Source organism: Meriones unguiculatus, chromosome 10 (genome assembly GCF_030254825.1).
Source record: "Meriones unguiculatus strain TT.TT164.6M chromosome 10, Bangor_MerUng_6.1, whole genome shotgun sequence".
Classification (NCBI taxonomy): Eukaryota; Metazoa; Chordata; class Mammalia; order Rodentia; family Muridae; genus Meriones; species Meriones unguiculatus.
In genome coordinates, this window is record NC_083358.1 from 78,095,143 (window position 1) to 79,101,933 (window position 1,006,791).

A 1,006,791-nucleotide genomic window follows, 5' to 3' on the forward strand; every position below is an offset into this window, starting at 1 on the left:
AAATGGCTCTAATTCAAACCAAAGCAGCACGCAAACTGTCTCTCAAACAGGTGAAGCGAGATCCTGTCCAATCAGGGGCAAAACTCGGAGGCCATCTAGGAGCTAGGACCTGAAAACTGAAAACTAGCTGGGAACAGGAAAGCCAGAAGGCGGTTTCTTCAAAACCACCTACACAGGGGCTGTGTTCCTGCTTCAGGATGGCCTGTGGAAACCGGCTTTCTGCCCAAGCCGGAAGCACGTGATGTCCATGGAAAACTATGACACCAGCCAAATTCCCTCCCACAGCAGCAGCTGTCCTCAGAGCCCTAACAATCCACAGAAATCAACAGACTCCACGTGATGGCAGAACCCCCTGACCCTCCCTCTTGCAAGGAGAAACCTTGAGCTACTTTGCAGAGAGGCAACCAGGCAGGCTAAAGGAATCCTTAGTATCAAGCGGCCAGAGCTGAAAAAAGGCATTTCATCTGAAAACGAGGCTTGAGGTAGAAAAAATGAGAGTCCTTTAAGTATAAATGGGAAACTGAGCATAAGGACCTGGAGGTGACAGGAGCGCCTCAAGAAGAACAACTGAGCCAACAAACCAGAGCTCAGAAGAGCTAGCAGAGACTGAAGCATCAACCAAGAGTCTCTGATATGGACTCTGTTTGCCTGCTCTGTTGCCTCCCCTATTCCTCAGAATAGGGGAGGGGAGAGAGGAGGGCCAGGGCTACAGTCGGGATGTAAAGTAAATTAATCATTTAATTAAAATAAAAAAGCTGTTAAGAAACAGTAGCAAAGAAAAATTAATGGACAAATGAAACCTATTTCAGAGAAAGTAGAAAAATAAACAATAATTAAGCAGCATGAAGTTAAATCTTATCTGCCCATAATCATTAATGAATGTTATTATAACGTACTATTTTCTAGAGAGGGTTTATCCTTTAATACACATTTAGACAAATTTAACCATCTTGAATGCAAATCTTTCTGAAGTCTTTTGCACATTGCTTTAGCATCTTCAACATGATTCTTATAAGCATGTAAAAGAAAACACTAGACAGGCAATGGTGACACATACCTTTAATCCCAGGACTGGGGAGACAGAGGCAGATACATCTCTGAGTTCAAGGCCAACCTGATCTACATAGTGAGTTCCAGGTCAGCCAGACCTACACAGAGAAACCCTGTTTTGAAAAACAAGCAAATACAATAATAATAACAACAATGAAAGAGAGAGAGAGGAAAGGAGGGAGGGAGGGAGAGAGAAAGGAAGAAAGAAAGACACTGGACACTGATTTACAAATGCCAAAGTGCGAACACATGTTCAGTTCACTCATAAAAATCAAGTGGGAAACGGGGTGGGGTGCACACATGAACACTGAGTCTGAAGTAAGCATGTCGTACATGCTCTACAAACAAAGATGAGGAGAACATAGTTATCAAAGAATTGCCATTCAATAAGAGGGGGGTGGTGTAAATACATAACTAGAGTATGATGAGGTCACCCTAACAGGAGCAACAGGGAAAGAGCTTCTTACTTAGCCTGGGCATCTTGACAGGATGACATCCTGGGGCACTCCAAAATGCTGAGGTGTTGGTCAGGTGAAGTTGGAGAGGGAGTGATGGGCAGGGAATTAGGAGCTGATGGTGAAAAAGTGAGGAAAAGATAGCCATACTTCAAGGTTTATCCTACAGCCAGTGAAAAATGGTGCACACATGTGGTTATCACTGTTCAGTTTGAAAGACAGCTATCTGGCAAGTAGAATGTGGTTTGGTGGTGATGGTGATGGCATTGGTGTTGGTGGTTTGGTTTTGTTTTTGTTTGTTGTGTTATCAGAGACAGGGTTTTTCTGTGTAGCCTTGGCTGTCCCGGGAGACCAGGCTCGCCTCAGACTCACGGGGATCCGCCTGCCTCTGCCTCCCAAGTGCTGGGATTAAGGGCATGTGCCATGATCACCCGGCTTGTTGGTTTGTTTTTTAAGACAAGATCATACCATGGATTCAAGCTTGCCTGAATTTGAAACCCATGCCATGCTCTCCCAAGTGCTAGGATCACAGTCGAGTGAGACCACACTCATCCTGGAACAGAGATTTGAGAAACAGAAGGAAAAGTGTGAGTTTGGACTTCACGGAAGGACGTTAGGTAAGTAGATCTCATATAAAAGCAGGGCAGGGTGAGTAGCCAACAATGAAAGGCAGGAAGGGAAAGGTAAGGGGGAATAAAGGCGTGTTAGGGAAAGCACTCTCCCCCTCATCGAAAGAAAGCCACTTGTCTTTTCTACGTGTTCTTCATGCAATTTGGAACCCAGATGTGCCTCCAAGGGAACTTCCAATTACAAAAGCTATACAGCATTAGAGTACTGGTTATTTACTGTAGTACTCATTGATGGCCTGAAAGTCTTTCAGCGTTTGTCCTTATGGTAAGTGGCTCCTGGACTCCAGTTCAGGGACTATCCTAAGGTACCTTTAAATTTCCACTTTGTGTTGACTTGAGAAATGCAGCTGCAGCTGCTGACAAGACAATATCCTGCCTAAAGCCATTGCCCCTCTTCTAGCTTTGCCATTTCAGCAGTGAGCCATAGGTGTGAGTAATTGCCCTGCTTTTGAACTGCAGAGCAGTCTATTTGCAAGTCCCAAATGAGACTCACATGTTGGGCTTTACCCTTCATTGCCCAACTGTTTTATAAGCTCCATCAGAGCTTGAGAAATGAGGACAAGAAAGGGTCCCTAATAGTCTTTGTGCAGCTTCACATAAATCGCCCCTATGTTGCCTTGCATATACGGTCCAAATATTGCCTGGTACCTTTGTGCGTCCTGAGTCACTGCGGTTGCATTTTATGAATAAGCCAACTCCCTCCGAGGACCTAAGAGGCGCTCATTTCCAAGTGGTTGAACTAATTAATACTCAGGAGGCTCCTGAGTAATTTAGAAGGCCTTAGTGGACTTCCTTGTTTTAACTGTGGAGATATGGAAGAGCAAGGCAAGAAGGAAAAACAAGATACTCTCAAGCATAATTTGATAAAAGAGGCAGCTATATACGAAAATATATGTAAGCTGCCACCTCTGCTTTCTTTCATGTATTTGCATAGTTTTATTTATGTATCAGTCAAATGTACCTCTCCTGAGGGGACTAAAAACCTGTAAAACTGTGGATAATTCTATAGGAATAATGTTTCTTTTTTATTGTTTTTTAGATTTATTTTTTGTTTTACTTTATGCATATGAGTGTTTTGCCTACATGTATGTATATGCACCATATGTGTGCTGTGCTTGGTGCCCTTGGAGGTCAGGTCCTCTGGAACTGGAGTTACACATGTTTGGAAACCACCTTGTAGGTGCTGGCATCTTAATCCGGGTCCTCTGCAAGAGCAGCAAGAGCTCTTAGTCATGGAGCCATCTCCCTGGGCCCTTATAGGAATAATGGCGAGGTTTATGTCTACTTTTCAATTATATTGTCTTCCCTGATAATCAAATCACACAAAGAAGCAAGTTAAAGCTAAATAGTATATTGTGGATGACAAATTGTGCCATCTGGGACATCCTGAATGATTAAGACCATGCTTAGCTGTAAATTTTGGAGGGCTCTATCTCTCCACACATGTCAATCCCATCCGAGAGGGCTCTGCTCTTCTACCTTATAGGCCTCCTCTTGAGAGAGTGTTGCAGTGTCCATCAAGTTTCAACGTGTCAGCTGTAGGGAACACGTGAACCCATAACAACAGTGGACCACCACTCCTATTTCTCATGCCCTCCAGTCTTTCTTTCCCAGTAAGTTCTCACAGCCTTCTTGTGCAGTATGTCAGGCAGTCACTACCCATAATCAGTACAGGAGATGAAACCCATCTGCCTCCCTGGATCTAGGCTTACATTCACTGGTCCCGCATCAGCACATGCTATCCACAGTCTCCTTTCTCACCCAGTTAGAATACAAGTTCCATCACTCTCTTTTCAGTGTTTCAAGTTCCTTTATAAACCAACCACAAGTGTATTACCTCTGTGAGAAGACTCAAGTACAGCCCCATTTGAAGAGCAGATATAATTTAAGGCTTCCCTTTTCCAATAAAATAAAAAAAAAAGCAAGCCCTGCCTCACATTATTGGTTCCACTGTTGTAATATTAATGCCAACTGATATGGTTTGAATATATATTTAGATGTCAATAATGGTCTATGCTTTGTAAATAAGAAAATAGGAGCCTAGCAAGCCAGAAATTCAGACACAGCCAAGACTTAAAATTTCTAACTTCTTATACTATCCCACTTCCACTCTTCTAGGTCCTTCTAGAATGCTCCCGGAAAAGGTAGCACTCTTTTTAGAAGTCTATGGTTGTTTTCATGTGTACACGTAGAGCAACGGACTTGCTCAGGAAACTCATACCCAGGACAGCAAACACAGAAAAACATTATCTGGACCATGCGATTCAGCTCTATGGCTGTTCATTGTGGTATCGCTGCAACTTTCCTGGAAGCATAATGTGTTTTGCTTTGTTTTAAATACAGGGGTAAAAGAGCATGAGACCTGCTATTGACTGAATAAAAATTACAGTCTTAAAATTATAAGTGTCTTATAATTACAACATGACAAATTATATATACAGCAAGTTATTTTAAAAGCTATTTTCTTTTCTTTTGCAGGATGGAGAAAGCAACTTTATGTGATTTAATTACTAGTAACAAAGGAAGACTGGGGAAATTGCTTCTATTCTCTGACTTCTTAAGAATTAAACTCTCCAATGAAAACAATTTAATGCTAATTACAATAAATGTGGTGAACAGTAGCCAAGACACTTGGCATAGATCTAGAAGCAAAGCCATTCAGAAGTCAGGGAAGGATGAAAGCAAGAAGATGCTTTCTGAGATATCTACTTTGACCTGCTTATTTTTTTTTTTTATGGTGATGAAAGCCAGAAGCACACATTCTAAATGAACTGCCTGAACTTCTGCAGGCTAATCACTAAAGAACTATTCTTTCTCCTGTATTACAGAGTTTGTCATTCTGAGTCTTTTAGTACTTGAGAAAAAGCCAGCCCAACATGCCTTATGAGAGAAACTGGGAAGAGGTGACAGTGTGCTGATAGGCTTGCTGGCTAACATAACTGGGAAAAAAGCATGCTGGGGTGGCTGTAGCTTTCAGAACAGTTGACTCACAGCGTTTACTAGTCAGCTCTAAGTTCTGTTGGGTTGACTCCAGTCTAGGAGCCCATGGATGGTTTTCCTGTCATTGCACATCAGTCATCTGAACAAGATGTTGTTCTGTTATACAAAACCAAAGTCCCAGAGTTGAATTTCACTGGTCCTGACTGGCCTGAGTTGGTTTATGTGCCAACCTTCAAACCAGTCACAGTGGGGAACGGTGAAATACATTTGAATTTTAGGCAATATCATATTCTCCCATGCTGTGCCCAGGAGTAGGCTCACAGACACTGAAATCACAGACTGAGCATTGGCAAAAGATAGAGTAATTTTTTTAAAGGTAGGATCATTCTTAATAAAAGTGGGTGCATCCTGCTTCCCGGTAGTGATAATAAATCTTGCCATAAAAGAAAAAAAAAAGGAGGTGCAAATTGCAATGGCAAAAGTCAGTATCTACCTATGAATAACAACAGAAAGAATAAAGAATAAGGGAAGATAAAAACTATTTTACTAAAAAAAAATCCAAAAAGGGGCAGCAAGATGGCTCAGCAAGCCTTATAACCCGAGTCCAGTCCTTAGAATCTATACTAAAAACCTACTCCACAATTTTCCTTAGACCTCCACATACATGCTGTGGAATGCATGTTGACACACACAGACACACACACACACACACACTTTAGGGGAGAAGAGATTTATTTGTTCTCTTGTACTTCAGGAGTTAACCTGGATGGATAGGCAGAAAACACACAGATACAAATTAAAGATAGTAAATGGGTGAAGCTGGCAGGATGTCTCAGCATTTAGTAGAGGAACTTCTCAAGCCTGAAGACCTGAGTTTAATCCCAAGGACCCAAACAGTGGAAGGAGAGAGGCAACCCCGGCAAGTTGTCATCTGGCCTCTGTGACTGCATTGAAGAACCACCCTCCCCCCATAAACAAGCAAATAAGTAAATGTAAATTAAAAATGCGTAAGTCAATAGATGGAAACAACTTGCTAGCAGAGTTATCCAGTAATTAAGCAGATAGTATGAGGAAGTAGTGAGTTTCCCATAGCTGGCAGCTATCCTACTTTGCTTTCTGTTGAGATAATAAAACACTGACCAAATCCACCATAGGGAAAGAAAAAAATTATTTCATCTTGTGTGGCAAGCCATGGCTATTAGGCTATTAAGTTGCCGAGCCTAAAAGATGGCGCCTGCCTGATGTACTGACTGCTGATAAACAAGTCCATATTTGGTCAAGGCGAGCGTGGCACTGGCCCATTGGCTGCCTGCTGCAGGTCTGATGAGTGAGCGTGGTTGGCTGTGATTGGCTGATGTGGTTGCCTATATAAATGGGAAGGGCCCAGGGTAGGCCGAGGGGGGGGGGGGGAAGAAGCTTACAAAGGCCTGAATAAACTGCTTGAGGAAGAGCTGGTGGTTGTGTCTTCCTTGCTGTTCGAGGCAGTCACGACAAATCTTGCAGTTCCTAGGTTGCAGTCCATCACTGAGGGAATGCAGGGCAGGAGTTTAGGGCAGGAACCTTTAATGGCAGGAACTGAAGCAGAAGTCAATGGGGGAACACTGCTTCCTGGCTTGCTCTCTATGGCTTGCTCAGCCTGCTTTCTTATACCAGCCAGATCTACCTGTTCAGTGGTGGCACTGCCCACAGTGGGCGTGGCCTGCCCACATCAATCACTAAGTTAAAAAAAAAATGTCCTTACAAATATGCCTGCCAGCCAATCTGATAGTGGCAGTTTCTCAAATGAGCCTCCCTCTTTCCAGGTGATTCTAACCATCCCAGAAGCCACCTGTCCGGAGTGTTACAGAAGGACTTCAACATTGGGTGGAGATGTGCTCAGAGCTGGCTCTTAAATTCTTTTCCAGCTCTGATTCTAAATTATTGAGACTAGCATGAATAAAAGATCCAAGCCCATTCATGAACTAAATTATTCAAGAAATGGTAATAGAACTTTCGGCTATGAAGCTGAGTCAACTAGACTTTGGGTGATAGCAATCCTATTTTACAAGAAAAATAGATATAGATCTTTGACAATAATGTCTTTTAAAATTAGAACATTAAAATTAATTTTCAAAGAAAGCATCACCCATCGTCACATTCTCTGAAAGGGGGGAAAAAGCAACACATTTTAAAATTCTATTTAAAACTTGATTTATTTGTCCTCAGAATTTCATATCTGAGAATTTTTAATACTTCACCTGTTTGTGAAGAAGTCTTTTACTGCTGTTTCCTGCCTTTTTTCTGAGATGCAAGATAACAGAGTCTCAGTTTGAAGTCACTTTTTGTCGTTGTTGTTAATTTGTTTTGGTTTCTCTCTGTTGTTTTTGAAAACATTGTCCATATGTATAGCAACCAAGGCTGGCCTCAGACTCGCTGTGTAGCCCCAGCTGGCCCTGAACCCTCAATCTTCCTGCCTCTATATAGCCTAAGTGCTAGGATCACAAGGCTTATGTCCCCAAACCCAACAGTCTGCAGTCTTCCACTTAGAGTTCAAGATGTTCACCATAAAACTTCATCTTAGACTATAGTTCTGCTTGAACATTATACAAACAACCTTGAAGTATTTAAATTTTTTTATTTTTGACAAATAATACTTATGTGCATTTATGAGACAATGTGACATTTTGGGTTGGTTTTGTTTGTTTTTGTTTGATGAGCGGAGTTCAAGACAGGGCCTCTCTGCGTAGCCTTGGCTATCCTGGAACTCTCTCTGTAGACTAGGCTGTCCTAGAACCCATACAATGTGACATTTTGACAGATAGTATCATAAAATTGTTATGGCAAGATAATCAACATATCCGGAGGAGCCTCAGTTGCTTACAACTTTTTTAGCTAGCACATTTTAAATGTCTGCGTTCAGCAACTTTGAAGTACGTAACCGAGTGTTATTAACTAAGGTCACCACACTGTATTCGTAGAAAGTTTATTCCTCCTATCTGAAGACAACTTTGTTCCCTTGGAATAACCTCCTTTTGGCCAGGACACACCCTTTTTTAGTAGTTCATATCTGGGCTTATCGAGCAAAGGGGTACAGATATCTTTATAGTTGTATGTTTACTGTCCTAAGAATGCTATTGGTTAGCAGAACTATTTCCTTAAAGCATTATCTGAATTTTAAAGACAGCGGATAGATGGTGGGTGGTAGTTTGTAAATGGTTCCTTTCCCTTATTCTTTTTCTCTTCTCTCTCCCCTTCTCTGTCTCTCTTTAGTAGTGAATTGGATAGCTTTCTCATGCTTGCTGTCTCCCTCCACCTCATCCCCACCCCCACCCCCAATGACAGCATGCCTACTGCATGGAAAGAAATCAACAGAGTGCAGAGCAAAGGAAACACACCAGGGAGAAAGAGGACGGAGGGTGTAAATTAATTCCGACAGGTAGGGCAAATTTTCTTCCCAAACAACTGTCTGGATAGCTAATCTGCACCTCTGGCCCACTGTTCTATTTTGCTTTCTGTTGCTATGATAAACAGTAGGACAAAGAGCAGTCTGGAAGTGGAAGAGAGGGTCTATTTGACCTTACAGGTCGTAGTCCACCATTGAGGGAAATTAGGGCAGGAATTCAAGGCAGGAACTAAAGCAGAGACCTGAGGATTGCTGTCCTCTGGCTTTCTGACCCTTGCTTGCAGCTGCCTTTCTTACATAGCCCAGGCCCACCTGTCCAGGCATGGCACCACACCCAGTGGGCCGGATCTCCTTCATCAATTAGAAACTAGGAGAATGCCATATAAATTTGTCATGCCCACAGGTCAATCTGACGCAAGCAATTCAATTGCAATTCTCTCTTCTCGGGAATGTATAGGTTGTGTTGAAAGTGCAGCCAGCCTTGATGAGACTGGATAAGCTAGGGTCAGGGGATTAGGGAAGGGCATAGGGGGAAAAGAGGGAGGGTGGGTGGGACTGGGAGGAGACGAGGGAGAGGGCTGCAGCGGGGATACAAAGTGAGTAAGTTGTAATAAATAAATATATAAATCAAATTTAAAAATAAAGAAAACTGATTACTCAGACATTCACTCACCTTGATCTGCAGGAACTCAAAACAATGTGAGAACTTAGCAATATAAACCTTTTCCTTTAAATTCACAAATATCAGGTCAAAACCATACGGGTTCTTGAACTTTTAGTTATAATTTCAAACATTTCAAAAACGATTCCTCATTCTGAAGGTTCTGACAAAAAAGAAAGAAAAGAAAAGAAAAGAAAAGAAAAGAAAGAAAGAAAGAAAGAAAGAAAGAAAGAAAGAAAGAAGATATGCAGATTATATGAGGCGCAAAGAGAAAATATCGGAAACTTGTAAGAAAGTACCACCACAGTGAGCCAACACTCAAAGAGAAGAAGGAAGTCTGGGGTAACTGCATTTCTTCCCAAGGACGGGTCATGACCACTTGTTCACTCCTCCCTCTGGAAAGATGGGCAAATGAAATGAGTAAAGGAGTATTAAAAATAAGGGATAAAGAGGGTGACAGTGGGATATTAAAAAGCGTTCTTGGAGCAACTGCATAGGCCATGACAGCGTTACTTAATTCCTGGGGGAACGTAAACACACTAAAGAAAACTGCAATTTGACATGCTGTAGTCGCCTAGGTAATAACAGCCTTCTATTTCCCATGGCCAAGTGGCTGATAGCTTTCTTTAGACGTTACTCATATGGCTCAGAGTAAAAATAGCCCACTCTTCCCATAAAATGCACTTGAAAGTGTATGATCTAGGATGTAATCTGAATAATGTCTTGTGTAGATTCTATTATTAGATTAGTAGAAAAATGTAATGCTCTCTGTCCCTAGGGAAAAAAATTCATGGGAACAAAAGCATACCATTTCCAAAAAAACCCAAATATATATATATATATATATATATATATATACTATAGAAAAAGGACATAGGACTCTACCCATACCTTGGTAAAAGTTTTTATTTTATTTTATTTTATTTTATTTTATTTTATTTTACCTTATTTTACTTTGGCCAAGAGACACACACTAGAATGAGGTTATTAAAATGGAAGTTTCCTGACTGCACGGCTATATGTCTGAGCTCAGTGCCTCCTAGCCTTCAGTAACAACTTGCAGAAACACGAAGTGACAACAGTTATCAGAGAATTAGGGAGCCTGAGTCAGGCATGGTCGCGTATACCTGCCGTCTCCACTCTGCCAGGAGAGGCTTGAATTCAAGGCCAGCTTGTGATTTATAAGCAAGACCCGGTCTTGAAAAATCAGGAGAGAAAGGAGGAATCAACGTTAGTAGAAAAACACAATATATTCTAAAGGACTCAGACAGTAAGCAAACCAAGCTCTGTGTGTTCTCACTAACCCATTGCATGCTTTTTGCGCTGTTTGGGGTCTCACATATACAAGCAGTGTCTGTTCTCTCCACATAATTGACCAGTGCAGTGCTGTTGGGCTCACTGCATTAACAAGCACGCAAAGGAGAAACACAAATGTCCTAATTTCGTGGGGTTGGCAGTAAAGGCTGGCGTTCTCTATGCCACTCCATATAATCCTAGAGTCATTTATTAGAAACAATAGCCAAAACAAAGTTTCAAAAATGCAAAAAGAATGACACTCATCATGAACACTTCTGAGTTCTTAAGGCAAAATGCTTTTCTCCATTTTTCATTCATGTATGTTAGTTGTACAAGATGGTGGAATTCATCATGACATTTTCATACATGCATATAATGTACTTGATCATATTCACACACACATATTATTCTCTTGTCGCTCCAACCTTTCCCACTAGACACTTTTCTTTTTCCAAACAGGGTGACATTGGCTTCTGATTATGTACATACAACATTAATTACTGTCATCTAAGATTTTAAATTCCTTTAAGACAGACATTAAGCCAGATTCTTTTTTTTTTTCTTTTCTAATTTGTGATGTCCAAAAGCATATTTTCTAGTCCCAGGGAGAATGTATGTTTGGCAGAAACTATTAAAGAGGATTTGTGAGAGACTGCAAGAGAGAAACTGGGTTACTTTACAAACTGTGACCCTCAGTTTACCCTTATAGGGACAGGCTAGCCAGAACAAGAAAAATGAACTGGATTGCTCCCCCCCCCCCTTTTCAGTCACTGAGAGTTTAAAAAAAAATCATTTCTAGAAATAAACACAATGTTAGAGAGACCACTAAGTGATCCCGGGCCTCCAACAAGGAACACACACTAAAAAGCAAAGAGAAATAGGCACAGCCTCTCCAGGAGGTACTTAGGGAGAGATGGAAGTGGCAGAGATCCCGCATTCCCTTCAAAGGACAAGTAGCTGTCAATACACCCAGACAACACCCCAGTGTCTGTGGAGGAGCGGATCTAGGTGTGTGTGCGTGTTTCCTGTTCTGTTTTTCACGCTCACAAAACCTCTTTCATGTGCTGAAGTCCTCTCACCTGTAGCTTCTCCTGTCCAACAGATGAGAGTCTCTCCCCGACACACAATGAGACACAGGCTGTGGGAATACTCTGTCAGACACACAATCTCATGCCTGATGGCCTCTTTCAGAGCCTCCCTCGCGGGATCTGTGACAGTCTGTTAAAATGTTTTCTACGCACGCTTCCTCACATCACACACTCCCTCTTTTCTGACTTTTACACAGACACACGCTAAACACATCTCAGTGTTTTGTGATGCACAACCTCCCTCGTGCACCTATAGCCTCTTTCATATATGATCTCCCTCTTGCATTCTGTTAAATGTTTCTCACAGGCAACTTCCTTTCTCTCTCTCTCTCTCTCTCTCTCTCACACACACACACACACACACACACACACCACATCACACAGAATGTCTGTGGTGTACAGAGAGCTACAGACACACAATTACACAGAAGCTCTCATATACATTAATAGCGAGTCATACACACACTATCTCCCTCAGGCACCTATGGCCTCATTCATAGACTCTCATGCAGTTACTTACCCCAACAAAGCTACACCACCGCTCGGGTCCGCCCCTCCCTGGCCCCGCCCCTCCCAGAGGCCCGCCCACCGCACCAGATCCCGCCTCCATTGGGCCGCGGCCCGCCCTGACCCCGCCCCCCGCCCCTCGGTCCCGCCCCTGGGGCTCGGCCGGCGAGCCGGGGGCGGGGCGAGTGGCTGACAGGAGGGGCCGGCAGCTCCGGCACTCCTGGCGCCCAGGCCGGCGGGCGCGCTTGCGGGGATTCCGTTCCGCGCCGAGCTCTCGAGCGGAGTCCCGGTGTGGCCGGAGGCGGCGGCGGCGCGATGTGCTCGGCCGGGGAGCTGCTGCGGGGCGGCGCCGGCGGCGGGGAGCTCGACGAGGACGGGGCGGCGCCGGCGGAGCGGGCGGAGGAGCGGGAGCAGCGGGCGAGCCCGCGGCGCGGGCGGCCGCAGGACGGGAGCGAGCAGGTGAGCGCGGGCCGCGGGGCGGCGGCTAGCCACGCGGGGAGCGGTTGACGGGCGGGGCCGGGCTCCGTGGGAAAGCTCCCCGGCCCCCGGCGCCCCGGCTCAGCATACCCGGCCGCTTGCGCCCCGTGGGGCCTCGGCTCGGGTTCGCAGCCCCGTGCGCGCCCGGGACGGTGGGGGCGGCCGGCCCGCACGGCGGGGTCGGGAAGCCCGTGCCGGCGCCCAGGTGACACGGGGACTCTCCCAGAGCGACTTTCGCAGCACCGTCGCGCAGGGCTGAACTTCATTTCAGAAGTGAAAAAAGAAAATCGCTCTCTGTGCGAGGGACACCAAAGCGAAGGAAGCTTTGCGAAGGGGCCAGACAGACTAGACAGAGACACTGGATACTTTCTTAAGTTCTCTGAATTTGGCGTCATTGTGCTATCAGTTACCCGCGAGATTAGACGAGCTGTTGAATGTAAAAATTGCATTCTACGTGGGACGATATATATATTTTTTCTTTCTTTCTTTTTTTTTTTTTTTTACTGGCAGTTACAGCTATTAGCTACTCAAAAATCCCCCCTATAAGCAGACCTTTAGAAATCACGTGAGTAAGCCGAAATCAATGGGAGTAATCAGTTCATACCTGTTTCTTGTCATCGCTCTCCACATGTCCTCCAGTATCACTAAGTGTAGGATACTAACAACATACATTAATAAAAATAAAACATTTCAACATGTGACTTAAGAAGCAACAATAGTTCTCTGAGCTTTGGGCTTGATCACGTGGACAGTAATTGTTCATCTGTGTGACCCTATAGGAACTAGTGTCCGAAGCTATTAATTGGTAGCTAGGAGATCTTGATAGTTCCCTTCCTGGTGGTGTTTTCATTTTACGCACCACGCATGACTCAATAGATAAAGGTCTTGATTTCCTCTTACCTTAGTTGCTCAACTGGAAAAAAAAAAACAAACGACTGACACTCCCTTTCCAAAAGTAAATGTGCTTTTGTAATGGCACATGTGAAATACTTTCCTTAATGACTCCAGACTTCACCAATGCAGTGACACACACAGCATCAGGAATTGTAATCTTACTGAAATTGTTAACAGAACTAAGAAAAAGAATGAAACAGGAATTAAATATACATTCCAGAAAATAGATACCCTATCACTACCTGCTTCCTACATGGTGTCGTGAAATTTCATTTTCCCGTACTCCTGAGACGTACTACTTGTGTCATTTTATATTTGCTACATAATTTACCTGTATGCCCTAAACTCTTGAAATATGAAGGAAAAAAACACACCCAAGATGTTACCATATTAGTACCTGGAGACTTCTTATTAGGAAGTCAGAACTGGTACAGCCCGACCCACTGATGCAGAAAGCGAACTTTTATGATCCATTATATTTTGGCAACAGTATCACAAAGCCTGTTTACTAGTTTGTTTGTTTTTTTAACCAGCTACAAATGAAATTTAAAAATCAATGCAATGACTCACAGAGCTGTTTTTACACAATATCTGAAGGAGAATTAACAGTTAACAACTATAAAAACATTCCAAGGAGTAGAATTAATTTTTCATTATGGAGGTATATTCTCTTGGTCATTTTTTCGGTTGGTTTTAAGGGTACCAGGACTCCAAATTATAAATGAAATAATTCCGGAAAATTGCTTCCTAAGCTATTTAAAATTTACGCAGAATTTTTCCATAGAATCGATGATAGAAACCAAACAGAAGCACAACTGATTAGCTTGAGGTGAGGCAGAGGCCGTTCTCCTGCGTTGAGCTGGTGCTCCAGAGCCTCCGCCTCCTAGACCGTGACAGGAAACTGAAGACCACAGCCCTCCAAATTTTATGAAATGCCTTCTTCTCTTGGGCAGGGCCAATTTGGAGTGTTCCAGAATCAGCTTTTTTTTTTTTTTTTTCTAGTTCCTAATCCTATGTATTGTATCTTCTGTTTCTGTTTCCTTTTCTAATAAGAAGCGGGTATCTCCCCTGGGTTAGTTCCCAGCCTAAAGTACGCACTAGGTCTCTCCAATCCCTGAGGTCTTCTATCTGAAAGGCCCGTTCCCCCAACCTGAAAGACCTGTCTACACATCTGCACAAAACTTCTCTTTGCCTTGTTGTTCCTAAAACACCTGATGAAATGCACCTGATTTTACGTGCTCCTGTAATACTCAAATACTGCTGTGCATACAGGCGGTTTGTTAATAACTAAGTCATAGTTGGCATTGTGCTTCACAGTGTGTCCTTAGCTGGTTCTCCATCTGAGGAAAAGCTAAGTCACAGGCTGGCCTGAGTCTTTCCAGGCAGGATGATTGACAAAAGAGGTCTGGTTAAAATCAGGTTGCTTCAAAAGGGAAGCCTATTGAAAAGGAAACTGTGTCTAACTAGAAGTGTGTGTTAAGCCTCTAAGGATAAGCAAGGGAAGGAGCAAAGCCTGCTGCTATCCAGGCTGAAGAGACTGGGTATAGATAACTATGCCAGGTATTTTGATAACTGTGTTCACGAGCAATGATCTACCTATATTGTTATGCAGTGGCCGCCTCGTGGTTTTATGGAAGATAAGTGCTCCCCTGGGCAGCTGGAAGACTAAATCTCTCTGTGTTTTCTTCCATGTCAGTGCCGTTTGCTTATACACAGCCTAGATCAAAATTGACAATAACCTGAGATGGCTATGTTTACCGAAAGCCTGGGGCAATCCCACAGTCCCTAAACTGACTTTAGAAATATTAACTTTAAGGTGTGTATGGTAGTATAAGTAATGTGTACTTCAAAAATTTAAAAATGCCCATGAAGAAATTAATTACTTGTAAGGAATTACTCCAAGCAATACCCTGAAATCCAGCACTTGAGGTTACTGTGTCACCGTGTTTTGGCTTAAGTACCCATGCAAGCACCGTGTGCTTCAGCAAAGTTCTCTGTCCAGTCTATCCCTGGGAGGCCTGCCCTTTTCTGAAGGGAAAGAGGAGTGGATCTGGGTGGGTAGGGTAGAGGGAAACTGCGAAGAGAGGAGGGAAGGGAAACTATGGGATGTAATATATGAAAGGAGAATAAAGAAAAAAGAAAAAGAAAAAGAAAGTTACCCCATCTCAGGAAAGTCCCATGAAAGAATGACTTTTCGAGCTCCCTAATAGTCTATTCTCCTAAAAGTGCGCACTTACGTGGCTTCAAACTTTCTTTCATAAATAATACTGTGTAAAAAAAAAAAATCTTCTAGTAACCATCACACTTCTGTGTTGAAATGGATTCCTGGAAATGGAAAAAGTGGGTCAGAGAATCAAATTCCTGGAAGTGGCTTGGAACACCCCAAAGAAAGCACCAACAAGTGTCCCACTTTTTTATTGTCGTTTTGTTTTGTTTGCTTTTTGTTTTTGAGACAGAGTCTCACTGCGCAGCTCTGGCTGTCATAGAACTCATGTAAAACCAGCTACCCCTGAACTCACAGAGATCCCTCTGCTTCCTTTAAAATAATGATGCTTCATTTCTGGTTTTTTGCCTTTTGTAATGCCTAGAATTTTACAAAGGATGATACTAAAATTTAAGTAAATAAGAACTTCCATGACAGTGTTTCTCAGATTTTTCACTAGAAAAATAATAGGGTAGACTATATGTCCTATTTTGATATATCATTAGAGATAGGATTTGCTATATGGATTCTGGATCCAGAGTACATAAGTTTGAACTTATAACTGAAGCTTTAGGTGAGTTAATTAACCCTCCTCTGTAGGTGTTAGCTACTTTATTTGTATAATGAGAATGATAATTATGTCATCCTCGTAAGAAGGTGGGAGGAGCACACAAATTAATAGTATATGAAAAATACTCTTAAAGAGGTCCCTAGTACATCCGCTAGCATGCAGGTGTTAGCTGTTAGACCTCATTGTCAAATAAGCCAGAACTGGAAAAAGAATATGACAGAAGTCGTTTTTAAGATTTTTGACTCCCACGGATAACAGGGAGCCCAGGCGGAAGGTGGTCTGCAGCAGCACTCTGAACATGAGAGCATTACGTGTCATTTTTTGCTAATAAAGATTTGCATGCCGCTAATTTGAAGTACAGTCTGACACTTGGCGTCTCTTGACATATTCTCAGGTGGTGAGGTGCCATGACCACAGACCACATTTTTGGCAAGGACATAGAGGAAATATAAGCACACCAACCCACAGTATTCTCTGCAGTTGCCCTTTGGCATGGTGTCCGTAATAGATGTACGTAAGGAAGTTACTTAACAGTTTTTCCTTAAAGTGTGTGCTTGAACTCTTGGTAAGGCAAGCATTCAAAGGCATGATAAGCCACCAAGGTAAGGAACCTGCTTTTGAAGTTATTTTGGTATTAGTTTGTACCAGAGCAGAAGAGAACCCAGGTCTGTACTCCAAAGCCAGTTCTCTTGTCTTACATACAGAGTCACCATCATGGTGAACAGTGTCCGATAGCGCTTTTGCTTTCCCTTAGATTATGTCGTCTCTACAAATGTGGTTTCACATCTCTTAAAAGCAGCTTGCAAACAATTCTGCTCACATACTAAGATTAGATGATGATTAGGTCTCAGCTAAACATGGTTTTATGTTAGGAACCATGTGACAACACGTTGACACTTTTGGTTGCTGATATGTGTAGTAGGTGCTAACAGGTATCCAATGGAAGTGGCCAAGAATACTGCTAACCAGCCTATACTTTAGAAAACAGCCCCCTTGAATGGTTAGTTATGATTGGCGACATAACCGGACTAAGAAAGAAAATAAACTAGGTGTTGTAATGCACACTTGTAACCCTAGCCTGGGCTACACAGTGAGTTCAAGTTCAGCTTAGACTGGGTAGTGACTGAGACTCTGTCTAGAGAAGAATGCCTAGAAGGTTAGCAAAACACATTTTTGGGTAGTGTGCAAGTCACAAAAGGTTATAGATACATTGTAAAGCTCTGGTGAATGGATAGTTATACTGTGAAAACACTGGGAGGTGAGGAAAAACCCTTTGGATGCCTCTTCTGCTTCTGGCTGCCTGATGCAAACTGTCCTTTCCCAAATCCTCTGCACCCTAGGTCTAAAACCATGAGCCAAAATGAATCCTTACTCTATTATAAGGTGTCTGCATCAGGGACTTTGGTCAAGTTGATGGAAAGGAACCAGTACCTCAGCAAAATATTACCTGGCTTAAGATGTCAGCCATGCCAAACTCTACCCAAAAAATTCTCCGAAGGATTTAGTGCCCTGAGTTGTTGAAAGTAATTACCCTGCTAGTCTGTGTCCCAAAAAAGAGGGGTAAAAATAGTTCATTTCTTGTCTATACTTCCAACAGATAATCCCATTGAACCTTTATCTCTGTGTCTCTTCCAGTACATCTACCTAACTTGCTTTTTCTCTTCTCCACATTCTTTCCTGCATTTCTTTCCATTCACCACTACCACACCCTCCTTTTTCCATGTCTTCTTCCCCTTTTTACTGACATTATTATGAAGGATTTATAGTGTGGTCATCTAAGTTTGAACCCTGGCTTTGCTGCTTCATTAACCTGGACCTGATCACCAGCTGCCTCATTTGTAATAGGGTAGTGCTATCCGTCTTTACAGGGACATATACTTTACACGAAATGTTCAGCACACAGTAGGCCTTCAGTAAGTGTTAACTCCCTACTTCTGCTTTTTGATCCCTATTTTTCTACCTTCTCCTCTGGTTCTATTTTATTCACCACAACTAATTACATCATAGAACTGCATTTTGATAAATATTATTCTCTACTTCATGGAATTAATGTTATCTATTGAATAACTGTTCCAAATTTCTAAGCTAAAAAACTAGATAAGTGTTTTATAATTCTCTAAGAAAAAAAGCACTCACCAACTTAAATTTGTTTTTTTTTTTTTTGTTTTGCTTTGTTTTTTTTTTTTTTTTTTTATGAAGATCCTAAGTTGATCTTCCCCCCTTGTATGTCACTAATCTTTGACAGGAGAAAGAATAACCCCATATGACAGTTCTCAGTTTCCTACTTGAGAAATAATAAAGCAAGATTAAAGGGACAACTGAAAACAGGCTGCCTCAGGGAGCATAACTGGAAACCTTTCCTTACACCTTAGTCTACTCTCCTTAGTTTTTGTCCTCTGAGCTCATGGTCTTATCTTCAATAGCAGCCATTTATCTGCAGAAACCTATTGGTTATGGGTGTGTTTGTGTGCCTGCTCCTGTGTAAAGGAATTGGAAAGACATTTGAAAATTTGCTTAATCTGAGCAGATAAACTGGATTTTCAATGAACTTGATATAAAATATATTTTCTACTCTGTGATCTAATTTTCTCTAGTATCTAGAGGACTTTTTATTTTTCATTTAACATCATTGGCATCTGTGCTTAATATTGGCACAGGAAGAAGAAATGACCTGCCCTGTTTGTGCCTGTTTTCCTGCAGCAACAACTGCAGCTTATCAGCATTCTGATCAAAGGAACATAGCACAAGTGTTTTGAACTTTGGAAAATGAAGAACAAAATCATTCATATCTACTATTGAATTATAATCTTAAAAGAATTAAACTTTTGTTATATTTCCTTTGATATATTTCTCTGTAATACCAGTTTTTTATTCTTCCAATTAGTTAAAAATATTTTTATTCATATTTTTACCTATATATGTGCAAATTGTCTACAGGGATAGAAATTTAAATCTGAGGTCTTGTGTATTACCAGTTCCCTCAATCTGATTCAGAATTTCTCATTCCATAGTTCCAAGGTAATTTTTCATATACGAGAAAGTAACCTTACAGTGCTACAAACTGAGAATTGAAAAGACAAGTTCCCTTGTAGGAAAACTGTTTGACTTGAGCTGATTTCTTTGTGACTTACAGTGTACATACTGTATAGACTAGTCTATCACTAGTTCATACAAAGCCTTTTGGTAGGAAATCCGGTCTCACTCCCACGGGTAGATGCTGTTATTCTCCAGACTGTAAGATGCACTGGTACATCACAGGACAGTTACAGAAAATCATGGCATGCATAACAGACTGAAGGTCTCTCGGCTGAAAACCTAAAGTCCTCCAAAATTCAAGTATGATGAGATGCCACAGTGGTAAATTCCACACCTGAACTGAAGGAACAGATCACAGTCTCAATAACTCAAGTACACAGGGGAAAAAAAAATTAGGCCTGGCACCGTGGCATATGCCTGTTATCGCAGCACTTGGGGAGGCAAAGGCAGGAGGATCTCTGTGAGTTCGAGGCCAGCCTAATCTACAAAGGGAGTCCTGGACAGCCAAGGCTACAGAGAGAAACACTGTCTTGAAAGAAAACAAAAGCAAACAAGCAAACAAAAAAAACCATTTATTTACTCTTAGGCAGAGTTTATAAGTTTTATTTTAAAACAAGTAAAATTTATATTTAGAGGTGTGTCCTGTCCCATTATTTATTGTATTGATTAGTTATGTTACAGTTACAATGTAATGATATGTCACAATGTAATGATATGGTACAATTGTGACATTTCTGGATGTTTCTGGTTTTATAGAGGCAAAGTCTTTAGGCACTCTCCATTTGATTACTGTTTTAAAAATTTTGGTTGCTCTAACAACCGGGCCATATACATATCCTTACATCATAGTGAACATTTATTGCCTTAGAAAATTATTATAATAATTGTATTATAGGAAGTTTTCTGCATTGTTTGTTGCTTGTTTTTGGTTTTGTTTGCGTATGTTTCCTTGATAGCTTTTCATCTAGTCAATCAAAAAATTGGGGTGGTCACCTACTATTTTCCAGGCCCTGGTCTAAGCTGAAGTACAAATAAATGAAAATATGTTCAAATTTCTCCTCTAATGATTCTGATACTATGCAGAAAGGAACTGGTCAGTCAGTGGAGTAGTGTAGGTGCCGTGAGAAATTCAAGTCAGGGAAGGTGCCTAGTGGTGATGGCGTGGGTGGGATTACTGTTTAGAATGGGGTGACCACAGAAGGGTCCACTGAGGTGATGGGTGGTGAGCAAGAGACCTCTCAGATTTGCTTTCATTCTCTTGGAGGGTAGAGCCAAATCTGAGGTTCCCTCTTAGTAATTGTGCTGACACAGTTTCTTAATTTTTTTTCTCACCCATCCTTTTGCTTCTCTGTGTTTTGTTAGTATTTTACTCACTTGCTTCTACCGTAGCAGGTTCGAATCCTTCTAGAAAGGATTTGAAAGATAAGTCAATCGTGGACATGTTTTAATTATTATTATGATCATCAATATATATGTGTGCAGGGCACACATATAGCACAGTGGAGGTCAATCAACACTTTGTGGAATCACTTCTTCCTTCCAGCTTTGTGTGGGTTCTGAGATTGAACTCAGACTGTCTGGTTTGTGTGGCAAGCACCTTTATTACCTTTTGAGTCATCTCCCTGGCCCCTGGACTTGTTTTAGTCACTTTTGGTTTTTTCTCTCTCTCCCCCCTCTCTCCCTCCTTCTCTCTCCCTCCCTCTCCTTTTCTACCTTTTTTTTTTCTCTTTCTTTCTTAGTGTATTTCTTGAGAAGCGGGGAGATTGCTTAGTGGTTCAGAGAGTTTGCTGCTGAATCTGGTTTGTTTCAGTCATACCACCACCTCAGTGGCTCACAATTACCTGTAACTTTAGTTCATAGGATCTAATGCCCTTTTCTGGCTTCAGTGGGCACCTGCGCACATGTGGTACACACCCATATAAGTGTAAATAAATACACATGAAATAATAAATCTATTTTAAGTGCATTTCTTGAGAATTATAATCATACCTCATGATGCATTTGTTAAAACTTTTGTTTTGTTTTTAATGCCTAGTTATAAGTTTGGTAGGAAGGGATTTAGAGGTTTGATTCCTCATTGAGAAGGGACGAGGATGTGAAAGAAGATATGCTATTTTGAGTAGAGCACATTAAATACACACACACTCATTTTTAAAAACACTGTGGCAGTGTTTGTTGGAATGAGTTCAGAATTTGTTGTCAGAATGTTCCTGCCTTCAGGCCTGGCTGACTGATTCTTGGGAAGTCCTGCAGTGTGTGTCAGATTTCAAGAGCCTAACAGCACATATTGTGATGAGGAAGTATCTGAGATATAAGTACTAAATAACGTTATTGAACAAATAGCTAAAAAAAAAAAAAAAAAAGGCAGTGAAAATTAAATGATACTGATTAAACTTAAATTACAGGAACTTTTTTTTCTGAATAGATGAAAATTGTTCTCTTGGCCATGATATGATTTAAAAGCATTTTAACTGAGTGTGGTGTTGCATACCTATAATCTCAGTACGTGAGATGTAGGCAGAAGGATTAGGAGGAGTTCAAGGTCATGCTCCACCACACAGCAAATTTGACACCACCCTGGGCTAAATAAGACCCCGTCTCCAAAAACAAAACAAAACAAAAACCCATCTTCATCTTTACAAACTATATAAGCATTAAGAGTATCATTATAAGCAGATGAAATTTCTACCCGCAGAAAGAGTAAAGTGAGTAAGATCACATTCTAGTAAATGGCATGAGTTCTAACGTATATCTCAGAAGGAAATGACTTGGCAGATGTGAGTGAAGGATTAAAGAGGAAGATGACTAGAGGAAGATGACTAGAAAGACCAACAGACTTTTTAGTTACACTTCAGACAGCGTTGGTCACGAAGGCTGGGTATCCTGGAAAAAAACAAACTGAGAGCAAGTGATCACTGAGCTCAGCACTGAACATGCAGATTTGGGGTTTCTGGCTCTCTGCAAGGAAATGTTGGACAGCACTTGAACAGAGCAGAACAGGGCAGCACGAGCTCAGAAACAGTGCTCAGAACTGTGACTCTTGTGATCACAGAGGGGAGGGAGCAGTGTTTAAACGTGAGGGTCTGTTCCTACCTTTCTTCATACCCTAGCAGCTTGGTGGCAGGGCGCTACTCGCCTTGCTTGTGATATGCAGCCAACCATTTGTCAAACTGGACCAGACTGACTAAAGGGCCTGTTTGTTTTGCAAACTTACATGTTACATGAATCAAGGATTGTGAATCATCAGACTTAGAGTTTAGCAATCAAAGTTAGGTGATACTCTGGTACACCATGAGCCAGAGTGTGGTTTCTTGAAAGAAAGCAGTCATCAGTTGTTCTAGCAAATTGTCAAGTCTATGAAGGCTTGTTTGCCACAAATGGGGCATAACACATCCTGCATAAAATGCAGGTGCAAAAACTTGTCACGAGGAAATGTTTTTAGGTTTAGAATGTAACTATAGACTGTGGTTCTAAGAAGAAAACGTCTTTTTCACATCATCATCATTCTCCTAAAACAACTATAGACTCTAATAAGCCAGTTGATTTTATTTATATGTGCTATTTTTCAAATTTTTCCATAAGGAATGTGGTAAACCCATCTTTTTAAATCATTCTATTAACTATTAAGGTTAACATACAAAGTAAAGAGTTTCACCATGCCACTCATTTGTTCCTCCCTCCCACTGACTCCCACTGTCCTCTACCCCTGCTTCGAGTTCCTTCCCTCCTCCCAGCAAGTCTCCACTTCTGCTCTTTTCACGGGTATTCCGTTGCCCTCTTTCCCACCTTCCTTAAGATGTCTTCCTCCGCCCTCATGATCTGTCTTCTTTGTTTGAGACCCACACATGCATACACACACATGAACAAACACAGTTTTAAATCTAGGCTCCACATATAAAAGAAAACTACTACTCTTTCTGAATCTGACTTATTTCCCTTAACATAATGGTTTACAATTCTAGCTATTTCCTGTAAATGTCAGTTTTAATTTGCATTTTCCCAATGGCTAAGGATGTTAAACACTTTTTCAAGTATTTTTTTGGTCACATGCATTTTTTAAAAGAACTGTCCAGTTCTTTTGCAGTTCTTTCTATGCCCTTGTTGTTAATCCCATCTAATGTGTAATCAGCAAAGATTTTTCTCCCTTATCACATTTTATTTAGAGTCGTTGTAGCAGAAACAGCCTAGTACGGACTATAAACTTACCTCTTAGAATTTTCTTTACTTCATTCTAAATGTACTGGTAAGCTGTGCTTGTATGGTCAATGATTCTATGAAACTTTAAATTGCCTCCCTTATTTCCTTAATGACCCATTGGTCATTCAAAAGTGTTTTGTTCATGTCTGATGATTTGTGCAGTTTCTGTGGGCCCTCTTTGTGTGTGTCTGTGTTTACGTGTATGTGCGTATGTATGTCTTTGTCTGTACGTGTATGGGGTATGCATTCACATGTGTGGATCCACTTTGGGTGTTACTCCTCAAGACAGTGAGCCACTTGAACCTGGAATTTGACACTCAGGCTAGGCTGGCTGGCCAGAAAGTCCCCAGGGAACCACTTATCTCTGCTTCTCCAATGTTACAGTTACAAGTATGCCAACCACACCTGGCTGCTAATGTACATGCAGGAGGCCAAACTTAGGTCCTCATGTTTGCACAGCAAGCACTTTGCCAAATGGTCCAGCTTCCCAGCCTGTCTGTGTTCTCTCGGTTTTTACTTTTGTTCCATTGTGATCTGATAAGATAAAAGAAATTATTTTAATTATATTAATATTTTTAAAGCTTGCTTTTTGATCTAGACTTTGTTTTAAGGAGGGATCAGTTTGTGGGTACTGAGAAAAATGTATACTTGGGCGAAATATTCTGAAAATATCTATTAATTTCATTTGATTTGTTGTAATACAACTGATATTTTCTTGGTTTTTGTTTTGTTTTGTTGTCAGTTTTAGTGACCTCACTAGAGGTGAGGGTGGCATTTTGGAGTTACCCGCTGCTTTCTTGTCCAGGGCCATTTGACCTTTATGTCCATTTTGTCCCTTAGTTGTTTGTTTTATGATATTGGAACCCCAACATTAGGTGTGTATGTGTACCTACAACTATTATATATTCTCCAAGAATTGTTCCCTTACTAGTATGTAGTAGCCTGCTTCAGCTTTTCTCAAGAACTTTGGGTTTATATTTCCTTTACCAGGTATCAAAATAGTTATGCCAACATGTTTGGGGTTTCCATTCACTTTACAGCTTGTTTTTCATTCTTTAACTCTCAGTCTGTGGGTGTTTCTTGGAGACAACAGATAGCTGAATCTTTTTTTTTTTTAAGGTTCAGTCAGCTCGCCTGCATCTGTTGATGAGTTGAGGCATACTATTTACATTTAATTTTTTTTTCCTGAGATAATTACTAATTCCTGTAATTTTCTGGGTTTTTTTTCTTGTTAGATAGATTGTTGTTTGTTTGTTTGTTTGTTTTTCTTTTTTCTCCTCTTAGCACCAGGAGTGAGCTGCTGGACATGAAGGATTCCTTCCCAGCTCTCATTAATTCATCTGCTCCTCTTATGAAACATGTTCATATGAGAGAGTCTTTCTTTCTTCTTTCTGTGTGCTACTCCTCTTAAGTATCTTCTGCAGTGCTGGCTTGTAGTCAAGAATTGTATTCCCTGTGCTTGTCTTGCTAGGTTCTTTTTTTAATTAAATTTTTATTTTTATATTAATTACAGTTTATTCACTTTGTATCCCAGCTGTAGACCCCTCCCTCCTGCCCTCCCAAAGTTACTTTTCCTCCCTCATCTCTTCCTATGCCCCTCTCCAAGTCCACGAATAGGGAAGGTCCTTGTCTGTCCATTTTAAGGGATAACCTTTTTGGAAATAGCAATCTTGGTTGGCAGGTATTTACTTTCTGCCTTTTAGAATTGCTGATAAGACATCTGATATTGATGTTTCTGCCTCTGTGTGTGACTTATTTTTACCTTACAGTTTTTAAAATATCTTGAATTTTTTCTTAGATTCATTATGTGTATGTGTGTACTTGTGAATGTATGCCTTCGGGGTGAGGGGAGGGGGTGTCCTTTGGAGGCCATAGAAGGACATCAGATACCCTGGAGCTGGGAATCACCTTGATGTGGGCACTGGGAACTGAACTGGAGTCCCCTGGAGAAACAGCAAGTACTTTGAACCACTAAGCCATCTGTCCAGCCCTAGATTTTTATTTTTGATATCTTGGCTGTAACATGGTATGGAGAAATTTTAACTTTGTCATATCTCTTTGGGTTTCTGCGTATTTCTTGTATTTGAATGTTGTGTGTTTCTCTAAATTTGGGAGGTTTTCTGCTATAATTTAACTGAATTGTATCTTTAGTGTTTATCTTCCTTTTCTTCCTACTTTCCTTCCTATGTGTGCTTAGGTTTGATCATGTCCCAGAATTTTTTTCTGATTTTATTTTTTAATTAATTAATTAATTCACTTTACATCTTGATTGCAGTCTCCCTCCTTTCCCCCCAATCCCTCACCTTGTACACCCCTCCTTGCCCCATTCTTGCTTCTCCTCGTCAGAGAAGGGGGAGGTCCCCCATGGGTTCCAACTGCTCTGGGACATTAGGTTGCTGCAGAACAAGTCTCATCCTCCCCCACTGAGGCCAGATAAGACAGTCCAGTTAGGGGAATGGGATCCGAAGGAAGGCATCAAAGTCAGAGAGGGCCCCACTGTAGTTGGGGGAATCCACATGAAGACCAAGGTAAGCATCTGCTAAATATGTGCAGGGCACTTAGGACCAGTCAGCGAATGCTCTTTGGTTGGTGGTTCTGTCTCTGTGAGCCCCCATGAGCCTAGGTTAGTTGTCTCTGTAGGTCTTTGTGGAGTTCTTGACCCCTTGGCTCCCTCATTTCCCAAACTCTTCTATGTGACTCCCCAAGCTCTGTCTAAAAAGTTTGGTTATGTGTCTCTGCATCTGTTTCCATTGGCTGCTCTGGGAAGCCTCTCAGAGGAGTTATGGTCGGCTCCTGTCTATAAGCACAGCAGAGTAACAATATTGTCAGGGGTTGGTGCTCTCCCATGGGTTGGGTCTCGAGTAGGGCCAGTTGTTGGTTGGCTGTTTCCTCAATCATTGCTCCATCTTTGTCCCTGCACTTCTTGCTGGCAGGACAAATTTTGGTCAAATTTTGTGAGTGGGATATCCCAGAATTTTTAATTACTTCAGTCAGGCTTATTTTCTTTCTCTGTTGATGTTTGAATGTACTCTTCATTCAGCCTTGTCCTCCATCCCTGATTCTTTCCTCCATCTGTTCTTTCCTTTGCTTGGCTTAGTGTATTGGTAATGCCATTCAGTGTGTTTTTGATTCATTTGTTCCTTTTCCAACATTTCTATTTGGTGGTTTTTGGTTTGCTTAGTGTCTGGGGGAATAGGTTTATTATTTTCTTTTAAAAAAAATCTCAATTTTCTTGCTGAATTTTTTTTTTGTTGGTAACTTTTTCATCCATTTTGCTGTTTTTTTTCCTTTATTTTCCTGACTTTTCCTCTTGAGCATTGCTGGCTTTCCCTCCCAGGTGTTAAGTTAAATATCTTTGCTTCTTTGTATTCCCCTTCATATCACTGATCATTTTTACCAGAAAATTATTGAAATTTTCACCAAGCACTTTGCTTATTTCAGTATCTTTGAATTCAGTAGTTATGATCTTCTAGAAAAGCTGTTTTCATATTATTTTTAATTCCTGTGTTTCAATTTTAACATTTCCTTGTTTGAATATCCCTTCTGTTGTTTTGGCATGGGATCTTAATGAGCAGATTAACAGTCTCAGTCCTCAGTACTGCCCACAAGGACATAATAAACTTCCATATCAGCAACATCTGCTCATGCAAGAAGTAGAAATACACTTAAAGCCATCATAGCCACTAATGCATCACCAGTGAGTATACGACATTTGGAAGTCAATGACTGAGAAAAAGGAAGATGACCTGGAAAAGGAAGAGGCAGAGAAGCAAGGTTAAAGAATTGAAAGGAGGAAGAGTAGAATGTTATAGCTGAGAAGGGAAAAAAAGCAAGAGATTAGGGGAGAAACGGGGAAAAGCAAAGCCAAGACATCTCAATAATGAAAGTGTCCAGAAACAAAACTAGATAAATGTAAAAGCGAGCAAAAATTAAAGCATTAGTATTTTCTTTTTAAAAATTTTTTTTTTTATTTTAAAAGGTGGGGCTAGAGAGATAGCTCAGAGGTTAATAGCATTGGCTGCTCTTCCAGAGGTCATGATTTCTTTTTTTTATTATTTTAATTTTTATTAATTACACTTTATTCACTTTGTATCCCCCTGTGGCTCCCTTCCTCTTCCCCTCCCAATCCCACCCTCCCTCCCCCTTCTCCACACATGTCCCTCCCCAAGTCCACTGATCTAGTCTACCAGGTTTCATCAGGAATAGCTGCATTGTCTTCCTTTGTGGCGTGGTAAGGCTGCTTCCCCTTTCTCAGAGGTCATGGTTTCAATTTGCAGCAACCACATGGTGGCTCACAACCATCTATAATGCTGCTGGTGTGCAGGCATACATGAAGACAGAACATTGTATACATAATAAGTAAATAAATATTTTTTAAAAATAAAAAAAGGTAAAGTCAAAACACTACTACTTATTGAGGAAGATAAAGGGGGAATCATGGGGTACAAAGGTTAAAAAAAAAGACATTGCCCCATAAAATGTGTAAGTGATGTTAGATGAATGCATAAAGGGAAATAACAAAAAAACAAAATCAATGTAATACACAACGTTAAAATCCTGTTAAACATTGAGTAAAAATAGGGGACAGCGATTAGAAGATATTGGGGAAGTCAGTTTAAAGCACGGAGGGGGGGAGGGCGGTTAAACTTGTGGATTCTTCTTTCCGTGATCATGTCTGTGCTGGACAAGTGTTGGATGTCCACCACAGCTGTCTTCCAATAGCCGCTTGCTTGCTTTGTATACCAAGGACCTGTGGCTGATGTTTTAGCTGGAGAGTGTCTTCAGTGTGCATGAAGAGTATAGGAGCAATCACAGCAGTGAGGCTGGCACAGGCACAGGTCCTGTCTTCATACTTTGAAGTACTGAGCGCTCCACTGGAGTGATGCAGCCTTTGTATCAAGTATACTCCAGGAACTTCTGGTCTGAGGCCTGTGGGAGTCACTTCTTAGCAGTACTTCCTCTCTCAAGATGGCTCCAGGCCCAATGAGTCATAAAACATGACATGGGATTTCTCTCCACTACTGACCCATCTGCCAGAGGAATTACTGTCTCAACAAAACCCACAAGTGGTTTGAGGATCCTCATGGACTTGTACTGAGGGTAGGGCTGCCCAGATGTTACCTGGTTTACCTTTTGGAGGTTTTGTTTTCCCCTCCCACAGCCAAGGAACACCAAGGAAAAAGCTGGATTCAACCTTACTGCATTGCCCATCCTGTTTTTCTGGTCTTTCCTGATACCTTTTCATTCCCCTTGTGGGCTTCCCAAGCTCTTCCTTTTTTTCTCTCCTTGGAAATAGTCTGTTTTTCACACTCTGATTCTGCTTCCTTGGCTCACACAGAGGCAACTCTAACCTGCCATCTCATACACAAGCCCTTCATTCATTCCTCAGACACTTTTCTTTATCTGCAGGGGTAGATCCCTGCAGATTCTTTAGTGCTGTAAATAATGAAAAGCTACTAAAACCGCCCCCTCTTAGACCAATGATTGATAACTTAGACATTTCACTTAATAAGAGTTACATGGTGCTTATTTCAGAATAGCAAAGAAAAGAATCAACGAAGTCACTAGACTTGACAGACAGATCAGTTCTCAAAGCAAGAAGCTTTTCTTGTACAGGATGTAACGAGCAACTCCAAACATCGCTGTATCAATAGTATTTCTGGACACTTTTGAAAATTATCAGACTCATTAAATATTACTGCCTTTGATGAAATGAACCCTACTAAAGGCCTTAGAAATTAATGAGAAATGGGGTTTAAAGAAACTTAATTCTAGCAATGAGCTTCATATTTCAGTATTTTTTTATAAATGTCCCAGCATATTCTAAACCATGAGGAACAGAGCTTATAAATGTCTGTAAACTCTACTTCCTTGACCTCAGAACAAACTGGAAAACTATTCTAAATTTATTTAACAGAAGAGTATTTACAAATCATAAATTTTTTAAAAATATTTTTATTTTTTAAATTTATTTATTTTTTAATTATTTAAATATTTTTAATTACAGTTTATTCACTTTGTATCCCCCCTGTACCTCCCTCCCTCCTCCCCTCCCACCCTCCCTCTTCCCAAGCCATGTCCCTCTCCCAGTCCACTGATAAGGGAGGTCCTCCTCCCTGTAATTTATTCACTTTATATCCTGACTGTAGCCCCCTCCCTCATCTTCTCCCAGTCCCACCCTTCCCTTCTTCTTTCCCCTCTCCCCCTCCCCTAGTCCACAGAAAGAGGGAGCCCTCCTCTGTTATCATCTGACCCTAGTCTATCAAGTCTCATCAGGACTGCCTAGATCCTCTTCCGCTGTAGCCTGGCAAGGTTGCCCCGCCAAAGGGGAAAATCTTTTTTTAATTTATTACATTGAAACAGCCTAAACAGCAGCATCAGGGCTTTCAGGAGCTAGCCCTCATCTAGGTAAAATGCTGTCGTAGCTTCTGAATTCACAGTATGCTTACCTGGTTTTTCTCTGGAGGGAGGTATAACGACTAATATTCATCTATTTTAGTTCAAATTTAGATCTTTTCTTTTTCTTCTTCACTATAGGAATAAAAGGTATGTGTTATAGTACAAAACCCACAAGTGGGCAACACAGGTGGCCAGTGGGCAAAGCACTTGATGAGCAAGTCTGATAGCTTGCTCTGGATCCCCAGAGCCCACATTCTAAAGAGCTGACACAGTAGCATGCACTCCTGTTATCCTAGCATGGGCCTACTGGGAGGTGGGGAGCTGAGACAGGAGAATTGCCAGAAGACTGTGAGCCAGTTAGCCTGGTGTGTGCAGCAGTGAATAGCAAGAGAAACCTGTCTCAGACAAGGCAGAGGAGGGAGTCGACGTTATCCTCTGACCCACCGTACCCTGGAGTAATGTACGCTTACGCATATAAACACAGACATGCAACAAAACATGAGTATATAAATAGGAAGCCAGGATTTTAAATGTAATCTTAAACTGAAATAGTATATTTAGAAAAGAGAATATAAGAGTGAAAAAGATTTGGGTCAATTCACATGAGAAATTGGATGGACGGTTATTATGAGGTAACTGAAGGGATTTGGGAATGTGAGGCAGGTACTAGGAGCCATGAGACATGGTCTTACAACAAGGCATGTGAACACAATGCTTACCAACAACACATGGCAGCCTAGCAAAAATGTGGAGACTGGAAGGCTTTTTGAGAGGAGTGTGGAAGAACAATTCTCTTTAAACTCATAATTGTGATGATAGACCAAGGTCCTAAGTTGCAAGGAGAAAAATACAAGCTGAAAGAGCCAAATATATAAGTAATTCAGAGGCTTTCAAAATTCCCAACTCCTTAGTAACAACACTCATGTGGTCATCTTCCCCTTATGTGTAGTGCTATGTCCTATTGTTGCTTTGCATGTGTGTCTCCTTCCAAGAAGGTAACAAGGCATTTTTCAAAGCAGCCTTTCTTTGGAGAGCTTGAGTGGAATAATGGAATGGATTAAGTGGAAAAAAAGATAAGTCTCAAGCATACAAGGCCTTAGCAAGTGATTTCTTTGCTCCCAATTTCTTTTTCTCAGTTTTTTCTTGCTCTTTTTATCTCTGTAAGTATAATGGATTAAAAAAAAAATTATGATGTCTGTAGGCAGCCTTGCCATAATCATCGGAGCTCACTCTACAGAAGTTGTTTGCTCTGAGCTATTAAGTATATTACTACAAAGTTTGGTGGTGGTGGTGGGGTGACCATTATTTCTGTTTGGCTGAAATACATTTCTGTCTCTACTGTATAATGTTGGAAAGCTGGAAAAATTACCGGCCTCTGATGTTTCTTACGTTCCTGTCTTTCCTGTTGATTTTTATTCTCCTGTACTCAGGATTGAACTTAGGGTACTTTGGGAAACCCTACCACTGCTTCTTGTTTTATTACTTTGAGACAGGGTCTCCTAAGTTGTGGAAAAAGACCTTAGAACTAGAGACCCTCCTGCCTCATCCTCCTGAGTAGCTGGGATCTCAGACCCAGCTGTTGATACACAGGTAAATCCCCCTGTTTACATGCTTGGCCTTCTTGCCAACTTCTCTTGCTTTTGTTTCATCTGGCAGTCCAGAATAGGACTAAGGGTGGAGAATGGTTTGAATTTTGGCTTTTGGGTTGTTTTGTTCTGTTTTTAAGAAAAATTTAAATCCTGACCAAATCATAAGTATCACAATTGAACAATATGATAGCCAGCCTCATATAAGGCCATTTTACTAAATAAAATGGAAAAAGATGTCTGTAACTATTTAAACTGCTGTAAAAGCTTATCTATTAAGACAATAGGATATGAACAATCACACAATTGGCTTTATAGTGCTAAGGCAGATGCCAGCTAGCACAGGGCTTTAGGAACATGGTTGTTAGTGCAAATTGCATCTTCCTTTCAGCAGCTATAAGGTGACTGTGACTGAGTTACATGGTCCGTTCAGTTTCTTTATACTTTGAATATCAATATAGTTAAAACTTTGACTCATGAACTATTCAGGTTTTACTTTTCTTAATGACTGAGTTATGAAATCAGTTTAAAACTTTACTTCATCATTATCTATTTGTTGGTTTTCAAGGTTAGCACCATATTTAAGTTTTGAGATAAAGAGAAATAAAATGGAAAAGTTAATCCTTGGAAGTAATTAAATACTATAGTAAAGGAGTTTTGTTTGCTTGCTTGTTTTTCGTTTTATTTTCTTCGCCAAAATAAAAATGTGTTCTCAAACTAAATAAAGGAGTGAGGCCATAGAGAATTTGATTTGTTGTAAACAAATTACACGGTGGGGATGATCAAGTTGTTTTTTATTCAACAAATATGTTGATCAGCCCTGCAGAAGGGACAGGACAACATAGGTTTTCCAAAGAAGCCTGTGGTGTGCAATTCCACACCTTCTGGCAAATTAAAATTCCAACTTCTTCTGAAGTCCTTTCAGTTAGGGTTTGTTTGCATTTTTATTTTTGGTTTTGGTTTTTTCTCTTTTTAAAACCACAGAATAGGTTGTACTATAATACAAAGTCAGTTAAACACTTAATTTTTAAATATATAATGCTAAATATCTGAATATTAAAATTTTGTCAGCTCACTTCTAAATTATTTTTTATTCAAGTTAAGCCAAAATACAAAAGCATTTTATAACTTTTAAAATAGCATATTTCCACCAAAAATATGCTTACTTAATACTGGATTGCTAACCTTTTGAAATTAAAGGTATAGTCATTTATTTAATCCATAATTGACACCAGGAAAGAGTTTGTTGAATTAATTTTTTTGAATAAACATTTGAAAGCCATAAAATGACAAATGCTATGCAGAATATCAGTGGTAGCTTAAGATAGCATTGTTTTTATTTGCCTTAATATATTTATTTCTGTCCTATAGCAGTGGGAAAAAAAGATCACTTTGACATAGAGAACATTCTTTGCTTAATTCTGACACCTCTGAATTTCTGAGAGCTTTTTCTGTGTGTGTTTATGTGTGTGTTTTGATAGAAGATATTTTAGTCATACTAAAATGTTTTAAAAAGCAAATCTTGTATCAAGTTTAATTTATTAAACACAGCTAAGGGGAAAATAGGACTGTTTGGAGATTTGATTCCCACTAATTTTCCTTGAGCGTAATGAAAACTGAATTAATAACTGGCTAAAGAACTTGGTAAAATCTGCAGAGACAAAAAAAAAATTGCCCACTTAATAGTGAGAAATAAAAGAAAGAAAAAAAGAGGAGAAAAAGAGAAAAGAAGAGCCTTGAAAACCATTTTTAAAGTGCTAAAAGAAGAACTAAGAACTGTCTGATTAAATGGATTCTCAAAAGTCAAATCTTTATCCCCAAAATTTGATCATCATATGATATTAAAAATAGCAAACACTCAGATTGATTAAAACTCCAGACTAATTTCAGAACACTTAATTTTTTAGCCATCTAAAATTCTCTGATTCAACCTTAGATAAAATGCCATCAATTTGCCATCAAAAGTAACTAATACCCACAAATAATGAGTATCAGACTTCTGAACAATAAGGGACTCAGCAGACTCTCCCTAGTGGGCAATAGCTGACTGGTGAACCACTAAATACAACAATAGTTTAAAGTGTCCACAGTCATTTTGAAGGGAGATAGCAAATGAGAAAACATTTACTCAGGAAAATCTACTATATTGAGAACATTGTTTGTGGCATTTGAGTGACAATGCAATCTGTCGTCATTCCCCCTCATGGGGCTGCATTAGACTCTCCATACCAATCTCTGATGTAGAGTTAGAATCTCACCTGAAAGGTGGCCGCCAATGTCTCTCACCTCTTCCCCTTCACTCCCAGCTCCCTTACAGAGCTCTTTTCTGTTTAAGCTTGGCCAATGGGACCAGGCCTGTATCTTTTCAGCCAGCCTTCACTGACAAAACATAATTCATAAAAGGGGCAGACAAAAGAAACAAACCAGTTATAATATATTTTTTTTAAACTACACCAAGCTGGACATGTTGGCACACACCTTTAACTCCAGAACTCAGGAGGCAAAGGCAGGCAAATCTCTTACTGGTTGGATGCAAGCCCGGTCTACATAGTAAGACCCTGTCTCTAAAAAGAAAAAAATCTTTAAAGGAAACCATGCTTAAAGATGTAGAAGCAAGGGGCTGGAGAGATGGCTCAGTGGCTAAGAGCACTGTCTGCTCTTCCAGAGGTCCTGAGTTCAATTCCCAGCAAACACATGGTGGCTCACAACCATCTATACTGGGATCAGATGCCCTCTTCTGGTGTGCAGGTGTACATTCAGATAGAACATTCATGTACATAAAATAAGTAAATAAATAAATCTTAAAAAAAAGTTAAAAAAAAAAGATGTAGAAGCAACAATCGGAGAGCCTGTGTGAGTCTGAGCTAGGTCTTCTACGTATATGTTATGGATGTTTAGTTTGGTCTTGTGAGACTCCTAACAGAGGGAGTGGGCCCTGTCTCTGACTCTTTTGCCTGCTTTTCAGACCCTTTTCCTCCTGCTGGGTTGCCTCATCTAGCCTTGATATGAGGGTATGTACCTAGGTCTTATTGTAACTTGTTATGCTATGTTTGGCCTATATCCCTGGGAGGTCTGCCCTTTCCTGAAGGGAAACCTAGGGGGAGCAGATGGGGGGAAGAAGGTTGGGAGGACGACTAGAAGGAGCGGAGGGAAGGGAAACTGAGGTTAGAATGTAATATATGAGAGAAGAATAAAAGAACTTAATAGCTATTTCTTAAGAAAAATCTTGGCTGCTTGAGGTGGGGCACGCCTGTAATCCTAGCACTTGGGGAGGTAGAAGCAGGTGGATCTCTGATTTTGAGGCCAACCTTGTCTATAAAGTGAGTCCATGACAGCTAAGGCTACACATAGAAACCCTGTCTCAGAAAAAAAAAAAATCTGGAGTTAAAAATGTAGGTAAATAAAGTTATACAATCTCAAAATCACTGGGTCAACTTCAGTCACATCAGCAAACAAGTGATGGGGATGTTGAGGAGAAAGAGAAGATATAATATTTGAAATAAAACTTCTCAAACTTGATGAAAAATTTTAAGCTATACATAGAATTCAGGCAAATCCAAGTAGTATAAACATTAGGAGATACAAATAGACATGAGTTGGTTAAATGTTGAAAGTTAGAAAACCCTAAAAGCAACAGGAGAAAAACAACTCACCACTACAAGGGAGCTTCGTGAAACTAACAACTGACTGATCAGAAATTATCACTGAGGTAAGTGAAGAAAAGAGACAGGCTGAGAGAGATCAGAGGCCAGTAGACTAGGATGCCAGTGAAGCTGAAAAACAGGTGACTGGAAGAGTTGAGTAAACAAGTTGAGGAAATGCAGCAAGGTTTGAGCTGCTGCTTATTTATTCCTCTGTTAGTAAAGCTCAGTTCATAATCTCTTACGCTGTCAAAAGATAATTTCTTTTATATGTTATACATCCTGCCATGTGTACTGCAGTAAACTCATGTTCCTCATTATGACTTCCAGTCTCAGTGGATTTGGTTGTATTCATTTGTATCCTCTGTCTACAGCAGTGGTTCATCTGTATATCCGTATGCAGCTTAAAGTCTTATTTAAGAAGGGTTTTGAGGGCCAGCAAGATGGCTCAGCTGGTAAAGCAGCCTGCTGCACAAGCCTGGTAACCTGAGTTCAGGCCCCAGATCCCATGTAAAGCAAAGGACCAACTACACAAAATCGTTCTCTGACCAGCATGTGTGTGCCATGTATACCCCTACAAACATCCCTCACATAAATGTGTGTGCATGCACATACTTGCACACACACAATAATAATAGAAAAATTTAAAGGATTTTGAATCAGTTGTGTCACTCTTGTATTTTTGTGTGTCTTCAATCATGGACAAACAAGGGCTGTCAGTGCCTCGCTGAGAACTCTCTCCAGTAGTCCTGTGTAGCCCTAAAAGGAGCTGTCCACTTGACAAATGGTCTCCATTGGAGCCTCACACACAAAGAAGAAAGTCTGGCAGAAACACAGATGATTAATGTCAGAGCAGGGAACGCTCCATCTGCATCTGCATTTCTGCTTCAGTTTGCTGCTCGTGTGTGAGGCAGATTTTCTTAGCGTAGCCCTGCCAGGTATATTTCTTCATGCACGATGGGAAGCTTGTAGTCCTTATTGTCCTTTTCTTTTCTTTCTTGATTTTTTTTTTTTACATTTTAATGTGAGTTCAGTGACTACTTTAAAAATGACAAAATGTACAAGTCTACAAATAGCTTTACCTCATTTTAATTTTTGCACAAGATGAAAATAAAAGTTTGAGCAATTTTCCTGTTTGATAAACTTACATTAACACCTTGAGAAAAGATGTAAAGCAAGAATCATTCTGATGTTCAACTTGCTCTGCTAATGAGTTAAATATTCTATTGTAAAACAAAATATTACCATAGCCTTTCTTTTCCAGAGATGAACTGTATAAAATGTATCTGAAAACTGAGGTGTTTGCCACTTAGTAGATACTAGCAGTGTATGGGGATAAGGGTGTTGGCCTCACAGACCTGACAGGTCTGTATAAGACCTGAGTATAAGTCATGCTGGCAGCTTCCTTCCCTGGGAACAGAGATTTCTCGGTAATGCTGTGACTGTTACACAGTGGGTGCTTAGTGTCGGCACTTCCGCTCTTCATCATTAATAGTGCTACTGACATCACCTTTACCCTGGAAATAACAAGCCTCAGAAACAGAACAAGGACCTCAAAGCTTCTCTGTAGATACAGAAAACACCACAATGAGGCCCACTAAAACGTCCTAATTTAGCAACACTGCCCATTTCTTCCCCGTTTTTGCAGGTGTCATCTTTGGGTTGTTTAAGCACCTATTCAGTTCATTGTAGGAATGTGATGTTTTCAGAGATTTGCATTTGTGAAGACATTTTGGGGGGCCATTTTTCTAGTAACCTTTTCTTACTTAGATGGCCACACTGAGCAGTATCATAGGGAGGTTTCAAAATTTAGTAATCATTAAGTTTAGATTAATATATATATTAATCTAATATATACACACACATATACGTGTGTATATATATGTGTGTGTGTATATACATATATACACACATATATATATAAACATATACATGTATATGTTAATAGAAGCATGCTGCAATTTCTATACCTTACCAAAATTTACTCTTACTACCTTGCCATCTCAGTCTAACCAACTCCTACAGGAACTTTGCGGTCATCAGGATTCAGGGTTAACTATCTCCCTGCTGGAGTTGTGTTACAATGCCTACCTTTTCCTTTGATAATCCCAGGCACATTCATAGACTTAATTCATTTTACTTTATTTACATTAAAGTAAGTACCTATTACTTTGGTACTGGGTACTTTGTTCATACTGAAACCACAAAAATGCTGGGGGTAGGAGGAAACTTTGAAACTTCAAGAACTACCAAAAACACCAAAGTATAATGAGCACTTAGATAACAATTGATTATAAAAATTTTTTTAAGAAGCAGAAAGACAAACATGGTATATACTCTCTTTTAAGTAGATATTAGACATATAATATAGGATAAAAATACTAAAACTTGTACAACTAAAGAAGCTAAGCAAGAAGGAGGACCCTGGGTAAGATGATCGATCCTCAATCAGAAGGGCAAATGGGACAGACATCGGGAGAGGGAGAAAACTGGGAACAGGACAGGAACCTACCACCGAGGGCCTCTGAAAGATTCTACCCTGCAGGGTATCAAAGCAGATGCTGAGACTTATGGCCAACCTTTGGGCAGAGTGTAGGGAATCTTAACAAAGAAGGGAGATATAGAAAGACCTGGAGGGGACAGGAGCTCCACAAAGAGAGCAACAAAATAAGAAATTTGGGCCCAGGGGTCTTTTCTGAGACTGATACTCCAATCAAGGACCATGCATGGAGAGGACCTAGAACCCCTGCACAGATGTAGCCCATGGCAGCTCAGTGTCCAAGTGGGTGTCCTAGTAAGGGGAACAGGGACTGTCTCTGACATGAACTCAGTGGCTGGCTCTTTGATTACCTGCCCCTGAGGGGGGGGAGCAGCTTTATTAGGCCACAGAGGAAGACAATGCAGTTAGTCCTGATGAGACCTGATAGGCTAGGATCAGAGGGAAGGGAAGGAGGACCTCCCCTATCAGTGGACTTGGGGAGGGGCATAGGAGGAGGAGAGGGAGGGAGGGTAGCATGGGGGTGGGGCTAAGGGAGGGGACTACAGCTGGGATACAAACTGTAATTAATAAAAGAATAATTTTTTAAAAGAACTTTAAAAAGAAACCAGAAACACTATCAATGTTACTAAACGCTGGAGAAATCAAGATGTGGACCCAGAATAATTGCAAACTTAATCAACGATTCTTCATAGACTGCTGTGGAGGGAAACAGCTTAATATCAGACAAGGGACAAATTTTCAGGTTTAATGTAGTATAGTATCATGTAATACATAAAAGCATTAAAAGCTAATAAACATAATATTAATCCAAGCAAATTACTTTCTCTTTTCACCTGTGTGTATCTCTCTGTTCCTTCTATTGGCAGAATATAACAGGAGCCAGAAATGTTTGCAGAATTCCAAAGGATTGTTGTCACTTTTTTCCTACTGTCATGAAATACCAGAGACAGGTTAATTTTTAAAGAAAACATGTTTTATTCAGCTAATGATTTTAGATTCTAAAAATTCAAATGAAGAGATAGAAGGAAATGGGTGTTCTGCCTTGGCTGCCTCACCTCAGAGTAGACTGCAGCCCCAGGTACAATGACTACATTGTGGAACAGGAAACTAGACAAAGCTTGGTTGACTCAAGGCCCAAGCCTTTCCTGATAATCTTATTGGAAGAATTAATAATCTTTTTTCAGAACCCCTACTGAGTGAGATAACCTCCCACTAAGCCTCACAGATTGATGCTTTCACCTCCTGACATCATGCTAAAGACCACGCCCGCAACATGTAAACGTCTGAAGAAACAAATATCAAAGCCACAGAAGTGGGTTGGAAACATTAAGAACTAGCATGATGTCCTGAGTTGTAGTAAGATTGGGCAGTAACAAAAACAAATGCTGTAGGCATATACAGTTGGGGATACATGGAGATTTTCTGGGGCATGGACTTCATCCTTATGTGACATCAATCCTCTTTCAAACTTTGTTTCCCGTGATGAGATTAACAGGAAGCATTTACAGTCTTAGTAGTGTTTTGACAGGAAGCTATGCAAGGGCCTCCACATAAGCCTGTAGAGATACCTGAGGCTTAGAGAGATCACAACAGCAATGGCTGAGGGCTAGCCTATAGTAACTAGTCATCCTCCAGCTAGCTGAGCCTAAACTGTTAAAACTCTCAGTGTGTTCACCAAGCTAAAGCAGCCAGAAGGCCTTCTTCATGAAACAGGAGATCAGGAGACAGGTGGCTCTGCAACCAGGCCCTCAGAGAAATGAGAACATCATTCTTCACCTATGTAGACACCTTGGTACAATGCCAAGCATCTGGAAAATGAATGAGTGAGTGAGTGAGTGAGTGAGTGAGTGAGTGAGTGAGTAGAGGAGAATGATCCGTATATCTTACAAATCAATGGTCTAGTTGGGGGTCTTAGTCAATGCTAAGTCTACAAAAACCAGTAGTGCTTTCTCTGTTCTTGAAAGGTAGGATAAACAATGTCAATCCAAAGAAACATTCCCAATGTCTGAACAGTGTTTTTCATTCTACACCACAAATTTCTTATATTCTTGGAGATCAGGAGTCTAGATCAGCAAGGATGTGCTCCTTTCAGAGGCACTCAAAGATCTGTCCAATTTCTCCTCCAGTGTCACATACTACTCACAGCTCCTCCCTCCATCTTGCAGTCAGGAGCACAGCATCTTATTAATGCATCTTACCAACTCCATACTATAAAGGTTCTTGTGTCGCATCAGTCCAGTTCACCATGGCCTCTTCTCAGAATCAGGGCCTTGCTTGAATCTGCAGACTACCTCTGCCATGTGAAGTTATATACTCATAAGTTGTGAACATCTCCATAAGTGATAACTAAATGATTACAAGAAGTGTGTGCTCAGCTATTTGGAGAAGATATAGTGAGATCATTGTTGTTAAAGGTATACATATTTCTTATGTCCATGTCTTGGTTTGTATTTTTTTTTTAAGGATGTTGAAGAATCACAAAATCACATTGGCGAGCCCGTTGGAGATGACTACAAAAAGATGGGAACACTTTTTGGTGAACTCAACAAAAACCTCCGCAACATGGGATTCACAAGGATGTATTTTGGAGAACGAATTGTGGAACCGGTAGTGGTCATTTTCTTTTGGCTTATGCTATGGTTCCTTGGCCTACAAGCCCTTGGACTAGTTGCTGTTCTTTGCCTTGTCATCATTTATGTACAGCAGTAAAACATTGGACATTTAGTAGCATATATGTAACTGATTGAGCTATATACTTGGGCTTTTTGAAAGCCCAAAGAGTGTGACATATTTCATACTGTGTACTGGCTGTTTTGTAATTAAAATTATAAATGAATGTTCTTTAAAATTCAACTTTGTTATAACAAGGATGAATATATATATATATATATATATATATATTAGCTTATTAAAATTCTTTTTCACTCCTGTGATCTATACCTACCTTTAGACACCTGCTTCCCCATGCCCAATCTGAACATAACCAGACAGTGAGAGGGGAATAGCATGGCATGGAGTCTCAGAGAAGCAGTGTAATTCTTGTTAAGTTCCAATAAAAACACTTTGAAAGAAAATGGGAAAAGTAGCTAAGAATAAGGTTTAATTGGAAAACTGTTCCAGCCATACCTCCACTGAAAAATGCCATTTTGGGGAGATATTTGTCTCTCTGTCAGCTCTCAGTAGTCCAAAACAAAGTAAATGATAACTGCCACATACCGCCATAGTGCTGTGGAAATTAAAACCTAGCTGTTTCCTGAAACTGAAAATAATATATTTATTATTATTGGTAAAGTTTTGGGGCTAAGTGTAAGTTTTTATATTGTTATACTTGGACTTCATCACATTGTTTGTAAACTTAGAGATGACACTGGTGCTAATTTCTTTTTGTGGGTTTTTATGGCTGAGTGCCTGTAATCTTGTATCTAGTTTGTTGCATGTTTTCCTACAGACATTTTCAGTGCATTTTTCCCCAAAAGTTTATAATTTTATAGTTCTTTTCTAACAATTATTCTAAGATTTAAGACAATGCATTTCCTGTTGTGGCATGGAGTTTTTTTTTTTTTCCAAGAGTGATTTCTATCTTACTTAAGAAAAAAGAAAGTCAGATCATTTTTCTTTGATATCTGTATTTAAGAGTACAAAACTACAGAATAACATCACATGTTTAAATTTAGAACTTGATAGCCACTTGTAATATTCTAGGATTAAAGCCAACTGCCTAGCCATGTTTTTAATGTATACTATGGCTTTTTATTATATTGAAACAAGAAATTCTTTAAATACACTTTGAAAATGAAAAATGACTTTGGTATTTTTGGTTTTGTTTAAGAACATAAAATCTTGACACTTTTGTCTAACAGTCATCTGAACAAAGAAATTTAAACACAAAAATGCGGCGTGAGGCATTTTTGTTTGACAGGCTGTGCTCAGTCAACTTAGGTAAAGTGTGTTTATTAGGCCACTTTGTAAAGTTCTTCCTCATGTAGTTTTAAACTATGGGGGGATACAAAGTGAATAAAGTGTAAAAAAAAAAAAGAGAGAGAACAGGGAGGAGGGTGCGATTAGGAGGGCATGAGGGAGGGGACTACAGCTGGGATACAAAGTGAATTCATTGTAGTTAATAAGAAAATATAATTTAATTAAAAAAAAACATTCTGTAAAAAATTCTAAAGCAGAAAATTATGAGAACATTTAACTTGGCTTTCTGAAATCAGTTATTCCTACACAAAAGGATAAGAAGTCAGGAGCACTAAAATATCTGTGTATTGTGCATAAACATAGACCTTTAAAATCTGGCTTTTGAAGAAACAGAAGCTTGTACTATATTGTTGTGTTTTTATTGTGTCCATGATATTTTTGTGTTCACCCTTCTGAGTTGAGAATCATGCTGGGCGTTTGGGAAAAGGTCCCCTTCTATACAGTAGGATTGCAAGGTTCAGAAGCCATGAGATTTTGCATATGTGCACAAAATGCTAATGAGTACATTCTTCCCTAGTGCTGCCAGGCTGGCTAATTTCCTTGTAGAATGCAAAATAATCAGCACACATAATAGCAGCCCTGGTTCTACCAGCGCCCCTTGTCATAAATGCTTTGAAGAATCCTAGTCTTTATTAGATAATACCCTGTCAACACTATACATGTGCACAATGGTGTTAATTGGTATATATTTTAGGAAGAAACAGGGTGTATTGATGCTTTTACCTCTGAATACATTACAGATTAATGTAGCCTGCCATTAAAGTTTTTACTTACTGTGGAAAAAAAACCTTGATATAAAATATTTTCTCTTATCCAACATGTTAGGATGCAGATTGTACTGTTACCTTGAAGTACAACAAGATTTCTTTGGTTCATGGTGTAAAAATTAGATTAAAAAATGGTTCTCAATTATTTCAGTTTTAAATGATAATTATGAAAAGATTCCTTATAAGCCAAAAAAAAAAAAAAAGCAGTTCTAGTGCTTAAGGTTATCAAACTGTGCACAGTGCCCATGCTGTCAGCATGGCGCTCAAAGAAGTCAGGAACTAAAGCCAAACTGACCACACATAAGTAGATCCATTCTCTTCAAACTGAACGGTACTTTGTGCAACTCATTTTCTTGTGTTAAGCTGCCATTCTAGTGAGAACAGAGTGCATTTGTACACAGGAACCACTTGCACTGGCTCACAAGAGCCTATACTGTATGTACGTTTTTCAGCCTTCAGTGGCATCAAGTTGGTAGATTAAATTGGCTGTGGTGAGAATATTTACATCATAAAAATTGGCAAGTACTACAAAGAAGAACTTTTTCTTTCTAGAAAGCCAGTTGTAAAAAACAAAACAAACAAACAAAAACAAAAACCTCGGCATATTCCCAATCAGCCACCCTTGAGGCCACATTTCCCTGGCTACCAGTCTTCAAAGGAAAGAAGACAACACATGTTATGAAACAAAAGATACACATGCAGTGTGTCCTCACATACCCACCCAGAACCACCTCTACATCTTCTTCCTGTGGAGACTGGACCACCGTTGTCTTTGAAGTATGTGTCTGATTCAATGTTTTGATGAGAAAAAATTTCCCGAGGCTGTCAGTGACCTGCAGACTCACAAAGGACAAACCAGGGGATCAAGGAGAGAAACAACTTTTGACTTACGTTGTAACTTAAAAACTTAAAAATACTCAAACCTAGGCATTGAGAAATGTAGAATTCTTTGTACAGCTTCTGTTTAAGTTGTTTCAAAATGTTTGTTGATTGCAGATTATTGAAACTGCTTTTATTATCATTTTTTTAAGTAAACAAAAAAAAATCAAGTTGTACTTTCAGACCTGTAAAAATTCTAGTAAATACTTGGCCAGGAAAAACACACAAATTAAAGAATACATAGGTCAAGGCTTTGGCATTATTGGTGGATTTAGTCTTGTATCTAAAGTTGTAACTAAAGTTTTGGTGTTTCTTGAGGGTCAGATCAGCAGCCTGGCACCACCCCACACATCTCTGTTTGTTGCTATTAGCAAACTAACAGCTCCCCCCCACACCCCCACATTTCATTTTAGAGCACCGGGCAGACTAGAGATTCCTCCGTTTAACTGCTTGCTTGCTTACAAAATTTCTCCAATTCAGCACATTCAAAAAGATCCCAGGTTCCTCCAAAGTCTTCTCTTTGCATTCCCCTTACCTTCAGCATGAGCACAGCCCTATCCCCAACTACTGAGTCGGAATCTACACAATCTACAGCTCCTGTCTCTCCCTCACTTCCCACATGTAACCACATATTTGTTTTGTTTCTAATAATGCCTTTAATCTCTCTCTTCTCTCATTCCCAGAATCACTCACAGTCTATGCAGCCATCTTCTCTTCTTACCTCTGAGAATACTAACTGGTCCCCCTACCTTTATTGCCCACTCTGCAGTTAAGCAGTGTTTCTAAAACATGACTTTGAGCTCCTTGACTTCAGTCTTTTGGATGGCTTCTTGTTGCTATTCTGGTAAAGCCTATACTCCATAAGAGTCATGTCGCCTCTCATGAACCATTCTACATCTTTCTGTGCCACTACCTTTCCCAAGACTCAACCACACCGAATGCTTTTATTCCTTAAAAGAGACACATTTTCTTCTAGCACATCATATGTGCTTTACCCTCTTTAGCCGCAAGCCCTGTCCCAAGCAGACTGACCAACAACTTAAACATCATTAAACTTGCCCTTTAAGTTTAGTTTGTGCACTTCCTATACTGGTTCCCTTTTTGTGCAGCAATCTGTCAACAGCGCTCCTGCTGTACACCGTATTTGTCCATTTCTTCCCATGGACAGGGAACATGTCTATTGGGTCTATTGTTACTTTGCCAGTGCCTACCAGGACAGCTGGCATATAATAGGTTCTCAAAGCAATTGTTAAATGAGTAAATCACCTTCATTTATTCACATTTTCCCCACCCTCCAGTAAAAAAAATGGCACAGGAATGGCAGTTTGTGGCTCAGTGGTGGTGTGCTTTCCTTGCGTGCTTACAGCCCTGCGTTTTTCCCTGGCACTGAGAACGGAAAGAAACAGAAGGATGAAAACCTAGAGTTGTTTGCTCATCAGAATTCTTAGGCTCCAAAAATAGTAATTGTGCATAGAATGGTTGGTTGGCTGTACATATTATAATAATACTTATTCATTTAATTACTCTTGCTGTTTGTGTACCTATACAGCATTGGTACTATACATTCACATGTTTAGGGAAGATATATTATTGATGCTATGTTTGGTTAAGTAGCATTTCTCCAGAAAGAATAGTTTATAATAGATATATTTACTGATGGTGCTAAAATTTCATTCTACCAATATTTTTCAATTGGGTTTTATCTGTTAAATTTAATTTAAAACAACAACTTTAAAACAAGAGTTTTCAGATATCTGATCTTAATATTTTAGACTCAAGAACAAGTTCACCATTCCACTTAGCACAGTAGCCCAAAAGTCCTATGTTAAATAACAAGCATGTGAAGAATTTTTCAAATCTTCCTAATAAACAGTGTTCTTTTATAACTCTGCATCCCCAGCATCTCCTCTGCCTCCCTGCTCCATGTGCTTCTCCTTAGGTAATTGGTACCACTTCGAGGTTAAGGAGTGCCACAGCAGCAGCACAACTGACACAGAGTATAATTTGTCTACTCATCCCCATAGCTGGAACAGAAAGCCAGAGCCTGCCGTCTATGTGTTTGGCCTCGAAGACAGCAGGAAAACCAAGGTCAAAACCACCCTTTACCTCCACGCTTTGTGAATTCTTTCTTTCTTCTTGTTTTTTAAGGTTCATTTATTTACTACTTAGCATTCTGTTTCATTTACTACTTAGCATTGTTGTTGTGCCCAGTTCGTGAGACCCCAAAAGACCAGGAATAGACTCCGCTATAAATACATGAGGTTTTTTTATTATTATTTATTGCATACGTGCTCAAACATGGGTCGCAAGGAATACGGCCCGGCACAGTCTAGGGGAACAAGGTTTTTAAAAGGGCAAAACCGCAAGCAGGGACTTACATGCTTTGGTGTTACATGATTGGATAAGAGAAATTGACTTTTGAAATGATTGGTTTACTTTAGGTGCCAAGGCCAAACATGGTTCTGGCATGGCCATCTGGGCCGGTTTCCTAACAACTGCATCTCTAGTGGGTGGGGAAAGAATGCATTAAAACTAGTTTCTTTTCCCAGGTGACTGGAGCTTTAAACTTTAAAACAATACCCCCTGATTTTTAATTCTTTGGTCTCAGCATGTGTGCCTGCACACCAGAGGAGGGCACCAGATCTCACTATAGATGGTTATGAGCCACCGTGTGGTTGCTGGGAATTGAACTTAGGACCTTTGGATGAACAGCCAGTGTTGTTAACTTCTGAGCCATCTCTCTAGCCCCATGTGTGTATTCTTTCTGTTGTTTTGGCTGTTGTGTAAATTAGGATTCTGGCATGATCTCAGAAGAAGCCTGGTAAGGTCAAAAGCAGGCATTCATATGCTTAGCAAATCTGAGCTTTCTTTGCACAATTAACATCGTAATTTAACCTTTATTGTAATTGTTCTTTCAAATTTCCCAAAACAGTAGAGAGTAGAGTAACTTATCATGAGTGTGAGTCTTTTCTCCCTATACATTTTAACATGACATTTTGATGAAGAAATGAAAATTCTATATATACAAATTTACTAATACCATAATTTGACTTAAGAAAAATTGAATTCTTCTACAAAGTAATATGTAAAAACACTACCCTTGCTTGAGAATATATATCATGTACTGAAAGCCCATCTCTGGTTTGTTACAGTCACTCTTGTTAATAGCTTTTTTGGTTTTAGCTATGTAACATTAAAAATAGTCATGATATTCCATTAGCTAATATATATATTAGCTAATATATTTTTCTGTTCTAAGCCATAAGAGTATGTGTATAAATGCAACATAAAAACAAAGGCTAAGGAGGATACAATACTCCCTTATTGTAATGGAACAATACCCCCTTGATGTTAGTTTGAAAGATGGACAATAGATTAGTCTTGCTTATAAAACCAGAATGATGATTTACTAGGTAAAGCATTTAAGTGGAAAACCAGTTTGATTTGCTTTCAATAAAATCCTTCGTGAGTCTTCTGTACATAGAGGCTTCTAAACTGTGATTATGTTTTGGTAATTCCAATATGCATTGAAAGTATCTTTCACAGGACAGAAATACATTTATACCCTTAACCTGCAGGAATATCACAGTTTAGCAAATTGGCTCAGGATGGTGTTAATTATTTACACTTACGATCCTCTGAGTGATTTGAGATCTCATTGCCACATCTCACAAGACTGCCTTCCTGCATGCCACTAAACTGGGAACTATTCAAAACCAAAATTTGAAGTACTAAAAATGTGTTGCTTTCCCACCACTATAAAGTTAAAAAACATGTTCATCGGGGATAATCTGTGCAAATAATAAGAGTAAGGCTGCTGTGGTATTTACTCTAGGTCAGGTTCCCTGGGAAGTTGGCTTAGAACAAATCAGCATGAGAGAAAATCAGTGAGGCCCCTGGGGTCAGCAGCACCTGAGAGCTGTCCAAGAAGCAAGCTCTGGCAGAGTCAGGCACACAGTCACAACAAGCCTAGGTGTGTGGTGGATTGCTCCCAAACTCAGGCACTTCAGCGCTGTCACACCCTGGCAGAAGGCAGTGCTCTGGCCAAAGACATGTCTGAGGGCAGGAGGTAGTCAGCCAGCAGATACGGATGCAAAGTGTTCTGTCTCAAGGGGAAGATCAGAGCCGCTCCATATAGCGTCTCCTCTAGACTCCATTCTTTCCTTACTTCCCCTCCACAGTATCGAGGTCCCTCCACAGGCTCTGTCTTAGCTGTGTGGAGCAGGGCGCCTCTTTAAGCCCTGCACTCGGGAGGCAAAGGTATGCAGAGCTGTGTTTGAGGCCACCTGTTCTTAGGGGTGCTATGTAAATCACCACAAGGTAAATTCATTCATCAAGGTAGCTGGAGGGGGATTTAGTTGTGTTGCCTAGCTTCTCTGTTAAGTCAGATATTGAATTGCAATAAAGCTTTCAGGGACTGTAAAAGTATGTCCAACAAAGACCTCCTGATGGTATTAAGAATGGTGAAAATTACATAAAATGTCATTTTTTAAGATAATGGTAGATCCATTTGTGCACATAAACTGTTTAGATCAGTATCTCAGTTACACAATCCCTTGGGTGGGGCAAATCAGCTTCAAAGTTTGTCTTCAAGCTGGAGGGTTCAAAAGTAGTTATAGGTGTTTCCAACATTCTGGTTTGAGCTTTCTGGCTCTGTTCCAATTCTCAAAGTAGTTTGAATTTAAAAAAAAAAAATTGAGAGCATGTTTGAAATAAGATGTTCAATGGCAGAGAAAAAAAAAAACCTGTCCTGTGCCCTACCATCACCCAAGCATGCAGTCACAACTGATTTGTGACTTGGCTTTAATCATGATTTTCCTACTTATTTTTAGCACAAAGCATCTTTGCATCCAGATTTGGTAGTTGAGCAAGCACACACAAAAACTCCTTCTCCAGTCTTAGTCCAGAATATTACAGGGCCCTTACAAGCGCTTTTAGCTTCTATTTTTATTCCTGGAATCTTAGTCATATACCAAGATCAAGTAAGACAATGATCCAAAGTCAGTTATATACCAAAACTATAACAATGGTTAGCCATAATTTTCCCCTTTGCTTGAAGGAAAATATTAGAACTATGTTCAAACAAACTTTTAGATCAAAAGATTTCTTAATGTCAGATTTGACTTTAAGACTTGGCTCTGCTATTTACAACTGCGGGATTTGTAAAAATCTCATCTACATCTCTTTAGACTTCAAATTCCTACCTGTGAAATGGAAAAATTAATAAAACTTTCAGCATTACTATCATTAAATATAAATGTTGATGTCAAAGAGATGACATTTATTTTAAAGCTTGCTCTGTTGTTACTGGAAGAAAAGGAAATATAAATTCTACAAAAGAAAATGTTTTCAGATCTTTATAATTTAAGCTCTTTTGAACTGTTACTGCTTCATGAAGTAAAATGTGAGGACCCCACAGAGTTGATGAGCAGTAGGCAGAGCTCTGTGTGACCACATCTTCTTTAGCTTTTGTTTGCTTGAAACACTTAACCACAGTCCCACACAGTTTCTGTTGCCCCCTTTTCTTAAGAGGCAAATGGAAAACCACACTCAGCAGGGTACCCACAATTCTGCTGTGAATTTGAACATTTACAAAATAAAAGCAATCCTGAAAACACTTCTAACTTCTACTGCGTGACATATGCCAAGAGTATTATGGTTTGTTTACAGAATCAGAGAAAAGAACCTGTAACTCTGTATCATCAAAATAAAAGTTAAAAACCGAATCCATTAGCATATATATATATATATTTTTTTTTTTGAGACAGGGTTTCTCTGTGTAGCCTTGGCTCTCCTGGAATCAATTTGTAGACCAGGTGGGCCTCAAACTCACAGTGATCAGCCTGCCTCACCTCCCTGAGTGTTGGGATTAAAGCCATGCGCCACCATGCCTAGCTGCATATATTATATTTTTAATGCACCCACTGAGATACTTTAGTCCCCACTCAAAATGGCATTCTCACATTCAAAAAAATATATATATCCAATCCATACCAAGTCCATGGATGTAGTCTGTATACAAGTAGATAGAAGCCAAGCAATGTGATAAATGGGTAGTATTATTTTCATAAGTCTCATCTTTTTTAGTCTATGGAAGCATGTTGCTTTTGAAGCATGTTGTTTTTGACTTGTCTGTGTGATCAGGCCTACTCTGCCATTAAAACTGGTCTATCTTGGGGGCTAGAGAAATGGCTCAGAGGTTAAGAGTACTGCCTGCTCTTCCAGAGGTCCTGAGTTCAATTCCCAGCAACCACATGGTGGCTCACAACCATCTATAATAAGATCTAGTGTCTTCTTCTGGCATGCAAGTATATATGCAGATAGAACATTGTATACATAATAAATAAATTATATAATGTGATCTATCTTGACCCACCCATTAATATTTTCAATCTGGCCTACCTTCCTACTTTCTTTCTGTACATACAATTCTCAGTTCCTAACCAAATAGTTTCTTGCCTTAGTTGCTCATGTGTATGAACTTTTAAGAACAGCTGTGGCCAGTCCTTATTCCATCTCACTGCATTTCAAAACTGGTTCTCCCACATTTTCTTTGCTGTCAGGTTATGCTTACAGAGACATTTATGAGATGTTCAGATAGAGCTGGGCTTGGCCAAGAAGAGTGCTCCTCAGGCATTTAATTTTCAAGCTGTAAGAGAAATTTCTTGGGAGCTCTGTGCCTGGCCATCTGATCATAATTGCTCTGCAATGGAAACACGGCATTTTTCCTCCCATACCATATTGCTTACACCCAAGTCTGTGACATAGGCTTTCTCCCAACCTGTCTTGCAAAGGCCTTAGGGTAACAGAAGACATTTTTTAAATGATAGAAATACCTAGAGAGAAACAAAACAAAACAAAACAAAACTTGACTTTAAGTCTTGTTTACAATTTCAGGAGCTTTCCTAGCACCATTTCCTAATGCTGCCAGTGCCCTATGATCTCTGCGAATGGAATAAGACAAAGAACTCCTGAAACTACTGTCCTTCACCAAATGAGTCATCTCTCTGTGACTGTCAGAATACTCATTCCAAAAACATAGGACTGCTGAATCCTCAGAGTATAACCACACTTCATATTGCCTGTCACCTTTGCTAGTCACGACAGCAGCATGAATGTACCTCATGACCAGTTTGTCTTGTCCTGTAACATCTCTGCAGGGCCCTGTTCCCAGAACTATGATTTTGCTACAGTCTAATTTTCAGAGGTGGCCTAGAGAAAAGATTTAAGAAGTTGATTTTTTTTTTCAAGTTGAGTAAGATCAGTAGCATCTTCTCCTGTTGAGGTTAGAAAAGGTAGCCCTGTTAGGGAAAAGGTATCCAAAGGCAGGCAATGTTGTCGGAGACAGCCCCTGCTCCTGCTTTAGGAGTCCCACATGAGGATCAAGCTGCACAACTTTTATATATGTTCAGAGGGCATGGGTCTGTCCCATACATGCTCTCTGGTTGGCAGGTCAGTCTCTCTGATTCTCTATGGGCCTGGTGAGTTGACTCTGTAGGTTTTGGTGTCCTTGACCTCTCTGACTCCTTCAATCCTTCCTCTCCCTCTTCCACAGGATTTGCCAAGCTCTGCTTAATGTTTGACTGTAGGTCTTTGCATCAGTTTCTATCAGTTGCTGAGTGAAGCCTCTGAAGTTGACTTTTGAATAATCTGAACATACAGTCATAGCAAAATTGAAATAGAATTTACTGTGAGACACCATCTTCTGCCATTTTTGCCTTTAAATACATAGCAAGGGACATCAATACGAACTGATCTATAGTTTAATATAGATGAAGATAAATGAATATAGAAATAAGCTCAGAAATGAGGGCATATTCTAAAGCTATTGTGGTTTAAATGTGAAATACCACCTGTATAAGGCAGAGTTCTCATATACATAGGATTTATTAGACTGGCCTACAGGCTGTGGTTCAGCCAGTCCAACAGTGGTTATCTAACAGAGAGTCCAAGAATCTAACAGTTGTTCAGTCCATGAAGCTGGATGTCTCAGATAGTCCAATATTCGATGGAATACTCAAGAAGTAGGCTCTAGTGCCAATAAAGGATTAAACTTACTAGTGAGACTGAGGGCAGGCAGGCAAAGAGCAAAACTTCCTCCTTCCATGACCTTTATATAAGGCTGTCACGAAAAGACATGACCCAGATTTAAGGTGGAGCTAACCACCTCAAAAGATGTGGATTAAAGATGGGTCTTCCTACTTCAAATGATTTAACTAAGAAAAATCCCTCACAGGTGTGCCCAAGTGCTTGGGCTTTAGTTAATTCCATGTGTAGTCAAGTTGACAACCAAAAATATCTATCACAAGTCCATCCCTTGTCAACTTGACACACAATCATCTCTCCTTAAGCCATGCTTAGTTTCCAAATGAAAACAACTACAATTACTAAGTCATAATTATGCCTAACTTGCTATAAGTATCCCATGTACTATAGGAAACACATATATTATTTTAGAATACATGGCACTGTCCTTTAAGGAAAATTCTTTCAGAAGCTCAAACTTAAATATAACAACTGGTCATAAGGTACATTCATGCTGCTGTCTTGACTAGCAAAGGTGACAGGCCATATGAAGTATGGTTATACTCCGAGAATTCATCAGTCTTGTGTTTTTGGTATGAATATTCTGACAGTCACAGACAGAGAGGTGACTCATTTGGTGAAGGACAGTAGTTTCAGGAGTTCCCAATTGATGTTATATTACGTGATAAATCAAGAAAATAAAACAGAAATATCTACACAAACATTCTTAACAAAATATAACAGACTCATGTCAATTATAATTCTTGTTTCTTTTCTTTTTTTCTTTTTTCTTTCTTTTTTTTTTTTTGCAACTGGTTAGATGACAAGCTGGTATTTATAATTCCCTTCCTCTACTACTCATTCTGTATTCCCTCTCACCTCAGCAAGCACTTTGTGCCCTTTGTCATCCTGCCTGGATTAGGCTGTTGTAGTTTCCCATTGACTTTAAATGTCTCTCTTAGTTATTGTTCTGTTGCTGTGAAGAGACACCATGACCAAGACAATTTTTCTTGAAGGAAGCATTTAATTGGGGCTTGCTTACAGTTTTAGAAGGTGAGTCCATGATTATCATGGTGGGAAGCAGACAGGCATAGTTCTGGAGCAGTAGTTGAGAGCTTTACATCCTGATCTAGGGCTACAGACAGAAAAGAGACTGGGCCTGGTATGGGATTTTGAAACTTAAAAGCTTACCTCTTGACACAAGGCCATACTTCCTCCAACAAGGGCAAACCAACCAATCCTTCCCAAACAGTTCCACTAAGTGGCAACTAAGCACTCAAATATACGAGCCTATAGGAGCCATTCTCATTTAAACTACCTCCTCCCCAGAGGTTTAGATGTTAAACATTTGGTCTTCTTCTGGTGATACTTTGAGGGAGGGTTGTGAAGCCCTTTGGGGGTTCACAGGCCATGAGGTTTTATAGCTTGGCCCATTTCTGTTCACTCTTTGCTTCCTGAGTAATAAGTACAGCCAGCATTCTGCTCCTATCAAGCATGCTTCCTTGCCTTGTTGCCATGTCCTCACCACTATGGTGGACTGCATCCTTCTGAATACTAAGCCAAAATATACCCTTTTTCCCCTAAGTTGCTTTTGTCTGGGTATTTTATTACAGCAAGGGTAAAGAAGCTAAGACAAGAAGTTAGCATGTACTCTTTTCCAAGTGCCTGGAAGCAGCATCATCACAAAAGCAATCAACATACCAGAAGCAAGTGCTTGTTTTGCAAGACCCAGTCTCCAATAAAAGGAGCCCAAAGTCCCTAGAGAAATGGCTGATTTTGGTACTAGGCAGGGAACATTCAACATGAACCTGAAATGTCTTCCAGTGCCCAAGTAAAAAACTTCCAGAACCGCACGAAACTCTCCTTTGTCTCTTTCATCTCCATCCCTCCCCCACCTCTCTCTCTTTCTCTCTCTCTTATACACACACACACACACACACACACACACACAGTGAGGAGTAGACTGAAGAGATGATTGAAAGGGCTCTCATCTCAATATCCAACTAGCTGGTATAGTCTGAACTGCAAAGCCTTAAAGGACCCTAGAAAGGGAGCCTGGAAGGATGGCAGCCTGGCAATCTCCCTTTCATTCCTGCCAGCCATGGAGCCTCTTCAGTACATCAGCATATCACTGGACGTCCCTCCTTGGGGGAAAATAGCAGGTGCTGGGTTCACCCTGGAGTATAAGGTTTTCCAAGGTCTGAGAAGTGCTTCTGACAGCAGCACCTGTTTTCCTCTCATTAGAAGATTCTCCAGCCCTTGGGAACTTAAAAGCATTTCTACCCGAGGATCTGCACTCTCTTTGCTGTTGGTCAGCTGCCTGGGTGATGACTGTGAAGACATGATCATGATGAGCACTTGAAGTAACAAAGCAAGAGGAGGACACACTCAGGCTGCTCTAGAAATTGCCTTATGTCTTGGTTTCCCTACTTGTAAATACCAACAGCTAGCTCTCCAAGAGGCAAAACATTGCTGGATAATGTTTTCATGTATGATAATTTATCCATGTAGTGCATAACATTCTTCACCTCCTGTCTGTTACTTTTCTGCCACAAACAAGTGGCTTTCTTTATTTATTTCTTTTAAAGAATGGTTTATATGATTTTTTTCATGTTTTTTTATTTTTTATTTTATTTTTAATTACACTTTATTTACTTTGTATCCCCCCTCCAGTTCCCTCCCTCTTCCCATCCAAATCCCTCCCTTCTCCCCCTTCTCCACACATGCCTCTCCCCAAGTCCACTGGTAGGGGAGGGTTTCTTTTTCTTTCTTCTAATTCTAGTCTGTTAGGTCTCATCAGGAGTGGTTGCATTGTCTTCCTCTGTGGCCTGGTAAGGCTGCTCCCCCCTCAGGGGGAGGTGATCAAAGAGCAGGCTAATCAGGTTTATATGATTTTTAAGTGCCACAAAAGAATACATTAACTGTATTTCTTTTAGTAAAATAAAATTCTTCTCAAAGTTTTCCACAAGTGGCTGGCCTTCTAGATGGAAATTTCCAAAGTATTTTCATTTTCCACAATAACAACTGCATGAGTGGTCAGGCCCCATGAGAGTGTGGAAGCTGGTGATGCCTGGATGATGATGGGGTGACGAGGCCCAGGTGTGGAGCTGTTTTCTGCACCATGCAGTTGGTCTGTTGGGGTTCAAAAACTGTGTTGTCACTGACTGTTGGGAAGGCAAGTTTAGTGCCATAGAAATGTCAGGCATGACGCTGAAGATCTTGAGAACGGAAACTCATCACTTATCCATCCCTCTAAGTAATTTTTAATCAGTTACTTACATAACTGTTTGCAACCAGGATGTCAGTGAGGAAAGCTTAAATTCTGGAATCCCTGAACATCTTTTTGTTGTTGTTTGTTTTTGTTTGTTTGTTTGTTTGTAAAGTTCCCTGCCTCTGCTTCTCTTCCATCACCAAAGCAGAATACCAAGAAACAGGGAATAGATCCAAGTGGGAGGCAAGAGGAGCTTCTCAAGAACCCTTCGGGATGTCTGCTCAGCATTCCTGTGTTCTTCTCAAGTTCTTTACAATGCCTGTCTTAATTTGACTAAATAAACATCTGGCCAAAACCCATTTCTTGCATTTAATACCTCTTTCTATAATATTTCAAAATGCTTTGCTGTCCTGCTCAGATGGTTCTTGCTGCATCCTAGGTAGTTTGGGAGTTTAATGTAATAGCTTAAAATAAAAGAAACATGGTAAAAAAGTTCACTGACATTAGGAAGTGGTGGCACATGCCTTTAATTCCAGCATTTGGGAGGCAAAGACGGGTGGGTCTCCGAGATTGAGGCCAGCCTGGTCTAGAATGAGTTTCAAGACAGCCAGTGCTACACAGAGAAACCATGTCTCAACAAAACAAAAAGCAAACAAAAAGAAGTTTAGTGGAAGCCATTCAGATCATATCCACCCTGTCACTTGCACAGTCATCTCTACAGCCCCCACTCCCTGTGGCAATGGGCCATTGAAAAGGTGATTGGCCTGTTCTTTGATCACCTCCCCCTGAGCGGGGAGCAGCCTTACCAGGCCACAGAACATGACAATGCAACCACTCCTGATGTGATCTGATAGACTAAGATCAGAAGGAAGGAGAGGAAGACCTCCCTTATCAGTGGACTTGGGGAGGGGCATTCATGAAGAAGGGGGTGGGAGGGTGAGTACAGGAGGGGAGAAGGGAAGGGCTTATGGGGGATACAAAGTGAATAAAGTGTAATTAATGAAATTAAATTAAATTTAAAAAAAAAGAAAGAAAAGGTGATTCCCTCCCAGGGTTCAAGAAGGGAAGGAAAGTACCAGAAATGATGGGTTTCCACATCCATTTGAAGGAAATAATGACCGAGGTCTTGTAGGAGAGAACCAAAGAAGAGTTTAGCCACAGATGATTGCCTCAGGTAGATTGGAGCTTCCCACAAAAACACCTCATGCCTAAGTGCTTCCATGTTTGATCTTAAAGAGACAAGCAAATTTCTGTCAGGAGCCTACTGTTCCCATAGCAACACCAGCAGCACAGCACAGAGCCATCCATGGTCCCTGGGCTGCCCAAAGGCAGAGACTTTGAAAAGTGGAGGAAATTGAAAAGGGCTCTCACTAGGAATTGCCCCCCTTAAGAATTTACATATGTATGTAACATACATACAAAAGTACATACTACATGATACTTTCATTGAAATGGGATTGTGAACCTGGTTATTTAAGCATTTTTATCACTGAACTTGAATTACCACAGAGTGAAAACTGACAATATGGTCCAAATATCAAATTGGAATCCTTATAGCAGCATATTTCCTGTTTTGCATACAGACTGTACATTCTATATTTTAATTACTACTAAGCAAGCACTATTATGACTGAGACAAGGTTTCACTATGTGGTCCAAGCTAGTAGCTAGTCCTCACTCAGATGCTCAGATAACAGGAAGGGCTACCCACCTATTCCATATATAGCAGTTTGCCAGCTATTATGACTGAATATAAACAAAGATCCCTTCTGAATTGTGAGCTATCACAGCAACTTGATAATTTTTAAGTCTACTGTTGATATAGTCCAGTGAAAATGGCTACTTAGTCTAGGTTTTTCTTGAATTCTTTGCTTATTTGTTAATACATGGTAAAAGATAAGAAAAAGCCATTAACAACTTCGAGCTGCTAGAACAGGGAGAAACAGTTTTCTCTAAGTGTGGCCCCCGGCAAGTCAACCGTGGGGGAGTAGAAGACCACACATCCAATAGACAGGTCATCCAGACAAAAGCTAAACAGAAAAATGCTGCAGCTAAATGATGTCATAAATCAAATGGACCCAGCCAATGTTTACAGACCATTTCACTCAAATAAGAAAGAATATAACTTCTCAGTACTTCATGGAAACTTCTTCAAAGTGACAATATACTTGGACAAAAAACACATCTCAACAGACAAGAAAACTGAAACAGCATCCCACCCAACCACTGTGAATTAAAGCTGGATATCAACAACAACAGAAACAAAAGAAAGCTTACTCATGAAACTCATGACAACTGAACCGCTCACTGCTGAGTGAAAAATGAGCCAGGAAATTAAAGAAATTTTAAACTTTTTAGAATTGAATGAAAATGAAAATGCAGCATACCCAAACCCCACAGAACACAATGAAGACAGTTCTAGTTCGTAGCACTAAATGCTTATATAAAAATATTGGAGAGATCTCATACTAGTAACTTAACAACATGCCTGAAAGTTCTAGAACACACACACACACAAAAGAAAAAGAAATCACACCCAAAAGGAGTAGACAGCAAGAAATAATCAATAAAACTAAGGTTGATTCTCTGAGAAAAATCAGTAAAATTGATAAACTCTTAGGAGGAGGAGAAGGAGAAAGGAGGAGGAAGAGATGACTGCCTTCAGGACTCCAGGCACAGACTCACCAGAGAGAGTCTCTGTGCAGGGGGCTTCTGTCTCTAGCAAGGGAAGGGATCTTACTAAACTACTGCAGGCAAGGGAAGGGATCTTACTAAACTACTGCAGGCAGAGGGAACTCAACCCTGTCTCGGCCTCCAAGACCACGCTGCAGTCAGCAATTGCTGTGGCAGTTTCCAGCCTGCAGACAGTCGGTAATCGAGACCACTTCAGAGACTGGATGCTCCGGAAGTCATCGAATGGTAAAGCTTCTCCGACCCGCAGACTCACTCTGCTGGGAACAGCTCTAGGTTGGCATTCTGAGGACTTCTAGAGCTTAGAATAGGTAACACTTCTCAGAGCGGTGGCTAGCCTCCTGTCTTTGTTCAGAGGTCAAACATATTTCGTTCAAATCACAAAAGCGCCTTGGTGAGGGGTGGGACAGAACCCCGCTGGGATAGCAGAAGGTGTCCACCAGCTGCCTCTGTAGCCTCACAGTAGCTTGGACAGAGGTGTCAAAAGCACGCATGAGAAAAAAAAAGACAGTATCCTCTCCAAGCGGTTCTGGTGACACTGGGTGAAGTTCTAGGGCTTTTAACAGAACAAAGCACCATCCTCTCTTGTCCTGCACAAAAGTAATAAAAATAAAATCACAACGTATCGAAGACCTTAAGGCAAACCTGCAACTCTGAAGTGTCCGGGGGTAACAGGCAAGATTTTGAACCCAGGTCCCCCTGTGCAGCTAGAGCAAGCACTCTGCTCCTCGGAGCTTCTCTAGCCCAAGGCTTTCCTAGCTTAAGGACCGCAGCCCACAGTACTGCTGTTCTTCGCTTTGCAATATTGCAATACACCAGGACGACTTTTCTTGTTGGGGAGAATTGTGACCAAAAGCCACATCTGGGTAACTACAAACAAAACTGAACTCCGGTTCTCTGAGGCGACATGGCTCCCCCTTTTGGCTGAACAGAAAGCAGCAGCTAGCCTGTCTACCGCATCTCACCACTAGCCTCTGTGTAAAGCTTTACTTGTTAACGACCTAATGATGCACTCTAGTTTTTAACATAGGCCTAGAGTTTTAGCCTTCATTTAAAAGGCAAGTGATTTGGTTTTGCCTGAAGTACTTGGATGGTTTTTACCATAACATTAAAAATTGTATGTATTATTATAAAATTATTATCATCATTATCATGTCTGGGGTGGAAAGTGTGTGCTATGGTGTGTTGGGGAGCTCATGTCATTGTGTGGGGGCTGGGGCTCTCGTAGTGTTATAAATGTGATGTCATTTTTCTCTTTTCACTTTTCTGGGTGTTCGGGGGATTAAACTGGGGTCAGTAGGCTTATGCAACAAACAGTTTACCAGCTGAGCCATCTCACTGCTCCATTTTTTAAATAAAATGTAAATTTTTGTATACAAATTTTAAGACAACTTGATTGATATCTTATCAAAAAACTTGAAAGGGTTTGTATAAGGAGGGGAAAACAGCTGCTGATTGTTTTATGTAACTGCTGCCATTTACTGTCTTCCGTTCTGGTGAGGATGCCTTAGAAAGAGTAGCAGACCTTGCTAAATCAGCAGTGTATACGTGAGAGTGAGGTGTATCTGCTTAGGGATAAACAGTAAACAATGCGAGCTTCACAGACCACGTGACTTCTGATGCAGCTTTTGAAATGTTTGGATAAAGTATGAAATCAACCCAGTATGGGGAAAACAACCATTCTTCCAGCAAGGCTGTTTCTGAACATTGGAATTTAAGTCCATTACATTTCACTGGATTTTAATAGATATTTGTATACTGATTTTTTTGGCAAAAAAAAAAAAAAAAAAGTGCCTTAGTTTTTGAGCTATGCAAAGTGGGTAGAGAGCAAGACGGCCAGGACCAGCCGGCTTGAGTCTGTGTCTCCCACTTGGCCATACATCCTGAGCTCCAGCCTGGTTTTCAGTAGTTTCCAGTTCATCCCACGGTGAATATCCTGGAGTGCCTCAAACCAAAGCCACTTAAAACTAACTCACAACATGTGTCTCATCCAGTCCATCTGACTGCCTGTCAAAAGCCACTGTTTGTGTTCACTGCACATCATCTCCAGTCATCCAGGCTTGACAAGCCAGAACTCAGGGAACTTTAAGTCAGGACCCTCGTCGAGTTCTGTCTTGTTTTGAGAATGTCATTGCTTTCGGTTCTCATCTCCAGCATCTGAGTTGAGGCCTGTACTGTCTCTGTGGCCCTGACACTGGCTTCCTTCTCCCAATGTGTCCAGCATGGCTGTTGTTGGCTAATAGCACAAGTCCTAAAGTGCTCCTGCAATTGTGTCACTGTAGAATTGTAACACTTTCTCTTCCTCTATCAGTTACCAAATTGGATATAACCCTTTTCAACTGGTAGTGAAGGCCATCCAGACATTATCTCAAATATGTTTCTAGTCTTGTCTCATTCTAAATGAATCTGCTTTAATAAGCAAGTGGTGGGCACTCCACTGGACACACTGTTACAATAATAAGCAAAAAAAACAAAAACAAAACAAAAAAAAAACGGCACAATTCTGCCTTGTCTGCAGTCTAGCTATAGGAAAACAATATTAGTCAAGGTGTCCTGTAAAGACAGAAGATAAAACTGGTGGCAAAGCATTATGAAGTGATCCTCTCAAAGAACAGATGGAACCTTCCTTGTAAAGTTTCCCACAACGTGAAACTATCACCTGAGGCATGTCTTCACTACAGAAAAAGATGTCACTAAAACGCAGGTGCTTGGGTGGCAACAGTGGAACCTACCAGCTCATCCTTCCACACTAGTTCCAGCAATATGAATCGTTTCCATGGAATGAGGAGACTCTGCTTTGTAGCTATGCATTCCCTATTGCTGGTTACATTTCTCTATGCAGGATGTGACAAAAATAAAGATACTTCCCAGTGTGTCCAGGACATCACAACACCCACCACATTTACACCCTCTTGAAAGCATGCCTGGGAGAAATACTCCAACAAGAGGGGAAAAATACCCCTACAGACTCTGAGATCTGTAGAAAATAAGATTCTAGAAAGCTTTACGTTATTGCAGTGATGTTTCTGCACGTCTCCCTCTGTATGTCAATGCCTGTAGAATTGTGTGCTCTAAACACGAGTGGCCACACAGGGAGTAGGGCTGGTCTCAGCCTTGGGCCGAGAAGCTTTTTACAATATGCGCAGCAGAGATTCCTGGCTGGTCACAGTGCAGAGAATACGGTTCTGGTGAACGGATGCTCAGCTTTAAATAGAACATCTATACCACCCCCTCCAGGACCCAGGTAGCATTGCAGAATAGGGAGAAAAAAAATGAAAGCGTTAAGGCTGGGCTGCAGTGAAGTGCTGTCTTCTGAGTACGACATGATCATAGCAATCAGGAACACAGGGGAGCTGTGTCCCACTCACGATTGGGCCCTTCAGCATTTCGTCGCTGATAAGGGGTGGGCTCATGAGGCCCCACCCCTCCCTAAGAAGCTTAATGGTTGCCAGGGGAGAGGCTATTATTTTCTTCAGCGATATAGCCTCTAGTAAGCTGTCCATGCTCCCGTAAATAACCGTTCACCCATGTGCGTGGAAGCGACCCTAATTAAAACTCAGTGGGTCAAACAGAAAATGACACAAAAGTAGGAGGGAGGTTAGTGAGGAAGAAAAGAAGGGTCAACAGGAGTAGGAAATGAAAAAGAGAAGGTAATGGAGAGTGAATGTGATACATCTTATACATAGAACATAGTGATTATAATGCACTGTGTTTTTGTATGAAATTGCTAAACAGTTAAAGAAACATGAATATCTTATTTTATGTCAGTTATACCTCAGTAAAGTCTTAATGCTTAGCCATTCCTTTTTGTAAAATTAGTTTTTGGTGAGGATGCACGCACACTCACACACACACACACACACACACCAGCATTCCACAGAAGTCAGAGAAGAGCTTGTAGGAAGCAGCTCTCCTTCCACCATATGGGGTCTGGGGTCAAATTCAGGTCACCAGGCTAGGTAGCAAGCACAGTGCCCTCTGAACCATCATCTTGCCAGCCCTGTTTGGTTGGTTTGTTTGTTGACTGTTTCTTTTATTTTGATGTTGGCTGTGGTTAGTGTTTGTGTGCTTGTCTACTTTTGGTTTTGCTGTGGTGAAGTTATTTATATCCTGTGGTTTATTTTTTTTTGGGGGGTGTGTAGTTAACCTCTTTGGGTAGGAGTTTCCCCTCTGCTATCTTTTGTAGGGGTGGGTTTGTGCACAGATATTGCTTCGATTTGATTCTGTCTTGGTCTTGTTTTCTTTATCTATGGTGATTGAATGTTTTGCTTGGTATAGTAGACTGGATTGGCATCTGTGGGCATCTGCCCAGGCCCTTCTGGTCTCTGATGAGAAGTCAGGTATGATTCTGATAGGTTTACCATCATACATTACTTGACCTTTTTCCCTTGCAGCTTTTAATACTTTTTCTTTGTTCTGCACATTTAGGTGTTTTGATTACATGTTGAGAGGATTTTCTTTTCGGGTCTAATCTATTTGGTGTTCTGTAGGCCTCTTGTATGCTTATAAACATCTCTTTCTTTAGATTGGAGAAATGTTATTCTATTATTTTGTTTAAAATATTTTCTGGTCCTTGGAGCCAGGATCCTTCTCTTTATTCTATTCCTATTATTCTTAAGTTTCATCTTTTCATGGTGTCCTTGATTTCTTGGATGTCTTATGTAAGAATTTTTTAGATTTAACATTTTCTTTGATACCTGAGATTCTTTCCTCCATCTCTTATATTCTGTTAGCAATGCTTACCTTTGTAGTTCTTGTTTTCTTTCCTAAATTTTCCCTCTCCAGGATTTCCTCACTGTATGCTTTCTTTATTGTTTCTAGTTCTATCTTCAGATCTTGAACCATTTTATTTTCTTCACCTGTTTGCATTTTCCTGCATTTATTTAAATGATTTGTTCATTTCCTTCACCTCTTTGTTTGTATTTTCCTGTATTTCTTTGAGTGATTTATTATTTCCCTCTCTAAAGCCATGTCTAAAGGCTTCAATCTGTTTAACTGTATCTTCCTGTATTTCTTTATGGATTATATTCGTTTCCTCTGTTATCATTTTCATAAGCATTAGATTTAAAGACATTTTCTTGTGTTTCACTTGTGCTAGGGTATCCGGGCTGCTTGCTGTGGGATAGCTGGGTTCTGGAGATGCCATATTGCTCAGCCTTTCATTGTGTTTTTACCCTGGCCTTTATCCATTTGGTTGTCTTCGGCACTGTCTGATAGTTCCTGGTGCCCGCTGAAGTTCTGGGGAGGTTGGTGGGTGAGAGCCCTGAGCAGGAAGCTGGATATTCCCGAAGGAGCCCTCCTAGGATTGGTGGGTATAGGAGGGTGGTTCTCAGGGAACTGCCTGTGGCTCTCCTCAGATGTATGATCCTGAGGAATAACTGGACTCCTTGGGAGCTTGGAGGCTCTCCTTTCTCCAGGGCAAGTCAGCTGCTCTGCCACCAGAGTTCTAGATGCCCAGACACTGTGCTCAGATACTGTGCTTGCTGGGCACAGCAATCTGGGAGAACCTGTGAGCCCAGAGGTCTGGCTAGTTTCCCTAGGGAGGCAGGTTGAGCTCTGAAGAGGTGGCTGAGGCTATTTCCATGGATCCCTGGCATCAGGAAGCTGGAGTTGGAGCCATGTACCCCCCGCCCCCGGTACCCAGAAGATATCTACAGGATGGTGAGTGTAGGCAGATGGCCAGAGGCAGAGACCAAATGCTGGAAGGAACTTGGGAGCTTTTCCCAGGATTGGCTTGGTGACCTAAGGTTGGACCTGCTCATTTCCCTCACAGTGGGCCCTCCTCTCACCTGGAAAGACAGACAATGGTATTTTGGGGTCCATAGCCCAGACTGTTGATCTCTCTGCAATCACTGATGACTTGCTGTTCAGACACCGTACATAATTGGTGCCACCATCTTAGATCCTCTCCCTAAGTTTCTCTCTTAGCCCGACTATCACACAATTGAGACTTTTACATTTGTTTAATAATAAATTCCACAACACAATAACTAAGCAATTATTACTCTATTCTTAACCCTCGAAGCTAATTTGGCTTCTTCCGAATATACATCCCAGAGATATTTGCACTTTGTAGTTTTTTTTTTTTTTTCTTTCTTTCTGAGCTCTCTCCTGGTCCTTCCCAGACCACTGCCTGTGGCTCAATCCCCTACTTCTTTCTCTAACTCCTCCTCCCCAGGCTGGCAGGAAGTCCAGCCCTATTCTCTGCCCTGCTCAGCTAATGCCTATAAGCTGCTTTATTGGCATACCAGGGGACAATTGGGGAGTAATTTATACAACATTGAGACAAGAGAGTCTCAGAACAAGGAGCACAGCCAGATATGGGGACAGGATACAGAAATCAACATTTGAATTACACAATAACCTGATGCCTACCCCTTTCCACTGTCCTGTCCATATGGCATTAGGTGGATGAACAGGAAGGAGTCACACCACTTTCCCACAGTGCTGAGCATCCCCTGTCCAGGGAATCAGTTCAAAGAAGGCACCTTCAATTGTTGTTTTTCTCTGTTATGGAAGATAGCATGTGTCCACAGCATGAAGAAACCATCTCAGAAATTGGTGTCTACCTTCAAGAGATTTCTAAATCTTCAAATTTCCTACTTGTTCAGTGTTCAGGGGTTTTCTGGTGTGGTAGCTGTTTCCTGTAATAGCTAAGTCTATGTGACCTTAGAATTTCCTTCTAGCTTTAAGCACCACTAACTGACAGTGATTCTCTGTGCTAAGTTCTCTCTGTTCTAATTAGTAATGTGGTTTCTGGCTTGCCATGAGGAGATCTGAGACAAACTCTACCCAATAAATGCAATACTTGTATAATCATTTGTGTGAATGCCACTTTTGTGAAATGAAAATGTTTGGCAAGCAAAGAGGGAAGCAAATGACCTAGTGTCTTGTACTGAACAATGTTGAGCAATTAAGCTATTTTACCACATGCCCATAAAGGCAGACAACAAGCTGCTACTATTCAGTTGAGTAATTACCTTTTGTGTCTTTAAACATACTTCCGCGTGCTTATTTTCTTTGAAGAGCATGCATATAGTTCATTTCTCTATTTAACTATACAAATGTAAAGACTATCATGAAGAGGAAGAAATTCATCCCACTCTGTTTTGCAGGTCTTTCTGTGTGCTTGCTCTGTGCTTGTGTTTCTTTACCCCTATTAAAACCCTGTCTTCATCTCTAGAGAATTTATAAGTAGCTGAAGTACTTCATGTATTGGTATAAGAGGGAGTTAGGCAGTGTTGGTCAACTTAAACATGAACGGAATAATTGGTCTTTCACACGTTATTTTTTAAAGCCAACTAAACAAGATGTTCAGAATCATGATGGCAGATTCTTGCATTAAGATTGTTCTGCTTGGGTTTTCAAGATAAGATACTGCTACTTATAGAAGTAGCTTTTATTCACCTGATTCAGTCGTTTTCTCGGAGGCTTATTGTCTCCTGCCTGCTAATCTAGGAAATTCATCTACAGCTGGTAGTTCACAAGCAGTGTTTCCTCTTATCTCATTGGATACTTTAATTTTTAGTCACCCCGAAAGAGGCAGATTATGAGGCAGACAAAGGCTGAAAATTGAATAATTTTTCCTTTTATTCAGGACATATCCTCCACCACCTGCACCCCTACCCAGAAACAGGATCTTACCATGTAATTCTAGCTGTCCTAGACCTCACTAAGTAGACTAGGCTGGCCTAGAATTCACAAACATCCATCTGCCTCTGCCTCATGAATTCTGGGATTAAGGGTCTGCACCACTATGTCTGGCTAAGAAGCATGTTTTCTTAAAGCCCGATGTCAAGCTTTGAGGGCAAGTCTAAAAGGTTGAATTCTGGAAGAGGAAGCATTTCTCTTTCATCCTGGTAGAGGACGTTTCTACAGAAACTACAAGGTCCACTTAGTAATCAAAAACATTCCCAACTGGGGTATGAAATGTCCATATAGTACAGTGTAGGGATGAATATACTAAACAGTTAATAGACATTTAATCCTCACAAGGCAAATTTTTAAATATTTTTATTTTGTTGATAAGGTTTGTTGTAATTTCAGTTCTCTGCCTGTGTTTGGTAATCTAAACCATGAAGTGAATTAAAATAACTGTGTCCCTGTTTGGTAATGAAGAACACAGAATTTCTCCTCAGAACTGGTATTCTGAACAACTAGCCTGAACAACTAGCCTGAACAACTAGCATTATCACACACTATTCAAAAAGTATTTTCCTCTATTATTAGTTTACCAAAATATTTCTGATGATACATAATATAAATATACCAACAAACAAACTTACCATCCTTCACATATTACTCATTTAGTGATTATTGATAAATATTTCCCATTGATTTTCCATAATGACTTTCACTGTCTGAAGCTCAAAAGAGTGCTAATTCACTGCACCTTTGCAAAGAATGGTTATTTCATTTGCAAACCTTTTTTTTTTTAACTTGACAGGTAAATGACTTATTATTTTAAGTTGCTTAGATTTGCTTAGTGAAGTTTGTTTTTATTCATTTGGCAATTGATTATGAAGACAATGCACATCCTCAACTAAGACCTGATTTAACCAATGTTAGCATTTACTTTTCATGGAGGTTTCTAAGAGCACCTATCAGAAGTGCACCTATCTGAAGCTGTAATTCCTTAAGTTTTGTTGCTGTTTTTGAGAAAGGGTCTCACCATGTTACTGTATATGAACTTCAGTATGTATATCTCAGTTTGAAGCTGGCCTCAAACTCACAGAAATCTACCTGGTTCTGCCTCCTCACTGCTGGAGATAAAGGTATGCACCACCATGTCCAGACCATTTCTTAAGCTTCTTAAACTAGCAATTATCATGGTGTCACACAGAGTTTCAGGAAGTAATAAAGAGGGGATGGAGATACGGGTTAGAGGACCTGAGTTGGGTTCCCATCACCTACCTATGGTCACTTATAACCACCTGTAACTCCAGCTTGTGGCGATCCAATGCCTTTTTCTGGCCTCCCTGGGCATCTGCAAGCATATGGTACACACCTACACACATACATACACACACACACACACACACACACACACACATTTTAAAAGAAGTAATACAGAGTACCTTAAACTACTTTCCCACAATAGCAGTATCTGACAAAACCACAGTGCAGTATCACTAGTGAGGGTACAGTGGTATCCACAGAGCCAAAATTCAGACTTCCTATCATAGACTCACTTCTCATTACCTGCCCCATGAACCCTTTACTGTTTGTCATTTGCACAACTCTCTCTTTTTAATTTTTTTCTGTAAGCATAATTGTGTAATATGTAAGCTTTACAATCTGTTTTTTAATTTAGCATAATTTTCTGCAGACTCATTCACTCAAGGCATGTTCATCAACAATATGGGTAAATTCCATAGGATGCATGTATCAGCTTCCTTAAACATTTATAGTTCCATTTCTAAGACTACTTTATTACTATTGATTGCAGGTACTGAAAAAGAGAAGGAAAGCACAGTGGCAATTTAGGAAACCAGTAAGTCATTTCACTGGCATCCAATGAGCTGTAAGTTTGTGTGCTTTGATACCAAAGAGCCATGTACAGTAGTTAAGTTCTAAACTGAAATCCTGGTTGGCCTTAATAATAGTAAGAACCAACAAAATGAGTAGTTCAAATAATGTTTTATCATTAGTACTATTTTTTCAATGTAATTAGTTCACTTGCAGTAAAGAAGGTGAAAATAGTAGGATCTGGTTGTCAATGAAGCATGTTATCCACAGAACTAGTCAATTATGAAACTATGCCTTATATCCAATTGGGGTGGGGGCAGAGTTTCATTACATACTCATGGCTGGCCAGAAACTGGCTCTATAGACCAGGCTGTTTTCCAACTCAGAGGCACTCCTGCCTTCTGCTTTTAAAGTTACCTGGTGTCTGAGAGTGGGTTTTAAAGTAGCATTTGAGGACATGGATCTTTCCCCCAACTTGCTCTCATCTTGGGACAGTATATTTGAATTGGAAACGGCTAAGTGCGCCTGAAAACCACAAGACCTTTTGCTGATTTCCGCTGGATCTCAACTTCTACACCTGAAATTACACGAGAGGGAGGGAGGGAGGGAGGAAGGAAGGAAGGAAGGAAGGAAGGAAGGAAGGAAGGAAGGAAGGGAGGGAGGGAGGAGAAAAACAAGTCTCACACAGCCCAAGCTGACCTCCAACTTTTGATGTGTATTTGAGGGTGACCCTGAACTATGTACGATTCTGCTTCCATCTCTCAAGTACTGGGCTTGCAGATTTTCCACACCTCTACCAACTAAGTAAGCTACATTCCCAATCTGGGAAATTTTCGTTTTTGATAAAAAGAAAACCTAGCTAGTGGTACACCATTAACATCTCTCCAATACGCTGGCAGTGTAAAGAACAGTGGCAACGCAAACGGGAGTATCTGAAGACTAAAATAACCTCCTGGTGCATTCTAAGCAATGGCAACGAGTCCTTAGCCTCTACCTCCAGCTGCGGTGCAGTGCTGGAACCCACTTGCTGGGTGACTTCCGACTTACTCCCGCAGGCGGGAGGCTCGCATGCTTTAGGGACAAAGCTCGAAGGCTGAGCTTGCGCTCGAGGCTCCCTGCTCGACCGCTACGAAGACAGCAAAAACGACGCAGAGAGAAGGCAACGGACTATCCGGGATCAGGATTCAACCTACCACACCAGCGGCAGAGCACAGCGTCTCCTACCACACTGAGACAGCCAAACCGGAGGCCAGCGGAAATGACGCACGCGCCGGCCGCCGGAAGCGGGGCCGCCGGAAGCGTGTCCAATGGCAGCGCTGAAGCGGTAGGGGGCGTGGCGGCACGGGCCTCCCGCGGCTGCCGGGGCGGAGACGGGCGCGGGCTGGTGCCGAGCAGGCCATGCGGACAGCTGGCGACCTGGGACCCCACGGCCCTGCGCTGGTCCCTCGAGCCGCGGTAGCCCGGAGCCCGCGGGCCTAGCGGCGGCCTTTGTTCCCTCCGTCGCCGTCTGCCGCGCTCCGGTCGGCGCGGATGCAGCTGCTCCGCCTGGGCTCGCGCTCGGGGCTGCAGGAGGAGCGGCGGCGCCGGGCGGGATGCGATGGGGAACTGCTGTTGGACGCAATGCTTCGGGCTGCTCCGCCGGGAAGCCGGTCGGCTGCAGCGAGCGGGCGGAGGGTAAGCGGCAGCGGAGGCCCGGGATGCCCGGCCGGGGTTCGGCGGTGGTGGTGCTCGCCGCCCCCGTCCAAGCTACCTGTCCCCAAGGACTCGCCTCGGGACGCACCCGGCACTGCCGCCTGGACACACCCTGCTTTGAGTTTATTTAATGCCAAAGCTTCTGTCTGTGTATTTGATCTTCATTTTGGGCCTTGACTGAGCAAGTGAAAATCTGGTTCCAATGTTGATGCCTCAGGTGCATTTTAAGAAGTCACTTGTGCTCCAGGCTCTGCTAGGTAAAGAGCTGTCAGATCACAGTGCATACTGGGCATTTAAGTACTTGGTGCTGCTGAATACGAGTCTGTTCATAGTAATACTTAGAAATTTGGAAAGGAATTTGTGATTGCTGCTACTCCCATGCTTGGCAAGCTAGGCAAAGTATCGCCGAACATCAACATCACTTCTCTTGTGTGAAGGTGTGATATGCTTAAGATTTTTTTCCATCTACGCTAGCCAATAGAAAATGAAATTTGATGGTATTTCATTGTTGTACCTGAAAAGGGGGTGAGGGTCGCGTAGGTGACGTTGATTTTTATTGTTACCGAGTATTTCCGAGAAATTTCAACCTAGAACCGGAAATCTAGGACAGGCACTTTAAGTAAAGAACGTGTCTACTGTGTACTTTCTTAAGCGTCGTGCTAAATTTTCAGCCAGTAGCATTGTATCGCAAAGTCTTCAGCAAACACAACCTGCATGCAACGAAGCGAGTTGTAATTCAAATCTTTGGGTCATGGAGACATAAAATATGATTTAGCAATCAGTCAGTGTGTCACTTACGATACAAAGTAGCTAAGGCTTTACATTATGCATTCCTGGAATGGGAGTGGATGAACTAAAAAGATTTGTGCTTAGTTTGGTATTTTCATTTTCCTCATTTCCATACTGTTACTTTCACAGGAGTGTGACAACTGCTTTGTGATCCAAAATCATATTATCCTAAGTGTTGTATGGATAAACCCGTTCATTAAGCTGTGCAAAAAGGCTCATGGGAAAACTGGTCAGAACACCATCTTTAGCTTTATTATCATGGGTTATTTGGATGCTGTAACGTTTGAACTCTGGGAAGGAGTGTTTTGAATTCTGTGGTAGACAAAATGTGCTTAAGATTTATTTATTATTTATACAGCATTCTGCCTGCATGTATGCCTCTACACCAGATCTCACTGTAGATGGTTATGAGCCACCATGTGGTTGCTGGGAATTGAACTCAGGACCTTTGAAAGAACAGCCAGTGCCCTTAACCTCTGAGCCATCTCTCCAGCCTCCAGACAAAATGTTCTTATATTTGACTTTGGAGTACTTTGGGTTCTGTAAGAATCTTTTTATAAGCAGTGATGTTGCAAACTATATTTTAGTTATACCCCAATCATTAAAATTGTTGAGCACAGGCTTGGCAGCATGGGGTGGGGATAGCCGTGGAGTTGTGCGAGTCATGTGAACATTTCTGTAGCTGTGTCACAATACTTGATGGTGAATCTGTACCTTGGCTTTGGTCGACACCTTGAGTAAGTCCTGTGGGATGTGGATGCTGTCATCTAAGACCATATAATCAGTGTCAATCCTTTTGCATCTGTGAGCATAGGTTTCAACACTTCCCTTACTTAAATCTTCCCGTAAACTTGCCGTTTAATATTAGTCATACAGGTGCTCGCTTCGGCAGCACATATACTAAAATATTAGTCATACAGTTCTTAGCAGCCTCCTGGAAGCGTGTAGATACTTGCACAGTGATATTAAATTGCCTTTCCGTTCACTTGCTGTTAGTCTTTCTCTTTTAGGCACACATCTGTACAGTTAATGGGTACTTCTAATGGTGAAAAAAATGGGTAATCACAAAAGCTTGCTTTGATTTTGTGTTACTGTACTTATCATGGCTAGAAAGAAATAGGACATCCAGGGCTTTGTTAGGCTCACTTAGGCTGAACTCCACAGGGGTGCTTTGTGATTTGAGGCCTGGTTTCATAGCCTTGCAGATTTCCCAGGAGTCTCTCAGAATGAGATCATTTACTTCTACACTATATAACCTCAACACTATAATTACCAAATATACTAGAGTGTGCTCTAGTACTTTGTATGCTAGGATAACTTGACTAGTCAGAGTATCAATATTTTGTTGGCACGTTGGATACCTCACCACCAAGAAACAAAATACTGATATCCTGATGGTTAGCCTTCTTTATTTTGAAGATTAGCCTACCATCATATTCTGGAGAATTCCATCTGATGGCCAGTTCTGTTTCTCTGGACAGTACTAGAACTCTGCTTCTGATCAGTCTGCCTCCTGTTCCCAAGTTCTGAGATGAGAGGTTTGTGCTACCTTGCCAAGTTTATGCAGTGGTGGGGCTCAAATCCAGGGTGTCATACATTTTAAGGAAGCACTCTCCAGCTGAGCGATACCCTCAGCCCTATGTGTTACTTTTTTTAAGATAGTTTCTTTGGAACCTAGTTGTGTTTTGATGTGTTGTATTTTAGTTCCCATCTTTAGATTGCTGTAAAATTTCCCACCCTTGCTCCAGGTAAGCTGTAGTATGACTTATGCAAAGTTGTGATCATGTCTGAGATGCTCTGTTTTTAGCAGGTGTCAGCCCCTTGTGTTCTGTCAGCAGACTTGCTTCTAGGTGATAGTTTACAGTAACTTGCTTTTCCTAGTGAAAATTACTTTAGTGCCTATAAGTTATTACTTATATGCTGGGCAGTATTCTAAATGCAACATGTTAACCCTTTTATTTTTTTTCCACTCTCCTGTCAAGTAATAGGTGCTATTGAAAATTGAGTATGCTATTCAAAATGCATGAGACCAATTTATTATTTTTTAATAAGATTTTGGAATATTTCTATACACAACACTCTTAGACATGGACACAAGTTAAACCACAAAACTGATTTGTATTTCATCACACATTGTACACTGAGAGTGGTTTTATAGAGTATTTTTTAGTTTGCCCGTGGTTTTGCTTTAAGTGGCACAGCATCTTACTGTTACCCAGGCTGGCCTCAAACTTTCCTGCAATTTGACTATCTTCCTGTCATGTGAAGTCAGGTGTGGAATTTCCATGTTGTGGCCTCATGTTGACTCACAAAAGGCTTCAGAACTTGGAGCATTTTGGATTTTGAACTTGTAGATTAATGTTGTTCAACTTGTACGTGAGTTATAGACTGAAAACCAAAGCTTAGAAGTTTAACTTGCCTGAGATAACAGAGCTGAAATTGCAGTCAAAGTCCCTCTGAAACCAGAGCCCTTATCTTTAACTGGTAATAGCTTGTAGCTGTTTATCTAGTAGGTAGACATTTGGTTACCCTCTGTATCTGAACTATCCTGGAGCCATTTGGTGGACGTCTTATGAAGCCCTCAACAACTTGACCCTGTCTCATGTGACAAGCTTCTTGAAGCTTCTTGCACTTGATCCCTGCAGTGTAACTGTCTTCTCCCTTTTGTTTCTTCCTGCCTACTTTCATTCTTTCTAGCAATCAGATAAGCAGGTTTTCTGGTGTCGTTTTAATTTCCTTTACATGTGTACTGCTTATCCCAAGGAAATTTCAGCCATTCCTGTCACTTCGGCCACTACCCAATTTTGTACCTTTTTAGCCTACTAAAGAGATGCTTTTGCCTAGATTCTTTTAGCCTCCCTTTATACACGTGACCTCTGTTGTGTGTTTCTGTCTTAACTGTTGCCTTTCTTGTCACCCAATTAGTGGCTTGCAAATTGCTCTCCTTGTACTATCTGCATGTCATAGGAGTTGAGCTTTCTAAAACTACACCGTATCATGCCATTTCCTTGTTTAATGACTTCTGCTGCTTTCTGTTTCCCATAGCCACATTTTTAGGTCTTGTTTTTCTCTGATGGCAGCCTGATGAGTTGTGTGGAATTCATGTTCAACGTATGTCCATTTGTATTAATGTGCATTTCTGTATTTGAGTATCTATAATTTCACTTTTTGTTCTCAGCAAAAAATACATTAGTACAAGTAGATCAGAAAAAGTTTTTAAATTAAAGGGAACATTGAAGATACTCTAGTTTCAGTACAACACATTCACAAGTCTTCATATTTTAACTTTTTTATAAAATATTATCCTTCATTTGAAAATAGTATTGTCCCTGTCTTGCCAGCATTGCTCCCTTCAGTTCTCCAATTTGCCATTCTTTCAGCATCCTGTACACTAGTTGAACTATGTTATCTTTATTAAGGATCAGTAGTCTTTCATTGTTTGCTGTATGTGTGATATTTTGCCATTGTATGTGTTGCTAAGATACGGGAAGATAGGGTGTCTGTGGTAAGGATTTGTTTTACTGTGTGCATGTTTATGGGGTTTCAAAACATACAGATGCTTGGCTCCTGCCCTCTGAGTTGCTCCACTCAGCATCTGATGGAAACAGATGCAGAGACCCACAACCAAACATTGGGTGGAGCACTGGGAGCCTTGTGGAAGAGTTGGGGGAAGGATAGAAGGACCCAGAGGGGATAGGAGCTCCACAAGAAAACCAACAGAGCCAGCTAGCCCGGGCCCAGAGGGAGCCCTATGGAGACTGAAGCCACCAGCCAAGGACCATGTATGGACTGGTCATAGGGCCCCTACACATATGTAGCCATTAGGCAGCTCGGTTCTTATATGGGTTCCCTAGTAAGGGGAATAGGATGACTCTGACTTGGACTTTATTGCCTCTTTTCAATCACTTTCCCCTGGCAAGGCCACCTCACCAGGACACAGGAGAAGACACAACTTATCAAGTTGACACAACTTGATAAGCTGAGGTGGGTGGGAAGAGGGGGGTCCCTTTCTCTGAGGAGTAGGAAATGAGGATAGGGGAAACAGGGAGGGAGGGTCAGACCAGGAGAAGAGAAAGGGCACTACAACAGGAATGTGAAATGAATAATTAAAATTAAAATTAAAGAAAAACATGCAGATGGAAGCTGCTTCTGTAATTTCACAAGTCACTTTTCACAGTAGTGGATTTAAGTGGATATAAAAATCCTGCTTGTTTTGTGGTTTTGTATTACAACTTAGAGATTCCCAGGGCTTTGTTCTGACCTTTAGTCTTCCTTAATATGTACATATTTTTCCCATTGTACTTTTGGGTAATACTGTGAAGTACACAGCTTTATCTCCTCCATTTGTCTTGTTGCATTCAGTGCTCTTCCGCTGAGTTCTGAAATAATCTAATTGCTTACCGTTTCCAGTTGATATCAGCTGTAACTCTAAGCCCATCTTGCAGTGCTGCTGTTACCTCTTCTCATAGCCCTTTCTTTTCTTTATTTTCAGAGGAAATGGTGATTTCCTAATCATTCTTAATTTTTGCTTCCTCCCTTCTGCATAGAAAAGTAACCTGTAGTCCCCTCAGTTGTGAGCACTCCTTCCTTCCCTCTTCCTCCAAATATAAGTTCTCGGATCCTATAGAGGAGACCGCCTCAGTGTTAACGTGTGTCCTTAAAACCTCTATGTCTGTGCTGGCTAGGATTGTGTTTTTGTTGTTTGTTTTTGTCAACATGACACAAACAGACATATCTGAGAAGAGGGCATCTCAATTGAGGAATTTACTACATCAAATTGGCTTGTAGATACTTACCATAATTCTAGGATAAAGGCTAAAATTTATAAAACTGTTACTGTATCTTTCCAGATTCTGCATTATGTATTCCTTGTCTAGTTTTTTTTTCCTTGTCTTGTCTCTGCATTCCATTCTTCCCTGAATCTATTTCTTCCCTTCTTACTTGAATAACACCTACTCATCTTTTCCCTGGCAACTTAAGAATTATTCTCCAAGCTTTTCCCTAAGCGTCACCAATCCTCCGGAAATAAGAGCTCACAGCACTGCAGAACAGTCATGCTTCTGAGCTTCACCTTCCTAACTTCCGAGTGCACGCATCTGTCCGTGTCCATGCTGATTTTGCCTTCCTGTTGAGGACCTGGCTCATAGTTAAGTTCCTAGTACATAGTAGATACATGTATGTTTTGACTCCATGAATACAGTTTAAGTACGTCACAGTTTCACATCCCTGGATTTTGATCTCTTAACACTTCTGAACCACCCTTCCCCATATTTGGGGATGGGCTGATTCCTCCTCTTCAGGGTGGTTAAAAAAACCATGCCTATAATCTAACTGTGTCTGCCCCATTTGACTGTAGGGTTAATTTCTATCTTTAGATATTTAGAACATGACATTTCTAGATGTTAATATGTTGCTTTACCTGTCGTTCAGTAACTAGGGAAGGAAGCAAACGAGAAGACTCAGGGTCACACATGAAGAGAAATCACACGTATCACTCTCCAAAAGGAGATGATGGGTGGTTTCAGGTGCTGCACAAAGCATGGAAGATGAGCTGGAAGTTCAGTCTTGAGCTCCCTTTTTGTTACTGATTTCTTCTCAGAAGGCACTGGCTGTGTGTATGAGTTTGTTTGGCCTTGTCTTCTGTCTTTACTATGCACTGAGGGAAGGTCTGTCTCTCTACTGCTCTTGCAAAGCATAAAATTAATTTTCTGAATATCCATTCAAAAATTCCTCCTTCAGAAGGCACTACTAATACTATTTTTACTTTATGATTACCAGTTCTATAGGGGCTTCCATAGATAATAGAACCAGTAGAACAACACCATATGTCATCCAGTAGCTACAACTGTAGATACAACATCACATTTGTGATGAGGGATTGGCTGTGTGCAAGCTAGTGACCCAGGAAAACCAATGCTTTGACTCCCAGGACCTGGGCATAAGATAGCCAGAGTGGAAGCACAGGCAGTGTGGCAGAGAACTAGACCTGTTCCCATAGGCATGCATACTGCTGTTGACATCATCCCGCCCCAAGGCATCCGCCAACCCTTACTCCTTCAGATTCCAGTGCTTAAACCTCTGCTGAGATATTTGATAGCAGCCGGAAAACAGTGTCCATCATCATCTTTGTAATAGCTTTTGCCAGGCATATGATTTATAGCCTGCCCTGTCTTTTGTTTGGGAGTGGAAGGCTGTCTTAGAAGGCTTTTAATTTTTAGTAGACTTTGGAACAATTTACCTTGGCTACACATCATTTATTTATAATGTTCAACAAAAAAAGGATTGTCTTACTGTATTTCACTAGGTATGATATAAAGTATGTTGGGAACAGTATCAATGTATAATTTTGAGTTTTTGTAGCTTTTTTTAAGGCACTATGCAATATAACAGAAAAACATTAAAAACAACATTTTCAGTGTGTTTTCAATAAAATTTAAGTATTTAGTATCTATCTTGATAACAAGGTAGTAGGTTCGTAGGAATCTCCATTTCTTACTTTGAAGCTGTTGTAAATTCTTTTGTTACTGTTCTGTGTACCAACCACAGCCTTTTTTCCCCCCTTCCCTGTTCCTCTTTATATGTGAACCCATGTTCACATTTTTCATGGTAGAATGAGTATGCAAGGAATCTGTCTGGTGTTGAGACAAGTTTCAGGGACATAAGGATTATCTCTGACTCATCAGTGGATGACGTTGAACTTTGGAGAGCTCCTCCAAAGAAGGAAAATACATTTCTGTTTTCTTTAATCACTGTTTGGAGCACCTTTTGCCAGGCATGCAGTGGTCAGGTTTTGCCCGTTATTTTTCACTACCCTCTTTTGAGCATTTGCCCGAGTTGGTGAAAGTTAAATGTACATACAATGTGACCCTAATTTTCTTCACAGCTCAGCTTTGAGTGACCCTGCAATGTTTCCTGAGGACTCTTCTAGCTTCTTGCATCAGTTTTTTATCCTTTCACTGCTGGAAGTTTTGCATCTTTGACTTATCGTGTTTGTTTTTGTGCTCTACGCACTTGGATCCCTGCACACTGTAACACCATTAGGACTCTGACACTACTTACCATCATCTCTTGTCTTCCCCTAGATCAGGTTTTTTTTATCTGCTAAGTATTTGTTTATCTGCTTCCCTCACTGACACCACCCTAATCCAAGCTATCATTGCTTTTTCTGTAGCCTCGAGTTGATTACATGTATTATTCATGCATTCACTTTGCCCCATCCTCTCTCAGCTCCCTAAGGCTCTTATGGTTCCTGGCACTTGCGCTGGCTTACCCAGCTAGATTTAAGGGGGAAAAAATGTCTTCTTGCTCCCCTGTAATTATTTTAAACACAGTAAATATTAGTTGCTTAGGTCTGTCTTTGCTCTCAGTGATTTTGAATGGTGTTTGTCCAAAACTCTCATTTTCATACCTGATCATCCACTCCTCTTTCTATGTAGCATTATTAATATATCACAATTTAGCCAGTCCTTTATTGATGGACATTTTTGTTGTTTCAAAGGTAGTTATAGTTTTTTTTTCTTTATCTTATGTTGTTACCATCAATTAGCATTAAAGTTTTTCAAGTTTTTCACCTGTTTATACTTTTGCCAGTAAGGGAGTTCCATGGCTCCCTTTTTTTCTGAGTACTGGCAAGATGCTCTTTTCCAGCCTGTTAGTGTGAAATGTCAGGTATTTGTACAAGAACTTCACAGTAGCCCTATTTGCCTGGAGCAAACAGAACATGTATATATATATTTTAATTCCCCTAGTGATAGCAGTGGAAATATAAGAAACTAGGAATAAGTAAAAGGAGGTGTTTAAAAATGCAGTGGCTCTTTTCATACCTGCCAAATGAATGGAGAACACTGCTGTGTTCACTGGTGAAGACTCTGTGCCTCGGTGTTCACCTGATGTCCACAAGTTAGGCGCCATTCAAAATGAGATCGGTAGCAGGCTTCCTCTGGTTGTTGACGGGGTGATTCCATGCATTGTGAAGAAGGTGGTGGGTTTGTCTTAGGACACAGCAAATGCTAACAGATGTTGCCACAAAGATGGGCAGTAGGGAGCAGCACCTGGAGAAGCAGTGACCTTCATTTTACCAAGCTGGAGGAGTGACTGCTCCACTGAAATAGTGGGATAAAAAAAAAATTTGTTATTGTATGTATTTTGTCCAGTTCAGAGACTCGTCCTTACTCCTGCCCCTTTCCCCTCTTTTTTGTCTCCCTAGTTCAATTATCTAAAGTGGGTAGCAGTGTCCTGTCAGGAATAAGAATTCATTGTTTTATTGATTTTTGCTTCAGATGGGACCTGTGTGCCTCCTTATACTTACTGTTCCCATCTTTTCTTGTTATTGGCTAAAAAGTCATACCTCTAAGAATCTCTGAACTTGGGAGGTGTCTAATGGCAGTGTTGTATTATCATCATAAATAAAATTAATTTGAAGTTGAGTACCTTGGCCCTTACCTGCTTTTTTTTTTGATTCCTTTTTTTTTTCTTTATTGATTACACTTTACTCACTTTGTATCCTCCCCCCCCCCCCCGTGGTTCCCTCCTTCCTCCTGTCCCAATCCCTCCCTTCCTCCACCCTCTACATGCATGCCCCTCCCCAAGTCCACTGATAGGGGAGGACTTCTTTTCCTTCCTTCTGATTCTAGTCAATTAGGTCTCATCAGGAGTGGCTACCTTGTCCTCTTCTGTAGCCTGGTAATGCGGCTTCCCCCTCTGGGGGAGGTAATTAAAGAGCAGGCCAATCAGATCATGTCAGAGACAGTCCCTGTTCCTATCACAATGGAACCCACTTGGATACTGAACTGCTATGGGCTACATCTGTGCAGGGGTCTTAGGTTATCTCCATGCATAGTCCTTGGTTGGAATAGCAGTCTCAGAAGAGACCTCTGTGCTCAGATTTTTTGGTTCTGTTGCTCTCCTTATGGAGTTCTGTCATCTCCAGATCTTACTGTTTCCCACTTTTTTCCTAAGATTCCCTGCACTCTGCCCAAAGGTTGCCCATGAGTCTCAGTATCTACATTGATAGTCTGCAGGGCAAAGCTTTTCAGAGGTCCTCTGTGTCAGGCTCCTGACTTGTGCCCTCTTTTCTCCTTCTTCTGATGTCCAGCCTCTTTGCCTTTCTGGATAGGAATTGAGCATTTTAGCAAGAGTCCTCCCTCTTGATTAGTTTCTTTAGGTGTATAGATTTTAGTAGGTTTATCCTATATTATATGTCTATATGAGTGAGTATATACCGTGTACATCCCTCTGCTTCTAGAATTGCTCACTCAGGATGATCTTTTCCAGATCCCACCATTTACCTGCAAATTTCATGATTTCCTTAAAAAATGGGGTACAAAGCTAAACAGAATTCTCTGCAGAGGAATATCGAATGGCAGAGAAACACTTAAAGAAATGTTCAACCTCATTAGCCATCAGGGAAATGCAAATCAAAACAACCCTAAGATTTCACCTTACACCCATCAGAATGGCTAAGATCAAAAAACTCAAGAGACAACACATGCTGGAGAGGTTGTGGAGAAAGGGGAACCCTCCTCTACTGCTGGTGGGAATGTAAACTTGTACAACCACTCTGGAAAGCAATCTGGCGCTTTCTCAGACAACTAGGAATAGCGCTTCCTCAAGACTAGCTATACCACTCCTAGGCATATATCCAAAAGATTCTCAAGTACACATTAAGGACATTTGCTCAACCGTGTTTGTAGCAGCCTTATTTGTAATAGCCAGAAGCTTGAAACAGTCCAGATGCCCCTCAGTAGAGGAATGGATGCACAAATTGTGGTATATCTACACAATGGAATATTACTCAGCAATAAAAAACAAGGAAATCATGAAACTTTACCTGCTTTCTTAAGTATGTCTTTTTTTTTCTCTAAATCCTTAATCTTTGAAATCTATAGAAAAAAAAATGGCATCTCTTCTGAAAGAATTCAGTATCTGTAGTTACATTTTACAAATACAAAGGCAAAGAACAAGGTTTGTTTTCACTGATAAACATAATAGAAAAAAAATCAGATTTTCCATTGCTTATGGTTTTTTTCTTAAGTAAATTCAGGGACTTTTGTACAACATGACCCACTTACATGCTAACAATAGTAGTTCTAAAAAGTAGGATGGTTGTTTTTCTTTATAGAGAGTATGGTTAAAATCATGAGAGCAGACTTTCTTTGAATGTTGTCAGCTATTTACTACTAATTTTTGGTGAAAATCTTTTTTTTATAAAAAATGCAGTCATGCCTTATACACAGAAGCCCTCGTGTGGATGGCATTTCACCAAAGTGAGCACAGTTAGACTCAGAGCTGCACACGGGGCACTGAGCATGTGTGGTAAGCCCTGGATGTGTTTTCATGTCTCGCCATGCACGTACTGAACAGCTCAGTTACTGGAGGAGGTATTCCAGGCACTTTTGTACTGGCTTTAAGATCCAGTTCAATTTGATATTCCACAGCCCTCCGCATTCAGACTGGGTGGCAGTTCAAGTGCTTGGTAGCTAGTGGCTACCACTCATCGCTAGTGGCTGCCGTACTAAACAGCGCCATCTCTCTAAAGCAACAGATACCATAGGAGTACTGAGGAAAGGACGTTTCTCTGAGACACTTGTGAGACTTAGCTCAGTTCTGGGTCCGTTCTGCGTACTTGGTAAATGTGAGTCTGTTCTTTACTGTGTTGGCACCTTGTTCTCTCTTGTATTTGCTTATGTCACACACAGCTGGAAATAAAGTCAGTGAGATACTGAGTTTTTTTTTCTTTAAATTTAAGAAAACAATTCTTGGACAGTTGTGAAACACAGGACTTGGGAGACCTGAGTAAAGCAAGTCTTATTAGCTTTCGTCTGTGGTTAGTTTAGTGTTAGTTAGTTTAGTTTAGTTTAAATGTAAACATGATAATTTGTTTTAGGCAACTACATAGATGGTTTCTCCATGTCCCAGTCTTTCACCTTTAGCTGTATTTGTTCAGATGTAGAACATTAAGTTGTAAATCTATAATTTAGGATGAGAAGTCAGCAGCCTGCAAAGTGTGTAGCAATTGTCTTTCAGTAAGGACGTCCTTTTGCTTCGAAATGGCCAATACAGCAGGAGGTATTTGGTGTAGTTTGGAACAAAGGGACAGCGTGCCAACGTAACTGATCTTCTAGGGATGGTTTAGTTTTAGTCTGTTTCTAACTTAACAAAATTGGGAGTAAGTTCCTTTAAAACTCATAAGATATATATCATTTGCATTCAGTTTGTTTGAGAGTGAGGTCTGAGGCTTTTGTTAGTCACCGAAGCTCCATATTAGCACACACATACACATGTTCATTCAAGTCATGACATGAGGTATCAGTATGAAAGGAGAAAATGCTGATCTTACCGTCTTTGTCTATAACCAGCCTTCCTTGGGATAGAAAATAAATGATTTGTTGAGTTGGAAGCAAGAAAGAAAAGAAAAATGCTTCTAGTGGTCTGGAACTGAGACGTAAGCCCCAGGGTTGTTTATAAGAAGCGCTGAGACAAAGCCTGGATGGTTGTCCTTTCAGGCTGGCCTTCAGCTCTTCTCATCTTGCCTCTTCATCCCCAGTGCTAGGGCCTGATAGCACTACTGACTGCATAGCTAGTGACTAGCTACCTGGTGGCTAGACAGCACTCTAAGGGGTTTGCGACTGATGTTTGTGTTAGTGTTGTTCATTTAGCGTTAAATAGAGGATTCTCACCCAGGCTCTTGGCTTTGTACTCACATTGATCTCCTAGCTGCACACGGTTCCACTTCTAACCTTCCTCATCTCTTGACGTCTCCATCCTTGATTTCTGACCTCTTAAGTACTTCTCCCTCTGTTAGCACATTCTGGGAGCCTTGTCTTCAAAGGACTGTCAGTACTGCCTGTTGCCACTATGATCCTCTCCACTGCCATTCTGCTCTGTGCCACTACAGAGGGTTGCTGGTTGGTCTCTTAAAGCAGCACATCATCTCTAAGATCCCCTAAGGAAGTTCTTAATAGAGCAGATGGCTTCTAAAAAATCTGTAATGAATCTGAAAAGTTATGAACCTGAATACTCTAGTCAAACAGTGAAGCTGAGCACTTAATGCATATTAATAACTATGGTAAAAGGTTAATATGCTACTTTAATGATGGATGGGTTAGGAGCCTAAGTGGTTGACAAAAGCCTCACCCCTTACTCTGGAACAGAACTGTGAGGTAGAAAATAAAAAGTCAGGACCGCTCTCCCGAGTGCTGTAGCTAGAAGGGTAGGCCTAGCTTAGACCCAGGGCTTTGAGCTGATCCACCCCAACATCTATGAACTGCTGGACTGTGTGAAGGGGTTGCTTCTGAGGATTCAAAGCTGCAGGATCTCCATGACACAGGGCAACAACAGGATATTCCAGGGGAGTCCAGTATTGATGGTTAGCAGAAGCCAGGGCCCCCAAAACAGACCAACAACTCCTTTTAGTGGACATTTGCATGTGAAGATGTGGGGACAAAATGGTGGCACACTGCGACACACTACAGCTTCCATGACGAGATGGTTTTTTTTGTTTGTTTTGCTTTGCTCTTATATTTTATTTTCTTTTGTGAGTGAGGTCACAAGGGAGGGGGTCAGATATGAAGGGATGGAGAGATGGGTAGGACTGAGGTACATGATGTGAAATTCACAAAGAACAATAAAGGTTTTTAGAAAGCCAGGAAGCGTTTTGTAGGAAATACTAAAAAGCATATATTCCACATTTGTTAGACTTTTAGCAGTCATTAGTATGGAAGGCTTGGGTCTTGGTGTCCTCCATTTGCTTGAGGGATAGAGTATTTACTGAAGGGCACTTCTGTGAACTGATACACTGCCTATGTGTTAAGGAGGCATCCTTGAAATAGAACTTAAAAACATTTGCCTTCTAATCATGTTCAAAGTATCTGCCGTGGAAAAATTTGAGGACAGCTGTAGTTTTGTGTTTTATAGTTTTTTATGGCTTAAAGTCATCCAAATATCACTGATCAAATTTAATACTGCGCATGTCTGTGGAGGGTCTGTGCAAGTGCCAGCAGTGTTTAAAGAAATAAAGACATCCATAATTCATTTAATATATGTGTGTGTATGTGTGTGTTCCAATATCCAATTTTTTTTTAGAAAAGCCCCACAGTAAAGTTTCTCTTAAAAAAAAAAAAGTGCCTGACTTTGCCAAATTGCTAATTTACTTTAACCAATCAATATGGTCTCATCACTGTAGGAGTCAATATATGTCCTTTGTGACTAAGGTTTCAGAAGGTTTCAGTCTATGTGTTTAAAGTGAAGCCCTGCAAATCTCAGGAAGATATTACCTATGTTTGGTTTCCCGACAACTCAGATGGAGTGTAGTGGTGTGTAGCTTGACCACTCTGAGTCAGGCAAGAGTAAGAATCTTCTCCTTGTAACCAGTTGTGGGTAGAGAAACCAGAGACACCTTGGCTTCCACAAAACTCAGGTTGTGATAGTCACAAACCTATAGGGGTAGTGCAGCAGTGACCTCCCTTGTCTTGACTGTTCTGTGCAGTGTTGGGATGTCCTAGGCTGTGTTACTGTTGCTGAACTTTTCAGTATTCACTTAGACCATTCAGCAGGCCTAAACAAGAATAGTTTAAGGAGAGACAGATTGTTCAAGCAAGCGGGTCACAGTGATATGTAGAGAGACAAATCTGATACGCGAAGCAGGAATCCCACCATCAGAGCACAGTGCTTCTGGAATATTCCGCTTGTTTTTTGGTTTTGCTTGAAAAACTGAAGCATGGAGACCCTGGGTGGCTAGAGAATAAAAGATACTGTGTTTATGCTAGAATATTCCATGCGCTTTTTAAAAGAGTACAGAATCCTTTACTTTCTACCTATAACCTGGGGGAAAGGAAAACATAAAACAACTCTGTTATGATTGTGTGGTTGTTTGACCAAAATACCCAACATATATAGATTAAAGCAGGAGAAAGGGTTGAGCTCTGCTCACACTGTCAGAGGGTCTAATTCCTTGTGGCCTGGGAGGCATATGCCGCTCATATCATGGCAGCCAGGTTCTCTGCTGCTCTTCTCATTTATTCTGTCCAGGACACTGGCCCGTGGAATGGTGCCTGTGATGGCTCCTGTGTCAGCTTCACACAATTTAGAACCACCTGGGGAGTCCCGAGGAGTCGCCCAGATTAGGTTGGTCTGTGGACGTGCTTGTGAGTGGTATTCTTAATTGTGTTGATTGAGATAGAAAGACCCACCCTGACTGTGGGTGGCAGCATTTCCTGGCGGTGCCCTGGGCAGAAAGAAGAGGAGGAAACACTGACATGCCCGCATGCATCCTTGCTCTCTGCCTTGACTGGGTGTGACCAGCTGTTTCACATTCCCGCCACCTTCCATTCTCCACAGTGGTGGACTGTGACCTGGAACTGTGAGCCAGGTAAACCCATTCTCCTTTATGTTATCACAGCAACAGGACATGACACTGAACAGTGTTTCCCTTCAGTGAATTCTTCAGGGAATGCTCTTACAGATCCCACATGCTGCTAAGCCCAGTCAGCTGACAATGAAGATGAGCTATCACATCTCTCAGCTTAAAAAAAAAATGTCTCAGGAAAAAACAGCAGCTATAACCTTTTGCTCTCTTATTCATTGTTTGCAATAATATGTCATTTTCCCCAACTCTGTGAGCCATCTCCATGCATATGTACATGTACAAAGCGTCAGATCTGACCTCACCCAAAACTCAATGTTTAAAAAGGTCCCTCTCCAAGAAACCTGACAATTAGGAACCGTAAGAGCAAATATGGTTCCGATGCAGGGCATCCCTTACTCATTTTGACAACTCTTATGGGAGCTGCACATCAGTGAAAGTCTTAAAGATGCCTGCTACTTTTAGTAGCAAAGGAACTTGAATTGACTTTGTCTGAGATGGACTTGGTGTTACAGTAGAGCATAGATTTATTGTTGGGGCAGACATGGTAATGAAGGTGCTTATTTAATGGCATCTAAGTGTCAGAGAGGCACAGAAATGAATTATCAAAGTGAGGGAAGATTTGCTCCACCCCATAGAAAAACTAATCTAGTGGACATTTCCGACTTGTTTTCCATCATTCATTTGTGAAGGCCTAAGAAAAGAACAAAAGGGCTTCTATAAGTATATGGCCCATTATTTGTCTTGTTTTGTTCTGATACCAAGGCCTTGGCTATGTAGCCTCAGCTGGATTCAAACTCTCAGCAACCCTCCTGTCTCAGCCTTTAAAGCAATGGGATTATAGGATCTTCCTCCCACAGCTCAGTATAACTGTTCTTCTTCCTACATTGGCCTACATTATCCTTTCAGAATTGTGGTGTTTTGCATATATGTAAAATGTAAGGGACATCCTAATTGTATATATTATTTAGTTTCACATTGTTTGTGTGTGTGTGTGTGTGTATGTGTGTGTGTGTGTGTGTGTGTGTGTGTGTGTGTTAAGGGCATTTTTGGTTTTCTTTGTTTTTTGACGTGGTATACATAATGATGGATTTCATTGACATTTTCATACAATGCATGTGATTTCATTATATTTCCCTTTTTGTGGGGTGGAAGTTGGCTTCAAGACAGGGTTTCTCTGTGTAGCCTTGGCTGTCCAGGACTCGCTTTGTGGACCAGTCTGGCCTCCAACTCACAGAGGTCCGCCTGTCTCTGCTCCCTGAGTGCTGAGATTAAAGGCAGGTTCCACACTCCTGGATGATTTACCTCCATTTTTAAAAAGACATTTTATTTGATATAGCAAAAAGATAAAATTTAAAATGTTGCTGCATTCTGTTCTATGTAATATTTGCTTAAATTAACTTATTATTACAGACTTAGTAAACATTAGTGCCAATAAAAAGATTAGTTAGTTAGCTAGCAATGAAGTTTAAAAATCTAAACTAGTTATATATATATAACTAGTAACAAAATGTACGTAAGACTATATATATATAGTCTTACATACATTTTGTTTGTTTTTAGAAATACTGTTAGAGAATTTAAGGTTGTTTTTTTTTTGTTGTTTGTTTTTCTGCCATATTAATTCAGTTTTAGACTTAGTTGTGATTTTTTTTAACATTGTTTTTATGTTTTTCTTCCTAGATCAAAATATTTCAGAACATGCCCAAGAGGAGAGCACCTGACCATAGAGGTAAGTCGTGAGCCCTGGGTAGGATCTACAGTACCCAGAGATCTTCTTTCTCTTTTGAGGTTTCTGTGTGTGGAGTTTGCCTGCACTGTGCACCGTGTGTATGCAGTGCTCACAGAGGCCAGAAGAGGGCGGCATATTCCTAGCAAGTAACAGACTTTTGAGCCACCGTATAGGTGCTTAAAACCAAACCTGGGTCCTCTACAAGAGCAGTGAGTGTCCTGAGCTGCAGGCTTCTCCCCAGCTTTTCACTTTCTTTATTTAGATAATAAAGATTTAGGCCCACAGTTAGTGTGGATTATCATGTGAAAGAGTAACTACTTCAAAATTGTTAATTATTTTTGGAGGCAGGGCTCATGAATACTAGGTTATCACTCTGACCCACATCCTCGTCCCTTGTACTTCACTTTTTATTTTGAGACAGGGTCTCACTGAATCATACAGACTGGCCTTGAACTCACACTGTCACCAAGACTGGCCTTAAGCACTGCATCTTCCTACCTTCACCTTCAGATTAGCTGAGAGTATAGGTCTGTACCCTGGGCCTGGCTCAGTACTGTGGATTCTGATAGACAAAAAAAAATTATATGCGTGTGTGGGTTGACCATTTTGTTGACTGAAATATCCCAAATGTGCTAATCACTAAAGGCACTCAACTTCTTAGGTACTTTATAAAGTTGCATTCTTTTCTTTAAGGTTAAAAAAGTGGTAGTTTCTTGTGAGATGTGTATACTCGACAAATATCCCTCCTAATGGTTACCTTTTTGTCCTTTCAGTTTGAGAATCTAGTAGAGAGTGATGAAGTAAGTATTTGACTCACAGTTTTTGTTCTTATTAATTATTGTATTAATTGTACCACTTTCTGTCTTGCTTTTTATTTCTCATCCATTCTGTATCTTTTCCTTCTTTGATTAATTTATGTTAGTAAGAATTCACAAATTTCTACTGTATCTTGAATATAATGCTAGACACAGATTTTTTTTTTTTTTGCCTTTTATACAATTCAAGAAACTACAAAAAGAAGATATTTCTAATGTCTTTTCCCATACATAAAGTCAAATACTTCAATCTAGAAACCTTTCTGTGGATTTTTGAAGGTAGAATGAATGTATGACTATAAAATTCCCACTTAAGCCATTACCTTCATCAATTGTTCTTAATATTGATTTCTTTTTTCTTGTTTTTTTGACACAGAGTTTCTCTGTGTAGCCTTGGCTGTCCTAGAACTAGCTCTGTAGGCCATGTTGGCCTTGAACTTAGGGAGATCACCTGCCTTTACCTTCCAAGTGCTGGAATTAAAAGCATGTGCTATCACTGTCCAGCTATTACTGATTTTGTATATCTCATTTTACTGAAAGTTCAGTCAAGTTTAAGAAAAACCCAAGAACAGAAATACTCAAATATGAAAAAAGAAATGCACTTTCAAACCAATGAAATGTGCTGTGTACTTAATATGCAGACATATAATTAGGAGATCTTGAGTTTGTATGCTCATGTCCAACTTTAATTGTCCAAATTTTGTGCAGATTACTCACCCTCCCAGGGCCTTTAAGAGGAAAATGTATCCAACTTTTCTTTTGAGCATATAAATCATGGGGCAAATAAGATGGCTCAGCATATAAAGGCAATTACCACCAAACCTGAGTTGAGCCCTCAGGATCCATATGGTGGAAGAGGAAAATGGACTCTCACAGGTTGTCCCCTGACCTCTACATGGCTGCCATGACACACCTGTGTGCATGAGAGAGAGAGAGAGAGAGAGCACACACACACAGACAAACAAATAAAATGTGATTTTAAATTATTAAAGTAATTTAAACGTATCCAGTTCAGCATTTCTCAAAATAATTTGATGGAAAGACCTTCCTAGCCAGGTGGTGGTGGTACAGCTCTTGGGAGGGAGAAGCAGGTGGATCTATAGAGCAAGTTCCTGGTCAGCCAGGGCTACACAGAGAAACCCTGTCTCAAAAAGCAAGCAAACAAAACAAAACACAAAAGACCTTTCGAAAGCAAGATACATATAACATCTGGGAGGACAGTTGAGGGAACTGTCCAGCCTTTGTTCTTTAGTGAAGGAACATCTGCCTTCCATGCAACCTTCCTCCCCAACGCCCAGCCCCATCTCCTCCTCCTTCAGAGGGAAGGCTCCTTTCAGCTTCCTAGTTCACCTCAGCAGCATTCTGCTTCTCAGAAGAGCCTGCACCTTCATGCTTCCCTAAGGTGCTTTCAGTTGTTGGCTCAGCGCTTTTTGCTAGTTCTCACTATGCTGACCAGCCTCTCCTGTAGTCCACCTGTGGTGGGTATGTAGCATCCTGTTTTGTGGTGCTGCTTCGGACATGAGTGTGGACCACTTATTGTCTGATTCCCACTGCCAACTTAACAATGTATGTCAGCTGAACTGTTTAGATGTGTAAGAAATACTCATAAGCCCAAATTAGTCTTAAAAGAATTATGGTTTGCTTTGAAGAGAAAAAGGGCAATAAAACTTTATTTTGTAAAATAAAGAGTCGGTTTAATTCCTTTTACTTTTTTGATTTACTTCTTACTCTTGTTCACTGTGTATGGATACCTGTTGCACTTATGCCATGTGTGTGGTGCTGTCACAGAGCAGGGGAAGCAACAGATCATATCTCTGCAGCTGGACTCACAGGCAGCTGAGCCACATGACGCAGGTGCGGGAACTAAGCTCAGAACAATGCAAGAGCAATGCTGCTCAGAACCACTCAGCTGTTCGCCAGCCGCAATTCACGTTGTAATTCAAATGTTTCAGAGTCCTCACGAATGCTGTTACCAAGTCCTTCCTCCTAGGGGGACTAAGAGGTGGATTCCTGAAACCTCCCATCACAGCATGTGCATCATAAACTTACAGGCTTTTTTTGTGTGTTGGAAACACTTTCCTGAGCATGAACTACTGACCTGCTAACTTTGAGCCCACAGTGAACACACTTTATTGAAACTTACCCACATACTCTCTATACAAGACACATCATACCTTCTTGTGCTTAGGAGCACCAGACAGCAGTTAGACACCATATTTGGGGAGTTTTGTTTTCTTTTAAGCCAGGATCTCCCTGTGTCAGGAGTAACTTTAGGCAGTAAAGCCACAAAGCACAAAATGCAAGCAACGATGGCAAAGGCTGCTCCTTTAGTGTGAGAGATGTAGCAAGAGGCCAGGGTGGAACTGTGCACTGTAGCTAGGAACCTAGGTCCCTGGCCAACTCTTCAGTTATTTGCTATTCTGTGCACTTCCAAGTGGCCAGAAAGTCCAAAGAGTGTTTATTTCCAGGGAAGGGTTATAAAAACCTCTTCACAGGTATATAAATTCCAAGACACTGAAATCTGAATAACGGAGATCAGCCACAAATGCTGAAGACTTAGTAAGTGTGCTGTCTGGCGTGTCCCAACAGTGAGAGCTCATTTGCTACATAACAAATGTTCAAAAATGAAGAAATGTCCAGCAAATGGTTTTTCTATAATTAGTTTTGCCTTGAAAAATAGTTCAGGTTTGTTTTTGTTTGTTTCAAATCCTTTTAACAATGAAATTTGCTTTCTGTGACAGAAATAGGTAAGTAAAAAAGTATTTTTGATTAAATGAAAATTTATTTGACTCGCCTTAAATAGTGAGTTCAACTAGTAAAAATTCTTTTACCTGTTTAATTTTTGTGCAGGGGGAGAGCCCTGGAAGCAGCCATAGGTAAGGTTTTTCAAAACAACAAAATATGTAAGTGTTGTGTAACTAAACTTTCTCTGGGGAGCTGCAGCACACACATCTACCCACCACAGATAGGGAGCCCATGACAGACCAAAATACAAATACCACCAAAGTCCAACTTGGTGAACCAAGGTTATGGGTGAGGGGTTACTTACAGGAACAGAAAGGACTCAGAGACAGCTACATCACCAAGTCCACCCTAGCGTAGGTGATAGCTCACAAAACTAGGAATCATGAACTCACTGCAAGCAGTTCAAAAGGTTGGAGAATATCCTTTTCAGGTGCCTCAGTTGGTCTAACTCTCAAAAGCAGCTGGTTTGGTCTCATAATCGTCTTTGCAGCTTGGCTTGCACATGGCTTATCTGAGAAGGACTCTCGGTTTTTCTTACTGTGACAGGGAGGGCCCTCGTGAATCTGGTCAGTTTCAGGGATTTCCTGAAGCCTTTTGAGTTGTTTACTTCTTGCTTAAGGAGCTTCCCTGCAGAATGGAATGGAACTTTTAAACAGCGGAATGTAAGCTCTTGAAGTCTGAATTCCCAAAAGATTAAAAGATTCTGATCATAGTCTTTGAGACACTGAATACTTTGTTTCACAAACAAAATTTTCTCTGTACATAAAATTAAGACATATTTCCCAAAACAGTATTTTGAATAGCAGAAAAATGATGTATATTGATTTTTCAGGTTTTTTTTTTTAATTGGGCCTAGGTTATAAATCATTTAGTTTTCTTAAAGCCAGTTAGGATTGATAATTCAATTTTTTTTATACAGCTTCTCTGTAGCCTTTGATGCCCTGAGTCTCCCTTCGTAGACCTTGAATTCACAGAAATCCACCTTTCTCTGCCTCTGCCTCTGGAGTGCTAGGATTAAAGGCTTGCGCCACCATAACCTGCTGATAACTCCATTTCTTTTTATGTTTCATCCCCCTTTTTTTCTTGACATTCTAAAACATTCTACACATAAGAGCACTAACTGTTGTTCCAGAGGACCCAGATTTGATTTGGCTCACAATCATCTGTCACTCCAGTTCCAGGAGATTTGATACCTTCCTGTGCTTTCCCAGGCACCTGGCATGCAAGTAGTATACAGACATACAAGCAGACAGAACAGACACACACATATACACACATATATGAAATAAAATTTTAAAAGAAAGTTTCTCATGTCAAGGAAGTTGTTTCTTATTTTAAGTATGTTTTTTTCTTGAATTTTTTAGTTTAACAAACCTTTATTGGCAGTTGACCATATGCCAGGCACTGTGTTAGATATTGGGATTGAAAATCAAGTGTGAACTTGGTGCAGTCTTGCAGATGTGTAATAATAATAGCACTGGACACACATGAAGTAGGCTTCTGATAGACACTCAGGAGAATTGCCTGGGCTGTATGAGACCCTTTAAAAGAAGACAAAGGTCAAGAATATGGCTCACTACCTAGGATATGCAAAGCCCTGATTTGGTCTAGTCTCAAGCTCTCTCTCTGTCTCTCTTTCCCTCTTCCTCTCCCTTCCCCCCAACCCGTGTGTGTATGTGTGTGTGTGTGTGTGTGTGTGTGTGTGTGTATGAATGTTGGTCTCTAAGGAGAAGGTGTGTGTGTGTGTGTGTGTGAATGTTGGTCTCTAGAAGAAAGTGTATCCTGGAAGAAAGATCCTAGAGATAACATTTTAGTATGAAGTAGCAGTTATAGAACATACTAGTAAATCTAGAGAATCTTTGTGACCAAAAATGTGCATCATTAGATCATCAGCATACTTCATCATGCCCAGATATAACTAGCTCAGTGGTAGAGCACTTATCTATCATGTACCAAGTCCCATGGTCAATCTGCACCACCTCAGAAGGTGGTGGGGTCACATCCATGGGTTGGGGGATGATGGAGGAGGGTTCTTAGAGCATGGGGAAGAGTGCTGTGAACTAAGCAGAAACACAGTGAGAGAAGAGTGTGGACATGACTGAGAAGTGAGAGAAACAAAGGGCCAGGAGAGGGTAAAAGAGAGGCAAAAGAGAAATGAGAAGGTCCAGACACAGGCCAGACTAGCGAGCAGGCTCATGCTGATCGTGAAAGTGAGGTGAGAAGGACGTGAAGCTGTTTGCTGTGGTTATTTAACACCATTGAGACAGTTGATTACCAGAGATACTGAGTGATGGGAGTTGATGACTGCAGGGAACTGAGCGAGCTGAGGCAAGGACATGGAGACAGGAAACATACTAGTTAGGAGCAAGGTGCTAGACTGCCTGCATTTAAATTCCAGCTCTACCACATGCTTGTCCTTAATCTGCGGCCGTCTCATTTCCCTCACATGTAATCTCTGCCTCTACTCTCTATGGGTGTTGGAATGAGCCCGACATTGTAAGTACTGGAGGAGCGAGCCCTGGACTTGAGTGACTCATACTATGACCTCGGGGAAGGGAAGGAAGAATAAGATAAAATTAAGCATAGAAGTGGAAGTGAAATGTAGTTGCTTTAAAAAAAAAAAAAAAAAGCTTAAATAAGAAACTTTATGGAGTAGTTAATGTAGGCGGTCACCTTGTGTAAGTTGAAAGACTGTTGCTAGAGACGTAGGGCCAAATTGTTGCTGTATTTTTTTTTTTTTCTAGCGGCCCACAGCAGTAGGGAATAAAAGCAGGAAAGACTCAGGGCCCAGAGTGAGTAAGTGATTGGAATAATGGCAGGAACATAGCAAGGTGTGCGGTGAGAAAGGAAATGAGATCTTCATTGTCCTGAGTAGAGACTAGATTACTGGTGCGGCAGAAAGAAGGGCCTGGGGAGCCCAGGGTGACTGGACGGAAGGTTAGGCTCTGCCTGTGAGCATGGAGAAGAAAGTACAGTACAGTAAAAATAGGCTCTGTGGTGGTGTTTGGGGTGTAGTCAAGGATAGCCATGAAGTAGAGCCTGTGTAGAGTAGCAAAGTCTGTATTTCCCTACAGGAAACTGGCAAGAAAAGGAAGCATGGCGTCTTGAGCTGACGGAAGGACTGTTACTGTATTTCAGCCTTTAGTTTCACAGGACAATTGAAGCTGTGTTCAGTTGCATTAATTCATCTTTTGGCAGTAGAAGTTCAGCATTCCCCTGGCTTTGGGAATGTTTTATTTGGACTAAGGTTCATCAGAAGGGTTTTTGTTTTGTTTTTTCCTTTTCCCTCCCTCCTGTTTTCTCTAGGCCACTTACTGAGGAAGAAATTGTTGACTTACAAGAGAGGCACTATGATTCTATTGCTGAGAAACAGAAAGCTGTGGATAGGAAAATCCAGAGGGAGGTAAGTGGTGTGTGCTGCTGTGAATACATGTGAAGCCTGTGGGTGGGTGCTCACGGATGTGTTGCCAACAATCACTGACCTCTGCTTACGTAAATACAGAGAAAGGTGATTCAAAAGCCAACTACTGTATGGAATTAGTTTGATTTCATGTTAAGAGGTCATGTAATGTCACATGGTAGCTATAGAGCACTCTTTAAAGATGGTTCTCCGTTCACTAGTAGAAGTGCCAAGCAAAAAACAAGTACCTTGGCCTCTGTCAGCCTAAATCAACTGCTCTGTTCTTGTGGGTCTTGGATTTATTTGTTCTTAGTGAACCAAGGACCTCTACCAGTCCAGTCATAATGAACTGTTACATATATTTATAGAAGTGGCCTGTAATCATGGCTTCATTATCACTGAACTAAAGAGAATTAGTTATATTTTAATCTACATTTAAAAAGGAGTCTTTTGTGCTGGGCAAGAAAGTATTTGCCCAGCACTTGGGAGGTACAGGCAGAAGAATGAGTTTGAGGCTAGCCTTGGGATCATAGCAAGCTTAAAGACAGACCAAACTATATATAGTGAGATTCTATATCAAAATAAAGTAACCTTCTGATCTTCTAGGGAAGCTGTTGAGTACAAGGTGCTGGGTTCAGTCTGCAGTACCAAAAAGAATTTTTTTAAGTAAAAATAAAAGTCAGTATGTTTAGTACCATAAGTGATTTATGAGTGTATTAATTTAATCTACTAGTAATCTACAAATCAAAGAGTTATTCTTGGCTTGTTAAATTAGATTTGATCTGCAGCACTTATGACCAAGGTTCTGTGTATGCTATTATGAATGGTAATAATTTAAATTTGAAAGTAGTTTCTGGATAATAAGTACTAGTAAAATTGAGAAATATGTATGCGGTCAATTAAGTGGAAAGATGGGAATTTGGGAAAAGAAGAGATATGATTGGCCTTGGATTTAGGTTTCTTTGATTTGTCAGGGCCAAAACCATTGTTGTCAGGGTGACAAGTATTAAGATGATTACTGAAAATGAAGATCATTGCATTTTCTAGAGATGCCTTACATACCATGTGGGGTATTTTATGAAATTTGAAATGAGCAGCCACAAACATCTCTGTTCTGATAAGCTTCATAGATATCAGTTATTTTCAATGATTTATGTTTTGTTTTATAATCGGAATAGCTGATTTTTAGAGCAGCTAGACAGGTTCTGGTTTCCGTTAATCCTTATCGTTTTGTTCATGTACAGTTAGCCTTACAAGAGGAGAAGTTAAGACTAGAAGAAGAAGCTTTATACGCTGCCCAGCGTGAAGCAGCCAGGGCAGCAAGGCAGCGAGCGCTCCTGGAGGTGAGGGGGAGAGGCCCCAGCGCACACCAGGCTTACTTCTCTCCTTGTTCTCTCTGACAGTTTCAAGTTGGGGCTTTTCTCCTACAGTCACCAGCTCCTTGTTTAGCTGAGGATGTCCTTATGCATATATTCTTAAGAATGTCAAAGGCAAATTTATCAAGCTTTATCCTGTAGAGGTAATAGAAACAGGTGCTTAACACTGCCTAAGTGTAGGTCAGCAGGAGCTAAGTCTTGGTTAGCCAGAAGATAAATTTAGTGCTTTGAATTCAGATTCTTTTGGGAGAAATACTGTGTTTAGGAGGTAGATATTTCAAAACTAACCGTATAATTTGTCAAGTATTTTAGTGTATTTTCATGAAGATTTTTAGAAACAGTTTCTGAAATTGTAAGACTCTCATTTTTATATTAGACAAGCTATATGCTTTATGGCTCACTAGGGGTGTTGTTTAATTCTCAATTTCTTAAGTTTTTGAGACATTAAGAGTCTTGAGAAATCTTTGGCTTATTATCAGGGAAGACAGATTTACTATCTTACCATGACATGGGAATATGACATTATCACACAATGCTTGACAGCTGTCAGTCACAGATTTTTCTAGAACTAAGCATGGGGACCAGTACAGGGAAGATTCTTAGTTTAAAACTCACAGCCGTCCTAGGAGGAGGGGCATTTGAACCCCCGTACCGGCGAGGCAAGGAAGCTGAAGGACTAACCTCCCAGCCGACACCCCGGAGGGCAGAGCCGAAGCATGGGTTGGCGGGTACACTGCTCACTGTCCTCCCAGAACTGCCCATGTGGAGTTTTTCCACCTCAGCGTTAAGCGGTACAGGCTCCAGTACAGAACTCGGATCACATGTGGAAATTCAGACAACCTGAAAAATCCCATCTTTGTGATTTTTAGAAGAACTCTGTCTTTCTCTCTTTTTGAGGGGGTGTGTCTCAGCGGATTGTTTATGGGGAAGTACCTTTTTGGAGTACATCTTAAGTGATGGAAAACTTTAAAGTAACTTTCACTATCTATGAAATTAATAGTTGCTCTTAATATAGGCATTCTTTTTTACAATAATAAATGCTCTACCATGACTTTGGTTAAAGCAGTGGGTCTCAGCCTGTGGGTCAAGACCCTTTTGGTGTCCAAACAACCCTTTCACGGGGGTTGTATATCATACTTCCTACATGTCAGATGTATACATTACAATTCATAACAGTAGCAAAATTATAGTTATGAAGTAGCGATGAGATAATTTTATGGTTGGGGCCGTCATCACAGCATGAGGGATTGCATTCAAGGGCCGCAGCATTAGGAAGGCTGAGAGCCGCCAGCTTACCACGCCCTACTTGAGGTGTCAGTTTGGGAAATCTAGGTTCTCTGTGTTCCTGCTCTGGGGATCCATCATCTGCATATTGTACACGGACCCAGCTGTACAGACATGTGCTGCTTCGTTGCTTTATTAGCAGCTGGCTCTGCTAAGGCAGGACATTAGCCATCTGTACTCAACCGGTGGAGACGCAGACGCTAACCCTCATAGCAGGAATGCACAGCCACCAACAGAGCACTCTGGCGGCTCCATAGGATCCTGCACTGAGTCCCTAGTGATCCATTGCATTAGAGTGCCTGGGTCAGCTCAGCCTTCAGATCCTTAGATTACCGCATATTCCAGCCAGAGAGAGCTGCAGCATGACTTAGCAGTTGACTTTCCTGCTGACCCTTAATCTACTAGTAATCTACAAATCAAAGAGTTAGTCTAGTCACGGAAATTCCCAGGAGGATTGAGAATGTTAGGGGCACCATTACTCACCTGTTTACATCTGCTTCACAGCACTGATTAACATCACACACTGATGAGCTGAGAAAATTCCTGTCCTTAAATAAGAGGATGCAGTGTAATGATGAGGGAAAGGATTTCAGTAGATTAACACTAACTTTTGGTTCTTAGAACCTAGGCAAGAGGATGTTGGCATTGCATGGGTGTTTTTTTAAGAATGTGACTTGACATCAAAATGATTTGTATTACATTGTGTTTCCAAAGCAAGAAAAACAGAGAGTTGCACAGCACTATCATCCTAGCAGTGGAGACTATCAAAGGTAAAGAGCAACGTGTGTTTCCTCCTCCATTTGTGGCAGAAAGTGCTATTTCTGAACAGATATCTGTAAATATATTCTTTATACGCTCAAGGCCGATGATTCAATCCTAGTGTACCCCCCGTGTGTGTTACACCTCCAAAATTATATGTACATATATTCTGTGTGTGTTCATCTGTACTTTCTTCTAAGACACTGTCTTGAAGAATACTGAGAGCATTGTGTTTGTTAAGCTGTACATGATCGCTCAGACAGATTTTGATGCATTTGTATGAGTACTAATGTCTTCCTGTAGAAAGGGATGTGGCAGCTGGTTTCCTGCAGGCCGGTGGTAATAACCTTAGTTATTCTCCATAAGAGAGAGCATGTGTGTGCTTGTCAGAACAGGGCTACTGTACAGACCAGCTCTGAGGGTCGGCCTCCACAGTCAGTGTGTTTTGAGTTTCACGGTAGCACTAGAACATTACCACCTCCTCACCAGAATATTCTGATTGTGCAGTGGCTACAACTCTGGGGAGTGGGCTGCAAACAGAAACGCCATCACTGACATAGGTAGTCATTCTGTTGAATTTGTTTACAAATGCGTTTTAAATTCACTTCTGTTACAGTGCAGGACCAGAAGATGACTTTGAATATTGTTTGAGAAATACAAAGTCACAGTACGAAGTTTTTCGAAGTAGTAGTAAGTCTTTAAAATATTCTCTGAACATTTTCAATTTACTTTCCACCACATTAAGAACTGTATTTGTAGAAATTTGTGGGAGAGAAAATGACTGCTGTGGTAGAGCACAGGTAGCATGTCAGTTTGTCTGGTGTGTGTTCCAGGACTCTCATCTGATGCCACAGTACTGACACCAAATACCGAAAGCAGCTGTGACCTAATGACCAAAACCAAATCAACGAGTGGAAACGACGACAGCACCTCCTTGGACCTGGAGTGGGAAGATGAAGAAGGTATGCTGCCTCAGTTTCCCTGAGAGTCACATTAACCTGTATTAGTCCAAATGTAAATGTTTTCTGCCTTGTGTTTCATGGTGTTTAAGTTGAACATATACAAGGTTAAGTTCGTGAAAAATCGTGATCAGACCCTTTTTAAATTTTTTTTTAAAGGAATCTCACTAGTTCCAGAGTCTTGGAACTCACTCTGTAGACCAGACTGGCTTCAAACTCATAGAGATCCACCTGCCTCTGCCTCGTGGGTACTGAGGTTAAAGGTGTGAGCTAAAACACATGACTGACAATTATTATTGTTTGGTTTTTATATTTTGTGTGTGTGTGTGTGTGCTCATGATGTGTGTACACCACAGTGTGTGGAGGTCAGAGGACAACTCTGGGAGCACTGGTTCTCTCCTTTCACCACGTGAGGCCTGCGGTTCAAATTCAGGCCTTAAGCACCTTGGCCAGCTCAGCCATCTTGCAAACCATGACTATTATTTATTAATAATTATAATCCCAGAATGAATTCTTTAGAAAATTATGTAAGTTTTTATGTTTCTTGAGAGTTAGAAAGCAAATGTTAAGTTTTAAAAAGTGTTTTTAACCTATCTCAGTTTTCCATTTGAGGGATTACTATACCTCCTTCTAAGCAAGTTAAGGTCAAGTCAGATAATGTCTGGTTAACTACAAATAAACAATTTAATTCTTCAGGGTTTTTTGTAAAACAGAAGCCATTGTTCAGATCTAAGTTTAAATTTTATCTCATTGGTCTTGTAAGCTATAGAACTTACATAGATTCTTAATCTCTCTAAGCCATAATTGTTCATCCTCATGAGGGAAGAATAAAAGGTAATTTTCACGTTTTATGTAAATGCTAATGTAGTAATAAACAATAAAGTATTTGGCTAGGGAAGGTAATGTAGCTCAAAGGTAGAGTGTTTGCCTGTGCAAGGACCTGGGTTGATCCTCAGCATATAAAGAGAAACAATAAAAATAAATAAATCTTTGGGAAAAATTAGCATAGTAGTCATTAAATATATAAAACACCTAGTATAGAGAATGGCACATACAAGTGGCCAGGATTGTAGCTAAAATATTTACTTATTTTCAACGCAACTTCATGTTTAAAAAAAAAATAGGCAATGCAAGAAAGAATTACAGAGTATAGAACTTAAAAAAGTAAGCTTTAAGCAATTCATAGAATGTGATGACATGGATCTTAGATATCCTTTAATCATGCTATTTTGTTTTGTCAATTAAAGACGGATAGGCAGAGAACTCTAGCTTTATGACAGGCTACATTAGCTTGTTAAATCTTCCCAGGCACGGCATTCACCGTAGTGTAGGTTTGCATCCCAGTCACCAGTTCATTCGTACTTACTCTGTCAGCTGCGTGTGTGCTAATCAAATAAATAACCTGTCCTGCTCATTCCCCAGCTTATTAGCAAAATTGTTCAGCTAGAGCAGGCGGAGAAAAGAATCCACTGAAAACCTTTTCGGTTGATATACAATTGCGGCTTCCTTTAGAGAAATTTCAGTCCAAGGAAGCAGGTTCACTGTATATATTCATATGACTTCTCAGCCCACATTCCTGTCTGTGTGTGTGTGTGTGTGTGTGTGTGTGTGTGTGTGTGTGTGTATAGACGGGTCAGCCTCAATGTTCTAGGGCTGTCTATCTTGTCTCTGGGACTTGGGCTCACTGACTATGCTAGGCTGGCCATCAGAGACTCTGCCTCTCCAGCTCTCAGATTATAGTTGGGACCACACGAGGCCATCTGCATGGGTGCTGAGGTTCTCTTATTTGTATGACAAGCAGTTTACCACTGAGCTTACATTTTATAGTGTTCTCATTTACTATAACAACTTACTTGTCTTTGTAATTTTTTATGAGTGACACACAACAGTGTCTTTCCTTTTCCTTCCATTACTGTGAGTTCTGATTCTTTAAGTTCAGAAAATAAAGTTGGTTGTGTCTCCTACTTCCTAAACCTCTTTGCCCATCCTAGATTTTAGTTCTTTTACCAATGTTGATTTATTTAGAAATTTCTGTCCTTTCTCCCCTCCATCTGCTTCAGGATTTTTGAGACTCAAGTTACTAACAATTTATACTCAGAATTAAATCTAGAACTATGTAATATCTACACTCTATTATAGTAGAGGATCAAGATACCATGAGAACAGAGACTTTGGAGCCAGGCTGAGTAAATTAAAATTCAGCCTTGGCTAGGACGTAGCTCAGCAGTGAGACTGGCCCAGCATGCAGGAGCCCTGGGTTTCACTCTCTGCCTCATAGCTGTGTGACCTGGCGACCGTCCACCTCTCTGCTGCAGTTTCTTGTACTCTAAGTGGAGTTGACTTCACAGGGCTGCTTACTGGAAGTGAGTGCAGTGTTAGCAGGGGCAGTCTGTGTTGTCATTGCGGTGCCATTTTTGCCCTTCTCCAGGAAATGCAACCATCATCTGGTGGGAAAGGACCCTGGCAAAGATACCAAATGATCTTACGAGACTCAGAGCAATGAGCTTTAGGTCTCAGTATATTTGATTTGGGGCCCTTCAGAAATTTTCTTATCAGACGATCAGTGTTGCAGTTTTTTATTTGCTTGTTTTTGTTTTTTATCAAAGATGTGTGTCTTGTGACCATGACAGCCTAGATTTTTCCCTTAAGAAATCTCCAACAGGTTAACCCACACACACATCAAACCTTAGAGGCAATCAAAAACAATCATATTATTAAGGTGGCAAGACTTATCTGTTTCTCTGTTTTTCAGACAGGGTTTCTCTGTGTAGCCCTGGTTGTCCTGGAACTCTCTTTGTAGACCAGGCTGGCCTCTAACTCAGAGATCCACCTTTCTTTGCCCCCAAGTGCTGGGATCAAAGGTGTGCACCTGTACGTTTGGCTTAGCTGGCAAGTGTTTTAGCACAGCTTTCGATTCTTACTGAGATTCTTTCAATGTTCTTTAAATGCTAGGAATGACCAGGACGTTGCCAATGAGAGAGCGCTCCAAGACAGAAGAAGACATTCTGCGGGCTGCACTGAAGTACAGCAGCAAGAAGGGTAGCAACCCCACGTCGGCCTCTGATGACTCCAATGGACTGGAGTGGGAGAACGACTTTGTCAGTGCCGAGATGGACGATAATGGCAATTCTGAGTATTCCGGGTTTGTGAATCCTGTGTTAGAACTGTCAGATTCTGCCACCAAGCAGTCTGATATGGATCAGCAGATCAGATAGGATGAATCATGTGACCTTACTTACCAAATGTAAAAATCAACCAGAATGTACAGTTGGCATGCCAAGCCTTTTTGTAAGGCGGCAAAAACAACCATGTGACAAATGTTTGTTCTCCTAGAAGCAGCAGCAATAGAGGACAGAGCTGAATGCTTCAGTCAAGTGCGATTTCAACATCTGCCTCTGCGCCCCAGGACTGCCTCGCTGACTCTGACATATCAAACATTCTTGGCATTCTCTTCACCCAGGTCAAGCTCTGCATCTTAAATCTGTATTAGTTTTACTTTGATTGCTCTACAAAGCCTATCTTACTATGGAAATAAACCTAAAAGTATTTTTTTGTTGTTAATTCTCAGCATAGGTGGTAAAGGCAGCATGAGGAGGGATGGTTAGATTCATGTGGAAGGCTCGTTTTTCCTTTTTCAGCACTGTTTACTTTGGTTCCTTGTTTTAATTTGTTGTCTGGCAGCCAGTAGATAGTTGGAGATGCCCCAAGGCATGCTGGTGTCCAGCCTTTCCACACCTGTCACATACACATACCCGGCTTGTTGCTCACCCCTCTGAATGAACGACAGTAAGACTAGAGAAGCTTCCAGAGCTTGGGCACTTCAAGTTGGTGACAATTAAAACTAATCCTTAAAAATATCTATTTAAAAGTTGTACTTCCTTTTACATACCACTATATCGGCTTTAAATTGAGATCTTGAGTTTCATTTTTTTTTCAGTTCTGTATTTCCAGTGAATGATCTTCGAAAGATTTTACACAGAACATATTCTGTGAATGACTTAAGAAAACACTAAAATACGGGTATTTGAAAGTAAATAAAATCCTTTCTGCTATGAAAGGTCCCAGTGATTGTATTGCCCTTTACTCTGCCTTGTGGTACAAGGTGCTTTGTGGGGTAGAGCTAATTCATGGGTGTATGGAAGCCGCTAAAAGGCCAGGGCTGTGAAACGTGCCCTGACTGCATTGCTTGGTTTGGCCGAGGACTGGGTGTCCCCTGGGCAAGCACACTATAGTCTGTCTACCTTGCTGTTTTCTCTCTTCAGCAGTGATGGTGCATGCTCTCAACAGTACAAACAGGTCCAGGTAGGAATAGTCAAGTTCTTGCTGTATGTGAAAACTTACGTGGCCCTTTCGATATTTGAACTGCTGTACAATGACATCTGTAGTCTTGCCATTTTTTAATCTCCTACAAATAAATACACTTTGATATGTAAATATACATTAGGTTATGCCATTATTTATATCTGTCTTAAAATTTAAACTGTAGGCGTGTCATGGAAATAATTTAAAGGTACTCTATTCACATTGCCTGCGTTAATGCTTTTTAAGGTTTATATCATATCAGATGTATATTTTTGGTTTGGCATAAGCTACTGTTGTAATTTTCTTGGCTTTTTGTTCATAAAGAATTTTCTGAAGGAATGGTAACCTCTCAAGGATTGTGAATAAACATTTTTACATTTAATGGTATTTGCATATTGCTAGTATTGCTTCATAATGGTACATATAATTTTCTTAAATCAGCTATGAAAATAAGGCTGGAACTACATGTAAAAATACCCTTTAATTACCAAGAAAAAGGGGCTGGACAGATGGCTCAGAGGTTAAGAGCACTGACTGCTCTTCCAATGGGCCTGAGTTCAACTCCCAGCAACCACTGGGGTGGTTATAGATGGTTGGGTGGCTCCCAACCATCTATAGTGAGGCCTGGTGCCCTCTTCTGGTGTGCAGGTGTACATGCAGACAGACCACTGCATACATAATAAATACATACATACATACATACATACATACATACATACATCTTAAAAAAATTACCAAGCAAAAGAATCCTAGATCTTTTTTTCCTTTATAAAATTCTGGGGATGGCATTTGTTCAGCAAACCTTGGCGAATTGTTGGGTATGGTGGAGTATGGGGGCCCCTGCTCTCGCTTACTGTGCTGATAAGAGAGATCAATGAACACCGTCTTAGTCACTTTCCTTCTGCAAAAACAAAACACCATAACAAGACACTTTTGTTAAGACTCTGTTGGGAGCTTATGGTTCCAGAGACTTAGAGTCTATGGCAGTAGGCATATAGGCATGGTCCTGGAGCAGTAGCTGAGTGCTTACATCTGATCCACAAGCACAAGGCAAAGATAGACAGACAGAGCTGACTGAGAATTATCATGGGCATTTGAAACCTCAAAGCCCACTCCCAGTGACACCAGCTGAGGAACAAACATTCCGATATGAGTTTGGGGGCCATTCTCATTCACACAACCAAATTCTACTCCCTGGCCCCCATAGTTTCATGGACATATATATCATAATGTAAAATACATGTAGTCCAACCTCAGAAGTCAGTGGAAAGCTACTCAACTATTAAAAACAAAGACATCATGAAATTTTCAGGCAAATGGACAGAACTAGAAAAGATTATCCTGAGTGAGGTAACGAAGACCCAGAAAGACATATATGGTATAGACTCACTTATAAGTGGGTTTTAGCCATGTAGCATAAGATAACCCATACTACAATTCACAGACCCAAAGAAGATAAGTAACGAGGATCCAAGGGAGAACACTTAAGTCTCACTCAGAAGGGGAGACAGACTAGATAGACAGTGGAAGTGGCTGAAGAGGGAACAGGCTAAGAGAGGAAGTGTAGAGAGATGTGGGTGGAGAGCAGACCTGGGGAAAGCAGGGCAAGAGGACAGAAGGCCTGCAGAGAGGAGAGAGACCATGGCTGGGGCTGTCTCTGACAAACTGGAGACCTATGACAGGGCGGGCTCCTGGGGGAATATGGGGGTGATCCTAGCTGAGACTCCTAGTAGCAGGGGTCGTAGAGACTAAAGAGGCCTCCCTCTAACTAGTGGATGGAGGGGAACACTAATCCACCCACAAAAACTTCGACCCAGTGTTCACCCTGCCTACAAGATGTGCAGCAGAGATTGAGGGAATGGCCAACCAGTGCCTGGCCAACCTGAAATGCATCCCAAGACAGTCAGCCCCTGACAGTATACACTGCTGTGCTTGCAGACAGGAGCCTAGTACAGCTATCCTCTGAGAGGCTCCACCCAGCAGCAGAAGGAAACAGATGCTGAGACTCAGAGCAAAATAGGAGCTCCACAAGAAGATCAACAGAACCAGCTAACCAGGGCCGGGGGGTGGGGGAGGGTTAGAGTGTGGAGATTGAAGCACCAAGCAAGAACCATGCATGGTCTGGACCTAGGGCCCCTACACAGATGTAGCCGGTCTTTATGTGGATTCCTTAGTAAGAAAACGGGCTGACCCTGACATGGGCTCTCTTGCTTCTTTTTGATCACTTTCCCCTGTCAGGGCTGGCTAGCCAGACCACAGTGGAAGAGGATACACTCAGTCCTGATACAACTTGATATGCTGGGGAAGGTTGGAGGGGAGATTCCCCTATTCTGAGTACAGGAAGGGGGTTGGGGGAAGAGGGAGAAAGGGTAGGACCGGGAAGAGATGAGGGAGGGGACTACGATTGGTAGGTAAAGTGAATAAATAAAAATTAAAAGTTAAAAAAAGAAAAAAAAAGTCCCTGTGGTCTTTCACAGTCTCAACATAGTTTCCAAGTCCAGAATCTCTTCTGGGGCTCAAGGCAGTCAACTGAGGAATGGATACAGAAACTGTGGTACATTTACACAGTGGAATACTACTCAGCAATCTTTAAAAAAGGAAATTTGCAGGCAAATGGTGGGAACTAGAAAAGATCATCCTGAAAGAGGTAGCCTAGAAACAGAAAGAAACACATGATATATACTCACTTATAAGTGGATATTAGACATGTAACATAGGATAAGTATACCAAAATCTGTACATCTAAAGAAGCTAAGCAAGAAGGAGGACCCTGGGTAAGATGTTCAATCCTCATTCATAAAGGCAAACAGGATAGACATCAAAAGAGGGAGAAAATGGAACAGGACAGAAGCCTACCACAGAGGGCCTCTGATACCCAGCAGGGTATCAAAGTAGATGCTGAGATACATAGCCAAACTTTGGGCAGAGTGCAGGGAATCTTATGAAAGAAGGGGGAGACAGAAAGACCTGGAGGGGACAGGAGCTCCACAAGTTGAGCAACAGAACCAAAAAATCTGGGCCCAGTGGTCTTTTGCTGAGACTGATACTCCAACCAAGTTCCAAGCATGGAGATAACCTAGAACCCCTGCACAGGTGTAGCCCATGGCAGCTCAGTGTCCAAGTGAGTGTACTAGTAAAGAACAGGGACTGTCTTTGACATGAACTCAGTGGCTGGTGATCACCTTCCCCTGAAGGGATGGCAGCCTTACCAGGCCCTTCCTTCCTTACCAGAGGAAGACAATGCAGCCAGTCCTGATGAGATCTGATAGGCTAGGGTCAGAGGGAAGGAGAGGAGGACCTCCCTTATCAGTGGACTTGGGGAGGGGCATGGGAGGAGAAGGAGGGATGTTAGGATTGGGAGGCTATGAGGGTGGGGGCTACAGCTGGGACACAATGTGAATAAATTAAAAGATTTATTTATTATTTATTTTCTATACATTATTCTGCCTGCATGCATGCCTGCAGGCCAGAAGAGGGCACTGGAGCAGTGGCTTAGAGCTTACATCTGATTCACACATGAGGCAGAGAGACTGCTGAGACATGGTATGGGCTCATGAAACTTCAAAGCCACCCCTAGAGACACACCTCCCACAAGGCCACACCTCCCAATCCTTCCCAAACAGTTCCACCAACTGGAGACTGAGTATTCAAGTCTGTGAGTCTATGGTGGTCATCCTCATTCAAACCACCACAATATATATATATATATATATATATATATATATATATATTTATAAATATAATAATATATAACATATTTATATGTATTTATATTTTTTTAACCACAGACTAGCTAGGAAATACACAGATTGAAAGGGCAAGGTAGCAAAGCCAGGAGAGAGCTTTGCACAGGTCAGAAGGAACAAATTATCTAAGGAGACATTCGTTCTGGGTCTTAACTGAGCGGGTGGGAGAGCCTGTTAGAGCATGCTGTAGGCAAGGACAAGAGTATGTACAAAGTACCTGAGGCAGAAGCAGAAAGACTCGGGGACTGAAGCGTCATGAGTAGAGGAAGCATTGTAGGAGATGGTGGGTGTTGGGGTAATTAGTGGAAGCTCTACAGACTGTGGTTAAGAGCAAAGAAAAAAAAATTTTGATGTTTCATAGAATGCTCCTGACTTTTGTTGGAAGCTTAGGATGTATAGTGATCAGAGATTTGTGTTTCTTAAAAAAATTGCTCTAGCTGTTAAATAGGGACCAGGTCATAAAAGGGCATGCATGGGTGCAGAGTGGGGTGGGGTGGGGCTTAAGTTTACAGTAGCCATAGAGAGTCAGCCAGTTTAGAGGCAGAATCACAAGGATTTCCCACTGAGTTGACTATGGGGATGAAAGCAAGGGCTGAATCCGCTAATCCACATCGTGTGTACATTCCGCAAGGTGGGACTGGATGCTGAAGCAGATCTTTGCGAAAGCCTCAGGATCTCTCCTGGGATGTGGGAAAGTAGGCTGGCCTTAGCAGAACTATCAAGCCATTTGTCATCTGTCTATCTGCCAGAAGGCTGTCCACATCCAACTCCATAGAACAGATGTCACCCCATTTGGGTTCAGAGACACTCTGTAGATCTTCACGACTACAGTTCACAGCTGGCTCCTCAACACAGACACAGACGACTCCGATTCTGCTTATGTCACCAGCCATTTGGCCTCCTTGGTTAGTGACATCTTAGGAGCATCCCTGAGAATGACTCCATGCTTCTTTTGCTTTGCTCTATGCAAATGATAAATATCTGGGTTCACTGTTTCCCTTCTGGGTAAATCTGTGGATAATTGACAGTCAACCTAGCAGCCACGCCTCTACCTGACAAAAACTTCCTGCTTCTGACTTGACTTAATCAGAACAATGGGAAGAACAACTTTGGTAAAGTGGAAGAAATGAAAATTTTTGTTGGGAAGCCTAAATATTTCTATGAGTATCAAAAGGTGTTTGTGTATATGTCTGCCGTCAAGGAAGAGGTGTCACTGTTAAATTTGAGGATTCTTGGTAGATATGTTACCTGTCTCATTGCTGCCATTAAATACCCTAGCAAAAGCAACTGTAGATGCTATTTTTTGAACTCTACTTTATTTGGGGTTCTTTAGGCCTCTACCTCCCTTCCAACCTCCTAACTCTAGGTCAGAGAGAAAGGTTAGAAGGGATAGGAGACATAGACCTCCTTAGACTTCCTTGTGATTAGGGTTGTTGGGCTCCTTGGGACAAGGCCAATCTTACCAGGATATCTCCAACTTTTTCTCCTCATCCAACTGCAACCACAGCAACCAGGAGAAGCATGGGGAGCAGCCTTCTTCCTCAGACGCCTCTCTCAGAACATCTTCTTGGAGCGTTCTCCTCGGAGCCGCTCTTCCTCAGAGCAGAGTCCTCTCCTCAAGCTGGACTCCGATCGTTACACCCTTTCAGTCCTTAGAATTAAATTATCTCCAGCTGGCAAAGACCTTGCCCTTTTCTGAGTCAAATGAGGCTCCTATCAGCTGGCAAAGACCAGGCCTCTCACGAGACAGTTATCGGCTGTGGATAAACTAGAAGCAGGCCCATAGCCCACACTTGGGATTAAAACAAAACAAAACAAAAACCCTGTTTACATAACATAACTGGGTTTCTAAAGAAAATAAAACTTCCATCACAAGCAACTTAAGGGCAAAAGGGTTTATTCTGGCTCATCGTCAAGTATGCAGTCCATAGCAAGGGTGTGTTGGCCTGGGAAGTTTGAAGCAGAGGCAGATAACACATTGTGTCCACATCCAGGAAGCAGAAAATGATGATGGCTGGTCCTCGGCTAGCTTTCTCCTTTCTCTGTAGTCTAAGACCCTTGAAAGGTACCATCCACAGTTGAGGTGCCTCTTCCTTCTACTTAGACGATGCCTCTGAAGCCTCTTGCCCACCCTTTGGTCTCATGTAACATTCTTAGGACCATCCAAACCTTCTACATGTATTCTTAGCAGAGTAGCTTCACCAATCCAGAAGATAAGAATTCAGCCTACCTACCTTCTAGTCCCACCAGCGTATTCATTTCTTGACTAAAACAAACAAACAAACAAAAAACACCTCACATAACCACAACAATGAAACACCCTGTGGGGCAGTCCTGGAATATGGTTACTCAAATTTGACTCAGGAATAAACTATCTCCTATCCCATTTTCAGTTCTGTGGTGAGCTGTGGTAGCCCAGAGAACATGAGACGCACGGACCAATGACTCCACGCTACTCCTAATGCGGAGCGCTGTGATAACTCCACGCCTCACCTCAGCTGAGCCTCACAGAGGCCCTGTGTGGGAAGCACTGCCTTAATTCTTAGTTTCAAAAGAGGAAAAAAACATCAGGATACATCAGAAATAAAGACAAACCCTGGCAGTCTGATTCATAGCCCACATTTAATAACATCATGCTTCCTTCTCTAGAGACTGGGTCAACATCGTTTGTGAGGGTTTGGGAATTTCCGGGTTTATTTTGTTTCATTTACTTAGCCGAGGATTTGAAACTCGTTTTAAAATAGCCCAGTGATGTTTTCCTTCATGCCTGTCTCCACCTGGACAGAAGCCAAACCCTTCCGTGACTGTGGAGTTTAGAATGTTGCAGGTCCAGAGACAACTGCAATTTATCCCGAGCTATTTTTAGACCACTGAATAGCCACCATTGCTGCCCTCTATGTAAGAATCTAACGTCCTGACTACAGATAAAACCTTGTGGAGTCTATTAATAAACACCCTAATTTCCCACCAACTGAAAGGTTATAAGAGTCATCAACCCACATCTGAGACTTCCAGCAGGTTTTTCCACTGTGCTGCAACCACCCAGTAATGTTTATAGCAGTGCATTTGAAAAGCACCTTGACTGATAACTTTCCTTATTCTGTTACTATACAAACTTCATGAAACTGCTTCCAAGCTGATGCATGGGATTGGGGATAACCTAAATCTGTATTCCCAGGCCACAGTCACTCATCTTTGGCTCCAGAATAAAACAATTTCTCATCGCCTTTGAGTTGAGATTTGTGGGTTTTGTGTCAATACCTCTGAACTAAACTGCTCTCGTCATCAAATCATCTGTGGCCTGCCATGAAAGAACATCAGAGCTGACCTTGTTGACTGCTGACTTCCTTCACTGGAGGGGGGGGTTGGGGAGGGCCTCAGGACCTTCACCCACATATCTATCCCTTCCTTCTAACCAGTTGTATGCAATTCTACCTTCAGTGCAGTTGGCTTCAGGGAGAGTGAGAGTACAAAAGTGAGGAAAGACTGGGAGTCCGGGGTAGGGGTTAGGGAGAACCGGTTCCATCTACATGACCGAAGAGGAGTCATTATCCATCCGAGATGGAACACACCTTCCTTGTAGTCTGGGCCCTAAGGCCACCCCTGCTCCTGCGGGGTACCTCTTACCCACTGCCCTGTCTGGAAGGCTAATAAGCTCACAGGCCTCCCAGAATGAACTCGGTTGGAATCACACCTTGCTTTGTGGTTGGGGCTTTGGGAAGAGTGCTATGTGTTATTTGTCTTCCTCAGGGAAGGAATTTGAGCAGCATAATGTCCTAAGGAGGCCTAAGATGTGTGCACTATCATAATTTACAATCCGTCTAACCTCAGGAGTTTTCTGTTTTACCATGATTTGGGCTTTGGCGCAGTGGTAACCACACCTCCTTCTTTCCCAACTAACAATTCAAGGAAGTAGATGAACACTAACTAGAAAAAAAAAAAAAAAAAAAAAAGAACCATTAGGTAACATAGAGGCAGCTGCTACTCAGACTACCAGCAGTATCTCCTGACAGTAAGGTTATGGCTAGTTTTCTATAACACGAAGATATTATCTGCATATATCAGTTTTTTTTTTAAAGTACATGTTGGATGAACACCCCCCCATCCTATGCCCACTGAAACAAATAACCTTTATTCATGTTAGAGCTTCTGCCTGTCAGTCAAGGCGTTTCATATAGAAATAGAATTTTCTAGAGAGTGATTGTAAAATGCCTATATGGAAGAAGATAACTGACTCTCCAAAGTTGACCTCTGACCTCTACCAATTCTCGTGTGTGATTCTTCACACACAGAAATCTATTTAAAAAAAAAAAAATCAACCCTATGCCAGAGCCTGGAAAGATGACTCAGCAGTTAAGAGGGACTTACTTGACCACTGTTTTTGCCGAGGACCCAAGCTTGGTCCTAAGCACACAAACAACTGCCTGTAACTCTAGCACTTACCCCAACACAGGCATACATATACACATTTTTTTTAAATAAAAAACTAAAAGTCACATGCCACGTGAGTTCACTTTTGCCAGCGTGTTGGGTGTGATACTGTCACAAGCTGACATGCCCCTTTAAAAGCCACGTGCTGACTCCTAGAGGCGGAGTCCTTAAGACCCGTGCTGAAAATTTCACTTAGCTACACATATGTTGCACCAGACACCACTTTCCCTTTGTCCTCATTTCCACTCTATGGCGATTTTGTTGTAGCTGTTGTTGTCAGAAAACGCTTTTTAATCCCTACACAGTCACCCACAGGCTGCTGTTTTAGAGTGTGATTGTGTTACCTTCAGAGGGTTGGTTGGTGGAGGCTTGGGCACCTCAGTCCAGCTTACCCTGTGAGGCCTGAAAAAGAAACTCTGCCTTAAGGGTAAATGACCTGGACATGAACTCCAGTTTCAAAAAGAAGGAAAAAACCAATAAAAGATGCTTCGACCACTCACGTCTGGTAATATTTAACCATCACCCCTAGCAACGGCTTAATCAGTGAAGACCTAGAGTTTGCTGGGGGTTCTTTACAATGGGTAAAACAATTACGGTTTGACCCTCTTGACAGCGATATTTGCTAAATGTCAATCAATCCTAGAACTGCCAAGCTGGAATTCCCCGGATCTTGCTGTAACTCCGATAAAAACCCCCTCTCCCTGAGCCCGGGGCTCTACACTGGAGAACCAGTGTGTCAGCGACTGTGTCAGTGACTGTGACGGTGTGGACCCCCAGCTCAAGCTTGAAATAAAGACCTTACTGCATTTGCATCAGAATCAGCTCCTGGGTGGTCTCTGGGGTCTGTGAGACTTGGGCATAACAACCTTTTCAAGAACTGAGCCAGGGAAGTCTGGCTCTCTGAGCCATAAATGTATGCAAATCTTGCGAGTTCCTGGTGGCCATGTGTAAGTCGCGTGTGTGAAGAATGGAGTCACTACACGCCAAGGAATGAGGCTGGGTGGTGTGCTCTCACTGCAAGCCTGCAACATTCCTTCCTTCCTTTTTTTTTTTTTTTCTGTGAGGGACTTTGGTTTCCCTTTAAGAATCCCCTCTGTGCTTGAATAGCCCAGGAGAGGTTTTATTTTTTGTAACCAAACACTATTACACTCACTGCAAGCACTTCTAACAGGCTAGGTGATCTAGTTTGCAAATTTGCATCAGAAAAGAAGGTAAAGTCTGAAAACAAAGTGGTGTAATGGAGGCCATTGATTGACAGTGGCAAGAAATGACAGTGTACACCTGTGGTGGGTTCAATGAGAATGTCCCCAGCTTGTGGACTGCTGAGGAAGGATTAGGAGGTGTCGCTTTGTTGAAGGAGATACATCACTGTGGGAGGGCTTTGAGATTTCAAAAGCCCAAGCAAGTCAGGCCCAGTCTCCCTCTCTTTACCTTCGACCTTTGGATCAAGATGTGAACTCTCAGCTGCTGCTCCAGAGCCGCACCTACTTGCTTGCCGCCCCATTCCCCACTATGATGACCATAGACTCATCTTCTAAAACTGTAAGCCGGCTAATTAAATACTTCTTTTTTTATTTACTTTTCTCCCCCTGGAACAGGGTTTCTCTGTATAGCCTTGGCTATCCTGAACTCACTTTGTAGACCAGGCTGGCCTTGAACTCACAAAGATCCACTTGCCTCTGCCTCCCTGAGTGCTGGGATCACAGGTGCGTGCTGCTGAACGTGGCTAATGCTTCCTTTTATAAGTAGTCTTGATCATTGTGTCTCTTCACAGCGATAGAAAAACTAAGACCCTTATATAACACTTATATAACAGGGAGTATTTTTGTTTTCTCTTTGCTGCTGTAATAGATTGCTGTAATTTGCAGCACAGATATAAAATCTTAACTTTCTATGGGTCAGAAGTCAAAGGCAGCTGTCATTGGACTAAAGAGTCCTCAGGATTAAATTCTTACTGAGGTTTCTCTGTCCTCTCCAGCATGTAGATGCTTATGCATATTTTCTGGCTTCAAGGTGTTGCAGCTTTCCTTGGTTCATGGTCTCCTTCCTCCAAATGCAAAACCCTTACCAGCTGGCCAAGTCCAGTCCCTCTCATGCTTCATCAATCTGGTATCATTTGTTTTACCCCTCCTGCCTTTAAGGACCCTGTTATTAACTGAGTCTGGGATAATCCAAGATGATCTCTTTAATTTAAGGTCATCTAATGAGCAACTTCAAGTCATTCTGCTGCATGCATTTGTCTTTGCTGTGTCATGACATATTCACAAGTTCTGGCAGTTAGCACACAAACACCTGGACACCTGTGGGCCATTCTTCGCTTACCACAGGAGCCAGCCGGAAAACTAGATGAGAAGTGAAACAGGCATCTGGGCACCTAGCACTGAGAGAAAATGGTGCCCATAGCAACAATCCAAGGGCTGGAGCAGGTCATCTTTTGCAGGCTAGGAGTGACTGGTGAGCCACACCAGGAGGCATAGTGCAGACATCACTCACATGGACCCGGGCTTAAATGTTCATTAGAAACAGTTTCAAAGCGTTGTTGCAGAAATAAAGTACATTACGCTAGGCACGGCGTGCACGCCCGTTATCACAGCAATCAGGGACTGATTCTCGAGGGTCACAAGTTCAAGGCCAGCCTGATCTTCAACTCAAGATGTAGTCACAAAAACAAAAATAAGATATGTCTATGGTTAGCTAGCCCCACTTTACCTCTCCCCGCTGCAAAAGAAAAAATCTGTACATGTTACAGGATGAAATTTCATTCACCAAGGAAATTATACAGAAAGCCTTACTTCCTGGTAATGCCAGAATTTACCTTAGCTGTGATGGTTATGGTCCTCTAAACATAACATTCACTAAAACTCATCTTAATCTAGCTAAATGGAATTAAATAATCTTTTAAATAAATACAACTTCTTGTGAAACTGGAAGTTTAGAAATACTTAAGCATTTATTATAAATATTCACATATATGCACTTCTATGCAGCAGCCCAAGAACAAAAGTTTTCCTTCTTTGAGAAGTTTCAAAGAAGCAGCTCTAGGGCCCTGAGCTCTGACAGTATCAGATGCAAAGAAGCTGTTGAAAGTTTTGATTTCTGCATTTAAATGTGTAATATACATAAAATTCATTTTCAGTTTTGTAAGAGACTAATTTTAATTTCAATGTTTTTAAGTGTTAATTGTAGGACCTACATATGGAAAAGCGAAACTGCTACGGCTGGAATGACCATTATAATTCCACAAAAGAAAATCAAGGTGCTGTTTCTCAAGTCTTTCCGTAATGAAACCACAGTGACTCAAATAGTAGTCTGGAACTCATCCCAGGACTCTGGTTCTACAAGTACTAGCGTGCCACAGACACCAGCGAGCAACCCGCCCGAGCTCTGAACTTGAAAAACGATGGCTGCTGGGAAATGATCCGACCAAGCCAAGAGACGGCTGCTACCAAAACTTAAGTACAGGAGTGACATCAAGCAGAAAAAAGGGAACCCCGTTACACAGAAGATGGGCTTCCTACACCGACCCTCACAGGTGTGCACTTAATTCTTTGTAGGTCCAGAATGAACTCAGCTGACTAAGCTGATGACTAACGCAGTCTACAGATGCTATTACCAAACCCAAAGTCAGCACGCTACACTCCCAAACTCCAAAGAAGCAGAACGGCTCCCAAGTGCCTACCCAGGTGTCCTCATCCTTCGTGTTCCTCTCCTTGCACACTGTTCACGATTCGTTTTCATCCATTTCTGTAGGCGACGTTCGATGGGTGAAGTAGGAGGAATACCCCCCATCCTCGAGGACGGGACTCTGCGCTGGCCAGCTGTTTTCTTGCAGGAGCGGTCTCGGGGACAAGATGAATTGAGTCTCAAAGGATTCCACTGACTCTCCATCCTCCTTCTCCAGCAGGAACTGATACTCGCCGAACCTGAGCATGCACCTGTAAGGCAGGTCCACCTTATTGAGGTAGCCGAGCTCCTGGTTGTCCACCATCAAGCTGGTCTTCTTACTCATGTTTTTAATTTCAAACGAGAGGACTGAGCTGTTGAACTGCTTAAACGGCTGCAAAACAAACTGAACCCGGGAAACCTGCTTGTCCTGAAAAGTGTACCGACAGATGTTGGAATTCCGTCCAAATCTCACCACCTCGATGGAAGGAAATTTCTCTTTGTTGCAAAACCTGATTGACTTAAATATTCCACTTTGCAGCTGGCCCGGATGATAAACCGTCATCTGGAGACACGTGACGGTCTCTTCCGTATCGGCGTCTTCAAAGGTGGACATGATGCTCTTACCTGCAACGGTCAAACCTCGGGTTAGTTCCCACATGTGGTGAGGGGACTGAGAACAACCTACACGGACCGATATCCCTCTTCCCCTCGCTTTGTCTCGTTTCTCCTTTGACCGTCCTCCTCATGTGGACGGCTGTTAACAAGACACTGATTTAGGGGAAGCAGAGGATCCGTGTGTCTGTTCCTCATTGAAATAGTGATGCAAACCGAGAGCCGTGCCGTGGCGGCAAACCCTTTTGAGAAGTCAAGGCAAAAACATGATGAGTTCAAGCCCAGCGTGGGCCACTTAGTGAGACTGTCAAAAAGAAAACTGGTTTGGGGCTTAATTGGAGCCATACACGAAAAAAAAAAACAAAAAACAACAAACCATATAGATTATTAATTCCATTGTAATATGAAGATAAATTGTGAGGCCTTCTTCAAATAAGAAACTTAAAGGTTCTACACAGGGGCCTGGAGAGATGGGGCCGCTGCTTGCGGCTCTCCTTGCACAGGGGCCTTGTCAGATTCCCAGCTCCCACAGGGTGGCTTGCAACCTTCTGTAACTGCAGAGGATGTGTGCCCTCTTCTGGCACCCTCGAGTACTACATACACCTGGTACACAGACATACGTCCAATGCGGTCTGGTGCCCTCTTCTGGCCTGCAGCCACACCTGCAGGGAGCGGAACACTACATAATAAAGAAATCTTTAAAAAGAAAACGACATCACTTCTTTGCTTTACAAGGCCATGCTGCTAAAATCAAGCTTCGTCTGTTTATTTCATAAAGGACAGCCAAGCAAAATGTCTTTTGTTGACTTAGAAACTCATCTTTCATTTTAATTTTGCATTCCTATCTCTTGGACATTGTTGCAGCGTACTGAACTGCCTAACAAGGGAAGAGACCCTCAAATGTAAGGTAAAGAACAAAAGCAGCGAGAGGAATCCTCAATGTCTTGGGCCAATCCTGGAAAAAGGAACTGAAACGAAAGCCGCCAAGAATAAACTCTCATGCAGTGGGCGGAACTGCCGAAACCACCCCACGCTGTCCTTTCAATGCACTTTTATTACTATGATAAAGTCTCATTGATTCAAGAAGCAGACATGTGAATGAGAATAATTACACTAAGTTATGCAATGAGGCAATTAGCAATTGATAAACAGAATTCATTGGTATGACTCTTGGGTAACCTCCACTGTCCACCTACATTCCTTGTTTATTTAAAACAATTTTTTCTACAATAAAACTGCATTAGACTTGCAAGTTAAAGCACCAGAATAAAATGGTGAACTTGGAAGATGGCTCACTGGCATTTGCCTTGCCAGTGTGAGGACTGTGTCTAGGTCCCCAGGACTCACACAAAAAAACTGAGGAGCCTGTCAGCCCTGTAATCTCGGTGCTGGTAAGAGAGGAGGCAGTGGCACGCAAGTCCCTGCGGGCGTATGAGCCAGCTAGCCTAGCCTACTTTGCAAAGTGTAGGTCAATGAGAGGCCTTTACCAAAGAGGGTAGTAAATGCACACAACACACACACACACACACACACACACACACGATTTTTTAAGCAAAGAGTTTAAAAACAAAGAGTGGGAACCATCTCCATTTCTGTCTAGGAAATGCTTCATTTGCAACTCATCCTTGGGCTTTGCCAGTTCTGCAAGAACTACATTAAAAGAGTATTTTTTCCAAATACAGTGTTTTTGGTGACAGCTCAATGTTGTTTTGTATGCTTTATATAACCTGTGAGTTTGCAGTTCTGTCTTTCAAGCAGATACATTTGGCGAAAGTATCCACTGCAAGTAGGCTCTCACACCTGGGACCCATGGCATCATCATGGGAAAGCTGGCCTCTTAAAGAAAGTCAGGGACCCACGGTAGTCTTGGTGTGAATTCTTAGGGCTTGGTGAACCTCTGAGTCCACAATTATGATCCCTTCCAGCAAACACCAAGGTAGGGTGTTTGCTGCCTCTGCTCCTCGCTCCCTGCCATTCCCCAGCTGGCCCCTTTGAAAAGGCTCCCCTGCTTTGGACTGCTGGCCACTTCCATGACTAACCATGTCAACACAACCAGAGTCAGGAGTGGAAGCTGTGCAGAAGCTTACTACCAAGCTGACATTTTAAAAATGCAGCCTCACCTTCATTCATAACATCGCATCTCTCGCCATACCATCAGCAGCCCCCTAAAGAACTGCTACCCAGGGGGAAAAGCCAAAGACAAACGCATAAGACATACAGCATATGAGCAAGAAACCCATTCTTCCCTGAGATTCTTGAGGCTGTTTGTTACCTCACCCTAAGATGACAGATGCATTCCCCTGTCTTAAGATGAGATGATGGCAAACTCTGGCAGTCAGAAGGGCTTCTGCTTACGATATGCCTTTCATGGGCCAGGTTCTGTGCTAAGCTCTTGTAACTTCACAACAGCCCTGTGAATCACCCCTTTCCAGGCGAGGGAGATGGAGTCATGTAAAACACAGAGGATGGGTGCAGGTCTAAAACAAGGTGTCAAAGCCAGGACCCAAACTCCCTGCTCTGTGTCTTAGCACCACACAAACTGCCACCCTTCCAGGGTTTAACGATATACTTTGCAAGCTATAGAAGCTGAGAGAAGAGGGGCTCAGAAGTATGTGTGCTGCAGCCAGCAGGACCTGAACCTAGCACCGTTGTCAAGGAGGGAAGCGCTGCCTCACAGGGGGATGTGAACCAAAACATGGCTTACCGCAAATGCCAAACATCCTTACGCCTGCATGTGAGAATATGAGCAGAGGCCTACCATTCGCTGGCCACTGTGCAGGTTGTTTGAGGGGTCGTGAAGGTCAAGAAACAAACCCATCTATGTGTCAAACTCCAGAGGCAGGAGGACCTTCTACAAAGTAGCTTGGATCCTTGTCACCTCAGTATTCAGCAGCAAGACAGAGAGGAACAACTGAAATAATGAATTGAAGAGCGATACTTTTTTGTTTGTTTGGCTGCTTGTTGTTATCATTGTTTTTAAGTCACTGGTGTATAGAGGCCCCCAAAAAAGTTCTTGAACTCTGCTGGTTTTCAGTTACAAAATACACAGAAGGCCAATGGGCTGAGCAGTAGTAACAGTGATTTTCTCAGGAAGGGGAAACCAAGGACCAGGGGCAGGAGAGGAGCTCCTCACTGTATCCCACAGGCCTTTCGAACTCGAGACCACATCCACTAAGACCCATTCAAATATTTAACGATTTTTTTTTTTAATCTACACAAACCACAAACCATCAGATTTTTGTGGAATGAGATAGAATTGGAGATCGTAAAGTAGCACTGGCCATGTGTGCTGTATTTTAATTACTCTGCTATCTGACATCACAAGGTTGTAAAACACTAACAGTTCCAAAGGCAGGAACTGTTAACAAAGAAACTATTCTACAGCAAGGAAAGGAATGAAATGAAAAAACAAGTGCTGCTAAGAGGCCTGAGCCAAAGGCCCGGGTCCTGCACTCCAGACTCAAGACTGTTAACCTTTTGCATGCTGTATACCAACAGGCACACACCCACCTGAGAACCTTCCAGTGGCCACAGCTAGATCAGGGCAGCGGAGCCTTGTCTCTTCTCCTGAGAACAAAAGAGGGGTATGTGTGGGTGTGTTAGGTACACAAGCGTCATTGATACCCCAACTACACACACAGGGCAAGCTGCTCCTGACTCCTGTGTCCCGTGAAACCAGTGAAGGGCCACACAGCTCTGCTTTTGCACAAAGCTGATTGGTATCAAATGTCACAGACGAGAAGATGCGCGGGGATGTTTTTACTAAAAAGAGCCAGGTGTCCAAACGGTTTAAAAAAGAAGTTTGCACGGCTCCCCGGTGGCGGTCACGCATGACATTAAGGTTTCTCGACTTTTGAGATTGTTTTGTTTTGTTTAAGACAATGCTGGCTGTAAATGGAGGTTCCTCTGAATCGATGAGGTAAGGAAGGTTGCCCTCTAAAATCCTGAATCCCCCCCACTCCCAACGCCTGCTCCAGCTCTTCCTCTCTAAGTTCTCTAAGAGTGAATCTGAAAGAAAGAAGTTTCTATTTTTGCGAAAGAGCCTTTCTCCCTGACAAACACCCTATGCTAAGCTAGTACAAGGGGAAGAGAAACTTGGAAGAAACAAAGACAAAATTATCCTTTTGCCCAACTCCCTCAGTTGCCATGGTCCGGTGGGGCATGGAAGACCTCTTCCCGTGAATGTTACGCTAAAGCCTAACTGCAGAGTCTTTCAGAAGGAGCGAAGAGGAGAGCATCAGGCTAGCTCAGCGCTTTTCAGCAACCTCTACCCACCCGCCCGTTCCAACCCCCGCCCCATCCCCACCTTTCTCCGTGGCTGCGGGACCCCGGGACCCCTCGAGGAGCCTTCCCCCCTTCCTCCCCTTCCCCCCTCTCCCCCCCCCCGCACTCGGAAGCTCCACCCGATCTCAAAGCCCGGGGAAATCCCGGACCGCGAGGATGACGGGCTTTCCCAGTATCCAGGCTGCAGCCGGGAGGTGGGTCTGGAAGAGCCTTGTGCACCGGGATCCGGCTCTCCCCGCAGCCGGAAAGAGGGAAAGTCCCCCTAGCTGAATAACAGCGCCTGGCGGCGGGGACCAGCACGTCCGCTCATGAGGCAGGATGCACAAGTGGCATTCATTCCCCACCCCCCTGTTTTCCCATTAGATGAAAAGTTTGCAAAGAATTGGAGAGAAAAGACACACACTCCGCATCCCCCCTCCCTTATTTTTATAAAGATCACATATATTATGGATCTGGGATGGTGCTGTCTGTAACTTTTTTTTCCCCCAAAATTCCCTTCGCCTATAGTGCCCGCCCGCCCGTAAACCGAGCTACTGGAGCGGAGGCAGAGGATGACAGAGCTGCCTGCCCTCTCGGAGGGGATGAAATGAGAAAGCCAGTCCCCACTCTCACCGCAGACCGCTGGCCAGCAGGTACCCGGGGGGCCTGGAGGCGCGCGAGTTCTGGCTGGACCTCCCGGAGGAAGCGGCGGGGCGCCGAGCCGGTGGGGGGCCGTCCCTGCCAGCGCCCCGCGGGACTCGCCGATCCTCCCCCCGAGTCGCCGAGCCTCCCACGGGCGCGCCAGGAGCGGCCGTGACCTTGGCAAAGCCCTCGCCGAGAGGCCGCCGCCGCGCTCCCCCAGCAGGCCCTGCCCCGTGCCGCCGCTCCGAGGTCCTCCCGAGCCGGTTTGACCACACCTCCTCCAGACGACTACCCGTGACCCGGGACGTAGGCTCTGTCTAGAAGGGAACCGGGTCAGTCCCGGGTTAAGGGGCGGTCGTGAACCGCGTGTGTGGATGGGGAGGGAGTTGGAGGAGTCGTTGGGCGCTGTAAAGATGAGTGCCCCGGGAGACCGTGGTCAGTTACTGTCTGCAGATGCTCACCCCGAGGCCCCCGGGGAGCGGGTAAGAGTCCAGCCACGCAGACACGGGATCGGATCCTGCCTCCGGATGTTGCCTCCCTGCGCGCACGAGGTGAGAAGCTTACTCACCTCTCACTTCCAGCCTTCGCCCAACACCTAGCGCCGGGTGGTGGGAGGGGCAGCAGTCCCGTGGGGGTCTTTCACAGCCACAGAGTGGATGGTGAAAGCTGAAAGCTAATTTCCTAAGTTCAAGGAGGTTGGGATGGAGAAGCAGAAGGCAGGTGTGGAGGGAGATCGGAGCGGGGTTCTGTGTAGGGAGAAAGAGGATGGAGAACAGAGGGGAGGAGAATGAGTGACTGAAGATGTAGCCGGGATGTTCTGGCGGTCCTTCCTGCCCGGGAAACCGCCCACCCGTTCTCACAGTCATCCCACAAAACCATTTATTTGTCTGGACTCTGTTTGAAGGGCATTTTTTTTTTTCTTTCTTTCTTTCAAATTCAGCTGGGAACCTGAGGGCAGACAAGGAAGTCTGCATTTAAGTGAGGCATTAAGTGAGATTCCTGTAAGGGATGTAACTTCTTCGGTTAATGATCAACATTTATTATTTCTTCTTGGAAGAGGAGACAGCCGTGGTGTCTTCTTTCAATTGAGCGGTATCAACGCAGGTGGAAGATACAACATTGCCAATTTGATTGTGGCAAACAAACTCATGCAATAAAATAATGTTTAAAAAAAAGTGGAGTTTCTGTTCTCTAATCTTTTTGTCGTTGCTGCCTTTATTTTTAGACAAGGTTTTGTCATGTAGCTCAGGTTAACTTCCAACTCAAGATCCTTCTGCCTTAGCCTCATAAGTGCTGGCATCATGAGCCTGCACTGAACTCTTTAATATCTTTAAAGTTAAGTCAAAGAAAATGTGAAAACAACAATAACAACGAAGAATGAGGAGTAATAACGCATTGGATATGATCAAAGAGCACTATTCACAAGTACAGAAATGTCATAGAAACCTTTACTTTATGCCAATAAAATATAAGCAGGGCTATTATTAACACTGTTAGGGAAAATACAGATTAAAATTCAGGATCTAGGGAGCATTTCCTTCGTTTCCTTCAACTGTCTGACTTGAGTGGTCAGGGATGTGACTGTGAATAAGCATATAGACTGAATCTAAATAGAATCCAATCTCACTCAGGATTGTTTAACTGACAACTAGTTACAAATAATCGATCTTAAAACTGAAAATGAGCTTGTGGGCAACAAGAATCAGGTAAGAGTTTGTATGTGGAAGTTTCTGTTGCCTCAGGGCCTGAGGAACACCTGGGTGTCACCTCAGTTAAGGGCCTTTGCTTATCTCCTTTCAGATAGTTATAATACCATTGCAGTAACTCTGACTAGCCAGACTTCTGGAAGGCCCAGGAGAGTCTAAAACCTTGACTCTCCACAAGCCCAAAAGAAATATGTCCACTTGTTTCTATAGTTTTAGTTTGTTGAGTCTTCTGAAGATCCCCAGAGTACATGCCCAAAAAAAAGTGATCTTAAATCACTCACTTCTCTATTAGACAGTCTGTTCTAATTGTGCCTTATTGCTGTGCATTCCTACAAGACCAAGAAAAGCAGTCTTTAAATGAGGTCGTTTCACAGTTACTTCAGATTTGGCTTCATCTTTGTTCAAAGCCAAATCTTCAGCAGAGTCACATGCTTAGTTCTGAGAGATTCACAGCTCAGCAAGGGCTGCCCTTACAGATCACTAAGAAAGCAGAAAGAATATCATCAAACAACAAGTTTCGTGCAAACTCTTTGCATGAAAGTCTCAAAAATATGTTTTAATCTGCTAAAATCATGGCTGTTGGAATTCATGTTTGATTTCCTCTTTCTCCTCCTTCCCCTTTTTCTTACTCCCCACCACTTCTTCTACAGTTTCCTTAAAGGAAAAGCAAAACCAAAAACAACATCAGTAAAACCAAAAAAACTGAGCCATCTCTCTAGCCCACAATTTCATTTTTCTATTAAGATGCCCTGAAGGAGTGAGGGCTTTTGCACTCAGAGCTGTTCATGGAGGTCAGCATCCTTCATATCAGAGGCTGAACTCCCTTTTCTGAAGATCTCCTCTGGCTTTTACACTTACTTAGCCTCCCTTGAAGGAACCAAATGTGCTGAGTGATGAGGGTTGGGTTTGTAGGAAGTCCACTGAGTCTGAGCTGAGCTGAGCTGAGCTGAGCTGAGCTCTTTAGGGAAGTGGTTACTCTAAGAACTAGGCCCGAATGGTTTACTAAGCCAAAACGAAAGTGGTCAGTATCATATATGTTCTTGACACAAAAAGGAGAGCATTACCATGGTAATGCTGAGTGACTGAGTATTTAATTTGAATAATATTAGATGCTCACAACCCAGCACATGACTATCAATCCTTCAACAATCTGAAAGACACAGATTCTATTTCTGTTTAAAGATTAGGTAACATTTGGTCAAAGCCCTCCTATTCAGTTGATATTATCTCGCCGTATCTGTCCTCCCACCATCTGGACCAATCCCCTCACTATAGGTTCCACATGATTTCTAATTATCATACTTAGTTATGCGGTAGCTTCAGCCAGGTGGTTCTAGCCTTAGAGCCAAGAATACAAGGAGGGGGTTGTGAGCTCTCCCTCTGTGGCTAAGGAAAGCTGCTGAGGCGAGGAGTGCGTCAGGCTGTCCTGACACACTCGTAAGCCCAGAGAGGCCATTGTGTGAAGGTGTGAAGGCGAATTGTGCTCAATTGTGATTGTGTTGGGAACCCTAGGATGTTGGAGATGCCAGAATTGTGAGATATCTACCAAAGAGCTGCGTACCTGGTGTGGAACCAGCCCGAAAGAGAGAGAGAGAGAGAGAGAGAGAGAGAGAGACGCAGTCAACAGAGATTAAAGAAGTTGAAGTTGGAGATCTGACGTCAGACATGGAGATGCACTTTGGAGTTTGCCTTGCCGGATTTTGGTTTTGCTCTGGTTCAATATTTCCTCACCATGCTCCCCCCCTCCTGCATGCTTTTGGAATGGTGACATATATCGTGTGCCAAGCGTGTGTTAGAAGTATGTGGTCTGCTTTTTAATAGTTTGATTCACAGGATGTTACATTTTTTTTTCCTTTGTGTCTCAGAAGAGACTTTGAACTTTGAAATACTGTTAAGACTCTTGTTACAGAAGTTGGTCTGAATGCATTTTTGCATTATGATATTGGTACAAGACTATGGGGGCCAAGGAGTGGAATGTGGTGGTTTGACTAAGAATGACACCTGCAGACTCCTGGATTTGAGGGTTTGGTCATAAAGGAGTGGCACTACTTGAGAGGGATTAGATGGCATGGCCTTGTTGGAGTAGGTGTGGCCTTGCTGGAGGAAGCATGTGATTAGGGTTGTGCTTTGGGGTTTCCGAAGCCCAGCCAGTCTCTCTCTTCCTGCTGCCTTCGGATCTGGACGTAGACCTCTCAACTATGTTGCCAGGAGCATGTCTGTCTGCATGCTGCTATGCTCCCGACCATGGACTAAACCCTGAAACCATAAGCCAGCCCCAATTAAATGCTTACGTTTATAAGAATTGCTGTGGTCGTGGTGTCTCTTTCTTGCACTAGAACACTGGCTAAGACAGCTACTTGAAGCTCAAGTAACATTTTCATGAAAACATGGGTTTCTTTGATACCGGTCTGTATACTTTCTACATAGCGCTGGCTTTTCTAGCATTTACTATGTAGACCAGGCTGGCCTCAGACTCACAGAGATCTGCCTGCCTCTGTTCCCCAAGTGCTGGGATTAAAGGCATGCACCACCATGCTCAGCTATGAAAAGACTCTTAAATATCTTTTAGGTACTTAATCCATTCCACAATTTTTTTTCCTATTTATTTCACTTAAATAATAGAAAAAGCTTAGTTTTAGTGATACCATATAGAAAAAAAAGAAAAAGTTGTTTGTCCCTTGCTGGTCTTGAGTTATCTGACACCTGCTTTCTGTTCAAAGAAGCAGCACTCACAGCCATCTGACTTCTTTGTCCACCCCAGTCCTTCAGATTCTACGGTTCAGGAGTGCCCTTCCTTCTAGCTGGAGATTTCTGCCTTCTGATAGTGTGTAGCGTACACGGCAGCTCATCTAGCTCTTTATTATTATTATTATTATTATTAATTTTGTCTCTTTTTTCCACAAGGAGGGAAAAAACCTGTAACCAGAATAAGACACCACCACTTTAAATGGGCTCCTAATCGTTTGTCTTTTATTCACCTCAAAGGAAGTAGACCTGCTGGGCTAGACCCAACCAGGTTGATTATTCTTTTTTTTTTCTCACATCCACTTATTAATGCTACACTGTAAATGGTACTCAGACAAGTATAGAGTGATGTTCCATGTTCCCCATCTAACACAGCTTAACGCACAGTTTAGTGGACACATTCATCCTGGGTGGGCTCAGGGAGTGGTCAGCGCTGGCCATGGGCAGGTGCAGGGCTGGAGCCTTTCAAAGCTTTACTTCTTTTATCAGCACACTTCTGCTTTTGTAAAGAGTGAGGACTTCATTCCTACCCAAACTTCCTGATAGCCCTGAGTACAGCAGGGTTTCATGGGGACCCAGGCATCAGGCATTCTTACTAAGGCTTTGAAGTATCCCAGCAGCACCAAGCTTACAGGCTACCCCAGATTCCACAACAGACTGGGAAACAGGTGAATTCTTAAAAGGTGTCGGAGACACATGCTTCAGCTAGCCAGGATGCTCTCCTGTCCTTACCTATTTCCTCTCTCCATCATCCTCTACTGCTTCATTGCAGGTGTGGCCCAGACTATCACCTCTCCTACCTGCCTGGCATTCAGACAGATCTAATATTAAGGGCATGACCCTGATTCAATCTGTTGACATCTTGTTGAAATCCTCAGCCAGAACATGTTTCAAGTTCAAACCAGAATACGTTTCAACGTATAATGTTGCTGGTTTTGTTTTATTTGAGGTACGTAATTTTGTGGGTTTTTTTTTCTACTGTCATTCTGGGCATTCTTTCCCCAAATCCTTTGTAGATCAAATCCCTCTTTTTCCTCATAAGCCCTGGTTTAGGTCTAGTTCAGTGGTAGTGGCTTGTTAGACATGGGCCGAGCACTGGGTTTGATCCCCAGCACAGAGAGGTGAAGGAGAAGAAGAAGGGAAGGAGACAAGGAGAAAGAAAAAGAACAAAGTGATCTAAGCCCTAGTATTATATTTATATTACAGAGTGTCCTTCTGTTCTCCTGTCCAACCTCCACCTTGCTCATCTCATCTGTACCTACAAATTTTTTTCCTTTCAATCACCTCTAAATAATATACTCCTATTTTGCATATCTCTCACCCAGGCCTGTTTATTTCCACCGTTATCAAGTTAAATGGGGTCCAGCCAATTAATATCACAATATCTTTGGAAGTCACTTTCTTGATGCCTATCGTATTCAATAATCCAGTCTTCTTACTGTAAGTCTTCTTTCTCAAATTTATGTCCTTATTATCATATACCAAGATTTATTTCCAAGATCCCGTCAGTGTTTTCAAGGCAGAAGTGCTTACTAATTATGATGAAGCACAAACTGCTCATCATATATGCTAACGCCTGCCCTATCCTCCTCCACCCACCTTTCACTATGGGGCCTTGAGGGCAGTGCTGGCATGCACTGTCAGCACCCAGAGCACCAAGGCAGCACCTGGCACAAGCCAGACACCTCCTCAGACATTTACAGTAAGTGAAGCTCTCTCTGATTAATTTCTACAATAGTGAACTGTTACTAGAAATAAGAACTGTTATCTTGGGAAACTTTCTGGAACTGAACGCTGTGATTAATGCGGAAACATTCCATCTCTTGTTTTGATGGCTTTGGGAATTTTGCCAGGAATCCTTATCACAGACAGATGTGGCTGTTGCCCAGACTCTATGAAGATAAACGACTCACCCATTGGTATCTTTTCTTCGGTCAGTGTCTTTTCCTATTTCCATGTGTCCTTGCCTTCTTTTAGGCATTAAAATATCACTCCTTCTCCCCAAATAATTTCTAACACATTTTTTAACTCACTTGCCCCCAAACAGGGTTGTTTAAAAAGTCACATAGGTTGAAGTTGACGTTCATTTTTTATTATAACTTTAAATAATTATAAAAGATCTCTGTGTGGTTTTCCTAAACAAAACTCTACATTTCTTTCTTTCTTTCTTTCTTTCTTTCTTTCTTTCTTTCTTTCTTTCTTTCTTTCTTTCTCTTCTTGGAACCAGGCCTCACTATTAAAATTATTTCTCTTCTTTGTTATAGACACTGTTGAACAAACATTCTAAAGACTGATATATACCGTGCTTACGATACATGCATCTTAAATTTATAATTGATTTAAAAGGCAAATATGAAGTTACATATTTGATGAATAGTAAATATTACAGTGCTATTTAAAAGTGCATTTCTCAATGAGATTTATGATATTTAAAAATTAGTTAACATATACCCATTATATACAGCTACAATAAAGCAACATTCCAAGAAAGTATATTTGTTTTTAAAAAAGAAACTATGTTTACGTAAGTGGAAGGTTGTGTCACAGCAATTCTATGTCCTTACTTGAACAACGTTTTTTATTTTTATTTTCTTTTCTTGTTTGCTTTTTGAGACATAATTCTCTGTGATTTCCTGGCTGTTCTGGAACTCACTATGTAGAGCAGACTGGCCTTGAACTCACAGAGATCTACCTGCCTCTGCCTCCTAAGTGCTGGAATTAAAAGCCTGCGCCATCACTCTGGCTGCTTGAACAACTTCTAAAGTCACATAAAAAGAATTATTATCTATCATAAATTAGTTTTTAGGCAACCTATCCTTTTGACTGTTTGATTCTTTCCTTCTTCTTTGTTGAGAAGCCGAGTTGGAATCTATTCCAACTTGTTCAGGCATGAAGCCATTCACATTGTCATTTTCTTTCTTTTTTTTTTAAATGATTTATTTATTTATTATTTATACAGCATTCTGCCTGCATGTGTGCCTACACACAGAAGAGGGCATCAGGTCTCATTATAGATGGTTATGAGCCACTACGTGGTTGACCGGGAATTGAACTCAGGAGTTTTGGAAGAACAGCCAGTGCTCTCAACCGCTGAGCCATCTCTCCAGCCTCACAGTCTCATTTTCTGGGTGTATATACCAAAGGCTTTACCCAAACCCATCCCATTGCTGTTAATAAAAACCCATTCTTATTAGTTCTAATTTATTTATTTTTTTAATGTACATTTGGTGTTTGGAATACATATATATTTGTTTGAGGGTGTTGGATCCACTGGAATTTGAGTTATAGAACAGACAGTTATGAGCTGCCATGTGGCTCCTCAGGAAGAGCAGCCAATACTCTTAACCACTGAGCTTTTTCTCCAGCCCTCCTATTCGTTCTAAACTTCCTCGGCATAGCAGGCCCAGAAAGGCTTGAGTAAGTTGAAACATTGTTTACCTCTTAAATTTTTCAATAAAACATATTTTCGTAAACACCATCTCGTGTGTTTTTGAGATGCTTTTGTCAAAACTTGAGTCACAAACCTTCACCTGCTTTATTGAAAGGCAAAGCAGTCAGGAAACTGGTTCCCTCTCTTGAGAAACTGCGGGAAAACCTTCTTATTTGGACGAGGCGCAGAATAGACTCATCCAGGAGCGAAAGAAGAGACCACCGCCAACGAGAAATCGAGGAACACGGTGACACCGTTTTTGATGCCATCAAAAGACTCTCTTTCTGTGGTCTATCTCTGAACTAGAGCGCAGAGAAGAACTAGGTGTCACAGAGGAACGTGCACGGAGATGTTTATTTGCACTGGAAAAGGAAACTGGGGTTTCCCTCTTCGGCTCCGCCAGCCGCCAGCCGGGGTTAACACAACTCCCAGAAGACCTTTCCCGCAGCAGTCACGAACGGGGCGTGTCCTGTGCCGAAGTTGCCCAAGCGCTTTTCTTTTCAGATTCCCATTTCCTGAAACCGAAGCTGCCGGGGAGAAACGCTGCGTTTCCAGGAAGGCTGTGCCGGAATCACGGACCGTCGGGGTCCGATTGCGCGTCCTGAGTGCTTGTCGCCTTCTCTGGGATGAAAGTGAGTACCGGCCTCCACGTGAGAACCGGCAGGGGTTGCGGCGCCGAGGCTCGCAGGACGGGGGCGGCAGAGCTTCCTCGAGGGTGATGGACGTAGACCCAGCCGGCTCCGCCTCCCAGACTCGACCGCGTTCAAATGACTGAAGCTTCTAGAAGGTCCCCAGAAGGGACAGGACGAGGAGAGCAGAGGAAAGGCCACCAACCGTGTGAAGAGGGGGGAAAGCATAAACCCTTTCTAAGAATGTAAGGATTAATAGCAGTGTACGCTGTCACAGCACTTGTCAGACCTGCTGGTCAACAGCTGGCCTCTTCCTCACCAGATCAGTGTTCTGTGAGGGCATTAAAGGATTGCCGGGATTTCTTAGTTGAAACTGGGTTTGGAGCACGTAGGAAGCCATCCTAGCAGCTACCACCTGCAGGATGGAGTCAGTCATTTTGCCAGGACACAGCTGGGTTTGAAAGTGTGAGGAGCGCACACTGGGGAAGAGGTGACAGGAATTCTGGGTATGGACAAGATTTCTGTTGAGAAGAAAACACTCATAAAAATTAAACTCCACTGTGTGACTGGGTGGAATAGTCCTTTCATTAAGAATTTTCAACATTTGAAAGTAGAACTCTGGTCTGGAAAGTCACAAATGAAAACCTCTGAGGTTGTTAGAATTCACAGTGGGGGGCCAGCCCAAAGGTGGGAGCAGAGGAGAAACTTTCATGTCACAACAAAATAGCATCTCCATGCTAATACTCCCTACTTGGCATTTGAGAAAACTCTGTGCAGCTGATACTCCTTAAAAAAAAAAAAAAATAAAAAATAAATATATATATATTGGCTTTTGCCTGGCTGAGACGTCATAGCTAAAACTATTTTAAAATTTCCCATGTGGATTTGTTGTTGCGACCCCAGTCTGCCCGTGTCTGCATGCCCCTTTCTTTCTCCTCAGTGTCACTGAACACTCGAGGGCGTAATGACTGTACCATAGAGCCTGCAGTCGACTGTACTTTTAATTTAACATGCATTAGAGAAGTGATCGGTTCTGGAGAGATGGCTCCGTGGGAACGGACACTCGTTGCCAACCTGCTAGGTTCAGTCCCTGGGACCTGCATTGTGGACAGAGAGATGCGATTCTCACACATTGTCCTGACCCTCGCGTGCGCTGTGAGGGGGAGAGGCAGCTGCAGCTCAGCCGCACAATCCACTGTCCCTGATTGAAGTACTCGCACTTGAAGTATTTTAGAGTTTGGATTTTTTTTTTTTAAGTTGCATAGACAGAATGAGACACTGTGGCAAAGATGGCCAAGCAACAAAATTCACTTCTCTTTCTTCCGTGCATACACATATCATGAAGGTGATGTTATATACCTTTATATGCCATGAGGTCGTGTATGGAGTTTTGCATATCAGGGCTCAAAAAAGAGTTCTGGATCCTTTTGGGTTTCAGATTCTCAAGACAGAAATCTTCAACCTGTAGTCAATTTTTCTTGTGGCTTGCTGTTTCCATAGCTTTTGCTTTGTAGTTTTTACTGAAGTCTACGTAGCACTAGTTTGTAGACAAGAAAAAAGGAGGGAATATAAACTTTACCTGGTACGTCTATCAATAGCATCTTAGTCCGATTCTTTTCCCTCACATGCCGCCATAACCTGTATGCATTAATTCATGAGTGTTGATATTATATCTATATTTAATCACCACATCTTGCATTCCAGAGTGTGCATTTGGCTCACCCAGGAAGCCTTGCTTGCCATCATCCTTAACCCCAGTTCATCTGTTAACTATAGTGCTGCCCGTTGGTATATAATAGTACAACATCTGTCAAAAAAAAAAAAAAATCCTGCAAGAAAATCCTGTCTGTTCATCATTGTCTTCCTTATATGTAAAAAACATTTTAGAACTTTAGCACGGTTTCTTTTTCTTCTCCGTGTTGTTCTGTTAACATAGCCTATGTTTAAAGTTCAGACGCTGCAGGTTGTCATTTTCTCAGATAACCGTATGACTAGCCAGAAGCTTCTTCCCTTGGCTCACATCCTCCAGTGATTATCAAGGAAGGAAACACAGTGAGTGAGTACTGGTGAGTCAGGTTTGATGGCTGTTTCTATGAGTTGGTGGTGGCTTTAATAATTCCTCTGTGCCCACGTTTTCTGTCCCCTGTCCTTCCCGGATGGGCAAGAGAGCCAGGCAGGAGGATGTTATGCTATGGGGCTGGGGGCACAGTTTGCCAGAGCCTCTCAGAAAAACCCTCGGACACTCACTCTGTGCTATGTAGGGGAAGCCTCTGCCTGGTGAGAGCAGGTGCTTCAGGCTTCTAGCTTTCTGAGAGCACCTCTCTCAATATATTTCACCCCTCCCCCACACTTACTTCCAGATTCAGGTTCTGGAGTTGGCAATCACTAAGATACACCACAGCTCTCAGCTTTACTCTTTCATACCCGCTCCCTAAGTACAAAACCCTCCTGTTCTTTGTTCATCTATTACTCATTTGTTATTGTCTATTGTATAAACCTCTACATTCCAGTCAACTTTACAGAAGGGTTTAATAAAATAAATGTTAATATTACAACAATTGTAATCAATACTATCACCCCACTACTATCATTCAACTAACACTTAGTGTGTTGGGAATGGGGACATGACAGGACACACACCCATTCATGAACCTGTGGAGGACAGAGGTACAGTTGAGGATTCTTACGCTGTCATTCTGCATGGCCAATGGAATGACTCACCGTCTCCAAGAAGGACAAAGTGGCATAGGTTTCATTGCATTACTCATAGCAACAGGTCATTTAAAACTGTGTGCCGCCTCTTTCTGAATCACAGTTGACTGTTTAGATAGGGAAAAAAATCAAACTGTGAATGCTGTGACCATTGGAAGTAGATTGAGACATTCACTGAGAAATATTTGTTGACTGTGTCCCATGGGTCATAGTCAAATTGTACACACTTTATCTTGTTTGATACTTTTTTTTTAAAAAAATCATTTATTCACATTACATCCCCATTGCAGCCGGCTCCCTCCTCTCTTCCTGGTCCCATCCTCCCACCCTCTTCCCCTTTTACCCTTCCCTTTCTTCTCAGAAAATGGGAGGCCCCCCTCCCCTCTCACTGACTAACCCATTCCAGCACATCAAGTTGCATTGGGTCTAAGTGCATCCTCTTCCACTGAGACCAGATAAGGCAGTCCAGCTAGGGGAAAGTGATCCAAAAGCAGGCAAAGGAGACCATGTCAGAGACAGACCCATTCCATTTGCTAGGGGATCCACATGAAGGCCAGGCTGCCAGTCAGCTGCATATGTGTAAAAGACCTACGTCCATTCCCTACATGCTCTTTGTTTGGTGCTTCAGTCTCTGTGAGCCCCCATGAGCCTAATTTAGTTTACTCTGCTGGTCTTCCTGTGCAGTTCTTTTCCCCTCCGGGTCCTTCTATCCTTGACCCTACAAACAGACTCTCTAAGCTCTGCCGAATATTTGGCTGTGGGTCTCAGCATCTGTTTTGATCCTTTGCTGGGTGGAGACTGACGGAAGACAGTTATGCTAGGCTTCTGTCTGCAAGCATAACAGAGTATCATTAATAGTGATAGGGGTTGGCCCTCTCCCATGGAGTGGGTCTCAAGTTGGGCTAATCATTGGATTGGCCATTTCCTCAATCTCTGCTGCATCTTTATTTCTGAACATCTTGTAGGCAAAGTAGATTTTGGGTGGACGGTTTTATGGGTGGGTTGGTGTTCCCTCCCTCCACTGGAAGTCCAGCCTGGCTATAGGAGGTGGCCAGTTCATTCTCCATACCCCCCCCCCCCCCGCTGCTAGGAGTCTCCCCTAGAGTTGCCCCCATATCCTCCCAGGAGCCTACCCTGTCACAGGTTTCCAGCTTCTTGTTCGATACTTACTTGGGTTTTATGAGTCAGACACTCTTATTAGTAGTGATTGCAATAAGAAAGAAAGAAAGAAAGAAAGAAAGAAAGAAAGAAAGAAAGAAAGAAAGGAAGGAAGGAAGGAAGGAAGGAATGGTTGCTATGCCTTTCTCCTTCCTGGCTGTTAGCAGCACTCCATCCCTCTTCCTCATATTGTAGTCTCCATCTATATGCCCAGCCATTTGGTACAACTTAGTCAATTGTCTGCATCTGCATTAACAGAGCCGGCATTCTCTCAGGACCAGACATTTCCCAGGATCCTTGGCTTCTTTCCCCTTCTAACATTGGCCTTATGCACTCACTTCCATGCCAGCACTGGCCTCTCACCACCGTGGGACTCTGTCTTAGGAAACAAAGGATCTGTTCTGGGGAAAGGTTCTGATGAAGGTTGACTAGAGCCTGGTTGTGTTTAGAGATGAGGGCCAGGCAGAGTGTGGGGTGGTGGTGGTGGGAGGAGAAGGACAAGTTTTAAAGAAAATCTGAAAGGCTGATAGAAGTTGGTCCATGCCAAAGTCGTCCCCGCAAGGACACACTCAGAAGCTCCAACCAAAAGCAAAGCATCATTTCTAAATACACCTGAGCATTTAAAATCAGACTGCCTGGTTACCCTCAGTCAGGAAGTATTACACCGAATGTATACTTAGTGAAAACTCGCTATGATTATTATAGGTATAGAGAGAGATAAGGACATAAAGGATTTGTGATGCTTATTTCTTAGTGGAACCAAACTTTCAGTGATAATACCTTTTTGCTCTTTTTATATCTATTGTTATGTGTATGAGTGTTTGCCCAACATATAGGCGCATGCACCCCATGCATGCCTGAACTGGAGGATGTCAGAAGAAGACATTGGATCGCCTGCAGCTGGAGTTACAGATGGTTGCAAGCTGCTGTGTGGGTGTTGGGAACTGAACACGAATCCTCTGCAAGTGTAGTAAGTGGCCCTAACCACTGAGACATCTCTCCAGCCCAAGATTACAATGTTTTAAAAGTCTATAGTCTTAAACAAATAGAAAGATAATTATGGTTCTTCAAGACTGACTCAGCCCCTCTTAGAAATCTGGGGGTATTCAGTGAGCTGCTCTTGCCAGCCTGTTCCAGTACATGAAAATGGAAGTCAGTAAAAGACAAGGGGGAAAAGTATAACTATTACACAAAACATGGCGAAGTTCCAGTGTCTTAACACGATTACCCAATAACAGTAGATAAGAAAGAGCCTCTCTGTGTGGAAACTGCACATTCATGAAGTAAAAGCTGCATGAGCCACAGACCATTCAGAAGCCCCAACCGAGTTCTTTGCATAGGGTGTGTCCCTTTAGGTACTTGTATCTATGCCTCAGAGCAGGAGCAGCCACTGCCACAACCAGGAAACATGGGGTCATTGACGGAGGCCTCCACCAGGAGTCCAGTGTGAACATGGTGAGAATGTTGTGTTTGGGGCTGGAGGGATGGCTCTGTGGTGAAGCTGCTCTTCTAGAGGACTTGAGTTCAGTTCTCAGTACTTACATGCTGGCTTATGACCATTCATCCATTCCAGTGGATCTTGCCCCTTCTGATACGCATACAAACACAAGGACAAAATACTCACATGTCGATGAAATAAATACCAAAGAAAATGTACCTATGAAGTTCAAGACAGAGGTTTGGTCTTGACATAGGTCAGAAGTTGCCAGCAAACTTAAAATGTGCAGTTATAGGGTAGGTTCAGTGGCAGAGGCCTCTAATCCTAGTACTTGTGAGGCAGAGGCAGAGGCAGGAGGATCTCTGTGACTTCCAAGCCAGCCTGATCTACATAGAAAGTTCCAGGCCAGCCAAAGCTACATAGTGAGACCTTACTAAAACAAAAAGTAGCTATTATAGAATAAATAAAAAGAAGAGGGTTATCATTTAATACTGCTTAGGCTGAAACGCTGTAAACATTGTCGTGTTTCCTCTTGTTACTGAGTGATTAAAAACAGTAAGAGCCACAGAGCACACAATGTGTCATCTTAAGCACTTTACGTGCTCGGGCTGATGTTATTCAACAGTTCATCATCTCATAGAACCCACTATATCTGCAAGTTTAAGAAGTATCATGCTGAAGTCTGTGCTACGACTAGAAAACAGGCATCAAGGACACATTTCCGGGGCACTAAGGCCAAGTTCAACAGCGGAAGCAACACAAATGGCAGGTCATGCTAAACCCAGCAGACTGGAGTTGAGGGGTTTGGAATTTATTCTCTAGGCAACACAAGCTTCTTTTAAGTTACAAGGTAATCATTTTGTTTCTGTTTTCTTTTCTATTCTTTTTCTTTTTCAAGAAGCTACCTGACAGTTTGTGGCAGAGATGGGTAGGAAGGCCAGTCTGGAAGTTAATGGTCCAAACTGGGTTTGGACAGAGCCTGGCACAGGAGGCATGAAGAGGGCTTGAAAAGCAAAACCACATTTAGGAGGTACAGCTCCATCAGCTGTCAGGAGAGGGGGAAGAAAACAGGAACAAAGACGTTGGAGCAGGTGTGTGCTCAGGAGCACCGCAGGGTCTTAGCGTGTGGGAGATCCCTGCGGCATTTGATAAATACGTATGTCTCTTTGCCTTATTGATGTTCTCTTTACACACTTAGCCATTCTAAATTACTTCTTAAATGGATCCCCCCCCCATCCCCAATAAGCATGCCTTTTTTTAAGCATGCCTTTGCAATGTTCTCCACAGATTTGGTAGCAAACTCTGTCTCCATAGATAGCATAGATATGGCTTTTGTCATCACCTCACTGACTCTATAGATTTTTGAGACAATTGACCAGTAAGTTGTTTTCCAAGATGATTCTTGGACAGATTAATGCATTGTTACAAAAATGAAGCTCCCAAAAGATTACTGATCAGGTTAACAATATACATGGGCATTTCAATGCCTCACAAAAATTTTTCTCTGGGTCTTCACCTGTCTTGTAGATCACATAAACCATATTTGCTCTTTAGCCCCATTTGCTTTCATTAATAAATAAACAGGAACTTCAAGCGTATCGCTGCTGCTAGGTTCCACCAGAAGAGGGCAGCAGTGATACTCCAGGAAGAAGAATGGATTTAACCGGCTTTGAAATTGGCCTTAAAACATGAACACCCAGGGTAAAGGGGAGGGCACGAGTAGCGGGTGCCAACATCCTAGTTAGCATTCAAAATGCACTCGTGTTCAGTTCCAGAAACACATTTCCTAAAATTTCAGAAAAAGAAAAAATCTGATGAAATACCGTGGCGTGACGAAGCACCATTTGTGGAGATTTCTGTTAATACTGGTGAGGATTGATGCTTAGAGATATTCTGAAAAACTTGCAATTTTTTTAATTTTTATTTTTTGTAGAAATTAAGTCTTTTGTGTCTTGTTGGGAGTATAGAGAAAGATTATATTAGTTGGAAAATAAAATGTGTCTTATTTTCTTGGAACATTGCAGATGTTCTTGAAACAAAAGGGAATGTTTCCATGTTATCAGCAGTTAGTTAGGGGTGTGTAGGAGCAGGCGCCTAACAGTGATTTTTCATTGGAGCCCACACAACTTTTTAAAACACGGAACAACAATGGCTGGGTTTGCTCAGATGACTGGAAACTAAAACTAATAGTAAGAAATGCTAGTATTAGCTCCACAGAAGGAAACAGGACAAATTGTTCTTATCTGTCTTAGAGTATAGTTGTGAGGAAGAAAAATACTTACTCGAACTGAATAATATGGTAGCTACAATTGAGAGAAAGTTTTTAAAAGAAAAATTAAAAAAAAAAAAAGAAAAAAGGAACCAGTCTCCAGGAAGCTCCAGATGAGAGTTGATGTGGGAAGTGAAGTGAAATTGAAACTAGGACTCAAGGAGAACCTTTTTAAAGCTAGTTTTGTGGGGGGAGAGGTTGAGGGGACTGGGTTGGACTACCAATCCTCCTTTTTATAACTCTCAGGTGCTAAGATTCCAGTCAGTGCAGTGCAATTCCCAGCTGCTGATTTTTAGGCCCACTTATGTTTTTATTTTCTTTTAACTATAAAGGAAATGGATAATGCGAAAGTTACAAATTCCGGAAAACTGGGAAGCAGTAATTGTTGCAACAACTTTGCTAGCTTATAGAGCTGTGAAACACCCCACTATCCTCTCTCCCCCCCCCATAACTGCCTCCATGACCTAGCAAAACCATAGCTGGAAAACCTTTTCTCAGGCCACTCATCTCAAAGCCCTATCCTAAACACCCCCTAAGACCTCCCATGTCTGTGCAGGCACTGCCACCTTCCCCAGTTCTCAGTCAGCTGAGTCTGGCTACATTTTCTTGGCCACATAGGTTGCTTGTGTTTCTACAAGCTCCTTAGACTTTTGTTTTGTCTCTTTGCTTTCTATCACATCACTTCCTGGACTTGGGTTGACTGAGCAATTGAGGTAATATCTGAGATAGTCCCCAGTTGGCTCTGACTGGTTACAGACGAGCCTCGGTTGGTTTCTCAGTCAGACAACTTTGGCTCCCTTCTCCGGCTGTGTCCAGAGCATCTGTTTCAACCCCACTCCCTCTATTCCAAGCCTTACTCACTCCTGCTACCTAATGCCCTGATGCCCCCCTCCCAGGTTCTCTAGTAAGAACTCTTGGGTTGCCTGTAAATCATTAGTCATTATTGTATCCTGCTCCCTACCGTGGGGAAACAAGTGTTCTGCTTTATATCCAAGCCTACTCCTGTTTTCTTAGGCCAAAACCTCTTCTACCTCTTTTATGATTCTTCTCATTGTTCAAAATCCCTTTTCTATTTTCATTTTACTTTTTTGCTTTTAAAATCCATTTCTTCTTAGCTATTGGCCAGATACTGGCCCACAGGATAATTCTTATGAAAGATTCATTTCTCTTCAGACTGTTAACTCCCATCTTTCTCTTAACAAAAGTGCTTCTAAAAATAATGTGTGTGTGTGTATACTTATTCCCTTTACGTCTTTGACATTCACCCATCAGCCGCTTCCAGTCGGTCCTTTCAGGGAAATGGCTGCTCGTTAGGTTGACAAGAGCTTCAGGTGCCTGAGCTGCTTGCCTCTCCCTGGATTTTTAAAGAGCTTGTTGCTACGCACAGCATCCCCTGTCTCCTGCAATTTGAGGGTTCTAGTATTTCCAGTTTCTAGATCTTGGTTCTTGGTTGTATGTTTGTTTTGTTGTTTTGTTTTGTTTTGGTCTGCTTTCCTATGCTCTGGTCTCTTGAGTCCAACAATCCTCTCAAAATCTGGCTCTCCTTCGTAGTTTATCTCCCCCAGCCCCAGATCAGAGACTGGTACTAGGACCTTAGGCATGCTCTTCAAGAGCTCAGCATCTGGGCTACATGCCCAGCAGTGTTTCTCTTCGCCTGCACTGAAGACTGGGGTGTCCTCCTCATGTGGACGATTCCCAAATATCTCTAGTCCTCATGAGTTTACCTCATATTTCCCACCTTCTATGGAATGCTTCACCAATCTTCAAGCTGCCGTGGGAGCTTCCAACAGCCCAAGCCTGAACGCACGACAGACAACATGGTGTGTAGAATCCTGCACCTCTTCCCTTTCTGTGGCATCATCCCAATTCCCTCAGCCTCGTGTGCACCTCTCCATGCCGCCACCCTGTCCTCAGGTCCAGCTAGCCACCCGTCACTCACTGGCATCTTCCTGCCCTCTGTGTATAGCCGCCACTGGTGTTCTGAACAAAGCCTCGCATAATGAAACCTCTCCTTCTTCAAACAGACATCCAACCACTTGTTATTACAGATGACTTGATACACGTCTCTGAACCCGAAGCCTGGAAGGTTCTGATGTCCTTTTCATCCTTATAGCCACTCCAGATCCTGCTGCATAGCAAGTGCCCAGACGATTTTTATTAATTTACATTGGTGGAAGAAAGTTGCCGCAGACTTTCATTTTTTTAAGAATTGCTGTTTGTGCTGGGCAGTGGTGGCACATGCTTTTAATCCCAGCACTCAGGAGGTAGGGGCAGAAGCAGGCAGATCTCTGTGAGTTCAAGGCTGCTCTAATTTACAGAGCTACAAGACATCCAGGGCTACACAGAGAAACCCCATCTTGAATATATATATATATATATATATATATATATATATATATATTCAAAGATGTAGAAAGTTTTAAAAATCTACCTTATGTTGGTAAAATTGCCACTTCTGTTTTTTTCTGTCCTAGTTTGGTTTCTACTGCTGTGACAACACAAGCATCAAAAGCAACATGGGAAGAGATGGGTTTATTTGGCTTACACATCAGTGTCACAGTCCATCATAAAGGGAAGTCAGGGCAGGAACTCAAAGTAGAACCTGGAAGCCAGAACAGAGACCATGGAGGAGCACTGATTGTTGGCTAGTTCCCCATGGCTTACTCTGTTTATTTTCTTACAGTACCCAGGACCACCTACCCAGGGGCGACCCTACCCACAGTGAGCTCAGCCCTCCCACATCAAGAAATAATCACGCCATCCCTCCTTACAGCATCCCATTTTCATGTCTGCTGTGCTCTTCCCTGCTGCTGAGCTTGCTCCATGCCCTCTGGTTACTATCTCTGGCTGAATAGGGTGGACGCCTAACTCTAGAAGTTGTTGCATCCATGAATCTTCTAAGACTTTGTGTCTGAGATAGAGATGCTGTGACTGAGTCGCTGTTTGTTGGGGGCCGGAGTCAGGGAGGGGGTCATGCAGGCAGCTGTGATCGGAAGCGTGGCTAGAGAGGGGACCCCAGAAACTGCCTGCTGGTCTCACCTACTAACTGCCATGGTGCCTGACATACAGTAGGCATTGTGAAGCCGGGAGATACAGACCCAGACAGGTTCTCCAACAGCTCCCAATTCCTGGCTTAATACCCCACAAAGATGGGTTCCTGTCCTTATTTCTAAGAGCCTTGCTTGTGCCTGTCCAGTAAACCCTGCCCGTGCCAAAGCTAGTCAGGCACGTTGAGTTCTCGCAACCAAATTAAACCCGAGGCTTTGTCTTAACTTGGGAGCGCCGTCTATCGCCCTCCTTCACATCTCCTAGTTTGCAGGTGCACTCTTGGAAACCGGAAATCCTAGTGAGCTATCTAGGAATCACTGAGTTACAGAAATGGGCATGCCTCTGATTTTACCTTTGTGAGTCTTACCCTTTTTAGACAGAATATAACTCAAAACACAATATATATGTATATATACATACTGTGTATATGTGTGTGTGTGCGTAATAAAGGGATTATGGTCCAAAGTAAAATCTAATGGTCATCTTTAAGGTTTAAGGAGGGTTCTTTTGCAGACAGGGTCTCCGTGCACTGCTGATTGAACTTCGCTTCATTCAGTGCCTACAGGAAGGATCAGCCCTGGTCAGGAGGCATTTGCCAACCTGAGCTCCAGACGGAGGAGCTGGGCAGGCTTACAGCAGGCTTCTGGAACACCGGCGGCGAGCAGTGTTTGTGGGAGCACAGGGAACTTCTTTGGAGGTTCGGCCTCTATGCTCAGTACTTGTGCGGCAGATGGGGGAGAAAACTCATTCTTTCCTGCTCGCCAAGCAGCAGAGCAGCACCGCAGCCCAAGGGGAGGTATGCAGGCTTGAAAAAGAGGGGGTCTTTGCAGTTTAAAGAGCAGTGGACAGTCACCACTGGAAAACAAAGCAAAAACTTGGCAGTCATGAGAAGGTGTCTCACCTGTAGGTCTGAACACCAACTGTGCAGCCTTGAACTAGCTCTGTGTCCTTAGTCAAGCCACCGAACCTCTAGTAATGGAGAATAACAATACTGCGTGGGTTTACCTTAAAAGTGGCAAATCAGATAATGCCTGTCACTGCTCAGTTCACCGCTGAGAGCCGAGTTGTCAGGACGGGGGGCATGGGTGTGAGGGCCTGGGGGTGGGTATTATGAAAGCTGTTGGCGCTTCTGTAGTGCAAACGTTAGTGAAAAGAGGGTTTTTTTCTGTTAGTTAAAAGAGAAGACAAGTTGCTTCGGGCTGAGAAATGTAGCACCGAAGCTTATGTTTAAGGTTTCCTCGCTGTTGCGTTCTCACGTGACTCCCTCAATGGTAAGGAACTAAAGGGGCACAGAAAATGTCTAGCAAGACAGTAACTACAAGACAAACACTCGTCAGCTGTGGGTATCACGATGAATGGATGGATGAATGAATGAATGAATGAATGAATGAATGAATGAGAAAGAACAAACTTTCCAGATAAGAAGCCATGTGTGAACTCAGACCTTAAAAGGGATTTGTAGAGCGCATGACCTGTAGATGGCGAACTTGGATAATGGAAGCAGCCGGCAGCGCCTAGCGGAGAAAGCTGGGGTTTGTGTTTTGCAAAAGAAGAAAAAGAAGAGAAAAAAGAAGAAGAAAAGAAAAAGACAAAAGTGGTCCATTAATAAAGGTTGTTTGCGGCTCTACGACGAAAGGATGCCTTAGGGTGTGAGGGAAGCTTCTCGGAAGGGGACTGTTCATCTGTCTGGGGAAGGGATTTTACTTCGTGGCACACGCTTCTGAGCGGCTGGTAGGAAGGTGTGGGCCGAGCCCACGCTGTCGCTAGTGCCTGAGACTACAGAACATTATGTCAAGCAGAGAGCATGCACAGTTTTGCCAGCAACCCCCTGAGTGGTACAAAAGTGTTGCCTCTCCTGTATATGGATGCACCCGTGCTCAATAACCCGCACCCAGGCTGTGTCCAGAGTGTCTTTACCTTTTTATCTAGATAAATAATCATGCATGGCAGTGCGTGCTTGTGGCCACTGCTGAGTGTTTGTTCTACCTCCTCCCCAAGGTAACCCTTTAGAGACCAATTATCATCCCTTCATCCTTTATTAGCATCGTTTTGCTGGCTGACAGAGATTTCCCGAGTGACGCACTGGGCATTCAGGTCTCTCGAGGGATTTCTTTAATACTCTCATATAATCTGTTTGTTCTACGTGGGAAACGTTATTCCATTTTGAAATTCTACCATGGAGTAGAATTTTTACCATCCCAGGCCACACAAAGACAATGTTTGTGTGTTGGGGGGGGCGGGTGTGGCTTTCCAAACCCTGCATGTTCGTGCACTGGCCCCAGATGTTTTGTTGGTCTTTTCAGTTGTGAAAGCCCGGCAGCTCCCCCCCAACATGATAGATGGGTGACCTTTTACTGCATTACGAATCAGGGTCACTGTTTCCAAAGAGCCTCCTGGCTTGTGGGTCAGGTGAAGGGACGTCTCCAGGCTCCCATGGATCTTCTGCCCTGCCATTTATCACGCAGGGCTGTAACGATCACCCCCACACCCCCCACACCCTGGGCTCCCCACCCGTGTGTGATCCTGGAGTCCACAAAACAGTGCCTTAGCCATTTGCTCACTCCTTGCTCGCTCGTGTCTGGCATGTGCACTAGAAAGCGCTGTGTGCACCGAAGACTAAATCCTTGTGCTTGGATGTGATGAGAGAGTGAGCAAAGTGAAGGTTGATTAAGAAGAGGAAATACAAGCCAGCTGCTTATAGAGCAATGTGCCCGTTATTAGACAATATTATTCCTAAGAAATGGGAAGAGAAATAAGACAAGAGAGGGCGCATTTAACCTAATTCATTACTTTTTACACATCAGACTCTCGAGAAGCTGAGGTAGAACTGAGTGCTTGACTACTGTCTCAGGGCAAATGTATGTCTCCAAGGACCTCTGTGTCTGCTTTCTTGTAGCATTCTTTCTCTCTCTCTCTCTTAAATCCACGAGTCTCACGCTTTTGGAGCAGAATCCATAGCTTTCAGCAGGAGGCAATGTTTGGTTTGCAGACAGCCTTTAAATCACGAGGTTGCCATTCGCCTACAATACGGTAAACCTAGGAAATGGCAGAACACTTGGAAGTGATGTTATATCAGAATAGATTTGGGGGACTGGAGAGATGGCTCAGCAGTTAAAAGCATGTACTGACCTTACAAATGAACCAACGCCAGGCACAGTGGGACAGAGGCAGGCAGATCTCTGTGAGTTCAAGGCCAAACTGGTCTATAAAGTCCAGGACAGTCAGGGCTACACAAAGAAACCCAGTCTTGGAAAACAACAACAACAAACTAACCAACATTTGTTCTCGGTACCCACTTCAGGTCCAGGAGACCTCACGCCTTTGGCTTCCACGGGCACCTACACACCTGCCACACACACAAGTGAAAATGAGCAGACATTTTAAAAATTAGTTTTAAAAGGTCATATTTGAATCTTAAAACGCCACCAGTGAAAGGCTGACCAGGGAGGAGGGTGGCTGAGAGGCATTTTAAGAATCAGACTCTGATCGATAGTCCAAATGCAAGCAACGCCCATGTCGCTCCCGAGTGGTAGTGCTCCCAGCGGTAGTGGACAGTCGGGCATCTGGCATGAAGGTAACGGCAACGTTCAAGGACACAGGGACGCATGCACTGGCGCAGGGCTGCTGCGTCTGCCCATGGCGAGCAGTCAATAAGGACTAATTAAACAAACAAGCTATTGTGTGGCGGAGCTGAGGGGAGCGATGGGCTGCCTTTCTAAAGGCAAGGCTTGTTTATTTTCTTACGCAGTTGCTTAGGAACTGATATGGAGGAATCGGAGCGGCGTGCGTTATGTAAAATGTACAGAGAGAAGTGGAGGAGGAACTAATGTGAAAATTTGCAGGGTGGGTGGGGGCTGGGGAAAAGGCTCCGTGTTTAAAGTGTTTGCTGCACCGTGCGAGGAGCCGAGATCAGATCCTCATACATAAACTTCACATAAACAGCACGTGGGCACAGCTGCCCGCCCGTGGATCCAGCTCTCCAATGATAGAGACAAGGAACGGCAAGCTGACCAGCTGGACTAGCTGGAAGGGCGAGCTCCGGGTTCAACAGGGAGCCCCTGCCCTGATGAATAAGGTGGATGGCAACCGGCGGTCTGGCGTCTGCACGCCCACACACGTGCATCCACGTGAGAGGAAAAGAAGCGTGTGCAGGAAGCCGTTTAGGAGGAAAGCAATACCCAGGGAGGGGCGCTGAACACATCCACACGACGGGAATGACTGGAAATGCTGAGCTGTCTGACAACCGCCCGGGCACGCAGCTCTGGCCAGCCTGCCAAGAAAGTGTGCCCGTTTGTCTGCGGTGCACACGCACTCTTTAAATCATCTCTAGCAAGACCTTTGGCAACAGCTGTGTGCACACTCTACCTGTACTTCTGTGGACTGAACGATGGCGTTGCTGAGCACCGCCGAAGCCCACGGAAAGCAGCAGTCGTCAGGGAGAGGGGAAGCAGAACTTGTGTGTGAAACTACAGAACCGTCCTGGAGCCGTCGCAGGAATTCTGTCAGCCACTAAATAGGCCACCTGTAACGCCACGTCTGGATCTAGAGAATGAACACAGCCTGGAGCCGGGATGACTGTTCTGAGGTGGACTCGACCCCACCTCCATCTACTGACCAACTGCCCTAAAATAAGAAAGCATTTGCTGGTTTGTTTCCTGTGGTTCTGGGCTTGTCCATACTAACCAAGTACCTCTTGGAGCATCTCTCCCCTAGATCCCTAGTCTGGCTGGGCTGCGTAGACATGATTCCAATAATAGCTAACAGAGCTCAGTGTTTTGGTTTCTCCCACTTATATCCACCCCAGAAAAATCACTGCTCTCCAAGCTCCTTCCTCAGGGCTGTTCAGGGTCTGTCAGCCGCAAGAAAGTAAGAGGTTCTGAATTTTCACCGTGGTCACCCCGTGACACTTGTGTCTGCCAGGTGGGGACTTTTAGTTCAAGTAAGACCTTAGTGGCCTTAGTGGCCATTTAACATGAAGCGCAGGGTCCCTGCAGGTCAAGCCGTCCTGATTACTGACCTGGCTCTGCCGCTGCACAGCCCTGTCTGTGTTGCCTCTGGCAACCTCCCAGCTTCTGCCTCTTTGACAGACTCTTAATTCCAGAGAAAGTCTATCCTGCAGCCTATTACAGTAGCAGCGCCGTTCTCGTCCATTCAGCCGCCATCTTGCTTTATGCCGACGGTGGGATATGAGGAATGATGGTGGGCTGGATTAGGGAAGGACTGAGTGGACCGTTTCCGGGAAAACATCCTTGCTCGTTCATGCCCCTGGCTGTGGTTGTTTGTTGTTTGTTGTTCCTTGATCTCTTTCTACTGCTTTACAGTGAAAGCTGATTTTTAACTTCTCCACTTTCTCTATTAGAAACTATAAAGCTATGACTTTTCGTCTGCATGTTGTTTGGTTGCATTGCTTGGCTCAGAAATGTGTTGGGGAATGACAGGATGGTATTTAGGGGGCACTGAAATCTCCAACCAACTTGATTATAAAACTTTGCTTTCCCGTTAATATAATGCTTTTTCACATCTGCCCAGATTTCTTTTCCTTTTGTGGACTCGTGAGATTTCCTTTGAGCCTACTGTAGTATTAATTTTAATACAGTTCACTAGTTGCATATTTTAAACACATACACATATTCAGATAACATTGTATGCATGCACTTTAAAAATAATTTTGATTGGTGAACTATTTTATGTCTCATTTATTCTTAAATATAACTATCCTCAGTGTTTTGTTCCCATGAAGGCTATTTTTTTTGAGTAAATTTTCTTGAATAGATGCTCAGCTCAAGTTCATTTTTTATGCTGCGTATGAGAGGAAATTGACATAAACACATCATCAGGCCAAAGCCTGAGAGAGTGGGACATACCTTGGAAATGTTGGCTGATGGCATTCTAAGCAGCTCAGACTCAAGAGAAGAGTTTAACATGTGTGTGTGTTTGTGACTTACTGTCTGGATCCTCTCAGCTCTGGTGTGGGTTCACAGCAGGGGATGAATTACACCTACTAGAAAGCTAGAGGCTTCTGTCTCATCGTGGGAGGCAGCTCCCATGCTTGTAAGGCCAAGTTTCTGGTACATTTCTCAAGGCACAAAGTGCACTCAAAGGCCGGTGATACAGTGATCCCAGTGGTCACCTGCTTCGGGGTCACGTCAGCATGGGTGACAAGTGCCTGCCTGACAGTTCTCCGGTGCTCCGTGGCACACGCTTATAAAACACATGGCCACATTTAACAGATAATGTGCTTTAAGCTGCATACGCTTTAGAGAATGTTTGAAATTCCCCTCACTGAACGACTGTGTTTAGAACTACTGAACCAAGGGGAAGAATCAAGGGTCAGAGTAAAATGTCTTAGTTAAGACTACCCAAGTCAGATATGCTTGGAACCGAACACAAAATTTAGTTCTGAGTTTCTGGGGCCTAGAGCCAAACATGATGGAGAGGGTTGGGGGTTTATAATCAAATAAAAAGAAACACATCAACTGGTATGGAAATCGAAGGGTTACGTTCTTTGCAGTCATAGAATTTACTGGGTGGGCTTTAAGCAAAATCACATGATCAGTAGAACAAACCTTCAGTATCAGTTTTTACACAGCAATTTTCAAAATTGCAAACCAATAATTTCATCACCAGTTACATATTTGTAAGTTAGTTATCAAAAAGGAAGAAAAGCACAGCCAGCCTTGTTGTGATATAGAAGTGTCTTGTTTCTATACAGTCTAAATATCAGGGAACACCTTTAGTATGTGTGCGTGTGTATGTGAGGTGTCTGTGTATGTGAAGTGTGTCTGTGTATGTGAGGTATGTGTGTATGTGAGGTTTCTGTGTGTGTGTGTGTGTGTGTGTGTGTGTGTGTGTGTATGCCTTTGTGGAGGTCAGAGAACATCTGAGAGGCCATTTTCCCCTTCCACTCTGGTCCTCAGGCTTGCCAGCAAACACCTTATCCATCTCACCGGCCTTCTTTCTCTGCTTTCAACTCAAACGAACAAAGGAAAAGCCCCCATGCATTTCCTGCAGCGTTGTACAGCTTCTCACGTGTTCCATTTGTTCACTTTCGATCCCTGCATTATTTATCTACCGCTTAGCTGGATGTTGTCAGCTCAGCTGTCTTTGTGGGAAAGTGAGCTACCTACAAACTGCATGAAAGTTTAATGCTGTCCAATAAAGACCAGCGCTCAGGGAGAGAGGCCAGTGACATCACTGAGCCTGGCTCCCCGGCTTATTCAGCAACAGATTCCCTACTTAGAAGATGTGGTTGGCACTTGATCCTAATCAAAGGACCCCAAACACTTGGATCCAGTTCATTTTAATCTTGGCTGAAAAGATGGACACTTAGGGAAGAGGGGAGGCAGCATAATATCTCGCCTTCAAGTGCTGCGCAGCCTTCAGAAGGCGGCGTGGGTTTCGGCCTCGTAATTCTCCTTGAGGCAAACAGAAGGCTCTCACAGCACAGAGAGCAGCGGTTTATGAGGCTGGTACAGACAGCCGCACAAGAGCACTCTGTTCATGGTCTTCAAAGTGAGGCAGCGATGGCATGGCTGCTGCTGTGGCCACATGTAATGTCGCCTGTAGCTCTTTAAAGAGGATTAGCCCAGCGTGCTGAGAGCATTCAAAGCTGGATTTCGTGTAGAGCTGAGTATGCTAATGAGATGGTAATGTGTACAGCAAACATTTCGTAATAGCAAATCCCCTCCAAACTCAGCTTTGTCCCTCCCACAGTGGGAAACCAAACTATCATATCAGAAGGACTGGTTTTCCTGCCTTAGATATCTGCTTGGGTAAAAGATGAAGTTAAATAGATGTACACTCGTCGTATTTGAGCTAAATTCAATGCTAATGTAAGCTGAAAATCAAAGCCTGTTTAAAGGCAGTCATTCAAAAGTATGTTTACTGGGTCTGTCTGCCCCCAGGGGTGAATGTGAAATAATTTATTTTTGTAGAAAGCAACCTATATAATGGGGGAATTTTTTAAAAGGCTAATGGAGGCCACATTCTCCTCCAGCTTCACTTTAAAATTTCTTTTTGTGATTCCCCTGTTTGCTTGTATGGGTGCCCTTCTGCTCAGTGTTGGAAAATGCTATATCATAACTTCCCAGATCACGTCTCTACTCTTCCAGACTCGAGATTTGCAGTTTTTTAAAACTTGCTGTGTGCTTGGCTGGTGATGCATGAAGTCACTTTCAACCTAGCATTTCAGTTTCAGAACCTGTTTGGCATGGCCAAGGTGAGCTCATTGTTAGACGGTGGTTGCAACCCGCTTAGACACGTCTTGCATCCTTGCATCCGTGCACATGGATCCTGAGATTGAACCTCCCCCCTGCCCCCACCGAAAGACTTCATCTTTACGGCTGGGAAATGCAGACCCAGCGAACACATGGACCCGCTGCCCCTGGCTCAGTGTTTAAGGCGTGAGCTTCCATTAGTTATTATTATCTCACTGCACTTGACTGAGGGGCTTTTGCTCCCTTGGATATTCGTTGGTTAGAAATGGTGTGTGTGTGTGTGTGTGTGTGTGTGTGTGTGTGTGTTTGTCGAAGTTTTGAAGGGTTTGTCTGTGGACACAGAGGGACCGTGATACATATTCATGAAAGAATGCACTCTCCACTCTCCGTTAGCCCTGACAAAGCCTTAGCTGTTTCACACAGCAAGCTGACTGGGATTGGGGGGTGGGAGGGGGGTGCTGCATGGCCAGATTAGTGCAAACAGGGAGCCCACTCCTCTGCTTGTTAGGCCTTCCCTTCCCGACAATTTCCCCAATTGTCGCTTGTGACAAGGCTGTCACTAGGTGATGGCTTCTTTTGGCCATTTTCAGATAAAGATAATTTCCTTAACTTCCATTTTATTTGCCGACAAGCACTGTGGGTGATAGAGGGAGTGCTTCCCGGAGGATCGGGGCTCTGTCACTTCAAAGGCACCTTTGATCTAAAAATATGTGCTGTACCAAATTCATTATGTCTTTCCTTAAAGAGCTTTTAAATTTATTGATCTTCTTCTCAATTATTCCCCTTTTTACATCCAGTGAGGATGTGTGAGCTGCAGTGTTGGGAAGAGCCTAAGGAGGAGTGGGGGGGGGGGGGCGGTGCAGCCAACTGGCCATTTCTAAGGTCATTACAAGAACCAAACAACAGGTGCTTTTGTTTCCACTCGATTCTCAATCCCTGAGCCACAGAGCCCGGCTGCTGCTTGCCAATGCAAGTAGCGATATCAGCACCAACAGAACAAGACAAAACAATCTTTGATTTTGTGACTCAATAAAGGAAAAAATTCTATACGAAAATTGTGCCAACAGTGGTCTCACACCAACCCCCTGTTGGGTCCCTGATTTGGAAAGCCAGTTCACAGGGACTATGCAAGGATAGTGCAGCCTCTTTGTTGATGGACAATTTGGCTTCCACCAGGAGCCTCTTCCCCTGGGCTGAGGGTTAGCTTGCTTAAGTTCACGTAATTGGATTGATGAAAGATTATATGAAGCAGAAAACAAGAGGATAACAAGTTCTATGGACATAGATGAAAATTTACTTCAAAATAACAGCACAGGGTTGACCTGAGCGGAGCGAGGGGAGGAGTGACATTCTCAAAGAAGTAATAAAAATACTTCTTGACGCAAAAGTTGCCATTACTCATAGGAGGAGTATTTGCGATTGTTTAAGAAGCATGTTTCGTGGTATCTTTAATTTACTTTCAGTAGTTCAGGTCCACACACATGCATGCAAACACATGTAAGCAAGTGCATGTGGCAAATGTTATGCACAGAGTAATTAGCCCTCACTATTCTTTGAACGTCACTGTATATTTAAATTTGTCATAATGTAAAAAAGTTTAAAATGAAATAATAGAGGGAAGAAGCAAAAAGCTTCCTCGGGGAGCGGAAGAGGGGACATGTTCTTTCTGGAGGCTTTGGCTCTCCACGTTTCCTTTCTCTCTCTCCCTGCTCTGCATATGAAGCTGCACGAAATCACTGTTTTAAACAACACCTAGAATGAAGCGGAACATAGACTCCATGAAAAGTATTCTGATCAGCCATTCACGTCTAAAACCTCACATATAATAATCCATTTTTGACCGAGCACACTACCAGTGTTCATTCCTGCCATTAAGAAAAGTTCAAACAGCGTAACCCCCGTTTTCTTGTCCCAAGGGCACTATCCCTCTCAGTTTCAGAATGCATTGGTAGTTTTGATGGTGTGGTAATTTTGGAGAGTCATCATTTCAGAGTCTTATACATGTGCAATTTCTTCTACCAATGCTGGAGATCAAACCTAGGGTCTCCTATCTGCTAACATGTTATGCCCCCCCCCGTATGAAAACGTGTTAAAACACGTTTAAGATGTGTTGTTAAAACGTGTCGTTAGGCTCCTCAAAGTAATGGAGATTGCTTCTCTTGGAAATTCAGTCCTCAGAATTTCCAAAATTGTATGTAGTGAAATGGTACCATGGTTTTGAAGAGCTAGCTTGACACTAGGGCACCCATGAGCCTTCAGTGCTGCCTACGTACCAGGATTCCCACAACTTTCTCAGCAGTTCCAGGTACCACTTCCCTGCCTTATGTCAACTCATCCAGACTGAAAGGGAGACACAGTGGTCAGCTCAGGTTTACCCGTAAGGAAACTGAGGTTCAAAGAGCCCACGTCGCATGCCCAGTTCTCACAGCCAGTCAATGGTACAACCAGAATTAAGACTTGGGGACCTGGAATCTGGAGCTGTGTTAATGCAGGGCCAGAAGGCACGGGACCCATGCTACATGAACTTGTCATTTCCATGGGGCAAGTGAATGTGCGTCCTGTCTTCAGCCCCAATTCTTTTAGTGCCTCCACTCTAGTCTCCTTCCCAGCATGCTCTGGACAACTGGACTGGGATGTAAAGACAAGGAGAAGGGCTGACGAGGAGCCATAGCTTCTCTCTGAGTTTCCCCAGTGTTCTTTCTCCCTCACGCAGAAACTGACCTCTGAGGTCTGCTCAGTGAGACAACAGGATTCAGGATTCACAGCTCTGTGTCATAAGCAACCACTCACCCATCCCTTCCTTTAAAGAACTCTGATGTAGCTTCTCTTGATGTCGTTTAAACATGAACACTTTTATTTTTGCTTTCCTTGTGAAATCGGTAAAGGAGGAGGAATGTAGTCTGGTTTAAGGAGGCACAGTTTTTTGGTTTTTTTTTTTTCTTTCTTTCTTTCTTTCTTTTTTTTTTTTAGGGATGATCTCTGCATTGCCTCAGAGTTCACCTGCTTTGTGACATGTAAATGAGCCACAAGCTGGCAGACAGCAACACCATCAGCTTGCCTCGGAGGAGACAAAAGTAAACACTCTCAAAGAGATTGCTCTGAAATATGATATCAGCTGCAAGAGAGGGCCATCTCCTCCGGTCAAATGAGAAAAATCATATTATCCTCACTGTGGTATACAAATAGCTTGTAAGCCACATTCCCCATTTTGAATGGTGACAATGAAGTGCTAACCTCAAGGCCTCAGGCCAGCCTGATCCCATCTCCAAACACAAACACTTCTGCCTCGGTTTTGGCTGGGGGCTGTGCGGTGGCCTCCCAACCCCCACCTCTCCCCACCCCCTGTTAATTGGCTGAGACCACCAGAATTCGGAGGACACAGATGTCACTGATAGCTTTCCTAGGGAACACATTCATGCCCATCTGTTGCAGCCTAGAAGGCTGTTCATATATCCACAAGGCCTTCATTTAATTCTTGTCAGAAAGTAATGTAAATCCAGTTTACCTCAGAGGTCGCAGCCGAGATTTATGCCAATGAGCCCCCTGCAATTTACACACACTGTAGTTGGATAGGATGAAAAGAAAGCCTTTCAAGTTGGTGAATATTAACAAGAACGGCTGCCTTCCGAAAGGCTTTCTGACGGAGCTTTCTCCTGATTTTAATACAGACCGTGCCAGTTGGTGTACCCAGCTTTAGAAGGGAAAGAAGAAGAAGAAGGGGGGAAAAACCCTAATCTTTAAAGTTTCTTCTTTTATAAGAGGTGAAAGCGAAGGAGAGAAATCCTAGCAAGAGGCAGTAACTCATCTGTAATTATCTGTTAGGAGACAGGATACCCCTACCCTTTGATAGAATCTGACAGGAGAGCTGTTCTGGCTTGAATTATTGGAGTTGAGGTCTAGAGAGAATTCAGTTGTGAGCAATTATCTTTCAGTGTGAAAACGGTAGGACTGTCCCGCTGAATTAGTCTCCTGACTTTTCAGCAGTCTCTCTTTAGCATTGACGGAAGGGATGATGGGATTTGATTAATTTTATTAAGACCAAGGTAGGTTAGAACGGATTCATCAGTAAAGTGGAAGAGGGCATACAGAGAATGATTTTAGTGGAAGACTAGAGCATTTCAAAGGACATCAACGGTACTGGTATATTTTGAAATGTTCAGGTTTGTGGCCCTAGGCTGGTAGGCAAAGGTTTTGAAAATACCCTTGGGATCAAACTGTTTTTGAGATTCTGAATACAACCCCTTTGGAGTGTGTGACCTTGGCAAGTTACTTAACCTTCATGACCCTCAACTTTCTCATCTCTAAAGTGGGGATAAAGCCCACATCTTACAGTTTCCTATCTGAAGAGGGCAGCACAGTGTTTAACCCACAGAAAGGATAGGCACCGGCATTTGTCCCTTCTCACCTTTGCCCAGGATGGCAAATTGTGTATTGAAAATGTTAAGATGGCTCAAAATCCCTCATCGCTTTTCCGTATTAAAACAAACAAACAAACAAAAAACATGTTAAGGGAAGATAAAACGAGGGATTTTCTTCTCCATAGTCCATAATTTTTATTTGTAGTTGTTCGTGTTTTTTTTTTTTTTTTTTTTTTTCTGTAGAAATATGCACGTTTGTGTCAGAGAAAGCCTGGCTACCCTCCTCACTCGGTTACAGTCTCTGATTTCCCAGGACAGTGTCTCTAGGCAATGTGCTTTTGGGGAGACCACGATCATTTGCTTGTGCTGATGGCTTTGAAGTATATGCTGTGGTTATTTTGCACATCTAACCTTTTGCTTGTGTTTTGCTTGTGATAATATTAAATCCCATTGTGATTTCCAAGCTCACGCTAACAGGAACTTGCCAACAGAGGAATCAAAGAGTGTTCTAGGGCAGGGCTGGAGGCAGTCGGGCCCTGACTGAAAGTGCAATGTGTTGTTAGTCACACACAGTAGATACTCCAAGTGTGCACAGTGTGGGCTTAACTGCAGAACTGGACGGAGCAGGAACTGTGTTTTGTAGGCTAATGGTCACACTATAGATGCTGATGTCAATGGTTGTTTACAACCAAAACCAGAGACCAGAAAAACACAATATAATGGAGGGTAGAGGGATGGCTTAGTGAGGAAGACTGCTCACTGCACAACCATGAGGGTCTGAGTTCGAATCCCCTGTACCCACATAAGAAACCAGGTGTGTTGCACTAAAAACTATTATAATATATTGTGTATATTATTTACTATTAGAAAGTGTATTGTTTTCTAAAAATGTATTATTTTCTATTAGTGTCAAATGAAATTTGATGTGGGAGGCCACCATGGAAAGCAGTGAGAAATGAGCCAGGTTTCATTTTATTTACAGTTGTTCAGGTTTGCTTTTCTGCAGAAATATGCAAGTTGGGGTCAGAGAAAGCCTGGCTACTCTCCTCATTCAGTTACAGCCTCTGATTTCAGCTACAGCATCTGATCTGTCTTCCCACCCGTGGAACATTCAGGTTTTAGTGTTTCAAAATGCTTTTTATAGATGTGCACTGTTTTCCCATTCTGATTACACAAAAAGATACATTTCATGGGAAGCAAAGTTTAAAAAAAATAAAGTGTGTTGTCCACATAGCAGCGTGGATGAAATTATTTTCAGGCAAGTTCAGATTCCTGTTAAGCAAAATGTTTCACTTAAAGTTGTGAATGGATTTACTGCAATGGGAAAAACCCAATGTGCTCATAAAAAAAAAAAAATAAAATAAAAAATAAAAAAAGACCTCACTTCTCAGCTGACTCTATCGAAGCCTCCTGGGAGGAGATGTATTGACTCCTGTCAGGGTTAATCTATAAACACTATCAGTTCTTAGGCCCCATTAGTCTTTGCTCCCCTTCATTGGTCCCTCTGGAGTCATATTGTCACTTGTATCAGGTGAAAATTAGGATCCTTTCTTCCCAGGAAAAATGCAGCAGTTAGTATGCCAGTGCCTTCAGATTTGAGGAGGAGTGTACACGCCTCTGCTTCAAATAGTCCAGAATGTGAGTGTGTATCATAAAATCACTAATCAATTTTTCTGTTTTAGGGTGGGATTGTTAGTTTCTTCCCTCACCCCCCAGAATAGACACAGAGTGATCTTATGTTAAGCCATGGATTAAATGTTTAAAGGCATATATGTAGCTCCAGCCAAGTAATTCTGAGAAATTGTTGTTTAAACTTAAACAACTATTGAAATGTTGAATGGATTTGTTTTCTTTTTTAAGGATTTGTTTAAGGTGTTTGCATGTGTGCCTGTGTGAGTGTATGCACATGTGTGTGGAGGGGCTCTAGGATGTCAGAAGAGGGCGCCACTTGGAGCTGAGGTTATGGGCAGTTCTGAATGCTGGGCTCTGCTCTCCAGTCCTCATGAGTGAGCATCAGGTGTTCTTGACTTCTGAGCTCTATCTCCAGTCTCCAAACTTTTGACTTTTCTAATTTTAAACAAAGGCCATTATTTCTTTTTTTGGTTATGTTTTTTTGTTTGTTTTTTTAAATTAATTACAGTTTATTCACTTTGTATCCCACTGTAGTCCCTTCCCTTATTCCCTCCCAATCCTACCCTCCCTCCCTCTTCTCCTTCCATGCTCCTCCCCCACTCCACTGATAAGGGAGGACCTCTTCCCCTTTCCTCTGACCCTATTCTATCATGTCTCATTAGGACTGGCTGCATTGTCTTCCTCTGTGGCCTGGTAAGGCTGCTCCCCCTCAGGGGGAGGTGATCAAAGAGCCAGCCCCTGAGTTCATGTCAGAGACAGCCTCTCTTCCCCTTACTAGGGAACCCTCTTGGACACTGAGCTGCCATGGGCTACATCTGGGCAGGGGTTCTAGGTCCTCTCCCTTCATGGTCCTTGGTTGGAGTATCAATCTCAGAAAAGACCCCTGAAGGCCATATTTCTTGCTGCCAAAATTTATAATGAATTCTAACGAATGCTGTCATCACAATTTTGTAACAGTTGGGTTATAAACCCAGTTTTTCTATTTTATTTATCAAGATCTAAGTGTGTCTACACCTTCTCTTCTAACAGCAAGAAGGATGCCATGAGCCGTAAAGCTTCTCTCAGTTTATACAAACCGACACTGTGAATCAGATGTTGTTGAGGAAAACTTATTTGGAAGTTGAATCATATATGTGTCTACTTCCAAGATATCTGTCACTGAGGTTGAAAATGTTTGTTTTGATTCTCTGGTAGGCTTCAAAAGCACCATACTAGTACACATATGTTACTGTATACAAGTCAGTAAATGCTAAATGTCATTGAGGAATTTACAGATGGTCTGTCTGAAACATCTAAATTATCTTCAAAGCCAAGCAATAAGACAAATCTAGGAGCTGATGCATGCTTTTAGTCTCAGCACTCAGGAGGCAGAGGCAGGCAGATCTCTGAGTTCAAGGCCAGCCTGGTCTACAGAGTGAGTTCCAGGACACAGAGAAACTCTGTCTCAAAAATAAAAAAGTCTAGGAAATGAGTATTTTCATCAAATTGTATAAAAGTTAATGTGTTTCATTGTTTATTTGTTCATTTTAACATTTTTTTCTTGTATCTCAGTTAGTTTAATCTGGCAAGTATTTCTTCATTGATTAAAAACAAATCATTGGATTAATGCTAAATCTAAGATCAGCATCTACTTTATTAGGGAAAGGAGAAAAGTGAAAGTGTGTCATGTGTTCCCCCCCCCCCGCTGCAAAGCTACCAAGAAAAAAAAATTACAGCGCTTCAAACTAAGGTTCCCCCAAAATGAGATGTTTGATGGCTTGTAGCACGTTTGTTGTGATCTGAGAAGCATTTCTGCAGGAACAGAAATCTCACAGGACACAGAGAAGCCAACAGCTGGGGAGCTGGGGAGCAACAGTGCTTATTGCCCAAGTAAAAGGACTGGATCCGACACACACACACACACACACACACACACACACACACACACCAGAATTCTATCATTCTATACTCATTTTTCAGATGAGTCTGATGAATTAAGGGCCCAGAGCTACAGGCTGTGGGGTGAGCTATGGTTTCTTAAGCTATGGCTTAAGAATGTACCATATTAAGGACCATGACTTTGATTCTACTATATAGGATGCTTGGAAAAAAATAACAATTAAATGTGCTGTCATTTCTCTATAGACCTTTTTAGGGTTTCTTCCTTTGAGTTGCTCAAGAGTTGTAAAATTCTATTCAGTTCCTTGTCCTGAAGGGTCCTATTGTGTATTTTTCCTCCCAGCCCTAAACTCCTGGAATGATGCCTCATGAGACTCAAAATATAATTACAAATACTGAGGCCATATAGCTAGGCTTGTTCCCTGACTACCTCATCACTTAAAATAACCCATTTATTCTAATCTACATTCTGACACATGGCTGGTTACCCCTGCTCAGGCACCATGTCTCTTTCCTCCTCACATCTTGCTGGACAAACCTTCTGTGCCTGGCTCTAACCAGAATCCTTTCTGCCTGCTGAATGTCCCACCTTCTATTTCCTGCCTCATCTCTAGGCCAACAGCATTTTATTGACAGGTGATGTGCTTCTATACACTGCACAAGGGATTCCTTCTACAGGGTCCGTAAGAGCTAGGCCGGCTAAGCTGCCACCTGGCTGAAGGGATGTGGTGGATGGAAGGTAACACCTCAACACCTACTTCTACCTATGTGGTCAGTGGTACAGGTAGCTCTTGGTGGTAGCGGTGGTAGCAGTAGACAGTTGCCTGCCCAGATCCATCTTTAGCTGTACACGCTCTATGAATTACATAGCCACACAGTAGGGTTCTGTCAGCTCAGGACCATGGTCCAGTCCCTTGTCAGTCCAGGGACCCATGCCTGGTGCCTTTAACATTTTAAGTGTAAAATAAATAGAATTGTATGTGTGTTGTGTATGTGTTAGAGAGAAAGACACAGTAAGGGAGTGGTTGCTGCTGTATGAGCTGTGATCCTTGGACACTCTTCTTCCCTGTAAGCCATCTCAGCCCCTACTTTCTGACACCCTGACAGAGAGGCAGGTGCCTGAAGGCAAACAGGTGATTACACCAAGTTAGCTGGGTTTGGCTGTTTTTTTTTTTTTTCTTTTTTTAGTAAATAAAACACATCTTTCTCTTCAAAAATTGTCTAGCTGTTCATTCTTCTCCAATTTGTTAACAGGATTTCTATTTGTTAAATCAAATGTGGTCCTGAGGAATTGTTTAAAGGATAATTTCATCATCGTGTAGCTTAATATTGTTTTAAAAAACGGAGAACTTAAACTTTGAATGGCTAAGCAATTTTCTTTCTCAAAAACATAGATAGTAATGCAGCCACCCGGAATCAATGCCCTGCTGTGGTAAATGAGGAGAAATTGTATGGCTCTTTGGAAGAGTAATGTGGAATTGAAGGGGTTTGGTGAGTAGGCGGTACCCCAACAATATCCTGATGGGATAAATGTGGAAAATTTATAATTACAGACTTGGAAGCATTTTTATTGCATACTGAACTGTAATTCCCACATTGACTGTTCTCATTGAAAGTGTGCATTGCTGGGCTGGAGAGATGGTGCAGTGATGAAGAGCACTTGTTGCTCTCCCGCGGGACCCAGCATCTAGTATTGGGTGGCCAACAGCTACCTAGGAGTTCCAGGAGACCCAATGCCCTCTTCTGGCCTCTGCAGGCACTGCATACACATGGTACACATGCATTCATCACACACACATACATACATACACATAGAATAAAAGTAAATCATTTAACGGTGTTCATTATTACACACATGGCAACTTCATACCAAAGTACCCTGTGCGCCATTTCTCTATATGCATGATACTGTCACTTGGCTCTCTTCCTCCAACCCCCCCCCCACACACACAACATTTTCGCCATCCAACTGTTAATATAAGCTGGCCATGGCCACACCTCACCTGCTGCAGCACACAGCACAAAATCAGGCTGCTTCATTTCTGCTCCCGAAAATTAACTGTCTTCCATGAAGTTGTTCCTGCTGGGTTTCTCTCCCTTCTCTGGTACTATTTAATGGGAAGTGAAGTAGCCACACGTTTTGAGGTCAGAGTCCTACACTTTATTATTTTGACCTTCTCAGCTTTCTCTACTCAGCCTTCTCTTATCTTCCAGTGTTTTACCTAGAGCTTGGATAGATGCTGTCTGTCCCTCAGGGAATGCACCTCAAATGAAAGCCCTTCGAGGTTTGTGAAATATTTTCCTGCTTCATGAGTGTTCTTTGCCTCATGGGGGCTCTGGATTAGGAGACATATGGGGTACATTGACGTGAGTGCTCTCCTGTCACTTACGGTGCAAATGTGCAGAGGAAGAGCTACTGGGAAGACCATTTCAAAGCCATCAGCACAGAGCCTGGAGCCAGGGCCAGATGGCAGGCTTGACTCACCTTGACCTGAGATGAGGCTCTTCAGCCACGGGGCCAGGCTAGTCGTTCTTCAGATGTCACCATGGCTGATGGAGCAGGTAACTGTAGCTGGGAGCAGCCACAGCAGTCCCTGCCGTGTGGCCTTTTCTGTTTCCTCTTCTCTCTTCCTGGGACCACCACCTAACCCATTTGTGACCCAGAACACTCTTACTGCACTTTCTTGCACAGTCAAGTTTGGTAAACATACTCAGTGGTGGGGAATTGGAGAGGGTGGGCACAGGACCAGAGAGACAGAGGCAGGAGGCAGCTTTGCCAGCCAGTCTCCTGTCTCAGTAAGGTGTGGCCCATAGGCTGGAATTGGATAAGAGATGTAAAAACAGACTATTTTCATTTACAGAATTTCACAAAACCCACTTGTCTTTTTAGGAAAATCAAAACACACTTTTGGTTTTGGTTTTGTTTCTACCCAAAGAAACAAAATGAATGAAGCGTCCTGGCACTCTAGTTTGTTTACCTACTGGGTCAAACTGCCCGTCAAGGCTTCCTGGAGCTTACTCATCATCAGCCACACGAGAGTCTCCGCCTCACAGTCTGTTCACGTCGTTACCCAAATCCCACTTCCACCCCAGTTCCCTGCCCAAGAGCCATCTCTGCCCTGAAAGGCTGTATCTCTAACCATGTCTGCCTGGAGTCATGGGCTCCAACCCTCTGGGCAATAACTGATATCTATTAGCTGTTCAGTACACCTGGACTTCAGTACAACTTTATGCTTTTGGATTTTCAGTTATCAGATAGTAGACTTTAAGACTGGCACCATATGTGTGGACTACAGTGAACACAGACACAATCCCATTTAAGAGCGCACTGCCTATATGTTTATGTGTGAGTCTGCACTGCTCAGCTCCACCCCATCTTCCTTTCCCCCGAAAAACCCTTGATTCTAAATTTCTACTTTAGCGTTTGTATACATTCCTTCTTTTAAAAATCTTTAAATTACTTTAATTAGACACATTTGCATTAGAGAGTGATAATTTCATAGATGTGGACGATTCCTTGGTTTTCTTTGTGACTTCGCCATATGTATTTGTACCCCACAATATATTACTTAGTGTTTATTAGATTTATGTCCAAACAGACATGTGACTGACTTGCTGTTTGTATCTCTGAGCGGTGTTTCCCAGAACTGCTAGGCATCCTTTGCTATCACAGTGACAGGATGTACAGATTGCATCACCGAGGACATTGTTGTATGTTTCAGCAAGGCTCAGACTGGAGAGTTTCTCTAAGTTGGAGTTTATACCTAAGTGTGGGCTGTGGGGATAATGTCTATTTATGGTTTGGCTGTGGAGCCTGGGATAAGCAACACTGCTCTCCTCAACAATTCTTATTATAGCTTTTAAAAAGTGTTTTCTAGTCAGGGAGTAAATAGTTCTCATGGGTCAGAAACTCATCGTTCCTGATGGATAACGAAGCTGAACACTTCTCACGTTTATTAGCTGTGTGTGAGATGCCCGACTCTTTTGTGTATTCTTTCCTCCCTGCACTGATAGTTCTTTTCCTAGTGGATAATGGGAAAATTTTATAAATTCTGGGCAGAAAATTTTTGTCGGTTACCAAACTTAACAAGTACTTCCTTTGCCAGGTACAATGATGAAAGCCCTTAACCCAGACTCAGCAGGCAGAGGCAGGTCAATCTCTCTGAGTTCAAGGCCAGCCTGGTCTATGTAGACAGTTTCAGGCTAGCTAGGGATACAAAGTGGAACCCTGTATCACAAAGAAACACGTTTTTCTCCCTTACGACTTCTCATTTTATTTGCTTTATGTTGTGGTTTTGTAAATCCAAAGTTTGTCTTTTTAATTCAATATATCTTTTCCCTTATAATTTCCTTCTCTCTCTCTCTATTTTTTTGCAAGTGTCCAAAAATTCTTCCTTAACCAAAGGTGATTAAAAAAAAAAAAACTCTTTTAAGATCTTGACATCTTACCCACAGTGTCTTTATGCTAGTATGAACACAACTACATTCACAATAATAGAAGCATGAGGGCGGTGGAAATGTGCTCAATGTGTGAACAAAGGTGGTTATTTGAAAAGATTAACTAACCACATATATGCTTCCTTTTTGAGGCTATAGAGTTGGGTGGTAGGGATGGCTGTACTATAAACCACTGAATCGTAAACATCAAATTGACAGTGTTTGATATGTGAATTTTATCTCAAAATTTATCTTCACTTCTGGAACTAAATGAAAAATTTGAAACACAGCTCAGTCCTCCTTTAGTGAGATCCCTTAGATGCACAATTTTATTTTTCACATTGAAGCCTTTAGTACTGATTTTTAGAAAGTGACACGACAACCCAGTGTCACCCACTGCTCTGTGATGCCAGGTCTCCATACAGATGTGGTTTTCTGTTGGGACCTTGAGTTTCTGTTGGGACCCAGGTTGATTTCTCCCAGTGCCAATAATCTATATAACCTAACATCACTTAATATTAACTGTTGGCATTTCAGTTTTCTATTTTCCCTGTTGTTTTTCTAACCCGATATGCCTAGATTCTGTTGTATTTTGTTTTAACTCAGCACACCCCACCACTGAACCTCATGTCTAGCCCTTCATTACTCTTTATTCTTCCATATAAATTTTACAGTGACCTTTGAGGTCACACATGAATACTTTTACAGAGATGTTGAGGTTTTTATTGGTTTATTAAAGTTATAGATTAATTTGATGTCTTTAGAAGAATTTGATGTCTTAACATTGAGTTTTTTAGGACACAAATATGGACTACCGTCCCATGAATCTGGGATACCTTTCAGTTAAGTTTTATAACTTCTCTTCTATAAGCCCTCACATTTGTTACTTAGATTTTTCCTAGCCACTGTCTGTCTGTCTATCTATCCATCTGTCCATCTGTCTGTCTATCTATCTATCTATCTATCTATCTATCTATCTATCTATCTGTCCTTTTTATGATACTACATTGTGCATTTTATGCCATGGCAACTGTTTACTTTTATTAAATTTTATTTCTAATAATTCACTGCTTTTAGGATTGGATTTTTGATTTGTTCACAGTTGCTAACACTGTATGGTGTTCCTATTGTTCTCTTTATGGGGAAAATTTAAAATTACTCACTACATTTCTGTAAGATTATAGAATCATATACATTTTTATTTCTTGATTTTTTGAGTTATATTTTATAAAAAAAAGGTTGCCTTATTGATTTTTTTCAAGCTCATTGACATACAGCATTTCTAATATTTTAAAATTTATTTATTTAATTTCACATGCATTGATGAGAATGTCAGATCCACTAGAACTGGAGTTACAGACAACTGTGAGCTGCCCGTGTGGGTGCTGGGAATTGAACTGGGGTCCTCTGGAAGAGCAGCCAGTGTTTCCAACCACGGAACTGTCTCTCCAGCTCCATTTCTCACATTTTATTAGCTTTATAAAAGACTCTATAATGTATTTTCTCTAGATTTTTTATTCCTACTTTAGTTTTTCGCCTCTGCTCTCTCAATTAAGTTTGCCCGCAGTTTGTCCAAGTTGTTCTTCTTTTGAAAGAGTCGGCGATTTATTTTTTTGATCCTCCTGTTTAGTTTTTTAATCTGCATCTCTGTATGTATATGTGTGTGTATGTGTGTGTGCACATGTGTTCGTGTGTGTGTGTGTGTGTGTGTGTGTGCGCGTGTTTATACGTGTGAGAGCTAGCACATGCCTGTTAGGCACACTCCTGGAGGTCAGAGGACAACCCCAGGTATCTGTCCTCACCTGATGCTTTGTTTGAGGTTAGGCTTCCTCATCATTGTGTGCTGGGCTAGGGGCCCCCCCAGCTCCCTGCAAGAGCATTGGGTTCCAGCTTCTGTGGGTTCTGGGATGGGACCTCAAGCATCCCATGCTCGTGAAGCAAGCGCTTTGTCCTCTCAGCAATCTCTAGCCTCAAAGTGAGTATTTTTATGTAAATTACTGGTGTGTTTTGTTCTTACTTTCAGCCTTTTTCTGTTTCCCACAATGCCCAGTTTATGCAGTGCAGGGGATTGGACCTAGGGACTCCTTCATGCTAAGGAAGCACTTTACTAACTGGATGACGTCCCCAGCCTTCTCTTTGAAGCTCTCTCTTTCTCTTTCTCGTTCTCTCTCTCTCTCTCTCTCTCTCTCTCTCTCTCTCTCTCTGTGCGTGATGCTGGGGATAAAAATCAACTAATGTATACAAAGTTAGAAGTGCTGGGACTTCTTGGTCGCCTGACTATGAATCTAATAAAGAGATTTTTTCTTTTCTTTTCTTTTTTCTTTATTAATTACACTTTATTCACTTTGTATCCCCCCCATGGTTCCCTCCTTCCTCCCGTCCCAATCCCTCCCTTCCTCTCCCCTCTGCACGCATGCCCCTCCCCAAGTCCACTGATAGGGGAGGTCTTCTTTTCCTTCCTTCTGATCCTAGTCAATTAGGTCTCATCAAGAGTGGCTGCATTGTCTTCTTCTGTGGCCTGGTAAGGCTGCTCTCCCCCCCACCCCCCAGGGGGAGGTGATCAAAGAACAGACCAATCAGTTCATGTCAGAAGAAGTCCCTGTTCCTATTACTATAGAACCCACTTGGACCCTGAACTGCCATGGGCTACATCTGTGCAGGGGTTCTAGGTTATTTCCATGCATGGTCCTTGGTTGGAGTATCAGTCTCAAGAAAGACCCCTGTGCTCAGATTTTTGGTTCTGTTGCTCTCCTGGTGGAGCTCCTGTCCCCTTCAGGTCTTTCTATCTCCCCCTTCTTTCATAAGATTTCCTGCACTCTGCCCAAAGTTTGGTTATGAGCTAATTTCTAAATGAAGATAATTTCAGTGTGGATACATCCTTTACAGAAACTTCATTTTACTGAGCTTGTTTCCTGTTTTCTTCTTCTTCTGATGTCCGAGATTTAAAAAAAAAAAAAAATCTGTAGTAACAGTTTCTGCCTATCAGTGTATTTTATCTGACATTTTTTAGAGCTGCATTAGCTTTCTTTTTGTTATTTTTCTAATGGATCTCTCCCCACCTTTCTGTGTTCTTTCTGTATTTTCTGCACTCTTAGGCTCTAGAAAATGCATATCACTACTTTAGAAAAATTTTAAATTAGTATTTATTTCGCATGTATGGGTGTTTTGCCTGGAGGTATGTATGCATATCACTTGCTTGCATAATGCCTCTGGAGGCCAGAAAAGGGAATCTGAGATCCACGGAGGTCAGAAGAGGGTGCTAGATCCTCTAGAACTGGAGTTACAGACTGTTGTGAGCTACCATGTGGGTGCTAAGAATCGAACCTGTATTCTCTGAAAGACCAAGCTAGTGCTCTTCACTGCTGAGTCATCTCTCCAACCTCCATATAACTACTTTTAATGCAATCTATCTTTATCTTTTAACTGAAGCATTTTTTAGAAAAACCAATAGAGTTGAAAGTTATTTCAACCATCATAGTTTGTCCTTTGTGTTTATTCATACTCATCCTTCCTTATTTCACTTTCTTTTGTAATATTTCATTGTTTTAATTCTATTAGTTTCAAAGTGTTATGCTCTATTTCAAATTTTAAGGAAATGTCTTAGACATTTTATTACAGTCTAAATTAAAATCTCCCTTTTACCTGGCCAAATTACAGATCTAAGAACTTACTAATGTCAATTAATCTTAGGACTTATATAATGTTTGTATCTTCACTTGTGTATTTTCTTAGCATGTTTTGCCTTCATGTATGTGTGTGCACCATGTGAATCCCTGATGCCCAGGGAGGTCAGAAGAGGGCGTCAGACCCTCTGGAACCGCTGTACTGAGCTGATGGGAATGAGCTGCCGCATGGGTGCTGGAAACTGAACCCAGAATCTCTGCAAGAGAAGCCAGTGCTCTTAGCCACTGTCTGTCCAGCCCCTAAGATATTCTTTTTCAATTGATAAAACACACAGCATGATGTTTTCAAATATGTCTACATTGTGGCATGACTAAGGAAAGTTAAGTGATATGTATTAACTTATATATTCATTTTTGTGGTGAGGTCATTGAAAATTTACTCAGCAGTTTTCAAGCATTTAACATGTCATTGGTTATAATCACCGTGCTGCACGCTAAATCTCTTGGACTCTTGTCTAACTGAAAATTTACATTCTTTGACCAACATCCTTTTCTACTCTCTCCCCAATGGCACCCACTGACAATCGCCATCCTTTCCTCTGCCTCAACAGACCTGACACACACAAGGGGGTGATGTGGTACTTGCCCTTCTATATCTGGCTTATTTCGTTTAAATCCACGCCCTCTGGGTTCAGCTTTGTTGTCATAAATAAATAAATTATGATTAATTGAACGATGCAGTGAAGAACACTCTGAGGTTGCTCTGGCAACTTAATACAGCCAGTGTTGTTCAGATTAGCTAAGAATCTACTATTTATACTTTCGGAGGTTTTTTGTGATGATCTCTAGATTTTTGTTTTAAAAGTTTTTTGCATTGCAAGGCATCCATGTACCAACATACACAAGGTTTTCATTCTCTATCATATTGATTCCATTGTTGTTTTTAGTCAGATGCCTACAAATCCATGTATTTATACTTTATAGTTTGTTCTTTTTTACTCTTGATAGTAGCCATTCTACTTAGGATGAAATGGAATATTAAAGTTTTAATTTGCATTTCCCTGATGGCTAATGATGTTGAACAGTTTTTTAAATATTTGTTGATCATTTGTTCCCCTTCTTTTGAGAACTACCTATCCAGCTCATTCATTGATTGGATGGCTGGGTTGTCAGTGTTTAAATTTTGAATTGTGTATTCTAGATAAAAATCTCCCATCCAAGGAATATTTCGGCAAAGATGTATGTAGCCAGTATGTAGGTTATCTTTTCACTCTGGTAATTGTTTCCTTTACTGTTCAGAAGCTTTTTAATTTCAGACACTGTGATCTGTCAGGTATCTAAGTTATCTCTTGTGCTATTGGAGTAGTTTTCAGGAAGTGCTTGTTGATGACTTTATCTTGACTGGTTTGCTTGAGCTGTTTTCTAGTGGTTTCAAATTTTCAGGTCTGACGTTAAAGTTTTAGTCCATTTTGAATTGATTTTTCCTAAAAGTGAGAGAGAAGGATCTGGCTTCATTTTTCTGTATGTGGCTTTATCAGCTGGTTGGAGAAGCTGTCTTTTTCCAATGTAAGAGTTTTTCAAATTACATTTTTAATTATGGTGTGCGTGTGTGTGAAGCCAGAGGAAAACTTGCAGGAGTCAATTCTCTCCTTCCACCATGTTGGTACCAAAGAACAAACTCAGATTGCCAGGCTTGATGGCAGGGGCCTTCCCCACTGAGCCATCTTGCCATCCTCATTGTAAGTGACAGCTTGGTTGTAAATATGTGGCTGTCACTGTTTGTCCTTATATTTGATCTCCTAGTCTATTGCGTTGTTTAACAGGCCTGCTTTGCGCAGGTACCATGCAGTTCTTGTTACTCTGGCTCATAGTATATTTAAGATCAAGTTTCTCCATGCCTCCAGCATACTTTCTATTTAGGATTTCTGTGGCTATATTTAGGGGTTTCCGTGCTTCTGTATGAATTTTAGAACTCTTTTTCCTAGTTCTTTGAAGAATGTGATCAGAATTTGGTGGGGATTTCATTGACTCTATTGAGGTTTCAATGACACTTTAATTTTTTACAGTGTTGATTCTGCTAACTCTATGAGCATAGGAGGTTTTTCCATCTTCCAGTACCATCTTGAATTTCTGTCTTCGGTGATTTGAAGTTTCTGTGACTCTTTCATCTCCTCCATTAAGATTATTCCTAGGCATTTCAATTTTTTGTTTGGGCTATTACGAATGGAATACCCCTCCCTCAATTTCTATCTTGAAAAATTCATTTTTAGTATATAAAAAAGTTTCTGAGTTCTGCATGTCTATTTTGCATCCTGCTACTTTCCTGAAGATGTTTACCAGATCTAAGAGTTTTGGATTGAGCCATTCGGGTCTTTTAAGTATAGGATCCTATCATCTACAAATAGGATGTGTTGACTTCAGTTCTTATTTGTATACTTTTTATATCTCTGTCTTGTCTTACTGATCTATCTAAAGCCTTGAACATTATCTTCAATAAAAGCAGTGAGTGTGGACACTCTTCTTCTTGATCCTGATTTTAGAGGAAATGTTTTGAAGATTTTCTCCATTTAAGATGATGACTATGGGATAGTCATTCACAGTCTTCAGTTTGTTGAGATGGGAGGCTTATTTTTTTTTAAGGTTCATCGGGACTGCTATCAGAAAGAAATATTGAACTTTGTCAAAGGTCTTTCCAGGATCTATTGAGATGACCACGTGAGTTTTCCTTAAGTTTGTTTATGTGTTGTTACATTTATTGATTTACAGATATTTAACCACTCCTGCATCCCTGGAGATACAACAAACTAAGACAAGCTATATGAATACTATTTACAAAAAAAAATACATTTATCTTAAAACAAGACCTGACCAGATGGCTCAGAAGGTAAAGAAGTTTTATGTGCAAACCTGGTGACTCAAGCTTCATCCCTGGCACCCACATAAAGGTGGGAAGGAAAGAACGGCTCCACAAAGTTGTGTGCACACACTAATAAAATCGGTATTTTTAAAAGAAGTTTTACATCTGCATACCTTCTTGCCTTAAAAATATCATTCAATTTCTAAAAGAAATTTTACATCTCCGTACTTTCTTGGCTTAAAAAATATCATTCCATTCCTTCCTGGCTTTGGGGTTGATGATGAGAGCTCTGAGCTTACTCACATGTGTTCCCCTTTGTAGATAAGTTGCCATTTTCTCTCATAGATTTTAATATTGTTTCTTAGCTCTGTTTCTGACATCTTGGCTGAACAGTGGGAGAAGTTCTACTCTGATCATGTCTATTGGATTTTTGCAGGTTGATAAATTTTTCTGCTATAATTTCATGGAATGGATTTTCTACATCTTCCATGTTTATCTTAACTTTTTTTTTATTCCATGGATTCTTTGGTTTGACTTTTTTTTTTTTTTTTTGATAGAGCTCCAAATGTGGACATTGTGGTCATTCTCACTTACTTATTTATCTTTGTTGTTGTTCAAGCATGATATTTTCTCAATATTGTATAAGATCCCTTACATTTTCTCTTTTGCTTGGTCAAATCTATTAGTGATGTTTTCCACTGTGTTTTTAATTTGGCTCTTTTTTTTCCCAACATTTTTATTTTACTTGCTTCAAAAACCTCAACTTCCTTGATGATGTTTCTTCCATGTTGGTAACTTTCTCAGCCATGATGATGATGCCTCACCCACTTTGCTAACATTTGCTTTTATATTGCTCACATTCCTCTCTTAAGTCCTGAACTGAGTCTGTCTGCTTATATGTATCCCCTGTGAGGTTGCTGGTCATTTGTAGGAAACCTCTTAAAGTTTAATTTATCTATTTTATGTCTATGGGTGTTTTGTTTGCATGTATGTCTGTGTACCACATGTGTGCCTGGCGCCTTCAGAGACGAGAAGAAGGCATCAGATCCCCTGAGACTAAAGTTACAAAAGGCTGTGAGACAACAGGTGGGTCCTGGGGATCCAATCTGGGTCCTCTGGAAGAGCAGTCAGTGTTCTTAACTGCTTAGGCATCATTCTGGTTCTCACTGGTCACTTTTAGTAATAAACTTTTGCAACATGAACCTAGCATTTTGCTTACCTCAGTGTCTTCAGCTTAGTAGTTAAAGGAGTTACGATCTTCTGGAGGAATCATGTTGCCTTATGAACGTGTGTGTATGAGTGTGTGTGTTTGTATGTGTGTGTGTGTGTGTGCTAGTTGCTCAGGGAAGGTAAAATGTTGGAAGCTAGATTGTCACTGTCATTGCCTTTAACATCCAATATTCCCAGCAGTCTCCCATCTGACTTCAAACCAGGCCTGACCCTGCTTCCCTTCCACTTTCAGGGTGGGACAGCTATAGATCGGAATTCTGTCCCGGCTGTTTAGACCCTGGGAATCTCCTTTCTGCTCTCTCTTTCTATGAGCTCTACAAGACGATGGTCTCCCCTTTATGATAAAGGATGCTAAGCCTCTAGGATCATATTGTAATACAATTTTCTTTCTTTGTGCACAGACTAGTGCTTGATGCTCCATTGTTATGCAGCCTTTTTCATCCCACCCCTCCACAAAAGGTTCTAGGAAAGACAGTCTGCTTCTTGCTTTAATGTGGGACTTAAACAAAAGTGACTGCCTGACTCACCTGCAGGTCATGACCAGCAGTTTTCTCTTCCCTTTTTGAACTGCCTGATGTCTGTCCCAGTCTCTAAACTTAAGCCCCCACTGTAGCTAATACCTTCCTCATTAGTGAAATGGTGAGAATGTGATGTAACTGTTTACAAGGTCTCTTGTCCACTCTAGTCCACTAATTATCTCTTGTTTGCTCATTGTAGTACCCAGAAAGGATGAGCAGGTCCTCGTTTGTTTGTTTGTTTGTTTGTTTGCTGTTTTAAACCATTACATGCATAATTAAAAAAATACTGTTGCTGTGATGGGCAGAAGATGGCTGGAGATGAAGGAATGATGGAGAATTATCATTCATGGGGCTGTAAAGAAGTTCTCAGAAGAGAGGATTCCTGCTTTCTGTGTTTTCTTTCTATTTCTAAATTAATTAATTAATTTATTCTCATAGCTGGACACACTAATGGCTAGTTTATTGCACAAAGCATCATGACTTATAGACACTTGAGTTCAAAGGGGCTTCAGACACAGTTTAGTGCAACCTAATTTGTGCAGGAATCCTCTCTGAAACACTCTCAGTGAAAGAGAGGGTACATTTATACTCCGCCTTAGATAATTCCAGTGACGGATTTCTCACTTTTGCGAATGTTCTTGGAATGTGATGAAATTTTTTAACTTGAAAACTCTGCTCATGTTCACTACTGAACACATGATTATTCTGAACGAAATAAGCCTACGACACTCTGAAGGTTCCCTCTTGTGCACTTTAAAACAAAAGGCCCACGAGACAGTAGGGCACGTTTAATATCCATGCAACAACTCTCTGCCTCAACACTCTTGGAGATCTCCTCATTGTGTGAACGACCTCCGAGTAGCGCCATCCTCATAACTGCTACCATCTCCCCTTTCAGACTCTTGCTTTGTAAGTGCACGCCTACATGCCTCCCCCCAAAGTGTCTAAACAAGAGAGTTGCCACTCCTTATTCTGGGCAAAGGGGATAATAACTTCAACAAAAGGAAGACAGACCAAAATATTTGTTAACCAACAATTGCTCCTGTTCATTGGCTAGGCATTTCCTCGGTGCTAGGAGATCACTTTGTTCTCAAAATTACCTTGACTGCAATAGCTCCTTCCATCTCCTTCATATTTTCATAAGAAATCTACTGCCCACATGCCTGGGTCCATCTGCATCACAGCTCTAAGAAACTGGGTTTTCTAGAATACCATTTCTCTGTTTTACTTGGCAATGTGCCTGGCAGTGAAGAGCTTTAAATTCGGCATCTGTCATTGCACCTCTCGGTCCAAATTATATCGTGCTAAATGCCGTGAAGAATGCCGCACAGGGGAAATCAACAGTGGATCGTGAGAGTGGTCAGCTTCACGTTACCATGTGCTTGCGTGTGGCTGTTTAGAACTCCTTAGCCAGATGCTTCCGGTAGTCTTCCAGAAAGGGGAGAGCTCAGTGTTACTGGGATCCAAAGGCGCTGAGGAAAGTGTGCAGAAAAGTACATAAATCACCAGGCGCATTCATTTTATTTGTGTGAGTTCACCAACCTCACTGTGGGTGACCGGGCTCTGTGGCTAGCCTCTCTCATTTCTGCTCTCTACGCCTTCGAGGTACCGTCCATCTAGATCAGACCCTGTAATCATTTCACACACTCCCCTAACAGCATCCTCAGGACCTGTCATGTATTTTCATGCGTTTGCTCTATTATCCCTCCCTGCTTGATGCTCACGGATAATTGATGATGCTTTAGTTAATCATCCTTCTCCCTCTTTTGTTCACCAGGTACCTCAGCCTTCAAGGGCCTTCTTTATGGAGAATCAATGCCTCTCGTAGGTAATTGATCACCGTAGACCCAGGGACACTTAATTCATCCTGGAGGGTGGGTAATCATCATGAATAATCACGATGCTGTGGCTTCCATACTGCATGAGTGCAAGCAAGTGCTGGATCGTCTCTTGTTGGAAACGCCAGATGTGTCTACAGAGGACAAGAGTGAGGACCAGCGGTGCAGAGGTGAGGTTCTGATGGGAGACACCAGGGGCTGAGGCAGCAGGTTCAATGCCTGCACCCTGGCTGGAGTGACACATTCTCCTCTCTGCCCTATTTTTCTTCTCCTGGCAGATGACTACCGAGAGATGAGTGGATTTCCAGGACATGAATGGGAAGGGCTGCAGGCTGATGGGCAGGGAAGAAGCCCACTTTGTTGCAGAGAATTGCTGTCAGTTCTAATTTTAGGCTTCAGTAAACATGAGGCTACAAGAAACAGTTTAGTTCAGGAAAGAACAAAGGGTCCAAGTTGGCTGGTGCACACAATTTCAATTATTAAAAAAATTGAAGCAACTTCTGAATGGTGGCACATACTTTTTTTCAAACAAGAATTTTGTGCTTCATCAGTTTCCATAGGCTTCTGTGGCTTCCATAAATATGTCATCTCACCAGCATGGACAGTCTCTGTTTTCTTGGTCACCAACAAACTCCTCATGCCATTTGTAAAATATATTCACCGATCTAAAGAAAGACTCTTTACATCATAAAATCATGATCTGGATTTTTGCCTGCTTCTCGGTTTTATGCTGTTTGTAGTTGCAGATATTGCTTGAGCAATGTCAATCACAAAATCTAGAAAGCTACAAAAGAATCATTTCTTCTTTAGCCAGATTTAGAGGGGTCACCCTTTTTGTTTAGGTGCTTTTTAATTGATCGAATAATTGTCCTTCCAATTGTTTAAGTTATGTTCTTCATATGAGCTTTTAATATTTTTTTCCTGTGTACTTTTGGTCTTTTGGTGTTTCATTTAAGAAAAAGATACCTGAGTAAAAGACACTCTAACAAGAAGGTCCCAGGAAGGGCTTTCCCTCAGTTATGGTATACGGGCACATACATAACTCCATCTCTTTCCTCCTTGTTCCTGCAAGCCTGGGAAATGGAAAAAGAGCTGAGATGCAAACTGAAATATAGTACAGATTTAAAACCTGTGTTTTAGGAGTGTCTTGTATTTCAGTGTGCTCCACTGGCCTGTTTACAGTTTGGCATGGAGATAGGGTGTGAAGGAGAAAAAAAAATGATTAGTAAAGAATAAGCTCTCTCTCTCTCTCTCTCTCTCTCTCGGTTCTTTGAGACAGGGTTTCTCTATGTAGCCTTTGCTGTCCTGGACTTGCTTTGTAGACCAGGCTGGCCTCGAACTCACAGTAATATGCCTGATTTTGCCTCCCTGAGTGCTGGGATTGCAGACATGCGTGCCACCATGCCCAGCTAAGAGTAAGCTTTCACTAGGCTGGGCTGTCATCCTTGCATGGGAGGAGCAAGAGTTTGAGACCACTGGCCTGCCTTGTCCTACTAACAGCAATAGATGAAGGCAGAAACAGCATTCTCCAATACTGTGAAGAAATTACTCAGTCCACAGCACAGTGAACCCAGAGATGGGATTTCCATTGTCAAGTAGCTGTTCTTCACTCCTTGTGTCTAGATGATTTACAGTCAAACTGAGACACTGAGGAAGGAAAGGGACATTATCTATAAGTCCACTTGGACCACACAGGACCATTCCTGCCGGCAGCCATCTTACTAACTCATTGAAGAAATTTGTTCTGCACATAGGTTGCATTTCCAGAAACTGGAAACTGTTCACTAGCAGTTTCTCGGACAGATTTTGTAGTCAAGTGTGAGCACATTGGTCCTTACTTCTAGGGCTCTGCATCCATGAGGATGCTACTGCAGAGTAAGGGCCCAAGAGGTGCTGAGCAGAGAGCCACAATTTCGATGGGATGCCAGAGACAGAACCATCTTTAGTCATCAACACTGCTTACTCATTGTGTGGTGCTCTGAATGCCAAGCTGTCCTTTCCCGTCTAGAAACGTCCTTACCTTTGCCCATCTGGTAGCAAGTTCACATAGCTATCCAGGACCAAGACAGGCTTCAGGCTTTCTTCCTTCTCTTCCTTCTTATTCTGCTCTTCTTTCATGTCCCATTTTCTCTGTTTAGTACGTCTCATGTATACATAATGCTACCTCCATCTTTTAACCATTACAGTGTGCTCCGATTGTGATGGGATTTTAAAAAGGGATGAGACCAGGAAACCTGATAGCTGTGTTGAGGATGCTTCTAGCCTAGGAAGAAGGGGAGATATGATTTCAGAACAGTAGGATGCAGCCTGAAGGAAATAAGCATGTGTGGGTTTGGAAGTGCATGGAAGAGGCATTTCAATTGCACTGGAAGGTCATGATGAGTTAAGAGGAAGAGGCAGTGTTTGTTTTGAATGCCAAAAGCAATGGGCCTGAGTTTGGCCATCAGGCTTTGCAGATAGAACAATTACAAACAGAACAGAATATGAAAAACTAAAGAAGAAGAACAACAACAACAAAAAACAAGTCATGAAAAGTATTGTTCCAGTCTATTTTGTTAGAAAAGGGGGAAGGCCGTCAGCAATAGAAAAGATTATGAGAGTGGGCTGAAAACCTCAAAAGGAAAAGGAAAGAGGAGAGGTGTTTTAGGAGCTAACGGATGTGATTGTTACCCTGAGTCGGGGAGGGAGAGAAAGCAAACATCTGGAAGGACAGGCTTCAGACTGGGGCGACACAGCATGCGGTGGTCCCATTCATCAGAACAGCATGCAGAGGGAAGTGGAATTATAAAACTGCCGATTGGAGGGATTCTAGCTATCTTGAAAACATGGCCCTGGCAGGCCTTACCCATCTCCCCAATTCTCTATGCCTTGCTAAAGCCGTTAGATTACATTCCTGAAGCTATTCCTCAAGGTCTATTCCCTTATTTAGCCGCTTCCTCCTGCTGAGGCTCCAGCTTTCAAAGTACTAAAGTCCAGCAATCAGAAGCCCCTTTTGGCTCGCCTAATTAACATGCCAAAATAAGACTAAAGCTGGAAGGTCAAGGTGGTGCGTATCTGTAATCTCAGCACTCTGGGAAGCAGGGGCAGGTGGGTCTCTGTGAGTCTGAGGCCAGCTACTCAGAGAAACTGTATCTCAAAAAACAAAAACAAAACAAAACCTTATTCTAACACAGGATTTCCCCCTTTACCTTTATAAGGCCCTGTTTTGCTATATGCCTATGTATATCTGTCTCCTCTCTATCCAGAGGCAGTCCTTCGGCCCCTCCAGGACAGATATCCCTGCCCCCTCTCCATTGTCTCCTTCCCCTTTTCCCTCATCCTCTGTCTCTTGTGTTTGTCTCTTATTCCCTATCCTCTGTCCCTCTGGGGCAAACAAATCTTCTTTGTGCTGAGAACTTGGTCTTGGGTGCTCTGAACCAATACTGGTCCTTACACTGATGAATTCAGTTCGGAATATGTTCAATAAGAGACACAAGATAGAGAGAAGTCTATAGACAGCCTTGTTCAGAACCCTGGGACATCATATGTACTTCAAAACTGAGAGTGTTTCCGTTGTGAGGAAGATCCTGTGGAGCATGAACCACGTATTACAATCATAGTGAAGCAGACAATGGGCCTCCCGAGACGTGTAGAACTTCTTACTGTGAAATCTTGAGTGTCAGGTAAGACAGTCCTACTCAGCTGCTGTGGTTTGGATGTCGAAATTAGAGGGAACACTTCCAGTTTCCAGAGCTCGTGTGTGTGTGTGTGTGTGTGTGTGTGTGTGTGTGTGTGTGTGTGTTTCTGGAGTTTGGACAGGAGACTATAAACCAGAATAGTTAGGAAGGGTTCCCACTGAGAGACTTAACACAGTTGCTAATGTGGAACGGGCCCACTTCACAATTAACTGGCTATCACCAAAAGTCCTGTTTGTGGGACTGTGCTTTTTGTCTGTATTCAAGGATCAATCAGCGCTGAAAGGGTGAGACAGGCCGAGGTCCTAGAGAAGCAGAAGAGGCTGAACAAATTGATTCCCTTCTCAGGTGCCATGAGCTCTAAATGCCACCGCACTCTAGCCCTGTTCTCACTTTACAGGGGAAAGAACATTTCCTCCGTGCCATCCTCTGATTCTTCATGCAGAGACACTCAAGTGGTTCCCTTCCTGTTAAAAAGCGTTCTTAATGCCTGGCTACCCCAATTTACCTGTAGGGCAGAGCAGACTCACCCCTGACAGATAGCTCCTTGCTATTATTCTTCAAGGCAGCCCCAACAGCTTGGACCAGGCAACAACAGATAGGAAAAGTGTTTTAGCCACTGAGGTGCTTCATCATAACACGGGGGAACTCAACAGCCCTTTCTTTGACTGCAATTTCCTCAACTGAACTCTGACCTTTTCAGCTTCACTCCCCAGCGAGCTAAGGACCCTGATCCAGGAGGCAAAGGAAATGAAGTGGCCCTTCGTGCCTGAAAAGTGGCAGTACAAACAAGCCATGAGCCCAGAGGACAAAACAAACCTGCAAGATGTGATTGGCGCCGGGCTGCAGCAGTTGCTGGTAGGGAGAGTCTCACCACCTGTCACCTCACATCCCCAAGTGAGGCATTTAGACTCTAAGTGGTCTAGCAGATTAAATTTCTCTGAAGTACAAGAGAGTTCCTACTCGTATGGTCAGCTCTGCCAGGTTGACTAATGTGGGGAAAATAGCTATTTCAAAAGCGTCGTTTTCCTGCAACCCTTGGTGTGAGAAAGAAAACCTAACTGGAGTGTAAAAGGGTGGGTGTAGGGTACGTTCTGAATCCTGTTGCCTTGAAATAGTCCCGTCTTCTTGGCGAGCCAGAGTTGTTTTGGTTCTACCGTGCTTGAAAACATTTCTGTTTTGAAATGATATTTTCTAGATGTTGGATAATAATAATAATAATAATAATAATGTTATCATTATTATTATTTTTAAAAGGCTCCCCCATCTCATCTTGATGTCTAAGCTATTGATCCACATCATGCTGCTCCCGCCTACCCCTTGCAATCCTGTTCACTCTCAGCTCCTCATGACTAAGGCTGTTCTGGAAGAGTCAAGTTAAGGTCATGGATGTACTTAGTCTTCACCTCACATAACATAACCCAACTAAACCAGTGGTTCTCAACCTGTGGATTGCAACCTCCAGGGGTCACATATCAGTTATTTACATTACAATTTATAACAACAGCAAAATAACAATTGTGAAGTAGCAATGAAGTCATTTTATGGTTGGGGGTCACCACAACATGAGGAACCATATTAAAGGGTCACAGCATCGCGAAGGTTGAGAACCACTGAACAGAACTGATGCCTCTATCCTGCATAAGAAGGGACATTAAGGACAGTATGGGGTTTATTAAAATACAAGTTAGGAAGATCTGGGAGGAGTGATGGAGAGGAACTGGAAGTGAACATGTGATCAAGGTATAATATATGTACCGGTTTCCAAAGAACTAGTAAAAAAATAAAAGTAACATTTTTTTTTAAGAACAGCATAAGAGAGAGGTCAGATGTCCCTCAGGTAGCTAGGCCTGACAGTTAGCAGTGTTGGCACCTAAAAACAGACGAATCATTTTAAAGGTCAGCTTCCCTAGGGACTACCCCGCTTGTGTTTTGTTCCTCTTACCCAATCCTGTAATGCCAAGGCTTGTACTACCCCACTGGCATTTTTGTTCCTTTAAAAACCTTGATCTCCCAGAGCCGGGGGTCGCTTGCCCGTATGTCTTTGTAAAGGGCAGCCACCCAGCTCGAGCTTGTAATAAAGAGACCCTCATGTGTTTTGCAACAACAACAACAACAAAAAGAACAGCATAAGAAACCAGATAAGGCTCAAGACCTTATCTGAGTTCCATGGAGAGTTAAAAGGAGTATCATTTTCCTTAGTGGCAGCATTGTTTTTGTCTTTTTAAAAAAGTTTTATTTATTTTTATTTTATGTGTATGGATGTTTGCATGCATGTATGTATGTTACCACATGCATGCCTGATGCCTGCAGAAGCCAGAAGAGGGTGTCTGATCTCCTGGAACTGGAGTTAAAGATTATTGTGAGCTACCGTAGGGGTTTTGGGAACAGAACCCAGGTCCTGTGTGAAGGCAGTAAGTACTCTTAGCCACTAGGCCGTCTCTCCAGCCTTGCTTTTTACTTTTTATCTTTAATTTTTCAGGTGACCATCAAAGAAATTTACTAACATAAATGTGTTTTTCCTCACATAAAATATATATGTGTGGAGATCAGGCATGAAAGTGATGTCAGCACTCCAGAATTTTTACTGGGCTTACAAGGTTTTATGTTTAGGGATTATTTCCCATGAATACATAGATAACGGTTTTTCTCCTGTTGAAGGAAAGGCTCTCGGGAATGATCCCTTAATCTATGAACACACAAGAACATCTCCAGGAATTCCTAGAAAGGGTAAAATAGGTTCAGTATGCTGGAGATTTTTGGCAGAGGAAAGTAAAACCTTGTAAAGAATAAAGTGTTGACCTCTGGGTTTAAGTTTGTTTGGTAGCCCAGGCTAGCCTTGAACTCTAGATCCTCCTTCCTCATTTTCCCACAGTGGAGATTTACAGGTGTGTGCCATCAAACCCATATAAAGTGGAGGATTTTAGAACGTGTGGTTGGTACCAATGTAAGTGTAGAATGAAATAACAGCTGTAACTTGTATATTGTAGAGTTTACATATGCACCAGATCTTACTTATCAAAATAGCCCTGTAGTAAGTATTTCCATTACATCCTTTGGCCCAGGGAACAGAGAGTAAATGACAGTTCTGGACTTGTAGCCTCCTCCTCTGTTTCAATTCAGTTGTCTAACAGCAAGTCTAAGATGAAGAACCTGAAACCCAAAGTCCATACTCAGACTGTTAACTGTGAAGGCAACTGCTATGAGCAGTCCACAGAACTCTTGGCAGCAATGGAAGCCATCAGCGACTGTGCTTTCAAGTACAGTAGCCATTAGCCACGCAGAGCTCTGGACACCTGAAATGGGCAGTGTGGATGAAGAACTGTATCTGTAGTTTTGCTGAATTCTTATATGTTTCTCTATCTATAGGATGTCAACAGACATTATGTTTGCCTGTTGAAGTTAAGTGTCCTTACTCTATGAGAACCCAAGAACATCTCAGGGAAGTACCAGAAATAACAAGGGCTGTCATCATTCTGCTGGCTAATACACAAGGCACGGGACAGTATTAGAGTGTGGCAGCGGCCATGTGCCCGAAGCAGTGGTGCTTAAGATGAGACGCCACACATCACACATCATGTGGGAACTTGGGGATTCAAGTTCTTGACCCCCAATCACTAATCTTTACTGGGGCAGAGGCAGGATGTAGCTCTCCTCCCTGCATCCAAAGCTGGTGGTGACATCAGGAGAAAACAGCAGCTGCTGGGATTAAAGCTCGTCTCTGGGTTGGGATTTGCAGTGTGAATTAAGAGCAAAGCAGTTGGGCTGGAGAGATGGCTTAGAGTGTTAAAAACATCTGGCTGTTCTTCCAAAGGTCCTGAGTTCAATTCCCAGCAACCACAGGGTGGTTCACAACCATCTATATTGAGATCTGGTGCCCTCTTCTGGCACACAGGCATCCATGCAGATAGGACACTGTATAAATAATAAATAAATAAATCTTAAAAAAAAAAAAAAAAGAGGAGGAAAGCCGTTTGCGGGTTGTCTGAACCATTTCAAGAGTACACACGTCCTTCCTCCTACCAACTGTGGAAACAGGCAGTGAAAACAGAGGGGGTTTGTTCCCACTGAGCCGCCTTTAGTCCCTAATGGCTTTAATCTGGGAGCTTTCTGAACTCTGGGCATCGTTTTTCTTTAGCTTACCCAGCAAGCTATAAATTAAGCAACCACACCTCCTCAGACTCTTAGGATGCTCTCCTTTTGTGCCAGACCCCAAGTGCACAATTGCTAGACCACTCTGTTTATATGTAGAGAGAACTATAGCTCTCCACGGGCCAGGCTCTCTCAAACTCTTACTGCTTTGGAGAGTGTAGCTTGTGGGGAGTGACTTGCTTTCATCAAGCATGCTGTCTACCTCACTGTCACATCTGGAGGAGCTTCATGCCCATGTCTTGAAAACCACTGAACTTTTAGTCTCTGAGCTTACAGGAAAAGCTGCTAAACACCTTAACCTGTCTTTTTCAGTTATTATTTCTTCTTACAGTTCATATATAATCCCAACATGAATTCTTCCCCCCCCCCCCCACACACACACAAATCTTCCCCTTCAGCCTTCAAAAGTAGCATTTTGTCTGTCAGTCAATCCCACCACCCAGAGAGCAAAGCAAAATGTAAAATGCTGGAGAAAAAAAAAAGTAAACTGCAGAGAGCTCTTCTGCCGTTTTTGAGCTGGTGAAATTAAGAGTCCTTTAGCATGGAGCTCTCTGCATGGCCACTTCATCAAGAGTGGTTTGTGTGCTCTGCTATCTGTACAGCCCCCAAGTTCTGCCCTCCCTCCTCACCCTTTCCTTTCCTTCTCCCCCAGTCTCCAATCCTTCCCCCTTTGGTGTGTGGCCACCGACAGAAATTTATGACAGGGGCCAGCCTCCTTTACAGTCCACACAAAGCTCGCCCTCTTGAGAGACTTTGTCAGCACTCTCCCAGGAAAAAAAAACACCTGCAGGATGCTCTCTGAGAGACCTGGAGAGATGGGAGATTAATGTGGCTGTAATAGCCGGGCAGGGGTTTGGGTATTATGCCCTCTCCCCAGGTAGATGGATCTTTTCTGAGATGATACCAATTATTTATAGCTGAAACATCTGTTGATAACTGCAGCTGCCCTTGTAAAACAAAGCATATCATGGGGTCACAGGCTACAGGGACCTAAAACCCTACCTCATGCTAGCTTTGGTCTATTCAGTATCACCCCAAGTCCATGGGTTACCGTCATCTTTAATGTCTCATCGTGCCATGGAAAACACTTTGTAAACACCGCGCCGTAGGCTTTGAAGCATTATTTCATCGCCATCGGTAATTTATATTCCAGTGCCATTGTGCTGTGGGAAAGAGAGGGCGAACCTTTTTTGTTTTCCATTTAATTGTATATCGCCTGACACTTTGACCTGTATTATTAGTATCAGTCAGAAAAAGGATTTTCTCTCCCTCTTATTTAAAAATGAAATTTCAAGGGAAAGTAAGCGCTCCTTCAGCTCCTTTCACTCACAACAATGTTTACACTCCAAGAGGAGAAGATGAAAAGCAAGAGCAACTCTTTTTCAAGTGCCGGAGAAGGACACTGCAGTTTTTGAAAGAAAACACTACAGCCCTTACAGATATCATTCAGCGAAAGCTTTGATGGAGTTTTCAAAACCCAGTGAAGGCATTTGGCACTGGCTTCTGTGGAGCCCCAGTCTGGGGTGCCACCGCTGGCCCTAGCCAGGAAAGCCTGTTCTCGCTCCTCAAGTGTGGGACAGGTCCAAGTTGCTACGTGGGTACCTCTTTGGTGGGGGGGTGTTTCCAGCAACTTCCATTTTTTCTAAATGTAACAGTCACTCCTTAATCAAAGAAAAATCTGAGAATCAAGCTCTTTAAAAAGGAGAGAGAGGGATGACCGAGTTTTGCATGTCTGTGGCAGTAGGGAACAGAATTGATGGCTAGGGCCTGACTTTGAAATTCCCTGCATTGACTTGTGGTTCAGTTGGTGGTACTAGACTGGGTAAAACTTCCTTGTCTCAGAGAGAGGGGAACCTGCCCTCAGCTTCAGCCACCCTGTTTCTAGCGTGGCTCCCCATGCAGGAGGTGGGGGTGGTGCTCATGGTGTGACACAAAATTACAGTCAGAGAAGATAAAGCAGGCTCAGGGTGTATTCTTTGTTTTCTCCCATTTCTTTTTGTGCTCCGATGTGGGTAGTCTATAGCTATTGTGCTACAGAGCGGTGGGGAAAAAGATTTATGCTGCATAAAAGTGATTTGAAAAGACCCTCCCCCCAAAAAATGTTGAAATGTTTCCTAATGTTACTTTGAATGAAAAATCTCTGGAAGAGTATTGGTACATTTAGCATCTAGAATATTCTTCTAAGGTGTCTCTTCAGATAACTTTAGTGCCTTTAACTTATTATTTGTGTGTGCGTGTGTGTGCGTGCGTGTGTGTGTGTGTGTGTATGTGTGTGTGTGTGTGTGTGTGTGTGTATGTGTAACTTCTTGCGATACTGGAAGAACATGAGTTGGTCATTGCGAGACCATGGGGAAATAATTTTAAAGTGTCTGCTGTGAGTTAGGCAAGATGGCACAAGATTAAGGTACTTGTCTCTATACCTGAAGTCTTGAATTCCTTTCCTGGAACCCAGTGGAAGGAGAGAAATTTGTCTTCTAATTTCCACATACCTAATGTGACAGGTACATGCTGAAAACCCTACACACACACACACACACACACACACACACACACATACATGTGTTAAAAAAATGTCTATTGTAAGCAACATAGAGAATGGAGGTCGATATTTAGAAATGAGGTAGGTAAAAGAAACCAAAATATAAATTGTAGACTTAGGTTTTTCAGCAGGACTGCTTTATTTAGGGTTCTTAAATACCTTCACCTCTCTTCCAACACCCCCCCACTCCTGCCTTAGGTAGGAAATAAGTATGGCAAAGGGCTGTAGACCTCTTTTATCTACTTCCTGCTGACTAGGGTCAATGGTCTTTAGGGCATTACCAAATTCAGTCTTCAGGACACTAGCAGTCCAGTCCAGACACCAAGCAGCAACAGGAATCAGCACGACAAGTGAGGGAAAGCCGCAAGACCCAGCCAGATTGCCCAGACAAGTCCTCTGGAACGTTTCTCTCTGAGAAGATAAGTGTCAAAGCACAAGGACCAGCACTTCGATGTCAATCCAAAAAGTGATGCCTCCCTGCATGTGGGACTCCATATTCCTCCTCTCTTCAGAGTCCACCCACGGATGTTCTCAGCTGGCCAAAGTCACACACACACACACACACACACACACACACACACACCCGCACAAGAGAGATCACAGCAAAACATCACGTGCTCTCTCACAAGCCAACCTCCAGCAAAACATCACATGATGAAACCGAGTCTTCAAACAAACCAGAAAAGTCCACTTCAATAAATTGATTAGAAAGTGAAATATCAGGTTCAAGAATGACAGTCCTATGGCATAGTCACCAACTTAGAGGGTTAGATACTATCTGTGGGAACAAGAGAGCCTCAGCCACAAATACACTCATGTTTAAAAGACATTCTTAAGACCAAACACGACTCATTTGTTCCTGTTGCCAGCTCTCCTATTAGAAAGCTTAGATTATTGTCCTTTCAGTAATGATTTTCTCAAACTAGTTTTCCAACTTCAACTATGTGGTTTGGGCTTTAATAACGAGAACCTTTTTAATCTGTACGGGGAGGTGGGGAAGACAAGTGACCATAGACTACAAATTCACCCACTTACTCAACCAAACCTCAGAGTGTCTCTGTGTGTTGAACACTTGGTATCAAACACTGAAAGCTGAAGGAGGTGGGGCGGGAGCTGGAGAATGGTTCACTGGCTAGGAGCACTGACCGCTCTTCCAGAGGACCCGGGGTTCAACTGCCAGCACCCACATGGCAGCTCACACCTATCTGTAACTCCAGTTTCAGGGCTCTGATGCCCTCACACAGACATATGAAACATCAATGAACTTTACATTTAAAAAGATTATTCTGTTTTTAAAAAGAAGAAGAAGAAAAGGTGAAGGATGGAGAAAAGCCAAGTAGTTTTTTACTTAGAATGAAGTGAGAAGGTGGCCCTTGCCCAAAGCCTGCATGTTGAAACATTGTCTTCCATTTATCAACTACGTAATCTCTAAAATGACCAACAGATACTCTTCTAAATGTCGCATTGGCATCGTTAATCCCTTTTGCAGTAAGGGAATTAACACCCAGAGAAGTTTTATAACGCAGTCAAGGTTGTGACTTGCCCTCACCATATGACCATCTCTGCTTTTTCCATCCATGGTTTACCACAGACCCAGGCTGCCATTTTACATGTTGAGTTACCAGAGACTGGAAGGAACCATTACCCAGAACCTACTATGACATACATCCTCAGTGACTCAGGACCTCCTGGTCCTGTCCATGATCTGAAAACTAGAGGGTGGGCCTTGAAAGAATCCGCCCTGGTCAGATGACGTGTCCAAGCTTTCAGCAGTTGTTAAATGTTGATAGGTCTGAGATAGATAGGGTGTACATCTGAGAAATGGAGACCTATCAACATTTAACATGTACAGGTACATGCTGGCTGGGTTTTATTGCTGGGTGGTAGGGCACTTGCCTAGGATGCAAAAGGCTTTGGTTCTGATCTTCAAAACATCAAACAAAACAAAACAAACTGTACTGCAAAATGTACAGAAGTATAAATAATAGCTCTGTTAGTAGAGAGTTCATTAGAGTAACAACTTATTTATTTAACAGAAATATCTATACGAACATATATGTGGAATTTATTATTAGAATGATTTACAGGCTGTGGTCCAGTTAATCTGACCAGTGGCTTCCTATGAATGTAAAGTTCAGAGACCTAACCCATGAGGCTGGGTGTCTCAGTTGGTCTTCAGCATATGCTGCCATCTGGAAGAAATGGGATCTAATGCCCTTAAAGGAATGGACTTTTGCCCCTCTGTTCTCGGGTTTTAGTTAATTCCAGATGTAATGAAGGCGACAACCAGGCATCGCCATCACAGTAGCATGTGCTGGCCAGTGGCACGTAGGTGGTGAGCTTTGCTGCCTCAGTCATGATGGGGTTGGCAGAGGCTTCCGAGTGCATGGGCACGGGAGACAGAGCTGTGTGTGTTTCCTTGGCTTCTCCTCCTGGGCATCTTCTAGACCTCTCAGACTCACCGGCCTCCTCTGCTTACATCCCAGATACAGTCCTCTGTAGACTCCAGTGAATGGTACCACCAGCCGGCCATTCAGTAACATACTGGAAACCGCAGTCAGTCTTGCCATTTTTCCTCTCTCTTGCCTGCCAGTAGCTTTTGCTTATAAATATCTCGTGAACTCACTTCCGCCACTGTCATTATCTAAGTCTGTGTAATTCATAAAGAAGAGGGCTTGATTTGGCTCATAGTTCTGGAGGCTGGGACATCCAAGAGCACAGCATCTTGGGGCCTTCACGCTGCGTTACTCCTGGCGGAAGAGAAAGGGTAAGGGAGGTGGAGCATAAGAAAGGACCACACTGGCTTTCATAGCAAATTCACTCTCACCACGACTAACTCCTTGCCACGGGGATGACCAAGTCCTCATGGTCTAATGATTTCTCGTTAGGGCCCATGTCCCAACACTTGCACCGACGGTGTTTCCCACACACAGAGTTAAAGGGAAGCATTCAGACTCTGGCACCTGCCCGCCTGAGCTGCAATCATAGCTTGACGGAGCCCCTGCCGCTGCTTCCTGAGTTGTCCTTTGTGTCCCTGGGGCCACATCCTTTCCCCATGAGGAGAGCAATAGGCAGGCTCCAATCCTAGTCACGCCCCCTCAGTGTTCCTAGGGAACACCCGGCTGTAACCCAGGCCTTGCCTCTGCTGTGGCTGCCCACAGGCCTCCCTTCAACCCACACTCTCACAGGGATCATTCCACGCATACAGTTATTCTCCACCCCTGCAACCCTCTCTCTCCTCTGAGGTTTCTGCCTTGTGTGTCAATGAGTTTCTGCTCTTCGGGGAAGCTGTCTCTCGCTTGCATGACTGGGTTAACACTCCCTGATCACACACTCCTGTAATACACCACTGTGTTTACATTGGTTAGAGGATCCGCGTTCATTGTTATCTCTCTCTCCTCCTGACAGTCAGCTCCATGACAACAGGGGCCCTGCTTGCCATGCCTTTCTTTTCCGTGACATTTATATCTCTGACACTTCACAATAAATATCCTTGGTTCTCTTCTTCCGTTATCTAGAACTCAGGTCCTCAGTCTTGGTAGCAGGCACCTTGAACCATTGAGTCATCTCACTAGCCCTTGAATATAAACAGTGAATGAATGAATGAATGAATGAGTGAATGAATGAAATGTATGTTACTCATAAAACATGGTATGGTGTTTCACATGCATGTATGTGGCATACAAGTGAGGTTATCCTGTGTGTAGCCTCCTACCCAATTGGCTGGCCAGTGGACAAGAGTATAATAGCAAACTTTCTCTTTGGAAATGGAAAGTCTTTGAAACAATGCTTTACAGGCTTCCCGATAGGAATTAAAAAGCTGAAGAAGGCAGTCTTATTTGCTGTGTCTATTATAAGTTGAAATGGTCGGAGTTTTTGTTTGTATTTGGGAGCACACATTGCAAATCTAGGCAAGGGACAAGTGGAGAGAGAAAGCATGTGGAGAAAGTGTGACAGAAAAACAGCTCAAAGAACACGATAATTACAGGAGGCAATAGGCTATCCTACCATTCCCACATAGTCACTGTTGCCTTTGTGGAAAGGAATCTACCTTCCCACACTGCAATCGGGACTGCCACATGACCTAAACTAGGAAATGGGGGTATAGCTGGGCATGGTGGGGGCAGGGCGCACTTGGAATTGAATCATGTGAGAGGGAGGACGATCTGAACTCCTAGTAATTCAATTCCTGGCACACTAAAGGAGATAGGTTCACCCTGTGCCAACAAGCCCCTAAGAACTGGGAATGCAGCTCAGGGGTATAGTGTTTGCATAGTATGTGCAAGACCACAGGTTCAGTCCTGGGACTAGATGGGGTGGGAGGGGGGAGGGGGGCACAACGTATCACACTAAGTTTATGATTCTGGTTTAGCAACCGGAAGTTTTCAGAGCTTTTTGGTGGTGTGGGTTTTTAGTTGTTATTCCTAAAGTAGGAGTTCTCTGTGTAACCCTACCTCATCTTGATCTCATGAATAGAAGTTTTCTTTCCTTTGCCTGCATCCCAGAAAGGGCAGGACACATAGAGAAGAGTCTAGGGTCTAGGGTCCTCGTGCAGCCCGAGCTGTAGTCAATATGAAATTTGTACAGCAAACAAAGAGCTCTGTTGTTGAAGGCAATCAGATGTAAAGTTGTGGGTTACTGCCCTGTGGTGGGCTGTAAGGATGACCATGAGTCACGCAGAGGTAGGCCTAGAGGCCATCTTTGAAGACCTCTACCTCTTTCTCTCTCCTCTGCTAATTTTCCTCATGCCTCTTGACTGTCTTTTCTTTCCTCCAATCCTACTGTAACTACAATGGCTTAGGCCATATCATCCCTTTTTTTATGTTATGTCCAGCTTTTCTCACACCCTCACCCATATTTTCTGGATCAATGGAAACAGAAAGGTACATTGCAGAAGAAACAAAAACTTCAGAAGCTTAGGGCTCACTATGCTGAAAACCTACTCCTTCCTTTTACTCTCTGTCCTCTGGGGTCAGTGGGAGGCCATGCTTTCTGCCCCTGTCCCTAGGGACCCATTTCCATAGGGTACTCACTGTTATGCTAGACTATCAGGAGCTGCCACTGAAGGGGAGGCAGAAGTTAGGAATGCCACACAGCATTGTAAACACTTCTGTGATGAGGTAAACAAAGGCCAAGAGAAAGAGCACGGACACATCTTTCTTCCTACCACGTGTATGGAAGGGAACCTTCTAGGGCTGGGGAGATGGCTCAGCAAGTAACGCCTGCTAATTTCTGCTAAGCCTGAAGATGTCCATTTTTTTCTCCAGTGACCATCTCACGGTGGTGGCAGGAGGCTATATTTCCTCAAAGTTGTTCTCTGACCCCTACACATAGGTTATCGCACTCGTGTGCATTCGTGCATGTGTGTGCACGTGTGCTCGAGAATGCATATACTCGAAGAATGGAAATTAAAAATAAAGAAAAGAAAGGAAAGACAGAGATCTGAAGACGGGGTAGCAGCCAGGGCATCTGAGTTTGCCAGCTTTCCTCTGCAGCCAGAGCGTCTTTCTCATACTTTTCATCATGAATTTAGAAAGTGGGCAGAAATCCTAACTAAGCTTTCAAAAGCATTCACCTCCCATGCAGATCTCACAAAAGCATCGAATACTAATCCTGAATGAGAAAAATCTTCTAAAGACATGCCAATGGATGTTTCCTTTACGTGGCAGAGTTACTGCTTGCTTATATTTCCTTACGATTCCCCACAGCAAGCATCTCTTCCTATAGTAATAGATGGAAAGAGAAGAGGGAATGGAGGGGGATAGGGCCTCATTAATCAGGTGTCTAGGTAGTCTCAAATAGACATACACACTTCTCCCCACTTATTTGGCAGTTAAATAAAACACTGAGCTGGGCGTTGCCATAGCAACAGAGACACCAAGGTCCGAACTGATGCCAGCAATGCATCTTGTCACCAAAGAAGACAAGAATTCTGGGCACAACATTTTAATTTCTGCTTTTTCTTTCCACAGTAGGTGGCTTGCCATGGGGTGAGTGTCATTACTCCCTTGTGTTCCTTCAGAGGTCATTTGTGTGTCCACGTGGTCCTACACACCCTCTTGTGACCCAATCTAGGTGTTGAGTGTTTTTATCAGTATTCAGTATGTAAGAGGAAGAGAGCTGGAGGCCCTCTCTCTCACGTCTATGGTTGGATAGCTGAGGAAGGTGAAACCCAGAAAGATTCGGTGCTCACGCTGAAAGTGACGCAGCTACCCCAGGGACAGCAGTGATATCCGGTTGCACAGACAGGGCTGCTGTTGGCCTGAAGGAGACGTTTTTAAAAATGTACTCCAGTTCTCTCTGCTACCAGTAATGGAGCCTTCTCTCCCTCTGTTATTCGAACAGAATTAATTTTGAAAGGAAATTTGTAAAGCTAACCACCAGCATTTTAAACTAGAATTTCTGGGCCAATGAGATGGTTGAGCCTACAAAGAAAGACTTTTGCTTTACAAGGCTGATGACCTGAGTTTTTGATCTCTGACCTCCACATACATACAGAAGTATATGATTGTCAAGTGCTCTCTCTGTCTGTCTGTCTCTACATATGCACAGTAGTATGTGTTTACCAAAACCTCTACACACATGCACACACTAATAAGGAATAAATTACACTGAAATTTTTGAACTTTAGTTTCTTCTGCTAAATAATCTAGTTCTTGCTTTGGAAAAAAAAAGTCAGAGAAGAACTAAACATTGTTTAATAAGTGAAAATTAGCTACTAAAGCAGTGTGGCTGTGAAAGAGAAATAACAGTCTGAAGGCCTATGTACTTTCAGAACTTAAAAAAAAAAAAAAGAATGACGAAATCCACTAAGGATTTAAACCCTGCTCTAAAACTCTGCCAAAAGTGGTGGTGGGGAGTGCTTTTAATAAAGTCCTCTCAAGTTTCAATGGAAGGTAAATTAAAATGGTGTGGCTTGTCTTTAATATTCTACCAAGGAAACTCTGGTTGCCACAGAATCAGGCATGCAAGCTATCCCTTTGATGAGGGCTCACCCTACAGTGTGAATTTCGTGTCCTTATAATGAGAGCAGAAACTGAGCCAAGTCCTGGAGGAATTGATATAGCTCAGACATGTGGGCAGAACAGCACAGCTCTAAGTGCTAGCACAAAAAGAGCAAGGTCCAGTGTCGCACAAAGAGGCGACCTTCAGAAAATACATCATCCTAGAAGTGTGCCCACCCCCCCTTTACAGGCAAGCCAAGCAATGCTGCCTCCCAAAGCCACTTAGTGGTGGTTAAATGAGGAGCTTAAGCAATCACACCATCTCTACTTATCTAGCATGAAGCCGTTGAAAATGTCTCCTTGGAACATCAACAAATATCAAACACAGGATTCCATACGATCAAGCTGACAGATTCTTTACAATATACTTTCCTGATGGCAACCCCGCAGAGTAGGACTTCTTAGGCTCACTTTGCAGATGAGGTGAGGCAATTGGGTTCACAAGCTAGAAAGATGCTCCAAGACACATGCCAAGTGCAGTTAAGATGGAAACTCCCCCATCACTGCCTTGGTGCCCTGGCCCCATGCCCCTACTCATCATGTCCTGGTACCTGCCTACTCATAGAGCAAGCTTGGCTCGCACAGTGAGAGGATTTCTCTCCTGATACCCTGTTCCTGCATCTCCACTCATCATGCCCTCTTACCTGACTACTCATAAAACAAGTTTGCTTCTCCCATAGAAAAACAAAACAAAACAAAACAAAAAACAAACCAGATGTTCTTTAGGTTAATGAATTCATAAAAACTTGGATGACTACCATCCTTATTTTATTTTATTTTTGGAAGTTTATATAGCACAGCTGGGGTTTCCATGTTCTAATTGAGGAATTTATGTACTTATTTATTTTTCATCCTATCAGTAAATATTTATTTCTCTTTCCCTACCATCTTGTGTGTGTTGGTTTGGTTTGCCTAAAAATGATGGAATTCTAGGATTTCACTGCTGTGTCTGGCTTCCATCAGTAAAAAACTTTGAACAAGAACCATGACAAAAATCTCCTATATGTGATGTATTTACATTATACATATTTTGAGAGAAAATTTCCCTATATCACACACACACACACACACACACACACACACACACACAGGCTTTAAACTTGTGTTCCTTCTGCCTCTCCGATACTGACTGAGTAATTGGTTTACTTATTTAATTATGGGCATGCCTTGTTTGTTTTGTTGTATAGATTTCTATAGGCTAGAAGGTTAAAGCTGAGACAAGGATTAAACAGGCATCTAAGAAACAATTTTTATGGTTGCATTACTGGCACAAGGATCTTTTTCTTTATGTAAGCATTGTGAGTAGATATGTTTAGTTAGAAAAATCTTGATTAGCACTCTACCTGGAAAATGTAGCTGGTACAATTTATTTCAGTGTGCATTTGACTTTAACTGCTGTCATTATTGAAAAATTACATTCAAAGATAGGGAGAGCCAATTACGCATGCTCAGCTACGGTCAGCCCATCCAATAGCTGTGAGAATCCATCTCCAGCGCCGCAGAACTGGAAGAGCAACCACGATGAAGAGTTCCGTGGGGAGGGCATCGGCAGTTCTGTTGTGTTATGTCTGCTGCCGTACTTGCGCATGTCTGAGACAACAACGACAAGGCTGGTCTCAGCAACTTTAGACAGTAGAGGGACTTGGGGCCTTGACTGCTAAATCTCGACTCTGGTGCTGCCTGTTGTTAGCATGGAGGACACTGTAGGTTCCATTTCCCTACATCTCTAAGAGCAGCAACAACCAGAAGCACTCTTCAGATTCTTTTAAAAGAAGTGGATAACAAGGGATGCTTAGAATCATGTCCTGTGCTCAAGGAATGGACAAGAGGACTTGGCTTAGAGTCGAACAGTTTTTCTTCCTTTTTCCATGTTTATGTGTATGGGTGTTTTGCCTGCATGTATGTCCCACTATCATGTGTGTGCAAGGGCTGTAGAGCACAGAAGATGGCGTCAGATTCCCTGGTACTAGAGTTACATGCAGTTGTTAGCTGCAGTGTGGGTGCTGGGAGTCAGTCCCCCTCCTCTGGAAGAACAGCAGTGCTAAACTTCCCGGCACAACTCCAGCCCCCGAGATAAAAGGTTTAGAGCCAAGAGGCAAGACATACAGAAGCTGAGATCAGAATAATCAGTCCTCTCATAGAATCGAGTGGTGAGGAGTGAAACTATGACTGTGATGTGGTCTCAGAATTACAGATTAGCACGTGCTGCCCCTCTTCTAAAGATTACAAGCACCTGAAGGTTCAGGATTGCGCTTGTAAACCTGACAGGGTGAGGTCACGGTCCTTTCAATAGCATTACTTTTTTGTTTGTTTTTCAGGACACGGTTTCTCTGTGTAACAGACTTGGATCTCTGTAGATCAGGCTGCCCTCAAACTTACAGAGATCCACCTGCCTCTGTCTCTGTCCCTGCCCCTGCCTCCCCCAGTGCCCCCACCTTTTAAAGGAAGTACTTATCTATGGGAGAACCTCAGGTAGCAAGAATCTCATTATCAGACTGTTCCTTCCACAGCAGTGCACTGACAGCCAGTAAAATAGCTGATTCTGTTTGATCCGATGCCCTGGATTATCTGCTAGACTATCTGTGAAGAAAGCCTGACATTTCCTTATCCTGACCTCGATATTAACTAATCATGTGGGTAGACTTAGTTTCCAGGAGACAAAAAAAAAAAAAAAAACAGAAGAAGAAAGAAAAGGAAAGGAAAGAAAGCCACCATCCTTTTGTCAATCACATTGGATTCCGTATTAGATAGAAAATTTCTTTCCTTTTGATCAGTCTCGGTATGCTTCAGAAGAACAGCGTCTTCCTTCAGCCAGGTGGGAAGATTGGGCCTTGGATGAGAAAGACATAATCTTCATTAGGAAATCCCCTCTAGGAAATCTTCCTATTCCCTTGCAGCCAACATTAGGTCAGAATCCTAAACTTGAAGTCAAAATATTATATTATTGTTGTTTGAACCTCTGGTATTAGTCCATTTTTTTACATACCTGTCAGCAGGGAGAAATTTTCACCTTAAAATGCTCCTAAGTGAGGTAACGCCATGTCGTTCTTTCTCGGTTACATCTTCAGTGTCCATCACCTCATACATATTCTGGTGAAGGAATGGATGAACTACTAGAGTCTTCTGTCCTGCATCCCGGGGGGGGGGGGGGTGCCTGGGCTTCGGTGCTGTGCGCCCATATTGAGGGGACACAAGGAGTGTGACAAGGAGGTCTTTCTTGTGGCTGAGATTTCAGCTCCTCACCTGCTCTAGTCTGCCTTCTGTTGCTGTGTTTTTTATCACAACACTCCAACTGAAAACAACGTGGAGAGAAAAGTATCTATTGGTCCTACAGCTCAGAGTCTATTAAGGAGCGAAGCCAGAGCAGGAGATCAAGGCAGGAACTGAAGAATAGGCCACAGAGAGAAAAGATGTCTATCTGAAGAAAGCAACCCCGTGACTATGGCTAACTTTTCCCTGGCACGTCAAGTTGATTGTAGAAGCTAGTTACAGTCCCACCTAAGTCAGGTCTGTTCTAGGCAAAGGACTTCATCCACAGATGTGGACCTTTGGTTTTACTTTCTATATGGTTATTTCCAGTGGACAGACCTCTGCATAAATATAATTTTCCCAAGTACCTGGAGGAATTTTCACAGTTAAAAACTCTAGTTTCTCAGGCTCCTTAAGGGATTCTGCTTGAATCACATTAAACTCCACATTAACATAACAAATAAACATTTTTGGGACTTTCTGGCCAATGGTAGAAGTCCATACTTTTAAGTTTAGCTTTCTTTTTCTTTTCTTTTCTTTTTTTTTCTTTTCTTTTACTTTATTTTATTTTCTTTTTCTGACAGAAATTAGAGTGCAACCCAGGCCAGGGCCCCATGCATGCTGGGATGAGCTCTAGCACTGAGCTGCGACCCTGCTGTTATTTATTTATTTATTTCCCTTTTTATTGTACCCAGGTCTCGCACATGCTAGGTGAACTCTCTCACAGTGAGCTACATCCCTAACCCTCAAAAGCCCATTTTTTCAGATGCCTACCTTGAAATATATACATATATATATATATATATATATGTAATTCTGTCATCCTTATTGTATGCTTTGATCTTCATTTACTTTTCAGTTTTATCCCATCCCTGAAATTTTTGAACCACTGGGAGTTTTCATTTTATCTCTTGTAACAAAGAAATCATGATCTAAAAGCTGAGGTATCACTGGCTAACCATATATACATACGTATGTGAAAACAACCAAATCAGCAAAACGACTGGAGAGCCGTGACCTAAGTCAGCTTTCACACTTAAGCTTCCCTTAAGCATCTACAAGACAGCTGTGAACTACCAAAATGCCCGGTGTTCACATCAGTGTAAATTAGAAGCTTTCTGTGGGGAAGTAGGAAAGAGACTATTGATAAACACTATGAAGGCAAAAATGCCAGAGTCCTAGGACAGTGAGTGTTAGAAGAACTTTATTGAAGCCTTTCTAGAAAGAGGGTCTAGAGCCAAGGCCCCATGGGGGAGGCCTGGGACCTCCAAAACAGCTGCAGTACAGGTGGGAGCAGCCAGTGCTAACGCTCAAAGATGCGGGATTGGCTTGTTCTGGAGGCAAAGCAAGGGGGCGGGAGAAGAATAAGAAGTGATGTGAACTAACTAGGTCAGTGGAATAATAAGAGGGATTTATAGACAACACCTTATTTGCACTGATAGGTTTAAATTCTTTTTTTTTTTTTTTTTTTGTACATTATTTGCGAGTATGCGCATGGCTGGCTGCCTGCTGCAGCACGCATGTGGAATTCAGAGGACATCTGCAGGACGCTGGTGCTCTCCTTTGCTGTGACACTCAGACCATCTAGCTTGTCAGCCAGTGCCCTCCACACCAAGCTGGCTCACCATCCCTAGGTTGCATTTTAAAGGTGATGAGAAGCCATGCTGAAGTGGGAGCAGGGAATCAACGTCACCGAGCATGTGTTTTAAAGGCCTCCTTTAGATGAATGGATGAGGTGTAAGCCAGAGGGAGAGGGTCTTGGGTGGAATGGCAGGGATTCCACCTACTCCTCCCCAGGCCAAATGACAGTGGCTGGCCCCACGAAGGCTGTCTTGAGAAAACAAAAACTTAAGATTTTTTTTTAAATGTTTTAAAGGTTTTTCTGATTTGTTTGGATTTAACAGCAGCAAACTTGGAATCAGAACTGCAAGGTTATCTATCTAGATACCTAACCAGCATGTCACGGAAATTTCCATTTAATGCCGTGTTTTGTGTTTATTCTTTGAAAATTTCACATAAGCATACAATGTACCTCGTTCGTATTTCACCCCAACCCTGCTCCACCATCTCCCAGATGCCCCCATGTCTCCCTCCTAACGCCCGTTTTTCTCTTTTGTTATGACTTTCTTTTATAATCCACTCAGTTCAATTGGGTCTTCCCATGCGTGCGTGCCAGTGGGGGCCATCCACGGAGCATGACCAGCCTACCAGGGACCACGCCCTTGAGGACAACTGACCCCTCCATCCTCAGCAGCCATCGGCTGTCCTCAGTGTCTCAGCTCTGACTGGGGTGCGTGGGTCCCATGCCAAAATGGTGTTTGGCTTGATCTCGTGTCAGTCTTGTTGAGGCAGCCATGTCTGCTGTGAGGTCACGAGTACAGCTGTTCTGACATAACTAAGAAGAAAAAAAAAAAAACTGTTTTGCCCCAGTCTTCCCTGACCGCTGGCTCTTAAAATCTTCCCGCCTGCTCATCCATGATTCTCTGAGCCTTGCAGGCAGAGGTGTGACACAGATGTCCCACATGCAGTCCTCAGACACTTATTCTCTCTGTGTTGACTAGCTGAAAGGCTCTGTACTAACCACTGTCTACTCTACTGTGCTTCTGTACTTACTGAGACGCTGTTCACAACAGTCCAGGTATAGAAGCAGCCTACATGCCTGTCGGTGGATGAATGGATAAGGAAAATGTGTTGTTCGGATGTGTATTATATAACATGTATAACATACCACAGCTACATTATATGTACTATACACACACGTGCAGAAGGAAGTTTTACTTAACCCCATGAAAAAAGAATGAAATTGTGTCATTTGTAAAAAAGTGGCTGCAGTTGGAGACTGTTGCGTTAAACAAACTAAGAAAGACTCTGGAAGACAAACAGCACGTTTTTTCTCTCACATGTGGAAGCTAGATTTACATGACAGAAAATGTGGTACTTGTCTATCTGAGTCATTCTCACAAATCTTTCTTATTTTGCTTAACATGATGATGCGTGCTTGTGTGCATTCATATGTGCATGCGTGCGTGCGTGTGTGTGTGTGGTGTGTGTAGTATGAAAGCAGAGGAGGGCCTATTGAAGGGAAAGAAAGTTATCAGCAAGAACGCAGAGAGTGGGATGAGAGAGGGTCGTGGGCAGATGTGAGTGTGTATAAGGTACAGTGTATAAAACCTATATGAAAACGCTGTGGTGAAACCCATTATTTGGTACTCAAACTAAAAATTGAAATTAGTTTTCTAAAAAGACCATGAAGGTTAGTCCTGAGCAAATGAGTGAATGTTATCTCTAAGCGGGCAAAGCAAGGATGGGGACGAAGCAGGGACATTCTGTTTTAAGAGAATGAACTTTCAGCATGGACTCAGAGTCTGAGCCAGGCTCTTCGGGGCAGCCCCCCATACAAAACTGAACAGCAGAGAAGAGGCTACGGGGTGTAAAAGTGTGAGTCACCAAGAGAGATGTAGGTGAGGCCATCAAGATCAATGGGAAGGGAGCTAGAGAAGAGCAGCCCCCGAAGACACTGAAGCTGGGGAAATAGTGGATAGAGCAAGGAAAAGTCACAGATGAAGCAGAAAGGAAACCAGAACAGTCCTATCAGACATGCATAAAAAATAAAGGAGAAAACATGCGGGTTCAACCATGTGCCTGTACGAGCATGGATAAGATGAAGCTCAGTGGACATGTATGAGACTTGGAATTTATTGGTGACTCTAAGAGAATGGGCTGATTAGTGTTAAAGATGAGAGTTATGGAATAAAGAGAGTTTGGAGATGTGGAAGGGAAGAGCAGGTTAGATGACTCTTGAATTTGGCACCACTGAAAGAACACGAAAAACAGGCCAAATGGCATCCTTTCTGTAGGCAGAAGGCACCTCACTTGGTGAGTGCCTGCTGTAAAGTTTGTTTCGGTCCATTTCCTGTTACTATAACTAAATACCACAGACTGGGTAGTATGTGAAGGATGAAGGTTCCACAGATCCAAAATCAAGGCTTCGCATGGCGACAGCCCTTTTGATAGTGAAGATGTGGTGTAGAATCCCAAGTTGACATAAAACAAGATCATCAAACACACAGGGGCTGTGGGCGAGTGAGACCAGCGTTCCAAATGAATCATCAGTGTGATTATTGAAAATTATGAAGATTTATAGCTGGAATCAAGACACCTACAGAGAGTCCAGAGACAACGGAGCAGCTCCACATCTCCCGTTGATCCGAGCTGAGGAAGAGGGGGCGTGGCCAGCCAATGTGTTCTGTAGACACTGAGGAGCAGAAAATCTCAGCAACTGTTTTTCACGGGAATCTGCATTTTTCCATTGGAGAAATGGGGAGTTGGTGACTTTTGATGGGGCCTGGGCGTGAGTCTTAAGATGTGTCCAGTTTTCTTTTCTCCCTATGAGAGGCCAGCGTGGAGCTGACCATGTTTGTTCTTCCCTTGACCTTCCGTAGTCCATTTTGGTGGTTTCCACTCTTACTCTCTCACTGTTACACAACCATGCTGGCCTCCATCACTTTTCATTTGTTATTATTTTGATAATTCCTCACCTCAGAACTTGCCCCTCCCCACTTTATATCTTCCCTTTCCTTTTTCCCTCTATTTTCCAAATTGCTGTGCCACGATAATTTTCCCTCACACTGCTCTGGCCAATTGAAGCGCCAGATGGCACGGAGGCCCCTCACCCAGCCCCCTTGAGAACAGCTGCCATTGTCATTGCTGTGAACACATCGTGGCTTTGAACTCGTAGCTGGGATCCAAACTTGAGGCTCAGAGGGGCTGAGCCTGGGAGGGGCTGCTCTGCAGCCACAGCCCTTAAAAAGACAGGGCTCGTTAGCATATTTTCAATCTTCTGTGTATCGAAATCTCATTGTGGAGTTTAATTCCCCCCACCCCGCCACCCAACTTGGCTTTCTAGCCATGAAGTTCCCTTTGTGCCTTCAACTCAATTAGAATCCCGTATTTCCCATCCCACAAACAGATGTGGAAACACAACTCTGTGTTTGTGGGCTGCCGGCACGTGTATCTTTGTGCAAGCAAGTGTGAGCCTGTCGCCTTAGGAATCCAGTAAATTCTCTTCGCCCTCTCTAAGTCCTTTATTTAAACATGGTCACTCAGGAAGAAGGCTACGGTTGCTGTCTGTTCGATCTTCCCTTGAAGTCAGCCTCTGAGGGAAGATAAAGGAGTAGAGCTCTCATTCGTTTCTGAGCATAATATTGCTGGGTTCGCAGCAACATGGAAATTCTGTTGCTATCACATATGATCATAATTTCGAGTCCCCAGAGATGGCAGGTTTGTCATGGGTCTAAAAACCCAAACAACAACAACAACAAAAATCCATATTTGTGAACCAATATGCATTTCAAAAGCACTATTCTATTTTAAGCCATGGTTTGGGATTGTGTGTGTGTGTGTTGTTTTCTTTTTCTTTTCTTTTTGGGAGGTGGGGAGGGCAAGGGGCTCCCTTTCATGTTAATCTAATTGTGCACAGCCCAGGCACATTTTACCAGGCAGGGAGATTCCTTAGTGTCCCTTCCCTACCACACACTCTGGCCTCTTTCATTCTCTCCTTCTCATGTCAGAGAATACGGGGCCTCCACCTCACCCTGCGCCTCCCTCCTGCCTACATGGTGGGGAGATTCCCAGAAGGGTGATGTATTCTGCCTCTCTGCTGAGGAATGTACTGTCCCCTCACTTGGCAGCAAATGAAAGTGGGTATTAATTTCTCTTAAGAGGGGATAGAAACAGAGAGCCGGGCAGCAAGAACCGCGCCACCCAAATCTGCACGTAGGTCGCAGCACGCTGCCTCTTCAAAGGAGGGAGGCAGAGAAAAATGAAAGCCAAGAGGAGAGCCTTCTGACTTGATGTCCCTGTACTCTGCATCATAGGCTTTGGATAGAGATGCGAGAGATTCGGGCCCCCGAACGGAGCTAAATTATGCAGCTGTGGGGACGTCGGGGGCCTCCAGAATAGGATGCTTCGTTTAGATTTTGCACAATGCTATTGAAGTGCTTATTTTCCTCCTGAAGAGACACAAACAGATGCAAACTTCTGTAAACACTTTAGAAATGAATTCAGTGAGTTTGGCCTCTCAGCGGTGCTCAATAGCTGACAGAAAAATGTCTAATTAGTGCAAGTGGAAATAATAGGGCCACTTGGATTCCTTCCATCCTCCTCCAAGTCTCGTTCTCCAAGAAACTCAAAGGCCCTTTTGTCTGGCAGGTCACCCTCTCTCGGGCTTTTGTGCTTCAATCTATTAAGAGTAGAAGGGGAGAAAATAAATTAGGCAATGTTCCCTGCTCAAATATATGGCGTGTTCATGCGGGATGCAGAATGCGCCTACAGGTGCTGGGGGAGGGGCGCCCCGGTTGGTGACGGAAAAAAGAAAAAAAAAAGCAGTGCGCACGCGCATGGGAGTGCTGGAAGGGTCCCTTTGAAGAACTAGCTTCCCACTTGCTCCATAAACACAGAGACTGCGTGCCTTCCTTTCTCTTTCCCAGTCTCAGAGAGCATTAGTCCTCGGGGTCGGTGAAGGGACGAAGAAGATGAAAAGACATGAGAGGTTTTACGTTTTCCAAGAGAAAACTAGATTCGACCCATCATTTCTGTTTGAGTATTGAAAATTCCACTGAGACTTACACCGGGGCGGGGCGAGGGGGGCTGCCTTTTCGGTGGATTTATAAATTATCACACAAGAGAGTGGGGCTGAGGGCCAGATTTCTTTTTCCCCCCTCGTGGTGGTTCACATCATTTATTAAGCAGCCACACTGTGCTGAATGCTTGAAGGAGAATTTCCATCGGTTCTGAAACAGCCCTGCAAATAGCAGTTATCTGCGTTTCTAAGATGAGGTCAGAGGGAAGAGGGAAAGTCATTGGCGCTGGCCAAAGACTTTTGCCAGGGAAATAAATGCAAGCTGAGACACACCTCTGTTGGTACAGGATTCACCTCGCATGCATGAGGCCCTGTGCTTCATCCCAACACCACAACAAACAAAAGAGCCCCAGATAGCTGTGGCTTCACCTCAGGAATTATATTTTTTAAGCTTTGACTTAAATGGTTTCTTTTATATCTTTCATTTGCATACCTGCTTTTTACTCCGCTCTCGGGAACATTATACAGTAGAGCTGTGGCAACTGCCTGTCCTTTGGGGATCACTGTCTGTGGACCGCCCATGTAGAATGTGCTCCTTTGGCAACTGGTAACGTCACTTCCTGCCAGTCTCATAAATTTTACTTTATTGGACGGTGGATGGTTTGTGGATTTCTTGAGTTTTGTTCTACGAAGCAACTTGATTCTTTCGAAGCCAGCTTATGAACCTCCAGAGTCTGGCAAAAGGTCTGTTCCTCTGAGGCTAACTTTGTCTCATTTCTAAAGCCGGACCTTCTAGAAATTGCTGTTCCGTGCTCTGCGAAGGACAAGACTTACAGAAAGACAAGCTGTTTGAGACCTGAACAGGACTTGAGTTTGGATCCCCAGCATCCATGCCAAAAGCCAGGCCCAACGGTGTGCGCCTGTAATCTCGGCACTAGGGAGGCGGTGGTTAGCAGGGAAGGAGCAGGATCCCTTTACCGACCACTGCATAGAACCAGTCACTGAGCTGCAAATTTGAGTGAGAGACCCTGCCTCAAAAAATAAGGTTGAGAGTGGGGAGGAAGATAACTGATCTAGGATATTGAACTCTGGCTTCCACATAGGCACATGGATGCACGCACACCTGGACGCACACACACCTATACCCACATGAACACACATGAAAAACATACCTGGGCACACATGAAAAACAAATGTGTGAACACGTACAGATGCATACGCAGGCACACAAAGAGGTGCTGTACTTCTGTGCTGACATCAGCACCATTCACAACAGCAGAGAAGGGATTAACCTAGATGAGTGTTGATGAACAAGTGGATAAACAGCATGTATTATGGGCATACAGTGGCATGCTTCCCACCCTTAACAGTCGGATGAGGGTGAAATTTGAAGGAATCACACTAAATGTAGTGTCATAAATTAGACCAATGCTGTATGATTCCACTAGACATATAAACCAATCAAATTCTTAAAAACAGGGAGCAGTGGTGCTTTTCAGTAATGGGAAAGTTGTTAAATTTGTTCTTTCAAATTCTCAAGGTTGGGGTTGGGGATTTAGCTCAGTGCAAAGCCCTGGGGGAGGGTTGCGGGGGGACACACCAAACTATCAAGTTCTCAAGATTAAGAAAAAAGCTTGTCTTCAGCATAACTGAATTTTGCACTTTAGAATTGTGGGAGTGAATGTTGGGAGAGGCTGACTCCTATTTGGCTCCGACGCATTTGCTTTGTAACTTGAAAAAAAGCACGTAACCTTGCACGAGGGTTTCTCAGAAACCAGATGTTGCTGCAAAGATGAAACTCACTGTTGCTGATGAGGAGAGAGTGAGGCCCACATCTGGAAGGCAGCTTGCCCCTGACCCTGGGCTCCTGCGGTTCTGCTGCAACTGTCTGAAGGGTAAATGGGCTCCGAGGGAAGGAGAAGGTGTGGACCTAGGGGTGCAGTGTGCGCCGGAGTGCTGAATTGGAGTACATCACTGAGCACCCTCCAAGGTACAGAGAAGTGAGCAAGCTGACAGAACGAGAGCTGTTCTGAGCATGCTATGAGGGGCCGGCAGGAGGAGCGTGAGTACTGCTCCTACCGGGGACCTGGGTTTGGTTCCCAGCACACACAGCAGGTGCCTCACAAATGTAGCTCCAGTTCCCAGGGATCTGATGACTGCTTCTGACACCTGCATGTGTGTGATGCACATGAACACACACACGCACACGCACACACACATGCACACATAAATAACAAAATAAACACTTCTTTCCATCCTGCAGCAACAGGCAGTTTCTCTCTCCATGTCTTAGTTCAAATGGAGGGGTCATTCTCAGGTTTACCACACTTTAGTGGGGCTGGGGGTGGAGCAAAAGACAGGGTTGCTTCAAAGACAGGGACATGGACTATGTTGACTTTTAAGAGAAAGGTAGTGTTACTACTGTCATGCTCTGTGAGATCAGCCAACGAATAATCTCTCTTCCACTCCTAGATTCTGAGAAAATTGGTAAATGTTTGGCCAAAAACATATTGTGTGTGTGTGTGTGTGTATGTGTGTATGTGTGTGTGGTTTATGTGTGTGTATGTGTACTCTCTACCTTATTCTGTTGAGATAGGTTCTCCTACAAAGCTAGCCATTCAGCTAAGCTGGTTAGTCAGTGAGCTCCCAGAATCTACCTGTGTCTGTCTCCCCTTCACCCTCCATGCTGGCGTTACAAGTGAGCACAGCCACACCTGGCTTTTTTGTGCGTGCTGGGGTTCCAGACTCAGACCCCCATTGCTTTCACAGCAAGTGCTCTTAGTAGCTGAGCCATCTCCTCAGTCCAAGAGATTAAATCTTACCTTCAATCTCGACAAAGACCAGGTTGGAAGATAAAGCTTCCTATTAGAGCATGGGAGATCCGCCCTATGGCCTGCATGATCGTGTAGACTTCCATAGTCACAGAAATTGCCTAGCCAAGCCGAACATCCCCTATAGGGTGGCTTGCTAGGTGGTGAGACTTGGTGTAGAGAAGACCAGGAAGGGGTCTCTTTCCTTTAGACCGTTTGTTCCAAAGAGAAAAGGGAAATGAGCGAAGACCCCAGTTTTTCTTACTAAACGTTCCCGTCAGAGTTATTCTTCCTCCCATGCAGGAGGATAAAGAACTAGAAGCCAGAAACACCATAATCATTGACTTCCCGTAACAGGAAGGGAAACCTGAAGACAAGGTAAGATGTTTGTAAGTTAATAAAAAAAGAAAAGGAGAAGGAAAGATAAAGGCAGAGATTTTCTCTGCTAAAGACTGCCGTCTCCATCACCGTAAGAGCAATAAGGGCAGCTAGAGATTATCATTCTCTCTCACTGTGAAAGAGGAGAGCAACTGTGCTGTCCTTAGTAGGCACTACATGAATGCCAATACACACACACACACACACGCACACACACACACACACGCACACACACACACACACACACACACACACACGCACACGCACATGCACACGCACACACACGCACACACACACACACACACACACGCACACACACTGCATGCTCTACGCCTAAGTTTGTTTTCTATGCAATGATCCTCATAGGGAAAGTAAAATATGAATCAGCAATCAAGCCACGTAAACAAATACCATAGCTAAAACTCAGCACAGACAAAGGAAAAGTTTAGGCCTTTTTACTTAGTGATTTACAAATTGTTTTGGTCAGCTTTCCATCACTCTCAGAAAATAGAGGAGAAATGACTCACAAATAGGAAAGGGATGTTTTGCTTCACAGTTTTGAAGGTTCTGCCCCACAGTCCATCAAATCTATTGCTTAGGGGCCTCTGGTGGGCATGCTCAACAGCAATGACTGTGGACAGCAACTGTCCCACTCTTGGCCAGGAAAAAAAAAAAACAGGAGGTGAGGATGGTCCCACAGTCTTCCTCACGGCACATCGCCAGTGCCACAAGGACCTCCCTCGAAGCCCCTCCGCCAAAAACGCGTTCTAGCACTTTCCGGGCCTCCACCCTTTCAGAAACCAAGCCTTTCCTGAATAAGCTTTGGAGGTGGGAAGAGAGTTTCAACATGCAGACTGCAGCGCAGCGTTGAGACTCTGCAGAGACGTTGCTGTGAGGGGGCTGGCAAGTAGAGAGCGCTTTCAGTGGGAATGCACCTTTCCCTACTATTGACAAGGGGGAAAGTCTGAGTTATCCTACATGTAAATACATCCTCCTCCTCCTCCTCATCATCATCATCATCATTACATGTGTGTGCTGTGTGTGTGTGTGTGTGTGTGTGTGTGTGTGTGTGCCCACGAGGAGGCATTGGATCTTCTGGAACTGGAGTTAGGTAGAAGCTGTTGCTAACCGCCTGATGTGGGTCCTGGGGACCCAACCTGGGTCCTCTGCAAGAGCAGTAATGCTGTTAAGTGTTAAGCCATCTATGTCTCCAGCCCTGGCATACCCTGAATCTAACTGAAATGACTGCAGGGTGGACAGAAGGAGGAGCTGAGAGAGTTTGTCAGACTACAAGCTGCAGGCCATAAGGAACAAAAAGTCATTCTGTTGTTTTTATTTTGTTATGTTTTGGATGTCTTTAAAACCTTAATTCAAACCTTGTCACCACTGTGAGGTGATGCCACACCTTACCTACAGCCCAACCAATCCAGACTACTCCCATGGACAGCCCTGCTCTCCATCTTGTGTTTTCTCATCCTTTTTTTTCTTTACAGCCAGCATGTAGGCTCCATGTAAATAACGGGTGCCTTGCTTCCCTAAGTTTTCATTGTAGGAAAATGTCTTCACTCGTGTCCACTGAACACTGCATTTGCTACCTAGACTTCCTGATGTAAGGTGTGGGCACTTGGCCAAAGAGCTGCTCCTTTTTCTTTCTGGCTGGTATGACTGCCACCAACAACCTCCAAGATGCCTCAGGTTCTGAATTAGGGCTGAACTCTTTCAGCGTGACCTAAGCCCTGCTTAGGTCAGCAGCTACAGCAATCCTGACCACATCCATGGTGCTGGCAAGAGTAATTATCAAGGAATTGGCTTCTTTCAGGCCCCCCTGGCTTCCTTAAGGCAGAGCGAGCCTGAGATCTTCGTTGAGCTGCACCTGGCTCTCCCATACTCACACTCAGCTCCGAGGACCAGCCACTCATGCTGAGTTGTGTGTCCACGAGACCACAGGAGCTTTAACCGTTAACACCGTAACATAGGTGCCCTCGACCTTTCTAATGCTGTGACCCTTTAATACAGTTCCTCATGTGGTGGTGACCCAACCATAAGAATGTTTTCTCAGAGAAAAAGGTATCGGACGGGTCTGATGCTCTTTGGGTGGATGACACCTAAATGAACGTCGGTACAAAGTCCCAATTTATTTCTAATATCAGAGATCAGACCTCTACTCTTGCCTGATGCGTCTAAAACAAAAAGGGGGAACTGTAGAGAGCTGCGTAATGCCGCGCCTGAAAGATGGAGCTGGTTTCCGCCTTCCACCTTCCCGATGGTGAGTGCTCTCTGTCACGAACAACTCCACATTTGACTAAGGCCGAGGATCTGGCTTGCTTCCATGTATGTGGACCTATCTGCATTGCCCATGTGGCATGCTGAGGTTGGCTATTTAAGCTGTGGGCTGGCTTTTCCCAGGGTCAGATGATTGTTCAAGGTTCCTGAATAAACTGCATTGAAAAAAAAAAAAGAATGTTTTCATTGCTGCCTCACAAGTAGAATATCGCTACTGTTGCGAATCCTAAATGTAAATACCTGTGTTTTGCCATGGTCTCAGGCAACACCTATGACAGGGCCATTTGACACCCCCACCCCCCCAGTGGGTCACAACCCACTTGTTGAGAACCACTGCTCTAACAGCTGACAGAGTGATAGAAATTCACTCCATTTTATTTTATTTTATTTTATTTCATTTCATTTCATTTCATTTTATTTTATTTTATTTTATTTTATTTTATTTTATTTTATTTTATTTTTAAAAGAGGGCCGCTAGCCCAGCTGGACCTCCAGCTTCCCATGTAGCCAAGGACGCCATTGAACACTGGCTACCACATCTGGCTTATGCAGGGCTGGCGATCAAACCCAGGGCTTCTCCTGTGCTGAGCAAGCTCCACCAAGGGAGCCCGAGCCCTTATCCTCACTTCTCACTCAGGTTCCACTTTCGAGGCATGATTTTCTTCTCCCCCCTTTTTGTAAACATATGTGTGTGATTTATATTAACAGGATAATAGATATCAAATTTGAATTTTGCTCTAATCTACTTTCTTAATCAGAACACGTGTAGTAGAGGTGGGTGTGACGGCACCTCTAAGTAATCAGAACACTTGGGAAGTTGAAGCGGGGAGGGAGGATCAGGCGTTCAAGCCAGCTGATGTCAAATATATGCATTTAGTCTGCCCAGAGCCTCTTCCTGTTGGACCAGCGCCTGCCACAGACCAGTAGGCGCTGGATCATTCCGCTTTCATTAGGAAGGCTTCTTTCTGCAGGAAAGGATAGTTCAAGCGAGCGCCAGGTCAAAACGTGCTCAGTCCTAAGTGGGACAGCTACCCCCAAGGCTCTGGAATCACTTCAGAAGGAGGAAGAAAGATTGTAAGAGCCAGAGGCAGTGGCCATGTGCCGTGAAACAGTGTGTGCTGGACACGTGTGCTGGACACGGCAGTGGCAAGTCAGAGTGTACCACAGCTGTGACTACAAACACGAGGCCCTCGAGTGATCAGCTAGGCGTAATCCCAGCATGCGTGAGGAAATGGGGTACTGGCAGTGGATGGCTGTTGGGGGACAGAGTTCAAGTTTTCTTCAGGGATTCGGTCCCTGACCACGCCTCCCCCCAGGCGATTGCCCTGCACCCATGCACACTAAGCAGGCTCAGTGTCTTAACAGGAAGGGCCAGTGAAGGAAGAGGGGGAGGGGGAGACATTGGAGTGTGTGTGTGTGTTTGGGCGTGTGTGCAAAAATGAAACTACGTGTTACAAATGTGAAATGATCTCACTGATATAATGATGCCTAAACCAAGGAGGCCAAGAACAGTGCGTCTAGTGTGAGTGATCTCATTAATGACAGAGACAGGGCAAGAGCAAGAATCAGTTACTGTCTATGTGTGCACAAAAGGGATCTCAAAGGGATCTCACCTAAACCCTTATCTTGGAGACAGAGAAGAGAGTGGAGATAAATCTGTAAGGGGGGAGGGGAACGGGGTACTGCACTTCTCGCCAGCAGTCTTAGATATAGGAAGGGGTGAAATGCACCAAAGACAATATTATTTTATCAACCGAATTGAACTTTTCCTTAATTATCTTTTCCTTATGATATTTTTCTTTCACTTTAACTAAAGTATGCTTCTCCCCATAGCTACAGGCTTGGTTGTTGTCTTAATTGAAAATACCTAGATGGCTAGGCTGGGTCTCGGGCGGGCTTCTTCGTGTTGTCTGATTCATTGTGTCCCGTGGCTGGCTTCTGCAGGCGGCCTTGCGAGCCTCGATCCTCGTCCAGGACTGCGCCGCGGCCGCGGCTATTGTCTTCTTGATGGACCGGTTCCTGTACGGACTCGACGTCTCGGGAAAGCTCCTGCAGGTCGCCAAAGGCCTGCACAAGTTGCAGCCGGCCACGCCGATCGCCCCCCAGCTGGTCATCCGCCAAGCCCGGATTTCAGTCAACTCAGGTGGGCTCCGTCCCTCGGCGCCGGCTGGTCCCCGGCCCGGCCCGCTCCCAGCTACTTGACCTCTCCCGGCGCCCGCGGGCACCGGCGGGTGCCACCTCTGCCGCCCCAGCCCGCGCTGCCCCTGCGCCCGCCTCTCGGCAGGCACAAAGGCCTGGCGTAAAGGGTTTCAGAGCCAAAAGCAGTAGAGAAAATTGTGAAAGGGTGTGGAAAATACTAATTGGAGCCTTTGTCTGCTAACAAATCTGTCCCGCTGCTTTCAAACAGGGGCATCTGAATTGCTATACTTCTGACCAAGAGCCTTTAAAAAGCAGATTAGAAATCGACTCTTTTCTCTTAGCTCTCCTGTCTCCTTTCTGTAGGGCCACTTGACTAAGGCAACAATGGAGCTGACAGCCCACTGAAGCAATTTGAGGGTTTTTCATCACTGAGAACACCGGTACAGTACCTGATTAGGGCTGAAAGTATCTTTTTTTCCCCCCTGTCACTTTGGATGAAATGAAAACTGAGGCTGACAGGCCGACTTAAGATGTAGAAGGGGAGTAGGGCTGGGGTGGGGGCTGGGTGTGTGACAGCGGGCCCGGCTTCCACACGCGTCTACGATTGTTTGAGTTACCCATCCTCTGTGAATTTAAAAAACACAGTGCAGTGAAAGTATGTTTTTGAAACCAGAAGTCGAATCACCCCTCTCAGAGACAACCAGCCCCCACCCCACCCCCTCTTTTTTTGGCTTGGTTTCAGCTCTTGCTGATATTTTAGTCACCCTGGTCTGTAAGAGGTTAGAGTCTCTTTACTTCATTTCTTTTGAATGGGAGCTGCAGTTAAGTATACTAAACGGGACAATTGTTCGATGCAGAAGGGACAGATCTAAAATAGCGTGGGAGAAAACGGGCTTGTGGAGATTGCCTTTTCGAGAGCCCAGGTCGGGACTGGGATCCTGCTCGGTGTAGAGCCCCTTGGCCGCTCCAGCCCCCAGTCGATCCAAGCACCGCAAAAGCTCAAGCCTACTCAGGCAAGCTCTAACTGTGCAGAAATTGTGCCTGTGTCTCCTTCTTGACTTTTCCAGAGAAACCCTAGAGAAAGCTGAACATTGGGGAAATGGCTCCATTCAGATGTCCCGAAAGCATTAAAGGTGTTTGAGGCTTGAGGCAGACAGAGCTAGCAATAAACGTGGCTTCTGGGGGTACCCGATGGTGGGTGACATGTGAAGAGAGGTGAGGGATGATGAGCGCTGCCTGCAACAGCAGAGTGTTAGTGCAGGCTCCCATCAAATTGCACTTGCAAGACAACCAGCTTCCGTATTTTGCTGTGATGTGGTAAGGAAATAGAGGTCAGATGGTAGGCAGGTGTGTCCACAGTCTCTTTCTATGTTTTTACACTTATTTTATTTATTTTTAAAATTTTTATTCTTTTCATACGTTACATCCAGACTGAACACACACACAAGCACTCGTGCACACAAGCACTCGTGCACACATGCACGCATGCACTCACATACACACACACACACACACACACACACACACTCACACATGTACACACATTCCAAAATACATTCTAGATACCAAAATAGCAGATGTTGGGGAAACAAGAGAAAACACACTGGGCCTGCAGCTCAGCTCACGCAGAATGAGGAAGCAGACACTTCAAAGCACAGTGGCAGAGAAAGTCACTCACTTCTGGTTCCGGAATGATGGACGACCGAGCCAGTACCGAACCTTCTCCCATTACAAACACGTAAAAGATTTTTAAGTGCTGGTGGCTTAGTAAGTGTTCGGAGTCAGAGCCTCAGACTACTGCTCACAACACGCATCTTTTCGTCAAACACAGTCTTAAGGGAAGGCACTGTGGTTTGAATCCCTGTGCAGAGACCAAAGACAGGGCCACACAGTGAAAAGCAGGCGCAGAAAGGTGGGATTCTTAAGGCTTTAGACACGCTGTGAAAGGAGACAGGGTGACTCCCCCGGCCGCGGTGAAGAAGTTGCAAGGAGGCTTGCTGTCTGCCCAAGCTCTAGAGACAAAACATGCAAACAAATTCCCCAAAATAAATAAAAATATAAATCTGTGCCAAAATGCAAGAGAGAAGTCTGAATTTACCTGAACCACCAGGCTAGGATTCTCATCAGGTAAATAATAATAATAATAATAATAATAATAATAATAATAATAATAATATAATAGTTCAAGAATGGTAATTCTCAGGTGCATGAGAAAACTAAGTAAAAACTGTGCTGTGGGGGGGGAGGGGGAATAGCCACACACCAGGGCCTAGGATGCCCAAAGCAATATATCCTTGGTGGATGAAAACTTCCTATTAAAATTATAAGAAAAAAAAAAAAAAGAAATGGAGTATGTGAGGGAGCAATATTGTATATAAGATAGAGTAGGGTTCAGAAATGAAAGAAAACAAACAGAAAAAGCAGAAAGACTCAGTTTTAAAATTAGTGTACTCAAGAGAATATGATGTAACAAAAAAAGAAAACGGATTTACTAATTTGAAAAAAAAAAAAACTAAGTAAATCAGGCATACAAACTGACTGGACCAAGCCAATAATACTAACACCTGGTAGCTGAAGGTAGAAGGATCGTTTTAAGGCCAGTCTGGGCTATGAGACCCTGTCTCAAAAACAAACCAACCAAACAAACAAAAATAGCAGCTGAATTGACAGAGCAGTGTCACTGACAGCAGTTAGTTACCAAGGGAGAATGGCCCACAGACAAGCAGATCCACAGTGCTGTTGGGTTTTGTTTCATTTGCTCCACAGATAAAGTATAAAGAATTTAACCAGGAAACTGTCTCTAGCAATGGTTCTCAGCCTGTGAGTCACAACCCCCACAGGGCTCATGCATCAGATATCCTTATATCAGATATTTACATTGTGATTCATAACAGTAGCAAAATTACAGTTATGAAGTAGCAACAAAGGTGTTTTTATGGTTGGGATATTAAAAAAAAAGGTTGAGAACAGCTGATCAAGAGAGAACCAGTGAACCCAGAAGCTCACCCTATAGGTAGACTAGACCTCTGACATTTCATGGCTGACCAGGATGGCCAGCTGCCAAAAGCTGTCATGGAGATCGTGGCAAGAAAGTAAGGTGAAGTAAAGGGAAAAGTGTTTAAAAACCAAGTAAACAAGTTTCAAAAGGTATGCAGTTGCTGGGCAAGTGACAATAGTGTTTTCTAAGTGTTCACTGTGGTTTTTATTCCGTTTCCCTTCCATCCATTCATAAAAGGGTACGGTGGGTGGTGCTCCACAACTGGGGATGCTCGTTCTGTGCCCTCACCCAGGGACATCCGCTGTGTGTAATTCCTGGCCTGATTTTAAAGTGTGAAGGAGTGGGAAAGTGACACTACACAGACTTAGATTCTTCAGTGATGAGGAACTGTATTGAAAGGTCGCAGCATTAGGAAGGCTGAGAACCACTATTTCAGCCACTAAATCATCTCTTCCTTCCCATGACAGTAATATTCAAATGAAGAGTAAAAGAAGGAGAGGGGGAGGGGCAAGTCTTGGAGACATTTGGAATACTGATATTGTAGGCCAAATGACCTAGATGTGGAAGCGAGGCAAAGGGATCACAGGAAGGACAAGGCGAGAGGATGAGAGGGAGAAGGGGGAATTCAGACAGGAGCACAAAGAGGTAGAAGAGGCCAGACTGTGTGGGGCTTCGAGTCAACTGGAAGAGGGGGTGATTGAAGAACAAGTTATTGCATTTGCTGCTTATGAAAAACAGCAACCCATAGTCAAGGACCCTTCCATGTCGTAGCAACCAACAGAAATAAAACCTCTTGAAAAAACTAAAGATAGCTCCAAATCTAGAGAAACGGAGAGGGCTCTTGTGTAAATCGTGCTGTTCTTGGGCAACTGTAATCTTTTGTGGTACAGCTTTCACAGACAGAAGACATGCTGCCTTTTACTAGGGTTTGCCTCTGCTACCCAGCTTTCTCTGAATTGAAAAACTGTGTGTGTGTGTGTGTGTGTGTGTGTGTGTGTGTGCGCGCGCGTGCGCGTGCTCACGCACATGCATGCGCACGTGTGTATCTAATTGTTTCTCCAAATAGTTTATAACTTCCCACTTTACCAATTCCAGAAATATATCTTTCTTTTTGTTTTATATATGATGTAGTTGTTAATTTAAATTTTAAATCTGAGTATTTCCAAAAAAAGGACATGGTCCTTGTAAAAATGCATCAATCCTAGAGCAGAAAGTATCGTTACATATGTGGATGTTTTGAGCTGTGATGTTTGCTTGCTTCTTCTCAGGGAAACTGCTAAAGGCCGAGTACATCCTGAGCAGCCTAATAAACAACCATGGAGCAACTGGTAAGCATTTGAGTCAGCAAGTTTTTCCGAAACGTTGAACACAGTTTTCAGTGAACTTTGAGTGCAATGGGCTGAGGTGCACTGGCTCCCGGTCCTTGAGATTTGTGGACAGCTCTGGGAGGAAGGCGGGTTGTTGATGTGAACACTCACCACATGCCCTTTGTTTGTGGCCACAGCACGGCGTTCACATATTCTGTCTTCTATACTCTACACACACCAGGCAAAACCATGGACATACACAAGTACATACCCCACACAAACCCACACATGCACACAACAAACACACACCTCACATACATATGCACACACACACTACATGAGCCCCCTACACATATACACATACCACACAACAAGCACGCCCCGCCCACATACATGTACACATCCTATGCACACACACAGCAGCTGGAAAGGGGACTGTGTGACAGAACAGTGATGATCCTGACTCTGTTTCGTACCACTGACACTTGCCATCCTTTTGCCACCCACTGGGCCAGTCGACAAAACAGAACAAGAATAACAGAGTACATAGGACGGTGTGTAAGTGTGTGGAAATGTCACAGCAAACTCCCTACGTTGCAGAATTAATATGTGTTAATACAAAACCTGAAAAGCCAGCCTGCTTTTCCACCAACCCCAACCCAACTTCTCAGAACTTTACCCACCTCACAAAATGACCATCTCAAAAAAAAAAAAAAAAAAAAAAAAAAAAATTCAAGCCGCTCACCACTCCCTTTACTCAGCCAAAGGGCCAGCCTGGGTGTCAGCCTGGCTTTCCCGGTCAAGTCTCACTGCACGGGTAATGGATTCTTTCATAAGATTTGGGTCTGTGTGGAGTCATCACCTTCAGGATCCAAACTAACCTTGTGTAGTTGGAACCGACCCTGTGGTCTGTGGGACACACACAGACAATGAGGTCACGCTGTGGGTAAGGTGACCCAGGGTAGCAACCTTTAAGACAATAGGCCTGAATCTGGGATCTGAGAGAAAAGACATGAACTCCCAACAAGCCAGAGAAGAGGAACCCAGGTAGGGATGAGGTGAGTACAGACACATGAAGCAAGACACACAGACAAAGACCCTAGGGACAGTGGATAACACAGCTGCAGGCCATGGAGCCATGGGGGTCGGAGCTGTCTCTCAAACCTAAGTCATGTGTGTTCACGAAGATATCTGTGAAAATAGGTTTATTTACCTATTTTCTTATTGACTCAAGGCAACATACTCCTTCTTGTTTCAGGTACCTGGCTGTACAGAAATGAAAGCGACAAGGTCCTGGTGCAGTCGGTCTGTATACAGATCAGAGGGCAAATCCTGCAAAAGCTAGGTACTAACATCAGTCCCTGTCCCTCTCGGGGCTCACATGCGGAGGCTGGCTACAAGAAGTTACTGTGGAGCCTGGCTAAAACTGTCACACCCCACCTCCCATAGTTGTCCTGTTGAGAAGAAAATGGCATTAGGATCCCAGGAGCTGAGCGTGTCTGTGCACACTTGTGTAGCCCTACTCTGTAGACTGAGGCCAGAGGATAGCCTGAACCAGGAGGCTAAGACTAGCCTGGGCAACATAGTGAGACCTAATGTTCAGAAAAAACAAAACAAAACAAAAAAAACACAAAACAACCCTCCAGGTGGTGCTGGCGTACGCCTTTAATCCCAGCACTCAGGAGGCAGAAACAGGAGAATCTCTGTGAGTTCAAGGTCAGCCTGGTCTACAGAATAAGTTCCAGGATGGCCAAGGCTACACAAAGAAACCCTGTCTTGAAAAAAAAAAAAAAACAACAACAAAGAAACAAAACAAAAATCCCATAATTGTTTAGAAGATTAATAAGAGAAAATATTTTTCCTGTTTTGTTAGTGAAATTTACAGTTGTGAATTGTGGATATTCACTGACTTTGCTTCCTCGTTCATTCCTTGGAGTACTCAAATTTTTTGGAGTGAAATTTTCAAACCCTAATTAGACTAAAGTATTTGAAATTTTTAATAAAATATCAACTATCATTCTCATAGCGGAAATGACTGCAAAATGAGTGTGTTAGATTCTGTGCTGGATATGTCAAGCTAGAATAATCAGAAAGGAGGATTGCCATATAAGATCAAGTTGTAGGCAAGCCTATTGGGCTTTTTCTTAATTAGTGATTGATGCGGGAGAACATGGCTCACTGTGGGCAGGGCCTCCCCTGGGCCAGTGGTCCTGGGGTCTATAGGAAAGCAGGCTAAGCACCCCATAAGGAGCAGGCCAGTAAGCAGCACCCCTCCAGGACCTCTCCGTCAGCATCTGCCTCCAGGTTCCTGACCTGCTTGAGTCCACGTCCTGACTTCCCTCAGTGACGAACTGTGAGGTGGAGGAATAAGCCAAATCAACCCTTTCCTCCCCACGTTGCTTTGCTTGTGGTGTTTCATCAGAGCATCAGTAACCCTAAATAAGACAGATACCAAATGTATAATAATTTTCACAGTTTCCTGGTGACCTGGGAAAGTTACTAGTATGCAACCAAGGGGAGAAAACAAATTGCTCTGTCAGTCTAATCTAACCAAGTCTTCCTAACAGGATCCAATGATTCTTCCTAAAGTATTAGTTTTATAATTTCTCCCTACTTATTTGTTATTTATAAATACAAGTAGTTATTTATTAATTATCTGTACACTAAGTCACAGATGTTAATAGCTTATCTTTATTCTTCCTTTGTTTTTCAGGCATGTGGTATGAAGCAGCCGAATTGATATGGGCCTCGGTCATAGGCTACTTGACGCTCCCTCAGCCGGATAAGAAGGTTGTGTGCCCACAGGCAGCACCTGTTCTCCTGGCTTGTCTTTAGATTGTTGTGTCTTTGCAGCAGAATTTAACTTCATCATTTACTGCTCCTGTCTGAACTGTCTCAATTATTCTACACAAGCAGAGGAGCAGGCACATTTAGTAACCTCTGTCTGTGTTACAGTTAGACTCTTGGCCGATGTTGGGTTTCTGTGGTGATCTCTAACTATCCAACTCTAAATTCAGGTCTCTGGGCCACTGTGTCTATTTTGTCACATATTTAACCCTCCCTTGGTTTGTGACAGAGCCAAGGTGGCCATAATACTCAGGTTTAAAGTCATTTTCGAAGAGTCAAGTGAGCTGAAACCTCCTTTCATTGTTTTATGTAGTAGCATCTTTAAGAAACTAAGAACTGCCCCCCTGCTTTGCTGTTGGTAGTTTTGTTCTCTGTCATTTTTTTTAAAAAAGACTTATTTATTTATTATGTATACAATGTTCTGTCTGCATGTACACCTGCGCACCAGAAGAGGGCACCAGAGCTCATTGTAGATGGTTATGAGCCACCATGTGGTTGCTGGGAATTGAACTCAGGACCTCTGGAAAAGCAGTCAGTGCTCTTAACCTCTCAGGTGTCTCTCCAGCCTCGTTCTCTATCATTTTGTGGGACTGTCCTCTCATTATTTGAAGCCTCCATCTCCTAGAGCTCTGTCGCTCTGACATCTCTGTGAGGCCTATCCTACTTTACAACACAGAGAGTAGTATGAGATCTCTTCCTGAGCCAATCATTCAGGCCTATTAGGTGGACAAGTTAGTGCTGATAACCCATTAGAGCCACTTCAAAGTAACCATGTTTCAAACCACCCTCATACCCTGGGATGTGATGCTCCCTCAATCCTGGATTCAAAAGCATCTCCACTGTCATAGTCAAAGGATAATAACTAGCAGGTAGTTCGAGCGGAGTCATTGACTATAGGCCATGAGATGGGAGAATTCCAGTCTGATTTGCTTGTTTTCCTTACAGGGCATTTCCACATCACTGGGAATACTGGCGGACATCTTTGTTTCCATGAGCCAAACAGATTATGAAAAGTTTAAGAACAGCCCACAAGTTAACTTGGTAACTGTCGTTTGTCAAAAGTGTGGTTCTGAGCGTTATCCCCTGGACCCCTGTCAGTGCTGTTCTTGCTGCTGGTTACACCATCTCTTTCCCAGTAGAGTAGGGCTTGGGAGCAGAGTCCCTCCTAGATTAATGGGAGCAGCTCTAGTGAGTCCTATTTATCTTTGTCATCCCAGGCTCTCACACTGACTCAGATTTACCCAGGGCCCTGGAAATGTTCAAGTGGATGAATGATGGGATATCATCAGATAACTCTTAGTCCATTTATTTCCTTTCAACATGTACAAAATTCAGTATCTAAACTTGGTGATAAAAAGGAAATAATTTAAAAACATAAGACCCTGCACGGATGATAGGACATAACTCAGTTGGCAGAGTGTTTTCCACATAAGTGTGAGGACCTGAGTTTGGTTCCCAATGTTCACATAAAAGACAGACATGGTGGCAAGTCTTTGTAATACCAATACTGGGGATACAGGAGGAGCCTTGGAGCTTGCTAGTCAGCCATTGTAGCTAATCTGTGAGCTTCAGGGCCTGAGACGTGTCTCAAATAAATAAAATAAAATAAAATGGTGGGCAGGTCCTGAGAATAACACCCACAGATACACTATACATACCTGAACACACACACTAAAAAATGTTTTTGTTGTTCACTTCAGATAATTGGCTCCATAGTCTTTGCCTAATATTACTGTTCTTTATAATAACTATGTACTGATCACGTCTTCAACCCAATAGAACGTAATCTCCTTGTGGGCTTACTGTCCCCCATCTCTTCAAGTCTAGAACTGTGTCTGCCCCATGAAGGCATCCAATATATTTTTCCAGAACGAATGGATGAGTCCTCATTGGTGTGAAGCCTAAAGACCCTGTGCCAAGAACAGCACAGGGATTGTTAGTCAGTCTGGGTGCCAAGTGTGCGGTTTCCATGAAAAGGGAGCTGCTGCCCTTATTTTCCAGAGGCTCATCTGATCTTCTTTCCTAGAGGTCGCACGTGGTAAACCCTTGGGGTTATGGATACAGGATAGGGATGTGAGACAAAGGTCTAGGGGAAATAGATGTCTAGTTCTCTGGAATCTATAGACCCACTTAGACATTCTTGGCACTGCTCTGACAGGTTCACGCTGAAAAAAAGAAGGGATCGCTCAAGTTCTTAAAAGAGAAGCAATGAGATGCCTGCCGCAGGCTTCATTTTACTAATGGTGACATAGTAACTGCTGCATCGCTTTCTACCCTCTCTCCCCACAGGCTTTGCTCAAGGAGCTTGACCACCGTTTGTTGTCAGCTGCGGAAGCCTGCAAACTGGCAGCTGCCTTCAGTGCCTACACACCCCTGTTTGTGCTCACGGCTGTGGTAAATACAGGTTCTCCCGTGCAGCCAGTGGGAGGGATGAGTCTAACCTTGAAAGTCGGTGCTGATTCCTCGTTGGCAATTATGATAAGACCCCACAGGGTGGAAGGTGCTGTTCGTCAGGATGACCGCTTCCTGACAGCAGCTCAGTTACTTCAGGCCAAGCATGTCACGCTGTCCATGCCAGAGCAAGGGTTCCAAAGGCTGGCAGCAGGTCAGAATTACCCATGGAACACGTCCATAACACACGCTCCTGGGATCTACTCTATGCCTGTTAAATGCAAATCTCTTGGATTAACCTTCCAAAATCTTTCATTTCGAAATATAGTTAACTTTGGGACTGAGGAGATGGCCCAGCAGTTAAGAGAGAGTTCTGCTCCTACAAAGAACCTGAGTCAGGTTCCTAGCACCCACATCGGGTGGCCTGTAGCTCTGCCTTCAGGGAACCTAATACCCAATTCTGGACTCCATGGGCATGAATATGTGAACAGGCAAACGTACACATAACAGTTAACAATTAATTGATTGATTTAGAAATATATATGGTCAACAGCATCTGCCAGTTTTACCCCCTAACAGTACAACTTTGAATCAAAATGCTTGCACCTGTAGAGCACATGTTCAAACGTTTTCTTCTTGAAATCCTAGACAAGGCAGTATTGACACTGTGATACATGCTATAAATGATCTACAGGTGACGTGTGTGCATAGTGTATATACATACCATTTTCGGAAAGGACTGAGTGTCCACAGATTTGGGTGTCCATATGGGGAACCAGTACTGAGCAGGTATAGAGAAATGACTCTTAGCTGATTCAATGCAGATAGGTTTAACACCCACTACTCTGTTGTTTGGGTTGTAACTAAATCACTACCTTTATTGACTAGAGAATTAATTATGTTGACGTCCTGGGTATAGACTGTGTGTCGGTGATGCTTTTGTCACTGTGGCAAATACAAATACTGTGAGAAATAATCTCAGGGAAGGTGTTTGGTTCTTTGGTTTTTGTTCTGCTGTGATTTTGTTGTTATTGTTGTTATTTGTGTTTTTGCTAACAATTTCAGAGGTTTCAATCTGTGGTTCCTTGGCTTTATTACTTTGACCCTGATACCAGATAAAATATCATAGTAACAGGAGCTATGAAGAACAAAATGTTCAGCCTCATGGCTGCTGGTTCTAACAGGCATCTGACCTACTTTTTCCCCTTTTGTTTCAATCGCACTCCTGCTTATTGGATAGTATAACCCACCTTCGAGGTGGGTCTTCCTCCCCTTAGGTAATTGTCTCTAATAAGTCTTCACGAAGTTCTCAAACCAATCAAATGGGCAACTCAACCATCATAAACCATTTGCTAAAATGAACCACGGCAAGGAGCATAAGTCTGCCATGTTCAGTGTGCAAGCATCAGGGTAATGGCAAGATGGGAGGTAAAGATAGTGTATTACTTACTCTCTATTCCCAGTCAGTGGCTCATGTCTCCATCCCCTCTCCCTCACCAAAAACAAAACAAAACCTCATATGCTCCATTAAACACTCGTGAACCTTCTCTGGGATGTCTGTGGTGTGTATTTCTTTTTCTACATTATTTTAAGTGGTTATCCTCTGGAAATAAAAAGGGTTGCTGAGTGTGGTGGTGCATGCCTTTAATCCCAGCACTAAGAAGGCAGAGGGAGGTAGATCTCTGTGAGTTTGAGGCCAGTCTGGTCTACAGAGCAAGTTCCAAAATAGCCAGACCCTGTCTCAAAAAAAAAAAAAAAAAAAAAAAAGTAAGGACAAGAAAAAAGAAGAAAAGTACAACCTGATTCACACCCAGTACCCAATGCAAGTTCTGATCTGCCTTTGCTGTTTTCCACAGAATATCCGTGGCACTTGTTTATTGTCCTACAGTTGTTCTGCCGACTGTCCTCCGGGAATGAAACCTGTGTATCTACGTGAAGCTAAAGAGGCTTTTGAGATTGGCCTCCTGACCAAGAAAGATGGTGAGCTGGTTAGTGGCAAGCAGGAGCTGCACAGCTTCATCAAAGCTGCTTTTGGCCTCGCCACGGTGCACTGCAGACTGCATGGGGAGACAGATGCAGTCCGTGCAGCAAGGCGCCTCTGCAGTGAAGCTATGGGAAGGCTCTATGCCTTCAGCACATCCTCCGCAAGCCAGCAGCGAGAAGCCCTGTCTCAAGAAATCATGTCTCTCGTCAGCCAGGTGAAGGGACATCTACAGGTTCAAAGATTTCCAAAGTTAGATGATAGATCTTATGTCCCAGAGAGTTTCCAGTGTGGCTTGGATAAGCCCATCTTGCACGGGCATGTGGATTTCCAACAAATTCTTCAAACCTACTCCCAGCACCATACTTCAGTGTGCGAGGTATTTGAAAGCACTTGCGGGAACAGCAAAAGCAACCAGAAAGACACAAAAGCAGAGGTCTGCATCACTGCTCTGAAAACAGAAACAAACACCGTGGATACTGTAGGTGCTACTCTAGAGAAAATGTGCTCTCAAGAGGGCAGGGCTACAGCCTCCTCCCAGGCAGCTAAGAAAGATCAGGAGGAGCTCCAAAGAGCAAGGAGAAGATGGACCCACTCTGAGGCATTTCGAGTCTCCCTTGATCAAGATGTGGGGACCGAGACAGAGCCACCAAGCCGCAGCAGTGGCTGGGCAGGTGTTTCAAAGTCTCTGAGCGACAGCCGTAGCTCCAGCTCTTGGAGCAAACTGTCAGGGCTCAGCTCTTCTACCAGCTGGGAGGAAGTGAATATAGATATAGAAAGGAAAGAATCTGGCCAAGAGGAAAATCTTGTGGACACTCAGTGTTCCACGGCCGTGTCTGAGGAGCCCAAGGGGGACAGAAGCTGCAGAGCTACGAATTTGCTGTTTTCAAAGCTCCGTGGCTTCTCCCTTCAGGCAACTGAAGATCACAACTTAGAGTCCTTACAAAGTCCATTGCAAAAGCACACGCTGATAAAGCCCATCCTTCCTCTCAGCACAACAGACACTTGCTTGGGCGCCGGAGCAGGGCCATTAGATGCCCCTGAAGGAATCCAGGTCAGAAATGCAGGACCTAGGAATACGTCTCTTCAGTCCAGTCCTTCCCATGGTTCTGCTTCTGGGTCCTTGTCTAGTTCTGGCAGGTTCACAGACATGGCCACATATCCTTCAATTCAAGAAGATGAAAGCTGTGAAATAACTGGTGGTTTTCCAGAACCCGAGCGTAACTTCAAAGACTGGTGTAGAGGAAAGAACAGGGAAAAACTCACTGAAAGATGCACAGGGGGGCATTCACTTACATACGCCCCCTCCTTGGTTGACCCGGAAGGAGAAACAGCAGAAAACACAGAAGATGGGCCATCACACTCTCAGGTAGTCCTGGGACATTTAGAAGGCAACCATTCACTGCCGACATGTAGGACTTTCTCTCCTCACGGGTCTGTTCAAACTGTTAACTTAGCCAAGGCTGGCAGTTCAGCCGAAGACCAGGGCATCAACCCTGATGCCTCTACGGTGGATGAGGAGGCCCAAATGCTTGACAGCACAGAGGTCTACTCCACTGGCCAAGATGGCACTCACAGACCAGGAGTTCTGAGGTCCTGTCAGAGAGATGAGAGGCCAAATGCCTCTGTGAATGGCTACAGTCCCTTCCCTGCCCTGGGGGAGGACTGCAGCACCACAGAAGAAAAGGAAGTTGGAAGCATGTTCAAGTACAGCCAGAACTCTAGCTCTGGTTCACAGGGCTGGCTGAAGTCATCTGCCTTTTCCAGCAGCAGTTCCTTAGAGGGGGAAAGCTCATGGTCCCTTTTGAACTCCAGCAGAACTTCCTTCATCCCATTGCCAGGACAGACCAGGCAAGAGATCCTTGAGGCTCGCACGCTACAGCCTGACGACCTGGAAAAACTTCTGGCAGGCGTGAGGCATGATTGGCTACTTCAGAGACTGGAGAATACAGGAGTTTTGAAGTCCAACCAACTCCAACGAGCACACAGTAAGTACAACCTTTTTTAATCTCTAGCTCCAGGCCTCAGCAAGTACCTGCCGGGAGCCCGGGAAAAGCTTGCTGGGTCTCCTGCTCGTGGTCATGAAGGATGCACTTGGTGATTCACCAGGAAAATCGCTTTTCTAGTCGTAGAATTTCCTGTCTGTGAGATGCGAGACTTCAGAGCCACATTTTTTTAGAGCTAGGCTGCTAATTTCTTCACTAATTAAAATAAAAGGCCAAGGGAGTGGAATAGGCTCTAAGTTTCAGAAATAGGCTGTCCTTCTGTTCTCTTCTCTTGACTCATCACCTCTGATTCATCCATCACTGAACGTAGGCAACCAGTTCACCATGTCTTTCCAGTCCAGTCATCCAAACCCAGGCACCCACTCTATCAGCTCCCCTTCTCTTCTACCCTCAACTCACTCTACCACTCTCCCTTCCCACACCTGTAGATATCTCTTAAGTATTGTTTTTTTTCTGTTTACCCCCTCCCAAGTCACAACCCAGGCACAGGAGTTCTTCAGTCACTCGATTTTAATTTGAATATCAAAACAGTCTGTGTCTTCCTTAGAGTTCATGTTGGTCTTTCCCTATTAAAAACAGGCCGTTTTGCTATGTGCTTTTCTTTCGTTCTTCAATAGAGTTTACTATCTTGGTGCCGCTGTAAAAGAATCTTTTATTCTCCTGAGGTAATTGTTGTCTCCTGAGGTGATACTGCCTCCTTCTGCTAACCGAGGCTTGATCCTAGCCTCCATACAGCTTCTAGCCTCCATACAGCTAATGTTTTCAGCCTCTGAGACTTACTGCTTAATAAGTTCACTCTTTCTTGTTTGTACTGAGCTCTGGGCTGACTGATTCAACTCTGCTGTTCTGGCTCAAACCCTTTCCCAGCTGAATTATTTAATCTGCCTTTTCTCTCGACCTCTGAATTGCCCTGCTTGGCCTCAAACTCCAGAAATCTTTTCTAATCTTCTGACTTTCTCATTCTCTGGCTCATTCCGTCTTCAACTGTATTCTTTCTCTGCAACCTGTCTCTCTATTATTGTCCTGGTAAAACTGCCTCCTCTGTGTGTGTGTGTGTGTGTGGGTGTGTGTGTGTGTGTGCGCGCGCGCGCCCGCGCATGTGCATTGCCTCTTAAGTAGCGTCCCTTTCCTCTCTCTCCCTGTGAGGGTTGGGCATACCCTATTTTGTCAAATCTTTCTCTGATTCATCACTTTTTCTGCCACTCAATTAAATAACACTTTCAAATATGGGTGCTTCCTTCTAGAAACTAACTTTAAAGGCATATACCACCACACCTGGACCTAAACTTTTCTTTAGGTCCTGAAACTTGCCCTATACCAGGCTGGCCTTGAACTCAGATCTGCTTGCCTCTGTCTGCTGTATTAAAGGTGTGTTTGTATTCCAGCAGGATCACACAGATCCAGGAGGTCATTAGATGTGATCTCTTGCCAGAGCAGCCATGTTCTGAATTAAAATTCCTTTACATACAGTAACTGCTCTTTCTGATGTGGTGTCTGAATCCGTCTACCACCAACTCAAAACAAGTAAGAGAAAGCAAGGGCACACTGCCATATGCAATCTAGAATCCCTGGCATTCCTGGGAGCCTTTGAGGCAAAACTAGTTTGCTCGTGTTTGTGTGATGTGCCAAAGGCGGTAAACTTGATCCTCTGTGGTTTCCAGATCTTAAAAAGTTGCAAGCACATACTATGTACCCCAGCATGGTCTTCATGTGTTGATAAGCCTTTGTTTTCCATCCTCTCCCATGCGAAAACTTCAGTCTTGTATTGGGCTCTTCCCATACGTAACCAAGCAAGAATCAAAAGCTATTCTTCATTGTCATTTATAAAATGTCACATTTTCACTGAACTGACTTTCTAAAAGGAGTTATAGAAAAGGTCAAAATATAAGGGAATGTTTTCAAAGATGGACATTTCTGATGAGGCAGTTCTGGACCTGTGTTCATTCGACATTACCCATCGCACATTTAAATCCCTGGAGTTGCCAGGCACCTACGGTGGGCATGCACAGTGTGGTTACTGGGTGCCAAGCTATAATCAAAATGGTTTAAAGAAGCCTTACCTTCTCCCCTCCCCCAGATGCCCTTCTGCTGAAATATTCCAAAAAGTCTGAGCTATGGACAGCCCAGGAAACCGTGGCGTATTTGGGAGATTACCTGAAAGTGAAGAAGAAAGGCAAGCAGAGAAATGCGTTTTGGGTCCACTACCTTCATCAAGAAGAAACTCTGGGGAGGTATTATTGGAAAACGTGTGTGTCCTCAAGATAAATTGGGCTAATTTTCTTTTTGGCTAAGTGGTCACCTATGAGATTTTGAAAGGGTTGGAATATGGCCAAAATGTAGAATTTTAGATATTGACTTCTCTTCTTTGTCATTAGTCAACTGATAACAGTTTCTATACCTCACAAAATTATATCGTATGAGTATGTAGATGCTATATATACATGATCTCAAGCCTACCAAGGAAACATGTCTAAACCCACTGTATACACATCCTGTCTGAGATGCTGTCTGAGCCACCTGTGTGTGCACTTTTCACTGTCATCTCCTCTCCTCTACAGGCATCTTAATAGCCAGAACTGTAGCCTCCTTGAGTTCAGTCACGTATTGGATTCAGAGCTTTCTAATGCAGGTTTGCTCGCAGGTGGTCTATGATGCTGACAACTCCGTCTGGTTTTTGTAGGTCCCTCCAAGCACATATGACATCACCAGCGAGTATGAGTTACAACGGGGACATGTACTGTCATTATTGTATCGTTTACTTACTGCCTTTTATAGTCTCTGTCTGATTATACCATAAGCCGCTAAAAGTTACATTATCTAATGGCTCGTACTTTCCTCACCACCCTCGGAATGGCCATAACTGGCCTGTAGTCGGCGCTGGTAAAGTTAGTATTCACAGAATGAAATAATCACACAAGGAAGGAACAGAAGAGGGCTTCATTATTGACACATTTACGGCCACACTGCAGACAGCAGGATCAGGCTCCAGAGTCCCTCCACACTCCAGAACAGCATGCCGACCCCTGGTTTACACAGAAGTGTGAGGAGCTGCTGCCCTGACTGGACACTTTCCCTCTCATCTCAGGCCGGCCAGCATGAGCCGTGCTCTGCTGGAGAAGTGGCTCTTAGAAATTACCTCAATCTGAAGTTAAGACCGTTGACATTGGAAGAGAAAATATCTTTCAAACCGCATGTTTCCTTTACTCTGTAGTCAAGATCTGCTTCACCTGTTGCCCTGTGGGTTCTGTCTGTCCATCCGTAGATATGTCGGCAAGGAATACAAAGAGCGGAAGGGGCTCCGGCACCACTTCACTGATGTGGAGCGGCAGATGACGGCGCAACACTACGTGACAGAGTTTAACAAGAGGCTCTACGAGCAAAAGATTCCAACCCAGATATTCTACATCCCATCCACAATCCTGCTGGTAAAGCGCGAGTTTGGTTAATTAAACAAGCCTACAGCTGCATAGCAGATTAGATTTCTACCACCAGTCTGCTGCTATCATGGTCCTGTAGGATCTGACACATCCAGTTCCTAGGCGTCTTCATCTGCTTCTTCAACTTCATCATGTTTAAAAATATGTGTGTGTGGGTGTGTGGGTGTGTGTGAGAGAGAGAGAGAAATGACCCTCCACTGCCTCCAACACATTCATTTGGACTGCCTGGGTAATGTCAGAGTAACAGAAAGTTACTCATGTCAGAAAGTACTCAGGCATCTTACTGGCATTGATGCTAACCCCTTCCTCATGCAGAAATGCATGCGTTAATAATCAATCTCTAGTCCCAAAGCATGATGCATTCACATGATCTGGAAAGCCAGCCTCAGGCTAGGTAACTGGGTCATAATATTTTTTATGTGTATGAATATTTTGTCTGCATTGTTTGTCTGTACATCATTGTGTGTTCTGTGCCTGTAGAGGACAGAAGAGAGCATTGGATCCCCTGTGACTGGATTTATAGAAGTGAGCCAATGTATGGGTGCTGGGAATTGAACGCCAGTGCTCGTAACCACTGAACCATCTGACCAGCCCTTATGGCCTAATTTTTAAGGGAGCAGTTTAGTCTATGAACAATAATCACTTTAGAGTCTATTATACGCCTCAGATAATTCTGGGTGCTTTTTATTTATAATTTAATCCTTTGACAAAACTAAAGAGTAATTATTATTACTTTTAGACCTACCTCTGAGGAAACTGAAGTCTAGAATAATAAATGTACATGGCAGAACCTCAGTCCGAACTGAGATCTTCCCCACTGCAGAGATCGTGGCCTTCATCATTTTCCATACTACCTCCCGTCTCTACCTCCCGTCTCTATGTTGCAGATTTTGGAAGACAAGACTATAAAGGGATGCATCAGTGTGGAACCTTACATACTCGGAGAATTTGTCAAGTTATCAAATAACACAAAAGTGGTCAAAACTGAGTACAAAGCTACAGAATATGGCTTGGCTTACGGCCATTTTTCTTATGAGTTTTCTAAGCACAGAGACGTGGTCGTTGATTTGCAAGGTATGTAAAGCAGGGGTTTGGTTTTAATTCTGAATATTGCACCTGATTTGTGCATGTAGCAAATGATTCCTGAGTGACTTAGGCATCTCCGGATCCATGAGCCTGGGGTTTCTTGGGCTCAATTGCAGAGCGGTCCCGACAAGCTTCCGCTCACTCGAGGGGATGCAGGCAAAATCAGTTTCTCACTACTGCATTTTACTTCAATTTCCATGGTGCTGGAGGGTGGCGCAGGAGTCAAGAGCCCTTGCTGCCCTTATAGTGGACCCAGGGTCAATCCCAGTGCCCACATGGCTGACTGCTCGCAACTGTGACACTTGTTCCAAGTCATCTGACACTCCTGCTGGCCTCCACAGCCACGGACAAATTAATAGCTAATTAATTTAATTTAAAATCATTTAATTTCATCAAAACTATCTCATTTAAAATCATCTCTACTTTTTTTTCTTTTTTTCTAGTTCTATGTCCATTGTTATCCATAGTTCTTCATCCATAGATCAATTATCAAGCTGATAACTGGGTTTCATACCTGGAATCATTATGGAAAAGAAAGTTGTTTGTGCTTAAGTTTGTCTTAAAATATTCATCAGTATTAATGATTTTTTTTTTTAGTTTGTTGGTTATTGTATTCATCATAATGCACAAATCAAGATAGAAATGCTCAACACTGAGACTTTGTGTATGTGTGTGATTTGTCAAGACAGGGTTTCTGTGTGTAGCCTTGGCTGTCCTGGACTCACTTTGTAGACCACGCTGGCCTCCGACTCACAGAGATCCGCCTGCCTCTGTAACCCCCACTGCTGGGATTACACTGGATGGGCAACCTCACCCAGCTAACACTGAGGTTTTAATAATTATTCTACATGAATATTCTGTGAATATTTGTTTTCTCGGTAGTTCATACTTGATACATGTGACAATATAATATTCAGTTTTCTTCCCTAAATTAGTAATTAGGATATACATCTTAAATTTCTTGGCAGAAACTTACTAAATATAAAGCACAGCACGATCAAGTTTTAAATCTATCTCTTTAAGTGTGCTCACACTTACATCTATCTCTTTAAGTTTACACACATGTGCATGCACATGCACACGCGCACTCGTGTGTGTGTGTGTGTGTGTGTGTGTGTGTGTGTGGACATTTCTAGGGTATGTGGTACTCAGATGTGTTCATTCTCTTTTAGGTTGGGTGACTGGTAACGGAAAAGGCCTCATTTATCTCACAGACCCTCAGATTCACTCTGTTGATCAGAAAGACGTTACTACAAACTTCGGAAAGCGGGGGATATTTTATTTCTTTAATAACCAACATGCAAGCTGTAATGAAATATGCCATCGCCTTTCTCTGACTAGACCTTCGCTAGAGAAAACAAGTAAGACGTAGGCTGGGAACCAAGTGTTCAAATCCCCAAGACTGTAGGGATATTCTCATTTAAGCCACTACATTCTACTCACTAGCCTGTTAGGCTCCTGGTCATATAAAACAAAACTCATTTCATCAAGCCTCAAAAATCCCCATAGTTTTTCACCGTCTCTGTACTGTTTCAAATTCCAAAATCACTTTTAAGACTCAAGGTTCTTCATTGTAACTCTCTGAAAAATCAAAAAGCAAAGTACATACTTTCAACATATAATGCTGCAGAACATACATTACCATTCCCAAAGAGAGGAAGTAGGGCACAGTGAGGAAATACTAGACCAAAGCAAGACAGAAACCTTCAGGGCAAATATCAAACCCAAAACCCCAGATCTGGTGTCTGGGACTTTCATTTCATGGGGCTCACATGGCTCTGCCCCTGAAGCTTTGCTGACATCATCAATGCATCTCTCTCTTGGGCTGGTTCCACTTCCTGTGAGCTGCCCTCCTTGGCAGATATCTCACAGCTCCGGCATCTTCAACATCCGGTGGTTTTCTAGTAGTTTCCAATGAGGAATGCTCCCCCATAGTCTTGAGGGTTTGAACGCTGGGTCTCCTGTTGGTGGTACTGTTTGGGGAGGATTAGGAGGTGTGGCTTTGCTGGAGGAGGTATGTCATTGGAGGTAGGCATTGAAAGTTTTTAAAGACTCATGTCATTTCCGGTTTGCTCTCTCTGCTTTCTACTTGTGTCTGAAGATACGTGCTCTCACCTTTCATTCTGACCACCAACCTGCTGTTTGTTACCATGTCTTTGTGCCATGAAGTACTTGTCCCTCTAGAAGCATAAGCTCAAATAAACTCTCCTATAAATTGTTTTAGACCTGGTGTTTTGTCACAACAACAGAAAAGTAACCAATACAGGTCTCTGTTGCAACCTTCCTTCACTTTCACAGCATCGTACAACGGCCTCTTGGGACTTTCATGCCGTACACTGCCTGGCCTCAACAGCTCCCTTAAATCACAGAGGATGAATTCCCAACCCCTTCCCACCTGCATCCTTAATTACTCTAAAGCCAATACCACATGGACCACACTGCCAAGTTTGGAGGATAGTTTGGAAAGAGCCCTGCCCCCTTGAACCCATTATCAGCAGCTTTTGTTTGAAATTGCTCTTCAGAGGCAGAAAACCCCTTACACCTTTTCCTTTGACAAGTTGGAAGCTTAGCTGGGTAGGATCCTGAGGCAGAGAAGCAGGCCTCTCCTTAATGGCTCTAATTGCCTTGGCTGCAACATTAAATTTGGTAGCATTCCTTTTCTCTTCAGACTATACATGTTGTATTTCTGTCTCACTTGCTCTTTTTCATTGTAGATCTGCATAACATGCATTAGTAATAACTATGCTGGGAGACTTGAAAGATGGCTCAGCAGTTAAGAACACTGGCTGTTTTTCCAGAGAACCCAGGTTCAATTCCCAGCACCCACATGGCAGTTCACAACCATCTCTAACTCTAGTCCCAGTTGTTCCAATCCCCTCTTCTGGCCTCTGAGAACAAGTATGCATGTGCTACACAAACTTGCATGTAGACACATAAAATAAATCAACTAAACTGAAATAATAATAACCATTAATGTAATGCTGCCATGAAATTGTCTCTACTAGAGAAATTAGTTTGCTGGTTTTTAATTTAGCCTCAGACAAGTTCTTAGGAAAGAAGAAGAAAGCAGCCAGATTCTCTGACAATATATCACAGGAACAGTCTCTAGAGAAGTTGTTAATATTGTTTTATGCTGAAATCTCTTGAGCTGGACCTCCACTGACCACACTGATCTCAGCACTGCTGTCTTCCAAGATCCTACTAGACTGGCCTGTCCACTTCTGAACAAGGGCACCAAACTAAAGTTCCCTTTATCCTTTTATCATGGACTCTGAGACAGTCTTGGGTCAATTCAGCTGACCCCCTTGGTTTCTCAAGGGGCAGAACTGCAGGAACATATCACTATGCCCAGCTTTAAGTTACTTAATATTATTTTTGGATAGGACATGTACATGCTTATTGCAGAATATTTAGAAAATATGACCCTTAAAGAATTCCTAGAAATACTAGAAGAAAATACTATCAGACTCCAATAGACTATTTATTACTCTCTTTGCTTGGAGGAATTCAGGAAGAAACTGGCACGCTTAGAAATGGATTATTCTCTGGTCATGCTGCAGATAGATGAGAACACAGTCTGGCCAATACCTTGAGCCCTGTGAGACAAAGAGTAGAAAACTAGCTACACTGTGGTGTCCAATCTCCTGTCTTAAGAGAACCATGAACCAATCAACACATGGTATTCTAAGATGGCACATTTGAAATATGGAGCAATGGCAGGAAGGGGTTGGGAGCTAGGGCTTTCCAAGGTTTTCTCAGAGGACCACAAGAAAAAACAAAGGGAATGATAGTTCTGTGTCCTCACTCAGGAGCAGACTTGGCAAGGTCCAATGTAGACATGAAGTTATTATCTAACACAAATGCTGATTTCTGTACCCCTCCCCATTTCTGGCTGCAATCCATGTTCTGAGAATTTCCTGTCTCAGTGTTGTGTAAACAATGCTCCCCAATTGTCGACAGATATACAAATAAAGCAGCTTACAGCCAATCACTGAGCAGGGAAGAGAATAGGGCTGGACATCCTGCCATCTAGGGGAAGAGGAGTTATAGAAGGAAGAGAGGATTCAGCCACAGGGAGGTCTGGGAAACATCAGGAGAAAGAGCTGGAGCAGAAAAGCTACAAAGTGAAAGTATCAGTGGGATTCATGCTGGGAGGAAGCCAGATTCGCTTAGCGGGTTAAGGATAGAGTTAAAACTTCTCAGTTCTTGTGCTGTGAAGCTTACTAAAATAATATAATGGAGTCTCAATTATTTGTGTGATAGCCAGGTTAAGAGAAAAACTGAGAAACAAGCACAGTTTTATATAAAAATAACTTTAGCATTTGGTGCCAACATGGGACTACATCTTCAGGCTTAGATTTTTCAAAAACCTATTTTATTTAAAGTTCTTAGACACCTCTACCTCCCTTCCAACCCTGACCTTAGGTAGCAGATTAGTAGAGAAAGGGGCTATAGACCTTTTTTAGCTACTTCCTGCTGATTAGGGTCATTGGATTCATTGAGGATATACCAATCTCAGTCATCAGGATACCAGCAGTCCAGTCAAACAGCAAAGCAGCAAACCACAGCAGCAGCAGCAGCAAACAGCAAGCAACATCAACAGCGGAGGCACCACTTAGCAGAAGCAGCAAGACTCCTGTCAAGGCAAAACTCCACCAAAGCAACACAAGAAGTTCTCTGGAGCTTTTCCCGATGGAAAACCAGCAAAGTGATGTGAATTGTTGCAAAGTGTAGCTATGCAAAAAGAGTTCTCTCGCTGTCTGCAGGCTTCTATTTATCCCACCTCAGAGGCCACACAAGGGTGCTTTCCTGCTGACAAAACCACGCCCCTCACATGAGGTAGTATCCAGTTCGCAAGCATCACGCATCTTTTTACAGAGGCTGTTTTCTTGTTTTCTACAGAGGGGTGGGGAGGGAGGGAGGGAGGGAGGGAGGGAGGGAGGGAGGGAGGGAGGGAGGGAGCAACATTCCCACATCCCACACTTGGGACCAAAACAAAAAACATTTTCACATGACATAACTGAGTTTCTGTAGAAGCCAGAAACTTCCATTTTAGTTTAGTGTAGGGCTGAGACCAGAACCTTAAAGGAGTGAAGGCTGTGGTTTCTGGGATTCTAACTCTCGCCACTGAAGGCTCACATCAGTCTCATAGCAACTGATGTGTCTAAGGTAATCTGTGTTCTTCTTGCCAGTATTGCTGAATTAGCTTCCTGCTGATTCTGTCCCATCTTCCCCTACAAACAGTATATGAGATGCTGTACTTCTTAGCAAACTTTCTTAGCATAAGCCATCATCTTATGCAAAATCTCCTGGTCCCAGCTTTTTGTCTTTATTTTCTCATCCCTGGTCCTCTTTCTCAGATCCCTTCTTCCTACAGGTTCAGGTCACTCATTGGCCAGTGAACTTAATGAGCTCCAGGTTTTGTGTGAGACCCTGTATCAAAAAAATAAGATGGGGTACGAGGAAGATGCGTGATTAGACCTCTGTGCTCCATATATACACAAACATGAGCAAACATACAAACACACACACACATACAAACACACATACACACAAAAATATCAGGGCAGACGATCTTAGCCCAGTTGCCCATGAACAGATGAATGAGCAAGGAAAATGTGGTATCAGTACAAAATGGAATATTATTCAACCATAACAAACAATGAATATGTCATTCCAGAGAAATGTTAAGTAAAATAAGCTCAATTCAGACAAATTTGGCATGCTGTCTGAAATATGAAAGTCTGACAAAGTAAACAAATCTAATCTTTGAAAGTTTAAAACTTAAATAAACACAAGGCCCCCTTCCAGGGTTACAGAAGCATTTAAAATTGCCGGGAAGTGTACTCTCTGGCCAGACTGGAGGTGCTTTCAGGGAGCTAGCCCTAGGGATAAAGCTCTAATGAGGCATCACTCATGCTGCGGTGACAGTAGCTGGCTTTGAGTCACCCTTGCTCCTGTAAACTCAATAAACTCACTGATTCATTAAGCTAGATTTGAAAAGATAATTGTTTGGTTTGTTATTGGTGCTATGTCTGAATAGACATCTGCTTACATCTCCCAGGAAAGTCACAATGAAGTGACTAAGGTGACGCCATCTTGTTCTTACTCTATTTTGTGTCTGCTTGGACACTTCTTAGCCCTCTATCCTCCACCCCCCAACAGTCACACCTGCCTCGAAAATACATTTTAGATTCCCGTGATCCTGACCATATTCCAGATGTATTAACCAAAGTAATTAATGTAAACTAACGGAAGAGGCATAAATCAAAAGTAATTGTCAGAGTATGTCTGATATAATTACTGTGTCTTACCAGAAACCCAGGCTATTCTAGTCCTCACCTAACGTTGATGTGAATTATGTTCTTTGTGAGTTTTGGCTTTAAAAACACTGTATCTCTCAGCTTCAACCCTAATAGACTTTGATGAATGAGCCAGCTAGTAAAGGACTCATACGCATTTATTTGGCTTAGTGTGGTTATCTGTATCTTTCTTGTGTAGGGGTCGTTTGTTTGTTTATTTGTTTCAAGACAGGGTTTCTCTGTGTAGCCTTGGCTGTCCTGGACTCACTTTGTAGACCATGCTGGCCTCAGACTTATGGAGATCAGCCTGCTTCTGCCTTCCAGAGTGTTGGGATTACAGGAATGCGCCCCTGCACCCTGTTTCTTGTGTGGATCTTACAACACAAGAGTAAAAGGGGACGAGGACAAAATACTATATATTTTGGTCATATGTACAACCTGGATTTAAACATATGTGTGACATAAAACGCTACTTGGAGAGAGAAGTTATGGGGACAGTAAAGAGAAGATATAAGTCATAATGGAGCTGGCAAGATGGCTCAGCACATGAAAGCACTTGCTAGGCAAGTCTGTGGCCTGAAATCAAACCCTGGAGCCTGGGAAAGGTGGAAGGTAAGAGCTGACTCATAAAAGCTGTCCACTGGCCTCTACACACACTGGGAGATTGTACATACCCACTCTCACACATGGACATATATACAATAATAATACAAAATTATTTTTTAAAATTATAAAGAAAATGTCACAATAAAGTCTATTATTTTGTATGCTCGCTAAAATTTAATTCTACAACTTTCTGGTGGAAAGTATCTTCCCTAAGAGCCTTTGTTCTCCCAGGCCCCATCCCAACCTATGGAAACCCACATAAATAACTGACTAGCCACCACTATCCACCCAGTGCCAATGCTAATCTGAGATTTGACCATATAATCCATACTGCAGCTGAATTCTAAATGTCTTTCTATTATTTATCTAATACTATCACGAACACAAATAATACTCCCAAAGGCCCAAAAGCTGCATTTATTAACTACCTCGCCATTTCTGCAGATTAGAAATTGGGGGTGGCTTAGGAGGCAGTTCTGACTAGGGGGTCTGCTAGGTGACAGTCGGTATGCTAGTGGGTTTGCAGTCATCAGAGAGCCCGGGGAATCAGCATCCACCGTCCTCACGCAGCCTTTAGTAGAATGGCTTCTCTCTCTAGCGGAGGGTCAGGGGCCTCAGTTCCTCCTCCTCCACAGGACCTGACAGTTTGCTTCAGGCTGAGTGAGACATCCAAGGCCAGACAGGCAGAAAGAAACCACAGCGCCTGTATCACCTCACCCCAGAAGTTACACCATCACTCCCACATGGTGTTGTCCATACAGACACAGCCTGAAGCAGTGTGCAGAAGGGCAAAAGGGCAGGGTGGGATCACTGGGGCCTTAGGGACGTGGCTAAATGTCTTGCCGGGCTGCTCTGAGCCTGAGGCTGCCTCCTTTCTTTTTTCTTTTTTTATCTCCTCTTTCCTCCTTTTTTTTTTTAATTATAGCATCTGCTTAAACACCCAATGTTTAGCTCGCTTTTGCTTAAATAAGAGGATGGAGGGACCTGCTGGTAATGATCCTATGTGGCTTTCACAGTCGGGTGAGTGCTTACTGCTCTCTTCTCTTGCTACAAAGGCAAGAAGCTAAGTGTCTTAGCTACCAGACTCCAGAAATTACTCTGCAGCCAGGTGGTGGGCCAAAAATAAAAAATCAGAATTTCTTCATTCTGACCCTTAAGTTATACAGAAACGTAGTTTGCTAGAGTATTCAAAGCTTTCCAACCTCCTTCTCCATCCTTTAGCAGGCATCACTCTTCATCAGATGGACACCGAGAATTCAAGGAAGGGTTCCGAAAACTCCGTTATCATTTTTCCAGTTTGAACTCATTTTGATTTTACTCTCTCACTTGTAGAGTTTTCTCTTAGAAGCTGAGTTTTAGGGGTTAGGTTCAACTTTCATCTTTAACGCTTCAGGCTAGCATTGCTGACTTTGGCATTACTGACTTTAGTGGGGCTATTGTTCCGAAGACAACGTTTGCTCTGCATTGTCTGGATATACAGCCGTCCTCAGCCTCAACCGCTCCAGCTCCGTAGAAACTAGGTGTAGTGTGTATGAAACGGGAGAATGAGAGAGAAAAGAAATCTCTTTATTATGGTGCCTAAGCCTTCAGTGTGCCGGAGCTCTGCAGCTGCAGGGGAGGGAGAATGCATTCAGAAACAGAACGCAAGTGTGAATAATCCTCTCTCGAATGCTGCTTGCAAACTGCTCCAGCTTTGTCAGGTGAACTTGAACCGGGCCATCAGCTTTGCCCCGGTTCCCACTGCCCACTCTTGTCTGTCACCCCAGGGCATTCACCATCTTGACTGTTGTTTAAAGGGAACAAGCAATCCATCATTGAGCCCGGGAGTCACTTTCTCATAGAAAAGTAAAATCAGCATGTGACACTACTCAGCCCCAGTGTTTCACAGATTAAAATGATACATGGCGACTCACGTGTTACTAGGAAGATTAAGTCGGTTATCTTGTTCCAAAGCCCAGACAAAAGAATCCCCCTCAAGCAGTTAAGTTGCAGTTTCACACAGGCTGAAAACCCCCGGCTCTTGGTGGTAAAGCAGAGAATGTGCTGAAGGAACAGAAAAAGAAGGTTATTTTACAGTGGAGCACCATTTTTATCCCCTGCATGAGCCAGTACAAAGAGGAATCCAACTTGAAAAGGGAGCTGTGAAATCTCTGTACAAGTCTTTGCTGTTGAAGATGCCAACTTGATTACCAGAGATGGAGACACAATTTATTGTCTGATTGCCTCCACGATTGATTTAAATTTGGTGAAATAAATGAGCAGCCGTTGGCCCCCAGGCAGTGGGCCTCATCTGAGGAAGTGGCAGATCTGTCAGGCACAGGGTCCAGTTATCAACGCTGCTGTTCTATTGTCCTGGCCACACACTAATCACATTTTCAATAAATCTCTCATAGATGTGAGCTCACAGTGAAAGACAAGGCTATAAGCCTTTATTTGGCAAGGCAGAGGCAAAGAACAGCATTACAGGAAGCGTTACTTATACATAATCAAATATGTAACTGTTACTCTTGGTCCTAGGAAATTTTTTTTCAAAAGCAAAAAGACAAATTAAATATCAAAGTGTTTCATGTCCCAAGATACAGTTAAAATACACAACACAAGGAAAGGCCATTTCTTTTCAGTGAAATATTTTTTAACTAAAAAGATTTCTCAAGTTTAATTTGCATTCTACATTTAAACTTTACCAGAAATAATACTGATTAAAAAGAATCCTGTGTTTTCATTTGGGCTCCATTATTTTAGGCAACACCATTAAATTTATTATGTTTTTAACGTGTAGTTTTTATTTTCATAGAAATTTCAAGTCAAAGATTGTCCTAATTTGTGATTTTCACCTACTTTTTATTCTCTATAATGTGAAATATTTATAGTGTATTCACACATACAACATATGTCATATGAATGTGTGTGTTTATGCATACTGTATGGTCAAGAGTCAGCATTGAACTTCATATATTTTCTCTGTTAAAGACAGTCATAAGATTTAAACTCCTTCTGTACACAAATCACCAAAAATGAAAGGGACTGTTTAAACACTTTTGTTAGACATTTGCCATGGTCTTTTCCACACAACAGAAGAACACACAGCGACTGGCTTTGCGGGGCCATGTTCCCAACATGATTTCAATAGGGAACATTCTCTCTGGACCAAGCACCTGGATTGTGGGCTGTGTTCCCTTGGGCTGGACAGCAGTCATGGAGCCACCTGCAGCAGAGAGGATGGAAGATGAGGGCCCGGAGCCTCTGGCCAGCTGTAGCCTTCCCCAGCCTCCAGGGCGTGTTCCCACAGGGAGCCAGGCCAGGCCCACACACAGCATCTGAGTGCCAGCCTCAGCAACATCCTGCACGAGTTAGTAAGATCTGTCAACAGGGACACAAAAAAGTTCAGAGCAGTAAAGACTGGACGTTTTGGAAACATAACACGCAAAGACTCAAAACTGCAAATTGTTCTGAAGAAAGAAAGCAGTTGAAAATTCTTAGAGACAAGCACCACTGAGGATAAACTGAGATAAGGATGATCAGAACATCACAGCTCAGCTCATTGGCAGTGTCAGCTGTGAGAGAGGCCTGAACCCATCCCCCCACCACACACACACACACACACACACACACACACACACTCACCTTCTATCTTCTCTCCACACCCACGTGCCCCTCCTCCCTATCTGAGCTGAGCTGGGATACATTCAACCAACAAAAAGATCTTCCTAAGCATCTTTAGTCATAACTATGTACAAGGGAAAATTATACTCCAGTCTGTATAGCTCTGCATTGCCAAGAATAAGCTATTACTGAATTCAACCCTCAGCCCAGGGATGGGAGAGGGCATATGTAGGTAATCAGAAAAACAGTTTGAGACCCAATCTATTTAGGTCAACAACATTTTTATGTATAATGGCTAAATCACAGCTGATGACCAGGGGACAGACGATTCTAAATTGTTCAAGATGTCAAAAGACTTCATCATTCATGTCTTTAAAAGTTTGATTAAACAATGCTCTAACTGGAATGAGATTTCACTCCAATATACTGCCTAATTTTAGTTCTTTTATGTAGAGGTCATATTTTCAATCAGTCCAGGCATTGCCTTGCTCACCAAAATATTGTTAGCCAGTTGCATATTGGGTATTCTATGTCTTCCAACAAGAGGGTATACTGAGGGAAACTCAGATGTGTGACATTTGTTCATGTCATGGACTTTCCTCGAATTTATTCTCAAGTGTGATATCTGTTTTATTATGATTTTAATTTGGGTTTCTGAAACCTCACATTCCTTTAACCACTCAACACAATCTTAATATGAATTATGTTACAAGCCATGTTTTTGATCCTGTTATAAACAGCCAACTTCACTCTATCTTTTTAAGAAATATTACAATTATTTTAGCTGTTTCAATGCATAAATATGCAGGTGAGAAGGCAATTTTCTGGAGTCCATACTCTCATCTACCCAAGGTCAAATTCAAGTCATCAGTCTTGATAGCAAATTCATTTTGAGACTGCCCCATCTTGGTGCCCAATGTTCTACATTTTTGAGAAATTTTAATAAATAGTTTGTTCCTCTTTAAAAAAAAGTTTGATTAAAGCTGGGCAGGGAGTAGTGGCACATGCCTTATATCCCACCACCCAGGAGGCAGAGGCACGAGGGTCTCTGAGTTCAAAGCCAGCCTGGTCTACAGAGCAAGTCCCAGGACAGTCAGAGCTACATAGAGGAAACCCTGTCTCAACTAACCATAAAAATAAAGAAACACACATACATAAATAAAAGTTTGATTAAAGTACAACTCAGGAAGAATTGAACATATTGGTCCTTTGGTATGTATTAACTTTTACCTATTCGATTATTTTTGAAGATTTGCCCAAAAGGGTCCAATTACAAACGTCTTCCAACCATCATGTATCTCAAATGCTTAAAAGATGAAATTAAAAAATATGTAAAAGGAGAGTTAATGTCTTTTTGGCCACTCATCTTAATAGCCATGTCAGTAATAAAGAAAATGATCCTTTCGGGAGATATTATCCTGGCTTGGTCATACCAGCATCATCCATGTGCGAAAAGGGAGCTGGATGAGAGGTTATTTATTTGCTGCAGTGTCTTCTATTGGAAAGATGACATACACACTCCTCTCTGCTGAAGCATTGCCCTGTTGCCCCTGCAAATTTAATTTCAGTCATTTCCTTAGTCATGCCATACCAAAATCATATTTATCAAAAGTGCTAAGACTGAGAGAGCCAGAGAAACCCAAGGCTAGATTCAAACTTATATTATTTTTTGAATATTTGTTATTTCCTTTTTAATTGTGTGTACTTTGGGAAGTGAGTATGGGGCAGGTGAGTGCAAGCGCTCAGAGAGTCCAGAAGAGATTGTCAGAGAGTCAGATTCTTGGGAGCTGGAGCTACAGGCAGTTACCAGCCATCCAGTGTGGGTGCTCAGACTCAAACTCAGGTCCTCTGCAAAAACTGTTATGTGTTCTCAGTTGCTGAGCCTGAGACTTTTTTCAATCTCATTTAAAATACTGACTGGGAACCGTTGCTTCCTTAAGTGCATTGTCTTCAGCATTTTAGGAGGAGGAACCCTTGCCATCACTCTCAGTAGGTGGGACTTACGAAACAAACGAAAAGACAGACCCCAAAGATGGTTTCTAGAATACACTGCTAGGATAATAGATGAGAGTGTGTTCTCGCAGCTTACCCAGAGCTCCTGATGGGTGCTGGGTGCTAGAACACTTGAGCTGCTTAACCATGGAACCACAGGAAACGGCAGGGTCCCAACCTCCCCACCTCTCTGAGGAAATGATGGCATTGCCTCACTTCCTAAGTTTAGGAACACTCCCTTAGCGGCCTGTTTCACTTATTTCACACAGTTCTCTGGACTACATATTCCCTGCTGTGCATATTTTCTAAGACAATAAGTTGAGGAGGCTACGATGACCACATAACTTTCCCTCTTGAAATACACCCAATTGTCACAGACATCACTAAGCACAGTGTTTTGTTCTTGTCACAACATACAAAGAGCCTAATTAGAGAGCCAGCTGCTTCTTCTGCATGGGGTGACAGGGCTGTGGAATTTTTCAGCCATGTTCCCACCCCTGTGTTCTACAACTTACCTTCTTTCTCCTTCCCTGAGACCAAAAATATAAAAAGAAATGAGTAAACAAATACGTGCACTCTGAAATAATTCCTATAGTGACATGTCCTTTCTGGTTCTTCCCCTTCTGGGAAGTGGCTGGTAACTGGTAGTTGGTGATCAGGTTCATTCTCACTGGTTACAGACACTTTGGGGCCTCTGTGGAGGGCAGTGGCTAAAAAAAAAAAAAAATTGACAGAAATGCATCTAAATCTGTCACTTACTAGCAAATTGGCCCCAGTTAAGTCCTCTTGGTTACTTAGAGCCTTGGTGTCCCCACATTTAAAGAGAAAAAAAAAAGACCCACTATGGAAACATGGCTGTAAGAGTTAGAAATAATATCTGTGAAGGACTTTTCACAATGTCACATTTTGGTGGGTAATCAATAAAGGACATAGAGTTGTTTTTTTTTCTTTTGTTTTGATGCAACTGTGGATATGAATCTAGAACTTAGTATATGCCAAGCAAACAGCCTACCACTGACCCACACCCTAAGCCTGAAGGACAGCATTTTGTTCTCAGTATTACCCTACCTCTTTTCCCAATGTAGTTTTGTTAAATTACCTTCTCAAGATCACTTAACCTTCAGGGGTGGCACAGCACTACACAGCTTGAGTCCCAGATACTCAGGAATGAGATAGGAGAATCAAAATGGTCAGGATAGCTAAAACAATTTTGAACAACCAAAGAACTTGTGGGCGTATCACCATTCCAGAGATTAGATTATAGAGATATAGTAATAAAAATAGGATAGTAGAGTCATTAAAAAAAAAAAAAAGCCATGGTGATCATTGGAAAAGAACTGAAGACCAGGCCGTAAATCTATGCAGCTTCAGGTGCCTGATGTTTGACCAAGAGACCAAAACTAAACACTGGCGAAAAGATGCCCTCTCTAACAAATGATAATGATAAAAGCAGAGAGCTACATGCAAAAGGAAGAAACTAGACCCTTGTCTTTCACTATGTACAAAATTCAACTACAAATGAATGAAGACCCTGAGACCCTGAATCTGGAAGGCTTTCTGAACCCTGGTATCACAGGCTTTGAGACCAACAATTGACAAATGAGACTACATGACACCAAAAATCTTTAGTATATCAATTAATACCATAAGTCAAATCTAGAGGCAGCCCTTAGAATGAGGGGAAAAAATTTTCTATACATATAGAAGAGAATTACTATACACAACCAATTTAAAAATTAAAGATCAGGGCTGCAGAGTTAGCTCAGTGGATAAGAGCCCTGTCTGCTCTTCCCGAAAACCCGGGTTCATTTCCCAGCACCCACATGGCAGCTCACAACTGTCTGTAACTGAAAGATCTGACACCCTCACACAGACGTACATGGAGACAAAACACCAATACACATAAAAGAAAAATAAATCAATTAATTAAAAAAATTAAAGATCAAACACAACAACAAACCCAAATGTCTCGCTAAATAACCAGGGCATGGAACTGAACAGATGTTTCTCAAAAGATGAAACAGAAACACAAATGGCTGAAAAACACTAAAATTTTCAACATTCTTGCTCATCAGGGAAATGCAAATTAACTACTTTGACGTTTCTTGCCCAAAACAGAACAGTCAAGATAAAAACAAAACAATAGCAGAGGCTATCGATGATTTGGAGGAAAGGGGACACTTATTCACTGATGGTAGGGTGGAGATGGGTACACCCCCTCTGGAAACCAATGCATAAATTCCTCCAAAAGCTGAAAATAGATCTACTACAAGATCCAGCTATACCACTCTGGGGCATATACCAAAAGAATTTTAGATCTTACCACAGAGGTACCTGCTCATCCATGGTCACTGGTGCTCCATTCACAATAAGCAGAAAATAGAAACAACCTAGATGTCTACCAACTAATGAATAAATAAATATCTAAATAAATAGATGGCACATTTAAACAAACAAATATTATTCAACTGTCTCCTTGGTTTGCCTCCTTGGTTTGTCTCCTTGGTTTGCCTGTGGTGTATATGCAAGATTAGAGTCTCACAACAGCGTAGTGCAGCCAGGATCATTCAGGCCTTTACAGCCATTGAAGCAGGACAGTCTCCCCAAGCATGGTTGGATACCATAAAAAGCTAAAATGTTACGCTCAGGATGTGAGGCTAAGCACTGCACTCAGGGTCAGCCGCTTTTGACCCAGAGAAGAGCAAGTCTGATTGCATGCGGGTTGATGCCCCAGGTCCCGCCTCTGAGAAAAAGGTATCGGACGGGTCTGATGCTCTTTGGGTGGATGACACCTAAATGAACATCGGTACAAAGTCCCAATTTATTTCTAATATCAGAGATCAGACCTCTACTCTTGCCTGATGCGTCTAAAACAAAAAGGGGGAACTGTAGAGAGCTGCGTAATGCTGCGCCTTAAAGATGGAGCTGGTTTCCGCCTTCCACCTTCCCGATGGTGAGTGCTCTCTGTCACAAACAACTCCACATTTGGCTAAGGCTGAGGATCTAGCTTGCTTACATGTATGTGGACCTATCTGCATTGCCCACGTGGCACGCTGGGGTTGGCTACCCAGAGGCTATTTAAGCTGTGGGCTGGCTTTCCCCACGGTCGATGGGTTCCTGAATAAACTGCATTGAAAAAAAAAAAAAAAGAAAAAAACCAAATTTCCAGATACATAGATGGAACCAGAAACAATCATTCTGAGTGAGGCAACCCAGATCTGAAAAGACAAACATCACATGTTTGGATGTTAGCTTTTAAACTGTAGATAAGTGTGCTTTCTTTGAAGTAGCCACACAAGTTAGGTAACTTCTAAACCAGAAGATATGAGGGAAATTTCAAGGAAGGGGAAATATAATAAAGTGTTTTAAAAAATAAATGGGAAAGGATTAAATAGGATGAGGGTGGAAGGAAAGGGTAGAAGAGGAAATATGGAAAAGAATAGCTAATCATACAGGCCTTTTTAAAAAGGCCTTTTTGTGTATGAAAAGTTTAAGTGAAGTTATCCTGTAAAAGAGAATACCTCAAGTAGACAACACATACTCACTACTCAATAAAAATCCCAGTACCAGGAATGGGTTACTTCTTTTCGAGTTTCTGGTAAGCAGGGTTCCACAGACCCACAAATATTGCAGCCCATTGCCAATGCTCTTGATCACCCTCCAGAGCCTAACAGTATGACCGTATTGCTGAACAAACCACATACTTGAGCCATAGCACATGGAGAAATCAAGCTGGACCTTACCAAAAACTTTCATTCTGCTAGCTAATATTAGAAGATGCAGTGCATGATGTAAGAGAATTATTGAAAGAATCTTCAATGTCACCCAGTTATGAATCCTGAGAACCACATTAACAACCAGCCTGACAAAATACCCCACTGGTACAACAGTGGTGCAAATGTTATGGCAGTAACCAACCACTTTTTTAAAAACTGAATTGATGAATTGAATTCCACAAGATGAAACCAATACTTGACACTGTCAATTAAGCCAAGGGCCTAAGGCTAGATAGAGCATGGGTCCTGTGGGAAACCTACTAATATTATTCTGATAAATGACTCCTAGTGTCTAATTGCTATACCCGTAGAACAGTGCATTTTCAAACCCTCATCAGAGAAGCTTTTTCATGTAGTGGATGGTCAATAACACAGAGGCCCCTAGCTAGACAACATGCAGAGAGTAAGAGTCAAAGGAATCCTCAGCCTTAAATGCTATGTTGATATGATACTTCTCTCCTCAAGGCTCGGGGAGCTATGAGAAGAGAAGTGTAACAGTCAGAGATGGTGGATGACTTCAAGGAGATGGTATGTTTCGGACACAACAGGAAAGATGCTAATATGAAGTCATGGTGATTGTGACCGCATGCACAAGACCTGTGCAAACTCAAGCTAGACAGAATCCCTGCATAGAAGGGGGAACTTGGTAGGATTTCAACCCCTAGCTGAGGAGCAGTTGGCACTTTGTAGCTGCTGGGAGAAAGAAAGTCATTTTTCTTTAACGATCTGATACCTCATAGATCCATTGTATTCCAGGTCAGTCTCCACGTCCCAGAGTAGTCGGACAACACAAGACGGACTGGATGGGACTTGTTTTGTATTTGTTTTGTTTTTTAGAGACGTAAAAGCTGGGTAGGTAAGGAAGTGGGGGAGGATCTGGGAGGAATTGGGTGAAGGGAGTGAATACAATAAAGATACATTGGATGACATTCTCACTGAATTAGTAGGAATAGTACTTTAAAAGCTATCCTAATATCAGCAAGTACACCCAGATCTCCCTGAGTAATTCTCAAGCATGGTTCTCTCCTTCCATCACTCTCCAGCTTGATCACCAGGTAGGAGCTCATCCTCTCTCTCTCAGAACTATTTTCCTGGGTCTCCCTGTGCTTGTATCAGCTGGAAAACTATCTTCTTCAAGACTCTCTTGAAGGAGACGTAGTGACACTCCTAGGAGCAATTTTCCCTAGTAACTCCCCCACCTCTTTCTTTCCTCTTTCTCTTTCTCTTTTCCTCCCTCTTTTAAGCCTGCAGAACTTTCTGATGGGACTTAAACTGCTCAGTAATTAGTTATTTGTCTCCACACCCTCACCCAACATTAGATTATGAGCACGTGAAACCAGGGGCCATGAGTTCATCTTGGCAACCCCTGTGCCTACCCTGGCACTTCCCTGTTAATAAAGCTTCACTGAATGAAAGAATTAAATCATTAAAAATCACAAGATTAATTAAGAGTATGAGTTTATGATTGGTCCATTGTGGGCCAACTCTCAGTGTAACCAGTATTTAGCATTGTGCCTTGAACGCAGCACGTGCTTCATGAATGTTTGTGAGGGGAATGAATAAATGATGGCAGGTGAAAATCTCTTAATTAGATCCAGAGGGCCCTCTTTATTTGTAAATCCCAATAAGAAAGGCATTCTCAGGGCCCGCAGAAGCTATGTCCAAGCCCACATCTTTGTTTTAGAAAAGACTCATCTGAATGATAATGAGTGTGGAAAAGGGATTGGCTCCTGGGTAGACAGGAGCTTTATTGTTTGTTTGTTTGTTGGGTTTTGTCTGGGCTTCTTAAAAGGCAAAACTGCTTGAACCCATGCACCACCCGTTAGAGAGATTTGTCCCTCCTATGGTCTGGGGGAGTTTCTAGAGCTTTTTTTACTAAGTCATCCGTGGCACATGGATCAAAACTGGGGAAAGTAATGATTACTGGTGTTGTGCCTCTGTGGTTTTACGTCATTGTTTATGTATCGGCAAGCCACACACCCGGGAGAATTGAAGGCCATCTGTTCTGCCGCTCTGGAGATATGATGTCATTACCTCTAGGAGCACTCTACTGCTGTGTAGCCAAAAACGTACTGAGCTCCAAACTTCTAGGACAATTAACACAGTATGATAAACTACACTCTGTGTAACTGTGCCATGCCTCCAATGAAGCACACACACACACACACACACACACACACACACACACACATTTAGGCACAGGGGTTGACAAAATGAACTCATTTTACATATATATATATGGAGACCAGGTCTCATTGTGTAGCCCTGGCTGGACTGAAACTTCCTATGTACACCAGGCTGGTCTTGAACTCCCAGAGACCCACCGGCTTCTACCTCCTGAGTGTTCAGATGAATCATGCCCAAGAGTTTCTTTCCCCCATTCTATGTATGTTTGTGTTTTGGCATGTGTTTGTGTATGTGTATGCAAATGTGTACACGTGTGTTGTTCATGTACCTTGTGTTGCCATGTAAGTAGGTGCACGAGCACATGCTTAGAAGGGCGTATGGAGCCAATGTTGACACTAACTGCCCCGGAATTCACTGGCTCAGAAAGTCCAGCTAGCCAGCTTGCCCTGGCAATTTCTTGTCTCTGTCTTGGAGTCCTGGAACCACAAACAGGCAACTAAGCCCTCTCAGGTAGGTACTAGGATTAAACTCACTTCTCTGCACTTGTAAAGCAAGTGTCCAAGAACAGGTTATTTTTTTAGGTATTCAATAACTGTCAAGTATAGCTTTCTTCATGTTTCATGAATTAAAGAGCATGCCTCCTATTTAATAAACAAGGCATCTAAAGACCAAGAGTCCATCATGAAGCTGAAAAGTGTGCTTAAGCTTTCTATGCCAAATGGTGTTCTTATTTCCTCTCTCTTTCCTGCTTAACTCAGAATTATTCTTTATGCCCATTGCCCAGTAGTCAAAGAGATTAATTGTGAGAATCAGAAAGAGTACATAGAAGTTGCTAAGGTGCTGCCTAGCTCAGATTGGGCTCCATAATATGCTCCAGATTTGGTGGTTTTGTCATTGTTGTCATTGTTCATCCATCTTATTTTCATCCCCTCAGCCAGCGATCTGTGGGCAACACTAGCGCCCATTTCTACTGAACGAATGTTCACTCTGTGTGCATACAAGTTGTTTCCTTTCTTGTTTACTAATAACATCTCCTTTTTGTGTTGTTAGTGTCATACTTTCAAATTTTGTTTCATGGCATTTCCTCCAGGTTTCTATTATCCCGTCTCTGTACCCACTTAACATGAACTTTCCATCTGGAGTCTATAAACATGCTCTTCTGCAAGCACCTGGTTCTGATGATGTAGGATCACAAGGATTTTGCCATCAGAGCCAAGGTACCACACATCTCCAGGAGGATCTGTTTGATTGGAATTTGCATATAAAATTAACGCTATATCTATTCATGATCTCACAGGTCTATAGATCAGAGATTGGAATATTGTGGTTGACTGAGGTCTCTGCTCAAGATCTAAGAAGGTTAACGTCTACATGCAGCTAGCTGGCCATGCTTTCATGAGCATGAAGTCCTCTTCAAAACCAATTCCTATTATTGGCAGAACTTTGTCCTTGACACTTGCAGAACGGAAGTCTCCATTTCTTCCTTTGGTTGTTCACCAGGGACCATTCTCAGCTACCTGAAAAGCCCCTCTGCCTTCAAAGCCAACAACAGCACACTGAATAATGTCTAGTCAGAACAATTTTTTCTCTTAAAAGCTGTCATCTGGCTGAGTTAGATCCATTTGGATGTTGTCTGGATCTCAGTGTCACCTGATATGGAACTTTAATTGCATTCTCAAACTCTCTTAGCAGAAGCCTCTATGTTAGTTTGAATAAGCAAAAGATGAGAATGTTTAGAGTGCCATTTTTGCATTGCCTTCCACACAATGTGAGTTCCGATACTAGAACGTTTACAGTCACAGAAACATAGACACCTTTAAGGAGCATTAATTAGATTATATGTGCGATAGTCAGAAGGAGTCTCACATGAAAACTAAGACCTGGACTGGCTCTTTGGTCTCCCCACCCCTGAAGGGAGGAGCAGTCCTGTTAGGCCACAGAGGAGGGCTTTGCAGCCAGTCCTGAAGATACCTGATAAAACAGGATCAGTTGAATGGGGAGGAGGTTCCCCCCTATCAGTGGACTTGGAAAGGGGCACGGTGGAGATGAGGGAGGGAGGGAGGGACTGGGAGGGAATGAGGGATCGGGACACGGCTGGGATACAGAGTTAATAAAATGTAACTGATAAAAACAAAACAAAACAAAACAAAAAAACTAAGACCTGGGACAAGACCTGGGAATCCACAGCAGGAGCAGATGGGGTTTTGCTTTGGCGATTTACCTTTAACACAACCTAAGCCATTCTCACTGATTTGCTTCTTTCTGAATTTACATTTCTCCTTGTTTTTCTACTCGGGTTGTAGATGTCACAAGAGAAACGGGGCTGACACTCCAGCAACCAGAAAAGGCTGGAACTCAGACTTGGGATTAGGACAGTGTTCCCAACACCCTCCTGTTGACTCTAAACATACTGCTGCCATTGTATGCTGTGTGTTTCTGGGGCCACACACCCAACATTGGTGACTGTGAACTCAAAACACACATCAGCTTTGAAATGGAAATGATCTATGAAGCCAGTAGCAAATGCCTTTAATTCTAGCACTAAGGAGGCAGAGGCAAGCAGATCTCTATGAATTCAAGGCCAGCCTGCCCTGTCTCAGAAAAAAAAAAAAAAAAAAAAAAAAAGAAAGGAAGGGAGAGAGGGAAGAAGGGAGAGAGGGAGGGAGGGAAAGAGGAAGGAAGGAAGAAAGAAAGGAAGGAAAAAAAAATCTGTCCTGAGGTATCAAATATTCAGCCAAGATTTTTAATTCCTTATGTAAAAATTATGAGCACAGATAGCTCATTATTATGAAAATCTATTTCTGTCTTTAATAAATGGAAAAAAATTATATGTAACTAAAGAATTATTTTAAAATAAAGTTCTTCATGATTTATTGTCATAAATGTTTGATTTATATATACTTGTTTTATATATCTAGGGTCATCTAAAATTGTTGTAAGTGGAAAGGGACCACAAGTTGAAGAAGCCCTGGTTACATCATATACTTCTACATATGAGGAAAAGGCCATTCAGTATTCTTTTAGGTATTTCAGTACCTATTAATTAGTGATATAAGCTGACAAGATTTTTTAGCTCAGACCTGTCAGAAATTAACAGAAAAAAAAATAATGCAAACTTTAAGAAATATCTAATTAAGCACCAAACTAATCTGTATTACTACCCATCTTGAAAGTCACACCTACACCCTCAGCTCCCACCACCACCACCTCTCTGTGGGACTCTCAACAAGGTGTTTCACTTTTCTTAGCTTCAATTTCCTGCTAGTGATTTCGAAATGAGAAATAACCCGAAGACTAGATAAACAACACTAATGAAATCACTTTTCTGTTAATAAAAGATTTATTGTGTGTGTGTTTTCACGTGAGTATGTACACTGGGTTTTAGTGCCCACAGAGGCCAGAGATGTCAGATCCCCTGGAGATTTTAACTGCTGAGTCTTCTCTCCAGCCCCTAAGCCACTGGTTTCATCTCACGGACATTACCAAATGCATTGCCATTGTCTGAAAGAACAATTGAAATTTTGATGGGTCATTTGTTGCTCTTGAACAAAACTTAAGAAATCCTGAAAAGAGTTTTTCAGTCTCCCATGCAGCTCAGCAGAGCTCACCAGCATAAACTAACCTCCATTTCACAAATGCTCATTCCTGAGGATAGCTTCAAGGAAGGACAAGTTGACAGTTTTAAACCGAATGAGAGAAGCGGGAGGGCACCAGTGGAAAGCACTGGCTCCTCGGACTCAAGGGTGCCTTCAGGGAATTGATGCTGATTCCAAAACTGCTGCCGGCAAGGCTCATGGGACAGTACCCTCAGGAGCCACAGCCAGGAGGCTTTCAGAAGTATAGAACTGTGGTGTGATGAGCCGAGAAGACAACAGTGCGGCTTCAGTGGAGGTCTCCGCTGCACAAGCCTTCAGAGTCAATTCAGTAAGATGCAAAGAGGCAGCCCTCTGGGTCCTTACATTAGGCAAGCTAGCCTCCAGGAGTGGCTGCGCGAGCCTTTGGCTTAAGCAGCCCTCAACAGCAGCAGGCATTTTTCAGAAAGGCCCAGCCATCAATAGCCATCCTCAGCAGTAGGGGACAGCAGATAGCTGAAGGCTAACTGCAGTGTCCCCTCAGGACATCATCCTGAGTTACTGCAGGAACAACTCTAATTGGCTTGCAGGGATCAGCGTTTTCCCACTTTGACCAAATATTGGTCTCAGGTTGCAAGAATCATCAGGCATTGTGGTGCAGCGTTTTCCCACTTTGACCAAATATTGGTCTCAGGTTGCAAGAATCATCAGGCATTGTGGTGCAGGCCGTAAGCCAGAGCTGCACAACAAACAAACGAAAATAAAAAATAAAAAATAAGTCAAGTTCTGGACTTTCATCTGAAGTGCTAGTGAAGGAGATTGCTCATGTCTCTGAGCTGGGGCCTACTGTTGTAGAACATGCTGGAACCACAATGAGCAAGTGTGTGGGTCAAGCATATATACCCAGGGATGGAAGAGGGAAGCTGAGTCTCCCAAGCACATTGGGAACCAAAAAAAAAAAAAAAAGCTGTACTTTTATTCATAGTTCATTGCTAGATGGAGCCCAAATGTTTTAGCTTTGGCCAGTTTAGATCAGCCTTCAGTGTGCTATATTTGATACTCTTTCCAAATCCATATTTCTTCAGCATGAACTTTTGGTTCATACCTGACCAATCAGTAAGTTTCATTTGAAAAGCTAAACATATAAAATATAAACTCTAAAATATAAATAGATCAGATAAAAAATTTTGAAGACTAAATAGGAATCAGGTTTCCACCTGCTGACTCCCAATCCAGCATTATCTTCCTCTGGCATCAGCAGCACACCCTTGTCCACAGCAGCACAGGGAAGGTGCTGGCCCAAGCCATCCACCTTGGGGAGAATTTTCAAGCAAGGTCAATTTAATGTTTATCTTCAGTAGTTTTTCCCCTTAGTTCCTTCCCTTTGCCTTCCCAGCAGCCAGAATGGACACAACAGTTCCCGCACTCCATTGCTACTGTCGGGCGTCATACACTGAATCTGTTAATTAAAACATTAACGAGTTACTAGTTACTAGCGTGGTGGTGCACACACTTAGGAGGTAGACGCCAAGTGGATCTCTGTGAGTTCGAGGCCAGCCTGCTCTACACAGAGAGTTCCAACCCAGCCAGGGCTACACAGTGAGATACTGTCTCAAAAACAAACTACACATGATGAAACTTTCAGATAGCAGTGTAAGAAAAGGTGTTGTTACAGCAATGCACTGTTTAACTGCAGACTAGTTCCATGTGGCCTGGAGAGTAATCTACAGTGACCAAGCTCTTTGTTTTGAATGACTGAGTTTATTAAACATACAGGAAACCAAAGTAAAAATATAAATAGCAAGAGAGAGAGAGAGAATGCACATGTGCACATGAGGGTCGTGGCACGAAGGTGGAGGTCAGACGTTTCCAGGGATCAACCTCAGGTTGTCACGTTTGGAGGCAGACCCCTTTATCAACTGAGCCGTCTCACCCAACATGAATAATCTCGAGAATATTGACTAACCGAGAGAAACCAGGCACACTCAGAAAAGGCAGGGTACAATCCCACTCCTGTGAGCTCCCTCAAGGAGGCAATTTTGTGGAGGAATTGGGGGTTTTCAGGAGTCAGGAGTGGTGTGGGGCTGTTGTCTAGTGGGCACAAAATCTCGAGGTGCTAAGCAGGTCCTGGAGGTACACAGTGGTGCAGATTGCTCGGCCCCATAAATACAGCTAAGTCTGTGTAGTTGCTCTTAAAAAACACTTAAGATAAAGGATATGTTAGGTCCATTTCATCACAGAGAGAGAAGAAGAAGAAAAAGGAAAAGAAAATGCCTGTATCTTGGCGGGGGTTACCTTGAGGCTTTTTTTAATTAAAAAAAAAATCCTTATAAGTGAAGTGTCAATTACCCTAATTAGATATCACAACACTGTAAGAAGTTTTCAGCTGTTGTAGATTTGTTTTTGTTTTGTTTTGAGACGGAGTCTCACTATGTAGTTCTGGTTAGCTTGGAAGTCACTACAGACCAGGCTGGCTTTGAACTCACAGGGATCCACCTGCCTCTGCCACCCAACTGCTGGGATTGAAAAACGTTCACCATGAAATCTAGGCTTTCTGTTATAATCCTATGAAACTGCTGTCCTAAGTGTGGGCTACCTGTGATCAAAATGGTGCTATACAATGTAGGATTATTCTCCCTAGCAAATTCAGCTGTTCTCATATCATCTCAGAAAGAAAGAAAAAAAACATCACAGCCCGGAAACAAATGGAACAAAATGCTTGTAAAGAAATCAGCCATGGTAGGGCTCATTCAAGGAAGTAGATTCTAGGCAAAATGGAAGCAGAGATGGGGATTCTGAAGATGGAAAGCTTAAGTAGGTAGGAACAGGGGAGGATGTGGGGAAGCAGGAGAGAAAGCCATATGCCAACCACGGTTCAATTTAAAAAATTAAGCTAATTAAAAAAATATAATTGGAGGGGCTGGAGAAATGGCTCAGTGGTTAAGAGCACCGCCTCCTCTTGACAAAGGACCCAGATTCAATTCCCAGCACCCACATGGCAGCTCACACCTGTCTATAACTCCTGTTCCATGGATTCTGATACCTTTGTACCAATGCACAGAAAATAAAAATAAATTAATTATTAAAATATAATTGGAAAGTATAGTAGAAATGAAAGAATGAAATGGGGGGGGGCTAGAGAGATGGCTCCAAAATCAAGAGCACTTGTTGTTCTTCCAGAGGACCTGGGTTCAATTCCCTGCACCCACATGGCAGTTCACCACTGTCTGTAACTCCAGTTCCAGGGGGATCTGACACCTTCTGGCTTCCACTGACACCAGGCATGCACACGATATACATACAAACATGCATGCAAAACCCTCAGACATAAAATAAATGAAAACAATTTTTCAAAAGAAAGAAGAAATGAGAGAATGCTAGGAATTAAAGGTTTAACAGGGGTGGAGGTCGAGGGGTAGAGAGGAGGAGGTACAGGAGGGAGGAGTCAATAAAAATAAGGAACTGTCCTGGAGAGATGGCTCAGTGGTTGGGAGTTCTGATGGCTCTTCCAGAGGACCTGGGTTCAATTTCCAGCACCCACACTGCAGCTCACAACTGTTTATAATGCCAAGATCTGACACCCCCACTCAGGCATACTAGCAGGCAAAACACCAATGCACATAAAATAAAAATAAATAAATTACATAAAAATTTAAAAATAAGGACTCATGATAAGGCCTAATGGAATTTCATTAGTTAATAAATTAACTTCAAAATGTAGTTCAGGTGGGGCTGGAAAGACGCTCGGCAGTTAAGAACACTTGTTCATAGAGAGGAACTAGGTTTGGCTCCCAGCATCCACATGGTGAGAATTCAACACCCTCCTCTGACCTCTGAGAACATCAGGTATGCACATGGTATACACATACGCCTACATACACATACATACATACATACATGCAAGCAAAACACTCTTACAGATAAAAATAAGTAAAATGAAAGTTAAATGGGGATGGTAATCAGAAGTCTCCTATCTGAGTGGACACTGCTGCTAACCCCAGAAGACACGGTGTCCTAGTTTGCTTTTTACTGCTGCCATATGCACCATGACCAAAAGCAACTTGGGCAGGAAAGGTTCCATTTCAGCCTACAGCTGACAGTCCATCACCGAGGGAAGATGGGAGAAGAACAGGAGGAAGGAACTTAAGCAAAGGCCACGGAAGAACATTGCTTCCCGGTTTGCTCCCGACAGCTTGCTTAGTTAGCTTTCTTCTATAACCCAGGGAGGCACTGCCAGTAGTAGGCTGGGCTCTCACAGTATCAATCATACACATCAATCATTAATCAAGAAAATGTCCCCACAGATTTGCCGGTAGGCCAGTCTGATGAAGACAATTCCTCAACTACTGCTCCATCTTCCTGGATGACTCTAGCTTGTATGAAGGCAATAAAGATAAAATAAACAATAAATAAATAAATCACAGTGCCAGACATGGGCTATCTCCCTATCTCCAGGAAGATCTGCCAAACCATGGAGGCTAAATTGTTGCTCTTGGTTGCCCACTATAACAACATGGTGAGACTCTTGCTGAAGACACAAAATAACTACAGAACAGAGAGAAGGAGTCTCAAACCACCAAAGAAACATCTTCCCTGCTGGCTAGCTTGTACAGTGCTAGAAAGTGATATACAGGCTGCTGGAGGAGAAAAGACATCACTGATCTTACCAAGAGCTGGACCCCTGCAAGCTACTGTATAAACGTTCCAGGGGAAACGGGCCCCCTGGAGCTGTAGTGGCATGACTATTATAGGGTAACAATTACTTTCTGATTACATGTGAAACCTGTTTCATAGGAGGAAACTCATTCTTAGTACCGCACATTTGGTCAAAAGCCCATGGCTCAAATGGAAATAGGTCCTGGGGTAGAACCTGTTGTTATTTTTCTAAAGATTTATGTTGTTGAACTACCTTCTAAATATCGATGTTTATAACCATAGACCTGGGGTGCTGTCCACCTGTGTCAGAGAAGCTTCTTTTTTGGAGCGGGCAGTAGTCAACACAGTGACTCAAAACTGGTCACAGTGCTGAGAGTAAGTAACCCTGAATGTTCCGCTTTAAGTGAGACATCTGTAACACACACACACACACACACACACACACTGCTGAGGCTCGGGGAGCATCAAGGCAGAATAAGCAGAAAAAAATGTAAAAGATGGGAGGAGTGCTACAATGCATTCCTAGACGTGATATTGCTATTGTCCTAGTGAGTACAGATACTTGCCCAGGGCTGCACAGGATCAAGACAGCCAAACCTCCAGCATCGAGGGGGGAAGGGCCCATCAGACTTCACCATAATTGAAGAAGGGTCACTGGCAGTTGATTACTAGCCGCTAGGGGAGAAAATCATGCTTCTTTTGAGCTGTGGACACTGGAAGGTTGCCCAGGCTCCTATGGAGGACTCCACAACCACTTACATAGATACCGTTAGCACCAATTGAACCTGGTGGTTGAGTAGGTAACATGAAAGAAGAGGGAGGAGGAGAATGGGGAGAGGAGAGGACGTGGAGTTGGGGGGGGTGTCTGTTAGGTGATACAAAGAAGCAGGAAACTAGAAAGGAGAGAGAGATTCAAGAGGAATATGACCACATATTATTGTATACATGTATGACAGTTTCAAAGAATAAACTTTTTTGGAAAGAAAGGAACAAGTAGAATTAGTTAGTTAGCTTGTTTGTTTTTTAATAAGACCATGGAGTTAACACATGTTAGAAGTGAGATCGGAGCCTGAGCTGACAGACTGGAACTTGGGCCCTAACGGAGGACTGAAACGTCACTTTCCCGTTTGGTTGATTATGACCTGATGGCACAATGCAAATGCAGCCTCAAATGTACCACGGTAGAGCAGCAAGATGGTCCGTGTCCCTCAGCCGTTCAAGCAACCGTTCTTGTAGATACTGCACTGTGAACCCCAAATCCACTGTTCTACGAAAGTAGGCCTCTGAACCTCAGAAGGAGGACGAGGTTTCCACTTGGAAAGAGGAAGTGCTACGGAAGGCAGGGAAAGTGAAGGCTTCCGCAGAGCTACTGCAGGGACTTCCTGCCTTACAAACCGAGGCCAACGCTTCAATTGCTTGTTTCAAGGAAAAGAACAAAGTTCACAGATAACTAAACCATTATGTGTATAAATAGGGAAGTAAAACAATATTCCTCCTGAAATATTTCTTTATTTGTTGACATTAATTCTTTTTTTTTTTTTTTTTTTTTTTTTTGGTTTTTGAATAGCTTTAGTGTTTATTTATTTATTTTAAGGTTGGTCTTGAACTCATGGCCTCAAAGAGTCTTCAGGCTTCAGCCTCCTGAGTAGCTGGGACCTCAGGCAAGTCTCACCCATGCCCAGCTCTGACACACGTGTGTCTTCACCCCCAACTCTGTCTGGTACATTTATGTTCATGCTGGAGCTAGCAGCATGGACAACACACAGGAGGGCACACACAAGCTTGTTCTCCTGAGGCTCCCGTTTCAATGAGGGAGACAATCCGAGCTAAGCTAGCAATAGAGCATGCTTGTCAATGCTAACGCATGAAAAAGTAAAGATAGTATGGATTAACAGAAACAACATAACCTCAGCTGCAGGCGAGAAGGAAAACGGAATAGCATTCTTTATTTGCCTCGGACTGAGTCCGTGTCTTTTAGGAAGTTAGAAGCTATATGAGGGAAACTTGAGGACAGTAAGCTACCTTAATAAAAGCTTGATATTTTTACAACTTCTAGTGAAGTTCAGCGAAGGGTAGCATACTTTGTCAGTTCATAGTTCTAAGCTGGCACGCAGGGAGCATTGAACAGAGGCAGAGGGAAAACCCGAAAGCCTTTGGGCTGGGTCTTTCAGATTTCACAGCCTCTCCTCTGCTCTCCAGCCCTCGGCTCTGAGGCCACCCTCTCCCCTCTTCAGCACACCAGCCCATCATGTTAATAAGAGCTGATCTGTAAATAGCATCCCCTCACCCCATCTCCACCTCTCCTCAACCCCCTTGGCCAGGCTCCTACTTTTCAGCTCAATGGCACAGATGCGGCTTTGAGATGACGGGGACCAGGCAGCCATTAGCAGCAAATCCAAGTGAGGGAAATTAATGAAGGGGATAACTAATAAAAGACAGCTCAGGACAGCCAGACTAACTTGCTCGGAGCAGTAATTAACTTTTTTTCCCCTTTTAGCTCATGAAGGTAAATATGCCGTCGGCACTTGTCCAGTCTAGCTCTTCCTTATTAAAAAAGAGCAGAGAACTATTCATGAAGAGCCGAGACTTAATCTGCCCCCCGCCCAAGAAGAGCAATTTTAAATGACTGCTTACAGAGCCACGCTGACTAAATCATGAAACACCTGTGAAGATCAGGGAGCCAGGGAGTGAGGCGGCATGAGGGAGAAAAGGCTCTGAGTGAAAGGAAGCATCACCCCGAATCAGCCTAAAGAAAACCCTCCCCACCCCAGCCCCCACCACTAAAATATCTGGCTTCTCCTCAGAGACAAGTAGTATATGGCAAGTCAGATGTCAGTGACAAACCTTAACATAGCTTGAAGGACGCTTGCGGGTGCCTCAAGCTTTTATCTTCCATTTTTGCTAAATTTGTATTTATCGTTATTATTAGTGCTCGAATTCACGTGTGTACAGCAACCTTGTAGCATTTGCTCTCTTCTTCTAGCTTTACGCAGACTCCAGGGATTGAACTCAGGTCCCCAGGCTAGGGCCTTTGTCTGCTGGGCCACCTCTCCAGTCCCTACCTTTCGATTTTAAAGAGATAGCCATAAAAAAGCATGTTCAGGAAGTGGCCTAAGGTAATGCATGCCTTTAATCCCAGCACTCCAGAAGCTGTCAGGTCTCTGTGCTTTTGAGGTTAGCTTGGTTAACAACATGTGTTCTTTAAAAAAATTAAAAGTTTCTGAAAATAGAGCTGGGATTGTAGCTCAGTGGTATAGCATGTGCTTAGCGTTGCTTAGCATGTGCTAGGGGCTGAGTTCAATCTTCAACATGTACACACATATACATACGCACACAAATCTTTCTGAAAATAAACTAAAATCTCAGCTTTTGTTCGGCAAAACTTCACTGTGTTGTGGAAAGTTGGACAATCTTCTGGATGGGAAACCCTATTCCAATGATAAATATTTGGTCCAATCTTAGGCCTAGCAGCCACATAGCCATTCAGAAATTGGAAAGACTGGGCCTCACGAGTTCATGAACTCTGGCTTCCCTCAAATGGAAAAACAAACAAACAAACAAACAAACAAACAGAAACACCAAACAAAGAAATCCTCACCACACACTGGAGGTTTCCAAACTCATTAAAGCACTTTAGCCCCACTGCCCCCCTTTTAGGCTTCACTTTCCTCAGTGAGTTTTATCCATGTGTCGCAAGAAGCAATTTATCCTTCAAACTGCCCTGCAGCTCTGTAGAACTGTCTTGGGCCCATCATAGAACAAATGGGACAAAACCCTAACAACCTACAGGGCTCTTTCAGGAGTAGATGCCCTTCATTAAGGAGGGACAAGGGCCCAGATAATGGGAGAACTTTTCCAAAGTTGCCCTTGATGAGCCGCTATGCAAAGGAGAGAATGGCTCCATGCTAATAATCAGAAGGATGGGAAGAGGGAAGGGGTGGGATTCTATACATACTTACACATCAGCAGTGTGAAAATGCACAGTTTAGTAAAGTGAGAGGAAGGTTGGGAACAGAACCTTTCATGCTTGGAAAATAAAATAACTTTCTATTATATGGAATATATTATGTTACCAAATTCACAGGAGCATAAAGTTGCCAGGAGCTGGGCTGGAGGAGAAACAGGGAGTTAGTGTTCAGTAGGTATAGAGTTCAGGTTTTCCAAATGAAAAAGTTCTAGAAATCTGTTATACAACGTGATGCACATAGCAGCAGTGAGTTATACAGTGTTCTCGAAAGTTGTTGATTTACTTATTTTTATGTGTGTGAGTGTTTGTCTGCATGTATGTATGCATTCTACATTTTTGCCTGGTGTTCATGGAGGCCATGAAGGACCTGGATATCCTGGGGTTGGAGTTGCGAACCACTGTGGACTGTTGGAAACAGAATCCCGGTCCTCTGCAAGAGCAGTATGTGCTCCTAACCATTGACTGAAATCTCTAGCCCAAGAAGGTTTTAAAAACAACGGAATGATGAGCCAGCAAGATTGCTCAGTGGGTAAAGGGTGCTTCCCACACAAACCTGATGACCTGAGTTTGAAACCCCTAGGTACCCACACAGGAGTAGAAAGTAAACTAACAACAACAAAAACAACAACAACAACAATAATAAAATTTAAAAGGCCACCACACAACAACAACAAGAACAATGATAATAATTTCTTAAATACATGGAAGGAAACTAGCTGAGTCATCTGATGCTACAGATTCTGTAGATTCGCTGAGTGGTAGATCCCAGCTCGTTTGATGATGATACTTTGTGTTTTTGTTGTGGTTTAGCTTTTCTAAAATAGGCCCTCACTACTGAGCCCAGGCTGGCCTTAAAAACGAGATTTTTCTGCCGGTGTTGGGATAGGTGTGTGCTGTGCACAATGCGTAGCTTTTGTGCTCTTCTCAGGTCCTAACCTCCTTGGAATTAAGGGAAAATTCTCTAGAATTCCAAGTTGCTTTACAAATAAAAAGAATGAGAAGCTCACAGGAGACCTGGAAACATCAAGGTCAAAATGTCCCTGTGCGGGGGGGGCGGGGGAGGTCTCCACTCAGCTTGCTGAGATTTAAAAGTGGGGGGGGAGACACTATTGAAAAAGAAATGTGTTATGATGTCTCTTATTTGGAAAGATAAATGGCGTTTACCTGGAAACCTTTGACTAGCATCTTTGCACCAGCCTGCTTTTCCAGGTCTGTGGTCCCTGCTGTCTTAATGCTTGGCTATCAGGCAACAATCCACTGTGCAGGCCAGCCAAGCACTGTTGTCAGATTTCCCGAGCAACCCAGCTGCTCCTGATGCGGCCCATTTTAACAATCGTGTCCTGGAAGAGAGATGCTTGAGTATCTAGGAAAGAAATCCTCTCCAATGCTAGAGAACATCACTGTTTAAGGGACCTGAGGTTGTCGTCAAGGACCAGAACCCTTTTCAAATTATTTTTGTACCGAGTGATAAAAGTCAGTTTCCCGGTAGCTGAAGATGTCTGGGGAAGCATTCCACAGCTGAAGAAAATGACTCCATGGCAGATCCTGTCAAGGACTCCATGGAAATCTTGGCCTGTGCACGTGTCCATTGTTACACAGACATAGTCTAAAGCCACTGCCTCCTAAATCAAGAGAATCACACTGGTTTTGAACCCAGGACCTTGAAGAAGCTTCACTGTTTCACCAGTACAATGTTCCTTACCTATCTGCCTCCAAGCTAGTAGCCTGGTAACTTTGAGAGTAGAAAAATAGGACTGATTTAGATAAAGTTGATTTGAAAACACACTTGTGGACATGTTCTGGGTACTTTGGCTTAGGAGAAGTGCAAATGTATTAATACAGAACTCTTCTCAACTCAGTGTTTTGCTACATAGCTTTCCCAGGCATGTTTAAAGCTTTACCACATTGGATTGATTTTCTAAAATGACTGGTAAAGTAACACAAGAAATAAACGAATCACTATCTTTATGTTGCAGCAGTCTTCCTCACTTGTTTGCCTGGGTGTTTCAGTTTTGTGGAAAACACAAAAATAATACTTCATTTTTAATTGCTTCAATGCATAGTGAGATTTATGTGTTGGGGGGGAAGAATGGCAAGCAATAGGATTCCTCCTTTGTCACAATGGCGCTGGTTTGGTTTCTTTCTGCTATTCTTATGCCAAGGAGGCAATAAACCCCTTGAGAGTCACAGAGACGCCTGCGGAGCCCTGTCAGGGCACACAAGCTTTTATGCCAAAATACAATACACAAAGGGATCATAAACACGTTTGAAAAGGAAGATGACCTCTTTGTCACATGGAATTAAGCTTTACTGCAAGCTGCTGCCATGGAAACCAGCTCTCGGCTCTCACTTTTAGGATTCCTGTTTCCATTTTCTATGAGTTTCACGCTGTCGTTTGTTTCTACATGAAATACAATCGAGAGATTTGGGCTCCTTACAGTTTGATGTCTCCAGGCATGCTTCCAGGTAGGGAGCAAAGGGGACTAGAAATAGAAACGAGGGTGTGCGCACAGGGGTGCAAGGTGAAGAGGGAGGGACAAGTGGAAGATGGTGGCTTCGTCAGAAAGGGAGGGGCATTGCCGACAACCAGGGCGATGGAATCCACCAGAGATCTCTACTCCTTCAAAGGCCACCTACAGTCGGGACAGCTTCGGTGTACTGTGTGAAGCGTCTGCCAAGTCCCAGAAATCTCACTACCCTAAGGCTGCCCTTCAGGATAAGCTTCCAGCGGAAAGAACAGAAGAACCCAGCTAACATGCATTGGCTTTATTCTCTGTCTGTCTGTCTGTCTGTCTGTCTGTCTGTCTCTCTCTCTCTCTCTCTCTCTCTCTCTCTCACAACAGGGTTTCTCTCTGTATTCCTGGCTGTCCTGGAACTCGCTCTTAGACCAGGTGGGCCTCAACTCTGCATCTGCCTCCCCAGGGCTGGGATTAAAGGCCTGTGCCACTTTAGAAAGTAGATACAAAAAAAAAAAAAAAAAAAGCCGAACGCTTATAGAGTTGAGGATCAGAAGGTAAGTAGAGCGTAGGTGAGAGGACCGCTGTTAAAGCTTTGGGAGCTAAAGCCGGTGGGCCACCTGAAGAATGATGACCCGGACGGTGAGGTGAGGCCTGGGAGAAGAACCCAGCCCTGGCAGGGCCAGCGTTCCCAGGGTCCAGCTGCTTCCTGGCATCCATGTGTGCTTGGTGAGAGAAGGCGGGTTTATGCAGGCTGAGCCTCTGCCGGGACCAGGAAGCGCCCCATCAGTGATCCAAATGGCTATTCTCCCCCTTCTCGCTCTGAGCCGCTGGAATTGCAAGCACGGGATTGCGAGCCGAGCGGTCTCCCCCTCCCTGCCCCCGGACCTTGGTACCCAGAGGGGGGGAGAGGAGGAGGAGGAGGAGGAGGAGGAGGAGGAGGAGGAGGAGGAGGAGGAGGAGGAGGAGGAGGAGGAAAAGTCATTTATTACTGCGTGTGCACCATCAGGAAACTTTCCCACCCGGCCTCCCAACTCACGCCACCTTGCAGTGGGAATGATAACAGCGCGACACACGGGCTTCAGCGCTCTGCGGGATGACTGCCTCTTGCCTGTCCCGAGAAGGGCTCCCTCGAAAACGGCCCCTTAGGGACACCCCCCCACACACACTTCAGATTGCGCTCTCAGACTGAATCTCTACTCTGATCCGGATCCTCCATTAGATGAGCCTTGGCTAGACAAACCAAATTGGTAAAATGAAAGGCGATGTGTGTGTGGGGGGGGGGTAGGGGGAAGGAGGGGATTGCAGAAAGATTCACTACAGCAGGCCTTGCTTCTCCTGGTCCCTGGGGACCCCTGTGGGGACCCTCTCCAAGCCACGTGGAGCGGCCCGAATCCAGGCGCACCCCGCCCCCCACCTCAAGAGCCTCGGAAAACAAACTTCTGAGGACAATGAACTCGAAAAGGAGAAACCTCCGGAGAGGACGCTCCTCTCTCACAAACGCACACGCTTTGGACATTCCTTAAGCTTAATCATTAAAGGAGATCCTTTTAAAAGGGAGGCCGAGGCTTAACGTCGCCGTCAGTGACGGTCCGCCCCACACACTCGCGGAGACGTGAAAAAGATCTGGGTCCAGCTTTGTTGCTTCACTCCCAAGAGCAGACTTGGGGGGGACACCAAACCTCTGATTTCTGGCCACATCAAAGCGCTGATTATGCAAATACCCATTTTTAGTAAGAATAAAAGAAAACGGAGGGGGAATTATTTATCACACAATGAACCCCCTGCCGGGGCGGGAAACAATAGATCAGACCAGATAGACCTTCTAGCCCCGGGCTTGGGGAGCGGGAAGGGCGGGGGTGCCGCAGCCCTCACGTTTTATTGGCCTAACCTAATTTCACTAATTCTCTTTTCACACATTTCTTTTGCTGATTCGCAGGCCAGGACTTTCACGCTCCTGGGAGCTCCCACCCCTGGCCCGATTCAAGGGCAGTCTGCTTTATTTAATTAATACATTCAAAGCTTGCCTGGGAGCCCTAGGCGGGGTTGGGGGGTCGGGGTGGGGTGGGGGCCTGGACCAGCGTGAGAAGGAGCTTTTAACGGGTTCCAGGTGTCGATGCCCAGAAGTCAGTACCCGCCCACGGCTGCGGGATGGGGACGCCACCGCTCCTCGCCTGGCCTACTGGCCAGGTCCTTCCGCGGCCCCAGCACCTGCGACCGCCCGGTGGCGCTGGAAGGCCTCCGCCGCTGTCCCGCCCACCAAGCTCTGCGCCAAGGCCACCGGCGACCCTCTCTCCTCCTCCGGAGTCGCTCAGAAGCCCGGCCGCTCCTTTGAAATCAGGCCTATCCCTGGGCCAGGTCCTGCTCTTCCTTCCCCTTCTCGGCCTCAGATAGCTTTAGAGTTTAGAACAAATAACGCATCCACTATCGAGCCCCCTACTGTCCCGCGAGGACGGGACCAACCGAAGCTAACTAAGCCCCTTTGCTTGCAAGACCTAGCAACAGCGGGGCAGTGAGCTGTCCCCTGAAGAGCATATCCGCAGCGCTGCTTGAGATCTGTCTTCATTGGAGCCTGCCAAGACCGAAGAGCGAACTCCCAGATCAGCGAGACCCCGCAGTGCAGACAGACCCAGCTCTCCAGGACCTCACTGAGCACGGGAACGCAAAAGCTGCGCGTGCAGCAGCGGCTTCTGTCCTGTGCCTGGGTTCATCCTCACAGGGATTTGAGAGGACTAGGACTCAGCTCCCTCGCTTGGGGAGTGACAGTGATTTGTGGAGAACTCCTAGGGCTAAGTGAGCCAGTAAGAACCGCAGTGTGTAAGTGTGTGTGTGTGTGTGTGTGTGTGTGTGTGTGTGTATGTGTGTGTGTGTGTGTGCGCTCCAAGAAGTCAACATCAAGACTCTCCCTCATCACTTCTCATCTTTTGTTGTTTTGTTTCAAACTGTGTAGAGAGTTGAGGCCTCATTTGCATCCATCCAGTTTGCATATTCATTGGTGTCTTACTTATTCAGCTCACATTTGGGCAGTCATGTTGGTGACACTTTTGGGGGGATAGAGAGCACACCCAAAATTGCCTGTTTGGAGCCAAATTGTCAACGCTGAAAAGATACATAAAGGAAACATCATACAGACTGAACAGGTTATATTTAGGAATGTATGCGGTTTAAACATACATATATGAATTCAATAATAATTAGGTTTTTCTTAAGAGGCCATGAATTTGAAGAACAGGGAGGGGTGTATGGGAGGGCTTGGAGGGAGGAAAAGGAAGGGAGAGATGTTGTAATTAAATTATAATCTCAAGGCCTGCTGGTGGCGGCACATTTCTTTAATCCCAGCACTCAGGAGGCAGAGTCAGGCAGATCTCTGTGAGTTCAAGGCCAGCCTGGTCTACAAAGCTAGCTCTAGGGCAGCTAAAGCTATACAAATAAACCCACGTCTTGAAAAACCATTTTTTCTTTTGAAATTATATATATATTCTTTAGAACAGCTGGATGGGATTCTCTCAACTGCTGATTTTTCAAGAAGTTTTTAAAGGAAATATATAACTATAATCATCGTCAACAGAATGACACATTTGACATCAAAACACTGATGTTTTCAACCTTTCACACTACCATACCTCTGCTTGCTGAGTATATATATATGTGAAAAGAATGGGTCTGAGCTGCCAGTAAAGCCCAGGGAGTCTTCCTGTCTCCACCTCTCCAGTGCTGGAATTGAACTGCAGCAGTAAGGCTACACCTGGCTTTTTTTTTTTTTAACTTGGGTGCTAGGCATCAAATGCAAGTCCTGCTATGCATGCAGCAAGCATGCTCTGTACTGAGCTATCATCACTGCCTGAGAACACATGTTTAGCTCATGCAGATGATTAGACACCAAAAAAAAAAAAAAAAAAAAAAAAATACACACACACACACACACAAACCGCAATGGGTTTGTCTTATAATAACCTGTGATTAGATGGGAAAGAAGAGCTAGCATAGGGTTCTGGGGTGCTAAGCAAGAACCCCTGGCATGTAGCACATGATGCTTATGTGTGTGGACTTCCTGTGGGCTGCCACCTTCAGGAAGTGGGCAAACCTCTGGGCCTGGAGAAACTGTAGAGGTGAGAGGACCAGATGTCTAGGATTGAGTCATCAACCATGTTACCATCACTCAAAGCTGTAGTGGCTGTGCCTGGGCCTGGAGAACACCTGCTTGCAGAATATTTTTCAGCTGCTGTTTCTTTAGGAAGTTTCCAAAGGAAACATGACTGTAAGCATCAACAGGATGACAGCATTTGTCATCTAAAACACTGACGTTTTCAAGCTTTCACGTTACCATTCCTCTGCCTGCTGGTTACTAAATTACTAAATTACTAAAACCACAAACACAAATTTAAAAAAACATCACTCTGTTCCCATAGCATGTCATCACACTGTGAATAATGGGATCTAAACTACAAGGAATTGTTTTTGAGGGGGAAGGGTGGCACATTGATAGCCTGCTTGCCCGGCATCCATGACACAGTCCCTAGCATCTCAAAAGGAGATGTGTCAGACAGGCCCTCTTCTGCCCAGTGTGAAAACTAAACCAAATCTTCGGTTGGTTCTTCCTTTGATTTAAAAAAAAATAAATGTAGTTATTAAGCTAGTAAGGCAGGTGGTGGTTGGGCACACACCTTTAATCACAGCACTCTGGAGGCAGAGGCAGGCGGATCTCTGTGAGACCTGCCTGGTTTACAGAGTGAGTCCAGGATAGCCAGGGCTCTGCTGCGCAGAGAAGCCCTGTCTTGAAAAACCAGAGAAAGAAAGGAAGAACGAAAGAAAGAAAAAAGAAAAATTAATTGATTAATTAATTAATTAAACATTGGGGTTGGAAAGATAGGTCCTAAGAGCCCTGGTTGCTCTTTCAAATGATCTAGATTCAGTTCCCTGCAACCACGTGGTGGTAACTCTCTTTTCTGGCATCTTCCAGCACTGCACACACCTGGTCACAGACACAGGTGTAGGCAAAACACCCTTATGTATAAAATAAATATTTAAAATAAAACTTTAAAGGTATTAAACCTGAAAATTTCCCTGTGTGTGGAGAATTTCAGATACAGACCTCAGAAAAAAGCAGTCATCTCTAAGCAAAGGAACAGAGGAATTAACTCAAGGCAAAAACAGATATGACATTTATAGAAAGAAAAGACATTGAACAACTAACATTTTAAATTACATGATTTCTTTTTGCTGTGTTCATCTTTTTGCCTGAGACTTAAATTCTTGAGAGTGGTGAACTTTTACTTAGTCATTTGTCGACCATCAAAATGTTTGGAGAATGAATTGTAAGTTACACTGTTTTTGCTTCCTCTTCAAGTGACTTTAAACAAGATTAGAATGCAAAGCTACTTCTTTCAGTACATTATTTGTATTTTAACTAACTGTGCTTCCCCTCTCCCACCCCAATCCCCCAACTCCTATCCCCTGACAGGGTTTTTCTGTGCATAGCCTTGTCTGTAGACTAGGCTGGCCTTGAACTCACAGAGATCCACCTGCCTCTGCCTTCCTGAGTGCTGAGATTACAGGTTTGAGCCACAATACTTGGCTTGAACTAACTCAGAATGTCGCCTTTTCTCTAGAACTTTGCCCTTTTGGAGCCAACTACCTTGTTAAAGTGGGGATCAATGTATAATTCCTTCAGTTTGAAAATGAAAGGTGAAGCCAAAAATAGTTAACTGGAAGCACACACTATCAAGAGATTTCCTTCCTTTTCTTTTTTCTTTCTTTTTTTTTAACACACAGCATCTGTCTCTCTACATAACCCTGGCTGTCTGGTTCCCACAATGTAGACCAGGCTAGCCCCCAATTCATAGAGATTCACCTGCCTCTGCCTCCCAAGTGCTGAGATTAAAGGCATGCATCACTGCCTTTAATCAGGATTTTTCTGAACTCTGGAGCCTGTTGTGACACAATTATTATTTAACACTCTCTCCCCTTGTTCTTCTTTGCCCAGACATTTATTTATTTATTATTTATTTACTTATTATTTGCTTGTTTGTTTGTTTAGACATCCAGACCTTTGGCATTCTGGGCAAGTGCTCTTCCACTTAACTATGTCCCTAGCTCAGGCAGTGAATAATTTCTTTAGAGACAGGGTCTCACTGTGTAGCCCTGGCTGGCCTGGAACTCACAATGTAGACCAGGCTCTCTCTTAACTTATGGAGATCCGCCCGCCTCTAAGAAGTAATTTCTGTAAAGCACAATTTGGGTTTGTGATGAATTACTCTTATTTCAGTACTGGTGTTTCACATATGATTCCATATTTTGTAATTTCTTAGTGAAATGACACACCAAACATTACTCCAAGACACAAATATACTCAATTCAACACGCAGAGAACGTTAGTAAAATTTAACTCATTCTACACTAAAAACCACATCAGAAACAAAACAAAACAAAAAAAATTCAATACAAACTTATGAAAATTAGATACTTTATTTATAGCTTAATCACAAAACAATTTTCTTGCTCTTCAAGATGTAAATACATACTAGAATAAACTCTGTAGAATATACAAAAAAATACATACTTTTCCCATGAAATTTTTCTTCAAAATAAATAGAAGGGAACACGCGTGTGGCTGACCCTGGTAATGCCCCGTGTCTGCTTAGGTTTTCAGACTGTTGATTTATTTTTAATCTCCTGAAAGGATGGGGGAGTTCCTTCTCCCCTAAAAGGTCGAGATAAATAATGCATGAAGCAATCCTCCCTCCCGATTTTTCCCTTTTCCTTCACATTTTTCCTTTTGATAGAGAGTTCAGCCTAAATTTCCACGCTTGCATTCAATCCTTACAAAAGCCTACAAATTATACAATGACTTCTAACCTGGCCCTCTAACAAAACAAGTTTTTCCCCTTATAAATCATAAGAGACAGATGGCAAAATGGAGAAAAAAAGGAAAGAGAAGGGCGGGACAATAGGCATTGTGACGAATCTGGGAAAACGAACAAAGTGCACATCAGAGAGGGAAAGTTTGGTTTGACAGGTGAAATTCCCACAGCCTGCAGACAGCAATGGGAATAGAGCAGATGCCAGCCATTGCAAATGTGTGGATAATATTATTACCGGTAAATTCATTCAGATGCTAAGATACATTTCTTTCGACTGACATTAACATCTCTATGTAGAAACGAAGGTGAAAAGATCACAGGGACCAGTTGCGTTCCCTCTGCGAGATTCACACGAACTGCCGCGCTGGACTTGTCCTCCAGCAGCTCAGAGAGGGAGGAGCGTCAGGCCGCTCTGCAAACTTTTAGTTGGTTAAGGCCCCCGTCATCTTTTCTCCGTGTCTTTACAGTCTCACGAAGTTCCCCCCTCCCCGTGTCCCCCGCCCCACCCCAACCCCGCACGCCACAATCATCTCTGATCATAAATCCTCACATCTTCCATAAATCAGAGCAGGTCTCCCACAGCCGAAGGCGACGACTACGTGCGCACGGCGGGGTCCTGGGCGTGGAGGGTGGGGGCGGGAGAAGGGTGGGAGGAGAGGCAGGTAGAGGACCAGAAGTGGGGAAACCGCGGATCTAGATACAGTCCCTGGCCAGGGGCAGGTGAGGTGCGTAACGGTGCTTATCCGGAGGCGGGGGCTGCCAGTAGTCCACGTCCGAGCCGGGGCTAGCGGGCGATAAAGTGCAGCTGTAGGGCGACGTGGAGTTGGAGGAGGACGCGGGGCTGTTGCTGCAGCTCCAGGAGGAGGAGGAGGAGGAGGAGGGCGAAGGGCTGTCTCCGCCGGCGCCCAGCGCGGCTCCGGGGCTCAGCAGCACGGCCTCGGAGAAGAGCGCCCCCTGGAGGCCGCCGCCGCCGCCGCCCGCGCAGTGGTCCGCCAGGCGCAGGGTCTCGGTGAGCGCCCAGATGTAGTTGTGGGCGAAGCGGAGCGTCTCGATCTTGGTGAGCTTGGCGTCCTCGGGGAACGTGGGCAGCACCTCGCGCAGCGCGTCCAGCGCCGCGTTCAGGTTGTGCATGCGGTTGCGCTCGCGGTTGTTGGCCTTCAGCCGGCGGGTCTTCTTGATGCGCTGCACCGTCTCCGCCGTCTTGGCGCCTCGCGAGACGGCCCGAGCGCGCGACGGGCGCCGCTTGCACTCGTGCACCAGCCCCAGCAGGCGCGCCGGCCGGCAACCCCCGGCGCCCGACGCCGAACCGCCCTGTCCCCCCTGCCCGCCCTCCGCCCCGCGAGGCCCACGCGCGGCGCCCGGTCGCCGCAGCTCCTCCTCCTCCTCCTCGTCCGCGCTGGACGACATGGGAGTCAGGGTCGCCGAGGTCGGGGAAGCCGAGCCCAGCAGCATCAGCACCTCCTCCTCCTCCTTCAACTCCAGCGTCTCGGCTTTGACGAACATCCTGCGGGAGAGGAGGCGGGTGAAATTCAGTCCCAGGAACGGACGGGTGGAAGCGTCTCGGGGGCGCGCCCCCGCGGCGTGCGCGCGCGGAGACGGCGACACCGGAGCCCTGGGCTTCAGCCGCCCGCTGACCGTGTGCTTTGCGGGTTCCAGGAGCGCCCCGAGCCGGGGCGTGGGGAGCTGGGGGCGCGGCGTGCCCACTTACCTGCTCGGCCCCAGAGGCGGGCGCGGCGCGGCTGCTCTCTCTGGCGCTGGTTCGGGGACGGGGCTGGGCGTCCTTGGCGCCGCGCTGGCTGGGGCGCTTCCTCGGGCGCAGCTCTGCGGGGGGCCTCTCCGCTGGGGCGACTCTGCCAAGAGCCCCCGGCGACCACGGCAGCCCGCCCCGGATCTCGTGTGTGGTGGTGCTCGTGCGTGTCTGTCTGTCAGTCAGTCCCCCTGGCCGTGCGGCGGCTGGCACGCGACTCCCGGGCACTCCAGTTAAAGGCGAGCTGCTTGTGGGTTCAGTGGCTGCGTGTCTGGCACACGACTCTCCTTAAAACCCCTTATATACCACCAAGAAAACAATCAGCTCTGCCCCGGGGCCCCCCTCCTCACCTACCCTCCCCCCACCCGCCCTCCCCTCCTCCGCCTGTCCTGCACCCCCTGGTCCGCCCCCCCTCCCTCCCCAGCTCCTTCTTTTCATCGTATTATCATCACTCATTTCTTTCCCTTTCTTTAGCCCCTCTCCCCCTCCCCTGGCCCGGCCATCCATCCTCCTCCTCCTCCATCACCCCCGCCCCTCCGTCTCCCCCCCTCCCCTTTATCTAATCAGCATAAAATGGTTCTAAAGCTCCCGTTGGCGCTCCAGGCTGCAGCCCAAGCTCCCGAAGCCGCGGCGGCGGCGGCGGCGACAGCGGCGGCGGTGGCTCAAGCTGCGGCTGTTGTCGCCGCCGCTGTCTATTGTGATTGGTGGCTCGCGCTCGGCTGGAGCGTGCCGCTAATTTATTAATGAAAGGAGGTCGCGAGGCGCAGCTGGCCAATCAGTGTCCCCGGGACTCCGGGAGGCCTGCGAGCCACGCGCACCGGAGCCCGCTCCTTTTCAGCAGCTCATTAGGGGCCCGAGCACTGGGGGCCCGGGACGGGGGTGGGGGTGGGGGGAGAAGGGGGCACCCGATTACTGCTCCCGCCCTGGTCCTCGAGGCAGCAGGGGCTGCCCCTGCCGGGATGCGCGCTCTCGCGTCCTACCCGTCTCTCGGAGCGGGAGACCAGAACCGCGGACTTAGTTGATGGGAGTCCGGACGCCGGAACCGGCCATCTCTCGGCAAAGCCTCTTTGGGGAGTTAGCAAATAGTAGACCGTGTTCTGAACCGCCCTGGTTTGGTTAGGAAAGGGAAGGGGTAGGTTTGTGTGAGCACTTTGTGAGGTCTGGAGGAACTCCTGTCTACCGGGCTAGGGGGCTCTGGGAGTTCACAGACACGTCCCCTTTTAGGAGGGGAGATCGGTGGGCGAGCGACTGTTGGGCGTTTAAAGAAACAAACGCAACTCCTTTGGCACACTTACCTGAGGCACAGCGAGGCCTGGTGCGCTGACGTAAACTGGGGGCTTCTGCTGTGGAAGTGGGGTGGGTATCAACGACAGGTTAGAGCCAGGTGATTCTGTAGGATGGCTTCCTGTGTGGGCGGCAGAGGCAGGAGGGCAGCCGCTCCCAGGAGCGAGTGGGACACGCTGACACTTGGTGACCTCTGCTCCGCTCTGGGGGGCATTGTTGGGACATGGGGCCTCGTCCTCCCAGCTCTTCTGATTTTTTAATGAGAGGGGAGAACCCCACCGGACTTGAGAGGAACCTTGTTCTGAATTGCAGCCCTCCCTCCTTAGGACCCCCCATGTCCCATCCTGTCACCATACTGATTTCTCCTAGAAGCTGAACCAGAGCCCCGGCAGTGAGTGTCATCTGGGACATCTCGGATGTCACTGGATCCTTCCTGCTCGGGCATTTAAACAAGGAACCGCTTGGGAGTGGCTTTAGCAGCCCAAGGAAGCCAGAGAAGGACATTAGCAGGTCTGCCTCTTTGGTGCATAGGGACTGAAAACAAGCTGAATTTCAGAGAAGAGTTCAGGCAGGGGAGGGGCGGGAGGAGAGTCGCTGTTGGTGCCGGCACGGTTTTCACGGGTTTAGTTTCCCCCTGAGTGCTAAGGAGCAGGCTTGGAGTGAGGAAAAGGGAAAGTAAGGTCCTGGGAAAGACTCTTGATCTTCGCACCTCCGCAACCTTCAGATTTTTTTTTTTTTTTTTTTGGTCAAACTGAAAATGATTCTCAGTTTTCTTTCTGATGCCTGTTTTCATTTCTTAATTAAAAGCAAATTTCCTAAACTTAAAAGCATTGTTTCATCTAGTTCCCACTAGATCCTCTCAGAACGGTTTGATTTGCCTGGTAGATGGGACTGAAATGACAGAAAGACACAGTGTCCTCAACATGCAGCATCTGCTGCTGAGACTCTTGATTTGGCTGGCCAGCTCTGTCTAGCAGCCTGCAGGAGCAGGACATCCCAGAAAGGACTGCGATCTAAGCAAAGCACGGACTGAAAGATGTGGGCTAGTCCGCATGGTCGCAGGTGCACGTGACCATTATTTTATAAAGGGTGATCACTGAAACCAACCGCTTAACCGCTCTCCAGACTCTCCCTGAAAGAAACCCACTAAGGGTCCGCTCGGCCTTGACTGGAAGGACAGGGACTGAAGGGACACGTGGGGGTAGATGCAGAGTTTGTGTTTGTTCATAAACTTGAATGGAATCAAGGACGGGAACAGTGGGACCTGATGAAATGATCAAAGGCCGCTGGAAACAAACACGGGAGTGATGAGAGGAACCTGCTGCGTCACCTCTCCACAGGCGCTGCCTGCAAGGAAGGACAAGCCACCAAATTAATGCAACGGAAAGCAAAGGAAGGCTTATTTGGGTATCAGTAAAAATATATGTCTTTGGGCAAGTTGCCTCAGTTTTTGTTGTTGTTTTTCTTGCTTAGCCCGGCAGTGCTGGGTGACATAACGACAAAATAGTGGCAGAAGAGCTTAACTACGGTTCAGTTAAATCCAAGCTTTAGAGAGACCCTTTCCAGCCCTGTGTAGCCCCAGCTAGCAATGACATCAGGCTGGGTCTGACACTCACTGCCAGTGAGACACACCATGGGATTCTTTCACTGACTGTTAGCACTACTGGGGTGTCTGACTCCCCGCTTTTTCCTATCCTCCTAGCGTTTTCTGTTGTCATGATTCCCCGAGCATGGCTTCTTTCAACAAACACGCACCCCACAGGCTGGAGGGACGGCTCAGCTCTTCGCAGCATTGCCGGGTGTTGGCAGTTCGGTTCCCAGCACCACGTGGAAATCATCCCTAACTCCAGCTCCAGGGGCTCTGACACCCTCTTCTGGCCTTTTCTCCGCCACTTCTGGCCTCCACAGACACCAGGACACATGCAGAGTATATGTATTCACGCAGGCAAAACACTCAGACATACAAAATAGAATAAATAAATGTTTGAAGGGACAAATCCACATGTCTGTGGTTTATGAAAATAATGTACCCAGAATCGTCTGAGCTTATGTGGACAGATGGTGAAGTAGTGCTAAAATTAGCTGCACGTTTCTTTTCTAAATTTTTTTATTTATTGTTTATTACAGTTTATTCACTTCGTGTCCCGGCTGTGGCCCCCTCCCTCGTCTCCTCCCAATCCCTCAATCTTCTCCTCCTCTGCCCCTCCGCACATTTCTTATTGTGGAAGTTTTTCAAGGAGTGCACAATGCATTTCAAAGCTGCCAAGAAACTTAGAAGCGTGTACATAATCGGATGTTGGCATTACCGGTCTCTAAATCATTTAAATACCAAGATGTCGTGCACTCGTAGGTTTTCACTTCTTGAGTAAGAAACTCTGGTTTATGCAATGGTTAGGTTACTGTGAGGCACAGATGTAAAATATTGGAACTAAGAATTGTGCATGTTTGCTCTGTAGCTCTCAAGAGCTCTCTCTTTCTCTCCCACTCTCCCTCTCTCTAATTTTTTGAAAATTTTTCTGTCTCCCCGTGTAAACTATGGCTGGTCTGGAACTAGCTTTGTAGACCAGGCCAGCCTGGGCTAGCCCTCAGGCTAGCTGGACATTGTGACTAATATTAGAACTTTTTAAAACCCTATTTCTTACTATAAAAATATTATTCAAAAATGAAAAGAAAGAAACAAGTCCCAAGACAAGCCAACAACGCTGCAGCCCAGAGGCCAACTAACCAGTCATGCCCAGTTGCTTGGATAGCAGAATTCTGTTTGTTCAACATTGTGCTCGGTTTTGCTGGGAAAACGAAAAAGCAATTTCGGTTTGTACTCAGCTTTACGAAGACATAACCAAGGCCAAACATTCTTAGCTAGACTCTCCCAGCACTCTTTTAACTTAAATAAATTCAAGAGGCACTTGTGTGGTCTGAAAGTTCATGTAGATGAAACCCGGCTGAAATGTTCTGTGAAGGGGGCGGGGAGCGCGTGAATAGCCCCGGCGAGGCTGGCGACCCAAGTCTGCGTCCATAGTGTGAACTGTCCTAAAGGGTCAAACTGTTCATCTTCAGTCCCTCTTTCAGTGTGCAATCCTACTTTAGGAGAACAAAGGCTCAAAGCGCGCTGTTATCAAGAAATGGGAGCCCAGTGATTTAAACTCATGCCCAGCCTTAGAAAGAAAGGAGGCTGAGTGCGTGTAGCCAGAGAAAAAGTTGAAGTAAGGGGAGGGGTGAAGGGGTGGAGACCTTTAGAAAACCTTTGTTCCGTCTAAGAAGCTTGAACTTTGAGATGGCCCAAAGCCCTAAAGTTTAGGGTAGGTGTCTCTGTGGGGAGGTCAGCACGTCGACCTCACAAGTGGCGAGAGAGGACAAATGGCCCAGGCTTGACTATCGGAGCGTGAAGGAGGGAGCCCTTCCTCCCGAGTGCTCGTGGCTCTCGGGAGACGACGCCAGGAGGACGCGTGTCTACACTCGGCAGAAAGACCCTGCCAAACTAGCTGTGGGGCCTGAACCCTAACTCCCTCCACCCCCCACCCCCGAGTGAGCTGTCCGAAAGGCGCAAAGACAGCAGGAAAGATAAGTTAGCAAATCCTGGGTAGCTTTTATTTGTAGGATGCCTTTGGCTCCCCTGCGGGTGAGAGACGCGGTTTGCAGAGCTAGGGACGCTGGCGTGAGACAATCAGCTTCCTCTGTCAAAATGATGGAAGCAGGAAAGAGTTCGGGTCCCGAGAGCTCTCCCCTGGAGCCCAGGGGCCCCAGGGAGCAGTGTAAACCCGTACCCTCTGCGTCCCCAGTATCATCGCTCCCGCTCGGCATTCTCACCCTCTCTTCCTGCTTAGATCCGGTGAGGGGAGGGTGCGGTTTCCACCCGGTCCCGGGGTCCCCACTGCGTGGCTGCCAGTGGCTCGTCTCAGAGCCAGGACGTCCCTCCTTCTGTGTCGGAGGTACTCGCTAGGAGCAACTGAGGAGACTTTCTCCTAGGCCTGAGACCATTGCCCCAAGCCTTGCAGAGTGCCCTGGGAGCGCCCCCCCCACCCCCGCCCCAAGCCAATGCTCTGGTGGTCAGGCTTGCCTGGGCACGTCCATCGGTCCAGTGGGCAGGCCCCAGCCCAGGTCCTCCACTCGCTTTCCCCTAGCAGGCCGGGGTTGGGGTGGGGGGTCGGGGTGGGGGTAGCAAAGCCTGGAAGACTCTCGTCCTGGTGCCCCCCATCTTCTCGCTGAGGGAGATTCTGCCCGTCCCGCCTGGCTCCCTGCTTGTTTTTCCCTGGTGGGGTGGGGGGTGGGTGGGGGGGAAGGAGAGAACAGCCTGAAGGTGAAGTTGGGGGACCTTCCCGGGAAAGAACTCCTCCCAAGCCTGTGTGCCTGCAAAAAGGGACATTGGCTATCCAGGGAAAGTGCAAGACAGCACTAATCGCTGAACCGGGAGACAAACGCGATTACCAGCCCCGAGCCCTGAGTCAGAAAGTCTCATAGACTTTAAGATGTTAATCCCCGGCATAATCCTTCCTTTGGCGTGTAGGAATAGAGCAGCCACAAGAGTTGTTTTGTTATTTATATTGGCGTTTAATAAAACTCAGCCAGTGGTGAATGCGCTGCCCACTCTCCAATGGTAATTAATTCCCTATTTCAGTGACCCAATTGTCCTGGGGACAGAGAGAGTGGGCCCGTCCTGGTGCCCCGTCCCCCTTTGTGAGGATACACTACCCTCGCGCTTCAACAGCTATGGAAACTCATTCTTTTGATGTCATTCAAGGACTTTCCTTGGGCATCTTCTAAACTTCAAGGACCCTTTTCTTTCTCCGTTCCATGAAAAGCAGTGCTGGCTTGACCACCTCTGTAGAATGCAATGATTTGGTGAAAGGGCCCTTTGGGTTTGTGTTAGGAGATAGAGAGAAAGAAAATTTGGCAGCCTGCTGCCTTCAGGAACTGTCCCTAACCTGGAAAACACAAAACATATTCAGAGAAATGGATGGAGATTTTGAAAGCTGATAGCCCCCTCATTCTCCCACTAAGAAAAACAAAAGCAAAAACGTTAAAAACACTTCTAGAAAGTGTTGTTTCTTGCTAGTATCTGTTACACGGTGGAGCCAGGGTAAATAAGTTTGGACTTGAGCAGACATGATGTCTTAAGCCACACTCTGGGGAAATAAGATGCTCACTTAATTTATTCATTGCCTCGTCCCTACTTCCTACAATCAAGGATACACGTAAGAGCATCCAAAGCATGCCAAGCACAGAACTAGCCCGGGGAAAGGCCACAACAGCGTGAACACCCGGCCATCGCTGCAGGGAGCCTACGTTCAAACGACAGAATTTTGTTTAAACTACCGACATCTGAGAAGAGTACGTGCTATGAAGACAATGCAGAAGTGTGATGCAGCCCAGCCAGGAAGATAAATTAATTTTTCAGAGAGCCAAAGAGATGTTTAACCCCCTCACACACACACACATCAATTCGTGGCATTCATTCAAGCTCATTCTTTCGTTCTCCCTAGTGTCACTCCAGGAGGCCCTCTGTGCCAGGTCAGGAGAGAGGCGCCAGGTCTACCCCGGGATCTGCGCGGCCCTGAGACCACGCTTCGGCTGGTGCAGGCCTGGGCGGAGCTCGGTCTCCCGGCCGGGAGGGGGCGGCCGCGGCGCGCCGACCAGCGCTCCCCGCACAAGTAGCTCTTCTACTTCTTTATACGCACTTCCAAAAAAAAAAAAAAAAAAAAAAAAAAAAAAAAAAAAAAAAAAATCTTCGCAAGTCACAGAAACAATTCAGAATTCAACTAAGAAAATACAGAGTGAACCATATGGCCTGGGTGGCTCGAGTCGGCTGCATTTTCCTCCAGACAAAGAGGGGATTGAGAGTTGAAGGAAAGGAGAAAAAAACCAACTTTCCGGCTGATGAAGCTGTTGTCTGGAGGCAATGATCCCAAATCTGAAGGCTTTATTCCGGCTCCGACGGAGACGTGATATGTCATATGATTAGCATTTCTCATATTTACAAGAGAGGTATGGGCTGCCAGTCTTGAGAAAAAGGCGAGAGAAAGAAGGGGCATATGCTGAAATGGATTTAGCATTTGAAAGAGAGAAAGGAGATCGGATAAATACACTTAAACGAGGATTTAGTTTTACTCCCGTTGCGTCCTAATGGATTGTTGATTGAGATTTTAGGGGCCTGGAACCGAGGTGTCAGCAGTAATTTAAAGGAGGTATTCAAGCCCGCCAGCGCCTCTTTTCTGCATCTCGCCCGCGCGCCCCTCCCACCCCTCGCTCCTTCCCGCCTAGGAGCAGAGCCCGGCGGAGAAGCCTTTTTCAACCCGTCCCCGGGCTCTCCTCCAGCGCCCAGCGGTGGGGCAGGGGCTCCCGCAGCCCGGGGAGGCGGGGGCTGGCGCGGCCGCCGGGCCACACCTGAGCCTGGGCCGCCGGAGCGCGCGGAGGGCTGGCGGGGCCGCGGCGCCCCCTGGCGGGGCCTTGGCAGCACGACGCCGCCGGGGGTGAAGATGCGGTGGTACCCAGCCCGCGGATTCGGACGGCGGAAAACAATAAAAAGCGAAATAGACTTACCAACACCCCTCCGCAGAGTTGGGGTGTTAGGGGTCTCCTGTTCGCCTCCTTGAAAACAATGGCACGTGCGTTTCAAGACTGCTGGCGCTGAGTTCTCAGTCTAACCAGAAGCGACTAGGCCCGATGGGCTGGAGAGTTTTCGACTCCAGAAGCTTAACAGGGCCTAGCAGTGCTTCTCAGAGAATCCATGTGCTGTGTGTGTTCAGAAAGATGTTGTCCTTGCACTCTTTCAGATTGCTGGTTGCTCCCCGGTTTTCTCTGCGCACCCCCTCCATCCAACCCCCGTCTCTTTCTTCCTCTGGTTTTTCATGTGTTTCTTCATTGCAGCCCTGGCTATCCTGATACTTGCTCAGGATGGACCCAAACTCAGAGATCCGTCTGCCTCTGCCTTTCTGAGTGCTGGAACAAAAGGCATGCAGCACCAACTCCCAGCGCGTGCTCTCCCTCTCTTTTATTTAAACTTTTTTTAAAAAGATTTATTTATTTATTATTTATACAGTATTCTGCCTGCATGTGTGCCTGTAAGGCAGAAAGAGGGCACCAGATCTCATTATTGATGGCTAGGGTCACCATGTGATTGCTGGGAATTGAACTCAGGACCTTTGGAAGAACACCAAGTGCTCTTAACCGCTGAGCCATCTCTCCAGCCCTCTCCCTCTCTTTTAATGACGTAAGAGGTATTACTAGCAATCGATGGTTTTCAAGATTAGCCATATGGACGTAGAACGTACCTCATCGGGCCAAGGGTTCTAACCTGCAGAACCATCTCACTGGACCCTAACTGCCCATTTCTTACGAGACATCACGTGTATCAAATGTTTGTGACAGGCTGGAGAGATGGCTTTGTGCTTAGGGCAACTGACTATGCTCTTATGCTCCTGTCCCTAGGCTCATGACCCCCTAAAACTCCAGTTCCAGGAGGCACCCTCATTTGGTCTCTATGGACTTGCAGATACACATACATACACAGAAAGAAACATAAATCTTAAATAAGGAGAAAACATTGACAATTGATAGCTCCCGGAAGAGGAGTAGTCAGTTTTCTTTCAGTGTTGCCACACATCCAAGAATGTGCTGTGAGCGTGTGTGTGTGTGTGTGTGTGTGACACAAAGTTGGGAGGGTAGGGAAGGGGGTGAGTATGATCAAAATACATTTTAAGAAATTCTTAAAAAAAAGAAAATGCAAATAAAGTAAGTAAAAATAAAATATTAGGGACAGCGACCCCCACAGCCTTGTGTGCTTTAGGCTTCATCCCTTGCACTCAGCTCCCCATTTCAATGCTTTCCCTATTAAACTTACTTGTCCTTAATGTTATCAGATATTATTACAAATAACTACAAATTATTGTCTTTCCCAAGGGTCAAAGACAACATAAAAACCTACCTTACACTTTACCTGTGGTTTGGAATGGGTTTAAGAAGTATCTGGCAGTCGAGAGCGACCTACAGATGAAACTTAGGAAAGACTGTACCAAGTGTACTTTTGCATAAGTTTCACAATAACAAAACATCAGAGTTTAAAGTCAGATTTTGATAGACACTTAATTTAAATTAACTTGATTTAAATTAAATTAAAATTAATTTAAAATTTTAATTTAAAATTTTTTCACAATGCTTATTATGACTGCAACAGTTGCAGGTAGCATCTGTATTTGAACCATAGCAGGGGCATATAAGCTCATAAGACACAGAGGGAAAAGTCATTGAGTTTGTTCTTTTGACGCTGAGTGATTTATAATTTAATTTCTGAATCTTCTAAGCAATCACTAGGACCATTATAATTAAAAAGGCTGGTCTTCCGGAACTTAGGGGTGGGGTTGTTTGGGTTTTGTTTTGTCTGAATACTTACCAAAACAACAGAAGAAAATTGAGGTCACTTGGGTGAGCTGTATCAGAAATTAAGGTAACCTCAAGGTCTTGGCATCCAGACCACTGCACACTCCCAGCTCGGGGACTCTGGTACATCCTGCCTTGGCTTTGTTAATCTCTGTGTTGCTTCACTGCTCTGGTTGGGTTTTGATTCTCATGTTGTCTTTGTAATTAGTTCCTAAAGTTCTTCAATTGGATTTCCTAACTTGGGCTCTGCATTTCTCATTGGAACCTAATGGATGGATTTGATTTGAATTAGGCAGTTTTACTTGATTCGGATCTAAACTGTTTAGTGGAGTTTAATCTTAAGAGTATCCATCTGGTCCCCACTCTCTTTCCCTTCCCCATCCCTTCTCCAACCCAGTTCCCTCTCTTCATCTACATCCTATGGTAGGAAAGATGGTAGGAAAGATCGGGTAGGAGGCCATAGGTCTGGGAGAGAGATGGGAAGCAGATGGTGGGCATCTCTGGGACAAGCTGGAGACCTGTGACAGGGCAGGCTTCTGGGAGATAGGGGGTGACTCTATCTGAGACTCCTAGCAGCAGGGGATATGGAGAGCAAAGTGATCACCCTCTGTAGCCAGACAGGACTTCCAATGGAGGGAGGGGGACACCAACCCACCCACAAAACTTTTGATCCAAAATTTACACTGCCTTGCCTACAAGATGGGCAGGGACAAAGAACTAGCAGAGTTTGAGGAAATCGCCAAGCAATGCCTATCCCAATTTGAGACCCACCTCATGGGAGAGAGGCAGTATCTGTCCCTATTAATGATATTCTGCTATGCTTGCAGACATGAGCCAAGCTAACTGCCCTCTGTGAGGCTCCACCCAGCCGCAGATCAAAACAGATGCTGAGACCCACAGCCAAACATTAGACAGAGATCTGGGAATATTTGGAGGAGTTGAGAGAAGGATACAGGGACCTGAAGTGGACAAGAGCTCCACAAGAAGGCCAACAGAGTCAACTAACCTAGGCTCATGGGGGTTCACAGAGACTGAACCACCAACCTAAGTGCCTGCATGGACTGGACCTAGGCTTCTTACACTTATGGAGCTGATGGACAGCTCAGTCTTCATGTGGGTCCCTTAGCAATTGAAGCAGGGTATGTCACTGGCATGGGTGCAGTCGGCTGCTATTGGATCACTTTTCCCTAGTCTGGCCTCAGTGGAAAAGAGCATGCTTGTACTGGTGGGACATGAAGTGCTGAGGGAGGATGGTGTGGGGGGGTGCTCCCTTCTCTGAGAAGAAGAGGAGGAGGGAATGGGGGAAGAGGGTAGGAGGGTGGAACTGGAAGAGTGGAGGGAGAAAGCTGCCATCCGTATATAAGTGAATAGGTAAATAAATTAAAGAAAAATAAATTATATTGGGGGGAAGAGTATTTACTACTCAGCTGGGCGCAGTGTCATGGACCTGTAATCCCAGCACTTAGGGAAGCAGAGACAGGCAGATCTCTGTGAGTTCGAGGCCCAGACCTGTCTACAAAGTGAATCCAGGACAGCCAAGGCTACACAAGAAACTCTGTCTTGAAAAGACAGACAAACAAAGAGTATTCACTACTCAATGAGTGAAGGGCTCTCTGTCTTGTGTAATGAGTACAAACAAAAGGCTATGTCTCGTTCAGGCTTGTGTGAGCAAGTAAAGACAGTCATGACCAGAAGGTGAAGGCCATGGATAATCTCATTTCCCCACCAACATGTCCACCCCAAGTCAACTGTTTCCAGCCAACTCTTAATATCTTCCACCTGACTTTAATCCTAGCACTTGGGAGGCAAAGGCAGGTGGATCTCTATGAGTTTGAGGGCAGCCAAGACCATATGATGACATTCTGTCTCAAAAACAAGCAAACAAAATATATAGAAGAAAATGTAATGAAGTTGGTGGTATCTTCAAAAGGAAAACAGTTTGTCTGGTCACTCTTATTTTTTTCAGCAGTGAGGATTCCAACCCAAAGCCTTGCACACGTAGGCAAGGGCCCCTGTTTTTACATCACTTGGAGGTTAGTGTTCACTGCTCATCTATCATGCTAGTTACATGCAAATTACATGCAAATTACAAATTCAAGGCACAGTCTGAAGAGCCATCGGCACTGAAGCTGTTTGTATCAATCCCTTCTCCAACAGTCTGTTTCATCTACCTCATTCAGTTAACTTGCTTACTCCGCATGCATGGCACATAAGAGCATGTTTCGTTTTATACAAGGGTGCTGAGATCAGCAAGTCCCCCCTCATTCCTCCACTAGTCCCTCATTCCTTGCCTAGGCTAGCCCATAAAACAAGCTGCTTGCTGTGCATTACATTTTTGCTCGTGCCCTGATCTTGTAACCATGTGATGCCACTGTGCTTACTTTGATGGGTGTCATCACCCATCCAAAATACCGGATAGGTCCTGGAATACCCAAAAGGACCCACAGAACAATGAAAGGTGCCATTTGACCCCACCCCTCTCCGACACACAGAGAAATTTTATGGTATATGGGTGTTTCGCCTGCGTGGATGGCTGTGCCTCGTGCTCATGCGTGCTAACCAGAAAGGCCAGAAGAAGGTAGCAGAAACCTTGGAAATGGAGTTACAGAAGGTTGTGGGCGGCCATGTGAGTGCTGGGACTTGAACCTAGGTTCTCTGGAAATGCAGCCAGTGCTCTTAATTTATGAGTCATCTCTCTAGCCCCTGGGCAGGAGGAGGAGGAGGAAGAGAAGAGGGAGGAAGCAGAGGGGGAGGAAGTGGGAGAAGGAGAAGGGGGGAGGAAAGAAGGACACATATCAGAAGAGTAGACAGAACCCAGTATTTTGTGCTTCTAGAGTCTCACAATTTTCTCTGTAAGGGAGAGTATCACTTTGGCCCCAGAGGCCGAGGTTAGAGCGGCATGTCACTAGTCCCTCATTCCTTGCCTAGGCTGGCCCATAAAACAGGCCTCATGGAGGTTTGAGGTAGACTATCCTGTTCCCATGTCCTAATTTTTTATACACGTGAAACAAACACACAAATTCACATGCTCATTTATTCCCACTCGGACTGGTCTAATCAGACAGTAGAAAATTAAGGAAAACCAACAACTAAGAGTCTAACAGAAAATACTTAGTCTTTAACCAACGTAACTAGCGTCTTTGGGTGGAAAGAACGGAGTCTTAGGCAGAGGTGGTCAGTATTTTTCCTTGACTGTATAATCAAGTCACATTAATGCAACTTGGACCAAACCTCCTTTCTGCTCAGGAGTAATCACGAAGCAGGCATTTCAAATCAGTGCTAAGCTAATGTTTTTAGAGCAATTATTTAATTTTCAAGGCCCAATTATCTGTCAAGTAAATCACCAATTTCCAGTTCGTTCTTATTTAATATAAAAAAATCTAATTAGAATAAAGCTACTTCACAGCTGCCTTCAAATTAAACTGTAGTTGAGAGCATGCAGCCTCAGGGGTTGGCCTTGGCATTCTCAAATCAAACATGTTTGCTCAAATGTGAAAGAATAATGCAAAAAGTTATGTTTTATTTTGAAGTTTCACATCGGGCTTTGTAACTTCAGAATTTAACATGTAATACGTGCTTCCAAAGACAGGACTGGCGGTGGAGGAGAGACTCAAAGCACATACATGTGGTCTTTAGCCCACTTTTGATTATCAAAATCCTGAGGTTTGTAAGAATTACAATTAAGCATCATTCCTCTTTGCTCTACGTACTATGCTGGATCACAGCTTAGAGACTTGCCCTTTTTCTATTATGTTTTCTCTATTAATTTTTGTTCGTATATAAAATAATGCGTTTTGTGAGAGATCGCATACATCCTCACTGTACTTCACTCCCTTTCACTCACCCCTTACCCTTTTTCTTCTGTGGGCCCTCCTTCTTCCCAGATAATCTCCCTTCTGGTTCCATATCATATAGGTAGAGACATGCCTCAAGAGGAAACATGTAATATTGGTCTTTCCCCCATTACTGTCTCTTGTCCCTCCCCAACCCCCACCTCCCCTTAGATGCCCTCAACTCCCATGTCACATGTTTAAAAATCTGTATTCTGCATCTAAAAGAAAAAATGTTTGTCTTTCTGGGTCTGGCTTATTTCATTTAATATGGTGATGAGTCCTCTTATTTTTCTGGGACTGTAATAATTTTATTGTCATTTATTGCTGAATAAAATGTGTGTATGTGTTTCTTTATCCACTGACCCACTGATTGGCATCTGGGCTGGCTCCCTATTTGGACCACTGTGAATAGTGATGCAACAAACACAGGTGTTCATGTAGCCCTGTTAGGTTGACTGTACCCAGAATTTCAACAGCTGGGTCATGTGACAGACCTTCCAGTGTGCCTGCATTAGTTTATATTCCCAGCAGAAGTGCACAGGGGCTCTACTGCGCAGCGGTGGTGCACGCCTTTAAATCCCAGCACTAGAGAGGCAGAGGCAGGCAGATCTCTGTGAGTTCAAAGCTAGCCTGGTCTACAGAGTGAGTTGCAGGACAGCCAGGGCTACACAAAGAAACCCACCCAATGTCGAAAAATAAATTTAAGAAAAGAGAAGTACAATTTTGTTTTTGTTTTTATATCCTGGAGTTCTCATCAGCACTTGTTATTTGTTTTCTTGATGATAGACAATGACTGGAGTAGGATGAACTGTGATTTTAGTTTACATCTAAGGATGCTGAACATTTTTTAAATTTATTTACTGGCCATTTGTTTTTCTTTCTTTGAGAACTATCCAATTTATTTGTTCATTTAATGAATTGGACTTTTTGTGAGTGCTCACTCATTTGGTAATTTTTGTTCTTTTGGAGGGAGAATGGGTGCCGTGCCATGCCATGCATATGGAGGTCAGAGGACAATTTGTGGGAGTTGGTTCTCTTCTTCCTACATGTGAGTCCCACAGATAAAACTTAGATTTGCAAGCTCAGTGGCAGGCACCTTACCACTGAGCCATCTTCCTAGCTTGTCTTTTTTAGTTCTTTGTAGATTCTGGATATTAACCTCCTATCAGATGTGAGGTTGACAGATTTTCTCCCATTCAGTATGTTGTCTCTTCATTGTTGTTTCCTTTGCCATGCACAAGCATTTTAATTTCAGAAATCTCATGGTCAGTTCTTATAATTTTTTTTCTGTATTAATTGGGGTCATTTCCAGAGAGTCCTTGCCTATATTCTGATTTCCAGATATTTTCCTTTAGTAGTTTCAGTTCTTACATTTACACATTTAATCCATTTTTAATTTACTTGGGTATAGGGTGAAAGGTATGGATTGTTTTATTCTGCAGACCAATATCCACATTTCCCAGCACATTTATTGAGCACGCTATCTTTCATGCAGTGTATATTTTTTACGCCTTTGTTGGCTATAGCTATATGGGTTTGTTTCTGGCTTCTTTACTGGATTCCACTGACCTTCACGTCTGGTTTTGTGCCATATAGTTTAACTACTATAGTCTGTAGTATACTTTAAAATCACATATTATACCAGCACCAAACTCTCTACTAAGATTGTTTTGGCCTCTCTCTCTCTCTCTTTCTTGTGGTTCTAAATGATTTTAGGATTGTTTTTCCCAGTTCTCTGAAGAATGGCATTGGAATTTTTATGAGGATTGCTTCAACTTTGCTATAAGCCTTTTCATAATATTGATTCTGTCACCCTGTCAGCATGGAGAAGCTTCCCATCTGTGTCTTCAAATTCTTCCCTCTGTGTTGTGAAGATTTCACTGTAGAGTTCTGTCCCTAAGTTTATTCCTAGAGACTACGCTTTAAAAAATAATTTATTTCATGTGTGTGAGTGCTTTGTCTGTGCACCACACGCATACCTGATGCCTGAGGAAGTGGTGAGACTCTATGTGGGTGCTGGAAATCAAATCCTGGGTACTTTGCAAGAACAGTGCTCTTAACCACTGAGTCAACTCTCCAGCTAGATTTAGGATTGATTGATTGATTTTGAAGCTACGGTAAAAGATATTTCTTGTTTAAGTCTTGACTTCTTTCTCAGCAAATTTTATCATCAAAAAGGGATTTGTCTTCTTTTATGGTTTTCATCTCTTTTATATCCTTGTTGGTATAATGTTCTTGTAGAGGTATACAATTTACCCTTGTTCATTCAAATGCTGATTTCTCTACCCCATTCTCTGGTTTAAACCTGGACATTGCATTGTGATGCTTATTTTAAGCATCACCTGTCTCAAGTTTATGTAAACATGCCACCATTTGTTCTCTGTATTGTCAATAAAAACAACCAGCACCAACAATGAGCAATGGAAAGAATAGGGTGGGACATCTGGTCCAGAGGGGAGGAGAGAGAAGCGAGTGGGAGGAGGGCAGAAATCAGAAATCGGGAGAAGTCTTGGAACCATGAGGAAAGATGAACTGGACCCAAGATACAACTAAAAGCAAATATAATGTGGGAAATTCTGAATGGGAGGAAACTATTCGGGCTTGAAGGTTTGGGATGGAGTAACTACTGCCCAGCATTGTGCTCCAGGTTAATTAAGTAAGTCGTAGTCTCTGTGTGGTGATTTGGGTATACAGCTGGTTTAGGAATAAACCAGTTTAACTAAAAGATAAATCAATAATAAATATCAATATCAGACAACAATCTCTTTTTTGGGGGGTTACTGTTCCTAAAACTTCAAGCCCTATAATGGATTAAAATGGAAAGAGCAGATACCTTTATCTCTTGGTTTTTGTGAAAATGCTCTCAATTTTTCTCCCAAAATATTGGAACTCCTCACTATGTAGACTAGGCTGGTTTTGAATTCACAGAGATCTGCTTATTTCTACTTCCCAGGTACCACTCTGACCAATATACAAATCAGATTAAATTTCTTCTTTGATAGTTAGACACACACACCAACTTCTGATTACTGTTAGCACCTTATCTCCACTCCATCCCCATTTTCCTGCCTGCTTCTTCCCTACAAGTCTTTTTATTGAAGTATATACCTCCTATTCCTACTTTCTCATGAAAAAAATTTTAAACTATCTTTTAATTATTTATGCATACAGTATTTTGCCTTCATGTACACCTGCATACCAGAAGAGGGCACCAGATTTCATTACAGATGGTATGGTTGCTGGGAATTGATCTCAGGACCTTTGGTAGAACAGCCAATGCTCTTAACCTCTGAGCCATCTCTCCAGCCCTCTCATAAAAATTTTATCAAAAAGAGAGGTTGATTTTGTCAAAACACTTTTCTGTCTCTATTGAGATGATCATATAGTTTCTGTCAGAATCTATTACATGGATTGATTTATGTTTATCATCCTTACATTCCTGGGATGAAACAAATCACTGCATGCTGTTCTTGGGCACAATGTACAGGAATTTTATTGAGAATTTTGTCTGTGTTCATTAGGAAATTCTGGATTTCTTTGGTCTTCATGTTATGTCTATTGATGAGAATGGGATATTGAAGTTGCCCACTCTTACTATATCTGGATATATCTTCTTTTATATAAAGGAATGGTTATGTTTTTGTGAAAATGAGCACACCAAAACACGGTGTACACATAATTGTTATATATCCTGTCAGTAAAATGTAATGGCATTCTTTTACCGTATGAATTTTGGTTGGGGTCTACCTTACCAGAGTTAATTATAGCTTTGGCTTGATATACCAACTCCCATCATTTGATTCTCTCTGCACATATCTGCCAGAGAAGTGTCTTTCTTATAGACAACAAATAGATCTTGTTTTTCAAGAGTTAAATCTTTTTAATGACAGATTACATTTTGAGTTATTGAGAGAGATTTGCTGGTTCTTATAACTTTGTTAATTTTGTTATTTTCCTGTTTGGTTCAGGAATTGTTTTTCTTTTATTGTCTTTCCTTCTCTATTAAGGTTTTCTTAATAGAGTTGAACACAATTAATTTTTCCCTAGCTTTTTTATCTGTTCCTTTTAGGAAATTTATTTTGTACTGTCAGTAGGATTCTTTAATATCTTCTGCAATGCTGGCTTGGGGGTCACAAGTTTGTTTAGTTTGTGTCTGTCTTGAAATGCTCTTTAATTTCTGTCAAATTTAGAGGATAATTTTGCTAGATATTTGACTGGCATTTATTTACATCCACAGCTCGAACTCATTCCATCCTTTCTTGGCTTTCACTCTCTACTAAGAGGTCTCTTGTAGGCAGGTTTGCCTCTAGGAGATGGTACTGTTCTCACAGTTTTCAATTTTTTTCTCTTTCTTTCTTTCTTTCTTTCTTTCTTTCTTTCTTTCTTTCTTTCTTTCTTCCTTTCTTTCTTTTTTGAGACAGGGTTTCTCTGTGTAGCTTTGGCTGTTCTGGATTTTGTAGACCAGGTTGGCCTCGAACTCACAGATTTGCCTACCTCTGCCTTCCTGCTGTCAATACTGTTTGTTTTATAGTCCTGGCATTTTAGTGTTACACAGATATACATGAAGGCGAAACAATCATGTACATAAAAATAAACAAATCTTAAAAATTAAAGTAAATAAAAGACAGACATATCTCTTTATTAGTTTAAAAAAAAATAAAATCATGCCAGGCAGTGGGTCATAGGCCTCTAATCCCAGCACATGGAAGGCAGAGGCAGGTGGACCTCTGAGTTGAGGCCAGCCTAGTCTAGAATGAGTTCCAGAACATCCATGGCTACACAGAGAAACCCTGTCTCAAGAAAAAGGAAAAAAAAAAAAAAGTCACTTCAAATCTTGCACCAGCTAGCCAAGAAAAGGCTCAAAATTAAGAAAAAGAACATGGGAGGTTTGAACAGCAAAGCACAGGAATCCAGTTTAAATAATAGTTGTGTAGATTACATAGGCCACAGGTAAAGCACTTCCTTCAAATATTCCTTATGCGTTATAAAGACATGTGGGGAGTCTACCTTTTACTCACGTGTGGATGAACACTTAAAAGGGGTTAGTTAGTCCTTGGTTGGAGATGGCTCAGCTCGACATGTAAGAGCAGTCGCTGTGCAAGCATGGCGACCAGAGTCTGGATAACAGCACCTATATGACATGTCAGGTGTGAACTCTCATGTCTGTCAATCCAGAACTGAGAAAGATGAAGGATGACAGGAGGATCACAGAGGCTTGCTATCTGCCAACTGAGCTGTAGGTTCAGGGAGACCCTACTTCAAAGGAATAACGTAGGGAGTGGCTAAGGACACTTGCAGTCACCTGCCCTGCACATGCACGCACGCACGCACGCACGCACGCACGCACGCACGCACGCGCACACACACACACACACACACACAGAACTGCTGCTGTACCACAAATGTGGTTGGATTTACTTGTTCTTTTAAGAGTTCCACAGGGAGAGTTATAACTCTATAATATAAATAAATAATAATAATAGCTACCACTTTTTAATTACATTAATTTAGTTCTGTGTGCGGGGTGGGTCCTGTGAACCATTGCATGTGTGTGTTCTGAGGATAACCTTCAGGAGTCAGCTCTCCCTGCTATGTAGCATGCCAGGGATCTAGGACTAAACTCTCAGGTTGTCAAGGTTGGCAGCAAAGTGCCTCTACTTATTGCATATCTTGCCAGCGCTAGAATGGTATTTAAGAACAATTTTCTGTAGTCTTAAATTCTAAAATAATTCTCAAAGTAAATATTAAATGACTTGGGTCACTAAAGTGCTTTACTTGCTAAAAATAAATATACTGATATCAATTATGATCAAGACTTTGCCATTTTTTCCACCTAGATATATAAGAATATATTTCTTTATTAACAATACAAAGAATCACGTCGGCTCAAAAGTGATTTAAAACTTACATGTACATATTCACAGAGACTATACAGAAAAAAGGTTAAGTATGTTAATGATTATCTAAATAGTGAATTTCTAAGTAATTTTGTTTTCCTTTATATAGTTTCTGTATTTTATACATTTTTCTATAAGAACATGTTAGTTTTATAATAAAAAGGGTTTTTTATCTACTTACTCTACATATATACTTGTAAGTACTGCTCAGGGAGGAGACCTGAAGAAAATGGATCGTCACTAGTCCCTGTCAGTTCACCTGGACACTTACGGAGCACCTACTGTATGAGGCATATTGCTCCCCTGCCTCTTCTGTATTTATTTAAGTCTTTACTATGAATGTCTTTAGTTTTAAAATGGGGGGCGGCAACACATGGATTTCAGTCCCAGTGCTCCAGCTCCGAGAGTGTACTAAGGGCCTGATAGGAGCTGTGCTTCCACACACAAGCTTTTGGGACAGTCATGTAGTTTATAATGCATACTGATTATTTTCCGAATGTCTTCTTGCCTCTTATATAGAAAGGTTCCAATTTTACAACAATTTCAACATCCCTGGCCATGCTTTTTGTTGTTTTTGTTAATGAGATTTATCCTTAGATTTCTCTTTCTCCTTTTTCTTCTGTTTTTCTTCTGCTTGTTTTTCAAAATAATTTTTAAGAAGATGGTCCAGCTGTGGTTCACACTGGCTTGCATGTTGCAATCCGTCTTCCCTTCCTTGAAAGATACAGAACATGAGAGCTGTTCTTTACTCTTCAGGGGTTTCCACACTATTGTCCCCTAAGTTATTGTCTCCCAACAGGACATGGGCCCCACGCAAACCACCCAGGAATTAACCCTACCAAGTCAGTTTTAATTAAAAATGCTTCAAATAGGTACATTTTTATTTTACCTTCACAGTGCTGAATCACACGCCCCCACAGTCGATTTTTCCTCAAACAGGATAGACTTCCCACAATCAGCAAATGTCTCCTTCCTCTGGTCAGTGCAACATTCATTCGTTTTTCTGAATCAATGAATCCTACTTGTCTTGTCCGCACGCAGGACAGAATAATGATTTCCTTTTCAGCGCCCTGAAAGGCATCCACTGTGGACACCTGCACAGCTTTAACATCAGGAAGGCCGACATCCACAGCACTGAGTAAATGGAAAATCTGTAGAGAAAGAAACAGGTTCATAAGGTGCAGAGATTAGGAAGAACCAGTCTCCAACCTGGTCAATGCAACCATTTGGAGTAAGCTAATTTAGGAATATTTTTATTTCTATCTTAGAAAGTATCTAAAACTGAAAATGACAATAATATTATTTATGAAGCATAATCAAAAGTAATGATTACTTTATTGCAGGGATTTTACTTGTACATGCTAATTTGAATAAGTAGCTAATAATGAAAAATAAGAAATACTAAGAGAGAAAAGATTACAAAATTCTGTTTAGCAGTAATTGGCTGTTATGTACATTAATACCTGGTGCATCAATGCTTGATTTACTGATGAAATGTAATAATGCAAGAACATTTTGAAAAACACTCTCAATCCCATCTGTCCCCAGACACAAAGCATACACCATGTTTTCCTCCTCTAATCTGTTTATTTGCATTTTGTCCCAACAGCTGTATACTGAATTTAATTAAACCTTGTTAGATTTACATTGAGTTATGCAGAAAAAAATCCAGGTCAGAAAATACATCAGTATGTTCCTTTCTAAGTACACAGATGACAGTCCAAGAGGTTCAGGCACCAAGTCAACTACCCCAAGTGTAAGACCAAATATTATAATGTAGAATACGATGTTTAATATGTGACAGACATCATCACATGTAGCACCCACCTTGTACATCTGCGATTTGTATAATGTTATCACCCCAATCATGGAGCCCGCTACTCCACTTGCTATCAGTGATTGGATTAGCTTGAGTGTAAAAGCTGCTTCTGCCACATTCTGAAAGCTGTTCTCGCTTTGAACCTGGAGTAAGAAACAGATCTGAAATTATCTTCCCAGAAAGGCTACGGGAAGACTAAGTAAAACCATATAAACAACAACAATAAAATTAAACCAAGAAATTAAGCAGTGATTCCCATCAACACTGATGTCATTCACCTGCTCTGCTCCTGCGACATTATAGAAACACAGCGTGGGCAGCCACTCCAGTACAGGGCTTCTCTCTTTCTCTGAAACACCATTCACCAGGCTTCCTTCATAAAATAGATCATTAGCTATGGCACTGATCACAGGGTGACAACGGTATTGGGTCCTCAACAAAATGGGTTTGTGACCCTATGAAATTTTAGATAGAGAAAGACAAAAAATTAAAACACAGCATTTCCTTTTCTTTTCTCCCCCTAGGGAAAGAGAAATCCTATTTAAAATTTGTTAATGTTACATCATGCTCTTAGATAAATTAGAACAATGAGAGAACAAACTACAGATAAATATTTTAAAGGAAATTATTAAGCCGAGTGATGGTGGTACATGCTTTTAATCCCAGCACTCAGGAAGCAGAGGCAGGTGGATCTCTGTGAATTCGAGGACAGTCTGGTCTACAGAGCAAGTTCAAGAGCAGCCAAGGCTACAGAGAGAAACCCTGTTTCAAAAAACAAAACAAACCAAAAACCCCAAAACAAAAAAGAAATTATAAATGTGTTCATAAAATATAGAGTAAATCAAACCTTAATGTTCATGGTCCCCTCCAACATTATGCTTTCTAATGATAAGAATAATGATTTGGCCTAATGATTAAGGCATTTACCATTACGCAGGCCTGGTATATATAAGCCTGTGATCACAGCTCAGGGGAGGCTACGGCAAGCAGATCACAAGGGCAAGCTCTATCTGGACTGGACAAGAAGTTTAACATCAACTTAGTGAGACACTGTCCCAAAATGCCAAGTGACAAGAAGGTCACTGTACTTGCCCAATACACGATGCCCTAGGTTCATCGCCTGCTACTGTTGACAGTCTGTTCACTTTCTTCCTTGGATAAAGCTACTGTTTCGCTCAGAACCTTCAAAGCAGCCCCAGCTCTCATACCTTGTCCTAGCATCCAAGTCTCACCACTCCAGTGAGTTTCTGCAGCACATTATTTGCAAAACTTTCTGGTGTTATTAAAACATCTTCAGTAAGTGCAAAGAATGAAATAACAAATACTTATATAGCAAATGTAGAATTAAGGACCTCATAAACAAAGAATCTGCTATGAGAAACACAAGAACAATGAAGAACTCAAGCCTCATTGCTCTATGTGGCATAGACTTGTTGAAGATTCTAAGTCTAAATCAGCACACATGTAAACCTAGGATGAAGCCTCAGGTATAAACATACTGCAAGGACCACTACTTGTCATAGAAACAACTAGGATTTCAGTGGTAGAGAGGTGACTAAATTATGGAGAGCCACACAACATAGTATTCGGTGATTTCTGACAACACTGATGACTGCAAATCAAACAATGCTGAGGGAGCAGTAGCTGTGTTGGGACAGAAACCTAGTGCTCAGGGAGAAGGAAGCCTTCCAGAAAGAAGGCTAGAGGTTACCAGATACAGGAGGGAAGGAGGAATTAGAAGTCATCAGTTAATAAGTACAAAGTTGCTACTGGGATGATTTAAAAAACAAAACAGTATAGAGTTGGTGAGATGGCTCAGGGGGTAAAAGGCATTTGCCATCAAGCCCAATGACCTGAGTAGAGAACAGATTCCTGTAAGTTGTCCTCTGACCATCCACAGACAGACACACAAATAGTAAACAAAAAAATTTAAAAGATGGTACATACATACAACAGATTTTTATTCAGCTGTAAAGAAAATAAAATTATGTAGTTTGTATAAAAATTGATGGGACTGGAAATCAGAATGAGCCAGACTCAGAAAGCCAAATATTGCACTTTTTCTCTCATGTGAAACTTACATTTAAGTGTATATACATTTTTATACACACACACAGAGAAAGACTATCTGAAGGAAGCAGGAAGGCAAGAACAAGAGAGTAATGGAATACCTATGTCAGGAAAGGGAAACTAGTTGGGGAAAAGTTGACCAATAGGAGTGGGAGAGGAGCGGCATGGGTGAGCTTGGGGGTGCAAATATAAACAAAAAAGAATAACATGTATGCATGAATAAAAGTCATGATGAAACCATTTTGTGCATGCAAACAAGGAAAATAAAAATTATGGAAAAAAAAAAGCCTAGATCTGGGTAGTGGTTGCTGGATACCTAGACAGATGTAGTGTTGCTACCAAAACTGTACGAAATGCCACTTAACTGTTCATCTTAAGTTGAACACTAACGGATAATAGAAGTTGATGTCCACAGAGAAACACTTCTGTTTTAAAGGCACACTAGAACAAATGGATTCAACTTGTCCTTAAGATGAGCACTTTCTAAAGAACTCCAGTTATAAACTGTTTAAGAAAAAGGATAAGGTACCATATCTTCATCCTTTATCTACCCGCACAGTATACAATCAACAATAACTCAAAGTATTTAGAAGTACATGCCATTAAGCAAAGTCGATTAAAGAGAGTTTGTTCCAATCCATTTTCATGAGCTGCATCAGAACCCTGAATTGTAGGAGGCAACTGTTTGGGGTCTCCAACAAGAATTAGCTTTTCACACTCAAACCTAAAAAGAAACAATTTAGAAAGTTACTCTAAGCAAAGAGAAAAGGTATACAGATATTATTTATTGCACTTTCCAAAATGTATTCTAAGAATTCAAAAGCAGGAAAAGTCCTAAGAGCTAGCATGGCTCAATAGTGCCAGTTAGCATGCTCAAGGCTTCGGAATGGTACTTCAAAGACTCTTTGGGTTAGAAGATGGCTCAGTGGTCAAAATGCTGGGAGACCTAAACTCAAATCCCTAGCATCCATGCAAAAGCTGGGCACTGTGGCAATAGCACAAATTCAGAGTGCCAGTGCGGGGAGGTTAGGGACAAAGGACTACAGGCACTCACTGGCCAGACTGGCCGAAATGGTGAGCTTTGGACTCAGTGAGAGACCCTATGTCTAAAATAGGGGAGGATGGCTGGAAAGACAGCTCAGTGTTAAGAGAACTTGTTCTTGCAGAGGACCCAGGCTCAATTGCCAGCACCCACATAGCAGCTCACAACAGTCCATATCTTCATTCCAATTCCAAGTCGCACATAATACACACACACAAGCAAAATACTCATACTCATTAAGTAAATAAATAAATTTAAAAAAATAAATAAATTTAAAAAAAAAAAAAAGAAAAGAAAAGAATGTGAAGAGCCAAGAAGGCATACACTGTTTGTCTCCTTCTGGCCAGCACATCCACACACATCTATGAGCACACATGGGTGAGCACCGACACATACACTTTTTCACTTAAGTTACCTATTTCCACATAAAATTTATTAGGCATACCTTGCCTCCGCATAGTCAGTTTCACAGAACACTTTTGAGAAACAGTGATCTTAAGACCACAGACACTTTGAAGCTGCCTTAGAATTCCTTGGCTTAAACTCTGTTTTAGGGCTGAGATAAACAAGGCCCTCAGGACGAACTGAAAAAGTCAGTTTGGGGAAGTCCTAGTCTCACAGACAAACCTATCTCCAAATCTCAACTCTCGTCTATCTGGTCTGTGGCTCTCCCTGCTTCACTTATCAGTAACCTGGAGGCAGTAACTCGGTGTGTGGCTGTTATAGGGATCAAATGAAGGCCCCAATGTATTGAGAATATACATTTTCTCAGAGCTACATTTACCCCTGTGCTCCACCCAGTGCCTCAGTGACCCTCCAAAGGTGGCTTCTGGGAAGTAACCAAGTCACCCTGACTGCTGAGTACCATTTCAGTAAAGGCTGAAATGTTATGCCTAGGAGCCTCCCAAGTCCCAGGCAAACCCGGACAACCAGAGCCCTATAGACCCATCACCTGGGGACCCGGTAAGATCTGCTGATCTCACTGTGGTGGACTCTTCCTTAAGGCATGCTTTCTTTTATTTTTCATGGCGCTAGGGATTAAAACCAGGTATCATACATTCAAAACATTTTATCCGTTGAAATATATTCCAGCCCCCAAAGACGCTTGAGAAGCATAATTTTCCAATGGCTACAACAGCTTAGATTTTATTCTTTAAAATAGGGACAAGCCTTCATTTTAAATTTGATTTTTTAATATATCTCTCATAAACTAAAAAATAATTCAGAAGCTAAACTATCAAATCCTACAAAAGAAAGCAAACTGGAGAACAGTGGAATTAGAAACCATTAATCTAGTTGACAAATCTGGGAAATCCTATAATGGTCCTAGTACTAGTGCTCTTACGGATTTAAGGACTGTGTGAGGGGGGTCAAACAACTAAGCCATAAGCTCACAAAATTATGACATATTTACTTTAAAAAGTTTCTCCCTATTACCTACAAAACTAATGTTTGGTAACCAAATTGCTAAGAATTCTTAAAGTGTCTTTGGACTGAGGAAATGTCTGAAATGATTGACTTGTGTGTACTCTTGTGGTGAGTCTTTCAGATTACCTTGCGATAGGAAGGAGTGAGGCTGGTTCTGTCATTTGGCTGCTCTCATCCAGCACAACCACAGGGAATTTAAGGCCATTCATACATGGGAATGGGCAGGCTGCACAGGTAATGCCAACAACTCGAACCTTTATGTTAAAAAAAAAAAAATTGTTTCTGAAACAAGGTCTCACTATGTAGCCCGTGCTTAGCTTCAAAAGCCTCCTGCCTGAACCTCCCTCTTGAGTTTAGATTATAACTGTGAGTTACCTTGCCCAGCCAAACAAAAATATCACTAACCAATGACTACTAAAAGATAATCAAGAATTTAACGGAGAACTTAAAGGCTAAGTCAGAAGACAAACCATCCTTTGCATAAGTTCTGAACACTGTGACTCTGAGGTTACTTAAGAAGGTACCTGTCTAAAGCAGGGCACGCCTGTAAATCCCAGCTCGGGAGGCAGAGGCAGGAGTATCTCTTTTTGAGCCCAGCCTGTTCTACAGAGTCCAAGACAGCCAAGGCTACAGTGAGAAACCCTATCTCAAAAACAAACAAACAATCAAATCAAACAAACAAATAAATAAATAAATAAAAATGAAAAATAATAGCAGCTATTCTTACACATTATTGTTATAGCAGGTTGAGTAGTTTACATAAACAGCAATTTGCAGTTATTAAGAACAAACAAATTCAACACTTAGTTGAGGAGAGGCAGCATAGAGTAAATTTTATAACTCTGATCCTAGAAAGTTAGTCTCCAGGACTCTAAGGACTTCTGGATGAGTGTTTTTAGCCCATGCTGGTAAGCCCAGCACTAGGGAGGCAGAGGCAGATAATTTCTGTGAGTTCCAGATCAGCCAGGGCTACCCAGTATTAAGACTCTACCAGAAAAAAAAAAAACAAAACAAAACAGTATTACGGAAGCTCCTAAGACACAAATCTATCACATACTGGTCATTATTTCCCTTTTTTTTTTTTTCCCATACAGTTTTTATGACATATCCATGCCACTTGTTGTGTGACTTTGAAGGGCTTACCACCAGAGAGGCAGGTGGGGGGATTTCCTTGCCTCACTAATGTGGGCTTGGCCACAAGCTTGATGAGTTAGAGCACACAGAAATATTAGGGGGCAGGGCATGGACAGAAGCTGTAAAGGTCTAGCCTGCCCCCCGTGCTGCTGTATACAAGGTCTTCTGAACATGCTGTGGGGAAGTGCTCAGAGAGAGAGACTGTTTCACAGTCTAAGCTCAGCCGTAGCAGCTGACACAGTCATAAGCTGTGCTGAGATTCAGTGGTTCAGTGGCCTTATTTCAGCAGCAGCTGACCAGGCAGGCTGGCTTCCCAACATTTCTGCAGAAAATAATCAGTGTCTATGTGGCCCAAGAAAGCTGATGACTTTCTTCTTTCTTCACCACTTTTCTCTCCCTCAGGCACCACTTTCATAAGATGAAGCTACTGAATCTTTCTGTACTACCTGTAGATGCCCTTCAGAAAGGGGATAACTCTTCCTGTTATAGCCTGGGGACCTGGTATGCAATGCCTGCAAGTGAGTGGAGTGCTACATGGATTCTTGGGCACAGACGGACCCTGAGAGGCCTGGCTTTCTAGGAGAGCACCAAAGACAAATTTTCACGTTGACATTTTACCCAGAGTTTTAAAAAAAAATTTCTTTTTCCTAGAATACAACAAATTTTACTGGGTTTGCCAAGAGTCTATTCAAAGCTTCCCACTTTCTTCTTTAAGCCTCTATGTAAAGGAGAAGAAAGAATACAGCAGGCATGGCGAATAAGATGTGTTCATCACTGTTGGAACAAGAATGATGAATGGTGAACAATGCCTTAGATTACAGGGAGAGAGGCTCCAGGAAAGGAGGCAGAGGCCTTTTACTTAAGTGCATTTTATTCCCTGGATTGTTCTTGGATGTGATTTCAGACCTCCTGTGACAAACATTTACATTCAATTTACAAGGCATATTTATTCTTGTTGGGTATCAGAACACAGCTACAGAGCCCAATCTGGTCATATGCCTTGAATCTTGGATATGGCCTTCTGCCTTGCTTTCGCGCTTTCCCAGGATAATATATGCCAGGCAATTGTGTTTAAATTTGTCCTGAGAAAGTTCTGGGAAAGCAGAGTTCTGTCAATATTTAGTATGTGCTTACTGGTGTTTATTTACATGTTTTTCTGAACTCAACCTTCCTTAGATCATTGCTCTCTTTGTTAGATTTGTACACAAAGTATACTGAAAGTGAAGTAAGGCTGTCTAGTATTAGACTCACATCCACCCCATTTTTTTCAGGTTCTTAGATCCCAGGTCCAGCAGAAGAGATCTGCACAGATCGATGACAGTTGACAACCACAACTTGAAGAATGTTTGTGGCCCTGTGTACAGTTGGTAAGGGTACAGAAAGGATATAATTTGTTGAATCTAAGATTATCCATCATCACAAATAAAGAGAATCTGAACAGAGCACAGAAATTGGCAAAGAAACTGATGAAATTTCACCTCACCTGCTTTAGAAGGATTCTGTTGGTCCCCAGTTTATGCTGCTCAATACTTTTTCTCACATAAACCCTTTCTATAGGAGTCAGTTCTTCCCGCATCAATGCATGGAGTTCTTTCAGTTGTTCACTTTCATTTTCTGAGCCAGCATGCAAGCTGAAATTGAATAGTATGAAAGAATATTCCTTGTTTATTTCACATGCCACAAGGAACAAAACATATTAGACTTTTGTTGTTTGCTTATTTTTGCTCGTCTAAGACAAGATCTCACTGTCTAGTCCTGGCTGTCGTAGAAATAGCTATGGAGATGAGGCTGACCTTGAACTCACAGAGAACCTGCTTATACCTCCCAAGGGCCAGGATTAAAAGCCTACCACTCCTGCTTTGGATTACTCTTTTTAAATTAGAATTTCTATGTAGGTTTCCCAATTTAACTAAAAACTAAAGGCATCTCTCAAAGGCCAAATTTAAGGTAAAGAAACATAAATTTTTCATACTTCTCAGAATATTCTGTAACTTTTAGGATTTAGCAGTCTTACCTGTAGGGTAAAATTGGCTTGGCAATCTTCCTAACACTCCCAACTCTGACGAACTTTTCAAATCCAAGACTGAGAAGCCTTTAGAGAAAACAAGACAGAAGAGAGTCTCCTTACTTACAAACAGAATATAAAACACAGTTTTATGAATTATTAGTATTTTTGTGGGCTTTTCCTTAAAGACAAAATGCCAGTATGTAACCCAAACTATCCTTAAACTCAATGCTCTTGCCTCAGCCTACTGAGTGCTGGATATACAGACATGCACAAACATGTTCAAGTATATTATTATTAAAATTATTTTGCATAGGACTATATTTTAGAGTTATGTGACTCCATATGAAATATATAAACTCAAAGTAAAAGCAATATAGTTGCGCTTTTTCTCCTTGAACATATTGAAGAGATTTTTGCCAACTTTCTTTCTTGGTGCAGGAGCTCAAACCCAAGGGTGTATGCATGCTGCACAATCTTTCCACTACTGAACTACCTGCTCCTCAGCACTTCCGTAGAAAATTTCAAACATATTTATTGTATATTAAGGAGTTATATTAGTTATTTTTCTATTGCTGTGATAAAACATTGTGATCAAGGCAACTTACAGGAAAAAAAAAAGTTTATTGGGGGCTTACATGCTAGGGGAATACTAGTCAGTGATGATGGAGTGAAGATAGCGGGCAGTTGAGGCAGCAGTTGGAAGTAGAGGGGGCTTCTGAAACCTCAGAGCCTACCTCCATTGACATATGTCCTCCAGCAAAGCCATACCTCCTGGTCCTCCTCAAACAGCCACTAACTGGGGACTAAGTATTTGAATCTCTACAGAGGTCAGTAAGTGTTTAGAAAATGCCAGTACTGGGGCTGATCAGAAATAAAATGCCCTAAAGACATACTAATAGGTAAAGCAACAGATACTATATATTTTGACTCAAGAGCCTCTTCAGTATGTTACTGTACTGTAAATATGCACACTATCCTATCTTAGAGAGCTCAAGGTGAGATAACTTAGCCAAGTCTACCTGATTAACAAGCGGAAAGGGCTGGAGAGACGGGACAGAGGTTAAGAACATTTGCTGCTCTTCCAGAAGACCTCAGTTCAATACCCAGCACCCACATAGTGGCTCACAACCATCCTTAACTCCAATTCCAAGTGATCCAGTGTCTTCTGGTCTCTTCAGACATTGTACAAGCATGATGCACAGACATAAACACAGGCAAAACACCCATACAAACAAAAATTTAAAGAAACGAACAGACAAGTGGAGTCAGCCAAGCATAGACTCATTCTAGTGGCTAGGATGCCTCTCTACAGATAACTCCTAATCCCCAAATTAGGGCTTTGTGCAGAAGGAGAAATTATTCCCTTCCTTCTTGCATCCTACAGCTTTAATTCTAGGCTAGCTCAGAGGTGCAGGTCAGTGAACAGCAGGTCCTCTAAAACATGCGCACCACCTTGGAAACAGGAATTTGAAAAGAACTAAAGTAAGCTATAGCCCTTGCTTTAAGCAGTTTCCCAAATGATGAAAAGAAAACAGTGTTAATACATTAATAGATTGTGATCTTAAATTTTTCACCTGATAAGACCTAGAATCAGGCTGGAGGTAAGCCTTTTGTTATGAGCATAAAAGAGTTTCTAGACTGAAAAGGTCAGTCCTGACCTGACGGTGGGGGCACCACTCCATGGGTCCCTACATTAAGTGACCAGCAGACAGCAAAGCATAAGCACCCTACTTCCTGTGTGGGTGGGCCAGCTGCCTCATGCTTCTGCCGCCATGGCTTCCACACCATGACGCCCTGTACCTTAGAATTGTGAACTGTGATAAACCTTTTCCTCCTTAAGTTATTTCATCAGGATAAGATGAAAAGTAACTAATAAACCTCAGTTTACAGAAAAATTACCTACTTCTCAACCTAAAATAGCTAGTCTTCATTTGTTCAATACAAGTTTGTATTAAATCTACAACAATGTAGGAGCAGCCTCCTCAGAGAACAATACTACAGGGGATTGTATGATATTTATCCATGCTGTCATTGTTTTCTAAAAGAAACTGTCTTATTCTGAGCATCACAATAGACATTGTCTAGTCCAGTGCACAAGAATGTTATTTCACGTGAAGAAGCAGAGGAACCCAGCCTATTTCCAGTTGAGGCATCATCTTCCTTTTCAAAGATTCAGCATTAAACATCCTTCTGAAATGGCTGAGTGTAGCTCAGTGATAGAACACTCACTTTGCATGCACAAATCCTCAGGTTCAATCCCTAGCATGGCACTGCACACAAGCACACACGCACACACACACAGACAAACACACGAGAGAGAGAAACAGAAAGAGAGGGAGAGTGAACAGAGTTCCTATGTGTTTTCACTATTCAATACTTACCTTCCTTTTCTAATTCTAACCTTTCAAAATATGTTTTCTAACAGTCTCATGTAAATTGACATCTCAGGCTAAGCAATCTAAGTTAGTTCTTTCCACTAAGTCCCAGGTAATTCCTCAGATTCACATTTATCTTGGATTAAAAATAAATAAATAAATAAATAAATAAAAACTGTCCTTAGTCACTCTTAGAATTTTTCATATGAACAATAGCAAAACTTTCTGAAAGGGCAATTTTACAAAATATAACAAGAAGCTTGGATGTTTCTAATTTTTACCCTAGCTTAGGACATTTTTCTAAGCTTGCAAATTCTTAGTGAGTAATGGAGCTTGCTACATAAGCCTGATAACCTGAGTTTGAGCCACAGAAGCAATGGTGAGAGAGCTGACTCCTCAAGGTTCTCACACCTCCATACATGTGCTGTGGCAACAGGTGCGCTCACAGTCCGTCCATCTGTCTTTCTGTCTGTCTTTTTGTGTGTGTGTCTTTGTCTGTCTCTCTTACACATAGTTTTGATAAAGTTTTTGCACCTAACCTCTGAGCCATCTCTCCAGCCCGTAAAAAGTTTCTAAAAAACAAAGATTCAAAAATAGATATAAAGACTTAATGCCCAAGATTTCTATCATACTACAATTTATATTCATAAAATTTTGGTATTGACTGATTAAAAATTACTTGTATGATAGTATAAGCAAATCACTGAATGTAATTAGTAAAGTAACTGTGTGTTGTGCCGCACACCTTTAACCCCGAACTAAGGAGGCAGAGGCAGGTGGATCTCTGAGTTTGAAGCCAGCCCGTTCTACAAAGAGAGTTCCAGGACAGCCAGGGAGTAGACCATAGCATGTGTTACACATTAGGCTGGTGCTTTACCACAGCGCTGTGGCCCCAGTCCAAAATAACCTTCAAGTTAAAAGAAAAATCAGACACAGGCTGGGAACAGTCCTGACTTCCTAGCACTGAGGTGGCTCTGGGATTTGACGTTAGCCTACTGCTATGATAACAAACTCAAACCTCTGAGTCAGACTTTTACTTGTGACAAGAAATAGCCTAAGCACCATGGTATGTGTGAGTTCTTTGGTCCCCAAGCAGAACATCTTAGCTGATGCCTGCACATACAATGGGCTCATTCTCACCTGTACAGCTAAGGAGCCATGAGGTGGGAAATCCACTACTTTCAGTAACAAGCAGCAGACAAACCTCCTTTTAGTTCCAAAGGAAGAGATTATTCCACCAGTCCAAGCTGCAACCCTGAGAAATGCCTTTCAAAGGAACGTCAGGCTCACACCAGATTGCCTCCCCCAGCAACACACTTCTAGCCCTACATGTTCTTGGCTAAACTTGCATCTTATAGGGTTATTTCATCTTCACGACAAACTGTCAGATAAATGAACAATCACAACTTAAGAAGTTAGACTATTACTACCTCATAGCTCTTGGGGTCAGAAGCGAAGGCTGTGCACTCTTGTCAGGCAGCAAGACTATATAAGGAGACTGGGGATCCACAGAAGATTTCCTCTCAACAATAATCTAAAACATCAGTTATTAAGGCCCACTTGTCATACTTACCCAAGAAGTACTCTGTCAACAGCTACATTAGTGGAAGAAGAAATGAGAAGTTTCCATGGCCTTGCATTTCCAACTGTTTCAGCATCACACTTTTCAAACAGCTGGACAAAGAACAGAATCACCACAGCCAGCAAATAGCTTTTACCTGCTCCAAATACACCTAAAACACCATAAAAACTTTTATGAATGTATAAGCAATACTTTCTCTATCTTATCCACCTTCATTTAATTAGTTAATACATTTAAAAAAAGTGTCCACTATGTGCTACACAAGAGCATAAACAAAGAAAACTTTCCTCTTCAGTAAGCTACAATTAACAGGACAAATAAAAGGTAAAGAGATAATGATAATAGGATAACACTGTTACAGGACCAGAGAAGGAAGGCTATTTATTATTGCCTTGCTGGATGGTAAGGCTTCCTTTAAAGAAAAATTAGCAAACTGGGTCGTAGTGGTAATAGTCTATAGAGTGAATTCCAGTACAGCCAAGCCTACACAGAAAAACCCTGTCTCAAGAAACAAAAACAAAACAAAACAAAAACAGAAAAAGAAAGACCTAAAGAGAGAGAAAGATAGAGAGAGAGAGCAAGACAGAGAAAGAGAGGTAAGGAGCAGGACTAAGTCTCCTAGAAAATCACACACCCAATAGTCTAGAGAAAGTCAACTGAGCATGCTGAAAGCACCTTCAGAAATTTCCACAGGTATACAGCAAAGAGGAAAGAAGGGAAGCTCAGGGGGAGGCAAAGAGATAAATCACAAGAGGACAAATTTGCACTTGGAAGGGAGAGGCATGTGGATCTCTTCAAGTTCAAGGCCAATCTGGTCCACATAGTGAGTTCTGGGACAGTCAAGGGAGATTGTTTCAAAAGGAAAAAAGGATAAATCATAAGCCTACTATCCCTAAAACTTTTAAATTTCTCCTGAAGCTAGCAAGCAAATACTGCAGGATTTTAAGCAGTGTACGTTTTAGAACAACTACGTGGGTCAAATCTGAGATGGAGCAATGAGCATAATAAATGTAAGATGTACTGAGGGCCTCATGCGTTGTGCACTCCTCTAAGCATGCTACTGCTACTTACTTTTAATCATTTAAGCATCCAATCATATGAGGTATGTGCTACTTTTAATCCACACTTTACAGAAATCAAATCTAAGTCACTTACCCAAAATCATACAGCCAATAAATGATGGAGGCAGAATATGAAAGCAGAGTTCTAATTCAAGATGCTACATTCCTACACACTAGAAAACTACAAAAGAGCAGAATAACCTATGTTTATTTTCTCCAACTGTCTCTTACCATGAATAATGGTGATGGGCAGAGAATGTTTTAAGGGCTCCAGTGCATCTTCATCACCTTCTTGGGATGCTATCATTTCAGCTATCTGAATTAATGCTGTAGCTTGATCCTTGTTCAACCCGTGTATGCTAATAAACTCGCTAGCTAACTGCAAAGTCGCTCCTAAGTCAAGGAGTTCACATTTTGTTTTAATGTTTGCAACAGCTGGTGGGATAAATTTTCTTTTACTGACATTTTTACTGCTAACTGTAGTTGACTGAGACCTAGTAAAAAGAGCACATCAGAAACAGTTAAGAACTTTTGAAATGTGTGAGTTGACTTATTCATAATGTAGATTTTACTTTATAACCATCAGAAAAAAACTTTTTGCGGGTAAAAAGTAGATTGGCTTCAATCTACAGGGCGTAAGAGAACTAATATTTACAAAATACCTAGTATCTGTTGGCATGAATTTAAATAGTTTACACATTAATTTATATACTCTTTACACTAAAAAGAATTGCCCCAAATAGAGATATATAAATATTGAAATGTTCCCACAAAATTAAGGTACTAAAAGGTAGTAGACTGGTTTAGACAATTAACATAGCTTCCTACTTCAGGCAAAATCACAACAGGCAAATGGATTTTATTATTCTTCAAAACAGATAAAAATAGTTACAAGGCTTTAAAAAAATCACCTAGCGTTTCATGTGGCAAAGAAAAGGGTAATGCTGCAACACAGCTAATAGCAATCCAAGTTGGGAAATAGGAGCCGGCAGTGGCTCAGTGGTGGAGCACTTGTTCAGCATGAATGGGGTTCAATATCCAGCGCAGGAAAGCATACTTTTCTCACTTTAATGTACTGAATATAAATTCACTTCTCAGTTATTTCAATTCACTCATTGACTTATTAGGCTAGGCTATCTGTTGTATCTGAGGTTGACCTGAGACTCTCTAAGTAGATGAAGACAAAGCAGAACTCATGATTTTCCTGCGTCCTCCTCTGAAGTGCTCAGGCTACAGGGGAGATTACCACACTGGTTTATGTGGTAGTGAGGCTAAAACCTAGTGCCTCATGGACATGATAGAAGAGCTGTAGCCCAGCTTCACTTCTCATTTTTTAAAAAGAACCTTGGTGTTAGAGAAATTTAAAAGTGAGATACGGGTAATTACAATAAAAAGTATCAACACCCACACTATAAAGCATTCTTTTGAATGTTAGGTAATATGCAGCATAAAGATAAAGATAAGGGCTGGGGAGAAGACTTGCAGGTAAGAGCCCTGGCTGTTTCTCCAGGGAGCCCAGGTTCTATTCCCGAACCCACGTGGCAGCTCACAACTGGCTGTGACTACAGCTCCAGGGGATCCAATAACTCTTCTGGCTTCCTCAGGTGCCAGGCACACACATGCTGCACATACATACGTGCCGGAAAAACACCCATACACGGGGAGAAACAGAACGGAGGAATAAATCATGCACTATAATGGTCATTTAACAAGGTACTGCCTCGATGAAGAGGAATTCATTTCAATACTAGCCCAAAACACAACAACTAAACAGGTGAAAGGGAAGTAATACATATATTTTTCTTTCCTTTTATTTTTTTATTTTTATTTTTTTAAATTTATTTTATGTGTATTTAGTGTGAAGGTATCAGATCCCTTGAAATTGGCGTTACAGACAGTTGTGAGCTGCCATGTGGGTGCTGGGAATTGAACCCAGGTCCTTTGGAAGAGCAGACAGCGCTCTTAACCACTGAGCCATCTCTATAGCTTCTTTCCTTTTATAAATTTTATTTATTTTATTTCTTTTCTTTTATAAATTTTATTTATTTCATCCCCTTCTTTCCTTTTATAAATTTTATTTATTTTTGGTGCTGGGGATCAAACCAGAGCCTCATATATGCTCACAGCATTCTATGACTGAGCCACATCTTTTTTACGGTTAGCTTCTAATACACAATAATCTCCGAATTTAAAATATAATTAAAATTCTGTTAGTGAAATACATTTAATGTTCTGTTATTGCACTTTCAGTTACCATTTGACCTGATTAATTTTTTTGTGAACAAGTTCATGCCATTTTGGAAGAGGGTATCTCAATCAGGAAAATACCTCCATCACATTGGTCCACGGGAAAATCTGTGGGGCACTTTCATGATTAATGATTGATGTGGGAGGGTCCACCCCACTGGAGATGGTGCTGTCTCTAGGCAGTGGGCTTGGGGTTGCATAAGAAAGCCAACTGAGCAAGGAAATAAGAAGTATTCCTTCATGATCTCTGCTCAGTTCTTGCCTCCAGGCTTCTGCACTAAGTTCCCTTTAAGATAGACTCTAAGCTGTAAAGATGAAATAAGCCTTTTCCTCCCACATTGCTTCTTATTATAGTGTTTATCCCAACAATAGAAAAGAACAGAAAGCAAACTAGGACACCAAAATTTAATACTAATGGCCCAAGGATAAAAATGACTTACATTGCTAACAGGTATGGCATTAGTGGAAGAGTAGCTGGGTTAACGTAGTCCTGAATGTTTTTCAGAGTTGACAGCTCTGTGCTGGCATTACAAACCAATAATGCATGGACTGTTACTACAGAGACAATGTAGAAACTGAATATTAGATATAAATAGAACCAACACAAACAAACTGATTAAATGTCTTTATAACTCAAGAGGTTGGCTTCTGAACTAGTCAGATGACAGAAAACAAAACTTTAGGACATGCAAAAGTCTTTAAATGTCCCATATCTCTTACATTGCTATGTTCTCTACTCATTTTGTGTGTAGGCAATCATAAACTGGATACTGAAGTCACACGTGGAACTATGTACAGTAAATATGAAACAGCACTAACGCAGGTGCTGCTGGAGCTCATCAACATCATGTGTGTGCTGCCAAGTAGTAGTTACGCAGTCTTTACACTTTCCTGTATTTCTTCCTCAATCATTTATTAAAACATGGAAAAAACTGGAATGCCAACATTGCTAAGAAAGCATATGCAGATGGCTCAGTAGTTAAGAGTTCTGTCTACTCTTCCAGAGGTCCTAAGTTCAATTCCCGGCAATCACATGGTGGCTTACCTCCATCTGTACCTTCTACTACCCTCTTCCGGCATGCAGGTGTGTATACAGATAGAACATTCAAAATAAATAAAATCTTAAAAAAAAAAAAAGCATATGCAACAAACACAAAAACATCCACATGAAAAGTGACTGTTAATTGGGCTCTTGTTAGATTCATACTGGCTGACTCAGTTAATTTAGTTAAAAACAGAATAAGATCGGTTGAGTACAGTGGAGAACACCTTTAATCCCAACATTCAGTAGACAAAGACAAATGGATCTCTGAGTTTCAGACTAGCAAGGTTCACTAAATAAATAAATAAAAATAAAGGAAAAAAGAGAGCAAGCCATAAATGCCTATAATTCTAGCACTCCAGAAGTGGAGGCAGTAGGATTTCTGTGAGTTCATAGTTAGCCTGGGCTCCACAGTAAGATCTTGTCTCAATCAAAAAGAAGAGGATTGGAGGGTGGTGGGAGATCAAAGGTTAAAAACATGAAATACTAGAAATCTAGGATCATTAAATGCTATGTCTTTAGTTCATGGTTAGCCAAATTCAACCATTAGAAATCAAGACTGGGGGCTGGAGAGATTGCTCAGTGGTTAAGAGCACTGGCTGTTCTATACAGAGGTAATGAGTTCAACCATGACCCACATGGTTCAACCAGAAATCACATGGTGGCTTCCAACCATCTATAGTGAGGTCTGGTGCCTCTTCTGTCTGATGCCGTCTTCTATCATTCAGGCATGCATGCAAACAGAACACTCATATACAGAAATAAATAAATCTTCTAAAACAAAGAAAGAAATGGAGACTGAAATGTATAGAGAAACCTCCAGAAACCTCTAGATTCATGGAACTAGATGGGAGTACAATTACTAAAGTTTCTTTTGCTATGGGACTTCTCAGGACCCTAAACATCCACAAAATTTGTAATTCTCTGGTTGAAACAAGTCTTCCATAGCCCACGCTAGTTAAAGATTTCTTTACTAAAAGAAAAATAGGGTGAGTAGTCTGATATTAAGAGGGGCTGGAGAGATGGTCAGCAGTTGCATATTTGTTTCTTTTCCAGATAGCCAGGGCTGGATTCCTAGCACCCACACAGCAGATCACAACCATCTGTAACTCCAGTTCCAGGGGTCCTGATGCCCTGTTCTTAACTCTACAGATCAGGCATAAGTGTGTGGCACAGATATACATGCAGGCAAAGCATTCAGACACATAAAAATATATCTAAGGAGAACTTCTCAAAATAGTATAGGTACTCTCAAGATAAAAACCATATGCTGCTCAATCTCAAATCTCCAGGAACTTCTCAATGTAAAGATATACTGTTTACTAAATATACCTTCAAAAGACCAAGAAAATTAGAACTCATTAGATAAAATTATATGAAAAAGGTCTCATGTCCAATGATTACATTTTTTAAAGTCAGGTATATAGTATAAAAAAAATTCAATTTTAACCAAATACTAAATGAAGTTCAGTATTTCTTCTTAAAAAAATATATATATATTTTTTATGTGTAAAGTATTTTTCTGCATGTGTGTATATGTATACTACATATGTGCCTACTGTCCTTGTAGGTCATAACTGCCCGTACAGATCACTGTGAGCCATTGTGTGGGTTCTGGGACTAAACCTGGGCCCTCTGCAAGAGCAACAATTGCTTTTAACCACTGATCCATCTCTCCAGCTCCTTAAAATTTCATTATACTGCTAGCCCTACAGGACTTGAACAGTAGAAATACTTACAAATTCAACTTTTATACATGTGTTAGTTTTGTGTCAACCTGACACAAGCGAGGAAGAGGTAATATGAGAGAATATTAATACTTTCTTTGGGCTAGCCAGTAGGCAAGCCTGTGGGGGCATTTCCTGGATTTATGATTGAAATGAAAGGGCACAGCCCACTGTGGACAATGGTAACCTCTGGGCAGGTGATCCTGGGTTGCACAAGATAGCAGGCTGAACAAGCAAGCCATGGAGAACAAGCCTGTAAACAGTGTTCCTCCATAATGTCTGCTTTAGTTCCTGTCTCCATGTTCCTGTTTTAAATACCTGCACTGGCTTCCCTTGATGATGGTCTATAACCAGTAAGACAAAAATCGATCTTTCCCTCCCCCAAGTTGCTTGTGATCAGTCTTTCTCACAGCAACAGCAAAACAATACATACTTTCAGGATCATCACACTGCATGCAATATTAGAAACTGGAGATGGGTGCTTTTTAGCTTCAGTCAAAACTCCACACACATCGTTCTTGCTCTTCCTGCCTCCTGTGTCTGTTGGTCTCTTTAAACAGAAATTAGGGTGGACATGATACTTACTGTTAGTGGGCCAATTAGAAGGGAAATAGCCTTTCAAAGGCAGCAGCTCCACTTCATTGACAGAAGATGGACCAAAGAAGGCACTGCAGGCGATGAAAGTATCTAGTTTGAAGTCCAGGGTTTTGGAAATAACCCAAAGATCATCTGAAAGGACAAACATTTTCAAATTCCAGCTTTACTGAGGCAAACTTGACCAAAACGAACAGGATATTTACCATGGTGTTTGGGGGTGGTAGTAGAAATTGAACCTAGAGCTTTGTGCATGTTATGTACCCATTTTACCACAGCACTACAATCCCAGCCACAACGATTATGAATGTATCTTGTGTGACGATCTCCACAGTCAAGCTAATTAACATATCTATCACCTGACATGGTTATTTCTGCATGCATGGCAAGAACCCTTAAAATTTCCAACATTATGACTGATTGTTGTTACCATGCTGGATATTAGACCACTAAAACTCACAACAGAATACCCATAAATTCTTGCAGTTACTCACATATACATAAAATAAAAGTACATCTTCAAAAAATGTGTGGGTTGTGTGCATGCTCATTTGTATATGTGAATCTAAGTGAGTATGAACTACACTTTAAGTATGGAACTCAGAGGACAACGTTGGATGATAATGTTGCTTTCCTTTTTTTTCCCACGGGCACCCAAAGCTGGGGCTCCCACCACCAACCACAGCCTCGGGAAACGGCCCTGGATGTGGTCAAGAGTCTGAGGGAGCCAGGGAAAGGAACCAGATCCCTCCCAACAGGCTCCTCACAGGCCCACTGTTCCCCAACCCCTGGGGCGAGAAGGACAACCTTGCTTTTTACCATGTTTGAGACAGAAACTCTTGGCAGTGGCCGTACATACCCTTCAGCGAACAGTGTTATCAGTGCTTTGCTGATGGGACTCCATGCGGCAAGGCCCACAGAAAACCCTTTGACCATTAATTCTAGGTATTTTGGGACTGGTAACCATGTCAACAGAGGAACATCTACAATCACACTGAGGAAGCCTGTGGCAGTTGTGGAGAACAGTGGGTCCTGCTTGCATAACTGTTCTGGGAAAAGTTATGTCTGATTAACAGTGATTTAAAAATGGGAAAGCTGTGTCTGAACAATGGAGACTTAAAAAGACCTGGAAAGAGGGTATCAGAAATTGATAGGTGCATATCATTAAAGATTGTATGGTACAATGAGCACATCTCTGTCTGCAATTTAAAAAGCATTATGACAAAGGGGTGCCATTTGCTGCATGGACTTATGCCCACCAAACAGTTAATTTGTCTCTCACCTTGCATCACTGTGTAATTGCATTTGCTGCCAGCTGGGTATGTGCTCATGTCCAGAGGACATACCTGACTAGACATTTATTTTTGGCTTGCTAAAATGGTACGTTTAGTGAAAAATACAGTTTGAAGGTGACTGACCCAATGGGAGGAAAAGAAGGAAGAAAAACTTTTTTGAGGCTTTCATAATACTAACATTATGATTTCTTTGAATAAAAAATCCAGTAATAACACTGCTCAGGTGAATAGGCCTGTGATTGTATAAATAAAGACGGCCGGAGCTATTCTGGGGCCACTTGCTTGAAAGTCAACTGGTGATCAGTGTCTTCTCTCACCGTCACACATCTGTCCTCAGTTCCAAAACCCTGCTGCTAGCGCTGGTCACTGGCAATCTCTTCAGTACTTTTTCCCACTACTTCCACTAGGCTATCTGGCCCAAGATTCTGGTGACCCTCCTGTCTCTCCCTCCAATCTCTTCACGGTAGCACTGGGATTATAGATGCTCATACTGTGTGTCTAGCTTTTATGTGAATTTTGTGGATTCACAAACTTTCACAGTAAGTGTTTTTACCCATTGAGCCATCTCTCCAGACCTTATACAATATTTTTAATAACTGAAATATATACAAACAGAAAGTAATTTTCCTAGTATGGTACTGTCTATTGGTGGTATCATGTCAACATTAAAAAAGAGGATTTTATAGAATTTTAGAATCCAGCTATTCAGATGATGGGCCTTCAACCTGCTCTATCAAACTATCAACATAATGTTCCTTCATTCAGAAAGTCTTGCAACAGATAAAACTACTGATGAACTCAATTAATTAAGAGTCAATTAATGACACTGTGGAGTAACTCCTTGCTTCTCTTTAAGAACTAGTGAGTCTGTGGATCAGAACTTACCTGTATCCTATACTTTAAATAGCATTGTTTTGATAACATCAGCTGGGAGGGAAGCAGTCAGGAGACAGTGATGGACAAAGTCTGGACAAAAGGGTAAGGCATGTGCATGCTTTCTAAGTAGTTGTATCAACTACCCATTTTTAGAGGTAGAAGAGGATTTAAAAGAGCATAGAAATGGGACAACAGGACAACGGGACAAGGAGATGGCTCAAGAAGCAAAAGTGGTTACAAAACAAATGCTTGCTGGGCATGGTGACACATGCCTTTAATCCCAGCAGCGTTCTGGAGGTAGAGGCAGGAAACATGGGTCTGACATCAGCCTGTTCTATGAAGCTATTTCCAAAACACCCAGCCTCACACAGAGAAACCCTGTCTCAAAACAAACAAACAAACAAACAAACAAACAACAAAGAGTTTCGTGAAAGCATTTGCAGTTCAGGCCTGATGACCTGAGTTTGACCATCAGGGCCCACTTAAAAAGCTATGTGGGGTGAATTAAGTCTGTAATCCCAGAATTCCTATGGGGAAAGATTCCAGGAGGCAGAGACAGGAGAACAGATCAAAAGCTCACATGCATAGCACAACAGCAGAAGCAAGAGATCCTGCCTCAAAACAAAGTAGGAGAGATGTTGCTGGTTATTAATATTTATTATTGATTTAATAATATTTATTATTGAGTTAAACTTATTATTGAGTTAAATTTATTATTGAGTTAAACAGTGGTTATTCCTAAACCAGCTGTATATCCAAATCACCACACAGAGATTAGGATTTATTTAATTAACCTAGAGCACAATGTTGGGCAATAGTTACTCCATCCTAAACCTCCAAGCCCATATAGTTTCCTCCCATTCAGAATTCCCACATTATACTTGCTTTTAGTCATATCTTAGGTACAGTTCATCTCTCCTCATGGTTCCAAGTTGTCTCCTGCTGATCTCTCCTCTCCTACTCCTCCCACTCAGTTCTTTTTCCTCCCCTCTGGACCAGGATGTTCCACCCTATTCTCTCCATTGCTCAGCATTGGCTGGTTGTTTTATTGAAATTACAGAGAACAAATGGTGGCATGTTTACACAAACTTGAGATAGGTGATGCTTAGAATAAGCGTCACAATGCAATGTCTGGATTGAAACCAGATAATGGGTAGAGAAATCAGCATTTGAATGAACATGTATACATTTCACAAGAACATTATACCAACAAAGAGGACTTAAAAGTTCTTCCCTGACATTCACACAGGCGCCAGGGCACTCACTGACTTGCCTTATGCACACACAAAAATTAGTTTGTCAAATCATTTTTCTAAATGGTAGGCTAGAGAGATGGCCTCTCTAAATGGTAGGCTAGAGAGATTAAGAGCACTAGCTACTCTTCCAGATGACCCTAGCTCAATCCAATGTCGACATAGCAAAACACCTACACACATTTTTTTTAAAACTTTTATAATTAAAAAGGGGAAGGGGCATAGGAAAGTGTGGTGGTACACACCTTTAAGGCTAGCACTCCAGAGGTACTTGAAGAATGCTTAGACCCTAATAAGGACAGTAGAGAAAAAGAAAAACTTCACAATCAACAAGCCAAATATTTGCCTTAAGATGTATGAAAAAGAATGGTGTAATAGATCCTGACAAAATCAAAGTGATCTGAAGAAAAGATGTCAATAACAACAAAAGTAAACAGAACCAAACATAAAACAAAAATACAACCTTCAATCCTAAAGCAATAATAACATCAACAGTTATAGTCCTAAGAGGTGTCAAGACCACGTGAGGACCCACAACAGTCATGCTACAGGAGAAAAGCAGCCTTCCCATTTGATCTAGACTTTCCAACTACCAGAAGTACAAGTCAGTTTCTATTGTTTATAAAAATGAATAAATAAAGCAAAATGTCAAGGACAATTTGCTGATATTTAGATCAATGAAGACAAGAGATGATTCACTAACAAAATAGACAAACCTGAGGCAAAACTGATCAACAAAACAAAAAAGACAAACCATATAAGTTTTAGAAAATGTAAGGTGAACAAATTATCTCTATAGAGATCTGCAAAACTTCACTATAGGATATTAAAAGCTGGACATAGAGATGCATGACTGTAATCCCAGCAATCAGGAGGGTGAGGAAAGAGGTAGCAAGATCCTGCGTCCACAAGAATGGAAGTTTTAGATAAGGTTTATCGAGCTTAAGGAAAATAAAACAGTATTTCACTATGTCATTCTATAAGGCTGGCAAGGTGGCTGAGCAGAAAACAGCACCTGCCACCCTGGAACCCACATGGTGAAAGGAGAAAGCTGACTTACTCAACTGTCCTCATTTCCAATCGCATACGAGGATGGGTGTGAACTTGATCTACAGATTCAACCTCCGTCAAAAGCTCAATAGGTTTTTCTACATAAAACTTCATCAGATGTTTTTAAATGCAAATACAAATGAAAAGTGTCAAGAGTAGTTTCTGAAAACAAGGGAAACTTTGTATAATTTGATTATCAGGATTTAAGAAGCTACAGTAATTTAAGCAGTATGGAGTTGGGACAAAGATAATTTAAATTGACTCATAGAAGCCCAGCATGTGGTTCCTGCCATTAATCCCACCACTCACGTGGCTGAGGGCAGCAGAAACTGTGAATTTAAGTCATACAAACACTGTCTCAAAAGAAAATTTTTTTTAAAAAGGAAAGAGATATGGCTTGGTGGTAGAGACCCTTCCTAACATACACAAGACCTTGGGTTAGATTTCTCCCACTTAAGTATAAAAGAAATCTAGGAAAGTCTTTAAATAAAAAGATTGCTATACAAGCAGATATTTGTGATATAAATGACCTGAAAGGAATAACATGAACACATAAATCCTTTTATAAAAAGGATTGCTAAAAACCTAATAGAAAAGCGGGTGAGAAACACCTGGGGCTAATAAACACGTAAGAGCACTCTGAAATTGTTAGTGAGCAGAGACACGGCAACTACAGCATCACTGCACCCACTTCAGGTTGATCCACAAGTTCTCTTAGGACTAAACACTGATAAAATCACCATGGAAAGCAGTGTGAAAACTCTAAGATGAATGTAACATTCTCATGACCGATACTGCAACATTTCCATTTCAGGGATTACGTCCAAAAGAAACTCCTGCATACCTACAAGAAAATATAAGAATCCTTACAGCATTCCATGCTCTGTGAGGACTAGGGATAAAGAATGCTACGTCATGAAAACAAGGATAATGATTAATCTACGTTAGCATACCTAAAGGCCTTTGAAAATTACTTTTCAAAGGATTTCACCTCAAACTATGGAAGTCTGGAATCCAGTGTTGGACAGACAATAGAAGTAATGACAAACTCATCACATTTTTCAATCTATTTTCAACACTAGGTCAAAGTAGAGTTAATTCACTGTATTATATATATGACACCAAGAGTTTAGAGTAACTTTTCAATAAAGTGGCTCCTGGAATAATTTTTTTTTAACTCTAAAATTTTAAGTATGCTTTTTAGAAATTATTTATTATTATATAACTTTAACTAGTTAGCACTATTAGAATTCTCTTTACTCTAAAGGATTTGCAGAGCTACATCTTAACTGAGATCCTCCACTGTATGAAACTCAGTCATAAACACACTCAGATCCACCTACCTTTACTATAAACTGAAGAGCTCTCTTTCCGACTCAGCTTAAGGTAAATCTTACTTTTTGTTTCACTGTAAAATTCAGGATTTATAGTTGCAAACTTCTTTAGTTTACCGTACTGTTTTCTCTGAAAATCAAATCCTTTCCTGAAAAAAAAAGAAAAACAAAAATTAAAAGGGAATTTGAGGAGCTAAGAAAGTGCTCAGGTTAGGAATACTTCTTGCTCTTCCAGCGGACTTGAGTTGGGTTCCCATACCCATACCTGGCAGCTCACAAAGACTTATAACTCCAATTCCAATGGATTCAATAACTCTTCTGGCCTCTACAAGTACCCACAAACAACTGCACATACATACGTACACACAGGCATATACCATATGCATAAATATATTTTGCTTAAGTCTTTAAAAAATAAATTTGAATATTAAGGAAGAATTATTTTAATTTTTAACACAGAGGCAGATGGTGGTGATGCACACCTTTAATCCCAGCACTTGGAAGGCAGAGGCAGGTGGATCTCTATGAGTTAGAAGCCAACCTGGTCTACAGATTGGAGTTCTGGGACAGCCAGAACTATACAAAGAAACCCTGTCTCAGAAAGAAAAATAATAATAATAACAAAGCATGTAAAGGAAAGAGCCATGGTCATGCATATTTATTTACTTTCATAGATGTTGTAAACTATAAATTTTTCTATGAAAGAGAATAATTCACAGATCTGTCATCAGCTTTTTTGTGGGGGAGAGGGGATTTGAGACAGGATCTCTCTGTATAGCCTTGCCTGTCCTGAAACTTGCTGTGTAGACCAGGTTGTCCTCACACTCACAGAGATCCACCTTTCTCCTCCTATCAAGTGCTGGGATTAAAGGTGTGTGCCACCACTACATGGCTATGTCATCAACTTTAATAATAATCAAAACAGAAAAAAACCTTAGAAGCCAGATTAAGTTTACATAGCTATAAATTAGAGTAATAAATAATCTTAATTATAATCATTGTATACATTATTGTTATGAGGAAATAACATACATAAAGTCCTTAGAAAAGACCCTGGCATCTACAAACTTTCAGTAAGTTATTAAATTTCCATGCAAACTCATTATTTTTACTTGTATGGTGAGCCTACTTTCATAAAGTTTTGCTTCTAACACTTAACACTCTATCATTCTATCAGCTCTTAACTCAGGCTTGGGAGTGACCTATTCCTGTGTTGCAAAACAGTTATTATGGTTTTGCAGATTTATGAATAGCCATAAAATAAAAGAAAAGAAAGGGAGGGAGGGAGGAAGGGAGAGAGAAACAGAGGGAGCAGGGAAAGAATGAGAGGGAGGAAAAAAGAGAGAAAAGAAAACAAGACAAACTACCTTTTGCCAGTCCATTGTTTGTATCACTTCAAGTTTAGAGAGGACTAAAGTCACTTTAAAGCCTTACTTTCATTAAAAATTACAAGACTAGAAGTTTTCTCCTTGATGCTTTCCCCATCTCAATGTCTCTTAGAACCACTGATGGGTTTAGAATGTAGCTTAGTACAGTGACTGCACAGCACGTGCAAGACTCCAGGATCAACCCCAGAGTACTTGCTGATAATTAAGTGAGGGTTGTATTCTCTGATGTAATTATAGGACGTGTTATGATACCAGAGAGCATACCTCAACAAAAGCTGGCATTCCTCATAGACTGGTACCTTTTGACTTCTTAAATACGAGCCAATACTCTTAACATCATTAAAAACCATGTTGGGCTGAGATTCATCCTGTGGTAACTGTCCTGGAGTTGCTTCCTCAAACCATTTGAAAAATTTACATTGGTTACCTTTTGGCCTATCACATGCATAAAACAGACGACCCTAAAGGAGAAGATAGAAAGAATTTAAGGGTTCAGTTCAATGGTACAGTTGTTAAATAGCATGCCCATTAAAATTTAGTGAAAAAAAAAAAAACTATTTCTATTTGTGTACTGTTTTCTAAACTATCCTTGTCAAGCATTTTATAAAAGCTACCCATTATTAATATATTCGAAGAAATAAACCACTTTCTTATTAAGTTAAACAATATATACTTATAAAGTACTACTTTCCATTTATTTTCTTTTTATCAAGACATTCATACATACATTATTTATTTATTAAATAAAAATAAATATTTTTTTAAATATTTTTATTTATTATGTATATAGTGTTTTGCCTGCATGTACACCTGCATGCCAGAAGAGGGCACAAGATCTCATTACAAATGATTGTGAACTACCAAGTGGTTGCTGGATATTGAACTCAAGACCTCTGGAAGAGCAGGCTCTTAACCTCTGAGCCATCTCTCCAGCCCAGTAAATCTTATTTTAAAATGTATTTAAGGAGCTGGAGAGATGGCTATTTGGTTAAGAGCACTGGCTGTTCTTCCAGAGGACCCAAGTTCAATTCCCAACATCCACATGACAGCTCACAACTGTCTGTAACCCCAGTTCCAGGAGATCTGACACCTTCACAAATATACATGCAGGGTTTTTTTTTAAATAATTAAAAAAAAAAACTACTAGCAATATCTATGCATTTCTTTCTACATATGCACACTTATAAACATGCACATAGAGAAACACACAATAGTTTTTCTTAAAGCAAAATGATGTATTTTATACTCTGTAAAAAAAAAAACTGTAAAAACAGCATAGCACAAACATGCAAAGATGCCATTAAATAATCTTGAGAACAACATTAAGATTTTTTTAATTTAAACATTTTATTTGAAGATGTATTCATTTTTACATATATGAGTGCATACCTGCATGCCACAAGACGGTATCAGATTCCAGTTGTGAGCTACCATGTGGGTGCTGGGAGCTGAACTCAGGATCTCTGGAAGAGCAGACAGTGCTCTTAACCTCTGAGCCATCTCTCCAGCTCTCATGAAGATTGTTAACGGCCCCATATTTCAAGCTATGGCCATGCTATTATTTATGAATGTTTTTGACACTTTAAGTTCAAATTTATATATTCAACTAATGATGCACACAGTAGTGAAATGTTTTATTACTGTTACAGGTGAAAGCAGCTGTAAACGAGTGAAAGCTGTCAACATGCTCTTTGTGGCGCAGCAATGCACGCTAGGCCAGCGTGGTTTTCTACCCACTTGGCCTTGTCTAGTGCTGGCAGAGTTTCCAACCTTCATGTCTTTCAGTGTCATCTCAGCATTTTCTAAGCCTTAGGGAAAATATTCTTTCTCAGTGCTGACGCTGTAACTTAGGCACATCCTTTCTATCTTGTATGTGTACTTTTCTTCCCTGCATGTTTCCATCCACCACCATGCAGTCAATTCCTGAAAGTTTTGAGGCTAATTCCTATTTTTGTATCCTGGAACACAGACCATTCATTTCATTAAAAAGTACTGTGATGTTACTAATATCACAAAGAAAACTCACGCCTCAGTTTCCACAGTACCTCAACTATGTGTGTGGGGAGGGGGCGGAAGCAGTACCTTATTTGGACCTTCTTTTTTAACCATGACAAGTTTGGCAGGTTGATTATGATGGCAGGATGGCAAATTATTTTTCCCACTGTTCAGACTCTCTCCTTTTGATGATGTATAAAAGGAAATGTCAACTTTGGAAAGCGCTTTATACAGCCTTTGTGCCAACTCAAACAGCAATATATTCAGATGCTCTACAAAAAAGAGAGAGAGATGAAAATTAAATACAAAATTGTTTTATAGTTGTTTTATCAACTGTACTGTTTACAACGGTCACCTGTAAGACAATACAATAACATCCACTAATTTAAAATTTTATTTTTGTTTTATGTATATGAGTGCCTGCATGTATGTAAGCACACCAAGTGTGTGCCACTGAGGTCAAAAGAACCATTTGCTGGATCCCCTGGAGCTGGAGTTACAGATGGTTATGAACTTCCTTGTGGGCGTCAGTGATTGAATCTGGCCCTCTACAAGAGTGGTAAGCACTCTTAACTACTGAGCCAGCTCTCCAAGCTCCAAACATCCCTTTGTACTTTACTATTGTCTCAATTTTGCAAAATTGGGACAAAAACAACTCAGCTTCACAGCCATTGAAATAATGCATCCAAGCATGTAGCCTTTGTCTATCAGACTCTTGTTATACTCCCTCTGAAGTCATCACACTTTTTATTATTTTTGCATATTATCTATATTATTATAGTTAATATATAATCTATGTGTTAATAGATTTAACTATAACATTTCTTTTTTAATAATCTTTTATTATGTTCATGTGTATGTCCACGTGTGGGTTTGTGCACATGACTGCACCCAAGAAGGCCAGAAGAGAATGTCAGCTCCCCTGGAGTCAGATTTACGGGTAGTCAATTTACCTGATTGTGGGTGTGTAGAATGAAACTTGGATCCTCTACAAGAGCATGAAGCCCACTTAATAGTTCGGCCATCTCTCTAGCCCCTCACTGTAACATTTCAATACATATAAATATTGTGCTTTTAGCGGCCACACCATTGATTTATTTACCTCATTTTTTATTTTAGTTTTTGAGACAGGTTTACTATGTCTCAGACTCTTGATCTCCTTCAGCCTCCTATGCACTGGGAAAACATGCAGGCACCACACCTTGTAACAATCAATATTTCAAAAGGCAAGCTTTGTCTATACACTTCAAAACATTCAGACCTGGGAGTTGGAGGGATGGCTCAGTAGTTAAGAGCATTGGCTACTCTTTAAGAGATCTGAGTTCAATTCCCAGCAACTACCTATAATGTGATCAGGGTCTGATGTCCTCTTCTGACATGCAGGTGTACATGCAGATAGAGCACTCATACATAAAATAAATAAAACCTTAAAAAAAAAAACAAAACCCAACATTCAAACCGATTCATGCATTATACTTAACAGTTTCCATTTAAATGTAATGTGGTCATTTGTTTCTATTTTAATAAATAAAATCCATTAAAATATTCAATTTCCTACTTTTGATCTGAAATTAGAATAAAGTTACTGATAAGTACTAGAGTAAACATGCAAAATAAATCTCCAGAGGAGTCAACACTGTGAAAATCCTTAATGTATTATATTGTTCTGTCGTTCAAATCATCACACTAAGTCATCATCAGAATAAAAATATAACAGCCATACCTATGATGGAAGCTGTAAAGATCTGCTTATAGTGAGTAGGAGACTGAAAAACAGCTGGTATGTGAACTTGCCTTTGAGGAAGATAAGTTGATATTATTTTCTGCCCACTTGGGAAACACAGCTCAGAACCATTTATGTCCTGAAATAGAATGATTCAACCTATTATAACTCAAGAAAAAAAAAATCACTGCTTACCAATAAATTGTTTTTCATATATAGAGAAGAAAGCACTAATTGTACTTTTGATTTTCAGAATCCATGAAAGTTGTTTTATAGTCTAAAATAAGAAACCAGAGAAAGCCTGAATATCTACATGGCACTTTTAACTTTTCAGAAGATAACTTTTTTCATCAGCCTTTAATAGGATTTTGAATATGTTTTGCTGCAAGTAGATTACTTTATACTTCTATTTCTGTTATGGGTATAATAATGACTCATAGCAAATTCGTAATAGATATATGTGCCTTATCTTACTTCAATCAGCAAGACTGATTTGATGGTCAAAAATAAAAGCAATTGCAGTGAGAGCAGTACTGAAACCTGTGGCAGAAACAAGAGCTAATATTTATTAAATACTTTTTGTATGCCCAGCATTGCTCCAGAGACTTTCAAATAGATACTTTAATATTCATAACTACTAGGAAAGGTGTAAAAAATAGCTATCTGATCAAAAAATAAACTGTTCCCAAACTATTTTGCTCACTCTTCCGTTGATTTCAGACAGGAACTCAGGGTGCAATGTTCCAAGAGGAAACCTCACCCGTGGATCTCTGACTCTGCAGTTGAAGCTGGCAGAACTTCCCAACACAGTCTGAATGTCCTCCATCTGGGAAGAATACTCTACATTCAGAGAAAGAGCTTTCTCTCTGGAAACTAAATCTTGACTGCTAACATCTTGCTGTTGCTGACAGAGCATGCCCTTCATCATCTGCAGGTGCACAGGGTCTACAGAACTTTCATTCACAGCAGTACTCTGCCTCTCCCTTGCGTGGCTAAAATGCAACCCAGAGACAGGCGCAGCAAAGAGGCCCTCTGTCACTTGACTGCCAGTTCTGTTCGGAGCAGCTGAGTTGCTCTGGGATGGATTTTGATATTTCAGCCACTTGCTTTGAATAGAACTCTCATGAAACAAAGAAACATCTCCTGGAGTCCTTTGTCCACACTCTTCACAGAAAGAAGTCCCACCCTGATCCTCAGGTCCAAGGTCAAATGAAAGACCTGATTCTTCACACAGGCTCAACATGGGAACGCCAGAAGACTCTAGGGCATCGTCATCAGTCATGAATGAACAGGAACCTAAGACCGCCGGCCCAGCATCGACAAAGGGAACCGAGGTTCCACCTACAAATGGAGACCTTTGGAGGTTCTGACTCTCTAGAAAACCAACGTTTTTCAATCCTGAAAGTAAACATGATGTTGATTCAATACAAATGTCTAATCAGTCATCACCCAGGCCTACAAAACAGTGGCTACACAGGCAAGGAAGAAGGTTCTGACTTGCTGTATATAATAGAAGATAACATACATCTATCACCCCTTCCCAAAGTAAATGCTTTAATATCAAAATCTAAAGATTCAAAATTTAATTTAGCAATTTGAAGACTCTTTTAAGGATGACAAATATAAGTTCTTCTCTTTCCTTCTACTGAGCTAAGTATCTTTAATTTAATTACTCATTATATTTACAGAACATCTAACTTTTCAAAACATTTAAGTCCGAGAAAAGCTGAATCACTGCCATTTTACAGATGAGGTAACAAAGGTCCAGCGATCAGTGCATACCAAGTGGCAGTCAGAAATAACAGAGTGAGTTGATATCTACTCACATTCCTTCTGCAAACGAAGTTCATAGCTCATTTCCTATGTAACTGTAAATAGCTTTATTATATTTATGAATTATGATACCTTCCACAACAAAAATTTATAAAATTAATCACATAGATGAAATAGTGAATTCATGTCAGATTTTGTCTGAATGAGTTTTAGAATTCCTTTCTCCTCTCTCATTTATTTGAGTAAATATTGCTGAAATGTAAAAAAGCAATAAATATTTACTGAATACATTGAGTGAGCAAACCTCCATAGCAATTGTATATTATAAAAGTTTTTATCTAAAAATATTATAGATTGTTACTTATCTGACACAGTCTCTGTTTTATAGGATATTTTGGGGAGGGAAGGGGTTGAGACAGGGTTTCTCTGTGTAGCCTTGGAACTCGCTCTGTAGACCAAGCTGGCTTTGAACTCACATAGATCTGCCTGCCTCTACCTCCCAAGTGCTGGGGTTAAAGGCCCGCACCAGCACCACCCAAAAGAAAATAAAATTTGTGTAGCATAACAGTAAGTGAGCCAATGAATATTCTTTGGTGAAGTGTTAGGCTATAATCCAACAACTGAAATAAGCAACAGTGATGGAAAGTTAAAACTCTATTGCGGAACTAAAGGCCTCATTCCTGAGAAAATCCCCCTTTCACTCCACTGCCACTTGATTGACTTCAGAGGATGTACTCCTCCCATACAAGGTCCCCACTTAGCCCAAACTAGCCTTCATCTACCAATCTTCCTGCCTTGTCTCCTGAGGGCTGGGACTACAAGAATACATCCTCATACCCACCTCATTCACATCTCCTCCTACTCTCCTTTTTTCTTTTCTTTTTTATCTCATTTATTTATTTATTTTTGGCCTTCAGATATAACCATAAAGCCATCTCCAAATCAACTGCCGACACTCATTAATTTTTTCTTTTTTATATTAATCATCCACTCACAACCAAGAAAACACCAATAACCTATATAACTTTGCCTGTTACCAAACCTAACTTCAGATTAAGAAAAAAATACATTAATGAAATTATCAGAAAAAAAGAGGTTAGTGGGAAGAGAACCTACTGAGTAATATACTTGACAAGAAGCAGAAAAAGTCTCATTTAAAAAAAGTCAAAATGGATATAAACACTTGAGGTCTGAGAACAATGATGTTATCAGCCACTGAGGAGTTCCTGATACTGACAGCATCCCAAAGCAAAGAGAAGATGAAGAGTTTATGCTAAGGTCAACCACTGGTGCCGATGAGACATTTGCTATGAGTCACTTCAAAGAAGGACAGAAAGAGAAGCCAATCATTGGTATTTTAGCTGCAAGAAGTACTATGGAAACACAGTGGAAATACTTTCAAAGTTAGTAAAGAGACAACAGAGGAAGAAGAAAGAATGAGAGGAAACTGCATTTGGAACAGCATCCCCAACAGGAAAAATCTAAGGGAAGAGACGATGGGTTCCCTGATATTCATAGCCCAGCACACTCTTACAGCCTAGTATGCTGAGAAAGTGAAGTTCACCAGAGAAAGTTCTTGTTTTCAGAGAATCCTCAGAGAACTCAAGCACAAAGTCTTCATTTCTTGTGTTGAAAGAAAAAGTAGGTGCAGGGCTCAGTGCAGAGATCTTTTGTTCTGGTGAAATCACCTGTCCAGAAAAAAAGAAAATCACTAACTAAAATGTTCTTACTGCATCTTTTTCTACTTGTTTGAATTCTAGTAACCTCTAGAAGTAACTATTCTAAGCACATTGTATCACTAGTCAACAGGGAATACAAATCAAAACCACAATTAAAAATTATCCTACTCTAACAAGAATAGTCTGCATAAACAGTATTTTTAATTTAAAGAGTTAAGAAATTAGAGCCACGTATATTAGCTCACTCATGCCTGCAATTCCAGTAGTCTGGAGGATAAGGCAGAATTACTAAATGTTTGGGGCCAGCTTGGACTGCATTTAAGTGCCAGGTCAGCTTGGCTACTGATACACGGTCTCAAAAAACAAAAACAAACAAACAAACAAAAAAAAAAAAAAACAGGCTGAAGACACGGCTCAGGGTTAAGAGCACTTGCTCTACATTGGTTTGGACCAAAGTTCATACCTCAGTACTCACATAAACGGAGTAGCCTATAAACAATGACTCCAGCTCTGAAGGAGCCAAAGCCTTCTTCTTGCCTCTCTACAAGCACCAGCAGGCATAGGCATACACACATGGTCACACACAACTGAAAAGAAAAGAAAAGAGAAAAAGAAAAGAAAAAAAAAAAGAAAAGGGAAAGGGAAAGGGAAAGGGAAAGGGAAAGGGAAAGGGAAAGGGAAAGGGAAAGGGAAAGAAAGCCCAAAGAAAACAGAATAGTGTTTACCAGCACTTGGGAATAGTATTGGGAGGTATACAGATAGATACAAGAAATAACAAATAATTTTCTGTGGCACATTGTAGAAAAGTTTTAATACTGCAACATGGCTGCTCTGATAACATCTAAAAACCCTTCTAGGCCTACTTGATCTGGCTGGAATATAGACATGCTCTTAACATACACCTTTAATCCCAAACAATGTAGGTAAGATTAGTTGGTAAAGAAAGCAGCCATGTTTGAAAGTAATGTCTAACTGAAAGGCAAAGTGATGGATCAGAAAGATTTGACAGAATAGGATATGTACAACTCACACAAGAACAGAGAGGGAGTGGACTTAAGAGACAGCATTGTAGAGAGCAGGTGATGGGGGAGAAGTTTTACTAGGACAGTTTTACAGAGACAGGCTACAGAAAGATTAAGCTACACATTGGTGAAAAGACTAGTCAGAGAATGAGGAGCCAGAAGATTAGAACAGATTGCTAGAGTAGGTTTGAGGCTAAGCAGGACAATTCAGTCAGAAGCTGAGAGAAGCCAGTTTGAATCAGTCAGCTTAGAGAAGAGTTTGAGCTTAAAAGCTGAGTTGAACCAGCCAGCCAGAATTCAGAAAGAACTAGAAAAGGTGAGCTTTTCACCAATAAGCCTCTAAGACAACGATTACACCTGGCAAATAAAAGCTACATATAGAGTACAGACAACTATGATTAACATTTAACTCAATATTTCAAGACAGGTGTGGGGACACATGCCTTTAACCTCAGCCCTCAGGAAGTATAGGTACAGATCTCTGTGAGTTCAGCCTTGTCTACATAGTTTCAGACCAGCCAGAGCTATACAATGAGACCATGCCTCAAAAATGAATGAATGAATAAATGAAGGAAGGAAGATCTCAACACTCAAAAAGTCTGAGACAAACCAGATCAGGTGAGGGCCTCCCTGAAGCGGAATGAGTTCAAGCCAGTTTAGGCAACTTATGAAGGAAGGCCCTGTCTAAAAATTAAAAAACAAAAACGGACAGGATACAGCTCAGAAGTACGCACCGGCCTAAGGACTATAAGGCCCTAGGTTTAGTCTGCAGCACCACCAAAGAGAAAATTAAGAAAGAATTCAAGTGAAGAAAAAACAGCTCTGGCAGACTGTTTCAAAACACTACCAACTGCACTTAGTGCTACTGGATTATACACTTTACATAGCTGTAAATGATGTTTGTAACTTGCCTAAAAACCTATTCCTGTTTGACTAATAAAAAGCTGACATACCTGGGAAGGGCAAAGGGGGTAGGCATGGCAAAGGTTCCTGGGCTTGGAGGGCAGAGAAGATCTTGCGAGGAGACAGCACAGGAAGGAGAGAATTGGAAGGCGGCTGCATCTATGGGTTAGGTAGAAAAAAAAAAAAAAAAAAAAACACCACATGGCCAGCATGGAGGAAGGAATGGCCCAGATGAAGAATACAAGCAAGTACCTTGGGATTATGGATGGAAGGTAGACCAGACAGAAATGATTAAAGCAGATGGAATGGGATGTGGGCAGGGAGATATGAGATAGCATAGGTGGATTTATCTGCGCAGCCCAAGGTAAAACAAGGCAATTTCAAAACCTATCAGGAGTCTGTGTCCTTTATTGATTATAATAGCAGGTTAGATAATACTGCCATAATAATTATAGGGCTATTAGTCCTATACCTTTAAATTAACAACTTAAAGAAGATAGATGTACTGATACCTGCTTTTACCTTTTCTTAGATTATTATTCTATTTTGTCTGCATGTATGTATGTGTACCACGTGCATGCCTAGTACCCATAGAGGTTAGAAAAGGGCATCAGAGCCCATAAAACTAGAGTTCTGGATGTTTGTAAGCTACCAGGTAGGTGCTGGGAAACAAGTCTAGGTCCTCTGCAAAAGGAACAAGTAATCTTTGCTGCTGAGCCATCTCTCTAGCCCCCACAATAAAGTTTTTAATGTTTCTCGAGTCTAACTGATCAAGCATTGTTTAATTCACTGCTTTTCTTTCTGGTATTTAACAAAATAGTGCTTCCAAAATCAGAGATTGATGAAGTACGAACATGTCTTAAAATTCAGGGAACACCCTATGCTAGCAATCCATCACACTTATTGAGAGACAGTCTTGGGAGGTCTAGTCATTTTGTGACAAACTCGGAATTTCCCTATGTCCATAACTAACATATTAACAATAATTAGAAATATGACAATGGACACGAGTACACAAGTTTCCTCATTTGGTCTCTTTTTTCCTTTGACTGCCTAGAATTCTCTATACAGCCCAGGTTGGCCTTGCACTTAAATGTTCCTAGTTCGGCTTCTCAACTGCTGGAATTAAGAGCCATCACACACAGTAAGTTTCTTTTTTTAATAATTCAAACAATGGTGACTACGATTTATAATACACTATTACGAAGAGTAGGAAATAGTATAGACTTGGCAATACAGAAGAAAAGCAAAGCAAAGCACCCCCTAGAGGAAGGACTAATTATATGTAAGCTGATATAAAGCCACAAACCATAGGCCAGCACATCAGAAAGCATGTGTGCCTTGTGTAGTCTGAGTATAGCTACGATGGTTCTTGTCAGCTTACCCTTGGATTCCTTCAATTTACCCTTGGACTCCTTTTGTATGAGGATTTATGGAATTTGGTACTGACATAGAAAATGACTTGGGATTTTCCATCCCACAACTTTGCCTGCTCTCCCAGAGGCCACACAAGCACCAGGGACCCCAGACAGAAGTGTAACATAGCCATCATCAGAGAGGTTTCACTCAACAACTGATGAAAACAGATGCAGAGAGCCACAGGCAAATGTTAGGTGGAGCTTGGGTAATCCTGTTGAAGGCAGGGAGGAAAGACTGCAGGAGCCAGAGGGGTCCAAGACACTATAAGAAAGCCTATGGAATCAACTCTTCTGGACCCATAGGGACCCACAGAGAATGAACCACCAAAAGAGCATGCATGGTACTGACCGAGGACCTCCGCACATATGTAACAGTGTAGAACTTCTAACAGTGGGAGCAGGAGCTGTCTCTGATTCTGATGGCCGTCTTTGGATCCCTTTCTAACTGGGCTGCCTCTCCTAGCCTCAATAGAAGATGTACCTAGTCTTACTACAACTTTATATGCCAAGGCTAGGTGATATCTATGGGAGGCATCCCCTTTTGAAGAGAAAGGAAGAAGAGGTGGATTAGGGGTAGAGGTGAGAAAGGACAGGAGGGAATGGAAACTGAAGTCAGAATGTAAATTTAATTAATTAACTAGTAGAAAGAAAGACAAAGAAAATTACTTGGGGAGAGGGCTGGAGAAATGGCTCAGGTGTTAAGAGCAGCAATGGCTGCTGGACAGTGTTGGCACATACCTATAATCCCAGCACTAGGAGGGCAGAGGCAGATGGAGCTCTGAGTTCAAGGCCAGCCTTATCCACAGCCAGGTCAGCCAATGGCTACACAGAGAAACCACAGAAAAACAAAACAAAACAAAACAAAACAACATTGGCTGTTCCTCCAAAGATATTGAGTTCAATTCCGAGAAATCACACAGTGGCTCACAACCATCTGTAGCGGGATCTGATTCCCTCTTCTGGTATGTATGAAGACAGAGAACGCACATACATAAAATACATGAATAAAAAAATAAATAAACAAAAGAAAGTTGACGTCTGACCTCTGCATGTATGCCAAGCATGTGCACATGTGCACAGATATACACACATACATACACATAAACATACAAACAAATGCAAAAATGTTTTAAAAGAAAGAGAAAAAAAGAAAGAAAATGACTTGGTGGAATGCAACTATAAAAATGACTTTTACCTGCAAGAAGTCAGTCTGCAAACAAGTGCTAGGCAACTCTGCTGTCCAAACACGAGAACTGGTCGTGAAGTTTTCACATTCAATGCTATCTGGAAACTGACTGCATCCTAGCTGTAAGCTGTGTCCTCTGACCATTACACCACTAGTAGCCGATCCTTTCACCTGATGTCCTTGAAACTCAACAGGCTACAGGTAAATTATTAAAAATAAGAATGTCATAAGTATATGACATGTATTTATAATATATACATATAGAAATGTTCCTCCTTATTATATACTAATGTATTGTAAGCCCTTTGAGTGCACAGAACTTTTTGCTTCATCTAAGAATCACCACTATTTAATAGTGTCTGTCATACAGAAAGCAATCAAACAAACACAAAATAAAAAAAGAGGGAAAAGAAGAAATGAAGCAGCACTTTGCTGGAGTAGTCTGTAAATGGTCAGGCTTAACTAAAGCAGAGCACAGGATTTCGGCAACTCTATACCGGTAAAGGGTCTGACTGCAATGCAGACTTACTCCCTCAGAGACTTCATTACCTCCTGTGTCTCAAATGGCTTTCTCTGCTGCCCCCTTGAGGATTTTAACATTTTTACTCCACATAGGGTAACAATGCCCACCCAAGACATGGGAAAATAAAATAGCTAAAAAGGCCAAAAGAATGTCCATAAAGGATTTATTTCTAATGTATGAATTAACAAAATGAAAACTATACATACTCTGAATCTATTGTTACTTAATAATTAAGATCCTAAAGCTCATTTGAAAGGAAAATCAAACCTAAATGTTTTTATAACATAACTTCAGTTGAAAAATTATTTTGTATTGCTGGGAATGGAAACCAGAGATTCATACATGTAAGGCAAGTGTTCTGTTAATTTTCATGACCACATCCTGAAACTATTCTTCTATATTTAAAAACATACACATTTTAACAAAAACAAATCTTGATAAACTTTAAATATTCTACCTACCTACATTTGCTTCAATGGGAATCTTCTAAGTGCCTGGTTCTGTGAAATCACATAGAATTCTTCCAGTGATAGAATGGGACTTTAGGATCACAATCTTTTGTTTAAAAACTCAACCATACATGTGCTGTTTTTTTTTTTCCCAGATATTTTATTTTGTATAACAGATATTTCACCTGCCTGCATGTCTGTGCACTACATGAGTACAAGGCCTTTGGAAGCCAGAAAGGATGTCAGATCTGGAACTAGAGTTGCAGTTGATTTTTAGTTGCTATGTGGGTGCTAGGACTTAAACGTGGATCCTTTGCAAGGGCCCCTTGTCTACCAATTTTTGATGTACAGTAGGTAGCACTACTTAAATATCTGTATATATTTTGTCAGAAATAGAACAGTGTAGAACACATGGTAAAGCTGTAGAGAAACTCATTTTGCTCATCACAGAAAATGCTTTGTGGCCAGCCTCTAGAGCTTTATTTACATATTAAAGTAGTCCATTAAGACGGAAAGTAAGATGAAATGAAGTCAAATGAAGCATTTCTTTGTTCCAAACCTATCTGCTAAGAAGGGCAGTGCCATGAGAACTGTCCCACCAAAAATGCTAAGAGTATCTGAGAAAAACCAATCTTGATGACTTAGTTAATAACTTCAATTCATCCTAATTAGCACAATTTTTTCTGAGATTGCTACCATTGTTCCTAAACTGCTGAACAAGGTCCTCCAGAATGCCATGGTAGTCACGGGAGGCTCTACCAAATGAAACAGTAACACACATCATCTCTGGACACCAAACTATGTGTGGTGGACATATTTCACCATCTGGCCCCACTATAGTCTTTCAATGACATGTCTCTCATTGTTTTGAAATTTTTAACTTTTAAAAAATTATATAATTTCATGTGCATGGGTATTGTGTCTGCATGTATGGCTGTACACCATGTGTGTGCCTGATGACCTTGGAGGCCAAGAGAGAGCCTCAGATCCTGCTAGAACTGGAGTTACAGTCACCTGTGAGTCACCTGGGAAGTCTGGAAGAATAACCACTGTTCTGAGCCATGTTTTCAGCCCCTTTTAAAGTCTGGGACAGGATCACACCATGTAGACATGGCTGCCCTAACCCACTATGTAGCTTGCATAGGCCTCAACTATGCAGCAACTCTATTTATGTCTCCTCCCAGCCAGCATCAGTTTTCAGGTGGAGCTCAGTTTTTAAACACTGCCATTTGTCAATTTAGACAATTGCAATTATCACGAGGAAAACCAATGTGGAACAAGAAGTAGAATGGTGTCTCACTTACTCTACTCTGAGGTCAAAGTGCCGTATAATACCTCATGGGGCATATGTTGTGTTCATAGCTGTGTTTACTTGATAATAAATTGGTGAGTTACTAGTACACACATACTTACCATCATTCAAGGCTAGTATTCAACAAACGGACTAGTATACATTTCTTTTGGCCGAGAAATGAAATTAAAAAAAAAAAATAGCTCAATTATGAGGAAAGTCACACATCAAGAATGTTTGGGCCCTTCTGTATTGCTACAATTCCAGCATAAATTACAGAACATATTGTGCTGGCTACTTTTATGTCAGCATGACACAAGTCAGAGTCAGCAGAGAGGAGGTACCTCAGTTGAGGAAATGCCACTATTAAGACTAGACTGTAAGCTGGGCGCAGTGGCATGTACACTTTGAGGAGGACTGTGGAAGAACTCTGGAACTTTAGGCTGGAAAAGCCACTGAGTGTTCAACGCTCAGTGGACTGTTCTGTAGCAGCTTGGAAAATATTGAGAGCAGTGTAGACAACAGAGGCCTGGTTTTAAGTTTCAGAGTGAAGCAGACTGTACCAGTGCATTTGTGTAAAGAATCTGTGGTATCTTGTCAGGTGGGGCTGAAAATCAGCTGTGTTTAAGAGGCCAGCATCACTGAGGTGAAATGGTCTGGGAAGTGTGTCCGCAAAGACAGCACACAGAAGCTGTGTTCACGAGGTGGCCAGTTGTACCTTGTGCTGGCAGCTGAACTTGCTAGAATAAGAACCACCTAGCTGGTACTGGTTTTGAAGGCATGAAGGGGTCACAAAGAACAGCTGAGGCTTGGCACTGTGAGAGGCCAGGAGAGGCCATTGGTGAGGGTGCAGCCTCAGTAGCACCTGAGGCCCAGGATTGAAGAGGTCATGCAGAGAAGTTAAGGCCTGGCACCATAAACAGAGCCTATGAGAGGCTATTAATGAAAGTGCAACCCAGTCTCAGCAAGAGACCCCAGAACTTCGGAGATGCCAGTACCATGGGATGTCTACTAAGAACAGCAGCAGGTGTGAAGTGAAACAGACATAAGCCTACATGACAAGCTGTGTGTGCTCAGAGGGTGGCGCCCGAGAAGTGAGCCAGGCCCCTTGGAGGAATCCAGATCATGAATGAATCTCTGATACTGGACATTGAGTTATTTGTAGTTGGAGTTTTGCTCTACTTTGCTTGTGACTGTCCTGGCTGGTTCTTCCCTCTTGAGGTAAGGAAGTCTTTAACCTTGTAATGATTTCACAGGAGCCCATAGCTAAAAGACTGAACTTTTAAGGAGTCTATGGATTTTTAAAAAGATTTTAAGATGTTTGGCTATGGGATTTCTTAAGTTTATAAAAATACCTTATATTGTGAAGTTTATATTGTGCAATTTTGGGGATGAACAAGAAAGGAAAGGTTGTAGCTTATCAGTGATGCATTTGTGTATCATTTGACAAGGAGTCAGTTTTTCTGCTTAGTTTTGTCAACTTGATACAAGCTAGAGTTATCGGAAAAGAGAAAGAGCCTCAACTGAGAAAAATGCTTCTATAATAGTGGTTCTCAAACTATGGGTCTTGACCCCTTGGGGTTTGCATGATCCTTTAGGTGACAGGGGTCACCTAAGACTATCAGGAAACACAGATATTTACATTATAATTCATAAGAGTAGCAAAATTAGTTACTAAGTAGCAACAAAAATAATTTCATGGTTGGAGGTAACCGCAACATGAGGAACTGTGTTAAAGGGTTGCAGTATTAGGAAGCTTGAGAGCCAATGCTCTATAAGATCAACTATAGAAAAGTTTAATTAGAAATTCATGACGGGGGCTGGAGAGATGGCTCAGAGGTTAAGAGCACTGACTGTTCCTCCAGAGGTCCTGAGTTCAATTCCCAGCAACCACATGGTGGCTCACAACCATCTATAATGAGATCTGGTGCCCTCTTCTGACATGCAGGTGTACATGCAGGCACAATGTTGTATAAATAATAAATAAATAAAATCTTTAAAAAAAAAAAAAAAAAGAAATTCATGACGGAGGGTCAAGACTACTGTGGATGCTGCACCCTTGGATTCTATAAGAAAGCAGGCTGAAGCTGGGCAGTGGTGGCGCACACACACAGAAACCTCATCTTGAAAAATGAAAACAAAACCACGCTGAGCGTTCTATGAGGAGCAAGCCATTAAGCAGCACCTCTCCATGGCCTCTGTATCAGCTCTTGCCCTGTATGAATTCCTGTCCTGACTTCCTTCAATGATAGACTATGATGTGGAAGTCAAAGATCTGGCTGTAGCGCATTTTCTTAGTGATTAATGGGAAATAACGCAGGCCACTGTGAATGGTGTCACCCTGAGCTGGTGGTCCTGGGTTCTATAAGAAAGGAGACTGAGCAGGCTATGAGGAACAAGTCAATAAGCACCACTCCTCCACAGCCTCTGCATCAGCTCCTGCTTCTAGCTTCCTGCCCTGTTTGAGTTCCTGCCTTGGCTTTCCCAGAAATGAACTGTTGGCCTGAAACGTAAGCTGAAATAAACCTTTCTTCCTCAAGTTGATTTTGGTCATAGTTTTTCGTCATAGCAATAGTGACCCTAACACAATTCTTATCAGTTATATGACATAAATGATACCTAAATACATAAATAGCAGAATGGGGGCAGAGAAGAGATAGCAGTGAGAAAGTATAGTCAAAGTATATGCTGTACACATATGAAAGCATCACTATTTTCTATATAAGAAAAACAGTAGCTTAGAGAGAAATACATATGTACCTGCTGAGAAGGCCGATGCTCATGAGGACACTCTAGCAGAGCACGTGAAACTATGGCAGATGAGTTCCTGGCTGGAATGGAAGAATTAAGCAGCCTTATTTACCATAAGCATCACAGTGTTTCCAAATAAACATTTACTTCTAAAACTTTAAAAAGTAATGTCTTGCTAATCATTTTATCTGGAGTGTGAGTAAAGGTTCAGTGGAGTAATCTGAATAGGCTGGTATATTCTTAAGACAAAAAATTCAATATACTTAAAATAAAACATTACTGGTTACTTTCTTTAAAAAAAATAAGACCAAGTGTAGCCATATGCCTTTAATCCCAGTACTCAGAAATGAGAGGTGGTGGATAGATTGTTGGTTCAAGGTTCAAGGGCAGCCTAGTTTACATTGAGTTCCAGGATAGCCAGCGCTAAATGGGGAAACCCTGTCTCAAGTAGATAGATCAAACACACACACAGGCAGTCAAACAGATAAGATTTCATTCTTTGCATGAATATTTGTCTATACACACATGTATGTACCGCATGCATGTTAGGTGCCTACAGAGGCCAGGAGCCAGATCTAAATCTTCTGCAAAAGCAGCAAGTTCTTAACTGCTGAGCCATCTCTCCAGCTCCCTTACTGGTCACTATGTCTCAGTGGGGATATGTGTTTGCATTTTTTTTTTTTTTGTCAACCTATTTTAGAAAATAATATACTCTAAGCCAGCATGCTGGTACACACCTGTAATCCCAGCACTTAGGGAGGCAGAGGCAGGGGCATCTCTGTGAGCTCAAGGCTAGACTGTTCTACAAAGCCAGTCCAGGACAGCTAAGGCTACACAGAGAAACCCTATCTTGAAAAACCAAAAATAAAATAAAATAAAATAATATAAATTTAAAAATAATATAAACCAATAGACAATCACCTATAATATGAATGTTAAAACTGAAGTATTTCCCAATTGCTAAGAATAAGAAAGCTAATAAAACCATTACACTATTTGCTATGAACAACATGGGTAAAGGGGGACAGAGAACCAGTCTATCCAAACCTATCTTAAATCCACCTGACTTTAACTGAGACCTAAAGCAAGGTTAAGCTGAAGGACAGAAGCGAAGCGGGTGTGAAAACAAAAGCAGGGTATAAGGCTGACAGGGTGGCAGATCCGCAGCACAGACACAGTCCCAAAAAGACAACACTCTGCCTTATTTTATACTGCACACATAAGTCTTTTTTATTTAGCAGCAAATTTAGTACCACAACTTTCACATTTGTGTGGTTTTATTGATGATTTCACTATTTTAAAGTCCCCTAGAGTTAGTGCTATCTCGTGTTAAGTGTATGACAGTTGTAATGTCTGCTGCAGAGAAAATATGTATGGATCATTTCGATTATGTACAGGTCGTAGTGCTGCTGGCTGTGAGTTCGATGCTAATAAAGAAAAATTTTATAAATAAAGAGGCTTTTAAGTGAAGACGCAATTATGTGTTGATGAGTAGATGAAAATGTTCTGGACAGAGGTGTGCAGGATGCCAATCTTACATGTCTCATGTGGCCAATGATTCAACAGTTTGGTGCTTAAGCTCACCACAGAACAATGTGAAACAACTATAATCCTCTTCTAACTTGACGAAAGATAAAATTCTACATTTCCAAATCTTCATATTATAAAGCTATACTCTTATTTTGGTTTATAAACTAGTTTCACCTACTCATTTTTTCAATTAAAATTTTTATTTTATTTTAGAAAATAAGCTATAGGCACTATCAAACAACCACAGTTCAAAGAATTTTAGAATGTATAGTAATTTACTCCTACTTTTAGAAAAAATGACTTGAGATATCCAAATAAGGATTTCTTTAACATTGGGTATCACAGTATTGTTCATTTACCTTCATATGTTATAGATTAGTAGGCGCTATATTGCAGGGTACAGAGCTATACAGCAAGATGCTATCTTAAAATGTATACACATGCCTGATGGTGGTGGCACATGCTTTTAATCCAAGCACTTGGGAGACAGATGCAGGCAGATCTCTGTGAATTTGAGACCAGCTGGGTTTACAGAGTAAGTTCCAGGACAGCCAGAGTTACACAGAGAAACCCTGTCTCAAAAACAAAACAGACAACAACAACAATCACACACACACATAAACCGGCTGGTGGTGCATGCCTTCAATCCCAGTACATAGGAGGCAGAGACAGGCAGATCTCCGAGTTTGAAGCCAGCTGGTCTACAGAGCAAGTTCTAGGATAGTGCGGACTACAAACAGAAACCCTATCAAAAAACCAAACATACACACATTTGTCACAAATATCATAAAGGATTAATATTGCCAATACATTTTTAAAAAAATGATTATGAGTCAAGAATAAAAAGACCAAAGCCCATTTAAAAAATGAAGAGTTCATGAAAACAGCAGGATTATGACTCTCCACGTCACCTACTAATGTGACTTAAGAAGGACATGTGAACTTTACACAAGTAACAGCTTTTTTGTGGACTGTAACGCTGTAACAATTTGGCAAATATCTGGTAAGCACTGTGGAATTTAGGGAGTAAAATACACTGACATCTTGAATCAGGGCCCTTTCACACGGTGGGAATAAAGAAATATTACAGAATGGAGCAGAGGGCAGTCTTATACCGCAGACTTGGGATGGGGTATAGACATGTAAATGGAAAGCACTGCAGGTTTGGGTTAGTATGCTTAACCTGAACATATCCTTGCTTATACCTGTCAATGTGTATTCTGCATATTCCCAGGGCATTTCAAGAAGGTTATTGTTCAGTAGACAGAGGAACTGGGGTAGGAAGACTTACTCTTCATTATATTAGCCTCTATTAGAGTTAACATTACAAAATATATGGATTACACTGTGTAATCCTAGCCCTGTTTGTTGAGGGAGGGTCTTACACAGCCATGTTGGCTCAAACTCACTACACAACTGCAAAAACTTTGAGTTCTCCTTGTATTATCTCTACTTTCCAATGGCTGAGGCACCATATATGTAAATGTCTAATACAGCAGACAGCAATAATCTTCCCTAACATTGGGCTACAAAGGGAAACATCCAAAACAAGACAGGTGACTCTAACCTTTAGGACTGTCATCTGGGTCTCCTCTGCACCAAACTTCTTGTGGAAAGGCATGCTTTTTCTTCAGTATTGCCAAGCTTCCTAATGCTGTATTATGCTTAGACTGTGACTTTAAAACAGACATGTTATTTATTACTTCAGAAAGTTCTGAAGAATTTCTAGAAGTAGCACAGGATTGCTGGTTTCTCTGTGTAGTTTCCACTTCAAAAAGATCACAGGGCACACTTCTAATCCTTCCTAATTCTTCAGATTCAGAAATATATGCTTCCCTGCCTTTGTACACAGGATGTTTTGTTCCCACAGGATACAATAAAGAACTAGAAACTTGGGTGTTAGATTTATCTAGTTCACAAAATTCTGAGTGATTCTGAGTGGTAGTCAATGACTGGATATCAGTGCCACTGTTAGAGACTGGCAAAAACACCTGCTCATCATTTTTGTCTATGTGATTTCCCAACATAAAAGGCGGAGACCAAGTACTTTCTGAGAATAGGTCACTGTTTTCAGGAGCTGGATTAGTGACTGTGTTTAAAGGATAAGGAACATGTAAGCTTGTATCTGTACCTCTGGAGTTATTTGAAGGTGAAATAATACCATCATTAATGCCATTCCTTTGGATAGATTTATTAGCATCTTCTTTGCTGTGTCCTGGTGCATCCTCATTCCACTCGAGCGATGAGTCCAAACTGCTCCCTGTGTCACCACACTGCTCCTCTATCGTTTTTCCAATGTCTGCATCTTCATACGGTCCTGCATAAAAACCCACACACGTTCTATCACAAAACTCTGACAACAGAGTCTTGCTAGCAGGAAGCATCTCTTTAGGCTCCTCACTGGCAGACGGTGGAAGTGGCAAGCGTTTCTGTGCAATTTCTTGGCAGCCCATGTCCCCACAGCTCTTCTGAACACACGGATCATCTGTAAGCAAAATCTCCTTTTCCCAACTCTCTGAGTCCTGGGAAAGTTTGCTATCTTCTTGCGATGCCTCATCAGTGTCACTGGTCTCAAAGTTGCTCAGATTAAAAGAAACTTCCAGAAATGGTGGTAGAGGATTATGAAGAGTATTCATACTTACTCTATCAGCATAACTTTCAGCAGCCATGTCGACAATGTCATCTGAAACTTTAGAATTGTTACTTAGAGAACACTCAGTTTCACTTTGTTTTTGTTCCATTTCTGGCGATGGTGACACTGGTCTGTACTCTGCTTCCAGTGCTGCATCTGCCCCCTCGACACTTTCTCCAGTGCAAAGCGACCCTTCCATACACATCTGGTCATTGTGACTAAACGGTACTTTGCTACTGTTCTGAATGTCACATTCTGGTAATAAATCGACATTTTCTTTACTGTTACAGCTGACCAGTAAGCTGCTTTTCTCATAGAATGAAGGTGCTGGGTTTTCTTCCTGATTCCTGTACTGGCAATTATTATCCACTGGTTTGTCTTCACTGTACAATTCTACATTATCAGTACATGTTTCAAAGAGCTCTGACTTTTTTGGAACCAAAAGTTCAGAAAAATTAAAAATGTTCACATCTTTTTGGGCTTCTGGTTTGTCCTCTGTATCATTCTCATCTCTAGCAGAACAAGGAGGCGATCTCTGTGAGGATAAATACATGGTCCACCGGCTTGTAGTCCTTGTGGGATTTTCTGACTGTAGCTCACAGCCTAAACTCCCTGTGCTCTGCATCTCAGCATATTTTTCCTTCGGCTTGGAAGTACCCTCCAAACATCCCTGTGGCCATCCGTTAGGAAAACGTCCTGTAATCTCACAATGCAGATCACTACTCTTGTTACTTGAGCTGGATTTCAGAAGCGCTAATATCTGTGCTTTGCTTCTGAGGTTTTGTGAAACTCCAGGGCAGTGGGAGTCAGAACTATTTCTTCTCATGGGCTCTTTGGCCAATAAAGAGTCTGAATGTTGGGCTTCAGAACTGACAGGAAAGCCAAAATTGTCCTCTTTACCTTGAGTGTCTGAGTTAATCCTCAAGGATGAAGAGACAAGCGAAAAAGGCCTGTTATTTCTCTCTCTGTTCCTGAAAGTGGCAATATTCTCACTGCCTGCTGGTGTATGATTTATATCTTTCTGACCAACAGTAGAAAACAAAGGAAGTGTGCTAGAGAATGAGGGAGGAAATGTCGAGCCAGGCTTCATATCACCAAGTGAGGCAGCCGATTTACCATGTTCTGTAACAGTCACTGTCTTTGGTACCTTATATGGTCTTTGAAAACCCTAAACACATTAAAACAATCATTAGTTATACAATTATTTTTAAGAAATTTTAAAATCAATTTGCTAAAAAGAATAAGAATATGTATGCTTTGCCTAAGGTATATAATATTTTAAAATTTGCTAAATTAAAATATAAACTTTGTTGGGTTTTTTTGTTTTGTTTTTTGAGACAGGGTTTCTTTGTAGCCGTGGTTGTCCTGGGCTTACTTTGTGGACCTGGCCTTGAACTCACAGAGATCTGACTGCCTATGCCTCCCTGAGTGCTGGGATTACAGGTGTGTGCCACCATGCCTGGCTATACATGTAACTAAACTTAACAATATTTGTGAGTGCTGGGATTAGAGGTGTGCACTACCACGCCCAGCTACATAAGCTAATTTTCTTTCTTTCTTTCTTTCTTTCTTTCTTTCTTTCTTTCTTTCTTTCTTTCTTTCTTTCTTATTTATTTATTATGTATACAGTGTCCTGCCTTCATGTGTCCCTGCACACCAGAAGAGGGCACCAGATCTCACTATAGATGGTTATGAGCCACCATGTGGTTGCTGGGAACTGAACTCAGGACCCATGGAAGAGCAGCCAGGGCTCTCAACATCTGAGCCATCTCTCCAGCCCTAAACTTTCTTTAGTGAGACTTTCTAACTTGCATTAACTTTGTTACCTAAGTAAACTATGAAGCACCGTTTAAATAGCAACCTATGGTAAAAACTTACTAGTTTCAAGAATAACTTGATAACTATATGCTAAAATATTAGTTTCCACGTAGCAACTTACAGTTGCCTTCCTTTTTAAGCCAGAGGGCTGACACCCAAGGGACCGGCTGGAGGATGTAACTGTCCTCGGGCCAGTCTCCAGCGCTTCCACAGGGCCACCAGGTTTAACAGCTCTGCTTCCAGCAGCCTTAGCCTCCTCAACTGTGATTAAGTATCGCTCACTTTCCAAGTCATCTCCAGGCTTCACCTACATTTTAAAGAATAAACATCAAAATTGCATTCAAGTAATTTTATATATACCATATATGGCAGCAGGCTCCCTAGCAATGAACAAAATCATTCAATGAACATTCAACGAAGTTGCAAAAAAGAAAAAAAAAAAAATCAATCATCAAATCCCTCAACTTTTGATTACTATGTACTAGCTAACCATCCAAAACACAGACAAAAAAAGGATAATAATGCAATAAAAACTCACTAACTTATTTATTTAGCAGTATATACTGTGATGCTACTGAGGCCCTTTGTCACATGCTATGAACACAAAGACAAGCAGAATGCTTTCTTTCACTTAGTTCACTTAGAATCCATACAACTACATGCAATTTTAGTTTTGTTTTGCTTTTCTTTTTTTTAATTTATTTTATTTTATGTGTGAAGGTGTCAGATTCCTTGGAATTGGTGGTACAGACAGTTGTGAGCTGCCATGTGGGAGCTGGGAATTGAACCTGGGTCCATATGGAAGAGCAGACAGTACTCTTAACCACTGAGCCATCTCTCCAGGCCCTGATTTTCTATTTTTTGAAACAGGATTTTTCTGTGCATCCTTCGCTGTCCTGGACTCGCTTTATAGACCAGACTGGCCTCGAACTCACAGAGATCCGCCTGCTTCTGCCTGCCTTCCTGAGTGCTGGGATTATAGGAGTGTCACTATACCTAGCTCTAAATGCAATTTTCTAAAAAGCCAAAGCTGTTAGTTCTCAATTCTGTATCCTTATAAATGTATGTGAATTACAACTTCATAATTATCATAAGTATTGTGAAATTTACATAATCACATTGCCTAGAAAAGGGGACACTGCATAGTCATTTTATTAACTTGACATCAACTCCAGAGTAAAATACTAAGATTACCAACTTAGAAAATACATCCTAGGCTGGGCATGATGACAAACACCTTTAATCCCAGTGCTTGGAAGACAAAGGTAGGTGGATCTCTGTGAGTTCAAGCCCAGTCCGAGTCTAGGATAGCCAGGGCTATTACACAGAGAAATCCTGTCTCAAAATAACAAAAAAAAAAGAAAGAAAATAATTTTTATCCTATTAAATGCTTACTAATTAAATTACTTAGGATAAAAAATAACAGTAGCTACATTAATGAAGCACCTACTAACAAAATAGGTCTTCTCCCCTAGACCCCCTTTTTGTAAATCTGAAAGAACATCCACTATTCATGACACAAGACTTCATAGCCAAGTATCCACACAGAGATATTAATGGTATGACATTATATTAGGTAATGTCTGATCTCCACAACAACACTGATCTCTGTTTCCAGTTGAAGAGTGGACACAGGTCATGGGCTGCAGAGGAGGTGTTCAGAGTCTGAAAGGAGCCCAGAGCAGTTCTAATGTCTGCAATCTTTCCATCTTCAAACACAAGAAAAAAAAAATGTATATGAGAAAATACTTAAATGGGAATAATTTCACAAAGACTGCCACACCACTGTGTGAAGTCTAACGACAGAGCTCAGCGGTGGAACATAGACCTCACATGAATGAAGCCTTCACTTCCATCCCCAGCACAACAAAATCTCACCTAACAGAAGCCAATTCTAGAGTCACATCCTGGGTTTGAATATGAGCCATCACCATCCATGTTGATCCTATGAGCATCAACATGCTACTAAATCTTTTGTGCTGCACTGCTAATGTAAAAGCATCATAACATTGTCATAAAAATTCAAATGAGATAAAGGCTATTAGCACAAGGTACTAATAAATAAACAATAATACCACCTATTATCAGCATCAATACTATGACTAAACCATTAACAATAGTCATAAACAAGTATCTAAATAAATTTATAAATTTTAAAGGAAGTAATGTAAATCATTAAAATACCTCAAGGCCCTTAAGAAACAGACTTTCCAAACATGCTCCTTTGTCATCATATAAAATTGCCTGTTTAAAACAAGATCAAAGTTAAAAATTTTTTCTTTGTGTTTTTTTGGAATCTTTAATAGCAAATCAAAATTTGTCATGTAAGTAACTCATACAATACAGGAATTATAAACATTCTGTAACTTGTATTTAACAGTATTTCTATTTCAAGTGCACTGAGCATGAGCACTGAGACACAGTGTAAGAAATATAAGAACTCCGGTGCTGCGGAGACGGCGCTGTTAGTAAAGCAAAAGGACCTGGAGTCAGTCCCCAGCATTTATGAAAAGCTTGCTGTGGGCCTGTATCCACAGTAGGAGAGGAGGGAGACAGAGAGACAGGAGAGGCCAGTATAGCAAGCCAGTGAGCTCTGGGTTCAGTGAAAGACCATGTCTCAAAAAGTAAGGTAGCAGGGACAGCCAGGGTGGACGTCTGACCTCTACACACACCCCTGCACAAAGAAATGAAAAACTTGATTCCAACCAGGAAGATCCTTAAACGGAATTGGGAAGGGAACAGAATTGGAATGCACTGAGTGGGGCCAGTAGGAAATGAGATCAGGGGCAGGAGAGATGGCTCAGTGGTTAAGAATGCTTGCTTCCACATGTGAGTTCTTTTCCCAGCACCCATGTCCGGTGTCTCACAATTGCCTGTAACTCCAACTCCAAAGTCCTCTTTGCAAGTTTTTAAAAATAAAATTAAAAAATTCTGAAAGCCAGATGTAGTAGTATACGCCTTTAACCCAGCACTTGGAAGGCGTAGGCACGTGGGTCTCTGGGAGTTCAAGGCCAGCCTAGTCTATATACTAAGAGGCTGTCTCAAAAGTAAATAAATAGATAAATAAATAAGTAAATAGAATAGGTTTATATAAGTTGAAATTGCTGGCTTAAGACAAAGCTGTTTTTTTTTAACAAATTAAATATTGTTTAAAATACAGTTAATTACCTCTTCCCTACTGAAAAGCTTTCTTTAGTGATAACTTTATAACAATGGTTCTCAACCTGTGGGTTGAGACCCCACTGACAAACCTCTATCTTCAAAGATATATATTACAATTCATAACAGTAGCAAAATTAAAAAAGCTATGAAGGAGCAACCAAAATAATTTTATGGTTGCGGGTCACCACAATAGGAGAACTATGTTAAAGGGTCACAGAGTTTGAGAACCATTGCTTTAAAATGACAGAGAAGTAGAATAAAGACAGAATGTGAAAAGCCTTCACTTAAGAGCACATATTTGATCAAGAGGTTGTAATTGTCAGTAGTACGCACACAACCAAAATTCTGTAATACGTTAATATTTAAAAAGACTTAGCTACAGCCAGGTTGTGGCAGCACATGCTTTAATACCAGCATTTGGGAGGCAGAAGCAGCAGGATCTCTGAATTTGAGGCCAGACTGGTCTATAGAGCGAGTTCCAGGACAGCTGGGGCTACAAAAAGAAACCTTGTCAGAAGGAGGAAGGAAGGAAGGAAGAGAAGGAAGAGGGGAGGGAAGGAAGGAAGGAGGGAGGTAGGGAGGGAAGAAAGCAGAAGTAGAAGAAGAGGAAGAAGAAAAGACTTAGCTAGAAAATGGCTCCTGGTGCCTGTCTAAGTTCATGAATGACTCAGCTGGGACTCCTGGGTAAGAAAGATATTTCACTGAGTCTCTCAGATTTATCATCATTAAAATAAAGACAAATGCCTAACTTGTGGGAAAGCTCACAAATGTACAAAAACACTGGTATGAAAATGATTTGAAAGTTTCTTTTGCGCATCATGGCAATATGTGGCTATACCTAGTATTTTATTTTCAACAGAGATTTCTTAACGCTCACCCAAAAGCAAGAACACAGCTGCTACACACTCTAGTCAACTGCTTGGCACTTACCTTGTTGCCTAAGTGAGGGATCTTCAGAATGCCATCTTGCCACACCTTTGACTTCTTCATCTTTTGATGAGTATAGAGGACCTTATTTCCAAAGTACAGAAGACATTATTGCTATTTATAAGTTTTATCTTCTATAGTTTACAAGCCATACAAAAATCATAGCAGAGGTATCATCACAATAACAGTGTCAGTGAAAGAGTCTGGGGATGTAACTCACTGGTAGACTGAGTGCTTAGCATCATGTGGCCTTGTCAACCCCCCGCATGAAAAAAGGAAAAAAAAAAGTTTAAAGAAAGGAAGGTGGTTAACTAGCTGGGCAGTACTGAAAGTTAAAGAACAAAAGGGCAAGGAAAAGTCTAAACAGTCCTTTAGTTAACTGAGCATCAAAAATACTTTTAAACCACCAGCCACATCAGCAGTGGGAAGAAACACAATTACTGGGCTGCACATTACTTCTTATTCACATAGCTCCGAGTACAGTCTCCTCAACCTTCATAGCAGCTGAGGTCAGAACTTCATATTTTTTTTTTATTTTAGATTTTGCTTCCATCAGTGAAAGAACAGTTTCCAAGCATTATATGGGGTGCCAGATTTAATTACAGACTGAATACAGAAACAAGTGTGAAAATCCATCTATTACTAAATCAAATGTTAAAGAAATTTAGAAGAAAAAAAAATCTAGCAATGCAGGAACAAGTAAAATAGCTCATTGCCTCGCAGGCATGAGGATCTGACTTTGAGCCCTAGAATCCATATAAAATGCTAGACATGGTTACGCATCCTATGAAGACACAGGAGGATGCCTAGGATCCTCAGCCAGTCTAACCTAATTGGTACACTCGAGGCCAGAAAGAGGCCGTGTCTCAAGGAAGTGGAGGGCATTTCTAAGAATGGCACGCACATACACACATGTGCGTGTACACAAGCATACAACAACTTTGATAACCTTCAAAAGCATCTAACAATGCTACTCTCATAAATGTTTCTCCTAGTGTAGTTGCTACTTTAAAAAATTCAGTTACTTATCATTAAATGTAATATATTAGTTACTTTTTAGTATTTTTAAAATGTCTTTATGTCTAGCATAAATAATAAGATAGAAGCTCTATGTACAAGTTATTTAGTGTATAAAAAGGTCTTAAATAATTTTTAAAAAGTCTAAATAATGTGTCATTATAGCCAGAAGTCTCTTAAAGTGAAAAACATTGTTTCCAAAGAAGTTTTTACAAAGGACCTTACAGTATATACAAATAATAAGTAAAAAATAGGCTTCCCAGATAAACTACAGTACAATATTTGGGACAGTTACACTAGAAAATTATTCACTGTTTATCTGAGATTCAAATTTAATTTTATATCCTGTTTCTTTTTGTTTTGTTGAATCTGGCAGTGCAAACAAGACATCTGAGAGAGCCAAGAAGAAATAGAAAAAGAGGGAAGGGAGTAAAGAAGGAAAGAAAAAAATATTTTAATTAGTCAGACTTAGGGGCTGGGGATATAGCTCAATTAGTAGAATGTTCATCCAATGTGCACAAGACTGGTTTTGATCCCAGCACCACATACACAGGATGTGGTGGTGCAAGCCTGTAATTCCAGCCCTTGAGAGAAAATGGCACAAGGACCAGAAATTAAAGGTGGTCCTCAACTTCACCAAGAGTCTGAGACCAGCCTGGGACACATGAAGTCCTGTCTCCCACCCCTCTCCCCACAAAAAGGAAAATCATTAAAACTTACAATAAATTCTTGGATTTCCATTGTTTCTTCTGAGATTATAAATAAGTCCAGAAAATAATCACTTTTTATTCAACAATTTATATCCTATTAAAAAAAAAAAGCAAAGAATGGTCAATAAACCCTGATAAAAAGAATAAGTACCAAATATAACGTTTCTCAAAAAATTTTCACTAGAGACAGAAACCAAAGACTTCCAAGACTATCTGGCCTCCAAAAGAGAGAAAAGTTTTTCTGTCATGGCGGACAGAACTGATACCACATAATGAAAATTAAGATAAAACTAAGCAAAACTCATAAACTTATTAATAATCTGTAAATATCTCCCCAGTGCCTTACTATGTATCAGGAAATGGATTGTACTTTTATTCAATACATTTTGCTCCTTAGAATTCAAATTCAATTTTTTTTCTAAATCATTATATTCACCACAAGATGGCCCCCTCGTGTCTTAAATTCTCCGATAGAGTAGTTCCTTGGTATCCAAGAACTACTTTCAGATCCACAAATACAAACATCTGAAGCCACTTGAGTTCATATATAAAATGTCATAGTTTTTTTTGTATATAATATAGGAGTATGTGCACATTCTCTAACATACATTAAATCATTTCTGGATTATACCTAATGCATTGAAAAATGACATGCAAATAATGACTAAGCTGCATTATTTAGGAAATGATATCAAGGGGAAGGGGATGAGGGGAAGAGGGAGAAAGGGAGGGACTGGAGGAGTTAACGGAGGATGCTTCAATAGGGACATATAATGAATAAATTGTAAAGAAAAAAAATTAAAAAAAGAAATGGAAGCAAGCTTAGTGGCACACACCTTTGATTCCAGGGCACAGGAGAACGAGTCAGGTTGATCTCTGTGAGCTCAAGGCCAGCCTGGCTGCCTACTCTACATAGAGAGCTCCAGGACAGCCAGGACTACATAGATAAACACTGTCTAAAAAGGAAACAACAACAAAAAAAGATAAGAAAAAAACCCTACATGTTCAGTACTGACGATTTTTTTTCTGGGTATTTCCAGTTTAAAGTTGGATGAACTCACATACAGAAATTAAAAACACAGAGGGCTGACTATATAGACCTTAGTCAATGTGACAGCATCCTAGGACCAAATATACATTATATAATTCCTCTGCAAGGAACTAACTTTTTTTTTCCCCCTTTATTTTCCTCAGTGCTAGGGGCTAATAACAGGGTCTTATGCAAGGCAAGTAACAGTGCTTACACACGTCCAGTCCATTCTGTTTGTTTGAAACAGGATCTGGTCAAGTCACACAATCGTCCTGTCTTGGCCTCTGGAGTAGCTGGTATATTACAGGCAATACGCCACCACATCCAGGAAGAAAAATCTTTTGAACAGTACTGCAGCAACTGTTATGACTATCCTGTTACTGGAGAAAAATATATGGTCAAGCTCTGAAACCTGAAATGGTGAACTGAATATAGATGCCGAAGCACACTCTTGAGCCCACCTATCTTCATGCGGTTCCAGAGCCATGACCTGATCGATACCGGACAACTGGTAAGTAACGAACATTTTAGGGTCTATTCGTGATGCACACAACCTCCTGTTCCGCTGAGGAGAGCTTTCCACGAAGACAGCAGGACGCTAGGGCATGACCTTGCTTTTAGAGAAAAGCTGCTACAGTAGCTCAGAGGGAGAGCATTTACCCAGCAAGCAAAAAGCACTAGGTTCGCTCCCCAGCACGGCCCAAACCAGCCAAGTTTCCAAACCACGAACATCCCCTTAAACCACCAGTACAAACAACTAAAAGGAACATAGCCTCCACCTGCCAAGATCTGACAAGGCAAGGTTTGGTGTCACTAACTAACCGTGGCTTCGTCAGCCCCTCCAACAATCACGACCGGATTGGGGCTCGACGGGGACGGCCGGACCCGGCCTTCCAACGGCGCCCACGGGTCGCTTCTGTGGAGGGAGGTCAGTGCCCATGCTCTCCCAGCCGTGCCATGCCACCCGGCCTATCCACCGTTCCTTCCCTAGTAAACCCGGGGAGAGTCTCCCTCTCACCTGCTCGGGGACACAGAATTCCGCTTTCGAATTTCTCCCGCGAAATCGCGCTACGTCATCAAGCAGGGACGGAACCGCCGAGGCCCCGCCGTTCGCAAACCACCAATAGAACGCCGGTCGCCGCCGCGCTCCCTTCCCCCGCCCCCCGATCCCGCCCCCGGGGGGCGTCGCCCACGACGTCGGCGACGAACGCCGGGCCTCAGACCCGGTTTTCCGCAGGGAGCCGGGAGGAGCGCGTCGCTCGTCGGATGACGCGAATTTACGCCGACTGCAAGGAGCGGGAGGCGGAAAGCGTGGAAGAACACAGCGTTGACCGTGGCTTTGGGGACGCGAACGGAGTAAGTCGCAGAGGGCCTGCAGGGCCGCCCAGATCCCGTGAGGTTGTAAACTCCGCTCAGTCCGGTCTCTTGAGGTCCATCCCACCGTGCGTGGTCCGGCCCGCCCCGCCCCCCTCCCACTGGTCCGTTGGTGTGGCGACGCACATCTGTGCGCACGCGCAGTTCCCGGCGGCCCTTGCAGTTCCGATTTTCGCCGGGAGGGGGCGGGCCGAGCTTGGTTTTGGGAGATTTGGGGCACGCCCGGCTTCTCGGGGGGCGTCTGTCTGGAAAGGGACCGTGGACGTTGGGCAGGTCGCCTTTGAGCTTGGGCTGCCCAGAGGCAGCAGTGTTGCAGGCTGAGATTGGAGTCCTGTCTTTTGCAAGCCTTCCGCCGTTTCGGCCTCCCGTAGACAATGCCGCTGTAGAAGGGACTAACAATAAATGATGCGGTTAAGTTCTCCGAGTGCGTTTCTGGGAAGCCGAGGGAAAATACGAGTGGAACTTGGATTGAGGATGGAAGTCCTGCAGAAATGAGACCGCATTTAGTAATCTTTCGAAGCCGGGACTACTGGGGCGGGGTGGGTGTTTGGTGCGAAATCGAATGGCTTTATAAAACAAAAAGATCGTTCGCGGGAAAGATCCAAGCCGCTAAGTGTTTTGCCACCTTTGAGAATAGTCTTGCCATGACTACAACTTTGGTTCTCTTTGAGTGCCCTCTTTTTGTTCATAACCTGAAAAATGTTATGGTCGAGTTTCTTTGGAAATTCTACGTGCACCCATGCAAACACTTTGTGTACCCATGCAAACACTTTGTATGATTTTACAAGCAAAAACTGATTTTGAAATTGAAAAAAAAAATTTTTTTTTTTAGTTTACATCTAGTATAGCTCACTTTCCAGATTATGACAGTATTACAACTTTATAACTTGTTGAGAATCATAAAAATGAAAATCACGTTTGCCCAAGTAGGATGTATTTAGTTACTGCTTGACCAGTATCTGTTAATTCATTTCAACTCTCTATTGAATATCGATCTGGTCTTTGTTCCTTTGAATGGATTTGGAGCACTTAATTTTACCGTATTCGTATAAGCATGAAGTTGACTTATGGATTCCTAAAATTTCTTGAAACTCACCTGAAATGTCAAGGACTTCAGATTAAGAACTCCTGGGTCAGAGTATAGTATGAATGGTGACAAATTGTAAAAGCTTCTAAAAGGTGGGCAGTGTTCGCTTACCCAGCAGCTTTGACTAAATTTCAGAACCTTTCAGCCCCCCTTTTTAAAATTGAAAGAAAAGCCCCAGCCTGATGGCGCACGCCTGTAATCCCAGCACTCTGGGAGCTAGAGGCAGGCGGATCTCTGTGAGTTCAAGGTCATCCTGGTCTACAAAGCAAGTCCAGGATACCCAAGGCTACACAGAAACTTTGTCTCAAAAAACCAAAACAAATAAGTTGAAAGAAACTACTTAGTAGGATTGTCAAGATTTAGAACAATGTATATTAAGTAAATGACATCTTTTACACAGTAATTTTTATTCTCTATTCAGAGACCATGGTTTTTTGATGGGGCTTGGGGAGAGTTGCGGGCTGTCCTGGAACTCTCTGTGTAAAGCAAGCTGGCCTCAAACCCAGAGATCCACCTCCTCTGCCTCCTGAGTGCAGGGTTAAAGTTGTGTGCCACCACACCAATTTCACAGTATATTTCCGATACCACAGAAAAATTAATAAGGAATGACTAATGTTGCAAGTTGAGAAATAAACTTCACAAGCTACATCAATGTTATAGACAGGGGACACTGTAAAAGATAACCTCTGTAAACCTCTAGAGCATGTTGTAAACTCCTCAAATTCTAATGGCAGCTGTGGAGAACATTAAATTGCAGTGAGAGCCATTTCAGAGATCAAATTGGTAGGATTTAAAGCTCCAGAGCAGCTTTTTTTTTCCTTTGAGTCTTTTTTTTTTTAACTTATAAATATATTTACATGAATGTGTATATGTGTACCACAGGCCCACAGAGGTTAGAGGAGTGCTTTGGATCCTCTGGAGCTAGAGTTTGAGAAGGTTGTGGGCTTTGATGTCATACTAGAAACTGAACTTGTGTCCTCTGCAAGAGCAATGAGTATTCTCTCTCTCTCTCTCTCTCTCTCTGTTTTTAATAGATTTGTTTGTTTATTTACTTATTTGTTTTATGTATGTATACCTACATGCCAGAGGGGTCATCAGATCACATTAAAGATGGTTGTCATCCACCACGTGGTTGCTGGGACTTGAACTCAGGACCTCTGGAAGAGCAACCAGTGCTCTTTAACTGCTGATCCATGCTCTGCAGACCTTTCTATAACAGCATTTTTAAGTGCTTCAATGACATTTTCAATAATCTTCATAGTAACTCTCTTAAGAAGATAATACTGTGTCCACATTTTATGGACCACAGAGATGACAAACTTTCAAACACATTAAGGAGGTGGCTTGGTCAACTTGGTGGATAATAGTGTTAGCATTAGCATAAATAGGCTTTGATAGGAAAGAATAAATTTCCTTTAGGATGTGTGGGATGACAGTATACCACATTACCTTGGCAACGTACAAATAGCATTAGGAGTGTAGTAAGGACTAAGAAATAGTTCAGTGGTAGGATATTTGCCTGTGATGTGGGGTCCCATGGGTCTTATCCCTGTTTCCAGCATTAGGGAGAAAGACAGAAGTGGGTGAAGATTAGGGGCCTCTGTAACCAAGGTAACTAACTAGTGTTCTTCAGGCCTGGAGTAGGGAGGCTAAATTGTTCTATGGTTTGTATGACTTTCTGTTCAGTCTGTAACTTGTTCTAAAGTGAAGGTGTATTTGATGTCCTGAACTGGACTAAGTAACCGTCAGGGACACAGCCAGGATGGCCTGGGGGCTAATGCAGTGGAGGGATGATGTGACAGCCTGTTTCTGCAGTTCTGTCTGCTCCACTTTAGATCTAACAGATGTGGTATAGCTGTACATTCCGCTGTGCCTTAGAGCCCTGGTGCCTTAGAGCCCTGGTTCTCAACCTTCCTAACACTGCAGCCCTTTAAAGATCCTTATGTAGTGGTGACCCCAACCATGAAATTATTTTTCTACCTCATAACTGTCATTTTGCTACTGTTAGGAATTGTAATAGAAATATCTATGTGTGAACCCCAAAGGTGTCATGGCCCACAGGTTGAGAACCACTGCTGTACATGGTAGGTTTTTTTCAGTGAAAAGGACTGTCCTTTATAACTAACCGTTATCGTGGAGCCTGCTCTGTGATCATTGTAGTCTGTATGCATCCTTTTTTGTACCTTACCACCTTAAAAGATGATTTGAAATGCTTTCTACCTTATTATATAGACCAAGCTGGCTGCAGACTCACAGAGGTCCATGTGCCAGGGCCTCATGAGTGCTGGGATTTAGGTGTGTACCACCATGCCCAGCTATAGGTATTTTTAAATATATGTAACAACTTCACAAAAATGTAGTGATCAAATTAAAACCTCTGCCTCGATGTTTAGATTATGGTGGGGTAGATAGATAACGAAACCCCAAGTCCAGATAGTGGTAAGCATAGAAAGAAAGCTTGGTGTGTGGTTCAGATTGGCGATTATTTTAGGTTGGAAAGAAAAAGCCTCTGAGACAGTGATATTCACAGATCTGGGTGAATAACTAAGCTATACAGGGGTATTGGGAAACAAACAGCAGAAAGAACAAAGGTCTACAGACAGAAATGGCTTCAACACATTCAAGGAGCTTAGGGTTGATATGTTATAAGTCCGCTGGAAAGAACTGTAGAAAATAAAGTTGGAGAAACGAGTCCAGGTCAGATCATAATAGGACCTCATAAACCACTGTAAGGTCTGTGGACTTTTGTACAAAGAGTTGTCCTGATTTACACAGTTAAGTGATTGTGCTATATTGGAAATTGATCATAAGAAAACAGTGTTAGAAGCAAGCAGACTATTAAGGAAGATCTTGGATTAGTTCATGTGAGACATGATAATAACTTGGACCAAGTGGTTTATTAGAAATAAGTTTTAATGTTTAGGATGTACTTTAAAACCAGTGCTAGTACAACTGCTAATAACCTGAGTATGAGGAAAGAGGAAATGAGAGTTCTTTGTAGTTTTACTCTCTGTTTTATAGTTGGTATTTCTCAAAGGGGTAAAAAATTTTAAATGTTAGAATTCTGGTTTTATTAAGTTTGAGATATCCTCTAAATAACAAATGTACAGTCAAGTGTACAATTGACTGTTGGAATATGGAGCTAATGGGAGAATGGTTTGTAAGGTATAGAGCCCAATGCTGAATAGCCAGGACCTCAGAATGGATAGAGAAAGATGAGAGGCCAAGATAGGAGTCTAGTCATATGAAGTAAACCACAGAAGGATCTAGCAAAGGAAAACTCTTAAGAGCTATATGAAGAACATATTACAAGGGAAGAATTCCTGACTCGGAGGTCATGTAAGCATTGAGGCCAAGCAGTCAGTGAGCTCATTGGAGTTCCCTTAGTATGATAGGAGTGAGAGCCTGACAGGAGGTTGAAACTGAAGATCTGAGATGAGGCCTCCCATTATACATATTCACCTATTTTAACCAATCATTTATTTGGATAACTATATGTAGCTATCTGCATTTTGTGTCTCAAGCTATCAAGTAGGTGTTTTATTACTTGTATGCTTTCAAAATTTGCACTTGGGGACTGGAGAGATGGCTCAGAGGTTAATTAAGAGCACTACTTGCTCTTCCAGAGGTCCTGAGTTCAATTTCCAGCAACCACATGGTGGCTCACAACCATCTGAGACCTGGTGCCCTCTCCTGGCATTCAGGTGTACCTGCAAGCAGAATACTACTACATAATCTTTTAAAAGGGGGGGGGGGAAGCTTGCATTTGACTGACCAGCATTTAAAACATCCTGTGGAAATGCATGCTTTGAGTGAGGATGCAAAGGGACAGCAGCAGGAAGGCTTAGGCACTTCCTGTGCTCCTTGTGTCCCGGGAGGGAAGGTTCTGTTTTTGTAACATTTCTATATTAATTTACAGAATGGAAACTGAAAACAAAAAAAGTATGGAAGAAAGCACTGAGAAGAGAAAAGAAGAAAAAAAGAAGCGGTCGCGGGTTAAACAGGTGCTTGCAGATATTGCTAAGCAGGTGGACTTCTGGTTTGGAGATGCAAACCTTCACAAGGACAGGTTTCTCCGAGAGCAAATTGAAAAATCTAGAGATGGATGTAAGTTATCTTAAACTCCCAGGGGGGCTGGACAGGAACAGCTGACAGTTTCACAATGTCTTTTGCTATGATCTAGATGTGGACATCTCTCTTCTGGTGTCTTTTAACAAAATGAAGAAGCTGACCACTGATGGGAAGCTAATAGCCAGAGCATTGAAAAGCTCATCTGTTGTAGAGGTAGGTATAAAATTTTCATAATTATCTTTAGTTTTATTTGCACGTTATATTTGTACAATTATTAAACAATAATTTATGAACCGCATTTTTTAAAAAGTTGGACTTAGAAGGGACCAGAATTAGGAGGAAAAAACCCCTAGGTGAGAGGCCAAAGGATGAAGAAGAACGCACAGTGTATGTGGTAAGAAAAGACACGAAATTCTAATTATAATTTATTGTTTATAAATTTATGTATCATATAAAGTATCATACCACCTGTGATTTATTGTAGGAGTTACTCCCCAAAAACGTCACTCACAGCTGGATTGAGAGAGTATTTGGGAAGTGTGGCAATGTTGTTTACATAAGTATTCCACATTATAAATCTAGTGGGGATCCTAAGGGATTCGCCTTCGTGGAGTTTGAAACAAAAGAGCAAGCAGCAAAAGCCATTGAGGTATGCACATCTGAGGGACCTGTAAAGTAAAACACATGATATTAGCAATAAATTAATATTCTGCAATTGTTTCAGTTTCTTAATAACCCGCCTGAAGAGGCCCCAAGAAAGCCCGGCATATTCCCCAAGACTGTGAAAAACAAGCCCATTCCTTCCTTACGCGTAGCTGGTGAGTGCCTACTTACGCGGGAAATGTTCAAAACTGGAGCTTACAGAGAATAAAACTATGCAAACATTGTTGTTACAGAAGAGAAGAAAAAAAAGAAAAAGAAAAAAGGCAGAATAAAGAAGGAAGACAGTGTACAGGCGAAAGAGTTAGCTGTGGACACAAGCAGCATGGCTGTGTGTAAAGCTAAGAGACCTAGGACTGCCTCTGAGGGTTCCGAGGCAGAAACCCCTGAACCTCCAAAGCCACCTGCAAAGAAAAAGAAAAAACGGGACAAGGCCGAATCGTCCATCTTACCTGAAGGCAGAGCAGGAAAGAGGGAGAGGAGCAGCGCTGAGGACGAAGACTGCCTAGCCCCCAAGCCAAAAGTGAGGAAAAGAGCTCAGAAGGATGTCGCTGGTGAAGCAGCTTCTGAGGTCTCCAAGGAAAGCAGAGGTACTGTCAGTGGGATTAGAAGTGCAAATAGTTTACCTGCTTCACAACCACAATCTTAAGGGATTATCTTTTTTTAGACTTAGAATTCTGCTCTACTGAAGAGGAGAAGGAGACTGGAGAGAGAAAAGATGATTCACTCTTAAAAGTGAAAAGGAAGCATAAGAAGAAGCATAAGGAGAGACACAAAATGGGCGAAGAAGTTATACCGTTGAGAGTGCTGTCCAAGTAAGTGCCTGTTCTCCGTGGCCACCGACACAAGGCCATCACCATTGCTAAAGTGCAATTCCAATTTCTGTACAACAGAGTTGCATATTAGCAACAGTGGTGGCCGATGTCCATAGGCAGTACAATGAGGGTTAAGTAGGAGCCACCACACTCAAACATGGAAGCACTTAGTTTTTAAAGGCACAGCAAGCGCCTCCATGTTAAAGTAAAGGAGGCCCCTTAAACAGACATCAGTGGCATTCTTAAAGTCCTGAGAATGTAAAAGGAAAACTTACCATCACCAAAACATGGAAGCACTTACTTCCTTAGTTCCAAAGCAAGTACATCCACGTTTAAGTGATGGGGAGCCCAGTCTAGATTTACGAAGCTCGGGTCTGTTACTTTTTCTTCACTGAGAAGACGCTGAAGGGTTCCGAAGACACCTCCACTGAAACATGGAAGCACTTACTACTGTCTAACCCAGCAAGTACCCCATGTTAAAGCAGAGGGGACCCCCACTAAGAAGTTGGCGTGTTCCACTGTGGAGTGCATTGAATTCACTTCTACTAAAACATGAAAGCACTTACTTTTCTAAATGAGACAGAAAGCACTCCCATGTTAAAGTTGAAGGGAACCCACCCGAGGCAACTTTCCAAAATACATAAACAATCCCACGGGGAAAATTAAATCACGGATTACGGAAATACAGTTTACCTTGCTCAGAAGAAATCTTGCTGTCAGCTGGGAGGGTGAAAGACACTGACTTTCAGACACTTCTATTTATACGACTCCTAACTGCTGAATTCCTTTTGGCTTTCTATCTCAGAGAATCATTACAAGACCCTTTGTTATTTTAATGTATCGGCTCTCAGGGAAAGTAGATCCTGAGCATCCTGGGTAGCTCTGGATTTTTTTTCTTTTTCTTTTTTGAAGTAAACAGATGTCAATGTTAACTGCTAAAACCATTACCACAAGATATCCTCCTCTTAAAAAAAAAATCTCCTATCTCCCTGTTTGATGGCACAGATTAGGGTAACAATGGGCGCTCCCACTGAGCCAGGAGATGCGTTGTGCCTCTCTCTGGAGGAGCCCTCACTGTTTGAAGAGACATCTACATGTTAAATGTATGTAAATAAATAAATTGCTTCCATGGGGTGTTTTTTTCTTCTTAGAAATTCCTTTTGATTCAAGTAAATCCTAAGGAATGTTATCTCTCAAATTGGAAGCAATTTGACAAATCTTTGAATTTTAGTCTCTCACTTTTCCCCAAAGTTGCCTAATTTAGTGAGTGTTACTTAAGGGAAGTAACTCAAAAAATTGATTTTACAATTAAAACTATTAGAAACAGCTGGGAAATTCAAGCATTTTACCTGAATGTTAAGGAAAAGAAACTGCCTTTGTGTGTTTGCAAGATAGATGTATTACTTAAAAAGTAAATTGAGTGTGTGCTTTTTTAAAAAAAGGAAAGTTTGGGGGGAGTTACTACATATTTAGATCAACTTCAAGTTTTTAATTAAATCATTACTATTTCACTATTTCAGTATCTATCACTATTTCAGTAGTTCAATTTATTTTGTTTTGCAGAACCGAATGGATGGATTTGAAAAAAGAGTATTTGGCATTGCAAAAAGCTAGCATGGCTTCTCTAAAAAAAACAATATCTCAAATAAAATTGGAGTCAGAAATGGAAACCGACTGTAGAGCGCCTAAGTCTGGAGTGGAGAATGGAAAAGGTGACGCTCACTCTAATGGCGTTTGTTGTTACAGTACACTGAAGATGCTGCCTTTACTCTACAAATATTTTCAGGGGTGGCTTTATTGCAGTGATAGAGTGGTTTCCCCAGCTATAAGTTGAACCACTACCAGGGGAAAAAAAAAAAAAAAAAAACTTTAAAGAAAAGAAAAACTTGGAAGTGTTCATAATAAAGAGTGGGCTTTTTCCAGCCTGCCTCTTCCCTCCATTCCCAGGGAGCTTACTCAGGAGGGCCTGGAGGTGGGAGTAACCAAGCAGGAACGTAGAAAAGCACTATTTTTATGGATTGTAGTATTAATAACGATTTGAAGTTCTTACAAATTATACAGATTCTCACGTTTGAATAGTATGTTTTTAATACCCTTATGTTTATATTGGCATATATCTTTGTTGAAGTTTTGTTCTTTTGTTCACAGAAATTATGCATTTTATTCCATGTTGATTCCAGATGAGTAATGTTATGCCTTAATTTAGAATTACAGAAGTTCTAAGTCATTTAATTGAGCCTGAGCTCACTACTGCTGTTGCAGAGTAGTGCTCCTGGTGGAAAATGTCAGGTGTGGGACAGTTATCTCTGGCCCTTTCCTCTTCACCTCAGCAGGCAGCCATCCAGAGTGCTCGGCCCAGGAGAAGGTGACTGCACAAGGGCCACAGTTCGTGACTGGAGTGATTGTGAAGATTGTCAGCACAGAGCCTCTACCTGGCAGGAAACAAGTCAGGGTAATAGATGTTAGCCCTGTGTGAAATGTCTTAAAATAATATGGAAAATGAAACAAACCCAGTTAGAATTTGGTCCTCTTGGATAAAGTGCTTGTAGAGTTTGAGTTGTGGTAACTCTTGGATTTAATCTAAATACCAAAGTCCTCAGAAAATAAGACTGAACCTCTAACAGCCTGAACACCTTTGTTTTCTGTGTCGCTAGTAGTTGATGGCTGTGTAGTTCAATGGAGAGCTGTATAGTGATCCTAATTAGCAGTTGTTTAAATAATATGTATTCAGTATTATGCTTTGAAAGAGTTTTTCCATTTTAAAAGTTTAAAAAGATATATGGTGCCTTTGTTGTTTGTTTGTGTGTTTATTTTTTGAAGTGGGGTTTCTCTGTGTAATACTGGTGGCAGGCCTGGAGTTCCCACTATAGACCAGGCTGGCCTTGATCTCACAAAAATCCACCTGCTTCTGCCTCCCAAGTGCTGGCATTAAAGGCATGTGCCACCTTTAATTTTTTAAAGATCTGTTTAACAATAGACATGTTCAGAGGTTACTTTTTAAAGTTGAATGACCTGCTACTGTCTTGTCTTGAAGCCAGCTGCTGAATTTATAGATTTATATATTCGTCAGGACTGAGGTTCCCTGATGATCATTCCTTTTGTTGTTTTTCTGAGACATTGTTTGTGTTTTGTTTTGTAGAATGGCCTGTCTTAACTCATTATTTGGCCTAGGCTGGCACTCCTCCTGTTTCAGCATCCCAATATTCTCCGATAACACTATTTTATACTGTATAAAAGTGTTCTATTAATTTTCTAATTACCTTTAACATCTTACAGCATTTACTACTATATATTATGTTGTTTTAGTTTTTTATAGAACTGCAGCACAATTCTAATCACACTTTTTAACTGCAAAAACGAGGTGATTTTTTTCACTGTTGTGTGATGTGTATTCTATTTTAAATCCTGTAACTGTAATAAGACATAAATTTTCTTTTTGATATTGATAAAGTATTTGCAAATTCCAAATTCATTTAGCTTACGTCTGAAAATACGATAACAATTCTGAATTTAGATTAAAAAGCTAAACAGATGTCAGTAAGCACTTGCTTTGCAACAGGGAGACCTGCCTTCAGTCCCAAGCACACACAGAATGTGGTAGCGCAGCAGCTGAGAGTTCTGTAGTAATCACTTAGTCTTTCTGAAACAAAAACTGAACTCCGTTGCTTGTTACTGATTAACGAGCTGACTTGTCATTACGTGGGTTTTCAGTTAGGAGATCAGCCTGACTTTGTAATGGATGTGTAGTAAATAGCTTTTGAACTGGAATTCTCTAAGCTATCTGAAAATCAGTTATAAAAGTCTTACCATTACCAGGGTACACATTACAGTTTCATCAACTCACTACAGACCGATCTCTTTGTATTTTAATGAGTACGATTAACTGGATAAAAACATCCCAGGTATAAGTCTCTTTTTTTCCTTGACTAAGCCAACATTTTTTAGTAAGGATGTTCTAATATTTCTGTGTATTGTGTGTTAAGAGTGAATTGAGACTTGTTTCTTTCTTCTAAAGACTCGCAAATCTTTATTTATTTTTATGCTACAATTAAATATTTCCAAAATCTTCTCTAAACTGCAGAGTTTATTTCTTTAACGTTAATGAATGAAATTTGACAATTAAAATTACTGTGACATTCCTGCATAAATGCATTGTGTTGTGTGGGAAACCTGCTGTGAGAAAAAAAATTGATTAAGAATGCAGGCATCTCCTTAATTAGACCTCACAGCAGGTGTTATAGGTAAAACTGTTCCCTCGAGGGGTGACCTCAGCTTGCTTAGAAAAGGTTACTTAGGTATTTTTTCTAAAACTGAGAGCTGTCAGGCTGTGTTTCAGTAAATCTACCCAAGACTCCTAGGATTTCTGTTGGTTATTGTAAAATGTTGAAAGATGGTTCCATGTATTCTAAGTCACACTTGTGTAGGTGAGTGAAAATAAACTTCTCCAATGCTGCCTTTTCTTTTAATCTTCCTTAAACTAACCTACTTCCAGATTGCTGGGGGAGGGGTCACTTATATTCCATGCTACAAATCTGTCCTTACCTGAGCCCCACTGTCAGCTCTTATTTTACACATAGACTTTTAATATCATGAAAGATAGAAGTTTGTTGTTAAATTGCTTCTCATTTTTAAGTTTATTTCAAGAGTCTTTCTGTATGTTTTAGAAGTATTTTATATATTTACATGACAATCTCTGTGTCTACATTCATTCATGGTCAAACGTCGTAGGTGTTGATTTTAAGTTCTCATACTTCTTACCCGTGTAGGATATTCTGGCCACCATCTCAGAAGTAGTTTATGTTGACTTGCTGGAAGGAGATACTGAATGCCATGCCCGGTTCAAAACTCCCGAGGATGCTCAGGCAGTAATGAATGCACAGGCTGAAATTAGGAAGAAGCACAGTTGGAGCCTCGAGGTCCTTTCTGGTAAAACCTGATTGTGTTTATTTAGTGAACAGTTATCATCATAGGTAACTGTTTCACTTGCTCTTCATTGAGCGAGTGGACCTAACATTCTTCCCCCAAACATTCTCCTGCTGCTGAGATTGGGATTTGTATCTTTATACTCAGTGATCCGTGCTTTTCCTTGTTGTTCAGGTGATCACGAGCAGAGGTACTGGCAGAAGATTTTGGTTGATAGACAGGCCAAACTTAATCAACCTCGGGAAAAGAAGAGAGGCACGGAGAAGGTGAGACAATGCATGTTCTGACAGTGGTAGGCAAGGATGAGTTCACTTTGAGTTTCCCAGCTGAGAATACAGATTTCTTCTGCTTTAGGAATACATGAAGTGAAGGTCCTTTATCCACAAGGACCCATAATTGTAATTGCCTTTTAAATATACACGGTCTTGATTTGGGGCCACAAGGTTTTGTAGTTTTGGATAAGTACCTGTAGAAAGATTGTCTTCTGCAGAGAAGATTGACAGATTGAGGTTTCTGGGCAGTGAAAAGTGTTATTTTTCTGATAATCAGTCAGTGGCATGAGCAAACTGAAATAATTAAAAGAAACCGAGTCATTCAACAATTTTATTCTGTGGTAATTAGCCTAATGTTTGATTCACTGAGGATATGTTTATTCTTTGAACCAGATTATTATGTTTAACTTGTTAAGAACTTGGAGGCAGCCAGTCAAGGTGGCACACGCCTGTAATCCCAGCACTCTGGGAGGCAAAGACAGGCATATCTCTGAGTTCAAGGCCAGCCCTGGTACAAATGTCCTATAAATTTTGCCTTGGTGAGTTTTTCGTCTGTGTTTCTTTGGCATTTATGACTGACAGGGACGTTTGCTTCCATTGTTCTTTGAGGAGTTTTTTTGTTTTTGTTTTTGTTTTCTGATTTTGCTGAGATGGGGAAGCCTCTTTCATCCTTGGCACTTTTTCATCTTGGAGGTGTAAATTTCAAAACTGGTTTGAGATGTTCAGATGTTTACATCAGTAATTCAGAACTGGTAACTGAACTGTAATCGGTTCAGTAATACTTATTTTTCTAATTGCTGTGACATTTCCTTTGAATTGTCTATTCTGTTTTTAACTAGTAATAAAATATTTTTAATTTTAGAAAATTATCAGTATTCATCTTAGTATCAGGCAAAGAAACATTGGCATAATTTATAAAATTAAACTAGAACAACAACTTGTTCTGACTTGCTTCATTATCAGGGTTGCTAGCATGATCTAGGTAGAAATCAGTGAAGCTAGCTAACTTAACAGACTGAAATACAGGGGAGCTACCTACCACACAAAGCAAATGGTGTTGGAGGCTTGCTAGGAGAAAAGGAACCAAAACCTTTTGCTGATCTAACTTGTTTCCTGCTGCTGGAGATTGAACTCAGCTCCTTAGGGGTGTTAAGTGAGTGCTGCTTCTGCCACTGGCCTCCTGCAGAGCTAAAGCCCTCTGACTGTCAGGCCCATCCTGCACACAGAGTGATAGGCATGAATAACAAGTCTCCTGTTCTCTCTTTGCCCCATAGACAATGCCAGTATGGCACAGAACATTAAAGCTGGCAGCTTCTACCTCCACCCAAGAGTTCAGAAGTGCAGCATTCTGTGCTGCAGTGATGGGAATTAAGTGCATGGGGAACAATGGCCGAATTTCAGTGATTCTGACGTAATTCCTTCCTGATATGACAGATACCTTGTGGTTTCCCCACTAGATACTAATCCATCTTGAGTGGGGAAGAGTGCTTATGTTCTTAGTCTTTAGTTCTTAGTTTTCATGCTATGAAGCAGGACCCATTGTGGGAGCCTCAACCCTGTTGAGTCTGTAGAAAGAGGAGTCAGTAAATGTTTAGTTCTGCATAGGTGTTTACAGATGAAAACGAGGCACATGTAAATGAGTTCTCAGAGGATTAGGAACGGAAGGAAGGATCTGCCAAAGGAGAATGGCTTGTTTTTTTCTTGGTGGGATGTGCTTTAATTCTAAGCCCTTGTAAGTCAGGACTCAACACTGAGGTCTTGCTGCCCTTGCTGCTCTTTCTCTCCCAGGCCGGAGGTAAAGCTTTTTTAATTCACTTTAGTTTTTGAATGTTCTTTAATTTTTTTAATTGTGTGTAAATTTTATGTGGGTGTGCGGGTACCTCAGCATGCATGTGAAAGTTAAAGGGCAGCTTGCTGGACTTGCCCTTCCTCGACCATATGAGTCCTAAGCATAAAACTCCTGTTGTCAGGCTTTGAAGCAACTACCCTTATCCCACAGTTTTTAGATATTTGTCTTCTTTTTAATCAAAATGGCCTTTTCTACTGGAATATCTGCTGTATGTTACCCAGCTGAAGTTAGAATTTGTGTTTGGGAACAGCATCATTGATGTGCTAGGCTAGCTAGAATTTCTCACTTCTGCCACTTGTAAACAGTGTCTTAATTCAATCATGTCCTAGCCTCCTGTCAGTCCGGTACATCAGATTTTATTCATGGATTGAATGATTGAGACAAGGTCTGTGGTATCTCGTGCTGACCTCAAGCTCACTGTGTAGCTGAGAACGACCTTGCTGTTCTGATTACTCTGCTCTCACCTGCACTTACCTGGTGTTCAGCAGTCAAACCTAGGACATTGTATGTTCTAGACAAGAACTCTACCGGCTTGACTCAGCTACTCCCACATCCTGGGCCTCATATGTTTAAGACCTCTAAGAGTCTTTCCGTTAAGGAAACTTGTAGCTGTCTGGTGCAGTAGTTTGCTCTCAGGGCACAGAAGAGTGATCTTCAAACCAGCTTGGATCACACAGAGACCCACTGCAGAGAAGAGTGGCATCTGCTTTGGGAATGCTGCAGTCTGTTGCCCTGTGTTTCAAGAGCAAAATTATTTTCTCCTTTTAAAGAAATCTATATCATGTGTTTTATAAAATATGTAATGTAATGCATATTTTTATTTAATAAAGACAGATCGCAATAGTAAAGGGGTTTTGCTTTATTTGTAAAGCAAATTTTAAGCTTTTAGAAGGTGTAATTGGCACAAAAGAATTGCAACCTGAGCCAAGCATGGTGCTGCGCGCCTTTAACTGTGGAAACTTCATGTTCCTTCCCAAGTGTCTTAGAAGAGATAACAAAGGTGCTATTAAGAAAACAAGGGAGGCAGAGGCTGAGGGGCTGCTGTGAGTTTGTGGTTCCAGGCCAGCCTGGTCTCCACTGTGAGTTCCAGGACAGCCAATGCTACACAGGGAAACCCTGACTCAACAAAAGAGTTATGTCATATGTGGGGTAGATTGAAGGAAGATGGCCTGGTGTGGTGGTACACACCTTTAATGCCAAAACTCAGGGCACCCTGGTCTGTGGAGTAGGATCCAGGCCAGGCAGGACTACAGAGTAAGATTTTTGCTCACAGCTAGCTAGCTAGCTAGAGATTAGCTGGACATGGTGGCACATGCCTTTTATCCTAGTACCTCAAGACAGAGGCATGTGGATCTCTGATGTCCAGGCCAACCTGTTCCCGAACAGCCAGGGACACACAGAGAAACCCAGTCACAACAACAACAAAATGAGCGAATAAATAAATGTATGGCATTGCCTCGCACTATAGTCCTGTCACTCTGCTTGAAATTATCTTTCCAGTAAACAGGTTTTCTTTGTTTTCTTGGTTTGTTTTTCTGAGAACAGGGTCACACTCTGTAGCTTAGTCTGGCCTTGACCTCTCAGATTCCTCTGCCTCTGGGAACATTTACCTGTAAATGGGTTGTAAAGGAAACTTGAGTAGTACACAGCCCAGAAACATCACATCTCATTCAAATAATAATATGTAAAACTTTAATCACAATGTAATGAAGGGTCCCATACCATTAAGTCTTAGTAATTAATATCCAAGTCCAGAGGTTGTACAAAATAATGCTGAGTTGTGACTCTTCCTAAGAAAGGTTAAATGACAATGAGGAGTGAGTGACATATCAGCTGAAAGACTGTGAGTAATGAAACGTTACTGGAGGAAGATAGAGGCTTCAAAGATTTAAGGTCTATTTAATAAAATTCTTCCAGTTCTCTGTAAATTGATTTAATCAAAACAGTGATCCCATGTCTTTCTACCTCCAGCTTTTAAAAACGCTATTCAGCCTGATTGTTGTAAAACTTTCATAGTGGTGATTGTTTTTTTTTTTTTTTTTTTTTCATTTTGGAGTTTTCAAGACATAATTTCTCACTTCTCTCTCTGTAGTTAATCAACAAAGCTGAGAAGATTAGATTGGCCAAGACCCAACAAGCCAGTCAGCACATTCGATTCTCTGAGTATGATTGAGAAGGACGGCAGCTCCCTTTGGCTTCGCTTGCTGGAGTGTTCTTAGAAGGCTAGGACTGCTTGATGGATGTTCTGCTGGGATCTGCATTAAAAAAAAGAAAGAAAGAAAAGGGGAAAAAACCCTTTGTTCCTCAATGTGTAAATAAGACTTTTCTAATAACTCTAAGTGCATCGTATGTCACAGTTTTTTTTCAATGAGTGCCCTAACCCTTCATATTGAAATTATGCAAGTCAGCTTCAGATGAGTTCATAAATAAATGTGTTTTGAACATTATTGTTTTGTTTTGTTTACAAAATAAATATATAATTGCAAAAATAAAAATACATATTAGATGCAAACTATAATAACTTTTCCCTTGTACCTTTTTTCTGCTAGCAGATGTAGATATTTTGTTTCTTTTTTTTCTCCTCTTCCTTTGAACAACAAACTATCATGTTTCTTATTAAGATGTTGAATTTTAAAAGCATTGAGTTTGTTTTCCCTAAATAGACATTTTATTTTAGACTATGTGCCAGGTGCTATGACCTTGGAGTCTGGAAGTCGACCTTAGGGAGAACTAAAGTTTGTATTTTTCCGGAAGTATATTCACAGCACCTATGCAGGATTGGGATCCTAGACTCCATCAGAAGCTCCTTAAAGTAGAATGTCTGTTTCAGCATACTATTTCTGCTTTCCCTGTCGTTGACCCAGGGTGAGGCCTGTGCTCAGGCATCTTCACTCTGACTCACTGGCTGGGAAACAACAGCTGATCACTGCCAAATATAAGTATCCTGGCAAGTTGCCTATCCCTTCTTTTTCCTCCACAGGGTGATATGTATGCATGCATGTGCTCACGGCAACAGAATACCTAGAAACAACTGTTATATCCTCTTAAGCTTATAACTGAAGGACCTCCAGTAAATAAAGACTTCAATATTCAGGGCTGGTTGAGGTAGAAGCAGAGGCCTGTGGAGCTTTGTAGGTTCAAAGCCAGCCTAATTTAGAGTCCCAGGACACCAGGGTTACATTGACTGTTGAACATTTACTATGGAGAAAGTTTTTAAAGTGAAAGCTAGTTAGGCATGTCTTTCTGCGGATCTGGCAAGATGGTTCAGTGGGCAAAAAACAACTTGCTGCCAGGCTTGAGCTGAGTTTAGTCCCTGGAACCCACATGAGAGTCCATTTGTATATGCCTTTACAAACACAAAACATACTAAAAGAAAAGGCACCATTGATATGGTATACATACATGCATGGAAAACATAAAAATTGAAAAAAAAATTTTAAAGATTTATTTTATGTATATGAGTATTTTATCTGCATTTATATCTGCCAGAAGAGGGAATCAGTTCATATTATAGATGGTTTTGAGCCACCATGTGGTCACCAGGAATTGAACTCATGACCTTTGGAAGGACAGACAGTGCTGTTAAACCGCTGAGCCATCTCTCTAGCCCCAAAAAGTTGAAAATTTTAAATGTGAATTTGGGGGCTGGAGAAATGGCTCGGAGATTAAGAGCACTGGTTGCTCTTCCAAAAGTCCTGAGTTCAATCCCAGCAACTATATGGTGGCTCACCACCATCTATAGTGAGATCTGTTGCCTTGTGGTATGCAGGTGTATAGGCAGGCAGAACACTGCATATGTAATAAATCCTTAAAAAATAAAATGTAAATTTGTAATTACTTAGCTTTATTGTTTATTAGTATAGCTAATACTAGAAATGTAGCCAATCTGAATGAATTAAAGTATTATAAATACAGACATGTCTTGGATTTTTTTTTCTTAGGATGTCATTTTAAGAGAGCTGGTCTTTGGGGTGCATACCTTTAATCCCTGCACTCAGCACAGGTGCATCTTTGAGTTGGAGATATGGTTGTTCTACAGAGTGCTTATATATACAGCCAGGGTTATATAGTGAGACCCTGCCTAAAAACAAACGAACAAAAAAACACAGTTTTTTTATTTGAATAATCACTTGCACTTGTCCATTGGACCAAATGGATTAGAGAGGGGTTTAATTTAATGATATTTTACTTTTAATTATATGTGCACATTTCTTTTACTTTTGTTTTTGTTGTTTTGTTTTGTTTTTGTCTTTCCATGGACCCCTGGCTGACCTTGAAATTGCAGTCATCTGTCTGCCCTTGCCTCTGCCTCGCAAGTGCTAGAATTGCAGATATGTGCTATAATATGCCCAGCTTTACGTTGTTTTGATTGGACAACGTTGATTTAGGGGAAATTTACACAGCTGGAATTGATGTCAATATTGACTTTGCCTGATTATACTGACAGTTACTGAATCAAATGAGAGTATCCCAAACTGTTTCAAAAGAGTTAGTTGACGTGGAGATGCAAGGAACGATTTTGTGCCTAGACTCCGTTGATAACCTTTTCTTTCCTTCTTCCTTTCCTCCCTTTTTTTCTTGTTTTAGCATGTATGTCTGAATGCACACACATGAGCATATGAAGATCAGAGGACGACTTTTCTGCATCTGTTCTCTCCACCATGGTTTCAGGGAGCACTCAGATTGTCAGGCTGGGACAGCAAGCACTCCTACCTGCTGAGCCATCTCTCCAGCCCTTAGTGTTTTGACATTATCTTTTGACCTGCAGTTGATTTGAGCTTGTATGTGCATATACCTCTCTCACTACATAAAAGTCATTATGATATAGGGCTGAGGGTGTAGCTCTGTCATAGAGTACTTGCTTGATGTGTGCCAAGCTGACCTCTGATTTGGGGGGATTCATTGTGTAGAATTATTTTAAAATAAGCATGGCAGCTCTAAAGAGATCTCCTCCAGTGTGTGAGCTCTCCTACTGCTCTTCCAAAAGACCTGAGTTTGGTTCCCAGCGCCCACATTCGGCAGTTCACAACTTTTACTCCAGCATCAAGACCTGGTGCCCCTCGCTTCCAAGGGCACCTGAACTCTCATGATAATTAGATTAACTATTTCTTGAATAATTCTAATTTATTTAATGATTTAAATAAATATATCTCAAATAAACATTGATTTCTATCCCAATCTAATCCTTATTTCAATAAAAAAGAAGATATGTAATGAAATTGAATGAGGATTTCAAAGTTAATCTTGGTAGCTGATGTGCTAGCTAAAGAAGTCAGGATGTAGTAATTTAGTGAGATTTTTAAATGTAATAGGAATGACTGGCCAAATAATTTGCATTTTATAGAGCTTCACCTAAAGTATTAGAAAATCTTGTCTTTCTGCTCCATTCAAATCTGATTACAAAATAAAATAGACAAGGACCACAGCTTAAGCCAGTTGTAAGACTGCAGATCTGCAGTCTTTCCAGCACTGGAGAGACAAAGGCAGGAAAATTAGTAGTTCAAGAGCAGCCCTGGATACATAGCAGATTGAGACCATCATAGACTATACAAAATTCTATCCCAAAAGGAGAACAAAAATAATAAAAACAAAACCAAATCAGAAGAAGAGGAAAAGGAGGAGATTATATAAGTTTATATATATATGTATTTTTTTTTTTCCTAACCAGACATGGTAGTATATGCCTTTCATCCTAGCATTCTGGAGGCAGAGGCAGGCCATTTCTGTGTGTTGAAGACTAGCTTAGTTTATACAGTAAGTTCCAGGCCAGCTAGGGATATATATGAAACCTTGTCTCAAAAAACAAAACAAAACAAAAACAGTTGGTTTGTGTGTGTGTAATTTAACTTTATTTTCTATAATGCTAATTAACCTTTTTCATTAAACCCACAAAGATTTTTAATGCCATTCTGATTTTAGATCCCTTTAATTTAAGAGTAAACTGAAAATTTGAGGTTTACTCAATAACACATAGGTGAGCTTGAGTCATCTCTCTGAGAAGTCCACTGTTCAGCTTTGCCCCAAACATAAATCCATCCTAGCTGCTCCTGCCAGCTGGCCCCAAAATCCTTATGCCATTTCTGAAACCTTCTCAGTACACAGATAATGGGAGTGCTTCTGTCTGTCCAGCTTTTGAAGTCGAACGTGGGTTGTCATTGGCTCCATTCTTATCACCCTATCACATCAAAGCAAGGTTTGACTAATGTGGGACATAGCAATGTATTTACAAAATTACATATGTATGCAAGATTAGACAGGCAACATGGCTCAGCAGGTAAAGATGCTTACTAACAAACCTGAGGACCAGAGTTCAATCTCTCTGAGAACTCCATGGTAGAAGATGAGAACCAACTCCCACAACTTGTCTTTAGACTTTCACATGTGTTCCCTGGAATAGAAACAAACACACACACATACACACACAGGGAGATACACGTCTTTACGTACACACACACACACAAATAAATGTTAAATTGTTCAATAAGTAGCTAAGAGCATATGAGGAGTAAATTGCATTATTTATACTTTTGACTGCAAGATGCAGAAAGTAACTACTATACTAAAGAAAGGGAAAAGACTATTGTGAGAACTCTAAAACTATTGTATGAAATCTAAGGAAAAAATAGATCAAGAGTTCAATCCTGGGGGACTGGAGAGATGGCTCAGAGATTAAGAGCACTAGTTGCTCTTCCAGAGGTCTTGAGTTAAATTCCCAGCAACCACATGGTGGCTCACAACCATCTATCATGATATCTAGTGCCCTCTTCTGACACGCAGGCAGACAGTGTATACATAATAAATAAATAAAAATATTTTTTAGGGCCTGGAGAGATGGCTCAGCAGTTAAGAGCACTGGCTGCTCTTCCAGGGGTCCTGAGTTCAAATCCCAGCAACCACATGGTGGCTCACAACCATCCTTAACAGGATCTCTTCCTCTCTTCTGGTGTGCATAAAAACAGAGCACTCATTTATATAAAATAAATAAATATTTAAAAAAAATTTTTTCAATACTGTACACTCTAGGGAATTGCAAGCACCTCAGCCACTCTAGAGGGCTCAATAGTAGGAGCTGCTTCAGGGGTGAGTACACATAGTGTATTCACACCTCAAAATGCAGCTCCTATTTCCAGTTCCCAGAGTAGCAATGGCACAGCGCCATACTCCACAGCAGAGCAATTACACAGAATCTGTGACAGTCTGGGTTTGATCATGAGCCATTCTGAATAATTTAAATGTACTCAGTTTGGCCATTACCTAACAAGGCAGATTATTTGGAAGCACAAAACAGATAGTAGAAGCACAAAACATCACTAGAACTATCTCGTAGAGATAGTCACAGAAAATCTAAATGAACACATTGACCTTTTCAAAAAAAAAAAAAAAAGAAGCCTGTTACTTTCATTGATTTGGAACACAGCAATGAATAATTAATAGAATGTATGTGGTACTTAAGGATATTATGTCCAGGCACTTATGGTGGTGCATACCTTTAGTCCTAACACTTGGGAGGCAGAGGCAGGCAGATCTCTTGAGTTAAAGACCTGCCTGGTCTACAAAGAGGACTCTAGGACAGCCAGGAATACATGGAGAAATCCTATCTTAAGGGGGAAAATTTGACATGGGACTAACTAGCCAGACATGATGATATAATCTGTTCTCTCAGCACACAGTAAGAAACCCAAGGCATGAGGACCTCAAATTGGAAGCCAGGGTCTGGAGAGATGGCTCAGAGGTTAGGAGCACTGTCTATGCTTTCTGAGGTCCTGAGTTCAATTCCCAGCAACCACATGGTGGCTCACAACCATCTATAATGAGATCTGATGCCCTTTTCTGGGGTGCAGGCATTGTATATGTAATAAATAAATAAATAAATCCTTTAAAAAAACTGCTCTTTAAAAAAAAAAAATTGGAAGCCAATATTGGAGGCCATAGTTAACACAAAACACACACACACACACACACACAGAGCACAATGCAAAACACAAAAGACAACTCATGGTCCCAAATACACTTGGAGACTCCCCTACAAAATCTTTACTTTATGTTATTTGGTTAATTTCACATATTCCATTCTGTCCTTGAACTTGTTATGAAGCGGGGGGTGACCTTGAACCTCTGATCCTCTTGCCTCTACCTCCTGAGTGCTAGGATTGCAGGTATGCACATCCACACCTGTTTTTAAATAGTACTTGGGAGGAAACCAGGGCTTTATTTGTGCTACACAAGTTCTACCAACTGAACTATCTTCTGCTATCACTTCAGAAAATTTAAATATGTATTAGTTCATGATTTTAAATAACTTTCATCCTTTAAACTTCCTTTTCTGCTGTAAGCAGCAACTTAAAAGTAGGCTAAATAGATTCTCATTCTCTCTCTCTCCTCTTCGCTTCTCATTCTCTTTCTCTTCTCTTCTCTTCTCTTCTCTTCTCTTCTCTTCTCTTCTCTTCTCTTCTCTTCTCTTCTCTTCTCTTCTCTTCTCTCCTCTCCTCTCCTCTCCTCTCCTCTCCTCTCCTCTCCTCTCCTCTCCTCTCCTCTCCTCTCCTCTCCTCTCCTCTCCTCTCCTCTCCTCTCCTCTCCTCTCCTCTCCTCTCCTCTCCTCTCTTCTCTCTCTCTCTCTCTCTGCTCTGGCACAGTCTTGCTAGCTCAGACTGACATTCCTGCTTCTGCCTCCTACCTTATACACGTGAAACCACTATACCAGCAGAAAAGATTAAGTCTTTAAGCCCAACAGAGTCCACTTCCCACCATTATTAGTGACAATTTTCTGTCCCTTCAGCTGGATGCCCATATGTGAAAAGTCAAGTCATAAAAAACATGTACAATCAAATCTAATGCTGCGCTCCAGTGGGGCTTTAATGTTCGCACTAAGAGAAGAGGCCAGAACTTAAAGGGGGTGTTTTCACATCTCCATTAAGCAGAGTGTTAACTATTACCCTTTTCCTAATCCACGCCCCCACTTTCCTTCCTTATCCTCTGTCTCTCTCTGAGTGCCACACACAGTACTTGCCAGTTAAAGAAGTGTGTGTGTGGTGACTCTATCTTAGTTTCGGGTCCCTCTTTGCCACAAGATGAATCTGGTATTAATGAGAACAAAAGATGAAATGCAAGATCCATAAGTGTCGCTAGGGAAGAGACTAAGTGATCTTCTTTGGTTTTATCTACAGAGAAATCTTTACACTTTCCTCTCTCAATTACTCACTCTCCATCCGTACCTCTCAATACTTAGCAGTTTGCCTCCCAGAAAGTCAAGCAGGCTGCACAAAACACATGCTTTTTAAGAGTTTCCTGTCTCCAGCTCTCGGTCCCTGGAAGGTTTCTCTCTGTAATCAGTCACTCTCTGGGCTAGCAAGCCTTGGCAATATTTCTGCAGTTGTGTTCTCGTTTTTTTTTTCAGTTCACTCTCAGATTCCTGAGCTAGGTGGCCCTCCCTGCAATTATAGGTCATTAGCAATGGCTTCTTATGATTATCAACTTTGTTTGCTTCCCAAGAAGAAGACTGGCTTTGTGCTTCACAGCATAGCACCACATTTCCTCAAGAGTTTTAGAGCTATTTCATCTTTTGGTCATGCTGTAGATAAAGATGCTACAACTTAGGGGCTAGAGAGATAGCTCAGCAGTTAAGTGACTGCTGCTCTGGAAGGCTTTGACTCCCAGTACTCACACCAAGTGGCCCACAGCTACCTGTGACCCTACCTCTATGAGGTGGTGCGACACACACACTTCTGGCCTTCCTGGGCATCTCCACTGATTCTATTTACTATATTTCCCCACATGTAAACGGATGCACACATATACATAATTTTTAAGAAAGATAATGCCATGTGAGTGTGGGCGCAGTTGTCTTCGTTGTAGCTCAGGGCACCTGTGAAAGACTGTAACAGGCCCAGGCTTCTCTGTTTGGACAGGGCTTGAGCTAAAGAGGATATAAGTTCCCACTGACAATTTTTCAGGGAAGGCTAAGCTAATTCTGTGGCAAGAGTTACTGTCTAGCATAAATAATTTACATTAGAATCGTTCTCCACTGTTATGTTAGGATAAATAGCACAGAGTCACTAAAGCACATTAAGTACAAAAAACAAAACAAAACAAAACAAAACAAAAAACCAGCATAAGAAAGGCATGAGTGCAAACAATAATATCTTTTCATTCTATAAAAAATGTTTAGCCAGCCTTGGTTGGTGTATGCCTTTATTCCCAGCACTTGGGAGGCAGAGCCAAACCGATTTCTGTGAATTTGAGGCCAGCCTGTTCTTATTATAGAGTTGCAGGCCACCAGTCAGAGCAAGAGAGAGACAGAGACAGAGACAGAGACAGAGACAGAGACAGAGACAGAGAGAAGAGAGACCCTGTCTCAAAAAACCAAATGAATACAAAGTAAGGTATTTATTTTTGTGTATGTGTATGTGTGTGAACATGTACACGCTTACCGAGTACGTGTTAGTGCCTACGCTGGCTAGAACAGTGTTGGGTCCCCAGAACTACTGGAGACTTTTAATTTGCACTGTGGGTGATGGGAACCAAACCCAGGTTCTCTGAAAGAATAGCTAATACTTTTAACTGCAGAGCCGGCTTATAGCTCCTATAAGTCTTATTTATAAAAAATCATGCTTCAAGTAAGATATGGTGTCACATACCTTTAGTCCAAGCATTCTGGAGGCAAAGGCAGGTGGATTTCGGAGTTTGAGGCCAGCCTGATCTACAAAGTGAGTTCTAGGATAGCCAGGCTACAAGGGGAAATCCTGTCTCAAACACAACAAAACAAAATGACGATGATGATGATGATGATGATAAATAATCCTGCTTCAAATTGTTTCTTTTGCCCATACCCATTGGTTTATTTCTGTAACAGTATTTACTTGGTGTCAGCTGTTTTTTGTTTTTTGTTTTTTCTTGTTTTGTTTTTACAGGATACTGTAGTTTTCATGATCTCATTGCCTCTTTGTGAATGCATTAGATCTCTTGTTTGCTGGTTGCTGTATTTCTGGGTTTAGTACTCTGGGCTCGCTGTCAACCTCATTTTTGTTATGCCCTAACATGACCTTCTTCTCCAGCCAAGTTAATTGGCAGATAGCACCCAGCACATGACTGGCTAGTTTCTCTCCTTGGGCCTTAGAAAAGCCGTTCACTGAACCTGGAATGCCTTCTCCACTCTTTGTCAATGTGTCCTTACCCATTAATTTGCCTCTGTTGACCAAAACTTCCTTTTCTTCTGGGAGCTTTCTCATTGTCTTCACTCCATCACTTCTCATTCTCTAATTGTCAAGCTCTGCAGTGCTTCTCAGTATGGTCCTTGTTAATTTCCTAAGTTACATTTAAGTGACTGTTATCTCTGCAGAATGGGGACCAGTCCTTTGTTTCTTTGTTGTCTGAGCTGAATTTCCCTGCATGGTTGCTCTAGAGGTTGCCTTGAAGAGAAGTTTCAAATATTATTACCTCTGCTTGTCATATTGAACCATAATTTAGGCATTTTATACAGAAGACACTCAGAAATTATAAATCATAAAGGTAACAAATATATGGGGCTAAACTAACATGCAGACAGGTATGTATACATGGAATCACTATATTATAGTAGCCTCAAATACCATAGAAAAAGTACAAGCAATGCCTGGTGTGGTGGTATAAGCCTTTAATCCCAGCATTTGGGAGGCAGAGGTAGGCAGATTTCTGTGAGTTCAAGGACAGCCTGGTCTACAAATTGAGTCCAGGACAGCCAGGGTTACACAGAAAACCCTTGTTTAGAAAAACAAAATAATAACAACAATAATAATAAATTAAATTTAAAAAAGAAAAAGCACAAGCAGAAAGAAGATCTTACATATATGTGTAACTTACACACACACACACACACACACACACACACACACGCATGCACACATCAGTCAGTGGTAGAATGTGTGGCTATTTGCCACAGGGCCCTATGTTTAATTCCCAGAAAGACAAATTTAAAAATATCGCACCACATACCACAAAAATAGTACATAAACATTTATTTATTTTAACCCAGTGAAATATCTAGTGAGCAAGATTATTTGATGCAATGTAGAGTCTTATTTTTTTTCTGTAAGCTTTCTGTATTATAAAAATGAGTACATAATAGGTGAGTGATAGTGATATATATGTGTGTGTGTGCATATATTTAGCTAGTTGTTCTCTTGGAGGCCCTTGAAGTAATTTCTTTTGGCTCTACTGCCCTGAGAGGAAAAGGAGAGCTCCAGTAACATATGCACACACACACACACACACACACACACACACACACACACACACACACACATATGTATGTATATACTGGATACATAGATGTCTGTTCCTCCTTCCTGTCCTTTCCTTCACTAGCCCACAGGAACTGGTGATGTACCCACTCAGCACATGCATTAGAGGCAGAGATCTGGTTCCAGATGATGAGTCCCTCTTGGTAATGTTTTATAGTTCTGAGTACTGAATCCAGGGCCCTGTGCATACTAGGCAAGCGTTAAGTTATCTAGTTTGCTGAACTGTGCACACACAGCGGTTTGCTTCAGTGGATCTGCAGTAGACATAAGACTTTCTCTCCTCAGTCAGATCTCAGGTCCTGGCTCTGCACTGTGACCGTCACAGTTTTCTGAGGTTAACTATGGAGAACGGTAAAACTAATTTTTGAAGAAGTCACTTGAGGCTCTATCATGACTGAAAGGTACAGGCCTGTAAGAGAACAAGCTCTTACACACCATTGGGCTTCTTCTACTTGTGTTTGCTCTGTGTTGTATTCACTTGTGAACAAAGCTATTTGCTTCTATCAGTGTACTCCTTCCTCGGTGTACTCTCCCATCTACAGCATCTATGCGAAAAGGATCTCTCATCCTTTAAAATAAGACCTCCCTCCTCATTTCCTTCCCGGCTAAAAGCGAGAGAGAAAGCTATATACTCGGTCAAAGCTGCTTTGCTTAGATCTGGTTACAATTGTGATGTTTGTCATGGAGTTGATGATCAAGCCTGCCGCTGGGAGACCCTGCATCAGCTTGAAGAAATGTTTGGTTTGGCCATCCTTTTGACCTCAAGCCACCACGTTTTATTGACATATCCTCTCTACTGATTATATACTTTCGAGTGATCTGAAAAGAGCAGAGGTAAGCTTCTCTTCATGATCTGCTTCCAAAGTGTGCTTGAAAACACTGGTGGGGGAGAGAGCGAGCTATCAGCAGCAAGACAGATTCTATTAGCCCACAAGCTTCCCAGCAGCAGCTGGGAAGGCACACACAGCCTCCAGGGTGATACAGTGTATTTTTGTCTTGAGTCACATAGTTCCTGCCTTTAAATATCCAGGTTGCTCTTTGAAAAGACACTTCAAATGCTAGGTCATTTGAAGTCCTGGAGCTGGAGTGTGGCTCAATGGCACAGCGCTTGCCTAGCATGAGTCCCTGCACCCGATGCTCTGAAATTCCAGCTATTATATAAAACAGAGAATTGAGACCACTCATTCCTTAACCTTCCTTACATCAAGGTTGAAATGAAGAACAACATAGTGTGTTCCTTGTTGATGGGATCCAGCTTTGGCAGGCTTACATAGCTGGTGCTTTTTACAGTACCATGTGGCTATATTTAGCTAGTTGTTCTCTTGGAGGACCTTGAAGTAATTTCTTTTGGCTCTACTGCCCTGAGAGGAAAAGGAGAGCTCCAGTAACATGAATGAGAAATGATTATGACAGGGTTTTTGGAAGTCAATGAGATTTCTGAGGTTTAAGTTTTCTTGAATTACCGGATTCTGAGCTTTATTGTTGGTGAATACATGGAAAAGGGTTAGCCTGAGGCAAAATTATTAGCTGGATAAATTTGCTTTTAGATATCCTCAGTGGTCTTCCCTCCTCTCTGAGGTATCTCTCACCTGTTTCTCATGCTCCCTGAGTGATTGGACTTGAAGTATTTTCTTAAATCATGGTTGCAGAGCAAAGGTTTAAGGGCTAGCCACGGGGCTCAGCTTGTGCAGTACATGCCCAGCATGTGGAAAGCCCGGAGCCCCCTCCGTAGCCTACCTACTGCAGAAACCAAGCGTGGTGGCACATACCTATCATTTTAGCACTTAGAGATGGAATGAATCAGGGGGACCAGAATTTTAAAGTCATCTTTAATATCATAGTACATTTGAGGTCAGCCTCAGATATATGAGTCCTTGTCCCCCAAAACAAACAAACAAACAACAACAGTAACAACAACAAAACAAGCAAACAAGCAAACAAAACAAGGGCAAGCAGTGAAGGCTTAGAGGGTAAAGGCACTTGCTGCCAAACCTGACAACTGGAGTTCAATCCCCAGGACCTACAAGGAAGGAGGAGAGATTTGGAGCCTGCATGCTATCTCTGACCTCCCACACACAAACATCAAAATAAATAAATAATACTAGTGATAATAATAAGGCCTGAGACTAACTAACCAAACAAAAACCACCGTAGTTCTGCATATCAGTCATTCTCACTCATTACTTCATGTTAGTTATGCAGCTGCGCAGGCCCAAACATCAGCAACAAAATAACAAATCTACCTTCACTGAGGCTACACTGTAGTGTAAGGAGATAGCAACACATAGGTAACTATTTACAAACACACACTACAAAGGCGGCAAGAATAATAGCGAGCACAGGAAGTAGTGGGAAGGGATGTTGAAACTTTCTTTTTATTTTCTTCGTTTTATTTTAGACAGTCTTTGTGTTGCCCAGGCTGGCTGGCTCTTCTTGGGCGAGAGATGCTTTTCCTTGCATCTCCTTGGTTGCCATAGTCAGGGGCCACTAGAGATGTCACAGTTTTCACTAGGCTGGTTTCCCTGAGAAGGCAGTAACACTAGCAAGGAACTAGAGGTGTGAAGTTGGGCCCAGTGGAGAGATGTTCTGGTACAATGACTCCAGCGTATTTTTGAATGTGTATTGGTGTTTTGCCTGCATGTATGTCTGTGTAAGGCAGTTGGATCCACTGGAACTTGAGTTGTAGACAGTCATGTGAGTGAGCTGCCATGTGGGTGCTGGGAATTGAACCTGGGATCTCTGGAAGAGCAGCCAAGTACTCTTAACCCCACCAAGCCATCTTTCCAGCCTTTTATCAGCTGCAGACTCAGACTCTGCTTCCCCACCATCCAGGGCTGTGTGTGAGGCTCTCTACAACATCTGCCTTCCTGCTTGGAAGATGTCAGGCAGCTGTTCCTCAGGTTTCTGTCTGAACCAGATGTGTAGCTGACGGCTAATATTCTATACAGGTTGATCATCCCTTTGGGATCAGAACTGTTTTAAATTTGGGATTTTTAATTACTTACAAAATATTTTGTGTGTATCTATACTACTGTGATGGAGTATGCCATAGCATTAGTGTGGAGGTCAGAGGACAACTCTCTTCTCCCCCTTTATCTGGGTTCTGGGAATTGAACTCAGGTCTTCGGTTTGTATAGCAAGTGCTTTCCCTACTGAAAACTGTCCCACAAGCTCCAGATTTTTAAAAACCTTTACCTATACATATGCTGTACCATGGAGATGAGATTCATTGTTGAAACAACATTTGTTTTCCTGTTCCTGTATAGCAGCATATCTTAACCTGTGGGTTGTGATCCCTGTGGACCCTTTCGCAGGGGTCACTTAAGACCATTGGAAAATAGACATATACATTATGATTCATAACAGTAGAAAAACTACAGTTATGAAGTAGCAATAAAGATAATTTTATGGTTGGGGTCACCACAGCACAAGGAACTATATTAAACGGTTGAAGCATTAGAAAGGTTGAGAACCACTGCTGTGTGGAATTTTGTTACTTTGTCTGTCTGTCTATTTAGTGGTTCTGGGGTACAATCCAAGGATTAAGAAGCATTAGGCAAGAACTCTGCCACTGAGCCATACCTCAACCCTAACACGCACATCAGTGGTAACAGCTTAATGATGAACTTTGTTAGGCTCGCGAGTGCATGCGTGCGTGCATGCGTGTGTGCGTGCGTGTGTGCGTGTGTGTGTGTGTGTGTGTGTGTGTATGGTGCTGAAAGACGGCCCCAGGACTTTTTGAATGCTAAGCCAGCATTCTATTACTGAGCTATAGTGTAGCCCCAGTGACTTTATGTCTTGATTGTGACCTAGCACATCAAATCAGTCAGTTTCTACCTTTGTCATGATGTGAGTGCCCAATAAGTTTATGATTCAGAGCCTTTCAAAAGTCAAGCCTTGGATTCAAGATACCCTTGCTATTAGTTCAATAGGGTTGCCTCTGTGGCAGCATTCTGCAGAACTCTGAGGTCTGGGTATTGTTGGCTGTTCTCGTTTCTTTCTATGGACATGCACTGACTGAGAGTCTACCCTATAACCTGGGGTGTGCGTATGTGAATGGCAGCCCAGAGTCAGTTCCGTTTTGTTTGTTAAAGATGTCACTTTGGGGTTTTTTGTTGGTTGTTTTAAAGATGTTTAGTTTATGTATGTGAGTAATCTGTCTACATGCCAGAAGGCTGCATCAGATCCCAGTGTAAGTGTGAGCCACTGTGTGGTTGCTGGGAATTGAACTCTGGACCTCTGGATGAGCAGACAATGCCCTTAATCACTGAGCCATCTCTCCAGGCTACCCTGTAGCCCCACTCCCAGCAGAGTCACTTTGTGATGTATAGAAAGGCTACCAAGCAGGCAGGAGGGTGGTGGTAGTGGCATATGCCTTTAATCCCAACATTAGGGAAGAAGAGCAGATTTCTGAGTTTGAGGCCAGCCTGGTCTACAGAGTGAGTTCAGAGTACAGAGGAGAGCAAAGGCTACACAAACAAACCCTGTCTCAAAAAACTAAGGGGGTAGGAGTAGGAGAGGAAAAAAGAAAGTGAAGTCACTAAGCCTTGTCTCTATATTGCAAAGGTTCTCAGATGCTAGTGATGACAAAGAATTATAGTCTTGTTTCTTATGAGCTCCTTTATTTAATTCACTAGCCACAGACACACAGATAATATCATTTGAGGACTGATAAGAGGCAGGCGGATCTCTGTGAGTTGGAGGTCATCCTCCCTACAAAGCAAGTCCAGGACAGAAAAAAAAAAAAACTTAAAAATATCTGCCTAGTCTTGTATAATTTTTTTTCAGTACATGATGTCATTTCACACTTTCATTACAATCAAACAATGCTAGCCTCATTCTGCCTCAGGAACGTGTAGCGCAGAAAATTTAAGAACAGATGAAGTTCCCACAACCAGTAAGTGATTAAACCAGGCATAAGATTTCAAGTTCATCTGACAGGAAAGCCCAACACAGATGGCAATGTATTTTCAAAGTAAGATGTAATTATCAAGTATAGTTTGTAGTTTCATTATTCTCTGAGATATTAAAGATGAAATTCCACAGTGTGTGTTCTTGTGGTGACCAATGCTTTTGATCTTTCATTCAGGCAAAAATGCTGCCCAAACACAAGGAATTCCCCTGAGGCGACGTTGGCTGCTGGGAACCAAAGGAATTTGTCTAGCAGGAATGTCCTGGGACTTCTGTTGCAGGGAAAGGACAGAACAGTAACAGCATAGGCCTGAGTGTGTGAGTCCAAGGCAGGATGCAGGAGGGAGGTAAAGAGGAGGCACTTGGTGTTGGGCTAGAGGCCAAGTGCAAAATGAGAAGCTGCAGCTGCTGAGGACCCAGCAAAGGGAGCAGTCGGGTACTCTCCATGCTGCCCTTGCTCTTCCGTCTTCCACTTTGATTCATTTGTTCCACTTCACATTGCTTCCAACGCAAGCCCTCTCTCGGTGTTTCATTTCCCAGAACAGGTAAGTCTTCCTAAATCCCTCTGAGAAAAACAGAAAATTAAAAAAAACTTTAGTCAAAAGATAGTGTTACCAAAAAAAAAATTTTTTTTTACGATGGGAAGGAAGTTGTTTTTTTTATTATTATTATTGATTTTTTTAAAAAGAAAAATGGCATCTGGGCGGATGAATGGCAGCCGGGCAGATGACGCAAGCTTGTAACCCCAGCACTTCCGGAGGAGGAGGCAGGACGATCGCTCTGAGTTCCAGGCCAGTCTGGTCTACAAAGTGAGTCCACAGACAGCCAAGGCCACACAGAGAAACCTTGTCTATCTTGAACCTCTGTTCCCTCAACCCCAAAAAAGAGAGAATGGCAATCTGAAGGTAGAAGCAGGTGGATCTTTGAGTTTGAGGCCAGCTTAATCTACAAAACGAGTTCCAAGACAGCCAAAAATAAAATTAAAAACAAAACAAATAAACAACAACAAACAAACAAAAACAAAGCAAAGCAAATGCAAATTGGCAAGTTCAAGTAAAGTCAAATTCATTTATTTATTTACTTTCAGTTTTAGAGACAAAGTCTTGCTATGTTATCTAGGTCAGCCTTGAACTCCTGGATGCAAGTGATCCTCCTGCCACAGACTCCCAAGTAGCTAAGACACATTATAAAACTTGATTCAGTCCTTTTTCAGATGCTCGGGGTTACAGCCAGGAAGATGGCTGCTATAGCAGGTTACTGTTGCCAAGAAACCTGCTGACCTGAGCTGAACCCCAGGATCCAGATTAAGGTAGAAGGAGAGGGCCAATACACAAAGTCGCCCACTGACCCCACACAGTAAACAAATACAACTTTTAAAAGAAACTGACCTTTAATAGTCTGGGTGGAATATATTGGTAATCTTATCACTGGCTAAGACAGGACAATCATGAGTCACATAATGAGATTCCCCATCTGAAGCAAAACAAAACAAAACAAAAACAGTTCCTGAAGCAAGAGGAACCACTTTGTATAAGAACAAGTTTTGTGGCTGGAGCCATGGCTTAGCAGTTAAGAGAACTGGCTGCTCTTAGAGATGACCCAGGTTTAATTGCCAGCACCCATATGGCAGCTCACAACTGTCTATAACTCCAGCTCCAGGAGACTCAACACCATCGCACAGACATACATGTAAAAAAACAATTCAAATAAATCATTAAAAAAAAAAAAAAAAAAAAACAAGTTTTAAGAACAAGTAATGGTGCCAGGCAGTGGTGGCACACACCTTTAACCCCAGCACTTGGGAGGTAGGTGGATCTCTGTGACTTTGAGGACAGCTTGGTCTTCAGAGTGACTTCTAAGACAGCCAAGGCTACACAGAAAAACCCTGTCTTGAAAAAAACAAAACAACAACAAAAACAAAACCAACCAGGAGTGGTACTAGGGATATAGCTCAGCTGGTAGACTGCTTGACTAGCTTGCCTAAAGTCCTGGGTTCGGATCCTGAGCACTGCATAAAACTGAGCATGACACTCCCTGCCTATAGTCCCAGCACTCAGAAAATAGATGCTGAATGGCATTCTCAGCTATGCAGCAGGTCTGAGGCCAGCCTAGACTACATGAGACCCTTTCTCAACAAACGAGCTGTAACCAGTAGCAAGTGGAATAAAACTCTGCCACTTGGGACTGTGAAGATGTTTTGTAAGCTCCTCACTACCTCCAGCTCCAGGTAGCTCATCTGTGAAAAGGAGCGACAATGGCAAAAACAGTGCCTAGCCAGGCAGTTAACTTAAAAGTCATCAATGGAGTCGGGCAGTGATGGCACACTCCTTAAGTCCCAGCACTTGGGAGGCAGAGGCAGATCTCTGTGAATTTGAGGCCAGCCTGGCTGGTCTACAGGGCAAGTCCGGGACAGCCAGGACCCTGTCTCAAACACACACACACACACACACACACACACACACACACACACACAAACCACCACCACCACCACCACCAAAACAAAACAAAATAGTTAGCAATGGAGCTGGGCAGTAGTGGCACATGCCTTTAAACAAAGCACTTGAGAGGCAGAATCAATCAGATCTCTGAGAATGAGGCCAGGCTGGTGGACAGATCAAGTTCCAGGACAGCCAGGAGAGCAACCTTGTCTCAAAAAAAACCAAAACAGAAAAAGGGAGGGGGCATTTCAAACTCCTTTTTCTGCCAGTATGCAGATACTGGATAAATCAAGGCTGACTGAAATAACACCTTAGATGCAATAAAGCCACAGCGCTTGGTCTACCTTGACTGCTGGCTTTCCCTTTGCCTCATTTCTAATCCATCCTCAGATTTTTGTCAGCCTTAGTGTCATAACAAACACAAAGGACTTTTGTCATTTCCTGTACTGATGCTATCAGAGTCAACAGGCATTCACATTCCAACTGGACCATTTCCACAGCATCTTACCTGGTCTCTTCTTGCAACTCATTACCTATTCTTCATAAAAACCACCAGCAGGCTGGCTCAAAACTTAATCACTCCTTGACTCTAAAATTGACTGTCACTGTCAATCAAAATGAAATCCAATGTCCCTCCAATGTTATCAGGCCCTGTGTGCACACTCCTGCCCCACTTCCCTCTGACTTCATTTCCTACCCTTGGCCACTGCACACTGAGTACCTTAGCTTTCTGCTCTTGCCTTAGGCCCTTTGCACCTGCTTGGCTTTGCCTGGAATGCTCATCCCCGAAATAACTTCATGCTTGGCTCCACTGCCTCTTTTTTATCCCCGTACAAATGTCAGCATAACAGAGAAGCCGTTTCAGATCCTACTATTAGAAATAGCAACCTTCACCTCCATCATCATCTTGTCATTCCCTGACCTCTTATCCAATGCTCATTTCCCCGTGTAATCCCTTAATTTAATATGATCAATTTGTTTGATGTCTGTCTCCTCTCCCGAACCTGTGACTAGAACGTTAGTTCTCTGAGAACAAGGACTTTTCTTATCCCCTCACTCCCTACCGGTCGGTGTACACAAAATTAATTTCTCACAAAACTAGTTTTTGTTAGTGTTCTTGAGACAAGGTGTCATATAGCCCAGGCTAACTTTGGACTTGCTTTGTAGCTGATGCTGGCCTTGGGCTGTGGATCATCCTGCCTCCACTTCCTGACTTACAAGGCACGAGACACTCATACCTGCTTTCACGCTGTGGTGAACATACCCAGGGGCTGGGACCTTGTGCATGCTAGACAGGTTAGCTCTATCCCTAGCCCTAATTTTGCTTTCATGAAGACACAAATACCGTCAAAGGATTATGATGTATTCTTTTTTTAAAAAAAAGATGTTCATAAGACCCAGTCAGCATGAGGGAAATCGTGTGTGATACCTCAGCAGCTACCAGGGCTAGTGAGTCAAGCATCTTAGAGGAGAATCTACTACAGCCACTTGGCTAAGCCAACATAATTCCGCAACTACGTTCTAAATCTTCTCCTTATGCTCACAGATAAGTGCACCTATAACTCCTCATCAAAGAAGCTTTTCTCTCCAGCAAATGGAGACCATTAAAACAAAGCAAAATGAACTGACAACAAAAACCAAAACTAGGCAAAATGAAGAGAGCAATGGATCATGGGGGAGGGGTCCATCTACAGCTCCTTGCACCTGTGGCTGAGGGAACACTGAGGAAGAACAGGAGGAAAGACTGTAAGAGCCAGAGTACCAGGAAGTCTGCTGTGTGACAGCCTCTCCTAGAAAATGCTGCACCCACAGGAGGGGAAACGGGAGGGGCTGAAGGGAGGAAATGCAGGGGGAGAAGTGATACAATGATATTTTAATTTAAAATGTAAAATAATTAATTAGAAGATGTTGAATGCTCATTTATTGGGTGAGGAGAGGGCGCATCTCGTGGTCAGAGGATAGCGTGTTGGGAACTGGTTCTTTGCTTCAACTGGGTGCCGGGAATGGAACCCAGATGATCAGCCACCTTGCTGCTGGCGCAACCGTGAGTTCTCTTCAAAGCTTCTCCGATACGTAGGCTAGGGATGCGCTGAATTTGTTTCTTTTCGTACCCCGACTCTGAAATTCAGTTTCCAAGCAGCGCAACGCGGCACGCTTGGATGTGTTGCAGAGATTCCACACGCCCGCTCTACCACGTATCTCAACGCACAGCGCAAGACGAAGTACGGAGATGCCGATTGATTGTATTTTGTCTGGTTGCATATTAAAATCTCTTAATTACTAGCTAGTAATAATTCGTCGTATAATGTGGGACATAGCTCTTTGGCCAGCACAGCTTAGGTCCTAGAATCCTGACTTGGGGCCAACAAGGGAAAAAAGAAAGCTGCGGTCCTCAGGGCTATGCGTGCTCAGATGGAGCCGCAGACATGCTACAAACCGGAGCCCCTGCACAGTTACTGTGTACAGCACAGGGGGTGGTAGTAGCCAGGCTGGACTGGGTTTTGCACACTGTACTGGCTGCTTTTACGTCAACTTGACATAAGCTACCGTGAAAGAGGAAGGAGCCTCAATTGAGAAAATGTGTCCATGAGGTCCAGTTATAAGGCATTTTCTTAATTAGTGATCAGTCAGGGAGGGCCCAGCCCACATGGGGGGGGGGGGTTGTAGTCCACAGTTTTATAAGAAAGCAGGGTGAGCAAGCCATGTGAAGCAAGCCAGTAAGCAGTGTTCCTCCATGGCCTCTGCATCAGCTCCTGCCTCCAGGATCCTGCCCTACGTGAGTTCCTGTCCTGGCTTCCTCTCCTGATGAACAGTGATGCAGAAGTGTAAGCTGAATAGCATTTCTTCTCCTGCTCTTTGGTCCTGCAATAGAGACCCTGACTAAGATGAATGCTCCCATTCCCACCTGGCTCAGAGGGAGGACTTGCTATCCTTCTGAGCCTCACTCTGGGGGAAGACTGAGGGCTTGATCCTTGCTACGGCTGTGCCCATATCAACAATACACATGCACTAAGGACTTCCTTGGTTCCTCACACAGAGGGCAGTTTAAATTCTTGAGCAGCCAGGTTGAAGAACACTAAAACAAACAGGGGAGGGTTAGAGCTATGTGGTACAACACTTGCTAGAGCTGGGCTGTGATTTCCCAGCACTGCAAAAAGCAAAGCTTAGGTCAATATATCAGAAATATTTCAATATGTAATTAATGGAGGCCAATATCAATGAAGTAACTGTCTTCTTTGTACTGTCTTTATGGTATGCTTTACACTGAGATCTCAATTTGGATACATTTCAGGCATTCAGTTGCCACGTGTGCTGTTATTGCCTAAGATACTGGATAGGGCAGACTTCAACTTTCACTCCAGTTTTCCCTGTAAAATGTGCTTGATAATAATATCTATCTCTGTCTCATCTGATTAAGTTCCTTAGCATAGACTCACTGTCTAAACTGCAAAAGTTGGTTAAGGCATTACAGGAAAAGAGCTCACTGGTCAGAGTCTGGGGCCTTCTTCCCTCCAACGGCACACACACGCACACACACACACACACACACACACACACACACACACACACACATTCCCAAATATATAAATAGAACCTCCTCAACCATCTCAGCCCATATAACGCTACTTGTCTGCACAACACTTCAAGGCAGACCAGTTGGACATTTCGGGGCCTTTCACCTGGGGAAGACCATTTTTCTCATTCTCAGCATTCCCCAGTTGCCTATAGCCCTTTGTTGAAGCTTGAAGTTTCATGTTAACCCTTCCATGTTAGCATGCTCGTGGTGTTGCCACTGTTCAGGTCTTGTTTGGGCAGCTTTGTTGAAAAGGTACCATGTGTACAGCTTCTCTCACGTTTCTAGGAGACACAGCCTCACACCAAGCTCACTGTTCCCTGGAACCTTTCTCCTCCGTCTTCTTTAATGACCCTGATCTTAAGTGCAGTTGCTGTACTGCAGATACCTTAGCGCTGGGACCAGGTGCCACATGACCCCTTGTCTTCTGACTTTTGATCTGCTGTAATTTTCTGTAATGGCCTCCATCTGTGACAAAGAGAAGTTCCCTTGATGAGGGGGTTACTTATTTACTTACTTTCATGTGAGCCCATGTGTGTAGGCATATATGTGCTCTGGTTGGAGTGCAGAGGTCAGAGACAACTTTCAGGAATGTCATTATGTTCATTATGTGGATCTCAGGGATAAAATTCAGATGGTCTGTCTTGGAAGCAAGCAACTTTACCAGCTGAGCCATCTGTACATCTCTTACTACTAATTCCTAATTAGGTATAAGCTATGTGTATATACATATATATATATACATATATACATACTAAATTAAAGTTATAATATAAATATTAATATATATTTCATATTTTATTTATTTTATAGTGTTGATGCTGAACCAAAGGCCTTGTTCATGCCAGTCAAGCAATCTTCCACTAAACCAGTCCTCCAAGCCTGGTTTTCATAAATTTTAGCTTTGAAATGATAGTAAATATTTTATACATAATAACATGCTTGCCTGAGCCCTGTCCCCAACAAAATCATGCAGTAAAGGGAGCATTCTGAATATGAAAAATATTGTCAGAAAGTACAAGATCCTAGAGAACATGACCACTATCAACTAATGAGCCCAAAGCCTCAGACAAGCTCCTTGACCTCAATGAGAATCTGCCTGCTCAGTATAATTCCAGCATTTGCCATCATGTAACTTCCAGACTTGAACCAGATCAAATGATGTTAGAGGAGTATCAGCTCTTTCAGGTGGCAGACCAGGAAACATGGAGTGACAGTGATTCCTGCAAGCGAAGGAGGGTAGAAAAAAAAATGAGGAGGAAGATTGAAATATTCCAAAAAATAATAATGAAAAAGAAAGAGGTCTAGGGTATAGCTCAGTGTTCTAGCATATAGAGGCTCTAGACACATTCACAAACAATAGTCACTTAGTGGCACATAGTCTTAATCCTCTTTTTTATTTTGTTTTTTGAGACAGGGTTTCTCTGTGTAGCCTTGGCTGTCCTGGACTCGCTTTGTAGACCAGGATGGCCTCGAACTCATAGAGATCCACCCACCTCTGCCTCCCTGATTACAGGATTACAGGCGAGTGCCACCACACTCAGCTGTCTTAATACTTTCTATAAGGCAGAAATTTTATTGCATATCTTATAAATTTTTTACACAAAAAGATTAATCTTAAAATATTTTGGAATGTCTAAAGCACACAGTTAGTTGTTCTCACTAACTATCCACTAATTTACCCATTTACTATATTTAAATTAAGTCCAATATCTAAGGAGCTTAAGTTCTAGCAGAGAGAACATATCCAAATACAGTGCTGGCAGTCCAGTGCAGCGCTGGGAACATGGTAGACCCTCAGTGAATATTGTTGGCCTTGGAATGTTCTTTAACATCATAACTGCTGTAATTATATTACAGTAATGATATGTTTGTGTATATATAATTATTGCAATAGATATATAAATTATATATAATATATATATAAATATTACATATATATGTGTGTGTGTGTGTGACCCAGATAATCCAACAATGGCTGGCTATGAGCGGAAAGTCCAAAAACCAAGAAGTTGCTCAGCCATAAGGCTGGATGTCTCACCTGGTCTTCTTTACATGCCGGAATCACAAAGAAGAAGGCTCTAATGCCGGTGAAGGGGCGGATGTGCTATCAAGGTGATCAGGCAGGCAAAAGCAAAGCTTCCTTCTTCCATGTCCTTATCTAGACTTCCAGCCGATGTACCCCAGATTCAAAATGTGTCTTCCGATCTCAAGAACTGGATTAAAGCCATGTGTCTTTCCCCTTCAAAGGTCCAGACTAGAAGATTCACCCACTTCAGACCTACCCAAAAAAACCTCACATGTGTGCCCTCTGTTTCTGGATCATAGTTCATTCCAGATGCGGTCAAGTTGCCAACCAAGAATGGCCATTACGCCCCTAGTACTGCAATAAGGAAAACTGTATATGCTAGCTAGGAGTGGTAGCTCATGTTTGTAATCCCGGCTCTTAAGAGGCAGAGACAGGAGGATGGTGGATTTGAGGACACCTTGGGATAAATATTATGAGTCTATCTTAAACAAAACAAAAATGTTGACTAAATAAAATAAGGAGAGGAAAGCATAAATATACACATTTCTTCTGGAGACGAAGAGCTAAACTCTAGCGTGTACACATGCATTCTACCTTTGAGTTACAATCCCAGTCCAGGAGAATTTCCATTTGTCTATCAGGGCAATGAGTAGTGACCTGTATCTTATAGAAGGAGAAAAAAAAGCATAAGATATTTGAAAGGAAAGTGATAGAAAAGTGACACGCACCTAGGCCAGGTGCCTAGGTGAACAGCTACATAAACCATAGACAGGAAGTTGATTATGAAGACCCTTAATTTAGCCCAGTAAACTAAGTTAAGAGCTTGGGCTTTATCCCAACTACCTTGAAGTGCCACTATTTTTTTGTTTGTTTGGTTGTTGGTTGGTTTTAGTTTTGGCTGTCTTGGACTCACTTTGTAGAATGGGCTGGCCTCGAACTCACAAGAGATCTGCCAGCCTCTGCCTCTGCCTCCCCGAGTGATGGGATTACAGGTGTACATCACCACACCCCACTTTTTTTAAAAATTTATTTTGAACGTTGTGGGTCAAGCCCAGGGCCTCATACATGCTGAAAGCAAACATCATTCTAGTCCAGAACCTTGGAAGGATGGGAACAGAGGTGTCTCTGGTCACACCAGCTTTAGAATATGTCCAACCACCCCAAGATCAGAGTCATGACTGCCCATCTCGAAGCCCCTGCTGTGCAAACAGGGAGAAAATGGTGAGTGCCCCAAATAAGACTGAGGCAGCTGTGAAACAAGAGGGGCATGTTACACAAGAAGGTGATGGGGGAGGATGTGGAGGGCTGATAGAGGAAGGCTGGGAAGACAGAAGGGGGCTGTGATCATCCTGAGGCCCCGATCCTCACACAGAACAGAGAAGCAGCTCAGGCTAGAGATACTTAGTGTAATAGTTGACCCAGACATGATTTGTTTTTATTTTCATTGATATTATTTTTGAGACAGGGTCTCATTGTGAACATTGTGTAGCCTCAGTTAGCCTTGAACCCACTATAAATATCAGGCTAGCCTTGATTTCAGAGAGGTTTGCCTTCCTCTACCTCTAGCGTGCTGGGATTACATTGCAAGCATATGTCAGCACACCAGGCCCTGTCCATGAATTTTTTTTTTCTCATTTTGCTCTTTTAGCATTACTGTTCTTCATAGTCTCATTTGCAAATGAGAGAGAAGGGAAGAAACTCAAGGACACATTTGTTTATCTGTTAAACGTAAGGAAAAACATTGAGGTAATTAACTTTAAAATTAACATATAAGGCATATTTTTTAGCAAAAATAAAATTTTTCTTTCACTTCTGAAGTCTAGATATTTTTCTTTGTCTCTCAAATAAATTTCTCTCATTCCCCCCCACCCCTCTGTTCTCTCTGCTCTATTTTTTGCAAAGTCACATTTACGTACATACCATCTGCAAACCAATGATTTGCTATTCAAATTTTTCCTAGTTGCCCCTGAATATTCTGCTTCTATTTTCAGAGCCATAGTTCGTACTTTAATTGCTCAAACCCAGGCAGGGTCAAATGTATGTTTTCCCATCTATGGACTCTATACATCTAGATTTCCTTTTCTGTGTTCCCTCCATGACTTCACCAAGAGTTAATGTCTTTCAGAGGAAAGGAACGCCATGACTTGGCAGAATTCTTAGATGTATATCTGTACATTTTGTGTTCTCATTTCCTCTTTTAGAAGCATGCCTCCTGCAGAGCACTACACATTTCCGGAAGCACCGTACAGAGTCAGATGGTCTGAATTTGAGCAGTGGTGAGGTCTAGTGCGGTGTGAACTGGTAGGTAGGGTTCCTCAAGCTTCTTTTCCTTTACAGCTTCTGAGAGGCTGCACACGAGTGACGCTTTCTTACTGCATTCCCTGATCATCCCGCCTTCAACAGGAAGTGGTCTAAGCACTAGCTCAGGCTCCTAAAGGGCTGCTCCATCCTGTTGACATACTCAGATTGTTTTCACTTTGGCTGCTCCTTTACCAGGCATATTGCCCTGTGAAGCCTGGAAGTTATCCCAGTGGAGAAGAAGGTCAGAAGCCACTTCTGAAGGCTTCAGTTAGTCTAAGGTTACTGTCCTTGTCCCTCAAGGTCAAAGTAAATCATGCTGACCAAGTGACCGAATCAACCCAGTGGTATTTGCTAAGTTTATATACTTCCCATTAACAAGGTCACCCATCGGCCTCATCCAGGGCCATATTCAGAAAGTTCGTACCACACTTCTGGTTGCAGCATTAAGCCTGTACTAACTTCATGGCAGGCCTTCACTGGGAGTCACATGTGTTTAGGTTCTTAAAATGGATTACAGAGGAACACGCTCTGCTGTCTGGTAATAAGACCGCAACTTCCACTCGTGCAGAATAAAAAGCAATGAAGTGTTAATGCATGCAACAACATGAAGAAATCTTCGGAGAATTTCACTGAGCAAAAGAAGCTAACCTCAGAAGATTATACACATCGATACTCCATTCATAAACACTTTGGGAATAGCATTTTAGAAGTGGTGTTAAGGAGGAAGTGTTTATAAAATAAGTCAAAGAAACTGTTTAAAATCCTGTCTGTGGTTGTAGATACACGAGTCTATAAAAATTTGCCTTACTCTTCCAAGTAGCTGGGATTACAGGCATCTGTCACTACAATTCTCTATACAGGACTTCGAGCATGCATGTGCACACACACATACAGACAGACAGAGACAGAGATAGAGATGAGTCGAACAACAAAGTAACAAAGGGAAGTTTGGAGAAAGGTTAGTGGACTGTAAGATGTTTATATCATGATTATATTACACAATATCTTGAAATAATAATAGGAATAGTTGGAGAATGTGTGCGAGGTCTCTGTGTTATTGTCTTTTACAACTTTAAGACAGTCTATAATGATCTTAATTTAAAATTTCAATTTGAAACTAAAAGGTAACATGAAGAATTCATGAGCCAGGTGTGGTAGCACAAGCCTGTGATCCCAGTACTCAGGGAGGCAGAGGCAGGCAGATCTCTGGCCAGCCTGGTCTACAAAGTGAGTCCAGGACAGCCAAGGCTACACAGAGAAACCCTGTCTTGAAAAATCGAACAACAATGATTTATAATTTTAACCTTTAATTTTTTATAAGATTTATCTAGTTATTATTTACATGTATATCTGTATGTCTTTGTAAGTTTGTGTACAGCACGTGCTTCCAGGTATGGTTGTGAACTGCATGATATGGGTGCTGAAAACTGAACTCAGCTCTTAGGATAGAGCAGTAAATACTTTTAACCATGAACCATCTCTCTAGCTCCCAATCTTAATTATTATTATTTTTTTTTTGACAAGGTCTCTCTATGTAGCCCTGGCTGTCCTGGTACTTGGTATGTAGACCAGGCTGGCATAGAACTCACAGAGATTAACCTGCCTCTGCTTTCTGAGTGCTCTCTACTCATGTCTTAATTTTTTAAAGGGACGAGGGAGATGAGAAGATCAGGCTCTTTCTTATCTTTAAACAGCGTATGTGTGCACATGTGTGTGTATGTCCTACAGTTTAAGGTGTGTCATAGAATATATGTGAAGGCAAGAGGACAACTTCTGGGAATTGGTTCTCGCCTCCCACCCTGGGTACTGGGGATTGAACTGTGAGCAAAAGGCTTGGGCGACAAGAATCACCTTTAACCCATTGAGTCACTTCACCAGTTGTTCTGAGGGCCAGATGTCATGAATAGACCATACCCAAAACATAGGCAAATACATATCATCAAGTAACAGCAAATTCACATGGTCCAGTGATGCCAATGACAGCACTTTGTCCCATAGTCCTCCTCTCCTGGTAGCCTGGCCAAAGCGAAGGCAGGTTCTTCTATTTCAATCTTAATTACTGATACCAACTCTCATGTCACACAACTCATAGCACACAGAAAATGTACCAAAATACCTGTACACATAATTAATTATGGATTACAGGATGAATACAACTTAGAGAGGTCGCAGCAGAGTGCTAAAGGGCTGTCGAGGACCGCATTGATTCAGTAATGAACAGGGCCAGGGCCTGGCTGGAGGCGCTCCTGCAGTCAGCTAGAGTGAGGTCTGAGAGCAAAGCTGCCATGTTCAGCTGTAAGGCTGAAGGCTGGGCTGGATTTCTTTTTATTTATTTATTTTGTGTGTGCATGTGTGTGTTTGTGCGTACCCACGTCCCTCAAAGGCAGGAGAGAGCTTTGCGTTAAGGGGAGTTAGTTGTGAGCTGTCCGACACTGGTGCTGCCCTCAGAACTTGGGCCTCCTGTAAGGGCTCTTAAGTGCTGAGCCATTGTTCCAGCCCCCTAGGGGGGCAAATGCCCATATTTAAAATCACTGTCCTCAATAGTGTATCAATAGCCATCCCTCAGATAAGTGATGATTGGTACTTGCTTTTTTAGCTGGGAGTCTTGCTATGTATCCCAGGCTATCCTCAAACTTGTCATCCTCCTGTCTCAACTCATCTAATTCTGGAATTATGGGCATGTGCCTCCACACCCTGTGTTTTCTTTTACAAGTTCTCCTGAATGAAATGCCCATTCCCTGTGATGTTTCCATTTCATGAAGACTTCCCCCGGTGACCATTAGTCACCTATTATTTCATTGCTACTATTTGTAAACTACATGCTGGGATAATAACGTATCTGATACAACTCCTGACTTTAAAAAGTCAACAGCACAGCTATTGAGAAATAAGGCGTGAAGAGAAGAAGTAAACATATGTTATAGCACAAAACTTATGTGTATAATGTTAATAATACGTAAATTATAATGTAGTATGTGACCACTATTACAGACAGTAAATGCTAAAAACAACCAGAGGACAAGGCAATTCCAGAAGTCTAGGGAAATCCAATAATGCTTTTGCTTAGAGAAGTAAGTTTGGTATTTCATTTAAGATCAAGTAGACTGATTTAGCTGCACAATAGGTTTCTGTAGAGAAATAAAAATATTGGAGCGGGAAGAAAGGGTCTTAGTGTGATGACTCTTAATTTCAGCCTCCTGACGTTCAGTCTATATTCGATATGAACAGAACTTGGCTGAAGATCCAGGAGAGCCAGAATATTGCATTTCAAGCTATTGGTTTGGTAGCTGTGGCTGCAAAGCTTTTGGATTGATGAGATTTCAGATTGCTTTGGGTCTGGTGCATTTCATCTAGGACTCTTATTTGGGAGCGAGCCCACTTCTCTGGGATTGATTACCCTTCTCACTTTTGTCTGGAAGCTGTAGTGTACAGAAATGTTCTAAATCTCAGTTAGGATGTAGGATGGAGCAAGAACCACAGATTTAGACAAAGCCTTCCTGAAATGGCAACTCTGTTAAGACTGTCTTGGACTAAGAAGAGTGTTTAGCCTGTTTTCCGGATAAATACAGAGGTAGAGAAGGAAACACACACAGGAAAGTATCAACAACTGTATCAGGGGACGCCAAAGATAATGAAACTTGGTTGTGTGCTAGGGCCACTTAGCATTTCTAATGTGCTGTCACTACACTCTCTCCCTTGAAGTGCAACCCTTGACAAATACCAGAAGAGGTTTGGGGAATGCATCTTAGTGGTAGACCCACAAATTTCTGGAAGCAAATTCAGCATTTTAGACTTCTGCTATAATAACAAACTGGAAGTCAGGGTTTCTCTGTATAACAGCCTTGGCTGTCCTGGAACTTGCTTTGTGAACTAGTCTGGCCACGGACCCACAAAGATCTGCCTGCCTCTGCCCCACAAGTGCTGGGATTAAAAGCATGTGCCACCACAGCTGGCTCAAGATATTTATTTTTTATTCACCGGTATGTGTATGAGATTGCATGAGTTTGTGTTAACCAGGCACATGCAAAAGCCTGCGGAGCACAGCAGAGGGTGTCGGATCCACTGGAACTGGAGTTACAGTCAGTTGTGAGTAGCTGTGTAGGTGCTGGAGCCAAACTCAGGTCCTCGGCAAGAGCAGTGAGTCCTTTAATCACTGAAACTTCTGTTTTAGTTATTGTTCTATTGCTGTGGAGAGACCAGGGCCAAGGCAACCCTTATTAAAAAAAAAATTAATTGGGGCATGCTTACAGCTTTGGAGGGTTTGACCATGATAATCATGGTGAGAATCAGACAGCTACTGAAAGAGTAACTGAGAGCTTTATATCCTGAGCTGCAGGCAGAAAGAGAGACAGAGACAGAGAGACACAGTGACAAAGAGAGAGAAAGAGACAGAGACTGGGCCTGGTGTGAGCTTTTGAAATCTAAAAATCTACCCCCAGTTACACACTATATCTCCAAATTCTTCCACTAACTCGAGACAAAACATTCAAATATATTAGTCTACACTGCGGAGGTCATTCTCATCCAAACCACCACACTATCTATCCCGCCCCTTGACTGAATTTGAGAATTCTCTGAAATGTATGTTATGTTTCTTTGCTTCAAAGTTCAGACAATGGTCTCACCAAATCACTTACGCAAACATATACATTCATATGCCCTTTAACCTGTGCACTGTGGTGGAACCTTGATGCTAACAACTAGCTGAGGTCATTGTTCCTCCAAGTTGGGCTTCTTCAACATTTATTAAACATTTGTTAAATGTCAAGAACTGTCACATACATTGGGATGTCACAAAATAATCAGTTTGGAGAATTTGTATAGACTCATGGCTGTGGCTTAGTTGTTAGACTGCTTTCATAGCATCAGGGCATTCCTGGGTTTGGTTCCCAGGATCATATAAACCAGGCATGATGGTGAATGCTTGTGATCCAAACACTAGAGAGATAAAGGATAGAAATTCAGTTACATAGTGAGTTTGAGGCCAGCCGAGGCATCATGAGATATTGTCTGAAAAACAAAGAAAATGGCAGGCAAGATGGCTCAGTCAGTAAATGTGCCCATCACCATGCCTGATGACATAGTTTGATCCCAAGGATCCACATGTGGGAATAGAGAACAACTTGAGTCAACTGTACTCTGACCTCCACACAGTTTCTGTGGCCTGTATGTAGTACGTACACACACACAGACATACACGCAGGCAGACAGGCACACACACACAAATGTAGTAAAATAATGAAAACCAAAAATAAATGAATGAATCAGTCAAAGGTGTCTTAATCCCTCCATTTGAGGCCTAGCCTGGCTGCAGAAGTTGGTCCTGCCTACAGGATGTGCTGGAACCAGAGCACAGCAAAATCGTCATTAGAGAGACCAGATACACTTCATCCAGCAACGGACAAGAACAGATGCAGAGTCCCACAGCCAAACATTAGGTGGGCCTCAGGGGGAAGGAGGAGAAGAATCAGAAGAGTGGAGGGGTCAAGGGCACCACAAGAACACGGCCCAAAGAATCAACTGACCAGGAAGCCTGTGTTAGTCTGAACTAAATCCTCTTCGTATACGTTATGGTTGTGTAGCTTGGTGTTCTTGTGGGACTTCAAAAGTGGGAGCTGGGGCTGACTTTGACTCTTTTGCCTGCTTGTAGGACTCTTTTCCTCCTGCTGGGTTGCCTTGTCCAGCCTTGATGTGATAGTATGTGCCAAGTCTTACTGTAGCTTGTTAAGCAGAGTTTGGCTGGGAGGCCTGCTCTTTTCTGAGGCTCAGCTCAGCTGGGGGTGAGGTGGGAGGATGGGAGGATATGTGGATGTGGGGAGAGAAGTGTGAGGAAGAGAGTAGGGGATAGGAGGAAGAGAAAACTTCGGTCAGAATGTGATATATTAGAGAAGAATAAATTTTTAAAAATTAAAGAAAGAAAGAATAAATGAATAAATAAGATAGAAAAATAAAACAGAAGAGAAGAGTTGGTCTACAGCCAAAGAAGACAAAACAGGGCATAACACACACTCTGTCAGCGGTGCTACACCTCCAGTCCTAGGGTAAATGTTTGTATGTAGGTGGCTCACATTTTTTATAGTAAAATAATCTTTTTTTTTCTATCATTTCTAGTGCTCTTAGTCTTAGTAATACGTTCCTTACTTCCCTTAACACCAAAACCATATATAAGTATTGGGAAGGGCTTTTATTTCAAAGCAAAGGGATGCAATGCAAACACACTGAAGCTTTTTAAGTGGGAGTTTGTTTATTTATTTATTTTGTGGAAGATAACTCTTGATAAATTATGCAGGATGTTCTAGGATAGGGAGAGCTTCGAAAGGCCATCATCAAGAAATCACAGTCTACTGAGAGCGGCTGAAAGCCGGGATTAAAGCTCTCAACGCTGCTGAGACACATACCTGAGAGAACAAATACCCGGCTCAGGGTTTCAGATAATTCTGCCTATCCTCACCAGGAGGGGAGGGAAGCCACAGTTGGGTAGAGCAGCTCATCTATGGCAGCTGGGAAGCAGAGAGGACGCTGAGCTATTGGGATTTTTTTCTTTGACCCCTTTTATTCCATTACAGGCAACACCAAGGCAGGATGGAATCCTGGAAGTCAAGTGACCAGAAATAGTTCACCAAATGCACCAAGGCATAGGATACAGGGGAGAGGGATTATAGGTGGCAAGGACTACGCAGACAGCTTCTCAGAGGAGGTTTGCTGTGAGTGGAGAAGCATGTAAGTGGACAGGCATGGAGAATGACTGAGTAAAGAGGGAAAGAACGTGGGAGCAGCATAAAGGGGGAGGAAGAGGAGAGAGACTGGCAGGAGGGGATCCTGTAAGAACAAGAATGGAGTCTATGAGTGTGTTTAAAGGGTGAGATCATGTACTCTCAAATGCCTTGGCATTACCCGACATCAAATGTCTTGACATGGCATGACAGCATGCCTAATTCATCACAGTAAGCGGATAAAAGGAGACATTCAAAATATTGGCAGACCGATAGAAATCATGGGTGGGACTGGGTTTCGGCTGCCTGCCAGCTCAGTGAAATAAGAAGGGCAATAGTTGAGAAGGAAAAAGCTGAGGTTCAAGGACAGAGAAATTGCTAATGGTTGTCTGGGGAAATGGGGGAATGGGTTGATTGGTAGGATTGTCACACTCTTCCAGGAATCCACTTGAAATGAATGACCACCAGTAGCAGAGATCTCATTTTTCTCCAGGCACGCAGGGTGGGGCTGCATGCAGGTTTAGAGCAGATGGAAAGTTCACTTTGTTAAGATGTCAGCCAACGGATGTGGATGCGGGGAATTGAACTTGAATCCTCTGTAAGGGCAGTCTGTGCTCATGACCACTGAGCCATCTCTCCAGCCCTTTAATTGGGAGAAATTGTTGTCAAGTGATTATGGTGTAAGTGGACAGGGGCAAGCTGAAGTTTCTACACAGTGGTGGCTGTAGCAGTACAACATTAGCATGTGGACTCACACTGATTTAGGGAGGAAAGGGCACAGAGACAGCAGGAAGGAAGTGGAACGAGTGGAGGTTTCAGGAGGGCTAAAGAAGTCTTGGTGAAGCCGAGTGCAGTGGTGCACAGCTTTAATTGCAGCACTTGAAGGTAGAGGCAGGCAGATCTCTGTGGGTTCGAGGCCAGCCTGGTCCACAGAGTGAGTTCTCGGACAGCGAGAGCTACACAGACACACTGCGTCTTTAATGCCCCATCCCCCAAAAAATGGATTCTTGGTGATAGGGTAACAGATGAGGTCAGTTAGGAAGCTACTAAGTAGTGGTCAGAGATTGGAATGCTTAATGCTGAGGTCAGAGGGAGGATGTAGTCATCAGTAGCCTAGGGCATCACCACGGAAGAGGACAACAGCTGCTTAGGGCAGCGAACTGGAGGCTGAGACCATCGATACTGCTATGTAGGTTTTACTTTCTAATTATTACTTATTTTTCTTGAGATAGAGTTTTATGTAGCCCAGGCTGACCTCAAACGCAACATCGAGGATGACCTTGAACTTCTGATTTTCCTCCATTACTTGGAGTGTGTATATGGGGAGAGGGGACATTAACTGTGTATGCCACCAAACCTGGAGGAGGACTGGAATTTTTTAATGAAGAGGGAGGCACAAGCTGTTGTGAGTAAGGATAAACCTGAGCTCAGTGCTGTTTTTTAACATCATCATCATCATTATCATTATTATTATTATTATTTTGTTATTTTCAGGACAGGGTTTCTCTGTGTAGCCTTGACTGTCCTGGAACTCACTCTGCAGACCAGGCTGGCCTCGAACTCAGAGAGATTCACCTGCCTCTCTCTCCTAGGTGCTAGGGTTTAAAGGCTTGTGCCACCACTGCCCAGCTTCCATTAACATTTTTAATGTCATTTACTGGTTGAACTGGATGAGGCACACAAACTGCTTCAAGTGGAAGACACTAATTTGAAGCTTCTGGGAGTCGGATCACACTGCACAGCGTCGGGGGCCATAGCAGAACTCTGAGAGCTGACCTCTTTGTTTCCCTTAATTCCCTTGTGGAATCAGTGGCTTATTTTTAAAAGCTATATATTTTTTTCTTATTTGCAAAATAGAAATGACAATAGCACTTACTTTATATAGAGTTGCTGTGATGAGTGAGTGAAATGTATTCATAAACATTGTCAGCCTCCCCTGGCGCTAAAGAAGATACCAGTCTTACGTTTTTATCTCTCTTCTCTTATTTCCAGGCAAATGCCATTCCATAAACAGCAATAGCTTCTTTTATTTAGTATCTACATGGTATGCTGACAGTGCTTATGTACAAATATCACTTAATAGTCACAGCAACTCTGTACAAAATAGGTACTATTCTGTTTTGCAAATAAGGACAAAAAAATACAGAGCTGTGGAGTATCAGGATCTCAGAGTCAGGGGCTGATTTCAGTTCGTGGTACTAACCATGAAATACTACTGTCTTGCAAACAAACGATCACAGTGGAAATGGGGTGTAGCTTGGTTGGTAGAGGGCTCTCCTAGCACCAGGAAACCCTCAGTCTGATCTCCAGTCCTACATAAATAAGAATGGGTGGTGTTTCTCTATAGTCACAGCACTTGGAAAGTGGAGGCAGGAGAAATGCAAGTATATCCTCAGCTATATACTCAAGAAGAGGTCTGCCCAGGCCAGCCTGGGCTCCATGTGATCCTAACTGCAGAACACACACACACATGCAAAATAAGTCCTGTTAGGTGAGATAGGTGATGGCTTTTGGATGTTAAAACTAGTTTTTATGTTGTAGCACCATGAAGTCTTTTTGGGTATTTGAATATGAATATACCTTATTCTTAATTATGGACGTATTACTTTACATATGCATAATTCTTTAATTCAAATCCTGGGCCTTACACATTCTAGGCAAGTACTCAATCACTGAGTTGTGCCCCCAGCCCCAAATATGTATAATCTCTAATGGGCATTTGAGAAAATGTAACATGTAGAAAAAGGAAGGTTGGGCTTTTAGGTTGTGAACTAGACGTCACAGCATGGCTCTCCAACCTTTTAAATAACCTTAGCAAAGGCTCCTGGATATTTTCCATTGATTAGACATGATGTTCAAGGCTCTTGGTGCAGTGTCCGCACGGAGGCTGCCTTCAGGTGGTGACAGGCCTCGACGACTAAACAAGTAAATACAAATCCCGCCAGCAGGAGCAAAGCGTCCGGAAGGGATGCAGTAAGGAAGGCAGTAAGGAAGGCTGTCATTTCCTGGAGTGAATTTGTTTTCCTAGACCTCTTCCTAAGCTCTGAGGAGCAAGGGTGTGAACATACAAACTGGTTTAATTTGGGTAGTAGAATATTGAACCATGATGATGGCTTGAACTAGGGGAATAGAGAAAATACAGACATGATGGAACTGTGAAGGCAGTAAGATCTACGGAGGATCAAGTTTGGGACATAAGAGCAATCAGTAATTAAAGAGATTTCTAACAACTTGTCTGTTTGTGGTACAGGATCTATGTTAGCCAGGATGCCCTGAGTCTTGTGTTCAAGGATGCTCTTGGTTCAGACTACAGCCATGGGCCATGGGGCTTGGCTGTGTTTTGTTAAAGCTGAAGATACACAAATCTCCACATTTGTGTGGAGATTCATAGGAACAGGAAAGTTAATAAATGGCAGAAGGGGAACATCTAGTCGCATGAAGGCCATCTCTCTAGACCTATGTATTTATTGTTTATTTGTGTATAAATGTCCTATGTACCACAAGTTGGCCTTGAACTCTCTGTAGAGCCAAGGACGACCTTGAACGTCTGATTCTTCTGCCTCTACCTCCCAAGCACGAGATTGCAGACCTGCACAGCCACGCGTGGTTTATCCACTGCTTCGGATGACACCCAGGGCTTCGTTCATAGCAGGCAAGTAGGTAATCAACTGAACTACATTCTGTCCCTCGGAGCTAGTAAAAATGAACAAACAACAAAATTTTCACCTCCGTGGGATAGCTGAGTCACTAAAGGAAACCGATCAAGTCTTGGATAGCAATTTTCCCTGCTAGTTCTGGTTCCAGCTCCATTCCAGGGAATCAGCGAGGAAAACTAGGCCAGCCATCCTGCAGCATGCGTGACTTGTGCCACAAGCTCTTTCACAAGTCTGCTAAACCTGGACCTCTGGTCCAGCCTCTTCCCGGATCTAGGAAAGTGCTCAGGGTACCCTAGAGAAGGTGAGACCAAGTCATCACCCCGAAGGGTAGCTGGAAGGCTCTTTCTCCTAGAGGAAAGGAGGAAAAGAGGAAACGCCCAGAGCTTGAAAGATGCACAGCTTGTGACACTCCACCCTCCTCAGTCCACATCTGACAGGAGCTAAGGTCACAGTGGCATCCCTCGTTCTGGTCACTACGCATAAATGAATCGTTCCTTATCAAGAGGGAGTGTTTGGAAAGACAAAGAATGCGTGGGCTAGGGGTGGGTGGGCAGCTCTCCCACGCGAACGGGAGATCGGGCGTGTAGCGGGCACGGGAGTGAATGGGAGCCTAGGCTGCCCGCGCGGGGCAGGGAGGAGCCGCGGCCGGGCCTCCCCAGGGGACGTCTCCCGGGCTGCGGGAGCACCGCCGAGCTTCTTATCCCCACCCACCTCGCGAGCTCCGGCAGGCAGTGGTGCATATAGACATATTTCTGGGAGCTGTCCATGAGCTCATCGCACTCCCGGCGCGCGGCGAGGGAAGGAGCCCTCCTCTTTCTCGCTGGAGCCACCGGCAGCAGTCGCTTAGCTAGCGCCCAGCCCGCAGCCCACCCCGCAAGCCATGGCCCCGCGGCTCCCCGCGAGGAAGTAGGTGGGCTTTGGGGAAGCAGTTTCCCCCACGGGGCATCGCGGTCACGGGTGGCGTTCCGCGGCCGCCCAGGAGCACGCGGGTCCCCCGGTGAGTCCGAACGCTGAAGGCCCGGAGCGGAAGAGACGAGGACACTCGGGACATCTGGGCTTGACCGAGGAGAGGAGCCCTGGGAACGCAGACATGGCTTCTCCCACCTCCCCCGGCCCGGAGGGCGGGGCCTGCACCCCACCGAACCCACCGCGGATCCGTCAGGTGGGTGCTGGGGGCGGGGGCCCGCTGCCCCCCACGTCCTCGCCTCCCCCGAGGACCGGGACGTAGACCTCAGGGCTGGGGCTGGCCGCGCAGGGGACCCAGGCAGGCGCGCCTGGCCACCCTGCCTGGCCCGGGAGTATTCTCGAAACCTCTTTTTCACAGTCCACTTTGCACTCACGTTCCCCCCCCCATACACACACACACACACAGACACACACACACACACACACACACACACACACACACACACGCTCGCGCGCCTTCCCAAACCAGGCGTGTAACTTCTGTCGGTACACACTTAGGCACACCCGCAAACTGGCTCTCTGCGCAGCACGGAGGCACACACCCAGCTGTCACATGACCCACTGCAGAGCTGTACCGTTAGAAGCCGCTCAGGGGGCTGGGATGGGGCTGTACCCCTTGAACGGAGTTCCCTGAAGGACCTTTGCCAGGGATGGCTGCAAACGCTGCCCTCTCCTCACTCACGGGAGGGAAGGGACCTCAACTTCCAGTACAGCTACCACAATTGCAGTCATGTAGCTGCAGGGAAGGTGTTCACGCTCGCCCCGCGGCTGTACGCACGGTGCACAGTTTGCCCAGCGTGCGGGCAGCGCCATAAGGGCTTGCCCACCTGTCTGGCTGTTTGAATAAGTCCTGTTTTCTGTCCGTATGTTAATAATTTTAAAAGGGAGTAGTGGTCCCGCATGGTGGCCCACGCCTTTAATCCAACACTGCAGAGGCGGGAGAATCCCTGTGAGTTGGAGGTCAGCGTGGTCTACGTAGCGAATTCCAGGCCAGCCAGGACTACGTAGCAAGACCCTGTCTCTAAACACAAGGGGTGTGTGTGAGTGAGTGGTAGTATTCCCATTCACTAGTAACCTGAGATTTGATACCTAGGCTTTTTTTCTGCACCTGGCGCCGTAGCCAGGCCCTTCACCCTTAGCTTATCATCGTGGTAGTGATTGCCCTCCTGTCTGGTTCAGACCGTGTGTTATTCTGAAATGTGATTTGCTAATGGCTAGCAAGGAACTTCTTTACCAAAGAGAACTGGGCTCCTATGTAGAAATAGAGTAAATACATGGTTTGCCATCTGGGCAGAAAGGTAACTCCCCCCCCCCAAAGGGAATGGTGTTATTCCCTAGCAGCTAGAACTTTCGGAAGGGCACCCAGAACTCTGTAAGTTATGAATGGGTGCTAACTAAAATTAGTTAGCAAGGTCTTTGTCTCATTTGACCCCTGATATCCCTAGGTAGTATTGCATTATGATATGCTCTTTTAATGGGCATTTTTTATTAGAATGCCTAAAAAAAATAACGTGAGCTTCTTTTTAGGGCAGTCGGTTTCCAAAGGGATTGTTAGGGTTTGAAATCCTTATGGGGCAAAGATTCCAGTTTTTTGACAGTATATTTTAAATTGCACTTGAATTTTTTTTTCCTGTAGAATTGTGAGAAAAGGTATTAAATCTGGGTTAGGGATAGTTATGCATGTAAAAATGAATGTGATGTTACTATTTGCCACGTAAGAGAAATCACATGCTAGGCAAAAATAATTTTTATGACTGTATTGGTCAAATATGTTAATATGTGCATGTGACACTTAGATATGATTATTTAGGAAGTAAACTCTTAAATACATTAATTTAAATACAATATGAGCATGCACAAACATTTCTGTGAAGCCTTATTCTATATTTAGAACACTTTTACCGACCTTAGATATACCAGGGATGAAAATAGTTACTTGGAAAATTTTTCATGAAAGGTCATTGCTGTTTTGCAAAGTAGACACTTTACTGAGAGGACCTCATTAGAAGCTGTGTAAAATGACACAATGCTGCAACATCGAAGTTACCAACTGGTGTCCTCTGTGTAAGATTTTTATGTTTTGACCTTCCGGCACACTTCTTTGGTGAATGGTGCATTAATTTGCATAGGATGTAGAAATGGGTTGCCCAGATTGGTCACTGCCCTCGACCTCTATCCAGTCAGGTAGAACAGAAGTGCCAAAACCTCTGGCTCTGGAACTGAATCTCCTCCATTTGCCTGCAAACGATTCTGAACAAACTTCCAAAAATAGCAAAACAGAGGTATAGCTGGAGTTTCCTTCTAAGCGGTGAGCTGTTCTACGCTCCAGTCACACTGTGCTATAACTGTGTCACTGCTTCCGGAAAATGTTCCTCCAGGTCCTTTGTTCTTTTTCTTGTGGATTCTGGGTTTAATTGGACTTACCTTAAAATCTGAGCCTTCCGAACCATGCTGGGAGAAAACTATAATATGAAGCAGAAGTCCAAAGGAGTCAGAATTGAAATCGAACACATTAGATGGCTGTTAGTCATTACTCATAATTTTAATATATGATGAAAACTCAGAAAGAAAAACATCCCAGAAAAGGTCTGCTGAGCAGATAACAAATGCAGTTGGTACATTAGTGTGTTTAATTAGCAATTTGAGGGAAACTGGGCTGTGTTGTCTGGCAGTGGTGGTGCTTGGCTTTAATCCTAGCACTCGGGAGGCAGAGACAGGTGGGTCTCTTGAGTTCGAGGGCCTACAAATCGAGTTCCAGGAAGGAAGGACTAGGTAGAGAGGCCCTGTCTCAAAAATCCAAAACCAACAGAAAGAAAGAAAGTAAGAAGGGAAGAAAGAAAGAAAGTGGGCTGTCTTGAAACTCACTCACCCAACACACGCTCATTCTTAAGTTTTTTCTCCTTTTTTAAGTTAGGAAAACTTTTGTATTTCACTTTGAGCTTATTCTCCATGCTCCACTCCATTTTCTTCTGTTTTTCTGAAGATAGCATTTCACATAGCCCAGGGGGCCTCCAACTTGCTATATAATTAGGGATGACCTTGAACTCCAAATCCTCCTGATTCCAGGGGTGACTTACCAAGCCTGATGCAAAATAATGTTTTGTATCCTAAGGTAGAGAAATGAGGAAGGCAAGCTGGACACGGTGGCACACACCTGAAATCCCTTAGGAAGCCACAGCACGAATATTGCCAGGAGTTCAAGAACAACCTGGGCTAGATAGCAAGGCCTTGTCTCAAAAAAAAAAAAAAAAACGTTTCTTACTAATAAATATAGATTAAAAAAATTTTGTGACGAAAGCATAGGAACTTTTGAATGTTGAATTGTCCGTAGAGTCCTCTTCAAATTTAGATGAAATGGATATTTTTTAGCATTTTGTTTTGACCATGTCAAGCATAAATAATATCTGAGTTTTCATAGATATAAAATATCAGTGCATAACTGAGTTAATTTTTTGATCGCTTGCTATATTTATGCTCTGTTTGATAGACTACTGAAATATTTAGCAAATGTTATTTCTACAACTCGATCTTTTAGGGTAAGATGTTATTTTGTTATTGGTGTGTGTGTTTCTGCCTGTGCATACACATAGTGCTAAGTGTGGTGCACATGAGTCCGTTTCGAGGATTGAACTCAGGTATCCAGGCTTGCAAAGCAAGTGCTTATGCTGACTGAACCACTGGCCAACTTTGGACTGAGACTTCTTTTTTTTTTAATATCTTTTAGAAAACGATACAAAATGAAATATCTGAGGTTCTTAGTATCTTCCCATAAAGTGGTTTAAAATGTAAGTTTCAACTGGGCTGTGGTGTTGAACATCTTTAATTCCAGCAGAGGCAGGCAGATCTCTGTGAGTTCGAGGCCAGCCTGACCTACAGAGTAAGCTGCAGGACAACCAAGACTACACAGAGAAAACCTATAAATTAATTAACAAAATGTATGATTCTAAGAAAATGACAGTCAAGGAGAAGCGGCCTTCAACTTCATTTTGTCCTTTCTGAATGCCCCTTGAGGGGCGGGGAGAGAGACAGAGAAAAAATAAACAACAAAAAACCCTTATTAATATACTGCATTATCATTCTTCTAAGAAAATAGGTGTTTCTATCTTTCTCAATTATTTAATTATTTAGAGACAGGGTCTCCTTATGCAGACTAGGCTGGCCTGGAACTCGACAGGGGCTTGCCTGCCTCTGTCTCCTGAGTGCTGGGATTAGAAGTTTTTTGTAATCAAGCCAGGTCTCTGTTCTTTCAATAAATGTTATATCTTGGGGCTGAGGCTGTCGCTCAGTTCATAGACTTCTTACCTTGCATGAATAAGGCCCGGGGTTCAGTTCCTAGCCATGTACAAATTGGCTGTGTTGGCACATGGTTGTGATCCCAGATTTAAGGAGGTGAGGGAGGAAGATCATTATTTCCAGGTCATCCTTCATTATATACTGAGTTCAAGCCCAGCCTGGACTGCCTGAGACCTTGTCTCAAAAGTGAAACAGTACTAGAGAGGTGGCTCTGTTGGCAAAATGCTTGCAAGGGACCTGACTTCAATCTGCTGAAACCCTGTTTCAAAAAAACAGAATGAAAATCTGTCGAAATGGTACGTACGTTTGTGTTCCCAGCACTGGAGAGGTGGAGGAGACAGGAGGAACCTGCAGGTTGGATGGCCAGGCAGTCTAGCCTACCTAGTGAGCTCCAGATCAGAGAGAAACCCTTCCTTCCTTCCTTCCTCTCTCTCTCTTTCTTTCTGTTTTTTCTTTCCTCTTAAGACAGGGTTTCTGTGGGTAGCCCTGGCTGTCCTGGAACTATCTCTATAGACCAGGCTGGACTCAAACTCACAGAGATCTGTCTGCCTCTGCCTCACCCAATACTGGGATTAAAGGCCGCTAAATCCAACTGAGAAACCCTTTGTTAACCAAAGGAGGATGGTGCCTAAGGTGTAACACCTGAGGATATTTTTCTCCTTCCACATTTGGACTATTTAAGCACACACATACCACACACACACACACACACACACACACACACACACACACACACCAGCCCCAAACAGAAAACCTGTTATTTTCATAATAAAGTTCAGAAGTGGTATTTGCTCCTTTCAAATTCATAAGTCAAATTAGTTTCCAAACCAGTTAGACAGATATCCAGCTTGCGTTTGCTTATGCACGTCTTTGTGTGTGTATTTATTTCTTCGTTGTACGAGGACCTACTTCTTGGCCTAGCTGTGCTAAGCAACACTGTTTCACTGAGCTGTGTCCCCACCTCCCACCCCATGCTTTTTAAGAGAGGGTCTACTGACTGTATGCAGGCCAGCGTCACACTTGCTTTCCAGCTGAAGACGATCCTGAGCTTCTCTTCCTGCTGCCTCTGCCCCCAGTGCTGGGATTCCAGGCATGTGTTACCATGTTGCCACACCTGATTCAATGAGATGACCAACCCCAAGACCCTGTGCGTGGTAGGCAGGCATCTTATTAACTAGCCTCTAAGCAACCCCCACCCCACCTCCCTCACTGGTTTTAAGACAAGATCTTTTAATTTGTCCAGGCTGGCTTTGAACTTGTGATTCTCCTGCTTCAATCTCCTAAATACCGGGGACAAGGCGCACACACATTGATGGCCCTGTGATTATTATTATTATTTTCATTTTCTAACCTCATAAAAGAATTAAGAAAGGATGGTTTTGGCCAGGCCTTTAATCACAGCACTTGAGAGGTCAGCCTGGTCTACAGAGTGAATTCCAGGACATCCAGGGCTACACAGAGAAACCCTGCCTCAAAAAATAAAATAAAATAAAATAAAATAAAAAAGAAATAAAAAAGAAAAGAAAAGAGAAAAAAGAAGCTATGGTTTTACAACAGAATTCTTTTTTTTCTTTTTTAAAATTTCATATTAGTTTATTTACTTTACATCCTGAGGGTGCCCTCTTTCTCCCCTCTTCCCAGTCCCTCCATACTTCCCCTCCTTTCCCTATATCCACACTGAAAAGGAGAGCCCCACCCTACTGACCTTCACAGCTCCCTAGCACATCAAGTCACATCAGAACTGAGCATATCTTCATCCCTAAAGCCAGGCAAGGCAGCCCTGCCAGGGGAAAGTGATCCAAAAGCAGGCAATAGAGTCCATGTTAGAAACAGCCCTCCCTCCACTCTCCAGGCGTCCCATATGAAGACCAAGCTGCCTGCCAGCTACATGTGCACAGGAGTCCTAGGTCCAGATCATGCATGCTCCTTAGTTGATGTCTCAGTCTCTGAAAGCCCCCATATGACTGGGTTACAACTGAATTCTTTTTTTTTTTTTTTTCAATGCAGTTTATTCAGGAACCTTGAACAATCATCTGACCCTGGGGAAAGCCAGCCCACAGCTTAAATAGCCTCTGGGTAGCCAACCCAGGTGTGCCACGTGGGCAATGCAGATAGGTCCACATACATGGAAGCAAGCCAGATCCTCAGCCTTAGCCAAATGTGGAATTGTTTGTGACAGAGAGCACTCACCATTGGGAAGGTGGAAGGCAGAAACCAGCTCCATCTTTAAGGCATAGCATTCCGCAGCTCTCTACAGTTCCCCCTTTTTGTTTTAGACGCATCAGGCAAGAGTAGAGGTCTGATCTCTGATATTAGAAATAAATTGGGACTTTGCCGGGGCATTAGCCATGAGTCATACTGGGCAGACTGCTCAGACCCTGAACAATCATTTAGCCAATGTAGCTCATGCCTTAGTTGTACATAAAGGAATTAATGCTCAACTAAAAGGAAGCTTGATGGTGTTCAATCAGAGGATTGACCTCGTGCAGGAGCAAACTGATACCCTATGGCAAATCGCTCAACTTGGCTGTCAATGAAAATATGCTGGACTTTGAGTCACTAGCATATAACATGAGAATTTTTCCTGTGCTGCAAATCTGTCTAAACAATTGTCGAGCTTTTTTTTTTTTTAAGATTTTTATTTTTTTTATTATTTATACAATATTCTGTCTGTACGTATGCCGGCACAGCAGAAGAGGGCACCAGATTTCACTCTAGATGGTGGTGAGCCACCATGTGATTGCTGGGAATTGAGTTCAGGACCTTTAGGAAGAACAGGCAGTGCTCTTAACCTCTGAGCCATCTCTCCAGCCCCACAACTGAATTCTTAAACAGAGCATCTTTACATAACATATATACTAAGAGGTCCTGTGGGCTGATGGGGCTTCTTTGGTACTGATGCTGCAAGTGCTTGAGCACCAATAAGATGACCTCACACTTTGTGCCACAAAATGAGATGTCACAGCTTCCTTGGGGATCAGTCATTCCCCAGAGTCTCTGAGTGTTGGTGTCATTTCATTCTTGTAAACAAAGAGTTCTTTTTGTGCATCCTGTGTAAGTCAGAGACTTCTCATGTGGCAATAAAGAAATGTCTACAAGGAGCCAGCTGTGGTACTCCGTTCACCACAAATAAACCTTACTGCACAGTGAGAGGTGGGAGATATTGTTCCTCCCCTTTTGGGGGTGATACAATATGAGTTTAGGAAAACTGCTGTGTGTTGAAGTTCATGGACAGAGAGTTTCACCCTCGGGATTGAAAATGGGTTTTGGCGGCCTCGTTCTCTTCTGATGCTAGCGTTGTGACTGTTGGTTGAGGCAGCTCCTTCCAGCCCTCTTGGCGTTCCCAGCTTGCTGTAATTATTCTCATGACATTCTCTTTTGAACTGTCTTGACGTGACTGTGGGTTTTAAGCAGAAAGGAAATTAACTCAGTTCCATCAGATGAGGACAACCTGAGTTCTCTCTCCATGTCAATGTTCTCTAAACAAGTGCTTCTCCAGCGTTGGGGTTGCTGAGAGCAGAGACCTTCTCACTTAGTTTTTGCTTCTTCTGGGTACTACCCAATTATTTCTGCTGTCTGTACCACACTCCTGAAAAGGATCACTCTTTGAATAATTTGGGCTAATGGAGAATCTTCTCGAACAGGCCCTGCCCTCCTCTTGAAATACTTACGTTCTATTCTATAACTTGGTCAAGATGTTCTATTTTGGGCTAGGATTATATATGTATGTATGTACACACACACACACACATCTTCTATTAAAACCCTGCGTTTGGTCTCCATCACCGAGCAAAAGGATGTTATATTTTGAATTTTTGCGGTTTACAAAGCATTGGGGTTTTAGGAGAGGACAGTTGAGTTTGTACAGTGAGAGGTGGGAGAAAGAGGCAATAAATGAAGACAGCAATGTATGAGCATTTAAATTTATATTTCAAATTAAAAATTTTAGTGTTTATTTATTTATGTATTTATTGATTGATTTTTTTGGATACAGGGCTTCCTAGCCCCAGTGGTCTAGAACTTTCTATGTAGATGAGGATGGTCAGGCATTCTTGATCTTCCTGCCTCTACTTTGCTAGTGCTGGAATTACAGGCATGTGTTGCCATGCCAGGTTTTACAGTTCACTTCTAATTTGAGTATAGTTAAGATTCTCTTTTAGACAGTTCAGCAAGTTTTGACAAATGTTAAATGTATGATGATCACCATCCAGGTACAGAGTAGTTCTGCTACTCTGTTACATTTCATCTGCTAATCCTGTAGCCCAGCACTCCACCCACATTTGACATCTGGTAGCCTGGGTTCTGTTCTGAGTGTGTGTGTGTGTGTGTGTGTGTGTGTGTGTGTGTGTGTGCGTATGTTCCAGTGCTGGCCACTGAACACTGAACACAATATCTGATTATGCTAGGCAGGGGCTCAGCCACTGAGCTAAATCCCCAGCCCAAGACCTTATAGTTTTGCCTTTCCCAGAATGTCAGATAAGTAGAATTACCTGGAATATATCCAGTTGAAATTGATTTTTTTTTCCACTCAGCCTGTAAAGCCCATCTAAGTTATTGCATGAGTCAACATTTTATTCCTTGCTGTTGCTGAGCTGTATCTATTGTGTGGTCTAACACTCCTGGCCATTCAGTAGATGAATATTTTGGGCTGTGTCCAGGTTAGGGCAATTATGAATGAAGCTGCTATTAAATATTTGTATATAGGTTTTAGTGTGGGTGTAAGATTATGTTTCTCTTGGATGTGTTTCTAGGAATAGGATTGCTGGATCATATGTGTGCTGGATAGTTTTATGTTGGCCTGACATAAGCTAAAGTCATTTGAGAGAAGAAAATCTTAATTTAACAAATGCCTACATAAAATGGGCTGTAGGCAAGCCTATAGGGCATTTTCTTAATTAGTAATTGATGGAGGAGGACCCAGCCCATCCTAGATGGGGGGCTGGTGGCTCTGGGTTCTATAAGAAATCAGGCTGAACAAACCATGAGGAGCAAACCTGTAAGCAGCACCTTTCTATGACCTCTGCATCAGCTCCTGCCTCCAGATTCCTGCCCTACTTGAGGTCCTATCCTGACTTTCTTTGGTGATGGACTGCTATATGGCAGTATAAGCCAAAAAAAACCTTTTCCTCCCCAACTTGATTTTGGTCATGATGTTTTAGCACAGCAATAGTAATATTAACTAAGACAATATAGTAGGTATATAGATTTAGCTTAATAAGAAGCTTCCAGCCAGGCGATGATGGCACATGCCTTTAGTCCCAGCACTTGGTAGGTGCAGACCAGCCTGGTCTACAGAGTGAGGACAGCCAGTGCTACACAGAAAACTAAAAAAGTAATTAAAGTCCATAGACTCAGTCTCCAAGTGGGTTTCCTAGTAAGGGGAACAGGGACTGTCTCTGACATGAACTCAGTGGCTGGCTCTTTGAGCACCTACCCCTGAGGGGGGAACAGCTTTACCAGGCCACAGAGGAAGACAATGCAGTCAGTCCTGATGAGACCTGATAGGCTAGGATCAATTAGGGAGGAAGACTTCCTCTATCAGTGGACTAGGGAAGGGGCATGGGGGAAAAGAGAGAGGGAGGGTGAGATTGGGAAGTGATAAGGGAAGGGGCCACAGCTGGGATATAAATTGAATACATTGTAACAATGATAATAATAATTTTTTTTAAAGTTACAGACCATTTTATACAGTACAAATAAAGTAGGAGTCTGGTATTCTGGCATGTTGGGAATTTGAAACAAGAAAGAAGGGACTTAGGCTTCATTCGCTGTGAACTATGAAGAAAATTAGCATCTTATATATTTATAAGTAGTTATTATATAACCAGATTATGGTATATTAAGGAATAGTTACCTATGTCTAGGGACATCTAGCAGCCTTGAGCTCAGTAGCCTGTTACCCTAGCTTTTATTTCAAGGATTTGTAAGGAGTTTTCTTTATTAATTACTGAATGACAAATCACTGCAAACACAGGGGCATCCTACAGCAGCAATCATGCATTTCGCTCCTGAATCTGCAGTTTGGTTTGACCGAGCTTTCAGCTGGGGCAGGAATCATCTGAGCTGACTCCCATCATACGTGTAGTGGCCAATGCTAGACAGGGTGCAGCCAAGCTTGTGCACGGACACTGCAGGAAGGGACAACTGTTAACACGATGACCATGGCAACACGGACCCTCACTGAGCACCAGCTCCTCAGTGCTGCTCTTCTGAGCACTTCCTGTGACTCACCAGGTTAACGGCCTCAGTTGATGGAAACCTCAGGTACAGTTGCAATACCCAGTTAACTGTTGGGGTGAATAAGGCGCATGCATGTAGGTTAAATAATGATGCCATGCAAGCAAGTGGCAGAACCAATACTCAGACCCAGGCAGCTGGGTAGCAGTCACCTCTTCTACCAACTCCAAAAAGAACAGGATGGTTGAGGGACAGTGCCAGGAAAAAGGGGGGGAAAAGTCATTAACCAAGGTAAATAGTATTGTAATGTAGTGTCTCTAAGTAAAAGCAAATTTTTGCAAACCCATGATGAACAAATCTTTGAAATACAGACTCTAGCCCCAAACTTGTCTTCCCTGTTTCATTCAGGCCTCTCTAACCTTGGCTAGGAGTCAGGCCAGCCTCCATCAAGCTTCTCACTGCATTCTTTGGGTGACTCTTCCTCTGCATAGACACTTGGCTCCCAAAGTGTGGTAACAGAGTTCGGAGTGTGAGAGTGCCAGGACACTTTGCAGAAATGCAAGGCATCTTTATGATGCAGCTCTGGAACCATGTAAGGTCCCTTTGCCTTATTCTGTTGGCCAAGGCGGTCCACGTTCACCTAGATTCAAGGAGAAGGACCCAGAAATCAGCACTTGATCACACAAAGAGTGGAGAGTAAAGTACATCATAAGAACAGTGTGTGTGGGATGGCATGTGGGCCTTCTTTGAAAGTGTGCTCCACTCCAGAGAGTGGGTGTTAAGTTGATAGAAAGTAAGCTGATGTCAAACAAGACTCAGGCTGGTGTTCGCCACTGTGACAAGGACTAGTCAAAAGTCATTCTATAGGAGGTCATTTCTCACATCTTTGTGAATCACTGTCTCAAGCGCTGTGCTTGATTTGTGCTGTCTCTTTAATAGGCCGGAGATTGTGGCCTTGGGTCTGCTTGTCAATTTTTGACAGTGTTAAGCTATACCACCCTTAGGCTTAAGCAGACCACTTGTATCTACAGCCACCCGCTGGAGTCTCTTCTGACTCCATCTTTTCCTACTGAATGAATGGCTGGGGACTGGAGACTCACTCACATGTAACTTCCATCATCTTTCCTCAACTGTGCACTAGGAGTCAGGACATGGAAATCCTATCAAACTGATTGCAAAGGTGCTGTAAGCCTTTCCCTTTGCTCTGTTTGTAGTGGGCGGCCTGGGAGGCCAGTACGTATATCCTGACACCCTGGATGACCATTTGTTGAGTTTAGAGATTGACTGCAAAGGCTGTGTTATCCATCCATCTTGTGTCACTTAACAGTTTTGTCACTTAACGGTTTCATAGCTTTAAGCAGGCTACATAATCTATTTGTGTCTAACTTCACTTTGGAAGTAGAGGTCACACTGGTATCCGCTGAATACGTTTGGTTTAAGGGTTAAATAGTATAGTATTCGTATGAATTTACTTTAATGCCTGGGTGCTTGTAAATACTCTTTTTTATTGTTATATAGTAATTACTCAATAAATACTCACTTTTCCACTTTCTTAAGGACCACACTAAAAGGAGAGGCAGGTGTTCTTCTGGATGGTAGACACAGTCAGCACCAGATTGCATGACCCCCCTGTTGATGTCTGAGTAAGTCTGCAAGCTGTGAGCATTTATCTTGTAATCTAATAGTTAATCTCAGGGATCAGTTGTTAAACCAAATAGAATTGCGCTTGTAGCTCAATAGTACGCTGCTTACCCCCAGCACTGCCAAAAAATCCTACCAAAAACCTCAAAACAAAGCAAGAAAGCAAATACATAAAAACTTAAATGATACAGAATTGTATAAAGACTTAGACATAGCAAAATATTAGGGGCTGGGAATGCAGCTCAGTTGGCTGAGTGCTTGCCTGGCATGCTTGGAGCTTTGGCGTCCATCTTTAGCACTTAAACCAGAAGTAGTGACACACAAGTCTGTAATGCCAGCATTTTCAAGGTGGAGGTGGGAGGATCAAAAGTTTAGAATTGGGGCTGGAGAGATGGCTCAGAGGTTAAGAACACTGACTGTTCTGCCAAAGGTCCTGAGTTCAATTTCCTAGCAACCACATGGTGGCTTATAACCATCTATAGTGAGATCTGGTGCCTTCTTCTGGTGCACAGGCACACATGAAGGCAAAATGCTGCATAAATAATAAATAAATATATTTTTTAAAAAGCTTAAAGTCAGGGCTGGAGAGGTGGCTCAATGGTTAAGAGTACCATCTTCTATTCCAGAGGACTGGGTTCAATTCCCAGCACCCACATGGCAGCTCACAACTCTTTGTAACTCTAGTTCCAGGGGACCCAAGACCCTAACACAGACATACCTGCAGGCAAAACACCAATGCACATGTAATAAAAATAAACATAAAAAAAGTCTTAAAGTCATCCCTGGAAACATAGACCAGCCAGCCCAGGATACAAAGCTAAAATAATAAATATCACTCACGTTCAGGTTGTGAAAAAGAGCATTATTTTTACTTTAACCCCTTGATCTTATGACTTGTTTAGCCAGTTATCCTTTGCTATACTACAAGTTTTAAAACAATTTTACCTAGTTTTTTGTTTATTTGTTTGTTTGTTTGTTTGTTTAGTTAGTTAGTTTTTTTGAGGCAGGGTTTCTTTGTGTAGCCCTGGCTGTCTTAGGACTCATTCTGTAGACTAGGCTGGCTTCAAACTCAGGGATTCACCTGCCTCAGCCTCCTTAGGGATGGGACTGAAGACATGCTCCCAGCTTACTGTGCTTTTCTACGTTGAAGGAGTTATTGAAGAATGTGGCATAACCTCACAAATTTGTGTATGGGAAGAGTAAGCTGCTCCAATTCCAGCCTCTACAGTCTTCTAGTTCAGTGGATTTCAAGGTTCCTAATGCTGCGACCCTTTAATACAATTCTTCATGTTGTGGTGATCCCCTAACCATAAATTTATTTAATTGCTCCTTCATTTTTACTGTAATTTTGCTACTGTTATGAATTGCAATATAAATATCTGATATTTCTGATGGTCTTAGGTGACCCCAAAGGATGTTCATCCCCCAAGAGGTTGGGGCCCACAAGTGGAGAGTCACTGTCCTATTGAAATAAAATTTATTCTAAAGCTGAGCATGGTGGTACATAGTTTTAATCCCAACTCTCAGGAGTCAGAAGCAGGTCGCTCTTGGTGAGTTAAAGACTGACCTGGTCTACACAGTGAGGGCCTGTCTCAAAACAAAAACAAAGTGAGTATATAGGTAGGTTTTTGAAAGAGTCACAAGGTAGGTAATGTTTTTTTTTTTTCTTACAGTTACGTGCTTGTCTGGGAGTTGTAACTCAGCGATAGACTCCGAGCTCACTTTCTAATACTAAAACTGGGTGAGAAGCCAGCTTTGTGGAGGGATTGTTCTGTCTGCCAGGTTCTCAGGACTGAACTCAGGCTGTCAGCTGGCATGGTGGGGCCCTGCGAGTATCCACTGAGCCATCTGTTTATCCCCAGGCAGCTTTTCGGTTTGTTTTCAGTGTACATGTGAGTTGTGCCTACGTGTATTTCTGTGTACCATGTATATGTCTGGTGCCCTCAGAGGTCAGAGGAGGACGTTGAAAAACCTAGAAGTGGAGTTACAGATGGTTCTGAGTGCCGGGTTGATGCTGGGAAAAGAACTGGGGTCCACTGAATGAACAGCCAGTGCTCTTAATCTCGGCGCCATCTCTCCAGCCCCCCAGCTCTCTCTTTTTATAACAATACTTGGGAAGCTGGTTTCAATTCAGAGCTCTATGATGATAATAAGAGAATTAATAGAGACGAACAAAGCCTTAATAGACGGGTTCAGATACAAAATTCTGTGCCTTTTCATTAGGAAGACTCAATTTCCACATTGTTATTTCCCAGCAATGCCTGTCTGTGGTTTGTAAACTTCCTCATCTTAGGGCCATTATCATTTATTATTATTTTCATGTCAGTCTTTTTTCTTCTTCTTCTTCTTCTTCTTCTTCTTCTTCTTCTTCTTCTTCTTCTTCTTCTTCTTCTTCTTCTTCTTCTTCTTCTTCTTCCTCAGTGCTAGGAATTGAACCTGTGGCCTCATGCAAACTATGAAAGTATTTTTCCACTCAACTACATTATCAGCCTCATTTGTTAATCTTACTTGTGTCTGTGTGATTACATTTAAAGTACGGCATTATCTTTTGATTTCTGGGTATTTTAATTTTGTCAATTTACTATGAAAATCTTCCACCATTTTATACCAGCCTGTCAAACTGGCAATGATGTGAGTCTAACCAGTGTCATTATACGTTTTTAATTATTATTTGCTATGCTGAGCGTTTAACCTGTTTCTTTGTTTTCATTTTGTATTATTCTGTCTTGAATATATATGTACTTAGACTTGGTACCTGGTAAGCTATGGCTGGGGTTGGGAAGATGTATACAAATTTTATTTATTTATTTATTTGAGATATTGTTTCTCTGTGTAGCCCTGGCTGTCCTGGAACTTACTTTGTAGAACAGACTAGCCCCAAACTCAGAGATCTGCCTGCCTCTGCTTCTTGAGTGCTGGGATTAAAGGCAAGTACCACCACTGCTCAGCTTAGAATTTTTTGTTTTTGTTTGTTTGTTTTTGTTGTTTGCTGTTTGGTTTTGGTTTTGGTTTGGTTTTTGAGACAGGGTTTTTTGTGTATCCCTGACTGTCCTGGAACTCACTTTGTAGACCAGGCTGGCCTTGAACTCACAGAGATTCACCTGTTTCTGCCTCCCGAGTGCTGGGACTAAACGGGGGCACCACTGCTGACAGGCCAGCTTAGGTGTTTTAAGCTATTGCTTTGTGAATCATTTCTGCAAACAGAACTGTCTGGGTTAGCATCCAGTCTAGTAGCTTTTCTATGACAGAGGACCAGAAGCAGCTTCCCTGAGGATGTGCCCAGTTCAGGGTTGGAGGGACAGAAGAGCATTCCATCCAGAGGCTGGAGGGGAGCCTCATCCTGTGCATGGCATCTCACAGCTGGAAGAAGCTGGAAGAGGTTCTCTGACTTAGGTTACTGATGATTTCTACACCTGGTACTTATTTTCGCTTTCAGTGAAATTAAGACAATATTGTTTAGTTTTACCTGAACAGGACTGAACAGTTTAAATTTGTCTCAGTTTTTTTTTTTTTTTTTACTTTTTTAGCACAGACATTAATGTTTTATTTCCTTTGGTTTTGTTGATTATTTTTGTTTTGTTTTTTGAGACAGGGTTTCTCTATGTAGCCTTGAATGTCCTGGAACTCACGCTGTAGATCGGGCTGCCTTCGAACTCATGAGATCCAAGTGCCTCTGCCTCCGGAGTGCTGGGGTGAAGGGCATGCATCATGCTCTGCTTGTTGATTGTTTTTGAAAACGGTTTTGTGCATTTTTTTTTTCTCCATGGAGGTTCTGAAGGTTGAGTGCCTGGCCTTAGGGTGCTACGCAAGCCCTCTGCCCCTGAGAGACAGTCTAGTTGTCCATTCATGCTCTGTTTTGAGACACTGTCTCACTGATGCGCCCAGGCTTGAACTAAGTCCATAGCCCTTGAACCTTCTTCACTCCCCTGCTTCTGTCTCCTGGGGTCAGGGATAGAGAGGTGTGAGGACTCTGGAGGGCAGTAGGGAAGGGGAATGTGTCAACTCCCACGCTCACGAAGCCCTTACTTTGTATCCTAACCTTTTAAGACGTCATTAAAGATATTTAAAAAATCTTTTGTTTCACTGAAGAGGAAGTAAATCTCCGGGAATCTTCCACAGCATCTTATATACAAGCTGCTCGTCTCCAGTTTTCCTATATAATGGATGGCCTGTTGCCAGGCACTTGGCATTAAATGCCAGACTCCTGGAAGTGCAATCTTTCAAACCCATTAACCTTTACTCAACTCTTATGAAGAAGAATTGTCGTCATTTTTCTGCAGTGTATAATCCATTGTGAGTTGGGTTTGACTGACCTTTTATCCCAATGTTGTCCTAAGATGGGCTTATCAAACTAAAATCTTTTTAGAGCTTTTATGGAAACAGAGTTTTTCTTTTGCTGTCTTTGCCTTCATAGCACAATGTAATTTCTCCCTCATTCATTTGGGGATTGAAAATGCTGAATAAAACCTGTTCTGGAAATTGTTGCTCACTGAAAGCATCCTGCTGCACCATGGAGTGGCCAAGACATGAAGGAAGATGTCAAATGCATGGTCTTGAGGTATTACCTCCACTTGTGAACTTGAACCAGGCCCAGGGACAGGCTTGCTTGTAGTTCCAGCACTCTGGAGGTAAAGTGGGAGGGTACTTTGAGTCTACAAGCCCCACATCTGCCTGGGTCACAAGCAGATGGCTACAGCAAGATGACTTCTCAAAACCAAATAAGTAATGGAATTGGAGAGCTGGCTCAGCAGTTATGAACACTCGCTGTTCTTTCAGAGGACTCAAGTTTGTTTCCCAGAGCCCATGTCTGTCTCACATAGCTCACAACTCTAGCTCCCGGGCATATGGTGCTGTCTTCTGGCACCTGATGCAACCCCATACACATGCTATACACATACAGATACACACTCACACAAGTAGAATAATTTTTAAATGTGTATAAGTTCTTACATTTATAACACCAGTAATCACTCTCACAATGCTAGCTGTGCTGTGTGCTCTTCTCCTTCATATTCTAGGACTTCGCCCAGCAGCTCTTTTCTTTTTGCCCTCGTTCATTAGACTTCATTGCATGTAGAGACTGGGCCAAAGCTAAGCCTGACAGCAAGATTTAGGCTCACTCATTTGTTGTGGTGAGAGGGATGCTTTGGTTGAAGCATTTGCCAAAGCCCTAAATCCTACTGGGCTTTTTAGTTTTGCTTTTGCGTTCCTGAAGCTGTTCTCACTGAAGCTGCAGATCAACCGTTCATATATTCAGATAAGATCGATGTGAGTTCAGGATGGTTTGGCTGTGGACACCATTCATTACGCAGCAATTATATTCACGCCCTCTGAAGTCCTGACGCTTGCACTTCCTTAGCTGGCATGCGTCTGTTCCTCTGTGGCCAGCTCTGTAAGTGTGCTACCTCCTTGCTCTCAGGCACCATAATAATCACAAGTGAGAGATAAAGAGGTCAAGTGTGATGGGGCATACTTATAACCCCAGCACTTTGGAGGCCGATCCACCAGGATTGTCACCAGTTCAAGTCCAGTCTAAGCAAGAGCCTGACTTAAAAGCAAAGCAAGAGCTGGGTGTGGTGGCACACCCCTTTCATCCAAACACCCCCAAGGCTGAGACAGATGGATCTCTGAGTCTGAGGCCAGCCTGGTCTATAGAGTGTGTTCTAGGACAGCCAGGGCTACTTGTCTCAGAAAACCACAGTAACAACAAAATCAACCAACCAACAAATCAGTGAAAACCAATACAAATTAAAATAGAGCTAGGAAAAGGCTATCCATACCTTAAGAGAGAGAGGCAGATTGATCTTACATTGAGGACAGCCTAGGCTACATATAGGAAGATCTTATTTCAAAAAAGTAATAAGGGGCTGGTGCTGCAGCTTGCCAGTAGAGCGCTTGTTTTGTTTGTGCATGGCCCTGGGTTTGAGCCCCAGCAAGTAGAAAAGAAAGAAAGAAAGAAAGAAAAAAAGAAAGAAAGAAAGAAAGAAAGAAAGAAAGAAAGAAAGAAAAGAGGAAAGAAAAAAGAGAGTCAGCCTTAGCAGATTTCTCAAGATCAAAGACAAGTAAATGGCAGAATAGGAATCCACGCCCACATATGTTAGACATGAAAGCCTGCCTCCTTAAATAGCACATGGAATGCCACCACCACCTTATGTCAGCTGTCATGCTGAAGCCTGGAAACACAGACACAAATACTCTCAACACTGGGAGATCCAACCAAACAGACAGAGTGCAATCATCTTGATAGCGGAGCTTTATGATCCTATACAAGGGGGACGTCGGTTGGCTTGGTGAATTCAGAAGTCACGACGAGAGAGGCCAGTGCCTGAGGGAGGCTAAGAGCTCGAAGCACGAGTCAGGCAAGGGGGGAACTTTTCAGGGAGCGGCTGTAGGAGAGGGAGGGGACTGAGCATAAGGAGTTGTTTGTCACCGTGACTGGATCGTGGTCTTCCTACCGTGTTTCTCCTGGCACATTATCCCTCACCCCCATCACCACTATGAAGGTCTTTCACGGCTCTGCTTTTTATCTTTGTCTGATTTTCCGGTCACATAGTTATACTTTTCCTCAGACCAGTTACCCATCCCTGCAGCTTCTTTTATCATGACAGGCTACAGCCCCTAAAGTGGGTCTCTTCAGTGGCATCCCTCTTTCTACTGTTGGCTTTTACCTGCCTGTTTACCATCAGGTCCTGCAGACTCAAAATGGCTGAACAGTTCCCTCTACCTGCACTCCACTCCAGCTGTCCTCTTTGTTCCCTCTCTTGGGTAGTGCCCTCATGCCAGTCATCTTTCTGATCAGGAAACCTTGAACTGCCTTTGATTTCTCTCCCTCTTGCTTTTTCTCACTTTTACAGTCTGAAGTTAGGCCTACGCTATGCGTTTTCCAGCTAGATTGCAGTATTTCTGCTGATTTCGTTCTCCCCACTCTCTCCCTTCACAAGCCCTCTTCTATACAACTGTGTATGATTGTGTCCTTTCTGTTTAATGAAATGAGATGCGTGTTTCCTTAATTGCTCTCTTAGGTGTTGAAGGCAAAATAAAACCAAACAAAAACCTTTTACACAGAGTACTGAAAACAAGAAACTTTTAAACATGCCTAACATGAGTGTCTAACATGATGGCTGAAAACAGGAGCTCAGTGAGCAGCTTCATCTTTTAAATTGATAGTACAGTCACCTATGCAGACTGGATAGAAGGAACACAGAGTTGGTTTTATAATGTGCTTTTTAAAATGAACCCCCCCCCCCAAGTACTTCATGTGTGGTGCATCATTCAAGTATTTGTTGCCTAGAGAGTGTGTTCAAAAGCTATTACAGAAGCTATTGTGCATAGAGGAACTTGTCCTTGGTAGAGCCATTATTATTTTTATTAAGTGCTACAGGGTATGTTGGTATTTAGACATTGCTCCAACCCAGATTCTCCCTACCAGAATCAGTTGGCTCCCTTTATTGTTTTTCTGCTTCAGAGAAAGCAGAAGCTCATACTCTAAGGCTAAACTCTGGGATGAGAATATAGAAGGTAAGGGGGTGGAAGGAGACTGGGGAAAGGGTTGGACCAAGGATGGAAAAGTCCTTTGTAACTCTGGGAGTGTGTGTGCCATTGTGAGGAAGATACTAGGTTCTTACCGTCTTGGAGCAGACTCTGGTGGAGTTGGCCACCCCTAAGAAGGCAATGTTATTGCAAGCAAGGCAAGAAGGGCTGTGAGCTTCCAAATTGAAGAGAGAGAAGCAGAAGGCAGAGGGAATAGTTGTCAAGCTATAGCTGTTTTTCTAAGGAGAGGGTAAACAATGGAATTTTGAGTCTTGAAGTGAATGTGTCAGCCTCATTGTGTCTTGTAGTGACTCAGAGGCAGGTGTGATGGAAATGGTACTGCAAAATGAACAGAAAATATGTCAAAGGCATGGCTTTGAGTAAGTGACTCACCTGGAATCATGCCCATCCAAACCCAGGGTCTCTGAAGTGATCTCTGAAAGGGCTCTTCCAGAAGGGAAGCAGAAACTGGAGAAAGGGAATTTTCCATACCTTGCATGCATTTCCATCCAATGCCAATTGTTGGCCCTTTCACATTTTATATACAAAAGCAAACTCATAAACTGTTTCATTGTATTAAGTTTTCTGGTTCTGCAGGAACACTATTTGAGTCTTTCAAAAGAGCTTCAGGATTTTGTATAATATTCAAAATTGCCTCAAGTTTGACAGGGTCCAGCTCCAGTAAAGATCACAATATAGTTGGTTACATCCTTTTGTTGGTGGGTCTTCATTTTTCTTTTAACTTATCATTGCTTCTGCCTCCAAAATGTTTGATAGCTACTCATATTTCTGTTATTTTGCCTAAAACACAGACCCGCAGAGCCACACACACAACAGGGCTTTAAAGCTTAGGACTTTACTGCTTTGTGAGAAAAGGCATTCAGAGGTTGTTATGCTCAGGAGAGTTGGCTCAGTAGCTCCCAGAGTCCCCAGTGATGCAAGCATCTCTCACCCTTGTACTTTGCAACAATTAGCTGATAGCTATGTCGCAGAAGTGCTGCTGTGGCTCCGAGCATCTTGCCTTCTTGTAATGATACCCAAAGCAGAAAACGAGGACTGGTGGTCCAAAGGTCTTTCTCACTAGATGGGGGTACAGCTAACTGATAGAGCATGCTGCCGTTCCCTCTGATTTTTGAGATGGTATCTCTTATAGCTCAGGATGGCTTCAAATTGCTATGTAGCTAAGGATGACCTTGAACTTCTATTTCTCTCAAGTGCTAGGATTATAGGCATGAGCTAATTTTCCTGGTTTATTGTATTGCTGGAGATTAAAGGAAGAGCTTTGTGTGTGTTAGGCAAACACTGCCAAGTGAGTTGTGTTCTCAACCCTCAGCATTTGCTTACATCTGTGGGAGACCCTGGGTTCACTCTTCCTCACAGGTCTTTCTCCGGGACAGAGAGATGGCTTAGAGGGTAAAGATGATTTTGCACAGGGCTGGCAACCCAAGTTAAATCAATGGAGCCAAGATGGAAAAAGCAACTGGGTTGTGGTGGCAGCACATGCCTTTAATTCCAGCGTTCTGGAGGCAGAGGCAGGCACAGAGAGTTCTAGGCCAGCCTGCTCTACAGAGCTAGTTCAAGGACAGCCAGGGCTATACAGAGAAACCCTGTCTCAGAAAATCCAAATCAACCAAACAAAGGATGTATGCCAGAAGCCTGTCCACTTCAGCTTTTACATAGGTGCTGAAACACTTGCCTGCATGAACCATCTTCTCAGCCCATAAAAATCATTCTTGGGCACAACAGCATGAATTACTTGTAAACTTAAAGGTAATTAGATGCTAAATTTTTTTTCTTTGTTAGTGAGGTTTTTATTGAAATAGAACTAACTTTCAGAAAAATCCATGTGTATTTTTGAAATTTTTTTTATTAATTACACTTTATTCACTTTGTATCCCCCCTGTAGCTCCGTCCCTCCTCCCCTCCCAATCCCATCCTGTCCCTCCTCCCCTCCCAATCCCATCCTGTCCCTCCTCCCCTCCCAATCCCACCCTGTCCCTCCTCCCCTCCCAATCCCACCCTGTCCCTCCTCCCCTCCCAATCCTACCCTTCCCTCCCCTTCTCCACACATGCCCCTCCCCAAGTCCACGTAGGGGAGGTCTTCTTTTCCTTTCTTCTGGGAATCTTATGAAAGAAGTGGGAAATAGTAAGATCTGGAGAGGTCAGGATCTCCACAAGGAGAGCAACAGAACCAGAAAATTTGAACATAGGGGTCTTCCCAGAGACTCATACTCCAACCAAGTACCATGCATGGAAATAACCTAGATCCCCTTCACAGATTTAGCCCATGGCAGTTTAGTGTCTAGGTGGGTTACATAGTAATTGGAAGACGAACTGCCTCTGACATGAACTGATTGGCCTGCTCTTTGATCACCTCCCCCTGAGGGGGGAGCAGCCTTACCAGGCCACAGAGGAAGACAATGCAGCCACTCTAGATGGTAAATTTTGGGTTGTGCAATTTTGCTACATTTACTTTTTATTTTTGAGACAGAGTCCTGTACATACCAAGCTGACATCAAACTTGATATGTAAGATGATCTTACACATCTTTTTCATTGTTGTTGTTGTTTTGAGACAGGGTTTCTCTCTGTAGCCTTGGCTGTCCTGGCCTTGTTTTGTAAACCATGCTGGCCTCGAACTCAGAAAGATCCACCTGTCTCTGCCTCCTCAATGTGTCATGTGCCTGGTAATTTTACACCACTACTGCTTCCACCTTCAGAGTACCAGGATTACAGGCGTGGACCACACACCCAGTTTTTATGCAGGCTAGACAAGCACTCTGCTGGTCGATCTACGTCTCCAGCTTAATTGTACCATAATTACAAATTTTAAAATTTTTATTTACACAGGAACACATATTCACACACATTAATACTTGTAAATACTTACATTAATATTTGTAAAAAATTTTTAGATCTACTTATTTTTCTTTTATGCATGTGTTTTGCTTGAATATATGTCTGTGCACCAAGTGTGTACAACATCCGTGGAAGCCAGAACAGGGCATTGGATCCCCTGGAACTGGAATCACAGATGGTTGTAAGCCACTATGTGGGTGTTGGGAATGGAATCTGGGTCCTTTGGAAGAGCAGTCAGGGTTCTTAATGGCTGAGCCACCTCTCCAGCCTCAGAACAGAATTCTTAAACTGTCTTTAGTATTATTTTTCCCCATCTTGATATTTTTCTAAAGGAATGGACTATAAAAAGTTCAAGAGATGAAATAAATATATGAAAATGTTTATATCTTTGGAGGCAGAAATTAAGCTTATTTAAGAATTCTAATTGTTGAAAAAGTAAACCTATAAAGTACAGAAATCAAAGCTAAATTTCTTTATCTGGATTACACATAATTTATGGAAATAGATGATGAGATGGGTTCCCCCCCCTTCCCTGCACAATGGTTATAAATATCCAGTTTCACTTTATAGACTTGGTGCAAAATTAAATAATACATAATTCAGAAAGTGGTTATGATATGTGATAATTTTAAAGATACGTTTTACGTTGTGTAATGAAGGTGTTTACTCGTGTATTTAGAGATGGGGTCTTGCTACGTGACCCTGGCTGGCCTGAAGGAACCTGACACGTGGATCAGTCCTGCCTCTCCTTCTTGAGTGCTGAGAACAAAGGTGTGTACCACATGCCTGGCGTCAGGCTAAATCGTATGCTGTCTCCAGTCTTACACACTGCACCATAAGTAAGAGAGGTTTGATCTAGGCTTATTTGTTTTGGATTTTAGTTCCATGTGAAAGCTGTGTTGAGCTTGGCTTGGTGGTGCCTGCCTTTGATCCCAGTACTCAAGAGGCAGGCTCAGGTAGATCTCTGTGAGTTCCAGGTCAGCCTGGTCTAGATAATAAATCCCAGGCCAATAAGGGCTACATAGTGAGACCCTTTCTCAGTAAGTAAGTAAGTAAGTAAACAGCAAAAAAAAAAAAAAAAAAAAAAAACAAAAAAAAAAAAAAAAAAAAAAAAAACCAAAATAAGGTTATATGATTTTGCACTGGGTCAAATTCATGGCTGCAGTTCATGTCTCAGACCACAGGTTGGACACACCTGGGAAGCCTTTTCTTTACAGTATTTGGAGTGACTAGTAGTCAGAGGAAGTTACTAAGAAAGCGCCCTGTGAAGAATTGAGTTAAGGGCATGTAAAGTCAACCGAAGATAAGTTAGCTGCCCTCATTCAGCTGCAATCCCAACTTTTCTTCATCATATAGACATGGGCTTCTCATCATTTTCTTTCTTTCTTTCTTTCTTTTTTTTTTTTTTAGGGTCTTAAAGAATAGTTCCCTTGTGCAATGTCACTGATAATAGTTACAATTTGTTTTATAGAATGTTTCACGTGATTAAATATTATTAAATTTACTTTCATTATCTTATATGTACCGATATTTCGCCTGCATGCATGTTTGTGCACCACATTCGTGCCTCAGGGATGTAAGAAGAGGGCATTGGATCCTGAAACTGGAGTTACAGACGGTCGTGAGCTGCCTTGTGAGTGCTGGGAACCTGGGTCCTCCGGAAGAGCAGCCAGTGAGCTATTAACCACTGAGCCATTTCTCCAGAACCCTGTTCTAATTTTTAAACTAGAAATAAACAGTAACACAAAGAAAGAGGGTCTCCCGTCGTTTTACGCCCCTCCCTCCGTTATTGTAAGACAGTTGTTTCCATATTTAGTTATAGTACTTTGTTGGAGTGTGTGGGAAGACATCTGGGCGTCATGCCCAGTTTTTTTTTTTTTTTTAATTTTTGTTTATTTGTGAAGTGTCGTGGATTTTGCTGCATTTATTAGATTATTACTGTTATTAGTTGTTGCTAATGATATGTCATAATGAATTCTTACCCATCTACCACTGAAGAACTGAGTTCCCTCCCAAGAGCCATCTCACACACTGCTTCAGCCCGAAGAAAGGATCAGCAGTGGCAATGCTCTGCAATGAATGCATCCCCTGACCTGCAGATCTTTAAGCATTTTCTCCTTTGTGTATTCTGCTTGCAACAGAGGTGGTGTCCGTTCACATTCCCCCCCCCACTGTGGCTTTTCCTACCTCTACAGTTTTACTCATTTCATCTTTACTCATCTCTCTGCCAAAGCCCCAGACATCTTCAGGGGTCAACACCAATCTTAGTTCTTGCACAGAAGCTTTCCTATTCACATCTACCTTACTCACAGTGGACAGCAGCACGTCGCTCAGCTTCTTCCTGAGCCACTGAGCTAGTACTGGCTATATCTCTGACACCATATTTATTTCCGTCTATTTATTGTGTGTATGTTGCAGGTAGGTGTTCCTGCGAGAGTGCATTCATCGTGTGTGTGTGTGTGTGTGTGTGTGTGCATGTGTGTGTATATCTTATTTTTTGAAACACTATCTCTGACTACAGTCAGAGGGTTGCTGATAAGTTTAGGCTGGGTGGTTAGTGAACACCAGGGATCTACCTGTCTCATCCTCCCAGCTTTGGGATTCTAAGAGTGTAGCATCATGCCTGGCTCTTACACTTACACAGCTAACATCTTCTTGACTGAGCTATCTACTAAGCCACTCTAAGTTTTCTCCAGCTGTGACAAAAACCAAGCAAAGACAACAAAAGTTACCAACTCAGGTCATTTCTAAATGTATAATTTAGTAATGTAGGTAAAAGCTCACAAGCATACCATGATCTCACAAACTTCTTTCTCTTAGAAAACTGAAACTGGGGCCAGTGAGATGGCTCAGCAGGCAAAGGTGCTGGCTGCCAACCCTGATGATGACTGCAGATTAGTCACCAAGTCCCACACTGTGAAGTGAGAGAACAAACTTATCCTACTCCTGCATGCTGGTGGAGGCTGTCTTGTAGTGAGGTGCTGATCTCATCAGTAGATGATAAGCCTGAGGCTAGCTCTGCTGAAAGCGGACAGAAAAAAAGAAATGATGAAAGAAAGAAGAGTAATAGCAACCCTTTCATTTTTTTTCTTTCAAATGTTTTCTAACCTTTATTTTTATTTTGCATGTATGGGTGTCTACACCATGTTTGAGTAGTGCCCAAAGAGGCCAGAAATGGTGTCACATCCCCTGGGGCAGGAGCTGCCTTGTGGGTGCTCTGGGAATTGAACCCAGGTCCTCTGGAAGACCAACAGATGCTCTTAAGGGCTGAGACATCTCTCCAGCCCCAAGTGTTCCTTCCTTAAGGAACACAATTAAGTGGCTTTGGCCTGTGGTGTTGGTGGTGGTTGAGGCTGCTTTCCTCAGAAAGTTGCTCTACTTATCAGAACCCTGGGCTGGAGCTGGGGATGTGGCTCAGACCTTGAGTGCTTATGTAGGTAGCATAATGAGCCCCGAGTTTGACTCCCAGCTCTGCATAAGCTAGCACAGGCCTGTCAGCTCAGCACTTGGGTGGTAGATCAGAGGATCAGAAAAGTGCAAAGCCATTCTTAGCTACCTGGTGAGTTCAAGACTAGCCAGCCTGATAAATGAGATTTCTCCCCCTCCACCCCCCAACTCCCAACTAAAAAGAAAAGAAAGACACAAAAACATCCTGTCTTCGGAAAATGTGTGGTCTGGGTTTAATCCCCTGAACTTTGCTCAGCATCTGCTATCACGGATTACTGCACCTCCTAATTCTGCTTCCCTATCTGTAAATTAAAAATGGCATGTGTGGGCTGGAGGGATGGCTCAGAGGTTAAGAGCAGTGGCTGCTCTTCTAGAGGTCTGGACTTTAATTCCCAGCAACCACACGGTGGCTCACAACCATGTATAATGAGATCTGGTGCCCTGCTCTGGCATGCAGGCAGAATACTGTAATAAAAATGCTATGTGTAACACAGAACCCTTGTGAAATTTTTATTATATTTTACATCTATTTATTAGTGTCTGTGTACTGTGTACAGATGTGCATGCGTGCACATGCATGTCACAGCACGTGAGTGGAAGTCAGAGGACAACTTTCAGGAGTCTCTTCTCTCCTTTGTCCTGTGGGTCCTGGGGCTTGAACTCAGGTCACCAGGCTTGGTGGCAGACTTCTTCACTGGCTAGGCCAGCTCTTGGGCCCTATTGTAAGAACTGTATAATGCTGCAAAATGGCTGCCACATATAAACACTTCATAAGCAGACTCGGGAGATGGCTTAGTTGGTGAAGGTCTTGTTGCACAGGTATGAGGATCTGAGCTTGTTACTCGACATACGTGTAAAATTCTATGTTCTGTGACTGTAGTAGTGGGGAAGTGCATGCCGAGGGAGCCATGCAGCTCACTGGCCAGTCAGCCTGCCTGAACCAGTGAACTTGGGTTGGTTGAGAGACTCTGACTCCAAAAATTAGATGCGGGGTGATTGACAAAGACATTGGCTATCAGTTTTTAGCCTCCACACATGCGTGCACATACACACATACTATATTGTGTGTGTGTTTTCGGTGGCGGGAGGGAGTCAGAGAGAAAGAGAGAGAGAGACAGAGAGAGAGACAGAGAAGGTCAGTGCTGGTTGTGGTGCACATGGCTTTAATCTCAACACTAAGGAAGGAGAGGCAGTTGGGGTTCTCTGAGTTCCAGGCCAGTCAGGGCTCCATAGTGAGAGAGACCCGTTCTCAAAAATCCCAAAATACAAATGAGCAAGAAAACAAACAAACAAACAGACCTGAGAGAAGTAGCGGGAGGCAAAGACTTTGCAATGGCTAATCAAATAACATCAGACTATTCAGCTTTCATAAAATATGCACACTCTTCGTGTTTTTGTTGCCTCTCATTCATTGCACTTGAGCATAAAACTGTCCCCATCTATCTGTGGATCTGAAAAGCAGAACAACAAAGGATCAAGAGAATGGGGGTGGGGTAGGGGCGGTGAGATGGCTTGGCAGTTAAGCTGCTATTACAGGTTACACAAATTCGGTCCCCAGTGCGCACATGGTTGCTCTCAACTGTCCGTGACTCCTCCGGATCCAGGAATCTGACACGCTCTTCTTGCCTTCACCAGCACCTGCTCCAGCTCACATGGTATACACACATACATGTAGGCAAAACACTAATAAGTCAATAAAAATTAGTATTTAAGCTTTTGCTCAAATTACAACTGACTTTTCTTGTCATTGTTCTGTAAACTATACAGTATCGCACCCACTTATTTTGTAGGGTGAAAAATCCATCTGGAGATGATTTAAAGCTTGTGGGGGTGGAGCCCTACAGCAGATGCTTGACTGTCATGCATGGGGTCCGAGGCTGATCCCTGGCGTGGATATGTAAGTAGGTACATGTCTGAGAGGGTGTGTGGATAGAGACCACACTGCTTTACCTCAGGGAACTGAGCATCTGCAGATTTGGGTATCCTTGGGGTATCTTGGGCCCAATCACCCATAGATATTAAGGAACTATTGTTTCCTCAAAGATTTCCTACAAAAAAAGTCAGCAAATTTACAGAGATGCTCTCTCCTCGCATCTCTCTCCCTCCCTCTGTTACCCACTGCTGCATAACAAACCATTTAAATAGTCACTGGTGTAAAGTAACAGCAGTCTTGCTAGGTGGCAGAACAACAGATCTGGATCCCACACAGCATTTGCTGAGGTGGCTACAATGGTCATGTCCAGGATGGTTCATTTTCACCACTGGCACGTTGGCTTTAGCTCCCGGCCAGGAGTTTGATCCAGGTATCAGTTCAGTTTCCGCTCAGCTGACTTCCTCGGCCTCTGTTGTCACTTTGGTTCTCCTCTGTTATCTTCCCTATTGGTCTTACCCTGGAGATAACTCAGGCTCTCTCCTAGTGTGCTGACTCCAGGGGAGCTGGACTATGAACTGAACGTGGCGATTAACTCCTATTGTCTCTGAAGAGAAAGCTACTGGGAGCTGGAGCAGGTGACTTGTGCTGCGTCCTGTGGGTTAAAGTATGTCAGACTCAAGAAAGACTTGCACAAGCACTTAGCCGAGACGTATGACAAATTGTCACGCCGTTCACCTGACCCAATGCTTGGCCCCTACTGATGCTTGACAGAGAATTCACCAAGTCCCCAGCTGCTTCTAGCAGCACTGAGAAGACACAAGTGAACAACATATACCAGATCCTCGCCCACATGGAACACACCCTTGACACGGAAGTGACTTCTGTGTCCAGTGGCTGTGGTGCTGCGAGAGTGGATCAAACATGCCATCATCCTCGTGCAGCGCGTGCTTGGCCTGTTGAACCATCTCGCCAGCCTGCCAGTAAACTATTAAAGAGCAAGAAGTCCATGTGTCAGGACGTGAAGGGCTCAGAATCGTAATGTGTAGTACAGAGTCCCCGCAGAAGGAAGAATTCAGTGCTGTGTGTGTGTGTGTGCACGTGTGTGCGTGTGGTCCTCGATGGAGCTCTGCTGTTCTTTCCTGCCTGCTAACCTCAAGCCAATACAAACGGCAGTAGGGAGGCACCCACTGCTATATTCAAATCTATGTTTGACTTTTAATCTTGAGGCAATCAGAAAAATACTGAAGAGATCTCACAGGGAGAGAGGCCCCTGTGCCATCCTGTCCCTGTCTCAGGCAGTGTCCCTTTTCCAGTTCTGGGGCGGTGTCAGTGATTTCCCGTTTCTTCTCTCCCTGACAAATCTGTTTTTCTTTCAGCTGTGTGCTAACAGTGCAGGGCTTTCTCTGAATACCTTTCAATATGCAAATGACCTTGAATTTTCATTTGGAGCAAATGATAAATGAAAGAGTGCTGTAATGCAAATATGCTAAAAAGTTCCCAGAAAATGTTGCTTAGTCATCAATTGGTGGTCACTGTGGAATGGACTTCTTACTAAATTTTGTATTCAGAGTAGGCATTCTCATCAATTGGGTGATTCTCATTGTAAAGGAGTGATGGGATCTGGGGACATAGCTAGGTTAGTTACCCCTAGCTGCTCTTAGCACAGAAACCAAGAATGACAAATGAACCTGCAGTCCTAGCACCCAGAGGGGGAGGCGGAAGGATCAGAAATTCTCTCTCCCCTCCACTCACTCACTCACCTCACTCACTCACTCACTCACTCACTCATTCACTCTCCTCATTGAAATAGAGAGCTGTAGAGCAGATTCTTGCTCCCACCTTCGTGACTTAGGAGGTCGGGAGTGGGAATTTGTAATTTCTAGTAATTTCCAGGGCAGGTAGGTGCCGCTGACACAAGTACCGTGTTATTTGCACGACAGACCGCACACCTTCCCTGTTTCTGGACTGATACTTTAGCACTTGATATCTTTTCCATTCTCTTTAGCTTGTAACATCCCTTCATGTCTTCTCTCAGCTGATACTTTAGCTTCTGGATTCACCAAGAATCTGGGTCTGGAGAGCGAACTCAGTAGTTAAGAGCACTGGCTGCCCTTCCAAAGGACCAGGGTTGCATTCCTAGCACCCGCATGCAGCTCCCAGTGACCTGTAACTTCCGTCCTCCAGTATCTGACAGTTTCTTCTGGCTTCCTTGGACATTGTTTGTGTGTAGGGGTACAGACATACATGCAAGCAAAATACTCATATACATAAAGAAAGAAAAAAAAGAAGAGAACTTCCATAAGCCCCCTTATGAAACTGGGAATGTAGCTCATCTGGCAGAGTGTTTTCCCAGCATGCACAAAGCCCTGGGTTTGGTCCTTCATTCTGCATAAAAACAAGCCACAACACTTCTGTGATCCCAGCATCTGGTAGGTGGAGGCAAGGTCAGGAGTTCATTCCCTGTTATATAGTAGTTTGAGGCCAGCCTGGGATAGAACGAACTATCCAAACAGCAACAGCTCCTTGCAGCAGCCTCATGTTCTGCCCTGGCAGAGCGCTAGGTTCACGTAAAGTTCAGGTTACCGGAAAGAAATGGATAGAACTAGAAATAAAAGTTACACTGCATGAGGTAACCCAGGCATGGAAAGACAAACACTGTGTGTTTTCTCTCACATGTGGATGCTAGGTCCAAATCTTTAGATTTGTGTGTCTACTTTGTAGTATCTGTAGAAGCCTGGAAAGCAGAGAGGAGCCAATGAGGTAGAGGATGCCTTAAGGAAAGGAAAGTATTAGAATATAAGAGGTATGAAAGTGGGGAAGGGAAATACTGAGGCCAGAGGATGTTTAAGATGGGATTGAATAGGGAAGGGGAGAGGTGGAAGAGGGGTGATTATTAACCTTAGGGAAAGTTGTATGAAAAACCCACGTGGACACTTACTACTCTGTGAGCTATTTATAAAATATAACTTAAGGAGCCAGGCATGGTAGTGCACATCTTTAACCCAGCACTTGGGAGGCAGAAGCAGGAGGATCTCTATGGGTTTGAGGCCAGCGTGGTTTATGTAGTGAGTTTCAGGACAGCTAGGGCTTACAGAGAGACCCTGTCATGAAACACACACACACACACACACACACACACACGCTGTAGATGTGGCTTAATGGCTAAATGCAAGTATTATTCCCACAGAAGACCCGGTTTGGCTCCTAGCACTCTTATCAGTTGGCTCACAGCTGCATGTAACTTCAGTTCTAGGGGATCTGATGCCTTCTTCTGGCTCATTGGGTACTTGCACACATGTGGTACACATACTTGAATGACTGAGGTTCCGTGCACACACACTCAGGTCCACATACATTTCAAATAATCGTAAAACATATGTTTAAGTTGGGCGGTGGTGGTGCACACCTTTAGTCCCTAGCAGTCAGGAAGCAGAGGCGGGCGAATCTCTGTGAGTTTGAGGCCAGCCTGGTGTACAGAGGGAGTTCTAAGACAGCCAAAGAGGAACCCTGTCTCAAAAACAAACAAACAAACAAACAAACAGAAGAGGAGGAGGAGATATTCTGAATGGCTGATAATAGATAATAGATAATAGATAATAGAATAGATAATGCCATTTCCAAAGGTTATTAAACATAAATCCCATTGCCAAGTATGAAAGACCCTCTGATGTTTTGTTAGTCAGGGGAACACCGAACAATGCAAGGCACCCGAGGTTCCTATTGATGGCCCAGCAGAACTAGCTGATAAGGTCCCATTGCTGAAGACACCATGTACCTTCATTACAAGATATAGAGAATTCAAGCTGGAACTCAGCTGAAAGTCTCCGCCTTGCTGGCCAGCTATCCCAGTGCTAGATGGTGCTGCGCAGGCTCCTGAACCACACCATCCTCCCAGGAGAGATGTGGTGCAATAGCGACATGACAATTGTGGATGTAATCATTGGTCTCTGACTGAATCTGAGTCTTGCACCACAGGAAGGAGTTCGTACTTGTTACTATAAACCCAGTCAAAAGCCCGTAGCCATGTATGTTGGCCATAGTGGGCCAACTTAATATTGGGTAGCCACATTGACACGGCTCCAAACGTCTTTCTGAATAATTATGTTCATACCCATAGAACAGTGCTGCTCCCAGCTCTAGTCAGAGAATTTTTCTTTGCCAATGACCTGTGGTGAATGCAGAGAATGCAGGGCTTCTCTGGGCATTGAAATAACAACTGAGTGAGTGCGTGGTATTAAACAGGACATTTATATCATGCCATCTAAGGCTCAGGGAATATCATAAGGAAGTGGTGGAAAGAAATGTAAAAAGCAGAAAATAGGTAGGGAGAGAGTCTGGGGAATGCTGTCTTCTGGTCAAGACATGAGCTCATAGCAGCTGAGGTTTATGGGCACCAACTGGACCTGTTCCTAATCAGTGATGAACTGAGGACAGGCTCGTGAGATGCTATCCTTTCCTGCTAAACCACTGGCTACTGGTGGATTTGGGAAGAGGAATAGTCATTGTCTTCAGTTGGGTACCTACAAGTGAGCCCAACAGGCTCCAAACCCATCCAGGGTCAGGAATCCAGTGACTCACAAAACAAAACAGAAAGACATGAATGTGAGAAATGGATTTATGGAGGGGGGGGAGCAGGGTAGGTGGGGGGGAGCAGGGCAGGTGGGAGGGAGGCAGGAGAAGCTGGAGGGTGGCCATAACTGGATTGACACATAGGAAATTGTCAACAAGTAAATTTAATAAAGAATATATTTTTAAAGAAGTACGTCCATCCTTGAAAAACAAAACAAGTAAAAGCCCCTCAAGCTACCACCCAATAAGAGTAAAAGCATGGGTCTTCTAGGAATATGGGTTTGCATGTATATAACATGTTCAGATCACTTTAGGTATTGGTTTTCTGTATGGTTATCATTTGGAATAGAAGCTGCGAGAAGTGAAATTGAAAAGCTTCTGGAGTTTATCACCTGTGAGATTCCTCGTCTTCAAATTGTTCTTAGATCTGTCGTAAAGTAAAATAATGGGGCGGAAGCTGAACTGAGACAGGAAAATAAGAAGGGAAGGGCGCTCACGTGGGAAAGTAAATGGGACTCTGCAGCAGTTATCCTGATGAACAAAGGGTCTCTGTGTCTGTCGTGATGGAGAAATTCCGTAGAGTTGATTACTAGCTGTCAGCCATCATGTTAACAGAGAGGACAAACAAGGTGATGTCATCTGTGTTATGTTCTTGTAAATAAATAACACTTTGGCTGATGGGCACAGATGAGATGGAATATGAGCAGAGTGCTAGCAAGATTCAGCAAGAGCCTTCTACCCCAGACATAATGGGGACTTATAGGGTCATCGGTAGAGACTGAGAAACCGTAGTTTTTACAGAGAAAAGTGAGGAGATGTCATTGACACTTTCTGAATGGATACGGTATATGAGAAATAAACTAAGGAAGGATACAGAATTACAATCATTATATTTCCCCCTCACACTTTTTGTGTTTTCTCAGAGGTCACCATGCCTTAATAATTTACAGTGTCGACCAATGTAAATTGCTTTGGTGGCATGCTGCTGTAACCTGAGCACTCTGTATGTAGGAAGAGGCAGGAGGATCTCTAGTTCCTGGGTAGCCTGGGTTGCAGAGTGATACATGTTAGGGAGTACATACGGTCCTGAGTTGTATTCACAGCATGCGGGAGGCAGGGAAGAAGGAAGGGATGGAGAGAGAGACAGAGACAGGCAGACAGACAGACAGACAGACACACACACACACAGAGCTAGCTCAAAGCGTGTAAGTTTAGAAGTATATAAATGTTCTAATCAATTAGACAGTTTACTGGGGCCCATGGGATGGCTCCACACGTAAAGGTGCAGCCAGCACAGCTCTGAGAGCCTGATTTTTACCCCTAGAACTTGTGTAAACATGGAAGGAGAGAACTGACTCCACAAAGTTGTCCTCTGACTGCCATCCTGCAGGCCTCGGCATGAGCACCCACCCCTGTATGCACATACAATAATAGGAAATAAAACATGTTCATCCTGCAGCCAGGTGTGATGGAACACTCAGGAGGCTGAGCCAGGAGGCCCCTGAATTCCAAGCCAGCATCGCCTACACAGCAAGACCATGATTGGCCGTGGTGGTGCATGCCTTTAATCCCAGCACTGGAGGCAGAGGTCTACAAAGCTGACACAGGACAGTCAGGGCTATTACACAGAGAAGCCCTGTCTCAAAAAAACCAACCAACCAGGCTGGAGAGACGGCTCAGAGGTTAAGAGCATTAGCTGTTCTTCCAAAGGTCCTGAGTTCAATTCCCAGCAACCACATGGTGGCTCACAACCTTCTGTAATGAGATCTGGTGCCCCCTTCTGGCTGTGCAGATGTATATGCAGACAGAACACTATATAATAAACAAACAAATAAATAAAAATCAAAAACCAACAACAACAACAACAAAAATCAACCAACTAACAAACAAACTAACAAACAAAAAAACCTTAATGTATAGGGTTGAATGGAAGTATAGCATTAGAAGGAATAGAGTGTGGGACCCTTAGGTTGAATTCCCAGCACCACAGAAAAACAACAACAAAGCCCTGACCAAAAAAAAAAAAAAAAAAAAAAAAAAAAAAAAAAAAAAAAAAAAAAAAAAAAGCTCTATCACTAAAGGAAACTATACATTAAATTTGTTTAGGTATGTATTGTATGTATGTGGGTGGATTTGAAGCTTTCACCTTGAAGAATGAAATCCTGTCATTTTCAGCATGGATGGACTGAAGAACACGGTGTTTTATGAAACATTCCAGCCTCAGAAAGACATGTGACTCACAGACAAAAGCTGACAAGCACATCATTTATAAGTACAAAGCAGGATGGCGTTCTGGTGAGGCTGTGAAGCAGATGGAGAAAGGGGACAGAGGTGGATTGGATAAGGGGTTCCAAAACACAGCTAGACAGAATAAATTAGTTTTGGGGTGCAACAGCATCCTCAAGTGGCTTACACATTTTTTATTAATCAATCAATCAATCAATCAATCAATCAATTAGTTTACTCTAAATCCCGATCGCCCCCTCCCTCCTCTCCTTCCAGTTCCACCCTCCCACCCCTTCTTCTGACTTCTCTCTTCCCTTTTCCGAGAAAGGGTGGCCCACCATGGCTACCAACTTGCCCTGGAAACTCAGGTTGCAGCAGGGCTAAGCGCGTCCTCTCCACCGAGGCCAGCCAAATCCAAAGGCAGGCAGCAGGGTCACCGGAAGAGAAGAGACAGGTCCTGTAGCACTCCGGTTCCCTCAGCATGGAAGCTTGCTGCCTGGCAGTTCTTCCCACAGAGAGCTGCAGCTGTCTTTTTAGGCGCATCTCAGGACTCACTTTTGTGGATATCTTCCCGAATCTTACAGGTTGAATCAGCGTGCTCTGCTGTATCTGCCTTCAGAAACATTCCTAGCAAGCAGCAACAGCTTGACTCACTTGTTTGGTGTTTTCAGATGGGCTCTCATTATTAGTGTATCAGTGCTGGTCTCCAATTCTTCATCTTCCTGCCTCAGCTTCCTTAGTGCTCGGATTACAGGCGAGCACCGTCCTTAACTGCATCTGGCTTTAACTTATCTCTTTAATATCTACAACACGAAAGAATTAATTTTTTTTTTTTTTTGCTCATGTAATAAGCAATTGTTTCATTAGTTACAAAATGCCATTTTTAGTAGCAAGCATTGTACCTTCAGCCTAGTGCATGCCAGGGTTACCTGTACCGTGTTGTAGGGCATGGGCTGTATTTTATTCACCTTATCTGCAGTGTCTAGGACAGTCCCTAGTACTTAGAAGGCACAAGGTGCATTCTCTGAATGGTTAAATGAATGAGAAGTGTGTGTGTGTATAACCCTTTTAAACACGTAAAAACCTCGGTTGCACTCTGGTTCTTTTAGCATATTTTATTTCTCCAATTCTTACCACCAACCTGCCACTTTTAAATGTGTTTAGCTGTCAGTGTTTGCAGCTGTGTTCTGATGAAAAGAAAGAAAGGAAAAAGCAAAATCCAGAGACAAACACCTGTTATCGAAGGGTGAAAACACTATTCTCTTAAGGGGTGTTGTTACATGTGAGGAGGACTTTTTCCCTAGCAACCAGCATTTGTCATGCGCCTCTGCATCAAGAGAGTCTCCTGTCTTACCCACCCTGTCAAAATGCAGGGAACTGTGTATACTTTGCTTCAGTGAGTGATGACTCCAACCATGCTTTTCTCTAATAAGCAGGCTTTCTTCTTTTCCGAAAGCCTGGCATCTACACACTCAGACCTTCTCAGTGAGTCTCCTTGTCAGGTGGCTGTCTTGACAAATCCTGCTAGTGCTATAATCTCTCCTGGACCTGGCAGTGGGCCGTGTGCCTAGGATGAGCAAGATTCACTTCAGCTCTCAGGAGGCACGTCAGTTTGTCACATACGGCACACCACTGCCGGCTCTCTCATGGCCATTCGAATGTGTAGTATAAGCACTCAGCCTAGTTCTATTATCTAATCTTTTTATTTTATGTCACTCAGACTTCATTACTCTCCTTGGATATATGTTGTAAGTTTGATGGTAAAATTGGCATTTGAATTGGGCATGGTGGCAAACACCTGTAACCCCAGCACTTGGGAGTTCAAGGTCACCCTTGGCTACATAGTGATTTAGAAGCAGCCTTCTCAAGAAAACCAGCTGGCATTGGTTGAAAAACCCGTCTGAAGCATTTTCCTGGCTTGCTGACAGTTATAATCTAATATTGTTTCAAGTCTGGATGTTGAATATGTGGCTGCTTTGTCTACATAGGTTATGGTCAGAGGACAGAATGCATCTTAAAATAGAATAACGTGACAAATGCCACATGCAGTGGAGCAAGTGTGTGTGGTATATGTTGGAGTGTGTGTTTGGAATGGATTGAAGGAGACCTTTGATAAGGCTGGTTCAGGTTGACTGGGGCCTGAGTCTTAAGGGCCTTCCTTGTTTGCCTTGATTTACCCTTTGGACTATTATTACTTGGGGTGCATTTGTAAGTAGAGGAAGGCGGTTCATGAGCTGATTCCTGTTGCTTATTCTTAAAGCAGTGTGAAGCTAAAACTGGAGAAAACCTCTCAGAGTAGAATGCAAGGCAATGAGAAAGCCCAAGACAAAACACAGGTAGGCTCTGGAAGGTTTCTATGACAACAGTTCTCACGTAGACTCGGAAGGGCCATGCAGACTGGGAAGGGTATTCTCTCTACCTCTGAGCTCAGTGCAGGCCACCATCTCAGGTGAAGGCCATATGTTCACCTTGCTCCTTTGCATGAAAAAAAAAATTGGAATTCTATCTTCCCAATCTAGAAAGGCAAATCTGTCCATATCAGCTTGTACAGGGCTTAGTCAATGACACTGTTGCTAAGGAAATGGCTTCTTTCAACAGAGCCTCAGTATTCTAAAGGGGTTTTATGATCTTTGCTTTCTATCTAGAACAATAATAACGAAGTGTCAATAATTCCTTTGACTGACAAAAGCATTATGGTAGAATTCTGTATAAGTAACTTAATTATTATTTATCCTGCATAATGAACAATTATTATTTACATATTTTCTTCCAATTTCACTTTTTTTGGTCTTTGCTTTGTTTTTTTGAGATAAGGTCTGATGTATCCCAGGCTGGCCTGAAACCCTGATTTTTCTGACTGTTTCTCAAATGCTGGAATTACAGGCATATACTACCACATTTGGCTTACATATTGTTCTATTTTACCTATCTATCTATCTATCTATCTATCTATCTATCTATCTATCTATCTATCTATCTATCTATCTATCTATTTTTAAAGACAGGGTTTCTCTGCATAGTCTTGGCTGTCCTGGCCTCGATTTGTAGTCCAGGCTGGCTTTAAACTCACAGCAATCTGCCTCCCAGAGTGCTGGGATTACAGGCATTTGCCTGCTCCATATTGGTCATTTATTTACTTATTTTTAAATGTGTATTTTGGGGGGGATTGATGATGTAGCTCAGTGACAGAGTGTTTACCAAAACATGTCCATGACCTTGGGTTTGATCCTCTGTTTCAAGAAAAAAGGAAAGGGTTTCCTGTTTATTTGTTTTGTTCTGGACTTGTTTTTGTTTTAAGACAGTGTCTCTCCCTTGCTGGCATGGGGCTCACTATATAAACTGGGATGGTTTATATCTGAATCTGAATCTGCCTGCCCCTGTCTTCCCAGGGCTGTTATTAAAAGTATACACTAGAAAAGTTTTTTTTTTTAATAAAGTATTTTGCTTGTATACTTGTAAATGTTGAACACTAGGAAAAGATATTTTTTTAAGAAATATATTTTTAAAAGGAAGTGAAGCTGGAAAAATGACTTAGTCATTAAAAGCACTAGCAGCTCTTCTAGAGAACCCAGGTTCAATTCCCAGCACCCAGATGGCAGCTCACAGCTGTCTGTAAGCCTAGTTCCCGTGGCCATGATACCCTTACACAGATATACATACAGGCAAAAAAAACAATGCCTGTGTTTTCATAAAATTGAAAAAAATATGAAAGAAAAAATAAAATAAAGTGAAAATCTTTTGTTGCTGTTGTTTTGTTTTTGTGTTTCTCTTTCATTTGATTTTGGACACAGGGTTTCTGTAAGTTGCCCTGGCTGTTCTGGAACTCACTTTGTAGTCCAGGCTGGCCTCCAACTCAGAGAGCCACCTGCCTCTGTCTCCTAAATACCAGAATAAAAGGTGTGCGCCACTGCAAATCTTAAACTGAGTTTTGTGTGCATGTCAGTAACCAGCACTGGAAAGGCAGATGCAGGAAGATCAGGAGCTCAAGGCTTTATAGTGGGCTTGAGGCCAGCCTGACTACAGAATAAAAACATAAATGAACGAGAGGTGCAAATCTTGCCAGGCTCTGTGGCTCCAGTCTTTAGTCCCAGCACTCTGGCTTTAATCTCTGAGGCCAGCATGGTCTACAAAGCAAGTTCCAGGATGGCCCAGGCTACACAGAAACCCTGTCTTGAAAAACAAAACAAAACAAACAAACAAACAAAAAGTGCAAGTCATTCAATACTTGAGCTTCTTTCCTATGAATTTTTTAGTTTTTTTTTTTGAAGTGTCCAAGAACTGTGGTGCTGTATTAAAAAGAATAGCATGGAAAGATTTACCTAATGGCCATAGAGTATTTTGCCATGTAATGGCTATTTCTATTCTTTTTTTTTTCCCCCTTTGATTTTGATGTTTCAAGACAGGGTTTCTTGTGTAGCCCTGTTGTCTTGGAACTCGGATCCACCTGCCTCTGACTCTGGAGTTTGCCCTTAACGCACGGTAACAAAACACACACACACACACACCACAATCTTACACACAGTGTAAGTGCAATTATTTTTTAAATACTTAAAACACTATTTGTAATTATATGTATGTCTATGTATCTGAGTGAGACTGCGTCCATGAGACTGCTTGCACAGAGTGCAAGTGCCAGGCAGGCCAGAAGCTTCAGATCCCATTAGACCTAAAGTTACAGACTACCGTGAGCCCGCAGAAGTGCATCCTGGGAAACCAAATCTTGGTCCTCTCTAAGAGCAGTCTACACTTCAAGTGCTGAGCCATCTCTCTAGCCCCTGGCTTTCTTTCTATCCCCCCTCCCCCTTGAACATAGTATTAATTCTGTCCTCTCAACCACCTAGCCCACCTCAGACCTCACGTTAACCCTTTTAGAGGAATCCACTGTTTTTCAGTTATATACTAACTATTAAAAAGAGAGTTAGCCGGGCTGTGGTGGCACACACTTTTCACCCCATCACTCAGGAGGCAGAGGTGGTGGATATTTGTGCGTTGGAGGCCAGACTGGCATACATAACAACTTCCAGGACAGCCTGGAAGAAACCCTGTCCTGAAAAACCAAAGAAACAAGAAGGTTTAGACATTTTTTGAGTTATACATATTTTTAGTGACAAAGTGGCACGTATGTATGTGTGCGTGCATGTCCTTAAAAACTAGAACAATTGTGAAATTACTTGGTAGGGCTGAAGGTACAGTGCAGGGTGGTGCAATAAAGCTAAGGCTCTATCTCAATTTTCTCCACAGCGATGAGGAGACAAAAGAAAGGGTTGCTTTTAAAGCCATCACCTCTGATCCAACTGACACAGTGTCCAAATAAGTTGTTATTGGAGGTGGTGTTGGAGCAGAGTGGGGCTTGGAAAACAACGTTCAGATTTCTCCATGCTTTGCTGCGTAAAGGACATCTTTTTCTTCCTTGTATTGATAGAACACAGATGGCAGAGGGCACTAATCTTAGTCTATGCACAATCTTTCTTTAACGTTAAATAATATTAGCATTACCCGAAGGTTTGTAAAAGGGAAGACTACCTCAAATATTAGTCTGAAGAAAGATTTTCACTCTTTCCCTATAACCAAAATAGTTTGAATGTGCTAATTAAAATTTCGAGCATACGGAATCATGAAAACAACAGGAAGCTTCATAAAATTATTCTTTGACTTATTCACTATCAAGAAAAAGTGACATTCTTTTTATTATATTCTGTAAACACTTCCCATGAACACTCAGCTGTGCAATTTTAAATAGTCCTGAAGGCTACTAGTATATAAATACATTTGCAAAATTTCTAGAACAATTGCAGTTTGAGTTGTTATTTCAGGAGTTGAGGCCAGATAACAATGGCCTGAGATTCCCAGCAGAGTCCCTTCTTCCCATTTCCTAGGAGAAGGGGAGCTACCCAGGCACAGCTTTGAAGGCTGAGGAATTCCCAACAAGCTGAGTTACAGAAGAGTATCAACACCCCGAGGTGATACATTCTTCATCCAGGACTCTGTGGGGATTTTTGCAAAGTGAGAAATTCTTTTGTATCTTTGAAACCAGGCAAATCAAAGGAATTTCTTTTAATCTGATTTAGGTCCAAGCCAGTGAGTGGCGTTAATAAGGAACAAACACATTAGCACCAAAAGGAAATGATAATTAGAAACCAAATCTTAATCCGTAGCCCACTGGCGGAGCTCTCCAAAGCTTTCGCCACTGGATTTTAAATGTAAAAAAATCACATTCAAATGTGTAAGGGGATAATGTGCTGTGTATTTGCATGTGAAAATGGATGGGGTTCGTGCATAATTGGAGAGCTGAAAACCTTTTGTTGGGGGAAAATGGGGTTCTAGGAACTGTTGCTTTGGGGAGAGAAGTAAAGTTTTATGCAAAAGCAGTACAATTGATGAGCAGATTTATTTTCAAATTGAACATTAAAAATTAGGCGTTCATAATTAGGCCAAATGTTTCTGACTTTAAAGGATTTGGTTTAATGGCGGTTCGATAATGGCTGCTTCCATTTCTTAGAATCTAACACCGTTCTTGATGCTGAGAGTTAAAAGTAAAGGACAGCAAAAAAAAAAAAAAAAAAAAAAAAAAAAATGACAGAAGTAGCAGAAGAGGTTAAATCAGGCTATAACCCTTAGAGTGAAAAGGAGAAATAGTAAAAGTAAAAGGGAAAAAAGTAAAAGGGAAAAAAGTAAAAGGGAAAGAAAGCAGCCGTAGAGTTCCCAAGGTTGATGTCATCAGAATATTCTGTGCACAGCTGCTTAGTGGTTGTCTATCTTATGAACATGAACTTGTTTTAATTTCATTGAAAAGATTTGGCAAGTCTACAGACTGAGGTCTATGCCGGCTGTTGAGAAGTAGTCAAGGCTCTTTTCATAACAGAATTGTTTGTGAGCCATCCTCTGCATGACTCAACAGTATTGGTAGCAATCAGGAAAATGTCATTTTGTGTAATGTACAAATCCTCAAAGAGATCTCTTTAAAGTAAAATTGTTTTAATGTCCTCAAACTTGTATCTAGGGCTGACTTTGAGTTAACAGCTTGTTTGTGTGTGTGTGCTTGTGTGTGTGTGATGCTCGGGCTCAAAGCTACAGCCTCTAAGAACTGTTTTTGAAGACTTTCCCCAGGTTTCTAAAATTTACAAGGTAGACCCTAGGAAAACTCCAGGGTTTTCATCTGAAAATAAGCACCACCTCAGGTGGCACACACAGATATATGTATATAAATAAAAATGAGTTGAAACAAAACCAAACCAAAACCTCACCAGCCTGTCGGTTGTGATTTATGTCTGTAATCATGGCACTGTGCAGGCAGAGGCAGGTGAATCTCTGAGTCTGAGGCCAGCCTGGTCTACAGAGCAAGTGGCGGGGCAGGCAGGACTCCACAGAGCAACCAAAGAAACAAACAACAACCACCACAAATCCCCACACTCACAAAAATTAAAACTATAAAAAAAATACCGATGTGGATTAAAGTGGCACAAATTAGAAACCAAATTCAAGGTAGTTTAGCAGTGGTAGAACTAATTCAGACTAGGCCACACTGACAAACATGGTGTAAGGCCCTTCTCCACAGCTGCAGCTAGAACTTAGGGCCTTGCACACGTCAGGCAAGTGCTCAGCCACCTCAGCAACGCATTTCTTCTCAGAATGTGCCCTCAGTTCCTGAAGAGGATTCTTCACACTGTTAAATCCCTCCTTACTGAAACATTTTGTTTCACAGCTTGCCTGGTGGCTAGCAGGAAGACCATGTTAATTTGACATATAGATCATATTCCCATTTGATCTCACTTTCTATCCCCGGCAGATGGTGAAACTTAAGTTTCTCTTCACATGCTTTTGTTTTGTTCTGAGAACGGATGAGTCCAAGATACTTAAAATATATGTGTTGGTGTGTGATAAAGCAGGACCTCCCTGAAAACGACTTGCCTCACAGGCATTTTGAAATTTTTTTTGTCTTTGTATGTTGCCTATACTCTTATAACTGTTATGATGTGATTTGGCTGGGGTGTGGCTCCATGGTGTGGCACCTGCCTAGTGTTCTCAAGGCCCTGGGTTTGAAGGACAGACCACAAAAACCAAAAGGACTAGCCAGCATTGGGCTCCTTCTATTTTTTTTTTTTTTTTTTTTTTTCAATTAAGAAGCTTAAGAGAAATCTCCCCAGACACAAGTTTAAAATTACACAGTGGTTCGAAGAAGCAAAGTTCAGTAGGACCAGCCGTTAAAAAGCAAGCAAGCAAGCAAATTAAAAACAAACAGGCAAACACACCTTAAACCCGTGTTTGTTCCCTTGCTTTCATCTGTGGCTCTTTTCTTCCTCTCATAGGAAGCAGATATTTAGGAGGCCAATCTCAGGTAAACTGGAGAATAATCTCGGCGAGGATTAGTGCTCGGAGGAAGCTGCAGACCCCCTGCCTTTCCTGACTGAGCACCTCAGGAAAAGTTAAAAACATGCCTGGGAAGTCTCTCGATACAAGATACTGACAAGCCACGTTTTAGATACTATTCACTCAAGTCTGACAATCATTGGAGCAGTGGACCAGGTCAGGCATGTGCCGCTGAACATTTGTTATTTAGTGCCTTTTACATACATATGTTTATGTACACACACAGCAGCTACCCTGCCCAACTCTGTTACCCACAGTTTTGTGTACACAAGTTGCTGCACTCCTTTCACATCAACACAGGAAGCAAGGTTCTCTCTTTGCCCAGGCAAGGCAGCTTGATGAGGCTTGGCTTTGAAAGGGCCTGGTGTGGTCTAAGCAGTAGGCCTGAGGCTGGAGAAAGGCCATTTCGGATAGAGACCTGAGGAGAGCAGGAGGCAGCTTGCTGTGAGGTTTTGTGGGACAGAACTGGTGTGAAATAAAAGGCGACAATGGAAATAAAATGATCGTTAGCCAAGTTTGAAGAGTGCTTGATCAAGGTCCAGTTTCTCTGTCTTCTAGTGTTGGGGCTCAAATTAAAACACACACACACACACACACACACACACACACACAAAAACCAAAACACCACCACCCTGTTGTTTACTATTTAACGGCCTAGAAAGCAAGGGCTGTCTTTTTTTTTTTTCCTCATTCCTATCCGGATCCTGTGATAACTGGGTGAAAGTGTCCACACACATCTCCTAAGGAGGGTTGGTGAGGTGAGGAACAGTGAAAGACCGGTGTTTTGTGACCTGAACATTAGAAACAGAACAAGGCTCTGGGCACACTGTGGCACATATAGAATAAAACTGGTGAGCAAAATACTCACTTTCTCGCTCCTGTTAACAACCTTTAATTCGCTGGGTGCTGGCGATGTACTCCTTTAATCTCAGTACTCTGGAAGCAGAGTTGGGTGGATCTCTGATTTTGAGGCCAGCTTGGTCTACTGAATGGGTTCCAAGACAGCCAGGGGCTACACAGAGAAACCTTGTCTTGGAAAAAGAGAAAACAAACAAACAATCCCCAAAACTCTAATTTTTTGGAAGGAGACTTGCTGTTCCCTGTACCATGCTGGTTTTGACTGTGTGTGTGTGTGCATGTGTAGCTCAGTGTTGGAGTACTAGCCTAGAGTCTAGAAGGCCATGGATTCTACCCCCCGTACTAGAAAGAAGAGAAAGAGAGAAAAGGAGAAGGTGGTAGAATCAATGTGTGTCTCTGGCTTTGGCGGTATTTCTCTCAGGTTCCAAAAAGTAACAATTTTTTTAATTACTATTATATTGAAAAGAGCTACGATTTCGGTTTATCTCGCCTGAGTTTCCCAACCTTCCCGTCACATTCCTCAGCAGTCATTTCATCTTCCATCAGCAAAGATCCCCTCAACTCCTCCAACACCTCAGCCGGGACTCCGTATGCAGATGGCCCTCACTTCCTACCTCGGAGATAAGATCGCTGCCATCTGGCCTGAACCCCCTCCACCCTTAGCAGTGTGCATTCTTGCCCCTAAGGTTTTACTAAACAGTTGTCTTCTGTCGCCCCAGCCCCCCATCCCCCGACCACCACTTCTGATTCCATTCATTTTACCCCCTGCTACTTAATCCTTCTCATCCTTTGGTGCCTGGCTTAATCCTGGCCCCCACAAACTTTTTTGCTAGCATTTCCTGGCCACACAGTGCTATCTTCCTTCTTTGAGTTTTAGTGAGGTCAGCCATAAAAAGTCCTCGGATCACCAAAGTGGCAGCACCATAAGCCTCTTCTGGTCTAACCTTCTCAGTTTGCATCCCTTAACTCTTGCCTCATTTGGCACCAAGCAAGATTCTTATGACAAAGGGCTCTGGCTGGTGGCTAGCTCAGGGGTAGAGCAATTTGTTCAGCCTGGCCTAGGCCTGGTTTCACTCGCAAAGGTCAGTGTTTCTTCCATTCCAAGGACTGACAGACACCGGGCTGGCCTCAAACTCCTAGAGCTCCCCTTGCCTCTGCCTCCTCAGTGCTAGCCTCCAGAGCGAGCACCACCATTGCGGGGCCGAGATGCTAGATTTACTTACTTTTTGCAGTGCTGGGAATTGAACTCAGCGCCTCACAGTTGCTATGCGAACACTCTACAGTGAGCTACACTCCCAGCCCTGTCCTCCATATTTCGAGAGGCTTGTGCTTCCCGCTGCCATAGTTTCATGGCGGGAGGGGCTGGCCTAGCTCCAGGTCTTAGGTAGGGCATCCAGGCAGTGTGGTATAGCACCTGGAACTCCGGGTTTGAGAACAGGAGGCCCAGGTTAGGATGAAAGACTTAAGTGACTACCAGGGAATTTGCCTTCCTTGTTCTTCTTCTGCACTCCGTCCAGTGTATTACTGCGTCGCTGGAGTTGGGAGTGCTTTTCAGATGGTCACAGGTTCTCTTGTCTCCCTAAACTGTGACCCTCCTGTGTCTGGAACAGTAATTAGACTTAGCGCTGTCTTTGCCCCACTGCCACAGTCTTTCTCTGGCCCAATTATTTATTTGTTTATTGCTGTAAAATATTGCCGTCCGATGATTCCTGAAACCTTTCCTGGTTCAAAAATTCTCCAGCCAATGTAAAACTTGCCAGTCAAGAGTGGAGGCAGAAGTCTTAGAGCTGGTAGGAGGATGCAGGTCCGAATTAGATTTTCATTGTTTGGGGGCTTTACTTGCTGGGAGAGGGATGACATTAGATTCATATAAAAGTATGAAGGTCTAGCTTCGGGCGAGATTACACCCCAGCCTGCTTTCCCTTGGAGAAAGCTCCCCTCCCCCTACCCAGTAGGATCAATCCACTTCAGCTCCTTGGTCTCATATCCCGTGAGACTCTTGCCACACTGCCCTGAGTTTATTACAGCCCCTGCCCTAAAGGTGCCTACTTCTTAACTGGCCAGACAGGGACCTGGTGAAAGAGAGATAACTGGAGGGATGAAATAGATGCAATAACATGATAACATCAGTGTCTCCAGGAAACAGAGACTGTGAAAGAGGAGGGAAAGGAAGACCCCGCGGAGTTAGTAATCTTGGAAGTGTAGGGGAGAGAAATCAGCATCCTTTCTTAGCCGGTGGATCACAACAGGCAGATGTACAGAGGGAGCAAATGTATCCAACCACAGCTGAACTTGATGCAAGAGGTTTCAAGCATGAAGGCTCAATAACCCAGGGGGCTTTTTTTTTTTTTTTAGTGCTTATGGTAATGAAGAAAGTGCAAGGGGTGGTGGGGAGGAGGGAGGGACTAGGTTGGGGATTTGACCCCCCCATGGTACTAAACTGGTGCTAATTCAGGAAGACCTGTCTGTGAACGCCATTCTGCCCCTTGGGGAATAGGAATCCACACTTCACATGAGGATTGCCCTGAGAGAATGCCACCTCTCTTTTCTGCTGTAGTTTTTAGTGTGCCTCAGTTCAAAACACTCAGGATGCCAAGGTGCCAATCCTGGGAGATCATGTCCTGTCTGTACCCCTTCTAATGGATAGCAAAGGCGAGCTGGGCATTACAATGCCTGTAGTCCTAGCTCTTGGAATGCCAATGCAGGAAGATTGCCACGGACTTGAGGCCAGCTGTGCTCTACAAGGAATTAATTCCAAGCCAGACTGGGCTGCAGTGTGAGTCTATGCCCACTCAAACAAAACAAAACAGCCAAGTTTATTAAGCATGTAACAAATCGACAGTGCTGTGCGCTTCTCAAGGTAGAGTTTGAAAGTTTCTTTCTCACTTTGACCCTATGCAAGGTATAAAAACATTACCTCCGCACATAATGAGCCTGAGTGAGGCCGGAAAGATGCTAAGGCGTTTTCATTTCGTTGAAAAAGAACTAGTGGTTCTGACTTTTGCCCCCTGATTCCAAAGCCCGCATTTTAATCTATTAACCTCCTCCATGAAAGGAAAAGGTGAGGATTAGAGATGAGGACTGATTTACTCAAGCTTATCAGAGTGGGGGAGTCGGGCCCAGGCCTGCCTGATAGGAAGGCCTGATTGGGAGCACATGGCTATCCCGGAGTGAGCACCGACGAACACAGAATGTTATTTAATTAATTAACTTATTTTCAAAAGTTCTCATCTATGCTTGTGTGTATGCGCTTGTGTCATGGGGCAAGTGTGTAGCCTCACACTTTGTGTAGTCCTTTCCTTCTGTGTGAGAGTTGAACTCAGGGGATCAGGTTTGCACAGCACGTGTCCTTACCTGCTGAGACATCTAACTGGCCCCAGTTATGCTTTTTAAAAAACAATTCATTGGCTTTCTCTCGGGCCCGTGGCGCCGGCAGGATGGGCAAGTGTCATGGTCTCCGTACTGCCAGGAAGCTCCGCAGTCACCGACGGGACCAGAAATGGCATGATAAACAATACAAGAAAGCCCACTTGGGCACAGCCCTGAAGGCCAATCCTTTTGGAAGTGCCTCTCATGCAAAGGGAATTGTGCTGGAAAAAGTAGGAGTTGAAGCCAAACAGCCAAATTCTGCTATCCGGAAGTGTGTGAGGATGCAGCTGATCAAGAACGGCAAGAAGATCACAGTGTTCGTGCCCAATGACGGCTGCTTGAACTTCATTGAGGAAAACGATGAAGTTCTGGTTGCTGGATTTGGTCGGAAAGGTCATGCTGTAGGTGATATTCCTGGAGTCCGCTTTAAGTTTGTTAAGGTAGCCAATGTGTCTCTCTTGGCCCTGTACAAAGGCAAGAAGGAAAGACCAAGATCGTAAATGTTGACAATGGAAACACAGTAATAAATTTTCATATTCTGAAAAAAACAAAAACAACAACAACAACAACAAAAAGATTCATTGGCTGGGGAGATGGCTCAGCGGTTAAGAGCACTGGCTAGTTTTCCATAATGGACCCGGGTTCAAATCTCATTGCCTACATGTCTGTTCACAACTGTCAGTAATTCCAGTTCCAGGGAATGTGACACCCTGGAATGCATGTGACATACACGGAGGCAGACCAATGTAAATTAAAAAAATAAACAATTTATTTTCTTTTAACTTTGTGTACGTGGGTGCCCATGGCATCAGATACTCTTGAACTAGAGTTACAGGCGTTTCTGAGCTGCCTGACACAGGTCTTGAGTTGACCCTGAACTCACAGAGATCTGTCTGCTTCAATCTGAGTATGCCTCCAAGGGTGACCTAAAAGTCGTTTTTTTTTTCAGACTTAAATTTCTTACTTACATAAAATCTGTTCATTCCCATCTTCTTCTCCTTCCTTTCTTTTTTGTTTTGTATGGAGGGTATGTGTCAAATCCGGGTTGCCGTGCTTCCAAGCACATCTTCCATTACTGAGCTGAACCCCAGCAGAAAACATATTTACCTCTCGGACATACTGTGCATCCAAAGAAATATGTCATATGCATTTGTGGGAGTGTACTACATATTGTGTGAGAGTGGCAATGCTTGCAAAACAAGTTTAAAAAAATATTTATTGGGAAAGAAATTAGGTAACATGAAAGCAGTCCTGAATTCATCATCATCATCGTCATCATCATCATCATCATTTGACAGATGGTTTCGAGCAGCCTAGGCCGGCTTGAAACTCACTATGTAGCTGAGGATAACCTTGAATTCCTGATCCTCCTGTCTCTACATGCTGGGATTACAGGAGTGGGGCACCATCCCTGGCCCAGTTCTAAATATCTTTCTAACTTGTACTTAAAATTTTGTAAAAACTAGTTTTTGTTTGTTTGTTTGTTTGTTTTTATGCGTTTGACCTTGTTGTGTCATCTCGTGACAGGAATTTACCGTTAAGCCTGTTAAGCATTTGTTTTGCAAATGCTTAATGACTTGATATAGCTTAATTCTATGCATATTCAATATCTCGTTAGGGAAAATTAAAGTTGCAAATCTATAGAGGAAGTGCTAAATTGGACTTAAATAATGACTTGTGGAATCCCTTTGGAGCACCAATGACTAGTCAGTTCATTTAAGAAAACACATTAAAAAGAGAAAAATTCTTGGGCAGAATCATCCATTTGCCTGTGTTCAAGGCCAGTCTGTGTATTTGTTACGTTTGCAGGAGGGATGCTGACTGTGCCCCCGTGTCTCTATTTTCTCATTCATCGAGTGGGGACTCCAGTACTTTACCGTGTATTACTCTTGCAAATTAAGTGACATGTATAGTTACAAACTGTTAGTTTTGTTTTGCTTCTCTCTGTGCCGCCCTTGACTTAACCGGAACTCTCTCTGTAGATCAGACTTGGCCACTGGCCTCGAAATCAGAGTTCCTTCCGCCTTGGCCCCTGGAGTTCTGGGATCGAACACTTGCTGAGGCTCAAAGCCAGTGAGAGTGGTTATTTGCACTGAACTCTGGGCAACTGCTTAGCCCTTTTCAGAAGTTTAACTAATCAAGACCGAACTGTGAAGAGGCAGCAAACAGGCCCCACAGTCCAGTTTCTTAAAGCGAAGGGGCTTGCCCTCCCTTTTTTCATTGTTGCCAGTCTCCTTTGGGCTTTCTCACCGTGGGGCCACAGAACGCTTCCGTTTACCTCTGTGAACCGTCCTTAGGACTTTGCCAAAGCGCATCTTAAGGGGATTTTTTTCGGTCCCTCGGTTAATGCTGAATCTAGCCTTAAGGGTAGCTAGCTCCTGGAAGGTAACAGTCGGTAGCTAATAATCCTCAGTGCCTTCGGGAACACAGGTCTGCTCACCTAGGAGCTGAGTCTACAGCTTCTCCTAGATTTATCTCCCGACAAACAGGAGCTTCTTCTGTGAAGAAGAAATCATTTCTTCCCGGCTCACAGGCTTATCGCCACGGGATTTCCTGTATCTCTTACACAGTCTTCGTGACTCCACTCTAGGCTTCCTTTAAGGCAATGGAAGTTTTAATGGAAAACCTGCGCACAGTGGTGGAGGCTCAGTTGGAGGTCAGAAGTCAGTACACGGATCTGCTGCGTCTCAGTATTAAGAGACCTGGCCTCGGGGCTGGAGAGATGGCTCAGAGATTAAGAACGCCAGCCACTCTCTCTGAGGATTTGCGTTCAGTCTCCAGCAACCCACATCGGTGGCTCACACCCACTCCAGCTCCCGGGCGATGCGATGCCCCCTGCTGGTCTCTAAGAGCATCTGGCAAACAAATGCACATCTACATATATGAATACATAAATAAAAATTAAAGTATTAAGAAAAGTTAGCATCTCATTTAGATCATGGCAGTTGCAAGCATTTTGAGGCAAAGCTAAAATCTAAAAACATTGTTGCTTTCTCTTTCAGGGGAAATCACCTTTCTTCTGTCTCCTGGCTGTTTCCCAGCCAGTCTCCTCACTGGAAATGCTCTGATTTTTTTTTTTTTTTTTTTAAGGTCAGAGTTTCCATTTCAGCTCTAAATTAAAGTAGTGAGTAGCGACCAGGCCATAGAAACCAGGTACAGCGGCACCCACCTGTCACTCCAGCATTTGGGCGATGAAGAAAGGATGGAGGAAAGGAATTCTGAGTCATCCTAGGCTTCACAGTGACTTTGAGGGCAGCCTGAGTTCCTCAAGGTCTCTACCCCAACCCTCCCCACCAAGCTCTGTCAATAAAACAATGAAAGAACGTGTGAGCGGCTGGAGACTCAGCCCAATGGGAAGTGTTTGGCAGGCATGCACAGCCTCGGCACTGTAGGGTCCGGAGGGGAAGACGCCAACGGCAGCACGCTCTGATTGCATTGCGTGGATGCTCACGGGAGTTATGACCCCTGTGTCCTGAACTTACAAACTAACCAGGGAAGACAGAGGAAATGATTCGGGGCTGCAAAGCTACGATGGGGCTTAACCAAGCCAAGGAACTGAAAAGGTGATTAGGACTCGGTATGCACTGCGTGTATCGGGGCACAGAAACCACAGTGAGAGCCGAGATTCCTGCCTGGGAGGCAGACAGTCCACGTAGGTCATTACAGAGTGATGCCTGGCAGTCTGTCGGATACTATCCAGGGTGGGTCAGATTCTTGGAAAAACACCTTTCTTCTCCCCACATTTTGCTAAAAGCCAGGAGATCAAATTCACTTCCTCCTGAAGAATTAGATCAATGAGGGTGATGCCCACACCAGGTTTGGAGACTACCGTTTGGTAGGCCTTTGTGGATCCTAAGAATTTGTAGTGTTAGACCCTCCGTTTTAGTTCATATCTATCTATCTATCTATCTATCTATCTATCTATCTACCTACCTATCCACCTATCTAGCTTATTTATTTATTTATTTAATAACTTTTTAGCCTGATCCCAGCTACCTTCCTTCTCTCCTCTCAGTCTTATCCTTATGTCTTCCTTTCCCTATTTCCCCCTTTCTTTCTTCTCAGAGAAGGGGAGGCTCCCAAGTAGTACAAAACCACCCTGGCATGCCAAGTTGTAGCAGGACTAAGCCTCCTCTCTCACTGAGGCCAGACTAGGCAGCCCAACTAGAGGAAAGGGATCCAGGCAGCAGAGTCAGAGACAGCTCCTATGCCCATTGTTAGGAAACCCACATGTTGATCAAGCTGTACAGCTACTACATATATATGAAGAGGGCCTAGGTCCAGCCCATGCATGCATGCTCTTTGGTTGGTGGTTCCGTCTCTGTGAGCCCCCACTGGCCCAGGTTAACTTGCTCTGTAGGACTTCTTGTGTGTCCTTGTCCCCTCTGGCTTGGCTCCCTCCCTCTTTCCCACTTTTCCACTCCCAGAGAGCATCTTATTTTCAGTTGCTCAAGGCCTCAAAGCCGCAGAACCAGGAGCAGTGCTGCCCCCTTGGGGAATTTAGGGAAATGTGGCACTTTGAGTTGTCCTGTCTCTGGATTTGGGTTAGAATTCAAACACTTGCCTTTCTAGCTTGCACACAAAAATTTCTGGGGCATAAGCTTCATAGTCACACAACCCCATTTCTGTTTCTTTATGTACACCTGCATATGCATTTTCCACTGATTTTATTTCTCTAGAGAACTGAGAATAATCCAACTTTTCTGGATGACTACAACAGTGTTTATACTAGGTCTCTCTTCTCTCCTTTTCTATCAATGCTGTACAAAGTAGCAATGGATAGTTTATTTCCCCTCCTTCTCTCCCTCTTTTCCTCTCTCCTTTTTCCTCTTCCTTCTTTTCTCTCTGTCTCTTTGTCTTCCCCCCATACCCTCTGACTTGTGCAGACATAAGTTTGGGTGTGAATATTTTGGGTTCTGTGCTGTTTGTCCCTTTAAAAATGAGCAGAGTATCAGAAAAAATTCAGCTGCCTTCACTCCATTCTCCATATCCCTTGTAAGTACAAGATACTGAGGGGGATTCCCAGGGAACACATGGGGGCAGCGCTCTGGAGGGCCCAGGACTGGGAACAGATGGTGGAGAGCTATCTTGGGGCTGTTGAAATGTCACTGAAGGAGCATTGGTTGGGAGAACATCGTCTCTGTGTCTTGGTGTTTCTTTGGAGTATCCCTCTGCTGATCCAAGCTGTTTACTCTTCAGACTTCCTGTACGACAGCAGCAGATGGCACAGACACATTTCCAAATGGACAAAACCCTGGGCAGCTTACTGTTCTGTTTCTATCTTGGTGGTGTTGGGAACGCTGCAGCCTGAGACCCACCGTGGTGGGAGTAAGCAAGTGACTCATCCAATGCCAGCATCTTCTTTTAACAATCACTTTTTACTAGTGTATATTAATTGTGTGGAAAATGAGTTTTCTGTACACTGCCTTCTTTGGTCTGTGGCCCTTGGATACAGGAGATGAATGTCAGTGTGGCCTCTTAGGCAGCACAGGGAAGGATGACCCATCAGAAAGTGGCTCATGCCAGCAGAGGGGGAAGCTGAGAGGAACATGGAGAGGGAACGGTGAGAGTTCTTTGGGGTCTGAGCAAAGACTGCTTCATTGGCATTGTGTCTGTTATAAGTACCCATGGTGAGACAGGGTGCCCATAAATGTTTGATTTCCTTTTGTTCTCCTGCATTTGTCTGATACTCTTTGGTTCTTCTTTCTAGACCGCAATGTCTCTCTGTGTAGCCCTGGCTCTCTCAGAACTCACTGTGTAAATCAGATTGGCTTTGAGTCACAGAGATCAACCTGCCTCTGTCCAGAATACTGGGACAAAAAGTCATGCACCACCACTCTTGGCAATAGACCACAATTTAATATGTTATTTCAAGCCACCATTCAGTGCTGTTTTTCAAGAGGTTGGATGACTTTTCCTAGAAATACATAAAGAAGTCTCTACTTATCTGAGATAGACAGGATACTGAGAGACAAAGAAAGGATTCTCTCCAGGACAGGCCCAGCCAACCAACGAGTTTAGTGGCATTACTTACAGAGCATGGATGACTCAGAACAATCCCACCTCTGCCACTGTTTGCTTCTTAAGGTAGTGGTCTTTGGAACCTTGAATCTGGGGGCAAGATGAGCTCTTGAGGGTCTCATTGTCTTGGGAGCCTTCAGTCTTGTGACTCACCCCTCTTCTCCTACCAGGGAGTGCTAAGAGCTCTGATCTCCTGAGCATCACAGCAGCTCTGCTTCAAGCTGATGATGATCATGTTCAACTAGAAGAAATGGCTACTCAACTAACCTTGCATGCATTAGAATCACCAAAAGGGGGTGATAATAGACTCCTGAGACCCATCCTCAGATTCTCTCTCTTTCTCTGTCTGTCTCTGGTCTTTTCAAGACAGGGTTTTTCTGTGTAGCCCTGGGTGTCCTGGCTGTCCTTGTAGATCAGGCTAGCCTCCAACTCACAGAGATCCTCCTGCCTCTGCCTCCCAAGTGCTGGGATTAAAGGCATGTGCTACCACCATGCATCGAAATTCTCTTTTTAAAAGGATGCTTTTATTATATTAATGAACTAATTACCTAACCAACTAATGTGTGTGTGTGTTGGGGGGGGTTTGAACATGCCATGGGGTATGTGTGTAGAAGTCAAAGGACAAATTGTGAGAGTCAGTTCTCCCCTGTTGAGATGTGGGTAGGGGTTGAACTCAAGTCATCAATCCTGGTGGCAGGCCCTCTTATCTGCTGAGTCATCTCAGTGACCCAGAACCTGAGTGCTCTTATGCTAAATTTCTGTGAGAATTAGAAAGTCATGGGGAACTATGAAAGGAAAAAGGGCACAAAATTGATGGGAACAGGTTGGGAAATACAGGAAGTACTTCACCTTGCCGTTTCTTTCCATGTCCTTCTTCTGTCTGCAGGGAGGAGCACAGTCCTCTCCTCTGGGTGTCAGGGAGGTATCTTTCACAGGGAAATTTTAGACTTGTTTCAGGGGAAGATCAGATATTCATTCTGGGAATTTTTCCTCTTCTTTCTTTCTTTCTTTCTTTCTTTCTTCTTCTTCTTCTTCTTCTTCTTCTTCTTTTTCAGATTTCTCCAGCATCAACTATCTAGTATGCCAAGGTACTATGTTTAGGGGAAGTATGTTTTGAACTTCGCCAACAATGGTGAAATCTTCATGCAAACTGAGATGTGACAATGTGTGGGGGTGCATGCGTGGAGGCCAGAGAGGAAACTGAGTGTTCTGCTTCTTCCTTGTTCTTATTACTGTGAGGCAGGCTCTCTCAATAAACCTGGTGCTCAGCTGGTGGCCAGCAAGCTTTAGCAATCTTTCCCTTCAGGTCCTCAGGCCAATAGGCACTTCTGCTTTTTGTGTGGGTTCTGGGATACAAACCAGGTCATCAGCTTGTGCAACAAGTGCTCTCACCTACTGGGCCATCTCTTCAATCCTTATACTGAGACTGAAAAAGAGAAAAACAAAACCGTACTATCGGGGGCTGGAGAGATGGCTCAGTGATTGAGAGTACTGGCTGCTCCTCCAGAGGACCCTGTTCAAATCCCAGCACCCACCTGGCAGTTCACAACTGTCTGTAATCCCAGTTCCAAGGGATTTGACATCCTTACACACACATCCATACATAGAGGTAGAACATTAATGTAAATAAAACAACAACAAAAAATATTATGTATAGGGTATTTTGCATGCATGTGTGTGTGCCATGTGCATGCCTGGTGTCCTTGGAGGCTAGGAGGGGTCAGGTCCTTTGGAACTGGATTTATAGATGGTTGTGAGCCACCTTGTGGGTACTGGGAATTAAACCCAGGTTCCCTGGGACGGTAGTCAGTGCTTTTAACTGCTGAGCCAACTCTCAGTGCCCTTAAATGCCATGCCATCCCTCCAGCTCCTCACACTGATGTCTGGAGGAGCCATTCAAGCTGGAAGACAGCAGCTTCTCTCTTTTCTGCAGTTGTTAAAATTTGATAATCTAATGCAAATTTGGTATAGGGAAAAGCTCAGTAGATAGACTGTTCTACAGTTTGAGACCCGTGTTCACAACCTATTTCAGTGTCTTTAATAAGGTTTCCTGGTAGGTTTTTGTAAAGTGAACTAATAACAACCTTCCTAGCACTCAAGAGTATCATTAAAAAAAAAAAAGTCAGCTGTGCATATGAAGAGAAAACCACAATAAATCATTGTTCTCCAAATATTCATTACTTAAACATCGTCAGCCAGCATCCCGTGGCAGCAAATAGATAAATAAAACTACTGAAGTTCAACCCACAGTGACAAACATCTGTGGATGATACAAGATCACATACACTGAAGTCTGGGAGGCATATAGATGCAGCACAGTGTTCATGAGGCTTGCAAGATGTCTCATGTCTAGTTCCCCTGAATTAGGAAGACAGATGTTGATTGTCCCCTTGGGATAAGTGGAAAGGGAACCTATGCATATCTATCTATCTATCTATCTATCTATCTATCTATCTATCTATCTATCTAACTATCTATCTATTTCAAGACAGGGTTCCTCTGTATGTATAGCCTTGGCTGTCCTGGAACTCACTCCATAGACAAGGCTGTCTTCAAACTTACAAAGATCAGACTGCCTCTGCCTCCCGAGTGCTGGAATGAAAGGTGTGTGCCACCACAGCCCCGCCAGGAATCATTTTTTTTAAGAAAGAACACTAAGTCATCTAGGTTATTTGCATGTGTGTGTAGGGCCTAGCGTGCCAGTGCAGGAGTGCCTCTCAGATAACTACATAGCACGCTGTGGCCTGGAACGGCACTGATTTGTTTAATTTGTGTGCGTAGGAAACGGGATGCACATTAGCTTCTCATAATGATATCTAACTTCTCAACACTCATTTGTAGGCTGTTCTGGTACTTATCCCTGCTTTCTGACCTTCTGGGGAACCTCTAGAGAAATCAGATTTGTGCTGAAGTGTTCAGAAATTGAAGTCTGCTCCTGGGGAAATTTATTTCAGCATCATTCAGAGCAAGTCATCTACAGCCCGCACTCATCAACACTGTGTTTAGGACTGTGGGGCCAGCCTCCTGGTGAACCCAGGCATAATGTCCATACCTCCACATCTTACAATATCAATGTGAAATAAGAATTTTATTTTTGATAAATAGATAGATTCTTCTTCCCTTGGTTTTTCAAGACATGGTTTCTCTGGGCATCCCTGGGTGTCCTAGAACTCAGTCTGTAGACCAGGCTGGCCCTGAACTCAGAGATATACCTACCTCTGCCTCCAGAGTGATGGGATTAATGGCATGGACCACCACTATCCAGCTTTTATTTATTTACTTTTAAAAATCACCCACTAGGACTGGATAGATGGCTCAGTGGTTAATAGTACTTTTTTGCTCAGCAGGAGGACCTGGGTCCAATTTCTAGCATCCACATGCAGGCTCACAACTGTCTATAACTCCAGTCTAGAAGATCTATGATCTTTTTCTGGCCTTTGTGGTCACCAGTACATATCTGGTTTACAGACATACACACTGGCACAACACTCATGAATGTAAAGTGAAATTTACATAAAGTAAGTAAACAAAAGAATAAATAAAAATTTAAAAGCTTTTATTGACAGTGAAGTTTAGTAATAGGAAGATTTTTCATTTATTTACAGAATCATCTCAACTTTAGAAATGTAAGAGGGAGCCTCAGACTTTATTTGTATGAGTGGTTTCCCTGATTGCTTGTGTGTGTGTGTGTGTGTGTGTGTGTGTGTGTGTGTGTGCAGCATGTTCCTGTCTAGTGCTTACAGAGGCCAGAAGAGGGTGTCAGGTCTCTTGGAACTGGCGCTGTGAGCTGCCCATGCATGCCGGGTCATGAACCTGAGGCCTGTGCAGGAGCTGCAGGAGCTCTTACCTTCTGAGCCATCTTTCTAGCTTCTGAGATTCTCGGAATTTAAACTGGGATTTAACGTTTTCTTTCTAGTCCTGGAATGTGAGGTATTCCAACTGTTCATACACACACACACACACACACACACACTTTGGTATTTGGGGACAGGGTTTCTCTGTGTAGCCCTGGCTGTCCTGGAACTCACTCTGTCATCAGGCTGGCCTTGAACTCAGAAATTGGCCTGCATCTGCCTCCCAAGTGCTGAGATTAAAGGTGTGCACCACCACTGCCTCGCTATTTACACATATTTTATTTTAGACAGTTTTTACAATTATCAGGTCTTGTTCTTGCCTTCAGATGAACGTAAGCCTAAAACAAGAGGAAAATGAAGGTGTTGTTTTTCCCAGAACTAGGAGTCCACTGCAGTGGTTTTTCAAGGTTTCTTTTCTCGCAGGAACTCTGCCAGAAGATGGCATTGTGCTCTCAGTCACAGAAGCGCATTAGCGGGGGATGCTGACAGGAAATGAGTTTGTTTGGGCATCCACTCAAGGACAGGCCATTAAGGACTGCAAAATTGCAATATCACAGACTAAAGACTTTTAAATCCTATTGCTGGCGCACCCATCCAAGTCTTTCATTTCAATTTAGACTCAGGACCTCAGCAACAGAGGAACTGTAGTTAAGGAAGAAGACAGTTATAATTATGAAGGAAGCAAGGGAATTCTAAGAGGAATCAATACGTTGGCTTTGCTGTACAGTAGCTAACTAAAAGGTGTGGACAATAGTATGAAGTACTCGTAGAATTTAAAGAATACATATTTCTGACTAGCATACTTTAATGATAATAAATTAAGCTTGTTTTCAGCATTGAATGGCTTTTCCTTAAACAAAAAAATATTTATTTGTTTTATTTTATATGGTTGGGCATTTCGCCTCCTTATATGTCTGTGAAACGTGTGCGTGCTGTGCCCAAGGAGAGCAGAAGAGGGTGTCAGATCCCCTTGGAACTGGAGTTACAGTTGTAGATGTCGGGAATCAAATCCAGGTCCTCTACAAGAGCAGCCATGCTCTTCCCCCTGCCTTACTCCCCTTAACAAGGTTTCTCTGTGTAGCTTTGACTGTCCTGAACTCACTTTGTAGACCAGGTTGACCTTGAACTCATAGAGAGGTGCCTGCTTCTGCCTCCCCCAGTTCTGGGATTATAGGAGTGCACCCAGCTGCAGCCAGTGCTTTTAACCACTGAGCCATTTCACCAGTCCTTTTATTAATGGTGTTTGGTAGTAACGCCATTAGCAAATTTAAAAAAAAAAAGATGGTTAATTTGTTTTTTTTTGTTGTTGTTTACAAAAATCCATATATTTCTAGGTTAGTAAATTTAATATGTGCAAATGGTAAAAAGTTAAATACAGAAGAAGAGCAAAGTAAATCTTGAACTTCTTGAACCCTTTTCATGCAGCCAATGGCAAGTGAAAGTGTTGTATATTCTTTCAAAATTAAAGGGAAAACTAAATTATCTACAAAAGAGTAGAGTCACAGTCTTTTTTTTTCTTTTTTTTCTTTTTTTTAAGCAGAGTCTCACTATGGAGCCCAGCTGGTCTGGAACTCATTATGCAGGTCAGGCTGGCCTCAGACTCACAGCTTCCCCAGTGCTGATATTAAAGGCAAATACATGTTTGGCAGATGATAGATGTTTATTATTTTTTGGAGGGGGTAGGGGACAGATTTCTCTGTGTAGCCCTGGCTTTCCTGAAACTTGCTCTGTATACTAGGCTAGCCTTAAACTCAGAGATCTGCCTGTCTAGGTCCCACAAATGCGCCATCATGCCTGGCCCTACAAAGATATTTAGATAGTAACCGAGCATCTGAAAATGTTCAGAAATGGCCATATAAAAAAATACAATAATGGTAATTTCGATATTTTTGTTTTCAAGACAGGGTTTCTCTGTGTAGCCTTGGCAGTCTTGGAACTCACTGTGTTGACCACGCTGGCCTCAAATTCACTGAGCTCTGCCTGCCCCTGCCTCCCTGAGTGCTGGAATTAAAGGTGTGAGCCGCCACTGCCCAGCTGAAACCCAATTTTAAAAAAACAGAAAGAGAAAAAGTTTGAACAAGGGCAGTGGCATGTGTCACCAATCTTGCTTCCCACCTGCATTTTCCCTCTTCTGAAGAAACAACCTCCGTCATTTTAATGAATTTATGATATATGTCATGTATACATACATACCGATGTATATATATATAGTATTTTTCAAGACATAGTTTCTCTGTGTAGCCCCAACTGTCCTGTGTTTTTGTAATTTTTACATTGCATATATGTGTACTTAACAATGGATAGAATTGATTCTCGTTGTTATAAGGTTTCATATAAACATACTATGACTATTTCAACAATTGGATTTTTGTTTTCAATTTATACATGTAAAATCTGTTATATTGTTATATTTTTAAAGTCATCATGGTACAGTTTTATCAGTGGTTTTCAACCTTCCTAAAGCTGCGACCCTTTAATACAGTTCCTCGTGTTGCGGTGACCCCAACCAAAAACTTATCTCCATTGCTACCTCATAACTGTAATTTGGATACTGTTATGAATCATAATGAAAATATCTGATAGGCAACCCCCAAAGGGGTCACGACCCGTAGGTTGAGAGCCGCTGACTTATACTCTAGCATGCTACACAAAATATGCCAACACAAAATCCAAAGCTGTTACTATCCATTTATAAGTAAATTCGTTTATTTAATTAAAACATTTTTTAGGTTTATTTCTTTCATGGGTATGAGTGTTTTGGCTGCATGCATGTATATACATCAAGTGTGTGCCTGGTGCAGTTGGAGGCCGGAGGAAGGTATCAGATTGCCTGGAGCTGGAGTTGCCAGATGGTTGTGAGCTCCCATGTGGGTTCTGGGACCTGAACTCGGGTCCTTTGCCAGAACAAGTGCTATAGAACTTAGTGCTACAGAGCCACCTTTCCAGCTCTGAAAGTAGACGGATTTATTAATAGCTCCTGCTGATGGCCACAGGTTGCCATTTTCAATCTTGTGTCATGACGGACAAATCTCTTACAAGTATATATGGCTTGCTTCTATAAGTGTCACCCAAACACAGTAACTTTTTCTAAAGATATATTTATTTATTTTATATACATGAAAACTCTATCTGCATGTGTACCTGCATGCTAGAAGAAGGACATCAGATCCCAGTATAGGTGGTTGCTGGGACTCGAACTCAGGATCTGTGAGCAGACAGTGCTCTTAACCGCTGAGCCATCTCTTCAAACCGCACCTCCCAAAGTCTTATCAGGATGGCAATTTAGAAATGAAAATGAAAACGTGTCTTAGCATTCAAATGTGTGAGCCTAGGGGTGCCATTCCTAACCACCACAAAATGGATGGCTATGAAAATCTGAAATAACCTTATTTTCCTTTTAGAACATACTAGATTGGTTTTATTTGATAGTCACCCCCCCATATATATATATATGTGATTCTCACTGATTCTTATGACTGACTGTAGTTCATATTGTCCTTCTGGAAAAGCTTGCTCCCCTTCAGGGCAATGAGGGACATGCAGAGACTAAGCAGACAATGAGCCAGCGAAATCAAACAGGAGAAAACCAGCTGGAGGCATGGGAAGGGAGGGTCTCCTGCAGCTTATAAGAAGTTCTCTCATAGAGCGAGTGACTTCAGTGTGACTTTGCTGAAACAGCTGCTTGCTCTAGACAGGAATAAACCTGAAGATTCCGTGGGCAGTGGATGTGAATGACGGGAGAGTTTGTGCATATGCACTGCTGGGAATATTTAGACTTTTTTTTTATGCTTATCCTTTTGCTGTTTTTGATATTTTCTTTCTCTGATCCCTGTAGCCCAGACTGGCTTTGATGAGCACCCATACTCCTGGCTTGATTCTTTCTTTTTTCATTATTAACATACAAGAGTTAAGTTTCATTATTTTTGGTATTTTAGTATTTTTCAAACATGCTTTGCTTTCCTTGTTTCTCCTCCCCCGTGTTTTTCCCACCCCATCCTCTTTCCTTGTTCCTTTGCACACCCAAAATCCTTCTCGCCACTGTCATGGTGCATGGGTCTCTTGTGCTCCCCCATCCATTCCTTTCTCAGCACCTCTAGTTCTCTTCTCATGATCTCATGATCTTCTCATGATCATTTCAGAGTCATATCCATTCTCATAACCCACTTTTACATACATACAAACATTATAAGCTAGGACGTTTATATGAGCAAGAGCACATAGGTTTTGTTCTTCCGACTCTAGGTCAACTCATTTCATGTAATACTTTTCAGATCCACCCATTTTACCCCACATTTTCATCTTTCTTCAGAGCTGAGTAAAGTTCCATTGTGTATGTGCATATAGCATATCTATATGCTACATTTATATACACACACATATATGCTACATTTTCATCGCCTATTCTTCTACTAATGGACATCTAGGCTGGTTCAATTTTCTTGCTACTGTGAATAGTCTAAAAACACAGATGTGTCCGTATCTCTGTGGTAAAGCATAGAGTTCTGGGGCTGGAGAGATGGCTCAGCGATTAAGAGCACTAGCTGTTCTTTCTTGCAGAGAACCCAGGTTCATTTTCTAGAACCTACATGGTGGCTCACAACTCTCTGTAACTCTAGTTCTAGGGGCTCTAACACCCTTTTCTGGCCTTCTAGGCACACATAGTACACGTGGTAATTAGACATACATACAGGCAAAATACTCATACACATAAAAAAGTAGTCCTTTGAATTTATGCCAAAAAGTAGTGTAGCTCATATGGTTCCAATATTTTATACTTTATTATTTATTTACTTATTTATTCATTTATTTATTTAAGACAAGGTCTCTCTATTATTATGTACCTCTGGCTGTCCTGGCACTCTGTGGGCCAGGCTGGCCTTGAACTCACAGAGATCCACCTGCTTCTGCCTCCCAAGTGTTAGCATTAAAAGTGTTTGCCACCATGCCCAGATATTTATTAATTTATTGATAATCATACATGTATGTAATAAATTGTGCTCAGTTTTACTCCATATTATTTGCTTATATTCCCTCCCATTTCCACTGAACTCTCCCTCTCTTTCTCTTTCTTGTGCCTGGCTATGCAGATTGCTTGTATGAGCACAGGTGAGACATTCTTTACTGGGACACAGAGAACCTGTCAGTGGCTACTCCACTGCAGGAAATGGCTCCCCTTCTTCCAGCAATCATAGACTGCCAATAGTCCTTCAGAGAGGAATGGGGCTTCTTAAACCCCTTATGACAAAACGTTGATTGGCACATTGTGTGTGTGTGTATGTGTGTTTTAAAGATTTATTTATTATTTATACAGTATTCATGCCAGAAGAGGGCAACATTATAGATGGTTGTGAGCCACCATGTGGTTGCTGGGGATTGAACTCTGGACCTTTAAGAGCAGCCAGTGCTCTTAACCTCTGAGCCATCTCTCCAGTCCCCATGTGTGTGTGTTTGAGACAGAATCTCTTTATGTAACCCTGGTCATCCTGGAACTTACTGTGTAGACCAGGCTGGTCTCAAACTCACAGAGATCCACTTGCCTAAACTTCCGGAGTGCTGGGGTTAAAGGTGTGGGCCACCATGACTGGCTTTGACTGGCTTATCTTGTGCAGGTAACCACAGCTGCCCTGTCATGCCCAGAAGACATTGTTCTCGGCACTCCTACCATCCTCACATTCTTTCTGTCCCTCTTCTGTGAGCTGTTGAGGAGGTAATGTCACTGTCTCCTTTTGGGCTGAGCACTTGACAGTCTTTCATTCCAGCACCAGTTATGAGTCTCTGCATTGACTCTGCCCACTGCAGGGAGAGAAGAGCTTTTTCAACAAAGATTGAAAGCAGCATTAATCTATCGATGCAATCATGAGTATAAAAGGCAGTGTGGCATCATGTCCATTTAAGAGAACAACAATAGTTGGTTTTTCTCTATGGCCTGTCTTCTCCCCAGCTATATGCCAGACTAGGTTTATAGTGCCAAGTATGAATTCCTTGCTAGGGGGTGAGCCTCAAATCCCATCAAAAAAGTAGTTGGTTACCCTCGTAAATGTTCTGAGACTACTGCACAGTGGGAACATTTTGCCTGGCATTGTTATTGCAGGTCACAGGGTCCACAGCTGGGTGAGACTGTTGATGACTTTTCTCCCTCAGCAGCCTGAATGGCATCTTTCTGGGACCATGAAAGCTAGCCAACAGAAAGGAAGCCTCAGTTCAGTTCAGTTCTCTATGTCCTGCAAGCAAAATGTATGGTGTTTTCCACAACAGGAAAACACTGGTGGGCGATAAAAAGGAGTATCCCATAACATTTGGGGTTGGGGCTCTGAAGCTTTCTTAACCAACAGCTCACAGGGAGAGACCCCATACCTGTCAGTGGGATTTTGATTCAACAATTTTTGTCCTCTAGGGGGAGCCTTAATGAACAAAAAGAGAAAGAGGGAGACAGAGAAAGGGACAGAGACAAAGAGATTTTGGAAAGAAGGAAAATTATGAAATGCTGGGTTAATTCTCACTCCCGAGAAGGAGTTACTGAATTCTTAGTTAACAGTGACCACCAGCGTGTCTCTGCTGCTTCCTCATTGTCCCCATGCAGCGTCAGGTTTCCACCTTGATCTCAGGTCAGCCTTGGGGATTTCTGAGGCGCGCAAGTAGATTTCCATCAGACTGAGTGGTGAGGAGGTCTTTTATGAAGACAGGTGGTGCCAATTAGCTGGCCCCTCCCTAAAGGATTTCAAGGATGGCCTCATTAGATCTTTTTTTAAATCAATGCACTGAGTTTAATTAGGGTTGTTTGCATGAGATGGGGAGTGCAATTTCCTGGCACACAGACAACTAACTAGTGGCTTACACCAATGAAGAAAATGTCATCCCCTCTTCTGGTAGCCATCAACTATCGTTGGATCCTTAGGGAGGGATCAGGCTTCCCCAGCTTACCCCTATTGGAGATTGGCACCTCTGGGAGTGCACAATTTTTTGAAAAAAAAAATTTTTTTTTTGACTTATTTTGGTAGCTTCTTAAAAACAAGTGCATGGATGATGAAAAAAATCAAGGAGGGAAGCCAGCCTCTTGTTCCCAGAGATACCTATACTTGTTTAGACATGAGAGTTAAGGGGTTAGAATCTCCTAAGTTAGCATTTCCAAGCCACCTCCATGAGTAACACAAATGGCAAGAATGTGTATACATTCGCTACGTGGTTGGCTCTTTAAAAGATGGAGCTGGAATGATGTCACAGGTGTGCTGAGTAGCAAATAGACAGGGATCAGTACTTTCAGGGACCTTGGACTCTTCTTTTGTGCTTCAGCATGTCCTGTCACAGAACTCCTTCACAGTTGGCAGTGGTATACATTCTGCATTAGGCAGGATAGCAGAATGGGACCAAAGAACAACTAAACATTTGAAGGATTTGGAAGTACCCTTAATGATATACAGGCTAGTGTCCCTACAAAATTTAAAATTTTACTGGTAGAATAGAGCGGCCAGCACTGTTGACAGCTTTAGAATGGCTGCTGGCAGCGGCTGACGGCTGTCATTTGGCGTGTAATTTACTAAAATCCAGACGGGATTGGAGGTCTTGAGGCGCTGCTTGCTCCACAGGCAGGAGCCCAGGTTCAATCTAGACAACATCACACACAAAACAAACGAACAAAGACATCGGTTATGGTAACTACAGCAGGAGAAATGCTTTACCAAAAGTATGTGAGGAGATGCTGGGGCCTCTGGGGCAAGATGCTATACATTTACCCTCTTTCCCTGTTTAGACAGTCCACATAGCGCAGCTCTCCTGCTTAGCCGCCATCGTTTCTACTTTATTTCATCTTATTATTGCTTAAAAAGATGCTTATTAATTTTTAATAGTTTTAGGCTTTTTTTTTTTGATGTATGTGAGTCTTCTTCCTGTGTGTATGTCTGCTGCACCACATGCATTCCTCCTGCTCATTGAGGTCAGAAGAGAGCACTAGATCCCCTGGAATTGGAGTTACGGATGATCATGAGCCAGCACGTGGGTGCTGGGGAATTGAACCCAGGGTTCTCGGCATGAGTAATGAGTGCTCTCAACCGCCGAACCATCTCTCCAGCCCCTTGTTTCTATTTTAGAAACATGGAAAAATGCAGAGCCAAAATGAACAGGGAAATAAAAAGTGTTTTCTCTCGATATAAAGGAGGACAGGGATTTAATTAGTGTGCTATTCTATTGCTTTTATTGTTTTATTATAAAACTGATACATGCTTATTATAGAATGTTTTAAATGAGTACATTATTTTTAAACTCCCATCTGTTACTTCTTAACTAGATTTCTTTGTTCTCTTTTGGATAATAGCAGCTCAGGATTCTCTCTGAGCCACAATTTAAAACAAAAACAGAAGAATTGTGGTTTTCTTTAAGGATAACTTCAATTTGGCTTTTAAAAACTTGAAAGTGGTGATACAGGTCTTTAATCTCAGCATTGGGGAGGTAGAGGTAGGTGGATCTCTGCTAATTCGAGGCCAAGCTGGTCTACATAGCAAGTTCTAGAACAGAACAGCCGGAGCTACATAGTGATACCCTGCTTAAAAAAACAAAAACAAAAACAGACAAACAAATAAACATAAAACCCCACAAGAAACTTGAAAAAGATAAGGTTTTTAAAAATTAAATTTACATTTTATGTTACCATCTGTTAAAATTTTTGTCCTATCAGTTAAAAAAATCATAAGTGAATAAAAATTAAACTTGAAAGGTAAGACAACCCTGTGCCATGAAATGCTGGAATAATAATAGCCTATTCAAAGAATTCAATTTCTGGAGAGATGACTCAGAGGTTAAGAGTACTGGCTTCTCTCCCAGAGGTCCTGAGTTCAATCCCCAGCAACCACATGGTGGCTCCAAGAATTGAATTATATTAAAGGCATATTAGTTATTAAGTAATAATTTTAAAAAGTAATCTGGGGAGGCTGACATGGGCCTGTAATCCCAGGACTCTGGGATTGGAGGCAGGAGGATCAGAGGCTTTTGGGCTATATGAGACCCTGTCTTAACCTATCCCTGGGAAAACAATTTCTTTTATTCAAGAAAAGTAGTTCTGCCATTTAAAAATCATTCTATTTATGTCAATTCTTGTTAAACATTAGAAACCATTTTATTATATCCTATTTTATTAAAAAAATTTTAATGACTTATTTTATTTCATGTGCATTGTTGTTTTCCCTGCGTGTGTGTCTGTGTGAGTGTGTCAGATCCCCTGCAACAGGAGTTACAGACAGTTGTGAGCTGCCATGCAGGTGCTGGGAATTGAACCTGGGATCTCTGGAAGAGCAGCCAGTACTTTTTACTGCAGACCAATCTCTCCAGCCTGAGGTAGACTTTCTTTTTTTTTTTTTTTAAGTGAGAAACTTTTAAAAAGCATCATCATAAACTGCAAAGAAGCATCGTAATTAGATGATAATTAGATGTACCAAAGGATGGGGGAGGGGTTGGTGTTGTATTGTGCCAAAAGAGAAGTCTTGGTGAGACAGAATCTGAGGCATCGAAGATTTATTTATTGATTGATTGATTTATTTATTGTTCTATGTGTGTGTGTGAGTGAGTGGAGATGTGTACATGCTGATGCACAAATGTGCCGCCGCTACCTCGCCCTCCACCATGACGAGGCAGGGTCTCTTCTGTTATTTCTGTAGCTGGTCGGTGAGCTTCTGGAAGGTTTTCTTGTTTCTTCTGCCTTCCATCTCACTACAGGAGGGCTGGCATGGCAGATGCCCACAACCACTTTCAGCTTTCCATGCACGTTCTGGGCCTCATCCGGATTATGTGGGGAGCTATCTCCTGGTCTCATTCATTTATGTATTTTTGAGGCATAGCTCTCATGTAGCCCAGGCTGAAATTTATCACGTTGCCAGGTTGGCCCTGAACTTTTAATCTTCCTCTCTCTTTCTCCCTGGGTTTGCTGATATGTATCACTTCGTTCATCTTAGAAATGAATTGATAGTTTTTTGTTTTTTTTTGGGGGGGGGGAGATCCAGAAACTAAAAGACTGAAATACGTTAGATTTTTATTGTTAGAGATAAATGAGTTAGAGATTATTCTATCTTCTGTAATTAAGAAAGCTCAGGATGAAGGAGAAATGAAATAATTTCATGCACTGAGCAACCAGCAGCCTCCCTCCCCTGCATCTCCACATTTTATCTGTGCAGTTTAAAGTAACTAATTCCTGAGCGTTTTTCTCTAATGTGTTGGAAGACACACATAACCATGCAAACGCAGCCCTCCAAAGTGCCTTTATGACTGCTAGTTTGCATTAATAGTCAACTTGGTTCACACTGGAATCACCTGGAGGGGGAAAAAAAAGGAGTAATTGTCCTTATTAGGCTGGATCTGTAAGCATGCCTGTTGGGGGGTTGTCTTGATCATGAATTGTGGTAGAAGGGCCCAGCCCACTGTGGGTGGCACTGTCCCCTGGCAGGTGGTCCTGAGCTGTATAAGAAAGCAGGCTACGCTCACTCAGGAGATGGAGTCCTCCATGGCTCCTGACTTCAGGTTTCTGCCTGGAGTTCCTGCCCTGACATCCCTCAGTGGTGAATTGTAACCTGTAAAGTGAAATAAACCCTCTCCTCCTCTTAGCTGATTCAGTCAGGGATATTTTATTAAAGCAACAGAAAAGAAACCAGAACCAGGGCAAAAGTGAGTTGTTTCTGAGACAGGCTATAAAAAGTGAAAATGCTCGGGAGTGGTTCTGTACAAGTAATAGTTTATTTGCACAGATTTTTAACTAGAGTATATTGTTGTCTTGTCTTGTCTTGTGTGTGTGTGTTGCTAAGGATGAAACCTAGGGACTTGTGTATGACAGACAAATTCACTACCACTGAGCTACACCCCAGACCCTTAATTTAATTATCATATAAATGAATAGATATTTATTATGATTTCATAGGTAAGAATATTATGCATTTGATATGGTATTTCGATAGAAAAGTCTCTTTGTTGTCTGGAAGAACTGGGCTCACTTGCTGGAAGAAATCTCACTGACTGAATGATAATAGGAGCAGAGTATACAGTTATCTTTTGTTTATTGCTCTGTTTGTTCCTAGACAACAGAGTCAAAGGAATCCCATAACAAATTCCATACTTCCTGGAAAAGAAGTATCACAACGTTTGCTTGGAGGGATGTCAGGTTCACACTGAGTGATTTTCAGCCATCAAGTTTCATTTCTCTTATTTACAAGTTTCCTGTCTGAGCCAAAAAGGTGCTGAGCATGGAGGGAGGGGTTCTTTCTTCCTCCGGTCTTTCTTCCACCCTAAAGTGCTTTCACCCAGCAATCAGCTTGCTGTCAAGAGTCTCATCTGTCTGCCAACATGGGAGTCTGGACATAGATTTTTAATTTCAGAGTAATACAGCTCTTTCCAAGGAGGAGGCAGGGACAGGCATCAAGTCTACAGACAACTGCGGGATGCACCAAGACAGTAAGGTGAGCCTGGGCTACACAGCACAGAATAAATAGATTTGAATCCTAGCCCTAGCACTTGCAAGCAATTTGAATTTGGGGAGTCCTAGCTGCTCTGTGCCTTAGCTCAGCTATCCATGAAATGAAGGCAATACATGTCTGTCATGAGGAGCCGATGAGAGCAGGAGCGTCATGCACCCATGGTGGGGTCAGTACACACATGCATGCTGTGGGTTTCTAATCCCCTCTCTGTACCCTATGAGTCCACCTTGTCTCCCTTTTGGAGACTAACGAAGTTGGGCAGGGGGCACGGGGTGGTTTCAGAAGCCATCTGGTCTTTACCCACCAATGAGTATGGGGGAGGGGGTGAGATTGCTGTTCCACATGCCGACCCAGCTGCCATTGCTTCTCCTTCACTTTGTCCTCCCCACCTTTCTCTTTCTTCCTTCCTTGGAGCTGTATGAGCCCAGAGCGATGTGAAGGTTAGACAGTTGCTCTCTCATTGAGCTCCATCCTTCTGCACTCTGAACATCACTGCTCCAGCTAGCTTGCATAAGTGGGATCGTACAGACTTTGTACTTTAGTGACTGGCTTAATTAACACGTATCTTTAAGTCTCATCCATATTATAGCTTTTGTGGGAACTTCCTTCCTTTCTCCAGCTAACTAATATTCCAGCATATATTTAAATTTTTTTTCTGATTTATTTTTTTTTATGCATGTATGTTAGTGCACTGAGTGTATACAGCGCCTGTGGAGGGGCTCAGATCCCCTGGAACTGGAGTGACAGAAGGTTGTGCATTGTGGAAGCTGAACTTGAGTTCTCTGAAAGAGCAGAAAGTACTCTTTAGCCTCTGAGCCTCCTCGCCAGGCCCAGCACCTGTATTCTTCATCTATGCCCTGGCAGCTGAGTTACTTCTGTCTCTTCTTGTTTCACATGTTGCTATGGTGGGCATAGGTGTGCGAATATGAGTTTGGATCCCTACTTCCAGTTCTACATATACAAACATATATAAGTAGATAAAGAAAGAGGAGCTGGAGAGACGGCTCAGTAGTTGAGAGCACTGACTGCACTTCCAGAGGACCTGCGCTCAATAACCAGCAACCAGCTCACACCCATCTGTAACTCCAGTGTCAGGGGATCTGACGCCCTCTTCTGGCCTCCTTTCGCATCAGGCATTCATACGGTGCACAGATATACATAGAAACAAAACATCTACAAACATAGAAATAAATAAATTTGAAAAAAGGAAAGGGGTAAGCCACTACATTTCACAGTTATTAAAAAGGAAGAAACCATACAAAATAGAAAACGACAGGCTAGAACTCCAGGCTAATGCCTCCCCCCCATCAGTCAGCAGTGTCCCGGAGGGCGTGCCAGGGGTGAGGTAAATTATTAGGAGTCAAGAGAAATGTGGTCCTTCCGTTCAGTCGGATCCCTAGAGAGGAGGTCTGGATGAGGAGGATGCGGCAGCTCAGTTCAGCATCTTTTAAAACTGTGCTCAGAGTTTCCAGCGTCCATGACAGGGAGCAGTGATGCGGGGGTCTGGTTTTACTGCATTTGTGCGCATGCCCACGTTCTAGTGAGTGTGTGCGTGCATCTCACAGGAGTTTGCTCCGTGTGAACTAAGCCCACTGACGTCCTGCGGGTGATGTAGCCCCCATGGCTCTAATGTATGCAGTGTCCATAATGAAATGGTATTAGTTACTTGCCATCCTTGGGAGAACTGAGGAATGCTTACTTAAATAAAAAAAAAAATTTTTTTTGCGTTCTGTGTTCAGATGCTATAGAAAGTCATTATCGCTAACTAATCACCCCTAAGCAAAGTAATAAAACCGAATGTTCTGAACTTGCAAAGCTGAGGAACATCCAGGTGGACGTCTTGACAGAAACACATAGGACAGGTACAGTGACGCCACTGCTTTGTGTACCAATTTAGGATGAAGGGGACATATACTTATCACTGAATTATAGTCTGGCTTTCCCTTGCAGAGAGTTTGCATATTTTTCTGCAGTGGTTCATGTGTTTAAAACTCAAGTTAGTCCTTAATTGTCAACAAATGCTTCAGATAATAATGCTATTATGTTGTTTAAGATACGTAAGCAGCATCTTGAACCTTGTCCTTGAGCATGAATGTATACTACGAGGCTACTCAGATCTATCTATCTAGATATCTATCTATCTATCTATCTATCTATCTATCTATCTATCTATCTATCTATCTATATTTTAACTTATTTATTTTATGTATATGAATGTTCTATCTGCATTTACACCTGCCAGAAGAGAGAATCGGTTCACATTATAGATGGTTGTGAGCCACCGTATGGTTGCTGGGAATTGAACTCATGACCTTTGGAAGAGCAGACAGTGCTCTTAACCACTGAGCCATCTCTCCAGCCTCTACTCAGATCTATATTAAACAATACTGTTAACGTTTATTTGTTGAGATCCTACTATGTCTCCAGTGCTCGTCTGGGCCCAGATACTAAGATGGTGAATGGATCCTGTGGGGAGGGGCGGCTGAGTGGCAGCTAGGATCTAGCTGAGCATTAATAAACAGCATAGGGTGCTGTAGACCTATGTTTGACAGAAGAGACCCTTCTGTCAGGTTAGGAGAATAAGGGGAGGTGACCCAAAGGACCTGGTAAGTAAGTCTTAGTTGAGGGCTCGCAGCTGAGTGAAGGAGGGAAGCAGGAGCACCATTGCTGAGTTCTGGCACAGGGCACACGGGTGGTCAGGGAGATGAAAGCACATGTGAAGGTGGCAAGGCTGGAGGTGGCTAGAGACACAGCAGGAGGTCTCTGGTGTACTCTAGACCTTCCTCAGGTTGGGTGAGAGCAATGGAGACTCCTTAAGGGGTTTGGAGAGAGGGCATATGTATCCTGATGAAATGAAGAAAAAGCTAGAAGCAAAAGGGAGACTTTGGGCAGGGGAGGAGGGGTGGCAAGGTGGAAGCCCAGGAGATCACTTCTTAGTTCTTCAAGGAAGGGGAAGAAGTTTGTGTAGACGTGGGTGCTCTTACACGGTGACAACTCGCAGTGCAGTGGCCTCCTTGCCTTTGGCTTGGACGACTGGGTAAGCTGGAAGACAGGAGGAGCAGATTTTCTGAGTGGGACGGTAAATCCATTTTAGATCATTTGAAGGGAGGAGCCTGGGTGGCCAACGTCACAACCAAGGAAGCTGTTGGGGTGGAGATTTAAGGAGAGCTTAGAGGAAGCTGTTGCTGTGAAGAGACACTGTGACTGCAGCAGCTCTTATAAAGGAAAACATTTACTTGGGGATGGCTTGCAATTCAGAGGTTAGTCATTGTCACCATGGCAGGAAGCAGGTAGACATGATGCTAGAGAAGGAGCTGAGGGTTCTAGATCTTGGTCCGCAGGCAGCAGGAGGAAAGAATAATACTGGGCCTGGCTTGAGTACCTGAAACCTCAAAGCCCCCCACCCCCCCAGTGACACACTTCCTCCAATAAGAGCACACCTACTCCAACAAGGCCACACCTAATAGTGCTACTCCCTATGAGCCTCTGGGGTTCATTTTCATTAAAAAGCACCGCATGTATTAAAATTGTTCGTCTTCACTGCCCTCCGTTAAGATGCCGCTACAGACTTGAACGATGCACATATTTCTGCTTTATTAGATCCAAAGATTCCGTCAGTAAGGGGCAGCATCTTGATGCTTCTTGACAGAGTCGTAAACCAAGAGCCTGTTTTTTTTTTTTTCCTAAGAGTTCCCGCATTGCTTCTTCAGGCTTGTTTCCATACGTGGGTTACACATGCTTAGATAAAGTCTCCACTGATGTGTGTATCTTAGAAAAGTGGGGTTGAGGGGTTGCAGAGATGGCTCTTGCCCCGGAAGCATGAAGACCTGAGTGAATCCCAGAACCACATCAAAAAGCTGGATGTGGTGGTGTGCCTGCAGTCCTGCACAGGGAAGGCAGAGACAGGTGCCCTTTTGAGACTCGTTGGCCAGCCAGCCTAGCCTTGGTGCATCCAGGTCAGTGAGAGATCCTGTCTCTTAAAAACGGACAACAGTGCCTGAGGAACAGCACTCAAGGCTGACCTCAAACAAATTATTATTTTTGTACGAAACATTAACTTTTTGAAAAATAATTAAATAAAAATTGTAAATTGGGCTGATAAAAAAAACTAATTAAGCTGGGCCTGGTGGCGCATATTTGTAATCCTAGCACTCGGAGAGATGAGGTAAGGAGGATGACAAGTTTTAGTGCAGCCAAGGCCCTGTCTCAGAAACAAAAACCAAACCAAACAAAAATGTCTTTTTAAAACAATGTTTTTTAAGATTTATTTATTTATTATGTATACAATGTTCTGCCCGCATGTCCACCTGAACTCCAGGAGAGAGCACTAGATCTCACTATAGATGGTTGTGAGCCACCATGTGGTTGATTGGGTATTGAACTCAGGACCTCTGGAAGTGCAGCCAGTTCTCATATGCTCTGAGCCACCTCTCCAGTCCCAAAACAATGTTTTATTTTTGTTTTTGAGACAGAGTTTCTCTGTGTAGTACACGCTGTCCTGGAACTCACTCTGTAGACCAAACTGGCTTCAAACTCACAGATACTCACCTGCCTCTGCCTTTCACGTGCTGGGATTAAAGGCATGTGCTGCTATAACTTATTTTATTTTGAGAGAAGGTCTCAAGCAGCCCACTCTCGTCCTACATTCTATGGATCAGACAATAAGTTTCTTTCTCTAAAATTTTATTTTAATGATTTATTTATTTTTATAAATTTTGTGTGCATTGGTGTTTTGCCTGTATGCATGTCTGTGTGAGGGGTTCAGATCCCCTAGAGCTGGACTTTCAGGGAGGTGTGACCTGCTGTGGGGGTGCTGGGAATTGAACTCAGGTCCTCTAGGAAGATCAGCCAGTGATCTTAACCACTGAGCCATCTTTTCAGCCCCAAGCATGACTTTCAATTTCTGATCATCTTGTCTTCATCTTCAGGTTCTGATATATACCACCATACCTGGCTCAGGAAGGAATTAAAAAAAAATGTTTAGTGTACAAAGTATGATGGGGTTTCAGACATTTCAGACATATGTCTTTGTACTTTGCTCATATTGACTCATCTTGACCCCACTTTTCCCTCACGTGATTGCTTCCTCCCTGCAAATAGACTTCTTCAGGCAGTAGGGAACCTGACGGACAGTGCAGCCCATGTAGTAAGCAAATAGGCACAGGGTCTAGTCTTCTTGCCTATCCCTTGCACTCTCCAGTGGTGTGGTAGAGTCCCATGTTTGTACATGTTTCTGCCGTCTGGTTGCTGCCTCTTGTTTCCTGCAGTGAGTCCCTGATGTCACATTGGCTGTGAAGCCCATTCTGTCTGGTGGGCTGGAGGGGTTGTTAGATGGGTTGTTCCCAGAGTGCTCTGCCCTCCAGTTTCTTCTGCTGAATGTAAGTCCTCTGACCATGGCTGTAAGAAACCTTTCTTTGTCTCTCTTTCTTTCTGTTTCTCTCTCCCCCGCCCCCTCCATGCATCCGCCCCCTTTCTTTGTTTTGAAAAAAAGTTTCTTGGTTTTCCTGAGACTCACTCTATAGACCTGGCTAGCCTCAAACTCACAAAGATCTGCCTGCCTCTGCCTGCTGAGAGCTGAGATTAAAGGGGTGCACCACCACCGCCTGGCATGAAGCCTTCCTTGACACCGCTCCTCCTGTTATTTCCTAGGTAAGTGCACGATAGCTCCATCTTTGCTTCTCTAGAACTCTTCAGTAGATGTTGTTCAGAGCACCACAGCAGGCTTAAAAATGCCCACAATGATATCAGATCCTAATTCCTGGGAACCTTATGTAGCACCTTTGGGAAAAGGGTCTTTGCAGATGCAGTTAAAGATTTGGAGATGGGGACATTGTATTAGATTACAAGGGACCTTTAAAGAGACAAATGCCTTATAAAACCCATGAGAGGGAGATTTGACTCAAACAGGAGAGGAAGATAAAAGGGGTAAATGCAGACTTGAAGATTCTGGTCCTTCATAGACTAGGATGATATGGCTAAATGCCAGAAAATGCTGGCTGCTCCTGGAAGGAACCTACGCTGCTTGGACTTCAACCCAGTGAAACTTTGTTGCTTCTTCGACTTGCTGAAATGTACGAGAATCAACCCCCAAATATTGTCAGGGACATTCTTATACCGAAGGCACGCTATCTGAAAATCAGACTTAATAGGGTAGGCCTCTTACATAGAGAGCAGCTTTTAATCATCTCTGTATTACTGTTTAGCTTAGTGTTTCCTACTGACTACCTGGTGGGTAAACAAATTGCACAATACTTTATGTATTTATTTTTATGTGTATATACGTGTGAGTTTCTGTGCATCAGGGGGCATGCAAGAGCCGGAGGAAGCCAGAAGGTTGCAGCTCGCCTGGAACTGAAGCTGCAGGTGGTTGTGAGCCAGTCTGTGGGTGCTGAGAACCAAAACCTCTGCAAGAGCAACACGAATTTCTAACTGCTGAGCCATCTAGTTCGACCCAGTACTTTTTAAAATTAATTTATTTTATCTACAATATTCCCATACCTCCTTCTTCCTCACTCTCCTTCTGTGTCCGCCCTTCCCAAATTCATCCTCTCTGTATTGGTGTGTGTGTGTGTGTGTGTGTGTGTGTGTGTGTGTATGTATGTGTGTGTTAAATGGACTGATACCGAGTCCATTTAACATTGCCCGCATGTTGTTCAGGAATGACCGCCCAGGACTGGACATCCTGTACGGAAGCACACCCCTGGAAGAAACCAATTCTTCCTCCCTCAGCATCTGTTGCCACCTGTAGCTCTTCATCCGTTGACATCAGCCCGTCAGCTAGGAGTGCCGTCACACCAGTCTAGTTCAGGCAACCACATTGCTGAGATTCTGTAGCTGCATTTTCACTGTCATGTCTAAGGGACATGGTCTAGTAGCTGGCGTCCTGGTCTCTGGCTTTTACATCAGAGACCTTCCGTCCCATTCTCCGTCATTTTTCCCGAGACATGGATGTAGGAGTTTTGTTACAGAGGTGTTAGTTGGAGTTGGGCAACCCACAGTCCCATGTTTTCTGATCTCTCTAATTATCTCCATCTGTTGCAACAGCAGCTTCTTTGATGAGGGGTGAAAGCAACACTTATCTATGGGTAAAAATAAGTATTAATAAATACTTATTAAGAATACAACTAGAGGGATGGAGAGATGGCTCAGAGGTTAAGAGCACTGGCTGCCCCTCCAAAGGTCATGACCTCAATTCCCAGCACCCACATGGTGGCTCACAACCATCTGTAATGATATCTGGTGTCCTCTTCCGGCCTGCATGCATACATGCAGGCAGGACACTATATACATAATAAATAAACGTTAAAAAGAAGAATACAATTAGAAGTTATGCTGGCTTGTGAAAATGTTACAGTTTTAAAACAATGCTTGGCTCAAAAGTCCGCCTCTGGTGGTGCCATCCTATGACCCACGTACACGGAGGGTAAGAGCGCTGCCCTTTGAGATGCTGCGTCCTTCCACATGAATGGAGGGACTGAACAGCGATGGGCGTTTCCATGTGGATCACAGGAGAGCCAAACAAGACTCCCACCAAGGGGAGTCGGTGCAGAAGACCTTGGAGTGATGCAGGGCTGCCAGGATGACGTTGCCAGGATTTGTGTTTCCCCCAGGGAAGACACAGTGTAACCTTAGCAGCCCCGTTTTGGAGGAAATGAAGAGTATTGCTGAGCTGTGGACAGGGTTGCTGCCAGCGCCTGCCCTCAGACTCACGATGCGGCAGTCAGACGAACGTCCTCGGGAAGACGGCACTGAGCTACTGGCTGAGGTGGCATCTGATCTCACGTTGAAGAGACTGGCCCTTTGCTCTGTGTTCATCCTTACAGATGAGGCCACAAAGGGGATGATGCGATTGTTAAGTTTGTGCATGACTAAGTTTTAATTCCTTGCGGAACAGAGCTGGAGTAAGAATTGGGCTGAAATGACAGCCCACCATTTTCACGAGGATGCAGACGGCCAGACATGTATGTGGAAGAGACAGGCAGTTGGGTGTCAATGGTGAGAACTCGCAGCACTGTCCTAAGAAGGAATCAGTGAAATTTCTGGTGACCTTGATGTCTGCAGACTCAGAGTGACCAGCAGTGTGGACGGCTGCCAAGACAAGTGGCTGTGGATGTTGACTGCAGTAGCAGCAGTGGCTGGGAGTCCAGAATAAGGGAATAATCATTTGAGGGACTCTTTTTTTTTTTTGAGTCTGGGACCACACACACAAATCCTTTTAAAAGAAAACAGAGAAATTGGAGCACATCCGGAAGTGGTGAACAGTATAATAGAGTGGAAACCCAGTCAGTGGGAAGCGGCAGCAGGAACCCTGACCATGAAATTGCTCCCTCCAGTTTTGTGTGGAAGAACGAGTACACGACTTTCATGTCCCGCAGGAGAGCAGGAAGAACACCAGTGGGACTGGGGGATTTGAAAAGAGCAAACTGCAACCCACAGTAAATAGGAAACAAGGACCAAGCTTTCAAGATTGTAGAGATGACACTTCCCCCCAATTTAGTTTTAGTCACAACAGATTTAAAAAAAACAAAAAAACAAAAAAACAAACAAAACAAGAAAGAAAGGACTATGTGATTTTGCAGGGGACACTGGGAGGCTCCAAATATTACTTAGAAAATAGATAATGACGGTTTTGAAAATTGAAAAGAGGTTAGTTTATTACAGTTACTTCATAAAGCTGTGATTCTATTAAAATGGCATTGATACAGACAAACTGATGGAACAGTAAGCTCGGAAGTGGAGCCTGACATATGAATAATTTAATCAAGGACAACAAAGGAGAAAACAGAGGGATTATTTAATGAATTGCCTAGACAACTGATGACAGAGAAAATAACTTCAGAAATATTCCAAGTCACTGAAATGCTGAAATGAGTACTCACTTACTTTATTTATTATTATTATTATTATTATTATTATTATTATTATGTTTTTTTTTTCTGGGACTGTTCTGAAACTCATTGTGTTTGAGGCTGGCCTCAAACTCAGAGATCCACCTTCCTCTGCCTCCCAAGTGCTGGGATTAAAGGTGTGCTCCACCAGCCTTGTCTTTAAAATTTAGCTGAGCCTGATGGCACATGCCTGTAATTCCAGCACTAGGGGGAGGCAGAGGCATGTAGATCTCTGTGAGTTCGAGGCCAGCCTGGTCTACAAAGCGAGTCCAGTACAACCAAGGCTACACAAGACAAAAAAAATTTTTTTCAAATTATTTTATGTACATTGGTATTTTGCCTGCATTTATTCTATGTGGAGGTTTTAGATCCTCTGAGGTGGGAATTGAATTAGATTTTTTAAATTGCTGTGCCATCTCTCTAGCCCCAAATTGTAAGCCACAAAAGTTAGAAAAAAAAATTAGAAGTGTATATTTAGAGAAACATAAATTTGGAGATAATTTTTTTGTTCATTGAATAGAACATTTCAGTTATGAAAACAGCATAATATTCAAGTGTCTAGGTCGTCTGTATTTAGGTTTGGCAATTAATATTAATTGCCATATTGCTTTTCCTCCTCCAACTTTCTTCTTTGGTTTTGCTTTTTGAGAAAGAACTTATTATGTATCCCAGGGTAGTCATGAACTCAAACTCATAATGTAGCCTGTGCTAGCAGCTTCCTACCTCACCTGGGTATGTACCATTATGACTGATTTCCTATTTTTTTTTTGAAGGCATCTTGGGAGTAAATTAAAAACTTGCTCTTCTTCCTTCCTGAATTCTTCAATTCTTCCCTGAATGTTTCTACAGTGAGGGCATTTTCCTCATTCAGCTTACTGTTATCATGACTACATCTGGAAATAATAAATCTCCGATATCTTCTAATGCTCAGCATGCATTCAGACTTTTCTCAGTTGTCTCCAAAATGTAAATTTTTAACTAAGTTGCTCAAGCTAGATTCCATTAAAGGACTTCTATCTCTCAAACTTTGTATCACAGAAAAACTATGGTTTTTCGTCTGTCCTCTCTTCCTCCTTCTTTCTCCCCCTCCTCCTTTCTCTCTTTTTTTGCATTCTCTACTTCTGTCTATCCTAGTCTTTGCTGAAAGGACTGGGCTAATTTCCTGGTAGGCTTCCACCCTCTAGATTTATGACTTCTGCTTCAGGCTGTCATTTAAATTTAATTAACTTCACACTGTATTTCCTGTAGGCTAGAAATTTTGACTTAAAGTTATGACTAAATCAGGTCAAAACGCTCTCCCTAAGAGTATCGTAGGTGTGGCTGGAGAGATAACTTAGCCATTAAGAGCACTGGCTGATCTTGAAGGAGGCCTGAGTTTGATTCCCAGCACCCACAGGGTGGCTCATAACCACCTGTAACTCCAGCTCCAGGAAATCCAATGCCCTCTTCTGGCATCTGCATGCAGGTGCGTGTGTACATACACGCACAGGTAAAACACATAAAGTAAAAATGTGTATCTTAAAATAACAACAACAACAAAGGAAAGTCATGGTGAAGCCACATGTGGTGGTATACACCTATAATCCCATACATGGAGCTGTTACTCAGAAGTCAGAGGCAGGCAAACCTCTGTGAGATTGAGGCTAGCCTGGTCTACAAATTGAGTTCCAAGCCAGCCAGGGTTATTACAGAGAGAAACATTGTCTCAAAATACAAAAAAAAAAAAAAAAAAAAAAAAAAAAAATTAGATTCTCTATCCTGACTAGCACATGCTTTTTTAATCTCAGCCTTCAGGAGGCAGAGACAAGCAGATAATGAGTTTGAGGTCACCCAGGTCTATAGAGTGAGTTCCAGGTCAGCCAGGAATACACAGTGAAACCCAGTCCCAAAAAACAAAAACAAAAGCAAAAACAAACAAACAAACATCACCATCACCAACAAAAATTCCACATAGGGAGGTAGAGGCAGGAGGATTAGGAGTTTAAGGTTTAAGGTCTTCTTCATCTATATAGCGAATTTGAGGTCAACCTGGGCTAAGTGAGACCCTGTCTCAAAAAACCAGAACCAAGGGCTGGGGACATGGTACAGCTGCAGGTGTGAGAACTCATGTCTGGGTCCCCAGCACTCGTGTAGAAGGTCTGTGTCACATACTGTAACCCTGGTGCTTGGGAATGGGAGAGACAGGACGATCCCCGAGGTTGCTGGCCAGCCCAACTAGTGTGAGCACTGAGCTCCAGGCTCAGTGTTTTTGTTTTTTAAGTTTATTTTTCTTATTAGTTACATTTTGTTAATTCTGTGTCCCAGCTGTATCCCGCTCCCTCATTCTCTCCCCAACTCCACACTCCCTCCCTGGTCTCCTCCCTGCCCCTTTCCAAGTCCACTGATAGGGGAGGACCTCCTCTCCCTTCATTTGACCCTGTTTTATCAGATATCTTCAGGGCTGGCTGCAAAGTCCTCCTCTGTGGCCTAACAGGACTGCTCCTCCCCTGGGGGGGTGGGGAGGTCAAAGAGCCTGCCCTTGAGATCCTGTTAGAAATAGTTCCTGTTCCCCTTACTTTGGAAAACTACTTGGTTACTGAGCTACTACGGGCCACATCCGAGCAGAAGTTCTAGGTTATATCCATAGATGGTCCTTGGTTGAATGTCAGTCTCAGAAAAGACCCTGTGTCCGGATAGATTTGGTCCTTGTAGAGCTCCTATCCTTTCCATATCATACTAACTCCCCTTCTTTCATATGATTCCCTGCACTCTGCCGAGGGTTTGGTTATGAGTCTTAGTGTCTGCTTTGAAACACTGCTAGGTAGAGTCTTTCAGATGCCTTTTGCAGTAGACTCCTATCATACGTTCAATGCACATCCCATTTGTCTTTCTAAATGAGGATTGATCATCTTTGCCCGTGTCTGCTTTCTTGATTATCTTCTTTAGGTGTGTAGATTTCATTATGTTTATCATATCTTGTAGGTCTATATAAGCGAGTATATACCATGTTTGTCTTTCTCCTTCTGGGATACTTCACTCAGAATGATCTTTTCTAGATCCCACCATTTGCCTGCAAATTTCATGATTTCCTCCTTTTTGATTGCTGAGTAGTATTCCATTGTGTAAAAATACCACAATTTCTGTATCCATTTCTCTGTTGATAGACATCTGGGTTGTTTCCAGGTTCTGGCTATTACAGATAAAGCTGCTATAAACATGGTTGAACAAATGTCCTTGTTGTGTACTTGAGCAAATTTTGGGTATATACCTAGGAGTGGTATAGCTGGGTCTTGAGGTAGCACTACTCCTAATTGTCTGAGAAAGCGCCAGATTGACTTCCAAAGTGGTTGTACCAGTTTACATTCCCACCAGCAATGAAGGAGGGTTCCCCTTTCACCACAATCTCTCCAGCATGTGTTGTCACTTGAGTTTTTGATCTTGGCCATTGATGGGTGTAAGGTGAAATCTCAGGGTCGTTTTGATTTGCATTTCCCTAATGGCTAATGAGGTTGAGCATTTCTTTAAGTGTTTCTCTGCCATTGGATGTTCCTCTATCAAGAATTCTCTGTTTAGCTCCGTTCCCCATGTTTTAATTGGATTACTTGGTTTGTTGCTTTTCTGCTTCTTTAGTTCTTTATATATACTGGATATTAGCCCTCTGTCAGATAAAGGGTTGGTGAAGATTCTTTCCCAATATGTAGGCAGTCATTTTGTTTTGATGACGGTGTCTTTTGCTTTACAGAAGCTTTTCAGTTTCATGAGGTCCCATTTATTGATTGTTGCTCTTAGAGCCTGTGCTGTTAGTGTTTTGTTCAGGAAGTTGTCTCCTGTGCCAATGAGTTCTAGGCTGTTCCCACTTTTTTTTCCAATTGATTTAGGGTATCTGGTTTTATGTTGAGGTCCTTGATCCACTTTGACTTTAGTTTTGTGCAGGGTGATAAATATGGATCTATTTTCATTTTTCTGCATGTAGACATCCAGTTGGTCCAGCACCATTTGTTGAAGATGCTGTCTTTTTTCCATTGAATGGATTTGGCTCCTTTGTCAAATATCGAGTATTCATAGGTGTGTGGGTTTATTTCTGGGTCTTCTATGCAGTTCCATTGATCCTCCTTTCTGTTTCTATGCCAATACCATGCAGTTTTCATTACTGTTACTCTGTAGTACAGCTTGAGATCGGGGATGGAGATACCTCCAGATGATCTGTTGTTGTACAGGATCATTTTGGAGATTCTAGGTTTTTTGTTTCTCCATATGAAGCTGAGAATCTTTTTTTCAAGGTCTGTAAAGAAAAAAAAAAGCTGGAGTGTGATTGATGAAGACACGTGATGCTAACTTACGGCCTCTTAAACGAGCACAGAGGTACTTCCCACACAGGTGCACACACATGAATATGTACACACATGCACCCCACCCCAAATTTGGAAACAATGCTGTGAATAGATAAAGAGCTGTATAATGTGAGTTGCGATACTTTTATAATATCGAAGTAGGCCCTTTGCTAGCATTCCCCTCATTACCTGGAGCTATTTGCTACTCAGAAATGGAGTTCTAGGGAGAAAACAAGGACTAAGTCCTCACCGGTATCATTTACTAGTTTTTGAGTAAAGAGTTGGTATGACAGTCACCTCAGTTAGTGGGCAATATGGGTTGTATTCTCTCTGTATTGTCCATCATTATACTTGTTTTTTTTTTTTTAAAGCAAGTTAATGAGTTATAATTTCTTTGTGATGCTGTGACAGATTGCATTCAGCAAAGCAGGCTGCGTCAATAGGTGTGTCCCATATGCTCGTGTGCTGTCACATTGCCACTTTTCCATCACTTCTTATAGACACCCTCTTGGGAGCAGGCTTTTAGTGAAACCCAACCACCGAAGCCATTGTGGTGGAGAGGGTACACAGAGGCAGCACAGCACTACAGAGAAATGGCTACGAGTTATCCCCCAGCTCTTCTGGCCTTGGCCAGAAGGAGTGAGCCCTAGGCTTTAGGCTAGGAGCTGAGGGATGCCTGAGTTGGTAAAGAGCTTGCTGGGACAGCATAGCCACCTGAGTTTGATCTCCAGCACAATATGAAGGAGCTAGTTCAGCAGTGTGATCCTGCTAGCCCATGGCTGGGGGTGCTGACACTGGAGTTCCTCCGGGACTTGATGGCTAGGTAACTAAATTAGAAAACTCTGGGTTCAGTGAGATACTGTCTCAAAAAATGAGGACAGGGATTGAAAAAGACACCTGATGTTGCCTTCTTGCTTCGACACCTGTATAGGCACATACACACATAGGCACACATGCAGTCAGGCACACACACACACACACACACACACACACACACACACACAGGTATACACAGACATACATACATGTGAAGATTTCAGTCCTGCTTTGAAGTACCCAAGTGATGCTGAGTTGAAACTAGCTTACCCACCGAACCATGCTCTGACTATAGGTCTGACAGAGGAAGAAATGCTATTTTAATTTCTTTTTGGTGTGGCCTTCTAAAGAAGGTCACAGTACCTTCAGCAGATGCTGTGCTGAAGCTGGCTTTGGGAGCCTCCTAACATGATACTTTTGACCTTTGACCCCACCTCAGTGCTCTGGATGATTTGCTCACTTTTTGGTAGAAAACATCATCTGAGCCTGCGTTGGAGAGCACGCATCTCGGATCTGAAGCCAGCCTTTCCCGAAAGGTCCCTAGTTATTTTTAGTGAAGAGTGGTATTTTGAATTTAAAATCTGAACCTCATGACTGTTTTTCAGTGGAAGAATTTTACATTGTAAAGATTACAGTGATAACAACAGAGCATTTAAAAATCTCTCCTAAAGGAAAAAAAAATTGACAGACTCAACAAGAAATGTTTAAAAAAAAAACCAATAAAAATAAAAATATAAACAATTGTCATAGGATGGCATACCAATTTTTAATAAGAATTGACCCATGTTCACCTTCATCATGATAGGAAAACGGAGCTGTCTTTCCTATATTAAGTTAGCCGGTTCTCTGAAAGCAAAGAGACACGCCCCGGCACTGGGAGGGTGTGGCGAGCGTCACCTCACACACACAGCTGCGAGTGCTTCCTAATGTCCCGTGCTGAGGATGGACACGCAGGAGAGCGTAAGAGCTGCCCTGTAAGGTGTCTCTGGGATCTGGCAAAGTTAGTTAGGGGTCACAAGCTCAAGGTATTAGCACTGGTTGGCACAGGGGCCAGACACAAAACTAACGGAGGTGTGAAATTAAGCGTCCTTAAGAGCCCCACGCTTATATGTTCCTAATGCAACGGTCTGAGGCAGCGGTTCCCGTTGGAAGGGTGACTGTCTTCTGTTGTCCATCAGGGGTCCATTTTCCCCCTAAGTACTAAATGCAAGTGGTTAGGACTTGTCTCAGGCAAGCCTGTGATGTCGCCTGTAGAAAGGAAGAGAAAGGAGCCTGAAGCAATGCGGTGGCTTGAGTAAGAATGGCTCCCATCGGCTCACATATTTCGCTGTTTGGGGAGCTGCCCTACTTGAGATTTATGAGGCGTGGCCTTGGAGGAAGTATGTCACGGGGGTTGGACTTTTCTGTTTCAAAAGCCCAGTCTCTCTCTTCCTGCCGCCCTAGGGTCCAGATGTAGAACTCTCAGCTACTTCTCCAGAACTCTGCCTGCCTGTGGGCCACGAACTCCCCACCATGAAGACAATGGACTAAACCTGTGACCTGCCAGCAGTCCCTCCACCCCCCACACACCGTGCTTTCTCTCAGAAGAGTGTCCACGGTGTCTGTTCAGTAGAACACTGACTGCCACAAACACTTTTCTTTTAGGAAAAAGAGAATTCGGCTCACAAGGCCATACGTATTTACAAGGAAGGCTGGGAGCGCGAGTTTTCAGGCGGGCGGCTCTGTCTCTTTCCCAGGCACTAACTTGTTTAAGACCACCTTCTTTTTTTTTTTTTTTTAATTCTATAGCTCAAATCTCTGATAATCTATCTCATTGAATTGTATTTTAGTTAATTAATTATATCAAAATCGACTCTCAGGGCTGGCTCAGCAGCAGAGAGCCTGCTGCTATGGCAGAAGATAGGAGTTGTGTTCCCAGCACCCAAGTCGGTCAGTTTACCAGCTCCTGCAGCTCCAGCCTGCAGCGATCCAGCGCCCTCTTCTGGCCACCTCGGGCACCACGTACAGTCCCACCTCCCTCATCCGTATAATTAAATAAAACAGTTATTAGTCATTTGATGAAGCTAGCTCAGGCTGCTGGGATGAGTCAGCAGGTGAGAACACTTGCCGTGCAAGCCTGAGGACCCGAGTTTGATTCCCGAAGCCGCAGTGGAAGACAAGCACTAACTGCAGGAAATTGTCTTCTGACCTCCACACTTGCTTCACTTACACACACACACACACACACACACACACACACACACAGGAAGAAAACCAACCAACAAAACAAAAACCCAAACAAAACCCAAAGAACTCAGTAGAGGGAGGAAGGTTAAGCACACTGCTTTCCGCAGAAGGAAGCTCCCCCGGAAACATCTGTACAGTATTATTGCTATAGTTTAAAAACCACAGCAAATGATTAAATGAGAAAGAAAAGCTTAGCGGGGTCCCAGGAAGGAGAGAGTGAGTTGTTACCCAGCGTTTTGCTTGCTGTGTGCAGTTGCCAGAGTCCAGGGAACCGTGACGGATAACAGCCTGACTTCTGGGTGGCAGTAAGGATTGGACTTTTGAATATTAAACATTCTTAAACTACACATGTTTTGGATGAACATTCTGTGCATGGAGCTAAGTTTCACACACACTCATCTCGGGTAAGGAAGTGTGTCAAAAGGACACTCAATCAGGCTGATACCTGACAAAGTTTGCTTTTCAGCGTCTCAAGTTAATTACATTTATGAGATTAATGTTGTCAAGATCCTAAAATTGTTCAAACCAAAGACATTTCTTATGTACAAAATATGTAGTTTAAATGTTTTTAAAATTTAGCTTAACTTTAAGCTAAATTTAAATGAAAAAAAAATGGTCTTTCTACAGAATAATTACAAAATATGCAAACCTTTGGTTTCCTTGACTTTTGTCTCTGTTTCTTGCACTTACAGTGAGTGGGTAGGGCTGGGGAGATGGCTGCATGAGTAAGGGCACTGACTGCTCTTGCAGAGGACCCAAGTCAGATTTCTAGCACCAAATGGCTGCCATCACCTGTCTGTAACAGTTCCAGGGGGTCCAACGTGCTCTTCTGGCCTCCTCAGGCACTGTAGACATTGGTGCACAGGCACACGTGTAGACAAAACACCCATGTGTATAAAATAAAAAGAATAAGTCCTAAAAAAAAAAAAAAAAAAAGCAAATGGGCAACTGAGGTTGCAGCTCAACCTGAGAGTTTTTACCTAGCACACATGAGGTCCCTTGTTTGATCCCCGGAACCGCAAGAGTGAAGTGAGGTACTTTATAATATACCCAGTCAAAGTTATGATATCCGTATTTAAATAGCATTTATTTACATAACTTATAAATAATATTTTATATGTAATCATCTAAATAATATTTCATTTCTTATTACATATAGGTATTTATATGTATGCACAAATATATGCACATATAGATTTTAAATCATCTATTTGGATAGTACCTAGCATGTAGTATTTCCTCCTGAGGAGATAACAAGCCGCCTTTGACTGTGGGATTTCACTGGAAGATTCCTTGGGACCCTTAATTTCCATCTGATTGCTACTGAAGATTCTTCATAGAGAAGAAACTGTGAACCTCCTTCTGCTGTGATTTGCCTCTGTCCCCACAGCACCTCTGGGTTTTTCACACCAAGAACCTCCCCATTTCTCTGCAGGTTCTCACTGGGTGTCTGAAAATTTAACTCAGTTCTGACACTGACGGCCCAGAGTTCAGTCCTTCAAAGCTGCCCTCAATTCCATATGCCAGTGACGAGTAATGAGCCTCCAGGGTACCCATACTTCTGTGCAATTTGGCTGTAAACTGGGGCTCCTCTCATTAGCTAATTTGTTGCATCAGCTCTCAGAAACCAGGGAAATTCTTTGCTCACCACGACTGGCTTATTATAAAGAATATTAGGGGAGCTGGCAAGCTGGCTCAGCTGGTAAAGTGCTTGCCTGGGAGTCTTAAAGACCTGAGTTCAGAGCCATAGGATCCACATGAGAACGGGGTTTTGGGGATACACCTGTAATCACCAACCTGGGGAAGCAGAGATGGGAGGTTTATTGGGGCCTGCTGTTCAGTGAATTTAGTTGACCTGGTAAGTTTTGTGATAGACTCCCTCTCACATACATGCTGTGGCAAGTATTCACACACACACACACACACACACACACACACACACACAGAGACAGAGAGAGAGAGACAGAGACAGAGACAGAGACAGAGAAACAGAGAGAAACACACATACACATGCAAAAATAACTGTAAAAACATAAGCAAGTAGAAAGTTAATGGGTAAGGCAGCCAATGTTGACCCCTCACCTCCATATGCACACACATAAACATGTCCACACACGCACATACACACACACATGCACACACACACGTGAAAATTATTAGTAAGGTCACACATGAAAACCTTGAGGTAACTGGAGGTTAGGAAGAGTCTTTGATGCAGGGCTTCTATCCTTGCGAACTCTGTGGAATGTGAAAGTTTTTGCCTCTTGACAACGCAGTTTACAGTTATTCGGTGTTTATTTATTGAGAAAGGGTCTCTGTAGCCTAGGGTTCCTTACAGTTTACTCTCTAGCCTATGCTGGCTTCAGATTGTGGTAGTCTTGCTTTAGCCTTCTGGTGCTGGGAATACGGGTAGGAGCCACCAGGCCCATCTTCTTAGGGTTTCTAGGAGACACATTACGTAGCGAGATGGACCAAATCACTGGTCATCTGTAAGTAAGCCCATCTCCGGTCTCTCTCTACTTCCCGGAGATGGAGAGCTTTCCAACCTCAATCACGTCGATTCCTTGGCTGCTAGCTCTCACCCTGCAGCTGGGTGTGGCTGCCCCTCTCCTTCCAGTCACCCCATCAACATAAACTCAGGCTTGTGTGAAAGAGGCTTATCATGAAGAACACCTCCTCACCTGCGAGACGGCAAGACGCAAGGCGCTCTGTGCTGGAGGCTGGGACAAGAGGACAGCTGTGTACACTTTTTGCTACACCACAGCAGCCACACTCAATTTTTTTTAATTGTTTGAAGTTTTTTTTTTTTTTTTTTTTAAATATAAAATCAGCATACGAGGTATTAGACACCATTACAGCATTTTTTGATCAAAGTGTTTTAGTGATTATTCTCTGGCCTCATCTCACTCAGCCCCTGCTGCCCTTTGGTCTGCAGTGGTGGTGACCACTCCACCATTTTTTTTTTGCTCTTCCATATCTCACGTATCTCTTTGCTCATGTCTCATCTTCATCACCCATTTTAACCCTTTCTTGGTGTCCTTTCTAGACTTTTAGTATTTACACGACACCACCTACACACACACACACACACACACACACACACACACACACACACGTTACAGTGTAAGATTTGCATTTGAGAGAGGACACTGTATTTGTCTTTCTGAGTTCCTGAGTCTGGGTCTCCTTGCCTAATATTGGTACTTCAGATCCATTCATTTTCATACAAATTTTAGTTTTCTTTACAGCTGAATAAAATTTCATTGTGCATGTGTGTTACATTTTTGTTATCCATTCATCTCTGATAGACATCCCAGGCTAGTTCCATTTCTTTGATGTTATACACGAAAGCAGCAAAAAAAAATGGGTGTGTAGTATCTCTGAGGGTGTGCAGGCCTTTGGGAAAATGCCCAGGAGTGGTATAGCTGGGTCATATAGTAGTTTTAGGTTTGTTTTGGTTTGGTTTTAAAGTTTACATAGAAAAAATTTCTAAAAAAATATTTATTATGTATACAATGTTCTGTCTGCATGTACACCTGAAGGCCAGAAGAGGGCACCAGATCTCGTAGATGGTTGTGAGCCACTATGTGTTTGCTGGGAATTGAACTCAGGACCTCTGGAAGAGCAGCCGGTGGTCCCAACCTCTGAGCCATCTCTCCAGCCTAGTAGTTTTAGTTTTAATGTTTTTTTTTCCTTTGGTTTTTCAAGACAGGGTTTCTCCTGTGTAGCCCCAGCTGTCCTGGAACTCACTCTGGAGATCAAGCTGGCCTCAAACTCACAGAGATCTGCTTGCCTCTGCCTCCTGGGTACTGGGATTAAAGGCATGCAACACTACCACCTGGCTTTAGCTTTTTGAGAAACCCCCAAACTGATTTTCATGACTTCCAAACTCTGACTTTCAAATTCATACTCTGACCAGCAGTGAATAAGGTTCTCTCTTTCTCACATCCTCACCAGAATTTGTTGGTAGGTCTCTTGACTACCAACTTTCACCATCTGACTTCAGTGAGTCTCAAAGTAGTTTCATTTTCCCTGGTGACTAAGGATGTTGAACACTTTAAAGAGTATTTATTGATTATTTGTATTTCTCCTTTTGATAACTGTTTCTTCATAGTTCTTTTATTCTTAAATAAAAGAATATTCTTATATTCTTTTATACTATATACTGAACATTTGTTATGTTAGAGTCACCAAAAAAGATACCAGGGTGCATGGTATATAATGTTCTTATAACTGTAACTAACATATGCCAGAATTGCATTAGGAACCCAAATGCACAGAAAACAATGCAGGTAAAAGAGAAAGGGAAATTTTTCATGCTAGGGAAAAGCGTGGCCTCCAGCAGCCCGGACAGGTAAGGCTTGGCTCTCCATCTCAGCATTTCAGTTAGAGTGGAATATGGACTAATGGTAAAAAGCAGACAAGGGGAGATTTAATTGATATAGCCTTATCGGGAAGAAGGACAGATAAAGAGGTCCAGTGACGCCTAAGTGCAACTTTTGGATGCCGACGTGAGGGTTAGGTTTTTAAAGAGTGGGTGCTATGCTTACTTCAGGGGTCCTGGTCAGGGTGTGGTCCCGAATGTCAGTGGTCTGAAAAATCATTACCAGAGGGAGCAGGGGGCTCTCACTAGGATGCGTGCCCCCTGAGGAGGGTGTCTGTCCTGTTGGATTTTGCTCTGGAGTCCAGGGTGATTATGGCTTTCGGACAATGTGTTAGCTTAGTGTCTTCAGTCAAACTGAAGGAGACAGGGAGATGGAATGAAGGCAGTGGTGTTAGACTCTCCTCTGGTGGCCCAAGTGGTGTTTACAAAAGCAGCTTGGAGGTATCGACTGTGGAGCTGCATTTTTGATTACTACTGTCTGTTCTGACTATAGTTTTGCTTCATTAAAATTTTAATGATTTCCTGACAGTGGTGATGCACACCTTTAGTCCCCGAGCTTGGGAGGCAGAGGAAGGCAGATCTCTGTGAGTTCCAGGACAGCCAAAGCTACACAGAAAGACTCTGTCTTGCAAAGAAAACCAACCAACCAAACAACCAACCAAACAAAAAACTCTTAATGATTTTAAATTTTCTTACCTTACATTTTATATTCATTACAATGTACCGCAATGAAATTAGGGTAAAATAGCCTTCCAATTCAATGGCAGTTGTGGTGTTTATATTTGTAACCCCAGCATTCAGGAGGTTGAGGCATGGAGGTTGCTGTGAGCTGGGGACCTGCCTGGGCTATATGGTAAAACCTTCTCTCTCTCTCTCTCTCTCTCTCTCTCTTTTCTCTGAGTACTCTGGACTGTCCTGGGCTAGCTTTGTAGACCAGGCTGGCCTCAGAAAACCTTATCTCAAAGGAACAAAGATAAGATGGGATGGAGGAGCTAGCTCCGCAGAGAGAAAGTACTTGCTAAGCAAGGATAAACCTTGCATAGTTCCGATCCCTGGCACCCATATAAAATGTGGTGTGGCACCACATCTCTGTGACCTCCGTGCTGGGGGAGGAGCCTTGAAAACCCCATTACTTTCTGTTCTTATCACAGAAATATTAGTCCTCCCCTGCCCCCATTCTGATAGGCTCATTTTGTGTCAGCTAGCTATAGGTGGTAAATAAATGGTTCCTGAATGAATGCATTCAGTCAGTGCGAATAGGCTGCCTTGGTTTTATTCCTGCTCCTATGTCTGTGTGGGTCCGTAAGTGTATTTTGGTCTGAGTGAAAGTAAGGTCTGTCATGATGAGAACTTCACACTGTATCAAGTGTAAGAGTTACGTCCCTAAGGCCTTCCATGGACCATACTCTATGATGACTAGCTTAAAACATCACCTCCCCCCACCCATCCAGATCTCACATCATAAACTTATGTTCAGGGGATAATCTGTTGCCAGGTAGTTTGGGCAGTGGCAGAGGGTTTTGGAGATGAGGTCACCCCCGCAGCACGGGCATCCTGACTCACTCCCCTTCTTCTCTAAAACAGGAGAGGGTCTTCAGTTACTGCCATGTTCCTGCTACACACAGGCTGGGAATGAACCCCAAATGCAGTTTATGCTGCTCCTCCCCCCCGCCCTTCTGTTAGCAAGCGAAGGAACCAGACCACCAAAAAATATTTTGTAAGAAAACAACAGATCCCCACTCTGTACCACCTGCTTCCCCGCAAGCCGGGGGCACGGAGTGATGCAACCCACAAGCGTGGAAGGGGCTGGCGGATGGGCTGTCTGGGGCTGGTCTGATGTCAGAGCAGATCATGTGGTGCTCTGTAGGCAGCTGGGACTGGCCCGCGGGAAGCACATGGATTACAGTCTGAGGCTGTGATGGGAAAGTCGGTGCCCGGGCTGCTGTCTCACACACATCGGTAGGCAGGGAAGCTGGGGACTCCGGCTCGCCCTGCTCTGGGGCCCCTCCCGCTGCGTGGTCGCGGACAATCGCTGAGAGAAGCCGCTGCTGCTCCAGTAAGTGCTTCAAGAAGGGCTTTGTTCGGAGCCCTCGGGTAGCCGGGAGGAAGTGTTGGTGTGGATGTGGGGGATGTAGGACGCCCTTTGTAAACCGCGCTCGGGATCTGGGCTGGGTAGCATGGCTTTCCATGTCATCCCGGGAGGTCAAAGGCAGCGCCCCCGATGTTCAGATGATCCCCAGCCCCGATCTATTTATTTATTTATTTATTTATTTATTTATTTGGTTTGTTTTCACGTGATGTGTTTTTCTGATTTGCAGTTTCTGTTTGTTTGTTTGTTATTGCTTTTGTAATGGAAGGGCAGATTATTTTTTTTTCTTTTAGACATGATTAAAGTGAATTTGTTTCAGATTCCCTAACCCTGTGTGGACTTGTTTTCTCTGTGGCAAGCGAGGGGCGCGGAGAGGGTGGGAGCTCCCTCCATCAACATCACTGCTTCTTAAGATTCAGGGTGTGTTTGTGCCGGAGGAGCATGTGGTGGTTGCCACTCTGCCCTGCTCTGGGTAAGTAGGTGATAGGAGGAGAAGCAGGCAGTAAGGACATGGTTCGTTTTGCTGAACAGTGGGGCTGCCAGGAGATTGACCCTCCTCTCCCTTCCTAGTTACATTTTGCATTAGGCACTATCAGCCGGCAGAACAGACAGCGGAGGAAAAATGATGGAGTTCTCACTCTCTTTCCCAGCAAGCAAACGATCTTTTTCTGCTTCCGAAGACCAACTAAGGTGCTGCAGGGCGAGAAGTGCAGATTTCTAGGCATTATGGTTTTGTTTTTCTGACGGCAGAGTCTGGTGCTGTACTCGCCCCTCAGGCCTGTTCCTCAGCTCTCCAGCATCTTAGGTGTGGCATTTTTGGAGTACGAGAGCAGAGATGGAATACCGTCTCACTGTTCCTCCCCGGCGTATTACACTCAGTCTTTTTCAGAGGCTGAAAATAAATACGTGCGCTTGGAAAGCAACAGCAGGGGGATTTGGGAGAACAGATTGTTTGTTTTCTCTGGCCTGAGACCCCTCTCCTCTGTGAGCTCTTGATAGAGTTTTAGGTCCAGGTGTGTGGTATCGACTTGAAAGCCAATATACAGATAATCAGACCCTGTTTTTAATCAATGGTGCTCCTCTCCCCCAAAATAAATCAATGACCTCTTAGAAGCAATAGACTGAGGCTTTGGGGTCAAAAGACTGATTCCAGAAGTGTATAGGCTTTGAAGAAACTTTTAGGGTGGGAAAGATGCTGGAAAGGAAGCAAAGGTCTGTTTAGGTGTGGTGGATTCGCCTCTACAGCTTTCTGCAATCCACGGTTTAAGTCACAGAACACCAAACAACAGACAGGAGCCTGCCCCACCCATCAAGCCGTGAACATGGAGCCTTCGCTTCCCATTTCACCCCCCTGAATTGCATAAGCTAATGCAGAAACAGGGCTAGGACTCATCTCCCCAGTCTGTGTGCCACAGGTATAAGCCTTATGAAACAAAGCAAGAAGAAAATGATTTTTTTTTTTTTGTCCTGCTTCCCTGCTACGGATTAAAGTTGGCTTTATTCTGGAAAGGGTTCTACCACTCCTAGTCATCAGGAACTGCTTCACTTAGGGGAACCCAATATGAAGAATGCATCCGGAGGATGTCCCTTTAAGCCAGCAATCCCTGCCTCCTCAGACTAGATGGAAGCCACACCTCCCTTTTTGGTTCCATGCCAAGACAGTCTCTGTGAATGTGGGGGCCCGGATAAAATGATGCCTACACTTGAGCAGGCTAATGCCCCATGCATGAGGCTGAGGAGCCGTCATTTGACTGCAGACAATGCCACCTGTTTCTCCAGGAGATGCTCATTTATGGGCATTTTAGCTTTTAGAACCTCTGAAGAAATTGTTGTTAGCTGGGTGTGGTACGGTGGCATACACCTTTGGCCCCACTGTCTGGGAGGCAAGGTGATCCTACTCAACTGAGTCTGAAGCCAGCTTGGTTGAAGAGTAAATTCCAGGCCAGCCAGGGTTACAAAGTGAGAGCCTGTTTCAAGATAAGACAAATTTAATATTAATGTGAAAAGGTGAAAGAAAGTTACCACTTTTTCAGCCCCCCACAAGCTTCTTTTCACAGCTGTCTTACTTATAAAAGTAGGCGGAGTGAAACTGTGATGGAGGGACCAGCCACATGCCATAATCTACTTTTCATGGAAGGCACTGTGGTTGGCCTAGAGCTGAGGGCTGACAGTAGTCTTCACATTTATAGAGAGGAAAATTGTCCAGTGATGAGAAGACAGTTTATCTCCTTTAGGTTATTTTTGCCTTTTATTAAAACATCATATTACCAGGATAGTAAAAATCACCAAAACTTCATGTCTCTTCCAAATGTCTTGGGAAAAAAAATCACAAAGGTGACAGAGGCAGGAGGATTGCTGTGAGTTCGAGACTCCAGGCCAGCCTGGTCTACAAAGTGAGTCCAGGACAGCCAATGCCACACAGAGAAGCCCCATCTTAAAAAATCCAAAAGAAAAAAAGAAAGAGGGCGAAGCTCTGTTTTATCTTTGGAGAGTGTAAGTCTTTCCTGCTCCTTAGGGTTTCTTGATCCTGGCTTTATGGGAGTGTGGACCTCCCTGATTAAAGCACCAACGCATCATTTCTTAGTTACTGCAAATGCCACACATACCAATATTTCAAGGCCCCCTATCTGGATAGTTTTCTGAGTTCTACAACATTCGTTGTTTAACACAGGACTGTCGAGGTGACTTATTTAAAACTGTTTAAATGGTGGTTAACTCACTGTAAAGTTTCAGACTAATTTTGCTATTATGCTAGGCCTAAATTGGATTAAATAAATACTTGTTGATTGACGTAGGAAACAAATATATACTGCACTGCAGTGCCTGATTCTGAGTATGCCAATTATATGTTTCTCCGATTCACTTTGATGCTGGGATTGAGCCCAGAGCCTTGAACATTCTCTACCACTGAGCTATGAGCTCAGACTCTACCAATATTTAAAAGGTGGTCCAACTAGCCAGGTGTGGTGGCACAGGCCTTTACAGGCAGATCTTTTCGAATTTGCGGCCAGCTTGCTCGACATAGTCAGTCATAGTCAGTTCCTGTCCAGCCAGGGCTACATAGTGAGAATCTGGCTCTCAGAAAAAGAAAACAAAACAAAAAAAAACTAAGCCAATTAAATGCTGTTCCACAACGTTATTAGAATGCCCATCTGTTAATTATTCAGGCTAATTTTAACCAGAGTGAAATTCATTTATTGACATGCAATCAGTATAACTATGAATCAGTGTCATATGTAATTCATCTATGTGTATGTTAAAACAGCAAACAAAAAATTAAATTGCATGTTGATTAATTACCTTTTATAGGAACGTTTGGTTTCAATGCAGAGGTCCTCTGATTATCTGTTTGTTGTGTAAACACCAGCTTTAGCTGGTGCAGGGCGGGACTTCTTTTCATTCTAGACATTAAGCTAAGTGATGTGTTGGGAGAAACTTATCCTCATGGCTTTGAGCAGTCCTAGCAAGAATAATTGGAACACTGTTCTAAACAGTCTGCACTCTCTAGCTCAGAAACAAAGGGCTGGATGTGTGACATTTCTAAATGGTGACATCGTTAAGGACCCCTCCAAATGATAACATATAGCAAGCTCTAGATTACAGCAGAGGGGAGCCAGGAGAGGGAATGAAACATGACTTCCTTAATGTGGACAGAAACATCCCATAACTGAAATGACTGCTTATTTCAGCTAAGGGGAAATGCCACCCTAGCCTTCCCCCAAAAGTTCGTTTGGGTCTCAAAGCTGTGACTATTTGCTGCTGGACCAGTTGTGAATTTCACTGTTTGAGGTCTTAGGTTCTTTACCCAATCCACTTAAGCAGAAAGTGCAAGCAAATATCTCTTGTTACAAACAAAGAAACAGATTTAAGTTCATGCTAATGTGTTCACAGCCAGAGCCAAAAGCTTTTCAGGGTTTTTACAGCACACTGGGCTCGTAGCCCATGCATCCAAGTGTCTAAGTAGACTGAAGTTATGGACCAGCCCATTGTCTGCAGCATCCCAGGAGAGCCTGAGGCCACCGTTCACTGTGCTGTGACTTCTGTTTTACCTGAGACCTGAGATTAGCATTTGGGGTCAATGGAACTTATAGTTGGACTTTCTTTTCTTTCTTAATAAAACAGTATACCTTTCCAATCTATGTTGATTAGTTCTGATTTTTCTTTTAACAGTTTCTTTTTAAAAGATCTATTTATTTATATGTGCATTGGTATACTGCATACTGTGAGTGGGTGCTAGATTCCCCTGGAATTGGAGTGACAGACGGTTGTGATCTGCCATGGAGATGCTGACAACTGAACCGGGGTCCTTTGGAAGAACAGTCAGTGCTCTTAACTGCTGAGTCATCTCTCCAGCCTCTCTTAATAGTTTCTTAAACGTTATGTACACTTATCTGTCTAGGTTGTGTAGGTGGAGACCTGTGTAAAACTGTTTTTGTGTTTTTTTTTTGTTTGTTTGTTTATTTGTTTTTTTTTGACCTTGGGTGTTATATATATAAGTCTTCAGCCCATTTTTGTCCTTTGTCTTGAGTACGGAGAAGAAGGCACACAAAACTTTTGTGTAACACTCGTACTTGAGAATGTAGATACAACACAGCCTTTGAGATGACCGGGTAGAAAAACATTTTTGTGTATGCTGATTTAGAGAAATATCCACGGTTCCTATGTTAGAAAGAAAATGCCATCCTTCAAGACACAGTACTGAGTTTGTTGACATTATTTAGAGCTTTTATTCCTTCACTCCATTCAGTCAACTTACACTCTGTGTACCAGACTAACTGGCCATTCGTGGAAGTATCATGAGAAGAGGTAGTAATAATTATTATAGAAAAAATTTTTCCCACTCACTACTAAGTTGATGGTGAAACACCTGTTACAAAACATTAACAAGGGAGCTGCTTAAACCCGATTGATCTACAAATACAAGTTTTACAGGGCACAGGAACTTTAGAAATTAAGACCCAAAGAAACAGGTAGGTTTATATGCTTCCACTTTGCTGTTTGATGTAGAAAGATGTAGAGAGCTCTGATGACTCACAAAAGCAGAAGGAACACAACAGGTATAGACTGAAGTCAGTGAGTCTGGGGACCATAGCAGGATGTTTCATCAAAGGTAAGATGGTTTAGGGTGGGCATCTCTCCCATGAGAGTCCTTAGACTTAATGGAGAAGGTCACAGAATTCCCTTCTCTGATCTCCCTGGACACCAGAGCACACATTTTCTGCTTTGGTTTCTTCAAATGTCAAGGTGCTGTATTTTGGGGTAGTGTGTCCTAAGCCCCATCACCTTTGGAAGCTTCAGCACTGCAATTTGCAATGGCCCTGTCTTTTGTTTTTTTTTTTTTTGTTTTTTTATTTTATTATTTTATGTGCATTAGTGTAAAGGTGTCAGATCCCTTGGGATTGGCGCTGCAGACAGTAGTGAGCAGCCATGTGGGTGCTGGGAATTAAACCCAGGTCCTTTGGAAGAGCAGACAGCACTTTTAACCATTGAGCTGTTTCTCCAGCCCTGCAAGGTCCTGTTCATTCTAACACTTCACTTGTGTAGACATTTCACAGAAGATGGACTTGGCTGCTCACATGGCTGTCAGTACCGATTCCAGGGAGGTCCCTCTAAGTCAAACGCTCTGTTTGTTTTGTTTGTTTTTTCTCTCTCTCTTTCTCTCTCTTGTCAGGTTTCTCTGTGTATCCCTGGCCTTTTTGGGACCCACTATATAGACCAGGCTGGCCTTGAACTCAGGGAGGGATCCTCCTGTTTTTAAAGGCATCCTATCACTTGTAAATTGCTATAGAGTTGTAGACACAAAGTTGAAGGTTACCATAGGGACCTCTTTATGTGTAATATATATTTGGTATTTGGTGCAAGATTTTTTTTTGCCCCCGGAGATAGTTTTTTTCTGTGTGGCCCTGGCTGTCCTAGAACTCCCTCTGTATACCAGGCTGGCCTCAGACTCAGAGATCCATCTACCTCTGTCTCCTGAGTGTGGTACAAGAGATGTTGACTTGTAGAAGAAAATGCTTTTTTTTTGGATCATATTTCATTGCTAATAAATGTAGTGCAATATGTTAAAAGATGTGGGACCTCATTAAATGCAAATAAGCTTCTTAGTTATACTCTAGGTGTGTCTAGAAGATTCTCCACAGCTGGTTTTTTAATTTTAATTTAATTAATTAATTTATTTTAATTTTATTTTAATTTTTATTCACTTTATATCCCAGTTGTAGCCCCCTCCCCCCACCTCCCAATCCTATCCTCCCTCCCTCATCTCCTCCAATGTCCCTCCCCCAGTCCACTGATAGGGGAGGTCCTCCTCCCCTTCCATCTGACCCTAGTCTATCAGGTCTCCTCAGGACTGGCTTCATTGTCTTCCTCTGTGGTAAGGCTGCTCCCCCCTCAGGTGGAGGTAATCAATGAGTCAGCTACTGAGTTCATGTCAGAGACAGTCCCTGTTCCCGTTAGTATGGAACCCACTTGGATACTGAACTGCCATGGGCTACTTCTATGCAGGAGTTCTAAGTTATCTCCATGCATGGTCCTTATTTAGAATATCAGTCTCAAGAAAGATCCCTGTGCCCAGATTTTTTGGTTCTGTTGCTCAATTTGTGGAGCTCCTATCCCCTCCAGGTCTTTCTATCTCCTTCTTCTTTCATAAGATTCCCTGAACTCTGCCCAAACTTAGGCTATGAGTGTAAGCATATGTTTTGCTACCCTGATGGGTAGATCTTTCAGAGGTCCTCTGTGATAGGCTCCTGTCCTGTACCCTGTTTTCTCCCTCTTCCAATGTCTGCACCATTTGCCTTTCTGAATGAAGATTTGAGCATCTTACCCAGGGTCCTCCTTCTTGATTAGCTTGGATTTTTTGTTTGTTTGTTTTTCTTCAGGGGAGGTGTGGTTAGCTTTTTTTCTTCCCCTTCTCCAGCATAGAATAGTCTTAGTGAAAACAGTAGAATAAAAAGAAATGTGTTATAGGATCTTCTTTAAACAGTCTTATCAACTTCATCTGAAACGTAGTAGCTTTATAGTCAATTTAGCTCACAGTGCAGGGATCAAGGTCTTATCAAAATAATCCGACATGCCAATCAAATACTAATATAAGTCTAAAGAAGTACAGTATAGTATTTATTAATTTCCCTCCTTTACAGTGTCAGCCCTGTCCTGAGCCCTTGCCCACTTGCCCTTGGTGTCTCTAAGCTTCTGGAAAGAAGGGCCAAATGTTGCCCTCTTCACAGAGTATTTGGCCAGGATGTTGGTTGTTCACAAACCCAGCACCATTGAGGGGCTATCTGGAGAAGCATGAACTGAAACTCCAGCGCAGGAGTCCTTACCATTTTAAGAGGAATTAGAAAATAAAACTTTAGTGATTTGAACCATACTGCTTTGTGCTTTATTGTTTACCAAATCATTTTTTTTAAAGTCCTTTCAGGCCATGTGTTCAGAACACACTTTGTGGGGTCTTATTTTAGACATTTAAAAGTACTCTTGGAGCCCAGGGTGGTGGTGCATACCAGCACATGGGAGGCAGAGGCAGGTGGATCACTGCGCTTGAGGGCAGCCTGGTCTACATAGAGAATTCCAGGAGAGCCAGGGCTACACAGAGAAAACCTGTCTCAAAAAACCAAACAAAACCAAAAGTATACTCTTGGCATTAGGCATGTGACATATGAAAAGTAGGAGAATCTTGAGTTCAAATCTAGCCTTGGCTACATAGCAAGAAAACTCAGGTTTTATCCACAGGATTTTTTTTTTTTTTAATAAGAGTAACTAGGGACCCAAGAGCTAATGAGAAAAATAGGCTGTAGAAATTGGATGCAAGCACCCGTCCCCATTTGGTGCTGAAGTACTGACACCATAGTTTGTGCCTTTCCTCTGGGGCTTGATATTATTGGCTTTTATAACAAATGGGACTCTAAACCATCCATAATGGAAGTGTGAATGAAGAAAACATTAAACCATCCTCGACAGAGAACACACGGACTTGAAAAGTAGATTTTCCTCCTTCTTAAGTCGCGAAATATTTTACTTTGCTCAGGAGAGACCATGATTGTTCCACATTATAAAATCTGTCCTTGCTAAAACTTAGTTGATATGTATGAAAGCATATTAATTCTAATTCTACAGGCACGTTTAGATGAGTACTCTGTTTTTTGTGTGTTTCATCCCAGTATTGCATGATATCCAGTTTCAGAATAAACCAACTCCAATGAGAACATTTGGCCCAGATGTTACTAAAAATAATTGTTGCTGTAAAATTTCACACAGAGAATAACATTCCAGCCCTTGTATTTGTTATGCAGGCTTGCTTCATTTTCCATTTAGGATTGAAAAGAAAAATGTCAGGAAAAAATTTTTAAAGGATGTGTATTGTATAAATGCCAGTATGCTGCTTTAGAGCAGTCTATTTTTTTTTAATAAGTAGGTGCTGTAGTTTTCATGTACTTTCATGTTCAAAATCCATGTTGGAAGAATGATAACATCTCCCTACAGCCAGCCAGCAGCTCTTGCAGACTCCTCAGCACTTTGCTGAGACAAATAGGTTGTAAGGACACAAAGTGGTGCCTAGTGTCTGGGTTGGTGAGACAAGTGTCATTTAGATGCAGGGCTTTGAAGATGAACTTAGTTTCTGTCCAAGTCACTAGAAAAACAAACAGAGAGTGGCTTTGTTGTTCCCACTGAAGAAAATCCTCAGCGGTTTTACCAAGGAGAGTGTTGGGATACAGAAACGTAAAAAGTTTTAATCAGAATAAACGAAGCATGAGGTAGAGGGTAAGGGAAAAACAAGGGAACCTGTATTGTCAGTTCTTAGGCCCTGGTAATTCTAAAGCCTGGAACACCAGACCGCAGAGCAGGACAGGAGGCTGGGGATGGCCACTTTAATGATGCCAGGGCACCACATAATGTAAATAGAATAAGACACCAAAAGGAGATTGTTGTAAGAAGTGACTGGTGATCGATTACTGGTGATCAATTAGTTAATGATTAGTTCTGATGGTACCTGATGCACTCAGCTGAATAACTTACGCTTTAAACCACCTAACAGAGTGTCTCAAATGGAAATGATAACTTTCGTCTCTTCCTCGGAGATAACAGCTGTTTTCAGTGCCATGTTGCTGTATTCCTTTTTTAAATACAAATAAAAATACTTACGTATAAAAGACAGCTATAAACCAAGTGTGGTGGCACAGGACGAAAATCTCAGCACTTCAGTGGTAGAGGCAGGGTATTCAAGCAGATTACCCTCCACCGTAACAAGTTCAAGGCTACATGAGTCTCTGTCTAAAAAAAAAAAAAAAATAGGACCAGCAAGATGGCTCATCATGTAAAGGCAATTGCCGAGAAAGCCTGGTGGTTTGAGTTCAGTCCTCAGAACCCACATAGTGGAAGGAAAGAACAAATTTCCAAACCCTCTGACCTCTATAAGCATGACAGTGGCACACACCCACACTTACACACTTACATAAAAGTAAACATAAATAAATATACAGAAACTTCTTGAAAGTCAAAACCAAAGACAAATGATGGCTATGTATGTGCAGCGTTTTTTTCTTTTTCTTTTGGTTAATTTCCACACTACAGTTCCTTGTATATTTGAGTACTTATAATGAATAGTACACTGTGAGATTTAAATAGTTTATTAGTTACTATTAATTACATGGCCTTAGGCAAATCTTCCTTCCTTCCTTCCTTCCTTCCTTCCTTCCTTCCTTCCTTCCTTCCTTCCTTCCTCTTCAATGTATTCTTTCTGATGCATTTTTCTTTTAAAAACTTTTATTCTTATTTTTAATCATCTGTAAGTGTATGCACACATGTGGGTTTGTGCCTGATGAGGCAAGGGAAAGGTACGGGATCCTCCAAAGCTGAAGGTACAGACAGTTATGAACTGCCTTAGTTGGGTGCTGGGAACTGAACTTGGGTCCTCTGGAAGAGCAGTAAGTGTTCTTCACCACTGAGCCATCTCTCCAGCCCCCTTCTTGATTTGTTCCCAGTCTGAGTAGTGACCATGATTAATTCTTTCCAGAGGTTGTTTGTCTTCATACATTAAAAACAAATAAAGAAACCCTCATGTTCTGAGCTCTTTTTCTATGAATGGCAGTTCTGCTGTTAGTCCTTTTGGAGGTCTGCCTGCATCTGGCTCACGCTGGGAGAGCCTGCTTTACTGGATACTCTCTGATCCAGCTGGCCTCCTACCCCAGCTTCATCAGGGTTCCCAGCTCATTTTCGGTATTACACAGTTACTCCGACGGAATCCTGAATCTGTGTTACTTCTAGTGTTCTACCTAGAGTTGATGTGGGAACTCAGGCACAAAAGGATCATGATGAGCTAATGTCCCTGCAAACTTTCTTGGAGAATATGTGGCATTCGCTTTAAAGTGGATACAGTACATTATCTTTTGTGGTGGCTCATGTGAATTGGAGGTTCCCTCTTTCTTGATATTTCTTGCTCTGACAGGTTCTTCATCTTTGGGTCATCTTAGTCTTTGGCCTCTTCCTCCTCACAAAAAAAAGGCTGCCTTTCCTCCCTTCCTCTGTAGACTTTCCGCTTCTGGCATCTTCTCTTTCTTGCTTTCGTCTTTCAGTTCTCCGGAGTACCATGTCTCCAAGAAGTGACAGGAGGTTTTCCACTCCTCTTTGGAGAACACTGTCTATGTAACTGACGAAGCCAGCCCTTCTCAGTTTCACTTCATTTCTCTCCCTCATGTGCCTAGGTAATGACCGAGAAGCGCCGTGTTTTCAGTCCACGACCCCATGGGTTTCAGATATACAGCATTCAAAAAGGTAAAGGGATTGGCAAGGAGGTGCTGATCATAGTGGACTGGGAAAGAGCAGGTAGCTCCCGACACTCAGGATCAAGCTGAGTTTCGTGGCATCTGCCTCAGGAGCATACGCATATTTTAGGAACAGCCTGGAAGACAAGCACTCGTTTCCATCATCCCAGTGTGTGCCTTCTGTCTGTTTTGACATGAGGTTATCTTAACTGTGTGCCGACTCTCTAGCGAGTGGCTGGTGCTAAATATTTTGACAAATGTGAATGGCTGCCCTGTAGTACTGAAGTGTGGCTTGGTAAGGATGCATGCCATCCCGCGTATTGGTTGAGACATGGGACACCACAAGCTCGCCAAATGGCATTGCTTCTTAATGGAAATCACGTTACAGTTGACAGACGGAAGAGTACTGGGGTTGTGGCTCAGTGGCAGAGTGCTTGCCTAGCATGCTCAAAGCCCTGGGTTCGATCTCCAGTACTTCAAAAGAAAGTTAATTATTAATCTGAGAGGTGGAAGATCCAAGAACAGAGAGGTAGTTCATTTATTTTATTTCTTCATGATTTTTTTTTCTCTTGAGACAAGGTATCACTATGAGGGTGCTGGGAACTGAATTCGAATCCTCCGTAAAAGCAGTAACTTCTCTTAACCCCTGAGCCATCTCTCGAGCCCCTTTTTTAATTTGTTCCCAGTCTGAATGCTGACAAAATCATCACGATGCTTTGGAGGCTGAGGTAGGAAAATGCCATGAGTTCAAAGCCAGCCTGAGCCATTAGCGTGAGACCATATTTGAAAAACCTTCCAAGAATGATGGCAGCCTTAACAAAGGCCCCTGTTTGTGACTGTTCCCACCAAGGTTATCCTTCTTTGTATGAGAAATGAGGACTGTTGTTCCCACCTATGAAGAATACATGCTTTTCCTTCACTCTACCAGCACTGATTTATTTATTTTAAATTAAAAGGTAATTAATAATTATATCATATCTCCCCCCCCCCATTCTCCTCTTCTCAACCATTCCCTCACCTTCTCTCACTCCCTCTCAAATTCATGGCTTTACAAGTGAATAAAAGTATAAGCACAAAGTGCTAAATCCGTTCAGTTCAGTGTTACTTGTGTGTGTTTTTTTCTTGCTGAAGCCTTGGTACTGGACAGTTGGGGACTCTTTCCCAGGGAACACTCATTTTCCCTCTCCTACTGAGCCACTTCTGTGCTGTGCACTGGAGGTTCACGGTCTGGACCCTGTCCTTCCTTTGTCAGCTGGCACTAGGCTGCGTACCAGGCTGGGCAGGGATTCTTCAGGAGTCCTAACAGCCCTACTGTGTTGAGATCTGAGCTGGGCTTTGGGATTTCCAGGTCTACGTGGTGATTTCTGTATGCTGGGAAACAACATCGCAAAGTGAAGCAGGGAATGGAGAGTGATGGAGGGACAGTCGGGACCCATAGGGCAACCCTTGACACAGTGGCTCCCACCTTCCTAACGCTATGACCCTTTAATACAGTTTCTTGTGCTATGGTGACCCCAACCATAAAATTATTTTTATCACTACTTCATAATGGTAATTTTGCTATTGTTATATGAATATCTGATACCCAGTATGTTCTTGGGTGACCCCTGTGAAAGGGTTGTTTGACCTTCAAAGGGAACTCCCTCTCAGCATTAATGTTTCTAGGGGGCTCTTTAGGATGGGAACACTTGGCGCAGCTTGCCGGGGGAAAGGCTGAGGCGTACTTGGACATGTGGGAATGGTGTGAATTTTGACTTCTGGACGGTCAGAGCCCTGGGTGAGGACAGATTCTGGGTTATATGGAGTGTAGTGGGTGGAGTGATAAAAGCCCAGTGTTTGTGCCTCTGGACGCTTCATAACAGATCTGGGATATTCAAAGTGGAGAAATACAGCTGAAATAGAATATTGTCAGAATTCATTTAGGGAGGAAAACGGGTTAGCCAACATGCACAGGATGTGCGGTCATGCCAGGCGGAACAGTGGGGGTTCTGCTGTCATCCTCATTTAAGGATTAGGAAACGGGGAAGTTAAAGAATTTTCTCACCGTCAGGGAGCAGAGCTGGATTCCAGCAAGGTCGTGAGGTACCCTGTCAGCTCATTACACCACCGCTGTATTCAGCCACCCATCAGAAATACAGCATTTAAAGGAGTAAGAACGGAAGTTTAGTAGGATTTTAAGCTCATGTGTTTCATGATGGGGCATTGAATATAGATTTCTTTTTATCTTCTGCTCAAAATAACCTCCTCTCTTCTATGGGCCACATAAAGAACATGTTTGGGAGCCCTGACGAACTGCCCTTGTGAATCCCTTCAGGACGGGTTTCTTCTGTTTCAGAGAAGAAATCACACAGCTGCCTTTGCTCTTACCTTATAATTTCGATACACACGCAGCCCCCACTGTTGCAGATCTGGCCCTCTGTTGACTGATGTGAAGACAGGATGCCCCAGTTTTAGAGACAAGACACCACATTTTCTCTTTAAGTCAGTATGCGATGCAGTGCAATTAGTTACAGAGCTAAACAGATTTTCAATTATTTAAAAAAAAAATTAGTATCATTTAGGTGTATAAAGGCATTGATATTGTCTAGTCAGTGAGTATGAGTAACTAGCAGCGCACACGAAAGGCGAGCAAAGAGAGATGAAGTGGAGCAGAATCTAATGCCTGATGGAAAGTTACTTGACTTGAGTTATCTTTTGGGTGCTGTGTCATGTTCTCGCATGTGATCCCGGATACTTGACTTGAAGCAGATCCCAGTGTGCCCTCAGATGTGGGTGAGTTCTGTGAGTGCCATTTCTATTACGCAGGATTCGCCAGGAGCAACAGGATGGATAGAGTGTCTGTATGTCTTTTTAAAGGGTATTTATTCTTTGGATGGCTTAGATGACAGATGCTGGGGTCGTCCAGCCATGGTTGTCTGCACCCTGGAGACGTAGAAAACCTGGTAACTGACTACTCAGTACATGAAGCTGGATGCTCAGGAGTTCCAATGCTGTGCTGAAGGCCAGAAGCTCCCGTGCGAATCACTGGTATTCAGTCGACACTGGAAAAGCAGAAGGGGTGGCAGTGGCTGCAACTGTGCATAATCTTAGGAAGAAGCAAAGGCAGGGAGGTGGTTCTGTGTTTTTTCTCAGAAAGCATTTCTATTAACTCTTTCCTTTAACTATTATGACATCTCTCTGTATGTCTTCTATTGACACTGTAAGAAACTTCAACAGCCGGGCTTGGTGGTGCATGCCTGTAATCTCAGCACCAGGAGGCAGAGCCACTTGATTTTTTGTGAGGTCTAAGCTAGCCTGGCCTATATATTAAGTTCCAGAATGGCCAGGACTATGTGGCTACCCTGTCTCACAAAACAAACAAACAAACAAACAAACCAGAGAGAGAGAGAGAGAGAGAGAGAGAGAAATAAATTTCAACAATTACCCACTTAAAATATCAGAAATATATTATTGTGCAGTCTAGAGAACCAAAGCCTCAGTTTCACTAGAGGTGGCTGTAAAATTTTCTCTCTTAAGGCTTTTGCCAGATTCTAAAGCTGTTCCCATTTCTTGGCCCCTGACCCTTCGTCTTCAAAGCATGTCACCTCAACCTCTGGGCCAGGCACCGTTTTTACTTCTTTCTTTCCCACACGGACCCTGATGATGCCGGGCCTCCGGGACAATCTAAAATAATCTCTCCAGTCACACCTACAAAGTCCCTTTTGCCATTAATGGTAACATGCGTGGATTCCCCAGGATTGGGGGTATGGAAATCTGTGGGGAGTTAGTCTTATTTAGACTAACACAGAGATGAATGGCTCAGCTCTGCCACAGGGTTTTCATAGAAAAATGCGAGTGAAATTAGCCCTGCTTCCTGATCTCGTCAAAGCTTTATTGAGGTCTCCCGTTTGGGTTAGCTGAGAACGCCTGATGTTTTGGGTGAAGCTTAGTGGTCAGGTGCTTGCTTAGCATGGGTCAGAAACCAGAACCCACTACTCTACTCCACAAAAGAAAATGCATTGTGAGGAGGTCATTAGAGGGTCATTTTATACAATGAAACTGTAGTGCCCTGTAGATCAGGCGATATTCTATGTCAAAAAGTGTTCAACCGTGTTAAATACAATTAATAACCATTGCAAAAATCCACCCCACATATTTTAGTCTTTAATACACATTAGCCTGTAGAAAAATAATGAGAATTCTTTGTATTGAGTATGATTGCAAGTACATTCTACCAAGATATCGCACGCGCGCGCGTGTGTGTGTGTGTTGATGTCATTAAAACTCTGGGTCTTTCACATGGCAGGTAGACACTATACCGAAAATATCCTAGCCTTCTTTTTCTCTTATTCCTATAACTCTAGCTCTAAGTCTGAATCCTTTTGCCTCTGCAAGAAGCTGCATTCACATCCATGTACCTACACACAAATGCACACATATGTTTAAAAAAAAAGTAAAAAAGAAAAATTAAAAAGAGTGCATTGATGATTATGCCAAAGGCAATGGCTTCTGCTTGAAACATGTTGCCGTTAATGAAGTTTTTTTTTTTATTCCGAAATGTAAATACATTGCCCCAAGAATGTAACTCAAGAAGGCATATTAGAGCGGATTCTGTATATCTCCTAAGGGTAAGTCTCTCTAGTCCTCTTTAAAACCTTCTTTTACTTTATTATTATTTTATACACATAAAAAATAGATATTTTGCCTGCATGCATGTCTGTGCAACACACGCATATCTGGTAGGCCAGGAGAGAGTGTTGCATCTCCTAGGACTGGAGTTAGGGATGGTTCTTAGCTTCCACGTGGGTGCGAGGAATTAAACCTGGGTCTTCTGGAAGTGCAGCCTGGGCTAACACCTTCCATCCCTCCCCTCTATAGTATTCTTTTTCTACTACTTATGCAGAACTTAGATTTTTTTAGACTTTGAAGCCATTATTTTTCCAAACCTCATATTAAGAATATGTATATATGTATGTATATATGTAAATATGTATTTATGTTTAAATTTATTTATTTATTGTGTGTTGACATTTGCACGTGTGCTGTTGGCATTCAGCATCCACAGAGGCCAAGATAGCATATCTGATATCCTAGAACTAGAGTTACAGGAAGTGGTTAGTGGCTATGTGGGTGCTGGGAATCGAATCTGGGTCCTCTGGAAGAGCAGCCAGTGCTCTTAACTGAGAGCCATCTCTCCAGCCCTAAGAAAAGCATATACTTTAAAAACTATTAAGAATAACACATATGCAACAATTTTGTGACTGTCAACATATACAAAATTGTTCTGAAAAGGAAGATAGGGTCTTGAATATTTTTGCTGATAGATAGAAAAATTTACTATGATCAATACCATCTCAGCATCAATCTAGGATGGGAAAACTATCTTGAAACCATGGGACTGAGTTGCATCTAAATATTGCCATGATCTTTTTGCTTTGGGGGACAGTGGTGCCTCCGAAGGGATCAGAGTGGAACTCACTAACAGTTGTGTGCAGAAGGCTCCTCCTCCTCCACTAGGCTCTTGGTTGTCCCTTAGCACAGATTAGCCAGGCCTGTAAGACTTTCATTGTATATCTTTGGTTCATTATACCTCAGATCACATTTTATCACACACTGTTTCAGTTTATCTGTTTAAAGTCAAGTTCTCAAGAGTCACTGGCCTTTAGGCTAACCAGTCTTTGTTGGTAACTGACTTGGGAAGGAAAACCTAGCAATTTAATATCAGTGAACTTGTCAGTCAGCTATCAATCCATTCATCTATTTGTACTCTTACCTGCTTACATTTTGAGAAAACTCATGATATTGTCAGAGAAAGGTAAGAAACAAGTTTAAAAAATAGGTAAGATGACTAAGGTGAAGGTGAATGGATTTTGAAGTGAGCCAAAATACGAAACATACATGAAACAGTATGAAACATATATGTCAGAAAGTTCTATGCATTTGCAGGGGGTCCATTGAATTGGTGTATCTAAGCTTGCTAAATGCCAATGAAGAAAATTTTTTTCTTTTTTACATTCTTTTCTTTTTTTACTTTTGGGACAGGGTCTCACTGTATAGCCTTGGCTGCCCTTTCACTTGGTATATAGATCAGGTTGGCCTTGAACTCACAGAGGTCCACTGGCCTCTGCCTCCTGAGTGCTGAGATTAAAGGCTGTGCCACCATGCCCAGACCACAAAGTTGATTTTTCAATGTGTATAAAATTATGAGTCCACTTGACGATAAGAAACAGCTGCTTCTAGAATCAGCAACAGGAACTCTTCTTACGGGATAGCAGGAGGAATTTACTGCGTACTACAAGGAAAACGTATTTAGCTCTTTACACTGAACACAACCGTGCATTTCAGCAGGGAATTCTGATGCCAGCTCCTGTCCCCACCATCATGATGTACCCAAATAAGTACTAAGAGACGCGTGGCTCATCAAATTCCATGATGTTAACAAAATACAAAAGAGCTACCAAACACTCTAGCAAGATGTTCTTGTAACAAAGCGGCGGAGGAATACATTTTTCCTGATAGGTTAGTAATGCAACGTACGTTGCCAAATTAGACTAAGTAAATTACGATCTGTTGGTGTGATAGTTTTGCGGCGGAGGAATACATTTTTCCTGATAGGTTAGCAATGCAACGTACGTTGCCAAATTAGACTAAGTAAATTACGATCTGTTGGTGTGATAGTTTTCCTGAGAGTGGGGCTCAAATAATCACGTCACTTACCTGGGTGCGTTTCTGCCGATTCTCTGTAAGTATCACTACAGGACACAGCAAATAACACCGGGTATTAGACGGCAGGAACAAAGTTAGTTAAACATAGAATATAATTGCTCCTTAGGTCTGCCATATAAGCACCTTTTCAATGAAAGGAAACTGACTCTAGCAAGAATTTATAGGTACCAATTATCCCAGAAAATGATGACCTAAGAGAAAGGTGTGGGAATAGAAGCCATTAGAGAGAGGCTCGCACCTGCAGCCCTCCCGTGGGGCTGGGCAAGTTGGACTGGAGTGCTGTAACTCGGGGATGTGATCGATGGAGTCCGTTTGTCTTCAGGGAAATTAACCGCCTCTCCCTTTTGCTGGAGTCTCCTTGAGTTTTATGCTGCCTGTGTGTGTGAGAGTTATCACTGATGTCAGTTTGGGAATGCCTGTCAAACGTTTACTGGGAAGTTTATACAAATGCGGATTTCCAAAAGGTGCTTTTTAGAGGTTTGGCATTTTGGGGGTGGGGGTGGGGTCAGTGTTGTCTCAATATCAGAGAGTTCTGGGCTTGGACTCAAAGCCTCAGGGGATGGGCTGTGACTTAGAGGGTTACATAGTTGTGAATGGCCCTACGTGAGATTCTCCACCAGGGGCGACATCACAAAACAAAAACAAGAGCAAATGTACTTTGCACTTCCTAATTGTGGTGTTACCTGACTGGGGTGCCCAGCTAGGCCCAGCTGGGAAACGGTCCCTTGGGTTAATTTGTAGTCCCTTTGAACCGCCAGGTTTTCCTTCGTGCTTAGGACTTCGGCTGCGTCGAACCTGATTCTTAAGATACGTTTCTCCAGCTGTTTCTTCTTTACTTCCTGACATGGCAGGATTCTCTAACTGTACTGGATATTTTCCTTCAGAATTAAAAGCAGATTTTTTTTTTCTTTAATTGGGGTCCAGCTATGTAGCCCAGGCTGGCCTCCCCTCCCAAGTGCTAGAATTATAGATGTGTGCCATTGTACTTGTTTAACTCTCAATAAACTGTGTTTCTGCCTTATTGTCATGACAACATTGTTCTGGAAAAAGTCACTGAGATCATAATTATTGTTCATTCTCTGCTCGTTCTCTTGCTCATCCCCACCCCCTCTCTCCATACTATGGATGGAACCTTCCAGGCTGATGACCTGTGCATTGGTCAGACTTGGGTCAAGCTGAACAAAGAGGTAAATTTGTCATTATGTATCACAGAATCACCAAAGAACTGGAATATCCCACCTCCTTCCCCCTCATATTCCCTTTGTCTTTAAAGACATGCAGGTTCTTGATATATTATACCTCAGGCTTGTGAGCATCTTGCCTCTGCACATCAAGTGCTAAGATTATAGGCATGTGCTACCATGTCTGGCTCTAACGTGTTGTCTGTCTATCTATCTGTCTGTCTATCTATCTATCTATCTATCTATCTATCTATCTATCTATCTGTATATTTATCTATTTTTGAAGCAGAGTCTCATAAAAGACAAGGTCACTTCAAACTCTCTAGCAAAGGATGGCCTTGAACTCCTCATTCTTCTACTTGTACCTTGAGTATTACAGGCATGTACTACCGTGACTGGTTCTAAAAATTACTAAACATTTTTTTTTTGTACTGGGAGATTGAACCTAGAACCTCATACATGCTAAGCAAGTACTCTCTAACTGAGCTGGAGTTGTTTTTGTGTGCATATTCTGAAGTTGTTCAATGGCACTGTGCCTGTGCCTTAAGACATGTCCTAGGAAGTGAAAGCCAAGACCTCCCATCTATAGGGATTAAAGAAGTTGTAGACAGGAATTCTGTTCACACTGAAGTGGCAAAGATGTGGACAAAGATGGAGTCTCAAGAGCGGCTGTGAGGAAGTGGCACACTCCACAGAAACAGGTGTTAGTAACCGGAAGAAAGATAGAAATGGGCAAAGTGGCTGATTTCTCCTGAGTCCCTTCTGCTCCACTTCCTGATGTTTCACACCCGTGGATCTGGCTGCTCTCTAATGCCTTGGCCTATGTATCTTGTAGCCCACCCCCTTCAGTACAGTGGCAGCACAGCCTAAAAATCAAGCTATCATCACCCCATTCCTTCTTCCTGCTGTTTTCTGCCTCAGCGCTGTGCTACCTGGTGTCTGAATTCAAAGTCACTTGTGGTTGGTTCTGTTTTATGTCTTCCTCCTTGATGCAAATTTGTCCTGAGTGCTTTTTGTCTTTATCCACTTAAAAAAAAAAATACTGTCATTGTGTGTGTGTGAGTGTGCATGTGTGTGCGCCCACTCACACTCACACACACTTGCCGTGATGCCTGTGTGGAGGTCAGAGGACAACTTTCACCTTTATGCAGGTTCTGAGGACTCAACTCAGGTTGCTATGCTTGCCTAGCGAATGCCTTTACCCATAGAACAATGGCTGGCCCTTGTTTTTGTCAATTTACTTTTCCAGCCCCCAGAATATGGTGGGTGATAGTTCCCCCAGCGAGCCACACATCCCACCCCTATTTATTTGAGCTCTTGGCTCTGTGGCACCACCACAGTCTGTGTCTCTTGGCCCTAAAAAGCTTCACCTTGTGCCATTTCTGAAGATACCTACCTGTTCTGCAGCCCAGACGTTTTCTTCTGGAGCTCGTCTTTTGCACAGTGGCCAGGTGTATCTTTCTAAAGTACTTTCTAAAGTACCGTGGGATGCTGCTGTCCTGTTCTCTGCTGTGGTCTTTCTCTTTTGCTAGGCAAATGCTGTACCACTGTAGTCAGATCAGTTTTCATTCTTACTAATCTATATCAACCTTTCCTTTGTCACTGTGGATATTCTTTCAATATTATTTTTGGAAACGGGACATTTTCATTATTAAAATAAATCCTACTCAAGCCCCTCCAGTCTATAAAAGTTAAATAAATGCAGGATTGCTTGGGTGGTCATTGTCCCATGAGCATAGTTTGAAACTCACGGGCCTCCAGGGTTAAGTCAAACTGTTTCGGTACTTAGATGGGACATTCCTACCTAGTCTCTGCTAACTGCCCCAAACACAGTCAATCAGCATTCCCATCATCTCCCTGCTCTGGTTAGGCATGGGTCTGGTGTTTGTTCCTGTTCCCTCAGCCACAGCTGGTGACTGTCCATTTCCCACTGCGCTTATGAGTACTTAGATGAAAGCAAATGGGTTTTGGAGCTTGGAAAATCTAAATTATTAGCTCATCTGAGGCTTAGTTTCCTCATCAAAGCAGCGAGCCAGGGCCAGTGAGATGGCTCAGAAGTTAAGGGTGCTATTGGCAAGTTTGATCATCCAAAGCCCACATGCTAGAAGGAGGGAGCTGACTCCCGAAAGTTGTTCTTTGATGTGCACACGCGTGCAATGGTGTGTGTTGCCATGTTTATGCCCTCCCACATAAACTTACACTAAATAATAAACAAATAAATAATGTGGAAAAAAAAAGTGACCTAAGCTGGCAACTCACATCTGTAATCCCAGCACCCGGGAGGCTGAGGCAGGAGGATGTGTGTGAGTTCTAGGTAACATTCTTCTGTTTTGTTGTTTTTTGAGACAGGGTTTCTTTCCGTATTCCTGGCTGTCCTGGATCTCACTATGTAGACCAGGCTGGCCTTGAACTCACAGAAATCCACCTGTCGCTACCTGCTGAGTGCTAGGATTAAAGGCATGCACCACCATGTCCTGTCCTGTAACTTTTTGTTTGTTTGTTTGTTTTTGTAAGTTCTTTTCCCCAGTCTGTTTTTTCAGCATCTTTATGTTTCTACTATGTAATTTTTCACTCCTTGTGATGCAGGGGATCACACCCACACCCAGTGTGGAGAGTGCTCTATCACCAAGCTACGGTCCGAGCTGAAAACTGTGATGTTCTACTCATGGATATAACATCACCTCCCAGGATTTGAGCTCTCTGAAGGCAGGCTTTTTGACTTACTCACCTTTGGTTTTCAGTGCCTGGCAAAAATAGGCATGAAGCAAATTTCTGTTCGATTCTGGTGTGTCAGAATGAATTAAAATGAAATGGATTTAAACTTGAAAAAAATAAAGGCCAACCAACTTCCTTGGCTTTGACTCGCCCTCCGTATAAAGGGTGGAGCAAAGGGTGCTCCTCAAGGGTGGAGCAAGACTTGGATGGACGTCCGTGTGGTGCTCTGTGATAAAAGGAGCAGTCTCCTGATTCTGAACATGAGATTGCAACTGCTGGGCTGTGAAATAATCTGCAAAACAGCATTTTTCCTGAAGCGCTTTGTGTTGGCATCAGTGGGATAGAGTGTCGTTTCATAGTCCATGTTTATTGAACCATGTAAGGGATTTACAGGCGCATTGGCATGGAAGCCAAAGTTAAAGTGGGGCACTGTCCCAAAAAAATGACATGTAAGACAAATTGATGTATTCAAGCATTCAGAGTCAACAACACAATCTGCTGGGTTCATAAAGGACCTTTTGGCACAAGGCACAGAGTGTGTATCTGTGTGACAAAACTAGGCTTAACACCAACTCTCTGTCCTCACCAAAATTCTCCACGTTACTTCTTTAATTTTTATTTTTTTTCATGGCATCATCAGCCTTGTCTTATCCAAATTCAAAAATCTTGAAACTGTGTTTTCCTTCTTGCTTCTTCCTTGTAATTACTTGTTGCCCAAGCCCAACTAATTCTCAAATCTCTCCACCTGCTTCTCTTTCTCTCTCTCTCTCAGCTAATTTACCACCTGTTTAAACATGTCTGGATTTCTGCCTTTTCTTATTTGATATCCATTGACTTGCCAGACCAAGTAATATGCTGCCTCTAGACTAGGTAATACACTGCCTGGGTAATGTGCTAACTGAGACTGAATAATATGCTGTCTCTACACTGGGTAACATGCTGTCTCCAGCCTGAAATGCTTCTTCTCTACTGGGTAATATGTTGTCTGTAGACCAGGTAATATGCTGCCTGTAGTTTATGCTTTGTGTGTATGCTAGCTATAGAACAGAAGTATGTGGAGTATGTTGCTCAGAACAGAAGTTCTTTGTTTGCAACTAGAAATGTCCAAGCTTCTCTGAGACCCAGTTCTTACTTCCAGTTCCAGCCTCATCTTTTATCTTTCATACACAATGTTGGTCTAATAGGGTTGTGATGACTAAATCAAGTAGGACAGACTGAGGGACACCTAGACGGCTGGTAAATCATTCTTTCTGCGCATGTTTATGAAAGGATTTTTAGAAGAGGAGAGTGTTTTATTGAGTGATGAGGGCCAGCTTTGATCGGTATGTGTTGGTCAATATTTAATCTGCTCAGGGTTCAGGTGGGACAAATAAGAGAAGGAATTATTCACCCCTTGAACTTGTCCTACATATTTTTTTTTCTGGCCTTGGGCATTGAAGCCTCTTGTTATTGATCCTTTGGAGTCCAAGAGTAAGACCACAACCCCCATCTCATTCCCCTTCTTAGGCCTTCGGTGGTTTCCGTAGACTGATAGCTCTCCATATTGCAGATGACAGAAACATGCTTAGCTGTCAGAAACTTGTGAGCCACTTCCCACAATGCATTTCTCCTTACATATTTGTCTATCCATTTGTCTATCCAGGGGCTCTGTTTGTTTGGAGAAACTCAACTAATGAAGAGGTTCTTCCACCTCCCGGTGGTCTCCTGAAGTTTTCTATCTTTGGCTCTTGCCCATGGATCTGTTTCCTTGAAATCCACTGGAAAACTCTAGTGCAGTTGCTCTCAACCTGTGCGTCATGATTCCTTCAGGGTCACATATCAGATATTCTGCATATCAGATATTTATATCATGATTCATAACAGTAGCAAAATTACAGTTAGGAAGTAGCAACAGAAACAGTTTTATGGTTGGGGGGGTCAACACAACATGAGGACCTGTATTAGGAAGGTTGAGAACCACTGTTCTAACATCTGCCCACGCAGCCTTCTGTCACTGCCAGCTCCCAATTCTCTATATTCACTAAAGAGAATTTGCCTTCAACTCGGTCATTGCTTCTTAAATCAGCACCTCTGTGTGATAGCATCATCTGAAGGACATTAGTAAGGTGTAATTGTGTGTGTGTGTGTGTGTGTGTGTGTGTGTGTGTGGAGACAGAGTTTCTCTGTGTAGCCCTTGCTGTCCCTGAACCCACTCTGTAGACAGACCAAACTGGCTCTGAACTCTGGGACCTGCCTGCCTCTGCTTCCTGAGTGCTGGGATTAAAGGTGTGTGTCACCACCACCTGGCTCATTTTTTTAAAAAAAATATATTGTTTGTGTGGATTGATTGATTAATTGATGAGTGTGTGCATGTGTCTGTCTGTGTTTGGTGATGCCAGGGCCTCATGCACATTAGGGAAATGCTCCACCATTGAGCTACATCCCACACCTATCACAAATTTTGGTGGAATATATGTTTTCAATCTGTATTTTTCTTGGCTTCTGATTTGCCTCCTAAAAATGATTGATCTTAAATCTAATGTTTTGGATTAGACTTAAAAGAAATATTGATGTCTACCTCTATGCCCAAAGATTTTTACTCTTTCACAATACTTCCAAGCAGGCCAGCACTATTTTAGAAAAGGTGGCTTGTTTGAGATGTGCTATGCTCATTGTCACATGGCCCAAGGGGCTTTTTTCCCCTTCATGTTGTGACCCTTCATGTTTGACTTCCTATTCTATATTCATGTCTCCTTCAGATTACGTTTTTGTGATTACATTAAAAAGAAAAACCATTGTTTACACTTAAGAACTTAGTTTTTAAGCCAAATGTAGTAATACATGCCTTTAATCCCAGCACTTGGGTTGGGGGACAGAAGCAGACAGATCTTGTGAGTTTGAGGCCAGCCTGGTCTACAGAGTAAACTCCAGGACAGCCAGTGAGATATATATCTAGGGAGGCCCTGTCTCAAAACAACACAACACAACACAACAATAATGACAAGAAAAACAAAAACCAGAACAGAACTTAGGTTTTTTGTTTTTTTTTTTTTTTTTCAGGCTCCATTCTTTTTTATTTTAAAGGTTTTTTTTTTTTTAAATCAAATTGTTGATGTTTAAAAAATATTTCCAAATAATATACCAAATCCAGGAGAAATTCTGGGCTTTGTACACCATCCACTCTCCCCTAACATGTCTGATACAGGCTAAGTACACAGTAAACACTCTCTGAGTATGACTTGCTCAGCAGAGAACGTCAGAGTAATGTGAGTAATTTAGTATGTGCCAAGTCAAATTCCCAGACCAAGATATGAGTGTTTTTAGAAAATACAACAACAACAACATTTCCGTCATATTTTCTAGTTTGGAATTTCTATAAATGAATAGATGTTTGCATGTGTTTTATTTAAAAGTTCTAATGCATTTCTGTTGGATAATAAGAACCTTTTTCTTTATTAAGTCCCAGCTGAGAACTAGAGTGGAATGTTGACAGGAAAGGAAATACTCTCAAGATAACACATGGACTTCATCAAAAAAGCATTGGGAGAAATTAGGCAGGAATTTGGAAGAAAGACAGATTGTCATCTGGGCTCATTGATTTTTAAAAACAGAACATTGTAGTATTTAAAGCTATTTTGTCGATGGGCCCTCTTCTTAGAAAATAAATTATTTTTTAGAATACTCTGATTTTTCACACACACACACACACACATATATACATATGAAAATTTGGATTGGTTGTGTATCAAGCATAGAATGGAAAATTCTGCAGGAAGTCTAGAAATAACTGCTATAATTTAGTTTTCTAAAAACAAAACAAACAACCCCTTACAAGCGTCTCTTCAAAATTTGCTTTTAAACAAGAAGCCTTTTCTGTTACCCGTACCTGCACAATGGTCTTCACTTAATAAAACAGAGCAATTTGAAAGTGCTTGGCTCCCTATTCTTGCTTGTTCTTGAAAAATTAGTCATTACAAGTCAGATAATCAATGAAATTCCCCATCTTTATTAGGAGTTTAGATGTTTTAGAATAAGAAAAAATCTGGGAGAAACTCTCTCTCTTGCTCTCTTTCCCTCCCTTTTTTCATTCCTTTCATTATTATTTTTTTTTTTTTTGAGATTGGGTCTCACTAGATCAGGCTACCCTTGAACTCCTAGAAATCCACCTGCATCCACCTCCTGAGTGATGAGATTAAAGGTGTACACCACCACATACAGTGGGACTCTTAATTCATAGGATTCCAAGCTTTTGGAATGGCAGCTACCATTGATAAGAATGGTCACAAGATGGTACAACAGTAAGTATGTGAAGTAAAGTATCATTCGTTCATTCAGCAAACAAAATTTAAAAATCCTAACAACAGGCCAGCAATAACAATAATGTCTTATTTTGTTTTCTATTGCTGTAATAAACACCATGACTAAAAGGAACTTGGGGAAGTTTATGGCTTACATGTCCCGATCAAAGTCCATCACTGAGGGAAGTTAGGGCAGGAATCCAGAGGCAGGAGCTGAAGCAGAAATCATGGAAGAGTGCTGCTTGTTGGCTTACTCCCCTTGGCATGCTCATCCTGCTTTCTTATCCAACCCAGGACCACCTGGCCAGGGGTGGCACCTGCCACGTAAATTATTAATCAAGAACACGCTCCGCAGATAACAGGACAACATTAAGGAGTTACTTTCTCAGCAGAGATTCCCTCAGCCCAGATATGCCTAGGCGTGTGTCAACTTGACAGAAAGCTAACTAGCCTGGCTCAGCACAATAGACACTGGCATCATTTTAGACAGATGTCTTATCCTCAAGAAGCTGGACTCTAGAGCGGTGGATAGATGTGTAGAAGCTGCCTGGGTGTGGTGGAGCACTTGGGAGGCAGAGGCACGCAGATCTCTGTGAGTTCAAGACCAGTCTGGTCTAGAAAGTGGGTTCCAGCACAGCCAGGGCTGTGCAGAGAAACCCTGTCTCAAAAAACCAAAAAAAAAAAAAAAAAAAAAAAAAAAAAAAAAAAAAAAAAAAAAAAAAGAAAAGAAAAGAAAAGAAATCAAAACAAAATAATCCCAGGGACAAGCAACTTCTGTAGCACCTATGTTAGAAAAAAATATCTGAGGAATGAGGTCTCAAAGAAAACAATGGACATTTCGCACCTATGTTAGAAAAAAATATCTGAGGAATGAGGTCTCAAAGGAAACAATGGACATTTCTGCAGATGCCCTCAGGGGGCCTTTAAAATTTTTTTTTAATTTTTTACAATTTATTCACTTTATACCCCTATTGTAGTCCCTCCCTTATCTCCACCCACTCCACTCCTCCATCCCTCTTTCCCCGAATCTTCTTCCCCTAGTCCACTGAAAGGGGGAGTCTTCCTCCCCTGCTATCTGAACCTAGCCTATCAAGTCTCATCAGGACTCCGTGGCCTGGCAAGTCCGCATTGTCAGGGAGAAGTGATCAAGAGCAGGCAACCGAGTTCATGTCAGAGAGTCCCTCCTTCCCTTACTTGGGGACCCACATGTCGACTGAGCTGCCTGTGGGCTCAGTCCTCTCCGTGCACGGTCCTTGGTTGGTGTATCAGTCTCTTCAGGTCCCCCTGGGCCCAGATTTTTTGGTTTTGATGGTCTCCTTGTAGAGCTCCTGAGTGGGCTTTAAAATCACCAGAGAGGAGGAAGTACCCTTCAAACAGGTTTCTTCATGTAGGTGGGTAGTAGGAAGTCGATACGAGAAGGGTAATGTGCATGGGGACATGAAAGTTAGGGAGGACACTTTGATATTGGTAGACACAGTGTAGGGAGATGGGGAGAAAAGTTAGGAGGTGACTGTAGCTTCCGGGGGAGAAATGACAAAGATCAATGTGGGAATGGGAGGCCCACAGGATTCAGAGAATGAGTGGCTGACGGAATGAGGGTGTCACGGTGCTTTTGGAAGACCTACAGAGTTCTGGCTTGAAAGCCAAGATTGGTAGTATAAACATATAATCTCAGCACATGGCAGGCTAAGGCAGGAGCTTCTCAACCCGCAGGCAAGCCTGGGTTCTACAACACGGTCTTAGTGGGGAGGGAGAGGGAGGTAGGGGCAGGAGAAGGAAAAGATTCTTGCTCAGTCACTGACAGGGGGTTAATATATTGGTTCAAAAATTACCAACGATTGATGTTAGTGCTCCACGGGAGAGACTGATGTCTGGAGCAGAGGATTATAACGAACTCCAAGCGGTCATGTGCTTGTGGATTTGGCAGAGGGAGAGATAGCAGTCAGTCAATGTGAGCTGTGGGTGGGGAAGAAAGGCTAGGAGGACCACTGCCCTAGATACAGGGCTCAATAGGGAGGCAGAGGATACCATAGAGGCACGGTAGTGCAATTTAGTTCTGGTGATTTATTAAGGTTTTTTTTTTTTCTGATTGGGGTTAGAGAATAACAATGACATATAGTTTAATGTTTGTAAAGCTTATGTTCCTAATGACGCGAGTAAGACTTTCTTCAGTTTCCTTATTTTATTTTATTTTATTTTATTTTATTTTATTTTATTTTATTTTATTTTATTTTTTCTGCCCCAGAGTTGGAAACTCAGTCTTAGAACGTCTCACACACTAGGCAAGTGCTATGTCCATGGGCTAAATCCTTGGTTCCAATTCGGTTTCTTAATTCTTCAGCTGTGTTGATTGACAGGTTGTAAACTCTGGGCAAGAGTCAGGAACTTGAACTCTGCCTAGATATATAACGTTGGGCAGGTGCATTATTCTTTCCTCAGCGCTTTCATTTTAAAATGGAAAACTTGTTAAATAAGACACTAATATATCATATTTATCTTTTCCTCATGGAGTCCGACTTAACTGCCATTGATATGGGACTAAGGCAGATAGATGGAAAAATACTGTCAGAGGAGGCGCTTTGGATGTGTGGAAACAAATTTCTGTCTTTTTATATCAATGCAAACCTTCGAGCACCATGGTGGTCGCGGTCCCACTGTGGGGTCACATATAACATATCCTACATATCATATATTTATGTTATGACTCACAACAGTCACCAAATTGCAGGTATGAAGCGGCAACAAAAATCATTTTATGGTTGGGGTCAGCACGACATAAAGAACTGTGTTAAAGGTTGTACTGTTTGCTGAAACACCCTCTGTGCTTTTCTTTTGCTCTATTTCTTTTTCGAGGCAAGGTCTTGCTATGTAGCCCAGACTAGTCTAGAACTTACTTTGCCTCTTAGACTGACCTCGACATTTTTATCCTCATTCCTCAGCTACTGAGAGCTGTTAGTACATATGCGTGTCACCATACATGGCTTACAAAACCCTTTGTGTGCTATTTTATGATAAAGATTTAAAAGGACCAAGACCTGGGTCCACATTCCCTGGTAGGCCACCCATGGACTTGGGCAGTATAGAGTCTTGGTAGGTGGTCTTGCCTCCTGCGATCACCTTAAAATAGCTCACCATGTTCTCATTACTCAATAGTCTGCTCATCCTAAAGGATTGCCAGCGTCTACTCTGTTGCCTTCCATAATTTCACATGTCTGCTGAGGTCACTTTTAGCTGGTAAGTTGCCCTTTGGCAATTCAAGGTACACCAGGTATAGGCTTTGGGAATGCATGGGCCACAGGGTGCAGAGGTTTTGGGAGGTGCTTATTTCCTCTATCAGTCCTCTCTCTCTCTCTCTCTCTCTCTCTCTATATATATATATATATATATATATAAATTTAAATGTATGTATGTATATGTCTGTGTATGGGTATGTGCACATGAGTACAGGTGATCATGGAAGAGGATAGACCCCTAGAATTGGAGTTAAAGAAGATTATCAGCTACCATGTGTGTGCTGGGAACTGAACCTAGGTTCTCTGTAAGAGCAGTGCATGCATTTAACCTCTGGGTTTTGTAGGATAGGGACTATTTCCCTCAGAAGGTATCAATAAAATGGAATAAATACCTGCAAAGAGTAGTAATGCTTTTCCAATAGTCATGATCTATAAGGCTGTCTCAAGTAGTCTATACAAGGTAATTCACAACATAATGACATAAGAGAAAAAGGACATTATAGATGAGAAAAGGAGGGATACAGCATGGTTAGGTGACATAGCAAAGATTCTGTGTTTGGAGAGGGACAGATTCAGGTCTCTGACCCTGGAGTCCAGAAAGTTAACCAGTGTCACCCACAGGTGAATCACAATCGGCTCAGTGGGGGGTAACGATGATAAGAATGTCTCTGGAAGATCCCTTCTCAGTCCATCTTAGCCATGTTGACGAAACCCAGGGAAAGTAAGAAGAGACGGACTTGGTGAAATCTTTTCCTCTAGGCCCACAGCTGTGAGTGACATCTTGGGGGGGGGGGCAGTTCACTTAGAGATTATTCAAATTTCCTTTTCCATTCTCTTCTTTTGATATTCCCTCCAGATTGTAGGTTGGTAATCTTCTTACCCCCTCTCCCCTGTTAGAATGTCCAGAAGCTAGCTGGTCATTTTCTAGCTGTCAGATTCTTTGGGGTAGTGGTTTAGTGGCTTCTCACGGCTCATGATCTGGAAGCCACCAGCCCTTTTCCATCCGAGCCTAATGGAACAATGAGAGCAAGCCTCAGGCCAGGTTCTGCTATGCTGACACTTAGTAGCAAGGAGTTCAGAAACATGCTTGTTCTTGCAGTCTTCCTACAATCTGTCACAAGAACCCAGATACAGGAAAACAGAATGCTAAATAGGTGGTTTAAGGCTGGTGAGAAGTCTTAGTAGGTAGAGGCACATGCCGCCCAGCCTGCTGACTGGAGTTAGGTCCCATGCAGTGGAAGGAGAAGCAATTCCCACAAGTTGGCCTCTGACCTCCATATGTGCTCCCCTCCCAACACACACACACACACACACACACACACACACACACACACACACACACAAACGAATAAATGTGACTTTTGTTTCTTGAGATGGAGTTTCTCTGTATAGCCCTGGCTGTTTTGGAATTCATTCTGTAGACCAGGCTGGCCTCGAACTCACAGAGAATTGCCTGTGTCTGCCTCTCAGCCTGTGTCTGCTGGGATTAAAGGTGTGAACCACCACTGCCCAGCCCTGGATGTGATTTTCAAAGGTGTTTTAGCCGTCCTCGGGGCTAGGTTACAGGCAGCATGTACCCCCTCATGATGCTAACACCTTTCGAAGTCAACAGCTAGCAACATGTTAGGGATAGCTTGTAGGCAGCGCGCAGCCCCCGATGGTGAAGACAGGAAGTCCAGGAAGTCCAGTCAAAGTTTAAGCAGCCTTTTGATGACAGACAACAAAACACTATAGGCAAAGAGAGCACTCAGCTTTTTTTTCTTAGTTGCTCACCCTTAAAGAATTACAGTTTCACACAAGAATACCAGTTGCATTTTTTTTTTGAATGCTAAAATGCCATCTTTTTAAAAACTCCCAATGTTCTTATTCGATGCTTCCTTCCACAGCCTCTTCCACAGTTGGGATAGGACAAGCAGAGTTCTGTCCACTGTGACATGGTAGCCTGGCCTCTGTAGGCTGGCATCCCCAGGGACTCCCTCATGTCTGGCCGATTTGGCATGAGATGGAGAGGACTGGCTCATTGAGATCTACTTCCTGACTTGATGACCTTCCTACCCGAGAGACACGAGTAAGAAGATGAAGTTTCATTTGCTTGCTAAATTTGTCTTGCTCTGCATACTGCTTGGTGGCAGTCTAGGAGATGCAAACACACAGAGATCACTGCTCTGCCGACAGCACAGCGATGCTGTCTGTGAAGAAGGATGGATGGTGTTTCATTGGTGAGGTGGTACACATCAGAAAACTGGCTGCAGTCTACGTGGAAAACAGCTCTAGTGGAGACAGAACTCACAACAGTGTGTGAGTGTCGCCGCCGTGCTGTGTCACTCAGGGAACTAAACGTATTTGCTAAAGTGTCATTCCTTTCTTAGGCGCGTTCTCATCCACAGTCACTTTGAGCCAGATTTGCCATTTAATGTGACTCAAGTTTTGTTTCTCTTCCCCCCCCCGCCCCAATCCTCTCCTTTTAAAACAGCTTTTATTTGAACACTAGAAAATAACGAAGAAGATTGTTCAGCTGGACCCACCCTGCTGCTAAATGGAAAAGACACTTGAACCCTCCGGGCCTTAAATTAAGTATCTGGAAAAATGAAGTGGTTGGAAAAAATGACTTCTAACGTCCTTAGATCTGAAAATCGTGTCACCTTATATTTCAGAAAAGACAGCCGCTGTTCGGTGTGGGACTTGCTCACTGATGTGGGTTTGATGCATGCCAGAAGCATATAGAAAAAGCTAACATTTAAAGTGGAAAGATATTGATATTTAAGGGCCCCAGTCTTGCTCTTCAAGGTTGGGTGACTGGGGCTATTGTGACTTGGAGTCCTTGGCCATAAGAGCTGCCAAATGACACAAAAGAATGCTTCACTGTTAATTTCACTGGACATTTCTAAGGGCAAACAAGTTTCCTTACCCAAGTTTCCAAAGCCATGCTTTCCTCAGGGAAGGTAGTGGAAGCTAAAAGGAGCAGAGCTTTGGATTTAATTCGGTGGGTGAACATGAAAGCCAGGCATAAATCTCAGAAGAACTACATTTTGCTGGGAGGCAGAGAATCGAGGCTACGCTCTACGCTCTGATGTAGGGGTTTGCAAAAGGAGCCAGGAGTTCCCAGCTAGGGTGCAAACCAATTAAGTGAAAGTCTTGAACTGAAATAGCTTTTTATCATCTGGGTGAGAAGCCACAGACTTCAAGAAAAGGGCTATTGTTTAACAAGGAGCTAATTAGCTTGGCTACCCTGAAGCTCTTGGGATTGTACGGTACTAGAGAAAGGGAAAGCTGAAACTGTGCAGGGGCTACCTTTTGTGTTGGAATTCCAAGGAACTGGGCATGTGTCAACCTGTTCCTGATGAATAGAGAATTCTCTGGAAAGCTAGTCTATCTAACTAGGCCTTAGATCAAGACCCGAACCACACATACACTTCTTCTGATGTACTGACAGCTTCCTCTACTTCTTCAGTACTGGTGTGTTAGTATGTTTTTATCCTGTTGTGGAAAATAGATTCTGGAGTAAATCGTTTGTGGGTTTCTAACTCAGCTGTATAAGAGTTTAGATGTACACTAAGTGGACATTTGTTCTGAGGCAAGTTATTTGAGTTTGTCTATAAAGTAAGATATGTGTGGGATGCTGAAGACTAAATTGAATTCACTGATATCGTTAAAGCCACAAAGAAGGGCTTCTGAGCCTAACATGGTGTACTGTTTTAAAATGCGGCTCTTACAGTGTGGTAGCATTTTATGATAAACCTGAGCTGACTTAATTCTTTGTTAAAAAATGAACATGCAAGCAAGCTGAAAATTGGTGAGATGGGTGGTCTTTGCCTGGGGCAGGGAATTAGAATTACAGTTCATATGGAAAAACATGACTAAGATTTTATTTAAGGGCCCCAAGAATTGGCACCATGGCCAAGACTCACCGATTCACATCTGGAGTACTGGCTGATGGGAACAAGTTGTTTACCTTCAGAAGTGTGTGTTCTTCATCTAAAAGTGTTTCAGATGATAACGCTCTGAGGTGCTTGTGAGCATGAAAGGAGATAAAGGTGTAAAAATAGCTAGCATGTATGCAGATAAAGGTGAAAAATAGCTAGCATGTATGCAGTGTCTGGGAAAGGCTCTGACTTTCATTGCCTGCCCCACTGTCAGAACATTCAGAGAGAGAGAGAGTAGGCCAGAGATAACATGGTATGTTGTTCTTCAGGTGCTGACCAGGTTTTAAATAGAAAAATTTTAATATTTTATTTATTTTTTGAAAAATTTATACATATACAATGTATCTTGGTCCTATTCACCTCTCTTTCCCTCCCCCTCACAATCCTCCTGTTTCCCACAAACACATACCCTCCAACTTCATGTTCTCTCTCTCTATCTCTCTCTTTGGATTTTGAGACAGGGTTTCTCTGTGTAGCCTTGGCTGTCCTGGGACTGGCTCTGTAGACTAGGCTGGCCTGGAGCTCACTGAGATCCGCCTGCCTCTGCTACCACTTCCTTGCTAAGTTCTCTTTCTTTCTCTCACTGAGCTTAGTTAGTGCTGCCCGTGTGCTCATGGGTGTGGGGCTGGGACCTGGACCAGCGGCGACTTCCCCAAAGAAAAATGACCATCCCTCCCTCAGCAGCCACCACCTGCTACTCGCTCCTCAGCTGGGGGTGGGGCATCAGGAACCTGTCCCCCTCCACACCAGAGTTAGTACCTGGGTTGATCGGTGCAACTAACCACAGCTGTAAGTTCATGTGTGTGACGGCCATGGCACGTCCCGAGGCCGGCATTTCACAGCATTTCCCCCGTCCTCTGGCCTTGGCACTCTCTAGGACCCCTCCTCCAGGATATTTTCTGAGCCGTGAAGGGGTGAGTGTTATAAATGTTCCATCTATGGAGCAGTCACAGTCGCTTATTTTCGACACCGAGAGTTACGTGCCTGCATTGGCTACTCCCCTCTCTGACCAAGGCTGAGAGCAGCACGGGTCTATGGATCTAATAATACGCTTTTAGGATGCAGTTTGACAATATCAATATGACCATTTAGCAAACACCAGTAAGTTCTTCCCTAGGGTCTATGGCTTCCCTTGACGTGCATTTTGACCATATTTATAGTATCAGTCATGAGTTCCCTCCTCTGAGCAGGCCTTAAATCAAGAGAGTGGTTGTTATCATGCATAGTGTTGTCACCGTCGCACTATTGTCACTATGCTGCCCATCAGGTTGATATTAGAGCCTGCAGGGCCCAGTGTTGTGTAAGGTCGCTGATGCCCTTTCTCTCCCAGCATCTTGGGTAGTACCTTCCAGCACTATGAAAGCTAGTCAGCAGGGAGCCAGTTTCCCTGGTTATTTCAAGATTGCTCTCTGTATGTTCTGTACCCAAAACGAGTGGTTTCTGCATCCGGAAGGGCCTGCATTCGCTATAACCTAAAGTTGTAGTGGGCAAGAAAGAGCAATAGCAATGGTCTGTTTTGTTTTGGGTGCCTCTTGGGTCTCCTTGACCAGTAGTTGTAGAAAGGTGAACTGTGCCAGGCCCTGAGATTTTCACTAAATAGCTGGTGTCTTCTGGAAACAGCATTGTTCATCCATGCAGGGTACGCCTAACTTACAAACTAGTGCGATTTCCTGTGGCCCCTCTCCACCCTGCTCTTTCGCGGTAAAACAATTACTGAATTTGCTTTCACAAATGCAAATGATCTCAATGGAAATGTTTACAGTCTAATTCTCATTAAAATGTAGTTTTAAAATGAGGCAAAGTCTCCTTAGGTGGCCCGGGCTGAGCTGTAACTCACTACAAGGGCAGGGCTGAGAACTGAGCCTTGTCCAGGTACCTTATCCGTTCATGTTTACGCTTCCCTTTATTGATGCTTGGTTCTTACAGAAAAGTGATCAACTATAGAGCAAAGAAAACGAAGATAATAATAAGAGTGGCTGACTTTTATTTAACCACTCAGAAATTACTTCAGGGTTAATTTATCGATGTTTATCAATCACTATTTTTTTTTCTGAGGATGGTGGTAATGTTTTACTGAGGTCCTAATGTTGAATTTTAGCTGTTTCTTATTTAAGATGTGCGTGTGTGTGTGTGTGTGTGTGTGTGTGCCCACAGTGACCACAAGAGGGCATAACTCTCCTGGAGCTGAAGTTATAGGTAGTTGTGAGCTGCCTGATGTGAGCTCTAGGTACTGAACTCAGGTCTCTGTAAGAGCTGAGAGCGTTTTTCATCACCGAGCCATCTCTCCATTTCCCTCTCATATCCTTTGAAAGCATTTCTTTATCTTCTTAAGCATTTATAGTTATTTGTTATTTTATAAAATTAAAAAAATTTTTTTTAGTGTTTCACACATAGTAGAGAGGCACTCTACCATTTAACTCTATTCCCCCAATTTTCATTAAAACAGTTGTAGGTGGGCTCTAACTCCCTCTTCTGGTCTCTGTGGGCACTACACTCACACGCACATGTCCCCTCAAATACACAGCTATAAATAAATGTGATCGCATTACACCACGCCATTTTATTAGAGCCGCACAGTTGTGAAAGCTGGCTTTTCGAGTTTATCTTTAAACATTGCCTCCGTTCATTTTTAAAGATTTGCTTTTGGTTTTGGTTATGCACATGTGTGTGGGTGTGTGCATGTGAGCGCAGGTGCTGGTGGAGCCCAGAAGCAACCTCCTGGTGACCCACGCCTGTCTATAACTCCAGTCCCAGAGGATCTGGCACCCTGTCTGAATTTCGAGGGTACTGCTTGTACTGCACAGACATACGTGTAGACACCCATACACATCAATATAAAAAATATTTTAGGTCCAAAGCGGCTGACCCTGAGTGCAGTGCTTAGCCTCGCATCCTGAGCATAACATTTTAGCTTTTTATGGTAGCCAACCATGCTTGGGGAGACTGTCCTGCTTCAATGGCTGTAAAGGCCTGAATGGTCATGGCTGCATTACGCTGTTGTGAGACTCTAATCTTGCATATACACCACAGGCAAACCAAGGAGACCAACACCAGAAGGCCTGCTAACGCTCCCATGCCCGCCCATTCCTTCAGATGATTCATGGCTGCAGCAATCCATGATGATAATCCTGTGGCTAGTCCTGCGTCCACTCTGGTAGAATTTACCGTGACAATGGCCACTTTCAGCTGCTCCATCGTAGTATCAAATTCTCCAGTCCAATTACCTTGATTGCATGCGGGTTGATGCCCCAGGTCCCGCCTCTGAGAAAAAGGTATCGGATGGGTCTGATGCTCTTTGGATGGATGTCACCTAAATGAACATCAGTACAAAGTCCCAATTTATTTCTAATATCAGAGATCAGACCTCTACTCTTGCCTGATGCGTCTAAAACAAAAAGGGGGAACTGTAGAGAGCTGCGGAATACTATGCCTTAAAGATGGAGCTGGTTTCTGCCTTCCACCTTCCCGATGGTGAGTGCTCTCTGTCACGAACAATTCCACATTTGGCTAAGGCTGAGGATCTGGCTTGCTTCCATGTATGTGGACCTATCTGCATTGCCCATGTGGCATGCCGGGGTTGGCTACCCAGAGGCTATTTAAGCTGTGGGCTGGCTTTCCCCAGGGTCAGATGATTGTTCAAGGTTCCTGAATAAACTGCATTGAAAAAAAATATTTTAAAAGGTTTTATAGTTCTTCCTATATAAAATTTATTTGTAATTTAAATCTTTATTAAAAATTTCTGTTTTATTTTCAAGCTGCTAAGTGAAGCAATGTTCTTAATTGTTCTTTTGGATTGTTTATTGCTAGTGGGTGGAACTGTGGCTGATATTCTGTAATAAATGATCTTGTTCCCTGAAACTTTGCTGCAGTTATTAACTTTTAATAGTTCTTATTTTGTTTTTATTTCATTTAAAGCAGATTTTTTTTTCAGCACAACACCCACACTTACACAGAAGAACCCTGTTTCAAAAACAAACAAAAAAGTAGATTCTTTAGGAATTTGTATTCCTAAGATTCTGTCAGTTGACAGGTGTGGTGACCCATATGTGTCATTCCAGCATTTTAGGAGGTAAAGGCAGAAGGATTACTTTACGCTTTCAGCTAGCCAAGGCTTCAGAATGAGGCTGTATCAAACAAGCAAGCAAGCCAACATGAAAAATAAAGCTCAGGAGGTAGAAGCAGGGAATAATCTCTGTGAGTGTGAGGCCAGGGTGGTCTACAGACGAGTTCCAGGACAGCCAGGGTTACACAGAGAAACCTGTATCAAAAAACAAGCAAGCAAACAAAAACTAACAGTGAACAAAACAACAATAACAAACCACCACCACCAAAAACAAACAAAAACAGAAACACAACAGTTTTTTTCTTTTTATTTTATTCCAATCTGGATGCCTCCCCCCCCCCCCCCCCCGCATATCTGTCCAAATTGCTCTTACGAGACCTCAAATATAATGTTAAAAAAGAGTTGTAGCCATTTCATCACCACTGCCCTTGATGTTAGTTCTGGCTTTTTCATAGATGCCCTTCATCAGGCTTAGGGGGTTCCCATTTGTTTTTGTTTCATGAGTACTTTTGTACGAGGAAAAGTATAAAACTTTATTAAGTAATTTTTATGCATCAATTATGATGGTTGTGTAGCTTATTCTTTTAAAAATTGAAATGGCATGTTATATTGATTGATTTATAGGTATGGATGTGTTTGCATTCATATACTCCACATAGGCATGAGGTGCAATATTTATGTCTTACTGGACTTGGGTACTAGTGTAGTCAATTGTGAATTTATGATAGTTTTCCCATTTTGTAATGATGTGAAAACAGTATGCATTCACTAAAAATAGACTTTTTTTTGAGCAAGAAATGTACGCTCACAGTACTCTCTCTCTTGATTTTGCAAGGTGCAGTCAGCCACTTGATTATGAGCAGAAGCTGTGTTGCTAGGCTCTGATGTTTGGAATATTATGTGAATGAATAGATTTTTCAACTTGCAGTACTTGAAACTGACGAATTTGTTGGGATGTATCTCCTTTACCAAGGAGTCTTGCGTCTGTGCCTTTCTCAGGCATGGCTCTCTTTCTCAGATTCTTTGCTCTAGCTTTGGTCTCAAGGACATGCTGGACTCATAGGACCGACTTTGGGATGTTCCTTTACTCTTCTAGTTGTTGGAAGAGCTTTTGAAGACTTGTTTTTATGTCCTCTTTAAACATTTGGCAGAATTGACGAGTGAAGCCATCTGGTTGTGAACTTTTCTTTCGGTCAGGTCTTTGACAGCATAATCTGTTCCTTTAGTTGTTTCTATTTCTTCTGGAGTCATTTTTATAGTTGCTTGCTGTCTTTCTCAGGACTATTTTTAACTAGGTTGTCTCAGTTCTTAGAATGCAACTTTTCATTGTGTTCCTTCATGTTCCATTTTTATTCTCAGAAAGATTGATAGTAATATCTCCTTTTTGTTTTAAGTACTTGGACTCTTCCTTGTTTTTTTTTTTTTCCAAACAACCAAATTTTTATTTTGTTGATTCAAAAAATTTTGCATTTCGAATTTCTGTCTGGATTTTTATGGCTTTCTGCTCTTTTTGTTGTTTTGAGCTAGTTTGTTATTATTATTATAATTATTTACTGTGAAAGTTTGGAGTGTGGTGTAATTTTTGTTTTGGTTAGTATAACAAGATGGGACAATCAACTGAAGGAAAGGCAACGTTATTCTGGCTCATAGTTTTTAGCGGCTTCTGGAAGTGCTTGGTTGACACCACTGCTTTTGCATCTGGAAAGAAGCACTGTTCCTGCTGTGGTGTTCATCACACTTGGGGTTTCATCATGCTGGGGAGGGTTCATCATGCTAAGGGTATATCATGCCTGGGATTTCATCCTGCTGGGGTGTACATGGTGGACCAGAGCTAATGACCTCATTGTAGGTAGGAAAGTACAAAAGGGGGGAGGGGCCACCAACTAATCACCCTTGTAATGACCAAAGGGCACCATCATCCAGTCTGACCAAGCTGAGGGCCGGCCTTTAACACTGGACCTTTGGGAGAAATTTCAGATCTAAAACATAGATAGCAGTTGTTGACCTGGGATGTGCTTAAAAATAATCATTTCAAGCTAGAGATTTCCTCCAGCCTCCACCACCTCTCCTATGTTCTGGTTTGCTGCGTTTTCACTTAACTTTATCTCAAGGACACACTGTGATTTCTTCTTAGACTCCGTGATTATCAAAATTACTTTAGTCTCCAGGTTTAAAAGATTTCTCAAGTTTCCTATTGTTGTTGGTTTCTTGTGTCCTTCCACTTTGCCTGAGGAATATACTTTGGGTGGTTTCATTCTTTTGAATTTGTCAAGGTGTGTTCTTTAGGCGAAAACTTGGAGTATGTTCCATGTGATTTAAGAAGTACGTCTTTAAAGTCCCCATTTTTAATTTTGAATCTGTTGCACACTGTGAGGTGTGACCCATAGAGCTGAAGAGCAGCCATGGTGGGCTCAGTGAGGCTTAGGAGTGTGCATAAGAGATGAGTGTGGTGGTATATACCTGTGGTCTCAGCCAGGGCTATATAGTGAGAACCAGTGTCATAAAGAAAAAAATAACATAAAATAAGAATGCGAGCAGGTACTAAGATGAAAATTTTGTTTTGTTTTGAGACAGAGTCCCATTGTTTGGCCCTGGAGCTCTCTATGTAGACCAAGTTTGTCTCAAATCAAAGATTCACTTGCCTCTGCCTCTGGAGCGCTAGGATTAAAGGCATGTGCTACCTCACCTAGAAAATATGAAACTATTTGATTGGCAGTCTGCTTAGGAATCTGACTTAGATAATGACACTGACACGTAACGGTTGCCTCATCCATGCGGGTAGAATGTAATTCATCAGTAGCTAGCAGGAAGTTTGTGGAAGTTTTAGGAGAGATAGCCAGTTACGGTATCTGCTGCATTGACAGGAAACAGAACGATGCCTTATACTTAATAACTCCACAGATATTTATTTGTTGGGTGCCACTCTGGGAAGGATCGAGAGAAGTAGAGGGGCCAGTTTGATTTAGAATTCAAGGCTGACCTCGAACGTGCTGTGAGGGTGGGGATGACCTTAAACTTCTTAGCCTTTGCCTCCACATCCCAAGGGCTGGTGACAGACCACGCTACACAGTCTCTAGAACTTTCAGTGCCGTACCAACAGTTTCTCTCCTTGACCGGGTGTAAGGAAGGATGTTTTGCAGATAAGGTTGTAGTCTGAGAAACCCGAACGGCAGTTTATTTATACGTTGAGCACAAAGCAGCCTCCTGGGACTTAGCACGAAGATAATCACTGTGTCTCTTTCTGTGAAATTGGGAGTCCTGCTTGGAATTTCTATGAGCTTTGAAACATGTTAATTCGGAACAGTGTGTTATTGCGTGTATCCTAGGGGGCATTATGAGACTCTACAATGTTTCAATCAGGATTCTAACAGGACAATTTTGGCAGACTCCTTAGAAAGAGTCATTAAAAATTTTTGTTAAGGTTTATTTGTGTCTGTGTGTGAGCAATGCTGTGCACATGCATGATTGCACACGTACCGTGTTTATCTTAGTTTCCGTGGATCCCCTGGAGCTGCAGTGACAGGTTTTGAGCCACCTGATGTGGGCGCTGGAAACACAGCTCAGATCTCCTGGAAGTGCAGCAAGTGTTCTCAACTACTAGGCTCTCTCTCTCAGCCTTCATTTAAAAAGTTTTTTTAAATTAAATTTTTATTTTTTTATATTAGTTACAGTTTCTTTACTTTGTATCCCAGCTGTAGTCCCCTCCTTCATTCCCTCCCAATCCCATCCTCCTTCTCTCATCTCCTCCCTGCCCCTTTCCAAGTCCACTGATAGGGGAGAACCTCCTCCCCTTCCATCTGACACTAGCTTATCAGGTCTCTTCAGGACTGGCTGCAGTGTCCTCCTCTGTGGCCTAGCAAGGCTGCTCCTCCCTTGGGAGGGGGGGTAGGTAATAGAGCCAGCCACTGAGTTCATGTAAGAGACAATCCCTGTTCCCCTTACTAGGGAATACTGAGCTGCCATTCGCTAAATCTGAGCAGGGGTTCTAAGTTATATACACACATGGTCCTTGGTTGGAGAAACAGTCTCAGAAAAGACTCCTGTGCCCTGATATATTTGGTCTTTGTGGAGCTCATTTAAAAATTTTATTTATTGTTTGTTTGTTTTACTTTCTCTTATTCATTTAATTTTTTATTATTTCATATGTGACTACTATATTTACATCATTCTCCCTCCTTCTTCCTCCAACTTTTCCTGTGTTCCTTTCACTCCTCAAATTCTTGGCCTCTTGTTCTTTAATTATAACTTTTACATATATGCTATAATTTATAATTAACAGCCTGTTGATATCATTTAGTATTGTTCATGCGTATTTAGGACTGATCTCTTGGGACCAATTAACCTATGGAGGGCCTCATCCCTGGAGAGCCTCATTCCCCCACTCTAAGCAACCACTTTTAGTTTAAAAATATATTTTTACTTTAACTTTTCAGTGTATGGTATAGGTTGGCATTTCAACACATGTATACAACACACAAGAAATAGATTAGGATAATTGGCATAACCACCATTTTAGATATTATCATCATCATCATCAACATCATCATCATCATCATCATTATTATTAGGGTTGAGACTATTCATTCCTGAAGCACACTATTGCCCAGGCTGGCCTGGAACTCACTGCATAGTGCAGGCTAGTTTCAAATTCGTGACAGTCTTTCGGCTTCTGGCTCCTGAATGCTGGCATTACAGGTATAAGCCACAGTCCCTGGCCTGATATTTACATTCTTAGTGATTCTCCTCACCATTGTTGAATGGGGTTGACATCACTGAAATAAGACAGTTTGACTTCTAATGCTTAGTCACAAATGATTCCTTGGTGTCTGTTGTGTTCTCTTGGATCACCGGTCTGGAGTAAGCTGCTTTTTTTAGGACAATGGAGAGGTCCTTGTTTGAGAAGCTGGGGCTTCCAGACAATAGCCCAGTCTTAGCTGTTGGGGTTCTCTCCCAGACAAGCCTTTGGGTATTTGTAGTCCCAGCCTGTGTCTTGACTGTCAGTTCCTAAGAGACTCCTGATAGGCAACCACTCTGCCATGCCTGAGCTCTCGCTTCCTGTAGGGAATGGGAAAAAACAATTGGTGTTGTAAGCCATTAAGTTTGTGTCTGCTGCCTGCAGTAGCTAATTAATGCAGAGAGTGTCTCATGTGCTTGAACTTTTGAGCCATAGGAGCCATAGACATATATTATCTCTATAAATAAATACCACAAAGAAAACTCTCTGAAAATATAATATTTGCATTAATTTCCAGATGATTTCTCATTACAGTCTTATTTTCATCAAATAAAAATTCCTTGCTTTTGCCTACCCGGCGTATGTGGTCTGGTGCCTACCTCCTTGTTCTGCGTCTCCAGTCAAGAGACGTTTAGTGCTCGTGTATCCTGACTGCCATCATGTTGTGACACTTCGGAGTTCCAGAGTAGATACAGATTCAGTAAAATTCCAGTCTCCTTAGCAAAATGCGCTCTCTCCTATAGTTTAAGCATGATGTCCTTGTTGTGTACACGTGTGTTGTGTACATGTATCCATTACCCGCAACACACACTTTGTAGAGCTATGATCAATGTAAAATAAGAAGCACAAAGTGAAAACACGCACTCCAAAAAATTAAAAAGAAGTGTTGGCGCCATCAGTATGTTCAACGTATCTTTTATTCTCAAAAGTTCCCTGTGACCTCTTCTGTAATCTCTGCTCTTTCACCCCATGCCTCTCACCTCAGAGCACTTATCTAGAGAGATTATCGATCATCTCCATCATAACGAAGCTCTTACCGGAAAGGGCTTGAGTCATTACTGCGAAAAATACCCCATTTTGTTTCACTGTAGTTAATAAACCGGTTGTTTGCAAAGCCAATGAGCACCCAGGACCTTACAGTACAGGAAAATGATTCTTTCTATTGATCTTCATGGATTAAGTAGCTGTTGTGTTTTTAGAGACCTTTCCGGTGGGTCAGCCGAACTATGTCACAGGTTCACAGTGTCACACAGGGCGTGATGTGCCAATAGAAAACTCCATCTTTCTCCAGGAAGCTATCTCCTGGTGGCTAGTTAGAGAAGTTAGCTGTGTGGGTGGAGAGAGGGGCTTGCCTGATTGGGGGGGGGAAGGAGAGATAAAGCAAAGGAGAGGCTTCTGTCACAGAATCAGCAGACACCAATTTGACAAAGACACCCTTTGTCTGAATCCTTTAACCCTCTTTTATCTGCTCACCCCTCCCCCTGCCTAATTATTTAGACCAGGGATTGGTGACTTTGTTGTAAATCTCTAAGAGCTTAATGGGTTTATAGAGGTTCTTTCTCATCCCCTGGTGTCATGGGCAAGGGTACGGCGGGCGATCGCTGCCCTTTTCCTAGAGAACACTTCCTGCCTTTCAGATTTCAAGAGTTTGTTGGTGAAAAGCCCAGGAACAGATGAGCTAAAAGTAAACAAAATTTTCTATTTTAGTACGAGATGCATTTATTTTTCTCCTTAATAACAGAAATAGCATCTGGAGAGATGGCTCAGTGGTTAAGAGCAAGCAAGCACTTGCTGCGGTGCAGGACCAATTCCTAGCAGCCACATGGCAGCTCATAGTTGCCTGTGACTCCAGTTCTGGAGGATGCAGACTCCTCTGATGTCCTCAGGCATTCATGTAGTACCTACACACACATGCACACACACTCGGGCACACACTTACCCACAGAAAATAAATTTAGAATTGCTTTAAGAAGGAAATATTCTATGTTTTAGGTTTTACATGGGTTAGGAAGAGCTTATATTGTTCGTGAGCATCTTAAGCTTCTGCTGTGTAATTTTAAATATGTTATGGATTGTTTACTGTTGTTAATGAGCATTTAGCTGTGTCAGGGCTGGGAAAAGGACATTTCTTTCCCAGATTTCTCACTCTTGATTGTTTTTCCTTTTCTTGATAGAGGGTTTTTCTGTTAGGCCTAGCTGTCCTGGAACTAACTCTGTAGATCAGGCTGGCCTCAAACTCAGAGATCCACCTGCCTCTGCCTCTGCCTCTCCAGTGCTGGTGTTAAAGACACGTGTTACCATGTGTTACCATGCCTGGCTTCACTTGCTCATCATTGCTTTTTTTTTTTTTAAGAGTGGATCTTTTATTTTTCTTTAAAAAATTTTACATGTTTTTATTTTTTGTGTGTGCATGTGTGTATGCTTGTGCACATGTGTCGTGGTAAACGTGTGGAGGTCAGATGACCACTGTTGGGAGTCGGGTCTCACCTTTAACCATGGGGTTCAGAAATTAGTCTCAGGACATGGGGCTTGTGTAGAGAGTGGGCTTATGTATTGCGTACTCTGGCAGGCTGGAGAACATGCTTCATGTCATCATATTCTGCGAGATGCATCCTAGAGAGCACCTAATGATCGGAAGTGACAAAGATGCTTTCCACAAACTTAAAGGGAGGTTTTAAAAGTCAGATTATACTGACATTTTATAATAATGAAAATGCACTTTTCGTGCAAATAATGGAAGGAAGCTTTTAGAATCCGAAAATAGTAAGAGTTTGTGTTTTAAAATCAGCATCAAAATGTCTCTTTTTGATGCTCACTTTTCAGCAGGCCAAATAGCTTGAAACAGCTCTCAGATATTTTAATTTATATTTTTTCTTTTAACTTCACACACACACACACACACACACACACACAAGCACGCGCACACACAGAATCCGTCCTCTAGTCTTCTCTTTTCCCTTTCTGTTCCCAGAGAAATGAACCAGCAGCGATGGGAGGAAAAGCCAGCTTTTGTTCCAACAGGTCCTGCCCAGCTCATGCTGGCACCACCACAGCCTGGGCTGATTTTTGTTGATCCAGTGCTCCCATTATGCCAAATTTTTCATCTGAGCCGAATAGCAGAGCCTTTTCAAAACAAGAAGAACTTTTATCGGCTCTGACACTCTGTGGTACCAGCATGCTTTGCGTCAGGACAGCCGAGCAAAGGCAAGGATGACCCAGAGTGCTCACCAGAGAGGAGTGCGGCAAGTCAACTCTGGTGGGGTTTGGGAAGGCTTTCTAAGGTGATGGGGAAAAAAAACAGAGCCTCAACCCCACATTTATTGGGTTGCTTTGATTGTTTGTGTCATACAACCATGAGTTATAACCTCAGGCTGCCAAATAAAGAATCCTTTTCCTTAAAAATTTTAATTTGTGAAAATTTCCTTAAAGTTTTCAGCTTGTAAAGCTTATTTGATAGAAACTAGACCCCTTACAGTTCCTAGATTCTGGATTCTTGCTTATGGAAGTGACTCCTTTAAAAAAAAAATGAGCCGCTTCCCATGAACACAGCGCTTACCATTCATCATTTCCCAAGGGAAATGCTGCACTGTTTCCTCTTGAGGGGTGTATGGTGCTGTTTCTATTTTCACTTACCTTTATTCTCTTACAACTTCATATGTGAATGTAATGAATTTTAGTCATTTCGCCTCTGTCACCTGTCTTATCCCTCTACTTTCCTACTGAAAGTACTCTTTGTCTTTCATGGCTTCTTGTGGGACCCACCAAGTGTGATTAGGGTTGCTGGCATGAGGGTGGGTGGGAAGGTTACTTATTAGGGTGTAGGCAACCTGTCAGTGGTTACACCACTGAAGAAAAGGACCCTTCCAGCAACTATTTACTGCCTATGGACCCTCAAAGTAGGATGGGGCCTCATAAGCTCCTCCATCATCCATGATGAGATGTTGACAGTCATGATCTTGCTCAGGTCTTGAGCATATAACAGTAGCTGCAGTGAGTTTATGAGTGCATGTTATGTCCAGCGGGTGTCTCTGTATAGTACATGCCCCCATGCTCTGATTTTACATTCTTTCCACCCTTTTCTTCCTTAATGTTCTCCATGCCTTTAGGAAAAGGGATGACACAGATGTCTTATTTAGGGCTGAGCACTAATATCATCACTTTTTCTCAGACCTTCCATCAGCTGGTAGTTTCTGAACCTTCTGCAATAAGAAACACCTCTGAGGAGGTTGAGCACAGGGCTAGCCTATGGCTTTTCAACATAAATGTTTTAGAAGGCAGCTTGACCACTTAGCAAAACAACGGTCGTAGGTTCCTCCTGGGCTCTGTGAGCTGCCTTGAGTAGATCACAGGCATCCCCACCCCAGTGTTGTTGATGACACCTCACTGCCAGTTGCTTTGTTATTAGTTCATTCTTCTTGCAGATGTCGTCTTGAGTCAGAGTCTCACTGTATAGCCTGGCTGACCTTGAACTCATGACCCTCCTGCATCAGCTCCTAAGTGTTGAGTTCCCAGTCTGCTACATTGTACCCATCCATGTTTTCCTTTTTGTTCCCTTCTCACCCAGATTCTTTCTCCCCCTTCTGATTTCTTGAGGTTGTTTTTTTTTTAATTTTAAAAACTATTTTTATTTTACAGAATTTTATGAGAAGTAAAACAGAACATTATGCTTTCTTATTAGCAGAACATATCATGATCCAACAGGTTCATGTTTCAATTTATCCTTGGAAAGAACTGAGTTTATGGCCTTCATTTCATGTCCCAGCTGTTCAGGAATCACTAAATCCACAGGGAGTTGTGTGAGTTATGTAACTGGCAGAACTTACTTGAGTTTGAGGAAGTGCACTTACTCCCTGGGTTAGCCAGATCTGGATGGCGCTTGCTTCTTCAAGGCTACAGGGTTGCAGACCCCTGTGAAACTGTGGTGCTCTCTTAGTTGAGTGCAGATGTAAACTTAGTTACCCTTTTTGCAGCTTTTGAGATTGTTTTTCAGCATCTTGCCTCATTACTGCCTCACAAAGATACTATGGGGAGACTAACAAAAGATGAAACAAACACTCCAAGGAGCTTAGAAAATGTTAACGTAATAATGTTTACAGTTTGTACCTCATTCAACCCCCTCCACTCTCTTTCACTTCTTTTTCTTCCTTTAAACACAAGACTTGTAAACCCAGCATTCCTTTCTGAACAATTAATTTTGAACAATTTCTTTCATGGTGGGAGAGAGGGAAAGAGTTTCCTTTATGCTGCCTCATTGATTTGGGATTTCCTTCCTATTCCCTCAAGATGAGTCATGAACTTGGCTCCAGATTTTGGAATGAAAATAAATATCCAGGACTGGGTTGTCATTCTACTATCTCAGCCTAGCTGGTGGTGTGAGACCACCAACAATGGTCAACATGGGTGATTGACTCTTGCAAGGAATTGTAAAATGCATTAATCTTATGTATAATCCCTTTTGACATAGCCCTAAAGAATAATACTGTGGCAAAAATTGCTACATATTTCTGTTGGCTCTGTAATATCATATGACTATTCAAACACTTCTTAAATCCTCAAGGGTTTGTTTTCACTAAGACAGAAAACAGCGCATAGGTACAATAAAACAGTGCTGTAAGTAATAATATGCAGTTGTCTTTTTGATAATTTATCATGTTCCAGATATCAAGGTGCTGCTTAAAGCACTGCTCCTGGGTAGTTCCTGAGCTCCTGCCAGGACCCCTACATGAGAGATGAGAGCTCCTGAAAGCCATGGAGAATGAAACGTAACAGCATTCTAGGTGGAAATGGAGGAAGGCACTGTCCAAATGATATTTTCACAAAGCTATCAGGGTATTACAAATACTAGAAGAGGGGGAAAATTTGGCCTTTGGAATTAGACTACCTTTAGTAATCTTGGTAAACCTGTTGAGCAAATGGCTTTAGTTGTTTCATTGGTGAACTAGAATAGATAGCTTTCTTTTGTCTGTCTTTCTGTCTCTGTCTCTCTCTTCCTTTCTTTTCTTCCTCCTCCTGCTGCTGCTCTTGATAGAACCTGTGGTTGTGTGAATAATACTCAAGCACTATGAGCTACATTCCCATCCTGATCTATTTTTACCTTTAATATAGGTCTAGTGGTTTGAATGAAACACACACATGCACACACACACATATATTACATGTGTGCACACACATGTATGTAATTCCCTCCTTACAGTGGAAACAACAAATGGTAATTCTTATCATTATTAAGGATCTAGCTTTTAATCCCACCACTCAGGAGGCAGAGGCAGAGGCAGACATAGGTGGATCTCTAAGAGTTCAAGGCTTGGCTGGGTCAACATAGTGAGTTTCAGGCAGGCAGAGATACATAATAAGACCCTGTCTTGAAAAAAAATAAAAGTAAAAAGAAACCAGTAACTACCAGACTGAGAACCCTGAAGTCAAGTGTCTAAACACTCTGTGAATCCTAAATCCTAATGAAGTGCTGGCTCTGAATGCTAACACATGCCTAGAGCTTGAGTGTTCCGGAGCTAGGAAGCAGCAGTGATTACTAGTCACAGCCAGTGCGGCAAAGATTCAGAATCAAGGCTGTCACTGACGTATTATGTTACCTCACTGACAGGGTATTGAGGTTAATGTAAAGCATAATTCTTCTCTTTCTGCTTGTATTGGTTTATCACTTATGAGTACTGAACTCATACAATATGGGATTTTAATAGTTATACCAATAATAATGATTTCCAGAAAACACACCCAACTCCACCTAATTTTCTATGTTAGCTGCTGTGCAAATGTCCTTCAGGCTGGGGAGGCTTGCAAATCTTCTTTTAAATTTTTATACACATTTAAATACTTTCCATACATATGTGAAAATGCCATAATGGAACCCATGGGTCTAAATAAATAAAAACGTAAAACATCACCTAAATCCTCATGAATCCATTATTTCAGCAGATGATATTCCTGGGGTTTGATTATCCTAACTACATTATATTTGGCTTTTTTTTTAAATTTAATCGCTTTTATGTTCTCTTAAAGGTCCATTCTGATATCTTAGCTTTACCTTGGGCCTGGAGTTGTGGCTCAGTGGTGGAGTCCTTGCCTAACCCTTGACAGGGCATGAAGCGGCACCTTTATATGTGTAGTAGACACTGAATATACTGTGTGTCCAGTGGAGCTGATGCTCAGTTTCAAACCCAGAACTCCCTGAACCTGGCAGTTTTCTCAGCTGGGATGGCAGCACCAGAGGTTGTCTTGTTTCTGGTCCCTTGGACCTGAGGTTACAGGTGTGCACCAGACACCTGGCTTAACCACTGAGCCTTCTCTCTAGCACCTGTATTTTGTTTTATGCATATCAGCGCGTTCTATTAGGTAAGCTTAGACTATCCTTGTGTTTCCCAGGAATTGCCTGTATTGAGGAAGCTATATATTTGGCAATACATTACTTTGAGGAACTGAATATTTTTAGTGTATATTATGGAATGTTCCATAATTTCCTAAGAAAGGGGTGTGGAAAACACAGTAAAATTTAAGGATTCTTCTATTTTTTAATTTTTTAAACTTCTTTCTTTATTAACTAAATTTATTTATTTACTTTACATCCCAAATGCAACTCTGCCCTCCTCTCGCTCCCACCCTCCCACCCTTTTTCTCCTCCTCTTCTCCTCAGAAGAGGATAGCCCCCCATCCCCCAACCCACCCTGGCACATCCTGTTGCATCAGGCTTAAATGCGTCCTTTTCCAGACAAGGTAGCCTAGCTAGGGGCAAGTGATTTAAAAGCAGGCCACAGAGTCCACATCAGAGATAGACCCCCTCCCCCACTCCATTTGCTAAGGACCCACATGAAGACCAAGCTGCCCATCAGTTTCATATGTGTTGGAAGCCTCAGTTCAGTCCATGTATGCTGTTTGGTTGGTGTTTCAGTCTCTGTTAGCACTCACGGGCCTAGGTTAGTTGACTCTGTAGGTCTTCTTGTGGCTTTTTGTTCTCCTCCCCACCCCAGTCCTTTTATCCTTCCCCCGATTCTTATACAAGACTCCCCAAGATCTGCCTCATATTTGGCTGTGGGTCTCAGCATTTGTTTAGCATTTGTTCAGCTGCTGGGCAGAGCCTTGCAATGGACAGTTTGCCAGGCTCCTGTCTGCAAGCCTAACACAGTATTATTAATAGGGTCAGGGGGAGCAGGGTGTGCTGTCCCACAGCTGTAATCCCAGCATTCTGGGAGGCTGAGGCAGGCAGATCTCTGTGAGTTCGAGGCCAGCCTGGTCTACAAAGTGAGTCCAGGATAGCCAAAGTTAAAACTTGTCTTGGAAAAATAAAATGGTGTCAGGGGTTGGCTCTCTCTTACGGGGTTGGTCTCAGGGTGGGCCAGTCATTGGTTAGCCATTCCCTCAAGCTCTGTTCCATCTTTATCTCTGTACCTCTTGCATGCAGAGTAAATTTTGTGTTGAAGGTTTTGTGGGCGGGTTAGTGTCCCCCTCCCTCCACTGGAAGTCCAGCCTGGCTATGAGGCGGTCTACCTCAGTCTCCATGTTCCCTGCTGCTAGGAGTCTCAGCTGGAGTCATGTCCACATCCTCCCAGGAGCCTATCCTGTAGCAGGTCTCCAGCTTGTCCCAGAGATGCCTTCCTCCTCCCTTGGTTTCCCTTCTCTCTCCCAGCCCTCTCACCTCTCCTTCCTGTTATCCCCACATCTGATCTCCAAACTTGTTTTCCCTCCCCACACCGTCTCCCTCCCAGTTTCCACACTTCATCCACTTCCTGTGTCTATTTGAATTCCCCAAATACAAGGATTCTTGAAGGCATCATATCCCCCTGGATAAAGTCTCTCCTGGAACCCAACATTCTATATTTCCCACCATCCTCGGTTCTTCCAGCTTGGTGCCACGGGACTGGAGATAAGGCCGGAGCTCTTATGCTCGTGTTTTAGCTGCTCTTTCTTTGAACCACATCAAGGGAATGTGGTTCATGAAACAGCAGCGCCTGTAGACGTATCAAGGCTGCAGGATCAGAGAGTCATGCCTAGTGTCCAGTGTCTCTTTTATCCCAGTCTTTGACCAACAAGAATTTCCATTAATTCTCTGAGTGCCCAGGAGGGTTAATGAACACAGATCGCTGGTGACATCAGAGCGCTGGTGCATTTTGTGTTGTGGCTTTGTGAGCCCTGTCCCAAAGGAGACCGTTAGTCAGAAAGCATGGGCACACTGGCTAATGTTCTAAGAGTAATTTTGTTATCCTTAATGCTTTTAAGCATATTTTACAGTGGAAAAAAAATTTTTTTTATCTAGATAAGCATAGAAGCACTTAGCATTTTGCTCCCATGTTCCATTTGTCAGAGTGAAAATACAGACAGCACCAAAACCAGACCTATTGGGCTAATACCTCATGGATGACAGAAATACAGCACTTAGAGAGAACATGATACACTCACCATAAAGCCTTTTAGTTGTCTTTCACGGAATCATGAGTAAGCAAGTCCATTTTCAAATCAGGTTAAAAAAAAAAACAGAGATCACTTAAAGTGGGATCTTCAGAAGGACTTCTCATTTATCACGGACAATCACATTCCCCACAAACTTTACAATATGTTAGGTGTAGAGTATTCAGTACCTCTCTGGGGAGTGCTAGGAGGTTGAGGCTGTCTACTTTCTGATGAGATATAGAGGTAGAACTCACTGCTCTACCCAGGTCCCAGGTTTTCTGTGACGTTCATGCAGCAGCCATCCCCCAGGTGCTGACTCGTGTGCATTATCTCAGGCAGAGTACACATCAACACAGACTCCAAAGCAGCCCTTCTCATACACGGACATCTTGGTTCCGTAGCTGATTTACTTTGACATTCTGTCTATGGTCCTGCAAGGCCTGTCCCCAAACCGATGACTTCATTCACTCTCCTGAGTATTCGTGATCTCCAAAATCAAAATATAAACAAAAGCAGCTTAAAAATGATTTCTGAGGCTCCACGTGGGTTGTCTCCACGCCTGACGTTACAAGTTCCATCTCAGGAACCCACAGGGTGGAGATGGGAACTGATGTCACCAGTTGTCCTTTAACCTCTGCACTCACCAAACCACATGTACCCACCCCCAGGAATGAATGAATGAATGAAGAAAAAAATGCCAACAAAGAAAAAACAAAGGTAACATCCTCGGCTGACAGTAATTTGAGAAAACCATTCAACCCAGAGAGCATATATGGAAGAGAGAGCATTTGAACTGCCCATGGCTCAGTGTTGGCGCACCACAGCTTTGCAAGTGTGTTGCGTTTCTGAGTCAAGCTCATTTTGTTTCAGAAAGCTACACAAAAGAAGCATTTGTTCCCCAGTGTCTCATCACCCATCATCACCCCATGGCCTCCGTGCCAGGCCTCTCTGCCCAGTGTCCCCCATGAGAAAAGAACTCACCCTGGAGAGCCTGGCTGGATTCAGAACACAGCTAACTTAATTTATGTCCATTGGCTCTTTTAGAGTGCTTGGTTGTTTGTGTGTTTCTAGCCACAGCGGAAGGAGCTGCAGTACAATTTCAAAGTTGTTTGTTTGTTTTACTGCTTATGATGTAGGTCTTGTGGAGAGCAGAGCCATTTATTCTCCAGCAGCCCATTCTCAATTGCCAACATAGATTTCTGTCACACGGAGCCTGTTGTTTAGGCCTTTTCTTTGTTGAAGCAAGTCAGAAGTCTAAGAGCTATTGGAAAGAAAGTGCAAACCATTTTCACCAGAACTGAACACAGAAAGAAGTAAAAGGAATGAACGAGTGCAGCCTAAAACTTCCCAGGGTATTGAGAGTTCTCGCTGTGGAAAGATAAAGGAAAGTGGGTGCAGGGGCTGCTTTTCTCCAAGCAGAGAAAAGCTATGCTTTTGAGATTTGTACTCACAACCTCTCAGATGTGGAAAAAAAGGGGGGTTCAAGAGCTTTTGGCCAAGGCTCTCAGAGTCTCTGGGTTGTCAGTCTTTATTTCTGCTTTCACTCCAAAGCATTTTATGCTTCTCCTTTTATTCAGCCTTGGACTTGTGGTCATGGTCACTTACTGCTCTGAGCACAGCCTCTTCCTTGTCATCAGGCTGTTCTTACCCAGAATAGACCACTCATTGGACTCCCGAGTCAGGGAGCACACCTTACTAACTGCATGCATGTATGCAAGTAAGATTGCATTACAGGGAAAGGCTGCTCCTCAGCCATACCCCTGGCTCATACTAGAAATAGAATGCACATGCACACACTTTTTGTTTTAGCTGCCGCCAAGCTGATGAGTCTTATTTGACTTACAGTGAGCATTCACTGAGTTCTGTGAGTCCTGGCACTGAGGAAATGGCTGATTGTAAACTAAACTTTATTTCTAAAATCCCCATTAGCTTTTGCTCTTGGTCCCAGGGTTAATCCTTTCCCTTTCTGGCTTTGCTGTGTGCACACACTCATTGCCCCGGTCCACCATTTTCTGTCTTTCTTTGTTAAGTGTTTCTTGTTTGTACCTTTGCCCTTGTTAATTTCTCATCCTCATCTGTCCCCTTCTCCATAGAAAGAATTTGTGTTGGCTAGTTTTATGTCAACTTGGCACAAGCTAAAGTCATCTGAGAGGAGCGAACTTCCATTAACAAGACCAGGTTGTAGGCAAGCCTGTGGGACACTTTCTTAATTAGTGATTGATGTGGGAGGGACCAGCCCACAGTGGGTGTTGCCATCTCTAGACTGGTGGTCCTGGGTGCTATAAGAAAGCAAGCTAAGCAAGCCAGAATGAGACAGCCAGCAGGTAGCGTCCCTCCATGGCTTCTGAATCAGCTCCTGCCTCCAGGTTTCCACCCTGTTTGAGTTCCTGCCATAATTTCCTCCAGTGATGGACTATGATATGGAAGTGAAAACCAAAACTCCCCAACTTGCTTTGGGTTCTAATGTTTCACTATAGCAATAGTAGCCCCAAATGAGACAGAATTTAAATGGAAAAGATCAGCTATCTCCAACAAATATTTTAGATACGTGATTTTAAAAAGAGGCTGGCTTTTTTTTTAAATATCTCAAGATATGGTATCTTTTATTTTTACATATTGTTGAAGTGGTAAGAGAATTGCTTATCAGAGATGAATCAGCTGCTAAAGTTTCTTTCTGGGTGAAAATGAGGAGCTGAAGCAGAATGATCTCTGTTGGATGTTTCCAGCTCTAAAAATGTCCTTATGCTGAGCTGATGACCTTTTGTTTCCTTGGACAACGGGAAGCCAGATGGAAGCTTGTCTTCACCGAGTGTGCATTTTCTTGGTCAGTGGTTGAACACCTGCTTGGGATCTCTACGAAGCAACGATCTGTAGTTCCCGGGGCACCGCTTTTTAGCTTGGAGCAGCAAAATGCCCCTCTATTTCAGCCTGGGTCTCTGCAACAGTTTAGAATTCCCATCACCTCTGAGAGCAATCTAACAGCTAATTTCCTCTGTATTTTCTTTTCAAAGATGGGAAGTCTATTTAGAAGCGATGGAGAAAATATGTATATTTCTCTCAAGCATCATGAATGAACAGACATTTAGCATTTAAACATAGTATTAACTTGTTAAACATACATCGAAATACAAATTTAAAAGGTAAAACAATACTTTTATTTATTTCATGAAGGAATAGGCCAACCATTTTTTTTTTTCATATTGTGTTCTATTTCCGAGCAGTTTAATGTTCATGGAAAACTTGAGCAGGCAGTAAGAGTATTCTAGAGTGGTTGTTAGATTCTTGTCAGCTTCACACAAACTACAGTCCCCTGGAAAGGGGAACCCACCATTGAGGAATTGACTTCCATCAGGCTGGCTTGTGGGTATGTTAGAAGGGCCTCGTCTGGATTTGTCATTGGTGTAGGAGGGCCCAGTCCACTGGGCTGATTCTGGATTATACTACAATGCTGGCTGAGTAGAAGAAGGGGAAGCAAGCCCGGAAACAGCATTCCTCTCTTGTCTCTGCTTCGGTTCCTGCCCCAACTTCCCTGATAATGCCCTGTGACCTGGAAGTGTAAGCCAAGGAAACCCTTCCCTCCCCAACTTGCTTTTGGTCAGTGTTTAACCACAACAACAGAGAAACAGACTTGAACCTCTGCTCTTAGCTATTCTGCCAGTTGCTTCAATCTCACATTAATCTGGTACATGTATTCTAACTGGTACACATTGTTATTATCATTATTAATTATACTTATTAGTTTTAGTGTGATGACTAAGGTGCACAGTTGATTGACATTATTGAACGTGTTTCTTTTCTTTTACTTATTTAAACTTCCTATTGATTTTTTTGTGATTTTCCATATTCAATATTATTGAAAATTATTTGTTGCTGTGTATGTGTGTATATGATTTGCGTCTGCACATGCATGGCTTGATTCTCTTCTCTCTGTCCACTTCCATGTGGGTTTTGGGGACCAAACTAAGGCTGTCAAGCTTGCACGGCAAGCACCTTTCACTGGTGTTGAACAGAAAGGCCTTTTTCTGTCCTAGCAGGCTGCTTCAGTCCCGACCTCTTAGCATCTTCTGGGTTGTGGTGGTGCATTGCTCTCCCTATTTTCGGAGACCTTAACAGTTCTAGAAGGACTGAGACACTCTGGTCACCGTGGGATATCTGCTGTTGGACTTTGTCGCGTGACTTTCCCCCGCCCCCATCATAATTAGACTGCATTATGCTTTGGGGAAAATAATCCCGGAACAAAGTGCCATTTTTTTTTTTTAATCACATCCCATTAGAGATAACTTCACCAACATGACTCAGCCCTGTTGAAGTGAGCCGGGCTGTTTGGCTGAGCTACTGTCTGCGAGGGTTTTCCAGTGAACTCAACTGTTATTGACTATTCTTTCAAAGATTCCAGATTCTAGATTTAGAAGTTAATTTGGAAATGTACACATAAATAGCCTTGGGAATAATGAAAATGAATGGAATACCGCCCCACCCCCATTTCTGGATGAAGAACACAGGCCTTCATTATCTAAGCTCCAGACTTCCCTCCCACCATTCTCCATGGGAGGCCAGCTTCCCTCTGGATGCATCAGCTCCGTGAAGGAATGGCTGCTCTGTAGACACTGACCTAGGTCTGTCAGTTTGAATATTTCACTCTGGGCTGAGGTGCATGAAACAGCACTGCGGGCATCTTCAGCCTTTGTGAATGCCTTGCTCAGCAAGGAGAAGGCATTCCCTAACTCTCGTTGGCCACTTTCCAGCAAGGCTCAGCCCAGGTTGATGAGACTGTGAGCCTGGCCAGTGGGCAGTGTCATTATTTTCATTTAAAACGAAAAGATGTCATAGGATGTGGTGCAGTGGTGGAGTAGAACATGCAAGGGCCTGGGTTCCTCCCCCAGCAACACAAACCACCCCGAACAACAAGAATGAGTAAAGAAATATTGAAAAGTACATCTTAGGTGGTGTTTACATGGATATTTGTCTTATTTTTATATTAGTTGAGCTAGGAAAGTCCTTTCCTTAAAAACCTGTAGATATGTTCTCAGCAATTAGATTGAGTCTCTACATTTGAATCCAAAGAGTTCCCTTTAAATCGAGCCCTTTGCATAAATTAATGTGTATTTACATATTTTATTAGTGACATCCAAAGTAATTTAAAAATTATGTATATATAAAAATTATGTATATAATACATGTATATATAATTATGTATATATAAAATTATGTCTATTCTTCACACATTTTTCTTTATTTTGATAGGTAATATTTGTGCTTTTACTTACATGAACACTCATGTACAAATACCTCTTTTCTCACACACAACCTTGTAAAACAACATTTTTTTAAGCCATAAACATAGATAGCAGGGTGGAAACTACACAATTTTCTTTTAGAATTTGGGGACATATTGGTCCCCTTTGAGTTATTGTATTAAAATTGGAAGTAGATGATAAGACCTAGGTGAATTAGATTTCGTTTTAAGCATTCCTCTGTCCACCATACCCTTAATGCCAACATGCCTAGCTTCCACCTTGCTCTAGAGACAGGCTGCCATTGACCCTGGAGTTCACTGATTGACCAGCCTGGTGGTCCTACGAACCCTCAAGATCCTCCCCTCTCTCTGATTCTCCCATTGCTGAGGGTCTAGACGTGAGCCATGATGTCCACATGTGTGTCTGAATGTGTGTGGGTATATGTGTATGTGGTGTGTGCATGCGGAAGCCTCCCTGAAGCTGATGGCGGGAGGCTTCCTTGATTGCTGTCCACCTTATTCACAGAGGCAGCATCTTTCACTTGAGGCCGGAGCTTCCTGATACCACAGGTCTTGTTAGCCAGCTTTCTCCATGGATCCCTTTTCTCCATCGTATGAGTGTTGAAATTACAGGTGGGCCTCCATACCCTCTGAGCGCTTATGAGTTCTGTGGATTCAAATTCCAGTCTTCATGTTTACCCGGCAGGTGCTTTAATCACCGAGCCATCTCCCCAGTTTGCTAAACTTCTTTAATATAATTATTACAAAATAGATCTCACTGATGGTTTCAAACCTGCCTCTTTTTTTTTTTTTTTTTGAATGACTGGTTTGTTCCAGTCATCCAGAGTCATTGCCTTCATTGCCTCTGGTTACGATGAGGCATTGCTCAATCTTCATATTAAGGGAGTGTGCTTTATGTCAGAGCACTGGATGGTCTGTGCAATGAATGCATTTCCATTTTTGTTTTTCTGTGGCTTCCTTCCACCTCTTTCACATTAAGCCTGGAATTCGGTGTTTTCATGACCACTTTAATTCGTTCCTTTTTTCTTTTATTCAGTAAATATGCTCAAGTGCCAAGTTCATGGCAGCTGTTGTGCTAGAAACAGGGATCCATGGGAAGCCAGTTTTGCCTGCTGTGTGGAGCCTCACAGTTCAGTGTCTATTGCTGCTGACACCAGCTCTAACCCTGACTTGGGAGAAGGAAGTTGGCCATAAGCTCAGAGACTTAACTGACTGAGTTTGTCCTTTAGGAGCTAAGGGCTATGATTTTTTGTCTTGATGTGTTTGGCTTGTGTACTGGTTAGTTTTTTTTGTAAGCCGACAGCAAACGGGTCACCTTGGGACGAGGGAACCTCAACCGAGAAAATGCTTGGATGGCATGAGAAATCTATGGTGACCAAGACTAATGAAGCTATGGGGCATTCCTCCGTGGGCTCTGCCTCAGTTCCTGCCTTAGCACCCCTGACGATGAGCTGACGGCTCATAAGATGAAATAGACCCTTTCTTCCCAAGCCCGCAGCGCCAGAGACCCAAACTAACGTAGCTTGCTAGGTCATCGCTGGCTTTGCGTTTCCACGGAGTCATTCAGCTAGTTTTCATGTGAGACCTGGAAGATGGAGCCCCAGCTGCTTTACTCTCCAGTCTCATCCTTCTGTGAGCCGCGCTCCAGCCTGAGTGGTACGTTCCCTGGCCTCTCACAGTTTGCCCGAGAAGCTGTGCTTCGCGCAGTTGCTAACGTCAGTAGCGATAATGTGCCATCTTCCTCTGGGTCCTCTCACCCTTCTCTGTACTCCAATTATTTTCTCCTCTGAACTGCCTTAAAAATTCAGCTCACCCGGCGCCAAGCCCTTGGATGCCTGGTCTACTGTCGCTTCGTGTGGTCACGTTAGCTTAATGGGGACAACATTAGCCCAAACCGGCGTCACCAGGCAGGAAAATGGGGTTTGACTCTAGTTTTGCATTTGCTGTTCACAGAAATGTGGCCTGGGGCATGAACAGTTACCGGTTCATTTTCCTGGTCAACCGGCTATAGATCACAGGATGGTTTTCATGGGGTTGTTTTGAATAATAACAGATAACATAGGTGACACAGCATAATTACGGTAATATTAGGAACATATAAGTTATAGGTTATTATCGATAATTATATTTTAACTTAGTTGTGCAATCTCTATTTATTTGGAAACACAAAGGGTGCCTGTACACTGTTATTACTGCATGCCTTTCTGATAGGAATTAAGGAAGGGAGGGAGCTAATGCTGCTGCTTCCTCTCCTGGGTCCCTGTCATCTAAATAGTCACCCGCTTGGTCAGACAGGAGGTTTTCGGTGCTGTTTAGGCAGGGTTGTGTACCTACCAGGCAAGCCCTTTACCGCTGAATTTCGTTCTTAGCTCTTATATGCGGTTTTTAATAGTTGTGGCTGGACAACGCTAAGGTGTGAGTGGAAAGCACATTTTGGAAATGGCTGAGAAGGCAGGTCGGCAACTGTGTCTATTATCACTATTTAGGTAGCTGCTAAAAATAGACGGGTGCTGAGAAAGCTAGGTTAAAATAGTGAGTCTTTGTTTTCAGTGGGAAGGGCTTTTTTAAGTTAGTTTTTTCTTTATTGTTGTTGTTTGTTCTGTTAAGGGTGAGAGGAGATACTGAGAAATCTTTTGCGGATGGTGAATGTGTTTGTCTAGTTAACATTTCGTTGGTGGCAAGCGGTTTTCGGTGCCTCATCTTTGCCAAGCTGACAGCAAAGTCTCTGGTGAGAGAGAATGAAAACTAAGAGACTTGGAATAGTTTACCGTGGAATCCTGATTTCCAGTGAGAGGCCAGGAGAACTGAGTTGAATAGTGCATCCGAAGGAGACAAAGGAAGCTTTTTAAATGGAGCTAAGTGCAAGACATCATTAACCCAGAGTTACAGCCTCACGGTGGAGAGGTGAGCCCTTCATGAGTCTCTTTTCTCAGAGAAGAATAAACGTGGATGATAGGCCAGGGCCGAGTTTTTCTCTCAGTAGCCACGGGGGGCCTCAAAGGCTCTGCAGAGTGGCTCTATGGGAGCTGAAGGCAAGGGCTTCAAGCAGTGGCTCTGTGTCTTTGTCAATCTCTGGAGAAACTGGGACTAAAATTAAAAGTAGTTCACCAGTTCTAAATGTTGGACAGAATGCTTTGCTCAGCAGGCAGCATACAGCATTGTCTTTCCTCTTGTGTTCCGAGCTATTGTGTGAGATTCTGGATCTGGCCCTGTTAGCACTTCAGCTGACACAGAGCCAACAAAACAACTTGTCTGCAATTAATATTCTGTGATATGATGTCCTATCCAATAAGCCTGAGACTTTAATTGAGCACGTTTTTATGTGTGTGTCTGAACGTGTTTTATTCTTTTAGTGCTTAGAGACCATATTCTTTTTCGCTGTGATAATACCTCCCCCTCGGATGGAAACTTCTCATGAATGCCTAAGTATTACACTTTCTAAATTAGTTCTGGGGCACAGAGAGGATTATTGACCACATATCAAGTGAACTATGGAAAGATTTTGTAGAATAACCCTAGAATTTCCACCTGAGATTCTTGGTTACATACACAATTCCAGAAAATTTAAAACAGTGGTGGTGATTTAAGTATCTGAATACTTGTTTGTAATTTTGATGGCTCCTAGTAAGGTTTTGTGAATGTGGGCACTACCCCTGTTGAAATCTTTTTTCTTTTTATTTATTTATTTAGTTATTTTTTATATTAATCACAGGTTATTTGCTTTGTATCCCAGCCGTAGCCCCCTCCTTCATTCCCTCCCAATCTCACCCTCTCTCTCTCATCTTCTCCCTGCCCCTTTCCAAGTCCACTAATAGGGGAGGACCTCCTCCCTCTCCATCTGACCCTAGCTTATCAGGTCTCTTCAGGACTGGCTGCAATGTCCTCTTCTGTGGCCTAGAAAGACTTGTTCCTCCCTCGGGGGTAGGGGCGTGTTGAAGAGCTCGCCATTGAGTTCATGTCAGAAATAGTCCCTGTTCCCCTTATTAGAGAACCCATTTGGATACTGAGCTACCATAGGCTATATCTGAGCAGGGGTTCTAGGTTATATCCATACATGGTCCTTGCTTGGAGAAACAGTCTCATGAAAGACCCCCGTGTCCTGATATATTTGGTCCTTGTGGAGCTCCTGTCCCCTCCAGGTCTTACTAACTCTCTCTTCTTTTATATGATTCCCTGCATTCTGTCGAAGGTTTGGTTATGAGTCTTAATATCTCCTTTGATACACTGCTAGGTAGAGTCTTTCAGAGGCCCTCTGTGGTAGGCTCCTATATCCAATGACCATCCGATTTGTCTTTTTAAGTGAGCTCAAGTACACAACAAAGACATTTGCTCAACCATGTTTATAGAAGCTTTATTCATAATAGCCAGAACCTGGAAACAACCCAGATGTCCCTCAGTTGAGGAATGGATACAGAAATTGTGGTACTTTTACACAATGGAATACTACTCAGCAATTAAAAACGAGGAAATCATGAAATTTGCAGGCAAATAGTAGAACCTAGAAACAATCATCCTGAGTGAGGTGTCCCAAAAGCGGAAAGACACACATGGTATATACTCACTTATATAGACCTATAAGATAGGATAAAGATACTAAAATATGTACACCTAAAGGAGATAAACAAGAAAGAGGACCCGGGGTAAGATGACCTGTTGAAATCTTAATTTAGATAAAATCGATCAAGAAATGGTAGGCATGCTGTGGGTGCTCAGAGAGAAACACCATGGAGAATGACCAGACTCTGTGACCTCATGCTGGCTCTTGATAGTCTGTATATGAAAGTGAGAATAGGCCAAAGATCTGGGAGAGTGCCTTGTGGAATGTACCAGATTTTTTTTTTTTTTTTTTTTTTGGTGGCTCATTAAAACACATAGCACTGGGCTCCACTTGAGAATTTCTAATTCAAGAGATGGAGTGGGGCCGAAGAACTCTCATGTCCAAGGTCCCAGGTGATTCTAATGCTAATCTTGCAGGCCCAGAGATCCCTGAAATAAGAATTGTTCTTATGATTCATTATGCAAAAGGATCACCTTGGAGAGGCCAGAAGATCAGAACATCTTAGGGGACTCAAGAATCAGGGATTTAAAAAATTTTAATTTAATTTAATTTAATTTTTTTTAAATTGATTACAAGAAACATTTTTTTTAAAGATTTATTTCTTTATTTTACATTTAAGTGATCTCTTTGCATGTACATCTGCATGACAGAAGAGGTCACCACATCTTATTATAGATGGTTGTGAGCCACCATGTGGTTGCTGGGAATTGAACTCAGGACCTCTGGAAGAGCAGACAGTGCTCTTAATCTCTGAGCCATCTCTCCAGTCCTTAATTTTATTTTTGAGATTATGATATAATTGCATAATTTATTCCTTTCCTTCCCTTCCTCCAAATCCTCCCACATGCCCTTCCTTGCTTTCTTTTAAATTCATTTTTTATTAATCGTTATTACAGGCATATATGCATATGCACAAATATTCCTAAATACACACTGCTCAGTCTGTATAATATTGCTTGTGTGTAGGTTAGGGCTGACCATTTGGTGTTGGATAATAACTTGGTGTGCTCATCCCTGAAGAAGGCTGTTTCTCTCACTCTCAGCATCTCTCTTAGTTGCCTGTGGTCCTTTATGTAGGGTTGAGCCTCATGGGCTTTTCCCTGTCTATTTTGGCATGTCTATTAGAAAGCCCTATAGTGATTCTGGCACGTCAGGTTCAAGGACACTGATCTGAGGACTTTAAGCCACAGGAGCATCTTCACCTTGTTAGATTTTTGAGTCCTTCATTTTTCTTTTTACGTAATCATCTATGGTAGAGTTCTAACTTTCTTTAAGGGTAAGAGAAAAATCAAGTAAAAATATTGCAATAGTTTAATGGATTAATCATACCATAAGCTAAGTCACAGCTCATAAAAATATAATGCATTGTGATACAATATGGTGAATATTTTGCAAAATGTAGTATCACCCATTATCATGTAAACCAAGTCTTTTTAAAGGGGACAATAAAATGTGCTAGGAAAAAGATGGACTGCTCCTGATTTTGCTACCTATACCGCACAGGCAAGTTGTAGTGATTGCTTCCTCTTATGGAAAAAATAGTAATTTCCGAGTTATACAGTAAATAGTAAGAATATAATAATCTAATAATGTAATCTAATAATCAAATAAATCTAATAATAGATAAATAATAAATCTAATAATCTAATAAAATGTGTCAGATGTATACTACGGCTTCTGGTGTACTGTAAATGTTAAATAAATGGCAGCTATAAAACCAAGAAGAAGGGAAGGAGTATGACATGAATAGAATCAAAATGCATTGTTTGCATGTATGGAATTCTCAAAGAATTAATAAAACCATTGTCTCAGTCACTTTAAGATTGCTGTGATAAAACACCATTACCAAGGCAATTTGTAAAAAACAAAACAAAACAAAAACAAAAACAAAAAACCCCACTTAATTGGGCTTACAGTTTTAGAAGGCTCAAATCCATGAAGGTGGAACAAAGGCAAAGTGAGAGTTCACATCTTGACTTACAACAATGAGGCAGAGAAAAGGCACCCTGGGGATTACACCAGCCTTTTGAAACCTCAAAGCCCACCCCCAGTGGCACACCTCCTCCACAACGTCACACCTCCTAGTCCTTCCCAAACAGTTCCAATAACTGGGAACCAAGTATTCAAAAATACAAACTTATGGGGGCCAATGTCATTCAAGCCATCACAAACCTTATAATAGAAGAAGAAATGGTATACCACACGTGTTTCTCATTTTTTAGTTTATGCCACTGGCTGTCAGGTGAAGATTGCTGTCCAATTTCATACTCAACAGCTAGCTATTTCAGCAAAAGTTTTGAATGGATTTAGATTGTGTCTTTCATCTAGGAATTTTTTGAAGATACAAATTAAAAAATGTAAAACAAACTTTTGAATGTTGTGCAATGGAAAAAAGTTCCTTTTCTGTGATTAAATAGGAGTGATTTTTCTGGAATGCTAAAGAGATATTTGAAAAAATGACGTGTGTCCATAAGAATAATAAAAGCTGGTTCCAAATCAATATATATTATTTTAAAGAGCATAACTATATGAATGTAATAGAACAATTCTAGGATTTCTTGTAAAGGTTGATAAGTCCAAGGAGTGTCTTTTCTCTTTAAATACTCCTCCATCACCCTTTTTCCTTCACTGAAGAAGAATAGATGAGCATACTAAGCTAGGACTGTTGAAGATACTTTAATGAACCTACATACAAGTCCACCAAATTATAGGAACCCATAAGGAATGTGGCACATTACCATAGGACAATCATCATTCATCCCAGGCAAGACATGAAGGACCACAGTGAAGGAAAGTGTGCTGCTGGAGGATGGACGGGGAACCATCTGACCGAAACTGTAGGGATAGGCAGATGCTGCCATTGTCAGAGCTGTTGGAGCAGGAGGGAACAGATGAGCCAATATCTTCATCCCTCTCTCTGCTTGCATTTAGGAATCTGCTGCCTAGTCATTCCACTGGTCAAATCTGATGGAATCCATTGGGCAGGGGAGCTCATGTGATGAAATCTGTAGGGTCAGCATCACAGGACAAGAACAGGTCAGAGGAGGAAAAGTACACAGATGTGAAGGATGTATGCTTGGGTCAGAGCTAGGAAGTAACAGCACATGCAGTCTTTTTTTTTTTCTTTGTCAAATTAAAGAAAATGTTTCAAGATAAATCAAGGGCACAGGAAAATAAGATCAGGTGTTTGCTTGTATAGAAAGAGCTTTGGTCTAGACACAGCCTGTTGTCAACGGATTTAACCATACGTTAAATGATACGTAACTGATTTTCACATGCCAGGTTTACGCCAGGCATATCCTACTTACTATCTGTAATTCTTTAAGTAACCTCATTTCATGGAGACACTGGAGGCTCAGATCTCAGCAATTTGTACAAAGCCTGTAGTTAGTTAGTGGCCATGCCAGGACCTGAAGCCAGGCCAATTAGATCCCAATGCCAGGCTCTTCCTGGTAAACCCCAGAAGACAGTCTTTGTCCTTTTCCTCTCACAAGACAAATACTCTTGAAGTAGCTTTCTCTGAAGTCAAATGATATGACTGCATGGTGAGTTTTCTTTGAAATTCTGTCCAGGAAAAGCATTGAAGTTGATAAATACAGGCTCCTAGTGAAAGGTATAAAACATTTGAATATAATGTGCCAAGCAGCACAGTTTCCAAATGGATGCACCCACTGAAATCCAAGCTTGCTTTTGTATTGTCCTCAGTGAGACACCGGGGTCTCCTCACTGCCCTCAACGCTAGACCCTTCTTTATACCCTAGTCTGCCTGCCTAATTCCCTAACCCACATAGGGAAACCAAGAAAGAATTTCTGCCATTTAAAAAGTTGTTTTAAAAATAAATTCATCAATAAAATGACAAAAACATACAAGAATCTATGAACTTTCTAAAGCAAATAAACCCAGAGTAAAGAGGCAAGGCCTAGTGTATTAGTTTATGTAATAAGCCTAATGAGAAAGATTTTATTGGCAACTGAAAATGAATTAAAATCTTCATACTATGTGTAGCAGAGGCTCTGCATGGAGGATAGATGCTGTTTTTGGAAAGCTGAAAAGGAAGAGTCAAATAAGAAATGTGGTGGACAGGAATCTATGCAAGCAAAACACCCATACGTATAAAATAAAACTTAAAAATTAAAACAAGAATAATGGCACGTATCTCACAAAACAGTGGAACATACACACACATACACACACATCAGCATCTGTACTAGTGGTTCTCAACCTGTGGATCATGACCCCAAAGGTTTCGAATGACCCTTTCACAAGGGTCACCCAAGACCATCACAAAACCAGGATATTTACATTATGATTCATAACAGTAGCAAATTTACAGTTATAAAGTAGCAACGAAAAAATAATTTTATGGTTGGGCATGCACTACAACATGAGCACCCGTATGAAAGGGTCATAGCGTTAGGAAGGTGGAGAACCACTGATCTAAATGATCATGAAGAAGCTAGCAGCTAAATAAATTCTTGAGCAGCAGCTTAATGCAGATGTACACACCTCAAACCGAGATGCACGGAGCGGAGCAGATGCTCAGTCAGTAGGAGCAGTTGTTCTGAGCGTGTGAGGACCCGAGCTTGCATCCTCAACACTCAGCATAGCCAGACACGGCTGTTGGTGCTTGCAGCCTCAGAACTGGGGGCTGGGTGGTGGTAAGATTTCCAGATGGCTTCCGAATCAAGCACACATGAGCAGCACTAACCTGAAAAAAACAAAACAAGAAAACAGGTCTGAAATTAAGAGCGGAGGTGTTGGGAGATTAAGGGAGGGTTAGAGGGGGAGCTGGGATGGATCGTATTTCATTGTAAACCCGTGTGAAGGTCTCCAAGAAGGAGAAGAAAAATTAGAAGGATGACTTAGGCTTCTCAAAGCTCAAGCCTAGCCTAGCCAAAATGGAGACTTCTCGTTCAGTGAGAGACCCTGTTGCAAGGCACTAAGAGAACAGCAGAGAAGCACGACTGACTCTGGCTGCCGCATGCGTGCGCAAGGGCATGTACACACATTCACGCGCAACCACACATGTGCACACACATGCAGTTAATGAAGGGACGCGCACGTCGTGTGCAGCGTAGTGTGGTGTGCTGACAGCACGCTGTGAGTAAGCTCTCGTGCTAGGTTTACAAGTGAATACATAGAAATACTCAGGGATTTGAGGAAAAAAAGAGCACGAATGAGAGACGTCACTGTTGGTGTTATATGGTGGAATAGGAGGTGTTCATTGTTCCGAGATATCGTTCTGAGAGTGTTCAGCCATAAATTTTTATTTTTTTGTGCTCTGCTAAAGTGAGTGAGCATGGAAGTAACAGACCTGCCTACCTAACAGTGTGTTGATAAGCTGTATTAACACAGTTTTGGGTGCAAAGAAGTGATCAGTGTCAATCAAAATGTATGGCTTCATGTTGCTTGCTACACTAAACTTATAAAATCATTTGTGTGAGTGAACACAAGTATCTCTATTGTTCATAATCCCCCCCAACGTCCTCTTCCACAATTGGTATGATTATGGAAATCCTCATACGATCTGAAATCTATGCCTTTTGCATATCATATGCTATGTTCATATTATATTTTTGTCTACGTTTTAAGCCCTTGAATAATGTTTTGTTTTATTCTTTTGCATTACAAAGGGTTGTGTCAGTGTGCACTGCAAACTTAATTAGATTTAGTTCAAATCTAAGTGCTGTGATTACAAACTCTTAATGTTGTTTCTTTTTTTTTCCTCTTTAGGTAAGTAACTGATCAGGGACATGAAGATCTGGTATTTCAAATGACAACCATGTTGCAAAAGGTACTTTTGGTATTTTAATGTTATTTTGAAGGAATCCTATCAAAAGACAAAGGCTAGAATGTAACTGATTACTACTTTCCTTAAGAATCTTGCCAGGCCACAGGGGAAGAGGACACACTCAGTCCTGATGCAGCTTGATGAGCTGGGGTGGATGGGAAAGGGAGATCCTCTTTTCTGAGGAAAAGGTGAGGGGGAGGGAGAAAGGAGGGAAGGTGGGACTTGGAGAGGATGACGGATGGGGCTACCACAAGGATGTAAACTGAATAATAATAATAAAGAAAATGTTTTGAATCAGAGCAGGCCATGGTGGTGCGTAACTGTAATCCCAGCATTTGGGAGGCAGAGGCAGGTGGATCTCTGAGTTTGAGGACAGCCTGGTCTACAAAGGGAATTCCAGGACATCCAGGGTTACACAGAGAAACCCTGTCTCTAAAAACAAAACAAACAAAAATATCTTGCAAACCAGATGTAAGGGCATCATAGCATTAATAATTTTAAATTATTAGGAAAGTATGACAATCCTTTCTTCTGCGTCTCAGTGGTTATTACCAGTATAATATTAATACTATGTGGGAATGGAAAGAGAAACTGTCTTTTCCTCAGATTCATTTTTGGACAATGAGGAGGGAAGGAAGCTGATTGACTGTAATAGACAGAATAGCCACACTGGGAGTCATTCTGCACCCAGCCCTCATTTCTGTTCTTAGGGTTTATTTTCTGGGGCCAAACTGTCTTCAGAATTACTTATAATATTCACTGCTTTAAGCTTGTTGACAAAAAGTGTTTGATTCTGGTTAATTAAATTGGACTGCATCCATGTGAAGAATTCTCCAGGAAAAAAATTACATCTGTCTCGAAATTGCTTTTTGATAAAGGAAAACAGAGGGAAACAGGGGACATAATACAGAATTATATAGAGGAGTAACAGAGTGAAAATTTTCTTAGTCTGATGCAGCACACTTGATTTTTGGAATTCTGTTCTTTTTAAAAGACATGATCATCCAGGGGATTTTTTTTCTCTAGAATCTTCAAATTGTTATGGAAACCATCTCAATCTGAATACAGAAAAAATACATACATTATAAACTCTTAAGCTGGCTGTGTTACATCATAGCATTTGTAAACATTCACAATACCAGTTGTGTTTTGGATGTCATGAGTCATGTGCTGTCTCTTCACACAAGATTAATAACTAGATACAAATGACTAGAAGATGTAGGGGGATACAGTAGAAGAGAAATGTTTTCTTATAAAGAATACAATTTTAAGAGGGAGGAAGTAGGATTGGGAAGGGGTGGGGAGGGGGCTACAGCTGGGGTACAAAAAAGTGAATAAACTGTAATTAATAAGAATAAAATTAAAATTAAAAAAGAATACAATTTTTAAAGAACTTTCTGTTTTGCTAAAAATTTCTTTGTAAAATTTTGGGCACTGCCAGTTGAGGAGGATGTGTTTGAAAAAAAAAGTTTAAGAAATAACTTCACACAAAAATCTTTATGCTCTTTGAATGATGAATATTTAATCACAATAAATTTCTATACTCTGTAGGCATTGCTTTCTTAACACTGTTCTTGACAGTTTTACTATTGTTACTAATGGGAGGACACCATTCCACTTGGGCTATTTTAAGGGTGGTAGATCTCATTCTGTTTTGTTTTATGAGTAATATTGTTTGCATAAGCCTGTGATAGTACCGTTTGACTTATTTCAAGCACCAGTGAGGCTTCCCAGTGAGTGGCATGCTGGAACCAGAGAATCCCCAGCAGGACAGCGCAGAGATTTGTGGGAGATCAGGGAATGGCTGTCCCATAATTACATGATAAGTTCCTGGGAGGGTGGTGGCTCCGGAAGGCTGGCCCACTGACTGGCAGAGCTTTATCTTTTCGTCCTGCGCTTCCCTTTCCACAGGAGAAGCTCCTCCGTTCTGGTTTGTGTCCTTGAACTCTGTTTAGGTGTCTGTCCCTGATTCCCACCTTAGAATCTCTGTTTAGTGGTGTGTGAAGTCTTGTCTAGTTACAGAGAAGTAGGCAGCAAAAGGAGATGGGAATAATTAAAACGGTTAAATGTGAAACCATGTGAGCCAGATACAACATTTATAAACTTCAGATGTCTTTTTTTTCAAGGCCTACTTAACATGTAAGAACTGGGAGGAAAGCCGGGCGTGGTGGTGCATGGCTGTAATCCAGCACTCAGGGAGGCAGAGGCAGGTGGATCTCTGTGAGTTGGAGGCCAGCCTGGTCTACAAAGTGAGTCCAGGAGAGCCAAGGCTACACAGAGAAACCCTGTCTTAAGAAACAAAGCAAAACAAAAGAACTTGGAGAAAATGCCAAACACTGAATTTTTCGATATTGGGGAACAGTATATTCTGCTGTGACATGGTCATTGATATATGCAATTTTGTTTGCATGAGATAACCAAAAGTGTAAAAGTAGAGATGCCTGTTTGTGCATTTGCCTATAAATCAGATGTAATCTTTGAGACAAATTCCTGAAGTAATGGATATCGACTTTTCATTCTACCCATTACTAATTTGTTTGAACTTTAGGTACCTACATCTTGCAAATTGTGCACTTTATGACATTACTTTCTCCTGAAGCACATACATCATTGCTAATAATGACAGAATTAGATTTGTTTGTCTTGATTGACTTAAGCTTCTCTAACCAACAAATCAAATGGGAGCTCTCTAGTTTTCCCAGTAAATGTAATTAGACACGGCATCTCTATGTCGCTGCAATTGCATTTTACATGCAGTTTTTGTGACTAGAGAAAATGATACTTTTGTTTTGTATTTTTTCCTGCTGTTCAGAGTTAAAAACAGTCACCGTCTTCATTGAAGCTTGTTCTTTCTTTGTTGTGAAAAAGACAGATAAATTTAAAAATCGGTAAGCTAAAGATTGCTACTTTTTTTTTACAAATGAAAAAAAATATAATTTTTTGAGAAAAGTATTTAATCCATGATGAGGTGGTGAAACAATTAAGAAAGACAAGTTATAGGTCATCAATGGGTTGGACCTGCTGAATAAAATGACAAAATTCTGTGATCAGGAGATAATACTGGGAAAATACTAGCAAATAAAATAGTGATTTTAGCAATATAATACAATATTGTTTTAAAATTTTACACTCAGGTTTTTTTCTTTGTGTGTGTGTGTGTGTGTGTGTGTGTCTGTGTGTGGACTAAGGACTTATACATCAGATGCATGGGAAAGCAAGGGGCAGGGTTAAGACTCCTGCTTTAACTGGGGCCACTCATTAGATCATTCACAGACTAAGATCGTATTGATTACCTGGGCTAACTTCTCAGGCTCCGAGGCCTATTACATTTTGTGTGCTTCTAGATGTGTCAGCTTTTTTTTGCAATGGATACTCGTATAATTGTCTAGAAATGTGTTTCTGGCTGAACCTTGTATGTATTTGGGGCTGGATTTGAGTGAGTGATCGATGAATACAGTTTGAGATCCAGACCCAGATGTTCAGCATCATCTCAGTTAGTTGGATGTGAACAGCATCCTTCTCACAGTAAGCCTTTTCAGTTAAAGGATTAAAAAAAAAAAACCTCCAGTTCTGAGAGGATGCGCGTCAGCACCCAACAGGAAGGCATGATGGGCTTATCGTCTTTATCATGTGACTCTTGCATATAAAGTCTACATTTTCAGACAGGGTCTCATTTTATAACCCAGGCTGGCCTTGAGTTTCTGATCCTCCTCTCTTACCCTCTCCATTGCTGGGATTCAGTGTGTACCACTATGCTGGCTCCATTACAGGTGTGTATCACCACGCTGGCTGGGTTACAGGTGTGTACTACCATTTTGGCTCAATATAAATTTTTATTGTGATAAAACATGTAATATGATCAACATATTTAAAACAAGGTGCCACCCTGTCATTTCTCCGTTGTGCTGCCAGAGAACAGGTGACCTTTCCTATTGTACTCTAGGTAACTCTGCCAGCACATCCAGGTTAAAGAGGAGGAAAAATGGTACAAAAGCCAAATCACTGGGGAACTATTTAAAATAGGGAAACAGTGTAAACTTCTGATATGAGTGAGCTAAACATGTTTCTGTTTAATTATTGTGAACGCCACGGAATTCTTGATTAGGAAGCATGGGTGTGACACATTAGCACGAAAAACAGAAAACACTTTTAGTTCAAAATAATTTTTTTTGATGAATTTTCTGGCATTACTATTTTTGAGAAAAAAAAAAAATCAAAGGTGAAACCTGCAACGGTGCGCCTTCAAACATGATTCCTTTTGATGAATGGATAAGTCAGACCTCTAGTGTTCCGGATACAGTTTTCCTTTGTAAGTCATTCATTCCCACCAAGGAAACCTCAAGCAAAACTCTACTCCTCTAACATTCCCACAGAGGGAATGTGTGTACACGGGCATACACGAAATTAAAATAAGCGTGGTCACACCCGACTTCCACCTGCCGGAGGCAGCAAATGAACTTTTTGCTATGGAAGCTTGACAATTTCATTTCTGGAACATGATTTTGCTTAGGGTCTACTAAGACTAAATACACGTGGTAAAACTTCTGCCTGTTATCATGAAATGGTATGCCTGGAACACAGAGTAAACATGAGGTTTTTGGGTTTTTTTTTTTTTTTCTTTCCTGTATATATTTTAGTGTTAACGGCCTGAAATTCTACAATGGAAGGCAATGAATGAATTTCAGTAAGATAAAAAGTTATTACTAAGCCACCCAGTAAATGCACTTATTGTAGAAGCCAAACAGCACCTTTTGACTCTGACTGATAACATTGGAATTCCCCAATTAGTAAACTAATCACACAGGTCTGCAGCGTTTGTTCTGATGTGTCCTGAAAGAGAAAACAGGCTAAGGGGATGGACATGGTAGAAGCCTGCCTTTTGTCAGTTCCCAAATGCTAACGCACTAGGTTCTGTGTGACATTTTAATTGCCATCTAGGTCTGTGAAAGCTAGTGAGAGGAAATGGTGGGATGTGCTGTTGTCAATGCCCATCACAGCTTCACACCTTTGCTCTGAAGCAGAAGAGAGTGACTTACAGGGCTCTGGGGGAATAACTGATGGAGAGAGAGAGAGAGTTTTGTCTAGACCCGAGGGATCTAGGTATAGAAGACTCCATGATGACCCATGTCATTTACTTAATTAAAAATTATTTTTAAAGTAGCCAGAAATTATATCTGTACAACTGTAATCCTCTCAGTCAGGAAGCTGAGGCAGGTAGATTTTTAAGTTCAAGGCCAGCCCAGATTAGTTACAGAGACTGTGACTCAAAAAATTAATTAAATTAAAAAATATTAAAGGCACTATTATTAGGAATCTACTATTTTAAAATATGGTTAATTTTCAAACACTTACAAATTATTAGTGTGAGTGCCAAACTTTGCATCGTCCTTTATTTGTTGGCTGTGACTGTGAAGTTTCTTTTTCTTTTCCACTGATGCCAGGTTGCTCACTGCAATCCACTCATGACTCAACCTTCTGTGTGCTGGAATTAGAGGTGTGAGTCACCACTCCTAGCTCCAGGCTTCACTTGGGTCAGCTGTCTTCTTACCAACGTTGATAATGGCGTAATGCTTTGGCCACACCACTGAGATGGTTTCAGTGACTGCTGTGATCTCATGACATTTGAGTGGGAAATGTCAGCATCTTGATAGGACCTTCTAACAGTCAAACAAGACAGGTTCCCTATCAAGAAGCATTTAGTTGAAATACTAATGTTTCAAAATCACACATCCACACATGGCAGATAGGGAATGAAGCGGTAAAGAGCAAGATGCATTTTATTTTGACACAGGTCTATCCTTTTAAAACTAAGTTAAGTCGATTTTAAGTGATATTTAGAAACACCAAGCATCCATATTTTCAGCTGTACAAATATTATTGGAACATCCTGTTTATAAATCCCCTGACTTTCTAAAGATGTTTCCACGTTACTTACAAGCAAGGTGTAGATTAGCACAATGAAGATATTCCTTTGCTTGTTTTCCTCACACAGTGGGAAAGTCTTACCTAATTGCATTGGCGTGGTCATTCTGCAGGACTTCTTTAGTTCTTATTGCATATAAACACACACATTTTAGAATCAAAGATGCTCTCTTCTGCCCGTCTCCCATCTTTTGTTTAATATTGTGTTAAATTTCAGCTATTAAATAATTAAAGTTTGTGCTTAAGATCATGGCTTTCTGGGTTGTAACTATTCTGAGAATCATAATTATTTCTGTATATGCTATAAGCAGGATGTTTTATTGATTATTGATCCAACTGATTCCTGTATATAATCTTATGGAACATTTTTCTGCAGTAAGTTTCTTTGTTTTTTTTTTTTTTTTTTGTAATTATATAATGTGTTATTGTGGAGAAGTTTATGAGATGCCATGTATCTAAGCATTTTTTTTTTTCTGATTGTTTTGAGATAAAGATTTGTACTGTGTAGGCTGGCCTTGAACTCACTAAGTAGCAGAGGCTGTCCTTGACAGCCAATCCTTCTCACTCAAGTGCTGGGATCACAAGCAATTCACTTCATTTTGAAAAGATTGTAAAATACAATTCTTTCTTCTATCCTCTATTTGTGCCTATGCTTAAATGTTTGTTACCATGGCAGCGAAGGAAAAAGTGTTAGCTTTTCTTTGCTAAGTGTCAAATGGCATGGTCGTCTACACATAGCACTTAGAGTTTACAGCAGTTCAGCACAGCGCATCTGTGCTTGGGTGTATTAGCCTGGGAATTATTATTATCTGACCGGCAGTGGAGTGCGGATAATTGTCTAGAAATCACAAGACTACTGCTAGCATTGGCTCAAGTGCTGGTTGGCGCCGAGGCCTTAGACAATGACAAGCAGCCTGCATTTGGTTTCTTAAGTTGATAAATACAGAAGCAGGACTGGATGACTTTGAAGGTCCTAAAGTTTCTTTTAGTTAAATGCTGCAGGTGATGAAATTGCAGGACTGCTTTGCCTGACCTTTGGCCTGTACCCACTCTAAGGACCTCTGTTCCCGTGAAATGGAAGCTTCAAGGAAAGGCCTGTCTTTTGTCTTGGAGGGTTATGGAGAGGAAGTGATGTTTGAGCACATCTGTATTCCAATGCACTTGTGCCGGATTCTGCTATGCTCATACACAGCTGGTCAATTCTCTTTTCATACAGCCTGATGTCTATTCACTATGCATGCCTTAGTTAGGGTTACTGTTGAAGTGATGTAACAGCGTGGCCAAAGCCACTTGGGAGGGAAAGGGTTTATTTGGCTTACACTTCCATATCACCATTCATCATTATTGGAGGAAGTCAGGACAGGAACTCAAACAGGGCAGGAACTTGGAGGCAGGAGCTGATACAGAGGCCACAGAGGTGTGCTACTCACTGGCTTGCTCTCTGTGTCTTGCTCAGCTTGCTTTTTTGAAGCTTATTATTATTATATCATTATTATTTATTATAATTCATTCACTTTGTATCACTGCTCCCTCCCTCATCTGCTCCTGGTCTCATCCTCTCTCGCCTTTGCTCCCATTCCCTTCCCCTAGTCCACTGATAGGGGAGGTCCTCCTCCCCTACTGTCTAACCCTACCCCATCTGGTCTTATCAGGACTGTCCAGATCCTCTTTCTCCATGGCCTAGTAAGGCCACCTCACCAGGGGGAGATGATCAAAGAGCAAGCAACTGTGGCCATGCCAGAGATTGCCCTTACTCCCCTTACTAGGGAACCTCCATGGAGACTGAGCTGTCCATGGGCTACATCTGAGCAAAGGGTCCAAGTCCTTTCCATGCATAGTCCTTGGTTGATTCATCAGTCTCTGCAGGGGCTCCTGGGCCCAGAATTTTTGGCTCTGTTGGTCTCCTTGTCCCCTCCAGGTCTTTCTATCTCCCCCCTTATGGCAGAAAAGCACTTAAAGAAATGCTCAGCATCCTTAGTCATCTGGGAAAAGCAAATAAAAATGACTGTGAGGTTTCACCTTACACCCATCAGAATGGCTAAGATCAAAAACTCAAGTGACAACACATGCTAGAGAGCTTGTGCAGAAAGTGGAACCCTCCTCCATTGCTGGTGGGAATGTAAACTTGTACAACCACTTTAGAAATCAATCTGGAAATTAATCAAATAAAAAATTAATCCTAATTTTCTTTCTCAGAAAATTAAGAATACCTCTAGTTCCAGCTATACCACTCCTGGACATATATCCGAAAGATGCTCAAACGTTCAACAAGGACATTTGCTCAACTCTGTTCATAGCAGCTTTATTTATAATAGCCAGAATCTGGATATTCCTCAACCGAGGAATGGATGCAGACATTGTGGTACATTTACACAATGGAATACTACTCAGCAATTCAAAACAAGGAAATCATGAAATTTGAAGACAAATGGATGGAACTAGAAAAGATCATCTTGAGTGAGGTATCCCAGAAACAGAAAGACACGCATGGTATACACTCACTTATAAGAGGGTATTAGCCATATAATATAGGATAAACATACTAAAATCTGTACACCTAAAGAAGCTAAACACAAGGAGGACCCTGGGGGAGGATGATCAATCCTCATTCAAAAGGGCAAACAGGATAGACAGCGGAAGTGGGAAAAGGCAGGGAACACGACAGGAGCCTACCACAGAGGGCCTCTGAAAGACTCTACCCAGCAGGGTATTAAAGCAGATGCTGAGACTCATAGCCAAACTTTGGGCAGAGTGCAGGGAATCAGCTTGCTTTTTTTATGGCCCAGGGATGACTTCACCCACGGTGGGCTGGGCCCTTTCAAATTAATCACTAATTAAGAAAATGCCATACAGGCCTGCCTGCAGCTGGATCTTGTGGAGACATTTCCTCAACTCGGGTTCCCGCCTCTCAGATGTTTCTAGTCTGTGTCAAGTTGACATAAAATTAGCCTCAGGGCATTGCCTCATTCTGCAACTGGGTTGCTTACTACGTGCAGGAACTCTGTTTAACGCACTATGAAAAGAGCTGAGAAGGACTATCTGATTTAGCTCAGGTAAAATGTTGAATTTCACTGGTGTGCTTAGCACTGTGTAGTAAAGTAGAATTTAAAATACATTTCATTGCTACTTTCTCTGTTTGTGCCTATGCTTAAATGTTTACCATGGCAGCAAAGGAAAATGTATTGCCTTTTCATTGCCAGATACCAAATAATATTGACATTTGCTGTCTTTTGTTCAAGCAAGATTTAAAGATGCCAGTGCACAAAGCGAATAATTTGGTGAGCAATGTTTGAGGTAGTCAGCAGACTGTTCACCCCAGCATGACAGCCAGACGAGGATAAGTTAGTTACTTAAAATTATCTATCTATCTATCTATCTATCTATCTATCTATCTATCTATCTATCTGGCATATATTTATTAAGCATCTATCTATCATATATTTATCAATCATCCATCTATCATATTATTAATCATCTATCTCTCTATCATCTATTTATCATTTATCGTCTCTCTCTATCAACTATTTATTAATCATCTATCTATCATCTACCTATCATATCTGTGTGTTATGTGTGATAAGAAGTTGCACATATACCAGGCTTTGGAGGTCAGAGCACAGCTTTGTTGAACTGGCTTTTTTTCTTCCACCCTTCTCTGGGTTCTGTGGATTGATCTCAGGTTTTCAGGCTTGTATGTTGAGTGGCTTTACCTGCTGAGCCATCTCAACAACCCAAATTTGTTGTTTTGAGCAAAAGTTCTGTCAAGAGCCTACTCGAATATGAAAATTAGTCCAGTGTTGACCTACTTCATGTTGAATCAGTTCAGACCATTCAATATCGGTGTTGATGGTAAGTATTAACAAAACTGTAAAAATGGTTGAGGATGGGACAGATCAGTAGGTAGATGCACACTAAACAAGCCCTCAAAAAGCAAACAGATAAACCCTAGAAAACATCAGTAATTTAGAATGACTGACGCCAACTTAGCCAAACCTGAGATGCAGCAGGAAACAAAGAGGGTGAGTTCCAATGTTAGGCTGTAGCTGGTTTTTTTATCCTAGTGTTATAAAGACAAGTTGCTTTTATTAATCTTTAAAAAGAAAAAAACAAAACAAAACAGGATCTGAAGATACAGTTTACATGTTAAAAGTCTGGCTGTTTCTGTGAAGGACTCAAGTTGGGCTCTCAGCACATACATCGGACAACTCATAACTACCTGTGACTCCAGATCCAGGGAATCTAATGCACCTTTTTGATCGATCTCTCTCTCTCTCTTAGACACAAATATACTACTACTAATAATAAATGATGGAGTTTTTGTTTGTTTGTTTTTAGAGATAAAAGTCCACTTTGGGCCAGACTCAGTGGTATTACACACCTGTAATTCCAGCATTCAGAGAGGCAGAGGCAGGCAAATCTTTGTGAGTTTAAGGCCAGCCTGGTCTACAAAGCGAGTCTAGGACAGCCAAGGCTACACGGAGAAACCCTGTCTTGAAAAAAACAAAACAAAACAAAAAAAGTTCACTTTGTATGTCAGGCCGGCCTCCAGTTCAAAGTGCTCCTGTCCTCCTGTCCCAGACATTCAAGTGCTGGGATTATAGATGTGCGTCGCCATACTTGTTCTGTGAAATATTTTGCATACCACCAAAGATGCTTCTTCCTGACTACAAGGAAAGCAGTGTCTTGGATTTATTATCAGAGAGCATATACCTAACATGACAAGAGGCTGCCTTTCTAGGCTGAGATGACATTTCACTGGTCAACTCACTGCAGTAAAGCTATCATCCCATTCTGAGCACATTTGCTTGTATTTCAGCAATTTATGGAAATAGTTTCAAAGCCAATCCCACTCAACATGCAGCCTTTTAAAAATACTTACTTCAGTATTTTAAAGTGTTTGTGCAGGTGTGCATGTGTGTGTGTGTGCCACTGCAGGTGTCCACAGAGACCTGAAGAGGGTACGCTGAAAGCTGGAGTTCCATCTCCATGTGACATAGGATTTGGGAGTGGGTCTCCTGGTTGAGCAATACATGTTCTTACCTGCTGAGCCACCTTTCCAGCCCAACACATAGAATTTAACTAGCTGTCAGCCAATCAAAACACATTTATTTTCCCATGCTTCCCTCAGTTGCTCCAAGGAAAATATTAAAGCTATCTGGAAAATGTCTTCCATGTTGGTGCTTCTTTACTTTTTCTGAGAAAATGCAAAAAATAGAAAATAATAATAATAATAATAAAAGCTATGGTAACTGATCTGTTAACTAGCTTTTTATTTGTTTACTTTCGAGACAGGGTCTCCACTGTCCAGGCTAGTCTTGAACTCTTGATCTGTTTGTCACAATCTACTGAGTACTGAGGTGACAGATGTGGGCCACCACACCTAGATGATAGAGTAAATTTTGAAATGAAGCTGATGATAAAGCTAATGGCTGTGCCTGGGGACGTAGCTCAGCTGGCCGAGTGACTGCTTAACATTCACAGGGCTCTGGATCCACTCCCCAGAAGACAGGCACGGTGGCTCAGGCCTTTAATCCCAATATTCTAAGATAGAGGCAGCAGAATCTGAAGTCAAGGTCATCCTCTTTGGCTATGTAGCAAGTTTGAGGCCAGCCTGGGGTACCTGAGACCCTGTCTCAAGTAAATAAATAATTGTTCCAATATTCCTCAACGGGGTCCTCGTCCAGTGAAATTCTAACACAGACGGAGCGTAAGTAATAATTTAGAGGGCTGGAGTGTGGTCAGTGGTAGGTTGCTTGGCTATCATGGACAAAGCCCTGGGTTCAATTCTTAGCACCCAGAGGCGGGGAGGGTAATTAATTTGGCTAAAAATGAGATACACACTGATTATTTTGCAAATAAGAAGTAGATCTCCAACAACAATTCATAACTACTTTAAAGTTAGACTGCTCGTTTTGAGATACCCCAAGGGGCTGTGTGTTAGAATTTGAACAGTAAAATCAATCAAATGGAAACTAAAGTATGAGCAATAACTAGTGTCCTGACTTAAAAGCTATTGGAAGAGTTGGTCTCGTTCTCACTGTTTTGTTAAGTTTTAGATATTGAAACCAGGAGGAAAGAGGAATTCGAAAAGCAATACGAGAAAATGACCACATTCTCCGAGTTTGGTTCAAGCCAGAAGGATTTCAGCACAGATTTCAAAACAATTCTTTCCACTGTGAACAGTTTTAGTTGCATCTCTGCTTTAAGGGTTCAAAAGGTAGTACTCCCAAGTGCTGGTGTGAAAATGAGAGCATGATTTGTAAAACTGATTTTTTAAATTAAGTTGAAGGGTGATTATATCGGTGTTTAACAGCTTTTTGCAGCTTTTGAAACACTGGAAGAGCTGAGTTGTTTGTTAGGGGCTAGCATTTCCAGTTAGATAACCATGCACACTATGGGTATGCCTTGGTGAGACAAGAGGTTTGCAAAAGCTGACTGATGGACGGCGGGACGGCTCGGCAGGCGAGAGTGCCTGTAAGGAAAGCCTGGCAGCCTGAGCACAGACCTGGGAATTCCTGGTGGATGGCGTGAATGGACTCTACAGAGCTGCCCTCCATAGGCGCACCGAGCCTTCTACATCATGCACCCACACGATAATAAATTATTAAAGTAAGCAGATAAGAATACAAAGCTGTCTCATCATTAAGGTGATTTAAATGGCAAAACAACCAAAATAATAAGGATGTCATTAGGTAAGCTATGAGAGATCTATGATATTAAACACACACACACACACACACACACACACACACACACACACACAAGTAGTTTAAAGAGAAATTTAATAGTATGAGAAGTCCTCACTACTTACTAACTAGAACATTCTAGGTAGCTGAGTTTGTAGAGTGGCTGCGTAGCGTGCATAAAGCCCTGTTTCTATCCCCAGTACCATCCAAAACTTCCAGTCATCCTCAGCAGATAGGGAGTTCAAGGCCACTCTGGGCTGTAAGAGACCCTGCTTCGACAAACAGATAAACAAGAATCAGAAAACAACAGTAAATGCATGTCTGTCTTCTTCTCATTCAAACCTCTTGAATTCCTAGCAAAACTACATTTTAAAAAATTTTCTCATTTTCAAGGTTACTGTAAATTATTTTCAATAGCATATGGCAAAAAAAAAAATTCCAAAATATGTGGAAAAGAATGAAGAATCCACAATGCATCTGATCTTGTCAGCTCTCCAAAGCGGGGGCCAGGTCTTGTTAGTGCTTCGATGAGAGGATGCAAAAGCACCAGGTACCTAGAAACTGCTCTGGAAAGGATTCCGCTCATCACTCAAACACAGCAATCATTATCTTAGGAGCATAGCAGCCATCCATCTTCCATTGAGCCATGAAAAGCGATATCACATCTTTAGGGATATATAGCTTTGCTTTATTATTAAGACAGAAGGTACACCTGCCTGCTGCAGATCCCATTAACTATTGATTTATGTCCTAGAAGAAAAACTTCCCTTAGTTTAAAGAAAATAATGAACTAACTTGGCAGGTGCCTGATACTATGAAATTCAGTGCCCTAGCTGGCTGACTGTCAACTTGACGCAGCCAAAAGCCAATTAAGAGAGTCTTAATTGAGAGGTTGTCCGGATCAAATCGACCTGTGGGCTTGTCTGTGGGGGATTGTCTTCATTGTTCACTGATGTGGGCAGCATCATGCCCTGGGCAGATAACCCAAAAAAAAAAAACGGACCTTTGCTTTTCTCCATGGTTTCTGCTTCAAGCTCCAGTCCTGATTTCCATCAGTAATGGGCTGCAGACTGCAAGCTGAAACAAACTGTTACCTCCACTAAGCAGCTTGTGTGGTGCTTGTAACAGCAACAGAATGAGACTAAAACATCTGTAATGGTACAGTGGAAGACAGAAGAAAGCACTTCAGTGGAATTTATAGTCAGAAAAAAATCAAGAGGCACTAGGAATGCTGTATCCCTAGTGAGTGAAGTAAACTTGAAGAACTTGGAGATATTTGCCTGGAAGATTTAGCCGGTACAGAGGAAAGGAAGGGCTTAATTAAAATGACAGAGCATGAGATGAGTCTCCTCAATGGACTTCTCTCATGGTAGACCCACTCTTTCCTGCTCAGAAGGAGCTATGGTGAACTAAGGGAGAAAGGGTGTACTTACCATGAAAAGATAATATTTCGCTTTAAAAAATGTTTTACAAAGTCAGTCATTAGTGTATATTTTGAAACACTCCATTTGGAAATAACTATCTTGGCTCTTCTCTCTTCAGTCCACAGTATGGATCAGCATTGTTTTAAAGGCTCAGAGCTGTGGATTCTGCTCCCAGAGAAAGTAATGCTAGTGACAATAGTTAAACACAAGGCAAAGCAAAGCAGATAACTTCCTGGTGACATTGATGGGCAGCCCAAGTTGAAGATGACCGAGAGGTCTTCTGGCCACCAAGGATACAAAGAATTAGTGTAATAGATCAGTCCTTAAAGTAATCACTTGGAAAAAAAATGAATGAGTGCATTCTCTTTAAAGTTGGTAAGATACTCATTTCTTAGAATGTAGATCATCTTTTTTCATCTTGATTTCTCCTTCTATAAGTTGACAATTTTATGTCTGATGGGTGAAGTTGAGCTATGCAAAGACCATATGGAGAAAGAACAGGTTGATTCAGGACAGACTGACATGGCAGGAGCTATTTCTAGCTACCTGTGCACTAGAGTGCTGGGCAGTGCCCAGTAGGCCTCTAGCAGTTATTAGATTCTCTTTCTGGAGTGAATTTTAACCACCCAGATGGAGATGCTTCTGGAGAGAGAAGTGGTGATAATAAAGAAGCACCTTTTCTTAGAAATGCTAACAAAATTTTTTCCAGTGTATGCACAGTTAACTTCTGTCTTGTAGGAAGGAAAAACCTAAACATTTTATTGGCTTGCCAAATTCAGTATCAACTATTTTGCTGATATTAGCAAATCAGTCTGGCACTTGGCACCAATGGTCATCTATATTTAAGTCTACTTTCCACAGAATTCTCTGAACCAGTCTCTTGTAAACCTCAAGCAGGACATGAAGCCCAGGACAGCACACAGTATGAGGAAATGTTCTACCACTGAGCTACATTCCTAGCCTCCTTTTGAAAATGAGTTTTCACATTTTACTGATCTTCTCATTAATCAGTTAGCTACGTGAAATCTTTGACATATGTGTCTTCTGTTGGAGCAATAATTATGGTTTTTCTATTTGGAGAATGATACTTTAATTTATACAGCCATGGCTTTGGTTTGCTTTTAGAATGGGTTTTCACATGAGGACTATTTCTGTGCCTGCTGTTCTTTAAAATGGAGATCACTTTTTCGCTCATCACTACATGCTGGACCTGGAGGTATGATACCTCCAGCTTACAGCAAGGTTGCCTCCCAATCAGTCAGTGGTTCTCTACCTTCCTAATACTTCAGTCCTTTAATATATAAATAATATATAAATGTGGGTGGTGGTGACCTCCATCCATAAAGTTATTTTTGTTGCTACTTCATAACTGTAATTGTGCTACTGTTACAAACTGTAATATAAATATCTGTGTTTTCGTGTGGTCTTAGGTGACCCCTGTAGAAGGGCCTTTCCACTGCCAAAGAGATTGCAACCCCATAGGCTGAGAACCACTGCCATAAACCCATCACATGGGAAAAAAATTTTTTAAGGTCGTTTGTCAGCTGCTCTACACTTTACTGTCACAGTTTCAGAGGAATTCAGTCCCTGATGGGGAAAGCATGGCAGAGGTCATGGTTATGGGAACATGTGTCCAGAGGTCCTCTAATCTAGACCGACCAGGAAGCAAAGAGAGCAGAGGCAGAACCAGCTGTGACTATAACATCCAACAGCTCAACCCTAGTGAGCTACTTCTGCTTACCAGCCCCTACCTCCTTGAGGCTCAACTACCTTCGAACTCATGCCATGAACTAGGGATTGGAGGGTTCAAAAAATATGAGCCTGCGAGAAGCAGTTTAGACTCAAGCTGTAACTGTTGGAAACACATTTTATACATTTCGAAACATTTAATTACATTTTCAAACATCATCTGCTAGCAAACCTACCTTCAACAGAACACTCACATTAGCATAGAGTTGAGCAAAATTATCTAATTTTAATAAAGGGTTCTTCCAAACAGTATACAGAAAATGGAAACACATTGGCTAAATGATTACACTTTCACACTGTAGAAAAGCTGAAAAGCCATTTATATGACCTTTTCCTGAACTGGGGACTTTGGACAGAGCCTCCTTGCCCAGCTTGCTTTCAGAAGCCGAGGCATTTGTCTCTAAGTGGCTCTGTTATCACACCATGAAAAACCAGAACAAATTGTAAACTATATGTCACTTCTATTGTAGCTTTGTTGACAAAAGTGAAGTGTATTTCAGATATTGATTGCAACAGGGTCACACTGATTTTGACTGCATCATAGACACACTGCTATCTATTGATTTTATCATAGCTGTGCTGGCACCTATTGATGGCATCATAGTTACATGGCCACCGTTTGATTAGCCTTAGTCATAAGCCCCACTGCATTTTCTCTAGAAACATCCCTTGCCAGAGTGGCAGAATCTGTCACACCTGTATGTGACTTGTGAGTATTTCTTTGGCTGGCCATGTATGCGTGTGACTTTGTTCTTGAGATCATTCAAACACATCCTCACTTGTTTTCCAGGTCAATAAACTTTCTCATAACAAATAACCAGAGCAAGACAAGATTGTCTCTAGACACTCTACACTTAATGAAGAAGGTCCCTGCTGAGCTGTTACCCTATAAAGTTTATTGGCATTTTCTGATTTCTGATTTCTAATAGCCCATTATGCTCACCTTGTTTTAAAAAAATGTAAAAAAGAAGAAACTGACACTTATCTTTTTGGAAGTCATCAGGAAAAAAAAAACTGTTTTCAATGAATGGAATCACTTGTTTTCACTTATTTATTATGCTTTAAAATATTGACTATGGGATGGTAAGATGGCTCAGCCAATGAAAGCACTTGCCAAAGCAAGCACAGCACCCTGGATTTGATCTCAGAACCCACAGAGGAAGGAGAGAATGGGGATTCCTTTCTTGCCCGTGTTCTCTGACATCCACACAGGTACACCCACGGTTACGCATACACAAAACACACGCTCACCATAGACACACACAGCAATAATGTTCATTAAAAATATTAAAAGACCTCCCCTAAATAATAATTACAATCACATTTTAAAAACAGTGCAAACATAGATGAAAGAGTATTACTCTGTACTCAACCATGTAACAGTTGCTTCTTCTTATTTATGTACTTAAATTTTATTTTGTGGTAGTGAGGATTGGGAATAGGCCTCACCAGTTTCTTCTTTTTAAACTAGGGTTTGAGGGAATCATGAGTTTTGTACTTTCTTCTTGTTCTGGTTCTTTCTTTTTGCTTTTTTTTCAAGGTATCACATAGCCTAGGCTGGCTTTGAACTTACTATGATGCCAAGGCTGGCCTTGAGAACTCCTCCCATTGTCTCCATTCCCAGCTGAAGTAGTAATGGTACAAACAAGCCTCTTCTATTTTCCTAACTTGATGCAATTAGGAAATGTTGCAAATAGAAAAGCAATATGTTCTTATTTCATCAGAACTTGTGATAGACCTAGAAAGAAAGAGAGAGAGATTGCTATAATTTCTATTTTTTAATCCATAGAATGCAACTTTTTCTTAAAAGATGGACTTTTTGGAGGTAGTGATTGTTAGGGGTTCTATCACATTCTCCCTGGAATTGGTATGTTTAAGTCTTACTTGTTGGAACATCAGAAGGTAAGCATAGTTGGAGATGGCTCTTTTAGAGCTCTTTAAATAAATGAGGTCATCAGGACTGGTCCTGATCCCATCAAAGTAGAGTTGAGACTCAGACAGTGGAGGACAGAGGCATGCGTACAAGCGAAGTGAGGAGAAGCCCACATGAGTAAGCCCAAGAGAGAAATCCAAACCCGACCCTTGGGAGAAGCCAACTTTACCAGCTTCATGGTCCTCAACTTTGAGCCTCCAGAATGTCGAGAAAACAAATGTCTGTTGTTTAAAGCATCTAGCTTTAGTTTTTTCTTTCTTTCTTTTTAAAAATTTGAATGATAAGACCACCGCATAGGCTGAAGTCTATAAAGAAGTTAATTTATACTTCCTGGTCAAAACTTACTTGGCTCCCTCCTCCAAAGTCCTAGTTCCAGGAAGTCTGTAATTTCTGCTGTAAGCTATCATGGCCAGCTTAAAAATGACTCACATCGTATTTACTACTTAGGCACAAAGTATTTACTACTCAGGCTTGCAAAGAAGAGAATAAATTGCCTTCAGGATTATGAAAAAAAAAAAAAAGGAAGAAATGGAAAATGCCTGTGGCAGAATGCTCCAGAGCTAGTTGGCTTGCTGTGACAAATGCTCATCCTGTTGCGGGGATTCATTTTACTATTGTATTTGTGCTCAGCATATTAGTCTTCCTCTTGCTTCTGCCATGGCCAGTGTGGGCTCTAGCCAGCTGCCCATGCTAATTGTTTCCTACGAAATCTTCTATTTCTTGACCTCAAGTGACTGGTCATCAGGTGAATGCAGAGACAAAGGAGGTCTGGATTATGGTGAGCAACTGTTCTTGCTTTCCAAGTTAGACTTTTCCATGGTTGTGCTAGACCTGACAGTCTTTCCTGAGACTTAGACTTCTGTCTTTTTGAGGAGCATGGGCTGAACCATACTTCTCTGTTGGGGTGGGCAGCCATGATAGTCTTTTCTCCCATGCAAGGGGTGAGCTTTTCAAACGTCAGGAAAGACTTTTCTATACCAAGTTTACAGCCAGCAGCAGATGCCCAGTGAAGAGACGGATGTGGGGTCTCTGACTTGTAGACTACAGTGTCTTTGAATGACAATCTTGTTGTCTCTTTTTTTTTTTTTGCTAGACAAATGAACATTGTTTTAGTCTCATATAAAAAGAATTAGTGAGTAGGATATTCTAGAAGAGCAGAGGCTTTAGAGGGGCATAAGATCCTATTAGAAACGAGAGATCCCTCTTTACAGACGCCTTCCTGCTTGCTGAAAACTTTACATAGTGTCTGGGAGTAATTGCAGATAGGTGAGTCAGTGTCATTTAGGGAAGAATAAGGCACTGCCTGGAGGGCCAGGACCCAGAGGCTGGATAGCTCAGAGACCTGGGATAGAATCAAACAGGACAGGCAACAAATAAATAAATAATAAATAAATAAAAATCGTAATGCTATTCTGCTATACTCATAGGTTGGTGCCTAGCTCAATCGTCATCAGAAGGGCTTTCTCCATCAACTGATGGAAACAGATGCAGGGAGCCACAGCCAAACGTTGGGCGGAGCTCAGGGAATCCTGTGGAAGCAGGTTGTAGGAAGCAGAGGGGTCAAGATCACCGCAAGAAAACCTGCAGAATCAGCTAAGCAGGACTCACTGTGGCTCACAGAGACGGAACGGATAGCCCGGGAGCCTGCCTGGGGCTGACCTAGTCCCCCTGCACTCACATTGCAGTTGTGTAGCATGGCCTTCCTGAGGAACTCCTAACAGTGGGAGCAGGGGCTGCCTCCGGCTCTTTTGCTGGGCTTTTGGGACCCTTTCTCTCATACTGGGTTGCCATGTGTGCAGCCTTAATACAAGAGGAGATGCCTAGTCTCACTGCAACATGATATGGCCTGTTCGGTTGATATCCATGGGAGGCCTGCCCTTTTTGGAAGAGAAAAGGAAGAGGAGTGGATGGAGGATGAGGGTAGGGTAAGCAGAGGTGGGGGTGGTGAGGGACTAGGAGGAGAGGAGGGAGGGGGGAACTGCAGTTGAGATGTATTAATAGTAATAATAATAATAATGACAATAATAATAAAAGAAGAAAGGGTCAGGGAGGGATAATTTGTTTGAACTACAATTGTTTGTGTGTGTGTGTGTGTGTGTGTGTGTGTGTGTGTAAGAATATATATAAGGACAACAGGTAAGAGTAACAAACAGGATTCCCAGACATCTACCAATGTAAAATACCTCAGGGAGAAGGCAAAATAAGCTGCTAGGTTTTTGTGGAGCTCAGATGGAGCAGGACACAGCTGTCTCAAGGCTTCCAAGGTGAGGGTTACCAGGAAGCCTGGGCTGTGTAGCAGAGCCTCTCTTCCTTTCGAAGTGACTTAAAGATCAAATAAATCACTCACGCCTGCCTTTAATCCCAGCGTTGGGGAGGTGGAGGCCGGAGGGTCTCTGTGAGTTCGAGGTCAGCCTGGTCTACAAGGCGAATTCTGGGACAACCAAAACAACACAAAGAAACCCTGTCTTGAAACACCCCCCCATCCCCGCCACCCCCAAAAAAGAAAAGAAAAAGAAAAAAAAAATCAAGTAAATCTAAAGGATGGTTCCCATGGAAACAAGGAAGTTACTTTTATTCTAAATGGTGAACCAGCGCCACCTAGTGGATTTCCTCCCGATATCAGTGACAGTAAAAATCAGGTGGCGTAAGGATCGAGGGTGAAGACCGGAAAGAGCGAGTGCCCCCAACCCCTGTGAACTGTCACCCTGAAGGGGACCATCCCCGAAGGAGGGGTCTGGGTCTGTCTGTTTGCTGCTGATTCCCTAGGAACTCATTAATTAATGAAAGCATTAGCCGTTAAATTGGTTTCCAGTTCCTTCTTTCTGGAGAATATTCTACAGTTCACTTACAATGTTTTCAACGTTTTCAAAAGCTCTGAGTGAGCGAGTGAGTGAGCTAACCCTTCTCGGAAATTAAAATATTTTATTAAAAAATACCCACTCTGATGGCTTGTGGAATCTTTTTTCATGGCCCTTTTGTTAAACTTACTTCTTTGAAGCGAGAAAATCACCCATGTGGTGATGCAGGTCTGCAATCCCAGCCTTGGGTACATAGTGAGTTCTTGGCTAGCCTGGGCTACATGAACCCCCGCTTCAAAGAAAGAGAAATAAAATAAAAACTAAAAAATTCGGAAGAAATGACAGCTGTGTTTTGTTTTGTTTTAATCACCAAGAAAGAATCCACTCGACAGAATATTCTACCTTAAATAATTCATTAAAATTCTAAAAGTAGAAAAAGGTCCTCCCTGAGAAGTCTCCCTCCCTGTTTTCTGCCCTCTATGTTCCCCTGAGCCAATATTGTGTCCCCACGTACCCTTCTGGACACTTGTTAGGTGTTCTCTTTTCTACAAGATTGTACGCAGCGCTATGAATAGAAGGGATTTTGCAAATCTTACCTGTTGATTTAAGAACAGATTTTGATGGAAAATATAGCTATTGAAAGATGCTTTTCATTCGTAACAGAAATGCCAACACTTTCCAAAGGGGAGAGGGATCCCTTTGGTATATTGAAATGGTAGTTTTTATTTGCTCTCTGTCATTTCTAATTGGTTGATCGATTCATTTACTTATTTTGTGATTCAGGACTTTGCCTTTATAAGTAGCACAGGCTAGCCCTTATAATCACCCTGCCTCGGCCTTTCCTTTGCTTGGATTACAGTCACATGCTTGGCTGTCAGCTTCCTCTATTTTTTCAAAAAAGTAACCTAAACTTGTGTTCTTCTATTTATTTAGTGTGTGTGTACATGTGTGTTTTTCTGTATGTGTGTGTACATGTGTGTTTTTGTGTATGTGTGTGTACATGTGTTGTGTGCATGTGTGCTGCAGTGCACTTGTGGAAGTCAGAGGCCTAGTGGTTGAAGCAGGTTCTCATCTTGAACCATGTGGTTTCTGATGATTGAACTCAGGAGCTCAAGTTTGGAGTAAGCGCCCTTACTAGCTGAGTCACCCTGTTGGCCTGGGGCTGTCGGCTTCCAAATTAAACAATGCATTTATGTGTGCACAGGAAATCATTGCCACAGGTCCCGATTTTGTGGTCTGATGGTTTTATGAGGCTGTAACTTTCCCTGTCGCCATTTCAAGTGCCTTAGTAACTGCCACCATCATAGCAGCAAACACGGGAGACAACTACAGGTGTCAGACCTGTATATCAAATGTGTATTTGGGAAGAAAACACCTTTAGACATATGAGACATTTTATGTATTGTTTTACATTAAAATCAAATGTTTATTTGCCCATTACTCAGATCAAATTTTTTAAATCAATTTCCTTATTTTTCTTTTCAGAAAATGATAAAGAGGAGCAATATACTTAGTATATATCTTATATATACTTAGTAGGTCATTTAACAAGAGTTCTTTAAACAGAAAGTATGGTGGGGATTGGAGAAACAGCCAATTGCCTGGAACATTAGCACGGCCAAGTTTACTGAGGAATTAGTGACATTTGAAAATTGATTGTATCAGAACATACATGAAGAAGATATAATTACTTTCCAAATATTACCACCACAGATCACTTTCAATATTGTTGATAATGCAAAGTGATGTGATAAGATTTCAGGGAATTTCCAGATGCCCAAAGCTTCATGCTATGAACCAGGGTTTCCAGGTGGACTGACAGGTGGGATGCCATTTGATGTAATGCCCTCTAGACCATAACTAAGACACTTGCTCAGGATTTACCCTGAGCAAGAGCTCCAAATGAATGGTCCTATTGCAATCTTGGAATATGTTCTCTTCACAGAAAAAAAACAGTACTTTGTGGTTGGACATCATAAAGCAGAGACTTTGTGCCTGAGACGTAGCTTCAGTCTTGAGGCTTAGTCAGGCAGGGACCACCTCTCTCACAGTGTGGCTTACTCATGTGTGGAGTAATCGTGGATGCTATTACATTAAGAATCTAAGAGCCATGGGAGGGAGGACTAAAGACTTTCAAGCCCCCCTTGTTGGCAATATGATTTTGGCATTATTTTAAAGGTTAGAGAAGCATGCTGAGATTGGTAGAAGGGTTTTGCCATGAAAGTTGTTAAATGTATCTTTAAGATAGTTTAGTTTTCACTACTGGTAGTTCACATCTTTAATCCCAACACTTGGGAAGGCAGAGGCAGGCGGAGGTCTGTGAGTTTGAGGCCAGCCTGGTCTACAAAGGGAGTTCCCTATCCTATTCTAAAATCACATGACAGTAAGCAGGACCTAACCAATGGCACCAATAGATTTGGAAGAGAGTTAGCTCACGGGGTCCCACCCCTAGACAATGAACAAAGGCAACCAGGAATGCTGAAGGTGGGAGAATCAGTCTTCTTGAGGGATGGGCCCCCCTAAATGGTTATGCAACACCAAATGTGTTCAGTTCTGAAATAATACACACACAGGCAGCACTAAACAGACTGATCAGGTTGTATTTATATATGCATATATAAGGGAAAGTGATGTAATGATACTATAATTAAAATTAATTTAAAAGTCATATGGCAAAGGAAGAATTTGTAATATGGAGAAATGTTTTTTCCATGTTTTTTATGAACCCAATTGGTTGAAAAGGGAAAGTAGATTATGTAATTACATAGGAAAAAAATTGAAAAGCTAGATATGTAAAACTGTTTTCCTTTTTACTCGAGACAGGGTTTCTTTGTGTAGCTCTGGTTGTCCTGGAACTAGCTCTGTAGACCAGGCTGGTGTCAAACTTGCAGGGATTCATCTGCCTCTGCCTTTGCCTTCTGAGGATTGGGATTAAAGGTGTGCACCACCACTGCCAGGCATAGACAGGTAAACAGTTTTTAGGTTTTTCTATGTATCAGCTCCAGCAATCTAAAAAATGAGAGGGATGACAGAACGTATTTCTTCGGGTTACTTTAAAACAGTAAACAATATAACTAATATGCATTAATAATAAAATTGATTTAAATGAAAAAAAAAAAACAGTAAACAAAGCCAGATGTGGTAGCCCATACCCCTAATTTGAGCACTTGAGAGCAGAGGCAGTTGGAGCTCTGTAAATTCAAGGCCAGGCTGGTCTACCTAGGCATTTCCAGGACTGCCAGAACTACTTGGTGAGATCCTGTCTCAGTCCCGAGAGTAAATAAAAATCCAGGCATGGTGGTTTATACCTGTAACCTCAGCACTTGAGAAGCAGAAGGATTTCTACAAGTTTGAGGCCAGTCTGGTCTATATAGCAAGACCCTGTGACTAAAAACAACAACAACAACAAAAAATATCAAAATGATGCTTAGATGGGTGGCTGTCATAAACAAACGCTATTTTTATGACAAGCATAATATTTTAAAGATAATTTGCTTTTTTAACTTTATTCTTTGAAACTGAATTTCATGTAGTTCAGGCTGAGCTCAAACTACCTAATAGCTAAAGGTGATTGCAAAGTCCTGATCTTTCTGCCACCCTCCCCTTTCCCCCACCCATGCTGGGGACAGAGGTGTACCACCACATCCAGTTTTATCCACTCCTGGATTCCACTTCTGTGGAATTCTGGCTTCTCATATTTAAAGCCAGAAATGTCGGTACCCCAGGGTGCTCTTGGCTCTAAATTCTTCTAAATGTCTTCTGTATCTTGGAATTTGTGTGTGTGTGTGTGTGTGTGTGTGCTGTGTGTAGACAAGGTGATAATGTTATGATTAATGAAATTCCACACAAAAAAAAGTACGATGAAAGGGAACCCTTTCTTTCCCCCTCCTTTCTCCTCTGTGTCATTTTATTATAAACATCTAGAAGATGGAATAGGGGTGGGGAAAGAGGAGATGGCTGTGAAAGAATATAATTCAATTTCTCTTCTGGCACTCTTGGGTAACTTTAACTAAGAGCTCAGGTTGGTATTTAGTTACAAGGCTTATGGATCAAAGCTAATTTGTATGTCAGATGTAATTTAGATGACTTCAGACTGTGTATGGGAAACAAGGAGAGATTTTAGTGGCCTTGATTAGAGAAGCCTGCTGTCTATTTTCCGGTCCATTGCGCTAATACTTGTATCTAACAGGAGCCAAGAAACACACGTGTAAGGGTTATCTTTGCAAAAATCATCTGTCTCTGCTGGCCAGATCAGTCTTTCCATCCATTGTTCTGGAAAGGCCTAACACGCCATCTCTCTATTTTCCTAATTAATAAGAAATGATATATTGAATTAGCTGGTTTGCTCTATTCTCATCTTTTTATTCACCATGATCTCAACCCCAGACTACAGCTCAATTATTTTATTTGCAGTTAATAAGTCCCAGGAAATGGTTTTGGGGAGTTGATAAGCCTGTCAGATAATATTTATCTTTAACTTGGTTTAATTCAACTATCCACATTTCAAGAATTAAAAAAACAAAAACAAAAACAAAACATCAACTGGGCCTCATGATACATGTTTTTAATCCCAGGAGGATCTGGAGTTCAAGGTCATTTTTGGGTAGATGTCATATTTGAGGCCAGTTAGGACCACACTTGACTTTGTCTTGTAAGTATTACTTCTCTGTGATAAGGTAAGGATAACAGGAAGTGACTACTGATAACAGTGCTAGTCAGTGATTTGTAAAAGGTGTGTATATTTAGGAATCTCTGAGCTTACAAGGCCAGTTTACTATGTCTGTCTCCTCCCCGACTCTAGACACCTCTGAAAAGGTAAATCCGTGAGCAGGGTAGTTAGCTTGTTTGTATTGTAGAGAGCTTCGGGAGTTATCGTAGAATAGAAGACATAAGACACAACAGGTGGGGTGACGCAGCTGTCCTTGGCCTGGAGAGGATGACTCTTGCTTGTATGGAAAAAGAGTTATCTAAAATCCAGGGATGGTTACTACTTAGGGAAAAGTACCCTATCAAAAAGATGTGTTTTATGAGTTAGGAGTGTGCTCATTAAAAATGTGCACAGGCTATTCCACAGCGTGCAGGCAGCTGTGTCCCAGGGAGAATGGATCAGTTACTCCTGCTATGCCGACGGCAGACTCACCAGCTTCAGATTCTTCCCTGGGTGCAGCTTGGGCTGTGGGGCTCTGCTTTATATTATCATCTGGGGCATGTGCCCCCACCATCTGAGGCATTGAAACCCCTCACAGCACTGGAAGAGAACAGGGGACAAATGTCGAATATGAAAGTCTTCTCTCAGAGAGTGACCAATGTTTCCATCCTCACATCTCACTGGCCTAGGCAAGTGTAAGAAAGGGCTGTCCTAACTTAAACTGAGACAGAGAATGAGGTGAATTCCATCAGTCATAACCAAAAAGTAAATTATATTTCCCACTACCTGTTAATGTCAGGGTTTTAGAATCGAGGGATTACATGAGAGGATCAATACTTATTTACCACAAAAAGTAGTTGTTATGCAAACTGGTGCGGGCTTCCGTTTTGAGGGAGTCTATTTAAGGATGTGTCCATAGCATCTGAGGTCCTGAAACCAGAAATGGACATTTTATTTCCTGGAAGTATCTATTAATTGTATGTTATCACCACAAGGGGAGAATGCATTTCCTTTGCAAACGGGGAGATATATTCAAGGTGAGTATTTACCTCTCTAAGAGTTCAGCTTGACCCCAGTTTGAGAAGTCCAGTCCTCACAATGCTTGACAGCCATAGGCCATATTACGAAGCTGTTTTACAGACAGGGAGCTAAGTTTGGTAGGTCCCTATTCTCATGGTGCACCAGTAAGACGCAACAGAGTTTTGGCCAGAACCCCTAAGGATGTGCTGTTGTCCCTGTTCTCTGCTCCCTGATAACAACAATACTGGACAAGTGGAGAGCTGGTTCAGCAGACAGTGACTGGGAGAGAGTGAAGCAGGTTAGCCAGCTGCGCGGGAGGAGTCGTCTCTAACCTTGGCATTCTGCTGTAATCTTGGGCAAGCAAATACTTTGATAATGATTTTCTGGGCTTCAGCTTTAGAAGCCCGGTGATCCTTGTTTTTCCTGGCTTTGTCAGAAGTGGGAGCTGAGCGTAATCCAGAAGACACGGGTAGGTTCCCAGCAGAGCTGCCTCTGTGCCTGGATGTAGGGAGGGCATCAGCGTTGGAGTCTAAGCCCTGGGGAAGCTCCCAGGCCCGTGGCGTGAGGCTGTGGTGCCCTCAGTGCTAATGGGCCCGAAAGAAGTGCTTACATCAACGACAGTCAGGGGGTGGCACTTGAGACAAACAGAAGACAGACTTTTGTTCAAAGATGAAGCTGCTCTTACTCACCGTTTTTAAGTGACAAATAAGTGACGTCTACCTAGCACACTAGGAAGAGTATGGGGTCACCTGATTTTGGGACTCATGACTGTAGAACTCTAAGGTTGTTGTTGTTGTTGTTTTTTGTTTTTTAAATGACTACTATACCATGCTGCGCCATGCACTTGCCCGGATTGTGTAATTGAATCCTCACTGCTGCCCTGGGAGCTGGGTGTCATTATTCCAATTAGAGGTGGGCTGACTGAACTCCAGTGAGATTACCTGTTTTCCCTAAATGGGGAAGCTGGGAGACAGTGGTGTTCAGGGTCTGCTTCCTTCTGAAATACCCTTTACCTGTGACTGTGCTCAGCTGAGCGGCTCTTTACAAGTTGAAAAGCAACAACTTCAAGTCTCCCCTCGGTGCCCCCTTCTCAGACCACCTTCCCAGCTAGTACTGGTTTGGTGCAGAAAGAATCCAAACACATTGTTATTACTTATTTTTTTTTTTTTTCAAGACAAGGTTTCCCTGTGTAGCCCTGGCTGTCCTGAACCTCACTCTGTAGTCCAGGCTGGTACTCTAACTCAGAGATCTGCCTGCCTCTGCCTCCTGAATTCTTTGAGTAAAGGCATGAGCCACCATGCCTGACTATCATTACTCTTTTTATGAATGGCCACAGGCTTGTCAAGCACATACTGTTTTCACATATTATTTTATGCCCGGTGAGGGCAGAGACCATACTAAACATTTGCCTATCACCTATTATTATTCCTCATGTGGCACCTTTGATTCAAGGGCTGGTTTTATGAAGTGCACCTATTTTATGGTTAGCTAATTTATTTTGCTCATTAAGAGAGGACGTATGCCTTAAATTTTTAACGGAAATCTTTGTTTCACAAGCACGTTATCACATGAAGTGCTTACGGTTTGCTCTGAGCTTTGCCACAAAATGGCTAGAGTGGTTTAACTATATTTTCATACCCTTAAAATATGGGGAGGAGAAGCCCGCAGGTGGATTTGATTCCTGTCTGGGGTGTCTCACATGTTACACTCATCACATTAAAACATCATGGAGAAACCTACTTCCAAATAGTTACTGTATGGAGTTTGCCATTCTAATGTGAAGGGCTCTTCTGAGGATGAGATGTATATTAATAGTTAGACCTGCTGTGAGCAGGAATTGTTATTCTCATCATGGCCAGGGCCCCTGAACTAGGACTAAAGTCTTTCTAAGTCAGTGAATGGAGGCATGGCTGGATATGAAGTGCTTGCCCGGCACGTGATATTCTGGTTCATTCTTCAGGACTGCAAAAAGCCAAACCTAACGCAGATGTCATATTTCATTATCTCCACAAAACATACCATGGCAAGTACAAGAACGTGACGGTAGCCACTAACCTTGAGTGAAATTTTCAAGTCTTTCATTCACTGACTTTATGAGCCACTCCTCTCTCCTTGACCTTCCCACCCCTGTTTTTCTTTTGTAGTGCAGGTCTGTGGTGTCATTGTTCCTCCAAGTGCCTTAGTGTTCTCACTAAGCCTCTGGAAGTAAGATGTACAAGTCTTAGGAAGTTCCTGAAATGTACAAGACTTCCATGGCTCCCCCAACTATATAAAAACAGTAACACTTTGTGGGGAGAGGAGGCTCCTCATGGAGCCGTCCCTAAGCTGTGCGTGAAGTTCCAGGGAAGCAGCTTTCAAGAGTTGTTACCCAGGCTGAGGTGAGCTCTTCGGTGATGTAATTGTCTCAGAGTCATCCGTGTTCCTGTAAATAACCCCAGTGGTTCACTAGACTTGGGTCCACTGTTGGTGCCTTGTCTAGGGTGAGTAAAAGTTTGTTCACCTCTTCATAGGAAAAGTCACAGAACATGGCTTCTGAACCTGGGGTTGCATGTATGTGAGTCAACTGTCCTACTTCTAAGACCCATTTCCAGCCCGGTGCATATATACTTTAATCTTCATATCTTCTGCCTAAATCAGAGATAAGATTAAGGAGAGATGGGAAAGGAAAGATGGAGACAAAATACTTGTAGGTTGAAGGTATTGTGTAACTAGTCATGAAGGATCACACAGAGCATGCAATATGCAGACACTGGGGGTCTAGCAGGCTGTTTAGGGACTGGCAGCTGACTTTGCTTATGTTAAAAACTAGCATCTTGGAGAAACCATACATACATCATACAGATATATACATACATTATATATGTATACTATGTATGTATTACATAGATCTTGAAATTTTGAACATTGTCTATATTCTACCTCCCTACTTTTTAAAATTAATGACCCCACATAGAAGTTTAGATTGGATTAAAGTTTACTAGTTTTTTGTTTTGTGTCTTTAAACAGTGAAAACTAGCACTGATTTTTAATTAAAGCTGTGTGGCCTGGTGAAGGAAGAGACAGATTAATAAGCCAAAACAGAGTCCAGAAAGCAATCAAATTATCTGATAAATGAGCAACTGTTTGGATTCAGTGATGGGGTGGCACACAGGAAACAGCTTCTATTATCTCTCAATATTTAATTTAAGTAAGTTCTGTCATCTCTCTTTCCTTGCCTTGGATATTTTCTCAAGTAATCTACCTTTTAGGTTACTTTAATGGGATAAAATGGTCTCATTTATAATTGTTAGAAGTCTTGGCCAAATATAGAAAGCCTTCATACTAATATCTGACTTAAAAGCTCTGTCTCCTCCTGCTTCAGAACTGGCCTGTGGGTGACCATGACATCATCCGTGCTGAGCAGTGCTGTCCTTATGCTTTCTTTCATACTCCTTTGCCCATCCTCTTACTTTTAGGGTTTTTTTTGGGGGGGGCACAGAAAGATAATGAATAGAGCAATGGAGGGTAGGTAACGCGGCTTTTCCTGCCCATTTGCTAAGGCTGCTGGATTTGAGTGAAGGTGTTTCTGGGACTTTTCAGAGTTGTGAGTCCTGATAGCCATGTCCCGCCATGGTGCTCTGCTTGCCCTTCAGCAGACAGCCGATTCTGAGCTCCAAGCCTCAATGCCCAGGGAACTTCTTGAAGCTAGTTTTGTTGGTTTCACCTTAAAAGAAGTTGGATTATTCCTAGGTGGGAGACCTACACACATCTCCAAAGACATTGTCTTGGTCCCTCTTTGCCCCACATGGCTTGCTTTGTGACCAGTACCACACAGCATTCCCTACCTAAAACTCTGTTCGGAAGGAGCAGTCTCCTTAAAGACCAGGGAAGGTAGTTCTTCTAACCCCTCACAGGATGGGTTTCTGCCATGTTCACTGGCTGAGGCTTTGGCTTAAATCCTGAACCAACAGAGTTTTAGTCTACATTCTTATTCAAATGTAATAACCAAACTGATTGAAAAAAGTTATTTCAAAATTGTATTTTGATATTAGGCTAGACATGCGAAAACATAGAATTTATCTCTATTATGGTACCATATGCAAAAATAAGCCTGAGCTAGTTTAGCGATTAAAATGCAAAATAAAATTGACAGAGATGCTAGAAAACAACAATGCTCTTTTTTCCAAGCAAGGCTTTCTAAATATGACACTGATGCCAAGAAACCATGGAGGGAAAAAAGGCTCAGCTAGGGTTTGTGAAAATTAAATGCTCCCACATGACATGCCCTTTGAAAGGAATGTATAAAAACACTTAATAGCATTCAATATGTAATTAGTTCATTAAGAAGAATATGGATATGATAGAAATGAACAAGGGATGGAAATAAACAAGGAGAACATCAATTGACCCACAAATATAAGCAATTGTGACTGAGTGTTCTACCACACAAATAACCTGCTTTCCCCCTTCTCTCTGTCTTCATTCTAATGCTCTGTATCACTCTCTGGGTATTTTTGGCCTTCCTCCATTTGAATCTAATCTTTATTTTTTTTCCCCCCCGATGTATATCCAGTGCCTGTCCATAGTGCATGTTCATGCATTTGTGGGATGAATGTATAAATAAATGAAAGAATTCACAGAAAGTAAATTGGTATACTTATAGGACAATTTAACTCCTACGTAGAAGAGGATTTAAAACTGAGAATACTGTCACGGATGAGGTATATATTCTCACTCATGTAGGCTACATGGGACCCAGTCTCAAAATGCAGTATATACTTGAATTCTGTTTTTGCCAGGAGTTTGCAGGGCTGGTTGCTGAAATACTGATCACAGTTAACGAGTCGTATTAGTGGTTGCTTTGATTTATATGCCCATTCTTCACAGTATGAACATTATACAGGAAACAGAAATCTGTGTAAGCAGCTAGTACAAATAGGTTTTTTACAGGCTATTTAACTTATTTGCATGCATGCGTGTGTATGGCTCTCTCTCTCTCTCTCTCTCTCTCTCTCTCTCTCTCTCTCTCTCTCTCTGTGTGTGTGTGTGTGTGTGTGTGTGTGTATGATGGGGAGTCCACAGGACAACTTTTGACGTCAGTTCTCTTCTGCTCCACATACTTACCGTAGGGATCAAGCGCAGATCACCAGGCTTGTGAAGCAAGCGCTTTTACTCACTGAGCTGTCTCGCTGGCCCCCAAACAGAACTTTCTAAAGGTTACACCATAATCTCTTTTAAAGGAATTGTTTCATGATTTCTTTTTTAAAAGAAAACAGATGAAGTAATTGCTTTGTGAGTTTTTCCCATCTAGTTTGTTTTCCTGATTATTTTCTTACTTGTTGCTACTGCCACCTAGTGGGTGAAGATTCATTTACTGTTTTACTATCTGAGATTGTAGCTTGTTTGGTTTTTAGGTTTCTGTTTTTTGTTTTGTTTAGTTTTGTTTTTCTGTAGATGGCTCTTTCAGAGTCAACCAACCAAACCAAACCAACCAATCAAGCAACCAAACAAACCCAGTGGCGCATTAGTAAATACCTAACATCCATTCTTTAAAAGTAACATTTCCATAAGTATTTATTTGCAAAATTTGTCAAAGTTTTCTTTAAAAACATACTCATTTTATAAGTGATAAAATAATACGGGGCCTTACAATTGCGTGTGGTTAATTTTTCACAGGATGTTTTGTTCGTTTGGTTTTGGCGGGGGGGAGGGGGCAGCAGGGTTTCTTTGTGTAGCCTCTGCTGTCCTGGCACTGGCTCTGTAGATTAGGCTGGCCGGGAACTCACAGACTCTGCCTCACTGAGTGCTGGGATTGCAGAAGCTTATGTCACCCACAAAAAGCCCCTATGTGTAGACATCATAAGTCTCGCCATCCTGGGTGCCTCGGGCTTGCTGGCTAGGACTTGCTGGGAGCTACACACCCAGACCGGTAAGTTTCTGTTATGCAGATAGTCCGCTACGGTTGCTTCTGGGCTTAATGTAAAAGCAGCATGATGGATTTGGGCACACAGGTACCCAGCACTTCTCTGTGTAGTATTTTTGGTCTGTGTCAAATGACAGATAACAAGTATAGCAAACCCAAAAGAGTGACGTATCTGAAAGATCTAGTTAACTTTATTTAATTATAATTTCACACAACGTAACGACCGAAGTATCCTTGAAAATTTAACACATGGCTTTTCCAAGCTCTCATGTGCAGCGCCCATAGCACTGTATACACTCGCTGCCTTTGCCTTCGGGACTGTCTCCATTCTTCTATGACAGCTCTAGCTAGTCTTTGAGTTTCTTTTTTTAAATTTTAATTTATTTGTTTATGTACATATGGATATTGAGTCTGCATTTTAATCTGCCCAACAGAAGAGGGCATCAGATCCCATGGGAGATCAGCTCCTGCATGAGTTGTGAACCATCCTATGGTTGCTGGGTATTGAACTCAGGACCTCCGGAAGAGCAGCCAGTGCTCTTAACCACTGAGCCATCTCTCCAGACCCGAGTTTCTAACTTGTATCCAAGCAGCATATATTTTGTTGCTGTCTACCAACAGTGCAGGTTAAGGATGTGCTAAGTGTTTCAATATCCTGTTTTATTTATTTATATTTTTTAAGAAAGGAGGAAGTGTAAAAGGTGCATGTAAAGTTCTAAGGTATTGGGTAAAATTATCACTATCTATTCCTCAGAGCGGAGTCATCTCCTGGACCTGGATGGGGCCCAGCAACGCAGAACTTAGCCATCATACACAAGGCCCTGGGTTTACCCCAGCACCACAAATCAATAAATGAACGAAGAAAAAAAGAACTCAATCAGTTCCAACCATTGAGAATGCCGTGATTGCCCAAATTAGGTTGGATTCAGTTGAAATCTAGAATTAAAATAAATTCAATAATAAATGAATACTATTCCCCTACATTTAAAAACATTTTTTAAAGACAATGTCTCACGCGGCCTTAGGCTGGCCTCAAACTTGCTATGTCAGAGGATGACTTTGAACTTCGGATCCGCCTGTCTTCACTTCCGAGTGAGGGGTTTACAGACGAGACACAGGGCCTTGCACATGCTAAATAAGCACGTCACCAACTAAACTGTATCCTCCAGTCCATACTCCCTTAAGTTTTAGTCTTTAAGTAATAAAATAGAGAGAATTTTAATATCAAAAATCTCATTTGCCATTGTTTATTCTAGCTCCATTTTCATAGTAAGAAAAGAATCAATTTGAATATACTGATTCACCGAGTTTCCTCACATGCCTGGCCCCTTCCAACCTTCGCAATGACCCGAGAGGGTATAGTTCATCATCACACTCCTTCAGGAAAGGACTTCTAGATTCTCCTGTTTGCTCCCTGCCCCATACAATGCTTGTGCACAGAACACTATTTGAAAGGGATGTATATTACTCCAGTTCTCTATCAATCTTGTATCTCCTTGTTATCTTTTAAGGCCTGTTACAATTATGCGGGTAACTACTATTAATTTAAATAGAGAACCCAATGAAGACAAATGGGCTGCAGCTAAGATTCCATTGCAAGCATATGTCCATAAAGGAAAGTTCTGTATGGAAGCTATTTCCTTTTACTTTTGGCAGAAAGCCTGGGAGAAGTATTTGCCTCCTGTAGCGACAAAGGATTCTGCATGAAGAACGCCTTTGATATTTCAGATCACATGCTGAATGACTGCCGTGTTACGGTTACCTATATGGGGAGCTTGCAACACAAACCTGATAACCTAAATTTAATCCTTAGGACTCACATAATGGCGATAGGGAGAACCAGCTCCACAAAGTTCTCTTTTGGCTTCCACATACACACCCTGGCACACGAACCCACACCCCCCATGAACAAAATTTAAAATTTTAAAGTGTATATATATATATATATATATATATATATATATATATATATTGATATATACCGCTGTCATAAAAACTAGAATTTTGTTTTGTTTTGTTTTGCTTTGTTTTAGGGAGCTTGTGACATTCGTACTGAGCATCCGTCATGACCCCAGCCATGTAGGACTATAGATGTTCGGCCAGATGTTGCATGCCAGCCTTTTCACACCACTGTGAAGTTTTATAAATATTTAACACCTCACAGTCTGTGGTGTTTGAGGCATAAATCCTGGCAAACATTTATTGGACGGAGTGTCCCTCCTGACCCTGGGCTCTCGGATTGCCACATTTCATTTGCAGCCTGAGCGAGCACAGCTGATACTTGAAAGGACCCTCCATGGGAAGCTTGGGGCAGGGGGCCAGGGTGAACTGCTGGTTTTCTGGCATAAGAACCATTTGGGATATCATTACCATGTATTAAATAATTCCACGAGGTGTGAGGAGATAGACTCTCTGAAGAGAATTCCGAAGCTTCTCAATCGGTCCCGCATGAAGTAAGTGCCTATTAAAGTTCAATGGCGGCGAGGGCCGGCACTGTCCTGAGTGAGAACGTGAGTGTGGGGGGTTGCTTTCTGAGGAAATCTGCAGATCTGAGCTACGGCCCTGGTTCTCCCTGTGTGAAAGATGGACTCAGGACTGGCTGATTTCTAACCCAAGCCTTTCCTCTTATGAGTAGAGAGAAGCTAAAGACTTGAGGTAAGCTCCTCAACTCTGTGCTATTTTGGAACCGTGCACCTGCAGGGCCCACCATGATAAACATCCTCTCCATCTGACACTCAGTAACAGAGACTCTGAGGTCCCCTTCTTTGACACTCAAGTAGGACCTGAGATGAACAAAGATTCTACCATGTTTCCATCACATCTTGTGTTACCTGTGGAAAAGCCTATGCTCCCAAAGGTGTGGGACAGTGACATTACCAGGTGTATGGCAGTATGTAGTAAGTAAAAAAAAAAAAAAAAAAAAAAAAAAATGTTGCATGATTTAACCTCTCCCTTTCTCTCAAAGGAATCTGTCAAATCTACATGTCTTTGGATGCTAAAAATTTTAACGTTGATATCAATGTTATTTTAGTTAGAACCTTCATCTTTAGCTCTTTAATCATCCTCTAACAGATCTTACACACAATATCTTGGTGCAAGTGACAGAAACAGGGAGCAGCTTGCTTGTTTTAATATTTAATCATTTCCCTTCTCAGCCTGAGGTGAGTACACACAGGGCTTGTGGGGACAGCACGAACATGGTGGGATCCATCGTCTCTCACAGAGAGAAACCTAACGTACCATTTCATATACAATACACAAATCTTTCCCTGGAGGTAAATAGACAACCTAGATGATTTTTTAAATAATATTTCCAGACCTTTCCATCTGTTTTAATTTCAGGGAGATTTGCCCATAGAATATGCAAAGTCAAAAGCATCAATTACTCCATCAGTGGTGATCCATTGGAAGAACTTTCCTCCCAACCATTCGTTCTTGAACTGAGATGCGTCTCACTGCACAGGCTCAAGGACAGAGTAAGGCAGCTGCGCATCGGAGCACCACCGAGGCTCTGTGTGGCAGGCCCTCCCTTCAGAGTGATCTGGCTTCAAGTTCTGTCCGCCCATCATGGACAAGGCTCCTCAGAGTGGCTGATGAGGAAGCACAGTGGTTTCTTTTGAGAGGTCGCTCTGCCACACCCTTGGATGACAAGATCCCCAGAAGAGTCATTACATGTGACTGTGGTTGTTATAGCAACCACAGTTATAATATTCACAGCAGTTTTTTTTTTTTTTTTTTTTTTTTTTACTACAGCGTAAAGGGACCTAAAATTAGAAATTATGTGTCTTTTCTATGTGGTAACACAATCTTTCATTATTAAAGTAGCTTAGCATAGGATTAAAACATTTAATACTCTTATAGATTGTATAATTGGCGTGTGTCTGTGTGCACGAGTTCATGTGAGTACAAGTTAGGGTTTATGCGGCTGGGTTATACGGCTGGTTCATAAATCAGGCTACCCGACAGGTTTCAGGTGGGAGGTTTTATTGGGGGGGGTGTCACAGAGACTGTCTCTGGGTGAGGCGGAAAGGAGAGAGAGAGGGAGAAAGAGGGAGAGGCAGAAGAGAGAGGGAGGGAAAGAGAGAAGAGGGGCGAAGCCTATTAAAGGTGATCCGTGCATGCACAGGATGAATAGATTCTTGTGTCTCGACGGTGGTGAAGGGTCCTGTCCCCACTGAGTTTTTGGAGGTGGATTCCTGATGTCCTTCTTCTCAGGTCCCCTAGGGGCTGGCCATAGAGATGCCTATTTACCAATCCCAACAACACTTTTGTAAGCTGGTGTATGTAACCTATGTGCAAGTTCATGTCAAGGCCAGAGGTCACCTCAAGTGTAGCTCTATCAGGTTTTTCCACCTTCGTTTTTTGAGACAGGGTCTCTCGGGGACCTGGTGCTACAGAGTAGGCCAGGCTAGCTAAACAGTGAGTCTGGGGATCTGCTTGTCTCCACCTCTCCAGTTATGGGATAGCAATTTGCCATAAACTAGAGTTGCCTGGGAGGAAGGAATGTCAGTTGAGGAACTGCCTTGATCAGATGGATCTGTGAGCTTGTTGGGTCTGTGAGCTTGTCCGGGGGAAATTTTCTTGACTGCTAATTGAGCCCACTGTGGGTTGTGCCTCCGTAGGCAGGTGGATCAAGGCAGGGGAAGAAAGTGAGCTGAGCAAAAGTCAGTTTCTGTTCCTGCTGGAGCTCCAGCCATGACCAACCTTAGTGATGAATTGGGACCTGTAAGTGGAGGATGAAAGAACCCTTTTCCTGCCCACATTGGTTTTGATCGGAGTGGTTTTTCACTGCAACAGAAAAGCAAACATGGGTTCTGGGCATCAAAACCAGGTCCTCATGCTGGGGCAGCTTTACTGACTGAGCCACTTCGCAAGCCCTTTAAACAGCTCGGTGTATAACTGAAACGTTAGGGCAAAAGCTTGGGCTCAGCAGCCATGATGAGCCAGACTTAGCCACCCATCCTAATACATGAGTTAAAGAGGTATGAGAAAGAGCGAGAGTGAGAGTTGGTCCACGTGGCTGCATTACGAAGAGGAACAGATAAAAGGGCCCAATGACCAGGACTTGAACTTTGGGTTCAGTGATGAGAACGGGGTGGGGGGAAGGAGCAAGCAGTATGTACAGTCAAGTCCAGGTGCTGTCCCGTCCATCATTGTCTCAGCGGAGGTTCTGCCAGGTAGTTGAAAGACATCCCTTCTGCTTGAGGGAAAAGGTGTTTCTCAGGGGGAAGTTGTTTTCCTTAGGGTGCAGCCTCACCACCACAGACAACTGCCTCATCTGAGCACCTGTGAAGGGGTAAGGTGACTCAGGAAATGAAATCAGGACTGTGGCTCTGCCTTCAGTCAAGTAAATCAGACAGATGGAGATGCTAGGCTTTCATCCTGATCTTAGGTAACCCATGGTCCTGAGCGAGGAGTGAGCGGTTTTCTATAAAGGCAGTTTATAAGTGCCTGTTAAAATTTCCCTACGACCATCTGTCTTCTCTGATTGCTTCTGCCATCTAACCTGCTCACAGTGTAACTGGAATGGCAGCGCTCACGGCGCCTGTCACCGAAAAGGTCAGAGTAAAGACAGGAAGTGAATCTTAAAGTTGTACCATGTTTAGGCAGCCTGTGATCTGAGAAAAGCAACAAAACTCCCTGCCTTCTCCTCTCCAACCAGCCCACTTCACAGGGGAAAGGCTGGGAGGAGGGGATGAAGGATCACTCCAGAGCTCAGCTTTGCCTCTCTGGTCAGGTGGCCGGCCATATTTCTGGGCTTCTGCCATTACTGTTCTTGTCACTCTTGTCCTATTCTGTGGATGTCTGGGCTTAGGGGTAACAGGCAGATATGAGTCTCAAGCACCTGCAAGGCCATCCTCCAGATGCCTGTTAAGGTGTCCTGGTTTCTTGTGTCCCACAGCAAAGAGTTAGGCCAGAAGCATATGGTTAGAAGTATAAACAGTTCATTAAAGAAGAGAAAGCACTCCCAAGAATGGGATTGGGCACTCATCTCTCCCACGATCGCACAACACAGGCCTTTTCTCTGGCACCTGGTTTCTCTTATATGTTAATTTTGATGCTCTCTACCCACCTTCCCCCCCTCAGTCTTTCCTCTCCCACCTCAGTCTTTCCTCTTCCATCTCAGTCTTCGTCTCCCACTTTGCTGGCACTTCTTGAAATGCCCAGTGTAGTTTGTGTCTGATGGTATCAGCCTTCCACTCACCAGGGACATTTAGGGTATGTGGGGTTAACGCAGAACAGACCAACCATTGACAGTGTGCACAGGTTAAGCTATTAACAACATGCATAGGAAATTTTTTTTTTTTTTTTTTTTTTTTTACAATATGGAATACAAATGTGTTTGGTATATTAAAGACTGAAAAAAGTTCTCGATTCATCCCCTTTTCAATGAGTCCCTGGGAAAAGCAGTCTTTAATCCTTTTTTAAAATTAATAACAATTTATTCACTTTGTATCCCAGCTCTAGCCCTCATGCCCTCTCAATCCCACCCTCCCTCCCTCTTCTCCTCTCTTGCACCTCCCCCAGTCCACTGATAAGGGAGGTACTCCTCCCCTTCCATCTGATCCTAGCCTATCAGGTCTCATCAGGACTGGCTGCATTGTCTTCCTCTGTGGCCTGGTAAGGCTGTTTCCCCCTCAGAAGGAGGTGATCAGAGAGCAGGCCACAGATCAAGTAAGAGCCAGTCCCTGTTCCCCTTACGAGGGAACCCGCTTGGAGACTGAGCTGCCATGGGCTACATCTGTACCATCTTTAATCTTAATACTACCATCTCAGTTAATAATAACTACAGTGCAGGATCACTGGGCTAGAACCCTGCATGGTCTAGGAGAAATGCCAAAGGTTTGACAGAGACTGTCTAATCCATGCCAGACTTTTGTAAGGTGGGTGTGAAGACCTGTATCCTGCAGACGAGAAAACAGATTATGGGAGGTGTTTGTTCAAGGCTGATGGGAAATAAATGGAATATCTAAATCATTCACACTCCAGACAATGATCTCTGTTCCTGAGTCCACCCTTCGTGAGAACTACCTGTGGCCCTATGTAGCTTTACAGCCCATTGAGTGTTTGAATAGCCTTTGTTAGGTTGTGTTACATCGTGTTTCTCCTGAGAAAGAGGCTGTTCCTTCCTGAGTAGCCCTATGTAGACATTTGTCTAGGTGGTCTATCTCCCAAATTTTCTGACTTCAAAATCTCTCTTTAAAAAAAAAAATTGTTTATTGACTGCCTCAGAGTCTTTTAAAATTTTTTTAATATTAGTTACAGTTTATTAACTTTGTATCCCAGCTGTATCCCCTTCCCTCATCCCCTCTCAATCCCACCCTTCTTCCCTCTTTCTTCTCCCATGCCTCTTCCCCAGTCCACTGATAGGGGAGGTCCTCCTCCTCTTCCATCTGACCCTAGCCTATCAGGCCTCATCAGGACTAGCTGCATTGTCTTGCTCTGTAGCCTGATAAGGCTGCTCCTCCATGAGGAGGAGGTGATCAAAGACACAGCCACTGAGTTCATGTCAGAGACATGTAGCCCCTGTTCCCCTTACTAGGGAACCCACTTGGAGACTGAGCTACCATGGGCTTCATCTGTGCAGGGGTTTTAGGTTATCTCCATGAATGGTTCTTGGATGGAGTGTCAGTCTCAGAAAAGACTCCTGGGCCCAGACTTTTTGGTTGTGTTGCTCTGTTTGTGGAGCTCCAGTCTCCTCCTGATCTGCCCCCTTTTTCATAAGATTCCCTGTACTCTGCCCAAAGTCTGGCTATGAGTCTCAGCATCTGCTTTAATACCCTGCTAGGTAAAGTGTTTCAGTGGCCCTCTTTGGTAGGCTCCTGTCCTGTTGCCTGTTTTCTCCCTCTTCCAGTGTCCATCCCATTTGCATTTCTGAATGAGGATTGGGGATCTTACTCAGGGTCCTTCTTGCTTAGCTTCTTTAGGTGTACAGGTTTTAGTATGATTACCCTATATTATATGTGTAATATCTACTTATAAGTGAGTACATACCATGTGTGTCTTTCTGCTTCTGAGATACCTCAATCGGGATAATCTTTTCTAGTTCCCACTATTTGCCTGCAAATGTCTTGATTTCCTTGTTTTTAAACCCTGAGATTTCACCTTACACCCATCAGAATGGCTAAGATAAAAAACTCAAGTGACAACGCATGCTGGAGAAGATGTGGAGAAAGGTGAACCCTCCTCCACTGCTGGTGGGAATGTAAACTTGTACAACTTCTTTGGAAATCAGTCTGGCACTTTCTCAGAAAATTCGGAATAGTGCTTCCTCAAGATCCAGCGAAACCACTTCTACGCATATATCCAAAATATTCTCCAGTACACAACAAGGACATTTGCTCAACCATGTTTGTAGCAGCTTTATTTGTAATAGCCAGAACCTAGAAACAACCCAGATGCCCCTCAATTGAGAAATGGGTACAGAAATTGTGGTACCTTGACACAGAGTATGGTTCCTACATGTTACCCAGCTTTTGCCATTAAAAGGAGGAGTGTGTGTGTGTGTGAGTGTGTGTGTGTGTGTGTGTGTGTGTGTGCCTATACATTCTTGTTTTGTACAGAAGGACAGCTGTGGCACAGCTGTTACTGTCATTTAGACTCTCCCCTCCTTCATTTCACAGTGCTGGGCTTACACCCAGGAAACTGTTCATGACCAGCAAGCATTTCCTCACTGAACTACATCCTCAGCCCTGCAGCTTCCTTTTATATTTGATAGATATTATATGTCTCGTAGCTGACCTCTTTGTAGTGCTTCAGACATAGCACTTAAAGGCATATACATTCCCCTGCCCACCTATGGATCTCATCTCATTTTACTCCATTTGTTTACATTTACTTTTATCATGTGACATCTTTTTTCAAATGACTCAGGCAAACTTTTAAGAAAAATGCACAAGGAAGGCATTGAAAGTCAGGTGTGGTGCTACACACCCTTAATTTCAGCACTTGGGAGGCAGAGGCAGGTGGGTCTCTATGGGTTCAAGGCCTGACTTGTCTACCTAGACAGTTCCTGGACAGCCAGGACTATGAAGAGAGACCCTGTCTCAGCACAAAAACAAACAAACAAAAAGAAGACATTAGATGTGACTTGGTGACTGTAGTTCAAACAATGCATCTTGTGTGTGAGGATAACTGAAGAAGTGTGCCTTGAGTTTCACCACTCAAAAGAAACAAAAAAAAGAACATGAGATAATATATTTGTTAATTAGTTCAATTTGGCCATTTCTCAGTGGATAATATGTCAAAACATTATATACAATAACATATATATATATATAGCTTTTGTTGATTTAAAATATAAAGTATTATATAACAAAGAATAATATTATAAAATTAAAAAAGCACACAATTATATAAATATTTTAAAGTGTAATAGTAAAGTGAAAATTTTCAACTCACGAAGATTTAAAATGAACAAAGATGAGGAATTTCTTCTATTTCATTAACCGATGAGGAAACCAATAAAGTTTAAACAGAGGAAGAACTGATGCAGGAGGCATGGGGTCTAATCCATAATTAAACAGACTCAGTCCAAATGTGTGTTGTCTCAATTCTCATTCTGGAAGACCACCCAAAAGTCCCGTTAATCTGACTCTTTCACGATGATCACCTCTGTGTTAGGGGGGAGCCCAGCCAGTGTGGATAATTGTATTCATCTTTGTAAGTGTGGGAGGATTGTGGGATAAGATATCGTCCTACTGTTCTGGGAATCTAAGGTGACTAGAGAGAAAAGGTTAAGGATGAGGACTTGTCTCTGTGCCTTAAGCCTAAGAAAAGAAGACAGACAGAATGAAGATAGAAACATCAGCATTCCATTCACTGGAGTCCATGCGTTTTAGCAAAAGGAACCTTTTCTCTGAGTACCTGTTTCAGCGGGGCCCTTATGGCGTGGTCCATCTTCATATCTCCCGTAGGGCCTTCCTGGAAGCATTCTAATTCCCAAGACTTGTCACCCTCCAGAAATGACAAAGTTCTCTCTCTTCCCCTCCTCCTTTTCCTCCCTCCCCCTTCCTTCCTTCTTTTTTCTTTTTTGGACAAAGAACACTTGATTCTTATTGTTTTTGCTGCAACAATATTGCTCTTTTAGAACAAAACTGACATTATTGATGTCATAAACCAGAAGCTTTGTGTTCCTAGGTATGCTTCTGTGGTACTGCCAGCCAGATCTCAGAGTCATTCCCTTCCGGTGTGAGTTATCAGCAGAGACAGAGAGCTGGGTCCAGCCCTGCTCCTCACTGAAAGCACGCCTCCCCACCGTGTCTGTCTTTCCCCAAGCTTCTGCTCATTCTCTTATTTAAGAAGTAATTCAAAAGTGGCTTAAGAAACCAAGATCAAGGTCAGGGCTCTAAAGAGAAGGGTTAATGTGTGGCCATTGCTGTAGGACACTACAAGAAGGGTGAGTGTGTGTTGAGTGTGTGTGTGTATGTGTGTGCAGTGTGTCTGTGTTCACGAAACAGCATTCTACAAGAGTAATTCCCTCAATAAGACTTTTCACAAAATAACTTCAACTGCTGACAGCTTTCTCTGGAATTCATGCGGTTGGTAATTTTATTTTAGAAGATGAAGGCAGAGGGTGTGGGGAGATGCTCAGTCAGTGAAGTGCTTGCTGTGCAAACACAAGGACCTGAATTCAGATCCCAACACCATGTAAAAGGTAAGGTATGCACACCTTTATCACCAATCCTGGGGGGGGGGGCACAGAGAAAGGAGCATCCCTGGAACTCATTGGCCGGCCACGTCTAGACAATAGATGAGCTCCAGTCAGCAAGGGACCCTGCCTTGAAGAGCTATTATGGAGAGGAACTACTGAAGAGGTTGCTTTAACTCACCCAAACCATTTCTCTATGCAATCATGAATTTGGTTTATTGTGATTAAAAAAAAAAGGTGAAGAGCAACATCTAATGTTGATTCCATGTGCACGTGTAGACACACACACAGTGAAAAAGAGGAATGCAGTTTGATTTTTACACAGCTCCAGTCAGTGGCTGGGGCTAGGGGTAGACAGTGTTTTCATAGCTGGATAGCTAAGACATCCTGAGACCTAAAGGCAACATGATGTTCTAAGTGCAGTGAATACAGTTGAACCTTGGCCTTGAAGCTCCTGACTATTTCAGTGATTTTCCATCGCATCTTCTTTTTCCTATGATACTTGCTGCTTTTGACAAAGGACCCAGCTGGATGTGACCCACAGCAAGCTGATTCCTGTTTCCTTGGAGGCTGTGCTTCCCTCCTCCAAGCCAGCTTCTCATGTAAACTTAATGAGCGTGTTCCTTGTGCCATCCCCGAGGTCACTGATTAAAATGCTCAAGAGTGCAGACTCGGGGCCACAGCTGGCCATTGTTCCTTCAGTCCAAATAGTCATGGCTTGGGTGATGAGTTGTGTAATGTTGGTGGCTCACCATTAAGGAACTGGATTGAAAGTAGAACCTTATTTCTTCCGGGCCACTGCACTATTGTTAGGGGCCAGCCACTGTCCATCTCACTGGAGAGAGAACTGAAAATGAGAAGAAACTCCCCGCAACCCTAAGAACCTCCCAAACAGCTCACACCACCAGCTACCTTATTCTGACAGGTCGTTGGGAGGCAGAATAACATACACCCCGCCTCACCCCAACATGTCACTTGAGTCTCTGGAACAGAAAAAATTATTTGCAGCTTCAGTCAGCCTCTGATTTGTGATGTCTGAAAAACAATTCAAATCACGTATTGGAAAGAGGCCAGGAGACCCATCTGCTGAGAGTTTGTCTTTCTAAATTGGGTGCAGTGGGTAGTGAGGAAGGAAAAATGACACACCTCTCTTATGAATATTTTCATGAACCATCTCCGTCTCTAGAGAATCCGCCCATGCACTGTTAAATTGTGTCATTTGTGGGAACACAATGGCAAGGGCTTAAATTGGAAAGCAATACAAATTTAGCAAGAAAAACGTTTTCCATTAAAAGGTGGCCTGCTGCTTTCCAGTGTCCAATGTAAAGACCTGAAGGGATGGGAGAAACAACAGCAGCAAATGCTAATCTAGAGTTGGCATGCTACTTGGTACTCCAGTGCTCAGTGGAATCGAAAAATGTCTCTGAAGAGAAGGGGGGAAAATAAAGGCAAGGAAGGGAGGACGCAGAGGGCTCTGGGCACTGCCCCTCTCTTACCTCTGCCCGCGATACTCAACAACAGAGCTGAGTGGAGCTTCTCAGAGGTACAGGGGACTGCATGCAGATTCTCCTCCTGGACCTTAGCAGTGTCTTATTTTCACTTCTGAGGTGAGGGCGGTGTAGAACGATTAACAAACTGATTATCTACTAACGGTCTACGAAGAACTCATTCTCTGTTGAGATAAGTTATTTCTTTCTGTTCTCTTACGTTTCACTTTAGCTCCTGTTCTAGCCTTGGGAAAAGTTAGGCTTGGCAGCAAGGGCCTTTACCCACTGAGCTGTTTTCCTGACCCACCCTGGCTTCCTCTCCCCACTGCAGCTCGCTTTTTCTCCTGCTCCTTCTCCCTTTTTATTTTTATCCATGTATATATTTTTAGATAGGGTCTCACTATGCATGGCTTGTTATGTAGAGTAGTGCCACCGTGCCTGGCCCTCTGCCTCCTGTCTGTGAGGCTGATGCAAGGGAGTTTCAAAATTAAGCTTAGAAACAGGCTGAAGAATTAGGTAACTGTATTGTAACTTGCCTTGGGAGTTCGTGCACAGTTGTGAGACACAGCTTCTCAGAGGGACATCTGAGAGCTGTCTTCCTCATCTTCAGTCTAGGTGTCACCAGAGGGTTGCTGTTGCTGGTCAAGAAGCGTACAAGAAATGACATCATTATGAAATAAAATGTAAGCTCTCACTGGAAATGGAAGTGGTATTGATACCAGCCGTGGCTTTGATTTAGGCATCCGTTCGAAACCAGAGAGACTTGTACTTGTTTGCATCTCCAGGAACCACGTGACTTAGTAGTACTGGGTAGTGGACTGAAGTTTGCTAAAAGCCACATCAGTGTTCAAGATCCTAAAGATGGATTGACTGATGGGAACTTCTGATTGTGAAGGGTTGGAATGGTGCAGATCAAAAGTCAAGATTATTGTGGTTTATCTTCAGTGCTGCTCGTGTATGTCTGTGTATGTGCTCATCTGTGTACATGCCTGCTGAATTACTTTTGTCTCACAGTTCTAGATGGGATACAGTCCGACATGGCATTTTCTGACTGCCTGGCAGTCAGAAAACAGAGTGATTCCATCACACACAGGAAACAGAGAGAAAGACCAGGAAGTGGGACCAGGCTATAAAATCCCAAAGCCCACTCCCTGGTGACACACTTCTTCACTTCCTAAAGGTTCCAGAACCTTCCCCAACAGCACTGCCATCTGGGGACCACGTGTTCCAACTCATGAGGCCATGTGGGAAATTTTGCCTTCAAACCACAATACCCTAGGAAAGTAGTCAGCAGTGTGGATGTCTCCTGCTCTCTCCATCTTGCTTCTTGAGAGTGTGTGCCTCTCACTTTCGAGCTGAGCCTGACAGTTTGGCTGAATAGTGAGCCCCTGGGATCTTTGTGCTGTTTCTGTCTGTAGCTCTGAGGTTAAAGGCTGTACCATCTCACCGGGCCTTTTACATGGGTGTTAAGGATCTGGATGTAAGTATTTCATCTTTCATAGCTAGTACTCTAGCCACTGAGATATCTCCCATCCTCTCAGTCCCCATAGCAACCATTTATCCTACACCTCTGCATGTAACCAAGCATCCCTTTTGACTAAACCTTTGAGCTATATTCTTAACAGAGCACTACCTTCCACACATTCAAAAGTAAAGAAAGCCATCAGATGGCCTCTGAAACCTAAAGTGGAATCACACCCCATCTCTGTTTTCCTGTAGCTCAATTATCTACTGTTACCACCAAGGTATTTGGTAAATGCATTATTTATGACTGCTCTTTTGTTCTGTGATTATAAAAATTCACACAAGCACTTCCATAGTGAAACATGTCATGTAGGGCAACCCGAATTAGCATTTCTGGGCCATGGTGACTCAAATTTGTCTCACAATAAACCACCTCTTGTTCCCTTTGGAGAGCTGTGTTTGGGGTCAACAGCTTCGTTGTGATGTTCCTGTTCTTTCAGGCTACTTTTATTATTACACCTACCCCTTGGAGTCTGTCCACAGTACAGAGACAAATCCAAACACTGCTCTCCTTTCCCCTGGACTCAGTTCCTTGAAAGAGGAGAGGAAGGAGGGAAGGAGGAGGGAAAGCGAGAGGGAGAGAGAAGGGGGTAGGGGAAGGGAGGGAGGGAGGAAGGAAGGGAGAGAGAGAGTCTTAGTCATTTTCTATCATTAGAGCAGTGGTTCTCAACCTTCCTAATGCTGTGACACTTTAATACAGTTCCTCATGTTGTGGTGACCCCCAACCATAAAATTTGACCCCTGTGAGAGTGTCATTTGACCCCCAAAGTGGTTGAACCCCCAGGTTGAGGACATCTACCTTAGAACTTGTGCTAGGCATGGTCACACACATGCTTATGCAAGTTCTTTTTGAATTGTGTTTAATTCGGAAGACTAAGAAGCAGGGATTTCATGTCTTTCCCATGCAGTTGGTTTTTCTTTCTTAAACAGAGAGTAGGGTTGCTCTTCTTAAAGAATAGTTCATTCATGGCAAAGTAGTTTCTGATTTTTTAAGAAAGAAATAAGTAATAGGAATGAAATAAAAACATTATACCTTTCTTTCATCTTTACTATAATCCTTAAAGTATCAACTAGCCAATGTTAAGATATTTTACACTTGTTAACGCAGAGAATATTTTCCCATTATTTATTAGGAATAACTTTCCTATTTTCTTAAAGGGTGGTGTTGAAATCAACAATAGCAAAGTGCAAGGTACAAACTCGTTGGAAAATACATTGGGAAATTCAGCTGAAGAAATAGTTAATGGTAATTTTGAAAAAAGAACTTGAAATGTGAATTTGAAGGCCAGTAGGGGAGCTTAGTGGTGGAGTGAGTGCTTGTCTGGTGTGTGTGAAAGAGAGAGAGAGAGAGGTTGAGAGAGAGAGAGAGGAAGAGAACCTGGATTCTGTTCTTGGCCCTGAAAAAAAAGGGTAACTTTGACTCGTGGAGTACAGTGTGATTATTTACAGCCTGTTTACATTCTGTTCCTCTGCAAATGCTTAATGAACACAGGTGCACTGATTTTATTCATAAGATTCTAAAGCAGGTAGAAGGTGAGATGCAGCTCCCCCAAGCTGTCCTCTGAGCACACGCATGCACACACACACACACACACACACACACATCAAACTGTTCTAAGGATTATAAAAAACATCTGCTTATTATATTTTTTAACATTTATATTAATTTGTATAAAATCAAAATGGCTATCTTGGTTTTCTGTACTTTGGGGAATGGTGAGGAGGTTGATGAGTGTATGAGCTAAGTACAGTCAAAATCAGGATTCATACCCCGAGCCAACTCTTTACTCGGCACCTGACTTTTTTTGTAAAGAATAAAGATGACTGGGTGTGTAGCATCATAGAAACCCACTCAGTCATAGGAAGTTACTTGTTAGTTTTTGTCCATTGTTTTTTGTTGTGGTGGTTTTTGTTGTTGTGGGTTTGCTTGCTTGTTTTTAGTGCTGGCAAATAATTCCAGGGCCCCACACATGCAAAGTACACTTTCTGTTCTACCACTAGATTACTTTCAGTCTTGTTATTTTTATTTTATTTGTCCAAAATTTACAGGGTAGCTTGTGATGATTTAATATGTGCATACAGCAAATCGAGGTCATTTACATAATTAGACCGTGGCATTTACATGCGTTTGTAAGATACAGTGTGATATTTTGGCGTGTGTGTTCTCTCTGTACTGATCACATCTGGATAATTCACACTTCCACCTTCTTGTCATTGGTTTGTGTTCAGAGCTTTAGAGCCTCCCCACCTCGTTTTTAGCTATTCGTTATGTCTGTGAATTTGTTGTTATGAACTGCAGATCCTCTCCGTCCCTCCCACATTTTGTAGACCACTACGGCTTCCTGCTTCTGTCACCTGTGTTTAGGCCACGTGATGCTTGCTGATGAAGTGGTCAGGAGTGAGCTGTTGCTCCCAGCCTGAGCAGAACATTTGGACCCTCTGAATCTGGACCTAGCCATGTCACTAGTGTGTAGCCTGGTCATGTGGAAGATGTGATAAACTGAGCTCAATGACTAACCACGTTGTACAGCTTGAGTTTCCCTTCAACCCCTCAACAATTACGTTACGAATAAAAATATGGAGAAGCTAAAACAGCTTCGTAGTGAGTATTCAAATGCCCACCACCTGGGCTTTATGATTGAACTCTTAAAAACATTTATTTTTATTTTATGGATATAGTGTTTTGCTTGTATGTAGCATGTGTACCATGAATGTACATGCATGTGCATATGTACAAGCATCCATGGTGCTTGTAGCAACCAGAAGAGAGTGTCAGCTCTCCTGGAATTACGGAGTTACAGATGATAGGGTGTCACCGTGTGGGGGCTGGGAACCGATCCCAGGTCTTCTGTAAGAGCAGCCAGTGCTCATAACTGCTGAGCCATTTCTCCAGCCCCTATAAGCGTGTTGTCATATGGCTTGCTTTTAAAACTAATAATGATGTTACCACCCAAACCAGATGGTGTGGTGGTGGCTGCTGATAGGAAGACAGAGGCACTTGTGTCCTAGCATGCCTACTGTATTTAAGGGCCTCCCTTCAAATGTACTTTAAAAGTATTACTCCACCCTTAAGCCACTCCGGCTGAGATACAGTTCTAGGTGTTAATCAGCTGACTATGTCAGCAAACTTGCCTTCGATTCTGACAGATAGGAGATTTGTGTTACAATCGAGCTACCCCTCCACCCAAGCCAACATATTAAATATGTGTTAGCTCAGAGTGTTTTCTCCTCCCCGTTTCAAGTCAATTTCTGATGGGTGAAAACCAGACACCCAGGCAAGTCACTCTTGCCTGGAGAGCAGGGAGACTCCTAGGCAAGTCTCTCTTGGAAAGAGTCCTAAGTTTTGATTGGACAGAGTTTTTACTAGCTATATTCATAAAGTGAGTCTCATCTGAAGATGTTCAGATGAGACTGAACATCTGGACAGTGGTGGCTTTATACCCAGCACTTGGGAGGCAGAGGCAGGCAGATCTCTGAGTTTGAGGCCAGCCTGGTCTACAAAGTGAGTTCCAGGACAGCTAGGGATACACAGAGAAACCCTGTCTCCAAAACCAAACCAAAACAAACAAAAGATGTATGAGGGGATAGTTATACCACAGGGCCCTGGCTGCTTTCGAAGCATTTCCTTGGTGATAGTAGTTTAAAAAGACAATATCCATATTTTAATTTAGCAGTCTGGAGGCATACCTTAGTCTCAGCATCCGATAGATCTTCAGGTCAACCACTACAGCTCTCCCGTTGGAAATCAGACAGAAGCCCAAAGGCAAGAGGCTCTGACTAGAGACATGTTCTCTGGTCCAGGATGATAGGATCAGAGGGGTAAAAATTCAGGAAAGGTCCACTGTACTTCCTAGCTTCTCTGAATAGTTGAGCTGAATTCTGCATTTACGAAAATGTACAGGTTCTACATATAGTCAAGTTTTTATAATGGGATATGTAATGTCTGTATATATAGTTTAAGCGTACTTGAGGATTTAAAACATGCAGCATTCATCTGTAAAAACAGAAACATACAGAACCCGAAGTGCTTGAAATAGTAATTTCTACAAAGCCTTTTTTTTTTTTTTTTTTGGTAACACGCATTGCTTATGAAACTGGCCAATTGTGTAATCCACTGAACGGCAGCAAACAGAGGCTTTTTCCTCAAGTTTCCCAAGTCCGGGGTGCTTGGTTGAGGGGCAAGAAGCGCATGCGCACGAGTGACTCCGGTGAAGCCTTCTGTTGTTGATTCCATTCAGACAGCCATCAGCACACCTCAGGTGCCCTTCATTGCCACGTGACGGGAACAGATACCTTGCTGGGGCGCTCTTTACAGAGGGCAGCAGCAGAGTGATTGCTCTGGAGGAATTTCACTGCTGCACATTACCTGTGTTTCCGATTTTTGAGATATGAGATGGAAAAAAAAAATCGCCAGAAGAATAACGGTGCTATGGGTGGTGGGGTGGGTACCGCAGTTGTGAGCGAACGTTGCTCACAGAGAAGACTGTGCTGTGGTCAGCCTTCTAAGCTTGCCTTTCACTTGATGCGTGCCGTGGCAATGCACACGCAGTCTCGTTACTCCCTCCCCCACCAGCAACCGCTCCTGACTTGTCCTACGACAGGATTCTGGTACCCACTCTCATCACTTCCGCCCCGACCAGCAACCTCGGGTTTCGAGGTGCTGCAGTCCGTGGCTGTATTCTTGTCTTGATAACACTCGGCTGCCATTTGGAGCAGGTTTCTGCTTTTCTGGCAGAGATTTTCTCTATCTCGGTCCTTGTTCGGTGGGTGCCGGGGAGGGTGGGGTAGCTTTGCGCTGGACACTGATGGTGGGCTCTGCCTGGTGAGGCGAAGGTTAGTAGCCCTTGTGCTTAGCTTTGGGTACAACGAGGCCCAGGCTAGAAGCTGACTTCTCTATGGCGGGTGCTTGAGGGTGGCAGGGCTTTGGGAAAAGGGAGTGCTTGATTTCATTGTGACAGCACAAGGAAATGACCAAATGAATCCCAGAGTGCAATCTCGAGATGCCAGTGAGGGCTGTCACCCATCAGCAGGCTTGCCTGCCCCCGTGGAGGACAGTCCAGAAAGAACATTAATTCAGGAGATTTATTTTCTTCGTCCTTTTTAATTGAAAATAGATTTTAAAAAGGCATTATATTCTGACTACAGTTTACCCTCCCCCAACTCCTTTCCGATCCTCCCCAACACACCGCAACCAAATTCACACCCTTTCTCTCATTAGAATACACACAGACATCTAAGAATTAATAACAAAATAAAATAAAATGAGAGGAAGTAAAACCAAACAAAACAGAATATGAGGATAAAACATACAAACTTACAGAAGAAGAGAGCCAGAAGCGGGGGGAAACCACAAGAAACACATATAAACACAGAGACACATGTTTGCACACATAAAAAGCCCATCAAAACACAGCTCCAGAACCATAAGATAGATGCAAGAGACCTGTGAGTAAAAAATAAAAATAAAGTCACATATGAGACAAGGGCCCTCCCAAAATGCCATTGAGTGAGTTTTGTGTTGGCTCTGTGCTGCTGGGCATGAGGCCTGTGCTTAATGGCCTCTCTGTGACTCTGTTGCCTGCCTTTGGACGTCTTTGCCCTAGCTGGGCTGCCTTGTTTGGCCTCAGTGGGAGAGGATGCTCTTAGTCCTTGAGGTGCCAGGGTGGCTCGGTACCTCTCAGGGGCCTCCCCTTCTGTGAGTGTTGGGGGGGGGAGAGTAGGGGATGTGAGGGCAGGACTGAAAGGAGAGGAGGGAAGAGGCTGGGATAAAGCTATAAAGTGATTAAATTAAAAAAAGAAAAAAAGGGAGAGAGTGGTCTGAATACTCCACTCCAAGGAGTGGAGAAGGCAAATTTTTCCTTTCTGAGCTGCTACCAATTGAAGATTGCTTCCGGGTTAGGCTTGGGGGCTTGAGTCCACTTCCTCCCTTGGGAACTGTACACTCCCTGTACTCTTATATATGTCTGCGTGTTTTGTCTGTGTGCATATGTATGAGCTCCATATCATGCCTAGCCCCTACGGGTCCCTGAAGTTACAGGTTGAGTGAGCTCCCATGTGGGTGAAGCCAGGTCCTTTGCAAGAGCAGCCAGTGCTTTTAACCCCAGAGCCGTCTCTCCATGCCCAGGTGAAAATGATTTTCATTTGTTTTAGGCAATTATAATATTCTTGTCTATTGCCCAGTTTTAATCATGAAACATTGTGTCATTTTTTTCCAGAAATGTATTATGTTCAAAGTAGGTTATTTCCTATAATCTGCTCCAACACCAGGAAGTGACTGTGTCCGTATATGAAGCTGAAGGTGACTCAGATTCCAGACCAGAGCTAGAATGACAAAGGAGGAAGAGGCTCCGTTTCAGGTTAAGGGTTGGGTCATGGCCCTGCACTTTCCCAGGGTCTTCATGAAACATATTCACTCTGCATTTTCAGTGAACTACTGGCCAATAACAGATGCAAGAATGAGGGTGCTATATGAATAAAAATCCTTAGATTGAGGAAATATCCTACAACAGTGTAGTTCATGAATCCTCTCATGAACTACCACGTATATACTGGGCACAGTCTCAACAGCTGGGTCTTAAACAAGACAGGGAAACACTTCACTTTTCCACACCCAAGACTGTGGGATCGGGTGGGCCTCCTCAGACTTTTGTGCTTCTTCTGGTGACCGTGTCCATCTCTTAGGGGATGATGGCTTGAAGTGTCATGAGCAAATGACTCACTTCCTACACAGGAGTGTCATCCCATGTTCTGCTCAGCTTCCACTTGTGTGGATTCTGAGAGAGAAGCAAGGGCCGGAGAAGTCAGTGGGAAGAAGAAAGGCTGGACTGAGAGGTCTAGCCTACGTGAGTTTATAAAACTTTCATATCATCCATATTGTAGCCATCTCCAGTTCCCAGATTCAAGAACGGAAATGGGTCGAAAGTAGCTGAAGAGAATGTACTTGACTGACTGAGGCTCTGACCTTGAGTCGCCCAGCAGCAGCTGACCCATGCCCACTGCCCCACAACTCAGTCTTCACTTATCTCAATTTATTGGAACCTCGTTAGAATCTGCCTTAGTTTGTTTTGTGTTCTGATAAGAACCTCAGAGACCCAGTGATTTATAGTGAACAAGAATTTATTGGCTTAGATCTATAGAGGGCAGGAAGCTGGAGGTCAATTGAATTTCAGCATGAGTTTTGAAGGATATATTCAATCCACAGCACACTTACTTTGGTAAGCAGGAAAGGTAATATTCACCCAATTGTGTGTGTGTGTGTGTGGGTAGGTTAGAGTTTTTGTACAATTGGTGGCTTTTCATCGGAGACTAGCATAAAATTTTGGTGAGTAACCAAAATGAAAAGGTAACAATAATTCCCCCTAGGGGTGGGGGGAAAGGCTTGGTTTTCCCATAGCTGGAAGAGAAGGGCAGATTTTCTAAGCTCCTTAAACTAACAAGCATTATTGTACTCTCTCTAAGGAGACAAATGGCACTTTATGGGTACATGGATTTCTAATTTCTGCTTTTCTTTGAGACAAACTCAGAATGGTTCTAAACTTACTAGTTTCCACAGATGATCATGGACTTCTGATCTTCCTGTCTCCACCTCCTAAGGGCTGGGATTCCAGCATGGTGCCATTATATCTGGTTTATGCAGAGCTGGAAAGAGAAGCCAAGACTTGGTGTGAACCCAAGGCAAACATTCTACCAACTGAGCTACATCCCCAGCTCTAGCTTGCACTTTGCTGAAGGAAGATGAAAACTAGTCTTACCTGTATAAGTAATCGTACTTCCGGCGTGTCAATAGGTACCTAAGTTAAGAATTCCTGATTGTTTTAGCAGAAATGCCAAAAAACTTTAATGTGACAGTTTAGGTTACAGAATTGATGAAAATGAGGCCTGTAGAAATGAGCATATTATACAACATGTGGTCTAACTGATTCATTGACTCCTCTGAGCCATAATATTTATCTACCAAATTTCCTTTTATTTATAGCAACGTTTCATATTTATTATGATCAATTGATGCTGGGGATAAAAGCAGGCTCTCACCACCCCTGTGCAGTATGTTCACTTTAGAGTTGCAGAAGGACCTTGTGTCCACATTATCAGTGAAAACACTATGGGACAGATTTTATTTTATTTTTTGTTTATTTACTATTTATTACAATTTTTTTCAGTTTGTATCCTGTGGCCCCCTCCTTTGTCACCTCCCAACCCTACCTTTCTTCCCTCATTTCCTCCCATGCCCCTCCCCTAGTCCATTGATAAAGAAGGTCATCCTCCCCTTCCCTCTGACCCTAGCCTATCAGGTCTCATCAGGACTGTCTGCCTCTTTGGCCTGGCAAGGGTGCACCCCCCAGGGGGAAGTGATCAGAGAGCAGGCTACTGAGTTCATGCTAGAGACAGCCTCTGTTCCCCTTACTAGGGAATCCACTTGGAGACTGAGTCTAAAGGCTACATCTGAGCAGGGGTTTTAGGTCCTTTCCATGCATGGTCTTTGTTCAGACTATCAGTCTCTGCATGGCCCCTGGGCCTAGGTTTTCTTTTTTTTGGGGGGGGGGGGACTCTGTTGGTCTCCTTGTGGAGCTCCTGCCATCTCCAGGTCTTTTTATCTCCCTCTTCTTTCATAGGATTCCCTTGTACTGTGCCTAAAGTTTGGCTATGAGTCCAAGTCTCTGCCTTGATACCTGATCAGTAGAGTCTTTCAGAGTCCCTCTGTGGTAGGCTCCTGTCCTGTTCCTTGACTTATCCTGCTTCTGATGTCTAGTCCATTTGCCCTTCTGAATGAGGATTGAGCATCTTCCCTAGGGTGAGGTAACCCAGAAATAGAAAGACACACATGGTATATACTTACTCATAAGTAGTTATTAGACATATAATATGGGATAAACATACTAAAATCTATATTCCTAAAGAAGCTAAGCAAAATGGGACAGATTTTAAATGACAGTAATTTCAGAAAACACCCTAAAGTCTTTAGAGCAGTCTTCTGCCCATGGTGATAGACACGCATGAGTTGTCTTACAAACAATACAGTTTAAAGATTTATTATTTTTCATTATTTTTCAAAATTATGTGTGTATGTGGCTTATGTGCATGTGAGTGCACTTTCCTCTGGAGGCCAGAAGAGGGCAGTAGATTTCCTGGAGCCAGAGTTTCAGGAGGTTTTGAGATACTGAACCACTTAATATAGGTCATGAGAACCAAACTTAAGTCTTTTGCAGGTGCAGTGTGCTCTTTTAATCACTGAGCCACCTCTCTTGCCTGAAATATAATTTAAAAAGAAGTGATGGTTCCTCTAATCTCAGTACTCTAGAGACTGATGTAGGAAGAGCACAGCAAGTTTGAGGCCAGCCTGAGCTGTAGAGTGAATTCAAGGCCAGACTGGGTTACAGAGTAGATGTTATTTTCAAACAAATAGCCAGCAATGATAATCTAGACATGTTGTGGGGGGCAGCCTTACCAGACCACAGAGGAAGACAATGCAACCACTCCTGAAGAGACCTGATAGGCTAGGGTCAGATGGAAGGGGTGGAGGACCTCCCCTATCAGTGGACTTGGAGAGGGGCATGGGAGGAAGGAGATGAGGGATGGAGAGTGGGATTGGGAGGCAATGAGGGAGTGGGCAAGGGTGAGATACAAAGTGAATAAACAGAAATTAATATAAAAAATAAAGAATAATCCCAAGATTATGATAAGTGGATAGATAAATGACATGTTGACATTTAGCTTAGTTTTGCTCTCGAGAAATAAGTGCTTTTAAACTGACAGATCATAAAGAGCCACGTGTACTTTGATTTTGGATCGTTTATGATGATGTCAACCCAAAGAATTACCAGTTTGGTAACAGGGTTTTAGCATCTTAGTGGCAAGTTCTACTGAACATCCAGAAGGAATGGCAGTGCCCTGTGATCAGAGCCTCCAGATCACCCTTGCCCAACAACCTGGAGGAAAGTATCCCATACCTGGCACTGGGCTTTTTTAGTTGGCAACCTACGACTTCTGTAAAAGTCATCCTTTGTCTAGGATACTTCAATTTAAACTATATATATGTGCATATGTTTATATATAAATATTATGAAATAATTTTCATATGGCCTTATCGAGCACCCTTAGTGTTAGTTATTTCTCCTCCTCCTCCAGTTGTTTCCAATTGTCCTATGCCCACTTAAACCCTCATACCTTTATTCCCTTTACCCCTTCATATCACCTATGTTCTAATATTCTTCCCTCCCTTAAGATCTTTCATCCTGCCAGGTGTGGGTGGCACACAGTTTTAATCCCAGCACTCGGGAGACAGAGGCAGGTAGATCTTTGTGAGTTTGAGGCCAGCCTGGTCTACAAAGTGAGTTCTAGGACAGCTAAGACTGTTACACAGAGAAACTCTCTTGAAAAACAAACAAACAAACAAATACCCCCAAACAAACAAACAAACAAACCCTAAAAGATCTTTCTTCCCCACCCTGTGGTCCCCTTTCTAGTTTCCTGGATTCTACAGGTATTCCAAGTTAAACACACAGACCTAAAGATTTGATGCTGGAATCAATTCATACATGCATGAGAACTTGCAACCTCTGTCTTTTTGGGTCTGGGTCACCTCACCCATCAACATAACTTGTTCCAGTTTTCTCTGTCCCTTTACCTGCAAATTTCATAATTTAATTTTTCTGAAAACTGCCCCTTGTGTGTATGTACTGGATTTTCCTTACCTACTTATCAGTTGGTGGATATCTAGACTGATTCCATTTCCTGCCTGTTTGGAATAGAGCAACAATGAACAACGTCTGTAGTAGGAAACAGACTCCTAGGTTATACGGTAGGTATATTTCTAGCTTTTTAAGGAACCTCCACACTGATTTCCATGACAGCTGTATGAGTTTCCTTTTCAACAGCCCCATTTCCCTAGACCCTCACCAGGACTAGTTGTTTCTTAGTCTTAGCCATTCTGACTTGAGAGAGGTGAAATCTCAAGGTAGTTTTTGCGCTTCCTTGAGGGCTAAGGATGTTGAACGCTTTTAAGAATGTTCATCAGTCTTTTGAGTTTCCTCTTCTGAGAACCCTGTTCAGTTCTGTAGCCCATTTTAAAATTGTGTTGTTGCCTGTTTTCCTGTTGTTTAGGTTTTTTAGTTCTTTATATATTCTAGACAGTTATCATCTGTCAGATGTATAGCTAGCAAAGAGTTATGTAGGCTGCCTCTTGGGTTAACTAACAGTTTCTTTTGATGTACAAAAGCTATTTTCTTTGCAAGCGGGATCCTATTCAGAAGTTCCTTATCTTTGCCTACACCCTGAAGAGGACTCCCTACTCTCTTCTCTAGAAGTTTCAGAGTTTCAATTTTAACAGTGTGCTCTTCGATCCAACCCAAATGGAGCTTTGTGTAGGGTGAGATATAAGGATCAGGTTTCTTTCTTCTACCTGTAGGCAGCCAGTTGAGGAGGAGGGGTTGCAAAGATTGTAAGTGCCAGAGACTGAGGAAGGCTGACGTGAAACAGCGTCTTCTGAACATGACAGGACCACCGAGCTCATGATCTCACAGCAGCTGTGTAAGACCAGTATAAGAACAAGACAGTCAACTTTCCAGTGCAGCTGGGGAGGAGCTCACTAGCCCCATCCCTAGTTGAGAAGTTATTAACAGCTCATGGGTACTTAGGAAGGAGAATCAGTTTTCTTTAAAAAGTGTGACTCCTGTTTTGTTGGTCCTATACCCACGAGTATGTGAGCAACACAAATCAGACTTGGTGCTCAGTAGAAAGGAGGAGAAAGAGAAGGAGGAGGAGGAGGAGAAAGAGGAGGAAGAGGAGGAGGAGGAGGGATGGTGGTGGTGGTGGTGGTAGTGTTGGTTAGTGGGAGGTGTAAGAGGGTGGTGAGTGAAATCAGAAAATGTTGAGAGAGGAATAGGCATGTGTGTGAATGTGGTCACATTGTATGTATGTATATGTACACATGCCACAGCACAGATGTGGAGGTCAAAGAACATCCTGTGAGAGCCTGCTCCCTGAATCTACCATGTCTGTTCTAGAGATTGAATTCACAGGTCATCAGGCTTGTCAGTAAAAGCCCTTACCAGCTGAGCCATCACCAGCCACCCCACCCCCTTTTTTCTCCTTACGTTTGTTCGTTTGCTTTTATGAGACAGAAGCCTAGCCTGGCTTCGAACTTAAAGCAGTCTTCTTGCCTCAGCTCTTCTAGGATTGCAGGGGTGTACCATCGTACATGAATATTTCTTTATCTTCTTCATGCTTTTTAATTGATTCCCAGCAATAAATAAAGGCCGTGTGAATCAAAGTCTGCTGTCTCTTGTTATTTCTTTTCTTGCACGCTTGGTTGCCTGGGAAATAACATGCTGACAGATTAGGAGAAACCCTCTGAGCACTTGAACTAGATGTTTCTGTGTTCCAGCCAGGCTTTAACCAGTTTTTGCACCAGCTCTGTAGAAGGAGACAGAATAACCTTGTCTGTTTCTGTTCTTGTTTTGAGACAGGGTCTCACCGTATAGCCTCTGTTCACTGTTGTTGCAGTCCTCCTGCCTCAGCTTACCGTGTGCTAGACTTAGAAGTTTAGGCTATAACATACCTAGCTTGCCAAGAGTTCTACTTCTGGGTATTTGGGGACAGGCATGAATGGCTCCAGCCTGTCTCCAGGTACATAATATATCACCTCCCATTGTTTGGAATTAGGATTAAGTGTCACTATTTGCCTGTTTGTTCTTTTTCTTTTCTTTCTTTTCTTTTTTTTTTTTAAATCAAATTGGACATACATTATCCTACCCAGTCATCCCTTTATAAACAAATGAAAAGTGTGACTCCAGACAGAGACTGCTGTGCAAATGTCTACCAGAGAGTAAACAGATAGACAGGAAGGGGTAAATTATTTACATATATATATGTATACATATACATATGACTCCCCAAATACTTATGGCTAAATGAAAAGGAATAGAGAGTGAACCTAAAATTCTAGAAAGTTCACACTTCTTCACGGTGACTGGAAACAGATCACTGACTATCTGGGGGGGACAGGGATAGGATTAGGCAAGTTCAGGTCACAAAATGGGGGGGTATTTGGGGGTCTGATGGATGTCATCATTATCTCCGCCACTGTAATGGCTTCTGGGCATACACATATATTAAGATTCATCAAATTGTACACGTAATTTATGCAAATCATTGCATATCAATTATATTTCAGTAAAACTACAGTAAGGAGAGAGAGAGAGACATGTGCATTAATTTTACCTTGTCCCTGTGGACCTTTCAACTGACAAACCTGTGTGCTTCATGTTCCTTCCTTGGATCCTTCCTTCTTCCAGTCTTTCTTCTCTTTCCACTTGGAGCTGCTAGCACTCGGTGTATCTAACAAATGTTCCAAGAGCCTCTTCTTTGGTGCCAGTCATTTTGTTCTGCAGCATCCCATCTCTGGGCTTTTCACCATTGGAATCTTGTTTCAGGTCAAATACTTAAAAAGGCTGGACAGAACTCCTTTGGCTTTGGAGAAATGAGCATTTGTTCTTTTCTCACAGAATCTGTGCACATGAAAGTTTTGGCCATTTTTTATTAAGCTTAAATGGACAAGTGAAATTGTATAGTGGCCATAAGATGCATGAGTATATGGGCATATTACAGCATTTTGGCTCTTATTCGCAAATCGATGCATCAGCTTTCACAAAACTTTCATGTCATTGGCTATTTTTATAATGACACAGGAACACGGGACATTGTAACATATGCAAATGCCATCATTTGGGTATGCCTTCTTTAATAAGATGGGCTTAATTCCTCACACTTTGTTCTCAAAAGTCACTGAAATGATAAAACATCCATTGAGTCTATTTTTTTTTTCTGTGCAGAATGTGACACACTGAGTTTTTAATGAATTGTAGATAATCCAATGGAAATAAGTAATTGCTATTTTCAAGGTACATTTGGCTGTTTTGCCAAAAGCAAGTCGACTCTCATACTGATGTCAATTGTGTCTGCCTCTTGTCAATGTGGTTTTTCCCTGCACCTATTGGGCCCCTAGGGTGCAATTCAGAAGAGATTTTGTGCCTAAAATGAGTGATGGCCTTTTATGACTGTAATACTCTCTGTCATTTACCAGATGTGTCCCCTGCCCTCTCTCTCAACTTCAGGCACATGGCAGTGTTGATTCTGCTGGATTTGCCAGTGTTTTACAGGAGAACCTTCAGGTAGGAATGGAAGCGCGGAAAAACACGGACAGGAAGGTAGGGCACAATTAGCCCTTACAGCTCCCTTTGTAAGAACTGCTGTATTTTTAAACATACCCATCAGTCAGACTTCCCCAAAACTATGTTATACAGACACCAGAGGTTTATGAGATGTTCAAAGGCGAGTGGCCAAAACAGTAGATTGCCATGCTTAAATAAATAAAGTGGACTAGGCTACTTTTCTTCTGGGTTTCTCAGATTTTCAAATATTGTGATTAGTTTTGAATCTCCAAGATATCTATACTACATGGCATTAGCTAAAGCTATTTCATCATAACGCTTTGTTTTTTTTTTTTAATTTGGAAAATGTCCATTTTCATTTTTTAGAAGTGGAAAATCATCCTAAATAAACTTGGAGAGTTTTTGCTTGTGTGCTGTTTTTGCATATATATTTAATTACAAATTGAAATGGGAGATCTCAAAAAAGTAATCGTAAAGTTATCCAGAGTATCCTATATTCACATATATGTGTGAAGAATGCATATGTATAAAATATGACAATGCATGTATTACATAGAATACTATCTGTGCACAATGCATGCCCTTTTAAATATTAAAAACTCAGTGTCGGATCCATGCTTCATTTCTCTCCTGTCTTCCTCGGTGATGCAGCTAGCTGCTGGGAGCTCATTAGTGTGACAGTCATTTGAAGAGCAGACGGCCCCACATGTCCTCCCTTCTCATTGAAGAATGGGGACCAGAGTGACTAAAGGACTTAGGGAAGATCACACACATTAGGGTCGCTGTCTAGCCAGGCCTGCTCTTCTACCATCTTACATCAGGGAAGGGACAAAATGTATGTTTAAAGTCTTTATAGGGTAGGATGTGGGAGGCTAAGGCAGGGAGATCATGAATTCCAAAGTATCCCTTGGTGACAGAGCGAGTTGGAAACCAGCCTGGTCTACCCTGTTTCAAAACCAACAAAAATGAACAACAACAACAACAACAAAGCCCAAAATACGACGACAGAAAGTTCACTCTGTATTCATAATGACAGCCTGGAACCCCTCGGAAATTCTTTTTGAGTTTTGTTGGCATCATCTTGGGAGTGAGTGCAGGTTCAAGGCCTAGAGAGATGAAAGATAACAGAATGACATTGTGGGGATTGTGAGTGTCAGGGAGAATGTGTTCCCTCTATCCCCTTTGCTTCATTGGTTAGGAGCCTGCAAACCTAACTGATAGGAAACAGCAGAGGAAAAGGCACACACATTCTTTTTATGAGCTTAAAACAGAACAAGCCGAAGAGGTTAAACTTAGGAGTTGATGATGGCATTTAGCAAACTAACTGGATGAGTTTGAGGGTTGTTGCTGTGGGAGAGAGGCAATGAAGTCTGGAAGGGAAGTGGAAGATTTTAGCCAAGGTTGCCTAGGCAGACTCCCCAGGGTGATGGCTCTCTTTCTTGAGGTAAGAGTCTTCATCCTCTTCTGGGGAGCTTGAGAGATACTGCACAATGGGGAACTTATGTCCTGTCTCTAGCAGAATGAAAGGACCAAGGATTCTTCCTGCATCCACTGCTTTCCAGTGGCCTCCGGCTCAACACAGTTCACATGATAGCAAATATGGGCCGTGTCGTGATTCCTAGTGGGGAGCTCTGTGTGTCTCAATTCACTGGCCAATATTTTTCTCATTCATGGTATACTGGCCACGGTTTATGAAGAAAGGTAATCTAGTAAGTGAGCTGTGAGGTTTCCAGGAACATAGAATATTATTAAAAAAAAAAAAAAAAAACCTAATGAAAATAGGAATTGGGAACAGCTGACTACCATGACTAGAATAGTTCTGAGAACACTAGGAAAACTGGATTTGAAGACTATAGCAGCTTCCGAGGAGAGGGAGAAGGGGACCAGAATGTTTACTAGAAGATCCCTAAAAACTCCACATGCCTTAATGTGGTTCCTTGTCAAAGTTCTCATCACTGACAATGACCTTGAGGTTGCTGATGTCTTCCTCCTACTCACGTCATTGTTCCTGAAGACAGGAAGATAACATGTTATACACTTGTTAACGGAAGACACGGCAATGGTTTATCTGAAATTCTGAACTAGTGTCTGAAATAGTGAAGCTACCAGATGTGTCACTGTACATTGTCTTTCAATTACAGTTTATCGCCTCCCTTTTCTTTTTGCTTAAAAGCACTGAGCTTTTACATTAACAAGAACACTTCATTAAGAAGAAAATCAAGCACGATGAAGGAGAACTATCCAACGAATAAATGCAACTGAAAGGTTATAGATTTCTCAATATCCTGAAAATGTTTTCAGGCTGACAAATATTTACAGCTAGGACGTACTGTCCCGTACTTCCAAATGGAGACTACTTCAGTGTCCTCATGTTTCAGATTAGGTGAAAATTACTCAAATATTATTTTAACTTTGCTCCTTGCCATCATTCATTCTTTATGAAGTTTGCCCTCCATTGGATCCCGGGATACAGAGTAAATTCTACTTACAGTTGTCAACCTAACCAGCAGGTGGAGGCAAGGATGAGCATAGTTCATTGATGCAGAATGAGGATGGCTCCCATCTTGGGGAAGGCATGCATGTGTGCCTCCCTAAATAACACCTAAGAAGCCTGGGTATTTTGTAGATTAAAACTGAGGAAGAGAGAGGGTAGACAAGCCAGGTGCTGCTATTGCATTGGCTGACAGAGAGAGCAGGAGACCTTAATTGGTGGTCGGTGGCTTACACATTCAGCTAAAAAGGATGACAAGAAGAAAAGGCTTTTACTGGGATTATTTATTATCCTTGTGGCTTTAGGGAGTCTGCAGAAGCCTGTCCTGACAGGTAGATAGGCCTTAGGTGCTGGCTTTCTCATGCTTCGTGTCTCTAAATCATTTTGTGACCTCATTTTTGTGACATTAATTTTTTTTTTTCCTCATGGCTCTCTTGACTCCTCAGTCAGTCTTTCTTAGGTTCACTTCTATCTGACACTGAGAGTCTGAGGACTCGTAGGTTTGTGTTCCTGGGCCTCTTTCCTGTCACTCCTGTACTGGAATGAATGGTGATGAGAGAAACTGCTGCCACCTGAGCATCAGACTTGGCTGTTCTTGTGTGTCTCAGGTGCCCAGTATATATCTCCTTGTTGTGAACTCTCCAGTCACAGCCAATCATATGCTCAAGGCAGAAAGCTGAACTCCTCCCTCTTGGCTGGGAAATCCTAAAGTTTCAAACTTCTAAGCACCCCTGTCCTTGGCATCCACACTGCAGATTGAAGCAGTTTCCTACCGTGAAAGTGAATCTAATCTCCTATCTTCTTACTTTCTGTAATGTGTAATATGCACAGACCTTTTCTGTCATATGTGGGAGACATTTTGGGCTTCCTCTGTTTATAATCTTTCAATCTCTCCATAGAGCCTGTGATTGGATTCTTGTCATGGTTAATCTTTATTGTCATCGTGACCAGATTTAGAATCAACATCGAAAATCACCTCTGGGAGTGTCTATGAGGCATTTGTAGGGAGGTTTAATTGAATCAGGAAGGCTTCCCTTTATTGTGGAAGACTTAATTCATTGTGGGTGGCAGTATCTTGTGCTGGGATTCCAGACTCAATAAAAAGAAGAAAGTGAACTTAGCAACAAGATTCATCTCTCTCTTTTTTCTTACTGTTGTTCCTGCCTCCTACCTTCTCTACCATGATGGACAGTGCACCTTCCAACCCTCCAACCATGAGCCCGAACAAACCCTTCCTTAAGTTGCCTTTGTCACCCCAACAAGAAAAGAGACTAGCATACTCCTCGTCACCTCATCTCTTCAGTCTCTCTCCACTCCTGGAGATTTTCCCAGGGAAATGTAGTCCAGCAAACCACTCCTCTCTGTCAAGCCTCTCTGGAAATGTTTGCTCCTCTGCCCTAGAGATGCTTTTTGGTTGGACGTGCTGGGAGACTATAGGCCATGCTTCTGGAGACTCACTTTTGCGTGATCATCCTCCAAGATCCTATTGTTGACACCATTCTTTGGACATTGCACAGGTCACATTAATGGTTTTATTAAGAATGTTTGAACTCTGTGAGTATGGAAATCTTAGCTTGTAATTCTTTGTACCCCCAATTTTAAGAACAGAACACATGAAACACTCAAGTATAGCAAAACAGAACAAAGTGTAAACTTTCATGGAAAAATGTGTGTGTGTGTGTGTGTGTGTGTGTGTTTAAAATCCCAGTGAAGATACAAACAAATGGAAAGACATTGTATTTTCATAGAGAAAAATTCAGCTGTACAGAAGGTTTTTTTTTTAAAGGAAATTTATACATGTAGCATGATCTCTACAATAACACTACATTAAAAAAATCTATAGAATGTTGGGTTAGATAAACTGAGTCCAATATTCTCACAGGGAAATGAATTAAAGATTAGGAAAGGAAGAATAATACACAGTGAAAAAGAATACCCTAGATATTTTTGGTAGTGTGTTCACCTGAACCATCCGGGAGAGGTAGTGTGCACCTGTAATTCTTGCACTCAGGAGTGGAAGCTGGCCGTTAGGAGTCAAAGGTTATGCTCACCTATATAGCAAGAGTGAAGCCAGCTTGGGTTACTTAAGATTTTGTCTTAAATGACAATGAGAATGAGAGAAAGACAGAGAGAGGAGAGGAGAATATGAATAGAGTGGGGCATACAATGATGATTGACTATAAGACCAAGACAGCATCAGACCTGTAGGGTTCCATAATTGGTGAAGGGCCAACTGGTCCATTTTGAAAAATCAGTGCTATGTTACACCATGCTTCATGACTATCAATTAAAGAAGCAAATGTGAAAAGTGAAATAGTAAGGGAAAATACTAAGCCATGGAGACAACTTTTCACAGCTTAGTATTAGAATCTTGCCAGCGATGACAAAAAGACATCTATGGGAAAGGCGATTTGCAAATTTAAGAACATATAAATATTTTTACATATAAAGATCAACATAAATAAGTTCAAGAAATAATCACAAATCAGGAATATTTGCGTTATATTTGTGAGGCTGCTCTATCTATCTATTTACGTACTTATCTGTGTATCTATCATCTATGTATCCATGTATCTATCCATCAATCATGCTTGCATGTTTGAGAAAATAGCAGTTGTGGATTAGTTAGTGGGAGCACCTTCTTCTTCCCCTTGTCTTCTGGAGCAGTGTATGCCCTGAGCTTTTCAGGAGGGAGTTTTCTCACATGTGGCTATACAAGCTATTCTGGAGAAGCAGATGAGTGGTCAGATCCTGGCCACTGGTGACTGAAGATTTGTCCTTACCTGGCAACTGCCCTGAGAAACTGTATACAATCAGTAGTACGTCACAGGATAGCCAAAGGCAGCACATTTCCAGGACGCAATAGTTCATATTTCTCCTCCTCTGTTTCCCTAATATTGGCTTATTTTCCCAGCCCTGGGAGAGGGTGTGACTAAAAAAAGAAAAAGAGCTCTGAAAGAGTTTGAGATATGGAAATCTAACTTGGATTTATACCATCTGGTCAATGGAATTACTGACGGTGAGGAAGTTTGTAGTTTGAAGTACAGAATTAAGATTTACAGATGATCCTTGGTGCCAGTGGCAGCGGAAGCTGTGGTGGGCAGCTGGAGGAGCTGGCTTCCAGGCTGTAGCAGGCAGCTGACTTCCCTTAGCAGCTCTACTCCTGCTCACTGAACCTGAAGCAATAGGACGCAGTCATGGAGTACATTCTGCACCATCTGCCTGACTGCCGAGACTCACCCCACCACAGCCTGGAGCAGCTGCTGTCTCTACCCTTGGTCTGGGCCAACCACCTATTTCTGGGTTGCAGTCATGATCAAGACCTTCTGGACAAGGTGATGGAAATGACTGCTGGGACTGAAGTGGAGGAGCTGGTACAGTCTACAACTGGAAGTGAATTACTGAAAAAGCATCAAAGCTAAGGCAGATCTACCACATTTCAACTCCTTGGGACAGACTGGAAGGAAGCCGGGGTGAAGGCAGCGGAACCATGGCAGCTCTTGAGATTCCTGGTATTCGAAGCAGAGAAGCAGCTGGGATGGAAAGGGTTGTGTTTATGGGGGCTTTGAAGAAGTCTTCATTCTTCCAGAAGCTTTTGCTATAAAAGTACAGTAGCATATTTCTGTGTTTATAAATAGTGAACTCTCGGAAATCTTATCAGCAAGCCAAATATTGTTTGAATTGTCTTTCATGTTGCTGTAACAATAACAGGTGATAAAGGTTATAATTTTATTTTCTTTTTTAGCAGAATTACCTTTAATTGTAATTTTGGTTTTTACCTCACCTTAACCCTTTTTTGTTCTTCTGAGGCAAGTCAGATCCTCTATATCCTTATTTGTACCCGAACCCCGCTCTACTTGTACCTCAGCTGATGGCCACGGAAGGACTGTTCACTAATGTTAACCAACTGCACTCAGAGGCCGCTACTCACAGATGTTTGTGTAGGAAATGGGAATCATGTTGTAGGCCTGAGGTAGCCCGGCCAGCTCCCAGAAGAGGCAGCTTGCAAACAAGCATTTGACTTCATTTTAAAATTTGCTGCGGGCTAGAGATGTAGCTCCGTGGTAGAGGGCCTGCTTAGCATCTTTGAGGTTCTGGAGTCGGTCCCCAGTACTGCACAGAGAGGAACAGATAGCTCTTTAGACGAAAACTGTTGGAAGTGCACGTGGCCTTGTCCAGCCAGCACACTGATTTTAGACTCTTCAGGCCTCCCAAGCTAAACATGTTCTCACGCACCCATATTCCCTTCGTTTCTAGATGGCTTTCAGACTTCAGACTTGAAGAACTGCCTCACGCACGTGCAGTCTCTAGATCGTAGGGCAATCCTCCTTCCCTCTCCGATTGTGGCATCGATGTTCTTCCTGTCAGCTGATCTGTCTGTGCTGAAACACCTTCCAATTCCTTCCATTTAGTCTCACCATTCGGTGGGTTCTTGAACTGCGGGCAGCCACGGAGCAGTGTCTGTCAGCAGAGCCCAGGTAGACGCACAGGCGCAGACAAGCTCCAGGCTGTCTTCTGAAATGGCCAGGGCTGCTCCCGTCATACAGCAGAGGTTTAATTCCTGTGTTTTGGGGTAGTTTGAATCTGACCATATGGCGCCTACACCGTTCACTGTCTAAGTCTTCCTGTCTCCACCCCCCTGTCAGAATCACCTCGTTTTTCCCTATGAACTAAATTCTTGATGGAAATCAACTCAGGTTGTGATTTCCTGATTGCCCAGCACTGCGAGCCCTGCAGAAAGCCTTGCGTACTACACGTCACTGGCTTTTAAGGGCGCTGTGTGGCGTTTATTCCAAGTTTTGCATTTATAGTTAGGAAAGAAACCTCACGTGACTGCAATCCACCTACTTTTGCAAGTACTGCTTTAGGATCTAGCTCTTGCATACAGATATACCAATGTGATTTTAGGAGCTAGAGAGTCTGAGTTTAATTTAAAAAATTGTGTGTGTGTGTGTGTGTGTGTGTGTGTGAGTGTGTGTGTGTGTGTGTGTGCATGTGTATACATGCTCACAAGTACCACAGCACAAGTGTGCAGGTCACTTGCAAGAAAGGCAACTCACGTCGAGCTGAGAGACCTAAGTTCAGTCTCCAGAAGCCTCAGAAAAGAGAACTGTTTCCGCACGGTTGTCCTCTGACCTCCACACACAGGCTGCGGCGTACCAACATCATGGGCGCATATACACACAGTAATTAATAAACTTTAAAAGGTGAAAATGATTCTACTTTTAGACTAGCGCTCACGGTCAGGGAATTCAATTGCATATCAAAGAGTGTTTGTAACCTCTAGATTGTAAGCTACTCATTAGACTAAGTTCCGAAATTTACTAATTTCAAATTAAGTAAGGCTAAGCGGAATGAGAGTTTCAACTCAGTTTACCATATTTCAATGTGAACGAAGAGAAACGAGGTGTTTTCTTTGCGGAAAGGCAGAGGCTGAATGCATCCAGATGGGACATGGTGAAGGCCACAGGGAGATGTGCATTTGTCTTTGATCCTGGCAGTGGGCTTCGTCGTCACTTAACATGGCAGCCGCTGCGTCTCGAGGGAAGCGCAGGCCTTCCTGACTGAGGGCCCTCAGCGGCTCTGTGGTTCTGCTGCCTGTCTAGGTGGTGGTGGGACCGATCCTGTGCAGCTGCCCCACAGATGCGGGCTGCATCTCAGGGGAAGGACTCAGTGACCAGAGCTAACAAAAGGCAAGCTGGGGAGAGTCTGCCGATCAATCGGCAGCTGCCTCACTTAGGGGCTAGGGCTGTCCGGTTTGAATGAGAAAGCCACACACCTGCCCGTGGAGTGAAAACGGAGCGAGGGGTTTATGCAAGTGGCTCTCCCACCATTCCTCAACAGAGAGTTTTTGTTTGTTTGTTAGTTTTTTTTTTTTAACTTAAAGTAAATTTTGTTCTTTTACAATTTCATAATGCATTTTGTCTCTTTTCCCCACCATATCGCATTTCCCTCCCATCATTACCAGGCCCACTTCATCCTTAAGAATCTCTTTGCCCACTCATGACCAAACCTTTGGCAGAGTACAGGGAATCATAAGAAAGAAGGGGAGTTAGTCTGATGGGGAAAGGATAGGAGCTCCACAAGGACCAAATATATCTGGGCACAGGGTCTTTTCTGAGACTGACATTCAACCAAGGACCATGTATGGACATAACCTAGAACCTCCACTCAGATGTAGCCTGTGGTAGCTCAGTAACCAATTGGTTTCCCAAAGTGAGGGGAACAGGGACTATTTCTAACAGGAACTCGATGACTGGCTCTTTGGTCTCCCCACCCCCGAAGGGAGGAGCAGTCCTGTTAGGCCACAGAGGAGGGCTTTGCAGCCAGTCCTGAAGATACCTGATAAAACAGGATCAGATGAATGGGGAGGAGGTCCCCCCCATCAGTGGACTTGGAAAGGGGCATGGTGGAGATGAGGGAGGGAGGGAGGGACTGGGAGGGAATGAGGGATCGGGACACGGCTGGGATACAGAGTTAATAAAATGTAACTGATAAAAAAAATAAAATAAAAAAAAAAAAGATAAAACAAAAAAAAAAGAATCTCTTTGCCCTATTTTTTATTTTGTTTAGTGTCCCTCAGAATTTAATCAGGACCGTGTGTGTGATCCTGAGTTTGGAACTACCATCGGAGCCTGGTGGGCTCACCAATGGTTCACAAAGAGACAGCGTGCTTCCCCTACCCAGCATCTGTGAGCTGCTCACAGAACCAAGGGGTTTTTGCTTTGTTTCGGTTTTTGAGACAGGATCTCGCTGTGTAGCCCTGACTGGTCTTCAATATTCTATGTAGATTAGGCTAGCCTCCAGAGTGTTCCAATTAAAGGTATAGGCAACTACGCCTGGTGAGTTTAAAATTCGAGCAAACAGATGAAAGAGAACAATGTTTAGTTGTTTTTCTTCCTGATTATTTTCTAGATGCTTCTGGAGTTACAGAATGGACTCTGCAGGATAGGTGTGGTCCCTCTAAATAACAACACATCTATGCTATTCTTTGGTTTAAAGTTCAGAGTGCCTTAAACATCCAAAGACTTCATTTTATGTTGTAGATATTTTTGCCTTTTACATTTTTTTTTTTTTTTTAATGCTGAGGCTTCAGGCACTGTAGCTGGTCTGAAGGAAGGCTTCTTTAGCCCCTGTGAGCTAAGTGCTCCGAAGAGGTGGCCTGGGAAATGTTTGTTTGTTTGCTTTGTTTTGTTTTTGACTGTGTGTTTTGTAAAGTGATCCACACTAACTTGGTGGTGTGAGAAATCAACTTTACAAATTGCATATTTTAAAATGTTTGCGCTTTGAGAAGTAGGTATGTTCTTTTAATCCTCACCTCATCATTTATTTCTTAGCTGTACAAATCACAACCCTCATACGTGTTTGTTGAATGCACACATGACATAATTGGGGCCAGGAGGCAATGGTTATTGCCACACCATTCCAGTAGCTCTCCCAGGCCTCTTCTCTGTGGCTGTCTATCACTAAGGTCTGTGTATTTTAGAAATTGGAATGTCAACATTATTCTTCTTGGAATAAATGAAGGGACTCTGTGGGCGTGAGTTGTGGCTGGTTGCTAAGAATATCTAATCTGGTTGCATTGCTATAGCAACAGTGTTGCTAGGACTTTAAAGCTTCCCTGCAACCAGTTAGAATTCGTAAGTGAGAGACACTGCTTATCTGGATGGTATTTTTAATGTGATCCTATCTAGCACACGATGGTATGCTAGATGTATCTATCCTATACCTTGAAAAGGAACTGGTACCCACTAATTAAGTATGCCTCAGTTTACTATTTCTTAAGTACATACAATCTATAGTACCAGTGTATTGTTTTCCTAGGCCCTACTTAGTTCAAGGTCATTTCATTAGATTGTTCCAAGGGCTCATTAAGTTTTGAGATGCTCGGTCATCAGTTATCAGTTAGTTAAAAGGTAGAGTATAATTTCATATGTATGTCACAGAATATTTGAGTCACCAAAACTCTTTATCAGTGTTGGTATGTACTCCTTTTTTGAAATAAAAATTGCTTCAGTTTTCTACTTATAGTGGTTAGGTCTCACACTCAGGACAAATGACTAACTGAGGTGCCTATTTAACATATCAAAGCGGATGCTGATGGCCAATATCTGTTACAGAGGCCTGGCTCCTCCCACTGCTCACCCCACCCATACCCTAAACCTCCAGCCCCTGGGCTTCCCTTGGTCTCTTGGTCTCTTGGTCTCCTGGGTTCCTAGGTACTCTCAGTCTGGAACCTTCCAGGTGCCTCTAGCTATGCTCTCCCTTATATCTATAATAACATCTTCTCCTGCATCATACCTAGGAACAGTCATGTCCTCACTTTTTCCATTCAATAGTAATATTTTATCCTCACTCAAAACTCAGCAATTTAGAAAGCATGGAAAAAAAAAATCTCTTGAGAGTTAACTGCTTTTAACATTTTGTAAAATTATGTATTTCTATAGTTTCTAAATAGAAACACACACATATGGTCTTGGCGGTTTTAGAAAAGGCAAAATTATATTTTTCAAATGTTTTATAGCCATCATTTTGTCCTGCTTTGTTTTCATGTAGCCCAGGCTGGACTTAAAGTCTCTATAGTAGAGTCTAGTCTGGAATTTTTGTAAATTAAATTTTTATTTTTTTATATTAATTACAGTTTATTCACTTTGTATCCCAGCTGTAGCTCCCTCCCTCGTTCCCTCCCAATCCCACCTTCCCTCCCTCATCTCCTCTTATGCCCCTCTCCAAGTCCACTGATATGGGAGGTCCTCCTCCCCTTCCATCTGACCCTAGCTTATCAGGTAGTCTGGAAAGTTAAACTTCCTGTTTCCACCTTCTAAGTCTTAAAATTATAGTATTATGCATATGTGCCATCACCCAGCCAGCAGAACTGAAAGCTGTGCCATCATGGGGAGAGATACAGGCATTTGAAGCCGAGGCTTGCAGGTGCTAGGCGGGCACTCTACCATAGCTACACCTCATCTCCAAGATGGATCTCAGGTATGCTCATTCTGGCTCTGGATACTTTCCCTACTTAAACCTCCACTCAAAATACGGACAGACAGTAGTCTACTGAACTTGAAAAGTCACAATGTTTACAGGGCACACCAGATGACAAACATTCTGAAACAGCGATATGAGCTCATGCAAGACAAGTTAAAGTATATAAATGCAGGTTTATTGGAAGCAGCTCTCAGCCCCTGTGTGTGTGAGAGAAACAGAGAGAGAGGAAGAAGAAGAGGAGAGACAGAAAGAGAGAGAGGAGAGGGAGAGGAGAGGGAGAAAGGTAAACCAATGTCTGGATTATAATGTCTGGATTATATAGTGAAGGGGGAAGGGAAGCCCCTGCTCCGGGGATGGAAAGTTTAAGGAAGAGGGTAAGGCATGCCAGCCATCCCCTGCATCAGGTAGGGACCAAGGGATTCTGGGAGTACCTGGAAGGCCAGGTCCACTTTTTTTTTGTAATAGTCCAATAGCTATTTAAATCGCAGACCCCAGGATTTCATGTATACCAGGCTGGCTTCAAACTCCTCTCACTGTTTAGCAAAGGATAACCTTGAACTTCCAAGCCTCCCGCCTCAACTTCAAGAGTGTGTGCATCACAGACCTTTAGTTTAAGGATTGTATAAATTGAAATGTTTGATGATCCTTAAAAATCTCCATTTTTTCCTCATGCTTTTACCTACTAACCTTTTAAGCAAAAGAAGACGATGACTTGTAATGCTGAATTTGATCATGGTCTTTGACGGACAACCTCTGTAAGCTGAAGCCTCTAATTTGGCCCGTCATAAAAAGGAAAGACTAAACCAACACTGAAAAATTAGGGTTGTAAATCATTTTCTGCAGTCTGTAATTGAGTTAACTGGCTCTCCTGATACATGCAGAATGCATGAATCTTTAGAAGCCGGAGCCATTTGGATTCCATCCAAATGTTGGGTTTGCATCCCTCATTAACATGCAGGTCTTCATATGGTTTTTAATGCACCAATTGTCTCAAGTGCATTCCGAAGATGCACTGGAGGAACTTGGGTGAAAGCGCAGCGGTAGCCGCAGCTTTCCATTTTCACGGCATTTCCTATTAACTGGAAACTTTGAAGCGACGGTCGATGGCGCTGAGGGATCCACCCCAATCGCTCTGAGAAGCTTATTCTTCTACCGTTATTTTAGTGTCAAGTGACCCATCAGACCTGATCCTGTGGTATTGAGAACACTCATTTTCTGAATAATTGGATGTGGTGGGTGGAAGAGCAAAGGGGCTGCCGAGACATTCTTTCTTATGTAGGCTTAAGGGGATAGAAAAAAAAAAAGAGAGAGAAGTCCCAGGCTCAGTGTGAGGACAATAGGAGTTCATCAAAATTCTCAGTTATATTTCTCTTGAAAAATAACAAGGAGAAATGTTCAATGCATTCAGTTTTTAAAGAGCTGTGGGTGCCCGTCAGATTCGATGTTTCCGTGTGCAGACTGATGGAACCAGTACAGCATAGCCTAAGGCAAGTGGCCGAAATTAATGATATAAAACACAGGCCAAATGACAGGGAGCCATTTCCCGGACCTAGTGGTTGTGACTAGGAGGAAATGTGAAAGGAAGTACGTTTTGGAGTGAGGACCATACGTGGGGAGGTATTAGTTGCAGGGCACCAATCATATATCAGCTTACAATTAAAATGCCTAATTTTATTTGGGAGAAAACTCTCTTAGGGGCCATTTTGTTAAGAATCAATGTCACAGGAGTTGGGCACACTGTCTTAAGATAAATTGAATCATTCTTTACTGTTTGACAGCTTGTCAGTCCAGAAATCTCCAGTTCAGACCTGAGCTGTTTTCCCTTTTCCAAGACTCAGTACATGAGATGATCTTCTGGGTCATAGCCAGGACTAACCCAAACCAAAGCTCTAAGAACTACACGGCCCCCGGCACCTGTGTGGTTTCTGCTCCTCACATCCTGAGAGGCAGAGGACCTTGAGAGGAAGCAGCGATGTTTCTCCAGTCATGCCCTTCAGTGTTTCAGCTAAGGAAAGCACCTGCACCCTTGTCCCTTCCTCCTAATCACTGATTCACGAGGGGCAGACTTCTCTCATGTCCTCTGGTTCATTGCGTAGAAATAAGTGGAATAGAATAACTGATTTTGAAAGACTGCTGTGGTTTTTCTGTTTGTTTGTTTTACAAAAAAAAGTTTGCTATTTCTACAGTCCTCTACAACCCTCTCTTATAATTCTAAATTTTGCATCTGAGGTTATCTTTTTGATGCATATGTGAAGTGAAGCTGGATCTTTTACATTGGGAGATCCCTGCTCAAATTAGGTCAAGAAGGAGAACAACTATGCATTACTTTTCCCTTCAGCATTTAAGATAAGGCTTCAGAGCCTTTACATTGAATACGTTTAAGGCCTTTGCATATTCTTACATTTAAAGATACAGGCATATACAAGTTCTGTATTTGGAGGAGCTGGCTAGCAATCTACTGCAAACCTTTTCTTATCTTAACACATTACATGAACATTGTATTTCTCAAAAACAAGGTACCAATTCTCCATCACTATACTGCAATGTGAAATATATACACAGAAAACATTTTTTAAAATACATATGTAAATAAAGTTGGGAATATAGCTTTTTCATTTAAAATTAGCACAGGCATATAAAAGTTTTTCCAAAAACCAATATTTTCAGTTAAAAAGTATCATTTATATTTTCCATTAAGAGGCATTTACCTCTGATAAATAAATAAAATAATTCAGGCAACACATAAAATATCCCAAGGGGAAAATTATACTTATTTTTGATGATTGAGTAAATATAGCCAGTTTTTTTTTTGTTTGTTTTTGGTGGTCAAATTAGTTTTTAAAATTTGTTTGAAAGAATAACTTCATTCTCAAAAATGAACTAGGCGGTAAGTTATTTATGAACACAGATTAACGATTATTTTGAGCATAAAAAGGCCATCTGTGCACAGAAAGGTTATAATGGCATGCAACAGAATGATGGTGCCTGCCAGAATCTGACACTGGCTCTTCCCTCTGTTTCAGAGAGAGAGCAAGCTCCTGCCTGGTCTTTTGTTTGCTGCGAGAGCTGAAACATTCTAGGGCCCTCAGTATGGTTCAGCAGTAAAGGGACTTTCCTCCAGCTGGACAACCTGAATTTGATCCTTAGAACCCACACCGTGGAAGGAGAGAATCAACTCCTGCTAGCTGTCTTCAGACCTCCACAAGCATTCATTGCCATGACCTGCATGAGCACACACGCACGCACGCACGCCATGCAAGCATGCTTAGAACAAAAATTAAAACCAAACCATACTTAAAATCTTTAGCCTATAACTTTATGGCTATATATTTCTAGAGAAAATTTGTAAGTGTGCCTGAATGTCTATGTGTTGATGGGCCTGCCTCTGAGATGGTTCTAGACTAGTGAGGCATCCCTTACCTGCTGAGCCATCTGCTTAGCCCTGAAAGTAGTTTTAATGGCCAAATTTGTATGGACTATTCTGTCAGAACAGGCAAGGATGGTAATGAAGTCGTTTGAAGAATGAACGCAGTGATAAAACATCGACTTGAATACAAACCCAGGATGCTATATTAAGAATTCAGAGATTTCTTTTCCCTTTTTACTCCTGTTATTCCCTCCTCCTCCTCCTCCTCCTCCTCTTTCTCCTCCTCCTCCTCTTCCTCCTCCTCCTCCTCCTCTTCTTCCTCCTCCTTTCTCCTTCTCCTCTTCCTTCTTCTTCTTCTTCTTCTTCTTCTTCTTCTTCTTCTTCTTCTTCTTCTTCTTCTTCTTCTTCCTCCTCCTCCTCTTCAGGTTTTTATTCTAAGGTGGGTCTGTTAAGTACACTGTTAGCTGCAGCACAGGCTGTTAGTTCACAGTGGCAAGCAGCATTTTCTCTGGAATGCAGTGGGGCCTGGTGTCTGGGACAGAACAGCTGTTTCTGTTGAATTCCTGGAATGTGAGAGGCAGTGATGTAAGGCCTCCCAAAGCAGAGAGCAGAGGGCATTGTTTCTTCTCGCTAAGCCCCGATGAAAAGGGTCTTTTGTGCACAGGAGCAATTGAGAGTGGCACAGCATTTCTTCCCCTGGGGGCCTTCCCATCCTTCAGCTGGGTCCTTAGTGTGCCTAGTTTCATAGCTTTCTGATAGCACGTGACTATTTAATCTATTATCCACAAATCACTCAGAATCAGAGCCCTCCAGAGTCATAGAGGGTAAAGGCCCTGTCTTCAGCGTCTCTTCAGGGAGGAAGATAGCAATGCCAAGCGGAGAAAATTTGGGGGTAGCTAGTGGAGAGTGGGCAGGCCTTTTCCAGCCTCTGGGGTTCTGCGAGTCTTCCTGAAACTCTCAGCTCTCAGCTCTGACCTTGACCATGCTACATAGCATCTCTCTAACTCAGATTTTATCAAAGGCATATGAACCATAGAAGTGACTTCAAGATTTGTACAGAGAAAAGTGTTTTTTTTTTGGTCAGTCCTGAGTAAGCGGTAGCTATTTATTTTTATTTTTTATTTTTTGTATGTTTTGTTCTAAAACACTCTGTTGAAATGTTGGTGTGCAGAATGAGACATACTATTAAATGTTCTTTGTCTGAAAATGTACTAGGACGGGGTTAGTGCAGAGGGGCTTGCCTAACGAACATGAAGTTCGATCCCTAGCACTGAACAAACCAGGCATGGTAGCCCATATTGTAATCCCAGCACTTGGGAAGTGGAGGCAGGAAGGTCAAGAGTTCAAAGTCGTCCTCAGCTACATAACCACCTTGAGGCAAACCCGGGTTACACGACACCCTGTGTATAATTAATTACTACCAGAACTCACTTCTAACCTGATGCTGGCCAGGTCTTACTACATACTTGGTGTGTGACTTGGGTTAGTTAATTTCCCTTGTTTTCATGTGATGAATGGGGCAGTGGTAGCATGGATGCCCTAATAGCTACATGCCTGGAGCTACAGGCTGGCCATCGTGCTCAGTGCTCCTTGTGCCTCAGTTGCTCAAATTCTCGAGCCTTAAGTGAGAGGAGCTACCACAGTTTGTACAGTAGCAACAAGTGCAGAGAAGACTGTGACCCTGCTCATCTGAAAGGATCTCACTGAGTGCCTCGAACATAGCTTTACCCTGACACTGGAGGTGGAACCACACTGGCAGAATTCCTGCCCTTATGGCTTTCTGTTAAGACAGGGAACAGGAAGGAACAAGAATTATTAAAAATAAATGCATTATGTAGTGTAACGAAAACCCTAAGAAAGAAAAGAAAAAAAAGCAGTGGAGAGCATGGCATAATGTATAATTTTCTACGTAGTCACCAGGCGACAATTTTGGAAGTAACTATAAAGGGCATCAGTGTCCCAGGAATAGAACTAGGTGTTTGTGGGTTTTAGTCCAACTCTGTTGCTGCCATCACTTGTCTCATGGGGACTCTTGAGAGAAGCTAATGAAATGGTTTTAATAAAACATGAATAATAGGCATCTTCTCCTATTTCTTTTGGATTCTTTTGTTCTTTAAATCTACCATTAAAGAAAAAAAAGATTCGAATACAAAATAGCTGAAGTCATTCCCTCAAGGTAAATCCCAATAGAAAAGACGTCTCGCTCTTCACTTCCACCTGGTATAGATTCATCTTGGGATTCAGGATTTCCCAGGACAGTTGCTGATCAGTTCTCTGGCTAAGATGGAGATGACATGTACTTTATAAAACCTCTCTTGATTTCTCAACTGAAGTCCATTTGGTTTTTCTGAAACTTCTTTGCTAATACTGACATCAAATCATGTGGCTCTTTGAAAGTTAGCTAGATACACACACACACACACACACACACACACACACACACACACACCAGGTGGGAAAATGCCTTTGAGCATTTTTGTGCTCTTATTTTGTGTAATTTTTACATGTATTAAGAAAATCATCTCGGGAAATTGCTTTGCTGTTATGGGGATGATGACATCCTTTTTCATCATCACAGCTGACACTTCTGTAACAATGGTATAACAAGGGACCAGTGCAATGAGCTTACTTAATCCATGTTTTATATGCTGTGGGGCCTTTGTGATTAGGTTCCAAAGTCGGTGGTCAGCTGTGTGAAAATGAGATGGATGGACCGTATGACAGGTAATGGAAGCTCACAGGGTCTACGTGTCGCATTCTCTGGGACCTCCCTTATACAGCCTTCCCTCCTCCCTGAAGAATCTCTCAAGAATGGGTCTCCAGGAATGCAGAGAGACTGCCCTAGGACCTGTGACTTGCTTTAGTTAGTTCTAGCTTTTAGAGAAGAGAAATTCTAGTTTTGTTGTGGGTTTTATCGGGGCAAGAGACAGGATGCTCTGAGGAAGACCATTCTTCATGCCTTCCAGACTCCTTCTGTGCAAAGTTCTCAGCTCAAGACATCAACCGTGCTCTGGGGCATCATGGCCTAAGCTCCAAAGCTGAATAAGAGCAGGACTTCATGAAACATATATAAATATTTATAATTTACCTAGTGAGATCTTTTATTATGTATTAATGAATTGTTTGGTGGTCAAGGCTGTTTCTGCAAATATGTATGTGTAACATACAGATTTGTATATATATGCAAATATTTAAGCTGATAAATGTATTGGCTTATTATCACAGTGTTATTGTCATGCATATATTTTCAGTGAAAACATGTTTATAAATTTGTAGTTTTGGCAAATTCAGCAATATAGTTCTTGCCATTTTTGTAACATATCTTTCACCAGACTGCAAACGAAAAGCAAAAGACTAATTTCTCTTAAAGTCTATTGTTTCCCATTGTTAGTCTGTGTATTTCTTGCTGTGAATGATAGCTCCAGAGTACTAGTATCTACCACCTGTTAGGGCTGTGGTTCAAATGCTTCACCTTGCTCAGTGTGTCCACACTCATTCAGAGCATTGTGCCTTGCTGGTGGTGGGCCTGGAGTCTGGGTCATCCCCTGTAGCTGGCCATTGCCTGCAGCGAGCATGGAGTGTATCTGGAAATTTATGGTATATGTTTTGTTCGTTGGAATGAACTATGATAGAGAAATTTGAAACTGAAGATAAAGTTGACACCACACCTATCCTTCTGGCTGACACTCTAATTCACTTAACCTTGAGGGTGTTAGAGAGTAACTTCGGTGTAATAAAAATCGTGCCTATTTTGGGGAGGCATCATATCATTTTCCTTTGGCTGACTGATGCAAGGATGATTCCTGAGAGTTTAGGCACAATCCCATTGTTGTATTTTTCCATGCTGCAGGGAGCATGTTGCTGTGGATCTCGCCCAGTCAATACTGTGAAGCTACAGTGAGAGGGAAGGCTTCTCTCTCTGTTACTTCAATTTTAATACAAGTGACAAAGGTTAGACTTAAAAATTTTAAAGTAGGTACCTGTGTTTCTGGATGACTGTCTAAGTTACTGTTCTGTTGCTGTGAAGAGACACCATGGCCAAGGCAACTCTTATTTAAAAAAACAAAACAAAACATCTAATTGGGGACTTGCTTATAGTTTTGGCGGGCTAGTTCATGATCATCATGGCAAAAAGAAGACAGACATGTTGCTGGAACAGTTGCTGAGAGCTTTCCTTCCTAATCCACAGCCAGGAGGCAGGGGAGGGAGGGGGGAGAGAAAGAAAAAGAGAGAGGGAAGAAGAAGAGAAAGAGAGAGGCAGCAGAGGGAGGGAGAGAGAAACAGACAGACAGACAGACATTGGGCCTGGTATGGTCTTTGATACCTCAAAGCCCACTCCCAGTGACAGGCCTTCTTCAGCAAGGCCACACGTCCTAATCTTTCCAAATAGTTAATCAGCTGAAGACTGAGCATGCAAATACAGAAGCCCGTGGGGGCCATGGTTATCCAAACCATCACAGTATCTAATATTAAAAATATTCAGAATATGACTAGGAAGGAAGAGAGGAGCAAGCATTTTCAAAAATGTAAACAAAGTACTAATACACCATCATGGAGAAATCAGGCCAGATCTTAAATTTCACACAGCTTTTATTTATGCTTGAACATGAAATCCCTGCCTCAATTCATGACCTCTCTATACATAATTTAATCCAGCAAGATGCTGGCCCTGAATAGGCAGCCTCCAACTATATTGGTCGTGGTCACTGCCAGTGTCCCACACTCCTGGTTGACACTCAGGGCCTTACATATGTGCACAGTACCACGGAGCCTTGGCATGCAAGTCTCTTTTGCGTGTGTAGAACATTCTCCTTTGCTTAGAACACTCTCTAAGAATATGCCATTAGTTGACCCAACTCCTTTTAAGTCCCTGAACAAATATAATTCCGCAGAGATGTGTCTGAGCATTGCATCTGAAGTAACATGGGCAGCACATCTCTCTGTCACGTCATCCTGTGTTGTGTCACCACCAGCCACATTCTCCGTGTCCCTAAAAATGCCAAACACAACAATGAGAGGGTCTTTGTTTGTTCATTGCTACAGCTCAAGGACCTGGATCAGTTTCTGGCACTCTGGCTGCTTGTCAGGAACAATCAGGAAAAAAAAAATTCAACGGACGGCTTTCATGAGAAGGAAATTGGGGCGGGAGCAGTGAAGGAAGCAGATGAAGCTCTCCTTTTCCAGGAGATTAAAATCGGTTTTTGTTTGTTTGTTTTGTTAAGGAGAAAGCTCAGTTTAAATTTCCTGTTGAAGTGATGTCACACATGTTGTAGTTCATTACCTCAGAGCGGCTCCTCAGAGTATCAAGAGGTACATTTACCAACATAGCATAGCATCCTTCTTCATCTCAGAGACAGGAGTTAGTTCTGAACACTGTTGTTAATCAGGTTTTCTCTTATTAAAATTGACTAATATGATAGATACACTCTCAGACAGACACAGTGAGACACCTTTTTGAATTTGGGGATATTAGATTTCCCCTCATTAAAACTGCTCAACTTGCCTCATAGAAAAGAAACTCAAAAGGATATTAAAATTTTCCATGATCTACAAAAACAAACAAATGCTACACTAAAAGAAGGCAAAACCCAAGGCAATCAGGAATTAGTTCATATAACCAAACTATTTTTGCTCTTTCCACTGCTGAGCTTGTGGTCAGCCGTATAATCCTGAACCCAGTGTAGACAATGTATTCTGTCGTGTCTTTGAGGAAGCTCATAGCTTGTTTCTTAAAAGAGCTTGTGTTGTTTCGAATGAGCAATGTGTCCTATAGACTCCTGCATTTGAACGCTCCGTGCCCAGGTAGTGTTGATGCTTGGGAGGTTGTAGGGAAGCATTGGCCTATTGGAGGATTATGTCACTAAGGGTGGGAACTGTTTCCAGTTTTCTCCTTCTGCTTTGTGTTTGTGGTTGAGGATGTGAACTCTCAGCTTCCTAGTCTCATCACCTGCTGCCATGCTTCCCTCCCCCCAACTCTGCACCTGCAGCCATGCTTCCTTCTCCCAGTCCTCACCATTGTGGACTCACCCTCAGGGACTGTAAGCCAAAATAAACTCTTTCTCCTCTAAGTCTCCTTGGTCGTGGTAATTTTCTCACAGGAGCAGTAAAGTAACCAATGCAGACTTTAATCACGTTATGCACATTTAAACACACCTTTGCCACCCAGCACTCCAAACTGTGTCCAGCGGCTAGAAGACAGTGTAATTTGCCATTTGTTCTACATGTCACAATCTCAAGCCTTGTGATAGCACTAAAAACGTATGGAGAGTGCTTTCTTTAGAGTGTTCTAGACTTATCTTTTCCAGCATGTATAATATAGGCTAACATTAAAGTTATCTGTTTAAAGAGAATTTAAAATATATTGCATTTGATTTACATACTATTTCTAGAACATACAATAGACTTCTTTTTTTTACTGTTAGAATTTTCTGCTATCATCATATAAAACTCAAAAATTTTTTAGATAATCATTTCCCCCATAAATCTTAAATTCATAATCCTTATGCAAAGTTCTTGCCATATTGAACTTCCTGTACAGCTTGCCTTGATTTACCTTGATCACAGTAAGAGCCAGTCTCAGGCTGTTACTCTAATCACATTGCTTTCCTCTTCCATTTATTTTCTTTTCCCAGCAGGTAAGCCACATGGCTGCCTCCACCCACTGTCCCACCCTTCATGGGAGGAAGGACTGTATATGTGGACCTAGGGTATCCCCTGGATACTCATCTGTTTTGTCCTTCTTGTTTGATTATTCGTTTGTTTTTGGACAGAGCCTCATGTAGCCCAGGTTAGCCTAACACTTGCTGTGTGGCTGAGGATGACCTTGAACTTCTGATCCTCCCGCCTCCACCTCCAGACTGAGGGGATTCCAGTGCTGAGTACTCTTGTCTCCCTGTTCAATCCTACACCCTCCTCACACACTTTCCTCTCCTCACCTCAACGGCAGTTTCCACTTTTATCTAAGCAAATGTATTTTTCTCTCTGTGCCTTACGCACATAACATTCCTCTATTCAAAACCTTGCTGAAAATTAATCTCCTCGATGCCTTCCAAGGCTTCTGTTCAATCATGACTTCAGCCTTTCAAAGTGAGTGCAGCATGTCCCAAGCTGTGACGATCAGCTTTGCACGTTGTGTTTCTTGGCTGCTTGTGAATAGCTGATGAGTACCTTTAGTTTTCTCCGGAAAACAAGCCCTGTTTGGTGGAGAAGCAGCCTTTAGCCAGGCACGACGGCTTATCTGTAATTGCAGTAGCTTGGAGAAAGAGGCAGGGGAATTGTGAGCTGGAGGCCAGCCTGGCTACATAATGGATTTCAGGCCAACCTGGAGTACATAGAAAGACTCTCCCCACCCAAAACTAAAATGCACACACTCCCCCCTTCCCCCCAAAAAAAATTTAATAAAAAGAAGGAAAGAAAAACAGCAGCGTTTGAGATTATGGATGCTACCACTGACGTGGGAGTGCAAGGGGCCTTCCGGATAGCTAGGTCACTTGAAGGTCAGCTGAGGTCGGCCAGTTCACACCCACATGTGCTAATTTTCCAGTGTGTAAACTTTAAAATGGAAATACGTGGTTCACGCAAACGAACGAAGCTCCCTTGGAGTTAGAAGAATCACTTGAGTTCTTTGTTGTTTGGGACTTGCGTATTTGCTAGGGTTCCTATCTAAAGAGGCCACTCTGCCTCAGCTCTACACGGTAGCGCCCTATTGCCTTGCCTGAGTGTTCAGAAGTAAGTAGTGAAACATTTGAAATAAAACCTCATCTTTTAATGTAAATTCTAACAGAAACAAAACAAGTGTGAGAGCCAAACTACATGCAATGGAGCCACACAGTCAAGCTGCATCCAAACCAAGGACACCCATGACGAACACCCTGATGACCAGGTCAGTCCAAGAGCCTTCTGCACTGGGGAGCTATGGTTATGGGTTCTCTGATAGCAGGAGTCACGTCCAAATGTCCCTCCTTTGTGACTGTAGATTATCAACTGATAATTAGACTTTTTTTTTTTTTAACCACATCAAAGCTTTGATTGGATTGTCTTACTGCAGGAAATTTTGAGCTACAAGCATGGTTCCAGTGGATAGAAAAACATATGAGGATGTCCATTTATAAGAGAGGCTGAAGGGCTAAGAGGTAGAAAGAACCAGTCAGGCTAAGAGCGATTTAGATGCATACAACGGGAAACAGCTATGGAGGGCAGGCTTCTGTCTGGGAATGTGGGATGATGAAGAGCCAGGGAGAAGGAGCTACTCCTAAGCTGGGCCATGCTGAGTGGGTCTCTTGAAGGCAAGAGGTATGACTGTTAGCTCAGGGGAGACACGGTTTGACTTAGGTGAGTGCTGGTTATTGGAAACCTTGCACGGGGTGGCTCTTTGCCATGGTTGGGATGGAGCCAGACCGGAGAAGAAGAATTAGAGGTGAGAAAGTGGAAATCTCAGAGGCATGTCGCTTTCCCAAGGCCTTGCACAGGAAGCTAAGAAGGCAAGGGTGAGATCGGAGGAAGCTACCTGCTTCAGAGAGGGCGAGGGATGTGTAGCTGGGTCTGGGGAGCGTCTGTACTCGCTTGAAGTTGGGTAGTGACATAGAACCCTCATGGTCACTGCTTCCCTGGAGAGGAAGTGATTCCTTCCTTCTGGCTTGTAAAGCCTTCTGTGGTGGGAATGGCTGAAGCACTGCATTTCTTGGGAGCTTCTGGGTGAGGTGATTAATAAAATTTTGAGTTTTTTAATCTGTGGGTGCTTGGAAGTTCAGGGCATAAACTATACCTTGACGATTACAGAAAAACAGGATGTCTGTATTTGAAAGTCACTTTAGTTCATGACAGTGTCTCCAGGTCCATGGAACCTCCTTAAATGTGGCTTCTTCTTCAAATGATACTGCAGGTTCGTTCCGTCTGAGCCCACAGGATGGCCTGTGGCTTTCGCTGACCGTGCAGAACTTGATCTGTGTCTGCTTTCACACAGCTCTTCTACTCAACTCAGTGTCTCTCCCCTTCTTGCTGCCATTACCAGAGCCTAACAGAAGGCTCCTGCCCCTGGGGCTCCAAAATTATATCAGGTTACCCAGAGCTAAAGGAGAGCTCTTTCCCCGGGGACTGTCAGCTATTTTTTTTTTTTCATTTCTACTGAGTGGTGTGAAACATTTCTAACTTTTAAGAACTTAAAAAAATTACTTAAGTTGGTGGTCTCTGGAAAAGTACATTACCTGTGAGATACGTATAGAAAATGAATAGTCGTCTTTTTTGTTGAAATTTTTTAAAAACAAGCAACAACGACAAAAAAACCCCATAGAAACAGACATCTCTTTGGGGAAGGAGAGTAGACGACTTACTTAAAAATGGCGACAGGGATAAAATAATTGATACCTTCATTTGTCATATATTATCATATTAGCGTATTAGCACATGTGGCATCCAAATCTTGTTGATGCTAAACATAACAAAACTATGAAGTTGCATGGCGTGTTTTTCCTGACTTGTCCGTTTGCTCGCATCAGTTGTTCTTTTACACTAGCAATGCTATTAAAATAAGTGACTGATGGTCTTCTCAACGTGCATTTATTTAGCACTTATTATGGATATTCTACCTTCCTGTTAATGGCCAACAATTTGCTTAAAAGCAGGGTACAAGGCAATCCAGCAATTGTAATAGGATGAGATAAAGGTCGTGCTAGTGGGATACTGAATACTGATAGCAGGGAAATTACCATCCTAAAGGAACAGAGGCTTCTGGAGGGAAGTGTCCTGAAGGCTAAGACTAGAAGGAGGCCTGTAGAGTCACTGAACAAATGAGTCAGAAGGAGCAAAAGGGAAAGCAGGAGGACATCCCAGAAGCCAATCAGGTTATAAGAAGTTAGTAAAGTAGGCAGAGCAATTGTTAGCCGGTATTCATAATCCCAGAGAGCAGGAGGAGAAAAACAGGACCAGCTGCTTAGCTCTGATAGTCAAGCTGCAGGCCCCTGGTTTAACAAGAGGCCAGCCTCAGTGAGGAAAGTGGAAGGCAATGAGGAAGACAGTCAATATCAATCTAGGGCCTCCATGTGCCCAGCGTGTATACTCACACAGAAGAGCATGCACACAAGCATGCACACACATCTGTGAACACATGCATGCACATGTTAAAAAAAGAAGAAAGCATGCAGGTTTGAGAATTGAGAGTAGTTCAAGGTGAAAAAATATGAGTTGAAAGGTGGCAGTTATAAATGTTTGTAAATGCAGATAGAGATTTCTTAATGAGATGGCTCTTGGTGTTTTCTATAGAGACAGGGAAAGTGGATCTGTGAAAGCAAAGACATTTTCAGTGGATGTTAAGGATAATAAATATTAGAAAAGCTGAAGACAGTAGTCACAAGCTTGACTGAGATACCCTTAGTTTCTCCTTATGACCTGAGAAAACCATTTGCTTAAAAAAAAAAAGACACTTAGTTGATGGCTCAGGTCGTCTCTCAGCTCTGTGACTACAATTCAAAACAAGCCAAAAAGGCTTTGAAATTTAATTTGCAGTAATTGCAAAGAAGAACTATATGACATTATTATTTATGAGACCTTTGTAAGAGACACAGTAGAAAGAATTAATTTTATAATCAGTATATTAATTGGCTCAAAGTTTCTCTGTAGTTCCTCTCTTCTGGAGATAGTTGTCTTTCTATAACTATCCATTCATCTTGCCTGGGGGTTATTTAGTTAGGGGAGAGAGAGTCCTTGGGGACTGTTGCAGAATAATGGGCAGAAGGGCTGATTTTGTCCTTATTGGTTAGCTGTGACAATTTGACTTTAAACCTCATCCTAAGGGATTGCAGCCACTTACAAGGAGGTTTACTTGGTCACCAAAATGCAATTAAAGAAATAAAGATATTATTTCACCTTCCACTCTCCCACACTATTCCCATTTTATTTTCATTCTAGTTACATTTGATGACGGTGTTTTCCCCGACAAAACCTTAAGGATCTGAGGGTTTGTTCTTTTGTTCTTTTGTTATCAGTGTGGGACAGATGTAACTGCAGCTTTGAGCAGGCGGCAGCTCGGGGGAAGCCTCTCATTACCGAAGAGTGAGGAAATCCCCCTGGAGCAGCCCTTGTGCTCTCAGTAAATGCAAAGCACAGGACGAAGCAGCAGCAGAGCAGGTTGTACTATCAAACACAGGGCTCTGAAAACTGCATAGCCTTCTGTGCGCTTCCCTCCTTTTCTTCCTCCCTTTTCTTCTCTAAAACAAAATATTTGTATTTATTCCAGCTAAGCCAAGTTCCGAGGCAGCGACAATGACATATAGTGAGAGTGTGGGCAAGTTGTAGCTTAACGCTTTTACAAGCTCAGTAACATACGTTAGTAACGAAGGCCTCCTGAAGCCAAAGAACTCCCTAGTCTGCAGCGAGATTACTAATGCTGTCCGCAGTGGGTGAACGCATGAGTAGGACCCCACTGAATAGTTCCGCTACTCACTCTGTTTGCAAGATGTCGGTGTACAATGTGAATCATGTCTGTTCCTTAGAGGGTTGAAGCGCTTCTTCTCAGGCGATTTGAATTGTCTCTACGTATAGAAAATGTACTGCCAGATAGATTTGGTCTAGGCATGAGGACACAGTGGATGAAAAGTCAAGGGTCTGGGTTAAATACAAGAACAGTAGGACTGGGAGTGGACAGTGCCGTTGCAGCACATCCTGCTGCTAAGGTTGCCTGGTTAGTTCTCTGCAGAATGAGAGAGCCATGGGTGACTTCTTATGGAGGGTTATGGTGAGAGCTGAGGTCGATGATCCAGGTAAAGACGTTTGTGACTGTCAAGTGTACAGCCCAGTACAGTACCAGTTCGCCTCCTCATTGGGAAATTGAATTCTGGATTTCCCATGGGTTTTACCATGGATTCCAGAGTAATGAAATATCAATGCCCTTTGTCTCTTGAGTTCTTTCCTATAGTCTTCATTCTCACTTTTGCTCCTTTTAGGGGTTGGTCTGAAGGAATTCAGGGCCAACAGTGTTGGATTCTGGAAATAGCCTGCAAAGTATTTGTATGAGTCCCCGATTTTTCATCTAGGCTGTAATATGTCTAGGAAATATCGCTCCGAAATGGCTCCTTTTGTTTTTGCAAGGTCAGTGTTTCCAATGGAAGGTTTAAGATTCTTTTAGGGAGAAGGAGAGTGCTCTTCTCCAAATACACGGGTCTCACTTGTTTTATGTTACCTAAGCAAATCACCTGCTGTGTTCTTCAGCTGGCATGGCATTCCTATGACTCAGAACAATATCTGTTAGCATCTATCATTTGAAACATTCTTACAGTTTTATCAGAGGAACTGAAGTTTTGGAGGTAGCAAGTTTTTTGAAGGGGCTTCTGGTTGACATTTGATAACATAGAACAACTTCTTAGTTATTCGGAAAGCATAGGAACGCTCCCAGGATCACAATCTGGCTCAGAATGCTCACAGAGACTGAGTTCAGTTCCCAGCATCCCTGTCAGATGCTTCTCAACACTCTGTGACTCCAGTTCCGTGGGATCCGATGCCTCTGGTCTCTGTGGGTAGCTCCACATGCCTTCACACAGACACAAAATGTAAGGCACATCTTTAAAAAAACAAATCTTGAAGATCATGGACTCAACAAATGCTCTGAAGCCTCTAGTAAAACAGGATTTCGTCCAGCTTTGGATTATGTGAGGAAATGTGGGCTCTGCATGGCTGAACAAGAGTATGGGCAGGAACCTTGGAAACCTCAGGTGGAGTTTAAACTTTTTTCTTAGAAAGAAGACACTGCAACTAGGCAAAGAGATTTAGCTGTGGTTACTAATTCAGTTAGTGGTCCATTCTGGAAAGGCATAGTTGTGTGCTCAATACTTCATCCTGTGGAGAAAACCTCGAGTTTTCTCTGGTGGCAGAACAAGGAAAAAGAGCTCTCCAGGGTATTAGATTTCAGAGATCTTGAACTTAAAACAAAGCTTCTCGTTTACCCATGTCTCATCATGTTTTTGAAGAAGCGAGCTTTCTTTTCCTCTCTTAATAATGGCTGACGAGTTGAGAAAGAAGTTTTGTGTTCAATTTCAACCTTGGCAAGACAGAAGTTATCTTCATTAGGACCGTTGGTGAACATTATCAAGAACCCCATCGAGCGATGCAGCTGAGAATGTTAAAAAAAAATTACTGATGGGTGTTTTGTTGCTGGAGGGTGGTTTCTCAGAGAGTTGAAGAGTCTTTCATCACCCACTTGTTACTAGCTTGATATTGACAGCCCCCAGCTTGCCTTGCCACTGCTCCAAAGATGCTTGGGATTCACGAGCCTCACCGCAGTCCTGGACTCTCCCTGGCTTGCTGGACGGACCAGCAGTGTCTGCCAGGGCTGTGGCCCCAGGAAGTGGAGCTGCTGCTGTCCACTTACCTTCCTGTCATGTTCACTCCATTTCCATGTGACCAGCTATGCTGAATTAGCTAACGGAATGGAATGAGTAATTTGCTGGGAATGCTTTTTTTAAAATAAGAGGGAAAAGTGTTCCATCTCAAACAGAAGGGTTGGCTTATGTGCCAGAATAGGAAAACCCCGAAGCTGGGTTGAATTTGAGGAAGAAGATTAAGGGAAAAGAGTGGGAAATCTAGGCAGAGGTTCTTGTGTCTTAAATGTCCCTTAGACGAGCCAAGAAGAATCTGCTGTTTTCACCTCCTAAGGGTAGAAGCCAGATGGACTTTACCAATTAAACAAGCAATAGCCAAATAATTTTGATTTGTCTGTAATTTACTCAACTGGTCAAGAAACACACATCACATGCCATTTGCCCAGAATTGCCAGTAGGAAAATATTGATGAGAGAAGACAAGTCAATACAAAAGAACCTCCCCAAGGATAGTTTTAACTTTCTTAGGTTAAAGTGAAAGTAAGAATGGAAAATTCTCAACGAGAAGAGAGTATCTCTTTCTCTAAGTCCTTGAAGGCAAATATTGCATCTTAACTATCTTTGTATCTCTAGAGTGGTGGACAGAACCAGCTCTTAGTACTACACAGTAGTGTTTGCTGAAGGCGTATTGACCTGTTTCTGAGCACATCTGAAAAACGAGAATATTACTTAATTCATTTTGCCCAGTGACATCCCCCTCTAGCTCAGTTCTGCCTTAAGACGGCATATTAGAGAAGTTGTTCCGGTATCTGCCCCGGATTATGAAATTCATTTTCCTACATAAATATTTAAAACGCTAACAATTTATCTGAGCACCATGTGGAAAGGTGCAAAGGTTTTCTGTGGGTTGTCCAAGAACTAATGTCAAATATCTCACACTAAATGTTCAAACTTTTGAAACTCAACCTTTGTCTTTGTTCTAAGTTAGGTTGACACCTACTTTAAAAACAAAACAAAACAGCTTTTTCATTGTAGATGCTATAAATTAGTGGAAGGGGAAAGAAAAACCAAAACCAAAATATAAAACTCCAAAAAAAACATCAAAAAAAAAAATCCAACAGCCCCAGCCTTCTACTCTGTATTTCTAACGTTCAAAATAATAGATTATTGACCTTTTGCTTAAGGTCAAGTGTAATTCTTAAAACATCCCTACCTGGGGCTTAGCGACTTACATAATTTTCTTCTCAACCTGGGCACACCTGAGCAATTTCAGGGCCTTTATGTTTACAGCAGTCGAAGAATCCCAAAGTTCACTTTATCAGAATGACACCTACTACAAGCCATGGACACAGGGTTCAGAAGGAGGAAATTTATAATGTGCATCCCCGAATAGATAACCTGACCTAGCGGACTCCAGTTTACTGCATGGTGAAAGGGAAGTAGGTGTTGGGGTCATGCTCTGCATTTCTTTTTGATGTCATGATTGCTTGTGTTCGCACTCATCTTTTAGAGTACGATTTATGCTTATATCTGGATTAAATGTGGAGGCCATGGGATATTTGTATGCTGGGTTTTAATCAATGGACACAGTGCCTCCCTTTATAGGTTAGAGGAAAAAGATTTTCATCACATAGAGAAACTTGCTTGACATTACAAATACGTGTTGGGATAGTCAAATTGCCCTGGGCTAATGTCTGTCAAGGACACAACCTGCTTCAGAGACCCACTCCTTTGCACCTACAGGGAAACCCAATTAGAACATCTATTTTCAAGAACTCATATCACCAGAGACTGAAGATGCAGTGGAGCAAGCGGGTAACAGCATGTCCTAAAAAACTGACCTAGCCGGGAAAACGCTCACGGAGAGCGCACCCACATTCTGCTATCCTGCGAAAGTCTACATCTGGTCTAAAATTTTGTTGCTAATATTTACATAAGATGAGACCTATACTGATTTCAGTAATTGTGGACTCGGAGGTGAGGTGGAATGCTCAGACTATATGGCATGGGCTCTGGAGGCTTTCTTTTTATGTTAAAATGGTAAAAATGGAAGCCAAATACTTGTTTGGTACATCTGACTGGAATAACAGGAAAGTAAGCTCCTGACTGACTACTATTGCTACTTCTTTAAAGTCCGTATTCCTGGGCTTGGTGACTCACACCTGTCTTCTCAGTCCAGTGGATAGACTGTGGCAGGAAGATCAAAAGTTTGAGGCAAGCCTCAGTTTTTTAGTGAGTGTTTGTCTAGAAAAACAATAACAACAACAACAACAACAAAACAACAACGATTCACTCAGTGAGTCAGGAGAAGACATGCTTCATAAGTATATCAGAAGCAGAGGTTTATGTTCTTTTGGTTACCTAAGGGGAGTGGTCGTTCACGGTACTCATTTAAGTAACTCATTAAGTTGATTTCAAATAACTATAGATATAAAGTTTGACCCAGGCTTTTAATGTTTATTCACATGAAGATTCCCACAGTCAGCTACTCAGGCAGCGGCAGGAATCTCAGGCTTGGTTCTACTGTTCACTGCTCTTGGAATTTAGGGAACAGATATCAATAGGCAAATGTTTCTGAGTCCTTTTCTCTTCCTTCTTAAATGAAATGGATTTTAAAGATGTCCATTTGAAGGCTTCTATGCTCTCCAGGAAGCCCTGCCCCGCTTGCTTCTCACTTCCTTCTGAACCATGACTGTGGCTGTAGCACCTTTAATGGTGACAGACTAATGAATGCGTCTGTCCACTCCATCACCATCATCTCTCCCAGGATGCTGTTATGGACTCAGACACAGCGCTTCACCCCCGTCCGCCCAGCTCACATTCAGTAGCTTCCTGTAAAGAATGCTCTTTTGAAAGTGGTGCCCCCACACACTTCATTTCTCTCCTAGACCATGGAAGAGCTATGTTGGGCTTTTCTGGATGTTTTAGTTACGTTTCTTATTACTGTTAGCAGATACTCCAGGAGGAAATGATTTATTATGGTTCTGGCTTTAAGCAGACAAAGGTCATCGTGTTAGGGAAGGCGTAGTGGCAGATGTGGTCTTAGGCTGACGTTGCAACTCTCTCACATCTAAGGTCAGAAGTCAGGGAGCAGTTCTGGGCCGGGGTGTAGATTTAAGACCCACTTTCTCATTTGAGACTCTACATCCTAAAGATTTCATAATATTCCAATCTCCATAAGCCACATGGGTCACACGTTGTACACTCTAAGGTATCATGCATAGGCAATGTGTTAGTTTGGGCTGCTATGAAAAATTGTCTTAGGCAGGTTAGCCTAGATCGTTTCCTGCTCACAGTCCTGGAAGATAGGCACGAGTTGCTTTGTAGTCTTGATGCGGGCCTGCTTCCTGATTTGTTTTTCACTGAAAGGGAAGAGGAAAAGTGACCCTCTACTGTGACTTCTTAAAAGGCTGCTAAGCCATGAAGGTACCACATTCAGGCCTGTTCTGCAGTAGTTGATGTGATAATTTGATGTTAAAGAATATGCAGGTAGTTTCCAGAAGAGATTAGCATCTAACCCTTTAGACTAAGCCAGGAAAACTCTCTCGCTAATGTCTGGGGTGGTCATCTAATCCAGGTTGAATCCAGTCTGCCAGAATCCAGATGGACAAGAAAAATGGATGGGGCTGGAGAGATGGCTCAGAGGTTGAGGGCACTGACTGCTCTTCCAGAGGCTCTGAGTTCAATTCCCAGCAGCGCTGTGGTGGCTCACAGCCACTAATAAATGTGTTCTGATGCCCTCTTCAGGCATGCAGGTGTACATGCAGATAAAGTGCGCACGCGCGCGCGTGCACACACACAGGCACACATACACACACAGACACACACACACACACACACACATCTTTAAAAAGAAAGCTTAAAAAAAAGAAAAGTGGATGGAGGGTGGAGGGCAAAATGTCTTCCATTTCATTTGGGGACTTCCATCTTCTCCTCCATGGTCTCAGTATTTTAGGTTCTCTCTGATGCCTTCAGCTGTGGACTAAGCCATTAATTTTCTCGGTTCTCCAGCTTGTAGGAGAGGATCTTGTGGGATTTCTCACCTCCGCCATTGCCTGAAATAAGCCGATTACCACAATAAATCTCTTCCATTTACAGACATCCTATTGGTTTCATTCACTAGCATACATCTCCAAAAGGCTCCAGATCATACCTCACTTGGGATTTCAGTGTTTGAAGTCCGAGGATTGCCGGCTTTCAGGCATAAGAGGTGAGATGACTTCATGGGCCAGGTGTGGTGGTACAGAGAACTACACAGGAAGGCGACAGTTGTTACTCAGTCACACACGGTCATGTCCAAAGGCCAAGGATTCAGTCGCTAGAGAACACACAGCCACACTGCTCATCTGAAAAGGTCACTATTCCCAACATCTGTCTCACTCATTGTTCTTCATGTAGATGCGCCAGAACTTTTGATTCGTGTGTTCTCAATTGACAAAGCGCTTCCTCCTCTCAGTTTACCATCTTTCTTTCTTTCTTTCTTTTTTCAGTCTAGGTTGGGTGCCCCTGTTTCGCACGTTTACACCTTACAAAGAGAGCCGCTGGCAGTTCTCTGACGGTTCTCATGTTTAGAATGGGAGCTCTTCCGGGGGAAAAGGTGGCTTAGCTCATGCCAAGGTCCCAGGACACAGTGTGGGTCTGAGCATTTGATACGCTTTCACACAGCAAGTGCCTGTTGAACAAATGAAGGAATAAGTGAATGATGTAAGGGGCAGACATGGATGAGAGGCAGGAGAGGCTCAAAGGAGTGAGAGGAGCTACTTCATTCTAGTGTTGATGGTGAAATTGCAAAGAACCAGGGACACTGGTGCTCTCCTGCCTGGTCCACGAGCCCTGCATCAGCTTCTGGGTGCCAGGTCTTCAGATCATCTCTAGAAGAGAAACAGTTCAGAGTAGGATGAACTAAGAGCAGCAGGCCATTCAGAAAAAGCCCTGGAGGTGGGCAGCCTTGGGACCTGGAAGCACTAGGAACACCAGGGCCTTTGTTACTCTGAAGTTTGAGAAGGTGAAGTTTCCCTTTGCTCACCACCTTCCCTTTTGCTATGTTTCTCCCACTGAAAACAAAACATCCAGCCAAGAAGTCCGGGAGCGCCTCAGAAAAGGGTGTGCTTTGCTTATGAGACAGGCAAGATTAGCGACTCTTCTTGTGAAAGAAAAACAAACCCCTGTGAGAAGCAACATAGGGAATGAAGGGTTTCTTGGGGCTCACAGTTTGAGAGAACGGTACAACATAGCACAGCATAGCATAGCTGTGGCAGCAGGAATGTGAGGCAGCCGCTCACCTTGTCCACCAGTCAGGGAGCAGAAAGAGATGAGTTCTGTGTTTATCTCACTTTTTTTTAATTTTTATTTTATTTTTAATTTTTTAAAAATGTTTTATTAATTACAGTTTATTCACTTTGTATCCCAGCTATAGCCCCCTCCTTCATTCCTCATTCCCTTCCAACACCACTCTCCCTCATCTCCTCCCATGCTCCTCCCCAAGTCCACTGATAGGGGAGGTCCTCCTCGCCTTCCCTCTGACCCTAGCCTATCAGGTCTCATCAGGGCTGGCTGCATTGTCTTCCTCTGTGGCCTGGTAAGGCTGTTCCCCACACTGTGGAAATCAATCTGGTGCTTTCTCAGACAATTAGGAACAGCACTTCCTCAAGATCCAACTACACCACTCCTAGACATATATTTAAAATATGCTCAACTATACAACAAGGGCATTTGCTCAATCATGCTCACAACAGCTTTATTCATATTAGCCAAAATCTAGAAACAACCCAGATGTCCCTCAACTGAGGAATGGATACAGAAATTGTGGTACACTTACACAATGGAATACTACTCAGCAATTAAAAACAAGGAAATCATGAAATTTGCAGGCAAATGGTGGGAACTAGAAAATATCATCCTGAGTGAGGTATCCCAGGAGCAGGAAGACACAGAGGGTATATGCTCACTCATAAGTGGATATTAGACATATAATATAGGATAAACATACTAAAATCTGTACACCTAAGGAAGCTGGGCAAGAAGGAAGACCCTGGTTAAGATGATCAACCCACACTCAGAAAGACAAATGATATAAACACCAGAAGAGGGGAAAAAACAGGGAACAGAACTGGAGTCTACTACAGAAGGCCTCTGAAAGACTCTACCCAGAAGGGTATTAAAGCAGATGCTTAGACTCATAGCCAAACTTTGGGCAGAGTGCAGGGAATCTTATGAAAGGAGAGGGTGATAGAAAGATCTGGAGGCGACAGGTGCTCCATAAGGAGCAGTATTATTTTAAACCTACTTCAGGATTCCAGACCACAGATGGAGCTGCTAACTTTCAGGGAAAGTCTTTCTACCTCAAGTAATGTGCTGTAAAAACACCTTCACAGACACGCCCAGAAGTTTGTCTCGTAGGCTAACTCTAAATCTTGTCATGGGGCTGGGGTGATGGCTCAGTGAGTAAGAGGGCTTGCTTACAAGTGTGAGGACCTGAGTTCAAATCCCCAGCACCCAAACCAGATAGGACTGTGTGTGCCTCTAACCTCAGTGCTGAAGGGGCCAATCCAGAGAGCTGGGAAGCCAGCCTAGTCTAAACAATGAGCCTCTAGTTCAGAGAGAGACCCCTTCTCAAGACAGGAAGGCAGGCAATGAGAGAGGAAGACACTCAACAAATTTCTCTGGCCTTTGCATACTCACGCATGACCACCTCTGCCTCAGAATTCTCACATGGAAAAACACCGCACACACACTAAAATCCCTCTCTCTCTCTCTCTCTCTCTCTCACACACACACACACACACACACACACAATCAAATTGACAAGAGAAAACATTGTAGACATGCATTCCAAGTTTGTATTCTCCGTAGGTCAAAAAGGGGTCCACGAAGATCAGCCTAGTGACATCCAGCAGCAGAAAAGAATGCAAAGAATTTATCCAGGAAGAGGGCTAGGAGGAAAAGGGGAGTTGGCAGGAGTTGACCTGAGAACATGATACAATAAACCTATGAGGCACCCCTTCCTTATACCTCTAATAAGAGGTATTCCTCTCTGTATCTCTTCTGGCTCTCCTTTAACTGCTCGCTTTCTTTCTTTCTTTCCTTTCTTTTTTTTTTTTTTTTAACTGCTCACTTTCTAATCAGGCCAGTGGTTTAAGTCCAGGAAATAAGATCCACTCCTCATGGCTCAGGACCTTGGTGTACGGAGAGTGTCATTCACGTAACATTCTAAAGTGAACAGATACGGTTGGCTACCATTGACGAGCTTCCGTTAAAAGCAGCATCACAGTTTCCGTGACTGACGCCCTGGAGAAATAGTTTTCCATGCCATGTGATATCAGCAAAATAAGGATTGGCTTCACACACTAACTCAGACCTGCCCGAGCCTTTTTCAGTCCGTGGCTCTTTTACTCTATAGGTGAGTGCTTCCTCTGCGTTCAGCCAGCATACGGGTAACGACAGCAGAAAATCACTGCAGGTGGGCTTTGCTAGCAAGCCCTGAAGGTGACATGCGAGTCTGCTCCTATTGTACAGGGTAGAACCAAGTCTCCTGACGGCAACCAGCCACACCAAGGTGGGAGACTGTAGTTGCAGTCACTTCATAGGGTGGCCGGAGCAAAGTATCCAAAACTGTAGGACACAGAAGAGTGGGGCATTATAGCTATTATTCTCACCGTTAGGAGAGCTGAAGCCCCAGGTCAAGGAGTCATCCAGGAGGAGTGGGTCAATAGTCCTTGCCTAGGGTGTATGCAGCTCTGAGTTTGATCCTCAGCACAGCACAAAAGTGTAAGCTGTGGCCCGTACACTAATCCTAGCACTTAAGAGTTAGAGGCAAGAGGATCAGCAACTAGTTCAAGGTAATTCTTTGTTAGAAATCCAATTTGAGGCCATTCTGAGCTGCATGAGAACTTACTGGAGGGGGCGGGGCAGTCAGAGCTAGCTCATGTTCTCTCTGAAGCTCTGAGGGACGCCTCTCCAGCCCTTCCTGAGCTCTTGTGGCTGCTGGCTCTTCTTGGCATTCCTTCCCTTGCAGCTGAGCTCCTCCGGTTTCCCCTTCTGTCCTTACATGCCTCCTTCCCCATAGGTCTCCATGTCTCTGTGCGGTTCTCTGTCCTTCAAGGACATGGTCATTATGGCAACCTGCAATAAATAGGTTAGGACTTCCTCTAAATCATCATGAGCTCGTCTAAGACTGACTGGATCTGTAAAGACTCTGTTTGCAAATGCAGCCCATCCACACATACGAAGATACCGATGGAGGGGCAGTTTCACTCATAGCAGTGGTGTGCCTGCATGGCACCCACAGAAGAAAACTGGACTGCTGGACTCCTGTCCAATTTCTGCCAAGTTGTTAAGGTTTTCAGCCCCCGGGGCAAACCCTATTGAGAACTTTACAGATCTGAACCTGTTAAACATGGTTTCTATGAAAAATGCATTTGCAACACCAGACAGCTCTGACTCACAAATGAACTTTGGAAGGTGCCCTGTCTCTAAGGCATAACTGCTCGTTCTCCAAAGTACTTTGCTTTACTCAGATAGTTTTATGGTTAAAAAGAAGTCCGAGTTAGATTTTTTAAATACTATTAGCGGTTTAACAAAATAGAGCAGGCATGTTAAAATTACTATAAGCGCCTATAAATTTCCATATAACATCTTTAAAGTTCACGTGGCGTTAAACCAATCAAGACTGCACCATTTCTGTATATGGGTTGCTGACATGTGACTGGTTTCTGCTCCTGGCATTTTCCATCTTAGTCTTTGCTTGTCTGCTTCATTGTATAAAGTGGCTGCTTTTCATTGAAAGGAGTCATGATTTAATAAGAGAACAGTGGATTTCAACCAGAGGAACGTGATCTCTAGATTGTATTAACTTTGTTACCTTGGGCAAACCACCCAAGCTGCCTGTGCCCTGGTTTTCTTGGAATTAAAATGAGCCTTCTTCCTTTTGTGGTTTTGAGAAACCCATAAAAATCACCAAGTACTTATCAGGTGCATGGCTGTGGATTGTCAGGTGCAGAAATGGAGGAATGGAGAAAGAGCACTATGCTCCTGGGGCTTCTATCCCAGATGCATATAAGGAGTTTATGAATTATAAACTTTGTTATAGATTTAAGGTATTATCATCATTGCTATCCAGAATTCCATCAGCTTCAATTTTCAAATATACTTAAAAACCTTATTTGAGAAGTTTTAGAGCTTCTAGATAATGAGAACATAAAAGAAAAAAAAATCTAAGATTTGTAAACATCTACCTTGAAGTAATTTTGCTATAAGCTCAAACTCATGGTAAATATTAAAAATGTATTTTTTCCCTCTCTTTTCTTTTTTGGTTTTACAAGGCAGGTTTCACTGTATAGCCCTTGCTGTCCTGGAACTCACTCTGTAGACTGGTCTGGCCTGGCTGGTATTAAAGGTGTGTTCCACCACCACCAGGCTTGCTGGATTGCTACCTCCCTTCCCGATCTCGTCTCTCAGGCTGAACTTGAACTCCTGATCCTTCTGCCTCCACTTCCCAACTGCTCTGATTACAGGAATGTAACTCATCCTCCTCCCTTTCCTTTTTCTGGGTGGGTCTCACTCTGTAGCCGAGGCTGGCCTTGATATTGGATTGATCCTTCTGCTTCAGCCTTCTGCTCACTGGGGCCATAAGCAAGTGCCACCATGTCTGGCTCAGAGTATAACACATTTCTTCATTGTATTTTAAAATAGTTCCCTGGCTTCTACCAGACACTACGCACCATGTCAGGTTCACACGGCATGTCAAAGTAGATTTGAACTCTGCCTTCAAGGAGTTTAGAGTCTGTTCAGCCTTGTGATCACCACACATTATCAGGATAAAAATGAAAGAGTTCCTGGATGAGAGGCACAGACTGAGAACTTGAGAAGGTGAAAGAACAACTACTCACGTAGACAGTTAGACATTCTCTGCTGGGTGTGATATTTATTATGGGTTACTAGAGATGTTTACTTCTCTTGGGAGCTGGCACTGTATTAGTTCAGTTCTTTCATTCTGAAAAACAGCTATGTGCAAGATTTTCTATTTCAGAACAACACTGTTATGCATTGGATTTTGTGCCTTCTCCAAAACTCACGCTGAAGCATCATCCCAGTGGTGGTATTGCAGGAGAAAGGTACTGAGGAGGTAATTGAAGCAGAGGGGTGGAGTTGTGAATGGGATTAGGACTCTTACAAACGGTACTAGCTGGGCCCTCCATTTGTGCTTTTGTTCCTTCCATCAGGTACCCACAGCAAAAAGCATTTAGGGACTGTCTTGGAAGGGGACACCAGGCCCTCACTAAAGTCAAACATGCTGTGTCATGGCTTTGTATTTCATAGTCTCTAGAACCTTGAGATGCACATTTGTATTATTTGTGAATTATCTAGTCTCAGACATTTAACAGTAGAAAAGACTGTGGACAAACACTCCAGCAGTTTTTGCAGACTAGGTAGGTGGAGGCTTGAACGTAGGTATTCAGAGCTGTGCATTATCTGTAGAGAAGACATGCTACAAAAGATTGCTGAACAGCAGCAGAAGTTACCAGTTCATAAACTGCCATGACATGAAGTGTGTGTGTGTGTTTTCCAGTTTACACACAGATGAACAATGAGTATTCTGATTTGTCTACAAACTCTATTGATTGAAAAGCTGATTCTGACTTCTAAGAATGCAGACTATTCATGTCTCTCTGGTAGATCTAGTTACTATAAGCATCTTCCTCCTCCTCCTTTTTTTCCCTTTTCTTTTGCTATAGTTCTTTTAATATGTTTGATAAGAAGTTTCTTTTTGAGGACCTTTCAATGGCCATTCTCCTTGACCGGAATATTTTTTTTTCCTTCAGGTTTCTGGGGAACATGCCCAGGCACCTTATATAAAACAACATCTGTGTCTCATCATTCTGTGCCCTACTTTTCCCGCATAGCATTTTCATCTAATAATTTTGTTTCTCATCTAATTTCTCTGTTAGAATATAAGCACTCTAGTGACAGATATGTTTCCTGTTTTGTTCACTCCCATGTGCTGGGGGAACAAATGGAGTGGTCCAGGTTCTTAGTTCTTGCCATATATTTATTGGGTCATAGTTCAGGTTTCTAGGCTAAGGTAGATCCTGAAGAAAGTCCAGTAAGGAAATTCCCTTCGGGAAGGGGACGGGGAATAGAGAAAGTTGGGAGAGAAGATGGTGGAGAGACACAAAACATCACAAGAATCTTGGTGTGGACTCTGATAACAGTAGACATTATTTCTGGAAACTTCTTATAGACATTCTTGTAGGGCTTTGTGTCAGAACAAAGAAAGCCCAGAGTTTTTGTCCTGTCTGTAGGACCCAGATGTTAACAGGCATCTTGGGACAGTGGGGCTGAGAGAAAGGACAATAAAAAAAGAATGAGTATTTTTGTTGAGGTGTTTGTTGGGAGGTGAATTCATTTTCAGGGAAGAACCATCTCTGAGGAAGACATTTCTGAGTTGGAAATGTTGGATTCCTAATAGAAACGCAGAGACACTTTTAGTCTTCAAAGCATAGTTACATACATTATCTTCCTGTTTTAATTCTCACTCAGTTTCTTACACTTAAGTATTCTGCATGCTGCACTTTGAGTTTTCTAGGAATAAGGATGAGTAGTTAGCATGTGTGCTTGCACAAAATATAACTGGCTCTGCTTGCACCCACAGTCTAACATTAAATATAGAAATAGCCACCTTGATCCAATAGATGAAATTAGGATTCTTGTTACATAAGCAAACCACATAGTCTTATCAAGAACGATTCTGGAAAATCATGTATGAGAAGGTCCCTGAGACTAGAGCGCATGTTTAATTCATCAGTCGCTAGAATTGTGCGCAGAAAAATCTCTATAACAGGTGTAAAACGTTTTACCACCACGACATGCTGTTTGTCTTACATATTTAACAGACCTCGGTTAACTGCTGTTAAGGAAAGCCATTGTGCTGGTTCTGAGCAAATCGGTGCTCTTCCCTCCCTCTCCGGGCTGTCAGGTGGTAAATGGGTGGAGCAGTGGTGTTACAGGTGCTCCCTGAGCTTGCCCGGGAGGGAGTGGTCAGGTCGCCTGATGGCTGTTCTCGAGCTTTTTATTTTTTATTTATTTATTTTAAAATCAGAAGTCACCCTTAAGCGGAGTTTTAAAAGGTTATATCCTCGAATCAAGTGAATAGCATGATAAAAATGTAACTTTCTTATAATTAGTTCAGGATATTAATAGCCTCCATTTCCTCGTCTGCACCCGCTACAATGCAGCTCTTCGGGTTCAGACATTCAGGTGTCATCATTTCCTTGGTATGCATTGTGTCTGTCCCACTGAAGTACCTGAAGGAAGAAAATGAAGTGCAGGTTTTATGCGTGGCAGGCACAGATCCAGTAATGGGTGTGTCGAGAGCCAAGCTCCTGTCCCGGGCTTTCTTTTTTTTCTTTTTTCTTTTTTCTTTTTCCACGGTGTTCCTTGTAGCCTGTCCCCCGATTGTAATTGGTTGAATCCGATTTAACAATGCAGTCAGATAAACAGTTGTGGCAGCTGCTGCCATGGCAACGTCACCATCCTCACCCTCCCAGCGAGCGCCCCTTCCCCACCCCTCCTCCTGCTGCTCCCGCCTGCCTCCTGCACGCTTGCCCGCGGTCGGCTCCCGCGGTCGGGGTTGATGGCACAGCTATTTTCTTCGGAAACTGTTCAAAATGATGAACGAAGACGCAGCTCAGAAAAGCGACAGTGGAGAGAAGTTCAACGGCAGTAGTCAGAGAAGAAAAAGACCCAAGAAGGTGCATTGGAGGCTCCAGAACGTCTGTATATAAATGTGTGTGTGTGTGCGCGCGCGGGGGCGTCTGTGTGCATGTGTGGGGTGTGTGATTGTGTGTGTGCATACCACTGCAAGGCTGGGGAAACCGCTGGAGCTTAAGAGTAATTGACTATGGGCAGTAGCAGCCCCAAGCCTTGCTTTGGAAAGGGGCAGGGGCAGGGGCAAGCGCCTGCTTCTGGGATTCGGGATGAAGCCTAGGCTTCAGTATGGAGCACGGTGAAGTGGGCAGGAATAAGGTGTGTGCGTGCCATCTCCAAGGGATGCTTTGGGTGTTCACTGGCTACAAGTCGTCTATTTATTTTTCCTTCGGATGACTGAATTTAAGACCCGGAATGTGCAGCAAGGTGGCTTGGGAGGCACAGGGCAGATTTTTGGCCCGTCGTGTTTGCTGGGTGAGGATTTTGCGATGGTTAGACAGGGGGATGCCTTTTTGGTCCCACCCTTAGTGTGTTCTTCCTAATGAAAAGACTGTTGTGACAGGAGCGGTAGGATTCCCGGCATGCTATTTCTTTGCTTTCTCAGATCTTCTACAGTTTTCTCTGACATGAGCTTGATAGCTCTTTTAAAGATTAAGATAAACAGCTGAAGATAATACTGTCTGGGGGAGGGGCTGGGCACACAAAGCAGTGTGTAGGATTTTGTTTTGGTTTTTTTTTTTTTTTTTTTTTTTTAACTCTGATGTGTTTCCACATCCTTGATTTTCATGGAAATGACACCAGTGTGTGTGAGTGTGCTGGTGGGGGTTGCAAACTAGGCGACCCCACCCAAAGCCAGCACTTCTTTATGGCCTGTCTCCTGTGAACTGTTGCCTTGCAGGTCTCCCGAGTGCCACATCTAAAACAGAGCAATTCTCCTAAGATCCCTTCATGTCCTGGAGGAAAAAAAAAATTATATATACATATATGGGCGGAGTATTCCATCTGATTCTCACAGAAATGGTTTCTACCGCTTGACGGTTTTGGATTTTGAATGAGCAGATTACAAAAATAGTGGTCGTAAACAAATGAATATTTCTCTTTTGGCTAATGCGGGGTGTGCATGGTGTTTCCGAACTATGGCTCTGTGGTGTAATAAATGTCTCCCAACAAAAGCCTGATAGTAAAGACACGGCTAACAAGGGAGTGTTGGGTTTGTTGCACGGTGTCCCGTGGTCGTGTAATCCCATGGAAAGAAGTGTGCCAGCACAGGACGATCTCTAATAGGGTGAAGATGGTAACGTCTGATAAGAGGCAGCTAGAGCATTCAGGGAGAGGTGAGAACAGACCCCGTGAGCAGCTGAGGGTCCTGGAGCTCCCGTCGCTGCAGGGTGTTTTTAGGGGGTATTAGCAGATCGACGTGGGGATTTGGATCTGCTGCAACTCCCACTATCGCTTCAAGGTTCTCCTAGTCTTCCCGAAGCCCCTGCGCTGCACTGCACACGGTATCTATCCTAAGGACTGCTGAGGGTGTGGAAAACGAATCTCAAGGAAATTTTAAGCTCTCAAAGATGATAGTAAACCCACAAGACTGAAGCCCCCCCCCCCAAAAAAAATATGGCCATTGAGCCACTAAAACCTCCATGAAACAAATGTAAACTTTTTTTTTTTAATATTTTTTTTCAGTTGATTTTAGGACTTTGTTCTTTTCCAAAATTATAGCTATGATAGAGCAATTAGTGGCAAGTTTTGAATATATATGTGTGCATGCACTCAAACCCTGTGAGTTACTGCGTGTTGAAAGCACCTAAAAAGAGCTTCCCTTGAAAACATGCTTCCTCCACACACCCTCCATACAGCCGATGAAAGTGGGCTGCATCCATTACATTGGGAGCATACATCAGTGCTCGTCTGTGACAAGAAGATCATTGTACACAGGCTTGTGCATCTTGTGAGGACTCCAAATAACAGATACGAAACTATTTGGACACCATAGATGATAAAATTTTGTATTACGACTGTTTTCTTGATGGGTGTTTATTGTAGTAAGCCTTTCAGAAGGAAAGTCTGCTGTGCCTTTGGAAGAAGTAGAAATGGCAGAATATGATATTCGTGCTTAAAGGCTAGCAGCCATCAAAATATGGAACGTTATATACTCTAATTTGAAATTATTAAAAAATATATCCTATACAGATGATTGAGATTTATTTACATGAATACATGATGGAATGGATTATTCTTTCATATCATTTTGTACTGCAGGTAACTTAAGTTTCTCCTTTTCTCCCTCCCCCTTCTCCTTCCTCTTTTCCTTCCCTCCCTTCCTCTCCCCTCTCCCTTCCTCATCCCTCCCTCCTTTCCTTCCTCCCTCCTTTCCTTTATTTCTTCCTTCCCTCCTTCTTCACTTCCCCTCCTCTTTTTTACTTTTTGATGTGTGTGTTCATGTATGTGTGTATGTGCACATGTGTGCACATACAGAGTGCAGAGAAGAACACGTGTTGTTCTTAGGAAGGCTGTCTACTTCTGTGAGAGGATCTCTCAGCCTGATCCCTAGGTCTACTCCTATCTCTGCCTCCCCAGTTCCGGGATTACAGGTGTACACGCACAATTGTAAAACTCTGTGGCATTTTTATCTGGGGGTTGAATTCAAGATTGGCCACCTCTCCATCCTGTCTTTCTTCCTTATGAGTTCTAGGGAAGCAATTGGATAACATCCTTTTACATTTTCATATGTAAAAATTAGACCATTAAGTGTTCTTTGGGTAGGAACTAATAATCAAGAGATAAGCATCTGGAAAGGACATTCAAGCTGAGACAACCAAGAGCTGAAGCAAAGGCAATGTCAAGCCCTCTAATTCAACTGTGGTTTCTCTGCTAGAGGCTCACAGTGATCTGGCATGGAATTCTAAGTATCCAGGATGACTGGTCACGAGCTTGTCTTGGCCCAGGTGGAGAGCCATCTTCTCATCATGTTCCTTGTAAACATTCCCCTGCTCCAATAAATAAAGAGCAGATGGGCCAGGACCTCTTTTACATACAGCGTCCAAGTGGTTCTGAGGGAAAGGACAGGAGGGTCTTTGGCCACAAGACCCATAGTGTTAGAAAACAGGTTCAAAGACAGGTTTTCTTATAGCAGAATTTTGGTAACTACCTTAAGCATAGTGTTTTCTTCAGGGAATAACTCGCTGAGCTTCAGAATTGAGTTTGTTAGTCTCTCCACTCAGTGACCACTAGGAATTCACTTGTGGTTGAGCTGTTGTGGCGTTGACCCACTGCAGTATGCAGGCAGATACAAAGCCCAGGGTCAGTGGACCACTGCAGTGAGAGGTACCCAAGGGGCTCAAAGGATGCACATGGACCTTAATGACAGGATTTGGAGTAGAAAAGGGTTCCCAGAGAGTAGGTGTTCATTTCCTACGACGCAGGTATGACTCAGTGTTACTAAATCCAAAACTGACACGGACATAGTCTTCTCTCATTAATCAAAAAGGGGGCTGTGGTGTTTGGCATTTTGCGGCTTGGACCATGTCTGTGCTTTGTCTGTATTTGTACCTGATAAGGGTGAGGTGCTATTTCAGTCTTGCTCCTGCTGGTTACAGTGTGACCTTGGGGGATGTTGATGCTCCCAGAATTGCCCTTGTTCAGTAAGGACACCAAGGCAAGCTGCTGGAAATTGTGTTCTTGAGTGTCAACAAAAGTCACTTTTTCCAAGAGACAGGAACTTATTGCATGCTCTTTAGGTCCAAGCAAAACAAGTTGTGGCTAGTAATGCTGCTGATACTTCAAAGAATAGTTTTCTTAAGACACAATTATTTCACCCAGAAAAAAAGTATGTAACAAAGATGCAGGTCAATGAGGAGAAAAGGCAGGTGCCTATGCCTAGCTCTGGACTAGGTTCTGGGCAAAAGTGAGACATTAGGAGCTATGGAAATGAAGAGTATAGAGTTTTGAGCTCACCTTAAATCCTAGGTGGTTCCATAGAATTTTTTTTTTCACATAGTATCTTGGCTGATTATATTAAACAACCTAGAAGCATGTTATTGTTCAGCTCAACATGCTTTCCAACTTTGTGCCAATAAAAAACCAGTGACTTTGCCCTTGAATAGACTGAAGGAACCTTACATAATTTACATGAGTGGAAATGTAAATGGTCAAGCATCAATCACAGGTGACAGTCACTTAGGACCCCTAGGTTTGGTAAGTTGTTCCAAGACAAGTAAACACATAAGTGACTTCATAACTGCTTTTGTTATTTGGTAAAATGTCTATATACAGATAAAAATAAAATGTAAGCATTGTTGTTTTTAAGAGGGTAGTGGGATAAAATAGCTCTGCAGGATAACCTTATACTCATTTAAGGTGCTTTGATACCAATTACTGGAATATTCATGAATCTTGTGACTTTTTTGTTATGTATGTGTTTAAAATACTTTTTTAAAAAAAGATTTATTTATTTTTATTATTTATACAGTACTCTGCTTGCATGTACACCTGCATGCCAAAGAGGGCACCAGATCTCATTACAGATGGTTATGCCCTACCATGTGGGTGCTGGGAGCTGAACTCAGGACCTTTGGAAGAGCAGACAGTGCTCTTAACCTCTGAGCCATCTCTCCAGCACCCCCCCCTTTTAACATTTATTTACTTTCTGTGTTGGGATAGAGGCACATGCGGAGGCCAAAGGACATTGTGGGAGTCATTTCTCTTTTTCCATTGTTTGGATTTTGGGATAGACTCAGGTCACCAGCCAGACATTGGTATTTTTATTTCTGTCTACTTGCTACTGCCTAACGAGAGAGGTGACAGATGTCACCAGATGTGTGACTGGAGTGTTGCAACATAGACATGTGAGCGAAAAACACACCAAAGGCCTTATTTATTTTTACAGCAGCCACACAGAGCATGGCTTGATGAAGTCTGATAACAGCTCCAAACGTTTGAAATGTTCACACACTCATGAGATCAAGTTGGTTCTGAATTAAAGTTGGTGTCTTACAAGACCAATCAAATGTAGAGAAGTTTTCATGCAAAATTTGTCCTGAGTAATATCTTCATTTCCTCAGGTTTCCAAATAACTTATAACTTGACCTTTCTTTAAAACATCAATTTATAAGACAAAACGGTCTATGTTGCCTGAAGACAGCAATTCTCTGCCACTGAAGGTATTTAGAATGACCATCTGTCAGGGATGATGGAATTTTTATTGGATGGGAAAATTCCTCTTGTCTTCTGTGGATTTCTGTATCTTTTTTCTCTTTTATCTACTCATGTCTATGCTACTCTGCATTGGTGATTCATATTTTGGTATTAATTTATCCTATAATATCCTGATGAGAGTAGTAGGTTTCAAAGTTTTTTGTTTATTTATTTGTTTGTTTTTGCTCAGCACAACTATCAGGACGGGTAACGTGGGAACTGCCAGCAGAATTTGGTCCTTTGGACCCATTTCAAACCTCCTGTATCAGAACATTTGGGGAGTTTTAATGAGCTCCTATCTCTTATCTCACTCAAGTTCAGTCATTACCATAGAGTGGTCATCAGGGACTATGTTTCATCTTAATAGGAACAATTCTTTAACTGGGCATGGTAGTACTTGTCTGCAATGGAGACATGAGGATTCACAGTTCAAGACCAGCCTTCACTGCCATAGCAACCAAGGTCAATTTTGTCAAGATAATCAGAACAAAATTAAGTCAGTCAGTTAACATTCAGAAAATAAAGGAAAGCAGAATCTCTGGTTAGATTTGATGTATTGCTGTTCCTTGGCTCTTACAGTCAACCTTTGTTCCTTTGAGTATAGATGAGAGTAGAAACACCGGGAAACAGAAAGCCGTTTTCCATCTCTTTCATCTGATGTGTGAATCCGAGGATTGCTTTGCATTTGCTCTCAGCTTAACTATTGTTCTCTCCCACTCTTCCTCTTTCTATCTCTCTGCACACCTTTACACACACACACTCCTAGAACTGAGGGGTGAAGTATTAATCAGTAGAGCTATTTTTTTTTTTTTTTGTTTCAGTACTGGGGTTCAAACCCAGGGTCTTATGTAGATGAGACAAGTTGTTTACCAGTAATCTGCCGCCCACATGTGGCTATTTTAAGATTTTATCTTATTTTTTAAACAGCATCTCACTAGCTATCTTTGACTGGCTTGAATTTGCTGTGTAGTATAAGCTGGCCTTGAACTCACAGAAATCTGCCTACCTTTGCCTCACAGACGCAGGAATTACAGACTTATGCTAAAAACCCTAGCCTTCCAGATCTGTTTTTAATTTTTGTTGGTCTGTTTGTTTGTTTTTGAGACGGGTTTCTCTGTATATCCTGGGCTGTCTTGAATCTTCAGTTGTAGACCAGGCTGGCCTTGAACTCAGAGCCCTGCCTGTCTCTGCCTCCTGAGTGCTGGGATTAAAGGAGTATACCACCAACATCCATTTCAGAGCTGCTTTTTAATTCATATTTTTCTTTGAACTCACAATTATTGTCTTCTGCGTATTAATTTGTGTTTGTAGTTATTAAGACCTTGATTTCTAGCATTTGCTTAATGAGCTTCAGCTTCCAAGAATCAGTCTGTTCTAATCAGTTTAATGTAGCTGTTTCTTCCTCATGAGCAAGAAAGCTCCCTTGACGTAATAATTTGATATTGATTTGCTGGGTGTTTCTTACTATGTTGGGTGCTATGGACCAATGGGTCGAAAGTCAATGAGTAGACACCTTCATGGAATTTACAACCCAACTGCACATTACTATCCAAGAATAAAGTAATGAACAATCCAGAAAAATATTATAGTGCCACATAATACCACAATTATCATGACTGGTAGGATGAACATTTGGTTGTGCATTGCCAGAAACAAACTCTGTAAAATTGTGCAGAATGAGAGATCAGTGTGAGTTTGTTAAATGGTAATCCCATGGAGGAGCAGCAGTGCCGAGCCCTGGATTTTGACAAATACTTGAGTCTGAGGAAGATGAGCATCCTGATGTCTCTCAGCCTCATAATTCCCGGGACACCTTAGAAGTTAGGAAACTGTGAAGAGAAATGCCATAGTACAGGGACATAAAAGTTGGGTGGGTGAACTGTCACATCTATGGGTGTGCTCCCACTTGGGTGTCTGTGGGCTTTGAGCTCTGTTCAGCTCCGGGCTTCCCATTAAGAATCCAGTTTGTTTGGGAGACTTACTCTGTGGCTCTCTCCCAAAGGATTTGCCACTCATTTTATTTGTGGTAATTCCCTGTATATGCTTGTAAACTGCTTGTGCGATTAGTAATAAATTCCAGCTCGTAAATCTTCAGATTAACCAGGCTGGTATGGATGCTGTTACAAGTTATTCCCCCAAGTAGCCTGCTGCTCAGCCAAGGAGATGGGGTAATCCAAGATGGTAATTACCCAGAGCACTCATATAAGATTTTATATATCATTTGAATGTCCTATCATAATTTACTCTTTAAGCACTATTGTTAACAGTGTAGCTTTGTGACATATGATTGAGTTCTTTCTGAGTCTCTTGTTGGATTTTCTTATCTTTGAATGAGAAATACATGACTCTTTCCTCTTCTCTAGTTCCAGACCTAGCCTCCATCTTTCTCATACCTCTTTGTCCATCGCTGATGGAAGGCAGAGGGACCCCTGTGCAATCATTGTACCTCTGGCCTCTTTTTTACTTTTCTCTCTACCCCTCTACATAAGAACACTTACATCCACTCCCCCAGGAAGCACTCAAGATTAAAGGGGGAAAAACAAAGGAAGATGTTTTAGAAGTCCAAAAATAAAATCAGAACCAAGTGGTAGGGTCTATGTTGGTATTGAAAGTTTGGAAAATAATCAGAATAATTTGTGTGTCATCCTGGATTGTTTTGACCAGTGTGTGGATGATAGTGTAACCATTTACCATAATGTTCATCCTTGGCTCATTTTTGATAATTATTTCCACGTGGCAGTTTGAGTCTGTTTAGATGGCAATGTTCCAAATATTCTTATTAAATTAACTTTAATTTAATAAGACCAGGTGATGTGACACACACCATGTGATGTTTTGATACATGTGTATATTGTATAAGGTCTACATGTTTGTCTCATTAACGATTTTTTTGTTCAAATGTTTATGCCGTCAAACATTTATTATTTTGTTGTTGTTATTGATTTTTTTGACATGGGGTCTCACTTAGCTCAGACTCTCCTAAAATTTGCTATGTAGCTGAGGATGCCCTTCTACTTCTCACATTTCTGCCTCTTATTTCCCGAGTGCTGGCATTTGACGCAATGCTTGCTCTTACTCAGTGCTGGGGATTAAGCCCAGGGCTTTGAGGATGCTAGACTAGCATTCTACCAACTGAGAGATATCCACAGGCCCTCACTTATCATTTCTTTTTGGTGAAAACAAGGAGCCATCCTCTCTGGTGAGGCTCCCTTCCTGGTTCATTGGTAATGCCATTTTGCTTTGTCCTCGTTTGGTGGAAGATAATTGGTCAAGAACTAAGTTAAATTAACCGAATTAATGCATTGGTTAAAAATCTAATCCTGTTCCTTAGTTCCTGCCCTCTGGACAGGATTACTTTCTGAAGGCTGTGGCGTCTAATGGCACCTCACTGGAGGTTAGGTGTCAGCATGCCACTATTAGAGGCAAACATTCAGAGCCTGGTTTCCAAAAACAATTCTCACACTTAATTATCATTTTAGATTGTGCAGAACCTAGTATGATTGTATAGTTCTCCTCCTTCCCCCTCTTTATATATGTGTGTGTGTATATATATATATATATTTTCTTAAATCAGTGAGAGCATATATATATATATATATATATATATATATATGTCTCATATATCCTATATATATATGACAGAGTCTAGCCATTTAGTCTAGGGGGTTCTTAAACTGAAATCTTATATGTGTGTGTATGAATAATCATCTAACAAATATAAAACTATAATTATATATATATAATTTACATAGTATGCATTATATATTTTCTTAAATCAATTAGAGCCTAAAGATGAGGTATACATGTGAATCTGTGTTTATGTGTTTCTTGTTGCTATAGAGTATAGTAAATTTAATTATTTTTTCTGTACAACATCATAAACTACCATATACTGTGATATGTACATAAAAGTTGCCTTAAAATGATTATATAAATGGCCTATAAGCCTTGACTCGGCAAGATGGATCAGCAGGGGAAGGAGCTTACCACTAAGCATGAAGATTTGAGTTCAGGCTCCAGAATCCATATGATAGGAGAGCACTGACTTTCCAGAGTCTGTTCCCTGTCCTCCACAAGCACACATGCAAACATGCACACATGCACACAGGCACGCACACACACACACACACACACACACGAATGTTTCACATACATACACACTTAATAAATAAATATAAAAATTTTCTGGAAGAGAATGGGTTCTGTTGCATACAGGAAGGGAATCTCCACGATGGTACAGAAAGCACATCTGTAGGTGATTCTCCTTGTGATTGCCTTTCAAATACAGGGATGGAGACCTGAGGAACTGGTTGGCTGGTAGCAGTGTGTGTGGAAGTCTTAATGTCAATTTCATGGTTTTCAAGGCTACTCTGAAAACCGCATTTATTTAACACTAATAAAATGTTAATTAATAACATATAAATATGCCCTGAGACTCAAAATAAGCACAAATTATAAGGTTTTGGGATGAGTGGGGCTGGGTCTTGATTTCAATTGTTCAGCTATCCAAAATGTAACACATAGTCTTTCGACCACGATTCCAATATAATCTTGTTGCTTTTGTTGCTGTTTAAGACAGGGTCTTAAATGTAGCCCATGCTGTCATAGGACTCACTTACGTGGATCAGGCTGTCCTTGAACTGAGCACTGGGATTACAAGTGTGAGTCACATGCCGAGTGTCAACTGCAGAGAGCAGCTGACCAAAGTGAGAAAAGACAGGAAAGGGCTAGGCACAGACATACCTAACTTCAGCATCGAAACAAAATTCTTTAAATGGTTGTCTCAGTGACACATCTTCACTTGTAAAGATCATTCCACAATCACTCATTTCCTAAATATAAGAAAGAATTCCCATATTTTTGGAAGGTACATAGGAAGGATGGAAAGAGTAATGTAATTAAAGAAAGGTGGGCCCTGCATTGCTTTATACTGATTAAATTAAGTTTTGTTCAATGAGCCAAGACATTTAACGACAAATATTATTGTTATTGTGCAATAACAACAACAATAGATAATATACATTGATTTACATGCTGAATTCAACATGGACTAGTTTGGCCTTGTTTTATCTTCACAATATTCTTATTTCTGTCATATTTTGTTAGGAAGGAGAGTTATTCGTTTTTCATTGGTTGGGAAAGAGTCCAGCCGTTCAGCTCAGTCAGGTCTCAAACTGCTTCATTTAGCCTCCTGGGTTCTGGGATTACACACGTGCGCTATCACTCACAGCCACTGTGAAAGTGAGGAGGCTGCGGTGGAGGCGGAGCAAAGAAGGCATTCCCTGACTAAACCCACAAAAGTTCTAAGTGAAGTGAGACTCCTGGTCAGACTCACTGGTCTGCCGTCTTTCTCCCTGTATTCCACGTGAACGTGGCGATGTGTCACAGAACTGAAATCAAATGAAGTGTGTCGGAGGGAGTTTTCTTGATGTCAGGAACCCATGTCGTTACTATGTGACGGTGGTCTGAACGGGCCGGATGTCCCAGATGTTCTCAGGCATCCCCAGTTGGTAACGCCGTGTGAGCAGGTTTAGGAGGTGTGACCTTGCCGGAGGAAGTATGTCCCCGTGTCTTCTCTCTGCCTCCTGATTGCTGTTTAAGGTGTGGGCCCTCAGTTCTGCATTTCCAGCTCCAGTGACCAGGCCTGCCTGCTGCCCCATTTCCCTACCTGGAACCGTAAACCTAAATAAACCCTTTCTTTTATAAATTGCCTTGGTCACGGTGTTTCATTACCACACTAGGAAAGTAAATAAGGCATATGTTTTTTTGTTTGTCTTGTTTTGGTTTGGTTTGGTTTTTCTGACTGGCCAGTGAATTTACATTGCTAATTAAGAACAAAATAAAAAACAAACAAAAAAACCCAAGCAAACAAACAAACAAACAAACAAAAACCCTTTTCCAAGTACTATTCAAAGCAGATTAATCTAAGTGGGAAAGTGTGTGTGTGTGTGTGTGTGTGTGTGTGTGTGTGTGTTTTGTAATTGTTGACTGCAACCATGAAACTTTCAGAATATTGAGGTCAGGTTGAGCTCCCCGTCTCCCAACTGGAACACTGGAGAATGAAGCTTTATACTTTGGTATTTCCATCTGCACTTCAACCATCTTTGACAAATGCCTGACACTCTTAACACAGCCTGGCCAGTATAAGGGTGAATTTGTTAGTGAGTTAATGTTGCTTGTCCCGATTCAAAAGGTCAGCAATCTATCATGTGCTCTGTAATCTCATTACACACCAGGAATCTCTTTCCAGCTGTTAAGAAATCAGTGGGACTGATTGGCTTCTTACATGGGGTATTCAGCCATTTGTGTACTGGCCTATGGAGGAACCAGTATTCCAAACTTTTCTGAGTGGGTAGGAGGCCTTTGTGACCTTAAATGGTTCCCACACTTGATGTCTGTGAGCATTTTCTGACATTTTTTGTGTGGTTTCAGAGACTACTACGATCAGATTAAGAAGTACTGAATCATGGCCCATCACACACAGAATAGAAAAAAGTTTCTTCCCTTTGTTTCTTCCAAGTCATAACTTTAAGATACTTTTGTTTGTTTCTGTTTTATGACACAAAGTGTCACTATAGCTCTGGGTGGCCTGAGGCTCACTATGTTGTCCAGGAAATTTTCCTGCCTCCACCTCTCCAATTCTGAGACTACAGCTGTGTACTTCGATGTTAGGTTTTTGTGGTGGTGGGCGTTGAACCCAAGGCTTCAACATTTCACCAGCTGAGCTCATCTGTGCTTTGTCTTTTCTAACTGTCCAGCTTTTCATGTCGCTGCATGACTATCTGCTGTTCTTTTACAGTATTCTTTCAGAAGGTATTTTCTGAAGCAGACAGAAGAACCATGTTTAGGTAGATACTATTTACTTTGTAAACTGAAGAAGGGAACAGAAGGGAATAACTGAGTAAACTGAGGATACATGATTGAACATGGCCTTTTTAGAACTCTGTGTGTGTGTGTGTGTGTGTGTGTGTGTGTGTGTGTGTGTGTGCGTGTGTGGTATGTATTGAGCTGAGAGTTCTGCATATGGTAGGCAATTGGGAGATTTTTTGATAGAAACAAATACATTATAAGGATACTGAAGCTGTTATAACTGTTTCAACACACTGTGTGTTCACTGAGTGTGAGAATGATCCCAAACATCTGTTCAACAGCAGTTGTCCAGTAAACTGTGCTATGTTGTCTTTCCAATAATAATTACAAGGCTGTATGGCTATGACATTTACTAATTGGATGAATATTTTGCCTTTTTCTCTACAAATTTGATTATTTATTCTAGCTTACTCTTACATCTGTTGACCCTAAAATGACCTGGATGAATTGCTGCACTAAAAGCAATTTAGGTGACAGAGGAAAGTGCCTGTGTGATGGCTGTCCCATGGTTCTGGTTCTCTTATCAGCTTGGGACCTAATATTTGTGCCTGGATGTTACCAAATAGTAACAAAGAGATAATCAGTTTTGCACTATGTCCAGAATGAGAGCGTTTGGTTACAATTTAGTAACCCTCTCATACCTGCAGCCAACACTGTAAATAGAAACACTGTTAATAGTCATTATTAAAGCAAGATTCTTGGAAAGGCAGAGTTCAGCGTTGCTCTCTCAGGAAACACATTGTGCTTCTTGAGTTTGCTGTCTTCCTTTTGTCAGACCAACGTATTTCTTTACTGATGTTTTAAAACATGTTTTCTGCCTTAAATTTTCTGTCCAACTCATAGAAGAGTTACTGTATCTGTGTACCCATACTCTTAGTTCAGAGATGAAATAAATGAGTAAATAAAATATGTCCATGGTATTAACAACAGATCATTCTCAATGACTAGAAGTTATTTTTCTTTTTCTTTTTTTTTCTTTTTCACTTAACTTTAAAAGTAATTAAAAGTTCACAAAGAATGTAGGACATGAAGCTGAATTGTGGAAGATGGCATTTTGTCTCATACCGATATATTTTTAATAACGAAACTGAATTCGGTATACATATGGAAGGGAAGCCGGACAGCCGACACACGGTCATTTTATTGGGCTGTATGGAAGTGTTGCTTTGTTTGTATAGTCCAGCCTCCCTTCGGATTCACTCTGTAGCCAAGGCTGTCCTTGAGCTCCAGGTGTGGGGGATTATAGGCACGGAGCACATGGTGTGTTCTTGGTCATTTTGACTCAACATATTTTGATTTGTTTAGATTGAAGTGGGAAAATGCTCTAGTGTTTTATTTCATCTGGTGGCTTAAATGTCATGGAAAAGTCACCACTCAGCAGACTTCACAGTGTTACCTTTTTATGTGAATTAAAACATCAGACTTGTGTCTGATATATATTTTTTTCCATAAAAAACAAAGGACTGTTAGCCACAGGCACAAAGGTTTTCCTCTATTGAAAGTCAGTGTTGAAGATTTCCGTGGTATGGTATAGTTTAATTGCTGAATGGCTCATAGATGTGAAAGGTGGAAATCCCTTATAGAAAACATTTGCCCCCTATAATTTTTGAGACTTTGTCACCCTCAAAGTACATGTTTCCCAGAGTCTAATAGTGGGAAAGGCCCTGTCCTCCTAGACCTCATCAGCTCTTTGGGTCCCCAAGGAATAGTCTTCGTGATTTGTCATGGGGATGGGCTTTTGTCTCTACTTTAATCACATTTCCCATATGCAGATGGCGATTGTCCTGGCAGCCAACTCACAAAACAGCAGGTGGTGCCAGTTGGGGCTCAGCCAGCTTAAAGAGGAGGAGTGGCCTTGCACTCTGCAGTGTTTAAAGCCCCCTCCTGTTTTAAACTTGACCAAAACCCCTCTCCTTCCCACTTGCCACTTTACCTACCTTACTCTAAACTCAATCTGTGGTATCTCGCTCTAGAGTGCTCTCTCCGTCTGTTAGGGAAAATCTGAACTCTTAGACACGTTACTGCTTCACCTGGCTTTCTAAGAAGTGGATTTTAACTCTGATTTTAAGATTTTTTTTGTCATGAATGACAGTTAAATTTCTTGTGCATATGTAGAGCTCCTCACACATTAAAAACAGTGTCGCTGAAGATTAAACAATGTTAGCACCTCTCAAATTCTAGGGGAACACATATCACCCACCCCATGCGTGTAATAAAGGAAATACTTGTCTTATTGCAAAAGTCAATGCACATGTGGATACACTGCGCATGTGTGGCATGCACAACTATGTACATGTGGTTGTAATGTTTGGAATCTTTCACTGCTACCAGTTTTCTTTGAGAGCACACAGAGTCAGAGCTGAATGTAGTTTGGAATCTTGAGATTCATTATCATTTCATCTGAGGAAACTGAGATTCCAGAGTCAAGTGCCTTGGCTCAGATGATGTGAGTGGTTAGTGGTAGTCATGGGCTGAGTGCTCTAGTCATCAGATTCCTTGGGAGAGTGGTAATCCTATCGCTTAGTGATGATCCACAGAGGGCAACCAAAGATGGGCAGTGACAAAGAGCACGAAAGCCCTGGTACCCAGGAGGACACAGCTTCAGAAATGCTGGGGCGGGGGTGGGGACAATGACACAGAGGTCTCACTCAGGGAGGACAAGCCATTTTCTAACACATATGAGTGCAGTGAGCTTGACTGGGCAAGGTCACGCCACTGCCACGAAAGCTCATTTATTTCTAAAGCTCCTATTTGATTGTATCTGAAGACCTTGTCAGGCAAGTGCTCCCAAAGCAAAGGTGTCCATTTAACTGTCACGTGTGGGAGGAGGACTGCTTTTCTGGGCTACTGTTCAGGTGTATTTTATACTTTAAGACTTTCTCTATAAAGAACTATAAAATAATCTAAAAATGTAGTTGAGGTAAAAGTATTTGATGAAACAACATATGGCTTATTCTGAACAATTAATATCTAATTCTTTGAAAATTCTTGGTTTCACTTTAGCGGTGTGTAGTTGAATTTTCAGCTCTTCTCTGCCTTCGTTGATATGCTTCAGGAGCACACACATACCTGTGCCTCCTGCAGTCTTGTGCTAACTGCAGGGACTGTTGCCATCACTGCGAGCCCTTGAAGTTCACTTACTATGATTCTATTATTAGGAAAGGCCCATGGTTACTAGCAAGGTATCCATTATCCTCTATACATCCATGGACTCGTCTCCTAGAATGTTTTTAGAATCTCTTTCAAGGGCTGGATGTTTTCATGTCCGGCCAAGTATGAACCATCAAAAGGAGAGAGGTCTTTTCTTGGCTTCAGGATGTTCATGGAGGATGCTAAACACGTCAGTAGGTGTTCTTGGTATCGGTTGGCACAGCAATGGAAGCTTATTACTGCAGCACTGTTATTAATAACAGTACTGTTATTACTGTTCCCTGGCCCATGGGAAGGGAAGAGGCCAGGCAACAGCCCAAGCTACAGTGATGGGCTGGGTGAGCGAGAAGTCAGGCACATCATGAAAGAAGCCTTTCTGGGCAGAGGATTGAGTATGATCTGCGTTCCGGGAAGAGGAAGAGATCACACTGAGTGAAGAAGGGTGGACATGGTAGAGCATGGACTTGGCATCATGCGGAACATTTGTAACTTTGGATAGGTAACCAAGATTCCGTGCCTCAGTTTCCTCATCTATGACAAATGGAGATTATTACATGACCCACCCAACAGGGTTTCTGTGAGAACTGAGTCCACAAGTGTCAAATGCTTAGACTGGGGTTTGCCATATTGTTCTCTGAGACAATGCTCCACTGTTAGATTATAGGTGGAGAATTACCAGGTGATAAACGAAGCCAGGGACAGGAGTAAGCACACTGCACCTCATGCCGATGTGCTTGAGCTTTATGTTGTGTGGCTGAAGAAGGGAGTTCAAAAGAAATGGAGAACCATGACTGGATTTACGGCTCTTCACTTTAGAGACTCCAGAGAATGGAAAAGTCTTGAGGCAGATTTTCTTAGAGACTTGTAGTGTTGGAAGATGGGCAGTGGGAATGAGCCATGATATAGGAGTAGGTGTGGAGGGGAAGGGGCCATGGTGAAAATTTCCAATTATATCACTGAACACAAGAGTGAGAGGGAGAATAGGAAAGGCAAGAGTCAAAGAGGACTCCTAGGTGTCAGCCTAAGTGATCTGGTGGCTGCTAGCACTAACAACAGACATCGCTGGCGATAAAGGAGGAAAAGCCACTGAGGAGAAGATACTCAGTATAATTCATATGTGTGAAGTTCCCCCAAAAGAGCAACGAGCACTTTAAGTGTGATTCATGGGGGAAAGGTCATGACAGATATGATTAGGAGTCATCAGCTTTGTGAGCTTGGAACCTTGAAATATAATAATCCCCCCCCACCCATGGAGGGCAGAGTCTTGATATGACATCTAGAGTCAGGGGAAAGGTAAGCAAATGTTCTTGCCATGGTAAGAAGACAGTGGCCTGGTTTGAGCCTAACTCAGGATATGGTGAGCAAAGAACTGAAGAAGCTGTGGGAAGGCCTGGAAGTCACCACGCACAGAGTGATGAAGCTCCTCCAAGTGGCCCTCACTGGACAGCTGAAAGGACCCCTGTGGCTGGGTTGATGGTGTCCTTGGGCCTAAAGGAAGTGTGGGAATGAATCCAGAAGGTGCTTTCTAGCTAGGGGGAAAATGGATAAGACCATGGAGGTGGTCCTGAAAGCATCACAATGGGAGCTGAATTCTGAGGAGAGCAGGGAGCCTATGGCCTATTAGGACTCTTCCAGAATGAACAGTTGTGGAAACACTTTTTGACTACTCTCATCAGCTGGCCTTGGGAAACCCAGCCATTTCCCTTCCCTGACTCTGGGAAAGATGGCTTTGAACTCATGTCTTGATAAAAGAGAGAGAGAGAGAGAGAGAGAGAGAGAGAGAGAGAGAGAGAGAGAGAGAGATAATAAGTTGGCATTTTTTATTTTATTATTGTCTGTGAGATTTGGAAAGAGGCAGGCATGTACCACACTATGCCAGTGGTACAGAGGACAGCTTTGTAAAATTGGTTCTCTCCTTCCATCTTAAAGTGAGTTCTGGGTTTGAACGCAGATCGTCAGGCTTGGCAGCAATCACCTTTACCCACTGAGCCATTTCTTTTTTTTTTTTAATTTTTCATCAATTACACTTTATTCATTCTGCATCCCCCCATAAGCCCCTCCCTCCTCCCATCCCAATCCCACCCTCCCTCCTCCCTCTGCTTGCATGCCACTCCCCAAGTCCACTAATAGGGGAGGTTCTCCTCTCCTTTCTGATCTTAGTCTGTCAGTTCACATCAAAAGTGGCTGTATTGTCCTCTACTGTGTTTCTTAGGCTCAAGTTACCACTCAGGGAAACACAAAAGTGAAAGCCAAGCAAGAGGCATCAGATCCGACAGCTGCAGAAAAGCTGAACAGGGGAGTAAAAGCCCTGCAAGTAAGAAGCAAGGTGAAGAGCAAATGAGACTATAACAAACGAAAGGCAGTGGCTGGAGCAGGGAGGCTCTGAGGAAGGAACGGGCAAGGTCAAGGAGAAATAAAGAAAGAAACATTTATGCCCTAATTAGCCAGCAATTTGTTATAAAACAGCCTTGCCACCCGGAGAGCAGAATTTAACAGTGTTTTTGGGCACAAACCATCAAGTCAGCCAAATTAGAGCAGGATGCCTTCCAGCAGGTCTCCAGCTCAGGCTGCAGTGGCCATTAGGTATGAGAGAGAGATGAGAACATGCTTCCGGAAAGAAAGGCAGAGCAAGCGGATGATCCGTTATAAGCTCATGGGTGCTTGATATTGAGAGCTATGATTTGTTTGCTTGCTTGCTTGCTTGCTTGTTTGAGAAAGGGTCTGTGTATAGCCCAGACTGGCCTCAAGTTCTCCATCCTTTACCTTCACCCCACTAAGTGCTGAGGTTACAGGCAATTGTCATTATGCCTGGTACAAGAAAAGAAAAAAAAATTGTTTTGAGACAAGGTCTCATGTTGCCCAGGCTGGCCTCAAATTCACCATGTAGCCAAAGATGACCTTGAACTTTGGATCGAGAGGTTTTACCTCTTGATTACTGGTGTATCTGACCAGGTCCAGTTTGTGTGGTAGTGAGCATAGAACCCATGGTTTCATATATGCTAGGCAAAGCACCCAGTAACAGCTGAGTCTTTTAAAAGTAACATATCCAATTGGCCTATGGCTTAGCTGTATGGTATATTAACCTGAGTACATTGTTACCACAGAAAACTTCCAGGGGAAGTCCTGCTTTTTTTTTTTTTTTTAACTGTGGGACCTCATGAGAGCCACTGCTGGTCCTGAATCTCCAGCAATGTGTCTAAATCACCACTTGTACCTTCAGCACAATTACTGTTCAGTCTTGCTCTCTGGCCTTGCCAAAGGACAACGCCACTCACTACTGTAGTTAGCTCACAGCCTGTTGCTGCTGAAGCTGCCTCCAGCTCTCCCTCATTTCAGTTTCCAGGCATACGTTGAAATCATATTGGTTGATATTTCCCTTGTTCCTGTTAACCCTTGACCAGAAAAAGTCTAATTCTGACCCCTGTGTGTCGTCCTGTTCAACCTCCCATTTCACTGAGTGCAAAAGCTCTATGTTTGCACCATCTGTATATCTTTTTTTTTTTTTGACACTCATTTGTAAACACTACAGGGAGATGGCATGTTAACTATTCTCTGTGCCCCTCTGCCCTGAGAGATGACATCTCATATTTCTCCAATTGAGACATTGCTTCCTTTGTTGGTTTCTGTGTCCCGTCCTTAGCCGGAGGAAGCTCATCAGTTTTCATTTGTGCCGTGCTGAAATCTAGTGTTTCAGCCCCCTTCACAGCAATTCACTCACTTTCAAGCCCTCTGTAGATGGGTCTGGGTAAGGCTCTAAGCACTGGACTTCTTGGCCTCCTTAACCCGAGGACTATTCACATAAGTGTATTTATTGTTCCACCTTAGAATTCTATGCCGGTTTTGATTGAACATGGTGAGTCCTAGTTTCAGTCTAAATAAAGCCATAATTTAATCTGGTTGTGGTCCAGCTTGAAAGCAATCCATTTGATGGGAGACGTTCTATCTGTTTTCTCTTTCAGTTTTTAAGTCAATCATTAAAACATGGTTTTGACTCCCACACCTCAAAATCCATCTTTCCTGGCTGCACTCGATGCTTGCCATTGAATGCACTGGCCTTTGAAAACCCCCAAGCACTAATTTATGGCCTATGCCATTATAGCCCATCTGCCTGGTCTTTTCAGCTACCAGAGATAAGCCCTTTGAAACATTTTCTTAGTTACTTGGTGAAGCCCTACTACTCACAATACATTTGGATAACAGTAATAGTGATGGATAAAAGAGACCTTCACCCCAGAGAGGCAATGAGTCCAGAATGTCAAGTTCATTTATATTGACTGAAGTAATAGGATAGGTCATCATAGGTTGCCCAAGACTTGATTGTCTGAATTCAGTAAGAGTAAACATAAACTTAGGCCAATGCATTTGCAGTAAGAGTAGGGACAACAGCTCAATGTGAGGAAGGCACAGTACATTTTGTTTGAGAATAAAATAGAAATGCACATGGTTTATAAACTTATCTCCATGTAGCTCGTGGCTATCTATTGCCTGGACTGTGGTGTACTGTTGCCCCCTCCCCAAATCAACTCAGACCACTCTTTCCTTAAGCCAGACTTCTTCTTTCTCTAACAATTAGCATGCTCACCTCTCTTTTTGTCCTAGTTAGCATTGATTATCCATTTGACACAGCCTGGAATCATCTAAAAATGATTCTTAGTGGACTATTTGTCTTTTTCAGGCTGGTGTGTGGACATGTCTACAAGGGACTGTCTTGATTGTTCTGATTGATGTAGGAGAGCCCCACCCACTGTAGGTAGAACCTTCTTCTGGGTACAGTGTCCCAGGCAGTATACAAAACCTTGATAAGCATGAGCCAAAGAGCCGATCAGCAAGTAGCATTCCTCCAATGGTTCTGTTTCTAGGTTCCTACTTTGATTTCCTGCTCTGACTTCTCTCTATGATGGATTGTAATCTGGAATCATAAGACAAATAAATTCTTTTCTCCCCAAATTGCTTTTGATCAGAGTGCTTCATGACGGCAACAGAATGAAGCTAGAATACCTGGTCATCACTGTCAATCCTATCAGAACCCATTGCCCCCTTTTATTTGCTTACTAAAACAATTAGTAGTTTACTAATCTGACTTAGGTAGTAGGCATCCATCTTTTCCCCAGAGAGATTAGAGACAGGCAAGTGCCTAGAGTGGGCCTTTCAGTGTTACGTCTTTCGACAGTTGTTAGCTTCCATTCTGGATTTTTGCCGATACAAAGACCAGTGGCACTCTGGCTTCATGAGAACTCAGGGGTGACCAGGGATGTGAAGGAGTTGATGAAACATGGCATTTTTAAACAGTCTTTACATGCAGCAATGCCTAGTGCCAATTAACTAGACAGAACCTTGAACCACCTTGGGAAGTGAAGCTCTTGCTCAGCCTATAGGGCATTATGTTAATTGATGTGGGAAGACCCATCTTAGCTGTGGGTCAGGCCTTGATTTTTGTCCTAGACTCTGGGTAGTATAGGGTGGAGAAAGCAATCTCCAGGTGAGCAAGGATTCTTTCCTGCTTCCTGGATGGGAATGAGTTGTGACTAGATGCTTCAAGCTCCTGTTGCTTTGACTTCACAGTCATGATGTCGCTTGAAATGTGAGCTAAAATAATACTTCTCCTTTACGATGCTTTTACCAGTGTATTTCATCACCACAGGAAAAGAAGCTAGGGCACATGTTCAAGGCAGATCCCTTCCCAGGGTACTTCCACTGCAGAGGAATGAGTCAGAGACTCATACCAAGCAAACTGAGGCAGCATGGGCATTGAGTTTCTGTGTCAAGACTCTTCCAAATGAACTCTTGAAATTTCAGAGGCCAATCTCTTTGTGATACCCAAACAAAATATTATTCTCAACGTTGGAGGGATGCTGAGATTATTTTTTTAAAGGTGAGGGTTGGGAGTTGGGATGTGGACAGCAGTGGGCTATGGGGCTCGTGGTCTCTACCAGTGTGATGATCAGCCAGAGCATAAGAAGTTACATTGGTGACTACTGTAGTGCCCTTTTCCCCAACCCACCCCTTACTTCTTCATCACTTTGGTTCCATGTGTAAAGCAGTTATGGTGCTGTAATTTCATACTGAAGTCTCCATACTCGACAACTTTTTCATCACACAGTTAGTCAGTCTGCTTGTCTCCTGCCTCCGTGTTGCCGAGGACATCTTTGCATTCTTGGAGTTGTGGGCAGTGCTTACGGTCCAAAGGTTGCTCATTAACTTCTCTGTAAATTCATGTGTCAAGAAGCCTTTATGGGGTTCATCAGTCAAGAGCACTTGCTTCACTTTCAGAGGACCCAGATTTGGTTCTCAGTTTCCAGACAGTGGGAGGCTCAGCACTGTCTCTAACTCCAGTTCTAGGAGGCCCAGTGTCCTTTTCTGGCCTCTTCAGGCTGCATGCATACCACGGTGCACATACATATACACAGACAAAATACCCAGACACCTAAAGTTAAAAAAAAATACTCTTATTACTACTGACAACATCTACACTTTGGGTCTCTGCTAAACACTGCTGAAGCACAGGGGCACAGACACATCTGGGTAGTGTAGCCAGGAGAAAGCTGTATACCTGGGTAGTTCAGGTAGAGCCTGGCTTTAGACAGAGTCATGCAAATGGTTCCCTGGCTCCTCTGTGAAAGACTTGCTGCTAGAGCTGAGCCACAGCCTACCACTGCCCAGCACCTGTTTTTGTTCGTTTGTTCTGCTTTTTTGCTTATTTGTTTTTGTTCTGTTTTGTTTTGGCTCCCCTCTTTCTTGATCTGGCTCTATTGCCAGGAAGCCTTCCCTTAGAAAAAAGGTAGGAACTAAGGCAAGTGGAGGAAGGAGCAATGTGCAAGGGAGCCTTCTGAAAGCACTGGTCCTATGACAGCCCCTGGAACCACCCCTTTTCCTGGTGCCCAGGCCTCTCTTACTCAATACTCTGGAAACTTGTGACTAATTTTGTTTGACAGTGGCAGAAAGTATGCCCTGCCTCAGATGCTGGCCGGTTATTTCAAATAATTTGCCACTGAAAATTTCATGAATGGCTTGTAGCATCTGTTCAGCTTGAGAAGAGAAGGGAAAGTAAATTGGAGGTCGTAGTGGAAAACTATAATCTACTGAGGTTGATTGAAGGCATAGGAGCTGGAGGAACTGATCAGCAGTTTCAGCATTTTGCGGACTTCCATATGGCATTAGAGATGTGAGGAATAGAGCAAAAAGAATTGATGTATCTGGCTTTTCACGACGAGGTGGTCCCGCTGTCCACGTCATCCACACCAGCAACTTTTTACCTTGGGAAATGCAGTGTTTTCTAGTAAGTTTCTTGCGTTCAGTTTATTATTGAAGTCTGTGACTGGAGAAAACGACTTCATCACATTCCTGGCATGTAATGGAGCTGAGAGGAACTTATGTGCATGTGTTCACATAGAAAAACCATGAAGTTTAATACTCGGCTTGAAAATTTTGGAACACATTTTTTTTATAAGTGAGGGAGAAAATACACGTAATTACTAAAGATACCATTAAGTCTTCTGTGGGAGGGTTTATGTTGACCAGATGATGACTAAATTACCTTCATGTTCTATATCTCTTTACCTTTTGGTCTTAAGTTTTCATCAAACAGTGAGTATTTTAATATTTTAGTTTTTGTTGCACTCCGGTTGCAATCACTGGTATTGTGATTTGTCTTTAAAAATAAAGATATTTAAAAATATAAAAAAGTATGTTTTCACAATACTTAGACATTTTTAAATTGGCAATCTAAAAATATAAGACCATCCGATAGAGTGAGAATAAAATGTTTTTTATACTTTTTTTGGCTAGAAAATAATATTTTAATAAGAATCAGAGAATCTACGTACTATTACTCAGTAATTAATTCCATATCTCTAGGCATTTGTCTTAAGGAAATAATAGAACTTTGAAGAGGGATTTATTTCTGTAAATGATTATTGCTTTGGTGTTTATTAGTAGCAAACAACTTGGTTCTGTAAACAGAAGTGTTTGTTACATGATTTTTCCCTCTTTCCAAAATTTCTTTGTTCTTTTCCAAAATCTGCATTTCTTTGCTGGATTACAGGCAAACATGTATTTTGGGAAACCCATAGGAGAGGAAAATATAGCCAGTTACTATAAAAAGGTTTACACAGGAGTGTCAACCATATGAGAAAATGGGATATTAAAAAGTGAATTTTGACAGTGATGAAAACAGCTGTGTGAGCACTGGATAGAGACATAAAAATTGACAATGGTGCCAGATGGCAGAGGCCTGTGGTCTCAGCACTTGAAGGCAGGGGCAGGAGTGTTTATGCCAGCCTAGGCAGTGAGATCCTGTCTCCAGAGAAAAACATAGTGGTCATACCTGAACAACTGAATTGCAGGTGACTTAAAGTTTTTTCTCTATGGCTTTCTATATGGCTCAAAATATTTTCAATGAGCACATGCCAGTTTTATAATCTTGTAAAAAGTTTAAAGGAGCATTCTTAAAAACCCGAGCTATTTAAGAGGAGTTAGTCATCGACCGAGGGGAGAACGAGGTGATGAACTTTGACGTCCCTTCAGTTCTAAGGACCATCTGCCTACACTTATTGACCAGAATCTGCCAAAAGAACTTAGATCCAATTAGCGAGGGCAGGAAGAGAAAGTGCCTTTTTGGGTTCTCTGTACCTCCATGCACATTTGCCCCCACGCTAATAGAGTTATTAGTTGGCTATTGTGTTCAAGCTGCTGCCCAGAAGCTGCACTCCGCTTTGCTTCTGTGAAAGTGTCGTTTACGTTTTACAACTGGCGAATGAATCCAAGCCAGCAGCTGGTCACCAAAGCTATTATTCAGGGTGATTGACCGAGTCCAATTTTCCTTCCTTCCTTCCCTCCTTCCTTTCTTCCTTCCTTCTTTCCTTCTTCCCTCCCTCCCCCTTCTCTTTCTTTCTCTCTCTTTCAATTTATTTACTTTGTATCCCAGCTGTAGCCCCATCCCTTATTTCCTCTCAGCCCCACCCTCCCTCCCTCTTCTCCTATGCCCTTCCCTTGGTCCACTGATAGGGGAGGTCCTCCTCCCCTTCTATCTGACCCAAGCATCTTCAACAAATGGTGCAATAAAAATGCAAATAAATCCATATTTATCACCCTGCATGAAACTAAAGTCCAAGTGGATCAAAGACCTCAACATAAAACCAGACACACTAAACCTGTTAGAAGAAAAAGTGGGGAAGGGCTTTGACCTTATTGGCACAGGAGACAACTTCCTGGACAGAACACCAACAACACAGGCTCTAAGATCAACAATCAGTAAATGGGACCTCATGAAATGGAAAAGCTTCTGTAAAGCAAAAGATCTTCACCAACCCTACATCTGACAGAGGGCTAATATCCAGAATATATAAAGAACTCAAGAAGTTAAACATAATAAACCAAGTAATCCAACTTAAAAATGGGGTACAGAACTAAACAGGCAATTCTCAACCAGAGGAACATCACATGGCAGAAAAAACACTGAAAGAAATGCTTAACCTCCTTAGCCATCAAGAAAATGCAAATCAAAATGACGCAGAGATTCCACCACACACCCACCAGAATGGCTAAGATCAAAACCTGAGTTCAGTTTTCAAACAGTAAATCTGCATAAGCTTTTATATAGAGTATACACCATCCAGGATGATTATATGTGTTTCTCTTTGTCTCTGCTTTTGGAATACATATATGAGTAACGAAGAGAAACAAATGTGAAGAGCCACCTCATAGTGGCACACTGGAAAACTCAACTGACATCAGTGTAGACCTTTAAAATTTGAATCATAGTGACCTGAGCCTGCAAAGAATGCAAGAGCATGGCTTGTAAACTAAACTTGAAAGAAAAAAATTATTGCCAGTTGGTTATATCCACATCTCTCATGTGATTCCTTTTCCTTTTCAAGTGTATCATGATTGTCCTAAATAGGCCTGGAATTGGATGGCCCCATGCTATCTGTTATCGGCATCAAATTGAGCCTGCGTGCAGGTGGCATATTGGGATAACAAGCTGTGATGCCATTGGCAGGAGCAATGCCTCCAGAAGGCAGAGCTGCCAGGGACAGTTCTTTTGGCAGATTTGGTGCTGCTGGTCAGTAGCGGCCCTGGTGTCTGAGGTGACCCAGCCAGGTGAAGCACCACACCCCGTCAGGGGCACACAGGTAATGATTTTCCAGTTATGAAGCCTAAACCTCACAGAGTTAGTCCTACTTTTTATTTTTTTTTAACTTTAACATTTATTAACTTTGTAGAGGATAAACTTTCTGTTTGTTTTTTTTTTTTTTTTCCACACAGACAAATATCCAAGCCTGAAATTATGCTGCAGTAGTTTCTTGAACTGTTTCATTACTGAGTCACTGGACCAGTATTGCTCTGTAAGAGGAGGAAGCATGTTTGGTGCTGCCTTGATTTTCATGCTGCCTCACTGATTAAACCTTTCCTGGTTCTCTGTGTGAGAAGCTGTTTTGAGTACCGTTTTTCTGACGCTTCATGAGCAAGGAAAAGGTCCTAGGTATTGTGCATTTTGAAAGCCTTAGAAACTGAGCTACATTATCTTGCAGGGAGTGGAATTTTGGTCTAGAGAAGGAGAGTAATGGAGAGATAGCTCAGAGGTTAAGAACCAGTACTGTTCATTCATATGACTCAAGTTTGGGTCTCAGCACCCACATCAAACCACCTGCAACGCTATCTCAGAAAAATTGGACACCTTCTTCTGGTGCTCGTGTGTGTGTGTGTGTGTGTGTGTGTGTGTGTGTGTGTGTGTGCATACATACATAATTAAAAACCTTTTTTAAAACAGGAAATAATAGTAATATTTGTAGTTTGCAAAATTCCCTCAGAGAGCTTTGTGGTATGCCTGGGATTCATGGATTCAGTAGGTAGATAGGGTTCCTTAAGGAGGAGAGGAAGGATTCAACAAATATTTTGGAAGTAAAATCTACTGCTAAGTTTGGGAGTGAAGATCACTGACAGGTTCATGGATTTGACGGCAAGGTAACACTAGGAAGTGGCTCTCGATCCTCCTTACGATCTAATGGAGAAAAGGAGGCAACAGGTTCCATTTACCACCATTATTCAGTGTTCTCCATAGGCCCAACTCAGCAATTCTTTCCATTGGACTTAGGAGTCACTTTCTCTCTCTTACTCTTGATTTCTTCTTTCCATCCCTTCTTTTCTCTTTGAGACATAGTTTCATGTAGCCCCAAACTGCCCTTGCGTTTCTGATCCTCCTGCCTCCACCTCGTAAGTTATTGAAGAAGGATCATAAGTTAATGTGTCTTGTTGCTATTCAACTTACTACACGGCCATTTTAGCGAAGGTTTTTAAGTCAGGGTGTAACTTTTACCACCATCAAAACACTTATCGCCTATAGAAAACAGCTTGAAGACTAAATCAACAGCTGCTACATATGCGTGTAAGAAAGAAATTTCTTCACAGGAGGTTGGTTCGTCTTCTTTGTGGTTTCAAGTGTTAGGAACTTAGCCTCAGGGCAGCCCTTTTGGGAGGTGGGTCCAAATGGGAGGTGATTGGACCATCCAGGCTGTGACCTCAGGATTGAGGTGATTACTACGAGTGACTCCATGATCACAGTACAGTCTCAGAGGCCACACAGACCTATGGCATGTAAATAAGTTCTTGAAATTTCATACTGGTTAGTAAGAGCAGACGGGGCCAGAATCTATCAGAGAGTCACTTATGATATATAGCTGTATCCGTTAGCCTGGGCGCAGACAGTCTGAGTTATAATGTGGAAGGACCATGCATGCTATATGCTTTTATAATTCCCAAGTTACAGCAGAACATTCGTGGCATTCGGTCTTCAATTCTCTGCTATTTGAGTGCAAAAGGAGGCATAAATGGAGTAGGTAAGAGCAGTTACGTATTCTTCCCACTGTGTAAATTATACAGTTCTTTTGGCTAATCAAAAACCAGAGGATAGTTCAATAATCAAAGTGTAAATGTGTCAATTTAGAATGACCTTGTTCCTTGGAGAATATAAAAATCACAATCTCTGTTAAAGAAGTGTCTTAGTTAGGGTTTCAGTTGTTGGGATAAGACACTGTGTGGGTGGGAGAGGCTTCATTTCAGCTTACAGTTCCACATCGTATTCCATCATCAGAGGAAGCCAGGAGAGCAGGCTGGAGGCAGGAACTGAGGCAGAATGTGTAGACTACTGTCTACTCCCTGGCTTCCCATGGCTTGCTCAGCCCCTGCGTGGCTCCAGCCACAGCGAGCTGGGCCCTCCCGTACCCCGCAACCCGTCAAGAAAATCCACCACAGGCCAACCTAGTGGGAGCATTTTCTCAACTGACATTCTCTCTTCCAGATTACTGTAGCTCCCTTCAGACTGGCCAGCACCAGAAGCCGGTCAGCTATTAGTATTTGCAATGCTTTATTTCACATATCTGGTGTTTTGAGTAAATTCATTTTTCCCCCTTAAAATGTCCATCTAATGAACAGTGGGTTTTTTGTTTGTTTGTTAGTTTGTTTGTTTTGTTGTTTTGTTTAGTTTTTTTTGGGGGGGAAGGGAGGGGTTGTTTTGGTAACATTTAGGTGATATAGTTTCACACATAAGCCCGCAATGTTATGGCTTGGCAGGAAAGATGGTTAATTTCTTTGATGATGGTGTGAGAGATGAACAACTCTTGTATCTTCTCTTGTAGGTAATTATCTGTGGAGTCACTTACGTGGGTTGTTTAGAGATGGGTTGATAGAGCACTGCTTCCACAAACATTTGTCTTCCGTGATCTTCCTAGCAGCTGGTATCCAGGAGGCTGTCTGAGGAAGTAAGACTACAAAGATAGCAGGGGATGCTTCTAGAGACCACACCTGACAGAGATGTGCCTTCTGCGCGTGTCCTGTACTGCACTGTGTGGTTGAATGCACAAGGGCTAGAAAATGAGGCCTTTCACAGAAAACACCACAAACAATACTTCTCTGTGAAAGGCAGTGTGGATTTTTGGTGGACATCTGACTTCCCTCACCATGGCAAGAGAGTTACTGTGACTATTATATTCAGACAAAAATGAAAATTATTTTTGGGGCAATGGTGTTGGAAATTTAAAAAAAAAATGGAGCTGAAAAGTATTAAACCCACAATTGGCTACATTTAGAAATGTTGCTTTATAAGCAGGGAGGTTTTGTTGAGGTAGAATTGCATTTTGATAACTAAGGAGACGCTTTGGGTTTTCTGAAATTTAAAGCAGTTGTTTCCCTGTTTCCCTCCCCACTAACCCCCACTCCCTCTGGTGATGCTTTTTTCAGTAAAAAGCTGAAAATCCCTTTCTGTAGTTGCTTAAAAAGTCTTCTAAATGAGATGCTCATTTTTCCTAGAACATATATTTGCAACACTGCATCCCGTTATCATGACTTTAATATATATGCGTTCTGTGATGTGTAATTTATTCCCGTTTGAGGATAACTGTAGGGTTGGGAGGTGGCTCAGTGGGTAAGAGCGCTTGCCTTTATGCTTGACTCCCAGAACCTAAGTGCTAAAAGAAAGAGCCAACTCCTACCACTGTTCCTCTGACCTCCACATGTGAGTGCATGTGTGTGTTCTCACTTGTGAACCCACATACATACACTGGATGTTTTCAAAAGTAAATCAAACAACCAAACAAAAGCCCGGGAATTATGCTCTCACCATCGTTTACAAGTCTTTTTAAGCCCTATGGCACTTGACCCCTCAGTGAACCTTTGGCAATATTAGAATTGGGATTTTTTTAGCCATTCGCTTTGGGGAAGGAACATGAGTCTCCTTGCTTACATCATTAGCCTATAAGTCTTTGAGTGGTCAAGGTTAGGTAAGCGAGAGCTCATGTTGTATAACAATCCTTCCATTACCCACAATGATGAACGGTACTCATCTGGACCCTGGAAAGGATCATTAGTTTAGGGATTTCCTTTATACAATCTATAAAAATGACCACTGATACAAGTGATGTGAGAGTCGCCAAGGTGACCGAAGTAACAGATCAGCCTTGCTGTTTATTATTATTATTATTATTATTATTATTATTATTATTATTATTTTACTGGTACAGCCATGTCTTTTGTATTAGCGTTTAAAGATTAATGGAGTACGGTGAAAAGAATGGGCAGATATTAAAATGTGTAAGTCATCAAACCAGTAGCTCCTATCCACGCATTTCCAGATGAATCTGGATTAAAAAGTATTATTCAAGGGTGGCTTTATTTAGTTTGCTGACAGGTATTGTGTATGTGCGTACACTTTGTGTGTGTATGACAAAAATAAAGGACAAAAAGAGAGGGAGAGTTTTGTGAAGTAGAATAATCAGGAAAGCCTCCTCAAGCACATGATGTTTGACTAGAGGCTGGGGAAACAGGAAGGAGTCACCTCTGTGATGTCATAGCAAGTGGATTCCCTGTCACAGGACTGGCAAGGTCAGAGTTCCCTCAAAGGAAGCTGTTGGGCCTGTGGGTGAGGAAGCAGGAAGGCCAGCAATTCTGGAGTCTGGGGCACAAGATGGCCAGGGATGAAGTCAAAGGAATACTGTTGAAGGCAGAAATGCAGAGGTGACTGAAACCAGGTGCAACCCTTAACTTCAAGAACTTGGTGTTAAGCTGAGTGTATTGGTGAATGCCTGCAATACTGCACGGATAAGGGGGAGGCAAGGAGATTGTAAATTTGAGGCTAGGGCTGGCTTATCTAGTGAGAGCATAAGGAGGGAAAGCATGGAATAGAAGGAGAAGGAAAGGGGGAAGGAGGACAGGGAAGAGGAAGAGAAGGAAGAGGAGGAGGAAGAGAATGAGGAGAAGGAAAGTGAGGAAGAAGAGGAGGAAGAGGAGGGGAGATTATCTTGAAACCTGCACAGAAAAGCAAGTGTGCCATAAGTTGCAATTGTGATAACAGGTAACCCTCAGTTAGGCAGTGTAGCTAATTGTGTTTAAAAGACCATCCTGTGGAATAGGATGTAAAGGACTGGCGTGGAGGGCTCAGGAAAAGCAATGAGGAGAGGCCGTTCTCAACAGAGAAAAGCAGGTGACGAGGTCAAGGAGTTGTGAGAAGTTCTAGTGCACATAGTGTGTATCACGATGTTTTACGCAACGACAAAACAAAAGAAAGCAAGCACCACCTGGAGGCACCGGAAAAGCAGAGGAAACTAGAGTGGGAAATCAACTGGGACCACGCTGCAAAGTCCAAAGTGAAGGGAAATCCTTCACAGGCACCACTTCTCCCTTTTCAATTGAGGTGTTCCATTCCCCAGAAGCTGAAGACTCTGGCCCAGGGTGTTAAATTATTGTTTCATTCTATGTTTATGGCCCCTTTAAGAAGAGAATAATGACTAACAACCAAGCGACTGGCTCATTTTTGGGGGGGGTAGTGTGGGGGAGAGGAGAGGGTTATAAACAGAATTTACAGGGATGTTTGATTTTCAGTTTTTGAGGTAAAAATCACCATCTACACATTTTACCAATGTCATTTAATAATTACTTACTTTTTGAGAAAGGATTAGGAGGTGTTTAGGATTTTCTGCACTCCTGGGTTCTAGAGCTCTAGAATAACAAACTTTAGTGACCATGTCATGCTCCTGTAACCTTTTGGGAAACTTCATGTATTTTTATATGTCTGATATTACTGCTTAAAATTTACTCACTTTGTTTGGCATTATGGCTAGACCTTTTAAAAATGGATTGTGAATGAATCCTAGATCTTTATTTATGAATTTACTGCATTTATTTATTGTGTGTAGAGGAGCTTGGAGCAGAATCACGTGTACTGAGGTCCAAGAACAACTTGAAAGAGTTATTTCTCCCCTGTGGGTCCAGGCATAGAATTTAGGCAGTCAGGCTGGGTTGCAAGCATCTGTCTGTACCGCTGAGCCATAGCTATGGCCATAAATACTAGGTTTTAAGTATCTCTAATTTGTTGCTTTAATCACTGAACCTCAAAAGACAGATTTCATACCGATTCCATCAATTCTCCTTTTGAAGACTCTATGTCTCTAAATTCCCTAGAAGAGTGCGGGTTGCCTTCTGTCAGACAACGGAGCGGACTCAGAAGTGCCTCTCACTAATGAATTGCGCAGTGGTGCTCCCTTGATTAGAATGGGGAGCCAGTGCCATGGGAACCGCGGGTTCTGGGGCTGTGAGGGAGCCTGGAGAGACACCTTGAAACCCCTGGGAATCTTCACAGGTGCCGTTCTGGCTGGCGCTGAAGGTATTTCCTTGGGGGCTGGCTGCCCTCACAGTTCGTTTAGAAGTTACCGTGGACAGCTGGGCTGGTTGCACAAACACTGTAGAATATACATGTTCATGTGAATGAAACATTGCTTCCACTTCGCTTCTTAAAAAATGAGTTGTGGGTATTTCGTCTGAGCACCATGTATGTGTCTATTTGGTGCCTTCAGAGTCCAGAAGAGGGCGCCAGATCCTCTGGAATTGGAGTTAGAGATGGTTGTGAGCCACCAGGTTGGTGCCGGGGATGGAACTGTGGCCTCCGAAAGGGCAGCCAGTGCTTTTAACCGCTGCGCCATCTGCCCAGCCCCTTCCAGCATAAATTTCAAAGAGAAAGTAGCGAATTAAGGGGAGATTTGCGCAGTACTCTGTTAATGCTTCCAAAGCTAAAGCTGGATTGAAGTCTTACTGTTTGTAGTCCCGTTTTAATGGGCTTCATGTGGCAAAAGTTGAGGATCTTGATACGGTAACAATGCCACGAAATATTATTTAGAAAAGAACATTATGGATTTTCAAAACTGGTGAAGCGGAAGTCAAATGACGTGAGGTGGAGGTTGCTGCCGCTGATCTGTAGCTGTCGCCCTGGTATCAGTTCTGCAAGAGCCACACTTGACACACAGAGGCGCCTTACAGATGAGTAAGGGAGGTTCCGGGAAGCTGGGGGAGCCACGGAGCCCGCTTTGGTGACTTTCCCCCGTGACTAGGCGCTGCTTACACGCCGACTTTGCTCTTTCCGAGGCAGAGCGCTGTTCCACTTAATTCCCAAAGCACAACAAACACCTGCTGTTGCTCGAAACAGCAGCAGTTCAGTCTTCTCTCCTTCCCCTGCAAGCTCAGCCAGCTTCGCTTCGTGGTGGGCTCGGGGCAGCATTCTCAGACGCGGCTTCTGCAAACCCCACGATGTGCACCCCAAACTCATCTGAAGGGAAATGTGTCCTCCTCGCTGGGAAGAACTGAAAACGATTCATGAGCTTATGACTCTGTCATGACTCTGTAATGATTTTAATTGTTAAATATCTCGAGAAACTCTGTATTATTCCAAAACGTTAGAGAATAAAACTTTTGACTCTCACAGAGGCCAGATGGCTCAGTGAGCAAAGGTACTGGCCTACTTGAGGAAAGGGGAGAACCACCTCCCACAAGCTGTCCTCTGACCTCCACACATGCGCTCAATAAACAAACAAATAACTGTAATAATATCTTGTAGAAAACTATGTCCACGCTCTTGGTCTGTAAAGTATGGCTCATAAGTTTAACCAGCTTTACCCTTGTGAAGAAGATAAAGCTTTCAAAGGAGATAATGAGCGTGAAAATGCTTTGAAAATCTGTCAACGGAGCCATCTGTAAGCTAAGGTGGTATCATAATACACAAGGTGCTAGTGTTCATAGTTGAAGAGAGAGCGCCGCTGCTTTTGAGGTGTAGATGAACGTGATATGAACATTATCTTCACGTCACTGGGCATATTGTTTTACCTTCAAGATGAAGAAAAAAACTAATAGTGTTTTTCCTAAATGCACTATGATGTGATCGTTTTTATTTAGTGTTGTGTCGTTTGTGTGTGTAAAATCAAGCAGTGAGCAGCAGTTGTATGAAGACTCTCCATCCCTCAGGAAGTTAATAGTATTAGAACCAGGTGTGGTCATGCAAAAAGTCCGAGGAAGCATCTGGGAGGAAGAGAATGGCCTTGACTCATGTAGACACACTGCTACCCCATAAAGCCTCCCTCCCCCCTGAGATTGCTCAGTTCATACCTTGTCTTCTTACAGATTACTCTAGCCTCGAATATGGTTTTTATAAAAATCTAAAATCACTGATAAGCAACCATCTTATATCATGATATTACTTAACTTTTTCTCTTTCCAAAATCTAATTCTTTCTGACACCTTCAAAATGCTGAGCTAGAAAATCTTTAAAAAGTATTTTCCTAAGATCTCCCTTTTTGAAGGTGTAGGTAAGTTTTTAGGATCTTATTGTAAGTATTTTTTGTTGTTTTTCCCCCTCCCCCACTCTGAGCTGAGGACCGAACCCAGGATGCTTTTAGAGGTTTGTTCTTTACACTGAGTCGTTTTGATACATGCATCAAACTACATCCTTTACCAAGAAGCCTTGGGGCTTACAAAATATTCAGACCAAGCCACAAACACGTTCTGGTTTTCTCAAAGGATATTTGAAATTTGAGTTTGTTGCCAAACGACCACGAGAAGATTTTTCTATAGAGATTTTGAACTTTCGATCTCTCTATGGAAGTACGGCAGCATCACGTCAGCCTTGCGGCTTGAACACAGGAATTTGATGCTGGTGCAGATGGGCTACTTGCCATCCGGTCACCATCACCCGCATTCCGTACTTACATAACCTGCCTGGCTGTGTGAGGTGTCTGAGTTTGAGCCAACGACACAATAATGGCTGGGAGGATCCAAACACTCCTGTGGTGCTTAATAATCAAAGATAATTCAGGAAGTGCTATTAGGGACGTTGCTTTTCCATCAGTGATAAAAATGGAGGCTCTCAGGTAGATGAGTGCAGAAAAAGAATTGCATTTCAGAATCCCTTCTGCCGCCTCATCAAGCTCTGAGGAACAGTGTAGATTGCAGGTCTCTGCATCTCATCCTGAAAGGCAGTCTTGGCAGGCTACTCAGCACAGATTGCACCTGCTGCCCTAACAAACCCTGCCCATCAGTCATCCTCACCACCACATTGATATCGAGGCCAACCCAACCTGAAAATGTTGACCTCCCTTAACGCCCTTGTAAAACTATTTAAAAATGGGGTGGCGGATGATTGTGACTCCAGATTACCTTAAACTCTGAACTTAAAATGTTAGACAAATCAACCCAAATGCAGTCAAATCCTTTGAGCAAATGTAGGGTTGACAGAATCTTTAGGGTTTTGATGTATAATCTTTTTTTTTTTTAACTTTCATATATGTGTACAAACGTTTTGCTTGCATGGATGTGTATGCCTGCAGAGCCCAGACGAGGGCGCCAGATCCTCTGGAGCTGGAAATGCAGGTGGTTGTGGGCCACCGCGTGTGTGCTGGGAAGCAAACCTCGGATTCCCGCAACAAGTGCCCTTAGCCGCTGAGCCAAACTTTCCAGCCTCTTGATTGATATAGTTTTTAAATTGTGTATTTCACAGTTTTATGATTATTAAACTTACCCAAAAATCTACTTATCGTTGTCATGTGACTTGGAAATTTTAATGGTGATTAAAAAGTAAATGTACACAAATGAGTGTCCTTCTGCCTTTGAAAGCAGGGAAATGGAACAGTATAGAAAAAGTACCTCCATTTTTTTTTTAAACCACAATAACTAATGGCAGTGGATAGTCAGTAGCACTGAGTTGTGTCAGCCTCTGAGATAGAGGGCAGTCCTTAGCTGAGACCGCTGGAACACTCACACGCATACACACACACACACACACACACACACACACACACACACGGAGGCCTCACGGTGAATCCCACATTATATTAACTGTTATAATGTGTTTGCTACTTTCTCTGTGTGTGTGTGTGTGTGTGCAGTGTGTGAGCTTGAACAGTACTACCAAGATGCAGCTCCCTGGCCACCCTGGGGGCAACAATGATACCGACTTCACTAAATCAAATGTCCTTGCATCAGCAGTCTGACAGCATCTGGGAACTTGAGGCGTGTCAAGTTTCAGACACGCTTGCTTATTTGAAAACCTGCTCAGTGTGTAACAAAGCTAACTAGCAAAGCTGCGGGTTAAGGGCTGGCTGTGGTGGTGCACATGTCAGCACTCAGGAAGCTGAGGCAGGAGCGTTTGGAGTTCAAGGCCACCCTGGGTAACTTGTCGAGCTTGGTACCGGCCTACCATACATACTGAGACCCTACCTCAAGAAATAACAACAGCAACAAGGAAACGTTCAAGAAGAAGCTGCTGCAGGCTGTGTAGACATACAGCAGCTCTTCACAGGGTGAAAGAGGGGACTCCACTGTAACACTCTTCATTAAAAAACTCTCTGAAGGGACTGGGAATGGGACTCCGTAAATGGGTGTGATGGCACATGCCCATACTAGGGAGGTAGAGGCAGAAGGACTTGAACTTCAGGGCCACCCTTAGCCGCACAGTAAGTTTAAGGTCAACCTTGGCTACACTTAGACCTGCCCTCAAAAATCAAAACCAACGTAAAATAAAAATTCCCTGAAATGTGATTCTTCTCTTTGTAGCAAAGAAGCAACTCTGTGATAACCAAGAACATGATAATTCTTCTTGGTCTGAGAGCCTGCCTCCCCCACCTCCCAATTTCCAGTTCCCCTGAACTTTATTGTGTTAGGATGCTTTAGGAATAATAAGCCTTCTTGGACCTTTCTCCACTTGTTGTGTTCTGTTTCTCATTCTTTACTGGTGATGATAAATTTTCTTAGTGAGCATGCAGCCAACACATTGAGTAAATATTTAAATTGAGTTGCACATTGAAGTGAATATAAATTAAATTAGGCAAAATTTTCCCTGCTTATGCGTCTGAAAATCACATCCCACTGAGGAGACTTGCCATTTTAAAATGAAAGGAAGAGGGAGGGAGAGAGAGAGAGAGAGAGGAAGAGGGGAGAGAGAGAGCAGTTTCTTAAAATCTGGAGGGTGTTATTGTGCTTAAGCACCAGTTTCATAAATAGATTAACGACCTTTCTTATCAGCACATCTCTGAAACAAAGACTCTAAGTCATTAGGAAAGAGACTGTCTCAAGAGAACCATGCCCACATATTAAGGATTAAAAATGCGGTCATGTGCATGGCATACCTGTTTTTCCCTCTTACGTGTCTTGCAGCAATGCCTGCTCTTTTAAGTACAGATACTTTAGATGCCATTTTTCTGGTTGATAGGACAGTGGTTACCCCTCTCTTTCTACTCCCTGTTTGCTTTCCAGCTTTTTTTAAAATGAATGCTCATTGCAAGATTTCAATTATTCTTTCATTTTTTAAAACAGATAATTTTTTAAATTTAAAATGTTTGTGCAATATATTTTGATCATCAGTTTTTCTTTCTGTGTGTGTATCGTATCTATATGGTTATTTAAACTGGGTCCTGCATATTTTGACCCAGGTGCTTTCTGTATCAAGCAGGTTAAATATATTTAAATAAAAAAAAATTGAAGTAAAAAAAAAAAATGTGGTCATGGAGCCAAAGGGAAAGCTTTGATTACAGATCCAAAAGCTATAATTTCCGGCATTAAGAGGCCCAGAAGGAATTCACTGCAATAAGGAGGATGCTATACTATTGTGAAGTTAAAGCCTTAGTAGGTATCACTTATCTCATATTTGCATGTTTTATAAGATGTAGCCGACATAACTATTCAGTGTATTCTATTAAACATAGTGTACAATTTGATTAGTTTTAACATAATCATAAGTCATAACTCATAATCATAAGTCATAACTCCATCACTATAATCAAGATAAGAACTATATTTAGCTACCTCCGGATGGATAGATGTGTTTTATTGGAAGGTCAGAATTAGATTCCATCTTTCCCCAGCCAAACTCTGTCCTTATGCTGAGCTTTAAGACGTACGGGTAGATTTGTGTACATTTATGCTTATTCAAAAAGTCTTGTTTTGTTGCTGTAGTTCGGGGTGTGGGGGTTGTTTTGTTTTAAAATCTAGGGTGTGGCTGGGATGCATCCTGCGGCGTGACTGCCCTCTAGTGGCGACTTTGAGGAACAGCAACCCTGCTGCTTCTGGAAGCTACAGTAGAAAACCAGGAGTACATGGCCCACCAATTAAAAGTCGATGAAATGGAGCGTTAGGTCTTCCGTGAAGGGAACTGGGAGCTGCCTGTTTGTCTTGGGGTGGCCTTATATGGGAGAAGCATTCTGAGGCTGGTCGTGCTTTCACGCCTATGTTGCTCAGGGATTTTCCTCTCAAGAAAACACAGGTCTGCACTGGTTTTCTTTTTTTTTTTTTAATTTATAATTTAATGGCAAGGAACTTAAAAAAAGCCCACTATGCAGTGAAAGTAGACAGACTCAACATTTGTACATTTCAGAGCGTTCCACACACTTACAATAGCCATTCTGAAGCTGTGGAGCTTCACATTGGGTTTTACACCTTCAGTACCAATAACTTCTATGCATTTAATTCCATCTCTTAACGAGGAGATTGATTTCTTCTGTCCTTCTGCGTCATTGATGCTTCAAAACATCTATTTTGCTAATGCTTCTGATCCATGTGATCTGACTGGAACTCACCTTCCCAATGGTACCATGCTGACTTAACAGGGCCCAACTCAATTCTGTATAAAGTTCACCAGCTCTGAAGCTAACTTTGAAATCACGGTGGTTGTTTAAAGGAAAAAAAAATACCTACTGATGCTTTTGTTTTACTCATGCCTATAAATATATACAGGTGTGGTTTGAGTGACATGATGACTAAAGCCGGATATATTTTGCTACTCAAGAAATGTTTGTAGCATGCTGTCTCAGAATTTACATTTCTTTTCTATAGTTCCCTGTAAAGGGACTTTTATATCAATGAGTTTATTTTTAGAAAAGAAGATCCAAACTCCAATAAGCAAAGTTCTTGTTTAAATGGATGCAAAAATATTCACCAAAAATTAGCAAGTGGAATACAGCAATGTATAAAACAGGATTTTCACACCACTATCAAAATCAGTTTATTTAGATTCAATATTTGAAAGTCAGGTGTTATGATATATCATATTAATAAGTTGAAGAAAGATATGTTTTTATGAATAGGTTTAAAAACTTAAATGACAGAAATCTATCATTTTTTTGACAGTAGGGATGCTGGGAATTGAACTTAGGGCCTCAGATAATGTTGTGGGGGGGGTGCATGCAAGTGCTCTACCTCTTTCTATACCCTCAGCTCCCAATACATACCTCCCATTATTGATTAAAAATACAATTACAGAAGACTAGGGCTAGATGGGAACTTTTTCAATTTGTAAAATACGTCTCTCTAAAAAAAAAAAAATCCCTATAGCTAATGTCATTCATGGTGGCAAGAAACTAACAGCTTTTTCTTATGGGAATCTTATGGCAGAAGGGGAGAAAGACCTGGAGGGGACAGCAACTCCACAAGGAAACCAACAGAGCCAACAAATCTGGGCCCAGGGGGGCCTGCAGAGACTGTTACACCAACCAAGGACTGTGCATGAAGAGGACCTAGAACCCCTGCTCAGATGTAGCCAATAGGCAGCTCAGCCTTCATTTGGATTCCCTAGTAAGGGGAGCAGGGGCTGTCTCTAATATGGACTCTGTTGCCAGCTCTTTGATCACTTCCCCCTAATGGGGCTGGGGCATTGCCAGGCTACAGAGGAAGAAGATACAGGCAGTTATGATGATACTTGATAGCTGGGGTCAGATGGTAGGGGAGGAGGGTTCTCCCTTTCTGAGAAATAAGGGAGGGGAATAAGGGGAAAGAGGAAAAGAGGGGGAAAATGGGGGGGAATGAAGGAGGGGGCTACAATGGGAATGCCCCATTGTAAATAAGTTATAAAAATAAATTTAAATCAAAAAGAAACAAGTCAACACTCCCCTCCAACCTTTCATATTCAACAGCGCACTGGGAACTTAGGGAAGTGAAGCAATCGTATATAATTATTTAGTGGATGTGTGATGCTATGTTTTTATCAAGGGAAGTTGAAAATTCTAGACATCAGTGGTGTTGACTGGACTTCCAGAGATACAGACAAGGTCAGCATTTTTAGTGGTCAGCACTGCTTCTAGTCTTCCTAGCCATCAGGCAGTGTTCTCATGCATCTATCCGGCTCTGAGGATGTCCTTGCAGGCAGAGGGACGCACATGTACAAGTCTCGAAATGGGAAAGTCCAAGTGGCTGGTGCGCGGCCAGGAGATGTTGCCAACGAGAGAACGAACAGATGGTGAGGGATTTAGAATTGCTTCTCAGCATAGCGGAGACTCATCAGAATTGTTTAGGCTTTTGCTGAGCAGAATCGATCTGTAATTTAGGTTATTTACTTTTTACTTATCCCTATCTATCGTCTATCATTTATGTATCATCTATCATTTATCTATCACCTATCGATGTGTATATGTATCTATTTTTTTTTTTTCAATGAGGAGGATGAAGGGGTGGTGGAGTACAAGTCGGGGAGCTGACAGAAAGCTATTGTTTAGACAGAGATGAATGGTGGTGGAGGGGACAAAGGGACAGTATAGATGGAAGGCAGTTTAGTAGAAAAATTTACAAGATTCAGGACAAGATGGAATGTGGCCAACTCTCAGGTTTTTGCCTGGGCTCTTTCCCTACTGGGATGTGAAGTCTGGAGGGGAGGCAGAGTTTGGAGGAAGATCCACAGGTGCCCAAGGTGCTCTAAACGGGAATGTCGAGCTGGTAGTTGAGAAGTGAGAGTCAAAGATAGGTAATCAGCACAGATTGGAAATTTAAAGCTGTGGAGACAGATGCTACTGCTGGGGAGCACGTACAGAGCGAGAAGAGAGAGGCTCGGTGTCAGCATTGGGGGGGAGACAAAGCCTAGTAGCCATCAGTGGCCTTGTCAGTCCCATCATGGACAATCCCCCACTCAGGCAAAGCAAGATCATTGAGTAGGGTGGGGAGGAGAATTTTAGGATGAGTCAGAGTAAGGCAGATTTGACAGATGCATTAAAAAAGGGGGGGGGGGGCTGCACACTCTCAAAATCACTCCGTGGGCTTCCTGACAGGGTCCTGCTTAGGTATCTTTGTAGTAGTGGCTCTGTGTGTTTCTAAAGCGATGTTGCTCTCAAGATCTAGACTTACAGCATGGTTTAACACAGAGCAATTGATTTGAAATTAAGAGGTGGTTAAAACTGAGGTTTGCTGTGTCACCTGTAGATGACACCGTAATGTGTTTCCATTGACTGTATCACCTGTAGATGACATTATAACCTGTTTTTATGGGGTATGTTGTTTAGCTTCGAGCATGAGAAGAGTGTTAGAAGTGCTAAGCTCAAAGCCACAGCCATTCTAGCCCAAAGAACGTCCTTGCTTGACACGCCTCTAGGATAAGCAATGTTTCTCTAGCGATTTCGGTTTTAACAATTCTGTGGACATTTTTGAATGGAGCCATACTGAGGGGCTTTTCTCCCTTCCTTTTGATTTTCCCTGACTCAGCAGCCTCATCAGGACAGTGCTGCATATTTTGATTTCTGATGGAAAAAAAAAAAGATAATTTATCTAAAAAGACAAAGAACATGGGAATTTTGAATATCAGATCTAAGTGAAGGAGTTTCATGAGAGGCAGAATGTCCAACGGCAAGTGGTTTTGAAGTCACATACTACCGAGGCTGAAAACTCTTTACTAGTTCAGGTAGGGAGTCACTTGACAAGGTTTTTCTAGGTGTCTTGCTCCCCATAACGGGGCTTGCTGGATTTCTAGGACATTCGCTCCTTATTTTCTTCTGTTTGCCTTGTCTCTGGGTTTCATGGTCTTTCCTGTTTCCTTCTGCTCCTTTAATGTTCTGCTTTGTTATGGCTCTGTCCCTGTAGTTATCTCTTCTGTTCAGCCGAGGTGAAAACATTAGCAGGGAAAGAAGGATGGCTCTAGAAAATAGGAGGAAGGAAGAAGTTAGCAAGGATGGTGTTGAATTTTGTAGTATTTTTACACAATTGCCTTTTGTCCTTATTGTATTTATATATTTACTTTCATCTACTTAGAAAAAAATCAATATCTATCTATCTATCTATATACATTTCATTTATTTATTTGTGTTTTGAACACAGGGTTTCACTGCGTAGCCCAGGCTACAGTGGAACGTCAGACTCCTCTGTGCTGTGATCGTAGGTCGGTCAGATCCCGCATGCTGGCTTTTGTTTTGAGACAGACTCTTGCTCTGCAGCCCCTGCTGGCCAGGAGCTCACTAAGCAAAACTTATATTTATTATTGATGCTGTCACTTGTTGCTATTATTTGCTGTGTTGGGCACCAAGCCTGGTGTCCGTGCAGGCCACCAATGAACTCCATGCCAAGCCCCCACAATAAATATGTTTTTATTATGTTATCCATTTCTTTAAGTTCCCACAGACACTGAAGTTTCAGTCCCAAAGTGGAGCATTTGCTGCAATACACGGCATTCGTGTGGAATGCAAGTGTTGCACATTGGCTTAATTCAATGTCCGACTTTCCACCCCTTTTCACTTATTTTATCTTAAAAATAAATAACAGTCCTAGAAGAAAAGTCCTGGCATGAGATACTACACACAGAGGCTTTGATGACCAGGAATCGAGGGAGATAGACTTCTTGATATAAAAACGTTTACTGTTTGTTTGTTTTTTTTTTAAATAGTACTATACAAGACTTCTTTTAAGTTGAAAATGTATTAGGAAATAAGAGACATGAAAGTGATTTTTTTTTTTCAATGCAGTTTATTCAGGAACCTTGAACAATCATCTGACCCTGGGTAAAGCCAGCCCACTTTAAATAGCCTCTGGGTAGCCAACCTCAGCATGCCACGTGGGCAGAAAGTGATGTTTTAATGGTAATTTTTCAACATAGTAAAAAAAAACCAAAAAACACCAGTGTATGTCACTATGAATGTATTTTAAGTGATTAAGATAATTTAGCATCCTGCTTAGCACTAAGCGTAGTCGAGTTAGAATACTGCTCCAGAACCTTTGAGGGAGGTAGAACTCTGCTAATGCATTACTGAACGTCGTTTGTGCCGTTGATGACGCATCGACATTTGGAACAGAGGCTTTTACTGTCAGTGTTTCAGAAGCTGCTGTCTAGAGTGGATAGTGTCACTCATCTTAGACGTCTCCCTTAGCCACTTTTCGTCGTGGAGTGCAAGCACGCATCTAAATGTTTATTAAGGTATAAAATAGGAATTGGATGTTTAAACCTGCATTCATAGTTTTCATAAAAGACTGACATTTCGGTTTTAATAAACTAAAAAAAATACTAATTATGACTTTTGTTTTTTTTTCTTCATGTCTCTCATTCTTTCAGGCAGTGTGTTTTAAAGTACGACTAATTTCCAGAAAACTGACATTAGGTATTTGCTAGTTTTCCTGGGAGCAGGTTAGATGATGAACTTCCAAGTTATCATTCACCGGCCTGACCCTGGTTTCAGTAGTAAGCTAATAAATGTGTTAATCGTGTCTCAATTGATCCTGAGGTAGGGAGTAAAGAGGAAAGCTTTGTCTGGACTCATGATGCTGGAGGTTTAGTCTATGAACAGTTGGCTCCATTGCTTTAGGCCTAGGGTGAGGCGACTCATCGTGATTTCCTGTGATATAATCAAGCTGCTTTCTTCGTGGCCGGGAAGTACAAGAGACAGAGTGAAGTGTTGTCCTAAATAGCTCCTTCAAGGGCATCCTTCTCTATCTTGGCTCATTTTCGAATATTCCAGCATCTTTCCATAGCACAAGCTGGGGATCAAGTGTTCAACAGATAGACTGCTGGGGACATATAAGACACAAACTTTAGAGGACATAATGCTTGCTCAATGTTCATGTTCTGTCTGTTAAATGCTTATTTTTAATAATAGCCTTTTATTTTTAATAAAGTGTGTGTATATTTGTGTGCTTTTGATGGACATGTGAGATTCTTGGGCTGAGAAGTAAGGAACCAAAAAAAATCAGTTGTTCTGCTTTTAATTAAAAAAAAAAAACTACCTGTAAACCACATTATCATAAAGAGATCTCACATTTCTTTGATTAAGAGAAAGGGAAATTGTAAAAATTCAAGTTTGAGTAGAAGCCAAAAGAGAAGGCAAACAGAAGAACACAGAGCAAGTAAGCTATGATTTAAGGTGGATAATGAATGATAGTAAGAAGCGTAATTTTGACAGGTTTGGCACCTTACAATCCTTCTTGGGAGCATGTATTTACAAGGAACAGCAGAAATGGAGCTAGCTAAAACTGGTGAACTCAGTGGCTGGGAGAAATGGTTCCAAGAAAGAGATGCTATCCAGTCAGGTGGGGAATTTTAAAGTACAAAATAAGGCTGTTCCTGCTGACAGGCAAACCCAAGAGGAGAGGCAGCTTTGTATTCAGTAAAATTATTGGCAGCTGATCATAGACTAATCTTATCCATTGGGACAGTGGGTGTTACTAACCCAGGGTGGGAATTAAGTCTTGATCACAAAGCATAATCCAGTATCTGAACAGATTCCATGGTAGGGCAGTCCTGCATTTTGGAAACTGGGAAATCATTTAGCAGGACTCCTAAGTGAGTACCAAGTAAACTGTGCTGCAAGAATTGGATAGTTGAATGAACTAAACCAGGTAAGCCGTATTGATTGGTGTGGCATGCTACAGTGATGAAGGCGAAGCATAGAAGAGAGGAAAGAGGTCTAAAGTAAGAGCTGAAACATTCAAAATATTTAAATAATAATATACACAATTATATAGAATAAACTTCACCCCAAGTTGATCTCTATCATTGGAAAACTACTTGAGGAGACTAATTTTCCCACTGGGTCTGACATAAGCACCAAGACTCATGTGTGAGACTAAGACTTTACATCTTTAGAAATTGTATCTGTGCATGCAAACTAAGGGTTGATTATTTCAGGGTAACTCTCCCAAGATGTTTGGGCATTTTTACTCTAAAGAAGTCTGCTGTATTGTATTGTATTGTATTATATATATATATATATATATATATATATATATATATATTGCAATGTACCTGAATGTTATATACAGTCTGAGGTTGTATCAACAAAGCTCCTTTTGAAAATTAGTTGTAAATATTTTGATGTAACCTAAAATGAGGTCAAAGAAATCTTAAGTGGAGATAGGACACCCAAGATTCTGTAACCACCTGCCTCACCATGTTTCAAGTTTCATTTTACTTGGTAAAGTATAGTATTTAATCTATACTTTGTATTAGATTCTTAGAGCTTAATGTCATATTGTATGGGCTGATGGAGATGGCATTGTATATCTTCTATAGAACAGAGAACAGAATACCTATAAAATATACATATGTAGCAAACATAAAGGGATTCCTTTAAACCTTGGGACACACTTAATTTCTCAAGCAACATTTTAGGGAATTGGATTTTAATATCTTCCATCCAGTAGAGGGCTATCAACTTCCGTTAATTTCTAAGGACCATCTTAATAGTTAAGCTATGGAGTTTATTCACCCGTTTTTTTGTTTTTGTTTTTCTTTGTTTTTTAACAGAACTTTTCTTTGAAGTTGTACAGTCTGTAACTAAGGCCCAGTATCTTTAAGTGGAAAGACGCTGCAAGCATGCCTTTCCAGAAAGTTCTACAAGGTGTGGAGGGTAGCAGGAACCCTCTGCTCTGATTTATCTAAGAGCACCCTTCCAGATTTTGTGTCAGCTCCTCTTGGACCAAGCGGTGGCCATTTTTCCTTCTGTCACAGTCCTAACGCTGACAATGCAAACCAGTACATAAATAGAGTGGTTTCCCATGCCAGAGTTCCAATTCAACTATATTTGCGCTTCAAGCCATTTTGTGCTTGTGTTGTGATTTAGAGAAAGACATTATGAGGGGGAAACTTTTTCTTTTTTTTTTTTTTGCCACGCTGGAAAATTTATATATTTTTTAAATTTGAATTTATTTTTTTATAACTTACTCACTTTACATCCCTATTGTCGCCCCCTCCTTCATCTCCTCCCAGTCCCATCTCCTCTTCCTTTCCCCCCCTATTTCTCAGAAAGGGGGAATCCTCCTCCCCTACCTTCTGACAACAGCCTATCAAGTCTCATTAGGACTGCCTGTATCTTCTTTCTCTGTGGCCTGGCAATGCCCCCACCCACACTAGGAGGAAGTGATCAAAGAGCAGGCAACAGAGTCCATGTCAGAGATAGCCCCTGCTCCCCTTACTCAGGGAATCCAAATGAAGACTGAGCTGCCTATTGGCTACATCTGAGCAGGGGGCCTAGGTCCTCTTTATACATGGTTTTTGGTTGTTGCAATACCATGGGCCCCGATTTGTTGGCTCTGTTGGTCTCCTTGTGGAGCTCCTTCTCCTTCTTCAGTAAGATTCCCTGAACTCTGCCCAAATTTTGGCTATGAGTCTCAGCATGTGTTACGATACCCCGGTGGGTCATTTTAACAAATATTCCTCACACTATTTCAAAGGTGTGCATGTGAAGTCTATATGAAGGGAGCAGCTTCTGGTCTTTACTAAAACTGGAGTTTAGGGACCAATTATGGGAATGAGAAAAGGTCTTCCACTGCCCGACTCTTTGTCCCTGTTTGCAGAGGAACTTGTTCCAGAACCTTCCGCTTGGAATTGTGCCTACTTGGTTGTCAATTGGCAATTGTTCTTTGCTTTGTTTTTGCGCTCCAAACAAAGCTTTGTGATGCGACCCTTTATTGTGACTGAGGCTGTCTCTAAATCTCTGGTTCTGAAGCCAGTGAAGTCCTGTGTGTCTTAGGAACTGTGCCTCATCAGGGTTGATTAGTTTCTTTTCCCTTTTATGTTCCCCCTATGGGGCAAGGTTATGTCGGGTTTCCTCATTACCAATAGTTTTAAAGGAGCTGACTAATGAAATAATGATGGCTAGTGATGAGCAATGTTTATACATACTATCTTGGACTATGATTCTATTGTGTTTCTGGTCCATTCTTGGTGAGCTTTTGGCTCCCCCCCCATATATATGTGTGTGATATATATATATGTATGTATATATATATATATGTAATATATGTGTGTATATTATGTATATGTATATATATGTGTGTGTTTTCTCAAACAATAATTGTAGTTTCTACTTGCTGAGTACTTCCCACATACACAAAATATCCCATTAACACAGTTCTGCTCACTAGACATTGTCCTCATTAATTATCTTCATTGATGGTAAAAAGAAATAGAAGGTCACAAAGGATAGGAAATACACATGGAGCTCAAGTTGAGATGCAAACCTCAAACTCAACATGCCTCACTGTATGAAGAAACTATAATTTCATAATGGAATCAAATCTGCTATGATCTCTGGGTGGTGGTGGTGCATGGCTTTAATCCTAGCCCTTAGGAGGCAGAAGCAGGCAGATCTCTATGAGTTTGAGGCCAGCCTGGTCTACAGAGTGAGTTCCAGGACAGTCAAGGCTACACAGAGACACCCTGTCTTGAAAAAAAAAAAAAACAACTGCTAAAAAGGAAAAAAAAATGATACATACAAATAGTTTATTTTAGGCCTAAGGATATAGTTCAGTTTGTAGAGTGTTTAGCAAGCATAAAGAAATCCCAGATTCAATCTCTAGCAATGTAAAGTTAGGTGTGGCTGTGCACACTTGCAGTGTCAGCTTTCAGGGGGCAGAAGCAGGAGGATTAAAAGTTTAAGATCATGTTTGGCTACATAGTGAGTTCCAGATCAGCCTGAGATACATGAAACCTGGTCTTATAACAAGACACGACGTCTTGTTCCATCTAATACACGTCACTGGATCTTCTTGCAGTGATGACTGAGATCAAGATCTTGGTGGAAACACCTGCTGTTCTGAGAGTTTCCTACTGTTTAGGGTGTGACATTGTCTTCTTAGACAAGGACACATGGGTCTTATCTTGCCTCTTTTCTCATTCAGTATCTATTAAATGCAGTAAAAGTATTAAGACATTTGGAAAATAATCTTTTTCATTTTAAAAATTAATAAATAAATAAATTGATTGATTGATTATTACAACTTATTCACTTTGTCTCTGGCTGTGTCTTCCCAGTTCCACTCACCCTTCCTCTTCTCCCTCTATGCCTCACCTAGCCCACTGATAGGGGAGGTCCTCCTTCCTTCTGAGCCTAGTCTATCAGGTCTTATCAGAGCTGGTTGCATCATCTTCCTCTGTGGCCTGGCAAGGCTGCAACCCCCAGAGAGAGGTGATCAAAGAGCCGACCATTAAGTTCATGGTCAGATACAGCCCCTGATCTCCTTACTAGGAAGCCCACTTAGAGCCTGAGCAGTCTATAAGCTGCAACTGAGCAGGGGTTCTAGGTCGTCTCCATGCATGGTCCTTGGTTGGAGCATCGGTCTCTGCAGGCCCCCTGGGCCCAGATTTTTTTGGTTCTGTTGTTCTCCGTGTGGAGCTCCTGTCCCCTCCAGGTCTTTTTATCTCCCTCTTCTTCCATAAGATTCCCTGTACTCTGCCCAAAATTTGTCTATGAGTCTCAGTATCTCCTTTGATACCCTGATGGATAGAGTCTTTCAGTGGCTCTCTGTGGTAGGCTCCTGTCCTGTTCCGTCTTCTACTTCCTATAGCTATCCTGTTTGCCCTTCTGAATATGGTTTCAGCCTCTTCCCTAGGGTCCTCCTTGTTGTTTAACTTCTTTACAAATATAGATTTTAGTATGTTTATCCTATATTTTATGGCTATTATCTACTTACAAGTGAGTATATGCCATACATGTCTTTATGCTTCTGGGATACCTCACTCAGGATGATCATTTCTAGGTCCCACCATTTGCCTGAAAATTTCATGATTTCCTTGTTTTTAATTGATGAGTAGTATTCCATTGTGTAAATGTACCACAATTTCTGTATCTAGTCTTCAGTTGAGGAACATCTAGGTTGTTTCCAGATTCTGCCTATTGTGAATAAAGCTGCTATGAACATAGTTAAACAAATGTCCTTGTTGTACGGACATATATCTTTGAGATATATGTCCAGGAGTGGTATAGCTGGATCTTGAGGTAGCACTATTCCTAATTTTCTGAGAAAGTGCCAGATTGATTTCCAAAGCAGTTGTACAAGGTTACATTCCTACCAACAATGGAGGAGGATTTTCCTTTCTCCACAACCTCTCCAGCATGTGTTATCACTTAACTTTTCGATCTTAGCCATTCTGATGGGTATAAGGTGGAATCTCAGGGTTGTTTTGATCTGCATTTCCTGGATGACTAAGGATGTTGAACATTTCTTTAAGTGTTTCTCTGTCATTTGATATTCCTCTGTTGAGATGTACCCCATTTTTAAATTGGCTTTCTTGGTTTGTTGGTGTTTATCTTCTTTAGTTCTTTATATATCCTGGATGTTAGCCCTCTGTCAGATGTAGGGTTGGTAAAGATCTTTTCCCAGGCTGTAGGCTGTTGTTTTGCTCTGATGACAGTGTCCTTTGCTTTACAGAAGCTTTTGGAAAACAATCTTATTGTAGAATTTCTAGTTGTTTCTAATGGTTTTGCCTCAGTATTTCACATTTGTTTTATATATACCCAGATTTTAATAGCATTACTAGGGAACTGCATTTAGTAAGTCCTTTGTATTATTTTTCATTTGTACACTTGTATTGTTTTTTCATGAAACAACTTAAAACATTTTATTGATTTATCTGTGTATATATATATATATATATTTCATGATTTCCTTGTTTTTAATTGATGAGTAGTATCCCATTGTGTAAATGTAAATGTATCACAGTTTACACAATGGAATACGACTTGCATGAGCACCTACATCATCTTTGTGGAGGTGAGAGGACAACTTGAGGAGATTGGTTCTTTCCTTCAACAATCTGTGTCTCAAGAGCGGAACTGAGGTCAACAGATTTGATGGCAAGTACCTTCACCGGCCGAGCCATCTTTAAAGCCCTTGGAACAAGAACGTTTTTGCAACGCATGTTTCACTAGATAGTAGAAAACATGTTTAACATATGTAATTGAAATAAACAGTGCAATGCAAATAAAAAGATTCCAGATAAACACACCAGAATCCTGGTCAACTATAACTTAATAGCGGGAGAAAAATATACACATAATCGATAGTAGTTACCAAGCTTTAAGCTTTTACTGTGTAGACATTAGAGGAACTGAGGGCATTTTGTTAGTTTGTTGACAAAGCTTTTGTTCTGTTCTTTCTGTAATATGAGGGGGGGGGGGGGAGCCAAGTCATTTTCTGTAAAGACAGAGCATTGAAAGCTATGTGTATCAAAGTACCTGAAACAGAAAAAGACTTTCCTCATGTTTTTTAGTTTAGCAGGCTAGTTGGGTTAAATATTGACCAGAGTTTCTACTGAGACAACCAAGTTTATTTTTCATATAAAATTTACACTGAGAAACCCTGTCTTGAAAAACTAAAAAAAAAAAAAATTTAAGCATTTTGAAAGAATTTATTTTATTTCCCATTACTTCATATTTATTTATCGGATCTCAGTGAATTTTTAAATTCTGAAAGGTTTCAATTTTCTACGAAATTTTATTACGTTTTTTATATATTTTTTATGCTATAATCTATGAATGTTTATAGTTACTATAATTAAACTAACAAAAATAAATGAAGGTTATCTTTTTATGTTGGAAATATAATTTCTTTTTTTCCCCATTGGTTTCATATTTAGCTTTGGATAAACTTGAACTCCTTACAGGGCTGGGAACCTATCATAATTTACTTTTAAATATAGTGAGAGAGTGAGATTATGGCTGGCTGGATAAGCAGGTTGGTAGACAGACAACTCAGGAGCAGGGCACAATAAGCTCTCAGTCCAGAATCGACCTTGGTCCTAATCAGTTGTCTACCTTCCCAAAAGTGTTCTCTGAAAGAGAAATAGGCTTCCTATGGGCAGGGCCATGGGCAATATTCTACCTTTGCTGGCTTTTCTCTTTTGTCTTTTGCTCATTGAAAGCAAATGGTGGCAAGTCGATAGTGGGCATCCGAAGCTCCGTATAGGAAAGCTGCCACTGAGCTGGCAAGTTTGAGATGGACCGCTCTAGTGTAAGGCCAAGAGTCAAGGCTCAATCTTGTGTGCCTCTTTGGAGTCTTGTGAATTGAGAAGCCCCTACATGACCTAACCTGAAGTTCTGCCCACTCTACTCCAGGGAACCTGGTACCCTATTTAAGCACCTTCCACATCTGTGCCACAAGACCCAGTTTCTGTTCATCCCCATGCAGTGGGGTTCAGCACCCTGCCCGTGGACAGTATTTGGCAAGACAGTCACATCCTCCTCTAGGCAATGTTGGAGAGCCCAGCACCCTGCCTGACTCCCATAGCTGGTCCCATTATTCTTGAGATTAACATGAATGGCTTTGGGTTACGTGACACCTGCTTTTCCCAGAGCAGTGAGCCTGTGGCTTAGAAGCAGCTTTCAATATTATACCATTATTAAAGCTTTTATTAAGAGAAACCCTTTCTGCAATGGTACATATTGTTTCTGCCTTCCTTCTCATTACTTCCACTTACTCCTCACACTGCTTACTCCTTTAATGAGATCATCCTTTGATCTGGAGATGAGTGTGGCTTATTAGAGACAGGGAAAGGCACACAAAATCAGTCTGTACTCCAAGAGTTGAGATGGCTTAACTTCCTCCTTTCTCTGGGAGTCAGAACTGTGTCCTTCATGTGATGGTGCCTTGTCTATCTATATTCAAACACTGGAGGTCTTAAGCCCTGCCCTGCCCCGCCCTGTTGTTTCCAGTGCACACCCAGTAGTTCTGGATGGTGATCACTGTACTTGAAACATTATTTAAACTGATAATTTCAGGGAATGGATGACAATAACTCCTTCAGAGTAGCTGTATGGTGGCTTCAGGTAGGCCCTGTGATTATGATCTGCTGAGGGATGCCTGGTTTTAATTTTATCCTTGTCCTGAACATTTCTCTTCAGAGTCTGGGATGAGCATGGATGGACCTTGCGACTGGACTGGACATTTTGTGTAGATATTGGCTATAATCACCTTCTGTCCTTTTGCCCAGAAAATGCATAGTTGTTAGGAAATCATACTCAGGAAACAAGCCAGTCTATGCTTGTTCATTTCTTAGTGGCTTCATTTTCTTTCAGTCTTGTTTAGAAATCCCTAATTTTCATGTTAGCTATATATTGCTCTCAAGAAGGTGTTTATATTTTAGGGGCCTGGAGAGATGGCTCAGATATTAAGAGACAACTTGCTGCTTTTCCAGAGGACCCAAGTTCAAATCCCAGCACCCAATCAGGTGCTGACAAATACCTGTAATTCCAGCTCAAGGGGAATCTTATGCCCTCTTCTGGCTTCTGCAGGAAGCACAAACATAAAGTAAAAACAGATTAAAGACATTATTTGTATCTTGTCTATTTCTAGGTCATTTAAGTAGTAGTATTTGTTTGAGTAGCTTGTCTCTGAGTAGCTGGAAACACATCAAGCATTTTTGTTATTGATCAGAAAGACTCAAAGATGCCTTTCTCAGACAATGTAATTTCAAAAAAAAAAAGACTTGATTTTTTGTTTTCATATCTATGGGATATGAGTTCACATAAGATATATACATACACACACATATATATGTATAATAAAATGCTTGTCATATCTAAAGATAGGAATGATAAATAGCTAGCAGTATATTTTATTTGTAAGTTAATTATACATGGTTACAAGAAAAAGAATTTCTCTGCCTGGTGGTAAAGAAATGAACATGGGTCAGAAAGTGATTTCTGTGGGGAAAAAGGTTATGAAGAATGCAGAAGCAGCAACAACTGAGACTTCTTTACTAAATCCTCGTGGATATGAGAGTCATTTACACCAGGCAAAAAGTGATCATGTGACAGCATGCCAGTTTTCTGGTATCAGCTTTAGAGCAAACCCCTCAAGAGGCTTGTTTATGAGTAGTTGTGTAATCAAAACATGTTTTATAAATCTTTTACATTTATTGAAGTTTCTAATACACAGAAAATCTACTAGGTACAGAACTGTTTTCCTAGAATTGCTGAAAATATTTGTGTCCATATTTTAATGATATGAGATTCATCCAGTTGTCATTAAATTCAGAAGATTTGGACAAACTCAAAAATTACATTTTTTTTGTATTTCAATTGTTAATTTTGAAAAAGACTGAAATATTTCTACTAATGTTTTTACTGGCAGAATTTGTGTGAAAGGGTTGTAATTCATGCACCGTGAGACATAGCACAGTAATTCAGTTATTCTAATCTATACCTAGTGGGTCTTAATTATTACCATTTTCCGTCTCACAAAAATATAAGACATACATGTCATAAATTTAACATCACATAGGTAATAGTAATTAAAAATAGCTTTGCCCGATGTAATCTTTTCTCTTTGAGTATTGTAGCAAGCTTATTTATCCAAATAATACATCGAAGTGACTTATCTGTGTGAAACTTATTGACCCTGTTGTTTTCCCCTTACACCAAGAGCTTCCCTTGAGATGCTGGAGTTAACGCTGCTTTTCCACGATGTGTGTATATGGGGGTGAGCACATGTGTTGAGCCAGAGATCTTCCTAAGGTGTGACTCCTCAAAAACTTGTGTTCTGAGACAGATTCTCTTCCTGGCCTCGGACTGGCCCAGTCAGCTAGGGAGACTGGCTAGTGAGCCTCTCCACCTGCTCCATACACCAGTCTTTTCCTTCCGGTACTGGGAGCATGGGAGGGCCGGGGTTTTTACATGGGATCTGGGGATGTGGAGGTCAAAAGATAGCTCTCAGGAGTCAGTTCTCGTTCCACTGTGGCTCTCTAGAATTGAACTCAGGTCACCAGGCTTGTGTGGCAAGAGCTTTTACCTGCTGAACCATCTTGCCAGCCCCAGTGAATTTTTTTATTTGGTCGAACCAAAAGGACTAAGAAATAAACCCCAGAACTTTTAGAAAAATCTCTTACAAACCAAAAGCAGGTGTAACATTAAATCACCAGCAGGAGTTAAATAGCTCACGTCAAATATTCAGTCCTTTAGTAAGCACGGACACATTGTGTTATTCAAGATCAGCATATCTTTTTATATTTACATATGGATATTTATTTGTCTGTGAGTCATAGAAGAAGATGTTATTATTGGGAAGAGAGAAGTCCTGAGAACATTTCAAGATATTTATAAGTAATTTGAAACCTGAGTCCAGATGCTTAAAAACTCTGAAGCAACGTTCTGCCCAAGATCCGAATATGAACTCTGCTCACAGCTGCTCACAGTAGATTGGAGAGGCTCTGTCCCAGGAGGGCTGGGTGCCCATCTCAAGAGGGATGAAGATGCCTCTTTGTGGGCCTCCTGGGATGGTATTTGATTAAAGATGGTACCACAGCTAGATGCTGTGAGCAATGAGTTTGGGGAAGTGAGAAAGCTTTGGTTTTAAAGAAGAATGTCCCTGTAAAAGAAAAATTACAGGATCACTCCTACGTTTTCAGTGCAAATGTAATGAAAGAGAATGATTTCTCTCTTGTAGTCATTTTTGATTTCTAAATGAATTTATTTCTTATTTCCTGTCAAGTAGCATGTACACACACACACACACACACACACACACACACACACAAATACACATACGTTCACTTTACCTTTCTCAGTTAGGAAGCTGTGCTGAAGAGAGGTTTTGTCAGAAGTTGTTCACAATGAGCAGACTCAGCCCATTCCCATGGTCAGGTTGGAGCGTGCAGCAAGAGATGACCAGCAATCTCCTTTCCTTCCAAGTTGTAGCTTCTTTGGCTTTCTCTTCTCTACTACTCTTTCCCTCTGCCCCCAACAAATTTAGCTCTAGCCTTTAGCTGAGACCATTGTCAGGGTCTGAGCAGGGAGAGGTCTGTGGTGACAGAACACCAACTATTTATGACACACATTATGTGACTTTATCGTCCTTATGTTGAAAGGCCTTGATGGGGAACCCTTTCACCCTTGTCTTTTGTCTGTCACTTGCTAGAAATTTCCTGTCTAACTTCGAAGCATTTGTGGCAGCGTGTTTCTGATGTAGGAGGCTGACAGGCCTGAGTCAACCATTTCTCCATCTTAGACTTATATTGGAGTCCTTGCTTCTTTCATCGGGCAGAAATGGAGGAAAGTAGTGCCCCCTGGGCACTGTGGTCTTCTTGGAGGAACATAGTTAGGATTCACTATATGATCGGCAAACACTGCCTTAGCAATTTTGCATTATCAAATTGGCTTCTGACTTTGGCTTCAGGTAAAACAAACTGAAGGTGATATATCACTGAGGTCATTCATTCAGTTTGCTTCGTCTTATTGTAATCATTCATCAGCTTCAGAAAACACATACAAACTCATGGACTAACACCATGAACTTGCTAAGAATCAATTCCTATGTCATAGCCCAAGTAGGCACATCATCATCACCATCATCATCACCTAGTTAGCTGATTAGCTTTCAACACCCCCTCCATCCACACTTGGACTGTACAGAGTAATTATGCTGTTCATTTGTATGGCTGCTTCTCCTGGGTGGAGCTGTGGAGGGAGGAGGGACATGAGGGATTGAGTTGCATATGGCCAGCTCAGTTGATATCGAACGCTGCCCTTACGGATGTGATGCCTGATGTATTGAACGCTGCCCTTTTGGATGCCTGGTGTCGCAGAGGGTTTTCTTCAGGATTCTGATCAATGGATTGCTGCACAGTGAGGAGAACAAATGGCTGGTTTCCTCCCATCTTTAAAATGAAGCATGCCCTCTCTGAAGGGCAATCTCTCAACTCTGCTTCTCAAACGTAAATGACAGGGCAACTGTGCGTTCCTCACTTTTGAAGGCAAGACAGCGGTTTTTCTCACTACTGGTCAAGATGCCTGGTGGAAGGAGTCAGCTTTTGGTACAAATTCAAAATGCAGCCAGTGTTGTATTTCTGCTGGAGGCTTGAGGGGAAGATTCCCATTTAGTGTGGTGTGTGCATCATCTAAATGGCTGTGAGCTCCTGGGACTGGAACCTGGTGCCCTGCCTGTGCCGAGGTCAGCTGGTGAGTGTACTCCCTCTCTTAGGAAAAATGATGGATTCTCTTCCTCACACAAATAGAAATCATAGACAATGTTGGACAATTAAGTCAACAAGGAAGGGATGTCTTTAAGAAGTCACTTCACTTCGAAAGCTCACTGCTGCGTAAGTCAGCTGTAGGTAGTCAGTGCTGTATAGGAACGTCTAATCTGTTTAACTTTCTGAAATGGATTACCTTCTGCTATTCATTTCCTGTAGGAGCAGTATATTTCTTAATTGGGAAAAAGAAATGAACATAGCACACACAGAAAGGACTGGTGATCAATCCTATTTTTAAAAATGTTTAGTGATTGTCTGAGATTTCTGGTTTTGTGATTGGAATGCGGTAGATCCCACAGCGGTGTCTCCCTCAGTACTTCCTCTTCCTGAGGTGGATTGGCAATCTAGAGCCCTGCACCTTAGCCTTCCTGCTATTGTTACATGATGTCTTGAGGAAAGCTGTCTGGAATAACATTATTGGCCTCCCAAAATCATCTGCAAATGCACAGTGCCTTTTGCTTCTCTGTCACATGCAATGACACCAAAAGAAAAGAAGCCAAGTCATGTCACCATTGGTTTTAAAAACTTGGCCAATGTATAGTTCTTTCTCTAAGGTCTCTGTCCCTCAAAGGAACATCTAAAGGCTGTCTGATCATGCTCTTTCTTGAGTTGAAAGAGTCCTGGAAGTGAAACTGCTCACTCTATCTGAGATTTGTTTTTAGTTACCAAATTGAGGTTTAAAGATGTGAAAATTTCCTGATATAAGAGGCCCGTATAGTGTAACTGATCCTGTCTAATTTTCCAAGTGTGTCTACAGTGAGTTTATGAAGAACTAACAAAAGAAGCGAATGTTTTGGACAACAGGATCTGTGCACCTTCGGCTGTAGCCATGCTGTAATCTTTACTCTCCTGCTGAGCGTTCTGAAAGGGAGAGGGAATTATGGGACAATAGAAGCAGAGCCTACGAAGGCAGTGGGAAAGGTGTATCCTAGAAGAACCCTCAGTCACCCTCACTAAAAGGAAGACCACATAGGAGGCTCAGCCACATTCCACTAAGATTCAGATCATCAAGCTAAAAGAACATCCATGAGTCAGGTGTGGCTTGCTTGCTGTAAACCTTTTTTTTTTTTTCCTTTTCATGAGGAGTTAGAAGAAAGGGGAATGCCAGATGGCACCAGGAACAGCTAGTGCTGTTTCTTGCTGTTTCCCAGAAGCACCCTTGAGTAACGACGGCTTTGATTTTATGACAGAGCAAGAGGGTATGTGTGGAGTGTGCTGTAAGTGGGGGGCAACCGTGGCCGCCCTTGCCAGAGATAGGTTAATTGCCTCCAAGCCCATGCTCACTTCCCACGTGGCCTGGGTGCTCAGGTACATTTCTACACAGATATGTGAAAGACTTTTCAGAGAAGGGTTAGGAGGGCTGAAGGCATGAAGAAGTGAGTAAGGTTCTCCGGATCTGAAGTCCCAGCCTACGGGTGCAAAAGGATGATGCTCTCCTTGCCTAAGAGAACCGAGCCCCCTCTGACTTTATCAGTTGTAAGCTGGCTGACCCGGGAACTACCACGATACTAACACCATGTGGCCTCATGCCAGGGTAATTATCCTCTGCTTCAAACCCACATTTGAATCAGACAAAGAACTCATATCTCTGCACCACCTCTGAGTGCATTTATCAACCACCGCCTTCCACTCAGTTTAAATGCAAACCCAAACCTGTAAATTATATAAGCTAAAAACATGTCAGACCAAAGTACAAGAACCCAGCATTTTCTCTTAAAAAAGAAAGAAAGAAAGAAAGAAAGAAAGAAAGAAAGAAAAAAGCACTGTCACTATTGTACTTTCTTCACATATTGGGGAAAATGAGGCTTTGCAGTCATCATTTATCAACATAAACATAATTTACTATTAACATTTTAAGTTAGCATAGTGATGAGTTTCATTATAAACATTTTCCTAGGGCACTTTCGACGTTTTTTTTCTACTTCTAGGATATATGTAGAATCAGATCGCACGGCTTTACTCTCCCTTGCTATGGTGGTCGTAATTGTTCTCTAAAATGGGGTTTAGAGGAAGGGCCTTCACAATCCACCTTTATAAACAGTGTTGGGACTTTGTCCAGCTAAAAATGAGACAGAGTATTCAGTCAGACTTGATGAAAATTTTAACAGGCTTCTGAAAATCGGACAGCATCTGTGATTGGGGAATTCCATCTTGAACTTACAGGTGATGTTCTGTCTTTCTCTGTCTCCCTCCTGGGTACAGCAGCAGCATCTACATCTTACTCACTATGTTAGTCCACCGCATTTCTCTGCTGAGAGAACATCCAGAAACTCTAATCTTAGTTGGTTGCATTCCATCACTTCCGAAGGCTCCTAAGATGGTACCTGACTATCCCTCTTAGAATGACGGATGATGACTTTTTTGGGTGCCTGCTTTCCTCTTTGCCTTCCTCTACCCCTGCTCCCTCAGGATAACCTTACCAAAGCCGGCTTATACGGTGCTTACTGACGTACAGTCTGGTTTGAGCCCTTGCCCAAGCAAGCTGCTAAAGCGGCCTCACGTGGGTCTGTGAACCGCACTGGGAAGCCCGGGCAACTCCCAGCCCTTCCCAGATCCGCTCTCCACCCATCGCCTCGCAAGGGGCTAGTCACTCCAGCCCTGCTCCTTTCCCCTCGGCCCCGCAGCGTTGATTCTCTTCTCAAAATGTACCTCGGAGAAGGGAAGGGCTGAGAGATTTAAGACGCAGGGATCCATGTCACGTGCTGCCCGTAGCAACCGCGGCGGCGGCGGCGGCGGCGGCGCCGAGTCCTTAGCGAGACTGCACCATTTTCTCTCGCCCCGCATAGAGGTGTGGTTGCAAGCCGCGGCGAACTCCCCACCCCCTAGGACTCACACCGAGGTGGCCTCTTCCTGGCTCCGGTCTGAAGACAGACTGTCTGGAGGAGTCCCCCAAGACCGTTCCAACTGGTGATGAGCGCCTGAGGAAGGCTTTTTGCAACTATTAGGATGCTTGTCTGCGCTCGGGGCCACCCAGCTGCTGAGGAGCTTGGGTTCCAGAGCTCCGCCCTCCCTTGGGACCATTGCTGAGCGTGGGCGCTCACCTGTGCATGCCTGTGTGCAGGTGTGTGCTGCTGTGGGGCTTGGCTTGCAACCTGGGTGGGGGACACCCGAGTGAATTATGGGTGCTGCAGAGGCTGGAGCAAGATTATGACCTAGCTCGGGGGCGGTGTGGATTATTTTGTTGAGTGTTCTGGCCGCCAGCCATTGCTCTGCTGGGGGAAATCACATCACTACACAGCAGTAAAGATCACCTGTATTGCTGGGGAGTGGAAAGTGATTCTCCGCCGGTATCTGCAAACATGGCTCACGCGGCTGCTTCTATCAAAAAAGTTCGAGAGGCTGAACTGGATGAAAAGGAAAAAAATCTGGAGAGGGAGAGAAAAAAACAACGGAAAATCCCCAGGGATCGAATGGAGCGGAAAAGAAAGGTATGGAGAGCCTCAACCCCCCCTCCCCCCTTCGTAGCACTGTATGGAACCATCAGCCTTTGGAACCGGCAACTTCATCCTCCCTTTTTCCATCACTCCCCTGCACCATTTCCAAGCACAGTTTTGCAGCTCGCCCGAATTTGCTGCATTGGGAGGAGATGCCCGAGCGGGATGGGTATCCTTCTCTTTGATCAAAATTCGCCACTTCATTTTCCCCTTTCTCTCTCGGTTAGATTATTCTGTCTCAGAGCGGGGTTCCCTAGTCTTCCAGCTTACTCGCAGAGAAGGAAAGATTGTCATATGGCCGGAGGGTGGTCCTCTTCTCATTGCCTGTGTCTATACTACTGGACTTCTTTCTGGCACTTCCTCACTGACTGTAGATTCTTTAAGGACCTCTGATTGGGAATAAGGCACGGGGAGCTGTATGATGCGCCTCCTTGCCTTCCTCGGGGCTGACATTATTCTACGCGAGAACAGACTAAAAATATTGGCGCAGTGAGCTGGGCTTCTGTATTTCTAGATTTTTTTTTATTTCCTATTATTAATTCTGTAGTTTACCTTTCTAATATGGCCATCAAATAGAAATATTTAGCTAACCAAGGCAATGAATCATCGAATCACCTAATACCAAATCATAGAGTGGTTGTCTGTCTCTTAAACATTTTTTGTTTGTTTATTAAATTTCCCTAAAAATATAAATCTTACAGACTGACAGTAATTAAATACTCTTTCAGCCAGTGGTCTGGGTCTGTAAAGAAGTTGTCTATAAAGACTTTAATTAACAAAGTAGGTCACTGGATAATTTCAGATGGTAAACGGTATATTACATTAGCAGCATGTAAAAATGGTGCTTTGTACACAAACTGCCCTTAAACAGCTCTGGGACTAGAGATGCAAGCCTGTGCTCCATGGACCTTTTCTCTTTCTCTTCCACATTCACCTTTGCTTTTGGAAAACCCTGTCTTTGCCTTTTTCTTTTTCTTCCTTTTCTCTTTCCTTTCTTTCTTTCTTTCTTCTTTCTCTCTCTCTCTCTCTCTCTCTCTCTCTCTCTCTCTCTCTTCTTCTTCTTCTTCTTCTTTTGAGACACCTAAGGAACCACACAGAGTTGAGATATTACTGCATAGAGGTTCATCCTGTTTCTGTTTTACTCCTCCACTAGTTAGACCAAACAATTCATATCTGGAAACAAATGAAATTACGGTACTTAATGGTTTCCCTTCTGGAGAAAATTTAATACTGTTTGTTTGACCTTTAAAATTCCTTGTTTCAAGTGTGTTTTGATTCTTTGAGAGTATCCGAGTCTTACTGGCCATTTTTGTTGGGGTTGACTTCCTCAGCTGTAGTTGTGTTTTTAACCCTCCAAATAGAACATTACCACCTAACGCGTTTTCTTGTACATATATCCTTTCAAATCTTTTGTTCTTTCAATTACAGTGTGTTATTTCTTGGTCAGCGGTGCTTGAACAACATCCAGTTGAGACCCAAGAACATTGCTTAGTCCAACCAGCATGCATCCATTCACTGGGAGCCTTTCAACTTGGTTTCCATATGGAGTCCAATGGTATTTTTTTTCCCTAAAGCTCATTATGCCTGAAAAAGTTACACCGTTCGAATGGCAAGTGCCGGTAGTTGTAAGGCATCTCAGTTGCTTGGGTGGTGTCTTGTTTTAGCTTGACTCTGGCACTGTCAGCAAGACTGTTGGTTAGTAATATAATAGGACAAGGTCATGTGGGCACATTTAGGTATCGTTACCCTAGAACCCGAGAAACTGGTAGCATTTGTCCTCATTCTTCTTCTGTTCTCATATATACTTACTGCTGTAGCAGATGCACGCAGGATTGCACAGCACAGCAAAGGTTTACCAGATGATAGGTGTACTTTTGAACTATATCAAATGTCTTTCCTAGATAGACACTTCCCCTCCCACACATACACATTCTGATCCAACCCAGTTTTCAGACATGATTTGCGAGAAAAAAAAAATCCATAGCTCATTATTATTTCTTAAGGTGTAGAAAATGACAGCTCGTGGAGGAATGAATGTACCTATTACCGGACCCTAGAACACCATCTTCAGAAAATCATTTTAAAATAATCATGTTTTCTGCTGATGCCATTTCATAATTGTAAGGGAACACACCAGTTGTAGGACTGAGTATATGAAATATCATTTTCATATCTATGGACGGATTCTTACCCATAAATCTCTTTGTGCAAAGAATTCAGAGAAGACCTAATTCCAGTGCAGATAAAACTACAGAGCTTGAGGGGAAAACATATTGATTTTAAAAGAAAAATTTACCAAAATTTTTACTATTAATTTTTAAAATAGTTCAGTTAGGTGGCCTTGTATTTGGTCTTAAATTTAATATGCCTTTATAAACTTTTTATTAATTAAAAGAATACTTAATTTACTTTATATTATATAAGCCTTTTAAAATAAATTTTAACTCTGTAAACTTCAGTTTTAGTCTGTTCTTGACAATAACCCATAATACTAACTTACCATTTTTGCAGTTTTTAAAAGGCAATGGTTTGCATATTAAGGAATTTCATTTCAGCCTCATTATAAGCAAAATGTTCAAGCTTCCCTTGGCTGTACTCTGGATAAATAATATTTCAATATAGCATATGGCATGTTCATTGTGTTTGTGAATGCTAGGTTTAATGAATATAAGCTTTAAGCAAATGAACCGAGTTCCAGAGTAATCAATCGAAAAAAACTAATTTGAACTTTTTTGCTCAAAAAGAGCACACTGATCTATTCATGAGGTAAGAGTCTCTTCTGTTCCACTTATCACCTTAGTATTAATGGAATATTCTTCATGTGTACAAAGTCTGGTTCCTGTACTAGAAGTCTAGAATTTGGGACCGGAGCTCCCAGGTGGGACAGGACAGCTGAGTGAGACTTCTTGTGCTGGCGAGACAGCCCAAGCCCTAGAAAGTAATTCCAAGGATACGATTTTTTCCTACATAATATTTCTTAGCTATACTTTTTAAATTTGAAAATAACTTATAAGGAGTGAGTAAAAATGACAACGCAGTTACATTTCTAAAAGCAAAGTATACACACCTAAATAGTCTTTATCATTTAACGTTAAGTTCACGTGAATTTTCAGAGACTTTTGTATTTCCCATTTCTCAGCATGGGCAAATTGTACTTGAATCCATGGTGTTTATACTGCACACCAGAATCATAAAACATGAGATTTTCATACAGGCTAACCATTTACTTTGGTCATATTCACTCTCTGCCTTATCCTCTCTCTTGTCACAACTGGTCTCTTCCTCTTGACACATGACAAGTTATGACATAGTCCTTCTCTATGCCATAACTTTTTTTAAAGCTTTCACATTAAAATTATTTGTCTTTTCTAGTGTAGTTTATTTTGATGAAGTGATGGTCTATCCATTTTCTTGGATAGGGGACTTGTTCTTTATGGCTGAATAAAATTCCGTTGTAGGGGCTGGAGAGGTGGCTTGGAGGTTAAGAGCCTCTTGCTGTCCAGGCATGAGGACATGTGTTCTGATCTTGTCATCCATGTAAGAAGCCGGGCTTGGCTTTATGTGCACCTGTAAACCCAGCACTGCTGGGGGAGATATGTGAGGATTCCTGAAGGTTGCTAGCCAATCTAGCTCTAGGTTTTGTGTCTCAAGGAAGTACAATAGAGAGTGATAGCATAGGGGGCTTATTGTCCTCCTCTGGACTCTACCTGCATAATGTACATATGCTAGCACACACATGTACACATACCAACACACACACACACACACACACACACACACACACACACACACACCACTCAAACATAACCAAAAACTCAACTGAGTATATATAGAGCATTCTCTTTATCAACTCTCTCTCTCTCTCTCTCTTTCTCTCTCTCTCTCTCTCTCTCTCTCTCCCTCTCTCTCTCTTTCTTTCTTTCCTTTTTGATAAAATCTTACTGTGTAGCTCTGGCTAGCCTGGAACACACTATGAAGAACAGGCTGTCCTTGAACATACATATCCAGACTATCTATCTATCTATCTATCTATCTATCTATCTATCTATCTATCTATCGTTAAGACAGGGTTTCTCTGTGTAGCCTTGGCTGTCCTGGATTCACTTTGTAGACCAGGCTGGCCTCGAACTCACAGAGATCTACTTGCCTCTGCCTCCCAGAGTGCTGGGATCACAGGCTCTATTTAGTTTTAATGAATAGCTTATCGATTTGTATTGTTGGAACTTCTAAGCCTTGTAGAGCTCTAAAAATATGATGTAGTAAGTACCAATGGACCTTGTGTTAGACACAGACATATCCGGCCATTTAACCGCAACAATAGTTGTATACCGTACATGTCCTCTTGAGTTCATGGACAAGGACACGGATTCAGAAGCGGAACTTCTCTAGCTATTAGGTGGCAGAGTTGAGATTTGAATTTGGGCTTAGATCTGTAGGGTCCAAATTTCACTAGGGATAAAAAAGATAGCATGATTGTACCAACAGTGAAAATTGTAAGTAAACCATTTAGTCTACTAATGTTGTGATTTTTTTCACTTCCAAAATGACGTTCTACAACTGAAAGAAATTTAAGCCCTTTAAAGATTGATTGAACAACACATTTAAAGGAAAGTACACAAGTTTAAGGTTGTATTTTTACTATAATTCCACTCAAACATTTCATAAGTTTCTTGAGGAATAAACTTTTTGAAGTCAGGATTTGCACCTTGAATTGTGGCCAGTTGCTTCCCATGATAAAATATTGTGATCACTTTTGTTTTATGGGTTTATTTTGGTCAGAATTTCTTAAACACACTTGCACATTTATATTTATTAAACTCCGAGGTGATATCGTATGGGACATGAAAGAAAATAAAATGTCTTTTCCAAGTTCTTTTCAAATAATTCTGCAGAATGAGGAGGGGTTCTGGTCATTTCTTAGCTTTCTTTTAATATACATATTCTCTGGGAGAAGTAAGACCTACTGTTTGAAGCTTTGCCTTGTCAGCATCTTCATTCTCCATATTTTTTATTTGATGATACATTTGATGACAGTGAGAGTACTTAGTGGGTGTATGCAGTGGTCCTCTCCTCAGGGTGTGAAGGGACATGGTGAGAGAGACTTCTGAAACGAGTACTGGGATGTCTTTAAACAGAAGCGTGTTTTATTTGTAGGTTGAGAGGAATATTTTCTAGAACTTTGAATATGTTGTAGCTTAGCAGTCCCTCAGTTATCCAGTTTGGCTTGCCATGGTCTCTGTGACTGGAGGTCAAATGAGATTTGAAAATATTCCAGGAGCAAACAACTCATAAATTGTCGATTGTGTGCTAGTCTGAATAATGCGGTGAAGTCTTCCAGAATCCTGCCCTGTCCTGCCTGGGATGAGGATGCTTTTTCTACCATTTGCACCCAGTACTTACTTCTTGCCTGTGAGCTACTCGATAGTCCTCTTGGCTATCAGATAGCTGTATCTCACATCTTTGTTACAGCAGTCCATTTCTTCCTTAATCATGAACCCAAAGCGCAATCATAGTGATGCCAACAGTTCAGACATGCTGCCCTTCCTTTAAGAAAACTGAGAAGATATCTTCACATACCTTCCTTGAAACACATTATTACAATGCTTCCATTTATCATTAGTTTTTACTAGTCTCTTACTGAACCTGCTTTGTAAGTTAACCTCTGCTCTAGGTCTACATGTACAGTGTTGCGTATTGTTTCACGCTAACCCTAGTATCCACTGGAGTCTCGGAGTGTATTCCCCCATAGATAATGGAAGACTACAAACACACACACTATAGTGACAAGCAGTGCTGGCTTTTCCTGTGGCGTGTGGGTGAGAGCCGCTGCGTGGGAACAGAGTGGGAAAGCTTGTCATCGCTCCTGTCCTTGAGCCTTCTGCCTGTGCTCTCGACAGCCAGATTCCAAAGGACAGTTGCATTCTGTAAGCTGCACTGAGTCCAGAACTATACACACACTGAGATTTCTGGACACCAGGCTAAATACAGGTCTAAAGATTTAAAGCACAACAGAATAACACGGCCCTGTGTGATGCCTTATATTCTAGAACTCTCCACACATGGAAAATTCCAATCAGCATTTTTAAAGCGTGACATCTAGTCATATTTCTGTAATTTCCTACCACTCCTTCAAAATGTGGGTATTTCTGGTAACTTACACTAATGCAAGGTGTATTGGTGATCCTTTTCTCATAAATTAATATTGAAAAGTGTTGTTCTATATACTTTTCCATTTTCCACACAACTGAACCTGATCTGGGATAGCTATTTAAATGTGAATGCCTCTGTGGGTCCATGCTTTTAAACAGTGCCTTTTCTTCTTTGACATCCATTCTATGCTTTTTGCTTTGCTTAATTCACAAGCCCCTTATTTGCTTTCCATTTGAGTGGTTCCCTTCACCAACACTGTGAATATTGAGTTATTAGTTTTAATTATGAAGAGTTTCCTTTAGTCATTGAGTGGGTGAACAGCTTACTATCACAGCTATCAAATTCGTGTGATTGTAAATAGTCTCAACTTTATGGCTTAAGATAAAGTTTCAAGACTTGCCAAAAAAGGGGGGAGGAATCTTAATTTAACAAGAATATCTTGTCATCAAACAGGATATTTAATGTATTTTGTACAGGCATTGGGTCAGTGGCAATACCCAGAAGTGAAGGCTTCCATTCACATCATCTTTGATGACCATTTTGTGTTTTTAGTTTTAAGTCATTCTTTTTCCTTTGGGCTTGTCGAAATAAATTCTTTGCAAGGAACACTTAGTGAGAGACGTTACGTATTAAAATAAAGACTAGCTAAGAAGTTTCTTTCCCAAGTTCTAGAGACTCATGTATATTGCTAGTGGAATTAGCTACTTGAATGTGACGTTTTTGCCTCAGAGACAAGTATGACTTAAAATGTTTATTGTGAGTATTTACTTACAGTCCTCTGGTTTTACATCATAAATAACTCAGAATTCTTAGATGAGTGTGAGGAAAGACAAAACAAAACATACATATATATATATATATATATCTTTATTTTATGTGTATGAGTATTTTGCTTGCATGTGTTTGTGTGCCTTGTATGTGTGTCTGGCACTCAAGGAGGCCAGAAGAGGGCATTAGATTCCCCAGCTCTGGAGTTTTAGATGGTTGTGAGCTAGCATGTGGGTGCTGAGGATCAAACCCAGGTCTCTCTGGAAGAGCAGCAAGTGTTCTCAATGTTTGAACCATCTTTCCAGTGTTATAATCCACATAATTTTGAAGTTCTTTGGTGATAGCAAACCAAGGCTAAGACAACTAGAATCAACATTTCTATTTCTCCACCAACCTATGTTCGTCTTCGTCTTGAAATCTAGATCAGCAACCATTTACTTCTAGTAATTATTGTGACTCTAAATTGACATTGAGAAAAAATTTCCATGTGTAATAGGAGACCTTTGGAAAAGTTAATAAGACTAATTAGTGCATATGGCAGCCAATTAATTCTGAGCACAGAGAGGAGGAAACAAGTGTTTAAGAGTTAAGTCAGAAGTCTTCGTGATCCACAGTTTATCTGTCCTTGCCACAGTGGGGGTGGTCTTCAGGACCAGAACACGTGTGAGAGGGTTATGTAACTCAATAGAAAGATTTTTGAGGGAATGCCCTGAATCGTGATTTAAATATGTGTTCAACAGTTGGTGCTGTTTTGAAGGAACTCAGCTGAATGTCCTAGGGATTTAATCATTAACTTAGCAGCCTGGGAGACCTTAAATATTTAGAGGAGTTGACGCTCCTCCAGCTCCTAATACAAGTCAGTAACTGCCTCTTTTTTCGTGTGCTTGGCTTGTACTGATCCTTATGAAATCATAGGAAATGGCACGAGTGGAGAGAGGGAGAGAAAGCGCATCTCCAAGGAGAGGCCTCCTCCAGTTTGAGCTCCACCCCTCACCAACTTCTTTTTTTTTCTGTGACTTTAATTTTTTTCCATTTTTTAATTATCAAAATATATTTAAATTCAAAATTGTTTGAGTATATATACTTATTTAACTTTATTATTATTGTTTATTCACTTTGTATCCTGGCTGTGGGCCCCTTCCTCGTCTCCTTCCAATCCCATCCTACTAGGCCACAGAGGATGACAATGCAGCCAGTCCTGATGAGACCTGATAGGCAAGGATCAGATGGAAGGAGAGGAAGACCTCTCCTCATCAACTCTTATAGTGCCAAGGTCTCTGTTTTATTCTTGGTTTAGAGTTTTTCATGGATATATATATATATATATATATATATATATATATATTTTTTTTTTTTTTTCTCAACTGTGCTTTTATTCTCTTACTGGCTATGACAACTTCCAGAGCAGCCAGCAAGGGATTCTGTACTTAGTTGTAAAGGCTTCTGGAATGCACCTTTTGGGTATGTTCACTCGGAATTATGCCTCCTATTTCTGCCATTGCATTAGCATTTCTGCCAGAGAAAAACAATCTTCTACCTCACCCTTCGTGGTGTCCCTTTTTTTAGATTTGTCTTCTTATTGTTTGCCATTGTTGTACTGTTGTCATGGGAAACACTTCAATGGAAGCAATATTAAGGAATAGAATCATCAGGGAACAACAACTACTATACAGCTACAAGCCTAACAATATGGTGTTCTTCCACATTTTATGTATTTCTTGGCTATTTGTATGTATGTTTGCAAATAGACTTGTGGGTTACTAAGTTAACTCACTCATCTTTTATATCTGTTAGAGAAGTTGAAATTACATATCACATTTTGTGTTTATAATTATTTATGTTTTTCTTCCCTGTATTGGTAATTGAACCCAGGGACTCCTGCTTGCTAAACAAGGACTTCTATCATCTATCACTGAGATATCTCTATCTTTCCTTTTAATTTTTGTTTTGAGATAGGGTCTTACCATATTGCCCAGGCTGGCTATGAACTCCCTCTGTAGTTCAGAATGGCCTTGACTTTACAATCTTTCATCCCTAGTCTCCCAAGCAGGTGGGTTTACTGGACTGTGTCTTAAGGAATGGGTTCCTCCTTAATTTTTATAGATCAAGGAGGTTGTTCTCAAAACTTTCTGGTTTTCATGGGCACTTTTAATTTGTATCAACATCTCAAAAATGATGGACAAGAATCTTCTTTCATTGTTAATATAAAGGTCAAATACATCTGAAATAAATGCATTTGGAAAGAAATTTAGCCACTACCTATTCTGAAACACTGATCCAAATGAGAGATAGAAATGGGATTTGGGATTATAAAGAACAAGCAACTGGGCTTGGGAAAGGAAATGTCTTGGTGGTAGAGCATTGTTGTTCAAGCATGAAGAACTGAGTTAGAGGATCCAACAGACGTGTCAAAAGCTGGCCCTGGCTGTCATCCCAACAACTGGGGAGGCAGAGATAAAAGTATCACTGGCATACATTGTCCAACCAATGTAGAAGACTTCTCAGTTCATGCCATTGACCTTTGGTCTTCATATTCACATGCATACGTGTGTACACCTACCCACACATGTACAGACAAAACAAAAACAAGTGAACAGAACAGACAACATACCAATCAGTTACTTACTAATTTTATGACTCCTGTTCACACAAAACTTCTAAAAACCTCTAGAAAAGCAAGTTTTGGAAACCTGTGCTCAGTTCTGCTTACCGATGGTGACCTTGGTTCAAACTGACCTGATCGACTGTGACCTGATGGGCAACGGAGATCCTGTAGATTCACTTTGGTTTTTGATGGTTCTGTGTCATACATATTTGAGGATGTCTTTGTCTCCTTTCATTATTACAAGTGAGATACTTTGGTGGTATTTCTCTCTGTCCCAAACACAGTACTGTCCTTGGAGGATCCCACAGACCACCTGTGGTGATGGTTCCTCCCACAAATACAGGAAGAGAACCTCATTTGGGCCATTAGGTTGGGTTTGTGATTGTCTATTTTTGTATGTATGATGCAAATTTTCTTTAAAAGGTCTTACCTGGCAGTTGAAGTAGTGGGAAGAAATGGTTCCTGCCATGGTGTTTGATGTTCTCTCAAAGGTGTTTATGCCTCATTTAGAAAATGAAGTCATCCTGTAAAGTGTGCGGTTGTGTTTTGTTTCTCCTGTGTTGATTTGAGTCATTTGAAGGAAGTTTATTGTGGTTCTTTTATTTTCTATTAGAGGCTCTGTGAGCTGACAATGCCAGGTTTTTAAAAACCCACAGAGGAACATTACTTTGGTGTTAATCATTTCACAAAGATCAACATCAGGAATGAGGGCTGCCTTTGAACTTGTAAAGCACCAAGCTGACAGGCACCTAGAGTAAACTCTTGAAGAGAAATTCAGGCATGCATGAACCGATTAACTATACACTGGTTGAGAAGAACAACTCTTCAGTTCTTCTAGGGTGGTGACACCAACTTCCACCTCACTTATGGTCTCTACCTCACCCTGAGCTAGAATGCTTAATTAGACCACGGCACAACCTAAAATGATTGCAGTCAGCGAAGTCCAACTGGGCCAGGCTAGTGATTCCTTTGGGATAGAGGTCACGGGGGAAATGAGCTGTTCTTTGAGAAGGTCACCTACTGATCACAGGCTTTAGTGTGGGCTTGGGGGGTCTGGGTGGGGGTGTGAGATGAAAAACATGCACATTACTACAAGTGAGAAGAAGGCAGATGACGTCAAGGAGAACACAGCAAATCCACACTGCAGCACTGTGCTAAAGTGTGTAGGGGCTTTGTGAATGACATAGAGAATGGGTGTCCATAGTCATTCCACACCAAAGGCAGCATGTCATAGCTCTGAGCTCTCACAGCAGAAAGCAGTCTTGAAAGGTTGGAGAATCTATAGTAAGTTAGTATAAGAGCTGTTTTTCCAGTGGAAGGAAAATCTCTAAGTGGATGTCTGTTTAATCTCCATAATCATGTTGTGTGCCTCATAGTCAATTGTGGAAGAGATGACGGGACTGTTTGGTCACTAGAACTCTTCAATAGTCAGTAAAAATGTGTTTTTTTAAATTTTAATCATGTTTCATTTCAAGGAAACCAGAAATTCTTTTAAATTGTATTTGTTTTATTTCTCTTTATTCTTATCTTAAAGATGTTCCATGAATCCTTGTCCATAAAGTCTCCTTTCTATTTCCAAAATGTTACATTTTCTATTTCCAAATATTACATTGAGGATGAGAAAGGTTACTGACTGAGAGAGGAAATGTTCTTTCTCTCAAGTAACTTCTTTCTTCAGGTAACTATTTAGTGTTAGGAGGAAAGGAGGCAGGAAGATGATGAGAGTCAGAGCTGATGGATGAGTCCAAGGAAACAGCATCTTCCACACACAACATGATTGGCACATATGTGAACTTACAGGGACCCATGGCAGCACACACAAGACCTGCATAGATTCAAGCCAGACCAAATGCCAGCACTGCGAAGGGGAGGTAGACACGAAGTCTCATCCCTAATCAACAATGCGTTCGTAATTGATGGCTGCCAGGATAGGAGATATCCATTTTCTCCAATGGCTATATCAACCACACTCCAGGGCACGCCCCATGTCCAAGAATAATTGGCCAACACAAAACAGACTTCATATTTTTGGACTTATTTTTGTTGATATTTGTTTTTGTTTGATGTGTATTATTTTTGTCTTGTTTTTTTTCTTTGATTTTAGTTTTTGTTTTGATAGAGGCAAAAACCATGAAAGTTGGGTGTGTACGTAGAGAGGACCCGGGGAAGGGGAGAGAACATAAGCAAAATTTGCTGTGTGAAAAAATTTAAATAAAAATTTGATGGCGAGGCACTACATTTCAGTGATATTAGAAGTGATGATCATCTGCCTAAACAAATCTCAAAAACTGTGAAGGGAAAAGTTTTTAAAAATGCATTTCTTTATATAGAGAGAGTGTGAACAGGTAGCAGGTGGCAATGCTTAAATGGCAGAAGCTTTGCATATAAATGACTAACATCAAATGTTTCCTATCTCTGCTTGGCATAACAGAAACAGTACAGCTTTGGAAGTCCTCTGTAGTATTCAGGTCTCAGCCACACCACCTTCTGGATGTGTGGTTGTTGGTCACAGTTGTTTTTAAACCAACAAACCTGTGTTAATAAGTGATCTATTAAAAAAATTCAAAAATAAGTGATATATTACGTAGGTATATATTTAAATACATATATAAAATATACGAAAAGTGCAGCTGTAGAAACGGAAATGAAACAGCGTTGTTCAAAGCACTGTATGCTCCACACTTTTCATACATTACTTATTCTATCAACAGATTAATCCCTCCTTTTGTGTGATAGAAAAAGCATTTTATTCTAAAGATTAAACATGTCTGTAGAAGAATCAGTATGAGCCTATTGTTTTGAAGCTCTACCCAGATAAGTGTTAAGGAAACACATAGAGGTGTGTGTGTGTGTGTGTGTGTGTGTGTGTGTGCGCGCACAAGTGCCTGTGTGTATGCATATAGTTTTGTAACTGTATACACTCAGAAACCTAGAAGTATTGATATGCTGACAGTATTGGTATGCTGGGCACACCTAGCCCCAGCCTTGGTTTCTAAATGCCATTTCCAGCAGAAAGCCAGAACGAAAAATGCCTGACTCCGGTAAGAACGTGCAGAGAAGGTGATGGGGCGTGCCAACCTGAAGGGTCTCTTTGGTGGGGGTATATAAATTTGAGGAAACACACCAAAGAAAAAAAATCATGAGTTATATCTTAAATAAGAGTCTTTCCTAATGTAAGTAAACTAACAAATGAAAAAAGTCAGCGAGATGGAAAAATAGAGAAATAAACAAATCTTGATAAAAATATAAATTATAACTAACAAAGTATTATTTAAGTACTATAAATGTAAATTAATACTTCACTTAATCCATCTCAAATTTTTCTTGGTAAAGTATTTAATAAGCTATCTTCCTTCACTCTGGAGCCTAATTTCTGAATTGTAACTAAATGTACAATGATATTAGAAGCTGGGTGTGTGCTATTAGTTTGCACATCACTCTGACAGTCATTAAACGTCAGCTCAGCACTTACCTTAAGATTCCATCTGTGTCCCTTACATAACTAAGCAGTGGTATTGACAGCTAATGTGCCTACCTTAGAGTCTCTAGGTATTCCCCCTCAGCCTGTGGACCCTGAAGGGTGAGTGCACCAGAGGAAAGCCTCTTGCTCAGAGCAGATTGTGCAGCCTTGTGGGACTAAGTCTTGATCATGCAAGGACCCCTGAGCTCCCCCATACCATGTGAACATTGCCTAAGATATGTCGGACGCCCTGCTGAGTCTAACCATCCAGTTTACATCTTCTAAACTTCAGCTTGTCTTCAGAATCAAACCTAGAGAGAAAAGTTTTCCCAGGAAACCTATAGATCATAATAAGCACAAAGGCAAGCCGGATCAGGGTTTTTAAGTTGTTTACATAAAGCTGTCCCTGATATCATAGACCAGCAAAGAGATGGAGGATGTTCTGAAGGCAGGAGCAGAACTTTCTGTCTTCTTTGGTAATGTTGTAAAGGTAATGCAGCCTGTTTGCGTTTAGTCACACGGATGTGTAAAACAAACTGGCATTCTAACTCGTTTTGCAAATTTTCTCCAATTTTAAATAAGAATCCCTATTCTATAGGACATGAAATTGTCCTCTGGGATGCATGGAATCTCTACCACCAAAGGTTGGCAGTCCTTTCTCCTTACGCCCGCTCGCCTTACTCTCCTGTCTTGATTATTTGCCGCTGCCTATCCTTGTTTAACTGCCCTAGAGCTTGGTTAAGCTCTGCAACTGCTCTCTCTACTCAAACTTGGTAAATGCCGCTTAAGCTTCTGTCATGAAATAGCTGTGTGTGCTTGACCCAGGCATGTAGATTATCTGAGCGTAGGTTGTGATAATGAACTTTAAACTTCATTCCTCGAGGGATTCATATAAGCGCCCCAGATTACGAAACTTTCAAGTCCCTGACGACAGCAAGCGTCTCTCATTTAAAAGCTGCTGAAGAGTAGGCTCACCAATGGAACGCAACAGTGAATGAAGGAGGAGGAGGAGGGCAGAGCTCCCCAAGGCTTCAGTGGCTGTGGTGTGTCTGGGTTTTAGTAGACCCTTAAGTGAAGACAGACCTGTAAATCAGAGCACCCAAGGAGTACTTGTGGTGCAACAGGCTGTGCATTGTGGCTGAATTCACAATGCCCTGGCATTCCTGCACACCAGAGCCCAGTGGATCTCAATAGGACCTTTGTGATCCCATGCATCCGGAAGGAGCAGTTTCTCTCTGTGTGAAACTACATGCATTTTCATAGAAGATGGAGAGATAAAATACATCTGGCAAGATATTAAAGTGATATATATATATAGACAAAAGGCTTAAGAGTTCAAAGGCGTTTTCTTTCTTTCTTTCTTTCTTTCTTTCTTTCTTTCTTTCTCTCTCTTCCTCTTTCTTTCTTTCTTTCTTTCTTTCTTTCTTTCTTTCTTTCTTTCTTTCTTTCTTTCTTTCTTTCTTTCTTTCTTTCTTTCTTTCTTTCCCTTTCCTCTTTGAGCTCAATTACCGTTCAATGCCGAGGGTCCTAGAGGTCAAGAATTTGACCAAGCAGAGTAATAAAGTTGACTAGGGGGGAAAAATCTTCATCACATAAAAGAGAAAACAGAAATCTGTTCCTAGCTGTGTCATCTAACACTGTTAATGCTCTGAACTTGTGCTTGGCCAATCACTACTAAGTCCTATTTATTGTGGGGCAAGGCGCAGCCCGGGGAAGAAAGCCACACTGCTGAATTACCTTGACGGCAATACTCCCCACAGCCCTCATGATGGCAGCCCTCCAGCGGGATAGCGCTGAATTTAGAAACAAGTTAATCCTCCTTAGCACCCGAGGAAAAAGAAGCAGCAACTTAATTACTGGTTGTCCCTAGATATGGGGGAAGGTACAATGACTCGTTTTTGGCGCTTGAGGAACAGGGGGAACTGCATCCGGAGATGAGGGCCCCGGTGAGTCACCACCAGCCGGAAGCCTGGAGAGGTTTGACCCCATTCATTCTGAAATCAGGGGTGAGGGATGCGGTGGGTTGGGTGCAGCAGCCGACCCGGACAGAGGGACTGGGTGCGGTGCACTTTTCAGTTGTTGCTGAAACCAAAGAGAACCAAAGGACAGGGAAAAGGAAAAGGGAAGGCTACTGGGTATAAATATAAAACTACCGAAGGATCTGAACAGCATCTCTGGATTCACATTTGATAACCCAGTTGTTCTAATCAGATTTTGCCCAGTTTTACTAAACATACACCTTAGGATCTATCTAGTTGACCAAAAAAATGTCATGACCATTTAATTTTCCCTAAATCCTTCCCTAAAAAGAGTTATGTAGCTTCTATTGGCCACTGACATTTTAAAATGCCAATTTTGCTGAAACGTTCTATTTTAATAACACTGAGTGGTAGCTGATCAGGATAGCAAATGTTTCAATCCGCTTCTGATGATGTGCTTCCTTCTGCTGCTTCTGGACCCTGATAGGGCTTAGTCTATTATGATCTCAGATGGACCTTTCCGTGCTGACAAGGTGCAGATAGTTCCCTGACCTCCCTAGTGAGTATGTTAATTGGTATTGACCATGAAAAAAGGAGAAAGGTACTTATTTTCTATAGGCACTTCAGCAATCCCATGACCATGATATAGTTTTGCATTCATGCATTTCCTACATTATTGATGGTGGCTGCGTGTAAGCCGTTCAAATTTGTATGGAAGGTGAGCCATGGCAGAAGTGAAGACATATATGAAACAAAGAAAAGTAGTGGAGAGGAGACGATGAGGGTCAGAAATTGGAGGCTGCACCAGAGAAGTGGTGGCCGTACAGAGAGGGTGGCTATGATGAGGGTCAACAGCAGTGAGGACTGCTCACCTGTGCCTATCTGAGGCTATCCTGCTGGCCCCTGTGTACTCAGCTACCCAGCCCTTATCCCATCCTTATCTAACGAACTGCCTTCATCGTGGCTACTCTTGCTTGCGCAAACATTTGCGTGCTGGATATTTTCATTATTTCTCATATTCACATGACAACTAATAGAATCAGTGCCTGGACCATTTCATAAAAAAATCAAGCATCTGAAAAAAAAAAAAACATATCAAAAACTGACAGGATGGTAATGAGAACAGAACAAAGGGACATTTAATGGTAATTGGATAAATTTCTGCAGATTGCTATTCTCGGAGATTCATTGACGCGACGCAGTTCTGTGTGCACATCACTAATGTCACACAGTTGCATCTTTTTATTTAGATGATGGGTTTGGGCCTAGCAGTCAGTGCTGAATAAATGTTTATGAGACAAATGAAGTAAATGTTTGTAGAAATCAATCGTTTTATGCACGCTAAGGAAGATTTCGCTTTTTCCACAATTGTCTGCGCATGCCTGCTCTGTAGAGGCATTGTCAGAAGCACTAGGGACAAACAGACATAATAAAATATGATGTCTGTATTCCAAGAGTCCACATTTTAGTGAAGTAGCCAAATACATCCAGAAACAGTTGCACGTGTGTTAACATTCACCATGATGGTTTTATGTCTGTAGCTGATCTCTAATCTTGTTGGCCAGGCAGGGCTTCAAAGAGAAGTCTTCTAACAGTTGACGGTGTGTGTGTGTGTGTGTGTGTGTGTGTGTGTGTGTGTGTGTGTGAAGGGGGGGCAGATAGAAGACTATTAATAAAAATCCAAAAAACAATTACATGAGAAAAAAGTCGCAGAAGTTATGAAGACCAATTTGACTATTGGAGATCAGATCTGTATTAGATTAGTTTTTATTACCATAGGGTTTTAGGGGTGTCCTGCACATTGCTTGAGCCCTAAAATGTCTCTGGCGATACTGTGTGGGGGAATTGATTGAAATACAGCAAGGCCACCACAGGGAACTGTCTAGGTGACAGTCTCAGTAATTCTGTAAAGAGGATTACTAGCCTAAAATAGTAGCAAAGGGATAGGATGAGTATACTCTGCAGGAAGGGAGTGCCCAAATATCAAGTGATCCAGTTAAGGCAGCAAGGCAGATGCTGCGCTGTCTTCCCAGCAGGAGAAGGCTGCACCAGGAGCAGGTGTGTGCAAGACACTGGCTTAGCAGAGAGGCTCTCTTCTGACCTAGGACAGTGCAAAGCATGCCTACACACTCCTCTAAGAATGCAGTAGAAGAGAAAAGTGTTTTGTTAAAAATAGTCTTTAATACTCTGAAAAGACAAACACCCTAATTTTCAGAACTGGTTTTTCATTTTCTTCTATTATCTTTACTCCCTCTCTCCCCCTTTTCCTCCCCCTTTCTTCTTTTTCTTCCCGTAGGGAAGATACACCATAAGCTGACCTAATGGCATGATTTTTAACTGTCTGACTTTAAAGATTAACCCTTACAAACATTAGCGTGAGTCTTTTTATTATAGCTCATTATTATACAGATGGGAATACAAAAATTTAAAATCGATCCCCTTGCAGCATAGACCCAGCAAGATCTTAGCTCAGAGCCCAGAAGACCACACTGGCAATGATTCTAGAAGAATACATTGACAGTATTGATTTTATAATATTTTATGTCTCACGATTATATTCCCAGAGTTTCTGACTGCTTGTAAAGTGATTCCATCTTAAAAGTAATTGAAAACTTAAAATAATTCTGCCCCTCTCCAGGGAGAACAAACAATATGTAATTGGGATATTTATACTACAATGAATAATATATAAGGACCAGGAATACTTCTTTATATTTTAAGAGTCACAAATGTACTTGTTTTAAAGAGACCTTGAAACAGTGGCTAAATGAATTATTGTTTAGAGTATGAAATTTAGGTTCTTTTTAGTACTCTATATCTTCATATTTGAAATAAATTGAATTTAGTCTATCAGTCCATTGTCTTAGTGCTACTGCTTTTTATTAAGAGTGTACGCAGTGCACAATTTAAAACAAAAGACAACCACTCACTGAAATAAGTGACCATTGCAGGAGCCACTCACTGTTTTGCACAGTGTTTTGCACAGAAGGAAAGAAACTGTGTGTGTCCTCACAGTAAACCAGATAATGCCCTGTGGATACTGCCATAGGGTCTAGTGTGAACACGATTAGAAATTTGTCTTGAACTTGAATATTTTTCTTAATAGACTAATGCCTGGCAGCTGTATGCAGTACACAATTCTTTCTTTCTTTCTTTCTTTCTTTCTTTCTTTCTTTCTTTCTTCCTTCCTTCCTTCCTTCCTTCCTTCCTTTCTTTCTTTTTTCCTTCCTTTCTTTCCTTCTTTCTTTCTTTCTTTCTTTCCCTTCCTTCCTTCCTTCCTTCCTTCCTTCCCTCCTTCCTTTCCTCCCTCCCCCTTCCTACCTCCCTCTTTCTTCCTTTCTATCTTTCTTCCTTTCTGTCTTCCTTCTTTCCTTTCTTTCTGTCCCTAATCCTGCACACTGTATATTTCAAATATTTGTATCTTCTGTTTGATTTCAAATGCAGTTTTGTATCTATTTTGTTGTGACATTATTATCCTAACATACGTAGAAACCAAGGCTGGGGTGACAATTCCGGTTGGTACAGTTCCTGCTGTACAAGCATTAAGACCCGAGTTTGCATTGCCAATGCCCATGTAAAGATTTGGGAAAGAGGTGGAGACTGGTGGACTCCTTCGAATTGGGTAACCAGCCAGTCTAGCTAGCCAGTGAGGTCTAGCTTCAGTGGGAAACACTGTTTAAACAAAATCCAACACCCCCAAACACAAAACAAATTCCCAACCAAAAGCTTTATAAAGCAAATTGTTTTTCTAGCTTTAACTCTGTCATAGATTTTTTTTTTTTGTTTCAGTGGTGAGCAGATGCATAAAAATATATCCAAGAGGGAAACTGTAAAGTCCAGAGTGAGGGTCCAGAGCTTCAGAATTGTGATTCAAATTATACAAGTTCATTGACATGTATAGACTTTGGGTCTGGTTAATTTTAGTGTGTGGAGTTTGTTTACCTCCATTTTTTTATCATTTAAAACAATTTTTAAATATAAATGCATTTTGATCACATTCTTTTCCTCTCCAAGTCCTCCCACATCCTCTCCCCCACCAAACCCATTCACCATAAGTGCTTCTCAACAAAAAACCAACACACCATGGAAATCCCCCAAACCAATAAAACAGCACCCCAAAAGAAAACAACAAAACAAACACACCCCCACCAAACTATAACCAAATAAAAGCACATAAAACACAAACAAACAACAAAAACCTTTGGTGTCCATTATATGTTTGTCAACTGCTCCTGAATCTGAGGCCTCCTGAATCTGGAGTGCCTCAATTATTTTTTTATTCATAAAGTTTGTTTTTAAAAAGCTGGAGGAAAGTAGAGGAAGACACCTGATACTAACCTCTGCCTTACTCATGCAGCTATACACACACACACACACACACACACACACACACACACACAAAATTCAAAGTTCCTTTGAGACCACTAGATTAAAATACTGACATGGAATTTACAGTTAAAAGAAAATTTTGATAATGCCAAATGGATCAAATTGATAAAGAAATTTTTCTGACACAGGTCAAAATATGTACTAGAAATGATCTCTCTTGCTATCCGGATGCACACACAGTGTGTGTAAACGTGTAATGGCTTGATGCCTCAGAACCTTCGAAGGAAAGCAAATGCCAACTGGTGTGAGAATGGATGGAATGGAACTAAAGAGATTTGCATTTGTTGGTCTCAGTGATGGGTCATCCAGTAGAGCTTAGGCCAAGAGAGGCTTTACTGTGTGTGTAACGCTACGGCATTGCAGGAATTACATACGAATCCTCACTGGTAACACAACTGTAACCTCTCCTGTCTAGATGTTCACACACTGGGTTTAACACCTGCAGCTTTTTTTTTTTTTTCTAGTTTCCTTTTTGATGGAAAGAGTCAACAGCTCTGGCATGCAGCAGACAGGGCACAACTGTATGTCACCTTGAATGTCGGCCCTCTGGACATCCAGGCACTGAGCAAGAGCAACGCCAACTACTATTCATTTTAAATTTGCCTTGAGTGGGCAGGGTTCTGGTTATTTCTTTAAGCTGTTTTACTTAGTTCAGAAAGGTTAGTACAGTGAAAAAAAATGGATTGGGTTTCAAAAATAACTTTTAAAATTATACTGTGACCTGGCCCTGATTTTGCATCTTGGTTTTAATCACTTGCCTGGCTCTTCACAGGACACTATTTTCTAAGCATGGCCTGTACATATCTTTTCTCCCAGTCAAGCAGGAGTGCACGGTCATTACGTTGTGGCTCATGTTGCATTTCAAATTCCCCTCCAGAGAACATAGAATGGTTCAAATGGTCTCTGGACACACTACCTTTCTTGCCTCAAAGACTCCTTCATGCCAGCAAGTGACATTTATTGAGTGCCCACTTTGTGCTGGGCATAGACTGGTGTGGCCTTTAGAAAGCTTGGTAAGCTGTTAGGCTCTCTGTTAAAGAATACTGTCCTTGATATGCCACAAGTCAAGAGGCAGCAGCCTGGAATGAAAAAATAGCTGGAAGGATTGTAAAAGTCAATTGGCTAATTGACGTTTGTGGGCCCATGAATAGCTTGGTGAGACTCACTTTGGTTAATGTGTGTTAAGTACCAACAGTAGAACTCATTTGTACTGACCTCAATTCAAGATGGGAAGCCACCCACTGATACATGGAATCTAGTGGAAATCCATACATTATGCACTTTTCCTTATTGATCAATTACATAATAGATCCAGCTAGCAAAAAATCATTATGAGTTACAATTTTAGCCAAATAGTTATATCGAATGGGCTGAAACATAGAAGGAAAACAGCATGCCAACTGGGCTCCTGCACAGAATGTACCAGCTTTATTTCCATAGTTCAGTGATTCAGAAAGTTGGATTAACTTGTCCTTGGTTCATTTGATGGCATTTGGGAGAATTTGTATGCAATGGAATAACAAAATATTAGTTCAGTCGGATGGATACATTTGGGTAAAACATACCCACTGAAAAGGAAATGGCAAGGGAGAAGATTGCCATGTAAGAAGATTTTTTTAAAGATATATATATATATATATATATATTAGAGATTTAAAATTTTTTATGTGCTTTATGTGCACGAATGTTTTGTTTGCATGTGTGTATGTGTGTGTACCATGTGTATGTCTGGTGTCTGAGGAAGCTGTAAGAGAGACTTAGCTCTTTTGGAGCTAGAGATACAGAATGTTGTAAACTATCAAGTGTGTACAAGGAACTCAACACAAATCAGACAGCAAGTGCTCTGAGCAGCTGAGTCATCCCTGCAGCCCCTAATGTTTATCATTGAGTGTGTATTCATTCATTTGTGCAAAAGTGTGTGTATGTTTGTGTATGTGTGTGTCTGAATGTGAGCGTGAATGTGGCATCTAGAGGTCAACTTCAAGTGTCATGTTACAGGAGCCGTTTGCCTAGGTTAGTTTTTGTTTGTTTGTTTGTTTTTTTGAGGCAGGATCTCTCCCTGGCCTGGAATTCATCTATTGAGCTAGGCTGGCTGGCCAGTAAGGCTCAGGAACCACTTATCTCTGTCTTTACAACACTCGGATTGCAAGTGTGTACACTTGGCTTTTTATATTTTCCTTAAAGTATCTATCTATCTATCTATCTATCTATCTATCTATCTATCTATCTATTTTTGTGGGCTCTGAGTGGGGGAGGGGTGGATCAAATTTAGGGACTCATGCTTGCAAGTCAAGAACTTCACTGGCTGATCTATATCTCCTTAGCTCCACTAAAAATTTTTAAATTCAGCAAAAGTAGCATAAAACCTACATATGAACAATGAACTGTAAAACACAGTGTTAAGTAACATACTATTATAGTTGTTTTATAAACGATGGTTTAAATGGAAAAACTCTACATTGCCTTTTTGTTTGTGTGCTAACCGTTGTAATTTAGAGGTAAGAGAAAGCATTACTTTTTAAAAACAATTATTTTAACTTATGTGCATGTTAGGTGGAGAGGTGATGGTTGGGCGTTCTGTATTTGAATGAAGTTCCCAAAAAGAAGGGCAACAGATCTCCTGGTTGGAGTTTTGAGCCACTCAGTGTGGGAATCACATGCAGGTCCTCTGAAAGAGCAAAAACTAGCTTTAACTGTTGAACCATCATCTCTCTAGGCCCCAAGAAAGAAAAATTAACATCTGTAATTCTGAGTGACTTTTTCATCCTACTTTGCTCCTTAACAGACTTGTAGTAATGAAAAAAAAATATATTTTTGATGTGATAGTACTCACTTTATAAACAAGTTAATCAAACTATTTGAGGGACACAAAGACCCCTCTTAGCCTATGCAGGTTTTGTAGACTTGTCTTACAGGGTCCTTGTACTTCCTTGCAGTAGGTCCGGAAGAGGAAGTCTACCTTATTTCACAGTGGTGAACTCTGAGAACTGTAGCAAAATTCTCAATCCAGTTAATGTTCAAGAAAGGCAGGGCAAGAGGGCTCTCTCCTTGAGAGGAGTCCTGGGTAGCTGGAAAGAGTCCATCATGGTTCTTTCATATGCTTCAGGAGTCTTCCAGGGAAAGCAGAGTGAACAAAGACAGCTCACAGAAACGGTACCTGATACAACATACCAAGAAATTCTTATCCCTCCACCCACAGATAGATGGTCAGCTTCAGCTACCTCTGAGGGTTAAGTAGTGGTTCTAATATTAACAGATTTTCGTGTCCTGGAAGACAAAAACCTCAGAGGCTTAGAAGGAGCTGGTGATCTAGTTGAAGTCCTATGCTTCCCAAAGCAGAAAATTGAAGCACATGTTTGGTAGTGTTTTACAACTGCACACGGGTCAGCTAGTGGGCAAACCAGGACTTCAGTGAGTAATAACTGCCTGCCAAGAGCTTTTCAAAACTTCCCTGCAGACATCTTTAAGTCAAGTGACACAACCCAAGACAGTGATTTCTTTTCCAAGTGTGACTTTCATGATGACTTTGTAGCCGGGACTCCTTACTTAAGACGCGAAATTGAAAACAGCAGCGGCTGTTTTTCAGATTTGCTGTTTTAGGGACTTGAGCAAAGACTTGTACAGCAGAGAAGCCAGCCTTTGTTCTCAGTCTGTAATTGTTTTCCTCTTGTAATGGATCAAAAGACCAATACAGATGAAATAATAACAGTAAAGTGCCCAGGAACTTGAGAAGACACTGCAAATGTCACATCACTAGGGGTTTGGATTTCACCTTCCAAATCATGTATCAAGTTCACGTATCCTGCTCTGAGCGTGGTCAAACATGCAAATATTTGCTTTCTGAGTAATTTGCCCTAATGACTTTAAAGCATTTTTTAAGGAACAGTGGTGGCATTGTTCTGCTCCAGCAGCAAGCACATCCTTTGTCAGATGTCCTCAGAGACCAAGTCAGCCAGCATGTTATTAGGACAGAGTGCTGCAGTTGTTAACTTTGTCTTCCACGTGACAACATTTTGCGTTGTGTAGATTATCACATCACCTACGCTTTGGAGACACGCCCACCTGCCTTTTAGCTATTTTAACTTCTATTTTAACTCTCCTGAAGACCATTCGCACTTCTGTTGTCATTTAGAAAGAACTGGATTTTGGGGGAAAGTTTTAAGTGATTGCAAATAGGAAGTGTCCTGTTAGCAATTCCATTTCCACAGGTATTAAGAACTTCTGGCTTGATGATCGTTTAAACCTGGTCAATAGAGACTGGGAAATTTCAGCCATCATATCCTAAGCATTTCTATTTACCTCTCATCTGTAGTGGGATTTGAGGACCAGCACGTCTTTTGGGCAGGTTTAGTGATAGGAATATAGATGCTCAAGGAGCAAAAAGTTTCGCTGTTGAAAGAATGAAAATGTTTTCACAGGCAAAGTCTCTTCTGAGAGTGGCCAAGATGCTACTTTAAATTTTGCTAGTATCCCCCTGCCATATTTTACTCATCATTGTCCTACAATTTCTTTTTTAGTAAAATTCACCCCATCCAGTGTTAATAGTTTTTCAAATACTAACAGAGTTGTTTGTTGTTTAGTCAAGAAATGAACTGAAAAATTTGCCATGCTTAAAATTATTTAGTCAGTTACTGTTATAAAAAAAAGAATAAAAGCTGATAACAGTTCCAACCTTAGCCAAGGTTGGAAGAGATTAAAGCAAGTCAATAAACCAACAGGTGCAAAAGGCCTTAGGTATAACATGGAACTTCAGGCAAATGTGAATAGTAAGATAAGGAGGCAGGAAGGGCTACTGGATGTGGGTTGATGGAGAGCAGAGTATATGCTGCTTGATGAAGAAGCAAAAGCCAAGGCACCAGTTAGATTGGGCAACACTGGTAAGACAGAGATGCCAGGGAACAAGCAAAGCACAGCAGCACTGTTTGCCCACAGCTCAGAATGTTGTCCCTCTCTGGAGTAGCTAAGTGTCCCATTTATTTATTGAAGTCCAGATCTCACTCCAGAATGAAATAGGGAGCCTAGAGACAGTTTGTAGAATTTCCTTCCTGCCCTGCAGGTTGCATAATTCTATATTAAACACTAGGTCCAGTGTAGAATTTTTATGTTTCAAAAATGTTAAATTAATTATAAAGTACGGGCGAGTGCATCTCTTTTAGCAGCCAGAAAAAATCCTGGCTTATATTCTGGATAGGTCATACATATTTAAGACCTATCTCTTGTAGGCCTTTGTGGACTGTAGGTCTTCCCCAGGCCCTGAGAACCCGAGGGAAAAAAAGAAAGTGAAAGCTACATCTTTGGAGATGAGATTTTAAAACACACAAGTAAACAGTGTAGCTTGCCCAGTTCCTGTAGCCCATGCCTCAAGTATGTGGAACATTCGATGAGAAACGTGCAGATGCCATGAGTCAGCCGTTTCAGCCGTAGAAAATCATCCAACCGAGATGAAAGTCTTTGTCTGCCACACCTCAATCCAGTCTAGCCTTGTTATGAAACCAAGCTACCATCAGGTATGCCTTCTCATAATTTAGCATAACTTACCTCTTTTTTGTTGTTTTTGTTTTGTTTGAGACAAGGTTTCTCTGTGTACCCCAGCTGTGTACCTCAGGCTGGCTTCCTACTTAAAGAGATCCTCCTGACTCTGCCTTCCAAGTGCTGGGATTAAAGGTGTGTGCCACCACCTCCTGACTGAATAGGCTCTTCTTTAATGTAGTGGAGAATGTATACATTGTTGTAGTATTTTTGCATCAACAAGTGGTTTGTTTGTTTTTTTAAATCTGGTTTTAAAAGATACGGTCTCTTATATAGTTAAAAAGTAAAGTGATTTTACTGAATAGTGGTAATTGGGGCGTAGGGATAAGATCTTTAAAATGTGCACTGTAATTTAGCACCATGGCCTCTGGAATGAGGTGGCTTGAGGTCCCATGCAGAATAATAATCCCCAGCTGCCATAGCTCAAAACTATTTGAAGAAGATGATTCTTTTTGTACACACATATGCACAGACGCCTACCAGGTAACAAGAAAGAAGAGGGTGTTTCAAATCATTGCTTATGGGCACCCTAATAGAGGCAGTGGTATTATTCAGTCCATAGTAATGTCTAACAAATCCTCATATTCTATCACAGCTGGCCTCCTAAGTCCTCTGTGTATTTACAGTTATTTATCTTAGTGAGAAATAAAATAAATATTTCAAAAACCTCTGACTTCAAAGATCATGTTATGAAAGCCACATTATGTTACTACGGAGTTTGTGAAGATATTTTCAAATATTAAAAAATCAATGAGAATTACAAATGAGCCAAAGCGTTTGTTTGCCCTTATGCAGACACTAACTGGTAATGACACGTTGTGCATAATTTATAAAAATTCAGACTTCCACGCAGGGTTCAAATGAACCTTTTTGGCTGATATGTTTCTAATGAATATTTTAAGGGGACAGCTAATTCCTTTCTGTGATTGGTAATGAAAGGTAGGGGCTAACAGCCACTTTGGAAGCCACTTGGTTTAAACAACTACAAAGCAACAGTTGTCTGTTAAGTTGGTGGAGCAAAGTTATTAAGAGAGTTCATCGTTTGTGTGAGTGCAAGGACTAAGGACTGATAGGGGAAAAAAATATCAAAGGATTACCAGGAATTTATTGAGGAATGCAAAACTTGTCTTATGGAGAGGCATTTTACACAGCAGGAACTTGAGCCCATGTGTGAGGCAGGCTGCTTGCGTGGTGAAAAACAAAACAACACCGCCCCCTCCCCTGCTCTCTGTCTGCCTCACCCCCCTCACTCTATTGACATGCATAGCTGGCCTGGTAGGTGTAAAAATAGACTGGCAGTCCCTGGACTGGAAATGGTCACTGAATGCAGGCTACAGTTGCTGGGGTTTTGAGTTCTCTCTGACCCCAGCAAGCCTGGCAGCAGATGGGGAGAACTGGTGAGGGACGCGTCGGAGAACTGAACAGTGGAGGCACGAGGGATCATGGATTGTCTCTGCTAGCGGATCCCTGGGAGCCCAGGCCAGGGCAAGGGCAGGCCCCCCCACGCCGGGAACTGTAGAGCTGAGATGGGGAATGCCGCCCTCTGCGCGTCTTGCCAGGCGAACAAGAGCGTCCGAGCCCAGGGCAACATGCTGGAACTGGATACGGCTGTGGACTACTATGGCTGTAACAGTGATGATGTCAGAGAACCTGACCCACTGGTAAGTGTTAGGCCGCAGATGAGGAAGATGGGAGGACTCGGTCTAAGAATCAACAGTGACGCCCATTGGTCAAACCTCTCAGCTTCCAGGAAGGAAGCTGACGTGAAATCAATGTGATTTCAGCACCTGACTGTCTGGGATTCAGTGTCTTACTGCTATTAGGTTTGAATGCTGTAGTATGCCATTGACTGGTCTCTTCTTTTATCTTGATAGTTATGAACTGACATGTGAAGAAGATGGTGGATTGCATTGTCCCTTCAGTTTGGGCTTTTGGCAAGGCTGAACATGCCATACATGTATGTTGTTCACACACACACACACTGTTCCAGAGCAGCTTTCAGTAGTACTGTAGAGATTTACATTCAGGCTGCCAAATTCTTTCCCCTATTTATATATTCTTGTACAGCTCTTTCTTTCCTTAGGCCAGAGGGCATTTTGTATGCACGTGATAACTTAGAATCCCAGTTGTGGCTATTGAGGCATTGTTCCTGTCGTTTGTGAGTAGTGAGGCCTTTGGTCACAGGTCGAGTGGTGATCACGCTAGTTTGTGAAAAGGCTTAAATGCTGGGAACTCAGATGTCTAAGTTGGCCTTCAGCTTTCAGTAATTCCCTGACATGCTGTGCAAAGTCTCAAGTCTCACTGCGACTTAAAAGTCCCTGTTGGTCCCGGTTATCTTTCTGACATACTTTGATTTTCGTATGTGCTGTCAGAAGTTGGCCAGAGTTTCATACTGAACTGGCAAAAGGAAGGTTTGTGAGTGAGGGACATGGAGGGCTTCACTTTTCTGTGTTTGCTACGGTTCCTGGGACTGATCCTGGGTTCTGACTCCTGCCTGTTCTCCTTGGCTTCACTCTGATCCGGATCTTTGGAATTGCTAGATCACAGCAAGACGGAAATCCAGGACTTAGAGCCTGTGGATAACAAGGATTTGCAAAACAGTGCTATAGCTGGCAAAGGAGAGTGGAAAGCACGCTGGAGTGAGAGGAGGCAGCTCTTCCTTGCTGGAAGTTACCCAGATTGGAGGAAGTGAAGGGTTTGGGGAGCAAATCCCTCCTCTGGGAAAAAGAATGGGCCGAGGTCACCCCAGGCAAGGTGGACCTAGGAGCAGGGGAGTTTCTCTTTCCGGGTCAGAGTTTAAATTAGCCAGAGTTCCCTGAGGATCTCACAGCCATCTCTTCTGGAGCTGCTGAGCTGAGGGGCAAAACCTGGTGAGCAAGAGGTAGCCTCATGCTTGCCTGTTGCAGGACAAAAATATATTCTGTAGAAATTAATCACCTTATATGAAAAACTGTGTGTTCGTGAGCTTTTAAAAATACTTTGGGACTTAGAACATTAAAAAATTAGTTATTAATTACCCTGCTGTCTGTAAGTCATACATGTATATTTACATGTACATTTATGTACATTTTAAGTATCAGTGGGCTAGAGATGTAACTCAGAGATGTAGCTTGCCTAGCACATGTTAGGCTCTGGGTTCCTTAACTCAGCACTGGAAAATAAAAAGTCCCGGTGAAGTGATGCATGGAAGGAAATGAGAAACACCTTCAGAATAAAATGCAAGGGTATAACAAAGGTATGCTTTTAAATGCAGAGGACAGAGAAAGGGTAATTTCCCGAGTCTCTGTGGAGTTGATACCTTCTTTTGATCTTGAAGCCCCAGGTCTAGAATGAGAAATTCATTCAGAGCTTCAGAGTTCAAAAAGTTGCTAAAAAAATGATATTCCAAGCCAGGAGGGGGTGGTGCACTCCTTTAACCCCAGCACTCGGGTAGCAAAGGCAGGTGGGTCTCTGAGCTTGAGGCCAGCCTGATGTACAGAGAGAGTTCCAGGACAGTCAGGACTACACAGAGAGACCCCATCTCTTTCTGGGTGTGCTGGTACATACTTGTAATCTCCAAACTCAGAGGCCGAAGCAGTGCCATCCCCAGTGTTGGAGACCGTGAAGAACAATACATTCTTCCTGAGCACTGTGATTATCCATGTGCACTTGAGATTTCATAGATAGGCTTTAAGGAAGAGGAAACGAGTCACAGCAGAATGATTCCCAGGTGCCTTGTATAATTAAACATGAACATATATGTAAAGCAATTGTAAATGTCACACTGGGCACTATTCTGACCGGATGATAACTTTTACGTTGCAAAACAAAATTTTTAGAAAATTCAAGTGAGAACGTGGCATCACCATTTTAAAAATCAGTATTTGTAGAGCGGATAACTATTGTTCAAAGATCTCATACAGTGAAGCTTAAATCTATAGTAAGTTCATCAGCCTCTACCTGGAACAGTCCAGGAAGTAAATGCTCTAGTCTTGATGGCACAGGATCTTCATTACAGCTACTCCTGTCTGCACTGGCAGCCATGGTACCAGAGACACACGTGGGCTTAGCTGTATTCCTCAGTCTTTCTATTATGAAAGTTTCAGTTGCTAAGTGATTCAGTCATTAAGGAGTGACTGGAGTTACCATTTTACTGCTTTATAAAGGTAAAATATAAAAGTTACTATATATCTATTATTTTAACAAAAGTATACAATCTAGTGGTCTTTAAAAATGTGTTGACTCATAAGCATTCTGGGCACATTGTAAATTGTTGCAGTTATCTTGAAAGCAATTTGGGAAAGCATTTGGTTACAATACCAATTTTCCACTTTGCCAATGCCATTTAGGACTCTAATGCAGGGAGGTATTCATGGTGAGAAGGAATGCAGGCTGACCAGCTGGGCAGATGTATGGCATCCAACTCCACATAACTGGGCTCAGATCCACACAGCTGAGTATTCCCACAGCTACTCTTCCTTCAAAGGGCCCAGAGAATGTCCACCTGTGAAAGTCTTACTCCAGACTAACTGAGAACATGGCCGTCTTCCTAATGAAAATATTGCCCTTCCTAGCTTGTGTCAGGGATTTCCTCAGGCATGTGTTGCTACCTACCTTAATCCACAAAGAGTCAGAGATTGCTATTTTCATCATTGTCTTGGCAGCCCCTATAAAGAGAAAACATTCATGGCAGAAGAGGGTGGAGGAAAAACAAATGCTTATAGATTTTATAGAGAGTGGGACCGGTAGGAGAGAATTTTCAATTCTTCATAGGATTCTTGAGTCATGTTAATTTCATGTTTTTCACAGCAGGGAAAACTGTATCATGTCTCAGATCCATCTCTTTATCCACTTTTTAAGATGGCCTTTGCGTCTTTTAGTTTCAATTTGAGAGACTTCGCATAGGACAGTCTTCTCCCCAGGATGCTTCTGTCTGGAACATGTACCCGAAGGATTTGCAGCATCCATGTAGGCTCCGTGGGAGTTGACACGATCTGCTAGGGTGCCGTCTATAACACTGTCAGAGAAGGTCCCTCTCTCTGCTTTGGCTTGTATTTTTATTGGCATCGTTTATAAATTTGCATATTGCTCTACATGTACTCTGTTTTATCACATTGTGATAACTTTTTATTGTACTTTATTATATCAAATTGATTTTTAAACTCATCGAAGAGCAAAACCATAAATGGGGCAGGATTTCATCACAAATGTTGCTTAGATGATCCACCCCTGGTTGAGTTTGGGATCATCATCTTCATTTTTTATGAAGTTCCCTTTTAGAGATTTTCATTTCCATGCTTCATTAATTTTCATACTTTGCCTCAGTTATAGCAGAAAAATTCAGCTTTTTATTTTTCTCTTTTCATTAGTCTGTGCATCTGCTTGTTACATTGGAGTACGAGTCCCATGATATTATAAAAACAATTCAGCACTCTTCTATTAGGCTGATGCAACTCAGCCAACCTCTCTTTCCTGAGAGGGGTACAGTTAGGGGGCAAGCCATGTAAAGTGACTTTCCTGATGTACGAGGAGCAAACTCTAACCAAGCCGGGAGACACAAGCATGCTGCCTGGCTGAGAGGAGAATGAGCCAGTGTGATGGTGGGAAGGGAAAGGGAGAGAAAAGGAGAGAGGGGGAGAGGGAGAGGGAGGGAGAGAGGAGAGAAAGAAAACAGATGCTGCCACCAAAGCACAGTGAACACAGTGGACATGGTGAATTATGAGAGGGAATCAAAGGCCAACCTGGCAGAAGTTTAGCTCTTTTTTCCCTCCCCCGACAGAGATTAACTTGATAATAGGATTTTACTTTTATTCAAAATATAGCAAGGTGCCCTGAACAAATTGTGGGACTTGACTCAGATTGAATGAATCTGTCTCTCCCTTCCTCCCCTTTCTTTCTCCTTCCCTCTACTTCTCTCTCTTCCTTTCCCCATCCCCGTCCCTTTCTTCCTTCTCCTCTCCTCTTTCCTCTCAACCCCAGCAAGAGAGGAAGAGCAATTTATGGTCCTCCTGCCTGCCTGTGTGATGGGGGGCTGGGTTAGTGTACAAGCTGTGGAAGTGAGAAGCGATCAGACTCCAATGTATTTTTGTTTCTGGTAAAGCTTTGTGTTAGTTTATAAAAGGGTTTTGTTGGCTTAAGAAACTAGACACAAGAGAAGCACTATTTACCATAATGGAGGAGGTTCTTCTGTATATGTATGTGTGTGTGTGAGGGGGTAAGGAAGGACGGAGGGAGGGAGGGAGGAAGGGGGGAATATTGTGAGCCCTATTTGAGTGTCAAGATGGTTAAACTTTTCAGGTATTTTTACACTAAAGGAATAAAATAAGCATCTTGAAATTATATAAGTATAAGAAAAGTTATTCATTTAGTTAGATAGCAACTCTAATAAGAGCTAAGAATATAATGGAAATCATCCCTTAAAGCATTCTAAAGAATAAGAAATAATACAGAACATGATCATGTACTTTGGGGATGCTTTATTTAATGATAGAGATCAGTCTACTTGTCTAGTTTTAGAAGTAAGACCTAGACATAGATAATCAAAGTATAAGACATAAAAAAAAATTAAGTGGTTCAATGAGGTATGAATAAAGATCCTCACAGAGTACTGATAAAGAGAAAGATCACTGTAGGCCTTTGTGTCCTGGGAGTAATTCATGGACAGGGACATTCAACAGATATGTAGCAGAAGAACTTCCATGCAGGCTAGTTAGAAAGCTGCTGCTATGAGCCTACCAAACTAGACCTTCCACTCATGCCAGTCAGACTCTATCCCCAAGATCCAACCCCTACCTCCCCACATCTATCAAACAAGCAGGATGATACTTGCATTTCTAGGTCCATCAGCCTCAGTGTAGCAGCCAGTCTCTACTGATTGGTGCCTGGATGGAATTAGCTCTCAAGATTCAGAATGTTATTCCTGCTAATGGGGAAGGCAGTGCCTGTCTGAAAAGCAGGATCTGAAAAGCCCTTGGAAGGTACAGTTTGGATTACTGTGTGGAAGAAATTATACTTATGCATTCACTAAACATGAATGAACCACTCACTGGTCTGAAAGAATGTCCAAAATGGACAAAGTGGATCCACTAGTAGATCGTAAGGTGCGATGAAGAATGTGAGGATGACAGCTCAGTTTCCATAAGATCTGCAAAACCATCCAGTTTACTTAGTAAAACCATCCAGTTAGCTCATGTGAAGCGCATCCGGTGAATCTTGTGGCCAGTGGTGTGGCGCTGGAGAGATCTAGAAATGCTATGTTCCCTCTTCCCATCTATAACCCCTCTTGTTCAGACACTGAACAATGGACTTTGGGTAAAAAGCATAGGATTTGATTATTAAGAGACACATCAAACAATATTTTTAAACATAGACTGTGTACTTGAAGGCGACCACAAACTAAAGGCACTTTTGGAGAATTGGTTAGGCTATGCTCCTACGGCACAAACTGTCCTCTCTTTGACGTGCCAAATGAAGTGCCTACCACCTGCCTAGTAGGTAGGCGCTTAGGGAATGTTTGTGGAAATGAAGAATGAATTAACGAGGGAGTCACCCAAGGAAGCAGATCTCATTTTGGACATTTCCTAAATGCAGGTAGCATGTCCTCAGATCTTGCAGAGGTGGTAAAATGGTGGAGTTAATAAAAAGAAAAAATATTTAGAAAGCCAAGAAGCTTTCATCATCAACTTCTGGTCCAAAAGTGAATCAACTTTACTGTAATTTATGTGTTATTTCTTTCTTTGAGTAGTTATTTACCCATATAACAAACTGTATGCATAGAACAATCGTTGTATTTGCAAAACATGTAGTAAAAGATTGTATTATTATAAGAAGAATAATTTAATGTAAACAGTAACATCTCACTCAGTATCTGGCACATTCCTCCATATCTCTCTTGCAACCAAACATTTGTGTTTATTTGAACAATGTGTCGATTTTACAGCACCATTTCTTCTGCTGTATTTCATAAAATTATCTCCATTGTATGCACAGTGTCTATTCAAGGTCACATGTCTGGGATGGAGCTGAGAATTCACGGAAAAGAAAGCTCTTATATTTTTTTGGCCATATTTTGCTTTCTTCCCAAGCAGACATCTGCTCTGACTCTTACTCATTTCCAGTTCCTGATTTAATCCCTTAGTTAAATTTATTATGCTACAGGAAACATCCACTCATTTTTCTGATTCCTTTATTTTCACTTGAGCGTCTTTTAAATTTTATGCCATTTTGTTCTCACATTTGATTATAAACATCTTAGGTGTTTGACTTTTCTTTTTTAATTAAATTTTTATTTTTTATATTAATTACAGTTTATTTACTTTGTATCCCAGCTGTAGCCCCCTCCCTCATTCCCTTCCAATCCCACCTTCCCTCCCTCATCTCCTCCCTGCCCCTCTCTAAGTCCACTGATAGGAGAAGTCTCCTCCCCTTTCATCTGACTCTAGCTTATCAGGTCTCATCAGGACTGGCTGCAATGTCCTCCTCTGCAGCCTAGCAAGGCTGCTCCTCCTTCCTGGGGGTGGGGGGAGGTGTCAAAGAGCCAGCCACTGAGTTCATGTCAGAGACAGTCCCTGTTCCCCTTACTAGGGAATCCACTTGGATACTGAGCTGCCATTGGCTACATCTGAGCAGTATATCCATGTATGGTCCTTGGTTGGAGAATCAGTCTCAGAAAAGAACCCTGTGCCCTGATATATTTGGTCCTTGTGGAGCTCCTAAAGAAGCTAAACAAGAAAGAGGACCGGGGTAAAATGACTAATCCTCACTTAAAAAGACAAAGGGGATGGACATTGGATGTAGGAGAAAACAAGTAACAGGACAGGAGCCTACCACAGAGGGCCTCTGACAGACTCTACCTAGCAGTGTATTAAAGCAGATGCTGAGACTCATAACCAAAACTTGGGCAGAGTGCAGGGAATCCTATGAAAGAAGGGGGAGATAGTAAGACCTGGAAAGGCGTTTTACTTCTCAATGCTTATATTCACATCATATTTGGGTGGACTTATGTAAGTACAGGAAAGCTTTTTATTTTGTACCTTTCTATAATATTTTCCTTTAAGAGCTCAAACATCACAATGAGTACCTGACAAATAATCATTGCAATGGCATTCTCAAGGAAGTCAACGAGATATGGAAGCCCTGTGAAAGCTGAGTTTAGTAATAGACATTGTTCACTGAAACTGGGTTTTGAAAAATTATGAGTGTTGCTGACATATAGTTTATTTAAAAAAATCTTAATTTTCTTTTCTGTTCACTCTACCTACTGACATCAATGAGTTACAAAAGGAAGGTTTGAAATAGTCTAAGATTTTGCTTTGCCCCGTTTTGTAGCATTGTCCACATTCTAACAGTTGTCTTTATTAAGCAAGCACAGTGCACTAAACTTAAATGTTAAATTCTCACTTTACCATGGAAAAATCCAAGAAATTGGGATTCTCCCAAGACATAAATAATGTTTTTTTTTTCACTCTGCTATTTTTTTGCATCTTACCTTTCTAGATTGTTGACCTCCTAAGGGAGGGGAGGAAGCATCTGCTGTGACATACAGGCAATGACATACAGGAGACGTTGTGAAACATTTTTGAAAATCCCTGGTTGTTATGTACAGCCTTGAGTCATAAAGGAGAAGGCTTGTGCAGTCATTATGTTTTTGTTTCTGTGATTAAAATATAAAAACATGATCAAGGCGACTTATAGGAGGAAGGGTTTACTTGGCCTTACAGTTCCAAGGGAAAAGGACCCATCATGGCAGCAGGTGGCAGGTGCTTAATGTCAAGAGCTCATGTCTAGAAGTGCAAGCATGAAGCCGAGAGAGCAAAGTAGAAGGGGCTCAGAAACAGAAGAATGCTGTTTCTAGCAAGGCCACACCCCCTAAAGCTTCCCAACAGCATCACCAACTGGAGACCAAGTGTTCAAATACATGAGCCTATGGGAAGCATTCTCATTCAAACCACCTCAGCTTGTTTGGGAATAAAAGATATTCTATGATGTTTTTTGTTTGTTTGTTTGTTTGTTTGTTTGTTTTTCTTAAAAGTGGCTTATTCGAGCTAAGTGTGGTGGTGCATGCCTTTAATCCCAGCACTTGAGAGGCAGAGGCATGTGGATCTCTGAGAGTGATGCCAGGCTGGTCTACAGCGTGAGTTCCAGGACAGCCAAGGTTGAATCAGGAAAGACAGGGTGAGGCCCCATTTCAATCAAAGAAAACAAAACAAAGTGGCATATGGCATTTGACTTCTTATGCTTTGTTACATGATAATTTTTGATGGTTGATGATGGCTTAGTTGATAAAGCATGCTTGGCACTGTGTGATAAATACAGAGCACGAAAGGTCTAGTTATTCTTTCAAAGGCAGCTCCTTTCAAAGCGTATCCTGTAAATACCATATCTGAAAGATCACCCGTGGTATTTTAGAATTGCAGAACCTTTTGGGACCCGTTGAACATGAAGTAGTCAGGACTATGTGTTTAACAAGATTAAGTGAGATCTGTAAGTAGCTCAAGGATGAATTCAGATAGCATAACTACCACTTCGTGTTTAAAATGGTAGGTTGATGTTTCTGAAGAGACAGAGATGGGTGTGTGCCATCAACACACAAGGACAGAAGAATGTTAATAAGCCCCTCCTGTCTAACTTGTTGGCAGTCCTCTATTGGTAATTAAAGAAGCCGACACCGCATGAGGCATGTGGGAGCAGAGGATGTTCTTCCAGCGAACTGGGCTCCCTGAGGGTTTTCTCGTCACCTTAAAAGTCAGAAGAGCTCTAGTTTATGTTGCAGGGGAGTTTTAAGCGCCGGCGCTTAGGACACATTTAATCCCCCCCCCAAAGAGTCATTTCTGTGCACAGGCAGAGAACCCTTTCATTTATTGTCTGACCTTGTCAGCTCTCGTCGAAAGTCTGGGCACAGAAGCACTAAAAAGGTTATGAAAATGCGTTCCCAAGTTTTAAAAATTAGAATTTTGTTTCACTGTCGAGCTCTTTGAATAACGAGATTGTTCGGGATGGTCTGTTAGTCCCTTGGAATTGAAGTCCCGTCTGCTATTCTGGCTGCCTTCCACACTTCTGCCTAAAAAGTCACACAGCACACGAGAGACAATTAACAGCTATCTTTGGCCTTATTAAAAGTTCTTAGCACATCAACCGTTAAAAGCAAAAAACCATGGGAATATTAGAGCTAGTTTGTTTCAGCCAAAAGACAGCTAATGAATCCAGAACCAGGACTGGGCTCAGCAGAGGGCAGGCTGTTAGATAAAAGAAGAACTGTACAGAAACTCTGCATTAGCCTTATTTGAGCCTGGTGTGAGAAGCCATTTTCCACCTCTGGCCATTGTCTTATCAGTGGCCTGAGACTGCACAAAGATCAGCTGTTGTTGCTTGGACTCGGCAACTTATTCTCAGAGTGCCCTGCTCACTGCAGTTCACCTGTGTGGTACATTAGGTCACAGTTTGCGACAGTGGGACTCATGCTACAGAGCTCTTACACATCAACAAGGCACACTGTACTTGATTTAATAGAAAAAAATATGAAATAGAAAATATTCAGTATTCCATACAGACATGTATATGAAATAGATTTTATTTTGCTACAATATATCCTGAATAGGGCTTTCCCTCTCCCAATTCGATTCTTTTCACCTCCCCATCCATCCAAATCCACACCCTTCCTTCCTCTCTCGTTAGAAAACAGACATATGTTTAAAAAATAATAATAAAAACATCAACAAATCTGTATAGGAACAACAACAACAAAAAAAAAAAAAGCAGGGGTGGGGGAGGGAAGGAACCAAAGAAAAAGCACAGGAAATACAAACACAGAGAGACACACATTTGTACACAGAAATTTCACGAAAAGGCAACATGAGATACCATTAATAAATAAGAAAAAGACATATAAAGGAAAAGAAGCCCAAACGAAGCATTAAGAGACAAAGAAAAGACCCCCCAAAACTACTATTTAGTTTGTTTTGTGTTGGCGCTCTACTGCTGGGCATGGGGTCTGCCCTTAAGAGTGGTTTGTATACCCAGAGTGGTTTGTTATTCTATTGGATAACACTGGTTTTTCCTTTGGGTTATCAGCTGGAGATAACTCTGGGGTTGGGGCATATGTCAACTTTTCCTCTCAGTGCTGTGAGCCCATCTGTGCATGCTCCACAGTTTCTCTCAGTTCATATGTGCATGTGCACCAATTCTGCTGTGTCTAGAAGGCCTTGTGTCTTCTTTCCTCAGTGTCTTCCATCCCCACTGGGTCCTTTTTCTGCCTCCTCTTCTGCAGAGTTTCCTGAGCCCTAAGGAGAGGGAGAGACATCCTATTTAGGGCTGAGTGTTCAAAGATCTCTCACTCTCTGTACATTGCTCAGTTGCAGGTCTCTGTATTTATTCCCACCTACTTATCTGATGATGGCTGAGTGAGACATTGACCAATGAGTATAGCAGAATATCATTAGCAGTCATATTATTGCTATGTTCCTATTAGCAGAGCAGTAGTATTTGGTTTTCTCCTAGGTCCATGACCTAACTTGCTTCATTTTCTTGGCCACCCTTGCACTCTTGGTCATGGGTTCCATCTCAGGGAGTGGGCCTCAAGTTTAATCAGATAGTGGTTGCTTACTCCCACTACTTCTGTGCCACTATTACACTAGTGTGTCTTGCAGGCGGGTCACCATTGTAGATGAAGGTTTGTGGTTGGGTTGATGTTTTTCTTTCTCCTAGGTATACGAAATACCTTCTCCTAGGAAGAAACACCTTCCAGTAATACGACCACTACTCAGTAAGGGTGAAGTTTCTATGTAGACATCTGCCTGACCTCTCTGGGTTCAGTGAGCTAGCTATGAGGGTGCTGTCTTCAGCAGTGGGGTCTCAGTTCGTGGAGAGCCACCAATAGCTTTGCAAATAGCCTAGGTTGTTTAGGGGTTCCCAGGCCTCCTTTGGCCAACAACTCTGTTACATGTAACCATTCCTGGCACTGGAGGTTTCATTTGGTGGCAAAAAAATGTTCAGCTGGTATACCATCTCTCTCATTGTTTGGCAGTTTTATTTAGATTACCTTTCTTTATGTATATATTTTAAGAATCCTCTACTGTGATAGGTTTCCATATAAGCCCCTCAAATGGCCCTTAGTTTTAACTGTCCGTCCCATATTCTCTCTCTTACTCCTCTTCTCTCCCCTCTCCATTTGATCCTCCATTCTATGTATTTTTAAAAATGTTTGTAATTTAATTATCTGTAAAATTAAATGTTGAATCAATGCATTGCAATATAGGAAATACGGAATTTCTCCATTAAGTCTCATCCTCTCCTTCCTTTCTTCCCTCCTTCCTTTCATCCATCCTTACCTCTTTCCCTCCCTTCCTCCCCTTTGTTACCTAACATTCAGACAAACATTAAAGAACTAATCTTGGCTTTGGTGATGATAAGGAATCACACAGTGATCCAGATGTTCGTGCCAATTGCCATTCTCATTTTTGCATATTATTTACTCAATTACAGCTATGTGCCAGAACCCAGACCATTGGTTAGCCAAGTTATTCATGCTAGGCTGTGTGCTCACCTATTTTGTGTCTAAAAATAGATACAATAATAGATATTGAGACTGTATCTATTCTACATTAGATCATAAGGTAACCTAGAAGTGGAAAATAGGAAAGGAACAAAAAAAGGGAAAGAATTATAAAAACATGAGAAGTGGGAACATGTGTAGGACCCTACGCTAATTACCTGTTATTGATTCTTTGTTAACGCTGGTTTCTGTTCTGATGTACTGTGTAGTATCAAAAAAGTATAAATTTCCAAAACCCCTGACAATAGCTTTTTGAGTAATTTCTAAACTATATTTTCATTGGTTTTCTACCAGTACAGCATTCTCAAGGATTTACATATATCACCCAAGTTAATTCTCACAGTCCTCCCATTTTATACTCAAACCAACAGGGTTATTGGAACTCGGTGGTTTGCTTAACGTCACGTAGCTCATGGAAGGCCATAGAACCAGGATTAGGAAAATAGTTCTCAGCACACCCTGCTGCTGTGCTGGCCCTCTAAGAGAAGATTGGTGCAAGAAGGGAGACAGAAGAGAAAGCGGAAAGCAGGTGGTAAACTTCTGGGTACTGGAAAATTCTGCTCCCTTGGAAAATTTTTGTTTGTTATTCACTTCCCCCACACATACAATGAAGAGTTAAAGAAATAAAAATGAGGAAAATAATCTGAAAGAAAATAAAGAAGCATGTTTACTGCTTTCAGCTCTGGAGAACATAAAAATGATGAAAAACAAATTTCTCATAGAAGTAGAAGTTTACATTTTGTTCTTTATATAACAGATGGGTAAATTTGGTTTTAAAAAAAGAGAGAGACAGAATTTTACTATGTCTCTGTAAATATTTTCAAAACAAAAGACAGTTTACATTGTCTTAAGAAAACACAGACAAGATTAAGTCAAAGAAGAAAGGTGTATGTGACAATAAATACTTGACTAAGTTTTCGACTTCTTCAGAAATAAGAAGGTCCTGCCAAGACTGTAAGACGGAAGCATCAATAGAGCGTTGGTCAGTGTGAGCAATATCGGGAGGGCGGGCGAACACGAGTTTGTGCTCGTGCTGAGGCTGCCCTTCCTCTGAGGAATTCAAGGCTAGTCAGCAATGGGTGCATCAAGAGCCCTTGAAATCGTCATCCCGTCTTTACGAATTTAAGGATTGCCAACATCAATCTGGGGTAGAAACTTACATATAGTTTTTAATCATAAAATTGTTTAAAATAAGGCAACTCAAAGAGACTAGCTGGTTATGTATAAATGATTGCAGAAAGCTGAAATTTGTGAAAACATTTCTGTACACATAGAATATGTACATAGAAAATTCTCAAAAAATAACACATGAAAATATAAATTGTTAAGTTAAGGTAATAGATTACTATGTCTTCAGTAATTTTTTTTTAAATTCAGTTTTCAAATGCTCTACTACGAGCCTATCTGTCTGTGTCTATATATGTTTATAATTACCTATCCCTTTTGAGATAGGGAGATCATTAAATGCTATAAATAAACAGAAACTAACATACATGTTATCTTAGAATATATCTTTAAATATTTCTTTATGTTTGTAACAATCCATTTTATTTAATACCACATTTATTTAAACTTTAAATCATTTTGGAGGAGAGACAAACACATCTTCACCATTTACCTTTCAGTAGGAAAAGGAAATTTACTACTATCCTTTTTTGAAGGTGTGACCGAGCTTTAAGCAGCAGGTGGGACTAATTAAGAATAGCTGATTTCAGTGGGATTGCTTTAAGTTTCTCTCCGTTCAGTTTGATGTTGGCTATAGGCTTGCTGTATATTGCCTTTACTATGTTTAGATATGTGCCTTGTATCCCTGATCTCTCCAATACTTTAAACATGAATGGATGTTGGATTTTGTCAAATGCTTTTTCAGCATCTAGGGAGATTATCATGTGGTTTTTTTTCTTTCAGTTTGTTAATATGGTGGATCACATTGATGGGTTTCCGTATATTGAACCACCCCTGCATACCTGGGATGAAGCCTACTTGGTCATAGTGGATGATATCTTTGATGTGTTCTTGTATTCGGTTTGCAAGTATTTTGTTGAGTATTTTTGCATCAATGTTCATAAGGGAGATTGGCCTGAAATTCTCTTTCTTTGGTGGGTCTTTGTGAGGTTTAGGTACCAAGGTGACAGTGGCTTCATAGAATGAGTTTGGTAATGTTCCTTCTGTTTCTATTTTGTGGAATAGTTCGACGAGAACTTGAGTTAGCTCTTTTTTGAAGGTCTGGTTGAATTCTGCGCTGAAACCATCTGGTCCTGGGCTTTTTTTTTTTTTTTTTTTTTGGATGGGAGACTTTTGATGACCGCTTCTATTTCCTTGGGGGATACAGGACTATTTAATTGATTTACCTGGTCTTGATTCAGCTTTGGTAAGTGGAATCGATCAAGAAAATTGTCCATTTCATTTATATTTTCAAATTTTCGGGCATGTAGACTTTTGAAGTAAGTCCTAATGATTGTTTGGATTTCCTCAGTGTCTGTAGTTATGTCCCACTTTTCATTTCTGATTTTGTTGATTTGGATGGTGTCTCTCTGCCTTTTAGTTAGCTTGGCTAAGGGTTTGTCTATCTTGTTGATTTTCTCAAAGAACCAGCTCTTGGTTTCATTGATTTTTTGAATTGTTTTATTTGTTTCTAATTGATTGATTTCAGCCCTGAGTTTGATTATTTCCAGCCTTCTACTCCTTTTTGGTGTGTCTGCTTCTTCTTTTTCTAGGGTTTTTAAGTGAGCCATTAAGTTGCTTGAATGAGCTGTCTCGAATTTCTTCTTGAAGGTACTTAGTGCTATGAACTTTCCTCTTAGCACTGATTTCATTGTGTCCCACAAGTTTGGGTATGTTGTGCCTTCATTTTCATTGAGTTCTAGGAAGACTTTAATTTCTTTCTTTCTTTCTTCCCTAACCCACTGTCATTTAGTAGCAAGTTGTTCAGTTTCCATGTGTGCGTAGTCTTTTTGCTATTTCTGTTGTTGTTGAGGTCCAGCTTTATTCCATGGTGATCAGACAGGATACAGGGATTATTTCAATCTTGTATCTGTTGAGGCTTGCTTTTTGACCAACTATATGGTCTATTTTGGAGAATGTTCCATGAGGTGCTGAGAAGAAGGTAAATTCTGTTCTGTTTGTTATTGCTTGTAAACAATTTTTTATTCTAGAAGAAATTTTTTTTGAAATGCAATAATAACTTTAGCGATTTTTTTTTTTTACTGAGTTCCAAAAAAAATTAACTCTGAAGTATCAGCTGAAATATTAGGAGGAAAAGCTGAATGCTTTGTGAGTTTAGAACACTTGATTCTCTAAGCCTTTTCCTATGTGCTGGGTTACACATTGTCATTAATCACACACTTTCTCTTCTCAGCCAATTTCTCACCTTATCTTTTACACTTTGTGTGTCAGGCTGCATACCCTCCCGGAGAACCACACTGAGTTAAAATTCAATTGTGTAAGCCATTCCTGCCGATTGAAATTTATGGCACAAGGGTTAAGTCTGGAAAGTTAACAGGTTCTTCCCTACAAGGAGAAAGTGGTGTCTCAGTTGTATCTTGGCTTCATGGGGAAATGATAGCTGTGGCACCTATCAGTGTGCTCACCCCAGGGCCAACATCCTGCACGGAAGCCATTTTCAGTTCTCACTAGTGCACATGCAACACCACGGACACAGGGAGAATTTCTCTCCGTCAGTCAGCATTTTCCGTATCTTCTGTAGGTATGGGCAGATCACCTGCTGTACCTTAGAGAGGCAGCACACTGAGCCCTTCCTTACTGTGACATTGCTGTGTGCCAGCCATGATTTTACCGGATATCTTCAGACCCCTGAATCGAACACGCTGCTGTTGTCCCTGTTCTGTCCCTGTTTTCATGTATGTAAAACTAAGGATCGTTGTAAGGATAGATCATCTTGTTTATTCTTCATTTAGCCTCTCACACGCAACCATCTGGCACAGAGTAGGTACTTCAGAAATAACCAGCTATCAACAAAATGACTTGTTGTTACTGACTAGTTATTTTTGACCATTTGTTCTCAAAATACTCGACTAACTTAATTCTCCTGTTTCTAAATGGAAAGTTATTGTTTCCCAACCTGTGTGCATTTAGATTGGTACAACTATAGGGATTTTAAGCACATTAATTTAAGTGAGTCACACTGGGGAGTCACTTCCTTTTCAGATGGTGCTCCTAATAATACGTGTTTTTCTTTTTTTATTTGTTTTAAATTTAACATTAGATGTCGTGATGCTGGAGTGACGTGGTTAAGGTAAAGAAAAAAATGTAAAGGGATTTTATATGCTTAGTTTAGCATAAGTGGAGCATACTAGAGTTCTGGTTTTCCCTTCTAAAGTTCATTGTTTATCGTCCACCTCCAACTGGACTGCAACGGGTATACAAAAGCATCTGAGAGCTGTTCGTTTCCCTATAAAACCCACATACTCTAGAAGATGGGAGAAATTAAGATGTTTTTGACAATTAAGTGAGCATTAGAAAAATGGGCTCTTGATATCCTATAGAAGTAATGAGCTTAATAACAGTTCCATGAATGGGATTAAAGACAAACAAATGACTTCTTATAAAAAGCATAATTATCATACTGAAATTTGAGACACCCAATAATTATAAAGACTTTAAAAGAAAACCAGGGACTCTAAGGATTGCATAAACAATTTGTGGACTCATTATTCCCAGAAAATTAAAGTGTTGCTATGGGACAAGAAATTATATTATAAACATGATAAATTTAGGTTTTTAGTGCTAGTCCAGTATAGATGTTAACATTGTCAAAAACTAAGATTTCAGTTCAGAATTCTGTTTTGCGTCAGAAGTCTGTTTTGAGTGGTTTTTCAGCTGTAATTAAGTGATAGTCTCTAGAAAAGGCAGTCTCACTGGTAATTACAGGCAGATTCCCGAGTGTTATAAACAAAAGACCTCGGACTGTGTATATTTCCATATGTGTCTCAATGGAGCCACAGGATATCACCAGGCGAAGGAAATGTGTCACAATAGAAAAAAAAAACAACTGTGCAGGTTCTTTTAAAATAGTGGTTATCATATCAGGGAAGTCATCGGGAAGCTCTGACTTCAAGCTGTGATACTTGGGTCAACCTTGGATGATTCAATGTGAGAAAAGCAATGTAGGTTAGACTGTGCTGTCTGCGGGGCCGTCTGTGCTCTGCCACAAAACCGATCCTGGCTGAGGACCTCTGCTTTCAAGCAGATGCTCTCTGAAGCCAGAGAGCAATCAGACCAACAGGGAAAGAAATCACATTGTCTCTCTCAAGGGGACAGTACTGGATTAACGCTGCAGGACCGCTGGCACAATAAAACACCGATGAAGGATATTTTCATTTGATTGGATCTGTTTTTTTGTTTGTTTGTTTGTTTTTGTTTTGTTTTTTATATATCATGAGAGTTGTAGAAAACATAAAGGGAGATAAAACATAATTGAAGTCCATTTATCCTCATCCTTAAGTATTTCACTGGGGTACATTTTATGTCCTTCCTGGGAAATATGCTGTAATATCTCAACACACTGATTAGTCAGGCAATGAAAAGCATTTCATTCAGTTGTACTTTAAAGTGTTAAGCAAACTGTTGTAAGAGCATTCTTTCTACCCCCCCCCCCCCCCGCCCCACTTTGCTCAGGACCAAAAGCTGTTAGTACTGATTATTATTCTTTTATAAAACAAACTCTTTATGATCAGTGAAGACCCAAAAGGGAATGTCTTTGAATTTATATACATGTCATGCAAGTATGAATACTTTCGTGTTTTCACTCTAGGCACGTTGAGTTGATGTGGGTGAGTAGAACATTCCTAGCAGAGTTAGGTACATCACTAGTTAGAAATTAGGAACATTATTAGGCATAGTATTTGTACTAAAATGATTTTTTGAGTTCTGGTGGTATAGCTCAGTTGACAGAGTCCTTGCCTAACATGCTAACATGTATGGAGTAATGTGATTTTCAGAATCACATAAACCATGTGAGGTGGCCCATGTCTACAATTGTGGCCCTCCTGGGGAGGAGGCAAAATCATTCCTGGCAACAGAGTAGGTTGAAGGCCAAGTTGGAATACATAAGACCCTAAAACAAAATAATAAAAACACTTTCTCTTATTATCCAAAAAATATCAGTTGAAGATTCTCAGTTGATGTCTGAGACTGTTTAGACGTCAACAGAATGTGGACATGTTGCTGAACTTTCAGTGTAAGGACAGGAAAAGTGGCTGAGTGGTCAAGACTAGCACCCTTCCTCCTGCAACATGGTCTTAGTATGTCCCCATGGCTGCCTGGAACTTGCTATGTAAACCAGGCTAATATAAAATTCACAAAGGTGTACCTCGGCCTCCTGAGAGCTGGGATTAAAGGCGAGTGTCACCACAAGTGGCTACTTGCTGATCTTGCATGGAACCTGTGTTCAGTTCCCAGCACCCACACAACTCATAATTTTTGGAAACTCCAGTTCTAGTGGCTCTAATGCTCTTTCTGATCTCTGTGGGCACCAGGTACATGTGTGCTACAAATATGTGCATGTGGGCAAATACTCATACACATGAAATAAAAGGAAATCTTACAAAAAAAAAAAAAAACTTCTTCCAGCTGGGTATGTATGCACACCTGTGGTTTGATTCCTGATTTTGTTTTGCATCTTTCATCCCTTTAAGAAAAGCTACTGATGTAAAACAAACGCAGTGGGCTTCCTCTGTGCCTGTAACCAGAGTATGTGCTTTTACAGAAACTGAAGACATAGAAAGAACCAGCCTGGGACTCGGGAGGCAATTTGGTGGTTAAGAATACTTACTGCTCTTTCAGAGGACCCCGGTTCGATTGCCAGCACCCACACTGTGCCTCACAACTATCTGTAACTCCCGTTCCAGGGCATCTGATGCCCTGATGCCTGCTCTGACCTCACCTCTGAGGGGCACTTATATACACCCAGGCACACATACACACACACATCTATATACACACAAAATGAGTATTACAAAAACCAAGTTCATACAATCCATCATTTATTAAGAGTGGGCCTCGGCTTACCCTATCTAAGCAGAGAACCAAGAACTGATGACAAGAGCCCCAATCATACGGCTCACTTTTCCAGTGTTCACACTGTGAGTCCCTCATCTTCTAATGTATTTCACTGAGTCTTCTTGACTTTGTATTGCCATCGACCACAGGGCTGTCAGATAAATGACTAAGTAGCAATGGCTTCCTCAATCAGTAAGCAAAATTCTACAGGGAACAAGTGCCTTCCTTAAGTCCTCACAGACTTGTTGGGGGGATGTGTATGGAGAGGAGATGGGAGAGGGATGGTCTTCGTCCTTCTGGTTGAGGCTCAGGACTGCCAGCTGGGTCACACTTATCCCAGGGTTGTTTGATATTAAAGAATGGATTTATTCATTTTGAAGTATAAGGCACCATTCATGAGCCCCCCCCCCAGTGTTATTTCAGTGTTAACTAGAATATTAAAACCACAAAACTCCTTTAAACAATCATGCTATCTTGTACTTAAGGCAAAAGTCTGGGCTCCTGCTTTCCTACTAAGTAGACTTAGGCACTTGCCCTTATATGCTAATTAAACAGATAAGAGTGAAAGCAGAGAGAGGTTTAATCAATACTTTGGATGTAAGAAAAAAAAAGGGACTTCAAGTTCATATTCAAGGTACAAACACAAGTTTAATGTTTAAATAGGGGTCAGATTTGGGCAAGAGGTTCTTATAATTAAGGAGTGTAGGCCAGGGCATAGTCTCATTAGTAATTTTCTGATTCTAATTCTGTAAGAGGGCACAAATTGGTCATTTCTCTTGCTCAAGGAGATCCATTTGGTTCTCCCAATATGACCGCTTCTTCTCTGGGCACTTTCTTGCCTCATCAGATAGTTGCCATCTTCCAGAGGTGTCCATCCGGGTGGTTTGGCTAGTCCTGGAACTTAAGGCCTCTGCAGGTTCAGGATCCTGCAGGAGTATAGCTGTTTCTTTAGTCTCGAAGCAGGTGGCATAGGTTGAGCAGGGAATGAGTCTCACACCTTTGCACAGTCTTGAAGCAGGGGCGCCCAAAGGTCTCCAGCAAAAGCAGTTTCCAAGTGCCCGCTGTATTACTCTGCTGTCAAAAGGAAAGTCTTAGTAACTGAGCATTTCTTATTTATTTATTTATTTTTATTTATTTTTTTAATTTTTCATCAATTGCACTTTATTCATTCTGCATCCCCCATAAGCCCCTCCGTCCTCCCCTCCGAGCATTTTTTTTTCAATGCAGTTTATTCAGGAACCTTGAACAATCCTCGGACCCTGGGGAAAGCCAGCCCACAGCTTAAATAGCCTCTGGGTAGCCAACCCCAGCGTGCCACGTGGGCAATGCAGATAGGTCCACATACATGGAAGCAAGCCAGATCCTCAGCCTTAGCCAAATGTGGAATTGTTCGTGACAGAGAGCACTCACCATCGGGAAGGTGGAAGGTGGAAACCAGCTCCATCTTTAAGGCATACCATTCCGCAGCTCTCTACAGTTCCCCCTTTTTGTTTTACACGCATCAGGCAAGAGTAGAGGTCTGATCTCTGATATTAGAAATAAATTGGGACTTTGTACCAATGTTCATTTAGGTGTCATCCACCCAAAGAGCATCAGACCCATCCGATACCTTTTTCTCAGAGGCGGGACCTGGGGCATCAACCCACATGCAACCAGACATGCTCTTCTCTGGGTCCAAAGTGGCTGACCCTGAGTGCAGTGCTTAGCCTCGCATCCTGAGCATAACATTTTAACTTTTTATGGTATCCAACCATGCTTGGGGAGAATGTCCTGCTTCAATGGCTGTAAAGGCCTGAATGATCATGGCTGTATCACACTGTTGTGAGACTCTAATCCTGCATATATACCACAGGCAAACCAAGGAGACCAACACCAGAAGGCCTGCTAACGCTCCCATGCCCGCCCATTCCTTCAGATGATTCATGGTTGCAGCAATCCATGTTGATAATCCTGTGGCTAGTCCTGCGTCCACTCTGGTAGAATTTACTGTGACAATGGCCACTCTCAGCTGCTCCATCGTAGTATCGAATTCTCCAGTCCAATTACCTAAAATATAGCTCGACAATTGTTTAGACAGATTTGCAGCACAGGAAAATTCTCATGTTATATGCTAGTGACTCAAAGTCCAGCATATTTTCATTGACAGCCAAGTTGAGCGATTTGCCATAGGGTATCAATTTGCTCCTGCACGAGGTCAATCCTCTGATTGAACACCATCAAGCTTCCTTTTAGTTGAGCATTAATTCCTTTATGTACAACTAAGGCATGAGCTACATTGGCTAAATGATTGTTCAGGGTCTGAGCAGTCTGCCCAGTATGACTCATGGCTAATGCCCCGGTGGTAGCTCCAACAGCCTCCAATGAGATGGTAGTAACAATAGTGGCTGTAGTTCCAAGATCCCTTTTCTGTCTGAAGAGAGTCATAGCGTGAGGGGCATCAACGGGCACAGGCACCCAGTGAGGCATGCGAGTAACCAGTGCATACCTAAATTTATTAGCATTCCAGCATTGGGCAAAAAAGCAAGTATCATTACCACAATTACTTGGCTCTATCTGGCTAATAATGAATAAAAATGGGGGATATAGACAAACAGGTGTGGGCTTATAGGAAATATTATGAGAAGCCTTAACCCCCTCGTTGGTACATCCTGTGTCAGTTCTAGAACTAGCAGTGGTGGTGTCCGAGGTCTGAGTAGGTTCAGGAGACCATTGCCCCCAGGGGCGAGACGTGCTCCATGCCAATTTACTAACTCCATGTTTTCCTCCAATTTTGAAAGTCATTTAAGGTTCTTAAATTATTTTTTTCCCTTTTTTCTTAAAATTTTCATCAATTACACTTTATTCATTCTGCATCCCCCCATAAGCCCCTCCCTCCTCTCCTCCCAATCCCACCCTCCCTCCTCCCTCTGCTTGCATGCCACTCCCCAAGTCCACTAATAGGGGAGGTTCTCCTCTCCTTTCTGATCTTAGTCTGTCAGTTCACATCAAAAGTGGCTGCATTGTCCTCTACTATGGCCTGGTAAGGCTGCTCCCCCCAGGGGGAGGTGATTTATTTATTTATTTATTTATTTTTATTTTTTTAAATTTTTCATCAATTACACTTTATTCATTCTGCATCCCCCATAAGCCCCTCCCTCCTCCCCTCCGAGCATTTCTAATGGCACTCAAGCACATGACATTAATTCAGTAGAATGGATAAAATTGTCTAAAGCTAAGCACAAATACTCAGATTAGTAGTCATAAGGTATGACCTCAACATTTGGAGTTTGACCTTTAGCTGACTATATTTCTGAGATCAACTTCAGTAAAAACAGTGTACAGAACACCATTTTAGTCAACCTGGACACAACTGTATTACAAGCTTAATAGTAGTAACAGGTCTCTACTCCAGGGTAATGAAACTTAAAGCAATTAAAAGAAAATGCTGGCACATCCCTTGGCAATCTTTTCAAACTCTCCTTACTGGCCTGAGGTGAAGTTCGTGTTTGACAGAGACGATCACCCAGTCCAGGTAAAAGCTGAAAGTGAGAACTGCTTCTCGGTGGGATCTTTTACACTTGCTGCTCACGGTCTGCGCAAGTCACTATGTGAAGACAACATGGCATCCTTGTCTGTGCACACTTTCAGTTCGTCAGGCTCATATTCTCTGTCTCATGACCTGATGGTGAGAGCATTCTCTTCTCTATGCTACAGCAAATCCTATTGCATAGAACACACACACACACACACACACACACACAAACAAACACATATACACAAACATAAACACACACATACAGACACAAACACATACATACACACACACATACAGATACAAACACACAAACACACACAAATGGACACACAAACATTCACACACACACAAACGCATGCCTGCACTAATGCATACACTAACACACATGCACATATACACAAACACACACATACACACATGCACAAACATACACACATGCATCAACACAAGCACACACACAAACACACAATCATATACACACATACACAACCACACAATAATATACACACATACACAAATGCAACACATTCACACACATGCACAAATACACTCTCATACACACATACACAGATGTTCTCAAGACCTCACTGGTTAGGCACTGGCTTAGAAGCACAAAGGGATCCACCAAAGGGATGCTGGGCTAGCCATCTACATGATCTGGAGCATTTCTTTTCTTCCTTGTTATATTCGTATTGAAAGAACCTAATAATAAGTGTAATTATGTTTAGATCTTAGTAGAGTGGGTTCTGAGCTGTTGGTGAAGCATTCCTTTAGGATACGATGGGTCTTGGAAACACACATTCCTCTCCATGCTCAGGCTGGGTGCAAGGAAAGTCCTACTTTGCTGACGTTCAGAAACACAAATGTGTCAAGACAGATTGAAGAGGAAGCTTTTCGGTTTTGGTTGGAGATGTCGCGCAAGGGTTATAAAGCAGGCGTACTTAATGATAACCATATGTCACATATTAAGGCAGGCAAAACCGAACATTTGCATTCCTTCCTGAGAGAGTGAAGTTTTATAGGCCGAAGTGCAGTTGGTAATAGGATTTGAGGGTCCTAGGGACAGACACAAAGTAGCAAAGCAGAGAGAGGTGTTAGCCCCTGGTTTGTCTAGACCTTCTCCCAAGGGAGTTACCACGGCTTCTTTTGTTCTTTACTGAGCGTTGGGGTGAGAACTTCCCTAGCTGAAAACAGAAAACAGTTTTGAAGGCTTGCTTTTCTCCTGCTAATCCTTGACTTAAAATGTCTACTTTTATTTTCTTCATATTCGGAGGGAAAGACATATTGGTAAAAACCTGTCTCCTCTCTTCTCCCCTCCCCTCTCCTCACTTCTCTCCCTTTCCCCTTCCCTCCTTTCTTCTCTCTCTCTCTCTCTCTCTCTCTCTCTCTCTCTCTGAGTGTGTTTGAATCCTCTTTTATCTCCTTATTGATTAAAAGTAACCAGGCTCCTGTTGTCTAAAGCTGTTTTGTCAAGAGCTGTAATCACAGATTGACCTCATTGTAGGACACAGCGTGTTGACATGTGCATTTGGCAATGTGCATGTGCAAGAAAGAGAAGATATATTTCTATGCAGAAGTATGCATTTGAAGCTTAGTATGGTTCCTTTTTTCGATATAAACATTTTGGAAGTTCATTTTAATTCTGTCATTGAAATGCATGATTTTATCCACATGATGATAACACTTTTGTTTACTTCATTTCCTCACACTGGGAGAACTGAGTCCTTTTGCAGGGCTAAAGAAGATTCTCATATATATGAAACTGCTTAAGAGGTCTCTAGAAGGATGGCACAAATGATATATTTACTATAACACTAGGAATATTGTTCGCTAAAATTACAGGGATTTTCTCTAAGTTTCGAACTTGTATCCATTTAAATAATTAACTCAGAGAAGAGACAACCAGTTATGAAAATACTCTGTGACAAGGAAAGCACCTGCCACCTGGCCATTCCTCAGAGAAAATTTGGCAAAAGGCACTGACACTTCTGTAGATTTTTATTTTTAGATCCTAAGAATAAAAGATTAATTTGAATTTGTGTATATGTGTGTGTTTGTGTGAGTGTATGACACATGGGTGTGAGCACACACAAAGGCCAGAATAGGGTATGGGGTTCCCTGGAACTGGAGTTGCAGTTGGTTTATGCTGTGGGTTCTGGGAACCAGATATGTGTCTTCTAGAAGAGCAGCAAGTACTTTTTTAACCAGGGAGCCGTCTCTCCAGCCTTCGTGACTGCCTTTTTAATGCTGTGCATACATTGCTACTTTTCTCTTCATTCCTAAATCAAGAAGCTTCTGGATTCTTCTCATTCAGCTCTTAAGTTTTTGCTGGTTGCAAATAGCAGTAGGTGAAGGCAGACATTGCTGACAAGAATTTTCTGTGAAGCACTTATGTCATAAATGGCATGGCTTACACAAAACATATAGACCATGGGCATAAGTGTGGGCCGTGTAAAAGGAAATGAACCCAATTATCAGGAAGAAATCTGCAGTGTTTTCTATTTTGGTGATTTGCACTGTTGGGGAGCAGAATAGCAGAGAAGGCTTCTGATTCTGAAATAAACGTGAAATAAATCTTGAATCTCCTCCCACCCTCAAGTAATCATATGACCTAAGAAACCTTCTAGGCATCTTTCTTTATAATGACACATCACACATCATTCTTTATAGTCTTACTATGGATATTATCTGATGCATATGGCTCCTTTAGATCTTTTTTGGCCCACAATAAACACTTGATAAATATTACCTACAATTATTTGCTTCATGCACAGGTTGGAGCTATTTCTTTGGCTCATTTTTTAATACAGTTTATTCTGAAAAAAAAAGCTATGTTTACATAAGAATATTTGTATATTTCATGTGTGAGACTTCATATTTTATTTTCGTTGATTTTTTTATTTTTCGTTATTTTTTTATAGTAAAAAGAAAAATATTTTTTTTGTGTGTGCTCTTCATTGTGCCTTGTTTAACATCTAGCTGTACTTAAGCAATGCAGCGAGAAACCCGGAGGGGAAAATCCCACTGGGATTTAGCATTAGCTGAAAGCAGCAAAAATAATTTCATAGAAGAAGCATTTTAAAGTGAGTCACAATTCAGTTCCTGCAGCATTGCAGATGGACTCAGGGCATTCTGCCATGGGCACGGCTTTCAGGAAGGATGTAGCACTAGGCATCCTGGGAAGGAGAACAGTTCCACACCAGCCACACCATGAGGTACTTCCGAAGAATCAGAGCATGGATTTTGGATGTCTAGATTTCAGCCACGCCTTTCAACTCTTAAACATCTGTGTGACTTGGAAGTCTGTAACCATTGTGGTATTGGGACTGATGTGGGATAATTCAGTTCTTCGGTTTCCAGGGTTCCTGTGTGTAAGGCACTTAATGATGTGCAAGCAATCATATATTTGAAAATCCCTGAGAAAATATTCCCAATTCCATTACCTGCCCATCATCACAAATCTTAAAAACAGCCTTGATGGAGTAGGCCAAGATTCCCTGCCAAGAGTAGCCTTCTTCCAGGGAAGGGGGCTGTGCAGTCTTCTAAGGAGAATGTCATCAAACCTAAAAGAAAACAGACCTCATCAAACTCAGCTCTCATATGCAGGCATGGGAATTAAATCTCTCTTTAGGCTCCTTTTCTCTTTGGTTAGATATTATGCCACAAGAAAATTTACAATAGTTATATAAATGTCTTGAACACTAACAGAAGTTTATTGTCATTATTATGTTAAGGTTTAAAAGTTAGAATATTTATCCTAGCCTGGGGTGATGGCGTAATTCTGCCTTTGGAACAGCCTCCAGACTTTTCACGAGGCAAATACAGCTGATTTTCCCAGGACCAGATTTGTGGAGACTGTGGGAAGATGAAAAACTGAAAACAAAGTCTCCATCCAAAGAGCTATCATCTTTACCAAGATATTCCAGTCTGGTATTATGTCAGCTGGTTTACATTTAATAATGTTTTCCCCAGATCACTAGGAGTACAAAATTTGCATCCGCCAAGTACACACCTGCCAACGAATGCCTTCCCTCTCTTCAAAGCATCTTATTCTCTCAACATGAGGCTGAATGACTGTAGTGACCCCGACTCAGTGTTCTTCCGCTGAGTCATCTGAAAACTAACAGTAAAGAAAGGAACCCAAGGAGCTTCAGTTTCATCTAATTTTAAATTTCTTTCCTTTTCTTTCTTTCCTTCTTTCTTTCTTTCTTTCTTTCTTTCTTTCTTTCTTTCTTCTTTTTCTTTCTTCCTTTTTCTTTTTTTTCTTTTTTCTTTTGTCTGGCTGTTAGGCTCATTATCAGTTCACTGAAAACCCAATGTAAAAGCAAATGGGTAAGGGCTGTGGAGATGGCCCAATGCATAAAGCACTGCTATACAAGCTGAGGACCAAAACTAGGATCCCTAGAACCTCATAGGCATGATGGCCCCTGTAATCCCAGTACTGAGGAGGCCCAGATCCAGGAGCCCAAGGACAAGCAGATTCACTAGGTTACGTTGGAAAACATTCAGTTCAATGGGCCTCTTCTACCACCATAAATAAAATAGAAAGTGGAGTGCTGATTGAGCAAGACCCCCTACATCAACCTCAGCCCTCCAGATCACACATGCTCATGCAACCCACTCATGTGCCCACCCATACACATGTGAACACCCTTGCACACAACACTCAGGCACGGGGAAAAAAACATCTAAAATGGCTAACAGTAGACTTTTGCATAGTGTAAATTCATCTTTGAATCGGCTGAAGATTGGGAATAAAGCAGTAGTGGCCATTTTTTACTTTCATGGTTCTTGTACGTACAGGGTACGTTTCTCGTCAATGTCAACATCCCTAAAGCCCTGTGTGGTTGCCACCTTATGCTGTGAATGACACGTCAGTGTTTTATGATACTGCACATGTCCTAGGCAAGGCTTGTCTGACGTGGAGCATTAACACCCTTGTCTCCCTGTATCTGGTGCATTTGATGTTCTGCCTGACTCACCAAAGGCCTTCTCTTTCTCTTCCAGTCTGACAGCAACGCCAGCTTCCTCCGCGCTGCCAGGGCAGGCAACCTGGACAAAGTTGTGGAATACCTGAAGGGGGGCATTGACATCAACACCTGCAATCAGGTAAGAGAGGGGGGCCGGCTGTGGGCCCTCAGGTGAGAAGCACCGTTATCCAAGCAGAGTCTCAGAGCCCAGTGCTATTTTCTGTTCATATAGATTTACTGAGGTGTCAGAAGGTTAATCTTACATTACCCTGTCTTTGCCACCTTACCAACTTTTGAAGTGTCGGTGTTTGTTTTTAGAAGTACTAGTATAGAAAAAAAAATTGAATGTCAGTGTTTTCCTCTGAAATGATGTGAACCACATGATCTGTAATATTGATTGGCTAAGAATAATGTATTACTCAGTTCAAGGTCATCCTCAGCTACATAGTGAGGTCAAGGCTATCCTGGGCTACATAAGACAGTGTCTCAAACAAAAAAATCACACAACAAAACCTCAAAACAACTCTTTCTTCCAACTGGTTTAGAAATATGCTTAATTCTGAGAATATGTAAAAGTACTACATTAGTTTAAATGAAGGATTTGGAGTGTTCATTAGAGAAAACTATTCATTTTTATATCATTTGTCTCCAAGGTTATTGATATTTTCCTTGTCATTTTGACAAAGATTTTTGTACCATAAGTTTAAGTGTCTAGAAGACTCTAGTAACCACTAAATCACTGTAGTTTATAAATGTTGTTATTTATAGATGTTGTTTTATGGTGTGTGTGTGTTTGTGTGTGTGTGTATCTTTGTCGCCGTGAGTATGACAATAATGGAGAAGAGGTCATGTCACAGATGAGCCAACAGACAGTATAATGAAAAACAAATAATTGTAGCTAATATAATGTTTATAGGAGGTAAATTTTATTATTTGATTCCAAGTTATCTTGCAGTTAATGGCTGGTGTTTTGCTTTTTCCGATGCATTCAATCCACTTTTATTAAATTTCTTGAGCCAAGTTTCCTAAGTTGTGACTTGTGGCCCTTAATTGGGTTAAAGAGCTGAATGTGGGTGTCACAAAACACTGATAACAAGAAAACGTTTTGGAATGTGCAATAACAAAAATTGATTTGAAATCAAACCGTAATGATCTCTCAGTGCTTGCCCTGTTATGAAGCACAACTTCATTTCAACCTTGGTTCTAGATACATACATGAGCACTTCCACCTCTGTGAATGCCACAGAATCCAGTATTATTGAACATGTGCAAAGTTTTCTTTTCATAAAGACATGTAATAGTTTAATTATAAAAACAATGACTTTTAATATTTCCTGACCATCATCTCTCAACATGCAAGTATCAAATGAGTATGTCTTTGGATTATACTGCATGAGAATATTTGTTTTGAAAAATTGCTGTATGAATTCTTGACCTAACTTTCATAAAAAAAAGCATTAAATAAATTTTGGCTTTGGACTAGGGACAGAATTGCCAATGATTTCAGAAACAATACTAAACATATTTCTGCTATTTTCTAATGCATACTCATGTGAAATGAATTGCAAGAATGGGTGAATATAAAAACAGAGTACCAACCAGGTAGTGTCACACACCTTGAATCCCAGGACTTGGGAGGTAGAGGCAGGTGGATCTCTGAGTTTGAGGCCACCATGACCTTCAAAGTGAGGTCCAGGACATTAATGGCCGAACAGATAAAGCCTGTCTCAAGAAGAGCAAACAAAACAAAAAACAAAATCACCCAACAAAATAAATCAAACCAGAATATCCATCAACTCTAAAGACCTCTGTCATCAAATATCAACCAAGATTTAACTTTTATGCAAACATAAGCAAACATACCCATCTCAGCAGTACACAAATCTACTTTCAACTTCAGTAAATGATAAAGTACAAAACTACTTTTAAAAATACATATCCTTATGTTGTATTATTAGGTGATGCTTGACTGATGTACATATTTTATCTTGTTATATATACACTCAATGTTCCATAAAAATTACTTGAGTAGAAAGGGGTTGTAAGTGGAAAAAGTTTAAGGAGCCTTGCTCTTTTTTAAAAAATTGTATTTATATGTATTGCAATTTTTCACTTTGTATCCCAGCTGTAGCCCCTTCCTTGTCTCTTCCCAATCCCACCCTTACTCCCTCTTCTCCACCTTTGCCCTTCTCTTAGTCCACTGATAAGAGAAGGTCCTTCTTTCTACCATCTGACCCTGGCCTGTCAGGTCTCACCAGGACTGGCTGTATCATCATCCTCTGTGGCCTGGCAAGCCTACACCCCCCAGTGGGGAGGTGAACAAATACTCAGCCACTGAGTTCATGTCGAGCCATTGGCTCATGTTCTGAGCCAATGAGTTCAGGGCTTTTCCCCATTTTTTCCTTCTAACCGATTTGGTGTATCTAGTTTTATATTGAGGTCTTTGATCCACGTGGACTTTAGTTTTGTGCAGGATGACAAATATGGATCTATTTTCACTTTTCTACATGTAGACATCCAGTTAGACCAGCACCATTTGTTGAAGATGCTATCTTTTTTTCCATTGTATGGTTTTGGCATCTTTGTAAAAAGTCAAATATCTGCAGGTGTGTGGGTTTATTTCTGGGTCTTCTATTCCATTCCATTGATCGACCTTTCTGTTTCTATGCCAATACCATGCAGTTTACTATTGCTCTGTAGTACAGCTTGAGATCAGGGATAGAGAAACCTCCAGAGGATCTGTTGTTGAACAGGATTGTTTTAGCAATTCTGTTTTTTGTTTTGTTTTTTTCTATATGAAATTTAGAATTGTTCTTTCAAGTTCTGTGAAGAATTGTGCTGGTATTTTGATAGGACTTGCACTGAATCTGTAGATTGCTTTTGGCAGGATGGCCATTTTCACTATGTTAACCCTGCCAAGCCAAGAGCTTGGGAGATCTTTCCATCTTCTGATATCGTCTTCAATTTCTTTCTTCAAAGACTTGAAGTTTTTTTCGTACAAGTCTTTCATTTGCTTGGTTAGAGTCACACCAAAGTACTTTATGTTATTTGTGGCTATCGTGAAGGGTGGTGTTTCCCTAATTTCTTTCTCAGCCTTTTTGTCTTTTGTATACAGAAGCGCTTCTGGATTTTTTGAGTTGATTTTGTATCCAGCCACTTTGCTGAAGGTGTATATTAGCTGAAGGAGTTCTCTGGTTGAATTTCTGGGGTCACTCATGTATACTATCATATCATCTGCGAATAGTGATACTTTGACTTTTTCCTTCCTGATTTGTATCCCCTTGATCTCTTTTAGTTGGAGTGCAGGGAATCTTATAGAAGAAGTGGGAGATAGAAAGACCTGGAGGAGCCTTGTTCTTCAAATGCCACTCTCAGATACTTTTCCAAAATGCAGTCTGGTTATTTATCACCCCCCAAATTATACCTGCCTAAATTTTTGTCTATTCATTTCTTCCCCAGTTACGTTACTAAACATTTTAAGGAGTCTCCTGGAAGACCTTTTGTGTTACCAGGGAATCCAGGTCTCCTTTAGTGGGTCTTCCTCTTGTTCATAAAAGAATGTAAGACCAAACTGACACAATTATCCAGGATAATTTTATTACAGTTTAAAAGCAAACTTCAGGGAGGTAAGCTGTAAACCTTGACAGCTACCAGGAGGATGCTGTTCAAAGTTAAGCTGGCATGAAGGTCAGCGACATGGTACATAGGAAGCCTATGGCAAGGAGGGGAGATTTGAAAAGAGAGAGAAGCCCAAGACATCCTTAAGAAAAAGAGAAAGAAAAAAAATGGGGGAGAGTTACAGTTTTCTGAGTAACTCAGAAAAATGGGCAGACTACAAGGTTGTGCATTCTGCAAGGGAACAACGCATTATTTTATTAAAAAGATCATTATTCCCCCTGTCTCTATAGCCTGGCTCAAGGTGGTTCTGCCTTCCTGAGGGCTGGCCCCTTGCTTAGGAGATTGACATGCCCAACTTGATTAACTCTTAACAAACAAGGTAATTCTGTATCTCCACAAAGAGGCACTGTAGTGTGCTATACCTCTATGTCAGTCGCAAGCCAGCTGTTCACATCAGTCAGCGCTGGCTTATATCCCGCATGCATCTCTGGAGTGTACGATGGTGGACAAAGATCCACATCCAGACTCACATCCACTGCATCTTCATGCTCACTTAGCATAGTGACCACAAAGCCCTCGTGCATTGAGCTGTCCCTTGTCTATTCTGGTCACTTTATGCTATTTTATGTTGACATTCTAAAATAAAAACATATTCATGGAGCTTCTAACATATGTAAATTTCCTATGCCGGGAACATCCATAAGAGTAGGGTCATTGGGTTACAGTGACTTCTCTGTTTCCTTTTGAGAATTAGTGGCGGAAGAAACATTGTCATTGATGGAAGGATTTCTCATCCTTTAGGGACCTATGTCTCTTATCACACAGAAACACAGAGACTCGTTTGCTTTCACTGATAACGTGAGGGATAATAAGCATTGAAAGCCCTTGGATTGCGTGATTTTGGGCCATCTGCTGGGGTAGTGTTTGCAGTGAGCAGTCCTGACGAACTAGGACTGTGCTAACATGCATTCACCAAGATCTGCATGCTTGAACTCAAGCCACACAAACAGGCTCCCACTGTTGCCCTTTGCGCCCACCGTCACGCATTTGGAGAGAGGAACTGGCACGGTGGCATGCGGCTCTTAGCTGCTGCCTTTGCTGTAGATTAGGAAGTCCTTTGCTTGAATCCAGGAGACTTGGCTCTTCTGCTTAACATCATGACATAGTAGCGGAACAGCTCTGTGGCTTAGAGGTGAGAAATGTTGATACTGAGCCATACTCTGAGACCAAATAACTTTCTCTCCATGTGTAGATGAAATAAGGTATCAGGTACATCAGATGTTGAATATACCCTTTTCATCTTATTTTCCATTAGGAATAATTTTATCTGATATGCTTCCATTACTCTTTTGAACAAATAATTTGGACTTGAAGTATATTAATTATATTAAGAAAGAAAATCCAGACTCCTATATGTATAAATGTATCCATATCCATGTTTACTCAATAAAATGCCTTAAGAGTTTGAATTTGAAATGTTCTCTATTTTTGAGGTTACCTTAGGTTCATTAAGTTAATTAAATATACTCCCCAATTTTAATATCAATTAATGCACTTTTTAAGTTGGCAGCATATTAATAAATAGAAAATATGATTGTTACCTCATTCATGGAAATATTAAATAAACATTTCATAGTTAATGCCCAAAATAGCATTAAGTAAAATGAAATAAATCTATTTCAGACCAAATTCAGGTCATCTTAAAGTAATTATATAACAGATCAAAGGTTATTAATTTTATATTTTAGGTGCCATTTTAGGAGGAAGTTATCTCTTAACAGTGAAAAGTTTTAAACAGTCTAGCATATTTCTTCTAGTGGCCACCTATTCCCTAATGTCTCACCTTAAAAGAATATTTATTTCTCTGAGACATGATATCATAAGCCATAGGTTCAAAGACAAGTTCTGTAGCTTTGGAGAAGTTATTTCAGTTCAGAAAGTGGCATTTCTTTATGTGTAAACACTGTAAAAACATATTCAATCTTTCTTTCCCAAGGATGCAGTGAACGTTAAACTATGAATTAGGAAACTAAAACATGATTTTATAAGGTTCCTACAGTCTAATTATAACTACTGTATATAATCAATGAAGAAATTATAACTGACTTCCACAAAACTACGGGACTGATTGTTTCAGTTTTATCACTCAGATTTAATCAGTTGTAAAGTAAATGTTGTTGTCTGTGGTTGATGCATCATCATCATCATCATCATTATATTATTATTATTATCATTATTATTAAATGTACATTAATTACGAGTTGTAAATTAACGTGAGCAATATCAATTAAGGAGTTACTGTGCATCAAGTTTTGTGCCCTGGGTCTTATGTGTCATGTTTTATCAATCAGCTGAGATAAAACCTTGTGAAATTTCGGGTTTACTGAGTTTACTGACAAAGAAAATGAATCCACGATGCTTAAGTGATTGGGGTCACCCACATCTGTGTGTCATGTCCAAATTTTACCTGCCACAGGACATCTTGAGTACGTATTTGAGCTCCCTTTTCACATCAGACAGTGGTAGGATCCTTATCCTGAAGATTGGACCTAACTAATAATTTACCATTATTAATAAAAAAGATTATTTATTTATTTATACTCAGATTAATGTAATGGGTAAAGGAATTCCTAAAAAAAAATCATCAGAAATCCTACTATAGTTACGACGAATTCCACTAAAATTCAAATAAAATGTAGAACTGAATATAATTTAAAACTACATATGAGAATGGCAGCGACAGCCATTGAAGCCAAAGTTTCCCTGTCTCTAATTATGTGACATTCACATACTATGGTGTTGGGACAAAGAAAAGAAAGAATATCCTCTGTTTTTCTTCTAAGCTGGGCTTCCTGGGAACATTGTGACACACCATATAAAAATTAGGGCTCTCTGTACCGTGTTGTATTTCTCAATGAAAGACAATTTGGGCTGTACCGGCATTCCAAAAACATCACATGTGTTGGTGTGCTAACAGTCCTTAAACTGAAATTAGTATCAGATTTTCTTCAAAAAGTCAGATGGGTCTTATAACTATCATGTGAACTTTGAAATTTAATTTAAAATACACCTTCGTTTGTAATAATTTAAAGAAACTGGAGGGCTGGGGCATCTGAGCTTTGTGATGAAGTAGGTACTTAAAGAACATGGAGGAAATTAACAAATTTGACCCACGAAAACTCCCTAAAAACTTCAAGCTTTTCTTTTTCTTTTCCTGATGAGTGTAATTATGGTCATTAATTTGTTATCTTTAAAAAAATCTGGACTAGAATTTATTAGTCTTCTTAGTTTTCCTCTATTAAGAAGACAATTAACCCTAACATTCACTCCTTTACTGAAACTCATAAATATGTTTCCTTTAAAATATTTATTTAGTAATTGTGTCTGAACTGATAATTTACTGTTATAAACAAGGCTAGCAAGCATGTAGTAAAAATAAACTCTGAAACTAAAATCCATAAATATTTATAGCCAGCTTAAATATCAATAAAAGTCCCACTAGGTTCACATACTTTTACCATTTATCAAATTCATTTGTTTCACTACAGTGACTTCAAAATAAAGGGCTATTGCTTGGCACCCCTTGAATGTAATCTTATACATCGCACCAAAGATCAACAGTTTTTAAAATGCCCTGATTTGGGATTTGGAATCGCTGCCAGCAACTTTTAGCAGTGAAGACCCAAACTTATCACTTTAACCCTATGTTTTCTTTCTCCAAAGCAGAGTGCAATCTTAAAACAGCATTTTAGGGCAATATTAATGCTTCTATAATAGCAAGCCTTCAGCTTCAAGACAACATACTCAACAATCACTTCAGCAGATGTTTTCTTAGTGTGATTCAGACAATTTTTGGAAGTCAGGTTAAAAATATGGGTGCCAGAACCCATTCTCTCTCTCTGTCTCTCTCTCTCTTTTCGGCTAAGGGACCATGGACAATCTACTTCCTCATGACTGAATTTATCATAACAGCCTGAGGTCAGGGTTGTAGGTGACTGGAGGAAATGTTTGAAAAAAATCCTAGTAGAATCAAAACTCCATGAATATGATTGAATATGACAATCCACATCAGAATAATGCAGTCATCTCATCTTTGTCCTTCACATACCTGTTAGCAGAAGCAGTAGTATTTTCATAGGCAGGACAGAATCTTAAATGGCATGTGTGTAGCCTGTGCCACCAGAGAGGAAAGCTTATACTTAATTGTAATTTGGTAACAGTTCCTATTTACCTGGGTTGTGCTAAACCAAAATGTTTTTCTGCAACTAAAATCTTTCTCCCAAATGCCATTAGGATCCATCTGGTTTGGACCTGAAAAATTCCAGGAACAGCAATACTAGTCTTGGAATTAATAAGAGCAATTAAAAATAATTGAATTCATGGAATTATTGAACTACGGCATATACAATAGTTCTATGACTAGTTAAATTACACACAAACTTACTTGTAAAATATAGCTAAATAGCAATATGGTTGTCATAGTTCGCTTTCTACTGCTGTGATAGCACTGGCCCCAGTGGGCTGGGCCCTCCCACATCAAACATTGATTAAGGAAATGCCCTGTCGGTTTGCCAGTAGATCCGTCTGATGGGGGCATCTTCTCAGTTGAAATTCCCTCTTCCTAGATAACCCTATCTTGTGTCGTTAACAAAAACTAACCAGGATACATCTTTAATAGAAAACAAAGGCTTCCTCCCCTATAGTAGATGATGTTAATTCAAGTTTGAAATAAGTATGATCTGTCTAATCTTTTGAATTTCAGCATTGATATTTATTCAGTAGTAGGCAATTTTGGCAGACATTCATTAAGTACTCATCCAAAGCACTAAAAAGTTTTGACTGTATTTGCGCCTACTGGAACTAAGGAAGAGGTTTGAAATATGATGACTCTTTCATTTTGGAAAGAGGGTAGGGGTGACCTTATTCAAATTATTTCTGTGGCTGTGCTCTTAAGTACTGTCTGCATGATTTAGATTGGAATGGAACACTTTATATTCTGGGAATTCTCTTGAGTCCTCTCTTCCTGTGACCAAAGGACACGGGTTGATTGTGATGCTTGATTTCCCAGCAGCCACCCATTTCCCTAACTCGCTTCAGCTGTCATAAGCACAGCATTCTTTTCTTCCAATCCGATATCAGGCACAGCACTCATTCATCTGTTTATTCAAGTACATTTTTGGTGCTGAGGATGCCATAGGTCAGAAAGAAGTAAGACCTCTGCTGTCTTGAAGTTTACAATCTGAGCCCTCAAATGAGAGTGACAAGAGCAAGGGAGTTAGTAGGACAATGGCTTTAAGCATAGACTCAAAGATTTGACTTCTTGGTCCTCAGTTGGTAGACATCAATTGGTAGGGAAGGATTATGAAGTGTGGCTTATTGGAGGTGGTATGCCATTAGGAACCGGCTTTGAGATGTCAAAGGACTTGCATCATTCCCAGTGCCCTCTTTCTGCTTCCTTCCTATGGAGGATGAAATGAGCTCTCAGCTGAGAAATGCCTTCACTCAACCGTCATTGACTCTAACCCTCTGAAATCACAAGTCCAAAGAAACACTTTCTTTTAGAAGATGTCTGGGTCATGTTTTTGTTTTTTTGTTTTTTTGTTTGTTTTTTTTTTTGTCGTTGTTGTTGTTTTGTTTTTTGTTTTCTTTTTTTTTTTCACAGCAATAGAAAAGTAACTTATGCGTATTGGAAGAGGAAAAGCAGTAAAGTGAGTTAGGTATGCTGGTACATGCCTTTAATCTCAGCACTTGGGAGACAGAGGCAAGTGGATATCGTTGAATTCAGAGCCAACTAGAAATACATAAAAAAGATCCATATCAAAAAAGGGAAAGAAGTAAAAGAAAATAAACAAAAGCAATAAAAAAATGCGGAGAAGAAGCATACACCAGGAGAGGAAAGAATGGAAGGAGAGTAGTGTGTCATGGCTGACAAGATGGTCCAATGAATAACCAACAGAACTGAGCATGAACCCAGGCACTGTTTTCAGAGAGTACATTGCTCAAGTCTTGATAAAGAGCCTCCTACTCTCAGAGGACACATGGCACTAGTCTTACTGAGGAGCGCCACAGAACATGGTGATGTGTGCACGGACCAGCAGAGAGGTCAGCCTGCCTGAAATCAAATGAGGTTGGGGGAGAGGAGTGGGCTACACCAGACAGTGTTAGCATTTGTAGGTTATTTCTTGTAGGTTACTTTTAAGAAATAACCTTTGGCTTTGGTTCTAAATAAGAAGAAAAGTGATTAGAGAATTTTTTTTTAAAGAAGTGATAGAAACTGGCTTTACTAAGGTTCAGTAGTTGCACCCACATAGAAGGGAGCAAGGACAGCCTAGGAAAAGATCTTAAATTACTTTAGGTAAGACATGAGGTGTTCTAGACTAGGGCACCAGGCAGAAGTGGTGAGCCCTGTTTGGCTTCCAGGTAGAATTTAGAGACAGAGTTGTTCGTCAGTGGCTGTGGGAGTTTCTACACACACCAAGGGCAGGCAGAGTGTTGACCCCCGTGGGGCAAGACTGAAATCTGGCTCAACGATTCAGTAGCTGATGTTGGTTCCGACTCCAAGAGTCTGACCCAGGAAGGTCAGTTTAAGCATATTTAAGGGTAGCATATACTTTTAGGGAAAAGTTTCTTGGTGATAATTAATTCAATCCCATATACGCAACAAAACTTAAGACATAATTACATTGAAACTCTTTTTAAAGTACGTATGTCCTTTTCTGTAAAGATGGGTTCTATTAACTGAGAAACAGTGCTCAGGATAAAGGTATATGGAGGATGACTGAAATAAACATAAGAGTCTTGGGGAGCCAGGTGTGGCCTGGCCTTACTAACATGACAGAGGTCACCAGGCTACTAACCTCATCCACTCCCAGCCTCCCGGGCAGAAAACAGGTTACACATGTCTTCAAGAGACAGCCCTGCGTTGTTAACATTCCTGCTTTCCCCAGTGCTTATCTGTGAGTGCAAGGACCATGTGCCCACCTACAAATGGATTTGACACAAGATGATGGCAGAAAGGAGGGTGAAAAATGAAGTTTGGGGTTGCCATGAGAAAAATGAGGGTTAATTTTTCATGAACTGTGATGGAGAGGTCTGTGTGATGAGAAGTTTGAAGGAGTATTGGAGGCAGTTTTGAATATTTTAAGTTTGTCTATGTGGTATCCAACGTTAGGTAGTTATACACATGAGTATGAAGTTCAGAAAAGAAGCTTTGGCCAGAGATAGAAACTTCAGATCAGTCAGTGCATAGACAAAACCAGGGAACTGGATGAGATTATCAAAAGGGTATTTATGAGTAGCCGTGGACAGTTGAAGGTGTTTGAAAGCCAAACTTTAGGACACATAGGGAGTGAGAATGGGAAAGAGTGTGCAAAGATGTAGAAGGGAAACGTGGAGAAATTTATGTTTTGGAAGCCAAATAAAAATGTTATTTTCATTTGGTGGCCAACTTTGAAAATACTGTTGACCAAATAAGCCAGGAAACTGAATAATACCTGGGGCATTGTGGTAGGAAGAGATGATTTCATGAGAGTAATTTCAATGGAGGGTGTAGTGAAGTCAGGTGAAGTTCATTCAATGGTCAGGCCAAATATTCCTTCAAGGACCCTTTCTATAAAGCACAAAAGAAACAAGGGAGTACCTGGAAGAAGAAATGAGCTTGAGAGGTATTTCTCTTTGTATGAAAAAAGCTATAGCATATTTGTTTCATAATTGAAAAAGGTTGGCCAGGAAAGAAAATAAATCAACAATTTAAGGAAGAGATAGGTGGAAACTAAAGAGATAGAAGAATAGCCAAAGGTTCCTTCATTACTTGGTAATGTGATCAGGTCTCCTTGTGGAGCTCCTGTGGGCCCAACCCCCAGGTCTTTCTATCTCCTCCTACTTTCATAAGACTTTCTGCACTCTGCTTAAAGTTTAGCTATGAGTCTCAGCATCTGCTTTAATACCTTGATGGATAGAGTCTCTCAGAGGCCCTTTGTGGTAGGCTCCTGTCCTGTTCCCTGTTTTCTTTTCTTTTTTTTTTTTAATTTTTTTTATCAGTTACATTTTATTAATTCTGTATCCCAGCCATGTCCCGATCCCTCATTCCCTCCCAGTCCCTCCCTCCCTCCCTCATCTCCACCGTGCCCCTTTCCAAGTCCACTGATAGGGGGGACCTCCTCCCCATTCATCTGATCCTGTTTTATCAGGTATCTTCAGGACTGGCTGCAAAGCCCTCCTCTGTGGCCTAACAGGACTGCTCCTCCCTTCAGGGGTGGGGAGACCAAAGAGCCAGTCATTGAGTTCTTGTTAGAAATAGTCCCTGTTCCCCTCACTTTGGGAAACTAATTGGTTACTGAGCTACCACAGGCTACATCTGAGTGGAGGTTCTCGGTTATATCCATACATGGTCCTTGGTTGAATGTCAGTCTCAGAAAAGACCCTGTGCCCAGATATATTTGGTCCCTGTTTTCTGATGTCTATCTCATTTGCCTTTCTGAATGAGGATTGAGCAACTTCCTTAGGGTCCTCCTTCTTACTTAGCTTCTTTAGATATATAGATTTTCCTATGTTTATACTCTATTGTATGTCTAATATCCACTTATGAGTGAGTATATACCATGTGTGTCTTTCTGCTTCTAGGTTACCTCACTCAGGGTGATCTTTTCTAATTCCATCCATTTGCCTGCAAATTTCATGATTTCCTTGTTTTTGATTGCTGAGTAGTGTTGTGCACGTATTTTTAATGATTCTAGGTAGTATGCCTGTGTTTTCTTCTGAAGTCAGGTTCAGGCAGAAGATGTCATTGCTTGTGATTGGGAATGTGGTTTAAGCAAGTATTCATGGCTAAGCTGGAAAAATGCAGTGAACTTAGGATACATGGAAAGAAGCATACATAATATTCCCAAGAACGTGCAGAGAATTTGTTCTGAGAAGAGACAAGATAACCCTGGGGTTAACAAATGAATGGATTCTAGATATCAGAGGTGGGAGTATTGCTGTCATTGGATGCATGGTGGTCAAGGGATTAAAGGAAAGGTCCCATCTTTTGTAATGCCAAGGGACTAGGATGTGATCTTGGAGTGAGTACACAAGATAAAGGAAAAGTATCATCAGCAGAGAAGAATTCTGGAGTCTTAAATATTTTGGTAACCTCACAAATGATTAAGTGGGAGAGCATGACAATGAAGCAAAGTTATACACCAGAGGAGGAGGAATGGGAACTGAGGACACAGGCTGAACACAGCAGGAGGCTTATGAAGAAGGAAGAAGAGTTTGGAAGATAGGATAGAATAATGAGCAAGCACACTGAGTACAGAAGGCAGTGAGTAAGCATCCATAGCTCCAGGTAGCAGCAAGAAAGCTGTGTCATCAGGCTTCAACTAGAACAAGGTTTAGAGGAATATTTAGGGAAGACACTTAGCACAGAGAGATGTTACTGGTCAGGCCACTCATGTGTTAAAGAGCTTGGTATAATTTTTTCAGGAGTGGGAAATCTTAAGAGACAGAATCAGATTGATCTATAGGTCTCTATAGATCTCCACCTTGATCTTTGATCAAACATGTTCTCAACATGCTTCTTGTGGGCGAGGCATGAGGTGGTGAGGCTGCCTCTCCTGTTCTTCATCTTCTATCCTTGGTTGTTTTGTTTGTGCCATTAGAAGCCACCTAATCCTTTAGTAGTAGCTGAGATTTTGCTCACTTGTGTTTGACATTCTTGTTCTTTTTTCCTGACCGCTTTAATATTTTTTTCCATTCTGAAGAAGTTTCCTCTTTCCTTCCTCTCTTTACTTCTTTCTTCTCCAGAGGTGGAATAGAGTACCCCAATTCTAGCCTTTAGTCTCCTGGAATAAGAAGTGTAACAGAAAAAGTTTGTTTTAAATGCTAACTACTTGTGGGGGGCCAATTCCTAGGAATTAAAGAAATGCAAATATTAAAGATAATTTAGCAGTTTCATATTAGAAATAACCATCACACTGACAATGAACATGATCCAGAGCTAAATCGCTAAATCTGTCTGTCTGTCTGTCTGTCTGTCTCTGTGTGTGAATTTCTATCTAATCTCCACGGTCAAGGTCATAATTTCTTTTCCTAGAGGAGACTGTCTGTGGCATGATGTGCTGTTGTAGGTAATGTATGCTGTGTGTGGTGCAGCGATAAGCACAGCACAGACAATTGCCTTTTGTCCCATACTCTACTCCTTTTAAGCCTTCTCCACCAGAAATGAAAGATCTTTGAGGATAGGATAAGAGGTCAGAGCACACACCTTGGGGTAGATGGATGGGCATATGCCTGTGTGTTTATGTCCACACACACCCTACAGAAATTCTTTGTTTAGGGTGCTGGGTGGTGGCTGGCCCTTCAACCTTACTGGATGTACAGTCATTGGTGGGCTGAGTGAAGGGTGTCCCCGCCCCTGAGGAAAAGACTTGTTAGAGAATTCATGGTGTAATAGTTCCTTAGAGAAATAAGGGAAAGTGTGTAATTGTGCCCATGAAGGCTGAGGAGAAAAAAGGGAGGAAACAAGAGCATGTGATGAGGCCGTTGGGAATGAAGTCTTGCATCTAAGACAGCAAGGAGTTTCTCAAAGGATGTTCCTCAAGTTCCTTAGAGTTAGCCATTTGGATAGAAGAACTCAGCATACTGCTAAATGACCTAGAACTGATGCATAATACGTAGCCAATTAATATTCAATAAACAATTGAACACTGTGTGTTAGATCGATTGTTTAACTCATTCTGAATGGTAAATGAGATGTCCGTGGAGTGGGGATCAATAATTGCTGTGGTAGCAAGTGCTATCGACCTTTTCTGCACGCATGCTACATATTCATTATAGTATCGCACACATTGTTGTTCACAGCACACAGCTGTGCTCTAAAGGAAGAACGCCAGGCCTCTACTGCATGGCACAACAACCTGTCACATCGAAGTCACTTTCACTCGGGAGAACAAGCCATGACCATGTAATGGTTGAAGTTAGATAGACTCTCATTAACAAAAGGGGCTAGGTGCAACCTCTAGATTTACTGATGTACAGATTCCAGACAAATGCAATACACTTACCCCTGAATTTTACTAAAAATACTAAATAAATATACTGGTTTCCAGACAAATTGTTGTTCTCCTGAACACGATAAAAATTCTCATCCTTAGGAAGGTTCTAGGCAGATACATACACTGTCTGTTACTGTCAACCTTGATAAATACTTTTAAATCGAGAAAACCCAGGCATTCAGTTCCCTTCTTTTAAACACTTTGCTTGATGTACTAAAACAGAGACACACATATAAGACCTTGTCTAATGGATTATGTCTGTATAAAGGTACAGTGTAACATGCAGAAGAAAGAACGAGAAAGGCTACATATTAGAGGACGAGGAAGGATGAGTTATGAAGGATGACAAAAAGCTAGTTGTTTTCTAGTATCAATTCGGTCATGGAGTTTCCATTCTTAGTGAGAACAAGTGAATAAAGTATATTCAACAGTGAAAGGATACAATTAAAGTGAAGCCCCACAGCCCCCGTTCTGAAGGCCTATTCTCACTGTGTAGATGTTCGCTAATTTGTACAGACTGGTTCTGGTTAGATTTGGTATGTGGTGTTTTTATTTATTTGCATGCTTTTTTAAAATAGCGAAGTTTATAAAATTAAAAAAAGAAGTGAGGAAGCAGTGTGTCATTAATTACCTTCGAACCTTTGAACCACAGCACTTAGTTACAGTGAGGAAGTGATAGCCACGACAATGCCATTCTTTCATCTTTACTTTTAAGTGAAAACTGGCTAAGCTTGGTATTCATTAAGTACCGCAGAATTCCATAATTCAGTTTAATATTATTTTCATCACTTCGGCACATTTGAGCCTTGTAATTCTAAAAGCTTAAGAAATAATTTTCGGAGTCTGAGCAAGTTCTTACTAATTAGAATTGCAAATAGTGGCCATGAGAGGCTGAGTTCTAGAGAGTAACACAGGATTACAGCAGGGAAGGGCGGCCTGCGTTTGATTTCTCACCCCGTGTCACTGGGTGGTTCATCTTTTATGAGCTTAATTTTAAGATTAGCTGAATTAATACAATTGTGTGCTTAACACAGGGCTTGAATAATAAGAAAAACCCAGAGTAAGCTTTAGCTATTATTTACATAGTATGTTCCCTTTAAGCTGAACTTTAAAATTGCATTAAAACATGGCAATTATAAGTAGATAAAGCAGTTTTTCTTTGAGATTTATGTGAATATTTTACTTTAATGCATATAGAGTTAGTCAACAAACAATCTATTTATAAAAAAATAATTTAACCGCAGCAGTGAGACTGTGTGAAAATGGCCTGGAAATGAAGAGAGTTCAAGTTTTCAGTGTCAAACATCAGCTCTCTGAGTTACTGAGTTACTGAGTTACTGCCTACTGATGGAACCACGCTTGTGTCATAGGCTTGCTCCCAGGGTTCCATTGGATTCAATATTCGTTAAAAAAGAAATCACTTTGTCTAGATAAATGTGTTTATTAGTAAACATATTCTTGAATAAAAAATTCCCAACTCAGCTCATCAAATGGAAACTATCACTGTCCTCCAAGAAAGCTTGCTCAGCCCAGACAAGGCACCTTTATCATAGCTGCAGGCATCAGAGCCAAGATTCTCCATCATTGTCCTTCAACATGACTATTTCCTCTGAACTTTCCCTTGAACTCATTATATTTTGACTGCTTCCCTTTAAACATTTATATTTCACTATAGTTAAAGAACTTACATACATTAGTTGGGCTTCTCTGATGTGTAAAAGCCAGAGTAGAGGGCCTGTAGGATTTACAAAGCAGATTATCCAGAGATGTGAAAATGAAATTATTGACAAGTTCATGTAGCACCTAAGATTTTTATTACTTAGTCACTGCATTTATAGGGTACCCAGGGACAGAAACTATGCTATATTGCCTTCTTCCCATTAAACTTCTATTAAATAGTAGCTAGCACTTTGCTTACTATTGGGTTTTCATTGTTCTTTGTCCACTATTTCTCTCCCTGACTTCATGAACTATTTGCCCACTGACTGCTTTTCTGTGCTTATATGAAACCACAAAGAGAATAAATAGTAATTTTTATTGCAGAGTGTTAATTACACTTCTGACCTAAACAAAAAAATCAATAGACTTGTCCATTTTGACATGACAGATCTATGAAGATAGAATATAGATATAATTTCCACAGTCATGTTATTATTTGTCAGAGAAATAGTGGCACCTTAAAGAAACCACGTGCATGTATGTGGCTTTTTCAGGGAATCAGAAGGCTCTTCTCATCTAACCACTTGGTAGAGGTGTATTTAGGCATTTTAAAATGGCATATAGACATAGCAGTATTCTAACATGGTAGTATCAGAAGTGACAGCTCTCTTGGTGATCAAAGGGCTGCAGAACCCAATGACTTAAAATAAGACCTTACTGGATATTTGTTGATTGTTTAAAAAAAAAAAAACTCAGTCCATTTTACTTTATCAACACTGATATACATGAAACCATTATCAATGATTTATCTTCAGAATATTCCTTCATTGTGCCTGTTCAATATGACTGAAAGATACTCAAACTATTACTAGAAAGAAATCTATACTGGATGCAGTAAAATTGACAAGTAAATAAGTAACTGTTGAAGTGAATCTATATCTTGAGCTCATGTGTTCAAGTCATGTTTCAAATCTCCCTTATAAGTTCAGCAGGATCCTTAACTGCATTGTGTTGCTGTAAATTCAAATGTTGAGCTATATAATGTTTGTTATTATCCCTATAATCATTGTGATGGTATTATTTAACCCGCTATCACAATTCATAAGACATAGACACCTGTTAAATTTTATAATTGCCTTATTTCCCTTGGGCTGAGGGGATATATACCTATGCTATTTCAGTACCCTCACCCTCCACTTCCCAGCCCCCATCCAATGCCATCTGCCTTAACCATCCTTATCTGGGCTACCTTCTATCCATAATCTTATATACTTGCTTGTACTATTCATCTGGGCCTTTCCATGCCATTATTGGAGTCCTTTCTCCCTTCCCACGTGGTTCCTTCTCCATGCTAACCTATCGTGGCCTCCTCCTTCCTCTTCTCTTCCTGTCCGTCCATTCTCTTCTTGTTCTTTCCCATGATTCTCCAGTTCCCAATGTCCGGGAACCTTAGCCATGCTTATTCTATTCTGTCCTGCCCAAGTTTTAGGCCTTTTAATCAACCAATTAGAAATGACATCTTAGGAAGGTTTACACAAGGACAGATGTATCTGGGCAATAACCAGGTTTCGAGGGCCAGTAATTAGCATAAAAATACAAGCATCAGAGGGCCCTCCAACAGTATTGCCACTGAATCCCCACAGCTGCTCAGGTTATGCACAAGTGTCTGCTTTTTACATCTAAACTAATATTTAAGCTAATATTTAACTATTACGGTTCTCTGACTCCAGCATCATAAGACTTAGTCTCTTGTCTGGTGGACTGGCCATCTCTAGTTAAGAATGGACTATTATTGCCCTTGCTATGGTTTTTAATGCTACAGTAAGAGAGAGCAATCTCTTAACGCCTTTGTATTTAGAACCATTTTTTTCTTTGTACATTTAGAATATCACCCAATCATTCTTAGATGAATATTCTTGTATGATAAATTATATAGCAGCTGGGAAGAGGGCTTGGTGATTAAGAACACTTGCTGCTCTTATGGAGGATAAGTGTTCAGTCCCCAGCATCCACGTCAGGCAACCTAGAACTGCTTGTAACTTCCATTCCAGAGACTCTGATGCCCTCTTCTGGTCTCTAGAGACACATCACACACACACACACACACACACAAAGAGGAGAGAGAGAGAGACATGGTGCACACACATAGACACACAAACATACAAAATTTTTAAAATTTTTAACATAAAGTATAAAAAATCAGTACCTCTTGAGCATAAGTGTTCATATAGCAAAAGTCATGTTTACATAACATTACCAAAACTAATTATTCCAACCTTTAGATTATTAATGAAATAACATTTTGTAGACTGCTTGGTATACGTGATTTATATAAATGAAGGTATTTCGGTTTGTGTGTGGAAAACTTAATTATTCATTGTCAATTGCCTCCGCTGACTCATTAAAGATAATATCAGAGAGCACCAAAATGCGTTAATATCACATGAAGGAATGAAAATAAAGCAATTTCCACTTGGAATTCGTTTAAACAAGAGCAAGCCCAAATGTAAATTCTCCACGCTGTTTTCTTGCCTTCTGTCTATTGGTAGTGGTGACGGTTGTCATACCTTCTCTGTGTGTCCTGTCAGTCTGTCTCTGTTTCCTGGCTTATATGTCTGAAGTCTGCCATTCTGCCCCTAACAAAACGCTTTGTGCTGTATTTACTGAATAGCACAGAAAGCATGTTCTGGAAAAGGGAGGCGGGACTCTCTATAGAAGGCTTTAACAGAATTTTTTCCAGGGAAGCAGTTATTTCATTGACCCCAACTGACCCTGAATGGCAGTCATCATTGAGAAGAGAAGTTTATAAGCTACAGCCACATGTTATGTGAAACCTTTGTGGTGGGTTCTTGTTTTGAGGTTGCTTTCATCATGCTGGCTGCTTTCAGCAAATGATTACCACCACCACAACATACATACATACATACATACATACATACATCATACTGGGTCGGAGGCATAAAGAGTACATAATCTAAGATTTGTGTGGGGAATCCAAGGCTTAGTAATGTTAGTTACATTGTTCTCTCTCTTTTTTCTTTTCTTTTTCTTTTTTTAACTGAAAATTTTTATTTTTATGTTAATTACAGTTTATTCACTTTGTATCCCAGACTGTATACTTCCCTCATTCCCTCCCAACCCCACCCTCCCTCCCTCATCATTTCCCATGCCCCTCTCCAAGTCCACTGATAGGGGAGATCCTCCTCCACTTCCATCTGCCCCTAACTTATCAGGTCTCATCAGGACTGGCTGCATTGTCTTCCTCTGTGACTTGGCAAGGCTGCTCCCCCCTCAGAAGGGAGGTGATCAAAGAGCCAGCCACTGAGTTCATGTCAGAGACAGTCCCTGTTACCCTTACTAGGGATACTGAGTTGCCGTGGGCTACATCTGAACAGGGGTTCTAGGTTATATCCATGAATGATCCTTGGTTGGAGTATCAGTCTCAGAAAAGACTCCTGTGCCCAAATTTTTTTGTTCTATTGCTCTCCTTGTGGAGCTCCTGTCCTCTCCAGGTATCCCTGCACTCTGCCCAAAGTTTGGCTATGAGTATCAGCATCTGCCTTGATACCCTGCTGGGTAGAGTCTTTCAGAGGCCCTCTGTGGTAGGCTCCTGTCCTGTTCCCTGTTTGCTCCTTCTTTCAATGTCCATCCAGTTTGTGTTTCTGAGTAAGGATTGATCATCTTACCTAGGGTCCTCCTTCTTGCTTTGTTTCTTTAGGTGTACAGATTTTAGTATGTTTATCCTATATTATATGTCTAGTATCCACTTATAAATGAGTACATACCATGTGTGTCTTTCTGCTCCTGGGATACCTCACTCAGGATGATCTTTTCTAGATCCTACCATTTGCCTGCAAATTTTATGATTTCTTTGTTTTTAATTGCTGAGTAGTATTGCATTGTGTAAATGTACCACAATTTCTGTATCCATTCCTCAGTTGAGGGACATCTGGGTTGTTTCCAGGTTCTGACTATTACAAATAAAGCTGCTACGAACATGGTTGAGCAAATGTCCTTTTTGTATACTTGAGCATATTTTGGATATATGCCCAGGAGTGGTATAGCTGGATCTTGAGGAAGTGCTATTTCTAATTTACATTGTTCTCTTAAAGGCAGGTTAAATATAAGCAGGCAAATTGAGTCCATTGATGTTGAGGGAGATTAATGACCAGTGGCTGTTAGATCCTTTGATTTTGATGTTGGCTGTGGTCATAAGGTTGTGTGCTTGGTTACTTTTTGTTTTACTGTAGTGAGGTTATTTCCTGTGTTTTCTTGAAAGTAGCTTGTTTTCTTGGGTACTATTTTCCCTTCTAGTATCTTCTAAACGATGGATTTGTGTGTAGGTATTGCTGAAATTTGTTTTTGTCATTGAATATCTTGTTTTCTCCGTCTATGAGGACTGAGAGTTTTGCTGGGTACAGTAGCCTAGGCTGACATCTATGTTCTCTTAGAGTCTATATGATATCCGTCCAGGCTCTTCTGGCTTTCATAGCTTCTGTTGAGAAGTCAGGCGTGATTCTGATGGGTTTGCCATTATATGTTACTTGGCCTTTTTCCCTTGCAGCTTTTAGTACTTTTTCTTTGTTCTGTGTACTTACTGTTTTGATTATTATGTAATGGGAGGATTTTCTTTTTTGGTCTAATTTATTAGGTGTTCTGTAGGCCTCTTGTATTCTTATAGGCCTCCCCTTTAAGTTGGGGAAATTTTTCTCAATGATTTTGCCGAAAATATTTTCTGGGCCTTGGAGGAGGGAATCTTCTTTTTCCTCTATTCCTATTATTCTTAGGTTTTGTCTTTTTATGTTGTCATGGATTTCTTGGATGGTTTGTGTCAGGAATTTTTTAGATTTATTATTTTCTTTGATGGATACATTGATTTCTTTCATTGTATCTTCCACACCTGAGAATCTTTCTTCCATCTCTTGTAGTCTGTTGGTTGTGCTTATCTCTGTAGTTCCTGTTTTCTTTCCTAGGTTCTCTCTCTCCACGATTTCCTCCATTTGCGTTTTCTTTAATTCTTCCAATTCTATCTTCAGATCTTGAACCATTTTGTTGATTACCTTCACCCATCTGCCTGTATTTTCCTGTTTTTCCTTCAATTCCTTGAGCTGTTTCTTTGAACATTCCTCTGTTTCTTTTATTTCTTTCAGTGATTTAATAATTTCCTCTCTGAACACCACAAGCTGTTTGGCTGCATCTTCCTGTATTTCTTTACGGATGACCATAATCTGTTTTATTATATCTTCCCCTAAGTCTTTAAGCATTTTATTTCCTTCCTCCATTAACCTCTTCATAAGCATAGATGTAAGGTCATCTTCTTGAATTTCACTTATGTTAGGGTGTCCAGGGCTACTTGTCCCTGGATAACTGGGTTCTGGGGATGCCATATTGCTTTGTTTTTTGTTGGGTATGATTTTTTTGCTGACCTCTACCCATCTCTCTGTCTCAGGTGTTGGCTGTTAATTTCTGGTGCCTTCTGGGTCCTGGGGTGGGGAGAATCCACTTGGTGGGGTTCTGAAGTTCTCCTCTGCTTTTTGGGTGTGGTCAACTTTATCATCCTGCACAAAACTAAAGTCCAAATGGATCAAACCTCAACTTAAAACCAGACACACTAAACTGCTTAGAAAAAAAAGTGGGGAAGAGCCTTGAACTCATTGGCACAGGAGACAACTTTCTGAACAGAACACCAATAGCACAGGCTCTAAGAGCAACAATCAATAAATGGGACCTCATGAAACTGAAAAGCTTTTGTAAAGCAAAGGATACTGTCATCAGAACAAAATGACAACCTACAGATTGGGAAAGGATCTTCACCAACCCTATACCTGACAGAGGACTAATATCCAGTATATATAAAGAACTAAAGGAGTTAAATAGCAACAAATCAAGTAATCCAATTTAAAAATGGGGTATAGAGCTAAAAAGAGAATTCTCAATAGAGGAATATAGAATGGCAGAGAAACAATTAAAGAAATGCTCAACCTCACTAGCCATCAGGGAAATGCAAATTAAAATGACCCTAAGATTTCACCTTACACCCATCAGGAAGGCTAAGATCAAAAACTCAAGAGACAACATATGCTGGAGAGGTTGTGGAGAAAGGGGAACCCTCCTCCACTGCTGGTGGGAATGTAAACTTGTACAACCACTCTGGAAATCAATCTGGCACTTTCTCAGACAGCTAGGCATAGTGCTACCTCAAGATCCAGCTATACCACTCATAGGCATATACCCAGAGTCTCAAGTACACAATAAGGACATTTGCTCAACCATGTTTGTAGCAGCCTTATTTATAATAGCCAGAAGCTGGAAACAGCCCAGATGCCCCTCAGTGGAGGAATGGATGCACAAATTGTGGTACCTCTACACAATGGAATATTACTCAGCAATAAAAAACAAGGAAATAATGAAATTTGCAGGTAAATGGGATCTGGAAAAGATCATCCTGAGTGAGCTATCCCAGAAGCAAAAAGATGCACACGGTATATACTCACTCATATAGACATATAATATAGGATAAACCTACTAAAATCTGTACACCTAAAGAAACTAATCAAGAGGGAGGACTCTTGCTAAAATGCTCAATTCCTATCCAGAAAGGCAAAGAGGATGGACATCAGAAGAAGGAGAAAAGAGGGAACAAGTCAGGAGCCTGACAGAGAGGACCTCTGAAAGGCTCTGTCCTGCAGACTATCAATGCAGATGCTGAGACTTATGGGCAACTTTTGGGCAGAGTGCAGGGAATCTTATGAAAGAAGTGAGAAACAGTAATATCTGGAAAGGACAGTAACTCCACAAGCAGAGCAACAGAACCAAAAAATCGGAGCACAGGGGTCTTTCCTGAGACTGATACTCCAACCAAGGACTACGCATGAAGATAACCTAAGACCCCTGCACAGATGTAGCCCATGGCAGTTCAGTATCCAAGTGGGTTCCATTGTGGGTTCCTAATAGGAACAGGGACTGTCTCTGACATGAACTGATTGGCCTGCTCTTTAGTTATCTACCCCTGAGGGGGAAGCAGCATTACTAGGCCACAGAAGAAGACACTGCAGCCACTCCTGATGAGACCTAATTGACTAGGATCAGAAGGAAGGAAAAGAAGACCTCCCCTATCAGTGGACTTGGGGAAGGGCATGCATGCAGAGGGTGGAGGAAGGGAGGGATTGGGATGGGAGGAGGGAGGGAACCACAGGGGGTATACAAAGTGAATAAAGTGTAATTAATAAAGAATTAAAAAAAAACATAAGTAGGCTGAGTGTAGCAGGCTAAATATACAGTCTTAATTGTCTCAAAATTTGTTATTAACTTGGCTGCAAAGTCCAGCAAAAGTTCTGTCTTTTGGAGGCCAAGAGAATTTCATTCATATGCATCACTGCAATAAATATCACAATATTATTCTCATTAGGAAAAATGGAATATGGACACTAATATTTGGCCTCACATGCCAACTGCCCAGCTGTTACTTCCCTTAAGATTTTCTGGCTAAGTATCTGGTGACAACCTTGATTTGGCTTTGAAGATATAGGAACTGGTGCTTGGCAGAGTGTGGATCAATAGGCAGCTCAAGAGACCCTCTTTCTGCATCCTTCCCCTACCAAAACAACAGATGGGAAGCATGCAGTTGGTGGTCTTACATCTTTATGCTTGTCATCCTGTTGTTCAAATGGGCATCCCTTATGTTTCCACTGTCAATGTTTACAGATGTTACAGTCAGAGGGTTGAGAAGGCCAGAGAGTTGCCCACAGCCACAATGCTGGTGCACAGAATATCAGAGACAGACTTTCATTTTACCCTAGCAACATCTGACTGCTTCCAAAATTAACCACACTCTAAAAATTAAAAGAAAAAAACAACAGGAAATAAAAAAATAAGAAAAGATAGAAAAAGAAAAAAAGAGCTTAATAATTACAGACAAATGAAAAACACTGTCCTTTTTAACACAGAGGCAGAAAGACTTCCAACCCCCCCCCTTTTTTTATGAACTCATAGACAGCTGATACTGTCAATCATTGTTTGGAAATTATTTTTACTGTGTATTCATCTAATATCTTTCAGATTTGCTGTAGTTTATTATATGGTGGCCCCTTCCCCTGACATACTTTGGCATACTAAAAATACCAACTCATTTTTTAGCCTACTATTTTCAAGTTTAAGTAGTTCTTAGATTTGCATCTTAAATTTTTGTTTTTAATCCTTGATATTAAATTTTTAAGTTTTTTTTAAAAGACTGCCATTTGTTAGTATCTTGAGTTATTAGTACGTGGTTAGAAGGAGCTATTATACTGATAAAGCATAATTGCTATCCATTTATCAACTCTAGGAAGCAGGGTTCATAATAAATGTAGTGCAGAAGTGCTTAGCCTACTGCTGTGCTGAGATAAAAATGGACCTCAACACTGCTCAACACTGCTGTGCCGAGATAAAAGCGAACCACAAAATGTCCTTAATAAATTATTGCCATGTTTGCAGCATGTATGCACACATGATCATAGATATTGTGATTATGGTGCCATTAACAGTGAAACTTCACAAAACCAAGTAAGTAGTAAGAGATAGAAAATGGAATGGTGGATCAATGGAACCTAACAGAAGACCCAGAAAAAAACCCACACACTTATGGACACCTGATTTTTGACAAAGATGCCAAAACCATACAATGGAAAAAAAGAGAGCATCTTCAACAAATGGTGCTGGTCTAACTGGGTGTCTACATGCAGAAAAATGCAAATAGATACATACTCATAACCCTGCACAAAACTAAAGTCCAAGTGGATCAAAGACCTCAACATAAAACCAGACACATTAAATCAGTTAGAAGAAAAAGTGGGGAAGAGCCTTGAACTCATTGGCACAGGAGACAACTTCCTGAACAGAACACCAACAGCACAGGCTCTAAGAGCAACAATCAATTAATGGGATTTCATGAAACTAAAAAGCTTCTGTAAAACAAAAGACACTGTTGTCAAAACAAAATGACGGCCTACAGATTTGGAAATGATCTTCCCCAACTCTATATCTGACAGAGGGCTAATATCCAGAATATATAATGAACTAAAGAAGTTAAACAGCAACAAATCAAGTAATACAATTAAAAAATGGGGTACAGAGCTAAACAGAGAATTCTCAACAGAAGAGTATTGAATGGCAGAGAAACACTTAAAGAAGTGTTCAACATCCTTAGTCATCAGGGAAATGCAAATCAAAATGACACTGAGATTTCACCTTACACCCATCAGAATGGCTAAGATGAGTAACTCAAGTGACAACACATGCTGGAGAGGATGTGGAGAAAGGGGAACCCTCCTCCATTGCTGGTGGGAATGTAAACTTGTACAACCACTTAGGAAATCAATCTGGCACTTTCTCAGACAATTAGGCATAGTGCTTCCTCAAGATCCAGCTATACCACTCCTAGGCATATATCCAAAAGATGCTCAAGAATACAACAAGGACATCTGCTCATTCATGTTTGTAACAGCTTTATTTGTAATAGCCAGAAGCTGGAAACAGCCCAGGTACCCCTCAGTTGAGGAATGGATACAGTAATTGTGGTACCTCTACACAGTGCAATATTACTCAGCAATAAAAAACAAGGAAATTGGGAAATTTGTAGGTAAATGGTGGGATCTGGAAAAGATCATCCTGAGTGAGGTATCCCAGAAGCAGAAAGACACACAGGGTATATACTCACTCATAGGTGGATATTAGACATATAAGATAGGATAAACATACTAAAATCTATACACATCAGGAAGGAGGACTCTGGCTAAGATGCTCAATCCCCATTCAAAAAGGCAAAGAGGATGGACATTGGAGGAGGGAGAAAACAGAGAACAGGACAGGAGCCTACCACAGAGGGCCTCTGAAAGGCTCTACCCTTCAAGGGTATCAAAGCAGATGCTGAGACTCATAGCCAAACTTTGGGCAGAGTACAGGAAATCTTATGAAAGAAGTGGGAGATAGAAAGACCTGGAGAGGACAGGAGCTCCACAAGGACAGCGACAGATCCAAAACGTCTAGACACAGGGGTCTTCTCTAAAACTGATACTCCAGCCAAGGACCACTCATGGAGATGACCTGGAAACCCTGCACAGAGGTAGCCTATGGCAGTTCAGTATCCAAGTGGCCTCCACTGTAATGGGGACAGGGACTGTCTCTGACATGAACTGATCGGCCTGCTCTTTGAACATCTCCCTCTGAGGGGGGAGCAGCCTTACCAGGCCACAGAAGAAGACAATGCAGCCACTCCTGATGAGATCTGATAGACTAGGATCAGAGGGAAGGGGAGGTGGACCTCCCTTTTCAGTGGACTGGGAGAGGGACACAAGTGGGGAAGAGAGAGGGTGGGATTGGAAGAGGAAGATGGAGGGAGGTACAGGGGGATACAAAGTGAGTAAACAGTAATTAATAAAAGTAAAAATAATTAAATAAAGAAAAAAGAAAATGGAGTTCCTTAACTTAGGCAAATGTTGAATCTATTCATTGTTTTCTGGCAACCCCCAAAAAAGACGCACACTGAATTATGCTTCTTTTTTAAAATCGAAGGACAGTAAAAGGACACAGCGCTTCTTCCTCCATTCTCATTTTGGAGGATGGCAATAGTTAATTGAAAACCTGGACTACCTACCGCAGAGGGCCCCTGAAAGACTCTACCTAGCAGTGTATCAAAGCAGATACTAAGACTCATAACCAAACCTTAGGCAGAGTGCAGGGAATCATATGAAAGAAGGGGAGTTTGTATGACGTGGAAAGAATAGGAGCTCCACAAGGACCAAATATATCTGGGCACAGGGGTCTTTTCTGAGACTGACACTCCACTAAAGACCATGTATGGATATAACCTAGAACCTCTGCTCGGATGAAGCCCGTGTTAGCTCAGTAACCAATTGGTTTCCCATGGTAAGGGGAACTGGGACTATTTCTGACAGGAACTCAATGGCAGGCTCTTTGACCTCCCCACCCCCCAAGGGAGGAGCAGTCCTGCTAGGCCACAGAGGAGGACTTTGCAGCCAGTCCTGAAGATACCTGAAAAAACAGGGTCAGATGAAAGGGGAGGAGGTCCTCCCCAATCAGTGGACTTAGAAAGGGGCAGGGAGGAAATGAGGGAGGGAGGGAGGGAGGGTTTAGGAGGGAATGAGGGAGCAGGATACAGCTGGGATACAGAGTTAATAAAAAGAAAGAAAGAGAAAGAGAGAAAGAAAGAGAGAGAAAGAAAGAAAGAAAGAAAGAAAGAAAGAAAGAAAGAAAGAAAGAAAGAAAGAAAGAAAGAAAGAAAGAAAGAAAACCTGGACTATTCACACAAAGCCGTGAGTGTTGCTCAGATGGATGTCCCATATCCACCTTGTAAGAGCCAAACGTGTAGCAAGTGATAGTCACAAGGCAGAGAAGCCCTTTCTGCAGGGTGTAGTGATAATGTGTTCCAGACACAAAGCTTTCTGAAGACCTTGCCACACATCTATTCTGATATCTGGGGAATTAATTTTCAATGTCTCAGATAAATAAATTGTCCCAGAAACTTCTTTGTTTCAGCCAAACTCAATAAGCTTATGTTGAATGTTCTAATGAATGGAATGAAGAAACAGATTTTTTTTTATGTTTTGATATGGGAAGAACAATTAGTCCTCAAACATGTGTGTGAATCCCTGCTGGGAAAGTTCTAGAACTTGCCTTGTGTTTCCGCCTGGCTACCTGAAGGCTGCCTGGCCTCCATACTTGTCTCCTTCCTAGACAAGTGTGAAACATAGGTATCAAAAGTGAAAAACCCTGCGTGATGTGACCAGCGATGCCAAGTGTCTATGCTATAGCACAGTGTCACTGAGGCTCCTGTGGGAAGTTTAATCTCCAGGAGAATGGGTCATTCTGGACTGACTATAAAGGTTAACTGTAACGAATGTAGTCTCAATGAATGAACTGTGCAATTAAACCAAACCGTTCATCACTGTGCACTCATAAAGTGTCACTGCTACCTCATGTTGATAAGATGAAACAGTTTTTAAGTCAGTTGATACCAAGTCTATATATTGTATTAATTAATTAATTAAATTAATGTGTGTGTGTGTGTGTGTGTGTGTGTGAGAGAGAGAGAGAGAGAGAGAGAGAGAGAGAGAGCACAAGCGTGCCACAGCAGACCTGAGGAGGTCAGAGGACAGTTTTCAGGAGTCTCTTTTTCTAGCATGTGGAACCTAGGGATTAAATTCAGGTGAAGAGGATTGGCAGCAAGCACCTCACCTCACTGCGCTGTGTCCATGTGCTAAGTTGCTACTTCTAACAATAGATATCAAACAAATTCTGTTTCAGACTCATTCTGTTTTTAGTTAAAAGTTCCAAAGCCAAAACATTAGTGTGTGTGTGTGTGGGGGGGGGTAGCATCTATTTGCTATAGTTAAAAATAAAAAAAATAAGAACTCAGGGTGGGAAATCCTCTCCCATCTTATCCCAGCTAGCAACACCATTTTAAAAAGTTTAAATGTGTTTTAACTTGTGATAAAGACAGCCATTTTTCAAGGTTTTTAAAGAAAACTCTTAAAAAGTTTTTTTTAAGTCTTTTAAAATTTAAAGTATTAAAATGGAAAATTCTAGTGAGGTACAAATGATCACTAAAAATATTGTGTGTGTGTCTGTGTGTGTGTGTGTCTGTGCTTGTGTGGTGTATGAATCTTTTCCTGTGTGAGCATGTGTGCACATGTGTGTTGAGGTCACAATTCCACATCAAGAGTCTTCCTCACTTGATGGTCACCTTATATTTTGGATGGGGGTCTCTTCACTTGGCCTCATTGGTTTCACTTGGCTTCCTGGCTTCTGAGCTCCAGAGAGCCTCCTGTGTCTCCCTGGCCTCTCCTAGCCATGGGGTTCCTGGTACCCTGCGCTTCTTACATGGCTGCTGAGGATCTGAACACGAGTTCTCATACTTGCATGGCCAGCTCTCTAGCCTGAGGATCCTACTTTTAAACCAAAAGAGATAGGATTTCAGGCGAGCAAACAGGGTCTTGGAAAGGAAGTTCACAGAGTACATCACCACAGAGAGTCACAGAGAGAGAGAGATCTGTCAGTCCAAACGCCAGTGTTTGGCCTGGAGTAAGAGGCTTACTGAAGTATATGACCTCATGTTGTAGAGAGGAGAGGGTTTTGGCAGAGCAAAGTGTTTGTTTCATTAAAAGACCTAAAACATCTGGAAAAAAAAATCTTCAAACCCCAAAACTCTAATCCTATTTAGATAAAACCCTGGCATTAAAAAAAAAAAAAAATCTTACCATTGTAATGTCTGTTGTTTTTTCATTTCAAAGTAATCACATTAAGTAATCACGAGTCATTATTCATGCTAAAAATTCCACATTAAATGATTTAATAAAAACAATGAAATGCAATATAGAACATTCAGGAAAAAAAAAAAAGAACACCAGACGCATGAAAAAGCTCTCAAATATCACTGTATTGTCCTCGGAATAGGAACACCATTCATAAAGTAAATGATGTCAATAAATAAATGGAGTCTGCTTGTAAAAACAAACAAACAAAACCCCACGTGCTATTTTATTCTTAATGAAACATAAAGTCCAATTAACCCATTAGGCTAATTAAATAAAGTACCACAACACACAGTGACCACACAATTTATTTGAAAGCATGTTGTGTTTATATTTGGTCTTCTATATGTTTGGTAAGGTTTGCTTTCAAACCTTACGTGGGCTAATACACAAAATATTTAGTGATACTTTAAATGATTTTCCTGTTTTTAGGTAATTTTTTTTATCTTTAATTGGCACATGACAACTGTACGTATTTATAGGATGCAGGATGTAGTTTCAACCTGTGTGAAGTTGTGTTCGTGATTGATGGAGGTAACTACCTTATCCATCATCTCAACGATGATTATTTATTCTGTAGAGCACATTTACAATCTTTCTTCTGGCAACTTAGAATTATTTATTCTCTCTAGCGTCCACATTGTCCCCATTGGCCAGTGTGTCCCCACCCTACCCTCTTCTTTACCCTCCCCCACCTCTGGTAACCAGCATTCTATCCACAACTTGTATGAAGTCAGTCTTCAGATTCCACATGAGAGTGACATGGTATTTATATTTCCGTGCCTGGCTTATTTCAGTTAATATAATGCTCTTCAGCTTCACTCTTGTCACAAATGACACCTACACTTTTACATGTGAACAATACTTTATTGTATCTTTTTTTTTTCAATCTATTCTTCCACTATGAGCACTTGAGATGTTTTTATTTCATAGCTCCTGTGAGTGATGTTGTTCTCAACACAGAGGTGCAGGGATCTTTCTAGAATACAGATTTCATTTTCTTTGGTATCCTCAGTAGTGAGACTGTTGAATTATAAGATAGTTCTGTTCTTAAAGCTTAAGACTTAAGAGTCTTAAGACTCTATACCATTTTCTATGCTGGCTGAACTGATCTTCCCTAACCATAATGTGCAAGGGTTCACTTTTCATGACATTTTAAACAACACCTGCTATTTTTGTCTTCTTGTTAGGATTGTTGGTTATTTTAATAGAAATACTTTAATAGCTTCCTTTAATACTTTAATAGGTTTTGATTTACATTTTCCTAATAATTAGTAATATTTTCACTTATCTGCCCCTCCCCCTCCCCATTGTATGTCTTTTTTTGAGAAAAGTCTGTTTAGGTGGCTGGCTCATTTTTGTCACTTTTTAAATGTCTTGCTACTGAGTCATGCGCATGTGGACCTCACCTCTGTCAGGTGTGGTTTTCAAACATTTTCTCTCATTTCCTAGGCTCCTTTCACTTTGTTGGCTGTTTGCTTTCCTGTGTGGAAGCTTTTCTGGGTGACCTGATCCCATTATTTTTTTTTTTTAATTGCTGTTTTTGAGATTAATCCTAAAAAACCTCTGTCCGGTCTAATGTCATGAAGCATTTCCCAACACTTTTCCTAATAGGTTATAGTTTCAGGCCTTATATTTAAGTCTTTGGTTAATTTTGTGGGTTTTGTTTTGTTTTATTGATGTCATTTTGGGTTTTGTCTTTCGTAACTGTTAAGGGACTTCACTCGCGTTAGGTTATTGATTTTTTTTTTTTGGTTCCGTTTCTTGAGGAACCAAATGTGTTCTTGATATTCTTGTAAAAAATCAATTGACTGCAAGTATATTGATTCATGCCTGGGCTCTGTATGCAGTTTCTTAAGGCCATGTGTCTCTCTATGTCCATGCCTGCCACTTGGGTCGCTCTAACTTTGTTATATATTTTGAGGTCAGTTTTGGCTATTTGGGGTCTTTTGTGATTTCTTGAATTTTAGGAGAGGATTTGTGTAAGTGTGTGAAGAATGTCATTCACTGGTGCTTTAACAAATATGTTGAATTTATAGGTCACATTTAGATACAGATGTGCTGTGATACATAGAATTTTAGGGAGTTAGGTAGCTGGAAACGGGATTTGACAGTTTTATTAGAGATTCTAAGATAATTTTTTTAAGAAAAGGCTCTTGGCTTCTAAATTTATTCAAAGTATAATACTGTCATTGCAGAGTTGTGTAACCTTAAACATGGTATTTTGGCTGTTAGTCACTTCATAAAAGACATTTTTCTATTATTTATTAAAAAATAATATTTATTGAAAAAATGTATATTTGCTATCGAACAGTTTTGACTTTAGGCAGCACAGTATATAATCCAGAATTATTCTCTTTATCTTCTCTCTAGAAAAACATTTGATACTTTGTGTATATGTATGTGTGTGTATGCTTTGTGCATGTGTGCATATATGTATATGTGTGTGTGTCATATGCGCACATGCGTGTGTCCTGTGCATGCTTGTACATATGCAGAAGCCGAAGAAGGACATCCAGTGTTTTCCCATGATGCTCTCTGCTTTACTGCTATAAGGCAGTCTATGGCTGACCCTGGAGCTAGGATACTTACAAACTAACCCAGGGATCCTCGTGTCCTGTTCTATGAGCACTGAGTTCTAGATGGTGTGTAGCAATGCCTAGCTTTTTAAATATAAGGTTTAACTTATTAATTTGACATTTTATGCATGTGGGTGTTTCACCTGCATGTATACCTGCGCACTACTTGTATGCCTGGTGCCCTCAGAGGCCGCAGGAGGACATGGGAAACCCTGGAACTGCAGTTACAGACAGTAGTGAGCTGCCTTGTGGGTGCCAGGAATTGAGCCTGGGCCCTCTGGAAGAGTAGCCAGCGTTCCCCATCACTGAACCATATCTCCAGACCTGAGACTCAGATTTTTATATGGGTTCTGGAGATGCAGGGATCTAAACTTAGAGCCTTAGGTCTAAACATAGAGGCCTCTTTTTAGCCCTGTGTTCCTCTAGTTCTTAATTAGAGAACTAAAGGTTTGATGAAATGAAGTTCTCCGAATCTTGCGTCTCATGTGCTAACTACCATTATGCCTCTGTCTCTGGAAATTATATCTCTCTGAACTGAAACAGACTCCAGCTCACAAAAATAAGGAAATAAAATAAAAAAGAAAGAAAAGAAAAGCAGAGACAAGGCTTAAGTGTGCATGTCTGTTCTGGGTTGTGTTTGAGTATGAGTAGCATAGTGTCCTAATCATTTCTCTGCTTCTAAGCCTGCCTTTTTGTTCTTTCAGAATGGACTCAATGCTCTCCATCTGGCAGCCAAGGAAGGCCATGTGGGCCTCGTGCAGGAGCTGCTGGGAAGAGGGTCCTCCGTGGATTCTGCCACTAAGGTACCATTTCTGCCCATAGAATTTATGTTTCTTTTCTTTTTTTTTTTCAATGCAGTTTATTCAGGAACCTTGAACAATCCTCGGACCCTGGGGAAAGCCAGCCCACAGCTTAAATAGCCTCTGGGTAGCCAACCCAGGCGTGCCACGTGGGCAATGCAGATAGGTCCACATACATGGAAGCAAGCCAGATCCTCAGCCTTAGCCAAATGTGGAATTGTTCGTGACAGAGAGCACTCACCATCGGGAAGGTGGAAGGCGGAAACCAGCTCCATCTTTAAGGCATAGCATTCCGCAGCTCTCTACAGTTCCCCCTTTTTGTTTTAGACGCATCAGGCAAGAGTAGAGGTCTGATCTCTGATATTAGAATTTATGTTTCTTAACAATAAGGAGTAGGTTTTTTTTTTTTAATTTATACTATTTTGTTTAGTTTTTGAAGAGGAAAAGTAAAGCCTTCTCCAGTACTCAGAGTCTGCTGGGAATTATTGACCACTCAGAAATAACACTGAAACTTTCCTCGTCTCTCTGCAGCCTTTGGATCACTTCATTCCAGGGCTAAAATGTGAGATTTGAGAAGTCTGGCAGCCCAGATCTTGTTCCTAATGTACGATCTATCTTCCTTTCATTCACAAAGAAGCCCAGATCAACACGATCCTCTGTAGACACTTACACCTGTTTTCCTAAAGGCAATGTATTTAAAAGCAAACAAATACACAAACAAAGAACAACAAAAACCCAGCTCAACTGAAATGGTTGTCTTCTCAATGGAAATGAACCATCATTTTTTTTGCCTTGGTTAAACTGATGTGTCTTTTCTTGAATTCACTATGTTTGATATGAGTATACCAGATCCTTTATGCTTTACTAGGAGAGAACTTTTGGGTCATAGATTCAGTTACTAGAACTACCTGAGAATTGATTTTAATGTAGCTCACAGTATTTTTTTCCTCTGAATTGTCCATATTAGCATAACATATTCATTTAAACCCACCACTTTTTGCTTGCTTAAATGTTTGTTATTGTATTTATCTTTCCTTCCAAATTCTGATTTTTTTTTCTTCTCTCTCTCCTCCATTATCTTTTCTTTTGTATGCTTTTTTCTTGGTGGGGGAAGGAGTGCTGTGGGATCAAGCCCAGAGCCTCGCACATACAGGAAAGCTGTGCAACTCCTGGCTTCCTGAAATAAGGATCTCAACTGTGGATCCCAGATGGTCTGGGACCCTGAGTGGCTCTGCGTTAGTCCGTTAGTACAGGGATTTCAGGTGTGCTCCGTCATGCCCAGTTTCGATTTACTTTTAATCCTAGATTAGAGCTGTAGGATTTTCTAGCGAAAAAAAAATCTTTTAAAAGGAGATGGAACCCCACAAATGCTGAGTGGTTGGTGGCTCCACAGTGAGTTGTAAGTCAAAAGAGAAAAAGAATCGTACGTTAAGGTTTGGACTATATGTTTCTGTTTTAATTTTTCTATTTTCGTTATTTCTCTTAATCACATCTTCATTCTCTTTGGCAAATGTTGAACCTGTATCATAAATTTTGATGTAGCAAGATGCAGAAATCATAGGTAATCTTAGAGTTGATGCAGAATTTATTTTTTTAATTCCTAAAACATTTGGGGCATAAAAAGGTGCCCTGAACACCTGAACAAAGTTTCTCCACCCACCGAAAGTTCCTACTTGCCTTTTTGAAAGATTTATTTTATAAATTGTGTGTGTGCATTTGTGTGTATGTGTGTGTGCGTGCACACACTGACAGGCATGCACAAATGGGGCACACCTGCACATGTGTGCAGCTGTCTAAGTAGGCCAGAACAGAGCATCCAGTCTTGTGGAACTAGAGTTACGTGTGCTTATAAGCCACCTAATGTAAATGATGGGCTCTGGGTGCACATACTCTTGGCTACCAAGCCGTTTCTCTTGCCTCTCTACTTATTTTCGCACAGTTAAATGAGCAATGTTTCCAGGAACACTTTTAAAGTGATATTTTCTCACAATAGATGTGTTCGGGTTTTGTAAAAACTCTTGAAACCTACAAGACGCTGCCACTTGCACACACATCCATGAGCTATGACTTGGCTAAAATTCAATCCTCCTATGTTTCCAGCAGGGCACCAGTATTACGAAAGACATCCTTTACACGGTGGGCTTCATAAAAGTGAATGGTTTGCCTTGACAAAATGAAGTACAAATAAATACAAATGAACTCAAAAGTGGTTGGGCATTTTGATTTCCACACAACTTGGAAACCTGTAACGTTTTCTTTTCTGTTTTGTCGAAACAGAAGGGAAACACTGCTCTTCACATTGCATCACTGGCCGGACAAGCGGAAGTTGTCAAAGTTCTAGTTAAGGAAGGAGCCAATATCAACGCCCAGTCACAGGTACTGATTGCATTCTTCGGATGTTGATTTAATGTGGTTTCTTTGAAAATTCTTCCTTTACGTAGTTTAACCAAGGGTTCTGTGAAGTCATGGACTGCAAATACCAGTCCACTGTTGTCACTGTGTACTTCAAAAAGAAGGGGAGCTGATGACAGGGGCATCTGTGAAATGTAGCTCATGAAAGTCCTGTGCTGTCCCATGATGCTAGTTTTTTGTATAACTTTAAAACTTTATTCCAAATTCCACCATTTCGCTGAAAGAGTCTTGTGTGGTGCAGGACTCTCTATACTTTTTGTTATCTGTGGCTCTACTAAAAACCTTGAGGGAAGCTGGTAGATTCTCACAGTTTTATGATATACATAATTATAAGGAGAAATTCTTGACCCTATTGAAATAAGAAAAGAGAACAATAAGTCACACTGTAAACCTGATATCTGTACTTTTTTTGGTAGAAAGTGTATGTGCATGATAATGTGCCCCTCATCTTAATCTTTATATTTATGATGTCTGTGTGTAAAAATTGAATTATGTATCTTTCTAATAAAATCCATTACTTCCACATGTGGGAACTCCTGGGATCAACACTGTATTAAAAAAAAAAAGAAAAGAAAAGAAAAACAAAAGCAAACCAAAACAACCCAGATAGCTCTCTACTTGGGCATGCTTTCTTTTTAGCATGCTATCACACCAGCTGCACTGCAGGAGATACTGGCAGCTCATTTTTTTCCATTCTCTGGGACATCCTCCTTAGTTTGCCTTGTGTAACAGTATCTACTCCCTGTACTGTTCATCCCTCATCATGTCTACACAGATATGATTGTATAAATGACACACACCCCACACCAGGAAATGCTAAAGATAAATGTGGTAATCAACTTATTTTTTCATTTTGATTACAGAGATTAATCTTTATGACAGATAAGATATCCGCTTGTGTCAGCGTAATGTTATGTTTTAATTAATCACTTTTATTTTTGGTTGCAACTCAAAGCTTTAAGCTAAATTTGTAATAATGACTTAATAAGAATTGAAAGCATACGTTAGTGTAAACCTTTAATAAAACTTTTTGAAGACTGGTACAATTGTAAAAAACATTGATAGGTTTTGCTAGGTACTGACAGCAGCATCCGAGACTTGGAAACACAGGATGATAAAAAGTTGTTCTGCTTTAATAACTATATTTCGGTGTGGGCCAAGAGGGTCACTTAGTGGTAGAACAGTTGTCCAGCAGGCAGACAGGAGGTTCTGGGTTCTTTCTCTAGCCTTGCAACACAGACATTTTCGTTTAGCAAAATAACATCCTTTTATTAGAGCAGGAGTTCTCAAACATTCACCCGCATTATAATCACCTGCAGAGCATGCAAAAAATATGTTCATGGGTCTCCCTTCAATTTCTGGTTGTTCTCAGAAAATGTGGGTGCTGCCAGTCTGGAAGCTTCAGAGGACATGAGAGATGCCTAGCGTGTTACAGACCACAGACTTTGTATGTCTCAGTTCGTAGTGAACTTATAAAGCCTGGAGCTTAAAGCCAATTATGTTCAAATGGGCAAAAGGGTTTTTCCTTAGGATGGCAGAGCAATAACCTGCAATGTGGAGATTTCCATCCATAAAAAGAACAGGGTTGTTTTTCTCCAAGTGACTCATTGAACCGAGTGCTGTGAAAGAAGATGACATATGGCGAATGTTGCAAAGTAAATACTTGTTAGAAGCTATGATATTGGTTATTACATGGTGGTTTATATGCTTTGGCGACAACTCAAGTATAATAAGCTAAAACCATCTTATCATTCATTTGTTTTCAGAGTCACTGAAGCTTTTCTTTGTGGTCCTAATCATATCAGCTTCTAACAGAGCTTAAAGGAAAGCTGATGTCGTCATTATGAGATTAAAATAATCTTTATTTGTGCAGTGTATTGTTAGCTCAACATGAACCAGTCCTGGAAAACAGCTTTAAATGTCTTTTTTTTTTTTTACTGTGAGAATATTTATGAGTGAAAAAATTGATCATTTTTAAAAAAAACTATTTATTTATCTTTTATAAATTAGTTTATTCACTTTGTATCCCAGCTGTAGCTCCCTCCCTATCCTACTCTCCCTTCCTCATCTCTTCCCATGCCCCTCCCCAAGTCCACTGATAGGGGAGGTCCTCCTCCCATTCCCTCTGACCCTAGCCTATCAGGTCTCATTAGGACTGGCTGCATTGTCTTCCTCTGTAGCCTGGTAAGGCTCCCCCCATCAGGGGGAGATGATCAAAGAGCCAGCTACTGAGTTCATGTCAGAGACAGACCCTGATCACATTTCAGGGAACCCTCTTAGAGACTGAAATTGATTAAATTTTAAGATGTTTTTCTAAATGTCTAAGTCATTTGGCAAGGTTGGTGGCATTATTGAATTAGCATAGCTACCATTATCAGTTGACTCATTTTAGATTTTAAAAAGATCTTTCTACAGGAAAGTTAACTATCTTGCTATTGAGTCTTAGCAAATTGGAGAAGGTGGGGTTTAAGGTCATGGATGTGGATTTGAGTCCTTGCTTGTTTTGCATTTCCTTCATTTCTAACTTACTCATGGCACAGATTTTTGTACACACCATTTGGTGTTAGATGAATGGGTGGGACATACTGAAGGAACTGGAACCACTACGTCCTCTGAAGAACTATGAAAAGGATGTAGGAATCCCAGATTCACAGCACAAATCCTATATTTTATATTCAAAGTCTACTCTATTTTAATATCTTTCTAAAAAGCTAATTCAGGATACAGAAATGAAGAGCAGTCTGAAATTCAGGGAACACATATCTGAATTATTTGGAAGTAGATTAATAAAATTGTTTTTTGAAATGTGAAGGCAAAAAAAAATAGCTCCAAGTAATCAATATTTGGTCAAGTTCCTGTATTAATAAGTTATCGAGACACATGCATTCTTGTGGTTTGTCTGCATTAATCATGTAAATTGACACCTCCAAGTGTATTATGTTCACTGGTGGTAAAGCAAACTCTTGGGGATTGCTGTGATGCAGAATGGACAGTGGCTTGACTGTGAATGAAGCAGTCAGTGGATGAAGGATTTATGGGCAAGAAGGAGCGTGTGGTCAGTGGATGCATCATTACTCCGTGGGAACGTCATGGGTAGAGGACAGGCTGGCTTTCTGCAGGAAGCCTGGACCTCCACAGGTGTAGGGATGTGAGGGTGAGTAACCTCCCTGGTCGCTGAGGGTGAAGAGGTATCAAGTTTTATCTGAAATGGTTTGCAGGAGTCTCTTGGTAAAGCTAGATGTTACAAGACAGTGCACAGATGGGGCTGGGAGCAAGTCAGAAGCTTGATTAACATCTGGTCGGGCAAAGAACCTTTGACCTTCATCAGAAGACACAATGCCAGTCATGACAGGAAGTGTGTAAATTCATGGGGAATCTGGGACACCGTGACAGCTGACACACGTGTGTTAAGTAGAAGTAGGCGCTGTTGAGTAACAATGGAACATCATTCACTTGCACATCTGTGCTCTTTGGGTTGAACAATGTGGTGGGCGCTGAGCCAGCCCAGTATGACTAGGCTCACCTCTTTTCTCTCCTGTGAGTCCATGAGTTCACTCACAGTCTTTGTGATAGCTGTTTGACGGGGTTTATGGGGCTGGACGTGAAAACAGAGGGACCACAGACAAGCTACTGGCTTTGGGAAAGGCTGCCTCATCTCTGCAGCACAGACACTTTCCCGCACTCTACTCTGCGCCCGAACATTTTGCACACAGTCCTACATGGTGACGTTGCCAAGCTTTCCATGTGTCCATGCGGGACCTTTGTCTTCTTTGGTAGCTTGCAAATCTGCTAGATTCAGAGACATAGTTTTAAGGGTCTTACAACTGCATATCATTACAGTAGAAGTTACTCTTTGAAAGATTTACTTTGCCTGCTGAAAGTTTCTTATTTGTTACTATTCTGAATGTGTATCTACATTTTCCCCAAGATGCTTAGCTTCTTGGCAACAGATATTCTTTCTTAAACGTCTTGAAAGTTTGAGGATTCTGTGTCATTTCTTCTGCATATGAGATGGGAAGCTGAGCATGTGTGTCCATTTTTTCATGCATAAGAACTCTCTTTGTTGTGTATTCTACTCACCCTTAAGAATAGATAGTAATATAATAACATGATATAATATAAAGTAACAACCCTAACTCATTTGCTGTCATTATTGATGACAAATTGAGCCTCAGATGGTCCCTCTCCATGCCTCTAGTCATCCCAGGAGCCTCCTCATAGTTCCTATAACTACATCTTCCTTCTACACTTCTGTTCATGCCAAGCGCAGGTCTCATCTCAAAGGGATGACTAGATGAAATGTGAGTGAAATATGAGTGACTCTGACCTGAGACCACAGATTTAGGCTGTCTCAACTCGTACAATAATGCATTCCACCTCGGAAATGCTTCCATGGACTTTTATCACCGCAGAATGAAAGAAAAGTCATAAATTAATGTATTATCAAATGCATTTGAAAGAAGGTGGGTTCCATACAGCAAAGAGCTGAAAACTCTGTTATGGATTTCAGATGTTATCTGGTCACTTTTTTTTTTTTTCATTTTTTAGAGGTGCTCTCTTTATTTGTAAAAAAAAAAAAATATTTCATTTAAAATTTCATGCATGCATGTTTTGAAGAAATCCACCCCTATTGCTCTTCTGCTCCTCCCTGTCCCCACCACTGCTTTTCCTTCCCAACTTCAAGTGTTTTCTTTTTCTTTCTTTCTTTTTCATAAGTTTAGAACTCAACAGATTCCATTCAGCTCTGTATATGCTTCGTATGGGATGATTTAGTAGAGCATGGATACCTCGCAGGGCCTGCCTCTCTGAAGAGAACAGATGTGATGACATTCCTAGCTGGGTTGATGGAAGCTGGTAGTTTGCTAAGAATAAATTTTAAATACTTCACTTGACAGGGAAATAAAGATACCCAAATGTAATTTGGCTCTTGATCTCCAGCATTCTGACGCTCCATAGTCAAGTGGGCTAACTATTCATTCTCTTTTGTAGAATCTTTAATGCAGTTATGACTTTTATGGGGCGAAAAGTGCCAGGGAATTTTACATTATAGTTTCTCCAGTTGGTCAGGCATCACATTTTGGGTGTGACCAGGTTAAATGTTGCTTTATGTTCTGTGGGGAAAGTTCATCGATAGGATCTAATAAAAGTGAAGTTGGGTAAAGCCATTTGTTTTCAGGAAGAAATCTCTGGTTCATACCAATATTCCTAGCCACGATTATCTGGGTCTCTTTGCTTTTTACCTCCCTATGCCTTTGGCGTAACATGTACATGGACTTATACTAAGTGTATTTTCACTAGAGATAAAACAATCATGCCACAAATTGGCCTTCAAAAATAGGTATTTTAACCAATCAAAAATTCTCTTTATCATCCACCATCTCTCTCTATCATCAATCTATCTATCTATCTATCTATCTATCTATCTATCTATCTATCTATCTATCTATTTATCTATCTATCATTTTAAAAACATAAAGGAAATAAAGGTCTAACAGGAAACATTTTGTGACATTGTCCATGTATTTTACATTGACAAAAATATGAGCCCTGTTTAGTGTTTTTTCTAATCCTGGCTAACAGTAGTATGGGACACCCTAATGGCAATTTTAATCAGGAAACAGGGCTCTTGAGGTATCTTAGGTTACAAGTTCCCTCCGTTCTGAGGTAGCAGTTATTTCCTCAGGTCCTTTTTTGACATGAGTCCCCTTGAAAGCCACATCTGTGGTTTTCGGCAAACCCAGCTGAATCTGAACTTTGCACTCATCCACCCTTCACCAGGTGGTAACTTTCATTCCAGCACCAAACTGTTACGACATCACGATTCTTCTCCTTGGAGACTGATTGTTTTTTGTATGATTTGGATAAGAAGACTCAATCCGAAACTTTTGAGTATCAATAGCAGGAGACAGTAAGAGCCAAATTCACTGGAGGATGGGCAGGAGTCTGGGTGTACCGTAGCATCCCCAGAGCCTTTAATTTGTTGTGTCAAAAGAATAATCCAACTGGTTGGACCCGAACAGAATTCCTTTCTCTTTCATAGCAGGAAGAAGTTTTGTTTTGGACACCAGGAATTTGGATTTTAAACAGAGGTACACCCAAGTAAAATCTCTTTTTGAAGATTTCAAGCAGGTCCCTGTCCATCTAAAAACTGGATTATTTTCATCCAGATAATAAGGAGTATTAAGAGTGAACTTTTATAAATATAATGAAAAACTGAAATATTTTAAAGCACAAAGCCTTGTTATAAGTAAAGCAGGATGCCTGGTAAGGACTCAGCTGTGAGTGGGAGAGTGCTGTGCTCTATGGTTCAGTGTTCAGTGCAGGCAAGGACTGAAACACACACAACAACGTCAAATAATGGGTTTCATTACGAGATCCTCACACACATTTGCTCATATTCATGCCATTGCCCTCTCGCGTGTCTCCTTTCTCCTGCTGTTCCCTTCTTTCCCTCCATCCCCCTCCTCCTATTTTCATGCCACATGTATTTGTTTTATGAGCTGATTACGTACAGCTTTTGATCTTTGTTCGTGTGAAGCCACTGTGCTTATGTCCAGCAACAGGAGTCAAGACACACCTTGTCTCTTCTGCTCGAGTGCACATTTTAAATGTAAGACAAGGGTGCCTTATGGAGGAGAGTCCTTGTTTTTGTCGTTGTTCTGCTTTGTTTTGTTTTGTTTTTCTTTTACTTTCTCTCAACTCTTAGCCCAGATTACTCTCCTGAGAGTTTCTAGATATATTTCCATTCTTAACCCCTACTACCTTACCTCATGTGACAAGAAAACAATTTCTCATAAAACTGTTTCATTACCAGCATTCATAACCTCTTAGTTTATTGAGAAAACGGCTCAAATGGCTCAAAACAATTCAGTGGTTTGTTTTCTTTCCCTGGCTCTGTAGCAGACTGTTTGTGGCCCTGCTGCAGGATTCTTCCACAGTCTCAGGGAATGACTGCTTTTTCCAAGAAGGTTCCTGTACAGTTGATGCCACAGGGACAGGGAAGCGCTATTTATCGGCAGATCACGTCCCAGTTATAGACTTTGGAAAAGTACTTAGATCAAAACAGATTCATCCCTTAGGAGAACCGATGCTCATGCTGTTCACATAGGCCATAATAAAAGTCCTGCTAAATGGCGGTGGAAATGCTGTGTGAACAAGTGGTCCTAGGTAGGCATCATTGTTTGAAAGCATAATAATAATTGTCATCCCATTGGCTTTGAAAACTATTGTTTTAAATAGCCATGTTCCAGAAATATACCTAAATAGAGTAGGGTTTTGTTTTGTGTGTGTGTGTGTGTGTGTGTGTGTGTGTGTGTGTGTGTGTTTGGGAGGGGTGGATATTTTGGAATTGATAATCCCCAGGCAGTGTTATGGGGAGTCATTAGTTCTTGTTTGACCCCAGGAGCATTCTTGGGTTTTTTTGTTTTGTTTTTGTTTTTGTTTTTTTCTTCTCCTCAAAAAAAGAATTCAAGGACACTCTTCAGAAAAACAGTGGGCTGAGTCAAGCAGCAACAGCCAGATTCGAGCAGACAGGGGGCCATCTCTTCTCCCATGTCATTCCTCTCCATCCTACCTCTCTTGGGAATGGGTCACGCTTTTTTGGAGTCCATTTTACCTTGAATTCAGTCTGTTACAATTAGATGTATTTGATGGAAGAATATGTACAGGATTTAAAGACCTTGAAGTAAAAACAGTTCCTAGGAGGGCAGCAACACTGGCAGGAAGTCTGGAAGCTGATTTGGCACAGCTAGAGTTGACTGCCAGTGTTTCGGGGCCCTGATCTGGACCTTTGGGACTAACTGCAACTGTCTGATTTGGCCACTATCAGTTCTTTCTTTGCATGTCCTGTTTAGTGTCTGTTGGGAGTCCCTCCTGAACCTATTTGGCTAGTAACAGGACAGTCAAAACAGACTATTGTTCGACTTAAAAATCTGATGCTGAAGGAAAAGATGTGACGTAAGTTAGCTGTAAGTATGCCTTTTCATGGGTGAACTTTAGAGGTGAACGTAATTCCCTAGACTTTGGGGCCCAGACTGTAGCTCATATATTGGGCCTGGGGAGTCTGTACATCCAGATTCTTAAGCAAATAAAGCGCTTTCTAAAGGAACAGGGTGCTGTAAGAACCTCCTTGTTGGAATGAGACAGCCTGCCACACACTGTACAGTTAAGAGTAGCATGCATTAACCTTGTTACCCTTCAGGCTAATCAGAGCCCATTGTCCTGGAAGAGAATTATCCTCCGTCAGCCAGGATGCTCGTCTTTACTGCATACTTGAGGGTTTTCTTCTAGACAGGAACCTTGGGCACATAAGAAGGTAGCTTCTATATGGTTCTCTGTCCTTTGCATGCATGGAATCCATGTTTTAGAGAGAAAAAAAGTTTTCTTTTCTTCCGACTATGTCAACTTACCCATCAATCCCAATGCTCATCTTTTCATGATTGAACAGTTCCAGTTGGTCAGTTATTGTATTTACTTTGTTCTGGTTTATCATATTAACAAATTGAAAACTAAATTTGTTAGCATATACCTCCATGACCTTATCTTAAGTGTGTGTATGTTTACATGGGCATACACTATGTTCATCTAAAAATACTTTAAGGAGCCTCGACTCCCTTATTAATATATTTCCAGTTGTAAATAACCCAAAGGCTATACAGTACGTATATTGGCTTATTTTTGTGTTCTTTATACAGGTTTTTGAACTGTTAAAAGTTTATTTAGGTTTTATTTTATGTGAATGGGTGTTTTGCCTTACTGTATGTCTGTGTACCGTGTCAGTACCGTGCCATGGAGGCCAAAAGAGGACATCGGATCCCCCGGAACTGTTGTTGCAGATGGCTGTGGACTGTCACGTGGGTGCTGGGAAGCAAAGCTGGGTCTTCTGAAAGAGAAGCCAGTGCTCTTAATCTCCAGCCCCAGAGTTTTTAGATTAATATTTATTATCACTGAAAATACCCATCATGTGGAGGGGTTATCTGTGGCGAGCCGTAAACTAGAGCAGGCTAAACGGCTGTTAAATACTGTATCGACTGGCATCTACGCCTCTTCTTGAGCTCAGCATGTTTGAGAGCACCACCTGCTCTAGATGCTGAGTCAGCACAGTCCCAATACTTACTTGGGGGGAGGGGAGTTTTATACTAAGGCTCTCATCTTAAACCGTGATGTTCTCTAACATTACTGAACCTATTAATATTATTCATATACTCAGGTATTCTCACACATAAAAATGACTTAAAATGGGACCTTGGTAATATTCAAAACTGATTTTTTTGTTTGTTTGTTTGCTTGCTTGTCTGTTTTGCTCAGCACAGAGATGAACCTAAGGCCTCACACACGGTAGGCAAGTCCTCCTCCCCCTGCACCACAGTTCTCACATTCCATGTGGTTTAACATCAGACATGAGAAAAGAATAGCTCTATAGTTCTGCCAACTTTTGTGTGATTCTCAGAAAATTAATGTATCGTGAATATTATGCAAAATAGAATGAAATTTTTATGTTGGAAAACTCAAAGATTTTTTTTGAATTCCCATGAAATATGTCAGTATATGTGTGCCTGCATATTTTAGGCCACATACTGTAATTTTCGATTTGCACATACTCTCTCGGGTTGATTAGTAATCATTAAGTGACAAAATGATTGACATCATTGAAGGAAGCAATAATTTTATTTGATTGAGTAGTCAGACTTTCTGGATATGTCTGGCGGGGGTAGGGGGGCAGATACACTGTTACCATCTGTGAGCTGTTCTCCATGAACCCTCAGTGGCTTTATGCTGGGTTTGCCTTTAGATACTTGCACCACCATTTTCTTTTCTTGAAGACAGCTGAAATAAGAAATACATTTAGTAATTACTCATCAAAACCCCTTTTCCCCCTGTGTGTATTGTAAGAGAGAAGCAGAGGGTCCCTAGCTTCTTCTGAATATTTTAATCTTTGAAGTTAAATATTTGATGCCCACTTAACCAACTTTAAAATAATACAGTGATGATAACTGATTAAATTAGTACAGTGGCTTAATGCAAGAGCAGAACTTCAGGCTATAGAGTTTTTTTGTTTGTTTGTTTTTCTTTTAGCCCTGGTGGTGGAAATAAATGAAAGTACCCTACAGTGGTTGCTGTTGACTTAAATTTCTCATGGCATATGTAACATATTTTCCTGCATAACTTACTGAACCACGTATGATGTTGCTCAAAAACAAGATATTTTAAAGCTCTAGTTCCAGTGCCAGGGAGAGCACCCTGCATACTAAAAAAGAAATGAAACAAAACAAAACAAAACCCAAAAACCTGGATCACATCCTCTATACTGTTTGCCTGAAAAATCCAGAAAACGTTCCAGAGAACAAATGGTCACGCAGTTTCAATATTCAAATATTTAGTGACTTCATTATTTTTTTTTTATTTCTCATGCGCAAACATTTTTATTACTCCACTAATCATTTTTCGGGTTTCAACATCCGCAAGATATAATTTTAGTTTATATCTTTAAAATGATTTATTCTATGCACATTGTAGAGGAATTTATCATGTGATTATAAAGATGAACATGACATCATGATGACTTCTCTTTAAAGAAATTTACTCTTTATGTGCATGTGTGTATGGGGTAGAGGGCTGTGATACTCTGGGCACATCCTTGTGTGGATGTCAGATGTAATATGCACAACTTGGTCCTCTCCTGATGGTGTGTGGGTTCCTGGTTATAGAACTCAGGTACTCAGGCTGGGCAGCCATCACCTTTATCCTCTAAACCATGTCTGGGCAAGCTCAACGTATTTTTGACAACTTAAATGAAACTAAACTTATTTTTAGCATGCAAAAAATAGCAATGGAAGCAAACGTGTCACTGAATTTTGCATTTTCTGCTTACAGACAAATTTTGTTTTAAAATTTCAGGTTTTGTGTAGGGCTGAGGCCTTGTGGGCTTTCCCCCTTCCACATTAGCATGCCTCTTGGTTTAGTGCTCGTTCAGCTCATGCCTGGGGAGCAGTCATTTTAGGGAGACTTTATGAACACGGCTTCTGACATTCAAGGGAGACACAATCGCACAGCCAACTCCCTGATCCTCTGGCTTACAGTCTTCCCACCCTCTCTTCCCCAAGGAGCTCTGAGCCCTGCGTGAATTGTGTTGTAGAGGTATCATATGGGATTGGGCTCCATAAATCTACATTTTGATTGGCTGTGGTTTTCTGTAATGGTCTCCAGCTGTTGTGAGGAGAAGTTTACTTGATGAGGTGTAAGCTATCTGTAGGCATAAGGACAAACATTTAGAATGTAGTTAGGGATCATGCTGGTTTGGTAAAGTGGTGATTGTAGGTTCTCCTCCAGGATTTTCTACCTTCAAGGAGCTGTCTAGGTTTCAGGTAGCAGGCATGATTTCCTGCTTGTTGAGGGTATCTTGAGACCATTTAGAAAGCTGTTGGTTTCCATCAACGCCATGCTGCTTGTTGCCGTGGTTCGTAGATATCATAGCTGGTAGAAGTGGTTATTGTTTCAGTGGAAGCTGTCATGATGCCTTCTGGTACCGTGGAAGCTAGTCCTTAGGGAGAAGGCTTTCAGGTCAGTTCCAGCTCAGGGGCCTGAGGTTCCTGTGTCTGAAGTGCATGGTGTCTTTAGCAATAGGGAGAAATGTCTGTGGAGAAGCCAAGGGCAGGCAATTGAAGTGGCCTGTTTGGGGAGTCTCTTGGACAACTCTGACCAACAGCTCACAAGAGGGCTTCTCATGTCTGGGGCTGTGCTTTTGATAGGTGGTTTTTCCTAGTTCTTGGAAGGACCATTGTTAGGCCAGGTGGGAAATTTTTATTTAAAATATAATTCATATTTATATTTAAATTAGTGTGTATTATAGGTATTTAGATAATTAATGATATGATTATAAATTTTTCAGTCATCCTTAGTGTTGTTTTACCCCCTCCCTTCTTTCTCTACATTTATCTTCTTCTTCTCCCTAATTAGAGCCTCCCATTTTACCCATTTTCCCAATCAGATCACTGGTACCCTGCTATTGGCCTCTCTATTGCTCCCCTACTCCTGCAATGGCTCCTTTGTACTTTATGGTATCTGAAGTTACTCAGGTTATGTACAAACAGCTAAGGAATACTGTGAGGAGGAGAATAGTCTTCCCCGGGAAAGAGCATGCCAATTGGTAATCTATGACCAAATCATCAGCCCTGAAAACATACATGCAAGTAACATTACACAGACTGAGCAGGTTGTCATTATGTATTTAGGAAATGTGTGTATGCATATTTATAAATATGTGCACGCATATATCTGTAACAGCAATTAAATAAAAAGGGAGCTATAAATTTGAAAGAGAACAAGGAGGAGTCTATGGGATAGTTTGTAAGGTTGAAAGAAAAGGGGGAAATGATATAATCACAATCTCAAAAACTAAAAAAAAATAATAACAATACAGGTTCATTGCTTGAACCAGCTGATATATTGCACTGTATGTACTCTTCAGAGTTCCTGTATAAGGTGCTTTATTTTACTTTTGTTTTAAACTGAAGATTAATTTATTCTCATTTTATGTGTATGGACATTTTTGTTTATGTATGTATGCACGTATGTATATCTTGCGCCGTATGTACGTCTGGTCACTCAAAGTCCAGGTGAAGGCATTAGGTGCCCTAAAGCAGGAGGTTACAGATGGTTGTGAGCCACTATGTGGGTGCTGGGAGTGGAACCTAGGTCCTCCCAAATAACAATAAGTGAGCTTAACTGCTGAGCCATGTCTCCAGGCATTGTAGACCTACAATGGTGGCTATCCTTTTGTTGTATAGAATCATAAAAAGAGATCATGTCTGTTCCTTGGTCCCAATTTTCTAAAAAAGAATCCTGGATTTGGTGGAGGGAAGGAGCTCAAATGTGACGTGCAAACTTGAAGCCACTGTATGCTAGAGAATGTCCTGAATTGATTGGCTTCCGTCGCCTGAAGATCTTTTGAACCCGGAAGATGAGGAGAGCAGCTGAACTTTACTATCTAATAATGTACGATCCTATTTTTTTCTTCTTGTTCCCTAAGCACACCCCCAGTGTATCCAAAGCTGTCTTTATTTTCATTGCTACAATTAGTCCAGATTGGTTTCCTGCATCCTTCACAGCTGGGCGTTCATGGTGTATTTAGGGACATGACTTGAATCATCCTGACCTTCAAGCTTGCTGGTAATTTTAGGATCCTTCTCTACCTCATCTCTCATAATGTTTCAATAGGAGAGGGATATGCAAGGCACGGAGAATGATGGGAACAGTAGCAACTATCAGCTATTCCTAATTACTAATGCGAGACTATGTGTGAGTATTCCCATTTTTCCGTTATTACAGAGTTGTAAGATTTGCTCACGGAGACTTCTATAAGAACAGAGAGTAAACTCAAAGAACACATTGGAATTTAGGGCACCATGAATGTTGAAAGCTATAGTGTTTTGTTTTGTTTTGTTTCAAATTCTGCTTCAGACGATGTGTGATTTGACCTAGACAAATGCAAAGTGGCTATCTGTCCCATCTATTCCTTTTGAACAATGCAGAGGTCTAATATTTTTCTGACTTCAAGATACTTTATAGATGGTAACAGGACCCAGTGGCTTCTAGCTCGTGGTGCTTTTACTTGTGGCTCACCCAAATCCTAGGGTTCTGCAGGAGGCATCCCTCATATGCCTTTTTGGACTCCAATACGGTTAAATGCCATCGTCCTGGAGGTTTGGGGATTATTAGCCATTGAGGGCCACTTATACTTCAGTCAACCTCAAGAAGACCATTGGGTTTAGATTTTATTGTTAGCATTTGAAGAGTTATATGTCTGAAATATGTGGAGGTAACTGTTTAAGATAATTTCTTTCGTCAACATGAAGGAAGGACTGTGAAGTAAGAATGGCAAGGTATATGCCTGGTAAGGGAGACACAGGTCTGAATGCCATTGCTAATTGGGCATTGTGCTTATTAACTGTTGCCCCTGAGTAATTTTCTGAGCAAACTTAGCAACGTCTAACAACACACATGTATTACAGTTTCTGAGCAGGGGCTTAGCTGGTGTCGTTGTGCTTCAGAGTCCTTCCTGAGATCATGGTGGGAACACCCTGAGCTACAGCCACAGAAAAGCAGTGACATTTTTATAATTATTTTTATTTTTAAATTACAGTTTATTCACTTTGTATCCCCCCTGTACTTCCCTCCCTCTTCCCCTCCCAATCCCACTCTCCCTCTCCCAGTCCACTGATAAGGGAGGTGCTCCACCCCTTCCCTCTGATCCTACTCTATCATGTCTCATCAGGAGTGGCTGCATTGTCATCCTCTGTTGCCTGGTAAGGCTGCTCCCCCTAAGGGAGAGGTGATCAAAGAGCAGGCTAATCAGTTCATGTCAGAGACAGTCCCTGTTCCCATTACTATGGAACCCACTTGGACACTGAACTGCCATAGACTACCTCTGTGCAGGGGTTCCAGGCCATCTCCATGAGTGGTCCTTGGCTGGAGTATCAGTTTCAGAAAAGACCCCTGTGCCCAGTCTTTTCGGATCTGTCACTGTCCTTGTGGAGATCCTGTCTTCTCCAGGTCTTACTATCTCCCACCTTTTTCGTAAGATTCCCTGCGCTCTGCCCAAAGTTTGGCTGTGAGTCTCAGCATCTGCTTCAATACCCTGCAGGGTAGAGCCTTTCAGAGGCCCTCTGTGGTAGGCTCCTGTCATGTTCCCTGTTTTCTCCCTCCTCCGATGTCCATCCTCTTTGCCTTTCTAAATGGGGATTGAGCATCTTAGCCAGATTCCTCCCTCCTGATTAGCTTCCTTAGGTGTACAGATCTTGGTATGTTTATCCTATATTATAGGTCTGGGAAAGGATCTTCACCAACCTTGTATCTGACAGAGGGCTAATATCCAGTATATATAAAGAACTCAAGAAGTTAAACAGCAACAAATCAAGTAATCCTATTTAAAAAATGGGGAACAGAGCTAAACATAGAATTCTCAATAGAGGAATATCGAATGGCAGAGAAACACTTAAAGAAATGTTCAACATCCTTAGTCATCAGGAAAATGCAAATCAAAATGACACTGAGATTTCACTTTACACCCATCAGAATGGCTAAGATGAATAACTCAAGTGACAACACATGCTGGAGAGGATGTGGAGAAAGGGGAACCCTCCTCCACTGCTGGTGGGAATGTAAACCCATACAACCACTTTGGAAATCAATCTGGCACTTTCTCAGATAATTAGGAATAGGGCTTCCTCAAGATCCAGCTATACCATGCCTAGGCATATATCCAAAAGATGCTCAAGTATACAACAAAGACATCTGCTCATTCATGTTTGTAGCACCTTTATTTGTAAATAGCCAGAAGCTGGTATACAGTCCAGATGCCCCTCAGTTGAGGAATGGATACAGAAATTGTGGTACATCTACACAATGGATTATTACTTAGCGATAAGAAGCAAGGAAATCGGGAAATTTGTAGGTAAATGGTGGGAACTGGAAAAGATCATCCTGAGTGAGGTATCCCAGAAGCAGAAAGACACACAGAGTATATAGTCACTCATAAGCAGTGACTTTTAAGGACTAGGTCTTGAAGCCATCCACTATCAATCCTTCCATAATCAATGCCTTAAAGCAAACTATTAAGAGATTCTACATTTAAAAGAAAAGACCAGACTTATCTGTTTCAGAGTAATTTAAACATGAGTTGAAAACATCACAGATGTATAAAGAAATATAGATTGTGTTTATTTTCTTCATTTATCCATTAAAGGCATATTGATTGAACACCTTCTGTGGGCCAAGCATCATGTGTGGAAATATGTGCATGTGGAGGCCAAAGGTGGCCATTGCTTGTCTTCATCAACTGATCTCCACGTCATCATCAAAGTTATATTTGAGACAGTGTCTTTCACTGAACCCAGAGCTCACCAATTTACCAGACTTGCAGGCTGGTGGGCTCTAGGGATCTGTCTGTCTCTGCCTACCCCTAGGGTTGAGGCTACAGAGGCATGCAGGCGAACCCCACTTTTAAAATCATTGCTGGGGATCTGAACTCAGGCCCTGTGCTTACCCAGCAAGCACTTTTGACCCACTGAGCCAGCCCCAGCTCTTTGCGAGGCATTTTATAAGCACAAAATAAAGATTATTGATGGGTCTTCCTTGATATTTGGATTCTCCCAAGGTCAGCTTGATTTCTGGATCTGAAAAAGTTGTAACTAATCTGACAACTATCAACAATGATTAATAAATATGTATTAAACCTTCTTGTGCTGCTTCTATTCACCGAGTGTAGTATGAATATCTCAATACAGCTTCCCTTTGGATGAACCAAAATTATCCCAATATTTTTCCTTCTCAGCTCTTCCTTACGTTCTTACCTTCTTACAAAAACCTTCCTTTCATTTTCAGTATCTATAGTCAGAGCATTTTCCGTTACATCCTCTCTATTCTTAGCATCACGATCTCCTAAAATGCAGATATGTTCATGGCAAATCCCTGTTTAAAGAGCTTGAGTGACTCTCACACCATTTACAACAAAGTGCTGAGCCCTTAGTGAGGTAGTAGGCCCAAGTCCTGCCAAACCCAGTCCCCTCACCATCTGGCATTGAGTCATGCACAAGGCCTGTTTGCCCTCTCTTTTCTCGTCTCCACCTCAAAAGCTGTTCCTGCTTCTGTGCTTCCGTGATTCCCCTACTTTTACACTGAGTCACTTCAGTGACATTCTGCTGACAGAATTTCCTCACACAGCTGAGTGCTATGTCCATCATCTATCCTCTCTTTATGTAACATGTAATACAAAAACAAGTAGAGCAGTCATACATGTCCCTCAATCTGTGCATGGCAGTTTAAGTGTGGTTATCACAGCTTTGGGCTGGGCATTCTCATGGAAAGAGGTGTGGGGAGCAGAGGAAACCGTGAGTGGAAGGGTAAGGAGTGGTTGAAGTCCTCCATGAATGTGTGCTATTATTGAGGACCAGTCCAGTGACTCATGCTCACGGGAGTAGGCAAAGCCTTTCACAGGCCATGCTGAAGGAGTAGGCAAGGCCTTCCTCTGGTCTGTGTCTGGATATTGACTGTACAGCATAAACCCACTGAGGCTCTAGGTTGCTTGGGTAGTCAGAACTGCTCTAGCACAGCAAGCATAACTCACCTGATCACAACTCTTCTGTAAGTCAATGGGTTTAACTTTGCTTCAGTCTCTCTTTGTCCCAGTCCAGTTTCTAGGACCAGCCTGTCTGTTTTGGATGTAGCAAAAAGGTTTTGTGTTTGTTTCTGAATCACTGGCTGAGCACAGTTCTAAACAGTAAATAGTGACCACTTTTTTGTGGAATAAATATAAATGAGTGACAAATAATTGATATTTTCCTATAGACAGAGGTAGTGTTCATAGGATTTAGAAAGCAGAGGCACACAGGTGGGCTCTACATTTTTATCACTGCTGGGGATCTGAACTCTGGACCTCATGCTCACACAGCAAGCACTTTACACACCGAGCCATCCACCCAGCCCTGTGCGAGGCTTTTTTATGAGCACTTATAACATTAAAGCTTCTTGATGAGAGTCCTACTTGATGTTTGAATTCTCCAAAATTCAGCCTGATTTCTGGATCTGAGAAAAAGTTATAACTAGCCTGAGACCCATGACCAATGATTAATAAATAATATGCATTGAAACCATTTGTACTCTAGGAGGTATGGATTCGTTATTCCAGAACTACCGTGTACAACTCTCTTTTCTTGCACCTAGGATAAGCCAAAGATGCAGGTGTCTTTGATCTTGTGTATAGCGATGAGAAATTATATATGCTTTCATACACATCTCCACCGAAACCCTTTAAGAGAACCAAAAAGGCATGGCATATTGAGCAGCACCTTCATGTATGTATGAGAATCCCTGGAATGCTAGGTTAAGCAATGTTTGAGTGAAGGTGAAGAGTTGCCTATACAGTTTACAATGGTGTCAGTACACTGCCTTCTTCTCTGTCCTAATTGCTCAAAGGAATATTCATGGCTCCAGTTCTCCATGTCGTACGTGTGGTGACATTACGGTCCCAGGTCTCCACCTTCAATGTACACTATGGCAGATGCTGATCTGCAAATGCTGACTAAAGGCCAGCGTCTCTTCTGGTCTCCTACACCCAAAGCCAAGACGTTTGATCTTGTTGCTGTTATAACAGATTAACAGACACAGTTAACAAGCTCAGTCATTTATGAGAATACAAAATATTTCTCCCTTAGTTTTGTAAATTAACAATCCAAGGTTAGAGGTATGGTGTCGACAAGGCTCTTTTCTTCTGAAGGCTGTAGCTGATAGTTCATTTCTCGGCTGGTTCTATCTTCTAAAGGTGCCCTCCCTGGATCACAGCCCCTTCCTCCATCGTTATTGCCAGCAGATAGAGTTTACTCTTCTCTGCCGTCTCTTGCTTCTCTGAGTCTTAAAACGATGTGCATTGTTTTATTGAGCCTCCTGGATCACCATCTCCGCAGCTCAAGATCTTCAACTTAATCACACCTACAAAGTTCTTTTGTGCCGTATAAGGGAGATTCTAATGATTAGGATGATGTTGTCATTTCGGTCTGCAGTGTTCCCCAAAGGCTCATGTTGAATATTTGGTGCCTGGCATGAGTGACACGGAAATGTATAGAGAGACTTTAGGAGGTGTCATCTATCTGTGTGTGGAAGAAGGAGGTCTCTAATGGCAGGTCTTTGAAATTACCCCTGCTGGTTCTGAATCAGCTTTCTCCTTCCTGGATCTCAGCCACATCAGTGCCCAGTGCCCCATCCTCCCACTGCTATCATGGCTTTACTCTTATCGTGGGCTGAAATTCCCCAGAAACCTTGAACCAAAACAAACCCTTTTTCTATTATGTTATTCTGTCATGTATTTGATCAGCAAAAAAATAAATAATACAGATGGATATGGAGATCTGTAAGGCCATCACTCAGCCGGCCAAAGGATGTCTGAAAGGATGACAGAGAAGCCTGAGCAAGGACTGGGACCATACTTGGGAACACGAGATAGAAAGTCCTGTAGTCAGGTAATCTGTAACAAGGAGACATGGGATCCTGGTTTTACTGAACTTTTTTCTCGTCATGCATATAATCCCCCTAACCTGATCTGTTACAGATAATAATCTGAAGCACAAAGAGTGCTCTTTAAGTTGCATGCATTCAAGATGAAGAAATAATCTGTGAACTGGTAAATACAGAAGACAGTGTACAGATACCGGTTTATGCAGGTCCTATATACAACAAGAATCTATGTAATCTATGGAGTTAATATTAATCCATCTTAAGTAGTTTCAACAGTTCAAATGGTCCAGCAAACGAGGGTCTCTCTGCAGCTCAAGACTGCGGGCTGAGTCTTCTACGGTTAGAGGTCTAAGCACGGAGCATTTTCCCCAGAGGAACTCATGCCCTCTTCCTGTTTCCTTCGTGGTTGAGCTACCTACAAAGTTCTATCAGAGGAGAACTATTAGCAATGGCTGTGCTCTGTTAAAGTTCTTTTTCTCTCACTGCACCCCTACCTCTTACTTGTCGTGAGAGATCCTCATTCCACACCTACTCGTTGTTTTGAACAATCTTTCTTGGCCTTCCCTTCCTTTGAATCTCTAATTCCATCCTTCCGCCACCTCTTCAGTGATCTTAAAATATACCCGATTTCACCTGCTTGATATGCCTTGGAGAATACACTCTCCAGCTAGCAGTACTTTTTCACAAATTATAACACTACCGTTAACTTACTCCTCCCTAATTATTTCTATTTTAGATTAAAAATTACTTTCACCATTTGGAACTTGGGTATTTTCTTTCCTAAACATACGTTAAATTTCTTTACTTATTTTACTTGTATAATTGGTATTTATATTTTGCTGGTTATTGAATAATGTTTCCACTTCTACAGTGCACGGGAAAAAGATTATTCCAACAAAGCAGTTTATGTTTTACTACCTTCTAAGAGAGGAAGGGGTTAATAATCCCCAAGTGCTCATCTCACTTTTGCTCATTCTCAGTAATGTAGGGAAGTGTAGACAACAATGTTTAATAACAGGAAATCAGAATTGTCCAACTGTTTGAGAATTTTGAGTCAAGCTTTTTTTTTTTTAAAGTGTTTCCCCTACTCAGCAAAGTTGGTACATAAATACCCATACAGACATGAAAAGGAAATATGACAATTAAATTTAATTTTAAATGGTGTAACATTTCTGTGGATTTTTTTTCTAAAAGTACGTAGTAATGAATGCCATTATGGTATGTATCGTAGGGATAGCTCAGCTACTGATGGCTGCACTTCAATAAGTAATTGAGCAAATGAATGTGAAAATGAGTGCTAAAATTTCAGAGTGGTTTTAAAAATCATATATAAGTTAAATGTAAAAATAATGTATAAGCAATGCTACTGTGATCAGAAGTATAGGATTTCTCATCTTCAGTCAAGTTCATGATCTCTTCTACCATGATCTGCTATGAATAATAGCTGTCACTATTTGTTAAGTTACTGTGTATACATATATGTACATATATATACATACATATGTATATATATAGTCAGATATTACATATATTATGTATTATATTATATTATACTCAGATATAATACATATATGCATATATATATACATACATATGTATGTATATATAGTCAGATATTACGTAGATACTATTATATTAGGACAATGGTAGTCTGTTTAAGATTCAGTGTTTCTCAACCTTCCTAATACTGCAACACTTTAATATGGTTCTTCATGCTGTAGTGACCACCAACCATACAATTATTTTGCTGCTACTCCATGACTGCAATTTTGCTGCTGTTATGAACCATAATGCAAATCTCTGATGTGCAGGATGTCTGAGATGTTACCCCCAAAGGGCTCACAGCCCACAGTTTGAGCACTGTTGGTTTAAATGGTTTGTGGATTGATACAGAAGATATTCCATAGATAATGTATGCATGTATGATGAAATCTGTTATAGATGCATATTCTATAGAGTTCATGTTTTAAATATCTGAAGCAGTTTACATAGTTCATTTTGCTTACTTAACTTATGAAATGACAACTGCAGAAGATATTACATGGCTAATATTTCATAAAGCATGTGAAGTTTTTCCTTATGATATAACTTGGGTTGTGCTGAAACTTTCCAAAGACTGAGATTTCTGTTTTTGCTCTCTGTCCTCAGAATGGCTTCACACCTTTATATATGGCTGCCCAGGAAAATCACATTGACGTTGTAAAATATTTGCTGGAAAATGGAGCTAATCAGAGCACTGCTACAGAGGTAAGTCTCAGATTCTTTTGTTTTAAGGTCCATATTCTTTATATCAGTTTCATTTTGTCTGAAGCGTGCTGGGAATGTTCACATTACTATTATAATCCACAATAATGGCCCCTGAGTGACTCGGGTTTGTGCACATCGACATGAGTTCATACCTTCATTTTAGATTGATAATCATGCATTATTATTTCCATTATCATTAAGCTTGGAGTTCCTGTTGTTGGTGAAACATGGGTCTCAGTCTGTAGCCCAAGTAGGCCTTGAATTCGCAATTCTCTGGGAATTATAGGAGCACTTGTAACCTGACTTGTTTTTGGAACCTTCACAGCATTCTAAAATTAGATTACCATGAGTGATCCCTGTCCCTTTTTGTTCATATTCTAACTTAGGATCCAAAGCACTTCCTTGAAGGGACAATTTCTAACCATTAGAAATAATGTAGAGCCATGTGTGTTAGTGCTATTTTCTAAGGACTATATCACAGCAGTGTTATTTATGACAAATAGATCGCGACACAGGTGTGTGACTATGACCATTGCACCCCCTGACAAGAGCGTTTGACATCAGCTCAGATTCTGAGGATTCAGCACTTCTGGACACACACAAGAGTTAGAGGGAAGGGGGCTCAGGGCTCCACTTTCCTATGCACATCTTCCTTAGAAGCAGAGATGCCTTTCTGTTTCCTGTAACTTGGTGCAAAATATGACTGATAACTCAGAAGCCATCTTGAGCTTTCTTAATGTCTAGTCTGTCTTCCTTCCTGACAATTAAATCTTTAGGCAAAGTGAACACAAGCCCCCTTTCGTGCTGTGCTGGGCAGAAAAGTCAATGGAATGAGTTAAACTTACTTTTTATTCTTTGGGAGGGGGATAAACCTTTTATGGAACTGCTCACCATCACCTTCTGACAGTTTATTCTCATTAAAGAGTCACTATCATTGCTGCACAGGGTATGTGTAACTAAGTTATTTCATGTAAGCCTTGATTATAACTAGAAAACACAACTGCCCATTGTGTCTTGCTTCTGGGTTCTGCATTCGGTAACACAGACATAAGTTATGCACTTGCAGTATGGATGTGTGAGTGTTTTTTTTATAACCTGGGCCTTTTTGTCTCTCGAGACACTCATTTTGTCTAGGAGTAGACTGTGAATACCGTAAGGCAATGCTCAGACATGTCTCAGAGACATGTCTCAGAGACTGCGTCTCAAAGAAGCATCCCAGCATAAGGGAATCCATCTGTTTTCTTTTTCCTTGAAGGCTGAATTGTTAATCAGAGGAAAGGTTCGCGTCAGAATTCTCTCACCCACCCAGAAGAATTAGGGTGGCTAGTGTGGGTTTTCTGTGAACTCAGTTCATGATGTTCTCAGCGGATTGGCAACGTTTTTGGTCTAGTTGATCATTGCAGCATTGCAGTGTGATTCCAAAATTAGCCCTTAGTAATCATTGTATCAGCAGAGGCCACGGTATACAGTGGGCTGCAGAGGCTTTGAGCCTCTGCTTCTCTAACCTAGTATAACACCTGCAAAGGAATCAGTCAAAAGGGCATGGGACAAAGTCTAGCCTAGCCATGAGTATGTCTTACGTTTCAGCCTTTAAAATATCATTGAACAACTAAAGTCGTTTTCTTATAATGATTGGAAATTTATAAACTTAATATCCTGAACCCTGCCACCTACGCTAATGGTTACGAAGGTTCACGTGGGCAAGCTTTGACTGTGCCATTCTGTAACAAATGATACCCTGCCAGGGATGAACATCTGGTTCTCTAATGCTCTGTCCTGAAATATGTCCTTTGGCTTCGCTGGGGTATGTGAGATCCGCATAAGGAGCACTTCTGTGCTAGTGAGGAACAATGATACTAAAAATCGATTATCAACCGAATGCTATGCCAACTTAAGAAAACCAGATAATCATGCAATGCTTTCCCTTGGCAGGGAAATACAGACACATGAAGAAATTCTTGGTTTTCAGTTTTCTCATAAATAGGATTAGTAAATAAAGGATGAAATAAATCAAAGCTGCTGAACTCAGTGGGGTTTCTTTTCACAGAGTTTGATTTTTAACAGTTTTTCCTCATATTTAGCCTTCTTCCCTGATCTACAGGTCAGAATGAATTCTTCAGTGTTGGAATCCAGCATTTATTACTCTGAAGGGAGTTTTCCGTACAGCCAGCAGCAGCATTTTTTATAGCTCTCTTCTCCCTTCCTTCCTCCTGAATTTCGCCAAAATTTAAGGCTATAATCTTTTTTACTGGGGTTCCATGCTGTGGATTTTTGTCTCCAAGGAAAAACAAAACAGAATGAAAACAAAGTCCCCATTCTGTTAGGACAGACTGCTGCAGAGAACTAGAGAAAATAGATCTGAATAAGCAAATGACCTGGGTGTGTCCTTCATTCACATAGTACCCAATTCATGACACACCTGTACACTGTGGCTGCGTCCTGTTCTCTACCTTAAGACACTCTCCACGCCTCCATTCGGTGAAGTAGTGTGCTGTATTTAAAAGTCCAAACTTATTCAAATGAGCAATCAACATTTCACACTGCTTATGTGGTTCATGCTGCCTGTGTGGTATGAAACACTTGAGAAAATTATTTTCCCTCAAAAGCTCACAGTTGTCGATTAAACAATATCGATAACAAATTGAGTAGTTGGATTTGGTGAATCACCCTTAACATGGAATGATATATTTTAATTAATCAATCAATTAATTAATTACAATGTATTCACTTTGTACCCTGGTTATGTCCCCCTCCCACGTCTCCTCCCAATCCCAACCTCCCTTCCTCTTCCTCTTCTCTACCTATACCTCTCTCCTATCTATCAATGGAATGACATCTTTTAGTGTGCCACCCTTGTTCCTGCTATTCAATTGGACTTCTAACATTTGCTTTCAAATGTCAGAAAATCAAGGAGGGATACACTTGCCATCTTTCCAGGAGCTAAATACTTGCTTCTGAAGATGCAAAAATTGACTTTCCAAAATTTGTAGCTTCATTTTTTTTGTTTGTTTTTTGTTTGTTTGTTTTTAATCTCACTCTGGAGGTCTTCCTAACTTTGCATTGTTTGTTGCTGTTGTTTGTTGAGTTCTCTGTTCTTAAGTTGACAGTGGAGAAGTTGGGTTTTAAGTGTTATCTTGCATATGCAACTTCGTGTTGAAATGATCTTAATGAAATGATCTAAAATGATCTAAAATGAAAATAGTTGCAAAATTAATGGCTAATTTACCAAACAGCTTTAGGTCACATTAAATCTCTGACATCCTAGTATAAATTATATCAATTGCTCTATCATCAGCTTCCCCCCCAAAATGCAGAAATACTTCTCCATCTTGTGCTGCGGTACACTGATTTTTCTGTATAGACCACCACTATTTTTCACTCCCAGTTAGATTTGGTTTCCATTATGTTTTTTTCCTTTACGCTAGAAGACATAATTTTACTTTCCTTTTACAAACACGTATTTGACCCACTCCTTTTGTAATATGACCACATTCCATAATCAGCAGGATTTGTTATGATGCAGGCAGTGTCGAGTGCAAAGAACAGAAATCAGGAAAACAGTCTGAGAAAGCTGCTAGTAAATGACAGAGGCCACTCTGCTTCTGGACTTCACAGTGATCCTCTGTCCTGCTCGTCAGTCTCGCTCATCCATGTAAATTATATTCCAGGATGGCTTTACTCCTCTAGCTGTGGCACTCCAGCAAGGACACAACCAGGCTGTGGCCATCCTCCTGGAGAACGACACCAAAGGGAAGGTACGGCTGCCGGCTCTGCACATCGCGGCTCGGAAAGATGACACCAAGTCCGCGGCCCTCCTGCTTCAGAATGATCACAACGCAGATGTACAATCCAAGGTAAGAGCCGAAGAGTCTGTGGATAGGTCCCCTCCGCCTGCCAGAATCCTTCTGGGTGATGACCAAGGAACAGGCCCTGCTGATGCAGCATTCTGTCAGGAGAACACAGAAGCGTTTCCTGGAGTATGCCAGATGGAAGGGGACTGTCTGTTAGGAGACAGTAACAAAAAAATAAGGCTAAATGATTTTCTTTAGAAGAGCAGATTCCATCTTTGAGACATTTGGTTCAGCATTCTGTTTACTCCATTGACTAGAGAGAGAGTCAGAAAGAATGACTATTGTGTGATGGAGTTGCCGTTTCTCACTCTGTCTTGTTGGAATAGAATACTCAGTGGCCTTGAGCAGGATCTGCTGTACCTTTAATTCTGCATTGTGTAACATCTTCCCTCTTTTCCCCACAAAACATTGCTTCAGATGATGGTGAACAGGACAACTGAGGTACAGTATTGCCATTATACCAACATTTACCTTGTTTTTTTATTTATTGGTAGTTTTCTCCCAGTTAGAATAAATGCTCACTAATTCATACTAATGATTAAAGTTCTATTAGTGGGAAACTGTTTAGAGAAAGTCCCGTAATTAAGAAATATTGGCAACTTAATTGTATTTGATAAAACACAATTATATTTATATTTGAAATATTATTAAGCCACTATTTAAATAGTTTATGAGTCCAGCATGAAATAAAACACTACCATTGCATATGTTTTAATGAGTGAACCCTATTCTGAAACTTGCAAAGAGATATGAAATTTTTTTCTCTTAGCAAGAATATACAGACTAGGCTGTAGGGGAAAAAAAAAAAACCTCAGGAAGTTTCTCTGTTATTTAACTGCAAGATGCCTTTTTTTCTGGAATTTTTTTTCTTCACCACATTGTTTATAGTTAATAATGGCTCTGCGAATCACGAGCAAAGCAATTGATTTTTTTTTCCCTGTAAATCTTAAAATACTTGCCATTAAATCCTCTTCCTCATATAAAATAGGTCATTATAAATGAGAACATTGAGTTCATAAGTCTCTAGCATGTGTGTTTTTTTTTTTAGTCACAGCATAAACTTTATTGAAGGTATGCTATAAAAATTAATCTATACTCAAAAGCAAGTGACTGCTTATGAGGGCTGACTTTTGTTTTCGTGAGGCATTCTCTAGAATAATTTCTTTTTCAGCACTGAGCTGGGGACTTGGCAAAGTTGTAGAGCCTTGAACATTCATGCAGCACTCACAGAAAATGACATAATTCTCAACTCTATTAACATATTCATCTACTGAGATGCAATTTACTTGAATTATTTTAACTGCTTCTTTTGTTTTGTACCTTTTGTGTGTGTGTGCATGACATGGGTACTTCAACTCAACTGCTTGATAAAATTGTTCAGGACTGGAAACATACAAATTGACCTTAATTACTAACTCTAAATTTTAGGTACTCCTCGGGATCATTTTTGTACATTATGAAGGTGCAAGCGAACAGGGAGTTGGGCAACATTTCACAGCCTGGTACATTATGATCAGTAAGGCCAAGGAGAAAGCATTAAATAATTAATTATTATAAATGATAAAATTATATCCTTTTACTTGAAACTGGGAAATCATTTTCCAGCAACTAATGTAATTTTTTGAAATTAAATTATCACTTGAATAATTGTTGTTTGACAAAGCTTTTCCAGGGAGACAGAGCACACAAGTCTACTCAGTCCAACAGGGAGCCCAAAACAAAACAAAGTACAGATACCACCGAATCTAACTTGCTGAACCAATGAGTTTTATTGGGGGGTTACAAGAACATGGGTGAGAGAGAAGAGACTGAAAGACAACTGTATCAACAAAACCTACCCCAGCAGGGCTGACAGCTCTCAAAGCCGGGAACCTGAAACACACTGCACAGCCAGCAGATAGCTGACAGGTTGGAGGGTGACCTTTCCAAGCATCTCTGGTCCAAACCTCTTGTAGTCAGCTCAGCTAGTTTTGGCTTCTTCCAGGCAGCTGGTCTGGTCTTTGCAGGTTGGCTTATCTAAGAGTCTTCTTTGCAGCTTGGTTTATCTGAGAGGGACTCCCAACTTTTATTGCTTATTCAACTTCTATTGCAGGGAGTTTCCCTAGTGAGTTTCAGGGACTTCCTGAAACTATTTTGAGTAGTTTACTTTCCTGCTCTGAAGAATCTCCTCCCCCCACCCCCAACTCACCAGACAGGTTGAAATATTTCAATCCTTGAAGAAATTGTTACAGTGACAATAGATATATAGTCAGCATATGCCTAGGTGACAGGAAACATCAAGATAAAAACAGAAAAAAGATTTGACATTTTATAAAATAATTACGGGTTATATACTGATTTTTCTCTTAGTTTTGGCATTAATACATCACCTACATGCAGAGTAAAATAATCTTGATCGTATTTGTGGGGACTGAATTCAGTTACTATTCTTATTTTCACATCTTGCTTCTCCACTGTTAAAAATCATTTGTGACTAATGTTGCTGAATACATCAGTAGCCTTCGATTACCTAAACCATCTAAATATTTAGCTTAATGTTTGAAAACAGTATCACCAAATTCTATACACAATGTCAATAAAATCTTACTGTGGCTTATAAAGTATTTCTTAGAAGCAATAAAGTACATGTTAAACTCAATTTCCAAGTCAAAAATAATAATCTTCCAAGTGTAGAATGTGTTAACCAGGGAATACTGTTTGTTTCCCCATTTTTATTAAGTTATAAAAACTGTAGGGTAAGGAAAATTATCACCTCTTTGAGCACTTTAATAAGAAAAGAGCTAAGAAAAGAACTCTTTCTTTTATAAAAATGTAAATGATAGCTTCATCAGAAAAAAATAAGATTTCTTCATTTGATTTTCAGATTTTGTTTTTGAAGCATTTGGGAAATTATTTCTCTATCCACATTGTTCTCTTAACGTGTTTGATCATTTTAGTGAAAAAAAATATTTTATTTATATCAAATTTGGATCCAACTGAAGTATTTCCTTTATTTCATGTTTATATTGATACCAACCATGTTTTTTTATTGAAAATAGTTTTTTTTATACAATACATTTCAACCAAAGTTTCTTCTCCCTCTACTTTTCCAACACCCTCCCCCACATACAGACACAGAAAGACACACACACACACACACACACATACTTCCAGATCCACTCCTCCTCTTTTTCCCTTCAGAAAAGATCAGGCCTCCAAGAGACAACAACCATACACAATAAAATATGATACATTAAGATGAGGCAATATCGCTCATACCGAGGTTGGACAAAGCAAACCAAGAGGAGGAAAGGTTGTTTAATATAGGTTTTTAAATTCTTTTTCACCATAAGTCGCAGTTGTGAAAGGGACAGAAGATCAGTGCGGAGGGTGCAGAATGAACTGTAGGTTTGTCCTGACAAATTTTCACCGTCCTGAGGGGGAAATGCCAACCAATGTTCTTTCAAAAATAAGATCAAAGGATTGGGAAGATAGCCTAGTAAGTAGGGCCTTGTCTGTACAAACACAAGGACCCTCAGTTCCGGTTTCCTGAGCCCATGTGAAAAAGCTGGGTGTGGCCAGGTGCAAGCATATAACCTAGTGCTAAGAGAGTTCAAACAGGGAAATTGCTCTCACTTACTGGTTGCCAGAGAACTCCAGGTTTTCTAAGCCATCCTGTCTCAAGAGAATAAAGCAGAAAGTCATACAACAGGAGACCTAGCCCAGCCCCTCTAGCACACACACACAACTATACATAACCCCCACCCCACACAAAATATAAAACAAGATCAAAACCAAAAAAACCCACTCTGTTTTTAAAAAAATATTTGATTAAAACACTTATTAATAATGGTCAGTCCTGTGTTTGAAACTCTATTTGGTTTCATCATAGTTTGTTTTTTTTCTAATAACCTGAAAAGACTCAGGAAACACACTTGAGTGTTGACACTAGCCTCATAAAATTTAATTTGCGGGTAAGGTGTTTATTCCTCTCTTATAACATTAAACTATAGAATTGTGTCAAAGTGTTTATTACATGAATTGTGTCGCTCATGTACTTGGCAGACAGTTGCCCTCTACGTTTTCTTGCTAGTCAGTGGGTGCTTTCCGCAGTGTGAGGCGTACCCCTATCCACCCTTTTTCTTTTTCCCTAGAGCGGCTTCACCCCTCTACACATAGCAGCACACTATGGAAACGTCAATGTGGCCACCCTTCTTCTAAACCGGGGAGCCGCGGTGGACTTCACGGCCAGGGTATGTGGCAAAACGTTAGTCCGTGTGTATTCTTGGAAAGTGTATATGAACATTACCGGCTAAATAAATAAGGTCTTATATCTAACCCCCTTCTTTCATCCTAAAGAGTCTGACGTTTCTGCTGTGTTACTCACAGGGTGATATCATAACCCAATCAATGAAACACAAGAATCTTAAGAGCTGGGGAAATGGTTCAGGGTGTGTCTGTTGCTTTTCCAGAGAGCAAGAGTTCAATTCCCACCCGTGTTAGGTTGCTCACAACCATCAATTCCATCTTCAGGGGACCCAAAGCCCTCTTTGGCCCTTTGAGGGCAGAACACTAACACACATAAGAAATGAAAATAAATAAAATAAGCTGGAGAGATGGATCAGAGGTTAAGAGCAGTGACTGTTCTTCCAAAGGTCCTGAGTTCAATTCCCAGCAACCACATGGTGACTCATAACCATCTACAGTGAGATCCATTGCCCTCTTCCAGCCTGTGGGCACACATGCAGGCAGGATACTGTATAAATAAATCTTTAAAAAAATATTAAGCACAAAGCATGTAAGGACAAGTAGACACACAAATGGGCGAGATTTTTTTTTCTCTGTTGGTTTAATGAATTTAAATTTTACTCTGATGTCTTCCTAAAATACACAGGAAGACAGCACATGGGATTGTGCATTTAATGGTATGCTTCTGTTAGAAAATTTATATATGTAATACTATGAAATTCATATTTAGATGGATGGCATTTACCATGACTCAGTTGATACACTATTTAAATATTTGGAAAAGTATGACATATCATGATGACCTCTGATAGCTCTTAAGACTATGTTTTTGGTGTGCTATTGTAGCTTTTGGAAGTCTTCTATACAGTCCATGTGTGGTGGCATATATCTATAATTCTCAGAATCTGGAGGCTCAGGCAGAAGAATTTCTAGCTTAAAGCCAGCCTGTGTTACATAACAAGTTCTAGGCTCCCCCGAGTTACACAGTGAAATCCTGTTTGGAAAAAAAAATTCATTTGTTCTAAAACTATGTTGTACTATTTTCTAGTTGCTTCTCTCTGTGAATTATTCTGAAGGGGTTTTAAAGAATAATTACCACTGGATATTAATATAGATTTTTTTTCATTTTTAAGTACATAAAACTTTGAGATCTCAAACTCTACAGTACATGAGTATTACAGAAAGACATTTTCCTAGGCTCTATATCACAATTTGGGTCTTTGCTTCTGTTACACAGATGTCCTCCTTCTGTCTCTTAACTGTAGTTTTACATTCAATGTGTATATTGAAGTTCTTGACTAACAGGCATTTTTGTTCCGGTGTTCATTTTTTAACACTTAGTATTCATGATTTATGGGCTGATTTGTTTGTTCCTTAAATTCAAACCTATTGGACCATAGATAACATGGGTTAAATTAACACTGAGGTCACAACCTCTTATACTCTTTACTAGGAAGCCTTGCACTCATGACCTGCCATGGCCAACCTGCTCTGTATTGTCTTTCCACGGTACAGAATGGAATCACTCCCCTGCACGTGGCTTCCAAACGGGGAAATACCAACATGGTGAAGCTCCTGCTGGATCGAGGTGGTCAGATCGATGCCAAAACTAGGGTGAGTGTCTCTGCCCCTGGAATGTCCTCCCATCCTGAAACCCTGCAGCCTCCCACCCACACCTCCCAACACTTGTCAAAAAAACACAAGCCATGTGTTTTCAAGGAACTTGCTCTTGCGTTTGATGTCAAACTCACACAACATTTAAAGATTCCAACTGAAAAGAAGGAATTAATGTTTGCACATAAATGCCTAAAGAAGAGGACCACCACGCCCTCGGTGTGGGAGTTTTTCTTGCTCAGTTTCTGGGAACAAAGATCAAAGATGGCACTTAAACAGCTCTCCTTTGGGTAGTTGTGAAGAAGGCATATTGACTGGCGCATTCCGGCTGGGAAACTGTGACTTTGGCATAAGGTGCTTTCCTGCATATTGACAGTTTTTGTGCCTTTAACTGTTGAACCCGTTAGTTAGTTCTTAAGCAGTCATGCTACAGCCATCGGAGCAAAAGATTTTTCTGCTGTGCTGGTAGGAAGACAGCAGAGCGTTGGCAAGGCACACCTTCATCTTGATAGAAGCGGAGCCCTTCATTCATTTCAAACTTCTAAAATAAAATGGCGTCCTAACATCTTGATGCACATAGTGAATAAATAAGCTAACATATTAAAAATAGACTCCGAAGGCAGGCTGCCTGATTTACAATCCTATTTGTGTCATTGACGAAGCTTGATGCTGTTGGCATTTTTCTGACCTCAAAATTTAGCTAGTTAAATTCTCCGTAACTTCAGGAGATTGTATGAGGATTAACCTGCAGCTGTGTTATTTTCCTTGATAAAGTGGAGATGTAGTTCAGTTGATACAATATGGGCCTACCTGGCAGGAAGCGCTGGATTAGAGGCTGAGCACCACATAAACTCAGTGTGGTGGTGCACACCTGTGACACACTTACAATACCAACACTCAGGAGCTCTAGGCAGGAGGGTCAGAGGTTCAATTTTATTCTTGGCTAGCCTGAGCTACGTGAAGTTATCAAGAAAGAAAAAGAAAGGAAGGAAGGAAGGAAGGAAGGAAGGAAAGGAGGGAGGGAGGGAGGGAGGGAGGGAGGGAGGGAGGGAGGGAGGGAGGGAGGGAGGGAGGGAGGAAGGAAGGAAGGAAAGAAGGGAGGGAGGGAGGGAGGGAGGGAGAAGGAAGAGAAAAAGAAAGAAAGAAAGAAAGAAAGAAAGAAAGAAAGAAGAAAGAGAAAGAAGAGAGAAAGAAAGAGAAAAGAGAAAGAAAGAAGAAAGAGAAAGAAAGAAAGAACGAGAAAGAAAGAAAGAAGAAAGAGAAAGAAGAGAGAAAGAAAGAGAAAAGAGAAAGAAAGAAGAAAGAGAAAGAAAGAAAGAACGAGAAAGAAAGAAAGAAAGAAAGAAAGAAAGAAGAAAGAGAAAGAAGAGAGAAAGAAAGAGAAAAGAGAAAGAAAGAAGGAAGAGAAAGAAAGAAAGAATGAGAAAGAAAGAAAGAAAGAAAGAAAGAAAGAAAGAAAGAAAGAAGAAAGAGAAAGAAAGAAGAAAGAGAGGGAAAAGGAGTGAGTCAATTACTTAGCTACTTATATTTTTATAATAGTGTTGATATTATATGCAGTTTTTGCTTTAAACACACCACACAGAAATTTAATATCAGCTTTCTGAAGTAGATTTGGCTAATGAGAGACTTTACAAAATTTGTAAGTATTTTTGAAGCACAAAAGTGAGCCAGGCATAGTGATGTGCACCTGTAATTTCGGTGATGTACACATGCAAGTCCAGTGCTCAGACAGAAGAGAGCAGAGGGCTGCAGTTCTGAAGTCAGCCTGGGCTGCAGAGAGAGTTTGAGGCCAGCCTGGGCCTGCAGAGACCCTGTCTCAACAACAAACGGAAGAAACAGTCCCCCCTATTTCACTGCAAAGATAGTATCCTCTGTGTAGGAGAGGGAAACCACACACGTGAAATCTAAAAATATGGCCACATAAACAAGGCCTGTGTGGCAACAACATCAGTTGACGTGCCAACACAGATGGGGGGAAATATGGACAATCTATTGCTGCTGAAAGGGGACAATCAGTCTTCCCCAGAGATAAGCCTCTAGAATCACAGTACTCAGTTACTAGGATAATAAAAAATAATGGAGTTGAGTTTGAAATAGAAAATGCTTAATTTCTTTGGCTACCATCATAAAAGGGTTTCTATGCACATAATTTTAAAAACTTAATTATCATAATTTCCAGTTACTTCTAGCAATCAGATTATCCACAATCAGAATATAGTGTACTGCACCTAGAATTCTTTCTCACCTACTCATTCCTTTTCACATGTTTGAGGTTTCCATTATCTGGAGAAAAGCAAAATTTTATAGAGGTTTTGTCTGAATAATAAAATGACCCTCCTCCCATCCCGATTCTTCCTCACTGTCAGTACTGTTTTAACAGTACTATTTAACTGAGGCATTCAGCAACATGGAAGCCTCATCATTAACTGACTTTAGTATGAAAGTCAGAGACATTGTCACCAGAGTCCCTTGTCACTGTCTAAAACTCCATCCTTTAATGTTAAACTATAAATTTTATAGCTAGTTAAAATGAGACTATTAATTTGGGTTTTATTAAGGCCTTTATTCTTTTCTGTTTTAAAAACTTATTTATTATTTAAATGTAGAGCTACCCATAGGAGGATTTTATTTAAAATATTAAAACATGTTTCAATGCCAACAATAAAAGTACACAAACTACTAAAAGATATTGAACAAAACACGTCAGAAAAAAAGAACCCCTCTCTCTACTTATTAGAAGAGATAATTAAAGGAGTGGTAATAGCTACTGATTGTCACCTGTGTATGATTCTCTTTGTGCTCTGCTAGTTATATTCGGAGCATCTTATTTCCTCTGCCCAACAACTTACAAAACATATTGTTTTCTTGAGCTATATGAAGAAGTGAGATTGCTAAAAAGGTGAAAAGGATTTTAACACAATTATGTAACATGAGCTAGGAGACACAGCATTTTTATAACTATCTGATTTCAGCACCCATTGAAATACAGCACAGTCAGAGATTGAGGAGGGGAAAAGATAAGGAAAGAAAGGATTAGGTGAAGCAGTTCTGAGCTATCAGCTAGACAGGTGATGCTGCTCTAATGTTAACTGAGAGCCTTTGCCAAAGCATCACAGAAGAAAGGCTGACACTTCTGTGTGTCTGCTTTCAGTGAGGAGGAAAGTGCACATGAGGAAGGGATCTTTGTGGGGCCAGAAGAATTTAGCCTTCAAACATAGGCTTCTAGCATAAAGGTGCTGAAATATAAAGCCTGGACAAGAAGTGGCAATAATCTGAAAGTGTTTGTTGTACTGAAGATTTAGATTCCAGCCAGACTGGGCTCGTTGGACAGTGAATTTGGCACCAGTGGACATTGCTCTGTCATAAGGGCAGGTCCACTGCATCATTAACCACGAGACTGAGAATTTAGTCCTCTCTAGTTCTTCAATGTTCTTGTGGGACTGCTGAACGTTCTCTACCAAGTTCCTCTTGTCACCTAAGGGGAATTTTTTTTATGGTTTTACCATATTACACAAAGAATATTTCAGGAAATTCATAAACAAATGCTCTCTGTCCCTATACTTAAAACCATGTAAGCCAGCATCCCTCACCTTTTCTTTCTCCTAAGGCTGTCAGACAGAGCAAGAAGACCCTTCCTCTCGTACTGCATGGAAGCTCACTCATACACATTAGCCAATAGTTTCTAATGTTTGCCTCGCCCCAGGGCTTTGTGTCTCTGGAGTGCCGGGCACAGAGTGTTCTGCTTACTGAAGGACATCCCTCACACTAAACACTGACGGAATCTCAACAAGCGTCCGTTTGAGGACCCACACTGTGTCACTTACTACACAACTTATATCATTACTCTATTACTATGGGGTGCTAGTATCAAGACAGAAAAGAACTAGCATTTTATTTTATTTTATTTTTCTGTTATTTTATTTTTCTTTTCCCCCAACAGCAGTGGTTAAATGCTTCCTTTAAAATGGAGCCTCTTTGTGCTAATTCTGATACCCTAAACTGCAAGAGTGATTTTAGTAGTTCATTATCTTTTCACTGGCTTAATAGACTCAACAAAGCAAACAGTCATTATCGTTTAAAAATCTTAGCCAAAAATAGATGGGATACTCAAATTTAGTAAGATAGAGGTTTAAGTGAGCCTATTTATGGGGCTGGGGAGACAGTTCCTTTGGTAAAGTGCTCGCTATAAACATGAGGACCTGAGTTTGATGCCAGAGCCCACAGGACAAAGTCCCTTATGGTGGTTGGGCATTATAATCCCAATTCTGGGGAGTTAGTGACAGGTGCATTCCCTGGGGATTCCAGCCATCCATCCATTCTCCTCTCTCATTCATGAGCCTTTGGCCAAGTTAGAGACCTGGGCTTAAAAAGTAGCTGGATGGCTCCTGAGAAATGATGCTTGAGGCTCAACTTTTAGTCTCCATACAGACATGTGTGCATGGCCACCCATACACAAACACACATATATGTTCACATACAAAGCCAAAAAGAGTTCTTATGGTATCATGGACAGCATGTTAGGCAGGATCAAGTGCAGTGTTCTGGGGAAGGGAGGAGGCATGAACTTTGCAGTTCCTGAGACCCGACAGGTGAGAAAATGAAGCTCTTGTAAATTTAAGGAATGTTATCTAGAGGTGGCATTTGCAGGAGCACTTAACCAAAGCTCTCAGCTAGGCGTGAAAGATTGTGTAGATTCCCCCACCCCCACCCCCGCCAACCCCTGCCATCCACCCACATCCCCTTGCCTTTCTTCCTTGGTCAAACCCAGCCAGCAGACAGACAGGGTCTCCCTGGTCATGTAGAGAGGTAACCTGTGGCAGTGAGTCTGGGGATCAAACTGAAAGGATCTAGCATGAAATGCAGACTGCAGCCACCCCCAGAAACCATTGTTGTTATAAGGAAGATGCAGCCTGGCAAGATGACTTTGAAAACAGAGACATGGAAGACCAGCCACCAGACTTCTGGACAAATCAAAGCTGACCCCTTCTCAACTATTCTGTTTTTCAGTTGATCTGATTGCTACCTACCTTCTGTGTTTCTTTCTTTGGACAATCTTGATTGCTTCTCTGAAGTCTTGCACCACCAGACTGATTTAGACATGCTGCATTTCATTTCTCTTTCATTATTTGCTTGGTAGTCTTTAAAGTGATTGCATCTCACAGTTTTCCTGTTCCACCCACTCTTCCTTTTGTCCATGCTACCCTGAAGGGAAATAAAATAAGAAATACAGAGGACATTCAGAGAGTTCTCAAGAACCAGAAGGTTTAACTTAGAAGGTATATAATCAACACACAGTCCAGTTTTGTCAGATTATTTGATAGCTTTAATTCCGTTCATTAATAACAAATTTCATCTTTGAAATAGTTATATAATTTTTTTGGTAAATCTTGAAGCTCTTAAAAGGTTATGAAAAAAAAATCAGGGCACCACAAGACAATTTTGAAAAATTTAAGAAAGTAGTAGCAGTTCAAAACAGGATATTCATGGACAAATTAGAGCAAGAAGAACTTTTAATCCAAGTGACACAGAGGAAACCAAAATCAAATGATACAATGGTACAGTCCCCAGCTGTGGTTCCAAGTGAGCAGGATGTTAGAGTCCCATCCATGCTGCTCTTGGTACCTTTTCATCTTCTGGAACATGGAAATCCCTGACCAAAACTCAGCCTGTTCTGTTCAACCCACGGGGATTGGAATGGTGGCGGCGGGGAGGTGGGGTTGCAGGGGGTGGGGTCTCTGTTTTTCCTTTCTTATTCTGTATGTCAGGATATTTTTCTGTTTTTGTCCCTTTTTTGTTTGTTTGTTTCATTGATTGTTTGTCTTTTACTCCTCGCTTTCTCTCTCCCTTACTCCCTCCCCTTCCCTCTTCATCCCTCTCCTTCCTTCTCCTATCCACCCACCTCAGGTAAGTAGCTGCCATTGTTGTTCAACCAGATCAAATTTCAGAGCATGTCTCCTGTCAGTAGCAATAGACACAATCTTGTGTTTGTTTGTTTGTTTGTTTGTTTTTAAAGGCCTGTGAACACAGGCTTAACTTCTTAATTCTCTTGTCAGGACGGGCTGACACCACTTCACTGCGCTGCACGAAGTGGGCATGACCAAGTTGTGGAGCTGCTGCTGGAACGGGGTGCTCCCTTGCTGGCAAGGACCAAGGTGAGTCAGTATGAGTAAGATGGCATCTGGGGACACTTTACCACGCTACTCTCTCTTCTGGGAGCAGGGGCTGTCTCTGGCATGAGCTCAGTGGCAGGCTCTCTGACCACCTCCCCCTGAGGGGGGAGCAGCCTTGCCAGGCCACAGAGGAAGACAATGCAGCCACTCCTGATGGGACCTGATAGGCTAGGGTCAGAGGGAAGGGGAGGAGGACCTCTCCTACCAGTGGACTTGGGGAGGGGCATGGGAGGAGATGAGGGAGGGAGGGTGGGATTGGGAGGAGACGAGGGAGGGGGCCACAGCCGGGATACAAAGTGAATAAGTTATAATAAATAATAAATAAAAATTTTTTTAAAACAGCAATCATTTTTTTTGCTCATTCAGTGTGCTAGGAATAAGAAATATATACCAAACTTGCAAAATTATTAAAATGAGCAATTGCAAGCATCAAGATGTACCAAATGGATATTTCTATGTTCCTCCTGTTTTTTTAACCTATTGTTACTGTAGATAAAAACTTGTCTAACCAGATTACAATATTAGCAATATTAAATATATGAATATATATGAGACTCTGACATTGAATGAGCTAAGGTTTGTTTTTGTTTTTGTTTTTTCATTTTCTAAGGTAACAGGAAGAATTACCTGTAAAGGGAATATCATTAACTAGATAAAGCTTTGAGCTTCTATAATCTGTTTCTTTGCAGTAATGCTAATTATGAAAATTAATAGTAAAGTTGGTTGACTTTATTAGGGATTAATAAATATGATAGGAGCAGCACACCTTTAGATTAGCCACCTCTAAAGAACCATAAAGCAAGTATTCTGTTCATTATAGCATAGCACACTAAAAAAAAAAAAAAAAAAAAAAAATTGCCTCATTTTAGTAATGTGCTGAAGAAAGAAAACCCATTTCCATGTGAATAAAATTCAGAGTAAATAAATTGTTTGGAGGTTTTTATTATTGATATTTATCAGCTTTATTTTACTGTTACATGTTTCTCCAGTGTCTATCAGAAAATACTATTAAACATAAATGAACATTAACCACCCAGAGTTATTTAATGGGATATGCAATAATTTTTAGATCCTGAAATATTAAAAAAAAAAATTCTGACAATGTAAACGTCTTACATTTTCTCCTGACCCCTCCCTCTTCCTACTCCTTAGTAATGCTACTATCCATTGATACTAGCAATAGGGCAAGATGAAGAAACCAAGACAGTGGCCACACATAAATCATCTTCACTATATACATCTGTATCCACACACACGCCCACACACGTATATGATATGTGCATGCAACATTTACAGTACAGAATGATAATGGATATACTGCAGGTAACCAATGCAGTCAAACAACTCTACTAGTGAGTAATTATTCTAATTAGTATTACCCAAAAGAAAAGATTAAAGAAGCTCAAAGCTTTATCTTCTGGCATTAATGCTATTATCTTGACAGCTACTCCATATATAAATATAGATATGTATATATGTTCATTATGTATAATATGTTATATACTGTTTTCTGATTACAAATAATATAGATATGGAGAGAGGGAGAGGGAGAGAGAGAGATATTTTTTTTGAGACAGGGTTTCTCTGTGTAGCCCTGGAACTCACCCTGTAAACTAAGCTGTCCTCAAATTCAGCCTGCCTCTGCCTCCCAAGTACTAGGATTAAAGGCACTTGTCACCACACACAGTTCAATTTATATTTTTATGGACAATTTCATTGCTATCATTTGGAGCAAATGAGAGCACATACTTAACATGTATAGAGAATGCAGTTATTCTGTAAAAGCTGTGTTTTACCAGCCATTTAAACAAACAACAACAACAACAAAAAACCCCTGACTTCATACAAGAACTACATGATGTGAAATAATGTATCTGCATTGTTTTTTCATTATCATTCTGTAGTGTGAATGTTGCAAAAATATAGTTTAAAATGTGTAACATTTTAGACTGGGCTATGCAGATATAATTGTCCAAAGTTTGTTGAAGAAACAGATTTCAATTTAAATGAAAACAAAATTTCACTCCAATCATGTTACACCCAAAATTTTTAAACGTACCTAAAACTGGGGCATGCATGATCTTTCAAGGATTTTTCATATAAGCTTGTTTATAATTTACCTGTAATTGACACATAGCCACAAGAATATGGATTACCTAAGTGTGATTCTTAAGGTGACCTTTTTGTCTAATCAGGAGTCATTCAAATCTAAGGGTCCAGCAGAGAATATATATATGATACCCATTCACTCCTGCATCTAGCCGTCATGGATGGAGAAGATACATTGTGATAGGCACTGTTCTGGTTACCAAGAAACTAGCAAGATGAATACTAATCAAAAAGTATCTTTAAGATGCTTAGAATCATCAGAGCAGGAGAGACAGGAAAAGGTTATGAAAATTAGGGTTCTGTGAGAGTAAAGGACTAAGGACAGGTGAGCTAGTCAGGTTGGAGTAGGACACTGGCATGGGTGTGGCATAGCATCCTACCCACTGCAGCTCTCAGTCATCCAGTCCTCCAACTCCTTGAGACAACTTCACCTCATTTTTTAAAGCTCTAGCTCTCAGCAAAAATGACCCTTCACCAGAATCCAGGAATTCTCAGTGTGTTGACTATAAGACCTCTGTAATTTCCATGCCTAACCTCACATTTTGCAACCACCATTTCTATGTCTCAGCTCACTCACTCTAAATCCCCAATCCCAGTCAATCTCACTGTCTCTGTCCTCACCCTAGCCTCTTCCCTCTGCATAGCCCAAGTTTCGTTTCTATCACTCCACACCCGTGCTCACTCCCTATGGCCTTTGCTGACGAAGTCCATGTCCCAGTCCTGTACCTGAATGTGACAGTTGTGACAGGGTTGCCTTCAGACTCATAATCACTGACTGAAGGTTAGCCCAACGTGGTGCCTGACAAATCACACTGCAGTTTCTAGTGATTTATCTTTGCTCCCTGCTACCTAACTAAGCCATAGATGTTTGTTTGTTTTTTCATCACTTGGACATCTTTTCTTTTTTTATTTCTTCATACAACACAGAGAAAAGCATTGAGACAATGTCCACAAACTCCCACGTTCACAGCTGTGTGGTTCCATGAATCAGAGCCCATGGAGCCTGTGTTCCTTCCTATTTCTATACCCTGCCACAGCTTCCTACGCCTCCCTTTTCTAAACGCTTTCCTTATTCGCCTTCTAGGACGATACTTTGGATGTCTCATCCATCGCTAGCATCCGCTTGTCTCCGTGGCTGCTTCCTCTTTATCTCACAGTTCTCTGGCTGTTGGCAGTTCTGAAGACCATGCTCTGTCTTTGCTCCATCTCTCCTCACTCACTTGCTCTGAAGGTCCCTGCAGTTCATCTTAAAGCGGTATCTATGATCTGCTGACACACACGTGCTAGAATCCTACGTGTTCATGGTAGCTTCCCATGACTGCTTGGATATTGACTGGGCAGCTCCAATTAAGTTAAAAAATAAGCTCATATTTTGTCCACTCTTTGAATCTTGCATCTTCATTCACGGGCATGTCATTCTTTCAGATTCTTGGATGGAATGCTGGACTCTTCTTTTTCTCACTCTATATTCTGTAACCTCTTCCTTTTATACGTATCATTAAGCCAAAAGCTGTTGAACAGCCTTATTGCCACCATGTGTCCCACTTGGATCATTGCAAGAGGCCTTCAACTGGCTTCTGTTGTTTCTGCAAGCCAGCTGTTCTGAACACATTACACATACCCAAGGCAATCCTGTCACCCCAGCCCTTCCAACCATGCCTGATCTCTCTTGTGATGTCTCTTATGCCTCTGAACCTCCTCTCCTTATTCACCCTTCCTTTTGGTTTCTAAAGATTTATTTGTTTTATGTAGATGAGTATTTTATCTGCATGTACACATGTATGCCACAAGAGGGCATCAGATCTCAGTATAGATGGTTGTAAGCCACCTTGTGGTTGCCGGGAATTGAACTCAGGACCTGTAGTAGAGCAGACAGTACCCTTAACCACTGAGCCATCTCTCCCAGCCCTTATTTACCCTTTTTATTCACTTATCTTACTTTCTGTTGAGGTCTTTCATGTGTGCTCCCAACAAAGAGGGCCTACATTTGTTTTCTTCTGTCTTATACACTCTTTTGCCAAATTATCAGGTACGGTAGCCTGGGGTGGGATTGGTGTGTCTTAGAGATTGGATAATATACCTTTATGCCATTCTGGTTTTCACAGTCTCCACTGAGAAGTCAACTGTTATTATGATGAGTCTGTGACTTGTTCTTTCTCTCACAAAGCTTCTAATATCCTTTCTTCTGAACATCCAGTGTCTTGATGATGATGATGATGATGTGTCATGGGGAGTTCCTTTTCTTGTCCTTTCTGTTTGGTGTTCTGTATGCTTCTTGTACCTTGAGAGGCATATCTTTCTTTAGACTGCAGAAAGTTTTTTCTGTGGTCTTATTAAAAAATAATTTCTATGCCTTTGACCTGGGTTTCTTCTTATTATTCTGTGCCTATTATTTATAGGTTTGGTCTTTTCATAGTGTCCCAGATTTCTTGTATATTTCTATCTATCTATCTATCTATCTATCTATCTATCTTTCTATCTTCCTTTCTTTTCTTTTCTTTCTTTGATTTAACATCTTCATGGACTAAGCTATTCATTTCCTCTATCTTGTCTTCAAGATCTGAAATTCTCTTTTACTTGACTTGTAATTTCTGGTGAGGCTTACCTCTAAGGTTTTTGTTTGATATCCTCAGTTTTTCATTTCCAGTTTTATTTCAGTTTGGGTTGTCTCTAATGATTCTAGTTCTACCTTTATGTCTTGAAATGTTTTCATTATTTCATTCAACTGTTGGGGTTTTCATGGTCTTCATGAGGCTTTAATGCATATTCTCCTTAAGATCTCTGAATACATTCATATTTCATAAATTGCAATATGCTTCAGCTAAATTGCATTTCTCAGGAGATATTGCTATAATGTTTCTGGCTTCTGGAGGATGCATATTGTCTTGGCTATTCATGTTTGGTTTTGCATTTGGATTTAGGCATCTGGTGTAATGATGTTTGAAATATTTCTTGGCATAGATATATGGTCTTGTCTTTGCTGGGTGAGTGTTCTGTTCTTTAGTGTCTGTTCAAACTTTGGATCCTAGGCAGCTATGGTGGCTGTAGGGTCCCTGGTAAAGAGGGTTTCTGCAGGTTGATGGGTGACACAAATACTGCAGATAGAGTGGGAGAGGGGTCTTTTGCAGGCAGGCTTCTGCAGTACTAAGAGTAATTCTGAAGAGACCTGAAAAGGAGGACAGGAAGGATAGTGAAAATCACCTGTTTCCAGGCCCAGTGGTAGTCCCTAGTAAAAACTGTTGCTGAGAGTGGCGGCTGACACAAAGGAGTGGAGCTGGGATGGTAGGGAAGGCTGAGAGGATCATGGGAAATAACTAGGGGAACCTGGGTTAGACAGAGATTGATATTGTGACCAGTTTTACACACAACCTTCAAGCGGATGAAATGGCATCGGCAAATGACAGAAATTTGAGATGAGCAGTTAACCCTTCAGTCCAAACATTGTCAATGGCCATGTTAGTTTTATCTGTACTTTGACATCATCTTCACCTCCAATGTTTATTTTCTTACCAACTAGCTCTTCTTTTCAAGGTCTGTTTAACAGATTTCTAAATCCATATGAAAGCAATGATTCCTAATGCAGTTCATTTCAGAAACAAATATCATTTTTAATTCCCTTAAACCTCTTCCATCAATAAACAACCACAATTAAGATTTTCATGTATTTGTTTGTGGCTGTTTCTCATTCTTGAAGTCACCTTTCTTGTTGATAATATTGGGTCATGGGTCTTTTCTGTCATATTATGCAAACACAGCTCTTCTTTGAACTGATATGATTACCAAAATATATATTTGATCAACAAACTGTATTTGATGGCTCCTGTGTGGTTATTAAGCACAAACAATAGTATAGTCTCTTCTGATTTTTTTTCTTAAATTATGTGAATGTTTTCTTGACTTTTATTTGCCTAGCTTTAAAAAGGTAGGGGATCGGTGTAGGGCAAATTACTCAGCAGGTTAAAGGGCACATGTCAAGCAAGTCTCCCAGAACCCATATAAAGATGGAAGGAGAGAATCAACTTCACAATATAGGGAGTTGTTTTTACTTAGACAGATCATGAATAATGGTTTACCTTGATCTCTTAAGTATTGCTATTGACTGCCTTCACAGTTCAGGGGAAAACTGTTTGAGGCCATATCAGTAATCACAAATCTAGACTATCCTAAAATTTGAGAGCTATTGTAATGCCAGGTTCATGGGACCCTCAAAGACCACCAGGAGGCGACTCGATGCAATTGCAAGAGAGCTTTATTACGAGAGCAATTGAACTCAGGACCCAAGTCTCTCTGACGTAACAGTAGAGAAGTGGGACCCCAAGCTCTGAGTGAACAGCATTTTTAAAGGGAAAGTCTGTGAGCAGGGGGTTTCCATGGCAGCAAGCAGGGGGCACAAGTCTTGGCGTTACAGAATTGGGTGAAGTTTAGCAGGGCAGGGTGACCTTTTCTGAGTCACACAACCACAATGGCTAAGGCATATAATCACAATGGCTACTTTTCTAAACCATATCTGAAACATTGGGGAGAATTTTCCCACCCGATTCTCAACCAATTCCCATTGATTATTCCCATGGAGTTTGTCTCTATTTTCTATGAAGCATTTGTTCTGTTATATTTCCTGGAGGCTGTTGTTAGGAGAGTTAACTTTGTTTTCTGCCAGGTATACATTCTGTGATATTTCTTGGTACCTGAATTCAGTTCCCAGTCAAGATCTTTATTTCAAAATGGAGTTATATTCAGGCTAACTTAAACTTTCACTATGAGGTCATTAATATAAAAGTCTACTTTGGCTTCATGCTCTTCTAGAATTTATCTGTCTTTTTCCTCCCTCTTTAAAGTAAGTCTTGTAGTTTTATTGGAAAAAAAAGACCTCAGAATTTTTCTGAACTTAAGATATGGTGAAATTTTTCCTACTGCTTTGACCCAGTCACACACTTTTCCATCCTTTACCAATATACTCCTCTGTTTCTATGTAAATAAATGCAGGTAGAGAGAGAATTGAATGTTGACAGCTATACATAGCATTAGATATAAATGATTTTTGCATGAGCCACCACTCCTATATATCTGATACTGTTCTGATAATTTGTAAAATCAAGTTGAATATTATGAAAACATGCGGTATCTTTTTTGCTAAAGATCATTATGATTATAAAATTAAATACACTCTTTTCTCCTGCCTTTAGCAAACATCATCTGTTCTACATTCAGGTTTTAAGAGGGAGTTATTTCTCGTGCTTCCAACCGTGCTACAGGTTGAGATGGACTTTGTCAGGTCCCCAAACACTAAAGTCATGAAAACAAACCATGGACTTGGTTTCTCTTTGTTTCCACGTGCAGAATGGGCTGTCTCCGCTTCACATGGCTGCACAGGGGGACCACGTGGAATGTGTGAAGCACCTGCTACAGCATAAGGCGCCTGTTGATGACGTCACCCTGGATTACCTGACGGCCCTTCATGTTGCTGCACATTGTGGTCACTACCGTGTAACCAAACTCCTGCTGGACAAGAGAGCCAACCCGAATGCGAGAGCCCTGGTAAACCTGGCCCAATCCACATTCACCAAACATAGCCGGGGAAAGCAAAATCACATTAATCAGCCAGTGGCACCTACATCAATGCATGGTTATAGATCCACAGTTTAACTGCCGACCCTGTCATCTCCTGAAAGCTGACAGCCTACTTCATGCTTCCATAGTTTCCTAAGTGGTAGTGGGCATGGGCAGATTTAGGACAACACCAGGTTATTATTTCTGAAACTAGTGAGTGGCAAACAGTATGAGACTCTGGGATGACAGGTGCTTTAAAATAGAAGGTAGATGTTAAAAACAAAAAGAAAAAAGAAAAAAGAAGAAAGAAACAGATGGGTGTGGAGGTGCACGCCTTTCATCCCAGCATGTAGGAGGCAGAGGCAGGTGGATCTCTAGGTTCAAGGCTAACCTGGTCTACAGAGTGAATTCAAGGAGAGCCAACACTAGATAGAAAGAAAAAAAAAATGACTTGGGAGGAAAAACCCCAAATTAATTTTAGGTACCTCTAAATACTAGTAGAGTTAGTATACAGGTATGAAGAGTTTGAGCTTTATTAATTATTTAAGGAGAAAAAAAAGATTGTAAAATGAAGATTATATTTGGCTCCGTGAGAAAGTATATGATATAAGCTGCTGGAGAGGTCACTTGGATGTGTTCTTTGTGGACCAACCACCCAGCCGAGATCTGGATGGTCCTTGGTGTATTACTGCTTTGCGAAGCATTTTAAGGAAAGCATTCCATGAGTTTGTCAAGAAAAAAAAAAATTGTAGGAGGCCATCCTCAGAGCAGCTGTGTGTCTCCCACAGTCTAATCTGGAATAAATCTTGCTTCACCTAAAGCCTAACCCATTAGTACATTCGGCAGGTACTAATTTATGCCTTCTGTTTGCTAATTCTCAATCTAAGAGCACATGGTTTTGTTTTGTTTTACTGTATGTTTACATGTTCACTTCAAAAGTTTTGAGTGTCTGTTGTTAAAATGATGAAATATTGGGTGAGGGTAGTAGGTAAATATGTAGACCATGTGCCCAGCATGCATGAAACCCTTAGGTTTGATCTCCAGGACCACAAAACCAGGCATGCTGGCACTTGCCTATAGTCTTAGCATCCAGAAGGTGGAGGCAGGAGATCAGAAGTTCCAGGTCATCCTTGGCTACAGAGCAAGTTTGAGGCCAGCCTGGGATAAATGAGATTACCCAATCTCAAAAGTCAATCCAACATTTGATCAGTGAGTAAAGTAATAGATCAATTAAAGCATTAAATATTGAATTCTTTGAAAATATTCAGTGAAATCCCCTTAGTGCTAATTACTTAGAAAGTGATTTTTCCTACAGGGTCATGTTCAAATATGTGAAGACCTTAACTTTCCCATAGGCTGAAAATACTTTTTATTGAATAGTGAGGAATAAGCTTATAGAATCACAGGTGACTAGTTGCATGTACTTTAATGGCACATGAACACATGTTGCTGCTTATCTCTGGCTTATGATATAGTTTGTAAACAGGAGACATCACTCAACCAATTGTGTTGATTATCCCACTTCAAAGACTACAAAGTCACCAGTTTAAGTGAGACCATATGTTTTCCTGAGAACTGGTAACATATAAGAACATCAAATGATACTCAGTCCCCACTGGGACATTTAAAACTGTTAACTAGCAAAATAGGTATCATCCTGTAAAAGCTCATTATTCAAATAAGAAGACAACAGATATAATACGTAACAGGTTAGCCTGGGGCTAGGTAAATTTTTGTGTGATTTCTCCAATTCCTGAACAGTCACCTAGTTTACAAAACTACAAGTGCCTTTCAGAGATCCTGCTTAAGTTTAGGTCTCAGAGGTGTCGCCTGGCAGCCATCCCAGAAATTCACCACATCTTTCTTAAAAATGTTCAGGAATGTAATCATTTCCATGTACATTAAAATATATCTGGGAACTTAATCGTTTCTTTATAATATCAAATGTATCCGATTGGTATACATGTTATAATATAAAATTTAACTTCTCATATAAATATTGTCCGCATAATGAAGCCTGCTAATCTGAAACTCTCCCTAAGAAAATAATAGCAAAGCTGAAACACTTTTTTATAAAGCCATCATATTTCTAGCTTTTTGAATAATGAATAATTCTTAAGTTCTGAGAAACTGGCCCCTTCATCATCAAAATACGCTTCTTCTCACTCCGTCTTTCTCTCGATAACCCGACCAGACATCCTAAAACACCTTAGACCGTCTAAAACACAATTGCTCTCGGTTTCTCCTTCCCTGAAAAGTAGGCTCACACGCTTTCCTCTGCTTTCATTTCCTCTGTTCTGCACTCAGAACGACAGAAACAAATTTTACTACTCATGCGAACACACCACCACTTCTCCTCTCCAATTTCACCACCTGCATAGGGTTGAAGAGACGGTGACATTATGTGATGACGTAACATTATCGCCTGCAATGTGCCAGCATGGAGTTGCGTGAGAACTGTTTCTGCATGTTTTCAACTAACTCGATTGTCTTTTGCACAGAATGGTTTTACTCCACTGCACATTGCCTGCAAGAAAAACCGCATCAAAGTCATGGAACTGCTGGTGAAATATGGGGCTTCAATCCAAGCTATAACAGAGGTAGAAAAGTGTTTCAGCTTCTCACCAAACATTTCTTCTCTTATGCCTTCCTCTTCCTCTCACCCGTCTCCTGTCCTCTGCACTCGTTTCATTTATCTGAAGAAGCCCCAAAGCCCACGGTGCAGAGGAGTAAAACTGCTGTTGCTTTGTTTCACAGTCTGGCCTCACGCCAATACATGTGGCTGCCTTCATGGGCCACTTGAACATTGTCCTCCTTCTGCTGCAGAACGGAGCCTCTCCAGATGTCACTAACATTGTGAGTATGGCTTGGGTCAGAATAACCACAGGGAGAAAGAGCGAGAGCATCAGAGTGGGCATGTGTGGGCTGCGTGCGTGTGTGTGATCAGAACTCAGAGATGGCCTCTGAAAAACCGCATTTTGTAATGTAACGCTTGGAACTCTACAGAAGGCAGGGGCCACATGTCAGAAAACAGAATGGAAGCTAGGCGTTGACAGAACTTAGGCTTCCTGGTGCAGGTGAATCAGACACTCATCTAATACAGTTAATAAAACAAATAAAAAAAAAAAAAAACACCTGTAAGGCTAAGTGTGGTCATAAGCACTTGCAGTTACAAGGTGTTGTGAAGTTGAGCCATGAGCTTGTGAGTCTGAGCCGGCCTTGAGAGCAATCCTCAAAAGCACGCATGCACACACACACACACACACACACACACACACACACAAACACCTTTGAAAGTGATGGGTTGCAGAACAGCCTTAAGGTTTACCCTCCTGTGCTTGAATGCACTGTGTTCCAGGTAATCTTAGTTAACATAAGCTCCATACTCAGAGACCAGCCAGATACAGGTCAGCGGGGAGGATGACTGATAGCAAAGCACCCCCTGTTACACGTGCGTTTGCCACTTCCTACTGAGCGTGAGCTTCGAGGTTATTCATATGTTCAGTGGAGGCTTCTCGGGCCTGAAATGGTTATCAACAACATTCTGAGATGAATGCTAGTCTCTGGGCACCTTTCTTTCTGCCAATAAGTGCTGGGTGTTCCAGAATTCTCTCTGGTCTAACTTAGGATTTTTTGCTTGATGTATATATTTCTCTCACGGTCCTGAACCACGCTTTAAAACCTCTCTTTTCATTGTTTCATGGTGAATCGTCTGGTAGAAATTTTTCCCAGGGAAGGAGAACCCACTGTACATGCCCTTCCAAATCATAGGCACTCCCAGGACCAAGCAGATGTAACAGAATGAGTCTCCCCACATGAATGCTAGCGGCCATTATTAAAGTGGTCACGCTTGTAGCTGCTGGCTGCGGCATGTGCTCATTTCAGGATAGCTTTCCCCATTTAAGGTGTGAAACAGGACGCTTAGGTTCTTTTTGCCCTGCCCTCTCCCCACATTCTCATTTCTCTGTATATTACATATATATATATATATATGTATATATATATATACATATATATATATATACAGTTGTTGAAGGCTCTGGTGCTTGGACAGAGTCCACTAGAGACCCCATTTATTTGATATACTCTTTATATTATTCAAAAATGAGAACATGAACCTATTAAAGAATTTCGGGTCTGTATATATTGGTCCTAATGTAATATTACATGGCAATTCTTAATCATCAAGTACAGGATTAACTTCCTAATATGCCCAACTTGAATTTAATTTTTTTTGGGTGTTTAACAAACTCATGGGGCTAGAGATATAGCTCAGTGACTAAAGCACTCGCCTTGTAAGAATGAGGACCTGAGTTCCTGTCACTCTATATTAAAAGTCCTGTGTATTTGTTTCTGCGATCCCAGTGTTGACATTGAGTCAGACGGGAGGCCACCCCAGGCCTCTTGACCAGCTAGTCTAGCCAAACTTGTGAGTTCCAGGTTCAGTGAGCGACTCTGCCCACCCCCAAAAAATAAGGTGGTGAAGCAATTGAGGAAGTCATTGAATCTCTGACTTACACACAGCTTCTGCATGCTCTCACACAAGCCTGTCTGCGCACACACACAGAGAGACAAAGAGACACAGAGAGAAAAATTATTCATCTTTTTGCTTTTTATTAATCTTTTGCTCTCATTCACTCTTATCAAAGAGTTAACAGATACATGTCAATAGTGGGAATTATTTTACTCAACATGAAATTCTCCCTTTTTAAAATAAGGATTTGTCATTTCCTACAATATATAGATTTTCGTTTCATTTCATTTTTTATAAATAAAACCTGAACAGTCTTGTACACAGACTAGTAACTTTCAAGAAAAGCACCCCTGTCTGCTCACCACATTTAGCATTTTGATTTTATTCTTCTTATTCCTATGGTTTTTTCCACTTTTCAAATTTGCATTCCTTTATCTATAGAATCACAGGAGCAATGGTAGTGTTATGTTAAAATATATCATCATATTACCACAATGGTATATGTTATTGTATTAAATGGTGAGCTTGACTGAAATTCTTTTTCTTTTTTGAGACAGGGTTTCTCTAGGTAGCCCTGGCTGTCCTGGAATTCATTATGTAGACCAGGCTTACCTCAAACTCAGAGATCCAGCTGTCTCTGTCTCCTGAGTGCTGTAATTAAAGGTGTGCCCCCACCACACTGGGTGAAATTTCTTTTAGTAGAGATTTTTGAAAATACTTCAAAACAAAATACAGAAACACCTTAATCACTTAAGTGACCAAGGCTGAATTGTTTGCTGATTGCTAACGGTTGTATGGTCTCCTCAGAGGCAAGGAGAGAGTTAGGCTGCACATAGGTCTCTACTGTTGCTGTCACTTCAGGCTTAGAAAGAATCTTAGATTTGGCAAGGTTGTTGACCTTCAGCTCTCACAGGGCAGTCATCCCAATCTCTCCATTGGTTTGATTTGCCCTTCCTTATCTTGTTTCCCTTCCACCCACTCCAAACAAGCACCTGGGAGGCACCTGCTAGCCAGCGCTTCTCCACAGGACCCTAGTTGTTTTCTGTGTGTTCACTCTATTTTTGAAAGCAGTAGCCTTCAACTGGGAGATAGCAGAGGATTGCTGGTTAAGATACTGGACTCTATATTCAATTTTAATTCCAGTTAACACTGAATGCAAACTGTTGAAACATGATAAAAATAATTACTTGATCATCTGGAATTAAAATTGAGGTGGACACTTACACTTTTTATTTGCTAAACTTGGCAACCCTTTATTTAGAGAAGTGTGACTTTATCTAGCAGTGTGGTGCTTGTGAACTTGTGTGTTCTCAAGATGTTGGGACATTGCTACCGGACCCAGGACTCTGCGAGTTGACTACAATGCTTTATGTGGACACGAACTGCCTGCTTGCTGTGATGGTGCCAGTCGTGTCCCAACCCCAGTGTGCCTGCCCTTGGCACCTCTGTGTGCTGCTGACATCATGTTGCAGTTCTGTCTCTCACGCTTTGATGCTTTCCAACCAGGTGCAACCAAAGTGGAAGTCAATGTAGCTGTCTGCTGAGCCAGTTTTAAAGCTGTGAAATAGAGGCATGACTCTTGGTATTTGCTTTGGACATGAACATACGCATTCCCCTGCCAGCTTTTGTCTGAGTTTTGTCTGAATATCCACACCAAGCATAAGATGCACCAAGAACTCAGACATTCACAGATACATTTTTTTTCCTGACAACTTCCATCCCCAGAAAACATATAAGTAAACTTACCTGGTGACTGTGTTATATAATACAGTCCATTGACAGCTGTGACAGTGGGACAGCAGGCGTTCAAGGGCTCCTCAAGGGCATTAAGGGTTTCTATCTTCTTGAAACCAAATAACAGATGTATGGTTAAGTTCCCACTTTATATTTAAATTATTTTTTTAACCAATCTCTAAAGTTAAGTAGTTTAAAGTAAGGAGATCTGACTATGTCTAACAATCAGGAAATGGAAGGTTCCAACAGAGTAAGACAATATTTGCTGACTTTTTCTTTATACTTCTGCATAAATGATGGGACTATAAATATGACAAGGTTAGCACTGTTTACAGTCAATGCCCACTACCCCAGAGTCATTAAATGAGACGTAAACAAGGCAATCCTTATAAAGTAGGATAAATACTCACCAATGTGAGTATGCGTGCAACTTCTCTTGAAATATAAAGCTCAGCATTTTACTTTGAGATATACATCTATATGCGTATATATCATAGCAATATATACCATCTTCAAATGTGTAGAAGATAGAAATACATTATAAACTATAAGATAAAGGTTTTTAAAATATTTAAAAGATGAATATTTGAAATATTTTGAAAACTTAATAAAATGAGGCTTAAAAATAAACATGCAAATTCATCATTATATAGAAATTTCTGGGGGGAGCATATTTTACTTAATTTCTGAACAGAATCTTCTTTGCCAGTATTTTTTACAAACATTAGCAAAATAGTTAAACCTCATCAGACCTAGAAATGAAATTTTGAGTTTTTCTTTCTCCATAATTATAAGACACGAGTCTCATTTATTTAGACATGTGTGGATGGCAGAAGGAAAGGGGATAAGATTGTGGCCAAAGAGGAAAATTCTTACCGTACATCTTGAGAGTTACATTCAAGATTGACTGATGGCAGCACGTTTCATATACATTCGCTTTACAAAGCCCAAATTTGCCATCGGAAAATAAGGCCACGAGAAGCCAAGTGAGCTGTCAGTGGAAAAGAGAACACTGAAGTCCGTATCTAATTAATGCTTTCTAATCACACCACTTGACACACATTTCTCTTAACTGCAAAAAGCAATGGACATTGTCATGGGGAGAAAAGAGAACCACAAGCAACAAACACCACTAATTTCACTTTAAAGCTTTTAGGTTTGGGAGTATTTTATGCAAAGAATCAAAACATTACTGACGGGGTTTTTTCAGAAACCTACCATCCCAATGAGGGCAAGCTTCAGGTCAATGTAGCTGGTGTGGAATGTGCCCCTCTGCTTGGTCATTGTCAGCTTACCTTCTAGAACAGCTGTGCTGAGTCAACTTGTTTTTCTTCTATTGTTTTGCTCTAACTATGAGATTATTTGATTGACCGAATCCCTGCCCCCTTCAGTGATAACAGGTTTCCCTATGAGAATAATCTCTTATCTCTAACCCCCTTCTTCATCGTCCCCTGAGGAGTATCTCAGACCTGGCTATGGCATAGATACCCGAGGACTGATATGAAGCCCATGGAGCAAAGGAAACTGTTAACGGCTATTTCACTCACCTCTCAGGAGCCTTCTGCGTCAACATCTATAATCAAATACAATCATTAAAATAAGCAGGGCACCTCCCGGAAAAAAAAAATAGATTTCGCATATGAGTAGTCTTAGTATAATTTCACAACAAAAAGACAAATCAGACAAAAGATTTTTTGCAGAAGTAAGGTTTGAGATTTGAAAAGAAATTATTTAGGTATAAGTGATGTAGTGATGTACATTTTTTGAAATGTGTAGACCTTTGACATGTAGAGGTTCTCATTGAATGAGCTGGATAACAGATTTTAGGTTTATACGATGAAAGATCCCATCTTCACCCAGCCCCACATAAGGTACCCAAGACTGATTGCGAAGCTAAGCCACAGGGTATCGTGGGTGGTTGGGTAAGTTCGCCAGTTTGTCACTGATGGAAAACATTTACAAACATTTGTCCCTCTAAAGATAAAGAAATTTCAAAACTCCGTGTTTCTAAACTGGGCCATTGCGCCTTCTCATCCATCACTTATACCCTTGGAGAGCTTGCTGAATTTCACCACAAGGGACATCTTTATTCTTTGCCGTCTAGAGCAGTGGGTTTTATTTATGATTGGACAATTTTTGTTTTCCTGCAGCGTGGGGAGACAGCACTTCACATGGCCGCCCGGGCCGGGCAGGTAGAAGTGGTCCGATGTCTCCTGAGGAATGGTGCTCTTGTGGATGCCAGAGCGAGGGTAGGTGCTGCCTCACCAGTGTCCTTCTACTGCATGACCACCCCCTCTCTAAGGCGGGGTGTCTTCTGTAGTTCCTCGATTTTGAAATTCCACAGCTTTACATATCAGTCATCTTTTCTTTACTGCGACAAATACCTGAGAAAATAATTTAAAGGGAGGAAAGAACCACTGGGGCTCACTGGTCCAAGGGTTTCACACTGTGATCAGAAGGCACTGTATTTCAGGGCTTGGTACGAGGCACAGCAGAGCAAAGCTGCACACTTCACAGTTCCTGGGAAGCAAAGAGGGTGCGTGCCTTTGCTCGTGTAGTTCATCCAGGGACTCCAGTCTCTTGGACGGTGATTTTCACAATTAGGGAAGATTTAGTCCCCCACCCCTTGTGATGGCAGGAAATGCCATCACAAACACGCTCAGAAGTGTGATCTGCCTACCCAGTCTCCTAGGCGTTTCTCAATCTAGTCAAGTTGACGGTCAGTAGGAGTTACCATAGGGTATCAAAGTGATAGCAGCAGATCAATGACATGTCAGAAAAAGAAAGGTTACGTAAGCGCATGCAATGGAAATAGATTCAAGTTGTAGGAACATTTGAATAGAGTGTAGTTAGAGTTAAGAAATTTGACATACAAGAAACAAAGCATTGACTTCAACTCTATCAGTCTTTATTCTTGGAAAGCACTTTCACCTTTATCTATTCTGTAAATCTAAGTCTTGCCTGTGCTTTGTGGCACTATTCATACTAAACCTCATTCCTTACCATCAGAACCCATCAGATAGGCATTCTGATTCTTGCCAAGTTACCAAAAAAAAAAGTCTTCAAAGTTCTGATGCTTTTCCCTTTTATTTTATTTTTTTTTTATTTTTATTTTTTTTTGTTATGATGTCTCCTCTTCTCTCTACTCTGGTGTTTGCATATTTGAATATTCTGTATATTTATTATTCCAGGATAGTAGGCTCTGGAGGACACCTGACTGCGCTCGTCTGTTCCCAGTCAGTTCTAACTCCCTAACAGGTTGATTTTTCCTTCTTCTTTTTAAAAAAAATTAATCCCGTTCCATTTGTGTTGCATTCTTCTTTCCTAAATGCAGCCTTGCTTCTGCTGTATCTTCTATTTCCTTTTCCATGTTGTTCTGTTCACATCATTGGAGTCCTCATGAACTCTTAGATATGATCTCTCTTCCTCCATTTTTGATAAAGTTATTACAGCTCACTTCATCATATGCCATCCCATTATGACATCATGAACAAAACGGCTCTTTTGGAGTGAAAACACCTGAATTGTTAAGATTGTAAATACAGGTTCAGCTTGTAATGAGGGTTAAGATTGTAAATGCAGGTCGCTCCACCTCTGCATCTTTATGCCTGAAGTATGAGATTTGGATTCAGAAACTCTGGAAGTCTTCTGCAGGCTTTCGTAGCATTCTTTGATCCTTCAGAGTTACCAGGCACTTTTTAATGATGGTTTCTGTCATCATGGGGGAATCAGCAGTACAGACAGTTCTGATATGACTTTGGCTTTAGATCTCATCTGCTTTTTTATCCTTCACACAAGTAGAGCAGTTTATAGCTTAAAAACTCAGCACTGGGGCTGGGGAGATGGCTTAGTGGCCCTGATTTCAGTACACAGAACCACATGCTGACTCACAACCACTTGTAACTCCATTTCTCTTTCCGACTTCCATGGGCATGTGATACACATACACACTATGCATGCATACATGCCAATAAAGCATGTACACAAAGCATGTAAAATAAACAAGTTTTTAAAAATAGAATCCTAGATGTGTTACATTTTTATTTGGCTTGAGATTTTGTTATTTGACTGTATGCTTTCTATCATGTGGCCTTTTTCTTGTTTCCATTTAAGTTTGCCTAGATTTCGCTGTTTAAGAAAAAGCTGAGTTGAGGACAGGGAGTGGACAGCTAAGTGGTAATGTTTTTATCCCAGCATGCCCAAAGCCCTGGGTTCAAACTCCAGCACTGAAAGAAAAGCTCCAGGGTCAACCAATTCATATTAAGTGTCACAAACGTCTCTAATTATTCTGGAAATTGTGGTAATGTTCCTGGTAAACATTTTGTAATGCACATTTAATAATAAGATATTTTCCATTTATTTATTTTAAAATAAATCCTGTTATATTCTTAATTAAATTTTTATCAAGTTAAAATTTATTTAATTTTTGAAAAGCTATTTACTCATTTATATATATCTAAGGCAACTTTTGTATTTTGATTTGATTTGTTATTACAGTCACACTGCTCTAGTTTGTTGTCTATAGCTGTGATAAGCACCATGACTAAAAACTTGGGGAGAAAAGGTTTTCTTTCATCTTATCCTTTCAGGTTGCAATCATTGAGGGAAGGAGCCAGGGCAGAAACTCAATGCAGGAACCTAGTGGCAGGAATTGATACAGACCATGGAGAAAACCTTACTGGCACACTCCCTATGATTTGTGCTCACCTGCTCTCTTAGACCACCCAGGACCACCCAAGGATAGCGTCACCCACAGTAGTCCGAGCGTTCCCACATCAATCAACAATCAAGAAAACATCCCACAGACATGCCCATAGGTCAGTCTGATCAGAAAGTTCTCCAGCTGAAGCTCCCTAGACAACTCTGGGCTGGGTCAAGTTGATAGCTGAAGCTCATTAGCTAAGAGATGAACATCTTTGGGTGCTGTCTGGAGCTCTTTACTTACACAACGAGTCGGAGCCTCTTTCCTGTGTAATATCGTGGTGTCCATTCATTGTTTTATGTGTTTGGCATGAAGGCTCCATCTTTTTTCTCTGCTTTGCAATCACACTAACTCTTTTTCATAAAGAAACATCTACTTCTTTCTAGTTTTCATCTTAAGCTCCACATGCTGTTGTTTCGTTTTCTTTTCAGAATTACCATTTCTATTCCCAGAGGCACTTGAAATCCCTTAGCATAACATGACTATTATGAACAAGGTTCCTGCTTTGAAGAGCAGTGCCCTCCAAATGCTACTTTGTGTAACAGCCACCTGGGTACCTTCTTCATTGCAGGCTGGGACACTTGTCTACATTTCTAACAAGTGCTCAGACCATGCCAGTGACCCCATCAGGTCCTTTAATATTTATACTCCTGTAATATTTATAGCAAATTGGAACTACAATTTCCCTTTTATGCCTTGTTTTCAGGTGCATTCCAGCCATGAGGTTTTGGCTTTTCCTTAATCTAATCCCTGAATGTTTTCCTAGAACTTTGTGATTTTGTTAACATTTGTTTGATGCTACATAACTCACAAAACATATTCACACAAGTCAATTTATGTGCAGTGCAGCTTGTGTGGAATGGTGTTTTAGGGTCCAAAAATTCAGGATTTCACTGATGGACGATGGTCACAAAGTTAGAGTGAAAAGAATTTCTCCCATAACCCTGAGAATTTTCTCCTACTTGGCTCTGCAAGGAGACAATAAATCCTCCCCCGATAAAGTCCCACTGACTGGGATGCGGCTTGCAGGAGGAAGTCAGGAAACTGTCATTATCTTAGGCTCCCATTTTTAAGTGTAAAGTTATCCCTGTTTTCTAGCTCTCCTTCTGTCCCCTACCCTAAGCATTTCTAGTCATATTCTCCTCCAGAGCCTGGGAGCATCCCGAGTTCCTGCTCATGGCGCACCCCATTTAGTGATTGGAATGCACAGAATAACATTCTGTAGAGAGAGATGAGGACTATGAGATGTCTACTTCCTCCAAAGGAGGAAGAACAACTCTTGGAAGAGAAGTAGCAAGCACTGGCAGGAAAATAAGCCAGTTCTAACGCCTAGACACATACACATTTATGAAAATTTCCTTTCTTAATCTAGTGCTGCTATTCTGGTAATCATCACTTCCCGAAGAGGAAATACCTTAAAATTCTGCTCATTTATTATATTGGGCTCATGCCCAAGCATGCTTAGCAGTCTGTAGTTTACCTCAGCGCTTTCTGAAGTAATGTGTCATTGTCATTTAACCAGGGGCTTAGTCATGTTTTCCCTGTTTCCGATATATAACAAAAACAAAATGCATGTAATCACAACAATATTTTTAATTTTAAAAGTGGAAGCAAGGACTGAGGTTGGAGCTCATTGCTAGAGCACCCATGCAGACTAGCAAGTTAGTGCCCAGACCTCCACCCCACAAGAACACTCTCTTGTCAGCCCAGAACATGAGGCACATTTTTCCAGACAGATTGGCAGTCAGGGCAATCGAGTATCCCTACATTCATCCCTTAGTGAACCAATGTGTTGGCCTTGGACCTTCCTCTCAGGAAGTCCCCATTTGTCCATTGTCCTCAGTGGATTTAAGTCGGAAGCCCACCAAGGTCTGCCCTGTGGGATCCATTTTGTCTAGAGACTTGTTCCATTGGCACAGCTGTGGGCCTGGCCTTTGCTTTTAGGTGAGACCAATGGCAGGATCGCTAGGCTTAAGCTGACTTGAAACTTAACTGCTAAAGTCTTGCTCAGCTGCCAACAGACATGGTTTTTGGAAACATCAGCAGCAGGAATCACATGAGATTTTTAAACCTTGGAAAAAATTTGGACTCAGCAAGTCTTCCTAGTTTTGGTTGCCTAGGAGCAAAATAAACAGTAGGTTTCTGTAGTGGAGCAAAAGACCACCTGCTTCCTGTCTAGGCTGTGGCCCAGTCGCTTGTGCTCTGTGAGAAAGCCTTGTACAGGAAAGGGTCTAGGACCATGACTCCTTGATGACTTTGCCCATTCTCATGAGTCTTCTGCACTTTTTTGTTTTGTTTTGTTTGCTTTGGTTTCAGTTAACTTTAGCTGGGGGCAACAGACACACGTTTTGCAGTTCAACAAAGAAATATTTTAAAAGTAGTCAAAACATTTATTAACTTTTTCAAAGAAACAAACAAAAGTATAGTTCCCTTACTCCTCAGGGAACTATAGTTAATCATTTAACCAGTCCCCAGTAACCAGTTACATTTTGTTATTTGCCTGCAGATCCAATCTTCCCCTATTCTCTAAAATCCACAATTGACCCAATACGCAGAAAATTAAATTAATAATCTAAGAGTTTTAAATCTGCCTTTGGGTGTATTGGTTTCTGTGCCCGCCCCATTGGTCTCTGCTGGCAGAGGTCTAAGAGGAGAACCCAGCCTCAGCCAGCAAAGCTCCTCTTGGGGTCCTGGGCTGCGCTGATTGCTTTGCCCACCTCTTCACTCTTCTTCTGCTCATCCCTGTCAAAAACCATCTTTTCCTGATCATTTACTTCATGGCCATCTTACTGTATCTATCTTTAGTGTCTGTTTTAATAGCTTGATGACCTTGGGCAGTCTTTCAGACCTCATTGCATCCTTGTTTGCTTCATCTGGAAAAAGATGTTCAGTAATGCATCTTATGCTTTCTTTTCGTGTCTATTATAGAACAAGTCATATATGCAACTTTCATGAAAGAAAGTTTGTAAGTTGTAGATTTTTTTATAAAACTCAAATTCTATTGGTAAAATGATCATGCTGTTATTATGAATTTCTCCCACTTTGAAATTCATATGATGCTATTTCATCTCTTCCTTTAGAATTTTTTTAAAAAAATAATGTTAAACTATTATATTTATTTGGACAGATCTATTATATTTTTTTCTTTATTGACCCTTCTCCATGGCTACTTGCCCAGCTTTTTCTTCCCCACTTTTAGGGTGACTTACCCTGGGGAAGACTATAAAGACACACCCCTTTGCATTCTTAGGGGTACACTCAATTTTATTTTTATAAAAGCCCATGGGTTTTTTCCCCTCAGTTCTTTTCTTTTAATGCTGTGGACATTATTCAGTGTTAGAGTCTACGTGTTAGAGTCTGGTGGTCTCATAAGCCCTAAAGAATATGTCCTTGCTTCCCTTCTCCTCAGCTCCATCCTCTCTGTTTTTAGAGGAAAAAAACTTGGCAGAGAGTTCACTCCACTTTCTTTTTACCAGTGTTCTATTTCATCTTTGAAGTCCTAGATGTGCGTTGCAGGCCAATCTGCAAGGCTTCCTGGAACAGCATCTCTTTAAATCATATGACAATGTAGTCTTTATCCACAGTTCTCCTAGAACAAAATGGCCAGCGTTTGTGTCCTTGGCTCAGAAGTGAAGGAGGAATAGCATTTTCCAGCTTCCTTGGGTCTTTTCTCTTGATTCACTTCCCGGAATAAATCTCGCCTCTTGGTGAAAGCTCTTGGAGGAGAATCTAGGTCTTAGGATTTCTGGATTCAATTTCTTTCTCTTTCAAAACCACAAGTTCATCTGAAAGTAAGCCTAAGAGAGGACTGAAGACTTAAGGAGTTAAGTGATGGCTCTTGGGTGTTCATCAAACGACAACCAAGTTTATAGATGTGCATGTACTTCTCAAAAGTCTAAGGGAAGAGCTTAGTGGTTTAGAGTACCTGTTGCCCTTGCAGAAGACTGGGGTTTGGGTCCTACATTCACATAACGGCTCAGAACTGTCTATAACTCCAGTCCCAGGGGATCTGATGCCTCTTCCGACTTCCACGGGAGCTATAGACGCATGGTGCACTCCCATAGGTGCAGACACTCATACCCAGAAACAAACAAATAAAATCTTTTTAAAAATTTAAGAGAGATTCTTGTGATCAAATAGATCACTTTCCTAAAAGACATGGAGGGGTGTGTAACCGTTTGTTTTTGAGTGAAGGTTCCTAGGGACTCAAGGAAGGTATCACAAAGTGTTCGAGAAGCACGCGCATTACTAGTAAGGCTGGGCTGGCCGCCACCTAACTGATCGCTTGCCTTGAGTTGTAGGAGGAACAGACGCCTTTACATATCGCCTCTCGACTGGGTAAGACAGAAATTGTCCAGCTGCTTCTCCAACACATGGCTCACCCCGATGCAGCTACGACCAACGGGTACACACCACTACACATCTCCGCTCGGGAAGGACAGGTAGACGTGGCCTCTGTCCTCCTGGAAGCTGGAGCAGCACACTCCTTAGCCACCAAGGTAAGGGGAGGTGACCAAGAGAAGGCCAGTGTCGAGCCAGGGCTTTGCCCAATGGCGGAAGAGTTGCTTGTTTCTGTGTCTGAGTATTTTAGACTATGATCTAAACGACGAGAGGGGACTGCAGACTTTTAGATAGCATCTTCGAGGAGGGGTCCTGCATAGGTATCCAGAAATGTAATCCGCATGATTTCATTACCATAAAGCAAAGTCTACTTATTCTTTTCTTTTTACTATAAAATATATTCTCTAGAGAAAAAAAAAAGGAGAGGGCATTTCCAAATATGGTGAACTGCCATCACTAATGAGGTAGAAAATACTGCATTAGAGCGGGAGTGCTATAGGCTGGCAACAGCTCCCTGGGCTCCATCCTGCCTTCCCAGTGCTAACCACATCACCTCTCGCTTGGCATCTCACTTCCATCACAGTGTCCGACTGCATCCGTTACTTTCTGTTGCTACGATACAATGTCATGACCAAAGGCAGCTTTTTATAAAAGAGATGTGTTACTGTGGCTTATGAGTCCAGAAAGTAGATGCTCATAATACTCATAATGAATGTCAGAGATGGCGTGGCAGAAGGTAGCCAGAGAAAGAACCTGGGTGCTCATGTTTTATCAGTTCACCAGAAAGCAGAGAAAGGGTGGGGAGTAAGGCCAGGCTGTACCTACTAAAGGTTCCAAAACTCCCCAAAGAGTACCACCAACTGGGGTTCAAGTGTTCGGGTACCTGAGTAAATGGGGGATGCGTATTCTGACCACTTCACCAACCTTTACCAGGTTCACTTTCCCTGCAGTTATGTACAGTGTCTAAACAGCAGGTTTGCAGATAAAGACTGTACTATCCCAAGCTTGTGTTCAAGGTTCCATGGTGGTACAAGACAGCTTTTCCTTTCTCTTGGATATATTCCACTAGAAATTCACTACATGGAGGTGAGTTACCATAAAGCGTGAACATGCCCAAAGGGCTGGAGCAGATCAGACTGAGCTAGTGCAGAAGAAAGTCAAGGCAAATAGACTCCTCGAATACATGAGTTTGCCACAGGACAGAGTGCTTTCCACAGACACAACAGCAGTTCAGATGAATTAAAATGCTATTTTGTTGTTGTTGTTTCTGGCTTTCAATAAATGGGAGTAAATAGTTTGCCGTGGGGGAAAGGAAGTTATCAAGTGTGGACTGCAGGAACGGTGTGGTCTCTGAGCCTTCGGAAGTGAGAGCAGGCCACTAGTTAATGTCACCAGCTAATTGTGTCAAAAATGCTCGGACGTGGAGCTGGAGAGATAGCTCAGCATGTGAAAGCGTGCTTGATGCTCTTGCACAGGACCCGGCGCACACAGAGCAATTTACAGCCATCTGCAACTCCATTTCCAGGGAATCCGATGCCCTCTGCTGGCCCCCAAAGCACCAGGTGGTACACGGTCATACATTCACGCACAGGTTTTTATACAGAAGATAAAAATAAATATGTCTTTTAACATGTCCTAACATAAGAAATTGATGAATTTTCAAATTATTACACCTGAAAAGGTGAATGCATTTTAAAAATTCCATGAAAAGAAAACTCAGAACTTAGACACAGAGCAACGAACATACAATGATGATGGTACCCCAAGAGAACTTGGCAGCCATCTCAATTGATGAGGATCCAAAGAAGTAGAATTAATGCACCAAAAAGTAAAAAAAAAGAAAAAAAAAAGTAGAAAACAGTCTCTTCTCTTTCATGGATTTTTAGTATTGAAAAAAAAAAACAAAAAACCAATTCCACAGAAAAGCAGGATGATAAAATAGAAGCGATTGTTAAACAGAACAGTTTAGCTTCCGAGATGGGCTGAGTGCTGTGTGACTCACTATCATTAAAGCCGCTTCAGTGTTTATAAATACCAGAAGGAGATGAAGCCCTGATGAGATTCAAAGTGGCCCTGCGACTCAAGAGATGCCTTCTAGCCCCTGGCATTCTGCATTCTGCAGTGACAGCTCTATGCAGTTTTCTTTAATAAGGATTTCCAAACGCACTAAGGTGCTGGGCCCAGCTTCAGCTGGACCATAAGGGGGTTTTCTTTCTCCATCTGAGGTCGTGTTAGAGAAATCTCCTTTATCCCAAGCTAGCACCATCTAACCCTTGTGTGCATGGAGCAAAGGGGCCAGATCCTCAAGAGCTGGTGAACCTCTGTGGATGAATGCTGGGGGAAGGAATCATTCCTGCATTTGTCCCACGGGGAAAAAGCCAGAAGGTTCACTCTCTTCCAAGAACTTATTAAGACCAAATGTTTATTTCTTTTTTTTAATAAAAAAATAGAAATTAAAATGTCATTTTAATTAAAAATAATTCATTTGGCGACACTATGAAAGGGCAATACTGGGTCTTGGGAGATATTCAGTGCTTTTGATTGGGGGCTTAGATAGAACCCGGTGCAGAAGTAATTGCTGGGTCTGTTTTCTGGGCCCCGGTTAGTGTTAGCATGCTCCGACTCCCACTATTGTTCCCGAAAAGCACGCGGCTGAAGCATCGCCAGGAGGGCGGGTTGATGTCAGAGTTCAGGAGCTGTGCCACCTGGACGTTTCAGGACTGGGACTCCCATCATTCATAGCGTTCTGCTCACCGAGGCGCTGCTGTTGGCTAGGCTCGTGGGGCGCTGAGTGTGTGCTCACAAAACATGCAGGACAAGCATCTTTCAAAAGCACACCGTTGAAGCTTCAGTGCGGTTAACTATTTAGCCTTAGTCAGCCAGCGGCACGCCGGGACAATGGCGTGGTTAGAGGAATTGGTCTTTGGACAACAAGGTCTTCTGGGAAAAGAAGGACAAATGTTAGTGTGGAAAAAAAATGTTTTTAAATAGATTTTTTTGTAATTCTGTACATCATCTATCTGGCCAGTTTTGGAGATAGTATGTCAGCTGAATCAAATAACTGGTAACTGTTTTCTTTTTAACCTGGGCTTCCTAAATATTCTAAAATTTAAATAAACAGATTTGGGATGAGGAGTATTTTAAGAGGACTGTAGAAAGCGAAGGCAGTGGCTGTGCACTTGGTTGTACTCACCGCAGAGGCAAGGCGAAAGACACGCTTTTTTTGGTGCTTTTTAAATTTTTTTTTTCATTCACAAATAAGAACAGTTTACAGACACCAGCAGATGTTACGACTCTTAAATCTTTTAATGACAAGTTTCAGTCTCCAAGACTTCAGATACATTTTATTGTTGTTATTTTTGTTGTTCTCACTCTGTCAAGCCAAACAAAGCTCGTACTGCGTCCAGTTAAACTTTCTTCCTAACGCTTTACTGGTCCGTGACTGGCATATTTCACGCCGACATTTTTCACAAACGAGAAAGCAACAGTGTTTGCCCAATGTATGAACAAGAAGGTTTTAAATAACTGAGAAGGAAAAAAAAACAAAAACAAAACCTAATTTTCACATATTTTTGTTGCACCTTAGAAAGGTTTCACTCCCCTCCACGTGGCAGCCAAGTATGGAAGCCTGGACGTGGCAAAACTTCTCCTGCAACGCCGCGCAGCTGCAGACTCAGCGGGGAAGGTAAGTAGTTTTCACAGTCCGCCTCTGTTGGCTCGTTCTTATAACTCATAAGAAATAAAGGTTAACGTACCAGGTAAAAGCGTACCAAATACACACGTTGGAAGTATATGCCCCTGATCTTTGTTGTATAGTGCGATTTAGAATAATTTTGTGTGTGTGTGTGTGCCTCAAATATGTTTTCTCATCCTTAAGGGCCTACAGCTTCTCTGTGTTAGGAATCCTTGTAACGTACACAGAAATTAAGACTTTCATCCGTTGTCACCAGAAAGCTGCCCTTTGCTATTTTTCAGTTTTAGCTGTGTTTCTACTACGAATATTATCTTTCCATTGACAATATTAATTAATTAACATGTGATTAATTGGTAGCACCATCCATGTGTCTATCCTGTTAGCTTCAGAGTAGCTGACACTAACGCATTAATTCAAACACCACGTTTACAGAATGGCCTTACCCCGCTCCATGTTGCTGCTCATTATGACAACCAGAAGGTGGCGCTGCTGCTGCTGGAGAAGGGTGCTTCCCCTCACGCCACTGCCAAGGTGAGGAGCGCAGCCTCGGATTCCCAGGTGCCATGCAGCTTTAATCCGAGGATACACGGGCCTTGCTTTTTAAGTAACTGCCGTGAAATAGTAGTAATAACTTCTGGTATTGGTAACTTTAAAAAAAAAAACAACAACAACTAAAAAACTGTCTCTACCAGTTGCTTTGTCTAAAACTTTTTTTTTTGTAATTCTTAGAGCAGGTATTGATGGGAAGTGTGTATCAGCTTGTGGAGATTAATCTTATTACTAGCAGACAGTGTTTTAGATACTGAGAAATGTAACCCGACAGAGACATGATAGTTTTTTTTTTCTTCTTGCCTATAAAACATAACCTTTCATACGCTCATTCCTCTAACATCAAGCCTTTCACTCCACTCCTATCAGGACTCTCTTGTTCCTCTGCCTTTTAAATGTACATCATCCAAACAGCTCCTACAAAGCCCTGTTACCTACGGACAGGTTATCTCCCATCATCTCAGTTTATGCTGTTTGCATATATGTTTTTTATGTTGAAAATATATACGAATGCCACATGGTTCAGTCTTTTATAAATATAAGAAAGATCATATTTTAAAATGTTTACCAGGACTGGAAAATGGTCATTATTACATTCAATTCCTAACAGCACAAGTCTTGCCCACCAATGGGTTCCTTCAGCCACCACAGAGCCTGGTTTATTTTAGGGCTTCCTTTGCTCGTGGAGTAGAAAGAACACTCCAGTTAGAACCATTTGAGGACAAGTATTATAACGCCATCATAAAAGACGTTACTTCATCTGATTCTGCGTGGTCAAAATAATATCTGATGTACAGAATTCAGTGGCGGGAAACTGAGCGATCCAGGAGCATTGCGGCAGATTGTAGTCAGCTCAGAACAGGTCATCTTTCAGGGAGAGAGAACTAGAGATGGTCAAAGGGTTGGGAATAACTGAAGGGATGGGATGCTCAGCCTGGACGAGAGAAGAATCTGGAGATGTGTCTAGGCAGAGACGAAACCCACCACTGGGTGCTGAAGGACTATGCTATAGGAGAGGAGCCTGCTGTGCTTTCCTTCCCTGTTTGGGAGAAAATCTGATTATGAGAAGACTTTAAGATTCGATGCTTTTATATTTGTATCTGTTCTAGGGTATAATGAGGGGATCTTTTTGGTTGCGAATGTTGGGTATGGTTAGATGGAAGCATGTTATAGTTAAGAGTTTGATTTTTTTTTTCTGGCTGATTATGCTTTATTATTTCCACTGAAGATAAATACTTGAGCGCTTACCAAGCGTTCTCTCTGTGTGTGATGTGTGTGTGCGTGCGTGTGTGTGTGTGTGTGTGTGTGTGTGTGTGGTTTGTGTATGTGTGTGTCACCTCCATCTTTTTGTCTCTGCGGCAGAACGGCTACACTCCTTTACACATTGCTGCCAAGAAGAACCAGATGCAGATAGCGTCCACACTGCTGAGCTATGGAGCTGAGACTAACACTGTGACGAAGCAAGGGGTCACGCCGCTGCATCTGGCCTCGCAAGAGGGACACACGGATATGGTCACCTTGCTTCTAGAAAAAGGAGCCAATATCCACATGTCAACCAAGGTACTTTTCAGACTCTGGCTAGTGACATTTAAATAGAAATCAAGCAAATGGTGTTTGGGGGAAAAAATGGTGTGTGTGTGTGTGTGTGTGTGTGTGTGTGTGTGTAAAAGAAGCATGGCTGTGTTAAAAAAAAAAAAAAAAACAGAAACAAAATAACAAAGAAGGCAAGCTTATGAGAGCTGGAAAGCCAGGGCATGCTGCCAGTTGCCCCCACAGGGCCAGCTCCCGTATTGCTGGCCTGCATTGTTGGTCTTTACTTTTCTTCTCAAGTCAGTTTCATTATCTTGTTGTGCAGCCCTGCTTTCTCAGCACCTCCGTGCCCTGTGAACATCTCCAAAGGCCAGCCCATATTCCCCTGGACTTAAGATTGCTGCATTTCCACCACCCACACAGTGCCCTAGGTGCCCTAGTTTCTGCTGTTTGTAACTGCAAATTACAATAAGAAAGCGGCGAAGGATCAAGGGACAGAAAATGAAAAAGTGGCTCCAACCAGAAGTTGGCTTGAACAAGAGAATCTGACTAGCAGGACCTCATCTACCACCCAAGCAGAACAACAGAGTTACCTCCTAGGGGTGCCCTGAGAACTTAGTGAGATACAGATTTTAAAGGCACCTTCAGCCTACCTTAGGTAATGGCTCTGCTTAGAAATATTTTTAGAGAAAGCCCTACAGTAATTTGTTTCCCTTCGGTCGCCTTTGTAGATGACCATATCAATTATAATAGTCAAGAATATAAAAGTAAAATCCTTCAAATATGAAAGTGTATGCCTACCACAGATTTACTTACATGGATCAACCCTGAGCCAGCTGCTGAGAAACTGAAAATTACAAGTCTGTGCTTATTAACTCACCATTTGAGTCTCTCGGTGCTTTTTGTGCCGTGTGATTGGGGAAGATAAAATTTAAGCTTCTTAGGGTGTCCCACAAATACTACGCTTTCAATGTGTGACTGGCGAATGTATTTGTACTTTGGAATGCCAAGTACAAACGGGCTTGCCAGCATTTACAGGGGTTATCTAACACAAACTCTTTAGAAGAGCCGTGATACAGACAGATTGGACAGTGTGTCCAGAGCTCTGGTCCCTGCTTTTATCGCTCAGAAGCGTTCCACTGCATCCTTCATCTTTGTGTCCAAAGTCCTTTTCATCAAAAATCCTTGCAGATTCTTGAAGTGTAATGTGCTAGTTTCTTGCTATGACAAAATACTTGAGATTGGGGATTTTATAGAGCTTGAGAGTTTGAGTGGGTTTATGGATCCGGAAGCTGAGAAATCCAGCAGGATGACATCAGCACCACCCCGGCATCTGGTGAGGGTTTCTTTATCTTGATGTCTGAGACAGCATCACAAATAGAGGATGGGAACATCACCTCCACGGACTCTCAAAATTTTAAGACCACCCAGAGACCCCACTTCAAGGAGCATCAACATGTAAATTTGGAAATTTAGTTTTGCCTTGAAATTTTGGCAGCCACATTTAAATCACATCATGGAGCTGGTATAGTCTTCCCAGACTTGTGTTTTTTAACAAGAATAATAAAACCTAACACGTGAAAGTTAATATCATCCAGACAGTAGGGAAAGTCTGAATCACATTTAAATCCTGCCATTGAGGTGATTATTTGCCCAGGTGAGGAAATCCTGACACTGAGATACAAAATATTTCTGTTTAATATCCGTTTAAATAGACATGGAACTGTGTATTGTCTGCTAAAAAAAAAACAAAAAAAACAAAAAAAACATAATCATTTGAAAATAATAAAAAAAATCATGGGAAACTTCTTTAAACATTCAGAACCATCTTGAGTAGATTAAAATCCTTTTAATATATAATATTTCATCAATTCTTTGAGATTGTCATTCAATGTATTTTGGTCATATTTGTTCCTCACTCTTCCCTCTTCTATTCTGCCATCTTTCGACCCCTCCTAATCTTATGTCTTCTTCTAAAAACAAAAACAAAACAAAACAATAAAACATGGAGTCCACTTTGTTCTGCCCATAAACAGATGAGTGTGGAACCATCCACAGTGACAGTGGGTTGACCAGCGGTCCTACCCAAAACAGACACCGACTCACCCATCCACAGAAGCTATAAACTGCTTACATCTCCTCAGTAAGGTGATCACGAGCCCTTCTCCTCATCCCAGGCTGGAAGATTGACGAGCTACACCTTTTGTAAGACTCGTGCTGGTGACCGCCGATTAATCTTTTTGTTCCTTCTTCCGTGATGTTCCCTTGGTCCTGGAGATGGGGGTGATATTTCCATCTGTTTGTGTTTGTGGCTGAGAAATCCGCAGATACTTATTTTCTCCACTTTAATCAGTCGTGTTTCTATGTCAACCACTCTCTACTGCACAAAGAAACTTCTCTAATGAGGTCGGAATGCTATACTAAATAATACAGGTAGATACGTATTTGATGGTGTGTCCGTTTAGCAGGCTTGTAGTTGATTTGCTCCTGGAGCCCGTGAGCTCACCCCACCAAGCCACAGGTTCTTAGCCAGTTTCAGTACCAAGCTTGTGTGGTAAACCTTAGATCCATTCACAAAGCAGTGGGTGATTGTCGTGACACTTGTGGCACTATTGCATCCATTGGCATAGCTAGTCAAGCCAGTCCTTACTGGTTCAAAGGTCACAGCTGGGTGTGACTGTTAATGACTTCCCCCGCCCCTGTTAGCCGGCATAGCACCTCCAGACACTGTGAAAACTACTTAGTAAGGAGGAGGCTTCCTGCCCAATAGACACTCGATTTTCTCATGTCCTGTGACCAAAGTGTGTGGTGACTTCACTGATGAGGTCTTATCGTCAAGCTCTGATGGTCAATCAAGATAAATATCCTATATTGTTTAAGGTGTCTCCTGGTCATCTCTGTCCAACAACTCAAACAGAAACATTCTGGACAGTCTGTGAAATGGATCACACAGTGCTTCTGGTGGTGTAATTTTTAACTTTCAAAATATGTAGAGTGAATTCACTCTGCTCTCTTTGATGATGTCCCTTTCAATATATCACTCGCTCAAAGAATTCAAGCAGCCAAACAGCAAGTATTTAAGGAGCTTTTTTACTTGCACACTCGGCAATGAAGTGAAGAAAATTATTGAGTTTTGGAGGATCCTGACTTTGAGGCTAGCTAGGACTACATGGTGACACTCTGCCTCGAGAAGAAAAAAAAGAACAACTTGAAGAAAAATAAATCTTCTGGTTTTTGCTAATATTCAGATTCCTAAGTATGTTCTGCTTTGTCTTAATATTAAGATTTAATGCTGTAGGATTAAATAATATTTGTTTATAAGTGACAGAACTTCAATGCAAAAAGATTTCTTTCTCAGGCTGATGTTTTCTGACACTCACAGCTGAGCGAAGCTAGCTCAAGGATTAGCAAGCACCAAGTCCTAAAATGAAAGCCTCCTGCTAACTCATAGAATGTTCTTCTCTATATATGTGACACCCATGGTTTCATTTTGTTCTTATGTTTTCAACTTTTTATTGGTTCTTTGTGAATTTCACATCACGCACCCCAACCACACTCATCTCCCTCTCCCCTCCTACCTGCTCTCCACACTTGTGATCTCCCACACTCCAACAGAAGAAAAAAGCTGCAGTGTGTCACAGTGTGTCCCACAGCACACCCTTTCGTCCACACTTGTTTGCTTGCAAATGTTCATTGCAATGACTCATTGGTCTGGTGTGAGGCCTTTGCTACACCACCAATACTGGAACATCTCTGGGACTCCTCTAAGGCATCTCGTTGTTGTCCTGTGTCGTGGGGATCCTGTAGTTTTGTATCTGTAGGACCGACATGGCACCTTTGTGCACTCAAGCCATTCATCTATAGGGTAGATGTTGGGGTGGGCAAATTCAAAGCCCTGGATCTGGACCTGAGAGGTGTCTGAGCTGGTCAGCCTGCCCTCTCACTCCCATGTGCTCGGGGTTGGCTCACCGGCAAGCTCTGCAACCAGGACTCTGGTGCCCAGGTGAGGTGCAAGACCCGCTCTTCCCCAAGTGTTGCATCTGGTGAGGGACATGGCCAGTTCTCCCACTCTCCCTAGTAAACACCACTGCACAGCAGACAAGAGGCAGGGCCAGCTCTTACACACACACACACACACACACACACACACACACACACACACACCCTCAAGGCCCCCTCACCTGCAACTCCTGCATCCAGGGGCTGCTCTACTGTGCTACCAGGTGAGATGTAGGGGAGGGGAGGCCAAGTGCTGCTATAGGTGAGGGGCAGGGCCAGCCCTCCTGCCTGTCCTAGGTAAGGGTGGGGAAGGATATCTCATCTCTCCATTGCCCACACTGCCATACAGCAGACAAGTTGTGGGGCTGGCTCTCCTGAGCTTACGCCCTCAGGGCTGGATTACCCACTCCTATGCCATCTGAATCAGCTCTCCTGGACTGCCTAAGCGAGGTGCAGAGCCTGCTCTAATGAGGAGCAGGGACTGTTGTGCCCCATTCTCGAGTTCCCCAAAAGACCACCGGGGAGGCAAGTCCGTTGCAAAACACATGATGAGGGAGTTGTGTGTGAATCTGCTCTCCCACAACTCCCTCAGCTTGTGGGCCTGCTCTCCCAAGCACTGCAGCTCCCCTGCTTTTATGTTCCCAGACCCAGTTCTGCCCAGGTGAGGGCTGGGGTGAGTTATCCACAGTCCTGAAACATCAGTGTTCCCCAGGTGGCGGCCCAGACCAGGTCTATCTGCCTAGCCTTTGGTGATAACAGACCCCTGCTGCTGCATGGTCATTGACCCAGATGTGACCCCTGGTGGCAGCACATGCCTAGACCCTACCATGTTCCCACATGGCATCACTGGCTACTCATATCAGGCTTTTCCTCATTACCCTCAGATCTCCAGATCTGCCTCCTCTCTTCATTATGCTCACATCCTTCTGTTTCTAATCCTCTTCTCTTTCTTTACCTTTCACTTGTTCCTCTTAGTGGCACCTGGGGTTTCTGAATGTCTGCAGTTATCTGAGGAGTGGTCTCAAGGGCGCTACGCCTTGCTTGTGCATTATGGCGCCAGACAGGGGTCATCTTGGGCATGATCTGCCCCCTAGGCCTGTGGTGTGCAGGACTGGTGGTCATCTCTGGCTAACAACCTATCTGGGACCCATGACACCAGTCTGTTGGTCCTCTTGGACTTGCTCCATGCCCAGGCCTGCCTAACTGTCCTCTTGCGAAGGTCACCTGTTTTGGACTCACTCATACCAGGGACCCAAGATCCCAGATGGGGCTCTTCTAGTCTCCGGCTTGCTCCCTGTCCTGGGAGCCTTTCCAGGATGGTCTTCTCAACCTAGCTGCCTGTCCCGGCCCCCAGTGCCAAACTGGTGGTCATCTCAGGCTCACTTTTTTTCAGGGACTATTAGGCTCCTGATCACTCAGATGTTCACAGGTCAGAATACGGAGAGCAGACATGGCCTCTCTCCCCTCTGCCACTTACTGGCACACATGCGACACGTCAGCCACCCCTGCAATCACTCTAGCAGCAGGCACCACCCATGTTTTCAATGGTTAGGGTGTCTTCATTTCCAGGAATAGGACTATGCTGCTGAAAGCCATGGGATTTAAAGGCTGTGGTCAGTTTTCTCAACCTCAGTGCTAATATGGGGTGAACGAGCCTTCTAGCAGTGGTCAGTGGGGCTGGCCAGTTAACCAGGATACCAGCTGGCCTTGAGCAAGACAACTACATCAGTTCATAGGTCCAACACTGTTAGAAATGTTTGATGGCACAGGCTTGTACTCCCAGTTAATAAGAGGCAGAAGCAGGAGACTCAGAAACCCAAAACATGCCTGGGCTGTTAAGTGGATGCGTGACTAGTCTGGACCCCGCAGAGAGACCTTGTTTTATACTAAAAGGTAAAAAGGGAGCTGAGATTGTGACTTAATAGTGAGGCATTTGTGCGGGTTGCCTGAGGCCTAAGGGGCAATGACCAGTACCCAGTGAAAATACTAAATGTGTGTATATACAAAAGGCGTGCTAGTTCAAGAGGAGGAGTACAGAGCATGGGTATACTCTAAGGTAGACTATGGATTCTATAGGAAAGAGCTTGGCTCATCGCTATGTCCAAGTCCTGTGAGTTCTTCCTAGTATAAGAAGAGTACTCAAAAGCTGCCTGCTGAAATTATTTTTGATACCCTTGAATCTGTTTTGTTTGAGGAAAGCTGTTTGTATAGAATGAGGCTGCCAGGGTATGGTGTTAGCTGGATAAACTGCTTCTCTCCTCACTATTTCTTGATTTTAAAAAAAAATGAATTCATGACTGTACTTTGTCCATGTATTCAGATCAACACATTGTTTACTGGATAGTTTAAGAATAAACTTTTTTTTGGTAAAAATTTGCCAAGTTTTATGTTTCTCTATAAATGATAAGGTTACTTTAAAAAAAATTACCATCTTGAAGGCAACCCCTTCCCCCAAAGTAAACTGAGTACTGGAAAAAATATTCAGAGCTTGCTTCCAGTAACTTAATATATTTTTAACATTAACATGATACTTTATTGATTAAAATATTGATTATTGCCAAGGTTATAAAGTTGCAGCAATAGTTTTGGTCCAATATTTAAGGAAATAAGAAGATTCATGAGGAGTGTAGGTAGGCTTGAAATGAATATTGTTTGGAAGCTCGTTAGCTGAATTGTTTTAGAGACTCACACCATAAATACAAAATACAGAAAATGCAATTGGCTGCAGAGAATAGATCTTGGTTGGAAACTCACATTTACTCCAAGCATTAGAACATGGTATGTCTGGAGAGCGGCCATATGCTTTCTGGCTCCTTTCGAGACAGGCTCCTGCAGATGACAGCGTGCTCCCCTCTCTGACGTGCTCCTTTACTCCCATTCTCACTACAGAGTGGACTCACATCCTTACACCTTGCAGCCCAAGAAGACAAAGTGAACGTTGCAGACATTCTCACCAAACACGGGGCTGACCGCGACGCCTCCACAAAGGTACAGCAGATCTCTTGGCAACGTTGCCACCAGTTCTGGTTTGGCTGATTCTTGCTTGGCCTCATTCAGGTCAGCTCATGCCCGAGGTCCCTCTTCTTAACAGTCCGTTCTAAAGGAGAAATCTTCCCATGCTTCCCTGGGTCTGTTAGAATCAGAAGGGAGTGACCCCAGGACTCATCTGTTTCTGCGGGGTGCCGCCCACCCTCTCATTTTGGCTTTAACTCCTTTAACATATGCCTCACTGCTTTGGCCCTGTCCTTGCTCTGCTCCATGCCCTTGGTCTTGAGGTGGATTGATCCTCTCTGTACTATTGATTATTCACCCATTCTTTTTGTTATTGCTTTAATGTCATTTGTTTATATAATTAACCATAGTCATTTTCACTCCTCTCTTCTCCTCCCTCATCCACTCCTCTTCCACCAGTACCCTTCTTCTCAGTATGCCACCCCCTCCTACTTTCCTGCCACCGTTTTCGGTATTTGGGCTATTGTGTTTAATGAGACTTCCTTGTCTCAACGTGGGTGAAAAGTGATTTCATGCAGTTTATCCATAGCTACACTACTGAAGACAGTGACACTGTTCCCCAAACAAGTGTTAATTGCCCATAGTCCCTCTGAGAAGGAGGGGGCCCCTTGGGCCCCCTCTCCCATTCAGGATGAAATATTGATGGGTCCAACCTTGTGTAAGTCTTTTGCAATAGCAGCTGCAGTGAGTATATGAGTGCCATGGGTATGTCACGTCCGGAAGACGTACCTTTGTGGTGCACCTTCCCATCTTAAGCTCTCACATTCTTCCCACTAGCTTTTGCCACCTCCACCTACTTGTCCTACCAAGCCTTCCTCCCACTGGCGTTTCTATCACTCTGCACTTCGCAGTTATTTCGGCTAAGTTAGGTCACCTGGGTGTCCTGTATCCCTTGCTGATAGAAAGTCCTGTGTGGTTCAGGACGGCTCGTCCTATGTTTGCACTCAAAGGATACCATGGTACAATAACAGGAACCTTACCTTTGCTTATTAACTACTGTAAGTATAATACTTGCCCTTTCGGATTTGTCATTCACAGCTTGGTTACACTCCTTTAATCGTGGCCTGTCACTATGGAAACGTGAAAATGGTCAACTTCCTTCTGAAACAGGGAGCAAATGTCAACGCAAAAACCAAGGTAAAAAAAAAATGAATACTCAGTTTCCTTCTTGATAATCAAACTCATTCTCCCATGCGTGTGACCAGAACATCATGGGAACAACATTCTTAGTGATGAAAGTGTGATAGGCCTGGGCTGAGAGTTCTCAGGTATAACTCAGAGATGACATGTCCCTAACAGCTCCGGACAATGTAGGTGAAAGGACAAACTGGACAGAACAGGTCGGAATCACCCCCCATCTCAGAGCACACAGGTTGGCTTAAGTTAGAGACAAGCATGGCGTAACTGCTGCTCTTGACGGAGGGTGTATCTTTGCAACTCACTGCCTCAGAGCAATGTTTGCATGGTGTGTTTGCGTTCACACACAAGGAAGGCCTGCTGGCAGCTCGGGTACGTCAGCATAAGCACACGAAGGAGTTTCAGAGCCATCATTTCAAGATGTTACCAATTAGAAATCCTCGCTGTTTTGTAAACCAGTGCTTTATAAACCATCCATCTTAGAAGCAGAAACAAAAATTTTGTGCAAAAGCGTATTCATAAACCCATCTAAAAGGAACTTATTTTGTAAATGACAAACAGTACTATAACACTTAAGGTCCAAACTTCTGATCTTGACCTGTGACGGCCATTGTATAATTTCTGACTTACGCAGTTCTGTGAAGGTTTCACTTGATGCTTATTTAAAAGTTTTCATATGGCTTCTCAGGTTTAGTCTCTCCCACCATTTTTGTTGAGCCAGCTCATACACACGGGCTTGGCAGACTGAAATATGTAAATGTACCATACAGTGAGACACTGGTGATTCTACCAAAGGTTTATGTGGTTTCAGTGAGTGTTTGCCCACTGAGATGGTTTTACTATTTAGACATCAAACACTGCATTGTATTGTCTGGACCTCTGGAATTACATCCATGTCAAAGAGACATTTAATAAAGAGAAAAAAAAATCTCCTTTTAACATTTTAGTGTTTTGGTTTTTGTTTGTTTGTTTGTTTTGTTTGTTTGTTTTCTTTTTTAGGTGAACTATATAACTTTTACTCTGACCTTTGGGGCCGTATATTTCAGTGAAATAGATAGAAGAATGCCTTAATAGGCAATTTGTTTAAAAAATTCTTCAGATTTTTTCCTCATGGAATGATACCTTTGCAGAAAAAAATTATGTTTTCTTCCTGATGTTTTCTGTGTAACCATAGCTACTAAGGAATTGTCTAATTGCTTGTAAAATGCAAACATATGTACTGCTTTTACTCCTCAACTGCTTAGGAAACTTGGCAGAAAGATTAAGAAATGTAAACTTTTTTTTTCTTTTTCTTTTTTTTCAATGCAGTTTATTCAGGAACATTGAACAATCCTCGGACCCCGGGGAAAGCCAGCCCATAGCTTAAATGTAAACTTTTAAAAAATGAAATCATTATTTGCTTAGAATTATAGTGAAATGCTGTCATATTAGATCAAAACAAACAGGAATTATAGGGAATTAACTTGTGAAAGGGTTTTAAACTATAGTACAAAATGGAAATTTCTCTTACCAGACATACTGCAAAGATACAAAGCTTGTCAATGAAGAAATGACACAATTTGTAGCATTTTTATATACATTCTTATGATATACCCATATCTTCACGGAAAACTTATCTGGTCCTTCTTGAAGCATGGGCCTTCAGCCACTTCTGTATTCCAAGTGAGAAAGCAGAAGTGTGAGAGATTTGAAGCTTTGCTCATTCTTAGTAGATGAGCAAGGTCTGAGGATGGTGTGCTGGTGAGCGAGAGAGTCACAAAACTGTCAAGCAGATGTCGATGTAAAGTTACAGACCTGTTCAAACTTCTCTCTCACCACAGTGGCACGTAAAGGTGAGATTAAATCACACCTAAGGCTCATTTTCCAGGCCACAGTGGAATCTGAGGACTCCATAAAATATGGCCTTCTGTGGGGCCAGACTGTTATTTAGCCATGACTAATTATATTCTGCACTATTTATGTAGCTGTAGCTAATCTATCTTTAAAGTATACTAATATATTAGTTTAGCATATGGGGTGTTCTTTATATGCTAAAGTATTTATCACATAGTACATGGCTAGTAAATGTTTGATAATTGAACTAATTTGAGTGAAAAATAAAGAAGATTGCTAAATTCATTTTACAGGACATTATAAATAAAAAGGAAAGGAATAATTCCTTGGAAAATAAATATCACTTACTTTATCCTTCTCAAATGTTCATGGATAGCCTGATTTGAGCGCAGGGTCTCTGAAATGACTGTAGGGTTCTAAGAGTCGCTGTAAATGAATTGAATTTTGAGGCCTTTATGCTTTGTTTTATTGAAGGGATTTATAGCAGTCAAACTCCTAACATGACAGAGTTAGGGACACCTGGACAGAAAGACACTCACATGTGATGACATTCCCATATACAGAAAGGCCACTGTGACTGTATAGGAGGGGTCTTAATGACACTCATGAATATAATTGTATACTTTATATTGTCAAAATGGCCAAATATGCATGTTGGCCATGAGTCTTCTCTGACACTGGATGAAATATGCACACATATGTGCATATTCTCTTAAGCATGATGCATATATAGACGGACCACTTAGAAGTTATAGCTGAACACAGTGGGCTCTGATACAAATAAATAAAAAACTTTTTTTTTGCAGGAAATTGCCAAGTAGCCACTGGTTTCCATTATCTTCTGCATAGAATCCTAACCTACAGAGATTGTGGAAAATTTGGTTAAATCTGTTATTTTCAGTTTATGGAGAGAAATGGAGAGAAAAATATTTATTTATGAATCATTTGTTCACCATTCATTTAGTCAACTACTGTTTACAAAATATCTTTTATAGCCAAGAACTGCAAGTTATTTCAGAGTGATGATGACGTTAAGGTCCAGGATCTGGGACAAAATGAATGCCCAGGAGATGACTCCCGTCCCACAATCAAGAATTCTAGTCAAAATTTTTGAGTTAATAGGAATACATAACTAACTGCTACCACCTGTCAGCTACCACAGGCCTGTATAAGACTGGCTCATGTTAATCTTAGCTAAAACCCCTTCCAAGGCACGGCCTTTCACCTCCACAGAAGTTTAGACCACACTGTCAAAATTCTAGTTTTCAAAGACACAGTTTTGGGGGGCAGAGCTTTGTGTTTCCAGTGAAGTTTTCTATTCTAAAGTTTACACATGGCGTCTTGTATAACCAAAGCCGTCTCCCGAGTTAAGCATGAGATTAAATTTTCTCTCACTGTTGAAGATCATCTAAAGCTTCAAGGGTGACGAATGTGGCCTGTGTGACCCCCTGCAGTCCTCAGCTATACAGCGACTCACTCTTTCCTGAGGAGACATATCGCAGCTATGTCGTTCTTTCCCATTTTTAATCTTCTCTCGGCATAAACACTTTTAAATGCCGATCAGTTAAAATGTAATAACAGCTATAATTTGGAGTCTGTTTATCTTGTGTTTCATAGTCTGCCATAAGGTGTGAGGGAGTGTTTGCTGCTGAGAAATGGGTTGCCGGGAAATCGTGCTCTAAATAAACAATGAGGTCTTAAAATGATGGGCTGGCCGCAAATAAGACAAGAGAACCAAAACTGAAGGCTAACCTAATTTTCTTCTCCCTCTGCAAATCGGTGCCATCGCCGCCCACAGAACGGCTACACACCTTTGCACCAAGCCGCCCAACAGGGCCACACGCACATCATTAACGTCCTGCTCCAGCATGGGGCCAAGCCCAACGCCACCACCGCGGTAAGGAGCGCTCCCGGCCCTTCCCTCTCCTTTCGTCTTCCTCTTCTCGTGCCTCGGGGTCCTATTGTCAGAGATTAAGTGTGACACATTCTCCTTAAACAAACTGCTGGACTGCGGAAAGCCCCCCAGATTTCGGGAAAATCCTTTCTAGGGAGTCTGTGATTTTCTGGGGGAGTACTTTCTGGGAAGAAAGTCATTTGGCTCTCCGGGGAGCGGGGCCCTCCACTTGGGTTGCTGGAAGGGCTTTGCTTACAGCTGGCTCTCAGATGTGAGTGTACTTCACCCCTCCCCCCCCCCACACCCTCCCATGTCTTCTGAAGGGAGCCCAGTTTCTGAGCTGCTGGCTTAGAACTGCCTCCCTGGGAAGTGGAGCCATTGAAATGTAAACTACGCGGTGTAATTAAACAAACTGGGGTCCCCAGAGGCCTGGGCTGGATGCGGCCAGAATTGCTGGCTTGTGCAGTTTTTTGCAGCGCCGGAGCTCCAGCCTAGCAGACGCTAAATCTGCCTCTGGCTCCCTACGGTAACGTCTTACCTTCAGCAGATGGCCTGACCCTTGGTGAGCACTGAGTGTACCAGGTTCTCCCCTAGTAGTTGGCAGGTGCTGCTCTCAGTTTCAGAGGTGGCTTTGGAAGGCCAGTGCAGCATTTGGAGCTGCAAGTTAGAGCGTCAAGTGCTTCTTATTAAAAAGAGCAGGCAGATGCAAGCTTGTTGTGTTACCATGGTGACCCGGGCTATAGCCTAAGGAAGCTGCAAAGACAGATTTAGATGTAATGGTAAAAACTAGTGATTTTCCTGAGCTGTGCCTTGTTTTGGAAGGAAGTGCTGGCTCATGCGGAGCCATGAGTGAGCTCATTGGCTCACCAGGCAGTCCTCCCTAGCCTTTCTCACTCTTTCCCCCTTTCTCTCCTCTCAGAATGGTAACACGGCCCTGGCGATTGCCAAGCGGCTGGGCTACATCTCTGTGGTTGACACCCTGAAGGTTGTGACCGAGGAGGTCACCACCACCACCACGGTGAGTACCGCGGCAACTGAGCCGCTCTGCTCGCGCCGCGTCCCCTGGCTTTTCCCGCCACACACTTTTCACTGCGCTTGCGGCTTCCGTGTTGAACTTCTTCTGTTGAACTCGCTGTAGAATAGAATCAGGAATATGCAGCTGTAAGTGTGTTCACTAACCGATGCGGGGGTTCTGCCTTTTTCTCGATATGATTCCGAGTTAAATATATGAATGCAGTTTTGCAACTACAGGAAATCATCCTTTTCCCGTGACTTCTTTTTCCTGGCTCCTCTGCCTCTTTCCTCTGCTTGCGTGTGACACCTACTGCTGGCAGAGAGGTACCACACTCTGCAGCCAACCTGAACTTTACCTAGAGGTCAGATGGCCTCTGAAAAGACCCCCTCACCCCCCAACCCCGCTAATCAAGTGCATTTCTACACACAAGGTATTTTTAAATTTCCTTTTTTCCTCCTTTTGTCTGATGATTTTTTTTTAGGATAAAAAATAAAATTGTAGGTGTTTACTGTATGCCTAAAATCCTTTATTTCCACTGATTTAAAATGCATATCGAATCTTGAGGAGTAATGATCCTTTGCCAGAGAGAGAGTCCCATGAGCAAACCTGACAATGATGCATCCTATTATCTGCATAGGCTCCAGGGAGGAGGTTTTTAGTTGCTGATTTAAAAAAAAAAAAAACAAAAAAAAACTTTAACTTAAGTACAAGTTCTCTGAACAACGGCTTTTTATTTTATCTTTGCAAAGCAGAGAAACAAGAAAACATGAACACAAACACGTTTTACGGAAACAACAATAAAAGCACAAATCAACAGCTAAAGTATTCAGAATGAGGTCCTAGTCAATGTTCCAAGCGAGGACTGCTGCACACACTGTTTGGGAACACTTGATTCTTCTATGCAACGGGAGGGAGGAGAAAGGAATTTTGTTTCATAGGCTAAAGGAAAGTCCCTGTTGACAGCCATTGAGGTAGAGGGAATACAGTTGATGTGACAGGCAGTTTTAAATAGAGCGGACTCTGAATAATGAATGAGCTTCGCAATATCGACTGAACTTTTAGCTGTGACGCAGCTGCACTGCTCTTTTTTCAAGCAGACAGGTCACCGTCAGCCGGCACACTTGGTAGTTTTAGAGAGATAAAGTATAGATTTGATAAATGTTATATGAAAAAAGTCTTGTCAATGTTTAGCGCCCTATTTGGATGTCATTATATATGCCCAAGACTTTTAAAAATTAAAATTGTTATTTTTTTATTTTTTTAATATAATTTTTCATTTATTACAATTTATTCACTTTGTAGCCGAGCTATAGCCCCACCCTCATCCCCTCCCAATCTCGCTCTCCTTTCTTCTCTCCCTCATCTCCTCCCATGCCCCTTCCCCAGTCCACTGATATCTTATTTGAACATTTTAAATGAACTCAGGAGAAATGCCCAGGTTTCTGCAATGTCATGCAATGCTACGATACACGTCTCCATTATGTGTCACTCAAATGAAGATGAGTGCATCCGTATCCCCAAACCTTTATTTTCTCGTGGTGAGAATATTTAAAAGCTTTCTGTATGGCTGGATCTGAATTGTTTTTAAAAATTTGGTTTTCATAACAGAAAAGTCTTCCTACGAAGACCTACACAGCTATGTCACCTCAGAATAGCACGTATATCACACACAGCAAAACGACTTTTAGTGGCATGATTGGCTGAGCACATGCACTGTCAGAAGTCTTGGGTTTTGTCTACTTCATTACTTTTTCCACACTGAGAATCATGGATCTGCGTTTTTATGGAATCGCCACTAGATGGCAGGTTTGTGGCTCCTTTCCCTCTCTTGGCCCTATTTCCCTCTCATTCATTTTGCTAAGTAACACTTCTTTAATGGAGAAAAGACATGTGGGGCCTCTGTGCTACATGCTGAAGACTGTCAGAGGTTCAAACACAGCTCTTTTGCACAAGCATATGGGGAAAGGAGAGGAGAGTTATGACCCAGAGGAAAATATAATATTTTTTTGTTTTTAAACATCAGCAACATTGCGACACTTATACGTCTCATTTCTGAGATCTGAGGTGCATAAATATGAATTAGAGCAAATGACCTTAGACCCTAAAGCTCTGTATTTTAAAACAGAAGCAACTAGAATCTCTTAACCTGTCTCTACACATTCTAGTTACTAGGCTGGGGAATGGCACAGTGGCTAACACAGTTGCCTTACAAGTGTGAGGACCTAAGTTTGGACCCCCAGAACGCACGGACTGGTAACTGATGCAGGTCTGTAAGTCTGGTGTGATCAGATGGGAGGTGGAAGCAGGGGAATCCCCAGAAGAAGCTGGAGGGACAGCTAGCGTGGGGTTCGTGGCAGCAAACAGTGAGAGCCTGTCTCCAGCAAGGTGGAAAGTTAAGACGGAGAACCCTAGGCTGTGCTCCGTCCATCACACATGCGCCTTGGTGGGCATGCTGAAGTCACACAGGTGAAACGCACCCCCCCCCAACACACACACACGTGCTGATTTTCTAAAAATGCCATCTACCATCTCTAAGCAAGCTGTCTGGTGGCTTGTCAGAAATCAGATATACGGGACAGGCATGGAAGGTCGTATCTCCGACAGCTCAAAACCGAGGTGACTGCTTTTAGAATAGCTTTCTTGCTTATTAATTATTTATATTTCATTATATTTTATTCATTACTATATTATTTACATTCATTCTAATGCTGAACATTATTTGGAACAAACAAGCCCCACTATACTTAGAATTCAGATTTCTAGATGGAAAGCCAATAAATCATAAATAACACATAGCATGTCAGATTTCAGTCGCGGTGTCTCATTTATATTAAATAAACCCTCCTCTCTCTAATCTCCTTGGTCTGGAGGGGTAGTGTTAGTGGCTTTATAAGTTGTTACTGTTGTGTTGTTGTTGTATGGCTATTGTGCTTGCATGTACGTCTGTGCACCATGTACCTGCTATGTGTCCACCCAGAGAAGGCATCAGATCCTCTGGAGCTGGGGTGGCAGATGGTTGTGAGCCATCATGTGGGTGCTGGGAATTGAACTCAGATCCTCCGGAAGAGCAGCCAGTGCTCTTAGCCACTAGGCCATCTCTCCATGTCAGAGAGTTGTGGCTACATGTTTTGATTCTGCTTTGTCTTTATTTTCTGATTCTCTTCACTGGCGCATGTTGAAATTGTGAGTTTGTTTTGAGACATGGAATTTGGAGCTAAGAAGTATGGATGCCTTCTCTTCGTGCAGTATACTTCCCTTTGGGAAGTGGTGTTCAGTCATTCCTCTCCATGTTTTCTTTTTTCCATAGGGTGCTATTTGTGATATCTTACATATTTATTAATTAGTGGAGGACACATCTGAAATTCAGTTTAGGCTGCTGGAACACAAAGGCCACTTTCCTAACCATTCCAATGTAATTAATCTTGGTGGTGCTGAGAAGTATCTTAGCCAAAATTTTGTGAAAGAACTATTCCCATCTAGTTTCAAAAAAAAAAAACAAAACAACACCCACCAAGTATACTTTTTTTATTTTAGCTGGTATGTCATATTCAATCTCATTTTCTAAAGTTCACTGTTTTACAAAAACAAACAAACAAACAGAACCAGGATTATGATGACAGCAAGCAGTTCAAGACATTTCATAATGATGTCAAGTGGATAATATTGTACATGGTGAGGATACCATTAAATGCAGCCATTGAATTACAGCTACACAAGGGATGGACATGTTTCCCATCACTTGCGTTTATAGGGTGTGTCACTTGTGCAGCCATGTGAGTTCTCTTGAAGAAAAGAAACTTCTTTCCCAAGTCCTTTACCCCAGAGTATGAATGAAGGCATTGTGAGCAGAGCGAGGCGGCCGGCTGTAAGGGAAAGCTGGTACAGCCGAGATTGCCCAGACTCTGTGGAATCGTGGCTTGTTTCCTTAACCTTGCCTTTTCTAAATTTACACCGAGAGGCGCAGCAGGGGAGGCGAGACAGTTCAGCATTGTCTTAGGATGAATTCCTTGTGTGTTTGCCAGAACTGCCATCAGAGTGCTGAGGGCATATTCAAAGCCACAATGGCTAACAGCCCCAGTCTGTTATGAAAAATTATGAAAAATGACTTATTCCTCTATGTAATCTACTATCATCAACTATTTTTTATTATTTGTTTAATTTTAAAGTGATCTATAATGTGGCAAATAATCATTAATAAGTAGAACATAAATTATTTAATAAATCACCCCAAATTACCACATGTGAATTATGTTAGATATACCATCCTCTAATCATTTGGTAAGATTTTTAAAGCAATGAAGAAAATGTAAATTCTAAGTCCTAAATTTGATTTGATACCGTGTTTGTATCAGAGAATCACCAAAATGAAAGGGCAATGAATGCAGGTCATGTCATTTGACACCAATCGATCACCATTTTTTTCTTTTTTTTTATTTTATTTTTTTTATCAGTTACATTTTATTAACTCTGTATCCCAGCCGTGTCCCGATCCCTCATTCCCTCCCAGTCCCTCCCTCCCTCCCTCATCTCCACCGTGCCCCTTTCCAAGTCCACTGATAGGGGGGACCTCCTCCCCATTCATCTGATCCTGTTTTATCAGGTATCTTCAGGACTGGCTGCAAAGCCCTCCTCTGTGGCCTAACAGGACTGCTCCTCCCTTCGGGGGTGGTGAGACCAAAGAGCCAGTCATTGAGTTCCTGTTAGAAATAGTCCTTGTTCCCCTCACTTTGGGAAACCAATTGGTTACTAAGCTACCACAGGCTACATCTGAGTGGAGGTTCTAGGTTATATCCATACATTGTCCTTGGTTGAATGTCAGTCTCAGAAAAGACCCTGTGCCCAGATATATTTGGTCCTTGTGGAGCTCCTATCCTTTCCCCATCAGACTAACTCCCCTTCTTTCTTATGATTCCCTGTACTCTGCCAAAGGTTTGGTCATGAGTCTTTGCTTTGAAAACACTGCTAGTTAGAGTCTTTCAGATGCGCTCAGTAGACTCCTGTCATACGTTCAATGCACATCCCATCTGTCTTTCTAAATGAGGATTGATCATCTTACCCCATGTCCGCTCAATTGATTATCTTTTTTAGGTGTATAGATTTCATTATGTTTATCATATCTTATAGGTCTATATAAGTGAGTATATCCCATGTTTGTCTTTCTCCTTCTGGGATATATCACTCAGAATGATCATTTTTTTTCTTTGAATATAGTTCCATGATTAAATGGCTCAATTGTCATCTTTGCACAAAAACATCAATATTCACTGTGTATATGTATATATGCATAATATATAATATCTAGATAGCTTATTGGGACTGAAGAGACTTCCCAGTGTTATCACTTGCTATTCATGGACAGGACCCAAATTCAGTTCCCAGAACACACATGGCAGTTCACAACTGCCTATAGCCCCAGTTCCAGTAGATTTGAAGGCCTCTTCTTGCATCTGTAGGCTCCAGACTATTCCAAAGACTGTTCTCAATGCTCCTGTATTAACATTCATAAGAATTTTATAGAGCATGAGTCTGTGGTTTTTTGATAAGAAAACTGAGGCATAGCCAGCTAATTAGCAGTTAATGAGATGAGGCTGGAAGGGGAAGCCATGAAGGGGGATGAGCCTCATCTTTCAACTTTTATCCTATATCAGGAATGAAAGGCCTTGCCGTTGGCCCCTTGGGAAAGCACCATAGAAGGCCAATAACCAATAAACCATTACCATATACTGTGAACACTATAAAGATGACTTCTTCCCTACTGCTGGTTCTCCAACCCCTGAAGACGTGTCATATTCGTTCCATAGCCTACATTGTTTGCGGCATCTTTCTGATGGCTTTGCTTTTAACACACTGCATGTTCATTGCTTCCCTGCAAAGCTTTTCTGGAAACATCAGTTCATTTTAGAGGCGTCTTGAAGTCATTAGTTCGCGTTCTCACCATGACTAATTACTAACCCCATTACTAAAGGCTTCATTTTCCAAATGGGAACTAACAGTAATGACTCTTCTCTTGTACAATGTTCCTGGAGTCATTGGTCATTTATCTTCAGAAAGATCAAAGTGAGTAAGTTTCTAAGCTTCCGTGTGGATAAGATGGGGTGTCTGGGGTCTGAGGGCTCTCTGCTGCTGTAGAGTGTGCTCACCTCTGTGACTCTGTTCATCGCTTGCTTGACTTTGTTTTTAATGTTGCAATGAATGATTCTTGTCTTCCTAGACTATCACGGAAAAACATAAGCTAAATGTTCCTGAGACGATGACGGAGGTTCTTGATGTTTCTGATGAAGAGGGTGAGTCTTTTCTGTGGTCTTTTGTGACAGCTGTCACAAGGAAACCAAACTTTTTTTTTTCAGGGACAAAGGTGGTAGTATGGATGGCAACATCTTAACATTTAAAACCCAGCTGCCACCTTTAGTCCACTAAATTTACTCTTGCCGTTGAAAAAGTGACAAGTCAGGCCTGCCTATTTTTGCAATTATTATCTTTAATCTCTAATAACTAGTAAGACTGGAAAATGAGAAAGGAACTTGAAATTAGCCATGTGCTAAAAGAGCTGGTCTTGTGTTATAGTCGTAATTAGTACATATACTAATTATACCAAGACGTGTCATATGTCAAGGCTGAAAGACTTTAAAACATTCTTCACCAGTGGTATATTAGGAAATCTCTGATTAGTGCAAATAGACAGAATATGTATATATATATCAGCTCAAAAATGGCATAAAAGGACGTCAGCACCAAATAGCACAGTCCCAACACAGCTACGCTGTTCTTGATGTCCAGAAAAAAAAAAAAATTCTGCTCTTTCATGATGGTTTTAGAGTTGATAGAGATCATCTACACCAGTGGTCCTCAACCTTCCCAATGCTGTGACCCTTACACAATGCCTCATGTTTCAGTGCCCCCTAACCATAAGATTATTTTTGTCACTACTTCATAACTGTAATTGTGCCATTGTTATAAACCATAACATAAATATCTTATATGCAGGATATCTGATATGAGACACCCTCTCCAAAGGAGTTGTAAGCCCCAGGAAGAGAACTGCTGAGCTAGACAGTTGATTTCAGGACTGATTGCAAAGTCCTGAAAAGGACTGTTTTGTTTTGTTTTGTTTGTTTGTTTGTTTGTTTTTCTAAAGCATGGGCAGGGGACTACTGGGGTTAGAGATGAGAATCTATGGCTTGGCACAAAAGGATTTTTTTTTCTACCTCCTCAGTGACTTTTCTTTGTTCTATATTTTGAACTCCGTGTATTGTTTTTCTTGAGTAAACAAACAAGCAAAACTACAACCCTAAGATCACAGAGGCACCACATAGCATAACAGAAGCTTCAATAGCAAAAGCAGTGCATGGGGTTGTCATGTATGTATTGCCATGCTTATGTACATGGAAAATGTGTGCATATCTTTGCAAAACCATTTCCATGAACATGGCGCTAGGCAATTAATACATTTTAGGTTCTTCGACATGAACGCTCAAGGCAAAGCTTTACATTCTTAGTCTTATTTGGAACCAGTTGGCCTTTTCATTGGCACTAGGCACAGAGATGTGTCAGTTTGTATAAGAATTATGACAGGAATAAACAAATGTTGGATCGATGTGTTCATGAGTAATTTTAAAAGTACTGCCAAAGGCTGCCATTCTGAGTATTCATTATACGTCTGAGCTGTGCTCTAGTGTTTGCTAGCTGCGTTCCAGCATCCACGTACACACACTGTGGTTTTGGTGGGGTTGTCTTTCTCATTCTCACTCATATGTTATACAGCTCTTAAGCAGTTTGGTGACCACTTTATTGATGGGGAAGCGCTTAGTGATTCAGGTACCATTAGAAGGACTTGGAGTGACTGTTTTTCTCTGCTTTTAATGTTTCCTAGCTCTATAGAAGCAGCCTGCTTAATTCTTAATTCTTTTTGCTTGATACTAATGTTTCTTATGAAACGGCCTGTGTAATGTGGGTGGAATTGTGCATGTGTGCATTTTGATGTGTGCTTTTTACTAACTTATAAGTTTAGAGCCATGATTTGTTTATTCTGATAATAATTTAGCTACTATTGTGGAGATCTACTAATCAATTTTACTTTACTGGAGGAACATTGTAAGAATGTTTCCCAAGAGGGACATTTTTCTTCCTTCTTCTTCTTCTTCTTCTTCTTCTTCTTCTTCTTCTTCTTCTTCTTCTTCTTCTTCTTCTTCTTCTTTTTCTTTTGTTTTTTTTTAATAATAGAGATTTTGAGGAATAATAATTCTTTGGTAAGTTAATACTGAAGTAAGCATGACATATTGGTAACTGATCTCTTAGTTACAGTCTACACTTTCAGCTAAGAATCCTTGAAGGGAATGCTTGGAAAACCCTTCTTAGATGAGGAAAATATATTATCAAATTAGTAGCCAAGTATGATAGCAACTATCTGTAGTCACAATTACTCAGGAGGCAGAGGCAGGAGGATAACTTGGGAGCAGACATTAAAGGTCAGCCTGGGCTGGGCATGGTAGTGCTCGCCTCTAATCCCAGTACTCAGGAAGCAGAGGCAGGTAGATCTCTGAGTTTGAGGCCAGCCTGGTCTATGTAGTTGGTTCCAGGTCAGCCATATTTATGCTATGTAGAGAGAACATGTCTCAAAAGAAAAGAAAAATAAAGGCTAGCCTCAGCAACTATATATAATTAGGAGTTGTTATGTGATTATGTTCTAAAAGATAGTCAAGAGTAGATATCTTTAAAAATTATTCAGGGTAAGGATATGGCCCAGTATTTGAGAGCATGTGGTTATCTTAACAGAAGACCCAACTGTTCCGCACCCATGTCAAGCAGCTCACAATTACCTGTAACTCTAGTTCCAGTGGATCTGATGTGCTATTCTGGTCTCAGTGGGGAACTTTATACACTTGCACATCCACACAAACAAAAGCAAAATAAATATTTTTTAAAACTCATTCAGTGTGAATTTGGCATTTGGGGGAAAATGAATAACATAAAGCATTCTATTTAGTATGGAGTCCTAAATACTCCATATTTAGATGATGATATAAATAGTAGATATGCCTCATAGCAAGCTTATTACATGAAAACTAAGTGTATAAATAAGATACATGTGATCTCAAAACAGATCATTATTTTTAAAATAGTTGGTAAAGGATTGATTACCTAATGTAATTAAAGTGGAGGATTTCCAGAAACTTCATTTGTAAGATAGAGACTATCATGTATATAAAATTTAATGTATAAGAAGATGAGTTGTAAATATATAATTTTAAAATCAAAACTGTTAAACAGTGACATTATTTAGTAATAAGAAGTCTTGATTTGAGAAGAATATTGATTAATGAACAAGAACATCTTGTGCTAAGAGAAATGGTTTTTGTTTGTTTGTTTGTTTGTTTAGAAATAGCCAAAAATGTAATAGCATTTTATTGCCAGCAGGGAATTCAGTTGTACTAGTTTTTGTATAAATGATATATTTGAATTGTGCAGAGTCACTTTTTATGCAAAGGTAGTGTTAGTTGACTTACACTGCCAGCTCTTCAGCGTTTTGTACAGTTAAATGTTTGTGTGTGTGTGTGTGTGTGTGTGTGTGTGTGTGTGTGTGTAACCTGCCGTCATCCACAAAGACATCCTACAGCCACACGTTTCGAAGGTGTTAGCCAGTCTCTGTTCTCAGTGGCATCTACAGGTGGTATCATTGTCCCAATACCGAAGGGCATTCATAAACTGTGTTTAGATGCCTGCTCCCACTAACGTGATATGTGGTGTAAAGCAATTGGTGTGACCCTCCCACGAATCCGCGCAGTTGGCGAATGTGAAACTCTAATGTGGACAGCGCTAACGCTAACACCATGGGAGACTGAAACACAGCCTATACAGACACCAGAGCGTGAAGATATATAAGTGAGGGCACAATACCACCAGTTTTCATCTCTGCTTGGGAGAGGAGTTAGGGACACCCACACGATCTGATGGTTTGGGCGAGAAATTAGAGATCAGTCAGAGAGTGCTTATGGTTTTAAGGAGCAGAGAAGGACCAGTGTGGTTGTCTCAGTGTAGGAAAGTGCAAGAGAGTGACAGTGAGTGGTGACAGAGTGACAGTTAGTGGTGACAGAATGACAGTGAGTGGCTAAATCCTTCAGTCACTCACTCTGCTGCATAGCAACATACATGGCTCAGCTGTGAAGGGTGTGAATTGTTGGCTGAGTCTAGCCTAATGAGAATATCTTAAAGACTTCGATCAATGATTAATAGAAATCTGTTTATATCAATCCAGTAGCAGTTCACAGAAAGGATGCTTTGTTGGAATAAATCAAATATCTGGGGGGTAGAGAAAGCATTTACTCAATATGATGGCAACTGTGTTGTCTCCTCAATCCCTGCAGCATTCTGAGGCAGACGCTATGAATGGCACTGTGTTTGTTCAGGTCAGGCGAGACTGATCCATCTGTGAGAAGAACAGAGCTTTCAGACATTTAAAAATAACTGTTATGCAGGCCTGGTGGTGCACGCCTATAATCCCAGCACTCAAGTAGACAGGCAGAGACAGGTGAATCTTTGTAAGTTCTTGGTTAGGCTGGTCTACAAAGTGAGTCCAGGGCAGGCAAAGCTATACAGAGAAACCCTGCCTCAGAAAACCACACACACACACACACAAGTCATTGAGGGTCACACCAATGTTTAGTGGTGGAAATGCAACTGAGGTAGAATAATTGCTTGCTCTTGATACAAATAGTGTCCAAATGTAGAGACACGGGAGGGGACTTCAAGGACATCACAGAAATGAGAATTCGATGGGAAGGAAACACACTGCCCAGACATCACCCAGTGTAGCAATGCGATCCTTTCCCTGTCACAGGATCTCGAGCTGGTTCCTATGCTTGCTGACTCACCCCACAGCCTACAGACTGGGCTCGTGGGTAACAAAACCCATATAAACATGTCTACACAAATATGACTCACGAATTACTTATCCTCGAGATTCATCCATCAATCAGTGTGAACATTCTCTGCTAGCAGCCTGGATTAACATGGTCTAGCAAACAAGAGAACTCCAGAATGGCAGAAGGTTGGGAAGAAAAACAGGGAAACCAGTTCCATCTTTTACACCCTCACTTTCGTGAGCACTTAGCCTCCTTCTGATTTCAGCTCTCCCCTTGTCTTCTGTCAGTAGCAAAGACAAGGGCAGGGGCTCAGTGATACTTCAGAGAGTCTGTTTATCTAAGTCCCCTAGAGGTTATCAAGATGGGTGACCCTGTGGCCACACCATTTGATCTTAATTTACTCCCATGTTTTTGATACCTTTGCTCCACAGAGGCCTGACATGGCTAATACACCAGTCACTCTCATATGGAATCTTGTGGCTTTCAGATAACCAAAATCAAGTGTACTTAAAACAAAACAAATGGGGGAGGGGGCTACACCTGGGATACAAAGTGAATAGACTGTAATAAATAAATAAATAAATAAATAAATAAATAAATAAATAAATAAAACTGAAGTACATGGATGCCTTACAGTTCGTGAGAATGAGCTACCCCAAAGATATATAACAAAAATAAAGTCATTAATCTGAGAGTCATCTATTAAATGAATACATCTGTAATTTAGAAAGATATTGTTTGGAGTACAGGAAACTCACATTTGTTACATTATGCAGGAAAATAGTTGTGTTTGACTGTTTTGTGCCAGATAAGTTAATAATAGAAAGTATGTCAGTGTGCAGTTATTTTGTAATAGCTAAGTTATGCAAAGCCCTTTCCAAGTTACACAGAATTCTACTCATGCAAGTAAGAGCCAATGTTCTTAATTCAGAATGTTATTTTAAAGTATGCCCTCTGGGGCTGGAAAGGTGGCTCAGCAATTAAGAATACCTAAGCAATAGTAGAGGACTTGGGTTTGATTCCCAGTACCCACACCGTGCCATACAACCATTATAAATCCAGTTCCAGGAGATCCAACAGTCACACATGTGGATCCAAAAGGCATACATGCATGTAGGCAAAACATTCATACCCATTAAATAAATAGATAGATAGATAAATAAATAAATAAATAAATATTTTTAAAACCCTCATCTTTTACATCTCCCTAACTGAAAGCGTGTAGATAGTTCATATAGAGAGTTTATCAAGGAGTATGTCAGCAGGGAGTGAAGTCGCCAAAGAGGATATGTTCTGTTTTCTCACATGCTAAATGTGAGGTGCTTACAGAAAATCCAGGTAGAGAATTCTTGGAGGAGATTGAAATATGGATGTGGAATTTGACGAAAGACTGAGATGGATCCAGTTATGAACATGTATTCGAGGTCCTTGAAGTTTTAATGATGTGTGGTAAATGGAACGTAACAGGGGTCATGTTAGGAATATCATTTCAGGCAAGGGAGCCTGAGAAGAAAGACTCAAAGCAACAGGGAAAAGACTAAGAGAGACTCTGCCAGAGATACCAAGGAAGGTTGTTTTTTCAAGAAGTCACCTCTGGGTCTCTGTTTAATTACTAAAATCAATTAACAATAGTAAGGGTCTGATTATGAAAGGAAGAGAAGACCTAATATGACATGAAGAAGGACTAACACTGTCTAAAGAAAGGTTAGTGCTCAACTATAGGGAGAGAGAGTTCTTCTTGGGGTCTGTAGTAAAGGCGGATGATTCTAGGCAAGGTTTTCAAGAAGATGCAAGCACTGGCTCTAGAAATGCAAGTAGATAAACATAAACCTTCTCTAATTCTTCTGGTGAACACTCTCCCACACCCAGTGTTGACAGGCAATACTGAATTATGGTATTTTATATGCAAATAACTCAGAGAGAAATTACGTACAGCGTCAAGATGATTTGGCCTGAGACAAGTGCCACTCCTATTAATAATATCAGATTAGGTTTTGGACACTGTTACTAGCACTAGGGACTTGAATTCTTTGGGCCATGATCATGACATCATGATCTATTCCACAATGGGTGTCTCCAAAACTGAAGCCCCACTTTAATAAACCGAACATAGTAGCTGCTGGAGGCAGACTGTCCTCAGAAAAACCATCAAAAGGCAGAGAACAGGAGAGAATATTAAGGACAGACACTGTGTCCTGAACTCAGTATGATCAGAGGGTTTCAAATGGTGCCTTGGATTATCAGTGGAGTTTTTTAGAGGACATATTTTATTTTAAATATACTGTTCAGGTGCACTCTTTATTCGTAACACAATTCCATAAGCGTAAGAGAGGAAAGCAGGAAGTGTGTTCACTTCCAGGTCCTGCCAGAACTGGCGATAACCTAGTGACTCGCTCTGTCGGAATTGGAATTCTCCAGCTAGACTCCGCCTTCTGTTCCTATCTTCTCCTTCCACCTTTAGGAACCTTAGTCTCCCCACCCAGACATGACAAGAAAGAGGTTGAATAAGAAAATTCTAAAGTGCGTGTCATCATGTTTTATTAAGGAGTGCTGAGAAATTCTAAGGCACAAGGAATAAAACTTCTGAGTTAATTTTGGTCCCTGTCATCACCTTGGCTGCTGAGAGACCTGCACACTTAGGGGAAACACGTTCACATCCAGAAATTAATGGACTCAGAGGAGGCACAGGATGACCTAACTTGGGTAGGATTAGGACTTAAGGCAAGATCACTTGATTGGACCCTTGGGGTAAGACAAACGAGGAAGCATGCAAGCCAACTTTTGAGTTTTTGGTAATGTTTGGTTTCTTGCCTAAGGGACACATAATGCACAGCCTTTGTTTTGTGATAGATCTTGCATTCAGCCATTCCCATCACCTTTCCACACATAAACATAAGCCACAGACTGTTAATAAAATTCTCTAAAATTGATTATCCCCAAGTCAGACTATGTCTAGATTTTAGTAGCTCTGTTCTTAGAACTTCTTTCTACTTTACTGCTCTTTTGTATTGCGCATATTTAATCTTATAGAATATTATTATTATATTTATGAGCAGCGATATGGCTCAGCAGGTAAGTTGCTTGATGCCAAGCCTGACAGACTGAATCAATCCCCGCTCTCCCAGTCGAAGGAGAGGTCATATTACTTTGACCCCCTGCGTACATATACATGAGACATACAAACAAGCTCAGAGACAGAGATAGACAACAGAAACAAACACAGACACACACACAGAGACACACAAAAACAAATGTACGCATAGACACACATACAAACATGACGTGCACAAACACACACATATACACAAATAAATAAATACTCTCATTTATTGAGAACAATAATGCACATTGTCAATGGCATGAAGAGACTATTATTAATACTGGATTATGCACAGAATTATTGAAGCTACTGAGAGAATTTTAGTAATCTACGCATTGGGCTAATCTTTAAGCTAGATTAGTTCGTGATAACAAACATAATTAATAAAAAAGCCAGTTGAAAGTCATTCAAAAAAGTACAATTCAGGTATTTTTTTTTCTTGGTGTATTTTGGGGAAATTCATCAAACACTATCTCTATAAGCTTTAGCCAGTTGTAGGCCTGTGCATGAGTCCTGTGTCTTCCAGGTGTGCAGTGTTTTGCTGTCAAGCTATCGTGTGAATGTACTTCACAATTATAGACCTATTTCGTTGCTGGTGCTTAACCCAACAAGTAACATCCTTCACTGTTCGCTGATTACCTCAAGGTGATGACACAATGACAGGTGATGGGGGAGAATACCTGAGGCCCGAGGATCTCAAAGAGCTGGGAGATGACTCACTGCCTGGCAGTCAGTTCCTGGACGGCATGAACTACCTTCGGTACAGCCTGGAGGGAGGACGATCTGACAGGTATTTGCCAAACTTATGTAAAATGTCAGGCACAAGCACGCACAACACATTTTCTAAAACATTTTTTTTCCTCTCTTTTTCTTTCAGTTTTTAGAGATAAGGTCTCAGTGTGTAGCCCAGGATGGCATGGAGCTTTCTCAGATGAGTCTCCAACTCCCGATCCTCCTGTCTTAGCCTTCCAAGTGTCAGGCTTACATTATTGGCTTGCACCACTAGGCCTGCCATACCACATATTCTTAGGGTCATAAAAGAAATGGAGACACAGTTACAGAACACTTGAGCAGCTCACCGTGCTTGTCAGTTATCATGTTGTCTCATTCACTTCAGGTAGTGGCCATTTCAGAAGGCAGGAAACTAGTTCAGAGACATCAGATAGTACAACGTGATCAAATGGCTACTACAAAGCAAAGCAAAGATGAAGAGCAGCCCCCCCCTCCACCCCACCTTTCAAAGTGATGTATTTCATCAGCTGCCACTGTTTTCGCTATTCAGACTTTAAGGACAGCTTTTCGTGGCAGATATGGTTAGCATCCGGAGACCTCTGATTCTAACTTAACTATCGGGGGTGTCATTTCTGCATGAACAAAAAAATACGTCATGAAGAATAACGAAAAACAAGTGCAAAAGAAAACTGCTCTGGAGGGAACCTTTTCCTTAAAAAGAAAAGGACAGGATCTTAGATGATCTGAGCCCTTGATGTCACTCTATAGACAGATCTGAGCAGCCCTGCTAATGTTCTGAATTGCGTCATTCACGGTTATCTGGATTCTTACCAACTAGTACACTTACTAACTAGTGCTTGCTACGCTCAACAGCAAGATGAATAAGAGCATTGTGGGGGCCTCTTCAGAAGTATGGCTGCTAATCTGGGTCACACGTGTGTGTGTTCATGTTGCCGTAATGTCTTTCCCATCAACAGCCACACGATCATAGTACAAGGCTGATTCTTTTGTCAGCTACTTTATGAATTTTCCACATATCTACTGTTTAAGGAAGAGTCATCAAGTCTACATAATTAAATCTACGAAGGCAACCTATTTTGGGGCTTTTTTATTTTCCTGGAGCACCAGAATCCCCTCTCTCATTTTGTCCCTTTTCTTTTTCCCTTTTCCTTACTTTCTTTTTTCTTTCTGTTTTTTCACTGTGCACGTTCACTCTTGAGCTGGGAGGTACCAACACGACTAAAATATATTCACTAAATTCATAGCCCAAGAGAGGCCCAAGAGAGGCCCTGAAAGGCCGGGTTGGGGGGGAGCGCAGCGTGTGCTCAGCAGGATGGAAGCTCAAACTTTGTGACAGGCACAGGTGGATGGCTGAGCACGGGGGGCTGGGGAAGGCATAAGACAACGAAGCCTTAACAGAGGGTGAGCAAAGGCTCATGTTAGCGGTGGGACACTGTGGTGCCGGGGCCGACCAGGACTGTGACGGGAAGAAGAGAACATCTGCATTTTTACAGAAATCTGTCCTCCGTGATAGAGACCATCACTCTAGTAGAGAGCGACCGATGGGCTAGACAACTTAGCTCCAACACACTGTTTTCTGGGTGGTTATGACAACATTAAATTCTAACCCTGGCCCAGTGGCGCGGAGAAACTTCAGCAGTGACAATTTGGGGATATGGGTAGTGAAATTTGTTGGTGAGTCTTACGGGGCAGTTGAAGGAGGGCTGTGGCTCTTTGGATTAGAGAGAGGGTCAGGGTCAGGGTAAGAAAGGAGGAGCCCTTGGGAGGTGTGGGGAAGAGCAGAGAGAACCATATTCCATATATTAGGTTTTTGTCCACAGAGAGATTGGGATTTATAAAGATTTTTAAAAGGCTATGTTTCAACATAAATTATCTATAGCTTTCTGTGACTTTACAATAATTTTTGAATAGCCTGATTAAACCCAGCCAAAGAACAAACCATTTTCTTCAGTTTCTAATTGTTAAAAAAAAATGCCTGTTTCACTTATATTTTCTTTTTTCAATCGAAAGTTGAAAATTATAACGTACTTTCTGTAGCGTGGTGGGTGGGTGGCTTGAGGCTTATCAGCATACAAAGACAGAGGCCTGAAACAGACGCCGCGTGCCCTGTTCTTAGATTCCCACGTGAATTTCTCGACCACCACATGTGTATAAAAGCCCCAAAATAGAGCTACAGGCATCATCTCATTTTCATGTTTTATGAATTACTATTTCTGTTTTTTGCTTGAGCAGTCCGGTGTGTCACCTTTTTGGTAACCCATTCTCCTTTTTCGTTGTTTCTTTGTTTGGTCTGCTTTCAATAGTACCCTTCCCAGGTAGGTATTACACGGCATGACACCATAGCCTTCCTGGACACATTCGCATTATCCTGCTCACTGCTCACTGCTCGCTGTTGTGTGTGTGTGTGTGTGTGTGTGTGTGTGTGTGTGTGTGTGCTGACGAGCCGCTTATATTGTAGAATTATGGAATTTCCCTCAAGTTAGGTTTCCCCTCTTTGTGCTTAATTCAGTAACTGCTAGAGCAAGAAGAGATACCTGGTCCTGGAATGACAGTGCCACAAGAGCCAGGCCTGACTCTGACTCTTACAGTGCCATACTGTGGCCGACAACACAGAAGCATGGCTTTCCCATAACAAACTCAACAGCCTACCTATGTGCACTTGGAGAAAATTGAAAAAAACAAACAAACCCATAATGGTGCCTAAAATAAACATAGATATAGCTGGATAAAAAACACATACAATTCAATGCATAGTGAATAAAAACACAACCAAATTTTATCAGTTGGATTTTAATATTATTATTATTATTAATTGCTTACAAGTTTAAAATATTGTCCAAATTCAAATACGAAAGCTCCAAGTAACAACAAACCACAGAAGCTTCTTCAACACACTGAAAATTTTGTACATTTACTTGTTCACTGGGGCTTCAGACTCCATGTGTTGAATGTCTAATAAGTATTATGGTTTACAAAGTTAGTAATTGTTACATTTATTCAAATCCATAAGGCATTTGTATGACAAAAGGAAAGTGTGAATTGAGTCATTCTTTGTAGCTGCGAGTCCTCCAACTGAGCAAGTAAATTTAAATTTCTTTGGATATGTTATTCTCAATGTATTAACTGAACAGGAGATTTCCCTGACGTAATTTCTTTTTGACAGCAATTCTAATGTCACATGTGTAAGCTTGTCTGTAATGTTTCCCACCAAATGTGAGCAATTTATGATTCCTGTTAGGTGCTGAGGATTGGCAGAGATTAACAAAATTACCAGCATCTCTCTCTACCTCTTTGAAACCAAAACTGGCTGAGAGACAGACCCAGGACTCAGGAAGATAAAAATCACAAACTCGCCTTCATTCCTGGCGAGCTCAAAACTGGGGGTGTAGCATTACGTGTAGAGCCTGAGAGTTCCTCGATCCCACACCTTCGGGCAGACCTGTCCACCCAGTTATTGTCACTGCAGTGGACATCGAGACCCAGCACCTTCTATCACAGCTTAGGGATAAGTAAAATACTGATGCTTTGTCCCAAAGTTTTATGTGGAATCCCTCTACTTATGGCTGTTTATTCCTGAAGTATAAATTTTCATTTTAGATCTGTGTTTCTTCCCTATTTAGGGTGTGTTAAAAGGTCAATTTCACCTACCAAGTGAGCTGGCCTTTTGAGTCAAGTGTTCTTACGTGGTTCATTTCTTTTGTACTATTAATTCACACACAACTAGCACCTTATTGTGTGAGGTTATAGTCTGAATGTTTAAATTATAAAACTATGGTTAGAGATTCGCTAACTAATAAATCTGAGACCAATAGAAGACACTACTCAGTGGCCAAAGAAAATGATTGAGCCTACAGTCTCTGTCTCAAGAGGTGGACTCTCTGCCTTTGGCCAAAGTCAAAACAAAATAAGGAAGAGAATTTAAGCACTACTGATGTACTGTCGCTGACTTAAAACACACTGGAGTCTTTGCTGTCATTATGTTTTAAAGCAAAGAAAGGCAACTCTTCATTTTGTCAGTGGAAATACTCTTGCTAAATTAAAAGGTTCTTACCCTGATTGTTGAATCTCTGCCTCAGCCTAAATTCACGATCTCAGCAAAACCCCACCAAAAGCCAACTCCACAGCTACAAGACCAGCCATGATCTTAGCTGCTTCTTCCTGCTAGAACTCAAACCTCTGCTGATTAATTTCCAAGACATCCTGTGTCAAGACCCTCAGTCTACCCCAAAGGCCTGTAGATAGCTGAACTCAACTTATATTTTTATTTCATTTCATTACAAGCATACTAGACTTATGTAGGAGAGAGCTCAAGCAATCAATAATCAGTTTCTTCGATTCATATCGCTCTCTAAATTATGTGGTTCTGAAAACCTACTGATGAAACATGGGAAAATGTTACTACAAATAATCTTTGATATGATAATGTCTTCAAATAGCCGCAGCTGTCCTTTGACACTTCCTATCCCTCAGAGCACGAGGCTTACAAAATTTGATGCACTGGCAAGAGCAATCTGTATGTTAATTTTCCATTTAATTAATTTAATGCTAGTTTTCCATTCAGTCCATAATTCTACAACGCTTCATTGACCAATATCTACTAGGTGAAAGGAAACTATAGTTTGCTTCTGTGATTTTATAAAAGCTTGCTTATCCCTGTTTTATCCATTTGTGCATTTTGGCTAATAGCTTAGATGCAGTATGTTAATTTCTGGACTATGCAAAAAAGCTATATATGATACGCTATTTAAAATATCAATCTATAAGCTAAGCATGGTGACTCAGACCTGTAATCCCAACACTTGGGAGACTGAGACAGGACAACAAGCGTTCAAGGCCAGCCTGAGCCCAGGGTCAGTAGTGAGTTCCAAGCCAGCTGAGGTGATACAGTAAGACTCTGTCTCGGGAAAACAGAAAGAATTACACCAACAGAATGTCATTTGATTATGTAGATTGATTAGAAGGAATGAGTTATCCAAAGGACTTTTTTTTTCATTGTTGTTCTTTGCATTTGAGTCTATAATTTGGAATAACAAAATTCAGATTTATCAAAAATGTAAAGCACTGACTAGCAAGGTCCTGGTTGCATTTGAAGCCCAACATCACTTTCGGTCAGCGTCTGTTGACAATTTGTCCTTGTGTTGATGTGTGTCTGTTCTGGGCTGGTGCTGAGTCCCTCCTGCTCTTGCCTCTCATCCTCATGGCAACCAGCACTCCTCGGGGCTTCCTGCACTCCACACAGGGCATGCAAAGGGGACACTGCTGTCCTCTGAAATAACAACACTGTTGCGCTCACCAGAGATAAACAAGAGGAACTCTTCTTCCACAGGAAGCACGCATCTGGCCACTGTTCATTTCACTCTGTACCTTCCAGGGGAGGACACTGACATTGAGTCATTCACAGTGTGTAGAGGAAGAGAAAGAGAAAGAGGCACAGGATGAGAATAGAAACTAAAGGGCAAAATACGAAACCTGCTTTTTCGTTTTGCTTTTGCTCTCTGGGCACCGCCTGCCTTCCACGAACTATTTTCCTATCAGTGCAGGAAGGTTGTTTCACACATGCTTAACAACTGTTGCCTGTGTAAATTTCTTCTACTGGCAAAATAAATGACAGTTGCTGGTTTCAAACATTTCTGGAAAGAAGACGAATCAGATTAGGTGTATCAAATTTAACTTGTGGATTCCCTTGTGCCCTTGCCATTCAGTGTTAAGCCCAGTCTGAGGGTGTGTTTTAGCGGCTGGGCAGAAACCTGGGTAGGGCCACTGTGAGAGCTGTGTCCCCTGGAAGTTGCACTGTTAGCTAATAGCACGCTTTTTTCATTCTCCTGCTCGGCTCATTTCATCTTCCCAACCCTCCACCGCTGTTGGTATATGATCATGACCTCCTGCCAACCTACCAGCCTCCGATCCTTCAGTTCCGACAGGTCTCACACTCTGAGCCATGCATCGTACCTGAGGGACAGTGCCATGATTGACGACACGGTTGTGATTCCCGGCCACCAGGTACATGACTTTCTGCCTTCATGTTGGCTCTCTGGACAGCTTTTTCCTATGTCCTGATACCACAAATATCCTGAGCAGACTGGTTGGGGGTGGGAGTCAAGAAGGGGAGAGCAAAAAGAACAACAACAAAAACCTAAATTTATTCTTAACTGAAAAATAAAAAAAAAAAGAAGAAAAAAACTAAAATGAGAGCTTTGAGGGTGTCCTAGGACATGACAAATGTGACTAGATTTTTCGCTGAGCATTATTTCCCCTGAAATAATATAGTGTTTCTTTTTTAAGCTATATTGAGTTCTTTGGAGATTTTATATAAAGATTTGTGTTCTGTAAATAGTATTTCCATTATGAGAAAAAATATGAAGCAGGACATGTTTATAAGATGAATGGCACCTTGTAAAATACATTTTGTTGCAATGTTTAAGATACCTATGAGGAAGGCTTAACGTTTACTCTGGAAAATTTTAATTTTAGGTATAATTTTATTACTCTTAATGGATTGGACATAGGGAAATAAACAAACAATGGCTCTCTACAAAGTATGCTGCTATCATAGTATAATTTAAAAGGGAATGAATGTAAGAGATTTGTTTCAGATGATTTAATCATGTTTTTTTTTTTAAATGAAAGATTTCTCTAAATCATAGCACCTTTTGTCTTGTGCTTTTTCAGGATTCCTTGTATTTTACTTGAATTTTGAAGCATCGTTTTTCATCAGATCCACTGTTCTTTGTGTGTAGGTGTCAGCTCTAGCCAAGGAGGCAGAAAGGAATTCTTATCGTCTGAGCTGGGGCACTGAGAACTTAGACAACGTGGCTCTTTCTTCCAGTCCTATTCATTCAGGGTGAGTGAATCAATATTATGTATCCGGATCAAGAGGTAAAAAGAGATGTGAAAAGTCACAGTTTTGTCCAGTTGCTTTAGTGGATGGTTAGCTTACAGAGGAGGTGACCTTTGTTTCAACTTCTGAATAACATTGCTTTTTCCAACATGGTTCCAGCTATGCCAATGAGACAGCAAAATGGGGTTGAATTCTCAGTATAGAAAAACTACTGTTTTAAAGTAATGGGTAGCAACAGTTTGCTAACTGACTAGAATATGCTGGTCACCTCCTTACTTTTCAGGTGCAGTCCTTAAAGCCAACTGTTAAAAAGAGTCTGGGCTAGCTGCTTATTTGAGAGTTTCAATCTGCTAAGATTTACTGACTGGCCTTTGAAATAAATGCCTTTCCTCACAAGTCTATGCACTTAAAATAATGGTTATGAAAGTCCGAATCATACACAAACACAGATGGATGTGTACACTCAAGAAGGGACATGAAAAAGAAAGGTTCACAGCCAACTTGTCATCTCCCCTGTCCTTTCACCGTCCTTCATAGAGCGCATTCAACATTGCTTATCATTCCTTAAAGGTTAAAGCCAGACTTTGAACAGTTCTTCCCAGCATTCCCAAACTTTTACTTGGGATGAAAGATCTTAAATAAGTACAGTACCCATTTCTTCAAGAATTTTAAATATAATACTTTCTAAATTGTTTTTGCCCTCATGTTTTAGTAATATTATGGCAATATGATTGTATATAAATCCTCATATGTTTCTCTTTAAGTGAAATTTCTACCCCTATTTTACTTTAAAAATGGAATAATTTGGTTTAAATTATTATCCCAAACTCCTTATGTATAATCCCTGTAACTGCTTTGAGCAATGGGCCCTTTCTTGTTTTCAGTATTTTTAAATAGCCTCCTTCCAGGAAAGTAGTCCATGACCCTGTAAACATTTTGGACTTTTTAGAATACAAAATTAGACAGATATTGAAAATAAACACCCTATTTTCCTTGTTAAATAATTATAGCTAGTTCTTGGTCAACCAAGATTTGTTCACAAGAATTAAAAAGATTAAGCTCCATTCAAATGTAATTATTTTAAGTTTAAAATGAAGTCATTAAAATCTGTATTATAAATTGGTCAAAAAAAAACATTGCCTTCTGCTACTGAGGTCCCACATGTGATGAGTAAGAGAAAAGATGACTGGATGACTGAAGATGATAGATGAGAATCCAGACTCCACACCACAAAAGAAGACATTATTTTAGGTAAAAATGTAACTAGCTGCCAATAGCTGATTTTTTTAATGTTCCCATAGGTTTGGTTTGGAAATTAATTATTACTCTTAAAAAGGGAATCCTTAAACTTTAGTGTATACCAATAACCAATCTATTTTACCAAACTAAATTACACCCATGACTTATAATGATTAGTTGATGGATACTTCATTGTAGTTGACTACTGGTAATGAACCATCAGCATCCAACAATTAGACATTGCTTAGTTGATATATGCATCTTAACTGGAGAAATGGGCCAGTGGTTAAGAGCACTGTTTTCTCTTCCAGAAGACCTGGTTCAATTCCCAGCACCCATGGCAGCTCACAAGCATCTGTAACTCCAGGGGACCTGAGACCCTTTCACAGACATACCTGCAGGCAAAACACCAATTCACATAAAATGAAAATCAACCGTTAGAGACAATGATGTGCAAGCCACATGCCAGTCCACTTAGAACAAAATCACTGTTGTCAGGCTCCTGGCATTGGTGTCTCTATGAGTCCAGGTTACTGAAACTGTTAGTCAGAAAAACACTGCTCAGTCATGGAAAGTAGTTAGCATATGCCCGGTTCTCTGGAATGTTCTTTATTTCTTCTACCTACCCACTTGTGCCTTAACTCTTCACACATGCAGCAGGCTCTCCAGAGCCCTAAACACTGTTTCAGCTGTTAAGGAAAGTAGATGAGGAGAATCTAGCACTGTCCATTCAAGGGACACTTCTTGGTAGTGTTCACCTAGAAGTGAACAAGCTCAAAAGACCACATGGCAGAAAGGAATCTGGTGGTTAAGACTGTGCCTTGGCATCAGACTGATCTGAATTCAGTCGCTGATACTGACTCTCTATATGTGGCAGTGGGCACATCATGAAAAAGGAAATCTCTGCCCTCCATTTACTTATCTCCAAACTGAGTGTTATAAATTTATTCCACTGGGGAGTTTTAAAGAGTAAATGCTTTTAACGACATTAGGTCTTACCCAGAAACAGTAAGCACGCAACAGAATATAGTTTTTACTATTTCTGCATTCTCCCTAGATGCATTCCACGTTTCTCACAAGCTCCAAATCAGTTAAATAAATCTGCCTGAATCTTCCGAACGTCGACTTAACTGTATTCAGTCCACGATGGGAACACAGGCTCGATTCTACCAGTTAGCATCATCTATTGGTGTCTTTACTGTAGTGGGTGAGCAGATAGGATGCTACCTATTTGCTACTAATTTTTCTTCTACTCTAAGAAGAAGAAAAACTACCCTTGAAAACTCAAGAATTCCAGAAGCTGTGATGGTTGAGGGTGCCATTCACATTAATGTGTATGAGTAACATTCGTTGTATCTTGTAAAACTGACCTATTCTGCTCACCACCTACCAGGTTCCTGAGCAGTAGTTGGCAGATATTTTTCAAGGAGCCGAGTTTTAATCACCTAAAATTAAGGGAAAGATGACTTTTTGGTAAGGGGATAGTGAAGAGAGCTTGTAATCACGTATGCGTGAGAATATTGCTACATTCAATCCAATAGCTGTCTTAACTTCAAGCTGCAGCTTCTACCACTAATCAGTATGGGTGGTTGACTCCCCCTCTACCTCACGTCTTATAAGATGCCCTTGGCAGGGATTAATCTCGCCTCTCTCCATGGATACATCCAGTATCTAGACAAATGAGAGTCTTGATTGGTTTTGTGATTATTTGAGTTGCCTAATTAACTCATAATGAATCCAAGAAACAGCTATTCTTATCAAGGTCACACCAGTAGTTTGTGCAAAAGACGTGAACTTTACAATTGTTCTTAATTGCATCTATACATAATGAAGGGGCTGACGTAAGGCAGTCTCTACCAATAGCTAGTTTTGTAACTCACTTTATATATTGTTATTCTGAAATTCTCCATAATGTATTAGCAACAACCAAATGCTGTTAATTAAATACCAACTCACGAGGTGTCAGGATGTGTCACAGTAAAATAAAGCCCCAAGAAAGTGACCTTTTAAAACATGCTGAAGACAGTTTCATTGTGAACCTTGTAGTATACTGAAAAAGAATAAAGTCACAAAAGATGTTTGCTCAAACCACAGAGTGTTTGAAGTGTAAAGCAGCTGTGTCTCTATCTCTTTTGCATGGGACAGCATAACATAAGCGTTTACCAAAGCACTTCCAGTTTTTAATTTAGTTGTTCACATTTCTGAAAATATTCTGGGAGTTTTTTTTAGATCCATGAAGGCTAATTCTTTCAGATAGAAAAAAAAAATTGTTTCACAAAATAGCAAATCAAATTTTCTGGAAGACTGGATTTCTGGTACACAAAAATATACTTACATATGTTAGCAAACATTAGAGCATCATGAAACCCCGTGGGCTTAAGGAAGCACAGGCTCATGGGTAATAGAACAGTGACACTAGGGCTATAAAGTGAGATGAGACATTAGGCTGGGGCAGGAAGACCGTGATGCTTAAAACAGGCAGTTGCAAGGGAAAGGCACTAAGACTATGTTTGCATAGGTCTTTCTTACCTGCTAGTAGGTGGTTCACATTACCTACTCTGCCGTATACTTTATGCTACATCTGTCGCAGAAACTATCCTTTAAGTTGTGTCTTTCCTGTTTGTGTTCCTTCCGCTGTAGCCCAACGGGGAGCTATCTTATCTAAAAAGTATTAGAAGAATTGCAAACAGACAGCAGTTGAATCAAAACTATACCCATGGAATCCAAGACTTTATATTTGTCCTTATAATGTCACTTAGTGTTTTCTAGATTCTTGGACACTTAATCTTTGCTAAGTGTCTCCATGAGCCAATGCTAACTAAGGCTTCACTTCCGTATTGAGTGATTATGTAACTTCCCCAGGTTCCCAAACTGGGATGAGCCACAAAGGCCCCAAAGTTTGTTCTTCTCTAAGGGTGTGCATAGTGACATCTCTGTTATATTTGCAAAGGTTGATATCTTACTTGCATTTCCATCTTTTTTTCAATGAATACAGTGTTGATATATAACTTTAATATTTCAATCGAAGTCGCATCTGATTTCATTCTTTATATTTCACTTATCCACTCTTTTTCCATGCTAAAGTATCTATTCTATTGCAGCCGCTCCTCTCCATGTCTTGATCGTGACAACAGCAGGTGAACCTCTGCGTAATTCCTTCTCTGAACATGTTTCCTGTTCCCCTCCCCTTCGCCATCTCCTTCTGTATATGCCCCACCTCAGGATGCTTTAGTGTTGATGATGTCTAGAGAAACATACACAGAGGCTTATGTTCTCCAAATCAAGGCCATTGCTCACTTTCCCTTTCACTAAAAAGAGAAAGTGGGTATATTTAATGCCATTAGGTATTAGGTTAGGTAGGCCAAATTAAAATGGACTCCTGTCTTGGTCACAGCCTCTACATCTCAGCTTCTTTTGTGAGGAAAAGTGCTACATCCAACTGAAAGCTTATGTTCCCACAACTATGCAAACTGTGGAGCTATTTTGAAGTTTTATTGAAGGTTGTGATTTTTAGTAGCACTCAGACCTTTTCTTCTTTGCTTTGCTTTTATCCTGGCATATTCTAGGTGAGCCAAAGGCTAAGGCCTTATTAATAGTACATTTCCTTGCTAGCTCTGTTTTAAGTTCAACCTTTTGATATTCTGGAAATTGTGCTATGGAATGACTTGTCCACATTCTAAATATAGCAGGTATTCTATGTTATTTAGATGAAGTTATTTTTAAAGTTCCTTTTGGGTTGCTGATTATGGTATTTTTATTCTGGGGCCATCCATTATGATAATGTGGATTATCTGTTTATGAATAGGACAATTTTGTATTTTCTCTTTTTAAAGTTATAGTCACCTTCTTATCTTTTCTCAAACACACCCTAAATGTTGTATATCTATTCATGAACACAGAAGTTGGTAAATAATTATTGAGTGATTTAAGCAACTTTGAACCACCCTTTTCAAATGCCTTTTTTTTTTATCCATGTTTTAGTTGTGGGATTTGGAGAACTAGGAAGGGATTGGGGAATGATGGGAAAGAAAGCTCCTGGTGTGGTTTCAACAGCACCCCAATCAGAATTGATCTCAGGCCCTCTGCTGTGGACACGGCATCACTGAAGCACCCTGATGAATCTTTTCTCTTGTCTTTCACCCAGTGACTAACTCCGAATGCTGCAGTCTCCTCCCCATTCCCAGCCCATGGTCCTAGATAAATTAAATGGAAATTTTAAATATCAGTAACTTTTGGGGGTGGACAGTACGGTCCTTAAAAGTCCGAATCCTTGTATTCTGCTGCCTCCTCTGAAGCATGTATCTGTTTAGCTAATCAAATTGCATATTTATCGGCAAGTCCTCTGCCTAATAAAAGTGAATTGCATTTGCTTTTATTTCTTTTTAAATTGTGACAACGTTGTGTCTCACAATTTAGAAAACTTAAGAGTTTCTACTTTGCATGACTGCTGTCATTTGAAGAGTCAGAAGCATCAGAGCCAATGTCCCCTGGTCTTTTTTTTTTTCCACTGTGCAGTCTTAAGTCAATGTCTAATGCGGTATGCCTATACATTTTCAGCTAAGTATCTATGTAACCATGCACTTAAAACTATATTTCTTTGAGTGATAACAGTTTGTTTTCCAATTGTATGAGTTCTTACAGAGCATCCAAAACCAAACAATAGAGTAGGTTGTCTGATCTAGTGAGCTGTTACCTGCATCACATTTTTAGCATTAGGAAGGAACAGTTTCTTCACCTGAATCTCTTAATTCATGGATAAGAAGAAATCAAGACTTAACAAAGTCGTCACATAAATTAACTGTGGTTACAAAAAGAATTCAAAACATAGATAAGGCTGCACCTGGAAAGAACATGGTGTCACGGCAGCCTATGCTACAGAATTCTCACACCTCATTTAAAATAACCAATTTCATAATGCAATCAGAACCGTATGGATAACGTTAAAACATTTTAGGACAAATGTGAGTACTTTGAAGGTTCTCAATAAGTTTTTTTTTTCGCTCTTTTAGGTGATGTATGACATATATTTTAATGATCACGACATTTAAAAGATAAAAAGGCAGGAAAAAGGAGATGATGGGTGCAGCCATTTATTGAATCTGTGTTCCTCATCCACACACAATTCACTTTTCCCCATTGCTATAAATGGTGATAGGGTCAGCTCCCAGGGACCAGAGGACGTCGATGTCACACTCCAGACTGCAGAGCTGAGCTTCTGATCACCTCCCATCTCCTTTACACATAGCTGCCTTCTTAGGTTTCCTCCGGTTCTTTTCATCTGTCAATATTTGCAGGGAGCAGACTGTCTCATCTTTAATGTTCCCCAAATGTGAGAGAGCCATATGCATTCAGTTTCCTCCAGCAGGCGAGCTGACACATTGCATGAGTCACCTTTTTTGTCCTCCCTTCTCTACCCTCGGTCCATACAGTAAAAAGGCTCTTGCAGTGTTGGCGATCACTTTACACAGTGCAGAGTAGCTGGCGCCCAATTCCCTTAGTTATTCAGGTAGTGGCGTCTTTCTGCCATTTTTTTAATGAAATTCTTCAACTGCTTGCCCAGTTTTGTGCTAGAAACTTTTCGGATTGATAGGTTAGCTTGCTGGCTTTACCAGCAGACGTCGTCAGAATCCAGATACGAAGTTTGATCTGTTCTTCCTTCTCTTTCTACGTAAAGGAGAGGCTCTGGAAGCATACAGTTAAGTTCAGTCTCAATTGGCCATAATTACATTATGACTCAAATTTGGCTAGAACGTTTCCCAGCTAGGGCTAAACTTATAATAGTCTTTGTTCCTTCTGACTATGGACAGTTGTTTCATATCCTCCAGCCTCCTCTTTTTCTGGGAGTCTTACTCTTTGTTCTTTCTTTTCTCTCAGTTTCTAAGGGAAATGCCTTCACTGGAGTCTGTAAATGTCTGGTAGCCTGTGCCATTTCTTCTGTTACTTGGTAAACTCCAGAGTCTTCCTTACCCTCCCAGAAATTTGCTGTTTGCCCCCTGAATATGCATATCGAGCCCTTATTCTTCTGACTTGCTTTGCATTTGATTCAGTACTTAGGGCTGTTTCCCAGATCACTAGCAGCACAGGAGTGATTGCTGGAGTGTATCTGTGTGCTGCTTCAGTCCTTTTGTTAGTTTGATTTTTCCCTTTTCAGTCTTCATACAATCTTGTAATCATTTTTTTATTGTCCTATTAGATTCAAGCTTTTAGTCTGTACATTCTTCTCTTTTCTACTAATCTTCTACCCAGGGAAATAGACATAGCAGCTCTCTCAGTTCAGCATAAATGTATGTGGTAGACTCTTTAAAATTAGGCATAGTGCTTTCCAGCTGCTTTGCTGCATCTGAATGTAGGGATTTGAGTGAGTCCTGATTGGTCAGACACCAAAGAATTCACTTTAGCCTTACTCTCTCTGTTCCATGTAAGTACACACAACTGGTCATAGCAGGCCTTTTCATTCCTACATTCATTCATCTATTCAAAAATTACACTTGACTCCCTACTGTGTGCTATATTCATACTGTCCTAAGTACTAGGGGGCTGAGACTGTGGTCACTGTTGTGACAGCCCTATGATGACACCTTGATGAACTGACAGTTCATATGTCATTGGCCAAGGAAGTTAACAGGTTCAAGCAAAGGATAAAAGCGTAGAGTGACATCTTGGCTCAGAGTGTGAGATTCTTGGCATGGCTCTTGAAATTTATGGAAGGGTAACAGAGATCACACAATGGAATCATGGAAGCAGAAATCAGGGAGGAAATAAAACAGGAAGGATTTCAGTGGCACCATACCAGGGAAAGTAATAGAATATGTCAAGGACATAGCTGCTGATCTGCTGTTTTGAGGATCACAAGAGTATCCTAAATGTTCTTTTGGGTAAAGAATAATATCCTGCAATCTAAAGGTCATCACTGGAATAATACCATGGAAATATAAGGGCCTGGGACATGAGTACAGAAACTTCGTAACATCCTTCCAAAGGCATAGATGCTATGAGGGATCATGACATTAAACAGACATGTAATATTAGTCCTTTCTAGTTTCAGCACCTATTTTCCTTGCTCATAGTAATCAAGGTTTGAAAAATTCACTTGGTGTGATGATACATTTATAAGCATTGAACTCTGGAGGTAAAGGCAGGAGATCAAGAGTACAAGGTTAAGCTCACAAATGTAGAAAGTTTAAGGATAGCCTGTACTACTTGAGACCCTCTCTCAAAAACCTGACAAGGGAGGAAAACAAAAAAAAGTATTAGTTAGTCATCAACAAGTTAGAAATATTGCAGCGAATTTGGAAACCCTGCTAGTTGAAACTGCGGCCTTTTTTTTTTTTTAACTTTTAAATGACAATCAATATAAATGTACACAAATAAGAATAATAAAAGTCTGCAGGTTCATCTGGTAGTGTTTCCAGTTCTTTTTTTTTCTTTTGAGAGAATGTGTACATTTAAAAGTCAGAGAGAAAACATTCAATAATTCACATTAAAGACTTAATAGTAAGAAAAGCTGCAGCCGTTTTCTCATTGTGTTTGAATAACTTCCAGAATATTAAACAGTTCATGCCCTATGAACTGTCGCTTGTATGTAGCAGCTATCATCCCCCCCTGAAAACTCAGCCGCTAGGGGAGAATGGTAGGCCTAGCCTGGCTCCTGCATGAGGGAGGACTGTGGCTCCTGTGTTTTCACGCTGCATGACGTGCTTCAGAGGGTACTCCGGGATCCTCCGCACCCATTTCTCTTACTAGCAGAGGGGTTTTTCTGTTTAATGGCATGTCTAATGCGTTCTGTGTTCTGCTGCAAAGAGGGCGCTATGATATTCCACTGGCCTACCGATAACATAAATGTATTGTGTTTCTATCCCACAACTTAACTTTGACGGAATACCTTTCAAACGTTTTCAGTGTTGCTGTGGAGGCAATATCTAGGTGTGTTGATGTGGCTGGGTGCTCTTGTCAGTACATCCATGAAACACCTATATGTTGCTTTCATTTTGTTGTGGTTGCTGTAAAACCTTTGCGAATGCAATAAAAATGGGAGATCACTGGAGCGATTGTGGAAGAGCCTCTGTACTGTTCATACATGTCCTTGTGTGTACGCACAGGACAGCTAGAGTGTTGGGTTATTTAATTTTTGCTTCTATAGGAGGTGCTTGCCCCAGAGGCCTTGGTGAATGTCGTGACTAAGGAAGTAACCAGCATTCTAGCTAAGCTGCTCCAGGATTTGTGACCACCCCTCAGAAACCTCAGAGTGTCCATGCTTTCTCTTGGCACACTCAAGAACCCGAGCCACCTGAGACACCACCATTCTTTCTGTCATGATCAGTGAGCAATGAAGAAGCAAAAGTCACAGAGACGCTCTTGCAAATTTGAAATAGGAGTTTCACTTCCGGTTTGTTATAATTTGAGGGAAATCATGGTGCGCAAGCTGGACAATCAGCATGAGCCCAGGTTTCCCAGGCTGGACTCAGCCCGCAGACACAGAACTGAGGGGGCTCTGTTTCTGCCATTCACTCTCTATTTCAGTCAGAATGCCTTAGCACAGAGACCTCTTAAAAGTGCGAATAACACTCTAACCAGAAAATCAGTTGGTGCTATTCAAAGTAGTTTTTTTTTTTTTTTTTCATCTTGTAACCAGTTAAAAATCTGCATCCCAGGAATGATGATTTGGGGGCAGGACACACTGGCACAGAGCTGACCTTGAGAAAAGGTCTTTAAGGTTGTTTTTTTCAGTCATGAGATTGTATTAAAACAAGATAGACGAGTGTAATTTTGAAATGTTAAGTTCAATGAACTTAAAACACATGCCGTTTGGTCTTTCCTGTATGATCTCGCCTTAAGTTCTTTGAATACATGGATTACGTAGGACATGTAAGGAATCAGAAGGCTTGCCCATGTTTTGTACAATTTTTTTTAAGTTACCAACAAAAATTAGAATTATTCTTCAGTGCCATTTGAACATTATAATACATAAATTTAAAAAAAAATAATAGAAATGTAGATATTAGTATAAACTTTAAAAAAAAAACATTTCCCACAAGGCATTTACATTTAAAAGAATTGTTCCGAGAAGAAGATAAACAGTGTAGAAAAAAGTTAACCGCACAGAGTGTGTCTATCGGCTGCACGGCTTTGGAGCACGCCTAATGCTCTGTCTTCACTTTCAGCTTTCTAGTCAGTTTTATGGTGGATGCCCGCGGTGGTGCCATGAGAGGATGCAGACACAATGGGCTCAGGATCATTATCCCACCTCGGAAGTGCACAGCCCCGACTCGAGTCACATGCCGCCTGGTGAAACGCCATAGACTGGCAACCATGCCGCCAATGGTGGAGGGAGAAGGCCTGGCCAGCCGCCTGATTGAAGTCGGACCTTCTGGAGCTCAGTTCCTTGGGTAAGGGTTTCCCATAGCCTCCCACTTAATCTCCAAGGGGCTTGTGCCTCTACCCAGGATCAATGGGATGGAACGTCAAAGGTACGTCACGCCATTTTGATAAAAGATTGGCTCCTGTGACTTTTTTTTTTTTTAAGTTGGAAACAGTCCCTTGAGCCTTGATTGACTTCCATGCCTCCCATGGTCAGGTGTCAGTGAGTCAAACTTGAGTATTGCCGGTGCTTTATTTATTTATTTATTTATTTATTTATTTTCTTTTTGGATGTGGAACTAGCTGCCAGATTACCAATGGGATAACCATGGTTTTTAGGCATTGGTAGGTATTTCTGTTTCTTGTCTGAGATTAAGAGGCACAGTATAAAGGAAAAATGTGCTCTTCGTAACATATATTTAACGCCTTGCGTGGTTATGAATCCAATTGCCATTTTCCCTTTGGATAGCAGTGTTGCGCTCATGGAATATCTAAAACTCAGTTTACATGATTTATTTTCTTTTTCTGTTATCAAAATTGCTACCTCAAGCTTTTAAGCCACAGTGTAAAATAAAAATACTGAGATCAGCCTCTGCTATGCTCATTTTGGCAATTTTGATCAGAAATTAGCATTTCTTCTTTCTTCTGTCTGTCAGGCTATTGTCAAAGTAGCACCCAGTGTGTTCAGAAGTTAAAAGCTAAACAGTGAAAAAGAATGGGGCTTTGGAGGGGGTCACGTTTCAAATCATCTTGAAACAAATCAATTGTATTTAAGTCTTGGTGCTTAAATGTGAGAGAAAAGTCTTACTAATCAGGATTCCTTTTGGTTGTCATCCGTGCCATACTAGGGAGAGAGTTTCTTGCTTTAGAACTCTGGAAATGTTCTAAAGCCTGTAATTTGGAGCAAATTGTTAACAGGTTGCTCCAAATTACATTCACACCTGCAAAGGTGGGGGGGGGGGGTTGCTAGTTCCCACCCGCTACATCTCTTATCAGGCAGAGCTTTGGAAGGAGCCTGTGAAGTTCTGGGTTCATTCAGAAAAATGTCACTATGGCTGGAGTCTTTTGATGTTCAGCTCAGAGCCTAACTCTCTCCTGCTCAGCTAGTTGTTAGGTTTTTCAAATAACCTTCAAATCTGTTGAGGAAAATCTATGGAAATGACTGGCTGCCGGACAGAGTTTTTATTATCTTTCCCAACAGTTTGGTCTTTCCCGGAGAACATTTTTTTTCCCCCTGCATTTTTGGCTAGTGCCCTGGCAGTGAACCTATATAGGAACAGACTTGCTCCCCTGGCGCAGAAGCCCCTCCATGGTACACTCTGGGTCTCAGCTTCTGGCTCCTCGCTCTTTGTGACCAATGGAGGGGGCAGAGCCAAACACAGTGTGAAACCAACCTTCACCCTGTGCTGCCGGGGTTCTGTGGACACGGTACCTGAAGCTTACCTCTGTTCTTTCTTTCACTGCTGCTTTGGATGTACTCAGTAAACTTCACCTGCCAACGGCTCCTCCCCCACTTAATGAGGGAGAAAGTTTGGTCAGCCGCATCCTTCAGCTGGGGCCTCCTGGAACCAAATTCCTTGGGTAGGAGCGACTTAAAACAAATTGATGGCTGCTGGCCCCCATTCTTCTCCTTCTTCTGCGATATGATTTCTCTTTTCGTCATTGTGCCCATGACATGTCCCTCTCTATGATTTAAACTCTGTATAACCTATCTTTAGTGGACCATTTCTGACCCTTGTGGTATGTGACTTTTATTTTTTGAGTGACGTTTTTATATCTTCTCCCCTAAAGTGCTGTGATCTTCATTTTCGTTCAAGCATGAGATTTGCCTAGTTGTACTCTGTGCTAGTTATGATGTCGTTCTGATGAGTTTGGAGTCTGTCTCAAAGCAACCTGGACTCAAAAACGGAAAGCCTCTGTCTACGTTGAGGGTGAATGTGACCTAATAATCATAGGACAGTGCATGTTCTGGATCCTAAATGTAATAGGCATTGGACACGACTGGGCTATGGGCCAAGTGGCTCTTTAGGGCCATACTGTGTGCACATGCCTATGTTTTCATGAATGAAGACAGTCTGAGCAAAAGCCACACATGCATGGCTCATTAGCACAAGTAGTCTACCTTTCTCATTTATAACGCACTGAATTATGCAATGTATGAGCCATTTTCTCTCTTAACTCATGTTGTCATTCTGTACCTGTAGAACATGTTTTAGGAGATTGGCATACATCATAGACATGCATGTACATTTCTTTTGGTTAAATGTGCTACACCCTACATTTATCAAAGGAGAAGTTCCAGAATGCCACATGCACCCACAGATAAATATCATTTGGCTTCAGATAGCAGCATGTACTTGAGGACCAGTGCCCCTGAGGTGGAGTGCCAGTGTGCCACCATCCGTTAGTCACTGGGCTCTGGAGGATGGCCCACTCTGTCCCTGGCCCCAGAATGAGCAGAATTCCAGGTCACTTTGCAACAGACAGTGTTGAGCTTCTTGTCTTGTGGTTGCCTGTCCTGTCTACACTGAGATTTCTGCATTGCTGTGTCAGGCCCGTGATCGTTGAGATTCCTCACTTCGCTGCTCTTCGAGGAAAAGAGAGAGAGCTGGTGGTCTTGCGCAGTGAAAATGGGGACAGCTGGAAGGAGCATTTCTGTGAATACACTGAAGAGGAACTGAATGAAATCCTAAATGGCATGGATGAAGGTACCTTTTAGGTTAAGGGATCTAAAAGAAATCCAAAAGAGAGACGTGACAAATTATGAATTGCTTTTAGATCATTAGCTGCTTGCGTACTTTCGTGCACTTCTGTGCCTCTTGAGTTGCTTTACTCCAGCACATCATTTGCTGTGTTCCAACTGCAGCAAGTTTTAACACACAATTAAACCATTTTCTTCACGGTGGGTTATGTGAAACTCAGGAAAGGAAAGCCCTTTCAGATATTAAATATCTCATTTTAACAAATATAGTACACTCCTATCTTTTAATGAAAACTTCGTTGAATCTAAAACTAACTGAAGAGTAGATGTTTCATAACAAACTGCACAAAACTTGGCAATGCAGGAAAAGAGCCTGTCCTACTTTGTAGTAACTTGAAGTGGCATGCACCTAGTGTTAGGGCGAGCATCGCCTCTGTGCAATTTATAGAGACTGAAAGTGAGTCCCCTCCCTCCAGCCAAATAGATATTTCAACTTGCAGCTGAGCAAACTGAATAGATCAGTACCGGGAATGACGCATGTTCTGGACCCTGAATATAATAGGTATCAGGTATAATCGGGCTATCAGTTGAGTGGTTCATTTGAGACCATATTGTGATATTTTAAATACCAAGTTTGAAAGACTAGATGTATAAGAAACTATTTTTTTTTAAGTTCTAAAGATATTCTGTTGAGAAACTAACTCTTCCTATAACTGCTACCTTATAAAATAATATAATTTCCTTTTAAACCTATCTATTATTAAAGAAACAGGAACATTAAGTCATTCATATGGAGACATAGGGAAGACTGAATTGCATGCTGACAGATCAAACATATACATACCCCCATGCAGAACTTCATTTTTAAATGAAAACCTTTAATCTCCACAACCCCCAAATCTCTTTAAGCCCTTTAGCCACAAATAGAAATATCGAACTGGAGGAAGGAGGCTCAACCTTAGGCCCCGTAAATGGCACAGGGGAGAGGTCCCAACCCTAATGCAAGGTGTATGCCATTTCATATAACTATAAAAACAGAGCGCATCCCCTCCCTCATTGCCAGGAGCATGCCAAGTTTGTACAGGTCTAGACGCTTGAGGGCAAAGCACTGCCGTAAGTCAAGTTTACCTGCGAACAGCAGCCTGCCCGCAGCTCCTTCCACGTCTCCTTCTGATCCTGTTGGGGTTGAATAAGAGTAAAGGCCAGGCTTACAAGAAAGCACACTGTGTAGTATGTAGGTCAGTCCCTTCAAAGCAAAGCAAAGAGAGCAGAATTCTTGTCAGCAAAGATGACAACACTCGGGTCCCACCTCTTCTTGACGCCACTTCCTTTGCTGGCATTGGGCTTTGGACATTATCTTTCAAGTGCTCCCCTCTCACTGACACTGGCATGCATTGTAGCGTCTTGCCCTGGGATGAAAACTCACTTTTAAAACATTTGGCACATAGTAAGAAATTCACTTTAGTGCAAAAAAAAAAAAAAAAAAAAAAAAAAAACAGCTTGGTATATTCACGTTTGGAAATACATTGTTTGATAGGTTTCTGCTAGTTTTGGCAGTGTGTCACTCTCCCATCGGAGGACTGCCAACTTTTAATATCTAACCATCCCAAGCAGTCAGTGGAGAGCTTATAGAGGACCGTAAACACATTCTAAGAATAAGCAACTCTCTAAGGTTCCTTAAACTTACTGATACATTTAGTGCAGATTTTCTCTATTTTAAATCAGTAAGAGTTCCTAAATAACTACACTAGAGCAATCTGTAGAATCTCCGATCCCCCTCACCCCTGCTGTTAGGTAATGTATTTGGTAAGTCATTGCCTTCAGAGGAATGTCGCTCACAGGCACAAACCATGTCACAGGACAGAATACATCAACAGAAACCTTACCCATTCCCTGCAGAGTTTATTACTGGACTACTCCCAAAGGACCATACCATTTTTTTAAAACCACTGGTCTTTGAGCTAACTTTGAAATTTGTAAAGAAAGGGCGTTCAAGTGCAGCTTCCTCCCCATCACTAAAGCCAAGAATCGAACACATTCATTTCCACTACAGGTTTGCCTTCAAATGCCCTCACAAAGACAGCACTGCGTTGACGCTTCAGGCCCGGCTGCACTTCGTTCACAGTGCTCCAGAAAGGCCTGGTTTCCCCAAAGTGCACCGGTGTCAGATTAGACTTGTGTTTTAACTTTAACTGAATGCTTCCCCTGTTCAGTATTAACTGTGCCCATGAGTCTGCTTGAATGTCCTCAGGAGTCATTTGCTCCATGAGGATGGACCATTTCTTGTCTCAGTGCTAGACAGTCCGGAAGACCTGGAGAAGAAACGAATCTGCCGCATCATCACTCGTGACTTCCCACAGTACTTTGCGGTGGTCTCTCGCATCAAACAGGACAGCAACCTGATTGGCCCGGAGGGTGGGGTGCTGAGCAGCACCGTGGTGTCTCAGGTGCAAGCCGTCTTCCCGGAGGGCGCACTCACCAAGCGCATCCGTGTAGGGCTGCAGGTACGTCCGAGTACTATGCAGGTGATAACTGTGGTGTTTTATCACCGGCGGTACAATTTGCTTTTCAAGCGAGAGTTGAAATGTCGCTTAAATAAAGTTGTCCTGAGTGAACAAAGACGAACACGAGAGACCAAGGACCTCACAAAATTTTGAGCGTGGGGAAGATGACTCAGCAGCTCGCTGCTAAGTCTGACTGAGTTCAATTCCAGAAACCCACAGGATAGAAGATGAGAGATGACTTCCTCAGGTTGTGTTCTGACCTACACATGTATGCTATAGCGTGCACCCACCCCCACACACTTCTAACACAATCAATCAGTCAATAATAAATAGCGTATATAATAAATGTTTTACAGTGGGCGCTTAATAATACTAAACTGACAGCTGCCATGTTTGTGAGCCATCAAATTCCTCTGTGAAATAAGAAACCATGTTTGTCTGGATATGATATTTTACAGTAAGTATAGTGCTCTATCCTTTAATGTACTTTCCTACCTTGAAAGGCTCAACCTATGCACAGCGAGTTGGTGAAGAAGATCCTAGGCAACAAAGCAACCTTCAGCCCGATAGTCACTTTGGAACCCAGAAGAAGAAAATTCCATAAGCCTATTACCATGACGATTCCTGTCCCCAAAGCTTCAAGTGATGTCATGCTAAACGGTTTTGGGGGAGACGCACCAACCTTAAGATTACTATGCAGCATAACAGGTGAGACAACAGAACGATTGCTTATTCGCAGCCCTTTGAGCAGTTATGCCTCTCTGCTTTGACCACTACCTTCATCAATAAGGAGCTTCTCTGAACACGGTCCGCGGCTGTGGAGAGAGACAGAATTATCTAGAAGGCAGTTTGACACTATGACTATTTAGCGAAACAACAGTAGTTTTCCCCCTAGTGTTTACGACTTCCCCTAGCCATAGATTTTGACCATGTTTAGAGTACTATACAGGAATTTCCTCCTGGGGAGCAGGGCTGGAAGCAACCGAGAGAGCGCAGTTAGTTACCCCTATCAACAGTCTTATCAACAACTATTGCAGCGGTGGGCGCGTCTCGTAGTATGCAGGGTCCAGCATTGGATAAAACCATTGATTATTTTTTTTACTCCCAGAAGCCAGTATAGCAGGCCAAGGACAGAATGCCTGGTAAACAGATATACCATTGGTTTCCTTTAAATTTAATTTATCTTTGCGGTGGTGTCTGTTTTTTTTTTTTTTTTCTAATTGTCATTTTTAGTATGTCATTTTGATTTATGATTTTTTTGATATTTGATATATGATAGTCTATGCGTTTTCATTTTAATGTAATTACTTATTTACTTATTTTTGCTCGTGGTGCTAGTTGAACCTAGGGCATGTTGTTTGCTAGGCAAGGCAAATAGTTGATCTTGAGGTACATATCCTCAACACTGAGATGAAAGTTGTTTTTGTTTGTTTGTTTGTTTGTTTGTTTTTTGAGTGCGGCTTGAACATGGGGCCATGCAGCACACTGGGCCGATGTTGTACCACTAGCCTATTTCCCATTTTCTTTTCTTTTCTGGAATGGAGGGATTGCACAACTGAACAGTCAGAACCACAGAGACTTTATATACAATCCAGTGTCCGGGATTTTGCCCAATTATCTCCCACAATTGTTCTGTTTCAGGTGGAACCACACCTGCTCAGTGGGAAGACATCACAGGAACTACGCCACTAACATTTGTCAATGAATGTGTTTCCTTCACGACCAATGTGTCTGCCAGGTATGTGTGCAGCACAGAAAAGCCCATTCGCTGTTATTTCTTTTTCCTCTCCAAAAATGATCTTTTCTTTTTGTTGTTTGATGTTGTGTCTTAATTGTTTCAAAAGGATCAAGTATCAAAGCAGAGGCTGAGACTCATAGCCAAACTTTGGGCAGAATGCATGGAATTTTATGAAAGAAGGGGGGGGGAGGACAGAAAGACCTGGAGGGGACAGGAGCTCTAAAAGGAGACCAACAGAACCAAAAATACTGGGCCCTGGGGGCTCTTCAGACACTGATACCCCAACCAAGGACCATGCATGGAGAGGACCTAAAACCACTGCACAGATGTAGCCCATCGACTCATTCTCCAAGTGGGTTCCCTAGTAAGGGGAGAAGGGGCTATCTCCTTGATCACCTCCCCCTGGGGGGTGTAGCCTTACCAAGTCACAGAGGAAGACAAAGCAGCCAGACCTGATGAGACCTGATAGGCTAGGGTCAGATAGAAGGGGAGAAGGTCCTCCCCTATCAGTGGACTAGTGCAGGGGCATAGGAGGAGAAGAGGGAGGGGGGTGAGATTGGGAGGAGAGCAAGAAGAGGGCCACAGCAGGAATACAAAGTGAATAAATTGTAATAAATAATAATAATTAGTTAAAAATGCAAAAAAGGATTTTTGTGGTTATGTAATTTTAAATAAGGTCTACATTTACTTTGATATGAGTAGTAACAATACAAGAGCCAAGCCCTGACAGTCAGATTAGGACCTATGGAAAATAAGTGACTGTCCGCTTTGGCTGTGTGGTTCTGAAATTAGATTTGGCAGCCACAGCTGATGTTTCTAGTGCCCAGTGAATGAGAAGTTTGCTGTTATCAACAAAAAGCTTGAGGAGTTGCTTTTTCAATGGAATACCGAAATGCACAGTTCAGCATAGCTAGCAAGCTATTGGCTAGGCAGATACAATGCGTTATACACCCTAACACATTTGCATGTTACACACCCTTAGGAGGCTGGAGGTGTCTTTTGTTACTTCTTTTACGAGCTGCAGTTGAATTCTAATATTAATTCCCGTTTGTATGGTCTTTAGTGGGTAGGTAGACACCATCAAATTTCTGGTTGAGTTGATTTAGTCTCAGTGACTGGTGAGTCCCTTAGATGAATGATGCAATGAGTAATTGATGTTGAAAGCCAGAAGATTAAGTGAACTCTGAGAGGAATCCAGGATAAGAGGAACTCACTCAAAAGGAATCTGCATCACAGTGTCTGATACTGAACTTTTGTTACCAAAGATTTTAAAAGCAATCAATGTGTATGTCAAGAGATTATAAAGATTGTCCAAGAAGAGAAACACAACTAGTATATTTCAGTCAATCTTTTTGTTTTGCTTTGCTTTGCTTTGGGAGGGGTGTAATTTCTATTGGATGTCTTCACTATGCTGGTAATATGTTACATAAAGACTTTTTCTTGTAAGTGTATATTGTACATTGAGCATATTCCCACTTCATAGTTAATCTTAAAAATCCCATATATCTCTTGATACCTTCAGACTTCTTGCTGTTTCCTTGCCATTTCTGTCTTCATTTCCCTTTCATCTAGTCTCCTCTTATCATTTCCCTTTCTCACTTCCTTCTTTTACAAGAAACATTTGATGACTATTTTAATCACGTTGAAGAATCTGTTTTTTTTTTTTAATTTTTTTTCAAGAGACATACTTTAAACTTTAGGTAACTAGTTTTCTTTCTTTTCATAGGTTCTGGTTGATAGACTGTCGACAGATTCAGGAATCTGTTTCTTTTGCATCACAAGTGTATAGAGAAATTATCTGTGTACCATATATGGCCAAATTTGTAGTGTTTGCCAAATCACATGACCCCATTGAAGCCAGGTTGCGGTGCTTCTGTATGACAGATGATAAAGTGGATAAGACCCTTGAACAACAAGAAAACTTCTCTGAGGTGGCCAGGAGCAGGGATGTGGAGGTAAGAGTATAGACACGTTGTATCGTGAGCCTTCTTGGGTTATTTTAGAACCAGTTACCACAGGAAGGAGGCTTGCTGAACAAAGAAAGACCACTCTATGTTCCTATCAGTGGAAGGTCAAGTCCAAAATCTTATTTTTTCCCCCTGACAATTTGGAGCATAAATGGATGGTCTCTGTGTGTGGAAGGATTCCTGTAAAATTTATTTGAAATAAAAACTATGAGTTATTAATAAACTCAAGAGTATTATGTGACTGAGTTTATGCTAAGTATAGAAGTTTAGATATTTTAATTTCCTGGATTTTCTTATAAAATTCTTCCTTTGGTTTGTTAAGTCAGATAAATATTGATTTTTTATAAGAATTTTCCATCATTGTAGGTGTTTAGGTACTGAAGTCCTGTGTTCTGCCTGGTCATGATACCAAAAGTTACCCAATTCAAAGTTTGTATTTAGGTATTAGACATACATTGGTCTTTGTGGGTATGATGATACAGTGAGAAAATTAATGTTACCATGCTATTGAAGATACTCAGTAGCAAGAAGGGATGGTGGCACACATTTTGCCCTATATATGTCAGATGTCAATCAGTGGTGTGACAATTGTCACATGTGTATTTTAAGAACTGAAGGTTCTAAGTGCCCCTACAACTTGTTTGTTTGAATGGCGTAAAAGTGATTGGAGCTGTCTTATTCAAGGTTGTTTTTCTGTCTTCTTTTAGGTATTAGAAGGAAAGCCTATTTATGTGGATTGTTTTGGCAACCTGGTACCACTAACCAAGAGTGGCCAACATCATATATTCAGCTTTTTTGCCTTCAAAGAAAACAGACTTCCTCTCTTTGTCAAGGTAATGTATACATAAATATAAAAATTAGTATGCATATTTTAAGTACAAGGATTATTTTCAGTTACTTTTATAGTGAGAATATGTGTTTCTCAAACATTTTGAGTGATTTTAAAACATTGTACAAATGTTTACAAAAAACACACTTTTTTATTTTTGAAGTTCAAATTAAACCATAATTCTTTTAATTAATTTTTAATTAAATTTTTGTTTTTTATATTAGTTAGTTTATTCACTTTATATCCCAGCTGTAGCCCCCTCCCTCCCTCCCTTCCAGTCCCACCCTCTCTCCCTCATCTCCTCCCTGCCCCTCTCTAAGTTTGCTGATGGGGGAGGTCCTCCTCCCCTTCCATCTGACCCTAGTTTATCATGTCTCACCAGGACTGGCTGCCATGCCCTCCTCTGTGGCCTAGCAAGGCTGCTCCTCCCTCTGCAGGGGGAGGAGGGAATCAAAGAGCCAGCTATTGAGTTCATGTCAGAGACAGTCCCTGTTCCCCTAACTAGGGAACCCACTTGGATACTGAGCTGCCATGAGCTCCATCCAGACGTGGAGTTCTAGGTTATATCCATGCATGGTCCTTGGAAACCATAATTTTTAATTTTACGAGAGGAATGAGGACAAACTGCAATCAATTTACTAAGTAGAAACTAACTACTGTTTCCCAGATTTGAAGACAGGTCTGCCGTTTGTGTGTGTGTGTGTGTGTGTGTGTGTGCGTGTGTTGCTAGGAATGAAGCATAGGGCCTCACACCTAGTTACTCATCGCCAGTAACTCTACTAGGGACTTAAGCTCCCAGTACTCCTGTTTCCTCACTGCCATTCCTTTTAGATACCCATGCTTAGCTTTTTAAAGTGTATGTGAATGTCCCTAAGGTAGAGACCAAATGAGCACTGACAGCTCTTTGTAATAGTTTCTCAGAAGACCCAGAATCTCATAGTACAATAAGAATGAACAATGTGTAGTTGATCCCTCTAAGCAGCTTCTCTGTCTATATTTGTCATGAAGGGCTATATCGTTACTCCCTTCAAAATCTGAGTGGGCAATGGCGGGCTCTTTGACCTCCCCCCTCCCCCCGAGGGAGGAGCAGCCTTACTAGCCGACAATGCTTGAGAATTAGCATGACTGCTAGCTTCATTTCACATCACGGACATATCAAACCATCCTATCATCTACCTTAAAATCTCTACAGCTCTTTCAAACATACTTCGTAAAGCAAAAATGCCTGAAAGGTGTTTTCAAAGTGTTATTGTAAATGATGACAGCAAAATAGAAGAGTGAAAAGCTTTGCGCTTGAGAACTTTATGCCCCTCCTTTAAGTCTTACCCAAGAGTGAGACTTACCCCTTTAAACCTCACCTGTTGTGGCATATGCCTTTCTTGTTCAAGGTACGTGATACAACTCAGGAGCCTTGTGGGCGACTATCATTTATGAAGGAACCGAAATCCACAAGAGGACTGGTGCATCAAGCTATTTGCAACTTAAACATCACCTTGCCGATTTATGCAAAGGTATGTTGACATCTACTGCCGTGTTCTCAAGCAGCATAGACTGTGAGTTTCTGCTTCTTTATGAAAGACACTGAAGACAAGCACATGTAGTAGTCATTTTTGCTAGCCTGCCCAATTAAGTGAAATTTTTTTCCATGTCAGGAAAAAAAAAAAGCAATTCCCACTTTTTTTTAATATTTTATACACTTTGGTGGAAGATTTATTTTTATACATTAGATATGGCAGGGCATTTAAGTTTTAATGCTTTTGAACTAAGTTTCTTTTTTCATTTGTTTATTTATTTAATCACTTTCCAGACAGACTGCAACCTCGTCTCTCCTGTCCTCCTCGTCTCTCCCTCAAGCCCCCTTCTGCCTTTCCTCCTGCTTTTCTTCTCAGAGAATGGGATGCCCCCAACCTTGGCACATCAAGTCACACTGGGTTAAGCACATTCTCTCCTACTGAGGCCAGACCAGCAAGCTCAGCTAGGGGAAAGGGATCCAAAGGCAGGCCACAGAGTCAGAGACAGCCCCTAATCCCATTGCAGAGTCGCAGCTATGACTCATGGGAGTGATACATAGGCCACCCAAAGATAGCAGTGCTTTGACTGGTCTATGTGAGCTCTCCACGTGCTTTGACAGAAAACATTTACTTTATTTGTAAAAAAACAAACAAACAAACAAAAAACATACTTGTATATTTTTTGAGCTGTTAATGCTGTGGTGGTGAGGGATGGCTTTGCATTTAGTAATTCAAGAAGAGAATAAAGCTAAACATTGCACACTTAAGATATACTTGAGAATTTAGTAGCTTTTCTTATAATAAAACTTGAGTAGTTAATGGTGCTTGACATTTTCAGTGAGGATCCACAGTAACTGAGATAGTGTCACCATGATTTCTGTAGATCAGTTCCACCAGACACATTAAATATCAAGCTGGTGACCTCAGGTCAGAACTTTGTCATTTGTCATTTGATCCTTTTGTCTCATTGAATGTATAAACTTTAATCAATCTTCTTGAGCTGTTTGTCTTCTATAAACTATTTAAGAGAATAGTCTGAGTATACTGTGCACCTGCCTTGATGCTTCTGGGTGGGATGTGTTTGTTTACTTTCTTCTAAATATTTTCTTCCTTCTCCCTTTTCTCCATCTTACATGGCATCTTGGGACATCAAGGAATCAGAGTCAGATCAAGAGCAGGAGGAAGAGGTAATTTTACAGCAACATCACTTGCTTCTGTCTCTGTCAAAAGAGCATGTAATTGATCTCTGATTTTAGAGAAGTAGGCAGCTATTCTTAATAATTAATTAGATGAGCAGAATTTTAGTCACCCCCTCCAATCCTATGTTTTTTTCATCTTGTGAATGGTGTTCAAACAAACCACAAAGTCTCCTTCTTTATTTTGGCCCTCTATGCAACAGTATGCATTTCTCCAACAACTCCTAAAGGCCTGGTCATTATCTCAGTGACGCTTAAAGCCTACTCTAAGGATAATCGTGATTGGACACAATGATTTGCTTTATAGGTCTTGTAGCCTCATTCATTGGCAACAAGGTTTTTCTGAGGGTGTGCCCGTGATGAAATCATCACTCTGGCAACTATTGGCATGTACTAGTATATTTGTGGGTTCTTGAATCTTCTCGGTTCTAATTTGCAGCATGCAGATTTGTTTATGCGTAGCTTAGTAAGCTTTAGGAGTATAATACGGTCCTAACACCAAGACTGAGAATTAGTAAGAATAACCAACATACAGGAGCACATAGTCCATTCAAGAGACCCCAAACATATACTAATAATGAGCATGCCTCGTAAAGTATATTTGCAAAACTCAGTTTTCACATACTTCATCAGCACTGGTTTCTCTCCTGTCTTCTGTGTGAAGTTACATACAAATATAGGAAACAAATTCTAAAGAGAGTACCCTGAAAAAAGTAAATGTATGACATATGTGGGTCAAAATCACTTTTTTATTTTTTTAATTTTTTGTTTGTTTGGGTTTTTTTGTTTTTGTTTTTTGACACAAGAGTTTCTCTGTGTAGCCTTTGCTGTCCTGGACTCACTTTGTAGACCAGGACGACCTCAAACTTACAGAGATCCACCTGCCTCTGCCTCCCAAGTGTTGGGATTACAGGCATGTGCATTAAATTTTTAAATCAAATACGTGTTTGTCTTCTCCTTAAAGGTCTGAAAACACCCAGTATTATAACAGAAATAAAGGAAGTCATTGCAAAATGTTTTATATTTACCCATTCATATAGAAACTCCTGTTTCCAAAACTGATTATCATTAATGCATATGTTTTAATATACTGTCATTTAAAAATGTTATACTAATGCATCTGAAATGTAAAGACACAAAGAAAACTATAACAAATACTGTACTTACTATAAACACCAACTTCAAACTGCATAGCCTTAGTTCAGAGGCTTGCCCTCAATTCCCTTTTCTCTCATGGGAAGCTACAGAACAGATGTGGTATGTCATACACAGTGACACACAGTGTCAAAAAAGATGCTTGACCGCTCACTCATTCCCTTATGTGCGTCACGGTCACACACTCAGTTTCCTTCCTGTGCTCAGTGATGCTATCACCCTAGCTCTTAAAAGGTGACATCTGTACCCCATCTTCAAAAAACAAAAAAACTATGAAACTCAGAATGCCATGTTTACAAATGAACTATTTCCATTAGATTTTTTTTTCTGTGAAATACTTTCAGGAAGTTTCTCTTCTTCCTAAAGGAAGTATATGAAGGCTTGGAAGCAGAGCTCACTATTGTTATAAAATGATTTCTGTAAACGTTAACACCCAGCAGGTTTTGCCATTCTTTTCTTTTTCTTAAGCACTTACTGCTTAAGACTGGTTTCACCTCCTTTGTCACCTCCTACCTTACTGTGCCTTTCTCACATCAGACACAGCTGGGGTCATCTCTTCTCAGGAATAATGTGTTCTTCCTGTAGGGTCTAGAAGTGATATGTGAATATATGTTTATTTGTATATACAAGATTGTAGCTGAGGCCTCTGACTTGCTTCGAGCTTGTGATGTCACTCCCACGTCTATAATTACAAATGAGATCTTACTATGCACATAAGGGACTCTGAGCCAAGAGCTGTTTTGTAACCACTGAATTTGTGTATGTTTTCTTTCAGATCGGTATGACATCAGAAAAAAGTAAGATTTTAAATAAAACTTGAGTTTATTTGAAAGCTGGCTATATTGAAAAGAAGCATGAATTAAGATGCAAGCTAGTTGCTATTACTAACCACTATAATAATTGTATTTTATGTAATTCTTATTAATCATTAATATATTGATAAAAGCAGCTTGGCCAGTTAAATCATGAATGTACCTAATTTATGAGCTAATTAGCAGTAAATGCAATGATTATTCATCTAAGCATTCACTTTCTTTTGACACCCCTGCAACCCCTGGCATTGCTGTCCAGCCTACCGTTTTGTCCATTTGTTAGCTCAACATGGTCACCTCACTTTATTTTTTAAGCACTGGCATGACAGTATTACTTTTACACAGCATCTACAGTGACCTTTGTAGAGAGCCTTTCGTATGAAAGGATGTGGCTACACAAAAGTAATACTGTCTAATAGGTCGTAGCTGAAGCTCCTCACCCCCAACATATACCCTACCATCCCTTCCTCTCTTACTGTGGTGAAGTGTCCCTGAAGCCTTGAGGTGGGATCCAACAGATTTTCATGACATTTTCCAAGGAAAGAGAAAAAATGCAAACATTAAAGTATCCCAGTCGAAGCTACTGATCTTGACGTGCCCTTGTGTGGCTATGCGTGTTTAGATAACAATTCAAAGTCCCAACCATATCCAGAACAGTAACCAGACCTGAATCTACCTGACGTTTGTAATAATTCTACTCACATCATCAACACTGGAAAGAAACATTCCAACCTGTAATTTTATTAATTACTAAGATTTCTTTTGATTCTTCATGTGCCAGGGTAGCTAAGACTACTGAAAGGAAAGAACACAGATCCATGTGTCGTGGTCATTTGGCCCTAACTCACTGCGTTAGCTACTTTCCTATTGCCATGACAAAACACCATTAACAGAAACAACTCACAGAAGGAAGAGTTTAATTGGGGCTGACACTTCTGGCTGGTTAGAGCCCCTGACGGTGGAGCTGGGGTAGAAGGTGGGCAGGCTGTTAGAATCTGGAAACCACATACCAGCAGAGAGACCATTCCGGAAACCTCTGCGCCTGCCCTCCCCTAGGACACTCTACCTCTAGCAAGGCTACACCTCCTAAGCTTCAGAAAACAGCCACCAACTAGGGACCAATATTAAACTACCCAAGGCTTATGGGGGTGGGGATCTCATTCAAAGCACCATGCTGATGACCTATAGGAGTGTTCTTTGGAAGTCTTAGCATTTTGTAATTTACTGCTGTCCTATTGGAATGGCTTTAACTGAGGCTTACCCTTATGGTCAATCCTCATTCATGATGAAACTATCTGAGATTCTGATGTCTTCAATAGCTTATATAACAAACAAACAAAAAAATCAGCATCAACATAATTTATTTTAATGTATTTTATATATGTATGTTCATATTGCTAGCCTCTGAACAAAATACATATTCTCTCCAGAGGAAGCAGTTTTGTTTATACCATACATTACTGTTGCCTTCACTGTTTTTTAAAGTGATCTTTATTCTTTCACTCTTTCTTCTTTAGGGCTAGTGTGTTGACATATATGGTCCCTTCCTTTACACCTATGGAAAAGCTAGGAGGAATTAAAAATTATTGGTCTGGTCCAGTTAAAACAGTAGTAATGTTGCTAGAATGCCATGGATTCTCCTGAATGACACCTAGATACTTTGAATATCTTCCAGATTTCAAATGCAGATCCTCGTTTGGTTTTGTTTTAGTTTAAAGACAGTCCTCACATAATTTTCATACACTTACATATTCCTCTCCATCAGTGATTAAGAGCCTCACTACGTATGACTCCTGTGTACTGTGCACACTACCTAATACATGGACCCTTAGGGAGTTAAATACGCTTCACCACAGTAACATTTTACATTTTTGTTCTAATTTCTCACCACCCTCCTGCCCGCACTCTTCTGCAAGGCTTCTCCTGCCCAGAGTTTTACTCCACCTTTGCTTTGCATGGAAATAACTTGGCTTACATCAACTGTGCGTGTGTCCTGTGTGACTGTCTCTAATTTGGGTTGCCATGCATATCACATTTTTTAACTCTGGACTCACATATCCGTTCAAACACAACTGTTGTTTCCGTCCTTCGTCCTTCCTTTCCTTTAACCTCCTCCTTGGTCTGTCTATTACATCTCTATACAAGGAGGTTCCTCCAAGGAAAGGCCCATGCCTCTCAGCATGAGATGTGTGTCATCGTCAGGTGTGGATTTCCCTTAGATGAAATGCCAGTCTGCAGCTCATTCAGATGTGTTTTCTACCACTGCTGTCTGGTGGCAGGGCCATGCTGTCTGAATTCCAGACCTGAGGGATTGAAAATGTATGAACATAGTTGGTGCAATTCTGAATTTGCTCCTACTGGCTTTCTCAGGGAGGAAATCGAGTTTCTGCAATTTCTAATGCTTTTTATTTTCTTATTTTTTTCCCCATGGTTTTTGTTTTGATTTGTTTTGTTTTCTGACATTGATCTGTAATATCTGGACAATCTTGAGATACCTCTGTGTAATTTCACTGCGCTCTTCTTTTTGATTTGTGATTTTTTTTATGTATGTCTTGAGTATTTGTGATAGCTTTGTTTTATGTATGAATGTGCTACAGTGAGAAAATTAAGCAAGTTATTTCCTGCTCATTTTCCTTTTCAGTTATTTTTCCCGTTAGCCTTGCTTTGCTCTTGTTCCTTGAGACCTTGTGGATCCACCATTCCCAGCCCATTCTGTTGCCCCTCCCACCACCAGGAAAAGACGCTGTGTTGTTTTGGTCCTGATTACATTTGCCAATATCTTTTTTGATTTCCATTTTACTTTCAATGTTTTTTCATTCACGTCAAAGATGATGAGACAGAGTCGACAGAAACATCTGTCCTGAAAAGCCACCTGGTTAATGAAGTTCCTGTCTTAGCAAGTCCGGACTTGCTGTCTGAAGTTTCTGAGATGAAACAAGATTTGATCAAAATGACGGCCATCTTGACCACAGATGTGTCTGATAAGGCAGGTTCTATCAAAGTGAAGGAGCTGGCAAAGGCTGCTGAAGAAGAGCCAGGCGAACCCTTTGAAATTGTAGAGAGAGTCAAAGAGGACTTAGAGAAAGTGAACGCAATCCTGAGAAGTGGGACCTGCATGAGAGATGAAGGCAGAGCACAGAGTTCTCAGTCTGAGCGGGAGCTGGAAGAAGAGTGGGTCATTGTCAGTGATGAGGAAATCGAAGAGGCCAAGCAACATGCGCCTGTAGAGGTCACTGAACATCCATGTGTAGAGGTCAGAGTAGACAGAGAGACCAAAGTCAAAGTAGAGAAGGACTCTACTGGGTTAGTAAACTACCTTACAGACGACCTGAATTCATACACGGGTCCTCATGAAAAGAAGCCACCAACAGCTCAAGAAAAGTCAGGGGAGAAGGGTCAGGCTCCAGCTGTTGGCAAGAGCTCTGAGAATAACAAAGGGAAGGCTGCCCCGGCAGAGGAGAAACAGGGTGCTCAGAAACAGCCCAAACCAAGCCTGGCAATAAAGAAGCCAGTGCGGAGGAAACTGAAAGAAAAGCAGAAACAAAAAGAGGAAAGTTCCCAAGGCAGTGAAGAAAAGACTGAACTTAAGAAAGGTAGCTCAGAAGAGTCAGTAGATGAAGACAGAGGCCTGGCCCCCGAACCCCTTCCCACTGCCAAGGCCACCTCTCCTCTGATAGAAGAAACCCCTATTGGTTCCATAAAGGACAAAGTAAAGGCCCTTCAGAAGCGAGTAGAAGATGAGCAGAAAGGTCGAAGCAAGCTGCCAGTCAGAGTCAAAGGCAAGGAGGATGTGCCAAAAAAGACCATTCCCAGGACACACCCCGCTGTGTCACCCTCTTCAAAGTCATCATCTTCCTCTAAAACAGAAAGACACTCTCCCCTTTCTTCCTCTGCCAAAACCGAAAGGCACTCACCAGTGTCACCGTCAAGCAAAACTGAGAAACACTCACCCGTGTCACCTTCAGCAAAAACAGAACGACATTCACCAGTGTCTTCAGGTAAACCCGAGAAACAGTCACCCGGTTCTCCATCAGCCAAAAATGAGAGACATTCCCCTGTGTCATCTATGAAAGCAGAACGACACACACCTGTGTCCCCGTCAGGCAAAACAGACAAACGTCCTCCGGTACCATCATCTGGAAGAACGGAGAAGCATCCTCCAGTGTCACCTGGGAGAACAGAAAAACGCTTGCCTGTTTCACCTTCTGCAAGAGCCTCGGAGAGGCAGGCACCCATGTCTGCCACTGGGAAAAACGAAAAGCACCTGCCGGTGTCACCTGTGTCACCTGGGAAGACAGGAAGACAGCCGCCTGTATCTCCCACCTCCAAAACAGAACGAATTGAGGAGACAATGTCTGTCCGGGAGCTGATGAAAGCATTCCAGTCAGGTCAGGACCCATCGAAACACAAAACAGGGCTGTTTGAGCACAAATCAGTGAAGCAGAAACAGTCGCAAGACAAAAGTAAAAGTAGGGTAGAAAAAGGGCACACGGTATCCCAGAGGGAAACCCAGAGACTAGAAAGCCAGACAGCCAAGCGTGGCCAGAGGTTTCAGGGGACAGGAGCTATGGAATCCAGACGCTTCCGTTCTTCCACCATCACCGTTGGGCTCAGGACAGAAGATCCAGTTAGGGAAAGGTTTGAGAAAGCCCCCATCATTAGAACACCCGAGGCAGTCCCAACAGTGGTGGCAGAAGAAAGCCATCGGGGGAGTGAGGTCCTTCAAGAAAAGACCGTGGATGAGCAAGGAGACTTGGATCTCCAGATCAGCCCAGACAGGAAAACCTCCACTGACTTTTCCGCGGTCATCAAGCAAGAGTTAGAAGACAATGACAAGTACCGACAGTTCTGCCTCACCGAGGAGACAGAAAAGGCTCAGGTTCACTTAGACCAAGTGATCACGAGTCCGTTCAACACAACATTCCCACTAGATTACATGAAGGAGGAGTACCTACCCGCTCTGTCTTTACAGAGTGGCGCTCTGGGTGGCAGTTCGGAAAGCCTGAAACAGGAAGTGGTAGTGGGCTCGCCTTGTGGCAGTCTAATGGAAGGCACCCCTCAGATCAGTTCAGAAGAGAGCTATAAGCATGAGGGTCTAGCAGAAACTCCCGACACGAGCCCAGAGAGTCTTTCTTTTTCACCAAAGAAAAGTGAGGAACAAATTGGAGAGACCAAAGAAACCACCAAGGTAGAAACACCCACGGAAATTCATTCAGAAAAAGAGCATCCTATAACTAAAGACACTACTGATAGTTCTGATAGACAAGGTGGCGGGGTCACTGCGGGCGCAGAGCCTTCTATGGAGCATTTTCAGAAGGAGGTCACCCAAGACCCTCCCAGAGACGCATGCTCCAAACAAGATGGCTGCCCTGGTAGCCACAGTATGTCACTAGAGAATGAAACATGCCAGGCATTTACTGAGAAAGGATCCTTAGATGAAAGGCAGCTCCCATTCGTTAGTTCAGCTTCCAAGACACAACCAGAAAGTGAAATTCAGGAATCCTTAACTCCCTCAGAGATACCAAAGGCTTTCCCACCATCTGAGGCTTCTGTGAAGACAGTGGAAGGAACAGAACCTAAGCCCCAGGGAACCATTAGAAGTCCCCAGGGGTTAGACCTGCCACTCCCTAGCCGTGATAGTGAGGTCCTCAGCCCAATGGCTGATGAATCATTAACAGTCAGCCACAAAGACTCTCTGGAAGCCAGCCCTGTGCTAGAAGATAACTCCTCACACAAAACTCCTGATTCTCTAGAACCAAGTCCTCTGAAAGAGTCCCCTTGTAGAGACTCTCTTGAAAGCAGCCCAGTTGAGCCTAAAATGAAGGCAGGAATTCTCCCAAGTCACTTTCCTCTCCCTGCAGCTATTGCCAAAACAGATCTTGTTGCCGAAGTGGCTTCCATGCGTTCTCGGCTGCTCCGAGACCCCGATGGCAGTGCAGAGGATGACAGCCTAGAACAGACATCACTCATGGAGAGCTCAGGGAAAAGCCCCCTCTCCCCTGACACTCCCAGTTCTGAAGAGGTTAGCTATGAGGTCACACCCAAACCCTTAGACTCTAGTACACCCAAGCCAGCTGTGATTCATGAATGTGCAGAAGAGGATGACTCTGAAAATGGGGAGAAAAAGAGGTTCACGCCAGAGGAGGAAATGTTCAAAATGGTAACTAAAATTAAAACGTTTGATGAACTTGAACAAGAAGCAAAGCAGAAAAGGGACTACAAAAAAGAACCCAGGCAAGATGGATCCTCTTCAGCCTCAGACCCTGATGCTGACTGTTCAGCAGAAGTGGATGAACAGAGACCATTGGAGAGCACGGATGGTGAGAGTGAGGTCCCTGTCTTGGTGACATCAGAGAGCAGAAAGGCTTCTTCCTCCTCTGAAAGTGAACCTGAGCTGACGCAGCTGAGCAAAGGTGCTGACTCAGGGCTTCTCACAGAGCCAGTTATTCGAGTGCAACCTCCATCTCCCCTCCCATCCAGCATAGACTCGAATTCCAGCCCCGAAGAAGCACAGTTCCAGCCTATAGTCTCCAAACAGTACACTTTCAAGATGAGTGAGGACAGTCAAGAAGAGCCATCTAACTCAGAAGAAGACAAAGACTGTGGCTCGCAATTAGCTGAAGACAGTCAGACTAGTTCTACTGATGGTGCTAATGGATCTTCTGATGACCTGAACCAAGAGCCTAATCAACCAGAAGCCTGCGATGGCCATGGTTGTGAGGCAGTGAGTCCTGGCAACTCAGTTGCCCTTGACTCCCTAGGAGTTCAGAGTCCAGCAAGTAATGATTTTGAGGAGCAGCTACCTGTCAACAAAGAGTCACTAGCTCTCCAGGATACTCTTGAAAATGACCCAGAAGAAAGAGAGCTTGATCCTCCTGAGGTGGAATCAACAGAAGCAGATTTTCCAAGGGAAAGCTCTTCCTTGTCCTCTTTGTCTCATTGTTTGGTAGCTGAACGAAAGGAATCGGATAAAGAACTCCCCTCCCCATCTTCCTCTGTAGAAGCAGAGGTCACACTAACTGACCAGACGCCAGAGAGCCTACAGCAGGACCATCCCACTCAAGACTCATCTACTCCAACCCAAACAGATAGGTTTGCTATGGATGTTCCAGTGTCTGATTTACCTGAGATTGATGAAAATTCTGATCCTCAAGTCATCAGCCCTTATGAAAATGTCCCTTCCTCCTCATTTTTCTCTTGTGAGGACAGCAGAATCCAAACCAATACTTGCCATGCCACAGTTGTTCATTCACCTGAAGTGTATTCTGTTGTCATCAGATCCTCTGCTGAGGATGTTGTAGTGACAAACTCCTCAAATAGAACCATCTCAAGCCAAGAATCTAATTGTGAGAGCCACAACATAGAAACTGATTCCGAGCAAAAAAGTACCCTGTGGGGAACACAGTCGGATGGGCCTTCCTCGTCTGTGGCAGCCGCTACACCAAGCACACCACCAGTCATTGGTGAGCAAGTAAGCAAAGTCATCATCACAAAAACAGATGTGGACTCTGACTCCTGGAGTGAAATCCGTGAAGATGATGAAGCCTTTGAAGCCCGAGTGAAGGAGGAAGAACAGAAGATATTTGGTTTGATGGTAGACAGACAGTCACAGGGTACCACTCCTGATACGACTCCTGCTAGGACCCCAACTGAAGAGGGTACCCCAACAAGTGAACAAAATCCATTCCTCTTTCAGGAAGGAAAATTGTTTGAGATGACCCGAAGCGGTGCTATCGACATGACCAAAAGGTCCTATGCGGATGAAAGTTTGCACTTTTTTCAAATTGGTCAAGAATCCAATGAAGAGACTATCTCTGAAGACTTGAAGGAAGGGACTACTGGGGCTGAACCTCCACAGATGGAGACTACAAGTGAGTCACTGGAACTCTCAGAATCCAAGGAAGCAATGGACGATGAGGGAGAATTACTTCCTGATGACATGAGTGAGGAAACAGAGGAATTACCTGCCTTAGATGCTAACCTTGACTCCCAAGAGATGAGTTCTGCTTCTATTGAAACACCCATAAAAGAGGCTGCCTCCACAGTGGTCAGGGAACTCACCACCATGCAATCAAGTGATGCACCTTCTCTGAGCACTGAGGAGCCTTGCCCTGCCTTCCCCAAGTCAGTTCCTCAGCTGGACTTTTCCACAGTCACTAGGTCTATTTATTCAGATCGGGATGATGAGTCCCCAGATTCTTCTCCAGAGGAACAGAGGTCTGTGATTGAGATCCCTACTGCACCCATGGAAAATGTGCCTTCTACTGAAAGCGAACCCAAATCTTCTGTAAGGACTCTCCCCACTTCAGTCCCAGCCCCTCCATCTGCAGAGGATGAGAGTGCATTTTCTGATGATATCCCATCTGGTCTGGATGAGGAAAGTAAGGAGGATGAAGCAAAACCAAAGTCCAAAATCCCCATCAAAGCAACCGCCCAAAGAACTGAGTGGCAGTTCCCCCATCCAGACACCTCTCTCCAGAAGATAGCCATTCCCCAGGGACAAGACATGCTAAGCAGAGCACCAGAGGGTAGAAGCAAATCTGAATCAGATGCTAGTCCCCTCGATGCTAAGACTAAATGCCCAGTAAAAGCCAGAAGTTACATTGAGACAGAAACAGAGAGCAGGGAGAGGGCAGAGGGGTTTGAGTCTGAGTCAGAAGAAGGGGCCACAAAACCAAAGCCATTTGCATCCCGACTGCCCGTTAAGAGCAAAAGCACCTCATCTTCCGGCAGGGCAGCCATGAGCCCCACGAAAGACAGTAGGGAGCACTTCTTTGACCTTTACAGAAACTCCATAGAATTCTTTGAGGAGATTAGTGATGAGGCTTCCAAATTAGTGGACAGGCTCACGCAGTCAGAAAGGGAGCAGGAGCCCCCTTCCGATGATGAAAGTAGTAGCGCCCTGGAAGTGTCAGTCATTGAGAATCTGCCACCTGTTGAGACTGAGCACTCAGTTCCTGAGGACATCTTTGACACAAGGCCAATTTGGGATGAGTCCATTGAGACTATGATTGAACGCATCCCTGATGAAAATGGCCATGACCCAGCTGAAGGTATTTGCCAGCCACTGGGATTCCCTGTGCTACGCATGTCATAAATTTGATAGAGATTTTTTTTTTTGTAATGTTTGTTTTATTTTGTGATTTGTGTTCCATTTTCTTTAAGCTTTCTGTAGTGGTTAATGTGTTTGTGTAAGCCCTTTTGTGTTTTGTGCTTTTTCTGTATACTCTTGTCTATGAAACAATCTCAAGATTGAGTAATGAGAATGCTTATCAAAAACATAAACATAAACATAACCAAGCAATGGAGGACCTTGCCTTTCTTTAGCTGCTGCACGTAAAGCCATACAAGCTTTGGGTTTTGTTGTTCTGAAGTTTCAGGCTTAGCCTCAAGTTAAATACTTTTGTTTTTACACGTGATCCTTGGGTTTCACAGCACAAGGACTCCCTGCTCTAATTTCTTGGTTTTGAGTGCTTTAAATCATTGGTATATTCAATTTTTTTTGTCATGATTAGAAAGCCCTTTACTCAAAAAGATTCCTCACATCCTGAAATTCTAAACACTGTGTATCTGTTTTTTGAATTTGGAGAGGTCATCTTTCAGATACCCATGCTAACCAAATTAGTCAAACAAACCTGATGTAAAAATCCACTTTACATTTGTGAAGTAGATGGATGTGAACATGTTCAGATGAGATTCAGCAGACAACAAAATCTCAAAACTTTGCACGAGGGAATGATGGCTCTTGGAACTGTGAAAGAAAAAAAAGAAAGAAAGAAAGAAAAAGGAACCCATGGGTGGTTTTGCGAGGCAACCTGAAGCTTCCACTATCTCTAAATGAAGACTTATTCCTAAATGTGGGTGGCATAGGATTTCCCATCAGTCCACAGTAGTTAAAAGGGAAATGGATGAATCCTAGTTTGTGAGAGTTCCTTAGGAACAGGCAGCCAGAAACATTGCCTACGAAGCAAATCTCACACCAGGATGGTATCAAAAAAAAAAAAAAAAAAAAAGAAGAAGAAGAAGAAAAGAAAAACTCATGCCTTTATCCGGTCTTTCTCCAAGGTCATCAGCACAGCACTGTTCCTAGCCACAGACACAGCCAGGTTTAAGATAGTTCTTAGTGCTTTTTCTCAGGCGGGACCTGGCGGTCACTGACACCTCCACAGGCATTCGTCCTAAAACTCAACCAGTTACTCAGCTTCTATATCTCTTGTGTTTCCTGTGCAAAATGAGTGTGCTTTGGTGGACAGTTTTTTTTTTTTTCCAAAAATATAAAAGGACAGTCCAGAGATAACTAGACATCCTGTTCAGTTACTCGTCTTCATTAAATGGATGTGGAAGCAGGTGGTTTCCACAAACCACCACATGGGATGCATTCCCCATTTTACCCCAGAAATCAGAAAACATGTCACTTCATAGGACCTGAATCGTGATAGCTAATTTATGCAACTATCAGATATTTGCTCAAGTGTCTTCCTCTCTTGGATGATCAGTACTATGGTTCCCCTCCTGTCCCAGATACTCTTTGGCCATTCTGTTTTTGACCTTCTGTAGATCCCCAAGATGAGCAGGAGCGGATTGAAGAAAGGCTGGCTTACATTGCTGATCACCTTGGCTTCAGCTGGACAGGTAATTGGGGTGACCCAGTTTCTCCTCAGAAACAGCCAGTTAAAGATCTTGCCCCCACCTTCATTTTTCTTGAAGAAGACTATATAACAAATAATACAAAGAAAATTTATGAGTTGAAAAATATGACTGCAACAGCTAATGGTGCGGCCTGAGCAGAGGGTTCTCAAGAGTTCTGGAGTTTAGAACATGAGATCTGAAGATTTTGAAAATAAACCCATTTACCTTACCCATCCCCTTCTATAGAGTTAGCTAAGTTTGGGAAAGATGGCCAGGTTTCAGACATTCTTGGATTCAGTGTCTATAATCTTCTGTTTTTGTTTTCCTGAGACAGGCTCTTACTCTATAGCCCAGGCCAACCTGGAACTCACTATGTTGCTGAAGCTGGCCTAAACTAATGGCAATCCCCTGCCCCAGAGTTAGGAATTAAGTGTGAGCTCCATGCCTGGCAATTTTCACAACATTTGAGATTTTACCAGTTGCTTCTTTCTTATGTTTGATGTCAGGTGTGTTCATAGTAACTGGCACTAACATATGCTGTGGGTGAACAATAAGACACACATGAATGAGGTGTTGCACCTATTTTTCATTGTTTGAGGTAGGAGTGCTGAAGCATGGAGTATATGTTCAGTAATTTATTCAGAAAAGGTGAATTCTAATATCCACACTGTTCTTTACAAATCATGATTTGTACATTTAAAATATACATTTCATCTGCCCATAACTTAATATTAGGCAACATTGTAGCCTAGTTTGCTTTCATATTTATTATTTTAAACTTTGATTTGGTTTCTTATATAGCACTTGGATATGCCTCACTGAGGCAAACAGTGTAAAGTTATTACTATTATATCGGTTTCTTAAATATTTGGTAGTGAGTAAGTATCCCCTCTCAAAGACGATTGATAATTTTTAATAAATGACTACAAGCTGTAGGAATAGCACATTTTCTCACTTTTGGTAATTATAGAATAATATTGAAATACTCAACAGATGTTTATTTGAATTTGGGGGACAGAATGTCACCAAAATCTCCCCAGTTGGTATAGTAGATACGTATTATTTGCCTTGATATATTATTTGCCTTGTGGATATATCTATCCACACATATGCTAAATGTGTTAAGAATAATAAAGTTGGCAAAAAATGTAAACCTTATAAGGAAACAGAACAAAAAGAAGGAAAAAGTAAATACATCAAATCCTATTTGATGTATTTAATAGAATTACTAGAGCAAGGATATTTTTAATATTGAAAGATATCAGCTAGATAATAGAAGTCATTCCTTTCACACACAGACGCATACCTACATATTAGATTAGTATGCACAAGCATCAATTCATATAGAATGTTAATAGTAAAGTAAAGAAACGTTTTGTAGGAGATACATTTGAGACAGGGTTTCTCTGGTGCTCTGGCTATCCTCAAACTCACTATATAGACCAGGCTGGCCTTGAACTCACACCTGCCTCTGCCTCCCAAGTGCTATTCAAGGTGTGTGCCACTAAAGAAACTGTTTGGCTTGTACCCTGCACCAGTTTAATGCTTCCCAGACCATGCTTCATGGACCTCAAATCAAGAGAAAAAGTCTACCTGATCACTGTAAGTTAGCTACAACCAATGTTTGCACACATTTCCAGAAACATAATTTGTAGAAGTTTAAAATCCATAAAAGTTAGAAATACTCTGTTTCTCCTGTTTTCCAGACATTTGTTTTTCATTGTCTTGGTTAAAAATCTAAACAAGTGATAATGGTCTGATCTTCACTCACATTTTATCATCACCCCTTCACCCTTACTCTTTCTACAATGGCAGTGATCAACTCCATATCTATTTTTAAGGAAGAGAAGAGAAAACAAGAGCAAGTTAGTGAGTATTAGTATATCAAAGGCATGTATGAGTCACTTCTAACCCAAATTTCTCATAGCACTACAAGACCGTACATCACTTATGCATCCTGAAGCAATACGTGGAGACTCAAGCCCGAAGCCAGTGTGTTGACAATATAGCTTGTTGTTCTTCTTCTTCTAGAATTGGCAAGAGAACTGGATTTCACTGAGGAGCAAATTCATCAAATTCGAATTGAAAACCCCAACTCCCTTCAAGACCAGAGCCATGCACTGCTCAAGTACTGGCTGGAGAGGGATGGGAAGCATGCCACAGGTAGGTGGGTGAGCACAAAGGCCAAGGTGGTAGACAGAGGTGGCAGTGGATCACACAGTGATCCCATTCTCAGTAAAAATCAGTACAATAAGCTGTCAAAAGAACCACTTTCGGTGAAGGAGAACAAGCTGCTATCATTTTAGAACGATGTCCTATGAGAAGTCTTGCATGGCTTGTTTGTGGACAATGCTGACCACTTAGCAGTGATATGAGAACCTGCCGCTAACAGACCTAACCGTTTCTACGTGCTGGTTAGCGAGCACAGCTGTGTAGTTCTAAGTATTTGAGAGTAGTGTATTGTCTTTAGTTCATGTTTCCATTCCACTCTACTAATTTAGGTATGTGGGGGAGGTGGAATCAAATAGATACTCTATATGGTGATTGATATTTTATATTATGACCCTGTGGGAAAGGGTGGGAAGTAAGATAGACCATAGTTGATGCACAGCTTTAGCCCTTCCTTTCATGTCTCCGTGAACATCTTCAGATCTCTTACGGCTTTGTTTTTATTTTTGATCCACATTCTTTTTTTTTTTTAGCAACATTGACAAATTTAGCAAGTAGAAACAGAGGGGTACTTGGTTAAACTTAAAAACAGATCATCAACAACTATCTTTTAATATAAATATATTCCACACCATATTTGAGATACAGTTAAAGTCTTTGTTTTACCTAGAATCCAGTTTGGCCTATGTCCTGTGTCTTATCTGACATCCCTGCCTTTAGGGTTTATAGTGTGCAGGGTCCATGCATTGCTGTTTGCCTTCATTTACAAAGGTTCTAGTTAGGCTTTGCCAGGTTCTTATATGCATACTAGGAGCTTAATAAGGGAACTGAATGAAAGAGATCCTGAAAAGAGTACCTCTCTGATATAAGGAATACCTTTTCTCTAATGTCTCAGAAACAGTCCTCATCGAATGCCTCACCAAGATCAACAGGATGGATATTGTACATCTCCTGGAGACCAACACAGAACCCCTTCAGGAGCGCATGAGCCACAGCTATGCGGAAATGGAGCAGACCATTGCACTGGACCACAGTGAAGGTCAAGTGATGTCTCTTAGGGATAGGGGATAATACGGAAGCTGAACCTACTGCCTCCATTTTTTTAAGGCAACAGACTACAGCCTTTGGTGATAATGTATTTGCTTACATGCCACCTCAGTTTCCGGCCCTGTCCATTGGTCGCCCCCTTTATTCATTACTCAAAGTCTCCCTGCCATGGGTGGCCCTTCCAGTTTTTTTTTTTCCTCAGTTCCTTGAGGAACATTTTGATACTGACTTTTTCTCTTTATCTACTTTAACCACCAATTTTTATATTTTGCACTAACACGTCATAACCAGTAGCTATGCAGTTTCTAAGCACTGCAATAATACATATCACACTTCCTTTTTTATTTCCCAACCGATAATTCTTCAGACCTACTGGAGTCTTTGGCTACTAACCCTGTTACGTTTAAGTATTAATTTATACTGAATTTATTCTCACTTATTTTGAACCTGTCCCTCCTCCCCATTCTTCCCCAACTTACTTTTCCCTTTTCCCTTTCTGATTTGTACTTCCCCAACTCTTACTTTTCCCTTCATATCCTCAGCATTCCTCTTCCCCTTATGTAGTCCTACTTGTATATATTTCATATTTCCTAGAAACGTAGGATTTTTAGTAAAATCTACCAAGATAAGGTGTCCGAGTATCCATTCTACCTTCCTTCCTGCTACTGTATACTAAATTCCCTCATTTGCTAAATCTATTACATCTTCTTTTGTGCTGCATTTCATCCTCCATTAATCAAGGGCTTATTTACTTTCTTCATCTTTTTTCATGACGTCTCCCCTCCCTGACCCCAGCTAGATTGCTTGGTAATTCACCAATGCTCTTGATGTAATGAAATTTCTTAGCCCCACATAAGAGCATCTAGATAAAAAGAGCATCGAACACAAGGTGTTATGGATTCTTCTTACCACTTGGACTCCATGACTTCACTGTCACAGGTGGTACCTGCTTATCATTAGGGCTCCTTCAGACATTTTAACACTAGGGAAGTGCTCCCACAATTCACTGTGGCCCTCTGCGGACCTGTCACTCTGCATCCTTCCCAGTTACTCTTCCCTGGGCTTCTCAAAGCAATCAGCATACTGAAGTCAGGTGAAGCATCTTGCTCATCTTTCTAACAAATGATCCCACAGCAGGGTGTAGAACACAGAATTCCCTACCAAACATACCCCTAATATAAGTGAGACTCACGAATATTTTAATTGCTCTCCCCTGCAGGGTTCTCAGTACTTCAAGAGGAGCTCTGTGCTGCCCGGCACAAGGAAAAAGAAGAACAAGCAGCTTCCAAAGAGAGCGAGTCCAGCGACCACCCTCCCATGGTCTCTGAAGAAGACATTTCTGTTGGTTATTCCACATTTCAGGATTGCATCCCCAAAACTGAGGGGGACAGCCCAGCAGCAGCACTCTCTCCCCAAATGCACCAGGAGCCAGTTCAACAAGATTTCTCAGGGAAAATGCAAGACCAGCAGGAATTCTAGTGAGTTTCAGAAGAAAGTCTATTAAATGCAGCTCCAAAGACACAGCTGCTATGGCAGGGAGGGACATCCTACACAGGAAAGTTCTGATGATCTCTCGGTGACCCACCTATAACTACAAGCTTTGATATAGAAAAACGGAAACAGTAACGTGACTATGTTGTGTGGCCCTGTCCTACCTGAGCCAGCTTCCAGTTTTGTGACCTTGGAAATCCCAAAGTGCTCCAAGTCTCCATTTCCGCATCTAGATACCATGATAATTATACATTATTGAACAGTCGGAGGCCAAAGATCAGCCCATGACTCACCTTTGCAGTGAACTCCTTGCAGACCACTGTCACGACTTGTAGGATTGTCGTATCTCACTGGTGTACTTCCACACTGTGCCATGGGCTGCACTGGAGTTTCAGCAGTGATGGCATAGGAGGGGAAGCCCTTCTTCATCAAAGCTGTGTGGTATCTAAGGATAAAAGCATCAGTGCAGTAGAAATTATGTACAAAGTGTAATACCGTTAATCTGAGACAGGATGGAGTAAGCAGAAGAACAGGGAGGAATTGCTTAAAAGAACCCGAGAGTATCATTCAGCTTAGAATTTTCCCAGGTGAAGGAGAGATAAAGCTGCCTGAGAGAAGCTGTCTATCCAGGAACACAAAGGAGCTCAGGAGAAGTAACCCCAGTGTGTCGAGAACTCACAGCCCAGTGCTTTTATTGACACTGGGTGAATTTTATAAAACATGAGAAGAGGGAGACATGAAATGATTTCTTCCTTTTGTGTACCTTACTCTGTTGCCTGCCCATAGAGTGCAAGGGAGAACATATAGAAAAGGTTTATGCGGGGGGGAGAGAAAGAGGGAGATGGAAGGAGAAAGAGAAATGTGGGAAGATCAGGACCACCAGAGAGGCATTCAGGGCATTTGTTATCAGTGGTAGGACAGAAAAGTGCTGTATACAAAGCAAGGAGCAGAAAAGGCAAAGAATGTTCTTGTTTAGAAACCGAGGTTTTGGAAGGCTGTGTGGGAATTATTAAAAACTGCTAGACAAGTATCAGTGTCAACTGGTCCTTCCATCAAATAATAGACATACAATTGTATATCCTTCTAGTTGTAATCAGACTACTTTAACACGGCTTTATTTCATTCTGCTAACTTTCTTGTTTGCTTAAAAAGCATTATCTATAAACCTTTGTTACATAAAACTTTGACATTTATCTATTTGTGTGTGTGTGCGTGCACATGCACACTAACTTGACTGACAAAGAGAAATTCCATTTTCCCTTCCATTTTTCTTGAATTGTGAATTGACTTTTTTGTTCCAGCGTGACAACACCAGGGGAAGAAGGGACTGAGACTCAAAAGGCCACATCCATTCCTGGCTCTCTGTGTAAGACTCCTGAGGAAATCAGTACCAGTCCTGAGGAAGGAAAGCCTTGTCTACAGACTCCGGCGACTAGCGAACGTGGTTCACCCATTGTGCAAGAACCCGAGGAGGTTTCTGAGTCCAAAGAACAGAGTTCTCCAAGGAAAACCAGCCTGGTGATAGTGGAGTCGGCGGATGACCAGCCTCAGGCCTTTGAAAAACTTGACAGTGATGCGGCTTTCCAAAAGGTCAGGCTTTCCTTCCTTGGCGTGCCCTTCCTCACCTGTGACAAAGTTACAGAGCTTTTGGTTTCTCTTCTTAATGTTGCTGCTTCTCCTTCTCCTTCTTCTTCTCCTCCTCTTCCTCCTTCTTCTTCTTCTCTTCTTCTATTTTCTTTTTCCTTTTTTTCACTTCAAAGCTAAAAAGGCTTATCATACAAGTTAAACTGGGACACAAAAAGGCCCCAAGTTTGAGAGTAGAGGAAATGGTACATAGTTCTAATGTTAGCTGTTTTCCGGGGAGTTCAGATTTCATCATGGGAAATCCACGTGCTAAGGAAAATGAACACTGTAGCGAGACAACAATATAACACAGCTTTGAAGAAATTACTAGAGTTCTGTGTGACTGTGGCGATGGCGGTCTGCCAGTGTGATACTGGGCCCACCGGATGTGTGCAGCCTGTAGAGATGAGTGCTTGCACTGGCATTATCTGGGGCGGTTAGCACCCAAACTTTCCTCAGTGCAAAAGTATAATTTTGTTGAAAAAAAAATTGGTGTGTGGGGACAGCAGAATACACGCGTAGAAAGTCAAAGCTTGTCCTTTCCTGGCCCCTGTGGAGTGTGAAAACAGCTTTTTGTGGCTGCCCCAAAAGCGCCTCTGCCCGATGAGCCACCTTGCCAATCTGTCTTAGTAACCACACTGTGCCTTAACTTGTTGACATCTTCTGTTGTCCAAATGCCTGCCAGTGCCTCTGTTGTCATAAAGTGAGTCTTAAAGTCATGAGGAGAAGTGCAGGCCATCTCAAGAGATGCTTTAAAGCCACAGATTCTCAAAATATGGTCTAGATCATCCACATACCTCAGCGCTGACTGAGGAGCTTGCTTCTCTTCATGACTCCTCTCCCTTCTTCTGAAGAAGCTTGAAGAATAGAGTGTGAGCAAATGCCTCTATTTTAAATGACCTCCCAGCTGATTCTCATCCACAAAAATAGGTGTGAGGGTGTTTGTGTTAAACCCAGTGTGTTTTTCATTAAAGAAGAAATTATTTCTTTCCTTTGAAAAGCAAGAGTTTCAAAAAAACGTTTTTATTTTCTAAAATGTTTTTAAAACAGTATTATAAAGCTTCTGACCATGTTGCTAGACAGTGGTCCCTGACTGTATTGCGTGTATAATTTTGTTTTTAATCTGTATGTTTGTCATTAAAAAAGAAGGCTACCAAGCTATAACTTGTGTAGTTTGAGACACAGTAAGAAGTTAAGTGAACTCTTTTCTTTAAAAAAAAAAAAAAAGTCCCTTTAAATTGAGGATAGTAGTCCATCCTGCCATCCCAGTATTCTGAAGCTTGAGGCAGGAGGATCACACATTTAAAACAAGCCTGGGATTACAACATAGCAAGATTTTGTGAGAAAGAGAATAGGAGGAAGGAAATCATGATCCTTTAAGAAGAACCGACTATGACTTCTAAGACTTTCTGATCAAAATGATTTTTCCCGCCTCATCTCTGGCTTTGTGTCAAACTCATAAATCAAAGTATTATCTTAGCTTCTCTGAAGAAATGGGTGTAATAGTATTCAAAGCCTACAACGTTTGATGCCAGGGAAATGTCTGATTAACTAGTAGCTGCAGGAAATCTGCCCTTCTGCAGAAAGCTTCAGTACAAATGGGAGCTGCTCCACGTGTGGGGGTAAGAGCTCTATTCTGTGCCCCGTCAAGCCTGGTTCGCGGGTCACAAGTCTTCACTGTGTGACTTGAGTCCTGTGTTTCATCCCAGCTTTTACTAGACAAACCCGGACTGCAGGATTTCATTATGAGTCTGAAAACAACAAGACGACGTAGCCACTGGGGCTCGAGCTCACCACGCGTTTATTTCTTCCCCTGGTGACCTTTCCACCAACATCCCCCTGCACAAAATGTCCGACTACGACGCGGACCCACCCAGACACTCTGCAGCGAAGTCTTTCAATAGCAAATGAGGCAGAATGATGCATACCCTGTAAGAGCCGGCATTCAGGAGTTTGGGGCAGGCTGATCAAGCCAGGGCGACGTACAAACCGAGATCCTGCCTAGCTCAAAAAAAAAATTTTTTTTTAATTAAATTTTTGTAAATTAAAAACAAAAACAATGATTCTTACATGCTTCCACCAGGAGCTATCAGAGGAATTAGGGGAGCTGGAGGCCAGCTCTGATGAGGAGGCCATGGTAACCACCAGGGTTGTCCGCCGCAGGGTGATTATTCAGGTACCCGCTCACTGCACGTTGGCACAGCTCTGTCCCTCCCTCAGAAAGACCCGGAACGACAGAGGCTGCGCATGCTCCGTAGGTAGTGCATGCCTAGAAAGCAGCTCCTGTTTCCTCCTCTCGGGCCGAGGAGGTTGGCAGCCCTCCTCCGTGTGCCAGCTCGCGGAAGAAAGATCTGGCTTCCTGGGTTCCACCTGCCTCTCCTCTTGCTTATTCATTTTTGTGGTTTGGTTAAGTTTTACCTAACTTTGGTGAGATTCTCCTGAGCATGTTTTTTGTTTGTTTGTTTGTTTGTTTGTTTTTTAAATCTACCTGCATCATTTTTTTAATTAATCAAACTGACAGAATTTTGCACCTCAGCGATATGTTGCGACATGACCTCTGGTTTTCTAACATTCCTAAAAAATCCCAGGATATGGTTCCTCAGGACAAGGCCAGAGACTTACGTGACACTCTTCTCCTACTGTTTAGGGAGATGATATGCCTGACATACCCCCAGAGACCGTCACGGAAGAAGAATATGTGGACGAGAATGGACACACAGTGGTGAAGAAGGTACTGGCTGGTGGCTCTGTCCAGAGTCGGTCTCACTCTTCCTGTTCAGATGCTATCACGAATGCGCTACCGTACCTCAAAAATAAGTCAGACACATGAAATGCTTTTCAGGTTACCCGGAAAATCATTAGACGGTATGTATCCTCGGACGGCACAGAGAAGGAGGAGATCACCATGCAGGGAACACCTCAGGAGCCCGTCAGTATCGAGGGTGGGGACAGCTACTCCAAAGTGATAAAGCGCGTTGTACTAAAGAGCGACGTCCAGCAGTCAGAGGTGAGGCCACCCAGCTCCGTGGGGTTCACTGCGTGAAGACAAACCCACAGACCAAAACACAGCAGTTCCCATCTCGATTTGATGTGGCCATTGTGCTCATTGTCTCTGTCTAGTTCTTTTCATTTCTGTGTCATATATAACTCCTAGTTGATTATAGTAGACACCCAAAGCCAGATTTGAAGAGAATAAGGTCCATTTCCTTGGCCAGGCATGTGTCATGAAGAGATGGTGTCCAGGTGTCCTGCAGTACTTGGGCCCAATTGGCATACCAGCCTCCCAAAGGTCACTTTAGACCTGTGTTTGATACCAGACGTCTGCATTTCAGGGTCATTTCAGTTATCATCTGAAAGTGATTCATAATTTACCACTTTCTTCTTTACTCCCCTGTTTGAAGGCTTGTGACCACCATGCACCCTTGGACATACAGTTTGAAATTCTTACCCTTCTGCATTCATTCATGTCTTCAAAATCATACGCTGGTAGACATGAGGCTGACGAGTCATCTGCTTTGATATCTCAGAGCTTTTAAAAGCTCTCCCTTCAGGGGTTGACTTTATCTTCATGTTGCAGAGGGAAATAACTTAATTGTGGGAAAGAGACCAAGCCTAGATTGCCCGTCAACAATGCACCTGTAAGCCTTTTAGAAATGTGGCTGATAAGCTTTTATTCAAATGACTCACTAACTGGCTCAGTGCTGTTCACTTAAACAGAACAATTGATGAGACTTGTTCCTAATTACTGTCTTCTGGAAGGCCAGTATTGCAACCATTTTAATTTCACAGCACAGCAAATGTCATTATTTGTTCCATTTTAGCAGTTGGGAATTGTCTGTCCTGTGTCCTTCATTCGTTAGGTGACTTTGTCTGAACCCAGCGTTTTGTCCAGTACCTCACAGTTTCAGGCCGAACCAGTAGAAGGCCGTAGAGTCAGCAAAGTTGTTAAAACAACAATGGTACGTGGAGAGAGGATGGAGAAAAGCCTGGGGGACGCTAGCTTAGCCACTGACCTTCCTTCAGCCAAAGATGACTTTGAAGAGGTACAGAAGCATTGTTTCATTTTGTGTCTGTTTTCCTTTGATGTGCACTTTGTGTTTAAAAAGAAAACCATTTGTCACTGCTTCATTTCATGCATAGATTCATGGAAGGTGTTAGGATAATTCAAAAGACAAGATGTTCTTCTTGAACAGTTTGTGGGGTGAAGTAATATTGCCTCAGCCCAGTGCTATTCATTCGTGTCACCCACGGGGCTCTTAAAAATGCACTCTGCCAAGAATCATCCCTGCTGAGGTAGGGACAGTCTCCAACGCTGAGGCAGGATTTCCCGTCTGTTAAAATCACAAAGCTAGCTATGGTGGCTTAGGCTGGTACGCTGACAGTGATGTGCCAAGGCAGGATGTCACAAGTTCAAAGCTAGCTTATGCTACAAGTGAGTTCAGGCCATTCAGGACTTCTAAGTGTCAGCCTGTGTCAAACAAACAAAACAAAACCACAATCAAAAAGAAAGAAAGAAAACAACAACAAAGTAGATCTAAGTAGATTAAATAGTCATGCTCTGTGAATGAAATACATTGGACCTAATTACAGGATGCAACCTTTGGTTTCTCTGCAGCGTTAGTAATATGTAGTGCTATCAGGAGATACTGGACCATCTCAGTCCTGAAGGACATCTGCGCTAAGGGTTGAAGAAGGGATGACAGACAGACATACACAAATATCCACAAAATATTTTTACTGTCAAAACATGTTCAAGTTAAATGCTGTACTCTGTGCCCTCTACTGTACTTACTCACTGTGGCCTGGGATGTGGCTGTACGTTAAGGTACCTGCTTGGCCCACAAACAGCCCTGAGTTTGATCCCCAAGTGCTAGATCAATGATACAACAGAAATAATAGTATTGACAACTGTATGGAAGCAACAGACTGTATTTGCATATTAAAAAACAACTTCCTTTAAATACCTTCAGTTCTGCACATTGACTTCTTGGATGTTGGAAGGGTGAATTCTCTAGTTCTGATTTTGTCTCTGATCATGTTATTTATCATTGAAATCACCCCTGGTTCTGGTTTTGTCTCTAATCATGTTATTTATCATTCAAATCTCACCAATCAGAAGGAGCACGGCAAAACAAGGAAAAATTAAATTCAGTCAGTATGGATGTTGGCTACAAGCTTTTGACAAGTAGTATAAAACTATCTGTGACACAAACAGAATTCTAAGGGAATTGTTCGATGAAACTCAGTATCCATATGAGCCCATAGGAGGTGTTATCTGACCCATCAGAGACCTCTTTCTGTACCACCAGAATTACTAAAGCACTAGACTGTTTTAAAGTCTGTGGCCTATGAGTCAAGTCTTGTTTTCTCTTTTTTCTTACTCCAGGCCTTGGGTTACACAGGTAGCCACATGAAAGTCCACTTCCCCAGTTTAGTAGAGAATGAAATCCTGAAGGAGGATGGATCAATAATTAAGAGGTTTGGGTTAGCATGGGGTGATGCTCTGCCAACTAACACAATACAATTGGTTTCTAATGTTAGAAAAGAAGGGCATCGCCCTGTCATCTATGAGAAGGCACGTTTCAGGCATGGGTGTGTCAGTGTGTTGACTGTCTACTGGTGCTTTCAGGTGAATACTGCGACACCGTGATGGTGAGCCATTTGTTTATAACAGCTTGACTTTCTGGGGTTCAAGCAAATCACCCAGAGTCAAGCAGATGGGGAACACCCCCTTGTTGATGGATTTGGAGACCCTATGAAGAGAAGTCTAACCAGTGGCACACTGATTAACTTGGCAACTAACTGTACGCAGCTCAGTCTTCCTCTGTTATGGCTTTGGATAGCACCTACTTTTCCCTGGTAACAAGTTTCATGACTCTGTGTGTGACTGGCAAGAAATAAGAGCGTACGTTTGATAGCCGAGATCCTGAATGTACTGAGGGTTGCTGAAAGCAGCCTTTAGTGAGAGCACGTGCAGGTAGCAAACAGCCTGCCCCATGTGTCTCAAAGGGCGCTGCTAGCCATGAGGTACAGTGAGCTGCCAGCACTGCTGCGAATTTGATGTCTAAACCGGGCATTACTTGCGTATTGACTCTCACTTCTTTGGGCCTCTGGCACCATTGTACTCACAGACGTCTCAGCTTCTCAGTGAAAGAACCTAAGTAATTGTTGTGCTTCTCCTCTCATTGAAAATAGCAGAAAGATTGTCATCTATAGTACTCCACAAGGCTATTTTAGTTTTCTGGAACATAATAATTAAAAGAGCAAAATTAAAGGTTCTGTCACAAGCCCGCCCTCTGCTCAAATGTGAGAAACAGAAGCAGCTATGAATTTAGAAGAATGTAATTGCTCTCCTGGAACTTTTAAATGCCATATAAATTAAGGATAAAATGTTTCTTCTGTCCTGAACATTGAACTCTTTTGTCCAATTGTTCAGACAAAAACTATACAGCTCCTGCAAACCCTGGGATCTTTGAACTGGAATAGATTTGGAGAACAGTTGACTCTGTCTCCTTACAGAGGTGGACACAGAGCTGTAGATACAGATGGACACCATGCACTTACCCTGCTAGTCTCTGTGGAACTGCATGGTGCATAGCACTGAATTAAGTTCATACATCTATCATATACATGCATAAACATCTGCATGCCCCTGTAGAAAAGTTGTAAAAGTGTCCCAGGCTGTAGGCCTACCACAGGAGACCAGAGCTGTGGAAGCTTCTCCTAACCCCTACAGAAGAAAGAGGCAGGTATTTGCCTTTTGTGGAGTAAAGAAGCAGCAATGGCTGGGGACAGCCAGAAATATACAAGCTGACTACAACCACAGCGATCAGATTTTGGCATTTCATCAAGAGGAACAAAGTTTGATAGACCATCAAGTGAAAAACATAATTTATGTAATATCTAATAAAGTGAGAGTCTCAGAGGAAGGGGGAAGGAAGCAAGGATGTCCAAAGGAAAGCTGGAAATGTTTTGTTAGAAGGAAATGTTGAGAATTCAGGATCATCCCAGTGAGTGGTTACAGGTGTCGGACGCTGGTCAGAACTCTAGCTCCTAAACACTGGGAATTCATAAGGAAAATGCTGATCCTTCTCTACATAGTTTGATTTGAAGATCCATAACTACCCATCTATGGAACCAGACTTAGGAATCCTGAACCCTTATCTAATGATTTTTTTTTTAATTAACGTGGAGGAGTGCTGTTTAAATCCATGAAGGCCAGTTTTTCTTATTTGTTATAACTACAGATATAGTACATAAAATACATTCAGTACATATTTGCAGTTGAAGCATTATTCTCACAAGCAGAAAGCGAGAAGAGCAGGGAAAGAACAGATTGCAATAGCATTTTCAAGTGGGGAATCTAAGAAAATAAAAAATGTGAAATAAAATAGTAAGCTACAACATCTTTTCTCAAGGTGCCCCAGGTAGGAGGAAGCAGCCTGCTGGCTGGCATTGTGGGATGCACAGAGGGGTTAAGCCCATGGAGGTCCTGAGGATACACAGGCAGTGCCCACTCTCCGGGGTCATTTCTATTTTTTTCCCTCCCTTGCTAACTCCCTAGGAAGCTTCAGGAACCTTCCTATTGGTACTCCCTTTCTTATACCTCGATAGACTATTCCTGTTTTTAAAAATCTAAATCTCACGGAAAGTTTTAGTAAAACAAAATTTGGGCACAGTTCAGGTTGGGAAGTGAGTGAATTTTGAATTATTTTTCCCAAGCTTGCCAGTGGTGCTTGTGGAATCATTATTTCAGAGTAAACAAACATCTTTCAGATCAATGTGACTTAACCAAAATCTGAGTCATGGCCTGGCTTCTCTTTAAGAAAGTAAAATGAAGGCACGGTATCCTTTGCTCGAAGTATTTCTGAAAGATTAAAAAAAAAATCAGTATATCTTGTTCCAAAATACAGTTTTTAAAGCTTTATGAGTCCTTTGTGCATCATTAACGAGAAAGGTGAGAAATGTGTGGGTCTGTCTGTTGTCCCTAAGCTCATAGAGATAGATGCAAAGGGAAGACAGGAAGTACATGGGTGCCCAGGGGGAGGAAGAGCCTAATGATCTCCTCTGTTTCCTGCAGGACAACAATGAGTAAAGCCAGCACGCAGAGGAGGGCTGTGGTGAAGGACCAGCAGGGGAAACGCATCACCTTGGAGCACCTGGAGGACATTCCCGGAGCACTAGACCAAGACGACCTCCAGCGAGACCTCCAGCAGCTCCTTCGGCATTTCTGCAAGGAGAACACAAAGCAAGAGGCCGACTGAGGAGCTGCCCAGTTCGCACCAGAAACCACACACCCACCCAATATGCAACTTCCCGTTTCCTCACAGGAGTGACCGAAGTGGCCTAATTACCGGGATCCCGTGACATTTCCACTCTCAGCAAATACACAGCATTTTCTTTTGCTTCCTTCTCCCTGACCCTCTCTAACTATAAGCTAAATTGTGACCAAAGATAGCATCCTTCATTCTGGATGCTGTATCCACTATTCTAAGCATCCGTGCTAACCTGGGAACTGGCGCCTCCATTGTTTGCTTCTGCTCAAGCTCCATGAAAAATCCGTTAGTCAAAAGAACTTCACCTGCAGACTTCTTCAAGTGACAAGGGAATCCTTCCAAGGATGTCCGTGTATAATGTACATAGCCGAAATCCTCAGACGAACAACAGAGGAAAACTCAAACCACTGCCTGTCATGATTGCACTGGGCATCATGGAATAAAGGCCTCTAGAATTCGCCGAACAACGATTAACTAAGGTATTGCTAACACAATCCAATGGTAACACAGTCTACAGAAGGAACACTTCAGACCTAGACACGTCCTTAGAACTTCCAGAGTAGCCGTTGCTCCTAAATACGGGATCGCGATCTTGAAGAAGGATCCCCAGGAGCAGTCTCTGGTACTGGTCAGCCATTGCTGCTGGCTGTCCGACTGCAACCCAGAGGGAGGGGAAGAAGGAAGCACAGGCAAGCAGACGGAAACTATGAGGTATTCTGGTGCTAGAAGCTGCATGGGTGGCGTTCTAGCGCCTTCAGGTGTTTTTGCTTTGACACGTTGGCAGGGTATTTTAAAAGCTATAACTACTGTAGTTTTCCAGTGTTCATTGCTGCTTTAGCAAACCATGCTGTCTTACTGGTGGTACTTTCTTCTGGCCACTGCACTGTAGATAATTCATTGGAAACAAGATTTATGCACCACACAAAAGGTTAAATGCTGTCACCATGTTGGAGTGGTTTCTTTTCCCTTTTTTTTTCTACCCCACCTTCAGATTTATCTCTCCTCTAATACCTGCATGTGAACATTAAACACACGCACACACACACACACACACACACACACAGCCCTTCTTATCACACTAATGATTTTCACTCTGAGCTCTCACTTTCTAGCTACGTCTGCTCTTCAGCTTACAGACGAGACTGAGAAATCCTTGGAAGATTCGGTTTTGATTGAATTTTTTTTTTTTTTGGTTTATTTATTTGAAACCCAGACACCCTTGGAAACTGAAGTGCATTTGTGCAACTTTCTGTTCCTTTCAGAGAAGGGATGATGGCAGTCTGAGTGATCCCCATGCCCTATGTCTAATCCCTCTAGTGGTTGAAGTTGTGTAGCATTTTAACATATACATATATATATATTCACAAATATATTCATATAAACAGTATACGTTTTGAATCAGTTATTTGTTAAAGAAAGTATATTCAATGAAGATGAAATTAAAGAAAGAAAGAAAGAAAGAAAGAAAGAAAGAAAGAAAGAAAGAAAGAAAGAAAGAAAGAAAGAAAGAAAGAAAGAAAAACAGTCTACCCTCCAGAGATTGACCTTTTTCCAGTCTTATCTGGCCTTTTCCTGTGTGCAGAACTGACTCATTGCTCGGAATGTCAAACACAAACACGGCAAACAATGGCACTTCATCTTTTAAAGTAACGTTGCCAAGAGAGGAATTTTCCTGGGAGAGAGGTTTCCTATCAGCCAAATCTCCTGAGCCCCCAACACTGGCACTTTCTGGGGGTTGAGTAGAAATAAAGTATTCTTTGGCATCCAAAATGAGAGAGGCAGGTGGCAGCCCTTTTTGAGACATGCCATGGCCCTCTTGTCACACCTTCGCTGGAGCTCATGAAAAGCCTTTCTGTTGTGTTATTTGCACTGCAGATGATGTCCGTGTAGCAACATAATGGTTTTTTTTTCCTGATTTTGATTTTTTTTTTTTTTTGCTGTGTTATCAAAAAACTTGAATACTGTGAGAAGAAGTGAATTTTCAGTTGATAAATCAGCATCTTGTTCCCATGGTGATAACACTAATTGAATATATCTATGAGGGCATGTATTAGTTAATGGAATACAATACAACACTAACAATACATAGCTGCAATTGTTGTACAATGGCTGATTTAACTAAATAAAAATGTACAAGTGTTAAGTGTGGCAGTAGTGCTGTGTCCTTCTTTATGACCAGTCTATGGTTTTAGGAGAATCAGAGTTCTTTAAAGGAAGTAGATATGAAGCCAACAGAAATACCCAAATTGCCTTTTTTTCCCTTGGTTTTTTCATTCAGTAATCAATATTCTGTGAGCCCAGATGGTAGCATGCACTGGGTTAGCTCATCAGAGCTCCAAGACAATTTTATTCTTACTATTCCTCAACTGGGGAAAACAAGAATGTATTTTTGTTGGGTTCAAGGTAGAAGCCAAGAAAACTGGCTTCAGACATAGAAGCTTAAAATGAAAGCCTTATTTTCTGAGCTCAGTGAGCCAGCCAGTTTGGAATCTGAACCTCATCCACAAAGGGAAATTGTACAACATTTTTAAAAGATGGAAACACAAGGTTTGGGGGAGGGGAGTGGCTGTAATATTGTCCAGTCATATTTTGACACAAGGGGTTGAACAAGGAAGTTTCCATTAATCAGGTTAGGAGTAGGTTCCTGGGCCTGGGAGCATGAACTTGTTTGACCCTGCCAGCAAGATAGAGAAATGTTGTCCTTGAGGTGTTTGTACTCAAAATTGTTTCCTTACAAGTTGTCCCTGAGATATCTGGACTCAGACAACTGTTTCTTTACAACAGAAGAAGTTCAGCTATCAGGAAGTCCCAGCTCCCTAGGGCCCAGGACCTTGAATTTAGCTTCTCCCTGTGATTAAACAGAACCTGAAAACAAAATGGCAGTACTTAGAATAAGTTTTTTTTGCTCATTCCCAACATTTTTATTTTGAAGATTCCTAGGAAATGAAAAGCCTTGAAGGACTTGGGGGAGAAGAGAACTGGGTAATCTGCTCAGAAACACAGACCGCAAGGCCACAGGATTTGTTTTATTTTTGTAAAGTGACAGCAGCATGGGATAGAGACTTTGGGAACAGCAGTTAACCCTGAGGTTTTATTTTTTTGTTTTGTAGCCAGAAAACAGGAAATTAAATGAATATATTCATATGAAGAAAAGGCAGGAATATGTCAAACTGAAACCCTTTGGCATGTTTGGGTCTTATAAATACAAAACAAAACAGTAATGTTTCATATCTCTGTGTGTGTGTGTGTGTGTGTGTGTGTGCAGTGAAAGCAAATGAATGTTTAAAACTGGGTGGGTTTATTTAACTCTTACCACAACACTAACAGGCCAGCTAGGTCTGTGTTGTCTCTGGTTCATTAAGATCTTCTGGGAATAATATAACAATTGTGCCTGACATTTTTCCCCAAAGAAAACAGAATATTAAAGTTTACCTTTTTTTCCTCTCTTTTTTTCAAAGGAGCAGTAAGTGTGTCTCTGTCATTTTTTTGCTATGCTGTTGCTTTCTACTTTCAGCAGCTCTGGATATGCCTGACGCTTGATGTAGAACATTAAACAGCGAGAGGAAATACTGCATCTTCCCCTGCTTAATTATCTTCTGTGCAAACCCCAATTTTAAAAGTGAACTTCAGTGACTCATGTGCCCTTTTACAGAAATATATTTGGCAGTGGGGTGGAGGGAACCTCTGATCTGAAGGAAGATGATACATAGCTTGTAAACGGCCTGCATTAGTCAGAGGTGCGAATCACACGCCAGCACTTAGACTCCAGGCATCAATTGAAAATGGGGCTACTTCTGGGAGCCATTCAGTTTATGTCATCATGGAGAGTCTGGTTGCCGATAAATGCCAGGCATGAGAATAGGTTAGATGAAGACAAACTAAACAAATATTTAATGAAAACCAAAATCACTACCAGTTTTTTTTTGTTTGTTTGTTTGTTTTTGTTGTTTTTTGTTTTTTGTTTTTTTTTGTCCTGAGTAATGGAATAAAGAAATCTGCCTGCTTTCATTAATTGAAAAGCAAGTCAAAGCTTTTTGTAAACTTCGTTTGTCATCTCTGCCTAAAAACTATACTTTTCCCCCTTCGGGTAAACTGCCATTTCTGTGTCTTATCTCATTGAGCCCAAACCCAGCTACAGTCTTGTAAATGAACTGCATGAATGAATATGTAATACAACTTCATCTCTGCAAAAACAATACTTAAGAGAATCTTTTAAATAGCTAAGAAAAGAATGCAAACCTGTCTCCCAGTGTGTGCAACACCAATTAAATTCCTGTTTATACTCAGATTTTTCTGGGAGTAGTAAAAGCTCCTTGTCACCTTCTGTTAGCACCACAGGATGGAACAAATAATATATTAAAGTGTAGCTGGGATCTAAAGATGCTCTTGGGATACGGTGGTTCTCTATGGCATACATACACACACACACACACACACACACACACACACACACCTGGAGTGATGTTTCCACTAATTCACTAGAGTTCCCAGATTCAGACACTCTGGTCTGTTCACTTCAATGAGTACTTATAAAAGTTCGAGAGGCAACACAACCGAATAGGTAAATGTGTTGTTTTGGTTAAAGGTGTTGGTCTGAGTAAGACCTGGGTTGGAGTCCGCTCAGCAGTCCTGGCACTGACTTTTGTGAGAGCTAGCTCTCGGAAGACAATTTCCTCACCAGGAAGAGAGGGTAATTCTCGCCTCATGGGGAGCATCCTGTGCATGCAGGCATGAGCCGCAAGCTCTGACCCGACACCTCAGAAGCCCTTGGTGCACACTTGGGACGGAATAAGCTCAGAGCACGCATTGAAGACCTTACTGTAATTTCTCTAGGTTAGAATGCTAAACCACTTCCTGTGACTGGTCCTCTGGACCACTGTCACGCTTACCCTGCTGCTCAGGGAGGGACTCCAAGAGCTCTTTTTCAATCACTCTGCACAACAGCTCTTATTCCCATTCTTTTTCCAAGCTTCACCCACACTCTTTTTTTTTTTTTTTTAATTTTATGTTTTCGTCTCTCTGAAAACTGACTACAGAATTGGAGAAAGTTGCCAAGGGCCCACCTGAGCGGCTGTGCCTTATGAAGCAGCCTGGCAGAGCAGCTCGGCGGGGAGCTGCTGGCTGGCCAGGCTAGCTGGAAGTGGGTGTATGCACACAAGAGTCCTGCTGGTTATGCAGACACAACTGAAGCGCAGTGTCAGTGCAGAGCACGCCCTGGGCCCCTTTTCCTGGCGTGCCTGGCATGCGTGCTTGCATTTATGCTGTTACACGTGTGTGCTCGTGTGGGGGCGTGCCCAGAGGCTGACCTCCCATGTCATCTTTGTGGAGTCTCTTTTTTTATTTTCTTGGGCTTTATTGCTGAAGCTGGAGCCAGCTGGTTGAGTAATCTACCTTCATACCTTGCCCTGAGGATCCCACCTCTACCTCTGAAAGCCTGGGATTACAGGCAGCCTATCACACCCATGCAGCAGTTTTATACAGGTTCTGGGGTTCTCTAGTCCTCGTGATTGTAGAGCAGGGCTTTATTCACTGAGCCACCTTCCCAGACCTTTCAGGGTAGAACCTTCAAGAACTGCCTCCTCACAACCAGAAGAGCACTGGAGGCTGTGGAGTTCTGACACGACAGTGAGTGTTTAGAGAGGGTAGCCACTACTCTTTTCTTTTCGTTCCTTCCTTTCCTTTCTTTCCTTTTTTCAAGATAGGGTTTCTCTGTGTAGCTCTGGCTGTCCTGGAACTGACTATACAGACTAGGCTGAGCTTGAACTCAGAGATCTGCCTGCCTCTGCCTCCTGAGTGCTGGGATTTAAAGGCAGGTGTCACCACTGCCAACCACCAGGCCTGCAATATCCCTGTATGCATGAAAGCTAAAACTAGAAGGCCAAGGTATTAACAAGGCGGGATTCTTCAGCAGCCTCCCTGACACGCAGGTGGCTGCTGTGTCCTCTCATGCTCATGCCTCTGGGTGCACATCTCAGGGTGGCTGGGTGTCCCAACTGCCTCTTCTTGTGGGGCCTCTGGTTAGACTCATGCTCTCATCTTAATTTTTTTTTTTTTTTTGCCAAGTAAAAAGTCCATTATGTTTCACATCTCATAGGATCTATGCTCATAAGCATAGATTCCTACTTCCTGGGCAGAAAATACATTAAGTTTCCATACAAACTCTCTACGTATAATGATATTTTATATATTCTTTGTCACTTCACCTGATACTCAAATTGACTTATTTCTTTTCTTTTTTTTTTTATTTTTAAATTTTATTTAATTCAACTTGGAAAACGAGTATAAATCCCTGGGTGTTTGTTGTTGGGGGAGGATGACACCTGATGGATGGGCAGAAAAGAGGGAGAAGGGCGAGGTGCAAAGGTTGCAGTGGCTGCCTTAGGTCCCTGCCTGCGAAGAAGAGGGTGGGCGCCATGGCGAGGAGGCCTAAGACGTAAGCTGTTACCAGCTTCTGTCGCAGGGACACATGCAGGATTTGAGGCAGCTGGCTGCCAAACGTTGACGATGCCTGTCAGCAAGAAGAGCAGGAAGGAGCTGGTGGCCAGCTGCTGGGGGCCCATTCTCCTGAAGATGTCTGCCTAGGGTTGGTCCTGTCAACACAGGAGGCCCTAGGCCCTACTCTCTGAAGCTCCAGGGAGTACGCTGGGGCCCGAAGAACAGAGCTCACATCTTTCCGTCCAAACACTGGTCCCTCAGCCCCTTCCTCAGATAACTCAATGCGGAACCCATCCTGAATGTCGTAGTGGATGGGGATGGGGGCCACGTGCCATATCACAATATCAATGCTAGACTGAGGCTTAACGAATCCTTCCGCATCGAATACGGCATATTCGGCAGGTGCTGTACCCGGAACTCAGAAACGAAGCGCAGACCCGTGGGGTTGTTAGAGGGTCGGCATCTGCTGGGGTCCACTCCTTTGGTCCGCCCTGAATACTAGATCTGGGGGAGAAAGAAGAGCATGCTGACAACGGGTCCTGAGGGAGGAGGAGGGTCCCAGGGGTCCCTGGACCCAACAGCTCCTGGTCCTAGGGCGCCCCCCACGGCAGCAGAGCATGCATGCTCTGGGTGTTTGGACATCCAAAGGCAGCTCTCGGGAGGACAAGAGGGCCTTAGAGTCTAGGGCTTGTGGTCAAATTTTCCTCCAGTGGGCTATCTTCCCCTGTAAGTCATTTCTGATTGAATCATTTCATTGAATTAAATTCATTTCAAAAATGAACTGACACATCACAAATTATAAAAACATATCTTAAAGTAATTAGCATTTAATTATCTATATCTCTGTATAAACTATAAGTTGAAAATATTTTAGAAAGTTAATATGTAATTTTAATGTGTACATTTTAATAACAACAAATAATCTAGTATTTAATAGAGTTGGTGATGTTTTTGTTTTTCTATTCTGTTTTAATAATTTATTTATTTTATTTATTTATTTTTTTATGTGTGTGGGTGCTTTTGCCCATGAACACCTGTTTCCATCTAAAAAAAGGTGACAGATCTTGGGGTCACAGACAGTTGTGAGCCACCTTGTGGGTGCTGGGATTTGAACCCAGGTCCTCTGGAAGAGCAGCCGGCACTATCTAACCTCTGAGCCATCCCCTCCCAGCCCTATTTTTCCATTCTTAAGGTAATTATTTTACAGCAAAGACCTGGAAGAGCCAAGAACCAGAAAGAAATTACTAAAGATCAAAATAAAATTGTAAATGACAGAAAACTTTCATGGGTATAATGCAATTAATAAAGACAATGATAAAATGAACAAGCTCTGGCAATGATTCACATTACTTTCATACAAAAAAAAATTAATACTATTATGAACGAAACTGAGTTTCCCCAAAGTGGCAGAAACCCGGCGTTTAATGTGTAATTAAATTTAAATGAGCCAGAGGAGAGGTGCTGGTTTCATAAGTCTGGGCACTGGGTAAGAAAAGGAAGCCTGCATACCGACAAAAGCTCCTGTGGAGATACCAGATGAGACAGGACAACCTCCCATCAGGGAAGACCTTGTCCCTAAATGCAGTCACATTCTCAGGCGGTGGCTATGAGGCTCTCAATCAACAGCCTGTCACTGCTGGCCTTTGCCCCAATGAAGAGTTCTCTACCCCTTTTAAGCAGGAAGGATTTGATTATGGAATTATAAGTTCACACCAAATGTTAACAAATTCCAAAGAATGAAGTCAGCGAAGCTGCTCTGGGAAAATCTACACAAGATGAAGATGCAAGTCCAGGCCGCTAGAATGTGCTTGGGGTTTTGAGCAGTAGCAATGCGCTTTTTCCACAAATGCCCAGCGGTGCCCCCAACTCCCATCCCTGAGCACTCCATGTTTATTCTGCCAAGGGCACATGCCATGTGTACTCCCTCCGCAGCTGTCCCTGAAAGACCTTTTTTCTTTCTCTTCCCTTTGGGTAAGTAGCTCCCTTTGGAAGAACTGAATTCACACCACCGCTGGAAACGAATTCATAACTGTGCTGCTGAGGGTTTTCCCGTAGCACGCAAGGAGGTAAGACTTGGATGGAAATGCCTAGCTGTGTGGGCAACAGGAACTGAGCGGGAACAGCTGGGATCCTTTGGTGATTCACGGATCACAGCTCCACCCATTATTCTGAGTGCTCAGGTAGGTGGGAGCCAGGATCCTCGTGGTGAGTCACCATCACTGCAGGGTTTGGTACTGCAGAGGCCCCTGGAAACTTCACAGTCCTATCAGACAGCTGCAGATGAGAAGGGGGAGGAAGAGATACTGAGTAATTTGCACATGATCATGTAGCTAGAAAATGACAAAGCTGTACGAAGAACCCTAGCCATTATTCCCAACAGCACCCTCCCTCCCTGAAAGACACAGGCTCTATCCCTTCCATTTGTAACACTGCCAAAGAGTACAGCAAACCAATCATTTCACAAATAATGAAAAGTAACTTTTCCTCAGAAGAAATACAGTTGGTACATGAAAATAGGCCCAGTTCAGCAGCTCTTAACTTTTTTTTTCTGAAAAAAATAAAAATAAAAAATAACCCTAAACCAAAGCAAACCCTTCCTTGTTCTCAAACTGGCCACCTCTTCCTCCCCTGCCTCGTTGTCTTAGTTTGTTTTTTCTGTGATAAAACACTGATCAAAAACAGCTTAGGGAGGAAAGGATTTCTGTCACCTCGCAGTTTATAGTCCATCGTCAAGGTAAGCCAGGGCAGGAACAAAGGCAGTGGAGGAGCAAAGTGTCCTCACTTGTTCTCTAAGGCTTACTCAGCCTGATTTCTTAGACAACCCAGGACCATCTTCCCCAGGTGGCACTCCTACATCAGGATAGGCACCCCCATCTGAGCCGTTAATCAACAATACCCTCCATGGACTTGCCACAGGCAAGCTGGTAGGGATTCTTTCTCAAGGTTCCCTTTCCCCAAATGACTCCAGATCAGCTGTTCTCAACCTTTGGGGCCTCAACCCTTTTTGGGGTCAAACAACCATTTCACAGGGGTCACATATCACATATCCTGCATATCAGATATTTACATTATGATTCGTAACAGTAGCAGAATTAAAGTTTTGAAGCAGCAATGAAAATAATTTTATGGTCAGGGGTCACCACAACTTGAGGAACTGTATTAAAGGCTCACAGCATTCAGAAGGTTGAGAACCACTGCATTAGACATTTTGTAGGTTGATAAAAAAGGAACCTAGAAGAATGGGTAGGAATAAAATTGTATGTTTGACCTTGAAAATATTTAAATTCCCCTGCAGAAAAACAAACTCAAGACACATGCAAAAATATAGATTTACTGGTTAGGTAAAAAGATCTCAAACACCAACAGCTCAAAATGAGAACAGGAGAAGATACAAATGTCTTGTTTCCCTGGGAAAGCAGACACATTCCATCCGTAACTAAAGAAAACCTACATTAAAACTTATATAAGGTGATCTTCAACCTGTCAGTTTAGAAACAATTATAACTTTCATAAGTCCCAGTATGGAAGAATGGGGTTCTCAAGTGCTTGTGGGGAAACAATACAAAAACAAGTGCCCTTTATATTTAAATAATATAAAATCCTTTGATTCAACAGCTCCACCCTAAGAATAGCATTGATGTCTCCATGTGAAATACAACTAGTATCTTTACAAATATAGTGTAAAAACCCTTTAGATCATTTGTATCTTCAACAGGATGTAGAAGAGCATGTGGTTTTAACTGGAAGATGTGTATTAGTAAGAGCTAGGGGAGGAGGTAGACCATTTCTGCCTATTTTAAAATGTAACTTACACTTGTCACTGTGATTTGTAAATCTGTTGTCACTTGTTCTCCACGTGTCTGTGGAAAGAGAGATACTCCAGGGCATATGTGACCTCTGGCTGTATTTAATTCCTTCATCCTTTAATTCTTTCTTCCCTTCCTTTCTTCCTTCCTTCCTTCCTTCTTTCCTTCCTTCCTTCCTTCCTTCCTTCCTTCCTTGCTCCCTTCCTTCCTTCCTCCCTTCCTTCCTTTATTCCTTTATTCCTTCCTTCTTTTATTCCTTCCTTCCTTCCTCCCTCCCCTCTCCCTCCTTCTCTCAGTCCCTTCTTTTCCTCTCCCTTTCTTCTTCTGTTCATTTCTATCAAATGCTGTATAATGGCAGAATATATTCTGGTTATTATATAGATGAACAATCCTAGGTAGTTAAGTACTGTTTATACGGTATTACAAACCCATAAGTAATATTTATGTTTTAGGCCAACATAGAGATGAAATGAATACAGGAAAACTTCATAAATATTTTGTTCCCCCAAAGAGGAACACATGTTACAATGATTTCTATGAAAAGAGCATTAGCTAACACGAATATAGATAACAGGCATGTGTAGGAATTTTAACTTCAGTGTACATACAGTCTATAGAGACCCACAATTGATACCAATAAACTATTCCTCAGAAAATTTTTACCATATAGATGAGCATGTCCCTGGATCGGCCACTAGAGGGCAGCAGGCGATCGGGCTTCTGTACAAGGTGTGAGACTGTTGGAGGTACAAAATCACAGAGGCGTAGTTGTGGCTTCAAAAAACAGTTTTATCTGTGAAGTGCGGAGCAGACCGTAGACCTGGTAGGTCTAAGGTCCTTGAGTACACTCACATATCCACTGATCCAACAAAACCTCAAACCTGTTGAGAGGAGGTATTCTCTCTCTCTCTCTCTTTTAATTTTTTATTCACTTTACATCCTGGTTGTAGCCCATTCCTCATGCCCTCCCCATCCCATTCTCCCTCCCTCCCCACTCAGGGGCGCACCCTCTCCCATCCAGCCCAGCTCATCCAGCTGCATCAGGACTGAGCTTGTCTTTGTCTCCTGTGGCCTGGCAAGGCAGTCCCTCCCAGGGGAAGTGATCAAAAAGCTGGCAAGAGAGTCTGTGTCCAATGCAGTTCCCATTTCCCTTACTAGAGGAGCCACATGAGGCCTAAGCTGCCCATCTGTTACATCTTTGTAGGAGGCCTAGGTCCAGTTCTTGCATGGTCCTCCGTTGGTGCTTCAGTCTCAGCAAGCCCCTTTGGGCTCTGGTTAGTTGGTTCTGTTGGTCTTTCATGGAGCTCCTGTCACTTCCACGTCCCTTTCTCTTTCCTCCCACTTTTCCACAAGACTCCCTCCACATCACCCAATGTTTGGTTGTAAGTCTCAGCGTCTGTTTTGAGGAGCTGCTGGGTACCACCTCTCAGAGGACAACTCTGTCAGGCTTCTGTCTGCAAGTTTAGCAGAGCATCGTTCATAGTGTCAGGGGTTGGCACTCTCCTGTAGGGTGGGTCTTTGGTTGGGCATGCCCTCAATCTCTGCTCTAACTTTATCCCTGCACATCTCTTAGGCAGGGTCAATTTTGAGTCGAAGTTTTTGTGAGTGGATTGCCTGAGGGCTGTCTCCCAGCAACTCAGGAAGCCAGGAGGGACACAAGATAAGAAGCGTGCCTGGGATGGCTGGTGGGCACTGCACAGGGATCACAAACCCCGGGAACCAGCAGGGAGCTCGTTCAACTTTAATTCCAGAGAACAAAGGCTACGTTCCCCTTGGAGAGTAGATGGGGGCTCCAAGGATAGGTATACATAATTGGTTAGAACTAGGCACTTTAAGGATGCTTGATTTGCACTAAACAGCACGCTCCTATCATATGAATGGAAACACCTAATTATCATCTAGGCCTGAGGAGGGGAGAGCTAGCAGGGAGCTGTGTCAGAGGCCACATATCAAATGTGGTTAGAGACATCTGTGTCTAAAGACACTCTCTAGGTGAAGTCAGGCAGAGAGCAAGAGGCCCTGCTGGGAAAGAGAGAGTCTTGACGTTACTTAACTGGGAGCTCAGAAGGGCTATCCGGACTAGAAGAACTACAACCTCAACCAGCAGGGCCTCTAACACTCCGACCTCCACATGCCCCACTCACAGACAGACACAGACACAAACACGGACGCACACGCACACACATGCACAAACACACACATGACATGCATGGCGGTTATTAAGAACCTCCTGTCATTCAGATACTGCTCTGGGCACTTTTTTTATACTGTTATTTGCACAGCAAGCAGGCAGGTCCTTCCTTTCAGAGAGGGAGGAGAGAGGCAGGGTCACATTGCAATGGCTCTAGTCTCTTAGAAACTCTCTCCAATGGCAAAAGTCAACCCAAGTGTGTGACAAATGGTAATAATTGCTTTTTGTCTGTTGCCTCCCTACTTTAGTTTTCATAGAAAATTATCTTCTTGGGAGCTTGTCAAGGAAGCACACTCATTCTACATATTGGAGTTTATCCTTTATTACATAAGCATATGTTTTTATCCATCAGACAGCTATTGATCTCTAACAATCTCCTTCCTCCTCCTCTTCCACTTGCAATATGTACTGTACACACACAGGCAGGCCTGGGCGTGTCCCCATTCGCACATCCCCTGTTCCCCAGCCTTGCTTTCTCATACCTCACTGCAGTTCAGAGGCAAGTTGCTCTGGATCATACCTCTCCTCCATGCCGATAAGCAAACAACACTGTCACTATGGATATGCCATTATTCGTATCATCCTGATTTAATATCAGCAGGTGAGCTCACTGCCTGACTCTTCATCTTGTTCTTTACGTCATCGCTTCCTTCATTTTTGCCTGGCTCTTATTTCTTGCCACGTACTGCTCTGGGTTTGGGTTGATCTTGTTTTGCTAAGATTTCAAGTTGTATGATTGGATCGTCTACTGGAGATCTCTGATGTCTCAGTATCTAAAAATCACAGCTGTAAACTTTCTTCTTAGGGCTTTAGTTGTGTCCCAGGGCTCTGGTAAATTAAGCCTTAATTTTCATTTGATTGTAGAAATTTATTTCTTTAACTACCCACTGGTTATTCAAGAATGTTTTTTGTCTGTTTAATCTCAAGTATTTGTGTAGTTTCTGTAGTTTTTGATTTCTAGTTTTAGCCTACTATGATCAGATAAGATAGAAACAATTCTTTCAGTTTCTTTGGGTTCCCTGACACTTGCTTTGTGGCCTAGACTATGGGCTGCGTTATGAAAGGGTAGATGGGCTGCTGAGAAGAATGTGTGTTCCACATCTGCTGGCTGAACGAAATATTCTGTATGGATGTGTTAAATCCGCTTGACCTGTATCATAACTCAGAGGCCTCTCTATTAACTTTAATTTAGAGGATGAGTTTAAAGATGAGTAGACCCTTTCAGTGAAAGTAGATACACTTTCACTGTTATAAGGACCTGTCTGATCTTTTTTTGTCCATTAGTGTCTATTTTATGAAACTGGGTGCCCCAAAATTCAGCACCTACTCATTTATACTTGTTACATGTACTTGATGAATTGTTCTTTTGATTAATACAGAGTGGCCTTTTCTCTTCAACAGATTTTGATTTGAAGTCATCAATCAGAATAGCTACAGCAGGTTTTTGTTTTGTGGTGTTGTGTTTACTTTTCACAGCTTCCTTTCACAATTTTTCTTCCCTTTGACTCTCAGTCTGTGGATGTATTTGCCAGTGAGTAAGTTTCTTAGAGACAACAGGTAGATGAATCCAGCCTTTATATCCATCTGTATCTCTCTATTGGTGATCTGAGGCCGTTTACACTTAAGGTTTAACTGAGAAACATTTGGTAATTCCTCCAATTTTGTTAATTGCTTGCATAGATGGTTAGATTGTCCTTTTCCTTCTCCCCTCAGCTCTAGGAGTGTGCCAGGTACTGAGTTAGATTTGATAGATTTCTAGCTGTCTTTTACTTGTGTTATTTATTGTTTGTTTATTCCTCCTGTGATCTTGTGCTGAGACTTTTCTTTCCTCCTCAGAGTACACCATTTCTTTAAGTCTCTTAGTGCTGGTTTCATGGCCATGAACTGCCTTATTTTGTGCATGCTTTGAAATACCCATCTCCATCCCTTTTCAGCTAGCTGGGCTGGATAAAGCCATCTTGACTGGCAATTATTTCCTTTCAAAGCTTGAAGTATATCAACACATGCTTTCCTGGATTTCAGTATTGCTGACTGGAGCTCTGGTGTTAGCCTGGAGTGCTAGCCATTGTAGATGAGTAGGTCTTCTTCTCTCACAGCTCTTACTGTTTTTCCTCTTTGTGTTTTTGTCATCTTGACTATAGTGTCATCGAGAAGTGTTCTGGCAAGTCCTCACGCATCTGCTGTGCATCCTGTCCCCTAGCTTCAGGAATTCTTTTGCTACAAGCTCAGTGGATAGTGCCTTTCTGCTCTTATCTCAGTTTCTTCCACCCCCATCAATCATAGTGGCTTGGTTGCATTCAAGAGGTCTTGGATGCTGTGCTCCTGCTTCATTATTCGTTTTTGTTAATGTTTGCGCCAACACTTCCTCAGCATCAACCTCCAGTCAATCAGCACAGTTTAGTCTCTTGGTGATGTTTTCTTGCTAAAATTTCTTTCCAAGGTGTTTGTTTGTTCAGCTATTTGGCTAACTCTTTCCTTATTTATTTATTCACTTTACATCTCCATCATAGCTACCTCCCTCCTCTAATCCTTTTTTTTTATGCTCTTAGCTTTCCTCTCAGGTCTTAGATTGAAATCAGGCATTTGCCTATGGTATCTTTGAGATTACTGATTTGTTTTTTACTAATAAATTTTAAAAATCTTCCTCTACAATTTTTTCTATTTGTGTCTTTGCACTAACTGACAGAGAAGTTATGAATTTTTGGAGGAATCATGTTGCTGTGCCTTTTCATATATACTTTGTGTTTCTGGTTTCTGTAGTTTTTTGTTACTTTTGGTTTTGTTTGTAAAACAAACAAACTCACTATGTAGCCTAGAACTTATTATGTGGACTAGGCTGGTCATGAAATATAGCAGTTTTTCTGTCTCAACTTCATGAGCTCTGGGATTAGGAATATATACCATCATACTTAGTTTTCTTGTCTTTCTGTACTGTAATTTGCACATCTCTTTTTTTTAAAAAAAGTGTATTAGTTCTTTGAAATTTTCAAATAATATGTTTTGATCATATTCACCCATGACTCCTTCCAGATCCATACGCTTTCCAAACTTTCCCAACTTTGTGTCTCTTTTTTTTTTTGTTTTTGTTTATTTTGGTTTTTATACCCATTGGGTTTAATTTATGCTACCCATATATTCTTTTTTGTGATATTTTATTTTATTTTTTAAATTATTTATTAATTACACTTTATTCACTTTGTATCTCCCCTGTGGTTCCCTCTCCTCCTGTCCCAATCTCTCCCTTCCTCCACCCTCTGCATGCATGCCCCTCCCCAAGTCCACTAATAGGGGACGACTTCTTTTCCTTCCTTTTGATCCTAGTCAATTAGGTCTCATCAGGAGTGGCTGCATTGTCTTCTTCTGTGGCCGTTCAGTATCCAAGTGGGTTCCATTGGAATAGGAACAGGGACTGTCTCTGACATGAACTGATTGGCCTGCTCTTTGATCACCTCCCCCTGAGGGGGAAGCAGCCTTACCAGGACACAGAAGAGGACAACGAAGCCACTCCATATATTCTTGAATGTCTTGCCTTCCATTAGAGTGTAGTTGACCTACCAGGAGCTACACTCTCCAAGAAATCTGACTCCTTCTCCCAGCAGCTATCAGTTGCTAGTAGCTCCTCATCTCAAGGTGGGAATTTTTGTCCACTTCGCTCTGTACGTCGGGATTTGGTCTGGACTGAGCTTGCACAAGTCTTGTGTGTGTTGTCTGTTACGACCTCTACGAGTTCATATGTGCAGCTGCTCTATTGTCTGGAAGACACTTTTTCCTTGTAGTCATTCACCACGTCTGTCTCTTTTTGTCCCCTCTTCTGCAATGCTTCCTGAGCCTTAGGAGAAGGTTCTCTGTACTTTGATCAGTTGTGACAATGCGTTTTAATCACCATCTGCCAAAAATAGACTTGGATAAGGGAGGCATTAATCTGTAGGTATAAGTCATTAGGAGTCTGCTTAAAACAATATTCATTTAGTAGAATAACAGTAGTAGGCTAGGAGCAATGGCCCATCTGGCTACAGCCTCTTGGCCCGGATAATGGTGCCAGGTATGAACTTCATCATGTGGAGCAGGCCTTAAATACAATCAGAAAGTGATCGTTTATTCCCAGGGTGTCAGTACCACTGCTGTACCTGTAAATAACGGTATTTTTTCTTTCTCATTTGAAGTGTTGTTCCCAGATACCAGTGGAAAATGCATACTTTATAAGAAGTCTCTAAGTTCAACAAGCAATTCTTGGAAACAATTATAACTTAGTTGCAAGAGGCAATGTTTCCTTACCAGTTTCTGAACAAGTCACTGAAGTCAAAGCCTGGTAACACCTGGTCTACTTGAATAGCTCTGGGTCAGAAAAATTTTGCTAATTCTATCGCCAGATTGTTTATCCTCATAAAATCTAAGGAGTCTGAACTATGTGATGTCTGGTTACTGGTTGTTTAACAGCTTCCTTGTCAACTCTTTCAGCTTTTGTTGGTATAAAAGCCAGTTGTTGGGTACGGCTCCAACCTGGGTGTTCTGTTGTGAATCTTTTCCTAAAATCAATTGTGTCCTATTTATAAAGATACACTGACTTGATGCTCACACAGAATACTTCAACCCCACAATCCCTTGTCTTTAGAAACCTTTCCTGGTTTCATGTTTTTAATAGTAAGTTATTCTACCTCCTCTTCCTCCTTTCATCTCTCTGTAGCAAGAATCTGTCTCTTCGTGACTATAAAAATACTTATACTTTTCTTAGCCCAAATTAACACAATCTTTAGAAGAACCTACTAGCTCCACAAAAAAATACGTTTCCAATTTCTCTACATTCGTGCCAGAATTTTTTTTTTCAATGCAGTTTATTCAGGAACCTTGAACAATCATCTGACCCTGGGTAAAGCCAGCCCACTTTAAATAGCCTCTGGATAGCCAACCTCAGCATGCCACGTGGGCAATGCAGATAGGTCCACATACATGGAAGCAAGCCAGATCCTTAGCCTTAGCCAAATGTGGAGTTGTTTGTGACAGAGAGCACTCACCATCGGGAAGGTGGAAGGCGGAAACCAGCTCCATCTTTCAGGAGCGGCATTACGCAGCTCTCTACAGTTCCCCCTTTTTGTTTTGGACGCATCAGGCAAGAGTAGAGGTCTGATCTCTGATATTAGAAATAAATTGGGACTTTGTACTGATGTTCATTTAGGTGTCATCCACCCAAAGAGCATCAGACCCGTCTGATACCTTTTTCTCAGAGGCGGGACCTGGGGCATCAACCCGTATGCAATCAGACATGCTCTTCTCCGGGTCCAAAGCAGCTGACCCTGAGTGCAGTGCTTAGCCTCACATCCTGAGCGTAACATTTTGGCTTTTTATGGTAGCCATCCATGCTTGGGGAGACTGTCCTGCTTCAATGGCTGTAAAGGCCTGAATGGTCATGGCTGCATTATGCTGTTGTGAGACTCTAATCTTGCATATATACCACAGGCAAACCAAGGTGACCAACACCAGAAGGCCTGCTAATGCTCCCATGCCCACCCATTCCTTCAGATGATTCATGGCTGCAGCAATCCATGATGATAATCCTGTGGCTCAACTTGGCTGTCAATGAAAGTATGCTGGACTTTGAGTCACTAGCATACAACATGAGAATTTTCCCTGTGCTGCAAATCTGTCTAAACAATTGTCTAGCTATATTTTAGGTAATTGGACTGGAGAATTCAATACTACGATGGAGCAGCTGAGAGTGGCCATTGTCATGGTAAATTCTACCAGAGTGGACGTAGGACTAGCCACAGGATTATCATCGTGCCAGAATTTTTAACTAACATTCATACATAATCAGGAAGAGCCTGGAGTAGTAAGAAACCATAGGAATAAAAGCTGAGTGGAAAAAACCTGGAAGGCGATCACTTCCTCTAGTGAGGAAAGTTAATTTAGCAGTATGACAGACATAAAAATAGAAATATTTTCAAATTAAATAATAAGAGTTATTTTTCTTATTTACTCTTTTTGGTCTGAGAGTTTGAGTGCTCTGTGTGTGTATGTATGTGTGTGTTTAGGTATGTGTGTGTTTATTAGGTACATGTGTGTTACATACATGTGTGTGCATATGACTGTGTGCACGTGTGAGGAAGCCAGGAGAAGATCCCAGGTGTTTTGTTCAATTACTTCCCACTTTATTCCTTTGCTCAGGGTCTCTCACTAAAGCTGAAGGTAAGAGTGCAGCCATCAAGACTCAGGAATTCTCTGCCCCCTGTATTGAGGGATGACAGGCTCCAGCATGGCCATATTCAGCTTTTTATGCAGGTTTTGGAGATTTAAACTCATATTTTTGTGCTTGCATAACAAGCATTCTTACTGACTGAGCCATCATCTTCTTGGCTTTAAAAATCACGAATTCTTGAATAGCAAACTGCACAACTTGTATGTTATATGATTTTCCATGTCAGTGCACAAACCTGCTTGACAAAGTGTAGATAGAGATGAAGGGACCAGGTAGATCTAGGAAGCTGAATTGTAATTTAGCAGTTGATCCTCTTAGGCAGTAGTATGAGCCAGGCCTAGTCGTACAGGCCTGTGATTTCAGCTACTTGGGAATGGAGACGAGAAGATCGTGAGTTAAAGCTTCACCTGGTTCTGCTGTGGTGTCTGTTCATTTTCATTTAGTTCAGGAAATTTTTAATTTTTCTTCTTGATTTCCTCTTTGACCCATTCACCATTCAGTAATGAATTGTTTAATCTTGTGAGTTCATATATTTATTACAAATTTGTTTGCTGTCCTTTTTAAGTTTTATTGCATTATTGTCAGATAGAATACATGGAGTTATTTCAATCTTTCTGAATTTATCAAAATTTGTTTTGGGTCCCAGGATGTGGTCTATTTTAGAGAATGAACATTCTCTAAAATGTGCTGTTGAGTAGAATGCATATTCTTTGATGTTTTAGTGAAATATTTTATAGATATATGTTAAGTCATTTTATGTATAACCTGATTCTGCTGTTTCTCTATATTTTGTCCATATGACTTGTATAATAGAAAAAGTGGACTATTGAGATCATTATGAGGTCATTAATGGGTTGATGTCAATCTGTGTCTTTAAATCCAGAAGTACTTTCTTATTAAATGAAATTGAGTATGCCATTGTTTGGTGAATATATTAATGTCTTCTTGGTTAATTATTTCCTGGATTAGAGTGAAGTGGTCTTTTTACAGTGTCCTATATTATCTCTATATTCCTTTCCTGCATGTGTGTGTTGTTTAATGTTTCGTAGTCTTTGCTCATTTCATTTAGATCATCTACTTTATCTTCAAGTCCTGATTTTTATTTTCTGCTCGATTCACTCTACTTGGGTTTTCTAGTTGGGTTACTGGGTTTTTCAGTTCCATCTTTATTTCATCTTAAGTCCCCTTCAGTGTTTCTACTTCTTCTTCAAATCTTGATTTCTTTGATTTCAATCAGCCTTATGTTTGTGTTTTCTTAGGTATTACTCTGGCATCTATAAGTTCTTTGAGCTGTTTCTTTATGTTTTCTTTAAATTCTGGAATTCCTTGATGATGTTTAAAATTAATTGTTGTTTGTAATTGTTCTTTATCTTTTAAATTCTATGCTCTGTTGTTCACCTACATAATTCTCATTGGCAAATACGCAAGATTGGTAGGTCTTGTAGGAGAAATACTTATTTGTATGGTTATGATGAGATCTGGACATGCAGACTTCTTTCTTTTAGCTCTGTATCAGATGTGGACAGAAAAAGTTGGGTCAGAAGGGAGGATGTGTGGGTCAGGTTGGGTCTAGGGGATGGATATGGCTTAGGTGGATGAAGTCAGGTAGACTGGGATGGTGTGCTGGATGTGCATCTTGGTCCAAGTCTGGAATTTGGGAATATTTGGGGGGTTTGGAGAGTAGGAGCAGGCAGACTCACTAAAGCAGACCCAAGAGAAAGATGTTTAGGATCTTACTGTCTAGGGATGTTGGATATGGTGTGGGGCCTGTGGGTCAGTAACAGGCAGACAGACAAGTTTATGGGAGAAGACTAGAGGTTGGTTGTAGCATCTACAGGTGTTGGGAGCCGCGTGATCGTCTCGCCAGCAGAAACGCACGCGGACTCAAGGAATCCTCCCGCAACAGAACCTTTATTACAGTCACGTGATGGAAAGAGGAGAGGAGAGGGCCGCGGGCATTGGCCGAGAGACGCCGTGGCGTCCCGAGGGCTGCCCGCCCCGGGCGGGGGGAGGAGGAGAGGAGAGGAGAGGGGAGGAGAGAGCCCCGATGTGGCGCTGTTTATATAAGCCCAGGTCGCACCTAAGTGGCGTGTCAATACCCTGATTGGCTGCTCACTCTTTACCCCGCCTGATGACTCAGGCCCAGCATGCTTAGTGTGCTTATGCAATTCGCGCATGTGTACTGGAGGCTGTTTACAGTTTTGAGGGTGGGATGTCAGCGCCACCTAGTGGCGTCTGAGTCTCGGCTCTCCACATACAGGGATGGTCATTGTCTTAGTAAGGGTTTCTAATGCTGCCATGAAAAAACATGACCAAAAAGCAAGTTGGAGAGGAAAGGATTTGTTTGGCTTATAATTCCACACTGCTGTTCATTATTGAAGGAAGTCAGGACAGGATCTCAAACAGGGAAGGATCTTGGAGGGAGGAGCAAAAAAGAGGCCATGATGGCTGCTCCTCACTGGCTTGCTTCCCCTGCTTGCTTGGCCTGCTCTCTTATAGAACTCAGGACCACCAGCCCAGGAGTAGTCTTGCCCACCACATGTTGGGCCCTCTCCCATTCTTTATTAATTGAGAAAATGTCTTACAGCTGGATCTTGGGGAGGTATTTCCTCCGACGAGGCTCTTTCCTCTCTGATGACTCTAGCTTGTGTCAATTTGACACACAAAGCCAGCTGGCATAGTCAGATGAGGCCAGAACACTGGATATGGAACCCAGGCTACATCTGGGGTGTGTGCAGCAGGGGTCAGAAGAATTCACCGGGATAAACCTTGGAGAAGAATTTTTGGGATCTGAGTGACAAGGCTATATATCAGATGCTTAATGTTAAATGGATATTCCTAGAATGTGAAGTAAATATGATTTTGTCAAAGAAGGCACTAGGGAATGTGTCATTGAGCATTGAACACAATGCATATAAACACATGTAAAAAGGAATAAATGGATGGAAGTCCATCCCTTGAATGCAAGAATTAATTTTTCATCTCTTTCTTTGTGTCTTTCTATGCTTTCCAATTTTTTTCCTCTAAAATATGTTGCTCTTATTCAGAACACAATAATCAGTATTACAGAATAAGCTGCAAGCAAACTAAACTGTGTCTACCTTGTGCTGCAATCTAATAAAACTTCTTGGAGAACGAATCTTTCTCTTTAAATGGCCCATTAGGTTCCCTCCTAGTCATGATTTATAGTTTTATTCTTCACTTTGCATAAATACTGTTTGTATATTAAAGTTAGTGTATCTTCAAAATGATACCATGCAAAGATGTAATTTACCTTTGCCTGAAGTTGAGTTTGGAGCGTTATCAAGCATTAGAGGTGGTTGGGTTCATAAATATTTATTTAGGAATCTGATTAATACTGAATGCTTTTCTTTTCTTTCTGAATAATCACAAAATATACTTTGAATCACACATATATCAACAAAGTATGTGAATCACACATCAATAAAATCTTCCCATCACAAGACGAGGGCTCTGAATTTAATCTTAATTTGGGCCTGGAGTGTACTGTAAAAGTATCTTTTATTTGCCAGATGTAATTGTCATCTTGGAAGCTTACTGCCTCTTTCTGCTAACCTAGGTTTAGTCTTGGAAGTTTCTAGCTTTATAAAACATAATCTAGGTCTAGAATATTTTCATCCTCTGATATTTACTGCTGAATAAGTTCACCCTTTCTGGCTCTTTCTATGTGGCTGGCTGGTTCAACTCAGCTGTTCTGGCTCAAACTCCTCTCCAAGATGACTGATTTGGTCTGGCTCCTTTCAGATTCTGACTGACTTGCTCTGCTTGGCCTCTAACTAACTCTAGCAGTCTGTTCTAATCATCTGACTTCTTATTCTCTGGCTCATTCTGTCTTCACCTGTGTCTAGCTCGTTTTCTCTTTGCAACCTGATTCTGTACAACTGTCCAGGTAAAACTACTTCCTCTCTCTCTCTCTCTCTCTTTCTTTCTCTCTCTCTCTCTCTCTCGATGTTTCTCTCTCTCCCTCTAATGCTCTCCTAAGTCCCCTCTCTTTCCTCTCTAAGAGAGTTGGCCTATCCTATTTTGTCAAGCCTTTCTCTGATTAGTCACTTTTTCTGCCTCTCCATTAGACATCACTTTCAAATGTGGCTTCTTTCTTCTACAGTTTGTTGCTTGTTGCTCAAGTTCAGGATCATCTGTGTAGTTTTCATAGAGTGACAGAGTAGATGGTTGACACTGTAGAGGAATTTTGTTCCTTCAACATGGTCATACCTCCTAAACCTTCTAATCCTTCTGAGACAGTTCCACTTCCCAATGACTAAGCATTAAAACATATGAATCCATGGGGACCTTTTCATTCAAACCACCACTGTAATAAATGTTGTGCTTACCACTAAGCATCTCTTACTACTCTACAGATAAAATGAGATGGTTTGTGGATCAATCTCTCAGTGTTTCTGGTGGTTCATTTGTTTTTGTTTTCAGAGACCTGGTTTCACTATGCAGTCCAAGCCTAACCATAGGTTCCTTCTCCGCCAGCCTCCCAAGTGCCAGCCTCCCAGGCTTGCACCACCATGTCTGTTTGATGGTAATTCTTTTAATAGCACTTTACTAAAGAATTAATTTTTTCTTGCTTTGGATGGAAAGAATGCAATTAATAAACATCAACATGCAAAGAGGAGATTATGAGAATTTTAAAAATAAAGACTCAGAGTCAAAAAGACTGAACAAGTGTGTTTATTCTTGTTTGGCTCAGGAATTGGTGGATTAAATCCATCCACAACAGGTCCTTATGGTATCATCGGCTTCCCTATTGGAAGAAGATTTGATTGCTGAGCTATCCTTGAATGGAAAAAAAAAATGCTAGTTCTTTAGCACAGAGAGGTAGTTTATACAGTGCTCTTGTGTGTTTTTGGACTGGAATCTTCAGTAATTGTCCAAGCTTTTGTGTAGAGAGCCAAGATTTGCTGTTTACTGAATAAAGGTTTTCTGAGAGAAGATAATTTGAATCAAGGCCAAAGAGCTTTAGTGAGACTGATGGCTTGGCCTGTCACTGATAGGCAAAAGAAAAAAAAAATTAAAAAAGAGGGAAAAAGGCTCCATATTCTACCTCTTCAGAGTATTCAAAGTCTCATTCAACCTCAACTCCCACAATAAATGAGCTCTTTCCTGTCTTTCTGAACTTGAGTCTCCCAGAATATGGTCAATTGTGGGGAACTAGGTGGAGACAAAGTTCTTCACCTCAGGGGAAAAAAAAAGAGCTGAAAATAATCGTTTGGGATATCTAGTGTCTGTCTTACAGAAGACAACACACATTGCTCTACCAAATTGTCTTTTAAATGGCTGTTTGAGTCTGGGAAAAACAAGCAACAGGTCATTAGAATGACTTTGAGATTCCATTTGACCCCAGTGAAGAAGAAATGATAAGAAATGCTGGCAAGGATGTGGGGAAAGAAAAAAACCGTTTATACTGTGGATGGAAGTGTAAGATATGCAGCCACTATGGAAAACAGCATGTTATGTTCCTCAAAATCTTAAAATCAAACTGTAGGATTTCACTATACCACCTACAGTGTACATGTGGAGGATTCTGAGTATACCTCAGAGACACTTGCACATCTGTGTTTATTGCTCCACTCTTCACAATAGCCAAGGAAAGGAACCAGCTTAGATATCCGTCAACAGATGAGTACATCAAGCAACCAAGAAGGCTGATCTCTCACTGTGCCTGCAATTATCCACAAACATTTACTATGCTAAATGGAATTGAACTAAGTGATGGCCAACAATGATGCAAGTAGCTGGCTGGTTAATTTTGAAATGCAGCCACCTTCACTCAGGAAACAAGAGGCCATCAAACAGAACACCAACTTAAAGCCAAGCCAAGCCAAACAAAACAAAAACAAAAACACATGAGAAGTGTGCGCTCTAGCCAGTGGATTTTATATACATTCCATCCCTGGCACACGAATAAAGAACACTGCAGAATGTAAGTACAGCTCTTTTTTTAAATTAAATTTACTTTTTTTTTTATTCACTTTACATCCTGGTTGTAGGCACATCCAACCTGGCCTCCCAGTCCCACCCTCCCTCCCCTATTCCTCAGAAAAGGGAGCTCCCCTTCCCTTCCATCCTGACTTTTCAAGTCTCATCAGGACAGAACATGTCCTCTTCCCTTGTGGCCTGGCAAGGAAGTTCTGCCAGGAGGAAAAGATAGAATCCTGGGAGGAAAGTCCATGCCAAAGGCAGAACCCACTTTCCTTACTTGAGAACCCACATGAAGCCTAAGCTGCCAGTCAGCTACATTTTGTAGGGGGTCTAGGTCCAGTCCATGCATGGTCCTTGGTTGATGCTTCAGCTTCAGCCAACCCCTCCAGGCCCTGGTTAGTTAGTATTCTTGTGGAGGTCCTGTCATCTCCAGGTCCTTTTCTTTTTCTTCCCACTTTTCCACAAGACTCTCTACACATCACCCAGTGTTTGGCTATGAGTCTCAGAATCTGTTTTGAGGGTCTGAAAACAATTGAGATGTCCCTCAACCGAAGAATGAATAAAGAAACTGTGGCATATTTATACAATGGAATACTACTCAGGTATTAAAAACAGAGAAATCATGAAATTTGCAGGGGCAAATGGGTAGAACTAGAAAAGATTATCCTGAGTGAAGTAACCCAGGCCCAGAAAGACACATGTGGTATGTGCTCACTTAGAAGTGGATTTTAGACAAACAGTATAGGATAACCATACTACAATTCACAGACCGAGTGAAGATAAGTAACAAGAAGATCCAAGGGAGGGTGCAAAAATCTCACTCAGAAGGGGATATAGAATAGACAGAGCCAGTGGGCAAAGAGAGGGAACAAGGTAGGAGAGGGAGTGCAGAGAAGTCAGCACAGCTCTTAGTGGAGTTTTCAAAATAAGAATGAACACGTGACCAGGGCCCAGCTGAGAAACAGAGCCGCACACACCTGACAGTTTCACCTGCTCCACCCTTCTCTATTCTCCTGTGAGAGGAGTGGCCCCTGATTCCTAACGCCATGGCTCTGCTATGCTGCCTGTTTGCTCAGGTAGATTTGTACCTGCGGAGCTCTCTATCTTCTTATCCCTCCATCTGCGTGGGATGTTCTTGTGTGCCATTCCATCAAGTTTGCTTATCCTCGTACTGTACACGGATGCTTGGGTTGCTCTCAGCATGCGGCTGTTACAGTTGGTGCTGCCATGAATGATCTTGTACACATCTCTTGACAAAAAACAGGCCCATGTGTACCTGTCTGTCAGGTATTTAAGAATGAAACTGTTGGGTCATAGAGATGCACATGAATGTCTGATTTGAATAAACACTGACCTGATTTTTCATGTTTCTTTGTGTTCATTCCACTTAAAAGCCCCTCCCCTGGGGAGGAGCTTGATCATGTGACTTCTTTAGGCCAATGGGTTAGTAAAAAAAGCACTTACAAACAGTGCTCATGCAAGCACTTGCTAGGTTTGCTATCTTTCTTGCTTGTCTTTAAGAATATGCTCAGGCTAGTCTCATGAAGGATATAAGCTACATGAGAAGAACACAATCATTTTGGGGGGTGGGGAGCCGTTGACTTATCCTACTTCAAGTCACATCAGTGGAGCTGCCTGCCTGCCACACAAGCTGTCATTTCAAGTCACTAATTTTAGTTTGTTATACAGCAACAGCTAACTGTCAAACTGTCAAGCAGATTTATGGAGGATAAATGCCAACTGACACCCCATTAATTGTGTCTGTGTTTCTCAGATTCCAACATCCTTATCAATATTTGTTATAGGTTGAATTATATGAAACACACACAGAGAAAATGTAAATATGCACATTAGACTCTTATGAAATTATGACTTTTACAGAAAAATGAAAGGTGCTGGAATACATTTATGTTCATCAAAATTAGGTAGATTCAGAAAGACAAAGTCACATTTTCTCTCTTCAGTGGGATCTAGATTTAAGTGCATGGTTAGAAAGTGAAGACAGAAAGGGAGAATATGGAAGGAAGAAGTTTAAAGGGAGGGGGAAAGATGGAGTAAGGGGAAATAGGTGTCATGAAAGCAGAAGTGGGAGCATTTTAAAGAAGAGATCCAGCAAGAGGAGGAGAGAGCAGTAGGAAGTTAAATGAGAGCAAATCATATGTATGCAAAATGTCTCAATGAAACCCATTTCTCTGTATCCTAGCCAAAAAAATAATAATTTTGAAAAAGGAAAAAGAGCAACCGTATGGCAAACTACATATTGGGACTACCACAGGTGCTGTGGTATGAACCAACATTCATCCATCCAAAGCATTTGCTTTGGGCAAGATCAGCTGGGCTCCCAGTGTCTCATTTCCAGGTTTTTCTTTTCTCTTAGCAAAGGCAGTGCTGACCAGCACCTGGAACAGAAGGAGAAGAAAAGGGAAATGCAGGAAAGGACACAAGCTCCATTTCTGCTTTTTTAGGATGGTGAGGATAGAGTTGACCAGTTTCACTGAAGAGGACTTGGACCTGTGTATAAGCACCCTGTATCCCATGCTGGTCTCACAGGCTCTATTAATTGGCAAACATTTGGGAGATTGTTTTCCATTACATTAAGAAGATCTTAAGGCATTTTTATTAACGTGGTGTATATTAAGAAGTGCAGTGTATGTTTCAAATGAAAATTTCCCATCTGGGCTGACAAAAAAATACCAACACCGAAAGACCTCATTTGAGTTGTTAGTCAAGGTTGTCTAAGAGGCTCCCAAAACATCGTGGATGAATTCTGTTGCCCTTGGTTGACCCCTGTAGGTGGAAGATAAGTCCCTGTCACTGAAGACACCATGCACTTCAGACACAGGACCCGGAGGCTTGGAGCTAGATCTGACCTAAATGCCTTTTCCCTGAGAACTAGCTTTCATGATACCAGAAGGTAATATGCAAGCTTCCAAAGGAGGGAAGCAACCAACTATAAAGCCTATAAGCCACAACAATGACAGATGCAATAGTGACACACCTTGGTGGTCACCAACAGCTCTGTAATTGGACTTAAGTCCTGTTCAACAAAAGGGTATGGAAACGTAGCCAACTATCCAGGGCTCTGGAAACCATGTTCTTGGAAGAGAGTTTACAACTGCCACTTTACCTAGCCACAACTACAACCTAAATACTTATTCTTATACCTAAACATAATTATAGTTATCATCTCTTATCAACTGAAACTTCTGTTTGCAACAAACAGAAACCATTACAGAAAATCCACAAGCAATCAAAATGCAGAATTGCTGAGCCTGGTCCCAACTGATACATCTACAACACGATTTCTATGCCTAAGGGTCACAGCTGATTGCAGAAGAGAGGTTGGGAAGGTGTAATAGCCAGAGCAACAGGAAATTTGCTGTGAGATTATGTCTCCTAGAAATATCAAAAGCTACTGCCATAAAGTCTCAACAACATGGTTGCCTAAACATGGCTTGAACAAGGTTGTCACCAATAGACATACTAGCATGGATGGGGAAAATTCTCTGAACTTCAACCGCATACAAAGAACTACAGACCACTAAGAAATGTTGAGATAGGGAGAAACTGTCTTCTCCCAGGAAGAGCATCAATTGGTTATCTAATATCAAATGGTCATCACTGGAAATATACATACAAAAAATATACCTACAAGTGACGTTACTTGGACTGAACAGTTGCATTTATTTATTTAGGAATCATTTATAAATTCTTCTTCAAATATATATTTATAAATTTATACATTTATATTTCTTAAAGAAAAATAATTTGAAAGAGAAAAGAAAGGGATCTCTGTGAGAGGATCTGTTGGGAAGAAAGAGAAAAATGAAACGATGTAATTATAATGTGATCTCAAAATTATTTTTATTGAGGAAGTAATTGTAACTAAATTTGTGTGACATATAGTCTTTAATTCTTTATGTGCTTGATTTAACTTACTTCCACTACAACACTCGGTGGTAAATTTTTTATCACCCTGAAATATGGCTTTGGGATTTACTAGCTCACCCACACCCATATGCCTTATATATGATTAAGGCAGTGTTCAGGGCAGAGTTGTGTGAGTCTGGAGTCAATGAAGTGGCACTCTGTTATTCAAATGCCTTCTTCCACTAAGAAAATTATGCCATGTCGGTGATCATACCATCATGAATGCTCCTGATCCTACATCTACACTGTATTGTTTTTTTCTGTTTTGTTCTTTTCTAGCACTCTTTGTATCTCTGTCTTCTCAGGACTAAGATTACAGGTGTGCCCCTCTACATCTGCCGACATGCTTGATTTTTAAAGAAAATAGAGCAATTAGTTTTCATTTGAAAAAGTGAGGCCACCAATGACATTCTTCTTCCATCCATAAGATCGGAATGGGGTGAAATAGCTAACTGGAGAGGAAGGCCACTCCCATTCTATGTGGGTCAACTGAGCTACTGAAGCAACACAGCCTGCATATCCATCATTCAATACCTAGTGTGGTGTTTTGAATAGGTATCACCCTCGTAGACTCATGTGTCTGAATGCTTGGTCCGTAGGGTGTGCCTCTATTAGGAGGTGTGGCCTTGTTGGAGTAGGTGTGGTCCTGTAGGAGGAAGTATGGTACTGTGGGGGTGGGCTTTGAGGTCTCTCATGGTCAAGCTACTAGGCTCAGTGCGCTTCTGCTACCTTCAGCTCAAGATGTAGAACACTCATCTCCTTCTCTAGCACCATGTCTGCCTGGACACTGCCATGCTTCCCACCATGATGATAATGGAATAAACCTCTGAAACTGTAAACCGGTCTGCAACTCAATTGATGAAGGAGTAAATAAATGAGTGAATAAATAAATGAGTGAAATAAATATCAATGCAAGCGATGAAGGTCCTGTTGGGATGGGTAAATCAAGGAGGCCCAGTAGGACCCTGAATTCATAGGTTAAGTTTCTCACAGAGGCTGTGTGGAGTTAGTAGAGAAGGGGAGCAATGGAATGTCTGGGGAGGCAATCTAAGCAGATCAAATGCTAGTGTGGTGACAGCCAGAGGATTCTGGTTCATCCTTGTGTTGTAGAGACAGTAGTTGTCTAGTGACTACTCATGTTTGTGATTAAAACCTGGATGCTCAGCCACAGTAATTGGTTTTGCAGAATAAAATATATTGTGAAGACCTCTCGAGAGCTTTTTGTCTAAATGGCTTTGTTTGTATAAACAGATCGGTTTTATTGCAAAGCATTATTGCATTGAGATCAAACCAAAGGAAAAGAAAAGCTCATTTTGACTAATATGATTTAGCTGCATGCCATTTATGAGTCCTTATTTTTGTTATAAGAGGAAAGATTCTGTGTGCAGAAAAAATGTAAAGAAGATATGAATTTTTTAGTCTGCAAGGTATTCAAACAAAAGTCTTTGTCAATGGCAAATTCATACAGTCAATGCTTACCTCACTGTTGTTTATCAAGCTAATGAAATCAAGAGAATCTCATTTTGCAAGTCTAAAATGATCTAAGTTTTTGGTTCATCTATTAATAAGAAAATGCTCTGAGTGAGGCTTTGTGTGAATAAGGAAAACTAGTCAACCCTTTCGTAATCTGAAAAATCCCATGGGAAATCCTTCCAGCACTGTGCAATCTTATCCTGTTCTCAGATGAGGTGAAAAGTAGGAAGGAAAAAAAAAAAGAAACTGTTCCTCAGAAACACATGAAAAAAAAAAAAAAGAAAAAGAAAAGTAAGAAGGGAGTGCACTCTAATGGAAGTGCTGTTTTCACTCACTGGTAGCACTCCACAAAGCCCAGAAAGAGAAGGGTGTCTCTTGGATTTATCAGAGGTCTTCCAGGAAGTGTGATGATTTGTTCTGGGTTTGTCCTGGGGTACACCACACCCACGAGTTACTTGAAATTCAGTTCATGTTCTGTATTCAGCAAGAGTTCAGAAAACTCTTCCATGTGGACATAGTGATTAATTACTTAGAGTTCAAGAGTTGGCTCAGCGCTGTTATGAGAACAACACAAAGAAAGCCTTGGCAATGCACAGAAAGTTCCAGATCAGACAGAGCACTCAGCTCTGTATCAATCCAGGAGGCTCTACTCTTTCTGGAAGAAGTACCATCCAGTGAAAGCCATGGTGTTCAGGGCCATCAGACACTTTCAAACTCTGATTTAGACATGCCAAGTTCTAAGAGCTCGTATTCCCCCTTTAGCACATTCAGCACATGCCACTCTTTGAGCAAAAGCACAGGAATGCCCTCCCTTCTTGGCAGAGACTCCAGGAATCTGCCAGGAGTAGGATATAGTTTGTGCTATTCAACAGTGACTTCAGAATTTGGCTGTGTTGGTTTTTTTGCTTTGTTTTGTTTTTTTCAGTCTAAGCTACATGTGACTTGTCACTAACGGGGTGATCTTTGTCTAGTGTATCCTTAGGAATTCTCCACAGTCTCCTCTCCATTCCTCATCCCCTGATCAACAGAAGCTGTAACAGGAGAATGCTAAACAAATGAGCTTCTATTTCCAAGGGGCCATTCATGCCGCCATTAGATTATTGTCATATTGCATGAGATTGCTGCCTGGGAGAGTTTTACTCTCTCTAACTGTCTCTGCAGTTCCTTGATTTCATAGATGATAAGGCAAAATAAGCAGTGTGGGATTCTATCTGGAAAAAAATGGTAGTGCTAAAATCCCTAATTGCCTAGCACGTAAATTTCCAATAACACTTTTATTGTGAAGCGCAGAAGAGTCTTTTGATGGGATTAATCATGGGAGCTTTAACATGAAAATTATACTAAAAGAGGAATTTTTTATATTTGTTTTCATTTTTTATAAATAAGTGGAATGCCATATCCTAGGGACCATTTACACTCAGTAGGTGAGCTAACCATAATGATATGATTTCAGCCTGCTGAAAATAATTTGCCCACCCACTTTATTGGCTTGGAAAAAAAAAATCTCAAAAATGCATAATAGATTTTAGCTAACACAGAGATAGTTGGTTAGACCTTATAAAATATTTTTTAAAATGAAGGTTAAAAATGAAAGGATACCAGCAATTTCATAAAGTTTGACTCAAAATGGAAGACTGAAAATATTAGAGGAAATAAAAAAGAACAGTAATGGAGTGGCCTAAATTCATCCAATAACCCAGAGAAGCAAAAGGGAAGGGTCCCATCGAAATAAAATAAGGCAGGAGTCAGAAGGTGGCTCCTCAGGTTAAAAGTACTGTCACACAAACCCGGAGACCCACATAAAAAACTGGATGTGTTGGTCCACATCTGAAACCCCCACACTCTTCTAGTAAGGTGGGAAGCAGAGAGGGGACCATCATCAGGAAGCTTGTCCTCCAGCTAGCCCGATGTATACATCACAACAGCAGAAACAGTAGTGTCTCAGCCTCTGGGTGAAAGAAGGGCACAGAAACCAAAACGTTGTCTTCTGATGTGCATGCATGTACACACACACACACACACACTCAGGCCAGTGGGTATCCAGAAGCTATGTCTATTTTGGGTCATTTACATTGGTTAAAAATATAATGGTATTTGATTTTGTAGAACATTCTCAATGAGCAACTGTGTAGTTGATCCCTCTAAACAGCTTCTCTGTCTATATTTGTCATGAAGGGCTATATCATACTCCTTTCAAAATCTCAGTGGGCAATGGCGGGCTCTTTGACCTCCCCCCTCCCCCCGAGGGAGGAGCAGCCCTGCTAGGCCGCAGAGGAGGACTTTGCAGCCAGTCCTGAAGATACCTGATAAAACAGGGTCAGATGAAAGGGGAGGAGGTCCTCCCCCGTCAATGGACTTGGAAAGGGCCAGGGAGGACATGAGGGAGGGAGGGTGGGATTGGGAGGGAATGAGGGAGTGGGATACAGCTGGGATACAAAGTTAATAAACTGTAACTAATATTAAAAAAATTAAAAAATATTATTTTTGATGGGCTGAATATATGGCATTTTGAGTAATATCATTTGTTTAATAAAATTTGGTGGATCTGTAAAAAAAAAATCTGAGTGGGGTTTTTCATCTGCAAGATTTTTTTTAACTTTTTACTGATTCTTTGTTAGTTTCACATCATACAGCCCAGTCCTATGCATCTCTCTGTCCCCTCACATCTGCCCTTGCAATCCCCCTCCAAAACACACACACACACACACACACACACACAAACAAACAAATGCAGTGGAAGTTTTGGTTTCTTTAAAAACTCAGTTATATATGTCCATATGTTTATGGGACCACCTTAATTAATCCACAGCTAATAATTGCCTCCTGCAGGGTGTGGTCTTTGCCAGTTAGTAATAGTCTCTTGCAACTCAGAGAGAGGCATGGCCTTGGCCAGCTGCAGGTAGCAGAATTCTGAGGACTCTGAGAGGGTATATATATATATATATATGACCCGAGAGAGAGAGAGAGAGAGAGAGAGAGAGAGAGAGAGAGAGAGAGAGAAAGAAAATGAAGGTTTTGAGGAGATAGAGGAGAAAGAAGGCTGTTTGTTCATGCTGCTTTCGTTTGCTGTTTGCTGGTGCTGGACTGCTAGATATCCCGATGACTGAGATTGACATTTTCTCAAAAAACTCAACGATCCTAAACAGCTGGAACTAAGTCTAAAGAGGTCTATGTCCCCTTTCCCTTCTAACCTTCTTTCTCTTCTACCTACCTGGAATGAAGGCAGAGGCCTTAGGAACAGCAAATAAAGTAGAGTTTAAAAACCACACCTACAAACAAACAGATAAACTAAACTAAACTAAACAAAGCATAGAAAACATGTCCTCATGGTAGCTGTAGTGTGTCACAGTGTGTTCCACAATATTCCCCTCTGTCCACATATCTTTACTAGTGAATGTTCATTGCAATGATTCATTGGTCTCCTTTGAGGCCTCTGGCTTCTGTGACACCATCAATATTGGATCCTCACCTAGACTTCTCCCAGTTATCCTGTTGTTATCATGTGTCATGGAATTCATGAGGCTTTAAATCAGCAGGACTGACCCTTTCATGCATCCCAACAATTCATAGATAATATAAATTTTGGAGTGGGCCAACTCAAAGTCCTGGATCTGGGCCTAAGTGGTAGTTGGGCTGGTCAGCCCACTGGCTCTCTCTATTTATAGCTAGAACCTCAGGTAGACATTTTCATCCTTTTTTTTCCTACCAAGTACGTATCAAAAGCAAAAAAATAGCTCAACTATCACAGTCATGATGAACAGGAATGGTACAAGAAGATGCTGTGGTGGAGGAATGGTACAAGAAGATGCTGTGGTGGAGGAATGGTACAAGAAGATGCTGTGGTGGTGAGATGGAGCCTTGTGCTGGGTGGTGAGATGGAGCCTTGTTTCAGTTGCTGGTGGGGATGGGGACTTCGAATGTGTCCTTCATCCTTCCAGAGTGAAAGTATGTTGTTAGTTGACCCAAGCATAGATGACTCAATCCCAAGACTCCCATATATATATGAACATATATGTATGTGAGTATGTATATGTGTACCCATATATATGAGTATGTATATGTATCCCATATACATATGAGTAACACTCCAGGAACCCAGTAGGTTGTATTTTAAATTTATATATAAGGGTGTGTGTGTGTGTGTGTGTGTGTGTGTAGCAATGATAATTAAATAAGAGGCCAAGAATTTGAGGAGTAGGAAGAGTGAAGAAGAAATCAGAGGCAAGATGGGGGATGGATAAATACTGTGCTCCTATATGAAATTCTCAAAAGAGTATATAACTTGCAATTAATCCTTCTCATCCAATCTCATGAGACAGGGCAATGAGGCTGAGCTTCAGAGCCCACCTGGCTTTTGGATGCAGCCACAGTGTGGTTCTAATGTTGTCGCATATGCTAGAAGTTTCCCCACAAGCTTGTAGGAGAGAAGAACTGGACTTTTTTCAGAAGTTTAGTTTATTGATTTACTAACTAGGATATTATTTTTCTTATTGTCCATTCATGTTAGGCATTTTGCCAAGAGCAATGTATAGTTTGACATCAGCCCTCAGGAGAGAGAATATAGGATCTGACAAGTGTCGGTGACTTAGTGCACTATAGATCTGTGTGCTGTTTGAATGAAAATGGTCCCCATACATTCATAGGGAGTGGCTTTAGGACATGTGGCCTTGTTGGAGTAGGTGTGTCACTGGGGGTGGGCTTTGGAGTTTCAATTGCTAAAGCCAGACTTGGAGTTTTTCTCTCTTCCTGCTGTCTGCCAATTCAGAGGTAGAACTCTCATATCCTTCTCCAGCACCTTGTCTGCCGGTGTGCTGCCACTCCCACCATGATGCTAATAGAATAAACCTGTGAATCTGTAAGCCAGCCCTGATTAAAGGTTTTTCTCTATAGGAGTTGCCATGGTTATGCTGTCTTTTCACAGCAATAGAAGATTGAAGAAGATAATCTGTGACCAGGACAAAAATAATACAGGGTTTAAAAATAAGGACTTTCTCTGCCTGCCTTTGCTCTGAATAATGACATGGATACTTTTTAATCTTATTATAAGCTTCAGGCACTATAGCTGGGCAGATACTCAGCTATTTTAAGCTGACAAAACTGGCCTGGCCTACTTCTCAGCCACGTGGCCCTGTTGCCTGTCATCTTAGTCTCACCCTGGCTGCTCCTTCTCCATCCCTGTCCTAACTGCTACTCTCTTGGTCCTCACCTGGGTCTCTCTGTCTCTCTCTGGACCTGGAAGTCCCACCTTTTCCTCTCTAGCCCAGCTATTGACTGTGTGGCTCTTTATTTTACCAATCAGAAGGTGATGGAGAACAATGTTTTACAAAATACTGAGTCAGGAGATACTTCATAATGACAACACCTAAGTCCAGACTGTAACCAGATTTCTAGGTACAGAACTCAGCAGTTTAATACACAGTGCACAAAAACATCATCCCTATTGTGCTACACCATTGAATCAGAGAAAGTGTCTGTCCACAACTTTGCTCTATTGTGCTGGAATTCTTAAGTGAACCTTGCTTGGGGGTGAACATTTCCTTACCTTGGGCATGTGCCTCTGGTCCTAATGCATCACTTCTATACACGTTCAATATTCCTGAGTGTGTCTTCAACTGATGTGAGGCAAACATGAAGAGAGATGAGGGGCATCACCAAGGAAGAAATGAGTCGATCTTTATATGTATAATCGCTTTCTCATTCATATGCTATTATATTTCACAGAGGAAACAGCCTTTGTAAGACTGTTTGCTTGAAATGAAGGGACTTTGCGCAAGGAGGAAAGAGGGAGCTTCAGCAACTTTGAGAGCTGATGCTCACCCATGCTACCCAGAAAAGTGTCCATAGTATTTGACTCTATTTCTCCGTGCCTAATGAACTACATAAAACTAAAACTCAGTTTCTGTACAGCAAGTAGGGCATAAAGGAGTAGTTAGTAAGAAATTATCTGCAGCGTAAGCTAATATTTACTGGCAAGAGGCCACCTCCATGAATAGTACAAATCATGTCAAAGAGAATTAGTCTGAATTCTCTTAGTTTATAGTTCTTTAATTCCAGGATCTGCTGCATCAGAAGCACAGAGAGTATTTGGTAAAAAGACAGTTCCTTGGGACTCTTCCAGATCTCCTGATTTAGAATGTCTATGGGGGGAGCCCTTAACTGTTCATTAAAAATATAGTAATAGATTTCTCAGTGATTTCCACACCTACCGTTTGGGGAAGCACTGCTAGACAAGTTCTGTGTTAGGATGTGCTGACTCATGTCTATAATCTTGTCACCCAGGGAGTTCAGGCAGCGGGATTATCATAAGTTCAAAGCCTGTCTGGACTATATGATGAGTTCCAGAACAGCCTTGGCTACCCTGCAGAAAGAAAGAAAGACAGACAGGCAGACAGACAGACAGACAGAGGAATGAAGGAATGAAAGAAGAAAAAAAGAAAGATGCTTGAAACAGGCAGGATATCAGGAGGCAAGAATTAAATCCATGTTCAGAATGTGAATGACAACCCTGATATTTCCATCTTGTAAATCATTGAAACTCAGCTAGACTGTTCTTTGCTGAAAATCACCACCTGCAACCAGCTGCAGAGCTGCTAATCAATCTGGGATGCAGAAATTTTAGGTAGATTGTCCTCTCCACCTATCTCCCCATTGTCTCCTTTCCTCTTTCTACTTTCTTATTATTACTTTCTCCTTTCTTATGTTATGATTTGATTTTGAAATGCCCTTTGCTGACCCCTGCATTCAGGTTTGCTTGCCAGCTGCTAAGGCTTGTTAGGAATAAGTAAGAGATCATGTGGGCTCTGATGTCACCCATGTGTGGTTCCATTGGTGGAGTGATAAGCTGGTGACATTAGCAGGAGGAAAAGGACCACTAGATGATGGCTATTGAAGAATGTATCTTTTTCCTGACCTTTGCAGTCACCATCCCTGCTTGCTGGCTGCCACATCTCCACCATTACCTTATTCTGCTTCTCTGGATGTAGTGGGGATTTCTCACCTTTGGCCACACACTCTAAAATATAAGTCAAAACAAACAGTTCCATCCTCAAACTGTTTCTCTGATGTATATTCACAACGTCAAAGAGCTAAATCATAAAAGTGGTAAGGGAGATGTGACCTAAAATCACGAAAATGACGTTAAAATCTTTTACAATGGGACATTGTAGTGGAGGTTGGACGGGCTGTGGGCAGTACATAGAATGTTTCATCATATAAATGTATAACATACTCAAAAATTAAGGAAAATATAAGAATCTTTCAAAATCTTCGACTAGATGGATGCTTTATACAGGAATGCAAACCAGGAAGTTTTCAATGCCTTCATGGAGAAGGTGCCAAATTTAGTGAGATCTTTGTGTTTGGGAAATTTTGTTGGATGTGGAAGCAGGGTACAATAATCTCTTAATACGGGTAGTAGCTTCATGTTAGAACTAAAGATCAGTACTCGTGAACTGTGTTACCACACGAATGGAATGTTTCATTTTTTATTTTTTTAATGTAGGAAGATAAAACTGTCAAATGTCACCTTGAATTGACTTAATTTTTAGGAGCTATGATGTTAGAAATGTGGTTTCTGCTTGGCCATCCCATTAATGAGCCGAAAGATGAGATGAGAGCGGGAGGTTGATTTAATGCAGGCCAATAAATGTGGGTAGTAAAGGGGGATGAGCATTTCCTCTTGGAGAATCATTGGTTTGGGTGTTGAGGAGAAGAGCCTTCTTCTGTAACTGCACATATAATCCTATGCAGCTGGGTCGGGGCTCCGGCGTCTTTGTCAGTCAGTGAATTTTATAATCTCTAACAATAATTTGAAACTGTTTTTGCCACATGCCGCATCCCCTGTGCTGAGATTACATCAGAACATTGTACTTGTTATAGCTAGGGCTGCAATGTCTCCAGCATATGTTAGCTAAAGATTCAGGCGTTATTAAGAGATTTTCTTAGTGACCAGCACCGTCCCAGGAAATCATTTGAAATTTGTTCATCTGCTTAGCAATTTCTGACTTTCATGCTTGATGACTGACAGTGCTGAAGAGCACCTTTCAAACAATTGCCTGGAATGAAGATTTGTCTCTTGACTTTTTTTTTTTTCTGATTATACTATAATTTTTGCTTGGAAGAGAGTCCGTATGGAATGTCCTGTATTTAAGCACGTTGTGTTTAAAGTGATTTGTATCATAATGGCATTATTACTGAGATTAAGTCTTCTACCCCTGGTTGAGGAAGAGAGCGGCAGGTTTCTCCAGTAAGCAACTTTCTCTACCTTTCATGCAGATTTTAGAAGAAAGGCTACTGCACATGTAAGGAATTGAGAGCAGTGTTCTACTCCTTTCAAGGATATAGCTACCTACATTTCTTGGAATTCTTGTGTATAGAAGGTTTGTCTTTTTTTTTTTCTCAGTTATTCATATCAGTGTAGAATCAGTGGTTCTTATTTTATACTCTGGGTTCTTACCCAACATGACTCTTGATTTTGATGACTACGCTCTTTTAGCTTTGTCCCATGGACATTTTCCCATTTGGTTCCAGTAAACCTTTGACATATTCCTATTACTGTGAGTGGACCTTTTTTGGTTTCTTAAAAACATACTTTCTTGATTTTCCATCTTTATTTCCTGCCCTGATTCTGAAGTAAGCTAATGCTCTGAGGATACCTTATTGCATTTATTAGATGATAGTACAAAAGTTCAGAGTACTGTATACAGTATTGCTCTGGGGCACAGATTCTCCGTGGCTGTATTAGCTGATAGAGAGGTGAATTATACACATGTATCATAATCCATACATGTATAATATAAGGGTATATATATAGTGTTGCATGGGATCATTTGTATCTGTATTAGGATAAGCATAAATTCATGTTTCTGTCTCCAACTCTAATCCATAGTGTTACTGCCTTTTCAGCTACTCACTATGCATTTGCATGATTGATAGCATCTGTCTTCTGATATGCTAATTTGTAGAATTTTCCAAATCAGCACCATTTCCCCTTCTCACCCTCTTCACTGAAGACACTTCATGTATTTGTAATATAAGTAGATTACAGCATCACACTTTTCACTCCATTTCTGGATCCCTACATGATATTTTTTTTTTAAATTACATCAAGATTCATTCCTTGTCATATGTGAAATACTGAGCCGGGCATATGCATATTGTCATGTGTCTACCATTACTTTAATAAACTGTAAAAATAATGTTCTTTATCTATTCAACTGTTTCTCTTGAAGGCTCTGAAAATAACTTTTACTACCATAACTAAAATTTTATATTACGTAATGAAGAGGTGTCCCATAGAATACATACCTTCTGCAATTGGATTTTTTCCTTCAGATCACTCCATATATATATACCACAGTGTCTCCCATTAACCTTTGACTTTTTTTCGGATGCTTTTAGTTGGAGAAGATTGTGAACAAAGTTCCTATAAACCTTTACTTAGATGTTGTTTTTGTGTGGACTTGCGTTTTCATCTCATTTTATTAACTTCCAACCACGATTTCATGCAGCATTTGGCGTCATGAGGACAAAAGACCTAACTGTCCTCCAAAGTGACTCTATCATCTTGCATTCCCCCAAGTTAAGATTCAGAGCTCCAGTTGCTGAATTGGTGAATCCTCACCATCAAGGGGTACTGGAGACTTAGTAATTTTTTACCAGTCCAGTAGGACTGTAATGCTATAATACAGCAATATACAGTTTCCTAATCATATATGATAATAAGCAACTTTTCATATTTGTATTTATCACCTGCACATACTCATTGGTCAGGTGTCTGTTTGGCTATTTGCATAAACTTTAATTTTGCTGTTTGCTTTCTTGTTATTTTTGTGGATTTCTTCATATATATGTGTGTGTGTGTGTGTGTGTGTGTGTGTGTGTGTGTGTATGTTTGTCCAAGTACTGTATTCTGTGTTCTAGAGTGTTTCTTCCCATTTTGACTTGTCTGAACATCCTCTTCACAGTGTCATGTGCAAAGAAAGCTGAAATCGACAGTTTTCTTCTTTCAATTTATTGTGTTTCTTTTTTTTTTTTTTGGAAAATGTATATTTAAATAGACAAAGTGCATTATTTAAAATACTCAGAAAAAAATTTCCATTTACATACGCAAGCAACTAATAGATAACACAAAATCCTAAAGCAGTGATTTTCAACCTTCCTAATGCTGTGACCTTTGTATGTAGTTTCTCATATTGTGTTGACCCCCAACCATAAAATTAATTTCATTGCAGCTTCATATCTGTAATTTTGCTACTGATATCAATCAGAGTGTTTCTACATACTTCCAATGCTCTTAGGTTACTCATGTAAAAAGGTTGTTCAATCCCCAAAGGGGGATGTTATCCATAACGTTGAGAAGCACTGACCTAAAGTATAAACTTTTGTATTTTGAAGCTTTCTTTTTTTTTTTTTTTCAATGCAGTTTATTCTACTCTTGCCTGATGCGTCTAAAACAAAAAGGGGGAACTGTAGAGAGCTGCGGAATGCTATGCCTTAAAGATGGAGCTGGTTTCCGCCTTCCACCTTCCCGATGGTGAGAATGAACAATTCCACATTTGGCTAAGGCTGAGGATCTGGCTTGCTTCCATGTATGTGGACCTATCTGCATTGCCCACGTGGCACGCCTGGGTTGGCTACCCAGAGGCTATTTAAGCTGTGGGCTGGCTTTCCCCAGGGTCAGATGATTGTTCAAGGTTCCTGAATAAACTGCATTGAAAAAAAAAATTATTGTGTTTCTTATGTGGCACTAAATGTCTCCCGAGTTGGGCTGTAGTGCAGTGACAGAGTGTTTGCCAAGCATGACAATCAAAACTAATTTAAAAATGAAATGAAATCACTCCTGAGCCTTAGGTCATAGGGATGTTTCTATTTTACAAGTCTTGAGTTTCTTAAAAAAGTTTTATTCCTCTCCATTTTATATTTAAATTTATAGTTCATTTTTCATGAATTTTTGTGTAAGTTCTCTGCCTAAGTTTATCATTTTGCTTCAGGGAGGCCAGTTATTTCTCCATGATTTATTGGAAAGACTGCCCATGCCTACTTGCTTGCCTTGCCCTTTTGTCAAAGATCAGTGGCTTATATTGCTTTGGGTATATTTATTGGTGCTCTAATCCGTTCTAATGTTGTAAATGTTTACTCATTTACCAATATGTAGCTGATATTGATTATGTGATTGAAGACTTGTGCTCTGCAGACTTTGTGAACTCTTTTTGCCTGTTGATGACTTGGAGCTTGAGGCATAGGCAACCTGATCGTCTGTGACGAAGAAAATTCTCCTATCCAAGGTGTGGACATCTTTCCTTTCTTGTGTTCCAGCCCTGGTGCACCTCTTACATTAGGCTATAAACAGGCTTAGAGAGGACACTGTAGCTCATTCTTACACTGGGGACTGCCAGTTTCCCGCTGGTAAGTATGATGTCAAGAGCTGGTGTTTTGTAAATGGTCTTTATTAATTTGAGAAAGGCCACTCTCAGTTTGCTGGGGTTTAATGGTAAGGCTGTGTGTTAAATTTTGTCATAAATTTTTCTGAATATAAGTTAAATATTTTAAAAAATATGCTCAGTTATATCAATTGATTTTTAAATAATAGTGTGTCTTTCGTACCCCAAGTAAATCCCATTTGGTCATGTATATAATTCTCTTTTAATTGTAAGATTCATTTTCTAATTTATTTTGAGAAATCTTGCACCTATTCTCCTGAGTGATGTTGGTGTATACGTTGTCTCTTTAAGCACCTCTATTTGGTTCCGGTGTGCAAATAAAACTGAACTCACAGAACAGATTGCAATGTGTAAAGTCAGCTTCTACTTCCTAAAATAGATTGTGGAGAAGTCTATTACTTTATAACTGTTTGTGCTGGCTAGCTTTTATGTCAACTTGACACATGTTAAGATCATCTGGGGAGAAGGAACCCTAATGGAGTAAATGCCTCCATAAGTTTGGCTCTCTGGAAAGTCTGTAGGGCATTTTCTTGTTTGGTAGTTGATGTGAGTGAGCCCATCTCATGGGGAATGGTGATACCCCTTCTGGGCAAGTGGTCCTGGGTGATATAAAAAAGTGATTATTGAGCAATCAAGTAAGTAGTGATCCTATGTGGCATCTGGATCGTTTCTGGCTCTAGGTTCCTACCTCAAGTTTCTGCCCTCACCTCCAGGGATGATGGGTCACAGGCTAGAATTTGAAATATGCTCTTTCCTTCCCAAGTCAGGCTTTTGGTCATGGCATTTTACTCTAGCAATAGGAACCCTGTGACACTGTTTAACACAATAATTCACCAGTAAAATATTCTGAGCCAAGTACTTTATTATAAAAATATTTATTTTATTATTTGTGTCTGTGTGTATACAGGTGCCCATAGAGACTGGAGGTGTTGGATTCTTCTGAAATTGGAGTTATAGATAGTTGTAAGCTGACGCACTTAGGTACTAAGAGCCAAACATGGGTCCCTGCATGATCAGTATGGACTCAGAACTTGTGAGCCTTCTCTCAAGCTCCAGTGACACTTTAAAAAAAGAAAACCAGAAGTAATTTATTACCAACTCAATTTCTTAATATATATGAAGTTATTAATATTATCTGCATCTCATTATTTAAGTTCTGGTAGTCTGTTTTCTGTTTTCTTTCTTTCTTTCTTTCTTTCTTTCTTTCTTTTTTTTTTTTTTTTTTTTTTTATTGGTTGGTCCCTTCCATCCGAGCTGTGAATCTTGCAGGCAGAGTTGCTTGTGTTTTTCTTTTATTGGGTTTTTGATATCCAGGGCATCTGTAATGATGATCACTGGTTGAAACATTGATAGTGTGCCTTTTCTTTCTTCTGGGTAGCAATAGTGTTAACTCTGAGAGTTCAAAACATGTTTGTTTTATCCAAAAATTATCTTTTCCTACATTGTTGAAATTTTTTTTATCTTTAAAATAAAATTGCTTGGATAATATTTTTATTCAAATTCTTACTAGACCAAATTTTGCTCCTGGGTAAGAAGCATATGGTAAAAGAAAAAAGAATTACAATTTAGATTTTTTGAGTATTGGTTTAAAGTTTAAAGCACGAGCCTGAACAAAGGCCAGCCAGGTAGAGACATGTCTAGCCACCAGCAGGGAAGGAACTAGCCTTACCACATTCTTTTCCTGCCCACTAGAGATGCAGTTGCCAGGAAACCGACTCAGATGGCCAAGCCAAAACTGTTTATGGTCTTGGCGCCTAAAGTAAACCAATCATTTCAAAAGTCAGTTTCCCTTATCCAATCATGTAACGCCCAGGCACGTAACCTGCTACTTGCAGTTTTTTACCTTTAAAAGCCTTGTTCCCCTAGACCACGGGGCCACTGCACTCCCCCTCTTCAACCAGGGAGGTTGCTGCAACCAGGGCTCGAGCTTGTCATGAAAAGATCCTCATGTGTTTTGCAGCAGAGTCTATTCCTGGCAGTCTTTGGGGCTCTCACAAACTGGGCATAACAGTGGCAGAAAAAGATTCTGAATTCATCTTTTCAGCATCCATCCACAAGTTAAACCCCTCCTAACTAAAGATGGTAAGGATGTGGCTTAGACAGTATCTCACTTAATATCTTACTTCTAGACACAGAAATCCACACTGTGGAGAGCATTTTTCCACCAGGAATTAAGCATTTTACCGCTGTCTTTTAAAATAAGCCCCAATTACTGATATGTGGGGTTGTCAAGATCCAATACACTCTCTTCATCGTCATTCCATGTTATTGTACTTATCTCCTCTACAGGCTGTCATGCCAGTATACAGAGAACATTTAAGCATCTTTCAGCAGAAAGCGCCCCGTGATGCTGTCTGATTAGCCTCAGATTGCTTGCAATGCCTGTAAGAGGTCATCTTACTAGGGCAGGACTATTAATCAGCTCCCATACACAGACCAATATATTAAAACTTGATAGTCCAAATTAAAGTCAAAGGAATAATTAGATGTGGTTTAAACTCTTTTAAGCTTTGTAGAACACAGGGCATGTTAATGTGTAATCATCCCTTCACGACATGTGGTTAATATACTGCAGTGCCACTAAACTAATGCAAATATTTTTCATGAGCAGTGTGTAGAAGTATAGGTCTATAATCCCAATACTCTGCATGCTGAGGCAGGAGGATTATGAGACTGAAGACAATCTGGTCTAAAAAGTGAATTCCAGGGCAGCCAAGATTACATAGCAAGATGCTGCCTCAAAAATAAATAAATAAAAATAGAATTCAGACAATAAGTTATTAATCAGGTTTGTAATTAGAGAGATTGTGTCATCATTCTGATACCACTAACTCTGTAGTCTTGGGCAAATTATTCAGTTATTTCTAAAACTATCAGACGCTCTGTTATATACAGACTGAGAATGACTATAATGACTTGAATTAGATGGCAGACACAAAGCTTTAAAAAAGTGTCCTATACAAGTGCCTAATGAATATTAATGATAATAATGATATTGACAATGGTGTTTGGCTAAGCATATTCAGAGGAGAGTAGCAAGTGCCCTTTCTTACCTTGCTTCAATGCTGACTTTTAAAAATAATGTCTTTATTGAGAACCGTTTTCTATACCAGAAACTTCACTCACTCTGTACAGTTTAATAATATCTGAAGTTATGTGTCTGCTCTAATTTAGAATAGTTCCCATTCCTCAAAGTAACCCCATATCCACTAGAAGCCACTTATCCTGCTCCCCTAACCCTCCCAGGGAACCATCAGTCTGTTCTCTGTCTCCCTAGACTTGCCCTTTGGATTAAGGAAGTCTTTAGAGAACATAGCCTTTTACATCATCCCTTTAAGGTCACCCCTGATCATCTAACAGGACTTCAGTTTATCTCCAAAAGTTCTTTTCGGGTGTGGACACATGATATTTTATTCATCCATCCATCCATCCATCCATCCATCCATCCATCAGATAATGGGTATTTGAGTTGGTCTCAGTCAGGGGTTGCAATAAACCCTGCTTTAAGTTTTTATAATCAAGCTCTTCTGCGAACACTTGAGAAGGAATCATGTTTAAGATGAAAAGGGGAATGAAGACAGACACTGCTAAACAATTTTCTGTATTCATTTCCTAGGTAAAGCATATTTCCCAGAGAAATCAGAGAAAGGTGATCCAGCAGGCTTTAGCACATTAGCGGTAGATCCTAAGGATCATATAATTTTAAATACTTTGATAGGCATTGGAGGTTTTAATACCACTGTCACTTTGTATCCATGAGCTGGGTTAGCAATGGTCATGCTCCTTTAGGTGAAAAATCACATACCTGTCTAAGCCAAGGAAATGAGTCTGCTTTAGGAAGTGTGGAATTCAATTGACTAGTACATTTCAGACCAAATGTGCTCCCAGCTCTTTATTTTCCAGCACTTGTTTACTATACAATTTGCAATCAGTGTCTCCTCCTTAGCAACGCGATTTGGTTAGGAGGTCTCTGGAGTGCTTGGCTATTTTGTTTACTCTAACCAATTTCCTCCAGTGCTTTGTTCTGAGGAGCTAAAATTCAAAGAATCCCAGGCCTCACTTGCTGTCACTCACCTGTAGGGCACCTATGCATCCTGAGTTCAGTTTCAATCATAAGTGGAGTTATGCCTTTCTGCTTCTCACTCTGTCATCGTGAAACTCTTTCCTTCCATATTGCTGTTTTATTAGCAAACTTGCTGTATGTTAGCAATCATATTCGTGTAAGGTATTTTTAACTCTTATAATGCTTTCCTGTGTGTCATAGACACGTGTGTGCAGGTACGTGTGTACAAGGGCCTGCGTATGCATATGCACTGTCTTCTATCATTCTTTAATCTTAATTTTTTTTAAATGGGTTTCTCTCTATAGTTGGAGCTCACAGTGATCATCCCGTTTCTGCCTCCCTCCTCAGGTGCTGCGGGTACAGATGTGGTCATCATGCTCAGCTTTTGCATATGTGCTGGGAGTTCGAACTTTGGTCCTCATGTTTAAACAGCAAACACATTACCAACTGAGCCATCTCCTCAGCGCCAGCTCTTCAGAACTCCTACTGACAAATCAGTAGCTTTCCATCCCACAGCGTAGTGCTGTCACTGCACCAGATTCCAAAGAGACTCTTTGGAATTTTCAAGAAGGCTCTTCACATAAGACTGTCAGCAGACCTGCTATCCTTGAGATTGTGGAATTGCAGAGCGTCACATTAAAAAGGGTGCTTCAAGTATTTGCACTGAAGGTTGCTTGTACACGGGGGAAAGGGAGGAAAGTGTTCTAGTTTGGAGGCTGTATTTTTCTGTGTTCTCTCATCTGTCTCAATCTGTCTGTCCCTGTCTCTGTCTGTCTGTCTCTGTCTCAGTCTGTCTCTGTCTCTTCCCCTCTGTGTGTGTGTCTGTGTATGTGTGTGTGACTATAGGAAAATCTGATCCTGAATTCTTGGCAGTCAGATTTTAGTTGTACTGTGCAGCTTAATTTCTTTTGTCTTCTAGACAAAAAAAAAAGGCTACAATTTCAAAAGCCACATCTTCTTCCTGTCCACTCAGCACTCTGTCTCCGCAGTGAGAGGACATATCCTCTCTCTTTCCAAGGCCCTTTGGAAGAGGCCACAAGCAACTATCAGGAGTCCTTTGTCCCAGAAGCCCTGTCTGTTCTTCAGGACTAAGCAAAATTCTGTGTGAATTTTGCGCAGAACTGCACAGAACACTTTAACTGATGTTATCTTCCCACAACTAGATGGCTTTGGCTCTTGGAACATAAGTGCACATTTAAGGGGTTGACATTACTCTCAGTAGCTTTTTGTTTGCTCTGCTTTGCTCTTTACTTCATTGCCTCCACTTTGAAAGCTGTGTTTGGAAGTGCTATTGCTTACTGGGATCTTTGCTCCTTGACTGCACCATTTTAATCATCAGGTAAATGGCGTTAGTTACCAGACAGAAGAGCTATAGCATGTTAATGAGGCCAAAGCAATGACTCATTCGGTGTCTGGGAGAGCTGATTTTACTCTTATGGGACCGGGAGCAGAAACCTGTTTAATAACGACATCAGTCTTGTTGCCATGGCTACAAAAAGCATGTTTGCACGAGTAGTCAGAGCTGGGTGGCACTTCCACTTTCCTCTGGGGAAGAGCCACCACTGCCTGCAATGCCATGCTGATCCCAAGTGGTTTCGGGAGCAATTTTTACCTTAATTAGACAGTTCTTAATTATGAGTCACAGCATTAGGTCAGTCATGTCTGGGAAGCTGCTGTTACAGCCTACACACTTAGCTCGCTTCAGAAAGTTTATAATGATAGACATTATCATTTTTTAAAAATAACATTAATAAAACCTTCTGCTTCTGTGACATTCTCAAACCAAGGAAACTAAAGGCAAAAACAGTGTATTAAAGTTTTGTTATTATTTTAACGAGTTAGTAGTTTTTATTACATTTATTTGCTGGTGAGGACAGAGCCTGTCTCAGTTACTGTTCTATTGCTGTCAAGAAACACCACAACCATGGCAACTTATATAACTTATATAAGAAATCATGTAATTAGGGCTTGTTTACAGTTTCAGAGGGTAAATTCATGACCATCATGGCAGGGAGGATGATGGCAGGCAGATAGGCATGGTGCTGGAGGAGAAGCTGAGGGTTCGAATCTGTATGGAGAGAGTGTACCTCTCTGTCTTGTTCCTGATTTTAGTGGAAAAGCTACGAGTGAGTCTCTATTTAGGAAGATGCCTTTGGTGGACTTGCTGTAAATGCTCTTTCTTCTGTTGAGTCGTATGCCTTGTATTTCTAGTCTCTCTAGGACTTTCATCATGAAGGAATTCCAGATTTTGTCAAAGGCCTTTTCTCCATTTAATAAGATGATCACTTTTTTTTTTTTTTTTTTTTTTGTCTTTCAGTCTGTTTATCTGGAGGATTATGTTGATTGCTTTAGGTGTGTTGAATCACTCCTGCATCTCTTGGTTGAAGCCAACTTGATCATGTTAGACAATCTTTTTTTTTTTTTTTTTTCTTTTTCCATCCTTTAATTTTGAGGTAATGTCTACCCTTGGATGCAGAGATGTATTTCTTGGATGAAGCAGGATCGGTCCTGTTTTTTGTTTCCATTTTATTAGTCTGTCTTTTTTTTTTTTTTTTGCTTTTTTTATTTTTTATTTTTCTTTATCAGTTACATTTTATTAACTCTGTATCCCAGCCGTGTCCCGATCCCTCATTCCCTCCCAGTCCCTCCCTCCCTCTCTCACCTCCACCGTGCCCCTTTCCAAGTCCACTGATAGGGGGGACCTCCTCTCCATTCATCTGATCCTGTTTTATCAGGTATCTTCAGGACTGGCTGCAAAGCCCTCCTCTGTGCTCAACCATGTTTATAGCAGCTCTATTTGTAATAGCCAGAACCTGGAAACAACCCAGATGTCCATCAACGGAGGAATGGGTACAGAAATTGTGGTATTTTTATACAATGGAATACTACTCAGCAATCAAAAAGGAGGAAATCATGAAATTTGCAGGCAAATGGTGGGATCTAGAAAAGATCATTCTGAGTGAAATATCCCAGAAGGAGAAAGACAAACATGGGATATACTCACTTATATAGACCTATAAGATATGATAAACATAATGAAATCTATACACCTAAAAAAGATAATCAATTGAGCGGACATGGGGTAAGATGATCAATCCTCGTTTAGAAAGACAGATGGGATGTGCATTGAACGTATGACAGGAGTCTACTGAGCGCATCTGAAAGACTCTAACTAGCAGTGTTAGACAATCTTTATAATTTGGTTAAGTATTTTATTGAGAATTTTGCATCTATGCTCATAAGGAATATTTTCTATAATTTTCTTTTTTTAATTTGGGTCTTTTTATGGCTTATTGTTAGGGTAATAGTAGCCTTGTAAAACTAACTGGGAAATGTTCCTTTAGTTTCTGTGTTGTGGAATAATTGAGGAGTATTTGCCTTAGTTCTTCTTTGTAGGTATTGTAAAATTCTGCATTGAATCCATCTGGCTCTGGGTTTTTTTGGTTAGAAGATCTTTCATTACTGCTTTTATTTCACTAGGGATTAGAATCATGCTTAAATTGCTTATTTCTTCCTGATTTAACTATGGTAAATCATATATATCAAGAAATTCATCCCTCTTTTAGGTTTTCCAGTTTGGTGAAACACTGATTTTTAAAGTGCATTCTTACGATTTTCTAGATTTCTTAAGTGTCTATTGTACTGTATATATTTTAATCTCTAATTTTATCAATTTTAGCTTTCTTCCTCAGTCATTTGATTAATTTGGCTAAAGGTTTGCCAATCTTGTTAATTTTCTCAAAGAACTCTTTGTTTTATTGATTCTTTGTATTTTTTGTTTCTATTCAATCAATTTCAGCCCTGAGTTTATTTTTTTCCACCTACTCTTTTTGTGTATTTTTTTTCTAGAATGTTCTAGTGTGTTGTTTAATTAACAATATGAGGTCTCCCCAGTTTTTTAGTTAGTTTGTTAGTTTGTTTGTTTGTTTGTTTGTTGATGTAGGCACTTAGTGCTATGATCTAGGATTATAGGCATGAGCCACTGTGCCTGGTCACAGCAACACTTATAAAGGAAAACATTTAACTGGGGATGGCTTACAGTTCAGAGGTTTAGTCCATTGTCATCATGGCATGAAGCATGGTGGAATGCAGGCAGATATGACTCTGGAGAAGGAGTTGTACATCTGGATCCTGAGGCAATAAGAAGAGAGATTGTGAACCCATAGGCTGGTTTTGATCTTCTGGGCTCTCAAAGCCCATCCCTTAATGATGGACTTCCTGCAGCAAAGCCACACCTACTCCAATAAGGCCACACCTCCTAATAGTGCCAATCCCTAAGGGACCAACTATTAAAACATATGAGTCTACGGGTCCCATTCCTATTAAAACCACCATACTTTGTGTAGTTAATTTTGGAGAAATGTCCATGAGCTGCTGAGAAAATAGTATTTCCTTTAGTGCTTGTGTGGAACATTCTTCAGACATCTATTCGGTCCATTTAACTTATGATGTTATTTAATGCCAGCATTTGTCTATTTAGTGTTTGTCTGGATAGCTTGTCCCTTGGTGAGAGTGGGCTATTGAAGTCACTGACTAACACTGTATGAAGGTCAATTTGTGGTTTTCACTGCAGTAGTGTTTTCCTTTTTTATTTTATTTTTTTAAACTTGGGTTCGCTTATGTTTGGTACGTAAAATTTCAGAATTATAAATCTACTGTTGGTGAATTTTTTTCTTTTTAGTGAGTATATGTTATCCTTCCCTATCTATTCTGATTAGTGTTTTTGTCTTTAATGAGCATATATTATCCTTCCATATCATTTCTGGTTAGTTGTTTTTGAAGTTTATTTGTCAGATATTAAAAATCTATTTCCTTGAGATGTCAGTTTCTTTCCTTTCACCCTAATGTGATATCTGTTCTTGGTGGTGAGGTGTATTTATCCTGTTTTCCAGTCCAGTCTATTAGTTTATGCCTTTTCACTGGGGAATTGACACTTTAAATATTGAGAGTTATTAATGAGTGGTGTTTATTAATTTCCATTATTTTGTTGTTGTTGTATGGTTTTTCTCCCTTCTTTTAATTAATTGTTTTGGGATTATTTATCTTATATATTCCCTTGGGTATAGTAACCTTCTCTTCAGACTGATGTTTTCCTTCTAGTACCTTCTGCAGAACTGGCTTTGTGGACAGAAATAGTTTAAATTTGGATTTATCATAGAATGTTTTTCTTTTTCTGTTGATTATGATAGATAGTTTTGCTGGGTATAGTAGTTTGGGCTGGCCCCTGTGGTCTCTCATAGCTTCTATAAAAATTTCCAGGCCCTTCTGACCTTCAGAGTCTTCATTGTAATGGAGGTGTTATTTTAATGGGCTTGCCTTTCTATGTGACTTGATCTTTTTCTCTTGTAGTTTTAATATCGTTTTTTTTTGTTGTTGTTCTATACATTTAGTGTTTTGATTATTATGTGTCATGAGAAGTTTTTGTTTTGTTTTGTTTGCTTTGTTTTGGGTGGGTCCTATCTATTTGGTGTTTTGTATGTTTCCCTTACCTTCATTGCCATCTCTTTCTTTAGAGTGAGGAGAGTTTTAATTATTTTGTTAAAAATATTTTCTGCACCTTTGATTTCCTTCCTCTATACTTACTATTCATAGGTTAGGCCTTTTCATAGTGCCCCAGATTTCCTGAATGTTTTGTGTCTGAAATTTTGTTAGATTTAACATTTACTTGGGCTGAGTTATTTGTTTTGTCTACCTTTTGTTCAAGGTTTAAAATTCTCTATTTCATTATTTAATCTGTACGTGAGGCTTACTTATTTTGATATACTTAGTTTTTATTTTCAGTTTTATTTCATTTGGATTTTCTTTAGTGATTCTATTTCTGTGGTAAATTCTACTTTCATGTATTGAATTTTTTTTATTATGCATTCAAATGTTTGTGGGTTTATGGTCTTCATTAAGGCATTTATTCATATCCTCTTCAATGTCCTTGTACATATTCCTAATTGCTCTTTTGAAGTGCTTGTCTTGTACTTCAGCTAAATTGCTTTTCTTGATTCTGACTTGAGGAAGCATATTGTCTTGTTTGCTTTTACACTGGAATCTGGATACTTGGAGTATCTGAAGTGTTTCTTGGTATAGATATCTTGTTTCATCTTTGTGGAGTGAGTGTTCCATTCTTTGGTTACTGTTGCCCACTCTTAGTCCTAGCCAAGTATGTTGGCCTTGAGGTCCCTGAGTGCCAGCCAATTATGGTGAATGTGGTGTCCCTGATCGAAACTGGTTCTGCATTCCAGGCAACTGTGATGGTTATGGGTTCCTGGTAAAGAACTGCTCTGCATATCAGTGAGAGTCACAAAGAAATGAAGATGAGTTAAAGGAAAGGCTGAATAGAGCCTCCAGAAAAAACTAGGGGGACTCTGAGTCTATACGAAGAGACTGAATCCTTAGGGAATGGAAGAGGACTGGACTATGCATCCTTTATTAGCCCTGTTTGTTTCTTTTTCATATCAAAATAGTGTGACTCTGTAATGATTTTATATGGCATCTTCAATTAATACATCAATTGTTAGTCTATATGACTAGATTGCATGTATGTTCTACTTCTCATGATATTCGCCATCACAAGTATTATAAATTTCTGCCAATTCTTAGTGAGTTAGGCCAATAAATGTGGAATAACCAGTGTGGGTCACTGTGGTCTGTGAACATTCACGGTGGATGTCTGTAGATTAGGGTTTCATCCATTTGTGGTTTTGCCTCCCCTTAGAGTTACAAAATCTCCTGCTTCTCATGCCAAATTAAGAAAGCAAAAACAGAGAAATCACATCTGTTTTACATATTCAAGGTTTAATAGTAACCCACATTCCTTCTGCTCATATTGCTGGGAACTGTTCACAAGGCCCTGCTGGCTCATGCTAGGAGTTGGGAAATGTGGTCTCTTTTTGGGCAGCTAGTTCCCAGTAATGAGTCTGTACAACAGAAGGGAAGCATATGCAGTTTGTTGTTGTTGTTATTATTATTATTATTATTTTGCAAAATCCATCTAAGCGGGCAGCCAATATAATGTAGAAAGTACATAGAACATATTTGCTTCTCTGCACCAGCTTCTTATACTCTTCTATCATTCCCTGTGGGTGATAAGCACAATTCCATCAGACATGTCAACAGAGGGTTATAAAGCACCCCAATGCCCACAGGCTCCAAGAGCCACATGGGATAGCTGAATGGTGAGAGCTGAGACCATATGTGTCAACACGAGTTAGAGCAACACTGTTAACAACCACCGTCGGTTGTTTGTGAAAAACCACTGGCCAGGAAATACTTATAAGACTTTATTTACAACGTTGTAAGTCAAGAAAGAATTTCATGGTTCACCTCGGGAAATTTCCACAGGTTACTGTTTTCATTCTATGGTAATATGTTCACCTGGGAAAGTAGCTCACTTATCAATGGTGGCTGACCCACAAAGGCTTTGCTAGGACATTGTTCCTACTGTCATAGACCAATGCTAAATTGTTCTGTAATTACCCATTATTATATTGCATATTTTTGCTCTGCTCAAGTAATTCTCTGCCTTGAAGGGCTTGATTTGAGACACTGAAACCTGGGCAATAGTCTCCTTCTCCTGTTTCGTGAGAAAAGCTAGTTTACATTAAGGTCATTTTCTCTTTCATTATCGTGTGTTCTCCAACCTTTTCCTTTGAAATTTTAATTAAATTGCCCTTGATTAAAAGAGAAAGTACCTTTATGATTTGAATTCCACCATTATTCTCTTGACCTTGGCTTCATACCCTGAAGTCTCTTCCTTGCCCAGGGCCATACCTGGAATGGCTTTGAGGACTGTCCCTCAGTTCTGCTGTGAAGATTATGGAAATATATGGGAGATAATTTTTATATATTTTTCCAATTTTACCAAAATAAGTAAACTCTTACAGAAAAGTCCTTTTCTAGTCCCATTCTACACTTTTCTGCTTGTTAATCAACTAATTTTTATGCTTTCACAAAAATGCAGATTTACCAATTGCCAGTGTATCACTGGTAATGTTTTTTTCTTCCCTAATTGAAGTGCTATATGAAAGTTTTTCTGTGATTTGAGTTTTGTGATTGTGTGATTTTTTCCCACCATTTCATCACCATCATCTACACCTCATATTTGACCCAAATTCTTACTCACACTTTCAAAAAGCTCTTTAAGCTTCAGCAGGAAGGTATCAGATGAAACTTTAGACACTGTGCCATAAAATTTGTGATGAGAAAAATGTTCTCAGTGAGTAATGGTTCATACCTTAAACTAAAGAGGAATCTCATAGGGTATTAAACACACGTTCCATCTTTGTTGTAGCCTTCCCAGTAACTTTTTTTTTTCTATTCAAGGTGGATATTCTGAATTCTAAAATAGTAAATCATAGAATTATGGTTTTAAAAACTTAAAAAAAATTTTCATGTGTATGGCTGTTTTGCCTTCATGTATCACCTACAGGCTGATGCTGCAGAGAAGGTATTGGATCCCTGAAACAGGAGTTACAGATGGTTGTGAGCCTCCGTGTGGCTACGGGGAATCAAACCCAGGTCCTTTTGAAGATTATCTGGTGCTCTTCACCAGTGAGCCATCTCTCCAGCCCATGTTTTCAACACTTTTGTTTGTTTGTTTGTTTGTAGATAGGATCTTACTATGTAACAGCCTCCCTTGTTATGTGCACCAGGCTTGCCTCAAGGTCGTAGAGATCTGCTTTCCTCTTCCCCCCTTGAGTGCTGGGATTAAAGCCATGGGCCACTATAACTGATTGGTTTTAGATTATATTTAAGTATCACGAAATGTACCAATGTAAACATTATGCAGTGTACAATATATCAGTATTTATTCAGTATTTATTTCTAGCAACACCTTCATCTCCAAAATTCCTATAATATGGGCATAATGTTTTCAAAGCTTTTGAGTATATTGTGTCTTTCCCGCTATTATTATCCTCTGGATGTCATTATCTACTTTCTCTCACTATGGATTTGTCTATTCTAGATATATCAAATAAAAAACTCATAGTGAATATGACTATTTGTCTGGCTTATGTTTCTTAGTGTAATGATTTTGAGGTTCGTCCATAATTTAACACTTCCCTGGCAAGGTTTTTGTTAACTGGACACAAGTAAGCATTATCTAGGAAGAGAAAGGTCAACTGAAAAAAATGTTTCCATCGGATTACCTATAGACAAGTCTGTAGGGCATTTTCTTAATTAGTGACTGGTGTGGGAGAGCACAGCCTACTATGGATGGTGTCACTCCTGGGCACATGTTCCTGAGGTTTATAAGAAAATAGGCTGTGTAAGCCACAAGGAAAGCCAGTAAGCAACTTTCCTTCATGACCTCTGCTTCGTTTCCTGCCTCCAGGTTCTTGCCCTGAGTTCCTTTCCTGACTTTCCCTCATTATGGACTATAGGCTGCTTTTGGTCATGATGTGTTAGTCATGAAACTCTAACTAAGACAAGTAGACATTTATTCTTTTTAAAAGTTGTATTAATTTATTTTTAATTAAAATATCATATCACCCGCCCCGTCCCTTTCTTCCTTCTACCGCTTCCCATGTCCTCATTTTTCCTTGATCATCTTTGTTACAGATTGTTGTATAATAAAGCTTTTTCTGGAAGACACTCACTACATACACATATTCTTACCCCAGACCAAGGGCACACACACGTACCAAAGTACAGATAGCACCAAAGTCCAACTTGATAAACCAATGAGCTTTATTGAGGTTACTTAGAGGAATATGAGTGATGCAACACTCACCCCAGCATGGTGACAGCTCACAAAATCTAGGACTCTGGACATGCTGCACAGCCTGAAGGCAGCATAACAGGTTAAAGAGTGTCTTTTCCAAGTGACTCCTTTGGTTTAAACCTCTTCTAGGCAACTATGCTGACTTCTTCGTCTTCTTCTTCTTCCTCCTCCTCCTCCTCCTCCTCCTCCTTCTCCTCCTTTTCCTCCTCCTTTTCTTCTTCTTCTTTTTTTCCTCCTCCTCTTCCTCTTTCTCTTCTTGGTAGTAGGTCTGGTCTGGTCTCAGAGTCTTCTTTGAAGCTTGTCTTGTTTAAGAGTGACTCAAAGCAGTTTTGTTTACTTTTCAGAGTGAGCTACCTAGTGAATCTGGTCGGTTTCAGGAACTTCCTAAAGCTAATTTGAGTTTTTACCTTCTGTTTTAAAAAGCCTCCCTGCAGAATGGAATGTTTTTTTTTTAATTCCTTATTAATTACACTTTATTCACTTTTATACTCCCCCCTCCCGTGGTTCCTTCCCTCCTCCAGTCCCAATCTTTCCCTTCCTCCACCCTCTGCATGCATGCCCCTCCCCAAGTCCACTGATAGGGGAGGTCTTCTTTTCCTTCCTTCTGATCCTAGTCAATTAGGTCTCATCAGGAGTGGCTGCATTGTCTTCCTCTGTGGCCTGGTAATGCTGCTTCCCCCTCAGGGGGAGGTAATTAAAGAGCAGGCCAATCAGTTCATGTCAGAGGCAGTCCTGTTCCTATTACAGTGGAACCCACTTGGATGCTGAACTGCCATGGGCTATTTCTGTGCAGGGGTCTTAGGTTATCTCCATGCATGGTCCTTGGTTGGAGTATCAGTCTCAGGAAAGACCCCTGTGCGCAGATTTTTTAGTTCTGTTGCTCTCCTTATGGAGTTCCTGTCCTCTCTAGATCTTACTGTTTCCCACTTCTTTCCTAAGATTCCCTGTACTCTGCCCAAAGGTGTTTTAATCTTGGTGGAAGCTGGTGTATACCACTCATACACACACACACACACACACACACACACACAAGCACACATACAGACACTGAGAAATGGGACCATCCCAAATTAAAAAAAAAAAAAAACAACTGGACCTTGAATAAGGGCCAGCTAAAAAGAAAGAGCAAGTCAGGCAGTTTAGGGGAGGACTGTCCTTGAAGCTGTAAGCGGCCTGCTACAGAACCGAGAGATGGGAGAAGAGGGGAGGACTGTCCTTGGAGCTGTGAGCTCCCCGCTACAGCTGCCAACCGCATAACTGCTATCTTTTCTGCTAACTAATCAATGTAAAGGTCTGATTTTTTTAGGAATAAAAACTCTGTGCTTTGTATGCTCAGGGTCATCTCCTGCTTTGAAGGGACGACCCCAATCGCGATCGGAATAAACTGCCTCTTGCTTTTGCATCAAACCGCGGTCTGTGACTCACTTTGGGGGAGGGAGCGGTACGGACCCTGCACCGGGAGTGCAGGTTTTGCAACACAAACACCCTACAAATTAATGAATATAACCTGTTCAATTTGTTTTTCTTGTGTACATGGTTTCAGTGTTGATCACTTTGTGTTGGATAACCAGTTAGAAAACTCATCCCTGGCAGAAGCTAATTCTCCCTTTCTCAGTAATCTATTATCTGTAGTTCTTTTGTCTAGGGGTGGGGCCCTATGATAGTTTCCTCGTCCATATTAGCATGTTTATTGATACTGTCTTTTTTTTAAGTAGACATATTGTTGAAGTATCACAGGCGTAGCTTCCCTATCATTTCTAGGAAACACAATCTCATATCAGGCTTCTTGGTCTTTCTGGCTCTTAAAATTTGTGGTAGTTTGAATGAGAAGGTCCCCCATAGGTTTATATATTTGAATGCTTGGTTCCTTATAGGTGAAACTATTTGGGCAGGGTTAGGAGATGTGCCTTGTTGGAGGAACTGGGTCACTGGGAGTGGATTTTGAGGTTTCAAAAGTCCATGCCATTCCAAAATTAACTCCAGTCCTCCCTTCTGCTTGTGAATCAGCTGTGACCTCTCAGATAATGTTCCAGTGCCAGGCTTGCCTGCTTGCCTATGGCATGGTCCCTGTCATAATGGTTATGGATTTACCCTCTGAAACTAAGCCCCAAATAAACTTTTTCTTCTGAGTCATCTTGTTCATGGTGTCTCTTTACAGCAATAGAAAATCAGCTAAATACAATCTTTCTTATGGTTCAATAATATTCCTTTATTTGATTATAACACTCT

The 1,006,791-nt window shown here is 41.9% G+C and overlaps 9 protein-coding genes, 1 long non-coding RNA gene, 1 other non-coding gene and 2 pseudogenes across 70 annotated transcripts; 7 read left to right on the forward strand and 6 right to left on the reverse strand.

The window, feature by feature from the left end:
* Nucleotides 1-12,189: 12,189 nt before the first annotated feature.
* Nucleotides 12,190-41,315, forward strand: Fam241a (family with sequence similarity 241 member A). Its single transcript, XM_021648735.2, has 2 exons — nucleotides 12,190-12,467; nucleotides 39,976-41,315. The coding sequence occupies exons 1-2, from the start codon at nucleotides 12,324-12,326 to the stop codon at nucleotides 40,219-40,221; spliced, it is 390 nt and encodes a 129-aa protein (XP_021504410.1). The 5' UTR covers nucleotides 12,190-12,323; the 3' UTR covers nucleotides 40,222-41,315.
* On the reverse strand, nucleotides 20,875-67,808 carry LOC132656902 (uncharacterized). Of its 2 annotated transcripts, none has more exons than XR_009594695.1 (2): nucleotides 67,725-67,808; nucleotides 20,875-27,132 (listed from the first exon to the last, which is right to left on the reverse strand). It is a non-coding gene; the product is annotated as an uncharacterized LOC132656902 (long non-coding RNA). The 2 variants fall into 2 exon arrangements; XR_009594697.1 differs by lacking the exon at nucleotides 20,875-27,132 and adding an exon at nucleotides 54,884-57,653 and having other exon boundaries at nucleotides 67,725-67,784.
* Nucleotides 67,809-67,860: 52 nt separating this feature from the next.
* On the forward strand, nucleotides 67,861-101,128 carry Ap1ar (adaptor related protein complex 1 associated regulatory protein). 4 transcript variants are annotated; one of them, XM_060392716.1, is made up of 11 exons: nucleotides 68,124-68,205; nucleotides 70,730-70,760; nucleotides 85,058-85,106; nucleotides 85,880-85,906; nucleotides 88,772-88,797; nucleotides 91,973-92,069; nucleotides 93,311-93,409; nucleotides 95,441-95,496; nucleotides 96,102-96,175; nucleotides 96,319-96,447; nucleotides 99,397-101,128. In XM_060392716.1, exons 1-11 carry the CDS (start codon nucleotides 68,124-68,126, stop codon nucleotides 99,657-99,659), a joined length of 933 nt encoding a protein of 310 aa, XP_060248699.1. In that variant the 3' UTR covers nucleotides 99,660-101,128. The 4 variants fall into 4 exon arrangements, with proteins under 4 accessions (XP_021504422.1, XP_021504423.1, XP_060248699.1 ...); XM_021648747.2 differs by lacking the exon at nucleotides 70,730-70,760 and having other exon boundaries at nucleotides 67,861-68,205; XM_060392717.1 differs by lacking the exon at nucleotides 93,311-93,409.
* A 10,726-nt stretch (nucleotides 101,129-111,854) lies between these two features.
* Nucleotides 111,855-118,904, reverse strand: Tifa (TRAF interacting protein with forkhead associated domain). 2 transcript variants are annotated; one of them, XM_021648746.2, is made up of 3 exons: nucleotides 118,675-118,904; nucleotides 116,712-116,768; nucleotides 111,855-113,213 (listed from the first exon to the last, which is right to left on the reverse strand). In XM_021648746.2, the coding sequence occupies exon 3, from the start codon at nucleotides 113,200-113,202 to the stop codon at nucleotides 112,645-112,647; it is 558 nt and encodes a 185-aa protein (XP_021504421.1). In that variant the 5' UTR covers nucleotides 113,203-113,213; nucleotides 116,712-116,768; nucleotides 118,675-118,904; the 3' UTR covers nucleotides 111,855-112,644. The 2 variants fall into 2 exon arrangements, with proteins under 2 accessions (XP_021504421.1, XP_021504419.1); XM_021648744.2 differs by lacking the exon at nucleotides 118,675-118,904 and adding an exon at nucleotides 118,098-118,229.
* A 7,592-nt stretch (nucleotides 118,905-126,496) lies between these two features.
* Alpk1 (alpha kinase 1) lies at nucleotides 126,497-225,513 on the forward strand. 3 transcript variants are annotated; one of them, XM_060392718.1, is made up of 15 exons: nucleotides 126,497-126,619; nucleotides 167,768-167,998; nucleotides 172,206-172,360; nucleotides 202,442-202,640; nucleotides 206,903-206,962; nucleotides 208,200-208,286; nucleotides 209,655-209,731; nucleotides 210,734-210,829; nucleotides 212,078-212,182; nucleotides 214,036-216,148; nucleotides 218,244-218,412; nucleotides 219,429-219,591; nucleotides 220,491-220,677; nucleotides 221,862-222,050; nucleotides 225,209-225,513. In XM_060392718.1, the coding sequence occupies exons 2-15, from the start codon at nucleotides 167,878-167,880 to the stop codon at nucleotides 225,421-225,423; spliced, it is 3,936 nt and encodes a 1,311-aa protein (XP_060248701.1). In that variant the 5' UTR covers nucleotides 126,497-126,619; nucleotides 167,768-167,877; the 3' UTR covers nucleotides 225,424-225,513. The 3 variants fall into 3 exon arrangements, with proteins under 3 accessions (XP_060248701.1, XP_021504412.2, XP_060248702.1); XM_021648737.2 differs by having other exon boundaries at nucleotides 218,244-218,397; XM_060392719.1 differs by lacking the exon at nucleotides 225,209-225,513 and having other exon boundaries at nucleotides 221,862-222,909.
* A 34,732-nt stretch (nucleotides 225,514-260,245) lies between these two features.
* On the reverse strand, nucleotides 260,246-262,444 carry Neurog2 (neurogenin 2). The gene is made up of 2 exons (XM_021648740.2): nucleotides 262,315-262,444; nucleotides 260,246-262,110 (listed from the first exon to the last, which is right to left on the reverse strand). Exon 2 carries the CDS (start codon nucleotides 262,107-262,109, stop codon nucleotides 261,300-261,302), a length of 810 nt encoding a protein of 269 aa, XP_021504415.1. The 5' UTR covers nucleotide 262,110; nucleotides 262,315-262,444; the 3' UTR covers nucleotides 260,246-261,299.
* An 18,155-nt stretch (nucleotides 262,445-280,599) lies between these two features.
* On the reverse strand, nucleotides 280,600-339,738 carry Zgrf1 (zinc finger GRF-type containing 1). 2 transcript variants are annotated; one of them, XM_021648741.2, is made up of 28 exons: nucleotides 339,623-339,738; nucleotides 338,819-338,984; nucleotides 338,411-338,530; nucleotides 337,585-337,668; nucleotides 335,851-335,931; nucleotides 333,943-334,002; nucleotides 331,880-332,065; nucleotides 329,356-331,108; nucleotides 325,788-325,858; nucleotides 320,774-320,959; nucleotides 316,121-316,244; nucleotides 313,544-314,181; nucleotides 312,784-312,922; nucleotides 311,148-311,332; nucleotides 309,330-309,526; nucleotides 307,687-307,826; nucleotides 301,861-302,004; nucleotides 298,947-299,061; nucleotides 296,491-296,753; nucleotides 295,190-295,349; nucleotides 291,248-291,325; nucleotides 290,717-290,864; nucleotides 288,226-288,353; nucleotides 286,230-286,353; nucleotides 283,838-284,014; nucleotides 283,568-283,702; nucleotides 282,630-282,891; nucleotides 280,600-282,454 (listed from the first exon to the last, which is right to left on the reverse strand). In XM_021648741.2, the coding sequence occupies exons 4-28, from the start codon at nucleotides 337,603-337,605 to the stop codon at nucleotides 282,318-282,320; spliced, it is 5,652 nt and encodes a 1,883-aa protein (XP_021504416.1). In that variant the 5' UTR covers nucleotides 337,606-337,668; nucleotides 338,411-338,530; nucleotides 338,819-338,984; nucleotides 339,623-339,738; the 3' UTR covers nucleotides 280,600-282,317. The 2 variants fall into 2 exon arrangements, with proteins under 2 accessions (XP_021504416.1, XP_060248703.1); XM_060392720.1 differs by lacking the exons at nucleotides 313,544-314,181; nucleotides 316,121-316,244; nucleotides 320,774-320,959 and having other exon boundaries at nucleotides 280,601-282,454; nucleotides 328,876-331,108.
* A 69-nt stretch (nucleotides 339,739-339,807) lies between these two features.
* On the forward strand, nucleotides 339,808-356,102 carry Larp7 (La ribonucleoprotein 7, transcriptional regulator). 3 transcript variants are annotated; one of them, XM_021648749.2, is made up of 13 exons: nucleotides 339,809-339,960; nucleotides 344,985-345,172; nucleotides 345,249-345,349; nucleotides 345,447-345,530; nucleotides 345,621-345,785; nucleotides 345,861-345,954; nucleotides 346,033-346,386; nucleotides 346,464-346,611; nucleotides 348,175-348,323; nucleotides 348,942-349,063; nucleotides 351,378-351,537; nucleotides 351,709-351,800; nucleotides 355,748-356,102. In XM_021648749.2, the coding sequence occupies exons 2-13, from the start codon at nucleotides 344,986-344,988 to the stop codon at nucleotides 355,826-355,828; spliced, it is 1,737 nt and encodes a 578-aa protein (XP_021504424.1). In that variant the 5' UTR covers nucleotides 339,809-339,960; nucleotide 344,985; the 3' UTR covers nucleotides 355,829-356,102. The 3 variants fall into 3 exon arrangements, with proteins under 3 accessions (XP_060248704.1, XP_021504424.1, XP_021504425.1); XM_021648750.2 differs by having other exon boundaries at nucleotides 348,945-349,063; XM_060392721.1 differs by lacking the exons at nucleotides 345,447-345,530; nucleotides 345,621-345,785 and having other exon boundaries at nucleotides 339,808-339,960.
* A 36,165-nt stretch (nucleotides 356,103-392,267) lies between these two features.
* Nucleotides 392,268-951,513, forward strand: Ank2 (ankyrin 2). 50 transcript variants are annotated; one of them, XM_060392734.1, is made up of 50 exons: nucleotides 483,540-483,728; nucleotides 550,302-550,362; nucleotides 763,515-763,616; nucleotides 796,381-796,479; nucleotides 798,754-798,852; nucleotides 820,042-820,140; nucleotides 823,809-823,994; nucleotides 824,409-824,432; nucleotides 828,125-828,223; nucleotides 829,734-829,832; nucleotides 835,886-835,984; nucleotides 843,449-843,646; nucleotides 846,160-846,258; nucleotides 846,416-846,514; nucleotides 852,017-852,115; nucleotides 858,870-859,067; nucleotides 862,496-862,594; nucleotides 863,036-863,134; nucleotides 864,515-864,712; nucleotides 871,571-871,669; nucleotides 872,732-872,830; nucleotides 876,462-876,560; nucleotides 877,477-877,575; nucleotides 883,784-883,856; nucleotides 892,177-892,321; nucleotides 898,182-898,284; nucleotides 899,022-899,125; nucleotides 903,463-903,498; nucleotides 909,523-909,747; nucleotides 911,201-911,299; nucleotides 912,272-912,426; nucleotides 914,712-914,923; nucleotides 915,427-915,631; nucleotides 916,565-916,661; nucleotides 918,388-918,616; nucleotides 919,336-919,461; nucleotides 920,846-920,968; nucleotides 922,123-922,155; nucleotides 924,095-924,116; nucleotides 926,960-933,184; nucleotides 934,689-934,763; nucleotides 936,792-936,923; nucleotides 937,825-937,968; nucleotides 939,196-939,454; nucleotides 940,769-941,057; nucleotides 943,174-943,266; nucleotides 943,738-943,821; nucleotides 943,933-944,097; nucleotides 944,951-945,133; nucleotides 949,171-951,513. In XM_060392734.1, the coding sequence occupies exons 2-50, from the start codon at nucleotides 550,342-550,344 to the stop codon at nucleotides 949,183-949,185; spliced, it is 12,063 nt and encodes a 4,020-aa protein (XP_060248717.1). In that variant the 5' UTR covers nucleotides 483,540-483,728; nucleotides 550,302-550,341; the 3' UTR covers nucleotides 949,186-951,513. The 50 variants fall into 50 exon arrangements, with proteins under 50 accessions (XP_060248722.1, XP_060248709.1, XP_060248717.1 ...); XM_060392773.1 differs by lacking the exons at nucleotides 483,540-483,728; nucleotides 550,302-550,362 and adding exons at nucleotides 735,957-736,106; nucleotides 946,477-946,568; XM_060392726.1 differs by lacking the exons at nucleotides 483,540-483,728; nucleotides 550,302-550,362 and adding an exon at nucleotides 392,279-392,714.
* LOC110555502 (small ribosomal subunit protein uS12-like) lies at nucleotides 439,770-440,301 on the forward strand. Its single transcript, XM_060393286.1, has one exon. It carries the CDS (start codon nucleotides 439,795-439,797, stop codon nucleotides 440,224-440,226), a length of 432 nt encoding a protein of 143 aa, XP_060249269.1. The 5' UTR covers nucleotides 439,770-439,794; the 3' UTR covers nucleotides 440,227-440,301.
* On the forward strand, nucleotides 615,825-616,443 carry LOC110555500 (CDKN2AIP N-terminal-like protein; annotated as a pseudogene).
* LOC132646189 (small nucleolar RNA SNORA17) lies at nucleotides 870,077-870,208 on the reverse strand. Its single transcript, XR_009584311.1, has one exon. It is a non-coding gene; the product is annotated as a small nucleolar RNA SNORA17 (small nucleolar RNA).
* A 4,100-nt stretch (nucleotides 951,514-955,613) lies between the features above and the next one.
* On the reverse strand, nucleotides 955,614-956,424 carry LOC110565975 (motile sperm domain-containing protein 3-like; annotated as a pseudogene).
* Between the last annotated feature and the right edge of the window lie 50,367 nt (nucleotides 956,425-1,006,791).

Excerpts from the sequence above, each read along its gene's own strand:
- Fam241a (XM_021648735.2), top strand. The coding sequence starts at position 12,324 with ATGTGCTCGGCCGGGGAGCTGCTGCGGGGCGGCGCCGGCGGCGGGGAG. Across the intron at positions 12,468-39,975 it reads CGCAGGACGGGAGCGAGCAG|GATGTTGAAGAATCACAAAA; the intron begins GTGAGCGCGGGC and ends TTTTTTTTTAAG.
- Ap1ar (XM_060392716.1), top strand. The coding sequence starts at position 68,124 with ATGCGATGGGGAACTGCTGTTGGACGCAATGCTTCGGGCTGCTCCGCC. Across the intron at positions 88,798-91,972 it reads AGCCCTGGAAGCAGCCATAG|GCCACTTACTGAGGAAGAAA; the intron begins GTAAGGTTTTTC and ends TGTTTTCTCTAG. Across the intron at positions 96,448-99,396 it reads GGAGTGGGAAGATGAAGAAG|GAATGACCAGGACGTTGCCA; the intron begins GTATGCTGCCTC and ends TTTAAATGCTAG.
- Tifa (XM_021648746.2), bottom strand. The coding sequence starts at position 113,202 with ATGTCCACCTTTGAAGACGCCGATACGGAAGAGACCGTCACGTGTCTC.
- Alpk1 (XM_060392718.1), top strand. The coding sequence starts at position 167,878 with ATGAATAATCACGATGCTGTGGCTTCCATACTGCATGAGTGCAAGCAA. Across the intron at positions 172,361-202,441 it reads CCGGGCTGCAGCAGTTGCTG|GCGGCCTTGCGAGCCTCGAT; the intron begins GTAGGGAGAGTC and ends TGGCTTCTGCAG. Across the intron at positions 206,963-208,199 it reads AAACAACCATGGAGCAACTG|GTACCTGGCTGTACAGAAAT; the intron begins GTAAGCATTTGA and ends TTCTTGTTTCAG.
- Neurog2 (XM_021648740.2), bottom strand. The coding sequence starts at position 262,109 with ATGTTCGTCAAAGCCGAGACGCTGGAGTTGAAGGAGGAGGAGGAGGTG.
- Zgrf1 (XM_021648741.2), bottom strand. The coding sequence starts at position 337,605 with ATGGAAATCCAAGAATTTATT. Across the intron at positions 312,923-313,543 it reads GCAGAGTCAGAGATCCACGG|GACATAAATGGTTCTGAGCT; the intron begins GTGAGGTTTCCT and ends ATTCTATTTCAG. Across the intron at positions 299,062-301,860 it reads TTCTAATTGGCCCACTAACA|TAACAGTCCATGCATTATTG; the intron begins GTAAGTATCATG and ends TTGTCTCTGTAG.
- Larp7 (XM_021648749.2), top strand. The coding sequence starts at position 344,986 with ATGGAAACTGAAAACAAAAAAAGTATGGAAGAAAGCACTGAGAAGAGA. Across the intron at positions 345,173-345,248 it reads TGAAAAATCTAGAGATGGAT|ATGTGGACATCTCTCTTCTG; the intron begins GTAAGTTATCTT and ends GCTATGATCTAG. Across the intron at positions 346,387-346,463 it reads GGTCTCCAAGGAAAGCAGAG|ACTTAGAATTCTGCTCTACT; the intron begins GTACTGTCAGTG and ends ATCTTTTTTTAG.
- LOC110555502 (XM_060393286.1), top strand. The coding sequence starts at position 439,795 with ATGGGCAAGTGTCATGGTCTCCGTACTGCCAGGAAGCTCCGCAGTCAC.
- Ank2 (XM_060392773.1), top strand. The coding sequence starts at position 735,972 with ATGGGGAATGCCGCCCTCTGCGCGTCTTGCCAGGCGAACAAGAGCGTC. Across the intron at positions 736,107-763,514 it reads TCAGAGAACCTGACCCACTG|TCTGACAGCAACGCCAGCTT; the intron begins GTAAGTGTTAGG and ends TTTCTCTTCCAG. Across the intron at positions 943,267-943,737 it reads GCCGCAGGGTGATTATTCAG|GGAGATGATATGCCTGACAT; the intron begins GTACCCGCTCAC and ends CCTACTGTTTAG.